At 38.7% G+C, this 1,153,433-nt stretch overlaps 43 protein-coding genes and 5 long non-coding RNA genes across 142 annotated transcripts in view; 27 read left to right on the top strand and 21 right to left on the bottom strand.

Moving 5' to 3' along the window:
• The window catches only part of LOC138180129 (uncharacterized), a 351,184-nt gene extending 158,436 nt beyond the window's left edge, over positions 1–192,748 (bottom strand). Inside the window, exons 1-14 of the mRNA XM_069113651.1 lie at positions 192,599–192,748; positions 192,105–192,247; positions 191,850–192,026; positions 191,460–191,756; positions 190,794–190,911; positions 190,540–190,706; positions 190,182–190,424; positions 189,535–189,904; positions 189,297–189,447; positions 188,900–189,097; positions 188,654–188,796; positions 188,360–188,575; positions 187,705–188,046; positions 105,755–105,799 (exon numbers count right to left, since the gene is read on the bottom strand). Coding sequence (XP_068969752.1) covers positions 105,755–105,799; positions 187,705–188,046; positions 188,360–188,575; positions 188,654–188,796; positions 188,900–189,097; positions 189,297–189,447; positions 189,535–189,904; positions 190,182–190,424; positions 190,540–190,706; positions 190,794–190,911; positions 191,460–191,756; positions 191,850–192,026; positions 192,105–192,247; positions 192,599–192,691 — 2,703 coding nt within the window. The 5' untranslated portion in view covers positions 192,692–192,748. The remainder of the gene's footprint in view (positions 1–105,754; positions 105,800–187,704; positions 188,047–188,359; positions 188,576–188,653; positions 188,797–188,899; positions 189,098–189,296; positions 189,448–189,534; positions 189,905–190,181; positions 190,425–190,539; positions 190,707–190,793; positions 190,912–191,459; positions 191,757–191,849; positions 192,027–192,104; positions 192,248–192,598) is intronic.
• Positions 185,751–187,579, top strand: LOC138180142 (uncharacterized). Its single transcript, XM_069113680.1, has 3 exons — positions 185,751–185,883; positions 186,867–187,016; positions 187,085–187,579. The coding sequence occupies exons 1-3, from the start codon at positions 185,758–185,760 to the stop codon at positions 187,163–187,165; spliced, it is 357 nt and encodes a 118-aa protein (XP_068969781.1). The 5' UTR covers positions 185,751–185,757; the 3' UTR covers positions 187,166–187,579.
• A 157-nt stretch (positions 192,749–192,905) lies between the features above and the next one.
• On the bottom strand, positions 192,906–409,310 carry osp (myosin phosphatase Rho interacting protein outspread). 4 transcript variants are annotated; one of them, XM_069112618.1, is made up of 17 exons: positions 407,576–409,310; positions 346,532–346,612; positions 285,864–285,929; positions 219,373–219,561; positions 212,990–213,062; positions 211,963–212,505; positions 205,473–205,645; positions 204,863–205,003; positions 204,612–204,773; positions 203,611–203,783; positions 202,495–203,450; positions 202,245–202,401; positions 199,305–202,160; positions 198,874–199,162; positions 197,648–198,044; positions 196,024–196,179; positions 192,906–195,511 (listed from the first exon to the last, which is right to left on the bottom strand). In XM_069112618.1, exons 1-17 carry the CDS (start codon positions 407,714–407,716, stop codon positions 195,363–195,365), a joined length of 6,702 nt encoding a protein of 2,233 aa, XP_068968719.1. In that variant the 5' UTR covers positions 407,717–409,310; the 3' UTR covers positions 192,906–195,362. The 4 variants fall into 4 exon arrangements, with proteins under 4 accessions (XP_068968719.1, XP_068968720.1, XP_068968721.1 ...); XM_069112619.1 differs by lacking the exon at positions 196,024–196,179 and having other exon boundaries at positions 407,576–409,309; XM_069112620.1 differs by lacking the exon at positions 197,648–198,044 and having other exon boundaries at positions 195,373–195,511; positions 407,576–409,308.
• Positions 409,311–410,324: 1,014 nt separating this feature from the next.
• Positions 410,325–412,295, top strand: Pmi (Transmembrane protein Pmi). 2 transcript variants are annotated; one of them, XR_011173295.1, is made up of 4 exons: positions 410,325–410,425; positions 411,160–411,377; positions 411,466–411,803; positions 411,960–412,295. XR_011173295.1 is itself a non-coding variant. In XM_069114268.1 (3 exons), exons 1-3 carry the CDS (start codon positions 410,403–410,405, stop codon positions 411,750–411,752), a joined length of 528 nt encoding a protein of 175 aa, XP_068970369.1. In that variant the 5' UTR covers positions 410,325–410,402; the 3' UTR covers positions 411,753–412,295. The 2 variants fall into 2 exon arrangements, 1 of the variants encoding a protein (XP_068970369.1); XM_069114268.1 differs by having other exon boundaries at positions 411,466–412,295.
• Positions 412,296–412,784: 489 nt separating this feature from the next.
• On the bottom strand, positions 412,785–415,892 carry LOC138180406 (dehydrogenase/reductase SDR family protein 7-like). The gene is made up of 7 exons (XM_069114262.1): positions 415,815–415,892; positions 415,036–415,689; positions 414,814–414,957; positions 414,531–414,750; positions 414,378–414,462; positions 414,146–414,306; positions 412,785–414,080 (listed from the first exon to the last, which is right to left on the bottom strand). The coding sequence occupies exons 2-7, from the start codon at positions 415,177–415,179 to the stop codon at positions 413,884–413,886; spliced, it is 951 nt and encodes a 316-aa protein (XP_068970363.1). The 5' UTR covers positions 415,180–415,689; positions 415,815–415,892; the 3' UTR covers positions 412,785–413,883.
• Positions 415,893–416,280: 388 nt separating this feature from the next.
• Mondo (MLX interacting protein mondo) lies at positions 416,281–441,834 on the top strand. Of its 12 annotated transcripts, none has more exons than XM_069114223.1 (16): positions 416,281–416,554; positions 420,632–421,001; positions 431,282–431,388; positions 435,211–435,284; positions 435,947–436,072; positions 436,342–436,576; positions 436,803–436,898; positions 436,981–437,254; positions 437,329–437,866; positions 437,996–438,175; positions 438,304–438,448; positions 438,716–438,813; positions 439,086–439,549; positions 439,637–439,760; positions 439,848–439,977; positions 440,114–441,834. In XM_069114223.1, the coding sequence occupies exons 2-16, from the start codon at positions 420,649–420,651 to the stop codon at positions 440,233–440,235; spliced, it is 3,066 nt and encodes a 1,021-aa protein (XP_068970324.1). In that variant the 5' UTR covers positions 416,281–416,554; positions 420,632–420,648; the 3' UTR covers positions 440,236–441,834. The 12 variants fall into 12 exon arrangements, with proteins under 12 accessions (XP_068970324.1, XP_068970322.1, XP_068970325.1 ...); XM_069114221.1 differs by having other exon boundaries at positions 416,284–416,554; positions 438,608–438,813; XM_069114224.1 differs by having other exon boundaries at positions 416,286–416,554; positions 436,363–436,576.
• Positions 441,835–441,966: 132 nt separating this feature from the next.
• On the bottom strand, positions 441,967–443,205 carry LOC138180409 (RPA-interacting protein). Of its 2 annotated transcripts, none has more exons than XM_069114265.1 (3): positions 442,996–443,205; positions 442,626–442,857; positions 441,967–442,560 (listed from the first exon to the last, which is right to left on the bottom strand). In XM_069114265.1, exons 1-3 carry the CDS (start codon positions 443,095–443,097, stop codon positions 442,226–442,228), a joined length of 669 nt encoding a protein of 222 aa, XP_068970366.1. In that variant the 5' UTR covers positions 443,098–443,205; the 3' UTR covers positions 441,967–442,225. The 2 variants fall into 2 exon arrangements, with proteins under 2 accessions (XP_068970366.1, XP_068970367.1); XM_069114266.1 differs by having other exon boundaries at positions 441,967–442,555; positions 442,753–442,857.
• A 366-nt stretch (positions 443,206–443,571) lies between these two features.
• Positions 443,572–470,165, bottom strand: rdgB (retinal degeneration B). Of its 16 annotated transcripts, XR_011173294.1 has the most exons (22): positions 457,940–459,133; positions 455,324–455,508; positions 454,834–455,170; positions 454,604–454,740; positions 454,395–454,512; positions 453,919–454,294; positions 453,653–453,822; positions 452,613–452,717; positions 452,350–452,535; positions 452,094–452,256; positions 451,601–451,990; positions 451,233–451,513; positions 451,010–451,162; positions 450,670–450,932; positions 450,499–450,607; positions 450,258–450,414; positions 450,038–450,187; positions 449,779–449,959; positions 449,423–449,697; positions 448,992–449,334; positions 448,198–448,414; positions 446,302–446,437 (listed from the first exon to the last, which is right to left on the bottom strand). XR_011173294.1 is itself a non-coding variant. In XM_069114212.1 (21 exons), exons 2-21 carry the CDS (start codon positions 455,399–455,401, stop codon positions 446,296–446,298), a joined length of 3,747 nt encoding a protein of 1,248 aa, XP_068970313.1. In that variant the 5' UTR covers positions 455,402–455,508; positions 457,940–459,134; the 3' UTR covers positions 443,572–446,295. The 16 variants fall into 16 exon arrangements, 12 of the variants coding, with proteins under 12 accessions (XP_068970313.1, XP_068970314.1, XP_068970310.1 ...); XM_069114212.1 differs by lacking the exons at positions 448,198–448,414; positions 448,992–449,334 and adding an exon at positions 453,299–453,328 and having other exon boundaries at positions 443,572–446,437; positions 452,613–452,663; positions 457,940–459,134; XM_069114213.1 differs by lacking the exons at positions 448,198–448,414; positions 448,992–449,334 and adding an exon at positions 453,299–453,328 and having other exon boundaries at positions 443,572–446,437; positions 452,613–452,660; positions 457,940–459,134.
• Positions 460,813–462,908, bottom strand: LOC138180407 (uncharacterized). Its single transcript, XM_069114263.1, has 3 exons — positions 462,317–462,908; positions 461,715–461,869; positions 460,813–461,304 (listed from the first exon to the last, which is right to left on the bottom strand). Exons 1-3 carry the CDS (start codon positions 462,906–462,908, stop codon positions 461,170–461,172), a joined length of 882 nt encoding a protein of 293 aa, XP_068970364.1. The 3' UTR covers positions 460,813–461,169.
• LOC138180405 (contactin-5) lies at positions 464,285–476,136 on the top strand. Of its 4 annotated transcripts, none has more exons than XM_069114257.1 (7): positions 464,285–464,375; positions 470,501–470,781; positions 471,551–471,841; positions 471,914–472,104; positions 472,178–472,307; positions 472,416–472,556; positions 473,604–476,136. In XM_069114257.1, exons 2-7 carry the CDS (start codon positions 470,739–470,741, stop codon positions 473,765–473,767), a joined length of 960 nt encoding a protein of 319 aa, XP_068970358.1. In that variant the 5' UTR covers positions 464,285–464,375; positions 470,501–470,738; the 3' UTR covers positions 473,768–476,136. The 4 variants fall into 4 exon arrangements, with proteins under 4 accessions (XP_068970358.1, XP_068970361.1, XP_068970357.1 ...); XM_069114260.1 differs by lacking the exon at positions 464,285–464,375 and adding an exon at positions 470,204–470,295 and having other exon boundaries at positions 473,609–476,136; XM_069114256.1 differs by lacking the exon at positions 464,285–464,375 and adding an exon at positions 470,204–470,295.
• Positions 476,137–477,624: 1,488 nt separating this feature from the next.
• Rrp40 (exosome complex component Rrp40) lies at positions 477,625–479,983 on the bottom strand. The gene is made up of 2 exons (XM_069114264.1): positions 479,329–479,983; positions 477,625–479,250 (listed from the first exon to the last, which is right to left on the bottom strand). The coding sequence occupies exons 1-2, from the start codon at positions 479,517–479,519 to the stop codon at positions 478,716–478,718; spliced, it is 726 nt and encodes a 241-aa protein (XP_068970365.1). The 5' UTR covers positions 479,520–479,983; the 3' UTR covers positions 477,625–478,715.
• Positions 479,984–480,042: 59 nt separating this feature from the next.
• Positions 480,043–495,582, top strand: Srrm234 (Serine-arginine repetitive matrix 2/3/4). 4 transcript variants are annotated; one of them, XM_069114234.1, is made up of 10 exons: positions 480,043–480,199; positions 480,807–481,048; positions 481,364–481,468; positions 486,390–486,668; positions 488,463–488,588; positions 488,665–488,743; positions 489,565–489,620; positions 489,775–491,748; positions 491,833–492,003; positions 493,275–495,582. In XM_069114234.1, the coding sequence occupies exons 2-10, from the start codon at positions 480,819–480,821 to the stop codon at positions 493,423–493,425; spliced, it is 3,171 nt and encodes a 1,056-aa protein (XP_068970335.1). In that variant the 5' UTR covers positions 480,043–480,199; positions 480,807–480,818; the 3' UTR covers positions 493,426–495,582. The 4 variants fall into 4 exon arrangements, with proteins under 4 accessions (XP_068970335.1, XP_068970337.1, XP_068970336.1 ...); XM_069114236.1 differs by lacking the exon at positions 493,275–495,582 and adding an exon at positions 492,317–492,939; XM_069114235.1 differs by lacking the exons at positions 480,043–480,199; positions 480,807–481,048; positions 481,364–481,468 and adding an exon at positions 482,155–484,168.
• On the bottom strand, positions 495,103–496,508 carry LOC138180410 (peroxisomal membrane protein 2). Its single transcript, XM_069114267.1, has 5 exons — positions 496,370–496,508; positions 496,200–496,295; positions 495,942–496,089; positions 495,743–495,862; positions 495,103–495,654 (listed from the first exon to the last, which is right to left on the bottom strand). The coding sequence occupies exons 1-5, from the start codon at positions 496,465–496,467 to the stop codon at positions 495,565–495,567; spliced, it is 552 nt and encodes a 183-aa protein (XP_068970368.1). The 5' UTR covers positions 496,468–496,508; the 3' UTR covers positions 495,103–495,564.
• On the top strand, positions 496,286–499,778 carry LOC138180413 (uncharacterized). Of its 6 annotated transcripts, none has more exons than XR_011173298.1 (5): positions 496,531–496,671; positions 497,047–497,146; positions 497,262–497,434; positions 497,775–498,275; positions 499,750–499,778. XR_011173298.1 is itself a non-coding variant. In XM_069114269.1 (4 exons), the coding sequence occupies exons 2-3, from the start codon at positions 497,050–497,052 to the stop codon at positions 497,426–497,428; spliced, it is 264 nt and encodes an 87-aa protein (XP_068970370.1). In that variant the 5' UTR covers positions 496,531–496,671; positions 497,047–497,049; the 3' UTR covers positions 497,429–497,434; positions 499,750–499,778. The 6 variants fall into 6 exon arrangements, 1 of the variants encoding a protein (XP_068970370.1); XR_011173301.1 differs by adding an exon at positions 496,931–496,977 and having other exon boundaries at positions 496,559–496,671; positions 497,262–498,275; XR_011173299.1 differs by lacking the exon at positions 496,531–496,671 and adding an exon at positions 496,286–496,426 and having other exon boundaries at positions 497,262–498,275.
• Positions 497,653–532,386, bottom strand: Myo61F (unconventional myosin 61F). Of its 3 annotated transcripts, XM_069114219.1 has the most exons (21): positions 509,035–509,126; positions 506,135–506,161; positions 503,645–503,870; positions 502,815–502,930; positions 502,667–502,737; positions 502,316–502,524; positions 501,973–502,155; positions 501,687–501,893; positions 501,297–501,559; positions 501,042–501,211; positions 500,809–500,963; positions 500,607–500,735; positions 500,384–500,537; positions 500,074–500,305; positions 499,713–499,943; positions 499,473–499,632; positions 499,154–499,399; positions 498,859–499,074; positions 498,678–498,778; positions 498,472–498,574; positions 497,653–498,150 (listed from the first exon to the last, which is right to left on the bottom strand). In XM_069114219.1, exons 2-21 carry the CDS (start codon positions 506,137–506,139, stop codon positions 498,136–498,138), a joined length of 3,192 nt encoding a protein of 1,063 aa, XP_068970320.1. In that variant the 5' UTR covers positions 506,140–506,161; positions 509,035–509,126; the 3' UTR covers positions 497,653–498,135. The 3 variants fall into 3 exon arrangements, with proteins under 3 accessions (XP_068970320.1, XP_068970319.1, XP_068970321.1); XM_069114218.1 differs by lacking the exons at positions 506,135–506,161; positions 509,035–509,126 and adding an exon at positions 532,141–532,386; XM_069114220.1 differs by lacking the exons at positions 506,135–506,161; positions 509,035–509,126 and adding an exon at positions 523,597–523,927.
• On the top strand, positions 509,140–510,126 carry LOC138180414 (uncharacterized). 2 transcript variants are annotated; one of them, XR_011173303.1, is made up of 4 exons: positions 509,140–509,231; positions 509,314–509,471; positions 509,577–509,759; positions 509,826–510,126. It is a non-coding gene; the product is annotated as an uncharacterized LOC138180414 (long non-coding RNA). The 2 variants fall into 2 exon arrangements; XR_011173302.1 differs by having other exon boundaries at positions 509,577–510,126.
• LOC138180400 (kinesin-like protein KIF12) lies at positions 521,032–539,184 on the top strand. 9 transcript variants are annotated; one of them, XM_069114243.1, is made up of 19 exons: positions 521,032–521,286; positions 526,086–526,222; positions 526,293–526,561; positions 526,668–528,093; positions 529,444–529,654; positions 533,513–533,605; positions 533,727–533,805; positions 533,985–534,197; positions 534,862–535,002; positions 535,079–535,220; positions 535,473–535,567; positions 535,628–535,769; positions 536,133–536,251; positions 536,337–536,441; positions 536,518–536,647; positions 536,798–537,023; positions 537,090–537,228; positions 537,362–537,576; positions 538,289–539,184. In XM_069114243.1, exons 5-19 carry the CDS (start codon positions 529,452–529,454, stop codon positions 538,641–538,643), a joined length of 2,397 nt encoding a protein of 798 aa, XP_068970344.1. In that variant the 5' UTR covers positions 521,032–521,286; positions 526,086–526,222; positions 526,293–526,561; positions 526,668–528,093; positions 529,444–529,451; the 3' UTR covers positions 538,644–539,184. The 9 variants fall into 9 exon arrangements, with proteins under 9 accessions (XP_068970344.1, XP_068970347.1, XP_068970346.1 ...); XM_069114246.1 differs by adding an exon at positions 525,056–525,125 and having other exon boundaries at positions 526,293–528,093; XM_069114245.1 differs by adding an exon at positions 525,056–525,466 and having other exon boundaries at positions 526,293–528,093.
• An 816-nt stretch (positions 539,185–540,000) lies between these two features.
• Uba1 (ubiquitin-like activating enzyme 1) lies at positions 540,001–545,228 on the top strand. The gene is made up of 2 exons (XM_069114238.1): positions 540,001–540,678; positions 541,213–545,228. Exons 1-2 carry the CDS (start codon positions 540,309–540,311, stop codon positions 543,993–543,995), a joined length of 3,153 nt encoding a protein of 1,050 aa, XP_068970339.1. The 5' UTR covers positions 540,001–540,308; the 3' UTR covers positions 543,996–545,228.
• A 635-nt stretch (positions 545,229–545,863) lies between these two features.
• Positions 545,864–550,864, top strand: DNAlig1 (DNA ligase 1). 3 transcript variants are annotated; one of them, XM_069114241.1, is made up of 17 exons: positions 545,869–545,921; positions 546,183–546,295; positions 546,365–546,418; positions 546,598–546,684; positions 546,805–546,875; positions 546,949–547,307; positions 547,388–547,559; positions 547,627–547,753; positions 547,822–547,994; positions 548,064–548,287; positions 548,583–548,711; positions 549,023–549,162; positions 549,236–549,437; positions 549,526–549,732; positions 549,793–550,009; positions 550,067–550,302; positions 550,387–550,864. In XM_069114241.1, the coding sequence occupies exons 2-17, from the start codon at positions 546,204–546,206 to the stop codon at positions 550,756–550,758; spliced, it is 2,862 nt and encodes a 953-aa protein (XP_068970342.1). In that variant the 5' UTR covers positions 545,869–545,921; positions 546,183–546,203; the 3' UTR covers positions 550,759–550,864. The 3 variants fall into 3 exon arrangements, with proteins under 3 accessions (XP_068970341.1, XP_068970342.1, XP_068970340.1); XM_069114240.1 differs by having other exon boundaries at positions 545,864–546,295; XM_069114239.1 differs by lacking the exons at positions 545,869–545,921; positions 546,183–546,295; positions 546,365–546,418 and having other exon boundaries at positions 546,425–546,684.
• A 75-nt stretch (positions 550,865–550,939) lies between these two features.
• thoc6 (THO complex subunit 6) lies at positions 550,940–552,665 on the top strand. The gene is made up of 5 exons (XM_069114255.1): positions 550,940–551,199; positions 551,398–551,625; positions 551,699–551,866; positions 551,938–552,100; positions 552,187–552,665. Exons 1-5 carry the CDS (start codon positions 551,081–551,083, stop codon positions 552,505–552,507), a joined length of 999 nt encoding a protein of 332 aa, XP_068970356.1. The 5' UTR covers positions 550,940–551,080; the 3' UTR covers positions 552,508–552,665.
• Positions 552,569–637,314, bottom strand: LOC138180402 (uncharacterized). Of its 2 annotated transcripts, none has more exons than XM_069114253.1 (9): positions 636,831–637,314; positions 634,833–635,281; positions 604,063–604,122; positions 567,500–567,630; positions 554,872–555,127; positions 554,119–554,303; positions 553,761–554,033; positions 553,408–553,681; positions 552,569–553,335 (listed from the first exon to the last, which is right to left on the bottom strand). In XM_069114253.1, the coding sequence occupies exons 3-9, from the start codon at positions 604,094–604,096 to the stop codon at positions 552,983–552,985; spliced, it is 1,506 nt and encodes a 501-aa protein (XP_068970354.1). In that variant the 5' UTR covers positions 604,097–604,122; positions 634,833–635,281; positions 636,831–637,314; the 3' UTR covers positions 552,569–552,982. The 2 variants fall into 2 exon arrangements, with proteins under 2 accessions (XP_068970354.1, XP_068970355.1); XM_069114254.1 differs by lacking the exon at positions 636,831–637,314 and adding an exon at positions 636,039–636,421.
• Positions 637,315–637,443: 129 nt separating this feature from the next.
• LOC138180401 (dynein axonemal intermediate chain 4) lies at positions 637,444–640,918 on the bottom strand. Its single transcript, XM_069114252.1, has 4 exons — positions 640,744–640,918; positions 640,160–640,648; positions 639,406–639,799; positions 637,444–639,323 (listed from the first exon to the last, which is right to left on the bottom strand). The coding sequence occupies exons 2-4, from the start codon at positions 640,645–640,647 to the stop codon at positions 637,944–637,946; spliced, it is 2,262 nt and encodes a 753-aa protein (XP_068970353.1). The 5' UTR covers position 640,648; positions 640,744–640,918; the 3' UTR covers positions 637,444–637,943.
• Positions 640,919–641,384: 466 nt separating this feature from the next.
• LOC138179772 (E3 ubiquitin-protein ligase RNF185) lies at positions 641,385–644,183 on the top strand. Of its 2 annotated transcripts, none has more exons than XM_069112907.1 (5): positions 641,385–641,719; positions 642,408–642,567; positions 642,680–642,811; positions 642,898–643,067; positions 643,149–644,183. In XM_069112907.1, exons 2-5 carry the CDS (start codon positions 642,419–642,421, stop codon positions 643,244–643,246), a joined length of 549 nt encoding a protein of 182 aa, XP_068969008.1. In that variant the 5' UTR covers positions 641,385–641,719; positions 642,408–642,418; the 3' UTR covers positions 643,247–644,183. The 2 variants fall into 2 exon arrangements, with proteins under 2 accessions (XP_068969008.1, XP_068969010.1); XM_069112909.1 differs by lacking the exon at positions 641,385–641,719 and adding an exon at positions 641,762–642,209.
• A 725-nt stretch (positions 644,184–644,908) lies between these two features.
• Positions 644,909–646,328, bottom strand: LOC138179773 (selenoprotein M-like). Its single transcript, XM_069112910.1, has 4 exons — positions 646,067–646,328; positions 645,892–645,962; positions 645,436–645,505; positions 644,909–645,376 (listed from the first exon to the last, which is right to left on the bottom strand). Exons 1-4 carry the CDS (start codon positions 646,163–646,165, stop codon positions 645,275–645,277), a joined length of 342 nt encoding a protein of 113 aa, XP_068969011.1. The 5' UTR covers positions 646,166–646,328; the 3' UTR covers positions 644,909–645,274.
• Positions 646,329–647,095: 767 nt separating this feature from the next.
• Positions 647,096–649,703, top strand: Prp19 (pre-mRNA processing factor 19). The gene is made up of 8 exons (XM_069113999.1): positions 647,096–647,162; positions 647,371–647,520; positions 647,598–647,875; positions 647,952–648,146; positions 648,221–648,376; positions 648,449–648,679; positions 648,766–649,106; positions 649,193–649,703. The coding sequence occupies exons 1-8, from the start codon at positions 647,144–647,146 to the stop codon at positions 649,335–649,337; spliced, it is 1,515 nt and encodes a 504-aa protein (XP_068970100.1). The 5' UTR covers positions 647,096–647,143; the 3' UTR covers positions 649,338–649,703.
• LOC138180285 (uncharacterized) lies at positions 648,004–650,006 on the bottom strand. Its single transcript, XR_011173251.1, has 2 exons — positions 649,854–650,006; positions 648,004–649,771 (listed from the first exon to the last, which is right to left on the bottom strand). It is a non-coding gene; the product is annotated as an uncharacterized LOC138180285 (long non-coding RNA).
• A 74-nt stretch (positions 650,007–650,080) lies between these two features.
• Positions 650,081–657,064, top strand: LOC138180282 (ubiquitin-protein ligase E3B). 4 transcript variants are annotated; one of them, XM_069113996.1, is made up of 16 exons: positions 650,081–650,544; positions 650,843–650,992; positions 651,094–651,421; positions 651,511–651,699; positions 651,773–651,964; positions 652,040–652,229; positions 652,307–652,546; positions 652,630–652,801; positions 652,881–652,999; positions 653,122–653,224; positions 653,299–653,514; positions 653,576–653,876; positions 653,958–654,350; positions 654,433–654,597; positions 654,672–654,783; positions 654,863–657,064. In XM_069113996.1, exons 1-16 carry the CDS (start codon positions 650,396–650,398, stop codon positions 655,033–655,035), a joined length of 3,192 nt encoding a protein of 1,063 aa, XP_068970097.1. In that variant the 5' UTR covers positions 650,081–650,395; the 3' UTR covers positions 655,036–657,064. The 4 variants fall into 4 exon arrangements, with proteins under 4 accessions (XP_068970097.1, XP_068970099.1, XP_068970095.1 ...); XM_069113998.1 differs by having other exon boundaries at positions 653,122–653,241; positions 653,316–653,514; XM_069113994.1 differs by having other exon boundaries at positions 653,113–653,224.
• Positions 657,065–657,439: 375 nt separating this feature from the next.
• nmo (serine/threonine-protein kinase nemo) lies at positions 657,440–879,612 on the top strand. Of its 2 annotated transcripts, XR_011173250.1 has the most exons (11): positions 657,440–659,180; positions 796,587–796,716; positions 798,507–798,562; positions 827,136–827,242; positions 858,534–858,619; positions 858,778–858,987; positions 859,448–859,636; positions 862,522–862,723; positions 866,252–866,345; positions 867,818–868,069; positions 874,470–879,612. XR_011173250.1 is itself a non-coding variant. In XM_069114000.1 (10 exons), the coding sequence occupies exons 1-10, from the start codon at positions 658,921–658,923 to the stop codon at positions 874,522–874,524; spliced, it is 1,389 nt and encodes a 462-aa protein (XP_068970101.1). In that variant the 5' UTR covers positions 657,441–658,920; the 3' UTR covers positions 874,525–879,612. The 2 variants fall into 2 exon arrangements, 1 of the variants encoding a protein (XP_068970101.1); XM_069114000.1 differs by lacking the exon at positions 867,818–868,069 and having other exon boundaries at positions 657,441–659,180.
• A 15,107-nt stretch (positions 879,613–894,719) lies between these two features.
• Sarm (sterile alpha and armadillo motif) lies at positions 894,720–1,032,558 on the top strand. Of its 8 annotated transcripts, XM_069113954.1 has the most exons (12): positions 990,214–990,432; positions 992,322–992,626; positions 1,006,781–1,006,915; positions 1,010,539–1,010,759; positions 1,011,606–1,011,870; positions 1,013,897–1,014,064; positions 1,026,758–1,026,859; positions 1,029,155–1,031,152; positions 1,031,244–1,031,410; positions 1,031,644–1,031,853; positions 1,031,956–1,031,997; positions 1,032,422–1,032,517. In XM_069113954.1, the coding sequence occupies exons 2-10, from the start codon at positions 992,528–992,530 to the stop codon at positions 1,031,819–1,031,821; spliced, it is 3,333 nt and encodes a 1,110-aa protein (XP_068970055.1). In that variant the 5' UTR covers positions 990,214–990,432; positions 992,322–992,527; the 3' UTR covers positions 1,031,822–1,031,853; positions 1,031,956–1,031,997; positions 1,032,422–1,032,517. The 8 variants fall into 8 exon arrangements, with proteins under 8 accessions (XP_068970058.1, XP_068970056.1, XP_068970057.1 ...); XM_069113957.1 differs by lacking the exons at positions 990,214–990,432; positions 992,322–992,626 and adding an exon at positions 894,720–895,408; XM_069113955.1 differs by lacking the exons at positions 990,214–990,432; positions 992,322–992,626 and adding an exon at positions 909,613–909,768.
• On the top strand, positions 951,785–955,389 carry LOC138179962 (uncharacterized). The gene is made up of 5 exons (XM_069113248.1): positions 951,785–952,397; positions 952,953–953,260; positions 953,764–954,068; positions 954,298–954,543; positions 954,853–955,389. The coding sequence occupies exons 1-5, from the start codon at positions 951,961–951,963 to the stop codon at positions 955,144–955,146; spliced, it is 1,590 nt and encodes a 529-aa protein (XP_068969349.1). The 5' UTR covers positions 951,785–951,960; the 3' UTR covers positions 955,147–955,389.
• Positions 1,032,559–1,034,600: 2,042 nt separating the features above from the next.
• Positions 1,034,601–1,036,409, bottom strand: LOC138180276 (uncharacterized). Of its 2 annotated transcripts, none has more exons than XM_069113991.1 (4): positions 1,036,189–1,036,409; positions 1,035,446–1,035,488; positions 1,035,155–1,035,315; positions 1,034,601–1,034,990 (listed from the first exon to the last, which is right to left on the bottom strand). In XM_069113991.1, exons 1-4 carry the CDS (start codon positions 1,036,308–1,036,310, stop codon positions 1,034,819–1,034,821), a joined length of 498 nt encoding a protein of 165 aa, XP_068970092.1. In that variant the 5' UTR covers positions 1,036,311–1,036,409; the 3' UTR covers positions 1,034,601–1,034,818. The 2 variants fall into 2 exon arrangements, with proteins under 2 accessions (XP_068970092.1, XP_068970093.1); XM_069113992.1 differs by lacking the exon at positions 1,036,189–1,036,409 and adding an exon at positions 1,035,795–1,036,142 and having other exon boundaries at positions 1,034,603–1,034,990.
• An 81-nt stretch (positions 1,036,410–1,036,490) lies between these two features.
• Myd88 (myeloid differentiation primary response protein MyD88) lies at positions 1,036,491–1,038,797 on the bottom strand. Of its 2 annotated transcripts, XM_069113983.1 has the most exons (7): positions 1,038,671–1,038,797; positions 1,038,085–1,038,290; positions 1,037,792–1,037,988; positions 1,037,601–1,037,696; positions 1,037,391–1,037,518; positions 1,037,158–1,037,326; positions 1,036,491–1,037,079 (listed from the first exon to the last, which is right to left on the bottom strand). In XM_069113983.1, exons 2-7 carry the CDS (start codon positions 1,038,198–1,038,200, stop codon positions 1,036,493–1,036,495), a joined length of 1,293 nt encoding a protein of 430 aa, XP_068970084.1. In that variant the 5' UTR covers positions 1,038,201–1,038,290; positions 1,038,671–1,038,797; the 3' UTR covers positions 1,036,491–1,036,492. The 2 variants fall into 2 exon arrangements, with proteins under 2 accessions (XP_068970084.1, XP_068970083.1); XM_069113982.1 differs by lacking the exon at positions 1,038,671–1,038,797 and having other exon boundaries at positions 1,038,085–1,038,553.
• Positions 1,038,752–1,059,321, top strand: CLIP-190 (Cytoplasmic linker protein 190). Of its 8 annotated transcripts, XM_069113947.1 has the most exons (22): positions 1,038,752–1,038,891; positions 1,039,507–1,039,649; positions 1,045,317–1,045,385; positions 1,046,415–1,046,567; positions 1,046,640–1,046,837; positions 1,048,403–1,048,604; positions 1,049,484–1,049,703; positions 1,050,875–1,050,919; positions 1,051,988–1,052,128; positions 1,052,206–1,052,370; positions 1,052,956–1,052,976; positions 1,053,822–1,054,002; positions 1,054,070–1,054,741; positions 1,054,824–1,054,942; positions 1,055,007–1,055,319; positions 1,055,390–1,055,541; positions 1,055,638–1,057,316; positions 1,057,386–1,057,476; positions 1,057,557–1,057,587; positions 1,057,665–1,057,839; positions 1,057,910–1,058,088; positions 1,058,365–1,059,321. In XM_069113947.1, the coding sequence occupies exons 2-22, from the start codon at positions 1,039,538–1,039,540 to the stop codon at positions 1,058,409–1,058,411; spliced, it is 4,965 nt and encodes a 1,654-aa protein (XP_068970048.1). In that variant the 5' UTR covers positions 1,038,752–1,038,891; positions 1,039,507–1,039,537; the 3' UTR covers positions 1,058,412–1,059,321. The 8 variants fall into 8 exon arrangements, with proteins under 8 accessions (XP_068970048.1, XP_068970050.1, XP_068970051.1 ...); XM_069113949.1 differs by lacking the exon at positions 1,045,317–1,045,385; XM_069113950.1 differs by lacking the exons at positions 1,038,752–1,038,891; positions 1,039,507–1,039,649 and adding an exon at positions 1,040,227–1,040,329.
• Positions 1,059,322–1,059,397: 76 nt separating this feature from the next.
• Rpb11 (DNA-directed RNA polymerase II subunit RPB11) lies at positions 1,059,398–1,060,324 on the bottom strand. Its single transcript, XM_069113993.1, has 4 exons — positions 1,060,143–1,060,324; positions 1,059,968–1,060,057; positions 1,059,707–1,059,881; positions 1,059,398–1,059,644 (listed from the first exon to the last, which is right to left on the bottom strand). Exons 1-4 carry the CDS (start codon positions 1,060,193–1,060,195, stop codon positions 1,059,609–1,059,611), a joined length of 354 nt encoding a protein of 117 aa, XP_068970094.1. The 5' UTR covers positions 1,060,196–1,060,324; the 3' UTR covers positions 1,059,398–1,059,608.
• A 399-nt stretch (positions 1,060,325–1,060,723) lies between these two features.
• On the top strand, positions 1,060,724–1,064,076 carry rl (Mitogen-activated protein kinase rl). The gene is made up of 8 exons (XM_069113984.1): positions 1,060,724–1,061,071; positions 1,061,870–1,061,996; positions 1,062,095–1,062,205; positions 1,062,280–1,062,531; positions 1,062,609–1,062,776; positions 1,062,877–1,063,065; positions 1,063,138–1,063,270; positions 1,063,357–1,064,076. The coding sequence occupies exons 1-7, from the start codon at positions 1,060,947–1,060,949 to the stop codon at positions 1,063,261–1,063,263; spliced, it is 1,098 nt and encodes a 365-aa protein (XP_068970085.1). The 5' UTR covers positions 1,060,724–1,060,946; the 3' UTR covers positions 1,063,264–1,063,270; positions 1,063,357–1,064,076.
• An 812-nt stretch (positions 1,064,077–1,064,888) lies between these two features.
• On the top strand, positions 1,064,889–1,070,735 carry LOC138180281 (uncharacterized). Its single transcript, XR_011173249.1, has 2 exons — positions 1,064,889–1,066,187; positions 1,066,624–1,070,735. It is a non-coding gene; the product is annotated as an uncharacterized LOC138180281 (long non-coding RNA).
• On the bottom strand, positions 1,069,592–1,075,136 carry LOC138180266 (nuclear cap-binding protein subunit 3). Its single transcript, XM_069113963.1, has 8 exons — positions 1,074,868–1,075,136; positions 1,074,454–1,074,620; positions 1,074,216–1,074,367; positions 1,073,732–1,074,115; positions 1,073,250–1,073,644; positions 1,073,019–1,073,168; positions 1,072,672–1,072,937; positions 1,069,592–1,072,589 (listed from the first exon to the last, which is right to left on the bottom strand). Exons 1-8 carry the CDS (start codon positions 1,074,988–1,074,990, stop codon positions 1,072,451–1,072,453), a joined length of 1,776 nt encoding a protein of 591 aa, XP_068970064.1. The 5' UTR covers positions 1,074,991–1,075,136; the 3' UTR covers positions 1,069,592–1,072,450.
• A 1,448-nt stretch (positions 1,075,137–1,076,584) lies between these two features.
• Positions 1,076,585–1,083,870, top strand: LOC138180267 (solute carrier family 23 member 1). The gene is made up of 13 exons (XM_069113965.1): positions 1,076,585–1,076,838; positions 1,078,583–1,078,708; positions 1,079,206–1,079,363; positions 1,080,904–1,081,109; positions 1,081,187–1,081,313; positions 1,081,502–1,081,622; positions 1,081,735–1,081,990; positions 1,082,399–1,082,527; positions 1,082,662–1,082,820; positions 1,082,899–1,082,978; positions 1,083,143–1,083,284; positions 1,083,395–1,083,527; positions 1,083,609–1,083,870. The coding sequence occupies exons 1-13, from the start codon at positions 1,076,806–1,076,808 to the stop codon at positions 1,083,685–1,083,687; spliced, it is 1,749 nt and encodes a 582-aa protein (XP_068970066.1). The 5' UTR covers positions 1,076,585–1,076,805; the 3' UTR covers positions 1,083,688–1,083,870.
• A 63-nt stretch (positions 1,083,871–1,083,933) lies between these two features.
• Positions 1,083,934–1,087,931, top strand: LOC138180265 (sphingomyelin phosphodiesterase 4). Of its 2 annotated transcripts, none has more exons than XM_069113961.1 (14): positions 1,083,934–1,084,107; positions 1,084,523–1,084,822; positions 1,084,905–1,085,007; positions 1,085,091–1,085,322; positions 1,085,414–1,085,636; positions 1,085,701–1,085,813; positions 1,085,892–1,086,050; positions 1,086,116–1,086,287; positions 1,086,356–1,086,541; positions 1,086,602–1,086,820; positions 1,086,889–1,086,981; positions 1,087,047–1,087,223; positions 1,087,314–1,087,543; positions 1,087,625–1,087,931. In XM_069113961.1, the coding sequence occupies exons 1-14, from the start codon at positions 1,084,081–1,084,083 to the stop codon at positions 1,087,761–1,087,763; spliced, it is 2,373 nt and encodes a 790-aa protein (XP_068970062.1). In that variant the 5' UTR covers positions 1,083,934–1,084,080; the 3' UTR covers positions 1,087,764–1,087,931. The 2 variants fall into 2 exon arrangements, with proteins under 2 accessions (XP_068970062.1, XP_068970063.1); XM_069113962.1 differs by having other exon boundaries at positions 1,083,935–1,084,107; positions 1,085,426–1,085,636.
• Positions 1,087,932–1,091,902: 3,971 nt separating this feature from the next.
• Positions 1,091,903–1,101,041, top strand: LOC138180268 (adenosine receptor A2b). 4 transcript variants are annotated; one of them, XM_069113970.1, is made up of 5 exons: positions 1,091,903–1,092,089; positions 1,093,285–1,095,142; positions 1,097,767–1,097,978; positions 1,098,430–1,098,900; positions 1,099,835–1,101,041. In XM_069113970.1, exons 2-5 carry the CDS (start codon positions 1,094,674–1,094,676, stop codon positions 1,100,207–1,100,209), a joined length of 1,527 nt encoding a protein of 508 aa, XP_068970071.1. In that variant the 5' UTR covers positions 1,091,903–1,092,089; positions 1,093,285–1,094,673; the 3' UTR covers positions 1,100,210–1,101,041. The 4 variants fall into 4 exon arrangements, with proteins under 4 accessions (XP_068970071.1, XP_068970068.1, XP_068970069.1 ...); XM_069113967.1 differs by having other exon boundaries at positions 1,092,871–1,095,142; XM_069113968.1 differs by having other exon boundaries at positions 1,091,903–1,093,090.
• LOC138180278 (uncharacterized) lies at positions 1,095,287–1,097,830 on the bottom strand. Of its 3 annotated transcripts, XR_011173246.1 has the most exons (4): positions 1,097,698–1,097,830; positions 1,097,423–1,097,632; positions 1,096,441–1,096,536; positions 1,095,287–1,095,782 (listed from the first exon to the last, which is right to left on the bottom strand). It is a non-coding gene; the product is annotated as an uncharacterized LOC138180278 (long non-coding RNA). The 3 variants fall into 3 exon arrangements; XR_011173244.1 differs by lacking the exon at positions 1,095,287–1,095,782 and having other exon boundaries at positions 1,096,165–1,096,536; XR_011173245.1 differs by lacking the exon at positions 1,095,287–1,095,782 and having other exon boundaries at positions 1,096,166–1,096,536; positions 1,097,464–1,097,632.
• A 283-nt stretch (positions 1,101,042–1,101,324) lies between the features above and the next one.
• Positions 1,101,325–1,102,398, top strand: Psf2 (DNA replication complex GINS protein PSF2-like protein). The gene is made up of 4 exons (XM_069113990.1): positions 1,101,325–1,101,710; positions 1,101,780–1,101,888; positions 1,101,946–1,102,113; positions 1,102,189–1,102,398. Exons 1-4 carry the CDS (start codon positions 1,101,466–1,101,468, stop codon positions 1,102,234–1,102,236), a joined length of 570 nt encoding a protein of 189 aa, XP_068970091.1. The 5' UTR covers positions 1,101,325–1,101,465; the 3' UTR covers positions 1,102,237–1,102,398.
• Positions 1,102,399–1,102,424: 26 nt separating this feature from the next.
• Positions 1,102,425–1,142,125, bottom strand: Traf4 (TNF receptor associated factor 4). Of its 9 annotated transcripts, XM_069113975.1 has the most exons (8): positions 1,135,848–1,135,985; positions 1,135,232–1,135,511; positions 1,121,136–1,121,288; positions 1,106,624–1,106,728; positions 1,105,169–1,105,330; positions 1,104,278–1,104,595; positions 1,103,927–1,104,187; positions 1,102,425–1,103,820 (listed from the first exon to the last, which is right to left on the bottom strand). In XM_069113975.1, the coding sequence occupies exons 3-8, from the start codon at positions 1,121,163–1,121,165 to the stop codon at positions 1,103,467–1,103,469; spliced, it is 1,230 nt and encodes a 409-aa protein (XP_068970076.1). In that variant the 5' UTR covers positions 1,121,166–1,121,288; positions 1,135,232–1,135,511; positions 1,135,848–1,135,985; the 3' UTR covers positions 1,102,425–1,103,466. The 9 variants fall into 9 exon arrangements, with proteins under 9 accessions (XP_068970076.1, XP_068970077.1, XP_068970072.1 ...); XM_069113976.1 differs by lacking the exons at positions 1,135,232–1,135,511; positions 1,135,848–1,135,985 and adding an exon at positions 1,142,013–1,142,125; XM_069113971.1 differs by lacking the exon at positions 1,135,232–1,135,511 and having other exon boundaries at positions 1,135,834–1,136,059.
• Positions 1,116,381–1,120,588, top strand: LOC138180279 (uncharacterized). 2 transcript variants are annotated; one of them, XR_011173248.1, is made up of 4 exons: positions 1,116,381–1,116,671; positions 1,117,031–1,117,710; positions 1,117,822–1,117,938; positions 1,118,122–1,120,588. It is a non-coding gene; the product is annotated as an uncharacterized LOC138180279 (long non-coding RNA). The 2 variants fall into 2 exon arrangements; XR_011173247.1 differs by having other exon boundaries at positions 1,117,822–1,120,588.
• LOC138180273 (uncharacterized) lies at positions 1,138,527–1,140,703 on the bottom strand. Of its 2 annotated transcripts, none has more exons than XM_069113985.1 (2): positions 1,139,264–1,140,703; positions 1,138,527–1,139,137 (listed from the first exon to the last, which is right to left on the bottom strand). In XM_069113985.1, the coding sequence occupies exons 1-2, from the start codon at positions 1,139,643–1,139,645 to the stop codon at positions 1,138,800–1,138,802; spliced, it is 720 nt and encodes a 239-aa protein (XP_068970086.1). In that variant the 5' UTR covers positions 1,139,646–1,140,703; the 3' UTR covers positions 1,138,527–1,138,799. The 2 variants fall into 2 exon arrangements, with proteins under 2 accessions (XP_068970086.1, XP_068970087.1); XM_069113986.1 differs by having other exon boundaries at positions 1,138,527–1,139,086.
• Positions 1,139,917–1,140,960, top strand: LOC138179813 (uncharacterized). The gene has a single exon (XM_069112955.1). It carries the CDS (start codon positions 1,139,917–1,139,919, stop codon positions 1,140,958–1,140,960), a length of 1,044 nt encoding a protein of 347 aa, XP_068969056.1.
• LOC138180270 (RUS family member 1) lies at positions 1,141,149–1,144,041 on the top strand. Its single transcript, XM_069113981.1, has 9 exons — positions 1,141,149–1,141,357; positions 1,141,427–1,141,584; positions 1,141,689–1,141,849; positions 1,141,927–1,142,119; positions 1,142,181–1,142,296; positions 1,142,411–1,142,607; positions 1,142,680–1,142,939; positions 1,143,000–1,143,186; positions 1,143,261–1,144,041. Exons 1-9 carry the CDS (start codon positions 1,141,288–1,141,290, stop codon positions 1,143,311–1,143,313), a joined length of 1,395 nt encoding a protein of 464 aa, XP_068970082.1. The 5' UTR covers positions 1,141,149–1,141,287; the 3' UTR covers positions 1,143,314–1,144,041.
• LOC138180274 (RWD domain-containing protein 4) lies at positions 1,141,414–1,144,722 on the bottom strand. Of its 2 annotated transcripts, XM_069113989.1 has the most exons (5): positions 1,144,410–1,144,722; positions 1,144,118–1,144,227; positions 1,143,846–1,144,041; positions 1,143,580–1,143,774; positions 1,141,414–1,142,130 (listed from the first exon to the last, which is right to left on the bottom strand). In XM_069113989.1, exons 1-4 carry the CDS (start codon positions 1,144,512–1,144,514, stop codon positions 1,143,607–1,143,609), a joined length of 579 nt encoding a protein of 192 aa, XP_068970090.1. In that variant the 5' UTR covers positions 1,144,515–1,144,722; the 3' UTR covers positions 1,141,414–1,142,130; positions 1,143,580–1,143,606. The 2 variants fall into 2 exon arrangements, with proteins under 2 accessions (XP_068970090.1, XP_068970088.1); XM_069113987.1 differs by lacking the exon at positions 1,141,414–1,142,130 and having other exon boundaries at positions 1,143,524–1,143,774; positions 1,144,410–1,144,721.
• Positions 1,144,723–1,153,433: the final 8,711 nt, after the last annotated feature.

The following is a 1,153,433-nucleotide window of genomic DNA, read 5'->3' as shown; positions in this document are numbered from 1 at the left end:
CGTCCGCGCACGCGAACCCACACACATGGTTTTCCAACCGTGCAGAAAATCGATATCGACCTATCGTATAACACACGCGCGCACACATACACACACGTCAAATCTTTCTCTCGCATACTTTTCCTCTTTGGTGTTCCTACTCCCTCAATGCTTCTTAGCGATGCTTTCGTGAAATTGCGCTGCGATCACGTGATTTGAAATTACGTCAAACATTGATCGGAAATCGTGAAACGATCGACGATCGATTTTATTAATGAGAGATCGTATTTTACTTTGATATTTGTGATTACTTAAGCCGTATTACTGTAACAATTGAACATTTTTCCTTGTCTTTGAAGATGTTGAAGAGTAATAATCATGAGTTACAAGTTGATGAAAGAATTTGGTCGCTCGTAGACACCTTCTACGAATATATTTTGAAACTTATATAGCTTATACAGCTTATTAGCTGTATTACGAGAGTCGGTTGTCATGATCATGTTGCATGACCAACTCCTTGTTCGTACTGCGACAAACATCGTAGATTCATCCTGCAATAAACACCTCTAATCTCTGTAATCTCAGTAATCTCTGTTTCTCGTTCCTGAATCATCCCGAAGTTCGACCCTTTTTCCTCGTCATTCCTTCCTGATAATTGTCCCAAACATATTAATCATTCTCACCACTAGACTATGAGAACCACTTTTCCACGATAGACCAGCAAAGAATTCTACAGTCGATACTAGCGTGCAGTTACCCGTTACAAATAAATCCTCTAATTTTTCAATGTGTGTTGTCAAATTTCCACCATCCGAGATCCAACAATCATATCGATAAAGTTTGAGACAAATATGAAGATATAACAAATAACGTAATAACGTAAATTCTTAGGGCAAATCAGACGATCGATTCTGGAAAATCGAGTTAATTTAGGGAATAATTAAATTAAATATAATAACAGTTAATAAGAAATCTACTAAAAATTTTACCTGGAAAATCGAGAATCGATTTCTAAGTGCTAAATTACCGTTCTTCTCTCGTGATATATTCTAATCAGCAAATGACTGTCGGCAAAAGAAACCAAATGTAAAAGATGTCGGTTGGCGGGTAGTTTGAATTCTATAAAATTTACATATATATATAGAAATTACAAAATATTGAGTACATCGCGAAAATAATAAAAACAATCAATTATTCGTTATATTAATAAACTTCGAGATTTCCACCTGTGTACTATGGCTATTTATGTCGTGTACTGATATTTTACTAAATATATGTTTCCGATAAACGTTTCGTAATTTTCGTAATTTTCAAATTGATCTTGAATTTCAGCAACATAGGGATGGCGGTCGTGTCTCGTTAAAGTGGAAATAAAATTTCAACACGTACGATATAACAAAGACAAAAGTTTCCTACGGTAGTTGTTCAAACAGTTGTTGTCAGGCAATATGAAATATGCGCTTGTAGCCGAAGACTTCATAAAGAATAAAGTAGATCAGTACGATTTCCAAGAGTCGAATACCAAAACCGAAATATTTCAGAAATAAGATATATCCGAATGACGAGTTTATTCGTACTCCACCGTTAATAAGTTCAAACAATTAAACAATTTTGAGAGTTATTTAGACGAAAGCATAGCGTATAAAAATAAGAAGCGAGTCGATAAAACGTTGAACGTCGAAAGGAAAACATTTTAATGCCTTTCGAAATTGCTCTTGAAACCGTTGAAAAAAAAACGGTCATTGACTTTAACGTTCGACGTATAACCGAAGTAGGGAACAAACGAACGAGGCGATTGAATTTTTATCACGTCGCCGATATATTGTCGTGGCTTTCACTGTTTTTGTTTTTAATACGATTCGATGGAGTATATTAACGCGGCACGGCGTATCCGCGGGAAAGCTGCGAGACCCCGAATATGGTTAAACCTTTTAATGAAATCGGTCGAGAGAATAATCGCTGATCGGGGTGAAATTTTTATTCCGTGGAACGATATTAATACAGAGTCGCTATTGTGCTCGCGATATCATTGGATGCGTGTTCCAGGGATTTACCGGTAGAAGTATTAGTCAGTGGATGAACGTTGAACGAGGATCGATGCGTCCATTATTCATTTCTATTACAGTGTACATACAAACGTTAATATTTTATCATCCCCTGTTTGATTCCCGTTGTCCGAATCATCGGAGCCTCTGCTGGTTCAAATTTTTCCACTAAAGAGTTATTAACCCCGGCTAATAAATCGTGAACAACCACGACATTTTCGTCGCTCCGCCAATTTATTATCATCGTTAGACAGAGTTTAGTTTTTCGAAAATTAAGATCGTTTCAGTTGGAATTAATTTATCTAATTTTCCAATTCGTCCGAGTTCGTAATTGTTAGTAGACGTAGATACAAGAAACGGAAGCATCTTACGAAATGGTCGAGGTATTCTTTAAAAGGATCTACATATGTTGCAGATATTCCCACTGGTGGGAATGTTGGAAGCAATTATTCACAGAACTATCGGAAATAGGAAAAACTTGTTTGATTTGGATGAGAAAATACGATATTCGACTAAAAGTTTTTTCCACTGCCACATTTCAAAACCAATTTCAGTCTGTGAAATGGGACTGCGTGTTTTTATTATCCCCCCAGATTCTCGTAAACAAACCTACTTCGTTGCAGTGGCTAAAGTTTACTGTATAAAAACTGTTTCATCTTTCAACGCGCCATGGTGTAGTTCCGCTTCGATCTGTACGTGAAAACATGCGTTCACGCTTACGAAAAGATTTAGCAGGAGCAAGCAAGCGGAATCGAAGCTTAATACGAGAAAAAGGAGACAAGGGAAAGGACAAAAAGGCTGGAAATCTGAGAAATACGAAAAAAAGAAGAAAAGCGAAAGCGGGAGGAAATCGAGAGAAAGGAAGCAGGAAATAAAATAAATGAAAAGGAAAGGAGGGTGGAAATCTGAAAAAAGAAAAAAAAGGAAGCAAGAGACACGAGATGAAAAAGAGAAAATCCAATAAAAGAATAGAAAAGAAGAAAAGTGGAAGGAAATCTGAGGAAAGCGGAAAAAAGGGAAAAGAACGGGGCAAAGGAAAGAAAAAAAAAAGAAAATAGAAGAAAAGAAAACTAATAGAGATACAGTGAAAGAAAAGAAAAGTGGAAAGAAACGAAAAATGAGAGGAGAAAAAAATGAGAATCGATTTTCAGCAAGAAAAAAGACAAAAATCTGCGGACGTGGTACGAAAGCTCGCCACTCCACGGACGAGCATGATATCTAACCCGGTTACTGGTGACGACGAAAGGATTTTCGTCTCGGTCATCCACGTGGGAACGATCACTTTATTTCCTCGTTTTAGCGTGAAAACGATTGATACGGGCTCGTGTTCACCTCGGTGTCGCCGCCAGCTGCGCGACTTCACTCGTAAATTACATTTGCGTTTTAATATCGGCGCAGTTATAAATCCTCATAACGGTAACACCAAGTCCTTCCTTTTGGCTGTTTCGCGTTAAGCGGTTCGTCTTTTTCCATCGATGCAACTGGACCACGTGTATTGTCCGAGTTAAAAAGCTGGATGAATTTTTACGCCATTTCCGCCGAGGAAATTAAAGCCAAGTTCTGAATATCGGTAACTCTGAGCAAACGCACTTAGTGGATTTATAGTATTGTTCGTTTATGTTCATGTTATGATCCACTAATTTTGGTCAATGTAATTTTCATAAGAAAATTAAGATATAAATGAATTATTAAAGCATTAAGAAATTATAAATTAAATTAATTATAAATTGATAAGTGAAATATCGTCGATTTCGGATTCTAAATAACACGAGCACTCGCTACGTGAAAACCGATCCAGAAATTATTGGTGAAAATAACTCTATATCCTACTCGGCAGTGTGAAAATGCATCTATTAAAAGAGAAATGCTGTGTATAAAGAATACTATATAGTCTCTCTCGTCGAGCGTGAGTGGAAAAACAGGATGAAAAGAGGACTCTCTCTCTCTCTCTCTCTCTCTCTCACTTCCCCATCTGGAAAGATGTCGGAAAATAATTTTTGTCCGTATGAGAAGCTTCGCTTTTGATAAAACCTACCATTGAAATCAGTGGTGAAACGTTGGTTAAATTAACTGGCTTTTCCTTTCATTCGCTGGTAAATAAAAATTCTTGGAATTCGTAGAAAAGAGAAAGCTGAATTGCTTTTGTGGCTGAGCGTGCTTTTATATCTCTATCAAGGCTGTAGTTCAAGAGACATAATTTGCCGAGAGCTTTTGAGTAATGACTCCGTTTTATCGTTCAAATTTTACCGTGTCTCTTCTACATTCGGACATATTATTCCAGAGGCCATTCCAGATGGCCTGCCGCCGTTCCTCGTTTTTATCGTCGTCAAATCAAATGGCGACTCTGAACCTAAAGGACTCTGAGACCCATAGGCAAACTTCTTGGGCTTTATTGAGGAGTTTATCAATTTTTACGATATTTCTTCGAATCAACGGCCGCAGTAAATTATCGTTGGCTCGGTCGTACATCCAATTGTTGGTATTATCGTGAGGCAATATATTTTACTTGACACGTTCAGCCTTTGTGTTGCTTATATGCAACATTTTAACAAGTTATTACCTTGTTATTATATTTTTGCGACTACTCGTGTGACACAGCGTATCGATCCGAATATTCTAGCAAAAATTAAAAAACCGCTCGATTCTAGTAAAATTTCACTTGACTTATCGATCATAAATTAATATTTTCCAAGTTCCATCGATCCTATTAAAAATTCTCTATTTGAATTTCAGCAAATTTTTCTTCATCAGCCGCAAAAATTTGATATTCCAATCCTATTCGAATCGAACCGAATGAATAAACTTTCTTCGGAATATCGTAGTTGGAAAAGGTATCTATCATTTGTGAGAGGAGAGGAGGAGAGATAGCCCGCAGAGATGACCTCTGTCATTATCTTGAAGCGCGTTCAGAGACGAATGCAGTCTCTGCCGTTTCCGTTCTGCGTTCTCAACTCTTCTACCCTTTCTTCTCCCTTCCTGATATTTCAGCCTCCCTCCACTACGTTCGTGGAACAAGTATAATGAACGAGGCACACCAACATGCAGGAGAAAGAGAGAGAGATTTCGTATACGAGGCTGCGAGATCGATACTCGTGGCTTTCTGCGAGAAACGCGGAGCGAGAAAAGCTTCTGGAAATGCGAAAACGCTGACTGCGGCTGTACGGAAAGCTGCCCTTCTTACTTTTCCTTCTTTCTTACTTTTATATCGATATGCAAGCATCGGGAGATCTTATCTTACAGAGGAAAAGAAAAAATCTACTTGTCACGATACGTAGATTAAAATTTGCGATACTCGAGATTATCATTCGTAGTGAATTATTTTTAGAAAATAATTCGAAAATCGTAAGACACTTGCAAGCGAAGTTTTTCTATATGGACGTGTTTACTCGAGGATCGTGTGTTTGTGAATACGTAGGTACAGAACAGAGAGGACATGAATCTGGGTTAGGTGGGCTCGAAGACTTTCAGCATGCGGCAGGTGAAGAAAGAATTTCCGAGAAAACCTTGAGACCATCGTCAAAGTACAATCGCAGTCGTTCGCGGACTCTGGCCCTTGTTTGCGAGTTGTATATTTCCAGCTGCACCGAATAAAATGCTGCTACAGCGGATCAAGTTGGACCGCATAGAGCGGACGATGTTGGATAAGTCACGCACTTCGAATTCTCTGAAGTTCCAATAAAAAGTCCAGGCGACTGCAAAAGGCAAACCAAGGAAACACTGTAGCTATACGGCGACGTTAGGTGAACAAAGAGCCAAGGAAAATTCGCGAGGACGCGTGCAGACGAGGGAACGGTGTCAAGTTCCCGGCTGAACATCGAAAATACTCGCGACAAGTGGCACTTAACTCTGCAAAGTAAGGGACAAAGCTAGGCGCGAGGATGGTTCTACGAGAGCGAAAAGCGAGCTTTAGAAAGTTTAGGATGATGATTCAACCAACAGAAACAGGACCAGTTCGCTGTGTGCGTGGGAGAAACTGGAGGGGGTTGATATGAATAACGCATCTTTGTCTCAAGACGTTCATCCGAAGATATCAACGAAAAATTAACAAAGACCTAACGATGGCGACGCTTTACTATTCGAAGATCGGTTTAAAAAACTGATGGATGAAGAGCGCAGTAAATACAAGTTCGTTGGTCGGTTTCTTAACTCTTAGAATTATCAGAGTTTGCGAAATAAACAATTTTTCTTGATTTTAATTAAGAATTTTATTTCGTAAGACGATTTAATTTACATTTAGTTTAGTGAATATTTTACAGTTTTAAATAATTTTAATTTTCATATAAAAAATTACAGAAATTTTCTGTAGGCACAATTTTTCTCAATTTTAATTACGAATTTTACTTAATAAAATTATTCACTTTAAATTTACTTCATATTTCAAATTTTAATTAATCTTTATTCCTATAGACGATTGTCCGGTATGAAAAAGGGTTTGCAAATTCCAAAAGCTTGGAAGCTTTATTCTTTAATCGCCAGTGGCTCGAATAGTAAAAGAATTCGATAAAGTCGAAAAGAAATTTTAGATTATGTGTGGGACCCAAAGTGGTAAGTTCTCATATGGGACTGATTGATGGGCGAATATAATCCAATTTGACTGCGGGAAGATTATTAGTGTACCTTGTTCAAAGGGAGTCGTGAAACTTGGAGAGTTGCTGGGTTATGCTAAACCTAGAACTGAATTCAATGAATTGAATTACGAGGTGACGCGGTTCTTCTCGTAAAGCCTGACATTAGAGAAGTGCATGAGCGGGACTAGATCAATAAAGATTCTTCCTCAGAAAGTATTATCCACATAACCCAACTTAAAATATCGAAGCATCATCTTTTATGAATAAGTAAGTTCACTTAGAATGCCAACCTAATTAAGAATAGCTACGGTAATGTTGAATATTTCATTTGGTATGCAATGGAGTCTCGATTATCGCAGTCCCATTTAACCAAAGTTCCGTATTATCGCAGGCTTTTTGTACTTTACCACAACTTCATCTTTTTCGAAATTTTAACAAGAGGAGTGTGAAAGTGTAAACAGTGAGATATGGAAGTAGTGGAAGCAATTAATCAAACTTTCAACCGATCAAATAACTGATTACAACTAAATACATCTACAACATTACATTATCAATATGTTACCTATGATTGTACACTTATGTACATTTATGAACACTAACCGACCTTACCGTATTATCCGAGTTTTCGATTATCCAAGATAAGCCCGGGCCATATCACCTCGGATAATCGAGACTCTACTGCGTTTATTTGCACACATGACGCCTTCGAATGACTATAATCTTTAAATAGTTTCGCTCCTTATTCCGAAAATAACTGAGTCACTATATCCTAACATTTTCGAAGCATTAAAATTTCTACTGTTTTCCCTCGAACTCTTCACTTCCAAACGTCAAACAACGTGAATAACTGTACCAACAATGAGTAAAACGATACCAACAATCCAACAAACCAACGAAGTTCTCTAACAATCTATCTGAATTTCTTGTACTTTCGCTAAACTAAAAATCGTACTGCGTATATGGGACAAGTGTGGCCCACATATATCAAGGCAACCAATAGAAAAATATCAAGTAGCGACAATAGAATAAAAAGATAAGCATCCGTACGTCGTCTGAAGGCACAATTCCAGTACACGTTTCGAAGATCGAAAGCTGGAAAGAATGAAAAGAGGTGGTCGCGTCGATACGTCGGAACCTTGAAGAGAGCCAGCGACAGCGAAAATGTGAAGACGACGCGAAACGAAGTGAGAAAAGAGAGCTGGTATACGAAAGGATAGACAGAGAGGAGAGATACGAGGGGTGCCTTCGGTGGATGGAAACTGCAGGCTGCGTGGGTGGAACGGGGAAACGAGGGGTAAAGGGAGGATAGCAGAGCGTCAGGGGCGGACGCGTGGGTGTTCCTGGGCCCCAGATGACTTAAAGAGAAGCTGCGACTAGCCCGGACCGATCGATATCTGCACCGACATTGCCACCGCGACGACACGTCGCGGGGTTTTCCCGTCTGGAATTTCTTCCCCTCTAGCCAACAGAGACTGCAACGATACTGCTGTAGTCCCGTGGGAACACGAGGTATGATTCGTCCTCGCGATAGAACCCCTGCCTCCTTTTATTTCGTTTCTTTCTCCCCGTCTGCTTGGTGTATGCGTCGGAGATTAAGTTCGGCCCGACGAGCCAACAAAGAATTCCTTGTACCCAACTATATTAAGTCGACCGCGGTTTCTTCCCGTTTTTTACCCTCTTTTTTTTCCTCCTTTTTTAACCTCTCTCTCTCTCTCTCCCTCTCTCGTTCTTTTTTCTTCTCGAAGAGCACGATGGTGCACGCGTGAGAGAAATTTTGCGAATTTTTGACGCCCATAGGTAGATTCGCGGGAGTATATCGTGAGCAGGATCGATCCGCTGGAGAAGCAGAGAGAGGTTGAATTTTTTAAAGTGCAAGGTCTGCACGTTTTTTTCTCTCTCCTTCTCCCTCCCTCTCTCTCTCTTTCTCTTTCTTTCGCTTTAATTATGACTGATGTTTTAAAGCCTGCGTCCTTTTTATACGTAGATATACGTAGAATTTATGCGATGTAATTTGTATAAAAGATGTAGCCTCGCTGGGAGTTTTACCGGCTCTTTTTTCCAGGATATTTTTACGAAGATAGGGATCGTTCTTAAGACGAAGGAAATTACTGCGAGACGTCGAGTGTTGCTCGACACCTGCCCAGCTTTTAATCCAAGTTGAGGGAACCTTATAACTCCTGGCAGATAAGAGAACGTAGGTCGAAATCGAAGAAATGGTGAATTCCATTTGACGGAGGGAATTCTCTGCGGCGAATTTCTCCGGTAGACGAAACGAGACGGGGGGAGGGATTTCGAGTCGCCTTGAAACGCAAAGTACTGGTTAGAGACGCAACTTTTTCGCAGACAGCCCGACGAGTTCATCGACTATAGCTCACGGTACCGTCGACGAAGTTACGCCGTTCTGGGAGGGCGAAACTAAAGTTAAACTGGCGCGAATGCGGCGAACAACTCTTGCCTCAGCTTCGTCTCCCTTGTCTCCGCGACTCCGTAGTCGATTAGGCTGCTGTTCTTCCCTTTGACTTTCGCTATTTTGCCCGACTCAATGAACCCATTACAGTCATCGTTGTTGTGCACCGTTTTTGTTTCGTGTTTGTATTATGAAAATACGACAGATTATTAAGTAGGAGAAGAACGTAAGATGGGACGATAGAGAATCCGTGTAAGGAAATTTAGATAAAATATATTCGATGGTGATATCAATTCCTTCAACCATCTTTCTTCCTCAAATATTTCCATCTTTTGGTACATCATTTCATATATTTCTCTAAAATCGACAATTTTTACGTTCCTATGTAATTTTCTTTTTTTCCTATACAACTTGAACTTTTTTAGTTTTACGTGTATAAACGTATATCTCTTTTGAGGTTCAGTGAAGCATAATTCGTTAAAAATCACACGTTTTATATATCAAAGTCTGATAGATGTTTTGATTATTTTTTATTACTTGTAACTCTCACATATTATTCTTCTAATTGAATTTATCCTTTGATATCAAGTTGATACAATAATAAACAACTGATACAACGAAAAAGGAAACGTTGATATAACTTAATACATTCTCTTGTCAAAAATAAAAGAATGAGGTAATTTGCATTGTCCATGAATAATAAAGTATCGCGTACCTCACATTTATCTGCGATATAAAAATGTAAAGCAGTAGTAAGATGGATAAGTGTTAATTATGTTTCTCTACCTTCGCGATTCAAACCTGTAGGTATATTTCTTCCTACAAAATCACATTTGGCCATTTCTACGGAGCAAATATACCACTCATGTAATCTCACGTATAAATCCCTCATACATGACTTTAACTATTCGCGGAGGATATTCCATTTTTACTCATAGAGTTATCATAACGTCGTTGATAGAACCGCAATGTATGAAACGCGTTGTTCGCGAACGTTCGTTTATGATCAATAAACGGCTCGCGAGGATTTACCGTTTTTCCCTGGCGCCACCTAAATCGCACGGACGAGAAACTGTAAACTCAAACGAGCATCGCAAGCGTTTTTGTCACGGATATATTTAGGAGGTGTGCTCTATCCGTTTCTTTCGTTTTGCTCTTTATTCATTTATTTGCGAAGAAAAAAAATCCTATTAGCAATAAGAAATCTAGGCCATAATCGGTACCAAATTACACAATAAAACGCACAATGTTTGCTAATTTACCTCCGTGGTATCACGAACGTTTATCCACGGTAATTAAACCAACGATTAAAATCATTTTCTCCAATAATCCTAAGAATTTACGACTTTGAGACTCATCGCGTTATTCGAAAAAATCGTTCCACGTATTGTGGTATCATGTTCTATAGTAAACTGTATTTTCTAGTTCGTCGATAATTCGCGGTACAGTTTTCCAGGGGGGAGGTGACCCCTTATCGGCCTTTCGATTGCGTCAATTAATTAATTTTAATTACTTCGCACGGTGGCGTGCGTCAGCTGTGTGAAATAGAATTAATCGCGTTTTATCGGTGGAAGTCGAACGGTAATCGAAGCGATTCGCGGGGAAACGCGAGCAATATTCAATCCTGGAGGATTAATCAGGGTCCGATATTCGATCTTTCCGAGCGATCGGTCGATATTTCGCTTTTATACAAAGCCGTTTCGCATCGGCGTTTCATTTTCAGACCAAACTTTCTCCTCGATCGATACAATTTTCCCTGACCTGCCCTCGTATTATTGAGAAATTTCAATTTAACCCATTAAAGGCTAGATAATAGTCTACATAATGTCGTACGTGCTTCGATTTCTCTAAATGTCACAAAATTGTCGAATACAGATTGCAGGAATAACGAGGAAAAAGATTAGAATTCACGTTGCACAGCGAGGAAATCTTTTAATCGTAACTTTTTACCGTTGTAAACGTGTAGGTCCCTTTGGAATTTCTGATTTATGATGCGTCATTAAGGGATTAACAGCTAGACACGAATATGTAAGAGCCGTGATTAAACAATACAAATTGCATTGCAGGCAACATGAAGGCAGACGAACTAAGCGAACAACGACGATGGCTCTGTACTCAAAACGTTCCTCTTCCGTACGATGACATTAAAAACCGTCCGAATGAAAATCTAATACCATGGAACAACCTGTACATACATCTTTCGATAACATTGCATTTGCGCAATTTTTGCTATTGTAACATTACTAAATTTTAAATAGATTAAATACGCATCATGCGTCACTTTTCTTATCATACTCGGATTACCAGGGACTATCATCCCTCCTCATTAATAAATCGGCAATATTCGAATCTAAATCATCCCAACCATCGCACGGCATTATACCCATCTGCAATATAATAGATATCCCAATATTATTCGCCACATTCAACAACCCCAACCTTCGAAAGACATACGATCATCGTTGCATTCCCGCGATTTTCTCCCCTCTGCTCGGATTCACGGTCAATTTTCGAGCGGCTTGATCTCGCAGATGTTCTAGCGCGCGGGTCTAAAAACAGCGCGCCGCCCTATTCGAACGTGAATCATCCGATGACGAACGGCGTTATATATAATGAGCGTTCGCGCGCGAATCCGAAAATCGCGCGTTCTCGAAATTCCCGACGGATGGTACTCGTTAACGAGCCACTCGTGGAAATATTTCATAAACACGTTCGGTACGTGAAAAATTCGCGCGAAAATCCACGACCATGTTCGTAACGTCTCTTCCAATTAACGGTCGGCAAGAAGCCGAGCGTCAAAAATGCTCGCTGACTCGTTGGAAAATCGCGGTTCTACGCGGCAAACAGAAAGAAATTATAAAACACGCGCAGAGATCGGCGGATACACGTCGGTTTCTGTCGGAGGGATATTTTTCAGGGGCGGGTCCTTTTTCTGAAAAAAGATAAAATTCTGGTTGGGAACGACGGAAAGAGACGCGGAGCTTTTGTGTAGCCGACGCGAAATTTCGTTGGAACGCCGCCAACTACCGCGCCACCCGCTGGTTTAAGTATCCAGAGAATCGTCGGGATTTCTCGATGCTTAGGAAACTCGACGCTTGTGTTCAGTGCGTATATCTATGCACGTTCTTTACGAGATAATGCGACAATTTTGGCGGAAACACTAAGGGAAGAGGATATATAACGCAGTTGTTTCGGCACTGCTTCGTCGTCCGTGAACTTGGAATGGTTACGTAGACTGTGAATGTTCATGCACGTGCATACATATTTTATATGTAATTATTATCTTACATATTGCATATGTTTTGCATGTTGTCATAGTTAAGAAGCATATGTACACGCGTGTGTTAAATACTTCGTATCTATCTCTTTGCGCTTGATTGCGATAATAGACGACTATGTATATAGTCATAAACCGAAATGATAATTGTAAGTACCTACGATGCAAATATTCATGAACCATATTGCAAGGATTTTTAAGGAATGTATTAGGGTTGTTCTAAAAGTTTCTTTCGTTTTATGAGGAAATAATAGACGCACAATGTTTTTTCTTTTATATTATTTTGTCGAATTACGTGCGATCTTTTTCGTTCTGTTGAGATAAACACCGCGACAGACTTGGTTTCACGTTTGTATGAACGTGCATTGTTGTAAAAAAAACACGTTTGCGAAAGAAAGACATTTTTCGAACAACCTAATATGTACCTGGTAGTTGTAGCGAACGAGTTCGTATGAGAATAAAAGCAATTTCGTGAAAGAATTCCGGTTCGTTCGAAATATTCCAAATTGCGAACGTATTAAGCGATAAAACTGTGGAACACTCGAGTTCTGTAAATGAAACTGAAAATTTCATTCAGTTTGAGAAAAATATAAGAAACACGTATTTTTCATAAACAATGACATATTAAATTATTTTCACGTTACTCTCTCGTCGATTCAACATTTTATTCCTGTTTGATCTTGAAATTCTCATCTAGACATGCTTAGACATTTATCTACCTCCCTAATTCCAGAGCTAATAAATTAATTCAAGGGATGATAAACGTCTTCCTAAGAACATCAGCAAAGCCTCGAACCCCACAGGATCCTTAATCTTCGTCTCGAAACCATTGACTTATCCCAAGTCACGAGGATACGGGCGGTTGATCTCTGTCGTTCGATAACTTTGGGAAATCCGCTGCGGGTACCAGTATACGATGACAATATTTAAAAAGAGGAAATTAAATTTCGGGGTAATCCACGAAGAATAGTTCGTTGAGCAACGTTAAAAAAATTTTATCAACTGTGTCATAGCTGCTGGTCGTGTAACATTTATATTATAATATTTAAACGCGTTATTTCACGCATGGATGAAAGATCGAATACGCGATATTGCGAAATCGAAAGCAAATTTTTCTTTCTCGCGTGTCTTGTGCGCTAAAAGAATGCTGCGACGTAAGAAGTTCAATTTGAACAATGTAATAATCGATACAGGTAATATAGCTAACGTAATAAACAATCTGATTAAATTTCCTTTATAGTTCGTTTCACGTAATATTTTGCAATTTTCTCTCTAAAGTTTGTATCTATTTTCATTTGCTACCTGCCTCGTTATGAATGCTATTCCACGCATGAAATGAGTAAAGGCACAGCATAGACGCTCGATATATGTTTCCAATTTACGTGGATACAACAAAACGTGCTAGCCAAATAGCACAAGAGCAAACGAACTCCAACAAGCTATACAAATATGTATACAGTTTGGTCGACCTCACAGACAGTGGAATACTGGAAATTTTCTCCAACATTAGCAGAAGTCAGTTCCGTGCCGATCTGTACAAACGAGACGCACGGCGCTCTTTCATCACGTGCAATAATAATACGCGCACGATACGAGTGATTCGAGTATAATAAAATATGGAATATCTCGCGTTTTCCATTTTCGTCGTTGTCTTATTTATTGAAAATCGTTCGTCGAACGACGTTCATCCACAACGAGATCCCTGTTTGCGTTCGATCGTTAAGCCTGACAGGCTGGCTCAATTTTCATACACGCTGATATTTTACGTTTACTGCTGGCTAAATTATATTTCGATGTGTCATTACATAAATGATATTACATGCAAATATTAAAGTACATCGATGCAGTGAAAAAAAAACGTTTATATAAACTGCATTTGTTTTAACGAAATATTAATTAACGTCTCAGTAAATAAGCTCTCGTCGACTGAATCTACTTATATGAATCAACTCTGATTATGTAAGCGATAAATCATACATAATGGGAGGAGTCGGTGGATTGTTGTTATATGAATTCCAATTACATAAATTATTTGTTGAATAAATTCTTATAAACAGAGTTCTGCCGTATCTAAATATTATGATACATAATATTTTGTTTAGTCTTTAGTAATTAATACAAAAAATATGTTTACTTAACCTACCATAAACTCTGTTTTGAAAGGGTTAAGGAGACAGCGCTTCCCCCCAACGCGGATATGTAATAAATCGTGGAAGCAAGAACGGTAATGGTAGAAGGGGAAACGAACCGATCGATTCTCCGGTTCTCTGACCGGCGATAATCCACGGCGAATATTATTAACCGCAACGAATGCAACCAGGAGGCCAGCAACCTCCTCGAGAGGCAGCCTCGACCCTGCAACGAAACCGCAACGACAGACCCGGCCGCGTTTTCGAACGTGAATTACGAACGCGACGAATGCCAACTTCCACGTAGAGAACGCTGTCCGCTTCCATCGACGAGTTCATCACTATTACTGTCTCGTTTACGAGCCTTTGTCTTCGTTTCAAAGGCTTTTGAACTCTTGTTTTCGTGAAACTTATTTATTTAACGGATGTTCGCTGGTGACACTTTCTGACGAGAGTATGGTTGGCAGCAGTGAAAACTTTAGACAGGCGAATAGGGTTGTTCTTCGATTTGACGAAAGACAGTGAAATGAGGATTGCAATTGGAGATAAATATTTGATTTTATCGAACAAAAATATATCGTCGATGCTATTTGTTATTATCTTTAGATATTTCTAATTCCTACTGTATGAATGTAGGTCTTCTCACGCCAAGAATAATTTAAACACAATACAACTATAGCGATTTTATTTATTTGATAGATTTATTTACAATGATTGAAGCAGGAGAACGATGATTATTTAACTAGAACTTAATGTAATAATGTAATATAACAAAAACAACTAATATTACGTCGCGTGAAATGGTCCGTGCGACGTCCTTCAATGTCTGACCGTCAAGGTCCAAGCCTCATTCGACACACCCTCAATAAACCTAAGGCCCCATCACAAACCGAAACTTATTAGCTTGCAGGAACCTTCAATCCTGCAAGTATTTCCGGTATTTAAAACAGTCCTTAGGTTTATTGCACGTTCTTACAAATTACGGAGAAAGCGGATGGGTGTCTAACGGAAAAGCCGGTTTTTCCTATGCACAAGGTCACCTCCGAGTCACGTCGGTAGGAAGCTTCCTCCTCCAATCTTCACTTATTGATATTGGCTATAAGCAATGGGTTACCCTCACTGTCCTAACGAAAAGTGTGAACAACGAATCCACGTCCTTAGTTCAAAAGACACACCCACTCCGAGCTTTCCTCCGGAATCACATAAGAACGAACTTCACTTATTCTTCATCGTTAGAACAGTCAACATGTTATTACCGGGTTACTATCCTTAAATCAATCACTTGCTTAACTTATACATACGCCTTAGTGTAACTCTTAAGTGTTGGAAATATAAACTTCATAACCCTGTTAATAGCAGCGTTATACCACCTCAACCACCCCTATTATTTCAACGGAAATCAGGGGATCGATCTATTCGCGGCGTCGATTATTATAATCGTAACGGGAATTTAGGACTCCCGTTGACGTGTTTCCTCGCGATTGCGTCTCCCCGCGATTGGTCGAAAATACAACTAAATTTGTACAACTATTCAACTTCTGAGTGACAGCTCACCACTCAGAACTCATGGCCAACTCCAACTATTGACTAACGACTCACGACTAACGACTCACGATTTACGACTAACAATTAACTCACTTTCTCCATCAAAATGTTCTTTTATACTAGTTTTAGGTACTTCTACCACGCACACATATTTCAAAACTGACTCAACATGGTCACGTACACCTTTCTTCAAGTATTTATTGCCCGAAAGCGATTAGGATTTCCCATCCTTCCCGGCTCGTCAGCACTCATTTTCTATCTACATTGTAGTTCATCGGACTTTTCCTAAACGGTTTCTCCACGATACTACGCATCAAATATCTTTCATTATTATTTGGTGTTTTATCGAGTAAGAATATTTGAATTCGACATATTTGAATTGTATAAACAATATTTGTATTGTATACACGTGACTCTTCGCATTTTATACTACATATTCGTAATACAATGTATTTAAAAAACACATAGTCAACGTGTCGGACAAAGAAATCTTCTATAGCAGACAACTGAAATTCTCTACACTCTTAGTACATAATGCTTAAAGTGTCACTAATTTCTCGCCAATGTAACGCAAGTGAACTTGCTACCAAGTAGATTAAAAGTTTCAGATGTTTCGCATACCTTTACCTAAGTATAGCATACATTGATGATTATAAATAAAGTGGTATTATAAGTATGCCAAATAAGCACGCCTGCCAAAAACAGTTGCAAAGAATAAAAAATAATAATTCTAATGTTAAAACAGAACACACTCAAAGCTACTAAAGCACAGGCTCAACAACGAAACCTATTTAAAAGGACTAAAGCGTTAACAAAGATTAACACGTTCGTATAACAAACGATCTTTACATGCTCGTTCGTCAAGGATGAGACGCGATCTCGCGAATTTTTCCACGCTCCAGTTACGTCACTCTGACACGAAAGTTATATTCGAACGACGGGTCCAAGTAGCAATTTGCACGAGAAGGACGCGAGTGGTTCGAGCTCGAGCAGCGACGTGGATTAATACCGAAAATGAAGAATCGTCGCTGGCACGTATCAAAGGGAACGTGCGGCGTTCCGTTCGCGAGGCAGTCGACGTTTCTCCGTGATAAATATATCCATCTTGTGGGAGGGACAGAGAGCCTACGATCCCGCGGGGAACACCGGGATTTATTCGTTTCCGCGGGAACGAAGGTGAAACGTCTGGCTGTTAAATGAAGGGCCGCCGACTGCAAATGGACCACGCGTCCAGTCCGCCCGAGTTTGTTAACTCAATCATCCGTACTCGTCCCCTGAACGAAATTAGAGCCATTAAACTAGAGAGACCGCGGTTAAAAAAGCCGCGAATCGTGACTTTTCATATGCTCCTCTTTATGTATTTTGATGGTACTTCCACTAAACGCTGTTAAAACTAGTAAAAAGATTGTAAAAAGTACAAAGTTTGGAATCACGGATGCTCGGAATTAAAAATTACATCGGCTTAAAATATCTTTTTACAGGTAAAAATGTTAAACTCTTAAATTCTCAAATAAATATAGAAACGTTCCCAGTTTACTGATAACAAAATTAATAATTAACGAAAGATTCGGTTTAGATAAAACCGTGAAAATTGATATTTTGTTCACATTTGGTGTATAAGTGATTCACGTCATTGTGAATTGATTTTCATAGTGGTAGAAGGGAAAGATTCATAGAATGAATCATTTCGTCCTATGATATTTTTGTTTGCGCGGTGTTTAAAAGCGTGAACTATATAGAGCCGTTGAGAATGTTTTTAATCTTCTCTAATAAATCGTTCGAACTAGCAGTAGCCGTAAAAATGAGTTATTCGTGCCAAGTTAAATGTATGTTCAGTGAGATATCTACAGCGCTAATCCTTTACGTAGAGTATGTACATTTGATATTTTGTTCTACTTGATTCACGCGCGATTACCAACTTTCTGCACTTTATATTATTACACTGTTGCGCCATTTCTGTTGTTTTCCAACGAATCGCATTTTTCTACCAGGGAAAATTTCTCAAGTTTGGAGAAAACGCGATAGAATCATTGCGCGATTTCTTTTTCCAACTTTGTTATAACATTTTCTCAATACCGTTATTAAAGAGAATGTGAAATTAAAACAGAAGAATTCGAAGACCGTAACAGAGATAAAGGCGATACTTAGAGATACGATGGTTGAAAATATTTTCTTAATATCCAATTCAATGTAGAATATGAAAGTAGGATTTTTATGACCTATTTACTCCTATGTATTTGTTATATACGCTTTACGTATTCATTATTTCTTCTCTCTCTCTCTCCCTCTTTAATAAAGCAAACAGCAAACAAAAATTCTCCTCCGCTTTATTCTCTTCGTATCACCGAGACCCCAAAACATCCATCAAAAGCGCGAAAGTAAAAAAGGAGGAAAAATCCAGATACCGAAATACGTAAATCACTGGGACGATTAGTAGTCAATAGCGTAGTGAGGCCGACAAATAGGACGGCGTTAATAAAGTGGACTCGACGCGTCCCAATTTGATGCGTCTAAATAAAGTGGCGGACCGATCGAACCGATCCACCTTCCGTCGATTTCGTTCGCGAATAGCCAACGCATCGACCCGTCCGAAATTAACCAACCGGTTACATGTCAAATGTCAGGAAGTATGATGCCAATACGAAAGGAACAACTCTAGCAAAGCAACGTCGCCATCGTCTTCGAGCAACTGTTTGATCGTGAATAATGGACAACCGTGTCGTCGTCTCTACTTCATGGCGTAACAGTAGCCGACGTGGCACTATTTAATCATCAATCTTAATCCAGTCAGCCGCGTGCAAGCGTTAGAAGTTAATTCCCGTATCAGTATGCGGACACAAGGCACCGGACATGTCCCTCTGTGTCGTGATTTCGCGAGGCTGCTTTGCAAAGCGGAACGCCTCGAATTATTAAGATCCACGTTAAGACGCAACGTGCACTAGCAATACTAACTTTAGATGTTAGGAAAATTAAAACAAGATAAATTCTATGAACTGAGAAATTTTCAACAACGTGTTTCAAATGCTTCGAACGATGTCCTACAGATGCTTTCAAAATCATCCGAGTAACCCTTTACTTTTGAAAAGTAGAGGATCAACTTCCTTGCTCGAATGATAAAACGAATCCCTCAAACATTTGCACAGTTTAGCAACTCGTGTTAGTCGAAAACCAGACCAACATGTTTCCTTAATCGAATCGAAATTCTCCGACTCTGCTTCAATAAATGCTATTCGACATTTCCTTCCCTTCGTAATGTTCCTGTTACATTCGCAATTCTTCTATTAGTTCGTCGCTTTAAGTATTTTAACTCGCTGTAATCATATCTAAAAAGAAATAAATTTAAGATTGTATGCATCTATGTTTCACAAACCTTACCTTATCTACCTTGTTTCTATTTCATTACATTTCACATCCATCCACTAGTATATTTTACTGAACTTAACTAAGTAGAGCAAAGTACTAATTCTTCACTGCTACATGGTATTAATTGTTTCAAGAAGCATTTACAAAAGAAAAAATATTGCGAACGATGCGATCTTCCCACGCCAAGTGCATTCATAAGTGATAATTTGCAGGCGCGAAGAAGAAGAGGAAGACAGCGGAAAAAAGCAAGCAACGTACAGAGAAAAAGAAGCCTTGACACGTATTCGCGACGCGGATTAACCACGCGTTGCGCGGTGGTTCGAGCTTAAAGTGATACTTCCTTCCCCTTTTGTGCCAACTCGCTCTCGAATTGCGCGCGACACGTGAAATATTTCTTAATACATCCGAACGCGGCCGTCTAATTAATTCACGGAGTGGCATCCACCTTCAACGAAATGCCCGGAATATTTCTTCCTCGAGGATACGAGAGTGGATGCAATTTGTTCGCGCTTTACAGAATTCTACTCTCTCCCCGTGTTGCACTCTAAGTTGCTTGCGTTTAATTTTAAAATGGCTGCTGGTATCCAGAATTTTTTTATTCTCAGTATTTCTCTCGTTTATCAACGTCCGGAGGATTCTAAGTTTAATTTAAAAAATTCGTATTCTGATCTTTCTTTATGCTTGTCTGTTCCTCTTTGTGAAAGATCGTTCAGTCCTTCGTAACTACTCTGAATCAATTCTGAATACGATATGAGACATACAGAAGCTAAATCGATTAATTTTATGCGCAAGTTTCGAATATAATAAAGTTTCACAAGTTTTTCAAACAATTACAAATGTATTGTATTTTTGTTGCTTGCAAAAGGACCAAATATTAATCGTTTGACTGCGAACGTCCGTGCAAATTTGTATTTTTATGCAATCTAGATAGAGATTTATTTCACCATCTTGCCGATACGAGTAGGTATTTTCAGAACAAAGGAGAAATTTCAGAAAAACAACTCGTACATCTTCCTACGTTCGAACGAATAATTCTATGATAAATCAATATGTCTCGTATGACAAATTCAAAACAATTTTCTTTCCTTCGTTTCCAACTTTTTAAACATTTCGATTCCTGGTATCCCGATCGAATTGCGTTTCTAAATTTACCAAATGCCCAGGAAAGCAGTTCGACGGCGTAAGTTTGGCTCCAGGCTGATTCCTTAGATAAATGAAACAATACCATGGAGAGAGCAGTGTCTTTAAGAAAAACTCGAAATTACTTTCATTTCTGAGTTACGAAACGTCACGAAATATTCGATTACTTGTTTCGTTAATTTGCTATTTAAGGCTTAATTACGAGTAAACATGAAATACCATGAAACTGACCAAAGCTTGGAAACTATGATTTTTAAGACTCGTGTTAACACGCAATCATGCACGGCCTATTTCGCGTGCTTCCGCGGGGCATGACCCCTGTCTCTCGGTTTCAATCGTGAACAGAAATAGCTTACATTCGAGTAAAATGGACAGAACAATTCCTAATCCATGGATCAGTCAGAAATTGGCACAAATTCTTAGAAGTCAGAAGATAAAAAACATCGAAGACATGAATAACGATAGGTATCTATAGTAACAGCAGTAGGAAATATTTTATAGATTCCGCTTATCCCAGATACAGTGTAAATAAAAGATGAAATTAAAAATCGAAAAGTTCATACAGAGTTATGTACGTACTCGTAATATTTTGTTTAATATTTAGATACTATCGTATTCTTCGTTTTATTTATTTCTATATTTAGAAACTACTGAAATATTAATTCAGTAATTTCCTACTATAACGAGTTGTTTGTTTTGACAACAACATATCTGTTCTCGTTCTTCGTCGCAATATTTCACGATGTTCCGTGAAATTCAAGACTACAGGAGAAACGCAAGAAGATCGGAAAATAAAGGTGAAACGGAAGTATATTCGCTCGATAACAAGTACGACGTTCTAAGATGCGGTTAACCATAGAAAAATCTACCGATTAATGGAGCACGTGATGAAAATATCGATAACAAGGTGACACACGTTGCAAGGACAAACTCGATCTGTCAGACAAACAGACTAACCCGAAGGAAAATTTTGGTTGAAATTTCCACGCGGTCAACGTCCAACGATTAATTATCTTAAACAGAATCTGAATATTCAAGAGCAATTACTAAATGAGATAAGGCAGGGGATAATGGCGTTGTTGGAAAAACAGGACAAATTCCTCCAATCCAAAAGCACCGCCTTATTTTTCGTCTTTTGTAACGCCAACTTATATTACACGCTTCTCTTCTTGTGTCACAATTTTTTACTACCTATTTGTACCTTCTTTCTTTCTCAGTTTTTCTTTTTTTTTTTTTTTTCTTGCTGCGATATTGCTTGCCTCGATACAGGTGTTAAATTATAGGTAGTAACGGGAAGAATTTATGCGTTTACTTAATACATTACCGTCTTCTTATCCATGAAAATATCGACCTTTACCCGCGGCGATCGAACTGGTGAAATGGACTGATATTTAAAGCGTTCCTTTTGGAAGAAACAATCCATCCGTGATTTTCGCGAATCGTTTTGTATAATTTCTTAAAATAACGGAAGAACTGTACCAGAAGTTTTCACTACGAAATCAAAACACATTCAAAGTTCAATCGAATGAAAATCACACATATGAACAACAACTTTTTCGTGTCTTCCTCGGATTTAAGAAATTACTTGCCGATAAATGGACACGATTACATTGAAAAACACAAAGAAGTTAATGCTTCCAGATTTCATAAAAACCATCTAAAAATAGCTAATCCAAAAACCATCTAATAGGTATTTCACTACTTAAACAAGACCACATACCCTTCCGCTCTCAAAGAAGGATTTACACAGCCGCAACTACCCCGGAACACCCTAGTGAGAAAGGAAATTAGCATGAGGGGACAGATCGTCGGGGCCGTGCATAGCTTAAGGGCCAGCCGATACGATGGGAAGACCGATCGATCTACTTACTTGCCTCGAAATAAAGTACCGATACACACCGGGGGCTGGAAATAGCCCACCCTGCCCTATATTTCAAAATACACATCGTCGTGCCGTGGAAAATCTCTCCATCGACGATTCGATGATGAAAACGAGAAGAGAGAAATACATCTCTGGGAAATAGACGAACGCAAGAATAAAACACAAAAGAAAAAGAAAAGAAAAAAAATTAACGCGAGTAGAGGATCAAAGTCGACGACGAGCAGTTCGTGAATGACGTTCGTCCACTTCGACTAGTTCAAGCCTCATTGGCCTCCGGTTTCTCGGGAAATAATATTAAAACCAGAAAGGGGTGGTCCAACAGCGCAGGGATAACTATGGACGCTTGACCCAAAAAGCGACTCTTTTTTCCTGAAAAGCCAATGGAACGTGACCGTGCGCTACCCCTTCGTTTTTTCCCCTTCTTTGTTTCTCCCCCTTTTCTCGTGTTTTACCTCTTCTTCTCTTATTTTTTCTCCTTTTATTTATTTCCGTAGAATTGGCAGTGGTAATGCCAGTGGATTAACGTCGATGGATAATACCGCGAGCTTGTGACGCTGTAATCTGCTTTGAAATTTTTCGTCCACCTCTCGCTGTGGACAAGCTTCGCCCCCTTTTCTAACGAATATATACGGGACGAATAAAAAAGCTGGGAACACGCGTCGGGTCGCAGGGAAATTCTCGCGCACACGGAAATTAACCGACCCTCGATCGAGCGGATTTTTCGGAGAGAAACAGCGAGAGATTGATGAAATCGATTGCGACTCGTCGATTGTTCCAACGTGTTTCTTTGTCCCCGCGCTAACGGTAAAATCGCCTTTTCTTCCGCTTACCGTGTAATTTGTGCTTTCCTTTTCTCTCTCTCTCTCTCTCTCCTTTTCCTTTTTGGCACGTGTGTAAAAAAGAGCAGAAGAGTTTTTTGCGAGAAGAACAAGGAAGCTGGAAGTAGATTATTTGTTAATGCATGTCATGTTTACGGTAGCAGAGTTTATGATGACTGTGCAAATTCGTTCGAATCTTTACGTCCAACTTTTTACCGACGCGAAGTTGATCTGAGTTATTGCTCATGAATCCATGGAGCGAAGCTTGAATTTCAATTGGAATACTGTTATGTAATTTTTACGCTGAATGCGATGTTACATTTTTTTCTTTGTAGGTATACATTGACAGCCGCTGATATTGGTATTTGGTAACTAAATAAAACGGGTTTGATCATCCTATTCAACTTTGCGTTGTTGTTTAATCTTTTCACCGATGGATTTAACTACACCTATCTCGACTTTTTCTGTAATCGTTTGAATATGTATATGAATTAGCAAATAAAAGTGGCGAGGATATAAAACGTTTAATTATCAGGAAGGTTACTGTTGTACATTACCATTCTTCATACTTGAGTATTAATATCGAAACAATGGTACAAAAACTTCAAAATAATTCCAGATACCAAAAAATACAGTAGCATTAATAAATATTAAATATATAATATTGAATAAATACATTTATTCCATTATAATAATAATCTATGTACCACCTACCTACATATTCAACTTTGAAATTTTCGTTTCACTATAAATACAACTGCCAATTAAATCACTATATTAATAACACTATATTAAATAACACTATATGTTATGAAATATCACTATATTAAATAACACAAAATATATTCAATTATTTCTGCGATAAAGTCTTCGAAAAACCACAAGATTTAATATTTAGACCTCAAAGAATAAAATAATTTCTACATATAAATAAAACTTAATACAATACCTATAAAACTTAATACTTCAAAAGCAAGAAATAAAAACTATCTCTGTTCCCGAATTTTAACACTGACATAAAAACGATACAGTGAAGATAACACTCGTTCGTCAAACAAAAAACGCAACGCAAATGGCAAGCAACGCGATACGCGTACATATCAATATTAATTACGCGAGACGATCATGGCGAATCGGACGACATTGTGCATACTTCAAACGCGTGCAAAAAAAGGCACGTCTTCGTCACGTTAATCGTGACGTACCAGAAAAGTTCAAGACTCGCGAACGTTTCGCGCCGGGACGCACGTGCATCGCTTACGAAACCAGCGCACTACGTTCATATTCGCAGAACGTACTGTAATTCAACATTTGAATAGAAACCACAAATGATTCTTGATTCAAACTGCACTGCTGATGTGTACAATAATAAGAAATATTATAAATCATACAAAAGCTACTTCGATTTTGTGAATGTTGGCATAAAAGCGAGCGTCGTGCTCTGAACAATATGTAGAAAGTTGTGTAGGGGCGAAAGAAACAGGTCAGGTTTATTGTGTATGAAATTTAATCCGTCTATGCCTACCTTGGCGAAGAAAGAACTTTGGAACGAGATTTAATTCGAAGAAAGCCTTATCTCTGCCTCTGAGAACCTACCTGGCCTAGGTAAATACACAAGTAGAAAATATCTACTGCGATTTGAAGAAAACCAAGGACTAAGTTGCAGTACCTATTTGTAATATTTTTTGGTATTTAACACACATAAGATGGTACAAAAAGAGAATTTTGTATGTATATAGCGAATATTTTTGTTTAAAGATAGAAATTTTGCTTTTGGAGCACAATATTTTATTGATTGGAATTATTGGTTTAAAATTAGCTGTAGATATTCGAACAATATGAAGAATACCTTTCATTACGCTATATGATATAAGGGAGAAATTCTGCATATCTGAAAATAAAATTAATTTAAAATCGGTTAATTATGGGCACTGAAACGTAATAATTGGGAAACTAGTAAGATAGAATAGTGATAGCCAGTAACATAATTACTTTCACTTTGAAGAGAGCCCTGACCGTGTCCTTCTCACGGAGTGTTCTAACCTTTCCTTCGCAGAGGTCTTTCTTAACGCGGTAAATAAGCAAGTATATTTCCTCGAAATGCATATTTCGCCAGTAGTACGATGTGACCAAGGCGAATTTCACTGCTAGATATTACCGAAACAGTCGTTCTATCGACTCGTGTTATTGCTCCGAATTGTTCTCGTTCGCTGTCTCCCGGCGGAGGCGAACATAACCTCCAATTCGGCCGTATCGAGCGAGACACTCGTGTGAGCGACGCGACGACCACGAATTCTCTCGTGCTAGTTACGACGAAACAAGGGTGAACGACGTATTTGTACTTATAAGCAAACTACTTGAAGGTATTAGTTACGACTCGATTTCGATTTCGAACAAAAAAAAAAAAAAAAACAAAACAATGCATCATAGAACACGACACTGTGCGCGTGTGTATCGTATTATATTCACATACACGTTTCATTCAAGGGGCAAAAGTCAAATATACGTCAATTGCGTCGCGCAATGATATCGAATCGCTTTTATAGAGTTCGAAAATAGTAACAAAGCACAATATTCCACGACCTGACGCCTCATATCGAACCGACGCGACGCCTTCGAACATTTCCAGCAAAGGGAGGGTAGAGAGCGAGAGAAACAGTGAGAGACGCCTCCCTCTCTTCTGGTTTAGTCTAGCATCTAGCCTCCCGATGAATGCACAGTATTCATAAAAAAATCAAACGATCACTTACGGGGTAGTACATCCCTTGCGGAGGAAGAAAAAACGCCCCAGAGCCCCACAGTTTGAGGCCGTTTTGCTCCACCGTTGTGCAAGAAAACAAATCCAACACTCCGTTACCTCCTCCCCCTCCTCGCCCGCCTCGCGCCTCCTCCTCTTCTTCCCCGGTTGTCCTTCTCGCTTTCTTTCTCTCTTACTTTCGTGCTCACACTGTGTACGCGAGAGATCCGGCGTTACTCTCTTTCCGATGCACGTATATATTCTTGTATGTATACTACCCGATGTATGTAACACACAGAGAGAAACGCGTAACGAGAGACGGTGCGGTGTTTTTCACGCACACACGGACACAGGCGCGCGCGCGCCGACCCACACGCACCAGAACGGACCGAGACGACGCACGATAATCGAACGACGGAGGTTAAAACTCTTTCACGCGCACACGATCGAGCGGGACCCGCGAACTCGGTGTGATCAACGAAGAACGTTCGCGTACGGCTACGATTTCGACTTATTCTTGTTACGTTTCGTCGTTTTTTTCTCAGAAACCTCTTTCTTTCTCTCTCTAGCTATCTTTTCTGCTTGCCTGTCTTTCTTTCTTTATCTTCTGTTTCGTCCTATTGCACGTTCTCTTTCTCCTGCGACAAACTCACGACCGCCACCGTACGTGGTCCCTCTGCGACTGATGGTCCCGCTCCCAGCCGGCGCCATCGGCGCGCAGCGTCACTGCGCACCCAGCGCCGCGCATCGGCCATCTTTCGCACTACGCGAATCAAACTCTATCGAGGCGCACAAAATGCCTCCACTTTGATCGGGTGTACCTTCTCTCCTACATCGAACGCGAAATTTATGGAAATATAAAACGTTTCATTTACCGCAAAACGTTCGTTACATTTACTACCCGTGCTACGTCGCCGTTGTGCCCTCAGGTTCCCACGATACGACGTAAGATTTATATCGGCGATTTACTTCTTTTCCCCTATTTTAGTCCTCGTACAATTACTGTACGTCCACCCATGCTCCCGTAAAAGATGCGATCGTTAAATGGAAATTAAGTCAGATTTATGTACGATTATTTATAACTTTTTCTGTTTATCTATCTATTATTTTTTCCCGTTCTTCATTATCTTAGTAGCCATTTTTATATCTTTTTACGATTCGTGTTGCAACATCGTATATTTCAATGATACAGTGTCCGTGACGAATATTTTTCATTTTTATAGTGGCACGTGACTAACTCTCGGTATTGCCATTGCTGTTTCGTTGCCTTTTCAGTCAGCGCTTGCAAAACGCCAGAACCTCGCGCGCAGACTGCAGATGTTCCTTCGCTATATGTGTACCTGCTTTTGTATAGATGTAAATCAATTGTTCTTTGCTCTTTAATTGGTCTGAAAGCATAAGCGTCTCAGGTGTACGATTTCTCTTTGCTGACAATTGTATCCCTAATTATGTAAAATAATTTCATGCAAAATAATGTCAATTGCCTTTTTTTTAAACGTAGATATTTCATAAAACGATTGAACGTTTTAAATGAAAACTTACTCATACAACTTTTTATTAACTGTAATCGGTTGTTATGCAGCCTTTTGTGTTTCCTACTTCCAGTAATTGATAATTTAGCGGATTCTATACAATTTAAAGCACAAGCTAAAGGTGCGCGATCTAATGAGTCCTCGCGCGGCTAGCATATATAATATCGAAGGTTCGTTATTGCGCCCACAGTACGCTGTTATTACGCATATATTAGTATGCAGCAGAGAGATACAAGGAAATGAAACCATTATCGAACTGTGGGGAACGGATTTCGATTCCGAGGAAAGCTCGCGTTACACGAGATTACCCGCTGACCCTTTGCGAAATTATCCTTGCGAGCACAATCCCACCAGGATAACGAGCTATATTATTATTCGTAACGTTCTCTTTTTAAAATTCCAGATTGAAAATATTGTAAAATCAAACCATTATATTACAATTCAAAGATACTTTCGAGTAATAATTACTACATTTACTGCTATTAATTACAGAACATTTAAAAGAAACAACTAACATTAATTTATGTTTCGATTTAATTTCCTCGAAATTAAATTTCCCTACAGTCATTTTATTGCAACGCAAACGATACCTTGAAAACGTAAGCCACCTAAATAACATTTTACTCGAGGCCTTTCTAACGTCTACTTCCTCAGTCCTTTGGTTTGCAAACATTTTCACAATGCACGTGCGTATTCAGATGTACGGGGAATCGCTGCGTGAATCACAATTTTCCTACCTCTAACCTTTGATTGCCGACAAACGTTCGTTGCAACTCTGCACGACTGTGAACACCGGTCGAAACTTTCACGTCTTCCATTACGCCTATTCCTTTCCCTATCGTTGCGCAATATCCCGGCTTGGTACACGGAGTAAGGAGGACGATCGAAACGCAGCCTCGATCGAAGATGGATCGTTACGAAATCCTGTTCATCTGAAGCTTCGACCGAACACCACCGCGAACATCCTGATGGGGGCAGGAAAGTTCTGGAGCGAAGTATCGGGAGAAACGACGAGATCCCGACAATTTATACCCCTGGAATTCTGCCAGAATCCGTCTGTTCTTCGTATCGGGTACAACGAAAAATGCCAAACGAGAGACCGCGAGAGTCTACGCTCTGTCGGCGAAGATCGTAGGCTTGGGATTGTTATGGCGATTCGTTTTCGTGTGATTGAGGGCGACGTTGATTCATTGTGGATGGATTGGCAAATTGTAATTATTCCGATAGACCTTCGTAGGTGGAGCCTTGTTTGGTTATGAGTGGACTGCGGATATTCATGCAGATTCAAATTTTTGCGGTTATAACAAATTGGAACCTCGGCAGAAATGTTGTCCATCTATTGAATATTGTAACGAACAGTATATTGGATATTTTTGATTAAAAAGTACAAGGTGTAAAAAATTTGTAAAAATTACTTTTTAACATGTGCAGATTGGAGTCGATAATTATTCTTTCCACCTCTTTGCTACGAATAAGTTTATTTACTTTTAAACAAGTCGAAAACTAATAAACATTAATAACTTGGTTTTTAAAAAGCAAATTTAAACACGTACTTGAGTAACGAAATTAAGAAATTTGAAAAATAACTGCATTTAAATTTAAAATGAAGTGTCAAATACTCCTTCAACACGATAAGATCAGCCTCCTAAGACAAACATCTTAGAAACTTTGGGAAAGCCATAAAAATGGTTCTATTAATAGCATTACGACCGAACAGGGCATAATTTTCCGTTTCTTTGATTAACGTCGGTATTTAAAGCGTTGGGTGTTCAAAGAGCAAACGTGTACGAAAATAGACGGTAAAGAAACACCGTCAGACAGATTTTCTTGAAAATCGTTTCTTTTTCTTTTTTTTTTTTTTTTTTTTCAAGAGGTTGAAGCACGGTCCATCAGTGCGATGACAGTAACGAGGTTTCGTAGAAATCTTGGAAAGAACATAATGCGCAGCTTTGTTCGTTCACCGGATTCGTAAACCATGTTTCAAGACGATTAAAGTCACATCACGGGAGAAAGAAAGCAAGAAATTGACGGCAGCTCTGAGAAACACGTTCACTTGGTTGGAGGAGCGAGAAGGTGCAGCTGTATTTTCGGTACAGCGCGAATGTGATCTCACTAAACAAGTGGAGCGGACGTTTAGAAGCAGAGTAAATACACGTTGAGGAGGAAGTGACGAGGACACGTAGGTAAACTCGTAGTCACTCTGCTCTAACTTCGCTTTCTTCGCGTATTTCAGGGTGAAGCAAAAGTTCTTTGTGATGATAGTCACGAACAATATAACTATTGCAATTTCCCGAATCTCAAGAATACAACTTTAAATTTTTAAGATTTGAAAATGAGAAGAACTTGAATCTTTTCCGAATCTCAAGAATACAATTTCAAATTTTTAAGATTTGAAAATGAGAAGAACTTGAATCTTATAAATTCAATTTTTGGTCTATTAGCAGATGGATTTATAGACTAGAAACGATACATTCGAATGAAATTGTCTTTTTGGAGCCAAGAACCATTGTTACAATGTCTACAAGTTTTTCATTGGCAGATTGCGGATGTTTGTACAAAATGTTTTCAACCATCCATATAAATCTTTGTACATCCTATAACGAACCAATTTTTGTCAAAATAAAATGCTACAATATTTTACTCCAAAATTAGTATCTTTGACACCGATACAACTGAAAACTGCTTTATTATTGTTTCATATGCTTTGGATTATAAATATATTATTATATGACTGTATTATAGATACATGTTTTATTTCGACAAAAATAGATTCTTTACAAACTGTGAAAGAACTATTGCGAGAGACTGTATATAAATTATTTTGATTCTTTAAATGTTACAACAAATACATTACCATATATATTAAACAATTTGGATATTTTGTATATTTTTACATAACATCTACATTCTATGCATTTCTCAATATTAAAATTTTCCATAAATGCATGAACATCCCCGTCTACTCATCAACGAATCGAATGCAAGACGAAACAGTGAAGCAAATAAAACACGAGAGCCTGAAACAATATAACGTCACTCTTAAAAGTATCCTTTCATCCAGCACCGTGTCTCGATATCTTTAGGAAAATGTAACTTCCAGATAGCAGCCTGACGTTACTTCGATAATCACTAGCGAAATGATTGTCTCGTTCGAGAGAGGAGTAACCCTCTATCCCCGATAGATGATCCTGTGTTTGCCAAGAGGACTATACGGGCACCTACAATCAACCTGCGACGTTCGCTCGATCTACAGGGGATACTACCCCTCTTTGAATCACCATAGAAACGAAGGGACGACGCCGGAGAGTGAGAGAGGGTGCAAAAGCCACGGTGCTTAGAATAACGTGACTCGACGCGCTCTAGATGGAAATGGATCTCCATGGTATTACCGAGTGGTAACAAGCAAAGACACGATGTAACGACGTGCTCGTAGAATGCCGTAATAACAGTCGGGACAAATTTATAACACGAATCCGCGATTTTCTTTGTTGTACCGTTGAATTAATTCGGGAAGAAAATCGTGACGCGTGCAGCAACCTCCATTTTGAATCTCCCTCATTTCGCGTATGTTTCCTTGCAAAGCTGTATGTTTCCTTCTTTTTTTTCAAGAAAATACTGTAGTCTTTTTTATAGGATAATACAGAGTAGAATAGTTGGCAGATCTTTTATGTTTTTAGTAAATGCATCTTTTATTAAAATTTCATACGATTTAAGTAGAAATTGCAGGAATCGATGTGTAAAGTTGCCATTGCAATTTTTATGTTTTGTGCCAGGTTGTATGGAAAACTTCGTTTAAAACAAAAGCCATCGTAACTTGAAAATAGCGGGAAGCGCATAAGTGTTCAGAGACCACTTTAAACCATCACCCATTGTATGCAATACCGGTTGAATTGCACAACTGGGGCAACTCGTATCTCTTTCTTTCTGCAGATAAAAAAGCTGAAACAGCGACAAAATTCCAGAAGCGCAGCCACCCACCCTGTACAATCGCACTTTTCTTCGACTGAAACTTCCTACCATCTCCCGAATCTTTTATATGTTCGATCAAAAAGGAAAAGATGAGATTGAAGTGGGAGAAGAAAAAAATACGCGCTATTCAGTACGTTCCCAAGGATATTACTCCTTTTGAGAAATCCTCCGCATCAGCATTTTTAATATATCAACACACATATGGTACACTTAAGATTGCTATTCATCCCAGAACACTAATATTTTACGACATATATGTTTACAATTAATATTTTCCAACTTCTATACGCATTTTCAAATTCGTTTTAAATTGCACCAACACACGCAATTATGATAATCGTGTCACATCATAGTGCTATTGAAATTTCAAACTGTTTTGGATAACGCATACGATATATGTATATACGTAAAAGTTTTCTACGATAAATTCTGAAATATTATCCGCAAACCATTGAATAAAACAATGGAGACTTCTTGTAATGAACGCAGGGGATGCTAGGATGCGTCGCCTCCGTGAAATTGCCTATCGAGGAACTCTCTCAGGCTCGGTCGACGCGGTTTCAAGTGCACTTGGGGTGGTCGCGTATTTTTAGAAGCTCGTATGCACACGCAGCTGGAGCGCACATGCGCTCGGGGACAAGCACGACGATCTCGCTTCTCGTCTTTGTCGTATAACATCTTCGTGACACTATAAATGTTTTACGGTTGACCTCACCGTGGGCCAAGTAAGAAATATCAGCGGAGAGACAAATTTATTGGACCCCAGGAACGTCAACCCCTGGAGCCACGTCTTCGTAAGATTCAAAGTTGCCACAGTTTATGATATAACGCTGGCAAGTGAGCTCTTTATTCGGCTATGGTAACCGAGAAACGTAATGAGTAACGATAAGAAATTCTCTTGAAGAATAATAATAAGGTACTCGGCGAAGGGTGAATTTTTCGATAGCACTTTTTGTAATTTTTGGAATAACGTAACTATTTGTTATCGCATGATTTTGTTTTTATATGGACCACAGAGTGCCAGGAGAGACGTAGATAATAGTGATTTCTTTATAAGATCATTTAAAGCAACTAATTTAAAACAATTCTTTCCTAATATATTCTTCTGTACTATTTAAAGCGAATCATAAAGTAAATATTCGAAAGTAGTCAATAAAACATAGCAAATAGATATACTGGTTATGCTAAATATCTGTAATAAATTTTCCCGAAAATTCGTAAAAATCATCTTTTATAAAAACATAAAGTCTGGAGGTCACAATTATCTATTATAATGCAGACTATACTTCTGACGTAATTTTTAGAAAACTTCTGACGTAAATATCTGACATTCGATTTCTGCAGCAATATTTCCTCCGGGAAGAGGGTGGCAGGCTGGCCGTGTAAACTGGCTGGTCATCGAAATTCACTGATGACATTCCGATTTATAGGTCGTCCTCGTCATCCCTCTCAATCTTCGCATTCTTCTTTACGAAGTGAACTCGCGTAGCTCGTAAGCATAGCGGATCTACAAGATGATCCAGAAGGAGGGCGGCGAAGCACGAGGCCCGGATGATTTTGATAAAACCAGGGACTATCGAAGAATCAGGCTGATCCTTTGAATTTATTCTACGTTGCCAACTTGTCGTAACACGTGAGATTCAACGCAACTACGATCCATCGAGCCTTTTTTACAAGCCAAAAGGAAGATCATTATGCTAATGAAAAATGAGGAAATACGAGAATGGATGAGTCAAAGAATTCCTGCAAGCAAAGAAGAACTATTTCCCAAAAAATTCATACGAGTAAAAGAGTAAATTCGTGCCTTTCCAAGTTGTAGTTTAATTGCGCGGGTTCTTAATGTATCTAAATATTCATGGTTGAACAGAGCGATGATTTGGCGAAGTTTCTCAGAAGAAAGAAGAAGTTCGTTATGTAATGCTAAGAAGAAGCGCTCGAGAATGAATAAATTAATGAATCCTTGAAAATAAAATATCATCTCGAAAAACACAAGGCTATATTTCTTGCGTAACTTCGTAGTTCATGTAAACATTTATGATTAAACAAAGCAACGATTCTTGAAATATTTTCTAAAGAACAGAGAAGAAATAAAGGTTGTGCTGATACAAAGAAAAAAAACTCGAGGATAAATAGTAAGTAAGAAGAAGTTCCGCAAATAAAACATAAAATTATTTCCTTTTATTTGCATGCACTTTCAATTCCATTAAAAAATTCACATTAAACAAACCGCGACTAAAATATTCAAATCATTGATCTTGTCCTTGATCTTTCGTCCTTGAGACGATGTACTTATATATAGAAGGGAAGGTGACAAGATGAAGTGTTTAGATTTATCATCGTTGGAATAGGTTAGCCTTGATCGACGTCGTCCGCCCCCGGAACTCGAGGTTACACCCTAAACCTCTGGAAACTGCCTACTCTCGACAAGGGAGCACTCTGAAGAGGGGTTTCCATGACGACTACGAGAGAGAATTGTGCCGATAGCCGGGCCAACCGACCCTCTCCGCCTCGAAATGTTCACGCACACCCGCTATACGCGCGTCCTTCAATAAGGACCGTGAAATATTCAAACTGTGAAAATACTACGGCCTTGCTATTGTCCAAGAGATCACAGTAATTTTCTCAATGGACACTACAGACTCTCGTTTCTGTCTTTTCTCATCTTTTTGCCCCCCTGGATTCTGGATCGAAGCTACAAGGGATGTTTAGATAGCGCACGATCTTCTCTTCAGGATATTATGTCGAAAAATAAATTCTTTGATATAGTTACATCATGGTGATCTTATAATTTTCATTTTGGGTGCAACATACTGGTTTGTGTAACGTTAAAAAAGGATAAAGAAAATTACAACGTAATTTCGACATTTCCTTGGAGGATAATGAATTGCTAATGCGGTAGTTTTGTCGCAAGGCCTTAATTTTATTTCAGCTGTAGAAGTTTAAAAAAAAGTCTCCCTTGGTAACATTTATAGACCTTAGTTAAAGCGTATTTTTTTTTATATTAAAAAAAACACCGATTTTTATTTACCTTGGACGAAGCTGACGTTAGACGGTCGTTGAAGTAGCTGACGATTTTCTCTTTAGGAAAGATAATCTCGTGATTTTCATTTCACGAAAGTTTCTTGTGGTAAGCGTACAAATACTTTCGCGAATCAGTGTATCAGTAAGCGTACGTACTACTGCTTTTGGATTGAAAATTAGACATTTTTTCTACTCGTGCAAATTCATTTCCCATATTTTTGGAGAAATTGCCGAAGGTTTAACTCCCGGCTTAATCGTGTTCCTGATTTACTACGAAAAATATTTGACCATGCTGCGGTGATAAGTGCGAATTTTCGAGCTTCGACCAGAGTGCACTTAGGCAAATTCGTCGAAAATACAGCGGCCCGCTTAATGAGCGTCGCTTTAATATGCGGCCAGATATTACGATCGCTGCGCATCGTCGCTTGGTTTTACGTCGCCGAGGAATTTACCGCTTTAATTTTAAGATGACGCTCGCGCAAACCTTCTAACTAGCTTGGAAATTGTCAATAAAGGTAGCAAATATTTTATCCGCCGCAGGGACAACTCTCTGATAAAGCCATTTCGTTATGAAGCTCTGTGTCCATTATGGCTTTGCTACGTTTTTATGAAACTTACGGCAAACAGACTGCCTGGACGTTGAACGATATTGAAGCTTATGTCACACAGAAAGTTCAAACGAGCATTGGCTGTTAATTGTTTCCGGTTGACAATTCTTTCAAATGAAACTATGTTTAAATAAGAACACCTTTTTCAACAATCGGTGATTTTGCTATGGATGCGGAATTTTGAAGGATCCACCAAGGGATAAAGCTACAAGCGCCATTTAAAAGCGGAGAAAGAATCTTTTTACACGAGACAACATTTGGAAAATTGTCACGAAAATGACTGGAAACGAATCTAGATTTAATATTTGCGAAAGGTCAAAGACACTCTCTATTTCGTTTATCCAATTTCTCAATTTCAAGGACTATTAAATTTCAGATTGTTAATTTCAAACTAACAATTCCTCTAAATCTGGAACGATTAAACTAATTAACCATTGACAAAATGATCTTAAATCACGTGGAAACTATATTCGTCAAATGCCTCGAGTTTCCAAGAAACTACGCGAGTTTGACATTTTCACATAGAAAGTACAACAAAATATCTTCAAAAGTAAATTGCACAATCGTGCAACCGCATTAAAAAACAATTCTCATTAACGACTGTATAACATGGTAAGGGAAACGAATTTGCCATTGTATTTGTATTTCTTTAAAACCTGGCTGTGCGAAAGTCTAACAAGCGCTTGGGACACAAACGTCGCGAGTTGGATGCGCTTGAAAACCGGGCGTAACTGGAAGAGAGGAAGAAAAAGTCGCGAAACGCGTAGACGGCGTTGAATTAATGAAGACACGGCGGAGAACTTTGCTTCTGAAAACGACGACAGGACCTGGCGGCATTGTCTTCTACTCGCAAAGTGAATGAACGCAGAAGAGAATTAGCTGCCGCTAAGGTCAAGCTCTGCGTTTCCAACCTGTCCGAAATAAAATCTAACAGCGAAAGATGGAAAGAACCACGTAGCGAATTTCCGTTGGTTTTCATCCCGGAGTAATACGAAAATAAGAATACTCGACTAAAATTATCCGCCTACTAATTCCGACTGCTCTTCTCTCAATTTCACCTATTACCACTTAAGTCGGTTGTGCATCGAAGAAACGAAGAAAGCTTCTGAAATTTGATTCAGAAGTGGAAAGTCGTCGTCGATGTATATTTGTTTTTCTTTTTCTCTCTTTCTTATTTTAGATTACTTAGAATCTACAGTTACTGGCTTATGAAAGTATTTCAACATCTATTATAGGAAACTTTTGCGTTCGTATTGCACGTTTGCATCTTTCGATTGTTTCTTCTTTTAAAGCTAATAAATTCATGCCAACCTTGATAAATTCTCTTAGTGGAAAAACTATTCGATTATACAATCTTAACACGTATTTCGAATATTATAAATAGCCAGTTTATGAAATTGCTAATAGTACTGATCCTTCGTTAATATATATAATCTCTATCACTACTCAAACGAATCATTTACGTAATTAATTTCCGCTATATCATATAGAACTCGTTTTTCTCTTTAGATCAACAAGTCCACAACAACCTAGTCTTGTTTCTTTATTCATCACGTAAAAAACCGCAACTGAATCACGTAATATACCACCTTTGGATATAATAAATAATCAACTTATACTTGAATATACTAAAACTTTAATTTCTAACTATTACAGCCTTTGCCATCCAAACGAATCAATCACATGATTACGAAATCTCTAATTAATGCTTCATTGTCTTTAAGACGAAATTTTACAATAACTTCATCCAAAAGTTTCTCGTCATCCACAACACGAAGAGCCACGATCGCATAATACGTGTCTCGGTTGATTCTTCCAGAAATATCTCATTTCCAACAACCATGGATCGACGTAAGCTTAGTCGGACACGCGATGCTTCGCGAAGGAGCGTTCCTTTTTTAACGATGCTTCGGTTCCATCGATTCCAGCCGGGCCGCTTCTCCGTGCAGAAATATTACGTGACGCCACGTGCTTCTGCTTTCCATCAGTAACAAGTCGAGACTGTATGTTTCTCTATCGAGCCGCGCATTGGCCGGTAGCCGTGGACGAAACCTTTCCAATGCGTGTAAACAAACGCTTCAAACGGCCTATGGATCAGCAGCTTTTCTCTCGCGCGGCTGTCAAAGGGATCTTGCACGCCAGTTCCCAGAACCACTCGGAATCATTGTGCTACCAGAAGCTCCCTTTGTGTACTCCGTTTTGGGAAAATAAGAAACGAGGGTTGATTCGAACGGTGTGGAACTCTCTGAGGGAGAAGGGAAGAGCCAGTAGGTGCAATAGTCCCGTACCTTCCCTTCCAGAAAAATATTATACGTTGCCATTCATAGCTTTCCATTCAAGAAAAGTACATTGTGTTTTACGTGTACAACGAGTGAGTTGTCTGAGGTAAAATTATAAGAAACAACTGTATTTTAGAAATGCGCATTAAAAATTTGATGATTTGATTTTATTTCGTATTTACCTAAATTTATCGTATTTTAAGCTGTCGTATTTTTGTACAAAAGAGGCCTCTGCTTGTTCATTAGTCAAACAGTAAGCCGGTTTACAAAACGCTTAATTCGTCCCTGGTGGATAATAGCATAGAAACGTGGAATTTCACGCTGTTTCTGCGATAACGTTGTATACTATCCGAGGATAGTTTATTCAATAGTTCTGACGACTAAGGAACATGACGGAGATTGAAGTTTTTGGACTAACGGTTTTATGGATGTGACAGAGGAGGATCAATATTGGCTGGTGTACATATTGCAGAGCACACGAGAAACATCGAACGACAAAATCGTTCGACATGAACGTTGCCTTTTACAATAGTGGAAATTATTGTAGGATCCTACTACAATTAGTTTATTTAAAATGGATTAAACAGGTGTTGGTTAAACAGGAAACAATGGTTGTTTCACGTGAACTAAATACAGTAACGTACTATAATTAAGACAACTAAATAGTTAATTTGCAACTCTCGTCACCACGGTTCCAACGCTCTCTCTCTCTCTCACGCTGTCCACACTCTCTCGACAACGCTAGGAACACTCTGACTTCTCAACTAACACTGACTGTTAATTCGTCTTTCTCCCTTATCATCCCTTTGTCTTTTCTCTTAGTATTCTTCCGCGTAACTATTCCATTGAAGCACCGACGATATATTGATAGGCCTGTCGGCACTTAGACTTTCTCGCAACATTGTTTATAGTTCGCCCGATATCTCTTAGGTCTTTCGTCCACGATACTACATTATGATTCAATATTGATATCCATTTCGTGCTTAGAACATTTGGTTCGTTGGTGTATCAAAACGATCAATGGAAATCATGATTCGATATCAAGATTCGCCTTGTGTTTAAAAACTACGTAACTAAGAATCGTATTGGAATCTCCAAAAATAAATACGAGAGAATCTGTCGCTCCTAAAGAATTACACGCGTGTGTGTTGAAGATTCCAACGAGAAGTCGTGACGAAGTTAGCATCGATTTCGAATAGAGGAGAAAGGAAACTCGCCAAAGCGGAGCAGGAAATCTATAATCTTCTCCCCTTTCTCTTATCATACATCGTGTTTCCCCGAGAATATTTCGCGACACGCGAACCCCGTGCTTCCACGCTTCTTTTTCATAAAAAAGGAAAGAGGCGGGAACGTTCAAAGTGGCGTCGCGACCAGATGGAATTCTTTCGACACGCGGGACGATTATTTGAGGATGGTGATCCTGCGGGACCCATTACACCCGTGAACACCCCCTCCCCCCCCCCAACCAGTTGGATCGAATTACAGGGCCGTATCCTGGCATCGGTTCAATTTTCCAGCTAAATATACCGGCGATGTATATTTGGCGAATTGCTTGTTTCAGACATGTATAGCGTTCACGGTGAAGCGCTATAAAAACACCGTGGAATTTCGATTGAACACGGTTGGCAACTCGAAGAGTTAAAAATCTAGTAGTTTATTAGGAAAATAAACTGAAAAAATTCTATGCGGAATTTCAATCGTTCTTGAGAAATGTTGAATGTCGAGAATATGGAAAAGATGTTTCAAAAAAGGTTTATAATAAGTTGCATACAGAGGCTAACGTAGGGGCGATAAATTGTGTTTAGTCTTTTTCCTGTTACGATCTATATCCATTTATTCCAGTTGAACGTCATGCGACGAACAAGTCGTTATGTAAAAGTATTATATAAAGATATTAATCTCATCGAGATAATGATACTGATCGATAAAAAATTCTTACCCCTCATAAATTATGATATGCATGTAGATATTATTGTATATTTTTTGATAATCTACATAACAGTTACTTAGCTTTTCTATAATACTTTTAATTGTAATTTCATATTTTTAATAATTTATTTATAACTGCTATTGACTAAATCGTTATTTTCTTTCTATGACGATACTTAACAATTTTAACAATTCATTTTTAATAGTGATATTATAAATTAAATCTCTAATTTATTTTTCTAACTTGTTCGAGTATATACTGAATCGATAATGTCGCATTTCATACGAAAATGGTAAGTGAATCTCCTGATTCATCCAAATTATGAGAAAAATCATTGCGTATCAAGTATGTTTATCCTACCTTTCATCAGATCTTTAATTTTTATATTTCTAATTGTTTGCGTAATCGATATTTCAGAATGTTAGATGAAATATTAGATGAAAAACTTATTCTTTATACTTCGTTTATGATAGGACGTTACGACCAAATTTTATTTTCATTTTGATTTCATCTGTTATTCACGTTGATGTCTCGTGGTACGCCAAATTACATTAATAGTAGAAATATTGTAACAAAAGCTATGTAACTTTCGATTCGTGTGACACAAATTTGTATTAAATGAAGATAGGTTTATCTTATAAACTGTCTATAATATTTTTCATACGTGTATGAGTATATTAAAAATTTGCCATGTGTAAACAGAAAAATAAAATGCATTTGTTATGGACGTTACGCAGAATATTACAAAACTACTTTATCGTTTAAGGACAAGTAACAGCGCTCCTCGCGAAGAACTATTTACTTCAGAAGCTCCTGTTCACATAGATGGTGGCGACACATGTCCTGCTATCTTGCGCCACCTGGTGTCTCAACTTGTGATCGATTCTCGATTGTAATTTAAATATTGCGAGAATCGAAATTAGAAAAATGGTTATTCGGAAAGTGTTCACCATGAGACTATATTGTAATAATCATCGATGAACATTCAATCGTCTCGTATTACCAAACCTTTTTAATAATCGTACTATTAACAGAACTTTCTCGATATGACTGTTTAACGAACGAGAATATACCATTTCTTCGTAATATCAATTATCACTGAATTAGCAAAAATATTTATCATACAGTCACAAAGTCAATTATATACAATTTGTGCATCTGATTCTATTTATATCGTTATGAAATAATAGGCGAAGAACTGGACAAAATAGAGCATACAAAGTATATGATAATGTTTTAATATATCAGAAACTCCCGTCCAACGTTATGGAATCTCATTCTACAGGACCGCCATATATGTCACATACAAAAAATTAACATTTTTTCATCGACATACCCAAATTTCCCAGTTCAGCTGTTCCCATTCGTGGTTCAGGGATATTCTCATCCGAAAATTACGAAGACGGATATTTCTAATGATTTCTTGCGCTGATTTTTCGAAAGAAGATGTAACAAATTTCCTTGGTGCACGCATGATGACAAATAATATTGCAAAACTGTTCGAAAATCATTTGCGCGCGTTTCTCAGTCTGTTCGATACCACCACCTTCTGTTCAGTCTCTGTACTAAGCTAGCGAGGGTCGATAAAACAGAACTCTAGCGCGCATAAATTCAAAAGTTAACGCTTATGGATACATTTAAGATTTTCTGTCTAAATTTTTCTATTACATACAGATTTAAAATCGCATACCGTATGTATATGAATGAAAAATGGTGCTTTTGCATATTCTAGCGTGTCTTAATAAGAGTTACTTCTATCATTTTCAATAATATTAATTTCTGAAATAATTTAAGGTTTCTCTATGTATTCAAACAGAAGTAAGAAATTTATTATCATTATATAACTACTGTCATAATATAATAAATATTGGAAATTATTTATTAAAATCAGTTTTGCTACATATTCACTCGTCTAATATCGTCCGTAATAAATTCGTAGTCCAATGAATCGTAATCATCGAATGAAATTTTAATTGTGACAAAATCATTATTATCCCAACAATTTTTTTTTTAATTTTGGTGTACCGTGCACTTCTAGAACGCCATTAACTTTTTTTTCGTAAGATCGGTCTCTTCCCAGTCAGTTCTTTAAAGACATTGGCATTCTTAAGAGAATCGATTCGTTGAGAGGAATTTTCCCAAGAACAGTGATATCCCTGTCTGATTTAAAGTTCGTAGTTTATTTTTTTCGACATTCATGTTAAATTCTCTTTCAATAATCAATTACGTTTCACACTGTTACTTTTTGATACCAATATCATAGGATATTTCGAGGTCACATAAATCCACTGTGTTTCAGCTATTTTTTTAACGCAGATTATCCACGAAATGAATTCCAACTATACTATTGCACTAAATACTACATAGCAATAACATAATATTAAATCCTTCAAAAATATTTGTAGGTAACGTGTCTGTATGCGTGTATGTATGTGTCAGTTCAGAAATTCGGTTCTGAAATGATCAAAGTTTCACGAAGTCATTCGCGAACTATTTAAAAGGAACGAAATATCATTGGAAAAGATTAATCGTGCGAATTGACTATACACTTAAAGAAACCACGAACCTTTCTTAGTATAAAATTCATATCCGTATCTTGAAAACGGTTTGTGTTACTTCACTCAGAAATAAATCGTCCATCCGCAATTACGAGTCTGTAATAAAGTCCACTCGCGTAGCGCGCGGGTGCGCGATTTACCAGGAGAACTTCTTATTAATTCCAACGCGGAGGCGGAAAAGCAAATACTTCCGAATTATTCATAATCCCGATGCCTCCAAGACTGGCATAATGGACGTCCGCGGAATAAAAGGTTTTCACCGTGGTTCTGTTGATTCCTTTCATCGGTGAAATACTCGTCTACTCTCCTCTCTACCTCTTAGCGTCTGGAAATTCGCGCAAGAACGCTCGAAAATGATTTCAAGGACCTGGAACCGCAGTCATTACGCTCAAATACTGGCGCCGTGTTTCGCATTCGTCGATTTCCTCGTCCACCGAGACTCTTAGATTTTAAAGACCGTGAAAATTTCTATTCAAACGATCCTTCTTGTTTTTTTATTTTCGCTGTGAAAAATCGTCCAGCGAAAGAGAAGGAAGAAAGTACGCGGGGTAGAAGTAAAAATGGAGAAACGCTGGATTTCTCAACCAGACCGCTATCAAAAGTGATCCAAATCTCTGTTGCTCGTTCGAACTGATTCTCTCTGAGTCTCTTTAGTTCACTCTTGTTCTCTGTATTTGATGGAAAAGCTATGTGACGTTACGGAAATGGCCACGCTATTATGCGTTTTCTACCGTTGACGTTCAGTCCTCCTTCACGACAGCGCTAATTTACCGGATTTAATTAGCCAACGCGTAAAGGCGGCTCTTTTTAATCGAGCTGGATTAATTTGCTGTATACTGTCTGTATACTTGCTTCTTTATACTTTTTTCAAGTAGCGTAATCGCTTTCTTGTTTAAACGTATGAACTATTAACGTTCGAATGAGAAGAGGTAGATTAAGTCGAATCTAATTAAAATTTAAACTTGTTCCTTCCCGATCTCACGAATCAATTGGTTCTTTGGACACACGTAATATTCTGCTTCTGAAGATTATTTCTGTCTTATCAGGAGATTATTTCACATTCAAAGGAGGTTAGATGGTAATTAGACTGTACTTATTAAGCCATATCCTAGCTTAAATCTCGAATTACGCTAGATTGGGTAAAGTAACCTGTGGATTAGATCCAAATTACAATCAAACGGGACCAATTCTAGAATAGATAAGCCAAGTGGTCGAACTGGACCTGGATTAAGTTCAAAGCGAATCGAGAGATCTAATTATCTTCGCACCAAAAATCTCCGGTTCACTTTATCAATGTACAATATCAATACGATTCTCGATTATCGGCCGTGTGATATTTGCTTTTTCATTTGGAAAAATCAAACGAAATATGGTTGGCGAAATGTGGAACGGATCACGCATCGAATAAAGCCCGGTCGCCATAGCTGATTGAATTTTTTAGCTAAACACACGCGAGCAGGTGCGCTGGAATTTATCCAATCCACAGATTAGATTGCTCCTGCGGTTTCCAGCTCGATACGCGTCCGTCGAGATTATTAAAACATCCTCGTTATTAATCCGTGGCTTCGCTAGAGATTCTCGACGAGCACTTTTCCCACATTTCCCACCGGTTCCCCCCATTTTCATTGTCCTATTCGCCCTCCTTTCTCTTCCCTGCTAGACGCTTCGATTGAATTCTAATTCCATCACGCGATTTTCTCGAAGATTTCTCGCCACCAACCTCTCCGTTATGAGTGCTCCATCGTAAAAAATCCACGAAAGCTCGTGAAAAATCCAGTTTCGATCCCTGGTCTCCAGGCTTTCCAACGATTACTGGCAACATTCACGCTCGACAAAAATGGCTTGCGAATTTTTTGATCGTATTTCAGGGGCTATATTCATATTTTCTTGGGGTAAAGCGCACGGTTGGGGCGTGGAGAAGGACTTGTTTGCCAACGAGGCAGAAAGGGAGAAGAAGTGTGTGTGTGTGTGTGTGTGTGTGTGTGTGTGTTAGAGAGAAAGAGAGGGAGAGAGAGATTGGGAGAGGGAGAGGGAGGTTGTAAAGTGGAAGTTTCATGGAATATTGTGGGTTTCGAGAGGCTGGCGGACGTAGCAAAGGATGAAATTTTGCTCGCGATTGGAATGTTTTTCGGAGAACGTGTTCCAGGCTGTTGTGTTGCAGGGAAGTACATTGAACGTTTTAAGGATTCTGCAAGGTAGGAAAATTGCAAACGGGTGGAATTATCTTCTAAGATCGAAATAATATTCTTGCGGGGAAACGAGAATCCTTTATAAAGGGAGGTTTGTCGAGAAATTGCTGCCATATTGCTAGGAAGAAATTCATCTTTTCTAGAGGATGGAACGACTCTGTGGTTCTTCTGGTTATTGTGTTGTTACAGCACGGATGTTTGCTTTGTAAGTGCCAGATTATTCATCAGTATGTCTATGGGGTATTCAACTGGTTTATTGTTTCAAGAGAATATAATTAATATTGCTTATTCGCCCTTTTGTAGTTCTACGTGAGTTGAATTATATTCGACGTCCTATTCTATTAGACCTTTCTCGGTTTTTTAATAACGAGTACATTCGTAATAAAGAGAATATCAGAAAATGAACAATTAGGTCAATTAATTAGAATTCTACGTTGATGCATGTGTAAAATACATGTAATTTTCATTACGAATAATGGTCGAGATACAGACATTTTTCACGTTTCCAGAGATACAAAGAAACGTACGTGATACTCGTTTATAACAGGTTCTGTACGTTGAACATACGTATTTAAAATATTACGTAACACATATTCGTTGTTAGCAAGTTTTACGATGCGTATGTTTAAAATAATATTTTTAAAAAGATCTCGCGCGTGCATCCGTTAGATTAAACCTGATTTGCGTTTTCCTAGTTTAAAATTGACTTTAAGAATATTCACGCACGGAGTACTGTTGATTAATTATAGCACATCACATTAAACGCAAACATATACATTTCACAGACAGAATGGCAATAAAAATTTGTCCTCCTTCTTCTGTTCAACGTTCGTTAATTATATATTACATTTGGAATTCCCGAATCTCTCCAAAACGTTATTACTATTTATCGATAAATTGGCAACACGCTCTAAATATAAGCACATATTAATTACACAGCGAACGTCATTATTGAAATTTCTGCCTCGATTTTCCTTTTCAACTTTCGAAAATAACGCGCTATTACTCGAATTCCCAAATTTCCACGGAAGCCCATCTGACAACCTTCGAATACAAACATAACTGTAAATACATCCTCGGTTTCTCAAAGCAACACCACTCGACGGCTCTCGAGTCCTCTCAATACTGAGATTCGTGTCAGGTATGTGTATATGCAGAGGAAACAAGAACATTGTAAGACTGGCTTAATGAAGTGCAAGCGGGAGAAATTGCGAGGCAAGGCAGTAGTCGGGAAGATCGGGCGGCAGAAAACTGCAGTGCCGTGTATCGCGCTTGTCGAGGGCGTAATTAACGAGCGTCACGTCGAAATTACGTCTCAGTGCCGAGAAACGAGCCGTGCACTTTTCAAGGGATGGAACGAAGTCTCGTACTAATTTACCTCAACTTCGTCGAACGTATCATCGGCGACCTTTGTGACGTTCGTCCGTCGCAGGAGAAGCAGCTACGAAAACGACGATGTTCCTCCTTAAATGGACGTGCCCGACAAAGGATCGACGAGCTTTGCTGGCAATTATTTTCTTACCAAGGCCGCTTTTGGCAAACAGACCTTGATTATAAGCCATCACGGCTACTCGTAATTATGTAACGACGACATACACGAGCGCTGTAACAAGTTTTCTCATCGATTCCATGAAGAAAGATTCGACGAGCAATCGCGTAGATCGTTGAATATGCGAGTCGAATTTTAATGTACTTTAATGCACGCGAAAATGTTTGTACACTTGTTCGAGAAATTAGCAAATATACACATACATTTAATATTGACCAAAATAAAATAAAAATTTGACAAACTGCTGACGTAAAATCGATCGACAACGTAGCGAAGAATATAATTTTGTCTCAAAATTGTATCTCTATGAAATTTGAAAAATGTAACTGTTCCATGTATTTCTTCTATGGGCCTTAAACTATATCGTTCGCGCCTGTTTATTTTCATAATTGAAAGTAATGATCGTGATATTTGTTTTGTGCATAAGGCAACAAAACTCAAAAGCATCGAGGATGGTTTAGAAAATCTTTTCTATTTCTTCGCTATCGGTGTTTAATTAAAAAAGAACGGCTGCTAGAGATGGTCGGGGACCAAATGAATAGAGTTCAATTTCGTTTCATTTTCTCGAACGGCAGAAAAATCTTCTTAACGATGATTCGCTGGCAAATAGCTAGCAGAGACTTTTCTAGCACGAGCGAGCTGTGATTTCCTCTCTCTTTCTCTCTCTCTTTCGCAGGGAGCGAGAGTCCTTGCTCGTGTTTCTGTCGGGTTTAAGGTCAGCCGGGGAACGCCATTTTTCCGCGACAGAGCAGCGGACGTAAGAGGATTAAGCCAGTTTTCTTGCCTGCGGATTTGCCGCGTTGCACAGATGCTGCTGTTCGCCATTTTCACTCCACTCTCGGTCATTTCGCAAAGGACGATCCTCTATGCAATTAATGGTAGATTTACGAACTCTTTGTTATATATCCGGAATTTCCAATGCTTTAATTAATATCATGCCCTTTTATTCTGTAGCCAGCAAATAGAAACACTTGGTTCTACAGAAATTTCTAGTCAGATAGCGAGTTCTTAACGTACGAAACTTTCAATTCAAGACTCACTAGCGTGTGAGTGAGTTTCAATTCTTGAAGTTATTATCATTTATCATTAACGCAGATTCGCATCTTTTCATAAAACATGTTACGCATAGAATCGCTATTAATATCATAGACGACGAGATAGTACCATTTTGGATCAAATAAAACCAGGCTTCGCTGATAGAATCTCGAGTTTCTTAACGCATTAACGTACATTTTATCCCAGTTATGCGTAGATAAAATAAAACTTAATTTATATCGTACAAATCTGAAAACGTCCAACTTATTTTCACGTTATAAATCAAAGTTTTGTCCCAATGCAATCCAAGTTCCTACGAATTCAATCACCGTTATTGTTCCTCGCGTAAAGATTTCCAAACAAGCGAACAAACACCAGCGCTTTCGTATCGGAAAAGAGTTTGCCCGAACGAAAATTACATCACTTCGGTTCATAGTTCGCAGTTATAACCGACAGAGCACGTGTATTCGAAACAAATTAGACAATTTTGAACATTAAAGACACGTTCTCTATCTGAGAATCAAGATTGAAAGTACGCTCCGTGATCTAATATTAATCATTCTTTGGGCAAAGTTTCTCGCGTTTCTATGTCAAAATCGCGAACCCCTTTTGTTCCACTCGAGTCAAAAGGTATTAGATTAATATCGCGGCTCGTGGAAACTCGATATTTAACCTGACGATGGAGGGGCGAGTTCTTTGAGCTCGGTTCCTTATCAGGCAGCGGATTAAGCGGATGAAGATTAAAAATTAAGGGAGTGCAGTTAGATTTCTCGTTCCCTGCAAGATGAGAACTTCTTCCACGTACCTCGATCCCGACTTTCGTTCGCGAATTCTCGCGGAAATTATTTTCACCGAACACGCGTGCAATGTGCGTGACTACGAGGATAGAATTAATTAGAGAACTATGGTTCGGATAAGTACTCACAATATGGGGTATGCGGTGTGGCGTCTTGGCGTGGTAGGTCAACCTGAAACGACAAGAATACGGTTTCGTTATCTTGATATTTCGGTAGTTGCATCTGTTGTTCCATTTATGAATCGTTTTACGATACGCGTATCACGATGCAGATGCAGCTTGTATTAAATCGATTATTAAGTGGAATATTTATGAAGGATAAATATTCTTGTATTAAAATTTAATTACCAACATTTGTGGATCATGAATATTAGCTATTCTGGTTGAAATATAATCACGGAAATATCTGTGAAATATGAATATTATTTGCGCGTATAGATATCTTCCATATAACGTTACAAAACGATTTGTTTTCCTTTCTCCCTCATCTTTCTCTTGTTCCTTTTATTCAGTTAGAAAATGGTTTCTTTTCCTTACCACGTATGCACCGTCCGTTTAATGTCGTTTTACAAAGTAACTTTTAAGATATCCTTTAAAAGCAAGTAAATGCTCGTGTAACATAAAACTACTTATTACATCTGGACAGTATACCAAAATGGAGCATACCTGCTTCATAAAATTCCTTATACTTTCTTCTTAAACTAAACATAAACTAGTTGGCGCCACTCCTCATTCTCCGTGGAAACAGATAATTACTCGTTATTCACATCCGCAGTTAATCACATCGCTAGCAATTTTCCACGTATACTACAGAATTTTCTCATAATCCACGTAACGTATATTCGCAGGAAGCTATTTTAAATTTCCTCGTTCGCTTTAAAATATTCTCTTGATCCGTGTGAGCAAATACACGAAAATGGTAGAAAATTGTATCATTCGTTTCGCAAGATCTTCCCGTAGATCGTATAATCGTGTTACATTCATAAAAAATCATACAAAATTCTTTCGTTCATTTTACAAAATTGTCTCGCACATTCCACGAAATTCTCGTCTAATTCCACACATTTTCGACTCTGAAATCTTCGATTCTGCGAAATTCACTCGGAAGGGACCATCTTCGTCGAAGACCTCTCTTGCTACCGCAGCATTTCTGGTGATTCGATTTCAAACGAAGGCGTCACTCACTCGTTTCACCAATCAATTCCGATGATCCTTCTCTGTATTCAAAGCCGGCGCGCGATCTCTCGCGCGCCAGAGAAGAGAAGACCGTGGTACTCGAGGGAGTAACGATCCTCACGGGTGCAGTTTCGATCGTTTCAATTCTGGTCGCGTCGTATCGGAGAACCACCCTCCCCGAAACGAAAATTTCCATGGAACGTTGGAGGGGGCTGTGTGTCCGACGACGCGACGTGGCGAGGCATCGCGAAATTTTCGGCCGCGCCGGAAGAGCGGTCCGATTTAAAATGGAAATCGAGACCCCGTTCGCGAAACCCCTGGCTGAGGGGAAAAATAAACGATGGGCCGGGCGTAAATTATGGAACGGGGGGTCAGAGACGACGGCAATTTCGTGAATCGACGGACCAAACGTTGTTTCGAACGCTGATCGATATTTAAAGGGGTTATCGAACGCGGTGCCCCGATTGATTGCCGTGATCGTGCACGGTACAGTGGATCTCGTTTTCGCATTTAATCCCACGGCTTTGGGCATTTGAACACGCTTCGAATTTCCTGCTCTCTACTTTTTTTTATTCTCCTATTCTTTTACAGCTTTAGTGCGGTTATAAAGTGAATTTCGTGGAATTGTATTTTAGTAATTTCGGTGGAAAGATGTTCGGATGTTCGTAGAAAGATAATTTGTTGGAACGTAACGAAAATCGAAAAGTGAATCAACATTTACATCGTTCATCTTATCAGAACGTAGACGAGAAAGGTCGTCGTGCTATTTTGAGAATAAAGTTAGAGAAAGACTCGAGTTATTACGTTAAATCTGGCTTGTAAAGCGAAGTTCCTAATCTTAGGAAAATTATCCTCGCAGTTCTCTGTTAGCTTACAACGAACTCCTTCGAGCCATAATCAGCCTTATTTCATAAGCAACCCCTTTAAGATCTTCGAACAAATTTATCCGTCTTAAATTAAATGAAAGACGAAGAATAATCCAAAGAAGCTTAATTCCAGAAATTCGTTGCGAGAAATTTCATTTTCACAGCCATTGTCCGTTGCAAGCAATTGTATTTCCACAAGCATCGACCATCACCGAGTAAATCACGATTGAAAATGATTTTTCCAAAAGAAAACTATTTATAGGATGGAGTCATTCGACCGCTTGACAAATTACGGACACAAATTCTGCGAATTTCCAGCCATCGCTCTTGCTGCAGGGTAACTGTGGTGGTGCGATTGCAACGGATGCGAGAGGAAGACGCCGAATCAAAATTGAAAAGATCCACGTCGTTTTCGCCGTCGAAATTAATCGCATCGACGCATACCAGCTAATCCAATGACCCCGTGCTCTTAGTCGGCGAACCGCTGTCGACTCGAATTTCTAAAACTAAACCCGGCTTTCCGTGGTCAGAGAACTACGCCGAAAATTTCACCTACCAAGGTGGAATTTATTTTCTGGACATCGAATTACGTCGTCCTTGCCAAATAACGTGTTTGCGTGGATAAACGATGGAAATTCGGAGGGTTGCTTGGTGGAGCTCTATATAGTGGATGCTTTTTGGGTGGAAGGGCGAGTGGAAGAATAGTGACGCGTCAATGAAGATATATGTGACGCTTTTAGGGATAAAAGTTGGCGAATGTGTCCTTGGAGATGGGAAATGTGTTAGGTCAAAGGGTAGAGGGAGCTAGATGATTCTTGGGGTTATGAAAACGTGTTTGAGTTAGATAATGTTGCAAATTATCGATTAAAGAGCAACTGGTCAGGTCAAACCGATCGATCGATTTCGCGTACCTCGAATGAATTAACGCTCAAGGTGAAGGAGGTTCGATAGATCGAGTATTAGAGTAATCCAGCACTGTATTTGCACTTGTTGTATACGTAAAGTGTGATGTTAGATCTCGTTGGGAGTGAAATATTTCACCCGCAGAGTACGATGTCTGATGATGAACTGTCCTCTTACGTTGCTGATTCTCCCTACCAGCCGTTGAGTTTCGTCTGTCCATCGTGCCCTTCCGGTTGGTCTTTTCCCGGGGTTTTTTACCTGACCTCGAAGTCATCAGGTTTACAGCGGGGAGGGCATGTAATTCGGAACTTCCTAAAGAAGGGAATGGGGCTGTCTGTGCCATAAACGGACGGCCACTCAAAATTCCGAACAGGTAATTTACGGCGAGTAGGTAATAATGGTAGAAATTATGCTTCTTCTACCATCCTGTGGTATTCTTTATATCGTGTACAATATTTTCGTTGATGATTTAACGTGATATTATAATATTCGAAGAAGATAAGTGGACACTTTATATGATATAACTAATTCTTTTCATAGAAGGAGGAAAAAAAAAACAAGATTGGGGAGCTTTTTTTTTGAAAAAGATCGCATGTATAAATGCAATGAATGTTGAGTGTATTTTCTAGGCAAATGGTTGAACTATAATCGTCAGTTCAAGCGTAACTAATATTAAAAAAATCAAGACTAAAGAACTTCCGATGTGATTTACTCATTTTAATGCACCAACCTTTTTTATGGTCGTATTTTTCAAGAAGCTCTTCCATCGTATTGTTCGTTACAATCTCGTGCAAATTTTCTAAATAATATTTGCTTCACCCAGCTCCGCGTATATTTTCTCCGTTAAGCTTTATCTAAAGTATTTATCAACTTCCTTAATATCTCAAACATTTTCTTCTCGCCGAAAGAACCTTAAACAAGCACGTAGAAAGAAACGGAAATGACATTTCCAAGCTTGGCTGCACAAAAGGTGGAAAAGAACAGGCGTGAAATTGAATTTCGTGATCGCGAGGTAACACCGTGAAAACTTAAACAAACGGGAGGGAGGGCGAGAAAAACGAGTTAACACCCGACATTAATCGGATCCATCACGCTCAAACAAATTACTCCCATTCTATTATACAGTTCCGTCGCGATCAGCCAGCTCGATTGAACAGCGTTAAATCGAATTGACGGAAAAGTTCGCTGAAAAATTCACCTTCCCATGCGAGAGAGAAAAAAAAAAAAACGAACAAAATATCGTTCGTTACGAGACGAAGGAAGAAACGAGGAGGAATCGAATCGAGGACGGTCGAATGATAGATTCGTATCCTTTTTGAGCGAGACGATCGTTCGTGTTCCTTTTTAGGAAGACGACGTAAAAATCCATGTTTCTGCAAACATGGCTCGAATTACTCGACCGGTCGATCAATGTGATTCCGAATAAGTCGTTTCACGTACTTGCTACTCTTGTTTCGTTTTCAGTTTCGTTAATCGGGTTGCCGGGAGTTTGCTATCCCTCGCGGGAAAAAGATGGCAAAGATCGAACGATCGATCATCGAGGCAATTCAATAGGCAGTTTCAATCGCATTGTGTATTTTGTTCGGCACGTAATTAAAACGCAGAAAGGCTTCGATCATCGAAGTAAAATTCATCAAGAAGTATCGGAATGCGTAATCTACAGATAACGCTTATCAAAAGACTCCACTCTGTTACGATCTTCGAATTTTTATCCGGTCTTGCTTTTGTTTCGATCGATGAGAAGATTTTTAGTGAAATTCCAGCGCAAGTTTCGAACGAGAAATCGCAAATATCGAAACAGAGTCTTCCGTACTCTCCTGAAAAAGTTCATATTTGCGTGAAAAATAACCCGAGGGATATAGCAGAGGAATCCTACAAACCTCTTTCACCATTATAATTGTAATTTCTTGAATCCCCTAATCAACCAATTTCCTATTCAAATTCCCAATTAAACTGCCGAAAGTTCTTCACCTCAATTAAAATACCTAACACCTACATCGAGATGTTGGATCGAAGGGCGATAGCTCAGCACCGATTGCTCCACGAGGAACAATTTCCAACCCGGAGGCGGAAACACGATTGCCGGTCGCGAAGCTAAGCCCACGAACTATAAAGCAATTACTTTTACTCCCTTTCGTAATCGATTGCTTAGCTAGCGGCTACTACGTGACCTGTATCGTCTCGTGTGCACATACCGACTCGGTGTTGGCGATTCTGTCTCACGTTCCTGTCGTATTTCTGTATCGCTTACGAGCCGCCTTTCGTCTTATCGAATTCCCAGCGCGACTTCAGCCGACTACTTCCGTCCGATAATAAAATCCGGAACTAATATCCGCGAAGGCCGCGTCCAATGGTTCTCCAGGGTGTATCGGTCTTATTGTTGCACGTGACGATGGACACGTGAGTATTTTGTTCTTCGACGACAGGCTGCGAATCGGAGGATTTATCGTACTCGTATAATTGCGAACTGTCCTTGGTGGACGAGGAACTGGACTTTGGACAACAAGATTGGTAATAAGGTATACAACTGGTTAATTGCGCGAACTGAAAGTTACATAAATAAGATTATGTTAAGAACACTGTTTTTTTTTTTTAATTTACCCTAGAACGTACCGTTACTCGTGTTATCTTAATTAATAATTTACATAATGAAATTAGGAAGAGAGGTCAATTAGAATAACTTATTCGAGGGAACTTCATAAAATCTATGTTAATTGCAAGAGGTAAAAGAAGCTACGGGTTTATGGTAACAGAGGAAGATACATTTTTCCTACATGAAATAAGAAATCGTTGATCTAAGGTAAACTAGGCGATATACATTCAGAGTAACGCGAGCTGACGATGTGCTTGGGGAAGAGGAAGGGACGAAGGTGTCCATCACGGACGCATCTGCAATTCGAAGTAATTAGCGAGCAAGATTGAAGCTGTTTCCTAGAGACACGCAGATACTCCCGTGCGTGGTAATGGATCTGTGAGCCGCGCTTGTTGCGGGTAATGGTGTCTGGTCGAAACTTCGCGAAACGACAGCGCTCGACGTGCGGTTAACAACTTCACGGGGAACACGAATGAGGTCTTGACAATTGTTTGCGAACAGCAAGGGAAATCGAATTAGAATTGCGATCGATGTTACGTTCCACTTTGCGGAGAAGCGGAAAAATGTTGATTAGTTTGCTAAATTTCTCACTGTTGAACGAATCACGGCGAACGATCTGTAACATTGTCACATGATTTTGTATCTAATAGAAAATGTTCGCTGCTGCTCGATTTTACGCATTACGTCAACGTCGAAATTTTATTCAACTTCCGAAACTCCTTTCGACGTTTTATTTAACATTGTGAGAAACACAGTTGCTCGTGAAAGTATTCAAACGCTTATAGAACCCTTTTATGATTATATTATTTAATTTACTCGAGACGTTTGTAAATTCTATTAGCGCTATAACGAGGCTTGACTATCACGATGATATTAGCTTGTCCGGAAAGTGTCTTTCTTTCACAAACGTGATCTTTTACAACAGTGCCAAGAAACCAAGTCTGTGAAATGTCGCGGTGTTTGTCTCAACAGAACAAAATGGATCGTACGTAATTCGACGAAATAATATAAAACAAAAAACATTGTGCGTCTATTATTTCTTCATAAAACAAAAGAACTTTCCGGACAAGCTAATATATTGGTAAAGTTTGAAACAAATCTAAAATCTAGAAAGTTCGATTTATTTGATACAAGTATATTTTTCAGAGATATATTTTATCATGCCAATGAGATTTCGAAATATTTTATATAACATACACGATATGTACGTATATACATGAAAGTTTTCTAACATAACAAGTACTCGAATACTTTCGCGAGTCATCACACGTAAGACGTTATCTAAAATTTGTCTGATATTCCTAATTACATCTATGAAGGTATTTGTACCAGCATCTCTATGATTAATCATATTCTTTTTTAATCCTCATACGTACCGTCGGAACACTTCATCGCCTTCAAATCAAACCTCGTTCTCGGGGGCACAAAACCTTCGCGACACCGTCGAAATAAAACGTGAAACGTGAATACCTCGGTTCAGTCTGATGCTCCGTCACAAGCGTTGAATTATTCCCGCGCTCAGAGCGGGAGAACGTTTCCGATTCCGCGGATGAATTTTTCAGTGTGTCGACCGCAGACTTTATCCGCTGTACGTGGCGTATCGTCGTTTTGCTAGGTTCGTATACGCGGCGCCATTATCCCAGACAACTGTAGTTCGTGTATCCATTACCGCGTACATGACCATCCGTATATCGGTTCAGCGATGTAATTACAGACGCAGCAGGTTGCATCGTGGCCCGGTCTACACTCTTCCAAGAACAACGTTTTTATCGAGACGAACTAGATATTTTTAAATTTCCCGCCATTCCAATCGAACAGGAGAAGAATCATTTGGAAAAATTTCGAATTTATTCGCTGAAAATAGACGCGCCTGTATAATCACTGAATAGTCTTCCGCAACGTTTGATAAATGAAATCGCACGAAATTGCAAGTTAACATTTCTCAGTAATAGAGAAAATCTCATTGCGCGTTACAAAATCGTTTCAACAAAATTTTTATTTTTTCCTGCTATATCCATTATATTACGTTTCATGTGCGATACGGCGGGCGCAAAGTAATATATTCATTACAACAATATCGAGTCAAAGTACTGTGTACCATCGAAATTACCTTGACTATGGAATCGATACCGTTGCAATCCATACTATCAATCACTAATTTTTGCAAACAACCAAACCATTTTTTCGTAAGCCAGCCTATATTTCTACCTCACATTCCTATCACATAACAATCGTCCAAATTGTTTCACTACCCGCCATTCCATATACTTCGATTCTTCGACTACGTATCAAATATTTGCGCTCGATTCAAATATCGAAAATTTGATGCTACGTTACAAAAAATAAAAAAAAGGAGGAAGGGGAAACAAAAAAATTCCCATTCTACTCTTCATTGTAAATTGGCTTTCCAACGATCCTGTTTAACTCTGCTGCGACTGGTACAAGACCCAAGTCCATTGTTACGTTCGTGCAGACGTCCGTGTACGCGATAATGGATACGCGTGCCGTGAATGTCCTGGTTAATGGCGGCACGGATTATCGTGCAACAGCCATTCGGTTCGCTGTGTCGCAGTACATGATGAAAGAAGGTTCAAGGGAACAGGGAAATGTAATTTTCATCGTGATCACTGTGTTACGCTACCGTTGGTGTTATATCATCGGTTTACTAGAAAAGTGATATAATCAAGAAGGGTATCTTTTTTTTTGTGGAAATCAACTTGAAATACACTCGAACACTGGAGTAGAAAATTACTAATTGTTGTATCATTTAATGAATTGTATCATTCAATGAAAGGGATTTTCTTTTCTCCACGAGAAGAGTCTTTTAGAGTCAATCTCCCTATATTACCTTGAAATTAACGATACTTTCAATGTGTAATTTTTCTTTCAAACCAAGATAACTATTAGTTATTACTAGGAACTCAAAAAATTCTAGGTTAACCTGAAGCAAAGTTGAGGGTGAATCTATTAATCAAAAGGTAACACGGACTAGGTTGAACGAAGATCGAGGAGTTTGAATCGTGATATATTGAGTTGGAGATGGATACGCGCACCCTTGGGGGACGATTCAGTTCTTAATGAAGATACGATCCTTTGAAGGAACGGGTGCTTAATTAGCGCTAACGAGTTCTATTAATCTTCGAGCAATAACGTAACCATATATTATTCTATAAGAATTAATATATTTAATCAATATACGAAAATATAAGATTAGTATATTTTAAGCGTTGGAAGGTATAAGAAAATAATTTCCCGTAGGTTTATGGAGGAGAACGAAAAACCAAACAGTCTACGATGAGTATATTAATAAAAATACAAAACAGACTACAAAAAAAAAGAGGGATCAAAGGAATAGCGACCGATGCTATAACATTTCATATCGGTTTTTTCCCGCTCCAATTTTTTATCAAATACAGTTTCGAACCAGTACGACTTCCAAAGAGTCATTCAACGTTGACGAATAGGATTTAACGCTTTTCGAAGGCATTTAAGATTAACCGGTCGCTTCGATCCGGCTGCAGAGTCGCGATAATGATTCCTCGTTGCGGCGTGAAAGCCAATCGGCGGCCAACGGCGCAGAAACACGGCAAATGGCGATGGAACAACGCCCCGTATCCTAACGATTTCACCCTCTTTAAGATAGCTCTGTTCCGCAAATCCTTGTCGGTAGCCGATTTTTTAGGTCGTCAAGGAAATACGTCGAAGCTAATCTCAATATCTCGAGGAGAATCGCGGGCAGAGGGGCAAAGGCAATAACAATGAAGCCTCTCGAACGATTACGAGCGAGCAGGCACACCATTATCACTTCCGGCCGATCGGGTATGTTATCGAGACTTCGCGATCGCTGATCGAGCCTGAAATAAAGTGGAACCACCAACGATAAGGTCGAGGATGCTTCGTGCCGACGATTGTTGTGTGCTCACCGATTAATGATGTCGAGGATGTACGTGATTTGGAAGATTTTTTAATGATTCGTTGATTTTCTAGTTTGGTTGTTTGGAAACGAGTCTCTTTTAACTTCTTTCTATTCATTGGTGCTTCTTCGGGTTCCTTTGAACGGAAGCTTTTTTAACTTCGATGCTTCTCAATTTGGATCGCTTGAAAGTCGATATTTTCTAATTTGGGTCGTTTGAAATTCGTACAGTCGAATTTGGATCGCTTTGAAAACCAATGTTTCTCAATTTGTATCGTTTGAAAACCAATGCTTTCCAATTTGAACCGCTTAAAAATTAATCTCTAAGAACAGTAACCGCGAAGATTGAATTTTCTCGGAAATTCATGGCCACAAATTCGATTTTCTTCAAAATCTTCTCCTCCTGTTGCAATTAAATTCCATTCGAAATCGTCACAACCCCATTTTGGGAACCGCTGTTTGCACGCTCTGTTCAAACATACCAACGCGAGATCACGAAAAAACATACTCAATCTGTAAAGATTAACGAAATGTCGTTCAATTATCGGTTCCACGATTTCTTTTATATCCGTGGGAAACGTAATTTTCGTTCGTTGGTCGAATTATTCGACTAACTGGAATTTGAGTATATCGATACAGACTCGGAGAGACTCGGTTATTCACAGAGACAGGCATCTATGCATCCGTGCGCCGGGATTTCCAAATGGAATTCCTGTCGCGCGAAATTTCGCGCTGATTGGTACGCACCAAAGGGAATAATAAACGGAGACGCATCTAATTTCGCGTGACGAAGACGAGACGGTAAATAATGCAGTAGCTGGCTAACAAGGTGCAAGATAACATACCTCGCACGTTGTTTAATTCATCGATCCGACCTGATAATTTTTTAGGAATCACGATTCTAACTGTACTCGTGTCCGACTGTCGCACGTTGTTCTATTTAAAAATCAACCGCTATTAGACTGTTGATTTATTGTTGATAAGCGTAAACATATAAAAGATGCAGGCACAAGAACGGATATGAATGAGACAATATATAAAATTCAAAGAATTAAATGAAATCTCATAGTCAAGAAATTTGATATTCATAATATTATTCAAAACGAAATTTGATAGAAAGGAAAAGAAGTAATAACGGATTGATCTCTAACTTGTAATCTTTTAAATAAAACGTCACATATTTCTTCATATCGTGTGTTGAAAAAAATGCAGCCATCTGCAACGTGATACATGTACATATATGATTTCTAGCTTTCATCTGTTTCCACAAACTTTTTCAATCTTTGATCTTTGTTATATGCGAGAGCTTTGATCGAGGTTCGTACTTCTTTCACAAATACATATAGATATTATACGTTTGCATCGAATCGTTAAATCTCCATTTGGAAACCGATCCAAGTGTTTTCTATCGCGGCGAAAGTCGTTCGAAGGGGTATATAGTGACCCACATTCGTACTACCGGCTCTAATTCGTACGCGGATTCACGATACGAGGTCGCTATAGCGTAAGCATCGTCCCAACCAATCAGATTTCCCACCATCCTTGTTTTAGGGGAACATGCAAATTCCAAGTGCTATCGCGATCTTGCATCCTCGTTGCGACCAACAGCTGCCAATTTCCTTTCTTCTAGCGTGCAAAACTGTTCGCGTGTCTTTTATATGTTATCGCATCTGCCGTTCGAATCTCTTTGCCGACGTTGTCCCTCATTAAAGGAACCTCGATCGACCTTGCACCACGGTGGAAACTAGCAGTTTAAACGAAGACTACTTGTTCCTTCGTTTCCAGTCATTAAATTGCCGACAGATCGCGACCGAATCTGTTGGTCTTCGTGATTCGCTTCTTACGGGTCTCACTTCCTATGGGTTGGTAGTTTATCTTGTTCGACGTAGTCTCTGAACGTCCATCGATTCTACTCAGGGGATGATAAGATTCAGTCGTTAGCAAATATTTTAGAACTTACTTAATTACGATATAAAGACACTTTTATCATCAACAATTCAGAGTGTTAGGATCAACGTTAATCGTAGCCTAACTTATAATATGAAATATAATATACTATACTACTATAATATACTATATACTATAATATGAAATATAGTATATTATACGGTTATCGTTGTGAGAAAGCCAATGGTCCAAAAAATTATTCCAAACAACTCTCCATCAACCTAATCCAAACTCGTATTATGACGTATGAAGAAGCTTTAAAAATTGTAGAAAATCCAATGGTCGAAGAAGTTAATCTGGCAAATTAATTCAAGCTCGGATACGTCACAATCAGACTAAAGTCATCAAATCATACTATCTTAAAAACAAGAGTTTAAGACATAAACAATTTTAAAAGGGGGAGAGGTGTGAAAAACCAACTTGTCAAGTTCGTCCATCGAGTTGATCCGAATTTAAAACAAAATGTCAAACGTTATCATCCATTTCCCCTTCTTTGCGTAAGACAGTCTTCATCAAATATCGCTGAAACAATCGGCAACGCTTCCTATCACCCACGTATCCGATTCCAACAGGTTCACCGCTCTTCATAATCAATCCTCCCCGGTTTCCTCATAACGCTCCTGCGACTACGTGAACAGGTTTCGCAATCAGCAAGTGGAAAGTTGTTCCGCAAAAGGAAGAAATGGCGGAAACCGTGAAACCTGTCTTATAACTGGGTTATACAGCCGGCGTTTATTCGCGAATGTAGGTCGACCGGTCGAATTTACGACAGAACACGCATATGTCCTCGCGATACTCGTGTGAGATAACCAAACATCCACTATTATTCCGCGCGAATTTGTCCAGAACCGACAACAAGGTTTCTCTCGACGTTCTATAATTAACGAAGTCGTTGCAATAATTTTCTTTTGAAATTTCTTCTTGTTCATCAGTTCTTTTTTATTTAATATCACAGAAAGATAAAAGTAAAGCTGATCAGCAGAAGAATACAGTATTCTTCCAAAAGTCGCTACAATAATTTTCTTTTGAAATCTCTTCTTGTTCATCAGTTCTTTTTTATTTAATATCACAGAAAGATAAAAGTAAAGCTGATCAGCAGAAGAATACAGTATTCTTCCAAAAGTCGCTACAATAATTTTCTTTTGAAATCTCTTCTTGTTCATCAGTTCTTTTTTATTTAATATCACAGAAAGATAAAAGTAAAGCTGATCACCAGAAGAATACGGCATTCTTCCAAACAGGATAAAAAATATTTTGTTATTATTCACTTTCTGACTCCGTTATCTCTCTAGCGTCAATTTTGTCATTCTGGTTGTAAACGATAATTGATCTTGTAGTCTGTTATGACTCTCGCTTAATCTTCTCTCTTGGCTCTGTAAATATTCGAAAAACATTCTCAAGAGTCTTAGAGTTTATTATGCATTCTGTGTTGTTATTCTCTGTTGTTCCTCTGATTTCACCCAGTCATCGATAATTCGATTATTATACTGATATCCTCGTTAGGCCCCATCTGAAATATGCATCTCTCATCTGGTCTCCTTATTTTAGGAATCACATGCTGCCTTTCAAAAAAATTCAACGTAGATTTCTTCTGTGAGCCCTTGTGAGCAGAACGTGCCATGATTATTCACCGATAATGTCGTTACTTAATCTGAGGTCTCTGGAGGAACATAGATGATGTCGCAGATCTGCATCTGTTACATGAAATGGTCATACAAACAGTTTGTATATCTCTGCGCTGATCGATTTTAACGCATCACATAGGTCTTTAAGTAAATCGTTATTATTTCAATGTCACGCTTATAAGTCTAAATATTTCCACTGAGATTCCCCAAAATCCTATTTCCTCCCTACCCTGCGGTTTTCCGGATCGCATAAATCTCTTCTCCGCCAGTGACGTGTTATTCAAGCGAGCGATCCACGATGCGTTATCTTTATCTAAAATTTTCTGTACAACTATGCTTTCTTATCTATATTTTTCGAAAACTCATTTTTTTCACGCATGTGTAGCCCCCGCGTGCCCACGTGTGCAAATAATTAAATTAGAAAACGAAAACCTCGTTTTGATAAAAGAAATCGAGTTTCTCGAACGATATTCCGATCAACCACGAAAGTGAATTTACTAGACGTAAACTAGAATTTATTTCGGGCCGTTTAATGACTCAATGAGAAGCAACTTTGCCTGTTTTCTGGAACGATAGCCTGCGTTCACTGGTCAGTTCGTGATCAGCGATATTCCGATGAGTTTCGCGCGTTACGAACTTTCTTTCGATCTGCTCGATTCCATAGAATTCGTTCAACGATCGCGTACGAATTGAATTTCTCCGACTCCGCGAGAAAAATTTTCCGATTGACCACGCTCTTCGATGATTACCGACCGGAAACTCGTGAAACTTTCCATCGTGAGATTTCTGCACGTCCCTCGAGACAAGCCAGGAGTTCCGCGATTTTTCCCCATTTTTTCTTAATCGCGAAACGTTAAACGAAGTGCAGGGACGAGATCGAGGATGTTGATCTTTCGACTGGAAGTTTCAGGTAGATGGATTGAAAAGTTTGTGGAATTGGTAATGATTATTGACTAGAGGAAAAGAATTTACCGTCTGCCAACTGGATGCTGCTTTGTAGCGTTACCGACCATTAATCCCTTAACGCACGAATTTTATCTTCGCTTTCTTGCTAAACAGGATTAAATGTTTCTTCGTAATAAAAGCTAAGCGAGATCGGAAACGAGCATCGTATTATTCGTAATATTATCGCATTATTTAACGCGATATAATGGCATAAAATATTGTAACGTGGATCATAACATCGAGAGATCAATGACTGAAATAATCAGTTAAATCAAAAGCAATCTAAATTAATGTGTATTAAATGATCAACGAGATGGAGGACGATTAAAACGAAATTAAAGGTCAAAGGGAAGACGATAAAAGTCTTTCGGAAAATGGAAATGAATCGAGAGAAGTTCAAATACGCGCGATGAATATTGCATAGTGAATATTACAAATAGGATTTCAGGGCTTTACTTCGATGTATCATAAAGTTCAAAGATGTTTAAAGGTGTATTGAAACGGACAAGTTTCTGCAAATGGTATTCAACTATATTCGACAATGTTGACAACGCACGCTAAAGCTTTACGATGCGACGATAGCCAATGTAGCAAACAGCCTGTGTAAACCTTTTAAAGCTGTACGAAGGGTCTTCTATCGCTTTGTTACGATATTAAACAACGTTGTAAATCGTTTCACAATATTCTCAACTTTTGCAACGATGTCATAAAGCGTCTTTTAGCTCCGTGAAGCTCCGGTAGACGTTATGTAATATCGTCTCGCTATCTTGCAACGTTTCCTGATCCTAGTGACAATGTTCGATATTATTACCTCACTGATACTTCCTCACTGATTTTCCAGTTAGCTCACTCCATAAAAGCTTGGAAATAATTAATCGCTAATGGTACTGGAGACGTGATTGACGTCGAGGAAGTCAACGGTGGCGGAAGAACGCGAGATTTTCCTCGGGGAGAAACTTTGCTCGCGAGATTCTTCGTATTATACAGAGGCACACGATCCTCCAGGAGACCGATTAATGCAAGCAGTCGAGGAAAAATTTCATTTATCCGGCGAATATTCGACGTTCGAGGACTTCCGTTCCTCGAGCAAAGAAGCGTCGAAGCGTTCTTCCATCCTTGAAAGAGAAAAAGAGCGCCGAGAAAGAGAAAGAGCGAAGGGACGAGATTTCCGTGGATAGAAATTTTTATTCCACGGAAGCTAGTCGAATGGAAATCGTTCCCTTTGGATGTCTTAATGGATTGCCATTTGTAAATTGTTAACGAGGGACGCAGTAGCGCTTTCTGACTTGGAACGCGTTTTTCTGGGGTAGCGGAAGGTCGGAAAGAAAAAGCGTAATTAATAATAACTATCGGTAATTCGTCGTAGACTGCGAGGCTCTTCGGTGAAATTGCGCGCTGTAATTTAAACTTCCTTCGATGATAGTTTGTATTTTTTTAAGTACGAGTACGAAAAGTTGTTTGTGAATAAATTTCTTTGAGTCAAGAGGAGAGAAGCATTTGTCATTTTTCAGTTGTATGTGTTTAATACATATTTGTGGTTATTAAACCATTCATCATTGGATTGTTTCAATTAATTGAAGAAATAAATAAAGTGTACGGTATTGTACAGGTTTCTTCTAATTTATCGTGAAATATCAAGTCTTCTGTGAAGTTGTTCGCTACAATTAAAATTTCCCACGGTAGAAACCAATTATATATTTTGAAAATATAAATTGCCATTAACTAAATTAATAATATTCTCCTGAATACATCTACGCCATGTTTCATTTCTCCGCATTCTCGTATTTAACCCGTCGATTACACAGCTCCATTGTACGAGGAGAAAGTTACGCAAATACAAGCGTTATTAGCATTGCTGGCATTACATCAAGATCGGACACGGCACCCATATTTTAATTCCGTTTTCCATCGTCACGGTAGCGCTAGTAATGAAAAGGCAAACTCAAGCTGGCGCGGTTCGCCATTTTTCAACCATACCGTTGTTGTAAAACCATGACTTAATGCGCGGCCTGGCAATATGCGCCGGTTTATCTCGCTTTAACAGAGATATAATACGGTAACATCGTCGTTACGTTATCCTCTATTTACCAGAGCAAAGGAAAAATAAAAAAAAAAGAGGAATAACAACGAAAAAGGGAAGGAAAAGAGGAAGCGAGGCCGGAAGCGTGCCTCACTTTTCCGTAGCAACGAGATAAACGCGGACATCGCGCGTTAAATTATAATGTTACTGCTCGGAGCAAACTTTCACAGAGGGAGAAACGTCTAAATCACAATGAAATTTGTCCCTTTATCAGCAAACGTGCCGTAAAATTCAGTGTCGAGTCAGACGTGAACTACTTTCCATCGCATGAACGCGTGGTGAAACTGCTTTTCACCATCGCGTCGTCGGTTCAGAAGACAATTGGTGAGAAAAAACGAAAGACGGGCGCGAGAAGGGGATCGATCGAACGTCGAATATGCTCTTTGAGCGAACCAGGTAACCTTTTCTAGCGACGTCGACGTTTCGCCACAACTTCTCGTGCTGCTGAAAGGCGTGGGATCTTGCTTTCGGATGGTTTGGTGAAACGAGCGAATAAGAAATTCCTGGCGGAAGGGATGAAGAATTTCTGATCGGTCCACGGTGTGTGTAATTAGGCTGAATAAATGCATGAGCCGCACACAGAGGCTCGACGATGAAACTTCGCGTCGTTTCAGCCAGGAAACAGCCGCCAACGACCAGAGGGGAGAAGAGAGAGAGAAATGAGCGAGATAGAAGGGGATGAAAGAATATCCGATGTTTCTGGGTCAGTCGCGAGCGCCGCTCGAGGATTTCCATCTAAATTTCAAAGCCCCGCACGTCCCTGAAATCCCTTTAATTAAATATTTGTCACGTCGCGCGTTGCTTGCCCGCGTGTCTTTTATGATTCCACGACGTTAAAACGCGCGAAATAATTGAGACCGCCTGGGAAACACGGGCCTCGCTAACTTGCAAATGCTGAAGTTGAAAACGGTATCAAAAGCTTCCAGCCAGCTAGTTGCATTCGAGCTGTTCGAACTGGGAGGGGTGGTTTTGAAATTGTTCAACATTTACCACCACTTCGAAATATCACCACGTTTCCGGTCTCCTTCTTTACTTTGATATCAACCGGAAATTTAATAGTTTCTGTAGAGACCTGAAATCGCTCTGATCTTGCTGATATATCGCCAGATCGGAAGATTCTAGACCGATGTACTTTTCGCATCGTCGTCTTTCTTATGATTCTCCTCTTGCCATTTCCTCTTGCAAAAACGCGATCAATGTCGTAAAAATGGCGCAAAGAGTGAATGGTAGGTAGCTCTCGGAAGATTTCTGTATTTCATTTAGTTTGAATGTACAATAGTCTTACGGTGTTCGGTAACGATATAGATGTCGTTCATTAGACAAACTACCCTCCGAATTTCAAATACGAATGTTTTTCCTCTATTAGTCTCTTGTCTATACCCTTAGAATACGCAAAAACGATAAATCAATTAAACGATTTATTAGACTAGTGAGAACCAAGAAGTTAAATGCTGAGTAAAATTTGTTATTGAAAAACGTAAATTAAGTCATTTATATATTGCTTATGCGTACATATGTTTATATGGATATTGTTTCTATCATTATATATTATAATAAATATAGAAAATTTCGTTGAAAATAGGCATCCTGAAACTTTCGAGTAAAAGTGAAAATTCGCTTAAAAAGACACTCGTCGACAGCTTCCAATTCTAGGAGAAGTCCTATCCTTCTAAATCCACGGACGGTGCCTTTAAAAAACAATCCCTTCCACGTCTCATCATCCGCGACAGTTCCCAGCCTCATCCCCACGATTTCTCAAATCCTACCGATCCACGTCACCGTGGAGGAAGTTGCTGTCGATAACATCCGTAAAAAGGGCGCCGGCTCTATCTCTGGATATGGCTGGATATTCTTGTCCGTGGACTTCGGTTTCGATTCCACCGCGATTTCCGCATCCGCTCTGGCCAGCTGGGTCTGTGTAAACGTGGGACAAAAGGGAACCACGGCTCGGTCGTGGAAACACATTTATCGAAGGCAATAAAGGCCGTGGCGACAGAAAACGACGCCACGGGGCGCGATTGCTCCACGTCGTTTCTCCACCCGTCCCTTTCCTCTGTCGGTTACTTTAACCCTGCTACAACATCCCTTCGCTGGACAATAATGAGGGAGCAGCCGTACAAACACGTCGCGCGGCGCACCATTGGCCGGCGAGCCTCGCCAAATTGCACGGTGATGTTCACGGTTTGTTAATTGCCCGTGAACAAAGTGCAAGTGAAACCAACTTGAGCTTGGTGCTTTCTGAATAATGAATCTGTTGTGATGTGGTTAACGATTGAAAATCGTTATAACGGTTTTTATAAAATTGGATTTTTAGCGAATATTTTTTCGCATTGTCCATTTATCGTTTAATTATTTGATAGCTTCATAGTAACTCTATCGGAAACTCTATCGGAATTTTTTTTATAAAATTCGTATTATATTAAATTATTTACGCACTTCTTACTATTTATCGTATAGCTTTAGCAACGCGTTTTCTTTTCATTTTTATGAAATTGACATTCTTTTCTTAGACGCGCTTCTTACCATTTATTGGATGGCAAAGTTTTTTAATAGAAAGTTTTTTCTGAAAAGTTGTTACACAAGTGGAATTTTGCTAATTAACGTACTGTACTGTATGATATCGCGAATAATTCGTGTTCGCTATATCTACTATATTCGTAATATTTATATTTCGCAGGTATTTCAAATGAAGAGAAAATTATGGTCACAACCATCTTAACAACCAAAATATGAAAGGTTACAAGTCATTCCTTGATAGTACTATAATCGTGTTTCACGTGATTCGTGAAAGAAAGTCGTTTAATGGCGTTATCGATCACAATAGAAGGAACATTGTATTGCAACGGTGGTACTCGCGAATTGGATTTGCTCTCGGAACGTCTAGCAGAGGTAACATTGCGGCAGCTCTGTATAATTAGTACTGGCAATTTCAGGCAGTCTCAATTAGGGGCTTCGTTAATTAAAAGTAATCAGCCGCGTAGTCGTCGAGTTCTAAGCGAGCTTTTCTACGTTTTCACGACACCCGATATACATGCCTGGTTGCGAAGCTACTCGACGAAAATCGAGGCTTTTCATTCCATTAAAACTGCGGTGTTTCGCCTGTTCCACAGCTTGAAAGTCAGTTGATTCGCATTGTGACCTGGGTGACGTTGCATTTAACTCCGCCTCGCTATGAGCAAGTGGTTTGTCTTCTTATTTGTTCGATTAGAAACGAACATATTGACATTTCGGCAGAGTTGGTTTTAAAATAGAAGATTCTTCATTGTGAAAAAGATATTAATAAGTGTTACTGAATCATCGATGCTAACTGTTCGTTCAATTTATTTTTATTTCAAAATTTGATAACGTTGGTTCGAAAATATTCGTAATTAAGAACGATTTATTGTTACCATGAACAAGTTGTTACGATCACTGAACATTAAGGGTTGCTAACTGAATATTAAGCATCGTTTGAGAAAGGTAATTGTAACGAGAATCTTGAGAAATAAAATTGCAATTTATTTGCCTCAAGGCAACACGAGAATCTCATAACTCAAGAGAAAGAAGATCAAGGCGAAAAAGACAGGATCATCAATAATTGATACCACGCTGGCTCTGATCAGTGACGAACACGGTTCCAGTTCTTTTTATTCGTTTAAAGATCGTATCCACAAACTCTTCTGAAGTCGAGTTAATTTATAATTCATAGAACACGAACGAGTGTCTCATGAAGCTGAATAATTTACGTTCGAACGAGTTTCTCGCCGTATTTCTCTGGTCTATCTGCTTTAAAAGGTACCCGTTTCCATGTTTAGACCGCAGCACCGCTAACTAGCCACGTTGATGAATTCGCGAGTGCAATCTTATCTCATTTTCCCTCACATATCCCTTGAATCGTCCGACGACAAAGCGCTCTTCTCTCTTCCTCTCAAAAAAAAAAAAAAAAAAAAAAAAGGAAAAGAAAGAAATAAGGAAACACTCCCAACAAAAGGAGCAGCAGAAAAGACACAAAGAGAGGCTCGTCTCTTTCAAAAACTCTTTCCCTGAGAAAACTCTACGTTTACACGCCAGGAAAAAATCGACGCACGGCACTGTCCCCAAAGACAAAGACTGGGATTCCATTTAAGCGAAAGAATAATTCGTTTCGGCGACGGTCGAAAAACTCGCGCTTAGTCGGCCAACCAAGTCGAGGACGAATTAAAACCACCCCAGCCATTCAGAGACCAAGAAAATTACGCGGCTCCAGAACGTCCAGGGCCATCGAGCACGTTCGACGTCCGCTGAAAAATATTTCACGGCAAACGACATCGTAAGGACCAGGCTTGTTTCGTGGATCTAACGAGCCGTCACGAGGAAGTCGGCCAGGCTTAACGATTTCTGTCCGTGCGACAAGTTGCCGTGTAAAAACCGTGGAGAGCGTGAAAACGACGTTTTCCCTTGGTGCCTAATGCCTGGAAAATTGTTAATGTATTGTGACGAGAAGAAAAGGTGGGAAAGAGGGTGGGAGTTAAGAAGTTCTTGGCGCAATGATAATAGGTGGATGGTCGTAGATTTTGATAAATTTTTTGAGTAGCTTGTGAGACTTTGATTGTTGAAGTCTGGTTTAATTATGAAGAGAAAAGTACGAGATGTTTTAAATTTTCTCGAGTTGTATAAACATTTGAAAAGGTAGAAGAAGTTCTTGGAAGTTGCGAAATGGTAATAGGAGGATGACCGGGGAATTTTTTAAACAGTTAGCGAGACCATAGTTCGTTGAGGTACCAGTTTGATTACGCCGGAGACAATACGAGTAGTTTCAGATCGTATTAAATTTGTACAGGAAAAATGTATTCTTTATAATACATTAATGAAGCATTTTTTGTCCCTAAGTAATGAAAGAAACATGTTGCAAGAAACATAATATGGAAATAATATTTTATTATAGAAAAAATTTTGAACGCCATTTATGAGCAGCTGTTTGAAAAAAACAAGGATGAAAATAACAAACGAAAAAATTACGCATATTGCAAAGGTGAAATATAACTACGGCGCATCTGTACACTTACAGTACAAATATTTGTACATGTAAACAGGTAACCAGCTGGAAAGCATAAAACTATAAAAGTTCTTGCCAATACCTCTGCGCTCTTCCATTCCGTTCGTCGTACCAGCAATTTTCCAGAAAGCTTCGAGCGTGCGAATCGATAGATCCCAGGTTCGCCAGTATCTAACTGACTCCCATAAAACCGGCTACGTATCATGAATTCCGATCCGGTGTCGTAATTCGAAATCCACCCGTTAAAATCTGCAGTCGTTTCCGAAACGTGCCTCGCCAAGGAATGCTTATTACCCAATTTTATTGCGAAACCCGCGGTGAAATCGCGCGAAGCGGATCCAATGCGCACTTTACCCCGTTTCCACCCCTTTTCATCCCTCTTCGCTCCAACTTCTGTGTATATAGTAACGCATTTCAAAAATTTCATGCCGAGCAATAAAACGGTCGTATCGTTTCATTGTTCCATGATCTTCGATCGCAGATCTACATTTTGTATTTATGATATACAGAAAATACTTTGAGTTTGAGTTATCCAGTAATCCAGTAGTTTGGCCTCGTGGTTTCGTTCTATCTTGACCGATAGTCTCAGTTGATACTCTATAAGGAGAACAGTTTGTCAAAGTTTGGAGATAAATAGAAAGACACGCTCCATTTATCAAACTGAAGATTAAGGTAGGATATATTTTAAGTTGCTTTGGATTTAATTGTTTAATTTTAATTTGAATATACTTGAACGGAGACTCGTTGTATCTTGAGAGAAACGAAAAGAAATTCTTTAATTTCGACGGAAATTAAAAAGAAGTTTTTTCTTTCTGCTTTAAAACTGTAACTTATCAAGTGTAGGGAAATAATAAATACGTAGTATAGAGGTAAAGAGTCGCTTTTCTAGTATTTTTAAAAGGATTGAACGATGGTTAGATAAATGTTATCAGTTTCTATAAATATTATTTGTGACAGGGATTGGTAATAAATTTGTGTGCTAGAAAAACGTTAAAACAACGTTATAAGGATAGGAGAATGAGAGGTCTCGATGGTAATGGCGGTAGCGTGTCCAACTACAATTACGAGGCTCCCTCAGTTCGATTCCCGCAGACAATAAATCTTTTTCTGACATTTCTACATCCAGTGCTTCTTTCACCGAATCGACTTGCAAGATTTCCTTTCCAATCTTCGGAAAAAGCTTTAGCTAAACAAAAAAAAAAAAAACTGCTTGAATATTAATTCTCCGCTATTTTCATGTAAAAAAAATTCTAAAAAAATAAACTTAAAAAGAATATCAAGATATTTAGAAATATATCTACTATCGAAAGAATGCAAAAAATTCACAGATGTCCAGTAACGAGATAAAATCGGAATTAATGTTATGAAATTAAGTTCGTTACTATTGACCTAAAAAATGTCAAAAGTCGAATCAAAAAGAGTCAAAAACCCTTTCTTCGCGATTCCTTGGAGAAACGGAGGTTCAAAGAAAAATGTGTCGTAGTGAAAGGGACAAAAAAAGAGGGTAGAATCGAAAGTCTGGTCGTTAGGCATGCAAACGGGGTGCGAGTGATAAACGGTTTTACGTTCGACGCGGTAATGGCCGAACTCCGCTCGACTCGTTCTTCCTGACCTACATCCATAGGAAGGGAGGTGTAACTGCGTTTCTTCCTGCAGAACGACTGGAAGTAATTGCTTCGAGTTGCTAAAAAAAGATGGTTCCTTACAAAAGGATAAATACGAAGGAATGGGAGAAAGGTACCATCGCGAGAGAAACACGACTGTTCTCTAAAACTTTCCTACGGAACTATCGAGATAACTTTCGTCTCTCAGACTCTTTATTCTCGTATCTCGAGGTCGATTATTCGATCGAAACTGTTCTGGGAGCAGATCGAATCAGACGGGGGTAGTTTCGCTAAAAATTTCACACGTTAAAGAATGTTCAGCCGAGTTCCACAGACTTTTATGTACATACATTATTAGTCAAAAGTTTACAACCATTTTTCAAGGTGTACCTATAATAAAAATAAAAATCTCCTGCTATTTGTTTTATTAATTCAAAATTAACAATATAGATATTAACGATACAATTTTTTTTTTTTGCTTGAATAAATCCTTCGTTAAAAATTTGTCCAAAGATATGAAATTCAAAGATAACATTTTCTTTAAATACTAGAGTTCGATGTAGAGGAAAGTTGTACGACTTTCATTACACGATTTGTTTCATAAGTTGAAAGATACGGATCTAGAATCTCAAGTATATGATTTTGCATAGATTTCCCATAGCGGTTCGAAACTTTTGGCTGACAGTGTATATCTGGACGAAAAACGGCGATCGAACGAATAGCCGATAAAACAGACTCCTCTTTGTCAGAGGACACCCGTGAACGAGCAGAAAAATCGAAGCGATCTAATCTGGAAATGGCCGACCGTGTGTTTCCCGTTTGTCGTCGATTCTTTTTCTGTTCTTCTCTTTCTTTCTCCTCTCTTTTTTTTCCTCTCGCTCTGTGTTCCCTTTTGTCCCGCTTCAGGTTAACGGAGATACATCTGTTTACCGTTTCCTGTGCGGCTGGTTTATTGATTATTCATAGCCGCGCAAATATACCGACGTCGTTCCGGTACGAACCGCGGCCTGTAACGCAGTCGGCCAACCGGAAGATCCAATTTTTCTCACGGTAGCTGTCGTTTGTGCGCCCTCCTCGCGTGTTCCCCTCGTTAAAAAGAGAGCCTGACGATCACGCGATCAGCCACGTTTTCCACGCGAACGACCGAAGACAGCACTCCGTGTGTAACTCTGATCTTTCGTCCCTTTTTTTCTGTCTTTCTACAATACGATAGATACATCGATCGTTACGTTACGTTCTTTCCTCTCTTTTTTTCTATTCCTTTGTAGCAACGAAAGGAAAAACTAGTCGGTTCTCGTTTCGTTTCGCGCTCTCAGGAGGTTGAATTCCTTTGTCGGTGATCTAAATCGTTGGAGGGTTGCGAGATAAAGGTGGAAAAAAGGAGGTCGGAGTATACCGAGGAAAGAGTTGCTCGTAGAATCGATACTAATACCGGAAGCATCGGCGGATGGGAAAATGTAACAATAATCGGATAGATTGTTATTGGAAATACGTCGGGTATAGTTGCAATACGTAGTACAAGCTTCGAAATGGATCAATTTTCTTCGAAATATAGAATATCGTAGTGTTCGTTTACACACTCATGGTTCTTATTTCGTTGCTGATAATATTCCACGTTTCATTATATTTTATTTCCGAATTTAGTTGTAATTTCACGTTTACTAAATACCAATTCAATCATCCATTAATAAATCTTTACAATGTTTTAGACAACCGCTGGTCATTCGTTATTGATTTTATTCGTTGGAAAATGCTGTTTTCCATCGTAACATATGAAACGTCAGTATGAATGCTCCAGATTCTTCATCCAAAATTATAGGGAAGCGTATCATTTGTTTGCGATCTTTTGTTCCGTGTATCTTTTGTTTGCAATAATATAATTCATCTTTCTTTATGAATTTAGATTCAATTATTCTGCAACAAGAGTCGTACATAACGTTCATATTGTTTCCACAGGCTGCTACTAATGAACCTACCGAATCCACCCTTGGTTTTCTGCATTTGCATTTATAAATACCAACTTTGAAAATGGAGCTCGAAGAAATGAAAAAATCGAGAACCGATCAAAACTTTTTATGATGTGTTCTCAAATAGTTTCGCGAGCCACTGTTCGTCTGAAATGGCTTACGTTATTTCGTAGATTTGATTTTTCATTAACCCACGTCGATTCTTTTTCCATCGCTCCATTAAAACATGTTTTTTTTTGGATCAACGAACACAGACGTTTATAGAGGATTTATTCGGGTTTCGAATATTTTTCAAACAGCCGATAACGAGTCTTATAATCGATGTAACTGGTTGTATCGGGTAACGTAGACGGCTCCATGTACACGGCCGTGTCTGCGGTCTTGTTCGAGCGGCGTATCGTGCACGACATCGCGCGTTCGAACAACATTGGCCCGTTTCCAACGGGCACGGCCCAGCGCAGCGGCTGACTGCAACAGTCTGATTCTACTTAACCGACTTGTTCTAATCTACTCGAATAAATTACGGTGACGCGTACGCTTCCATACGGATTACGCTTCTTCATAGAATCATTCACTTCGTGATTGTATGTCTCATACTCTTCGTACGAGTTCCGACTATCTTCTTCGTTAAGTCAGGGTTCATAGATATCTTTGATACATAACGATACTTTTGCATTATCATTATTTTACTGTTGGTATATTCACGTTAAGTTTGGTTACGTAGATTTTATAATGCAAGGGAATATTACAAAATACTTTTGGAATTTATAGGAAAATTAAAATTGTGCCGTTATTCCTGTTTCGATCGATAAATGCCACTACTGAAGTTTTGATCGTCATTTCTGAACAGTTTAAATATATTATAAATTCGTATTTACGTCACAGAAGAGATTTAATGGCTAAAGGATATTATAAATTTATATCTTTAGAATTTATTGACAAAGTCGCCAGAAATATCATTGACATTCTTTCGGCTGACGAATTAATATTTGAAATTTGTGATATTATTAAATTTACTGTCCTACTATGAAGATATAATAAACGGAAACACTCGTAAACTACGATCCAACACGACGAAAGTTTCCTTCAACTCCACTCAGAATATCATCAAGCAACAGGCTTTTGATCAATCAGCGAGACTTCTCGGCAAGATTCCAGCATCCGCTAATTGCAGACGCCTCGTTAATTAAGCGCCACAGAAATTCTTAAGGAACGAGCATCTTCGCAGACATTTTATTTCGAAAGAAAGTCGAAGCACGTAGGAGGCTCGATTCATTGTCCCGTGAAACGTCTCTCGCGGTCGAGAAGGGATCAGATGGGGTGTTTCCATCTCTCTACCCTCTTTTTCTTACCTCGTCTTTGCCTTTGTCCTGTCTGGTACTTCTCCTCCTCCTTTCGTGGTTTCTTGAGCGTTCCTCACGATAGAAAAATGTCTTGTGCATGCCCAGGACGACGAGAGAAAAATACTTGAGACGTTTTCACCCCTGGAATTCGCCAAACGAGATGTTCGTCCTTACCCCTTGTTCGCGCATTGTTAGAGCTAAACGACGAATCGATTAAATAAGGTAGTTTCAATAAACATATAATGTAAATAAATCTACGGTTCTTAGAGAAACAGGTTGTATTATAAAAACGACACTGTACTTTTATTTGCTTATTCGATAGGAAGTTTATAAAATAAATAAAATATCGATTCTCAAGAGATACGATTCTAGTTGTAGCAACGACACTGGTCTCTTCTTTATTTAATTGCAATTGTAGTTTGTATTATTTTATATTTAACGTGCAAAGCCTGGTTTTACGTGCGATATTTTCACAATCATATTCTGAAAGTTATACGTATATATTGTATGAAATATCAAATAGTTGAGAAAATTGGGAAACAATTAATCGAAGCTGGCCGTATCTTTCGAAACTCGTGCACCCCCTGAAGCGGATGAGCACTTTCCGAAGTTCTATGAGCGTCGTAACGAGCCCACGTTCCTCTAGCGATCGCCAAGCTGCGCCAAACAGGATCCACGCTGCTAGCTTTACGCAAACTATGCAACCATGTCCGATAAATTCGTTCCCAGTGAAACGAAATTCTTCGCCTGTCTTTGGACATTCTACCAGATCTTTAATATCAATCCTACCCGATAAAGGCGACAAAGAGAAAGGACAAAGAAACTCGTCCAAGCTTCAACATCTCTTCGTGTTGATCGCTTAACCGTCTTTTACTCGTAAAACTTTAACGATGGAAATTAGAAAGCAAGAAAATACAGCTTTAAGAGACGCTAGAGATAAATAAGCTCCAAAGTGATCCATCTACTACCTTTACGAGATTGTAGCTTATTTAGAATATTTCCTTCTAGGAAGCATGAAAATTTACTTGTTAACAATGCGTTCTTAAAAGTTGTTGTTAGTTACCTTACGGCCCGAAATTATTCTATTTTCGAACGATTTATGGCAAATAATTTCTCAAATTATTTATTTAGTTCTCGAAAATTTGCCTAAGCAACCTCGTATCGATAAGTGATTCGACCACGCGCTACTCTGTCTGATCATTACAAACTTCTACTACTTTTTAAGAAGACGTTCTCTTTACGTTAACTTACTTGTAAGAAAGATCTTAAAAGTGCACAGAATAATCGCAATATCTTTCAATAGGATATATCACAGACTGTAAGAAACCTAACAAAAACCATTTTATCCATTCGCGTCCGAAAAATGGTCGACCAAGGGTTACAAGAAAATCTCAACATCCACATTGTCCCTTTCCGCAATCTGCCAAGCTGTAGGCTACGGTTTACCACAGAAGTCGGTAGAACAAATTCATTTCCATCCCGGCTAGTCCAGTTCTTCCATTGAACCGATCCCAATGGGTCGTACCTAAGATCCAGGATTCACCTCGGTCAAGATAATTTCGCGTTAGGGAAAAGAAGCTAGTTAACGTTGGCCGGATATTATCACGGCCGGTCCCTGACACTTCCATTTCCCGTCTCCACGTTCGTTCGCCGCCTTGCCTAATCCCCTTCCGGCCAGGAACAAAGGAAGAAGCGAGAGAATCGCCGATCGCGCAGCTTCGAAAAAGAGCGACGGTGAAATGGGACGGGATTGGATCCCGAGGATTTGGCCAACGAGCAGAACGAATGGCCGACAGACGCGCTACCAAAGATATATCGGCTTCGCGAAAGACGCCCAGCTAGCTTCTCTTGCCCTGCTTAATAGGAGCTGTTCCGTAAATCCGGCAGAATTTTTCGGATCCGAAACAAGGTGCTTCCATTCTTAAGAAACCAATGGTCTTTTTTTTTTTTGAGGATCTGGATGGATGACGATCGTTAGACTGCGGACGATCATGCGTTTTTGTAAAACTTAATAATGCACAAATTCATAGAATGGATAGACAGTTTGTAAAAAATCCATCTGGAAGATGCTCAGTTGTAACATCTTAAGGAGATTAGGTGCTCGTTATAGTATCTCAAGATTAAATTGATTAGTTGTAGTTGAATTTTATTTATGTAGTTCGGCGGTGTTCGTAAAAATACGAATTTGCGTAAACATTCTAATGCCGATAAAAAAGTTGAAGGGACGTGAATGGACATAGAGCATATTTCTTAAAAAATCATTTTTCTTGCAGCCCCTGGTTCAGAATTTTAGGGATGAAGATGAACTAGAGCTTTGTTAGTTTTCGTATAACCCGTGGCATTGAAATGAGAATATAGGAGCTATTTTGTAAAGTATTTTATAATCTTTTTTTGTAAGTAATCTGACAAAGAAGTTTGTATTTTTTGACGTTCTTGAAAGTAAGGCTTTTGTAAGTATGAACGAGGAGCGGAGCTGAGATTTGGGGGTTTCTTGTTGATTTTCTTACTATCTGTGGTATATAAATGTGGCTTACTGTATAAATTTGTATAACCTTTGAGATCGAAGTAAAAATGGTATATAGACAATTCAAATAGGATAAAGAAAACCAACCGTATGACACCACAGGAATTTGTATTTTCTGGAATTCTTGAGACAAGAATATATTCAGGCATTCGGAAGAAGAAAGTTGCCGCTATCTGGAAAGTAAAACTCGCGAAGTTGAGATAGAATAAAATTTCCAAAGAAAAAATCGAGTTAAACCTCTTGACTGACTTGATACTGGTGAAGGTGAAGCACAATTTCTCCACTGTTACCGATACCCATATTGTCCTGGTTTTAAAGCTATAAGCCAAGGGATATAGGAACTAGATATCTTCAGCCTGGTATCTCGTGATTCACACGTCTATAAATAGAAGCGTTCAACGAAGGATGAAGCCCGAATTATAATGATCGAGGTTACTGCGCAAAAGATATTCCCTGATTACTTCGACAAAACTCCGGCAATTAACCGACTCGCGATTAAAGTCGATCGATAACCAGTCTTCCTGTAAATAGGTCAATTTCGAGCCCATCAATCCATAAAAATATGTTTCTTCGAACAATTTATAAATACCGAGTTCCTTTAATATTTAGAAAAAAGAAACAAAGCTGTACATTCATATATATCTTTGTCCTTCGTTATCTTCTTTCTCAACTCTCCCTAAGAACAACATTTTTTCGAATAGAAACTTCGTAATTGCTTTCCAACTGTCTGCGCAAGACCAAACCCGCCAGTTGAAGTAGAAACGGAAGTGCAAACAACTCCGTCGCGTCGTCGCTATAAAACATTTCCAGCCGATGAAGAACTCCGTAAGACGATCGCGAGTCTTGCGTCTCTGGGAAAGAAACGATAAGACTAGAGAATATCTTCTGCGGCTAATTATCTTTCTATCGCTTTGTTCGTGCTTCGAAAGATATGGCAATTATAGTATCGCATCACGTTTCGATCAACTATGTCGATCATCCACAGAATACAATATCCTAAGTCCTAAGACATCCCAATAATCATCGCGACTATCCATCTTCGATACTAATCCTGTTTTAAGAACGTTAAACGTAACAACAATTGCAGTAACAAGCTTAATTCTTTGCAGCGTTTGATAAACATCGCCGCGACTTATGGTTGTTGGCTGAAGGAAGAGGAAAATCGTCACGGTCGAGGGGTTGGCTGGAAAGAGGGTTGGAGAAGGAAGTGAAAGGCATGTATCGTGGCATAAAAGCTCGTTCCATTTACCCGACTGTTCCTCTGCTCGCGTTTCGTCACGTAGACTCGCGCGCGCGTCTATTCGGTGCACTCGATGCCCGCAAACAATTCCAACCCCCGGAAAACGAGGAGAGAGAGGGCGAGAAAGAGAGGGCGCGGCTTGGATGGATCGCAGGGAAGAGGAAGAACGCGCTCAGTCCACGAAACGAACGAATCCCTTTAATCCGTTCTGTCAGAGGCAAATGAACAGTACGCCTGTGGACAAAGCTTTGCCTCAATCCCATCCTCGCGCATCCCCTTCGTCGTCTCTTTCTCTCGCACGGCCTTCTTCTCTGTCCTTCGTTCCAGCCGCCTGTTTCCGTTACCCTCCGAGAAAGGCGTTTTATCTACGTCCACCAGCAGGTTGTCCTCCTTTTTCTCGTTTTCTCCTCCCTAATTTCCATTCGCGAGCCGAGACCTCTTTTTTTGACCTTTTTCCCTGACACTCCGTTAGAGCATCGGAAGAAAAGCGAAAACGTTAGACAGATCCTTTTACATAGCGTAATAAATTGGTGAAAGAGGGTGGAAAGGTTAATTCGTCGCAGGGGTGAACGGATAGGGGACAACAAATATTTGGAAGAGAATGCCACGGGTGCGAGTGCTGGCTGACACAAGTCGGACGTTACTACTTACACACCGCCTCTCATTGGGTTCTTGGGACCGGGGAACGATTTAGCCAGCCGTGAATTGGAGGGTTGCTTTTTAGTGTACGAGGCTTCCATTGCGTCGGAGTAAACGTATTTTCATGAAACTGTGACGCTAAAGTTGAACCCCTCAAAGATCAAAGTAAAGGTCTCTATTTTTTATAAAATAAAAATTGTTCATTGCTCGAGTATGCAATTAGTATCGATCATCGGGAAAAAGAAATCTTATTTTCGTCAATTTATGTGTCATAAGAAGATAGCGTGAATAATTATAAATTTACGGCGTTGAAGTTACTTTTCACGCTTCCCGAGGTACTATGTTAAAAATTTCCGTATAATGAAGGAAAGACGGGAGCAAGAGCTTCTAGGATTTTTTCCTTAATGAATGGAAAACTTGTTGACAGCTCATCGATGAAGTACAGTTTTTTAATTCGCTTAAAAGTTGTTGAAATTTGTTCTCCATGGTACAAGGCAAAATTAATCGAGAGTTTAATGCACCGTAAAGTCCAAGGAATTCAGTAAGGCGTATTTGTGTGGCCAGAAATAGGCGGATTTCACGATTATATCGAGAATAAAGACGATTCAACGACAGAACCCGGCAACAGTAAGCCTTCTGGAATTGACCAGTCTGTTTCGTTCTCAATAATAATTCCTTCTGCGTCGTTTCTGCAATCCTCTTGTCCAGCGGCATCGTTCTAAAAGAAAAAAATCTTCTGGTATTTCGTATGTATCGTACGGAAATTCAGAGAAATATTCCTTTGCATGACGATAAAGCGACATTCGAATCAAAGAATCAACAAAAATTTCCTTCCAATGTCCAGACAAATCTCCGTATAGGAAGAGCGGGCATTAATAGCAGAAAACGGTCATTGACATACGCCATCAGTATCATCCCTATAGCCGAGAGCAATTACAACAATATCCACACGCGTGTCCGAGGTTTCATTGAATCGTGACTTTTGACAGGAATCGAAAGCCAATACCAGCTACAATCAGCTCAATATCGATCGCAAATACCAGTTACAATTTCACCAAGCTCGACAGTGAATCACCAACCCGATACGATGGTTCGCCAAACAATCGACCAACCCCGTACTTCGATCCACGTAAAATCTCAACAGTGTGGCACATATTGTTAACTAAAACGAAATGGTAACTAGGAACGAACGCGTGGCACACACACGGTCCATCAGATTTAATGCAATGTCCGGGGTTCGTCGTGATTCGGTATGGTGAACGTACAACCCCAAAACCAGTTTACCCACTGGCCTAGCCGAGGATATTACGTGGCCACGGCCAAAAACTCCACAATACCGGTGGCGTAGTTTGCGCGTGGGCGCTTCCTCGATCGCCCTCGTGGACGTTAATCCATGTACGCATGGACCATTAATAGTGGCCGACCGATAAATGGATTGCCGTCGATAGTGGTGGCGGTATAGCGACGGCCATAAGTGCCGGGACCAATAGCATGGAAACGTTTTCCGTTCTGGCCTCGACGTTCTGACGCGCGTTCGCTGTTGCTTGTCGTTAACTTGTTGTTGTCGTTAACTTGTTGTTACCGTCAACTACATTTGTGGAAAGTTTCGCTTTTTCTACGGTGGTATGCGCGTGAACGTGTATTTATACACGATGCTGAAGGGTTGGTATATTGAAGTTGGATTTACGTGTTTGGGATTCGCGCCGCTTATTTTGGTAAATAGGGTTTATTTGTATGATATTTTCGTACAATTACATGATGGCTATATTATGGACGATGATGGAAGAGATCATTTAGCTTCGATCATAACGAAGTTTAGGTGTTTCACATTCGTATAACTTTCTTTGGAAAATGGAGCTTCTATTGGAAATTATATTTCAAGTGTATTTGTCTGCTATCTCATCAAAGTGTTCGTTGCAACGAAAACTTTCCCAGAGACAATGTCCTTTAAAAAAAAAAAACGGTGAATTCTTGTACAAAAAATACTTCAAATATTATTCATTCAGACTAAATAAACCTTAATGAATTTTTGCAAAACTCGTACCAATGAGACGCTTTACGTTCGTTGGATACAATTCCACTCAATTCGGGATCGTATCGAACAACTTGGAAACGCGTGAAATCCCAAACCGATTGGAACAACAATTAAACATTCTCAATTGCAATCGGACACCTAAACACCATGCAAACTCCCAAACGTTCCTTCATTTTCTATTCCCAAACATTACGTGAAGGCATGAAACCAATTCAACCATTCGACTAATATTCTGAACGCTCGTTGCGCAAAACACGTATGCTTGATAGGATTTTCGGATCGGAGCTGGACAGAGTGATGTTCCAGATGTGAATCGCGATTGCTCGTTAATTACGCCAACAAGGTCGGATGGTGGGGTTGGACGTTCAAACAACCGGTCTACTAGAGGCTGCTAATTGAAAAATCCACGGCGCTGTTTGTACGCCACGGTAGCGATTAACGGAAAGTCAAACAAAGAAATCGAAAATTCTGTTTGCCCCGCGCCAGATACATCGTTAATTGCTCCGGCTTCTCGAGAGGAACGCGCGAACCACAATCTCGCGCTTAATTAAACGCTCATTCTCATATCGCGAATCAAATAATCTCTCCCTTTTCGTTATATCGTCCTTTCATCGACTCTACCGCGATAGATTTATTAAATGCTAAATAAATTAGATACCACAAAGCAGATTTCTTTCCCTGAAAACGAAATTCTCAGATGGTGCAAATGCAAAGAAATTGCAAATGTGAATAAGTGAACGAAGGATTTGAAACTAATGTTGATATTTAAATCCAATGGCTAGAACAATAAGGAAGCAGAGCAAGAATATCAATAAATAAATTTAGAAGATATAGTAACACGGTGAGATAAATTACAGTGACGATGTCGAAGACACCTTCCTAATTCTTTGATATTTTTTCCTATTTCTTTGAATATCAAGACTTCGACTACGTTATTAACAAAAGTGTATACAACGAAAGAATGAAAAATTCTAAGAACGATGGCTAATCCATCTAATAGATGGAGATAATACGTCGATAAATATGAACTGTCTTTTTCCTTTTTTTTTTTTTATTTGGAAGAATTTTACAATCAATTCTCATTGGTAATTATAAGTCAATTATTCCGGCGTGGTACTATATCTTGAATAAGAAGTGTTTATCGTACGTTTAATTCTAGTTAAATCTAATGCTTAAATCTAAAGGGTAATGTCTTTTTAGCCTGCGGATCTGATCCGCCGTGTCAAGTAATTGAGTAACTGGTGGGTTTAGGTGGTTGTTAATTCTTATGTTATATCTATGTTGAGATATGTATAATTTTCTGTGCTGGACTGGGTTAAATGCGTAGTAGAGATGCTTGTATGTGAGTGTCGGTGTGTGGAGGTGTGTGTGTGCGCGGCGTCTCGAAAACAGATGAGTGTAAACTAGTCAGACGGTTAACAGTCGGGTATAGAAGAAAGTGCTGAGACGCGTGCAAGTGTGTATCGATGAATATATAAGGAATCGTTCATGAAATAAATATATTACTATTTTAATATGAATCCTCAGTGTAAATTTAGTGTTCCTATAACATTATTTCGGCTTCAAAAAAATTGAATTTGGATATTTCTTCTTCAACTGTAGGTATCTTAAGGTCGCGATGTATTGTTTCATTGGTAACATACCAAGGTGCATCTATTAAGGATCTTAGAGTTTTTGATTGGAATCGTTAAGAATTTCTATGTTGGAATTACTCGCTGTTCCCCATAATTGGATCCCATAGGTCCAAATAGGTTTTAACATGGCTTTAATATGAACTGTAAAAAAAGTTTGAAAGTGATGCTTTAAAATTACCAACTTCCTTCACCATTCCTCTGTAACGATTGTTCGCACAGAGACCTTAGCATCGATGGACAGCAAGCGGTTATTCTCAGTTAGCACATTCGTCCGAATAACGAAATTGAAACAAGATATACTTACGAGGTGAATGCAAATCGAGGAAATCGCGAAGTTCATTAATCATTCCTCTCCATCGATTATTTTCACAGAAATTTTCGCTTCAATCACGGTACGAGAGTCTGTGTTAGAGGTAACACAGCGTGGAGAGGGGAACAAAAAGAGGCTACTCGTGCCAGTTCCTCAGGTAAATCGAGTAAACGGCGGATTCTTGTACCGGATAGGTTTATTGAAACGTATTAAAGCCTGCTCCGGCTGGTTGAAACGGTGCTCGTAAATAGAGTTCCCCGTTTTTTTCTTTTCTCATTTTCTTCCCTTCTGTTCTTCTTTGCTCTTTCCTCTTTGTCCCTCTCTCTCCCTCTCCCTCTTTGTCTCTCTCAGCAGAGACAGAAGATTGTCGCAATCGAAAAATAGAATTAAACAGGATTTGATTTGAACTTTCCTTCGTCGTGCAAATTCTGTCGCTCTTTCCGTGTTGCTCCTTGAACATGCCGTGTAATAAACGAACTGAATTTTCAATCCATCCAAGCATCGATGGCTCGTCGCTAGTTTATTAAACTCATCGTCCCTCTTCTTCTTTTTCTATATTCATCCCTTTGAAATCACCGGAATAATGAAAATTTTTTTCGAAGCAAACTTTTTCTATAGCAATTGGCCAGAGGTCGTGTTAAATTTCATCTTCTTCCCTTTCGAAAACTTTCCAAGTGCTTGCGGTAGTTAAAACAGGGAAAGGATCCAGCGGAAGAAATTTCTTTCGTTATATTTAAAGAAAACTCGCAAAGTCTTAATACAATATACCTATACTAGTAGCCAGTAATCGTTGGCAATTTTCAAAAGCATCGCCAGTGTACCTCTGGAGCGATTATTCGTTTACGATACACAAGGAAACTGGGTTACCATGAGAATCTTCGTTGATAAAATTTTTCGAGACAGGTAATTGCCACGAAACTTTCTTAATACTTCTTGAAAGTTTCCGCTGGACGGTTTCTCGTTTGCTTTTCTTTTTTCTTTTATTAGTAGATTGGAAATTTTTATGCATTTATGGGAAATTTAGAAGCGCAGTCGGTTCATTATTTTCGAAAATGACGAAACGAGCTTTTTTCTCGTCTAATCTTTTTACTTAAAGCATAGCGTATGTAGTTAGGATAGTTTTTTTAGGATAGTAGAGAAATATATCGAGTAGAGAAACACGATCGGATTTATTTTCCTCAGGGAGAGAAACACTCCGTCTGCGATGAGACTTACGAACAATATTTGCGGAACGTGAGGTTACCTCAACTGCTATCGATCGTGAGTGACATCGGAACGATGGAAAATTAACGAAGAGAAAAGGAAGCTCGGAGGAAGGAAAATACATAAATTCCTAAATACGTGGTTTTGTTGATCGTCGCCGAATTAATTTAGCGATCTTACAATTAGTCTGAGTGAATATAAGGGTTGCACCCCTCGAGGTAAAGTACTTTGTACCAGGAACTCACGTGATGGATTAGTAGCTCTAAACTCGAGGATTCGGAGAACTTAATCACATCAAGCACCCATGAAAGATAATATTTTGTAATTTTCTTAAAAGAAAAAGAAAAATAGTTGCACGATATTCCGTCGGTTTTAATTCGAAATGATAATTAATCGAAAGCATTCTAATTTAATCGAACATCCAAAAAGTTACCAATTTCTAACTTAAACGAATCTGAAAACATAACAAAGAGTTTTAAGACATTGCATCGTTTCTAATTACGAGATTACAATCAAGTAAACGAATTCCAGGGCGCGCACGGTCCAATTAAAAAGTTTCCTTGAAGCTTCACAGTGGCAAGCATCGTAATTTAAAAAAAAATATATAAAAGAATTCATCTTGGTGTTTTTCAAGCTTCATAATACTTGCAACCCATTTTTCTCAACAACCTACAACATCTACCCCAACGACTCCTTATTTTTTTCTCCTTTCTCTCTTATTCTTTCTTTCCTTTTTTTTTAATCATCTAGTGACAGTCAGCGTTTCTGAAAGTTGGTCGAGTTATTTGGCAAGCGTCTGAAAACCGTTGAATCGAACCGAGCACTGAGAAAGAAAATACACATTATTTTCTGGATGGCAATTGCCAAGGCGCGCTCGAGGATATCTTTCCGACTCGAAAGACTCAGAAGTTCACGTTCGAAGCATACAGTCTTTCATTTTCTCTCTATGCTTGAGCTAAGGATCCGTCGTCGACCTTTTGCGCCAGTCGACCGAGTAGACGCGCTTTTTCGACCAGGTACTTTCAAAGAAAATCGAACTTCTTCCTTAGAACGTCTCTTGTCTTTTCTGTTATATTCGTGTCTTTGTTCCGATGATGAGCTTCTTCAGCTATTTGGAAATTTGTAGGGGATTGTTTGAAGCATTGAAAAGAATGGAGAAAATGTCAGTGACATACTTGATCCCTATAATACGTAGTCTCTGTGATATCTTTACGTATATTTAGATATTTTAAATATTTTCTATATGCCACGATGCTCTGAGAATTTTGTGAAATTTTAATTGATAATTTTAATATGCCAGATTGTAGATAGTGCAACTTTAACGACACAACTACGAACGGCGGAAGAATAAAATTCTGATCGAAGAAATGAAAATGCAAGGAGAAGATCTTTACAAAAAATCATCCACGTCCTTAAAATACTTCGTTGCAGACTTGCAATATTTTTATGAAAAATTACAAATTGATAATTTTAATTACTCTAGCTTTAATCTAAAGAGAAAGTTCCACCTTCCATCGATTCGGTCGAATCGAACAAGTAAATTGACAGTTATCAAGAATATTCCTCTTCGATTTCCTACTTCCATCCCTTCGCGACGTTCATTTAGAAACTCGGACAACCATTAAACAAACTTGGGGGATCGTAACGAGTTTCGATTCCCAATTGTCCATTCCTGCCATTAACGATTTAAAAAAGAAGCAAATAAAGATCGTCCCAAGACGAGTGGATCAATCATTTCCCGAGGAGGGACAATAGTTCGCACATAACAAAACATCAATTCCGCAGCGGTGAACGCGACGCTTTGAAATTAAACCAATCAACCTGTTTATCCATTAAACACATGCCAGTAAAGCGTACACAGAACACCATAGCTATCAATTCCCATCAGAGGGCGCGTTAAATCGTGAACACGCCACGCGCAGATCGCGGTTCAACCTGTCATAAAGCATCTGCTCCGTCTCATTTATGGCCGGTTGGTAAACGGCTGAAAAATTACGCGGCTGCGTCACCAACACGCGGCCGCTTCCTTCAATTTTCGTTGCCCATAAATCTTCTGGTTCGATGGAATTTCTAGACTAGTCAGCCTTCTTCGCCAAATCACGATTAATGTGTCTCGGTTGATCGATACAGCATCCGTATCGTCGCGACCATTGATATCACGGTTTTGTCCATTTTACCATCATTGTTCCTGTTATGCTTTGGACGTTTCGAATTCTTGAAATTGTTCTGGTTATACTATTTGCTTTCTTCGACTGGTTACCTATCGTGATTGGCGGTTGTTAACTGATTCTAATTGCTCGTTAGTGGCTTTGCTTTCTCGTTTGGGAATTTGTGGAGTGCTCTGTTAGGAATTTGGGTTAGGGAAGTATTGTCTTTTCTTGTTTGTGTTTGAGAATTGAGAAAAGGGAGAGAGGTAAGATGAAGTAGGTTCTCGATATGTAAACGATTAGGTGATGTAATTAATAAATTGCTTAGTAAAAGGCGTATTTGAAGTTAAAACTTTAATTTAAAAATTGGCTAATATTTTTTACACGAACTAAACGATTCCAAAGAATCCGTACAGCGAATTAAATCGAAATTAAATGAAATATTCCCAAGAGATCAACCTTTCAGATCATCGAAAATTCAAACTCGTTCAGAATAAATTCCAGAGATTGACGAATAAAGAGGACGAGGACAAAAATGCGTTGCAGGACGTCGAACGTCGTCGAAGATCCGTTCCAGAACGTCGAATGCATGGACGCGTCGCCAATTATCAGGTTCGCGAATCCCTGAATCTCTAATGACCGCGTCGTCATCCGTTAATATCGCCAGCTCGTGCAAACTTGCGAGCAACCACAGGCTGCATTGTCGCATCGACTAATTGGACGCGGAAGAGCGGGTCGGAAGAGACACATTTGCAAGCGTCGAGAGAGGTGTCCGGTAATGACGAACCACGTCGAGAAAAATCTATCCTTGGCAGTGGACGAACTACCATATTGTTATGTCACAATAGAATTTTTGATAGACGATGATATTACTCGCTGATACTTTTTATTTGTAATTAGTGAGGATTTGGCGTTGAGTTAGAAGAACGGGCGAGTATCGATTTGTTTTTGGGAAAGAATGGGGATTTTGTGAAGACGAAGTACCGGTAGTTGAAGAAAATCGATTTGTCGAGGAAAATTGATTTGTTGAGTATATTTAAGAATTTTGAAGCGTAAGATATTTGTATACGAAACTGACCAATGTGCTTAGGAAATTAACGTGACACTAATGCGAAATTACATCGTTCATAATTGGAAAAATAAAACTCCAAATGATATTTTTGTAGATAAACTTTTTTTACGTCCCGATGTCTAGAATTGCTCACTTTTTTAATGCCCTGTGTAAGAAAAGAGATAATAAAAAAGAATAAAATTTTGGTAAAAAATGGATTTGTGTAACGTTCGACACAATCTATCATCCTTCGGCAAAATTGCCGACTTGTCAAGTTAAATTATCACAGCTGGTGCTTCAAAGAGAACTCTCTGTGTTTTATCAAATCTACGTAGCACTAAGCGCTATCTTGTACTTGTGTGGTCGTTGCGTATCTTTTCGTGAGCTTGGATAATTTCGTAATGTACAACAGGGAGGAGTTTCTAAGGAATGTTTAGATGGTAGAAGTTGGAAGAAGTTTGGAAAAGGATGTCCGAGGAAAAGTTTTTGTGAGAGTCGACGAAGAAAGTTGGAGCAGAAAACTCGAAACTAAAGGTACTTATGATTGATACGTTATATTGTATTTATGATTTTTCGATAGTAAAATAATTGTATTATACACGTGGAATATAAAACACCGTGCACAAGATCCCTATCGTATTTTTGAACGTTGTTCGATGATATCCTGATATCTCCCTATTATTTGATAATCCCATTTTGGATTGGATTGGAAAATGATTTTGTACAGTTCCTAGAGGATCGATACTTCTTCTTTGGCTGCGAGTACTGATAAAATTATACCAATGAAAAAGTTTTCAATGCTTTTCGCTTAATATCGAACAATGCTTGAAAAAAACATTTAATTTCATTGACTTCACCTTATCGATTTTATGCTTCCATGTCAACGATGTTTCATCTCTTTTTAAGTATACTTTTGCGACGTTGGGTGTACTTTACTTCTAGTATCAAAATATTGACGCGCCAGGGACTGCTCGTACTTAAACTCAGAATACTAATGAAGGTTAATAGGGCAAGATCGTGGGAGGGACGATAAGCACGGAAAGGAGAACAATGTTCGTGATGTTTACGAAAGAAGCTTGCAGAGGATCGGTGCAACCCGAACGATAAATATCGAGAGGGAGAAGCCGTACTTTTTATCAAAGGAACGTTTTCTCCCATTAGTGGCCGTTTCTTCTGCAGTTTCTCTTCTCTCGCTTACGCTCGTACAAAAGCGAATCCGAGCCCTGCAGCCCTCTACAAACTTCCTCTCCTTGTTCTCGTTCCAGATATAACTATATTAACAGAATTCTTTTAACTTCGTATCTTCGATAGATACGAGCAATGTAAATAGAATCTTCTTGATGTATCGTTCGAAAGTTCATTTAAAATTCCTAGCTCTTAATCGAACGAATGAGTGAAATTTTTCGAAAGTTCCAAGCTTAGATCGCGATTGATTTTCTCGTGGAAATTGATTAATCTACACGACCGTTAATCTATACGTCTTTCTCTTTATATAAAAGTCAGCCGATCGAGCGGATCGTGGTTATTCTCGTCGATGGAAGTAAACGAAGCCGAGAGTTGTACGGTGGGGTGATGACAAATGTACCAGAAATTACAGCAACCTGTGCACGTCTCTCCTTTTAACAATAATAACTGGCGGCTTTCCGTCGCGAGCGTTTCTATATTTAGAGGAAATTTCTCATCGTCCGATGGACGACGTGAAATCATACGACGCCATGCATGGGTGAACGTTTAATTTTAAACTCACTTTTTTTTCTTCTTTGTCTCCTCTAAAAGCTTTTTTTCATTTAGGCTTTTAGAGACTCACCTTTTCCAGATGTTATCGAAAATTCTTTTTCCTTCGTCAACGTTCCGACTTTGCCTTTTTAACGTTCCTTTTACTTTTCCCAAGGGCAGCTTGTTTTATTCCTCTTTCTATTTCGAGTTCCGCGCAACACAGCTTACTGCGTTATGTCTTTCGTGCGTCTCTCATTTTTGTTATTCAGCGGAAGCAAAGTTTCGCTTTCTAAATTATATTAACCGAATCTACGTCGGGAGCAATTAAAAGTTGTTAGAAACACCCATAAGAGGGGGAAATTTGCCGTGCGCACATGTTGCGTCGGCATAGGCAACTGTCATGGGCAGAGGGAACGTGACACCATGAATCCTCGCGCAACCAAGGGTCGAGAAAAAGGAAGGAAGAAAGTTGACAGGGGAGAGACGGATAGAAGCGAGCACACGATATAATGGCCCTTGTCCTGTTTTCCAACAGTTACCCGGAAAATGCTTCAGCAATCGCGTTAGCGAGCCAGACAGCCACCGGAAGGGAGCAAGTTGCCTCGAAGGCTACCCTCTTCGCTACGCTTCACCGAAATATAACGATCTTCCATTAACCGTCCATGATCGCCTTTTGGTGCACGAAACAGCCAAACCGACACGAGATTCCTTCACGATCTTCGTCGAACATTTTATACTTATAAATTTCCAATAACCTAATTTTGGTTTTACAAGAAAAGCTGATTTTTTTTTCAAACGATTTGTTTTACAATTTTTATTCATCTTTCTGGTTTCAGGTTTCGTTTTGTAATTAGTTTCCTTTTCCACTTAAATCTTACTAACCGTTGTAATTTTGTAAAATTTGAAGAAATTGAAGTGGATGATCGTAGTATCTTTCCTTCGCCTCGAAGATCTTCGAGTCGCGTGTGTCTCGAGTTACGCGCGATCGTCTTCTGTAAAATGTTTATCATCTTACGAATTCTTCGTCGTTTTCACGTATCATTGCGCCGCTTATTTCTCAAAGAAAATATTTCAACCCCCGAAAAGGAAAATGAGCGGCAGTAAACAAGTCACGATTCCGCCTTTCGTGCAGCAGGGTGGAAGAACAATTCGTAGCTGGGGCAATTCTCGAAGGAAATTATTTCCAAGACGTGCAGCGTCGTCATGGCCGCTCGGAGATGCAAGAATAACGCGGTCCCGGAGCACGAGGCATGAAAATTTCAAGGAACTCGTTTGCTAGTTCGATTCGAGACGCCCGCCCTGGCTTGCATCGATGCGACGAATCGTGTGTACACGCTCGAGAAATAACCTTCCTAGTTTCTTTTCACCTGACGCGTAACTTCCCCTAAAGGCATGCTACGAGTTTTCTGTGGAAATAAGCGAGCCTAGGCTAAACGCAGGCAAGTTTTGCGAAAATCGATCGCTGAAAACAGAATAAGGAAAGAAAGCAGAAGTAAGAGGAATATTTCCACGGAGAAAGATCACAAGAAGATGGACTCTGGTATTCGCTTGTGCAATCGTTTTCGCGGCTAATGGTTGCAAACATTGATCGGTGGAATTGGCTGTAAATTGGCAGTTGCGCAGATGGAGATGGCCATTGTGATTCACGATTGACGTAAGCTCCGCGAGAAGATTGAATGATCGTACGGGCTCGCGAGTGTTGTTTTAAGATGTACAAATAATTTATAAGTAAATTCCTAGGCTCCTTATTTCTTCATCGAAGTTGAAAATTAATTCTTCAAGCTTGATATTAATCTTTTTAATATGATTTTAGAGGCATTACACAGAGATAACGTAGAAACAGATATAATTAGTTAATACGATATTCTGGATAGATATAATTAACCAATGGAAGTTCATTCGTTTATAATTACCAAGCATCGATTATATTATAGGTGATTAAATTTGAATTCCACGAGGGTAATGAGCGAATGTGTGCTGGCATGTAAATACATTAACAAGGAAAACAGTGAACGGTATAATAGAGAAACACAAGAGAGATAGTGAATCGATTTTAATTTTATTCTAAATAATGCAACTTTTGTTTTGTTAGAAATATTCCTACATTAATCCCACAACACAAATATTCAATATTCAATACGTTGGAATAATAATTCGATATCCCTTCAACGCAAATATTCATCTTTACTTTTCATTTTTTTTTTCCAAATCTAGCGTTTATATCATGTTAAAGCAGGATAATAAATAAAGCCGTAATTCTGCGTCGATATCGTTCGATTTCGGTGAAATTTCTTAGCTCGACCGATTCTCTAATTAGCAGCAGTTTTATGCGTCGGTGTAGCACATTAATCGGGGCTCGACTTAGCTTAACGGGCGTTCACCGGAAATTATCAGACGACACTGTGAGCCGACGCAAATCGGTTCCGCGTGCTTCCTCCCGCGTGACTCAACTGAAAACGCGATCGAATTAGCGTAACTAAAGCAACGGCTCGCTAATAGCGTTACACCGAACAGGTAATGCAATCAAAGACGTAGATGTTGCTGCGATATTGCCAAGCAATTATGCCGAGAGACTCCGCCTCCGTATCGCGTCCGTTCCCTGCGAATTGCCGGCTGTTCCGTTGCGAATCTGTTCGATACGATCGATCCATTTCGAATGTCCAGAATGAGATATAGGCTTATCTCGATAGGCTTGCTCAAAGAGATACAGCGAAATTCACCTAGCGTAATTACTATGAGAAATTTATTAACAAAGCAGACTGTATCAGCACATAGAGACATGTACAGCGGTAGAATATTTGGAACGTAATCACGATCGATATATATGGACCTCTCGAAAAACAAACCAACGAAATGAACCCCTTGTGAAGTTTTTAATTTCATTGCTTCAGTTCGTAGTTAATATTGAATGACTGGAAAAATAAATAACTCGTTTTTATAAATTTAGTTGTTTGGAAGAAGACGGTATAAGAAATTGCGAATTTCAAGGTAAATATTGAGAAATAATATTTTTAATTAGTATTGGTATTTTTCTCTTAATTTCAATTTATGGAATCGCTGACTTCTAAATGACTCGTATAATGGTTCTTCGGTATAAATACTGTTTAGAGACGAATTTGTTCAAGATTGGATTATTATTCTCGTATTATTAAGAAAGGGAGTGTTATTCATAAATTATCGCATTTCATATATGTTCGTTATAAATATTACAATTTGTAGAATGTGAAACTACAGATTTCACTTCTTTAGGTATCAATGTCAGCAGAAATATGCAGAAATATGCAGAAATACGAATGTACGTAAACATTCTCATGCCAGTCCAGTCGTGAATATGAGTTACGAGTATGATTTACGCGATTGCGTGATAAAGACAGATAATAACACATTATAGATTTAGAAGCAACCACGGTGAACCCGAGGAAGAATATCTGATTTCTCGTCCCCGTTACCAGGTACCTTGTAGTGGAATGTTTGATTAAGTTAATGGCAGGCCTGCGTTCCTGCTGAACACACGGTTTGCTGCTGTTCGCTAATTCAATCACCTTCTGCCTTAGTCAAAGCTTCCCAGACTGCGTCTCCTCTGGCAGGATGCAATTCGAATCGGAACTATCGAGGAGCCGTGATGGAGATGCGGGCTTATCGAGTCGTCTCGTGATTCGAATAAGAGCCTTATCTACTCCGATGATCAGTAAAAGGATTCCATATATTTAACAAAAAAGAAAAAGAAAAAAAATCTGACGTTATACGATTCGTGAAAAGGGACAAAATTTACTATCGCAAGCAGGGTGTTCTAAATCCGAATCTTTGAACCCTGGAAAAATCAATACCGTGGAAAAGCTCTCAAGCAAGTAAATTCCACTTGAAAGCTTTAAAATTAATATAGAAAATAGCTATTCGAAATTAAACTACCTACGATCTAATCTAATCTAATTCTAAAAGACTTGAAATCTCTAAAAAGAATATTCGTTGAAGGTAATATCAGTCATCGACGCACTGTCAATTCCCAATGCCTCTCGATGCATCGATTATTACCGATCGCATGTATCGAAATATCAATCACTCGATCGATTTTCTCGTTTTCATCGTGTCAAAGGATGTCTCGCGCGCATAACGCGATCTTTCGACGAACACGTGTCGATATATATTTGCTTGGAAGCGCATCGAAAAGCCGATTCGACAGGCGCGCGTTGTGTTTCGCTTAATTGAAGAACTTATCAGCCGAAATTGCTTTCTGCGGCTTAACGGTCGCGCGATTGCAAAGGACACACGTGGTCCAGAAAGCTCACGCATATAATAGGCCAGGATCAAAGGAGACTGCGACCATAGCTTATTCCCATTCGCCATTCGAAACCACCGAGTCTCTGTGAACTGCGTGTATTCCATCCCTCTTCGCTTTTCAATGTTGGATCGTCACGATGATTATTTATGCAGCCGCATGCAAAGCTTCTTACCGAAGAGTCCGCTTTATCACGCTTATACATATATTAATGGCTTCGTTTCGCAATAGTTTTGACGAGGATCGTTGGCAAATGTTTGGACATGTAATAAGGAACGTTTCGAGGATGGATTTTTCGAGGATAATTAGTGGAGCAATTTGATAGAGGAGTTTAGAATGAAAAGTTAGTTCTGGTGAATGAAGATATAAAGCTGAAAATGAACAATTTTGTACATTTAAACCGGCTTCAGTGGAATTTGACGAGAATAGTTTGGAAATATTTGAACATGTAATAAAGGACGTTTTCGGGTTGAAAGCGATTTTTCAACAGCGATTAGTGGAAGAATTTTTCAAAGAGGATACGGTGAAACGAGACACTTGGACTGGAAACAGAAAACGAGTAAAAGCGCGATATTTCTATATTTAAATTGAGAAAGTAATTCGACGAGAATAGTATGAAAATATTTGCACATATAACAGAGCTTATTTTAGCGTTGATGTATTAAACTTTGCTTTTGATTTTATGAACTGTGTCTAAATCCTTCGCATTGCGTCAGAACGAACAAAGTTGCCCTTAGGAAGCAATCCCTTTCAGTTATTTCGCGCGAAAATCGCGGAAGACAAGCAGCGAGAGTAAAATATTTCGCTTCTTAAAGTCCATTAGGCCAAAGGACGTTGAACCAGCCGACTAATTCAATTCTGGCGTCGTTTTGTATCGTGGCAAAGAGAAACACGCGGTTTCATTTCTAAGAGCGCGTCTACATTCGAGTGGAACAGGGAAACAAATGCAAAGTGCAGTTCCGCAGCAGCGGCAGAAGAACAAATATGGACAGCAGCCGCTGTACAAACAAATTCACCAATGAAAAATGGAACTGGTTCTCCTCTTTCTGCTAGCTATCTCGATCTTGTGCAAGCTCCTTCCTCAAACACTTCACCTGTCACCCCTATACTATCCTTATTGCCCTTCATTACCCCCTTTTCCTCCGTGACACACGTCATTTCTCGTACGTCAGAACTTTCAGAGGGTCAGAATGTTCGCTTCTCTACTAAAATTTATTTCAACGTAACGTGACTTACGTTATTTCTTCGAGAACAAGCAAAATACCGTAGAAACCTGCAAACGTACAAACGCGTGCGTTTTTCTATTGTTTCGAACATTATATTTACGATTTTCGCGTTAGTCTTTGTACGATAACGGCGACTTTACGTATCGCGCGACAGTTACTTCTATGCAGAATTAGTTGCGTTACTGAAACAAAGAATTTATATCAGTTTTACGCTGTGGGTCCCGTATAACGCGGAATTCGTTTAACCTGGAACGTATCTCCCATGTCGTAGAAAGTATCGCTGTATTTTATTGAGCAAGGCAAACCGTTTTATAAAAAGAAACTTGGTAGCCAGTGCCATGTTAATGGACCCAGCCGCGCTATTTGCAGCGACGATATGCATATTTACACTCACATTGCCTGGAGATGGTGCATCGATAGGAAACTTAATACCATGGTCGATAGTGACGAAATCGACTATGAACTCGCTTCCAAGCCTTACTTGCATATACACTCATGCGTGTATGCATGTACGATCATTTACAAGTATTTCAACACGTACACAGTAGTGAAACGTTCTTTTATCGTATATTTAATATTGTAACAAAATTCGAAATTTTATAATTACATAAACTGGTTATTTAAACATTCAAGGAGTAGGAAATATTTGTTATCCTATCGTGAACTTTAAAATAATCTATCGCAAACAGGTACACTGACACAAGAAACTTAATGCTTACTGTCAAAATCGAATTTAAATTCGCTTCTAACACATATGTACGCGTGTACGACGCCTATCAAAGAGGATCGTACACGTCTTGGGGAACGTCTCTGTTTACCGAGCACGCGCAACGAATATTAATATTTAAATGTTTACTCGATCGTACGAGATCACGATATTAACGATCGAAGGATGGTTGAACGATAAAAGTTACATAAAGCACGATACTGAGATATCGTGACACTTTAATATCTAGTTGGAAATAAAATAGTAGATAAATGATTATCGGTGGTCGAAAGGAAGCGAAAACGACGAAGGAAGCTTCGTTTTAACTAATATTCCCGGATAATTGCACCGGGACAATTTCCGGTACCTGGTCGAATTTCCTACCGCAGTTTTCTCTTAATATCGTCGATAAACCCATTGTCTAGAACGGCCGATCCAATCCGCTGTTTCCACTGGAAATTCCCAACGAATGATGCAGTTCTTAAAGTTTTACGATTACTGTTTTTATTTGGGAAATCGTTGATTATGCTGATCATGCTGATCACTTCAGGGATTTTGTGTATAGGGAATACTCCGGAGTTTGCTTCTTTATACTTTTTATCACGGAAATATCTTCTTATTCTTTGTTTCCATATTCTGAGAAATGTAGGAGAAATACGCGAAGATTCTCTATAGTCGTTTTATTGCGAGAGTTTCATTTAAATTAATTTTAATCAGGAATTGCGAAGGTTGACGATTGAACAAAAATGAGGACAAGGATTTTTAGACGTCTCTTTCGATGGGTCGTTGTTGAATTTTAAAGAACTATCGTATCTCTGTTTACCTTCTTCTGTCATCCATTGAGCTGACACGATCAACGAAATGAATTATATATAAAAATTAATGGAACGGAATTAACGACGGTGTGTTACCGTATTGACAAATTTTCAATTATGCATCGATTACTTGCGACGCAAGAGCTGTTCGCAAATTTTCGTACCTTAATCGAAAGATGAATAAAAAGAAAATCCTTCCTAGATCACGGATTCTCCTACTTTTAGCAAAGTCTGAAATAAAAATCAGCAAAACAAATTCCTGCCTCTGAATCGGTAAATTTCAACCGTGCTCCATTTCTTCAATAGAAGGGGGAAACGCTCTATAGATCACAGATTCTCTGCTTTAAAATAAACAAGAAGATGCAAATATTTGAAAGAGAGCTTCGCTCTATTCCCATACTACACACGCCATCGCTTTTCCCTCTTTTGGACCGTGTACCTCGATATTACAACGTCTCAACATGCTCAACCGGGAAGCCCAGCGAAGAGCATCTTCCCAGAATAAGTAAACCTTTCGTTTACTTCGTGTGCTGCACTTCCATTACCTGGAAGCCTGGGCGTTTCTTCTTCCTGTCGCGATGGTGGACTCGCAAGGCGCGAGAAGAAACAGGAAACTAGCGATGGTCCATCCAGACCGAGTTTGCACTCGTCGCAGTATTTACTCGCTCGTGCGAAATGGTGAAATACAGTGGCTCGCCAAAGTATCTGGACACTCACGGAAATATTCTATCAATATATTACGTGTGTGGTATAAAGCATTCTGAAATGTTATAAGCAGTTCACAAAAAGTTTGAAATAAATCTGAAAATATACAGAGAAATTACAAGCCGCTTCTAGTACCAGAAATATTCTTCAGAGATCGCAAAGTTATTTAAACGTATTAATTAAGCCCAATGTTCAATGGATTCATATTTAGCAATTATTATGCGTATGTTTAAGGCGGTCATCCATGCTGCATATGTATACTAATTTTGTACTAAGCAAATGTTTGCAATTTCTACATCACATTTGACCAACGGTTGATGGCAATCGCGTTTCATTACAGCAACATTTAGAAATAGTTTATATAACGCAACGATAGTAAAATTTCCCGTGGTATGTGGCCAATATTTTCGTTAGCCACCGTATTTGTCGGTAAACGATGATGGGGTTCGTTTGAATTTCTATTACCGGGTTAATAATAAGAGAACGGGACTAGCGACTAACGATGACCGGCGATTTAGTCCGTGCCGTGTCTATGCGCGAGAAATTATAACTGCAGTTTGCGTAGCTCGTTCTGCCCGCGTAAACAAGCGCGCGCACGCTCCAGATTACCTGCGACACACGTACGCCACTCATTAATACGATATCGCGTAATTGTCAGCGAGAGGTACGGAAAATTATGCGCGATCGTGTCGTCGATGGTTGATAGCGAGCGTTTGGGTAGCCGCGTAGGAGCACGTTATGGGACATTTTCATGGAATTTTAATGAAAAGGTAGATCTCTTAGGAGGAAAGGATTTTACCGAGATTTGGTAAAAAATTGGGAAGGCAGGGAAAAATCCACGCGATGCGAATGGGGGAAAATCGGGGAAATTTTATGGGGATAAATGAAATTGACGGAGGAGAAAGAAGAGTTTGGTAGAAATTTCCTACAAGAATCATAAGAACGTTTCTTAAAAGAAGATGGTGTAAGAGGGTGACGATATGTCAATTTTTCTAGACCACGTGTAGTTGTAATATTTTGTTATTTTTTAATATCGTTGAAACGATTAGCGATTTATGTTTTGTTTCCAGACAAATGAGTAAAATATGAACAGGGAAAATAATAGAAAGTTTCTACAAAAAAGGACAGGTATAACAAGAACGGAGTAAATAAATTCTTTTAAACAGTATGTTATTTGAATACAAAAAAGAAGAAGGACAGAGTGAAATATGGAATGAAATTAAATAAAAGAGAGAGAAAAAAAATGAGAATAAGCTTCTTAAAAGTATACGTAATGTAACAACGTTTTATTGTATCATCTTTAAAGAAAGAACAGCATAAAGAAGACGGAAGAACCAAATTTTCTCGAAATGCTACGGAACATGAATATCCTATTATATAATATTATATTGATCAAATGACGTTTGATTTAAGTTTGATTACGAGGCAAAGCCATATCGGAAATGAGACAAAGCACTTGGCGTATCGCGTTAATTAATTCGTATCCGTTACGCATAATCAGCTTAGAAGCCAGCAAAATCGCGGAAACTATTTGAAATTGGTCGACGACGTTTCGCAAAATTAATAAGTTTAGTGTAACGCTCGTACGTCTCGATTTTCATTCCAATGGACGTAGGCGAATGCGGATAGCCTTGCAACGTCGATGATTGTATATTCAGCTCGCGATCTCACTGGCTGTCCTCGAAGTATTTTTCACTATAATGACGTTTCGCTCGTGTGTTCTGAGAATTCGAAAGAGAACCAAGATCGTAAGGATATCTTTCTTAGCCAGAATGCACGATGAATGAGAAATGAGTACGATGATCGCTTAACGTTGTTACGACGGATTTAGTAAGGTAGTTAGAGCGTTTGGTATAGTTGATGGCGGTTGAATTGATATTATGTAAATTGAATTTCAGACCGAAGTTTGTGTTTAGGGAACACACGCTTGAAATATTTTGTATTTAGGATATTCCGGACTTGGGATATTCCAGATTGGAATACTCTATGCCTGGAATATTCTATGCTCATATATGACTTTGGTATAATTTGCTAAAATGTTTGGATTACCTATAATCTAAGATTATCTACGCTTTAGATTCCTTAATTTTTATTATATGCTTGATATGCTTTGAACATCCTAACCTGGAATCCACTCTTTTATTAAGATATTCTACACTTAGACATTCCATATTTTGGATATTTGACAATCTAAATAATCTACTCCGATGACATTATCCCACTGTTGGAATATTCTACGTTTGGTATACTCTGTGCTTGAAATATTCAATGTCTTGGATAACTATATACGCACAATACACTATACTGTTAGAATATTGTTTAGGATTTTCTGCGCTTAGTGTACGCTATTTTAGAACATTTTATGCTTCGAAGATTGTATGCTTGAAATGTACTATACGTCAAATATTCTTTACCTACGATACTTTATTATTAGAAAAATCTATGCTTGGAATTTTATATATTTGATCCATTCTACCTTCCAAGTATTTTATGTTTAGAATTTCCACTTTAAATATTTTATGCTTCAAATACACTATGTTCAGAATATTCTATATTTTGAATATCCCACGGCTACAATATCAACACTTTCGCAATTTTCTATATTTAAAATACTCTAAATTAATGACATCTCATACTTAAGTCATTTTCCATTTTCGACCTATCGCGTTTAGAAAATCGTACACTATATATCCCTTCAAAACTTGCATTTTCTATGCCTTTAATATTTTCGATCTAACAAATAATTTCTTAATCGTCCGAGTCTAGTATTCGTTTAAGATTATTTTAGTCGAAAACATGCAGCAAAACCGAGACTCGCTGCATCCGAAAAAAAGACGATTAACTTTGAAACTCGTTGGACGAACGAGGGTGGAAGAAAGGGACGATCTATTCGAGGCACTCTCGTAGTTGCACCGAACTTGTTATCGACTTTTAAAAGTTGAAGAGTTGCCGACGAAGTAGGGTGGATCGTTACGAGGCTTTCGCGCGGTCCACGATTCCATCGCGATGGAAGGAATTTCATGCGGAAGAATGCGGCGACAGCTCGTCGCCGAATCTTATTACGCTAATGCGCGACCAAACGGGAAAGTCCAAGTGAAAAGAGTATCGGGCTTTACTTTCGAACCAGTTACATTGGTAATCTGATATTATAGACAAATTTCTTTCTTTGCGATGAATCTGAACGCTACTGCAGAGTGACGAGTTCGTTCATTCGTTTGAATTTGGTTGTTGCGAATGATTTTTCATGAATAATACCATCAGAGGATTTTGATGAATTTAAAAAGTTCGATAACTTTGGGTCATTTTCGAGTACTTCAGAGACAATCTTGAAGAATTGTCAAGCATCGTAAAGATGATTTTAAACAATTTTCAAATTTCAGAGATCCCGTTCCAAAGATAACATTTCGAATACGTCAAAGATAATCTTAGAATTCTTATCGACAAGTTGTCGTTCTGCAAAATTGTATATATTCAAAATATCAAAAAATGGTAATATGAATTTGTCTATAGCGTATAATTTGTTGATAGCGCTAGAGTCATTGCTCAAACAAGTTTACTGCTTGCACGATAAAAAAGACCAATTTACAAAATCCAATTTCCACAAGCTCATGAAGTTCAATTATTTTCCTACGAAATTTCGCAGAAAGTCTCGAGGAGCGAACAGGGGAAGAAGATTTTGGACGATCGCGTAAAGCGAGTCGAAATTTCTGCTATCTATCCAACCACAAGATGAAAAACTCGTGAACGAGTTCGCTCGTAAAGTTTCCCTTACGTTGACGCCATCTTTTGAGACGCTTGTAACGGTGTCGTTCGTTCCTTTCGACTGCGCCCAACTCGCGCACCAAATTATTATGCAAACTGTTTACCACGAGAACAGGGATGCGGCTGACACAATACTGTTCGCGGCAGGATCGTACAATGAGAACGCGTCGTAAAGTTTCTGCGAACGTTACGCGTGTACGCACACAACAACGTTGCACGATTGTTTGTGAAAATAACAATGAAGTTGTGAAAAAATATTTGTAAATACTAACAAATATTTAGAATAAAATTTCTATTTTTATAGATCTGTAGTAGTAAAGAATATTTCGATTAAAAACATTGCAGCATTTGTCAAACTTCATGTGTATTTGAAATAAAAGTTTTTTTACACGACATAGAAATTGTATCCGTGTTTTTTATTTCACTGAAGAAATATCTGTGAAAAATATGTAAACGAAATATTTTGATTAAAAAGATTGCAGTATTGCGATATTGTAACATTTTATTCCAAATTGAAACTCAGGAAAATCCGCAGAAAAATAGTAGAATTGACCGATCGAAGAATGTCTTACTACAGTCGGTCATATCCCCCTTATTCTTTTCTAACTTCTTCATAACGCATGGATGTCTGTATTATCCAGCTTCCAGGTAATATTTTTTCGATTTAAAGTTTTCATACCCAAGGCTGTTAAAAGTTACAGTTCCCCTGTGCTTCGCTCTTTAAAGCGAAAGCTTTCTTTAGCTTTTAAGGTCACTGATTTACTCTTATTTCAAGAATAGAGTTTTTTAACCCCGAGATTCCGAATAAAAAATCAGTTTCCAATTTTAGTATACGAATGTTGGAATTTCTCGTTCGTAAATTCAAAAAAGCGAAATATTTATTTTACGTGTAGAGCTTCCAAAAGCTTGAGACTAATTGGGTAAAGTTACCAAGATCAAAGTTCTTTAATCTCAAAGTCGTGCGCGCATGATCTTGAGCTTTCTCGACGACGAAGCTTTTTCACCTTGACTTTTCAATACCACAACTTTTCCACCTACAGTTTCCAAGCATAGAGATCTTTCACCCTGACCTTTATGAATCTCTTATCTCGATCTTGTAAGCCTACCTCTTTTTTAATTTTAATGCTCGCACGTCTTACATATAAATATTTGCCACAACTCTCGCAGTTTTTTCTATCCAATGTTAAATTTTGCGTTATCTTTCGCTCCATCTAAATATCACGTATCACATTTTCTTCGAGCAATTAAATCTACTCATTAACAAATCCTCGCATTTTCCTAATTATTTTCCTTATTATTTTTATCCTGAATTCTAACATGCTTTACAGATCGTCTGACAGTAAAACCACGTTTTTTCACAATCAAGGAATTAATGTACATCGAATCAGCCTGTCTATTGATAACTAAATAAACAAATCAATTAAATTTCTTCAGTCCGTATAACAATAAATTCTTCTTAACCTTGTCACCAATCAGTTTATTCTCTATTTCTGTGTTCAACGAATCATTTACAATCGGAATCATCTTTTACTGCAATTTAACGATTAGATCTCTTATCAAAAACACACACACATATATATAAAGATACAAACAAGTCAATCAAGAACCCAATTGATCGATTCAATTTTCTGAGAATATTTCAATTTTACTATTACAGCGTACAATCGGTGCTTAATTCTCCGAAAGCCAAACGATTAATTGTCTTTTCCAAACTCGATTAGGATAAAAAATACATCGGAAAGGGGATGAATTAAAGAACCAAGAGATAGCCACAAAACCAGTGATCCGCCCGAGCTCGTCCCAAACCGACCAACCAGACCATTCACTTGGAAATTTACATTTCAACCAGCAGAAATAGACGCCGGTTGCTAAGTTGGTTTCCGGGTCCGAAGGAAGTTTCGTCGTTCCCCGAGCGACTCGTAATTTTTGCGCTGGTCGCTCGGATGCGATCCGCGCGGAGTCTGCGGCGGGTGTCCGCATTGCAGATTTCCCGGTCACGACTGGGAACCCGCGACGATAAACCGGAGCTCGTTGATAGCGCCCAGGAACGTCTTAATTTCATGCATTGAGAACGGATCGATGCGAAAGCCCCATAAACGCCGCTGCGACCGTTTGTTTTCGTGCCAGTTGCGCGCTTTTACTGCACACCCGGGAATCGTCAACCTTGTGACCAAACCTCGACGATGTATCCTCTCGCCGTGTGATGCCTATCGCTCGTTTACGACGATGCTGAAGCAGCGAACATCGCGTGAACGGTTGGTTACGTTAGTACCATAGAGCGGAATTTCCTGATTAATGGTTTGATACGACAGAAGAATGACGATTTTTATAGTGGAAGATCGTGTTACGTCGGTTGAATCGTCCATTGCGATGGTTGAAGCACCGAGTGATAGCTTAAGAGACCTAAATGAGTCTCTCAAGAGCCATGCTGATCAATTCCACGTATCGTAACAACCACAAACATTCTTTTCCAGTTTCCTTGCAAGTTTCAATTGTTATACTACCTCTTTGTGATGCTAAATAAATTTATGGAAATAAGATTTCTCTTTTGGAACGTCGTAATCTTTAATCTTAAATGTCGTGTATTCGTTGTAATCTTTCCCAATTGAGTTTCTAGTCACAGCTTAATGAAGCTTAATATACAAGTAAATCCAACTCGTTCCAATCTACCACAGATTCGAAGCCTTCCGTGATCGTTTCCTTTTAAAAAGACTGATAGCATTTACCATCGTTATTTACATACGTAAAGCTCAGGGAAAATCTCCAAGTCAGAGCTTTTAGCGATCAGTATGGAGAGACCATTGGATCGCGCATCGCGTTTCAAACGAGGAAAGGCGCATCAGAGTTGGAATCGTCGATTCATTGGAGGCGTTAGAACGAGAGACCTCGTTGCGGAGTTATCTTTTCGCGATCGTCGATGCGTGTCAGGCTGGTTAAGCCGAGTCGACGTTCGTCGATTCGAGACTCGAAACTTCTCTTCTGCGTACGTCCCGGCGGGATTCGTCGTCGCGACAGCGGAACGAGAAGAGGATGCGAAGCTGAGGGAAACGGCGCGCGCCACCGGAAGTAGAAAGAAGTAGCAGGCGACGACGCAGAAGTGCCGTCAAGTGGAATGCAAGGTGATGTAGACTCTCCTTGCTTTTGCCTGCTTGCACACACACCCCTACACCTTTCCTACTACCAAAGCTGTCCTCCCATTCACCTACGTCTCTTTCGGTTTCTTTCATTGCTCGTCGCTTCTTTCTACCTTATCTCTACTGATGTTGCTCGTTTTTACTTGCGTTCACCGTTCTTCCTGTTATTTTTTTCTCTCGTACGTTTTTATCATATTTCTTCAGACTTTTTATATGCCCCTTTTTACTGTTTCTAACCAGAGGTGGAATAACTTGTTCGTTATTCCGTTGGTTTCAATTTCATTGACTGGTTCCTATTATTTTTCGAACCCATTTTCCAAGTCTCTTTTCATTGTTCTTTCGTGCAGTTCGATACGTGTTCATTTTTATCGAACCATTCTCACGCCTGCTTCTAGCGATTGTTTTCGCTTCTATTTATTACATCTGTTTCAATTCGACTTTTCCCTTTACGTTAGCGCTACTAATACCAGCATCGTTCATCTATCATCGCCGACTAATCTCGTACTGAAGAAATCGAACGATATACGAACAAATACATAGCGTAATCATTGAAATGCATAAAAATATAGAAACAAAACTAACCGTAGGAAATCTCAAGAAATTTCTGTCAGAATTTATGAATCAATCTTTTCACCGCGTTTCCTGTAACCAAATATTTTCAATTTTGATGGGAAAAATTTCTTCTTCTTACCTACTTTCTCCACTATCATCTCGACCCATCTTACCCTCTAGTCTCTTCTACCATCACCACATAGAAACACGCCCTCTGATCCCAACTATTCTCCCTTAATCCCCCACTTTTTCCCTTTTACTCTTTATCATTCCAAGCTCATGCCGTCCGTGGAACGAGAAGAGCGACGTTACGTGGTCGACCGCTCAGTTCTGCTCGATGCATTCTTCATCCGTCGCCAGCCACCGTAACCACCCCTAGCTCGCAACTACCCCTTTTCTTTCTCCTCCCCATTCTTTTCTTTAACCTGCGTTCTTCGACGAGAAAGACCCGGTACACCTCTTCGTCCGTGATTTCTTCCCTGACAGCGTTCCCTCGATAACGCCTGTCACGTTCTCTCTTATTGCGACACGCGGTCGTTGTACCTTCGACCGCCATTATTTCCTGTGTTATTTCACGCTGGCGGGGGAGCGTTGATCCAGCGACCGGATCACGGCGTCCGATCGCCTGGAAAGAAATCTCTGCGGGAGTAGCTCGTGCAGCTTCGAGAAAAATAGCAGGGAAAAGTGATTCGTTGTTGGTAGACGAATCGTGGCTCGTTCTAAGGGCACTGAATTTCTTTGGGTTTCCTTTCTTTTCCGGGAATGCGATTCAGAGAAATTCGAGGAAGTGTATTTCAGAATTCTCTTTGAGGAATCTTTCGATAGAGAAATGACGAAATGAACAATTTGTAAATTTAGGGTATGAAATTTAGCATATATTTTTTAATCATTAAGATGTGATTTACTGTACGGGAATAATCAAAATTTAATTTATGTCTAATTCAAACTTAACCGAAACTCGAGCAAAATCTAAACCACTTAGCTCAAACTCCATTCAAATTTGATCCAAAGAGCCAAATCTATTCCGAATCTATCTTTAACCTAATCTGTATCAAGGATCAATTATTCTCAGAGTATTATATTTTTCTCAAAGTAAAAATTTCTATTATTAACAATACACAAAAGGAAGAAATTTTCTTGAAAGGTAAGGAACGTTTCAGTTTGAAAAGTGCTAAAACTCGTAACGCTACAGTCTTCACGGACTATTCCAATCACGAAGCTCGCCCTTCGATTCCTTTACGAGCAAGAAATCACCCCGCACCATCTATTTTTTATGTCGTTTTTACGTCACGTATAGAGTTATTGCGGCAAGATTCGCGTTTCGAGAAACGAAAGGAGACAGAGGACGCGTCGTTAAAAATTGCTTTCCCCACGGAGGGTATTTCTCCAACTGTCCTCGACTCGACTCAGCGTTCGTCGCCCTTCCTACCAATTTCAGACGCAATCATCTCTCTCGTTCTTTTTCGTTCTGTCTTTCTTTTTCATTTCTATAACATAGAGCGCGCGTCGTATATATTTTCGATGAAACGCGTTACAGGCGCATGCATTTTCCTTCCAAACCACATCTGTCCCGCGTCGTTCTCTTTGACGCTGTTTCTCCACTGGATTAGTTTTGAATGTCATATAGCAACGATCGTAAATTTCTTTTCTGAAATCTTCTTTAAAATTTTTGATCGCATGTACGATTACTCTTCGATTCAATGACCACTATTTTCTGTTGCTTCTTGTTTTAATAACTATACCTTTCGTTTCTCAAAATAATACTTGAACGATCATCTTTTTCTGCGATAATTTTAGGAATAATTTATTATATATATTATAAAAAGAATAGAAATTTTCTATCGTTAAAAATATTATCCAATATCATTTTATTGGAACTGAGACTTTTTGAAATTTTTGAGGGAAGAATTTATTGGATGATGCTCATTGGACAGGAAGTTGGAAGTAATTAGACAGCCGTCAAACACGAACAGGAATTTCTGCGCGAGTGGCAGCAGTTCATGCCGGAACCTGCGTAAACTCGGAATATTATTTACTCAGCGAACTGCCTTCGGTAGCTGCGTTCTTTATGCACACGCAGTTCTACGCAAATACGGCTTCTTAATGCTGTGTTTGTTTTCGTCCCGTATAACGTTTTCGTAGCGCGAAAGCTTTGCTCTCAATGCCGTAGTTACTTTTTATCATTAATTGCATATTAATTTCCAAGAATAATACACACAACTCTAAATTTTAATTATCCCGCTACGATATCTTCGAATAAAATTCGCGTAATAAAGTAATTGTATTATTCAAACGCTGGCACATATTTTCATAGAAATTTCCTTTCTATTCACCGCTTTGTCAGATCTTTTACTTTGTTTGTTGTACTTGATGTTTGACAAAGGGCAGTATTTTGTTATTGAGCATAATTTATTAATAAGCAGTCTATCGCGTACGTTCGTGCTTTTGTGAGAAATTTAAAATTGCGAAAATACGTAGGATAGATAAAATATACAGAAGCATAGAAAGTTTCTACAGTGTATAATATTCAATAATTGAAATCAATTTCTGCTTAAATTCCACTTCTTTAACTAGCTTTATAAAAAGCTACGAGTACGAATTAACACGCGCAGTTTACTTATCGAATACATAACACAATTTTGTTCGCTACTGATTATTCATTCGTCTGAAAATTTTGTACCAAAGAGAAGACAATACTCTAAGAGCAACGATACCGCGTTTCTATGAACAATATTAATGCCACTCACCTGACTGCAGGAAGGAAAGCCGGACAGGACGAGGCTGGCAGAAATCTGAAACAACGCAAGAAGATCCGGAATTATGTTACACGAAATTTCGCCGTCTGGTTTTAATCACCGAGCTGAGTAATGATTCAGTCACGCTTAGACACCCGCGGATGCAATTTTCCTAGGAACCCATAGCTTGGAAATTCGTGGGAAAGTCCCAAGGAAAGGTCGGGGTATAGGGGTGAATTTAATCAAGTCGAAGTTCGCTGGAAAGTTAGAGGATAAGGGGCCTCTCGTTAGACAAGGTTCGTTTCGTTGGGACGAAAGAGAGAATAGAAATGTTTGCGATTAGAACGAGATTGTCAAACAAGTAATTTTCAAGTTCTACAAACAACGATTAACTGTTTCTATTAACGTTATTTAAAATTCATCGCGTCGCACCACTGTTGAACATAAAATTAACATTATAATCACAGCGATTATAAATGTCTCTAATGTGCAGTTAAATATACTGTGCGTGAACGATTGTAATTACAGCGATACAACGAGGACAAGTAAGCATTTACACGTATAATCGCGATTCTATTTGGATAAAAGTAAATAGCAATTTTACCAAAATCCTGCGCGGGTACACTATCTGCTATCTGAATAAAACTAAACATCACTTTAATAAACATCACTAAAATTATCTACGGTAAAATTCAATTTATGTGAACTCGTTAAAAGTGTTTCATCAAACATTTCATATAATAAGATTCTCTCGGTCACTTATAATTTTCCCTCGTATACAAGTTCACGTTCAGATTAAACGGATTCAGCTAAGACCAAGTCATGTCACCAGACTTCATTCGTACACGAGTTCACGTTGCGGTTAGTAGATTCAGCCGACCAGAATTCACGATCAGACACCATACATAAATGATTTCCTTGTAATAAGTGCAGCCCTACCGCATATATCCTTAGTAACTACAAAAGCTAAGCATGTACAACTCATCGAAATGCCCGATTCTATCATTAATTACCAACAAGACCAAGAAAGTCAAACTCAGACATTTTTCTTACTATCTATTGGGTTGGCAACTAAATGATTGCGGATTTTGTCATTAGGTGATATTGACAAAATCCGCAATCACTTAGTTGCCAAGCGAATAAATATCCTAAGAAATTCTTTATTTCGTATATTTTGCGTATTTTCGCATATTTCAATCTAAATGCATAAACGATCTAATCGTCGTAGTATTCTTTAGAATAAATAGAGAGACGATAGCCAAAATTTGTAATAATGAAACTCTCGAGCTTCGTTTCGTGGTAAAAATATTAAGATATGTATAATTTTATGTGCTAGACTAGGTTAGATTCGTAGTAGTGATACTTGTATGTGAATATCAGTGTGTGGAAATATGTGTGTGTGCGGCGTCTCAAAAACAAATGAATGTAAACTGTTCAGTCGGTTAACAGTCGGATATGGAAGAAAGTGCTGAGACGAGTGTGTATCAATGAATATTTTTGAAATCGCTTATCAAATAAATATATATCAGGACTGTAAATATGAAACCGGAATTTGCCTATGGATGGTCCTAGCTGATAATGTAGTTATCAGTAGACTGCGTCATTGATGCCAAAAGTCTTTGTTGACATCTCACAAACATTTTCGACTCACAACAATACAAGTTTCATACAACAACATAGTTTGTAATAGCGTTGAACATGTCAAATTTTGTGCCTGGAAACTACGATTTGCGGACAGCATTGATTTTCTGTTACTATTTGAAGAAAATTGCCGCAGAATCGCATCGAATGCTTGTCGAAGCTTACGGTGAGCATGCTCTTGGTAAATCACAGTGCTTTGAGTGGTTTAAAAAATTCAGAAGTGGCAATTTTGACGCGAGGAACGAAGAACGTGGAAGACCACCGGAAAGAAGGGTGTGATCTATTATGAGCTGTTAAAACCTGGCGAAACCGTTAATACTGAGCGCTACCGACAACAAATGATCGATTTGAATCAAGCTTTGCGTGAAAAACGACCGGAATATCAAAAAAGGCAACACAAAGTAATTTTGCTTCATGATAATGCACCATCACATACAGCAAAACCGGCCAAGGAAACGATCGAAGCGTTCAATTGGGAAATACTTTCGCACGCGGCTTACTCACCAGACTTGGCTCCGTCCAATTACTATTTATTTGCATCGATGGGACACGCACTTTCCGACCAGCACTTCACTTCTTACGAAAATGTACGAAAGTGGCTCGATGACTGGTTTGTCTCAAAAGAGCGACAGTTTTTTTGGCGTGGCATCCACCAATTGCCAGACAGGTGGGAAAAATGTATAACTAGCGATGGGCAATACTTCGAATAACATATTTTTAATCATTTTCATACAATAAACGTGTATTTTCTATACAAAAATTCCGGTTTCATATTTACATACATGGTAACTATTCTAATATGAATTCTAAGTGTAAATTTAGTGTTTCTATACCATTATTTCGGCTATTAAGATCCAAAATTCTCAACAAAAAAATACCAATGTAAGAAGAACAGTGAAACCTTACATCGAAAGCGAAGTGATTTGTTTAAATCAAAATTGGCTGATTTGAAAGACCTTGATCGCAGGTTCCATGAAGCACGACAGTCTCGAAGCTCGATTGTTCGGCGATTAAAGGGGGTAGCACGAGCTTCGTGAAACAACGACGGAGAAGCCGAGGAACGCCCGGAACCTCGAATACATTACACCGTCGCGTTAAATCCTGGGCCGCACGCGACGTTGTTCCGGTGCATAACATACTCGATTTAACTGCGTTTAGTTTTAAAGCTCGCGGACCGTTTTCCCCCTCGAGCGATACATCGAGTTCCACTTCCCGTTTCCACCTGGCGTAGCATTAACGCCCGGACTATCGCTAATGTGCGTTCTCTGTCATGGAAACCGGCTTAAACCGACGTCCAACAATCTGTTTTCTCCATCGTGATCTTTTCTCCTAACTGTGTCCACCCTTTCCCTTCCCCTTCGTTTCTGTACTTTTTGCTGTCACGTTTCGATCTTTCGTACGAGAAATTGGAACGAGACGACGATTCGTTTTCAATGTTCGCTAGAGATTCAACATGCGTAAATCTGGAATTTAGTTATAGAATATTCTCCTTTTTGGTATTTGATTTAAGAGATAAAAATTTGATTAATGGATGATTTATTTTTAGCGTTCGTAGTACCTGGATTTAAAACTAGAAATATCTAGGATTTAACAAAAATGAGATTATTTAATTGATAATGAAATTGAAACGTTGATTGATTGGACCATTCATTCAGACGATTGACAATTTAATTGTATTACATTCTCTTATTGGTTTTTCATTTGAAAAATCGGAATGTCGATGATTCTGTTCTTCGTGCTGGTTGAAGATCCAAAATTTGTTCCTTTTCTAGTGTTTGGTTCAATAAATTGAAGTATCGATAAACGATTCGTTTTTAATATATCCATTTAATCGTTATCATAGAATGTTATCCAGCTTTAATCACTGATCGAACATTATAGAAACTAATCGTTCGGAATATACGTATTTCTAATCCTGATCTCTTCCCGAAAATTCAAACTCAAACTCTCTAAATCCTGGATTCAAGACTTCGAATCGATTGGAATCGCAATTGGCCTACCACGAAGCTGCAACTAGTTCCGATTTCACTACTGATCTTTGCCAAACTTCTCTCTGCAAGTCGTCTTCGAAGAGCTTTAAACCCTCAATCAGAAATTTTCGAAGGATACGGCTTAAAAAAGTCTCGAAGAGAATCTAGCGGCTCGGGGGAAAAAGTTGGTTCTTTCTTCGTTTCTGTGGTAATAAGCGCTGGTCTAGTTTGATAACGCGGTTCAAGCTTTGACGCGACGGGTATAATTAAACAAACGAAAGAATGGAAATTATCCGGACTGGCGGCTGACTCGACAGGTCGAGATGAAAATTCCGCGGTGGAAGTAATTCGCGACATCTCGCAGGACCTTTCGATGAGAATTCCACGAGTTTCGAAGCCTGTCAAACCCGATCGATTGCGTTTAAGGAACGACGCGGATCATTTGCATTTCGAAGATCTTTCAGTTCAAGGAATACAGAGAAATCATCGCTTTTAAGTTAGATTTAATTTCAACATTGATAACGCGATGGAGATATTATACTTTTGATTATATTTTATTTTATTTTAGTTCTAATCGGAAAGGGGTGAGATTCCTCTAGTGTCCAAGGGATCTCTCGTTGCCGTTACCACGGAAATAAACCGAGTGCCTTTCGCTTCAGCGAAAAATCGCCGCGATAAATCCTCGCGACTCGTTTCGACGAAGTTATTTACGACGCCGACTTCACCCTCCTATATATTGTCCGATGCTGTTTATAGTCGGCCATTTTTCCGGTCGCTCTACCTCTAACGATGCGTCTAGCGCTTTTAAGTTTAACAGGTGGCAGATCATCGAGTTGTCTGTTCGAAAAAAATATTTTCTTCTCTATCTCATCGACCAATCAATTTCATAAATTCTCGGTTGATTGGAATTTCATTTCGGTTGTATTGAGTTAGTTCCTAGTTTCCGCCGATAGAATTCCTTTCGATGATTCAACGCTTACATTCTTATATCGTTATTCATTACGTCTCATGAATCCAAATTATACCGAAAATTCGAATCTTCTATCTTCGTAAAATAAAGGAAATTTCCTATGAAATTGATTTGTTAATTTCTATCATCTCTTTGAAATTCCATACCCCCGAATTAAATACGCCCTCCTCTTCTACCAGTTTCCCCTCGAAGCGCACTGTCACTTCAATCAAACTCCCTCGAACAGGCAGCCCCCTGTTATATTCGCCCCTGGCAAGATTCCCAGTGTCGTGCCTTAATTTTTGCCAGTCGATTACGCGAAGCTGTTGCTCGCGAAGTGTATTTCGCGATCGCGGGGGTTAATTTCACGGCGTGGCGAGCCGTGCAACACGGCGAAACGACGCGTGACCCAGTTAACTCGCTCGTTTCCCGGTGCATCGACCCGAGCGAGCGTTTATTAAGGGTGGCAAAAGGGTCGCGAGTTACAGTTCGTGGAAGGAGGATGGGCCAACGTCGCAGAGTAAACGTCCCTTAATTAAGTTGTCTAGTCCGCCAGACCGATCCATCGAGCTTCTTTATCGAGAGAGCTGGTCCCTGATGCGAAATCGATGACACGCTCGCTCTCCGAGAGGACGTCGCCTGTTTCGTCCTCTTACTCTCTTTCTCTTCCTATCTCCTTTTTTTCTTCTTTTTTCTCTCGTTTCTCCTCTCTCTCGCTCTCTCTCTCTCTCGAGGGAGATGTTCAATAAAAATTCCTCAAGAGCCTCGACTGGCAGGAAATGTCCTCGGTGAAGCGCGTGTACGCCGAGATCCTCTGGCGGAATCGAAACGGAATTTCATGGGACCTTCGAACGAAGACGAGGGACCGGACGTGGCGGCTTTTTAGATTCTCCGCATAGCAGACGAGGACAACCCTGAAGGTCGTTTCGCGACTAGCTCGTGCATAGAGTTTCTGCTCACTATGGTATACTTAACGGAAATACTATTTGCTTCAGCAAATATCAATTTCAGTCAATCAAATAATAACCGTTGTTACGTCCGTGACCCTCCACATAAAGCAAACTCGTTCCCTCGGTCAAAGAAGATCACTAGACGTCTAAACATCTTTATTCGGAGCCGCAATAATCCCAAGGACCGTCATAAATTTTGGCATTTTTTATAATCAAGACCCTTAGATTCCTAAAGTATCTTTCAAGTCGAAAGGTTCCTTAGGGTTATTGCTCATTCCAGGAAAACACGAGCAAACAACATAATGCCACCCACGAGCGACCTTTGGTCGGGGGCGGCAAGCACCCACCAGTTTTTTTCTCATCCAATTGGCAACGATGTCCGTTGCCCTCGCTTTCTTAACGAAAATTACCATTAACGAATCCGCTTGTCTCATACTCTAGACACATCCATCAGTGGTTTTTTCCTCCCCGACATCACCATCACCGAACCACTTGCTAGTAACTCTGAGATCTGAACACATCTGACTTGCTGTTAACATTTCGCTGAGAACACTTCTACACGCACCACGCACGAATACTCAAGTGTTCACAGTTGTTGGAAATAAAGTGTATATTTAACCTGTTAGCTCGGTGTTATAATCATTCAACCACCCGTATTATCCTAACCGAAACAGGGGATCGTGTTGGAATACAACGATATCAATCGCATGCAGATAAGGTGGTTGATCGTATGGATTCTTCCCTTCATTGTCCAACGCTATCCCCACTAGTGCGCGTTCGTGAGATGTACCATGGCGGCTAGCACGTGCATGCTCTTTCGAGAATTTGGCGGAAGAAGCTTAAGGATACGGATGGAACATTCTCGATGGGCACGTCGAGAAGCTACTAGAAGGTTCTGTAGCACATGTGACGCCACACAGACACTCACACAGGTCACACTCATTACTGCACACAGAGTGGAGTTCTAAACCTTTTTAAGGGCCATGGGTCACTAAGCAAGTCAGTCTGTGAACAACTAGCCAACTGTCAACATTCATAACGCTTACTTGTATTTTACTTGTAACTTTGTTTAATAAAAATCATAAAGTATTGTTTCAATACACACATTGTGTCTTCCACACAGTTTATTAATCTTAATTTCAAGATTAAATTCTAACAGATCGACTGATTCGTGGCGTCGATTATCGTATCGTATCGTAAAGAGAATTTACTTACGAGTATCGTTGACGCGTTATACCGCGAACGCGTCTCTCCGTGAAACGGTAGAACAACAACAAAGTTTAGAAGTTGTCTTGGGAAATGGAGAATTTTTGAGAACGGGATTACAAACGGAAGATTTTTATATCTAGCAATTGGAAACCACAGTGAAAATTCACGATAAGTAACAGTTTCGTATGAGGGCAATTTCATAATCCAATATTTTATAAAACAATTATTACTACTATTGTTCTTTCACTAGGTTTGACAAAATCCTCTCAAGTTTGTTGATTTCGGGTAACTCGAATAATCTGAACGTGCTTGACCGGCGTGTCTCGCGTTTGCCACAAATTCCACGTATTAAAAATGTTTTAATCTTTTTCGCGATGATTTTACACGACCGGTTCGTTTTATTTCTCGTTTGATATTCCGATCTTTTACGCGCATATTTCAAAATTCACGTTGATACACGTAACCGGGGAATCGAGCCGATTGCTAATGTATAAAACAGCGTTTGTTCCCGCATAACTAAATTCAAACCAATATCGGGACGTGCAATATAAATTCATTTTGGTGGCTCAGTTAAATCGCGGAATTGAAAACGTTGACTCTTGAAATTTTCGCGTTTGCCAGCCTCGCCGTTAAATTACCGTCATTATATCCGTCAAATCACTAACGGGTGCTGAACTCGATTGCAATTTGGTCCTGCATGTAATTTTCCAACGATCTCTCGATGCTTGGCTTGCTGTAACGAGAATTATTCACAGAAGCGCGCGCGTATACGCGTATCTGATCGTTGTGTTTCGTTTCGATCCATCAAAATCTGTACAAACGTACCATTCTTTCCATTAACCAAGAAGCTAATTGTCCCTTATGTTCGAATAATAACCGTCAAATCAAAAGGCAAATGGAAATTTCGAATTTCCTAGTTTATTCATCTGTTCAGCTTTAATATCACGAATTAAATCAGAATTTTACGCGTTCGTAACGAAGTGGCGATGCAAACGGATATTCTACTCATTTGGTGACAAAATGTTGTTCCAAGAAATAAACCGTGAAATCAGAATAATTCGATGTATGACAAATGTTTAACAGATTAAAATATAAGCACCGATGATTGAAATTTCTACCAAAGAAACTGCGCAATGTATATTACGCTTGTGTATTCAAATTTACGCTATAAAACGGATATAATTAAATTTTGATGACTTATATTAAATATATATAACACCGAAGCTTAATCAAAAAATTAAAACGTGTTCTAGAACTTCTGAACAAGACTTTGTATCGTTCTAAATATATGAAATTTTCATATAAGAAAAAAAATGTAGCCATTGTTCACATTGCTCATTCTCTACTACGATAGTTCTAGCATCGATAAATTTAAAAAGTCGGATTAAGCGAGTCGCGACGGAACTTCTGATGTAGTCAGCGATTAATTCGTTTCTTAGAAATCTCCTCGCGGTCGCCGCGGAGGTGCAATTAGTTTGACGAATGGTTCGAATTACGAAGAATCTTGTCCCGATAATTCAAACGAGCCGTCGAAAAATTCCTCTCGAGTATTCTTCGTGTAGAAAAAGCCAGACAGGAACGCGCGAGCATGTAAATTCTATTAATTCATCGTTTCGTCGCGTCTTGTTTCTCTCCGAGCGAATCATTTGTAATGAAACGTTTCATCATTCTTGTTTTCCAGGACAGGTTGAAAGTCTTTTTGTTGAGTAATATGCAGAATTCCGAAAGATATATGGTAATTTCCTCTTGCTTTCGAGAAACTCTGATTACCATTACGTGGATGCCAGTTGGCGATTTTCTACCTTCGGAAAAGAAACTTTCTCTCAGGTTTCATGTAATGTGTGAAAGTAAGTAAAAATGAAAACCTATCGATGCTAAATTGATGCTGTTTGTACGTATCTCCAACGCTATTTAAGCGTGATTATGTCTATTAGAGAGTAGCGTGATCTCATCTTCTTAAATGAAAACGTGTTAGACTTTTCGATTGAAATTGCTCGCGGATATTTATCGGAAAATGAAAAATTCGATAGCCTCTCCTTCTGATAAATTGTATGAACGTAACGAAATGTAAACAAGGAAAGATAACGAACTGTAAGTAATAAAATATAATTATAAAGAAAATTATTTTAGCCTTGGAATACCAGAGAGGAAGGCGAGACACGATGGAGTCGTCGTGTAAATTTCGCGTGACAGTCAAATTCCGAAGACGAGACACGCGCAATTTCCCGCAGGGCGAAATTACTGCTCTTAACGAAATTAAAGGCACCCTATGTCGCGCGCCGACGAGTCTATCCTCCGTTTCATACGTCAAAGCTACGCTCGCGGTGAATTTTGCGCGCATAATCACAAGCAACCATGGAGCACGTGCTTTTCAAGATTCGAAACGTTACAAATTCTCGATGGATCTCGTGGATAGAAACATCTCAATCGTTCGTAGTAGAGAAGTAGACGTAGAGAAGTAGTTCTTGGAGACGAGCCAGTCTCCGTCTGTCTGTCAGGTTTGGTTTATTTGGGCCTTTTCGATTAATCGGTTCGGTCGACTAAAGTGGAAAGCGGCCTCGAGTGTAGAGGTTGAGGGAAGGAAAATTGAAAAGCGTTCGAAGAAGCAAGTGCAGCTGGATTAGAGGTTGAGCAATCTCCCGAGAACGTGATCTTACCGCTCTTATTATACCTTCTTGTTTTTTGCGTTGAATATGTTGGAGGTTAAGCTGGATAAAAAATTCTGATAGAAAGATCGTGAATATCCTCAGTTTTATATATGTTACGGCTATAATAAGCATAGGTTATCATGGCATGTCTTTAATATCGTGACAAAAGATACTCAAGGAAGTATATAATATATATGGCAAGTAAAGAAATATTTTATGAGAATAAAATTCGCGTGTATAGTATCAAGAATAAAACAAAAACACAAACATGATATAGAGAACGCGTAAAATGACGTTAGAAGTACGCAATGTAAATGTTAAACCTTCGCAGGCTAAGCAGCATTCGACGCTTCATTTCAGCTGATTTTTACTCGAGAAGTTACTTTCAAAAGTTATTCGTAATATGGATGAACTTTCATGTTCTCGAGCGACAGAAAACCGCAAATCTTCGTGCAATAACATGCACCTAAACCTTGCTGTAGTCGTAAATCATCTAAGCTATTTTTTATTTGCAAATCATTTAAATCTCTCCGTATGAACTGAATTACGTACAAGGTGAGGTCTCTGATCTTTACCATAACAATTCGCTCGATATCGAAGCTGCCTCGTAATCAAACCAAACGGCGCCGACAACTTGGACCTATCTCCGAGTTTAAACCGTAACAGGGTTCACTTGACGCGATGCAATAGTAAACTTCGAGTTCGACTTCGACGTTCACGACTATCGAGGCGCAGGTAAACCTCCTAATTGCCAGTAGCGTTTCAGGTACGCGGCATTATTCGAAGCCGGCTTGCACTCGATAATGAACCAGCAAGCCAGCGCTCACGACGTTGTTGCGAGCAAGGATCGAATCGCATACGTTATTGGGATAACAAGGGAATTAATTCCGAACCGTTTCGATCCTCACCCCTACGCCCCTTCAGCACGTTGATCGACTCACTTCCGCGGAAACCTGGTGTCCCCAGACAACATACGAATTCTATGCAGCTCCAAGAACAGAGAAATTTTGGTGAGACGCGCAATAATACGTATTCGTCGATGAAACGACAGAGAAAAGGATTGAGACGATGAGAAACGTTCGATGACGAAGAAATGGGAAAATAAGATTTATATCGTGATATTTATTGGATTTCTTATATTTTGACGCTAGTTAGTTGGTTGATTTTTTCTTGAACGATTAGCTTTTTCACCAGTTTATGAATATTCTTGTAGTCTTTAAGAGTTTACGAGTACCAGGTATGTAAATATGAAACCGGAATTTTTGTATAGAAAATACACGTTTATTGTATGAAAATGATTAAAAATATGTTATTCGAAGTATTGCCCATCGCTAGCTATACATTTTTCCCACCTGTCTGGCAATTGGTGAGTGCCATGCCAAAAAAACTGTCGCTCTTTTGAGGCAAACCAGTCATCGAGCCATTTTCGTACATTTTCGTAAGAAGTGAAGTGCTGGTCAGAAAGTGCGTGTCCCATCGATGCAAATAAATAGTAATTGGACGGAGCCAAGTCTGGTGAGTAAGCCGCGTGCGAAAGTATTTCCCAACTGAACGCTTCGATCGTTTCCTTGGCCGGTTTTGCTGTGTGTGATGGTGCATTATCATGACGCAAAATTACTTTGTGTTGCCTTTTTTGATATTCCGGTCGTTTTTCACGCAAAGCTTGATTCAAATCGATCATTTGTTGTCGGTAGCGCTCAGTATTAACGGTTTCGCCAGGTTTTAACAGCTCATAATAGATCACACCCTTCTTTCCGGTGGTCTTCCACGTTCTTCGTTCCTCGCGTCAAAATTGCCACTTCTGAATTTTTTAAACCACTCAAAGCACTGTGATTTACCAAGAGCATGCTCACCGTAAGCTTCGACAAGCTTCGATGCGATTCTGCAGCAGTTTTCTTCAAATGGTAACAGAAAATCAATGCTGTCCGCAAATCGTAGTTTCCAGGCACAAAATTTGACATGTTCAACGCTATTACAAACTATGCTGTTGTATGAAACTTGTATTGTTCCGAGTCGAAAATGTTTGTGAGATGTCAACAAAGACTTTTGGCATCAATGACGCAGTTTAGTGATAACTACATTATCAGCTAGGGCCATCTATAGGTAAATTCCGGTTTCATACTTACAGACCTGGTGCATCGAGGTAGGAAGGATTTTATTCAGGAAAGCATGGATCGAGAGGGTGAGAAACGTCCTTGGACAACGAGAGAGATGAGAAAGAATATTTATACACTGGCTGTTTATTAGATTTTACATGTTTTGAGGGACGTTATTTGGTTTTTTATGGGAGAGTATCTTTTGAAACGGTTTATGAAGATTCTCCTTTACACGTACGTTTCTAAGAAGCGCAATTTAACGATGGATACAAAGATGAAAGGGACGAATGTTTACACTCTGCGTGCTTATTGAATCTTTAATATTTTTAGAGCGGGTTATTTGGTTAATCTTGGGAGAATATTTTCCTGAAGAACTAATGAAGATTCCTCTTTGGATGGAATTTTATTAAAAATGAATTAATAGTGTGCTTTCTTAATTCGAAGAAAAAACGAGATTAGGCTTCCTCTTTGTGCTATTAAGATCTACCTTTTCTTCTTCCAATATGTTGTTCATAGATCTAAAACGTTGATTTAATGATACAAATTGTAATCCGCTGGAATCACTGCTAAATTATTCATCGATATATCCATACCAACTTTGATAATAGAAGATTCGCGGAATTCTCATGCAATTAATACGCCATCTAATAAATGTCCAATTTATACGAAACTTATCCAGTTTCGCGTCGCATTGACTTTCATTAGAAAAGTTCTATGGAACTTGGAAGGATGGAGAAAAGTTGGCAGAAGCTACGAGACGGACAAGAACCGATCGAATCAATCGACCAACCGGAACGAGTAATTGCTAAATAAACGTCGGGCCGGCGATGGCCGCTCGTTAAATCGTTAATTTGCGATACTGGGAATAATAATGCAACGCGATGAAATATTCATACGGATATTCGCCGATGTTCTCGTTTATCCCGCGCATTGAGTGCCGATTATTTCGAAAACAGTCGGCGAGGACGCGAGGCGAAATAAATTTCCAAACGCAATAATCGACACCTGTTTTTTTCTTCCTCTTTCCTACGCCAAAGGTTTGCTTCTCGACGATTCTACGTTCCGCTCGATCGTCGAAATTGTCGTAGGCGTACGGACGGTGCAAACATTTTCGTTGCTACGATTTTTACGCGGCCATTATAAATCGTCGTTTTAATGATCGAGAGGTATTTCATTCAGCGCACGGTGAATATGCGGTACATTAAGCGAGATACATTCTATAGGCTGGTTCATTATACGTAGGAGCCGACTTCGTCGATATATTTTACGTTAAAAAACGATTAAACCGCCATTTGAATGTTTTCGAATGGCCGTTGCCCATTTGTTAACGTTTCATTAAATCGAGTTGACGATCGAGAGAGACGTATTTCCATAGTGCACGAATGTATATTGTATGTATATTGTATGTATATTGTATGGGATTTGTTTGACCGAAAAACAATCCAAGGGGAGATATGCTCAATTGCTTGTAGCAATCGAAAAAAAATAACTCTACGTTCATTTATCCGACATATCGGCATGCACTAGATCTCCCGATTCACGCACGAGATCACATCTTTCTCTGGAAGCAAGATGATAGATATAGAAAGGACACGATCACGGAATATTATCGAAAAAGCTTCGCGGAAGAACCGGTTATCGAGCAGAAGATAGAGATAAGTAACGACAGATTGCAACATAGAAACTACGTAATATTTCAACCCCCTGTCAAAACGAGAATTTAACACAAATATACGCTCACATCTACACACCTGTTCCCCTTTTCCCCTTTTCTTCCGTCGAATTCTCTTGGATACACACATATATATGTACGTGTATATACGCACACATGGTACACGTCACGCGATATTAAAGCAGATTCCTTTGGCGAGCGTCCAACTCGATGAAAACCGAGGTTATCGCCTGTGCGACGGTCGATTTCTTTGTAGAGGCCACAACGACACCGTCGACTACGCGAAAATCGCGCACACTCATTTTACGACGTGTCACCGTCATGAATTTTCAAGCTTCCTTCCATTCTTATGAATGGAACTTCCTTTAACACTTGTACGACTTCCTTAAGCCCTTTGTGTCTTTCGTATTGTCTATTCTTTTAAATTCATTCAAGGTTATCATAAAGATTCGTCCCATGGTGTTGAGACTTATTCAATGTTCGTATAGAAGAAATTCTTGACTCTCCGATAAATTTGGTTTGCAGCGGAGCTCTCTTATTGGAATAGTCTTCAAGTTTCTTTTAAACTTCGTTATTCTCCGAGCCTCGCCGAACATATTCCAAAGTTCTTGCGCGGGAATGAATGAAGTTTGAACTTTGAAACTTTTATCCAGCTTTGTCAACGTTTATTAAAAATTGATTCTAGAGAAAGATATCGCGGGATATCGTTGAACAATTTAACAAACGTTACAGATAGATAAAAGAATAAGAATACAAGTAGTAGGAGACTATAATCGGGCAGACTTCATATTTCATCTCATCATTTAGACTCGATCGCATGAAATATTAATTCAGTACATTGATCGATATAAGAATTCAACAGCGTCGTATAGATATAAATAAAATAAACAAGCGCAGGTAGTGAAGAATCGTTTATGGTCAGACAGATTCCATCTACTTGGTCTTAATCAACTAGATTCTATATTTTTCAATTTTCCTACTTTATATTATGCATTATGTAAAGAATTACGAAGAGAAAAGTAAATTCGATTCTATTCCAGAACATTACTCTGACAAACACTACCTAAGTAAATTATTTTTAATATTTTACTGTCTATCATGATTCACGATACTTTTATCGAAGCGACGCTCACACCGCAAATAAAACATTTTACAATTTCAACTTTACCACTCGATATATACATATATTTACCAATATTTAAATTTTGCACAAAATTCTACTATAAACATTCAAAGTTTGATATTTCAATTTGACCATTGATTTTTAAAATTTCAGTAGCACTTCCAAAGAATGAATCGAAAATGAACCGAAGTAGGAGCGATATTTCCGTGTGTTATCATGGACGCTTTGCAAGATAATGCAAGCACGATTCTGTTTACTCTGCATTCTGCACGCTGGTCGCGTTTTTGCACGCGTGCATATTGTTCCTATGGAACACGTCCAGGAGCATGCAATCAGTGTATATTCGTGAACACGCGAGCCCACGTGCGTGTGTTCCACACGCCTTCACGCCGGCATCAGTGCGCGGTCTGGAAATTCTATTTAGAATTTTTTTTTTTGTGCCACCAACTTGAATCGGGTTTCCTCGAGGTTTAATTACGCGTGCCACGCAACCTTTCTCATCGTTTCGCTCTGGAATTCAGGCCGGACCGCGCGAGGAAGCTGAACCTTTGCCCTCCGCCACGGTTAATTACAACCTGACCTTTGATCTTACGAAACGGTCCTGCATGAGAACCGTGATTTCAGAGGACCAAGCAACTTCCACTGTTTTTTACCGGTTGAAAGAAGCGGAGAAAAATAATTGCAAGTTCTCTGTGGCCAGAGTTTCGCCACGAAATCCGCAGATTATATTTTATATTCGTACAGAACGAGTGGCTTTCGCCGAGAACTTTACCAGTACTTTAATCCATTAATCCTCTGATTCATTATTTTTCAAGTAGTTTATTCGAGTCGGTATTGGTTATCTACTGGTATAACACCGTGTCACCTGCAAAATCTGGAAAATATTACACAATTTATAATTAGTTATTCTCTGCCCGAATAACAGAAACCGATGTTGAAATTCAACTTTGCGGCAGGTACAATTTGCTTTTGTTAAATTACCATCATGTCACGACGATACTACGATATTGTAAAGTAGTTAAGAGCAACGTTTTATATGAATTTCCTAAAGAATTGGAAGATTATATAAACATGTAAAACAAACGATCATCCGGATCTTAACAGTGATTCTGACAACGATCGTTCGCTCCTCGTTAGAAAGAAATCCGTCAATACCATCTGTTAATCCAAAATTATCTCGATTGTCCCTAAACATCCCTCTACCCGTAAAACCTACAACTTCTCCTCTTCCTAACCATATACTGCCAAACTCTCTCTCTCTCTCTCTCTCTGTTTCTGTCTCTATACATCGAAAGTTTCATGCACGCGAGAGTGCCTCTGCAAGATACGAGCGTCGCCACACCTGCCATAACGCGTGCTCCCCTTTCGTTCACCTGAGCAATCTGCCGACGTTACCACACGCGTACGCTTACACGAGTCAGGAACACGCACGGGGAAGGGTTAGAAAGCTGGGCCACGGTGGTAACATTCCGGAAGCCAGGATCGATATCCAGACACGCCATCGCCAGGCTCGACAGCCAACCACCCTCTTTTCGCCCTCTTCTCCTACCTTCCAATCTTCTCCTCCTTCTTATTCATTCTCCATCCTTCACCCTATTCCACGTCTGTTTATTTTTCCCTCCGTCCCGTTCAGCCCTCGCTGAAGGTTAATGGACCCTCGGGGATGTCTTTGGTAACGCGAACGTTCCGCGGAATTTTTCCTTTCTACCACCTTTGGCGAATCGTCCTCGAGCGAAATTCCTCGAAAAGCGGTTGAAGCCGGTGAGATCAAAGCAGAACGGATGCTCCCCGACGGAAAATCCAAGCCCCGTGATTATGTTTAAGTTGGTCCATGAGAAACTAACGAGTTCTACAGGGTACATGCCGGAGACTTTCACCAAGTGTTTCGCAGCAGGAGGAAGTTGTTAAGAGAAGAAGATCGGGCCTTGATAGTACGTAGGATTTGATTCGTGTAATTGGAAGCGGTGTTTAAAGGAATATGTACTTCTGCGGTGTTTTGCTTCCACTTTCTCCGTACTATTACAGCAGAGACTGATTTTAAGGTGTAAAATACCCAACAAAATATTTACCGAACGGAATGTTAAAATAAAATATGTCAAGCGATATTTGGTGATAATATTACGGCGAAAATAATTTCACTGTTTCGTAAATTCTCGTTTGCTTGTTTCGCAGATGCGTGGTTCGACGTTTTCTGTTCTATAAACATTGACATTGTTCGGAAAATATACTGAAAATATACTGAACTGTAATAAAATTATTTCACGGTATACCGCAAAAAAAAGAATGAAATAGAAATATAGAAATATAGCAAATTTAAAATATAAAAATTAAAAAAAAAATTTAAAATATAATCAAATCGCAAATCGCAACGTAAAACCGGACAATTTATCCAAGCGATGCGTCATGTTGAGGGGGAGTCAGTTATCTTGTCGGCAAACTTGTTAACAAAATTGCAAAGCATCGTTGCTCGCGGCTAATGGATCATCCGTAAGTTTTCTAAAGTTTGTAGGTCGGCGAATTTGTCATCGAGGTGATTACGGTCGGCAGGTTGGTGGATCGGTCGCCGTATTCCATTCCCATGAGGATCCGAAAGCAAGTAAAAGCGGTCGAACGTTGGAATCGGGGTCGTCGAAGCCGGGATTAACGACGATTTCCTTTTCCGCGAGCGCTTCTTAGAGATTCGATTTGGCCCGTGGCATTGTTCGCGTCGCTACGATCCGATCGCGAAGAACAAAGGCGGACGCATCGTCGTTCCATTTGCTTTAAACGCAAAAAAAAAAAAAAAAAAAAAAACAGAGAAAAACATCGGGGGACAATGCATTTTCGATCGACAGAGAGATAATTTGTTCGATAGGGAATTTTGCGAGGCGACTACAGGAAAATGGATCGACCAAGGTTCACAGGGTATGTGGGCAGATTTTGATAGATGGCACAGTAGAAGTTGAGGAATTGATCTTGGTAATGCATAGACGGTGAAGTAGAAATCTTTGCGGATGAAAAATATAGAAAAATACAGAAAAAAAGAGAACATGTATAATTTTCAATTATATTTAATCGCTTGGTACATTATTACTATTTTAATAAAATTGATCATTTTAAGAAAAATGTATAGGCTGTCTCGCTAAATTTGAGCATGTAAAAGTTGAATTTCTGAAAAATGCTTGAAAGAAATTTATGCTCTTTCAAGAAGTGTATCTATATAATGATGTGAATTTTAGAAAATATATAATACACCAACAATCTTCGTTATCGTTTTTCATAAAAAAAAAAATTGAGTAATTTTCATCTTAAGTCGCTCTAAAAGTAGTAAAATTTGGACATTATTATGTAATCGATAGCAAAAGCCGTGAGTTGAGCAGCGAGTTGCATGTTCCTTTATCCGAAGAGGGTAAAACAATAATTCTTGATAACAGGATTACGAAGAGCGGCGCAACAGCTGCTCGAGGAACATCGAATGCGAATCTCTCTTCCAATTACGAAGTCTCTATGATCATTAACATAGCAGCAACTCGTCGATCCTTTCTAATTGCAACATCTTGTTAGAGATGAAAAACCACCGAAAACAAAATTGACAAGCGCTTGTGTTACATAAAGACTGCGAGATACGTGTAGTTCGGATGAAACACACGATCATTATACTTAACCGGGTGTATGTTACGTTCCACCGCTCTAATTAACCAAGATAATTAGTCAACCGTTCCTGGTGTGACCACTCACGAACATTTTTCCTCTGTGAACAAGGTACGCAGGATGGTAGAACGATGCCTAATGCGAGAAAATCCGATTACGCGACGCGAAATGCACACAGCCAATAAAAATTCGCAGATTTCGCGCTGGGAAAACGGCTCGCACGCTAATTTACAGCGAAGCTGTAGCAGTGGCGAGCTTTACGATGCACCTGATACCGATAAAAGTACCGACGGGAATTAGCGTGAAAGATCGCTGTCCTGATACGAGCAGATCGTAAACGCGACAGAACAACGATATGAAACGTTACTGCGCGTAGTAGCGTATCAGAAAAATTGCTATCTATGCCGTGAGGTGTAACCAAAATTCCATCTTTCGAGCTTTCTTGCACGATAGTTTAAAAGCTAGCAATTAGACTACGGATGTGCATTTATGAGAAATTTAAAGACACAAAAATGTACGATCCTGTACGCATAACGTACAAAGATATATAAAATATCAGAAGTAAAGCAAACTCGTTATACTATTTAGAAGCTGTAACAGATCTCTTTCTATCGTATAATCCATTCCAATATTTCTTATTTTGAGATATGTGTAATTTTGTCTGCTACACTAGATTAGCCGCGTAGTAGTGACACACATATATGAGTATGAGTGTGAAAGTATGTGCGTGCACAGCGTCTCGTAAAACAGATGAATGCAACTGTTCCGTTAGTAGTCTGGTATGAAAGATGGTGAGACAAAGAGAATGCTGAGACGCGTGCAAATGTATATCGACGAAGATTTTGTAAATCACATATCAAATAAATTTGAAACTATTTTCATATGAATTCTAAGTATAATCTAAGTGTTCCTGTACATTTATTTCGGCGATTAAGATCCAGAATTTTCAACAGTTATATGAGAAAAACATGAATTTTCACAAAACTCCGCAGTCTACTAGCAATATCAATGGATTGACAGGTGATAGATTGTAGTTTACAGACATTTTATAATTTTATGTTAAATAGAATGATCGAAATAAATTATATTTCGTAAAATATCACTTATTCCACTGTCAAACATGTTGCAATTATGATAGAAAATCTATCGGTGTTAATTAATTTTTAACTCGTATCCGATAAAAACGAAACCAAAAGAGAATTACAATTTCCGAGAAATTGAATAACGAGAAAATTCGAAGCAGTATTCCTTGACAGAACTTTGCATTTTAGGCTATAAAATATTCATCGACGATCAGAGTAAGGACACAAGGTGAAATACGTGGATCTCGGCGACGTTGAACGCGATTGTGAGTCCGATACATAGGGTCGCGGCAACACGAATGGATCAATCGCTGAATGCGCGCTCGAAACTCGAAGCGAACGTTTGATATCGCGCTTCGACCAAGTGTTCTCGAAACCGGCTCGTATCGAGTGTAAATTTTGTTCGATATCGCTACAAGTAGTTTCACGGAAAAAAATCCCATTCTAGTATCCTTAAAAGTGAATTTTAAAGAAGCGGAGCAAATAAGCGAAACAAGAGTGAAAGAGATATTTCATATTGTACGAGTAGTTTCCTTTTTTATTGAAAAACGTGTACGAGAATCGTGAGGATATATTTTACGAATATATTACATGTGCCACATGAAAATTCTTAAAATTTACTTACGACTATCGGTAAAATTTAAAACCAGTATAAAAATGTTTATAGAAGTTTAAGTATTTTTGGTGGATCATTGTTTATATAGACTGGAAAATATTTATAAACATAAAATATTTACAGAAGTTCAAGTATTTTTGGTGGATCATTGTTTGTATAGACTGGAAAATATTTATAAATATAAAATGTTTATAGAAGTTCAAGTATTTTTGGTGGATCATTGTTTATATAGACTGTAAGATATTTATAAACACAATATGTATATATTTATAAATTATCTATAAAATTAAAAGGACATCGCTCAACCGAGAATGGTTATAGAGAAAATATTAATCGGCCGGTCTGACTACATACACGAATTTCGGGTATATTTCACTGCGTGCATTCCTGATGCAAACGTACAGAGAATCGAGGACGAGTACGCGTTATCCCTTGACAGTCAACTCGGTGAAATTTCACCGGTGACGAATCCTGCCATTTCTGCACCATTAATTAGGTCAGCAAGATCGTTTCGGAGTGAACGTAAAATCTTCAGCGTGACGCAAATTGTGGTGCCTGTAATGGACTACTTAGACGTTGATACGATTACATCGATTACGAGCGAACGATTAGCATCAATGACGAGGCCGTATGAAACGGATAAGCGTCGACGAATACGTAAAGTTCACAAAAATTGTCGATTTAACGAATGATCACGATGGTTGAGTTTACGTCTGTGAGGTTGCTCGGGAAATTTCATTGCACGTAGAAAGTTTCGAAAGTATATCGAAGGAAAATGAAGAAGAGTTAGGAATTTTATACGCTTCGAAACTTTTGAATACCTGCAGGAAGTGAATGTGACTGACATACTAAAAACGTCGAATAATAAAATTTCAATGTTCTCTATTAGAAAAATACAGAATGTCTCGATGAAAATTTTAAGAGTTTGTGGATTTATAGAATTTTCTTTTTTTCAGCAGAATCACAAGTTTCTCGTTAACATAAGTTTTCGTTATAAACTTACGAACTTAAACTTTTATAAACTTAAACGTTATAAACTTGCTTCTTTTTGCAACGTTCTGTATTTCGAAATTTTATTTCTTTATCAAACTCCATTGGTTTTAGTTGTCGTTTGGTTTTCGAGCATAGGGAGGTTGGTTAGGAATTTTTGTAAAACGAGGACCGCCGCTAATTTCAATTAGCCCGCGATGCATTCGGTGCATCGCGGGATTCGGCGAAAACAGAAAGGCGAACTTTGCTTTTCGTAATGGTCGACGTCGAGGTCAGGGCAACGAAAAATAATCACGATTTTTCGGAATACCGTGCGGCAACTCCGACAAGCCGAAAGTTTTCCCCATTAACGTCTCGTTTTTGCGGACGCAAAACTCCACTCGACTCGCGCGACCAGAGAAGATGCCCGCCCACGTGCAGACACGAAAACCAAACTTTTTCCCAGCGTTTTCCCTTTTTTCTTTTTTTCCACCACTAATTTTCCCGTTAGACTAATTAGTGAGGCCGAAATGTAACAGTTTTACCGTTTCCGCTTTTGCAAGCCTATTTGTCCTACAGGCTGATTCAAAAGTAGAACATTCGTAAAATTATAGGTACGTTTTTAATTTGGTTTTTAGTATAATGAATTGTAAGCTGTTTTTAACGGAGACAAAACATTTTCAATGTAAAGAAAACATGTAATAATTGGTTATACGTAGTGATTGTTAATTTGTACGGTCTATAGATTGATTTAGCAGAGGATTTACGAGCAATTTAGCTTTTTATTCGTTCGTGGATCGTATGTATAATATATCAACATTCAATCCTCTTTATCACTAATTGGCTTACGGAAATGAATGTCATAACAGCGCGACTGATTTTGAAACGTAATGCCTACTCTGATAGTTCAAATCGATTCTGTACATGTACAGGGTGATTCAACAACAGGTGCAACTAATTTCGAAATATGCCAATATCGAATATTATATACGGAAATCTACGCTTCTGCCACGCTAAATTAAGTAAAATATTCTCGCTCATAAATCCTATCCTATCGATCCTACAGCAACGTTAGAATGCTATTCTTTAAACGCCATTCGTAATTCCTTCTCCTTCGAACCAACGGAAAATTATCGAAAACCGTCGAAGCTACAGCAAAAGGTCACCCGAATTCTGCTATACCCGCATCCATATACACCAAAACGCACTTCGGCTGCTTCGCTCGGTTCGATATTAGTCTCGAGTGAATTAACAGGCGAATCGGGCCAACTGTTTCAACGCACGACATAAGTTTCAGCTCAGACGATGACCGAGCAAAGGGTCGAGAGTAGAAGCGAGAGATAGAGTGAAGAGAGAGAGAGAGAGAGAGAGAGACAGAGAGAGAGAGACAGAGAGAGAGAGAGAGAGACAGAGTGTGAGAGAGAGAGAGACAGAGTGAGAGAGAGAGAGAGAGTGAGAGGTCGAAAACGGAAGACGGCGGGAGCGGTTAAGGGAGTGCACAAAGCCATTTCTGTCGAGAGGGAATAGAGGCATGCTCTGTGCTCTCAGACATCGTCAAGCTGCATTATGCGCGGTGCACGCGATGCGTATAGACTGCCCAGGGCCGTATGAATCGGGCTATACGACCTCAGAGCTGCCGTCTCCATTTCTCTCTATTTCCTTCAACCTTCTCTTCCTGTGTCGTCTTCCTCCAACCTTTTGCATTCGTTGTACTTTCTCTCGTTCTACTTCTCCTTCTAAGTATTCTATATTCGTTGGAGAGAAAAATTTGCAAGGAGTCGACTTTTCTGGGCCGAGTTCAACAGCCCCTGTAAAAGGTGCTGTCCTTAAAGGAATACCAAGCCAATGGGATAGAAGAGTCCTTCGAGAGGCAGAAAGTGTAAGGGTCGGTTTCTATGGTTTGCGAATCTTCTCTTTGTGGAGGATTAGTCGTTATTTGGTTGTGCGAAATAACGAAAGCGAAATATTGCTGTCGCAATCCGTTAAATATATTTTCAAATAAATAAATAAATTACAGACAAATTGTGAGTCGCTGGTACAAATATAAATTGCGAAATAAATACCCGATAAATACTCGGAGAAACTCTGTAGATCACTTCGATACCTGTTCACACGTTGATGCTCTTCGATACTGTTCAATGAACTCTCTCGCCCGTGATCGCGTCCGTTTATTTATACTGGTCGGGGGAGAACCGGAAAATTTGAATTCGACTACGTTTGACGGTTGTATGTAGCGGCGACATTGTTTTTCCCGGAGTTTATTGATCCTTACAATACTTGTAACCTAACGGTCTTGATACTCCGAGGCAAAACAACAGGATTTGAATTGTCCTGACTCGCGTGCCGCTACATCTTCATCGCTAATAATCCATGTTCCCTTTTTCTATTTCTTGCAGTTTTTGATAGATTAAGGTAAGGCTATTTGAGCGAAGCTGAGGGTAATTTAGCTTGTGGCACGCCGAATTCGGTTACGAACAATTCTTTAAGCGAACTACGTTCGAAGATACACTGTTTAAATTAATGTTAATGACCTAATAAAGAGCGAAGCACGTCGTATGCATTGACAGTTTGACAGCTTGACAGCCGTAGCTTTTTACAATCGTATCAAAGCTTGTTCAACCAATGTAGCGTTTAGTTCTGGAAGTTATTTCGTCGTTTATTTAATTAATTTCGTTAATTTATCCTTGTTTCGTTATATCTGCTTTCTTTTTGTAAATTGAATCGAGATAAAAAGAAAATAAATTCGACGGAGCAACATTAATCCAGAGGTGACTTTGGCAAGCTTTTTGTCCCACTGCAACTTCCCACTTTCCGGAACATAAATCCAACGAAAGGAGATTTACCGCGACGAGCACGCGGAAATCGAAGCTTCCTCTCGCGTCTTGGAACTTGGATCTGACCGTTAACGGCCGACTATAATCATTAAATCGCGTCTCCGGACACTAACTGTGGCTACGAAACCGTCACTGATAAAACAATCTACCATTACACGCAGATAAAATTGCGACGTCGACGTCCACCTTGTCTATCCGCAATTGTATTTGTGCAAGGCTCTTCCAGGGTATCGTTGGGCAAGCTTCTAATTGTAATTCATACTCTCAATAAAATCTATAAAATTTCTACGAAAAACTACGAATTTCATGTATTATAAATTCTTCGTAACCACTCTGGTAGTTTGAGCGTTAAAAAAAAAAATGAATTTTTTGGGAGTTCTGACGATACTAAAAAATAACCACCCACTCCGGATCCTCGTAATAATTCTTACCGAACTATCGAGACTAGTAACGAACTTGCCAAGATTAACCGGAAAATTAGTGGAGCAAAAACGACTTGATCAGGCATTTCCTATTCTCAACAGGATCTTATCGCCAGCGATAACACTCGGTCGAAATAATCCCATTTCCATAATTCGGATAATACTCATACCAAAGAAAATGTCGTGTACCGTAATTATTCGTTTGAATTAGGACGAAACAATTGCATTGAAATTGAGATTAACATTACTGTAGTCTCGTTCATTTTCTGTGCTAATATAGAGGTCATAGTAGAATTAACTATATAAATGGCGACAGAAGATAGCGATATCGAGTCGAAGATGTCTGTGACGTGGAAAATTGAGTACAAGTGGGCGGAAACTGTATTACCTAAGGGTAAGTAGGTCTCGGTAAGGTTTGAGAAACTGTTGGAATATTAATTTGTTCGACGAATACGCGAGACTCTACGGCTCAATCCTCTTACTGCATTACGGAGTCTATGTCCCTCTGGCGAAGTGGAAAATCGATCGCATCCAACGGTCGAAAGGAAAATTCTTAGCTATGGGATGGATGGAAGTATGAAAAATTCTGGCCACTTCCTCATTGCAATCTCTCTACTACTTTGGATCGAGAGGCTCCTCGAGGTTTTTAGGTTAAGATGAGCCCCAAAGAGAATCGAAGAAAAATTGATGGCGCTCCGGATCGACGAAAATGGAAAGGAAATTTCGTGCTGGAGAATGAACGAAACGTAGATACTCTGTGACACCGTCGGCCAGGACTGTGATAAATTTCAAACGAAAAAGTATAATAAATGTTGAATCTTGGAGAAGGTGGAAGAAAAATTGATGTAAAAATCTAGTATCCTTTAGTAAGAAAAGTTATTAATTATTAAAATACGGGAGTTTACGCAATTTTTAATTTTTATAAACGGTCAAGGAAATGGAAGTAAAACAAAAATTTGTTTCGTTCATTTATTTCATTCGTTAAATGTTACGATAAATAGGTTTATTTACTTTATTACTTGGAATATATTACTTTTTAATTAAAAAGGACTCCCTGTGGATATTATGTTGCATTCCATTTACGTTTGTTTAAAATACCAGCAGTCTATTAATTATCGAGAAAATGTACAAATTGTGTACATATTTGTAGAAGGAAGTAACTTAACAAATGAACTTCTATTAAGAAAGTATGCTGCTCGTGAGTGACTGGGAGATATCGAGGAAGCCAGCCAAAATTTCCCCAACTTTTGCTTGAGTTTCAGATCTTGTAACGAGGCAAACTTCTCGTGAGTGACATAATACACATAAACTTCGGAGAGAACGAACTCTAATATATCGCTTTGTCTTACATTCCAAAGATACGTCCTAAAATACAAGTTCTATTAAACATTGTAATTGTACTTGTGAACCACGACACGATATAACTCTAACCTATCTTCCGTCTCGATTTTTATACGATAAGAGTTGTATTAAATTTTTAAAAAATGATCGGTTTCCATCTACTTTTCTGGAAAGATGAAACTTTGGTAGAAAATTTCAGACAGCAAAAAGAACAACAGGTTCGAAGATCGAGGCGACCAGGAAGTATTGAATATCGCGTAAATAAGAAACGCGAGAGGAAGAGGCGGCCAGCCTCGAGTGTCCTTCACCATGGGAAGATGGAAGGTTGGAGGATGGAAAAAAGCTAACGAATTAAGGCGATCTCGAGAGTGGCGCTTCTTGCTGGAAGCTCTTCGACTCCGGATAAAGGCTGTGCTCGATATCTCTACTTATTACCAAGCATCTCCACCGGAACGTCAGTGGAAGTACTCGCGAGGTCGCCGACTTTGGTTCCGGAACCGAAGTTTGTAATCATGGAACGTTGAAAAAGGAGAAACGAGGAAGAGGAAGAAGGAAAACCATTGGAGAAGCTCGCAGAAGGACGGTCGATGTAACACGGTGCTCAAAAGCTCTTTCTTCTCTTTCCTTTTGGCTGAAACTTCAGCCGAGAACGCTCGAAAACCGAGCAGGTCCGACGTGTTAAAGGGCTGGGCACGTTCTTCGTTTACCGAGCGAAAGATCCGGCGATTCGTCCATCATCGGCAGAACCGTAAATAAACGAGGCAGCTGCTCTCTGAATAGAGGAGAATCTTTGCAGAGAATCAGAAAAGTTCAGCATTTCTACGAGCAAGATAAAAGTAGAACGATGTACACACTCGCGGAGATGCGACGCGGTGTAAACTTGGAGGAAATTAATTGCTACGGCGAAGTTCGTGCTTCCACTCGAAATTACGATTCCTTGGGGATAGCCCCGAGCTCACCCTCGACCAAACAGCTATTTAATTAATGAAACGTAATTCCATTCGATCGAGCCCCCGGCTATTCATAATTCGAACACGCCGCCTGATAAAACGAGACTGCTGTAGAGCGTGGCTCGAAGCTCTAACTTTTCAGAGAGGCATATATTCGAATGCTTCTTCGACCAGGTCGGAATATGAACAGTTTTTCCATTCGGTACTCCCTGGGACATCGTAGAACGCGGCAATATTTCTATTGCCGTGGATATATCGCGATATTGCCTTCGATCCGTCCACCGAGAAAATATCCACGGCTGACTGTAGAAACGTATTGCTCCGGCGACTGTTGAAAAAATTACTTTTTCAATTGCACCACCCTACGTCGACAGTCAATTCTTAGTCGGCAGATGGTGTGTCCATTTTGCAAAGGAATTTTTGTCGCGGTTGTTTACCGTGAACGTTCCTCTAAGACACTGCAGTCGGCAATTCGTGAAAATCGAGCAGAGATCGTGCATGACGTCTCGTGGCCTCGGTATTTATGTCGGTAAAGTTGAGTGCTCTTGCAAGAATATTGAATTCGACTCTCTCGGAAAGCATCGATTTCGAAAGTACTCGTTCTCGTACTTTGGATATAACGTGTGCCCTGTAACCTTCATACGTAAAAGTTAAAAAATAGAATTTAAAACGTGGATGAGACGACATTTCAAAAATCGCAATTTTTGTACGATTTGCAAGTTTCGCAAGAGCGTAATAAAATTTCAACTTTCGAATATCGCAGGGTGATTTTTGCGACGAGGCCGTAAGGCGAGCTACAAAAATCTAGAAAAGGCTGGATTCCTGCCAGAATGGCAGGCGTTCTTGGAAGCGCCATCGTGTCCGTCTGGGAGCTTTATAGGTTCCTATCTAACCGTGTATTCCTTTATATTAAAATGCAAAATGCGAAGCATCAACTGGCTAGCCAGGTCAGAGAGACGAACGGGTTAATAATACAGAATCCGGCGCGTTTCAAAGCGACGCGATAACAATTACCGGTGTGTTCCTTCTGCGAGATATTCGACGCGGTACGCGGCTATTGTGTGCATGGAATTCTCTTCAAAATCCTGCCGCCATGTTGTTGCAACCTCCATGGAAACACGCAACTATGATTCCGGAATTCTCTGTGAAAATTCTCAATATATGCACATAGGAGATACTGAATAATCCGTATCTGTTACATCGAATTAATGTATTCCTTTTTAATTTTCTATTCTTATTTGGAATTTACTGCTCTTTAAATATGGAATACTACAGTGAACAGGCTACGTTCTTTGTTCATATTTGTTTTAATTTTTAACAGATCTAAATCATTTTTTGATCGATCAAACATGACCGATGTAATTTTACTTGTTACTGATTCTCATAATCGTTGTATACCGCTTTTCAGTATCAGTAAAGTAATAAAAGCGTAATACCGCAGTTTTATTAAAGTTTCGAAGTATCATGCTTTTTAAATCTTGTTTGGAACGTATTTTAGTTTGGTATTCGCTATTCTTTTAACTTTAAATGGTTACTGGAAGTTTACAAGATGTTACCGCATCGCTACCGATTATGTAAAATGATATTGTTGGAATTCACCGCAGTCGACAAGATTTATTACTCACAACACGGAGAAACATGGGGAAACATTATATTATTGCATAACTTGACGTAAATCCGGCCTGCTACGAAGTGGAACAGCAGGAACGGTACGCTTAAGGTTGTACGTAAATTTCAAAGATTCATATTCAGAACGTAGTCTCCTTGTTTCTACTTTTGCTTTACGAAATAATCTACGAATCCTAAGAAATCATTTTTCTAAATTTCACTATTTATTTTACAATTCTTCTTATCCATATATATTTATCGATCTCTCTAAATTATTAACAACGTTGATATTTGTCAAGAACAACGTACAAATTCTAAGGATCGATTTTACAACATTTCTCGACGATTCTAGAATTCTCCTTAGGAATGTTACAATCTCTCGTTTTTGATTTTCAAAAATCCACGAACCTAGAACAAGCGACACGACAAATTCTCGATGAGCGCAATTTGTTTTTCCTTGTTCCGAGCTATCTCGTTCCCTTGCTTCCATCATTTTACGTAACCTAGAAACTTCAGAAACCCTCAATCCCATCATATTTTCTTCAAAAACTACTTTCATCCACTTCTCTGAATTATCTCGTTGACGATACAGTGTGTCTTCTCGCTGTGCACGCCAAAGTCTCGGATTAATGCACTCTTGGAGCACGAGCGCGTCAATTCGTCTGCACATACACACAGACACACATACACACACACGTAGCCAGTAGCCACTTTAATTAAATACACCGTGTACGGACACGATATACGAATGTTGGTGGTTTTTGTGTGCGGCCATCGACGAGTGCCATGCCTTTCCTTAACGAAGCCAATCTCAGGGTTCGTCCCGGGGTCAAACGAGAGACAAGACCGATTTCAACGCGCCGCTTCAATATGGCCGATCCGATTGATTCTCGTGGATCAAAGTGACCAAGAGTGTTGGTCAGCCCCAGATATCGAATTCTACTGGTTTCAGACTTCTTCGAGACTGCTTTACGAAGAAACTGTACCGAGCTGACTATGCACTTTCTCCATCAAATCTTGTACTTGTATTTTTTATTTTACAATTAATCTGTATCTTTAAGAATATTTGAGTTTTCTTTAATTCTGTTTAATTTAGAGTAGCGCTCGGTTTTGGGAGAACGTAGCGTTGATTTGGAAGATGGCAAGGTTAATTTGTGTTTAACACCAGAATTACTGCATTCACGTAGAAAGTTTATATGGAAGGAAATTAAAATAGAGTAGAGGTGTATGAATAAATATTCGTACATAATGCAGGAGGAAAGATATGCTTGTCTCTATGTATTTTACAAAGGAATATTGAAATTCCTAAAAGGACATTATAAATAAAATTTCTACGAAAAATCACAATTTGATTGTTATAATTATTCTTATTAATTCTGACTACTCTGACTCGTACGAAGAAAAAGTAATTTCAGATATACTCTGTTACTAATTTCTAATTATCTTTGCTGATTTAAATATTCATTAGAGTGAACGTAATCTAAATAGTGATTCATCTTCTTACCTGTTGTTATAATTATCATCCTCCAACTTGCTGTACATGTTCTCTGAGAACCTATGCATACTCCTGCACGAGAACATTCCTTTACGATCATTTACGAAAATAATTTAGATAATTCGGACAAGCTTTCGTGATTTTCTAGTCTAACAATCGTATTAAAGAAACATCAACTAAGCAAACATTGTCATTATATTATCTTTGTAATAAGACTCAACCATTCACCATTATCCTCTGACCTATCATCTTCGCTCCATACTCCAATTCAGACAACTGGCATTTATTCTCACAATGGCGCACGCGTTTTTACATTACGCGAGAGAAAGCGGTCGTGTCTCGTAAACAGGTAGGTCAGCGTTCACTCGCGAATTCCGAAAAGTCGAGGCAAGCGCCACGAGGAAGGAAAAGGAAAAAGAAAGAGTAAGTACGCGTATTCGAATTACCTTTCCCTTGTTATTACATTTTCACTTTATACCTGCACGGTTCAGTTTATAGCTACAGTTACACGCAACTCCACTCTTTCCTACGATTTCATTTCCGCGAACTTCAACGCGTTCGTTTACGCGTTTCGATTCAACGAGCCGACCCGCGACGAACAAACGGTCGGTTTAACGCGCCAGTTCACCAGCTCCGAGTTGCCCGAGTGCCACGCACTCGTTCCTAGGCAATGTATGTTTGTCAGTAGGCCAGTGCGAAATACGTGTCGTGCGCACAAACCGAAAATTCATTGTTGAAGGTAAGGAACGTCAAACGCGTTATTTCCACGCCGGTAAATCAACCGACGTTGCCGTCGTAAACTTATACGCTGTTACTAAAAAAATTTTTGTGATCGTTTCTAACATCCACGATTTATGAAAGAAAACTGAATGAAAATTGATAGGTGTCTCTTATCCATAGTAGGTTACTGGAGATTTGTCTCGTTATGTATTATTGTTGCTGTATCTTCGTTACTATTTTTACGAACGATTCTTCATTGCTCTTTCGTTGAAATTTAAAGAGATTTCAAGAATTGTAGGATTTTGTTAATTTCAAGGTCTTTTAATATATACAGAGAGAGATAAGAGAATTGAATATACCAATTTGTAACATATTAAATTACTAAGGGCCATTCATACTTTTCCACTTTGCTCGACTGTGTTCAGTGACTCGTCAACGAGAGTAGTAAATTCTTGTCTCGATTAGCATCAACGCCATGAATTCCCTATTTAGATTAAGATTATAGGGATGTTTAGATAGAATCTGACACAGGGTTTTAACGTTTATTTGACAAAGAGCAACTTGCAAGACTCGGTGTACGGATGAATGTTCAGTGTAGGCTGAGCGGTGTCGTTTTACTGTATTTCTTGAGCGGAGAGCTGAGTGCAAGCGAGGTATCGCCGATGCACGTGGAAAAGATAAAAGCTTGAGATAGGCCTGTTTAGAACATAGAACAAACGGATTCGCCCTCAACATTGAGTTGCAATTTTCTTTACGGTAGTAAGGGTAGCGGTCACCGTTGCTAATTGGTAGAAAAAACTGGTAGGCAAGATGAGAACTGACCATTCCCAAACTAATGGTCACTCGGGGGTACGGGACGTTAACGTTACCGTTAATAAACCGTTATAAACTGTAAATATATCGTTAAAGAATGCACCGCAAACTAAGGTACTTAAGGTAAAAGCAAGGATTAACTTTCGACACGGCAGTAACGTCTTCTTGAAGATTATTGCTGATCCGAGTGGACATGTTAAGGAAAGCGTAGACAGAGAAATGAAACTGGAAAAGGGTGTATACGGCTGCCTCAGAATATTAGAAACTTCTATTCTCGAAGGGTTGTTGTGGATGAAGAAATGGAAGAGCGTGTAATGACTGGGCGTTTAAAAAAGTTCAAGTTACCTTATCAAATAAGCGGCACCAAACTTTTGGGCGGTAATATAGTATTAAAGGCGATTTCAGACTCGTGTAGAGAAACGAATGGCAATTTCCAGAAAACAACTTTTCCTTACGATCTTGATTCTTTCTTACGACCGGTTGTACCGACGAGGAAAGATCGCAGATCGCGATTTGCTTCGAGGCGTCAAATGAAAAAGCGTGTAAAGTTGTCGTTCGAATAATTGCTCGCGCTATATATTTCGATAGCAACGCGCCACATTCGAAAACGGCGAATGTAGAACGATGAAAATTACGATTGGAAAGGTTAAACTGTGGAAAAGCTCGACTCACTGATGAAACTTTACTATTGCAGAAGGTGGAAGCGTTCAGGGCAGGTTTTAGAAGCGTACAATTGCGAGAGGGTCGTGGAAACGTCGAAACTTTGGAACTTTGGCACTTTGAGAGGGCGTATGACGCTCTTGTTCTCAAATTTTCCACTATCTCGAGTACTACTTTATATAAATATTATTTGAAGTATAATAGAACCTTCGTTGTTTGAACTAATAGGAAGACAGAAGTGATATTATGCGTTTAAAGTTCAGTTCGTTTAAAATTCACTTAGAATATTTAGGTTAAAAACTCTGTGCGAATGAAATACACACAGGTGAGCGTTCCAGTTTAGATTTAACTTTTCTTGGATATAGTGCGAGGGTCGATACTATCTTATTGAAAAAAAAAAAAAAAAAAAATAGCTTTCTAATAGTTTCTATTGCTTAACCGCTTTCAGTATCTAACTGGCAGAAATATTTATTCCAACATTTCGTTACTTGAAATTTCTAAAAGCAGGTGTCTGGATTCTATCGTAGTTTCTTAATAGACAAGAATTTTCCCTGTTTACGCTGTACAGCATTTTCAGATCGAAAAGTCGATAGACGGAGTCGCCGGAGCGCCGATTGCCTGGCAATCGAGCGGACAGATTGAATTACGGAGCAGTCGAACTAAAAGCGGGGTAACGAAGTTCGTTTCTTTTTCAACGGGCGATGGTGTCGATAAATCATATTCCGAAACGAAGGCGGCTAATAACGAGCGACCAACGAGCAAAACGACTAACGACCCGGCGTGCCAATTAGGAGAAAAGCACGGCAAGTCTAATAAATGGCACTTCCTTTTCATCAACCACTACCACCGTGGCCGGTGGGTGGTTCACGAAACGCCGTGGCTGCTGATTCCGCCCGACGTGATTATTAGTGGATAGCATTCGCACAAATTCCGTGAAATATAACCTCTAATAAAGCTCCATTATCTTTTTTATGACTTACTCCTTTATCGTGAAAATGAGTAATCAATAATTCTTCATATACAGCGTATTGATATTCTTTCTATAAGTCGACTTCTATAGCTTGATAAATTGAAAAAATCATAATTAGGAAAATTATTGCTCATGAATTGAAATATATTATCGCTAATATTGATGAAATATCACAAAGTAATACAAAATAAAATGGATTAGAAAACGTGTAAAATATTCCATAAGATTCACGATTTCAATTTTAAAGAATTCGTTAGAATTTCGAAGTTCGACAAACCGATCGAAACGGTTCCATTTATTTTTCTATTAATTGACAGGGGGGTATGGCGACAAATTAACCGTCTACTATTTGCGGCAAAATTCCGGCATTCTTTTTTACGAATTTTCCCGGGCTTTTACAGACGTCCTGTATTTTCCGCCTTGTCATCGCGACGTACAATGAAGCTCATTTTTAAATCAACGGCGCACCCAGCGAAGTCAAAAATGGCGATCGCTCTGTGAACCTAGCATAGCTTCAAGGTATACAGGGTGCCCTAGGGTTGAACAACTAAACTTCCTAGTATATTCAGGCCAAAATGTTGTCTAAACATAGGTAATTTAAAGCCTTATTAGTAAGATTATAATTAAAGTACGGAATACAAAGGGAGTAACAAGGAACCTACGGTTATTATGCTATCAGACGTAGCAGGGTTACGATTAACATAATTATTAACAGCTAATACTTTATTTCAAAACGTTCGTCGTTTCTATCGATACGAAACTGATAGCGATAAAAAATTATCTGTATTTATGTAACAGTTTTTGTTCGATTATGTTCAATATAGCGGAAAATATAGCGACGCAAAGTTTGGTTGTCAAACCCTAGGACACCCTGTATATTTGTACATACGTGTGTATGCGTGTATGTGCAAACGCAAGGAATGTTTGCACGGCCGGAGTTTAACAAAACTGGCGGGTAACAAAGCCATCGGCGCCAATCCACGTGCCGAAATATCTGTCGCCACTGCGCCTCCACCCAACGATGCACTTTTTTCGCTTCCGTTTCATACGCGGCTCGACACAATGCGTGACATCGAACAGTGCATCGACGAGGGACAAGATAGAAAAAAAAATCTGTTACCCGGGCACGAAACAGGAAAAAAACTATTCCCATCGACGGCGCACCGGATTTTCGCGAGATTTTAGTATACCGCGTGGTTAATGCAGCTAATTTGGTTGCCGAGGCTAAACTGCAGAGGAACGCTGTGTACGTTGAATTGTGCGGATATTTTTCATTTTCACGGAAATTGCTTTTTTCGTTCTATTTTAGTTTGGGAGGTGGAACGGCTACGCGGTGTTATTTTCGTAGTATTCTCATACTACTACAAACACGTATCGCTATCGAAGCGAGATGGAGAACTGGATAAAGAAAAACGCCTGAAAAATAAGGCTATGTGTCGAAACTTTTGATGCTTTTCCGTCGGCTTTTATATATACATTTGCTATACGACTTCGATAACAAGGAATATTTATACGTAACATAGGTGTTGCAGGAGCAATCTTCAAGTAGCTGGAATAAAATCTATCCTTCTGTTTCACCTACGATAAAAATGGCAGTAAGACGTAAGAATGAAACAGTTGAGCGCATAAAGAGTTAAATCGAGAAAGTAGATCAGAACGAGAGGCAAATATACATTTAAAAATAGCAGTGAAACGTAAGAATGAAATAATTGTGCGCGTAAATAGCTAAATCGAGAAAGTAGATTAGATATTAGATATACATTGACAAATATACATTTCTCTCAATAATCACGTGAATTCTCACAACACGTATGTATACAGATAGAGTCGGAACGTCGAAAATTGGGGATGTGTTTTGGTAAAATCAATGGTGGAACCTTGAAGAGAATTATATTTACATATATCGCGCAATAAATTATTCTGACTTAATCTCGTAATACGTGTCGTGCTAGCAATGGCACAGGATATCGCATCAAACAGGATCTTGATAAGTCGGTGAAATTCTTGAAGTCGCTAGCATTTACTTGAAGAACGCTCCTGTTGCTCCGACTTTTACTCTTATCATACCCTACATCACACTGATTTTCCACTCACGGAATTATTCATTTCAAATTCAAATTTATATATCGATAAATGCATCTACAAACTGATTACGCATGAAGTTAATCGGAAGTTGAGTGAAAACGACGTGTTTAGTGCAGAAACAATTAATTTGAGATATTTTTAGAGATACAAGGACTTCCATGCACTTTCAGGGCGGACGCGAAACTGCTCCTTTCTTTCACGCTCAAAGATATACCGAATAATTAGCAATTATAAATTAATTTCTACTACTATAATAAGGCGATTGGAGGCCACAGGCAAAATACGTAACAATTTTGAAATTCAATAATCAGCTCCATTTCTGTTATACGTTTTCAGTAAGAAATGTTTGATCAGTTGTCATACATTTGCTGCAAAATTGAGAAATGTTAAAGCAACGTTAAAAGACACGAGGCAATGTAATTTATACGATAAAGGAGTGATTTTGAAAAATACAGGATGTCATAACACTTCAAAGACTAAAATGCAATTCTCACATTTCTATGAACGCCGTAAAACAAACTGCTTCTTTCCATCGACAAAATATAGCTCCGTCGAGCCATAGAGTAATCAAACGTGCAATTTGCACGAACGAACGAAGAAGGAGAGAATAACAAACAGATAGCGGAGCATAGAATAGGATGCATCGATATATCATAAGAAACGAGGCCGTAGCGGAGGCGCATTTACCTAGCAGATAATTCCAGGAGGGTGGATAACGTTCGAAGGGTTGCTCAAGGGATCGGCTCGTAAATTCTCGGCAACCCCTTTCGCGGACGCAGTAATTGCTCGTTTCCCCGGTTTAGACCCCGGGCACTGTGGTACGTAGGCGCCGTCACTGACCCATTGTGGTCAACGCGGTCTACGTATAGATTCTAACTGCATTGTGGGTAATATGCCGCGGGTAATACGGCAACTAGCACGCGGTCTCTGCTTCTATCCCTCTTTCTCTACCTCACCTTCCTACTTCAGATCACGTGCATTAACACGAACTTCGCCCCGCGGGAATCTCTGCAAAATTCGTGACGATTTTTTGGTAAACCGGAGGTACAGGGTATTGCTCTTAAAATTAGGGTCTCTTTAAATTTGAATATTATTGGAGATTTTTTGCAGAAAGAATTATCGGGCCGAGATTAGAATTTTTAAGGTTGGAGTTTCGACGTAGTTGTTGCCTTAGAGTTTGAAAAATATCGCGATTTGAATCGATTATGAGAGGAACGCGGTTTTCTATATATTCGCGGGGAATTTAATGATGCAGAAGGGAACAGAATGCACGTAACGTTCACAAATATATCAAATATGTTTGCGAGTATAATACAGAAATGTAAGGTTTGTATTTGCAGCGATGAAACGGTATTTGCTGTACAATATTAAGTTTAGAATTTTAGTGATTGTTTCGGATTAGTACTTTTTGTCTGGAAGTTTAAGGTGTACTGAGATTCAAAATAGTTTTGATCGATTTTCAAGAAGGTTATTAAATATTGGAACTACGTTTCTCAACTAACAATAAGCTTATAACTTACAGCATATAACTCATGGTCGTGTGTAACAAGAAGTGGATGAAGGTGATTTCCTGGTTCTTGCAGGGACCTTTACATCGCCTCAAATCTCATTAATCACAGGGCGGGAAAATCCTCGTAAAATATTCTTCACGACCAAGAGCACTTGGAGAACATTGATTATTAAATTTCTTTCTTCGCAGCATAACGTATGACTCCATTAAAAAATAACCCATTTTCCAAACTTTTACAAACTGGCAGAAAATGACAAGCCTTAACTTCTATTTATAATATTTATTATATTTATATAAACTTATTCCCCTAAACTCATCTGTATTATTTCCATAGGAACCTTAACGCGCAACAACTTTTTCGAATTGCAAAACGATTCGCTAGAGCTTGAAATCGCGACGGAAGGATTATCGCGATCATTCTCGTCGACTCGTTTTCCACATGGCTGTTCTTTTTCGTCCGCTCAGAAATAATTCGTTATTGATACGATCGCGAGGACACGCGCGAATTTTCAGCGCTGTGTATCGGCGCTAATGGCTCGAAATAGCATCGCCAAACTGCGTATGCGGTCAATGGATGCGCTAATGCAAGCTGGGTTGCCGTGAATTTTCATCATTTCGAACCTATCCCCATCCGCATGAAGGAGTGGCACCCATTGCTCTCCGTCGTGGATCGACGCCACGAATGAAAAATGATCCTACCGCTCTTTGTTTAACGAATTGATACTGCACTTTGCAAGATGAAATCGGCCGAGTTCGTTCGAATTCCGCCGAGCGTTCTCGTTACGTCTAAATAATTCCATCGAAAATACGGCAGCGATTGCTCGTGGAAGTTGGATCGGCAAGAAGGGCAGAGAGAGAGAGAGAGAGAGAGAGAGAGAGAGGGAGAGAGAGAGAGGTAGAGTAAAAGAGGAACGAGAAACATGCAAATTTCGTTCGAATTACAAGCACTTGCCGAAGATATTCCGAAACGATAGAGGTCGATCGGGTCCTCGTATGAATATTCCAGGCGGTATCGGGTCTGACTACGAGCGTCCCTAACCACTTTGAATCTCGGTGATAATCGATTGACGCTTCATGCCTGGCAGGACTTGTTTTCTTCTACTCCAGACTCAACGACCAACGTTCGCAATTATTTCTTTGAAACGTATATCAGCTCTTCAACAACGATATCGATCAACTTCATAAACGTAAAAAAATGTATAATACGAGAAGAAAGAGATAATCTTGCTACGAAGTTATTTACTTTTTGAAAAATTGAAAGCTAATTGTGTACTTGGCAATAAAATACACGCAGACTTATTAAAATCGCAGTTGATCAATTTGACTGTTGGAAATCTCATATAACGATGACAGTGACAAATAAGAGACGCAGAAACAGAGAAGATAGATATTATTTTAATGGAAATTGACCGTGGTTCATGAAATTCAAATTAGAAAATGATACTATTGGATGGTTATGGGAAGGTAATCGAGGATCCAAACAGAAGTTTGATCGAAGCATCTTTGAAATTTTTATTATAGATACGTTATACGTTTATTATAGATGCGTTTTTTTATTCCTAACAAATTTCCTCCTTTTGCGTAGAATTGAAACACGAAGTTTCAAAAACGTGAACAGTGTTAAATATTCTGTCGTTTTCAGATTTCGTTAATCTCGCTGGAAATTCTACAAACGAGATATGCCTCTAAACAGAGAGCTACTATTTCAATTCATACTCGAATTAAACTGGCAACGCCTTTCAACTACACTAACGCCAACAAGTAGCACAATAATCCCTTTCCTTTGAGCATCTAGAGCACCTCTGTCCAAGCTAAGCTTCGAAGCTTAGGAACACTAAGCCTCCATTGCGGCCCATTACCATGTGGGATCTGACTAACGCGTTACACGCCATAGATACGTAGTAATAAACGTGTATTAATATCCTCAAGCTCTCTAATTACTAAGATCAGTATCAATCGTCAAACTTCTTAACAACAATATTTTCCGGTCGATTTGACGATTCACATTTTGCTACTCAAAGAGTCCAGAGAAGAGAAACGAAGTTAACACATTTCCAAGTTATAGCGGACAGCAAAGCTTGTGTTCTCTTCTTCGATGCTTCTACAACTTCAACACCCAAGAAACACCATGATCGCGACTGTTTTAATCGTTCAAGTATGAAACATAGAAATGGACGATGACGTGAAACTTTGGCGAATTCAACCAAACAAACAATAAAACGTCCCTGAACATAATTGCTGATCGAGATTCGTTCAATTTGCTAATGGTTCGTAAAACGTGGATGCTCTTCGACGCGATCATGCGTTTACACCGTTATTAACCCACTTCGTTATTGGTCGATGATGGATTGCCAGGGTAACCGACACGAGGAAGGAACGAGTCATCGGCAGATCCAGGAAGCAAACTGGTTGGGTTCGTAACGAGCCGATACCCAGCAACGATCACGATCATCGTTCTGGCAGGATGATTCCGCGTTTTCAATAGTTATGTTGAACAATGGTTAGGAGCTACAACGGTGAAACGGTGGCCGACCAGGGTGGATTACAGAGAAAGAAGGTTGAGCGTCGCCGGATCGTGGAAAGAGATTATACGTGTGCACGTGAGAGGAATGGACGGCAACGAGTGCGATTAAAACGAACGTTAAGCGGACCAGGGGAATGCAAATGAAGCCGATTACTCACAGATTTGTTTTGAATTTGTTTACACGGCATAACGGTGACGCTGTTTTATATTCAACGCGGTCGCGGATAGTCGATTTGGGGTTGCTTATTCCTCTTCGCCAGCGTGCGCGGGATGACGCGAATATAATAGCGGATTGGAAGTGTTTCGTATTAGTTCGAACGTCCGTGGATTTATATTATTAATTGAAGCGAAAGTTCTGACGCTCGGTCAGCTATGAAAACACGTTCAACGCGGATAAAACTCGATCCTTTGTATCCGTGTTTAAGTAAATTAAGTACTCGTATGGTGTATCAATGGCGATAAGTTTAATTTCAAATTGAAACGTTTATTCATCCAATTCAAGTTTTCAATCTTCTTATACCGCGCGTTATACGAAGATTTATGATGTAACGTACAACTTGTTACACATATATCGTTATATAATTTACCAAATTATTTAATTATGTCTTCTATTATAATTACGTATAATGCGCTTTTTATTGTACATATATCATTATACATTTTTATATGATAAACGATATAGAAACTTATGCAGTTTGTTTATAATATACAACGTGATCGAGACTTCGCTTCCCACAAACTGCCTCCACATAAATTACCAATCTCCACATGGATACACTGTGTCAACCGGTTTTCTGTGACATTCACTTCCTACCGTATCCTTCCTCCACTTCCAACTTTCCCCCTCTAAAACCGAGTCACACAACTAAAACTGAATCAACAAACTCGCTGTTGTTGTGTCTGACTAATGACCGTCTGGATCTACTAAGAGTTCATCCTCCTGGTTGACGCATCGGGATAATTTTAGCAACAAGATTGTCATCTACTTGCAAACTATGAGAACTTTTACATATTCCTAATATTATTATACATTGAAACATCCTATTTCAAACCTATTTCCAGCCTAATCAAACCTATTTCCATTCTTCCGTTTCACATTCCATGGATGATCATCAAGTAATCCCTGTCATTCGCCACATTGTCGTTTCCTGGACCATTCCAGGAAGATCCATTCGACGATACAGGATTAATTCCGCTTCACGGTATCGCACGATGCTCGATCCGTCAGGATAGTGCGCTTTGAAACGTTCGCGTGTCCTAACGACGAATTGTTCCAGGCGGTTATTCCCGCCGGTCGTTTTATCTCCGACCGAGGTAAAATCGGATTAATTTAGACGACGCACAGGAAACTGGAGCCGCGTTTGAGAATCGTTCGACCTTGACGAGTTCTACGCTCATTCTCCAACGCGCTGCGTTGCTTGGTGGGAAAAGTATCGATCGAACAGAGAAGCGGTAACGAGCTCCAAGTTCTTATCGTTAGCTCGGTAAGAAACGTGGATTCCAGTCAGGCTGATCTAAGGAATTTTCTTTTAGATACACCTTATTCTTTTGATTCTCAGCTGAATCGTTCCTTTTGTTCGAGTGTATTATAAAACGGTAGAGCAATTAACTGTGGGAAGATGTGCGTTTCAATGGCCCGCACATTTACTGAAGATGCAGGTAATTTAACCGCACGCAACAACAACTGCCTCGATGAAATTTATTAAATTGTTCCTTGCTTGTCACCCATTGTGTAACACGCTACGTGGCATCGCGATGCTCTTGTTCTTTCAAGAAATAACTACGCAATTGCTGCTTCGTGCTTGTTAATACACCTTGCTTCGACACTTCTAGTTATACTCGTAGTTACTGGAAAGTTAGGATAGTAAATTCGTAACAGTAAATTTGGTGACACGAAATGGACGAGTTTAGGATCATTGAGCGCTCAAGATTTTGGAAAAATAAGGTTCCGTATTTTTTCATTTTCAATCGTGAAATAAAGATATGACATAATTCTTGAGAATATTTATGAGATACTCGTTAGGAACGAAATGAGACCTAAATAGGAATTTGTTTCATCTACAAGCTATTATAACAAATGTAACCTTGCTTTACATCTTATATATTAGGTTGTCCAAAATGTTTCCTTAGTTTTATAAGGAAACAATAGACGCACAATGTTTTTTGTTTTATATTAGTTTATCGAATCATGCACGAACATAATAATAGAAATAGAACGAATTGGACCATACGTAATTCAATAAAATAATATAAAACAGAAATTGTTGTTCATCTATTATCACGTTATCAAACGAAAGAAACATTTCGGACGACCTAATAGTTTCGTACATTTACATCTTGTATAACTGTTTCACCCCTCAATTTCCCATATATAAATTCTCCTGTATCAAGTAAAATTTCTTATTATCCTAAGCCAACATCTCGACTAATCCTACTTCGATATCGACACCACACAGTGTGTGTATAGTAACAGGATACCATTCTTCGTACACTTTCGATCAATCTATACATAACTCTGCCTTAAAATAAGAATGTAAAACAGAGAGATGTATTATTACCATAAAAGTTTACACGGTCGACCATCATCCACAGAGACGATCCTCGTGGTGAATATGTTTGTTGGCCTTGAGAGTATGCAAACTCACGTAGAACGGATGAAATCATTCGCACGCGATCCCCAGCCAACTCCAGGGATCTCTAACTGCACGTTGAAGGAAAAAAGAGAGTTTTACAGCATGCACACAGAGTGCTCGTGTCGTTTTCCGCGAAATTAATTGAAGTACTTCTGATCCGTCGTCCACCGGTTTATTAATCGACTGGCATTCATTCTCCACGCGATTCATAAACGCCGCTACGATTCTATCCCCGATGCTCGTTATCGTTCTCGTGGTCTACGCTGAATATTTCGATGGCCAGCTCGCAACCAAATTCGATACGTTTCCAGCGAGCGAGCACGCACGGGATGTGAATATATTGGCAAATTGAGTTCGCCTGAAAAACCAGGCCTACGAGAACTTGTCAATCGAACACGAAATACCAGTTGATTCCTGACTCCAATTAATTTCGATGATCTAATCTAGCCCGGGGATCAGCTTGATATTATAATTGTTGAAGTTTGCGGATGAAATCTGGTTTCAGGACCTGTCAATATATCTGTGATATGTCGATGAATTTGTCCCGGAACAGATCACGCGATTAGGCAAATGAATAGTCATATTTGGAAAAACAAAGAGCAAATATAAGAAAAACACCGTTGATGATGTATTTATAACTGGCAGAGAAAAAGAACTGCGCGTCAAGCTTTGAACTTGTTTCGTTCCAAATACGCTCTAAATATATCCCTTGCTTAACGATTAATCGACCTTCTGGCATCATTTCGCATTAGAAATTTGTAATTCTAACAGGCTTGGCACAGCTTGATTGCACGTTTCACGTGATCGATTTCGCGTATTCGTCCGATACGTGGATATTTTTGATGAATCATCGGCCGATAATATGGAACGTATCCTCCGTGATCAAACGCCGGCGGCCACGAAACAAGCGAAAGAGGAATGCGGCAGACGCATTGATTTTTTTCTACCATTGGCCGAGTCGTGGTTTAAACGGTTCGTGTAAAATTCCTCGACCCGACCATTTGCGAGATTACAAACCAGCGAGGAAGTCGCTGTGCAACACGGCAGAGACGAGGGTGAAATCCAGAAAGCAACGCGACCTCGAAAGTTTTCGCAATGTCGTCGTCGTGTCGGAAGCGAAGTTTCCGTTTGCTCGCCGCGGACGCCTGAGAACCAGCCGAAAAGTTTTATTACGCGCGGCGAAATGCTCGAGAGGAGCCTGTTTCGCGCGATATAACCGCACAGTCTTTATTTTAAACAAATTCACCGAGGACGAGATTCTTTTCTGACGCGATTCGCGCTGTGCGACTGATTAAAGAGGATCGACTTTTGTAAATATGCTCCTAACGATAAAAATACACAGTGCCTACAGTATAGTGCCTACAAAAAGTATTATTTTGTAAAATTGTTCTTTTTTTCTCTTATTTTTGAAACTTTCACGATGCTACATGGTATACGTTGTTTTAAAATAAAGTAACACCGAGGGACTTTTTATAACGTTTTTGATCATTAACGCTTAATACACTGAAAGCACCAGGCGCACATTTATTCTGCATACTTACGCGTTCAGTGTACGTGTATAAGCGAGCAAGGTATCCCTGGCAAATTTCTCAAAGTGGGCGTGAATGAACGTTGAATACTTTACCGCCAACGGAACGCACCTGGCTGTGAACTATTATTAAATCTTGCCTCATTCGCAACAGGTATTATTGAAAATATTAATCCTGGAACCTGTCTGTTCCTTCGAAAGATCAAATCCTTGGAACGATGTAGGCGACGAAAAACAATTAGCGGAAAGAAATGTCATTTGCCCACACGGATACAGAGGCATGGAAGTTGGCCTGAGAAATATTTTCGCTATTCGCGAAACCTGTACCGAGTAGGCATACGAATTAATCTCTGCAATAACCTGTCTTATCTTTGTAGAAATATTTCTGTCACTTGTTGCTTTCCCATACTTGATGTATTAATTTTCCCATAATTAAGTTGTCTTTCGACGAATGAAAAATTGCATTCGATGTAAAAACTGCCAACGAAGCCACTTCAATGTTCGAAACGCTTCATACATCTCCGGTTACCCCTTTCCTCGGTGATTTATATTCGTCCAAGAACGAGATCGGCGTATCTCGGCGAAGCTTTCGATAATGGAAACGAAAAGTTGGAGAGACGTTGATCAGTGCGGTCCAATGGTAGGGGTATCGATACGGCGAAATTCGTCGGTGGATTGGCAAATGAAAGTTTTAGTGGCTCGATAACTCGTGTCCCTCCGCGCCCACTCAATTCGAAGAATACCGTCTAGCCGAACGCAAGGTGAATCGATAAGGGCGTTAAAGCGAAACGTTGCTCGAGAAAGCGATTCGTCGGTCGATACGCAAAGCATCCGTATCGAAAGTGACTTCGGTTGCCTCGTATGCTGCCTGGTCAACGAGAAAATCGTTCTACACGAACAGACGAATAGCAGCATTGTATAAAACAGATCGCTGCGTCGACAATTCCGTTTGGAGGGCCATCTATTTCCCTTGGCAAAGAGTTTCCGACTAAACGTGATAGTATTACGCTAACTAAAAATGCTACAGTTTCTGTGACGTACATTGTTATAACATAAATGAAACGTTAATAGCAGAAGCGAACTCTGATACTTGACAAAATGAATAATTCGTTGTCTAAAATAGATGCAAAAATATTCGTTATAATCGATCGACGTTATTTATATAATCGAAATTTGATTCGGATAAAATGAACGATTAATGCAACGTGCTGGAGTAAATTGTTCAACTGAAAAGTCAAATTTAGGAGACTGTCTTTTAACTCACCTTTTGACCTGGATACCTAAAATGTAAAACATGTGTACAAAATTTTCGTTTATTATCACGGCAAAGCTAATTAACAAACAAAGTTTTTGCCAGGGAAAAGTTCTCATTGATGATAGGAATAACGAGGTTTCATATTGTTTGAACTTTTTTATCAACCAAATACCTTTTTCCCTGTGAAATTTTGTTCTTCCATTATTTTCTACGGGATAACGAATGAAAATCTTCGTTTTTGTATTTACTTCATATCAGACTCATGTGACTTTTTCATATGTTTTCTATTCATATTATAACATTTTACATCTCAGAAAGTTTAGTACAGATACCAATACTTCTAATAAAAAATTTAATATTTTTAATTACCTAAATACGATTGCCTGGAGTAGTATTCACTTTGAGAAGATTGCTATTATTTCAATCTCTATACGACCTTTCAGCAATATTCAGAAATCATGTCTTCGCAGTTTTATCATCGATATTATGTGATAGTTGGATATTTAGTATACAGGGACACGTAATAACACGATTCGTGGCAACGAACAGTGTGCTATTTGTACTCGCGTCTACGTAGTAAAACTTCCATTATTAATTAATGGAAATTTATGGAAATGAATTGCTCAACTTCCTGTTGTCGCCAACGTCTACGTTTACAAGGATTAAAATTGTAATCGTGAATAACTTCGCCGTTATAGACATAACCAAGTGTTGCCGACTTCTACAGCTTGTTGTGTACGGTACACTGGCTCGCTTCAAGGATTACTATCCCTTTGCGTATAAATTTCGTCATTAGGCAAAGCGTCTTGTACTGTTTGGTTATGTCTGAATAAGTCTTTGGACAGGAATGTTTGAGCTCTTCCATGTATGTTATGCAAAAATAAAAAATAGAAAATAAAAAGAACATTTAAAAGTTCAGATTTCTTATCCAACTTACTACGCAATTTATTATAACTGCATCTAATAAACTTACTTTTACAAAAACTTTTCGTAGCCTTTGTATGCACATACGTATATACATAAATGTTCGACTGTGTTCCCGCGGAGTCGCGTCTGCAGCCTCAGTGACTCGTCGACGAGAGCCGTAAATTCTCGTCTCGATTAGGATCGGCGCCACGAATCAGCCGAATTTCCTATTTCGATTAAAATGATAAGGATATTTAGATAGAATCTGACACAGAGTTTTAATGTTTATTTGACAAAGAGCAACTTGCAAGACTCGGTGTACGGATGAATGTTCAGTGTAGGCTGAGCGGTGTCGTTTTACTGTATTCCTTGAGCGGAGAGCTGAGTGCAAGCGAGGTATCGCCGATGCACGTGGAAAAGATAAAAGCTTGAGATAGGCCTGTTTAGAACATAGAATAAGCGGATTCACCCTCAATATTGAGTTGCAATTTTCTTTAAGGTAGTAAGGGTAACGGTCATCGATGCTAATTGGTAGGAAAAACTGGTAGGCAAGATGAGAACTGAACATTCCCAAACTAATGGTCACTCGGGGGTACGGCACGTTAACGTTACCGTTAATAAACCGTTATAAACTGTAAATATATCGTTAAAGAATGCACTGCAAACTACGGTACTTAAGGTAAAAGCAAGGATTAACTTTCGACACGACAGTAACGTCTTCTTGAAGATTATTGCTGATCCGAGTGGACACGTTGAGGAAAGCGTAGACAGAGAAATGAAACTGGAAAAGGGTGTATACGGCTGCCTCAGAATATTAGAAACTTCTATTCTCGAAGGGTTGTTGTGGATGAAGAAATGGACAAGCGTGTAATGACTGGGTCGCTGTACGGAACAATATATTTCTAATAAAGAAATCTGAAGAATTTTTGATAGACTCCTATAAGATTTACCACCTTCCATTACCATAAACAATCATAAATTCTACAATAAATTTTGAAAGAGTGATGACTTCGTAATATCACCACTTTTCTTTACATTTCGATATATGCAGTTGATAAGTGAAGCTTCTCAGCGGTTCATACGTAGTCACTCGATCAACGACACACTGGAGTCCATCGCATAAACTCTCGTGTTACATCCAGAACGAACACCTTCGGTGTCAAGAACACGCCAACGTGCAGGATAGGGGAACGAGAGACACTCAGTGTACCCGGTGATTAGACGAACGGAGCTCTCTCGCACTTCACGGGAGAACAGTGACGTTTTGTCGCGCTTATCACCCAACCAGCACGTGTAGACACGTGTGTGCATGACGCTGATAAGGGCCACGCTACGCGACCATCGTCGAACGACAACGATTTGGTTCGCTCGTGTGCGAACGTAATCTCGAGACCCTGCTCGATCGTAGACAAGCGTGACTGTCTCATCAATGCGGGTCGCTTTTATCATCAATCCACGCCGATTAATGTTTCTTCCCTGGTAGTAAAAATATATAGCGTCTTGGAGAAATAAAATTTCCTTCCGTAATCCGTCTATAGAATTACAAGAGTGAATTTTACAGAGAGAATTTCAATGGGTCGTTGGTAAATTGAATTTGATGTCACCTGTTATTGGTTCTTCTAGGCTTTTGTACGGACATGGCACTACATTGTTATACAGAAGCAAGAAGAAGAAGAAGAAGAAGAAGAAGAAAAAATGGAAGCTTTAGCTTCTACAAAAGTTGCTCAACTTGTTAGCTGTTTTTAAACGATTTCATCTTTAAAGCTGGCAAGTTTTCATTTTCAATTATGTTATATTAACATTTTTCTGCTTAGTCATATGTAACATTAACGCAATTAAGTAACATCGAAGTTAAGAAATCAAGAAAAATGTACTTGTCGTATTTTTCTCCTGCAATCTTCAATATGTATAGTTATCGAAAGTTTTTTTAATTTAAAATATTTACTTTTCTAAGTTTTTCAACTGTGAATAGCAATTTCGATTATTTAAAGTCGCTACACGTCTTTTTTAATAGACGACGTCACTATAGGGAGCCACAGCGTCGCACCTATGCAAACTGCAACGTCGAAGGAAGTGCATCAAGAGTGAAGGGCCGTGTTCGCGTCAAGTGGCACGATGCACTCTCAGGAACCGCAAATTACGTTATTGCCGGGCACACGAGCGAGTAGCGGTGGTAATCGATAGAGAGTAACGACGGTATATTACGTTGGTCTGCGTCACATTTTTCAACGATCCATGTGCAACAGCATCGTAAATGTTCTCCTCATTCGTAAAGTAAAAAACTCCGAAATATACGGCGCGATATTGGAATTTTTTATCAATTGCATACTGTACGAGCGTATAAATAGAATTTCTAGAGAGGGTTTCCGAAGGAGATACAGCATCCATTTCCTCAGCAGAATATTACGAAAAATGTTATTTAATTAGCAATAAATTTCGGTAACTTCAAACCAGATACTGCACCACAGGCTCACGAAATTATTCGAATACTCGCAGATACAGCTTATAAATATATTATGTGCGTCGTATGAAACATTTTGAAATTTCATTAGCACTGTTGTGAGACTCGAGTATCGCGATTATATTATTTAAATTTAAAACAATTCTGAAAACACGTATAGAAAGTACAAGATATTTATTACAAGAAGTTTATATTTCGCAGATATCGTGAAGCTATTAAAGCAATCAGGTATACATTATATTAATAAATCTGAATATTTTGGAAGATTATATCTAGGATTCACTATATATGGTTAAACTTAATTTTCACAAAATATGTATACATGCGATAAATATCTTGTATCGTGTTAAAACAATCTGAAAACGTATTCCATATAGACAAAATTTACAGGTTGTTTTCAAATTCAACCAATATAATCACGATAGTCGTGTCTCGCAATAATAGTAACGAAATTTCAAAATGTTTCCTGTGACACGTACAATATGGACATACAAGTTTTTTATGGTAAACGTTGAAATAGTTTCACGAGCCAGCGTACGATCTGTCGTTTCACGATGCAGCGAGTGAAACGAACGAATATCGATTCTTCGGTGAATTCAACCGGAGCACGGGGAGAGAGGTTGCTTTAGTGCTTCTTTTGGTAAGGTCCCTGCGATGCAACCTTGACACCATAGAGAACTGGAGCAGCTACGAAAGCTATGGAATTATCTCGTGACCATCCCGTTACGCTGCATTTCATTCTCCCCTTGAACAATCTCTCTCGACCTATGGATTTTTCATTCGGCTATAGTAGCCTTCGATTTTCCAGAGAAATCGATAAACGTACTATATCCATAGAGAAGCAGTTCTGCGGAACGCGATAATATATCGTCGATTTTTCGCCCGAGTTTCTGTTTCGACTGTTTTATCTCTCTCTCTCTCTCTCTCTCTCTCTCTCTCTCTCTCTTTCTCTTGTCTCCTGCTTTCTGTCGCTCGATGATTTATTTTACCGCTTTGTCCTACATTTCTCCCCGTAGTCTTTCGAAGGAGAGCGAACAGCTTGAATATACATCGTTTCACTCTCCGTTTCGATACGTATTTTTTTTCTTTTTTTTTTTTTTTTGTCTCTCCGATCGCGTTTCTTCCCGAGACTATCGGTTTTCCATTTAAACTCAGATAGAACGGAGTAATTGCTGAAAAACGAGGAAAAATGCGGCCGTTCAAAACGGTGACTTTTAAAATGGTCAAGCTCGTCTGGGAAATTTGTTGCATCTCGAAAACGATATATTCGTGCTTTATTGGGGTAGAAATTATTGAGACATCATTTTTTCTAGCAATAGGCTGTGCGTATTTACTTATGCAAACCTGAATTGTAGATATAGATAGAACGTGTATATGAATCTAAAGATAAAAAATGTAAAGCTGGCCTTTCGTATATCTCTGCTCGTCAAAAATGTTGATTATTATAATGTCAAATATATCCTTAGTTGCTTAGAAAATTTCATAAATATCATTCTTAGTAAAATATTTTTTTTTCTATTTATTTATTTAAATTTTACAATTTGTCCAGTAGGACATTTGGTAAAATGTTATATCTTGGTGTTGTAACAATATAACATGTGGGTGGTTACCCCCAGCGGGGTACCATCTTCGTGTATTAGTAAAATATCATCCTTTTTTTCAGAAGACGTCTTTGAATGCAGGAAACTGTCTCTTTTCAAACTATCTTAACCATCGACTGATTTTTTGTGTTATTTGTACAGAATTATTGAACAACGTTAATGACGAAGAAGGAAGGGATGAAAGAAGTACGATCATTTGATGTTTTACATTCAAAGTTCTGTCAGAACGAGAAACTTTCGCTGCGTTAACAGTGTCGCGATCTTGTCGTTATCGATTCGATTGAAACAAGGCAATGCTAAATACATAGTAGAAGATTTTGCTCAATGGAAGCCAGAATGGATAAGGTTGTACCAGATTAACGTTGAATGGTGCAATAGGCTACGCTTTCTAAGCAAATTTCCGGTATTCAAGAGGAAAAAGGTCTTGCAGATATAATAAAAAGCTTGACTTATGTAGGACAACGTAAAGTCAGCAGAATATTTAATATATGAAAGTTTCCCAACAAAGAAAAACAACATGGTACAACGAATCTTATCGAAGTTCATCTCTATCGATGTAGCAAATTTCTGCCACTGAAGAGAGGAATGATTTTTCAATCATAAGAAGAACTTTGTGCTGCGTAAAGTCAATAGGATATTTAAATTAGCGTTCGAGATGAGATGAAGTAGATATTACTTCGTAGCAACGAAGATCGATACGGAATAATTAATAGTTTCGTCAAAGATATATTGCCTCATTTTTGTCACCGCAGCAAATATTAATATGACGGAAAAATCACGCTTCACAAACATCAAAAATTACAAGAATTGCTAGGAAACACAAATGATTGAGCGAATTTATCAGTTTATCGTACGTTCGCTAGAAGTCCGAAAATTCAATTTGGAAGTCAATCATGACACAATATAATAAAAATTAACTCTAAAACTCGATTGGCAATTCATCAGGAAAAATTTGCGATCGAATTTCAGAAACGTTTCAATCTTTTCACGTTCTATGTTGCAACAATTATATTGTACGCGGTAATTAGAAAATAATTCAATACCGAACGCGTAAATGTAAATTTGTTTAGCTAAAGAATTTACGATGTTGGAATGGTTTCGTATATTACAACCTAATAAATCAATAATTAGTCGCGAGGTCCGCCATCCATTTTCATCCTTCGTCTTTTCCACGTCTCCAGTTCCCATCGGTGATAGGAAAGAACCAGAGGCTGGTTTTTCTATTCGAGGAAGCAGAGAAGCACGTTCATTTCGCAGCGAAAAGAGACGGGAATTTCGAAGGTGCACACGTGAAAAGGCTAATATCGGGCAGATTTCGATTCGAGCAGCGACTCTCTTCTATAAAACCTATACTTCATTCGACGAGCGTCGTGCATCAACACGTGGGTGCTTATCGGCGTCGAGCCGGCCGCTATCGGCGGTCTTGGAATAGCGAAATGAAGTCGCACGCTCGGCCAGGGTCGCTCTCATAGCACCGACCAAATGTAATTCCCGTTATTGCACCGGATCTCCATGGAATTCTCCGGATTCTTCCCGTCGCGATGCGACTTCCGGTCGGTTTCTATCATTAACCTCCTGAGAACGCCGATGCATGCAGACCGTTTCAAAAATATTCCTACGCTATGAAATTCTGAATTATATCGTTGTACTTTTTAGATAAATATTTTACTTGTTTCTTTATCGCTGCCTCTTGCAAAATAATTTTCCATTATCCGATATTTCATTCAAACTGAGAAAACCATGTGCCATCAGCTTAAGTAAGACAGTAAAAATACTCATCTCTCGTTAGAGTGAGAAACTTGCGAATAATTATATCCGTTAGCGACAATAGTAACTTTTATCAATTTGTTGATGTCTTAAAATAACGCAACTAATTTGTCTACTGTTGAAAAATGCTGAGGATCTTGTCGATGAAAATTATCATTTTTCGAAACTCTATGAATCAAAACAATACTATCTTGTGTAGTCGTATAGTCTTTACGACATTAATGTATCAACATTTCATACTACTGTCAATCAGAAACTTTCTCGAGCTAAATATTCCTCGCGTATTAATTTTTTTTTCTTTTTGTCGCATAAGAAATAACCAACTCTCTCGCCAAAGACGTGGTTGTATTTCATCGCAAAGGAGCACAAGCATCGCGCGCCCATTACGGTGTCATTGCTCGCGGGCAATTAAACTTAATAATCGAAGCACAGAAGCATACGGAGGGGACGCGCGAATCGCACAAATACTCTGTGCAACAGACGCATGTGAAAAGAAGGAACAGTAGAACGATGAGAGAAGAAAATAGATCTGGCCTCATACGGTGAAAGCAGCTGTGTAAACGCAATCGTTAATGCTATGCGAATTGCTCGTAAAATCAAGTATCGCCACGGTTACCGATCTCACCTGAGACTGCCACTTCCGCCGCGAACAAGTTCCAAAGGAGTTTCGAAACTCTATACCCGCCCATACACCAGCATTCTCGGCTGTCGAGTCGCGTGTATGCACACAAGAGTTGAGGGAAAGAGAGAAAGAGAGAGGGGCACCATTGCCCTGAATTCTCGTTTCGCGCGTTCCCATTTTACGAACCTGCATTGCAACGAAACAGGGGGACGTTGTCGACGAAGAAGACGAAAAATAAGGAGAAATGAAACTTCTGTGGCAACATGGAAATTTTCTATGGCCGACGGTTGTTAATCGTTTCGAGACCGATTTTCTTCGAAGAGTAGTCGTAGTAATATGTGTGTATATATACAGAGTAGTTGGTAACTGGTGGTACAAGCGGAAAGGGGGTGATTCTACGCGAAAAAAGAAGTCGAAAATATAGAATAAAAATTTTTCGTTTAGGATTTGTTTTCGAGAAAATCGACTTTGAATTTTCGCTCGGTGCGCGTGCACTTTATCACGTCTCGTTATAACGGATCTCACTGTAGATTTTTAAAAAAATTAAAAGAAAAAAATTTTTATTCTATATTTTCGACTTCTTTTTTCGCGCAGAATCTCCCCCTTTCCGCTTGTATCACCAGTTACCAACCACCCTGTATATATAATAGCATGGGTTGTAATTTATTCAAATTAAAAAAAAAAGTATTAGGTTGTTCTGGAAATTTGTAGCATTTTTGTCAGTTGATTCGTTTTGTTATATTCCGTATATCGCAAATTCGATGAGACTTAAAAAGAATCATTTATTATATACTGGAATATTTATTTGCGACTGAATATGTAATGCATCGGTTAAGTAGAGAAATGTGGTATTGATCGGTAGGATGAGTATCGTGTTTCAAAAAGAAAAGAGAACCGTATATATCTCAGTAAGAAATAACAAATGTCGATTATTCATAAGGAACTTATCCTATTTTATTCATATAATCAATCACATTTTTCTGAATGCTCGGATGAACACTGTCAGAAAAGTTATAAGAATCTAACAATCTTTTTAAAAGTTACTTTTAAAGGATATCGTACCATTAGTCTCGAAAGAGTTAAACGAGTTCCTTGTCGAATGCTTTGACTTCCAATGTATTTTGTAGTTGATTGAATTTAATAGGAAGAATTCATAGGTCAGAGAGAATCATTTTAACGAAGGATCAAGAAGGTTCACGTAGTAGAAACGAGTTCTCTCAGCGAGAGACGATTAATCATCGATATAATTTCCCTTTTCTTACGTGCAATTTCCCGTGATTCTCTCCCGAGAGTTTTAATTCTTCCGATGAACAGCGAATGTAGCAGTTGTTCGACGAACATCGTTTTATCCGAAGTTAATATTTCAAGCATCTTCTGGTAAATGTAATGGCCATGCCATCTTGTTCTCGCATCATGGCGCACGCTATCTAACGATCGAAAGAAAGGAAGAACAATCTTCATGAAACTAAACTTCTGCTCCGGCGCTCCACATAAAAACTAGCTGGAAAGTTCGCTGGTAAGAACGAAGTTGCGAAGTGCTAAAGTAACGAAGTGAGAATGTTGATCGAGTGTATAAGAGACACGAATATTGTTCGTTACCTATTATGCTATATATAGGTATCTCGCAACATTTTTAATAATTATAATGAAATCTACTTTAATATATTTGTTAATATATTTTTTATTTAATATATTTGTTCAACAATGATTAAAAGCTCGTGAATTTTTATGCAAATTCATATCTTTATGAATAACAACCGAAGGAAAAGAATTTAAATAAAATTGCATCTGCCAAATATCGTAACAATTAGTCTACTTTGTATATTTTTTATCTTAATTAATCGAATTATTAATTTTTGTTCGTCATTTTTCTAACGTGATTTTTCCCTTGGTAACAAATTAATTCGATGGTAAGAAATTAATTTGACAAACGGATATGAAGTGGAATTTGAATATTCTTTTACTAAAAATAGAAAGAGTCGTTATTTATCAGAAACATTATTCGCCACGTTCATAAATAATAAGTAGCGTGCAGAGCATACTGTTTCTCATTTGTCGTAACGTGTCAAGTTGATTAGAGTATGCACGAAAGTAACGCAATCGAAGATTTTATAATCCTATAAAACGAATGTTATTATGGATCGCTAATGTTATTAATATTTTTTACAAAAATTTTGTTTGCAAAATTATTTTTCCCTTGAAAAAGTTAACCGACAGAGTGACAGAGTGACGCGAGTGAATCTTCTGTGATCGTTTGTGATCTTTACATCATGGAATGTTCAATCATTCGATGCAGCAAAATCAGTCGTTCTTCAAGCGTTAAATCTTCAAATAGCGAAATCTTCGATAGGAAAATTATAGAATTTTTAAATAATAAAATTGTTAAGTTATCGAATCTTCGAATCATCGTGTTTACAACTACTTCCAAAAAATTACGTTACTTTCGTTTCATTCTATGGATCCAGTAAAAACTCGTTCAGAGCAGTAACACTGTCTGTAATTGGTAGGAGGGAACTGAATTAAACGTCGGACGATTTTCTCCAGGCCTGAAACTCCATCGTTCCACCCCACGAATAAAAAGCTGGATTTTGATTGCACAGAGCGGATCGACGAGTTGGAAAACCGCTAATTTTACCTCGGTGCCGACACAGAGAGGACGAGCGTAAATTATGAATCGATTACGAAGTCGACATTGACTTGCAACGTATCGTTCGCGAGGCTGTACCTTTCACGGTCCCGCGTGTGTCCGCGCGCGAGCAGCTGCGTCGCTCGTACAGGATGCAACAGCTTGCACACGCCGCACCACTCGTTATGTCGCGCCTATAGCCACGCGGCTGCCTGATCGATACCACTTCTGCTTGTTCCACGACCAAGCTAAAGCGTTTTCGAGCGTGCTGTTACGTTTCGATGACCTTTACCTTGTTCTTTGATATCCTTTTTTAGAATTTTCTGGCGCTGAGTAGGCGGTACCAGAGCTTGCAGGGGCATAATTTTATGGAAATGTCAAATTTCTGACAATGTACGAGATTTTAGATTTGTTATACTTCTATGAGATTACAGGTTTATTATACCTGGCACAAGATTTTTTAAATCCCTATAATTTTTAGAATTAGGAATTAGTACTCTAAGATCTGGGATTAGGAATTTTTTAATATTTGCGAACGAGGTAATTCCAAACAGTGCATTAATTAATCTTATGGAAATTTGAAATTTCTAATGAGAATAATAACCGTGATAAAAGAAAAAAGATTCGATGGAACGGGGATTTGGTAGATGATTTATGAAATCGAATTTCTGAATATTTGCGAATGGGATAACTCCAGGTGATATTATGGTAAAATCTAAAAAAAAAAAAAAAAAAAAAAGAAAAAATGTGAATTTCTAGTGAGAATGACGATTGAAATATAAGAATATATTGGAATATAATTGCTAGTAGATTATCAGAACCTAAGACGGCTCAATCAGTCAGAAAACTGGTCTTCGGTACTTACGGAAGTACGAAATTCCTCAAAGAAACCTGCATTTCAACGATCATCACCCTCTTTACGATTCAATCCAGTCTGTTATCGCTCAAACAGTTCCGAAATCCCATCGATCGTATCAGAAGAATCCTCTCAACTCTAAACGCATCAAAAGCGAAAGGGAAAACGGTGCACTCGCGGCACGATCTTACGTCGAAACGAACAACTTCACCGGTAAAGAGCATCCCCAACGAGGGTTGAATCGTCGACGCAACGCGAACAAACGCAGAGAGCGACGAGGAGAAGGAAACGGCCGCGCAGCCGGTAAGAACGTGCTTTCTCGCCAGACTGGCAGCTTCGCGCCGCTTAAGCCGGCTTCCAGCCCGATACCTCGAAACGAAGTTTCCGCGAAAAAGATGGATTTACGCCGGGAATTCTTCCCCGACTATTTTCCGGGGTCGGGCGCCCTTCTCTTTCTTCCTTTCGCTTAGACTCCCGAGCTCGAGGATGGAGAGATTCGTTCGTGTCGTCGCTCACGGTCGCCGGTGGAATCAGCGGGACGAGATATTCCCGGATTTCGCGTTCATCTTCAGCGACTTTGCGCTCCCCTTTTCGTCCTATGGGAGTCCTGGTTACTTTGATTACCGCTTTATACGAACTGTCACGTGAAATACGGACACCGATTTGCATAAACACGTGAAAGCGAGTCAAAGATCGCAGAGTGACAAAAGATAAGCCGTCTTTTTCGCGCGTTTCAATCGCGGCTACGCAACAACCGAATAGAAAGCTGTCATACTCTACTTGTATAGACGTTAAACAATGTAACAGAGGAGAAGGAAAGAGGAAGCGGCCTGCGAACCTGGAAGAATATAAGGAGATAGCAAGGATGCGGTTGAAAACGAACCGAGAGTAGATGTTTGGTTTGCTACAAGTTAGAACAATTACCGTTAGAAGGATAAGGTGAATATATCAAACGTAAGAATGTACGGAACTTTTAAAAACTCAGATTTGAGTTGGTTTATGATTTTTGCAACAAGAATCGTCTAAGTATAGGTTGAACGTATGGGATTCTTAAAAACTCGAATTTACCCAGATTCATGATTTTCCACTCATGCACGATGCATACGATTTATCTCTATCCCATGCACGTAGCTTTACCCGAAAATGTCTGGATATTCGTTCGACGAGTTATTCCTCCTTTGACAGAGATTTTACGAGGATCGTGTCGAAGGCGATCAAACGAAGCTGCGTTGCGCGTTTGCATAGATACCGAATATCCTCTCTCTTTCCACGCTGCAATCCTCCTCGTTGTTTTAACGTCGTTATTTCGCCTTTGGACACGGCAAAGGAACAACAGAGGAGTTTCGCGATTACTTCGTAGTGTACGTAGGTGCGCCGTAATTTCGGGTAATTTCATTTCGCTGGAGAGACACCGACTGGCCTGATTACGGGTTGACAGAGAGACCGACCACGGACACTAAGGGCTGATGCGACGAAGCTACGGTTCGCTGTCGGTATTTCCGTTGAAAAATGCCAGTTACTTTGAGATTGCAGTCTCGCAACGCTGAGCATATCGTGACCGGCATTACCGTCATTATTTGCCTCATCGACAGACGAGAGGCGAAATCGACGAGAAACGATCCTTGCTCGTTCAACGACTCTCGTTCGCGTGCGAGGACGTGGAACGTTGGTTTCTCAAAGCGAAGAATCGTGGCCAGATCGATTAGAATACAAACTTCGGTTCAATGTTTCGTGAAGTTTGCGAATTTCTTGCGAGAATTCGTAGAATCGTGGAACGGAAGGTGAGAAGTTGAAGAGATGTCTCAAGTGTCTGCACTTAGGGCAGCTCGAGAAGAGCACGCAATTTGCGAGTAGATTCGAGAAATATTTTTAAATAGCTAATTGCGCGCTAATGTAAAAGGTATTGAGAACTTCATTTATATGAAACTTGAATGTTAGAATTACGTGTTTTTAAATTTGCAATTTTGAAAGAAAGCGTATGGCGCGGTATAATTAATACGTTGGTTTTATGCTGGAAGAAAAGTGCAAACGATAAAATCTTCAATTTAAAGATATTGCGGTTAAAATTAAACTTTGATGGCAAAATTGAATGCTACTAAAAGGTTTAAACATGTTACTGCGTATTAAAAGTTTCAACATTCGTGACAAAACTCTCTATAAAAATACAGTTTCGTTGTAAAATAGAAAAAAGAAGAAAAACGTATACTTGTACTACGTTATTAATTTAATTAATTAATTACTTAATTAATTTTATTATTTTAATTATTCATTTTCTATATATTAAAATTATTATAATCGTTTATTTATAGGCGACATTGAATAAAAATAATTACTCATTAACCAATTGCTTCCCATTCGATTCATTTCCAATCAACCTCCTATATTTCTCCCAGACAAACATATTGACAAACTTGCTATAGAAACATTATAACTACGACGTACACCACTCCAATTACAGGGAACGCCTGGCGAGCTCCGAAACGATATCAAACAAACGCCCGTCTGCCCATAATTTTAGAGATACCGCGTGGTCTCGTGGGCGTATCGTCGCAAATTTCACAGGCATTAGCGTTATAAGATTGCATACCTACGTACGCTATTCCTATTATTATCAATTGAAATGCCCTATTTTGCATTCAAACGCTGTTAGTATATCGTTAAGTTACACATTTTTTAAGACACTGAACCACGTTTCTAGCCAATGAAATTAGAAAACTCAGAAAGATACAGTTAATCAAATTCGCGTCTCAGTGATTCGTATAACTTCACCTGAAAGATAAGAAACGTTAGATGGAAAATTCTTTAACGAAAGAAGGCAGTGTATTAATCAAATCCGAATGTACAACTGCGCCGATCCTCTACATTGTCCTGAGACACGATACACGCATTTCTCATCGACGATAAATTTCATTAAGATAGAAATAGCGGAATCGTTTGATAGATAAGAGTCGATGTCATCGATATCGCGACCAAGCCTTTGACATTAGCTACCAGTCCCTCAGAAATCCGGTCGAACGTGATCTGGAACGTGAACAAAAGAGGAGCGGTCGAGTCTGAAAGACTTCTTGCTCGGCGACGATCGAGCGCTGTCAGCGACCGACGACGATCTTCGTACGATCGAGAAAGACCTTCTGGGAATACCGGTTCCACAACGACAGCCGAAACAGCTCTGTTTTTTACTGGCAAAGAAAAAATGAATTTTCTGCTTGCGACATCGCGCCCAGGCGAGGAATCGAAGCGGAGAAAGTTGACTCGTCGCGAATTTTACATTGTTCTTGGCTGCAACGTTAATTCACAGCTTCTGTTCTCGTTTTTGTTCCCTAGTAAGCGTTATTAGGTGAAGTGACTGGCTTTGGCAGCTGATAACGAGGCTGTCGTTAATAATGGAGAGCGCGTTAATGTATCTTTTGATTATACAAGTTGCGAGCCAGTTGAAAATTGAGGATATGGAACGGAAGTTTCCCTCGCAATTATTGCCAGAGAATTGTTTGACGCGTCGACACTAAGTTAACGTGCTTTAATGTAACGCGATCTTTCTTTCTAGAAAGGCTAAGATTCGTTAACGTAGGTCCCGTGTACCGTATATTTACGCCAGTTGCAACTCGGAGTTATCAGCAAAGCAAATAAAAATTTCAAACAAAAGAGAAATTATTTCACTTGAAAATTTTCCATGAGAATAGAAATAATCTGCTTTTATATTTTTAAAAATGAAAATGCGATATGCAAACCCTCTTATACCGGGTTGTAACATAAATTCACCCTGTTTTTATGTATATATTACGTATATTGTAGTAAATACAACATGTAGTATTAAACACGATGAATCACAATATACGTGTTCCTTAAATTTTATCAAACTTAGGGGTAACCTATACTTTCAAATAAAATAATTCCGAGAGATTCTGATAATTTCCTAATGATTTTCCACATTCATTTGATCTTTCACAAATACTGCACTGCTTCTAAGTAAAGATACAAATAATTAAATTTAAACCAAGTAACAAAGTTTCAAATAGGATAATTAAAATTATTCTTTACAACTAACGAATGAAATTTTCTCGGTACACTGCTACACGTTTCTCACAAACACCGAAACATAGGACGCTGAAACGGGTTTTTTCTCTTTTCTGTTCATTAACCGTTCGCTGACAATTTGTTTCTTTTCGCAGATATTAGGTTATCAACGTTACACGCTGACGAACGTAGGAGACGACGCGAGCCGTTTTTCTGCTGGTATGTCCAGCGACGCGTTAATCTCGCGATAAATACGCGGTAGATAATAGCCGCTGCTGCAACCGCTAATCAATGCAGAAAATACACGCGTTCCTATTTATTATTCACGGCGATCAGCTTCGACGAGCGAGTCGCTCGTACTTAGTCGATCGAGCAACGCGAAGACGAAGCCTCGAACGTTTACGATGCCGTTGGAAAACGCTTCAACGAGGAGGACGTATCGATAAATCGCGGTTTGTTATGAATACAACGTCCTTTCCTGCGCGAGAAGAGATAAACGCATTATACGGAACGAACAGCGTGTATTTTCCGATCGGAGAATCGTCAGAAAACGACGTTATTAATCGTTTAACGCGAACGAGCAGATTGAAGCTGGAACATCGCAATTATACCGCTCGATGATTCATAGGAAATCACGACAGAAAAGGAATAGTCTGGAATCAACCGCTAAATTCGAATTCGATCGGCTTTTAACGAGAAAATAAGCTTCTGAACGAATATGAAAAGAGTCGAGTCCGATAATCCTCGAAACTAGTTTCTCAATAATGCATAGTATTTTAAGACCCGAAAGAGTCATCGTCAATTGCGTAGACTAACAAGAAAAGTAACATATGTCTTTAACAAAAAATAAAAAAATCTACAAATTACAGGATAACAAATAACAGGATAGTATATATAGTAGTAATAGCGGCCGAATAGTATCGATTCGAATAGTTGTTCTTAAAAAACTCAATTATGCGCATTCAACGGTCGGCTATTTGTGAACGCATGTGTTCAGAACAACCGTCAAATTGTAATCTTTTTTATCGCGGAAGTTTGCACGTTACTTCACAAAATTCGTAACGCACGAAACAATTTATTAGAAATATTAGGTTTTAAAGAAGAAGGGGCATCGTTCGGGAAATGGTATTCTTTAAGACGACGAGCATTACCGACTTCCACATATCCATTATCGTAGTTACATAATTTTTATAGGCAATTAACGTTCTAATTATGAATTATTGAAAACTTAGAAACTTAAATTTCTAAAAATATCACATGATAGAAACTGAACGTTATATAACCTTTCCTTGGCTTCACAATCGTTTGAAAACACGGTATGACGCGTCTAGGCTCGCGAAATGTTTTTCCAAGAATTATGAGAGTAGAAAAAAGAAAAGAAGCATAGGTAGAAGAAAGAAACACGCGGGGTATGCTCGAGGTTTGTAAATATCGACGCCTCGACGAACAACGTTTGATAAACACACAACGACACGATCCATTCGTTGGACAAAGGAACGGCTCCGACTGAATATAATCGGCTGGATCCGTCTTGGCTACAATTGATTAAAGCAGATTGATTTCCACGAGGCGCCACAGGTTTCCAGGAACGTTAAGAGTCGCGTCAAGATCGAGACCATGGAAACGTGGGACGAGCCGGTCACGAGACCAACGATCGACGATATTCTTGAAATCGAGAGATCATCGTGCCGAGGTCACCAAGGTCCGCGCGAAAACAGGAAAAAAACCGAACCAGCCGCGGACCGGCTGTTTATTCATGCACCTACACGCTCGCGACACTGCACTCGAATACGAATGAACCTGTGTTGTGTGTCTAAATGTTATTCGAGATACTCTCAGATTTTGTCCGACAGATACTGAGAGAAAAGAGTATACTGTTTTCTGCTTGTCGACGACTTATTAAACAATTGCCTTGACGCACGCTTTTGCGGCGTTTCATAATTTTCCCCTCGTGTGACGAACACTATGTTCCGCGAGGCACGATACGATCAATTCCAATTCACTTCTAAACAGCAAACTCATTTATTAAAGTTAACGAGACAAACGTAACAAGAATACTTCTCGACCGTTCGAACGAACAACAAGTGATAAACGCACACAAGATAGGCGCGCGAAAAGGAATTTCGTAGAGGGAAAAAAAAAACATGCATAAAAGAATTTTAAGTAATAAAATAAAAAATATTTGACTCACCGAAGAAGCTCCCCTCCGCACAAGGTTCCCCACGATCCCGAGTCCAGCTCCAAAAGTTGTTCCCCCGACGACACAGATCACACGTTCGTTCAACGCTCACCACCACCGGTCACTGCCTAATCCACACAACTGGCAACAACCAAATTACCGAAGGAATCGATCGATGACGAATCAACAGAGGGTATACAATCAACAATAACGGAAATTGTAACAACAAACAATAACACCGTCACGAGAGTCGCGAAAGGTGGCTCCGAGAACGAAACGTGTAGTAAAATTTCAGTTATCGTGTTCAATTTGTTAAGCGTATTTATACATACACACACACCGCGAGGGTGGAAACGAATAGAGAAATAGAAAGGGGGCGGTTGGCGAACGCGGGGGTGAACACGGTCGATGAACGTGAACACACGGTCCCCTCGACGAAGACGACGAGTCTCGAGGGTACACGATACGACACGGCCGATCGTTGGGTCGCGAGTCGAGAAACTGCGTGTCCGAGTGGCACTGTGGCTCGCGCGATTCTGCCGTCGGTGGCTCGAGTCGACCTTAAAGGCCGTTCCGCAAGCGCTGCGTCGCGACGCGCGCAACATCGCTCCCGCTCTCGATGGAACACACAGTGTGCCCCCTTATCGCTGCCCAAACATTCCCGTTGCTTTTCCTCGCCTTTTCTACCTGCCCTTTCCACCACCGGCGTCACCACCGCGGATGCGGCTTGTTTTCATGCCAAGCTTTTGTCGCTTTCCGAACCGGAGGGATGCTTTTCAAAGGACGTGAATTCGAATCGCGGTGGAATAAGTTGACGCCTTCCTTTTTTTTTTTTTCTTTTCTGGTCGCTTTTTACCGGTGTAGCCAGGTCGAATTTTTGTGCAAGTATATATGGGTGAGTTGGTGGTAGCGTGTGAAAAATTTCGCGAATAGATCGATACGGGAATCGAAGGTTCGAAAGGATCTTCTCGTGGAACGATCGAGCGATTGGAATTAGAAGTATTAAAATGTTCTTGATAGCTCTGGGAGAAGGCGGATTAGTCTTGACGTTTTTAATCCGAGGTAAAAGTTTAAGAAAATTTGCAGCGCTTGATGGCTTGATATGAACTTAAAATCGAAGCTTCGTATAGGTTCGCGAAGGTAAGCTTAGATTCGAAGCTTTCAGGTTTCTTCTTCTTTTTTCTTTCTTGAGTTATTTGTCTCGATATTTATAATTTCTTTTCATAGAGTTCTTCCAGAGTAGAAGTATGGAGGATCTTGCGAATGGGTTGATACGGGAACCGAAGATTGGAGAGGATCCTTTCGTGAAATGTCCGAAGGATCGGAATTAGAAGTTTTAGGATGTTCTTGATAGTTTTGGGAGAAGGTGGATTGATCTTCGTGTTTTTCATTTCTTTTTATATCTACTCTTCTCAGGGTCGCTGTTTGAGGATAAAAGTCTAGAGGATTTTACGAACAAGTTGATATAGAGTTGGAGTCGTTGGTTTGATAGATCCTTTCGGATACAAGTTAGTAGTTTTGATATCTTTAATACACTTTTAGCGTTTACGGGATGAGAAAGATTTGATAGATCATTTTCAAAGAAATATTTGAACGATACTGGAGTCGAAACTTTCGTAACTGTACTTTTTATGTGGATTATGATGTTTTTAGTTCCCTCTTACAATCGCTTCAAGATAGAAGTTGGAGCATGCAAGTCTGGAGTGCGAACAAACTTGCAATCGAAGGTTTGGAAGATCCTTCCGGAGAGAATGTTTGGATGGTTTCAGGACTGGAACTTGAAAGATGTTCTTGACAGTTTCGGAAGAGGCTGACCAAGTTCCACGTAGTTGTGACACTTTTAGTTTCTTTTTATAATCTTCGGAGTAGAACTTCGAGAATTGAATAGTTGGAAGTTTAGCCAAGCCCTTTATCGTTTGCGGACAGATCAATAATACATCCTTGCTATTTAATTATTTGCCTATTCTTCGAAATTGTATTGTTCCAACGGAACATCAAATAGCAATCACAGTCTATGAAAATAAAAATTCCGAAATAAAAATTCACAACGTTGCGAAATCCAGAATTCCAATCGTCGATTCGACGGTTGAATTTTTTTTTCTGAAAAAAAAAAAAAAAAAGAAAGAAAGGGAGAACCGAATTCGAACCCCACCGGGTTATTTGGTTCGGAGGGTGAACCGTGCCGCTGTCCATCGACGAAAATTCATTGTAGCGGTCGTTTTAGTTAGCCAACCGCATTCGTTTACCTGTATTGTTAGGAAAACTTGATTACATCGGCCGATATTGTCTTCAACGACGTACGTAACGAGAACTCGACGTGTATAATTGCGTTGTCAGTGACACACTGATGCGCGCTAGGATGCAAATGGAATTAGCCGGCTCGGTGTGCACGTTAAAATCTATAATAAACGAGTATCGACTCGAGCGAACCCCAAACCGCGGCAGAGTTTCGCGAATCGGCCATCCTGAAAGCAGTTTCGCTTGTTCGCCGTTACGATAATGTCTCGAACGACGTTATGCTGGCAAATGTGAAATATCACGTTTCTTTTTCCTTCGAATGGAATTTTCTTAATTTCTTAATTTAAGAAGGATTTTCTTAATTTGAGAGTATTACAACACGATAATCGAAGGTGCTGGCTGATAAAGCTAACAAAGTTTCTTTTCGTTTGTAAAGGATCTCGTTCTGAATGTCAAAATGTTTGATTCAGACACTGAATTAACATTTAAGATGTGAAACGTAGAGTAAGTACTATATGACTACACTGTGAAAGATTTAGAGTAGCTACTTGTATGACTACACTCGAGATTCAAAGTTCGCAGAGGACGTTTCATATGCATCAACCTAATATGTACTCTGTACCCTACTGGCAATTTTAATTCGATAACCAGCCGCATTTCTGTTATATAATGGGAGTTTTTGTATAAAATGTTACAAGGATGAGAATTAATGAGCAGGAGAGAAAATAAATCTGACGAATAATAAATTCTGGAATAAAATCATGAAGGTAGAGTATGAGCGCATTCGATGATTTTTACAATGTTTGATATACTATCAAACTGAATTCGATGAATGAAATATCGAGATATTTTTATACTTTGCAAATGCGAGTTCGACTTTTTAATTATGTGTTTCAAACGTGAATAATACTGTGAATTTTTGAAAGATAGAGAGTCGAATGAAACAAAAGAATTGAAAGAATTAAAACGCAATCTGCGATATACCGTATAAAGCAATGCAAGAGATATTTCAACCAGCGTTTATTTTATTACGTCATTTTTAATTTATTTTCTGAGTATTTCTACACCTGCTGGATGGTATTTACATATTTACCAACGTTTTACCGTCCCTTTATGTTTCATGCGTTTCCCGCGTTTTGCAACATTTAAAATAAATTCGCTCAAAAATTACGGTGCAAGATGTCGATTATTTTAATGCTGCCTCGCAAAATTATAATCGCGAAATAAACTATATATATTCTTTCTCAAATTTACCCACCAGCATGGAGAGAGAAAGAGAGAGAGAGCGAGTGAGAGAGAAGAAAGAGAGAAAATGGATGATACAAATAACCTCGTAACAGCTTTTCGATACGTCCCAATTAAAAGCCATATTTAAAAAAAAATGTGTTTATCCCAAGATAATATTGCAAAACGTCAAAAGTAGTCCGGAAAAATGTCCAATGAATTTTTCATTCGACGTGCATAACAACGGTACGTCCACGATAGACACGTATTCCGTCGTGCAAATAAATTTCGTGGCGGATTAACGCCGCGTAATCGTCGAACAACGCACGAGAAGAGGTCCGCGTCGATAAAAGTTTCAAAGTGAAAACCGACTCTGTAATAGGAGCTCGCTCGAAAGTTGGATTATTCATTTCCGATGCATGCACAAACACGATTCATTTCCAATGCGAGCCATCGTTGGACGGAAAAGTTTTTCCAACAAAAGCCATCACGCTAGCGTAGAAAAAAAATCCAGCATCCGCGCTATCGTTTTCCTTCTCCGTTCCTTCCGATTCAATGCTTTCTCTTAATTACCGTCATTGTTCAAGAAAGATGATACGTACTTATAGTTTCGAAAGAAATTACCGTACTCAGAGAAGATCATGAGAGGGATCGACTAGTTCCTTTTGGATACGAAACGATTATCACGTTCGTTGAACGAAATAAAATTGCAAAACAGTTGGGTAAGATATGTTAAACATATGCAAATGATTGGCGCAGACATGAATTTCCATAGGAAGATACAAGTGCATATTTTTCTCCGATTGTTTGTTTCGAAGTTAGACACGATGGCTTTGGAATTTTCCCGAAACCATTAGCATTTGTTTGAAGCTGAGAAGTTGAAGAACGAAGTGAAAGCGTAACATGTTCCTTTTAAAAAGCCTTGAAACTTCAAACAACGACAAGACTTCTCTGCGCCTACTTGCTGAATATTCTTACGATCAATCTTCTGCTATTGTGATGGGTGCCTCTAGCACCCTCCGAGGAAAGGTAAAAATTTGCGGACACGTTCAGGTTATTCATAAAGATAGCGAAACAACCTCTGAATGTAGAATCATTTCGAATATTTTACCTTCGTACCGACGAGACTTTCGATATTTAATCTGTTCTTGATTATTGTATGAACATCAATGTTCGTAAAGATACCAAAATAAGAATAAATCTGCTTTCGTCGTACGTTTAACATAAAGATACGTCTCATTCCGTTATTAGTTTACGTCGGAAAAGAATTCGATTTTCCTTGAGAAAATTTCGTCGCCAACGTCATACATTCTTAAAGATTTACAGTGTCGTTGCAAGGAACAACGATCGAACGGCACAGACACGGTATCGGTCGCAATCTATTCAGAAAATCGGAGAAAGAGGGTCGCGGCGATAGAAGAAGGAAACGCTGTTGTAGAATGTGAAAGGGATACGATGTGCAACGTGGACGCGGACGGTGTTATAAAATACGTGACGGAAAATCGTGTCAGCCGTATATATATACTCGCTGCTGCACAACTTTCTCGCGTGGATACAGCAGCTTTTTTCGCGTATCTCGTGAGAGAGAGACTTTCACCAGGCCCAACGACGTTCGTTTCTATTGATCCGCCTATACGATTCGATAAGGAGGCGACGCTTCCAGTCTTCCACGGAATCCTTCTTTCATCCTCATTCTTGGTGCTAGACGCGTTTCGTACCCAATCGAACGCAGAGTGTAAAGTCGTAAAAATCATCGAGGGAAATCTGATCGATCAATCTGAAGATATAAGGCGATGGTCTTCGTCGAGGGTTGGACGTTTTTACGGGCAAGTTAAGTAAAGTGGCAGTAGATTTCTGAATTAATAAATAACCGGAAGTAAATGAAATAATTTCTGATATATTGATATGTTTGAAAATGTCTAGCGATTTTGAGTGTGTATCGTGTGTGATTATGTATAGGTAAATTAATTATTTACTACTTTAGCAAAATATTAAAATACCGTTCACAATTTGTAATTTGGTAATGCAATGATTCAGCAATCTGTGGCTGTCGTAATATTGAATTAAAATTAAAGTCTGATTTGCCCCGATCCAAACGTGACTGGATATTGTAATGCAAGACAAGAGATTAATGAGAATACTTTCGAGATAGAATTCCACTTTCGAATGAGAATCTACAAAAACTCGAATCTACATGTTTGATACGTGAGACTACCGCCACAACCAGTTCTGCTATCCAGGTTAAAGCACCTACTGCCTACAGATCGGCCAGAGTGACGACTTTAGCGATACCTGACCACCAGCGAAATTCCAAATCCGACCGAGCACATCGCGTTTAACACGAGAATTAAAAACCTGAGATCACTGGATGAAATTTTTTACTCCATAAAAGGGGAACACAAATCTTGCGATCTTCTTTCAAACTTTTGCCAATATCGAAGAATTACGAACACTATAGCTACGTCGCTTAATTACGTAGAAAAATAGGAACGATTGAAAGAATCCTAACTTCGCTGGAGATCTTGAAGCGTGTTTCGAGCGAAGCGAAGTAACAAACTCACATCGATAAAGTATTGAAAATGATTTGGAGTCAATTAAGTTGATTAATGGAAACAAGGATATAGAAATTCGAAGATATTTCAAGTATGAACAAATTTACATCGATAAAGTGTTTCAAATGACTCGATGTCGGGTAACTTGACTAATGAAAACGTCGCTTGAAACTTAAAACAATATCTCTAGTCGAGTAAATAAGACATCCGTACGGATTATTAGATATAAAAGAAATTTCAGTCTACATAAATTCGAGTTATAATTCGACTAACTTAAACAAGACATAACTCGGCATCGAAACTCCTACGGTTCGCGATTGATATTTAAGCACCAGAGTCAATCATATATCACTTTCATCCACCGGTAGTTGTCCAAGAAAATACCATTCCCCGCAGAGAATAACAAAACGTGAGACGCGTCAGCACACGTGGGACGAATCGCAATTTCGCGAGCAGCTCGCGGCCGATTCCGTGGAATATCACTTTGGTGTGCGGCGAACACTGACGTGGGTCCCTCGTCGTTCCATAACTCAGCGAACGTCGGCCGATGATAAAGCGATATTGTGTTGTAAATTTATATGACGCTCGCCGACCGGCGGCCAATGCGTTTCGGTAATGAGATTCGCTAACTGAGGAAATGCGGCGAGGCTTCGATCCGCGAGACACGTTCTCCGCGAGACACGTTCTCCGCACCCTACGTCCGTACAACGTGGCCTTAAATTCGTGTTACGACTAAAACCAGGCAGATCGTACGGCTTAAAATAAGAAGAAAACCAAGAATCGCAAAATTAACTTTATTGCTTTATTTTCGACGAAATTAAACTTGATATTCCATCAAGTATATCTACGTGAATTTGTCCAATTCCAACTGGATAAAAATATAGAATCGACAGAAAATCATTCAGCATGGCAGAATAAATGGAAAATATAGAATAAAGGTTTTTTTTACACGGTTGGAAAAAGTGCGCCACCATTGGTTTTGTTGAAATCGAACGTAGAGGAAATTGGTTTATTGAACAGATCGTGCGAGCAAATTCGATTAGACAGATCGATGTATGTATTTCTGTTATCTTGGCGCATAATGCATGAACGTTGAGTGGGATTTATTAGATTGTGTGTTTTCTTTATGCGATGGTTTCTAGTTGAACAATAGGATTAGAAACAAGCTGTAGTTGTACGTATCGGTATGTGATTAATGGTTAGTATTTGGTTAGATGAATGGTTAGAGATATTGTAATTAATTTCACCCTTGAAGAGACTTATAGTATTACTACTTGTAACCTGATCGACGATTTGTTTATGCATTTGCCTGAGACGCGTGTATAAAATCTAGAAATATATAAAACGTTTAGAGTATAAAATATAAGAAATACGTAGATATATTTATATATAAGGAAGTTTAATTTCGCGCGATAACAGCCACCCATTTACCAAATTTAATCATCCCTTCCGTCGCAAGAATCAAAAGCCACCCTTATAATCCGACATCCGTCAGACAAGCTGCGTCTACTCAAATACGCCTTTTCTTCTCTGCAAGTTTCCACGTTCCATGGAACTCAATTCGCCAGGTTGGGATTTATTCGCGCAAAATATTTGCTGGGAAATGAATAACTCACAGCCGGGGATGGATTTAAGCGAACGAAATGAGGCATCAGAGAACAAGGTTTCGCGAATCCGCGAGATATTCTCACCAGCTTGCGAAAAAACCCGGTGATTTAACACTTTTACCAAGCGTTGAACAAATTCCGACACGCGACGCTGTGAAATTGCGCCTGGTTCGCGACTGTAATTTATACGAAACGCCGTGCTTACGAGATCGTCGCATCGGAATAATAAACAAAGCGCAAAGTGTCCCATCATCGTTGCCAGTGGGACGAATCAAAATATTTAAGACATTCTTTTCGCCTGAGATTTAGAAAGTTGGTAGATTGGACGATTGGAAGTTACTTTTCTCGACGATCGAAGGCGAAAATGATCGATTTCTGATTGGAAGACTGAGCTGAGTGTTTTGATTATTCCGATGAGAATCTAACACATTAATGGGAAATTGATTAAATTTAAAATTGGGAATTTTTATGACAGATGTGTGTTTTCGAGTGTTATTCGTCTATCACTCGTCTGCGAAGAAAGTTACTGTAGAATTTCTTCGTGTTCTAAATTATTCCATTCGTATCTTTTACTACCAGATTACTAATAAATATTCGCATTTTCAATTTTTGTTAGATACTTCAAGATTCTTCGTCTGACACATACAACGCGTATAAATATTATTTACAGTTAGTAAAACATACAAAGTATCAAAAAAGATGATTAAAGCGTATCTAACGAAAGAAGAGTAAAACGTGTAATTAAGTATCAGTTTGAAGAATAATTTACTAACGTCCGTAGTTAGCAAGAAAATGAAATTTCTACGACCAGACAAAAGAAGCAAAACCTCGAAAGTAGCCATACATTCTGGAATCCAGAGCAACGAAGCTCGATTAATCATAGACCGCGAGTTTCCTTGGATTCAACGTTGAACAATTAGATTCGGAACATCGAAAACGATGGTCCATCGGTGGCAAAGCGGTTCCTTTGGATTCCGGTCAGCAGAATTTCACCGACACTGTCCTACCTATATCGATTGCAGGAGGTCGATGGTGCGCAGGTCAGTTCACGTAAGTTCTGCTTTCCCTAATTGTACTTGTTGCACTTGGGGTCAGGTGCACACGAGCCAGGATTCGGCAGTGTGCCAAACGTTTGACAAACGGCACCCTAGCACGCCGCCCCCGTTCCCTGCATCTGAAACAGATATTTCATATCGTTTCCACAAGCACAGGGCTTATCCTTCGTTCTCGTCTATCCCCTACTTTCATTCATGATCGAAAATTTCTACGAAAATCGCAGGAAACTTTGCGAATACGTTTCTTTCTTTTCAACTTAAACATTTAATCAGCCGCAAATTTCAAACTTTTCATTTTCGAGATACTTTTAACCCACTAAGGATACAATTGCATCGACGCAATACAAATTCGTCTGAAACGATCCAAGACAATTTTCAAACAAATAATAATGCACCTGCCGAAAGATTAACGTGGAAACTAATGGCACTCGAGGTAATCGTTGGTGGAATTCCTGCTAGAAATAGTCGGCAATGTGAAAGATAATTACAATTGCACGAAATTACAGCGCTCATCTCGCGTGTTACGTACCGTTTACAATTATCTAATCCTAACGTAATTATTCAATCGCCGCTTTTTACCTGATTTCTCTTCGCCGATCAAATCTCATTCCTCTTTCTTGTCCTTTTGTAGAAGATGAGAAAAGTATTCATAACGTACTCCGTCTTACAACTACGAAACTATCCTAACATTTTCTATTTTTCTCTTTCTTTCAACGAATACAATATGTCCTTTTTGAAGAAGGGAAAAATATGTATCGTGTTCTTTCTCAGTGATCTTCGTATTTTAAAGAAATAATTCTGTGAAAAAAAGAGAAAGCGATTAACATCACTCGATTGGAGATCCGATTAATTGACATGTAATAAAGGATCGTGTAGCAATACAGCGATACGTCCCACGAAATACTCGAAACTCATACTACTGCTCGACGTAACACGACGTCGTTACGAGAGACGCCTTTGAGGCAGAAATACGTATCGTTATGAAGCATCAACCAGACGTGCGTTTAATTAAAGGCCGAGTTAATGATCGACTGAACAGAATTCACCACGTGTCCCCATAAATTGCGATGGCTCGGTGAGTTGATGTAAGGGCTAGTTTGCATTTTGGTCATTAAACGTTATTATGACGAAGCCGACCGATTCGATTGCGTCTGCTTTCATTATCGTTGGAACGCGGATATTCATCCAAAATTCATATTTCTATAGAGAAAGTTAATCTTCTTGGAGAATGAACTTTTTTTTAAGATCAGAAAGAAATTAATTCGCGCGTATGTATACAATAAATTGGGAATAGTTGCTATATCAAAGAGTTATATATGTCGGAGATGAAAGGACACCGGAGTCTCCCCTCTGGAACTTCGGGAAAATCTATAAAATTGTAATTAAAGTCTACAGCTGTAATTAAGCAATTTGCCGTCATTCTACCCAATTGTATTTATTTGAGATTTGTGACAATGAGCTTGGCCTCAAGGCGACAATCAGTCGTCGAACGTAGCCGCGGTCAACGGGACGAACGCTCCGTCTAACAAAAGTATGGGGTATAGCCCTCGTTAAAAGAAATACCCGTAGAGGTACTCGATAGTAAACATTCCAACGATTCCTTCGGGCAAAATGATTATCAGATGTCGATGCACCTACACAGCGAAGTTCAGCTAGCTTGAGGACCCGCTATAAACCTTAGGATTTTGTTAATTAAGGTTCTTCAAACGGACAAGCAGTGTTTGTCCCAAATTGACCAATTAACAGCAGCGTCAATTTCCCTCACTTCCCGAATGAAGACATCTCTCCACGAATCCGAGGATTTCGTGTTCTTAGACACACCCCATCATAGTTTTCCTCGACAGCGTCACCGTGACGGAAAGTCACTCTCGCTGGTGTACGAGCTCTTGAACTAGTTAACTAACGTCCATGCTAGATATCAATTCCAACTTAGATTTCGACGAAGGAATAAGCCTACTAACCCGTTGACCGCGGATTCGTTGTTGGACCTAGGATCATTGTCATTAACTTCTCGAGTGTTTGATTACCGCTGTTACTTGTCAAATTCTGTAGTAGTCGTATTTGCACTAGTCAGTGTCTTCTCCATTGCATAGCAACCATGTGTAGTTCAAATGAGGATTCGTTTCACGCCCCTAACCCTAATCGTAATGAGAACTCGACATATATATATATATATATATGTGTGTGTATCTTTCAAGATATTGAACAATTTATTCTCAAAAGAAAAGTCAGATTATTTTGTGCAAAAGTCAAAGAACGAAAGGAATGTTACGACGAAGCGAATAAATCTATTACGAATGAAGAATGAAAACAATATTTTATATGCAGATCGCAGAGTGTCGATGGGATGGCGAGAGAATATTTCCTCCGTGAATCGCAGCTGGATCGAAAAACGACAATATGCAGAGCGATGCGATGATAAAACATTCCATTAAACTTGTCGATTTCGGTTGCGAGTATGGCGGTAGATCGAGCGCGTCAACTTTTCATCGATTAGTCTGTTAGCAATAAAATATGGTGGCGAAGATAAAATGCATTAATAGAGATGGAAATAGAAGTTTCATTTCGAGTGTCGAGTGTTTGCGACAAATTAATAGTGCGAGCAACTACGTTACAAGTTGCGACTCCCGTGGCGTCGACCTTTCGTTTCACAGGTTTCGCGTCTATAGAGAGTAAAACATCTCGCCCAAGTCAATGCGTACCATTCCGAGAACATTTCCAAGTTCCATTCAACGTGTTAGATGGTCTGTCACCGTGGAAGGTTACCATTGTAAACTATCGTATTGTAAGCTGTGCGTCGCCCAACTTCCGGTGTTTAAGGGAGACGTCACAATGAGACATCGCTAGTCAGTTTTTCCACATCGAGATGTCTACTTCTCGAGAGATGTCTACTATTTGCCTATCTTTCTTTTTTAACATGTCCCGCATAATTCTTTCGTATTTGCTTCTCAAACCTGATATATTTCTCACTCGTTTTAATCTGTTCGCGTTATTTGTTCTCCATTAATCTTCTATTAATTCTCCAACGTGCAGGAACCAAATTTGCTGAATAATAGATTTAAATTTCCTTGAGGCATCTTTAATTATAAATATTCATTAAATTATGTTGTCCAAGCATCTAAACTCTATTTTGACTAATTTCCATGTTCGAAATATGCAATTTCTTGATAGAGTTAGGAACGTAATTTCGTCTACACGAAACATAAATCGTTCAAAAAGCAGAGAGCTATTCGAAAATCTTTCTTATTATCCTTATATAATTTTTATATTGTTATCCTATTTTATTTGTACCTATCTCGTACACGCTAATATATCCACGAACCAAGAATCCTCAATTTTTATCTGGGTCTCATAAATCTTATGTGAAACAGAACTATCCAGGGATCTCTACATCACCAGCAATCGTTTTATTTCTATCTTACCATGAAATTTCCACAAACGAGTCTTCACTTTTTATGTCAACTTTAGCCTCGTAGATTGTTCTTAAAATAAAACTGTTCGCGTATGTTTATGCCAGCGAGCACTATTTTATTCGCTATCTTGCTAGAAAATATGCTGCACGATATACGCAAACAGGTCTGCACACTTTTTCTCTTCACCTCGCTTTCACAGATCGTACAAATACAGTATCGATATCCTCGAACTTTTTTACTGTCCTTTTACTGTCCCAATACTACGTTTCGTTTACACCACATACGCTGCAAAATATCCAGAAAAAGCGGCAAATCCAGGAAACGTTCGGTCTTGAGGCAAATATTTTTCCATCCACGACAGCCTGCCAACCGAGATACACAGCGAATCCCAATGTTTCCACAGTGTCCGTCATATTCCAGGAAAATCACAGAATCCAGTAGCGCAGCTGAATCCAAGCTATGGCAAACCTCCCCGAGGATTTGTTTGACGGCGTGTCAACGATTCCTATTATTGTCGATCCTTATTTGCTCTGTCAATAAGGAGGCAGCGAGGGGAGGTTTTGCAGCCGCGAGTCTGCAGCGTCGTGGAGGGACGAAGATCGTTGTTACTCCCTCGGCACAGGAGCAATGGTAAATCAACGAGGCTGCTACGTCGCGTTTCCTCGAGTCCGATACGTGAATTTCCTCTTTCGACCGCCAGACCCTGCGCTCTCTTGCTATTATTTTACTATTTATCAAGCCACGTCATGTTGTCATGATTTATATCGCCGGTATCGCCGACCGAGATCACTTTTTTCAATATGGGCCAAAGGAAACGCGAGCCGATGCGAGTATTTTTGCTGGCTCAGGAAAACTGAAGGTTTAAGAGGCTGAGGGCAAATGGAACGGTGCATCGATATTCTTCGGTGGAAATTAGAGTGTTTTAAATGTGGAAGTTAGGACGAAGATTTGACGAATAGTTGATACGTAATTAATACAACGGGAAATTGAAAGGTAGAGAAAAATACATAGAACGCAGTTTATAGGCCAAAACGTAAAGCATTCGAAGCATCAATAACGAATAAAAGGTTTAACAACGTTTAACAATTATTTCCTTGGCGATTCTTTCAGCGACGTTGTATTCGTATATATTTTATAAAAAAACACAAAAAGTTCCGCTCAATTCAATAATTCGACTGGCACAGTTTTGTAGTAGCGTAATAACCGCAATTTACTGCAAAATAGCAGGAAAAAGTGGAATCGACCACGCGAAGAGGAGACTATCGTGTTCGCCAATCGTAAAAAGGAGGATGATCGCTCTCGGTGAACATCGAAAGGTATACAAGACGCTGTTTGGGGACCTTGAATTTATATTACGGTCTCTAAAAATGCTGAACAATGACTCTCGATGCGCGAGCACGATAAAAACCTGTATTCCCATGCCACTGGATTACGATAAATATTTTAATATTCGCGAAAAAGCATCGACCTTTTGCCGAGCAATCAGGAAATAGTAGCGCGAACGAAAAGTAGTGAATAATTCATATCGATGCTATCACTATCTACGTCCACGATCAAACAGTAATAACTTTAACGTTAAATCGACTGCTAGCTGCGTGACGCATGAACATATACGATCCCAGTGATGTAATTTGCAATTTGCAATTGCGATGGCGACCCATTTAATTTCTTTTTCACCTCTTCTGTTCCAGAATTTACCCCAACGTTTCGTTGTTTAGCAAAAACTCGTAATAAAAATTCTACCAACCTTTTGAACAGCCCAAATTATTTCTAATCTGAGAACTAAGTCCCAAACGACATTTCTATTGGGTTGGCAACTAAGTGATTGCGGATTTTGTCATTAGGTGGTATTGACAAAATCCGCGATCACTTAGTTGCCAACCCAATATATACGAAAACGTATCTAATCTTTCACTGTTTTCACGTCTAAAATCGCACATTATAAATATCATCATTGTTTTCGTCCTCGAACGTGTGAAGGAAAGGGGATAGTGGAACGCGACTGAGAAGGCTGTTGCGTAGAAACAAAGGCAGCCAAAAATCTAACGAGTCGTTGAAATAACCGGGAATCCTCTCCCCAGAGCTCGAACAATTCCCTTAATGGTTACAATTAGATCAAGTAGCTCGGCATTCGCCGCTTAATTGTCCTCTAATTGAATCAACATCCACCTCTGTTTTCCATCTACGGCGAGAAGTGGATTAACGTTAAATAATACATCGATGGAACGCACGAATCGATCGATTTCCGATTAAACGATCGCCGAATTAATTGTTAGAATCGAATCGTCGTTTTAAAATTTCATATGTAGTTCGGTATTTTGACGAACTTTAAAATTTCGTTTGCGATATGTGCGGTTTGGTATTTCGATGAATTGCTTAATTTCGTTTGTAATGTATGTAGTTTGATAATTTTTTTTTTTTTCTTTCTTTTTGGAGGATGAATTTCGAGTGGTCGACCAATCGAAGGGTAAAGAATGAAATAATACGCGAAAATTTTGTAAACCTAACGTTACTGAAAAATGTAAAAATGCGATATATTAACGCAACTTTGTCTCTCGATAGAGTCAACAATAGAAAATGGAAATTTGCAGAGATGAAAGAATTTTATAAATCCGTAATGGCGAGCAGTCGGGTGTAATAAAAAATGTGATAGTTTGCAAATTAAGTGAGCAAATTCTTGAAACTCTTTCATAATTCCAGTGACGGGAGAATAAAATACAATAATGTAAATTAACTAAAATAAATTGCGGATGAATCATCGCGATAACACAACGTTGACTCGTAATGGGTTAATTCTTTTGGTAAAAGTGTTGGTGGGCAGGTTGATAATTTTTTTTCTCCAATCCGCAACGCATCGGTAATTACAATGATTTGGTCGAATCGATGCGGAAATTATTTCACGGACGAACGAGGAAACGTCAGGCATAGTTGTCACACCAAGCGGAATGCGTACTGCCGGTGTGTGTGTGTGTGTGTGTGTGTGTGTGTTTCGACATTGCCAATTTTAAACATCAAGAGCAAAATTACGCAATTCGTTAGCAGTAAATTCACCGTTATCGTTAAACCTTCGGCTTTGAGCGGTTAACTCTTTGTCGACACTGTAAACGCAATAACAAACGCGGCTGGTTTCGCTGTTTATTCGCGTATATCACTGTGGAGTAGGAAAAACGTTGAAAACGTATTCGGGATTCAATTTTAAGGGATAGGTTACGAAAAACACGATGCTTTGAAGTGAAACTAAATATATCCGTTTTAATCCGTGAGAAAATACAGTGCTATATCAAAGCTTCCAAATTTTTGCCAGACAGTCGAAACATATTTTGTCCTTGTGTGTTATATTTTTCAACAATCGAAATGTATCGCGAGCTATGTATGTAAGAAATCTTCTATCACGAGATACGAAGAAATATATTACTCTATCGAAGACATTCTGTAGGATGTCTGGCAACGGTTGTCGGAAAATTCACGAGGTGGTTCCACGAGTTAAAAGAAGATGAAAATCCTGAATAGAAACATGCATTTGCGATATCGTTCTTTACCTGTTAATATCTACGAATCGACCAAACTATCTTTAGCATCTGGAAAATTATTTTATATTATAAATACGATACAACATACAGATATAGATATTAAATATAAAGCTCCTCTGATGTTACATGTAAAACGGACAAAATACGTCGAATATCCGAATCTCATTTGCATTCAATGGAACAAAAAAAAAAGAAATATACCTCTCTTGATAACTCTTGACCAGATCCATGGCCAGGTAGCGCAATACTACTGTGCACAAAATTCAAGCTCTAAGAAATCACAGCATTGGATATTTCCAACGTGCCATAGCACAACCACAATAACTCGTATCTTTTATGAATTACAGCACACAGAACCACGTTATCAGGCTGTGATATATTAACGTCACCTTACAAATCATTTAAACTCCCCACTCGAGTCACGAAGAAGAAATTGCACGTACTATAAAGAAACAGATTCTACGATACGATTCGAAACCATAGAGAAATTCCCATTGAAGTATAGGTCGGTGATGCTCGTCCGCGACTCAGCCGTCGATAAATCAACGGAATTTCGCGAGCAGAACCACGATTTAATCGGAAACGTTGCGTACATACATCGTACATCATGCATCATCGGTTTGCCGTTACGCGTTTGAACGAGGGAGGAACGAACATGTAATTAAAAAGCCGCCGAGATTTCGGTTTTTTTCAACCGGCGTTTCCGCAATCCAAACGATCCTTCTCTCGCTCTATTTCTCTCTGGACATGGAAAACGTTTGCGCTTTTCACGAACGGAACGCGTGCGATTCGCCTGATCCTCGGATCACTGCTGTTTAATTAGCTGGAACGTCTGGCTGCGCGTACGAACGCGGATGAAAATTTTAATTCGAAATGGAGAGTTGCACGCTTGAAATTCACCTCCTTCCCCTTACGCGGTTCGTTTCATTAATCGTCCAGTTTTTACGGTGGATTTGTAAATTACTATCGGTCAACGTAGAAGAATAATTTAATTCTACTCGGCGAGTTTTGTTAGATCGGTAATGAACGTCTAATGGGACGCGGTTTCTCGTGCATTTCTGGATTTTGAGTATTGAAACCGGGATCCGGTTTCGATGTTTAATTTCATTCCTCGGAGGGGCCATTTTTCGTCCCTCCTGAGGGAGAACTCGTGCTACAGTGATTAATGGCAGTCCTCGAGTAATTAATTCTAATTTAACAGATTGTGTAACAGGTTGTTTGCAAGGGGTATAAATTAATCGAGAAATGCCATTTAAGTCGACGGCTATGTGAGATGGCTGGAGGCTTTCAAGAGTAACCTATTACCTCACCCTCTGCCTTTAATACCCGAGTTCATTGACCTATATTTCCGTAGATCTCATTATAGAGAAATTTTAAAACTAATAGGAAGTTTAGTTCGCGTGTAATACAAAAGAGAAAATGCTAAAGTCCAAGCCCTCCAACGTACAAGCTGTTAGACCATGCGAAATATCAAAATTAACACGTGTAAAGTAACGTATAAAGTAAATAATTAAAAAGATGATTGATCGTTACCAAGTGACTTAAACAGAAAAAACAGTCAGTTGTTTCCTAAAGAGTAGACGTATCGAAACGAGTATCTCAATAATAATTCAGATTGTATATAATTGTACATATATAATTGTAAATAAAAGATGAGTTTACCCGAAGTTTGGCCTTGTATTTAACAAATATCCCCTACTTCGAATTAAAATCTCCGTAAATAATACTAATTACCACCAAAAAGAGAATGATATTCCTTAAAATCGACTGAAATGTGAAAAAAAGATAAAATATCATAATCCCTCAAAAGAGAAAAGAGGACAGTAGAATAACGAAGGCATTTGAAATTCCATCGTGACCAAAATTAGGAAGACGAGGGCGCAATATAAGCGGCGAGGAGCGATTCCTCGGGCACGGGCGAAATTCCTCGAACTGACGGAAAATTATTGGGAAAATCTATCGACTGGCGGGCGCAGCGAGGCGAGCCAAACTGCCGCTAATCACCGGCGAAATCTCGATTTAATGGTCGACGGGGAGTTTGGCCGGTACACGTGGAGCTGGTGGTGCGCAACGCCTAGCCGAACAAAAACCGTCGTCTGGTTCGCTCGCATGCGTCGCGACGATAAATGCCATCGCGCCTCGCTGCATACACACTCCGTTACGTTTTATGCAAAATAGCCGAGCCGCGACGCCGACCTACGGATTTATCGACGAATTCGCGCGTGCATTTCCTCCGTGTAGACACTTTCGTGATCTTCGCTTCATCGTGCCTCTTGATTCCAGAGCAGCTTCTTTCGGAGAAGTACGCACGACAGTACTCGTTATTTCGAGAGAGTCGAGCGGAATTTTTCGCTTTATCTATGAGAGGATCTGTTCGAATCTCTTTTCGATGATGAGATTGTAATTAATTCTGTTCTTCGGCTGTGGAGTATAATTTTTTGCTTCTACGAAGTATTACGTTTCAACTCGTATCGTTCGATCGCAGATGATCGTAGGAGTTTTGATAAGATTGGTTAACTTTGGTGTATTTAATTTCAATTGTTTTTTCATCCCATATTTCATAGGATAAATTGTTAATGGTCTTGATACGTGCAGAAGGAAGTGACTTTTAAAATTAAATTCTTGAACCCCCACTTGATTGTACATCATGTACGACTCAATGACACGAATAGAAGAACGTTTGCTCTAATGTCTTTATGAAGAAAACATACAACGTACTTAATCGCAAATGAATACGTTTATAGCTGCCAGGGTTGATAACTTGTTGAAGGACACTATGCATATATGGAACGTGAACCTTGAGCGTGGAAGGAGCAAGTGTCGATAACGTAAGAGATAGTAATTACGATAGAAGAAAGTCTAATTTAAAAAAGCATTTAATTATCTTCAATAAATGCAACTATCTAACTGATACACTTACTCTAAAAGCCACCACGGACCTACACCTCTTCATATAAAAAGAACCTTTCTATCATGCCATTCTCGCGTATTCCACCACCTATCATGTTTCGTGCTATCATATTTCGAAACCAATATCTATATTCGAGTCTTTCGATAATGCCTGATCGACAACTTATAAACCCTCTCGCTCTCGATCTACAACAAAAAACAAATGGAAAGAGCTAGCTAATAAAAGTTTAAAAAAAAGTTACCATCAGATTCAACGAACCTGTCGGTCATCCCTAACCCGCAAATGAAATCGAAAGAAGAGTTGGACGTTGGCACCGGATGAAAGGCCGACGCCAAAGGCCTGGACCATCCCCTCTGTGGCTGGGTTCTTAAAAAGTCAATTTCACAGGGCCGAACGGCCAAAGGGGATCGACAGGTTGATCGCACGAATCCTCCCTTGTCCGTCCCGTGGCGTAGTTTTTACGGGCGTGGAGGGAAAACGAGAGCCGAGCGTTGAAAAGCAACGTAAGCGAGCGCCACCGCTTCATATTGATCGTAGCCGGCTGCTCAACATGGCGCCGGGGGTGGCGTTCGCGATCGGCCTGATCCTCGTCGTCGGACAGCTGAAGGAAGGGCCGAGCACTCTCGCGAAGACCTTCACCTTCCCAGAATATCCGTACAAGGAGACTACCAAGAATGTAAGTCGTCCTAAACGTTCGTCGAGAATTCGCTCGTGGTACGCGTTTCCAACGCTAGTACAGGTTATGGTCGAGCGAGGTCTTGTTTTGGGGGTGGCGCTTTTTACCATACCGGCCTTACCTGGCACTAGATTCCACGTCGAAATACCGGAAAGAATCTGCGGTGATCGAACTAAAAAAAAAAAAAAAAATATATAAATATCAGAAAGTACCTCGTGCTGTTAAGCATGTTTTCGATATTCGAAGAAGTTCGAAAAAAAAGTTGAGTTCGTCCTTTTTATTTTTTCTTTCTTCTCGATCGATGTTGCGGATGTTGAATTGTTCGATACGATATGAATGGGACAGTTGTATAGGATTTTACGAGTTGGAATTTTCAAGAGATCTCTGTGATATCCCGTCAGTGATGCGCGATACTCGAGAAGGGTTACTTCGCGTCGATCCAACATTCCCATGGGGGACGTAACGAAAGGACGGGTGATCTCGCGAGTTTGCTATGGGGATAAAATCGATTTGGCATTAACCCGAAGACAGTCAAGATGCTCCGGGGCGTACTTCGGTGTTGTCGCTCGGTGGTACGGACTCGTATCCAGTGGTGTCTTGAGAAATTGATGTAAATCGCGTTTGTTCTCCATGAGAGATTATACTTAACACAAATATGATTCTTTTGTTGTTGATTATTTTATAACGTAAATATAAATGATAGGGGTTTGGTATCGGTGAATAATGTTCAGTGAAAGGGAACTATCTTCAAAGAAAATTAAACGCGCCGGCGGCACCAATAATAGAACTCATACGAGCACTAATTGAGGTTAATCTTTCAACACGCATGAACCAATTGTTACGCTCAATTTTATCCCGTTATTGTGCGCGAGAGTCGGCTGTATTTTCCACCGCATGCCACGAGACTCTGTATCAATCGAATTCTCTATCGAAGTACATTTTAATTCAATTCCAATGTCTTTCTAATACGACACTGGTCGCAGGAACTTCTCTTCAGGCAATTCGAGCAGACTTGCGAGGAGAGCGGCGCTTGCAAGATGCTACAGCCAGAAAGGAGCGGCATCGCCAAAACTAAATGCATTCGCGAATGCGTGTCACCGTCCTGTTACAAAGAAATCTACTTGTTCGATCAGGTATTTCCATCGACTGGACTCTTTCAATTTTTCACTGTGCAAAGCAATGTCCGAATGTCTGATTGCAGCTAGAAGAAGGCGAGATCGACGTGAGATTAAACTCTTTCAAGGGTTGCTTCATGCAGCGCAACGGACGACCGCGAAAATAACAAAAAGCTCGCAAGCGAATAAAAGATGCTGACGGAAGAGGGCTGAAGGTGGCCTGAGCGACCTGCTAATGGCGGCGAATACAAATTCTGAGCGACAGACGCACCGCACGAACCGCGTCCGACCAGTTGAAAAAAATAAAACAGAAAGAAATCACAAAAAAATGACAATTTTGAAAATATATTATATCCGGCCGGGGCATTTAGAGCGATGAGAGCAATCAAGCTATTTAGTGAACATACAACAATAACAGACAGAATAACACTATATTTCAGGATCACGCTGAAGCGCACGCGTTAAAACACACGGACGAATTAAATTCGTCCTCGATTGATCTTTTTCTACTTTTTGTACGCACGTATTAACACGTTACAATGTTATCGAGCAATGTTGCACGGATCGAATAAACTGTTAAAGCAAAGCCTCCTCGTTGTTCGTGTCATAAGATCGCCCTCTCTAATCCTTATATTGCGACAACTAGAAACAACACGTTGCTTTTATAGATCAACGAAGAAAATATCCTGGTTGTTAAAACACTCACCGCGTAGAGAAGATTATAGAACGCTGCGTCGTTTCTTGAATCGTTTGCAGTGTTAACGTAGCTCTTGATCCGGTCCAAAGTCTCCTCAAACGGTGTCTTGCAAAGAGATCTTGAGTTCCATGGTCCTTCGTCGGTGCAATATCTTTTGCGATAGCGGAGCCAGGTTGAAACGAAATCCAGAAAATGGTAGGTTACGCGACGTGTCTGCAGGATGCTAGATACTATATCATAGTTGCTCATCAGCGTGCAGATATGGTACATCAGCAGTTTCGTGTGCTTATGGCAAAATTTCAGGACGCCTTGGAGGCACTGGTACACAATGTCTCTTTGCGTTGGGTCACTCTGCGAAAGGAAGAAATAATGAAAACCGTTAAAAGTAACGTATAAGTAATATAAGAAATTCTAACTGTTATAACAAGATCAATATTTCAGCGAAAATTTGTTAAATTGTACGCTTCAAAATTAATTTATTATTCCTTAGATCGTAGATTTTCGAGTGAATTATTGAATCAAAGATCTCTAGAAAATTTTAAATTATAGATTTCCTTTAAACCAGAGCATTCTACATTTGAATATCGAAATGAATTCCAGTTAAATATACAATTGCTTAAAAATCAACGAGGCGTCAATGTTCGATAAAAATATCAGCACTAACTCTTTCGTGAACGATATGAAGGGTCTCGTAAAGATTGATCACACCCTCGGTCCGATCGGCGGGGATCTCGTCCAGCCTGACAGGCGATCCGTCAATATTTTGAGTTAAAAGTTCCAGCGCGAGTTGCATTCCATTGATCGACGAGTGCACGGCCCTCCTCGTATTTAACAGCAAATCGGCTAAGCTCTGCACGTCAATCGTCACCGGCTTATCACGCTGGAAAACACGTCGTTCGACATATGGCTGACGGTCGACAACGCGAATCTATTATTTACGGACGTAGTATTCTCGCACCTGTATCGACGATTTCTCCTGACAGTGTACGATAAACGCGAGAAGCTTCAAGCAGACAGCGGACAATTCTGGCGTTTCTAAAGAGAAACCTTGAACGAGCAACTCCTCCAAAAAGCTCGGCGTCGTGCAATACTTCTCGAGAACTGTTGGAAAATGAAGAAGAAGGTAGAAGAAGCCTGGCATTGTTTTCTTATACTTCAGTTTCTCTTGGTACTTATCGAGCTAGACACTCATTGAAATATGTACTCGTGAATGGCTTAATCGTCGCGGACGTGACCAGCAACGCGTACGACTGCAATATTGCTAGTGTCCTTAGCTTTAAGTCCGCTTCCCGGCGTAGAATAATCGGTATGAGACTCTCTGCGCATCGAATCCTGATGATCCATGATAACGAGTTCGGGATGGATACGTTGCTTAATTCTAACACGGCTTTCACTTGCTCGTCTATTAGGGATCTTTTGTTTTAGCATTTTTCAGATTTTTTTTTATATGACTGGTAATAGTGACTTTCGCAATATAATCACGATGGTCGAGTGTCGTTACGATATTAATGCAATTATGTAATACGATACGTTCATAAGAAAATTCTATCAATGTTCGAATACCTTCGTGAGCTATCGCATGTTGCATATAAGAAAAATACCTTTGGATGGTTGATAAGTAGAAAGAAGATTAGGCAACATGTGCCAAGCAATCTCTGCAATTTCCTTGGCATTATCCAGGCGTATCATCTCTCTAATTCCTTTCATCGCTAAGTTGATTATCTTATCCGAATATCCAGTTTGTATGACAAGCTATTTCCCAAATGACATTGCATCACATTATAATGCACCATTCTTACGATTTCAATAGACCATTGAAGCGAACGTATGATTGATTACCATTAGATAGTGTTGCACAACTTTCCCGCAATCTATGGTCAGCAACGGTTTGATGTCTCCATCAGACTCGACCAACCACAAGTCCATCGCTCTGTTTCGAAGATCCTTTGGGAATTCAGGGCAATTCAAGCAATAATTTAGCAAATCTATGTGATGAGTGTAACAGTCGTTCAGGTTGGAATATTGCAACGCAGCTGCCAATCGTTTCGCGGCTCTGTCGTAATCCTGTTCCGAGCACGGTGATGGATGCGATACGGACGCGACAGCAAACAGAAACCATAAAACTTTTAAAATTTGCGCCGGTGTCTGCTCGGATTTAGGGAGATTGACAGTTCTCGCGATCAGCAATTTCAAGCATATCATATAGGTCCTACAATATTTCCATTCAAAATATTGCCACGGTATACAAAAGAAGAAATATCAACATTAATTGATCCTTAAACGCTATCGTAGGTGAAATTTTACCCCATATGAATTTTGTTTTAACATTCTCGCCCCGTTGTAATATCGTCGCAGTGTTATCTGCGACCACTGTGAACAATAGGTTTTTTTCTCTCTTCATTTAATATCGAATAACAGTATGACGTGAAATTTCACTTATAATTTCTTTTGACGACAGCTGTTAAGGATTAACTTTGATTTCGTACTCCCTGGTTCCGTGAAAGTGATAGTAAACCAACGTCATTAATGCAATTGCTCTGTTTCCTCGATCATGAGCTATGATATTCTCCCATTGTTCAGTATCTTTTGGTAGATCCACCAGTCCTCGGTGTATTAGATATTCGAAGCTTATTTCTCGTTTGATAGGTTGGTAGATTGGCATGGATTTATCAGCTAAATTTGCTACGATCCGCGATAACAGCAAGCAAATGCTACGTCGTAAAATTTCTCTAAAATATCAGTGACGGAAAATCTGACGTTAAGCAAAGTGAATGTTGGAAGGTATGGCAGTCGCGATATGACATCGTATCAACGAATAAATCCTAGACCATTCATGAAACTTACGGAAGTCTGGTAGTTAACAGCAAGAAGTACTTGAGATATCCGTTGGCGGTCAAGTGGTTTGACAAGTTGTCGCGGCCGCAGCTACTACTCAGCTTGTAAAGGTTGTTCAGACAAGTCACGAGGTTCCTGTGGAATTTGACCCTGTCCGTTTCGTTTGACTCCGCGGTCTACAGGACGGAATGAAAGGACCCTTGATGCTCGCATAATTAAATATACGTCTCATCGACGACGTCTATCGAAATGATCGAACTTACCTTAACGTAAGGTACCAACGTGTTCATCATCATGATGCGAATCGTCTTCAGCATCGTTGCTCTAAGTTTCGAAACTTTACTGAATGATCCTTGACTATCGTCTTCTGCGTCGCATAATCTGAGGGAAACGAGTTTTTTGTATTTCCATTTTACGATACTGCATACTGGGTCTCTCGTTTCGTTTAAATCATTTCATGAGTACATATTTAGATAACGAATCGACGTTTCACGTTTGGGGAATTCCATGTGTAATAAACGTTCGAATCTTTTGAGTGATACAAGAATTTACAAATTGTAATTGATATCGACCAGGTCATAATTAATTTCAAATTTTCGATTATAGGATTTTATGCCTTAAAACATTAATTTCAGTTACAATGATATCCAAGTAATTTAAGTATTTGTACAGCGAATTATTATTCCATGGTTGGGAAACTGAACATCTAATGAATATTCGAGAATTGTGAATAATGCACAGCAATTCACAAATTTTTACTACACTAGGATGAAACATGGTACAATCATGATTAAATTGAAACTTTCAATTTTGCTTTATTCCTTGTGGCTAGAATCTTTCGTCCAGCAAAAGAAGTAGAATTAATATTAGCAAGCTCACATACTCTCTCAACTTATGAAGTTTTAACTATATAGAAAATATGTAGTCACCGTGTGACAGAGGCGCAAACAGCACACAATGCATCCGCAGCAAACGAAATCGAGACGTCGTCGTCGCTATACTCGACGACCTCTTTCATTAAATTGAGAGCTTTGTGGCACAGTTCATATACCCCATCATCCCATTCGTCTTCAGCGTTAACGTTTTCAAGAACAAGATTCAATAGCGTAACAGATGAGAACTTTATCTTTTGATTCCAAGAATCTTCCAAGATCAAAGATTTCAAGAGCATCAGTACTTGCCGTGGTACACAAACAATGTCGAAATTCACGTGAAATTCTACCGCTCTAAAAATCATTACGTTTGCACATAATATTTTGTTTCATAAAATTATTTCAAATTTGGTTAATTTAATTACAAATTTTGGACGAAACGTTTACCTGTGAAGTATATCGTAAATGATTGAAATAAGTTTCTCTAATAGTTCGGTTTCTTTGCAACGAGACTTTGCGACGCAAACTGTAACTTTCAAGATGGAGTCCATGGCGTCTGTGGCTACGTGACTTTCGTAAAACTTTCGATATACGATTACCAAGTCCAGAAAATTGAGAATACATCTATCAACGAGAATTATGGGAAGGTTCTAACAAGAATTATTAATTCTATTTGCGTATAACGTATTGTGTGATACATACGGAAGTAGACGATCACTGGCAGTTTGTAGAAGTTCGAATACAGTTGAGAGTATGTCGAACTTGATCAACTTTGAAAGTGCCGCTTCTGTGTTCGCAGCGCCACCACTTTTGAATAAGTTGGATATTCGTTCGATACATGTGATCTACGAAATTGTTCATTTTTTCTATTTCAATTTATGTTTATACTAATGGTACTTGGTAATAATTATAACATATTGTAGGTTCTGATTACGGCTTTTAGAAGTAAAGATAGCAAAATCTTTTATTCTAATAAAATTCTAACCACTTTCTTTTTTCACTTCATTATGCTTAACCAAATATATTTAAAATTCCTACACTAAGATATATTCTAATTGAAAAATAAACATTTCTAAGATATCTGAAGATCTCAGTAATGCATAATTTTCAAATAATGAAAGTTCAAAGCATACTTGTATGATGTTACAAGCGGAAGATCATACACGAACTTTGAATGTTTTTCTCACGATACATACCTGAGAATATTCATCGTGCAGCATTAACCTCTCTTTCGTGTTCACGAGCAAAATATCGATATTCTCAATGTTTAACTGGAATAGAGGTTCCATTTTTCACAAATAACTGAACTTTCACATGTACGAACACGCAACGCACCGACTAACTACGCGTTTCTTTCAAACTGGAAGTCTTTTCAAGTACCTGCGCATGCGCATAGAATCTGCGCGCCAATACAACCAATTTAAATATCTCTTTTATTTGGTTTCGAATATTCGAAGCACTTTCTAATATATACATAAAAGAAACGGATTCATTAAACGGATATTCACGTCAATGGTTACTATATTTTATTTCAAACGTTATTATAAATTATAATACAAATACAATAAGTATAATCGTAATATATTATAAATGTTAAACAATCCTGAGTAATTACTCTACATAAGAGATAATGAATCGTATTGTAATCGATAATCCTCTTCTTTTTATTGTTGTAATTCGCTTCTGCCGACATCAATCAAGATGTAATACGACATCTTCACTAGAACGCGTCAATATATAATATAGAATACAATAATAATAACATATAATATGAACAATCCATTTTCATATGGAAGGGGTTAATTCTAGGCTATTTATACTTTCTTGCTTCTTAAATTGAAAACGTCATAAACTATACAGTATTAACATCAAAAAATGATAATATCGCGAACCGACAAAAACATTTACACAATGAAAATATGTGGTAATACACAGTGCAATGTGACAACGCCGTATTATATTCAATTATGTGCAGAATCTATACATAACAAGAGCATAAACAAACCATGAAATTCGCACGCGACCAGACCAGCGACAAGTCATAGTTTTGCGCGTTTCCTCGTAAAACGATCGCGTAAAATTGGATAGAAAACGATCCAAAAAGAAATAAATGCCAATATCCATGGTCAGAAAAAGGTTGACTCATATAGGACGTAACGCACACTCCTCTAAAACGAAGATTCTATCCAAGAAAATTTTGCCTTCAACTGGAAAGGAAAACGCGCACTCTTCTAAAACGAAGATTCTATCCAAGATAATTTTGACACATTGAGAGGAAAACGCGCGTCCTTCCGCGAAGCAAGCGTACAAATATTTTCAACTACGAAGAATTAACGAGAAACAGTGCAAAATAGAAAAAGAAAGTAAGTAGAGGAAAAAAGGAAAGAAACGATAGAAATAGAGAATAAATCTTACGCCCCTTGTCTTCTCTTGCCGCGACAAAATATCATCGTTACTTTTTCGCTTTAACACACTAACTCATCTTTACAAAACAAAATAATAATAATAATAATAATAATAGTCACGAACGACTTGTCAACAAATGAAAAAAGAAATAATTGAAGCCTCCCTAGAAGACGAACTTTGAGCCGATCGTCGATTAAAATTAGCCCCCTCGTAAAGTCACAAGATGGCGAACAACAAATCTTACGATTGTACAAAATCATTTCATCGTTTCTTTTTCTTTTTTATTAAAACGCAAACGCAACGGTCTTCATGAATTATTTATCAGTACACTTTCACACCGATACATTTATGTGTTACATTGCGTTAACTACCACGACACTTGTATAAATGACTCACAGTACGGTAGATTGTTAATTATTCGGACTTTCGGTTTCACTGATTCGGATATGTCTAAAAATTCCTATATTCGAATCTCTGAAGTGAATCATATCTTGTCAATTTAATTACTGGTAATTCGTTCGAATAATCGACATTCTACTGTACTTTCATTGCATCTGTCGCTTTCTTTGCCGTTTCTCGTCATTTAAAGAATATTCCATGAAAATATTTTGCCTCTTTTAGATAGTTTCTTTACCATAATCTCAGTGAAGATTCAATTTCTTGATATATTCAAGCGCTACTCATTGTAATTCGAATTTGAACTCGAAGCGCTAAGAAAAGGTCATAGAGAAATTCGAACAAAACGGGTTCAGACATTGTTTAATAATCGCATGACTTCCTTTTATGCAATCATAAATAAAGTGACGAGAAATGGCAGACAGCTGAAATAATGCCCCAGAAACGCACGTCGCTCGCGATAGTCGATCGAAACGACTACTACTCTGTCCTACGGGAAAAAATTCACGTATCGAAAGTTTAAATGCGTATCAAAGGACCAGCCTCACCGAGTGGTGGCCTGGTAAATGGTACCCGGTAAAAATTCTATCGATATAAATCGGAAAAAAGACAGTCCCTTCGAAAACGACCTATCGTTCGCGATAGGCGTCCAACCGTAAAGCAGAACTCGCGAGCCTCGCGCGGGACCCGAGCCTCGTTTCGGCTATTGAATCATGTTTACTTGATAAACATGCTCAATATCGTTACGTTACGACGAGCATGATCCCGGGCGACCGTATTAATTGACACGAACATTGCTCCATTTTATCATCGAAGCTCTATTTGCTATGGCAGTGACGAAATGCTTGCAAATTGTCATCGAAAAAAAAAAAAGAAATAAAATACACTGTTATTTCAACACTAAAAAAAAAAGAAGGAAATGCTAAAAAATGCCGTATGTTCAATATGTGACAATGCAAGTCGAAATCCATGGGTCTTCCTTGAGGAAGATTTTGAACGAGCAACTATTATAGTTTAGCACCAGTTGAAAACGATTCGTACGAATTAATTTGTGTTTTCTTTTTACATGGAGTTACTGCCTATGATACGTTCGACGATGCGCGTAATCTTGAAATTTCAGCAGACCAATAGGATAGTGATACATTCTTAATTAGCAATTCAGAGCTCGAAACGTTTCTTCCTCTCGGCGACCATGCCCACCGCTGGTAGTGGAGGGTGGAGCGTATGATGATAACTCGGCGTGGGCGTTGGAGGCAGGCTACGACAACTTCTGCTGGACCACCTCACGGCTGGAGACCTCATCAGCTCTGCAAACAGAATTCTATCTTATTAATTGTCCAGTTGACTGATTTCCTTTTCACCCGTGCTACCCAGAACACTAAATGCGCGTGGAGATAGAAATCAAAATCAAAGGCAGACTTAGATAAAAAAAGCAGTGTATATACATACGATCGGATCAGGTTCGTGAATGTGCATCAGCAATGTATAGCCCACAACGTACAAGTAATAACGATAAATAATCCAATTTGAAGTAGAATAAATAAAATTAGAAAATTTAGGATCAATTATTTACCATCTGAATACACATAAAGGAACCTGTATTTAGACGAAAAGCTGGCAAAGCTGAAACTTGACCCAAGCTACTAAGCTACCAAAGTAAAGAAGACCAAATCAAAGCAACGTTTTGAAAAGAAAAATGAAAAAAAAATATGAAATGAAGTGCGGATAAGAGGCGTGTCGAAATAAAACAAGCTGGTGAAGTGCGTCGACGATGAATTCGTTGAAAGATTTTCCTTAATTGGCAAAAAAGAGAACGGACCTGCAACGGAGAGAGCTGGGGGTTCCGGGGTGAGGCGGGACGCGCGAGGATCGTTGGCATGGAAGCCGTATGCCTCCGAGTGTTGCTGTTTTTCGATTTTGTTGCTGCCCTGCCAGCCACTGCCGGCGCTGTCGACTCGCACCTCTGCTGTGCCACCTTTCGTGTGAAATACAATTTTTTCGAAATACGATTAACCCGGTTTGCACAATCCATTTACGCGTGTATTTCACTTGTTTTTCTTTCTCTCTATATTCTTTATACAACTAAATTACGAATTATTTTCGAAACAAATACAATTCGAACGAACCTTCTGGATTACTGTGAGATTTTTTTTCTAATTATAGAATGATTTCTGAAATTTATTAATTTTACTACGTATACAGTTGAAATTTTACTTCTCTTAGCTTCGCTCGTAGATTTCTTGTATTTATCAAATAATTTAAATATGTATAAAGGAATTTTGGATAAACTCAGAAACCATGAAGATTGAAATTATATTTTTTTCGATCAGTCTTACTGCCACCGATGTCCCTTAATTATTTTCAGACGATACGACGGCTAGAAGGGTATAATGATTTTCTTAGAGTACCTACTATGTTCCCAATAGTGAAGCGACGTTATTCTTACAAATATATTCGCAGAGTTTGATGCTGGTGTTCGGAAGCACGTAGAAATCTGTGTAAAAAACTTGGCATTTCGACGCGTGTATACTGCAGATTGCAAAAATAGGATCTCCAGTAAGAAAGTGTAAAAAGTTTTATTAAAAAGATCCAGTTTATAAAAGTTCTGTGGTAGAGATATATTCCACGCGCTTCCAAACCTGTTAATAGTACAACTTGAAAATTATTATGCGCACAGATTAGACATTGAAAGAGTACAAAATCACATTCACGAGAAGGCGGGGTTACTTTGCGTTACACCGTTAAAAGGTCTCTTGGTTAGCAATTGGTTAGACAACTTTCGAGTAAGATTAATATCTGCGCTTCGTATCGCTGCTTGAACAACGATCGTACGCTTGTCAAATCGAAATACAAATCGTCGTCGAGAAAAACCGGACGAAACAATCCGCATGAACATTCGAATCTCGTCGACACGTTACACATGTAAATAACAAAACGATTATTGCACAACAACGCGATTGAACGCGTTAGTCGTTGAGAATTTGATCGATTAATTCGATTCGACGACAAACACTAATAACTATAACAGAATTAATATGTTCGAAAGTGGTTAATTTATAGGAGAAAGCACTCGGTTAGTCTTACGTTTCCCACATCTCTTTCTTGGTAACAAATTTCAAAAGCTTTTTCTTACGAATTGTTAAACAAAATACAAAGATCTCGAAACTCGCTTTAGCTAGTTTTAGTCATGCCATAGTCCGCTAAACCGTGAACGAACGAATCGTCGAAAGGAAAAAAGCAATGAGACAAACTCGATTCGATGTCCATCCAACGCGTATGAATATCTCGTAAGCCGAATGCAGCTAGTATGCATATTAGAGAGAAGCAGGAACGAGTTCGAGGAAAAGGAGGAGGATCGAGAAACGGCGGCGATCCACCAGAAGCGTTTCTTTCTTTTTCTGATCGGCTTCTTTTTTTCCTCCCATTTCACCTTTCTTCTGTACCTTGATACTGATGGGGCAGTCCGGTCCTTGGTCTCAGGCTGTCCCAAAGCGGCGATGCCAGGCCGTTACGCTCCTGGCTCTTTTGCCCTAAGCTCACCTCTTTCCTATCGTGCGACGGCACGCCAGAACTACTGCCCGGCCTAACCAAGTTACTCGAGTAAGGCAACGACACTGACTTAACGCGTTCAAGCTTGTACGAGAACGCGGCCTGCTTGTCCTGCGTGCTCTTTTGCAACGTGGACAGCGAGCTTCTCGGCCGTTCGCCGGTCGTTCTCTGCTCCTCGCTGCTCGCCGCTCTGAGCAGCGGCTCGTGACTACTCCGGGCACGCTGCGGCGAGTAGCTTAGCGACGGAGATTTCGATGACACACCGGACGTATCACGAGGAGCCTCCCCATGCTGTTAGTGAAATATCGAAAATATAATGCGTCAGTGCGGCTGGTATATGGGGGTGGGTTAACACGATCGTTGGAGATCGATGCGCGCCGGGGCAATCAATTATGGGCTACTCACGATCGGTCAGATAGGTACAGTAAAACCTCCGTCAACGCTGCTCCTAATAAGGATCTTGAATATCTGCTATCGTTACGTATCGTAAAATATTAAACCATTACTTTAGGGGTAAGATTTACTTTTGGTTACCGGCAGGATGGCAGCAATTTTAGTGTTATGTTAAGTACTTCAATTAATCTAGTGCCTTTATATTATGCCTTTAGATTAAAAAGAAAGTAGATATGTTTTTAATGATCAAGTTTATAACTGCATAATATATGAATGAGATTTTAATTTTGTTTAAAAAAGACACTCGATTAATTTACAATACATTTGTATATATTTCAAATGAATAAATCAATATATTATAAGCGATCTTTCGAGGAACAAAATTCATTGAATAAATGAAAAGATCTTAATAAGCATGGGGTTAAAATATCTTTTTATTCCTTGCCTACCAATCGAGGATTAAATATTCGCGAACGGTTAAAGCCTGCGAACACAAAAGCTTTTCTGTACCTAACTTCATCTTTAGCTTATGACTACTATTTATTTACAATTGTCAGTTCTTTTTCGTTATCTAGAAGCGCTTGCTCGAAACATTCGAAAGGGTTGGGCGCCATAACATGTAACTGCGGCGGAGTTAATTAATTTAGTATCGTACATTTTTGTTAACCACATCTACGCTGTAAATGGGGCACGTTCATGGCGACGAGAGCTATCAAAAGTTTATTACCTTCATCTGTTGTAGTCGATGAATTTCCTCCCTCGACTCGACAATCTCGTTGTCCCTGCCCCTCAACATTTGCATACTGTCGTTGATCGCACCATCGTTCGTTTCTAATACCAAATGTGCCCTCAGTTGTTTGTTTCTCGCGTCTAGTTGCATGATGTGCTGTTGCGCTTGAGCAAGTTGTTTGGTAAGGGATCCTACTTTTTCCTCCAGGGCCGCAGACTCCACACACTTAGAGGAATATTTTGCAGATAACGAAAGAATTTCCTGCTTTATCTCCTCCATCTCTTCCCTATAAATTGATAAATGTTATTTAATAGTCAGAGATATCTAAATTAAAAAATGTATATCATCATGATAAATTCATCGATTATTCAAAATTTAGAGATATAAAAATGCATAGATTGCGTATAGGATAGGAATTAATTACATACTCGTGTTCTTTATGAAGCACGCCAATGTCCTCGCGTGCCTGCATTTGTTTAATAAATTCTTGCTTAAACTTAGCTATTTCCTTCTGCACTTCGTGTTCGTGCGCCTTTCTCATAGCATCAAGAGCCGCCAGAGTGGCCTGAGTCTCTTCTGATAATGCCTGCTCTTTCTCCACCCTCAGATTTTCCAATTCCTGTCGATGTTTCTCTTCCATCTCAGAAATAATGCGTCTATGAGAATTCTCCATTGCCAACAAACCTTTCTCACACAACGCTCGCAATTGCTTGATCTCTTCTTTATATCTCTTTCTTGTTTCCGCATCTGTGTCCAATTCCGCGCTCATGGATCGTTGATAAGCTGCTCTAAGTTCGTTCACGTGAGCAGAGTGCTCAGAGTCCATAGCGTTCAGTCTATGTTCTAATTTCCTCGCCTTTTCTCGTAGATTGGCCGCTTCCTGTTCGTACTGAGATGTTAAAGATTGTCTCTGATTGTCTAGTTCACCTTTGATGTCCATCAAATCCCTTTCCTGATTACGCTTCAATGTCTCCAACTCTTGATTATGCTCGGCTGTTATCCTATCGATGGTTTCTTGCAATTGGCCACACTGTTTGCAAGTCACGCTATTCATGTAGTCGCTCAGCTTCTTGATCTGCTTGCGCAATTCCGAGCATTTTTCGCACACGCTCGACCAGTCGGTGATGGTAACCGTCGGCGACTTCGTAGGCCACAGGGTATTTTCGTTATTTTCGCTCAATTTTCCTCGGACGCGTTTGCCCAATTCGACTAAGTCTTCTTCTAGGTAGTGCAAACTCTGGCCAACGTTCTTTATCTGATCCTTCGAAGCACGCTTTGAACCGGATATCCTTTCCTCGCAGTCCTTGCTAAACTGTTGATAAAGGTAACTGTACTCCGCGTCGAGAATCGGATTGCTTTGGAACTCGTGGTCGTCCGCTTCTAGCAGACTTGAAAGGACGTCGTCGTTTCGGATTAGACTAGATACGAAAGTCTCCCCAGGGAAGATCGTCAATTGTCTCGTATTCTCCTGAAGAAGCCCGATTCTGGCGTCTATTAAAGCTTTGTGCGCGATCACGTCCGCGTATTCCGTTAACAACTGCCGGGACTCGTACTTCGATTCAACTATCGTCGACTTATTCTTCTTCAGCTGATGAAGGCATTCCTCGTACACGTCGGATAGCTCGCGAGTAGAAAGTTCCATCTCTTGACGGAGTCTGGCTTGCGCGGCATCGATCCAAGATTCCAACGTTACGTTCTCCGCGCCCTCAAAGTTGAGACAAGCATCGGTGATGCTCGTAATGTTCTGTTCGTACATTTGGCCGCAACGCACGATCACATGAGACACTTCAGCTTGTACCAACTCTTTGCTGACCGTTTCTTGAGCCAACGCCCACGCTTCGCGAATTCGTCGATCTTCCAGTAATTTTTTATTCGAGTTGGTCACCTGATGTTTGTTCAAATCCTCTTGCTCGGACATGCTCAACGTTTCGGCGGCCAGTGCTTCTGCGAGCTGTCTCAACTTCGTTTCTTTATATTTCCGTACGATCTCGTTCACCTCGCATTGTTTTTGCAGCAGGAAGTTCAAGCTCTCGTTACGAGCTGCGGACACCTCCTTGGTCGTCGTCTCCGTCGCGGCCACGCCACCTACTAGTACTAACTTATTCGCTAACACTCTAGTAAGATACTGAATGTAACTGGTGTTTTGGTACGTTTTGGGCTTAGTTCCGTGAATCTTACGCATTAAGCTTGAGGCAAGCTGACTAGTTTCGACCAATTCACTGAGAACGGCACTCCGGTCAAATGTCCGGCCGATCGCGCACTTGATCTGTCTCAGAACGATGAACTCGAACGCCACTCTCTCCGCGACCAGCTTCATCTTCTCTCTGTCGTTTAGTTGGCCGTTCTGCTCGAGCGTCTGCCGTCTCTTCGTGAGTTCGCTCAATTTATCTTTAAGTATAGTCTCTAGTCTAGATACCACTACGCCTACTGACTCGGTCACTTGAGCGCTAGCTTGGTTTTTCTTACATTCTAAACACGAGTCCAGGATGTCGTTCACCTCGCGCAAACACTTCTCCGCTTTATCCTCCGCTTGTGTCGAACCTAAACACTTCTCCAGCCTCCTCTTCGACTTCGATACCACCCTCTCCAATTTCCTTAACCTCGCGATGATCTCCAATGAAACTTCGCTGGTGGAGGATGCACTGATCTCGCTACACTCGCTGGAGTCTTTCTCAGCGTCACTCGCCATATTTTCTGTAACGTTCGCCACCTTCGTCTCTAGAGTGCTGAGTCTGATCAACACTTTCATCGGTTCGGAACTAGTTGCACTATCTAGCGATTTTCTTCTTAATCTAGCACGATCCAGACTCTTTCCGTCCCTTCTCTTCTCCTTCTTTGGGTTAGGACTCGACTCCTTCGAGTTGCATCCAGTTGATACTGGCGCACTAGTACCTTTTCCACGTTCTATAGCACAGATCTTGTTCTCCAGATCCAGCAGCTTGTCCTCCATCTCTTGCGAGATCTGGAAGGACTCACGACCCTTCAACGACAGCGATCTTCTTTTATCTCTACTTTCAGCTTTAGTCAACTTCTGCTTCAACGTTCTCACTTGTTTCTCGCTAGCTGCAAGTTTGTTCGTCAAATCTTGAATCCTAGCTGCCATTAACTGCAGCTGGGCCTGGTTTGTCTCGCTGACACTCGCTGCGTCCTGCTTGTGAGCAAAAATCTCTAGCTCCAGTGCGTCCTGTATCGCGTGCGCTTCACGGAGTTCCTTGCGCATCGCGCGTATCTCCAGGATAGCTTTCTCAAAGCGGCTTCTCAGTTCGTCATATTCTTCCACGATTCTACGGATAAAAGATGCAAAAGATATATATGATTTTCAAACTACTTGTAGCTATATACAACAATTTCAGATATGTCTTTATTACCTTTCCTTATCAAGAGTATTAAAGTCCAGGTCTAACTCAATATTCGTTAAATCACTGAGAGAGTCGAAGCTTCTCCCGCGCTCCCTTGAAGAAGATAGTCCCCCTTTATCTTCCAATTCTCTAACTTTGCTATATAAACGTTCGTTTTCATCTATTCCTGCATAACAACACGATAAATGTATAAAACATATAACGACATTGTAATAAATGATATTAACACCACAACAATTTTATTTCAAATTCAACATACCTTGAGACAATCTGTTACTCAATGAAGTAACCTCAGACTGCAAATGTTCAACGGTTCTATGACTCGATGCCAACTCCTTAGTAAGCATCTCGCAGCGTTCACTCGTCTCCCTAAGAATAGCCTCTGTCTCCAGCAATTTGCACTCCAACACCTCTTTATCTCTGTTGTACATCTTCTTCATCTTCTCCAAGTCCTCTAAATCCTTGTTCCTCTGTTGCTCTGTTCTCTGGATGGTATTCAACAGTTCATCGACCTGCTTCTCCCTAATAGAAGCTTCAGCCTTCTGCTGTCTCAACCTGGACAACTCCTTCTCCGCACTAGCAACATCCGCTCTCGCCGCGTTCAGCTGCGACTTCAGACTCTCTATTTCATTTTCTTGACGCTCGATAATGACTAGTAGCGTGCTTGGGTGGGATTGATTTTGATCCAACTGATCGCGCAACATCGATACCTGATTCTCCAACAATTCTACGATCAAGGGACTCTCGTTGGCGCTCGAGAGGCAACTATTGTTCTGCATGTGTCCATTATGTTGGTCCTCGTCTTCTCCAAGTTCGCAGCAAGCCATCATTAGATCTTCCGACCGAACGCTGTCCAACGTGCTTCTTCTTGAGCTTAAAGGCGAGCTACAGCTTCTCTTGTATACTCTAGATCTCGAGCTTGATCTGGACCGTGCTTTTACTCGGGATAGAGCTGTTCTTGTCAACGGTGGTGACGGGGGTAATTCTGACCATTCGTGGTTTGCTGAGTCTGACCAGCTTGATCCCTTCAGTCCACTGGGCCAATCACCGTTTCTTACGAGAGGTGGTGACACTGGGACTTCTGACCAATCACCGGACTCTCTTCTGCCACCTTCGGATGCTGTTCGATATTCCTCGTCCGAAGAGAACAGAACTGAGCGTGGCGTGACCGAGGTCGATGGAACAACCGAGTCTCTCTCACGGTCAGTAATGGATCTAAAATTCAAATGTGGACTAGAATAAATTTCAAAGCGCTTTAGACTATGGGAAACGCTTGGAAGAATTTTATAAACAGTGGAGTTGATCAGTTTGGCTTCTAAGAAGCTCATACGAATCTTTTTCCCTTATTTAATCAATTATATTTCCCTTCACTTACGCAGTAGGTGATTGAGGCGTGTTATCTTGCTGTCCATCTTGACAAACGGTCAGAGAATCGTTGCTACTGTCAGGATCCGGTAAATTGGCAGCCCTCCGAATGGCCGACATCCAACTGGCTCGTATACCAGCGGTGACCGCGGACAGCACGGTCGATCCTCGATCATCCCAGGCCTTGAAAAATGCGCAACAACCGGACTAGAGCAAATCATCGGATAAAACAGAGCACTATGAAAGCAGGTAACTTTAATGTTATCGTCTATGTGGGCCAAACAGCGGGATACAACGGATGACAGAGATCAGTGACACGAATAAACGAAGAGTTTCAAGATCTGTTCTAGCGTGAAATTGAGTTAGCGACTTTTTCCAGCCACTCCCGCCACGGAAGTTAATTCCGGCGATCCAATTGACCAACCAGCCTCCGGCGGATTCGTAGTTAATTATAGGTTTCGACGATCTAATTCAACGATTTTTCAGTGTTACGTTACGTCCTCGCTGAAGCAACAAGGAACTTTTGTTGCTTATCGTTGCTGCATGTTCCAGACGCTGTTCGACAAATATCAACTTGTGGAGATATATTGTCCATCATATCGAAGCCACGTAATCAGACGAATATTTGGTTTTTGTTTCGATCTCAAAACGATACTTGTCGTTATGAAACATTATGAATCGTTATGAAACATCGTGCAACAAACAATAACTTTTTCAAGAAACATGAAACATGATCAAGAAGTTCGTCGTTGGTTTCGTGAAAACGAGGTCTTACGATTTTTCCTGTTACACATGTCGCGAAGCTACCAGACGCTGAAAAGTCGGTCCAGCTAGTAGACAATGTAAACCAACTCGTTTTGTATTGTATCTGCCTCTACGAGGATGAAAAAAAAGATGAAAATTACAGCTCCCGTAAGGTCTGTAACTGGATTTCCGTTGACCGATTCTTTCTTTCGTGCGGAATGTTAATTACCGTAAATCACCGCGTGCAAATCTGCCGGTCACACTCACCACGGTCTGGAATCCATAATTTCTTGCGACTTGAAGGGGCGTGACGGCGGTAACGGTATTCAGATCTATGACACCGTCCATGATACCCTTATCTTCCGCGCAAGGATCACGGTAGTACATGAGACCGCAACCGCGCAACACGAACCAATGCTTGTTCCATTCCTGAAGAGTACACCACTCGTTACGTATATTAACCTACATTCGATGCTACCGTAAGGTTACACGAGAAATTGTCACGTTTGGTAATATACCTTGTTCAATCCTTGCTTCATTAGCCAGCCTTTCTTGATGTTTAATAAATCCTCGGCAGGCAGATCAACCCTCAGTTCGGACGTAGGAGAATATCTTATCCCCGAAATGTCCAGGCCACATCCGTCTGGATCACCTCTGATCTATATATGGTATTAACGACGAATTTCTATTATTCTGACCGTTCGTAAAAGACATCTACATCGAAGTTATTTAGAGTCATGAGGATTTAACCGTCCGCCTCGACATTAAGTTAGACTAGAGATTGTACATCCTTCATACTTTTCATTGAATCCTATCCTAGATTCTGAATTATATTCTACATTCTCCATTTTCAGCAATATATCTTTCTTTGAACCTTAATCTATATCTTTTGAGTAATATATCTTTCTTTGAATCTTAATCTATATCTTTTGAGCCCTGTCCTGTGCTCTATACTCTGAATGGTAGTATATTTTTCTTTCGAATCTAGTTTATATTTTAAAGCCTACTCTTGACTAATATACCAGAGTAACGCTTCTTTTGAAATCTTAAAAAAGAAAACCCATAACGAATGACGATGTAAAATGACAACTCCAAATCTTTCAACAGGTATAGAAACTCGAGACTCACGAATTTGTCCTGATACGCCGCGTTAGCTGCATCCACCACGTCCCTAGTTGGTTCGGACGTTCTCGGTTTGATCCTCCTGACGCGTGGCTGGGTCAAAGAGGCAGCAATATCCCGCAATTTTCCCTCTCGTTCCCTCTCATGCTCCAGGAGGATTCTTCGACAGGCGTCATCGTCTGAAACATACGTCGAATCGTTCACCATTTTCTGCTCCATTCGATAGAGTCATTCCGCGTCTCCCGTTACGAGACGATAATGACAGGCTAGCCGCATAATGGTCATGATCAAGCAGCAACAGCGAGAAACGCGTTTCCGGGCTTCTATCGTTCTCTGGCTGACCGTTATCGGAAATATTCGTCTTCGACTTAACGAATTAAGTTCTTTTCAGTTGGAGTAAAACCTTTAGCATGTGGCGATGTTGCCAAGGCCAGACGATCGCTCGGTTAATTGACTGCCGACTAATTAATAACCCAGTCCCCCTTTCACGTCAACGACCAGGCGAGAACGCTTATCGCCCTCGTTTATCCGCGTTTCTATCGACCCATCACCCATCGAATTCTAACTGCCATTACTATGCTAATAACAGTTTTCTGCCAGCTACCTCTCTTCGTTGCTGTTGACGTTAGAGAGCATGACGTTTTGACAGGGTGGAAACAATGGGGCAGTTTCGGGGAAAATTGCCTTTCAGCGATTCATCGTTCGATGGAAGATTTTACATGTAGCGAGCGATGGAGATATTCCACTTTAGTGAAATAATAAACGAAGATTCTTACGATATTTGCAAATCGGATGTCTAAAGAAAATTTTCCGTAAAAAATTTCCCGCAAGAATTTAAGTAATAAAATAGATCAGATTCTTCTAAGTTTTAGATGAGCAGAAATAAATATTTGTTAAATACAAACATTTGTACAATATAATTGAGTACAATATTCAGGAAAAATGTTGCGTAAAAATGAACGGAAAGGTAGGAATTTCTCGATACTCGTCGATTATTCGTATCGATCGCTCAATTATTCGGACGAATAAAATTCAAAAAAGTATACAGATCGAGATTCTAGATTGCACGGCAGCGATCCTGAATTTTACTCTGTTATAAAAAAATTCGCTAAGTGTATCTTCCCAAGTATTTCGTGGATATCTTTGGACAATCGGCGATCGACATAAATCTCAGGGATCAGTGGTGAAGCTGGGCAACGGGTTCCTGGACGTTCGTTCGACGCCAATCTAAATGAAATCTACGGATCAGACGGGAGAGCAGAGATCACGAAGCACGCGGCGAGGAGAACCGGTAGATTTTCTCGTAGATTGTGCACACGCAATTACGCAACGAACGGGAAACGTAATCACACCAGGCGAATCCTTTGGAATCGAAGCTAACTATGCCAGTTAGACCCTTATAAATCTCGAACGCCAGATTCTTTTTTCGACGAAGAACGTATTGCTTAATCCTTTTTCCTGCCAATCGGTTGATTCATCGTTTAATGACGAATTTCCGTATTGACGTGTCTATCATGTTCGTTCGGAGTCATTAAGCTAATAGGAGATAATGTCGATCGATGATTTTAGGTTGCAAGAAATAACATTGCTGATTAATAATTCACTCAACCGGTTGAATCAAAGTAGAATATGCCTGTTTATCTTGTTTATTTATGAAGTATCCATTAAGCTGTCTAGTTTCATTTCTTGTTGTCTGATCTATTGAGCAAACGTAATACGAGCATCTTTAAGAAGATTCAACTTCGATTAAGAATAGCTATGAAAATGATAAATATATTTCAATTTTGCCTCGTCAAAACTCAGCTTCGATTAAGAACTAAATTTTAGAAACGGCTACTCTCATCCCTTCGGTGTAGACAATTGTCGATAAAAAAATACGCACCAGATATGTATACCTCGAACGACTGTTCCAGAGAAATTTCTTATAAAGTTAATTAATTTTACGCATTATATCTTTTCTTGTGGAAACGTCAGAAAACATATATTTCCACTATTAATAAAATTAAAAAAGCGATTCAATCCTGGAAGTCCTGTTAAAACAGACACGCCCAGATACGAAGTGTTTCTTTGTCAGTACGAAAATATCGTGAAGGTCTTACGAACGTAAAAGACATATTGCATAGAGATACGTAAATAATTATACAGAAACATTGTTACAGAGATCGACTACAAAACCTATAAAACAAATCAGAGACCTTTACCATCAGAATTCTCAACTGACCCAATTCCAAGAATCTACTAATCTCTTAAACTATCAATTATTCCAATGATTCCTCGAGAACGCCAGTTTTCAGGCTTCCAAGTCTGAAGCCCCGTGTTCTAAACCTTCGACACACCGTTACTAGTTGAACATCCTTCGCCCTAAACGGCGAACCATCGAGACAAGTTCATCGTCAAGCAGACAGCTGAAAGATATCGTTGTCCACGCGCGTTCGATCGGAATTAGGCTTTTTCACGTTGGGATACGCTAATAAACCGACCGCAAGAAGCTAATTCGATAATGATGCGTGAACAAATTGCAGCGGCTAACGGTGTAAAGCACGCGCAGTTAACGCGAGGCGATTGCACGATTTTTAGAAAAGGATACACCGTTTGCCGCAACCGGTTCTTCATCGACGAAAAATTCACTTGTGTTCTTCTTCTATCGATTAAAACACGGCGCCACGCTTCTTCGTTTATTCGTTTGTTCATTCGGCAAGATTAATGAAAAATATACTATCATAGAGAAGGGAGAGTACTACGATAAAAATAGAGACACGTTCCGTCACAAACTAGCGTGTGAGTAAAAAAAGTTAAGCGTTGCGACCTTTCAACCAGTTGGCGATCACTTAAATCGTAACTGTTCGGTGGGGTCGCGAACCTTGAACGATATTAACGCTCAAGGTGAAGCGTTGATTAAGAGTTCTAGTACGATAGTGATTTTCTTGAACGTTTATTTCAAAGTGTTTTATTCTCTAACTTGCGTTGACTGATACTTATATTCCAGGTGTCAGTCTAGGTAGTGTGTTTTCGTCAACGTATTCTGTCAGGTGGGAATTTATGTCTGTTCGATCATGCAACTGTCGAAATGTCGTGGGCATCTCGCAAGTTGTGCGTTTCTCGTCGAGGGTTCACAGCGTAACGTCCAGTTAGTGACATCGTCGCGTGGTCTATTGTCGAGTTCTCAACTGTTGTCAAAGTTTATGACACGTTGTTTGCTATTGTAGGGAGCCGACGAGCGCTCAAAATGCGAATTAAGTCGTCCACGTGGTCCGAATTGTAAACTTTATAACGTGCAATGTGAAAAAATTCGAACTTGTCGAAAATAGCAGGTGTGTCGCCCGTATCGTAAACTTGGGATAATCTTCTACCCTAAACATCGAGAAACTTGCAGAATTTATTGACACGACTAAATACACGGTTGAAGCTGATAAACTGACCATAAAGAGCCCTATACAGTTTCTGACGTTAATAGTTTATGATCCTTCTTGATCATTGTAACTAAATGGAGGGAAAAAAGACAGTTGCAGCGCTTCGAATCGGCTGGATCGATGAATTTCTTTCATCAAATATGATTTAACGCCTCTTTTGTGCATAATGATCAAACGCGAGGATATTGTTATTGCCTTTTATATGAAATCATCAGGTTTTATAATACCACGTTAGATATTCTAAATTACGGTTTGCAATGAAATCTCCTTCATATAGGATCACGCTACTGAGTTATAGTAATAGTAAACTCGCTCTCGCTTTAGCAAACACAGGTCTTAAATATTTGAATACAAGAGGAATATTTGTAACGAAATATCGTGTTATTGAAAGTACACGTTCAAAATGTCTTTAAAAATACAATGATTATATTCTCGCAAGCAGGGAAAATATTCCCTTAAATATTTTAATACAAGAGGAATATTTGTAACGAAATATCGTGTTATTGAAAGTACACGTTTAAAATGTCTTTAAAAATACAATGATTATATTCTCGCAAGCAGGGAAAATATTCCCTTAAATATTTTAATACAAGAGAAATATTTGTAACGAAATATCGTGTTATTGAAAGTACACGTTCAAAATGTCTTTAAAAATACATTGATTATATTCTCGCAAGCAGGGAAAATATTCGATATTACCTTAAAATCGCAAAATAAATTGATACGGAGGAGGATACGGTACGAGAACCCTTTTAAGCAAATAAAGCTTCACAGAAAAATTGTCAGGGAATTTAATCGGCAGACAAAACACCCGCTCCGTGTTTGAAGTTGGCGAACACTCGACCAAAGAGTGTCTCTGTCCTCGATAACGACGCGGCGGGCGAAAATTGTTAGCGAAATTAATCAGCAACTCGTGGAGGAGCCTGCTCCCTCGAACGTGATAGGGGATTCCAATTAAACGAGCGAGGGGATTTTCTCTATGTTGTTCCCACCATCGGTATCTCCTACGTGCTTTCCAATCGACGATAAGTTAGCCTGTCGTTTTCAGTGAGCTACGAGCCTTTAATCGCGATATGATTCCCCCTGGCGCTCACGTGGCTACGATTTCTCTGCTTCGTTGCGTTTCTTCGATACCAGGTTCCAGCATTAGAACGAATGTCCTGTGTTTCTTGTGTTATTAGAGAATCGTTGGATGTTCCAAGTAAAAGTGAAAGTAACAAGGGGAATAGTTAGTTCGTCGTTTGTACCTTAATTACCACACACCTATAATAACAACATTAACCATTTCTCGTATAATATTCGGTCACGTCGATTTTCTTGTATCAAAATTTCATTTTAACTTCGATTTTGCTCTCCTATTGCAAGACTTTAAATTGCCGGTTACATATGTCTATACCGTTTCAATTTTTATTTCAAAGCTCCTTCGCTCATTCTGCGTTCTTTTCGTCGTTTTCGACTCAAACGTATTCTTCTAGAATAAAAAATTATCTCCAGTTTGGAACAATTGCCGGAAGAATTCTTTCGATCGTAAGATTCTACGAAACACTCCCTTTCTATGAAAGATTTTGTGAAACACGTCGTGATTGCGTGTCTTACGAGATTTAACCAGAAATGCACACTTTTGACCTTGTTCGTACATCGCAAGCTTTCGATCCCAGATTCTCGTCGAGCCACTCTTCCTGTCATTAAAACACAAACGGTAGCGGAGCTTCCCATCGAGATTGCACTGTGCGATAGAGCAGATAAATGACTGCCAGGGACGAATAAATTCGTGCGGATAGAATCGGCTGGATTTTCACACGGACGGTTCTCTGTTGCGTGGACACGCGCTAACTGTTTTGTTTATGCCGTCAATTGTCACGAGGGAAAATGGGTCAGGTACGATTTAACGCGGTCGCGCGAATCATCGTCGAAGAGAAGAATAGTCGTCGACGACCCAGTTTCCTCGTGCGATTCAATGGGACGTTGTATTGTTGGTTTAAAACCGAATCGCGTTAGCAGATCCGCTTTGCGATCGGGCAACGCAATAAAATTTCTCTCTAGGTGCACGACCTAATAACGTGGCAATTAAACTCGCGTAAAACCGATTCATAAGCACTTAAATCGGAGAAAAATAATTTACGATAGAGTTTTATGGGAGTGAGACTGTAAAAAAGGAGAAACCACGGTACGAATAATTCGATATATAATTATCGTATAAATTTTCTATTATTTTACACCGACATCAATTAGCAATTTCAGTAATCGTTTAACTATATTTAGATGTCGTTAACGATCCTGCTGTGCCAATTACAGGGATTAAAGCTTCTGCTCGATAGGACCATGAATAAAACTACGCAATCGGCGGTGGGATGAATAAAAGATGCGGCCGTATCTTGTTAAAACGATTTCGACGAGTAACGACTGTAAATGACGATCCAGCCAGATGTTCCTAGGTCTGACTCACCGTGTTTGTCAGGTTGATCAACAGAATAAACACAAGTTTAGATTTACAGGCTACTCTGTGCTTTTTAGTTCACTTGGTAATTCTATGCTTCGGGTATATTCTAGAAAAAAAATCATTCAAAAATATTAAATTTACCCGTTCGTTACTAAAGAGCCTTAAGAACGTTCATTCGCTTCGTTAAAAATTCTTCAGCAATTTTTGACAGGGTAAGTGCCCCTAATACCGTTCGCTATCGTAATATTTTGAAAAAGAAGGCGCTGGTAAAAATCGGTATTTTACGTACAGAAACGCAAATAATGTCTCTTTCGTTTGAGATTAGTTCGATACAAAGATGTCTCCTATCTTTTTGCTCGAAACTTGATAGACGATATTAGATGCAATTACCTTAACACAAATTTGCATACCATATGCTCGTATGCATTGCATCGCCAAAAAAAAAAAAAAAGAAGGAAAAAATTATAAACTTGCCACATCGTACGGTTCGAAAAAATGGCTCGCTCAGAAAATCTACAAAACCTGAAAACAACGTGATCGCGATCCATGGATCATTTGCAGCGGGCCTAAGCCAGTCCCGGCGTCAATTCGCATCTTTGACGAGCATCGCGAAACCAAGGCCACCGACATATTCGAGTATACCGACCTAGTTTCTCGCCGGAGCAGGCTGTCCCGGCTCGTTCTCCGTGCTGATTCATCCTGCGTCTGGCCTTGTCCTCCGCTCGAAGCTTGTCCCTGGTCGGAGGAGACGCGCTGCTCGCTGGTTGATCCCTGTAGCTCGATCTACCCTCGCTGGGTACGATCGGTGGCTTCTCTGTCAAGGAACTGCTGCTTGACACGGTCGTTGGCGTCGACGTGGTCGAATACACAGTGCTGGACACGCTTCCGTTCATCGACGAAGTGGTTGAGACGGAGGATAGATACGTGGAACCACCGTTCTCTAGGGGTGTGCTGGTTCTTAGAGGCGACAGGTTGCTCGTTCGATGATCGTTGTTGGTTTCCGCGTTTCCATTGCTCATCGTTGCATTGCTGGTGGTGGTTACCACGCTGTTGGTTACCAAAGATGGTGTGGAAGAGAACACTGGTGGACAGAGGTCGGAAGGGACGCTCGTTTCTGGGATCCATGTGTTGCTGCGTGGCTCTGAACGACAGCTGTTGAAACGAGGTCGCGGAGGATTCGGTGTATTGCCTGTAAATGGAGTAGGTTTGACGTTAGATAAAATTTCTATCAACTTAACGTTAGTTTGGATTTCGTCTTTGGCAGCGGTCCAGAGTTATTCAACTTTCAGACTCTTTCGAGTCTAGGTGGTTGAATGATGGGACAGAGATTGGATTTTTATCGCGTGATACAGAACGGGAGTGTAATAATATCTCGAATGGCAATATTTTAGTATCTTAATAGCATCTTCGTAATTTCGTACAAAGAAAATTAATTTAAAGATCGATGACAGTCGATTAATTATTCTTTAAGGGAGCAATCTGCATTTAATTTATGCTTAAGTGGCGCCGCAGAACATTCATTTAACATCGTCGAACTCTCGAATTCAATTAACCGCTCCGTTGAAAATAAAAACGTATCAAGCGTCTGCCATAAGCAAAACGTATTTCACAACTTAGCTTGTACAGACCGATCAATTCGAACTCTGATAAAAAAAACATTATCAATTACTTACTTCTGATCGTTGGAGTGACTTGAAGAATGGTAGTCTGTCCACCGGGGAACGTCGCGTTCCTCTTATGTCGGCCCTGAAAGTTATTTCAACTTCGATTAACCGTTTGTTCTCTAATTCTTCGGCAATCAACCACCCACAACCAAATCATTTCATCGACATCGATCGATCAACGTTAAAAGCTTTCTAAGTCTAAAGTCTAAGTTTAAAGACTCGTGTACCTCGAGAAACGGCACATTTATAACGTAAGAACTTTATGTAACAGTTAACTTAAAACGATAAACTCTTCGTAAGGAATTTTTTTTTTTTGCAAATTCAATAATAATAAAAAAAGAAGAGAATACCAAGACTTCGACGTCGACCGATCTTTCAAGCATTGGCGTATTTTCTCACCGCGTATAGGGGTCACACTTGCGTCGATTAAAAATCGCTAAAAAAATAATTGTTATCTTCTCGCGAGTCAGACTCCATGGTGGAATGTCGTAGAATTTGTACGTGGGCGACGGTACGAGGGCAGGCGTGTGCACGACCAGGTCGCGGTAGGCGGCCGCAATAACGGCAGATAACAGCGAGCCTGATAATATTCCGCGAGGAATACGCTCTTCTCGCCGTGCATAATTCATAAGTCCGCGGCCCGTGTACCGGCCAATGCCAGACAAATGCGAACACGGACGATTCAATCGGTCCTACTAAAGCAAGATCTTCTTAGAGACTCGATCTTTCGATAGAGAAAGAGGATTTCAACGCGTACGTATGCTTATCAGGGAAGTTTCGATTATGATAAAGGAGTTGGTGGGATTCGTTAATACGATCTTGCGCAGGAAATAGTTTTTAGATTAATCATGCGAATGAAAAATAGTAAAATGTGAGCGTAATCTTTGCGGTAAGACAAAGATGAAATAATGCGAATGTAAGGTTCGAACTGATACAATATATGATCACTGTAATAAAGAGTCGAACAATAATTATAATTGGATATTTGGATCTTCTTAAAACAATTTACTACTTAGAAATATTAATGAACCGATGATTAACAAATTATGGATTACAAACTTCCACTGTACGAAATGTAATTCGTAAAATTCTATCGATTTGATTGTTACCAAACTTATTGACGCTTCTAAAATCCTGTCAATAACATTAATGCAATTATACAAGAAGCTAATAACTAGACAATCTTGGGAAAATAAATCCCACAGAAAGCAATCCTTTTCTCGTCTCAGAAATCTCCTACACGACGATCCTTAATATCCCGATAATCGATCCTTTCGAAATATCAAATACGAATACTCGATCAAATAATAGAAACGATCAAAGAAACCAACTTCCCTGTCACTTACTCGTTCCAATCTACTTTCCTCTCAATCTTCGAAACATTTCGTTGAATTAACCGAAGCCTTACTCGATTTAACGATCGGACAGGTGACTTAGCGATTTTTTTGCCATCGAAACGCGAAATAGACGTCGTGCAACATTTTATTTCGTATCAAAGGACTGGAGCTGCCTTTACCAGAGGCGATCAGCGAAGAGAGGAAATAAAAGGTCCGTTTCCTACGCGCGTTCACCAGCTTGTACGATCGTGTTGGCGTACGTATATGTCGCCTTGGCCTCTTAAACGTAATCGTACGTCTACACCGAGCTGCAGGTCCGCGCAACGACGAGCCGTTTCCATTTGCCGATCGATCATTTCTTGCGTAACGGATTTGATGCGAACAATACGCCAGGGACGACCGATCGATCGCGACGCCACATTGGCGACGATCTTATAATCGAAAGATGCCCCTTTCAGGATACCGTGGGTCATTGGTGTTGAGGTCGTATTTAGATGGCAGATACGATTGATATTTTGTTGGTAATTTCCAATCGTGATCAATGATCGATCGATCTTTTTACTTTACGTTCTGTAATAACTATGTAGCTTAGATGTTACGTAAATGTGATTATGTTTTTTAAACCTGATTTCATCTGTTCATCGGTGTTTCATTTGACTTTGTTACCCTGTCATTCTTCTAGCGTTAACAAACCTACGTATTTACAGCAATTGTTAGTTCCTAGGTTTCTAACTGAAGTCAAAGTAATTCTTCTTCTGACGATTACAAAGTCTTCTATTAAATCTTCTATTTCTTCAATTCCTTCTGATTAGACAATTTTTTAGGATTCCAAATTGTTAGCTCCTAGGTTTCCAATTAAAATAAAAATTGCGTTTCGAGTTACGTGGTATCTTAAGAAATTAATATCATCGATCGTATCGTAGTTGAGCTTTGCCAAAGTATCTGTATCCTTTCAACTTCGACGATAAAAGATATTCAAAGTAAAGAATATTCGTATCGCCAATCACGAGTCTAAATATTCCTCGAAATTCGCACACAGGCGAACAACCATAAGAATAATTCGTACGTTTAAAGGCCTCGTCTGATTTTTATCTCGTTGAGGAGAAGCTACTCTGCCATCGATCATTTGTTGCACAACGCGCCATTGTCGAGAGCCTAAGTAACGTGGCAAAATGACGGTCTCCCGACGACAGGCTACACGATTCTCGAACGGGCGCCTTGATCTATCGGGCGATCGCGAAACGCGTAGATCACGCGGTAGATAACATCGACCAGGCTCTTTTACTGTTTCGACGTCGGCGTTAATTCATCGATACCCGCGTTTTCAAATATTCACCGTAGCGAAGAACAAGTTTGAACGTTCGCACGGCGATTATTCAAGACAGTCAAAGGACTGAAATAGATATGACATTAAACGGGGGAGGAAAAATTGGGAAAACGATTGGTAAAAGAAGTGTTGTTCCACTTTAATTGCATAATTATTCTTGCGAAGCATAATATAGTTGAACGTGCAATTCGTATGAACATTCATCGCTGCATTAGGTTGTCCCAAAAGTTCCTTTAGTTTTATAAGAACGTAGTAAATGCACAACGTTTTTTGTTTTATATTATTTTATTGAATTATGTTCGATCTATTTTATTCTATTACTACAAAATGGATCATACATAAATCCATAAAATAATATAAAATAAAAAATGTTGTGCATCTATTATTTCACTTACGAAACGAAAGAAACATTTGGGACAACCTAATAACATCGTTACAAGAGGAACCAAAATTACCAAAATTAAAGTCGACAATCCAAATATAAAAATCGACAGTCTGAGTTCTACAATTGCTTGAAAAATTCGAATCGATAAATTTACAGCTCCCAAACTTCGTCCCCCGAAACAAACCCCGCGACACACATCCACAGCGGTTCGGCGTCGAATCAAGCGCAATTAAAATTAATTGAATCAATCTCAACACCAAGGCAATCCCCCATCACGCTCGTGAATCCGCTCTGAATACCTGTCAGTGCCTGACCTCCCTCTCGATCCTTCGAGAATCGGATTGAATCGTCGCTGTTCACGGATTAACAAACAACCGGCGATCATCCGGCATTGTTGCGCTGTTACCAGCCGGTCACGAGCATAATCGGCTCTATTCCCTCGAACGACGATAAGAAACCAGCGAAGAACTCTGGCGAGGCACGCGGAACGATCGAGTGAATCGCAGAAAAGCGGCAATCGACGCTTGGCTACGGTGCAGTTTTGCCCAACGCGGCATTATTTCGCGCAGTAACGAGCGTGACGCGGCGACAGCGCGCGCTAATGATCGAGCATTATCACACTTTTGTCAGACTCGTTTCTTTTCTCATCTCTTTCCAGTGCCCGCCTCGTTTACCTGTCGTCTGCTTTCGCTCGTTCCGCGTCCAGATTAACCGTACGAGAACCGTACGAACCGCCGTGCCGATTCTCCGACGATAACCGAGAATTAGATGTCTGTAGTGGTCTATCCGAGTTATATACGTGTTGCTCGATTCCTATGGTTAAGTATCGATACGGTTGCGATTGTTGGACGGACTGTTGAAAAAGAGAGCAGAGTTGGTGGGATTTTTGCTTGACGCGTAAAGGGGTTGTAGATGGGCAGCTAGATCGATCATCGAGATACTCGTAAATTATAATCGGTAATTGGGGTATTGGAAATAAGATAGTTGGCTATAATAACAAGGCGTGAATAAGACGAGAATTTCATTGATAAGGATTTATTATAATAGAGATAAATTTGAGAATATCGAGAAGATAAGAATAAGGGTTGAGGATTAATCGGCAAGTTGATAGGTCGGTTAACTAGATACCTATAGTAATTGGAATATTGGAAATTCCATCGAGATAAATTCGTTAATGGAAATTTATTATAATAGAGACGAAGTTGAGTATAGTGAGAAGATAAGAATAAGGACTGTCGTGGATTTATCGTTCGATTAAACGATTGATTGGCGGGTATATATACGTATAGTAATAAATTGCAAACGTAATTGGAGTGTTGGAAACTCTATCGAGATAATTTCATTACTAAGAATTTATCGTAATAGGGATAAACTGGGAGTTAGGGTACCACCGAACAGGTACCGCTTCCCAGAGGTCTGCAATTAGAAAGATACGTAGTGGAAGAAGGTTGTCTATTAAATCGGTACTAAAACATTCGATTATTTGAAATTAAAAGGAATTAAAGTAAAGACAATCCTTTAATAAGAATAATATGCTCCTATTAGAGTGAACCATTAAATCGCTAATAAGAGAACTTTTACCCCGCTTTTGAATCTACCCAGTCGTTAAACAGCCCAATCAAAACGTTTCATACTATCGTTAACAAAGCCGTAATTAGCTACCTTAGCCCTTTAGAGCGCCACGTGACTTGAAAATTACACGTACCGTATGTACGTTTCGTGTGTATTTTTTACGTTCTTAGTTAAAATTATACTACACAGACTGAAATGATGATTATGTACTTCGAATATGAATATGGCACGGAACAACGACGGGCTTAGTTTTCTGCAGTTGTTTCAAAATAATAGCGTTGCCTACATTGGTCAGAGAGTTTGAAAACACGATGGAAAAAACATCGTTACATGCAAAGTAAAAGATTTTAATAACGACGAAGGACCTCTCCGGTTTCGATTAGGAAAGACAGGATAGAGGAATTCGCGTAGGTCGAGGCGCGGAAAATCCGCGGGCGGACACGTTTGTCGCGATTCGTTTGCCGCGAGAACGCGAACGTAGTTTCGAGCGTGCGATTATTAAAGCTATTTCCGCCGGTGAGACAAGTCGACGCGACTGGTATTACTGCACACGTAACAAGTATGACGCAGAAGAATGTAGTAATGATTATGCGAGCACCGCAATCAACGAATGACAGCGCTCCCGTCGCGTCAGCGTCACTTCTTTTTCGCGTTGGACCACGCAACTCGTGAAACGTGTAATTGGCGATTTGCCGCTTCTCGAACCCACCCCGGCTTATTTGCCATTCCATGGCAATTAAATGTAGCTCCACCGAAATTTCCCATAGAATTTTAGTCGCTTCAGAAAGATCCTTCTGTTTTCGTTACTTAAAACACTGAACATTCTTTGATATACAGGGTGGTTGGTAACTGGTGGTACAAGCGGAAAGGGGGTGATTCTACGCGAAAAAAGAAGTCGAAAATATAGAATAAAAATTTTTCGTTTGAGGCTTTGTTTTCGAGAAAATCGACTTTGAATTTTCGCTCGGTACGCGTGCGGTACGTTATAACGGATCTCACTGTAGATCGTTGTCTCGATAGAAAAATTAAAAAAAAATAAACAAAAAAAGAATTTTTTAAATTTTTCTATCGAGACAACGATCTACAGTGAGATCCGTTAAAACAAGACGTGATAAAGTGCACGCGTACCGAGCGAAAATTCAAAGTCGACTTTCTCGAAAACAAAGCCTCAAACGAAAAATTTTTATTCTATATTTTCGACTTCTTTTTTCGCGTAGAATCACTCCCTTTCCGCTTGTACCACCAGTTACCAACCACCCTGTATAAATTGCAGGATTTACAGCAGAAACAATGCATGTTTATACTACTGCATCACCTATAATTTGTAATAACCCAGTAGTTTTAATTTCTTCTAAATACATTTCAATTTTGTCGCACAAACGTTCGTTCCACGAGTGTAATAGTAATTATATAATAGAACTATTAGGTTGGCAAATTGGCAATATTACCACCTAATGACAAAATCCACAATCACTTAGTCGCTAATATATTCGCTGAAATCTGAAATCATGAAGTTCGAAGAGAGAAATTATTAATTGGTCATTTTGACTATTTGGTAGTTCTAACATAAACAATACGATATTCTGTTTCCATTATGCAGGTAATTTTGTATTTCCTACTTTCAAATTGACCAATTTCAGTGACGATTATGGAATTAGAAGCAACTCGATGCATCTGGGCTAAAAGCGTTGCATTCGAATCACATTGTGTAAAACGACGAGTGTAAATCAGCCAATGCTCGTATTACGTGTAATATATTTTTGAAGCAAACCTTGTTCCTCGAGTAGACTTGCAGCACATCAGCCCACCATCTGGTTTCCTCGCGGCACGTGCCTTTTACGAAGGTAACTCCTTCCGGTGCGGTGATCGCGAGGCTGTAAGGATGTCCAGTGATGTCTTCGGCTGCAGCGACCTCCAACACGCGGGTCATATCGATCCTCGCTTGAGGAACTGTCTCTGGCTGCAACAGAAACGTCACGTAACTCGTTAATCATCTATAAATCTCTTTTATATTCGTCTAGCAGCTGGCAATTTCGATTCGACGACCAGCCGCTGATTTAATCGAATAATGTAATCGTTTAATAACGAACAACGCGACCACGAAACGTTCTATTTCTCAAGAACGCGCGACGAAGACCTAGAAACACAGAAATGCCAACCGGGTCAATTGAGATGCAATTTAATCACACTATCTGGAGCAACGTTCGTTCTCCATCGATAGGAAGCAATTAAAACGTCGATCGGCCATTGATCGTATGTAAATGCGGCGATATTTCGAGGAACTGTCAGTGGCTTGGATGGTTCAATTAAGGGTTTCATTGAACGTTTTCCACAGCCTCGAATCAGCTGCTCCACTTCGTTTCGATTAAGAACGCTCTTTAAAGGTCAGATGGAGGTACGTTCGATAACGCTTAAGAGGATCTGCTTTAGTTTAATTAATTTAAATCAGTGAGCAATAATTGGAAATTTAACGAGCGAGTCGCGAATGCTCCTTGAAAGATATTAATTCCTCAACGAAATAAAACATGCCTAATTGTAATCTGTCTAGTGTCTTAATAATTGTAACGTGAAAAGATTTTACTTAACTCTATCGGATATTTAGAAACTTTTGACCTTTTTTAAACACATAATCTAATAGTAACTCGCAATTGGGCGCATTAAAGTCTTACTAAATCGATAATTTGAAAAGTCTCAGATTTTCTAACAGAATTTTTTAAAGATTCGATCTTTAAGCGGTGAAGATAAACTAACAAAGTAGCTAAATATTACAATACGTCACACGCTCAAGCGCAACCGGTTTCCCTTTGACAAAACAGCGAATTAAACAACGATGTTCCCTTCTTAATCGATCGAGCAACTACCAGGAAACGTCCAAGCTAAACATCCAAGCTTTTTACCGTTCGTTTTCGACTGGTATCGCGAGCCAGTGTACCGAACCAAAGCTAAACGACCGAGAAAGACAGACGTTCAGAGCAGAGAACCAGGTTTCACCGTAATTTCGCGTTTATTTGTTCACCGTGGCGTACGCGCGTCCCGCAACGCGTTTTATTGCAAACAGGATAATTTAGTGCGCCGTATACAGGCGACAGTAAAAACCGCGTGACAGCGTGGCAAGGTGGAACGAGTAAAATCCAGCCATTGCCACTTTGTCGCCGATTTCGGCCGCCACGGACCGGAAACGTAGATTTCCCATCGGCTTCACTATTCCGCCAGTCGTAAAAGCGTCACTTCCCGTGGAATAACGTCGCGATTACTACCAATTCTCGCCTCGTAAAACAAAACTGACAATTGCGAGGTCATTTCCACCTGGAGACAACTCGGTGCTAGGTAACTTGTCTACGGTAGGATATTCATCTCGAAAAGTTGATCGATAGACGATTTTGACAATTTTGATTCGTTTCCAGCAAGGATCGATCGATCGGAATAGCGATAAATCGAATTAACTTTATCAAGAAACGAAATATTTTGTCTTCTTTACTTTTTGTGCAAGCGAACCCTAAGGATATAGTAGTTGGTTATAAGAGTATCGCTTTAGGGTTTCATGATCATTTTTTGAAATATACTGATAGTTTACTGTAGGATTTATTTATTTATTTATTTAGAATGGATTAAACAGGATACGATGGTTATTTAACGCGAACTAAATACAGTAATGTGCTATAATTAACACAATTAAATAATTAATTTACAACTCTCGTCACCACGGTTCCAACGCTCTCTTTCAAGCGGGTCATCCTCCTCGACAACGCTGACAACACTGACTTCTCAACTCACGACTGACTGGTAATTCGTCTTTCTCCCTTAAGCTTCCCTTTGTCTTTTCTCATAACTCCACCACGTACCTGATCCGCAACCGTCCGTGGCCATAGTCACTAGGCCTTTTTTCCGCGTAACCATTTGGCTGAAGGACCGACCACACATTGATGGACCGCTCGGACCATTGTAGTTTCCAGACCCTTTTAGCCTGTCGGCATCTAGGTTTCCTCGCAACATTGTTTATGGTTCACCCGATAACTCTTAGACAATCTATTCACGATACTACATTACTATAAATTTTATCTCATTTATTTATTATTTTCATATCACTGCAGAATAGAACAATAATTGTACGATTTCCTAGAAATGGCCGATACATAAATAATCTGATGAAATAGAATAATACAACCGAATATCGTCGTGACCAATTGTATACATGTATTGTTTATTTAAAAAATTGTCTTGCTTTTCTACATAAAAATAACCAGTTAATTGAATTGAACGTGATTTGTATACAAAAATAATGCTGTTCAACATTTCCATATGTATATATCTCACTGTGCCCCAGCTACTTCGATTTGTCGATGCAAAAAAATAGCAAGAATCTTTTCAACTAGACCTTTTTATTTTTTACATTTGGACTCCCCAATGTTGCTATTTGCTAAGAACCTAAGAGGAAAAGTTTCGAATTGCTACGGATATTTCGATTTTTTAACTCGAGTAACATGTGGATGAATTATTACAGGTTGTGCAAACTTTTTCAATGGATATCTTGCTGAGCTGATACGAGTGATTGGTAACCAGGGATGTGTGACTGCTCTCATTAATCGCGTTATTTAGGTTATCGAACGATTGGATGTTCTTTGAATGTTAGCATCGAGGAGGATGCTGTTTCTGATAAGTCTGTGGAATAATTATACGCCTGAGAGTATCGAGAATCCGAACAGTAATAATGTATGGAGATAAAATTCTACATAATCCTTCTCTATACTTAACAATCTCCGTATGATCGCTTTGAAGATACCGAAATAAAGTCGGGATTCGATAATATTTCATTTTGCATAGATATCCACGTATGTTCCTAACTATTATACAGCTTACATGTACTTGACGCAACCTAATCTCTTGAAGAATATCGACACATGTACACGTTTAGCTTCTCTTTACTTCGAAACTAGTTCCAAAGAATTTAAGAAACATTATAGCGAATAAATATTTCTGACTGTATAACATTCTTCCATGAATAGTTAATTTCAATGTTCAATGGTCCTCGTACACCGTAACACCGTATAGCAAAGCTATTTCTATCGAAATAAAGTTGGGTTTCGATAATATTTCATTTTGCATAGATATCCACGTATGTTCCTAACTATTATACAGCTTACATGTACTTGACGCAACCTAATCTCTTGAAGAATATCGATACATGTACACGTTTAGCTTCTCTTTGCTTCGAAATTAGTTCCAAAGAATTTAAGAAACATTATAGCGAATAAATATTTCTGACTGTATAACATTCTTCCATGAATAGTTAATTTCAATGTTCAATGGTCCTCGTACACCGTAACACCGTATAGCAAAGCTATTTCTATCGAAATAAAATCCCGCTGAATATTACCACTGAAGTTTAATATACTCGACACGATCGAGGCTAATTAAATATTATTTTTATAGCAAAGAAGTGACACAGTTTGCTACGAAATAATCGTTGTTTCATACATTAATAGACAAATATATAATATTCCAAATAGGATACAGCTTATTTCGATAAACGACAGATCTTTTATAAATATTAGGTCGTCCGGAAAGTTTCTTTCGTTTTGTAAGGAAATAATAGAGGCACAACATTTTCCGTTTTATATTATTTTATCGAATTTCGTATGATCCATTTTGTTCTATCAAAATAAAGATCACAACGTACGACAGATTAGGTTTCATGTTTGTATGATGATGTGTCGTTGTAAAAGACATGTCTGTAAAAGAAAGACACTTTTCGGGCAACCTAATAGTACGCGCAAGGACCCTAACAAATAACTGTACGTACATATTATTTCTCAAAAGAATAGACAAAAATCGCGTATTTCTTTGGCCTCGATAGATTCTACTTTTCTGTCCAGGCAACGTTATCCATAAATATTCATGAGCAACGCCGCTCGAGATAAAATAGCGATATTTTAGCGTAGAACTAATCGAGAAAACAGAGCATCGTCGATATTTCCAATCTATTACCCGTTGTCGACTACCGGTTACGATCGAGAAAGATGAAGAAAAAACGGAGCTTCCTTATTGGCCATAGAAAGTTGCCAGCTTAGACGAAAGATCCGTGAAAACGACGTCGTGAAATCCAGCGACGACCGCGATTCGCGTAGCAGGATCGTGTAATCGTCCGCGGAGAAGGAAGCCGGAGAAGAAAAAGGACCAGGGTGACCGTGGAAATCGCTCGGCTTTTAAAACCGAACCGTTCGTGACTGCGACAAAGTATCATCTCGAAACGGCGATTATCCTTTCGAACGCGATTGACGTGGCCGGTAACGTGGATAGCCGGCGTTCGACGTTGAAAACTGGCCGCCAAGATGAAACGAAGGAAAGTTGAAAAGGGTTCTTCGTGAAGGATCCGGGATCGAGGGGAATCGAAGTTCGATGGAGAGGTAGTTACGCCGTCCCGTTGAATTCAGATCGTACGTTTGATTGGCATGGAGAATCCGTGCTTGTTATCGAGTAAACTGTGGTGAATGAAAAAAAAGAAAAGAAAAGAAAGAGAAAGAAGGTGAAATTTTGCGTAAGCGAAGTCGTGAATTCACAACGACGAAGTCTCTTTTAATCCTTTGAACTCCAATTTTTGTCTGTTTCTTTGATAATTATCCGATGATTCAATGGCGCATCACAGATACTCGATAATACTAGGAAGTACGTACTGTTTCTAAGGAGTCAAGATTTCATTCTGTACTATCAATTATGCTGGCAAAATGCGTGCGTATAATTCTTCCTGAACGTGGCTTGAGCCTGAAAGCTTTGAGTGACGATGTTCCTTGCAATTATATTGCATATTGTTCTACGTTTATGGTAAATTCAAAGACGCATAAGGAACAAACTGCACACAGTATGCAGAAATAGAAAACATATTCAAAGTGAACTATTTGTTATAAAATCTAACGAGTGAAGTAAATCTGTACGTATGTTTCATCTCCTTAGTTTAGGTCTTAACAAAAATACGATACTGCGTAAAAATTCGCAATCTACTTATAATAACGCAAAGTCGTCGACTAATTGTATGAAAACCACAGAATGCATACTTTATACTGGGAAAGGGTTAAAGAGTATCATCACCTACTACCGTAACAATCCCAACAATTTCTCCGCCGAGCGAACATGGTACATAAAATTCCTCGTTATCGTTTACAACTCATTCCCCGCTCCAAGCCAACCAACCTTAAAAAAGAAAAATAAAAATAAAAATAAAATGCAAGTCGCATAAAACGAAGAAACACAGCGATCAAAAAAATCGGAGGACGACTAGCGACTGTCCGTTAAGGCCGAAGAAACATCGCGAGGGTTACGCCTTAAATTATCCCGGCCGGTCGTTTATTCGGCGAGCAGAAGTCGCGTCGCATCTCAACCAGGGGGGAGGGGGGAGAAATTTGTTAAATGTAGATTTTTGCGCTTTCGAAGCGGTTCATTAGCCTGCTCTCGCGATAAAAGAGGCTGGTAACGGTAAAGGTTCGTCAGCGACCTCCTATACCGCTTAATCAAGCGGCGCGCGAGGAGTAAGATTCGTCGTCGCGCGGGCTTACGCTTTAGACCGCGATGTTGCAAAATTCCTATCAAAAATGTTAAAAGTCACAGTTTTTCTCCGGAAGCAGCATATTTCTACGTCTTACATCGAGAAACTCGGCGCTTCTCCTGCTTTCCTTTGCTCCTTGAATTTAACAATTATATTTATCAGTCTATGCGGTCATCACTTTTATCAGACAAATTAATTCTTCTGTCAATTTACTGTAATATTAACCGCAAAAATTGGCCGCATCTAGTTTCTATTTATTCAAAATATCCTTTTCTTTTTCAATGAAAACTAATTATATCGTGCAACAGGACGAATAATTTATAGATTTGTCAGTATTGACTTCGATAATGACAGAATACAATATATGAGAGGAAAGTTGAAGGTTTTGAACGTTAAGGGTCCAACGCGCTACTATTTGCACGATCTGAACACCGAAACAGAAGAAGGAAGGAAGGAGAAAAAATGTGGTATTCCGCGGTTAAAATTCAGTAAAGGCGATCGTGTTTCGAAACAGCGAGCACGACGACGCGGACACATTTGTAAAATGTAAATTTTTCGCGTGCACGCGAGTTGGCGCGGTTTGAGAAATGTATGGACACGGAAAAGGTGAACGCGCGAGTGTACCAGTCGCGGGAAGCAGTTCGGAGAGTAATGTCGTTGTTTGCACGAGTTGGATGAAAAATCGCGGATGGCCCGAACCTGTACGTTTCGAGTTACATACGCGTTTAACGTCGTTGAGAAACCTGTAATTTTGAATCGTGTTGCGACTGTCCACTTTTTATACACATCGAGGATGCGTTTAACGAACGAAGCTTGGAACTGGAGAACGTAATTAGTCGAGAAATTTCAAGTAGCGTTCAAATTGTGAGCGCTGTACGAGAGATCGAATGGCTTGGCGAGCTCGCACGCATACTTCGCATATTCCTTGTAATAGATCGATTCTCTTTCACCACCTTTCCTGGAAAAACACGTGGCAAGGCTGGCGTCTGACGAGATGAATTTCACTCGGGTGCCCGTGGCAAAAACATCGAAATTTGTTTTCATCGGCATGGAAAAGGAATCTGCAGCTGGAACTAGCTAATCCGGTTAACCAACTGCCTTTGAACACCGATAGTAAATCTCGCGGTGAAATAACACGAGCGACGTTGTTTGATCGAAACAAGCGTGCCGTTTAGACTCCGTCGTTAGATCGGCCAGACCCTCGACCACGAAAACGTACGATCGAACGTGGCCAATAAAATCCGCGATTTAGAAATGACCGACGAAATTCCAGTCGGGTCCCGGAGTGTCGAGCACGCTACGGCCGCCGTCTTACTTTCTATTATCCGCGTTCTTGCCACGGCTGAATGGAGACCGTACAATTAAGTACACTTGACGTTCGTACACGGCGATCCATGAAACGTCCAACGCTCCCGGTTCGGTCCGCTTTGTTGCACGGCGGCTACAATTTGTTATTTGTTTATACAGCGTCGCACCGGCCGCGAATATTTGCAAGCGAATGCGTGGGAGGCGTTCAGGCAAATCTACGATAAAATGGGGCGCAGCCACGTACTTCCACGTTGCGTAAACTTCGAAAGTTGTATAGAGACTTCGAATAAAGCCAGGGATCCATCGGAAAGCCAAGCTAAACTGTGCTGCACAGATTTTAGCTTTTAGTGGGAACGGTTCCGTATAGGTATATTTATCCAAGCAAACATTTACAAACTCGGCATTCCATAGCGTAGCGTGGCTTCACTTTTCGGTGGAACATCGACCAAAGTACGTTACTTGCGCATTATACACCTACTCGTCTAAAGTCAGAAAGATTCTAGGACTGAAAATGAAGAACAAAATTGCCAAGAAGAATCCAAGTAACAAAAAATCCTACCAAGTTAAAAGATCCCCGTGAAGCTTTCTGCTTCGAAAGGCATATCGCGTTTTGACGACGCTACGGTGGATTCGATCTGGCTCGACCGTTCCGCATCGGAACTCGCTACAAACTGGCTTTCGGAGGCCTTCGACGCGTAGCTCGAAAACGGCGAAACGTCCAGCACAACCTAGCGATCTTGTTCAGTTAAAAAAAAAAAAAAAAGAAAAAGAGAAAGAGCCATGCAAGGACAGGAGGTTAATTAAAACAACGATTTATGCCTGCTTTAAATTAAACAGACCGCTCTCGAACGGGTCGTCTCTGAGTCTCGAGACGACTTCCGGTTGGTGGCAATCAGCTTCCGGCAGCCTCGAGGATCGACGTCGAATCCAGCCAGGGAAGATCGAGCAATTATTGCCAGAAAAGGAATGGATAGAGGAGAGGAGAGGCTAGGGTCGGCATAAAATCCAAGATATATTGAGTGGAGAGCGGCACGAGCCTCTATTAAGCCGCCTCTCTTGGTTCCCATGTGCTCCACATAGTAGCGAACGGGATTATACCTGTGCACACACGATCACGGAGACGGTGTGTCCACCAAGAGCGATACATCATGGTCCGTGTCCGGCCGTTATGTATACGAGACCGCCCTGCTCCGCGTTTTTGTTCATACGACGTATTTATTAGCGCGGCACCGGCGTGGCTTTCTTCCAGGACACGCTTCTTGATTTATCTCGAACGACCGCTTCGGAATGTCCATTAGCACGCCAGGCCAGAGGTTCGGGTTCCTAACGAGAGGAATTTCGCAGCAATTGACAGTTTAATGGTGCGAATATTTGGAATTTGATCGAGTTTAAAATACGTTGGTGGAACCGTTAAAAGTTTGGAGGAGAGATGAGTGCTACGAGGGTGGAGGGTTGAACGTATGATACGGAAAATGAAATTTAGTTGGAGGAAGTTTAAAAGAATTTGAATGCATAGAACATAGTGTCAATTGGGAGAGTTATTAAAATTTAAGCACGATTTTGCGGGCTTCGTTGACTTGGAGTGGATAGAAACGAGTGAACGAGGAAGTAGTGAAAAGTTTGGAATAGGTGAGCAGGGGATGTAAAATAGCGCAACTAAGCCAAGTTGGAAATCGTTGATTTCAGAAAATGACAATAAGAAAATAGAGACTGTCCTAAAAAGCAAAAGAGACGCAGAGGGAAGGAACACAATGGAGAAAAGGTGTAAACGGGAGAATAAGTAGCACGAGCAATCGCCGTAAAAGAAAGAATCTCAGAATATGTCGTAAAATAAAAAAAAAAAGGAAGATACATAAAAGAAACAGGAGAGGGTAATGAAACAAGCGGGAAAAACGTGTAGCGAACAAGGTGGCGACGAGCAAGGCGTGTAAAAAAGGGAACGAGCAACCGAATGGTGTGACCAGGTGGAATGTCAAAAATAAAAAGATATCTGGTTGGTCCAGGCGTTCGAGGATGCGCAAGATCTGGTACCTGGCTACATCGTGACCCGGTTGCAGTGTCCAGAGTGTACCAGAACGGAGATAAGATCCGCGCTACTTATGTAAAACACGAGTCGTCGCGCCCTGTGGCGGTCTCTTCATCTTCCTCCGTACCATCCAACCTTCCACTCTCTTTTTTCTCTCTTCATCTGGCTTCTTCACTCAGTCTCTTTCCACCGGAGTATCTTCAATCTCTCCTTACGTGAAAATAAAATTCAATGAAAAAATCTGAAACGCAGAAGCAAGTCGTTCGTGATTCTCGTTAATTCTTTCGAGAATAACTCGAAAGAAGATCTTTCAACTTCGTCTTCAGCTAGAGGCACTGGCTAACCTTTCATCGAAGCGAAGGTCGTCGAGAGCGAGCGATTCAAGGCTGCCGCGATATCCGCTTCACGGTCGAAGCTCGGCTCTCGATCCTGGTCTAATTAATTGCGGCAATTAAAACGTAACGCCCTGGCCGAGTCGCCGGCGAATTTACGGAAATTAGCGACGCTTATCGTCTCGTTGTCGTTCACCACCGATTCGTCCCTGTCCCCTTTCTACACGGACTCTGAAGCCGATACTGCGACAGATAAACAGGATTCTTGCTCCTATAATTTACGAAACGAACTTTACGCGGCCCTCTAAAGATGCGACAGGGAAAGCTTTTTATCAATTCGTCGTTGCATGCAGAAAGGTATCGATTAAGACTCGACACGGACGTGTACCGTTGCGCGTTCTAGTAGTCTGGAATATGGAATATAGGAAGAAATATACCGTGCATCGCTCAGAAGATGACATTTCTGAGAGTATAGGAACCTTATTTACAGATGTTGCGGCTAATACACGTGCCAGTTTTTACAATCGTATCGTATAGCAAAAGTACCATCGCGCGCGCTATTTTCCAATGGAGCTTCTTCCATTTCATTTTCGTAGTATCTTTGTGTAATCGCATGCGAGTGCTACCAAATGACACGAAGTTTAATATACGTACTTGGAGTTAATTAATTAATAAGCAAATGCTACGAAATTAGCATTAATTTGTCGCTATTTGTGTATCTTTCTCCGCTGAATTATCCTTCGTGGCCAACACGTGAGAAAAAATGGTTCCACTGCGTCGAGCTTTCGAAGGAAGACGAACGAGGATTCGGGGCAGCGATCGAGAGAACGTGTCAGGGAAGCAACGAACGACAAGATCAAGCAAAGAGAAACTTCTTCTTTCGGAAGAGGCGCGTGTTCGCGATATTCTGTGCCGTGTGGTTTTCGCACGGTCGACCAGTTCCATCTGGAAAAGCAACGGGGGTCTGTCGGGCGTATCGTACCGTCGTTGCCGGTCTGAACGATCTGGTAACTTTTCATCGGTGAAAACAGGTCCCACCGGTGTGTCCGGGGAGGCTCGCCACGAAAAACGATCGATAAAACCGGAACCCATCGACGCACGAATGGCCAACAGAATAGCCAGCAGAATGGCCACGGCCGCCCTCTCACGCGACCAACCTCATCGCGACAAATAGTCGCTCAATTGCTCGCGGATAATCGAGGTTGAATTAGAACGACCAACTAAATCGATGATGTCCGATCTCCAATTGCTTACAGGCTTAAGCTATCGCACATGGTTATTGGATCGTTCAAAACGTGTCCATAGAGAAATGTAACCCTGTTGCGATCCTGCAATATTTATATTTGCTCTAATTTTTGCGATCAACGAGGATTTTCAATATAATTTAAGAAAATATTCGACGTAAAATTATCAGGAAAAATTATGCGTGAGAATAACGACGTTTTCGTATAATGTTCCAACTTGAGGTTGATTTTTTAACATCAAAAGAAATTCAATCGAGTAAAAAATGATAATTGTACTTCTGTAATTAAATCACGTTAGATCAAAGCGTCTAGCTACTTTTGAACCCAAGCATACGTACGATCAAATTACGCATAGATTCGATTTATTTGCCAATTTACCATCGTTAGAGTTAGATCCAATCCACTATGATTCAGCATGCGTTTTCGTTTAATTCAAACGGGTGTTATGGATGATCAGTATTATAATTGGATTAAGTTATGCTAGCCGTAAGTTATAGCCGATCAAGCAACGCTTCGACGTAAACTTATGCAAGCATCTACACGGTGTAATTTCGTCTAAATCGTGATTGGATAGGTCCTCTTAGACAGCGGCGCACGTATCTGATACCGTGATCTAAATTACGCGCCGTCTCGACAACTTATACTTGCGATCTAAATTATATATACGCTCGGGTAATCCTAAGTCACACTTGTATGCGGCAGATTATGCTAGAGACGAAGGATCGTGCTCCAATCAAATTGTATTAAGCTGTAATTAGGCTTAGTTCCGACGTACGCTGTCGCATCGACCTCTAATCCATTCGACTTAAATCCTGCCATTAAATTCTAGGTCATTTCATTGATGATCGATCAAAGTTACATTAATGCTTGATAATTGTATGATAAATTATATGACAAGCTATGTGATACATAAATATAAATAAATTAACTGACGATATAAATTTCGGATCGATTTGAACGTTAGTATACTAAGAAGACCGCAGTTGTTTTTGAATTTGCGGATAATTTAAAGATGTAAAAATAGGCAGCATTGCGCTGTACTATTCAAAGTGAAGTACTTACCAAATATTATAACAAACGATATAAATTCCTATTCAAATTTCATTTTATAAACTGTGTTTATAGAAACGTGAATTTTCTTCAACGAGGATGACAGGTCAATTTTGGTGAAACTTGGGACCTTCATAGTTTAGCCAATTAAATCGACAAACACAGTTACGGGGTGAAAACAACCCTTGAAGAGTTTGGGATTAAAAATTAAAGTAAAAATTAAATAATTAAAAGTAAAGTATACGGAAAAGTATACGTAGGCGAAAAGAAGCCTTGAAGTTAGGACAGGGGAATTGAATTATATTTGTATCTTTGAAGTGCAAATATGTGACTGTGGAAACAGATTTTGAAAGAATCTATTTTTTTAAAAACGATATTGATATTAAAAAGCATAATTCGCCAATTTTTCTCGCCAATACTTATCGATCTCGCTATAGATTTTTAATTTCTTTGCCTAGATTATATCTCGTATTACAGTCCATTATGCAGTCCACGAAACGATCGATCGAATGTGCGTTCAATATTCCAACTCGTCGACGAGTTTAATATTCTCCTAATGATTATTACGACAACCCTGGACTGGCAATCGGCCGATTTCTCCGAATCAGCTTGGTCGGCCGTACGTTCGGAGATAGGGGGCTAGAAACTGATTAGAATACCAGGGATTTCCTCGCGGCGCGAGCGACTCCTCCCCTGCAACGTGACGGAATGCAACGCAGGCCGAGCCTAGTGCGTTCCGCGCCTTACACGCGAGATGAGTTTACACCGTACACCTTCCATGGAATTCCTATCAGTCTCTTACTAACGAGACCAGCCGACACCAAATGGGATCGATTTTCCATACGATCATTCGCTTTCAGCCTATACGCAAGTGTAAGAAATCACGAACAGCCTGTTATTGGATCGTGAATGACGACGAAGAACGTACTATAATATTTTCGGGAGAAGAGTGTCGAGAGGAACAGGGAAATTCAAATTATACTTGAAATCTTATTCTGTTGGAAATTGGGCTGTGACATCGAGAACTCACAGGTAGCACGTGATAGCTGTTCTAAAAGTACTTACGAATCGAAGTACATACGAATGTCTTGCAGATTTTGAGAAATACATCGAAAGTGTCGATCTCGATCATATAGTCGTTATTTATAATATTTCGATTAAAGTAGGAGTAACTTGAAAATATTACAAGACAGGTATATAAAGTCTGACTTTCGATCATCCTTACGATCGCATGTACTTCTTTGCTCGATAAATATGTACTTGAAATTTAACGAAAGAGACAGGCTTATTATTATATACAAGGTATTATAGCTCATAAACATTCTCTTTTGTAAAATAAAAATCCGTATGTTTAGCGAGAAAAGATAAATTGGCGAGCAATCACCAAGCATTGTCAAACAAACGAACTTCCATCATCTCGCATTATCACAGACACACCTACTCGCTCCATTAAGCACACGGTATTACGTCAATTACAAATCACCGACGACGTACATACAAACACTTGGCTATCCTCTTGCCGACTAATTTACGATCTAAACAATCAATCAGCCGGATAAAACCACGCGTACTCGCCCATTAAAAAATACCAAAGCGGCGTTGCGAGGTAATTTACGAAAGGTTAAACTGAAAAGGTTAAGACGAAACGCGTGTTATCCTCTTTTCCCCTATCCAAGCAATCCGCCAAGATAATCCGTCGGTTTTGCAACTTTTCAGAAACGCACGGCGGTGGCTCGGCCAACTAGCGGCGTCCTCGTCCGAGATCAACCGATAATTTAATCGACGGTGATCGTCAGTCAGGCTACGCGACCTCCTGCGGACCTTTCGATGATCGCGGCAACGCGTAGCCCGTCACACGTGGAAATTTCGTAATTAATAAATCTGCACGGCGATCTAAACTCGCGATTCGATACCTATCGTCACGGGGTACAATTAAATTAATGACCTGATGTCCTTATTAATTGACTTCGCCCCGGTTACAAATTACGAGCGCTCTCGCGCCGTGCCGGTGGCTGCTTTCATTAAAGCGTGGCGGATAGCGGCAGCTCGCTCGATCTTAACCGTGTGCTAGATCGACCCGTGTGCGGTACGATTCGATTACGGTGGCTTATACAGGCGAGGAAAATGTAGCGGAGCATATGCGATCGAAGAAATAGAGTTTGGGAAGATTTAATTACTTTTAATCTGCAAGGATATATGGTTCTTTTTTAGCTTTCAGTCAGAAGGTTTCAACGATTTTTAATGTGAAATAGTCGGAAGAGTCGTAGGTTCGTAGAATCTACGAACAGTTCGATAGAATTTCGGGATTTTTAGTTTACAAGGGTTGAAGAATTTTCAGTTTAGAAAAATTTTAATTTGAATTTTTAAATAGTTTGGGTGTTTGAAGATTTTTAATATGGAACCGTTTTAAGGGTGAAAAATACACCTCATGCCTCATACGTGGCAAAACATAATTCCAAAAAGAAAAAAAAAAAAAAAATACAACACGTCATTGAAACCGTAATACCAGCGTGTAATAGTACTAGGAATGGATTGGAAAGAATCGATGACTCAATTAGAATGTACAAAAGTATCCATCAAACATCGGATACCTTCGTAGATCATTCAAAATGTTCGCTTTCAATCAAACTAACGAGGAACGTTTATCTACTTCGAAACAATTTCTATGTCTAAGGGTTGCTCAACCCTCTGACCACTTTTTACCGAACAATCCATGGTCTGACGTTTGTTCGGTTCTCGAAAGTCGATTAATCGTCGCCGACGATTCTATCGCGATTGCTGTTAACGTTACGTTAAGAAGATTTATCGATGACGTAAATAATATGCAGACAGTCGGTCGAAGTGACGCGAGCGTTTGCTTATCTCGTGGTCGCGGCAAGATTAATGCGCGTGCCGACCGGCGCGTGTACGTCGGTTAATAAACATTGCTCGCAATAATAGTGCCACCATCCTCTAAGCAAAGAATTAAGAATCGCTCGAGCGATGCTGTCTGCATACACAGGAGCACCATGTCGAAATACCTGACCGTAGGTATGTACACTTCGAAGCGACCAACAACAATTCGTATAATATTGATTAATATCAAACTCTACTATTTCCTATTCTTTTCTGTTAGCGTGCATCAGCAGAATAAATCTAAATAAATAAATCTAAATAAAAAGATTAAAATTAAAAGATTAAAGAATAAATCTAAAAGAAAAAGATTGTTACAACGTTCCGGGATAGATCCGAGTGGAGACCTTAATAATTTAAAAATTGAATAATTTAATAGTTGGAGGATTATTCGCGAGTCATAAAAATGATAGAACTTCGTGTTTTAGGACGAACCTGAGAACGACGGGCTGTTAATCCGATAAACAAAATTCCATTGCTCTCTTCAACCTTCTACGTGAACTAGCCAAGTAAATAGTCACACGACGATGACTCTGCCAGCATTGTACGTTCACGATCAACCACGTTCCACGTTCAACACGACGCCTTCTATCTCCTTGCGTTCTCTCCTCGCACGAACGACAAAACGTTACATAAGATCGAGAGCATCGACAGAAGGATCGAGCGCGCTCCTCCGCGAAGGAAAATGTCGAGTGAATTGCGCAAGCGTAGAAAACGATCTCTTCCTTCGAAGAATCGCGCGCGCGCGCGCGCGCTAGAGGATCCTCGATCGGCGTCCTTGATCCTCGGCCTTTTTCTAGATTTCACGAACGATCAATCGGTTCTCCCCTTACCTTTTCCTGGCGTAGATCCTCCGCGAAGCGTGGAACATCGTTAACCTTTGAGATCATCCGAGCGCGAAACACGCACGCGTGCGTCGCGATGCATTCCACTACAACGTAATCCCTTCTCTCTCTCTCTCTCTCTCTCTCTCTTTCTCTCTCTCTCTCTATCTCTCTCTTTTTCCCTCGTTTGCGTGTTAAAGAAACGCGGTGTACACGGTCCGCGACGAGTAACGGGATCGCGAGGGATCGATCGTGGCGGAGATCGAAGGTCCCTCGAGAGATTCGATTCGATCGTGGAATGGCGAAGGTCGCAGGCGAAAGGGATATACCGTTCGTGAGTTATCGATCCGGCTGCGGAGATCGATGGACGGAAAAACGACGAGACTGCGAGGATCCAGAAGTTTCTAAACACTGTGAGACTGATCGGTGATATTGGCACGTGGGTGCTGACGCAGGTGCAAATTCCAGAATTGTCGATGAGATATGGAATAGAAGGAGGCTGTGGTTGAAAGGAAATCTAAGCCCAAAGATCGCCAAGTTAATAACCCGCGTAAGAAAAATTTCGATTGGGTGATTGGAAGAAGAAAATGGGGCGAATGACTTGAAGATAACTAAGATTAGGAAAAATAGGATTATCATAGTATCTAATGTACGTGGAATTCGGTAGAAACGTAGAAACGAGTCGAACATCTAAGATAAAATTAGTTCATTCGAAGCTTCGTTCCCGCGAGAATCAAAGTTGAGAATCAAAGTCGATCAGGCCACTATACAACGATGCAAAAGGGAAATTATCGAGGGATCCGTAGGGATGCACCTGCGATAGGGGTTAGTTAGTTCGAGATTTAGATTAGACCGTGATTGTTTAATCTCGTTCAAGCGAAGTAACGAAACTTAGAAACTTAGCCTGCTCTCGTTCCATTATATACCAAATATACGGTAATTCAAGTTTGGAATTAACTTGAGGATAACGTTATCCAAGTTGCCAGGACCTTGAGGGAATTCCTTCCCTCGTTCGTTTGATTGATGTTAATTTATGTGAGAAGCGTGTGCAGTGTGTATCCTAAATTCAAAGCCAGCTCGGAAACATTACTATCCAGGCTAAGTCTTAGGACCTTAGGGAAGTTTCTAACCGCCTTGCTATTATAGCGTAGGAAGGTTGATGCCACATTATGGCGCTACGGCGTGTCTCTAAAATTGCGGAAAATGATTTCAAGATGAATATCCTCGGGACGAAGCACTGTTTCGCGAACACGTTATGATAACTCGTTACGTGGGAATTCAACCGAACGTCCAGGAAGAGAAGTATTCCTTGGTGATTTTTGAACTCGTCGGATAATTTATGGACCGTGTTCAACTGTATATTAAGGCTTCGTCTCGAGCGCTTCCCTTAAAAGTAACCAATTACTTACTGGAACACAAAACGGCCTGTAACGCCAAGATGAAAAGTAAACATTCATCTTCGGGACTCGACGCCGTTCTTGCGTCACCGTACACGTAACGACACACACCTGTACGTATGTTTCGCTATGAATAACTGATTGAAAATCTGGGACAGTTATCTCGCTCCTCTTTCCTCCGTCGCACAAAGGATCCTGTGGCAAAAGTAAATCTAGACAGGATAGGAGTTTATTTATAGGTAGATTCTCTCAAGTAAATTGAAGGGGACAAGATAAAAATTAATCACTGTCGAGAATTGACGCTTGGTTCGTTTAGCACCTTGGAAGGTGTTAATACGGTGTCGAGATTTATAGAGGATATAGTAATTTTAGATTGCCAAGTCAGTGAGCTATCGAATTCTTTACCGCGTAATATCCAAATATTCTAATTTGCAAGTTTTCTAAACGCGGCTATGAATCAAACAGATTCGATATTTATTTGTTTTATGAAATTTATTAAATTCTCGAGTTTCGTTATCTGAAAATATTCCACATCCGCGCTATTAAATTGATAAACTTTACGACTCTACAACGATCAAATTTCCGTTTAAAGTTTTGAGACAAGTTTACTCGGACAACGTCTACCGTCTACTATTCATTTGTTCTGGTCAGATCGGATCAGATGCCGCGTCACAAAAATGGTTGTAACACATAAAATAATTGAAATTTTGAAAAATCCATTTAAGGGTATATTCTTGAATGTCTAAACTTTGGAAATACGAAAAAAAAATTTTTCGATCTTTTCAAATTTCTAGACCAGAATACCCCCTTAAGATTTCTTCAAACCCCATCAAAGACGCTGTATATCTGACAATATCTTTGCTATATCCCATTCTCATCCCTTAAAGAAAGACAAATCAAATCGAAGCTACAAACGACTGTGGACAATCATGCAGCTCCAATCAGAAGCTTCGTACTCAGACATCGTGGATCGAGCATAAATCACTAAAATCCGTGAAAATTAATTTGGTTCACGGTGCCCATAGGCCAGAGTTCGTTTGACTCTGCGTCCACCTTGAGCCGGACGCTTGCTTCGTTATTTCATTATCCACGACAGCTATGGTCGGCTAGCATGAGAGCCAGGAAAATGGGTTACCGTGGCCGCAAGATTAATGGTGCCACCTGCTCGCAATTATAGTCGCGTAGCGAGACTCGCGCGCGTGCTAGCGCGTGGATTATCTTTCTGCCCCGGGCTCCACGGGAAATTCTTGTCCTCCTGTTCCGCTTCTGTCGAAGGTCCTTAGAACGCACGCTCTATGATTATTCTATATGCAGTTACTCGCGAAAGCCTGCACGTATCCCTTAAATATAAACTATTATAGTTAGCTCTACGAATTACTTTGACACATTAAGACACATATCGCTAATGGTTTCGGCATTTCTGCTACAGTGTTATCCTAAGATTTTCTAAACTGAACGTTTTAATCTTCTGAATTGCTTTTGAAAATACCTTAATCATAATTCTATCGATATTTAAGCAGAAATAAGTTTGTAGCAAATTTAATCTATTGAAAATCTTTCTACGCAGTGATTCAATTTAAAATAACGAAAGAGCAAAGACGTTATGGTACTCCAAACGATTCTATTCTTGTCAAATATCCGAACCTCCACCAAAATGCTCAAAGTACAAATTAAAGATACTCTCTCCTTTTCGACATATACCTTGTTGCACAAGCTGCATGACCGCGGAACATTTTCTTTAATCGTTTACAACTATCTTGTTCATGCGACATTTTGTACTTGCCTTTGTACGTAGATGGACACGAATTTACGAATCGCTGTGTACAACGTGACCTAAAATCTACCCTCGTAGAGAGTCTTCCTATCATTTCAAGATCAAAGATCACAGATCGCACTGTGTGGAAACCACGCTACTCCCCTACAGGCACGTAATTAACGCGGAAGTTATTGAAAAGCATTATGGTCTCGGTCACGTGCAGAACGCTCGCGAACAGCTCTTTTCAAACGACGGAGCACACCGTGGCGTCGCCTCGTTCCACCCCGGGTTAAGTGAGTTTCATTTAATCCCGTCATTAGCTATTTGCCGGCGGAGAACGGAGGGCGAGGCGTTTCACCTTCTTCCTTCTTCTTCTTCCGGACGAAGGCACGACCTCCTCCAGCGCATCATCTATCTTGTATCTTCTCGCTGTAGTCGCGGCGAGAGAAGCGGCAGCAACACCGCCGCCACCGCCCGTGGAACGTCTTAATGATAATCTTCGGGGTCGAGCTCCAGGAGAATAAAGAGCATGCATTACGCGGGGCAACAACGAGCCAGCGAGAAGAGAACCTCCACTGGGTGGCTGCCGTTGATGGCCTGCATCCACCGCAGTGGATCGATCGGTCGAACGGACTTTGAAACGATTAGTCGTTGGAAATTGAATGGCCTGGATCGTTCCGCCAGACCATCGTTCCCGTTTACGACCGCGGTGATTGTATTGGATGTTCCGAATGCTCCTCTGATAACCTCGTGGGATGATAAGATACTGATGCGCCGTGTCATCGCTGTTTTCATGGGTGGGCTAGGTTTCTGCGTACGAACGATGGAAAAATATAGTGGATTTTAGGAGTATCGTGTAGGTAGACATTGTATCACGCATTTAGATGTGGTAGACTTCTTTGGAAACACTTTGGAAATACTTCTTTGGAAACTGCAACTGCTATTCGTCAGATTCAAGAATCGAAAAATGGGGACAGATTATGGTGTTATACGAAAACATACATTTTTCTTTGCCTTGAAATTTATTTTTATCGTTATGCATACCGATTTCTTGCAATGCATGAAGTTAGGGAAGTTAGTTATTTGAATTTTGATTTGGATTATTATTAGGAATATTAATTGCGTATTCGAGTAACGAAATTGAGAAATTTACGAAAGGTGTGGTTTATTCGAGTAATCTGGAGCAATTGTTTTTGGGAAGATTTAGGTTGGAAATGCGAAACTTTTGGATTAAATTTAAAACTGGTTCCGTGGATGAGCGTAACGAAGAAACGTGGAGAATTTTGTGATCTGATATTTACACGAGTGTGAAAGAAACAGAAAATATTAACTATACGAAATCGTGAAAACTTTCATCCGAATATCTACTTTTGTAGATGGATATAATCAGAAAATGTATAGATCTTTTTCGATTATTGAATTTTAGAACAATTTAGAAATGGTTTGTTTTCAGAGATTTAAATTGACGATATGTTATTTTTAAGAAGATGAAAAGCTGCATACTAAATAGACAAGATTCTTCGAATATTCACGTGCAAAGTATCTGTGGTATTTAAATTCAAGGAACGCGCGCATCACGCAGTCGATTTCTTCTAGTAATGCATAAGCTTACTCATTGTCAGTATGCAAATCCCTGCCACAAACAAGTGACTGTATTTCACGGGGAGACGAGATTCTTTATCCGAAAAGTAAGTAAAATCTACTTGCCGTGCTTTAACCACTTACTTTGCTTGAAAGCACGCCTGCTTCTTTCATCTTCGCGAAAGAGAACTCCGAAGTACGGCTTTTTAGTTGGACTTCGTCAACAAAGCCTAAAGCCAGACTTCTATTCTTTCAAATGCGTCCTCAAGGAAAGATGTCGAGGTTTAGAAACTACTTGCACTCTTCTCAATTCTTTCCTTCGCAATTTATTCCACGTTCAAATTGCTTCGGCTGCAGTTGAATCGTTCAAGAGTCACATCGATCAATTCCAAGATTGGGAAACAGTTTTTCTTTTAAATTCGCTTTGAAATTTGCCGCTACTTATGATCAGCGAACAAACCTGTGGGAGTAAATTGGTTGTTTCTTCAGTCGTGTAGCTATACAATGTAATTGAAAAATTAATAAGTTTAGCTTCCAAGAACCTCGATTTATGCAAAAGATTTCCAACCTTGGAACAATGCATAAAGGAACCTTCCAATTTTCCCACTCGCAGCTTATTATTATCCGAATCGTCCAACTGCGATTCACGCAAAACTCGCAGAATCCGAAATATTCATTCTGAAATCTAACTCCGCCCTTTCTCTGAATGTTCGTAAACCACTGAAGCTTAATAAGCAACCCGAAACGGTTAATCACGGAACAACGCCCATTTCCTTCCAACTATATTATCCGGAGATCCATTACAATCGAGGAATTCCAATAATCCCGCGAGACCGCCGAGTACCACAGTGATCCATCCGCCAAAGGAGATCCAGTCCACGTATATTCATATACCAGCCAATGGAACGCCAGTGATGTCCAATACGCGATCCCAAATGATGCACAGGCTGTACGATCGCAGTGTACGCGTATTACGTACCTGCACGAGTAAGTACAGTACATAGAATACACGTAGACGCAGGCGTGCTACGTTTCCTGGTTGCTCGCCTATGGTTGGGCGTGTCGCGATGCAGGCTGGCTATGTGCACGCAACGCAATCTCTCTACGATGTTCGATTTTGAAGCTATTCGCGTCATATAGCTTCGATGAAATGTATCGCATATGTTGCTTTCTTCCAAATATCTCGTCTCAATAGGAATTTCATCGTTTTAACGATGTTAACGAACGAATACTTGCTCTGTTGATGAATTTTGCCATTATTTTTTTACTGTACATTGAAAAAATAATTATACGCGTTACATATACGATATTTCTTATTAATCTAATTGGCTCGTTTTAAAGATTTTTTAGAAAGCCTTGAAAGAGGAGTAAGATTGGAAACAATACAAATTCTAAGTCCAGGGTTAAGGATACGATAATACGCGGTCCTTAATGGTACAAATATCGAGGAAAAATAAAAGCTATTCGCTATATTGTTGCACCAATAACGAGAATACGCGTCGGACTTTTCTTAAATCAAATCCTTTGTCACACGACGAATTTTCAACGTTAATATCGCTCGATTACGGGGAAATTGGTCGGAATTGTAGCGGGGCTCCCTGGCGTACCAATTTCGCCATTACATTGTTACAGGCAAGGTAACCGGCAATAATGTTCGCCAGGGTAACCTTATTCGCCGACAGTTTCCAATGCTATTACGCAGTTCGGTTTCACGCGGCGCACCGTTATTCATCGTTCTCGCGATCGTTTACTTTGCCGTAACGACGCTGTTCGCGGCCAGCCACAGAGACACAGAGAACCGTCCGATCTCGGCGTGCAACCAGCTCGAGACACGGATAAACGAGCCATTGATTCGACCGTACCGCGAATCCACCGATGGACACGTCCAACTCGTATCCAAAATCCTATGTAACAAAGATAATCTCGTGAATAATAACAGACTCGTATCCTGTCTGATAACAATCTGAAATATTTATTTGCAGACTACGTTATCGCAAAAGATGCTCTTCACATTATTCAACATTTTTAAAGAGGTTTATGAGATATAAAACATCAAAGACTTGGCCGAATCCTGGAACAATTTCAAAACGAACGAGATCGTGCATTTGCAAAGCGATCTGTCGTAATTTCGACCGTACCGCGAATTCACAGATGGACACGTCCAACTCGTATCCAAAATCCTATGTAACAAAGATAGTCTGGTGAATAACAACAGATTCGTATCCTGTCTGATAACAATCTGAAATATTTATTTACAGACAACGTTATCGCAAAAAATGCTCTTCACATTATTCAACATTTTTAAAGAGATTTATAGGATATAAAATGTCAAAGACTTGGCCGAATCCTGGAACAATTTCAAAACGAACAAGATCGTGTACTTGCAAAGCAATCTGTCGTAATTTCGCGACTATTTAACCAAGAACTTACGCAAGTTCTTATCTCTGTCTCTTTATCTATCCTTGAAACAAATGGAACACACACGCGGTAATGTTCATTCGAGTCTTTATTTAACTGGAAATAACATCATTTCGACATCCCGTCTTTTGTTCCCTGTTGAATCTCCGGTTTTTTTTTCCAAAAATAATGTGAGCAACATATTGAGAACACGCGAGGATGAAGCGCGACCCGAATATACTATGATAGTTTAGTCTGCGAGGAAGTAGTAAAAGTGAGTTGGCAAGCATTGGGTTTTAAAGCACGCATTCTTCAAACATAGTAAACGAATTCTTCGTAGTCTCGGGATATGCGTACCTGGAACTATAAAACAGGTATTGACGTTTTTGAGCAAAGGCTATAGGTGACGAAGACATCGCAAAATTACTTTAAACCAGTCTTATTATTAATATTTCGTATTTCATTCAGGTGTTAATCAATAAATGTCAAAATTATAAATTAATAGAAACCGAAATGAAGGATTTCCATTGAATAACTTTTTAATTCAGATATCGAAGAATTTAATCTTTTCTTTGTTTTGTAGGAATTTTTGTTGTTCTCGGAACAGCGTAAAGAGCAGAGGTTACGCGTCTCTAACGTTCAAAACACAGTAATTCGCGATAAACGAAATTCCTATTTCCACAATTTGGAAGTGAAAATTATCGTATAAACTGGACGAATTAAATTTCGAATATCAGGGGCGGAAGGAAACGCGCGTTTCCCGGTTCCTGATCGGCCAGCATCGAGTTCGAAGAATAAAGCGAACGAAAGGAAATTAACGCTAAATCGAGATTACTTTCACCCATTTATTTTTCCAATTACACCCAGGAAGAAGTAATTTACGTTTCACCTTATATTGCGGCAATATCGAAGGAGTCACGAAAATTCTCTCCGCTGACCGCGGAAAGAATTCTTAGTTTACCATTTGGTTAATTGGCAGGAAAAATTGCAACAGCAAAAGAAGAAAAGAAATCTGCCGATGAGAATGGACGTTCTGATTAAATTTCAAATAGCATCGCGGGTTTATCAGGGTCAGTATCGTGCGGAGGCACGCACTTTCTCATTCCACACGATCGTTTTGCTTTCGTCGACTGGTTTTTCACGGGCTGATGCAGAGACGAAGTGGAACGGCGGTCTCACGTGCAGAAGCGTCATGCAAATGAGACGGAGCCTTCACAATGATGCTTTTTGTCTCGTGAAAATGTTGCGACGACGATGGAACACTCGACTTATAATGCCGCTGGGATTAAGCTAAGAGCGTACGCGGCAATTAAACGGAAATTGTTGCTTTTGCCGCTAAAGACCGGCTAATTGCGGGAAAAACGATGGAATGCGTCTGTTTTGTCAGATAATCGAGGTAGATTATCGGAATTTCAAGAGGCAGACCCAATTTACTAAGCAACGGACTATGTTAGGCGTGCTGGTTAATTAAATGATGTCTTTATTAAGTGAAAATATTGGTCATACGTTTACAAAGTTTCACCTTTTAAATTCCATGTCTGCTTTTAGAAGCACGAAGTTCGAAATGGATTCAGAGATCCGAAAAGACCAACATTTACATCTTATTATGCAAAGTTTAGAGTAGAAAAAGTGGGATCCTGTTTTTGATTCGGAAATCGAAATTTTAGATTCGAAGATCCGAATTTTCTACAGAATCTAAATCACAGAATCGACGGTATGATTCTTAGAATCGAAAATCGAATCGTCAAATTCGCAGGCTCTGAACTAAAAATTGTCTAACTCCAAAATTTCTATTACCACGCCAATTGAGATTCTCAGTACGCGTATGAAGCTTCAAAGTCCAGCGTCCGAACGATCATTCCGACAGATTTATTCCGTGTCTGTCATCATTATCAACAGGAAGGGGATGCATAATTCCTAAATCGCCGTTACAACCGGTCGTTTCGGTAATTTTCGTGCCATAAATTTTCCGTTCTCTCGACGAGCGCGGCTACGACCGGCAAAATGTTCGGTGCAATTTTAGGACAGGGCGATTCCGCGAATAGACCACGCAGGACGAGCGGTAATCTCTGACACGCGAACGACTCCTGCGTTCGTTGCATCGTTTAAACCGTTTCTATCGCATGCTGCTGCAAAGAGATCGTTAACCTTTGCCAGCGCGATGCTCAATTACGCTCTGTGCGTTACCTTCTTTACGCGCCGGCTACTCAACCAACGTATTAATATAAATTTACCTGCGACTACTATTCTACTTTTGCTATCTCGAAACGAACGAGCACGTGAACTGGACATAAATGAGACTGCAGTCGTAAATTTTTAGAGGCTCATCGGTGAAAATACGCGGAAATCGATCTTTAATCTTACGCAAACGTACTTGGAAATTTTACATTCTCCAGGTAAATTGAATCATTTACACGTAATTTTTTTACTACTCTAGGTTCTCGAGAGATGACTCAGACAAATTCTGAGATTCTTATTGATAAACTTAAAAACGCATAAATGTACGTATAGAATATACAAACGCATGTAAAATCGATGTAGCGTCTTGCTAATTGTAGCGTCAAATTTCTGTAAGGATCGACGTATCGACAATTTTATTATTCTTAGCTCTAATTTGAGATCTCAATGTGGAAGTCGATAATAAAACGCGGGATGTGTATTTCATTATGGTTAAAGTAACAATAGATTGTACTGAAATGTTTTAAGATACAGAGCCTAAACGCGGAGGCAAACGTCTTCCGTTCGTTCGTCCCGAACAATTTTGTATTACGTGCAAGCGTTGCGATCATTACCCCCTCGGCACGGTAATGTTCGGTAATCAGGTGTATTTTAACGAGTAGAAGCAGCGGTTTGCGACTTACTAGATGCCATGAACACATTTGCGTGGCTACGTTGTGCAGGTGTACGTATAGCGGCCGCTGAAATGCCATTTCTGAACGACACGAGATCGTTGCACTCGTTCGGTCGAGAAAACTTCCTTCGATGGCCAACAAACTTACCCATTTCCCTTTTTTCCTTCCCTCTGTGTAACGTTATTTACATAATACTGTAATTTCAGGAACATTTCAATAAAACAATCTATAATTAAATCTCGGTTTTATAACACACGTCGAACGACTGGCTTTACGTTTTTCTTTCGTTCTCTCAGGTTATTCTGTCAGAATTTCTGAACAATTCTATTCGAATTCTCCGCAATTAAGTATATCTCGTTCTTGCAATTGAATTTGGCTATTAACGTGATTTCGATTTTTCTCATTTCAAAGACTCATAACCGCGATTCCAAGTATAAATAAATCTTTATATTTTATACACAATCTTTTCGAGATAAGTTTCCAATCTAATATTTTACGCTTGAATTTCATTTCTTTAATTTACGTCGAATGGCCACACATTCTATAGATTCTCATTTACATACTATCGCAATTTAGGAAAATTCCGTTGAAACGATCTGTAACTCGATTCAATTTCTATCCAACCGGTATCTAACTTTGCAATTTTTCCAACTTTCTTAATTTCAATCTTTCTAACCATTGCTCCATCGCCCGAAACCATAGCAAATTAAACGTGAATCACGTAACTCTGGATATAGGAGCAAGTTTACTTCCTTTCCTTTATTTCTCTGCTCTCTGCAATCTTATTTGCTACCGTATATTACTATCATATATCTATACAGACACCATACTGTCATAATGTTAAGAAAATTCCATCAAATCGGTCTATAATTCAATCGAGTTTTTCTAATTTCAAGCTTTCCAATTAACCGCGTTTCCAGACCGAACAAAACTATAACGACTGAAATTTCACTCGCGTCTAAATATCACCACCACTGAGTAACAATTACGTAAGATAAAATTGCCCCTATCTATACCTTTCTTTCGTCAACCAATAAAAGACGACTTTTTTGTATTTTAAATATTTTCATATAACGGGTTAACCGTTAGATGCCAGGTTTATGTTCGTCCATGGAAAAAGCAAAAAAAAAGCTGTGATAAACGTCGAAAAATTGGCGAGCATGCTGTTTCACGGAGCAAAAAGCGTTTCATAGCCAGGGAAATAATGACGGCAATAACTCGCCACAATAAGGTACAAACGGTCCGTTCTGCTAATTAGGAGTATCGCGTTAACAGTTCGACGAGCAGGAATGTATAACCGAAGATACGGGGTCGTCGACACACGACTGGCCGCCCCGTTACAATGTAAATATCGTACGCAACACACACGCAAAGAACGTGCTCCTATTATACCTTTCTCCGTCCCTGCCAACCTCGCCTAACCGAGGCAGTAGGAGTAATTAATATTAATGCACGAACGTTGCATGGCATATCTGGCAAAGTGCTCGCATTTTTCCACTGATAACCAGTCGTAACGATGTTTCGTTACACCTAGACTCGACAATTTTTCGGTGAATTTTTCTAATTGACCCGTTACATAATACGTTAATACATTGCCACGTGGAGTTTATACGTTGTCGTAGGAATCGCGATACATTAAAACTATCAACGTAACACTTCATTTTTCTCTCACCGTGTTATCTAATTGTATGTCTTTTACGGTTTGCTGGAAAATATTTAGTCCGCGAAGTTTGTCTTATTTTAATCACTCTAGAAACTTTAGTAAAACGTGGCTCACCGATGACCACAGCAGAGCGGTAATCAACGTACTGAGGAGCATGCGATAAATAAAAACATTTTTACGTCTGCTCCGAAGAAGCGAACTGCAATATTCACGAAACGTCGGAACAAAACGCAATGTATCGATGAAAACGCAATCGAACGCCGAAGAATTAGAAACATTTCAAATAGGAAAATGCTTGTTCGTCAATTTAATTAACACTATCGACTAACATGGCAAGCTTGTGATCGAACCGTGGCGATGCGGACGATCGTTTAAAGACTCGACATACTCAACAGCTTTAATCGCTACACGGAGATCGTACATCATCGAACAGGAAGAGGAGACAATCGGCCGAATCTCGATAAGTCTTGAATGAAACGACCACGTTCGCGGCCCACGAGCCAGACTTGTTCACGCGGTCCTGTGCACGTGACATTGTGCTAGGAACGGAACAGCCGTCCGTCTCGACGTGGTTTCCATGAGAGCGACGATGCGTTTCGAAGTGTGCCACGTTTGTGTCTGTCCCACAGTTAACAGCGTGGGTCGACCATTGTTCCCCGTAGTCCACGGACACGCCGTTTCCCAGCGAAACGTACTCTCGACTGCGAAATCTTATTTGCGAAATGCGATTTACGCGCGCGCGTGTACCAATGACACCGATAATCGCACGGCGAACCTTTGCTTTCTCCTTTTTTTTCCACGGGAGCACGTCGATCGGGAAGCGTACTATGCAGTAGCTTCCTTTCGAGACGTCTACCGAGTTCTTGGAGGTTTTCAGTTGTGTGACCCAGTAAGTGGATGCGTCGTTAATGATTCATCGTCTCATCTTCCGTTCCGAAGGGGTCTCGCAAGAAACGAAGAAGCGCGAAGCTAATTCTTTCAGTCTCTCGGTAATCTTTTGATGCGAAACCTTAATTGTATTTCGCTTGTTACGTTACGAATTTACGCGATATATTTAGCGATACGAACGAAATATTTATTCGACATCTTGGAATTAAATTTCGCGATTTATTACGACGTTCTTTCTCGATGATACGATTCCAAGGAAATAATAATTTCTTTGAATTTATTTCTAGTCAATTTACGTTATTCTGCTCTGTTAAATTAATATAGCGATTACGAAGAAGAATTCCAAGAATCTGTTAAGTATTTCGTTCGCTGTTATTTCTCCTTTCAGCTGGATCCTATAATTTTACAAAGTTTATGAACATTCGTAACGGTGAATGGTTAGGAACGATAAAGAAGATGATTTAAAGGAATTAATGGTGAATCTGTTGCCATGGGGAGAACGCATTGCCGGCAAGCGAAACATTAATTAGGACGAAAAATTAGCGTTGCGGAGTTGGTTTCAACCGAATTCCATATTAGAAGAGAAACGTTTCAACCCAATGACGCTCGCCTAATGACAGTCGTGTTAATTACGCTCTGCTTGCCGTTAATTACATCCGTATGCTCGTGTGCGTTTTCACGAACGAATTGGGATTACATAAAAGCCGATTCCCAACGAAGCGTCCCGTTTCCTTGCGCAAGAATCGGATCATCAAGAAGAGAATATCAGTAGCAAATCAGGAAATTCAGTTCCATCGTGTTAATCCAACCCTTCATCCGTAATACTAAATCTTAAACGCATAAAACTGCAACTTAAATGCAATTAAAATACAATTAATCGTTGGGTTCGTTTCTCTAGTGAAACCATCAGAACGAAAGATCAACGACCAAAACGATGAATTATTAACCAAGTACTCTAATTTTTTACGCGAGAATCGGATTATCGGAAAGATGATACGGCGATAAATGAAACAAGTAAATTGTATAGACTCTACGATCGTATATCAACCTAACGCTAAAGTATAAAGTCATAGAAAATTACAAATAAAATACGATCGCAATTTGAACAAATTTTTAATAACTTCCAGGTTATAAAGTATCTACGAGGAAGCGTGTGTAACGATTGTAGGCGCCAAGATGAAAAAACGATGAGAAAAAAAAAAAAGAAAGAAAAGATGGGAGTTCCAACGAAATCTGTCTGGCGTTCAGGTTTTCTTGCCTGTTCCTGGAGAAACCCAATCGCCAAGGATCTAATGCCTCCCGATGCACGTGAACGGAGAAGCATCTCAGGGATTTCTTCCTTTTGGACGCGTTGTATCGATTTCCGCGTCGCGGAAACCGCAGAATCCCCGAACAAGACCGGCCGGTTTCGACCCGAAACTCTGAAACCTGAGACGCCCGATGTCTCCTCCGAAGGAACTACGAAATAAAAAGGATCTGGCGTTGCTCCTGCGCCGACCACCAAACCAATCTTCGTCGTTATTTATCGTTCGTAAACTTCAAGTTACATCTCAATCCTTCTCACATTGTCGCAGAAATTTATATTTACGTTCGATTAAATATTGTAAGGTTATATCGCTCGTTACATGCGAACTTTAAATTACATTTGAAGCCTTGAAAATAATAATTTGAAATAATCAAAAATCTGTGCTTCAATCGGATTTGAAAGGAAATTGAAATTTTGATCAAGTTTTGGAATAAATAACTTTCAGAATAAAATAATCTCGATAATATTCGTTATCTTGGATTGCGTAACGCGACACGTATTCCCTCGCCATTTCTCGCAGCTATCTTCGACCACCGAAACGTGAAAAAGCGCGTTCATCCGGTTCCTCCGGTTCGTCGGCGGTGCATGTCCCAGCAATTACGCCCACGACCATTCAAACTTAATTTCTCGTCAATTGTCTAGACGGTTCGGTTCTCTCTTGTCTCGCCATTGCGCCGATAAATCAGATTCCATGGCCGTTCTCCATGGGACCGTTTCTATAAATTTATGCCTGGCTCGGACAGACGAGAATTCTCTGTCACAAGCCGCGACACATCTCCTTCTTTTGTCTCTTTATTTTTTACCCTAACTCTTCCTGAAAACCTCACTTTTCTTTACTTCGCGCAGATACACGTAGTTAGTCGAGTTTTGTATCTGACCACGTTCCAGCTAATAACGAAAATAAGACGAAAACGCGTGCGCTATTTTTAAGATTCTACTACGGAAAATAGTACCGTTACGTTCTTAAACCAATCAGTTTCTTCAGCAATTCTTTCACGAACTAACTTTCCACCCGGGAAGACGCGCGATTATGTTTGTGGAAAATGGCTCCATTGCGTTCCAAGCCAATCAATTTCTTCTGCATTGCTTCCGTTAACTGACTTTTCAGCCGCCAACGAATGATTACCTCATGGAAAATGATCTTGTTACATTACGAACCGATCAACTTCCTCCGCGCCCCCTTCCATTCGCTAACTTTTCAACCAGGAAGTTTTCTTACTTTGACGCGACTCGCCACTCTGAAAAGAGTCTCCGTCTGAGAGCCGACGGTGGCGTGGCACGAGGTGGCGCGGCGTGGGACGAACGCATTGTTCGACCCGACGACGGCCTCAACGATATACACCAGGAATAAAGAGTACCGGTTAGTTTTCATGGGTGCTGCCACCATAAACGCCAAACGCTATTTGCGGATTATAATTTGTGCCCCGATAATGAAGGATAATAAAGCGTCGCGTGGGATTAGCGACTTCGGTCTAGTCGAGAGAAAGCCAGAGACGCCTCTCTTTCTCTCGTTTCCTTCCTTAATTCCTCTTTGTTTATTCTCCTTCCTGCTTTATTTTTTCCCTAACGTGACATTACCAGGCAATTCGAAATTACCAACTCAAGTAGCCGGTCTCTGAATCGTCTTGGCAGCCGAATCAGCGTTGCTCGATCGTCGATTCTATGAATAAAGAAACTGCTAAGCTGGGATCGTCTGAATTAGCTTAAGGTAACTGAAGAATCGGGCCTGCGAGGAGTATCGGAGTGGTTCATGGATCGATTAGCTCAGAATTGATTCATTTTATTCTTCTTTTATTAATTTTTGATTAATCTTCTTTGAGAATCAGAAAGTTCGCAAATGAGACATTTTCCGACTATATGAACTTTGAAATTCAGACGGAAATTTATTTTTCATCGACTAAATTAGAAGAATCGAAGCAATGTTTTCTAAGGAACGACGAGACGATTCGGAAATAGAGGAAATTTCTCAAGTTAGAAAGTGATATTTTACGAGATCGAAACGATACTTCTATCGAAGCTGTCCTCGGTTCCATGAGCGTTAAAATTGTAGAAAGTCTGTCTTGAGAAACAATAAAATGGCACCAAAACTTCATCGCAAGCAAGTCGTTTCGTACTCTGAATCGCGCAATTGAAATATCCCGCAGACATTTCGCTGCAAAACCGATATTATGATCAAAGGCGTTGCCACTCGGTTCTCATGCGCAACACGCGCATTGTATGCAAACTACCCTCTACGAGCCATAATCGTCCAGTGCATTCTACTTCTTTTCCGGCTATCCGACGCGTAATTAATATCTTGTACAAAACCACGAGGCGAGAAACACGATTCGATCGTATAATCGCTACGAAACCGGATGCATTCGTTTCTTCGTATTGTACTTGGTGATTTTCCTCGATTCCAACGAAACTGTTCGTTTCAAGCGAGCAAATAATTAACACCGTATCACCTTACAATTTCTTTTCCAAGTGAAACCAGCGAACGATCGGTTGTTACGGATGATCGATAGCCAGGATATCGATATACGAAACGAGATTGTGCAAGGCTGATCCGAGATCAGGGTCGAGGACGATCGTCCGTGATTTGCAACAGTGTAGCACGTTGCCGATCTCAATTAAAAGATCCGATAAGTGGCACGCCGTTATCGCGCCCAGCCAGAGTTTTATAGCCGACGTATCGGAAATTATAACGGTCGATTGACGTTCGTTTAATTATCCACGCGTCGCTTCGTTGCTGTTTGCTGCCCTCCCACAGCCGGAAATTAAAATTAATCGCGAGACTAGGGCGAGAGGCTGCATCGATGCGTTTAATGAAAGCGAGCTAGATAGTACACTCGTAGCAATACATCGACCGTTATTGCTGCACCAATACTTTCTTCCATGCCGATCGCAGAATCGTAGAGTGATTCTATTTCCATCGTTTTACGCTCGATATATTTCCATTCGTTCCTCTTTTACGTTCTTCGTACAGCGTTCAAAGAGTAGGTACATCGGTTAAGAGATTACGTGGAAGATGATCAAGTCGATTATACGAAATGTTAAAGGATGGATTGTAAAACGTGAAAAGTAGAACTTCTCGAGCACTAAGATTTCCTCGAGGAAACTTTCACGTTTTTACCTTTCTACGGCGTAATGAGATGTCGAAGAGAATAAACGACGTAGAAAGTAATTATCGTGGAGACTACCGTTCTGTGTTTCTGCTGCTACTGGCATATAATATAAAAAATATGTACAAGTAAAAGGAGTGATTAATCGATGCAACAAATTTTCTAGACGATATTCCACGTTCCAGGAATTTTATTACAAATTTCTTTCTTTGTGTCATGTATCTTAAAAGTATACGGATTTCTCTGTAAGGCTAGAAATTAATGATTTCATTGCCTTGTGCAACGCTTTTCCTCGGAACTCGTCGATTAATCCGCGCGTGAAACAAACAGCAATAATTTGCAATCGTACGGCTATTACAGATAAATTGACGAAGGTTGTCTGAAAAGGTACCTGTGCTCGTACTTGTCAGCGCGTAATGTACGACCCATTATGCAATCCACGGCCAGGTTGCCCACGTGGACGGTAAGGACAGTTACTTGCACGAGGTGAGTTTTTACACGCTGGTTTTTCGGTGTCTCAGTTTTGACGTAACGCGTGTGACTTTCACTCGCGCGATCTCGACCGCGTATCTTAAGCTCGTAATGGCTTCCCTATCGGTTTTTCTAGATAGTCTGACGCTTTCCTCCACGAGTACAATAGGATTCTTTGTAACACGGCAGATACGTTCCGCGTTCTACAAATTTCCCACTTACTTACGTTCTTATTTATTCAGTTGTATATTCGCAGGATAGACCCTTTGGTACAAAGATTACTTTATTATCGATTCGTATTCCTACGTATATCATTTCGATCAATCTTTAATTCATGCAACGTATGTGTAAGAGTTGTCGAATAAACTACGTACTCCGAAGTACAAACCGATTACGTGTACCGAATAACGCACGACTGAAATGCCAGTACGATTTCTATTAGACGCGATTTATGCTACACATGGACGCGTATCTCACGATTGAACTGAATTCTAGCGACCGATAAGTCGGCTCATTTGTCCGACCAACGATCGTGCAATTGACCGATTATAAAGCTATAAGTCTGGACTTTGAAGCGAGCGAGTGAAAAAATTGATTATCTCACGATCGATATGCCGATTGATATGATTTGGATGCCGCAATGCGTAATTGAAGCGCTTCGGATTGCAAGAAGTAGCAGTATGTTACGAAGCATTAGCATTTTATCGAGCGAGGAAAGCATCGCGGTACGATTACTGCAACGACCTGTAAAAACTGGTAGAGGTTGTATAATTTATGTTGAAATCGATTTGTGAAACGTTCATTTCGGCCATGAAATCAACCTTTTCGGTAATAAATTGGACCCAACTTGCGATAATTTCCCATCTACGATCTACAGCTATAATTACGAGAGCGAAATTTCTGCATATGGTCCTAATTCGATGTCCAGAGGCAACAAAATCATTATACTCCCGTATCAAGCGACTGTTTACAAAAATCACGACTACCTGGGATTGTTGTAATCACAGATCGCCATCGGTTTACGACATTTTCACTTATCACGTAGCTGGGCCACGCGGATCCGCGGACAATCTCGCAATTAGAAAGTATGCGCGTATTCGCGCGTAATCGTCGCCGTGAGATAATATCGCGGCGAGTTTTGCAAGCGTAGAAACGCGTACGTACGTGTCCCTTTTCCCCTCTCTATCCGAGTAACGTTAATGGCGAAATTACAATGGGCCCGAGGAGCGGCGACGATTAATCGATAAGTCAGGACCACCTTCTTGTCGTCTGTTATTAGACGTACGTGGACGTCGCGGACGGTAGGTGAAACGAGCCGTTTCGACGCGATACCCTGCAATTGAATTGTTCACGGTATCGCGGAGGTTGACTGCGAACCGGTGGAAAACAAATTGACGCCCACGAATTCGAGTCTCTTTTCAGAGATCGTACGGTAAGAGTTTAGAAGTCGGTGAACAGCTGGTTAAATGATCGAGTTGCTTGGGTAGGTTGTTATCCGTCGTGGCTACTATTCACAGGATAAAGCTACAGTGATTTATTTCGAAGGAAAAGTCCGAGTTACCTGCTGAAATCCTGGCAAATGTTTTATGCAGTGATTTTACGCAGTATCTGCTCGTATGAGAATGAAGACGCATGAAACGACTAGATCGAACGACGCACCAAGAAAATTGAATTTTTAGAAAATATACATCGAGTTATTAGTCGTTGAATTTTTCATTTTAGAACATTTTATCTAGTTATTTGTGTTATTCGGAATTGTTTTCTCCGTCATATTCACCTTGCCTTGATCGTTCTAAAATATTTAGAAACAGCGATAGGCAGAGCATTGTAATTATTCGAGTGACTTTAAAAATCGATAGATATTTCATAAACATTAGGTAACCAAAGAAAGTGTTGCGTCATTGGCGTTAAAAAACTTACCTACCATTAAACCAAAGAATATTCACTTAACATATAGAATTCAGAAAAAAAGAGCTTGGATCGTTGATTCGACGGTAAAAACTCAAGCAACTGGCCAAAGTGGAAAGGATGGTACCGATTGATTTCGTTGGAGCGAGTGGCAGCTCGAAGCTCGAAGCGATTCGAGAAAGTGGCTCGATCCTGAAGATAATTACTGTTATTACGTGACTTTGTTGAAAGCCATCGTCCTCCATTCGCTCTTATCAATAATTGTACGTCGAGAATGTAAATGACGAAAGGATCAAAAGTCTCCTTCTCTCCTTTATACATCTTTTTATTTCTAACCTTCTTTCCTATCTTTTTATTCTTTCTGTTAGTAACCGATGATGGAGAACGAAAGGATCGTTGAAAGATCGAAGAAACAGGAAGATCGTGATCTCAGTTGTCTGGATGAACGGATCCTCGGTGAAGGTCTTCGGAGAGATCGGAACGATTTCATAAGATCGATAGGAAGTAGCGATAAGAAAATGGTAGCCTGTTACCCGCTACCATTTTCTCACGTACGTTAATTGTAATCCAGTTGACGAGTAGACATCGATTCTGACGTCTCCCAGACGATCGAATAACAGTGTTCCCGTCGATGGCGTCCGATTTGACTGGTTAATCGACTTTATGGCGGATCCATTGGTGAAATACCAATTTCCTTTTCCAACTACTGTGGATCTCGTTCGTGTGAACAGCAGGTGGCTTATAGTCGTCGTAAAGTTTGCAACGCGAAAGCTGCGACTATACGAGAGTCGAAATATTCTTGCAGAATTTTTGGACTGCCAGAAATAGAAACACGATCGATGTAATCACGACCATTGTAATCACGTAAACGTTTCATATAACACGTACGACGTATTCGTAAGAAGTGTTCGAGTATCTTCGCGAGCCTGTGTATTTTCCGGCATTGGGAAAGACGAAAAGAGACGAAACCGCGGTAAAAAGAAGAAGAAAAAAAAGAAAAAGGAAGATAGGCAGTAGGTGGTCGCGAGAGAAAGACCACGTCAACAAAGAGGAGCCAAGAGAAGGCGTGACAACGGCCGCGCTTAGCATAACAATATTTACTACTAGAAGACACTTAAGAGACTTGAATATTCTATGCGCCAAGCCTCGCCCAGTCCTTGCACAACTACCAGGTCCGTATAATTATGTGCCGAGGATGGGACAGGATCGTTGTGCTTCGTCGAGAGAAGATCCAAGACGAGGATCAAACGTATTTGATAGCCGGCGAACGCCAAGGGAGGAAAACTCGGCGTCGACTTTCGCGAATAGGGTTTTAATTGATAGCCGCTATTCAGACGTCAGTCACTCGATGATTATACCGCTATGAGACTACCGATGGAGTCGTACGTGCAAGTAGGATGATACTTTAGACGAGTCTTCATTGATTCTGACGTTATTGAATAAGTGGAGAAATTTGAGACACGGAGGAATCGTGTCACGCGTGGGAGGATATATTTCGCTGTGAAATTAATATAAGTGACGAGTTTGTAGGATGTTTCTGGTATGGAGGAATTCGTTCTATCGGGCTTAGAAGGTTAAGTTTGAGCAAAATGGATTGAAAATTAAGTTAAACTCTATTTTCAATCCTCTCACGATCATCGAATTTTTATACTTTGATCTTGTTCTTGTTTAAGCAAATTTCTATAGAACTTGTAACGTTTGAAGGGAAAGATTTCACGTAATATACGAATGAAAATTACGAATTGCAATTCTTTCGGTTGGAACCCAAAATTCCTGTTGGATCGTGGATAAAATTGTTTCGCGAAACATCCACCGCCAAATCCTGGCGCCTGAAAATAAGAAAAGAACCTGATTGCCCGCCTCAATTGGCTCAATTACTCGATCAATCTTCGAACGTAATCTCTGAGTCGTTTCAAGGCACTTGAGCGCAACATTGTGCTTCGATCTTGCCTCGATCGAAACGTTCGGCTAAAAATCACGAAACAAAAGCCAATTTACTTTCCACGCAGACTCGGATATTCCCGTGGAGCACGTAGCCAAAGGATAAAAGGTGACGCAACGCGCGTACACGAGGATGAAAACGAGCGTCGCGAGTCGCACGACATTTGCCCGAAAGCCAGGAAGAGACCAGCAGAAGATTCCACCACCTCTGACTATCTCCGATTGCGTAACGGTGAAAATAGGGAGCCGTGGCACGACCTGCGGAGAAACGGTCCTGTCGCAGGTGCTCTCGAGTCTCGCGAGGCCGGATGAATCATCGATGAACCGTCTAATCGACACGCGCGATCTACGCCTTCTAATGAACGGAATTCTCCACGAATTCCACAGAAAATTGTGCAATATCCTCGTTCGTAGTGAGACCAGAGTGCCATTTATAGTGGCAATTGTTGTAAGTTTTTACTTTAAGGTAAAGGTAAAATTGTCAACGATTTGCTGGATGTTAAACAAAGCGCGAACGTAGGAGGATTTATTCGTACAGAGATTATTGGAACGAATGGTGTTCTGATTTGCGTGATTATGGTAAAAGCCAAATTGGTTGCAGTTAAAAGAAATACGTAACTCAGACGTAATTCTGATTGCACAGCTGTCATTTATTGATATACGACACCAAATATTAATTGAAACTTCGTGTAAAAAATCTATGGTATTTTATTCGTAGAAATTTGTAGACAAATATTTTAAGAAACAACGATATTTGAAAGATACCAAGCACTGTCACAAATCGTGCTCAAGAATATTCCAAACATTCACAAACTCGTCAAACGAACACACCAACTAAAATTGACAAGTTCTGTTGATACTTTTCGGAACAGTTTCCAAGTAATTCTGAAAATTTCAGTCGACAGTTTATCAAAAAGATGGACCTTAGGATTCACTGATAAACCGTGTATTAAATGAATATTGTGAAATTATGAAACGTCACAGGCCACGATCGGGAATATTTCAAATATGCACAATCCCATCGAACTGAGACACCTGTAAAGTCACGCGAAATCCGCTCGTAAAGATAATGATCGCATTTACGAAGGTGTCGTAACCGCGTCCTGTCGTTAACAGGATCGGCCAACGATCCGTCGTTTTCGATACGCTCTCTCGAGAATCCCGGCCTCGATCATCCTCCGCTGCCGCGTAACAAAAACCTCGTCTTTCCCTCGATCTGCCTCTATCTACTACTCCATGGACTAGAAAACAATGCTCGGCGTAGAAACTCTGACATCTTCGACGGGAGGCTAGAGAGAGCGAGAGAGGCCAGGCATTCCCGGAGGAGCCGCAAGAAAACAGAATTCCACGGTCCGCCTTTCTAGGAGGTGCACAGACTTCCTGCTATGCCCAGACAGTTTCGCCAGAAAGGCGATCATCCCGGTGTTGGCGCGTTACGCCGCCGTGGAAATCGTTTTCCACCTCGCATCTCCCAGAGATGCCGCGAGACTTTTTGCCTTCGAGAATGGAACACACCGAGGGAACCGCCTTGCGGATCGAACTGTTCTTTCCCAGAACAAGTGCAGCTCTTTGAACTCTATTCGCAAGCTGAGACAGAAGACTCTGATCTGCTACTCGTGATGGTCACCGAAATACTTACGCTTGTTCGCCGTCTGTAGTTCTTAGGTAACTCGAGTTTTTACGTAGGTGAAACGACAATTTTGTTCGTAGAAATTCTCAGGTTTTCAGTTTTATTCTAAATAAGCGAGCGTTGCTTGACGACCTTATGCCGGCGATCAGAATATTCGCGCTACCTGGATATCCTGATGAGAAACGCGTACCTTTTTCGTTGACCTACTGGAATTAATTATAAATTAATTCTCATCTTAAACTTTCATCTACTGAATAATCAACCGCATAGAGCACGATTGAAAAGAATTGTTTTCCGTAGACTCCGAGATATTCGAAAAAATACATTTTCATCCTTTCAACAAATTACTAATAAATTTAAATTACCGACAATACCCAATACCTATCTTTCGCATCAATATTACCAATATTCCCATTTTCGGTGTTTTCTTTCCATAAACCGCGCATAGAACAGGTGACGTAAAAAGAAAAAAAGGCCAGTCGAAAGCAATTCTACGATATTTCCATAAGAACACACGAAATGTTTTAAAGCGGAAATAAGAAAAATTGCAAATGCCTGGCAACGTAAGAGCCAGAAGAAGGAACAGGGGCGAACAACTGCTGAAGAAAAGTATAGAAGAAGAGCATAATACAGGGGAAAAGAGGACTCGCGGAACGGATAAGCTCGGAGATAAGTAGCGCGAACTGCGTGGCAGTAGGTAGAAAGAGTCTAGCACCGGCTTCGGGCAAGAAACTAGTGGCAATAATAATTTACAGTACGCTCATTCCCCTTCTATCTCTTTCCTCTATATCTTACTTCTTCCCTCTTCAGTTTCTTTCCACCCTGTTCTACCTTCGACGTGATGCTTCGTAGCTTCCACGGTGGTTGTTGCGTGCAATCCCATATTAGGAGTCCTGCTGCTCGGTTTACAGAGATGCGCGTCGGCCTATTGAGACGTAGTTACCCTTGCTCGTCCTCTCTCTGCTCCAATCCTCCCGCTGGGACCAACAGCAGATGGAGACGAGGATGGAAAGACGCCGGGCGATCGCCTTGTGAAAAGGGGGAATCGAAAAGGTGAAACCCGATGGGGCTTTGTTGCGCGCCAACCGATTCGCCAACGAGATGGAGAGTGATTCTCCTTCAGGGAGATTCTGGATGTACACGCTATGAAATATGTACTACCTCGACCGAGCCTTCGATCCACTGCTCCGGGTATTAGAGCTTTCTGTAGGTTTTACGACGCGGAATATGTTATCTGGTGAGGCAGAGTCGAAGATTTAGGTGTGTTACTTTCTGTCCGTTAAATGGACGTCTTGGTTCTATTTTAGTCGAGGTTTCAATGCAGTTCAGAATCTCAGTTCACCTAGGGTTTAATAAAGCGATATAAACTTTTGCCGATTTATCTGATCGTTGAAAGAATGTTTTATGTGTTCTGCGATCGTGCTTATACGTTTGTATCATTCTGCTTGTTGTACATTTTTAATGGGCAAGCTATGCAATATATTATATTATTCCGTGCATTAACAGTACAGCTAGCAAACAGTACAAAATGAGGAATTTCGATCTGCTCTTTTCTTACGATGACAAAAGGTATGTTGGTGGTTGTATTCTAATAATTTACACTCTATAAATGTTTTGCCTGTTTCATGGTAGTACTATCGAATCAGTAACATTGCTTATTTCACGTATTTTATTAGTATCGTCTATACTAAAACGATAATTGGATTTATAAATATCCTATCGTACTTTCGTCTATCGACTAAATAAACTACACGCGTCAACCAACTTCACTCGGCATCAACCTGTCGTGAAACTGCACAATCGATGTTCCAGACATATTATCCTTATCCTTTCGAGCGCACGTTACACGTATTTTCCCAACATGACGTCCTGACATCCCAAACCAGTGCACAACAACTCTGGTCAACCACATTAGATGCTGAGGTACATAGTTCGTGTAAACTGTTTCTATAAATTATCAAGGCAAAACATGAAGGTGAACTGACGCGCAGGTTGCTGAGACACGGTTGTGGCAATAAATCGCGGTCGGCATTCCTCCGTGCCTAGCTGCTGACGAATTTTCCAAGCCAACGAGCCAGCCCTATCGCTCTCGTTTCAACCTATCTTTTTTCCCTGCGAATAACAAGAGATGCTACTTTGTTGCGCTCAACTGGAAACCTCTTCTTGCCTGGCTTCTCCGCGGAGAGATGTTCTTTCAGCCGAATAACATTATGTCAACATCGGACACAAAAAGTTAGCGTACGTCGAGATTCATCGCATTCACTCTTATCAGATAACGAGCTTTCTCTGAATGAGTTTTCTCTAGTTTCTTCGTGGTCAAGAACTTCTTGCATCTTGGACTTCTTCAAGGCGAAATAGAAAGAAGAAGAAGAGAGATAATGTCCTTTGACATCGTCTTTTTCTTTTTTTTAATGAATCTCATTAGAGCGCCACAATTGAAATGCGGCAACCAGAGAAATTTTACAAATCACAGTTCACAAATTATACTAATAGACAGGTACTAATAGATCTTCTTATCTAACTGTAGTAAGTCTGGTAATAAATCAAGCGAAATTTTGCAATCAATTTTTCCAATTACGAAATTATAAGAGAGAAATCTATAACCTACGGGTTGTAGCTTGGAATAATTTATTAACGTTTCTAATAAATAATAATTCACTGTGTGAGAAAATTCAGATCAGCCGGTCTATACTTATCGAAAACAACCAAGTACTTATATCACCGTCCATTATCCTGTCTAGGAATCATTTTATTGCAAGAAGTTTGTTTCTTAAATGGGATTTAACGTAAATTAATATTATTTATAATAACGTTTCTCCATATTTTCCGAAAATAAAATTCCACAAGATTCTCAACGATTTGTCACGAAAGAAAGAAAAAAGAAAAAAACGAAGCATGAATGAAACATGATTTCAAAAAGTACGCAAAAAATGTTCAGCAACATTAAACTGTATAGCCGAGGTGATCAGTGAGACCTCATCATTCATCAGAACCACCCCATGTTACACCGAGAGAACACCTGTTCTCGATACCACCAACAAACCACTTGATAACCAGCATCCATCGAAAGACTTGCAGTGGTCGAGCCACGGGGACGCATTAAAAATCAAAGAAAACCAACAAGTGGTAGCGGGGGAACGTCGAATTAACGAGTGACCAGGACGAGAATTGATGAACGCGCAACCGGAGCTCGCGTTTAAAATCGCATCTAAATACAATCAAAAGTGTATTACACGCGATCACCTGTTTTCCCCGGGGAACCACAGTCGAGAAAATAAGTCACCGATGATCAATCGAAGAGCCGACATACACGCGAAAGGGAGGCTGAAACGCGGCGGTTGGTACTACTGCTCTTAAAGCTGTGTCTACACCTTCTCCTTTCTTTAAATTGTTTATTTACATAGGTCGCATTAACAACCAGATCATTAGCGATCACATCTTCATACAAATAACGATCTTTCTACAATAATTTTATACATTCTTATAGTAAAATTGTTAGAATTTAATCTTGAAATTAAGATTAATAAACTGTGTGGAAGACACAATGTGTGTATTGAAACAATACTTTATGATTTTTATTAAACAAAGTTACAAGTAAAATACAAGTAAGCGTTATGAATGTTGACAGTTGGCTAGTTGTTCACAGACTGACTTGCTTAGTGACCCATGGCCCTTAAAAAGGTTTAGAACTCCACTCTGTGTACAGTAATGAGTGTGACCTGTGTGAGTGTCTGTGTGGCGTCACATGTGCTACAGAACCTTCTAGTAGCTTCTCGACGTGCCCATCGAGAATGTTCCATCCGTATCCTTAAGCTTCTTCCGCCAAATTCTCGAAAGAGCATGCACGTGCTAGCCGCCATGGTACATCTCACGAACGCGCACTAGTGGGGATAGCGTTGGACAACGAAAGGAAGAATCCATACGATCAACCACCTTATCTGCATGCGATTGATATCGTTGTATTCCAACAAAAATAGTACGCTGATAGGCAATAGTTTGATTGATACAATTGTCGCGTATGCTGAGGTCTTATTAACCCTTTGCACTTTTATTTTCCAATTTTATTTCAATTTCGTTACCAGCAGCTCCCAACGTTTTTAAGTATTTTATCTGAAATTTACTTTAACTAAAAGATAAGACAATTTAAATAAATAAAGGAAGAAACTGTTGAGAATTGTGGACCTTAATTGCCGAGATAAAAGTAAAGAAACACTAATGTTACACTTAGAATTCCTATTAAAATAGTTTTAGATTTATTTAATAAACGATTTCCAGGATCTTCGTCGATATACGTTTGCACGTGTCTCAGCACTCTCTTTGTCTCACCATCTTCCATATCACACTGCCAACGTGACAGTTACATTCATTTGTTTCAATCTAGTTTAGCACAGAAAATTATATATATATATATATCTCAATAGAAACAAATTCACTTAAATACCAGTTTTATTCACACTATTGTTGTATTTTCTAATGTTCAAGTGTACGATATATCCTGAAACAATTTCCACGACGCAATCCTGGTTTTCTAGGACGTCTATTGATTCGAACATGAAAGAATATGGAGTGGGACTCGACAAAGTAGCTTCTGAGATAAAAACTGATGTCGAGTCACACTCGACATAGGAATGCAAATGGTTAAAACAGCGTATCAGCAACACGGATAAGCACTGCATCGTTGCGTATGAAAACCTGATACTGTAGCGTGGATGCTATCGATTTCCCTGCGCGATTATTATTTATTTACAATTCTAGAATAATAATTCTGGCACATACGCGATTCTCTTGATTTCGATAATTTCATTAGTAGCTTGCGTTTTGCTTCGTAGTTTCTTTCTTCAGAACAGATCTGAAAACGAAGGTTTCGCGCCAGCGTGTTTCTATCTATATCCTTGCCGTGTGTATTCCTCGCCAGTCAGATGGAACGACTTCGACGTTCGGTGACCGTCAAATAGTCGCAACAATACAAAGATACGCAACGAGTGTACACGCGCCTTAAAATATCGCCTCACGCGATTTCTTCCTTGATGACTTGGCAAACGAGATATTAAGTGGCGGACAGTAAAATATCGCGACCCGACCGCTCCACCAATTAGGATACGTACAGTAGTATCGTCCAAGTACTCTCGATGTTATAACCTTCGGTTGGGGATGCGAAACGAGAACATGGGAGGGGGGAGGAGATGCTGGGAAATGATAATAAAGGGGTATAGTATGTTGGCGTGGTATTTATAGCATTTAATGTTGGGCATGTTAACGTTTGTTTCTTCAGGGTGGAAAAATACGAGAACTGTGACGCAGTAAAATATGGTGAGCTATGACGACGACGAGTCTACTTTATGACATTGTGGGCGGCCCTGTCCCTAGTAAATCTTGATCGTCTAACGGTTAAATGTTTGGTGAACCGGCTTTAACTCGCGCAAAAGTGTAAATAGATCGTTTTGTTAATCTAGGAAGAGTTAAGACCGCAGGCAAAATAGCAATGAACCCTAGACGATTTTTCAATCTCGTGCCATGGACGATCTGTCGTCGAAAGATCGTGAACTAGTCAAAAATAAAGATGAAGAGGGAACGAAGAACGAGGATGTGGACGAATATGGAGGAATGCAACGGTTCTCTAGAGATTTCGAGTCATTTTAAATAATCGTAATAATCTTTAAAATCGTAAATAAATGAAAAAAATAAAGCCCTTGCGAGAAGAAAATGCATCTATTGCATTTATCTTCCCGTTGAGTATTAAACTTTCAAATTGCAATTACTTTCTCGTTATCTAATCTATATCTCGATCAATTACTTCGCTTGCAAGCGACTGATATCCCGTATCCACGTACAGTACGGAGAAAACATTAACATTATACGCGATGGTATTTCAATCTGTTGGCACTTGCTGATGTTTCTATCAGATTCTACGAAGGCAATCTACCTTTACGCATCAAGATCTGGCGATTTTTCTAAAGTTAACAAATAGCATCCGTGTTTCTTTTATTTTTCTGTCTGGTTTCATTGGCATGCCGGCACAGTCACGCACGATTCTCCACGCGTAACTATAAAACGCTATTCAAACAGTTCGAAGGCGACTCGCTGAGATTTAGAGAATGGAGAATCGAGGGGCAATAAATATCCAGTCACCCTCTCCTTTTCCACGTGACACCATCGCGGTTGGAACCACGCCGCGTTAAACCGTCGTTAAAACGTCATTAAAGTATCGCCGTCGATTAATACTAGCACGCGAATCGCGAGCCAAAGCCTTTTATCTCCGCGCTCGGTGTTTCCCAATAGTTGGTTGAAAAAAACTTTCTATAATCCTACTAGATACGTTTCAATTGATTGTCTGATCCTCGAATTTATGTGGTATCGAACGTGGCTTATGGCGATTCCAGTTCGTTCATAGATTATCGGTTATTTGTGCTACACTGGTAATTAGGTCGATCCCAAGTTATACCTTGGATCTGATACTTGATTCGTATTTGAATCGATATCTTGAAATTAAATTATACCAAACGAGTACACGCAGTTAAATATCTTACGTTTATTTAAAATTAAAACGACAGGATGAAAATGAACAGATATATGGAACTACGTTTCTGTCTCGATAAAATCATCAGCAATTCCGTGGGAATCGTAACTCTGACTAACGTTACACCGTTAGCCTTCGTTCTCGAACATTCGACAGAACATCTTGAATATCTAGCAGAATAAACAAAGATCGCAAGAGTAAATCATCGGCTCGCAAACCTACGAACTAACGATCAAGACAATATCTAATTTAACTTACAACTACTTACTTAACTCGTAAACTCTTCTATGTAGGTACTTGGCAAGCATAAACCAAGACGGAGCTGAGCGTAGGTCTGCAATGACCCGGATCGATTTCATGGATCTCGCCGAGGAGACGTCGGAACAACCGTGCGTTCATTTCGACGACCACCCACGACAATCGGAAATGGTCCGCGAAGCGGTCGGGTTGGCAAACACTGATCTAGGTAAGACGACTCGTGTGGACCATGTAAATGAAACGAAAACGAACGCCTGCAAAAGGGGCAGAAAAAATGAAAATACGCGGAGGCGAGGGCGAACCAGAGTTGCAGAGTCTACGTGATTACCGATTACCAAAGCGATTTGCACCGTACGCCGTGCAGGCGATTAATTTCTGTAATGGAGTCGTACTGGGGATAAGATCCTTCGTAGCTGCAGCTGGCCATTAAGTCGATTCTCGATATTGAATTCGCCTCGATATCGAGCCACTCGAGCATTGGATTTCGCTCGCGTGGTCGCATCGCGTAATTCTCTACGATACGCCCCTGTAATTTGTTAGTTCACGGTACAACCAGGTTCCTCGAGTTTTCAAGACTTAGCAGCGATTTAAAGACGAACTTTCGAATTCATCGTGGAGTAGACATGGTCAAGTACGTGGATAGGTTTAGGTAAATGTAATTTAAACGATATAGCCCCATTGGGATCCAAGGTTTCTTAAATACACGATTAACACATACGTATCTGGTCTAAGTCCGTGTTCGCTTTGTTTTGCCCTGATTTAAGTCTAACTTGCACATTATTTCTCAGAGACTAGGTTTAGATAGTTTTACGTTTAACTTTCTCCAATGTTATTCTAATGTAAGTTTAATTTAACCTAACGTAGGTCTCGATGTAGGTCTAACTTTGTACCAGTCTAACATAAACCTGACTCATTCTGGATCCAGTGAAACTAAATCTATCAAACTTTCCACCGTCATGAGATCAGCAGAATATGTTTGCAGAGGCAATACGACTGTGCGGTAACCTACATTAAATTAACCTCGTTTCACCTTAATATTTTACCCTTACCTTCATCTTTTACCCTAATCTTTCGTTTTAACCTAAGTCCATACCTAAATCCATCTTTCGTTTTCATTCGCACGAGAGTCTCAATCTTCGACGTAGAATCTCTTCAAGCTGAATTTACCTCTGCACCTGTGTAACCTAAATTCAAATTAAACCGAATGCAATGAAACAAGATCTGTCGTATTTTATACATCGTTTTACGAAGAAACGCCCACCGTGCAAGGCAATCTTCTCATCGATCCGACCAAGTTCTACCCGATGCTAATTCGTATCGAACTTCGTTTTCATCCGATAATAAGTAACTTCTGAGGGTCGAAGGGAGGAACGGAATAATTCCGATGGTTTCTTGCGGGCAAAGTACGCGAGGCTATACGACCCGAAGTGCTTTCCAACTATATGCACCCGATTACCAGGAACAAGACCGGCCTTTCTTGTTTCCACCGCAAGCCAACGAGCGTGTTCCGCTCTGACGGATGATGACGACGGACCATCTCAGCGGGTAGCTGCTCCACCTCGATATCCTCGTGTTCGTCGAAACGAGGGACGAGCCACGTACACATACGAATCGTACTTGGCGTGCGAGAATCATCGACGAGTCACGGTGACACGTTTCGTGCGATTATCCAACAAACTTATCGAATTCTGTTCGCGTAAGCTAAAATCGCGCAATTTCCTATTTCGTTAAGAATAATAGAAACTAGCGATTTGTTTATGCGAGATCTCTGGTCTTTGCGGTAATCGCGTAATTTCGTCGTACCGTGACTCTGTAACAATAAAGTTTGTAGAAATATATTTTAAATAAACGCATCCTATCCTAATATTTAAATATCTTTTCGCTAATATCATATTAATCGCATAGACCTGTATATCCACAAATAACTGGTTTAATTATTCGCTATAAATTACAATGTTCTTACTTTACCGAATTCTCAAACCTTGTCGAATCTCGCAGAAACGATCTCCTCCCTTTCATCGAGTTCCATTTACGTCGCAAATTATTCTTTCAAGTTTTCAATGTTACCAAACCTAGACGACAAGTTACGGTAAACAAACTTAGAACTATCGGTTAGTACTACACGGACATCGGCTACGAGAGTGGAAGAAGTTGTGTAATTTAATTTAGGATTGGTACGAATTAGATGTAATTTAATTTTCTTAATTCAGGTCTAGACAAATGGGGTCTGAGAGTGGAAGTTAACTTGGTACAGGCTCGCACCAAGAGTTTCTGCTTAATTTAATCTAGATATAACGTGGACTGGAGGATGATAGAGCTTGGATATTACGAGCTAGGTGTAACTTAGGTTTACCGTAGTTTAGCTTTAGTAGGACTAGATTTATTTACCAGTTAAAGAGTACTTGTTTCCGAGGCTCACTTTCACTGCGTCTCATCTATCTTGCTCATCTATCTCGTCTATCAATCTCGAAAATTATAATGATCTTTCTGATGAAGGGGTGCTTGGAGGAGTTCGAGGAATATAATTCATTAGAACACCTACAACAGACGAGAATTCAACGTCTGTGAGCAAACAGAGAGGATTCCCTCGCAAATCAACTCGACGCCTCGCAATCTCTTCCTTCACTCGTCCCATCTTCGTAGCCAAACCGTCGAAATATATTTTTCTCTACTCGATATTACGCGAAAAGATATGGTGAATCGATTTCTCCAAAACCAAGTGCAATTCTACGCTCTGATTTAATAAAATACGAATAATACAGTAATAAGGTTGAAGATAAAAACGACAAAGATTATTTATCAACTTATCGGACGTGCACGTTCAAATTTTACTCTAATTCTACATGTAATTTACGAAAAGGAACGAAGCAGATGACAAGAGTAATTTGAGGAGACAAAGAAGCAATATCACAAAAATTCCTGACAATTCCAAAGTTTCAAATCGTAAAACCACTTCTTGGTCGATACGCGCGAAAGAATCTATTGTTCGTTGCAGAAATCAGATGCCACAGTTTTACCAGCACAGTTGTCATTACCAGCCTCGAGTCATTAAACGCGTTTCTCGTTAGCACCAGAGACGCTCTATCTGTCAACATAATCGTGAGAAAACGATCTCTCTGTCGTCGACGTCTATCGAAATAATTTTCTTTCGTTTCGATGAAATACGGAACATGGCTGAAACCGGTCGTCAGAAACGCTATGAAGTTTCCGAGAAACTTAACACGATTATTTATCAACAAGAGGAATCCCGGAAGAATACGCGTCGATGCACTTTCACGAGCATTTGGGATGCGTTCAGCCCCGCGTTCGAGCTTCCTCGTCGGTCCCTTTTTCTCGGTGGCGTGTCCACGGACGATATTCTCTTCAACGAGCGAAGAACGCTCGCGATTATCCGCATCGCGCCGATTCCGCTACCACAAGGAACGCGGTAAAAAGCATCGTTGGCGGATCTCATCGTTAATTGTCCGCGAGCGGTTTCCTCGTTCACACTGCCTCGATTGCCTCGCTGGATTTCTTGGCGTTCTCCTTTTTGCTTTGTTCTTGAGTTGCTTCGAGCACGTGTGCTTTGAAGATAAATTCTTTCAAATATTCGACAAACACACTAGGTGTGTTTCAGTGTGAATTTAAGCAGTTCCACCAGAGAGATCAGTATCTGCCATAATACGATAGAATTCTGATTCTGATGATGGCTAATTATTGTCTTAGTTTCTCACAGCTATTCTTCGATAATTCATCGTGGAATAATAACGAGCAGATCTTCGATTGAGAGATCAGACAGATGTCAGAAATAAGAGGATTATGGAAGAGAAGTGCGAGAGCCTTCCATTTCGCAAGGGATGCGGCAGAGTTGAGCGAAGTGAGGCGAAGTCGAAGAAAGCATCCAGAAGACCATTATCCGACGTAGTGTGCGTTCAACCCGAGCCGGGACCATTACCATTTATCCTGGCAACCATGTGCCGGAATCGGAATTCGTACTTTTGCGGAGAACGAATCGGCTGAATTTATAATAACAAGCAGCCTCCTTGTTCCACGGTTCGCAATCGGTATCATGGCCTGCCGACGATATACTTTGGAAGCTGAGTGAAAGTTTCGACTACACGTCCAACGCTATGCAATTTGATCGTCTTTCCGTGTCCGCGTCCAAGTTCTCGTCAATTTACGATCTATCGGTTGCTTTTTGTCATTTTTATTCGATTTTGTTACGTGGTACACAACATTTTTCACTCAGATACTTTATATTATTTTTCACGATCTATCAGCAAGTTCGTCCCTTCGAGCAAACCACCAAAGTGTTCTACGTTTTTGCTATTAGGTAAGCTACGTTTCGTAACTTGCCAATATCGTTGAAAATCAGATTCCCTGCTCTGGAATATTTTCAAACGCGAACAAACGTAATTTCGTCTCGTCGATTACAAACTCTGAGACGTTTTTGCCAAACAGCAAGGAATTCCACACCTTCGACATTGATCCGCAAACTCGTAAATTAAAATACTTTCCGCGATCTTCCATAACCAACCAATGCCATTTAAAATTCAATGCTGAAGGCAGAAACGCAGGCAAACATTGTGAGAGGCGAACAAAGGTAAGTTCGTCCCTTCGACATCGAAACGTTGGGATATTTGCCTTAAACGGCAACCGGAAGACACGCAGTGGCCGTGCATTTTTCTGGCCGCGTGTCGGTACAGCTCGACAAGGTATCGAAGGGAATCGAAGGTGGAGGAGCCAGGAGATCCGCGGCGGTGCGTGAGCATTGTCTCGACGAGACCGTAAATACTTCAACCCCGTCCTCGTGTGCTCGTCCTCGTCGTCGTCGTCCTCGTCGTTGTCCAGGAGGGCCTGTGAACGCGTCCGCCAGAATTTTTCGTCCGCCAACACCGAACAATTCTGACCACCCAGAAACCGGCCAACGATACGATACCAACCGGTGTACGATAAAATATCGATTTCCAGCCACCAACCACCACCGCCGCCAGCTTCCTCTCGTTAATGTACGATTTACACGGAACCTCTACTTGCTTCGAACGATCGCTTCGAGCAAACGCACGATTTACGCCAGCCAAAGGGTAATTAACATTGGGCAAGGAGAAAGAACGAGTTGGCTTATGGGCTGGGAAATAATGGGGTTTGCAATTGTGGCAAAGGTGAAACGAATCTCGTAGCTCCATAGAAAGTCCGAGTGGATTTTCTTCTTTCGTACAGATCGATTTGAAATAGAAAAGTTTAAGCTATATAAATGGATGTAATTTGAAACAGTAAGTGTGTTAATTTCTGAGCGAAACTTGTTTGGGTTTGTACACGCGAAAGACTTACAACAAGAAACGAGAACACTAAATTGAAAGAGAACTAGAACAGTAAATATTTAAAGAAAGAACTTGAAAATTGTAAAGTTGTAAAACGTAATAGTAGTTGAATGATAGAATGAGCTGTAAAATTGCGAAATAGGAATAAAATCATTAGAATTTACAACGACTATTACGTACTATATTCCAGAGAATTTCCAGTTCATATCATATAGAAAATTAACGTGCGATAGAAAGACAGTGTAATAGCGCGATTATCTGAAATACAAATATATCCGACAAACTCGAAACTTCCACGGTAAACAGCCATAACCCATAACACAATTTGCTCCCTAACAAATCGCCCACCCTTGCCGAATCAGCGCCAGATCCCCAAGCAACAGGAGCTGAAAAAACACGAAAGCTCCCCCGAGCCTAATAGCGAAAGAGGAACACGAGCGTCAGGGACGTGGAAAGGCGTGATAAATCGCGTGGCAGTTGGCGGAACGAACGGGAGCACAGGGTCAAAAAGCACGGTCATACGTATGTGCCGAGCCTTGGGCCCTTTGGTCGCCGCGTACAATCAGGAAAGCGCGACTGTTCTCGTCGGCGACCTTCTACTTCTCAAGATGCTATATGACCCTCTTAATGAAGTACGACAGATCGCGAAGTGCAAGCACTGGTGAAGCATGGCGCGAGGCTCGTTGCACCGCGATTGTAAGGGACACCGCGGTTCTTCGATACAAACGCGAGTAGGCCACGCAAAAAAAGAGAGAATTCTTGCCGAAGACGATGTTGAAAACGCGAGCTGAGATGGCGAGGTGATAAATCTGACGATTTTTAACTCCTTTGTACGACAAATTCCGGTGAATATCGCTGGAAGGGCTGGGATGAGTTATGTTCGGGTCGAGAATGTATTTTGGTTTTTGAGAATCTTCGAGGCGTGCCTTTGTGATTTATTTCTGAATAAATAGGATAGCCAAATGGATGACTTTTGTAACGAGTGGAATCTCTTCTTCTTTTCTAACTTATGGGGAAGAAATATATATAGGACAGATAGAGGGATGATTCTTCTAACGGATAATTCCTAGAGTTTGTTATTCGCGAGTTACGTAGCCTGGGGCTATTGGATGGAAAAATGAAGAAAACAGTAAGCTTGGTTAGAAAAATATTCGTATTCTCATGAAAGATTCCCTTCAAAATGCTACAATCCCTGTACCGTTACGTACCTTACACGATTAATCACTTCGTCCACGATAGAGTGGAAACATTAAGATGTACGACCCTCTGCGTGCATCAATCTCTTTGAAGGATTAAACATCGAGACAAAAGAAGTTACACTCTAACCTCCCAGAACTTGGCATTCATTTTTCTTCTGTCTTCCTGTTCGCGAAATGGAAATCCGACATTCCAACGGAACAAGTATTTAAAACGTAAGTGTGTAAAAATAAATTTGAATAAATAGAGAACCATATAAACAAAAGAAAATCGCAGCACGGACGCATGTATACGCTCGATGCATACGATTCTAAACCGATCCTCGAGCTTTCAATTAACGCCGTTCTCAACGAACTCGTCTACGTGCTCTTCGTGTATATTCCGTTGAATAGTGTCGATTAAAAGCGGCAATGCTAATCTAATTGGAATGCAAGATCCAGGTCAGGCCGACCTGCTGCTTATACCTTGATCAACACCAGCGACTACAACACGGCCCTCTAATCTAATTAGATGCAATTAGAGAAGCCGGTAACGCGACCAACCACTGATTGGCCATTGCTGCTACGTCTAATTCGACTGGCTCTGCTGGTAGCGATCTCGTGTCGGCTACTGCTTCTCCAACCTGTCGTCCTCCGCTAGAGTTTTCGAGGACAACGCGCCATCGACGATTGACTCTCGACCCGTTACACTGCTGGGACAATGGTACGAGTTAACGAAGCCGATTCGGCGAATTCGTTCCCGTTCATGGAGCATTGCATTAATTTGCAGCTTCGTAATTACGTGTTCGACCGTGGAACCGTTTCTCTCGAGGGATGATATGAATGGAATGGCTCTCTCTCTCTTTCTCTCTTGATCGACTTCTGTTTGGTTGTCACGGCTCGAGGGAGAAAGAGAAAGGAGAAGTTGCGATTAGTGGAGTAAGACGAGCTTTCTTCTTGGATATTCGAGGGAAGAGTATTCCCGTTTTATACTATAATATTGGATCGCCTTTGTTTTCGAGGATGTAACGATTGTGTAAGATGAGAGAACAATAGTGGATTCTTCTTTAGAGACATCCCTGGGAATATCGTAGTGAGAAGAAGACACGAGATAGAGATATTCACTTTGTCTAAATATGAAAGATTAGATAGAAGCACAGGTAATAACGCAATAAGAATATCACGCAAAATTAAATGAGAATCAGATTTGTCGTGCTCGACAACTTCAAGACGTTTGAAAACGTCGTTTCTGGCGAGATTGTCGTTTATTATAGACAACTGTGTGTCGTATATGATAGATGAGCGATTGAATCCAATGGGAATGCGAAAGGACCAGCAACTTGCTAAAAGTTGCAAAATCCAGCAAAAACCAGGATAAGACAAGACATTCTGTCGGAAATATCGGCTCGAGTGGATCGCGATTCGCGCTCGTTTCTTCGTCCGCGTTCTTTTTCGGTTTCGAGCTGGACATCTTCCCGGAAGAACAAACGGTGCATTTCGATCGAGCAGCTCACGCACGAGCGCGAGGCGGCGCGATTTAAACCGAATTCACCGGCTGCCAACGAACGAGTGGCAGCACAAAAGGGCTGCTAATTTGCCGAGCCGCTTCAGCAACGAGGAACACGCGGACTCTTTTCAGTTCCGCACATCAAAGGAGCCTTGGAAAGAGGACAAAGAGAGAGAGGGACAGAGACAGAGAGACAGAGAGAGGTTATTTTCGTGCGACGCGATGAAAAACCAGCGCTGTCACCCCGACGCAAGGAAACGCGACCTCTTTCATCCTGTTTTCACGCCCGGAGATGAGCAATCTGCGTCGAGGATTGTTTCTAGACCGCATCTCTCTATTCTCTCTAAACGCCCTTCTTTTCGGCCTCTTTCGAGTTCATTGAACGAGGAAACTCAGACGCTAGTGGCTGTGCTATAGAGGAAATTGTTCGAGCAAAGAGCGAATACAAAAAGTAGAGGGTTCTCTTTGTAGGTCAGCTTTTAGAACTCGAGAGAATAATCGCGGTGAATGTTCCGTTTTTTAGATCGCTTTGACAAAGATACGAATTTCCACGAACATCCACGGCCTGATAATAATCCTATCACACTTCGTATCCAAAATCCTTAAAAACCTGTTTAATCCGCTAGAAATCGATTTCCCACCTCGTCAAAATCGGATCGATAGCGTCAAATTCATGCAACGTATCTACCAAATGCCTCACCGATCCACGCAATTCTCTGCTCTAACCTCGGTGGGCCATCGATCACTCCTTAAACAGTGCACATAAGCGAACGTACCTACAGGTGGATCAACGTGTAGGACTGAAAGGATCGCTTTCGTCAAAAAACCCGACCAGATAGAATCAAAGAGGACTCTGACCGAGGCGGTCCTCTTCGACTCACCGGAGCCATTCTTCGTGCTGGGCGTATCTGACGTGCACGAGGAACATCAAGAAGGTCTGGAAGACGTGCGCGTTTCACGCAACGCGGGCCCCAGCCTGAAATTATACCAAGCAGAGAGTTCCTCTTTTATCTAGGATGATCTGGAGGTCCGGCCCAGAGTACAGAATTCGCACGAAACACACGGCTCATCCTCGTCAATCTGGACAGCTGGTAAATTGAATTTTTTCGTGGCGTGGCCGATCCGATTGGCCGAATCATTCGTTCGAACGATACACGAAACGTCGGAATGAAACGAGCTAACATTTCGAAATGTATATTGGGCTCGATTATTTTTACTGGTAACTATACGGCAAGTTGTCATACGCCTCAAAGGCTAAACATATTTCTTAGAAAATGACAGGTCCAACTTGTCCAATGATTTAACATTGGTTATTTGCTTCTCTCTGAAACGTGGTTCAGAAAATTCAGCCAATATGATAAACCACGGAGTAGAGATACCATTGAAAGCAAGTTGATCAGTGTGTATTATTTTTACAAAAAGGAAGATAAAGTTTGGTCGACTTATTGAATCATGCTGTGACTAAGGACTATGGATCGAAGTCATTACCTACCCGTCAAATACGCAAAATATATGTACACCCCAAAACCAAAATTGAAACGTGTATCGCAAACGCTTGCGTACGTCGTTGAATCTCAAGATAGCTTTCAGCTGTACCCATATAGAAATATATCGAAACATATCGAATATGGCATTTTGAGTAAATTGTATGTATTATTTAATGCTCGCAATTTCCAACACCGAAGCCAACGAAAGAGAAGCGGAACTCTGAAACACAGGTAATAGGTTACATGGGTTCGTTTACTGAACGAGTGACTCGCAGCGTCTCTCGATAGAAGATATAAGGATTTTACGTACGTACTACAAACGATCCTAAGTTATACCTTTGTATATATATATACCTTTTTCTCTCTTCTTTCCTCTCGTAACGTAAGATATCATTGTAATGAAAGTGAATTGGAATGTTTGAAAAGATATAAAGTAGGTGTGAAGGAATTCGAATCATAAACTCCGACATTGCTAACATCTTAAGCCAAGAATCTTAAGCCGCATAATCCTAGGATTAACGCTCGATTCTGCGACATAGTAGTCTTGTAGATCTCGCATAGCCTCGTGCTACGAGCAATGAAAAACCTAGAAAAATGAAATTTACACCGCGTAAATAAGAAATCAAATCCAAAGTAGCAACGTTAAACTCCACCCTTGTTGGGTTACCAAACCCAACAAGAACAACTCCACGTTCAAGGACTACGAGGCCACGACAAACTATCGAAAAAGCAAAGAGAGAAAGGGATAAAAGCGTCACGCGGAATTTATCATGGCGGAGATCTACAACTGTTTTGAACGGCCGCCGTCCCGACTCGTAATTCGTCGCCGTTCCTGGCGTAGTTTCGCTCGTTGTAAATCAACCGATTCCGCGAATTTTCACCGGTCGAGAGGCAAACGATCGAGGCCCCCGTAGATCCAGAGGAACGCGCACTTCGATCGGAAATTATGCGACAGGTGGTTGGGCGCAGCGCGTGTCGGCTTAATCTGAGTTACGACGACGTTGCGTAAAGCCGAACTGCTTCCACGCACGATGGTCCTCATTGACCAATTTTTTACGAGTTCTGCATCGCCTTCGGTCAATATATACGTATATATATATGTGTGTGTGTGTGTGTGTGTGCGTGTGAAAGATTCGCGACAAACACGCTAGATCAATTGAAATAAAATGATTTTAGTTAACGACGGAAAGTAAGCAGATTTACAGTATTGATAAAAAATTTGTAATTACTTGGACGATTACGTTGTATCAATCTTCCGTTGGTTAGATGTGTTGCAAAAATGTGTGGTTAATTCGAGACTGATATCATAGAGATCGCATACAAACGCACAATAATAATATAAAATTAATATAATAAAGGTGAATAGCAGAATGTATATACATAGTATGTGGAAATATATAAAATGATAATAAAATAAAATATATGAAATGTTGAAATTACATTTGATCATACTGATACATAAGTTGCGTTGCAATTCTGTGGAAAGCATTAGGATTAGTATGGTATTAGTGAGAGAAAATGTGGAAAATAAATTGTACGAGTGATTCACAATCGTAACAACGCATCGGAAAGTCCAACGAGCTACATCATAATTTTCTGAGAGCTTCAGATATCGTTTGAAAGTTTTAATATACCGAATTAATTAAGTTTAAGACGCTAAGACCCAAACGTACGTAAAATTCTACGAATCTCAGGACAGAAACAATCTACTGCCCCAAGCCTCCATTAACTGAGACTTCGCATACGCCACATTGAAACCTACACGATCAGTGATTATACCGCGAGACTTCTATCCTAATCAAGAACCTGTTACCAGGTCGCAAACATTAAGCAACATCGTCAAAGCGTGGTTCAGGTCGAAAGTCGCGATACGACCGACTAAAAGGAGCCTCGAGGGTAAGAAAAGGAGGAGGTGAAGAACTTAGAGCGAGGAACTGGACAATCAGGTGCGTTTAGACGGGCCGTTTTGCATCCTCGCGTGTTTTCGCATTCAAATGCCTGGCCGATGCAATTTAAAACTCGTTTGGGCGCCACAGTGGGGCCAGCTCTCACCGGTAAGAACACTTCACTGATTTCGTGCAGCATCTGGACCGGAGAAGACAAGGAAGAAGAAGGAGAAGAGGGACAGGAGGGGGAGGAAAGAGAGAAAAGAGCAGGACCACCAGGCAAATAAAGCCCTGGAGTGGCTGAAGGCCAGTTTTCAAAAGGAAGATGAACCAACGTAGAAAGAAGCAACCTCTCATTGTCCTACTGAACAGTCCTCTTTCACCGGTACAAAACCGACGATTCGTGAACCCCCGATTTCGTTTCGTCAATGAAATAAAGAGAAGAAAGGATTCGCTCGAGAGAATTCGCTTCGGGGTTCTTCGCTTCTTTGATTCTAACAATTTCGGTGTAAGGAAGTTTTAGAGAAACGTCGGATGGAGACGTGTTATTTTCGGTGATCGTTGGGGTTAACAATTACAACGAGTTTCTGATTCTCGAACTTTTGCTTCGAGTTTCTCGAATCAGAATGACTTTCGAACACTTTTCGTTTACATGAAACAGGATACCGCGATCCTGTCCCCTCAATCGTTATATGCAGTGAAATTAGCAATTAGCGATTTTCTTCGATAGGCTCTTCGTTGAAAAGCGTTCCGAAGAGATCGAATTGTAAATCAACGTTTCCTTCGGAATTTTAAGCCTGACGAAATACCTAGCGGTTACAAACTTCTAACCGGTATTTCTACTAAATTCGTCTGTAGCACAAAAGCGTACGTTCTTCGTGTCAAACCTGAAATCCACTCTCTCAACGCAGAACCACAGAGCCTTAAAAATCTGCATAAACTTTTAACGTTCCATCGCCACTATACCAAAGAAACCCCTGAAACCAGCGGAGCTCTCCGAAAGCATGCAAGACAAAACAAAAACACAGCGAAGCACGGGCAAAGAAAGAGAGAAGCGAAGGAGAAGCTAGAAGAAGGCTGTGGCGGGCGAAACGTGGCTTCGAAGGGTGGAAGAGCGTTCCACCGAAGGGTATAGATCGAAGTCAACGATAGCTCCACGTAAATATGTACGCCGTGGCTGGTAGATACACCACCGCCTACCAGAGATACGTCTGTTTCGTAGCAAAGGTCGAGCCGGGAGATCGATTTGCATGTCACTGATAGGAATCCGCTCGAGTAACGACGTATACGTGGCTGTGCACGCTGATCCGAGCGTACGCGCGCGCGCATGCTCGCGAGACCCAGTGACGGAAGCGGCAGACAGTTCGAGACAAACGATCCGATATCTCCTCTGTGCACACACGCGGGGCAATCGAGACAGCCAACCAAGAGTGCAAGCGGACGCTCCGGCCAGCAGACGAATGAGAAAGTCATCCATCGTAACACGATAATTATTATCATCGATGCTCGCGGCCGGCTGGCGAGCGAGCTGCTCTCTGCCTCGACCGCTGCCAACGACCGCGAGAATAATCGCGACCGTGCTCTCGCGGAGAAGAGCTACGGGATCGTGAGCAGACGCTACACGTATAGGATGGCGAGGAGATTGGAATTTTTCAGAAGGTAGCACAAGGGATTGAGATTTTGGCAGATTGGACGTACGCAGATGGAAACGATGGTCGAATTTTTCACTGTCTAAACCTCTAAACCTGCGAGTCATCGAACTCTTCGATGTTCGAATCCTTAAAACCTGGATCTATGAATTTTTGAACTCTTCTCAGTCATCAAACTATCGATGCTTTGAATTTGTTAATCCTCGGATCTTCGAGTCTTTGAGAATTTTTTCGGTATTTTTGAATCGAAGACGACAACCATCCATCGACTTATCGGCGACTTTGAAAAAGATCTTCCCTCCTTTCCATTTGCTGGATGCAGCAAGCACAGGGAAACTGAATCTGCTGTGTCTGCGTGATTGTGCGTTCGAGGAGAGGTAACGGAAAACTGGCGATCCTGGTATGATTCAATGATCCCGTGGGGTCACGTACATTCGTTCATGCGCGACCGGTCATCAATATGGCGGCGAATAACTGTCGCCGCTAGAACGGGCCCTCACGAGGCTATCATTACTGATAATTGCGGTTGGCTGACACCTTGTCCCACCCGAGGATCCCCTTATCCACGGTCGCGGTGTGTTTCTTGCCTCGTCCACGTCGGATCGAGCCACAAATGGACGGGAGCAATACGACAACAGGATGTCTGCGGGAAAAGGAAGAAGAAAAAGCCAAGACCAGAGGTCGACCAGTCTTCTGACCGGTCGGGTCTACAGAAAATTTGACAAAGGCCGTTTCGAGAAAGAGAACTACGACCGATAAAAGATCCAGCTGCCTTCTGAATCTTTCTTCCTTGGATCCTTTCTCCTGCAGATTCTTTCCAAGTGTTTGTGATTTCTGAGAAAAAAGAACGTAGTGTTCGAGAGGTAAGATTTATCGCGAGGATTTCCACAAATTGGATTTGTCGTCGATTTCTTTGCATTTTTTGTTTCACGGTCGAAGTTCGACGACTGTCGCGTCGCATACCATAAATTTCCGGATCTCCATAAAACTTTTTACCACGTCGTCTATCGTTTCTTTTTTCATTTTACAAGATGCGTCGAAATATTTGAAATTCTTCTAAAGTAATAACTAAATATCTTAAATTACATGCAGAAAAACGAAAGGTGGTGGCAAGAAAATGACAAGACCCCAGTTTTATAGAGTTTGGAAATGGTAGACGGCTAAATACAATTTCCTCGGATGTTACAGATTGGTTTTCAAGCTTCGAGAACAACGATAAGAGGTGCTTGCAAGATTAGCGTGGCACAAAAAATTGAAAAGAGGAAAGAATTCGAATTAGGACCAGCGACAAGCCCGGAGGACCATACGGATAAAAAGAAATTGTAATTTATACGTCGCAGTGCCGTCAACGTGGACAATAAATCCGCTGGCGCCTCGGATGGGTTTAGTCGGTTGGACCAAAGATACCCGGGCCGCCTAGGGTGTCCATTATTCCCAGATAATTACATACTTCTCCCTCAGGAATTTTTGAAATGAGTTTCAGCCCCGCTACGTGGCCACAGCTTTCGTCCGGTCCGCCTTCCACTCTCGATACCTCCGCCAATAAGCTTTTCTTCCTTCGTGAAAATCCTGCAACCTTCTCTAGAAATCTCATTCGCCGTGGAAATTCGATCAGCCACGCTACTACCGTACAAATTAGAATTAAAGGAGAAAGGCAGTCGAGTTTTCCAATTTCCCTTACGTTAATGCCAGATTATGTAACTAAAATCGTTAGTTTAAACACGCAAACAGTGATTCTAAGCGTCTTAAACTTTCCGATCTATCAAATAACAATTTTACAAATTAACATACAACGAATCTAACTACTTTAAAATGTATACAACATAAACGACACATCTTCCTAACGATCAAACATCTTGTAGACTAACAAAAATTAGCCTAACGATTGCCTACCTCCAACTAAATCAAACCCCAACGAATCAAAGAATCGCGAGATGCTCGCTTTAGAGAGAAACACCGTTAAACGCCAAATATTAGGCTGTCCGAAAAGCTTCTTTCGTTTTATAAGAAAATAATAGACGCACAGTGTTTTTCATTTTACATTAGATTATTAAATTAAGCACGAACGTAATAATAGAAATAGAACGAAACGGGTCATACCTAATTCAATAAAACAATATAAAACAGAAATTGTTGTTCATCTATTATCACCTTATGAAACGAAAGAAACTTTTCGGACAACCAAATACATCAACGTATTTCCGACTATCATCACAAGTATCTTCTGCAAGCCGAATATTTCGTCGAATCGACAGAATCGATCCGATGGTCTCCGATCGCATTCCATTGAACCGTAAAAGCCAGAGCTTCCGTGTTCCGGCTAACTGTTCACCATGAGGGCCGTGCATAGCGTCTAGAAGGACGAACACGAAAGAGAAACGGAGAAAGACGTACAGTTAAAGGGACCAACAAAGACCGACAACAGAGGGGAGTAAACGTTGCTACAGCCCGTTAAGCTACAGTCTCCCGTCGCTGGTTCGGTCTAGTTTCAAGCCATCGTCGGACGTCGAGTCTCGCGTGAGCCTGATTGCGGTTCGAACAGGTTGAAGAGTTGGGTAATGGACGCGCCCACGTCTCTACGTTAGCGGTACCAGCTTCTGTTATCTTCGCCGCTTCGAATCAGCTTCGAGCCGACAGTTTCCGCTGGACGATAACGGGCTTCGTGGAATAAGGGAGGATCAGGGGCTGTACCAGACCACCGGAATGGGGTATTAAACCGGTAGATACTCGACGCGTTATCGGCAATGGGCCATTGATCCGAGTATAGGGCAATACGTTGCTTCGCATTGGAAACATATTTTTGTACATTGAAGAATGGGGAATATTCCGAGGATGTTGGATAATCGTAGGATCGAAGTTTAAAGATTTCTATCGCGGAGCATGAAGTTTCCGATATTTTGTATTGTAAAGTATGGCTTTCTTACGAAAGTTTTCGTTCGAGTGGATTTGCTAGTAGATTCACCGTGAATACGTTGGTTAGAATTTGAGAAGTATGAAACTCCGGCGTACATAAACTATCCAATCATTTCCACGACGTAAAAAATTAACGATGCAATTCAAGCTGCGTTTGCACCTGCTCGTTCACCTTTTCCGGTTTCGCTTGACCTAAGACCGACGCGGCGGCGGCAGCGTTAGGATGATAACGGTACCGTTTTCCCAAAAATCTAACGTTATGGCTGCGTTTCAGCGCGATAAAACGCGTACGAAATACGATCGTCGCGGCTTCGCTTTATCCGCTTCGAAAAGGACGTAGACAGTCGACAGCATCGAGAAATTAACGATACTACGGCGTTTACACCTGGTAACTATGGTTCGTATGTGATTCTCCTATCGACGTAAAACATCTGGGTTTCTATGATTTGAAAGACAGATTCGTCGAACTCGTGCTGTCTCGTTGATCGTATTCTTCCTCTAATTATACATATAACAAATACTCCATGTTGAATCTGTTGAAGTAATTACTTCTAGGAAAATTCTACATTTTTCTGTTGTATACCTGTTACCCGACACCGCCGTTACGAGGAAAATAGAATTTGGTGAAGTAAATAAAAATGAAAAATGGAGAGGTCCATATTATTGTGCCCTTGAATATGAATGTTGTTTTGGGTTACAAGGTCTGGAAACAAAGAGCTATAAGTAGCTTTATATCGCTGTGTCTTGCAATTTTCAGCTAGAGTTACACACCAAGGTTAATTTTTTTGGTAATGTTCTTTGCTGTAAATGTATCAACATGCTTCCTATCACATTCCATGGTAATGTAACACCGTTAAAGTGAAGATCTGCATCAACATACACTATACTTACAGTTACTTCTATATATATTTCTATTACAGATTCATCCACGCGTTCCTCCTTATCTAATAAGATAACATCAACAGGATCGAAGCGTTTCCCTGAGCAATTATCTCGAAAGCACAAGGTCAACGTATCGATGCACCGTTATATATGCATATAATTAAATAGAAGAAAAAATGTCAAAAAAATTCAAATCACAGACACGCTGATTATTTTCCCTATAGAAAGCGAAGAGATTCGACACAATGACGTCTGAATGCAAGCGCTTGCTCTGCCGACACTGCAAAGCCTCTTAAATTCCAAAACCATCTTTTATCACGATGTCATAACACAAAGCAACGCCCCTCTTGGTTGAAGAGGCGCAAGATCGCGGCGCATCCCATACGAAGGGTGCAGCCAGGCAACGCTTAATGGCGCAAATCGTCGAACAAAAGTCCCATCGAATGGATCGTTTTCACGCTGTCGTTAACGTGATCGAGCCGTCTGAGGCCGCGAGACTAATAGGAAACGTGTCGTCGATGAGGTAACGTTGCAGAACGCCAGAACGACGTCGAGATGACGAGGCCGATAACGACATCGAACAAACAATGCGAACCAGCCATCGTCTTCCCTCTTTTTATTCTTCCCCCTCGTAAGGCTCTGTATACGTAACTACTCGCTCGCCTAAACGCCAAGTTAATCAGCTGACCCCAATTAAACGATAGCCATCGGCCAGACCAGGCGAGACGCAACGGTTGCGTCGTCGATAAATGTTAATGAACCGTGCACGTAATAGCGTGGAGAATAATAACCGGGGGAAAACGCGGCCATTAACGACGCCTTTGTTCCACCTACGATTCTACCGATTATCCTACCGGTCGCGTTAATATCGTAACGGTGCTCCAGCGCCAATTACAGTACAGTTTAATTGCGAGTAACCGTAAACCCTGCTGACCAACTTGTTCGCAAGATGACGTTAGAAGGAGGTGATGGTTTTGCAGAAATTGTTATTTACGAGAGGACTGCGCGTTCACAGCTCTGTATTAAGATGTTATTTGCGTTTCACTTGCGAAATACGAATCACGATTACGAATATTCATTGACACTTTACGATCTATAATACAAATTCTGCTAATGCTACTAAAGAAACATTAGCCAAGCCAGAGTGTTCGTCGAGTGTGGCACTTTCGAGTTTCAACGTTCCGCTCTGTAACATCATCCCGGGAACCATCGAAATATATTATAAAGAGGCTACGATCGACTCGTAATTTACGCCGGTGTCAAGTGGCTAATTCATTTAATTAGGCGCGCGTAAATCAAGCGGAGCGTAGAAGCTGGTAATCGGGGCGAGTGATCAGCTCGCCTCGAGAGGCCATCCTCAGCCATGACGAAAGAAAGCGAACGGATCGAGAAAAGGAAGAAAAGACGCAACAACGACGACGACGACGAAGAAAACGAATCGTTCGCGCTCTCGCGGCTTTATCGCTAGTAAGTAAGTACTCGTGGTAATTAATGGCGGATCGGCCGATCCAATTTCTTTCTTCGATCTTCGAGCAGAAAAATCGCTCTGGCGATAATTGCGAGAACCGCATCGATCGCTCGCGTAACGCGGTTAATCGTTTCCAATTCAAACGACTAATCCCCCGCGCTTCGGTTCGTCCTTTTCCCGTAAGAGGATTTGCATAATTGGCCACCGGTGGCCATTTCGCGTAGATACGCGGCAGCCATTCGACGAACGAACAGGTAGCGAGAGGAGTTCCCTTGAGAAATGCCAATTCCAATTAACTATCGATTATTAGGCCCGCGCCAGCCCTATCGAACGGATTACGCCTGTCCCGTTCAGAGAACCTTGATAAATGCTCGCGACGGGACGCTACCATTCCTCGTCTACCTTTTTCGATCGGTGATTCGCTGGTTGCGACTTCGCGTGGAACAGAGGAGAGAGAATTTCGAAGATGCTGGGCTTAGCGAGAAGAGTTTTCGTATTTACGTGGTCGAGCAAAATGCGAGTGATCGAGTATGCTTGACTCTGCGTACATTTGTTTGACGAAGGAGAATTTGGATGTTCCTGTTTCTGAAGTTTAGCTAAGTTTCTATATTTACAATCTCGTTGTCGTTCGACCGTGCACGTTTATGGAAATTAACGTTTTCGTGGATAAAAAGAAATGGAACCTACACAGAAGATTGTTTTACCTGTGAAACGTCTTATACGTACATTTTCGCATGTTCTATACACACAAAGTCCGCCGTGCACTAAATCGTCTACTTAGCTCGAGTACATTTTTTAATCTACTCGAAGAGAAATTTGATCGGAAGAAGTTTAACAAGCAAGATAATTAGAATTTGTGTAAATAAATTATAAATAAAACGGGGGAAAGGTTGTTGGCAACAATGTACGAAGCGCCAGCAACGTCTGGATGATTCCGACCTGTTAGCCCAATTTCACATTCCATCTCAAGGACGCCCAGAACGACTCGACGAAGAACAGGGCGAGAAAGGGAGAGACACGCATTCGCCGTACGTAGCGCATTATCTTTTCGCATTTTTCGACCGAGATTATTCTCGAAACGAATGGCCCTCTTAAGGTTCGCGACCGAACCATTAATCTGGCTTCGGTGATGGCCAAGTTGTCGGGCGCGCGCGCAAATCGGCCATTGCGAATCCTTTAACACCGTATCGTAATGCCATCCCCCATCAAACGTCGTTATTTTAATTTCGTTTTCGCGTGTCGTGGCGCCGATAATAAACTACGGGCCGCCTTGGTATCCAGTTAAAAGTTCGATCCTCCTCGACCAAAGGAAAGTGACAATCTCTGTATGGCAATACATTATCGAATGCATAATATGGTAACGTGAGTTCTTAAGATCGATGTTGTTGAGGATACTTAACGTCGGTTCGTCGAGGACTCTTTGTCGAGATCGATAATACGGCAGGAGATGATAATTTTATTTTTAGATCGAGATCAGCAATCGTTGTATGGGAAAATAATATCGAGACGGAGACCTTGAACGGTGGGATAAGATTGGTTCAGGTAGAAAGCTGCTGATATTATTATTTTCCCTTTTTTGGTCAGTCAGTCGATTTTTGTTTTGAAAGCAACGATTACAAAGTGGCGAAATTTTTAAATCGATACGCGTTTCGCAAGAAACAATTAATTTAAAAAAAAAAAACAGCTCGAATCGACTCGTGAAAAACTTTGATAAAATATCTGATAATTTCTGATCGACGATGAAATTAGATTCGATAATTAGGAAAATCTCCGGCTATTAGAATTCCATAATTTTCATCGACGTATATGTCTCGATCAGTGAACGCGCAAGAACACGTCTAAATTTACAATTTAGCCATTCAGAAACATTTGCAAAAAGATTTCCGACGTATCTGTCAGGTAAAGTACAATGTCCATACCGTTAAAGAAAACCGCGGAAGACACAGTTTACGGTCTTTACTCAGCCATCAGTCCGGGTTTAAATCAATTCTGACGGTTTCCAACGTAACCACGGCCATCGACGTCAAAGAGGAAGAGTCCAGCAGCGAGATTCGCGTCTGTTCCGGCGTCCACGTCGGCCTAGACGATGTCGATGGTATTGATGGTGCTGACGATGGCCGTGCTTGGCCGCTAACTACAATTGACTCCGACCTCTGCTGCTCCTAGACTCCGAGGGAGCCGCTTCAAGGGGCAGCTTTTGATTCACTGCCTGCCATAATGTTCCAAGCCTGACAGTTCACGATTCCTCAACGATGATAACCGTCCGCTATTCGCGCCGCGCCGCTTTGTACGCTCTGGAATATCGCCTCTTTGCGTTAGAATTCGCAATAATATTGCTGTGACTTGCATTTCCCATTTTTTGATAACTCGATTGCGTTCAGTTAGTTAGGTCGTACGAACGAAATATTTGGAAATTTTGAAAGTTTGGGAATTTAATAGACTTCGTGTATCAGGTTTTGGAAATTTTTTCAGCAACTAAAAAAAGTATTTTGAGGGAATTTAATTAGCGATTCCAACGGCAGAACTTGTCACAACGAAGGATAGAAATATTTTGACGAAGAATAATTCGTTCGAATCGAAGCTTCGTTTATCTACGAGAAAAAGATTAGAAAAAAAAAATGGATTAGAATTTTTCGCTCTAATCCAAGTATGGCCATTATCCTTGCAGAAGGACGACCGCATAGTAATTTGCAAGAATTACAGAGAGTTAAATAGCGGGAAGAATATTTAAAGGGTGTCTAAATCAATGGACTTTCACTCTCGACATGACTGCACAATGAGTTTCCTTTTTCAATGATACGCATCTGAACGTCCTTCGTATATCGAGCACAAAGAGCCATTATGATCGTGATAAAGCAACGCAGAGAACGTTCATTCCGGTTATGACCGTTCGAGTGTTAAAGAAAGACCGGTGTTTCGTGTTGTTAACGCGTTCGAGTGGTACGCTGAACGTTTCGTTAGTGGAACGATCATTTTCGCTGGATGAAACCGTATCGGCACGCTAAACGGATCTGTCAGTGGCAAAGTGGATTTCGACAACGCATCGATTGCCCGTTTGCAACGAGTGTATCGAATCGAGAATTTGCGTTAAACGATAATTTAACGATACTCACGTGCTCGTCCACCGAGTACGTCAGCTCTCCATCGTCGTACAAAACGAACCATCTTCTCTGCCACCTCTGAAAAATAAATTAAAAAGAATTTATCAGTGATATATTTCGCGAACAAAAATACGATGTTTGTTTAGAATATTTACGACGAGTTCTGCAAAATTGATAATTCTTCTAATAACTTTGCAGAACTACGTACCATCTATGTAATAATACAGGACAGAAATTTGAATATTTCAAGAACATATTTTTTTTTCTATTTATTTATTTAAATTTTACAATTTGTCTAGTGGGACATTTGGTAAAATGTTATATCTTGGTGTTGTAATAATATAGCATGTGGGTGGTTACCCTCAGCGGGGTTAGGTTGTGTTAGGTTGTGTCCTTTGTGAGATCTGTTGGGTGTTTCCTTTTTAGTCTTCTTTCTATGTTTGATGTGTTGATCGTCTCCGCTGCTAGCCGATTCGGGTGCGTTGCTACTCTTTCTCTGTACCTTCTTACGTATCTGCTAATCTCCTCCTTGACCGTTGGTATTCCAAGGTCTTGCCGTATATCTTCGTTTCTGACGTACCATGGTGCGTTTACTATTGTTCTGAGGATTTTAGCTTGGATTATCTCTATTTTGTTTATATGGCTCATTGCTGCTCAAGAACATATGACAAAAAATTCGTCAAAATCGATCGTTTTTCAGATTATTTTATATATCACGGTGTATCTTCAACGCGAGTAGTTTTAGAAACTTGGAAGCGTGTTAAAAGGAACGATTAGTCCGGAACAAGAGACGAAGAACGCGAAGAATTCACTTTCGATGACACCCGGTCGTTTTCGTGGAAACGCTTATTGCATCAAGTGAAAAGAATTCCGCTGAAACCAAGGCCGGGCTTGTCCAACATACATGCAGGAATCTCTAAGTCTCTGGACGTGGCAGCTGGACAATTAGCACGCTGCGGTCGTTAATTAGGAACGAAGCTTAAGAAAAGAAGCCGTACAGCGTTAGCCCGTCATTCGTCGCGAGCTTCCCTCTATTTTGTAAACTTGCCAGGTTCTTCGCGTCACTCTCAATCCACGTTTCTCAAATTGAAGGACAATATGAAAGGATCGTAATCGAGAAATCCCTTTCATTGGTCAAAACTAAAGCGAGATTAGACCCAGAAAAATCCAGCAACTCCGGCTTCTTCGTCCAGACGCTTGAAAATTTTCGAACTCCACCGACGCTCAGTTTCACCTTCGATTATCGCGTTAACAGTTCACTGCGATCGCCCATTGATCACCTTGAGGTGGATAGTAGGGTCAGTGATAGTGCTGCTGCTGGTATACGATTTTTGTCTTCATCCGGGTTGCCTTCTTCTCAGTTAGGAATGGTGGAGAAAAAATCGGACAAAGAGTGTCAGGATTTGAACCTGGGATTGGAACGTTCGTAACCAACGGCGCTAACCACTGCTCTGCCGTCGTCCGGTCATAGTTTGCTATCGAGTGCCACTACAATCTACGTCTTAAGGGCTACATTTTCCGCGGCTTCACCACGCTATCTCAACGATATCGAGGCGATAAGCGTGGGCGCCTAGAATGAAGCTATCCGGTGGAAACTTAACCACGTAACTGTGACTGGTTTTCGCCGGCACCCTGCAAGCGGTTACAGTTCACGAGGGGTCGATTCTCGTGGGTTGATGATTCGCGAAGGGACGGCGACGTCGTCGTTGTCGTCGAAACAGGCAGCCTAGGTACCGTTGCAAAATCCTCCTCCATCCGAGAACGAACAGAAGAAGAAGGATAAGAACAGGGATACGGAATAAAAGAGAGAAAGAGGGAAAGAGGGAGAGAGGGAGAGGCGAGATTTCAGCCTACACGAGGCGGCGGTATCTTCATCTGGTAATTATTCAGCGGACCTCGTACGCGAGAGCCGCGGCACGTGCGTGGGAAGATCTGTTCGTGAAGGAAGAGGAAGAAGAAGCGGACGAACAATGCCGCGGGATTGAGACGGCGCGAGAGAAAGCACGGAACGAGCTCGTAATCTCTTCCTCGTGGAACGCTCGCGAGCTAGCGAGCTGCAACGCTTCTCCGCGCCGTGGCTTCTCGCTTCAATAGACCTCGTGGGGAACGTGCGAAAATCCGCAAAATCCCTCTCCCAGTGGCGCACGCTCGGCTACTGTGCCATACTTTGGAACAGCTTGCAAACGCGGCTTTGGATTTACGACTGCTAGACTGCAGATTTTTATACAGTATCGTATTTTTACGTTACTTTCGCTCGAAAGTTTCTAACGCGTCTATCTACGTTCTTCCGAGAGACAAATATATTGTGATTGCAAGCGTCGCTTGAAAATATTCATCGCAGTCTGAATGCCGTAGCAAAATCGTGTTAATAGCGACATTGGAAATAAAATATTCGTTTGCTTAAGGAAGTCGTTGTTTCTTTCCAAGTTCTAACACGCTCTAAATTTCCAAGCGGCTATGCATGTGCGTGACAATAGGGGAAGCTTCGTGAATGAAAAAGGAAAGGGATGACGAAGTGGGGTCTAATGTTAATTTTAAAATCGGGGTTGGTGTTCCTGTTGCTCACACTGATTCAGTTTGATCGATGGCTCGAACTGCTTTGAATGTATAATGGTAGTAGTTATATTCTAAATAGAAACTGTTTCAGATGAAGGAAGAAAGAAAGAGATAAAGTAGGGTCTGACCTTAAAATTGATTAGGTTGATGGTTTATACCGCTCGAGTGTATAGTGGCGTAGATTGGGGTTAGGTTAAATTATTAAATTAAATTAAATTCTGCGTAGGATGGATTGCGTTAAATATTTAAGGACGAAAAGAAGGGAAACGAAGAATTGGTACTTTCGATGCCAACGATGTTTTCGTAGATGATCAAAATTCTAACTTTCCAGACAATGGATGTATTTAGTAAACGCTGAATAGCGTGGCAAAGAAGCAGAGAAAAAAGTAGTTAAGGTGATTGGTAATTAATGTCGGTCGACGTTGTGTAAGGAAATAGGTCTGTTCTCGAGCGTGCATCGTAATTTCGTGCATCGAGGGACCCGCATATTCCTGACCTACCACATCTTCCTGGTTTGAACAGCCGGTCGTTAACACCGCCCACCAACCAGGCTGTTTCTGGTTCAACCCGTTCTGTTCATTTCGATCATCGATGAGTAAAATCACCGACGTTCCAACAGTTACGACCGAGATAACGACCTGGGCTCATTCTCTTAACACTTGTATCTGTCCCGCCAAATGCGTTTCTACGAACGTACCGTGATAAAGAACAACAGGAAACGAGATTTGCCTCGTAAGATTTCTAGATCGCATCTTATCTCGCAGTCCTAGAAAATCGCTCGATCGAATACGAATGAATCGAAGACGCTAGAATACCAAAAATATTATATGGTTTATAATACTTTGTAGCTTCGATCCGCTGAAACTACAGGGTAATCTCTTAATTTTCAATCACTCAGTGGATTAATTTATTATAAATCACTGTGTTGGAAGAAAGGTAAACATTCCAAATAATCAGAAACAGAGAAACGTTTCGTTGAATGATGTTTCTTAAGATTATAGGTAACTGCAGGTACTGAAATAACGAAACTTGTACAATTTTTTTATCAAATAACGGTAATGAAACCATGGAGAGTATCGATCGGGCCGACAGAGGCAACTTCGGAACGCTGACCTACCGCACCTTCTTCCGGGTATAGCGACGATCGTTTTGCATCGCCCACGGATCAAGGACTTCTGGTTTCATCGGCACACCAGCGTCGCGTCGATCATCCGGGACGGGATGCTTCCTCGAGGGGGAAGCTGGATAAAAAAGGTGAACATACCACTTTGTCACCGGTGACACGCGGAATTTCGCATCGCTACGATCCAGAGAACGCTTAGACACGCTTTTAGACACGTCTCTAATTTATGTCAACTCTATCTCGTATAATATAGATTCGTACTGACGCGTTTACAAATGAACACACCACTATTGACAAATTTTTTATCATCATCAAACTTTAATCCTTCGTCTTATGATCTTTTATTTACTATTTCGATTTTTCGAGACCTCCTCTTTTTTTCTCCTTTTTTTTTTATTTTTTGTCCAAGTAATTACAATCACCGCTAATAATACACTGTCGTATCCTGAATAATTCAAAATTATCAAGCGAGAGATTAATAGCATGCTCGTTAAGAGCGAATTTCAGAATATTGAAATATATCGTTGATAATACGTGGTCTTTCATGCAAAAATCTGCCTGTAAGATTTGAATAATGATTCGTGTCACGAAAGCAATGAAGTTTCGCATAATTAGAAGCTTCAACTTCCCGCGTACTGTACGCCGTGTACAACGATGGACAGATAAGAGAAATATAGCAAAGTCATAAAAAACATCAGAGAACGAATACAATAGAACGTTTGAGTATGATTCATGTATCTCGTTACGTTCCTACATGCAAATCGTATGACTAAGACAAAACCGAAGACACGATTTTCTTGAGAAACTACGCGTCGCGTCGTCTACACTGCTTATAACGCTCACAGCGAAAGCATTAATCCAAAACATCCGACTGTTAAACCTAATGAACACTAAACTTACACTATACGTACTTGCGTTTTGCACGATGCCACAAGACTACACACAATCGTTGCTAAACTGGCTACATCGTATGCCAAAGTTTCTAGTCATAGAAATCATGCAAAACGAATGCAGGCAGTTTAGATGTTTCATAGAAGAGAGATTTTAGAATTTGATACGCTGTCAATCAACATCAATTCTCTAAATTTGATTTTGATTAAATATATATATGTCGAGTTAGCATTCGGGTTAGCAGCGTTTAACGAACCTTCATTTGTATTAGTCATTTTTCATTATACAATATAGATGGTGGTTAATGGTACCAATATGATTCTTACAGAATAAAGTTCACTAGCAATAAACAATCTCACTACACAATAATAAGTTCTCACTAAAGACGTTTTTTTTATCGTGGGGAAATCCTCGCGGACACCCCGCCGCCCTCTGGAAGGCGCCGGGGTAGTGTCGGACTCAAACCGACTAAAACCCCACGGTGGCTATCCTGACGTTTGGCAGGGGTGTCCCAGGGCCTCTTTCGAATTACTGCCGGGGCATCTCACTAAAGACTTCTATTATAATAACAACGATTACTCAGTCCCTAAATGAATATAATAATAAATTCACGAGGTGATTATATGACTATTACAGAATTTGACAATTAACCAGGACGATTAGATACTCGAGATGCTAATGACAATAATCTTAGGTTCAATAACGAATACACGGTCGACAGGATGGCAAATGCTCTTACTTATCAAAAGCCCAAGACAAACTGAACTTATGTACTTTACTATGTAGCTCTCTGTACCCCTTTGGTCAACTCCATTTTTAAGGAGAGCTATACAACTATGTCATAACTCTTGTTAGGTAAAAACGTCCATTCCGTGACTGTGGCTACGTTTAGCGATCAGATGTGTCACTTCGAACCCAAGCCTACTGACATAAATCTCGGGCAAATATAATCGGATTAAATCGTAAACAACTACTTCTAAGTTTTATTATTTAAGTACAGCTATAATAAAAAGTCTAGACTAAAGTATTGAGGATTTTTCCAAAATTCCAAAGGGAAGGCCCCGATGTTCTTTCATCTCCGATGTATATACAGGGTGGTTGGTAACTGGTGGTACAAGCGGAAAGGGAGTGATTTTACGCGAAAAAAGAAGTTGAAAATATAGAATAAAAATTTTCCTTTTTAATTTTTTTTTTTTTTTAATTTTTTCATCGAGACAACGATCTACAGTGAGATCCGTTATAACGAGACGTGATAAAGTGCACACGTACCGAGCGGAAATTCAAAGTCGATTTTCTCGAAAACAAAGCCTCAAACGAAAAATTTTTATTCTATATTTTCGACTTCTTTTTTCGCGCAGAATCACCCCCTTTCCACTTGTACCACCAGTTACTAACCACCCGTATATGTTTCTGCCACTCTTTTCAACGTTTGAACAATATGAATAACGTCGGTTAAACAAACGCGATTGTGTCATAATTTAAAAGCTCTTTTGATAAAAACTCCATAAAGAATGACGCTTTTCAATTTCAACGGTTTTCGACAAAGAAAAAATTAAATTAAAAGGGTTAGAGGGAAGTAAAAATAAAAAGGGCAGGATAAATTAAATCGACTAATAAAAAATAAAATTCGCTAAGAATAGCTCTAGATAAAAATGCAAACAACATCACAATCTGCATAGTGAGTAAAAGGATGGTGGCATCGCGAGCTTATTTAGTATTCGCCGGGAAGGTTTCCTCACCGAGCGTTGAAATCACCGGTTCCAGGCCGTTCTCCGCGGTGTTATCGCGTCGCGATCGTTCCCTCCGCAGATCCATCGATTACGGAAGTTAGAAAGCGGTCCAGTCAGCGGGGACCGGCTACGAGGAGGCGAGTCGCGCTTCCAGAACGAACGCGGACGAATTTATTATCGTTGGAGCACGCGTTGATGCGCGCTGATGTTCAGCGCGAGGATGCACGTAACGTCGAGCGATACCATCACGATTTAGAGCGGAATGGTTGGTGCGAAACCAACGTACGTGTAACCGAGGCGATCGTATTGGATAACATCATTAAAACGTATATACAATATTCGATAAAATAAATTCCTGAAAAAAAGACAAAATTGAAATACCAATAACGAGAGGAGTCTTGGGTTTCATGAAAATTTCAAGAAAAACTACAGGCAAATTTAATATACTAGTAGATGTATACGTACAGAGATAGTTGTTGTAGACACGTTATTATAACACTAGATAGTCCAGTAATTATGAACAAGTACAATTGATCAGATGCAATAAAAAAAAAACAAAGTAATCTAATACGAACGTTTGTAAAGATCTTATACCGATCGTTATTCTTGACGAAAAAGATGATGATAAAAAAAGAATCTCGACGTTACTCCATAACGTGAGGTTCTAAGAAACATCTCTTAATAAAGATTAATAATTATCACGCGAAGAATATCGGGAAAAAGAGATCTTTTAAAAGAAGCATAGAAGGTGTTCGTGACATGGTAACTTGGCACCGAACGTCTCGACTTCCCGTGCGACTTCCTGGTCACCGATCAGCTTGTATCTTCTTCGACTCCGTGTCCGTGTTTACCTCACGATTCTCGCGTGGCGTGGTCATAGCGTAGCGTGCTACCATGCATAGGCTGCCGCTATCACTTAAGCTCCCGTGTACCAGCTGAGAATGGGCGAGGTTGCTGAAGGGACCAATCTGACCTCAACGGTAACGTGACCTAACGATACTGCTGGCGATTTCCCTGATCAAACAACTACGACTCTAGTCCATCCTATTTCCCGGTGATCCTCGAGGATAGTCGTGCCGCAGGAATTTCAACATTCCCTTCCACGCCAATTCAGTACCCCGACTACCTTGTCTGCTTCGATCGAGTTCTCTCACAGATTCGCAACGTTAAGTTGAAACGGTACAGGAGCATGATCCAATAATTACGCTTCCGTCTCGATAAAAGTCAATATTAATTTTTGTCGAAGTGGTTATCACTTCTAAAAAAAAAAACTCTACATGATCTGTTTAGTCTTCTCGTAGTTCTTTTTTTTTTTTTTTTTTTTTTGTAATAAATTAATTTGAATGAAAAAGAGAAAGGCGGCTGGCAAATGTACTTGTGAAGGCATTGACAAATTAATTTTCAGATATTTACGACAAGAGTTTGAAAAATATTAAGAGATAATTGTTTGTAGGGATGTAGAGTTTTAGGGAGGGTGTTGAAGTGGTCACCACATCTGGTCTTTTTAGTTTTCTCAAGCACTGAAGCCATCGACAGCGTGTAGACAAAAGACTGCAACGAAGACAGACCATAAACGTTGGCTTCGGGGTTTTCAGTTATTGGGTAACACAGCTAGCGTGCGGATCTGGACCAGCTCAAATTGTATTCCTACTTATAACTACACTTCTATTTAAATATATTTTCTGCCTTACAATTTATCCACGAGTTTTCTCTGTTTACAGATCGAATAACCTCAACAATTTTCCCTAGGAATTCCAAAAATATTCTAATCCAATACAATCCGTAAATCGTCGCAATTCGACAACGATAAAGTTTGATAAATCTTCTAGAACACCCAATTACGTCTGAACTCAACGCCTATTCCTACTTATCCCTCTCTTACGAACACGTATCATAAATTTCTGTAAAGTACGACAACGATACTTCCAGCGAGACAACGATCCTTCCACATGATCGAACCCACGAATAAAACGAATCGATTCGCGGCGTTCTCATCGACCTTGCGAATCAGATCTGTTATCCACCGTTGGTCCGATTCAGAACGTTCCAATTTCACCAGGGTACTTCCTGGTTATCGATTATCTTCGACCACCTAACCGTCCATAAGGAGTAGCGGGCACCGAGGCCAACGTTTAGTCACGGTGTCTTATCAAGAATGTAGGCTACCGGCGTGGTTTTCCTGTTGCGCGAATATATCAATTTACCGTATGTATCGCGCGCCACGATCTAGCCGGCCCATCGGTGGCTGGAAACACCCACCGTCATCGTACGAGTCGGAAATCGATCGATCGAACATCTATCGTGTCTCTCTCTTTTCAATCGTCTTTGTCTCAATCATTATCTCGTCTCTTCTATCGGATGTGTATCGATACGTGCTACGAGACCAACAACGATCCATTAATTAATCATTACCGCGTTTTTTCATCGGTTCATGCCTGCTGGCACCCTTGATAGAATAATCTACGACGAGATCGGTCGTTACGGCTTTACGTGCACTTCCTAGCGGTTGATCATCGTATCCGTGCAACGTATATCCGTCACGATCGACGCAGACTCCGACCATGATACGTTCTCGTATCGCGAATCGTCTCAACATCACGACACTGTTCACTCGTGCAGGTATTCGATGCTTTTGCTTTTATATAATAGCGATCGCGTGACGCCGGATCGGAACATCGATCGTTTTATGCGCCATCAATGTCGATCGCTTATAACTCTCGTTGATACGATAGGATACTCGCAGAAGAAGAAAAAACTTGAATCAGACAGATCGTGCAAAGATCGTTGCTTTCGATTTTCACGAAAATCCGCTACAAACTCTAATTCGAAATTGCCGTACATAATTGGCCAGATTTCTATTACCATACTCGATACGATGTGATTCTCTACAATTGAAACTTCCAAATGGGAGAATCACTGTATGGAAATCTCGAATTAGAGTTGGTAGCGGATTTTCGTGAAAATTGAAAACAACGATTTTCAAATGAACTTTGCCGTACGTAATTGGCCAGATTTCTATTACCATACTCGATACGATGTGATTGTTTACAATTGAAACTTCCAAATGGGAGAATCACTGTATGGAAATCTCGAATTAGAGTTGGTAGCGGATTTTCGTGAAAATTGAAAACAACGATTTTCAAATGAACTTTGCCGTACGTAATTGGCCAGATTTCTATTACCATACTCGATACGATGTGATTCTTTACAATTGAAACTTCCAAATGGAAGAATCACTGTATGGAAATCTCGACTTAGAGTTGGTAGCGGATTTTCGTGAAAATTGAAAACAACGATTTTCAAATGAACTTTGCCGTACGTAATTGGCCAGATTTCTATTACCATACTCGATACGATGTGATTCTCTACAATTGAAACTTCCAAATGGGAGAACCACTGTATGGAAAAGTTCATTTGGAAATATTTCGTACAGTATAACACGCAACTAAATACGTTCGTAGAAGAAGCTGTGTACAGGTGTTCGGTCTACAGTACTTTGATAATAAGCCTGTGTACGAACAAAGGCGTCATCTATATTAATAAATCACTATTGCTACTTGATTATCGCCGTGCAGCCAATGAATTCTCTGTGGAAGAATGGGAAATATGTAGGAGACAAAGATCTACTTGTTCTCGTAGGAGGGAACGGCTACCGTTACACGCGCGGCTCTTTACGTGGAATCGATCTCGATCTCGTTGGTCTGTGCACACAGGTGCGAGCGGTCACGTTCGACGCGCAATCGATCCGAAATGCAACGAGCCGATCGAGTCAACGCCGTCCGACCGCATTTAATTAAAGCTAGACAGGTGCATCGGAGAAAGCACCGGAGGACTCTCGTCGTCGAGTGAAAGTCGCCGGCAAAGTCAACGACGAATGTCCCGTGTACTCTGTGAACGCTCGTGTTTGCTTGTTCAGTCCATGTCTTGCTAATCGGTTAACGTTTGCCGGGCTGAACCATTGTGAGGAGCGGTTAGGATAATTTGAACAGTACATAAACATTTATTGGCTGTGAAAATGGATGCTGCAAAGAAATATTCCGACGAATATCGTTTCATTGTCTAGCTTTATTCTTTCTAGATTCTATTAAATATTTATTGGATTAAATGATAAAAGATGAATAATCGAGCGAAATACTCTGACGAATTAAATGCATCGTTTTCGCAGACACATTCTTTTTAAGCTACGATCGAAACGATTTAATTGCAGAATTTGTCAACGATAAAGGAAAAAGTTATGCAATGCGTTAGCACTTGAAGAATTTGATCGTTGTTATTGAAAGATTCTTGTATCACGAGTTTCTATTCACGCTGAAAGACCATAGACGGTGTACGTTTACCTGACCTATACTAAACCGATACAAAGCATATTAGGGACCGCCCCCGATATCGGGAAACCTATAATTAGACCGGTTTATATACCTCTCACCTATGAATACAGCCCTGAGGAAATCTCATAAATGCTAAATACGAGAATAGTAGGCCATTAATACCAGTCAATTTCTTGAAACTTAAATACCAATAGATTCTCTCCTTTCTGTTAAACAGTATTTAGCCTGTATTTTTCTCTACTCGATAGATTTCCAGGCAAATTACATACCGCTAAATTTCTTCAACTTCTAGTACGTGTTTTACACGTACAATTCCTACGTGCACTATGATTTCCACTTTTTCATCTTCCCAAAAGGTACGGTATCTTTCCTAACGCTAACCTCTTAAAAATTGAAAGATTCCAATTCTTCCATCCTCTACAGATTAACATCTTCTCATTAATTATCTGCAAATATCATATAAATTTGTCAATTTGCCGATTATCTAAAAACGAGAATGCAAAAATTAAGATCCGCGTGCAACAACAACGAAGTGGAAAGAATAGCAGTGTCAGCCCGTTTCTATTTCGACTGGCGGAGAAAAGAGAAAACATCGTCTGCAAGAGAAATCAGCGAGGTTGTTTAAAAAGCAGGGGAATCTGGAGCCGTGTGGTCGGGAGCAGGTTCGACGTTATCAGCCCGCGTATGCAAGAGTCGAGGGAGAGAAATCCTCGACCTTGATGAAAGCGGCGCGTAGCCACGGTGACTAACTGGTTACAAAATATCTGGCGTGTTCATCTAACGCGTTGAACGACGGGGGGACGTTTTCTCTTCGCGGGAAAATCGGCGGCCTCTCTAATTAAACCGTTTGTTAAACGAAACGCATCGAGGGCTGAGCGCCGCGAGAGCCAGCCAATTAAAACGATGCGATAAATCATCGTAGAGAAGGTCGCGCTCGCTGTGTTCGGTTACCCGATGATGAACATTCGAGGGCTCGATTATCGAACGTAGTCTGATGAACGGGCTGGCGAGTCCTCGGGGAACCTGTTCAACGCGAAACACGATTGCGGAATTCGAGTCAACGTGGCCGATGAAGGTTAAACAGCATATGCAAAAGATGATCGTTATTCGAGGGAAATGTGGTTGAAGATGAATATTCAGACTTCAGTGTACGTGCTTGTGATTAACCCTTCGACAGTGTAATAAAGCGACGAACAATTTGAAGAAATAACGATTTAGAAAATATTAGAATTATTAGGTCGTCCGAAAAGTTTCTTTCGTTTTCTGAGAGAATAATAGACAACGTTTTTTGTTTTATATTATTTTGTCGAATTACGTACGATCCATTTTGTTCTGTCGAGATAAACACCGCGACAGACTTGGTTTCACTTTTGTATGAACGTGCATTGTTGTGAAAAGCACGTTTGCGAAAGAAAGACACTTTCCGGACGACCTAATATTTCCGTATCGTCGAGACATCTAGCATTTTCGTTAAATATTTAGCGATTTGATTGCTTCGATCGTTGATATTTCTTAGGAATTCGAGATAAAACGCTTTATACCAACCCTTCGGCAGTGTAACAGAGTGGCGGAAAATTTCGAACGAATTACTTTGAGAGTTATTACTTTTTCACGTATCTTACATTTTCGACAAACATTTGGCAATCTGCTTGTCTCGCTCGAGAAAGATAAGAGAGGCCTGGAACGAATGCAAGGAGGCAGAATTTGAATAAACGTAAAAGATGAGAATCACGGACTCGCAGCGAATATAGAAGACGGGTTTGTGCAAATCAAGCGAACCCAGACCTTGAAAAATTACAGCACAGCTCAAGAAAATGTGAGTCACGGCGATCCAACGAGTCTACTAAACATGCAAAATAAAATTTCTTGAATTCCAACCGAGTCTATAAATGAAACATCACACGGGTCGAAACGGATAAACACGTGAGTCGTAAAGCATAATATAGAAATATATGCACATATATACATCTGCAACAAGCGAAAGGACTCGTTAAAGGACAAATTATTAAAACAAGAAAATATTTAACCCAGATTTTCATACGAATTCCCGCATTAACTTTGTTTTCAAGAAAACGATGATTAATTTTCTAAGAAAAAGTAGAAGAAATGATCCGGTACACGGAGTAGCTACGATGGTAGATCTCAGTGATTATACAAATTGCAAGAGCAATCAGCAGTCCTGTTAAAAAGAAAATAAGAGACCAGCTTAACAAGCGATTGAAGAAAAGCAGGTCGTCGATCATTGTTCGTTTCCACGCTGTTAGCAATCGTCGCTGGAATTTCCAAGCGGGTTACAAACGAGCGTGGAAACGATATGGATCTGTTTATCCAGAAACGGGCAAGTGGAGTCGCGGGTCACCGCGTTTCTGGCGCTATAGCTCGCGATATGGTTGAAATAGCCCGTGAATTCACCTGAGGCGAGACGATGATCAACGTGTCGACGACTCGTTAATTTTTACCTTCACGGTCTGCCGGCCGTGTACCGCGATAATTCGTCGCTTTACGATTATTTAACCGGCCACACCTACGGGAAAGATCAAACGTGCCGATCGTTCGCAAGCTTTCAACGATAATTGTACGCGCACACAATTTTCTTATCCTACGATGTTTACTATTTATTGCGATATTTAATGAAAACTTTGTACTAGGTCTCGTACTAACATACTTGTACTAATTAACTAAAACAATAACACCGTAATAGAATAATTTACACGCAAAAAGTTAACTTTACTTTCTTCAAGTTCCAGTCAAAAAAGATACTAAATCTACCTAAGTCGTCAGAAAGTTTCTCTCTGACCTAACGCGCTTGAAAGTGCAAACAATACTAAAAAACATTCGAGTACGTATCTTGTAAGTTTCATGGTTTGTTCGTCAGATTAATTTCCTTTATTCGTCTCATATTTTTTATTTCGTTTCTACGCGGATTAAATTGTACTCGAAAGTATGAAAAATTGACCTACGTGAAATTGACTTTTCATAAACATTTCACTTCGTAATTATAGAGATCTCCGGTTGACGAGCAAAGTGAACGACAGGTTAACATTTTTGCGGTAGAAAGTACACCGGATGTTTCTCTACTCTGCGCTTCCGAATGAATGTCGCGTCGCGTGGTTGCGTTGAGCACTGCTCGATAACCTTTCACCCCGATTTCCTTTTCCGGCCGCTTCCGAGTTCTGTCTCGGATGTAAATTCGAAATTTCGCCGTGGAGGCAACATTCCGCCCACGTGGGCTCAACCTCGACATCCACCTTGTAATTTATTCGCGCCAAATACGTCGGATTTACGAAGCCACGAGGACGATGACGCGGAAGGCCTCGTAATTTTCTGCGTTGCCATAAGCTTCATAACCAACACGGTGTACCGTTATCGTAGAACAAGAGAGAAACCGTACAACACTTGACATTGAAAGAGTTATATATCGTCCGTATCTTCGCGCGAATCTACCATTTTGATGCTTGCAAATTGTTGTACTTCTCTGAACAAACTACTTAAGAAGCTAAATTTAGAAATCTACGCCGCATAATGGAGAAACGTATGTTTGCAAGCAGATAAAAGTAGCAGCCACGCGAATTACAAACTTTCACTCATACATGCCTGGATCGTAAGAAGAAGACAATCCTTTAATCTTTCGATTCTTTACGCAGATTTCTCTAAAGGTCTCCGCGAACACTGCGTCTGCGTTTGTAAACTTGTTACACCACACTAATTAAAACCACTTACTCGGTATACGGAGGTGTCCATTTCCAAAATGTCAACGCGAGTAAATATCGTTTCTCGGAAATTAACTCCGTGCCTTGTATAATAACAATTATACCGTAATTATACGAACAACGCTAGAAAACTCGACTGCATGGAGTATAATATAATCCATATTTTTATGAACGCGTCAGAGAAAAAGTGAAAGCCAAATAAGAATTTCTCTTATTCCCGCTAAACGTTACAACGAGCATAGTCCTTTGGATATTTCGTACGAATTTTTCATTTTACGCGTTCCGTGTATTTTCGCGTCGTTAGATTTCCCACAAACGCGTAAATCTGCGAGGTCCGATAGTAACTTTCCGACGAGATATATCGCGATACCAAAAGCGAGAAATTCTCAGAAAATAAAATAAATAATCCTCGTAAAGCGAATAATCGTAGTACATCGACGAACGCAAGGATAAGACCATGAAGATTCCAGTGTACTTGCCTCGCCTTCCGCTTTGTTCGTTTCTCTTCGCCACAGCTCATCTAATTAATTCACAAACGAAATACGGTTACTCGAGGTGTGGAGCGGTCTTTCGATTTGAAATTAAAATATTGACGCGCAGAAGCATGAAAACCAAATCGAACAAGCTATGGCCGTGTGCTCTCTCGCTTGATATATTGGTTCGATTTCTAATCTTCCGCGGTCTATGCTTCCGGCCCCATAAAATATCATTGGTCGTACGTCACGGCCGAACCGTGTCCGCCGCTGTAATTGGTATTGCATCGCGTGGCAACTTCCTTCGTCGACGTCATCGTCCATGGTCGCCTCCATGGCCGATCTGCATAGACGATTATGCGAAAATGTCGGCCGAGATGCTAGGACCGGTAATATAGGCAGGATAAATGTGTCGCCGACTCGTGTTTTCTGTGCGTCTGGCCTCGGAGGTAGAATTATTGGCTTCCAGAGTATCCCCTTTGCCTCGTCACGTTCGGAACACGTACGGATTAGTCGAGCTGCGCTTTCTTGTTCGTTCGCTGTTAGTAGGAAGTGAATCAAGGCGATGCCACGCTGTTGTTTCTTGCTCGTTCGATACAGCGAAGAAGATGGTCGGTGTTCAAGGTTGCTTCGTGCCGCTACGAGTCGCGCGCATGTTGCCACGGATAACAAGAATTTAATAGTTTCTTCTTTTAATTAATTCTTCGATAATATCGCTTTTGCATATTATGTCTCGGAGGATGGAGTACCAGAATGAATGGTCGACTCGTGGTGAAAAGTTGCAGCCTCGGTGGATTCCTATTTTCGTTCTAATTTCAATAGAAACTGGCGACCATAGGCGCGTAAATTATGCACCACGTTCGATATTTGTTCGATTTTAACTTAACTACCGGAGAGGATCGTAAATCAAAGCGTAATAGCGAAAATTCGAAGAGAACGAGAAGGAATAAGAAATGAGGCGAAGGAAGTAGGATTCTTGAATCGTTGATACATCTAGAGCTTCGTTCACGCTAGTTGCTCAAACGTCAAGTAGCGCTTCAAAGTATACGCTTAGTGCTTGTAAATACTTTCTTACAAATACTCGTGTACGAACGTGTAAAGAACGATCCTTGTGATATCTGTTCCGATGATGCATCTGGCCTGAGAAAGTCGAACGCCCTCGTTCGTAGAATCGAAACAAAACAAAAAGTATTTAAAGTCCCTTGTCCCCTTTCGTTCCCGTTCTGCTTCCCTTGGATACTCTTCGTCTTGTTTCTATTCCGCTGCTGGCATTGTCCTCTCGGCGCGAGGAGTAATGTAATGGGGTCCCGTACGAACGGGCTACGCCATTGTGTCGGGATTTATTGGACGCGGCCGTGGACAAAGGTTTGTCATTGCAAATTATGATTCGTGCACGCATCCCCTCTATCCGCGAGAAAATCACCGACCAATTACCGTTCTTCTGCTTTACGATTGCGAATCTCGTGCCCCGTTAAAATTTCATTCTCTACCTCGTTCGCAGTAAACTGTTGATACTTGTGCAAATTAAAATTCTATTTTGTTGAATCTATTTTATTGTACTGAAATTACAATGTGAAACTAAATATCGCAATTGTGGCTATACTTCCGACGTTTTACTTTCCCGTATTACTTTCCTGTATTGCGTGTATTTTTCCACTTTCGAGTATCCCATAATCGCATAAAAATCCGCGGTTTACTCGTAGAAGAAACAATATTCCAGCAAACTATCACGATGGAATAGCACTTAAGAAATAGATCTACAAATAGATCTTTGACTGAGAAAAATTGATAAAACAGCGAGGCAGCGAAGTCAGCGAGATGAGCTCGTTTACAGCGGAAAGGAATAGAATTTTGAAGCGTTCCAGTGAAACGCGAGAGATCGTATACCGTTAAATTAATAAAATCCACGGTGCACGCAGTGGAGCGCGCGTTTATGCAGATATGGTGCACGGCCTCCGCTCGTAAGCCGCATTTCAAGAGAACTGTAAACAAAGTCGTAAGACACGTTCCACGCGGCCAAAGAGAAGCAGGTATATAGCTGCTGGCTTAATAAAATGCCACCGATCGGATTACTCTTGCTGGCTGCTGGCTGTTGCTCCGTAACTCGGCTAACATTGCTCGAAACGAGCCGTTACGCAACGAATATTACGAAAACAGAATGGTGCGGCGGCTACGTCCTGGCTTCGTTCTCTTCGTCACACATACGGCGAACGTGAATGAAATCCTTCATTCTTTCTCGACATAGGGAACGATCTCGCGAGAATCGCGCTTCCCTGCGAACGAAACGCTCGTTAGAATTGCGTCGCGGACCGTGGAACGATGCAGAAGTAGATGCGAAGAACGAATGGTCGTAAAAATCCGAGATCGAAGGATTTGATGAAGGGATATCGTACACGTATGATTCTTTCGGTATTCTTCGATTTATTCTTCTTCTATTAACGATTCTTTACTCTTGCGCGTTTAACGCTCCTGTTATCGAGATTTTCAATTTATGCGTTTTGGAAAGTTCTAGTCGGATACTAAGGAAAATATTATTTCGATGCGTAGATGTGGGAAAATTTGATGTTGAGACGAAGCAAAATTCTCGGTATTCGCTTCGCAATTGATTTCGCTAAAACCAGATACCACGGAACAGAATACACTAGAGAACGGTAATAGTCATAAAAATGGATTGCGAAAAGTACTTGCCAGAAAATCATCAATTTCTTAGAATCCATTCTTATTCCAACTTAGCCGATTCTCGTGAATCATTCCACGAAACGCGTCCCATTTTATCTTTCCACCAAACTTCCATCCTCGACGAAACGCTTCGATATTCTACTTTATCAAACTCGGAATACGTCGGAACAACTGTGAAGATACATTTCTAAAACCTTGGTACTAACCAAAGTGTAAAACTACTACCAGAAAAGGGAAATATATTTAAAAAGATCTGTAGCTCGAGAAGAGAACCGAGTCTCTATCCTAAAGGTCCCTGAAATCACCGACAGATCTGACAAATTCCTGCGAAAAATTATTGTTGAGAATTGTAGATCTTAATTGCCGAAATAAAAGTAAAGGAACACTAAGGTTACACTCAGAATTCATATTAAAATAGTTTTAGATTTGTTTAATAAACGATTGCCAGGATCTTCGTCGATATACGTGTGCACGCGTCTCAGCACCCTCTTTGTCTCGCCATCTTCCATACCACGGGACAGTTACATCGTCTGTTTTTCGAGACGCCGCGTACACACATGCTTCCACACACTCATGTTCACATACGTGTGTCGCTACTACGCGGCCAATCTAATCTAGCACACAAAATTATACATATCTCAATAATTATTTATACTTTATTCTCGCAAGTTGCAAAAGAAAAATTGTACGTTTCTATCGAAAGAAACATCGAACAGTTTCACGGAAGGAAAATTGTACATGTACATAGCGAACTCGAGTAACGATCGGTGGCGGGATGCAAATTCGACGGGGAGTAAAAAGTCTGTACGCAATTGCCGACGTTCTTTATGGGGACGAAACTAGCCGGCATTCAACTGACCGGTGAAAAGTGGCCGCTTATCTGTCCTAGCGGACAGGGCGCAGAGTAGGGGTCGTTATCGCGGCAGGATGTCCTGCGAGGGGACACGATCTAAGTAGCAAAGTGTGTAAGGCATGTCGAACTATCGATTGGCCGACGTATCGCCGACAACGGAAGGTCGATACGCGGGTCCCTGTAGTCGAGCAGAGACCCACATGAGTCGTCGATAAAAGGACGACTCTTTCGAGAGAAAAAAAAAATGTCCACAGCTATCGCGCTACTACCGTTAATTGAGGATACAGGGAAAAGCGCTACTTAACGATTCAGATTAAAGGAACGCATTTTTCTACTTCTCGAAACAGAAATTCCTCGAGTGGAATACCAACTGTGCGTAGTTGTTTGGTTCGTCGCAGTGCTTCCCAGATAGGTACACGAAAAATATGTTACTCGTAAAAAATTGTATGTGTTGAGAATTGTGGATTTTAATTGCCGAAATAAAAGTAAAGGAACACTGAGGTTACACTTAGAATTCGTGTTAAAATAGTTTTAGATTTATTTGATAAACGATTTCCAGGATCTTCGTCGATATACGTTTGCACGCGTCTCAGCACCCTCTTTGTCTCGCCATCTTCCATACCACACCGCCAACGGAACAGTTGCATTCATTTGTTTTTCGAGACGCTGTGCACCCACATACTTCCACACACTCATATTCACATACGTGTGTCACTACTACGCGGCTGATCTAGTCTAGCACAGAAAATTATACGTATCTCAATAGTACGCTTCGAAGGGAGGGAATTTGAGCGAACGAGGAACAATCGAGGATCATGCTGAAGTATTCGTTGCGAATAAAGAACTGTTCTGGGAATATATTACGTACGTATAGGGGTTGGAATACGCGATACCACGTGGCGATCATGATCGATCACGCGTGCTAAGAATAGTGTACTGTGCGTGTGAAACGCTTAAGAGTGAAATGCGATTGAGAAGCGAGAAAGTTGTGAGAGAATCGTTCGATTGCGAGAGTCGATCGGAATCGGAGTAAAGAGGGAGAGAGTCTAAGTAAATGTCGTTTGATATAATTTCGGTTATTTATTAAATTGTATGTATAAGTAATTACTGTAATTTCAATTATTTATTAGAAAGTACCGTAGGTACAACGAATGTATTTATTTAAATTAATCGTGTAGTTAAATCGTTCGTGGAATTAAATTCTCGTCTTGTATTAGTTGTACGTTTAAATTGCTGTATCGTTACATTAACGTGAATTATCGAATTATCATCGCATCGTTAAATAGGTTAAGCAAGTTTTTTTACCGCTTTATCCTACATTTTACAAATATTTCCTCACATTCCGACGATCTTCTCGAATAAATCATCAGAGGCTGGAGGAAACATCGAAGGTTGAAATTTACGTAAAAGCGATAATAGGCCTTTTAAATGAAAACGCTCACAGTCGAATGTAGCATCTGCGTGACACCTTTCAACAGGAATGACGTCGCACGGTCTAAAGACTGTGATTTCAATCTACTCTAGCCGACTGATTTGCACGTCGTGTCTCGTCGTTCGGTCAAGCAACGAGCATAGAGGTTTGCCCGCGATCAAGTCGCTTCGCGATGGTTACGTAACGCCTGGAGGTTAAAGGACGTTACCGAAGATCCCGGACGTTGGAGCGTGACACACGAGAAACATGGAACATAGCAGCACCTTGAGCTGCAGTTACGCAACGAATTACGCTGCACAGGCAAATACTCGCTAGAGTTCTAACGAGGCGACCTTTCAGGCTCGACTACCGCGTGGAATCAATCAAAATTAGACATTCCTCGGTATGTGGTAATAATCGGAGAAAGTAGAACCAAGAATCGCACTGAAAATTCTCTTCGACTAACTCGATCGATTCGACTGACACTTCTAAAGTTATCGATCCTGCTAACTTAACCAACACCATTAATTTCTTCTGAATTACATCTGTCGCGTACGTATATTCGTATTATACCTGTTACTGCGTCGATATACGTGTAATTGCATCAATCTTTTTAACCCTTAGAGTGCTATACGGTCTGTACGGGCGGCGCGCGGCCAGCGCTGACCATCGCTGTGGACGGAGTACTTTTTCGCTAGACTGAACTCCGTCGATTGACTATTCAAAGCGCAAATCGTAACAAGTTATAGTAATTCTTTTGCACGAGATTAAATGATTCAAGAGCGTTATTTTTTAGTATTAATTATTTATTATAAACATTGAAGTTTAGAATAAACTAGAATTTGGGTAATAAACTAGAAAACAATAAACTAGAAAACTAAATTTAGTAAATATAACACGAGTTAATAATTCAGTTGTGTGTGAAAAATTTCAAAACAATTATCGATACATAATCCGACATCGCATTTTCCGCATTCGTATCGCGTGTCGCTCCTTCTCTTATTTTTCACACAAACGGCGCATTTTCTTCTTGATAATTGTGTCGTGCCGGCACGATTAGGGCATTTTGATGGAAAATGCCTATCAATTAAACGAAATGGTAAATCCTCGGACTTTCTCTTTCCTCCTCCTAACATGCTTCTACGTTGGAAATATTTTCGTAAAATGTCTCTTATCAACGCTAAATGAAATTCACTAAATTTTTGTTCCGAAGCAGTAGATTTTTGAAATAAAATATATGCATTATATATAAGGAATGCAATTATATTTATCTCGCACAAACGTAATAACATTACTTCTGCGTAGGTGTTCGGAAAAATTGACAAACGCATGACGCGAACGTTAAACAGAAATGCAGCTACTTTTCCGTTGCATAGTTCGAATCTACGATAAAGCGTTAGAATAAAACGCTAAGAAAACAAAAATTAGTTCACGGAACATTTTGAGTAAAATAAAAAATTCTCGTTGAATCCTCGAGAATAAAAATCGCGATCGAAACGAGCTAACGTACAAGCTGGGCGAGTGTAGCATCCAGACAACTACCCTCGAAACATCTAACAAGTTATCTGATGTAACTTCGAGACGTTCCTAAGCTCCATCTAAATCCATTTCTTCCCGAAGAGAATTAGCGTGGAGGGAAAAAGGGACGAACGGCGTACCAGGTTCGAATTAAACCAGGAAACAATGCCCTCGGAGTTCAGGTAGCTTCCCTGTAACCACGCTACGCCCGAGCAAGGGAAAACAAGGTAATTCCAGGCGAACGAATTCTCGTGGAATTTGCGGGTGAATTCTTTGGCGCGCTGCCGAAGCTGAAGCTGGTCTGGCGGAAGGGGGCCTGGAATTCCTGGCGCGTTAAATAAGGTCGCGTTCAACCTGGAAGCACCCCGCAGCGGCGCGCAGAAACGCGGACGTCGGGGCTGCTTGGAAATTGCCTCGGAATTTTCCGCGGTGGAATGGAATTTCGCGCGATTTTTATCATTCAACAGCGACTAACTTCTACGTCTCTCTTCGTCCAACCTGGGACCAGCTTCAGGCTGGAACTCGACGTCGTTAACGTAGCCCTTCCAGTTTCCACGATCGAGGCAATTAAGTCGAAAATAAGATGATCAACTATTACGCTCGATCTTAAATGACTGGATCGTGCTCGTCGTACTGCGATTAACGCGTGAAAAGGGTAGTTGGTGCAGGATTCTACAGGGGTTGGTTATGAGGAAGAGCACGAGATTTTTGAGAAAAGTGGAAATTTTTGTTGCATCTCGTGTTGCGACATGAGAAGTACACGAACGAGCAATTAAAATTTACACGGGGAAAATTCTCACGACCAGCGAATCTCCGATTTTTCAGAGTCATGTCAACGATTATCCTCGTCGTATCGGATTATCTTCGGTACGTTCAATCGACGCGAAAACACGGAGATAATCACACGGGAGAAGTACCAGCAGAAGAGAGTCTGACGATGAGGGAAAAATTGCCAAAGGAACAAGGCTTATCGCGCGATACAAAACGACGGTCACGGCACTGACACGTAAACTCATTTAGATGCGTTACACGCCGCGAAATAACAGTCCTTTAAGCTCGTGGCGAGCCGATTAATTGTCCGAGCAGAGGTTCGCTAGCCCCCGTTACACGCGAATGCAAATCGACCGCCGCTGCAGGTGGAAATTACGATTGCGTTCTACGTTCTACGCGGAAATCAGTCGGCCTCGCTTTTAAACAAACTGTCCTGGGGCCACGTGAAATCTCGCAAGCAAGTGGATCGCTTCCGAGTTACGGTTATTTCAGAGAGTTTGTGATTTTCTTCTCGGTAAGGAGTTTGATATGAAATATCGATTGATATTCAAAGTGTGAAATCGATTTTCTTACGTGTTTCAATCCAGCAGATTGGTATTGCGAAAACGTCACATTAGAGTGGTTTACAAGCAGAAAAGCGTGACAGGAGGAATACCGATAAGAGCAGAGTGCACTTAGAATATTGAGAAGAGATAATCGAACGACTGTACCTATGGTATCTATTGTTGTCTGATTCATTGTACCTATACCATCGTTGTTAATTGTTATACAGTTTTTATTTAAAAAAAAAAACCTTTATAATTCTATCACATTAATTATTCTATCGGATCTTCTGTTCCAAAAATTCGTAAATCATCCCTGTCCAGATCTTTCAACTACACTCCTATTCTTCTGAGACGGTTATCGTGTTCGTTTCTACAAGTTGTCTTCATAATCGTGTTACTATCGATTTGGTACTCGAAAACGAAGTAACATAAACATAAAATCACATCCTAAAAGGTATGTAAATATGAAACCGGAATTTTTGTATAGAAAATACACGTTCATTGTATGAAAATGATTAGAAATATTTTATTCGAAATATTGCCCATCGCTAGCTATACATTTTTCCCACCTGTCTGGCAATTGGTGGATGCCACGCCAAAAAAACTGTCGCTCTTTTGAGGCAAACCAGTCATCGAGCCATTTTCGTACATTTTCGTAAGAAGTGAAATGCTGGTCAGAAAGTGCGTGTCCCATCGATGCAAATAAATAGTAATCGGATGGAGCCAAGTTTGGTGAGTAAGCCGCGTGCGAAAATATTTCCCAACTGAACGCTTCGATCGTTTCCTTGACCGGTATTGCTGTATGTGATGGTGCATTATCATGAAGCAAAATTGCTTTGTGTTGCCTTTTTTGATATTCTGGTCGTTTTTCACGCAAAGCTTGATTCAAATCGATCATTTGTTGTCGGTAGCGCTCAGTATTAACGGTTTCGCCAGGTTTTAACAGCTCGGTGTCTTTTTCGATGGTCTTCCACGTTCTTCGTTCCTCGCGTCAAAATTGCCACTTCTGAATTTTTTAAACCACTCAAAGCACTGTGATTTACCAAGAGCATGCTCACCGTAAGCTTCGACAAGCATTCGATGAGATTCTTCAGCAGTTTTCTTCAAATGGTAACAGAAAATGAATGCTGTCCGCAAATCGTAGTTTCCAGGCACAAAATTTGACATGTTCAACGCTATTACAAACTATGCTGTTGTATGAAACTTGTATTGTTCTGACTCGAAAATGTGTGTGAGATGTCAACAAAGACTTTTGGCATCGATGACGCAGTTTAGTGATAACTACATTATCAGCTAGGGCCATCTATAGGCAAATTCCGGTTTCACATTTACATACCTAGTATATTTTCAATTTATTTTCTCACATAGAATCACCATGACCATCGCGGGATATCCTGTACAAATTTGTACGTACTACGGTACATACAAACGTACGCTAAGATACGTATACTTTTCACACGTGGGGCAAACTTCGAAGTTACTCGTGAACGTTCAGCGACAGTCTCGAACGTCGAAACAAAAGGTATATTATATTATCGTCGTTTAGCTCCTTCTCCGCGAAGAAATCGCGCGAAGCGGGTAACCTTCGACGCTCTTATATCCTTCACGGCTGAGATCCTGTCCACGGGATCTTCTTTCCTCCGCGGCTCGTTATGCAACACGATTCCATTCGACGCCGGACCGTTAATTTAATTCGCGCTTTCCACTTAATTAATCCCAATTACGCGTGGCGTCGAGGTATAGCAACGGGGCTCGTACTCGACTCGCGCGATATCAACCTCTTTCTCTCTCTTTCTCGCTCGTTCCACACGCTCGTTCCACACGCTCGTTCCACACGCTCGTTCCACACGCTCGTTCCACACTCTCGTCCACCTGAATGCCCCTTTAATCCGCGAATACCCAGGCTCTCTTGGCGGGCCTCGCGCGCCGCAGGCCCGATAAATTAATGACTGACGGCGGTTATTGGCCGTTAAGTCGATTAATAGTTCCGGGTTAACGAGCCGAGCTCGTCTTATCCCGAAAGCGTGGCGGCGCTCGCACCTCGTTGCGAAAACGCTGCAGAGCTTAATGCCCTCTCGGTTAATACAGCTCTCCTGATGCTATAAGAAGGAACAAGCCGGACTACGTTACGGACCAAAGGTTTCTCGGAAGTTGCACTCGGAAGTCTACTGCTCTTCGTGGAAATACAGTAAAACTGCGTTTATCTGAATTTGTTTATTTGGAAGGGAAACAAGCTTAGTTACAACTAGTGCTCGTATAACAACAGTTCACTGACTCTCCTACGATCTTTTTACGTGTGTTCATTTTTACGATAGTATCGAATCTGTCAGAACCGTGCTCTTACAGAGACACACCGTTTCAACTTTGCGTAGTACGTTCCAACGATGCATCTTTATACAAACGTGAAACCTAATCTGTCAGACGTTGTGATCTTTATCTTGATAGAACAAAATGGATCGTACGTAATTCGATAAAATAATAGAAAACGAAAAACGTAGTGCATTCATTATTTCCTTACAAAACGAAAGAAACTTTTCGGACGACCTAATGCTCGTAAAAGATAAAACAAAGAATGTTTTTACATTCTAAAGCTGAAGAAAATCTCGAATAAATTACTGTAACGTCCATTCCAAGTCTACGTAGAAGCTATAAATGTTCGATAGCCAAACTCGACTATTTGCGTAGCCACTGAAAACCGATATTCTTGCAACACGTCGCTCTCAAAGAAACGCTACTTCGCTGATTGAAAACGCGACTGCGAGAACAACTTAAGCCTGCCTTAACAAAGGAGACGACTAATTGCAAGCGATTACGAAAGAATAGTCAGAATTCCATCGTAGGACGACTTTTGCACGCAGCAAGGTTGGAAGTCGGATGGCCAGGCAGTCGAGTAGTTTTGCTTCTGCAACGGACACAACGAACACGACGAGACGAACTATGGTTGTGCACGTGCTCGTTTTCAATCAATGGCACCCTCGTGTAAGAGCACTCGACATTCTCCTCGCACGTGCCGATGGCAGTAACCTCGAAGACAATGACATGCCGACGACGAGCGCGTCGCCGCATGTAAATGTAACCTTTTGTAAGCCCGTGGAAGACGACGCGCGGCTGCCAGAGAGAGAATCGCACCGAGTGAAAGGTGCACGACGTGTCTCGATTCCCCGTGCTTAGACTCCTCTAGGGATTAGGAAATGTCAGCTGATGCCACTGCACGAAAACATTCCGACTTACTCCTCTGTTCTATCCATTTATCTCGTAATTCGTTGTTCCGAAGAAACGGAAGATAACGCGGTGCGAAATGAGAAAATTCAAAACTCAATTGTAGTTTTATTTGAAAGTACGCTGGAGATACACGAGCTTCTCGTAGTAAGAACAGAATCTTCGTTCGAAACTGCCGAAGAAGATAACGCGAGAATAAGAAGATTTCAGGAAATCGTGCTTTTCCTTACAAGTATGGCAGAACTTAATTCGTACGAACGAATTGGTGATCAACTTTTAGATACGTACAGGCTATCGCAAAATACGTGACAGAACGTAGGTACGTTGTATTTTTATGGGGGTCGATGCTAAGCATCGAAACGATGAAAGAAGCTCACGCACAAGAATGTCGCTTGAGGTTTATTGTTCGAGGTAAAACAATTTGATTTTGCATCAGAGACACACGGTTATCGAAAAAGAAGAATTAAAATGAATTAATTAGAAATGAAATTTCGTTAATGGTGTATGAAATCTGCTTTAAATCGTCCAATTTCCTCCTGACACGTGACAAACGAGGCTGTAAGCTGTCGCCGTATTAATCAGGACTCTGAAAAATGGCGTACAACACTTCCCGTAGCCTTTACGCGTCTTCTACTCGTTTTCTTGGACCGTATTACGCGTGTCGGCCGATTATTCATTCATCGATGAATTATCTGAGGGACGAAGCTCGCGGCACGTTTTCCACCATGGCGAAGAATTCCATGTTCCCGTGGGGGCTGCTAGCGCGGTCGGTTATTTATCGTCTAATAAATTGTTCACCAATAAATAAAAGGCTCATTACAGGCAACAGCGCGTGAAATGCGCGGTGTGGTTGGAAGCGGTGAACCGACGATCGTAATCGACCGTAATTCGACATCGTGCACCCCGCTTCGGGGCTCTGGGGCAAAATGGAAACGGAAACGAATCGTCGTGATTCCCGCTCGTCGCAAGATCCTTCTCCTCCTTACGATCCTACGATCACCGATCATTTGTTACGTGTGTCGTCTTATCGCAGGAGGAAACAGAAAATGAAAACAGCGTTCGCATAATATAGAATATTAGTGTACGAACGTTTACGTAGTAACAATTTATACGGCAATGAACAAGTACGCTATTCCCGATGAACGATACGTATCGTTTCAATTGGAGATGAAAAATTGAGAAAAATAAAGAAAGTATTTGCTTATATAGGTATTTGATTTATACAGGTATTCTTAGATTCCAATGGAGCGTTTTCTTATCAGACTCTATTAGGTTGTCCGAAAAGTTTCTTTCGTTTCTTAAGGTGATAATAGACGAGCAACGATTTACGTTTTATATTATTTTTTTATTGAATTAGGTATGATCCATTTCGTCCTATTATTATGCCCGTGCATAATTCGATATACTAATATAAAACGAAAGAAACTTTTCGGACAACCTAACATATGTGTTTCATTTCTATAACTTCAAATTGCTCCAGTCACCTGAAAATACTATTAAACGATACGCGTTTCTTACAAACTCGATTACGTTATACATAAATACTTTCAACGCGCCGCTTCAATCGCAACTATTTACCTACATTTTATCTACGTACGTATATTGGAAAATGTTAATTCTATTGTTGATACGTATGTGCAAGGAAGAAAAAACGAGATTTAAATAACACAGGTATGTACAAATAGAACTCCTAAATGATAACGACTATTCGACGTAAAAGATAAAACATACAAGTCAGAATTAATTATTTATCAAAAGCTAGTTTCAGGCTGGCGCTCCATTAGATAGAGGTTTGTTGATCACCGGAAAAGGGAATGGCATTTCCTTTTATCGTTCCTGCGACCATCCAATTAATTGCACTGGTCGCCGACAAAAGGGTGCAATCGTGAAAGTAGCGACTGAACCGCGTGCCTCTCGGCCTTAGAACGGTTCCAGCCACCGGACCCTCCGATCCACCGGCAATTAAGCTAATTAAGAGCAATAATAGTCATGCGATAATTACGGGATCGTGCGAGTTTCTTGGTCAACGAATCGACCTTCCGATAATCATCCTCCACCGCGATAACTCAAAATCTGGGTGAACTATAACGATGAGCATTTCTAAAGAAGAACAAGATGAGACTGGAAGACGGAGCACGAAAAAATTTGCACGAAATCCAAACTCGAAGTCAGCCATCAAGGAAATGTAAACAATTGCTCTAAAATTGCTCGTCGATCGTAATTCGCTTAAGCAACACCTACTTTTCGCCGGTGGTGAAATTACACGAACGAAAAAACCAAGATTGCCGACGATTTAAGAAAGTCCCCTTTCCCGTCTTTTTTGTAGCTGGGAAAATCTGGATTCCTCCGGTCGAGCCAGTTTTTTTTCCAACTGCTATCATTATCTCGCATTAATTCGCTGGCCTTTCACCGTCAAACTTTTCCCTCTTCTTATTCGCTTCTTATCGACGCCTCTTTACGGACAACAGGGAGAGAAAGTCGCCTTGTCTCCGTCCTCCTTTCAATTATCGTAACAGTACACGTCTTACGAAGAATTCTCCTAGCCGTTCCTTTTACTTCGCCGATTTATAAAACAAACGAAATGTGCTCGAATAAAAATTCCCGCGATAGGATCAACGCGATTTTCTTGAATAACAGTCGTCGAGGGTTATACGAAAAATGAAACGCTATACTCGGCGATACAAGAAAAATATCGGCGAACTATCCAGAAAATTTGTTGTCTCTTGTCGTATGACAAATTTCTATCGCTGCAAATTGCTATACGATATTCGCCCGTTACTCCGGTAATTTTCCACGAATGGAAATGGAAATGTCGCGGTGCTTTTCACGGAGAAAGCGCCACGTTCGGACGGTTTCCATGTTTTCACCGCGTTCGAGCAAGTCGCGCCACGGGTTCCGACAACTCGGCTAAACCACTGCAATTAGCTGTACAATCGACGCAATTAGCGAACCCTCTGGCGTTCAACCCTGTGTTTTGATTCGATGCTCGTTTTCGTACGGCGCTCGAAACTCTGGAAACTCGGTTAAAACTAATACGATCACTTCTAAATATAGCGAGTAATTGCGAGTGACGTGGCCAAGAGATTGATGGCTCCTCTCGCGGCGGACAAAGAGGCCGTTACGCGATATCGAAGTCCGCGGAATTTTGTTACATCGAAGTGGATAAAGACAGACGAGTCGTGCCGAGTCATAGGTTATCCATGAGGGACGTTGATTTAAATTTTGCTGCTCGTGATTGCTGTTTTAAGTTACCTTGTTAGATACGTGGTAAAAATGGCGATGAATTTTCAAACTTGCCCCGACCTTCTCATTTGTTTCTTACGATTTCGTGTGCCAAATTTTTAATTCGTTTGGAAACATTGAACCGTTTGCCGACAAACGCCGCACATATGTGTTCCGCATAAATCATCCATCTGGCCGATGAACTCATATATGCGTTCAGCGGAAACAACCGATAGATATGATACGGCTGTTGTAGACGAAATAGACACGACTTTAAGTACAATCGACTGTCTAAGAAAATCAATGAGGTCGTAGAAAAAATATTTTTTTTCATCTACTAGACTTATCGATATACGAGGCTCGCATCGTTTACGAACGAATCACTGGCAGAAACGAAAAATTTGGCAAATTTCACATTCTATGTGAGAAAAAAACGCTAGGGAAATACTCACAGCATAGAGTAAATCAGACAGCGATGACTGAATCAGACAAAGATAATTTTCCTTTTCCGATAACGAACAGGCATTTCGTATCAAAATGTCTCAGTCTGGCGGTCTCGGTCACAGTCTCAGTCTCAGTCTCAGTCTCATTCTCAGTCTCAGTCTCAGTCTCAGTCGCAGTCTCAGTGTGTGTAAAGGAGAGTACTCTGCTGCTTTTGTACTTCTACTGTGCTTCCAAATAAAAATACAGTTTCCTCGAGCGTTTTCATTTGGCGGGTGGAGAAAGAAAAAGTCGATTACAAATTAAAAATAATTGAGTAGGTTAGCGAGGATATTGGAAATAATGGGAAGATCAACAGGTGGATAGTGGCAACTGTAGAAAAACTGGACTCGCGACTTCATTAGCAGAAGCCGCGAACACTTTCGCCGACATACGGGGAATGCGCGACGGTTGTCGATAATCCGCGAAGACGACTCGCAAGGAAGGTAAACACGCGGAGATTGCAGCCAATAGAAAAATATAGAGAGTTCTCGGAGAATAATAAAAGCGTTTCGAGGAGAAATTCCACGAAACGTGGCTGAAAGTTTCTAGTATTATTCGCGTGGTAAAGCCAGCAATCATTCCTAGAAAGCGATCGTATCGGCTGCCGTATGACAATTTAATAAATCCTCCTAATTATTATTCTTAACGCTGCTACTATATAATCATAGTTTTATCAGCAATAAAGTCAAACGCATAGCAAACAATCTTTAATTAGTGTACATTAGCTCATTCGAATTCCAGTAATTATGCGAGTGCAATTTTCGCGGAACAAGGGTAGCAATTTAGAAAAGAAAGAACGATAACGTTAAAAAAAAAAAATGAATAAATAACACCAACTCTAATCCGAACAAAAAGATTATAAATTTTACGTATAACGTAGTCGATAGTTTGTCAAACACTGTCAAACAATCGCGTCAATGCCATAAAATTAAACATCACCTGTAGAAAAAGAGCAACAATCCCACCAGATATCCGAAACCTAAATCCTAATACAAAGTAATACTACTACTAATACTAATACAAGCATTATCAATCATTAGAAAATAAATTCACATATTCATGAAACACCATCGAACCGATGCCTCGTCTTAACCAATCAAGGCGTTGCTGAAAAGACCTAATCTAAAACTCACCGTCGTTAATCCTAAATATCCTACCTTACCCGATATAAGGAACAACTGGGCCTCGTATACACGCGAGTAGCGAAGAAGAAGAAGCAGAAGGGCAAGGAATTGCGGTGTGTCGCGAACGTAGAGACGCGCGGCAGCCTGAGTCGCGGCCGAAGCGAGGAGAACTCTCGAGCAAAGGACGAAAAGAAAGGGAAAAGAGAGACGCAGGAAGGGAAAGGAAAGGCAAGGAAAGGGCAAGGCAGGCCGGACAGTGGCCAGAAGCGAGCAATGTGGCCGGCGCGGTGCGCAAGCAGGCGTTCGTCTCGGTTCGTCGACCTCGAGTGGAAAAAATACAAGGCATAACCTACCGTAACACCACCACTAGCATCACCAACGGCACCGACGCGTCCATCGTGGCCGTCCACCGGTCCGCGCGAGAGAACCACCTGCGAACCAACCCTCCTCGACAAACGCAGTCCTTCTTTTTCTTCGTCCATCGCGAATGACTCATCTCGCGTAACGTGTCGTCCACTGTTTGCCAGGTGATCTCAAATACAAGGTACTCTTTCGAAGGCTACTGGATAGGCAGATGGCGAAGATTATGCAGGATTCGATGGGTTTGGTTTTGATGGTATTGCTGGAGACTTTTCAACAGGTTTGAATTTGCGTAGGTTTGCGTTCAGCCTTTGTGCGTTGATAATGAAGTATCGTTACTAGGAATGTAAGATCCGCGGATTGTATTTCTGAGAGTCGAGACAGTATTCTCTAGATGCAGTCGTTCTTTAGATCTCGTGAAGCGAAAATATTCTTGGGGAAAGATATCTTTGGATAGGGGAATGTCAAGTGATTTTAATTTGTCGGCATAGGACGACGTGTAGAACCTTCAGACTGAGAATATGAATCGTAGATGCTAAGTTAATGACACTAAATGAAACATTATGGAGAGGATTAATCGTAGAGAAAAATGTGGTTTGATTAAATTTGGTCGTGATCGAGGGAAATCGAAAGAGAAAATTTACTGAATTTCGAAGAGAAAGATGTATATCGGACTCGATGACACGTAACATTGAATTCTGAACATGAAAGAGCTAAAACACAGGCTCGCCCGAAGAGCATATTCTTCGGGAAATTGTTTCAATTTGAATTTGAATTTGAATTTCAAATCTTACGTTCGAATTTTTAAATCGAACGTATTAAACTATCGACCTATATCTCTTTATCGGCAAATCTATAAAAAGTAAATCGTAACAGTCTACAAATAGAAAGAAAAAAATTAATTCCACGGTTCTAACGAGTTTCAGTTGCACATACGACGAAAGGAGAAAAAATGGAGGAGAAGGTTCTGCAGAGAGAGAAAAAGATGGCCAATCGAATTACGAAAATTCCACAACACGCGAACGTGCCACAGCAGCCAGAACCTTCGAGGTGGTCTTATCTGTATAACTGTACCTGTCCACGGCAGTCCGCGATTGCTCACCGCAACGACTATTAGTGATTCTCCCGTTAGGATAAATACGTGCCAGGCGCCACGAGATCGTAACGATTAATGCCCGATTAACCTGGCCAACCGCGCACCGACGTTCCAGAATTTCACGGAAAACCGTAGTTAGAAATTCAAACGGTCCACTCCTCTTCCGTTTATTGTTAATAACCACGTACGATCGTTCATTTACTCGAGAAAATTGTACGTCTTGAGCCATGCAGTAGTTTTTTCTTTTATTCTTCTGTCTTATTTTTTTGCTCTTTGTGCTCTTGCTTAGAAAAAAGGATAAATATAATCGAGTAGAAAATCTTAGAAAATGACTGGGGTCAAGTATCGTTACTTTTATCAGTCTTTTAATTGGAATTATAAAGATCAAAGGAACTAGAAAGATCTTTCTGTTTAAGGTATCCTTAAAAAAAATGTTATTTTTGTCATTTTATTTTATTGTCATATTGTGCGTACGTATTTTTTCTATAATCAAAAAAAAATGGACATGACCGTGAATTTAGTCTTCGTCTACCAATTTACATACGAGATATCCACCCACGTGTTTCACCTAATCTACCTCGAAAGGAATTTAGAAATTTTTGTCCAGTTCAAAAACTGGTTTTTTTAAATTTAATTTAATTAAATATACAGAACCTGTATATAACCTTTTTCATCCTGTTCAATAGCATTCTTTCCTTTATTCTCTTCGTACGAACTTCACAAATTTCCCAAATAACGCAAGCTTCTTAATCCTCTTTTTCCAAACTAATACAAATTCCAGATGAACTTTCCTTCGGGAGAACGAATCTGCTTTGCTTAAGAAATTTCCGATGTAATTGCAGATTAATTAAGACACGGTATAACGAGGTTGAAACGCGAGCAAATAGACCAGAAGCCCAGATACTTAAGGCACTTTCTTCGCGCGCAACAGTTTCACTGAATGCATAATAAATTTCGCCGGACGTTTAGCATAACGCTGAGAGCCAGTTCGCACTGAAACTTTCGTAGAGTAAATTCGCAAGGATCGACCTTCACGTGGCGTAGGAATTTCGTGGATCGACGATGATCGAAGCCGGTGACGATGAAGCTGCCAGCGAACCAAGTATACAGTTATAGAGATAAGACCCACCTCGAAGGATCACGATTACAAGCTGCTGCGGCCCCATCGTTCAACAGGATCTCCAACGGATCCTACGTATCTCGGTTATGCCGTTCTACCTAATTCCAGATCCTGTTTACAAACGACCAGCGATAACGGGGTATCGCGTAATAAAGTGTTACGTAAACATACAAAAAGTGAATTTTCCATGGATAAATTATGGCTGAAAGTTCAGCCAGTACGACAGTGCACAGAGTGAGTTTCCTAAGTTCATTAGAATTTAAGATTCTAAATAACTCGTTTGCCTACTGCACTGTACTCGATGATTAATGAACCAAAAATTATAATTTTATTTAGAAGACGTACGTTACCTTCGCCTTGCATTATCTTCTAAACTTATTCATATATATATGTACACTGTCAGATATTATGGTTTTTACTTTGATTTCTTGCAATCCTCTATAAGCACTTTCTTCTGCACGGTATTACTTTTGGAAATATTAGGTTGTCTGAAAAGTTTCTTTCGCTTTATGAAGAAATAATAGACGAACAAGGTTTTTTCTTTTATATTATTTTGTCAAATTACGTACGATCCATTTTGTTCTGTTGAGATAAACACCGCGACATTTTACAGACTTGGTCTCACGTTTGCACGAAGGTGCACTGTTGTAAAAAACAGTTTGCGAAAGAAAGACCTGTACGTACCTGTGATTTTTATGCATTGAGATATGAAAGTATATTCAAAGAAAAGATTGCATGCTGTGCAAAGAGATATATTTCGATAAGATTTATTTTCTATTATTTTTATCTATTTTCATTTATTAAAGAAAAACCCCATTCGTTAAGAAATATTTATTTTGATCGTTTTATATATCGAATAATTTGTTTGTTTCTCTCACTCTGTATATTGTCTCAAACCGACTGTCTCTTTAGTTGCGCGTTTTTTCAATGAAAAGAAGCCAACCACCTTGGCGGTTGATGTTAACCTACTTGTACAACGACTTGCTTGAGTGACTCACGATCGGTCGTTTCCTAAAATATCCAGTATATTTTTGCTTAAAAAAGTTGATTTTCCATAAAGCGTGCGACTCATTCCTAAATTAGATCACGTACATTACATCATAAATTAAAATAAATTAAATTAGATGATAAATAAAATTCATTCGTCTGTCGTGTAGATCTAGATCCTTAAAAAGCTATTTTCGACCAAGCACAACTTATTTTCATACTTCAAACGGTCGAGTAACGTTTAGATGAAATAAAGCCATCGCTCCCTAAATACAGTCAAAGCATCTGCAAGTCCGTGAAACTTAATAAGTACCGTTTCCACGAGTCTCATTAAGTGCCTCTCTGATTCTCGGGACACGAACCAAGGGGCATCATTTTTCTAAGCGTTCGTGGAAAGTTCGCGCGCAAATTCTTCCCGTTAGGCCCGTGCCTAATTGCAGGATCGAGGAGGCGTGTTTGAAAGAGCAGGGGTTACAATATAGCCTAATGACCGCGCCACGGAGCAAAAGTCCATCATCAGCTTCTTCAAACGCGCGTCTCTCTCTCCTTGGTTGTTCGCGAAGCGGTGCGCTGACCGGAAGTCTCCGGGGCACTGCACTTAAATATGCACGTACACACGATGCACGGGCTTCCAAGTCCTCCAGCTAGAGAGGAACATTAATGGAGATTCGCTTTCACCGTTTCTCGTAGCCGACTATGTCTATCCTCGTCGTGAAGTTTCGCGTTCGTCGTTAGCGTTCCTCCTTCTCTTTCAACGATTCTTCTTCTTCTTCTTCTTCTTCTTTTGCTTCTTCTTCTTCTTCGACCAAAGAGATCGGTGAAACTGGCACGACCTTTCGCAGCCACCTCCTTGTGACCTTTTCAAGGCAACGTTCTAACGACTTACGTTCTATGTGATGTACTTGTTTCTTGCTATGTAGAGCGAATCTACTTCTTCGCTTTACAAACATGTCACTCCGAGCTTCAAACCTTGTCCTATCACGTTCATTCTGTTTCCCAAATCCTTCTGCTCCTCGTTTCTAGGTTAAAGCTAATTAGATTCCAGTCACTGATTGCCGATCCGCGTATAGTTAAATGCAGTCCCATAGTTGCAGCATTACATCCGTATACTTATCGTTTGTTCGACTGTTTGAAAACGGACAAGGGTGAATAGCATTAAATGGATTAATCGTGTATCCGATACGCGCAGTATTCCGATAGTTGGAAAAGTACGATCCATCGGTTTAGTTTCTTTCAGACTCATTGATATATATATATATATAATATCAAAAAGCTTACAGCAATTAATAAAAAATAAACGAATAAATAAACGGTCATAATCTGTTGTAGGAGAATTACGTTGATCGAGTGATAAAAATTCCTCTACGCATCAGACAACGATGAGATACAGAGTATGTCAACATTGCTGATAACAATGGTTGTTACATCGCCACCGATTCATTATATAACTTCGTTATTGTTCGCTCGCTGAAACGAATTTTTCCCGGCTGGGCCTATTTATCGTTTGAATGGATTACAATTGCAATATTACTCTGTACAGGTGGATCTGGAGATCGTTGTATCTCGTTTGCAATTGTGACTTTGAATCGCCGGAGTACTACGATATATACGAGAAATTCTCGTTCAACGCGTTGTTTGAGGAGACGATGTGGATCGACCTTCCCTGCTCGATTCTTTGTGATGTAACACCACTGTATAGTAGTGTAGAGTGGTTACGTGGTGGATCGGTTGAGTCATTCATGAAAAGTTCGTGTATGCCTATGTAGATACGGTATAATACTACTGCGTTCCATATCTTCCTTTCGACGTAGTAATCGTGACTTCGTTCTTTCTCCTAACTCGTTTGCTTTAGGTCTAGGTCTGAACCTGTTCTTGTCTCAATTTTTAGATGCTCACCTTGAAACAGGAAGTATATACTAGACGATGTCTGTTCTTCTAACAGACGATTCAAAATTCCTAAAAGTTCACCGTGCAATAATTTCTCTTAGCTTTCTGCGTTTGGTAGCTTGAAATTTACTCGTTTGGTTTAAATTCGAACATTTTTCTACGCTACATAATATCCGAATCGATTCATAATCCGATTCTCTTTGCGATCCAATGATTCCAGTATGCAGTTTTGTAAATAAAAATGTCACGTTCTCCGTAAAAAAAAAAAAATTAATTTCGGTTACAACTTAATTCCCTGTATATGTCACGATTCGACGATTCCAGTTTTCTATCTCTCGCAACGCTCTATACAGCAATTCTCGTCTTTCAGAGATGATTTTACGAACGAATCGAGAAACCTGGAAACCTTCGCGTGACGATTTACCGCAATCAAATGGTAAATACGAATCTTGCAAGCGTGTTTCATAAAATCGCCTGTAATACAAGTTGATAAGCTGGACGATGACGCACGAGAACGGAGAATCCGTTCTTGGAGAAGATTGTCTTGCAACGAACGTTCGATATTGCAATAAAATGAGCAAAGGCGCGTAAAGAATTCTCGCGTCTCTGGTTCGCAGGTCGGATAGTTTTTTCGCGAAATCGCGCTGTATCTCAGCCAAGTGGAATGTAGTCCTGGATCGGGCCGTGACTCAGCCTGTCATCCGAATCACCTTGACGAAAGCGATTCGAGAACGACCGGGATTCGCTCTCGCTCGCGATCCTTCGCATTCCAGGTTAAGATCGCGACACGACATCGCGGATCACGCCTCGTAAAAACGTGCGGGCTTGTTAAAGAAATTAGTCGAGCCACGTTGCCGTGACACGATCGTCCAGCATTTTCCTTCGAAAAAGTAATACTCGATCGAAGGAACTTCGGTCTTTTCTACTTCCATGCGTTAACTCCTTGTTTTTGACGATGACGATGTTTTGCTCTATGAAACTACTCGGAAGTTTGTCATTTTTTTCTACCGTGTTTCGTAGTTTTGCTTTTTGGATTGCTTCGTGGAATGGTATAGACGACGATCGTTCGGTAGATGAAATATCGCTTTCTAAAATTCGAATTCAAGGAATTCCGCGTATTGAATTATTAATCGTATCAAGAAAGAAGATATTTGTTATAAACGACAATGAATATAGTACGAGAATATTTACGTCATTTTCTTGTATAGACTTGAAGTTAGATTTAATATTAAATACGCCTTTGATCTCATCTAGACAATTTTTTAACGCGTATTATTTCGATAGAATTTATGATACTCCGAAAAACTGTGTATGATGAAAGCCCAGTTACGATGCCAAACATTCTAACGTCCCATTCTATTCCAATCTACCTTGGAAATTCTATGCTTCCAAGCTTGCAATCTGCACGGAAGAAACACACGAAAGAATTTCTTCCCTCTACCGACTACAAAATACAGTTACATCACGAAGTTACATCCTAACGTCCCATTCTATTCGATTTTACGGAACTTTTCCAAATTCCACGCTTCCTACTTTCCACGCCTACGCAGAACGGCGAGACATTCCTCGCGTCTCTCCTTTTCCAGACGCGAATCCCGCCATTACCACGCGGAATATCCTGCGGCACCGTCCGAAGCGTCCACGGTGGAAACAAAGTAGCGCAATGACTCTTCGGAAGCACGAATTGGAGTGGACTGGTGGAACGATGTAATATTGTAAAAGGGTATGGCTCGCGCGCGGCTGCTTTGAGAACCAGCCAGGAAGAGGAGGCAGCCGCGAGTGAGATCCTATCGGCTGATATTCAATGCGATATAACTCATTCTAGGTATGGACTATCCTGAATACACAGACCTTGAATATTCTTGTATATGCACGCAAGGATTGGTTGTGTGGTAGGATACGGTTTATTCAGTCCATAAAGCTGCCGCGATGCGACCACACGATTTAATTCGAAATCGAGGCAAACTTTCGTGCACCTTTCTTCCTCGAATTATATCAGAGATCGTAAAGAGCGAGTCGATTTGGATCGTTGGTTTCTGCGTTTTTTTTTATTTTTTTTTTTTTTTTTTTTTTTTTTGACGAGTGAATCGGATACGATTTGTCCGAAATTTTGGAAATTGCCGAGTTACGATGTACAATAGGAAAACATGTAAATCGATTCGGTTCGCGCACAGGCGTTTCAACTTGTAAGTAGAACGAGCTCTTATGCGCACACCGCTTATCTCTGAGACGAGTCTGAAGTTTTTCACATTGCTTTGTGACCTGTTTGCACTTGCAAATTCGACCGGTTCGTGTCGATTTTCAACTAGTTTGAAACATTCTACTTTGAAAGTTATATTTAGCTTCAACGTGCATCGTCGATTTTCCCAACTTCTTTATTTTCGCACGCATCGATCGATTAAGGTGCCTTTTCAAATCATCGAGAGGAATCTTTCTACAACGTAGAAAATTTTATTTTTAGCTCACTGTGATTTAATGCTATGTTGTCCGAAAAGTTCCTTTCCTTTCATAAGGAAGTAGTAGATGCACAACATATTTTATTTTATATTATTTTATCGAATTACGTTTGATCCATTTTATTCTATCACTACAAAATGGATCACACGTAAATCCATAAAATGATTTAAAATAAAAAATGTTGGCAATCTATTATTCCACTTATAAAACGAAAGAAACTTTTCGGACAATCTAATAAATAAAATACCAAATGCAACAAGCGATGAATAGTTCAGACTTAAACAAGATTGAACTCGTAAACCAATGTATCAGCTTTATAACGAGATCACTAGATCGTTCAGAGATTTATACGAATCAAATATTCTTCGTGACGGATTCTAGCCTACATTCTCTCGAGTAAAAAACATGCATACCTGTAACCACAGCAGATCTATTACGGAGTATTTCATAATTATACACATTCTCTCGGTAAAATATTCAAACCACTCGATTAAAACCTCAAATCACTCGGTCATTTATACCCTGGAAACGTAATTGAGCTTGGTAAATCGAGAGGTAACGGTTATCACTGTTGTCTCGCCTCCTTTCAAGTATCTTCCCTCGAACGTAATCCGTTAGTGGCCCAAATAAATGTCATTCGCGAGTCCCGCGAACCGATATGAATTAATTAAAACTTGTTAATGTTGCTCGACGAGAATCGAAGACGGACGCCACTTTCCAACCGTGTCCGTCTCCTCCTCGCTACCGTTACTCGATCCGAATTAATTCCGACCGTTCCAGCTGCCTCTGGCTCAATTAGCCTTCGATATTTCAATTATTCGTCCCCCGAGGACCTCGTGTCCTTCTCCTTTTTCTTTCTCGCTTCGCCGTCTTCACCGATTTAATTGAATGTCAACCTCGACCCAGTAACGATCCATCAATATTTTCTTCTTTATTTCTTGTCTTATTTAATTGTTTATCTTCTTCACGATGCTAATTAACTATATTGATTTTTCTCGACATCTAGGTAGGTTGGGATCAAGTGAATTTTTCGTTCAGAAAATTTAAGCTCAGATCGCGCTGTAATAGAAACTATTATTACGTTGTCCGAAAAGTTTCTTTCCTTTTATGAGGAAATAGTAGACGCACAACGTTTTTTGTTTTATATTATTTTGTCCAATTACGTACGATCCATTTTGTTCCGTTGAGATAAACATCGCGACATTTCACAAACTTTGTTTCAAGTTTGTATGAAGGTGCACTGTTGTAAAAGACACGTTTGCGAAAGAAAGACACTTTCTGGACAACCTAATACATACACGTAGGTATAGAGTTAAAAAGTAGCGACGCCCTATCGTATTTATTATTTATTTACATATTAATTAATTAGGTCCAAATATATGACATTTCGTATCGTTTAGTTATGCTATCGTAAAACCACAAAAGTTTGATACTACGCTTGATATTATGAATATATATCTATATATGAAAATTAATTACTACACTTGAAAATAAAGGTACGCGGAAATATTTTCTATAGTCACCGCAGTCTCTAACGATCCCTGTAATAACCTCTGATCCCTAAAATATAAAATAAACCATACAGATCACTGTGCTCTTATCTCCTGTTCTCATTCCAAATTCCCCTAGACGATAACTCACAGAAAACGCCTCAACCCCCTAATCAAGCAATACCTGATCGCAACCAACCAAACTTCGCACAATCAGATAAATGGAACACCGCCAGCTGTTTAAGAGAATAATTGACACGAAAAACTGAAATCACGTCGGCTAAAACTTCACCCGTGCCATCGCGAAGCTTCGACATCGAGGCCTCGCGTCCATTACATTCTATTTCCGCTTGGGACACGCGTGCTCGTCATTTGCGGCCACCTGTTCGCTCGTCAAACGACGCACCTCGATAAGGACGCTCGATCAGATAATCCGCGCAGCACCGAACGCACACGTTTCTACGTACGTGTGCTCGTGATTAGCAAAAAGTTCCGTTAACGGGCCTCGACGAGCACGGTGACTGGACGAAACGAGGAACAGCAAGAAATCAACTCGAAAAGCAACTCTTGGTTAGAGGTAGGAACCTCGTGATAAATGGCGAAGGTGCAGCGGTGGCACGTGGCTTGCGAAACGTTGACTATCGCGTACTGCTACTTTGTTTTACGTGGAATGTCGTGAAATGGCGTTTGGCGACTAAATGGTCACAACGCGTTCGTTGCCACATCCATCCTCTATCGAATTATCGACTCTATGGAATATCGTGCCTCCACCAAACACTGTCTCGCGAAAGTACTCGAATCCTTATTGTAGGAAACATTTACGTCGATATTGTGCGTGTTATGTGAAACGTTTCGAAATTTTATCGCCGCTGTAACGACATACGACTGTCAAGATTACGTTGGCAAAATTTGAAAGCGATCCGACTATGTATATAGAAACTACAGAACATTTATTGCAAACGCATACGTATATATAGTACAAAATTAGCATACAACACGAACAGCGATCTCGAACGTCTAAATATTTCATAATTTCTATGAATACGTTTTTCTATTTCTTTCCAACTTCGGCGTATCTCTTCGGTCGTGGTAGTCGAGTCTCGTAACGGTGTCAAACATAATTTCAGAATGTTTCGTACAACGTACGTAATGTATTCGTAAAAAGCCTATTCGTGAAAAGTCTACGAACGTTCGAGTACCTTCGCGAGTCTGTACAAGTGCTAGGGTGACACTGGTGACGAAAGTGAATTTTTAAAATCGGGGTCTCCGGCTCGTACCGCGGAGGACGTCGACCTTAATTCACTGCTAACGACTCGATTGTTGTCTGCCTACCTTCTTCCATTACAAATGGCAAAACGTTCTCCGCCAGGGGATCCTGAAACGCGTTCTTTTTTCGCGTTCTCACGGTATTCCGCGCGCAAGTCAGTTTCTCAAGTGCCGTCGGATCAAGCGCAAATTATGATCCGCGGAACAACAGCATCACGCCAGTGCAATAGGTTAACTCAGCTCTGATCCTGTTATCGCCGCTGTTCGATCTTTGCGCGATCATGAGCTTTCCTATTGCCACCTCGTAATCATGTTCAACCACCGACACTCCCGTGTTTTTTTTTTTTTTTTCTTTTTCTTTTTCTTCGACCTTCTTCCTTTCACACCGTGAACTTTTGTCTCTGCGAGTTTCGACGTCTCGTATTATGAATAATTCCCTTTTATATCGAAACGTCCGATCGTTTCAACTGTTTATCCGATTGTTAGACCTCGTGTCTTTAGATTTGATTATCGATGGTTAGAGTACGGGATTTCCCTAGTTCTCCTGTTAGAAATCGTACTATTGCTTGTTTAGCGTGTTGCAAAATAACGATCCAATGGCGAAAACCGATTCTTCTTAACATTTACATATGCCTTTTCCAGAAAAGCAAAAGAGTATTATAGCCCCATTTAATTTCTGTTCGATACGTTCCAATTTTCTGTTGGAAAATATTCATCAAGTCGTATAATTGTTACGAGCGTGTCTATATTTATATCATAGAAGAATTCTATTTAATTAAATCATGAAACTGTGCATAGGACAATAGTTGTTTCTATGGAAGCAGTTAATTCTCATTGGACAAAAGTTCAAGTCGCGGATCGTTCTTATTTGTAATTCATTTTTGACTGTTAGAATTTATTATTATTATCTGATTAGTTATTATCTTATCCGAAGAGTTTTTATCCGAAGAGTGGAAAATTTGAAAAGGACTGTTTTTCTTGCGAATCCTTCGATTTCTACGTACAACGATGAAAAATTGGAATCGCCGTGCGCGGTTCCATTTTTCAGTAAATTTGGTAAAACTGTCGCGCTAAAAAGAACGTCATCGTTATGTAAATTAATTACGCAGTTTCATAACGTTTAATTCATCTTGTTTTTTTACACTTCGTGTCTATCGTACGTGTGTGAGCGTGTTGGCCGTGGGACAGTGCTCGCGTATCCACGAGTTGATCTGAAAGAGCAAACGGTATGCTAATTAGATTTCCACCTGCCAGGGGTTTAAGGCGAGTACGCGAGACACAGAAAAGCACCGCCCGGAACTGGTTACTCGATTACAGTCGTGCTTCAAATAGGAACGTTCGACGTTCTACAAATATTGAAACAGTAGAATCGGCAAACGGTACTTGAGACCATTTTAACGATGAATGTCTGCGCATGACGCTCTTCGTATATTAATTTAGAGCACATCGTGCTGTTAATTAAACGCTGTGAAAGTAGGGCATAGAAGCAGATTCGTGAAGTAATTATAAAGTACGATATATATTATACCAGGTTATAACATATAAACTGATTTGCTTCTATCAATGTTTTAAATCTTTATTTTTATACGTATAACAACGTAGAATTTCCTTTCATTTATATAAATAAAATATATATGAACTTAACTCTGTAATTATTCTGTAATTTGAAACGTTAATTTTATTGTTGTCTAACCGAAAAATAGAAAAGCAGCATTTGTGTCACGAATAGTTCGTATATGCAAAGTTCTGCGCGTATTGCTATGCGTGATATAGTTAATAAATACAGGAAACTACTGATTATTACGAGATGTCACGGTATCGCTGATAAAATCTAGAGAAAAAACGTTAATCGTTCCAAGGACGATAGAAAACGCTAGTTTCAATTATCCGGCTACCATTTTCCAGCCGTATAATATATTATACGAATGTTGGAGCGTGGAACTCGTGGACTCTGTACTCTCATCGTAGCGGCTTCATTAATCACATCACAAATGTAATTTCCATACCCGGTTCAAAGCGTGATTGATTGCGCGTATGCGAGAAAAATCCGCATTAGCCGCAAGTTCACCCGTCTCATTAGCCAACGCGAAAAATCAACCACCCCGTGGTAATCGTGCGATCAAGGAGAAAAATTCGACCAACGTCAGTCTCTCGATACTCATCGTTTTATACAGAAAATCGACGTGTTATCTCCATAAATTCGCCGTTTACCAAGTACTTTGGTATCGAGATCGTATTATCGACTGTTCGATTTTCTGTGAAAATTTTCTGAATTTTCTAACTTTCCATCTACGTTTAGAAAATCTACGTCAATCGGTCAATCGCTTCGAAACTCGAAAGCTTAATTAATCGTGTCAATCGGGCGAAATTCCATCGATTCTCGCAAACGTCTCTTCCATCGTCTTCGGGACTCGTAAACTCGCTCTCGTAAACTCACCATTCACCGAGTACAGATTTTCTATCGAGATACCTGTTATTCGACTGTCTTGAATTTTCTAAACTCGTTAAATTTCCATTCAGTGAACTGTATCAGTCGATCGGTTCAAACTGAAAACCCCAATTAATTATTCGTTGGGAGCATAAAGTTGATACAGAGATATTCGACCGCCTGGAATATTTGAAATTTCCATTGAGTAAAAAAACTATATCGATCGACGTATCGGAACACAAGACCCCGATGAACGCGTTCCAATTCTCGACGCTCGCCAACTGAACATCTCTCTAACTCTGGTCGTTCGTAGAACTAACTTCCCACAAACCCACAATCCTTGACTCTGCATCGAAGAGGTGCTGCCCGGTCGCACGTGTTCCACGTGCAGGTTGGATGCACTCTCACGGGAAAAGGCTTTCGAACGGTTTATCCTTGCGGTTTGCGTCGGTCGAGTTCGTAAATCGAGGATCGAGACGGTGGTCGAGTGAGACTTGTCCGCGAATCGTCCAAGCTACGTGCGGCGATAGATCGCGTTATCGGGCCAGAAAACGGCCTGTCTTCCAGCGAAAGATCGAACCGTGGCGATAGAGCCGAGGAGAAACGGACAATTACAAGCGGCCTGTGCTCACCGATCGGCCGGGTTCCCCGCGTGTTTCCATCGACGCGTGTCCTTTTCGTTTGGTCGTTCAGTGACGCGTAAAACGCCGTGCGCGTTTTATATCACGACCGATCGAAGGAAGGCTCTCGTTGAGATCGTTTTCCATGGACGGGAGGAACGCTTTCGCACGCTCTTCGCTCGGCCTCCTCTCCCTTTCTCCGGACGTCGAGCCTTTTTTTACCATGGGAATGTGTGCCAAGTGCACGCTCGCGGAACAACGTTTCGGCGGATCGCGATTTCTTCGGCCTCGAACTGCTCGCTATGATTTTATTCGATGACTGTTTCGACGCTTTTAACTCGTAAGCGCCGAGATACTTGGCGGATTAAAAATTACCGAGAATTTTCAGAATTTCACTCCAGTCGGGTATATTTATACTCTGAAATGTATCGTCCTTTGAGTTTTCTAATTAATTGAATTATAATTTTATTCAACGTCGCCATACGTTTGTACGAAGCGAAAGGATATAACGATTTTTTGCGATAATACAAGCAGAGCACATTCTCAGTCAATGATCTGGCGTGAAAGTTTTATTCGTCTGAAGCTATGGGCGAGATATCGTTTATTTTGTGTAAAAGAAAGATGTGGCAAGAAAGTGATTTTATTACACGCGCGGAGTGGATTATGGTTTAATTACCGGGCTTCTTCGAGGTTTTTCGGCCTCAAACATCAAGATCGAGATTCGGCAGGATAACGTTTTATTTAACTTTATCCAATGGAACGTATCTCGTGTTTTAATTGGAAAAAGATAAGAAGAACTATCTTTTCGACGACAAGTGGTGACCATAGCGTTACAAAACATTTCATTTAAAAGGTCACACGAATGACATTCGATAGCAAGTAAGGGTTAAGTATTTATCGATGAAGAAAGTAAATTTAGGTTGAGTATTCTAGATGGATACGAATTTAGGACTTGCTCGAGTCAATGCCCTTCTAATCGATGCCTATTCAGATCTATTTCCTGTCTATAATAAGCAAACAGCACTGCATACCAGTACGCGTCGTGTTCTAGCTAATAATAGTCGGGATTCAACGATGAGTATTGACATGTCGGCTTGTTTCAACGCTATTGGATTATAGTCCGGAGGAAATCGATTCTCGTTACTATAGTTTGTTGCTACAACGTTCACTGTCCTGTCGCTCCACTTATTTTCAATCGGAGTACACGAGGAACGAAGCAGATTTTGGACACTGTCAATTCACAATTTTAACAATTTAATAGAAGAATTTAATAATAGTAGGGCGAAGAAAAAAGAAGATATATATATATAATAGAGTTTCTATCGTAACAAAATTCAACATTAATTTTATCAAAAGCATGGAAACTCTTGTTAGTCGTGAAATACAAGCGTCTGCACGACACTTATCGCGAAGAATGGAAATTTCACTCGCAAGATCCTGGAATCACAAATTTCTCCCAATTACGAAGCATAAGACACACAAGATGGGATTTTCTGGAAATGCTGCGAAGCAGAACCGAAGCAGAGTCAGTCGGCGATGCAACAAAGAGATAACATCGAATCGTACGCCATTCACCACGGAGCCGATCCTCCTTGCCCTGTTACGAAGGTTTTCTTCTGTGGCGTTCTTCCGGGTCTTCTTGCCACTTCTCCCGGCTCGAATTACCGATCGAACTAGTCACCGAGTCCCGGAGACCGACGGCGATCGTGTCGTATTAACGAAGAGGTTTTTGCCTTTTACCCGTGCCAGAGAAATCCGACGAGTGGTTGGATTGTGCAACGAAATTTCTGCCTCTCTCGATTTAATGCCGCCTTCGCCACACGAACGCGAGAAGAACGAAGCTGAAAGCGGCGGGGGCAGGAAACCTTAGGGACGTGTTCTTCCACGAATTAGATCTCTGAAAAGTCGTCTGTCTGAGCTGAGCAGAGTTTACGCAATTTCCCGTTCTTCCTGCTACGCGTTTCCGGTTTCCAGAAAAGGTCACGGGTCATTTCAGACAAAGAAGAGCATGAGAATCGTCTTCAAGACAGATGCGGGTTAAAGGGGAGCGTGCGTTTCATGGAAGTAAGTAAGAAAGTTCAAGAGTTCCTCGAGAGTATTTTTTTTAAATATCCCGTGACATCGAACTTCTTGATAGAATGGAATTCTATCTTTTCTTTTTTTTCTGGCGTTTAGAGATAAACGAGAGGTTCCGAGAAAAAAATAGAGAGAAAAAAGCTACTAACTTTTGGTGCTACTGATCGAAGTTCAGAGAATCGTGGACGAGATTGGATTCTAATAGAAAAGTCAACGTGCTAGTAAAAGACAAGAGATGGAATTAAATCGGTAGTTGCTGTCTCGGTGTCGCAACGAACACGAAGAATTTTAATACCAGGCCGCGACAAAACGTTGTAGAAAACGATATCAGCCTGCCGATTCGCGGCTCTCTGTTCCCTTCTTTTCACGATCGAATTACCGCAGATCAGATTCGATCTTCTTTCCTCACGGTAGGTGCCAGGGCTCGCGTGTCTCGATATTTCATACGCGTACACTCCACGACAGCAGTTCTGCCTGTACAATCGTAACTTTCATCCAGATCAAATACACGATATAAATTATTCCGATAGATCGATCGTATGTTTTAACGCTAAAATCGGCGAATTTTCACAAAATGTCAACCGATCGATTTGCCCGTCTCGCTTGTGTTTCTGCATCGACGTAAAATCATGTCCGGAACAATTCGTCGGCGGCATAAATCGTCGGAAATGTTTTCCTGGTTAATTCCGTGGTGAAAGGTGGACGAGGAACGGCGGAAAAGCGAAAGAGTCAAAAGAGAAGAAGGGATAGGCGAGGTCTATTCGTAGAACAATAGGCGGCATCGAGGTACCAGACGATGAAGTCACGACACACTCGTGTTCCGACATTGTGGACATTTTGCCGCGGCCAAACAGCGCCGATTTAACGCGCAACACACAGTTTCGCGACTGGCCAACAACGGTGTCCTGTATTCGCGACAGCTACGAGCATCAAGAATCGACTTGAACATGCCCGCATCCCATAGAAAATGGCAACTACGTGGAAACAGAGCGTGTCCTGGTAATGTCGCGACACGAACTCGCAGAAGCGCGCGTGTCCACGAGAGCACTTGTTCCTTATTCGCGCAGGAAATTAACACGAGCAACGTGAATGTAAGGTAATTAGTGGACTACAGATGTTTATGCAAATTCGTATCTTTTACAAACGTTATCAGAGAAATAGACTGGAAAGTCAGGGAGAAATAGAAAACTTGAAAAATTCGTACACGAGATGTTTAATTAATGTAGCAACGATGTAGCAAAGTTTCCTCTGCAATTTTGTTACTTCCCCCTCGAGGATCTCTTCAACTCGTTCCGCAACTTATCAGACTCTGACATTCTGTCAGGTGTATTCACTAGGAAGTACCCGAAGAGCAGAATTCTCTTAATCACGCGAGTTGCGATCGACAAAGTTGCAGTCGAGTGGACGAAATATTCTGACCGCGTATCAGCCGTTACCTGAATGGATCGCTTGGAAATGCAATGCCGATTCCAAGGGAATCGACGGTGACTCGAATAATCCCGCTGTGCACGACGAAGCCACGCAGATGAATAAAGTCCTCGTAATTGGCTGAAACGCAACCCCGGCACGACATTTTCACTTTCCGCGGATCGTTGCCCCGATAATTACATCTCTCGCATACTCTGTCGCGATTTGTTCCGACAACCAACGAATTGCGATCGAACGAAAGCACCGATTAAAATTGCAAGATCTTTGGTTTAAATGCGCGAAAATCCTCGAAAGTTAAAGTTATTAGATTGTCCGAAAAGTTTTTTTGGTTTCATAAAGTGATAACAGATGGACAACAATTTCTGTTTTATATTATTTTATTGAATTAGATGTGATCCATTTCGTTCTATTTCTATTATTACGTTCGTGAATAATTCGATGAACTAATATAAAACAAAAAACATTGTGCGTCTGTTATTTCCTTATAAAACGAAAGAAACTTTTCGGACAACCTAATAGAACTTTGTTTTCTCAGTAAACGATATGTTTAACTTCTGTGTTATCTCTTTTTTATCGGGAAGGTTCGAGAGTTTTGAGATTTCAGAGTTTCAAAGCTCTAAATTTCTAAAATTCAAAAGTTGCAAAGTTTTTAAAATTTTTAAGCGTAAAAACGTTATCCCCTGGAATGTCAAAGTAAAAAGATAATTTACACGCATTTCCTTTTCTCCAAACTTTTCACAATTTGGATAGACACAAGCACGCACGCGATATCCAGTACCTGAAATTAAGGCGATCATTTTGTAAGCGCCTAAGGTCGCATGAAATTATGTCGATGGGAATAATAACCAGAGTACAGAACCTGACAAAAATCCAACTGAATCGCATGTCGAGGACTTGATTTATCCGTCTGTTCGCGGCGCAAACGCGACGAAATAAAAAGTGGAGTCCCTACGGTGTCGCGAATTAAACGATACCTCGTTAACCGCGTTGAATCGACCTATCGGTCGTTTAAAAATACCTGCAAAATCACGATCGTAAAATTTATGTTTCGAAGAACGCGTTACACTAGGGATATTCCAAGTATTCCACAATTATCCAGTCGCATTTATGTGATTTCAGCTTATACGGTAACGAATATAAATCTTTCGATTATAGTTCAATCTCTTTCGCACTTTTCTTTACGCTTTTCGACACAATGGAACACAAGTTTCTCCGTCGTATGCCTCCAGGTTTCTCACTGCATTCGAATCATCGTTATAATCTTATTATCGTGAAATTTCAATATATCGGAGGAAAAGTGGATCGACCTAATTTCTAAGTATCGCAAAAACTAATCGATTCTATCACGGAATTACAAATCGTACGTCGTGGCAAAGCTCTGTTAACCCTTCACTGATTGGATAAAACAATGGCGTACACGGCTCGCGGCAGTCGTTTACCTGAAACCCTTGCGTACCACTACTCTATACCCCGCTATCGAACGTGAAAATATCGAGTTACCCAGGAGACAATGAACCGAGGCCCTCGCCAATTATCCCGACTTCCACGAATCTCGCGTAAAATCCTACTTCGGAGAACGTGTATTATTTCTTGGATCGACTCTAAAGACAATCGTTAAAGAGATCAATGCGAACCTTTTTTATACAATTTAGGGTTGCCAACTAAGCGATTGCGGATTTTGTCATTAGATGGTAATGTAACAGTAGTTTCTCAAAACCCAATAAAAAGCCTTCTATTAATCGACGCGACGACAAGACAGCCGCGCAACAAATCTAGTTTCCTTGAAATTAATCATCTTCCTTCGGATTTAACTTTCTCTACGTACGTACGAACAATCGATGCATCCGTGTACCACGTACGAACACTTAAAATCCTCTTTCAAAACCTATACACCGATCACCAGTGATACTATCGTTAATCGGGTCGTTCGATTAATACTTTGACTGTCACGTTGTTCATAAAAGACCGGCCACGGTTTCTCCTGTGAAGCCACGGTGGTCATTGGTGACCAGAGCGTTTGAACTTCTCACGATTGTAAAAATTGAATGAAAATTGACAGTTAGGGCATTTTGAATATAACCGATAGATAGAAGATACTTTGAGATAAATAGTGCCCCATTGAACGATTAAACATTTTTATTAGAACATCGATAAAAAAAGAATGAGAACAATCGTTGCATCTAACGGTGCACCGTGTTAAAACACCGTGGCGTCCTGAGCAAAACATGTGATTTCGGCGTGGCAGTCAAAGTGTTTTAACCGAAACAACGAGCGAACAACCGTTCGAGTGGCATTTCCTCGAAATCGCGATCGCATAGGTAACACGGGCGAACACAGCGCGGAACAACAATCGGCACCTCGGGTCCCAATCGAAACTGCTTTCTCTCGTGGCCGGGAGGTTGGCATTACCAGAGAGCCGTGCAGCGTTCCAGAGATTGATTGCCTTATCGATAATTAGCTTAGCACGAGCAACCGTGCCGGACCTTTTGTTTCACCGTCTGACCTCAACAACGCCTTCGTCGGACTTCTGCGACCACGAGAATTCCTCTCGCGTCGAGCCACCAATGGCTCGCTTATCGTTTCGTACGTGCTCGTTCGAATTTCGTCGTCGAATCTCGCGAACCTGCTCTTACGGACTAGCTAGCTGGTAATTTTCGTTTCTCACCGCGTCGCCATTTATCAAACGGCGAGTTACTAGTTTGCAGAGTGACTAAGGCGAATGTTTCCACGAGCCAACCGATCTCAGAGTCTTCCGACGATGGAAAGCGAAACGGAGGCACGGACGAACACTTGCCAAATAGAGAAGCACAGGCTGCTTCTTAAGGAAAATTCAGTGAAAACAGGTTAGATTCGATGGCTTTTCCTGGGCCGTTCGAAGGAAAACTCGAAGAGGGATCTAGAGCGGCGGATCGACGTTTCTCAAACGAGTATTTGCGTTCCGAGGAATCTCGTAATGTTCTCTGTTGCGAAGTGTGGATTGCAGAAGACCGAGATTTCTCCGGCTCCTTGGATCGATCAACGTTTCGTCAAAGTAGACGAACCTGTGTAGTTGTATGGGAAGTATGGTACTATGGTTCTGGAGCATGGTGTTGCTTACGATCTTACGATATTCCATACTGCCAAGAACGAATTACGAGGAAGTAAGATTCCCTGGAGATTTTCGCGACATTTACAAACAAATTGCTTCTTCATCGAGGTAAACGAACCCACCGAAGAATCCTAAAACTCGGCATTCCTCGCGATCTAGCAACGTCTCGCGTTGCGAAATCGAAATTCCAAAAACAGCAAGATTTCAGCGAGACTTCCACGGCATCTTTGACTAATCGGTGTTTCGTCAAAGCTAACGAACGCTCCACGGTGTAATTCAACAAACAATGAACGCATCGATTAGCGGACGCGTAGGTGGAGACGAGGATGAAGGCGCATTTGCACGTGTCGCACGTCCCTTGGGCGCCGAGGCGACGACGGGGAACCTGAAGGTAAAAATACGGGAGAGAAAAAAAAAGAAAAAAAAACGGCGGCGAAAGGAAAGAGGTGGAAGAAGAGAGGAAAGCAAAAAAGCAAGAAAAAAGAAGAGGACAGCGAGGAAACGAAGAGAGGGAAGAAAGGAACGACGCGTGCAGGAAGGGCCGCCTTGAAGCTTTAAGAGGCAGCTCACAAAGGGTGGAGGAGAAAAAAAAGAAGCAGCGACGTGCATACGGGGCATAACTCGCGAATAATGCGCCGTTTTATACGGGCGTACGTGAGCGAGCCGTAAGCAAATGCATTTTGCAGCAGCGGGCCTTAAACCGCGCTCACATGTACAGTCCGTTGCATAAGATCGTCGATGCAAATATCTCTGTATGGATATTTTTCTTCATCCCCTCCTTCTTCGTTATTTTTATTCCCCTTCCCTTTCCTTTTCCGTCTAATTCCAATTTTCGCTTCCTTCCCTTCATCCTCTTCTATTTTCATTCTTTACATTACCTCCATTTCTTCTTTTTTCCTTTGCTGTTTCCTTTATATTCTTTTATCTTCTCTTTCTTCCGTCGCCTACCCTTTCTTCCTTCCATTTCCATCCTGAGTTTTCAATCTGCGTAAATCTTTAAGAAAATATCATTAATTTTCACAAGATCTTCCCTTCCTTCTCCTTTCTTCTTTCATTCTCTTGTCTCTTCTTTCTCTTCTTTTCGCCTGGAACTTATGTTACGCCGATACGCATAAACGTTTGTATAAAAGAAAGAAATTAATTTTCACGGGAAGAGACCCCAAATTCACGGTCTTGCGTCGCAGATTATACACGTATGGCCCGTGCTCGGTAACAAAATGCAATCGTCCTGTTCGTCGTTGTGATAAAAATACGCTCGTTAAAGCCTCGTGCGATGAAAGTTGCACGAGTTCCATCCACGGGAATGTTTAGCAAGAACTCGCGAAAGACCGCGATGACTCGTCTTCATTCAATATTGTTCAATTAAAAGCTCGTAAAGTTCTTTGATACGGGGATAGGGGCACAGTCGAGTGGTCGGGTTCCGAAGATCCGCCCTTATACCCCGGATAATCTTCCGTGGAATTACAGAACGATTTCACATGATGCCAGCAATTTCACTGGAAACGACGCGGCAGAGAAGGAGATTCATTTCTTTCTTCTTTTTCTTTTTTTTTAATCTGGGGATTACGCTGCAATTTGGGCGCCATGGAAAAAGACGATAAAAGAATAACTTTGCTGGCTCTTTTTTCATTCGAAGCTTGTCTTATGAATATTCGTTGTCGTTTTATTAACGATGCTTGTAACTCTAATTTCTTGTAGATTGGCTTATAATTTTAATATCTTGTATAATTGCCTGCAGAATTTTAATCTCTCGTAAAGTTCCATTTGAATTATAACGACCATGTTGCTATTCAGGTTAACAAGTCTAGAAATTTCCAACATAAGTATAAATGTTTCTTTCGTTAAATTAATATACGTCATTCACGAAGGCATTCTCAAATCACTGGCTCAGAAAAAAGAAACTTCTGCAACTTGAATAGTCGACGCTACAGATTTCCTACGAATGATAACAGAACAATCTTCATTAAAGAAAGAATTTTTCTGTCAAATATTTTCAACGCCCCGATAAATCTAACATCCAAGGCCATTGGCCTACGAGTGACGCGATCTACTTGGCCCGATTCATAAATACGATAGTTTCTTTTATTCAAAAGTCTCTATTCGCGTTTAATATTAACGTTCACGGAATAACTGAAAACGAACCATCTTCCCTCGTACGAGTATAACGTTACCCATCCTTTCGAACGATCAAGATTCCGTATAAACTGAAATACCACAGAGGCATAAAGGCAACGTGTACACGTCTCTTTCTCCAATTTAAAACACATCGTTTACGAAGGCGTGGAACGCGACGTCCTCGAATCGCTGGCTCGGAAAAAACGAAACTTCCACGCGACATAGATAGCCGATGCTCCGGATTTTCTACGAATTAATATGATTAGCCACGTAGAGCCACGCTTCTATTGTGACTCCCATTTGCAGTGAAAGCATACCATTAGAGACGTGCCACTTGCTTTTCCTCGAAGACGAAAAAGAAAAAAAAGAAAAAAATAAAGAAAAGAAAAGAAGAAAGATAGAAGAAGAAAAATTGGCGAGCGTGGACGAAAAGAATGGGCAAGAATACGAAGAAAGCTCAAGAGAGAGAAAGAGGACCGGTTGCGATCGTGAGGGGACACGAGGCGCGTCCATTATGATGCAAATTAACGTTACCCGAGGAATTTTACGCTCGGCCTCGATTTTTTTCCCGCGTATTGCAGGTTCATTAGAGTGTGCCAATTTCTTCTGGCGTTTCTCGCAGAACCGTCTGGGAAAATATCTTTGTGCGCGAATTCCCCGGCTCGATCCAGGCCAGTTCTGCTCGCGAGAACGAATTAAGCCAACGTGCACGCGTTAATTGGCTAATTAAACGGGGCCATGGCGTAACATGCGATCGGTTTCGATCGATTTCGTCGGTTCGATCTTTCGACGATCGTTCTGGACGGCGATGAACAGCGTACAACTTATCGGAGATACAATAGGGAAAAGGACGATTCGACGAGCGAGTTTAACAAGAGTCGCGGCAAGTGTAACCCAGATCGGAAATAGCCTGAACAGAAACGGTTCTAGACTTGCTTTAGATTCGACTTTGCTCGTCCCGCGTCACTGGCTTTAATGGATCTTCGGCTTAACGACGTGCGATCTTCTTTAACTGGCCACGCACAAATCGAAATTTGCATAATATTCGCATGCTTCGTCCTTTACGATCCTACCTTGACTGGCTCGATTTTTTTAAATTACTCTCGAGCGAGAACTTGATTCGGCAGAAATTTCGATGTAAGTGGATCGTTGGTTAGGAAAGTATAGCGATAAAAGCAAATTGCGAACAGTTTTTGAAAGGAAATTGTGAGAAAAGGTGAAATACGAGCGAGGTTAAGCGTGATATAAAGTTAAGTAGTTAAGGATTGCGCGAGTCAGACATAAGCGACCTAAATATGTGTCAATTTGGCCCAAGTCCGGCGTCATTAAACTCATCGAATTAAATACAACCCACGTTCATAAAGACAACTTTACGTGACACGAGCGTATATTCCATTTGTTCTTAATATCGTCCATTAAACCTACACAAAGATCTCAATCGTAATGCAGCGCAGAATTATCCTACGAGATTACCGATTTACCATTTTCGGAACTTTCTACGCATTTCATTCGAAACAAAGATCTCGAAGTAACGTAATATGGAATTATGATACGCGATCAGAGCGGATACAGGCGGCCGTGGCATCGCCAGAGTCCTTAGCGGTACGCACGCTTGATAAACCATAAATTCTGTTATGGCGGTAAGTGTGCAATCCGCGTGGGATGAGGCCAACCGACAAAAGGAAAGCGCTCGTTCTTTCTTCACCTGATAAGACCGTGTTTTCTCTGCTACAAAGAGCCCAGGCTAACAATGAGGTATGCCAGGGTTACGCAATGGAACGCGTCTCTGTATTTATACACGTTTATGTGTGTTTGAGTACGTACGACGACGATTGTGCAATATGACGCCGGTGTACTTAGTATAACGCAACGTTCCCAAAAGAAACACGAGCAGCGTTCTTGTATCCTGATTGCGGCTATTATTTAACGATCGTCGAAACAGATACGGGAAGAACCAGCAGAAAATCGGTTGACAAACATCGACACGTGTCGGCGGTTCCGTGGTGTACGGCCATCGATACGATACGCAACACGTCGACATGCTGATTTAGCAGGTATTATGCTTCGTTTCGACGCACACGCTGTGTCATTATCGTTATGCAACTAATCGTTGGTAAACGACGGATAGGATATACAGCGAGGGACGAAATTACATATTCGTACGGTCGGAACGTGGAAATAGAAGAAAAGAATATGTTCGGTGCTGTTAAATAATATTGAATAACGCGGTTTTGAAAGATTGAAAAACAACGATTATTTTCTTAATTGTAATCGTACGATGAAAAAGGCATGGCATTGTGATCGTGTTATCGGTGAAGTCGGCGTCTCTTATCGTTGGATACGTTACGATACCGAGGCCACTGCAATATTCGTTTACTTTATTACGCACGCGGTATAATGTGCTCGATGACTCTACAAATTCGTTATCGCGATTAATGCACCGTTGTTCCCAGTTACGCAGTTTTATGCCTTAAATACTAGTCGAGTTTCTTGTGCTTTGTCGACGATCAATGCGTCATTGATGGCGTTTAATTTGGATCAAAGATTGACGAGGAAAGACGCGGTCGGTAGCTTCGAAAGAAAGTTTATCATTCTCTAATTAAAATATCGTACGATTGTCTAACCTGAGAATTCTTTAAAATTCCAGACTAAAACTAACCAACGCGACAAAGATTTTACAGCCAAAAGTTTGAATTGCTGTTGAAAAATTCCGAGAATATAACTCGTGGAAAATGTTGCAGATGGAATAAAAGCAATAACGTACGCGAGAGAAACGTACAGATTCGAAGAAAATTCGCTCGATCAAGGAATCTCGTGGCAATCGTGCTCTAATTGTCTGTCGTTATCTAGAGAATCGTCAAACTGAAAAATTCTAAGCAAACAGGCAAATCTAGAACAAATTCCATATCTAAAAGTACAACTGCTGGGAAAAAATTCCATAACCGTAGCACGCAATTCGCAGAATATTCCCAAAATGTAATGCTAATGAAAACAATAGTATAGGCAAACAAAATGGACAAACTCGATGAAAATCAACATCGCTAAACGCATGAATTAGCAAGATCCACTTAATTAAGGAGTCTCGTCACGATTGTGAACCGAGAGAAGACGGTTGTTACGCACCGTTCGTCGTTTAGGCTTTAAAGGCCTTTAAGGCCTTAAGGCGCCTTCTAATTATTCACTTTCTCCGACGTCTCGCGGTGAAACGAGCGAGATTTACAGGCTCGCGTCTCGCTCGATGTAATTTCCACGATAGTTTCAACCTATTGAGAACGACAATACACAGAGCCGCCGATTCCCACCGAGTTTCCGGGTTGTTCGTTATTCCATGATGCCCTGTTTATCGGTCCGTATAACGATCGGTGGTGCCTACGTTTGTTTTATTCAGCTTGAATCGTTTATTTTCATACTCCTATCGAACAGCCATTAGAGAAATAATTGAATCGTTCGGAACGATAACACCGATCGCGACTCCGTAAATTGAAAAGTAGAGAAAAATAACGTTCGTAAGGTTATTGTTTCTAATCTACCGTAAAATTTGCTGTTGTTTTCTGCCATTTCTTTCCGATAAATAGGCTATCCATGTTTGTGTGAATTTATACTTTTATAAATGCAACTAAAAGAATAAGCTGTTTCGCTCGCGAAATTATATTTCGTTTTTTGTGTATTTTGTGTATTTTATGGATCACGTGTTTTTCACTTCTTAATTTCCTACAAATTAAAAAGTCAAAAGTTTGCAACAAACGAAGTCTCGAACGTACTGCTAAATCGTTCGTTTCTCGAAGAAGGAGCATTAATCGTGTTACCCGAAAAATAAAATTGAGAAACTTGCAAAAAGCAGAGATCGTCGGCTCAGCTTCTAAGAGGCTCGATTAGTGCTCGTTCTTACGCTCGATTCGATTAAAGTGCGAATTGGGAATAAATCAGAGGCTGAAGGTCGAGGATGTATTATATACAGGCATCCTTTTCATTACACGAAACGATAGCGGTCATCTAATGAGAGTAATTTGGGGAACAGACAAGGCGAACTCTTAGAATCAGATGTCTGGCTTTCGAGATGATATATGATCGTTTATGACGTAGAAAAGATAATTTGAACGCTGGAGAACTTTTTTTATTGTAATTATGTAACGCTAATCATATCTTTCTCGTGACGTCAATATACTTCTGTGGTTCGTATCATTGTGTTACACTTTTTTGCTTCTATCATATTTTATAATTTTGTCTTTATCGAACATAGAATTATTGATTCTGTATCATTTTTTATCTAATCATTTTTTTCTATAAAAAATATGAAGAAATCGTTAATATAAGCCATTCCTCGTTTCCATACTATGGAAAAATATTTTTCAATTTGTTATTTCGCTATTTAAAGAAATTGAAAGTCTTCCTCTTCGTTGAACAACGAACAAGATCGAAACATAAAGATTTATAAACCACGATAAAATTGCTGAGAGAAGAAGAGAGAAGAGATAATTTGATCTACGAACTTGTAGAATTTAGATCAGAATTTTTGCACAGCGAAACAATAACGAAACAACGACAGATTCGATGATTATAACGAAAGCGACACCGCGATCAAGATACTGTCATATTCTGTATGGAAGAACGTCTCCCAAGGTGAAGGATGACTGCGAACCGGAAGAAGAATTGCCATTATTCGCGGGACGGCGAAAAACTCACGGAAGAGCAGTCACAGCTGTCATAGAAAATCAAGGGAGAGTTTGTTGATCGAGGCCAAACCATCGGCCATCCATGAAACCGCTTTCTATCCGTGCGTTTCTCGACAACGGGCTCCGCAACGACGCGTCGTACAATTCGATAATCGATCGTTTAAACTCGCTCTTCACGCATCCATTCGACGCTGATCGAATCGCGAAACGTATACTATAATAACGATATACACGCTCCTAATCGATTCGTGTTGTACGATAGCTATCTCCGGCTAAACGATCCTGCGATTTAACAAACTGTTCCAAAAAGAGTGTTACGACTGACGAGTTCGAAAAGACAAATTTCTCTTTCACTCTTATTTCTTCCTTTTTTTCTTTCTTTTTAATATAGATACATACGTAGAATGAAATTTCGGCCAACACATAATGAATTCGATAACGTATATTCGTTAATTATTGTTGCGAATTATCGACTAAAGAGCAACCGGTCAGGTGAAACCGATCGGTCGATATTAACGCTCAAGGTGGAGGAGGTTTAATATATCGAGTGTTAGAGTAATCCAGCACTGTGTTGAACTAGTTGTGTAAACGTAACGTGTGATATGATGCACGGCGGTGGTAAGATCTTGTTGGGAGTGAAGTATTTCACCCGTACAGTACAATGTCTGATGATGAACTGTCCTTCTACGTTGCTGATTCTTCCTACCAGCCGATGGGTTTCGTCTGTCCATCGTGCCCTTCCGGCTGGTCCTTTCCAGCGAATTTTTACCTGACCTCGGAATCGTTAGGTTTACAGCTCGGGGAGGACACGCAATTCGGAATTTCCTAAAGAAAGGAACGGGCCTGTCCGTGTCATAGACGGGCAGTCAGTCAAAATTCCGAACAATTATACTCGATGACATTTTTAAATCAGTTTCTATCGTTGCCCATTTGTCATTGAGTTATGATCGCTCTTCATCGATACGTATAAAATGGTCTTTGGTGGCGGGATACAAAACCAGATACAACAAGAAAGCTTGGAAATTATAAAAAAGTTATAGAGAAAAAGTATATCGCCAATAAAAGAATCGGAGAACGATCGTAGACGAATAGATGAAGAAAGTTATGGTTCGCATTGGTTACAAGTAACATCCTGATGGTACTGTTAGAAAATTTGCAATGAAACTTCAGCCGTGATAATCTTTGGAGATTAATTGAAAATCTTTATCCCTCGTTGAAACATCGGTAACTCTTGAGCGCCTTTGTACGCGTCGATCTCGCGGTATTTAAGCTTAGGCTGCGGAAGCGTGGTAAAATGATCGGAGGTGGAGATCGGAAATGCCGCGTCTGAGCCATCGATCACTTCCGTTTCGATGCCTCGAGCTACGTGGCGCGTTATCGACAGTCTATGATCGCGAGATCGTGTTACAAGATCGATCGAACCGCACAATTTTCTCATTATCGAGAAAGCGAGGATAACCGTGCAACCCTGCGCTCGATCTCGTTGTGGATCCTCCGCAACAGTGCTGAAACGATCGATCCCATTGCCTTCTCTTCGCGTTTCCATTTCCATCTTCCCATTCTCGATATCGCTTCAACGAACAAATGCTATTTGATTCGCCACGACCACCGAATCAAAATTTCTATCATTATACGAGTCGTCGATATCAAAGGATAATAATTACGATCGCAGTACCATTGATGACTCTGACATTCTCCAACGATCAGGTAGCGATTCGATCAAATTTTAATAATAAAATGTAACAAATAAATTTTCGTCGAATAAATCACAAAACACATCGCAATATAAATTTTCTATTTTACTCTATCGTTGCAAATAGAAGATGTAGCAAGCTTACTCTCATCGATTTTATTTTTTACATGCTGCAATTCTATTCCCGTTATTATAACGCACAGACATACAACATACAACATACAACAGACATACATACAACAGAATGTTGTAAAACGACGTACGAATGTTTTCTATAAAATAAGTGTCCAAGCACTCCCACTGGACGCTATAGCGAAACTTTAAGAAATAATGGAAAATGATGGAAGCAGCTGTTTTCGAACAACGTGCGACGTACCTTTTCCCATTTTACGGTAACTGCTCGCGTACGTACGTGACTACGAATTACAAACAGTTCCCTCTGGTTACCGATCGTCCGGTTTTTTCTTCGTTTTATATTTACGACCGCGAACTGCGAATCGGCCGTTCCTTTCTAAACTTTCTCCGGCGAACAGCGACGCACGATTCTTAACGCTTCGTATCGAATTTTTGCCGCGTGCAGATCGATAAGAGAACCGCCGATTTCGCTGTCCTCGGAGCGCCTGGTGAACTCGGCCACCGCTGCGAGTCCTTCATCGAGACCGCCGAGATTTATGCCGATCGTGAGCTCCCGTTCAACACAGAACCACGGGTATATTAATTTCCATTCCGTTATCGCAGCGATTCTTCTTTTCCGCGTCGTTGTCGGTAGCTTGGCGCTAAGAGAGAAATCGGTGTCCTCGAACATGTCCTCGAATCGCAAATCTATTAATCGTAACTGGAGAGTGTCGTTCGCTTCGTCGATTGGAAATTATTTATTTTTCAAGAATTTCTTCGGGGCAAAATATTTGATACAATGAGAGAAATAAATTTCTAGCAAATATTTAGAGATAAATTCGTTTGCGGCGCATAAATTAAATATTAGAGAAATTCCACTTTCCATTTGTTCGTTAACACCTTAGACACGGTTGATCAGGTGTAGTAGCAAACAGAAGAAAGTCTAATCCTACTGCCTTCTTTTACTATCGCGAGATTATTCGTAACCAACGCAAACAATCATTTTCCTAATCTTTTTATTCGAAACTTTAATAAAAAAAAAAACGCGTATACTGTAGCAAAATTTGATAAATGGTGACGTTAACGTAATCTTCTTTGACGATAGGTTTTAACGGTGAAGCGGAAAATTCGTTTCGTTTCTCTTACCTTCGTTCGATTCAGCGGATTCGAGAAATCCCAGCCCGGGGCGACGAACAGGTACCCGCATTTTGAAATCTTCCTCGTTGCCTGCAACATAAATATAGATCGTGTTTAGTTTTGACGTTGATCGATACTAGTAGCTATCGTTAGCTCTACAAATAGCCAGCAGGCTTATTGGTATTACGTTATGTCGGCTAAAAAGAATGTTCACTGGATCGAAGTTATAAATGTTTATAGATATAAATGCAGTGACACCCGATGAACAGTGTAGAGATAGTACAGAGACGGTACAGAGAAAGAAAAGTCAATGGTTGGTGAGATCAGAATGAATCCAAAGAAGTCACACTTCGTCGCGTGCATTATGCGTTTCGTCACGTTGCATTGAACTTCTGACGTCGTTATTATTTCTATCGAGTACAAAGACTTTCTACGTAGTTTCACGTCGCGCTTACAGAACTCCTCGGCTGTAGGCGGACACCGGAGAAATATGTACTGGCGAACCAAAGAAATATGAATATCGATGACACAGATTGGACATTGTAAAGCGAGACTTAACCTCGATGAATATAAACGAAAAACATATACTTCTAAATCTATGCTACGTTTTATGCAGCAGTCTCGTTAACTTGTTAACTCGTTCCTCTTCTTCCACGTCCCTTCAACACCGCTCTGATAATATATTTACACTTCGATCTTCTAACGCGAACAATAGAGAAACGTACGTGAAGAAACAAACATATACCGAACGAAAGACAATGTCGTTTCTTTCTTTTGTACGTATCGACTTTATTAATTTTCTATTTTATCGCTCTCGTTTCCCGACTAACCCCCTCCACCTCCATCGTAATATCAACGACACTCGAAACTTAACCTCGATAAATAAAAATAAGAAAATACATAAAAAAGATACATATTCTGTTTTATATAACAGCTCATTGACTGTCCAACTTATTCGACTAGATCTCCACCCAACCACTACCAACACCGCTATAATATCCATACTTCGACCCTCGAAACGAATGGGAGAGAGAGAGAGAGAGAGGATGAAACGAGATAATTATTAAAAAAGTTCCGGCGGTGTCCATCGACGTCGACATTCCAGAGAAAACATAAGCGGAATATCAACCACGAAAAGCAATCTCCCGTCGCGTCCATGGAACGAGCTTCTCCATGCAGCGAGCTAATCAAACTTTCCAACAACGCCGCGGCTGCACGCCAGATCCTCTTCAAACTCTATTATTATGTTTAGAGGAAGATTTAGGGGCTACCGTCCAGGGATAGGAAGAACGAGAAACAGTAAAGGAGAGAGAGAGAGAGAGAGAGAGAGAGAGAGAGAAGCTAAGGAGGATTGGATCGAAGGGTTCAAGAAAGAGGAAGGGAAACAGAAACGGCGGCCATTCAGATGGAAAGGAAAGTCACGTGAGCACGTACAATATCTTCGAGGAATCTTAAATCGGTCATTCATCAGGAGCAAGCGTACGTTTCACGTGTTTCACGTGTTTCTCGTAGTATTTTCTCGATTCATAGCGATATATTTATTTCAACGATCGATGAAAGCCACTTCGACTAAAAATTCTCTTCCCACAGAAAATATAGAATGATCGTATGTTTGTTCTTTTTGACTTGTTGTTTCTTTTGAACGGATAAAAGCGCGATAATTGGGAATTTTCGACTGTACGATTCGAGAGCTGTTATCTGAAAGATCAAATTTATTTATTGGAATTTCTCGGGAGGGAAAGGAAGAGATCGTGCTCGAAATGAGCTGATCGAGAATCTGACATTTTCTTGTATATTCGTCTTTGTAATTAGAGAGCCCTTTTATAACAGTAATATTCCAATACATCCATCCTGACTTCTTCTTTTTTTAATAAAATTGCTCGTTATAACCCTAATTCCTTGTAAACTCGTCCGTTGTGGCTTCATCATATTCTCATTACACATCTAAAACAACGTATATTTAAAGAAACAGCAAGGTTTTAACACATACTCGTTACCGAGCGCATAATTTTCCATGTTTTCCCCGAAGGAACAACTTCGACGGATCGTTTTCCTTGGAAATATGATAATGAAGCTCGCGTGCACCTCTTTCGCGTTACATTATTCCACGGGAATCGCTTCCGTTGACGCACGGAAGCCAGTTTCGATAGCTTTACACCGCGCTTTCCAAATATCTCGAAGAAAAAAAAAGACGCGATATATCGAGGGGAAACAAAACGACCGTGCGTCACTTTCGCTCGTTACGAAAGTTGCATCCCGAGAAGGGAACGAGCCACGCGAATCAGCGAACGGTTTTTCCTCTCGCTCGAGAACTTTGTCGTGGAATTAAGTATACATGTTCGGGACGATCGAGCGATCTTCGACAGCTGAAGAAATTTCACCTAGAATGACGCGCGACGACCCAGATTTCCCGTGCTTAATAACAACTCGTGCATCCAGTCGAAGGTAATCGAAGGTAGTGGAATAAAAAGAGAAAGAAAGGACAAGTACAACTTTGTCGATCCGCTGATCTTAATATGGCATCGATTAAAAATGTTTACGATCGGAAGATACGAGATCTTTTTGGAATAGATGAGAAATCCGTGAAGTTTAGTGAAAAAATAAAACTAATTGCAATGGATTAACGTATAACGATATCGATTTTATTACTCGAGTTAGGAATTGGTTGTGGAAGGTAACCGTCGAAGGTTGTGGAAGAGTGGAAGATTTTATAATACAAGATACCAGTGCACGGTGGGCAGAAATATGATAAGTAGCCGTGAAGTACTTCATATGGAGGCTAATTTCACAGCAATTTACACTTTGCAATTTCTTCTTCGTAAATTGTTAGTGTCTCCTCATTTAAGATTCTACTTTCGTAATTTCATAATTATATATGGAATATAATGGTGTAGTTTCTAACATTCGAATGTTCATTCTTTTTCTTTCTTTTTTTCTTTTTTTTTTTGTAAAATGTAATTACACGAATGAAAGCGTGTTCTTTTCCTTACGTTATACAATTTCATTTCGATTTCCTTGGTGCAAGTTTCATATTTTACATTCTTTCTCACGGAAGTCTTACAGATTTATCAATTTTATGGGTTACATATAATTTCCCATGTTCTTCTGTGATATATAATCCATAGATAAGAATTTCTTTTCCTTCTCGCAACGTACAATTTCATTTTGATTTGTGCGCTCGACAAGGTTCGTATTTTAGTCGTTGCTCACTCTAACGTCAAAATCGAGACTTCTATTTAAAAGAAAAGAAAAAAGAGAAGAAAGAAACAAAAGACACTTCTACCTCACATTCGCGAAACATCTTTAAAATATTCGACATGTAAAACCGAAGGAGCAAACCGTAAAGGAGCTCTCGCGCGAAGAACAGGGACGAAAAAGAGTCCGCAGGACCGGTAAGAAGAGCGATACGTCTTCGTTCCCGTGACTGACGATCATTTTCCAGTGCGTGGCAATCACGAAACCAGGCGATCATCTGGCCTGCGCGAGCAAGAACGAGAATTCACTCGGCTTTATGGAGAAATAAAGTCCCTCGGCTCTCTTCCCTGCTCCGTGTTCCTCGCGGAAAGAGGAACGCCGTGTTGGCGTTCTAGCCGTGAGCGCGTCTTTCTTTGCAGAAAATTATGGTGTACCCTTGTATGGGCTAAACAAAAGATCACGGACACCGGCAAAAAGCCTCGATGCCTAAACATGCGCGCGCCATTGCGGAATTCCACTGTGAAATGGAGTCTAACAGAAACCTTGTCCACGATAAACTAATTTACGCCGCGAGATCTCTGCCGTGAGCGCAATTACGCGCAAGATAAATGAACGGCAAGGCGTTTATTCTGCTCACGGTCGAGAAACGCATCGAACTTTACGTTATAGCGTAAATTGGAGGAGCATTCGGTGATTTTGTCTAACGTTCCGTAGCATTGTGATTCAACGAAGATTGAAATATTTATCGTTTATAGATACAATTTGTGTCGTTATCTTTTAATATGTTTCGATTGGCTATCGATGATCTTCGTAGCTGGAGAAACGTATAAAGTGACGCGCGTTGTACGTATGAAGAAGGTTAACAGTCAAAATTATACTAATCCGATTGTATTATTGTTTAAATTTATCTGTTTCTTAATTCGTATTTTATCTTTCGTGTGTTTAATTATATATATATGATTAATAAGAAGTTGTTTTACTGATTAAATTAACATTGTAATGAAAGATACGAAATGACTATTCTTGGATATTCCTCGGATAGGATGATAACAGGCGTTCAAAGGGAATTTATGATTTCGTTGGTTTTTGACGCTGTTATTATGTATCGTTACCATGGTATGCAGTGCGTAATCGTATCATCAATTAAGGATCAAATACGATGTTATATCGCTGATAATTTGTAGCCACATTCGATATTGGCATGTACTGCGTTTTACTACAACGAGTACTAAAATTAAGGTCTGTTACAAATTAGTGCACGCTGCAGTAAATCTAGCATAACATTATGTTTAATTCTCGATGTGATCGACCTGAAACCCGTTTAACCAATTACGTACCAAGGTTTTCGCCTTATGCACCGATCGAAGGTTCAGTATACTGAATTCAATTACGCCAAAGGTAAAATACGAATGTTGCTGCAACATCTACCACGATCCACTCGTCGGAGCGTTCAGCGAAATTGAAAAATATATCAAACGTACACGCGGTACACTGGTGCAAGATTTTTACGACGAATGTTCAAATATTTTCAATATGATCGAGAAAAGATGGAAAACCTTTGCCTCGTAACGTACTTCTTATATGGCGATCAACATCGAAGAAAATGTCGGATCGATTTCGGTATTACGAAAACGAAACAAACGCTGGTAATACAGCGTGATCTTTCTTTCGCAAGAAAGGAGAAAAGTATGCATAAATTGTATATCGGTGTTCCGGGAACGAGCCAGTCCGGATTCACAGTCCAGTTAGCTTATCGAGGACGATTACAATCGCGATTCCACTAAGAAACGAGCCAATAAAATCGCGAATTCCTTCGTGGCTATAGCTACAACACACCTCTATGTTCGATCTATCCACCGAGATAATTCTAAAGATCCTGTATCTTTCCCTCCGTGGACGCTGTGCTTTTTGTCCGGTCGAATCGATCGCATCGAATCTACGCTCTGTTTAACCGCTTTCCGTCCGGGCGTCCGCTGATTTCCTGTCGTCCGTCGCACGTTCACAATTGACTTCCGGCCAGCCGACTCTCCCCCACGCCATACTATCTCGCATCTCGACAAAAGCGCGTTGGAAAACTACCGCAATTATTTTGCGCGTAAATTTTATCGCGTTTTATGCGAGTAATAACATGGAATGGAAAATTCGTATAATATAGAAATATACAGAAAAACGAGGATTTAGCAACGTCTCTTGCATTCGTCACCTAACGATTACCAAATAATCTTACCAGAACGATCTCGTAGACTTGTAACTTTAATATATAACCTTAATATATATATAACTAACGTAATAAATATTGCTAAATAAGCAGAAAGATTACGAGCATTCGGCAACGCCTTTTACATTCGTCGTTTCGCTAAACAATCTTCCCAGAACGATATTCGCCGTCTCTGTTCAGCTGACCTAATACTGCGGGATCCCACGAACAACTACAACCGATATTAATTAACATCGTAATCTCCATCGATGTCTCGATAAATCATCTGAACGACAGGCTCTGAGAAACATTTCCGCCATCTGTGGTGCCAAACTTTCCGACATTTGCTCGCGCAACAAAGATCAACGAACGTCGATGTACTAATCCAAAGCTGAAAGATCAGTCGATGACCTGCCGTGGCGTCGATTGCGCAATCGAGGGACACGTTCGTCTCGGCAACTGGCAATAATTGGACAACAGGTTGATCGTTCGAGGCAAAGAGGTCTCTCCTTCTCTCGTGGCTTTCTCGCGGTCGTCCTTGACACGCTTCGACCGAGTCCTTGCCAGTCCTTAAGCTCTAAACGCAACCGAGATGCGGGCCCACTCGAGATCAGCCGAGCTAATCTCTAATAAAGTCAATCACGGAGAGGTGTAGGTGCGCCCCGACGCCTCTCAACGTCTAAAAGGCCAGCTTGAAACACGGCGAACAACGAACGTCGAAGGAACAAGCCAAGCTTTATGAAAGCAATTAAAAATCTACCACGTCAGCCAACTTGTTAGCCAATCAGGCCGTGTCGTAGGCGACGCCCGGTCAATAAAAAAAAGGTCCCGTTGAAACGTTCTCTATTTTGAGGACGTGACAAGTATGGTAATAGTCGCGTTTCTGGTGATTGTCTGTGAATTTAATAAAAAGGACGTGCTGACGAAAAATCGATACTACAGATAGGAAGACTCTGTAAAATCCGATCTTTCTTTCCTATATGCTCTTTATGTTTGCATGGATTTTCAAAAAACATATCATCGAACATTCTGGATAAAATTAAACGAAATCCTAGAACCATCTTACGTTATTTCAAAATGAACAACTTACGCTATCCCGTTGATGCGATAATCGAAATACGAAATAAAATATGCTACTAGCATAACGTGTCACATGGCAAGCAACGTTTTAATACATAGAAACGTTACTTTCCGATCACCTTTTTATAAAGTTAGAAGACCATAACTTTAAATTACATATTACAGCACTTATCGTCGGTAATAACACGCTTTTATCTGTAATTTAATTATTACATTGCATTGTGTAGAAGGCAGCCAGGTGTTGTCCGGATACTTTCGTGTGCTGCTGTACATACACTACGTGATCGTATGGCCGACGTACGCTGTCGGAATACAGGAAGCCAGGCAAGATAGATGTCCGTTTAGATTCAGTAACGAGGCGGATCTCTTATTAGAGACGGTTTTCGTTCAGAGAGAGAATCAAGAGGAGGAACGGCGAATCGTTAACGTTCTATCGCCGCGAATTCATTTCTTCCGTGCGGTAATCGAGTGTAAATGCGATTCGACGATTCCCCTATCGCGGAACTCGCCCATGAAATCGTCCACGGGCAAACCAATTTACATCGTCGAGTTTCTACCCAGCAACGTAAATCTGACGTCTTTCGAACGCAACAGGTATTGTCCTCTGACTGTGTCGGAACAGAGCGACGATTAGACTAATGCCGCGTTAACTGTTTATCGCTATCCTCGCCCTTTGAAACTAATTTCGTGATGTTTGGCTGAATTTCTCTCCTCTGAATTTCTTATTCCAACAAAGAAAAAAAAAGAGAAATTCGGAACGAACCTGGAAAATAATCGTTTCTATATCGTCGAAATGTCTCGCGTCTGTGGCAAGAAACGACGTGTCTTGATTTCAATATCGCTAAGAAACCATGTGTGTCTTGATAATTGTCCAGACGAGATCTCGACTCGTGACCATCTAACAAAACAACGCTGTATACTGCCGCGATTTTCTCTTAATCGCGATTAATCGATGCCGTTTGAGATTCCCAACGAAAATGTGTTAACCCATTGGCGCAAAAATATTTTTTTTATCTTTGGAGATACTTCAATTCTGATATTGCTAAGAATCCATATTGTGCGTCTTGATAATTCATCGTACAAGACGTCGATCCGTGATCATCTGACAAAACAACGCTTCTACGATTTCTTTTTAACCGCGATTCCAATTCCCTTCTCCCTACATGCACACAGATTCCGTTCACCGAGCAGTGTTTGCGGTACGATCGACGATTTGTCGAGGCAGCATCGAGACTTCTACGTGCAGCAACTGAACACCAAGAAAGAGTCTCACCTCGTCGTAGCTTCGTTTCTCTCTTACCGGTCTCGAGACACGAAGAACTCGCTCGCGTGCATCACACGGGGAATCCCACGCATCTCGTCGTCTGCATATCCCACATCCGGTGTCCATTCTGGCCACCTCGACCAACCCTCGCTCTTGCATTTCTGCTTTCCTCTCTCGTCCGAGAAACCTGTCCCCACCTAGCATCCTGGTATCGAGATATTATCGCGACAAGAAATCGATCGACGAAAAGATTAAAGAGTGAGTTACGCGTCCACACGTTCGTTTTCACCGCCGCAGAGAAATATCTATTACCGATCGGTACAATTTTTTTCTCTTTTTTAACAGCCTAGGGGATCAAGGACGAATCGGTTCCACCTGCGAGATCGTGTTAATGGAGAAACCATAAAACGACTTCTTGAACAGTTTCTGTCGAGAATTCTGGATCTTAAGAGCCGAAATAACGTTATAGGAACGCTGAATTTACACTTGGAATTAATATTACAATAGTTATATATTTATTTTATGGACGATTTCTAAGATATTCATCGATACACACTTACACGCGTCTCAGCACTTTCTTCCATATCAGACTGTTAACCGACTGAACAGTTTACATTCATCTGTTTTCGAGACGCTGCGCGCATACGTACTTCCACACACTGATACTCACATACAAGTATCTCTACTACACATCTAACCCAGTCCAGCACACAAAATTATACATATCTGAATAGTTTCAATACGTCGATTGCCGGGTGAATTTCGTATGGCTGGATCGTACGTAGTGCTTCTTTCAGCGTGAAATTTTATCACGTATTTCGGCACGATACGTTATATAAACCTATCGAGAGACAGCATTTTCGATCAGAACTTTTAGGTTCTCATCGCTGTGTCTACGAATTTTCGTGTAATAAGAATACGAGTTGAAATAAATGGATTTGTAGCGTTTAGCTACTGACGCGTGTATATAAATAGAAATAAATATGTAGGTATTTTGTATATACCAAGTTGCTGAAAGATGTTTTTACTTGCCGTTACACTTTTTCAATAAGCTTACGACATACATCTTAGTAACGAAATATCGTAAAGTAATTTGAGCGCGCCTGGTACGTTACGCCATTGCCATGGTAATAAGTGTGCTGAATTTTGCAAATATGGCTATTTCTTTAATTCAAACACTGAGAAATCTGGCGCCTGTCGTTAGTAATTTTCACAGCGTTCGACTTCTTCGTGCAGACTTTTTTTAGCTCGCCACGACATTCAAATAATCCACGGACGATTAACACGTTCGATTCGAGGTAACGCATATAGGAAATGTTTTTATCGCTTGTACGTCCATTGGACACGGAATCGTATCCCTTTTTATCTTTTAAATTGTACTCGATTCTAGCCTGGTTTTGCCAGGTATACGTTACTTTTTGCCTGCAACAGGTAAATCGACGTAAAAGCAAGAAACAGGCATTCGACACGATAATTGAGAAGCAATGTGAACGTGAAAAATCCGCAGCCTCGATTCTAAACGACCGAACCGTCGAATAATCGATTCCATCGACTAAATTGATGACACTAGCTCCACCGCGGGGCGTCTCTATCCGCCTCAACGTTTGACACGCCGACTGATTTCCAGTTTCAGTGGCTTTCTACTCAATTAACTTAGCGACCGCGTAACAACCGTGGAAAACCTCAAGAAACTGGTGTTGCCCTGCGAATTCCGTCACGGAGGAGGCCATCCTATCACTTCGTCGCGTTTCAGACTCTACTTGCCACGATGAGCCACATTTACGGCCTCTTTGCGCCATCGTCGACAGAATCACGTCAAACGATCCTTTTTAATCCTATCAGCCCTTTGGTTGGATAGTCATAATGATAATCGTGATGGCGCAATAGCTACCGTAATAACTGGCTCCATTGCCAGTTTTCATAACAAAAAAAACGTGTGTACTGCATCTGTTATTATAAGAAGTTGATTATACTTTTACGAGTTATGAAAACGTGTTACGGCAGTACGAAATTAATGGGACGATGCGTTTAAATGATAACGGAGGTTATATTAAGGTTAAACGATCGACCTAAATGTACCTATCAATTATAGGAAAAAAGAGAAAAGGACGGAATTCGCGTTGGAATTGCATAGCGTGAAAACCATCGTTCATGAGCGTAAAAGAAAGTATAGGATCGTTCGAGAAAGAACGAACGATCGACGCTCGATCGAGCAAAAGCGAGCTTTACCTAGTTCCAGATGCTCGGTTTTCGTTCTCAGCGGTTCTTCTCGTCTCCTTCCCACGACCGGTATCCATCGTATCGCTTCGTTTCCACGCGTAACCACAATTAACGAACAGTTTTCAACGCGAATCCTACAATTAAGTGGTCGTTAAACCTCCGCCAGGGAAAAGCCATCTTACTCGGTCGTGTTGACTAAACAGGCCAACCTGACGTTTCCGTTAATCGACAGGTGTGAGAGGAACCGTGGAAAAACGAGCAGAGGGCGAAACGAGGAAACGAGGAGAAACGTTTTTCAGATGGATATTGTGCACGTACGGTGAATCGAAGTGGAAACAATTTACCAGTTAACGATCGCTTACCTGGTCCAGCAGGACCACAGGTTGTGCAAAGATCGCAGAACCATCTTACGTGTCTTGTTTTTAAACGGCGATTACGTGAAACGGATCAAGGAGGTCCCGGGGAAAGTGAAAGCGGGGCTAATCGATTCTTAAACGTCGCCAACGAGATACGAGATTTATATCGGAGATCGATACGATAAGATTTTCCATCATATACAGGAAATAACGTAGAGAAGAAACCACGAGCTCCTTTAACTTTCCGACAACTTAACGTTTAATATATAACGTTTTCGACCGTACTCAACTATCCACAACGCTATTCAACTCGATAATCAAATCCGTCAAAACTAATCTTTCACCGTTCGATCGTCATTACGCGCAGACATGCCGTGAATCTCTTAAAAACTACCCTTTAACGTCTGATCAACAAATAGTAATATCCAGTCACGGTGCGTGGTTTTTTTGTGCCGGCGAACCTCTCTGCAAATCCGCCAGCTTGAAAAAAGCAAATCAACGTACGATCGAATGCCCCATCGGTGGGGCAGTCATTATTCCACAATGTCCCCTGTGAAACAGAGAAATCAGAGAGGGCTGGCGAGCTGTGGGGAAGTTGCTACTACGCAGCAGGCAAGCGTAGAATCGCAACGTATCATTATCATTGTAAAGCATTCGTACGATTTACCATCATCGATCATGCTCGGGACGCAAGAAATCGAAAAGCAGCGGCAGCACCGGCAACAGCAGCCGCATCGTACCAAGAGAGAATCATTACGTTACGCAAGATTAACCCACCTCCCTTGTCTCTCTCCCTGCCCTCTCTTCTCCGTCAGTTCCCTCTCCTCGCGTGTTACGTCGATTACCCGCTCGCATGTTTTGCAACAACAATACAGCTGTGCATACAAATGCATACAAATAACCCGGCTGGTTAACTTCGAAAGAATTGCCCAAGAGAAGCGTCGAGGAGGTCGAAGACGTGGGATCGAACGCAGCCTGTGTGTTTCGTCGTCGTTACCTCGTCGTTACCTCGTTGTAGCTGGAGGAAGAGGTAATAAGGAGAAAAAAGAAGCAGAAATATAGAAGCAGGCATGTATGAAAGTACAGGGTGTTCCTAATTTTTCTAACCAAACTGTAGGAGCGTAATCCACAAGTGGAAATAAGGGGAGAACGTTATACAGGCTGTCGCGAAATACGTAGGGAATATTTATGAGGTAAAAATGAGGAATAATTTTTCTATACGCCAGAAATATTCTAGTTTCGATTAATTAGCTGACGAAGTTTTTTTATTCTGTTGGATTTATTTGTTCGATGTTAAAGTCAGTGTCTGATCGGATAAACTGTTGCCGGCTGAATCTACTTGTCGCAACGTGAATTCGTATGTGAACCAAGTCTCACTTGACTGCTGTTGGCTGAAAACATTGGAAACACCCTGTATATGCGAAATAATTAGCTACAGACTCCTGTTGTACACCATTGTTACCACTTAAATCACTAACGAACCTGCGAGTGCGAGCTGAGAACACACATCCTTCGTTCGTGGCTCGCGCGATAAAAATAACGAGGAATCGTTGGGAGAGGAAGGGGTGGAAAAGAAGAAAGGAAGAAACACGTTGATCGGGTATGAGGCGGTTCTGTCTACGTGGTTCATTATGTAAAATGCTATAGCTGTGTCGGTTATTGACATTTCATGGATATTACGGCCCTCTGTTGCGTTACGTGGCGTTCACCGTGAACATTCCACCGCCACGTAACTTCTTGTTTTTCAATTTTCGAACACCGACAGGTGTTTGTGACATTCGACGTGTAAGCATGATATAGTACATAGTTTTGCTGAAAATTCAATATAATACAATAGAGCTTCCTATGTTCGATTTAATATATAGAAAACGGTATCCGAATAACGAAATACCGAAATAATAGAATAATTACTTTTTCGATGCTAATCTGCTAACAGTGGCAGATCTTAAACAAAAAACTGTATAATTCAAAGGTAAATTAATTGGAATATTTCGTAATAAAATAATACTAAAAAATAATAAAATAAAATAAATACTGGTAAAATAATTACTGACTTAAATTTCACGTTTGCGACAACTTCGGCGTCGCTAATAGACCTACGTATGTATAATTACGCGAGGAAGATCTAAATAATCTGTTATCGTTCGAAGGTGTTTCTATAACTGGTTATTTATCTGGAATTATCTTGCCTACAGATTAACGTCCTTCTCGCCGATTGCTCCCACGAGCTCGAATTAACCTTCTGCGATCTCGTATCGAGGCGAAATCGACGACATACGACGTTTCCTTCTACACTTTCATTCCCATTTAGCCGCTGTTGGGTCTTTAATAAACGTACGAACGTCATTAAGAAACCTTTTTACACGGAAACATCGCGGGAACATGAAACGTCGCGATACCATTGCTCTGCGTAACCCTTACGTACAATTTCAATCGTTGAGAAATGTAATTTTATTAAAACGTCCACTTTTACGTCCAAATTATTAACGAAGCTCCCTCGACAAAGTCTTTCACAAGGTTCTAATTATCTGATAATGTTGAAAATGACTACGTGAGTTCGCGCTCACCATCCATATACAGATGCGCTAATTACAATGAATAGTAACTAGAGGATAGTTCTAGATATACAATCAATAGATTTAATCTGAGGTGTAAGTATTGTCTGTGATAATTGTTGCACTGGCTGTAGATGTCGCTGATGGGATACTGCTACTTTTCTTCCAATTTATATACGTGGAAGAAAAATCGGACTCCGGGTCGCCGGGATTTGAACCCGGGTCCCGAACGTTCGTAACCTAAGGCGCAAACCACTGCGCTGCTGTCGTCCGACAGAAGTTAGTGTCGAGTGGCGGTATTTGTTGTCGAGAGCCGCCACAAGTCGATAGGTTTAAGATGTTCTATCGTTTTTATCCCTAGTCCATGTAAGAAAGTGCAATAAAGGTTTTTCGGCTCAGAACGGTGTGATAGATTTATCCAAAGAATAAAATAATAGAAATTGTGATCCTACCTCTGAATACAGAAATAACAACAGTTTGTTTTAACGTCGAGAATCAAACAATCTCGTAAACGATGCATTTTACTATTTTATTGATAAATCTTCGACCTGTGCAGTCCCAATAAAACAATCGTGTAAAGCAATCGTACAAAACACAAGACCAAAAAATGGAGCAAACTTGTAAACAGGCAAACATGGAAATCGTGTCAAGGTCAAGATGATCACACGATGCAACATTGTGGAAGAATCGTGAGGCAGACGGTTTCCTGACCTGACTCAAAGTCGGAATCGACTGACCAACCTCGAAATCCCGTGCCCCGCCGTCAGAGAGCTACGAAAAGCGGACGTTTAAGGTGAATAAGCATGGAAAACGTGGGTGGATGTAAACGTAGGTGTATGTAAGGTAGACCGATGTCGTGATGCGCACTTGTCGAGAATGACTAGTCGAGCCTCCCGCTCGTGGTTGCCCCAGGGCAATCACACAGGTACAATGTGCAACTGTAGGGTCCCGTGTATGCCCCATCGTGTCAGTTCTCTACCTCTTTGTCCGTCCTTACACTCGGGTCAAACTCTTTTTTTACCTTGGTCTTCGTGCGGGTACTTTCTTACTATCGGCACCACCATCATTAGGAATCACTAACAGCGATCCAAGTTTCTCTTATTCGCGCCAACTTTTGACGAATACCGGGAAATCTATGCTTGGTCGGGTACCGCAAACGAGTACACTGGGCAATTTCTAAATTTGAAATCGTCGTGACGTGCGATTCTCTGGTGTAAATTACGTGCGACCGCGTGTAACGTAGGATCGGATTTATAGAAACGTGACACGTTTCGAGCACTGTCAATTGTAATAATTTCTGAAGTGTTTACAAATTGACGGAATATTTGTAGAAATTAGGTGTACAAGAAATTTCGAGAAATTTGCCGAGAGAGAAAAACCTACGAAATTTGGCCAAGCTGCGAAAAAGTAAGAAACGTAGGAAGCAGCGCCGGGGGTGCAGAGAGGAACGTGCACGGACTTCGATTCTCTCCAAAACAAGAAAATTACCGATAACCTGACGCACATGCAGAAGAACCAGCTCGTTTCTTGCTTTCGTACGACGAACCTCGAATACCAATATGTCGGTACCCACGTTGTTCGATATCGGGTGAAAACAAATCCTCGTTGTACGAACGAATGAGCTTTCCTTGACTGGCGGCCAACAGACGGCCAACTTCGAATTCACGGTCACCCGGTCGTTGGAATTCTAATAAAAATTTAATGGACGAAACGACGCCAATTCCAGCGTAACTGGCCTCGGTCTCGGCCACTTTCCATCGAGGCCCGTTCCTTCGTATCACTTTCGTCCGACTCGCCGACACTTCCTGCAACCAGCGTTGCTGTTTGTTCGGTTTCTAACTTTGACCAGCTTCGTCACATGGTTGGAGAAAATTCCAATTTTTGGAAAAGATTTTAGCTTTACGACCATTTGGGTACCGACTGCCGAATGATACGTGACCTGGTAAATTTTTAACACAGTTAGACAGCGTACAATTTTACCTTTCGATTCGTCGTATCTCGATAGAAAGTGCGTGTGTCATAAATCCCGTAGTTTCGCCTGGCAATTTCAAATTGCCGAGGGTGACTCTATTCTAGAGAAGAAACGCGCGCTAAAGACGTAACAGAAGAGAGAGCTCGAGTTACTAAAAATCCTTGAACGTATGAGAGAAGGCGAACTTGCTAACAAGGTTTGAACGAGACATCAGAGAGAGCGAACGTTCCAATAGCAGTGGGCTGAAAATAGATTTAAGAATTAGATTCAAGGACCAAAAATTCGTCGATTTTCTTCGCCATCCCAGTAACCTCAAATTCGATGGTTCTTCAAACGAGCTACGAATCTTTGGACAACACCGTAGGATATTTCCCGAGTCTCCGGGCAACCCTAACGCTGTAGCTCCACCGATCGAAACGAATAACGCCGACTTTCAAGCGGCTAACGACCTTCCAATAAAGCGTGCACGATAAAATAGCGAGCCAACGGATAGTCGGAGAACGCGTGCACAGATAAAACAGTTGAATATCTGCGTTCCATCTGCGAAAAGGTCGTCGACGTCTATTTTTCGGTGTTCGTTATTGTCTCGATCGGCACGATCGAAGGCTGTTGGCGCGTAACGAGCCCTAAAATGTCGCAATATAATTCCGCTAGTGTGTATGGCCGATACCGGGCAATACGTTTCATTGTCATTAGCCTAAGGGTCGCCATAAGAGAGAAATGGAAATCGATACGGAAACAATCGAGCACGGTAGCTGGGATAGCAGACCGGCTTCTATGTACGATATGCGTGAACCACCGGTACCGTTACCAGAGTTACATGCCCGTTCACCTTAACTCGACAGTTGAATTCGTTAGCGGGCTGGATTACGAGTAATGTGACGCCGGAATATTCCCTTTTAGAACCTGGAGAAACGGCGCGCTAGAGCGAGCCCGGCCAGAGGGAAACCATGCAATAGCGCTTGTTTTCGCTGTACATGGCGATCGTTAAAACTCCTTTTCGTTGGTCGTCATACGGACGATTATGGTGGTTCATATTTTCTAAAGACGGCTCTTAGGATGCTGAGTCGGTTCTAACGATTCCTAGAAAGTGAAACTTTCGCCAAGTTGAGCAAAGACGAAATTACTCGTACGACTCGTTCAACGAAAACGAATTCTTATAGCCCGAAACTGTATTGCGTAAAAGCGAAAATTTCCATGGAATTCGCTTGAAATTCTGATTTGTTTGCTCCACGATGGTGTAAACTTTGCCGGATCAATTAATGAGAGATCGAAGCGCGACTCATTGATACCTGTCCTACGAATCCAATGGGATCACGAAAAGAGCAAAGATTTGCGTTACGTAGCTTCGTTTCTACCAGTTCGCTTTTACTATTACGTCACAGAGTGGTTTGTCGTTAAACAATTATTACGCTCGACAGGAATGAACTCGTGCCTTAAGCTAATATCGGGGGAATTCAAGTGGGTGATAATGAACGAACAAATGTTTACGTTAGAATATCGGTAATAAGTAAAAGGCAAATAAAAGACCTACTGATAGTCTGCGCGCTATAAATTAGTATTGCATAGGTGTTCCTTTCGTGTATAGTAATGTAAGAGGAATGCAACAAAGGCAAAATTTATAATATCTTTTTTGGTTACATCCCTGTCTGGTTATTTTGAACACGATCGTCAGGCATACCGACGTGTTCGACGTGAACGACACGCATCATAAAACATTTGGACGCTTTTGTATCGAGCACAATGGAACGTCTCCCGTCCCGTTACTTCAAATTAATATCGATCTTCGTTCGATCGATCGTGTCAGAACCGCGTGCATACGGTCACGTTCTCGCCACGTGGGCGTTTAAACGAGCAACGAAAGGACAGACCGCGAAGTCGACCGAGCCGCGCCGAGACAGAAATAGTAATTAGGCAGGTCAAATTAGGTTAACCTTGAAAGGAAACGCCGCGCGAGATGTTTCAGCGCCAAAAATGGTCTCGAAAGTGGTTCGAATTGCCTCTGGATGGACGTTCACCCGATCGACGCCAACGATTTTCCTTCTGGACGACGTCATGCGTCAGAAACTCGTTCTTCTTTCTTCGAGTTTTTCATAAAGAAAGTTGGTTATCTTTAAAGGTAAGATTTTCTATACGAGTCACGCGTTATTTAATTGGATAAGTTCGTACGCAAAGATTTTTTACCGGCGTTAAATACTTCGTTGAGATATATCGTAACTGGAGACGAGGTTTTTTCAAACACGCGTATTTCGCTTCATTTTTCTACTAATTCAAAATTCCTTCGAATTTTGCCTCGAGAAGATAACAGATTCCAATCGTATCGAGAGAATTTGTGCGAAGTAATAAAAAAGACGCGAAGCTCTTAAATGCCCCCGAGAGAATCGAACAAATTCCAAATATTTCAGAAGGAAAGAAATGGAAAAAAATTCTCTACAAACGTTTAAGAAGAATTCACATTTTAATATTAAACACGATTCTCGTAATATTTTTGTACATTTCCCAAACAAAATTCTGCTTGTGCGTGTCTCGAACGAATCTGTAACTCGATGGATTCCCACAATTGCCAATCGCCCAGTTCCAAAGTCGCGCTACTATCTTCCTAAAACCATTGACACACTTGCCCCTATTCGCAAACTCTTGGTCGACCCACTGAGCGTGAAAACAGCGTGAAGAGCCGTCGCAGCATCCGCCGGGTACGGGAATAGAATCGTTTAAGCTTTGATACCACGGCTAGTTAGCGTCGACCGTTAACCGGTTAACAATGTCGCGACGGGTCGTGACAGTTCGACCGGGTCAATGAATCGGATCGAATTCAATTTTGCTCGCTCGACGAGCCGACACGCGGTCGAAACGAAGAAAGTCTAGCTCTTCGATACCGATATCGATTTTAATCCGGTCGGACGAGTAAACAGAACGAAAGTAACCCGTGGACGCTGCCTGGTGTGTATCGACGTCCAATTTCTCACGGGAGTTTCTCGAATTTCAATTTCAGTATCGGTCGAGAGTTAAGTTGGGCAACGGTTAGCCTCCCATCGAATTTTTCCATCTGTCTGTCCCCCGTCCAATGTCCCTCGAGGCCTTTCACTCGAAAGACATGGACCTCGAAACAGTCTCTGCACGGATTCCTGTCTAGTACACTGTATTCAGATTTCGTCACCGAAATACGTACAGCGGTTCACCAAAGTGTCCGAACGCTTGTAGAAACTTTTCTTCCGAATATATTACGCGGTTTGTATAAATGGTTTTGTACGGCATACGATGTGCTACAGTCATCACGGTCACGTTGGTAAAGTTGGAAACAAACCGGATAGAGTTGCGAGACGCTTGCGGCGAACAGGCGCTTCAGAAAAATCGTAGAATTATTTAGACGGTCGATCGAATCGCTTGAACGTTCGTGTCGATCGACTGTATAAATTAAAATTAAATAGAAAGATTAAAATACACAGAAAAATGAGGATCAGAGAATATTTAAAGAAATTAATATCTGTTACTCGTGAGCGAAAACAATTTCCATAACCGATAATGGTTACCGGCAACCAAACAAATTGTGGTTATTTATGACTGTTATTTCTGACGAAAATCCTTTCGATTAATCTAACTTACGACTGTTATATTTTCTGACATTTTCTATGCCAAGTATTCAAATACTGTGGCGAGTCACCGTGTACCTATCCGAGAGTGCGCTAAATTACCTCGATGGAAATCAATGGCTCCAGGGGAAGAAGGAAAAAAGACATCGAACTCGCGGAGGTTGTGAGAAACGTCCGACTGGAGGAAACCGCGATACCGGAATAATTGACACATTTCAAAGTCGAGAGAAAATTCGCCTGCTACACCGGAGATCGATAACGTCGAACGTCTTGATTGCACCGAAATTTCGAAAGCAAACCGTGACTTACGTACCACTTCTGTAATAGTAATGGTGAGCAGCGAGTTGAATGTCGGAATTTTTTTCGTTTCATGGGTTCTCGGTAAATAACAGGGTTTGATCTACTGCCTCGTAATTGAGGGTAATTCGTTTGCCCTTTCCGCTACGTGTCTTGTACGTTTGAGGTACTTGAAGCTGAATATCGGATAGAATAACTTGGTTATTGAGGAGAAAAAACGCCTAGCTTCTTAAATCCTGAAGATACACCATCAACCAAAAGTTATGAAAATCTCTTTATATCGAATCTTCTTGTTAATAATCTGGTAATTACTTCGAAATTAATACGTCGAGTATAAAAAGCAATTTTCTTTGTATCGTTAGATGTTTCACAGAATGGTTTGCCAAAGTAGCACGATTTTAGCCAATTATCTTTCCTAAGTTCTTGCATTCTATGGGACACGCAGCGAACACGTAGAATTTTCTGAAATTCTTCGATTCAACGCAACATGTGGCATAATTACAAAGTATTGGCCGATACCGTAAATATCAAACCACGCAAAGATCCAAAAAATAGTAGCAGTCGTAAATTACAGTTTGTCAAAATTCTTTTTCTCGCAGACGCCAAAAGACACTTAAACGGAGAGCTAGGAGAAACGAATCAGATATCGAAACACGAGCTTACCTACACTCGTATCGTCCCTTCGGCTTATTAGATGCTCCTTAATAAGGTCTTGGTTAGGCAGGTGCTTTCGAGGACTGTTTAAAGCTCGTTACGCGTTAAGAGGTATCACGTAGACGGGTCGTGGGTCGCGACCTCCGAGGCCGAGCCTCTTTTACGAGGAGTACTGTTACTGACACAGTGGCACGCTTAAGCACGACCTCTCGACCGTCTCGCTATTCTCGAAAGCACCTGCAGTCGCATACCCTGGAAGGTACCACGCCTTCGTCGTGTGTTAGCCCGAGATACGAAACCGGACGACTGGTCGGTAATGACACCTCGCGAAATGGTAATTGCACAGGAAGAGAGGGGAACGTCGGGAAAGAAAGAAATCTCGTTTTTCGCGACCGGTCTGTGTCAACGTACTCCACGCAGCCAAGTCGAGTCGGTAAAGTCTCCGGTACGAGTAATACGGACAAAAAAGGAGGAGGAAATATGAGGCGAGAGATGTGCAAATACAGGCAGTTCCCATTTTTTCTGTACAAAGTTTCTGTACAGGAGCATAATCTACAAAGCGAAAATAGGAGAAAAAGTTTGGTAGAAAATTTTGCTGCGAAACGTACACAGAGGTTTTGTGTAAAATGTTGTAAAGATTCCTCTTTTTATTCGAAAATCACATTCGTCGAATGAAACGATTAGCCAATTATAAGTTTCTTTCTTTAATACTAACTTATTAACACCTATTGTTACATCGATTACGAACCTTATCCTTATCACGAAGCATAGTAATTGCAGGTCCTTTGCTATTCCCTTGAAATTTCATATTTTTCTTACGAGTTGTAATAGAGAAACGATATACTTTAATATAATTTATCTCTGTAGATATATATATGATACATTCTGCTGTATCAACGTGTTCTACGGAACCAGACAAGTCGCTAAAGTCTTCGATAGAGCGCTCATGGAGGAGGCGAAACAGTGACGAAACGACGACGCGACAAATCTCGCATTGAGCAACCATCCGCAATTGTTAGACGCTCGTGAGACGTTCGAGGGGAAGGCATTAAACGAAGAGGACCCTTTCAGCGAGTAAACGAACGATTACGCAAGAAAGAAGCTTTCTTAACGCGGAATTAGATTCTCGAAATCGTCCGAGGGAAACCTTATTATCTATGCCGCCATCTTATTAAACGATTGTCTAACTCTCTGCCTTGATTCGTCTTTCTTTCTCTTTCTCGTATTTCGTTTCGAGTTTCATTATGGAAGACGATTTCATTACGAAAGCCTACGTACCGCACAACTCCATTTATGTAGATTTGTCCGGCGGGGGATAAATATTTTATATAATTGCAGTCCATATAATAGAAGTCTAACGATCATAATTTTCCATATTCTCTCTCTTTCTCTCTCGTTTTTCATATTTCTTCCTATCTGAAGTACACGATATTTTCTCGTTCCTTCGTTATTGCATTAAAGATTAATAGCGCCTCGTACGAGTTCGATTCTTTTGCGCAAAGTTTGAATAACCCTAGCTTACTGCTGTACTATAAAATAATTTGGACGAGATTTGCGCTACGCTGCGAGTTTACGTTCGCGTAAGTGGATTAGGAGTACTGCAAGACTTCGTTTAATCGGCCATTCACCCGTCAAGAGCCAAGCAATAGTTTATCATAATGTTACAGATACTTGGATACTTTTAAGTTTCCAATAAAACAACGTTGGCCCTTGAGCGATTAAGTAAAATTTCGTTCGAATAAATACAGTTCGTATAAACGGAGTTCTATCGTAGCGCTGTGCCACCAGCGTATACCCATTATCGAGTTTTCTAGCGATGATAGTGAGTAAATCGTAGTAGAAACACGAAGAACCAGTAGCCAAGATAATTTTTTTAATCCGTCGATGGAATAGCTACTCTTGAAATTGCCAGTTAACAACCTCTGTTCAGTTATCGGCGGCGAGGATCTTCAACGATTTTGATATCGAGCGTTATCTTGGCATCGTGCCAGAACCGAGACGCTGTGTCACGCTGTATCTTTGAAATTATTAAGAGAAGAGTCGATTACCGATAACGTTGCTTCCGGCACACCGTTGTTTATTGACCGTACGCTCGAATCAAATTTGAAGAAGCCAGAGATACCAACGTGATCGTGTGCAATCGTAAAAGGTTGCATCGACACGTTCATCTTGCCTTTTACGATACAAACGAGACAACAAAAGAGATCGATAATCACGCGGCGTGACGAAGAAATAGCAGGCTGCCACGATGCATCGCCGAACGTGAAGATCCACTACCCTTCAATTTGCTACCAGTTTCGCACGTTTTCTGATTTCATTCTGATAATACGCGCAGCGATGCTCTTCTTATCTTGCGTTATTAGACGAAAAAGTAATTTCCGGTAGTCATCGTATGGCTATGGTTTGTCGGTATTTGGAACGCGAATCGAACGATGTTTGCGCATTTTTGGTGTTTAAATAGTTTCCGGAATGCGATGTAGACAGAATTAATTTCGCCAAGGGATTATAGATAGATCGAAGATATTTATCCATTTACGTCTACAATAAAATATCTAAAATACACATTGTAACGTTTACCGCGTGGAACAAACCTTCTACACGCTGGACGTACGTTAATATCTATGTAAAAAGTTTATTATTTTTATAAGAGAAATCGCTTGAAGATTTAACCTGCTTATACCGCAATTGGCAAAGTAATTGCAGAGTTCTAGCTGATGTACACACATAACCACAATTTCTGTAAGCTTAGGAGAGATGCGTATCATTTTTCCAACTAATTTACTATTTTTCTAACCATTCTAAAATTCCTTCGAGACTCGATCCGTTCGTGTTGCATGTACGAACATTGTACACCGGATGGGAAACTATTTTCTCCCTCTCAAAATAAAAAAAAGAAATAAGAAAGAAATTATCATGCGATCACACGCAATCTCGAATAACGAACGTTAGGCAACGTGTCTCTGTTTAATTGCATTCAGCTTAGCACGTGCACCCTGCCATTTTGTAACATGTTATCCAAGCCTAATGACGCGCAAAACGACGTTCTCGAGAGGTCACTATAGTTGCAGGCGGTGGATATCCCGGAGGTGGAAATACCAGCGAACAAGCGACGTGTATACCTCTGGTACTGTTCGCAGGGGACCCCATCGTCGTTAAGGGGGTAAACTAGCAACGATTACGAAGCCTGCGGCACGCGATGACGTAAGAATGCAAAGTTTATTGCACCGGCAGTTTTCGTGGCGAACCGTGCGCGCCGCCACCGTTGCAATTTGCCACGACCCAAATGACGAAACTAAGTATAAACGCAAAGAAACGCCCACGTGCGCGGCCAGAAGGGAGGTTGACACGTTGGTTTTCCCCGATGAGCGCCTCCCTGTTCACGTATTCTTGGACTGCAAGCCGGAGAAAAAGAAATCCGGACCGATTCCACGAATCTGTGGCGGAATTAATACAGCCTCGTTTACCATTCGCTCCGTGTTCCCAAAAACCAAATGCTTGGAGAAATAAGTGGAGAAAGAAAGCAAGAATTCGTAGATTCATTCGTGAGTGACACGACGTCTTTTCTGTTGGAATTTGTATCGCTTTCGATGAAGAATCTCTTCGTTCCACGTAGATCTCCAGAAATCTATCGAATGAAGTCATTTCCTGGTCCGGAGTCTTACGCTTGGAAAAACCAAAAATAGCCAAGTATTCGTAATACTAGTTCCTTTCAGAAATGTACGTCGCTTTGAGCGAAGAACGCTCTGATTTCTGACATAGCGAAAACAAAATTCCAAGCCTACCAAGTAAAAGAGCGTGCGCGTGTATCGAGGATCTTCGATCTTCTTGCACCCTCGAATCAGCCTATGCTTCCTGGAAATTTCGCAAATACAAGTGGAGGAAGAGTGGAAGGAATTTATAAATCCGCCAAGTGGCACGTTGCCTCTGGAAATATCGAGCGTGTTAACGATCGTTGATTCATCGACTCGATCAGTTCCAAACCCGAGCGTGAAAGAGCCGGAGGAATTGGATACGCTCCAAACGATGTTTCTCCAGCTGTCGCGGCCGAAGACAGACGTCGCTTTCGAGACGAAAACCGCGCACGAGCGGAAATTTAATAACATCGAATTGGTCGACGGCATTAATTAGAGATTTGTCACGTTGACGCGACACGTTGAACCACGATGTGACGCAAAAATCGAACCGGCTCTCCGGCTGGAGAACACGCACGGGCAAACGCGTGAAATTAGAAACGGAAACGCTGCGTGCCGGCCGAGCACGTGATCCCTCGCGACCATCAGCCACGTTTTTATCGGCTTTCGTGACGCGTTAATTGCACTTAATTGCTTTTCTTCCACGCCATTCAGGGTTAACGAACTTTCTTCGCGAGCAGCTTCGAGATCTGGTTTAGAAAACGATAACCGACCGATTTAAGCGAAGTTGCGATATTTATGTTCGTGGGAGGCCTGATATTTTGGGTACATCGGGACGAAGAGGATTTTTTCGAGAAATCCGTGCTGATTTTCAACGTGAATAACTGCGAAGATATTTGGGACGAGTGACGAATATGTTTGTTCCCAACTTCTTTCTTGGAACGAGAAAGCGCTGTCCTGTTTCCTCTTTGCTGCTACGATCGACTATCAACGCGTATCTTTTTCAGCCGAAGAGAGCTTTGCCGATTTCTTGCTATTATTGTATCACAAGAAATTTTATCGACAGTTGATAAGCAACGTATCCTAGGAATCATGACTAATTAGGAACAGTCGGGCGATATATCCGAACGATAGATCAAATGGGACTAATTACTTACGTATTTGTAAGTGAGCAAATGCGAGGAATATTAACCATGAAATAAGCTAATCTGCTTCTTCGGAATGGAAAAAATCGTTTCTCTTAGACGATCATAAAGTAGATGCTACGTTATCGATTCGATGCATCATAGAGTTTTCGATCGTGTTCGAGCCACGGAACATCGAATTCAAAATTCGATTGAAAATTGATGAAAGTAGTGAACAGTTCGTTAGAACTGATCATAGTTAATGGTTAGGAATTATAGATAGCGAAATTTCGAGTAGCAATAAATGCCAATGATAGCATTGGTGTTGATACTGATAGTGGACTTGTTGATATAATAATCGCGGAGATAATCAGAAACGACGATAACGATGACGAAAAACAAATATTATTGTACCACCACTTTACATACGAGGTCATAAATAATTATTTTAATCAGAAGGGAAGAATTGAATTAATCCGTTAAAATAATTCGATTAATTCGTCGAATCCGAGTCTTCTCTATCGATTGGAATAATAAGATCGGTGTTCTCTACTATGTGAAACGTTGAACGTATGAAAACCGAACCTAGAAAAATCTCGATAATCCACGGCAACTTGCGCATAGACGGCATGCGTGGGTCATCAACGTCCCGCAGGGTTGCACATATCCACGCGTCCCTTCAGCGAGGCCACGTCTGCCCTCTCGCATCGGGTTCGTTCGGGGATTGATTAAATTAGCGTCGCCCTATGCACGCGAGACGCAGAGGCGCACCTGCGAGCGCGAAGAAGCCAGTCGAGCTAGGGACGAGCGAGTGTCATTGCCCTATGCTACGCTGTCTAGTATAGATGGTACAGGAATAGCAGGCTTGGCCATCGGCTTAGACGTTGCACCGCTTCGTCGTCGTACCATCTACACGCGCGACCACGCTTCTCTCTTCGAACCGACTACAACGTTGTCCCCCGATTGCGTGTCCGCTATGTCGCCATGGACAAACTAACAAATCAACAGCGTCTTATCGCGCCTTCTCGTTCACCTCTGTCCGCCGATGGGTGAACTTCATACCAGAGCGCGCCGAATTCCTCACATTTTTCTAGTATAAAATTCTTCAGTTGTCGTTAGATTCGTAAATATAAGTTTGCTAAAAGTAGTCCTAATAGTCTACGATATAAAAACACATATCTTAAACCGAATCTCAACGTCGCTTATCGTCGATTTTGCTTCTTAAGTATTTCTTAATAAATCTTCTAAATGGACGAAATTTAAACGTAAAGGTTCGATTTCATTTGTTTAACGAATCTTCTAAATGGCGAAAATTTGTCATTCTTTCAAAATTTTCACGAGAGATTCACGATACAATGCTGGGTAAAATTTTCATTTAGCCTGCAACCTTTTTATTCCTCTTTCTTATCCGCTGCATATCCTCTTACCCAGAGAACTGTTAGCAGAGGCTGGCTGTCTTCGCGAACTGTTCGTTACTGTCGAGGTGAAACGATTTGCTCGGGACTCTGTGGCGAACAGGACGTATGATCAAACAGCACTTGACAGCCTCGAAGGACAACCGCAAGTGTGTGTAGTGTGTACCGTCAGGCTGACACTTCGCGCAGCTCGAGATTAGATATCGACGGTAACAATCAGCGCGGCATGAAAATCGTCGTGCACCGTATTGCACGGAGGACCGGTATAAATGAAGGTTTCTCTCGCCGCGCCTATCTTATCCGCCTCTAATACCAGTGTAAACGACTCGCCACGCTAACGTGTTGCTCTGTTATACAGGGTGTCACGGTATATGCGTGGGATACTTAACGGGTCAACTGTAAATATCGAAAAGATGAAAAAAGTTCGTGCACAAAAATGTCGTTTGGAACTTACTTTTCAAGTTAGGTAGACGATGGTACTTTACGCTGGTAGCGTATCGGTATCGACGAATCGGCTGACGAACCGCTTCGTGTTTTTCACATTTTGTGGATCTTAGAGCGAGAAAAGTGAAAATTGATTGAGATAGGAGAAAGATATTATTACTTACAACTTGAAAAATAAGCCTGAAACGACGTTTCTGTGTACGAAACATTTTCTATCGTTTCGATGCCTCAAATCGGCGGATATAGGCATAAATATTGCCGCATATTTTGTGACACCCTATATCGTAACACACCAACAGCAGCGTGTACCCGCGCGAGCGCCTTCCTCCTAATGTGCGCATTTCAAAGCAGTTGGAAGAACGAGGCGAAGAGGAAGAAAGAGCTAGACATGGATAGAGCCTTTTATTACAGATTGTAGAAGCGACATGGAACCCACTATTAAAACTGTACCATAGGATAACTGCACTTATATTGGTAAGCTATAGACTCGACAATGTCGGGGTCACGCGGACAGATCTGCTTTTACTGGACGATAGCAAGCCGCGGCATACTTTTAACCAGCTTTCGTATTGTTGTTTCTGTGATAGGAGATTTTATGTCGAGATCGAAGGTTCTAACGATCGTGGACTCGTTACCATACGGCGAACACGTGCGACGAGAATCCAACCATGAAAAATGCAAGTTGAGACGGTTTAGATTGTGACGTCTGAACGTATTAATTTAGAATTATAAGAGCGTGGAATCGATAAAAAAAAGTTTTATTAGGAAATTTTGAGACAATGTACGATTTTTTATTACGCTCGCAGTATAATTACCGTTGCAAAATATTTATGCGATTATTACAAGGATCCTGTATGACCCATTCGATGACGAACAAAAGATTTAGCGACGAATGGCGACGGCCGTGAAAGGGAACCCAGAGAAAGGGCTCGGGGACTTTTGCTTTCGCCTCATGGGCTCGACTGATTGCGATTGATGGCAAGATTAAAGCAACGTGGAACGCGACTGTGACCGCGATTGGAAAACCTCACGAAATGTTCCGCAACGACTCTGTTACGCGTTCCAAACCGGAGCCCACGATGTTTTTATCCAAGCGAACAGTACACGTCGCTCCGTGACTACTTTTTCGATTGCACAAAAGCCTTCTTTTCACGTGAAAATCACCAAGAACCGCGATATTCCCTCGTATTTCATAGCTGAAACGCTGTAACTCGATTAGGAAAACGATCCTTACGTGCACCAGTATTAGACGGAACCTATCAATTTTCTATGTTTTATCGAACATTCGATAATTGCCAGGTTTCGAAGGACAAACGAGAGCAACGATTATCGTGACAAACGTGAGTAGAGATAGGATCAAGTATATCGCGGATAAGTTTGAAGTTCATTGAGAAAATTAAAATATGCCACGAGTGCTTCGAATATAAAAAAGAATATCTTCAAATAGACACGAATTTACGTAGATTCTATTCGCTGTCTAAATGTTACAGCCTCTTAATTTCCTTAATTTTGTACGTTTCTGCAGATTACGTGAATTTTGTGCATTATACATCTTTAGATTCCTCGTAACTGCGTATAAAATCTACTTATACGTAACAATCCAACCCTATAAAGTGAAACTTTTGAACTAACATCGACTTAGGTTCACGGATTCACATCGAGATTGATCTGTGAACCACAGGGGTCCAGGTCAAGTTGTGTCGCTCGATATAAGTCTCTTTGATCGATTCAGTTCTCGACAAGAGAGCACAGGTGCTCAAGAGACTCTACAGCGCGTTGATCTCGTTTAGAACATTCTAACAAACCCCTTTTCCTCTTAATCCTCTTGAAAACGACGTCACGAGGTATGTGGCGCGATGCACGAGCACGATAACGCACGCTCACGGCTTAAAACGCTCGCGACAATACATATCACCCTCTCACGAACCGAGAAACCGGCGGAGACCCGTGTGGCGCCTTTGTTCTTCCCTCGAATGCTTGCTTGGCTTCTTGCCACCGTTTATTGCCAATTCAGTCACGCAAAAACGCTTCCAGCCTCTGCTGCTCATGCGAAAATCATCGAGGGTAAACATCTCAAAATGGCGCCTTTTATAGGTCAGACATTAAACGCGGAACATTCCCGGTACATTTATACGATAATAGCCCTCGGCTCTCTGCTTTCTGCAAATAAGACTGGCGCACGGCTCTGCAGAGAATGATCTTTAAATTTATCTCGGGTACAGAGAAGCTTAAACTGTCTGCGTTATTCGGGTCATTTTTAATGTTCTCTTTCCTTGGAATATCTTTCACGTTACGGCTACAGAGGCTACATTTTCTGAACGATTAACGTTCCGACGATTACGCCAGAACGATCAAATACGTAGATCCTTATCGTTCACGGTATTCCATTCGTCAAACATAACGCTTAGATATTTACTAAAACAAAGTACACAATACTCAACACCTCCGCTTCGCTCGTTTCACAGTCACGCCAACCTAACTTTGAAATACCAAAAAAAGACAACAACCGCAGCTGCGTTTGCACAAAAACCAGACTCTATTTCTCCGGAGTAATTCCAACCGATAACCGATTTCCATTGCTCGTTTCTAAAAAAAAAAAAAACAAAAACAAAAAACAAAACAGAAAGAGAAAAAGGCTCGGAATACCTATATCGATCACGAGAAATCAAATACCCCGGCCAATGACGTGATATTCAGCGGTATAGCGAGGGAACGATCGATCGAACGATCAAAGGGATCGGATCTTGGACTGCCCGAGGGGCTCCTTCCGATTCCAGCTCCAATTTCCAGCCACCCTTCGCGACGCCGCGGTTTCTTCGAGGGCTCGATATTACAGTGATCTGTGCTACCGAGCGCAAACTCGAAAGGGGGGTTGGGTGGTGAACGTCTATCGATCGGCGCGATCTACGTGGCCAGAAGCCAGGGTGGTTGACGATCCACGGGATCGGGATTCCGCGGATCCGCGGCCAAGCAAAACGACCAGAATGTCCAACGACGGGATAACCATAGGCCTTGGCAGCTGCGAACAGCAGAGTGACATGCTTCTCCGCCAAGTTTCAGATTGCATGCCGCCATAGCGGCTCGAGGAGATTATAATCAACCGGCCCGGACTGAGGACTCAGATCCACCGAACCGTCGCGCCGCGTCCAACAGACGCAGTTCTAGCTTGCCACCAACTATGCCTGGAAGCCGCGAGACCACGTGTCTTTTCTCCGCGGTCATCGATCACCATCGTCGATAGACCAACCATGGAACTTTTGGAATTTCGTTTGGAATTCTCCGGTCTAGTATTTTCGGCAAACGAACGTCGTCGGAGGATTCTTTGGAGCTTGTAGCTCCGTGGATTAGATATTTGTTGCGAGTAACTTATGGATGGGTTGAGGGCGAGATGGAGTTTGTAGCGTGTTTCGATTATCGGACGAACAATTTGGAAAGTATATTCGACGATCGAAAGTGGAAAGTAGAGAAATGTGAGTATTTCTTGACATTTATTTAACGCGAATTATTTAACGCAGTTATTTTTGAAGAGTCAGAGACGAAACTGGAAGATTTATGAGAGATACAGTCGATCGGATGATACATTGAAATGCTTATTTCCATATAGTACACTGTAACATTCATTCCAATTCATTAAATATTATGTAGCGATAATTATTAATTATCGATAGCGTACTTTTCATTTTTGAATTTTATCTACTCGTACGTCATTCAATATTTTCTGGATAACGTTTGTATCTAGCTTAATAATATCTTCTTATATCGTTTATTAATACTTACTGGTTACTGATATAGTCAGCGTGTGTTGATAAAATATTTATAATATTTATATACATACAGATAACTGTTCTAATAGTTTCTCTGTTCTAAACGTATACCGATGGAATATCAAAGTGCAGCTAGCTGTGCGATTAAATTATCTAGGTATATAGATACATAAAAAATAGAATTACATGCATCTTATCTTGCATGCTCCCTAAGCTTTAACATTCCGCATACTTATCAATGAAAAAACATCGGTAATTACTGAAGTTCGTATATTCAGTAAACGCTTCCTGACTTGAAACGTGCAATAAAAAAAGAATCGTATTACTGTACCAGTAATTAACGTCTAACTGTGCACCTTGTTGCGGTTGTCTTATTTAATTGCTGGTAACGATATCAGTCGGATAACACGAGTGTACCTGAGTCGGAAATACTTAACAAGAAGGAAGCGATGTGGGGAACGTGTTTCCGTGTTACGCGCCTTACTACTCCGACTCTATTCATATTTCTGACAATTAATTCTTGAGAGAAGTAAATTAATAGATTTCTTGGATCGATGCATAGCGCAGATATCGTCGCTTATCTGCGATTATGTGTGGATTTAACGAAATCGACTATTATTTGCAGAATACGAAAATTTATGCAAATTTATATCTTTAGTATTACAACTAGAGACGTAACCTAAATAGAAATTCCTTTAATCCTTTAAATACTACAGTGCATTAGTTTGAATATTTCGGATATTCTTTATATTACGCGTATGTATTTTCCGCATTTTTAATTATTTGAATTTCGTATATCTTTACGATTACAACAAGAGACACAACCTAAATACGATTTTCATCCCTTAACTGATTTACGTATTGTAGTAGATGCACGTAACAAACGTATCCTGCGTATATGACAAATAAGAACGTATTATTTTTGTGCGTTTTAGTAAATAACACAAATGTATACCGATTCCATAAGATAATAGTAAATTCAGCTTTTAACATTTAATTCCTATTTAATTCGTGCGCTCCGGTAAAATTCAAATCAAAGTACCTGGCTCCTTTTGAACGGTAGTGTAGGTATCGAGGATCGATCGATGTGGATCCGAATCGTGGGCGTGGCTGATAAGGCTTCATTATTCTACGATACGAGGCAAGAGCAGGTTTTCGCCCGCGATCTGCAAGTGGAATTTCTCGTAACGTGACTCGTCGATAACATTAATAACGGTAGCAACGTCGTAACCAATTCCTGTTTCCCTAGAAAAACAGGCCGTACCAGAAAAGGGAGAGAAACAACTCCGAAGACGAGTAAACGAATAGGAGAGATTCGTCACGAAGAAACCACAAGCTTCTGCCAGCTCTTCATTCAAACGAAAGTGTCGTAGACTCGTTGCGTTTTCTATTTGACTTCGTCCTACAGATGGAAACCGCTTCTATGAATCTACAGGCCCGACAAAAACCCATAATTTCTACTTGATGATAGCTCTTATAAAGCTGAACTACTTTGCACGCTTATAAAACTTACAAAACTTGAAGTCGGAATACGGTGGCGGACAAAAGAAACTTTCAGATGCAATCGCTAGGAAAAGCACGGTAATTTCACGAAACCGGATTATAATTTGCAAAGACTACGAATATGATATAATTTTCAAAGTGGAAGGCTGTTAAAGTGTAAAAATTGTCTAACGGCTAATGGTTATTTATATGCATACACACGAGTATCAATTTTAAGTTTTCTTTCGTATGTTGCCACTATGTTTAGAAAACGAAGACTAATTCTGTAAAATCCTACATTAGAGTTCCGTAATTCTACCCAAGCATCGTTGAAAAACCTTCGAATGAATTATGGAATCTAATTTATACAATTATTATATTTATCTCTTCACGAGTGTCGACAAACGACGAACATGGACGAAACAGAAATTTAATTTCGTTCTATGTAATTGACGAAATTATCAGAATATCCAATATACGAGTACCGTATAGCATAAAATTTCAACTCGGACGATCTTTCTTAAAACTTTTTAACAATTAACCAGGTTAACCCAATTCTTCCAAAATGTCAAGACGCTTACAAACAGCGTGTCCATCTTTCAATTTGTCCACCGTTACAGCGTCATCGACTCGACTTAACCCTGTCAGAAGCTCAACGCGTAAATTTACGACTCCTTAAACCTTATAACGCGCCATCCACGCGTCGCTAAACCGTCCTGTTGACGGACTAATCCGCTGCATGTTTCGAGGATCTCGCGAATGACACGGCGACGAAACAATCGAAACGCGAATCGTTTGATGTCTCTCTGCAAAGAGGGGTTCGAGTAACACGACGCGCTGCCCCCGACGCGGTATGGGTGCAAATCGTTGCCCGACACCCCGTACAAGGGGCCGAATGAGATGAGAGAGAAGATTATACGGTATGAAGCAGCAGGCAGGGGCATCCTGTCTATCAAGGACGCCTTCTATCTCACTGGCTCCTCCTCACCTTCTATGATCCACCTTCTTCGCTCTCTTCCACCTCTTTTCTCCGGCACCCTTCTACTTCTTTCTCTCTCCCCTGTTGCAACTCGTCCCACCCTATACAGACCACGCAGACACGTCGCAGCAGCCTGCTACCTCGTGTTACTCAAAGGTTATTTCTCCCAACCGCTCTGCCCCTCTTCCTTCATTCCCATCGATTCACCAAGGGAGCAAGGAACTGAAAGCTGGCAAGGATGTCTCGAGATCACGAATCACCTGACCATTTCTTCCCAGGATTCAGCTTGATTTTATTGTTGTCGTCGTCGTTGTTCTTAGGAGCATTGGAAGTTCCGTGGTATCGCAGATATGCGAGTCCCCTGTGTGATATGAATGTCACGTGAAGTGAAACTGGTCGATGTCTAGGGGTTAATATCTTGGAGACGTATGATGCATCCTATTATTTTAGGCTTGTTTCCGATGATATGATTGTTTATGGTTGAGGGTATTTCACCAAAAAATTACGGGTGTTAATTGTTATTTCTAGAAATTGAGAAACGAACGAGAGGAATTCTAATACAGACATGAATTTTTAATAAGTCTAGGTTCTAGAATCGTATTTGCTAATTTGTATTTCTGTCGATTTTTTTCTTTCGAAGCATATTTTAATCTCTAGTATCACGATCCATGTTATAATTAATGCCTCGGACGATGATCGAGCCATAAAATCAAAGGTTCTCAACATGGTAGTCTAGAGAGAGCAATTATCAAGCTCTAAACGAAGTTTACATTCGAATTTCAGAAGACTTGATATTCCAAAAATCGCTTGAAGCACCACGCGATAACGATTGAGGATTACAAGTCATCTACGACAAATTTATTATTTCCGTAATTGATTCTTTTTCCCAAACACGAGATTTAGAAGCAATGATTACAATTATTAGACGATAATCAGGGTGAGATAGGCATAGTTCGTACAACGATGTCGGAGTGTGTAGATACAAATCGTGACGCTTTAAAGAGCCGAGAAACGCAATCGTGTTCGATTAAAATGCAGTCACCGGTAGACGCACACGGGGCCAGGCCAGAGCTATCGATTACCGATCAGATCTCCTATCTATGTCAATATTGTATTACCAGTGGACGAACAACATCGCGCAGGGATTAACTCATAAAGAACACGCTGTTTAAAACTGGTTGTCGCGCCACGCACATTGCCCATACACGAACGTTGCGTTTGTCAATCTGATCGTCGAAAATGCTTCGACAAATTCGAGGAACACCACCATCTATGGTAGAAATATTTTTCGGACAAAAATAAAATAACTTTTCCAGTAAGTTTATTCGATTTCGTAACCGCACACTGCCATACGTATATCCTCCGATAGCTAAATTCTAAATAAAGAATTATATACATTTTTCGTAACGGAATCATCTTATAAGCAATAACACTCTAGCAATAAAAAGGCAACTCCAACATTTGTTAACATCCGCTTAGATCGTAATGGAATTGAACACGCGCCCAAACGCGACTATTGGCGCGCTTTTCAAACGCTGTTCGATTCGACGTTAATGGTGCGGTGGATTTCATCAGTTGCAAGCAATATACGACTCGATGCGTTCGATGTTAAACCAACCGATCGTTTAAGAATCTCCTCGACGCTCGTTCCTTTTCTTTCTCCGCCATATCAGCAGAGACTTTTCGTCCTTACTTTCCCGTGTAACGGCGATGGTGGATGCCGGTTTTATGGACAGGACAGTCGGAATAGTAATAGTACTTAAGCGAGTTCCGTAAATGCGGTTTCCACTGGCAAAAACGAGCCACGAGTCGAATGTGAAACGAGAAGCCGTGCGTTTATTTACGTTTAAGTGCGTTGCTCCAAGGGATTATGAAAGAGGTTGAAATAGGTACGCTGGAACCGTTTTCCACTTGGAAAAATTCAATTAAAATGCCGCGACAGGAGAGGAAGATTTTTTACGCGCTCTTAATCCTTTATCCTTCTGGGATACAGAATCGTTTACTCAGCGTGTTTTTCATCACACGTTGTAACGAGCTTTTACAAGATTCCTCTCATCCCTTACATCCTAAAGAATGTTCCAAAGAAGATTTTGAAGATATCTCGGAGATAAAATTATAGACGCTTTAACTCTGCCAGATCGTTTTCTACGTTTTGTACAATAACATGGAGGAAGTGTTTCAAGCTATAAAATACGTCCGTGATCTGAATATGTTTCCCTTATAGAGATCATGAACAAATGACGCAGTAGATTGATTCAAAGACACGAGCTGCGATAATCAGGAACGACGAAGACACTGATCGTGTTATCAATCCAGTAAATTGCAAAAAATAAAATATTAAATTTTCCAATTGGCAAGAAGGTCCGAGGTATACGACACATTTTTATTAAATGAAAATGACAATAAACACGGCGTACGTGAAATTTTGTCCATGTATAAAACAAATTAATTCTGAGGTGGTGTTAAATGCAAGTGCCCAAGAAATACTCTTGGTGTTCAACAAAAAAGGTTTATTTAACAATTCACAGTCGACGATCAACAATTAATAATCACGTTTCTCGAATGTGTTTGCTTCGCTGTTACGCTAGACCCTTCGCACTTCGCAGTTCGGATCGGAATGAATCTTTTGTTCGAAATCAAATGGATTCTTTTCTTTGTTGCCCCTCGATGTCCCCACTACGCACGCGTTTGTTACATGTCCGCGACGGTTGCCGCGTATGCATTCTTCCGAATATTCGGCAAAAGAACCGTAGGAATATCGATGGTACATTAGGTGTACGCTTTTATGGTACAGCGCTTTGTGTCGTGAAGTCATCGGAAAGTTCCGTCGTCGAGTGCCGCCAAAATTCTATCCCAAATAAAAAAGAAAATGAATTTTGTTTGATTTAAGCTAGATTCGTCGAACGAACTGAACCAATCGCAAAAGTGAAAAAGAAATAGAAATATTCGATTGAAATTGCATCTGTTTTATCACCGATTACGACACCGATTTACTTGCGTTGTCTCGAATTCCCCGTAGCATCGTCACACCTTGATTGCTTATCTATTTATCTGTACAAGGTGTTCTCGTAAAAGGCACTTTGGTCATACCGAATTTCTACTCGCGATTCTCCTATCTGCGTGCTATTTCAAGTGGACAGAAAACCTGAAGCTTTTCTATTCTCACGAACGAACTAAATACGTAAGGACGATCATCCTCATCTGGTTATTTTCGATCGGTTCTTCGAACAATCGATTGTCACCGGTCAATAATGTGATTCGACGACGATGAAACTGCACGGATCGTGGAGTATTTATCGGATGATTCAGTCGTCGACTTCGAGGGGATCGGAATGTTCGGGGTAGAATTTTCGAGTCGTGACTTGGGAGCGTATCGTCTACAATCGGCGTCGACGGAATACAGAATCTTCGCGTGCTATAAATACGTTTTCCGCTGGCAAGATGGCAGTCGAAAGACCTTAAAACGAGCGTGTGACGAGAGCATCGTAACGAACGAGGGAACCCTCGCGTCGTTCGCCTCATTCCTCGAACGTTTCCATTGAAATCACTCGCGGATAATAGCCGTATTTTCTGTTTCATCGACCAAGCGACTGGAATCTCCATAAAGAATTCGTTTATCTCGCAGTATATTGCAGCAAATAAAATATCCTAATTTAACTGTCGTATTTCTTCAAGTTCGTAATATCGTAGGATCTAGATGAAAGAAGAAATACTCGTAGTAAATGTCTTAAATGAGCTAACGAAATTTCAAAATCTTTCCTACAGCACAATATATTTATAAAGGACGTGTAAAAGTGTCCGAATATTTTCTTCAGCAACTGTACATACTCGCTATCCCGCAATGGTTGGAAAAAGTATTTACGCGTATCCTTGTTCTCCGATAGAACGTTTCCTCTTATCGTCTTTTACGTTTCATTTCCATAGCATGAAATTGTTGCGATCGTACAAAAGTACTACTAAACGACATGAAGTCTAATACAATCGAATCCAATCGATTTTCTGTGCGATAATAAGTGCGGTAGAAAAAAACTTTTTGTAGCCACTGTACTTGCAACCAAAGAGCAAGCCACCACCGTGAACAACCTGCTGATACCGGCGTGAGAGAAACACGTCGACCAACGTCCGTGCGCCGGAGAACACGATCGATCGAGGTCTCTGGAACAACGAGAGTGGACGAGGGAGCAACGTGAATTGATCGAGGTCTCTACGTCACCGTACCAAGAACGATCCGTCCGCTGTCATCGCTAGGCCTCTCCGAGGAAATATGACCGTGGACAGTGTGGAAGGAAAGGCGCGATCCACAGAGAGGGCAAGATCAAACGCGTGCCGATCGCGAGAGCGCGAGCGCCAGAAAATGACAAAATGATCATTAATTTTCACCAGAGGCGACACACACTTCAGAACGAGACGGAAAGTACACACATTATATATACGCTGGCCGATAATAATAGTAGCGCTGATGATAGTGGCCAGTAACGTGTAACGGCTATGATAAAAACGTGGTACGCTCTTATGACTTCCCTCGAAACGGAATCTCAGTAAATAGAACGAGCGATGCTTTGGAAACAACCATTTCACGGGCGGTAATCGATTTTTCAAGTTTGAAACGTTTGCAGAAAATTTTCCCCAACGATCGACGATTGCACGAAGCTTCTAAATCTATACACAAACGTAAGAATTTCGTAATAATTTTCGTAAGAAAGATATTCGTAAGAATTCTCTGTGATAAATGTCCAAATATTTCCGTACGTGGAGAAAAAATGTTGATACAAAGATGTTTTCAAAGTGGACGGTAAAACTGCCGGAGCAGAAAAGTTGTAGTACAGCGGAAGGAGAGTGGAAACCGAGCCACGAGCTTGTAAAACACCGGTCGATCTCGTGATTGGTTCTGGCTGAATTATCAGGCTCATTGGAACGGTTGCACGGAAGTGTAGAGAACCGTGCTTCTGGCCGCAATTATGGTAAACTACAATTAGGCTACTGTCCAAACAGGGACACGGTGTCGCGACGTACAAACCGCCCCGGGAGAGAAAACAGTGCCCGATCTGGAACACCGACGTGTAATAGCCGTGATTTTATTCCGTCGGTAATTTTCAACGGGTTGTTCATGGTGGACGTTGCGTTATTATTCTCCGAGTGGAGAAGAGACACGGGGGGAGCTTGAAATTCGCCTTCAAGAACAAAACTGCCTATCGTATACTCGTGTTACTGTATTTTTTTTAATGGTTATTGCGGTTAATAGGGGAATATGAGAACAGTCTACCGAACTCTCACACGTGTTCCCTTTGTCCGATCTTTCGAGGATTTACGGAACCTTGAACTTTGACGCTTCTTTGAACTTTGATTGGTATTTGTTGGGTATTTGTTGCTCCATAATAGAATTTTGATTGAATTCATTGATTTTAGCTTACGTGATAAAGAATAAAAACCACAGATTATAGAATATAAGTGGAGATTGCAATTCGAAACCAACGCTAGTAAATACTATAGAAAAGTAATCTAAATATATGTATGTATATCCTAAAAAAAAAGGTAGTTAAATAATTAAAAATCAACGATTATCCGACAAGTTCTAATTAAACAGCCTAAAATTAGTGAGCGATCGATCCTACCAATTAGCGGTTACCATAAAAGTACCTTGAGAATCTACTCTGAAATTGACAATTAATTATCCCACAGAAGCAATTTAAATGCAGTCCCAATCGTTACAACCGCTCACGACACAAGAACATCAGATAAAGATTAACATCTCGAGTCTCATCAGCAGAATTCCAAACTAACCGGAGTATTTCACGCGAATCGTGTTCGTCGATTAATTCCAAGAGATTCCTGGAAACGTGATAATCCCTAATCCAGCGTGAGACATGGCGAGAACAGAGAACGGGATTCAATAAAAGTCAGCGAGTCGTTAATTTACGCGGTCGTTTCGACGCGAGGCTAATTCGCCACTTCGTCGAAACAGCGACGATTGCGCAATCCTCGACGCAATCACGCCAAAGAGGAAGCAAAACGTAGGCGTGTTACACCGGTGCACGACCATCGTAAAGCGACTCGTAAACGGTCCACGAACGGTTGTCCTTTCTCAGGAGGGAAAAGGACGAGACGAAGGGAAAGACTCTCGCGATTGCTCACGACACCAGATATTTCCGACAAACTCTATAACGGAAACACTCGATGATAATCATCGAACAGGTCGTTACGGGAATTTATTGGCGACAGGTGCCGGAGAGATCAATAAAACACGATGGAAATAGCGTGCGCCTACGGGGAATCCGAGATATACTTTCTAACTTGGCACTGACTAATTAAGGGCCTCCGGTGTAATAACGTACGTGATGAAACAAGGTCCTAAATTGACGCATTAATTAGCCGCAAAGGTTTTTCGCTAGAGATTCGACGCTTCAGTTGAAAGAATGATCGAGATGCGTTTCACCACGCAATTAAGATTTTCCTGAATCTTTAAAAGCTATTACAAGCTAAAGCAAACCACGTTCACTTTCGATCGATATCGTCGGTTATGGTTGTGTATGACTGTTTAATGGCCTATATCTTAGACGACTAAGATTAGCGAGATTTTGCTTCATTTTAGGGCAATCCCTACAATTCCGAGTAAAAAAATATGTGCTAATTTACTAGTCATCTGTTCGGTATTATGGAGCAATCTAAAAATCGAGGATAAATGATAGTACTATTTTTGGAAGTAACGGCTAGTGTTAGGATCGGCAAGTGGAGCGTTATCTGCGATCGTGAATGGCTAAATACACGTCATATTCGATCGAGTATTCCGGTCTTAATAATTTCCAAAGAAATCTCCACGCCTTTCTCTTGTCTCCGTTTAAGAGAGTGTTGCCGGCCGATGAAGTGGAGCAGGAAGTGCCTCACCGGAGAGCCTGAGAACCGTTTTGCCCAACAGTTTCCTGCCTGGGACTGCGAATAATTTTCTCCGCGCCCCGGCAAATCCCATCAAAGTCCCGATTCTTATCGTTTTCCAGCTACTCCGCGAGTTAACAGTGTTGTAAATTTTAAACGTAGATCTCTTCGGATTAAAAACGTAAATAAACTTACTTGTTGTTGAAGCGCGGCCCGCGGAAAGCATTAACAGGCTTTCGAAATGCAAGTCTAATGGAAGAAGGGAAGCACACGGGAAATGTATATTCTCATTGACTCGCGTCATTTATTTCACTTACCTTTTCTTTATTCCTCCATTTATGCGTACAATTTCTCCGACCCTTTTATGTATTCCATGGAATATCGTATTTTAGGAAGTTAAGTAATTATAATGCCAGGAATGTATTTATTTTTGAAAAAATTGATCTCATATTTTAGCGCTCTATCGAGGATACTCTCTCTTTATTTCATTTACTGTGTTTATAACACGTAATCGAGTTATTTGTATATAAACAGTTAAACACCTAACGAGTTGATGTTTTATACAGTTCGAGATAAAAAGGATTTAAACGTGAAAATTATAATTGAAGTTGCCGGATAGAAATTACCTACAAAATCCATTCTGACGATGATTTTGAATATCCACCGGGTGTTGGCATTCCGTAGCGTGATTACGTTACGTAACAAAGGTGTATAAGGAACTAGCAGCTATTGTAGAATAGCCAGGCTCCATTATCGAATATTTGCTATGGTTTTCAACGAATCATCGTCCGGCCGTTTCAATAGGCGAACCCCGGTGAATCTAGAGGCTGAATAGCCGACGATGTCCAGGCAGATGCTAAACATATTACGCTTAATGACTCATACGCTTTACTATATTGCGACTTAACAGCTAACAGTACCTTCGCGTCTATCGAGCGTATCACGTAAAACAACTCGTCGTTGCTTCAAACTCATTTACGTGTCGAACTTTCACGCTCGTCGATATCTAATCGATAATAATTACTTATATCTGAAAATCATCGTGTATTATATCCACTCGTTAATCAAAAAATAAAGATACAGATACGATGCAATCGTCCCTTTTTCGATATCGATACACGTATATGCTGATTTTCGACAAGATGTAATTTAATTATAAAATTATAAATCGATAAGACCGTGCCAAGATTCTATTTTTTATCGTTAGTACGGCAGAAAAATATTTGTAAAAAGACTAACTGCGGCATTAATCAATACTTGCTCCAATTAATTGACGCGATTAGTTGGAATTTAAAACGTTCTTATACTACAATTTACTTTTCCTTACACCACCAGCGGTTAAGAAAGATCATTTTTATATTTTAATTATGTGCTCATAATCTTCTTAAAATATTCCAAAGCGATTTATGAATGACGATATAAATCGTTGCTTCCAATTAATTTCCTTCCTTTTCTATCTAAAATTCTACACTTTTTATCCAAACCTTGTCTAGGATCCCGTAGAAAATAATTTACTAATCATTCGAAACGCAGAAAAAGATGACGGCCATCGTCCACGAATTATAATAATATTCCTCTTCGGATATCGTATGTTCGCGTTGTGCACGCACGACCAACAATCAAGTAGCGCTCTGGTTCGCGTTACGCAACATGCGTGTGTACGCGTGTGCGTCAAATCACACGTGGGAACGCGTATCGTAGGCGAGGATCGAGAGTGGCTCCCATAGCAAAAGGACGAGAACGCAGGAACTCGTCTAAACCGATAGCAGCCTGCCAGAGGAATCGCACGGTCTCTTCCCTTCACGACCACTTTCGTTACGATACTATTATGAAATTCCGTAATAACCCTGACTATACCAAGATCGTTGCCTAGATTCCGTAAGTTGTCGCTATGTCTTGTTTACGATGCAACCTAATGACTTCCAGACCTGTTCAAGCTCGTGTACGTAACGCAATTGCTTCCTGTTAAAAGTGCAGCCGAGAACACGACGATGCAGTTTACGAAAGACTTTAACTCGCGAATGCGATGACGTTATTGAAGAATCTTACGGTCGTTACGTCGATACGTAATTAAAAGGATAATTCCTTTAAAGTTATCTCTTATCATACTTTGTCATTTTTTAAATAATCTTTATGCGTCGTGCGTAATCTTCGAGTTACGTTCACGAAACTCTCGAAGCAAGGAGAAGAATCAAACGAGAAGAATCAAACTTCCCAAGAAAAGTTACTACTACTACGACTGGTAAAGGAAGAACAAACCACTCTCGTACTTCGATAAGCAAGTTAAAACTTCCCACATAACCTGCACCATAGAAAACTTTGATAACCATAGCAGCCGTGAAAACCTCGAAGCTACATCGTAAAAAACGATCCGCCTGCGAGATAGCTTTTCCAAGCAATGTAGCATCAGGGCGATCTTGCAGGAGAAGAAGAAGGTTCCCACCGGTGTAAGAGAGACAACTCAAGGTTTTCTCGATGCACAATCCCTTTATGGTTCCTTTATCACGGTGACGTGCCTAGCCGGAGGAGCCACGGCCACCGCGAGCGAGGGCCGCTCACTTTCTCCAATTTGTCATTGGCGTATGGGCAACGATATTGCGATATTAATTAATCTTCCGCGGCGGTGCACGCGCACATACTCGCCCTTCATTCACGCCGCAGGATGTAAACCCCCGTTCAGAAGTACGACACCAGAACAATTAGAACAAAATGAGATAAGCCTGACCAATGCTAATTAATTTTAAAAGCTTCGAGAATTAGTTAGTTCAAGAATTGTTATCGTTATATATTATGGTGATGTATACACGCTTTGTATTATATTATTCTATCATATTTCTTGTATCATAATATACGCGACAGAAGAGCACGTTAAGTCACATTTCCCATTTTCACAGCAAATCAATTTTTGAAATTCAATACGTTGCTAATTAACGCCGTGTTACCAAAAAACCTTCTTACTTTTGGGGCACTGAACGTGTATTTTTCTACCATCCGTAACAGTTCGTCGTAACGTTAAAATATCGTAAAATACGATGATGATATTCTTACGTCTGTCCAACTCTTGTAAATAATTTTCATCGCTTTCTGCCACGTACTTTTCGTCGCACGAATACGAACTACTACTTTTTATTGATCGCTTTCTATTGCGTGTCGTACAAATTCCTGGTAAGCATCCTAATAATTATGAACGGGGGTCTACATCAGGAGCACTGCGTACACGTGCACTTATGCATCACTCTCCCGCGTTTCATCGTTCGAGATAAGATCCAGAGCAGGTGGAACGTCTCGTGGTTCAGTACGCTGCCGCGTCGTAGTACGCTCCCACCCCACAGACTTCGAACCTGTTGAACCGCAACCCTGAACGCCGAAGGACGACCATGGGCGACAATAATTTGTCATCGTGGAAATCCGTACTCTACGCTTACGATCCGTCACGGCGATCCGCGGAATTTGTCTCTCGAGATACTGGTACTACGTATAAAAATTACGAACGGTGATCTTAAAATTGCATCGAAGAATTTTCATTTTCGAGGCTGTGACATCTTTAATAACAGTAGATACCTTGATTTATCGGTTGATTTACATTTGGAGGTTCCATCGAGATTTATTATCGTGTTGACGTTGATCAAATCTTGTTTCATTCATCGAAACTATACTCGTTCTTGTTATTTTACCAGATTCATAGAAATATTAATACTTCAAAAAGGAAATTTACTACTGTAACCTATATTTTAAATGACCGAATCTCTGGTAAAAAGAAATCTCTACATAATCCGAATCGATACATTCAAAAAGAATAGATATATTTATTTGGAATTCCAATGTCTCGTATCTTTCTCCTAAAACTCGTTAGAATAGATGCATTTCTATTGTTAATAATTAATAAACGAAATTTTCCATATCTGAGAAAAGACCTCGTCCTTTCCAAGGGTTAAGGAACATTTTCAATGGTGAAAAAATAAGAAAATGCTTGTCTCGCGTATCGAGACGAAATTTAATCGTTGAAGAATAAACTACGATGAAAGATTGGGTAAAAAATCTCTCTCCTAGTTCCGAATCTCGGGCAAAAATTCCCTGTACGCCAATTCGTCTCAATTTCACCATGACTCAGATCGATTCACTGAATAAGACCACGCGTATCAACGTCGTTGCACTTTCAGCCATGCATCTGGCCATTCATAGTAATGCACGTGCACGGAGAGCTGGGTCCGCGTGTGCCGCTCAGACTTCACCGACCTGGAGAGATAAGATCGAGGACAGGTGGAAAGTTCTCCTCGGCTCCCACGCGACTATCCGTGTTTGACCACGTTCAGACACACGGAGCAGGGACGACAAGCATTTACCGATCCGAAGGATTAGAATTGGGAATACGTTGATTCCATCCCGTGGGGACTGGACCGTAGTGGAGAGAACAGGGACGTGAGAATGATCGAGAGCCAGCGACGAAACTGGGTCGAGACCGTTGTCAGAAAAATAACCGAGAACCTCCCGATGTACGAAAGACTCGCGAGGGGAACCAGTTACGGCATTATCTTCTTGCTTTCGCTTCACGCAATAACCGCCATCGGGGAAAAAAAGCATCTTTACTTCGTTCCACGCCGGTGAAGGATACAATCAGCGTTTTTACGCGTCGCCTACGTGTCTCGTACCTACGGCTTTCTGTATGTGTTCGAATTATATTTGAGAATTTATATTGTATCGTCGATGACTGGACTTTAATTGGATTATCAATCACGCGGCCTATCGCCATCATCGATCGAACTTTGAGCTTTCGTCACGCCGGCCTAATGACTTTCATTATTATGCTTCGCGAATTACGAGATGAAGTTCTAACCGGCGATGCAGTGGAGTTCAGGTAGGAGCCAGCAACATGATTCTACGTGTATCCTGTTCAAAGAGTTCAAGGTACAAGTAAATAAAACCGAGAAACGATCGAAATTTATCATCTACAGGATATCATATGAAACAGAAATCATTCGAGTAATTGTCCGTCGTCTCGTGTCTCGTAACGAAATGCTTCTACGTGTAAAGGTAAAAAAATATGTCACTTTGCATAGCGTCTTAAAGCGTAACGTTTTTGCGGTCGGACAACCGTGTTTAACACACCGTGTGACGTCTCCTTTACTTTGGTGACTTTGTGATCGCGGGAAGACCATCCTGCGCCAGGTCAAAGCGATCCCAGAGACACTCATTGATAATTTTGGTCGGGTCCAAACGTCGTATACTACAAGTCCAAGCAAAATCAAGCCTGTTCCTTTCTTGCGTGCATTACGGTACCAGAAGAGCCGGATTGTCGTCCGGATAGGTACTCGACACGCAGACAAGAATCGACTTTTCGCCAGCCGGATGAGTCATTACGTTGAAGCAGTAGTAGCTTATATCGAACCGCAAATGACGCGAAAAACCGCTTGCAAAGCTGGGAAGACGTCTTGCTCCGGCACATCGAACCGTGAACGTTTTTGCGCGTAAAAATTGCCCCCGTCTTGGACGATTGACCATTCGAAATGCGAATACGATCGAACCCGCGAACCCAGTGGTCAGACTTGTAAGCATAATCTCGTTTCTTCGTTGCTTCGATTAATTTTTATGCGACTATTTTTGGTAGACATTCTCGCAGAGATGAGATTTTTCCCCTTTGCGTGCTAAAATTAAGGTACTTAAACCACTCGTAACATTAAATCATCCTCGCAACGAACTGTAGTGGACTAAATATAAAGCGTGTAATAGGAAGAAGAACCTGATTCTGGATCTTACTGACGAATCTCTGTCTGAATTTCAATTTTCGTTTCGATTTATAAAATTAAAAGTCATTATCATTTTCGTGTTCTTCCATGGTCATGGAAGTTTGATGTTTTATGTGCGTATTTACAACATACTGATCGTAAAAGGTATTTATACGTAGTAAAATGTTATACGAACAGTCTCCAAGTATTTAGAATCTAAAGAAAAATCTATATATCTAGCCTACCTAGAATAAAAATGGAATAATATATAATAAAATAATATAAGAAGTACGAACGAAGTAATTGAGATGGTTAAATCGTTAATTCGAGAAAATGGATTGAAACGAGAGGCAAATGTACTTGGTTCGGTGGCAACTTTCTTCGTACAGTAGCTTTATAGCCTATTCCACGAACGAACGACAAATTTCCTGAAGTGTTGCACGTTCGACGAGTTATGACAAGTTCGTTTCTTTCGCTGGAAAGCGCGCGCGATTGGCAAGACAAGTTTTCCTTTTACTTCCCGTCCTGCTACCGAGAGAGCCTTCTACGTTCTTCTGTCCACCGTGGCTCGTACCATTCCTCCAGGGCAAAAATGAAACAGAGAGCTTCCACTGGCTGTACTTTCCTTCGTCGAAACGTTTTGCAAGAACTATTAACAAAGAAAATTCCAGTCGACCATAGAACCTAACATCTCGCAAGAAAGATATCGTTTGATCGACAGCCAAGAACAGTCGAATAAATATCGTTGCAACCCTTCGATCGCCTTTACTTTGATACATCGCCTATTAGAAACTATTCTTCCAAAGGTAACAGAATTCTAAACCAATAACTTCCTCGCGTTTTCAATTCGATATATTTCTCTAATAAATATTGGGTTGGCAACTAAGTGATTGTGGATTTTATCAATACCACTTAATGACAAAATCCGCAATTACTCAGTTGCCAACGCAATATTACAATTCCTACGGTAGGGAAAGTTTGGTTGAAAATTTTAAAACCTTTTGCTTTCTCCGTAAGATAATTCGAGATGTTATCAGCTATGAGGAATTGTCAAGATTGTAAAATTTCCAAGCCAACTTTTCCCGCCATAGAAGCTATAATACTTATTATAACAAGAGTAAGTATAAGAAATACATTTGCAGCAGTATAATTTCCCAAAGATAACTTTGTTGCCGAAACTGTTCAACTATAGATTCTCGAGAGTCGAGCCAAAGTATCGCGAGAGAACGACGATCTGTATTTCTGTTTTCCGCGGGTCTTGGATCTTGTTCGACCTTGCGATCGGTGCATAAGCGATTTATAAATAATGTATGTGCGTTTATTTATACGTACGCGCGTACGGGGCCGAGTAGTCCTGCGAGAACTGGGCCGTGCAAGGAGCGTCAACGGGCAAAAAGAAGGTGTATCGGAGTGAACACGGGACCGACGAGGGAAGGGACATACACGCGATTGCCCGTATTCGTTTTGGTCGGACGTGATTCATTCAGATGTTACGTCCGTACTCCCTTTAAACCGGTCAACCGATACCAGAACGTGTAGTCCCTGGCGACAGGAAGCTAAGAGGTGTTCTACCCTCGGAATCTCGAAGAACCTTTAAATGCCTCGTTTGTAACGTCGTACTTTCAATTTTCTATTTTATTATCTCTGCTTCGGTGATTTAAAGCGCCGAGACCGAAGCATTTCGAAATTTTTAAATCTGCCGCTTCTTTGCGCAAGAACGTTCAAGCGTGTTATTACAAACTTTCAAAACTCGAAAAGAAAATGACCATTACGATATCGCGAATGTACTTTACGATGAACGGTTTTCAAACTTTTCAAATCTTCCGCTTTCGGCAGCTGAATGCCAACGTTCCTACGTTTCTCGATGTTTATCCCAGAACATCGATCAAGCTCGATCTATTCTACGAAATTCTTTTCGAGGATTTGTCTGGTCCGCGGAGATTCTCAAAATACACGAGAAGAGAGCTGCCGACCGTCGCTCTCGAAATACCTCGACGTTTCTAAACCTCAAGTTCGTCGGAGCTGTTGCAAGTTCAAGGCAACCGATCGATCCCGAAACATCCGATTCACTAACAAACGCGAGAGACGTCAAAGAAAGCAAAGCTTGCCGTCTCTTCTGAAGCCTCTCACACTTCCCAGAATCCCGTTTGTACGCCGAAAAAGGGAAAGAACGACGGATCGAGAGAACGATGGCCGAGAATGTGCTGGAAATTAAAACCAACCACGCAGACGGTTTCGGAAAACGTAAAACTTCATGACGCGATGAAAGAGAAGCGGACTGAGCAGAGAGGTATACCGGCTCTTACGGCGTAGCATAAACACCGGACGTTTACAAGCGCAGACTCGAGAGAAAAGCGTAAACGAAGCTGATGGAAGGGAAGCACGAGGTAGAAAGTACACTTGGTATCGAGGAAAACGATACGTAGCAGTACGTTATGTCTGTTCGATTACAGGTAATCGATGCTCAACACCGATCCAACTTCATCGACCTATAAATCGACACGGGGAAGCGCCTATGGATGGTAGCCAGCGATCTCTACCTGATGAGATATCCAATCGCGCTAGGCGTAAACGTACGATTATTCTTTTGCGGTATACGTGTTCCGTGGATGTATGAAATTCCGCTCGCGAGGAACGCGTTAATCGCCGGCTATTGCAGATATCTCCTATCGACAATGGTTATCTTGCACGATTTCTCCGTTTCTATGTCTCTACGGGGATTTTTGAAAGCTCGAGAAGAGGTAGATACATGGATGTAGTTAGGATTTAATGTAAGTTCGAGGAGAATGTATATAATCTACATTACCACTGATAAGTCTCACTCTCTACATCTTCTACTTCTCGTAAAGCTTTAGCGATGAATAAATTTGTTAATTTTAGAATTTTACAATTAAGGTATGTCATTATAACGTCACGTTACAAACAACATTTCTATGCGGCAACTGTGCTAAATATTCTGAGAATAATATCGTATATACGAATGATCAGCGTTGCAGAAAGTTCACGCGCGTCTTACGGAATTATTTAGGAGAATTCTATCGATCGAACGAAGGACGTTGATCGAATAAATCGGTATCGCTGGTTGTCAGGTGTCGATCTTTCTCTGCTTCTTTGTAAAATCTACTTGGTAACGATATTAACAGAATCGTGTAAAATGATTGCCACTTCGTTATTGGATTTATTATTATTGGATCTATCTTTGGTTATCCGTGTTCAAGCAGACACTAATTTCCACTAGACACGGCTTACAGCCGGAAGCCTTAAACCGTAACAACTCGTAAACCTTGTAAACCAGCGGAAAATCTAAAATTCTTCGTTTCCCGATAAAGCTCAAAATTCTGCCTTAGTTTACGTTGCCCGGTCGTCTGCGGTCACATCTGGTGCAGGTTTATTCTTAACGCCGTCAACCTCCGCCGTTTCCCTTCGTTCTTCGTGTCTCTAAACCCAAACCAACCTTAGCATATGTATATATGAGTGGTTCAGAAGTCGCATTAGTCAGCTGCATAAATCGAAAGGTACAGTAAAGCGACGATTAGACTGCGAATATTCATGGGAAATTTTTCAGATGCAAAAACGTACGGAATACACATAATACGCAAAAATAAATAGAACGCTGAAAATATGCTGCTATTAGCTGCTACGCTGATATCGAATAAACGTTCGCAGTCTAAGAACGACCTTACAAACACTACCTTTCTTTCTTATAAATATATCACTGGTCAGGACTTATCGTTATTCGCGTCATGTTCTCATGACGAACGAACTTACGCAATTAAGTAATTTGCTTCTCAAACGTTAAACGTCAACCAATCGAGCATCAATCGTGTACTTGCGTAACGAGATTAAGGAATCGCTAAAACGTGGAATTAATCAATTAACATCCAAGAGGCTCGTATTTATCGCCTAGATAAAACCTTTAGCCATTCACGTTCTAACGTTTTCCTAACGTTCTAACGTTTTGTCAGCGAAGAAGATCGAAAAGCAAGAAGAGAGCAGAGAAGCGCGCGGCGTAATGAATTGTCGTTGTTCGGACAGATTCACCGGGAACATTAATCAATAAGTAGAACTCAATCAAGGGCTCGGATGATAATGGAGTTTCTGAGGACGAGAAGGAAAGTTACAAAGACGTCGGGCCAGCGGCGCGATCGCAAGATCACAAATTATCCATCCTGTACCATGAATGTCCCCGCTCCTCCTCCCTTCGATCATCGAGCAATATCTCATAGAGTAGCCGACCTGTGTTTAGCCTATCACGAAGTGGATGTCCTTGTCGTGACCGTGAAGCTAATTGCCGGTGGTCAGCGGGAGGACGAACGCCGGCGGAGGATAAATAGCGACGATGGTGGTGACGACGCACAAGAAGAAGGCGAAATATCACGCTGATTCCCCCTGCGATAGAAGTAGAAGGTGGAGAAGGATGTCGCCGGAACCGGAGGCGAGGGGTTCGGTGCTTTATTTTCTTCGCCGTTTCACCATCCATCATCGAGGGTCCTCCGAAAGGACGTCCCGAAGGTTGGATCCCGTGGCTTGCTCGAGAACCGACGCTGACGCTCTCCTCGCTTATAAGCCGAGCGCGGATAGAAAAGATGGATGACTCGACTTGTTGAGTTTTTAACTCTAGTTCCTCCTCGGTAAAGGATCTCGGAGGGCTTTTTGCGAGGTGCGATGCGAAAAAGCCTGAGAGGATCGTCTTTGGAGACTTTGTCACGGAAATTGGAGAGATTGCATCGATCTTCGATACGCTTTCCATCAGATTTAATTAATCCTACGAAACAATTGCCTACATTATCATAGAGGAGCTATTATGGCAGGAGTAAATTCAGTAAAATCGAGACGTTCGTGCGTAGAATATGTAGCGCTCGAATGTCGCGAAACGCTTGTTCTTCGAATCTTTCTCAGTCTCGAATTCAAATGATCGTTCGAGTTCTTATCGTTTTCTCGAGTCCTCGTATTCGATGTTTCGTTTCTTTAAACATAATATAACGTTAAATATAATAGTCGAAAGATCGTTGGTCGAAAGTTTCCACCTAATAATTGTACAAACAGAACATATATTTTCAAGATATAAAGAGATAAAAAGACGAGAATACCATTGACAGATTCTTGAACGGGGAATTTTCTGTACCGACGATGAAACGTAATCCGAGAATACTACAAGTCACGCGACCGATTATTAACGGCAGGATCGAATGGATAAAAATCCGAAATCATGGCCAAGTAGTCGAGAGGAATTGGAAGAGAAATTATAAACGGGAGGTTTATCGGGCGGAGAAAGAAAAAAGACGAGTCGCAGGGACGGGCAGGTAAGTTGCTCCGCTTCGTAACTACGCGGAAATCGCGTTACCAGGAACGAGGAGTTCTCGTTAAGAAGGAACTCCGTAAATGTAAAGCTGACCGGTACAGATCGTTCATTGACGTGGATCTATCTGGGTTTTCCTGGGAACAACGCCAGTCGTTTCGAACGGCTCGTTCATTGAAACGTTTTATTTTTCCATTAAGAATCGACCGTTTAGACGTATGCAAAAATTCCCATTGACAGGATAATTATCCTCGTTAGTTCGTCGACGAAGAGGGAAAAATGCGCGCCGGGGAATAGGTGAAGTTAATTATCGAACCCTATTTTCCGCCAGAGGAACAAGAAATACGCGCATCACGCGAAAGAAGAATGGAATTACAAGAAATTAACCCTCAGCGATATGTTCCTCGATCCTTCGAGCGATACCGCAGGATTTCGTGGAAGCAAATGAAATCGGTGCCTATGGTGTTACACGTAAATGCGTTCTTCGACTCCTCGATGCATGTTAAGATGTATATAAATTATACGACAAGGAAGGACAACTAATAAATCGTACAAAATCTGCCATGCAGGCTAATTAAACAACGTTAAGTAAAATTCGCCGAGAAATTATATGATTCGCGTGGATAAATTTCTTTTTTCGAACGAAATATTCGAGACGCGACTCTACCATTAAGAAATACTTAAAATTACGTCAAACTAAATCCATAAGCAAACTTCGATCCATCAAAGATGCGTGCAGATCTGCCAATTAAAACACCCGACGTCCCAAACATCGTTGTCCAGAGAATCCTCGTTTCCACTCAGCTACTCCAATTGACTAACGACACAAACCAAGAAGGGTACGACAACAACCCGGCAGTCGAAGGTTGGCCGGACTGGAGGCGAGCGACAGGCGCGTTTTCAATGAAGTCCTTATAAAGGCAAGGAGCGTGCGTGCGACGGCTTCTATGGCGAGGTAGAACGAGCGGAGGTTGCGCGAGGAAAAACCGCGTTTGATTCGAAGGAAAGGAGGAGAGTGGCCTCTCCGGCTTCCCAGATTCGATTAATCGCCGCGGGGCTATCGATCCAGGATGAATGCGCCGCAAGGGAGGCCACCGACGGTGCCTCTCCATTCACTAGGAACGACGGTAGCCACGAGAAGAGGAGAGCTTTCGTTTGAGCGTCGTCGCCACGTCTGCCCCAGCGATCTCCTCTTTTCCTCTTTCTCTTTCTCCGAGACCTGGCTGTTGCGTACGGTATACCGTTACAACTGGATGCCCCCGTGTCTTTACGATTTTCTGCGGCGATCTTTTTGTCGCCAGCCACCGGCCGCGGATCGAGATCAACGATCGCGACACGCTCGATTCATAACGATCCACTGCTCCATCTCTCTTCGGCTCGTTGTCCCGGGAAACGAATACGCGTTAACTTATTCGGGTTTCCACGCGTTCAAATCAACAAGTTGTCACTTATAGCTACTCATAGTTGTAGGTTGAGCTTGGTAGCGGTCGAATGGTAAAAATGCAACCTTTAAGATCCAGCTACAAAGCTTAATGTTTACATATGGTTTGCGAAGATGGCGATCGTAATGAAGATGAAGGAAGAAGCATTTCGACGACGCAAGAAACATTGATGTTCATGGAGCAGAAAGAAGTAGTAGAGATCTACTTTGTGATGGAGTTACGTGAAGAAGATGATAGGAAGATGATACCGAGATTCAGGGAAGAAAATGATACTAAACGATATACTATGATACAGCGAACGAAGACTTCTTCTTATGCCTGATGCTGCTATAGGCAGCACATTAAGTACTTTTTATAAATTGACAAGTGAGTCATTTAGCGTATTCATTAGGAAAGATCACAAAAATGATAACTTATAAACTAAGCGTGAAATCTGAAGAGACCGAAGAATCCAGCACCGTTTACTCGCCAGAAAATATAAAATGGAAAGGCTAACTTACATTTACAGTCTCTACGCCGTAGTACGAATAAACCTCGACTAATCGTTCACAAAGCTGTCGTTCATAATCGCTCGATTTTATCATTTTTTCACACGACCCAATCGTTTATAACGATGACTAAACTCGCCTAAACCTAATCTAGAAATCCGCCGTGCCTGTTTATCGACTAATTTCACGGACTGAAAAGTTTTCAACGATGCGAACGCTGATTTACGTAACGCTGGCAGAAAAAATCTAATATTTTGCAAAAATTAGATCTTACGGAGCAGTTAATATTCCGACCTATCGCGACTCTCAGGAAAACGATACAACGTGCTCGTGGCGAACCGCTCGACCTGTTGCTTATTTTTGAAAAAATATGAAACTACGCAAACATCCGTGAAATATCTATAATCAAGCGTATCCAGGAACGTCCCTTGACCCCTTAAGTTCGGTTACTTGAAACTCGCGAGACGGTAGCAACGGTATTTCGCGTGTCACGCTGTATTTCGTTTAATGGGGAAACGATCGTGGACGAAAACCGTGGTGTTGGTTAAGTGGCAATTTAACGGGGATGAATAACATCGCCGAAAGTGCCTCGAGATCGTCGTTTCGTAAGGCGAGAAAGAAATATCAAGATCGGTTGGGTGATACGTCATACGAGCACCACCGGACATAACAGTACTTCGCTTATGGCCGGCGTCGTAAGCAAAGTAAATATATGCGGCTAACAATGGACAGGTTACGCTCGACTGGTCCGTAGAAATTTTGTCCCACAAGCGTGCGACACAAGAATAACGCGGGTGAGACAAAACTTGTACGTGGACGCGACGGCGAGCCCAAAATTCTTGCCACGACGACCTTCTGCATACTGATGCCCTTTAAGCGGCGCCATATCGCTACGAGCATCGTACGAGTTTCGCATCTTCGCGCCAACTTTTCTCTTAACACGATCCTTGCGTGATGCTGTCGATCCTTGCGTGTTTCAAGCTTTTTCTATTTGGTATTTTAAAGCTTAAATAGATCATCGGAGAGTTTCGATTACGATGGTTCTGTGAGTTCCTCGGCTGGTGTCTTCGATATTTCAGTGTATCGCCAGATGATACAGCGAGAGCCCAAAGTTAGCATACACTTTACAAAAATAAGGTTCGTACAGTATCGATTTACCTACGTTTCTCGTTATTAACTTACATCTCTACGTACTTTGTATCTTTGCTTAATTTTCAATTATACGCGCAACATTGTACGTGCAAGGTTCTTGAACAAATTCCGCACCTTCAACAAGGTGCACGTGCAACTATCTTGTAATTTCTATACGTATTTTCAGTTTGATTTCAAGATTGACCAATGTAATCGTGATAATCGAGCCCATCATAACGGTACCAATGAGATTTCGAAACGATTCGTAAAATAATTCCTAGCGTAATTCGTAAAAATATGTCTACGAATATTCGAGTAATTTCGTGAGCCTGTGAAGAGAAAGGATTTATGTTTTGATATACAACGATGGAGGATTGAACGTGTGTCGAAGAGCGGCGAACGCAAGAAGAGACCAGGACCGTTCTATGTTCCCCGCGAGGGCCGTGTCCGCTTGAAAACCGTGGCCATTTCTTCCCGGTGAACACAACGCGAACAGGTATTTGAAGGTTTTTGCGATGTCGTGTTGCACGACACGACCTTTCTGTGAAGCGAGCTCTCGATAACGATCTCTATTGCCTGTCCATAAGATCATCAATAATTTGTCGTGACTTGGGCGAAAACGACAGCCCTTTTTAAACCGATGAAATTTATGCCAGGTTGGCACGCAGAGATCGCGAACGTTATCGACATCGCGCACCGCTGTATACGCGCTAGTACCTACAGATAATCATCGAATTATAAATTGTATCGAGGGAAGATACAACACGGTGGAAGTGAAGCTGAACTTTTGCTAATGAGCAGATTAGATCTTCTTTCGTTTGGCTTTAAATTGAAGATCGTGAGCGAAGGGACGTTTGAGAAAATGCTTGTGGAATTCTGCAATTTCCCCTGCAAATCTGTTAATTTTTATCGAGAAAACTTCACCTTAATTAAAGAGTTCGCTAGAGTCTACCACGTGAATTATTCATCGATATTATCGTAATTTACTTTTAGTATAGTCTCTTAGACTATACTAGAGTTCTTCGTGACTCAAAAAACTCTATTATAAAGGTAAACGTTAATTTAGTGAAATATAGAAAAATGTATTTAACCCTTAAAATGTTTTACCTTTTTTAAAAGCTGCTGGCACACGAACATTTATATCGGAAAAGAATCGGAAAAGCTACTTTTTCCATAAATCGTTGGTAGAATCGTTGTATGAAAGTTTACTCGTCGTTCGATAAAGATGTGAAAAGAAACGAATTGTAGGAAAAATTCGCAATTTCGTAATGTTGGCGAGTCCGTATCGAATTCGATACGCTACATACACTCGTGTCCCGTTATCAAAACGGGCTGATTTCACCGGCAAGAAAATTGTTACAGATAGTTGCGCAATAACGCACCTTAATTGCCAGCGAATCGAAGAATCAGAAATTACTCGGTAATCACGAACACCGTTAATTAAGTGAATACCACAGCACAGTGGTGCGCTTTGAAAACAAATGAAACAACGTACGTATGAAGGTAGCCAATGGCAGAACGGTATATCTTTCTGATCCCAAGCTTGCCTGGTTTCGTTTCGAATCGATAAGACTACGACGATGTATCGATACACGGATAAACTTCCGATAACGAGATACTTTCGTTGCTTCGACTCCCTCGTGCTTGCGCTTCCTCAAGTATACATACAATAACAAGTACGTGATCTGCCAAATATATTTCAGATTAAACTTGCACCAAGCAACTTTCTCTGCTAAGAAAGAAAACCGAGTTTGTACCAAGTGCAAAAGTTCCCTCGAAATATTTCTTTCTATAGAAGAATTTAAATAAGAAATTCGCTGGTCCTTGCTTCTCTTAGGATAAAAATACTCGAGAACGAAGACGACATTGGCGAAAGGTCGTCTTACGCAGACTGGCCGTAAGAAAATTCAAACTACCGACGATAAAATCCCAAATTATATCGCTGTAGAGTGTTTTCTCTTTCGACGGAAGAATTTAAAAGCGAAATCCACGATTATCCATGAATATTTCGAAATTAAGACGTAGGAAAAGAAAGGTTTCACGGTGAATCGTGGACGCATGTTCGCGTGAGCTTAACATAATCGATATCGAAAACAGAAATATGTGCACGCATCTGCAGGCTCGTGCGGATAACGCGTGCACCAGCAACAACAACGGAGAACGAAAGAGAGAAAGAGACGAGGGAATGGTACCGTAAGGCATCTCGAAATCGTTTCACCGGATCAAAATTTCAGGGACTCGAGAATGGCCACGAAACCCCAGAGGAAATTATTTCTCGAAGGCCACTTACCAAGGCGCTCACGAAGAAGTAATCGGACAGAAAATACGGAGCCACGGACCGATAATGGTTGGTCGTGAACAACGCGGCCCCCGGGCTCCTTATCCATCTCTCAGCCTTTCTCTCTTTCTATCTTTTTCTTGTCCAGAAACAACAACGGACTTCGTACGCAACTCGAAGAATCCTTCGTCGATCTCGTAGCATGACTCTCTTCTCGTTCGATACCGAGCACCCGGCTACTTTTCATCACTTTCTCACGTTCGCGAACCCAGAATCCTCGGACGAACGGGAAGCCGCTGATTACAGGAATTAAACCGCGTATCGAGCCACGAACCGCGCGAAAAGTCATAATTAAACGCGGTTAAACCGCGATCTCCGTTAGGCGATTCGATGGATCCGAGTCGAAACTCGAGTTCCTTTAGCTTTTGGGGATCATACGATCGCGAGACGAAATTTCCAGAGATATTTCCTCGTTTCAGAGTCGATATTTGAGTATAACGTTGTTGTCTATCGAGCGAATATTTGGAGAAATCGTGAGAGACTTCTTTGTGTTTCCTTCGTAACTGAACGTTCCAAGTGGTGTAACAACGCGGTGCAGCGTTTAGGCAAATTCGTGGAAATTCGATGAGATTTTCTTGCTTCGCTTTTGAACAGCCAACGAGATTGACAGTGGAAATTATTTAGGTCTATGGGATTGATTATCGGAAGGATCTTTTATTGCGTGTTCATCGTTATGATATAATTAAACGTGAAAGGGAATCGATGACGAGCATCGGAACATTTCCTTGTCGACAGGATGACTTCGAGCATCGTCAAAGTTACAACGTCACCGTAAGGACAACACGGTCGAACTTAATGAATTGAAATTGACAATGAGAACACAACATCGAGGATCCAATTAAACAGAACGGATCACATAGTTCAGAGTAGTTAACGAAGAGTCACATTTTTCTATTTCCAGTCGTTGAACGTCTGATCCACGCTGTGGAGGAAACAACGACGATTCGATCGCGAATATTATGCATTTATAGAAAACTTAAGAGAGTAAAAGCGTACACGAACATATTAGGTTGTTCGTTTCTTTCGTTTTATGAAGAAATAATAGACGCACAGCGTTTTTTGTTTTATATTATTTTGTCCAATTACGTACGATGGTACCCCACTGGGGGTAGCCACCCACATGATAATCAAACAGCTAAAAAATTCTACCAAATGTCCAAATTGGACAAATTGTGAATGTGAAATATTAAATAAAAAAAAAATTACGTACGATCCATTTTCTTCTGTTGAGATCAACACCGCGACATTTCACACACTTGGTTTCACGTTTCTATGAAGATGTAAAAAACACGTTTGCGAAAGAAAGACATTTTTCGGACAACCTAACACAGCGTATCTAACGCAGAGTACTTCTTGTAGTATCTAATGAACGAAACAAACCCTCGTTAGTTGCATTCGTAAAAATCTAAATTCGCACAAACAGCAACTTTCTATCGATGTCTCATACACTATGTAAAAAAAACATAGAAACTGTCGTAACTTAACTAGAAGATATATCGATCGTGATCGATAAAAATTCATTCGCCAACGATTACCCGATCTTCGAACTGCCCGATCCTCTAACCTTTAAGACCTACGTGGAATCGGTGTGGAACACGCGTTTTACAGGTATTCACGCAATCAGCTTGCACTTCCGCGATAGTCGTAACTCGTAGAAACGATCCGGGAGAGGGCCGCCGCGAGAAACGTTGTAAAAGGTCAAATTCCTTCGATTCGAGACTCTCCTCGTCAAATTACGAGCCGCGAGACGAAGAACCGTGCGACCAAGGGGCAAAGAAAGGTTGGATTGCGTATGCATTCGTTATTTGCGGTTTATATGGGGGACAACAGCGAGAAGTAGAGAGACAGAGGAAGAAAGAAAGAAGCCAAGAAACCTGTGCAGATCGGCGAGACAGAGAGGCAAAGAGGTGGAGAATAAACCGATACAGAGATACCGCATCCAGGCGAAAGCCGACAAGCCAACAACTCTCGAAAGGGCCTGTGCTGTTGGGGTGCCGCGAGAAGACGGCTGGAATGCACCGAGAACAGGTCGCAAGGCTGCCGACATTCCGAAATTTGCAACGGCCTCGGCACGGGCAACGTGTCCCATTGTACGTGTACGAAATTGTCCTGGCCTCTGGCCGAAAAAAGCGTAAAAGGGGAATAGATTCGTGATCTTCCCCTTTCTCCTCGAGAAGCTCATAGATCGCGAGAATTTCACGACCACCCTCGCTCTTCTTCCAATTCTGTTTTCTTTCTTGGAAAAAGAAGAACAGCTTTTCAAGAATCTCGTCGCAAGATTCCGTGCGAATTTTACGACCACCCACCTCTTCTTTACATTTTATTCTACTCGTTCGGATTTTTGGTCATGCGATATAACGAGACTCGAGTCTCTTTGTACGATAATTCATTAATTAAACCGTTAACGACCAAAGTTTATCAGTGTAGATACCGCAACACCTTGCAAATACCTCTACTATGTTTCGTGTAATCGTAGAATCTACGTGAAAGAAATAACGAGGAAATGATATTGCGCGAATTTTAAGAAGTCTCTTTCGTAAACACAAAATATGCAAATGACTCTCGAGATAAGATAGAGGGGCAAGCAGTTATATTTCAGAGCTAAATCTCCTATGTTTTCAATCTCCTATATTTTCAATTTCCTATATTTCAATGTTCGTATGCATATTGAAAATTAATATGCACGCGCGTCACGCGACATAAACGAAATAAATTACGCAGCTCTGACATCGATACAAAGTTTCGCAAACATTTCCCAATGGAAACATCCGTAGGTAAAATCAATATATTATCCAGCGCGTTTCATGCGGCGTGCAATTTTCCTGGCGTCATTAGCGGAAACCAGAAACGCCGCTCGTCATTCATCGTATCGGCTATGGATATGTTTCTCTATACTGTATACCGCAAAAAGCGTTTATACCTATTCAAAGTCCCCTTTTCTCTTCTGGAATCGATTGCTGCGTAAAAACCAACCAGAGAGATACTCGAGAGCAACAGAAAAACGGATAATCGTGGAGAATGGAAGAAACTCTGCAGAATCGAGAGAACCAGAAACGAAACAAAAAAAAATACAATAAACGTCGTCTTATCGAACAGATTTTAAACAGACGACTGTTCTCAACATATTACACGTTCATACGTATTTCGACTTCTACGAAAACTTAAATAAATATCCGATAAATAATTAGAAAATTATCAAGTCGTCTAGGAATTGTCATCTCGTTTGAAACGTCGAACATAAGTTGTAACACTCTTGTAACAACGATCTCTTTAATTCGATGTAACCAAGTTCTTGCTCGTATCTGTCGCATCTTTTCATCGCTGTGTTCGTCAATTTTGACGCTTGTATTATTTCTATCGTAAGTATTTACGCTTAATTAATTTCACGCATATGATAAACGATTTTACGATACAGATTCAGACTTTGTATAAACTTCTCCATGTTTCTTAAAAGGTGTCTACAAGTGTTCAAATATTGTACTTTCACATTTGCCTGCATACGTTGAATCGTAGCCTTGCGCGAATACAAAATTCTGATCGATTAATCCTTTCGTTATGCTTTAGGTTAATTGTCGCGTTTCGTGCGAAACCTGTAGGCGTCCTAAAACTTGAACGGTGTTCCTGTGCTGGCGTTTCGAGTACGGTACCGTACGATCCGCAGCGTGAATTGATTTTTAACGCTTTTATTCTGCGGCCCACCCTCACCCCTCCCCCGAGGGCCCCGCTTTTACGAGGCAATTTTGCTCATCGACGACCGTACCGGGCCCCGTTGTAAATAAAAACCACAGGCAGAAGGAAGAAAACCGTACTATAAAGATTCCTCTTCTTCTTCTTTTAACGTCTCCTAACTTGTACCGCGTGCCACGTATTTATGTCCCGAAGCCCGTGGCGATGCTACTTTTTCGCGCATTCGTTTGTAAATTACTATTACGATTCAATCGAAACAGTCACGACTTCGAAAAATAAAGAGAAAAAGAACGGGGAGGAAGATAATCTCGAGGATTCGAAAAATTTTATTAGAAAAACGGATGGAAAAGAGGTTGGGGCGAGGAGTAATTTCGAGGATCCAAAAAACTTCATTTTTTAGAGAAAGATACAAGAACGTTGATATTCTTGAGGCCTTCGGTCTATTTAAAAGATACATTTTGAACGATTTGATCGGATTGATCGAGATTAACCTTGAAAAGCCCTCAACGCCTCCGCCAATAGCAATTTCTTCCATCTATCTGCGTCAACCTTGAATTCCACTTATATTTCACTCTTTTTTTCCTTTCTTTTTAACTCTACGGCGAATCAAACGTACTGTGCGTTTTTCCATTTACCAGAAATAGATTTCGATTATAACGATATTAAGTCCAACTCCGGTATTCTCACACTCTGGCTATATTCTAATACCAAATACAGATTATAATTGCGAGACGACGCGCATGGAATTGCGATAAACGAATCGTGTGTATGTATATACATATATTTATATAGTTTCATGGCTGGATATTTATGCGAGTCAATATTTTTATGAACATAAGAGAAGACATTTATTTCGCTCATTTAATATTATAACGAGTAAAATGGACTGTCTATAAAACGTTATAATCTCTGTAACCCTCTATAACCCTATTTTTCATTGTTCCTGCGATTTATCACTTCAATGGATAAACCGTACAGGAATTAATGAATACACGTGATATAAATGGACTGTTTGCTGATAAAACAGTGGTATAACGATAATGGAAAATATACAATTACACGTACGCGATATGATACTTGAGAAATATAAATAAAATATGAATAGATAAATAATTGTGTATCATCTGAAAATCTACATTTTTGTATACATCAACGTCATAATAGTTATAGAACATCTACCGATCCTTCATACTATTCTAAATCTTTCAAAAATCCAGGTAATCTTCGTAAATAATTACACATAGATAATTATAGAACATCTACAGATTTTGTACACCGGAACTGGTATAACCTATACGATTCATATAACGCGCGGTTTCTTACAAAACGCAACACACCCCTGCATATTATACTTTACTCATTGTACTTTAATTATATATCTTCTGTACATTTTTGCATTTTGAAATATCTCCGAAACGCAAAAACATCGACGGTCTAATCATGACGAACGAACCGCTACATCGGCGCGACGAAAGCCTGAAAAGAGAAGCTACACGGGTGTCTGAGTTGAAAACCGTTGGTTCGTTCCGCGGACTAATCGTGTTCACCGTGCACGCTCATCTTACATAACATCGACATCTCGAACGTCAGGACCTTCGTCCTTCTGGCTGGTCCCGATCACGGCAAGGAATTCGAGGGCGAGCAAGAAAGAGAAAATGCCGGCTCGCGATGGACCGAGTACGCACGCGTGAGTAAAAACGAGACAGAGATACATACGCAACTATACGTTAGAGTGAGACAAAGAATACAGACAAAGAAGGATAGATAGCGAGCAAGAGAGAAGAAAAGGCGCACGCAGGGAAGAAGAAAGAGAGAGAAAGGAAGGGAGACAGAGAGTCCATCAAGCAAAACTCACCCTGTTGCATTCCAGAGCCTCCGCGCTGTGCTCCTCCTTCTGCTTGAAGCAGCTGCTGCACTTGCTCTTGTTGAATATGTTCGGCGCGAACTTCCTGCACTCGGCGCCGGTGCCACGGACGCCCGCCGTGCCGCCCGACATCGCGACACGTGCGAATTAACCGCGACGACCGGACAGCACCATCGTTCGTCTCTCGCCCCCTTTTTCTTTATTCCTCACCCTCCGGTTCACCTCCGTTCACAAGCACCGAAAACGCACCGAGCAAATACGCACCGACTAAATGCACGCCGGCTAAAAACGCGCTGGCTAAATACGTACCAACGAAATACGCACCGACTAAATGCGCGCCGACTAAGTGCGCACAAACTAAACGCGCATAAACCAAATGCGTACCGATTTCGTATGACAAAAATCGGCTGATATCGATTACACGAACGTGAAACTCCAAAACACGATTTCCCAAAGTTGTTCTTTCTGCACACGATGAGACAGTTTTATCGAGTAGTGATTTTATTCGTTTAGAATATTAATTTCATTTATTTAAATTTGTACGAATTCTGTATAATTTTGGCTTTTACACAGACGCGCGCCACCACCGGCAACGAGTCAGTCCCCAGCGGCCACTCTCCGCGTGTCCGTTACGTTAACGGATCGAGTTAACAGGATTTCGTATTCTCGTTTCGCGCGAGGATCGTCATTTATCGAGCTATCGACCGGCAACGATATGTTCTCGATATGTTTCGTCGATTTCGTTTGTATCTCGCGTGCAGTCAGGTTCGTGACACGATCGAGGATCGACCGTACATCGAAGCGACGCTCGCTTAGCCAAGGAGAGCGAAATGTGCTCAAATCGGCGCCAATGTATGAATAGTAACGTATTACGTTTTCTCGTGATGGTTGACTCCGTAACCGGAAGAAACTCCGATACGCTTCTTTGCCCGATGTTTACATACGCTTCGGCCAATGATATACGTGCTCGACTCCGTTCGAATTTCGTAACATACACAAACGAGCGCGCTTGCCTCGTGCTTGTGTGTTTACAGTGTGTTTATATGTCACACGCGTTTACGTGACACGCACCGGTTACCGTCGATATTGCGATATTTACATTATTCGGATAAACGAATCTGGTCGAAAAGATACAATATCGAGATGACTCGATCGATCCGATTCACCCTCGCATCCCAATCGACTTGTTGATAATGTTCCCCTCGAATACTGTACGCTGTTCGATGCGAGCACGTGGATTATACGCGGCACTCCGAATCACACGAATCTATTATTAGACACAATAGCATGCACCGCAGTTAACATGTCACAGCACCGATCTATCGATCGTTCGACTAATCGAACTGTTAATCGCACATGATAGGTCGCGATTATTCGATCGAACGAAAGGTCACTTGCTTTTTTGGCTGCTCGAAACTCGCCTTGGATTGTGTAGAGACGTGGCTAAGATGTGATTATTCGTTTGCCACAGTTCACGATATACCAATAGTAGCACCACGAGCACCACGATCCTTATGTACGCTTATACTATATCGACTGTCACAGTGATAATCCCGTGATACGACCCGAAATACTACACACCCGACCACTACGGCAACGACCACGACGACGACGACACTCGAGCACACTTACGACACGTCGCGTTGTGCTCTCCATGACAGAACGCTCCCGCGGACGTCCATCTGCGATCTGGCTCGTTTAACTCGGCCTCTATGCCGTCCGTAGCGCTCACTCTCGCTCGATCGACCGTAGCACGCCCTCTTGGGTACGAGGCTACGCCAGCGCCAAACTAGTCCCCAATTCGTCCTCTGGAACATAGTGCCACGGCGTAAGAATTTCAACTAATCATCTCGCCGTTATTCTTTTATTCCATTCTCTTCGAATTTTCTTGATCGCGACCCTCTTACATAGTAATTCACCAACTAATAATATTAGTAAATTGTCAAGTTGCAGGTTATAAATTATATACTTCTCCTTTTTGCATCGAACAGGATACTCAAATAATTTGTAACTTGTAAAATTTGATTACAAAATTTCATTTGCGTCATTTATTAAACTTGTTATTGTTATGCAAGAGAATTTACTAATACTTATAATTTGCAACTTGTGAATTGTAAGATTTAAAATAAACGATAAATATTATAAAAACATCAAAATTAAATATAATTCATTGACAATTGATATCGCTTGCAAAAAATTAAACAATGTATATTATCAAACACATTAAGGTATGAATAATAGATTCAACAATTGAATTAATGTAACAATTGAAATCATACTAAATTTAAGGCAAAGATTTGTACATCTTAGCCATAAAGAATTTCATAAGACTTGATTTTAAAAAAGATACGTATGTATCCCTGATATGATCTATCGCAATTTGTATTTAAATATATTATTTGTATAAAATATAATGTACACATATAAATATAGAGTGACAAGGTAAAAGATATATCTGCAATTTTATTTTATAATTAGGTATACTAGGAAAGTCACATTTCCCAAAATACCACACACTATCCGAATAATATATATTTCGCGAAATGTGGTTTTGCTAGGAATGACCTAATAATTATAAGTACCTTCCTAGCGGATGATATCTCCCTTACTTTCCAAACGTAATCAAATGTTGAAGTAAATGAAGAAATATGACTTTACAAAGAAGCACGTTTGAACAAACTTAAGTTGCAAACTACGACTTGACTCATGCGAATGCTTAAATTGAATCAGCTGATTTTTACATCCGGTTCAATGTTCGAGATTTCTTTTCCGGTTCATCCAGACCAACGTTCCAGTGTTTGGAAGTCTGATTGTAAAGATGGTAGATGAAGCTGGTGACAGGTTCGTAGGCTAAATTATTTTCGGCTTTTTATACAAAACTTGATACTTCTAACTAACACTAATATACATACCGTAATATAATATAATAACGTAATAATTAATTTTGAAATGAAATTAACCTCGAATCTACTCCCTGGAATTCAGGAGTTTAATCTTTCATAATCTCTGCTACAAGTCCGTGAATGTTTTACTAACCCGTAAATTTCCATTTCAAGACAAAATTAAAGATGATTTCATTATAAAGATTCATTATTTTTATGTAATATGTTCATTTTTTTCCCTACATTTTTTTTTTCCTGTCAGTCTCAATAACATTTTTGAATCATTAAAATGTATATTAATTTGACAAATATTGTTAGAATCCAATAAAATATTATTTAGACATATGACATTAAGGATAATGTTATTGTTTCTGTTATAAATGTGTTTGTATTCAAACAAATAAAAAAAAAAAAAAGCGTTGATCACCTCCAAACAACATCTTACATAACACACAAAAGAATTAAGTTGTAAGAAGGATCATACTGTTTGATTTAAATTATACAATTGATATATAAAAATACATTTTTGATTTTATAAGAATGAGTACAATTTATATGTTATATTGTGTATGTATAAATTATAATATAATATTATTTTGAAATAATGGAATTATATTTATATCTAAATGTAATTGCAATTTATATAATTTATGTAAAGTATTTATTTGACAATTAGGTACGGATTTCTTACAGGGATGATTCCTCAAATGTTGCCATCATCAAAGAGGTGTACGATAACGAAAATGCACATGAGACATTTGAATATGAACTAGAAAGAGCATTAGAATCTGAATGCAGTTTAATTGTTATTGAGCCATCTAAATTAGGTGATGAAACCTCCAGGTGGATAGCAGTAGGAAATTGTCTTCATAAGACTGCAGCATTGTCTGGTCTTGCTGCCATAACTACAGGTTTCTAAAACTTATGTTTCATATTATATATGTATATATTATTGAAATATTATTCTTTATACAAAGTATGTTATTATATATTTCACAGGTTTGATTTGGGGTGACCAGCCCTATATTTGTGGTCCATTAGGTTTTATATCTGTAATATCCTGTGGACTTTATACTGTTTCTTGGCAGTTTGATCCCTGCTGCCAATATCAAGTAGAGACTGACACAAGCAAATTACCACATGTAGAATTGTTAGCAGTTTTAGGACCATCGTCTCCAACATTTCTCGTAAGAAAAGATGATACAAGAAGAAGAATTCTTCACACGACTATTACATTGGTAGCTCTCAGCATCAGTGCTTGGAGAGTTTATCAGGCATTTAAATGAAATGTTCTTCTGCCAAGAAAGAAAAAAATCTGAATTTTAAAAAAGAGTAAGGTAGGCCATACGATATATTGTAAAAGATCGTAATAAGGCCTAGCATAGAAATCTGTGAATTACAATTTCATGTAAATTAGTGGGAATTGTTGAGTCATGCAAATCTATTTTTGTTTGATGTTTATATTTCTTTTATGTTTTGACACTACCTCACAGGTGGATGCTGATTTTACAATAAAAGGGAAAATATCTAATAAAACAGACTAAAAAAAGCCTGTTCTAAAACCACTTTGAATCTAAAACATGATATTTCTTAAGGCTCCACATTGTTACTCTATGATCTTCATCTTGTTGATTATATCACAGTTAATATTAACAAAAAAGACACAATCATATTCATGCAATCACTTATGTGATATAACTACTAATATAAGTGTTCTTAGATTTATGCAAAATTACAAACGTACACCTGAAAGGTTGGACTTGAACTATATATTTTTAGAGTGTAAATAAAGTAGATAGAATACACTGCATATGATATATTAAAGAGAATGTTGCCTAGATTTTCTCACCCAATGATATAGTCCACTATGCAAAAGATATTAATATTCGGAAAAGCCATTCTTGAAAATATCTAAAAAAAATTTGTCCTAGTATTACTTGGCAAACATCTTAATCAGCATAATACACAAAACTTTTATTAATTACATAAGACTCTTATCATGCTATATACAAACACATGGGATATCAAGTTAAACGTCACAAACATTTCTGTAAGTGAATGATAATAATAAATATTACATCACGTAATATAAGAAATGTTTAGATACATTTTAAGTTGAGTAATGTGTCAAATAATTCTTGCAAATTACTTGTAAATATAAACAAAATATACCAACATCCAAGATTTTATGACTATATAACAGATATAACACAAAATTGTTATTTACATATTTACATGATATATAAGGAAATCTAATTGCATAGAAAAATCTTGAGTACTGTATATCTAATTTTCCTTAATATAAACAAAATGAAAAGTTTATTTCAATCAGTATATAATTTCTAATATTCATCTACATTGTTTCAATATTTTAAAAAATCTATAATATGAGGCAAAAATTAAAAAAAAAAAGAAAAGAAAAGAAAATCAGCAGGCCAATACATTTTATGTAGAATTTAAGAGTTTAACTATCTTTGCATAATATCATTTACCGATAAATTCAATATAAAATATAGTTATTACATATGGCGTGCATTTTATGCACAATACAAACATATAATGCTTCATTATGTTAATATGGAAAAGTATGTGTTCGTATCTTTTTTACAATTAAGTTAACGTCAATTAGAATCTTTTTATGTAAATTAAAATTTACCGAAAATCACTGATGATACATAACAAAAACTTAAATAAGTGTTGATAATCCTGCCATGACAACAAAGTTCGTACCAATTACTGTACATTATATGTCATACTTTGAATGTTTCAGTTATTAGACAAATATTTGTTATGATACAACTTATAATATTTTATAGTTGTAACATACAAGAGAATATGCAATAAAATATCTACTATGGATAAAGATACATTTGACGAATGGTGTGTTAGGTAAATTTAATGTTCTGTAATTTGTAGCTTAAAAGGTCTCTATTTCTGTGCATTTTCAAGCATTTATTTTTCTATGTGAAATTTATGCAAGTATCTTTACTTTCTGTATATGTCTATATTTTACAGCTTTTATTATATCTATAAAACATAATTTCTGTAATTACTTATCTTTATATATTCCATGACTTTTCAAGTTTTAGATGACATATATTTTAATGTGCTTCAGTCTAAATTCCATTAACACGTTTGTAGTATTAAAATGTATATAATGTAAACATATTCCACCAATGACTGGCATTATAATAAAATATAATTTGGATATAATTTTGTCCAATGCATTTCATGAAATTATTCTCTTTTCAAGATTGCCATCAACTTGGCATAAAATTAAATTTATTACAACGTATATTTCATTTTAGCTATAACATAATAATAAAAGATAGTATAAATATAAAGGTAGAGACTAAATGTTTTTATAAATAACAAGAAACAAATAATTGTCCCTTTATTATAACCATATATTAAGTATTATGATTCTTTTGCCTTTTTAGCTCGTTTTTGCATTATCCAGAAATACAATGATGGACATAAAGTGCGTAAATATACTGCACATTTTGGAATAAATGGTGCAATAAACACATCTTTCTCTTCTTTCAATACTGCTTTTAAAATACGATCTGCTACATATTCTGGAGAATATCCCTCTTGTGTGTTTTTATCCATTACTGTAATTGCATTGATGTTTACAATTACATTTTACTAAGATTAATTAAGTTTCTAGTTTACAAACCTCCATAAATTTGCCCATTTCCTGTTAATGCATTCTGTGAAAGAGAGGTTCTTATATAACCAGGACTAACAGTTGTAACTTTTATATTTTGGTCATACATTTCTGCTCTACAACAATCGCACCAGGCTTGTAATGCATATTTAGAAGCTGCATATGCAGACCTGTCATATTAATAATGGTAATTAAAATTTTTTAGAAATTGCTTTCAAATTTAAATATAAAATATCCTAACCTGTATGGTATTGAAATTTTTCCCTGTATGCTACTAACACATATTATGTGACCTGCCTTTTGCTGGATCATATGTGGGAGGACAGCTGTGGGACACAATAGACATTTTGATAAAGAATCAACAAATTTCATTGGATTAAGATTAAATAATTACCTTTTGTCAAAGCAATTTGAGCAAAGTAATTTGTAAGCATTACTTTTATATCTACATCCATATCTGTATTAACAACTTCACCTCTATAAGAAATGCCAGCATTATTAATCAAAATATCAATCTTTCCATGGATATCTATCATTTTTGAAACTTCAGTTTGTAGAGAATTGATATTAGTTAGATCTAATGGCACAATTACTGGAGGATGAGTTGGTATTGTCTAAAATAAAGTCAAATGGTTTACAATCAATTTTGAGAAAAATTTTTGTCAATGGATACATACAACATGAATATTCATTAGGTCATTTTTCACTCTTTGCAATTCCTCCTTTCTTCTAGAAATTAAAATAAGTTTACAGCCACAGTCATAGAAAATATGCGCTAATGCCTCTCCTAATCCAGAACTGGCTCCAGTTATTATCACAACCTAAAATGTCAGTTGAAATATAGCAGGTGATTACTTCTAAAATTTACAAAATACAAATTCAAATGAGATATAATCTACCTTCCCACTTAACATACTTTTTCTTCTTTTTCGTTGCATTATATCAAAGAATTGATATATCAACCATGGGATAGTAATTGGAAATCCAAATAACGTAAATAACCACCATATAAGATGCCAACCTTTTAATGTTTCTTCTCTCATGATTTCAAATATTTGTATATAATTACAAAAAAATCAAGAGCTTTCAATAAGGGGTGTTAAAATTTGAAACATACAGAATTAAAATGATAACTTATGTATTACGTTATAAACCTTAACCTCTATGCTCCTAAACTTTGACCAAACACATGGAAACCATACATTACATAGAATAATATCTGATAATATGAATTTGGTCACAATATACCATAAAAAACATAGAATATAGATGTAACAGTCGTAGTTGAATATGTATTCGCAAAGATTCTTATCATTTCAATGTAGCATTCAATATTATCGATTGACAGTTATACACGTTGCATTCCTATGCATGTCTTTGTAATTTTTTATTAGTTTGATAAATAACAATAATTGTAAGACTTGATCCAAATGATTTTGTCTATAAAAGGATTGCAATTAATCTTAATGAATAAAATAGATATCTATTTTTTAAGGAAACTTTTGTTGCCTCCAATTATTAAATATCTATATCGCTCCAAAAATTAAGGAATTCTGAAAACATAAATTTAGACTTTAATAACTAAAATTTAGGCTTTAATATCTATTCATTTATTGTAACATTGTATATATTACCTACTCACAAAATTGTTGAAGACTGTTTTAAAAAGTTTACGTACATTGACGACGACGTTCTATTACACAAAAACAGATATAGCATTTATATACTATATTTATACTGGTTCAATTTGTTTTTTAATTTCTATATTAACGCCAACACATAAAAATATTTATCTTAAATATAGTTCTTAACTTGTACCAATTTCCAAAAAATAACCATGGAGAAGAACTCCACTCGATGATTTATTTAAATGATTACCAAACGAATAATGTTATAAATTATAATGGAAATTAAATAGTTGATTCCATTTTGTTCTAGACCCATATTTTGCTTTATCAATGCTCTTATCTTAATCCATTAAACATGTTGTACTTCCAGGAACAGGACGGAAAGTACCGCGAGACTTGAAAAAAAAGCAAAAGTAGAAAAGGAAACATTGAAGTATGTATTTGTTTGAATCTGAGAAAGTGGCTCTACTCTAGACGGTGGTTGATGATTGGTCAGAGTAAGCGCGCCCATGTCAGCTGTGTAACACAGAGTCGCTAGTCGTCCGTCGTAGACGCGGATTCGTGCAAATGGCGTCACTGGCAGTATGAGCGAGCGTATGCCGTCTAATAACGCGTACGGGCCTCGTCCGGGCGCGGCGCCGCGCGGCCCAGCCTGACGGCGAGCGTGAGTGCGACGATATTGGTCGAGATCGAGGGAAAATTAATACAAAGAGATCGTTAAATTTCGTCGTCAAGTTGCAACAGTGTGTACGTATCAACGACGAGTGGTGACACGCAGTGAAAAAGAGAGGTGAGTTGCCAGATAGAGAAAGAAAAGTCGACAATAAAGAATTCTGGTGATTCTTTACAAGAAGTGCTGTGTTACGCATACGTGTTCATTATTCACGAAATAAACGTATCCTCATTATGTATACGCTTCGGGTATGTTTTCGATCATCGACTAATTTTTTTTCTACGCGAATGACGAATCTATATTATGCAGATCTTTTGATTGCATCGATGTTTTTATGCAAGAAGATTTTAGTTAGTTGTTACAAAGTATAAGAAGCGCGCGATACAATTTCTACCACAGGGTAGTAAGATAAAGACAACGATTCAAAACGAATTTCTAAGCGACTTTTAAACCATGATAGACAAACACGATGAAAGGAAAGGAGTAAAATGTACGCGCAGTACATACTTTCCTCGTTCGATTCACAACCATACTACATAGTGACAGGTGCCATGCGTGTATCATTGCCAAATCTATCTTCACTCTTCAAAATACTATATCGTTCTGTGTATATTTTCATAGAAACGAAATATCAAAAATTAGTATTGTTCTTCAACGTGATTCTCATCTAAAGTATCATACGATCGTTACGTTTTATTGCTTAATGCGTATATTTGCAATGAAGCGTGTAGTATGTTTATCTTATACAATGATTAGAAATATTCTTATCGTGTTTTGTAGAAGTTTTTATAATACTGTTATTCTGACAAACTATTTGAATATATACCGTTGTTATCGTGTAATCAGGACGGCCATGTTTTTCCCAACTAAAAAACACGTTTCCCGTGGCCACGCGCACGTGTGGGCGAAACAGAATGTTTTTGTTTGCGCCGCGACGAGTTCCTAAATACGACCTATGGTTGCATAAGACATAAGACATAAGAGATCGAGGTGTGCCTATTTGAAAAGAGTTCTGGCGTCTTATAAAAACTCTAAGCTCGTTTCTGTCTTCGATACACAGCCAGCCTCGCGAAACGATACAGATTACAGAAACAGAAACGCGCAGTTATACTAATATTGCCTTTCCATACATAAGATGGGATGACAAGTGTTTAAACAAAATAGAATCACAATGGAACATTTGATACAGTACGCATGGTATGTATTTCGCGATTACGTCAGAAAGTATTGCTTGTTATCCTCGTGTACGATCGCGCATTTTCTACTCTTCTAATTTATCGATAGAGATAGATTATCGATAGAGTCTACGGTCATAGAACATGCTTTCCACGATAAGAAAATTTCAGTAGCTATATTAGCGATGCTTATTATATTTTGTTTTCTATAAATATAACAGAATTTTTAAAGCCACACGGGGAAAGGAAAAAACCTTCGTATACGAACGGATAAAGCGGTTAACCTTACCGATACCAAGTGACTCCGGGGTGAAAGGGCATTAACACTTTTAAGATAATAATGTAGTGGAATATTAAGGCCATTTATTAAATAGAATTGTTGCAAAGGAAATCCGCCCTGATAAACTTGCTTGCGTAATATTGCAAAAAAAAAAATACGTGGTACCGTAAACAATATTAGTAAAATCATGATCATTGTCAAATATGGCTTTGGAACTTTTTATCAACGGCTAAGTGATATTTTATTCGTCTGTTCGAAAAGTAGCAAGTACATTTTACGTTCATGCGATTGAAATTATAATTGCACGTATTTCATCTATCCTGTGGATAATGTTGGTAAATTCCAATGCGTTTATAAAGATATATCGTCAGCTGTTAATACCTAGTCGATAAATGGAAAAAGATCTATTCCCGAAACCGGTTATAACGGATCAACCCATAATTTGCGATATCGTGTGTGCACTATTCGATGTCTATTAGAAATGGACTTCGATTTCCGTTAGACGTTTTCGTAACATGTATCTCGGTGAAGGTTTCCACGCACCTTTATTAGAGGTATCTAACACGTAATGCATGTTAAAATCGACGAACCGTTGAACATACGTTCAAGCTAACTCTTTTACAACTAGCACGATTCTTTACACTTTACAGAATTACAATTGGGGCCAGTCGGTAACCAAGTTACGAATTTGCAAGTAATTTTAAATTTTGTCATTCTATTCAAATATATGTAACAGCATGAAGTTTAAACAAAGCAGTATAAATAAGAAAAATGTGCATTATAAAAACACGCTTATATGAATAAATATTAGGCTTACCTAGTTCTTCTGCAACAGCTGTAACTACATGTATTAGTTTTCTACGTTATGGCTCAGCATGTTAATTAATTTTGTCATTGTAATCAAACCTCAACTTTCTAATATTCATTGGATTTTGCTTCTAAGAAAAGCTAACATACAATAGGTAAAAAAGTTTATGTGCTTTAGAGACGAAGTAACGCTACGAAAAGACGTACGAATTGATGTGACATTTTTCCGTACGATCTTTAACCTATTAAGACGAGTTAACTCATCGCTCAGATTACCAACCTTTCGGACGCAATTTCTTTATTTAGGGATCTTTTATCTGTTTACGTGTCCTTTTATTAAGGGTAAATTATACTATATTTACCATGCGTAAAGACAAAATTCGAGCACTATTCCTACTTGTAAGTTATAGTACAAAAAATAAATTAAGTTTACTAAAATAAACGTATGTCCAATTTAACATCGTTGCGTCTTATTCTAGTTACCTTATCAGAAAGTTATCGTATCGTTATAACGCTACATTTATGATCATTTTCTTATTAAATCTTGTTAATTTATGAACTGCAAAACAAATTATATCGAGTACGATATAATCAGTAGAAATAAAAAAATTAATACGAATTATACCAAAATATGTTTTGTATCGAAATTTTTATTTTTTCACAAGAACAAAAAAGCGGGTTAAGGCGGTAAACAATGATGTGGTTAGGAAGTTAAGGTTTTAAACACAAAGAAAATTGTTTGTATTTGCTCGTAAATGACAGTTGACTGCAAATATGTGTGGTGTTTAATTTTAGACAGGGGATATCTGCGGTTCTGTCGAAGAAGTCACTGACCACCGAAAATTCTGGCGCGCGGTCACGTTTTCATGGAAATAAGCGGCCGAAACGGCGACTTTAACGATTCCCGGTCGTTCAACCAGGCATGAAGGTTGTTTACATGTTCTGAATTCGCACGTTAGCAAAGGATGTGTTCCAATGGGAAACGTTCTCTTTCATTACACTTAAAATGCTTCGTAACGATCGTAACAACAGCTTTATAAAAAAAAATACTTAAAAAATTTTTTAATGAGAAACTTCTTGCATATAATAAGACGCAGGGTTAACGGAAGTGAAGATGAAAAAAGAGCGGAAGCAAAGTTCATATTAATAAACGAAAAAGATAGACAAGCGTCGAATAGAGAATTGTAGACTTATCAGTGGCCCGATAAATTTGTTGTGTCTGGCGGGAAGGATTCATCCTATCGGGATTGAACATGTAGACTTTGTAACCTAGAGAGATTTTGTGAAATGAGGTCGGCTAACACCACTAAATTCTACGTTAACGGCCTTGTTCTAGATTTCTTTGTATTTCTTTATCATCCACTCATACTTTTTTCTTTCTAAGTCTTCTTTTTTTGAAGCTGTATTGCTCCCATATTAAGAATGCCATGTCGTGACTAGATTGCGGATATTTATGCAAATTTATGTTTTTATCAATACAGCTAAAAAAATGAAATCGTTTCACTTACAATTAGAAAATATTAAAAGATGCTATAGTACTTAGCCTTAGGTTACAGTAATTTGAATAAACCAACACACGCCAATTCGAAATCGGATCAACTTACCAAACATACTACAATTTATAATCAGTTAATATTCGAAGTAAGAAACTTCTGGAATTTTTTGAACAACTTTTTACGAAAACTGTATCGTTCGTTCTCTCCCTTTCGATATTACCGCAAAACCTTTAAATTTTGTATCGATGCAATTATATCGATCTCCAATAATATTCATCGTAAAAAATTGATGATCGAGAACAAATCTGAAGCTAATGAGAAACACGCGATTCGTATTAAAAAAAAAGGAGTAACAACAAAATTAGAGAAAAGAATGAAAATTTAAAAAATGAAAAATGTGCGTGAAAATGCGTATCGACGCGACTGTGATCCGCAGAGTGGCGCTGAAGAGGGATGCAGGCCGAACTGGTGTACAGAAAGCCGTTAACAATGATGACCACAACGTCCAGCCAGAGTTTTCATCGTCCTGCGACAGGGAGAAAAGAGAACAGCGGTAGAGACTCTCGCGAGACTATACACTCTGGTCACTTTATGGTCTCTGACTTCGAGGCGGAGGCCCAGGACGACGAAGATGAACTTGCTGTCCCAGTGCCTGACGAGGAAGCTGCCAAGATCGCGATTATCGCTTCCACAGGATTTTTACAAGAGAAATTTGCCACTAGCTCTTCGAACGACAAAACTTCTCAGCAACTCAGCATTGAAACGTCCTTGAACAAGTTGTTCCAGTGCATGTCGCTAGCATACAGGTGAGTTTCTCTTTTCCCTCGGTTTTTCTTCGCGAATTCGTTTTCCTTTCGCCTCTTTTCTTACATTACCAGCAAGTATCGTTCATAATTTTTATTAAATCTCTACGCTTTCTTTCACTTCTATTATTGCCTTGGCAACTAAGTGATTGCGGATTTTGGCATTAGGATTATTGACAAAATCTACAATCACTTAGTTGCCAGGCCAATATATCCAAGCTGCTATTATATAAACACATACGATTCGTTGTCCAAGCAATGAATATCGATTATACTGTTCGAACTAGAAATTGTATTTAAATTATTCAAGAAATGTCCATCCAACCAAGTGGTTCGAATAGTTATGAGTGGTAATGCATGTATAAATTACAAATGGATCTTAATATACGGTAGTTATCTGTCTTTCCATCTATCATGGAATCGTCCAAGTCGTGAGAAATCGCGTTTCAGCAATAGAAAGGAAAATCGAACTTTATACCATCGTGCCATTGAATAGAGCGGAAAGAAGCGTCGCGTAGTCGTCTTGTAACAGTCTCGTGATTCCAAAGTGTTCAGACGTTTTGCAAGAACCCGCAAGCGAATGCGTGGCGTTTCCTCTCGCAATCGGTTCCCTCGAAAGATTAGTAGGACAGCGCAGATTCGATGGAACTGTATTTCGAGCTCGGCAACCGGACAAATGCCGTGCCGCCGGCATTCCGCCTGATAACGGACAATTGAATTAATGAAGAAGAGGCCGTAGAACCAAACGACAACACCGCAATTAAACTCGGCCTCGACGAAGCCGACAGTCTGCCTCCGCGACAATTTCCGTTTCCCCTATACGGGACCGTTCGAATCCCGTCGTGAAGACTTCCTTCAAATCCTTTCGACCTCTCGATCAACGAAGACGAGCTAACTCACCGTTTGGAAATGTTACGATCGAAGGCATAAATAAAGAAGTAAACTCGTAATCGATGGATCATTGTCCATATTTTGCAAAATTTAACGCAGCAATGTTGCGAACACGCTGACAAACTCTGATACAGCGATCAAGATTAATAAACATTTCTCTCTTGTTTCATATCGTTCTTTCGATAAATTGATTAAAAACTCGCGTTGTTTTGGAATTCGTGCGAATTCCTCCAATTGGAAATATTTTTTAGAGTAAATTATTTGTCGCTTTATCGTCGAATCTTTTCGATTTTACTCTTGTATCTAATCGTCCACCATTTAACACCAGCAAAATGGATTAATTTGATCTTTTATTTTTTAATGGCCAGTTAATGTGCGTCGATTAATCAGTCGATCGAAAGCCTGGATCTATCGGAAGTTTGATGAGCTATCGATCGATTATGGAGAATTAGCGATTGAATCTAAGCATTAGATCGGCCTAACTAACGTTTTATTGAGATCGGACAAGGAAACAGGCTTATCTAGATTTCGTGTCTTTCTTGTCATTTTGCCATTTAGGTGTGTCGATTATAAGTTGGTGTTATCTGAAAACAGTCGATATCGAGGTCCTGTAATCCGAGTTCAGTGTAATCGAGAACAAGACTCGTTGTTTGGAGTATTTTTAACGTCGAATCGACCAGATGGCGAAAACACTTCTGCCCCGTGGATATAAATAAATATTTTGGTCGACGGTTTTATCCGTAATTCAATTTTTATGCCTCGCAATCTCGTTGTATCTTGCTCTTGCGAAAGTTGGCGAGAAAAAGGAGAAAAGAAAAGAACGTGTATATTTGTTTTGGATACGCGAATTTGATCGCAAGATCGTTGTGAAATTCTCGCCCGAATTTGCGACGATATTAAAATTAATTTTAACGTGATCAATCTAAGTAGGCCGATACTATCGAGATTATCAGATTTTGCACACGATATATATGTGGCTATTTATAACGATCTAGCCGATCGGAAACAACCTTTGTCCCGAAACGAGGTACGTTCGAAAAATTCCGTGGTTTATCAAGGCTCTTTATGTAATCGATAATTTCGAACGAACAATATTTAATAAGTAGCAATCACGGAGACGAAAACAGATTGGAAAAAGAAGAGTCATGAAAAAAGAAGAATATGCATTGACAAAAATAAAAAATGTTACGTTGAATTAACGCGAAGGTTTCTATAAATTACTCGCAACAACGAACAGGAAGTTGCTGCTAGTTACATTGTACTATCTTGTTATCGTTCTTGATCTTTTATCTCTGCGGCTGTTGCGACGATTTCGTTGTAATTATATTCCTGCGATTAAAGTGCAAGAAATTTGCTAATTACGGGCAATTATTTGTACAGGAAACATTCGTATCTAAACGAGAAAATGTACAACGTAAAACATATTTTTATAATAACTGATTCTAATTGCCAGAAGTCAGATTCTATAAAAGATATATCTATATCGTAATTCATCGTCGTATAAAAATGCACAGAATGCATATAACGATCATGGCTAGCCGTATTGCTCTATGTTGTTCACTGTAACGCGTTGCTATGTACATGGTCACTTTCGACCAATTGCGTGCTTATCTTTATCATTGTGTTGGATCTATCAGAAATAAACCAATCAATAATCAAAGCCGCATTCCTTCGTCTATTCATCGTTTCATCCAAGTATTTTATACACGAAAGTAGAGAATATCTATAATAAAGTACATACATACGTGCTTGTAATAATATCTAATATCAAGAGCAAAGCGATCATTTCAGCTTATCAGATTCTTTCTTTTTCTTCAGTTGGTCTGTTTCGTTTCATAAAAATTCGAATTTGCATAAACATTCATAAATCTTTATTTATAAGCGTATCTGTAATTATATGGAATACAGAAGAATTATATGCAATTAAATCATAAAGTCGTGGACCTGCCTACTTTCAACAATTATATGAAATATATTACGTAATTATGCAATATATCGAGTATAAATGTTGAAACGTATCGAATGGAAATTAAGCGTAATAAATTATTGTTGCGGATAGAGATCGTTTTTATTGTAAGTTATAAAAAAAAAAGAAAAAAAAGAAGAGATAACAGAATGCAATAAGACACGTTAAAATGAATTTCGTACAATTAACGGTGTACGATGTAGTTGAGCCATACGCAGAGTAAACGCATTACTTTATTCAGCCGGTCAATCGTTATTTTAGCCCGTCCCGGCGATTGGATAATAAATGAACCTGATATCGTAATTCCGCCGATAGCGTTCCATTGTTATTGTTCCGTCTTCCCGATGAAAGGGTTAATCGATTGATGATGATTTACGTCGGAACTGCAATTGGACGCGCGAAGTGAAAAGACGTATATATCTTTATCAGTGGAAGAACGGTGATATTATTGTCATAATGACGCAACGTAAACGTTCGTCCTGAACAACACGCTCGTAAATTACGTGTACACGTTCACCGTGTCAAAGAATGGGAATAAAATGAAGGAAAAGAGGAGAAAAGCAACGCCGTTTTCTTGAATCTTTAGCGGCTCAATAAGCCGCTTAATAATAATTCTTCGCTTAAATCCAAAGGTTATTTTATCGAAAGCGAGATAGACTTCTGGGACGGCAGTCGTATCAGATATATCGGTGGAATAATTCTGACACGCCTCTTGTCCTTCCGTTGTGTGAGTGCCTAAGAATGACTGATAAATCGTATTGTATCTTATCGATGTACTCGACCAATAATTTGCTCGACATTGTAAAGTATCTCTGATACACCTGAAAATCTCTCCTATTTGATCTAAAAATATCCAAAATTTTTGGAGCAAGTTTTTTACTTTCTTCGAAGTAAAAAAGATCTGTCGGAATTTATTCTAAAATTTGAAAGTCAGGTTTAAGTAATAAAGTTGGTTCGTTTTTCGCCGATGCATGATTTTCGAGAAACGTGAAAAAGATTGTCGAAAGATCGTAGAAATATGTATATCCGATATTTTCCTCTTGAAAGATACGAAAGTATAGAAAAATGGGATAAATAAATGACGTAATTCTTGATTGGATAGATTTCGTATGAAAGTGATAATACTCTTATTACGTGCTCCTTTAGCTTAAGAAATCATGAATCGACTATGAATCAACCTAGTACGTGTAATCTACATATTTAGCTTACTAGCATGGTTTTACGTCAATAGGAGGAAAAATAACGTGAGATTTGAAAGTCATTTAGATGTTTTGTTACTCTACTACTAAAATAAAAAAAAACAAACCTCTGAAACATCATCGTGTACGTAAATAAGAAACTCGAGAAAAAACGCGGAATCAGAAGTCGAAAGAACAATATCGAGTCGAAATGCTTATCTCACGAAGCCCTTAGACTTCGACCAGTGCGTTACGTCCACGGTTCTGCCCGCAATGACGTCATTGTTGTCACTGCAACCTATGAGCAATATTATTTCGAGAGAGTTTCACGTGTTGCGACCTCGTCGTCGTCGTTGCGTCTTTCGAGACGACTACTCGCGATAATATCCCGAAATGCGCTGGCAATTCCGTACCTCGTTAAAATTGCATTCCATGGAAATCGTCTAAACGACGATCAGATCTGACCATTTTTCCGTTATAGCGCAATTTAACGGCTCCCTAATTGCTCGTATCATTAAAAAATAAGAAGAACGGTTTAATCACGATTGTGTTTACATAGCAATTACCCTATGCTAATTAATTGACCTCACTAATGAACATATATTATTCATAACCTCGCGCACACTTTATAATGATAAATGTTGCAATTGTAATAATATCTAGTACTGTGACTAATAAGCAAGTACCTGGATGTGTTTAAACAGTGTACTTCGTCGATAACAAGCGTTGCATAGTTTCGATAGGTAACTGTATTTTAGCCTTTGATACTGGTTATTTTTCTTCGTCCTCGACGCTTTCCTACCGCGGTCGTGCCTTATCTTGGACACGAACCTAATTCACCAGCCGTGAAATGCCGTAAAATACCGTAAAATACCATATGTGGATAAGATATGTGACACGTTCATTGACGATCCTGCTTGATACCGTTCGACTCTGCTCGATAGTAAACCACGTGTTTGCGTTATTCAAGCAGGTATCGCGATCGTTCTATTCGACGTTGAATGGACGCTTGAATGGACGGAAATCAATAGCGCTTTTTTTTTACATATAGTTCGATGTAGGTTGGACAGGAGGTACTTTATACAATTAGGTTTGAACGATTTTTTTCTTTTTTTAAAAGATCGGTCGGTAATTTTTGGTACTTTAAGTGGTTGGTTTTTCGCCGTAATAAATAGGAATTGTTTCAGTCATCCGAGAATCACAAGATGTCGCACAATTTCGTTTCCGTTTGTTCAAAAAATTCCATCATTTTCTTAAAGCAGAGCTTTAAGTTCCTCGATGCATCGGATACGCTCGTTTCAAAGTTTTCAAATTCACAAACTCAGCGTTCAAAAATATAGATTTCAACGCGTTTGAGGAACTAGGTTAAATAGCTCAATTTGTTCGTAAAGCTGCGGTAAAACTTCCGCGAATGAAAGAGGTAGATAAGAGAGAGAAAGGGAGCGAGCGAGAGGAAGAGAGAGAGAGAGAGAGGGAGTGAGCGAGAAGTGGAGGACAGAGAGAGGAAGCTAGAGAACTTCTAAACGGTCTCGTGCAAGGGATAGCGTGGAGCATGCCAGGTCTCCGGTTGCACGGCAGCCGTTCTCTCGCGACACGCGTAACTCGAAAAAGTAAATCGAGCTAAATTACCGTAAAGGCCTGTGTGTCACAACGTGTCTTTTATCGTGCAAGGCCACTGCGTCATCGAGCACAGAGGCACCGCTCGCGTGCGCTCAGTGTTCCCCGCGAATATAGGCGCGAACACGCTCGCTTTTCCATCGCGCGAGACCCTGTTTTTCTTCTTTTTATCGTTCAATGATTTTCTTCTACCCTCGTATTCTTCTTTTCTCTACCCTTTGATTTTACGATATCTCGTTTCTTTTAATTTTCATTTTCCATCGCTATACTCCTTTCGAAGCTTTTATTCGCTTTTCCACTTCTTTTTCTTCCCGTCGTTGGTCTTCGTATTCGTTTATTACTCTCTGCCCGTCTCTTTTATTGCGACTATGGAAAACTTCGCTCTCGATCTCTATATCTATACCCGTTTCCAAGTTCTCGTTGCTTTTTACATTTTCTCTTCTTTTTCCTTATCCTTGTGCCTTGGTAATCGTCCGTCACCTTTTATCTGGCTCTTTCGTTTCGATCGTCGAAGCGTCTTTCGATTCCGTTTCTCGACGCAGTCGTTTCGAAGCTTTTATCGATTCTTCCTATCTTCTTCTTTTTCTTCTTCTTCTCCTTTGTCGCATTTGCCTACTACTTGCTACGCGTCTCTTTTGTTTCAGTGAAACGTTTCTTTCGATTTCACTTCCTATGCTCGATTTGCAGTTATCGTCGGACTTTTTATCAATTTCCGCCTATATGTACGATGTATACATGTGTACATGTATATGGTTGCACATTCCGCTGAATGAAGCTTAACAACGCATCTTACCGAACAGTCACGTGAGTGAACCTGATGATTCGTGTAATTCGATATATATGAACATGTGACAAACTTTCGTGATCCGTACTAAACCTACAGCGATACGAGTCACCGAAGATGACGAATTTTTAGGAAATCTTTGCTCCTTTGTATTTTTGTATCATAGATAATGGTGCGTCTCGCTATAACAATGACGTAATTGGGGGAGCATAAATTTCTCGACTCGAGTAATTCGGAATTTTGCTTCAATGCGTGAACACGCATCATCAAATGGAACACGGTTGCAAACACGTGATTATTTACGACGAAGATTACACGTTCTCGTATCGAATTCATTTCCCAGTTGAAATGTTCCCGTGTCTTACAATCGCCACCATTTATAAACCACTTAGATATTCAAATTTTATTCAAAAAATCTCGAATGCGCATTTTGTACGACGTTAATACTGTTAGGAAAATATCGACGAAGCTTTAAGAATCTCTCGAGTCGTTTTGAATCTAAAAACTATCAGTTGTACGTAGAATTCAAAAATTCTGCTGCTACTGTACGTTCTTGAAATAAGACGATCGATGCATCGAGAAATTATTTAGGCGGATTACAACAGAGCGTCTTTAAGTCGTTCTAATTCTTCCTGAATTCTTCTTCAACGACTTTCCTGATATTTCTGGTATTCTTCGTACACCAATTCTTTCTATTCTTACTGGTTGCGTCGTATTCGATATGATAATCTTTCAATTGATAAAGCAACAAGATTTAATAAGAAAATTGTTACAAACGTGTGGTAGAATTTTCATTCCTCTTCTTTATATCGCATCCAAGTATCGATCGTTTAAATTTATAAAACGAATGTTATTTCCCAACAACGAAGTCTAGGGTTACGATACGTAATGCGACGACTGCGATGTTCATCGATGAAAATAAAAATGTTGCTGCGAAGAATATCTGTAAAAAAACACGTAACTTTCAAGTTTACCTTATCTATCGTTTTAAAATGACCGAGAAATCTAAAATTTTATCTCTTACTTTCCTTGTATCATCTTTATTTTTCTTCGTTCGATCGTTATTGCACGATAGTCTGTGTCGTACAATTTTGCCTAAAAGATAAAAAGCACAGGAATTTCTAAATATGTCAGCGTATCTCGAAAGATGAAAAAAAAAAAAAAAAGAAAAAAATACTGGATGACAGCGTATTTGACATTACGCAACTTTGTAAAAGAGTTGAAGTTAAAAACAAGAAGCTGAAAGCGTTCGATGGTGAATCTAAAGAAGAAACAGGGAAATTCCATGACAGAACGACGAATGATAATCGACTTTGCTCTTCTCTGCCGGATAGATCGAGTCATCGGCTGTACGACGAACAAATAAATCGTTATCTGATAACGAGATACTCACGGCTAATTAATCGCGATGGTATTCATCACGCTTAGAAAGAGAAACAGGTGGATTTGGCGAGAAACGACTTTGCGTTCGAGTGGCTTGATTCCTCGATGTTATTTCGCTATCGTACGCTTTCGACGATTCATTCTGTGCACTCATCCAACACGCGATAACCATTTAATTGTTGTATTAATAGAGGATGATGAGATTCCGCTACATCGGATGCTGAGAGTCTAGAGAAATCCAGACGTTTTATTAATGTTGCACTTGTGCGATAGAATTTATCCATTTTTGGGAAAATTATTTAACGCTTGAAAAGATTTTGACGTCGAGTTGTTCACTTGGAAATATCTTTTTCCATGAAACTGGAGATTTATGTTGATGAGATTTTGAGATATCCGACTAATCAAATTTGATAATTCCACGTAGCAAATGTCCGATCGATAAGGAATCGACTTAGATTCGAATTTTGTACTCTTGATAAATGGACAAAATAGACGGATCGGGAGAATAAAATCGCTTTTTCAGATATTAGACCACACACAACGAATTTTTTCTTTATTTGATCATTTAATTAATCCCATTTTTATCTTACAGAGAATCTTCCTTGGAAAATTTTCTTAATTAATATCGTTGATCTTAGCTCTTTATCGAGATCAGGCAGATAAGTTTTCTAAAGATGAAGCGAGCCAAGACGATTTTCTAATCGCCTCCGACTCTTCTACAAACATTATTTTATCTTTCTGAGAGGTATTATACAATTCTGATTATTATTACGATTATGATATTTTTCTCGCGTAATTCGATCACGATCTCGGAAGAAATTCAAACGTTTAGCAACCACGCATATAATATACATTATATTTGAAAAATGAAAAATAATTTTATCTATTGAATTTGATAAATTCTTTACCGGAAACATTGATATGCCGTAACTGAAATACATAAATAAATTGCATAAACATAATAAGTTGGAAAGATTCGGTACAGCCTGTGTGTCGCCTCTGTCCTTATTTCTCCTCTTATCTAATCGATTTAATCTACGTAAAAATGAAATGCTGACAGTGGACTCGGGTGATCAGAGTCCCATGCCAAGAAAGGAAGAATATCCGCGGCACTCGTAGTAACGCGAACGCTTGTTAGTGGAAATCTTACTACCATTTCCAGCTGTTGGCTTTTCGACGATGTTACATCGCCGCGAACTTCGATAACGAAAAACTTGTACCGGCGGTAGATTCTTACGTAGATCGTTCGATTATTGTTCCGTGCAGGATGGCAATCGTATACACGTTGTCTCGGAAAAGAAAGGGAAAACAAAGGATCGAGACGTAATCGTTAAAATACAAAGAACGAGATTTGTGCTGTAAAATGAGAAGACGTGCCTTGTGTAACTTACGCCTCGCAGCATTTCGCCGATAACATAAATTGGATCGTGTAAGCAGTTTTTCCATTAGTGAAAATAACAATTTCCTTCGACTCGCTCATGGATATTTCAACGAACAGGTCATCGTTGTTTCCAATCTACCAAACCCAAAGTCACAGTATTTCGGTTCGTTCTATCTCGTCTATTCGCTGCTCGTTCTGTCTCGCTTATATTTAGCCCGCTCCTCCTCCTTGGGATAAGTACGGGAAAATGTTTACCGTGTTCGAACAAACATACGTAGCTTCCTTGACGATAAATCCGCTAGCGAATCGAACGTCGTTAGAATATCATATCGTAAAGATAACGTAATCCACGAAACTTTTAGATCACCGTAATGTCTATGTAGGTCGTCTATGTAAGAAACCATTTTTCCATTTCGCAGACTAACGTTAAATCATTGGATTCGCTGAAAACGTTGCATCGTGGCGAAAGCGGCGTTAAACTACGAGGAAACGTCTCGATAAGGATTAATTAGTCTTTCTTGGACCTGGAAATCTTATCTGGACGTTGCAAAGCTCCGTCGATTAGCTGCCGAGTACTTTACTACGACGCTAACTTACTACGGCAACTTGCTCCAACTATACTCCGCAAAAGCAGATAAACTCTGTGTTTGCGTTTCGTGTCTTGTCTTAAGTTTTCAAGCTCTTTGCCGACGATTTACATTCGCTCGTTTTAAGATGTTTCTCCGGGTATATCTTGTTTTTACGGTGATTTGAGTAAATAACTTTTAGGTTGAGTCATTTTACGATCGATTCGCAGATTTTCACTTTCACGTATTCTTCGACTTCTCTTGCGTTCTTTCCATCGTCTCTGACCGAATTGTGTTCATTTTTTTTCTTTTCTTTTTTTATTGTTAGAAAGTTTCTCAAGTACAGCGATTGAAATTTATCTTCCACCTTCGTCCAACGAATGTTTCATTTCTTTTCTATAATAGCGTTCGTACAACGAAACGGCGAACTCGTATAAAATGCACGCGGTTCGTCGATCAAACGCTCGGAATTTGAGTTTACAGTGGTATGACGTATGGGCATTTGAATTTGTTCCAGACAGAAATTGACATCGCCCAAGTGGAATCGGTTCAAAGGGATCAGGCTGAGATGGAAGGACAAGATTAGACTGAACAACGTGATATGGAGGTGCTGGCACATGCAATGTAAGGAAACGCACGTGTGAACAGAACGCAGAACCACGACCGTCGATGCACTATAAATATAAAAATAACGTATGTTTAATACGAGTAAGATCGTTGAAACGATCAGAAATTAAACGATCAGGATATTTGACGAAGCAACGCCAATTGTATAAAAGACGTGAATTCTTTCGAAAAATCTATAGACGAAGTACAGGCGATATAACCGGAAATAGTAGGCGAATCCCGAGACACATTTACACCTCGAAACAAGTGTAAATTTTGCTTTAACCTTTAGGCCTTTAACAATCGTTTCGCGTGATAACCCGAGGCCGCCGTGATAACGACGATCGTTAGTTTTATTTTTCTCGTAGCGACAACTTTTTTCCCCTCGGCCAACTTGTCACGGTCAACGGTTACGGTTCGAGGGTCACAGCGTTTGTCGGATAATGAGTCAGGAAAAGAAGAAAGGCGTTTTCGAAAACTAAAACGTTCCAGACCTACTTACGTTCTGTATTCTTCCGTCTTTACAACGAAATTAGAATTTTACGTTCCTCGTGTTTTCCATCTCTTTAAATAATCTGTTAAGTTTCATCTTAAATCGTACCGATCCGAACCATACCGATTACGAAAACCTATCGATCGGAATCGTATCGTGTTTGAAATTATTTTGAGCCATTATAATTTTCGGAGCATTGGAATCGAAACAGTGTTTGTGTTAGTCGAAACTTGTAAACCTTTAGAATCGCTCAAACATTATTTCACCTCGAATTAACCGCTTCCTCCCCTTTATTCGTCCACTTAAACCATCGTTTCCTATTTTAAATGAAAAAGTTGCTCGTCCGAAGCATGATAAATTTCAAATTGCGAAAGTCTCGATATTGATATTAGTATCGTACTACTCTTTTCGTAACGCGGAAAATTTTTTCCAAATTTAGACTACACTGTCCCGATGTACCTATTTTCTTTATTCGATCGCGTTGCTTATCCCTGGACGATAATGCCGAATAAAATTTCACCTGCTGCGAATTTAGTTTTAATATCATCGTGTCGCAATTTCATTTACAAGATACCGTTACAAACGATAAGTTTGCTATTGGGTTGGCAACTAAGTGATAGCGGATTTTGTCATTAGATGGTAATTAGTTAAATAGAAATTTCATTCCTAAACAACTAAATACAACAACTCGCTGCTTTCTATATCCCTAAGTACGTTATTGGATGCTTCAACTTGGTTTTACCTCGTTAAATTTTTCACTTGCAAAAATATACCAGGTACATCTGGGGCAGATATAGCCAGGTACGTCAGCCAGGTATAGTTAGACTTTAAGGGTTAATTATCTTTCGTCGGTTGGAGAATCGCAGGATTGAACAAAAAATTGAGCAATTTATTCCGCAAAGAATTTGGAAGACAGTCACGGTTTTTCAGTTACGATCGAAAAACAAGAGTGGGGCGAGATAAAACATAATCTAAAGCCAAATTAAATTGATTCAAGATATTCAGTCGCGAAAATAAGACGATAGGCTGTGGTGGCGTACAAAATAAAGAAATATCTTGCACGTGACACGTCAGTGACAAAGAATCCCCGCCAGCGGCTACCGAGCGTGGTTTCTTCGCAAGTTCCTGCGAAACTTTCGAGCAAACTTCAGTTTCGCGAATACCGTCATACCAGGAAATTCGAAATTCTTAGTCGCGGCGAAATTGCGTCGTTTCTTCTATCCGTTCGGCTTCCAACTTCCAATTTTTAGGGAAATCGAAACAGCTTTTCGTATCACACGAGACCGATTTCGATAATAGTCGACCTAAATATTTCGGGTTAGTTTCGAAACAAGTTCCAAGTTAGAAAGTAAGTTTGTTGGGAATCGAAGCACCGGAGGAATCGACCGAGGTAAAGTTGAGCGGAGCAGGTGATTAAAAAGAAATCCAAGTTAAGGTCTTTGGATCAGTGACGTAAAATAAAGCTAGCTGCTACGTTATCGAACGAACGAGGAATTATTCTTATTTTTAATTTCTTTTTCTTCTCTTTTTTTTTTTTTTTTTTTTTTTTAAGAGAAATAAAGATCTGTACTGTTTGTTACTAAGGTTTAAGACTAGTCGACGAGTTAATTTTAACGAAGAAAGCATGATACATCGATAGGTGTTGAGATCACATAGGCAAGAAGATGTACTTTTAAATAAACCGATCCGCTTGAATTGTGCAAGAGACACGAGCGAGCGCAAAACCGTATCTCGTTCACTGACATTTCGATCGCCGCGAGTGCTATTTTTAAATCCACCGCCTCCGCGTTCCCGATTGTCCACTCGTCAGACTTACAAATATTCATTTACTTGTTTCTCGTCGATTAACGAATAAAATACCAACCGATCGAGCAAAGAATTACAGTTAGATGTAATAACGAGAAGGAAATAAAACTGCGTCACGTCGTGATAATGCCAAAATTTAAAAGTAAACGAGGTCAGTAGTAAGATCGAGAGACACGGGAAATCGTGTAAGTTGTACGTAGCTTAGCTTCGGACGAGTTGATGTAAAAGAAAAGAATCTCGAGTGGTTCCTCGTTCGTTGACGCTTCGTTCACGCTGAGAATCGTGTAGCGTAACGTTCGCAGATTTTACGTACAATTCGTGTTCGATCGCCGAGTGAAAATAAGTAAACGTGATATTTTCCATTCGACTCGATACGCAATCGAGATCGATAACAATTTGTTTGTTGCATATCTTTGTTTTCCATTCGAAGCGAATATCTGCGATTTTATTATTCCTAAGAATATTCCGCAAACTCTTGCAAATTTATTTTAAAACGCTAACTCCATTTCTTTGAATCGCTTTAATTTTTCTCTTCTTTTTTTTTTTTTTACAAATTTTACGCTTTTCTGTATTTTTTATCGTCACCGTAAGTCGATCGAACATACTTTTCTTAACGCGACATCGTTTTAACTTTTCGCTTGAACGTCGTTTCATTCAATTAACGGGACGAAATTTGTGCATCAAGGGAAAAGGATAGGAAAGGTGCAGCACGAGCAAAGTGAAAACGGAAGCTTGATCGAGTTGGAGGCGTGAAACGGAGGGACATCGACTTTAGTTCGCAATCGAGACAGCATCGCAGGACTTTGTACCTGCTGTCGTTAGTGATTACGAGAATTATTTCGCGAGTGCGCTACAAAATGCGTCGCCGCAAAGTCGGCATCGGGACGCTTGCGTCTCTCCTCCGATGCAACGAGCATATCGAGCATGGCCGTAGGTCGAAGGGCAGCTAACTAATCATTTCAAACGTTCGCGTGGTCGACTCAATTAAGTTCGTCCAAGGAGCACGCATCGTGGTTCGTATATGAACTTTTTCTTTTCAAATAAAAAGACGCGACGTTCTTCTCTTGGAAAAATCGATCTTTCGGTAGCTACAAAATCATTGTGCTACCTTTAGAAGCGCATTCGATCAGTCGTGGTTCCGTTGAATCGATGTACGCGAATCCATTTGCATGTCATCGCTAGAGATTGCAATTTTTGTTCTTTTTTAATCCGGTGAAACAGATATTGCCGCTTCCTTTAGATCATTTTTCACTGTAATGTACTTTTCTATTGTTTGTTGTACAAGAGCTTGTTAAATTCGCCGTAGAATAAGGCAATTTTATATTATAAAGAAGAATATCTTTTTTAATATTTGATATTTCACTTTTTTTTTTCTTAAAGAGGGAAGAATTAGCGGATGACGTAAGATAAGGTAAATTTGTATCGTGAAATAAGAAAATTAAAAATTTCATTTTTTTTCCGGTTTTTTTTTTTTTTTTGAAGAGGATCGGTGATAGACGCATGTTATAGTGCGAGTTTCAGTTATCTTTGTATCATTTCAGTTATATTGAAGCAGAACACGCTGGTGTGCCAGTTCGCGTCTCCATTGGATGTTGATACTCATAATAAACCCGAGGTACGTTTAGTTATCACTTAAATGATAAGAGTTCGATGCTTGTCGAGCATTTTTCTTGCGGCGATCTTGCACAGAGTGTCTCAAAGTGGAATCGAACAATTTTTGTTTATTGTCTCGACTACTTGAAAGAACAAAAGAACCGTCGTTATCTTCTTTGAAGTTAGACGTTGAAGACGATGGTCGTATTACGCGCGCAAAAATGAGCGTGTCCTGCAAACCAAACAGCAGCTCTCCTCTGTTTAAAAGTAGAGATTGTCAAACAATCTACTTAAAATAGATCGCAATTGAGTCTAGGAATCAGCGGTATATTCGAAAAGTGCTTTGTAAATGCAGGGTAATGGATCGTTTAAACGACGTCTGTTAAACTTCCTGGTTACAGAGAATTATTTTTGTAATTGCGTTAAAAATAACTGGACGACGTTGAAAGATCGATAGAGAGAGAGAGAGAGAGAGAGAGAGAGAGAGAGAGAGAGAGATCAGTTCACCAACGTTAGAGCGAACACTGTAAAAATGCCAATTGCTTTCTTATGTTCTTTAATTTATGCGAAATTAATTTTGAGACACCCTGTATTTTGTAATGAAAGAACACGATCGATAGCCGTTGTAAAGTTTTGCAACTCGATAACGACGTACATAAATTTAAAAGATGTGTTTCTTATCAGGCGGTTGTCTTAGAGGGCAAATACTGGAAGCGAAAACTTGCTGCGGTTACTGCGGAGTACAAGAAATGGCGTATGTTCTATCGGAACAAAATCCTTGGTTGGACGAACAAGGATGGCACCGAGATGGTATTCCTCAATCCACGAGTCACAAATTTTCTACGATTAAATTTGCATGAAACTGAGAATTAAATATAGGCGTATTGCTATTGCATTTGCCTCGATTAATTTTTCAAATTTCAAGCAAATGTATTTTTCAATTAGGTCGAGTTTCAGAACGTAATTTCCCTTAGTTTCATTATCGTGAAATATACTTTAGCTTCCAAAGATAAAAACGTTAAATACATTTGAATTTTACAAAATTTCTAAGAACCACTGGTATTTCTTATTCATAGTAGAAAATGGCGGTATCGTTTCAGATGGAATCGATGGACGTGTTAGATTGGGGCAATGGATTGGGGATCTCGGGCAACTATGGAGCAGGTACAGGCAGCACACACGGTGGGACCAGTGGGACTCCAGGAGGAGAGAGTATGATGGTTGATGAAGATTACATGGAGCTCATGACTGATACGTTATTTTCGACAATCAGTTCAAATCAACCAATATACTTTCCCGATCCGAGAGAAATTGGTAATTCGCTAAAAAATAAAATTATATAAAACAAAAATAAGTGAAAGACCGATAAGGATAGCGGAGATGATAAGAGAATAATATGTATGTCGATAATTAGAGCGTTGTAATAGAAAGAAGGAACGACAAAAGTTGAAAGAAACAACGCGTACAGTCTAGTTAATGTAGATGTATTGAAACAGATGACACGATAAACTTTATTTTATACGGCTGCTTATAATTGTAGCGCGTGGAGCTAGTCTGGCGGATTTTATACAACCCAGCTTGGGACCGCTCCAGCCAAATTTAGATGATTTTATGGACACTCTTGAACCGTTGCAAGGTATCCGATCAACATGAAATTCACTATGTTACAGGTATGGACGATAATGTATCAATAATATTTATAAATCGTAATCTTTTAGAATTTTTAAATTCGAAGTTGCCCCCTGTCCCGGAAGAGGACGACATGTTTCGAAATAGTACCTTGAACACGAACTATCCTGATCTCGACTTAATGACGCCTATGAATCAGATAAACGAGCTGAGCCAAGAATCAGCAGCGAAGAATGAGCAAGCTTCACAGCAGCCAGCGTTAGCACAGAACGAACAAGGAGGTACTATACAGAATCTGCAATACACTGCAAAAATATATACTCAACCTCAGCCAGAGCCAACGAATGCGTTCAGGAATAATATGTGAGCATCGATCGTTCATTACTTAGAATGTTTTACAATGAAATTCTATTTTAACTTTTACATGCACGTTATAGAACTCTGAGTGAGAATTATAGTACCATACAACAAAGTTATGAACCCGCTGCAACCAGTCAACCTGTCAGGGAAAAAAGTCGACCAAGTAGAGTTTCTTCGAGGAATAGTCGAGTGATCCAGCAACCTCAACAACAACGGACATCAACGTATCAACGAACAGCGCAACAACAAAATTCAGCGTACCAACAACAACAAGCTTCGCAGCAACAACCTTACGCCATGGAGATCCAATCCGTTCAACTAACACCGGTTCAAAATCAAGTGCAGATGCCAGCGTTGAACGACCAGTCTGCTCATGCGAATCAAATCCCGCCTATCGCTGCTCATGTTCAAAATCTGGTAACGGTACAGCAAACTTTTGGACAAACGAATTCTACAGTGTCGACGCAACACAGGAGCATCAGGCCTCTACCACCGGTCGCACCGATCTCATCAAAACCGTACAAAGTCGTTCAACCGCAACAGTGTTATAAGTTTCCCACACTTCCGCAAAACTTTAATGCGCAGCAATGCAAATTCAACACTAATAATTTCAAGGTATTTATTTCACAGATACGACGTGATATGTCTTGTTTCATTGAAACGTGGTGTTCGATTTGAATAATGCATTAACGAGACGGGAGACTATGATTAGCAATAGAAACAGATTATCGTGATATTTTTCAGACACACCCACCACAACAAGTCGTATCGGTTTCCACGGAGCAACCGTCGCAATCACCGATACTGTTACAGTGTAGACCCTCCGGTTTGGATCTCACCACGCCGACCGTACAACCTACGAAATTGTTACCGCAACCTGCCGCGTCCAATTCGGAGAAAGAGGAAGTTTTTGCCGTACCCAAGGTTCATACATAAGCTACAATAATACCATATGAAATATAAATCAATTTTTTCTATTTCCTTTATGATATACGAAGCATAGGAAGTTGAACAAATTTATAATGAAATCACGAAAATGTTTTCTGTTTCAGTATCAGATGAAAGCAAGGAATAGGTCTCGAAGTAGTTCGTCCTTAACCGCATCAAGAATCCATCCGCCACCATTAGTATCAGCGGCGAGCGATCCCGCTCTAAATCTAAATAACAATGTTTTGCTCGCACAGTTACTCACGAATAGTATGTATTTTAAGAAACGTAATCTTTGTACGGCTTTTCTCTATATTTTATAAATCATTTAATGGCGACATGACGCACAAATTATTGAGAAATCGATCACACGGTATTATATATTTTGTCGATAAAGAATATTATGAGAGCTTCAATATCGTTACATAGACACATCTGGTGTACACACAATGAATATGACGGCTGATAATGTAATGCCGACAGTGACCCAAACAACTACTACTATGAAACACATCTTACCTATGTTTCCACCTTCAGCTTCGCCTACGCAGGTAACAACTACCCACCATATTACCACGCCGGTCACTGTCCAAACTATGCAAACATCTACGATCCAAGTGCAACCTCAACAACAGGTATATTTTTTATTGCATCTTATTTCGAAATCAAAAGTTATTTAAATCAGTGTCATTCAAGAAGAGGGTACTCTCTAATATTCATAAAATTGACCCAACGTTTTTACGCTATAATAGCATACGTAGTAGATGAAACTCTTTAGTTTGAACCACGAGGACTTAAATAATAAGTCACATAAAGATATTATATTACGTAACATTAATACCGACGATAATAAATCTTCAGCTTGTATAATATTATATGACGTGTTCAACTGTATGTTGCATATTAGGCAATGCAACAGACTACTTGCAGCCAACAAATGCTATTAAATACAAACACCCAAGCGCATCAGTCACAAAATAGTCCTGGGTCACCAAAGGATAGTTCTAACGCACACAGTCCTCAAGGGTTAAACCTCAGTCCTTTGCACAGTCCGATGAGTATAGGAAGCCCATTGTCACCGAGTAGAGGTTACATAAAAGGTGAATCAGAACGGGGACAATACAAAGAACAAAGACGAGTCGGGCACATTCATGCGGAACAAAAACGTAGATATAATATTAAAAATGGATTTGACATGCTGCACAGTTTGATACCGCAGCTTAATCAAAATCCGAACACGAAGATGAGCAAAGCCGCTATGCTGCAAAAAGGAGCAGATTATATCAGGCAGTTAAGGGCGGAGAGAAATCAGTTGAAGGAGGAGATGGATACTTTAAGACATCAAATCGAGTGCCTTAATACGTCTATTAGGTAATAAGGAAATTAAAAAAGACAACAGATAATATTATTTCTTTTAAATTGTTATATAAAACTTATATATTCAACACTTTGTTACAGTAATTGTCAGTCCATGCTTCCTGCAACGGGTGCTCCAATTTCTAGACACAGAACTAGTAAAATGAAGGAGATGTTCGATGAGTATGTACGCACGCGTACACGGGAGAATTGGAAATTTTGGATCGTATCCTTCTTAAAACACTTTTTATGTTTTTTTTTCTCTGTTCTCGTTCGTGAACATATGTTATACATTTCCTTAGAAAATGATTAGTTCAGTGTATTGCTTGAGCCTCTAATGATTTCTTTCAATACCTCGGTATCCACCGCGAGTATTGAAGATCTATACAGAAGTACAATATTGTGGGTCGAGCAACATTGCTCACTCGTTGATCTCAGACCAGGTTTGTATCTTTTACAACAAAACATTAGCAGTGGCATAATAAAGTATTCATATTAATAAGTTACATTTATAAATACACGGAATTATTAGTCATTAATCATTTTTAATTATTAATCATTTCTTGTCTTCAACTGTAGCCGTTCTGAACTCCCTAAGATATCTGTGTACTGCCACTGATATTCTATCAGATCCTGGTCGCCTGCCCGAAGAAGCACTCGCAGCAGTTAATCGCACGGAACGGCGACGATCAACTCAGTGACCAATTATAATATGCGAATAAGTCGCGAAACGTGATTTGCTTAGACCTTCGAAAGAACGTGCGAAAGAAAAGCAGTTACCGTAGCAGTAAGCCAATTTAGGAGAGAAACTTACGTGAAAATTCTTAAAACGATTCTTTTTTACAGTAGTAGACCTTCAGATTTCCTTTTGCAACGATTGCGGTTGAGAATGGAAAGAACTTAAAGTGCAATTTTTCCCTATCCTTCTCAAAATTGTGACCATAAAATTTAATAATTAACTGTTAAAAGAGTATATAAAGATGTACATGAATTTACTCGCAAACATTTAACAAAATATATATTACGATATACAGACTGTTACAAATTTGGAACACGTTGAGATTTGAACATCCTTTTTTTTATAGCGGTTATCGCAATTGTTCATATGTTCGCATAAAATATTATAAAAAATGAGAAAGGACATTCGTATTTATTAGGTAATTATATTATATGCGTTACGTTTATGTTCACTCAGCATTAAGAAAAGAATTATATATAACTTTACATTTTCATAAATTGCGATAACAAATTTTTGCGATAAATTCCTTTCTTTTTTCTTCTCGATGCTTCATTAAATTCATTGTAATACTTGATCATACATACATGAAAAAAAGGAAGGAAAAATGTGTAGAGCAAACCATTCCATTATATTTTTACTATGCTTGTTTTTATCTAAATACGTCGTTTATGACAGAGATAAAGAAAAGGAAATCATTATCTTTGGAAATTATTCTCTTTCATTTTAGATATCGTTTCTTACTATTTTTAAGATAAATATATTCGTAAAACTATATTGCGGACTTAATTATATGTTACACTGTTGGTATATTTTTATAATAGTTGAAATACAAATAACTTTCGTCAAAAAATCGTTTACTTTTCGAAAGTCTTTTGTTAAGATCGACGAATAAAGAATCATTTATAACTAACGTCAAGTAATTAATTACATTTTTTTATGTTACTTGAAAATATATACTTGAGTATACCTAGATGAAATCGGTGCCATGAAATTATAACAAGAGACTGGAGTAAGAAACATAAATTGTTGAAAATATCTGATTAACCTTTTAGCGTGAAAACTGCAGTTTAAAACTAAATATTTTCAAGTTCGATCTTATATTCTATGATGAATAATACAGCTGTTGATACTTGCATAGTAATAACTTTGAAAGGATAAAAAGTTTATATTGCAGATAATTAAACGCATACGAAGTAAAAAAAATGGGTTGCTCACAAATTACAAGTTTATTATATACTATTAATGTTATTAAATATGAAGTTTTTAATACGAAATTTCATGTGATAATGTACAAATCATTTATAAAAGAATTCAACCATTAGAGCTTAAGCTATAAAAGACTTCTGCATATTGTAATATTGTTAGCTTTAATATCAATTGTATATAGCAAAATGTTGTGAGCGGTGAACAATCTTTAAGAACTTCTAAAGTTGTTTTAATGATTGTAAAAGTATAAATTTTACATTTTGCAAATACCTGTTCAATTAATTTTTACAATATGCAGTTGTTTTTTATTTAACTTTACATTGTGTATGTATAAGTGATAAATAATATAAAGAAATCAACAAAGGGGGATGTTTTTTGTACAATATGTATCATATAATCTTATAAAAATCCATGTATTGTTATTCTGATGATTACCTTAAAAGAAATTAAATTTTACTTTTTCTCTCTCCTATGAGCTTAACATTAAATATTATTAATTTTTTATTCATGTTTTTTTTATTTCTAACATTTTATTTAAAAAGAAGCATTTTATTATCTAAATTTTTTCTGGATATTAGTCTGATATCCAGCATTAAGTTTCATTCAAATGTCCATCAAGTGTATTATGCATTAAGGGATTATTACTAACAACTTAAATTGGACATTGATTATATAAAAAAATATAGTTCTTTTCAGTGATTGTATTATTCTTGAAATCTTTTAATAATTAAAGAGGGAATCAAAACTTATATTATTGATGCCCATGTGGAACATTCGTCACAAACTAGATACAAGGATATCTTATTATTCTCAGACAGAGGAAAAAAGCTAGGTGTATTTTTACATTGCGCAGAATGGTTATTCACACAGTTATTAATACGATATCCTACTTCCTTTACACTGATACAATTATTCAATGCAAAATCACAAGATATACAAGTTACATTATTTTGTTTTTGTATTAAATTAGATCTCTGACATATAGGACAAATAACTTCTTTGTCTTGCTCATCTGCAGTGAGAGCTAATATTTCAATTTCTTCTTGTGTCATTTTTTCATATTCTTGTAATATCCACTGTTCTATAAATAACAGATAAACATTATAATTTGCTATATAGAGTAACAATTAAAGCTATTAATTTCACCTTCTTCACTGAGTATTTCATTTTCTAATTCTTCTTCTTGATTAAGCAATTCATTAAGAAATGATGTATTGTCAAAAAAAGCTGGACCAAGATCTCTAGTTACGAGATTATTAAATTCTTTACGCACGATTTCAGTCAACGTATCTTGTACATCTTTCGAATTACTTTCCAAACCAAATCTACGTTTATTAAATAATTGTCCACGTTTCTCTCTCATTCTTTCTCGACATCTCTAAAATTAAATTTTATCGCACTGATAAATTTTTGTTGAAATACGACACGATTGACAAAGCATTATATTGGATTACATATGAATTTTATTAATCTTAAATTTACAGAATTACAAATTCGAGAATATCAGATGGCTAACCTCTCGCAACACCTCTTGCAATTTCGGAGAACTGTGTCTAAGTTTATTAGCACTGTTCCTAATTTTTAATTTTATACTCATGGTTGGACTTCGATTCTCCATGTCTTTCTTATATAATTAAATACTATTTTATAGTAAAATTATACGAAAACAGATAATACAAAACAACACAGAGTAGATTGACGTTTACAAATATCGCTGTTACTTTGATCGAAGCATTCGAGTGCTACGCATGCGCAAATGAAAATTCTATTTAAATATAAATTTGAATTGCAGAATTAATTATTATCGGGATAAAACAAAAAAGAGTTAGAATGTTTTCATAGCTCCCAAAACGAGAGTTACTCGTTTCAACCAAAACAAAAAATTCTTCATAGCTTGGAAATTATTAATTTTTCGACCCATGTTTATTAGGATTTTTTTCATAATTTAGTAAGTACTATCTATCCTAAAAATTATAAACTCTTTTTTTCATCCTGTATATCCCTTGCAATTAAATGTTTATAACGTATTTATGTATATGTAAATGTTTAATTAATGCGAAAATTACATTACAGAGGAAATGAAGGTAGACAATTTTTAAACGACAATGATTGATAATTTATTGTAATATCCAATGACGAAAGTGGAATACAATTTTACCAGCCAGGCTTTCTATCCGAAATTGAAGTCATTTTCCACTGATATTAATTTAAAAAATCATGAGCCAACAGTATATGAAATAATTATTCCAATTAGAGTAAGGTCGCATAATATAAAACAATGACTCTCGATTAGTTATTACAATGTGTCATTTAAGTTATGCTAAAAAAAATATAATTCTTGTTACCAGTGACAATAATTCACCCATATAAGTAAAATATCATTTCGCAATCCTTATGCCTAAGAATATATATATATATATATATTTATGTATATCTTAAACATTTATGCATCGTATACATACATATAAAGGGTATTTCGCGAGTAACTTTACAAGTTAGTCTGACACGACTTATATTCTGTTTCTGAAAATAAATAACACTCTGAACATTCGTAAAACAATCTCAAAAATTTTGTCCGTATTGAACTAATAATGCAAAAAACGATCGAAATCTACGAATCTAGAATAAATCTATCTTCATAACACCTTTCTGTTACAACTTCTAACAATTCGTCGACAATCTAGAAAGTTATATATTTCTGAAACACCCTATATATACATATACACAGTTATATGTACATACGTATATATACATATACACGATCACTCTGTTACAGATGTACACTTGTACACCTATACGGTATATCCATATACAGAACTATATTCATATCTCTTTACAATAATATAAACAGTCGATACTTCGGTTGAAATATTAATTGATTTTCTCCAGTTGCGATGAATAGAGCACTGAATAATATACGTGAATTTCTTATTAATGTCAAGAATAGATCAATGGCAGATCTTCGACCAATTACATACTAATATTACTGAGACAATCAAGGAACAATGATGGCACAACAAAGAGTTTCATTAATTATTCTTCTATTGATCTAATCTTGTCAGATATCAAACCATTCGTTTAAAGAAAATTTTAAAAAAGTAGGATTCATTATCTAATATGAGATTCAACGAATCGACTTGTATCACTTTCATTTTAAGTATCATTGCTTGTATCGATCCACTGATTTTTCCACCAACGCAGATTAGTAATTAATTGCAACAGTAGATCAAGCGACGTAATATTTGGACTAGTTATCGATTACAAAATTAAATATTCTTCGACTGAAACCGGACACGATAATTAATTATCTAATTACAAATACTTAAGCGCACAATCTTTGAGAACATATTCGGTAACTGACGTCTACGATCTTCGTCATCGAGCTATGTCGTTCTCGTCGAAGAAACTATTATACTTTTATTATTATCTGGAGACGATACTTTCGTTGACGAAGCACGTAGCACTATTTGATAAATCAATATTTGCGTACAGCCTAAACATTTTTATCCATGAACATTTTACAGCGATACTTATTTATATACACTTTGACGTATTTACATATATCGCTGTCTACAACGACGTGGAACTATAGCAATTAAGAGGGAAGTGTCTTTGTACCAACGTTTATCGGAGGACATACTCTATTCGTACTCTCGATACTTTTCGATAGACAACATACAAAACGTGTTTGTGTTTTTTTATTTTTTCATGTTTTTTATGTTTGCTTTTTTAATAAATTTTGCAATCGATTGCAAAATATATTAAATGCATTTGCTTCCCTTCCGTTCTTACAAATCGATATGAATAGTTGAAAATAACATAGCACCGAAGGAACTTGGGCACAACATTACGCGTGTATTACTATATCTGGCAACTCTTGGCAATGATTAGAGTTTCTATAATAACAGGGTAATCTTACAAGCTAATTTACTCCTAACGGTTAGAGATACGATCAATGTCAGTTTTCTTCCGATAACAACGAAGAAGATTCAAGTAACAATTTCAACCAATCTTGATCTGTCTTCTGCTTTTTTTTCATTTTATACCTTACGAGTTACGATTAGAGCAATGATATTAGTTTCAACTAGGTAAAACATGATTGTATATACATATAATTCGCGGATACATTTCTGAGACTCGATCGAAGACCAACGAATAAGATTCGCGAAACAGCTTAAAATAAAACGATGGAAAGAAACGTTGAAAGAAGACAGCGCTTTTTTTTCTCTAGGAAACCGCTTTCCTCCGAAGTGAGGATCTACATTCTTTTAGGAACTAGACTCGATTCGTGTCTCTTCGAACTACGTTGTCAAAAATTTTGATCGTGCTCGATCGCATTTTGCAGAAGATGCCGGTGTCAGTTTCACATGGAAAGATTGCTAGAAAAAAACTCTAATAGTAAACCGGTAAAAAAATCAATCGCATCGCGTTTGAAAATGGTAAATGATACAATAACGATTAAAAGGGACAAAAAGACAAAGTCCTCGTACCTTCAAACCATATTTTTTCTCGATTAGAAAGTTCCTCCTTCGTACAGGATGTGGGGAAGTCTATACAGTTTGTATCGCGCTTTATACAACATAGATTCATCGTATCGAGTAGCGTTTTCAAAATTTACAATAGGTATACAGAGAGGATATAAAAAGGCGGAGTAACAAAGTAGAATTATCTTCTTTAGATTGTTGAGCACGTGTCGGTCGAAATATACGAGGACTTTCTCTCCGAACTATCCTCGTACAGTTTGACAGTTAAATGTAGATATACACATGTAGAACTAATGCCGGGTTTCGAAGAACGACCGGCAGCGTGCGAATCGTCAGAGTTTCTCTGGCGCCGTAGATCTGGTTGACGCAGTCTGCGATGAAATTGAAGGCCCAACGCTCGTTGATCGTTCCAATGGATATATCCCTTTACCTGGAGTTGGTTGCGATACTGCACGCTTCGCCAACCTAAAAGAGCTATCATTTGTTACTGATTAGTAAATGGTACATGATAAAATGTCGTAAAACAAATGTAAGATCTATATAGGCAATATGCCTAGGGTTAATTAATTTGAGGCGTTTATTTGGTACACTGATCAAATTTTCAGAATAAAAAATTGCAAAATTTGTCAAAAAAGAGAAAAAATTTACGTACATAACAGCAAAATTATTTTGATCAGCGTGATTCCTTCAATACCTTACGATATTAAAGAGAGATAAAAACACCATAAGTTAGAAATGGAATAAGCGTCAAACGAGTTCAGTTCGCTATAAGTTGCAGGGTTCATGAGTCATGCCTAAAGAGTCAACAGTTATTTTTTACTTATAAAAGTTCCTCAACGAGTCATGTTAAGTCACAATGTTAATTAAAGTTCTATAATATGATGTTTCTATTAACATTCTTCTCACCGATTCTACATAATTATATTCTCTTCTGTTCTTATTAAACGTTACTATTTATACGTATAGCTGGATTCGTTACCGTCTAAGAGACTACACTAATGTACGTATATAAAAGTGATGGTGAGAAATCTCTTGAACCGCAGCATAATCGCAAAAAACATACTGCACCGATTAGTCAAGATCGTCGATCATGGAAGCAGATGAGGACATGGATTAGCAGCGTAGTAGAGTTAGCGGTGTGTTTAGATATTCATACTGAAAGCGTGATATAAATGTAACAGTTCCATGAACAAGAAGCATTAGTGAGTGATCGAATGACGATGAGGACGAACAGCTATCCCGTCTGCAATGACAACGATGCAGATAGTGGATTAATCGCTCATTCCTTAAATGAACAAATAAATACACGTGTCTAAACGCATCATCCATTGTGGACATGATTCTTTGTATCAGTTGTAACGGTGTATTACCACCGTTTAACATTTAATTAACATTATAATGTTAATCATATTGTAATATAATAAATTATTACAAGTCGTTAGAAATATGCTTGAATAAGTATTCCACAATGGTAGTTATTTTAATACAGAGATGGTACAACAAAAAAGATTATGAAGTAGAAAGAATCAGTTCAGTTTAATCTTCTAAGGGGATTAGCAGGATTAAAACCGACTGGCTTCGAGCACGTAAAAAGTGGTATTAATCGTTGCAGGTTCTGCATATCCGCTCCATTTGCGAGGGTTAAATACACAGCTAAAAATGAGAATTGAATATATCATGTCATAAAGCATATTTAAGAAACATTTGTAAAACGCGTGACTCTCTATTTAGTAATACACCGTATGTCCGTGAGTTGTGGTATTTTTTTAAGACGGCATTCACATATAATAGTCGTGCATCGTGTCAGAGCTTTAGTTCTATCACATGTTCAATCGTGCTGTTCATCTCTTGTACAAGCAAGATTATAGCCTGATCAACCAGCAAATGGGAACACACGATACGTTCTAGAAGTATGGCATCAAAAATATAAATGCTACCAAAGATAATGCACTAAATTTGAAATTATTCGTATAATTCGCTAAGTTAAACAAATGGTTTAACTGTAAAACAATTTTCCAAATTTTAAATAGTGGATAAGAAATCTACAAAAATAAAGGATTACTTGAAAGTAATTTTGCTAGCGATTAAAATTAAATATAAATTTTTGTAAATATAGAGTATCTGCATAATTAATATTATAATTCGTGCGTCATCTGTGGTGGATCTAGCTTGATGTTCATTGTAACACAGACATTCACCTAACAAATTTCAAGCGGTAAGGGGCTCTAGTTTACCTTGGTCGCTAAAGTGAGATCAGACCATTTTCAGGAGTTAACGAAAAAACTTTTTAATTCTGTGTACATCTAGACACTCATAGTTGATTAACCACAAATTCTGGACATGTGTATGGTTGATAGATAAAACATTAAGTTTGAGCGTAGAATGGTGGCGGCTCTTGCCGAGAGTACGAGATATCAACTACGCCGCGTAACGTATCTTCATAACAGGTACCTGTAATTAAGAAACTGATAAGCTTTACACACCGTTCAAACCTTTTAACTAGCAGCTAAAACAGAAATCTTGGAGATGTATTAAAAGTTATAGGGACAAATTGTCCGTCGCTCCAACATTAAGAAACAAGAATTTTCGTTGCTCCAATAGGTACAAAGTACCATTATTAGTGATTTAAAGTTGGAATAAAATTCATCAAAAGATATATTCTTTCCCTTTGCAAATCCAAGACCAATATAATACAAGAAGAAGAAATACAAGTAAAAGGAAAATTAAAAGTGATAGATATTAGTGACGAAGTACTGTACAGAAGTGCAAGAACGGTTAAATTATTAATGTGAACTAGAAAAATATCTTTTGTGCTGAAATTAAGTTGAGAGCAAATCGCATATATGCAAAGCAGAGTATTTATGATGATTCCTGTACACAAACATACGATATAGACTAATGAATTCCTAATATTACTGATGATGAACAAAAGTGAAACCTTTAAAACTGTTTTTTGGTCTATATCGTTTGTTGAAACTCTCATGGATTATGCCGTATCAAGACTATTAAGATTATTCTATGTATGTACCTTGTTTTCGTAGTTACGATTGTTTTATAGGGAAATCTCTCGATATAAATTGGGGTTTTAGTAAACATTGATGGGTGCGACTTAAAAACGAAGATCGCACGCGTCATTGATCGCCTCTGAAACAACTACCTTTGCTTAAAATTTCATACTGATCACAGTATGTAGAGCTATAAAAATACAGCATTATCTATATACAGACGATAGAGTTCTTATTATTCTCCGAAATGCCTTACGCCCATTCTGCATTCTTCTCTCTAAGGGACAACATTTATACACTTCCACCATTCTGCAGCAACCAAAACATCTGAACGTCGAGGATAGCAAGGGTTGTAAGAATTATTACCTTAAAAATTCCCACATCACGGCGAAGTGTAAGCAATCGAACACAGTATTCACATCAAATTATTTCCATCACGGAATAGATAGCTTACCTTCTTCGTCGTAGAGAAGCATTTTGTCCGGGTAAACCGAACTGACCTCTTGGGATCACCATACGTGCATTACCCTGAGCAGGTCTCGAGCCTCCGTGCGCCTGTAGCATACTCAAATGAGCAGCATAACCATCATGAAGTATCGTTGCCAAGGAGTGGTACTTCTTTGATACTTTCCCAATGATGTATATTTGATTTTGTTTAAGGTTAATCGCGGTGTAAACACTGATATCCTTACTACTGCCGTATGCGTAATGAATTATTACACCGTGTTCCTGAATAGAAAAGAGTATCGTTTTAATATCGTTGCGAACAATATCGAATCATTCGAATATCGATTTCAAGTAGCTAATCACCTGTATGAGTTTATGTAAGTACGCAGCTTTATGACCAAGTGGATCTGTCGAAAGACCATCTGCAAAGGACACAAGACCATGAGGGAAGTTGTGTTGAGACAACCAGGAAACGACTTTCTGCTGTTGCATATCAGGTCTTGCAGTAATATATATGATTAAATATCCCAGTTCTTGCCAATGCCTAATCAAAACCATAATCATATTAACCATCGGGCCAAGAATTAGACGTACAAGCAGATGTATATGGCTTAAGATATACCTGACGACATCAACAGCTCCAGCTCTAACTTTCGGATCTTTCCCGCTAACGGACATACTCGCAGTAAACGAACCATCTATACTAAATACCACGCACTCTGTTTTTGGTGGAATCACAGCCAAGAAAAAGTCTACGGATGTATGATCACCCCTGAGAGCCAAAAATTATATTTTAGATATATTCTAATAAAATTTTTTTAATTATGGTTGACTAATATTACCTAACAATCATTTTAATTGGGTAAAGTCCATGTTCCAGTGCTTTATCATCGGGTATTTTATATGTTATTCTACCATTTTTATCAGTTATTTCAGTTGATAAATGCGTCCATTCTCCTGCTGGAGCATCTTTCATAATGTGAATGTCCACTTTCTCGCCTGTGAGGATTAATCATATTAGTTGAAATCACTTGAAAAACATGTATGTAATACTACCACGTATGCATGTTCTATTTGACATACCTGTTAAAGCAATAACGTCAATTGGACCGTACATAAATCTAGCAATCAGGATTTGTGGTGCTCCTTCTTTAACAATTACGTCATTTGCTCTATGATTGGCAGCGACATTCTGAAATAGCAAATGAAAAATCAAACATTCGTATTAATAATTCCTTCGTTATCTCAAATTACCTTAAGTTTAACAGAAGTACGTTTCTTATTCCATTTTTCTCTAGGTTGACCTGGACGGAAACAAGATAATTCTTTCTCCTCGTTTGTGAGTAATGACAAATCAAATCTGCCTAACTGTCGCAGGATAAATGCGATAACATCAAGTGACTCCCAATAGCTAGCGTGAAAAATTTGAGGTAAAGAGTTCGTGGGAAAGTTTGCTAAGCCCTCTGGGCAGTAGAGAGCATAATCTAATCTCTTCGTACCCCACCATTTTTGCGTTACTATAACAAATTGTCGCAAGTAAGCATAATATGTCAATATTCTTTATTATCGTTAATATGATTAATTCTTTACTTACAATTAGATACTACTTTTAAAGGAACATTTTCAACCACACCAGACATCGTACTGTGAATCGATATATCGGACAGCCGTCTTAAATGGGACATTGACATATTTGGGATATTCAATCCATCCGTAAACAATTGTGGATTCGTCTGGATAGCTTCCACTGAAAATATTCAACGATTTGTAATAATTATAAGCTACACAAAATTACATCTATGACGTATAATACATACACAAATGATAAGGCTGTCCGTTTCCTAATGGATACTTTTGATATCGAGCCACGTTCACGGGTGGAAGAAGAGAAAACCTTGCAGAAATCAATGGTTCTAATCTAGCGGCTACAGGTTCAGTAGGATGGAATAAATTATACACCTGATTCACCAACGGTCTTCTTATATTACTAGTTTTATCCGAGGAAATTTTTCTATACGCCAATACCAGAGCAAGTGGACTACCAAACATGAAAAATTCTCCTACTTCGAAATCCAATTTACAATGTGAGGGGGTATCACTAAAAAAATAACATATGTTAATTTCCCAATATCACAACATATGTATGTACATGTATATGGATACGAATTGAACTATAATTCTTCACCTTATACTAGAAGATTTCCTTCTAGGAGAAGGTGCAGTCAGGTGTTTGCCATCTTCGGCATTCGTGCTATTTTCAATGCCCTGATTATCCAAAATATTGTTCTCGCTATTATGTCTAGAGTGAGCTGATCTACACAAAGCGTCATATGTTAAAATCGCTCCTACTGAATCTCCAATAAGGCAAATTTGCCCCGTGAAACCTCGACCCTCGTCGCTTCTGATAAAGTCGTGATAAACTTGGTTTGCTCCAGCTATAACTCGTGATACGGTGTCCTGATATTCAGGGGTTGAACTAGCGAGCAAAGGTATAGCGCCGATAGGAATAGTATCGTGTGTCACTTGAGGAGCATCCATAGACGAGGGTGACACATCAAAACTATAAGGACTTAGGCTGAAATAACATGTGTCGAATAGATGGAGATTTTACAGAGAGATAAAGATAGTGATAACGCATAGATAAAAGTAAATTTCTAATCTAATCACGTCGCCTTTACCTCGATAAAATACCAAGACCTTCGGTACAAATAGGTGGGCAAGAAACAAACTTAATGGCCACGTGTCCAACCATACTGGGATAGTGTTGTCTCATGACAGACTCAAAGGCTCCTTTGAAAGTTGTAATGTCCGATTTTTTCGCCGTCAAGTCAACGTTGGCATCTAAAAGATATTCTTTTGTGAGTAGTGATTCACAATTAGTGGTTCGCTTTTATGAATTAGTGATGAATTTAAGCGATTATTTATGGCATTTACCTAGTACACTGCCAGCATGCATCACAATAAGAAGGACAGTAGTTTTGCATGGTTGATGAGTTGGCGAATGTTGAGGTGAAGCCGGATACGAGGCATCGATGCTGGCTGACGTAGAGATTTGTAACCTTTTACTGCTACGTTCACTAGCCATACGTTGCAGGTACGAAGGTGAAAATATCGTGTCGTCTATAAATAAATATCGAAATAAATTTTAGTAATAACCAGGAAAAGGATAAGCATTTAGATTATCAATCATTATTTACCTTCTTTGTTTACCATGGTAGGCGAAGTGAACGTATTGTCCTCCTCTTCTGCTAGAAGATCCAAAGAACTCCATTTAGATAATGAAGTGCTATCTCCAAAGCCCTCTGTATAATCAGAAATTTTAACATTGCTTATGCATCGTGCCTTTTTAAGCATCTCTGACTCGTGTTAAGGCAGGAATAGAATATTATTAATCAGGGGTGTTTCCCTTTTTCGGATTAAGCGTCACAAGGTACAAAGCGGTAGTAGAAATATATTAGAAATATGAAGGTATTATTATTTATTTTATTTAATACAATCATTTCACAATGATATTCATTGTTAACATTTGAAAAAGTTTAACAATAAAAAAGCATTTATTTTTGTTATCTACATGGCCATGCTGTTTCATGCTGTGATAAACTGCTTCTTGAGAACCTCCATGCTCGATGTTATGTATGACGATCTGTATGTTATGTAATTAGTCAGAGTTTCTTGTAAGTGTAAATCTCCGTAAGCAACAAGTACATCTTGTTTTGGTCTACAAAGGCATGAATGCAATTACGCAATGTTCCTAAACTTATGTCGAGAGTACTAACACTAGTATCAATGTTGCGATCTTTTATCCGATCATTTATTACGTTTCCGAAAAAACATATTCGAATGTCTGTAGTTCTAAGAATTCAACACTATCTACGTGTCCTACCTTCGCGTATAATAGGTATAATGAACCCAGCTGCAGTGTGGAATGCGACATAAAAGAACAGAGAGGGTACACATATAAAAAAACAGAAAATGTTATTACCAATCATCATGCTGTATTTTCTACTTTGCAAAATGCGAATTTCTACCAGACACACTCCTATTTATTTTTAACAAATTTCTTATTTGTTTATTTAATCTGTTTTTAACAAAAGAAAACATACAAAAACAGTGTCTAAAGAAATTCGCCAAAGCGTCTGTTTCATGGTTTAGTTATTAGCCAAATGATAGTATTACGAATATGTAAATTTTTAGAAAGATTATTTACATGCTGCATGAAAAGAAGTCGATCTTTTACCTTGACAGTCAAAAAACTCATCTTCGCTACCAGATTCGGATTCTCTTACGATACTTTCCATGCGCCAATTCGCTATCTGCATATCGAAACTTTTGTTCGAACACGGCGAACTTATCTTGTTTTTCTTCCATCCCTTTTTAGCATCTGCTTTCTCTTCAGTAGGAGCATTTCTGGAACAAATTTCATCGCATTAAATAAACTGTAAACGAAAGTAGGAAAGTTATACACATAAATAAACTAGTTCCTGATTTTACTTCTATTTTTACCTAAGGTCGGGTACTTCGGTCGGTGAATCTTCGGGGCTAACGTCACCCTCTGAACTACCAGCTGTGTTAGGTATATCGGTCGATTTTCTGGCACTTGGGGGACTTTGAAGATCTTCGTTTTTCTCGATGCTCCCAAGCGTGGCAGCCAATGTCGTAGCAACGTTCGACTCTTGAGGAGTCATTGTCGTGTTTGAAACAGCCCTGTCTTGATTGTCGTTTGTTGCTTCCCCATCGCCTTCTGCATTAGCCATTCTCTTCTGCAACGCCAATTGCGTTTGTCGTTCGATTTTCCGAATATCTTCCATGGTCAAACCATTCCATTCGTCTTGCCAGGCCCAGGCTTGTCTGTGAGCTCTAACCATCGTTTTTCTCAAGGCTGAAATCGTTTCATCGTTACATCTCACGGTATATAGAATTTTAGAAGTTGGACATTAAGAAATAAACAGAGAAAGGTTGTGCTCATATACGATACTGACCTACATCGTGTATGAACTTTTCTAATTTTGTTTGCACACCCCAATATCGGAACTCTACACGGCATAATTTGTACGCGCACATTAAAGACTTTCCGGATGGAGTCGGTTGTTGTTTCCCCTAAACGACACGACAGTTTTAATGCATCAGTATTGATCGCTTTAAGCAAAAATTAGTGAAAAGAAACAGATACGGGAAGATAGATCTGTACTTTTACGTCAGCCCAGTATTCCTCTAGCCATGATTCCGTGAGAGGTCCTCGACCGGTCTTTTGGGACACGTATAATTTAGGATCCTCGTCTTTCACGTAATCACCCGTGTATTGATCTTTTACGATATCAATTACGTCTGAAATTTAATCATGTAATCGATGGATCTCGATATCTTAATAGAAAATGACTTGACCTGCCTTCTTGAAACTTCATAGAAATAAATACATACCTACGATTCTATTTCTCAAATCGCTACCACTTAGCTTGAAGACATTTTCTTGGTAACCATTGTCGGGAAAATAGTATGTTTCTATTTCGATAGAAAACTTTTCAACGAAGGGGCAAGTGTAACGGGTCTTCGTATAGGGGTAAGCATTCCATGCTTCTTCTTTGGCGATCAACGCGGATCTGGGCAGCAAACTTTTGAACCATTCTGGAAGATGACTACCCACGTGATAAATCTTATGGGTATATTGTCCGTTTCCACCTGGACCATCGCTATAAGGCTCGTTCTCTATAATCTCTACACCGCTGCCTGCTCCTTGACTTTCTTCTCTAGATTTTTTCTATAAGAAATACATTGCAAAAATAAACCTAACGTTTATTGTTCACTCTTTAATTGCCTCCAGTTCCTATAGGAATCTACAGGAGATATGGGAAATAAGGAGTGACGAAGGGTTAATTGTAACGCAATATATTGCAATGTAATGTTAAATTACCGCTATCATGTAAAGCTGAGCAATTCTATACTCCTCGACGGTGAGAGGCAGCGGTATTCGATATTCTTTTATCAACATCTTGCCGCTTTTGTTTATCCTCGATCCACTCTCACGAAAGACAGAGATCGTTCGAAGACTGTTGCTTCCTCTTTATCTCTCAACCTCATGATATCATCGGCGCAAATCTTAAAAATAAAAGAAATAAAGAAAAGAAACGTTAAGCGTTATATCGAACGTTGTGTTCTATTTTCGTTCAGGACGTTGCAAAAAGAAGTTCATCGTAATCGAGATATCCCTTGAGAGCGGCGATCAATATTTCTCGATACGCCTTCCAGCAGGTCCAACAGATCAACTTTTATCAGCGTAAACGGTTCGGATATCGTGATCAACTCGTGTTACTTTTTATCTATCGTCATCGATCTATCAGTTACACCTGGCCGAAGAACGAGCAACATAGGTGAAACGCGTAAATTCAATCGTATATTCCGTGGAGCATTAGAAATAGAGACCTTCGCGAACATCGACTGCTTGTTTTTCTCGGTCTATAATTGAAGCACGTCAAATGCTGAATCGTTGTGTTTGCACGCCGCGTTTTCACGCAAATCTGCTCTAGGTCACAGAGTATTTAATAGTGATTAATAATCATTAGACCGCGGATATTCATGCAAATTCATATCTTTATAAATACAATTAAAATATGGAATCCAAGTAGATAATCATCTTACTTATGAAATACTATACTGAATACTATATTCTATGTTTATTTGTATATTTCTGCATACTCAATACTATTTTGCATCTTCAAATTTTCCATAACTGCATAGAAATTGACACATTAATAATAATCACCGAACGTTATAAATATGTGTCACCGATATCGATACTGATTGTACCTCTTTAAATGGTTAGCTACTGCAACCTCTTTGGAAAGTGTGTACCTAAAATATGTCGCAAAAAGTAAGCGACGACGAGTATACTCGTCAAACACAGAGCATGTGTGGCTGTTATAATGTAGAATTAAGTTGTAATGAAATGACTGTTTTATTTTTTTAAAATAACACAAAATATTACCATTTCTTCAAGACTAGTATACTCGTCAAAAACTGCTAACTGGTTAAAATGATTGTAGATATAACTTTTCACAAAAGTGAAGAGTATAGTGACTATAGTAATTTATTTAGCGTTTATTTATAAAATAGAACAAAAATTAGATATAATATAGTGATCTTTGACTTTAATGGCTTATTGTAGACGCAATTGTAGACGATTTATGAATAGTGTACGTTATCGAATAATTCTGATTTACTGAAAAGGTACGTATATCTTGAGACAATGGAGGGACAATAAACAAAATGTCGCGTAAAACGTTTATTTATACTCACCTGTACTGTAGTACTCAAACGTATCCTAAATTAAACTTTTTAGCGGGAAAAAATCATACTACTATTCTGTGAAAATCGTACTGATAAGAAATGATCGTTCGTCGTGATCTATATTTCAAACATTACATAATTATATACAAACGTTGAAACAACACAAGTCATAAATTAAACGTGATAAATCTAAGAGTGAAATTTCTTACTTGAAAAATAAAGCGTAATATACAGCGTTGAATCTCTAAAGTTGCAGGCATATCGGATAAAGTGCCAATAATAGGATTATAAATACCTACTTATTTCTAATTTTACCGCTAACACAGAACGTTACTTCCTTTGATTAATATCTCATTCGGAATACAATAATCCAATGTAATTGGTACCTTAGCATCGTTTGAGAATAGTTTCATTCTCGATAGTTCGTTGTAATACCCGCGATCTTGCGACCATGATTGGACACGATAACCTGTCAGTTACGACCAATCGTTTTCAACGGGCTCAGCTGACAGATCCTTAACAGTTGACAGTACTCAACAGCTTGAGGGAGCGCGTAAACACGTATGAAATTCGATGTTGCATCGACGTACAGTAAAGTGCCTTGCTAACAGACCATAAGTCGAAACCAAGTTGATAAGTTGTCTAACTACAAAGAAACAATTTTCTCTAAATATAAAATGAATATAAAAATAGAAAGTAAGATATCAACAAATTCTGAAGACGCTAGTCTTTTTCTATATACATACAAATTTCATAGCTTGAGAAAGAATACTTGAAATAAATGAGAATAACGACAGTCAGTTAATAAAACAGAGTTCTGGTCAGTTAACGAGACATTACTGTACTTACGGGCAAAAGGTTTCCTTAACCTTGAATAACGTGAAAATAGGGCAAATATGTAAGCGAAACGAAACGATATCGCTGGACTCGCTCTCTCTTACTAGTGCACGGTATGTAGGTACATACTTTTCGCGCCACACCTTCCGGACCAGATGATAAATCGCGGAAAGCTGCGATATCCGCGGCACGATACAGCTTGATCGACTGAAGACCGGCAACCGACTGAGTCGATAACGCTGCTAATGAAGCAGATACTTGTCCCGAATGATATTATTGTTATTCAACCTTAAAATTCCACCCAGGTAAAACGTATCTCCACCTCCCTTATAAAATATATATTTACGAATTCATTTTCGCCCGGACAGTTCACTGTCACATAATTTAAATTCCAGACGAAGCTCACCTAAGAGACACGAGAGGCATAGTACATAATACACGCGTGCAAATGAGCACTTGTTTCTTCTAACAAGTAACATAGAAGACGTACATTTCACGAAATGAATACAGGACGTAGATAGATTTGTTTCAGCAAAATCGTTAAGTACATACACTGAAAAAAGATTAAGGAGATTGAGGATTTATCCAAGGATCGTATAGGATAAACGCGAGCCGAAACTGTGACGATGTTACATGGGCAACGCGCGGCTACTGACTGACGGAGAGGAGGTCGCTCCGATTGGCGGGCCCCAATGGCACGCGCGACTTCTCGAACCCGCGAAATCGAGCTCGGCCAATCAGAGCGCCTTTTACCGCCTCCGTGACCCGGTGATCCGGACGCAGTGCTGTAAAATAAAGGCGCGTGCCAGCCAGTTTTCCTTGAGTCCACGTAAAACTTCTTAATAATTCATCCTGAAAATTATTCAAGTAACTGTCAATTTAATATCTTATTTATTCTACACATGTATACCTATACAATCTTATGTAACGATTTAATAAAATAAATTAAGTATCTAAAAAGAATAATAATGTCTTTGCATTTACATGCAAGAAGAAGAGATGGAAAGATATGTAATCAATCGAGGCACATTTTTTCAGATTAATGATAAACGGGATATACAAAAAATGGTTCGATTCAATCGGTAGAAGATTTTAAACGATATCTTATTCTTTAATAATAGCTGATTTGAAATGCAAATTTCTGAATCCGTCACTGGCAGGACAGCCGCCGTTAGCCGCCTCCGCCACCTCCCTAGCCTATTGATCGACCCCCGAGCAAGCAAGGAAACGCAAAACCAGATGCGCCATAACACCAGCAGGCTCCCATGAAAGCGATACCGATACGTTCGTCGACAGGATTGCACGCGTATCGTCTAGGATCGAATCATGGGACACCATACCCCGATCCCCTGCCAGCATCAGAAACGACGTAGTACAACGGCGATCCTTACAGAGAGGAAACGTGCCACTTGTCGGGATAAGAATCTTTCTTTTTCCTTTCGCTCTGTAAATAGTTGAAGTCAAAAGCCCCTCTCTATTCACCGAAAAGGTGAACCAGACAGGGCTTGTTTATTCTTGTGCGACACCTCTTACAAATGCCCTTTTCCGAGAACTATGCTTTTTATAGAGCGAAGAAAGGGAGCTCGTTAACGGAGAACATTGCTGGCAGGGAGCGGATATAAAAATAACAAATAAATGCTGATTAGAGATTGCCGATAATAATCATCTGTCGATATTAAAAAGTAAACGAGTAACAGATAATTGTAGTTAATCGAAGTAGATTAGTTTGTCCGTGAATAAAGTACACTGATAAAAAGAATAAAAAGTAGCAGACAAAGAAGAACAGAACAAGGTTAAATATCAACATAGAATGTTGATTAGAGTAGTCTACGCTATCTAAAAATTTACGATAATTAATGTGAGATTGCGTCAATATGCCAAATAAGTTATATGTTTTAATACGCAATAGAAATATTATATACGTATTTACATTGAAATTCATGGAGACTAACTAGAGATGCGCCGTCCGTTGACCGTTCCTGAGCGTGACTGATGAAGGAAACTGACCTTTGATATTAGTCGGGAACTAGCCGAATAAAACGAATGTTATCGGGTGAACGCGCGTTATGCCGACGAATTCGGCCTATTCACAAAAGATGAAAGGGAAAGAATAAAATTCGCCTGTCAAAAGAATAGAGATTATGGAAGGTTAGTGACGCGTTTTCCCTGTGGGTTGGCATAAAAGCGAGGCGGATCGCTCGATGGACGGTAAAAACCATTTCTTTTGTACAGCGAGCGATATACATGTAAGAGACGTTTTATGAATAGGCAAGCACGATTTAATTCTTCTGCAAGTTTTAAATGCCGAGGGAAAAAATTTGTTCAGATCGGTGTTCATCGCAACGTCTAAAACGTTTCAATGGATCAGGCGATCCAGTCAGGATAAAGACGATATTATTTAACTGCCTTTTGAAAGTTCATCCGAAGAATCTAGACACAACGAAGAATTTCGTTATGAATATGTATGATCTTTTGAGTAAAATTCTGCTAAAAGATCAAATCAAAATTGACCTAGACGCGTCCTTGATAGTCTGGCCTCTGGTTTTTTCCATGAAATTTTAAAGACCCCTCCAACCTATTTTAACCTTCTCCTTGGTCGGCACACGTATTCACTAATTAAAAGAGGACACTTTTATTCTTTCATTTAAAAGTTTACGTGACAGATTTGGAGCTTTCCTTAGGAGATATATTTAAATTCTTCTGAAGATATTTCCTTTAAAATTTGCGGTTTACTTGAAGAAAATACTAGGCACTAAGTAAGTAAACGAAGCATTAAAGTTTCTGCCAGTTTAACGTTATTCTTTGTAAGTTAGATTATAAATGGAGCACGGTACATAGTATCCGTGTTCCAGTCTCAGATGATCAGGATACACACCAAGTGACGTCAAAACATGTTGAACGAATCTGTTAGAATGATATGCACATGTATACTGTGACGTAAGTAAAAGATTCCTCCGGGCAATGGAAGGAGGGGAAGAATGTGTTTAAAGAGACTCGTCCGTCCAACGTTGACCTTCCGTCCGAAGATCCACGTGTTCCACTCGGTGGCTAGGAAAGAAACGCGACTTTGCGGCTGTTTTATACAGTACAAATATCTGCAACTCTTCTTGAGATCGTCATTAAAGAGACGAGAAGCGGTATTAGAAAACGAGCAAGTACGTGGCGTTATGTCCTTAGCACACTGAAATGGTCCAATCGAGTTTCTGACCTTTTTTGATTGCTCTTGAGAAGTTTATAGAGAATAGTCTATGAATTGATTGAAATAAAATTTTCAGAAGGTTTTAATTATTGTGGAATATAATATCTTTAATTTTTAGAATGGCAGCGGTACATGATATTAAACTGGGAAACAAAGCCACGAGGATCGAATGCAGTCAGCCAGTAATAATCGCTGCATTATTTTCATTGGTTCACCGGATAAAGCGCATCCGGCCCTTGAATACCGCGTGCGGTCTGGAATATCATACCGAGTAACTTTTAAAAGGAAACATATAGAAAATGTATGAAACATATATGACTCAATTGAAAAATTGTAATGTAATTTTCAAGGCTTTTCTTAATCCTTCTAATGCATTACGGAATATTGAAATATTCACAACGCGAGAATGAGACAATCTTATTTTCATCCTTCTTCGTTTATCGTTTCCTTAACCCTGCGGTTTGGCTTGGCGTCACAGCGTTTGGATCTTCTACCTCGTAACCATGCGGAGATATTGGATTTCTCACGGGATTATGGAACAAGGTGTGTTCCCCGTCGCCCCATGGAAAAGGCTATAGAAGGGAAATATTTATAAGTCACTTACAGGGATAAGGCTTGAAAGGTCTCAGCTTGTGAAATCGGTCACATCGGCAAGAAAGAAAAAAAGATAATGAAGGGAAAAGTATCAAATTTCCGTGGTGAAGGCAAACGATTCGTAAGACTTCATTAATCGATTACGGAGAATACCGCACAAATGGATTACCTTCCAGAGATGTACGAGGCAGAGAGCTTTGTTAGACCGAAGAATCAGTATAAAGCTTAGATGTTACGCAAAAGTACGCGTGCATTATCGATTAATAAAGATATTAAGATCGAATTTGTATGATATTTAACCTAAAGTTAAAGTTTCTCAATTCGTTATTTAAAAGAATATGACAATCGTGAAAAAAGGCATAAAATTCATATGTAAAAAAACAGGTACCTTAGTTATTCGCCTCATATAAGGAACATCAATGAACACAGGCCTCGGTTGTTTATCCGATTCTTCCACCTTAGTGTAAACGTAACACGATATACCTATTAACACGATCGCACCAATGGCAGTCACCAGTTGCAAAAGTTTCTCTTCATAGGCCACTGTACTTGCAAAGCCACAAGTTATGTTGTTAAGTAACGTACATACAACGAAGCTGATAAAGTTTTTCGCGCATCGCTGAACAGCAAAGATGAAAATTCAGCTGCTAGCTAAAGTGAGTCAACTTTTAATAATTTTTATATACGTATATACTTTAAGATAACATCATAATACAGGTGTTACACAATATGTATATCGTGGAATAGATAAAAAAAAGCTGTTGTCTCAAGAATGACATGACAGTTAGTATTCGGAATTAACTTAATCGTTGATTAAAAACGATAATGTACGACGCATTCTTCTCGATATCTTTATCTTTTTGACCTATAAAACAATGACAATCTGAAAATATTTCGAATTCAAAGTCAATTTCCTATTTCTCAATCATTTTTCTCTCTTTCCTCTAACTGTAAGTAAAAAATTTTGTTTCTAGGAGTTTAAAACTTTACCTGTAGAACAGTAATCTTTTACGTCCGGACAAGGGAATGGTGAGTGCTCTTCGCAATCATTCTCAACTGGTAGTTGACATTTTCTCGAAGATTTTGGACATTCTTCCGTATCTTCGTCAAACTTTGAATAGCAATCCTTAGAAACATCTTTGATTGTTGTCCCATCGCAATCATCCGATTTCAATGTTTTATCGCAAGGAGGTTCTTTGGAGGAGGAATAGTTACGAAAACTCATGGAACAAAATATTGCTACGGATAGATCTCTCGATCTCCATAAATTTTTACATGCAGACTTCTGATAAGATGGATTTTCCGTGAAAGAATGGAACTTTAACATCGAATTCGACAACTTCTGCATGGATGAACTATGGTATTCCGCCGAAGGACAAAATTCCTTGGAGAACTTCCAAGAGTGGTAGATTGGCGCCAAAGGGAACTGCGAAAAGATCGACGATCCACTGTCGAGCAAGAAACCTCTTCTCTCAATGTACGTCTTCATTTCACAGCGATATTCACGACTGCTCATATACCTGTTTCTTTCTGAAACGAACTTTAACTGGAGAACGTCGGAGTTATAAAACTTCTCTTTCATACGAAAACCGTGAATATTTTCGATTTCCGAAAACGGTTGCAATACACAAAATGTCGACTTCTGTTACGTTAAAATAGAAACCTCGCTATTTATGCTAACGAATTACGCGAGATCCTGCAACACAGTCAGAACCGTAAAACTTTTTGCAGTCTTGCTATGTATGAATTTTAAACAGACAGTTTTGGTAACTTCCTCGAGAAAGAGATAATTTCTTGTGTAGACAATTATTCAAACGGTGAACGTGTTGCATTTTCATGACAGAAATTATACGAAATCCTTTTTGTCATACAGAACATTTAGTTCTTTGAATGGAACACGGATAGTAGTTGTTGCACAGAATATCGCCGCAGCTTTAGACAAGACCATTTGCCAACAGGCATCTCACACGTTACAAACCGATAATGACAAAGTTCAAACGAAATACGCCCAGAAACCCTTTTATTAGAATCTTTAAAAGGAAATTAAATCTCATGTATCGTTGCCATGTCGATAGCACGATCGTTCTATTGTAATGTCTATCTAATAACGAGTCGCTTATATCTCGTAAAAAAAAGAGAATTTTATACCTCCATTTATCGCGAGCAATTTTCCATTCGACGATTCGTATCTTGAAATATCATTGAGCCAACCTTTACTGCTGTGCCAACGATACCCTGTGCTCCAATTTCTTTTTTTCTCGTCCAAGAAACCGGTTACATTTACGCTCGTTGAAAATACCATTCCAATATCCGATTTGATTAACGTGGAACGCGTTGTTCCGTTGACAGACGCCAATGACAGGATCTTTAACCTACGCAAAAGTGAGAACATCGCGATACCGTGCCTTATTGCTGTTTTATGATCTATCCGTGCTTTTTGGATAGAAGATCACGATTTGGACACATTTTTCAGGAAAAAAAATACTTATGCCTGGCCATACGAAAACGTAACTTTTTAGTCTCAATTGCATATACGGACTCTTTTGTCATATGAACTCATCCTCCTTTGTTCCTTCGAGCGTATTTTCACGTGTGTCAGTATTTAAAGAATTCGATACATTTGATATATCTATTACAAGTTCCTTCAATTAGTTGGAAAGCTTCGTAGGAATTTTCTTCTTGTACGAATTTCTATTCGATATTAGAAGATATTTTGAAGTACAAGGTAGATACTGAACGAAGATCATTGACATGATTTTTTGTATTACGTCTCTTAAGTTAATAAGCGAGGTAGTTCTCACAGTATCTAGATCAAGCATTTCCTTTTCTAGAATGGAATAGAACAGGCATATCCTCGGTGCTTATCTTCGTTTCATGACAAACATCGCACATCCGGCATACGAGTATACAACTTCTGTGACGTTTGCAAATCGACCGTATTTATAGCAGTCCTTCCGCTCTTCTCTCTGTACTCACTGTGAAGTTTCAATCTCTGTTTCGTGGAAATTCGCGGCACAACTTCGCCGATCAACACGCACGTTCCAATCAGGTACGTGCGACATGTACAAACATTTTACATATCGAGTCGTATTGCAAACAATATCTTATTTAAAAGCGCGATATTTTTCATCGACAGACGTGCAGTTTTAAACTGTGTAACATCATCGGGCAAATAATCCGTGTTACATAAATGTTTCTGTTTATCAAATATAAACGTTCAAATAATACTGTTTTATAATGATATTTCTTGTACTCTTATAGTCCGCCTTTGATTGCTTCGAAATACAGTGGCTTACGAAAGTATTTGAAAATACATGGAAACATTTTCTGAATCGTATTATGCGAAAGATTTTCTAGGACATGCCACATAATGCGACTGTCACGATCAAAAGTTTGAAACAAATTCGAAAATGTACGAAGACGATAGAACATGCCTATTGCAAATATAAGTCTCAATATTCGTTGCAATCACTAATTAATTATATGTTTAAAACAATCATTTTATGCTATGTACTAGTTTTTTTTAAACGTACATTCGCAATAAATCTCTCGCAACTTTTACGTACATTTTCAGATTGGTTTCAGATTTTATCACTATAGTTATGATAACCGTGTTTCATTCTTCAAAAGCTTTCTATAATACAGGTAATATATTCATAAAGATTTTCTATAGCGAATGTCCAAATACGTTCGCGAATTATTGTTATGACAAATCAACGTATGTTCGAGGAATATCTCCACTTAATTACATTAATAAAAGTAAGACACCTCGTATGGATAAATGCGCAGTAGAATAAATGAATCAGCACTCGAAATGTAGTTTATTGAAGCGCCAGAATGTCTGGGGCCAGTAGAAAGCGATAAATACGTAGTAGTCCATATATCATGGTTTATGCTAGCGTTACAATATCCGCAACATTATTTTGTAATTAGTTTTTCTTTCTGTGTGAATCTCAATAAGAAACACGCTCGAGATTTTCATGCGCAATAAATTTCTGAAACTTTCTCCATTAAAATGAAACAACAATTACCGGATACGCTCTGACATTAATCTCCGACGTTTTAATCTCGCAAACAAAAGGAAAACGAAACGAAAAACATTTTCGCTGAATTTTAGTAAGGATTTGAAATATTATCGTGGTGTGGCGAGTGTCGAAAGTTGAAAATAGAATGCAAGGGAGCGGTGACACAGAAGAACAGATAACAATAATTTAATGTCGAACACACGAAGGACTCCCGAGATCTATTTCTTTCAATAAATCCGTTTTCACGGAAAGCTCCGCAGAAACGTTCCAACTTCTTGATGGAACTTCGAACCTTTGACATTAACCGAATAATTTCCAACGAAGCCTCTAAAATTTTTACGACTCCGAGTTGTAAACTGGAAGTACGATAGTTTAAAGAAGAAACTATCATTGCGATGGGTAGGAGGATATTTCCGCTACCGTCGTAAAACCACGGGAGAGAAAATAATTAAGAGAATCGTGGATTATTATAATTAATCCGTTGATGACATGAAAAACGAGTGGAGCAACGTAACTTTGCGTTTTCATTATCTGTACATTGGAAATGCAGAGTGGGTGGTAATTTTCAGTAAAAGGTTTGCCTGGGGAAAATTCAATTGCTCGTCGCGAAGTTAAATGAAAATGAAATAATTAATCTTCCGACAAGGACTTTGTCACAATCAATATTACACGATGATATCGCTGCGATGTTCAGCTCTCCCTTTGGAATCAGCTACTTCGAAAAGAAAGAACATTATTTTTAATTATTGTCGTCATTTTAATAAGATTTTGTATAAGAATTCGAAGATGAACTCCAAATATTTATGAAATTATTTCAGTAACTGTACCAGATATGCATAAGAAACAAACTGGAACAGTGTTTTCGTGGCAGAAATAATTCCAGTGAAAATAAACGAAAATGCGAGGAGTGAAATTACGAAGAAAATTGAGATCGGAAGTGCGGTCGATAAAGCGAACTAAAATGACTCTTCTTCTATTCCAAAAATCGATTAACCCAAAATCTTAATTAAGATCATGTGAACAAAATCAATTAAAAAATTTCATTAATTACGTTACATTTCATCTAAAAATTCTTATCTATCTAAAAAAAATAATTCTTATCTATAATAATTTCCAGTCTCATTAATATATTTGAAGTTTGTGTACTATTGCTATCGTACTACTTTTGTACCATTAATAATATAATGGTCGTATGTTAAATCTATTTCTTTTGAAACAAATCATACGTTTACGTCTTCGATCTTCGAGACATAGATCTGTAGATATACATATATATTTCGTCTAGCGTGTCAAAGGAGTGCAATCATGAAATGGCGCAAAATGGAAATGATGATAATTACTGCTCGACGATAGAGCAGGAACAATAGAATCGCGTTCGACTGCTAGCTCCTGGAAAACAGGGATACGTCGATGCGCCTTGCGCGGCAACCTTTGACATTTTCAAGAGGACGGGTCGAAGTATTTCCACCCTTCTGGCCTAGGTACAGCCCGCTTTTCGTCAGCCCGACATCCGGTCGTGTAAAGGTGTGTGTACATGGTGAGGCGAAGAAGGTGGTTAAAATGCTTACAGAAAAGAGAGAGAAAGGAGATAATTAAAGCGTATTGCGCGTTAGGAAACACGAACGGCCGAGCATTTTTTCATTCAGCTGGCGAATCGTAATTGGAAAGTTACGCGGAAATCCTTTCGATTTGCAGTGAAGGGCATAATGAAAGTAAACCGAGACGAAAGCGAAACTAGGTCGATAAAATTCTTTTTTGCTGCTCCTTTTTCCCCTTTTCTCTACTCCTTTTTAATGAACGTTCCAACTTATACATAATTGGGCGATGAACACCGGGGATGATCATGGAATTATTTCGAGTGTCATTGATGCAACGCTCAGTTTTGATTCAAGACGATGCACCATGATGTTTACATAGATTGTAAATGAGATTTGATCCGGTTCCTGATACGACCGCAATTGTGAGACTACAGCGCGACTTTCGCGCTTGAGAATAATAATGGAACCTCCTTTGACCATATTTTTTCTTGGAAAGTAATGGACGTGTCATATGCTGCACCGTGCTTCACGATTATAGTTGTCTGACTAGCCGAGAAAAAATGTCCAAGAAATTAGATTTAGTTTAATAAAAGGTAATTAACTTGAAACTTTATATTGTCTGACTACGCAGTATCTAGTCTATCGAAAGGCACGATTAAGTATACTCTCTTCTCTTTATCAAATTGTTGTTAAATTAGACGAACAAATTCCTTTACTTGAACAATGCAATCCTATGAACCATCCAACTCAAGAATTCTTGCCATTTATAACTTGGTATTTTATCACGATACGATAGTACCACCGTAGACGTCCATAAAATTTTTTAATATCAACAGAATGCGAAGATGAATATTAAGGTAGACTTTATGAAATAAATTCTTGGGCGATAAAATCTACTTAAAGGCCTCATAACAAATACAGATAAAACAGCAAATGCAAATATCTATATAAAAGAAGGTACGTACCAACAATATACTCATGACCGTTCGATTATTTCCACGACGACATATCAAAGTAACAGTTTAGTCTCTAAAATCTAATCGATGTATACAAAAGACCAAATCTTGAAGAGTTTAATTAATGCAGCAACTTAGATTGTTGTGTAAATTGCACCTGTACAGCGTAAAAACGCTAGACTGCATTTACCAAATGTCAACCACGAGGTGAACCCTGCCAATTCGTTTCCATTTGCGATTAATGCACAGGAGGAGGAAACAGAATCTCCTCTAAAGGGTAATTCTAAAAGGTTGCTTGGAAACTGAAACAATTCAATTTCAATATAACGAGAGACGAGAGGGCAGGCGTAACGATATAGTCAACCACGGTCCACAGACAATTGCTCGAATCTTCGTTGGAATGTGATTAACCACCCTATTCCCTTCTGCATCGAGACGAGCCAGTAATATCGAGGAATTATTTTCAGGCACAAATTTTTTTCTTCGATGTGAGTATAAAAACCATAAGAGTTCATCGTACTCTCCAGACACATCAGCTTCTAGTCAGAAATTCCGTAAGAGGATTACATTATCCTTGTTATGTGCCATAGCGTGAGACTGTTTTCCATTAACTTCCCTTCACGGTTCATTATCAGTCAAGTGTATTATGCTGACATTGAGGTGCATTTACCGACTATCTTTGCGTGATGCACTTCATATGAAATTAATGAGAACGGTTACCTGTGAGAACGAATCGAATTAACGCATATTAAACATGCATTAGCGTTTTATGAGGATACTTATATGAAATAAAGATTACATGTGGAATTATAAAGAAGTAAGATAGTAGAATAGGAGTGGAGATATATTGGAATAGATTCGTAAATGTTATGGAAGTTGTTGATTATTATATTAGTGATTTAAAAGATTGTCTGAGAAATGAGTAGAATGATAACAATTTACAAAAATACCAATGATCTTAATACCTCTTGGAATTCGTATGTTGACCAACGTAATTAATTTCGCCTTTCCGGTGTAAATAAATGCCACCGCCGCAAACCACGTGTCCACGTCGCTAATTACAATCTACGATAATTAGAAATGATGTACTACACTGACGCGATGTTAATATGAACACGTAATGTGTAAGATTCGCAATTAATTCTTGAATGAGAAAAGAAACGTAGCTACTCGAATGGCCAAAAAGAATGAAATACACAAAATTCTTATAAAAAGAATTTGAAATTTTTAATTTAAAATTCTTAACTGTTGAAATATTATTGCACGTATAGGTATAGAAATCATTCTGTACTCTACATCATTAATTAAACTGCTAGAAAATTCATATGTTTTAAATGTTTCTGAAAGAGTAAGTTTGAATTCGATCGATCTCCCAATTTCTTGACGTCACTAGTTACGTCACATAAACGAGGATGGAAAACGTCTGATACAATTTCAATGACGTAGCGGTGCTTTCTAACCCTTTAGAAATTTAGAAATTTATATATTTATACGATATGGCATATAGCAGATAGAAATAAAATATATATAAATCCTATTGCACCCTTTAATAGAGATTATTTTTAGAGATTAAAATATGTTTACTATGATAATAATATCTTGCAAATGTATCCCCGTCATAAAAGTTATAATTAATTTTATTTAATTTGCACTAATTATATAGGGATATATCGATCGAAGCATTCTATTAGTCTGTTATTGATGAATAGCGCTAAATTTAAGAAAGATCACTGTTCGAATAGGTTTCAGAGCACGCTTATGAAAGTGACTTTGTATAGTCCCATTTCAATTACATTCTCCCCGAAACATGTAATAAATAACTAAATAAGAATCAGCATTTGTTAAAATTGGGAAACTATTCTTTAAAATAAAACAAGATAGTGTATATTATAAACAATGCAACTAACAAACAGTTAGTTCACGTCTAACACATTTGCATTTCCTTACAAAACTGTCATAACAACACGATTTTACTACTGATAAAGTACAATCTACTTCTCATTGTTATGTGAAATCATAGTGTTTGATACATCGTATAGATAATTGTTGCATCGCCAACAGCGTTTTTGTATAAGCGAAAATACGTAGTTGGCAATAGATCTGACAGTTAAATTCTTTGAAAAACTAATCGATCATGGTTACGGTGTATCGCGTGTAGCATGCACTGTACATACATACCAATTCACCGAGAGATTTCAACCAGTCCTCTTGTTTCCTCGGTTCACTTATACAATAGTATTCATATATGCACACATACAAATGAGAGCAATCATAGGCAACTACCGCGATTATCCCATTGCGAGGTGTCTATCGTTTTTGTCTGGTTAATCGCAACAAAGATAGAGGAAAATATGGAGCAGCTCTTCCTCAATCAGTAAAGCAGATTCAACCAGTTCTGATACGAGTATCGATGCACTTCTTCCCGCGTAACAGCGATTCAATTTAATAAGGTAACTAGTCATTTCTAGACCTTTTCAATTGTTTGAAACGATGTCACGATCTAAAATAACAACGGCACATAAAATGAGTATTAATGAAAAACCATTTGATCCTTTCGATTCGTATCATTCTAATCGATACATTTAACTTTACGTCGCGAGATCTTTTCACATATTTAAACAAGACGGCAGCTGGCTACCTTCAGTTTTGATGCAGTTGCAGCCCTGTGTTCTGATAAGGTTCGCAGCACCACCGCGAGAGTGCGCCAACTGCAACTCAATAAAATCCAAAGAGCGCCGGACGGGCGGTGTTCCGCGATGCGTGATGAGTTTGACAGCTCCCGCGTACTGAATGTTGTTTAAAAAGTATAAAAAATCGATCAAGAGATGTGACTAAGAAAAAATCCTTAACACGTTTCCGTATGCATCCATGGGAGATCGTCTAATATGGGAGAATGGTTGGTCATAGAATTATCACGCTGATACTCTTTCTGGCAGGTAAGCACATAATATTCGTTCAGGCGTAAGTGCACCTGCGGATCAATGTGATACTATACATACGTTCGGTGTTCGTGCGCTTATATACGTGCAGCGTATAAATCGGGCTAAGTACACGATCGTTACGATTCAGGGTCGAGTTATGCAAATTTTGCCGTATATCTCGACTTCCCGAGCGGATTATGTGATTTTTTTTTGTTCTTACATCCTTTAAATGTTTAATCAAAATCGATAGCACAACGACGCATCAATTTGTATTTTTCTATCGAATTGCTTTTGTAGTTCTTATTAGTAATATTAAAGCTTAAAAAATACATATAAGTTTTCGTAAAAACTATATTTTATTTAGATACAGTTATACAAGGTATCAAGTACATTCAGTGAATATAATAAGCTATAATTCAAACTCGATGTTCAGATGCTTAGATTATTATAAATATTTTTTCTATTAGAAAAGGAAGAATTGTGGATCCTAATATTAGGTACATCAATTAATTTTTATATGTGTTCATTTTGTAAATTGTATTAATAAAAACGTATTTGTTTAATGTCTCAGTGAATTTTATTTATATTTTTTATTGTAAATAATATTTTAAATAATAATTTAAATTAATTCATAATTGTAATCCGTAATTTATATCTTTTTATCTATAAATGTTTACCCTATAAAAAGTATTAGAATGCCATTCAAAAAATAATTCTACATAAAATTATTATACAAATACCATTAACTTCATAATTTAATAATTATGTTTTGCAATGTTTTTAGCATGGCACAAAGCAGCAACTTTAGTGCCAATAAGATCTGTGGCTGTAGATATAGGTCAGAACTTGACATTAGCATGTGCAGAAGAAGATGCACTGCCACAGTCAGGAGAATCTGTTGGAGTGATGTGGATAAGGGAGGGACGGGAAGATGGACAAATTGAAAGACTAAAGGTTGAGCCTAATGGAGCTTTGCAACTTATTAATGTTAGTACAGATGATGCTGGAAACTATTCATGCACTCTAGATGACGATCATGATGCTGTCAAAACTAGAATCAACGTACAAGTTAGAAGTAAGTTACTTAAATTTAAATGTAATTTTAAAGTAATTGCAGGTTTATATTGTATTTTTTACTCTATTTCAGCTCCTCCACCAGCTTTACACAATGTATGGGTTAAACCATCAACAATATTGGCAAATATTCTTTGGGAAGTAGCTGGCACAGGTGGTTATCCTATTATAGATTTCACTGCCGAATATCGTCTTAAACCGAATGTGGGTGAAGAACCAGAAGACTGGAAGCCTATTGTTCCAACGCACATTCCTCCAAATTCTGTAAACAATTTTTCTTTTAATGAAATCAGCTCTATACCACTGATTGTAGTTATTAAAATTGATAATTTTATAGAGGCAAATTGATGTGTATCACTTGGTGCCAAACACTACTTATTCATTTCGAGTCTGGGCAACAAATCAGCTGGGGAGAGGAGAAATTGTTGAGGTTGAAGGTCATACTCAACACAGTAGTGAAGAATTAGGTACATAATTTAAACGTGATAACTTTACATGATCCTGCATGTAAACAAATTAGTATTTATATAAAATAAATACTATTGCTTACTAATTATAATTGACAATTATTTCAGAACTTGCAAGACATCTCTTAGCAGGTGTAGAAAATTTTGACACTCGTGTCTGGGTGGCAGCAGTAGGGATAGTTATGGGTACACTTATGATTCTTGGTATAGGTACTTGTTACCTCCTCTATCGTGAGTGCAAAGTACCCTGTAAGCATTTCCTGGTAACTTTATCTAAAAGCTTTTGCTTCTACTCTTTCTCTTTCATGCTATTTATTTCTGCTGATGAAACTTATTTCCTTCTATGCAAATAAATCAAAGTAGAATATGCTAGATTATCTAAGTTTGAAAAATATAACATGATTATCTAGAGGACGAAATCTGCAGCAGAAACGATAGCATCACTAACCACTTAACTTATCTATGGCCCTGATCTCTAGCTTTCTTTACATCAGCTATTCTCCTTTCAATCAATTTAGTGCTATTCTAATACAGTGCCAATTATCTTTCACTAATATTTCCCTACTGCAAGCGCTCTGCAAATTAGCATTTAATGAATTTTCTAGCGTTCAACTTTTAAAATTTACTAGCGTTTAATAAATTTTCTTACCAATACCGATTTAACAATAACACTTTTATAACTTTTGCACAAAACACTTTACAACATAAGGCACTAAAATAATCTGTAACATATTTATATCTTTCTATACAGTTTGCCTGTCAGTAGCACCTTTCTTACTCCTCATAGGAATGAAACCTATAACTTATGAATGGACTTTATCAACCACCAAACTTGCTCTGTTTATATAAAGAATTTTTATCTTACTCTCTTACTAACTATTATATTTTCAATTAAGAAGCTTTGGTGGTTTGTATAAAATTTGTTATGCAGAATGATTAGTGTCATGAATAGAAAATATTATAATAATAGTAATATAGAGCATTATGGCCTAGATAACATTGTGTGCTATTAGTAAATCTTTGACTGTATAAAACTTAGGTCAAAGGTAGCACAAATATATTTGCTGGGTAAGCAATATATTTATATATATGAAAGATTTCTCAATGTGTTTTCATTGATTTATGATTATATATATATAGATTTTAAATTGAACATAGGATTATTCAATTGTTAATGTAACATAAGTTGTTCTTGAATATCCATGGCCCAGCAAACACTGGTAAAGGGAGAGGGTAGAAGCTAATATAACTCATGGCCCAGACCAATGAAAATTAATCTCCGTTCCCGAATTGCAGCGCAGCTGGAGGAGCAGGAAGTGATTGAACTTGTACCCAATATCATTCTGAATCCAGGATTTTTCGACGAAAGAACAGAACACATTCCTCAAGATGAAAATTTCAATAACCAAACCACTACACGCTTAAACAATAATAGCGTTGTGCAACCTATGCGACTTTAGCGACTAAATATTTAGATTTCTGTGGCTAATTTTTATTAACAAGTGGCTTGAGCACAATTTATGTGTCACCTTAAACGTAAGTAACTGGAATTACAAGAGGCCTCGAATCCGCCAAGTATCACAATGTGTAGAATCAGATAAGCAATGAAGATGATAATTATTGCGAAAGTGGAAATTTATGTTTATAGTCAGAAAATTGAGAGACGCATCATACATTCCGAGTATTCTAAGGAAATAAATTTTTCACTTACAATACAATGTAAAGTGTTCAAAGCATATGTAAGACTCTGCTAGGTTTTGTGAAATGGAGTAGCACATTTTTGAGAGTGTTTACCAGGATGTTCTAGCATTAAAATTCGATATCGTTGCTCAGTTATCGAGCTTAAAGTCAAGAACTCCTGTAAGCGAAAAAAGGAATATTCTTAGTAAGACTGTAATTCTAAGAACAAAAGGCAAATTTTTGAAGAAACTGAAATCATACGACATTAATATTAAGCGGCAAATTTTTGTCTTACGTTCTGCATGAATTCATGTTTTTTACGCAATTATTTTTAACCATTATCACCGAACACGAATGAGATTTTAATGGACAATATCATGCAGGGAGTAAGACTTTTGCCAATAATACACATCATCCGATTAAAAAAATTTTGTCAAACACGAGGTATGATTAAAGGCTTGCTTACTGCCGTTTTAAGGTGTGCAGAAGTCGTTGGTAAAAAAGTTCCTTTTTTGTGTCTTTATAAAAGTTACTGTTTTTTTATTTATTGTTATACGAATGCATTTGTTTTTTAGGGAATATTTTGATAATGCTTTCTTCCAAAAAAATTAATATAACGGAAGTCAATGCACCATATGCTCTTTCTGGAAAAATCCTGTGAATCAGAGAGTGTACAGTGTAAAAATCATAGTACTCTAATTATAAAAATAATTCTATTATGTTAATGTTATTTCTAGTAATATTATATTCTTCATATTTTTAACTTTGCATGTAACTATTCAAATATGTCTAATGCTTCAACATGCTTTTGCACTACCTTAATAACAAATGCAATATCCACTGCTATTGAATTATAAAAAGCTATGAAATCAAATTTCATCAAAACCAAATCTTAACAAATACAAAATAGCACAAATCCATGAAAAATAAGTTTCGGTACATAAACTTTTTAGGAAAATGAAAAAAAAGGACATTCAATAAATCTTCATAACATTCAACAAATAAAAATTATTCATGATCATCATTCGGTTCAGATTAGTGGTAAATATAGGGCAAAAGTAGAATAGGTTAAAATATTTTGGATATCACCTTTGATAGAATCAAGTTTGTAATCGATCGTTAAAACAGATCTTTTCCACAAATATTCATTTTTTATGAGAAGTATCGTCTCGAATTGCATACAAAATTTAACTTAGTCAATCAATGAAGGTTGATGATTTTGATAAAAGTTCTTCCTGTACAAACAGATACATACATAGTTATTTTCCACAATTTACATGTAGTACCATATCAGAATTTATCATTATGTGAAATATGTTATTAAGATTGTGGTAGTAGGTGTTGAGACTTTTCTTAGTAAAAAGTAATAACAAAAGAGGTCTATTTTTAATTTATTATTAACTTTGAATTTTTTAGATGAAACTTTTCTCAGGAAAAGAATCAAGATAAATTTGTTTACTTTTATTGCTTTTTATTGATTAATTTCAGTTAAAACACCATAAGTGATGAATATGGAAATGGTTGTGGAAATTGATTCTTGTGTGTATTAGTCTTTCATGTGTTAATAGTAAAGCTCATAATATAAGAAACATAATACCTTAATGATTCTACTTAAAACAATTACATAAGTTAAATATTGCTTTTGTCAATATAAAAATCTGACAAAAAGCAATTTGGTGCACGCAGGTTGTATAAATATTGGTTGTGCGTTGTTACATTGAAGCTTTATGATCTGTTCTTCCCTGCAGTATAATCTTATAGGGGTGAACAGATTCAATTCGGCTTCGTACTATGCACTCTGTGTTGTGAATGGTATATATACGCGCTAATGAAAAAATAATATGATAATAACAATAATGATAACAATATAAATATATATATTTATATAGCCAAGGCATCATGATATTTTAGCTATAAGCAAAGACAATTTTTTATATAAATAATAATAATGCTGAAATGCGATGATGAATATTTATCTACATATTCATATAGATAATTTTGTGCTATGATATCGAGCTTCAAGAGTGATCTAGTAGATATGCTCATTAAGAGTATTTCATGTAGAATATCATGTTCCTCTCTCCATTTAGAAGAGTCGTGTTTTTTCACTTTCTCAAGGATTGTATAAAACATCCTTCATTTTTACAAATCAATGCAATACTTTTAAAAACGATGAATAATACATTGTAACAATTGCACCCTTTTTCTATAAAAATAACTTTTCCTGCTTTAAATAATCCAGCAATAATGTCATATATATTACTTTAGAACACGACTCTTTATATATCATACACATTCAAATAGAATTATAATCACTTGTTTCTGCTGAAATATATAACAATAGGTGTACTGTAATTTAAATATTTAACTGTCTCTATCAAAGCTGTCTGGTGAAGGCATAGGTTTCGCATTTAGCGGCATTAATAATGTGGTGAAGCCTGATAAAAAAAGGAGTATAAATGTTACTTGATATATAAAATGAAAAATTATTCTTATAACTACCAGCTGCTATAGAAACTAACAATAAAATTTAGTCCTCTGGGTTTAGAATTCTGCCATTGCATACCATTAGAAGATCTGCATATCTACCTATGCAATGTAGGATGATCATAAAATAACTTTAATTACATTAGAAATACAATCAGTAAAATAATATCATTAGAATTGAAAGTAAATAGGAAGATAATCATGATTCTTTCTTTTTCCAATAAGATAAATACACGCTCTTTTTAAACTAAATATTTCAAATTAGTTACAGCACTAATGAACACAAAAATTAATTGCTAACTTTAATTACAGACATGTCTTTGTCATTCTATACCAAAAAATTGTCAAATACTATAATGGTGTAAAATAGATATATTTTTATGAGGTAGATCACAGCGTTATAAACTTAAATCTATGACTACAATGATAATGGCAGATATTTTATGTTCATACTATAAATTACATAAAATCAACAAAAAAATCTTAATCTATTTCTGATTAAGACTGTTTTCTGTTTTATCTAGTGATTTCTTTCATTTAATTCTCTTTTGCATTGATAATCATATATCTTTGAAATTCAAAAGCTATTAAGCACAGCACGTGCATAGCATTTGTCATTATACCTTTGTAGTTAAATGTATTGCATTAATATATTTACTTCACATAACACACTCATGTGAAATATATATTAAGTAAAGCACAATACCATAGAATAGTATAATGGTTGCTGGTGGCACCATAAATCGTCCCTAACATACATATTGCTTGCCTATGACATACCAGAAGAAAAAGAAATTTAATGTGGTTTTTACAAAAAGCTTCAAATTGATTCTGCTTTTTTCATAAAAAGCTGATTTTGCTATATGATATTTTACATATAACACGTATTTACAAATATTTGTAAATATCATACAACCATTTCTAAATCCTTTACTTTTTGTAAAAACTACATATCTGTCGTGTCATTATCTATTAGATTAATAATATTAGTTTAACATCCTTACATTAAGTGATGGTAAAAGAGATTTATAATGATATCTCCATAAATAATGTTATAGCGGATAAGTATTAGTCTCGATATTAATTCTGCGATAAGTTATTTAGTTATATATTAACTGAAATAATGTATTAGCTTTTGGTGATTTCTTTATATAATTATTTATTTTGTAAAAAAAAAAAATGAAAAGCGCAAAAACACATGTTAGAACCGAAATTTGTATATAGTATACACATTATTGTTTTGTTTCTATATTTTGTATAAATTGTTAAATATGCACGCTTGATTATATTAACTTACTTTATTTATGTTAAATATATTGTGTCAGATAAAAAAATCTAATAGTACTCCATATTCATATAAAATTGTTCGCGTTGAATCGGCGTTATTTTAGTTATAATATGTTGTATAAATCCATTCCATTGACATTATACGCGGTTATAATGTGTAGAAAAATGTTTTTCTAATACCGACATATTCATGGTTTATTTTATAAACTACGAATAATGCACATTCCATCACGTACAAATCCTATATTAAAAGAGAAAAATACGAAAATGTAACATGCTTGGGTTAAAAATTGTTTAAGTATTTTTGTGGAAAAAATAAAAAAAATCAAGGTTGTGCTTGAATGGCTGATACTATCATTAATTAGTATTTAGCTTTCATACTACAATCAGGAGACAAATATTAGTTACATATCAGAGAAGACATAGCAATTAGTTTAGTCACTTTTCACTTAGATACTGATTGCAATCATCAGATATGAACTATACTAACTGCTATATTATATTCATTTTTATAATAGCTTTAAAGATTTTTTTACAAAAATATAAGAATGTACATTATAACATAATTTCATGAAAATAATCTGATTTTCTCATCTTGCATTTTTATCAGGATATGATTTATTCATCAAATGAATGTACATTATTAAATTACAATCAGAATGATGCAAATATCATGAAAATTTATGTACATTTCTTTTAACAGTATTCATTAATCGTAATATTTTATGCATTTTCATTGTATTAATATAGCAGTATACATGACCAGCATACTTAATAATGTATGTACTACATATAGCTCTAATTCTACATTTTTATCAAAATGGTTGTCATAATGGTTGTCATCATAATCATATTTCATATAAGAAATCATACAGATTTATTTATAAAACTCATTAAAAATATTGATACAATAAATAAAATCATTCATAACATTTGTTTCTTTCTTTATTACAATTAATCTACATTACCACACTGAGTTAAAAGTAAAGTCTTTTCAATGTCTAAGCATAATTTTTTAATACCATTAGGTGGAGCATATTCTGCTGCCAAAATAGCAGTTGCTACTGCTATTGTTTCTTGAATAGTCCTTGCTTTGACCCAAACTCTACCATTCATACCAACTGCAACTTCAAATGCTTGACTACGTGAAAGTGTTTTGAACAATAGGGAACTGCGATTTAATATTTTTCTGACAAGACTCAAAGAACAAGTAAAGAGCATGCCTTCAGAGCTTAAAGCACCCAATTTCTTTTCTTTACCATGAGAATCCACACATACAAGTTCTGGTTCCATATCTTTACTGGCAACTAAAAGCTTTGCAAACACAAGGTCTCCGACCTGAATGTCAGGACGATTTTTCTTTGTAGCTCCTTCAAATGCCAGATATGAAAGAGATGCTTGTTCACTGGCACCTATATCTACCTTGAAAATATCACTACTTCTCTGTGTTACTATACCAACTACATTTTCTCCACGGTTTGGTATATAACTATAAAGAGAAAATACAATATATGAAAATCTTCTAAAAAAAGTGCTAAAATGCTCCTTTAAAATAGAATTTGATTACCGCTTTTGATAACTATCTACATAATATACAGCTGGTTCTGTTTTCTTTAGTACACCTGCTTTATATGCAAATACTGTATCAGCTTCACGACGAAGTCCAGGTCCTAAAATGATTGTTTCTTTTTTGGTAATTGTAGTAATATCTTTTATAGTATCACCAGGCATTACTATGTCTCCTACACTGACTTCCATTGTCCCTTAGAAGTAAGTGACCTTCGTTTTTACGTTATAATATAAATTATTATAGGTTATAAACATATCATTTACTCATATCTTTTATTACGGAGTGATCATCAATAAAATTATCCATAAATGTATTACTTCTTACTGATATGATTATAAACATATAAAATTATAGATAATAATGTTTGATTGTATTCTGTTGTACCACGTGCATTGCTTCGTGATAAACTTAATGTTTTCTCCTAATATCGCGCGTTTGTTCGAAACAGATTCAAAAGAAAAAGCGGCTGCGCAATTTAATATATATAAATTGATGCAATCAATTATACAAGAATTGTTATCGATATCACGAATGTACTGGTATAGAAAATAAATGTTATTTTTTTTATTTCTGGAACTAGAGCTATTAGACTTAATATAATTCAACTATGAATTTGAATATTGTGGAAAAATATTGTTCTTGAAGCGATTGCGAAATACAATGCAATTTTCTTGGTCTTACGCTTATGTGCGATAGTGATGCCACCGTACGGTACGTTGCAAAGCTGCCGCGTGAAAACGGTAACGCCACAGGAATCGCGGTACTGGTTGTGTTTTTTCGTTAATTGGTTTCGTTTTAAGACGGGTTTGAAAATCGACAGTTTCGTGCATGACACAACAAGATTGTCAGTGGTGTCACTAATGTAAAGGTAATGCTCTTCGACGACACAAAGTGTATATTTGTGAAATTTGCGCAACGTTCACCGGATCGATAATTGATTTACGTGTGTTCTATTCTAACCTACCTGTCCGTTCCTTCCAAAGTTATTAGTTCAATCATGTCACGTTGTCGATCGATTCGTCGCGATTTAGTTAAGATTTCACTTTGGACACTTGGAAGAATTCTATTAATATACTCCGCGACCCCAATAAAGATGATCTTTAGTCAGGTTTCTAAATGCCTAACCAGTATGCCTATTGTGCACTTACTGTCATTCATTGTTAAGACACTCGTTAATCTATATTATGTACAGAAATGTTCCCGTGATTCTTAGTCAACAAAAATATATATGTATATAATATCATTCTTTGAAATTTTTTTTCTTGTAAAGTTTATCCTTGAAAATTTTTATCTTAACATAATAAACATGAATGGACTTATTTAATTACCTAAATTCAATTAGTATATCATTTAAATAATATTTGTAAGAATTTATTTATGTATATTCATTTTTACCAAATATGTGTTTGTTTTTTTAATATTCGTAGATATTAATAAATTATTCTTTAGAATCCTTTTACATTTTATGATTCTAGGTATAATACAAGATGTACAATGGAATTGGATTACAAACACCACGAGGTTCTGGAACAAATGGTCATGTCCAAAGAAATTGGGCAATTGTACGCAAGACTAAAGACAAAGTCACTTACAAAACAGATGAAGGAAAATTAGATCAGCTAAATAAGCAACCTAACAAAGATATTCTTGATCATGTTAGAAAAAGGAAAGTTGAAGTCAAATGTGCAGAATTGGCAGATATTTTAGAGGAACAAGGGTAAGTACATATCTTTATTTTTATAATAATATTGTACATAAATCTGATTATATTATTGTAATATCATAATTGCTCAAAAAATAAATATTTCTTAAAAATAAATTTAAAAATTAGATATAGATTATGTACGAAAGAAATACAGAGCTTCATCGATCCTTTGAACCCAATAGTAAATGAGATTCCGAACTTCAATTGGATTTGGCTTATCTTTGGCTTCAATATTCTTTCTATGCAGTGTATTTCTTCACTAAACTGCTAACTATAATTAAACAAATGCTAGAATTCTACTTTATTTGCTTTCTTTGTGCTTTATAGATTTACATCCGAAGAGGTAACAAAGAAAGTAGAATCATACAGATCCATGTTAATGGGAACTGACACCAAACCAGCAATATCTAGAGATGAATTTGGTCGTGTAAAGTAAGTACATTTTCTTCCTTATTAATACATTTCTATATGATTATATTATATAAAATATGATCGAACAAAATAAATAAACGAAGTAAATAAGCTGCATTTTTAAATATGCTACAAGTAATTTCATAATATAAAATTGCATGCAAATAGTATTGCATGGTATGTAAATGATGAGCAATATTAGGTTGTTTCTATTTTAAGACTATATTAAGATCCTCTTTATTTATAAAAAAGAAAAAACTTAAAAACCATGAATTCAATAAAAATTTAAACTTTTACGTAACTATTCGTTCTAAATCCATTCATTTATGTCGTTCCAAAATGCGCATATCGAAAATTTTGAAAACGAAAGTTTTAAGAGATTTCGAGACAAAGATCTAATAGCTACGATGGCTAGAACTCGTGTAAATGTAATGTCGGGGCTGCAGCAGCTTATGATCGGTAGCTCAGGTTCCCGCTAAACCCAATATTATTGGAGGGTGGAGACATAGTCGCGTTCTCTCTCCCGAGTCGGCTTTCAGGGATATTACGCGGCCGATATCGACGTACCCCATAGCGCCGGCGCCACCCACGAACGGGGGGAGATACGGAGGTGCACAGAAAGAGAAACAGAGATACGCAAAGGGTCGAGCCAGAGAGAGGGAGAGTTCTGTTCCAGCATCTCTCATACTCGACTCTTTCCGCCTCAGTGCGAGGATGGACCGGCGTTACGACGCTACGCGTCGTCGACTCTCGTCGAGTACACGAATCGTTGGCCAATAGTCAGAAGAAAAAAAATCAAAAAAGAAAAAAAAAGAGACCAAAAACAGGAGGGAACATGTAACGGTTTCGTGATACACTCGCAAACAAACAAATCACAAAAGTCTTCCATTAGCGTATAGATTATTATATATATACATACATATATATATATATATATATTATATTATATATTATATGTTTTAATTAATCGTAAGTGATAAGTTGGCGTGTTAAGTGTAATTTAAGGTATGTAGGTTGAATTTGGAGGAAGAAGAGAAATCATTCGTACTCGTGTATTAATCCAATCTCAATTCCGATTTAAATTTACGCACATGTTTCGTACGGATACGCATATCTATTATAAAATTTGTTAGATCAAGGAACGTATTAGAAAAAGATTAAGGGTAAAAAGAAACTCCTGATTCTAACGCAGAGGGAGAGCGAGAAGATTTAACAGAAGAGCATAATCCCCACGTGTTTTGAATTGATTACGAGAGAAGAGAAATAGGAAGATTTGAATGGGATCCGACATTTTTCTATGATAAAAATCCATGTGTCTCCAGGTCGATGAATCGACAATAATTAATTAAGACGTCTTGCTTCTCTGTGCACTCAGCGTGTACGAGTCGAGGTGCGGCGACTATAGTGTGCCTGATACGAAGTCTTCCTTAGCATGTAAGCTACAATGAAATTACGATATATTCCTATATTCTTACACGAGTCACTAAGATATATATCTCTATACAATATACATGTATTACTAATTATATAAAACTCTTAAAAATCTAAGAGCAAAAACACAATCAAGATTGAAGAGGAAATACTTAAAAAAATTTAAGAGAAATTAACACGAAAAAGAAATTTCTCAAATAATTCCAAACAAAAAGTTGGTTATTTTAAGAAGAGATTGGTTTCAACGACGATTGCTGTTGGGAGAAATAATCGATCAAGCAACGAGGAATTTTTCTCGGTGAACAAGAGAAGATAGGGAAAGAGAGAAAAGAGGAAAAAGAGAAGAAAGGGATCAGAGACGAAAAGTGACGTTTTCATCATCGCTGCCGGATGATTGTTCTCGGTAGGATAGCAGAGGTTCTGAATAAGGTGCTGGTGTAATCGGGGGAGGAAGCCATTACCTGCGCCTCCAACCCTCAACCCCCTTCCGACCGCCTAAACTGTCAAAGCCTGCCTCGAGAAGGGGATTAAGCTGCATCGGAACTACTCGCATGCCCGTCGCCCGACCGGTAGAGCTCCTTAACGTAAATTAGCGGCCGATCGTACTTAATGCTCATCTAATTACCCGGCCGTTAATTATTCAAGCCCTTAGTTTGTCCTCTAGAGTTGCCAGTGGCTGACCAAACAAATTGCTGGCTAAATGAGATAAAATTTATTGGTAACTATATCGGGAAAATACCGAATACATTATTATAAATCTTCTCAGAAATCTTATAACTAAAAGAAAAATCTTATAATATGTTACATCTCATAATTTGAAAACGTTTATGTAAAGGATATAAAGGAAACTTGAAAGAATTACCAAAATGTATATTTCAATGAAGGGATCAAGAAAAATATTGATTATAAATAGAAGAGAGAATTTGCAACAAGATCGAAGTTTCGATTAATTTATATATATTGTTAATTGAAAAAAATCAAGGAAGAGGAGGAGTTTTTTCTATCGAGAGTTTTGAATCGAGGAATGATTATGTCTGTGACAGTAGCTCCTTTGAAACCAGCTCGTGGACGAGGTCCAGCTGATGGCCGAGCATTTTTTGAGACACTCTGGAGAGGAAATTTCTTCTTGGATAGACAGAAGGTGATGAAACGATCGCGAAAACGAAAGTTGCAAGTGGCGAACGGAAAGAAGCGTGCACAGCTGCAGATGCGACAGCATTGTTGCTGTTGTCAGCGCATACAACTCCACCTCCTCGCCGGACGGCGAAGCAACATGCGCTCCGTCGTTAGGTGAATTTGTCACGAACGTTTATTAAGTGTATAATTTTTTCTTACGTTGAATAATACGTTTTTATGACCTGCTTTTTATTTGTGGGAACTTATCTTGTTTAGACATGAACCTTTTACTTTTCATTACTATGAAAATGGTAAATGTTCATCCTCTTTTTTTTTTTTTTAATATTTTTTATCGATTAATGTATTTTTAAGATTTTTTGCCGTCTACCTTTCACCTGTGAAAATTTATTGTTTTGAGATAAAATCTTTTTACATTATATAAAAATCTTTCAAAAGTTATCGAAGGTAAAAATTATAGTTTCTACGTTCTAATAATTTTTCTAGGTTTTAAGAAAATTCTTTTTCTACATAATCATTATTGTAAAGACTTAGAATGATTGTATTTTTAAATCTGAATTAACTTTCTCGAGAAGTCCGTGGGAAGATAGAAAGACTAACTGAAGGAATTGGGTTTCTTTGACCACAGATTATCGTCTCTACTTATTGTACATGGATATTCGATACCTCTAATGGCACATAGCTGATAGAATGTAGGAAAGTATCGCTACATATTCCTTTCCTATTCAAACATTGCTATAAATATATTTGTTTATTTTACAGTTTTTAACTAGAAAATTAATAACTTAAAAAGTTCTCTACAGAAATTCAAAACCTAAAAATATCAGCAAAGAGGAGATGTGATTAACTGGGGGGATTAAAAAGGCAAACGCTCTCTTTGAGTTCTATTTGGGGATGATTCACACTGTTGACCCCCAATCCCACGCGAAAGGGAAACATTTCCCTGTAAACAACTGTTACCCTTTAACACGCCATAATAATCAAAAGTAACTACCTTTACGATACTACATACTTCGTTTAATTATTCTAAATATAATAATTCAAAAACAGATTCAACTCCATCTTAGGAAAACAGAAAGATAAGAGAAAGGAAAAAATGTACAAAATATCTATTTTCTAAAAAGATGACTACCAAAGACTCGCATTATTTAACTCTACCTTACATAAAGAAAAAAAGAAGATTTAGAAGAAAAGAAATTATATATTAAAATATAAAATATCTCGTCTTTCAAAAGAACAATTACCAAAAAATTCACATCATTTCGAATGAAATCAACCATCAAACTCTTTAAATTAAATAAGCCTGTTAAAGGGTGACAAGAGAAAAATAAAAAAGCATAAGAAAAAAATAAAAATTATTTGGCCGTTTGATCTCCGTTTAGCGATACTTCGCAAGTGGTTGGCTGCTGAATTCGAGCGTGCAGCGGCGAGGAGTAGTGGCGCGAAAGGGATAGCAGAAAAGAGAACAGCTGGATTGTATTGATCCGCGCTCGAGCGTTGGCGTAGGGGTAGCTCGGCCGATCCCGGCCTCGCTTGCTGCTTTTCACTCGCGGGGTAGAAGAGGGGCCACCTCGATTTCTCTTCGGTATAGTCTCTCTGTTCGGTGTTATGTCACTGCCTTGCCGCATTGTCCGGACGGTTTCATCGACGTTCGCCAAGGCTACACCAAGGGACACGCCGTCCACCTCCTCCATCGTCAATCTCTTTACACGCTTTATGGATCGTCGCGAAATTTCACAGAACTAAAGCGGCCCACCAAGTGTGTCCGGTTTCGCGCGACGATGACGGTGAAAATTTCAACGCGGTACGAATTTTCCTCGTTTCATCCCCGTGTCGTGTTGCTTCCTCGTCGCGTCATCAAATTCGATTAGAATATCAAAATAGGTCATGTTACTTGTTTTCGTCCCTTCCTCCACGACATGCGTTTATTTTTATTCATAGCACAGTTACTTCATCAGATTTTTCTTATCTCGTGTGGAAAAAAATATCTTGTTGGAAAGAAAATATTCTTTAGATCACAGACATTTTTTATACTGTTTCTGGAAGAGTAGATCTGATGGCCACGTGTTTCTAGGTTTATGTGCGAACTTGGTATACGTTCGGTGCACGGGGTCAATGTGTTCGCATATGATTTACTGAGTAAAGTTTCCAGTGCCTTTAAGTGACTATATAACACGACAGTGATCATTAAAATCTAAGATTTCTTTCTGGATCAAAAGATTTTAATTTTAGAATTTTTATTATTAATTTATTGTATTAATCGTTTGGATTCAAATAATTTACGTGATGCGAGATTATTTTGTTATTGATTTAATGTATCATCGTACAAAAGAGATTTATGCTTGATGGAAAATGACAATACAACTTTTTCTTACAGTGTAAGAGAGACACATCAGATCGCTGAGGCGCAGCAAGAGAAAAATGCAAAGCTACGCGAGGCGTTCGGGATATCGGAGTTCTTCGTGGAGGGAAGTAGCCTAGATCCGGAGAGGCACGCGCGCGAGGCTGAGGCAAGAGCGGCGGCGAGCAAAGTGTATGAATTAGTACGGACCCCGAGTCCAGCTCCGGACACTACGTCCGTCCCGGAGAAGAAGAAACGCAAACGGTCCGGTAGTGCAATTAAAAAGAAAAAGGGAAAGAAGCATAAGAAGGAAAGGTAAAAGACAACGTAATGGTGCACGGGTCAATGGAGGCTGGATTCGATGTTTTAATTAATCCGCCAAAATAAAGACAAATAAGATAATGTAAGTGCAGATGAAGGAAATTGTAGTAATTATATTACTACATTGTACTGCTGTATATTAAAAGATTGGATATACTGTATACTATAGCGTAGCAGTAGTACTATAACGGTATACTACAGCATACTATAGTATAGTAGTAATAAAATAGTGTACAATATTGTTTGTGTTATTATAGTGCAATGTAATGATATATATTATGTGTGACTTGAATTATTTAAACAAAAAATTCGTATCGTTGTCCCATGCGAGAGAATGTGTACACGAATCCAGGCTCCAAGACCGAACGGACCATCCCCCGTAGTAGCTCCTCTCCTAACCCTCGGTTAATTATTCATTTATCGCAAGTTCCACACTCGTTCATTTGCTTACTACACACCTCTTGTCAGATACTGACTCATGACTCACCTACTATTTCATGTCCCATACACCTTTCTCTGTTTCAAACAGAACTGAGGAGGACTGAGTGCCTACCCAGTAGGCTCAGTAGGTAAGTGTGGTCGTCGCGTCTACTTTCAAAAAAAAAAAGTTTAAAAAATTAAAAAAGTAATAAAAGAAAATAAAAGATATACTTGAAAAAATAAAAAACGATATAAAATATCTGTATTAAGAAAAGAAAGAAAGAAAAATAGTCGAGTTTAATATATTTAGGTATTTGTCTAAATAGGCATAATTAGAGAGTAAATGTTTGCTGTATTGCTGGAATTCCTGTAACATCAAAAATTAGTAATCAGCAAGATTTTTTGTTAGATACAATGTAATGATGTAAGAAAACAGTGGGCAAACATTTACTTTGATATTATACAAAATATACACGGGTTTTTTTAACAAATAACGTTGTACGTAATCTGACGCGTAAATCATGCATTTCTATCTTTGTTGTTGTTATCGATAAAGCTTGTTGTTAATGTCATCTCTCTATTTTTTTCTGACAAGTCCGTCCCTATCGATGGTTATCAAGGTAATGCTAATCCCATATTATATCAATACTCCTCATATTTTGTATACTCGTCTTTTGTAACTTTTGAAAGATTTGGTTTTACATAACGCACAATGTCCGGTGACTAGTTAGAAAAAAAAAAGAAAATCTCGCAGAACGTATGAAAAACCAAATCTTTCAAATGAGTGATTATGTAGTCGGTTTGTTAGCTATAGCCCGATATTGTGATTTTCACCTTATATATGTATCGTTGTACTTATATTTTTTATTACTTAATTCACTTGGGATTGCAGTGAAAGATTGGAAAAAATATGTTTATATATATAATTTTTCGTTTTTTTTTCTACATCGATACTTACTAAAATATTCACACACTGCATTTCCTATACATATACATATATATCAGTATATAAGTTAGTATCCATTTTTTAAATTGAATACCTTATCCAGATGCTGAGATAGATCAGTGTAAAAATTTCGCCCGGAATTACGCGTTCTCAACTGCTACTTTTTCCGAATTTCTTACTTTTTAATCGAATACAGCAGGTAGCTTGTATCATTAGAATAAAGTATTTGTTTCACACACGGATACATTGTACTACAGCTTTCTTTATTGTCAGCACAAGGTATGCACTTGTCGACAGGAAGACGCCCACTGCAAGAATTAAAAAAATTAAATATTATTAACCAAAAAAAAAAAAAAAAAAAAAAAAAATATTAAACTTATTTATAGTGAAACTTTTAGAATAACTACGAACGAATTTCCTAGGTCGGAATCTCCGAAGGGTAGCAAGAAGAAAGAAAAATCCAAGAAGAAGAAAAAGGAAAAGAAACACAAGAAGACTGAGGCTAGTTCCTCTGACAGTGATTCTAGTGAAGCTTCAGATGATAGCAGGTAATCAAACTTCTAAAATTTGTATCTTTTTATACTTAATATACATAGTCAATTATTAATATAATTAATTTTTCAGTTCTTCCGAAACTGAGTCAAAGAAGAAAAAGAAAAAAAAGAAGAAGAAGTCAAAGGCAGAGGCAAAAGAAAAGCATGAGGTAGGGAAAATGATGCTAAGGAAACAGATACGAAATTTCTATCTTCCTCTCTCTTTCTATACATATACATATTTATAACTATATTATATCCATATATATATATATACCTTATATATATATATACCTTAGCACGTGAAACAGGAGCATGTGACATTTACTTTTACGTTCATTTTTCTCCTATTAGTTGTTAATCGAACATTGGATTTTATAAAATATTTTGTGTTGCCGCCTAACTTTGAATAAGCATGATTCATTGCTTGTTTCTGTAAAGATTTTTATCTGATTTCAAGTTAACAGTCATTATTTCAAAAGTGTAAATCTCAGTATTGTTTGTAATTATCAGCGCCATTTGACAGGATATATTCCCTGAGTGAGTACCAGATATGCCGCTACTCAATGTAATAATAATTTTGTAATTTTTCTATTCGTACGAATTTTTGCGATTGTTGTTGCCTTTTCACTCGTTTTGTGTCAAGCACCATCACGTTTACGAGAGACTAAACGAATAGGAGACTGCTTGTTCTCTGGCCTAGGTGCAATGCAAATAGATTAATATTAAAATAGTATGTAACGTTTACATTATCAACTTCTCTGATTTTTTTATTTTCTCAATTATGTTTCTTTCGCGGACACATCTCTTCAACTAAAACACTTCGTACATTTTTGTCTTCTGAATTTGTACTAGAACGAATGAGCAGACTCCAGAGAATCTTTGAACAATTACGATTTCTTTTTTTATCCTACTGACAAGTACATATGCATGATTGATGTTCGCTAGATAATCCTGTCTAACATAGTAATCCATACTGTTCTTCTTCTAGAAGAAAAAAATACCCGTCAAGAAGAAGCATCAGTCATCCGAGAGCTCGTCAGATAGGTAAATTTCAAATTTAAAGTTTTTCAAATAAATTTTTCAAATAATCAATTAGATAAATAATAATCCCAATAATCCCAATTGAATAATCCCAAATAGAAATCACTTTTTAATAGTACATAGTTTTATATTATATATAAGTTTGATGAATTTCCAGTTCTCCGGAGAGGCCGAAAAAGTCTATGAAACATGACAAAATTGTAGAGAAAACTAAGAACGATGAGACGGAGAACACAACGAAAGAGCCTCGATCGAATCGCTCACCAAAGAAGCAAGAGAAAGGTCGAAACGAAACTCCTCCTCCCAAGAGGAAAGATTCTCCCGTTAAAAAACCTGCGCCAGAGAAAAAGGATAAATCACCAGTTGTACATAAGAGTCCTCCACCAAGACGACATAGATCACCATCAAGAAGTAAAGCTGATAGAGGAAGGTCTCCTAGAAGATATTCAAGGTCACGACGAATCAGCCCTTCGCCAAGGAGAAGAAGGATTTCGAGATCTCCAAGAAGATACAACAGATACTCTATATCCAGAAGCAGAAGTCGATCGAGGTACGATCGTTATGGATCACGACGTCGATTTTCACCACTTCCTAGACGCAGGAGATCCGATTCTCGAAGAAGATCCAGGTCTCCCAGAAGACAGAGAGATAGACGAGAAAGATCCAGAGATCGTCGTAGAAGTCGTAGTAGGACAAGAAGTAGATCTAGAAGATCTACTTTGAGTTATTCTCCCGTACGGAAAAATCCGGAACGGTACAAACACATATTAGAAGAGAAGAAGAAACGAGATCAAAAGAAGAATCACGATAACAAACGGAAATCCCGGTCAACTTCAAAAGCGAGAAAAATGCGAACAATTACACCAAGAGTTAGGTTACGTTCCTCGAGCGAGGATGAAACAGATATAGCAGACGATGAACCAAAAGCAGAGGACGAAGAAAAAATGAAAGAAATGCATACATTGAAGCGATTACAGAGTGGATTAGCCGCGAAAGCCAGAGAGACTCTTGGTAAGAAGGTAATAAGTCCAGTAAAGATTAAAGTTGAGAAGAAAGAAGATAACGTGTTGGATATAGCTTTACCAAATGACCCGCCCAAAATGGTACAAAATACTATTGGTCTTGTGCAAGAGAAATCTAAGTCAAAATCTCCTATATCTCATTTACCTGCTATTCAGTCTCCAGTGTCCAGCAGATCACCCTCACCAGCTTTGCCATTGACTAGAGAAGAGGCTGCAATAAAAATACGATCTCCGAGTGAATCGCCTCCTCCATTGCCACCAATCTTAAATAAGGTTGACTTAAGGTCACCGAGCATGACAGCTAAGACAAATCATCGTTCGAAGTCTCCTAGTATCACCAAGAAGAATTCGCCAGTTGCCTCAAGGAAACACTCGTCACAGAGCAAATCGTCCTCACACTCACCGCCCGTATCGATCTCCCATAAAGACACTACTATAAAATTACGTTCTCCAAGTGAATCCCCGCCTCCGATTCCTAGTAACAAATCTAAGCAAAGATCTGCATCACCAGTCATCTCAAAAAAGAGTTCTCCTGTTTCTAGAAAGCATTCTCCGAGGAATAAGTCTTACTCCAGGTCACCTTCCAGGTCGTACACGAGATCTGTGTCACTGGAGAAAAGGTCTTCCAGATCGCCTCGGCATTGTTCAAGGTCCGTCTCCAGAGATAAAAAATCGCGTTCTGTATCAAGAAGCAAGAAATCGGCATCTCCTAGACATAGGTCTCCAACATCGCCATCAAGATCGAAGAAATCATCTAAATCTCCAGCAAGGTCAAAGAGATTGAGCAGGTCAAGGTCTTCTTCGGAATCAAAACGATCTGTATCTAGATCTCCGTCACGTTCAAAAAAATCTCCGTCTCATTCACCGGAAAAGTCAAGGTCCAGAAGTAGGACCAGGTCGTTATCGAAAGGATCCAGGAGCCGATCTCTATCAAAGAAGTCTAGAAGCAGATCTTTGTCAAAGAAATCGCGTAGTCGATCACTGTCGAAGAAATCTAGAAGTCGGTCGCTATCGAAGAAGTCAAGGAGCCGTTCGCGATCATTGTCCAGGCTGTCGCGAGATAAAGAGAAGAGAAGTCATAGTAGGAGTAGTTCACGTTCTTCTTTAAGGTGAATAATTAGTCTTTTTTACATGTATTTCCTTTACTCTATTCTTATAAGAAATTGTTTAATGTATTTCTATTTTGTGTCCAGTTCAAGGCATAGTCGTAGAAGTTTCTCTAGTTCATCGCGGTCATCAAGCAGCGTTTCTAGTAGGTCTTCTCGTTCAACGTCCAGCAGTTCAGCTTCTAGTAGGTCTCGGTCTCCGTCGATACCTCGACGTCATGGCTCACCTAGTTTTCTAGATAGACGTCGTATTACAAGGTAGGTATCTATACAACGGTAGTTTCGATATCGTAGCATCAGGTTTTACAGCGCACCACGCCAAATCTTGTAAGCTCACATTGTTGTATCAAACGTAGAAACGTTTATCTTCTTTCGACTTTTATTTTTTATTTTCGTTTTTTGATTTTATATATTCATCATCGATGTATCCATCTCACGATTGAAACGCTCACTTGTTTAAGAAGTTCCGATTAATAATAAGCAATTTGCAAAGCGACGATATCGATAAGTTTATGATGAATTCACGCTTGGACGTTCTTTTATTAATGCTATTTTGTGTTGTGTCCTACAGAGACAGATCGAGGGACAGGCATAGAAGATAAAGTTACGACTTCGCACAGATGTTTCTATTACTTTCCTATAATTATAATGTAGTAGTAAACATGTGATGCATACCGAATTTCATTTTTAATAAGTAAATGAAAAAAGAAAGAGAAACAAAGCAATTTTAGCTGCAACCGTAAAGACTAGTTTAATGATTATTGATGAATAAGCATAAAGAATGGTGTAGTTTAATTATAATTATTCGTGCATATTGTGGCACAGTAAAACTTTATCAGTATCAATTCAATAATTTTCTAAGGAACTACTTTCGACACTCATATACACTTACTATGCAATGCGTCTAATTAGCGAACTCCCCGCATCTAATTACCCGCGTTATGTAAAATGGAAGTATACTCCGTCACAACTTATATATGAATTTCGTTTCAAGTCAGTCAAGTATACTTATGTTTATATGATTTTTTCTTCCCCCTTTTTTCATTTGTATCTAATTGCTTATAAAATGTCCTAAACATGAGTAGACGTAGCATGCGTGTATCTTCCTTATAAATTATTGTAAATGACATATTTACAGTAGAGATTCTCTTTTATTTTGTCAGTCACAAATAAAATGTATTTACCGCTATAAAAGCAAGCTGTTTTCTTTAGTTCTTGATATACATTTTTGTTCGTTGTGTTCTGTGAATCATTTTCAATCCACTGCCTTCCTTTATTAAAATTACAGCAAGGTAAGTAACACGTTTTTATTTTTGCATGGTTTCTTTTGTTGCATTGCATGATTTATTTTGCACGTTCCTTTTTTTCAATATCTATTATTAATGATAATATGTATTAATATCTACTTAAATTATTTAATTCATGTAAGAGTTGTTTACGATTAACATATCTTTATCTAATTTTTAACAAACGTTTTTTATTGTATATAACTGTGTGATTATCATAATATTAATAGTCGTTAATTTTAGCGCCAGGAAACGACCAATTCCATATCATCGACCTACTCCGACACCACCTTCGTCACCGAGTAGTTCAGATAGCAGCAGACATAGTAATTGGTCAAGTCCAAGTCATCGATCAAGTTGTTCCCCGAGTCGAAGTCCATCATACACGCGTTGAAGCGATTGAGCGAATCCCTAAAGACTAGACGTTCCTTTCATGTATCAGATTTAGAATGGTGCAGATCATGAAGGTCTTTTGATGCTTTTTTCTAACATCATGTCTTACGTCATGTTAAATCATGTTTATAATGTTGGAAATTGACACGATTGTAAAGAAAGGTTTCACTGTATTTTTTCGTATCAGGAAGGTACAAAGATAATACACCATTCTGAGTTTGGTGCATCATCTTTAAATCTTTGTAAATTCTTAATATGCATTTACATGTTTGATCTCGTAACTCGTAACTTAATAATACTCATCGATGATGGTTCACAGTAATACCATCAGCTTCAGTATTAGTAACACTAACGTTATTTCTATTGCTCCATTTTTATTTTAGTCAGATATTAGGTAAGAATGATTTTAATGTACTTACAGTATGATATTTATATCATTACTAGGGCAACCAAAGAAATGAAAGATTTAAGTTTGTCTATCATTCATCTTTCAATTTTGTGAATTGAAACATGATTTAAAAGCTAGATGTGCAAGAATAACCGGAGATAAGATATTTTAATAATAGGATATATGACTAATTTATAGCAAAATTTTATAACTCCATCATTTTTGGAAGTACATTATCTTCCTCGATTATATTGTCTCACGATCTTGTGAATTTTATGTCTTCATAAAATAATGTTTTTCGTAGACTTATGTACATCTACGTACTTAAGCAATAAGAGGACAATGATGATTATAAGCATCATGAAGTATGTTGATTGCAGCTTCTTAAGATCTCACATCATTATTCACTAGCAATTCTATTATTTGAAGGTTCATTTAAAACTACTCTAGTAGTACAACGTCCGGGTGATTATCTAATCATATAATTGTTTGTTATACAAACACCAGCTAGTCAAATTTTAAACATTCCATTAGTAATTAACGTACTGAAATATTATTCAAATTGATCTATTAATTTTTCAAGGAAGTAATTCATATTTTAGTGCAATGTTTTACACTTGTTCCTTTTGTATATACATATATATTATTGTGTATAGACTCAGCACCATGCTCGTTTGCTATATTAATTTATTTATTTCCTGACTTACATATATATATTTATTTATTTATTTATTTATTTATATCATGAATAGCTAGTCATTTGTCAATTGAAGACAAGAAAAATGTATAAAAGTGATGTTAAACTATTAGAGTTTCGTTTACTGGCAATACTCAATTTATCTGAATGCTAGTCAGAAAGTTTTCATTTGGCTGTAAGGCCAGGCAGCGTACCAAAAGACATAATTAGACTAGTCTTGATTATTCAAAGTTAAGTCTTGAAAATGTATGTATAGGGTTAAAAAATCATATTTGAAAATTCTACATTGTTTATGATTAGGAGGAAAAACTATGTAGAATTAGTTCTTGCATAATGACTGACTCAGTTTTATTGAAAAAAATGTCAATTGCTATAGTGTTGCAACATTAATTCACACTTGATGCATATCTATGAAACGAAGCTGAAACATAAATATGTAGGTACTTATCACATGAAAGACTTGATTTTAGAATTAATATATGTAAGGTCTGGAAAATTCATTCTATCATTTGATTAATGCGTTTTACAATATTACAAAACTCTGACGAATTATGAAGTGGAAGTTATTTATACGAACGTAGGAAGGAAAAACATTGTTATCTTTGCACACCATGGCTCTTGACATTAATATTTATTATTCATAATTTACAGCCATCAAATGTTACCATCGTTGAAATGAAAGAAATTCTGATTATATCTGTAATATACTCTGTATTGTTGTTGTGTGATTAAATTAAAAAGCTTAAAATATTTTCTTCTTCTTTTACAAAGCATACAAAATTCATTTATATATATATATAACCATTCTTATACCACAGCTTAGGTACTAGTAAGGATAGTGTTCAGTCTAAAACTGTATATAACGTACAGTAGTACAATTATACACAGATTAGACTGTGTAACATTGGAATGAGAAATTATTTACATAATTTATGTATAAAATATGTAGTGCTTGATAAATATGTATCCCATAAGCAGCATATCCTTTTTATATTTAGTAATATAAAAATTAAATCTCTATTATATGAATATGTTAGTATCTTGCTCCACTGATGTTATTTTGTAGCTTTTGTCTGTTTAGAACGCTGTTGTGCGAGATATATAGCCCAACAGAAACCAATAAGATTTACCACAAGAACACGTAACTGAAAAAGATTGTTAAATATGTATTAATTTTGAAATCATTTCAGTAAGTAGTTTAATTTAGGTTATTAAATACTCAAGTGAACTTACAATTGGTGGAACATATTTTAAGTTAATAAACTGAAGTAATGTTAAATATTTTAAATTTGCAGTAAGTACTGGCAAATATAACTTTTTCATTTGTTTCAAAGCATCATCATGTGAACTACCCTACGACAAAAAGGAATTTGGATAGTTGGAAAAGACAATAAGTGATGGAGACAAATTGACATGCATAAATAGATCATACCTCAAACATAGACAACATGTATAATGCTAATGCCTGATAACACGGTGTATATAAACATCTTTCTATTAACAAAAGTATTAAAGGGTTTCTCACAAATGGATTTATATATGTATAAAAATAATGTGGAAGTGGGCCTCCAAAGAATAGCCTACAAAAGAAGTAATACTTTGAGAGGACAAATAATTTTTTGATGAAAAATTACAATTATACTAGCTGTACTTAAGTACTTGATTTAGTCCATAATTTATTGAAACTTACCCAAAGAGAGCAAATGCGAGGAAACTGTCTTCATTGAAACGCTTTGCACCAGATATTTTTTGCGAAATAAAATTTCCAAGAGCTGCGATGACACAACTAAAAGAACAAATAACATTCCCTTTAAAATATATTTTAAAAGTGGAACACAATTTGTATTCGCTATGACATACCTAGTGATCGCTTTAGTTTTCAGCGGACTCGTATAAAGACGTTCGAAATAAGCAGAAGTAAGTTGAAGTATTAAATCTTTAGGCTTAGAAAGAGCCATTCTGATTGTTCTATTTCTCTATATCAAATGAGTGATAAAAAGGAAGTGGGAGTTAAACGTGGTATTTCGTCAAAGTATGAACCGGACGATCTGATAACAAACAGTAAATTGTAGTGAACACTACAAACAGTTAAATGCAACACATACAAGTTCCGTTGATCTGGCAAGTTATTAGTATATAACACGATCAAACTAAAACTAAAAGTATTATTAATTTATCGTACTATCTGAAATTGCATCACAATAAAATAAATAAGCTTAAAATAATGCATATAATATCATAATTTGACAGATTGCAAAATTAGTCACAGTACATAGTACATAAGTGGACAGTGACGTAAGATAGTTAAAAAACAAATATAGCCTATAAAAAAAGAATAATCGCTATTTTTTTGTAATATTTTTTCCATGATTATAAAACATGTTTTTAACTTATATTAAAATGCGTATATATTCTTTTTAGTAATGTCGAGGTTAGGTTTTGTGTGGTAGTATCAGTGTATATACACTGTATGTACATATGTATTGTGTGCTATAACTTTATATCAAATATTAGTAAACTTTTCATCAAATATTTAGGACATGGCCCAAGGAAAATTAAAAGTGAAAGCTAAAGTGCCATCGACGGTAAAAGGAAAAAGTAAGAACAAAAAGAGTTCTGGTATTCAAAGACGAAGTAGTAAGTATCTTTTTATAAACTTCTACCATAAAATAAAGCGTTGTAAATTGTAAGTAAAAAATTAAATTATATGTAAATTTATTTATAAAAATTGTTTGAATTTTTTTATTTATAGATGCTCCTATTCAACCTAAAAAGAAGAAATTTGAAGAATCACATAAGTTAAAACAAATAATTACAAAAACAGTTAACAAAGCAATGGAAGATGAATTGAGAGAAAAAGCTTTGGAAGGAAAACGGTCACTTACTAGAAAGGAAGCAGTTACCTTGAAAAAGAAATAATTTATGGTATTATTTTAAGATTGATACTAAAAAAGACTTCTTTATTTTACTGAAATAATAAATGTAATATAAATAAAGATCTGTATTGTAAAATGAACAATACAATGATACAAAACAATACAAAGAATAAAAATAAATAAGCAAACCATTTCAATATATATGTGTAAAATTTATTGCTAACAGAGGGATATAAATAATGGGAAAATAGTATAAAATCATTCATCTGTTAAGATTTAAGATCATTATTTTAATTTGTATTGTTATTTCATAGAATAATTCTGAACATGAAATCAATGGCACAGTGACTTATAGGATATAAATATAAAAAGAAAATAATAATTTTCAATGCACCTGCAAAACATCCCGCAATAAATTACTTTTTTGTGCGATTATCCGACAATAGTTTCCTAGAAGGCACAAGGGTTTCGTTTTTAATTGATTCACATCGACGGCGAAAGGTTTTCATTTCGCTGATAATGCGCTAATTACAAAAATAAACATTATTTCACAAGATATTTTACATAACTCATATAACAAGGTACAAAATTGTGAGTTCGATTTGATAAATGTACTAAATTTTAATATATTATCTCTTCTTAATAAACTTCCACTCTAGATCACATCGATTAAGGCTGCGTTACGTATCGTATTTTGTAGGCTGAACGCTTCTTTCTAAGTACAAGTTCGTTTAAAACATTATTTGAACTTTATGGAGAAGCCACCTACAACGTTAAACACAAATACAAGTTGAGCAGCATATCTTATTTTGAATCTACCAAACGTTCTACAGTAGTCCCCGTTTAATGTTCGCTGGCTTGAACCTGTGCAATGAAAACTATTCTAGAAGGTGAATTCTCAGAAGTTGCACGGGTTTATTCCTTTTCGGTACTTTCATCTCAGACTGCATCAAGAGCGAGACTAAGACATTCAGAGCGAATGACACGCTCATTCTGTAATATCAATTCCAGGAATTGATGGAAAAGACTCCGCGAACATTAACTGGAGTAAAACTGAACTAAACGCAAAGCAAGGATTATATTTACCACTAATAAATGTCCACTTTGTCTGTTTTTACTAATGGCTGGAGTTGTACCAGTTCTGAATTCAATCACACCTTCTTTACCACTGACTAGTTTATGTGACACTCTGAAACGTGATATTAGTTAAGCACCCAGCATGAGCATATTTGTTTATTTTTAATCAGGGTCCATTTCTTTAATTAGAATTAACTATTATTATTTGTACTTACGATTCCGTATGAACAATTTTAAGAATATTTGGGTTATTAGTGATATCAATTGCTTTTGTTAATGCTTCTATGATATGTGGTACCTCCAAAATTAAATCACCCTAAACAAAACATAAGTAACGACAATTAAGAAATATTAGTAATTCATTTACACTTTTTTAATAGTATAATAATGACAAACCTTATCCTTTTTTAATTCGGGTGGTATCCTAACGATCAATAAATTGTCCGATTCTCCAGTAACCACCAACTCTTCAATTGATTTATAAGGTAATCGATGTTTAAGTTTGAACGTTTTTAAGGTATCTAAAATATACACAGCATGCTCTGTTAAAATTAATACCCTTTCACGGGGTTTATAACCATGTCGATCATATTTAATAACAGGAGTCGCATACTAAAGAAGAGATAAATAAAAAATATTATTAGAACTAAAATTTAAAAACTATACATTTTAAATATAGAAAATTGTTTACTTTTATAGTTTCATTTTTAGAAAGATGATTATTAATGAAACTCTGTCTCAAGGCATTGTATTCGGGACCAAGCCGATCATTCTTGAACTTTGGTCCAAAACTCTTTGCATACGATTTCTTTTTGTCTTTGAAGAGAGATTCAGCTAAAATTTTTAATTCGAATTGCTGCTTATCGTCTTTTGACAAAGCCAATCTATAATTCCGGGCTTTCCATTTTTTGTATATGATGCGCAAATGCTCTGAAGCCTAAATCAAAACATCATTATTACTTTATAAAAAGACACATACATACATAGAATTAGACAGTCGTTTATCTTACTTCTCGACAAGAGTATGGACATGGTGGCCAATAATTATTTAACACACCAACTGGAAGTGACTTAGAGAGCTTGATTAACCACTGAGATTTTGCTAGCTCGATAAAAGCGATGTTAAGCTCTGTTGGTGGTCCATTTCGTGTAATAAATCCTTCGATAAATCTACATAGAATTATTTTAATTTATTGTATATGTCTAAAATGTGTAAAAAATATTTAATCAGGAAAATTGATTCATAATACCGTCGAATAATAATAACTGCTTTTCGTCTTCTTTCAGCTTCCTGTTTCGCCAACCATCTTCGAATATACTTTTGAAAAACTATTGCTGCCTTTCTCATGTTTAAATACCTTCGTCTTATTAATATACATTTCCATTTACTTTGGATAATAGCAGCTATTTCATGCTTCTTCATCTGGAAGGCGTCTTCCGTATCGAATAATGTCTTAGGGAATCGAATGAATAATTTTGTACTGTGTAATAAATTTTATCCAGTGTTAGATGCATTTTTCAATAAATAAAAATTATTTATAATGATGAAATAAAATGATTATGATAGTGTAAAAAATAATGTAACTTTTTATTTGTGTTAAGAGTTCTTACTTGCCCATCCTGTATTCATCTTCTTCGAAACCAAGATGACACACGAGTATCTGTACACCTTCTTTAGCGGGACCATGATAGTTAGGCCATGTTTGTGGACACAGAGATTTATAACGTTGTAAGAATTGTTCATAGGGCCTTCTGTAGGCAAAACCAGCTCGCCTTACTCTTAAATTTTCCATAAGACCTAAATACTTTACTTGATGCAGTATAATTTTCTCGTTGAATTTATCTAAAATGATATTACAAATATTTTGAAATATATGAAATATTTGTTGAATATAATAAAATAGGAATTATTGAAACTTACTAGGCATTTTATAGTCATTGGGTTTAATACAACGAATATAAGAAGGTTCTTTGCCCATAAGAATCTCCACCAGATTATTTAAACTGTTTTTAAATTGCGTAATAGCAGTATCTGGTCGTTTTTTGCTGGTCAAATCTTTTACGTCAAACACGTTCTACAAAATCATAAATTTTAATATGAAAAACCGAGGAAATAATGTTTCGATATCAATTAGTGAAAGTACCTTAATAATCGAGTTCGTCGTGTGCGACATTACTTCACGCAAATCTCTATATAATAAATCATTATTCTTCTCAAGGAACCCACGGACGTTGTACGTTACTTCGCCAGCGTAATGCACCAATCTAAACTCCTGAAATACACAATTATGTTAGGGAAAATTATATTAGAAGATTATATAATAAATTGTGAGGCTTAAGTCTTACATCACGTCCCATAACTTTCTGTGTTTGTAGATCTGCTTTCATATGGCTTATGTAATGAGGATGATTATTCAAATTTACATTCAATTTTTCCAGGAAGCTCAAATCGGTTGGTTCTCCGGGACGGAGGCATTCTTCATCCATTAAGGATATTATACCTGAAACAGATATACATAAAATAATATATCATATTTACAATTTTCATTAATTTACTAATGTAAATTTTGAATTAATACCTTTATATTTTTCTTCGATTAAATCGCAAATGACTTTATTATTAAAATATTGAACATTTTCCCACGTTATTCCCTCTCTCAAATACTCCTCTTGTTCCGATTTCAATGTCAATTGAATAAAAAGTTGCTGCAACTTCTCATTGCAGTAATTTATACAGAACTGTTCGAAGCTATTGAATGATATCTTTCATGAATCGTGTAATGAAAAAAAGACGATTATTAAATAAACATTATTTAACCTTAGAGATCATGTACCTGTTCTTCTGAAAGATTTCGAAACCATAAATATCCAGGATTCCTATGACCATTTTCTTATGTGGATTGTTAATCGGCTGCAAGGATTTATTCAATCTGGTCACGAGCCACGTGAACAGCCTGTCATATACAGCTTTCGCCAACGCATCCCGTGCATAAATCGCAAATTCTCTGTTCAACGGGGAAACGACCACGTCACCGTGGGCGTCTATGGTGCGATTTGTAAAGGCCCCCGCTAACTGCTTTATGTCGCAACCCAATAACTATGAATGAATATAAAAATTGAAAATAATTGACCAACAAATTTCCATCAAACAAATCGTAAGAGACTGAAAGATACTTTATTATCTACTTTACTATTTATGTGTGGTATGGATGCCTTAGACTTACAGCGGCAACTGCCTCGACAGAAGCTGGTTTTAAGATTTGTGCGACACCATCTTCCTCGGTAAAACCAACATTTCCCATGTGCAATACCGATGCAACTATTGCGAATAAGTCATCCTGTTCCTGCTGAGTCATCTCCATAGTCTTCATCGCCTTTATCACTTCATTATACTGAGTCGCATCGTCGATACTGTCTATGGTGCCTTTCGTCTAAAAATAATATGGAACCTGTCTCACAATGTACGTTAAAAAACAGTCGGTTGATTAGAAAGCAAAAATAATAGCTTACCCCATTGGTAAGGTAATAGTACGTATCTAAATTTCTCTTGAGATATAACTTCCGCAAAGTCTCCTCGCTTGCTCCGGCTAACAATTGATAAAATATATGAAAATTACGCTCTCCCGAAAATTGATGCACTACTCGTGATTTCTCGAGTAGGTAATTCAAGATGTTTCCACCGATTGGATCTCCCTGGAAAGATATTAGATTTCATTCATTCATAACACATTCTTTTCGCGCGAATAAGTAGGTATTAATAACTATATATGATACAATTAACATTATTTAAACATAAAGACAAAGATAAAGACATTTAAAGATAAAGACAATGAGACAGTTCATTCATTTGTACCTGGAAATTAAATTGGATATCCATGTACTTGCCGAAACGGGACGAGTTATCATTGCGATTAGTTTTCGCGTTCCCGAAAGCTTCGAGCACCGGATTGCTACCGATCAATTTGTCATTTACTTCTTCCACTTGTTTCTTGTGCCCGGTGGCAGCTGCGATAAACTCTAGCACCTTCTTCGAAGCTTCGGTTTTCCCTGAACCGGATTCGCCTAAACGATCAGTTCCAAGCACGTTAAGTCTATCTCTAGCATAACTTATTACATTGCCGCAGAAATAGAATTTTCTTAAAATACTCAACAAACTTTATTTAATTATTAGAAGAATGACTAAATTTGTAAGTATGTTTCTTACCGGAAATCAGAATACATTGGTCCAGATTCTCCTTCAACAAAGATTGATAAGCAGTATCAGAAAGCGCGAAGCTGAAAGGAAACAAAAGATTCTAAATTATCGATTATTTCAAAAATAGGACACTTTGTAATGTAGTTTAGTTTCTTACATGTGTGGTGGAGCTTCGAAAAAATTTCTTCCATGGTAATATTGAATGGTTTCCGAGTTATAAATTGGTAATTTCTTGTAGGGGTTCACTGATATCAGCACTTGACCAATATACGTCTAGAAAAATAGTAAGAAGCTCGTCATAAAGTTGGAATAGAGCAATAAAAAATAAAATTCTAGGTAAATATGAAACAGGTTGGCCGATTAGTTAATGAAATTATCACAGTGTCTCCAAATACGTATTTGAGGCATAGCTAACTGAATTGGTAAATTTTCTGCAAACGTAGCTCTAAGTGTATAACTGGTTTAGAAACCGATGAAAAATTCCTTTTTTATCTATGGAATGTTAGATAAATATTACTTTGTATTTTTAAATCTCGACATCTTTTTAATAAGGCTTCATTATAATAATTCTTTGAATCAACAATGTTTATCCAAAATATACGCTGCTGTTACCTGTGCTAGCTGATAACACGTACGAGGACAATAAACTAACTGAAACTTCAAGCACTTATCGCGAGAACTTAAAAATTTCTAAACGTTGTCTCGTATCTGTCTAACTTTGAACAAGTTAGCTGAAAAATTGCCATAAGTTTACATGCTTACTTAACTCTACTGATAAACTAAGTTTTTTATATTTTCATAAATAAATTTTACCCAATTTTTTATTATATTTTCATAGACAAATCTAAGCAAAGTAATTTTCTAAAATTCAAGTCAATTGAAAGTCTTGCTTACAAGTACATTTAACTAGACAATACAGAAAGAAAGCGACGCCAGACTTCCGGGTAATTGGTTCGAGCAGTTCTTCCATAAAGATTTTTTACTCACATAGATCAGATTCTCGTTGAAACGCTTTCGCAAATTATCGATAAACGCGTCTTCGCTCTGGAAGTCCTCGAGAAGAACGAAGTCCTGGACACCGACGCGGTCACGCTCGTGCAGACCACGTTCCATGTTTCTACGTAACTCGCTGCCAGTCCTGGGGACTTCCGGTGCCCGTGCCTTGCCGGAACCTCTCACAACACCTCCAGTGTCGGATACCGCACGCGCCTCGCTATAATAGGTCAGGGAGCAAGTTACTTTTGAGATGCATAATAATGAGTAGTTTGTTGGAAGGAATTTTTAAATGAAAAATCTGTACAACTTTATATAGGAGGAGAAGGAACAGTAATTTTAATAACGAAGCTGCTCCGTTCTTTGTATCATCTTTGACTCGTTTGTATTTTTTATCGTTAAAAAATTGCTCTAGTTTTGAGAAAGATGTAAAGAGATAATTAAATAATTCACAAAAATTCAAAGATTATAGTTGGCTTAAGATATTCTTAGATTAGATTCAAGGATTGCAAGGTATAAAAATAAGTTTTGCGATAAAAAATTTTTTTAATATTCATTTTTCCATTTAGTTCTATAAGGTGTTGCACGTTTTATATAATTGTATAGTGTTTTATAGTAATTTAGTTTTCATATAAAATTATACATCATTGTTTAATTTCTTATAGTGCCATAGTGTCATCCTCTTTTTAAGGGTCTGACTATGTACCTATATTGTCTCGTTGGTATAGTTGTTGGCTGCCTATTCGCATATTACGATCGATCGACGATGAGATTTGTGAAATTAATTGCGACCAAGACGTATGCCGATTTCTCGTGGACGTTACACGATACTGAGCGCGAGAAAGTGCGGATTGCGAGTATTGTTCGATCGCCGGAAAGGAAATCAACACCCTGAACTTCGATGGCGCTTCACGCGATCGGTGTCGATTTTCCGTATGTGGTCGCATCGACCATCGACATGGATACGCACCATAGAAAAATAGTAAAACAAGAAGATAGATCATCTCGTTTCTCTCCTTATGCTTCCGAAATCTTCTGATCTCTATCTACTACTATTACTACTACTACTACACTCTCTCTCTCTCTCTCTCTCTCTCTGTCTGTCTGTCTGATCTCTTTATCTGTCTGCAAACTTTCTTGCAACTTAAAAAAGCTAAGAAAGTAAAAAGCGTGTTGATCTAAATTTTCTGATCTAACGAACGGATCTAACTTTCGTAATGAAATATTTGTTGCATCAAGAAAAAGAAGAAAATTGTAATCAAATCAACTTATTGACTGACGAGCTTTCTTCCTTGAAATTATTAGATTAATTTTATTAATTTCACAGACTTTCATTGATTTCCAACTAGTTTAATTGTAAATATATTTTTGATATATTAGACGTATATATCTTTCAATTTAAAGAAAAATTCTTATCCGGAGATGATCTCGCTTAACGATGAATGCAATGAAATGTATATAAATTTTTGTTCATTAATCTCCAGAAAGGGAGAAACGTCACATAAAGAATGTATTGTCTATGATGAATAGCGATATAGTCATTAGCAGAATTGCAGATTGGTGATAAAGTTACTGATTAGATACCAAAGCAGTGTTGATAGACGGTAAGAGATCGATGAAAAGTTGTAACACAAGAAACTATGTAATTCCGATATTTCATTTAAATTATCACGAACAATAAATAATAACGAATAAATTATAACGAAATCAGTTTCAATTGAATCGCTAAATATAAGTAGAGGATGCTTTAAAACTGATTATGTAAGACAAGAATAAAGATATTAGTCTCTCGATTATAATACTGTCACAAATTTTATGACTGCACTTACATTAACTTCTTGTGAAACTATGTATCGCAAAATCAATGAACTATCAACGGATAATACACATAATTTTTTGTTTCTCACGGTTGAACATCTCGCCTCACTTTCTAACTTCAAGTAACAGACTAAAACGCTAGACTACCGAAAGATCCAGGTAGAAGACTGTCAATCAGATACAAAGGAACAGCATGGGCCACTTTTACCCCACCCTTACGATTCAGGCTTGAATCAAACTTCGTTGCTTCGCATTGTGCAAAATAGGGTGTGTTCTGCCCTTCTACAAACTTTGCACAGTCACTATAGTAATTCATACGTCTACCTACGTGAGACGGGGAATTTTATAAACCTTCTTCGTTGTTTATCCAAGACGAAACCCTAGCTGAATCACTGTTATATAACAATATATATGTAAAACTAACGTGTGACAATATAATAATAATGTATTGATACTGTAAACTACTATAGATCTCTCCCTGTCTCTCCCTGTCTCTCCCTCTCTCTCTCTCTCCCTCTCTCTCTCTCCTCTCTCTCTCTCATAGTATAAAAAAAAGATAAAATGGACCATAAAGGATCAGAGATAGCAATTTTGCTATTGAGATAAAAATTTATATATATATATACTCCTTTTGCAAGAATAACGGAGGATTTTTATAGGACTCACCCCATGTTTTGTCAGCGTCCTTGTATCCTGTGCAACCAACAGACGAAACAGATTAACGAATTAAGTTACGACGGGTTATTGTTATCGCGTGAGTAGTGGCAGAAAGTACAGAACCAGAGCTGGTGCTCTCGCAACTGATGCTCGTTGTACTTCCCTGTGAAATCTAACGTTAGATCGCGCGATAAGATACGCGGCCTACGTGGAAATTCGATCTCGATTTCGCTCGATAATCTTCCGTGATCGATCGGTTACGATATTTTCATTTAATTCCTGGTTGTTTCATTGGAAAAAAGAACCATCGGCTACAAATATTATAGGTATATTAACAAAGCGTAACATCCAAATTTTACCATACAATTATCGATATTTAAAACTCCACCGATTCCACAGATATTTTAATTCTCGAAAGACATCGCTTTACGGAAATGACTGGATTGTATCATATCCTTAAGTCATAATTTATATCCTTTACTATCATATTTAATTTTCTTTTATCTCGCGTGCGCACCTAAAGATCGGCCATCGATTCTATAAATATTTCAGGATGAACAAATTTCATTATATTCTAGTGTCATAATTAATATTATGGTTGTCGAGTATATCCAATTTTCTTCCTTATCTATAAGCATCTAAAAATTGGCCAATTTTAAAGATATTTTTATTCTTAATACTATTACTTCACGCAGATGAGCAAACTTCATTATACCATAATTCATATTTTAATTTGTATCATTATCCTATAGTTTCGAATTTATTTTTCCCTTGTACAAAGACAACGAAATTGCGTCATGGACAAGAAGAAACATCAGCCGAGATATCTTAAATAATCCAACGCAAAATTTTTATACATCGTTTCGATTAGATTCAGTGCTTGAAGCTTGAACGTATTCTCTCAAGAGGACTGGTATCGATTGTGCGAAACGAAACGAAACGTTACGCAAGCACAGCTTCGATTTTGTGTTCCAATTAACTCGAACCAATTAAAGTACAACGCTAAAGGAGAAGCTAATTGCTTCGAATTCCCGCGTGACACGTTTTCACGCGTATTCTTTCGAACGTGTTTCACATTTTCTTCCTAAAAGAGAAACTAAATATACGAGTCGATGATTTGTACAAAAGGAAATAGCCAATCGATGCAATTGGAAGAAAGAAGCTTCAAGGTCGATTATACATACGTGAGCTGCTCGAAAACTGCACCGATTAATCAGCGTCTCGTTGCCATTCTATAAACGCGAAAGCTACAAATCGCGGTCATTGCCGTTCCGGATGCTTCTCGGAATACAGATTCTTTCGTCAGAGAGTACGATGGAAAAGTGTTTGAAAAGAGATCATTGAGAAAGTAATTATACGAAGCGGTTCGTTTCATTGTTAAAAGGAAAACTGTTTTCTGCAAAATGTACTTAGTACGAGTCTTTTTGTAATAACTCTCCTTTAAAAGATTATGATCTGAATTGGAAAAGAATATGAAAAAAATAAAGCGAAAAGAATTCTACATTAATAAGAAAGTTTCGTTGAAAGATACTTCTTTCACGCCTGAATTATATAATATTAACGAAGAATTTCAAGATAATAAATATATCATTAGATAATAATCTTATTCTTACAAGGATAATAAAAAAGTGATGATATCTCTGGAAGATTAATTTTCCATAAGAAAAATCGCGCGATTGAAAATATCTTTCTTCGATTAGAAATTGTTCCCAAAGTATATAAATAATATAAATATATAATTGAAATGGAACATCGTATATAAAATCAGATCGAAATATTGGAAACTCCATTAAGTTAATGAAAATAAAAATGAAAATGACGATGGCATTATGGGACAATCACATTTTATTGAGCAAACACCCTATCGCGAATTGCTTTCTTATCGACGTAAGATTAGCCGTTATCGAAAAATCGTAACGTTCGATCGAAAAAGATGATACTCGCGTGATTCGTGCATTCTATCTATATTTCTTTCTGTCTCGACGCCAGGAAATTTTTGACGTATATTATTTGTTCGCATTTCTATGCGCAATAAAGACAATAATAAAATTGTTGAAATCAATCGTAAGAGGAGAATCATGAAAAAAAAACAATTAAAAATAAAATTTTCGTTCGTGACAACGAATCTCCATCGTTTGATCTGTTCATTCGTTCACGATTATTTTTAGTCGCGAGATTTTCTTCGTAAAAAATAGAAGAAAAAATGCAAGAACGTCTAAAGAATTGGAAGCTCGTAGCCTCGATTTTTGAAACACGTCACCTGCACTCTTTTGTTCTTATCGAGCCATGAATTGTTAATTGGACGTTACGTATTATCGACTTTTACAGGTACGTTCCACTCTTAGAACCAAACGTTCTTGTTTTAAATACCGCGATAACGTAACTTGGCTTTGGAAACTTTTTCAATTTCATACGATCCACAATTTATATAAAGTTTGTTATTTCCATCGGGATTCGTAATGTTTCCTTTAAAAAAATCAGATATTTTCCCGCAACGACGGAAATGCTCTATTTAATTTTTTAAATTTTAGTATACACCGATCATTAAAACATTCACAATGTACAAAAAAAGAAAATTCTCTCTTTCTATCAGCGATCTTTTCTTGTAAAAATCTTCGTAAGAAATATTTTTTTAACACGACTTTATTTTTTCAGTTTCGATACACCAATCGTTAAACGATAACTTATCATTTCACTACTATTTTTTCTATTAGTGGCAAATTTTTCTTAAAGAAATCTCTGTTGAAGTTGATTTCCTGAAACGATCGAGGCTGTCGTCTCGTTTAATCGTCAGAATCGATGAACTAACAATCGTCACGAGCGACCACTGAAGAAGATCAACGAGACACCAGATGTTTGAGCAACTCGTCACTTCTGGTTCCGTTATTTTTGGTTTTAAACGATCGTACAATTTGCACACAGAGTTCACTGCGATTTACACGTTCACCGGGAAGATCGAGACACGCCGGAGGATCGGTTCACCAACGGTCGCTACTCAACAACGACTTAACAGTGTCCACCTTCGGTTTATCATCGGCTATACGCAACTTCTCCTACCTCCTCTCTACCGCTACATCATCCGCTACTGATACGCCAATAAATCCAGGTGAGATACAATGAAAAATACATTGGACACTCGAGTCCAATCGTCCAATTCTTATTTTAAATCAAATTGCCCTGCTTTTCAGAATATAGTGTAGCGTTTAGAAAGTCCTTTAGTAAGCGAAGTATAAAAATATCGATTAACATTTGAATTTGAGAAAGAATTTGAGGAGTCTCAGACTCATTTAGAGATGGAATTTAGTAGTTGCGAGTTTCTCATTTCTTATTTTGAAGTTGTCACCAGGTATTGAATTTTTTAATGAAGTAATTGTATCGAAAGCAAAAGAATTCGTCTGAATATAAAGAAACCATTGCATGTTAGTACCATTTTTAATAAAAAATCTTTCAGCAGGTAATTCATAAAAATATCGATTGACATTTGAGGAGATCGAAAAGCATTCATCAGTTGCTACATACGAATGCTTCTGAACTTTGGAAAATTTTACATCTTACTACTATCTCTTGGAATCGAATTACTTTATGAAGTAATTGTACTGAAGATAGAAGATTGTAGGAAATTATTATATATTAAGTAATATCAGTTTTTTAATTACTTTCTATAATAATTACATCGTTTTTACAGTGTTGAAAATTGCAGAAAATCCGTGAATAAGAAGAACGAAAGAAAAGAAGAAATACATTCTGTGTAACGCCAAAAACTTGTAATAGACATCAGGAGAGCAGTATGCGTATAATCTAATCTAATCTATTCGAATTTTTTGTAGACAATGAGTGCAATTGTAACAGTATTTGCAATGACACAAATATGTTATCGTTCCTTCCTACTCGTTAACATCGTATTTATCCATCTATAATCTGCGTTTGTGTTAATTTAAAGGGACTTTGTGTTGCCATAGGGAATTTCCAAGGTGATAATAAGTAATGTGGAGAAAAAAATTAAAAAGGTTCTACAATTATTATCTGTGATATTAAATTTCTTTTATTAAATCTCGATTCAACATTCTTTGTTGAATTTTTACCTTGGTTTCATGATTCCCGAATTTGTATCGTGGGACGAAACGTTGAAACAACTTTGGAGTAACTGTGGGAAAAAAAGAAAAAGGGAATCGATCCCCATGGAGGAATAATAATGGCTATTTAAGAGCAATCGCGACGAACGCCGCGTGAATACTGGGACAAACGAGTCTCGAGAAAAACCGATCGAATACAGCAGCTTCTGGTAAATGCGTTTCGTGACCTCGTTATCGATACGAAGTGTCAATCGATGACCGTTCCGGCTACGGTATGCAAATTCTGATTCTTTTCTTCGCGTAAACAAGCTTATATTCCGATTGAACGTTACTTTCTCAACAATCGATGCGTTTTACGACTAACGAGAGACTAACATAGTATACATTTTACATACATATTTGGTTCATAGAAAAGTTGTGATCATCAGATCTTCTTCTATAAGAGCTTCTATAAAATTTACAAGTTTATTTAGAGATTAAGACAGATGACAGATAGTTGAACAGATAGGATTAACTATTCATCATTGAACATAACTAAAAGAATTAACAGATAAAATAATATTTGATATCGAACTATAATCTATAAGAATAGTATTTATTCAAGTATAAAAAGATGACATAATATTGCTAGAAAGAAATTATCGGCTATTGATAATAAATTATTTTATGATACAATGTATTCTGCATGGTGTATTTAAATGAGCGAAGTAATATTGTAAAAGTTTCAGTTAAAGAAATTGTTTTCTTTCCTTTGGAAGAACACAAGACCAGCAAAATTTTCCGATCAATTTAATAAACGCATCTTATCAATTATGTTTTTCTTTTTTAACGCTCGAACCGATTCTCGTATCGAAAGTTTCGTATTTGTCTAACCAAAATTCTGCCTAAAATAGATAAAGTTTATATTGATAGATAAAAATAGTATACGCTTAATTCGTAGATAAAAGAGAGTTAAAAGAGGCTGATTCGTTGCTCGCATCTAATCAATCTTTTTTGCTCGGTCAACGACTCGGGCTGAGCCCCATCACAATAACTCTATAAATCTCGGGACACTTTCCGAGAATCGGAAGTCATAATGCTGTCGTTTCCACTTCTGATATTGGATGGAACGTCGTGTACATATAAGTACACGGCTATTCGCGAGTTTTCTTTCGCTGCATCGGAAATGAGATGATTTAAATGGGATAGAAACATCTTGATGAAACTTCTGCTCGCTCTTTGTTGAGAAGATATTCGTCTTTTCTTGTGAAATGTTTTCTTCGAGCACGTAAATGGGAAAGTGTAGATAGGGTACATAAATAACTCGTAAATTATGGAAAAACAGTGGTACTTTAATTATTCTATTGTTAGAGCAGGAAGCATTAAATATTAAAATTTCGTTTCCATCGAATATTTCCATGTTTCCACGTTATTCGAGATCAATCTTTTCTATTGGCTTTTTTTTTAAAGAAAACCATCTCCATCGATTTTATTTTTAAATTGAAGTATTTTTTTGAATTTAAAGTTAACTATACAAATTTTGGCATCATTTGACATTAAAAAATGAATAAGAGCCTTAAAGATCTGCTTTTGATAATGTGTAATAATACAAGAATATATCCATCTAGGGAAAATGGAAATATTGAGATTTCAAGCCGCTTGGAAAACATACCATGAACATTTAAACAAAATTTACGTTCCAGAAACATGTAGTTGTTTAAAATACGAAGCTTTACGAACAATATGGTTGGAACTGCAGGCCCACGCGGCTTCCAGTACGAGTGGATCGCTGAAAAAGCTCGGTCGGTTCGCAGCCAAGGCCCGAACGAATGATATAAATACACCAAGACGGACGAGTTGTAAAAATCACCGTTCGACGTCTCGACCCGCGGCTTGATTAACGTGATACCTATTTTCGAGAGCTGTGATTTATAGCGACACTCTTTTGCATCTCTCCGACGTGGGTTCTGCTATGTTTCACAGATTGTATTCTAAAAACCAGGGGTAGCTGAGAAAAGATTGTATCGTGCCGGATCTTTGTGGAGAACAAGATCATAATGGCTGCATCATATCTATTCTGGAATGGGCTGTGCTTTCGCAATACGTATCTCTGGAATGCTTTGTCTATACTTGTTTCTTTTTACATTTTCTCAAAGAACAATTTTCTAAACACGATATTCAATTACAGTGTCGCTTCGCTATTTTCTTTTCTTTTTAATGAAAAATATCCTTTATTATATCGCGAAGGTTATTTATCACTTTTATTAGTACAATTTTCATCATCTGTATATAATAAATATATTTAAATCGGTAGTTCTAGCGTTAAGACGAAGTTGTCACAGAATCTGTGTTCTACGAACTTAATAGGATTAAAAAAAATAGGATTGAAGCAACATTCGATCACGGTCAATAAGAATTGCTTCTCCCCGAAAGGGGAATCGAACTGAGTCACTGTCTCGGTCGTGACCTTTAGCCCGATGACTAATTTCTCGGCTGATCTTATGCTAAATCACCGCAGATACGTGCGATCGACTGACAGGCGTACGAACAATCGCGTTGTGAAGGCGGTTTCCATTGTTCCATCTAGTCATGCACGATGCCGTCATACTTGAAGAAATCTTAAGAAAGTAACACGAGCCATCCTCGACTATTTTCTTCTATGCGTAAAAAAAATATCCTCTTCCTCTTCAAAGACCGATTAAACATCGTTCGACTAAACACCTTGCGTCAGTTTCTATCGAATTTCTATCTAATTCTATCGAAATACGAACGTATGTATATAGGAGACCTACTAATTATTTAAATCGACTTTCTACCGTTAGGGACGATCAAATTAATTAACTTGTGCTTGCAGTTTCGTTACGCAAACACCAACATGGTGATAAAAAAAAAAAGAATGCTATACAACCTGCGGGTAGCTAAATACGTGCTGTACCTATCGACCTTTCCAGCTAATGCATTGCTCCACTCTTTTTGCATTGCACTTGTGAAACATCTAAATCTGTCAGTTCACTGAAAAAAATGCGGTGTAATACGAATAATAGTATATACTGATATACAACAGCTAAAGTAAAATCAGCTAAAAGCAAAACAACAGCTAAAGTAAAGTTTATAGTAAAATCTTAAGTAAATTTGTAAAAAATATAGTTGTGTATTTAACCAGTTTACAGAAATTTCGAGTCTGCAATTTAAAATATATCACAATTTATTATTCTTGAGCAGCTGTGTAATGAAGATAAATAACAGAAGATAGATAATAAATTGCGTGTATTTTTAGGGAAACGTAGGATTATAATTGCTGCAAAATTAGAACTGTTCTACGCCAATAAAAACTGACATACGGTCAGTAGATATGTAACAATTTCTCTAAATTTTAACCGCATAGATAAATATGTTTTATTAATTAGACACTGCATATCCTCCTACAACTTGGAAATTATTCTGTAAACAGAGAATTAAAAGCGAAAGCGAGTGTCGATCTTGCCGCAGGCAATTGTTGATTCCAATTACAAAACTGTTGAAACCTGTTCTTCTAAGCCAAACAATTTCTGTTTCCTCTAGCTGAAAGTTAAAAGACGACCATGTAACTCTTTCACGTTCTAGTTTCAGTTTCAATGTGCGTATCGCTCACGTGGAGAATTAAAAGCAAAATCAGGTTTCGGAGCGCGCTGGAGGCAATTTTCCGCCGTCTTCGACACGCGATTCGATCGGTCACAGCTTCTGACGTGTACGACACGCAGGTTCCACTGTAAACGAGCCGTTTATTGTCGCGTTTTTCATCCGGAGAAACGGGGTCGCGTTCGTTCACCGGGAAACCGCGTCATCTCCACGATGAGTCAAAGGAAAAAGGGCTTCCGAGACCTCGAGGTACTCGTCCGCGTTCACCTTCGCGCGATTCGCTGTGAAAGGTTGTTCGCCGCTTTAACGAGAGGCCGACTAGCATCTTCTGACGCATCCACCGAAAATATTCATCGTATAAACAGTATTTCGTTTATTTCTCTGCTTTTCTCGACTAATACGGAATCGAAGATTGATTTGTTCGTGTTAAGCGTTTATGTTCCACTAATTACATATATCCATATATATCATAAACTGTTCTACTTATAGAGATCACGATAAATGTCTCTCTAGTTTGACGATGCGAATAGTCAAGCAATTGGCACAGGAATAATGTCAATGTTGTTTAAAATTTGTCTATGACCTTGTTATGAAAAAATAAGGTAGATTTGTTGAATCTAGAATTACGTTGTTTTTACATGAAGTTTGAATTTCGAGCAAATAATAAAAAGTAAAGTAAAATAGATTATAGATAAGAAAAGAAAATAAAGAAAGTAATGAGCAGTGTGTTTTTATTCTGCCCTCCATTTCTTTTCTTTCCTTTCTCTCCTTTTTATCTTTCGATCTCTTCTTTACTAGTTTCCTTACCATTGAAACTTTCATAACGTTTTCACACGATTTCAAGTACTTATCTAAAAAAAAATATGGGATGCTCCGGAGGAAGTTCGATGAATGAAAAGAAGAGGGTATGCAAATTCTTGACCTCGCTTGCTTTATTCTGAAACGGTAGTTACGCCCTGCGGGGTCATGCTCAAGACCTGTACCTGCACAAAAAGGATCACGAGCGCACTGATGGGTATAATAAAGAAATTACCCATTTCCGGAAACCGGTTAGCCTTTTGTCGGCTGCCTGGTTTGGCAAAGAAGAAATACGGGTTTTCACTGGATCGCCTGAAATCATTGGCTACTTCTTTCCATTTTCTAAAACTATCCAACAGTAGCGTACACCGCTCGTAAATTCACTTCTCCGATGATAATTTACAACTTTCCTTTGACGTAGAAGCCTCTTTACCTTGCACCTCGATGAAATTTTCATCGAAAATAAAAATCCATCACCGCAAATAGAGGCAAAAACTCCACTAGAAAGTTCGTATGTAAGTACTCTCGAGTGTTTCTAAATTGAAAATTTATTCCAACAACTTTTAGTCTCTGGATATTTTACGCGTTTTTACTTCTTTTATTTATTCTCTGCATTTTTGCCTTAAATTCCCCGAATTAAATTATATCAATTAAATAAATTAATTATATAAATTAAATTAATAGGATACACGAACATCTACAGTCAAGTAATTATAGATTAATATTTAACACAGACGACACAGTCATAGTCGGCTGTCATACTATTAACATACCATTTACGATAGATCATCGACAGACTTATTATTCTAAAACTTAATCCATAAAACACGAAATAGGCCAACAGTCTATTAATAATCACAAAACAGACCTCCGATAGGTCGCGTAACAGAATCTCTTTATATTCAAATGTAATTTTGCATTCGAGTTGGCGCGTGGCGCGTTTTCGATCGTGCCCATACGAACTTCCGGTTGCGTCCATTATTGTACCCGCAACGCATGGTAAACGTTGTACCTCTTATCTCGCGATAAAAGGAAGGCACGAGTCCCGCATCGTGGTCGACGCGCGCGACACTTCCGGTCCCTTGTTCCTTTTCCTTTCCCCCTTGAGTACTGTTAGAGACACCTGAGAAGTTTCACGCGACTGCGCGCATGCAAGTCCGAAACGAAATCGTTTAAGACTTTCACGCTTGAGGAACAATCGGTGGGGATCAGAAACGGTAAAAGTTGGTGGGTCGCGCGAGCCACTTAATTGCACGCGAGAACATCTCCAATTAAAAGCTTTAATTAATTTTCCAACCCTTCGTCGGAATAATTCTCTTGTGGTCGTTTATATGGCGGCATAACGAATTTTTCATTCTTCTCGCATTAAATTTGTTGGAAATATATTGCTGCAATATTAATCTCATACAGGGTGAACCACGAAACGTGATCAGCTTAAATTATTCTGGTGAACTTTCAAGGTCACTTTCAGGTTTCAGTTTAAAAAAAAAAAGGAGAGTACCATAACATATCCTTTTTTTCCATTTGAACCGAAGAAACATTAAAAAAATATCATTTACGTATCCGGAACTTTTGCTCATCCTTTAGGTCAAGGATTAATTAAGATAAAGCAGATGTTCCATCGAGTCTCGAGGAATCTTTTATCCTGAAAAAGGGAACGTGATATGAAATTTAAAAAGTAGCTAAATAAGGTCTAGCATAATTTACATGGCGCGAATGATTATCACGGGTCCCCTTTCAGGGTACGTACGCTTGCATCAACTGAAACTTGTTCTTCATTGTCATTACGTCATTGGAGACGCATGAATATGATAGTTTATTATAGGAATGAATAACTGGGTTTTACGGCGCGAACAGGGCCGGCCGAAACGTACGAGCGCCTCGGGCAAATTGATGATTTGGCGCCAGTATAAGCCAAGGCGTAAATAATCGACTGTGGAAAGCTGAGTTAACGCGATATTTATGGTTTGTTTGGCAGGGTCGTTTTGTTCTTCTGCATAAAATCGCATTTAACTTTGCAATCGGCATGCACAGTCGTCTGCCAAGGGGTCTGAAATATCGTGACTGTTTCTTATTTTAATAATTTCGCGGTTTTATTAATTGTCATTCTTTTTAAACTTCTGCGCTTTACAAATAGTAAAATCCTGAATGAGAACTGCAGACTTAAGGAAAGACTGTCGAAGAATAATAATTTGGTGGAAGAAAAGATAATATAACACAGGAACGTTTAATGAACAAATTAAAAATGAATCGTCGATGGGCTAAAGAACGGTCCAAGTATTTTCACCTCTAATAAGGTAGTAACAATAGTACAATTGCCCAATGACAACTTACACCAACCACTACGATACAATGTACAAGCGAAACATTAATATTTGCAGATTTATTTTTCTGTCAGACAGGTCACAAGTTTAAAGAACTTTCGTAAGCAGCCAGGGATAACAATATACTTATATACAATAATGTAGTATCGTATTACACGATGTGGCCATGAATAAGCAAGGACTTCGATTTTGTACTCTTTTAACAGAATGGTAGGAAGTCAACGACTTGAGTTACAAACTACCAAGACGACCATGCGTTGCACGATACACACTGGGTGTCCATTAAGAACATTAGCTACACCTTGCATAGGCCGGACACGAAGAAACATGTTATTCAATCATTGATGGGAAGAGTTGATTGTTGACAATTGACTTTAATAAATGTTCCACGTTCTAAGAATCATTTAAGGTATGTACTTCACGAAAAAAGAAAGTCTGCAGTTTCTCCTGAGTGTACCAGAGAAACGTATCTTCATTCGATAGAGGCTTAAACATGTGAACCTCATTAAACCAGAACTCCCAGCTACTCAACCTCTTGGTAGACAAGTTCGCTGCCATTCAACTCTATGCAACTATACGTATACACCTACTCATCCCTAACGCTAGACAGTGATTCAACCAAGTTTTTTCCTTAAGATATCCTTACAGTAAACGTTATATTTCGACTTTAATAATCTTTTTACGGAATCACAAAGTTCTGTGGTCAGGTCTCATTTGTTCGACAACTTCATTCACACATCTGATACTAATAATATTTCTAAATAATTAAAATAAAGAGAAAAGACGATACTCGTTACAGGAACTAGAAGAAAATTCAGATGATTGGCACAAATTTCGATAAGAGCATTACAAACGTTTACAAAAGGCAGAAATAAGAAAATAGTAATCAGAACTTATATCTGACTCAGAGTTCGAGGAATATTGGTCTGAAACATAGAACTAGCGTTAAGAATGGCCCACTAAATATTACTGTTTATTAGTATAACCAATAATTAACACTTCAAATTTACCAATTAGAACAATACCAAGTATCTCGTTAGTGTTAATGAAATGCCAAAATGTTTCGTATAACACACGTAATTGGTCAAATACTTTCGCAAGCCACTACCATCATATTCACCTATAACTTTACTATTCTGAAACTCATTCGCACAATCAGTATTACGTATATATATATAGGCCGTTTTGCCAGTAGAAGTGGCAATTTAATTTGCAACAAACGTCGATGGAGCGGTGTCTGGCGAGGTAGATTTAAAGCGTTGCACGAGCGAAGCCCGCGGAGGCGTAATCTTACATTTCTTCTCCGAATCTTCTCCGAAAAACCGGTTGGCCGGTTCTGATTCAGACCGACCTTGAGTCAGTCAGCTTCAAGCCTGAAGTTCAGGGTTTTCAAGGTGCTCTCTCTGTCGCGAGCCTTTAATAAGCTCCGCGAGGACACGGAGCAGAAACGTCGGCGAAGAGGCAGAAAGAGAAGGAACAAAGTATGACGTCTGGGGGACGTGAGAATACCATGTGTAATAATAAACCGAACTCCGGCTGTATGACGCTCAGAAGCGGCCAGCGAAACGGTGGACGAACAAACGAAGACAATAAAAAGAATAGAAAAAAGGAAGATTCGAGGGGAAGCAAGCAGTCGATCCACCGAAAATAAGCGGTGATCTATTTTCGTACCGGCTTTCGTACGCGATGCGTCGTAGGAAAAACACTGGATGCCCATAAATGCTCCCATAAATCTATCGCTAGAAACCTCTTCGAGCTGCCATAGAATCGGATAAATTGGAAAATTGATAGAACAAGGTGTAAATTTTCACGAATCTCTTTCTATTTTCATCCGTCTGAAACTTATAACGATCAGTTATGGGAAATTGAAAGATGCAAACATGCATAGAACACTATGCAGAAGTACATAAAATACAGCAGTGGAACAGATCTCTGTCTAGATCCTACTTTTTTTTTGTTATATTCATAAAAATAGAAATTTACAGAAATATTCGCAGCCTATGAAATTGATTCTTTGGTTAGAACGTAGTAAATCATCGTATTAAACATATTTTTAACGCTCGAGCATTGGACAAGAAATATCGTTTTCTTTTTACGATTTATGTCATTTCTATTAGAGCTCAAGGATCTCAACAATAATCAACACAAATAAATCCAGCCTGGTGATAATTTTTCTGGCCTAGAACATAAATTTGTTATTTTCACTGTGTGATACACAGCACTGCAGTTTTACGACCGATCACAATTGCTTAATATATTTTTTATGGCTACCGGAATCGTATACTGCGTTTCTATCCAATTTAGAGTTCCAATCTGATATTCCATTCCCATTATTCTTGCCGCTATTCAAGAAACAATTGCACGAGTGTTTGGAACAATAGTTGTATACTTTAAAGAAAGCTTGCGTAATTTACGGGTCACGAAAAGAAAAAAGATAGTTTAAGAGCCCGGTATTTGCATAAAGGAGCCGAACTGGATTACGCGGAATTTAGAAAGCGCGCCGGAAAAGCAGAACACCAATTATCCTCTACATCCTCGGATATTCGGTAAACGTTTCAAGTTTCTAGTAGCATACAACAATTAAGGTTGCAAAATAGGGGAGCATTAACCTTAAGATACCGTATACTAGCCTTTAATTATAGCTCATTTTATATCCACCTATATTGTATTGAATCATTGTATACAAATCTGTTATTTCACTCATATATGTCTTATGATATAAAATAATAAATACGATAAAATTTGTTCGAGTTTACCAATAAATCTAACTATATATATATATAGTATGTGTCCTATTAAGTATTTATGACTGACAGTACAAGTGCAGACAGATATTAATCATAGGTTTGATTAACGTAAAACTAATCCGGTAGCAATTTCTATCGCTATTCACCACAAACGTCACAAACTTTTATTTTAACGCACAGTTCGTGGAACTGGTTTTACGTCGAAGCGAGGGAAAAGGAACAAAACCGAAGCTGATAGATAACGAAAAGTGGTTTGAAAAATACAGAACACACGGTTACACCGGTTACGTGGCGTTCGCGATAAAAATCGTTTTAAGGAACTACATCGTTATGTAACTTCACTATCTCTAACTCCGTTCCCGAACTTACAGCCCAACACCGGATATTCACAAACCGTAAAGTACTACTGTGTTTGCCGAGTTAGACGAAATATTTCGTTATCCGATCGCATAACGAGACTCAGACGAGGTCACTTCTGTACTGATAAATGTCAGATTTATAATATTCCAAGATAGCTGTATGTTACAGGTTCCATTGATAGCAGTGAGTGAAATTTGTTGAATTTTGATATCTATGGTGGAAAAGCAGATACAAGTATGAATTAGAGAAAATAATAAATTGTGCAGGTACCTACCTATATGACTAATCTAAGATGGAAATTATAAGTACGAACTGTTGCTGATGACTTGTAAAAAAATATCTAATGGCTGCTGAGTCAGCTGAATATGGTAATCGGAATGCGCTAAAACGGTGATTCTTCAGCGCCACGATTGACAATTTTTGGTCGATCGGTTCGCTATAATGCTGGAGAATTCGATTCAACGCACTTATTAAATTAGCTCAGATATGCCTCAGTTCTTTTTATATTTCTTTGAATAATACTATTAATGATAATAATAATAATAATAATAATAGAATACAAAACATAATTATGTTTAAAGAAACATCTAAGTTTTTATTAATGAAACAGTGTGTTGGTAATAAATTTCCATGGTATTTTTCTTTTATCTCAACTAACATTTAACTTTTTGTTAACGAAATAGTGTGATGGTAAAAAGCTTCCATAAAATATTTCTTTTTTATCGCGATGGGCATAAATAACTTTTCTTTATTCGGTATATGAAATGTTCCATAGCAACTGTCAAACATACTGCAAGCACCGAACAAGTTGTTCGAGGAAAAAACGTACGTCCAGACATGACTAATAGACCTGGCTGAGTCGCGCATGTTGCCCCCATAAAAATAGCTACGCAACCTTTATCGTGACTCATCGTATTTAATTGTGTTATCTTGTCTCTGACCTGTGACCAAACTATAAACAAACATTTTAAAGAACAAACGGACAAGGTGAAGTTTTCCTCTTATAATCGTTTGTCTCTTTCCAGAATGGTAACCATAATGGGACATGAGGTCAAAGTTGCTTGCGGCGTGTTCCATGATGTTCTATGTGCGTGAAATCGTGTAATAGTTAATGTATTTGGAAGTTAAGATATTCAATTTCAAGGTTCATAGTGACAAAAGGTCACGTATCTACTTAAATCAATCGATAAACCAAGGATTTACCTTATTAGTTGGGAGATCAACCTATTAAAGACTAATGGACCAAGAAGCAACAAAATATGGTATCCCTCTTCTCGATTATTTATACTTTTTCCAGGTGTCGTGCGTATTTCGAGGTTAAGAGTCTTTGTCTAAACAATAACCTATAATCCTCGTTCCCTATATACCCTTAAATCGGGCCCTCGGCCCGACAAAGAAACAATGCACCGCTTTTTTCTCCGGTTTCTTCCTCCGATGTTTCCTAGAAAGATAGTTGACTAGCACGTTCGTGAAATCGCGGAGATATCTTAAAATCTTTTACGTGCCGTTTGTGCAAAATTTCCAATCTGTATGATTCGAAAATCAACAAGTAGTTTACTATTTGATTACATGTATGCTTTATGGCTTAGGTACTTAGGTAACAATAACAAAATAACTCAAATTTAACACCATACCATTTAAATGGTATTTTCAAAAGTTACACAAAATTTAAGGAACAGAACTATACGTTGGAAGATATTGATGTCACGATTGAGGATCGATCTTCAAACTGAATACGAGTGGGGTTTCCAACAGATAAAAAGATACGTTAGGAATCAAATTAATAAGTTGGGAAACACTGACATCATGATTCATCGATAATAATCTTTTATCGAAGAAATTCGACTTGACGATATTGAATAAGTATTATCTCAACGGGTATAATAGTTTGACGTCACCGTCGATTGCAACGAGTAAGTGGCAGACTATCGAATATCGAGCGCTATCGATACCCGATCATACCGACCGATTCAGAATTGGCAGATCATCTTATAAGTTCGAACCTTTATTTTTTTCCTCGATCTATGTTTTTCTTATCTAGTGCATGATTTTAATTGTTTGATATTGTGTACTCGTGATATTTGCGACATTTGTCGTTACGGCAAAAACGTTTATTTGGATAAAAGATAAATGATAAGAACTGATAGAAAAAGCTCGTAAGTCACCGTTGCTATTAAGGCGATTTTCGTTAAAATGACGGGAACGGATAGCTAAAAAATGGCGGGTTGCAACATGTTTCTTGACGAAGCATAATTTATTTCTCTTGTTATTCTTTTTTTTTTTTGCTAACCTATAATACAAGGACAGTTTAAAACTAACCTTGGTTGACCAATGACATCTTTATCAAAGCAGTTAAATCGTTAACTATACGTCGATCCAAGCAACGATTTAGCGGGTTCTTCGAACGTCGCCTTAATAAATTCGCTTGACCCTTTTACCCAACTTCCACTTGCACGTGGTCAATTATAGTTCGCTATAAATCCTATTCTAAATATATATCAATATTTAAACGCTTTGGCTTTGAAAACGTTAAAGAAGTCACGCGTCGATGTTGTTTGTTTCACTTGAAATATTATATATGGCGCAAATTGAAATAAAATTCTAGTAGAGAACAGAGATAAAAAGCAGTAAATTGTAACGAACATGATATGATGCAACAGGCATTTGTTGCATATAGATATGCTAGAATATATGTAGAATAGTAAAATGTAATAATCATCCATCAATCAACATTATACAAATTAAAATTTTTTTAAATTTCAAAACAGCAATTTGAATTTGTAAGTAATAGATGAAAACATTATCCTGAAATTATTTTGTTCTGGAATATGGTTAACTTAAGAATGTTGCAAGTGTGGATTACGAGGTAAATTATACACGAAAACCGTGTCACGTACTTGATTTATGAGAAAAAAGTATCCTCGACTCAATGTGACAGACTACCTCGCGATGCATCTGTTGCAATCCGTGCATCACCTAATAAAAGCACGAGATGTTCGCGATTTCATTTCAGTGACTCACGTTCCAGATGTCAATGACATAAAACGCAGCTTGCGCGCCTCCTGCTTTGTGTGTATTTTCAACAAAAACTAATCGAATAGGTATCGTATCACATCATTTGCAACTTTATATCCATTTGTTACCAAACTTGTAAGTAAACAAAAAGCAAAATACTTTTTACATAAAAATACGTTATCACATGGATAAAAGTCAAATTTTGATGCAGTCTATGCACATTTTTCGAATAAGAAAGATGCAAGGAAAGTTAACCTTAATATGAACTGTATTCCCCACTCATTTTTTGAACTATTCGTAAGTGAAGATACTTTTGTGTTATTTATGGTTTCTGTTAACTCATTAACATAGAAAAGTCAAGTGCTCTTCACTAATAAATCCAGATCTACTGGAAGTGGCCATCATCTTAACAATATTATACTTTTTCAGCTATCTAAACACTGTTAGTTACTTTTATGGTTAGGCACATTTAACTCTCCAATGCGTTATAAGTTATAATACAGTTTCTAAACGTTAACAGAACCACGTATAGTATCGAAGAGTTAAATTAAACTTACGTTCCAGCTGATCAGCTTGTCACAAATGTCACACAGAGTTCATCCACGAAACTTGTCACATCACAGTTACGATCACAAGAAGCGCCAACGTCAGAACAAAGACGTCCTCTTTCGAAACTGTAGATCCGCGCGGCTCGATACGTTTAAAGCGATTCCACGGGACTTTTACTTTTATTTATCACGAACGAGAGTCCATACACGAGACTGGACTATCGGTTCGTACACCTGGATGACACCTGGAAAACTTGTTCCTCCGAAGAAAGCCACCGCCGATCTCTCAGGGTACCTTTTGTGCCCACCTCGAACATAAAACTTATGTGGATCTTGTGTGCACACGCCACGGTGTAACACACGAAACTGCCGGCTTAAAGGAACTCTCTGTGCCGTAGAAAGAAGGTGGTGGAGGAAAAGAGGAAGACGTTTGAAGGCACAACAGAGAAGGAGAAACAGCCCATTCCCTCCGTGTGTTCCGCGTGGTCGTGTTTGTATGTGTCGATACGTGCGTATACGTACGAATGTATATGTTATGTGTGTGAACGTTTGAGTATTCGGCTGACGATGCACAAATGTTAGTATATGAAAAAATACGTATTTTTTGGAAAATTTGTTATATTACAAAGAAATCAGAGATATTAAGTTCCCGCGTTAAACTAGAGGGCACTGTTTTTGGGTCCGATCGAAAGCGTGATGGAATTAGAAACGTCTCGAAAGAGTCTATATGGGATTGCTAGTATGCCACGCACGTTCGAGGTTATGTATAGACGATCACGATTATTGGTCCTCTTAGGAAATACATACTACGATTGTGATCTATCCATATATAAAACTTATCTGTCGAACATTATGACTCTTTTTCTTCTAAATCATGGAAGCATATGCAATCAAATTTTATCGAAATAGTTTGTCAAGATTATTATTAAAATATACAATTTTATTTTTCGTATTTTTAAATTAATTTTGTATTAAAAGTCGAATGATTTTTTTGGTTATGATTAAGGAGACAAGTTTTATAAGAAAGATTTGCATAGTTTCAAAAATGTATAGTTATTGCTCGATCCGCTGATCTCGGCGATGTTTGTAATTAATTTAAATTACTATCTGTGCGAGCGTCGTTTAAGTCGCCGATCGATATCTAGCGGTTGGCGAAAAAAGGAAAAGCGAACCATAAGTACACAAATATATAGTACACAAAGAAAGCGTTTCAGGGAGTAATGTAAACGAATGGAAAGGCGCGCGCGCATATCCTTTCGTCTCGAATAAAACGTTACTCCCTAACGACCTAAGTATACTTCCTGTATAATTAAGTGTACTCAACTTTGTTACGCTTCCGGGAATTCGTTGAACTTAGCAAATTCAATACTAGATAAATTGCTGCTTATACCGAGGCTAATTAAACAAACGCGGCAAAACGAGGTGTAAACGAAAAATATTATTAAGACTAACTTATTTCTAATTGCAGGGAACAACAGTGAAAAACAATAACGGAATGGTTGTAGTAGAGAAATATCCATAATCGAAGCAATTACAAGGTGCTATTTTAAGCCGCATGTGTCTGCACAATTGGTATCTGATTAAAATTAAACGAGATCAAGCGTGGAACAGAAGTTGCAAGTGTTTGCAACCCCTTAATGATTGCTGCAGCGGTGATTGGCCGAGGAACTGCAACTATTAGGAAGCCAAAATGTGCATCGCCCTTTCCTGCTATAATTCACTTATAGTCCACTCTTCCGCGTTTGTATACATGTACTTGAATATAAAGACAGTTTTTCTATAATCATTTGAACATTGTTAAACATTGGACTTATTTGGCAATACGGCAATTTAGTAATATTTTTTGAAAATTGTACTTGCTTCATTGCCAAATGAACGTGTAAGTATAGTCACGAAACAGACCTATATTCAAATGTCTTTATAGGAAACATCGATTAAGGACTAATGGTCAATTAAATCTCCGTTAGTTGACGATTATATTTTAAAATAATTATTTATTTATGAAGAGTATGTGACTGGCGTCGCGACCCCTCACGCTAAACCGGTATTAAGGCTGCACGCGTGCAAGCATCGTCTGCACTCGGCTTAATGTCAGCCAAGCAAGTTGGCACGAAGTACGATAAATGCCACTTTCGCCCTGGAATAACCTATAGCTCTCGGGTATCCCCTACTTTGCAATGATAATTCGCACCTTGGAATGATAAATCCTCCTATCCTTTACTCTTGATTATTTCCAAAGAGATGCATCTCCTTTGCACGAAATTATTTTAACGTTATGCAAATGTTTTCTCTCGTCAGTTTATGTTAAGAACATGTTGTTCGCCCTGTCAAGTCACGACAGTACTTTGCTTGCTAATAATTGGTGAAATAGTTAGATACGCATCCATCATAATAAATTTGAAAAACTGCTTGCATCATCGTTTATGTAATTTATTAGCTGTAAGTACTGATATACATAATATAGAATCTAATATTATGATCTCGTTGTTTACTTATAGGCACCGATCAACCCACTTCCTGTTCGTTTCAAATTGTCAGTGACTCTCGAGCCCGAAGGTACGCAGGCAAAAAGTACTTCGCAAATACCCGGCTTTCCATCATTAATCTCGTGACAAGCGTGGCCAACAGGAATCTCGTAACAAGACAAAATAACTCAATATCCGCGTTTCTCTACTTTCCTCACAACTTACAAATAATATTTTTAGAGCATTTTGAACCAGACCCTGTGGCATACTTCAAATTCATTAGTATTACACCGATGACTCATACTTGTCTACAGACAGCCTCAAAGAAGATCATGGTTCCCGTTTCAGTGCATCTAAATGCAAGGAACAAGACGATTATCATTCCACGTGTGTTCCATCTGGTCTTACGATAAATACCGCTATGCTAGTTCTGTAACCGTTAGCCAGTGTTTGAAACACGACCATGATTGACACAATTATTAATTACACTCGACGAAAAGAGTAAAAGAGTAAATACTCCTAACTATTTTCACATCTTCTTTTGACATTTCTTTTCTTTCATTTGACGGTTGTAAGGAACGAGGCAACGAACTGAGAAGACGAACAACGTTTCAGAGTCGACGGTACGGTAAAGCCGATAAAAAAACTCTCGAGCTACGCGGCCAAGGATGAAAATGCCCGGTGCAAAAATACCGACGGCAAAACGAGGGTTGCTGCAAGCGCGAGAATTTTTCGAGAGCGTTTTCTTCTTCCTCGCGGCTAGCCCGCTACGGAAAACGAGCGGCAATAAAGTTTACAGCGCAGCCCCGTCGACTCTCGTGTATTTATAGCTGGTCATTTCCACGGAGATCCTCCCGTAATTTTCAAGTCGAACAGCTCTGCACGTCCATGATTCCCCTTTTGCTTTTTCCTCGCCTTCACTGACAGGAAGCTGATGCTTACAATTAGAGAACTCGAGGATCCACAAATACCCTACTTCTTTCATAAAACATTTCACATCTTGCATCTATAATAGCGTTAGATATTAAAAATAGAATCATTGCTGTTATTGTATATATCACTCCCATGCAATCAATTAAGGAACGCTGTGAACACAACCGTCGTACTTTAATTTTTGTACATTTCGACAAAATAATTTAGACAGGTGAACAAAACGGTCAGAAGTGTACCTATAAAAATAAATAATTTTTGTTGAAAAAATAATTAGATTTCAGTAATGAATGATCATATTTCAATAGTAGTGGACATATTAATTCAGATATCTTGTAATCTGTCAAATTCTACATATAATACGTAACATCGTCAGGGATGCGAGACACAAAATATAACGAGACATTTCGGCGTAGTTAATATTACAGTCGAAAATCGCGGAATGTTAGTCTCTTCATATTTCATGGGCCTCAAGGTCTCTGTTGAATATGAAATTTTCAGTAGTCGGTTATTTAAATATTTGTGTGACTTATGTCGTTTTGCGTTCATAAGGGCTGTCATTGTTCGACGGTTAGTTTATTTCCATGATGCAACTTGCGTCAGAAATCAAGACAGCCTACTGGCCCATTGATCAACGATGTCTACCTCCACGCAACGTATGTCAAGCTCATTCTAACTCTGATATAACATCGGGGCCCACGTGGACGATGACCGTGGCCAGGGACGAAAGGGGAACACGATGCGTCTGAACAACGATGAGTTAGACACCAGTTTCGATCGGTGTCCACGAAACGTCCGCTGTAGGGAAAACTACCACCCTCCGCGAAAACACCCCTACTAAGTGTCAGTAGCGTGCCGTCTGTTGTTCCTATTGCACGAGTTTCCGTTATCCTTAAAACGTTCGTGTTAATCGAGACACCATTGTGTTAATCTTCAGAGATTGCTAGAAATTGGACACTCGCGTAAAATCTTCAGAGATAGAGTTAGAAATTGGATATTGGATTATTAAAAGTGATAAAAGAAGACTGACAGAAGCTGAACAGCAGAGGGAGAAATCGATGAAGAAGTTTGGGTGATGGGACAGTTTTGATGGATCTATGAAATTTCGAATGTAAGTGTATTTGGTTGATGGATTTTCGTCATCTGGAATTGAATATGGAGTTAACAGAAATTGACATACATAGCAATATTTATGACGTGTTCTTGATATTAAGGAATTTCGCTATCGGAATTTGGAAATTTCTACACTGGGCTGCTAATGCCTAAAGTGAGAATATCTTTTAGAACTGTTTCCTAGAAAATTATAGGAAATGTGTCCAATTTGAACGCTTACGACGTAAAAGTTGTAAAAGAAATCACCGTAATAAATGTGGCAATAAAATGCACTCTTCCCTATTGCTATAATAGTCTTCTTTCTTTCATTGTCGCATGAATTTCTAGCTAGTTAGGAAGAATCGATATTAAAAGAAAGGAGAGTCATTGGCGTTATCATTTCGGGACGTTTACTACATTTTTACGATTATCAAACTTTTAAGATTCGGACACATTTGAAGCAAATCGATCGCGTGGATCCGCGCGGAACAGTTCTACCGTCGCTCTTATTTGCTTTCACTTTCAAAATCGCAGTAAACCACTACCTTTACGTTAATTGTTGTAAAAAGGAAAGGTGCAAAATGAAAGGTGTAAAACGAACCAAGCGGAACGTAGTCGCGAAACAACCGAGTCCCATGATCTACATAACATTTTTTCTATCCTTCTTAACCCGACAGAAACAGAAAAACTCGCGTTGATTAATACGATCGTACTTTATACTTTCATTTCGTCACAGTTTCATTTATTTAAATATAGCCGTGAAAAAGAAAATATTTCGAAAAAGCGTATACTTACGTTTATGTTTAATTCACAATCACGATTCGCTTATCGATGACAGATGACTGAAGGATTTCTACGGTAGAATCGCAATTAGCGGCGAAACTTTCGCTTCAATTACGGCAACGCATGTAATTATCATCGCATATGTAAGCGAATACGTGTAATTAACCGGTTCGTTGTTGTATAAATTTTCGTACTCTTGTCGGGCAGGATTAAATTCATTCGAAAAGGCTTTCACTATTGTGAATCCCGGAAAATGAAGCATTTCACTTCTCGATCTTCTGCGATGATCCATCTTCAAATGGGTCCGATTGTTCATGATGACTCGAGATATCTCGTGAGAACGACACCGATCGCACGACTTAAAATTAATAAACGAGATTAAATTATACTGTATGTAGGTACTTGGCCTGAATTTATGTCCAGATCAATTTCTATTTCTCTGTATTAATTCTATTAATTACATTTTATTAATTCCATTAGTTGTATTAGCGGGATTGTATCTCGTTAATTGGTAATTATGACGATGGTCATGTGTTACTTTGATACGATTGTATTTCATTAATCGCTGTTTATGACGTTCTTGAAGGTTGACGAATGGTGCTTGTGAAAAGTCCATCGCCTTCCCGAGGCGACAGTCTTCAAAAAGAAAATGCGAAGAAGGATAAAGGGAAGAGTCGCGTATCACGCGGCAATAGTCCCGCGGATCACACTACTTCCAGGGGAAATAGTCCAGGAAAGAGCAATTCTACAATTAAAGTAGTCACGAAAAGTAGCCTTCAACAGTCTCGTGGAAGCGAGTAAGTATACGTCCTCGTTTTTATCTGATATTTTTGTTTTATCATTATTTGTTATTGTTATTAGATCAGCTTTAATCGATCACCACGTAATAACGAATGTTTTTAACATTTTAGCTTTTTCTTCTCATCACGCTGTGTTGTATATTATTATACTATTATTTCATCATTATTAAACCAGATTTAATCAATTTCAAGAGCATGTGGTTAAAGAAGAATGTTAATGGTTTTTAATATATAGCATAGCTTTTTCTTTTCGTCACATTTAAATTTATATCATCTATTATTATTATTATTATTATCATATATTATTACACTATTATTTTATCATTATAAGATCATCTGTAGTCGATTACGTTGTACAAATCATATCGTCATAGAAAAATATTAATGATTCTAATGAATAGTTTAGCTTTTTCTTCTTGTTACACATTTAAGTTCAAATCATTTAGAAATGATCTGCTGAGTAAAAATAGATAAGTACGTAATTTTCACTCCTTCGGCCAATGGAAGTATCTCATGTAACTCGTATTAACACTATCTGATGGAATATTAACGCTTTTACAGCAATTTCATGTAAGTGGATACTGTAAGCAAACGTTTACGTAGAAACTATCGATCAGGCTGAACATTTCTGCGAGCAACTAACGCGTCGCATCAAACAATCGATGTGAGAATTATTTTCGTTCTCTTTTTTTCCATTAAGATACGTTCTACGTCGGTATTTCCTAACACGATGACAGTTTTGTCATCGAACAATTTACTAATATTCTATAACTCGAACATATGCAATATACATTAGAACAATATCGTCTATTCGTAGAATAAAAGAATTTTTTTCTTTATCAACTTTTAAAATAACATTCAGACAATAGGAACCAAAATGATACAATTTACTAGGAATTACTTGATGATAAGTACTGAATTGACAATTGATAACACACGAAATTCTCTTAATTTATTCAAGCTGTAAAGTACAAAACAAAAACAATGATAAGAAAAGAGATATTGATAGTAAGCCACGTGAAGAGAAGATTATAAAAATCTTGACACGTTGTGAATATATTCTGTTAAAAGTGGAAAAGAAAACGGGAGAAAAAATGTTGACTAATGGAAAACTACCGGTAGGAAATTATGGCGAGTAATGCTCGACGATCGCGACGACATAAGAATACAGAATTAACTTCCAATCTAGCGGAAAGCTAGAATTGAATTGATCTAGCGGCGAGTTTAACAGCTTCGGAGGAAAAACCCATAAATAAATTGTCAAGAGAATTCTGACAGTGAAATTAGAGTGTCGAATCGTTTCCTAGAAATTGTCCTCGAGATCCAGGCTAGAGATAGATCGATGTGACGCGACGACGAAGCTTCCTATATCATTCGATTTAATTTTCCGTGTGAGGGGTTGCATCCTCGTGTAAATTCACCTTAATCGTTTCGCTTAGATATAACGTACGGGAATACCAACATTGATAGACACATACGTCGCAATTGCGACACATTTCGATGCCGTGTATCGATTGGGAGACCTTGCTCGACTGTCTCTTTCTGACGGTCAATATCACGACGATCGCAAAACGTGTGCCCATGGAAAGAGATCTCAGCGGTCAGACACGTGAAACGAGCATTTTTCCTGTGATAGGATGACTCGTGCTACTTTATGGCGAAAAATGAATAATAGCGCAGAGAAAAAAGTCCAATAAAACAGAGAAAACTAGTGTTTTATTTTATTTTATTTTTTTCTTTTTCTATTATATAAGAATTATGGAGAACTGAATGTACCTAATATTTTTATCTTTTCATACGTAAAAATTATTGAGGACTGATTGTAATGTTTGTTTCCTTAATTCTAAGAACTCTGGAGAATTAGCTGTAATTAAAACTAAAAAGTACTATTTAGAATTGTATATTAATTCATGAAAGTTGATAATAAAATCTCTAAAGCGTTGAATATAATATACTCTCAAAAACGTTGAAACACATATTACATATATCAATTGATATTATCCCAATGAAACAATTTCCAACTTTCAATCTTCAAATTGGTGTTAATTCTGTATTTTCTATTCGAGCAAAGAGCTTCCGCCAAACAGAAAATCATTATCGAACGGAATCGTAAGAAGAATAACAACGAAAGTAATTAAAACGCACATTAAATGTTCTCAGACGATATTAATAGCAATCGATGTAACTTGGATCGCGAATCGAATTACAAATGAGTAAATTACAAATAGATTTTAGATCCATCGTCAATTCGCCAACGTCATCAAAGTCATGCGTAAATAAAAAAAAATATTCATTTTGAATCTGAACAATTAACCGAACATTTCTACGCCCTAAAAATCGATCTGTTTCGTACAACTTGGATCGATAAACATCATCTACGGGAATAATCGTTCGCGTGATTAAAGAAATAAGGCACGTGAAACATGATTTATATCAAAATAATGAAAGTGCGTTAACAAATGAAACGAACAGAAAGTACTTACCTACTGGTAACGTCCATTACAATTTTTCATGAGGTTCGTTAAAACGTTTGAAGCGATGGCAATTTGAGAAAGCTTTATCGATCGTTGCCCATCAATGTCACACGTTTGAGTGCTCGATTCACGTTTTCTACAATATATACACTCCACGCTTTTAAAGTAATTGTAATTCTCGATTGAAGGTATGTTAAAAGGTAATTCTTTCTATGTCTTCAAGACAACGAATTGCTCGACGTCACACATGGAACTATAGTACGCAATAAATGTCATTGTTGCGATAGGCTCGGAATAAGAACTGCGTATTACAGTTCTCGAGAAATTATGACATACTACGCTATAGTGAAATAATAGTAAACACGTTGTTCCTGTCACAAGTGTATACATTGTCAATGACCCTTTCCACCGACCAAGGAAATGCAAAAGTTTCGCAAGTCATGCATGTCTTGTTTGTGCAACGTGCATCAATTAAACGAACGCGAAATCGCAGTTTCTGTAGGAATAATTTTAGGCTTTCACGGTCGTCATACCGATGTTATCGGTTTCGTTGGAAAAATATCGTACTTGTAGTTGAAAACATTAGAACGCGAATATTCAGAATATTCTTTGAAAATGTCGCAACTTTGCAAGCTGGAATAACAAATTTGCAAATTGAAATTTTGAAAGTTAGAATAATCTTTGAAAATTTCAAAGCTTGATTGAATAATCTCCAAAAGTTGTAAATGTTCAAAGTTGCGATAATCTTTGAAAGCATTGCTGTTTCGAAAGTTTGAACGATCTTTGGACGCTGCAATATCGTAGAAGTGTAACAATTATTCCATTCGGTGAAAGAAAAATTCCACCTTGGTAGTCGTTTAATTTAAAATTATTTGCGAATAATATTTCAAACAAATTACACCAATTTTTTATTAGAGATTTATTTAAACCACTTACGATTAATAAAGAGCGATACATCGGTATCGTACGTTATTACGTGTACGTAAGTACGATGAACAACAATCGTAAAGTATTGTTTATCCAGGCAATCAATCAAGGCTGTCGAGTTCGGTAATCAAGCCCTCGTGAATTATTGACTGAGGTCGAAACGATTTTTCAATACTACGATTAGCTCCGTGGTGCAGAAGGAAAAAAGACCAACTCATAAACGAGCCTGGTCAATCACGCGATTTTTCCTGACGGTTTCAGTTAGACCAATTGATTGAACTTCCTCAATTATTTAGCCGCCATGATAGCAGGTCAATCACGAATTGCCAGATGGGTTACTCCTGTTGAAGCGTTCGATCATGATCGAGAACGACTTTACGCTTCTACAGAAAACTAACAGCCTTTCTACACCGTTTGAAAATCGTTATCGTTTGTCTGCTTGTTTCGATTCCAGGACTGGTAGTATCGAGAGACTGGTAGACGGTGATAAGAGAGTGATCGCCACCAAGAATTGGCTTCCAGAGAACAACATAAATGTCGTTGTCAGGTAAGAACACCTAGTATTATTTCATTGATTAATTAACTCAGATTTATTAAACTTGCATGGGATGATTGCAAGTGTAATATTAAATTTACATAATTTTCTTGGTTAATCGATCATTTTATAGAGTACGTCCGCTTAATAGAAAGGAAATTAAAGCCGGCGACGATATGGCCGTGCAATTTCCCGGAGATGGACAGATATACGTAAGTATATCGCTTATTATGTCCCCTGATTAATTTGAAGAGATGTTGCGAGCTCGGATAATTTGTCGATTATTCGATATCATTTTTGCTTCTCTTGCTAGCCCCCTCGCGTTTAATTAAAAATACCTAAACGAAATTATCGTGAATCACATGGACTTTTATCGTTCAACCTTGCACAGTGCGACGGATTTCCAAGCAGCGGGGACAAGAAGGGTAAATTATTTTCGTACAACGTGGTGTTCGAGCCCACGGCCACTCAGGAGGACATCTTGCAATTCTCTGGTGTGAAAAAGCTTATTGAAATGGCGGTAGAAGGATTCAGCTGTACCGCGTTTTGCTACGGGCAAACCGGAAGCGGAAAAACTCACACCCTCACAGGGCCTCCAGAAATGGTTAGCGAAGAAGATTCCTTTGTCAACTTTTTACCTATTTTTCAGATAGAAATTCATCGGTCTTACACGCTGGTTTTTTCAATGAAAACCGAGTACGGTTTTCCGTCAGAATTTCCGTCAGAAAAAACAGAGTTTCCAGAAACACTCGCCAAGAAGCGTAAGAATAGCAAAAGGCGATTACGAATAATGTATTAAAATAGTTGATCGAGTTGAAGTGAAGGCCGTGTATGAATGTAACAGAAAGGTTAATGTTGTTCGACGTGCGTAGATAAGATAATGACGGTATATCTAAACGATACTCGTTTACCGCTCGGGCAATGTTATACGTGATCGCAAAAACAAACAAATTATCAATAAAAGTGTTCGAATTATTAAACGTGGCGCTTTACACTACTTCTGGCATTTGTATACTTGCTATTTCTAAATTTCAGTGGTGTAAAAATCTTCGGTTGGTTAACTTTTTATTTTACAAATTAATTCAATATATAATGTTACATAGGAGAATTGAATTAAAAGATGGAATCTTTTTTTAAGATTTAATGATAGTTAATTAAACTTTGTTATTATTAATGAACTAAATTTTACGATGAAAGTAAAATCACGCAAAGAAGCGCTTTTTATCAAATTACAAGAATCATCCATCAATGAATGTTTTTCTCTTAAGCAGTTCGAAAGGATGAACCCTTACTCGGAGCAACACGGCCTGGTCTTCCGGTCTTTCGTCTACCTGTTTAAGTTGTTGCAAGAACGACAAGATTGTAATTTCGTGTTAAAAGCTTCCTTTCTGGAGATCTACAACGAAAAGGTCAGTGGATATCCCGTGGAAAGAGAGAAGAGCTTCGTCACCGATTTACATGGCATCGTTTACCTTTGAACCGCAGGTAATAGATCTGTTAAATCCTGGCACGTCGAGGAAACCCCTAATGGTACGGTGGAGCAAAAAGACACGAGGCTTCTTCGTTGAGAACCTTTTCACTGTTGAATGCGAGGAACTTGATGATCTTCTGGCGGTTCTCGAAGAAGGTAGTCGTGTTATTGATCTTCACACTTTGCACCTCCGATAGATGGACTTTAAACCCCTTTACCATCCCTTACACACAGCACGTATTTCATTGTGAAAATATCAAACGCGATAAATCCGATTAAAAAATATAGTAAAATTCACAGATTTATTTAAGAAGATAGAAAATCCATAAATATCTAAATTCGCTGACATTACTTTAAAAAATTTTCCAAATATTAGAAAAGCGTATTTATAACAATATGATTTTTCAGGGATGAGAAATAGAAAAGTTGGTTCGCACAATATGAACGACTATTCCAGTAGAAGTCACAGTATTCTCACTGTCAGCATCACGTCTGAACAACAGGTGAATGTGCAAATTATCGTACGATAAAGACAAATTTTATACAAATATTACTATCGACAGATGGATAACAGCGTGTTTATATCGAGACAAGGGAAAATTAACTTCGTCGATCTGGCTGGTAGTGAGATGACGAAGAAAACGCAAAGCGAAGGGAAGACTCTGGAGGAAGCGAATAATATTAATAAAAGTCTCATGGTTCTAGGTACGATTATCAAAAAGTTATAAGAAAAAATACAGCACAAATTAAGCACTGAAATACTAAAAGGGTTCAATCTTCGAGTCGTCTTCTTTCAAAGTCTATTTCGAAGCAGAACTTTGTCGAATGTTCAATACCAAATTAATCGAACCTCGTTTAATATTACGATGAAACTTTACGTTATCAATTATGCGCAAGAATCGTAAAAATCGATTCCGATGAACAAAAGGGCGCAGACTTCACCCGCAACATCGACTTCTATGTGACGATCGATAAACGAACGTGATAGCGCGAATTGCATGGAAACGACTTTAGGTTGCAGAAAAGTTTCTCCAACTTCTTTTGAGATTGACACTTTTTGCTTTAAAGGTTACTGCATAGCCTCTTTGAGCGATGGAAAACGCAAGGGTGGTCACATTCCGTATCGAGACAGCAAACTGACTAAGCTTCTAGCCGACAGTTTAGCAGGAAATGGCGTTACATTAATGGTAAATCAAATTATTCTAACAAGGACAACTTAATAATTATACACTCAATCGGTATAACTGATTGGATGGTTTAATTGAATTTTAGATCGCCTGTATTTCGCCAGCTAAGTCGAACGCGAGCGAAACGTTGAATACGTTGAGGTACGCGGCGAGGGTGAAGAAGATTCGAACGAAACCTATCGTGGTAATGGTGAGTGAGGTATATTAATTGTAAATTATAAGTATATAGAAAACGTGAAATACAAATAGGATTTGCTTTTATATAGGATGCTCGAGAAGCTCTGATTCTCAGTTTAAAACGAGAAGTAGGAGCTCTTCAGACGGAAAACGAACATCTGCGTGCGGCTCTTCATTTAAGTGGTGATGCATCGAATATAGTTCGTAGCGAATCCAAAAGTAAGTATCAAATGTCAATTAATAAGAAAGATTTAATACAATAGTGAGTTTAATAAAAAGATTTGATTCAAAATTTAGTAACAACGATTTAATATAATTAAAACGAGAAAGGCAAAATTGTAAAATTTCTCCTTAAATAATCTTTTATAGCTGAAAGAAGAGTGCCATTGACACCTCCGGTGGTGGATTTGAATAAACTATCCGAAATGGAACGACCCGAATTAAGTCAACTTATCCACGCGTATATTACCGAGAACGAAGCTCTCCGTCGAGAAAATGCAGAATTATATGCTACAAGGGAGCAAGTGATACGGGACCAAGAACTCGTATGCAGAGAAAACGAAAGGTTACTGAAGAAACTCGAGGACGTTAACTCGTAAGTACAGCAGGATTTTAAGACGACCTCGACATACAATTAATCCGGTAGATTTTATTACTGTAGAGTGTGTTGCCGGTCGCCAATTATACCTGCCAGACCAACCTATTCGGCGGAAATGTTGAACGATAACAATAACGAGGACGCACCTGGCGCTACTAATGTTTGGACCAACCCTAACGTCGAACCTACGCCTCTTTCGAGTGTATGTCGAAATCTTTTAAACTTTCCTTTCTCTATCATTGTATTCGCTGTATCTATTTAATTATGTTATACTATACAGTACTTTATATAGCAAAGTAATGTTTAAAAGATATAACAGAAATTTAAATTTGTAGGATATGATTCGGAATGGATTATACAGATCCGCTAGTAGTATGCCAGAGAAGATTCAGAAAGAACTAGACAAACGTAGAATCGTAGGGAGTTATAATAACATAGCAGAAGCATACAAAGACAAGAGTCATCATCGTCGACACAATTCATGGGACAACGGGAACGGGACGACGAGAATGAGTCCGGATCAAGCTATATCACCGATAGACATTAATCAGTAAGTAGCACTAAATAAATCATCATAATGCTAGAGCCAATACGATATTCAAATCAATAAGCCTTAGTCTCCTATCAAAGCCAATTGCAATGCAAATCGACATTGGAATTCGCTTCAAATGTATTCCAATTAATTATATCTTTTTTGAATAAATCAAGAAATAATTACCACATTGTGGACTAGAAGTTTTGCTGTATATCCTATCAAATTGATCTCTTTAATGATAAAATAATTATCCTGTGATATTTACTAAAATATATTACACGCATATAACTATAATTAAAATAATGAAATTAAATAGCTATAATTATTTCAATAAAAAGCAACATTGATTCTGCTGATAGAAATTATTAAGCTGTGAATGTGAATGCATCTGCAAAGGATTTAAAAGTCAAAAGTATACTAAATGCACATAAAAATATATAAAATATCTAGGTTTCATTTTTTTAATTATATTCACAAAAATATAAATTTGCATAAATATCCGCAGACTTGCATATTTTTAGTAATTAAAAAATTAAAAAGTCTGAAACCCACCATATTTTTTATGGTATGATTCTAGTGGTAATCTCTAGTCACATAAAATAAAATTTTCCAAAATTTTGCTCAAGTTCACTCAGAAACTTACCAAGACTTTAGTCTACAATGTGTTATGGTGCCTGATATAATCAGTACCATTCTACCTACTAATTGAAGGAACGCATGGTAACAGGTACAAAAAGCCGAGCATGCGTCGCACCTCGACAGTCCCTGAAGAACGAAGACCATCGGAGACGAACGATCTCCTGGGCGAACCGGTTCAACCAACCGACCATTCGTACAACGAATCCCCAGATTCGATACTCAGCGGTCCTCTGGAGATGGCGAACTCAACGCCGGACACAGCTGAGTCAGAGGCGCCAACAGCGCCATTTCCGGCGGTATCACACATCTCGTCTCCGTTCGGCACTCCGGAACCCGAAGACCATTCGATAAGGACACCAAGAAAATCCAAAGAGAAAGAGGACGAAACTTCAGGAAGAGCTTTTGGAAGTCCAATTCCTATTGACGAGGATAAACCACTTTGAACACTCGAGTCAACAAGCACGATAGTCTGATGTACTTTAATCGTGATGACCTTGATTTGGTCAAAGCCATTGGGTCGACAGTAAAGATAAGAAAATGAATTAGGAAGAGTGCACATGAAAATTAGTCGATAATAAAGAGTTTTTTGGATGATTAGAAAAAATTATTTTGGATCGATAATTAAAGTTTAATGACGAAAGTATGCATTAATGTTGGTAAATTTAAAAAAAAAGGTAAACTGAACATCTGTTTTGGTAACGACACAGAAATATCGTGTTTTCAAAGTGACGAAAATATGTAGTACGCGTAGTCGAAGTTTTATTTACGTGTGGTAAAAGTATATATGTACATAATTATGTGTGAACTTAGACGTGAATATTTACATAAAAGTCAGTATTTTTCCGCGATAATGAGAAAATGACTCAGGTTGATATAAATTACTGAATTCTACCTCTGAATAATATAAAATGACATATCCTGTAACTCCTGTAATGATAAAGGTGTTGACCAAATTACGTACAATAAAGCATTTGATTGTTTTACCAGATTTTGTTCTTTATTACCTGACCATTCGTAGAACTGGACAGTTTCATTGAATTGTATACTTCTTTTTTAAACTGGATTGTTCTAGAAATTATAACTCGGCTATTGAATATCGATAAAAATAACATGTCTAATAAAAAAGAGCATTGTGAGCGAATAAAAACTAGGACGATTGTTAAGAAAATTATGTTTGTCTCCCCGATAAAAAATATCTATTGAAAAACACGTGACCTAATATCTCTGTTATCGACACGAACGTAGTATATAACTCTACGATTGCGTGCCAATAACTCGCCACGCCACTGATGCGTACATAATTTATTAGATAAGCATCTTGCCACGTCAGATAAGCAAAAACATAAAATTGCTAGGTTAGACGCGATAGTCTCCAATGATAACGCGTATATAGATGGCGCTTATCTAACCAGAAAAATTTCAATTCGAAATTATTTATTGGTCGGAGTCATTTCAAGTGTAATTAATATATAACATAACCAACCAATCATCTCCGACTTTCTATTCAGTCTGCTTTCCCATTCGCTTGTTTCTTACTCCAATCACCGAACACTGTTCAAATGCAAAATTCATGATGTAATGTTAATCCACGATGTCGCAACAGGAAAATAAAGAAGCAATAACGTGCGAAATTTCGTTGTGGAAATGATAAATCTGTATTTCTATCTCGTTACTCCGTCACATGTCGTCGTCGAGAATCAGCGAAGCATTCAAGATAATAAAAAAGAGGACGGTTTTGTTTCATGAACAAGGCGGTATCGCTGTTTTACCGACTGATCGAATCCCTATCCCCACTTTATCAAGGTAGCATCGACATCTCGATTGCTGGTGGTGCAACTGCGAGAGTAGCAACAGAGCGGATGAAAGAACGAGAATCATTGTTGGATGAACAGTGGTATCGTGGTAGACTTTGGGTACAGCTTTGAAAGGGTAAACTGGAAGTGAGGAAGAACGGACGAAGAAAGGCGCGTCAAGAGAGAAAGAGAAAGCGGGCGCGTGTGGCAAGGTCGGTGTGTGGTGCGTGCGGTGCAGTTACGGGCTTTATTAAAGTGCAGTCGGCCGGGTTGAAAAACAATCGACGGACATAATACGGCGCCCCGTGAAGTCCGATGTCTAGTGCTGAGGTGGTGGAGAGTTCCGTTGACCCCCCAGCTAAGAAGCGACGCGTTGCTGCCACCACGGGAGGAGGCGACGACGATCCGACGACGACCGCAGACATGGCGAAAAATGGCTCGACGTCCCGGGCTACCACCGAAATTGACGAGGGTCTATACTCCAGGCAGCTCTACGTCCTCGGCCATGACGCTATGCGTCGCATGGCATCCTCGAATGTCTTGATATCCGGTCTTGGCGGACTCGGCGTCGAAATCGCCAAGAACGTCATCCTCGGCGGCGTCAAGTCCGTTACCTTGCACGATGACGCATTGTGCCAGATTTCAGACCTCGGCTCACAGTTCTATCTTACCGAGGCGGACGTAGGTGAGCGGCTTGACCCGCGAAATACATGAATCCCTCTTCTACAGAAATTATTATTTTCCAACGTTATTTTGATGCTCAAAATTTATATGCATTTGATCCATTTTAATAAGATTGCGCGATCTTACGAGGCGATGATATAACAATATAACCAATCGTCTTGTTCATCGATATTATCGTAAAAAATTTCTTTAAATAGATGCGGGTTGTGTCTCGTGTAAATCAAATGCAAATGGTAGAAATTGTATGGAAATTTTTGTGACTGTGTAGCTATGTATATGTCTATGTATAAATTAAATTCTTATTATGTTATAACTAAATTGTTGGTAACAACAATTTTCAATAGTATTAGAAATATTCAAAAGATATTTATCATTTAAAAAGGACTAAAACAATTAACTAAAAAGACTAAGCAATTAACCTCCACATTATTGATCAATTTCATTTTTGTATGACTCACTCAAAAATTATATAGTTAAGCACTATATACAGACATGATTAGACAGTAAAATTACATTACTATACTTTCTTTTTTAGGTAAAAACCGTGCTATTGCTTGCTGTCAACGCTTGTCTGAGCTGAACAATTATGTCCCTACATGTCACTACTCCGGGCCTTTAACAGATTCCTTTATTAAAAAGTTCAAGGTTGTGGTTTTGACTGAAACTCCATTGAATGAACAATTACGTATCTCTGAAATTACTCATGCAAATGATATAGCACTTATTATAGCAGATACCAGAGGCCTATTTTCTCAAGTCTTTTGTGATTTTGGAGAAAAATTTACGGTAGTTGATGTCAATGGTGAACCACCTGTAAGTTCAATGGTTGCCAGTATTTCACAAGATACAGAAGGTGTTGTTACTTGTTTAGACGACACACGTCATGGCATGGAGGATGGTGACTCTGTCACCTTTTCTGAAGTACAGGGCATGACAGAACTAAATGGTTGTGATCCAATAAAGATAAAAGTTCTTGGTCCATACACTTTCAGCATTGGGGATACATCTAAATACTCTGAATATATTCGGGGTGGTATAGTAACACAAGTAAAAATGCCAAAGATCTTACAATTTGCTTCTTTGAAAGATGCTTTGAAGACACCAAAGTTCCAGATAACTGATTTTGGAAAGTTTGACTATCCAGAACAGATACATTTGGCTTTTATTGTATTACATAAATACGTAGAAGAAAATGGACAATTACCTAGACCATGGAATCAAGAGGATGCAGACAAATTTCTGAACCTCGCTAAAACTGTCAAAGAGGAAGTAGGCAGTGAAACGGAAATAAATGCAGAGCTGCTTGAAATATTTGCAAAGATATGCTCTGGAAATTTAAATCCAATGAATGCTACCATTGGAGGAATTGTAGCCCAAGAAGTGATGAAAGCCTGCTCTGGAAAGTTCCACCCTATATTCCAATGGTTGTATTTTGATGCTATTGAGTGTCTACCTGCAGATCGTTCTGAACTTACAGAAGAAGATTGTCGTCCTATTGGATCACGTTATGATTCACAGGTTGCGGTTTTCGGTCGCAAATTCCAGTCAAAGATTGGAAGCTTGAAATACTTTGTTGTAGGAGCTGGAGCCATTGGGTGTGAATTGCTCAAGAACTTTGCAATGTTAGGTGTTGGTGCTGAAAATGGTAGTGTAATAGTCACTGACATGGATTTGATAGAAAAATCTAACTTGAATAGACAATTCTTATTTAGACCATCTGATGTTCAGCAATCCAAATCATCAACAGCAGCTAGAGTTATAAAAAGTATGAATCCTGACATGAAGGTGATTGCTCATGAAAACAGAGTATGTCCTGAAACAGAGAAAGTATATAATGACGACTTTTTTGAGGTTTTAGACGGGGTTGCGAATGCGTTAGATAACGTTAACGCCCGTATTTATATGGATCGTCGTTGTGTATATTATAGGAAGCCCCTCTTGGAATCTGGTACATTAGGTACAAAGGGTAATACTCAAGTTGTTGTTCCATTTTTAACTGAATCATACAGCTCCTCCCAAGATCCTCCGGAAAAGACCGTACCAATCTGCACGCTAAAGAATTTTCCCTATGCTATAGAACACACTCTGCAATGGGCCAGAGACAATTTCGAAGGTCTATTTCGCCAAGCGGCGGAGAACGCCGCTCAACATATATCCGATCCACAATTTGTGGAGAGAACGCTAAAATTACCTGGAGTTCAACCACTAGAAGTATTAGAATCTGTTAAAACAGCCTTGGTCGATGAAAGACCAAAAACATTCGCCGACTGCATCGCATGGGCTCGTTGCCACTGGCAGGAGCAATACAGCAATCAAATTAGACAACTTCTGTATAATTTTCCTCCTGATCAAGTAACATCCAGTGGTCAACCATTTTGGTCTGGACCAAAAAGATGCCCCAAACCACTCACATTTAATGTTAATGATCCACTACATTTAGACTATATTGTAGCTGCTGCTAATTTAAAAGCAAAAGTTTATGGTATTCCTGTTAACAGAAACCGAGATGAAATAGCTAGGATTGTTAGCACTGTTCAAGTGCCGGAATTCACACCAAAATCTGGAGTGAAAATTGCGGAAACGGATTCACAGGTACAAGCGTCCAATGGTAGCGGAAATATAGATCATGAAAGACTCACTCAGTTACAAGAAGAACTACCAAGAATTGAAGATCTTAATGGCTTGGTAATATATCCACAAGAATTCGAGAAGGATGACGATACCAACTTCCACATAGACTTTATTGTGGCAGCTTCAAATCTCCGTGCTACCAACTACAAAATTACACCAGCTGACAGACACAAGAGTAAACTAATTGCTGGTAAAATAATACCAGCCATTGCTACTACAACTTCAGTGGTAGCAGGTTTAGTTTGCCTTGAGCTTATTAAACTGACTCGCGGCGTAAAAGATCTGTCTGTTTATAAGAATGGCTTCGTCAACTTGGCTCTGCCATTCTTTGGATTCTCAGAGCCAATTGCTGCGCCAAAACTAAAGTACTATGATTCAGAATGGACCCTCTGGGATCGATTTGAAGTGAAAGGGGAGTTGACACTGAAAGAGTTCTTGGATTACTTCAAAGAACATCACAATCTGGAGGTCACCATGCTCTCTCAAGGTATTTGCATGCTTTACTCGTTCTTCATGGCAAAGCCTAAATGCCAAGAACGTATGGGTCTTCTAATGTCTGAAGTGGTGAAGAAGGTATCGAAGAAGAAATTGGAAAGCCATATACGTGCGTTGGTATTTGAACTCTGCTGCAACGATGTTGATGGCAATGATGTGGAAGTTCCATATGTCCGCTACACTTTGCCGTGAAATACGTTAATGTCACCAGGATAACGAGAGATATCTACTTAACTGACTTAGCCGTAGTAATTTCCACAAATTTCTATTTTACAATACGATACAAGAGAATATTACTCTTTCTCTATGTAAGGTTCTCAAAGTTTAAAAAAAGAAAGGAAAAGATTCATTTCTATCGTCGATGCTTTGTAGCATTTATAATAGCAAGGAATCGCGGGATCCACGGAGTTCATCTTACTATGATCTCCCTTTTTCCTGAATGTCGATTTCAGGGCTGGAACTATTTGTTCCCTTTTTCATTCATCACCTTTTGCTATGTTTATCCGAAATAATTTCAATGATAATCGTAAAATTTGTTCTTAGTTCTCGTCTTTCTTAATAAACTATATTTTCAAAGAAAAGAAGATGATCTAACTCTAAGGTAATTCGAACTGTTGATAAAAGAGGTAGGTATATGAAGATGAAAATTTGTACAAGAGAATCTACGATCTTGTGCTGTTTATAAAATGATTAAAAAAAAAAAAAAAAAGGGAGAGAAAAAGAATATCAAAAGGTTGCAAAAAGTTTAGTCCATATTGGATCATAAAGGGAATTGTCATGGTAAGAATTTTCTTTGGGACTCACACACTTCACAACTTAATGTATAGGATCAAAATGTAAATTACTGGATGATAAACTTAATGGTCCTTAGACGAATAATTAACACATTTAATATAGACCGCAAATAAACATAATAAAAAGAATCGGACGCAGATGTATCTTGCCTTTGTCGTATCGCTTTTCATTTTCTATTTACTATCATTATTTTCATGAATTAAGGACACGCACGAAATTAAAAAAAAAAATATCACAATTGCTTCCCCTTCCTTTCGTTATTATTCTTAATACGTGCTTGCTATCGAACTCGATATTTTAATATTTTATGTAATCTATACGTTATTGATGATTTTTCATTTTGTCCGCTTTACTTTTTTTAATCACCGAATACACTATTGGCTAAGGCTGTTTGTTGTTATTAAGGGATATTGCATTTAAATTTGTAAGAACAGATGTTTGAAAAGAAGCTTCAAAAAAATAATTGCACACTTTAGATCAAGGAATACGAGGAGAAAAAAAAAGGAAGATATTTTGTTAATTTTAGGATAATGCGGATATTTATTGTATTATTTTATCAATAGATAATAAATAGATGTGTTTGGATTTCAAGAAACATGAGAAATATAGTAATGAAAATAAAATTTGAAACGGTGTTTTTCTTTCCCTTATACACATGCTTCCTCCTATCTTTTTAATGAATAATTAAAATTTGAAAAAATTAAAAAATATTTAAATTTTAATAAATCGAATTTTGATCTCGTTTATTATAAGCTTTCATTTTTTAATCTTGCAAATCTTTAATGGTATATATTAGGTTCATCGATAAGATCATGCCATGTTCATTTTATATTAAATGCAAGTGAACATTTACCTACCAAATATGTCATACGTTATTCAATAGTTTTAGTCTTCTCTTTTTATTAAAATGTAAGATTTGTCAACAAATAAATATTGCAATGTAGAAAATATTTAATTATTTCAGATAGTTTCAAAGTTCCCGTAGCAAAAACATACTGAGTGCCATGTGAGCCATATATGGTCCATGCTGAACTTTCCAATTTAAATTTAGACCACTGTATGTTTATAATTTATATAAAATAAATGATACTGGATATGATGACAATTGAAAATTGTTTCTTCCAGATTTTACTAATAATAATTTTTATTAAGCAAAAATTGGATATGTATTTTAATGAAAAAATTTGTAGCCTACGATTCAAAGGATTTCTATGTCCTACAGTCTGTCCAACGAGACAAGGCAATGACATTCGAGTATCAGTCAATAGTTGTCAATAGTTGTAGCCAGTAATGACAGTAAGTCAAAGTCTCGTTTCGTTGGACTTAAGTACGGTAACATCAATGAGTGTCATTACTTGACGTTTTAATTTAAGACCTCAACATATCAGTTCCACTGACTGTACAAATGAATATGTAACAACCAAGTACTGAATATATATAAATTTTATCTCAGAAATTTTACTCAACGAATCTTGAAACTCGATTTTCTTGAAAACAAAATCTAAAACGAAAAGACTGTTATTTTTTTCGACTTATTTTTGCATATAAAACACCTTTCTGGTCAGTTGTGCCACTCGTTTTCAGGCTCTATACAAATTTCGATAAATGTACCATGACCCTAGACCCACGAAATATGCGCGGGAACAGTACAGCAAGATAACCATAAAAAGCCTTAAAATGGCACAACGTAGTATAACGTATATAATTTAACAAAATAACTTATTCACTATTTTAATATATTTATAATATTTCTTCTTATTTAACAGGTTATTTTTTTCGAAAGCAAGTACGAAAGATAAGACTGAACCTAATAATGCAAGGTACGTGGATTATTTTATCCAAGTACGATTATGTATACTTGTATTGCGTTCAATTTGAGATCAATTGTATTCAATAATACTTATTCGCGACCTGTGATATTTTTAAGTAAACAATTCCAATTGAATAATGCTTTTTTCCCTATTGTAAATAATGTTTTTAATCGGATACTCGCTAATAGCAAAATTGTAAAGAATGGAGACCAAAGCAATTCGGGTAACCCTAAACGAAAAAGAGATGATAGTGGAGATAGCAGTGAAACTGCCAGGTAATTAAATTTAATTATAGCAATTGTTAAGAAATGGTTCACTATAATTGATAGTGTGTTTAAAATTTCATGTATAATATCAATATAAGATATTCATCTATCAATCTATTTATTTTTTAGTTCACCTATTGGAAATTCCTCAAGGAAGAAATCAGTTTCAAAATCTCCGTCACCACTGAAGAAAGTAAATGGTAAACTATATATGTGATTAAATAAATGTAATTTATATTTTTTAGTTTTCTTGATGTTATACCTATATTCTAGGAACACCAAAAATTAAGCTATCACCAACAGCAACAACTAAGGAAAAGGAAAAAAGAAAAAGTAAAACTCCACATACTGCTACTAAAAAGAAAAGAAAAGCCAATGAAGTAAAAAGTACGCCTAAGAAGAGCGATGCAAAGAAGAAATTGAAAGATGTGTCAAGTGATGAGGACCAGAAAGAAAATGAGTTGACTGTAGAAAAGAAAACAGAAACAAGTGATGAATTTGAATCTTCAAAGTCTTCGCCTAAGGAATCTAAAACTAAAAAGAATGTTAAAAGTAGTGAAAAGAAAGCTACTAAAAAAAGGTCAAGGATAATAGCACCTGTTGATTCCAGTGACGAAGAAGAACATAATCTAGTATATATATATATTTTTTTTTGTACATATTTATATATGTATATGCATATGTATGATTATTAATACATATTGATTAATAGTTGCCAGAGAGTCCCAAAAAAGCAAATCTTGATGTGGAGGAAAATAACCCAGTTAATGAAGAAGAGAATTCTGATGAGGATGTTCTAGATAATCAAAAAGACAGTGAAGAAGAAGAAAAGAAAAAGGAGGATAATGTAGAGAAGCCTGCGAAAAAGATACATAATTTTTTTGGTATTTAATTTATCAATATGTTACTAAATAAATAAATAACTATCTTAACAAACTTTATATCTTTCAGCTCCAAAAGAGAAAGAAAGTACAAATAATACTGATAAAGATAAGAAAAAGTCCTCCAGTCACTCTTATAAACCTAATGCCTCGAAATATGACCCAATAAATGATGCATTTTGGAAACAGGGAGAAAAGTATGTCTCATATTTTTTAATAGTGTATCATTTGTTGCAATGGTAAAACAATTGTTTAATTTTTTTAGGGTACCATATATTGCGTTGACACGTACGTTGGAATTGATCGAAGATACAAGCGCTCGATTAAAAATAATAGAAATTTTATCAAATTATTTCCGATCTGTAATAGTTTTAAGCCCAGATGACTTACTTCCAAGCATATATTTATGTCTCAATCAATTAGCACCTGCTTATGAAGGTAAACATTGCCAGATATATACATATATCGTTTTCTTCTTTTGTTTAAATATGATAACCTTCTTTTTAGGGATTGAATTAGGGGTGGCAGAAACAAATTTGATGAAAGCTATAGCACAATGTACTGGTAGAACATTAGCTCAAATTAAAGCAGACGTCCAAACAGTTGGGGATTTGGGCATTGTGGCAGAAGGAAGTCGTTCCAATCAAAGAACTATGTTTCAACCCGCTCCACTGACAGTATCGATTGTATATACTAGGCTGAAAGAGATCGCACAAATGACTGGTTCTGCGGTATGCATCTATTAATTTAGAGCAGTGCTGTTCCATTTACATTGGCAGGACGCGAAATGCTCGTTCTTCAATTGATGAATAAAATGTGTGTGAAAAAATGAAACTATCAGATTCGTTTATCTCTCTTCGAATTTCGTAAAGCTAGTAACCACAATACAGGCATATAAATAAGGACACGTAAGAGCTTTCGCTTATGGACGGCACTGATTATAGTTAATTGTAATTACTTTATACCAGTATTATAATCATACAATTTCAGAATATTTTTATTGTAATCATGTATTTATTCTTACAGTCTTTAACTAAAAAATTGGATAAAATACAATCGCTTTTTGTAGCGTGTCGTTTTACTGAAGCCAGATATCTGATTCGGTCCCTAGCCGGCAAACTTCGAATTGGTCTAGCGGAACAATCTGTGTTACAAGTAAGTATTAGATTGTCCGAAAAGTTTCTTTCATTTTATGAGGAAATAATAGACGCACAACGTTTTGTTTTATATTATTTTGTCGAATTACGTACGATCCATTTCGTTCTGTTGAGATAAACACCGCGATATTTCACAGACTTGGTTTCACATTTGTATGAAGGTGCACTGTTGTAAAAAACACGTTTGCGAAAGAAAGACACTTTTTGGACAACCTAATATATTTATGCAAAATGATTTTTTCATTAAGTAATCTAAAGATAGTGCTACAGTATGATACAGAAAATTTGGTAAAAGATATATATTTATAGGCTTTGGCACTAGCGTGTACTATGACACCACCAATACAAAGTTATCCACCGGAAGTTTTAGACGTGAGTAAGAAAATGTCAAGCGATGCCTTTAAACAAAAGTACGACGAAACTGCGCTTACTCTTAAAACAACATATTGGTAAGAATTTGTTTCTATTTTAGATACCGGAATTGAATACTTTTATACGTGTGATAATAATGTTTATTTTCAGTGAATGTCCAAATTATGACAAAATAATTCCTGTTTTACTAAAAGAGGGGATTGAAGAATTACCAAACAAATGTAAAATTACACCTGGCATACCTATGAAACCAATGTTGGCACATCCTACTAAAGGTGTGCAAGAAGTATTAACGCGTTTCGATGGATTGAAATTTACTTGTGAATGGAAGTACGATGGAGAAAGAGCGCAGGTTTATTTTTCATAATTATATATATTATAGAATAGAGGTAGTATGTTACAAGGAAAGAACATATTTAACTTTTACAAATATTTTGCAGATTCATTTAGCCGAAGATGGTAAAATTAGTATTTACAGTAGGAATCAAGAAAATAATACCAGCAAATATCCTGATATTATAGGAAGATTTAAAAATACTCAAGGTGAAGAAGTTAAAAGTTGTATCCTTGACTGTGAAGCAGTAGCCTGGGATAACGAGAATAAACAAATCCTACCTTTCCAAATACTCAGTACAAGAAAACGCAAGGTATGCAAAATGCATAAAAAATTACTTTGAAAGTTTTACATATATCTTTGTCGCCCTTAGGATGCGAACGAAGCAGATATTAAAGTTCAAGTATGTGTGTTCATGTTTGATTTATTGTATTTAAATGGAGAACCACTGGTACAACAACCTTTCATAAAACGTCGTGAATTATTGAAAAAGAATTTCAAAGAAGTAATTGGAGAATGGAAATTTGCAACTAGTTTAGATACTTCGACTATGGAACAAGTGCAAGATTTCTTAGATGAATCAGTCAAAGGTTAGTCTCTATTTAATTGTAAATAATTCTAGAAAAATATATAATTATATTTAATAGGCAATTGCGAGGGCCTTATGGTGAAGACCTTAGAACAGGATGCAACATATGAGATTGCTAAGCGTTCTCGGAATTGGTTAAAATTGAAGAAAGATTATTTAGAAGGTGTGGGTGATACATTAGACGTGGTTGTCATTGGTGGCTATATAGGGAAAGGAAAAAGGACAGGAACCTATGGAGGATTTCTTTTAGCTTGTTATGATCAAGAGAATGAGGAATATCAAAGTATTTGTAAGGTAAATGTCATTAGCTTCATTGCAATATTTTAAACGTTTGGATAAATATAATTTTAATCCTTTACATGTTTCTTGCTTATATAGATTGGTACTGGATTCAGTGAAGAAGACCTTCAAAAGCACACAGAGTTCTTCAAAGAACATATAATACCACAAACTAAGTCCTACTATCGTTATGACCCGTTTCTCGAACCTGATCACTGGTTCGAACCAGTTCAAGTGTGGGAAATTAAATGTGCAGATCTTTCTTTGTCACCTGTTCATAAGGCAGCCGTTGGTATTATTGATCCAGAGAAAGGAATATCTTTGCGATTTCCACGTTTTGTCCGCATTCGCGATGATAAAAACAATGAGGATGCTACATCAGCACAACAAGTTGCAAATATGTACAACAGTCAAGAGCAGATAAAAAATCAAACATCATCAACAAAAGTAGCTGAAGAAGACTTTTATTGAATCTAACGTTTCATTAAATTTGCGTTATGCGGATAAAACATGCCTTCATTTTGTATAAGGTGGACTTTTTTATAATGTATCAACAATTGAAATATTTTGTATGTAGATGTTTTGTATTGTTTTGAATTCATAGATTACTATTCAATAAAAACAATTTATTATACCACTGAATTTTTAACCTTTCCATATATAACTTTTAACTACGTGGTAGACTACAAAACTTAGTAAACTCTTTTCATTCTTTTTGATGAATTGTTTCATTGAATTGGATTTCTAACCTTAACTTTTTGAACGAAACTTGGCAACGAAACTTGATCAACAAATGATGTCGGGTACAATTAATCAAAAATTATTTTATAACACTGTATTGTCACAAGCTTTCTCCCCGGATGGAAATTATTTATTGGCTGGAAATATTTACGGAGACATTTCAGTTTTCGAGTAAGTAAATATCTGACTTAAATAGTCAATAGTATGTAAATACAGGTTATGTCGACGTCAAAGAGAGCGTATAAACAACATAATATAAGTAGTAAAAACTGATAAAAGCTTTTGTTCGGTATTTAAAAATCTTAGGTAATGTCAAAGTTAAAATTATAATCTAGTTTATTCTTCAGTTAAAAGAATTTCTTTTTGTAGGTTATTGAAAGCTCTAGGACCGCATAAAGTCGAAGAAAATGAATTGCAAGGCCCCAGTTATCATTTCACTGCACATCCCGATCAACAAGTGGAAAGTATGATTTCAACAGACAATTTCTTAGTAACAGGAACATCAGGAGAAATATGTGGATGGGATTGGAAAATAGTTACTTCGAGTAAAGCTCCAAAAAGCAAAGTATCATGGACCATACAACTTCCAGTTAATAAGTAAGATTATATGATAAAATTTTGAATGAACGATGTCGACTATCAATGATATTTAACATCAGTTTATTTTTAGGGACAGTTACGAAAAACCAGATGTAAATTATTTAGTATATTCAAAATCAAATAACATTCTGTATGCTGGTTGTGGTGACAATAATATTTATGTAATTACTCTAGAAGATGGTAGAATATTAAGAAGCTTAGAAGGACATACAGACTATATTCATTGTCTATCCTTAATGTATGTATAATATAATCATTAATAAATAATACATAATGTAGTTTGTACATGAAGTTTTTCACTTTTCACAGGGGTAGTCAATTAGCTTCATGCGGTGAAGATGGAACAGTAAGGTTGTGGGATTTACGAAAAAGAGAAAATACCAATATATTAACTCCTCATTTAGTAGACAAAGTTGCCAGACCAAGATTTGGAAAATGGATTGGCGCCATAGATTTCACGGAAGATTGGCTGGTACATACTTTTTTTTTATTTCTGCAGAACGTATATTTATTTTAATGTAACGATTAAAGAAAACCTGATACATAATGATTATTTAGTTATGTGGTGGTGGTCCAAGTTTATCTTTATGGCATATGCGTACGATGGAAGCAGCTACTGTGTTCGAGCTTCCGGATGAAGGCATCCACGTGGCAAACATCTACGAAGAGCGCGTAATAGCTGCTGGGACGGCACCTCACGTTTACCATCTAACTTATCAAGGAGAAATGTTAGCTAAAGTGCCAACTTCCAGCAATACCGTATATAGTATTGTATATCAGGAAAATCCACAAAAAGTGTTCAGCATAGCCGGTTCCTCGAACAACATAGACATCTGTACGAACTTTAATTACCGCGAGTTAATGTTAAAGTTTGCTTAATAGAAATAAAATATTACAACAGAAAAACCTACCGATTGATTTACAGAAAAAAGTGATCTCATTATGTATGTATATATATATATTTTTTTTAATAAATATATTAATACAATATGCATTTTATAAAACATGATATAAAACTTTTTACAAATATACAAATATCTGTTTGTTAGTTGTGATTTCTTGTAACGCGGTCATCCTCAGCTTCGGGTAGATTCGACTAATAGATCATTTATGAAATATGTATAAAGAAACACAGTTAACATCCGTCTAAAATTAGTTGGAAACTTAATAGCAAGTTTTCACTGTAAGGAGCATTATGCGTTTTATTTGGAAAAAAGCAAAGTTTAATTAAGAAATCGAACGTAGAAAAATGTTAAATGACAAATGATGCGGTGGTAGATAATACAATGATAATTTATTTCCGAATGGTATTGAACGAGCAACTAATTTTAGACAAACAACAGCAACGTAAGAGTCATAGGAAGCCATGACCTGCTATCACCGCAGGTATAAAGCCCTCTCTGCCGTCTCGCGAACGGACCCAGAACCAATCACTGACGTGATCGCTAAGTAGTGCAACAACGTCACCCTTGGAGACGCTCAAAGCGTTCCCACCTTGACCCTCATAATCGCTACGTATGACGAGTAAAGTATGCCGAGATCCTTTGGTTCTAGCGTTCGCCGCGGCCCTGAGGTACAATCTGTCGACACTGCGTTCTCCGCAGGCCGACACTGCATCCCTAGAACCTCGTTTTACCCTTGGATTTCTGCCTCGAGCTCCGCACTCTGATCTTGTATCTCTGAGCTTTTCCGTATCAGTCATGTTACCTGGAAGGAACAATAGACTAATGAAAAATGAATTTTAGAACCGATACTATTGGAAATGAATTTTTAAATTACCTAAGGGACGAGGAAATACGTCTGTTGAATCCTCCCAACATGGTCCTCTGGTTGGTTGCGGTAATATCCCCAATGGTAGACAAGCTGCGTACCCGACGTACCCTTCCTGGCCGTGTGGAGTTTGAACGTATAGCCAGGTTTGGTTCTTGAATACAGCATTTACCACTGTTCCAAGAGGGAGAGCCATCTCGTCTTGAGTACCACCTTGAGTCTGGTACAGGACGGATGGAAACGAGAGGACCACGGGAATATTGGCAGGTTTCTCTATAGAAGCCTAAAGACGTGGAATATTTTCCTAAGTAACGTTGTAGAGGCCATATCGTCTCGTCGTTAATAATCGAAAAAGTACTTACTTTGGTGAGATACGCATCAAGATCGGCGATTTCGTAGCCAAATCTGCTCGGAGGTCTGGGTTTGTGGGACCGTTTGGTTCTTCGATGTCTGTGCTTCTCTCGGCCACTAGGCGTGGACGTTGACTCACGAGATACGAGAGATGGTTCGGACACTGCCCTCTTAACTTTCTCCTTCTCCTTCGCCTCCTTTAGCCCTGAAAATTCCTTTTCTGACTGCTTCTCCAGAGGACTATCCAACGATCTCTCATTGGCCAGTGCCTCCTTGCCGATAGGCTGAAAGGAGGACGATAATAAACGTGAGTGTAAATTGTTAACGCGTTGTGTTTTCCACGTTGAAAGATGTTAATTAGAAGAGAACCTTTTCTTGAACTTCCACCTTCTCCGTCCTCTCGATCTTCTCTATTCTATGCAGAACTTTCTTTTCTCGCTTCTCCGTGTCGACATTCTCCTTACAACCATCTTTTTCTTTCACGCTTTTCACACTCCTCTTCGAGGACCTTTCCTTACTGTCTCGTGACAAGCCCTCTCGATCGCCGTTCCCACCTATACGAAGATAACATTGTTTCTTAGAATTCTACGAAGTAGCAAAATTACCGGTAATTTATGATATTTATTCTTCTTGCATGGAGCTCGTGTCATTTCTCCTCTTTAGGAATCAAGTATACGTATACACGACTTAAGTTTCTCAACTGGTATTGCTCGACCTCGATTTTCTGTACGTGGAATATCGCCTGATCCAACTTTTCCATTGCGTAACTGCTATTTAATTTAATTTTCATACAGTTAGGTTTTTACTTCGCCTCGAATTTTATACGCGAGGTTCCTATATTTGGATTATTGCCTGACCCAATTCTGACCAAACCTCCATACTCGACCCGTTACTCGATCTCTTCGGTTCCTCCCTTCACGTGCGAATTATTATTTGACGCAATTTTTCCACATTCGGACGACTGCTCGACCCCCAAAAGGCTTTACGTTCGTCCCAAATTCCCCGCATCTAAAGCATTGACGCAACTTTTTTACGTTTCACTCGTACTCCGTTATAACGAAATCATTGCTCGACCATGCTTCCCATAGAGTAGACTATTTCTTTCACTCATATTCCACGGACCTGCGTTCCCATTGGCGGTAGAATGACTGTTGTTGGACGCAGGTTGCTGTTGTCCGCGTAACACCCAGGTCAAAGAGATTTTGGGGCGCAACAGGGTGCTTGGCCGTTGCCCCATGCTCCTCGGAGGTACGAAGGGCGTCGAGGGCGTCGCGGGCGTCGGCGATCTGGGCGGTGACGGCGACCTCGACGAGGGTGTCACTACCTGTAAAGGACAGTCCGCCACCAGGTCCACCGTCTGCACCGAACAGCCATGTTCCTGTAATTCGAACATCCACCGTTTAATTCGCTTTTACGCGTCGGGGAAAAAGTCTTAACATCCGTCAACATTTGTATCTTTCGGTTTCTGTCCGCTTTGTAAGAGGAAAATACGTCGTGTTAACTGGTTGGTATAACCAGCTCGAAACGAGTACCACGTGTGCTTCTTACACGAATGTAAATAGACGTGGCTGTACGGGAAATGAGCGCTATTCAAGAGACTAGTTTGCGTTACAGAAGTGCACTTCCCTTTACAAGAGATAAATAGAATGACTACCGGCTGAGGTTCGTGAATAATCAAAGGACGTTTTAGAAGCGAAGTGTAAGCGTAGATCATTCAGAAATTGAAATAGGAGGCTCGTTAGAGCTGTTGTTAATGTAATTTCCAACCCTGGCAAAACCAACTCAATTGTTCACTTGATTGTAGCAATTTGTAGTTCGCGCGATTGCATCAATTGAAATATTCTATTTTTCTGCCGTATGAAAAATTTGTCCAGTTTATGAACGTGTTATTCATTGAACGAGATTTATAGGAGGTACGTTAGGAGGTACTAATTCATCCGATCTAAAACTGTACAATTTCCGTATCTTCAACCGTGAACGCTTTAACGAACAAACAAAGTAATCGGAGGATTATTTTTCACGTCACTTTTCATTTTTATACTCGGTTTTCTCCTCAATTTCTGTTACGTTCGATCTTTACCGTAATAATCGTACGAGTCACACGTTAATCTATCAAAGCCATAGGATTTCGTCGCCTTGTGGATTATGCAATGAAACCATTCGTAATAACGATATTCTAATTATTTCCAGCCATATAAACATATTTATTTTCATACGTATTATATGTATTATGCATACTTATTAAATCTTATTATGTTTAATAAATAAAATCTGTCGTGTAATCTGAGACTACGTATCTATGACCAGTCTGCTAAGGGTTAAACCAACAACTTAAAACTCGGATCGCACGTTCAGCATTTCCCATAAGATGATCTTGTGCCCACACCCGCATGTCTCTCTAATTTATTAAACGACAAACGCGCTAATAACGAGCCGTTATTACTCGTCGCTGTTACTTACGACAACAACGTCCATAGGTTCGTTTGCTCAAGATAGAAAATATATTGCACTTCCGCGAGCTTGTGCCACGATGGGTCGGATCGCGGTAAATCTCTCGCCTGTGCAGCTCTTTCTACAAAGTGGATTATTAATTCGTCTCATAGGCGTTCAATTAGCCCGCGGGCCGGCTCTGGCGGAAATGAATTATTCGTCGACGCATGCTTGTCCCCGGCGTGGTTTACCGTGCCGTGGAAATTTACGGCTGTCGCCTCGCATAAATACCAGCCATGGCCACCGTGAAATTTACGAACGAACGTCACGGACCGCCTCGTAAAATTTCTACGCCGCAGCCTTCTCTTTCCAACTCTTGGGTCTCGTTCGTTTTCATAGGAAACAATGAGACCCGGAAGTGGAAGACTCGCGCCACCAGGGACACTGCGGTCTCCCAAGAATCCTGCTGTGGTTGCGGTGGTTAGAAGCATTTTTCTTCGTTAGATTAACACACTTTTAGCGAGATTCTAAACTAGGAACAGGAACAACGTTCTGCGATTATGGCAAGAGCTAGGATGTGTCGTATCATTTATCGTTATTAATCGACGTAATTTAGAAGTTAACGAGAAAGTGAAATAAAATTAAATTTTGTCTAACTATCTTGTTCAGCTAGCGATAAATTAAGACTGACTAAACAGGTCGTTGACTATAGTCGTTTAATCGTAGCGTATTCTGAACAACTATAACTGTCTTCTGTTACCAGAGAACTAACTCCAATCAATTCAACCCTCTGTACCTATCCGACGCTACCGCAGACACATCGATAACGCGAATATCAAAAATTCATAGATATTTATCTTTCTCTTGCGAAAAGAAAAATTCTGTATCGAAGAGATACGAAACTGGAGCTGCTGTTTGATAATGCAAGAATCGATACGATAAGAAATTGATATTGCATTATACAAAGATTCTTCTAAGAGTTTCACATTAAGAGAAGAATCCTCTTCTTCTCGCGTTACAGTGTTTAAGCCAATCTTTGAACACGTCTTCCCTTAAGAAAAGAATTCACCCCTTGCCATATTTCATAACCGAAACCGATTTACCATTACATAATACCATTACGAAAATTCCAAAGAACAACACATTGGCAATCTATCAAGAAAATAACCCTCCTTTTCTCATATTACCCTATAGCTGAAACCACTTTAATTCTATTACGAAAATTCATCTAAAAGAACAACCCGTTCATTTTCCATTAAGAAAAAAGCTGCTTCTTTTTTCTTCTGGTGTAATCGCGCGGCTCCTGGCTTCAAGCACGTTTCCATTAAACGAATCGGGGCTCGCGACTATCCGTGCAATCTTTCAACAGCGTTTCATCCTCTCGCGTGGACCGATCTCCGAAGACATTCACGTGGCCGTTGGACCCGGGCTGCAAACGCGTTCCTATGAATTATTGCACCATTAACGTGAATAATCGCGCCGGCGGGAAAATTATATAGTAATTTGTTCACGGCTGATCGAATACGTCGGGAATTTTATATTCTCTCTTTTGCGAAGGGGTAATGAAGCGGGTTAGCCCCGGGGGAAAAACGCGCTTTGCAACCCCGGGACTCTCGTGGCCATGAAAAATGAAGACGTTTCACCCGGGCCGGGCTTTCGATTTTACGCGGTGAATGGGCCGGCTAAGTAGCCATTCTGATGCCCCCGGAACGCCGTTATAATTTATACCGAGCCCTTTGTGTTACGCGCCACGAGATGATTCTTCCGGTGATCGGCCGACCGATTACCTCGAAACTACTTTCACCGTTCCTTTTTTCCTTTTTCTTTTTCAAATATATCTTTTTCCTCGGTTAACGCGCCGACTGCCAACAGTGGTCATCGGCGATTCACGTTACTCGATTTTTTAGGGCGACCGGAACAGGATAATAAATTCCATGGATTAACAAATTTTCAATAACGCGAATGTTTCGGATAATGTAGCCAAAAAAAGATGCGCGAATATAACGCTTTGCGAAAGAAAGGAAATAATAATTTCTTGCACCTCTATGGACTATGTGATTAAAAGGTGTTCGGAGATAGAGAAATTCTAAGCCGATTTCTGTTCCAGCCCCTAGGTCCTGCGGAACACTGGTGATTTCCAATTTTTTTCAATGATAAATCGAATTTTAATTTAGAATATCTTGGAAAAATTAGAGAAATGTACAGATGAGTGTGCTTGCTCTAATTCTAGATATACCAAAGTATATCTGTAACGTTTCGCTAGCCTTGAATTAAATAATTCATTAAAAAAGTTGATGAGAGACGTTTCGTAAACGATAGCGTTCAGATCTTCGATTTTTCAGGACATATAACAAATACACGGGTATAATAGAACCGAAAGACGCGTCTATTTATCTCTACACAGAACGAAAAGATCGAAAACTGTGTATCAAATTGTACGAAATAATGGATCTTTCCTTATCTTTCTCTTTCTCTTTCTCTGTTGAAATAAACATCCAATATACCTCTAAAGCAATCGGAATAGGGACACAGAACTCTTAGCTGAAAGATAACTCACGCGATACAATAGGAACGGCAGGCGCGCAACACGCCCCATAAATCCTTGTGGAAGATGCTGGGATCGGTACTAACCAGGACCGTGTCCTCGTTAACTTCGATTTCAATAAGCGCCGAACGGCACGCAAAAAGGTGGAGACAAGACGAAAGAGAAGCGTTTCACTCTCGAGTAATTAGGAATCTACTCGCCTGGTGGACTAATCAACTGGTCGGAGTCCTGAGAAAGAAATAAGTCTGGGCAAGGTGGAGAAGAAGGAGGGTCCGGTTTAAGTGACAGAAAGGCTGGTCCATGGCGCGAAGGAACACGCGAGCTAGCCCCGGGTGACAAGTTAAAAAGGGAGAGAACGTGATGGCGGCGCGAGCCCAGGCTGCAACCTTCTTCTTCTTCTCGGATCATGCTAATGAAATTCTCAAGATATCTATCTCGCGCGCCACTGTGCACGGGACATTAGTTTAGCGTCTCGCTCGCGGCCACCTCGATCTTATCTGTCCACCTTGGACGCACGGTATCAATTTCCCTGGAACGTGAAACGCACGGACCATGTGGTTCGTCACCCGATTCGCGTTTCACGAGTCTCGGCTACTGGTTGCTCTCTTCGGTTGGCATTGCTCGGCGTACAAATTGATTGGAACGTGTTCATGTACGCACAGACGCAGCCGCTGATTTAGTCGAGCGACGAGTAATTCAGTAGGTTAACGTGTGTGGACGCTAAAACTTGCCTCGTCAGACGTTATTAATCGAGCAAATTTGTATCTGAAATTCGTATTAATATCCTGTACACTTAATATCCTGTATCTTGTGGCGTTTACTCGTTACTTGGTTAAACTAGTGGACGTGTCTGTACGAGCTTTTATAGCTGGTGACTTTTAGCCTTGGAACGTTACAGAGGGGTGATACGTTTTCTTACTTGAGATTCTTTCAGCCGTTTGCGAGAGACGCGTGTCTTCGTGGGTTTGATGAGATCGAGAGGTTAATTGAATTATGTTGTTCGATCAAGTTGCAATTTTTACGGATGGTCTTGCAGGTAAATGCTGCTTTCGGTCTTTGTTTCTAGTTTACGATCATGAGAAGCGACATTAATCGGCTGCTTGTACGAAAAGAATAGGACGCTCGTTCATCACCGTACACCTTTAGTCGCTTAGTCGATGATCTTTGAATCAACGTGCCGCGGCATTCCCACAATAACGAAGCTGAAGATGCAGAAAATGGAATCGACGAGTCACGGCATAGAGACGTACATGAAGACGTTGCCACTGACTTATGCACCTCGCATGCTATTGAGATCCTTTGATCCCGCCGAATCATTCTTACGAATACGTCATCAAGTCACGCGAGGCATTAACGAATTTTTAATTACCATAGTATTCCCCCTTTCTCACAGAAGTTTTAATTTCTAATGACGAAACAAAACGATTCGTCATTGACGTAACATCTAAGGGAGCTAACTGATATTTGCAAACTTATTGCCACAACTCTTGCCACAATCGAAATCTCGAAACATCCCTCGATTACGATTTCTACAGACAACGTTCGAATTTTCCACCATCGTATTTCATCGTTTTCGTTACAATTGCCCAACAAAACGTAAACAATTTTCTTTCCTCAGACACACGACCGTTGAATTAAAAAATACAAAATTTTCAACGATTCGAATGTACGACTTGGAACGTGTGAAATTCGCAGAACTTGGCTACAATTTTTACAACGTGAACCCGAGTCCTCGTGAAATCGCGATCGGTGCAAAGGTCAGCCACTCACGCTGCTCCGGAGGAAGGGAAGTGGAGGCTGGATGGGCCAAATTGCAAGTTACTCGAGCGAACCCTGGCTGTGTCTTCTTCCACTTCCTCTTCGCGAACATCACGTACGAAAGAGGAGAGGAAAGAAATAGAACGAATCGAATGGAACACTCTGGGGAGCGTGAGAATGAAGAATCTGCCGGCGCGGCTCCGAACCTGTGATTGATTTAAAGGTCACGCGTTTCCACGTTTTTACTCGCGTGTTCGCAGATCGTCGTTGGTTCCCTTCCCGGAATATTTAACCTCTTCGACCTTCCCGGCCAAGAGTTTCTCTCGTAGCCCCGTTCCCTGTTGTCCGAACGTCCATCGAGTAGACCCTTGGCTTTCCTCTTCCCTTTCGTTTCGCGTCCGCCTTTCTCCGACGGCTGGCGCGATGTTAATTACAACCTCTTAGCTCGAATTACCGTGCACGCCACCACTTTTCCCATTCCCCTCACTCGATCCTCTCGCGTTTTCGTCTGAATCGTTCCGTTTCTTCGTTTCGAATGCTTCTCACTGCTAGAGACACGGTTTCAGCGTGTAATCGTGGAACTCGAGTCCTGTCAGCGCTAGAAATATTGTAATTTATTGTATCGTGTTTATTCCTTTCAGTCTGGTTGCCTAGAGATCGAGCTTGGTTTTGTATAGTTGATAAACGTGAAACGAAACTAAAGATAAACTTACAGATATCTACAATAGCGTAAAGATATATCGATTCTTTGGTTATCCCTCTATCTCTAATCACTTTATCTTCACATAAACATTACTCCCATTCACTCTTCGTTCATCCGTTTATTCATTTCTTCGTTCGTTTGTCTACTTTCTTCTGCTGCTTGTACTTTATGTCCTAATAATTGTACTTCTCTTCCTTCGCTCTTGTCTTTCTTTGTTTCCTCTTTTTCCTATTGTCAGCGTTACGAGTAGTGATATCCCTACTATTTTTCGGGATCTATAAAAATTGTTTAAAAGATTTGTTTGTCGCCTCTGAAGAGGACGAACGAAACCGCAAGAGTTGATTTTGCGAGGGTGAGAACTCGAATTACCGATGATTGAAAATTGAGCGAATCCGTACGTTGTAGCGATGACTACGCGTAGCAAGAACGTATAATATTTCACAGATAAACTCTGAGAAAATTCAAGTTGGTCTGATCTTTATTGTAATATAAGATTAGATGGGAAAGGAACCGTATCTACGATAGTTGTGAGGCGGAACTTTGATGCTTGCAACATCGATACGTTATTCCTAGTAATGGTCAGGAAATTCTCTTTGCAGCGTTATCCACGGGCAACATTAGCGAGAAATGTCGCGAACGCGGCTGCTTCTATCTGCGCGATCGACAAACACTGTAATCGATATACAGAGGAATTCTCTATAGTATACTCAAACCACTCTCGATAGATTCAATGAATTAGAATTTCCATTTCCTTGGCAACAAAGTTGGAATTAACGAGCTTGCAACACGACTACTTAAGAAAACCAGTTTAGAGAATTTACTATTCCACTTAAATGGTCTTGATTGTTCTTCCAATGTCATTAGTCTGCTCTTAAACCACTAGAATCTTAAACGATTTACTCGAATGATCTTTAAATAACCTTAGCATGACCTTCTCCTATGTTCAAGCGATCTCGTGACTTTGAACGATCTTCCATTCGAACGATCTCGATAATTACATGTCTTTGTCACGTGCCAAATACTTTTGTAAACAGCTTTCGTGAACAATTTTCAGTGGTTTATCACTCCGTGAATTACACTTCCTTCAAATATCTGCTACTTTTGATTATTATCTTCAATTATGTTGTTGTATGTAGTATCGTGAACGAGGGGCCTGCGGGGTGTCGTGCGAATTATAAACAAGCGGTTGCTTGTGGGGGGGGGCTAAGACAAAAGACGCGAGGCTAAGACAAAAGACAAGGGGTTGCTGAGGGACATAAACGAATTAACATTGAGAAGTCAGAGAGAGAGCGAATTGCGTTGTCGAGATAGTGTTGTCGAGAGAGGGTTGAATCCGTGGTAACGAGAATTGCTAATTAGTTATCTAGTTGTCTTAATTATAATACGTTATTGTGATTAGTTCGCGTTAAACAACCATCGTTTCCTGTTTAATCAACATCCGTTTAATCCATTTGTTGTAAATAAACTAATTGTAGTAGAAAGATACTACATATATTTATTTATATATCACCGCCTTTACACCACATTTTCGACGTTTCAATATTGTTTGCTTGAACTGCCACGACACCCAACCCCATTCCCGTTTCGTACCCTCGTAAAACGTAATTACGACGTCTAGTTTGATCTCCAAACGGTGCTCGAATGAACGGTTGTTAAACCGTTTATAACTTCGTTTACTCGCGGAACGCAAGAATCTAGGATATTACGACGAGGCCTCTCTTTTTTCTTACGTGTTACGTTAACCGTGCGATTTCTTTGTTTACAAAACGCCGAGCCTTTCAATACGTCATCCCTATATCACAATTCAATCAAACTGACTGCGAATCTGGAAGGTTCAGAGAAATTAGGCGATATTTCCGGGATTTTTATATCGAGTCGCTGACAGACTTTCATCTGATTTTATTGTAAGATGGTGAAACAACGAATGGAAAGTTTTATGCTTCAATAAAGTATTTTTCCATTTGCCAAATTTCTAGCAGATAAATTTACAAGAAACTAAACATATTAAAATTCCCCCAAAATTGCACGATCCTGCTGTTTTCCTCGTTTTCCATTCGCGTTCGCATCTCTCCAGATATCTCTTCGCTGAAATGTTTTATTCGTAAGAAACGTGGGATACACAAAACCAGATATTTAAAGATTATTTACGTTTTGGTAATACCCATTGAAATGTAACGTTCATTTCGGATCACATAGACAGCAGGAAGAGGAGGAGGAGGCGGAGGCGGAGGACAGCAAGAGGTTTAAAAGGAACTGAACGTACAGAGATTTAAAAGAGGATTCGTTCAAAAGGGATTAAACAAGTTAAACTAATTGAGAAATCAAAGTATTACGACGAAGAAGTTTCCAGAGAGTTGATCGATCTAACCAAAGTACAATACTTCGTACAGCAATCACGAAGATGTTAAAAGTCCAAGATCAACCCCCACCCGCTTCTATACAAACTGCTGGAGTGTCACGATCACCGAATCGCCAATTCGTTTGTGTTCGCACGACAGACAGTGTAGGTGTTCAGAAGGAAGGTGGTCCAGATGCTCGTAAAACTGCGGTTCGCGCGACTATTCGCCGAGAAACGCGCAAGTTATCCCCCTGTCCGCCCCTTCGACCGGATTATTATCAGGCATTTACACGTTTATGCTCTTTGCCGTGCCACGCAGATGGCCGCGACGCGTATACCCGCTAACGGTAACGTGCCTGATTTTCCGGTGCAATAAAGTCCCTTTGGTAGACGAGGCGCATAGTCTAGCAATTAACGCTCGTAAGTCGAGCCGCGCGATCTGTTTGATTTAAACGCCTGCCATGCGATCCTGCGTGTAATTCCAGGGCTAACTGAAAAACCAAGTCCAACTCTACCACCAAGCATTTATTACGTCATATTCAATGGCCGACCGTGTCGTCGTCCTCTTCTCTATGCGAGTTCTGCTTTTCAAAGGACGGTTGGTATAATGAAAGACACGTCGCTGTTGGGTGTTGCGCGTGTTCGCTCTGATGTGCTATCAATAAAGGTGGTTTCTGTTTGGACTCGAGGATAGATCGTATATGGCTTCTTTTATTTTGAATAGTTTCATGGCGTAATAAATCGATGGTACGTTGCTTATTGATGTACGGGCATTCGAAGTTTTTGTTAATCCACTGGAAAGCGGCGTCAGTGCGTACCGTGTGGAGGATCTCGCGTTATTGTTATCTCTGTTATTGTTCCACCGATTCTGATAATTAACAATTCTAATTGTAATACATCGCTTGCAAATGAAGAAATATTTTGTTCACTGTCGAAGCGTTGGACGATTCTTTCATCGTCACAGACTATCCTCAAACACGATAATTAACTTTCTCTCGCTTATTATATTAACTTCGATACTAACAAAATCACAAAATTTAACTTCTACTTGTAATATGTTACGTGTAACACTTGTAACAAGTTGCTTATTAACTTTTGGAAAAAATACCTTCGACTATGCTTCGAATCGTTAGTATTCCATCTACTGTATATATGTATATGTATATAGACTCAAACAGAAACAAGTCTACACAAATGAAGAAGCGGAAATCGTGTTGGAATTCTCGCAGCGCTACAAAGAAGCCACCCCGGCGCGCCGAAAAATTCCCTTCCAAATAAAGACTCGCTCGCCATTACGTGCATAGAGTAGCATAGTTTTTCGACGTCGTCCTTCACTTCAGGGCTTCTGGAAGACAGGGCGTTTTGCGATCAAGAAAACGTGGAAGAAGAGGAACGTTCGACATAAACGGCGAATGCCTCGCGCTCGTTACACGCGGCTCCTCTAAAAATATCTCCGCGAAACAGCCTTCCAGTTTCTGACCGCGTCTGATTTTCTTCATCAGCCGATCTCCTTCCTCTTCATCTTCCTTTAAGCGTCGTTCGCTTAGCAGAGACGCGATTTTTTTCAAAGAAAACTGTGTCAAAGCTCGTGATTTGTATCACTCTACATTTTGAAATCTTAGGATTCCGAAGTCACGGATTTTTAATTTTTAAACGTGTTAAAATTTAGTTTCAAAACCGTCGAATTGCGAAGTTCTCTATTACGAAATTTTAGAATTCTAAAATTACGGATTCAAAGCTTCCGAATTCCAAGAAAATAGAGTCTCGACGCTGACGAGTTTCAAGGTTTCGTATCTCAAAATTTTAGAACTCCAAAGTTGGAGAGTCGGAGTTCTCGACTCGTAAACTCCGACATCTCGAAATTTTAAACTTCTAAAAAGTCGAAGACTGGAAGCCGCCGAATTCCAAAATCTGCAACTTCGAAACTGTCGAATTCTAAAGCTCAGTATCTCGAAATTCTAGGGTTCTAATATTATAGTCGTAGAATTCACAACCTCCGAGTTCAAAGAGTGAAAGCTTGAAGTTCTCGAATCTTGAAACTCCATTGTTTCCAAACTTGAGAATCTTAAAATTACACGTTCTTCTAAAAATAGCGTCGCGAAACAGCCTGCGAGTTTCTAGCCGGCCGCGATTTTCTTTACGAACTGATCTTCCTTTTCATAGTCTTCTTTTACTGTTCGCGTTCTTCAAGCGGGGGTTGTTCGCTTCGCGGAGGCGCGATCGCTTCCGAGAAAACCGGCGGATTTCTCGCGCACGAAATACGACTAGATGCACGGAGGTTTATGTAGATGCTTTGTCGGTACGATTCAGCTTCTTGGAACTACGCAAACTGTTACGGCGGCAGAATTGATCGGCGATCGACTGATTGTTTCGTGAAGGTTGGTTTTAGGGGTGCGTTGATTGTAGCGCGGAGTAGAGTCTGCTTCAAGAGTGAAGTTTTTAGGGAACGAAGGGTAATTGTAAGGTTTAAGTCGTATGAGTTTCTTGAGGCGAGAACCGTGGCTAAGATATGGTTATGGTGGTAGCGAGACTTTTGTGGTCAGAAAAAGTGACTTTCTTAGAGCGCTCGTCGTGCATCTTGATTTATGTTTTGGATCGTGTTCTTAAAGTTTAAATTTTCTAACTCTCATAATCTCGTGCTAAAACAACCGACGTTACGAAGGGTTAATCTTCGATCTTGCAATGAGAAGCTATAAGTTTCAAGTATCAAATTCAGAATTCTAACAAACGATTTAATATATGTTTATTTCACCATAGAGAAGTTAAGGATCGAAAAAGTACGTTATAGATCGATCAATATGCCGCATGAAAGAACAAACCGCGAAAGAGACCACGTAATATTTTACCTACGAGCATAAAAAGAGATCGGAGGATGGACTTTTTACGAGGGCCAGATCGCAAAACCGAAACCACCAGGGTTACTTAGGCAAAAAACGAGTCGGAGAAGGCAGGGTGAAGCACTTTTCCCATGAAAATGATGGGAATACGAAGGGACCACGGAACGAGCGCAGAGCGTTTAACCAAAATTACGTTTTATATGCACAAGCGGATCATTGCTCACGAGACGGTCCATGCGTAACGGCCGCAACGCAACGGTGCATTTCCTTTTACTACTGCGGCCAGACAGCGAGCACCGTAAAACCTGAGAGGCTTTAACAACTGCAACTGCAGAAATCCTGGCGTTGCGTGGTGAACTTCCAGGGACAATACATCCCTGGATGCATCGTTCGACTTGCAAGAGCAGAACTGATTGTGGGAACGAACGCGAGGATTCTTCGTCCTTCCTTGTAATTTGAAGTTTTAATAATTAAGAAAGACCGGTTTACCAATTATTTTTGTTGTGTTGCGTTTATAAGTACTGTTACGATGCAACAATCGCGAGACAAAAGCGGTAGCGAAGAAGTTGCAATAAAATTGAAAATTGGAAGATGGAAATAGCAAACTGTAAGTTCGATATCTTTCGACTTATAATTTCAGATTTCCGCTATCAAATAAAACAAATACTTGATTTTACGGATTCAAAAGGCGTGCCGAAGCAAAAGACTTAAACTTACGACTGTAAAAAGGAAGGTTGCCGAATCGAATTACTATTCCACACGTACGCGTATCAATTACGCAAGATGACCAATCGTGTGTAAAATAATTAAAATCTGGCTCTCGTTAAAAGATTGAATTCGATCCACGTTTCGAGCCATATAAAAGCCAATTATCGGCGTTCTCGTTTCATTCGACTGATTCCCGTGCATCGTTGCAAAAATGGCACGAAAAAAAGCCACATAGGAAGGGTAATACCATTTGAAGCGACTACACGCCCCGCAGCTACTTAATTACTTGGCAAAACGGGATCAGAGAGTCGTGATTTCATGGAACAAAGGGTACATTGTCTTTACCAGCCGTGCACGGAATTAAGGCGTCTAAGATGCACGTGTTCCACGAATAGATCTTTAGGATTGCGATTAGAGATCGTGCGGTTTACCTTGTACGAGCCTCTGTCCTCCTCGTCCGAGGATGGGGCAGCGGGATCTCCTCCCGGTGTCGCTACGGCTTCCGTTTCCGCCGGCTGGTAGTCGACCTCACTGCTCCAAGAGTGTCGCCTCTTCAGGTCCCCTGTAATCATCGCGTCGAGACTATGTTAATTTTAGCTTGTGAATCTTCTCATCTTCAATCGTAAGACTATTGTCTATTTATACGTAAGACCATTTCTGTACTATGATCAGACGCACAGTATCTTAATTTCAGCTTGGAATCTTTTTGCTTTCGTAGAAAAGATATTAAGAGACGTAAATGGTCTCAAATTATTGGAAAGTCTAACTGCCTCCTCGTTGCAGCAACTCTCTCGATTCTAGAATTTTCAGATATATTTACAAATCTGCTACACCGCTCTATAGAGAGCAACAGCTTTGAAATTCTAGATCTTAGAATTGGAGAGTTGCAAATACCTAAATTTCACGGCTTCAACGCTCTGAATCTTCACGAGCTTCGAAAATCCAAATCTCAGGATTCCTAAACCTTCGAACAAAGCCACGTAGCAGCATTTAAAACCATATAGCGCCGCTGTAAGATCTTCGGTAGCGTCGACGGTAATGAATTGAAACGTTGAAACGCGAGATGGTGAAAATGTTGAGCAGAGAGAAATCAAAGGGGGTAACACGGATAGTCGGCACGTGCCTCGAGGTCCGCCGGTAATTAATACGGTCCGACTCAATCGGGTAGCCGCTTAATTAGAATTGTCACTATCATTCATCTCGGCGGCGGCTGTTTAACGTCAACTTGCCAATCGAAGCGTAGCTGACAAAACTGGCCGCTACCACTTTTTGCCCACGGCTGTTCGACGTGCCGTATAATCCAACAACCGTATTCCCGATCGATACTCCTCTCCTCTTACGGGCTTTGGATTTACCATTTAATAGCGGCGAGTATCATCTCTGGAATCTTGCTCGAGCCGGCAGTTATTAATTTCCTAGATCGTCTCCTGAAATTAACGACATACATACAGTACAGAAATCGCATTACGCGGTCACGACCAGTTACGACGACGATCTTGAAACAGTTTTAACGAAGCCATCGATCCACGAGACGGTCGCAAACGGCTGGATCTGACCAGCTAGAAAATCGCTCAGCGTGTCGTGGCTCCGCTAACCGGCACCGTTTCTTCCATACCACGGATATGTAGAACGATTTCTATTTAAACTGTTATTTCCATATCTGTTTCAGCAGTTTTTCGTCGTTTACTTCCTTTAACTTTGAGTAAATTCGACGAATCCGATATCGAACATAGGAATTTCTTTTTCGTTAGAATGGACGATTCGATGGGAACTGCGCTCGATTCTTCGTAATTGGAATTCCGTTTACTTGTCAGATGGAATGGGAAAATTATCTAAAAATGTTGAAACACAAAGCATTGGAGTTTTAAAGCTTCGAAACCAAAATATTCGTAGAGAAAAAAAGGATGTGATTAGAAAGAGTGAAATCACTGTGCGACGTCCGAGCATATCTCGTAATTGCCGGAGGTATAAGATGTGCTGATGTTGCTGGATGTTATCCGTACGTTTTGTTATTTCTCGTAATTGAAACAATTTGTTAGAGCCAAAGTATAGGTTATTCGATTTAGCCTGTAAATGGATTTTAAGACGTTGCTTGGACCATGGCCATAAAAAAGCTGATGTAGCGTACGGTGTAATTGAATACGTCTCATTAAACATGTGCCATCACTTTTTCTCCTTTTAAACTATAATCTTTATACTTAGTGTTGGCTATTTTCTAGACCTTATAATAATGAAAGCACTATATTTCAAAGGAATTCCATAAGATAATCGAACATTACGTTATTATCTAAACCCGAGGACTTTGCGAAACTTTCGATGTACATAGAATTTCTAAAATTTGTTTATTATCGTGTTCCATTTTACGTATATACAGCACTATATTTCAACAAAATATTAATTAATCGAATTCTAAAGTTATTAATTTAAGATTGGTCCTAGTTTCAATCTATCGATCGACAAACTTCCATTTCAAGTTCAAGAAACACGATCGATCCTATTACGTAAAATATTTCACATCGCATAAATTTCAAATTGTCTCGAATGCATCGGTAACTCTTTTACCATATCAAACAATTTTCTTTCGATTTACTCTCAAAGGTACTCGATTCCGAAGGAATGAAAATATCCCAGCGCAAACAAACGTGAAAAATAAAGATCGTCCCGAATTCGTCTGACGATAAACGAGCCTAAATCAACGACTGTCCCAATTAGAGGAATCCTAAATCGGTTCTATGAAATCATCGAGTCGCTTTCGCGGATTTTCATCGATGCTCGCGGAACATTTAAGGCCGACAAGCGTACGTACTCACGCACGCGCGTACACTTTTACAAAGGTGGAACCGGGGATAACGATCGACGATAAGCTCGCAGGTTAAACACTGTATTCGAGACGTGACTTATGGGATTCGATCGGGCCGAGGAGGCGCGTATTCTACCTACAAATTTACTCGTTTACTTGCTTCGTGGAATGCCACGGGCTCCCACGGGACCGGGCCGGTGAACGCATCGGAAAGAGGAGATGCGCTGCACGCGGCGGGGCTCGCGCGATCACGAGCACAGGAAATTTATCGGTTCGACGGTCAAAGTGTGAATTACGTCGATTCCAGCGTGAGCCGCAATAAAATATTTCCCAAAGCTTCATCGCATTGTGCCGCCGCTTCGTACCCGGTTATTTGCATCGGCCGTATATCTCACGCGTTTCGCGCGCATTTTGAACCCGCGCAGGCGCATCGCCATTTATTAATGATCGCCCGCCGACCGACCACTTTTACAAATCGCTGTATCCCGTTTTCGTGACGTATGGAAAGATTACTTCGTGAGAAATCGGTTTGCCTGAGAAGGGTGAAGCGTTTGGTAGAAGAGTGACGCGAGATTAAGGAAAGTTCTTAAGTATTTAAATATTTGCGGAAAAAAAAAAAATGGGAAAACCTGACGAACTAAAATTAACTGACTTAAGAATTATTATCTTACTCGAAGTATCAGAATTTTGGAATTAATTTTTCCAGATATCTAGGAAATTACGATTTTTCAGACGCATCGCTCCTTCAGCAAACCAACGATATCCTGTTTGGTATCTCGTTACGTAGTTAGAAATATGAAATGTTTATTTGTAACAGTTACGTTGGCGCATAAGCCTGAAGATTATATTAATATTTAATAGTGAGGAGAAAAAGTCAGCTGTTCGTCGATACGTAACAATTAACACTTTCGTCACGATAGGTGAACATAGGGCGATCTCAGGAAGCGTATGATCGGCCGCAAAAAATGTGCACACACGTTCTCTGTAATTTACGATCACGTGTATTATTATTCATACATATTACGCAGTATGTAACCACGTAGAAGTAACAGCATTCGCAGTTTTTTCAAGTGGACAAAAACAACTTTCCTCTGGCGAATAATCGTAATTCGACGAGCGCATGGAATGGTTGTAGATTAAAATGAATAAACTAATCTCCTGACATAGCATTCACGAAAAAAGAAGATTAGAAATATTATTCTAACTTCAAGCTTCCATTTTCTAAAAAAAGAAAACGAAGTAAGATAGAAATGAACAAATATAAGGAAATGAAAAAAGAGGAGAGGAATGTATATATAAAGAAACGCAACCCTAACTTATAGATCATAAATGACAAATTATCAACGTCAATGAAATTTACGATTCAAGGTAAAAATTGAAAAATTATAAAATAGAAGCCTATAACCCACAACTTGTCGCTTGTTGCGGTATTAATATTAGTAGTTAATAAATTACCGTACAAGAAAGCTCAGATTTTCTATCTCTATTCTTTATTTCCTCGAAACGAGGCAGAATTTTCTCAACGCGCATAATATAACCACGAAACAGCGAGGAACGCCTCCGCGTTTCGCGCTGCTATAAAACATAATGGACGTCAATTTGACAGGGGCTGCGAGAGAAAAAGAGAAAGAAAGGACGTTACGAGCGCGAACTGCACAAACTTCCTGTCGTTTCGCGGGGTGGCGGAACACGAGCAAGCACACGCTCAACGCTGATCGTGGCCGTGAATTTACAAGCACGTGTAGACTGGCGCGCGTGCACGTGGCTTCCGGGCCCACGGACGCGCGTAATTTCTCCTTCTTCACCTCGTCGCGTCCGCGCTCCGCCACGATCTATGATCATTGCGCTTTGTACACTTCGCTCGCATTCCACGAAGAAGCGGCGCGAAGCCGCAGAAACCGGAAAAGTAAAGCAACATGCGATGCAATTAGCTCCAGCGGTGAACGACTTGAAGAAATTCAAACTACGACTCTCGAGGACGGGAAGAAATTTAGATACATCAGGCTAATCGTTGGATACCGAGTTAGTGAGCTTAAATTCTGTTAGCGGACAGTTACGTTGCATTCCGATCCGACGAACGTTCGAACGAATCTGGCTATGAATGTAACTATCTGCGTTATTTCCATTCGGCTCAGTTTTGGTATTATTTGAAAAAAATTTGTTTCTTTTATCTTTTGTTCAATAATTCTTGTAGCAAATATTAAAACGAACCTTGGGCATGGACTGGTGTAATAGCACGTAAAGTGGAGAATATTTTTGCTATTGTAAAGGTGCAGTTAAGATCGAAATTGAATTAAAGACGAAGGTAAACTTTTTCGTAAATACAATTTCTGTATCGCGAGTGCAATTCGATGTTGTAAGTCGAAGTCTTAAGATGTATTCTACTATATAAAAACCACTGATTCAATTTAAATTTTCATTTGTATCAAGACACGGAATCGTAAAAATAGAAACTTTCTATTCCTATTTTCATATAAATGAATTTTAAAATCTGCATGAATAAACTTCTATTCTAACTTATATCGATGATTTGGAAGGGAGGATGATGGTCGGTATTTCCGGAATTTGCATGCGCCTACGAGGAATCCTAATGGAAAAGAAACGGTTCGATGCCTCCGGGGACGATGGACAGAGCCTGCGTAGGCACAGAAGATGGAAAATCGCTTCTTGTCGATGATCTCACTGCGAGGAATCCGATCGGATTAACTCGGCAAAGCGAAATCAGCTAAACGCGACTGTCACATATCGTCTGCTACGATTTCTTACACCGTAGCTGATGGACGATGTCTCAATCGACATGTCACACGAAAAGAACGTTACCTGTTTCTAGTTCTTTCGGTGGATGATCGACGGCGATCCGTCCACGACGATCTCGCGGAAACTCATTAACATTTAACCGGTAATCAGAGCGGTTGATTAACGAGGCCGATGGGCAAGGCGGCTCGATAACAGCACACGGAATCGTACGATCTTATCATTGGCGATCTCACGGTCTAACGTCGTTAACAGTCGCCGGGGATCCATGAATGCGGATCGTCACGATCCACTGACGGTGATCCATGCCGTTCTGTTCGTGTCATCGTTTCTTGCCCAGGCTACGTCTAGCTAAGCATCCGGCTCCTTTACATTTCCATTTTATTTATATGGTTATCGAGCGTAACTAGCGTGGCGGTACCAGCGTTCATCGATGATTTTCTCTATTAAACTCGTTAGTCCAGTGTACGGTATCCCCTTGTTCTTCCTTCGCGTCCCCTCGCTGCATTCCCTAGGACACGTTCAGTCGATGTAGCCAACGGCGACCACGTTTCTTCGCTCATCGAACGAGGTGACTGTGTGCACGTCACCGTGTGACAGTCAATGTCACGGTTTCCCTCCCGATCAAAGTTATTAAAAGCTTGGACTTTCAAGAGCGAAGGACCGTTTCGGTTCTTCCTCCACGCTGTAAGACCACCAAAGAGACCGTGTTATTGTTCATCGAACGTTCATCGTATCGCGCACTCGATCATCCTCGTGGCCCGACAAAACATCCTCCGACACAATACTCTTCATGTTCACTGACACGTGCGAGATCACCGAGCAACGTACGTCCACCGAGTCATTACCAGACGTGGTACGGATATTTTCTCCGTTGTTCTCGTTCGAGAGGCAATATACACTGTCGAAGAACTTTCCCTCCTATTCTATTATATACACGTGTATTACTAGCGATCAGAGGGGGGTGGGTTGGAAATGTAATTTGCCGGAGATCTCCGGGCCGATTCGAGGGATCACGATCGTTGGATCCACGAAGAGCGGCGAGTCGGCGAGACACACGGCTAGATTTCGGGTTGCAGGTGCACGCTACAGGTTCACTCACAGGTGCAGCTCTCTGACTAGACTAAAGGCGGGAGCGTGCTCGTTGCCAGCAAGTACTCTAGGAGAACAGAGAAAGAGAGAGAAAGAGGAGGCATACCGGTGCTTCGATTGGTCCATGCTTCCCGCGAAAACGACCCAGCCAATCACCGTGACTGTGCCACGTAATTGCCGGGTATCACGATTCACAAAAACGGGGGAGGGATACCCTTTCGAAATTCCCTCGAGGTAACGTTCCCCTCAGTTTCTTTTTTATTACGCGCACCGGCCGGCTTACTTTGTCCCACGGCCGATTTTTGAAGTCTATATCGATCATCCTGTTGTCCTAGGGAGATTTCGATACCGTACGCTCGGACCCTCTTTGAAACATTCTTTTCTACCTTTCTTCCCTTCGAATCAAATAATTTTTTATCCTTTACACGCTGGAAATTATAATCACACGGTATTAACCTCCTTTTCGTACTGTACAAACACTGAACTGAAGCTCGACTTTGAGAAATTGAACGGATCTCCTATTTTCCAAAGAACCAATCTCCAGCATCCTTTGCAATTTAATTCTAACTAATAAGAACTCCTTCAACCACTGAGAAATCAATGCCCGCGGGGAACAGATTCAATCTTCAGGAAATCATTAACACTCGGTAGGATTTCTCAGCCAGGTCGATTATTTCGCGATCCCGGCTCAATAAAATCGCTGTACGCTACGTGATCGTTCGTTCGACGAAGAGAAGATAACGAAACGGAATACAGCCGAGGAAGGGGTAAAGTTATCTCGTCCAGTCACGAAACGTTTAACGAAGCAGATCGAATATCGATTAATTCGTATTGTTGCGAGTATTTGACGGCTACAATGTGCAATGTCAAAGTCAGCGTGTATCACGATAGAAAGTTAAGAGGATGGACGATTCTTATCCATATCCAGATAATATTCATCAAATAGAAAGAACAGTCACGGTCGTTCTCACAATTCTCTATGGAATAAAATGTGAAAATATTCCGAGGTACTTATCGATGTGTTGTACTATATCGTACCACCCTTTATCGAATTGAATATTTGCCGCTACCTTAGGAAAATAAAAATTCGAAAAACAGGAGCAGTCGAAGGTGAAATTTCTTTTCGGTCATTGACAATTCATTCGTTTACAAAGAATTTTTAAATTAACAATTATTCTTCCTGCTTCACCCAAATATTTCACCCTACTGTGATTAAATAATATACGAACGAAGACGAAGCTTAATTCCGTAACGTTTAAATCGTTAAATTAGTATGGAGAAGGGTTGTCGGGTTAGTTGGTGGACAAATTAATTCACGATCGATGTTTTATCGAGTATGGCGATACGAAGCGATTCGAGGTTACCGATTCGAGGCGGCGGCAGCTCTTGTGGAAGTATTTCGGCCGGGTGGGTCCGCCGGATTCCTGGGCTTCTTTCTCGAACAGTCCCTCGAGGGCTTGGTGGTTCCCAGGGAGGTCAGAGGTCGTTGGGCCCTCCTCCGCCTTATTCCTTCTCGCCCCCTACCCGACCGAACGCCCTCGACCCTTTGCCAGCACGCAGCTTATGAACGTCCGCCCAATACGCCCGAGTCTCTTTCACCTCTCTCCCTGTTTCTCTCTCGCTCGAAATGTTATTTATTTGTTCACGCGTTTCACCTTAACGAGATTTTCGGCCCAGTACCATTTGCCAGTAGGGGAAATTAAAAAGCTTCAAGCTTTCATGGTACACCGTGTTGAATGTCAGCTTGTTTTGGCTCGGAGTCGTTTTTTGGCACGTACTGTAATTTGCAGGATTGTTGGTATTCGTGGTTTGAACTGGGGCAGCTCGAGGAGCGAATGCGACGTAGTTGAAGAAATTGCGGAACTTGTAGTTGCAGTTACTCTACGTTCGAAGTTATCGATTAGAGTTGGAAGGAGCGTGGAATAAAATGCTTGAAAATCTCACGGTGTTACGAGTTGGACGTGGCTCTCTTTTACGTACGAGTTGTTTTTTATTATAATCTCAAAGATACGATGAAATTGTAATTGGACTTCGAACTTATTAGAGCTATTCTAGTTTCGATTTTGTCGATCAAAGTTTGAAGGAATATACGGTGTTTCATAAAGACACGAATAATTTTAAAAGGACGTTTTATGCAAACCAGCAACGTAATAAAATCACAATCGCGCGTGACCATTTATTTTCTCTTCCTGAAATACCAAATAAATTCAACTAATTTTTCAATTTAACCCGTCCATTTCACCCTCCCATCAAGTCATAGAAACATACCATAACGCCACAAGCTATACAAATAATCATTCGGCGAGAAATTTCTTTTCAATAACTAATCAAGTAAATCAAGTACGACGAAAATGAAAAGCCGAAGTCATCTGGTCGGAAACAGAGTCGGTTAACGATCGCGAGTGGTACTGGAGGTGCGTTCTTCGCGTCCTTTTCTACTTTGCATCATTACGGAAGATTGATGTAGTAACGGTATACGGTTGTTCGTCTCGCGGTTAAAGTGTCTCGTCTTTTTTCGCGGCCGATATTCCTCGAAAGCCTGCCAACCGGCTGGTCGTCGAGCAACACTGAAGAAACGGGGCGCCCTAATGGCCAGCACAGCACTACAAAGAAAAATTTTTCGATAACGCGGTGCACTCAGGTTTGGAGAGTCTGGTTCGGAAATTTGTATCGTACCCGAACGAATCCGAACGCCACGCCGCGCGTCCTTTCCATCGGCGATGTACATACGGGGCTTCTTGGGGCCGGCGACAACGCGTAAACCTTCGAACCGAAGGATAAATCCTCCTTACCGCGAAACTTTCCGACCAAACCATCATTTAGGCGGGATCACACGGACCTCTCTTCCGCGTCGTAATTTCTGTACGCGGCGAAGAAACGCGCGTGTAAATGCGCCGTTGGATTCCGGCGTGCCTTACCCGCCGCCCCCGAACGCCAGCAGGCCTTGTTCGCCGAGATTTTTCGGCGGAAACCGCCGCCGGGAAGCACTTTACATTCACCCTTCGCGATGGAGAATTTCGCAGAAGTTAGGATTTCGTCCCTGTTACGTGCGATCCGTGGAATTCGTGGAATCGATCACAACTTCTAATTCACTGACCAGGAACTGTATGTAGTCGAATGCTAGGGTCTTCCTCTTGAATGCAATTGTCTTGCATGCAAGTTGACAAAAAGGGAATATTAAACTGCGACTAAAGAGGAACATCTGAATCTGAATCCGTTTTAACAGCGAGTCGAATACTGTCATCGCTCTGCCAATAAATAGCTATCAACGACATCAACTTGCAACTTTATATTTTGCGGTCAGAGTAACGAATCAATGTCAGAATCAGTTCAATGAACCAACGTCATATCCTCTTACGTGAAATGAACTTTGTTCGTTTGTAAGTCGGCGAGGGACTTTGACCTGCTTCACGAATAAGGGTGGAAGTCGAGCGAAAGAATAGGTTTGACCGCGGAGGATGAGTCAGAACTTTCGATTCTCAAGCGTAGAAGGTAAACACGTGATGCTAGTCCATCGTTCCTATCCTCTTTGTCGTCTTCGTGGTACGTCGACGGCGATATTTTTGTCGGCGTTGGCCAGGATTTAAGGGGCAAGCAGGCGTAGAAAGCGCGCCAGCGTGTAATGGTGATTGAATGCGGCTAATGGTCGTCCCGTACGGGACTCACAGCCTTCCAAGATATACGTTATGACTCGAGCATAACATTTACCGGGTGGTAAACAACCGCCCATAAACTGCAAAGCCCTACAAACGAGCCCTTCTGCGAAAAATGCTGAGACCGAGTAAGATCCTTATGGTTGTTAATCCAATTCTCATCTAGATGCTTTCGAACATCGAACTTCGGTGTCATCTTTTGGTATCGATAAAAATTGCCATGTTCGATAGGGGGATTTTTGGCATGGCTTTGTCCTCAACCGTTGCCATGATTTTATCGATTATGGATGAAATTATGAGAGAATTTAACCATTGATATCTTTGGAACTGAGAAATCTACAAATTTCTCACTCGCCAAAAGTTGGGAATTGTTATGTGTTCTATATCAATTCAGAAAAATGTTACTGCGCTGTATTGCGCTATATTGCGCTATCTTTGGTAAAAAACTTTATAGGAGCAAAGGATGTTAGCATCGATACTCGTAGTATTAATCGGCAGGTGATTCGAAACAAGTATAATTGGAAAAGTGATCTGAAACGTTTGGTTCGATCGATGATACGTGTCTTTGTTAGCTTGAAGATTGTGCGATGAGAAATCAGCAGTTTAAGGAAAAAACATGCAAGTACAAATATCCGTAACATCTGCAAGTGAACTGCAATTAGATTCGACTCAAAATATCATTACGTTGGAATAATTTAAAGCTTATATAGCTACTTACTGTGCTTACAAAGTATGAAGCTCGATCTAGATCTGTAATGAAAATTTATTATGCAGTCGAGAATTATGTATCTCTTTCACTTTATATTCTAATAGAGATTAAAATCGTACACGCTTAAATGATTAATCCTTGCAGTATCGTCCATGTTTCTATCAGAAAAAGAACAGCGAAGAACACTTGAGAACATCATTTTCCCTGCTCTAAATAGTTGGTTTGGTCGGAGCGGAACAAGGAAGACGTCAGAACCCGGCAATTTGCCATCGGTTTTCGCGCACGAACTGATTTGTAAGCGCGACCAAGCGTAGGATACAACGGACTTTCGAGTTGTGAAGCTTGTCGCGTTGCACGGCGACAATCTCCTTCGACGATACCGCCATGACAAATCGTTCTAAGCAGCGTGACGCCATAAATCAAAGCTCGCCACTCGAAACGGTTCTCCACCCCGTGAAGAAAGATCAGGACACGAGGAGGACGAACGAGAGAGAAAGGGAGAAAAGGAAAAACAGAAAGGGCGCAAAGAAGAAGGGACGAGGAAGATAGCGGTGGTGGAGTACAAGTATAGTCGAAGCACGATTAAATTGTAGTCGATAAAGCTCTGGTCAGGCATTAATAATAATTAGACACGGCGTGGCTTCGAAATTAACGATGTAAGTCGGTATGCGTAGATAATAAACTTGCGAATGAATTCTGCTTGACGCCACGGCTAAATAAAGAATAGCGTAACCGCGTGAAAGTTTACGAATTATCATCGTATTAATTGGGGGCTATTGTAAATTCTATTGCAATGGGAAAAAATGGTAATTGAATGTGGCTCGCCCGCGAAAAATAACGTTTTACGAGGCGATTAACCGCTTCGAGGCTGTTCCGACCGCGCTTCACGATTTTCTCCTCCCTGCAATTCTTACGCAATTAGCGAGCCAACGGTGAGAAGATTCAAGACAACTCGTAGTTAGTTAGACATACTAGGTGTATTCCTGTCTTTTAATATTTTTATTTTTCTTCATACGAAGATGTTAACGGAAGATCTTAATATTAACGTCCAATCTCTCCTAATCTTCTGTTTAAGCTAATTTTTTGAACTATCGCAAATTTAAATTCAAATTTATCAGGTCTGTAAATATGAAACCGGAATTTGCCTATAGATGGTCCTAGCTGATAATGTAGTTATCATTAAACTGCGTCATTCATGCCAAAAGTCTTTGTTCACATCTCACAAACATTTTCGACTCAGAACAATACAAGTTTCATACAACAGCATAGTTTGTAATAGCGTTGAACATGTCAAATTTTGTGCCTGGAAACTACGATTTGCGGACAGCATTGATTTTCTGTTACCATTTGAAGAAAACTGCTGCAGAATCGCATCGAATGCTTGTCGAAGCTTACGGTGAGCATGCTCTTGGTAAATCACAGTGCTTTGAGTGGTTTAAAAAATTCAGAAGTGGCAATTTTGACGCGAGGAACGAAGAACGTGGAAAACCACCGAAAAAGACCACCGAGCTGTTAAAACCTGGCGAAACCGTTAATACTGTGCGCTACCAACAACAAATGATCGATTTGAATCAAGCTTTGCGTGAAAAACGACCAGAATATCAAAAAAGGCAACACAAAGCAATTTTGCTTCATGATAATGCACCATCGCATACAGCAAAACCGGTCAAGGAAACGATCGAAGCGTTCAGTTGGGAAATACTTTCGCACGCGGCTTACTCACCAGACTTGGCTCAATCCGATTATTATTTATTTGCATCGATGGGACACGCACTTTCTGACCAGCACTTCACTTCTTACGAAAATGTACGAAAATGGCTCGATGACTGGTTTGCCTCAAAAGAGCGACAGTTTTTTTGGCGTGGCATCCACCAATTGCCAGACAGGTGAGAAAAATGTATAGCTAGCGATGGGCAATACTTCGAATAAAATATTTTTAATCATTTTCATACAATAAACGTGTATTTTCTATACAAAAATTCCGGTTTCATATTTACATACCTGGTACAGTGGAACTTTTAATTTTCAATCATTTGTTCATCGATCAGCTATATTGAATTCTTTGAAAATTATCGAGATCCTACGGTCAAGTAAGTTGTTTGTTTCCGGAGAATCGAACATTAATCTCGTGCGATGAAAAGTAGAAATTAAGAAAGAGTTGATCGGTTTGGCTTCCGAGGACTAATTATTAATTCAAACGTAGCTGATATTGGGAAACTAAACCTGAATCATCATCTCCGTTCTGACTTACGGGCTTCTTTTCCAGAAATTCGATTTAAATGCGGTAACATTACGTGAGGTGATTTATCCAGCATTGAATAGGTAGGAAATGTGGTACGGTAATTTTATTAATGCATTAATCCCGTTTCACAGGCGTTCCTTGAGTTCTTCGTACGGTGGGATCGTGGCGCCCGCGGGCTCTTCGCCGAGGGTGGACTTAATAAACCGAAAGAGGGACCACACGCGTCGTGACGTCACGTGGCACGTCATGGCATGACGATTCGGTTGACGTACATTACGCCCGCCAAGGTAGATTGAAATTTAGCGAATCCACCCACGCGAGCCGCGCGCGCGACTGCATATTATTATGCGATTCGCGAGCGGCATAATTATTTCCCGCTCAAAGTTCCTTTGACGAGGAATCCCCTTTAACGCTTCAATGCTCCGTTCATACCAACACGCGTGAATTTATTTTTAAAACCGTGCGAAGGGGAAAAGCTGTTTTTGAACCGTACAAAAGCGATTTGGATCGTAACAGGAAATACCGTCTTTAAAAGCTGAATTTATTCTACTGCGAGAACGAAACTTATATTGTCCGTTATAAATCATACAATTGTAACTAATTGTAACTAATTGTAATTGACTAACTATTTGAGCCTCTTAGAAGTAAAAACTGGTCAACCACATCGTTTTGTAAGATTTTAATTTAGTAAATACATAGGTGCATGATTAAGAGTTTAATTGCACACGTATCGATGCTGATTTTAGAATCATCAGGTCAAATTAAAAGCTTCATTTTTTATACGAAAGTTAAAGAAAGATATAATCTTGGAAAGATGAAGGTTATAAATCTGTTAAAATCTCATCTTCGTGTGGAGATTAGGTAAATGTTTGAAACTTTGGAAGCTCGAAACCCTACTAAAAGTTATGTTTTCGTACGGAAAATAAACCTGGAAGATACTATCTCGCAAGGAAACTGGACAAAGATTTATCCACGACAAATTTCAGATTCTAAAACACCTAAACACCTTGTTCTCGTGAGAAAATCATCAGGTACTTGTTTGAGCTTGTAAAAGTAAAACTGATCTCGATATTTTTCATCGTTTCTAAATGATCCATCAAGATTTGTATCGCATATCGATCTCTTTATACGATCGTGATGATGTTCTCAGAGGACCATCAGATCCTCATCAAGCTCAAACAGAAAGAAAATCTTGTAATTACGGATTCCACGTGAACAGGTATACTGCATACCACACAATGGCGGCAGCATCTGAAAGGACCAAGGGAAACGAATCATCGGGGGATCGATTCGACGGTAGATTTTCGAAGATAGCTGGTACATGGACGAGGAGAATGCAGGGAGGGAGATTGAGGGGTAAAGGGAGAAGGGCTGAAAAGATGAGGAGAGGGGGGAAGGGGGTAAAGATTGACCCATGACCCGAGAGTTATGACGCGAGTCTGATTCCTGAAATGCGCGCGTACACCCTGTAATCAGGAATGGTGAGTCCGGGCACCCCGCCCCAGCACGCCACGCTGGATATCTATAATTTAAATCTCGCTCGGCCATAAGTGGCAGAAAATCATTGTAATTAATATGGCGTACGCGCTGGTACATGTGCGCGACTCCCATGGCCCTCCTTTTGTCCCGATTCCCCTGTACGACTGGCGTGTCTGCTCTCTGAAGAGGATGTAAGCCGATCGCGCATGTGCCGATACGGAAGCTTATGTTAGACTAGCGAAATCGGTTTACCCGTCGTCCGTTAGTACACCATGGTGCAAAAGTTGCGGATCGTTATCTCGTTGTTAGGTAGCCTTGGCTGTTATAAATTTCATTTACTTCTAAACTTTCGTTTTTCTTTCGGCAACTTTCTGTAATTAAGTTTGGACCTTCTAAAGTAATTTTAAAATTATAACAAATAAAATAGAATGGTTAATTTACGTGTGTGTATAGGTTAAACACTTTACCGTCACGCTTTGATAAACATAGGTACTATTTTGCACTGTATCTTTTCATTTGTAGCAAATCTAGGATAGATAGCTATTTTCGATATTTCTGATTTTTTCATTTTCAACTATTTTGCATTTTTCATATTACTAGTATGCTATAATTGATCTTCATAACGAAGAAAAATAAACGTTGATGGCTTAGTGGATAAATGTAGATAAATGTACTATATGCGACATAGTTGAATATCGTTGTAGATAAATGGAAGCATGTACGACAACTCAGTTGACTCTCAAGGCAGAAAAAATGATATGTACCCAGTAACGTAATCCAGTCTCGTTGTAGATAGATACATATGCAACATAGTAACGTACTACATGTACGTAGTCAGTTCTAAAGATTAAAGTAAATAATTTTACCAATATGTAAATATCGAACTACCCATAATCCTAAATTTTTACACGCTATTGTACACATTACCAGGGCAATCAACCAATTTTCCAACATCCACGAGAGCGAGATATTTAAGAACACGACGATCGTAAACCGGTCAGTGGAATCCAGATTAATGTTTCGAATATAGTGGCGTGCACGTAGCGTGAATCAGAATTTTCCATCTTAATATTTATGGTACTAATGAAGTAGAGATTTTTTGTCGACCGGTGATTCGTTTCCTAGTCTTCCAGTGCACGCGATTTCGATTCCGTTACGGATACTGGATTAGGGTGTATGGTCGTGCCTTACGATGGAAGGATTCATTGATATGGAATCTACGTAGGCAGACTGGCAGTAAGGCTTTTTCGTTTTGCAAAGGCTTGATATTGTGAGCGACGGTCGGGTTAATCGTATCCTCTTAGCTTGAATTACTGGCTCGATCCCTCTGAGTCTTTGTAACTCTGTTTTGGAGATTAAACCAACGCGATGGCGCGCAGAAAGGGGCAAAACTACTTAAGCGGTCTTATCCGTAGATGCCGACTCATTGGAATATTCTTTACAGAAAATATTACTTCGAAATGACTGGTGATTCTCAACGGTGGAGGCCTCAACAGAGAAACGCGTATTGTAAGGTGCATTTTTCCAAAAAATGATAAAACTGCAAGAAATGGTATATTCATACCTCCGAAGATTTACACTGAAGATTTAATTATAATTTTTAACATTGATATTCTTACGATATCGTTCTTCATCGAAAATTATCTTCTTATATCGAGACAAGTCTTCGATATAATAAGGAAGAAATGGGAAAATATCGTGTACTTTAGATTCAGCAACAAACAAATATCAAAAATTGGAAAAATGAAACGAGTCTATGATATTTGTTTGTTGCTGAATCTAAAGTACACGATATTTTCTCATTTTTTCCTTATTATATCGAAGACTTGTCTCGCAATGTACAATGTAGGCAGCAAGTTTAATTGCTCTGTAAAAAGCTTAAGCTTCTTTTAAGACGCTCAAACTCATCTGACTGAAATAACCGTATCTTACCGTGTAGTATTGTAAAATAAGAGAATTGTAAAAACGAAGAATACTTATAATGTAAATATTATACTTGGTTTAACAGAAAGAACTTCTAAACCAACATAACCGCGCTTATATTATCTTGGACAGCCGGCTTGGACGGTTAAATGAATCGAAGAAATGTTTCAATTATCCCAACAAATGTCACTCGTGGCCGGTGATCTTGATAAGCGATCCTGTCCGGCGGCGATATTTTGCTCGGTGCAAGAAATTGTTACTAGGTTGCACAAAGTTACCACGTGGCGAGCGGCTCGCGTCAACGCACCATGGCCCCATGAATTATTCATGAGGAATTTGCAGCGCCCCGTCAATGCTACTGTCATTTCTTCGTTCGTATCGATTTCTGAGCGTCTCAGCACCGTACTTGATCGTTAGCGACCACGTGGTCCATCGTAAACTCTCCAAGTCGAAGTCGATACTCTCCGCTTCATCGATAAGGAGATATCGCTGAAGAAGTGCCAGTCTCTTCGCACGAAGCTCTATGCGATGTCGGAATTTTTATGTTTCCAATTCGTTGACGTTATGGTAAAATAACGATGAACTCAGAACCAACGATTTAGAAAATAATTATTTGTCTGTTTTCAAGATTTCTTATATTCATGATATCAAATTCCAAAAAATACGTACTTCCAATTTTTTGGACAGAAGAAATGTCAATGTACAACGTATAGTATCAAATTTGAACTTTTACTAGAGTTTTTTCTTGGACCATGCTATTATTCAAAGGATTAATCTTATTCTATTTTCAACGAACAAAGATACTGAGTGTTTTAAGACAAATTCCAACATAGAACATGTTGACAACAATTCTCGCATATCTTCCTTAAGCTTAAGAAGATTTTTACAGATGGTAGACACGACTGGACTCGAAATAGCCCGAAGGATATATCGCGATTAAAGTCGGACATGGAATGACCGTGGAAGCAAATTATTAAAGATTATGAGATCCATAGCAAACAAAGTTATCATTCGACGTCGTAAAATTTGCATGAACGCTGTATATAATATTTGATATATTTATCTTCTAACCTTAGAAACTTCTTCCTTCATCGAAAATGACTTCGCACGGACGACGGATCTACACCTCGAGAAAATTACTCTCAATCCGAATGTGCAGGCAAGCTCATCGAGAAGAAACCAATCGATGATCCTCATAGTTCAATTAGCGGCACAATCATCTAGCTGCTGGCTCGCCATCCCGTTGCGGCAATTTCTCAGAGTAATGAGCCCGTCACGGTCTCGAGGCGCGTGTATCATAAACTCGGGGCTAATTTAACTATCCTACACGCCTCTGCCACGTAGCCAATACGATCTACATGCACTGGCCAATAAAGAGGACGTCTATTCCCGACGAGCGATAATCCCTCCGTGACTAGGATTTTTTCGCATCTTTCTGTATTCATAGTCCTCCCGGACTATCGACACGGTGGTCGAACGATGCAATGCCATATTCTGCCATTATATGTCCCTGATAAATCAGATTGGCAAGTGGTAAACCGCGAAAGCTTTGGGGGAACGGTTACTCGAGGTTAAGAGGATCGTATCTCAGCTAAAACGCAGGGAAATCCGCGGCAGGAGTGGCCTCGACGAATAGCCAGACGTAAATCCTCGTATCCGGACGAGGCATCATCTGGTATGGTTTAAAAGAAGCATTATCGCGCGCTTTATGCGCCAGGGTAAACGCCACGAATTCGAGCCGTTCTTTCGCGCCAACTAATTTTACGACGTTTCACGTGTGCGCCGCATGCACGCGAACAGCTTGATCCTCCGATGGCCTCTCTTTTAGCCTCCATTAAGTTGCCCATCCACTCTGTTTCTTTCTCTCTCTGTCTCTCCCTCACTCTCTCTCTCTCTCTCTCCGTATGTCGCAAATTTATCTTTTTCTCAAAGCGTTCTTAATCGTCCGGTGACTTTCCGGTGGTTGTTAATGAGTCTATTAGAAAGGAAGATCTATTGCGAGATTGGGTCGTTTATGGATGTCTTTAAAGAAGGGCAGAATCTACTAATCGAATTAATAGATCAAGAAAACAAGTTCATTAAGGCTCGGACGTTTTACTTTCGTTTAAAGAATCTGTTAATAGAATTGGTAAAGGAAGTGTAACAAGTCAGCTTGGTAAATTTACTATGTTTAATTACACTTTAGTCTTGCGCTGAGAAACCGATCTTATTTCAGTTTCTTACGTGAATCGTCGAGGAGGCACGTTGCTCGCATTAAAGACAGGAAACACGCTTCAGCAATGGGTAGAAGAGAACCAGCCGGACGATGCATCCGGTGCAAATCGAACATTAGCATAAGATCCACTCGCCTCCTTGGGTAGACGTCGAAAAGCTTGTTCGACACGTGTAGGACGACGCGATAAATCCAAGATGGATGCTTCCAAAAATCCAAGCCACAGTCTTTCAGACTTGTAAACGGAAGGATGTTTTAGCCTGCAGGTTCTTGTAACGTGGATCGACGCGTGTTTCTCGAAATTTAACAAACGTCGAAGAGAAGCGAGAACGTATTTTAATTTATTTAATACGTACATTATTCCATATACAGAATCGTCGATATAAATAGATTCAAAGTTAAATTTTAAAAAATATTCGTAACACGATCACTTTTCCCTATACTTTTCAATTTACAGGATTGATCAGTATAGCTTCCGAACGATTTAATTCGTTCTAGTATCTCGACGTTACGTTTGCTTAGTCTGACCTATTGTACTGTGACAGCCGAGAGCGAATAGACCGTACGATAAAGGGCAGTAATAGAAGTTTTCACAGTTTTATCGTTTCACCTATGATTTTCTCTACTTTCTCTGCCTCTAACGGAACTTTATTGTTCGCGAGTGATCTCGAGGTGCGTTTCGAGACACGTTACACTCGTTTCACAAAAGGAACTTTTATATCTTACAGCTTGACAATGAAAGATCACGATTTAGATTGATGTCTATACCAACAATAAGATCTAAAATCTATAATTTAAAATGAAAAAAAAATCGCTGGCGTCCCAGCATAACCATGTCCGCCAAGATGGAGACCTCTTTCGCGACATCCATGCATAAATTTCAGAGCACACGAGCAAACAACACGCGCAGAAGTCGGAAGAATGCGTGTTGTTGCATGTTGGTAAAGCGATTCGAAACCGAACGAGTCGTACATTCCCAGTAACAGACATCGCGACAGGGACTCAATTTCACTCCCACAGGAAACAAAGGCGAAACGGTACTGTACGTTACTCGAACGATAAAACGCAGCCACATGGCGGCATTTGCAACCTTGCTTATTCGAGATCCACGAAACATCCAGCTCGATAGAGAAGTCCAATTCAAGTGGAACACGTGTTCGAAATTTAATACCATTAAGCCGGTGCACGTGAAACGCCATTTCTTTGAAATTCCAATTTAACGAGTCAGTGTCACCTATTACAGCGTCAGCGACACTAATTCTGTTCTTTGAGACATTTTCCACCTAATTGTAAATGTCTACTTTTCTACCACTAGAAAATTTTTAATTCGGAAAAAATATGAAAGAATGAAAATATAGTTAGAAGTAACAACAAAATTAAGCAGAAATTCGGCGTAAGTACAATTAGGAAGAATATCATTTAACATTTTTCGTTGCTAGATAGTGTAATTATTTGCACCCAGTGTAGATTAATATAGCACATATTCCTGTTTGGACTGTTTACAGTCCACTAAGGTGAAGATAATTTTGACTACCTGGTCAGTTGCTATCTGTGCCAGATTCTTTTCACCTCGTACCCTCAATTTCTATATATCAACGCCAAAATCAACATTCCTTCAACACGGCTGATGATTCTTCGACCGAAACGGCCTCCATATCCAGCGAAGGGTCTTCACTGGCTGTTAATCGAGAACAACTGCAAGAATACTGGAATTATTTGAAGCTAATTCGAGTTTTTCAATTTCACTTAAAGATATTTTCCTCCTATTTTCATCTCGTGGTTGCTCTTTCTTAGCATCCCTCTGTGTAAGTTGCTTTAGAACGTCGATTTCTACGTTGATACATGAAGTAAGTACCTTCGAGTCAATAGTTCTAATATCAAGTAAATAATGCTGTATTAATATTAGGTATCTACACTGGAAGATCAATCATTTCTATTTTCGATGTACAGACTTTTAATTACCCGGAAATTAATTCGCAACGATAGATTGTACTTGTCGATAGAAATTCTCCTAGAAGATTGCTTCTACCCCTTTATTACTTAATTAACTCTATCAGAAAATGTTAGCGAGGTAATCGATAGTCGATGGGAAAATTAGTTGCATGCAGAACTATAAAGAGTTAAGTTTGTAGTACTAGAAGAACATCCGAGAGAGCCTTTCTGATGCAAAACCAATAATGCCTTGCAGTCTGATGAGAGGATAATTCATTATGAACGCGAGGGAACGTGTCAGACAGGGAGAACGTTCTTTGACAAACCGGCATGGTAAACATATTACGTAGATCGAGGATAGAGACGGCGGTAAATCATACTTTCGACGTTAAGAGGCCGCCTCGTCGTCGTTGGTCGGTTCGTAGGGATTGCGTGAGAGAGTTGCCTCGGGCTGCACTCGCCAAACGAAAATGCGTTTCGCCATGGGAGCTCGCGAAGTTCCCATAACGAACCTTCAGGCTTTTTTCAGGATCGAACTGAACCGACTACGGTTAGTCGATCGTTTGAATATTTCATGCGAACCAGAGTTAAACGAATTAATTCTTCAAGATTGTAAATTGACTAGAATTTTTTCTACTTTTAGATCACGTCAATTCAGTTCTAATCGATTGCAGTTTTATCAGATTACGCATTCGTTAAAAATTTGTAACGTTTTTAGTTTCGTTAGAACGTATTTGAATTCGATGTGTTATAACATTTAGTAAGAATATGCGTAATCGGGAATTTAATTCAGAAATTAGAGAAGACCAAGAGAAAAGAGAAATTAGGTCGTGGCTGGATAGTATAAGCAAGGACATTGGGATCTCGGTACGTGCGGCACACTGTTAGGTGCATTTCGCGCCATGGAAATACGAAATAATTTTTCTGCAGGGCCCGTTGCCTCGAGAGGTTGCTTTACGAGCGGCATAAATCACGGCCGTGCACGTGAGTGTGAGTGGGCGGAACCGCACGGTACCACAACCGTACACCATAAATTTGATACATGTTCATTGTGGTGGATGGGTTGGCGAATAGCCAGGGTATTCCTCGCGATCGGTGGCCCGCGAGACTTTTCATTCGCGAAACCCACAAAAATTTCAAGTCGTTTAAATGTCGGTGGAGAAACCTGTTTATCTAACATTATGATTACAAAATTTTCTTTCAACGGAGGTATTTAACCTTCTTGATTGATATTACGGATCTGAAGATTACGTACACCGTCGTAAAATAATAAATTGCAATCGTTTAAAATTTTTTAGCCTGAGATACGTTTTTTTTTTCAAATTTCTCACAATCTTTCCATTTTACAAAATTCGAGAAACAACTACATATCTGGAAAAAGATATGTCGGAAAGATAATTCAGATTGGAAAGAGTTAAGAAACTTTCATTCAATCCGAAGCATAACTTTTCGATGAACAGAGAGCTACAGTCTTTCAAAATTATCTGAAACAAAGCTGACGATAAGAAACGCATTACTGGGCTATAGTATTTCAAAGTTAAAAAGAAAATAGAAGGAAACCGATTACCGATCTTCGTATTAATTCTATGTTTCCACCTATACTTTTAATTAACGAGTATTACTCTGGAAGATCAGATTGGTATCAGTCCATCAAAGGGACGAGGCTAACCGGGCGATCGTAGCAGGGGCCATCATCATCACGAAACGTTGAACCCGTGGGCTCTCGAAAGCGGGTGCCATCGATAAGGAAGCGTCCCGTATATCGTTGCTGACAAGCGTTTAAAGCGTAAAGCGTTCATCGGAGTCAAATTACGTTGGCCAAGCGAACGTTCCGTCTTCTGGTTCTTAAAAACCGCGATACGAAGTGGCTGATATATCAAAGCGTATAGTGGCCTGTATGAAGCGTACTGAATGAAGGGCGTAGCACGATCTCTCTCGATCCATTCTTTTGGCTGTTCGAATCTTTTTCGAAAGGGAAGATTGCGCGGTTGGAACGCAAGAAGAGGGGCCCACGAAAGCTTCTCTACCCTCCACCGGTGTGTGTACATTTTCGAGAGAACGGGTCAAGATTGGCTTCGTGCCTGAAAAGTAATTGCGAGATCCGAGATACCACGGCACGGTTGCTACGCAATTTGCCCCTACACCTGGCCTCGTTGCTCCCCGTCCTGTTGAAGAGTCCGTAGTCGTCGCGAGAAGCCCGTTTTCGTGAACCATTTCGCGTCTGTTGCCGCTCTTCCACTCGACAAAAATGAAATTGTTTACATCGTTGTTAAGATTAACCGCGTACTGGAAATTATACGCGCGGTCGTTCGCATGCCAATTAAATCGTATAAACGAAATTGGCCCGCGTATAATTGGACGGGATATTGAACGAAAATCGAAAAGCATCTCGCCGGATATTACGTGGAAAACGTATTATATATTTCGCTTGCTGGAGAGATGAATTCGCTCGTGTTTCGTGATCTAGATCGGGTCCTTTTAGCGTACAAGTGCACTTTAAAAGTCATCTGATAGGATTAGTAGTAACGTTACGCTGGTGAAATGTCGCGATGCCTTGGTACACAGATACGTATCTCTAGAAGCGCGATTCTCTTTCGCATTCTTAATTACTTCTTGAGAAATGACATTTGATCTCGAAGCGAAAAATATAAAAATACGATGATCAAGCGTACCTGCGTTTTTAGTTACGATTGCAGGTAAGAAGGATTGTACTTGCTCGTAAAGAAAAATGGAATAATTACACGATATCTGTGCATCGTTAAACAGTCCAGCTGATCACAATGCGTCTCTAGAAGCGCTCACACTTGAATTCTTAATAAGTTCTTAAGAACAGATGCCTTTCCTATCATTTCGAGTGGAAAAACGAAAGAATCCGCTACTCGAGCCTACCATATTTTTAGCTAGAATTACAGACGAGGAACGCTATATCTTCTCGTAAAAAAATCATTATAGTCATACGATATCTCTGTACGATCGACAAAATCGAGTTAATCACAGCTTCTCGGCCAACAAATCACGAATAACGTCCGTGCTCCACGATCATCAGCATCTTCCATTAAACGCATCGCGTCATCTCCGACAAATCTACGCGAGAGTACTCTCCGATCTTTGCTAACAGGTTCTCGTAGCCAGAGTCACGAGTTAATCTATCAAGCGGAGTGGAAGTGCAAAACGAATCCACCGAGGCTGAGAAAAGAAATTTTCCACAGTTCTATTCGCAACATCCAGCATCCTTCCCTCGCGTTAATTTGTCAGTCGCGTAATAAGCACGCGCGTGTACACGAAGGGGCGGAATAAGGAGAGCAGCAAGGGAAAAGGAGAAAACCACTCGTAGCCAGAAGAAGCCAGAAAGAAAGAGTGGGTTCGCGTTATTACGTCGATCAGGAGCGCGAAACATACACGTTTCTACACGCGTACAAGGTGAACACAAAGGAATGCGTCAACGTCAACGCGCCAGCTCTTTCCGGTGATCGCAAACCCGGTATTAGCGAATGGGAGCAGCGATTAAAATTTATGTTGCTGGCAGAAAGGGCCGATGAACGGGGCCACGGGGAAGACAGGGTAGAGTTTGTTGGCTTTACGTGATTGTCGGATCATGGCGCGGTGGCCTGCGTACTGTATATACGAAGCCCAGCCAACTTTCCCCGTAATCTTCGACTCGTACACAGCCACGAGGATCCACCAGGAGGTGTCCAATTATGCAATAGATCACGGACGGGGCGTTCTCCACCACTTGCAAATGGTTCTACCATACTGGACGATAGCTGAGACGTTTGTTCTTTCTTTATTTGTTTCGCTCGTCTTCTCTTTCCTCCTCTTCTCACCATACTCGATGGAATTCGCGAATAAATCCTTAAGGGCTGACCTTGGATCGCGGGACGCTCGTAAATTTCACCGTAAGGGAATGTCTTCCAGCCGCGCAGCGTAAATTAATCGATCGCAGATAACTCGAGACAGGGCCGTGTTGCTCCACATTCAGAAATTTTCGACGCGCGGTTAATTTATCAATCGGCTCGCTGCTCTCCGCTCCTTTCCCTTCGTATAGACCTTCCTTCACAGTGCCTAAGTGTATTCACGTATACGTGTATGCATCGGGGAAGCTTTGTAAAGAAGAGAGAGAAAGACGGGCCGATAGAGCTGAACAGGCCTGGTGGAAAGAGAGGGTAACTGTAATCCATACTTCACGTGCGCGCACGATATTTCTCCGTCAGGATACAAGTAACACGGTTCCTTTGATCGCAACACAAATACCACAGTGTAGTTATTACGATACAAATCGAGCGTTGTTATACAAACGAGGGCCGACCGATTTATTTATCATGCTTTACACGTTCAGTCGCATTACACGTTTTGTGCGTTCATCTCTCTTTCTCTCTTTGCCAGTTCTCCAAACGATCATCCAAACGGAATCGCCGGTTTAGCTCGGAAACGGACGTACGTCAAATTACGAGTTTAATGGCCGGGCTCTGGCTATCGTACGTCTTGGTGGGTGGCAAAGACAGGGAGAGAATCGTGCTGGCCATATACAGAAACTCACGGGATCTACCGAGTCACCGAGAGATACCACGGTCGTACCCCGACGATCTTGCGTTCGGTTCTTATACGTGTGACTGTACATACACATGATCGCTAATCACACGATCGTGGACTTCGTTATAGAAACACAGATCCAACCACAGCATCGGCTGTGATCCTTAACGATTATAATTTCGCGAGATTTGTTCGTGTCGTGATCGTGAACACGGTTAATCAGTGTGCTACGACAGACGGGAATTTCTAACGACATAGTTGTTCGTATGTTGCTAGGAACAATTAGAGAATCGATTCGGAAGCTTTCTCTTCGTCTTCTTCGAAATAGTTAACTTCACTTTCGAACCTGTCACGCTGGTAGGATTCTTACAATTACTAGGAATTTTAAAGAAATATTAACTTCGTCGAAGTCGCAATACAAATATGGGTATGGATTATCCTTTTCCGCGAACTCCTTGTAAATACGTAAAAAATACTATTCGTTGCTTTATTCTTCACAAAACGTATTTTCGTGTAACTCGTACGATATACGTGTACGTGAAAGTTCTTTATGATAAGCGTTGGAATAGTTTGGCGAGCCACTGTGCCTCGAACGACGCCCGAACAAGTCTAGTACTCCGATCCCACGTGTTCCCGATAAAATATACGCTAGAGCGCTTGCACGTCGAATCTCATTGAACGGCTATCTTCCAGCAAGGCGGTTCAATTATAGCGGATAAGGTATACAGATTACGGTGGAGGCACGTTATAACACAGACACACGCGCAGCGCTCATACCGACATGAGAAATTGTTTCATCGGTCATTGTTTATGTACCCAATTATTGTACCATTCGTTCACCGAGGGTGGCGTATCACTTACAACAAATCAATTTGAAGCACACCTCGCCCCCGGCCCTACCGCCCCTGGAAACATCGTGTCCCGCTGAGCGGACAATGTTTTGTCTCACCCGGTGCAAGACGACCCGCAGTGCCCGAAGCCGAACGCCAGACCACGGATTTCCTTTTCCTCGCTGCACGAACCGGAGTTCGTGACCCTGGGCTTTGTCGCGAAGCCACGCGACAACGCCGCGACAAGATACGACTATGCGAATCTGCCTTTCGCATATCTGTCGTTTATTTTACGTATTTTGGCTGTAATACGTCTTGTAAAACATCGCAGGGAGCTCAGGGTGTTTGACAATGAATTAAGAATGTTCAGAGAATCGATAGGCTTGACGGTGGAGTAAGTTGTCTGAATGAGTTATTGATTGAGTTTAGTTGTAGCGCTGTAACCGAAAGAATGAAAGAGAAAGAAGGTTAAGCTGGGAGAACGTGCGTACTTCGTCCTAGAACTGCTAGCAGATTTATCGGTAAAGCTACTTTACACGTCAACATAGCGAAGGTAATCCCGTGGACGGCTCATGCTTGCAAGTTATGTGTTATTTTACTGGACATTCAAGGCTGTGGAAACGATTTTAACTTCCTCAATTCTAACGTGTAGTTATAGTTTCGGAATGAATTTAGGAAAAAATTAGCGAAAGATCTAAAACACGAAGAAAACACGGTAATAGTAATAGCTTAGCCAGAGGATGTATATAATTACAAGAAGGCAAGATTAAATGAATTTTTCAACATACGTATATCAGTCTCTCTAGTGGTGATATGAAAGAACCAGTAGAATAAATTTCATAAATTATACCATTTACGTGATGTAACTAAGCAGACAAAAATAAATTCTGAATTTCCTATTTCAATTTCTATCCCATCAACTCGGAACCTCGAGATCTAACGATAGGTATGTAAACTAGGGAAAATAAATTCTCCTAACAGACTAAAAACAAACCAGTACAGCAACGAAAATCGTCTGTAGAAAAATCGAGCAAAACTGGATACAGATATGGATACAGACGTTGCGTTTCATTACGATAACATCGAATCGAGATCTGGCTAGCATATCCGCGCGTACCCAAACGTAATTAAACGTCCCACGTATTCCCGCGAAAGGTAGGAAACTTTTCGGTTCGGCTAGTAAAGGCGAGGAAGAGAAGATACGGCGTTTAATCGTCGGCAATTAAATTTCATTAGCCGGGAACATTCCTCGTTCCAATCAACGCCACTTTCCACGCAGGGAATAATCACGATGCTGATAGAAGGGGAAAGGCCAGGGGACGCCATTCCTTCGCATCGATCGTAAACCACCTTCTCTCTTCTTATCTGAAGTGACCGTTTCGTCGGTTGAAAGCACGTCGCGTTTCGTTACGCGTCAGAGAATCTGACTAGCCAACAACGGTACTCCGTTAAGCAGTATAAAGTTCATTAATGAACTGCTCATCGGGTTTGTTAATGAGCCAACACCTATATCGTGCTCCACACGGTCGATTCTCGTGTCGTTCGGTCGTTTCGAACCGGTCAAACACAGATTAGAAGTCTGTTAGATGGCTGACGCGTATCGTCGTGTAATCGACTAACAACCAAGCAGATGAACGTCATCCAATGAAATTAACCTTCCATTAATTCTCGGAAAGCAGAATGGTGATTCTTGGCTGGTAAAAGCGCCGGTTTTCTTTATCGAAGTGAATTTAGTGCGTTGTCACTAACGATCTAACGAGGATCGTATTCTTCGATTTATGCTATTCTACTTATTCGTTATTAAAGTAAATTCACCTGAATTCCTTGACCGAGAATTGCTCGCGTTTAATTCGAATAAAAGAAAGAAACAGATTTTCAAAGAATATTTTTAAAAAAACCTAAACTTAAAACGTGAAAGAATATTCTCTATGAAAATTAATTGTAGTTAGTCCAATCAGAAAAAAAGAGAAAAATAAATGATCGAATTGAATCGAATGATTCAATACTCGATAAAAAATTGAAGAAACCCCAAAATTCGCTAGATACTTGACAGAATATATCAAATCAAATATACGTATATACAGTGAGAATCGAAAGTGAGTGTAGACCTTAAAAAAGTGAGGTTTGCGTAATACACATCGTTTTATTTATAAGTTTACCTGTGTTCTTTTTGCCATTAATTTGTATTCTTACATATCTTTTATTTTCGATGCAACATATGTGTAATAACTTTTCAATAAATTTTGTGCCTTCAAGGTGCACACTTACTTTCTACTCTCACTGTACACTTTCCATCTTCCTCAGAAACTATGGAATCGTAGGTTGAAGTTAGAATACCAACGCCCTTTGGCCGCTGGTCCTGTTTTGCGACCAAGTTTCAGGACAAAAAAAATCAAGCAAGAACAAAATTACATAAAAGCTCCGCCCCCCAGCGGCTTAAATCCAAAGAATAGACCTAAAATCACAAAAAAATCGTAAAACACCGACACATAACATAGTATGGCTACGTCGTACCGTCGCGTATCGGTACTTTTGCCTAGCACACCATTACCAAAATTCACAGTTTATTATGAATACCAAAATGTAACGAAAATTGTATCCTTGGTTAAATAAACATCATTAAAAAAAAAACGCCCGTTGGCCGCGCTGGATACACTCGTTCCTTTACCGATAAGTCCTGTTTTGCGACCAAGTTTCAGGACAAAAAAAATCAAGCAAGAACAAAATTACATAAAAGCTCCGCCCCCCAGCGGCTTAAATCCAAAGAATAGACCTAAAATCACAAAAAAATTGTAAAACACCGACACATAATATAGTATGGCTACGTCGTACCGTCGCGTATCGGTACTTTTGCCTAGCACACCATTACCAAAATTCACAGTTTATTATGAATACCAAAATGTAACGAAAATTGTATCCTTGGTTAAATAAACATCATTAAAAAAAAAAACTCGTTCCCGGTCGATCACGAAAGTTAAGCAGCAGCGGGCACGGGGCGGACAAGGATGGGTGACCGCTCCGTGTGGGCGTTGGTGCGGTCGTGCTGGGGCTATTGCGCCCCCGAAGATGGGGCCACTTGGGGGGTGCGGACGGCCCAGATGCAACGTCAGGAAGCAAGCAGCAAGACCCGGATGCCTCCCTCCACCCGGAGGGAAATAGACGACACCGGGGGTGCCCCGGTAGAGCTATTCGCAAGAGATCATCCCGGGAGCACCTTCGCCTGGTCATCGGGAGGACCACCGTGGGGTTTTAGTCGGTAAGAGTCCGACACTACTCGGCTGTTGCGATGCAACAGTGAGTGTCCATGAGGATTTCCCCACGTAAAAAAAAAAAAAAAAAGAATTTAGTATACCTGTAGGAGGCAGGTTTTTTTCAATGGCTGTGCGTCCACACCGGTGATGTTACGCTTCTTGCCGAAGCCACGCGTGTAAGTACGCGGATCCTCCGTTTCAGTTTGATTCTCGCGCCACGCGGCGTGTTAAAGTCTGTATTTAAGTAGCGTCTCCCTCGCCGAGATAAGGTTAATGGCCTTAATGATCATGCGTGCGCAAGGACACGTCGTGACTTTCCTTCTTTACGAGGACCTGACAGTTTTTTCAGGATACTCGTTTCCTTTCCGCTGTCCGCGAATCCAACTTTGTAAACTTATGTGACCGTTTCGGCGCAATTGCGTCCATTCCGCGTTAAACATTTTTTTATGCAAATGATCGAAGAATTTTCATCGAATGTGAAATAAAAATTTCTTTTGGCATTTAAAATTTGTCTTCTTGCGTTCTTAATATATATGTATTATTGTATGATCGAGATTTTCAGTTATCCCAGAAATCCGAACCTTAATACTAGAACTACCGATAGTTAACACGAAGCTATTTCTACCAAAACTAGCCAAATTGATTGGTCTTTAAAAAATACGTAATAATAGAATATTTTTATATTTATTGATTTATTAATTTCTTACGGAAAGAATTCCATGTTATGTAGTACATTTTTGATATTATTAATCCATCTGGGACCATGATCCCTAAACGAGAGTTGACACATTTATAAAATTGTAGAACTAGTCAATTTGACTGGTGTGGTAGTTCCAGTGTTAATGTTAGAAAAACGTTAAGTTATTTCCGAGAAATAATTATATACAGTTACACTTCTAGGATTCTTATCTGACCTTCTTTTGTTTTTGCTTTCTTACTTTATCTTTCATTATTTTTCGAAAAATAAAAATATTTATTTATTCATGAAATTGAACGTAATATATATAAGTATATAAATGTGCTAAATCGTATTATGTACTGCTTATTATATGTATTAATTATATAAAATTTATTAACAAAACGACAAGAATTTGCGTTAATTTGTCTCTCAAATACATAAGGATATATCCCCGGATATTCTTCTATCGCATGAAAATTTTCAGACAAGGATGTAAATAATGAAGCTTGACGTTTTCGATATCAATAATGCGAATCGTGATTTAATCAGAAGATCTGTTATCGCCAAGGGGTGAACAGACTGTAGAAGGAATCGAATCCTCATTCTTCGTCAAGGACTGTTTATTATATCGTAGCCTGAGGCACCGACAATAAAATAATTAACGAGGATCACGCTGTGAGGTTTCGCGAATCGATCACAAAACACTGGCTCAAAGGTAACCCGTGTTTTTCGTTGTTCACGCCGAAGGGCTTGCTACGACTAATTAGCATGATAATTAAGCGGCGCCGACGTTTTTAAGGATTCTTTCTCGCTCGCCCCTTCTCGCTCCGGAGGTCAACTTCCCATTGCCTTCATGGCCCTCCAATACACGATCCTCTTCGCACCGAGATAAAAATACTCTCTAAAGTCATTAAAAATACTCGTCCAACGTTATTTCCCTATCTTGGAAAGGAGAATTTTCGTTAAAATTATTATGTTGTAATCCTTGCGTTTTATACATCGCGAAAAAAATTTCTGTACCATAAACTAAAATTTAGAAGAATTTCTTCGTATAATTAAATTTCGTTTTTATAACCTACGGTATCAATATCAAAAAGAATAAACAGCATTAAAAATGAAAAGATATAATCATCCAAATACACGAAAGTGTCGGAAACATTAAAGCGAAGGATCACATATATTTTATTCAAGTAACGTGTTAATTCGTTTTAACAATCCCTCGAATACATATTTCCTTTTTTTTATGGAACCCCCTATATCAGGATTTTTAAATCTAAAGCTACCTTATATTGCTCGGTAAAACAAATAATCTCCACTGCAACAATAAGAAAAAGACACGATTAAAGATTGGTACCCATTGTTATCCAAACACATTAAACCATCAAAAACGCAGGAGTAAACGATCACTCTTTATTCGAACAAGGTGCTAACTCATCTTAACGACGCTTAAGCACTTGCTGCTCTTATCGAACTCCAAATTGAATCCACCCACGTTCCCATCGCCTCCACCGTTCTCCGTCATTACCTTCCCTTTTCTTCGAACCTGAACGCGATACATTTCGCGGCGTTAAAAAACGGATAAGCGATTCTTCGAAGGATCTTTACTCGCTGGCCAAGACTGTTCGTATCTCTGCGCGATTAATTTTTTCGGTCGGTAGAGCGCGTGGACAGTCTCGATTGTGCTTCTTTGTCCATAAACGTCCAGTGGGCAGATCGTAACTTTTACAACGCGCGTGGCAGAAACCGGAGAACAACGTCATAATTTCCGATACGTTGGTCAGCCACAACGATGAAGCCATTAATTGGTACATTAATTCAGGAATCGCGGAACGGCGAGCTACCACGCGGACAGAAACCCATAGAATTACGTGTCAGACATCTCGCGAACCCTCTGCCCCCGCGATTCAAGGGACAATGTCTCCTTTAACGAAGCTCATTAATTAAAAACATCGAGAGTCGCCGCTCTTTTCAACGTCCACGCACCTTGCCGGCTACTCAACGCAATTTATCTACATCAAACCGTCTTTTTCTTCTGTTTCAACGCGATCGTCGTTATTATGTTTCACCCTTTCTCTTCGCACGTCCCACATGCGCGCATATTCATTTTTTGCCTCGCATTGTTTAAAGAGAGAATAGATTAGAAGAGAAACAGCGCTGTCTCATTGCATGACAGCATCGAACTTCCTCCAAGAGAAGCTTCTTGTATTTCGTGAAAAAATGCGAGTCCTACTTCGATTGATTAATTTGTCAAAATATGATCAATATGTCAAGCGTTGAATTTGCATCACGATTTCGATGCTCGAAGCAGTTACGTTTCGAAATTCGAAATTTCTGTGGGTCGTGCTTGACAATTTTTCCCGTAACGTTTGAACGGAGAATAGATTAGAAGAGAAACGGGACTAGCTTAGCTGCATCGGGGTACTGAACTTTCTCCGAGAGAATTTTACGTGTCAGTGGAATACGATTTGCTGTAATGCAGATTCTTGGTTGTTTTAATGTGTGATATATGTAAGAGATTGGAGTTCTAAAAGGGTGTGACAACGAGGAAATTATTGCGCTAGATTAGATATCCATTTCGACAGAATTTTGCACTAGAATTTCTATTTTAACGGTGTTTGATAAGCTCGAGATAGATTTAAGATACCCTTGTTTCAGGTTTATAAATGTATGCATCTATTATCGAAGAGAATATTTCACGATAATAGAGACACGCGATTAATTAACATAACTAACAGGGTAGCGAATTTACTATCGAGGCACGATAATGCTTTCGTACACGACTGGAAGGAACGAGTTGTTAAAAGTCGAAAGAAAGGTCGAGGAAGAAGAAACAACTAACGGGTGACCGAAAACGTTTCGTTATGAAAAGCCGTAACCGGAGAATGGCCATGAAGGGTACAGAGCATCGGCAATTTGTGAGTCGAAATTCTTTTCACGGCGAGAAACAAAAAGGAGTTAATTCGAGCCTTTAAAACCTCGGGGACGTTCCCGTTCCCACGTCTCCCGGCTGGACCACGACCCCGGCACGCGAACTCACCGCCAGAAAATCATAATCTCTTCCTCATATCGCGGCGTGCATCGACCAAAATCGCTAAACAACAATCGATCGTCCATTGTAATTTGCCGATTACTCGAACCATATCGTTGATATTCGAATTGCAACTAATCGAACACGCCCAACGTTCATCTTATCGACGGTACTTGTTGAGATAGTTTGGTTTTAGATCGTTTAAAAAAGTAAAAGAACTTAAATCTCACTCAAGCAATGTGATAAGAAACGTTATTTATCTTTTAGTACACTTACGATAGGTATAAATGTATGTTGTAATTAAAAAACAAAGTTGATCTTATTAATCGCGTGTGTTAGAAGGAAAGGTGGATTACACTGTGTTCTGAAGATATTACGAAGGCTCGTGTCGAAAATTATCAAATGTCCTGTGACTTACGAATGGAATTGTACATAGAAGGAAGACATTCCTACATCCAAATACCCTTTAATAAACGAGAGGACAGAAAAGTGTGAGTAGATAGGTTTGATGGATGTTCCTACGAGAGAATCAAGCACGTTCGAGGGAAGCAATCGTCGGGAATCTTGTCGACGCAAGAAGAGATTCACGGGCTGTTAAGAAGGTGGTCGCGCTCGCTTGTAGGTTGGCAGTTCTTCTATTAAGGCAGGTCGCGAAGCCGCTGTAAATCAAGGATCTCCGCGTAAAAGTCCCCAGAGTTATTGCGCCACCTCGCACCGCTGTAATACGGGTACCCATGTAATACCGCGGCTGTTTTATTTCATAACTAGACGTTCCTACCGAAGATCACGCGTTGGAATATAAAGAAGTGAAAGGAAGAAGGGGACGTTCGTGGTCTCGCGTGTCCCGTTTCTTCGTCCCGTAACTTGTAAATAATATTTCCGTCGTTGTCCTCGAGTCGATCTCGCTAATTTACACGTCAAGCTGGATTAACGAGTCTCTAATTGGCTAGATCGATCAAGATGATAATTAAGGATGTTAGATACTGTTAGAAAATTTTTTGTAGCTGAAATACCTTGGAAATGATAAGTTGTTTTTCTATGTTTGCGCTGAGATCGCTTATGAATATTTATTGACAAATTTATTATGAAAATATTTTTTCCCACATTCCAATTTTCTATCGCTTGATTCCTCCGGTATCCTTAAGCAGCGACAAATACAAAATCTCCTCTGGAGAATCCAGAAACATTTTTAGATATCCAACCCATTTACTCTTCCAACGAACACGCTACAGGTACGAGTATCTTCCCTCCATTTTAATTCCTACACTTTGATATACACGTAAAGTGTAAATGTTTCGTGAACAGAGCAAATCGGTTAAAACCAGGCTCGCTTATTATGTATAGCGTAACAGAACAGTTACCGTTTCTAATACGATTCAGGAGAGCAACCACGTCTGTGACGCGACGCTGGAATGAAACCTGGCGTCTGGTATCCTACACTGTTTATACTAATAGTCGAAGCAACTCCTAGCCAATGCTGGATCCATTAAACGGAGTCGTTCCACTCGATATACGCTAGCTATAAATGTTCATGATTCTAACTATCGAGTCTTCGACGTTTCGTAGGAATGTCAGAGCCATCCTTCCTTTTTCCTTTCTCTTTTCATCATATCCTTCTCTCTTCTCTCAGTTCATCTATCGGCGTAATAACTCCATTACCGGCTGCTCGAGCCTCTGTGGCTTTAATGTCTCATTTCCATTCTTGCGCTGTGTCAGCTACCGTTTCTTGCCCTCGTGTCCAGATTATCACCACGGCCACGAAAGTGTCGTTCCTTATCGGTTCTTCGTATAATCGGTTCAAGGAAACCGCTCGGGCGTTACGTGTCCGGAGATGTTAAAATTCAAGACCACTCTCCTCGGGTCGAGAAACGATACGAAGAAACTCTATGGAAGTTGAGTATTAATAGCGTTGGAAAGTCGAATGGTGCGACTGGTTAATAAGATTCGTAGTGGATTATGTTCGTTGGTAGAAATGAACTCTGATATCGGTATAGGTGACTATAATAATGTAGATTAGATTTAAATTATGTTACTTAACGCTTCGTAACTGCCTGGTATCACGAAGGCGACATTATTAATTCGAAGAAACTTATTTCTTATAATGTTTTCGCTAGTGAAAGATAGGAAAAGGAACAAAGTTGTCGCATAAACTTATAATTTCCTTTTTAAGCTCTCTGTAAACTAATGAAATCTTTGCACAACTAACGATCCTCTGCACAAAAGAACATTTCCTTTTTTTTAAACCAGAAAGTACGAAAACGACGAGCACGTAAAAATGAAACACAAGACGTACACGCGAAACCAATGGCAGCGGAGATTCGACATTCGACTATTTGTTAAGATTCATGAGGATTCAAGCTGTTTGATGCTGCGACAAGGATGCCTTATGCAGATGCTCCTTCATTCGTATTAATAACCAGCGAGTATGGCTAGGCCAGGCCGCAAAGCCAAGGTCGCGGAGGTTAAGGCGTGTTCAACAAGCTGTTCATGGCTACTACCTAAAGGGCTAGCCACTCCACCCGGAAGTACAGCTCTTTGGCTTGTGTAACTCAAGATCGTCCGTGTAACGTGTTGCTTTCCTAAGACGCTGCTCTTCTGGCTCCGGAATTCCCGATCCTCTCATCGTCCACGCGTTTCAGACGCGAGTCCAGGACGCGCCAGCTCGAATCGAGAGGAATGTTAATGCGCGTTTTCCATGCTGGTGAACCAGTGGAAAAGAAGATATTGAAACGATCGTTTTCAGAAAAAAGTGGACTTTGCCAGTGGACGTTAAAGAACCGGCTACCATTTAGAGGGGCTACGGGAGAGGATCGTTTCAAGGGAGAGAAGAATCATCATCGTGCAGCCTCTTCCGTAAAGGGATAGCTCGGACACGTTTCTATTTATTATAAGTCGGGAAAAGTCAACAATCGGGAGCCGGAGTCGACCGTAAATCACGACGGAGTCGTCTCCTGGCGCGCCTTAACGTTAAGGACTGGTATATGTAACCTATAAGAGGGATGCGCAGGCGGCAGTGATATATCGCACGAGTCCCCCCATTGTCTCTGACTAAGTTCACAGCGACGGGCCACCGAGCAACGAGACTCTTCCGAGTATTAATTACAATGTCCGTAGCCAAAGCACCGGGGTTCGCCTGGCTCGGGTTTGGTCAGAGGGCCCGGCCGATTTTTCTTTCGGAGAGAATCCGTCCACGAGTAGACCCGGCAAATTGTATTTACCGAGTCGGCCACTTGGGAGGATTTGGTCTTTTAAGAGGTGGGAATTAGGTAATTCGATATTTGTAACTCTTCTCTACCCGATACATCGTTTGTCAGTGAAACGTTGTCGCTTGATATTTTGAAATTTTATTTTTTTTTTTGCACTTACGCTGTGATACTTTATCCGTTTGAGTCCCAAGCAGCGCGATCGCGCTGTTTAGATTGTGTGTCGAAAAGTCCCAGTACATTTGAACGCTACAGACGATTGACGGTATTTTGTATTTCATCGTTATCTTCCCAATAATTTTTATTCAACAAAACTTGAAATATTTATAAATTAATAGTAAGCATATATAATAATATAGATGTATTTCATAAAGTAACAAATATGACGAGCGCCATTGTGCCGCTCTTTCTCTTCGCAATCGATTAAAACAAGCGCTATCGCGCTGTTCGGGATTTTTCGACTCTGCTTTTTCAATGATCACTGGGACTCAAACTGTTATTATTAAATTATTGTAGCAATACCATTCGTTTATTACAGTTACCGGGTTACTCTTCGTGGGAAATTGTAATCGATTATAATTTATGTTCTTACGAGAATTGAAAATTCTAATTGTAAAGACCGTTAGTTTAAACGTATCTATTAAATTTGATAGTAATTCTTGAAAACTTTGACTCACCATTTGGAGCCTGCCTGCAGAGCCTGGCGAACATCCTCTAGTTTGTCGCTGATCGTCTACCTGCGAACAAGAATTCGCTCCAGATTACCATCCAGTCCACAATTTGACGGAAACTAATCTACTCTAAATTAATCTTCGCGACTCGACCGCCTACCGACACGCCATCGTGTAATAAACCAAGAATTTCCATGATTTTCTTCCTCTTTAACGGAATGAAACAACTATCCTTGAACCACAACCATAATCACGAGGTGGAAGAGTATCAAAATTCATAGTAACCAGTGATTCAACACCGGAGCAAGTATGATGCTTGAGGCAAGTGCGAGTCTAACAGGATATTTCCTTAACGTTAATAGCTACCAGTCATTCTCTAATATAATTACGAGCTTTCTTTGACTAATAGGTAACGACAGGTGATCCTCCTAGCGCTCTAGCTTTCTCTACTGATTTTACGGAGCTGTCCCTCGGGGCTTGTCAGCCGTAGTTTGTCGATTCTAAATCATATTGCCACGTGGAATCATAACTTCTAATTCCAAACGACCTACTCCACGGATCGTTTTCTTCAGCAGGAAGAATCTCGTTTATAGAAAATATATCTTTCGCGTCTCGTATATTATGCGCGTGTGTAAAATATATCACCGACATGTGTTCGAGATCAATCTGAGAAGTATTTAGGTGTTTCGAGTGTCTTGAGAATAAATGACGTGATATTAATCTATTTTACATTGTCTTTTTTTAATATCAAATATCAGAATAGAGCTAAGTATAATAAATAAAAAGATTCGTATTGGTCGCTCTTGACGATTTGTTTAGCCTTTCCAGGCTACGAAGTACTTCGATAAATTTTCATCGGCCGCGTCATCTGAAATTCTGATATAACAGACCCGTTGGGAGATATACGTCAGGTTCGATGTTCGATTCGAGAGGAAATAATCGTTCAGGGCCTCCCAACGCGTCCCTCGACGACGTTTAGAATCGAAAACACGCGAGGAATGCTTTCTCTTCAATGTTCCATTCCTTACCTTGACCAGATAGCTATCTGCCTATTCCAACAAGAGACACTTCTCGGTAGACGTCGAAGAAGTTTCTGAGACACTAAATCAAAGATCGAATTGGATAGATCGAATTAGGAAAGCGTGGCTTCTAAAACTGTATATTGAAATTCTTTATGAAACGAAGAACATTTAACGGGATATATTGTTCTCGTTATAAATTTCTACCAACTAATAAAACGTTTAAACTTACGTTGTTCTTAATTGAATATTACGGAGAATTATTAAGAATAAATACAAAAAATTCGTTTTAAAACAGATGTTTTCTTTTTTTAATGGGACGATGTTGAAACTCATACAAGCAAGAAATTGTAAATCTTAGCTCGAATGGAAGTAGTTTGGTTGAAACACGCTTAAATAAATTTATTGAAATCGAACTGAAACGTGTATAATATATAGAATATCCATAGCACACATGTACACGCGAAAGGAAGAAGAATGCAGGTAGCAGAACGTCAGTAGACACGGTGAAACTATCATTTACAATGATTATTACCATACGACAAGCGACAAGGGGGAGAAAGATGAGAAAGTCGTCGGGCCTCTACATAATTGCACAACGCACAGGACACGTGCATACGAACGGGGAAACACGATCTGCTTGGTGTACCATTTGTACCACGTGCTGTTGCGCATAAATGTGCAAAAATGATTTACATCGTTGCCCCTGGATAACATTCTTTCTATTACTTGGTTCGAAAACTACCCATTCCAGTTAGTTCAGCCTTAAGTCATTAACTTTTTCAACTTCTAAGGTAAGATCGGCTGTGATTAACCAATCGCCAATTCACCTTACAGAAGATTGATTTCCCGTAGGTAATAAACAACATGAAAACAGAGAAAGATTCGCATAAGCAACAGGTGCGTTCCAACAAAACTCTACTACTGTGGCTATTAACTCTCGCATACTGATGTCTGGGTCATCGAAAACCCTGTACTTGTTAATCATGTCTCTTGCAGCATTTATGTATGTTTCTTCTTAGCGAAGATTATTTTATTATCGAATTATTTTTTAGAAGGATTGTTAAACTTTTTATTGACTTTTTGGTAGTTAAAATTAAGTTAAAAAGATGCGATTGAATTTGAAATATTTGAGATGATGTTTCTCAGAAATGCGATAGACGCGATCAAAGTTCCCAGAATAAAAGCTTGTGATACATGCAATCGAAGTTGGCAGAGTTATGTTTGCATCGGAACATATAATACGTATAGTTCTGTATGTAATAATTCTTTGGAGTTACGAAGTTTATGACAGAGTAATTTGCTACTGAAGCGTGTGAAAGTGAAAGTATGAAAATCTAAATTACACGCTGTCTAAAAACCTCACGAATTATATTCCAACTCACGTACTATCGGAGTGTTGGCGTGAGTATGAAAGAAATACCAAATCCATATTCTCAAAAATGGCTATCATTCCTGACGAATATCATAAACCTAATGACTGAATCTAGTAAATACAGTCTTAGTAAATCACTAACGATGACATCTGATTGATTATTTAATTCCTTATGATATTACGTAACTTGAAAATTATACATATCCTTGTATATACATATACGTGTGTCTTTAAATATTACTTCGTATTGTTATTACTATGCTATTTTAGCAGTACGAACAAATTAATGCTGTGTATGATTCGATTTATACATATACGATTCGATTTGCAGATTTCCAGGAAATAATACAAATTCGAGTGTCCTATTTTTGCAATCCTGCAAAAGAGCATTTTCATTAAAAAAAAATACGAATCAATTTCCACTGTTTGACACCATCCGCCCAATCTTAGTTCCTATCCCATTCGTCACAATAAAAGAACGATGATCAAACATAATGGGATCGACAAAATCGGATCGACAAAAAGCTCCAATTATAGAGCTTTAATAGCCCGACAATTAAATAGAAAAATAACAATTTATCAAAATTAATTCGCAGTACATAAACTCTTGGTCTTTCATCGCGAGAGAAATTCACGCCCGTGCTATTGAAAACACACACGATTGAACAGCGCGGTGTCGGCATTCAACCCACGCGCGCGCATGGTAACCGTGGATCGCGCACCGGGCCAGCCGTGTTTTGTTCAGCATAATTATCTGGGATACAGCCATTAATTAGTATCGCTAATTATGTGGAACAGCGGCAGCGACTGCACGCCAGGGCAGAACGAAACGGTTCCGCGTTGAGAGGCAACTCGATTTATCCTATTTGTCGCGCATAAATAACAGATTAGTGCCGAGATATGGTAGCTTATGCAAATGCGAGGTTCAAAGTTTATAGCATCTAATTAACAATATTGGCGTGCTCGAACTTAATAAACCTGATCGCGACCGGTTTCCGTACTTTAATCGACGAATCTGCGATCGCCGAAAATTTCACCGGAATTCGACGTGAATTCACCATCGGCAACATCCAAAATAGATGACTTCCTGCCTGCGCTGGAGGATGTGTGACCGAGCACCAATTACGCCCAATTTTTGTACGCCGTGCCGTAATAACGTATCGTAAGGTATTACCAGCACGACGGTCAAGGTGTAATAAATTATTCAGCACGCTCGAGCAATAAGCGAGCGCGTGGTGCCCGTTTCGCCATTCATCGCCTCGTGGCTGTTCGCCAGTCCAATTCGATGATTAAGGACATTGGACGCCCTAACCAGTATCGATTGGCTTACCCTTTGTTTCTTAATACACATATATTGTCAGAATTTGTATTATGTAAGACGAACGCTGCTACTTCTTAATTAAAACGTCCTATCTATCATTTCGAGACTGTATAAAGTTGAAGTTCCATCATCTTTGGGCCATTTTATTCATTCAATTTTAAGATATGTACATAGTGATTATTTCGTAATGGCTATTGATGTTTATAGCATTAATTTCGAATTAATGTTAAGTTAACAGATGAAATTGAAAATACCAAATTTGGACTCTAAGAACGTTACCAAAATTTTCCATACAAGTATTGCAACGTTCAGGTAAACGCTCTTTTCGAGATTTTGAAGTATTATATTGCGCTAACTTTCATCGTCCGCAATTCGATAACGTTCTACTGGGATTTTTCATCGATAATAAGGACACGGCACTTTTCATGTGTGAGTGCGCGGCTCTTGCCTTTTACTGACTTCTTAAGTATTAAAGTTTTAAATACAGTTACGATCAAATAAATAAATTTACATATAGTTTCACTCCATAAATAGTTTTCCTTGTATCGTTTAAAGTAGATACTCGATACAAGCTACCATCCTAACGATACTTTTTGTATTGTTCACGAGTATATTAAAATAATGAAAACCAACATGTTCGATACTGGTTATGCCGTGATCTCTATCTGCAATACGATCCAGATATTCGATTCTGGTCATCTTCAGTTTAATCGCACGTGGGAATCGAATCTACGAGTATGATCCGCTTATAATCAACGACGCGTGGTAATACTCGTAAACAAATCCGCGATAAAAGGGATATAAGGGACCTTGGGGGACGATTCCTCGGAAGGATCGAGCGACGTTCAATGGGCAAAAAACAGGGTCCAGGACGCAGGGACACCAGAGAAGTAATGCGACGCCTTGATGGACGACTCGATCGAGAAGCCGGAAGTGGGCGGTTGAAAAACTGGCATTTAGAGGCGAGCACCGGGCACCCTGCCAACTCCTTGTCCACCGTGGATATGGGAGGGCTGAAAGCAGGTTAGGCCAACACATCGACCGGCTGTTTGACATAACCAGTTCGAAGCTGCGGGCAAGGACGCCACGCTGCCTCTCATCGCCTCTTTTCAACGTTCTCTCGAGTAAGCTTGCTCTCTGTTGCTCTCCTGAGACACAATCGGCCGTTCCTGACCACCGCAATGCATCGTGATCGATCGCTGCCACTCAGAAATCGAGCTTCTTGTTCCTCCTCTTTCAACATCCGAACAAGAGAGAGAGAGAGAGAGAGAGAACCCAGAAGAGAATCGAAAAATGATGGATAAATCGTGGATTCTAACTTTGTATACAACATCAGGTAACTATTATTGCGGCAATTAAGCGGATAAGGTGGCAGAAGTAATCGAGAGCCAGTTTACTACGCGTCAACGTCGTAAACTGTGAAATAGCTGGATTGGAAAAACCGACTGGTTTCCGAGAATCTTAAATCTTTCTTCTTGCATCTATTACGATCGTCGTAACACGTGTTCAAATCGACGGTGAACTGCAAAACCGTCAGGCTTGGAGAAATGATGGATGACAGGAAATCGAAGGGATCGATGTAGGTCCAAGAAGAAATCCACGGGTTGAACGTATATAGAGCTTAACGGAATACTACTTAACGGAGAACCTGCCAGAAGAACCTACCGTCTTCGCGATATTAATTTACAGAAGGCACGATGATGTTCGTCTATCCAATCTTCAGTGATTTTTGCTACGATCAATCTGAAGTAAACTCGATGAATTGAAACGACTCCTATAATTTCGCTAAAACCGCCATGGGAGACGAAAGAAGCAAGTCGAACGGAGTTCCTTTCACCTCGGTATATACGTGCGTGTAACAAAGAGAAAAGGAAGATGTACAATTTTCCAGAACATTAAGTAGCAAGGGGAGAAACGGTACGAAGACGGTCGTGCGAGCATTTTTACAGACGTCGATCGGATCTCTACCAATTATTCCGAACGAAATTAAAATAAAGCCAATAAGACCGTGCGTTGGAAACCTTTTACAGGCAAACCTTTTTGCGGCCTGTCAGATCTACCTGAGCGATCACCCTGCTGGGCCTGCTCGGAACGAGCGGAAAGGAAAACGCATCTCGTCGAGGCAGCCGCGTTTTTCCGTTCTACGGTCTCTGTGCGTCCTACTGTACACGTATACACATGTACGTAACGCGTGGAAGATCGAGCCCCTCGTTCGTATATACGACGCGCCACTGCCCGATCGTTAAACCGTGATGGAGGTAAGTTCCACGAAAAACTGGATCCGTGGCGTAACAGGGTCCCTGCGGTTGATTGTTGTTCGCCAACCGAGTCCATCGAGTCTTGGCCTCAATGAGAAAACAACCGTTTACGATACGTACATGCGAACTTGCAACGGTCGTGCGCGGCTTTTTGCCCGAAACGATTTCGACGAACTTTCCGTACACTCGTCAGAAAAATCGAAATTATCAAGTATGGAGAATGAGAAAGACGGCTGATGATTTGTACGAGTGTGTGAAAGTCATAGACGAAACACGATATCTTTAGACGATCTTTAGACGAGGATATTTTTGTAATAATTTTAGGTTTTTATGAATACCATCGAAGAAACGGAATGTTAGTGGAAATTGTTTTTTTTCAGATATTTTATATATTTTCGTATATTACGTGTATTTTCTACGTTTCGTATCTTTAAACTTCTTATATATAAATTTGTGATTTTATAATGGCAATTAATAATGTCTTTGAGAAATATTTTCACACGATGTCACATAGGAACGAATCTTCAGGAATTAAAGTATTTCGTATTACAAAAACGACCAATCCATCCTATCAGGAGGATGTTAAATACTGTTCCTAAAAATCGAAAAATAAAATGTACCTGAAATCATCCATCTTAAAGCTTGACTTAATCGATGTGTTTTAGGTAAATTATTAATAGTTCTTGAACTAAATACTTCTTAAGGAGTACGAACAGGTTTCTGATAACATCAAGTATTTTAATATTCATTGATAAAAGCATAATCCGTCTGATAGATAGTCAGAGACTTTCTTAGAACTCTGTATCTACCTAAGGAAAAAATTTTGGAAAACTACAAGCGAAGAGAGCCTTCGTCTCCTAATAAGACAGTTCCAGTATGTTAATCGAGACATAGTTGGGTGTTCTCGGATAATTATAGTTTGTGAATGAGATTAATAGCGATAATGAAATTACGGGATCAAAGGATCGATAATTTGAGTCGCGATACGCGTACACGAAACATCCGGAGTAAACCTGTTATCTGAAGTTATGGAGCTTCCGTGATGCAATCTAAGACCACTGCCAAATAGAAGTCGTCTTTGGTGTTCCTGCGCTAATGTAGTTACTCTACTATATCCGTTATTCTAAATGGATTCGAATTCTTCGGCGATCATTTAATTTCTTGCTGCGGAAACCTAGCGAGTAACGTAAAATTCCAACTACGAGAGATCTCCAGAAAATATCGATCAAATAACGGACAGTGAAATGAATGCAAAAAACAACTTGATAACTGGTTAAGAAAATACGTTTCTACGTTCATGGGATTACTGTCATTAACACGGAAGAGTTTTCCAGAGATAAACCTTGCATCGTAAAGATGATGAAGGTTGCCATTATTTTTCTCTTTCAAGACCGGTAGTTTCGCTGCACAAATTATGAACAGCACAATATTTTAACTCTGCTGGTCTCCTGAAAGTGAAAATTATGTTTCAATAGACAGTGTGTGTTTGTATCGTGATAAAGAATAGATATTGATTAATAAATAATATTAATATCGAAACTAAAAATATCCCTGAGATATATTTTATTTCGCCTGGTCGTTACGATTCAAAGAGATACGAACGTGAAGAATAATTGAAAAGAACAGAGTCAATTTTCCATTCGATATTACCAAAAGACAGAATACTACAGACGTACACGGTTCATCGAGCAACAGACGAAACGCGGAGAGAATCGAATCGAATCGATCAGAGGAATAAGGACGTAGTGCAGATCCGGATTTACGGTGCTTGGTCGTGGAATTATGGCGGTCATAATGCGGTCGGCTACGTCGTTTCTGATTGTTTCACGTTAAATCGTCCTCCACAGTTACCTAAGAGGAGCGGAGAGAACATGACCCTGTTGCGTGTTTATCTGTTCTTCTTGCAATCTTCGCCGTAGCATCGCGAATGCGTCGGTCATGCGTCTTAACGCCTGATGTCCATCCGATGCGGCAGAAATAAATTTTAACGCGGATAAATCGTTTTAATTAAACAACGCCCGTTCCACTGCATTATCTGTAATCGCCATTTTTGCGGGCCAAAAAGAAGAAAAAAAATATAGTGACGTGTCACAATGATATAGTAATAGCGGAATATGTTTTAAGAGAACCTCGTCATCTTTAATTAAAAAAGAGTAGCTTTGATAATATGAGATTGGTTGACAAAGTATGGGATCTTAAAATTGCTCGCATAAAAAGAAAAACGAAAAGGAAAAATATAACTTGTATCTTCCTGTGGTCTTCATACGTGAAATGCATCGCGCGTCTTTGGAGGATCTCATAGATCCTATTCACGTAACGAAACCATTTTAATTGAGTAATATTGGCAGAGGGGCGAGGCTCTTCATTCAATTAAAACGAACTCGTAGGTCGGCTGAGAAAAATTTGGAATCGCGACTACCCATGTAGGAACTTCCGCATTGATAATGATAATTAATAGACTAACGTTATAATTTATTGGGGAACGTCGCCTTCGTTCATTATGCCACGATACTTACAGCTAGCCCGCGCGCATAACTCAATGGCAAAATTTATTGCGTCATTAAGGTAATGCATGCGATACACCGCGATGTAGATAACATAATCATTTCATGCGTAGAGTCACGTTTTATCGAATGATGATCGCGATGCGAGCGCGCCATGCCGCGCACCCAATATCTGCTTCTATCTCCTCGTCGAGAATAGTTACAAGACGTGATCGGGACCACAGAAGAGATCTACATCGTATGAAATCGATACTGAAGACGATGCTCAATGTCCGATCAGTACATCAACCATCTATTACCTTAATAGATTTAAAAGAAGTTCAGTAATTCTCAGACTCGATGCTTTCATATCTGTAAATTACTAGTAAATCTACTTATTATCGAATTTAACAAAACCACGCCTATTTGATGATAAATTACAGTCGTTAGTTTAGAAATTGGAGTTTGAAAAGTTGATGAATTTGTTTTCGCACAAATATTCCAAAATTAATTACTTGCAAATACAAGTTTACCAAACAAAATAAAATCACACACTATTTATCTGACTAGCTGACAAGTTTCATTAATAACCGATGTAAGTTTTGGAAATGTAGAGAATGATCTCTTTTACGGCAAAGAGTAAAAACTCCATACTGTTTGTACCGATAATTGAAATAATTATTTATCCGTCAAGATGCGACAAGACCGTGGACTAAGAAACATATTAAATAATAATGAAAGTATAAATTCTATACTGGATACTACTACCACTTCAACGCTTCGATTACGAAAACGTTAAAACTTGATTACTCAGAACAGAATTCTACTACTCAGAATAAAAAATTATTTTACAAAAAATGTTAAGGTCGTTCAGATATCTTTTCGAGAATATTCTCGATCTCCAATGATCGAAACCGCGTCACGTCGGTTGGCGGCTTTGTTTCCTGGACCGTGTCCAAGGAGAATCGTTCTTCTGCCAGAAAACGATACCTCGAACTCGAACGTACACGCAGGATCGGAGCAAGCGGACACGAAAGCGAGGATACGCAACGAACTGACCACCCTCCGTGTTCACCCGGTAAACGGATACGGGCATGTCTGGACACCGGATATCGCGGTTCGTTAGCCGCGTGTCTCAAGGACCGGAAATCATTCTTTGCTGCCGACGTAAACCGTGCATCGCGAACTTTCTGCCGCCCAGCACCGTTAATGATCGTCGGAGGACGAACAACTCTCTTTAAGAAGCCATTTCTGATCCGACCAGCGGACTCTTTCTCCTCGCTTTGATGATCCTCCGGGGACAAACCGCTCGTGTTTATACATGTACCAGCGGAAAAACTAGATTTAAGCTCACTGTTTTATTTCCTGTACTTTAATAGGTTGCATCGACTTGTTTAAACGATATCCACCATTTGGAAAATATTTTTGTTCAATGTTTATATTCATCGATTCATTTCCTAGAAAGTAATAGATAAATCGAGTAGATGGTTTTTAGTAAGAAAATTTCTGCTGGAGAATTTTGTAAGTATTTGTACTAGCGTGGAAGGAGTATTTTGGAAGATAATCTCAATGAAAGTTTAGATTCGTTCGTTTACTTCCTGCACTTTAACAGATTGCATTTGTTCGTATGTAGAGTAGTAGCTGCAATTACCAAATTTTGAAGAGATTATTATCAGAATGAACCGATAACGACAACACGCTAGGATCGTGGTGAAAATCGGACCTCTTTCGCTCTTATAACTGAGATAGAAATTTAATTTAATTCGGAAGGAGGGCTCGTGGTGGTACCGGACGGACCAGTGGCGGAACGAGTTTTCAGCGAACGTAAAAAAGTATACGCTTATATCCGGGAGAAATGTTAATTAACCGCGATAGGCTGATTGCTATCTGCGTGTGGATATTAGATGTCCTAATTAAGGGGAGTCGAGTGCGATATGCGGAATGTCAACGACACCTCGTCGAATCTCTTCTATCTTCTTTCAAGAAACCGCCTCGTGAATATCTACGTCGTAACTAAAAACAAATTTACGAAACCAAAGACACAGAGCACAAAAAAGAAATAAGATATCAGAGAAAAAGAGAGGACAGGGGGAAAAAAAGCACGAAGCTGTCGCAGCAAAATCTGGCCAGGTCGGTAGACGTCGTAAATCTCGCAGTTGACGCCTTTCGAGAGGAAAACGACGCTGGCCAATTTACGATCGACCAACAGAGAGACGTGGGAAGAGCGGAGGTGTTCGATGGAACACCAAAGAGGAAACGTCGTCCTTACTGACAAACGGTACCGGTGGAATTCGCGGCAGGTCCTCCGCGTCTCCTCGCCTCGATTAACTTTCTTCCACTTTGCTCGTTTCCCTTGAGTCGTTTGTTAGCCATTCTATAGCCTCGACTTGGAACACGTAGTAGTATAGCAACGAAGAACGGAGAATAGTCGACCGTGTATGTACTTAAGACTGTCAACCGTATCGGATACGGAACGTCGATAATAGTCAACCGGTGTTCCCAGCCTGGCGTTTGCTTGTTAACCATTGACCGTTTTCAATCCGTCCCACGTCAACCGCGTGCCGCCGTAGGTGCGAAGACACATCCTCGAAAAAGATTCTGGCTCCTGATCGGCCCACGTTTCGCATCCATCGAACCTGAGAGACCGAAAGCATCGTCCAGTCCTTTTGATATCAAACCGCCTCCCTCGGCAAACATATTTTCGATAAATGCTCCTAAATGAAGCATCGTGTAGCCTACAGATACATACAAACGTATGCTATCACGAGAATCCTCGATCAACTTTGATATGTTTCACTGCGTTGCATACTGAAAGTTTCATGTTTTTCTTGGAGAGTTTCTTTAGAAGCTGTTAGTTTGGTTGGAGATCGTTGTTTTCTTCCGTTTGTCGGCATTCTTCGTTCGCGGGGGAATGAAATGGAGAGAGGAAACACTTGTGTGTATTACTGGCGTGATCGTAAAGCACGCGTAACACGATCATCTATACACGTTTTAAAGGAAGGCTAATAATAGCTCGCTCGCGGGTGCTACCTTTTCTTGGGCTCGTCCTTACAGAACACGCAGAATGCATCCGATCGACTGTTAGTAATACGTATGTATTATATTATTATGATATGTCCAGCTGATTGGAAATTTAATTCTTTGACCGACTGTCTCGTTATCTTTACCAGCTTTTAAAATTAAATTCGCGAACTAAGCTTATAATATTAGATACGTATAGAAAATAAATACATGTATGAGGTACGTACTCGTACTTCGTTATACCCAAAGAAGAAGAAACTTTACTCAGGATTTTCTAAGAATATACAGTTGGAACAGACAAATCCTTTCGACGATTACTCGAATGTTTTAGGAATAGACGTTTCTAACAAGGAAATATTAGACGATTAAGAAATGAATATTGCGATTACGATGCGTCGTACGAGATCGTTTAATTGTGATGTTGCAAAGTTCACGAGTCGTATAGGGTGGGAAACAAACAAACAAGCTGTCGCTGTCTCCCTATAAATCACCATTAGTCGCTTAAGAGCACGCAGCGCCTAGTCGTCTGCGTTGAGACCACCTTCTCTTCCGCGTCTATAGTTCCCCTTGACAGGCACTTAACTTTGATGCGAGTACGATGATCTGTAATCCCTCCTGGTACAAGCCATTGAGATATTTCTAATCAAACACGAATAAGCCAGCCAACGTCCAACAACACGGAGATATCGTTATCGTGCATATCGAGGACATCGAATAAATTTCCACTAGCATCTCCAGCTTCCAACTATCGTGTCCCTTCATTAATAACCACCTAACGGCCCAGCGTTGTCGAATTTTTCTTCCTAACTGGGAATCATGACGGATAGTTCGTTTATCAGACAACTCGAGATCGAAGTTATTTTATTGGAGATCCTCGTCGGTCGTCGAAATTTACTCGCCTTCGTGGAAATACGATGATATACCGTGAAAGTTGAAGCGTAGTCCATTAACACGTTGACCGCCACGCAAATTTTATGTTTCGTTCTAGGGACTACAGCATACATACGGTATATTAAAATGTCGCGATATAACACACTATGATATTTAATTTTATGTTCTAATAAAAATTGTTTATCGTATAACGAAAGGTTTAAATTAACATTTTTGAAACAGCGATACTTCCATTCTATTAACTTCTACAGCGAAATTGCTACAGGATCACGCTACTCGCCTTTGCTAAGAGAGAAAATATCGTCGGAGCATAAAGCTCGGTGGCGATAGAGGAAAAGGGCAGGCCGCAATCTGCGACACAGGGCACGGTCGCAATTTATACTTGTACGGTATCACGTTGAACATAAAGGTTGATCGTTAAACTAAATAACGCGTGTCCCGAGCCTTGCGTAGCCACGTTTTCGCGTCGCGTGAATACGTTCGCATGCTCGTAAATCCAGCCACGTAACCGCGGTGTGAGTTAGTGCTCCAGGTTGCCTGGCTACTCGGGAGTCTAACACGCCACATGAGAACTCGAGCGACTAGAGGCTGTTGGATTTTTTTCTTATAATTGTTTAAAAAGTTAAATAATTCGCAGCTGGAGGAAGCTAGCGAGCAAAAAAGAAACGGGCTGCGTCACGTTATAATGTACAGGTTGTCGAAAGTATCCCAACACTTGGAGATACACTTTTATGAACATGTTATACCTTACACGAAACATTTTCAAATTTCATCATTATATTAACAGAATTTCAAACTAATCACAAAAGTATTTAAACAGTGAATTATCTATTATATTGATGAACCTAAATCCTATCCAATGGGCCCATCCTTATTCATACCGTGGACTAATTTTTTTATGAAATATGCGTATAATATTAGGTTGTTCGAAAAGTTTCTTTCGTTTTATGAGGAAATAATACTAAATAATAATAATAAAGCGCACAACATTTTTATTTTATATTATCTTGTCGAATTACGTACGATCCATTTTGTTCTGTTGAGATAAACTCCGCGACATTTCACAGACTTGGTTTCACGTTTGTATGAAGGTGCACTGTTGTAAAAAACACGTTTGCGAAAGAAAGACACTTTTCCGATAACCTAATATTTCGTATGACAACTTTTACGACAGACAACTTCCCCTATCCACAGAATATTCTAGTAATAGTTAATAATCGGATGTATTCTCAGAATCCGATTCGATTTCGATCATAAAAGAAATGTTCTTCCCCCCATATACCATACTTGAATAGTATCAATAATCCACACCACAGCTCATCGTATAGTAACAATTTGCTTCCAACGATACCTCCACAAATGATCGCCATAATCGTGACTGTCGAAGGATATAATACCTTTTAATTCCTTATCTAGCACTTTCTCCATTTCCCATAGATATCTCTGACCATTCTGTAGAACAATTCCGTCCAGCTCATTAACGCCCTTGACGAAGGCCAGGCAGTGGAGTATCGTTCGCGCGTTCCATCCATTGAATCCACCGGGCAATAGCGATATTGCGGCGGGTCAGTACACCTTGTAAACACGGAACGCACTCACCGAGGCCCCCTCTAAGCTGGCAAGAAGTGAGTGGCAGGATGAATGCGGCTGATTACATTCAAGAGGCTTTTTCAGCCAGCCGTAGCAGCACGCCGGTATAATAACCCACCGAGCTCAGGGCCATGGTCCACCGGACGTTGCGTATCCTTGCCATTGTACGGCTTTTATTCCACCGCGTTTTCATTGCGCGACGCGACGCGTGGACGGGATCTAAGTACCGGTATTATATGACCGGGTCCTTCGCCCTGAGACACGAACGCTGTGTTATAACCTAAGTGGTCTCCAAGGATTATAAATCGCGCGAGTCTGCTCTAATTGCATCTGCTATCTCTGTACACTCCTCGTTCCTTCTATTGTTCTTTCGTCTGCGTTTCTTAATCGATCCAGAGTGGACTAGTAGCGTTAACAAACCATCTGTGCTTTCTTTCGTTGAAAGAGGTAGGCTCTTGTACATGGTTCTCGTTTTAGGTGAAAGGATTAACGAGGTACATGTTGCACGGACTAGCTTCTTCTTCCTCTTCTTCTTCGAAGAGACTGATAATCTTTAATGAGTCTGTCTAACGGTTGTCCGGTAAAACCTCGTCTTACGGTTAACTTTTGCTTGTCTTCTGTTTTACAGAACGAATTTCTGTATTTGAAGTTTGAAATGATCTGTTATACCTGCAAGCTACCTGGTTAACCTGTCCGTGGTGTAGGAAACTATTTAGGAAATAATTGCTTTTTTAAACTATCTTACATTTATGACACGAGATGCAAAAGTTTGAACTCAAAATTCTTGCTATGGTTGCAAAAGGGTTGCGCCTAATAACACCCGCGATGTTGAATATAGTACTCGCTATATTTGATGATTTAATCAAGTCTCGCTGCTGCTAGACTGTAGAAAGGTTATGAGTTCTCTATCAACGGGTCTCTACAATTCATCAAAAGGAAATTCATCAAAAGCCGAAATACTCTGATTCATCGTAATCCCTCGATTATCGCAACAGTTTCCTTTTCACCTGATTATGAACGGTGTTACGGTGTACGTATGTGCGAGGAGAGAGTATCGCTGCATTCATTACTCAACACCTAAGTCGGATGGAAGCATTGTCGACAGTGTCGATCAGCGTGGCCATCAATCACCGCATCAGCCAACCGATCGGAAGATCGTTATTACAGATTAACGTCGACGTCGACGATGAGTGTACAGGTGAACAGATTGCAACATTGTCTGTTCCTGGTTCCTCTCTCCTTTCTTTCTTTCTCTCTTTCTTTTTTCTTCTTTGTCGTTAATTGGCTTTTAGTTATGGCGAAATTTTCAAGCATCCCCCTCGGAGAGAAGGAGGGGATGAGCGTCTTATTAAACGGCTGGGGTCGTTAAAAAATGAAATGGCCCCCTCCTTTCGATATTTCTGCCCGGTCATGCCAGCATTAGGCCTTTCATTCGCCTCGGCCGAGGAACTCAAGCAGTCGCTTGTCATCGCGCTTAATGGCAGCTTTGTAATGGCGATGTTCAACGCGTGAACCACCAACCTCTTTCGAACCGCCATAAAACGTTACACACTGATTATTTGCGTAACGCGTAGCGCGAAAAATCGGAATCGGTGACTATTAATCCTGCCGGTTGGTTGCGTGCAGACGCCGATCGCTAGTAGGACGCGTGTAACATTGTACTCGCGAGCAATCAATGGAACGATGCGACGTACCTAATAGCGAGGAGTTTAACTGCGAGTTTCCCTTGTCCGTTTGACGTCACCTAGCGATTATATCGCAATTACTCCACGGAAATCATCATTATCGTCCGACAAGGAAAATAAACGGAGAAAGAGGAGAAAGAGAAGAACAACAAAAACGAGGGTCTTATCCGTGCTCGTTTGTTATACGTGAATACGCGTGCGATGGGAGAGTACGTATGTACAACGATAAGTATCGATACCGTACCGTTAGAAAATTCTAATTTCAGTCTGTTTGGAAAATGTTTCCTGTCAGGAGAAAACGTGACCAGAAAGTACATGTACAGCGTCGTGCAAAAGTAGTTTTAAAATTTATCTCCACGTAGGAAGACACAGAAATTTTCCCACGAAAAGTATATATACGTGGTTGTATAGTTAAAGCAGCAACATAAATAATCTAAGACTTTTTCTACCGTACTGTATACATTTTACCCTTCAAAACACCTTTTCTTATACGTCTATTTACTGTTAATCCTTAGTCCTACTACGCAATCCCTTTATCACTACGTTGAAGGACAATAAACGTAGAAACGTTCCTTCAAAGTACGTTTAGTTGGCGTTGTGATATTATTAACTTTTGCAGGGTACTGTATATCGAGGACGAGTAGAAACGTATGATTACGCGTTGGTATTGTAGAAAAGATATTGGTAGAAAAGTGGAAGAGCAGTAATCAAGTCTGGTCTTGGCTTATCACTAACCAACGGTATATCGTTATCTCATCAGTGCCGAGTATTACAGGAAATCGTTACGATTCCTTCGATCCGCACCATGTACAACATATCCATGTGCGATTACGTAGCTGTGTGATGTTCGTTGCGGGCCCCCCTCCGCGTGTACTTAAGGGTTATTATTAAGATAGCAGAGAACATATCCGCGCCGTAATTAACCCCAGCCAATATCGGAGAAGCGTGCTTACCTTCGGTCGCTTCCACGTTCGCTATTAGACAGGTCTGTTTAAGGAGTCATTTATTTCAAGCAAATATCGAACCGCGGATCGTTTGGATGTTATAAGAAGGACGAGAGTTAATTCGGACAAATCCCTTTGGGTTTCTATGGATATATAAATATGGAAAGAACACCTTGGGTTGTAAGTGAACATCGAAGGCGTTAATGATCTTCTTCGATCGTTAACGACCAATTTCGAGTTAGCCGCAGAAACAAAACTTCTGTTAATCGCATATGTGTAGATTATAATGATTTACACAAGTATAATTACGTAGTAGACACTTGATAGGGATGCCGTAGCTATTAACATTTATATAATATTTCATAAGTTACGACAACAGAATACCAACGTTGTATGCCAATAACTTTTAGCAGCAAAACATATCTCAACCTATGTCCACGATCGTCAAGAATTCAGATTTACGAGACCAATCAAACATCAATCCTGGTACGTATCAACGTATACCGATCTTAGACAAGACATGGAATAAACGATGGACGTCATTTATGTCATTGAAACTAATATTTTAAGAGACTGGAAATACGTACCACAAACTATCCCTTTTGTAAAATTTATACGAGACCATACTACAATATCGTAAAATTTATACGAGATGGTATTACAGTTGAAAAAACTTCTTCATGGTATCATCCCTGAATTACGAGACCAGCGTGAGAACTATCATGGCCCCTGACCTCAAACAGACTATCTGAATACCAATTTGTAGACCTTGAACTGTGGTAGGCGATTTGGATTCTCATTTTAGCATCTCTCATAACGTAACTAAATTTATTTGTCATATTTCCTTTTACTTCCCTCTCGCACAGTAAAATATTATATTATTAATCGAAGAAGATTATCATACAGCAGATACTGTAATTACATAGATTTCGTTAATAAAGAAATTTTCTACAACTATCACGTAGACTTTTTTCATGAAACAAGAAATCTGTAATTAAACTGGTAAAAATGACCTTGCGATCACTGGCTGTATGATTTACAGGAATCCCAGCGGCGTCGAAAATAGCCTATTCTTCGCTATTGTCTTTTATTACCACAGTGTCATAATCGATGCTCACCGGGGTAACCAGCTTTCTAATGTGCGAATGTGCCTTTAATAATGGCTATTAAGGCTAATCGCATGTGCGCGATGATGGACGACACATCCGGCTTCGCTCAAACGATTCCGATCCCTTGAATGGATTAGCCTGTTCGATCTTTTCGATCGAGGACACCCAGAAAGCGTGGCGCGAGTCGTTGTGTCAACGATGGCCTTGATTTTTTAGGACGTTAATTCGCCAGTGATTATACAGGTCGGACCACTTCGGGATGGCCCACATCAGGCTAAAGCCACGCGAGCAACTCTCCAGTAAAATATATGCATGAAAAAGCACAGCATTTACGTACGGTACGCCAATCTACGATCATGACATTTCCATAAAAATACGTATGCCAGGCTTACTACCGACAGAGATGGCGACAGGAAGTTTAGCCAAAGAGAAAACTCGCCTGTACTATAATCAACCGGTGGAATCTTCGAGATTGATGCCGGTGGCTTCGCCTTCGTTTCTCGATACGCGTGATCTTGTAATCGACCAGCCTGCAGAGTTGATTCTAGAACGCCTCAACAGGTATATACATATTGTCGATCGTAAGTACCATCCATCATAGGACACGATTACATTTATTGGAAAATTCGAATAAATTTTACTTCGTTCGGTGTTTTATGTACGAAGCTATAATATATTATAGATTTAAAAGAACAGCGAGGTGAACAACCGTTGCTACGACGCTAATAAGATGAACGATGTCTTAAATATGTTTCTATCTTTAGTACTCAGAAGTATAGTTCAGTGTCATAGTTAGCCAAGGGTACTAATTGAAATGCGAGATTCTATCCAGGAAACAATAATTCGTTGCGACAAAGTTATTTCGGTAAAAGAAATAAGCAAGCCGAAAGTTGTTAACCGACGTTCAGCAGCGGACAAAGTACTTAGTTTCTTACTACCTTTTACGAAATTCGATAATTTATTCGGTTGGTTTTTATTCGCGACTCGCGGCTCGATATTCTTTGCATAAATCGCTGATTAACGGGCGGAAACGTTGCAGCGTCTCTTGAAATCGCTTAGCGAGCTCGACGCGGATAAATTGATCGGACGAGCACGAGGAGAGTCGAACGACGAATGGAAAAAAGAAAAGTCAGAGGCCCGTAAGAGGAGTTTTATCCAGGCAATTGGCTCGTTGGTTTTACTATACTTTCAGTGGGTTGTAAATTCTTTCGTAGATATTTTCTCGGATCCGTGGATTATCTGACGACGTGAATCTCAATGTACGTACGTCGCCAGCCATAAATATTAGGGCATCCGTTACGTTCAATATTTCTTAGTGAGAAGTATTTGATTCGTACTAAGTATCAGTAGGTGTCCTATTACTTACTGTCAACGGTGTATATCGAGAAAAGCAAACTAAGAAGAAAAAAGCATCTGAGAATATTTCTTAAGTGACGCTCTTCGATCCTCGTTTAATTTGCCTTGTGTCGCATCATGAATTATTTTTAATACGCTAAACTATAATTTTACTTTCGTGTCACTCTTCCATCCCTTTCACCTTCCCGGAAGCGGTCTAACAAAATTCCCTACGCATTTGTAATTCTTTTTGGCCGTCAAGTTTTCTCCGAAGAACTGTCCTAACCACGGTTACTTCGTAGAACAGACGAAGGAAATAAATATTGGAGTGGAAAGTTCGAAGAGTCGAGCAACGATGAAGATTCTATCGGGCGTTTCTCTGTCCACGATACGTGGCCATCCTCGAAGCACGTCCGCAGAATGGCGGGACGAAAGGGGAGGCATTATATTCTAGAATCAGAGGCCGTTTCGGAGTCAATGCACGGTCGCGTGGCACGTGTGTGCATATGGTATTAAGCCGAGTACAGGACGATCGAAGAACGCGTTGGCCGAACGTCCGCTCCTCTGATGGAGAGTGGGGAGAACAATCTCGCTAATTGTCGGCAGGATTTTCAAGTTCGAGCGTCGCATCTCATTAGGACCACCAGCCAGAGGACACCGAGTCAATCAAACCGAGCAAGAGAGCTCTGGCCTCGTCCGCGTAACAAAGAACCGGATTCGCGCGCTCAAGAAAGGGAAGAGTACTCTCTCTCTCTCTCTCTCTCTCCTCCCCCGCAACCAGCCTCTGCATTTGCATGCGAAAAAGCATCGCTGCGAAAGACTGATTCGCTGGTACCACGATCTCGAGAATTCTCCTTATTTCGGCTGCTGATCAACTGACTATTGTTAGTTTGACGATTGAGAATTTTTGTTGCTCCAAGTTTGGCCAAAGATACTTTGGTGAACTGGAGCTTGACGAATTTTCGTTGGAGACGAACGATATACAAGTATGGAGTTATCACGATTTTATCTTTAAAGAACAGAACAACTAACTCGATAAATTGCTTTTATGAATCCGTCGTTGCGAGACATTTAGAAATTAAAGAATAAAAAAAATGAGGTACATTGAAACTGAATCACGTGTGATCCCTAAGGAAGGAACGGACAGGACGTGTCAATGGACCGGAGGTTGCGTACGTTTAGGCTTTCTCGTTTGGAAAAAGAAAGCAGAAAGAGAGAAAGAGGAAGCGAGTCACGCTCACGTCATCACAAATGCTGCCGGCATTCACGACCCCCATCACCTCACCCTTCGTCCACCCTGCTTCGTCTAACCACGACGTTGTTGCTTCCACTCACCTTCCTCCTTTTCTCTGTCCACCGAACTCCACGGACTCTCCGCCACGGAGTACACGTGCTAAACGCGGACCAACCACGAAGCAAGAACACAAAACGTTGCCTCGGCTACGTTCAAGTTTCACGGACAATACACACCGACCACTGTGAGAGAGAACTCGGAAGCACACTGAAAAACCGAGATGCTGCACGGTCTCGGATGTCTAACCCTTGTTGTCTTATTCTACTTAAGCCAAGCGACGCGCCGCGTGGAAGTGGAAAATCAATTGGTCGTTTATGATCGATTCCTCCAGTGAATAGCGTCGTATAAATCTTGTTATGTCATCGTACAAATAATTTGATACCTTTAGTTTGTATATTAAGCGTAAATAAACGATTACTGTTTGATAATTAATTTACACAGGTAATTATGGCACTTGAACGGCTATTAAGAAATTATTGAAATCGCTAAGAATTATTATCCGATTTAGAATTGTCGACTATAAAGAAAATTCGTACGTTCGATTGTAGCAAACATTTCATCCTTATACGTAACGATATTAAATTTCTTCTCTATGTCCATTAGGTTTCTCCATCGTTGCTTTTACCAATTATTAATCATCGCGTTATTCACTTTTATATTATACTTATCTATTAATTGTATTTGTTATTTTGTATTTTTTTATTTTTTATTTTAATTGCAATTGTAGTTGTAAATTTTTCGTAAGTGCCCTAATTACATACGAACGAGAGTATAAATATTCCTTCATTTCAAGACAGACACACCGACGATCTCCTACGTCCTACGTAACATCAACCACCTCCTCCTCTACGAAGAGAGAGCAGAGGCAAAGCGTTTCTCGTGGCGAAGATACCAAGGCTAGCAACAAAAATCAAGAAGCCACGCATGAGTCAGGCAATGGGATCGCGTTCTGAAATGAACGATACGAAAGAAGAGGAGAAGGCGCCAGTCAAGATCTGGCAACGACGGTCTGACCGCGGTGCAAGAGCGCGCGACGAAACGAAGCGGATCCCCGCGGATGATTCCTCGTAGGTTCGTTCTCCGGGGCCTTAGCTCCGGTCGATCTCCCTCATTAACATTCGACTCTTTGTCTCTGTCGTTGTCGCGGTCGTCCTACTCCGTAAGGTCGTCCCGGTCGGTACTCGAGATCCTCGCGAGAGAGTTCTTCTTCTCCTTGTGTGCCTCGTCTCTGGTTCGGCTCCTCTTCTTCTTATTTCCCCAACCGGTCGACTTTTAGTAGCCCTCTGCTCGCCTCTCCTCTCCGCCTCTCTTCTCTACAACTCTTTTCCCGTCTCTCGCCCTTCTTCTTCTGCTTCTCCACGCTTCGAACCGACTTTTTTTCCACGCGCCAGCCGGATGAAAGTAAGAAACTCGGTGGATGGCGCGAAGAGCAGAGAGAACCACCACCGAAGAGTATTCCTTGGGTGATTTCGATGTAACCTCCGATGTCCTTCGGTTCTATACGCTATAACGACGATGTTCGAAGGTAGACGCGGGTCAAATGGACGTTAACGTGGCGTGTCGCTACCAATTCGTTCGATTTTCTTCTCCACTTCGTCACAAGTATACGACGACGGACCGTCATAGCGTAAATCGCGCGCGGTCTTTCATGGTTTTCATCCGCGATCGAGCAACGTCGATTATCCTCTTGGTCGTTTTATCTTCCTCGGTAAGCTTGATTTTCATATATATAGTTGGTGTTTCAACGGCGAGCCGATGGGGTCCAGGGATTTGAAAGGTAGCGTGGAACCGGGGCAAAAAGAGAGATGCGGCGGGAGGCCGCGCGCGGAGTGCGAGTTTTTTAATTTTATGAGGGACGTTTATCTTATGATTATGTTGATAACTTCTCGGTAAGAGCTCGTAACGTAAATTGAACCTCTGACAAGAATTTCGTGAGTGACTCAGAGAACGGGCGGACCATGGGGAACGTCAAGGTGAAAGCCGGTCGCCAAAAAAACCTACTAACTGTAAATGCCCGAAAATCGATGGCATTAAAGTAAATGGCTGACCTATACCGGGTAGCTGCCATTTCTAAATCGTATCGGCTTTGTCACTTACTAACCACGAACGATTTATATTCCCATATATCCTCGTCCTCCATCGTCGATGAAGTTCTGCGACTCGAATTCGAAATCATAGTTGCCATCGCACGCGAAAAGGAATAAGAAACACGCATCATAGAATCGCCTTTCTCTCATCCTACACCGGTCGTCCGCGAGATTCTCCGGTTCGCCAGCCGCGGTGCCGCGTGTATAACTTGATAAACAAGTTTACTTGGAGAAGCCGGTATCTTATATATACTCGCTTACACTGGGTGTCCCGAGCAAACTGAATACTAATTGCTGAACCGTTCCATCCGAAACAAAACGTCTAAGCTGTGTTCGATTTAGCGTTTACATCCTCCAGTATCCTTCAACTTGAACCGTAACTCTGTATCAATGGAATTTTATGCCTTTCAGATCAGATCTTGTATATGTGTTACCGAGTGAACTAGATCTACTTGCAGACTGGTTCGGTGCTGTGAAACTATTTATGATAAATAAATTTTCAATTTGCTGCCGTTGATATTAATGCGCAAAATAAAATACGTATCAGGTTATTGGACTGATTGGAACGTTCTACCGATACAATTTGCTTATATATTTCATTAGAAAATTGTGTAGAATATATTTTTACGATAATTAAAATTTATATTTTTATTGACAAAATACAAGATATAGAAACGTGGTGTAATATTATTGAAGAACGCTATTGAATATTTGATTACGAAATTGTTGCGCAATAAAGCAGGAAACAGGAAACGGGTGAGACAAAAGATTTTCCTTGATCTTTTCTTGATCTTCATAAAACTTTCTAACGGGAAGAATGTTTGATACTGAGAGTCGGATTACACAGGCACTGCAGGAATATTTTAATAAGAAAAATGAAAAGTTCAACAACTGCGAAATAAATGAATTACCACATTAATGGAAGACCATAGTAACAATGTACATTGTGTCGAAGACCGACAATAGAATTTTCTATTAGATGACGAAATAAATGAATTGAAATGAATGAATGAAAAATGAATAATGAAATGAGATGGAAGACGATCCTAAGTAACAATGAATATTGTGTTGAAGACCAACTAGTAGAGATTTCAGTTAGTATGGCAGATAGATGGAAGATAATTATAAGTAACAACTTACATCACGTTGAAGATTAATCAGTATGTTGAAACCATCGGTTCTTTTCTTTTCAAACGACAAGAACAAAATCGGTTCTTTTCAAAGAACAAAAACGACAAAAAGTTCTCTAATCGATCTAATATGCGATTTCCTTTGATTTTAGTCTTCGAAGAATTTTAAAATCGTGGACGATCACCCGGTAGATCGTTCGAATCCCGCTGATTCGCGTTTATTAGCATCCCCGGGAGATTTAATTTTCCCGAACATCTCGAATCAGACATTTCTTCCATCGTTTTAAAAACGTTCTAGACAGTCTTGACGTCGTGCACAGTTCGTTTGTAATAAATTTGCAACTGGATCTTTCCGTCTTCTTCTTCCCTTTCTTCCCTCCGCTGTCTGGTATTACAGATTCAAAGTCCAGTAGTCGACGAAGCACGATAAGAAGGTGCGAGACTCGAGCAAAGAAATAATGCCGAGTACGCAGACAGGACGCACGCCAGTTGAGATAGCAGGGACGGGAAGCCAGAACGTGTAGACCTGCCCGAGTCGTTCTACATCGGGGATTAGACTCCCTTTTAAACTCCTTGCGCGTGAGCCTCAACGATCTCCCTAATACCCCAGTCACGGAACTTCGTTCAACTCCCTTACGTCCTCGTTTGTTTCGCGCTCAACTCCCTTACGTCCTCGTTCGTTTCGCGTCCAACTCTAAATCTATGGTTTCAAGACCACAAACTTCTCAAAGGGTTTTAACGAGAAGAGTTTTCGTAACGTAGAAAGCGCCAAGAGACGTAACGTTCGTGGAATTATCATAATTCCCACCGCGTGGTCGTCCTACGCTTGATATCATCGAGGCGCGAGAGACGCGATTATCCGGTGTTTCCATTCGTCACTTCTCAGCTCCGGATCAGCGGTCCCGTAACATTAAATAACACGTGGCGGACACTGGAAATTAAGAGGCAAGATAGCCCCTCGGTTTCCCTCGGAAATGCTATCTAGATAGCGGCAGCAGCCGGAATCGAACCCGGGTAGAGCCAAGTAATTTTGCTAATGTCTCGGTCACGACTCGACTTCTGAATCCTTAAAACGGGTTTCCAATCTGATCCTCGGAATCCTGCTACGCTACGTCCCAGATTCCCGTCGCTAAGCCGAACGAAACGACCGTCTATTACATTAACAACGTCTTATTCGGTGTCGCGATGAAAAATCAGATATCATCTCTAGTCCATTGCGGTTAAGGGAATTTCGTTTTACTTCAACGAGACAAGCACAAGGCTTACGTCTCCGTCTGTGAGAGAGATTCTGTTCTCTTGCCTGCCCCTCGTAGTCGTCGTCGTCGTATCGTGAACTTTGAACTCGACTGTCGACTCGCGAGTCCTCTAACCGTACGGTGAAAGTTCGTGGCCGGTATCGTTGGATCTGTGAACACCGGTAATACCTCGCCCATAAATCCTGACCCAGCTGATGACTTACTGCTTTTATCTGGCGACCATCCACCTACACTCGGCAGCCGACTTTTAAACAATATCTCACTTCTCGTGCACCTTGTTCCGCGTAAATGTTCGCTTGTACGTACACGCACCGCCGGAATTTAGGGGTATGTAAAGCAGTGCCTCTGCTGACTGGCCTCTTAAAAATGTCTTACTCCCTGTTCCGGTGTGCAACCAGCTCGCGATCAATTCTGTTCTACGTGCTGGCAGCACGTATACCTCTTCTGTATTTCTTCTTGTTTCCTCCTTTTTTCCTTCTATTTATTCGTTGATTTAATATTTATTGGAGGGTCGATTTACAATCTGTACATGGGAAAATTGTCTTTCTTTATATTTCTTCTCTTTTTTCTTTTTTTTTTTTTTTTATTATGGACCAACGATCTACGATCTTGGAAACGCAGGGGAAAGGATCAATATATGCAAAAGTTGTCTCTCGCGATAATTACAGAACGTAACACCGCATGAATCGTGAACTTTCTTAGCCTCGGTTCTGCTATTTAAAGTATTCGTACCTTTGGTTAATCTTACGGGGATCTAACGAGAAATCGATGATTGTACTCGTTCGTGGAAAAGGTCACTTGAAAGTGATCAATGATCCTGCGTGCGCAACTACATGCATTTTCTATTATTTGTTTAATTATATCTTCCAATCTGACATTAATTTCCCTCCTTTCTCTGTTATATGTCATTTTTACGTGTAATTGGTTAAATGTTTCTGAAATGTTGAACAAATGTTTAAGTCGATTATTTTACAGGATTAGAAATTGCACGGTTAAACGGTGGTATAGAGAGATCGAATAAGTGGCAAGGCCCGCGTGTTCATTTATCTTTAATCGCACGGTTCATCTCGTCCTGACACGACGCGCAGATGTATGCAGCGTTATCGTACGACTCCTTTCTTGCGCTGGCCGACTTCTTGCCTCTCCTAAAGCTCTTCTCGCGTTTTCTCGTGTTATTGCTCCCAACGTGCCACCTACGTCGCTCGAATACATCCAACCGACAGTCGTTTTATACACGTTTTATTACGTGCGCAGAAATTAATGCCAACTGTTGGTCGACTCGTAAGACGCTAATATATATTTAATAAATAAAGCTTAAGGTGGAAATTAATATTTTAAAGTACATTTTTGATACTGTGCTACTTGAGATAATGGTTACATGAAAGTGTTACGCATTGACGAAAAGTTGAAATAATCCAAAAATATAGCAGAGATTGATACATAGAGAAATTCAGATTTCCAAACAATGAAATCCAGCTTAAAGATAATTATCAAGTTTCTCTAATCGGCAAAAAATTGGCCTTTCTTTAGTGATTTTTTTAATGATTAAGGCAGACACGCCCGAATACCTGTTGAGGATAATAGGGTAAAAGTTGGCGGCGATATCGGGGTCGTTCGAACGCCCACGGGTTGTCCGCGGGTCGTCGATCTAGCACATCTTTAGCACGTAGTGGCGAGAAACGCGGCGTTATCGTCTTATTTATACGATATAAGCCGACGTTGCGGCTTTCACGTAACGCGTGCACCGCCTTCCTTTTCTTCTTTTTCCATGCCTTAATCTCGTCTATTACGGTACACGCTGGATTTAAACAAGTTCCTTTATTATCGGCCGTGTTTACCAGACTTCCCCTCAACTTCGCGCTCCGTTACACGCCAGATTTCAATATCAACCCGTGTAACTCGACCTGCCGAAAAAAAACACCCTATCTTACATTTTCTTGTTCACCGTTGAATCTTCATGTTCTCCAGATCTGCAACCTGGACTAAAAGACTTTATCTAATTCGTTCGGTGATAGCGTTCTTTAGTATACAAGGTGTTTCAAAGAGTTTTTTGGATCTCAATTGTACGAAGAGTAAGATAAAGGAGAAAATTTCCAAAATATCTGCATCTCTGGCCAAAAAATATATCGACCGATTTACCAATTTTATTATTAATTCGAAATTAATGCAGGTATAAATAACAGTTGATAGAATTGTCCTTCTTTCTAACTTTTATTTTCTATACGAGAGATTCTAAGCTTTGGAACGATAATATATAACTGGCGTATTTTTATTTACGAAAACGCTTTACAACTTCTATTCCTGTGGATTTTAACGATTCCAGTTTCTTTAAAATTTGATCAGCGTGCGACAAATCAACTTCATATATCTATATAAAATGTATAAAATTACAGCAAGCGAATTCTTTTACCGCTTATTCAGTACAACCTTCCTACGGATAACTCAAAAATTAAATACAAAGTCTTTATGCCGATAAAGAAATCATTCTCCAGCAATTGTTTAACCAATCTTTCCGATACAGCGTATAACACAATACAATGTCTATCATTACTTCCGATAAGATCCGACTAGCTGAAAGATTTTCAACAACATCCGGCAATAATATAGAATGCGATTTTTTCGCGAAGCTACACTTAATGGATCGACGGTATGTATCTCAAGGTGGTGATTTCGACGGGGGTCTAGAGCCTGACGGTAATTTTCCGCGCATTATACCTCTCGTTACACCCACGCGAGCAGATCAACGGTTCAGCTGGCGCGTCTTTAGTTCACAACGTGACTGCGCATTATCGCTTCTATATTACGTCCGTGGGTTATTTTCTGTTCAACTTGTACCCTGTTCCCTTTTATTCCATCGCGGGTTCCACGCTGCGCGTCAAATTGTATGTAAATGATCGCGGCCTTCGATCCAGTTCGACTTTTGCTCGTTAGTTTCGCCAGCTGTGAACAGTAACCTGTCGCTCCGAGCACTTGACGGAAATTAAATGGATTTTGTATTAGCCGCAACCCTCCTACACTCCTACACTCCTACGCTAGAAAACCGCCAGAAGGTTTCTCACCGAAGAACAAATTTACGAAATGTTGAATATCTTATTACTTTTTGAAGTATCGTCCCTTTAGCTTCGTGATCAATTAAGTTTTATAATCAGATAATCTTATACGTTACCATAACGTTTTTACGTTTTGTAAAAATACAGTAAATTTTGCATCGTAAATAAAACATTATTCTGTGAAAACTAGCAGTGGACTTCGTTTAATACTGGGTTAGGTATTAACGAAAATTGCTCGATTGCTTAATTGTTTCAATACTGGACCTTTTTTTAAGGTATGGAAGAAGACTTTTCCTTATAATTGCCTGTAATAAATGTACAATTTTTCTCTACGATTGGATATAAATAATTCGATTTGTCTACATATTGTGAAAACACGTGCTTGCCTAAAGAAAGTTAATATAATGTAAGCGAGCCAATTCTTCTTATTTCTTCTTCTTGTTTCACGATGTTGTAATCCATTTATACCTATACCTATAATTATCTCCTATCGTTGTAATTGCTCTAAATGACAGAAACTAATTTTCCTTCTATAACACGCAAAGCATACGAAAGAAGGAAAAGGGAATGGGTAACGCGACGCGAGGCATTCTATCGAAAGAGTAAGAGGTAGAATTTTTTAGAAGATGGAATTTTAATTTTTACGAACAATAATCTCGAACGCGACAAGCAAGATATATGTACGTCCGTTTCCTGATGGAGCAATCATTTATTCTGCTTATTAATTGATTATTCAGTTCCGATCACGTACAGGAGATGATATATGACTCGGTACATTACTCGGTTAAGAACAGGAATCTACTAGTCGCGCGTGCATAAATTACCAACGTTGATAACGAAACCCACGCATTTTCTTCAGATCTTGTTTTTCTTCATCTGTTCGGTGTCATGTAGTCGACGCCGATAGCTGGAACGGCTAAATAAGCCCGGCGAAAAGAGTTTCTTCACACTTTCAGTCAGATAAAAAAAGAAAGAAATTCCCCACTCCGCAGACGATAAATCCGATAACGAAATGAATTATATTCATGAATAATTCCGTGGAGTTCCCATTCCATGAACCCGAGAAGAAGATCGTTAGTAATCGTTATCATCGTTCAATATATATCGATGCCGAGTATCGCGAGAAATTCTGTTCGCTATAACCAATTATTTATCTTGACGGTTTCTATATAGCATACTGAACTTCAAAATAAAAGAATTTGAATTTATGTATTACGTTCCTATGAATCTTGTGACCACGGAATTAAACGATAGTAAAGACAAATTAATTTCTGTTTAAATGAAAAAGTAAATATACAAGAGATCTGCAATCCCATCGGATTAACTCATCTTCCCTCTAATTTATCTATACACATTGTTGGTTATAGATATATGCATATCTACCCGCTGTATTTATTGGAAAATTCTAACAAATTCTACTGTATCTCGTTTATTTCAAAAGCAAAAGAGGGGAAAAATATTAAAAATGATCTTTCGCAAAACCTCCACTTTCCAATCGCATAAATTAACCGTTTCTCTCTGAAAATCGATTTTAAGAACACGCTCTTTATCCACCCGACCAAGCGACACTCGACCAAATGACCAACATGGCGTGACCCAAAGTCTCCAGAACTTTCCCCAGACATGGATCCCCTCCGCTGCTGAAATTTGTATCCAGGCAGGGCGGAGAGGGAAAAAGAGAGATATGCTTGAAAATCCACGTGGCCAGGGTATCCAGAAACGGCCAAGAAAGAATGCGGTTACGCGGCATGCAGGTTGCACCGTTGCATCGAGCGATGAAGAATTAGATGAAGATAGAGGAACGTGATGCATGGTCACGATTAGTCCAATAGGCAAGGGTCCATTACAGATAAATGTTTAAGAGGGTAGGAAACGATGATGATACGTGAGCAACAGAAAATAAGTATATTATATACATACGGTCGATCTGCGAAGCTCTGGTCGAGACTGATCCGCGATCAAAATTAGGCGCACGAAAACATTTTACGACGAGGAACGTGCCACATTTTCATATGTCGAGGTACTACACAATGCCTCATGAAAGTATTTCAACACTTATCGTAGAAAATTTTTATGTATACACATATACATTTCGAAATTTCATTAGTAATATAGTGAAACACGACTATCGTGGTCATACTGCTTAACTACTACATAGAAGTTTTCTGTAATAAATGTTTAAATATTTTTGTCAACCACGATAGGTCTTTCTTACACTTTCCTGTCCCGTTAATGTTCCCTAAAACGTATAATTGGAAATCTCAATTGAATTAGACGAGCGCGAACGTAGAGGAGATAAGTTTCTTATATTAAAGTGACAAAAACTCGTTAGTAGGGCAGAAAAATTTTAATCAAACGCTTGAGACAACCGCGATCGAAGTACAATGCTAACCTTTGAACCGATGTGCGCAGGAATATGGCGCGATTTTTAAATCTCGATTAAGTAACATTATTGTTATCTAACTCTAACATATTAGATATGTTACCTTTACGACTAGTAGAAAGAATGATTTTAAGAGAGAAAAGATCTATTCGGATAAATGAAATTACGTTGCTAGGTTTGTTTAATTATCAAAACAATGCATCAAACGTAAATTGCTGCACATATATGGCTCGTGTCGCGACAAGTTGCGAGTGTCCAGTTACATCACCCTCTGTCTCGAACGCTAATGTTTGCTTTTCGTCGAACCCGTCGTTGAAATATTCGAAAAGGCTAATCAAATATGATGAACGAACTACGAGTTTTCGTTTGAAACGCGATCACGTTTATATATAATTGATTCGTATATTACCTCAGAAGAAAATCCACCGATTACAGATATGTGTACATGTACGCTTAGTGCATTCAAAAAAGGCGCTGCTGTTGGTCGAGAAAAAATGGCGGCGAAAGATTACAAGCATAACATAAAAAAATATTTGGACACTTACTTGCGAACCACCCGTTACATCCAGGAACGTTGATGTTCATAGCGTACCGAATGTACGTGAAAACGTATAATTTTGTGAACACACCGCTTCTTCTTAAAGAAACTCGGTCTATACACCATACGCGTTAACTCAAAGCGACACTTTTACCGATTTCTCCGAACGCGCGCGTCTCGCGAATTCGACCGTACGAATATTCAAACGTACGCGTTCACCGCAGCGTGTTTTCAGTCCCAGTCAGCTGGTGAAACGAACTGGCGGAATCGGTCAGGGTTCGTCGAGAACAGAGTGGTCACAGTGTAGCTCGTGCCCCGGCAACATCAGCTTCGCCACTATTCCGTGGTTGCACATGTTCCTCGCTATTAAGCAGTCTTCACACTGACCACCACATCTCCGTGCACGTCAACGATCGAAAGTAGCAAAATAATGCACGTTCGATTCGCCGCGGCGACCTGTCACATATGTATAGTTGACAACGAATCAGAACCATGATATCGATTAATGATATCGATTAATTTTAATCGACTACTAGTGACGTTTAACCTTCCAATTTCCGTAGGTATCAACGAGTGCCACTTTTTATTTATCCTATAATATAAGTAGTAGTAATGGAAAAGATAGATATTAGTTATTAGTGATATTTTTCTGATATTCATTCATTCAGAAACCTGACGTACTATGCTAGGACCCTCAGACAATTCGACTAATTATAAGGTTATTAGTGAAATTTTATAAGTTTCAAGTTACAAATTGCCGGTATCAATAAATACCCTTGAACAAGAATAACAAATTAGATAATTAAGAAAACTGAAATTTTTTCACATACAAATTTTTACAAATTATTTCATTGTCATAACAATTCATTATGAAGTTATAAGGGAAAACTCTATAACCTGTAACTCATTTACTGATATTATTGAATGGTAAATTATTATTCAAAAGTGGGCCTTGATTAGCGCCTCAATGTGAATACTAACAAAATATTGATATCGTGTAAATAAATGTATAATTTCTAAAGAAAAGTAAAGGAAAAATATTATAGATTTATTTTAAGATAAATTTTGAAATTTGTTACTTTGTATTGATAAAGATAGAAATTAACGAAGTGCCCCATATTATATTACGATCTAATTGAAGGGTTAAAGTCGATTTTGATATACAGCGAAAGTGATCATTAAGCATGTGTTTGCACGGAGGCTTGAAACTAACCATTGTTTTTGTCGAATCTATCACGATTCAATGTTTTCATCTTCCTCGAATTACCGAGCCACCTTTCACGACATAGCACAGTTGATTATCTACGTAGGTTTTGCGGACTTAAATAAGACGACATTCTGGACGATCAAAATATAAGATGAATTCGTGACACGCGGTAATCGTGACAGTTCGGTATGCGCGGACGCGAATTCTTGGCGCGCGACAAACAACGTAATGACCGTCAATGTTAACAGCGACGTGCTTCTACTACCAAGAAAATGAAACTAATCGACGCCACAGCCACGGCGGCGAATAGGACGCGTCTGTCCTCTTCTATTTACACACGAAACTCACGACACACGCGTTCCTTGGTACGTTGCGCGTAAAACTGGCATTCCAGGTCAAGCGTGCCTGTCGAATTTTGATTCGTCAATTTGGCGCGGGGGGGAGACAATGTCACTCTATCCGATGGAACATACAAATTTCTAAACTGCACTCTATATTCATAACATGAATTTTATTAAATTTCATTCTTTTATTAAAATTCAAGTAAATTTCTTTTATTAATAAATTTATATGCTTTTATCTATTACATATGTATATATATTTCAATAAAGATTGCAACTTTATGAATGTCAATCGAATTACACTATACCAAGAGTATAGTATACACACGTAGCGATAAAATGCCAAAATTACTTTCGAGAAGGAAGGATGAAAAAAAAGAATACTCGGCGAATACCTCCATGCAGAAACACGTTTTATCGATACAACGAATCGAATAAAGAAACGTTCTAAAGTTACCTCTGACCGGGCAGCAGGTCCTCGCCGATTAATCGAACTCGAGGGTTTCTCGCCGCCTCCCGACTCGATTCGCTAACTGATTTTAAAATTGTTTTCGTCGATTCGAAAATGAGAGTCGTCGCTGAAGCCGAACCGCTGGATCGAACATACAAAAAATGTTGTACGCCAAGAGATATAGAAAAGATCCGAAATTTTCAGTGGAGAACGAACACCGTTTGATGTATGGACCGAATTCACGCGTAAGCTAGACCACGCGATTGTTATTCGATGTGTGGCCGGCCTAAGAAGAGTACTTAGTTCGCGTAGTTGAGTGCGGGCGTAATAAGACTGCCTGCTGACGGCGGTAGCGCGGTTCGTGCCCGCAAGCGGCAGCAGGCAGGGAAGCCCCTCTACCATGGCACTCTCCTGCAACTCCTCCAAGCAAGCCAGCCAGCCATCCGTGCCGACTTGCCTACCTACCAGGCCTCAGAGTAGGCCCCGGCACACCGCAGTTCCATCCTGAATCGAAATGGTCGCTTTGCTTTCCGTGCTTTGCGCGAATCACGCAAGGCCCTTCGGGCACGCTTCGCTTCGGGGGACCGAAAGGGGTCCCCACGTGCTGGATTTTGCCTCCGGCTGCACCGTCGATAAAGAAGTTTAAAATGTCATATATGTCCCCTGCAACGATCTGGCTAACAGTCAAGGTCCATGGGATAAGCAAGGGATTGTGGTATCGCGACAGGTTATTGAAAATCAGGTTACGGTAATCCGAATCCTCGTTTTACGAGACGATGTCACGTGACAATCTAGATATACGAACCGTTCAGAAGCCACATCGATCAACTGCATTAATTGAAAAGCAACGAAACGTGACAGTGTTGCAAAAACTATTTTCTTAAATTTACCTTCGAATCTATATTGTATATACCATCTTTGTCTCAATAAATAAATTTACGAAAGCAAATCATATGTCGTTTAAGAATTGAAGTTTAATCTTGCAGCTATGTAATATGTAAAATTGAGAAATCGATAAGAAATGATTCCTGTCAGTTTCGTTTCTAAGAGATTCATATGATACTGATAAAGGAGTAAGATTATAACTAGCTTAAAACAGCTTAATTCGATCTCACTTTCTTATCGAGAAAATGGCGGTCCGAGCTTCTTTAGATTCTTCAGGAGTATCGGTTTCGTGATTAAAGCCTTCTCGATCGACTCTACCAGCACCTGTTCCTGACTGTACGGCGGAAATGGCATTCCCTCAAGATTATACACATATACAATACCTTCCACATCCGCCGCCACGAGTTGGTTACCATTTGCCGTAAAATCAACCATAATAAATCTGTTGGTATTGGGTGACGTTGTCACCGATGCAGGTTTGTATATCTTTCGTCTGATATCCCATATACAGATCTCGTTATTGACGATGCTTACTATGATCGTGGAATGGACGGGAGACCAGGCTGCGTATCGAACGCATGCCATAGTTGTGGACATGGTAATCAGTGGATCTGTCAATCCTTCTGCCCAGATTCGAATGCACCAGTCGGCGCCACAGGTTAGGAAGATTTTTGAACAAAATGGAGAGAACATCATCGAGTAAATTGGTCCATCGTGCGCTAGAAAACTGTCTATATGTTGATATAAATAATTCGTGGAGCATTTGTAGATACAACCTTCGTCCGTACCCACGAAATAAATAGTACTCAAAGTAGGATGCTTCCGTAGTGCCAATGCCCCAGGGCTTCGACTGATTGATATATCATAAAAGTTACACTGAACAGTCCTAGTGACACCCGGCAACGTTCCCTCTATCCTGTAAACCTTCATAATCATCGACGAAGTGAAATCTTCAACGTATCGATAGCAAAACACGCAACCGTCCTGATTGCACGTATAAATTTGTTCTTGGTATTCGTATTGCTCGTCACCTGGCCACCACTGGACTTGCCAGTGCGGAGAAGTCGAAAATGTAGCTTTCTCGCTTCGTCGTACGACATTGAGATCTGGATTGCTTACGTCGATCACCTTGATTTCGCCGTTGTAGTAACCGATAGCAAGTAAATTCGGTCGTTCCCGACTCCAATCGAGGTCTGACACCGGACTATCAAAACTGTAATAACGAGCCGGTACACCAGGATTCTTCGCAGACCAAAGTAACACCAAGCCATTTTTAATTTCTGAATTAACTCGTGCCCCATATCCTACGGCTAGAATGCTTCTGTTAACGTAATTCCAGCGGAATGAAGATACTGGTCTTCCCGAAGTTTCTTCAGAATCGTGAATCCAGAGGAGGTCTGGACTGTACGTGAACTCCAAATCAAGGCTACATGGATCCTGTTTAATCAGGCCGGTGAAACGCTTTTGAGCGTGAATGAAAATGTTGTTCGATATTATACGCTCCATTACTCGTACGGCATTCCGGAAATTGATATGTTGGAATATATATATTTGCTCTTGTTCGGAGGTCTTCTTCTCATAAATTTTTGATTTTGGTAGTTTAGCTTTCAAAGCCTACGAAAAGAAAATTAAACTTAATTGTTTGGTATGTCTGTAAAGAAAATAAGCCTTTTATGATACTAAAAACCATTCAAACCTTTGATTGCAACATTTCTTGCAAAGATTCCTTTCTATGCACGACGAGCAAACCATTTCTTTCAATCATCAATTCAGGGGCACCATAAGCGTCGTACATCACCCAATTATTCACGAACATGCCTTGATTTTTACGTCTCCTTCTGCTGAGGTGTGTTCCTCGAGATTTCGTAAGCACTTGCATGGTTTGAGTTTCGGTATCTATTAATTTCCTATTCGAACCAGGTCCTATCGTTTTATATTCGTAATTCTCGTTCTGTTCTTTAACCGCTATACCATCTGGCGTAAGTAAGTCAGCAGTTCGAGGCTGTATATCGAAAATGAAGAACGTCTCCGTTTCCCTCAAAGTGAGCGTCACAGTATCGGGTCGAGTTAAGAGAATATTTGGATCTTCGCTGAATAGGCCAAAAAATGTCGAGGATGTAATTTCTATTCATTAATGTGAAATTATAATAAAATGTCAATTATAATAAAACATTAATATTAATTCTTTGTGGATCTGATATGTGTATAATTTATTTATACAAATAAAAGTCATATATGTACATGTTCATGTATATTTTTATTAACATCTTTAAATAATAGATACGTCCCCAAAGAGTCAATACGTATCATAATCCTAATAACAGCCTTAAAATGCTTAAAATACCTTATTTTGTAAATTATAAATTAGCTATTTAATGTTTCTAAAACACCTTTTTGAACTATGTATATAAAATTTTATATCTAATTATAATACTCGTACTCAAAATTACCTAGGTAGATAAAATTGAGGGGGAACTTTATCTTCATCATCATCATCATCATCAAAATCATCTGTTTGAGTGGATAATAAACTTTCAAACAGAATATCATCCGTTGTCATCGAACCGGAAGGAACTGAGGAGGTTCTGATGATCGTAGAGGAACTTTCTTTTACTGCAATGCTTAAACCGGAAAGGATGGACAGTGTACCGACACTGCCGGTCTGGGATAATCCGATTGTTTCGAATGCAGTTATCTGTTTCTCGTCAAGCGAACTGTAGGTTGGATGGCTTAGTAATTTTGGAGTGACATCAACGTCATCCTCTATCACGCGGAGTGCCTGACGTTGTTGTAAAATAACTGAGGTTAGGTTTTTGCCCGCGATCTTACGCGTCTTTCCTGCTGCGTTGAGCTTAAACTTCGACGAAATTGGGCTTTCGAATCTGCTGCTTTGATCCCTCGAGGTAATTTGTGGAGATCCTACTTCGTTTACTTTCATTCTAACAAATAATAGTTTTCATGTTGTTATACCTTCTATCACACGTCTGTATATACATTTACTAAAACTCGGTAAAAGGTTTCATTTCGTTGATACCTGTAACTGTACTCGATTATCCACAAGCAAATAGAATAATTACGAAGTATTGAAAATTAAACCATGTATACTTTGGCATTATATCATGCTGAGAACCAGTCTCATTAATTACGCCTTTTATTTTTCATGTTGAATGCTTTTACTTTGTTATTAGACCATTTCGTCATGTTACAATGAAGAACGTATTGAACCGTGCAGTCGTTTTCAATTCCATGGTGATAATAGAAATCAATTTTAGACACAGTTTTGTCGATATTTTGAACTGTTTATAAAAATTGTTACCTTTTAATTGTATAATACAATGTTAATAAATATACATGAATTTTGAGTAATTTATTATTTTTCTACGTGTGATTTATGGAAACTATTAATGTATTATTAAATGACTGATTAAATTCATTAATTTACTTATATCTCTTTTCATTTGATACATTGGAATTAGGATCATCGATCAAGTAATTAATATAAAGTGAAAAAATGTTTATTATAAATACACATTGTTTTTTATTATTATATATTTATGTAGTAATATTTTTCATTTAAATTGCATCTATCGCGCGCTCTCTTAGTGTATCTCAGAAGCTGATCGAATCGTATCACATGTACAGTCGATAAAAAGAAATTTTGGGATTGTGTTACGGCGTTAATCAAGTGGTGGATTTAAATAACCATATTAAGATTACGGCAGAATAATTGTAACGGTAGTCGAAGTTACAGTTGGAAATAATAAAACGCAAGCCGTTCGTACAAGCAATTGTCAGTGATAACATTACCATAAATAAATACAAACGCATTGCTGACAAATCTCTTACGTGTAGTTTCGAACATCCGCTTCGTGAAAAATCATGAAAATCATTTGATAGGACTTGCGCAATTGCGGTTACGGTGAACGTGATATATCAGATCATTTTGGAAGCAGAGTTAAGTTTGCAGAAGAATATATCGCTGACGGAGGCTCCGCAGTAAAAAGGCTAAAGTAAGTGACATGAATTGTGTCAGCAATGGCAGATACAACTCCATTAGTATTTTGATCAGGCTTTCGATCTCTGGTTGCCAAACACCACCTAGTGAACGTTAATCGCTGTTCAATATTCAAATAATATTTTCAACAAGTATCATTTCATATGTGACAGCTTATTGCTTTCTGTAGGGAATATACTAAACACAATTAATTTTTCTTGTATCTTGACTTTTGCGTTTCTATCGTGGACATATGACATATGACTTCCGATTATACGGATACATAATACGTCAGACAGTACCAGTGAATTCAGAAAAATACGATGTTAAAATAACTATAAATGGAAATTTCATATTTATACGAACTGCATAACCTTTAACATTTTACGTTTTAAAAGAATGTCGTTGATTTCTTAAAATAGTTTTTTGACATTTACGTTTATACAAAATGTCAGTGATTTCGTAAAATTGTTTTTCTTTCCATGCGATAGTGTCGTCAGTGTCAGGTGATAAGAAATATACATACATTGTTCAAATCTTGTTTTCCTTCATATTGTTGTATATCAATACAAATTAATGTTATACAATTTTTAATTTTTACTTGTTAAGTTATATGTGGAAGCATTTTTACATTTTAAATAAACAACCTTGTGAATTTTGATATCTTGTAAGCTCTTGTTAAGATCAATTATATTTCCATTAAGAGTTCTTCGATATGAGTGCCACAAGAGAACAAGCAGGGCCATCCAAACCATGGGATTCTACTACAGACGAAAAAGAAAAGGATAATCGAACTTTTGAATGCAATATATGTCTTGATACTGCAAAAAATGCTGTTATCAGCATGTGTGGTCATTTATTTTGGTAAGGATATTGTCAATATATTACACGTTTATAGTATCTTTTATGTTTCAATATCTTTGTAATAACAGATATCATATCATACATTTATATATGTACTTATTTGTATGTTTAGTTGGCCTTGTCTGCATCAATGGTTAGAGACACGTCCAACAAGACAAATGTGTCCTGTCTGTAAAGCTGCGATCAGCAAAGATAAAGTCATTCCATTATATGGACGCGGAGATACAAAACAAGAAGATCCAAGGTATATTATATTTTTGTTTCTTATAATTATATATAATCAATTTGACATCAATTCGACATATTTAATGTTATATTTTATTGTTTTAGGAATAATGTTCCACCACGCCCTGCTGGGCAAAGAACAGAACCTGAAAATAATATTGGATTTTCTAGTTTTGGGTTTGGAGAAGGTTCTTACATGTCATTTGGTATCGGAACATTTCCATTTGCATTTTTCACATCTACATTTAATTTTGGAGAAACACGACCAACCGCAGGTAAAATGTTCTTCACAAACTAACTTTATGTGTATGATTACTGTCTAATAAGATTGAATTAAAATATGTATTTTTACATAGCTGCTAGAGGAACACCGCAGTATGAAGAAGAACAATTCCTTTCGAAAGTATTTCTATGGGTGGCTTTGATATTTGTTTGTTGGCTCTTGATGGCGTAACATTTTGTTAAACCATATTACTTGCTCCGTATCTTGTAATCCTACACCACTTGCTGAATTGATTCATTACATTTTTATTAATACATCGATCTTTCCTCGTTTGTGTAATCGTTTGTTACTCACTACAGTAACTATACCTGCTTGAATAAACAAACGGATTTTGTCAGAGCTATAATAACACTTTTATTTGTACGTATACACATATATACACATGTATTTTATTTGTACATAAATAAGTATATTCAAGCAGATAGTTTTCTTGTTTTTAGGATTTCTGAAACCTACTCTTATGATATTTATGTATATATCACTTTTAGATACGTAAGATATATCTACTCTATGCAAAACATTTACAATTGGTTTAAGACAAAAACCTAGTGATTACATTTATTATATCAACGTGGACCTATACGGTTTTTACTAATTATTAATATAAATAGTGTATATATAATCTATAGTTTTTTAAACAGATTATTAACAAACGCAAATTAAACAGAATAAAAATAAATATATCGCTATATAATATATAATACTGTAATATATCATTATTATCAATGAAAGTATGTATACTAGTAGTTTATAAATCTAGCTTATTTATTTTTCTGCTTTTATTTGTATTGTGGTTATGGAAATAGAAGGGAAGACAATTACAAAACCGGAAAATTATGATCATATAGTCAATGAAGCCAAGTTTTTTTGTATTCTTATTCAATGAGTGACAAATTATTATACTGAATGGATATCAACATTCCATATACAGTAATATTAACACTGGAAAGTTGATGGACTTGAAAGTGTAGCGTTTTTAATTTAATTTAATATCGTTGTCATTCGTTAAATATAATTCGTAATTTTTTAAAAATCTAATATTGTAAACTGTCTTACATGTTTGTTTAATATATTATTGCTAAAATAAATTAGAGGTGAAAGAATGTAACTAACGTTCTTTTAATGAAATCCTTTAAACTTCTGTAGCTATAGGTTTTATTAGAGATAATAGTAAGTATACATATTTAGTAACACAATTTAATTGCAGTGCACTGTAATATTTCGAACATAGGTAGATACATGACACAAATTAAAATCGTAAATTATTCTATATAAGTTATTGAATGTATGTTAGATAATTTTGTTATAATATTATATCTTTGTCTTTCACTTTGTGCAAATTTTTTTATCTCCAGCTTTTTGTTTGTCTTCTGTGTCTTACATAAATAACTCAATGTTGCAGTAAAAAAGAAACAATATTGTGCAGAATATGACTAAAATAAATATGCACAGGATACCCTACTACAGAAGTTTCAGTTGTATCAGAAGCTGTCACAAATAAAATTATTTTTATTTGTAGTGAAATAAATAATTAATTTAAAATCGTCATTAAATTCTAGTTTCTTTTAATGCACTATAGCACATTAGTTATATCCATCCTTATTTATTACGAGTTTATTAATTTTGTTCATAAAATATTTTTATTTGTCCAAGCCAGACAACTAAAACTTTTGAGTAAAGAAGCCCAAGCATCCCATAATGATCAATTTTGTCACATTATGGATCTAGTAGTTATATCACAGATTGCAGCTCCACAGGGAGATAATATAATACTCCCTCATCTATGTGAAAATGAGGTACTCAAAGACAGTAACTTGTGCATCAAAAGGTCCCTATATTGTTTACTATTTTGTGCTCTAATTATTTTTCAACTATGAACTATTTATTAGAGTGCAATATATATATACATGTACATATATATAATGCTCCCTTTTTAATACTTTACATATACCAACTTTGGACCTGAATTATATCTACTATCTCTTTATGGTAATTAGTATTTATTAAAATTCAATTTAATTTAGAAAGGTAGTAAGTACCTGTTTCTATTTATAAATAAACATAAAACATACTACAATCAACAAAATGGTCATGATTATATTCATAGACATGATTATCAGAATAAGTCATTTTGTAACAGATATTGTAAAATGATTTTTTAAATTTACACATATTTATTTATACACACTTCATTTATTTTTATATCTCATCTTTTGATGCCTTTTTTGTAAAGCCTTTAGAAATTAAGAGATTATTGCATTCTTCCCGTGTCAAACTTGACAAAGGTAATCTCTCTATTTCCTGAAAAGTGAAAACGTTCAATTATCTTACATAATACTTGTGTATTAAATTCATTGTACCTCTCCATTATCATTAAAGAGAAGCAGTTCTGGAACTGCACCTGGAATATGTTTAAATTCAACGTCATTACTAGGAAAAGCTATAAGGATTTATACAATTAACTCTTATTCTTCACAAAAGAAATTGTAATTAGGAAGAATTAAATAAAGATTTTTTTAATATTATAAGATAGTTATCTTTCACACACATGTAAACATTATATTATAATGTATATAAAACAATAGTAAAAGTTTAAATATGATAAAAAAATGAAGACTTGAAGAAATTAAGTATTCCACGTTCAAAATTCTTGTGTAATATTAATTATCCGTTTTTGATCATAAATGAGATACTTCTGAAGAAATAAAATCAAAAAGTTGATTCTTTAACTGAAACGATTTTTATCATATTTTTGTAATATATGAATGTATATATGATAGTTTAATAATTTTTAACGGATAAATTTTAAAGGATACTAGTTAGGTAAATCTTCAAAGATAAATTGTTTAACATCTGGGAGCCGGCTTAGACGACAACCACTGCAACTCTGGAAAAAATCTTTGGTTTTTTGAACTGTCCTAATTTGATTTAAACATGTTGGCATGTTGTTGTAATAAGGTTTGTGCTAATGAAAATAAATATATTTAATACCTCAACTCTTGCAGATGCGTAATAAATGTTTGTTGAATTAATATTAGTAGCTGCAAAAGCGACAGCAAGGAATAAATTTGCAGCTACCATAGGAGCCATGTTTACCTCACTAAACCAGAAGTCTTACTGAAGCCTAGAGTTGAGGGCTTATATCAGAGAGTGTTTATATTAAGATAACGTTACTCATCTTCGAGATTATTAAGTATGAGCTCTATGTACTGAAGTATCTAAACATTTCCTTTCCAACATACATCCAAAAATTCTCAAAGATTTTTAGTGTCGTTTAATCCCTATGCAAATAACGTTTATTCGAAAAAAATATAATTACTTAAGAGAATTCTGTTTATTAAAATTTCCTTTTTATCAAAATTATTTTACTTTATATTTTATACTCAGACACATATTATTACAGACACATGCATATAAAAATTTGTTTCTATATTATTATCTATATTATTATTCTTCTATATTATTTTTATATTTAAATATTGACGATTAAAATATTTAATTTTAAAAAATTTAATTAATTGTTTTAATAAAATTTTTAATATAAAATTTATATTATAAATAATTTTAATTTAATTATTTTTATATATTGAATTATTTTTAATATTATTATAAATATTTTATTGAATACAAAATAGTTAATTTATAATAAATGAATATTAATCAATTTTTAAATTAATAATAATAATAAGATTGTATAGGGGATTTATTTTAAAATTTTAATGAAAAATTATTTTTATATTAAAATATTGATTAAAGCATTTAATTTTAAAAAATTTAATAGATTGGAATTGAATTAATGAAATTTTTTATATAAAATTTATATTGTAGATAATTTTAATTTGATTATTTTTATATATTGAATTAATATATCTTTAATACTACTATAAATATTTTATTGAGTATTATAATTGTATAAAATACGCTAAAACACAAATAATGTATTTCAATTTATATAGAAGCAGTAGCTTTAGTATAGAAGGAGAAATATCCCCACTACTGTTAGTAGTATAATATAGTAAATTGCAACTTAAGCGTCATGCACAGTAAGTACATCTCGCGTGTGTGAAAATGGCGCTCTCTTGTGCGAGTAAGTTTTTTCTTCTTTATATAATTATTTTTAATCGGTAATAAAAAAATTTATATTAATTTCATGTTTTTGATATTATATAATAATAATAATGGAAATGAATTGGTCATTTTTGCAACAAAGTTTATGATTTATACCGGCAGAGTTGGACATAACCTAGAATATTTTTCATTATTACTGATAAATAAATATGTAATTTTGTGTGTAGTTTCCAACGAAGTCCCGGAACACCCGGTCGTATCGCCAGTATCTGGTTCCATATTTGAGAAACGTTTAATTGAAAAATATCTAGCTGAAAATGGAGTGGATCCCATAACTGGAAAGGAATTAACTGTAGATCAACTTATAGATATCAAAAGTATATTTCTTGTTTTTTTATATATTTGTCTTTGAATATCACATCCAGTTATCAATAATATTCTTGTTATTTTGCAGCAACTGCAATAGTTAAACCTAAACCACCAAGTGCAACATCAATTCCAGCTATATTGAAAATTTTACAAGATGAGTGGGATGCTGTTATGTTACATTCATTTACGCTTAGGCAACAACTTCAAACAGCTAGACAGGAACTATCTCATTCTTTATATCAACATGATGCAGCATGCCGTGTAATTGCTAGATTGACAAAAGAAGTAACAGCAGCCAGAGAAGCTTTGGCAACGTTGAAACCTCAGGCTGGAATTGTTCAGGCTACTACTATCCCACAACCTGTATGAACAAAATTATATTAATTTTATTTATACATCATATCAAGAATGTTTGCTGATAAACTACATGATCCTGCAGGCACTTGCAGTAGAAGCTGGAGGTACAGCTGCTCAACCTATGGAACAAGCTGGTATTACTGAAGATGTGATACAAAAACTTCAAGAAAGAGCAACGGTACTCACTCAAGAAAGGAAACGTCGTGGACGTTCGGTTCCTGAAGATCTACTTCCACAAGATAGTATTCGCGCATTTCAAACACTTGCGTCACATCCTGTAATATTGTGTTCCTTCATTTATGTAAGAAATTTTTCATACATTGTTATTATTGTTACTTATTTATTTTTAAGGGTCTCCATTCAGCCAGTGTTCCTGGTATACTTGCACTTGACATTCACAGTGCAGATACCAGTAAAATCTTAACAGGCGGTGCTGATAAAAATGCCACAGTATTTAACAAAGATACAGAGCAAGTTGTTGCAATATTAAAGGGACACACTAAAAAGGTATAAACTATTTCTTTTTTCAATTTTATTCCTAAAATCCTTAAAGGATTAACATTTTCATATAATATTTAGGTTACTAGAGTAATTTATCATCCAGAAGAAGATATTGTAATGACTGCATCACCTGATACTACAATACGTGTATGGAATGTAGGAACCAGTCAAACAACTTTGTTATTAAAAGCTCATGATGCCCCTGTGACTGGATTATCCTTACACCCAACAGGCGATTATTTATTAAGTTCATCATTGGATCAACATTGGGCATTCTCTGATATACGTACTGGTAGATTATTGACTAAGGTATACTTCCAAAAAGAAAAATTACAACTATATCTAAACTTTTGCTTTATGTATTATATATATATATATTACTTTAATATGTATAGGTTGCTGGACAAGCTAGCCAACCATTAACCACGGCTCAGTTTCACCCTGATGGATTGATCTTTGGTACTGGGACTCAGGATTCGCAAGTGAAAATTTGGGATTTAAAGGAACAATCAAACGTAGCTAATTTCCCAGGCCATTCAGGTCCAATTACGGCAATTAGTTTCTCTGAAAATGGTTATTATTTAGCTACTGCTGCAGAGGATTCTTGTGTGAAACTTTGGGATTTGCGTAAACTAAAGAACTTTAAAACCCTTCAATTAGAAGAATCGTATGAAGTTAAAGATATTTGCTTTGATCAAAGTGGAACGTATTTGGCAGTAGCTGGAACAGACGTAAGGTAAGAATTATCTCATGTAACATATACAAGTTCAATTATATCAGAAATAATTTCTTATATGTTGATATTTCCATTCTTGTTTTCAGAGTGTACTTGTGTAAACAGTGGCAAGAACTGAAAGTGCTTAATGACCATACGGCAGCCGCAACTGGTGTTCGTTTTGGAAAACATGCGCAGTATATAGCGTCGACTAGTATGGACAGAACTTTAAAACTTTATGGTTTACCTTAAGCATTTAGTGACTAAAATACTATAAATAATTTAAGAAGAATTAAAATTAGAGTTTATAGTATATATTACTGATCATCGCTAACACAATTTTTATCATGGCTATCTATGTTCGAAAAATCACTCAATTTGACGGACAGTTAGAACTGTAAATGATTGCTGTAAGTCTCATAATTGAAACTGACCCTAAATGTGATTGTAATAATGATTTGTGGACCCCTTGGTAATTATTTCACTTACCTTGATAGTCATATTTTTTACGAGTCTCAAGTTTTAAGTTCCGATAATTGGTACCAATTAAAATCCTTCGAAAACGCCTAATTTATATAACACATGGTCATATAGGTAATAAAGGAAATGACCTTCTAAGCCCAAAGGAGATGTATATTTATCCAAGTCTCTCTTTCAAACTGTTAAGTGTTTCCAAAATATCACAGCTGTGACAAACATTTTTAACGGTGATCATTAATAGCATAGTATTATAAAATCAATATTATTTTTATGAAGAAAATGTAAAACATTTTCGTTTATCATCTGTATCCATTATTCAGGATATCGTTTAAAGTGATAAAATACAATTTATTCGAGTATAAGAAATAAAATGCCATTTTCTATATAATTCTGCGATTCTATTTTGAAAAGTTGAAAGTATTACGAAACGAAGCGGTCCACACGTACACAGTTCGATAATTTACTTGGACGATCTTATGGCGCCACTAGTCACGTGCTTTTTAACCTAACCTAATATCCTTTGTCCTCAATATTAAGTCTCGAATCAAATTAATAACAATGGCCGTCGTAGTTGTCTGTCATTCAGATGTATACCCGGATTATGTGATGGTGAGAAACGTGTGGCGACTGCGAGTGGCAATCGCTGCCGATCGGTCAGAGTGATTATAACGCGAATGAAATCAACGTGACGTGTAATGCTGTAAAGGATGATTTTCTAGTGGGTGGTTGTAATCGCAGTGTCAACTAGAGTGACCACACGGATGACCAGCTGACAATGTTTTGTCATTAGCATAATTTAGTGTTTAGCGGGTGGTCCGGGTAAATCAAGAATGTTTAAAGCTGAGGAACCATCCAGAGACAGCTTCCTTCAGCAAATGAAGGCCGCTAGGGAAGAAAGGGCCCATGAGAAAGACAGAGAAGCTGCTGTCATTTTAATTCAGGCTTATGTTAGGGGATGGTTGACCCGTAAAAGAATATTGTGAGTTTTTCAATCGTTTCTAAATATCGATGTCTGCTTACGATAATTATATGACTTTTCAACTCATATTTGGAGTTGGCGTTTAAATCAATTTTTGTTATACATATAACTATAGTCTTTTAATCGCTTATCGGTATTTATTTACATTCGGTAATCTTCCGTTGGTTACTCCTTTATCGGATGCTCATATATTTCTTCGCCGCAAAAATATAGGAAATTTGTGTTAATGTAATTTTGCTAATTTATAAATAAAAAGAAACCAGATATAAAATAGTAGAGCAACAAATGTGATTTTCAGGGAAGAGTTTGATACGAATTTTCTGAATGATGGTGGCACAGAAACAAATATAAAGTTAAAACCTGCTTTGGACGTGTATAAGATTATTTTTAAATTTTTGTACATATATAAGAAAGAAAAGGTTCAAGAAAGAATAGAAAAGCTATGTAGGTATGTATGCATAAAAGATATTTATGTTGAATGTAGATAAGGGAAGAAAGATAAAAAATTTAAAAAACGTATAAGAAAATTAAAAAGAGTAAATATTTCAGATATTTAGTGTTGACTCTAGATTCTGAGTCTCCAGAAATTTCTTATGTGGGACTTGTATTAAACAAAGATCGCTACATATCATGGATATCACAGATGAAAACAATATTATTTTATTGTTTGACTGGTTTAGATAATCTTAAACCAGAAAGAGTGTCTGACCATAAATCCATCCATTTGAGATTACATACATTAGTTAGTTTTACATCACCAGGAACATGGGCAATTCAGAAAGTAGAAGGAATGGAAAAACTCAAAGCTGGTATGAATCAGCTTTGTGCAAACATAATGGGCCACCTAGTCAACAATGGGTTTTATCCCATTATGCAAGTGATTATCCCATTAATAGTAGTTTTGTTATCCAGTGCGTTTGTTTTTCAAAGTATTTGTTTTTGTTATGATATTTGATCTTGTTTTAGGCATTTCTAGTAAAAGGATTGGGTAGAGTGGAAATTGCTTTAAAACCAATTGCACTTTCAGCAGCAGTTACATTAGCACTGAGACCATTAATCTCCTCCCAGATGTCAGATAAATTGGTTTCATTGTTTTTAATTAATATTTTTAGCGTACCTGCATTGGTCTATCATCTGAATAGTATATCATCAGTAGTGCGTAATCATTAATATATGAATTCCAAATGATATTTCACAGCATATAATATTCTTTATAATATAATTTTAGTGTATTACATCATTTATTACAAACAATTTATTTGCAAGGAGCCTGGAATTATTGAACTCGGAGCAAAATTTACGAATAGTATTTAATGCTCTGGAAGGTAGTTATGCACTGTGTTTGTTGGCTAATTTAATACAGTTGGCTAATATTGAAAGAGATGAAGTATTAAAAGAATTGTACTTTCCATCTTTTACGGTACAGACTTATTGCATAATATACAATCTTTACGTAGATCTGAAAACAAACTTCATTTTTAAATAAATTTTATAGTTTGTTGTAACAAAAATGTTGGAGGCATGTCAGCAATATGTAGTTGCAAAACAAAGTAATTTAACTCACTGGCATCCTATTCTTGGTTGGCTTGCACAAAAGGTTGATACATATTTACAAGAACCTATTCCATATGTTAAATCACAATTAGCCTGTTTGTGGACAGGAAGAATAGTTTCACAGTTGATTGGTAATGAAAGGGTTTTTGTATCTATAAACAGTTATTCATTAGAGTTAATATTAGAAATTACAATACAATTTTTATAGGCCAACCTTTAACAGAACTTATTGAAAAAGAGATACCCCCATCAGTAGAACAACAGAGTACATCTGTTGGTACCAACATTTTCAGAAGAGCATTTTTGGAAGCACGTACAAATAGGAATAATAACACTAAAAATTATAGGAAATTGGGAAGTGCAGAAACTACTAGAATAGCTTTAATTTGTTCCCTTTATCAAATTGCTTTACATACACTTACACAAATGAAAATGGAAATATTGACTGGTAAGTATTAAGAATATGTTGAATATTATGTATGTAAAATGAATAATATGTTGATAGTTATACATGTATCTATTATAAAATAGGTTTATGTTATCAAGATAAAATTTTATACCATATGTATTTATTCTTGGGAACACTGGGTCCACATTGTGGTTTAAAAGCATTTTTGGACCATTTAGCTGCTAATACAAAATGTACAGCACCTGAATTTCAAATGTTGATATTATTTTCTGATTGTATGACACATTATGTTACGTAAGTTTATGCTATACATATGGAAATAAACTACAAAAACGACTGCATCAATAATCTACTTATGTATATGTTTGATTAGAATTTTAGATGATATGGAAATGTATGAACAACAAGACCCGTTCAAACTTAGCGATTTTGTAACAATATCATACTTTTTAAACCAATTTCTGTATAAGGCAGTGCTTAATAATTTGTTTGGTGTGTATTATAGCCTTTACATTATATTCTTTCATAAAGTATTTCATATTGTTTTCTTCTAATGATATATAATTATAAGAGATAAATGGTTTAGCTATATACTGAAGTTTTAGATGTTCCAGATGTGAAATCAGTTCCTAATAATCCCCTCTTCACCTCTCTTCACACACTTTTAATGGCAATTTACCGCCGGGATTGTAGACGGACCTTTTGCCCGGAAGGCCACTGGTTGGCAAAGTTAAGTATTTGAAACTAATCTATTTTAACTAAATTATATTATATGATTTCAAAATGAATACGTTTTTACAACAGGAAGTTCGAGTGTCTGGTTTTCTAGCAGACCTGGAGAAAGGCAGGCGAGGTGCCGCTCTTCTCCTTTCTAAAATGCCGCATGTTATTCCTCATTCGGAGCGTGTTGTGCTGTTTCGTAAGCATGTTGCTAACGAAAAAGCAGTTTTAGGTCTAACCGAAAGTGCTTGCAATAGTACCCCAACAACGCTTATTGTTGTTCACAGGTAGTGGTGGATATTCTCGTATTAAATATATTATACCAAGAGTAACATAAATATTTTGTAGAACTCGAATAGTGGAGGACGGATATCGTCAATTGGCGATGTTACCCTCTCAAGCACTTAAAGGCGTAATTAGAGTTCGTTTTGTAAACGAGCAAGGTTTAGCTGAAGCTGGTATTGATCAAGATGGAGTCTTTAAGGAATTTTTAGAGGAGACAATAAAAAAAGTTTTTGACCCATCTTTAAATTTATTTAAAGTCACTAGTGAAAATCGACTTTATCCATCTCCAACATCATCTATGCAAGATAATCATTTGCAACTCTTTGAATTTGTTGGTCGTATGCTGGGTAAAGCGGTGTACGAGGTAAATAAAAAAAAAGAAAAATATAATTACAAGACTGTATAATGTCAATTAATCATGTTCTGTAAAGAATACCTTTTATAGGGCATTGTAGTAGACGTACCTTTTGCATCTTTCTTCGTTTCCCAATTTTCTGGGCAAACAGGAGGAGCATTGTACAGTTGGCTGGACGAATTGGCTTCTTTAGATCGAGACTTATATCGGAGTCTTACTCTTGTGAAACATTATAAAGGTGATGTTAGACAGTTAGAATTAACTTTCTCTCTTGATGAAGACGTTTTAGGCAAATTAGTTACGCACGAATTGGTTCCCGGAGGACGAGCAGTGCCGGTCACTAATGAAAATAAAATCAATTATATACACTTAATGGCCCATTTTAGAATGCACATGCAAATAAAAGATCAAACAGCGGCTTTTATCAAAGGGTTCCGTTCTATAATCAATCCGGAATGGTTGGCATTGTTTTCCACTCCAGAAGTAAGATAAACTTTCTTACAAAGAAAAAAAGAACTAATTAGTTTTTTGAAGAAGTATTTTTTTTAAATATCTTTATTTTTAGTTACAGAGATTAATTTCGGGTGATAATGTTCCACTAGATCTACGAGATTTACGAAGGCATACACAATATTATGGTGGTTTTCACGATAGTCATCGTGTGGTGTGCTGGCTATGGGATATTCTAGAAAAAGATTTTTCTGAGGAAGAAAGAGGCTTATTTTTGAAGGTATTTCGTGCGATATATGATAATTGTAAGTAATGTTTGTTTTATTTATTTCTATATCTCTATTCATTTCATAGTTTGTCACAAGTTGTTCGAAATCACCATTATTGGGTTTCGCACACTTAGAACCACCATTTTCGATTCGTTGCGTTGAAGTTGGCGATGACGAGGATACCGGTGACACAATCGGTATGAAACTATAAACATCATATATATTTTTCATACTTTCTATTTATTCTATTTATTTTATTCATTCTTTATAAAATAGGTAGCGTAATAAGAGGATTTTTTACGATTCGTAAAAAAGATCCGCAGAATCGTCTACCTACATCGTCTACTTGCTTTAATCTTCTTAAATTACCAAATTATCAAAAGAAAAGTACCTTACGGGAGAAGTTACGTTACGCTGTCACTAGTAATACGGGCTTCGAACTTTCATAATTTTCACCTGGTTTAAGGTAATTCCAATGCATACTATATGCTCAAATTACCTAACGAAAATTTCTACGAAGTGATTGAGTGGTGCCTAACCGCCGCGAACCAAATTGTCAGGCGAGGTGTTTCTAGTAATTATGTCAGAGACTCTAGATCGAAGAAAAGCATAACTCGCATTTATATTATTTGTAAAACAAAATTTTTAAATGAATTTATCGAAACGAAATTGAAGACTCGCACAAATTTTATGAGATATTATCTATATAAAGAAACAAAGTTTTTGCTTTCCTTATCATTTTGTTATTTCTTTTTTTTATAGTAAGAAATTTCTAACGTTCCTATCGATCGATTTGACACGAGATTAATTTATAGTTATAATAAAAAATAAACTACCTTCTTGTTGTTTCTGAAATTTTTATGAGATTTATGTCTTCTGTCTTATTTCGTATACAATCGTACTGTGTGTTGAATTTACCTTTTTTTCACAGCACATATTCAAGTTTTGAAGTTTCATTCTATAAAACTTCTCGCCAAATGGTAGATTACTTATGGTGTAAAGCACACTGTACCTCATGAGCTTAATATTGCTAATACTGTGCGCTTGTTAGTTTATAGTATCGTGAATTAATGTTAGTCTATTAAATCGATAAAATGCATGACGCGAGTGTTGAATCCGAGCCCATCGGTGCCCGGTGAATAAATAAAGAGGAGAAAAAAGAAGAAGAAAAAAAAAAGATAGGAAAAGGAAAGATACGTAAATTTCTAAAATTGTCGAGTTATTTGAAAGTCAAGGCTCCATTTTGGGGAAAGCTATTTTCGCAAGATTTTGTACAAATTTTTGACACGATGTATAAAAAGATTTATATAATCTTGTTTGGAAATATATACGTGTATATATTGTGTCCACGGGCGCTCATGGGTTAAAAATCCATAACCGTTCGAGTGTTTAAGATCGGTTTGTTCGGATCGAACGAAGTTGTGATGTTTGTTCTCCTATTTGAGCATTTCGAGCTGAATTTCCTGTAACTGCAGTTTGTCCGTGATCTTCGATGAGCCCGAACGAACGTGAGAAAATGGAAAACGAGGAAGCATCAGGACTGTGTTATCCGCGATATAGCGAGGAATACGATATTACAGCGAAATTTATTTTTCTCGTGGTTTACGCGTAACTTCGACGAATGACTCGCGATATTGTCGGTGGAAATTCGGTCAGACCAAAGATAGAAGCCTATTTAGTGTGAAGAAGATAATTCGAGATGTAATCTTTTCATATTTTCCTATACGACCGTATGTAAGTTTTTCAGGCCTGTATTCACCGATTGTACCTATGCTGTAGAAGAGTAATAAAGAGCGAACATTTTTTAAAGAGATAGAACGATAAGTTTACAAGTAAATTAGATTAAATCGTGTACCAACTAGTTTACTAACGTCCACAATGTGAATACTAGCTAACGAATTATTTTGTTTACGTATAGAAACAAGAAAACGCGGAACATAATAACTTTGGCTTTTGTTACTTTCCATCAGAATCGATAACCAGTTTCTCTTGTGATGTTAATTGTGAATACATGCCTTGCAAATATATGTACAATTGAACAAAATAGTAGATGATACTTTCCTTTATGGATATAATACATACTCATCGTTGGAGCGATACATGTATATGATAAGTGTGGATATCGATACAAATATGGAGTAAGATATGAAATAAAATTGTTACGATTGTAAGATGAAATCGATGGCTTCTTATTCAATATCCGTTCTTGTTAACGCAGATCATTTTTCTATTTTAGACATTACGCTAAAAAAAGAATATACAAACACGATATAAACGAGTTTTCCTTACAATCGTATCAATAGCAAAAAAGCGCGCTTTGTATAATATGGCTTGCTCGAGTTACTCGTACTTCTGTAACATTTTTTATAAAAGTGTATACATATTGCGACGCAGTTGAGAGAACAACGGTGAATTTGTTAATTTAATACATTCGATAATAATTCACAAAGATACTGTAAATATACACACTGAATTACATCATGCCTTTCAATTATATTATCCTATAACAATCATACCTGATATCTCGGTGTAAAATTTAAAAAAAGGACTCTATTCGAGGCGCCACGGTATATGAAATTAATCTGCTCATTTTTAAATCATTCATCGCTATATTTGGGCAAATAATAAACAATCGTTCGATGCTTTATATAATAAACGTTCTTATAACATTTATTAATAAAACGAACAAATAATATAACATATAAGCGAAGGATATATGTAGAGTTTGATGCGGTTTTACAGTCGTATTTACAAGGATGCAAAGATCGCTGGGACGGTTGCGCGTTGGCTTAGTGCGCAGGTCACGTGACCTCCTTTGTGAGCAGCTGGCGCTGTCGACAGTGTAAGTTACCTTCCCCTTCGACTAGTGGCCAACAAGCTTTGGCTGCGAGAAGACGTGCGTTTAGTTCGTACCGCGACGATCGCATTATCGCGGCTACGCGAGAGACTCCTTTTCTCTTTCTCTCCCTCTCTCGCTCGTGTGTGCGCGCGCGCGTGTTTTCGTGTTTGTGTGTGCGTGCTTAATCTGTACGAGAAGTGGCAGTGTTTCTGGCTCGGCCGTAGGACCCGGACAGTGAGGAAATTATTCGTGAAATTCGGAAAACCGCCGAACAAACTCGGCCGCCCCTCGTAGCCGGAATCTCTGTGGCCATCGAGGACTCGACCGAGCCTTTCAGTGTTCCCTCGTTCCTTTCTCTGTTTCGCGCTACTGTGTTTCTTATGGACAAGCACCGCCCCCTTTCCACCTCCGTCCCTCCGATCGTAACGTTATGAGGCCAGCTGAGCGTAACTGACGGAGAAGAGGGAGAACAGGCTTGCGTGCGTGTGTCAAACATAACCTAGCATCGTTACCGTGGATGTAGCGAGAGTAAATTTAACGAAAAAACGTGACACACGTTCAGTTTTAATAATTCCGCATTGGTGACATTCACGCATCCAATAGCTCTTCTGGTTTAGAAAGCGTATCGAGCGTCAAAGGATTCGGTGGGAACTACGAAAGTGTTGTTCTTCCTTTCTCGACAGTACCAAGTAGAAACGTCCGAACACGCAACGCCCCGTTTACTATCGACAGTGCTAAGGAATACTTACACGAGGACACCGCCTCTACTCCGAAGGTTACCCTTCGCATATATCGTTTTTGCCATAAGTCGCGATAAAAGGACGCGACTACAGCCGCAGCGTCGAGCGTGGTGTCACGAGTCCCCTTTGCCTCTCGTGCTCCTCAAGCTTCAGCCCTTCCCGCCGTACCTCGAGAGCGCGCGACATTCGAAACTGAGCTACGTAATATTCCATCAGAACGCAATTTACAATTTTTCATCGAAACTCGTCGATTTCCATTATCGTGATCGACGATCGAATCACTCGATCCAGGGAATATTCGCGTGCTTCTCGAAATATGGAATCGAGAGCTATATCGAGATCTATCGGCTTCTAAGTTGATACGGCGTGTCTATTAGTCAATCCTTTTTTGGATAACAGTGATCTTGCAAGAATCTTATCCAGTTCAATCGTTGAAAGCCAAAAGAAAGTCGTTTTGAATGTTCTCATCGCTATTGTGGTGAAACGAAAACGAGAAAAAGAACTTCAAGTTGTGTCAGTGTCACGTGTGTGCCCCGTCACTGGGACGATAACGAGATATCTAGTAGAAAAAGAAGTGTTTGATTGAACAGGTGAAACAGAGTGAGCAGGAAAAATCGAAACGGTCGGAAAAGAATCGACGAGCAGGAGAGGCGTGTCCCGGCTTCCCTGAAGCGGCAGGGGCCTTGGCGGTGGCGGTGGCGGTGAATCGGGAAAGGGTTGAGGAGGGTGGCCCCTAGGGAGAGAGGAGAATTTTGATGGCAGTAGTTGGGCCCAGTCGGCACTCGCGGGTGTCCATGAGCGTGTCTATGTCGTTAATGCAGGGGGGTGGGGCGGGGGCGACAGGTGGCGGTGGGACAACGGGGGCCCACCCGGGGCAAGCGGTCCTCGCGGCAGCGGCCCAAGCACCCCCCACCTACTACCACCCTGCCGCTCCTGCGCCTCCGCCACCGCCGCCGGCCCAGGATCTCGTTCAGCCCGACAGACCCATCGGATATGGTGCCTTTGGCGTTGTCTGGTAAGTCAATTATATCTATAACTATTTGCTTCTTCTTTTTTTTCTTACCTCGTGCTTCTTTTATTTATCTCCATGTTTTTTTCGCGACGTCCGGACGTTGTTGTATAAAAACGATCGTCATATAAAAGAAAATGATGTTCTGGGTGGGACGTAGATGGCACTCGTATTACTTTTAAAAGTTGTTGTTTTAAGCATTGTAAAACTTTGTACCTACAAATAGGTACTACTGTTTAGTTAGAAGTAGAAATACGAAAAGATACACGAAATGGTACATAAGCTTCTGTTGTACGAACTACGGTCGCACGAAGTTTTAGTTGCATGAACGCGTTCTCGTAATGAACGTACATATACAGATATTTGTGTCTATTCAGGGAAAGAACTTGATAAGTCACATTTTCTATTATGTACAGAGGATTAAGGATTACCAAAACTGTCTATATACATTTGGCTTTGGAAGTAAACACGTGGCTCTCTCAAAATTTCGTCAAATCATCGACTATTTTTGGGATGAACAGTTAGTTCTTTTGTATCATATCGTATTAAAATTCTCCTGTTTGTTCATAAAGAGACATTAGAATCGGTAAACAAAAAGGAATGTACTTATCGTGTTTTTCTGCTGTGATCTTTACACGTATGGAACGCGATATGGAAACAACGTAAACAAGGTGTACCGACATGCTCGATTTTAATTCTCCGAACTTCGAAATCATTCGGTTACAGGAACTGTTTTATGCTGCATTATATTCGCAAAATAATCTTCCGGCGTATCAAGTTCGTCGGTCGACAGTTAAATATTCGAGTAATTTTGTATTCCATTTTACTCTGCGCCCACGGGCTCGACGTTAAAACAGGAGGAAAAAAATATTAATTCGAATTGAAAATTCTGTCAGCAAATTTCACTGTGCGGCAATTCGCGTGCAGCATGTCGAAGCAATATGTAATTAACGTGGAAGTTTGGAGTGCGCGCGCGGCCGCGCTTTCGAGCTCGACAAATTTTCTAAACATTTTAATCCCGGGAAACGGAACGTTCGACTAATTAGCGCCACTTTCCACGTTCGCTACGCGTCGAACGAGAGCTCTCCGACGATCGCTAGAGAGTAAACGCACTTTCCTTCTTAGCGTGTGTATAAATCGTTGCCTCTTTTCAACCCTGTATAATTTGCGAGTTCGATAAACAGCTGTTACTATGTTTCTCCCCGTCCCTTTCGTGTCTACAGTTCAGAAATTGAGTATGACTAGTTGTTAAAATGGCGTTTCGACATATTCAACGTTGAAAGTTTCTTTCGTTTATAGAAACACGTATGATACGAACGAGAAGTCTATACATGTATAATGTACACTTCATTTTTATTATAGTGTAAAATGATACAAAAGTACGATTATTTTGCTTTTGGTAAAATGAAAAAGCCGGCCTTTCTCGTGATATTACACGTCGAAAGTAATTACATATATACGAGATCTCATTAAGATAACTTGTACTTTTTTGGATAGAAAACAGATATGAGAAAAAGATTTCATTTGCGGTTTAAATTGATGTGAAATTACCTCAAACATGGAAAAGATATTTACATAAGCGCATTTCTTTTTGTATATTAAAACTTGATTCTCAACGATTTTTTGTAATTTTACAGCATTATTCTCGTTTAGGCACGATAGTAGCTCTTTTTTTGCTTAACTTTACTGTTTATCTAAGTGAATTACTACGGTATAGTGTATTGGCAATTTAGAGACGTGTATCGTAAATTACGTTCGTAGATTACGAAAATGTAGTAAAGAAAAAGTGTGCATGTTTCGGGAAGCTAACAATTTAAAATTATGTACACGACAGTTTCTTGCAAACATGCCACGAATAGAACGACGCATTGTCGTCGTTCAACTTGTTCGTTTGATTTATCTCCCTTTAAACTTTAAACGACACGTGGCGCCCCATTAAATTTTATTTCTGGACACGTCTATCGGTCGTATCGCGTTCTCCGAAGCTTCTTCGCGTTTCCGTGGGTCGTGCTCGGGCATTCGGAACGGTATCGATAATCCTGTATTTCGATAATCGACAAATTGCCAGCGGAACTCGATTTCGGGAAATTTTTACAGCGCCCACACGCGTAGAATTATGGACACTCGTTCCGGCTCATTTATTCCTGACCGGTTACCGATACTAGGAAAAATTCAATTCCTATCGATCGGAATTACAGACATTTTGGATTTTTATTTGGTTCAACGACGTTCATATTTCAGAAAGTATATACAGTGTGATCAAGTAATTATGGTGTAATTGGCAAGGGAGCGACTTTACAGGAAAAAGTGAACCGAAGACGTAGAATAAGATTTTCTAGTAAGACTGACCAGGCTAATTCTTAACCAAACACGTTCAAAGTGCATTTTCATGAAAACGAAGCCATAATTGAGAAAATTGTATTTCACATTTTTCGTTTACTATAGCATGTAGAATATCCGTCTGTTGATTGTTTGCTCGTATTTAGTCGATAATTAGCCAACTTCACATATGCTAAACAAGTTTTCGAATTCGATTTGTATTGATTTGTTTTTTCACGTAGAATTACCACTTTGTCAGTTATGCCACGATTTTTGACGTACCCTGTATGCGTACGTGTGAATCCGATAAAACGTATACTTTCCGCGGTAAATGTCTGAGAACATAATATAAATGGCGAGTTATCCGTTCAACAGATATAATAAACTACTAGATCGAGTGTTAATTTATCTTACGGTACGAGGCGCCACTTGGACTTATTTTCTTTTAATTGGCTCGCGGTCAGCGTGCGTTTGGGTAAACGCGTGTTTCAGCGCGGTTAATTCTCCGGCAAATAATGGCAGCACTGGGTCTCTGTTTACGCGACAAGAGTTTGCTTTCCACTGTCAAGGGTATTCACTGGTAACACAGTGCTTCGAACGTTTTAATGGACACGCAATTATCGGCTGATTTCGATTTTTCTTACCAACCGTTAAAATTACGTGATCGTGCTCTGTCGTCGCTCCAACTAGCTCCTTGAGCGAGTTTAAATTCAATTGCCATTTGCTTGCACACAGTTTGCACGTCGCTCGCCTTGAATTATAAATGGTTGTATCTCTAAATAAGCGAACTTGGAATCCGCGTATGTTTCTCAGAAAAAGTTTTTCGTTCATGGTGTATTTCGTAAGGAAGGATTTCATACAATGGATGATAATACCGGCAGCTTTTTTATTTATAAAGATACTCGAAAAAGTTATCTACGTACGATAGCTCGCGAAAATATTTGCACCACACCATAGGAAATTTTTACCACTACACGTGTATTATGCGAACTTATTGAAATTTTATAAAACGGAACGAGACACGATCCATTATCGCGATTAATGCACGAACAATTAATCGACATGAATAAGTAGTCTTAGACGTAAATCTTTACCGACACGTTTGCCAACCATTGCCACTAAGTGGTAATGGTTGATGCGCAAACAATTATAATCAACGATAAAGATGGTTTAAATATTGCGATGTACTAACATAACGAATATTTGGTTGTTCGAACACTTTGCCGAACTTTACGAAGCGTGTGCTTGCGATAGATATTCTGTAGCTTCTACGTACAATCTCAGTTTTCTTCCAAATTTTAACAATATAATCGTGACAATCGTGATTTATTTCAGCGCCAATGAAATTTCAAAATATTTCGTAAAACACAGGTGAAATATATTCACGAAGAGTTTCTACAATTTTCTTCTTCTTTACTCTACATATATACAAGACATTAATTTGAATGAAATTAAGCTCGAGAAAAAAGTTTGAAAATACAGAGGATGGCCGGTAACAACGCGTCGCGTGGCGCTTGATTTCTTTGTTTACCGATAAGAGGCGAGCAAACAGGAAACGCGCCGGCTATTCAAGGGTTCGCGTGTCTCGCGTGCAAATGTTGCACGCCGCGGCGTAAATCTCCGATTTTCAATGGCGAGTGCAATACATAACGAGAACCGGCTGGTGAAATGGAGAGAGAGAGAGAGAGAGAGAGAGAGAGAGAACCGCGAGAGAAATTACGAGTTCGCTGGAATGTCCAATAAATTACTGATGAACGTAAACAAAATAAAGTTAACTAGTGTCGTAAGATAGAGCGCAGGATTACCATGGGGAGAAATATATCGTCGACAGTCGGACGTGTCATCGTTTCATTTACATACGGGGATTTAAAGCGACGCAGAGGCTCGCCAGAGATCGTTCCGGTCTTTCCTTGCGTTTATGTTGGGAATTGTTCCAGAAAATTCCCTAGACCCGAGAGTTCGTTTTGAAAGCATCTAGGAAATATTTTCCGTGTCGCCTTTTGTCAACCAGGGAAATGAACAAGAGGGATTAGGTACGATAGAATTTTTCCTTTGTTTTCTCCGTTATAGGTTTACCTGGTAAGCGATGAATCATCGAGATTCCTAGCGAGGATTTTGGTCGAACGTAAGAACGAAAAAGAAACCGAGTGTAATTTAAGAACCACGCAATAATTTTGTCGTGACCTGCGGACGGTATAATTACCGTTAGCTTGTCTGAACCGGATGCCCGATGGATTTTGTTGCTATATTTGGTTTATTGTCGTTTCTGGATAACCGTTTGGCGTTGTAAAGTCTGCTGGGTACTTTGTGTTTCACGGCCGTTATTTACAAGCTCACGTATTGATGTAGCGTGTTCTTAATATCTGTGTCAGTGGAATAACTGTTTCATTGGGATAATGAGTCGGTTTAAACGAATGTCGTAAATACGTAAATATGTCGTCGCTACGAATTGCCATAATACCTGGGCGGTAAACCCAAAGATCTACTTGGAAGAAGAACCAGGTCAAATTTCTGTTGTAGGTTTACATATAACGATAAACATTTGTATCTTTTTTTGTCAAACTACGATGGAAGTTACGTTCGTACATATTGGTATTTATTTTATGGATTTACGAACCTATGTTCTAATCTAGATCGAACGTTATTTTTTAATAAATCCAGTTCGCACCACTAAGTTTTTATTTATCTTGCAACGCGCTAGAAAAACATTGAACGAGATTCATTGATATCGATTCGTCTCGTTGATAAAACGGCGCGATCAATTGCTCGTTAAACGCATCTGATGCTACCTTTCAATTCAAATATCGTTTTGCACGCGACAAAAACTCGTCTCAAACGATGGAAATTTTCTTTTTGTATTCTCGTTGAATCGTTTTAATTTCACGGACCAATGAGAGATATTGGCGTTGTAAAAAAGTTTATTTAGAAAGGATTCGCGAGTTTAAAGGGATGACCACGTCCCTGACGTGGTGAAATTGTAATTTCGTAGAATTTCGTAGGAAGAAAGCGCGGGAAATTTATTCAACGAGTCAGCAGTTTTCCGCGGCATGGAAAAGAGTGGTGGGAAAATGAAAGGAGGAGTGGGAGTCACCATGACAACCGCGGCATTCCAAGATAAGGAGAAATCGTGACCAGATTGCGTGTACGAGCTTGCATGTTTAAATGAAGAATGCGTACGACTACAGCACGGCGCTGCATGTTGCATAATATATTCGCTTTTTAAATGACAGATATACGTCGTGACTATCGATGGTCAAAATCATTTAAAGACGAATACTTTAAGGATTTAAATCATAAATTTCTCGAATTCCCTACTCCACGAGTTTACATCTGAATCGTAGTTTCCGATCATCTCGACCGAGTAATCAGATGTTATTATCCTCGAGAGAAGATCGTAACGTTGTTGCCATAAGTTGCTCGTTTCTCTCTCGAGCGTACAAAATCTTGCCTAGATACAGTGACTCGCGAGAGTATTCGAACGTTCATCGTACGAAACATATGTGTACGTATATAACGTGCGAAGTATTTTGAGATTTTATTGCCACTATAACGCGACACGACTATCGCGATTATCACTGATAACATTTGGAAGGAATTTTGAAGCGCACGTAGAAGCTCTAAAATATTTGCGAACGAAGTGTAAAGAATACTTGGTATATAAATTCATCGGCAACCTTACATCCTGTTAATTGTCAAAAAAATACAACCAGCGTGGAACACTAGGGGAAAGCAAAGTTCTCAAAAATTCGAGTGACAGAATCGTGATAAAAGATCCATTCAAAACTATTACGTTCCTCTGTTCTTTTTATTCCGTTGAACTCAATCAAGTGACTCTTGCTATTTCGATACACGTGTATATGTACTTTTGCCACGATATTATTCCCCTTGTTCTCATTTAATCCATTATTTCCAGAAAATCGTCAAGTTTTCACCCTTTCGATCGTAGTTTGAAGCTTTATTCGATATCCTTTAAAAAAGGCAAAGAAAACAGATACGAATCGAAAGACAAAGGAAAAAAATACATATTCTTCTTTCAATTTCAATTATCGGCGGCGCACAATCGTGCAAGTGTAATCGACGACAATAGCCTGGGACCGGAAGCAGCCGGCATCGAGTAACCGCATTTAAATGACAAAGACGGTGTTTATTCGAAAAACGGGCTATTAACGTCAGCAACAGAGGGGTTTGGCGGGGTGGGTGGGGGCGGCTATCCATAGGGAAAAATGTGAAAGCCACATTTTCACCTATTGTCGCGCGACCGCTTTTTAGCCTTGCGTGCACGGTCGCGAGGATAAGTGTTATTCGGATTTCATTCGCGTCCGCGTTTCCGTTGCAACATTGTGCCCAACCTGGGCTTTTCAGGGTCGTCCGCAAAGGATTGTTATTTCTGAACGCAGCATGGAACGTAACGCGGTAGATTCTCAAGTATATAAAAGGTTCGATAGGAAGAGCATTGTCGTATTGTCGCAGCTCTCTGTGTGGTTCAATGATGTACATTTTTGTTCAGGCCAGCGAAGTTTCGCTGTGGACGTTCCAACTGTTTCGAAACGGAGCTTCATCTACTTGGTTGTCGTCACGATTCTGTTAATCCTTCGCTTTCTTTATCCACCTTGTTTTCTTTCGCTTTTTTCTTAGCGAAGTTGTCAAGGAAGCGAACGTACTTACATTATCATAAAAACAAAGTAATTATCTTCCTATAGAATCACCGAATAACAAATATATTCAATATCAATAGACGATTGGAAATTAGATAATCTGTTGCGGAATATGTTGCTGTAAATTTTGTTGAAAAATTGTGCCATGGCTCTTTCTACTCGTTCGTTGCACGCTTCTTACACTCTTCGAAATCGATTCTCAACGTGATAATGTAAAATGCAATCGTTCGTTATCGACGTATAATCGTCATTTACGGTTTCGTAATTAAATTGTATCCCGAAACACAATGAAAATGTCTGGATATTTTTAGTATAACTCTTCTTCGTACTATAGGTATTCGTTTCGGAAGATTATAGAGACGATTTGAATTACCTACGGCAAAAAGTACTTGGAAATACCTTAAACGTTTTTTTATGATATACCTGTTGTTATTGAAAACATTATTCACAAACGTTCGAAGGGTATAAACGAGCATTTCCTGCGCGTTGCGCTTAATTGCATATCACAGTGTATAGAGTGTACACATTCATCACTGGAAAAAAGTATACTCTGTTAAGAAGCCACTCGTTATGTTCGAATTAATAAAAGCTTCTCTAAATTATGCGGATTCGAGCACCTATCAATTTATTCGGCTGTATAAGCAACAAGAAACGTCGGAAATTAGAGTGCAGCGTGTTTTAAATAAGAATGCAAGAGGGTGCGTTTCATTTTCCACTGGTATTTTCAGGTGTGAAGAAACGAAACGTGTCGTTGTGTACCGTATATTCGTCTATCCGGATTGTTACGTCGCTGGAAATCGGTTTAAGCGGATTACACCGCGGACCATGTATTCGCGTTAATTTAACAACCACCTAGGGACGAACTGCGAATCCTGCCAGCCGTTATTGATTTATTTTTTTCTTTTTATTTTTGTTTTTCGTTTTTCACTCATTAACCCATATGTCAATACTCCGTTGTCATTTTGGACATTTAAATTTTATTTATATTACGACTTAAAATTTCTTATTTTCTTCGACAAATGATTTTTAAATTCAGTCAATTACTCGATATATCTCTTATCGATGTCTGCTCTAAATAAAAAAATTTGTTGCCAAAAGGTAGCAAAATGGAAAGCTAAAATCGATTACCGACGTCCGCTCGGTTACATGAAATTGTTTCATGAAAAAACAATGCGCATTTTATAAGGAAAACCACGCGGAAGAAACATAGGATAAGTGCACATTTTTTGATTTTCCAACTTCTATACCATTTCGCTACTTCATGCTAGAAAGAAGTTGACTGTAAGAACAAGAAAACTTCGGATGTCGATATAAGAGTCGAACATCGTCGTACAATAAATTAATCGTAGGCATAATTGATTGGTTGAGACTCGTCTTAAGAAAGAAAGGAATAAAGCCTGTCTGAAGAGTGAATTTCGTAATTGGATAGGCTTAATCGACGATTCACTTCGGTAGGAGAAACGACTTACGCTGTTCTTGCAAAATAGTAATCGCAGCGAAACTTTGACTGCTCCATCCTCGTTGTGTCGTTGAACTTTGGGCCAAGTCCAAAAAGTTGAATCGCCAGCGAGCGAAGAAATTGAATTTCCGCTCTATTGGCAATCTTTCACGCCCGTAATCCGTCGTTAACGCGAGTACGCTGCAGCATTTTCTGAATTCCTCGTATATTTTCCTTTAGAAATTTGAATTCCTTATTAATTTTCCTCAAGATTGAAATCCTGCGGAATAACCGGATTTACTATTTACCCTATTTTCAGTTCCTAAATGGACAAAGAAGGTCGTGAATCGAATTCGAATAACTTTTCTCGCAAATATACGTATAATTTGTACCGTATATTTGTAGAGCGTAAAAGTATGCAATTTGTGAAAAAAGATGTTCGACGATAGATATTTTTGTTATGGTGCTTCAGTCGGAGCATGTATCACAGTTAATTCTTGTTTATTTCAGATTTTTTATCTTTCTTGATGCCTTTAAATCAATCCGAAGGTATTTGCCGTAGAATATCTCATTCGGTTTGATATTACGTTTCAAAGATATACGAAGATGTAGTTGTTTATTATTCATCGAGGATGACTACGCTTGTTTGAGATGAAAAGGAACGTTTCTCGATCTGCGAACGAGCAAGCGCATCGGACTCTATCGCTGTCCTCAATTAACGCGTTATCCACCTCAATATCGAGAAAGTTCGTTGACCTGGGAATTGTGTGCACGTTAGCCGATATCTGCGAGCTGCTTCTACTCTTTTTGGTATTCGATATAGAAAAAGCAGATTTCCATATCTGTTTGGAAATCGTATCGATTCAAACGAAAATCCAGATTCCCGATTAATCATAAATATGCGTGATAACAAACGCAATGCAGGCGATGTAAGTCATCAAATATTCCCTTTCACGAGTAGTTTAATAGTCGCCAGTTGCGACAGAGGTTCGCAAAATTTTCTGCATAGGGGGGTGCATCGAGTGGCGTTGTCGGCTCGAGTCGGTCTACTTTTAAGTTAAAAGAGTTCCCTGGTCGCTGCGATACGGTCCTGAACAAAGACCTCGCCGCTTCGCCGTCTGCTCTGATCCCGCATTCACGCGGCACACGTGCACGCGTGCGCGTGCATAAGGTGCCTCCCTTCGCGTGGGGAAAGGCATCTGCGCCCGAGACTGATGCTGCTCGCATAAAGGGAATAACTTATGCCGAAAGAACTGTGTAGCCACAGCGGCCAATACTCTTCTTCCCCTTTGCCTTTCTGAATCGCTAATAGAAACGAGATGTTGGCGGGATGGCGCCGCGGCGCCCGTTCAATTTTTCCGATGGTCTCCCTAGGAGACCGATTCCAAAGACGTGCACCAGACAGCATCGATATGAGTATGCATTTTGCTCTTTCCAGTGATCGCGCAGTTCTTGGGAATTTAGATCTCCAGGGACTGTTGAAGGGGAATGATGAACGATGTTCGGGTGGCAGGATGTGGGATCTTCTGGATGGTGAATTGATGAACAGAGATCAGAACGATGGTTGCAATGGCATATAAATAGTCTTTTAGTTGGGGAAGGATTTTTATGGGATATACGGGAGTATGTGGAAGGATTTTTTTAAAGATATTTGCCACAGTATATACGTATAATAAGCCAGGTCTTAATAATAGTCAGCAATTGATTTTCGAAGAAAGATTTTTAAGGATATGTGTATATCGTAGAATATTATTTTTACATGTATGTAGGTTTGAGAATTTTATTCAGGGAAAAAGGACAAAATATTCTTTGCTTACGACAGACACGTGTACGTAAAGAATATTCGATTTGATGCGCGATAGGAAATATGTAATTAGAGGTTTAAAAACGAGAGCGTCGTTGATGTTGGTAATTGGAGCAATTGTTAGAATCGGTAGAAAGGCTAATTGACGGATGTATGAATGTTACTAACTGTGGGAATTTAGAATTGAATGGCAGAATTTGACACTGACCAGTGGGTCACGAAGAATCGGCATTTCAAAGCTTAATATGAAATTGATGTATTACATGTTATACCGTAGCGAAACATTCGAGCGTGGTTGTATAACATCGATTGGCATATCTCTGTTTAAGAAACGAGGTGCTTGTTGTAATATTGATTTCCTTTCCAAGCGCTGTTGTGTAACATCCTACTGAATTGATACGTCACATTGATCGTTGCACAACTCGTTTGTTACTGTTTCGATCAAAACCTAGCAAAATTTTTAACTAAAATAACATTTCTTTTTTTTTCATATTTTCTCGAGAAAACAGATTCCTGCGAACATATACAGATCTACACCAAAAGTTTTCATCCAAATATCAGAATCCCGTATCAAACCGTTTTAAAAAACCGAATTGGCGTTTTCTTTGGCAGCATAGCGGAAAAGAATTTCCCATTGGGCGTTGATTGGAGCAAAGAAACGGATTGTTAAGCAGCTCGCAAACTTTCGGATATCCTTCTCCTTAGGTAACGGACTTTTGTCCAAAGCTATTCCGCCTGACCGAACGCGTAGCTTAATCGCCAAAAAAAGAAGAAAAAAAGAGGAAAATACCAACCATCGAAGTGTAACATTTTAATTGCGCTGTAGGTTCGTTCAAGTGGCCCCACGAAAAATTTCTTTCCCTTTTCCTCTAAACAGAGAAGAGAAAGGTTAAGCGAGAGCCAACGAAATTTCTCGCGGTCACCATGAATAAATGTGGATTCTCTCTTTATCTTGATATAGAAATCCCCTAGCACGGGGATTCACGTTCTGGTCGAGCGAAAACGATTTAACCGGTGCCAAAACGAGCCGTTTTCGCAGCCGATGACGCACGCATATTTCTTTGCACGTGTACTAGCGATTCATCGTTTCCGCGTATCGCAACGAAACGCGCCACGTGTAAATCCGCTCTGCAATTTATCCTCCGCAGTTTCGAGCCGCGTGGAAATAAATTGCGATCCCGAGGTTGCTGGTTCGTGTTCTCGAGTCGTTTAACGTTTTCGGTGCGATCGTAAATGACGTTGTCTTTCGATATTTGGGGAACATTCTATTCTTGCGAATTGCTACTTAAGCATCGAAATAACAGTTCTTGGAGTTTTGCAACCTTAAATAGAGTACACCGATGTTTATCGATATTCAAACACCGCTATATCGAAATGTACAATTTGTTCCTTATCGTGAAGGGAAATTAAATCTCAACAAGTTTCATACGATATATGTAAAAATTTTATTTCAAGGGTTTTGTGATAAATGTTGGAATACTTTGGTCCGTCAATGTAGTGTACGTCTCTCGTCTTGAATGGTTCAAGACGTTCGATGACATCGACGATGTTATCGTCGATCTTGTGGATGGACGTTCGTGTCCCAAACGCTTTTCCTTGCGGAACAGCTGTCGTCGAGCTGTTTGAGTTTGCGTTGTCGAGTTGCTTGTGTGATCGTCAGAACTGAGATCTCTATCGCCAGACCGAATGGAACGTCTGCCTTTACATCGAATATTAGCTATCACGAACGATATACTAGGTGCACGCAGACGTCTTTACGTGGAAAGCTCGAAATAACTCGTGCAGTTGAACATTTTTATGTCTTATAACATCGAACGTATTTGCGATAAAAGTTCGAATTCCAACTTTGGTTCCACACGTGACGTATTCGCAAAATATTTCTGTAAGAATTCAAACATTTGCCTGACTCTTTGTATACGCATGCTCGCGACTAACAAAATTAACGTCGGCTGTCAAACAGTGACGATCGTATTCGAAGTGTCCTCGAAGTAGAGATGGATGGAATACGGTTGAAGTGAAACGAGTACGCGTGAAACGAGACGATTCTTTATCGACGTTTTATGGTTCCCTCTCGGTGGTCATTTAGCGACAAATCAGCAGAGACGAGTCGATAACGGGTCGGCGCGTGTCGAAGTCTCGTATAAACGTAAATCCAGACGATAAAACAAGGCGTGAAACGCGGAGCGCGAAAAGTGAGCGCCTGTAAATGATTAAGCTCGATACGAACGCGGCAGTAAAACTGCACTTTTAGAACGGCTGAATGCGCAATAGAGAAAGAGCTGCAGCTTATCCTAACGATCCCTTTCGCGATGAGATAACGCGACTGTCTTGAGCCCACCCGTTTTTCCACCGGCTTTCCTTTTGTTCCTCTTCTCTCCTGTTACCGTTTCAACCTTCTCTTTCAGGTGTTTTCTTCGCTCTTCTTTAGCAATCAGAACCGATCCTTCCCTCCGGCTCGTTTTTCCGACCTGTTCTTGTTTACTTTCCAACGAATCTTCTGCTTTCGAATTACTTTATCGCCGGTTTAGTTTCATCTTCGAGTTGTCTCTTTCGTTCTGTAGACCTTTAAACTTCAAACTATCTCCTTTGCCTTTGCTTACTTTACGCAAAACTATTTTTATCGTTTAACGTTGTTATTACTCGCGTTTTATGTCGTACGTTTCATCGGAGACGTTATGTAAGAATATGCATATGAATATGTTTATGTAGCATATGCGTAATTATATTAGATTAATATTATTCCGCTCTATCAAGTAATTTAATTTCTCCGATGGATTCTAACGAGTCAAAATTTGTGCTTCTTTCAACGTTGTTCTTAACGCGTAACTGGTATTATCGCAAACACGAGTCTTTTTATCAATTTTCAAATTTGTCTGATCCGTGCGTCTGACTTATCTCAAAGCGATCGATAATACTTTCCTTGAGCACCAATCGTCTTCTACACTCGCCCAAAATTTCGGTCCCAACATTATCAACAGGACAAATAGCTCCCTTGGATTTATCATTCGATTCTGGATTTCCGAAAACCCTTTGCATTGAAAGCTCTCTACAATTCATCAGTTCTATCTCGCTTGAAATACGCTTGTGGTTACGCGATCTCCTTGTGAATCTAAATACGTCCGACTTATCGAAAGAACGCAACATAAATTTCTTGCCTTCTTGTTCCCCCGATTTCTATCAAGTTGTGCATTTAGTCGCCCAATTCAGACTCGGGACCACAACTATGAAATCCCGTGCTTCGCACATTGAATATGCTAACATCAGAGGATATTCAAAGGATTACATTTTTTTATTTTCTTATATATCTGTATCTCTTCTTTTGTTTCCTTGCACCGTAGAGTTTTGTTGCCTGTGATTCGCTAAATAGATAAATAAATAGATAAAGTTGTGCATTTAGTCGCCCAATTCAGACTCGGGACCACAACTATGAAATCCCGTACTTCGCACATTGAATATACATCAGAGGATCTTCAAAGGATTATATTTTTTTATTTTCTTATATATCTGTATCTCTTCTTTTGTTTCCTTGCACCGTAGGGCTTTGTTGCCCGTGATTCGTTAAATAGATAAATAAATAAATAGATTCTTTCTCTTTCAAATCAATTTTCACCTTTACCTTCGACATATCGACTTCATTCGACCATCTTATCTCGTATTCCAAAGCTAGATCCACCTTCTTCCTGTGTTTTCCCCGTTTCTCAGGTAAGAATTCTCTTGCACGTCGATTTCTTTCCGCTAGCATCCGCTTCCTCTCCGTTTCTCGAAGCTCGTCCCTCCCCTGATCGTCCGGCCTCGTTCTTCCCTCCTTCGTCAGCCGTTTATGATATGCATGTGCACACACGCACGTGCACGCCGAGTGCAAGGTCCTAGCATTGACTGCGGACACGCCATTCGAGTAAATTGCACAAGCGGCACTCTCGTTCACCGACTCCGCTTCTGGCCGCGGATCCGTTCTCGTTTCGATGCGTGCCCACGCGTCAACCCGTATTCCGTGGACGATTAATCGCGCATGGAACTCATCGGTTGAAAACATCGCCCCGGGACTCGACTCATTAAAGGCCAGGCAGTGAAATATCGCGTAAAAGTTGCGTGGACGTAAAAGATTGTCGGGAAACGCAGATAAAGTAATTTATCTAATTGTTCTATCAAACTAGAAAAGTATATCGCAGTAGTTAGATACTTTGGAGAATACGCACACTGTAGACACAAGGGAATTTTTCCCGAATTTTCTAAAAATTTCATTTTGGACCTCGCTGTTGGATCCGTTAGGTCGTGTAAATCTAGAAATGTCTAGTTTTTAACTCATTTTGCATCTTTTCTATGTTACTAGCACATGGAATGATATACGTACAACGTATACATATTATAGTCGTTGTTCGCATCGAAGAAGAATGAAATTTAAAGATCGAAATGTCGTAGCGTAAAGGTTTGACGATCGATGTAGACGAACAATGGAATTTCATTGGAATTTCGTTACGTTTATTAACATTTTCCACTTCGACAATTTTATATCTTCGATAGCAGAATCGCGCGCTGTAAGTATCGCGCCGTTACAAATCTAAAATTGTAGAGTACAGCGTCGTCGGTGCAAAAATCCGCGGTCTACTTACTAGTAATATCTGTTTGAACAATCTCACCGCTGTTACTTCCAACTTTGACAATTGACGTAGATCTGACGAATTTTAAATCGATATTATCGAAATTATTTGAATGGAATTTATATCAGCTTCGTTCATCGTATAAAGCATCGATTTAAATCGATTATTACGATATAATTCATCTTTAACGTGTTCTAATTTTGGAGCAAATAATACATCTTCTTCGTCTCTCCATATCTGCAGTTTTATATTCACGTTACATTCATTAGAAACGTAAAATCGTTCAACAGTACAGCGTCTATATCGGACTTAAGTTGGATCGTGCTGTTCGTTGAATGTCGTTGCATAAATCCTTCACGATGGACGGAATAATTTATAAGGACGTTTGGTTTCGTGATTTATTCGGATCCAGGTATTGATGACGTAGCCCGTGGCGGAAGGTACCTTAGAGTTTCGCTTGATGCTCGACAGGTATTGAACCAGTCGGTGGCTGTGCACAGGTGCAGGAATGATTCTTCATTGGCAATCGTCTTCCTTCGAATAACGTCCCAATGCGGCAACATTTTCTTCCTTTCGTTCGATATTCATTGATTGCTCGATGTAAAATCTTTATAAAATAATAATGAGAAAGATATGTTTGTCGTTAATTTTGAAACTGTCGGTGTTGGAAACCGATGTTTGATTCGATGGAACACTCGTACTGTGAACGAATTTATTTTTTAAATTAATCGCGATATCGATAGGAAAATTAGAGAATATTTCAGAGAGGTTTCTTTCGATCGTTATCTCTATATCGTCTGTTTCGTATTGTTCGGTACACGATTAGCATTGAAAGAATTCATCGCCAAGTAATAGCACAGAGATTCGTCGCAAGTTCTAAATATATTTTTACACATAACGTTTGTAATCATCGTTTCTCTCCGTATGTCAATTGGTGAAATTCATCGCCTTTTATTCTGAGAAATTCGTATATTGTTTGAAACATACGAATCTCGTAGTTACACTTTACAGTGTAGTTATTTTATATAGAACACTCATTGGTGTGTCTCGTTGAAGTTTAACAGACGTGAAAATATCAAACTATTATCGGGACGTCAAATTTATCAAAAACTGAGTCATTAAAAATAGACGTTTCTTTGTACTTGAAGAGCAGATTATTATTAACCCTTTGCGGTCCCGTGGCGAGGCTAGTTCAACGTCAATACCTCATCGCGTTTATTTTTACCCCAAGTCCGATGGAACGTTGAACTTTCTGCGTATGATAAGTGCAGTTTAAGGACGTTAAAAAATAAGATAAAGTTTGAAAACACTTTATTAATACTTGGTCAGCGAAGCTCATCGATCGGCCGCCTAGTTGAAGCTTATATATAAGCTTTAAAGTTAAATGATCATTTTTATCTGCGAATCACTTTGAACAATGAAATTAATCATTCTGATCGATCGTTAAAAAATATTAGTTGACTGAAAGAGATTTGGTTGGTGGAAGGATGGCGCGTTAGAGGATTGGAATCGTTTCGAGGCTCTAATCCAGTGAAACGAGACAGAAATCCACAGGTTAATTAATAAAGCAGACGCCCGAGAGCTGCTCGTGCACTCGAGACGAGTCGCCTCTTTCGCGATCACGCGACGCATTAAACGGCGATACCCTCGATTCAATACCGATAGTCGGTCCGATACCTGAGAGCTGTCGTTCCAGCTACCACCGATAAATACAGGAATGAATCATTTCGTTCTTATCCTTCTCTATACGATCGTGTAAATGATTCTCCGCATGAAACGCCAGTTTTGTAGACTTGCTACCATCGATGCGTTTAAATTATCTACGAAAACTTCGATTTTTCCTGTTTCCATTAAAAACCGTTTGCGGTGAAATTTTTCTTCGTTAACTCGTTTGGAATAATAGTTAGGTCGATGGATATGAAATCGTATTTTTCTTTTTCGAAAGTAAAATTTTGATTAAAATATTATCCGTTCAAACACAAATAAAATATTATCATTCGATGGAAGAAACAAGCTTACGAAATGAATTAAGCTAAGTCTACGACTTAGATTGTTCGCGAATGCATATCGCAGCTAATCGGTATTTGTCCTTCTGCGGATCTTTCACGAAAGATGAAGATTGGCTGCGGCAAGCATTCGCGAACAATTGTCCGTTAGCGTGGACTTGGATCGATTAATTTTATTAGTTTCGTTACGTCGATGTTACGTTTATTGTACTTATATTAAGTAAAATTAGTTGTCCAGTTTTATTCTATTTTAACGATTATCGATTTTAGAATTGAAACGTTGATGGAACAGAGCTGCGACCATTTCTTCATTTATTGTCTCCTTTTTCTCTCGTTCAATAATTTATCCATTAAAAATCATTTACGTGAAATATTTTTAACTGTCCTCAAGCAAGAAATTTATCTTCAAGTAATCTTCGTAACGCTTCTTAGAAAGAAATCGTAGGAATATTCCGATCATTCATCGCGACTAATAGCGACGTTTCAATATTTGTATTGTAAATCTGTTTAGAATTCAATATATATCTATTTAATTTGTACGTAACAAGTTTGTTCTTCTACTTTGATTTTTAGTTAAATTCGTTCGTCAAACTGATGTTTCTCAGAAACATTCTCAGACATTTTATATGCACTGACCTAATACTTAGATAGTAATCGCATGTAAAGAACGGTATTTCTTACTTTAATATGAATATTTGCAGATTCAAAGCAGTACTTTTTGCGAGGAGTTTTTTGTTTTGATACCGATTAAACCGCTGTTTATCAGCAATTTATGTAATTGAGCATTCGTCATTACACGGTAGGAACCGTAGTTAGCAATAGCTAAGTAGCTTCAGAATAATTTGTAACCGATAATAGCAACGTTCGCGAACCTGTTTCTCCATGCAAACTCGAGCACGGTGTCACTTGGAGCAGCCATTTATACGTGATTATATTTTAATTATGCTCGACTTTTACGTTTTTTTCATGCTTAATAACTAGCTCGAAAATAGAGTTAGCATTAAATCGCAACGAACGTTGCTCGATGACCAGCAACCAACAGTTTCACGTTGCTCAAATATTTTCGGAAATATTTTTCAAAATCTTGCAGAACTAAACGTTACCGTTTTATTTAACAAAAATAGAGTTACATTTTTACGGAAACGATATTAAATTAACCGTTTATAAGTTTGCCAGTTTTATTTCACGAAAAAGATGAAAATCATGATCGAAGCTTTTGCGATAAAAGTATTAAGAACGCAGCCTTAAACGGTATATTTGTTACAATTAAGTCACAAATTACTATGAAAGATACTTCAAATACAACAATTTACAGAGACGAGCGTTTAACAACAAAATAATACCAACTTCGAAGCTTGTTCGATGTAACTAAAGAATTCGAAACTCTAAAAAAAAATACATGTATTTGTATGACACAAAAACAATCTTGCGCCCCAAAAAGATCGTCGCTGCTTTTGCATAAATCCAGACTCGTTCGATTGCACGAGAATCGAACCTGTCTGCTCAGCGAGCGACAGATGCGTTCGCTGTTGGATTATTCGTAGGTCCGCGGGAACTCCGTTTCCATGAAACGACGATTTCGCCCGGCTGTCTCTGGCACGTAAATAAACCAGCTGTTTGAAGATCGAGCCACGCGCCTACTCGTTTCGAAGGAAACGCGTCGTCGATTTTCCTCACACCCCTCGAGACTTCAACCTCGTGCACGGAAGGAATTCAACGTACATATCTACATACATATACTTTTCTCTTGAAACTTCGCTTTGGAAATTCCATGGATCGACAGTAGTAGACCACCCTCGATCGATCTGCCGATCGAATCATCGAATTTATCTTAAAAGAAAATATCAGAATTCCAAGACGATTTCCATCCAGCTATTGCCACACTTGCATTCAAAGTTCCATTCATGGGAACCAATCGCAAAATTCATCGAGAGCAGTCCTGTTCTCCGTGCCGTTTTTGGTTGGTACCATTTCGAGAGAACCGACGACGGAGAGCAGCAGCATCGATCCCGGGCGAGACTGGTCCAGGAACGAGAGGGGATCGCCGATGAGAGACGGCTACCGAGAGAGGACGTGCTCTCTCGCAGGCAGCTGCACCATCACCTGCCTGGCAGCTGGTTCACTCGGTAGACTGTTGCCCGCGGCCTCTGCTTCTTCCACTATACCGACGAATTTCATCCAGACGTCGCAAGCTTCGGTGTGAAAAACAAAACGACTCCGCTCGAACCTTGTAGCAAGACGCACGATCGCTTGAAAGTTGGCCTTTCGGATGTTCTTTTGCTTTTAGTCGATTTTTAGAGTATTTAGGATTATTATAGGAATGTCAGACGTAAGGGTGATGTATGTACCTACATATAGGTACTTTATAACTGTGTTTTAACGATGGAGAGATAGGATTTCTTAAAGAATTAATTAGCTGTTAATCTTGTCAGGAATAATTCAATACCATAAATCATGTTCAGGTATTTTAATAATTCATTGGTAAAGGTGAAATTGTTACCATTTTCATTTTTCGATGTGATTGTGTGTCTTTGGCGTGAAAGGAAGAGATTGGGTTCTGTCTGGTTTGTTAAAACAACGTTCTCTTTCGTTTTATCATTTTCTTAATTTTCTTTCAAGTTCTAAGGCGTGTAAAAGACGCATAGTTAAGAGAAATATCGAGAAGAAGAAGCTTCTGGTATTTGTAGCGACGAAACGAATATTAGTTATTCGTCTAGCGTTTTGTTAAATTTCTGGAGCGTTTAGAAGTTTAGGATCAGAGACAGGACCAGATACGTATTTTAGAAGCTACAATGTTTAAACGTTTTTGTTATATCTCGAAGCAAATTTTAATATTCATCATGTTGGAATGCATCTTGGATCACGTGGACTGTTATCCGTGATACGTATGTCACCTGATACTATAAACCACTCGGTTAAAATTGCAAGACCAGTCTTTGTATAAGAATCGTGCCTGATAAATGCCGCTGCAACGTTCTCTGATCATAGCTATATATTGTATTATAATGGAAATAACTTTATTAAACGATCTCACAGGTTTGAAACCTTTCAAAATCGTCGGATAGAGATCTAATTTTTCCTGTTCAATTTCTATCGACGATTCGAGAAATTAATTCGCAGGAAATCTCCTATTGTCCAGTAGAATTGTGCTCTATTCTAAATCTATCGGATCGATCGAATCTACCTGGAAACGGTAGAAAATGAGAAAGTCGTGTCGGCAGGCTAAAATGCTGATTTGATCTTCATGTTTCTACAGGCTATTTCCAATTTGTTCGATCAAATTCGAAGGATATGATCTACGAATGAAAATAAGAGAAAATATTACGTGAAGCTTTATCGCGAACGCTTTGCTCCACGATGTTACGAGAAAATATCGAACGTTTCTTGAAATATGTAGGTGGTAACAACGTTACGTAACAACGTAGTTTTAATTGTAGGATATGTAAGATCGACGTAGAATATGTAATAAGGTACAGAAATAATTACACGCGAAGGATTGATGCAATGAGCTAACAGTTTCTTTCTGAAATTCTCAAGAAATTTGATATGCAAAAAAATTTCATATCATTTGCAGCACAGATCAGATCAATTTGATAGACCTTGCCATAAAATTCTATAAAATAAAATCTTTCTGTAAGATAAATCTGTGAAACTTTTAATAATATCGTTTTTCACTACCCTGGCGAAAAACTATGATTTGATCGTTTTTACCAGTACATAGTCAACCATGTAGAAGGCAAATTGAGCAACTTCAAAATTGAAAAGCTGGAAAGGGCGATAACATTGGAAAAATTATTCTTTGCGATCTATCGTGTGTTCTTCTAGAAGGTTTATACCGTAGTCCCAGTTTTAAACCGAGAAAAATTGCGAACACCTTGTATACTGGTCGGAAAATGTGCCACGGACGTAGCTTTTAATTTACGAGAAAGTTTGCCAGATGGACAGGTGACGTCGCAGCTGCTCCTTGCAAAGCACGCGACTCCTTATCGTCTCGCGTGGTACCGTCGTACCATTCCGAAACCCACGTCGTCAGCCTCTTTCGACCCTTACCTTCTTTTTCTCTTGCCTCTACGCTCGTTTCTCCTTTTCTTTCTTTTTTCCTTTTTGTGGTTGGAATCGGTAGAAGCGTAAGAGAAGTAGTCGACGAGGCGGCGGCCACGACAAGTGCGTAGAAAAGCAGCAGCTAGCCACCTTTTGCATACACAATCTGGAAACTTGTCACGCTCCAGATACGCGTGCGCCTTCATCCTACTAAACTGGATATTCCGACTGGATGAAAGCAATATCGCAGCTCGACTCCTCGGCCCGAAACTGGAAACTGGCTCTCTCAAGCGACCGCTCGATTCAAGTCGATTCCACGGTTCGAATCGGTTATGTTCGCGCTTTGTTCCACGTTATGTGAAGAAATTCGAGCGAGGAACGGGCAAGTTTTGAAGATCTGGTGGAAGAAAGAACGGTAAAATGTATCGTCTTGCATAGAGAAACGAGTTTTGTAAATAGTGGAAAGCAAGGTAGCTTTGCAAGTAGTTCTGTGGAATAGTTGTTGACAAGAGAGTGTGAACAGCGGTAGATAGGATGTTGATTTTTTAAATAGAATCTCGTTACTCATCGCAGTTTTGTTATTATTATTTGTATATTGCTTTTAATGGGATCTTGTTTCTTGGCTGGCCATCGAGGATCGAATCTCGCGACAGCGAGAAGTTATATCTTATCCGTTCATCAGAAATTTTCCAGATCTTTAGATAGAAACTTACGTCTCATCCTATAAATAGGAATTAAACACACCGAGTCTCTGATACCTTCAAGCGACACTGCCTTTTCTTTTTTGTTCAGCCATCTTTTCTCTCATATCGTAAATCCTCGTGATGGATACCAGAATTTTCTGTTTGCTTGTACAGTGGTGTACAGTTTGAAAATGATATTTCATCTACTCGTCAGATATTTTCAAGATCTCTTCGTAGATAGAAACTAGAAGACTATAAACAGAACTTCGTGGCACCCGAACCTCTTCAACGCACACATATAAAAGTATTTAAATCTGTCGACGAGAAAAATCGATATCTCGGAACTACGATGCTTGGAACGATGAATGCGTAGCAACATCCGTTGTCCAGTGTACAGACTCGTCTTTCGTCTCACTTCATAAAGAATCAAATATCGCGACAGTAGAAATATGCTGCGCGCAGCTTGAAAATTATATTTCATCCACTCATCAGAGATTTTCGCGATAGGGACTTGGCTCCACGAACAAAACTTCCAGACACTCGAACCTCTTCAACGTTTTAAACCTTGCTCCTGGAAAAATCGATAACGATCTAAAATCGCCACGCTTATTTTTAATCGAGCGATCGTTTTTCCTCTCACGTGAAAACGAATCGAAGCTGGGTGGCGGCGCGGCGAGAGTTTGCTGCGTGCAGCCTGGAAATTATATTTTATCGTCACCCCGCGGCCGGAGTTAAACCACCTACATGACAGGAAGCCGGCGGAGCATGTGTTGCGGGTATTTCCGGTGCGACGTCTCCCCTGCATGCGTCCCACCCCTCGTGACTTTTCGCTCGTCGCGTTTGCACGCTCGCAGCTGCAGCTGCTCCGAAGAAAAATGTTGCCTGGCCCTGTCTGCACCTCTCTTTTTCACTCTGTAGATTGGCCCGTTCCGATGATCCTTCCTAAACTCGTGAAAATAAGTGTCTGATGGCGACAAAATCATCTCCTGCTATCGTAACACTTACGAGATCTTTCCTCGTATTTGTTATATGATGGAATCTTATAACAGGCTTGTTCGTTTCCTGTAAGAAGAATTTCTATTTAGGAGACGACATCTCCATAGAATTTGTTTTTAACACATTTTGCACCGCATTTGCAATCTATTTCGCGCATTTGTACGTCAGCGGCGCAAAATGCGTCGAGCCGATAATCCGATGAAAAGACTTACAGACAAAAAGTGATTTATTAAAATCGTGGCGAATTTTTATTCTACGATTCCGTCAGAAATCGTATGAAAATTCTTCAACGAAATGGGAAGAAGGTATCGATGATAGATAAAACATCGGTGTCAAAGTATATTCGAATTCGCGATCCGGTTTCATCTCTTTCAATCGAAGCCAGATGAACGTGACGAGAGCTGCGCGGTGTTTTAATCTCTCATGATCGAGAAAACGCAATTTCATGGTCGCTTTTTTTTCCTCTCATCGAACACGGTTAAATCGTTGGTTTAATAGAGGCGCTCGCACAGGCACGCGACAGTTTTTCAGTTTTCCACCGAGTGGTATGTGCATACACATACGTGTACAGTGTACACACATACGTGTACATATATGCGCAACTGTGGAAGAGAGGAATTTGTCGAAATTGTATTTCCGTGTAAAACGGTGCAGTTTTTCGTTCCCGTTCGCTGGTCGGAATGAAAAAGTGCAAAGAGCAATATTTACCTTTCACATCGATGACCACGCAACGCGATATCTAATGCCAATGATCCTTCAAATATTTGCCAGTTAAATTATTACATCCTATTTTTTTATTTTTATTTCAATTGTGTCGCGACTTTTCCTGCTTTCTCTCTCTTTTTTTTTATATATTTTTTCTGCTCTACTGTTTCTGGTTTTAATTTGTTGCCGGAAATATCGCTTGAATTCCAATTAGTCGAGTAATATGTGTGGAGAGTTGCAGCTCGATAGAAATTACGTTTGCTGTGTTATTTAGGGAAGTATTTTTCTTTTCTTTTTTCTTTTTTTTCGATCGTTCGTAGTAAAAATTTTTGTGGTCACTCACTTTGTCGTTTCACTATTTTTATTTACTAAGCGTGTAAATCAATCTGGTGTCTCTCGTAACGAAAATGAAAATCTATAAAAGTAGATAGATATAGTTCGCAGATATCGCAGAAATACTCGAACGGTTAATTATTCGTCCAACGTGGCTATTCATGCTGCATACTAATTTTCTTACTAAATATATATTTCTAATAAATATCTTGCGACATCTAGATACATTTTCAGACTGCTGTCAAATTTTGCTAATACGATCATGATACTCGGCTCTCGCTACGATGCTAATGAAATTTCTACATATTTTTATATAACACCCACATAATATCTACATAACAGTTTTCTATGATAAGTGTTCAAATACTTTGGCGAGCCAGTGTACTCGTTTAGAAGAACGTCTGTTCACCGGGACAAAGAGAGGGAACGTTAAATTCGCAGGTTTGCTCGGAGGGGGCTGAAATCGGCTTTAGAGACGGTGCGTGTAGTGTTTGCACGGGTTACCGACTGCATCCCTGTGCACACAATTCCGCCCCTATCAGAATCGAGAGAGCCATTGATCGAAGCATCTAAGAGAGAACGAGAGAGAGAGAGAGGGTGGCTCGACGCGTTTCTCGTTCGAATAAATTTCTGCGGCTACGTTCGATATCCATCGATCGAAAGTCGAAGCTACGCAGCGGGGAGTATTCGATGCTGGTCGAATATCGAAAAAACGTAACGTCCTGAAAAGTACGTTTCTGTCGTTTTGTGGCTTCCTCGCTTTTTTTTCTTTTATACGGTATACGGCGATACGTTTTGCAGTGACGTAAAGAAGAATCGACGATCGAGAGAGAATTTTTTGCGTACGGGAAGAATGTAGTTTTTACACGTTTTAGAAACAATTAAGGGAGCTTATGGAATGATAAAAGGGATTTGATGTATTTTTGGGAATAACGTGTTTGGCGAGGAAGCGTCGAAGGATTTGGAATGTGCATCAGATGTACGATAAGCTTGTTACATTGGGATATAACATAAATATATGTTACAGCCAACAGTATATCAAAGCAAAATTCCCCAAACGCGTGTACTATTACCCGAAACTGGATGATTTGAAGCGTGAAATGTCCCCATGGTAACTAAACGTCTATTGTAAAAGACAGTCTTACTTGTTCATTGTTACACGAAATACATTGTTACTACATGGAAACGGCAGTCATATTTTTCCAATTTGCGTACTGTTGCATAAAATTCGACGAGAAAGAGCACACAACGTTCCGCGATTTCAATGACAGTTGTTACAGGACATTTATCTCAGAAAATGTAACTTCGTTTCTTAATTATTCGACGAAGCAACTTATGATCGATAATCGATCTAAACAACAACCAAACTTGTTCACAAAATCTCAATGACTTCGAAAATGATAAAACAGACGATTTAAACAAAAAGAGAACAATTCACCGGAACGACGCAACATTTCTTAATTCTGGCGTCATACGTGATACGAAAATGGTTTTAAAAATGGTTTTAAAAATGGTTTTAATTTTCTTTTCCCGCGAGCTAGCGCGCGTCTTTTACTTTCTTTCGCCGGACGTGAAAATTTCATTACCTGTCGACCTGTCGCCAGAACTGGTTGTGTACGGTATCACGGAAAGAAGGATAGTGAAACGACACGGACGACGAGGGTAAAAGTGAATCGCGCGCGCATTTTCACCGAACACAAAGTCATTTTCTTGGAAACGGAGTGCCGGTCAAGGCTCCCGTTCGTAGATAGATCCGACGGATAAGATGTGATTTAAGAAGAAGCCACGGAAAAGATGGAAATTTGGGTGCGAGGCACGGTCTTCCAGACGCTGGAAATAGAACGCCATTCGAAAAACGCGTCAAGGGCGTCGTGATAGCGAAGATTCCACGGCAAGCCGGAAAATAATGGCGCAATTATGCGCAGAGGTATCACTGGCTGACTTCCAGTGGAAACGGTGCTGAATTTCGATTATAAAAGTTTGAAGAAAGCCTCCGACCAGCGATGAAGTTGGTGAATCACGATGAGTCATGAAATTACCATTTTTGGAACGGCAGTTCCCAAGTTTTTTATTATGTGCAAATTACATTGACAGCTCGATGATCATAGTTTTCTAGCAAGATATAACTTCCATTCAGAAGGAGAGAACTTTGCTCGCTCGATATTAATAATCTCAATTGTAATTATCATAACTCAACGGCTGAAATACTGGATAATAACAGTACTGGAAGTTATTTAATCGTTTATTGTAGTACTTCTTATATGATAGCTGCCAATTGACCCAAGTATCCCTATCACAGGGTAATTCCAATCGTTTTCTCATTTTCGGTTATGTTTCTCGCTGGACCTAAAGCACGCGATATTTCCTTATTCTTTCTTTGCTGCATCAAGAGCTAACAGCGTCTTTAAAATATACAACGAGTTTCATTATTCTACGCAAATGTTCAAAATTGAATATCAACGTGTTGGATCTCACTTGACTGAAATAATCCTACCATACTATATATATATCCTGGATTTACCAATCGAAATGGACGTCCGAGAGAAGGTGAAACTAGCTGGCCGGTTCGCCTAGCCTTCTAACGCCTAGATCTCGCGTTCGACAGCCGATTGACTGTTACCCGGCGACCTACCTGCCGGGACAACCTTGACGTATTTCAATGGACAAGCCGCACGGCGTAACCAGTTTCTGCGATAATGCTGCACGGACTCCATAATCTCGGCCGTAAAAGGAACAAAGCAATGGTGTCAAGTCTGTCGGCGACACATCGTGCGCGCGCGCGTCGTGTCTGGCAGGTGCACATCGTGACCAGAGCAGAGAGATGCCAGTTGTTGCGTCGAGTTTGCAGCGGTTCACCGGGTCTCTTCTTCCTCTCCTGTTCCTCGTGTTCACCCGCATTGCGTGCGACCGCAGGTGCAACTGCACAACCGGCACAAGCCGCTTCGCGCAGATGCACCGCGTTCGACCGGTCGCCGATGCAATTTTCTCCCCTGAAATCGGTTTCTTGCCTCGTTTCGCGCCACAGAGGCGCGCTTAGCTTTTTTCTTTCGCGTTTCTTACGTCTTTCTCGCTCATTTTCGTTCGGCCAAATTCGCTTTCGGTGAACGATTAACCCAATTGATGACTGAAATGGTTTGGGCCAAATTTCCGTTACCTCGTCCAATTTTAATTTGTATACCGTGCGTTACGATAGAAGATAAAAGTTAATAACAAACCAGGGAAAATAAAAGCACCTTCTATGCTGGACAGGAATAATCGTTTTGAAATTAAGATTATGGTCGCTGTACCAGTCGAGGGGTTAAAATACGTAGACCGCGGATTTTCGCATACTGGAACATTACAGAAGCTACAAACTTGCCAAAAGTCAAAGATTCCTCATGAGTAACGGTTACTATACAAGACATTTAGAATACCGATTGGACGTGATACACTAATTTGCAAAAGATTATTATTGTTTGATGATATGATTGCTTGATCGTTCGCATTGTCACGACAGAATGGCTCAATTTCCGTATTAAATATAACGTTAAATTAACGTTAATAATAAAAGAGTACATACCCAACGTACGGTTCGCGTTTTTCATAACTATATTGTAAAATTTTATTCTCGAGATAGTAAAAAAGGTAAAGCCTCTAACAGAAATGGCTAGGATCTGTCGAGAACTAGCGGTATCGAGTTAATCGCAAAACTAAACTTGCGCATCGTTCTAATCGTGGCGACGCGGCGTGGCTAGGAACCTAGTCAATTTACGTACCCGGCTGAATATTTATTTCGTGGGATTTGAAGGAAAGTTTCGGACAGCGATGGTAGTTAGCAGTGCACGCGGGCTGCGAGCGTTGAGCAATCTCCGGAGAGCACAGCCGGTTCGCGAAAGTAATTAAAATCGCATAGGACACCGGGTTTCGCTTCTCGCAGCAAACAACGTAAATGGGGAAGAGTTGAGCGCTTCGTAACTCTTCAACCCTAGAGAAATCCTTCGGTTTCCAACACCGTTTCTTCCTACCATATACTTTGGTAAACTTTGCAACTTTCTGCTCTCTCTTTTTTTCCTCCTACAAATGAAGATTTCTGATTCAACGACGGAAAAATAGTAGACTAAATAGCGGACTAAAATCGTTTGCCGGAAAATCAAAGAAATACAGGCGCTGTTGACTCGAACTTTGTTGCAAAACTTTGCTGAAGCAACTTCGCCAGCAGTTGTCAGCAAAATGTTTCAGCGCTTTCGATCGTGCTGTAATCGAACAAGCGTCCAAACGTTTAAAAATTGAACTCGTTAGAGAATCGATTTCATCCTTCTTTTTCTTTTCTCTAACTTCTGCAAACGCCTATCATTCGCTCATTAACCGAATTAAAATCCAGTGAATACCACGTAAACACCTGTGCAATCATCGCAGAATCCCATGGAAGAAACATTCCGCAAAACACGAGGTCTTATTCAGCCCTTGCCTGGGTTGAGAAAAGTGAAAAAAGAAGAAATGGCTCTAACCGTGGAGTACGGGGACAGGAGTTTTTTTTCCCAAGAATCCTCCGGTTTCCACGACGATTTTCATTGTAGTTTGTATACATACAGGAGGAGCGACGGTGCACGAAGCAGAAGAAAAGCGAGCTGCGTTGGGAGAGCAATACCGTGACGGCCACTGGCCTTCTTCATCGTTCTTTATTCTTTCTCAACGACTGCCGTCTTCTCGATCCCTTTTCAGCCCCCCTCTGTCTACAGAGTGTTTCAAAAACTTAGACCTGACGAACATACGAGAGTCTTTCAGAAGTCACTTATAGCTCTGGCTATGCCTTTTCTTAATTTCTTAATTTTATAACATGAATACACGATTAACGATCGCTTCTCAAGAAGCAAATCACTCGATTCCGTATGTTCGTTTATCTCAAGAAAACCATACAACTAATAGAAAATTCTATGGTAAATTTAAAAAAGAATGTTCGTAACGTCGTCACTTTTCCGTATTTTAGAAAGAAAAAAGAACTTTTCAATATTTATGGACTTGATCAACGCCGCTTTAAACTTTGTGAGTTGATTCGTAATCCGTTAATTCGCCATTCGCGATAATCGACGAGAAAAGCGGCATTATTTTATGAATACTGATCCAACGATAAACATTAATTCCTTATTTAAGAATTGATCGATTGAAATTGGACGGATGATTCATCGATGACCAAGCTGCTGTACGTACGTACACGCTTCTTAACTTCGCCTCCAACTTTTTGAACATCCTCTACGACAATATCATCCCATCTTGATTCTTCTGCTCCTCCTGGTTTGTCCTGTTTCGCGGTGTTCTCTTTTACTCATCCATTCGGTTCGCTTGCTTTCTCTCGTTAGAGACATCGAAGGGTCCTATGGGTCAGTTACTTCTTCGTGGCTGTTTATCGCTAGCTATCGCCGGGATCTCACGTCCGCGGTCTTGTGTTTTATTTCCCTAGGGGGAAGGGCTGGTCCTTTAGAAGGGAGCTTTAATAAAGGAATCGAGCGCCACTTTGTCGAACGCTCGCACATTCGCTCGCGTTCTTTCTCTAGGATGGGCATAAATTCGCTGTGAATAAGCTGCTCGGTGCTTCTTCGCGTTGCAAAAGATGCCTGCAAGGTATTTCTATGAAACGACGATAATTTATGGCGGAGATCGATTTTTCCAGATTCGTTCAGGTGAAAATGGAATCAGACTCGTGGATCGAGTGTTTCGTTTCGATAACAGAGGCGTTGGAGTAAAAGATTCCTTTTTACGTATAGGTCAGTTGATTAATGTTTAATCTTCGGATAGTATATCTCGTTTATAGGTTTGTCTTGTATATTTTTTACAGACGGTGTGCATAGTTATTTGTAGCCGAAGAACTGGACTAGACATTACGTTTCCATGAAATAAGTACTAAGGAAGCGTTAAAAAGGGGAATAAAAAGATAAAAATGATAAAATAACTTGGTCGTATAAGAAACACATCGTATCTATCGGATGAAAATTTCTATTATTTCGAATTTGCTAAAATCTATTCAATAGGATGCGCTTTAGGAATTCTTCGAACGTTGACTACGTGAAAAGCGTTGGGGAAAAACCGACTAACCGGATTAAGGAGACGGTAATAGATGCTGCAGAGGAGCGCGAGCGTAATTTTCATTTGGTTTTTTCATCGTGTACGCGAGCTCCGTCCTGACAAATGGAAAGAAGGTCGACGCGATTGCGAACCTGCTTTCTCTTTCTCTCTTTCCCTCGCTTCGCTTTTCTGTCCTTTTCTAACTTATTTCCTCCCGCTGTCGATTTTCTTCGTTCCACCGTCCTTTCTCTATTTTTACACAGCACTAACCTCCAAACCGTGAGAAACGACTGCGCGAGGTATATGCAGACCCTATCGTCCTTCTTGCTTCTAGCCGATTTTCATCTCGTCGTGGATCGAGGACGTTTCCGCGATATCTGTCTTAATGCTGGTTTTGCAATCACGTTGACGTATAGGGTTGCAATCGTTTCGCAAAAGTCCAAAGACGTCGTAACGATCCCTCGCTTTGACGTGTTCTGTATAGGCTTCTTTATTCGATCAAGTTCGCCAAGCGTTGGAGATTGATGTTGAACGTAGCTTTGCCTGTATCGACGTGTTAAAGTTGCAAATTGACGTTGTCCGTTTCTGACGTCGTATGTCATTAATATTACATCATTGATATAACACGCTGTTACAGTTTGATCCAGTTCTATGTCTTTTCTGATTTGCAAAAGTTGAAAATCATTCTTATCGGAAGGCTTTGCGCGCCAGCTGTTCTTTGTTCCGAGAGATCGAACAGTATCGACGGTGTTCTAAAGCGAGTTGATAGTTTCGGACGTAGTATCTGGCTGCCATTATATCGCTACGTGTATTTCTAAATGTCGAGACGTACCTGTGGATTGACAATTTTTGATGTACAAGGTTGTTGTATTTATATATCCCGATAATTGCTAGGAAAATAAGTAGTTATTACAAACCTTCGATTCAGTATACCTCGTCCTTCGCTTCAGTGAAGTCACCAGGCTGTCGATGATGCAAGGATTTAACGTATGTGCATTAGTACGTGCAAGTAGTAGAGAGTACAGAGTCAAACTATGTTGAAGTCCAAAGTTGAGCCGTGTCGATGTAGTTTTTTTGCACACGCACTGGTGGATACAACATACACGTGTTGTTTCGTAGCAGTAAAAAGATGTCGAACATTGAAGTACGAGGTTTTTCTATTTGTACATATTATTTGTAAACGTTAACGAATGTCGTTCAATTTGAAAAAAGATTATCGATGCCAGAATCTTTTAACATATTAGATCTTCCTTGCTTTTTCTTTCCTTTAATTTATATCAGCGTGGACTACAGAGGTCATTCCATGGATAATTTTGATTTATCGAGGTTGAAAGGTGCAAGTAACGTAGATCGAAGTCGATAGTCTTGAATTATAGTCCTCGATACGTGTACTGACTCGCAGAAATCGAAATGTACGTACGTACGTATCTATGCTGTCGATCTTTGATACATCAGATTACTCTATTTGCACGTAATAATCCCGTTTCCTTATTTGTAGATGTTTCTAATTATCAACGATGCAAACTGATATTACGAGTCCTCAGTTCGGTACATAGTACACGCTTTGATTAACGCAAGTTGAAAATAGTTGACGTGTTTGAAAATTTGCTGGAAAGCTGGAGCTGTTTGTTTGAAAAAGTTAAAATTGCACAGCTTCTTGGAATAAAGTTTAAAGTCCTTGATGCGATAGCACGTTCTGTGGTTTAAAAAATCGTTTGACGCTTCTTTATTTGCAGTTGAGAGTAGGTGACGTCGTAGATCTAAGTTGAAATTCTCAGACGTAGTACGATAAAAGATCCGTACGGTCTGCGAGCCAAACACGTAGTACTATGTACGTGTTTTCGTGAGCTATACTGGAAGTACCGGTTTTTCTGCTTACCCTCGCGTATATTTAAAAAGCCAGATAATTACTGTGAACTTACGTTCGAAAGTCTTATATTACAATGTATCTTTTTATCTATTACCGAGTCTTCATTGCATTCCGAATTAACATATTAATTTAATTCTACTGTATGTAGACGATTCTAATTAAATTGATATTACGAAAACAAATAGAATCATCTTTCTATCATAATGAGAGCCACCAAGAGAATCGAGAGAACGACGAAACCATTCTCTAATCTAAATTGTAGTAAAAGTTCCTAACGCGTTTCTGGTAATTACAAAAGACCGAACCTATAACACGTTCCCTTTTGGGAAATACGATGATTGTAGCGTTAAAAATACATCGCATATTTTCGAGAATGCTGGAATAGTAATAGCTCTGGAAACTTTGGCTGATCAAGAGATAATGTCACCATGTCATCGATCTCGAATCAAAAATAACTGTAAATAACGTCATTGTGAAATTCTGGTGTACCGGTTAGAGAATCGCACAGCGGTACTCGCAACCGAAACGCTTCTATCCGTGACGCCCACTTTCGCGCGACGCCTCTTCGTCTCTATTTATCTATAATAACATTAATCAAACCGTCTTTGTGTTACCTCTACACGAGATCCAGCGTATTCGAGGAATTTAGTAGAAAAAGTGGTACGACTGAAAGAACGCTTGACTCGAGAAAATTATTTGCGGATAAATTTAAATTCCCAGATGCTTTATTTCTTGTATGTTTCCGTTAAATTAAAGTTCGTTGCAAAAGAATTTATTTATTGTATTCTAAAACTAAAAAGAAAAGCTGGAACTGAGATACCTTGGAACTGAGACTTTCAAGTCTACATCCACGTACGATCGCGAAAACTTGTTTCATTTTCGAAAATGTACACTCGTATCGTTTTCTCGGCGAACTTTTCCTTCTTCCTCTCTAACTGTTACTCGATTCAATTTTTCCACGAACGTTCCTTCCTCCGAAAAATATCAACGAGCGTTTCTCATCGTCAAACATTCTACGCAGGAATCCTAAATTTCGTCGTTTTGCTCTTCGTGCCTTCGTCTCTCTAACGAAATCGATCTTCGCGAACGCAATCGCCGAACGATCTGTTTAACGACAGATTTTCAGCCGTTATTCGGTGATCGTCGACCGCAAAGAGCGTATGACAGAGTAAGAGATGGAAACTCGTGGGCGTTGAGAAAAGGGCGAGCAAGAAAGAGAATAGGAGAAGAGAGTCGGTGCACGAGAGTAGCTATCGTGGGACTCGTGACGAGGGAAGCGTGCACCAGGTACTTTTGAGAAGTCAATGGCCCTGATTACGAAGTGCCTGCGCAGGTACTTAGGTCGGTTACAGTCGCTGTTAACCGCAAACGTGAGTTGTCGACGTGGTTTTCGTTTTGGTTAGCAGGATATTCGTCGGCTTTTCGATCTTTCGTGTTCCGTGTTGCAAGAATAGATTCCGTAGCGTAGAGTTTCCGAGAGTTTCTCGTATCGCTTCTGTGAAATATTCTATTCAGCGTCTTATGTATTCTGACGCAGGTGCGACCAAAGAATAATTCATTCGAGAGAAATAATTTTCTTGATCCATTTATTTTGAGTGACCTTCTCGATTTAGAAACTGTTCAATCATTTAGGAGACAGTGCTTGTATTTTTACGTTCTGCTTTGTTCACTCGTTCCTCATTTCTAGCATTGTATCGATAATAATTGTTTGCTACTTTCAGCAGGAAAACAAGAAATTAATCGATCGCAATGTTTGTCAGTTTCTTAACGAATCGAAATAATCTAACTTACTGATATTCCGATACGCCAGCACGAAATTAAAAATAAAATGTCTACAACCAGAATAACCCGAAAGATTACGAAGAATTTTCTTTTCGCGAATACGATTAAACAGATGATAATAGACTTTTGTAACCTCGATCGAGCGCGAAAACTGATCGTTACGCGGAACAAGAAGGGAAACGAAAATGAATTCTCGTTGGCGAATTAATCGGATTGCGCGAAAGGTACACCCCTGGCCCGTTATCGCCAACTATAACTCAATTTATGTTAATGCGTAGTTAATTGCGCGCTATTTGCAACGAGGCGTGTGCACATCCGTTTTGGATATCCGCTATTGAAGATGATACCGTTCGGCGCGTAGGATTTGCAAAATTACCGATTCCTAGATGCATCCACGAATTCACATTAAAACTTACTCGAATGCCATTGTTGCACGGCTGTTCGAGGCATTCGTAATGAGCCAAATGGATTAATCGGTTTCAGTTTCCCTGCGGAGGATGGATACCTGATTGGCCTGATTAAACTCTGTCTGTTTAACGTTTCGACGTGTGTTTCTCCTATACCTCTGATCACTTCCTACCTTTAAGTCAAAGATCCGTGTGCTATGCTTTATCGGAAATATTTTCCAGTAGAAAATTTTTGTATTCGTACAATGGTTTACTTCTGAAACGAATCTATGGTGTGTAGGATTTTTAACGAAGCAGCTACACGTCGCAAAATGAAAATTTGATACGAAGCATTAAACGATTAGCACAATCACTTAATAAACATATTATGATCCTACCGATATGCAAATATGCGTAGATAAATCGAAGCACCAATTGTTTCGTCCCTTTTCCTATCGATCTTGTTCCTTATCTCTTCTTGTTCGACGAAGAAATTGTATTAATATGAAAGATCGTATAAAATCAGCAAACACGTAGCCTTCTGTGTTCGTCTCCTATGATCTTCGGCTTATTTCAACGAAGTTGACCAGTCTGGCTTCTGTGGGACTAAATTTACGAGGAGATCGTGCCTCGTCACAGTGAACGCGCTTAATTCGCGGGACAACCAGACGCACTTGTCATCGTGACAACTTGCCAGCGGCGGTCGCAATAAGGTGTCTCCGCGGGTACATTAATTAACTGGCGGCGACGTAACTAGCCAAGTAGTTCCTCGTCGATATTACGAATATTATTTGGCCGGCTCGTCTAGGGAGCTTCGCGACGCGTAAACTCGACGGAGCCGACTCCGATCGATACAGAAGTGGCTCGTTCACGTAGAAACGAAAGCCTCCTATCTGCTGCATGCCCGAATATTCGAAATAAAACTATCTACACCATGGAACTCTCATGTTAGTACCGAAAAGCATAGTTATAAATCCTTACGTTGAATTTTACGTATATTAGAAAATTTGATATGGAAAATTTTAAACGAAGAAACAGAGATCGTTGGTTGTAAACGAATTTTTCCTGTAGTCGATAGAATAGCTTTTTTCTTTTAAATCAAATGTCTGAGTAAATAGAAAGAATCAGATTGAATTAATAATAATTATTCGAAAATTCGGTATAGATATGATGGAGAAATGATTCCAAATTTTCTACTAATAATGTATGCAGTCTCTGTCATCTTAAACCGATCGCATCTGCAAATCACTACTCGGTACCCGTACCGATTTTCGGACATTAGCACCGTACAGTCCCATTTAACGAGCCGATAAAACACTAGCGCGGTTCGTAACAATGACATTTATCGCAACGCCGATTATCGGCGATAATTTATTACCGGTCGATACGGTGCAACCGCCCGTCGTCGATATTTTATTTCCCTGCGAGAGATTGCGATCGACGGAGCCAGTACATCGAAGCTGGTTCACAATGAGGGATGCAGAGGAGATTAGCCAAAGGACTGCAGAGAATACATACCCTAGCTGGCGCGAGTATTTCGACAATTACCATAGGAAACTTGCACGCGTATATTGTCTGTGTTATATAAAACAAACCGTCTTAAAACATATTTTGAAAATGTGTATTTCGGAAAGTCACAAGATATTTGTCGCAATACCAATGTATTAGGTTGTTTGAAAAGTTTCTTTCGTTTTATAAGGAAATAATAGACGCACAATGTTTTTTGTTTTATATTAGTTCATTGAATTATGCACGAACATAATAATAGAGATAGGATGAAACGGATCATACCTAATTCAATAAAATAATAGAAAACAGAAATTGTTGTTCATCTATTATCATCATCTTACGAAACGAAAGAAACTTGTCGGACAACCTAATATTTGGCAAAACATTGGTATACAGCATGAATAACCATTTTGAACGTACAAGTGTTAGATACGTTCATCGAATGTCGAATTTGATGAACATAATGGATAAACGACTGTTTAGGTAATTACTTTTGTCTGCGAGAAATTTATACTTGCAGCAAATATCTTGCAACTCGTATATAAATTTTCGGATCTGTTTCGCTAGTACGATCGCAACTGTAGAGTTTCGTAACGTTACTAATGAAATTCCGAAATGTCTCGTATAAATGACGCGTAATATATTCATAACAGGTGTCGACAAGTGTTCCGATAATTTCCCAGTGTAACACAGTACACAAGGATTAAATTAAAAGAAAGAACGCACGTTGACAAAGAATACGAGAGTAAAGTAAAATGTTAGTCTGTTTGACACGCAGGAAGGGAGGGGTATATCGTACGTTAGGGGGGTAGGAAACGAGTTAAATCAAGCGGACCACGAACCGGTAGAGGATGCACCGATTGTTACGGTAATCCAGCTTCTGGAATACGCATTATGATGCGGGTAACAGTGTAACGCAATACTGTTACAGCGTCGCTCCAATTTGCAATTCATCGTTGGCCGCCTCTCCGCTTCTAACAATGCGATCGCGAGCAGAACGCAGCGCATAAGCATCGGACCGACGCCTTTTCAGCCGATCGTCGTGTCCGGTCGTCTCTTTTCTGGGTCGTGTACGATTACCCACCGTTTTCTATTCTCTCCCCTCTCTGCATCTACCCGTCCGTGGGAGCTGCACTTCCCTTTTTTCTTTTTTCATCGGGATATAGAACTTTCCGTCTGGTAAAATCGAGTTCTGGTGCTGGGAAACTGGTTACAAAGAAGATACGGTAGGAACGCAATTGGGAGATTGGACCGTCTGAGGGGATGAAGGAAATTCTAGTTTGAACCGGTTGGCTACCTCGAATATAACATCTGGATGTAATTAACGATTAAGGGATGGATATGTGAGATGAGTTTAGGAACGGGTGAAAAGGATGGGAGAGATAATTATCGTTGGTGTACGTTTGGCGAAATTTTGTTGGATAAGGTACGAGGTTGTTGCGAATAGATTAAAAGTGTTCGAAAGATGGTGGTTAACTTGTACGTAGGTTGTTTAGAGAGAACGAAAATAGCTACAGAAGGAGTTTTAACACGAAATTTTGTGTGTTCCCAGTCGATAGATTCTAATTAGAGTTGCGTTATTCGAATGAAATTTACATCTTTTCGTCGGAAAACTTTGAAAGTGAAACTTTGGCAACAGCAAAAATGTTAATTGATATTTCATCCAGTACTCGGTTCGATGATCGTCCCAAATCACCTGTCATCTACCATTCCCGTCAAAATCGTTCCATATCCAAAGAGTTAACATCGTTTTTGACATAATACGTCGAAATATACTGGTATCCCGTAAATTTGAACAAGGCTAATCGACATTGAAATCAATTTGTCAAATTTCCATTATTCGTTTTATTCTCGTGCTTCAGCTATTCTGTTGACTAATATATTATATATATATGTATATTACTTAATTCATCTATTCGCTTTAACCCTTTCATACAACATTTGCTTTATATTTTTCACTATGGACAGGAAGTAAGAAGCAGCTCGTGATAAGTGATATTCAAGAATTGATCGGTAGAAAAATTACGATCGATCCAAGATCCGACTCACGGATATGTATCTTGTCTCCGGACATACAACTTTTATTATTCGACAAACGGGATAATTGCACGTAACGAAAAATTAAGAGAATAATTTAGATAGGTGGAATACAGTGAGTCAATCGATAGTCTGTATACTACGATCCAACAGCCTGATCGTACGAAAGCACCTGTCGTCCGTGTCATTCGCGTGAAAATCATTGCACGTTCAAACGGTTACCATCGTTTTTGACGTGCTACGTCAAAACACCGTGGCGCAGGCTCGAGCAAAGGTAATCGGCGTCGAGATCGATTCTCGGCTGCTCATTAGGCTTAATCAGTCTGCATCGATGCTGCCAACTGTTGGTCGGATGACACGACGGCTATCGTCCTGTAACTGTACCTACGGGGGAACTCGAACGTTCCTTGTGTGTCTCTCCTCGTCCCATCGAACACACGTATATACACGTGCACACACGGTCATTCGCCTTGAACCTGCTTTACCGACCGACAGATTATTAAGCATATGCATTGTCCATTAGCCAGGTCCAGAGCACCATCGCTACCCATCATCTATGCATCACGGCTGGTTGGAATTATGGGCATACGCGACGCATTGTCAGGATTGCACCGCCACCCCCGTCCCTGCCCCGTCGAAAAACGAACGGGATCAGGCGGCGCATGGCCGAATTCGAGACACCCCCGACACAGGATGCCCTCGCACACTGGATTTATGGCGTTCCCTAGTGTTACGTGACCATCGTCAAGCCCTGGCTACTGGGCTCGATCGTAGGATCGGTTTTGCTCTGCGTCGTACTAGGGGATAGAAATGTTTGAACATTGTTAAAATTTAGGGGACCTTGTATCGTTAAAAAATTGGATCGAGTATCGTGGAAAAATTGACGATTTTAGAGATAAGATTTGTTTTTCCTTCTTCGAGAGAGATACATATATTTGCAGTGATGGATGAAAGAAAGTTTAAGGGCTACAGACTGGTACGAAAAGATACTGCGAACTGGAATTTTAATTTACGAGCGGGAAAGTTTAAGTATCGTGAAAGTTGCTTTGGATTTTGGGAGCTTGGTTGTAAGGTTGTGAGGTTGTAAAGATAATACGGATAATATCCGAATAATGACGTTTGCCTACGTCAAAGTTGAGGATTGCGAAAGAATTTCGTATATCGAGGAAATTTCAATTTTAGAATCATTGCGCGATAGTGTTCGTTTCTATAACGCAGTTAGATTTTAATCCATTATGAGAATACATTTCGATGTATCCGTTTGTGGAGACTATGCACCAGTACCTACTCGAGAATCGCAGGCGTTCATGTTCAGCCTTGGAGTCTCGCTTTCGAGTACCCAAATACCACGCAGTTTCAACTTAGTATATTGTAACCTTAGTTTAGATTGAGCGTGGCCCAGGTTTAATATACCTGGGGTGCAACGTAGCTTAGACTCGGTGTAAGACCGGTCTAACGTATTTCGTACAGGACTAGCTCGGAAATTCCTGAACTCTAACGTAGCCCAGTCTTAACGTATTTTATCTTATCTTAGCTCCGCTAGTCCTTAAACGGTGTTACATGGGTTTCGTGTATCGCAGTTAGCGTAAACCGACTGTAATGCCGTATATTTCTAACCGGGTGCAAGTCGTGCGTATAGTCTATAGTATACCGTGTAATAGTTTCGACATAAAACAGCTCGTACGTATAAAGAACATTTTTATTACAGCATCTTCGAAAGAGACAACAAGAGGCGTAAAGCGATTTCAACACCAAATCGTTTGCCTATAAGAAATCCTTTACTTGGACTTACCGTCGCCCACGATGTATTTGTTTTCAACATCCAAAAGTCACTTCGAGTTAGCATCGATACCTCAGTGACTCTATTCGAAAATCACTTCTCGCTTTAGGGAGAAAGCTACCGAAAGCCTACGAGAGAAGACTAAAAAACGAACTTTTTCCGCTTCTCGTGGAACGAGTGTGTACGCCCTCGGAGTATTCCATTCATAGTCACGCACGCTATCTGCCCACGTAAACGTTCGCGGTAACATTTATTCATTTCTACAAACGCTACGAGTAACGCGTTATTTTTAATTAACACTGTCACTCACACCTACACCGGTTGTCCGAGATCTTATTACGCTGAGAGCGCAGTAGATAAAGACGGTGTATGGTACGGCGCGAACGAAGAAACGAGTGGCACGAGATATTTAGGTTGGACGTCGGTCGTGCATCGAGAATGTTTGAATCGAGCTGAAAGTATCTTAAAACAGCTAATATCGTGGCTCTGGCGAATAAAACGAAGTCTCGAGGATCGTATATCAGCCGACGAGTATTAAATGTACGATCGTTTAGAACCTCGTAATATTTCGTCTAACGATCCATTAAAGTGATTTCGATGTTCTCGAGTGTTCTTTATTTATCTCGAGGTAGCGTAGCAACTTTTACGCGTTTCAAAGATGCGATATCGAACAGAATGTGTATATCGGGTTGCCATATAAATTTGCCCTGTTTCTAGGTATATTTACAGTTAGAGTGGAAGGCGAATATACATCTCGAGGGCACGAAATTTCTTTCGAAAATTTCACTCGTACGTTGCGTCAATTGAAAATCGAATAACTGGTGAAACAAAATGTTTAATGTGGCTGAAATGGTAGGAAGTTCAATATACTTGGACCCAAACGATCGGTAAATATGTAAAGTATCGTAACAGTAGCAATGCTTTCTATAGTTAGGATATTTGTATCTTCGTAAATTCACTTCCTTCAAAGTATCAGGACGCCGTAATATTAACATTTACATAACATATTGTTACAAACAAATATTAACATATTGTTATAAATATCCAATTTTCAAAAGTATCGGTCTCCTTTTTAAAATCTTCCAATTCTCATCACTCGAAAAACGGAGCTGCGTTCCTTCGGCCTCTCCATTGGAAGAGACAGGCAAACGGTGGAATAACGCGAAATTCTGCGAGGAAACGGGCGCGTGTGGGAGAAGTTGGTGGCGTTGGTAGTCTCGGGGGTAGTCGACGGCGGGTGGCGAGTCGCGTCGGGGTGCCGTGGCTCCAGTGACGTCACTGGAACGTCCGCGTAAGGGGCGGGGCCCCTCGAATCGATGAGCGTCGCGACGCCGGGGGCGGCGACGTCGACGACGAGTGTAACGAGCCGCCGCTCCCGACGCCGACGTCGACGTCGACGTCGAGGGACGGGGATTTCCAGGCCCGGATCCACGTCGTCGTGGTGGAAACGCGGAGCTCCGCGAGCCCCGCGGGTTCTCTCTAGACGCGAAATTCGATTTACGCTTCTTGTCGATGAGAGAGCATTCATCGACTTTCTCTTGTTTTACCTGGGAAATTTGGTTTTGCTTTTAAATATCGCCTTCTGTTTTTCTTCTCCTTATTGTTGTTGCTGCCATTTTTCCTACGAGTGTTATTTCGTTGTTCGTGAAAGGAAAGTTGTTCGGTGATGTCGCACCATGTACTGTAGGTAGACTGAGGAATCCAAGATCTGCAATTAACCTCTTAGTTATTTTTCGTTTATATTTAGACGATATCACTGGCTAGATTTTATTATTTTTGAAGGAGATATCGTTCGCTTTGCAAATTTTAACGATTGTAACGTTTGGAAATCTCGTAGTTGCCTCTGGTAGTACGATCTAGCAGTAGAAAATTGGCTGCAAAATACGGAACGGTCCACGATAATCTTTAGCGGTAGATTCATATATCAACTTCTTCGCACGACAATAATGGAAAGTTTGGGACAAGGGAGTTGGTCGTTGGGGCACAGGGTGATGAAAATAGGGTCGGCACTTTTCGATTCATTAGCAACGTCGATCATTAGGGGTCCGCTCGTACATGTACACGCGACGAAATCACGTTAAAGCACGATAAAGCGAAATTAAAGGCCTATGGAGAGAGGCTGGTTAATTGAACGATGGATATAATTGATCGTAATTGCACGACGCTCGACGTCCAACGATTCGAAGGTATTTTTTTGCGGCGAGTCAAGCGTTTGGTCCGCTGATTTTGTTTGCTTGTACGACTCGTACTTTTGTTTGCTGCTTTAACAAGTTTAATCGAGCATTGGAGAGAGCGTTCTGGAAGTTTGAGTTTAATTCGATTAGTGGCGTAGATTCTTGTTACGATATTTCGCATTAAAGGAAGAAAGAAATATTTGGAAAAATAATACGCCAAAAGATATTGGAAAAATACGGCTATTGTTCAACGCATTTCTGTCCTATATTTTATCTTTATTCTTATCTTCTATCTGGTCGATGATGGTAAAGTTGCAGCTAGAAGAATTTATTTCGGACGGTAATCGTCAACGTTAAAACCGGTGCTTCTCGTTTCTGCTTCTAAGTCTGCTTCTGTTTCCAAGTTTTCTTTTCATTATTTAATTTGTACTTTACAATTTGTCCAGCTGGACATTTGGTAAATTTTTCTAACTTAATTGCTAAATAACACGTGGATGGCTACCCCAAGCGTGATACCATCTTCGGGTTTGACTATTTTATTTCTTTAATGAGGTCAGTGGGGTGTTTTCTTTTTAGTCTTCTTTCTATGAGAGTTCTGCTCGTTTCCGTAGCCAGCTGGTTTGTATGTGTTGCCGTTCTTTCCTTTTTCTGCTTACCTGCCGATTTTTCTTTCAAGTCTCTGTTTTCGAATTGTTTGTCTCGAACTATCCTCGGAACTCGAGATTCCATAGAATTTTATTTGACATCCTGCGTCGTTAAACACCCCATATAAATCTACCCCAAAGATATGCTAAACAAGCGACTGTGATTTAATATCAAAGGTTATTCTGAATCAGAATGCATTATCTTCAAACTCGTCAATCGCCAATTATCTAAAGACAAACGTCTTATACACTGTCATAAACTCTATCAAAAGCCTGTTCTGTTTGCAACAAAGGTGCACAGAGGGTGAAACACTGGGCTGACCAGTTGATTATCGGCGAATTAGAGGGTTAATGCTGTCGGCGAACGGTCCCATTCAATGTTTGTTACTGTATTACAAGACAATTTCCTTCCGAAGGCCATACACGGAGCCTCAGATCCGGTAGCCCGATAATCGCAGGTGCATAATGCGCCTAATTGGTAATTAAAGGTCTCGCCAGTAGTGTATACACTGTGTGCTCCGCCCTCTCTCTCCCTCTCTCTCCCTCTCCCTCTGTCTTCCGGAGAAGATCATGAAGCGTCATGCAAACCTAATATCGATGGTATTACACAATGTACATACCACGGTGTCTGTCGGGCCCTGATTCAGACCCCGTCGGTTGATCTTTCAAGGGAAGGGAGAGGAGCCGCGAAAGGCAATTAAATCGCTGGATGGGCCGGGCTAGCGGTTACGAGTAGTCGCTCGTTGGAAATCTGTAATTAGCGTTGTGGGTATAATGGTACGGAGATAGAGAACGGAAGATCGTTTTTTTCTATTAATCCCTTTCGTGGGTTTAAATCGTCGTAAGGAAAGAAAAATGTGTACGTATGCTGCTGTTAATTGTAGCAGGCAATATTTATATATTTTTTCTAAGAGCTTGTTTATTTCCTAATGAAAATAGAAAATAGCTCTGTATCCTCATTCGTGGATTTTTATTCCGAAATTAGTGCAGCGATTATACAAGTAGAAGCCTTAAAAAAAAAGTCTTCGTTTATTTCTCCATCCGCGCGTCGTAGATTTTGTATACGACGAATTGCGTTGCGCCTAGATTAGTCTTGAACCATAAACGTAAAACGTAGGACCCACAGCCTATAAATAGATAAGTAATCTGTGGTAAGAACGTTTCTTTAGGGGTAAGATACCTTCGTTTGATCTTTCTTTTAAATTATATCCGAATTATTTATAGACAACTTCGAATCGGGTTTGTAACTTTATAATAAAAAAACTCAGCTAAAATGTCTCCGTTTTATCTTCAATATACGATCCGTTTAACGTTTCTTTTTAACGATATCCCAGTTAATTATAGTAACATAGGATTGTGAATCAGATTTGTTCCCTTTAGTCCTGCATCAATCGCGCGACATGGTCGCGACGTAATCACGATGCCGGCGTACAAGCGATGTCGTTGGCTGTGTTCCAAAAATCGGCGATACACGCGTGGTAAGCAACTCTCGAGGCCGAGGTACAGGGGTGTCGTTGGCTCGTTGGGACGAGCATAAATTCCCAGGCACGTTTGCTCGGCTTGGCGCCCGCTGTTTGCACGGCTCTCCCCTCTCCCTCTACGGTTAATTCCCGTTCGAAGCATCGACTGTATCGAATATTGTTCCAGCTATTATCGCAATGAACGCCACAGAGCGGAAGTGTAAGCGATTCACCGTGATCATCATCATCATCATCATCATCATCATCATCATCATCATTATCATCATCATCATCATCATCATCCTGGGCTTCATTTTATATTTCGATGTTCAGTAGCGAATATGAGAAACATCTTGGAAAAATTAAAAGTCGATGGTATATTCATCTTACTTTATCGTCTTATTTATTGTTTTATCGGATGAATTTTTGTTATTGGGTATTTTTGATGGAGCAATAGGAATTTAACCTTCCATAGGTAATTTGGGTTGTTCGCGGTTTCAGCGAAATTTCACTGATGAATCTGTTCGAAGATAATGTTTGTTCTTTCTGAAAACGCTTTCAAACGTTCGAGTTATAAACTGATCGTATAACAGAGTAAAGACTCTGGGGTAAGCATCTGAAGATTTGTTAACGTTCTTTGAAAGCCTAGAACAGCCGAACAGCCTGGAACAAAGAGAATAATAGGTATGGACATGACGTGTTCGTAACATGTTTTTTGAAGTACGACCAGTTAGAGCAATTATCATTGATGTTAAGGAAATAGGAAAACAGCACGTTCTTCGGGTTTTCGTTCTATCCTTAATTCCAGAAACTTGTAATTTACTGCTGCAAGACTCTCGTAAAGTTTCCAATTACAAATATGTCGAGAGTATTATCATTCTTCGTTATCGCCGCTGACGAGTAGCACACGATCTATCCAACAAAATTTCATACTATTAACAACGGATATAGCCCTCATACTATATAACACAAAATCAACGAATTTTGTTATTAAACACATCATCAATATTTCCTCTTACGCGTATAAAAAATCTCTTAATCGGACATTATTCTGCCAGGTTCACTCGATTATCCACACAAACGACGATACATCGCTTAAACGAGGCAACTCGAGCAACGGTTTTGCTTGTTTTCGAGAAAAAAACGCAACCTAATTAAGAGCGTTTAGCTGGTTTTAATCCGGCCAGCAGCCGGTGTATAATGGTTTTCCAGCTTGCCACGGAAGGGTTAATCTTTTATTAGCCGGAAAGTGACGTTTCCCTTTTTCACGGGGAGCAGCTTACACTTTTGGCATCGGTCGAAAGACGAGTAACGTTTTTCGCATCGACGCGTGATCATCATGATCGCTCGACTGCCGTGTCCCCTTTACGTACACGGGTCTCTATTCCCCTAATTTCGTCTTCCACCCCTTTGTCCCTTGTCGCGGCGCACCGAGCAGCCTGTTAATTCGCTATTTACACGCGCGCCCATTAATTCAGCCGCCGCTAGGCGTTTAATATCGTTCCGAAGGTAATCCGCGAGGTTATTAAAAAAGCAGCAGTCGAGGGAGCAAAAATTCAACCATTAAAAACGTAACCACCAACCCTCCCCTCCTTTCTTTCTCATTTCTGTCCCTTCGAAATAAAATCCACCGAATAAGCGCTCATTTGCATATACGTGCCAGCGAATAAACAGCACAGGCCCTTCGCGAGTATATATTTTCGAGCGTAGGCGAGCATCCGGACAAGTTTGCGTAGATTGGAGCTCGTGTTCCTTTTTCTGGGCTTGCCTCGGTCGGAATTAATTCTTTGGACATTTTATGCCAGAGATTTCGTTTTCTTCTATATTCGAGAATTAGTAACAGGGTACAGTATTGGCTTTTTGAAGGTCGTCCAATTCTTGATAGCGAAACGTTAATATTTGGGATAAGATTGGCCGTGATTGTTATTTTCTTGGACGTTGACTGAGATGAAAAAGAAAATATCGCTACGAGCTTGTTTTTCTTTCTTTTTTTTTCTTTCGAAGATGCATGGTTCCATTGTGTGGTAATGCGCATTTACATTTTTACATTTTCATTTTACATTATACTGTGGTAACGAAGTAACATAATAATTGCAAATGCGTTTCCGACCACATCACTAAATTTTTAGGTGCCACGAAATTATTAATGGATCCCAATTGGAAGGAATAATCGTAATTGGAAGGCGTGTCAAGTGGTCTCGAATTGGATAGCTGTTATTTTCTAAACGTTCGCTTTTAGGAGAGGATAATAAATTCAGGGTAGAATTTAGGCGTTGAAACGTGAAGTGGCTTGTCCTTTCACGTTCAAAAAGTTTCAGAAGTGGCCACTGAGGGTGTCTGGCGTGCTTTCTAAACACTCTGAAATATATCCATTTAAATGTATACAGTTGTCAAGAACTGTCCTCTCTTAAGTAGCCCCTCTGGGTTTTCTCACTCCGTCACTGTCTTTCGTCAGCTTTGTCACCTACAAATTTTCTAAACCCATCCTTCCTCTTACTATTTCCATCGCTATTCTGTTCATGCTATTTTCTCTCGCTTTTTTTCTTTTGCCATAATGCTTCCAATATTTAAACTCCTAACTCTCGTATCATTTGATTCTCTCCTTACTTTTAACCAATTTTTATATCAGAGACCATCAATTAACAAATCTTCGTTCCATAAAACGCAAGGTATGAAACAATATCAAACGCACTAAGTTATCTCGAACTTAATCAAATTATTCAAATCACAGCGAAGAAGTTGGTCTCTTTCTTCATTTCCATTGCTCGATAATTCCACAAAGTTGACGTTTTTCGAGCGCGGAGTATTCGCCGCGGCGAGATTGTAATAACGACGCGGGTCACGATGCAGCAGTCCAGTCTGGATGGTAATGCGTGTATAAATCAGAGCGATATTAGAGCAGTGGCTTGTTTCACTGTGCGGCAACCGAGATGCATTGCACCCATGCCGGGTATAGCGAAGGGTGGCGCAGGGCTGCGGCCGCGACTGTTTATGGTCGTTGAAGTGAGGAAACCATGGCCTGGTCAAGCCAAGGCTTCGACCACCGGGGTGTAGTTGAACCTTAATTGAAACCTACGTTCAATTAGACCCGTCTTAACGACCGTCGACCGTGCCACGACCGCCTCGTCGACAGACTGTAAAGCTGAATTTTAACGCGTGCCGTGGTGTACGCGTTGTTGAAGAAACGATTGCATCATAGTCGCCAGTTAGTCTACCTGATTTTCACACGATTAGGGCCATTTAGGAGGTTCTTGGGAAGTCTTCCTCTTCGGAGAAGGTTCTATTGGTAATTTTGGTTCTTATAGCGAGTTACGAAAATCTTTGTACTTTACGTGTGAAAACCTCATTTTGACTAAAGTATTTCCATCTTAATAAAGTAATTTCACTAACTCTTGTTGCGAAGATTAGGGAGACTAGGTAAGGACATTTATAGGTTTAAAGTCGTTTAGACGGTTCTTGGGAAATCTTTCTTTCTCCAGAAGGTCTTATTGCTATTGGTAATTCTGATTGTTTCAGTGATTTACGAAGATCTTCGTACTATACGTATGAATACGTTATTTTTCTATAGTAAAATTTCATTAAATTTTATTCTCAGGGCTAAGAAGACTAAGTAGGAGTTACTGCGAGTCATAGAAATTAGTTAGTCTACCTGACCATTATAGGTTTACAGTCGTTTAGATGGTTCTTGGAAAATATTCCTTTCTCCAGAAGGTTTTACCGATATTGGTAATTTTATTTGTCATAGCCAGGTACGGGGGCCTCATTTTTATTTAAACAAAATTCCATCAAATTGTACTGTAAAGGGCAAAAAAGCGAATTGCGAGCTACTTGACAGACAAAACTGCGTACTTCACATTTATAGGTTTACAGACAGTCATTTACATGGTTCTTGGGAAATCTTCCTTTCTCCAGAAGGTTTTATTGATATTGGTAATTTTGATTGTCATAGTCAAGTACAGGGGTCTTAAATAATTTATAAGAACGTTATTTTTATTTAAACAAAATTCCATCAAATTGCACTGTAAAGGATAAGAAGGCGAATTACGAGCTACTTGAAAGACAAAACTATGTATGATAAATGTATGTAGGAAATGAATTACGTGATAGATATTTGTTCAACGAATGGATGGCAGTAGTGAACATCAACATAGCCACGGTGGTTGACCGGCACTAGACTCGTTCGTGACATCATTGATGATCGGTGATGTCGGAATTAATTGAAACACTTTATCCAGATAAACAATTACATTCGCAAAGTACTCGCTATTTTTAGTGCCGTAATAACAACGTAAACTACTATGTATGAGAAAGCGTTTAAACAATTCTATTTCAATCGAAAGAACACTCAATCATCACGAAATCAAAGGAACACTCAATTTTCGTCGAATAATTAATTACTGACGTCTAAACTGTTCGTTATAATCTCGTAACAGAAAAACATACAGCGATCATTCTGGGCTCGTTTTGAAGCGTAAAGCTGCCACTTTCACAATTCGTAACAGTTTTTCACATAGAGGTTCCTGCATCGCGTGAGAGAGTGGGAAAGCGAAGATGCTTCTTCGTTCCGGTATAAACTGCTACAAATTCCGAAAGTAGCGGCTTTACGCTTGAAAACGAGCCCAGAATGATCGCTGTATAGTTTTCTTGTTTGTCAAGATTATAACAGTTCGGACGCCAGCAATTATTCGACGAAAATTGCGTGTTCCTTTAATTTTGCATACCAGTGTACAGATTAGAATGTATCGAGCGGAAAGAAGCGGCAGTAATTCAATGCTACAGATAAGATATACAAAACGTGTTAATTGAATTCTAACTAAAGATAAAATACAACTAAATTCTCATTGAACGTGTGAAATTTTCCAAGTTCCATTAGCTACGATCATTTGTAACGTCACTTGTTTAAGGTTAGCGAATTAGTTTGGTATCGAAAACACAGAATTCCGGTGGTCGCTTATCGGCATTCGTGCAAATAAGACGGCGTTCTATCTACCGCGATTACCGTTTTAATATATTTCACGTTATCTATCCGAAACCTTCACCGTTCGTTTTATATTTTTCACCTCGGTTGCTGTAATACGTGTCGCTCGAGTATATCGTAAATTCCGTGTACTTACCGTTTTTCCGTACTTTAATCTCCTCGGGGTTGGACTTATCGAGGTCAGGAAGGGACGCAATTATTTTGTACCTTTTTTTTATTTTTAGTTACATTCGAAGATATTAACCGAAGTTGGTAATATTACGGAAAATATTTCAAAATATCTTAGAAAGATAATGTATACGTGTGTAATTGTGGAATTTCTGTGTATTCTTAAATTATACGCGAATTCGATTAAAAATTGGATGTATACGTTTTGCTGGTTTTGTTGGTTTGCTGGAACGATAACGCAAGTATAGGAAGCATACTTTTTAGAATATTGGTTTGAAATGTAGAAGATATTTTTCTTTCTTTTACGATTTAGTTGACAATTCTAATTTCTAATCACATATTCTTTATATATACTGCTCCCTTCAAAAAGAGGGTTTAAACTAGCTTCGTATTCTTCGTACAATAGCATAATTTTTGTTACGAAATTACGACACTCTGCTAGATTTTTATCAATATTTATAATATCTCGCTGTTACTTCTTTCCATATAAAGTTTGTTAAATATATTTCTAAACAACAAAACGATATAGGTATTACGAGATATATATATTTTCGACCAACGTAATCACACGTGTTCGTGTCTCATTGCAATGAAATCGAAATTCCTCTAATGAAATTTTGTCCAAAATATTTTATACATGTACAACACATATATAGGTAAAAACTTTCTACGATAGGTTTTCAAATGGTCTCGTATACTTTCGTATGCTGCATATGACTTGAAACGGCATTTTTTTCCAGCGTGGTACCGTTAAACGTCTCCGGTGGTTGTCAAAGTTCCAGTCGCGTCGGTTTAAAGCTCGGAGCGTGGAATTTGTGGAAACGACGGAGCAAATCCAAAGCGTTTCGCGGAATACGGCAGTTTTCACCACGAAAGCGCAGTACGTGATATCTACGTGACGTAAGCACACGAGGTCACGAATGCAGTCGTACGAGTGCCGTGTCGACGAACGACGTTGATAGCTATTCCCCTCGGTTTCTGAGAAACTGACTTTTCGGGCATCGGTGACGTTCTCGGACGACCTTTCCGAGCATTCTGGGAAAACGTTCCTCTCGTCTTGCGCAAACGTTTACGACCTTTCGTAACTTGGGACCGTTTCGTTTCTTTAAATTACTAGCTCGCGCGGTAGAATTTTAAGAATTTTATATAGAATATTATAATAGCTGATTTAAATACCTTAATTTCTCTATTCCGCGAAGCAAAGCAACGTGGAACGTTAAACAGAGAGTCGTAATTTAAAAACCCGTCACTTCCAAGTGTTCCTATAAATCTCAAACGAGTTCCAGCATCCTATTTGTTGCTGATCGAAGCCCTCGATTAGAAAAATTCCAGCATATCGAACACACGTATCTCGAAGATCCGCTGTCGCACCGCGATCCTTAATTCTCAATTCGAACTGAAACGTTTCATCATTGTCGACGTACGTGGTAAGAGTAATCTACGTTGGAAGAGAGTTAAATAGGAACGCAATAATCGACGCATTTGTCTTTTGTCTAAGAAGCGTTCTATCTTACTGTTTGAAAAATCTTCGAAACATGCGTCTCTTCTGTCAACTACGTTGTATGCATATTTATTTGTACCCAAGTTCTCGACCTAAGAGACACAAGTTGCAAAGAATGCCGAAGCACTGGAAAAATTCACGATTCTTCGTAAATAACACGAACGTCTCGCGATCCTCGAGCCCAAAATTGCTGTTCCGCTTATAAATAAAGGGAGATTCAGAGTGCAGAGAAAGAGAGAGAGAGAGAGAGAGAGATTCGTATCTCGACAACAGAGGGGATTCTCGGAATTTTCGGCGCGTATAATCCCGAATTCGGCAAAGTGAAGAGCGTGCCTGACCAGCGACCATTGTCAAGCCCTAATTGAAGCGTACATTCAATTAGACGCGCCTTAACGACCGTCGACACACCTGTAGAGCATACATCCCTCGCTCTATAGCCGTTATCAATCACGATCGCAATCAGGGATCCGTTTTTGCGTTCGCGTGGAATACGCGCACGCGTCACCGGATGAACACGATTATCGTAAATCATAGTCCTTCCGATTTTTCCTGTTTGTACCGCGGTTTAATGGAAATTGCGAGTCCTAAACATAGAGACCAGAACCGATAGAACGTACCAATCGTGTACGCTATTTCAATGTGGATATTCACCGGTGTTAGCAATTTTTACATCGGACTCATCGGTCGATCGATCTGGTTGTTGGAAGAGTTTCGTTTGGTCCGGATAAGAACGTGGCCAGTCGTGGAAAATTGTTTCGAGACGATGTGCTCGGTGATATTAGATCTCACGTTTCGGGAAGCTTTTGGCTACCGTTAAATTGGTTTTTCTTGGGAACGTGAACGAAAAAGGCGAATAGCGTTGGATAGATGTTTCAACGGGGTTGGTTCGCATTCCTCGAGTTTCCTTGTTCGTGCACATGTTTCTCGATATCTGTACATAAAGTTATTTTTCGAGAGACCTAGTTAGGTGGTTGAGGTCTTCGTAACGATAGTTCTTTTCTTCTTAATTCAACATCTTTTTTTCTTCATTCGTCTTTAATTTTCTGTAGATTTAGAAAAAATTTGTGGATAGTTTGAGGGATGAACAGCGCGAAAATACATATAGTTGGTAATACTCGCTGGTACTGCTCTCCAACTTCCTTTCGTTCGTTTCAACTCGATATTTCAAATTTCTGCTTAGATTTACATTGTCAGAAACCAAAACACAGACCATATAACTTCTCTGTTCTTTCATTTCAAGATTAATCCTTACTCGCGTCAAATATGCGAGAATTTTTCTAGTTTTTACGGTAATTGTCATTTCCAAATATCTTACCTACCTTCCAACAGAGAATTTCTTTCATTCCTGAGAAAACAATCAACGTCTCACCATGTCGTATCTTCAACGAAAAATTTCTCTAATCGTCTTCGATGATAAATCGGTATTCCTCTACAGTCTATATTATATCTCCAAAAAAAAAAGAAAAGAAAAAAGAAAAAAAATTACGTATTTCAATATCGAAATTCGCTATTCGACGTATCAAAGTTGCAGGAAAGAAGACAGATGCAAGGGAAGACGTAGCGGTGGATACGTCGCGTTATTAGCGTTTCTCGGGCATTTGCATAAACGCACGTTACGGGGGAACAGGTTTTACACTAATTCGCGCTAAGGATACGTTATCGGAATCGTTTCGATTGACGGTCGCTACGTGTAACTAAAATACTAAAGTGGCGGTCTTGCGCCCCCGGACACTTTCCGTGGCCGCCGTTCCGCTCGCTGTTTATGCCAAACAAACTGGCCCGCTTGACTTAATTTAATCGACGATCGAGATTGCACGAAACTGCCTGCAGGTCGGAGAAACCGGAGAGGGCAAATTGCATCTTCTTGCACCCGGGATGTTGCGAGTTTCATTATGTTGCCCGATGCAGGGAACATCTCCCTTCGCGTTCCATGATTTTTTTACGATTTCTCTGCGTCGTTGGTAAACGTTCTGCTTCTGTGTGACACGTGAATCACGTGATTTATATTTCTCGAGACACCGTGCGACGCTTGTTTCTTTACGAAGATTTATCTACATGTCCTCGCTGTATCTTTTACGATATCTCTAATTTTTTCTTTGAATCTTTACGAAGACTTTTATTAAGTTGTTTTCCTTCGGACGTTAATGGCAATTCTTCTGTCTTTCTTAGTTAGTACTATATGTTTCTTTTTTTTTATTTGTATTTTTCTTCAGTGCTGTTGTATCATACTATTAAGGTTTCTATTTTTGCCATTTGAAGTTTAATCTCGTTGAGCATTGTGTACGCAATGTACCGGGAGTTCGACAAGGTTTATGCCACGGTTAACAATAATCCTGAATTTTCAGAAATAAAGTTTTAACGCTTCGACTACCTGCGTGTCAGCAGCGAGTAATTTAACGGATTTGTCTTTAGCTCGTTAGCAGCACTTCTCCATAACAAAATAACCCAGACCCTGTTATAAACCTTACAAGTCCCAAATGGTCATGCGACGATTAACCTAACGGTTCCCAGTGACGTATTTCCTATCCTCTCGGATATTCCACAAGGATATACATTCCAACGCCTTGACGTACGCACCCGCATGAGGTGCGTTTTCACGTGACAATAAATCACGACATCATTTTATAGTTATGACGCTAGATATGATTTCTGTCGTAGTGAAAACTATTTATCACATTGGAACCTGTTGTCGCGACACTACCGTCACGAAATCAAAGTAGATTTGATTTTCTGTGTGATTTTTCCGTGATTGATCAGCGACAATGTTACAACAGCACAAGCCGTGACTTTTACCATCACGTGAAAATGTACCTGTAGGTTACGAGATATTAAAAATCCTAAGACTATGGCATTTTCGGCAGAATTGCGATTGTACCGCGGGAAATCCAAATTAAATCGCTATCATCTGTTATCAGCTCTGTAAATCTCTTTGCACGTCGCAGCACCGTTTAAGTATCGCGACCACATCGCTATTTCCGTACACATACACACGCATACTCCATCAGTTTTCCGTGTAAATACAATCAAAGATCACAATCAATCAATCGTAACCAATCTATTTGTTGCAATCACACGTCGCGATAGCGAACACGACTGGTTACACCTCTTGATCAAACGCGAACATTTCCCTCGATTTTACTTTGCTTCGGTTATTTCTTTATACCATTTTTGTAGACTTTTTACCTTTTTCTACTGTAATTTGGAGTGTAATTCGTTCTCGATATTTTGTTTTGTATCTTTTTTAGAGCGTGCGATTTGTTTCTCTTTGTTTTTTTTTATTGGAAATACTTTTTAGAATCCTGTACTGCTTAAATTTTCTGTTATTTGAAATTCGGTCTTGTTTTAACGGTTTATATACGATCGAAGTTAAAATACAATCTCCTGTATTTAATTAATTTAATTTGAAATTAATGCAATCTTTTCCTTCTTAAAAAAAGGAATAAAGAAAACGCAAATCATAATTGATCGGCAACGCGATAAATTCACAGAGTAACGATCCGAACGATCTATTTCACGTTGCAAAATCGGGAAATATAACGAATCGATAGAACAGTAAATTCAGAGAAAATGTTCGACAAACGATCTGAAAAATCTCCTTCTCGTTTCGTTTCGGCTGCAACGCTGTTCGGTAAAAACGAGATCCGCGGAACACAGACAGGTAAGATTGTTCGCGTGTGCACCGGGATAAAAGTAGAAACGAGTCGGGGAGCAGGAAGAAGAGTACACGAAGAAACAGCGAGACAAAGGAGAAAAGAGAGAAAAGAAGGAGCGCGTGCTTTCTTCGAGAGAGGTTCGTCGCGGTTGCACTTCCGGTTGTTGACCCGCTTCTCGAGGTTTCAGGATCGCCCTGTTCTTTCAGGGCCTTTTATCTCTCGCCTTATTATTATTTGCATCCTGCGCCAACTCGCGAGAAACCGACTCGCACCTACGGAACACAACCTCGTTCGTTTCGTCGAAAGTCTCGTTTCCGTCGTTGCGGTCACCGCGCCGGAAACCTCGGATAGCCAATCTTCGACGACACGAACAGGATCGTCCCTTTCTCGATTTTCATTGTTCGATGATTCTCTACTCTATCTCGATCGCAGCTGTTAAAGGATCATCTTCAGGAATATAGTTTCGGTTGAACTTCAATTTCGAAATAATTGCTAACGGAGTTGTTTATATAAATTTTAAGAGAGCGGAAGCTGCGTTATCGTGGAAGATCGGTTTTTCCAAAAAATTGTTCGCTTTTCGTTTATTGATTAATTTATCCGTTTATTGCTTCACGATGTTTGATTATCAGCGTAATTACCAGCATTCTTTTGAAGGAATAACCATGTTTTTTTAACAAGTAGTTAATGGCGACAGAAAAACATAATTATCTGCTATAACGAAATTATAACGCTTTATAAATGAATTCATAATAGAAAATAAGTTTACATCTGAATTAAGTTTAGAATTTCTCTGACGCATTTAACATAGTCATCGACCTGAAAACAATACTAACTTCAATTTCCTCGTCACAAAAGCACCTTATCGCGCGTATCACGTGTCGTCGTTTGCAATTTTCCGGCGAAATTCGCGCGAAGGGAACGTGATTTCTGGCTGCGTTGCTCGTCGCTCCTAAGGGCGCGTTTACCGTGAATATTTATTGATCGGCACTGGAATCGATTCATCGAGATCCGGCCAGATTACGCTTCTGCCTGTCCTATCTCTTCCGTGGAAATTTATTCGGTGATTTTAATAAAATATTTCGGGTCACTGGGGTCCGCGATAAGCCAGCCTCGTCACTTTGAATAGTCGAACCAGCTGCTGGCTCAACTTTCGACCTAGCCTTTGGACCCCTCTTTCGTTAAACCACGAATAATTGGCCATCAGAGATTGTATCTGAACTTCGTGAGTTCTGCTGATACGCTTGAAAAGTATAATCGGAAGCAAACTATTGTTCTATGGATACTTTGGAAATCTCGAATGGAAAATTATAAAACCCTATAACGTGGAAAGTTCGAGAGTTGGAAAAACGATGCAACCCGAAGACTAAATTAACTTGTAGTCGAACAAATTTGAATATACAAGTAGTAGTTCTGTATAGTTTTAGCTGGTGATACAGTCGAGAAAGTGATTCTTTAAGAAAAAGGAAGAAAGAAAAATGAATAATATTTTATGATACGAAACTTTGTTCTTGAGACAATTAGTTGTAAGCATTTGGTTGCCGTGTGTACTGTTAACTCCGTTTAAGTTTTATTTACACGGTCGTATAAAACTGATTGCGTACTTTAAAAAACTTATAAGAATCGAAAGAGAATCGAGAAATATGAAAAGGCAAGGTTGTTTTAGCTCTTGATAGAACGAAGAACGTGTTAGGAAGTTTTCATAAAAATTCAAAGAATTGCGTGTTTAATAGAAGAGAAAACATTTTCAACTATTTCTAAGGTAATAAAATTTATCACGTGTGAATATACGTTCATTGTGCAATAAGCGCGTGTAACGAGATTTTTCAACGCATTCGCCGCTATTAAAATACGGGAACACGTTACTCGTATTTTTCTTTCATTAGAAAGAGCCTAAAACGATGTTTATTTTCATACACTGCCTGCTGTTTCGTTCTTTCTTTTCTAATTATTTTGTCGATACGCGCAAACTCGAAAACACAATAATTATTGTTTACAATCCAAATAAAATAATTGAATCGACGCGATACATATATCGCGCATACGCCAATAACGGCGATCGCGTTAAATCGAAATGCAGTTAAGTACCAGGCAAATATTTCATTGAAACGTTGTAGAGAAAAATTTTATTTTTCGTTTCCGATTTATTTTCTCACATAGAACCAATCTTCGCTGATTGTACCGTTTGTTACGATACATGCTGTATGTATACGAAGGTTTTCTTTCGACGCAGAGTGGATAATTCTTAATCGTCGGAGGAAAAATTCTGGGAAAAAGTATCAAAGGAAAAACTGTCTGGCGAGGATATACCGATCGAACGCTTTAGTGACTTATGACGAACAGAAGGCCGATTAATATCCAACAGTAATTACCTGGAAGTGCCACTCAGCTACATTGCTGTTTTACCGAACAGTAGATAAAGTCAGCGACAGATGTGTCCTACTTTCGAGAGGTTTCAATTTTCAGGAGGCGAAACTTATGGCGTTAAGATTTTCGTCAATATTTGCCATTCAAACATTTTCAAAATTCAATTTCCCATATCTGGTTGAAAAATGTTGTAAAAAGAAAAAGAAAGAAATAACTTAATATTAAATTGACGTATATGAAACGTCACTTTGCCAAATAGAATTTCAACATCAAATTGTCTTCAAAATATCATCAACATTCAGCATGTTAATCTTCCAGCGGTTAACTATTATAGTTTCGTTATTCTACACGTACGAGAATTATTCAGTTTCTAGTCTAGAATCTTATCGATTCGCAATGATAGAAAATTTCACGGATGGTATCGGCTGTTCAAACTGGAACAGCATCGAAGAAAACGACATTTTGCGAAACCGATACGTCAAGCGAAACCCTCTAAGCCGCCCCTCGTAAATAATTCAAGCTGTTCAGCTATAGGACAACTTCGGTGCGAAATTATTTTCGCCAACGAAAGTTACAAAGTGGCTGAAAAGCCATTCCTGTCCTGGAGACACACGCAGCTTTCCATTCTCCCTTCTAAATATAATTTATATCCAGCACCAACGCAACTCTCTGTGTGCTCGACAGCGAGAGAAAAAAAAAAAAAAGAAAGAAAGAAAAAGAGAAGTAAAAAAATAAAAAGAAAAAAAGGAGGCGAAACAAAAAGAGAAAACGTAGAGACGAGGGGAGAGCGTTGAACGATCGTGAAACCTTATGTCGTTGGTTGTTGGTCCATAGAGAAGCAGAGCTGGTTCCTCGTCGTTGGGTGCCTCTCGAAATTACCCCCTCGATTTTGGACGACACAAAAGCCACGCCATGGACCGGGCTGCGCCTCCGAATATCCCGATCTCACCAGCGAGTAACTCTTTGTACACAGAGGTCAGAGGCCTGTCTGCGCGTACCACGCGTGCACGCGTATTTACATGCGAGGTTAAGGGAGAGAAACGAGAACTGCTGCGTTCTCTCTTAGATGAGTTATAACGACAGCGGCAACCTCGAATCATCGGGGTGTGGAACCTCGTGGTCGAGGGAGCGACTCGTACCCTCGTAAACGTCGACCGAGCTTTAATTCGACAGGGCTGGATGAAAGTTTTAATCGATTTTGGGAGGATATAAAAGAAACGTATTTTGTGAAACGTAAAGGCGTGCGAAATTTATTTCAAAGTTATTGATATTTTATTTGAACAAAGACGAGGTGATTTTGAAACCTAGCGGTCGATACTATTTCCCGATCAGTTTAGGATTTTTTTACGAAGATCGTTACAGACGCTGAATATCGTAGTTGGATGAAACTTTTAATAAAAAATTGAAAGTGTTTCTTTTTTTCTTTATGTAGAGCGTAAGAAGCGTATAGGAGACCAAAGTCAAGAATTACTTCGACGTATTTATTCATAGTTTCGGTGATGCACACGTTATTGTTGCTTATCTGTATATTCGCTTTTATTGCGATCTTTTTCCGTCTTTTTGAAAAAGTAGTCGCTGCAAGATCGGTGCACAGTTTGACAAAACGCTAAACGTTAAACGTAAAACGCTCCCTCAAACACGAACTCATGAAAACCGCTTGAAAAATGGAACAAAAGGACAGCGAAACGCGCCGATAAGCTTACAACAACGCGAGTTACTTCGTCGAATCGACGAACGAAATACTCATCACCCCGATAGATTTCCAGCGTCCCCATTGAAATGTGTTCACACCAGGGCCAGAGATAAGTATCGTCAGTGAGGGTGTGCAGGTTTCACGCAGGGCTTTCCCACGACCGATTAAATTTATCGTTTCGGGATAAAGAGACGAAACGGGTGAAACAGAGACGAATAGAATTCGCGTCGATTCAACCAGGTGCATGCGTCATGCGGAGAAGTGTTTTCACCCAATGAACCGTTCTCTCTCTCTCTCTCTCTCTCTCTTTTCTGATGGAAAGTGCAGACTGACAGCGATAAACAGCTTTCGCTATTTTCTCGATAATCGAGGAACCTTCAACGGGGAGAGGCCGCGTACCCAGGCCATTGTACCACGCCAACGTATCGCTCCACCGATTCTACTTTGATCTCTCGCGGCTTTTATACACCCGTGCCACTTGGAAAAACGCTTCCCTTTCGAACGAGCAAACACTTTCGCCGTCGAGGGAGCTCGTCGCTTCCTGAACGGACACTTTCGATGCAACTCATTGCCAGCCACCTCTGCTGACTTTTTCTTTTACGAGCAGCTGTCGGCTTCGCTCGAAAGGAAACAGCGTTCCATGTGAATACGATCAGAATGTTGAAAACGAGAAATTGGGTTATACAGGATATACCATTTAGACGTTGGAGTATATACACGGTACAACCGCACAAGTTGCAGGCAAAAAGAGTCTGAAAAATATCCGACGGTTTTATGACCTTGTGCACATCCTACACATGTTTCTGGGTCTGTCGAGCTCCACGATCATCTGCACTCGCTTCGTCTGCATCTCAACAGAAGCGGCAATACCAATGTTCGGCTTTCGCAATGGTTTAACACAGATATCTTGATTTTTATATTATATCACGATATCTTAACATAGCAACGCAATTATCTTTTCTACTATAATAATAAGGATATAATAATAAGAATAATAATAATACTTAGTACGTATTTACATTCGTTCGTGTTATCGTGTTCTGTGAAATCAAGTTTCTTCAACGTATTTATACGTTTACCATAGAAAGATCATTGTATTTAGCATTGTACATCTATACGATTGTACGTGTTGTATAGAATATTTTGAAATTCCATAAGAATCGTTGCGATTATATCGGTCAAATTCGTGGGCAATCTGGAAATGCACGTAGAGATCGCAAGGTTCGACTAAGAATATGGGAATTTTATTTTATCGGGGGAACGACGACGAGTTTGTCTCTGGAGACTTTTGACCAGTCGAAATATGGTTTGGTTCGGAGAGGCATGGTACACGTTCTGGCTGCACGATGCTTTTGAAGTACGGTGCTATTTATATCTGGCACACGCAATTCCTTAGTGAGATATTACATTGAATTTCCTGCCCCGCAGCTGCGATATACGCGGGTGCAGCCTGTTTGTCCACGTGACACGACTCCTTTTTTCTGTCGCCGCGGCGTCGTTTCGTGCAAAGAAGTTGCCGCTCTCGTTCGTTGACCCTTTCACAGTCGAGTTTTGGGACTTCATTTCTTTTTTTTTTTTATCTAATTAAGTTTCGATATTAAAATACAAGAATATCGTGATATCCTATTTATGCCTGGAATATTGGAAATTTATCTCTGTCGGATATTAGTTAACTAACTAACCATTAAGTCTTCGCTTTTCCAGTTTTATTTAAAAAAAACCACCGCTCTAAAAATAATAATTCTAACCCAAAGTCAGGTACCGACGTATACCAGCAACACCATTTCCTTCGCACAAAGCCCATCCCTATCACAAAAAGAGCTCCATTCACCCAACTTACACAATCGTGGCTCGAATCAACACTCGATTAGCTCGTCCATTCAACCACGACCGATAACCTTCCACCAAAAGCCTCGTCGCTTCTAAATAATTCGAAAAACCAAATCCACGCGCGCCGCCACTCAACGAGCTACACGGTCGACCTATCCAAGGACACGTTTTACACTGAAACGAGGGAATTTCTGTTCAGCCGGCGGGATGAATGTTGCAGACCCTTCCATAATGCACCACGTCCCCGAGTTTCGGGTTTTACGTGTGTGCCTTCAAGGTTCGCGTGCTCACGATTTTCCCGTGCGATCTCCTAGCCGCGAGCTTTCACGATCGTATAAAAGCGGAAGTCCGAGATTCCAACGTTGAAATCGGGTCATCCACCCCGTGTGTTTCGTTGAAATTATAACGGCAGACGTTTGCTGGAGGATTTTCGAGACTGTCGTGCTTTTCGTTATTCTTCGGTGGTGAAGGGAGATGTTGTTTGAGTGTCTGGCATTTTCGAGATTGATTGAGAATGGAATGGAGGAGTTTTGCTTGGAACTTGGATGAATTTCCAGGTTTTTCGAGACAGAGGTTTTAAACGTTTTCGTATCGAGCGACGGTTTCTCGAGGATTGATTTGTTGATAACTTGATACTCGAAGGCAGTGGATTTTTATCGAACTTGGTATTCGACAATGAGGACTGTTTCAAAATATAATCGTGTGAATTTCTCTGAATGGAAGTTGTAAATTTTAGGAAATTGTCGAAGAATTATAAAATGATCTCTGATTCACGAGTTCATACTTGTTAGACAATACCTCGTCTTATTTCTAGCGAAATTAGAAATGGGAACATTTGTTTAAAATAAACTAATGGTAAACTAGATTTGTTCAATATTTTCTGCCATTAATTTTTTTATATAGATTTATTTATAACATTACAAATTAACGATAAATTATTATGGATACAAAATATCGAGTAAGTCGTATCATGGAATAAGATTGTATGATATAAAATTTGATTAGAAATCAATTTACAGCTTATAAAGGAGGAACTCTTAAGTATAACGTGGTTGTTTCGCTTCTTTTATTGAAATGGAGGAGCATGTTGTGACAGAAGTTCGATCGACTTTACGCCATTATTAACGCATTTAGCGCGAATCAAGCCCACAGGGAATATCGAGAGAATCCCTCGTCGATTCATTCCGATAATCCACGAAATATCCTCGAGTTCTTTCCGATCGGTACTTTCGTCGCGTTACCGACATTTAGCCTCGGAATTAAAGGATTTGCACATTCCCTTTGCCTACCTTTCTTTCCTTCCTCTAATTTTTCCACTATTCCGCTCAGCATATTCGATTCTGATTGATGCATCTCGTTCTCAGCGAAGATAAAACCTCTTTTACTCGAGTTGCCAGCTTGTAAATGTACGAATCCATTTTAACGGAGTTTAGAATTTTCTTTGGAAAAATATTCTTTTCCACAATGTCGAGGTCTTTCGTTTAATTCTGCTCTCAACATACTCGTTCGCATTTTCCACAGCTGACGACGTTTCCCTCCGTGACGAATAATATAAACAGCGTATTTCGCCTTATCGATCGAGAATGAAATATTCGAAATTTGTCATAGAAATCAGAAGAAAGTTTACGAATTCCTAAAATTCCGTAGAAACCTCAACAAGATCGCGAGAGCAAAGTGATCTAAAATTTCAACGTTCGATCTAGGTGCTTCGATCGTTTCTCTCTGAATCAACTCGGACGAATGATAATTAGGAAAAAAAAGAAGAAAAGGAAACAGGAAAAGATAGTTAGAGAGGGAGAGAGAGAGAGATAGTTCTAGAGAAATCGCGAACAAACGCAATCAGGTTGCTCCTTTACCATTTTTTCCTTCCTAATGAGACTCCTCCTTGTACTTTACAAGGAGAACACGAACGAGGAATAGAAGGAAGACGGAATTTTGGACGCAGGTGCCGATTCGAGCGGTTTCGAGTGGCAATTAGAGCAACGGGATTATTATTTACCGGCATTCGCACTCTCTTCTCTTTCTTCTTCGGACCCTCTTTCGGCTTTCCCTTCCTCTCTCGTTCCATGGCCCTTTCTGCCCGATGAAAACGGGTAGACTTCATTAGAAATTACATCGAGTCGCTTGAGCAAGTGCTCTCGCTTATTAAGAGGCCTCCCTATTAGAGTAGTCCGACCGAGTGGCTATCAGAAGAAAGGAGAAAGGTCGGGAAAATGGAAGAAGCTCGCTTCGTTATTATTTTTACGTCTTTTTTTTTTAACGCAACTAGTTACCGTTGCAACGTTATTTTCTATTTCGATCCTCTTCTTGATTCATCTCGCGCAGCTGTTTTATCGAACTACGTAAGCTCGCGACAGTACTCGAACGCCAGTACACACTTTCTATTAATATGTTACGCGCGTTGTACGAAATATTTTGAAATTTCGCTAGCTGCGTTACGAGATCCGACGCAAACGTTATGCAATGTTTCTCTACTGTAAATTTCCTTAAAACCAGCACATCGGCGTTTTACGATCTTCTTGTAACTTCCCTGAAATTGAATTTCACTAAGGAAAATGAATTTTTTCAAACGTTAGAATTTGGAATTTCTTCTAACGGGCAAAGAAAGGTGAGAATTCGATGTTTTCTAACGTCCTTGTAACTCGATCGGTAACCGCGTGAATTTCACTTCTCCGAAATTGAATTTCACGAGGAAAAATGAATTTTTTCAAACGTTAGAATTTGGAATTTCTTCTAACGGGCAAAGAAAGGTGAGAATTCGATGTTTTCTAACGTCCTTCCAACTTGATCGGTAATCGCGTGAATTTCACCACGAAAGAATTTACAAGTTCTCCTAAACTGCCATAAAAAACCTGACAATGGTGCAATAAAAAAAATCGGATCTTCCGCTGGGATGCGTTTCTGAGATAGCGGCATGTTGGATAATCTTTGTTGTCGCGGAATTCTTTCCAGTGCATTGTCCCCGGTGTACGACGTTGTTTCTGCAAAATCGTAACTCAAGGTTATCCTTTTGTGCGGTACAATTGCGCCAGCTTCTATAGGATCCTCTGCTTTTCTTGCACCTCGCACGAACCTATCATTACGATTCATTCGTTCGCAGAGACAACACGTGCGCGTTTTTATGCCAATGCCAGCGTCACATGATTCAGAACGAGTACTTAGAATTTCATTTTGTTACCTCGGCCATATGTTTGTCGAGCGATTTCTATTGAAACTTTCGGATCAAAGGCAGGGAAGTATCGTTTTCACGAGGAATGTTTTTAAAAAGGAATTCGCCGCTCTGCTAAGCGTTTTACGGTGTTCTATAAGGCGCAACAGAGAACTACGTGGCGCAAGAAGCACACCGACTCTCTTATTACGTGAGAACAATCGCTTCTTACGCGGTAATAATAAGTCGCTTGTTTCTGCACACGCAAAAACCCGTTCAAAGCCGTTACACGCTGGAAAGGACGCTGAAACAGGTAGAAAAAGCGAAGTAATGGCGACCATGTTTGACGCTCGGAAACTGTCGTATGGCGTATTCATGGTGAAGATGCTACTGGATGTAAAAATTGACTCGATATTTTTACATTGAATCAATTATAAATTCAATCTGAATATTTTCTCACAGTTTTGGCATTTTACAGTAATTGTTTAGCATCTCCAAAAGCTTAAATACATAACTAGCGTGGTCTAGAAGATCATTAACGGACGAGGCGGTGTCGTTTTCCTTCTTCAAGTAAAAATATAAGAATCTGGGATTGATAAACAAAATTGAAAGAGAAAATTGGGAATTTATTGAAAAAGCGAACCGAATTATTAGATTGTTACGTACGTTCGTACGACTTTTTGTATATAACAAATATTCGAACACGATGAATTTGTCTTACGATCCGACAGAGTCGACGTTTGATTGTCAGCGATATCTCTTCATCGAAGAACGAACTCCAAGAAATCTGTCGCGTCAGTGAACTTCGAAAAATCTTTAATAATACTTTCATTAAATAAAATCTAAATAATATTTAATATACTCTACGCAATGTATATACGTCGATATAAAAGATTAAAAGCATGAAACACGTGGAACGAAGAGAAGCAGGAATCACGGAGGCTCGAATTACCGGCAGGATATCAGCGTAGGTTACACCTTGGTCCCCGTTCTACCTGGCGAACGTTACCACGAAACTGGTCCCGCTGTAAGCGGAGAAAACAGGGTCCGAAGGGGGTGGAGAGGAGCACCTGGCAGCCGTGCACAGGTAGCGAGCTGGCCTTTTGTCGTCCTCGGAGCCCTCCCACGTTCGGCCAGCCACGGAAACTTCTTCCTTTCGAACCGATCGCCTTCTTTGTGCCCAGGACACAAGGAGGATGAACAGCTGGTGAAAACAGAACCTTTCCAGTCGACGACAGCCAGCTGCTCTGCACATTTCTCTCTCTCTCTCTCTCTTTCTCTCTCTTTTTGGCGCCCTGTGCACCTTCCATTCTAAATCAAATGCCTCAGTATTCCACTAATATCCGAAGCATAGTGTGCTATTTGTTTCGTTAACAAACGTAATAGTGGGACAAATCAACGTTTAAAGGGCTTTTCTAAGATTTCGTTTTATTCTCATTGAGATTTAAGGAAGACTTTCAGCAGAAAAACGTAGTTTCATAGGTTGGACGAAGTCTTTGCACAATGCCTGACCAAACGAACTCCTGTCGACTGAATCTACTTATCTAAGCACGAACCTTTACTGTGTAAATCTTTTCTCAACTGGTTATTAACGAATTAACTGAACGAAATTAATTGCATAAGAATACTCGAAGATTTAATGAATTTCTACCGAATTTACTTATCTGAACGTGAATTTCTATTACGCGAATTGCTCGTTCTTCGACGGTTTCACGCGAAGAGTTGCTACTACCTGTAGCTTAACTAAATTTTCTATTGCTAATTCTATTATATCTTCCGATTCTACCATATTTCTTTTCGGATACGATCTCTTCTTAACCAATTAATTCAACAAATTATCGCACATGCGTCGTTGCACAAGAATATTCAAAGATTACGAAACACGTCGGAACGAAGCACCACCGCTTCGCTATCGTTTACAAATCGCCGAACACTCGCTAGAACCATTTAATATAATTTAATGCGTCGTTGTTACCATAGTTACACGTATCACCGTGTACACCGAGTCAGCGAAACGGTTCTCACGTGCGAATTCCTTTCACGCTTCGCAATCGTTTCGCCGTGGCATCGAGGCACCGTCACCTTGAAGCCCGTGTCACCGATCTTTCTTCCGTCTAATTGGCCGACGCTTGCGTAAATATCCGCTCCATATCCTGCGATCGTAGCAAGTAGAATCGAATTGCGAGAAAATTCGTCCCGAGTGTGTCGCGGCCTCGCCTTCCATCCAATACTCGCCTCAAATCGCCATCAATCTTGTCGGTTGCAATTAAAAAGTTGCTCTCACGAGCTGTCCGTACGCTGCTCCTCGCTTGGCTTTTCCTCGTGAGAATAATGAAATCGCGTTGGCGAACGCAAAAGGAACGCGATTTTCATCGTGGCCGGCTCGACGATTAACGCGTCACTCGTTATTCCGTCTCGTTAGACGGGACTTTGGACTGGAGAGTGGAGATGGAATTCGTGGACGAATAAATTCGCCAGGCTTACAGCGCGTGTCGAATCGGTTTGGTAAGATAAAGACGAGAAATCGTTGATTTTTTGACTTCGAATGGCATCAGCATGGCTCGGACTACCGATTTTCGTGCGTAGTTCGCTGGGAGCTACAGCAATGTTAGAATAAATACCAAAGAGAATAAAATTGTGTTATCGCATTTCTGTTAAAAAAAAAAAAATGATAGCGATGTTAATATTATATGGTTGTCCGAAAAGTTTCTTTCGTTTTATGAGGAAGTAATAGACGCGCAACGTCTTTTGTTTTATATTATTTTATCGAATTACGTACGATCAATTTTGTTCTGTCGAGATAAACACCGTGACATTTCACAGACTTACTTTCACGTTTGTACGAAGGTGAAAAACACGTTTGCGAAAGAAAGACACTTTTCGGACAACCTAATACCAAGAATAGTCGCGCGTATGTAATAATTGGAAAGATAACATTTTTCATATTACTTATTGCGGTTAGTTTCATAATTCCGGTGTTAATACACAAGAGTAGAGGAACGTGTAGGTTTTTGTTGACATTTTACGACAGCTTACGATTGGAAAATTCTTTTGGCACAGGCTTTAGGTACTTTTTAACAATTTCCGAGAAAAAGTTATGGTATACGATAATTCCAAGTTATATCTTTATGGGTCTGGGACGCTTTTAACAAGGAAACGATAAGATAATAACAGTCTGCGAATCCTAAATTCAAGGTCTACCACGTTGATCGATATCGACTTTCGACGGTCTACTATTTCACGCGTGTTCTGCTCGTCCTACCGGTCAAACACGGTCTTTTCACACGAACATACGTAAATTACGTACGGAAGTAAGACACGTGTCTCTTGAGAATCGAATGATTATACAACGAAACGAAAAAACGAAGGAAAAGTACAGTGGATCGATTTATCTTCGGAGAAATTTAATCACGACAAAGATCAAAGTGTTACTTGGACGGAATCATCGAAGCTCGACCGAACTCACAATCGAATCATTGAAAAAACCACTTACTCACGAAAACCAGCGATTGAATTATCGCAGATTAGATTTATATTAGATTCCTCAGCGAGAACTCCACTCCAATCGAGATTGCGATCGAAGTTGCGCGAAGATAGGATTAATCTGACTCGTTAGCGCGGCAAAAAGCACAGAGCTTTCAGGATCTTGGCTCCCCTGGTGTTAGTCAGAGCTGACGAGCGCGTATTCAGACCCCTGCAGAGACGACTATTCCTTTCCACGGTCCGCGATGTACATTACGCTATGGAAATGAAAGCTGGCAACCCTTGGAAAATGACGATACCCGACCCTCGTTTCGCGTCGCGGCGCCTCGTACACCCTCCATCCAGCACAGACGCGACTGAAATTAGTTATCGACGCGAGACCAGCCTTCTTAGTACCTGTCGTTTTGCTTCGTGCAGACGAAACAGCTGCGTCCTTTGAATTCGATTGCGTATACTCGATCGAAGTTGATGCAAATCCGTCCCGGACGTCCAATTTGCTTTAATCGCTCTTTCTCTCAAGTCGAAAGATTCTTGGGACTAGTAGACATGGAATCGATAGGATCGGTGAAACGACGAAAAGACAAAATTCGCGATGTAATAGCGACGCGATAGCAAGAAAATTTTGATTTTTCTTGTAGGGAGAGAAGCTACGATTTCTCCACCTTTATGAAATCACTTTCAGAAATCACAATACGAGGTTGATACGCGAAAGTTGACGTTAAGATCGATATTAAAATTGCGTCTAATAAGAGGACGTATTAATCGAGGATAAAATTGCTCATGTAGAAACACGTGAAGATGTAGAACGTCGAAAAAGATGTAGAAAATCGAAGGGAACCTGCGAAATGACACTTAAATGATCGACTAATACCACCTCGATCCCTCGTAAATTTCAAATTTGCTAAACACGTTGGATCACGTTAGACACGATTTACCGAAGTCTTGAAGCACACCTCACCCTAATCTCGTGATATGCTGAGCCAGACCAACCAAAGTTATACCAGATTAGCTTATGCTAGACCCTTATACCATAGCAAACGCAGGTCCCTGTGAAACCCACAGGCCACGATGGGTTCCGATCGTACTTAATTCTACTTTATATCGGCTCTCGTGTCGGATTCAACTTATCACCTTGTGTTTTATAAGAGCGATCTAGGTTCGAGTCACGGAAACGATCGTTGGAAGAAAGTTTTAGTTCGCGTACCGGTTCGGTAGGATTTCAGAAAGGAATTTCTACGGTTATCTCTCAGGACAACGCATCGAAAAGCCGTTTATCTTGGCGAGTTGGCCGCGTTCGAAGGCTTATCAGCGATACCAAGCCACGTGTGCCGTCGATGAGTCAGACACGCCTTCTTGCCATCGCGGACTCCATTTTCTTCGACCTGTTTCGAATTTTTTTCTCACCGGTGCACACACCGACGACCCGGCGCCGACCGATGTGTTACACGACTCGCGTCGTGACCAAGTTTCGCAACATTCTCTCTGTTACGGACCCTGAAACCAGCCGGCTAACTTTGAAACAGACAGTTGGCAGTTTAAGGAATCTTGGATTAACAAACCATCGAATTTTCAAGTTATTTACAGGGATCAATAGTTGAATGTAACGACGATGAAACATACTTCGGAAATACAATATATAGCGTACTTTGGAAGTAATCGAGTCGCTCGAATAATTTTACCATCCTCTTCGCAAGAATGTAATCTTCCCTTTATTTTGGGCCTGGAGCGAGAACATCAATGAAATTGATGTATTGCTTCCTTCCTGGAGCCACTTGGAAAGATGCGTCTCCATCGTTAGTTATTAATAAATGCTGTCTTCTTTGCACTTTAAAAAAAAAATTCAGTTCTAGAAGTACAGTTACAAATGTAAGTTAAAAACGCTACTTTTGAAACGGAGCACGTAGAGAGAGAGAGAGAGAGAGAGAGAAAGAGAGAAAGAGAGAGCGTATAATGGCTGAAAGTGGAGGTTGGATTTATTATCGATGAGTTATCCCGGACATCAATTATTCGAAGATCCACTAAACGTAACTTCAATCCATGCATTACGTACAGGACCCGTTTTGCATAGGTTCCACTAAACGCTGTATGCCCTATACTGGCATCTGCAAGGCGTGAGTTATTTTAGACGCGGAATTCCCTATGCATAGATTATACTAGCTATAAATTATTCCTCCTGTAGGATTCTCCGTACACAAACCATGTAGCTTAACCGTCTCTCTCTCTTTCTCTGTGTCTATCTCTGTCTGTTTTACGCTATTCGTACACGAGTAGCATTAGAAGTATACCAAAATCAGTTAAGCAATCTGTATACTAACCATTAGTATATCGATCGAGTAATAGTGAGATGGATAGCTTCATCTACTGTTAACCTTCCACTATCATCAAACAGAGTAGATTCATTAATAATAGACTACGATGGCTACAAACAGTTAACAGGCTACGAATATAAATGCAAATACGTATTCTTATAGACACAACGAAAGAAGTAAATAGAACCTAAACGGAATTTTGCTTCCTTCGTTTTTACTTCTCGATTGGTAATTGCAATAATCGCGATAGAAATTTGCGATACGAATTCTACTTAGGGTAGAATGTTTCCTCCGTTTTCTACGTATTTCGAAGATCTCGTAATAAAATATACGCAAGTGCTTTTAAAATCAAAAATGTATCTCTTTGTAGATATTAGATCGGTTAACCGGTAACAAAGTAATATCAATTTAAAAAGATCGAACATGAAATCTATTTGCTTAATTAAGCAACGATGTCGAAAGAAGGATGCAACAGCGATATCAAAGCAGACCGCGACTCATTCTCGCATTTCGGCAACGGTACCCATCGGAAACGGTCATTAGCACGATCGTTAAGGAGAGGATAGCCTGGTCGAGGCAGGAATATCAAGGAGGATCGAGCCGAGCTCCACCCAGGGCTAATATCTTGCACAACGGTGCTGGAACAAGCCTCATCCTGTAGACGTTCTCCAGCGGCGTGATTCCGCGTCTCGGTGAGCGTAGCTCACGCGAACATTGTCCAGTAATTGACCCTGAACCTCGTACCGTTACGATCAGCTGCCAGCTACACACCTGCTCCGCTCGTGATTAGCCACGATTCCAGTCGATTCATCGATTTTCCACCGTCAGATTCCCACGTGGATTAGGACGTAAATTTCGCAAGGACATCCGCAATATGTATAATATTACGATATTATACTTTTTCATATTCTGTAGACAAAGTGAATTGTTTATGTCTAAGACTAATCTTTCTATTGTTCTGAGTTTTCAACGATTTTGAGGAATTTCCAGGGTATTTGTCGCGTTATTCGCGTTGAGCATACGTTCTTTTAGCGTTCCGAGTTTTCCAAAATGTTATTTACGAATTAAGAAATTCTAGGATTCCTATCATTGCGTTATTTCGTGTCCTCGATCGATTTCTTGTTTGTAAGAAGTTTTACAGAAATTGCAAGATACCTGTCGTCGTTGAAATTAATCCTAAATCGTTACTTTGTTTCTTATCATTTGTGCTACAAATCTCGGTGAAGGTAAGTTAACTCTGATAAATTTCGCCGTGAGTATAATTCTTCTGACAGTATCGGTGGCGTGGTTCGAATATGAAAAAGTCTGGTCGACGGCTTGAGAATTGTCGGTGTAATATTTCCCGGTGTATCGCGCGACCCAGCACGCACCGGAAGTGCCGATAAGACGGTCGATGGAAATCGCGCCGAATGACCCCGACGCTAGGCGAACGTGTTTCGCTCGCGATCCAGGATAAGTGCAACGTTGGCTTACCAGGAAACCTGGACAATTGTGTTGATCTTTAGGTAGCACCGAACATATCCAGTAGTTCGTGAAAGGTTCAAATATTTCATTCTTAAATATTTGTACTTCATCTAGCGGGAAAAGTACCAGTGGATTGGCGCATGCGAAACGATAGTTCTTTAAATGTCGTTCGAGTTAACTTCGCGTAGAAACGCGAAAGATAAAGTTAATCACCTTTCTCAGAACCAAAAATAAATTCATTCAAATTCAAACGAGTTTCCATCAGTCTCTCCTCCAGAACTACTTTCCTCCAGAAATCAGGATATTAGGTTGGTGCGTACGAAACCTTCTATTCTTTTAATATCGTTTCGAAACGACGAAAATTTCGAAATCGTCGAAAGTGGAGGAGTTCGGTCGGAAAACCAGTAGATCTTGCCTTTTCTCTACGTCTGTTGGCGAGAAGAGAGCCGTAAAAGTCGCAGACCGTGTGGTGACCTGGACATAGGTTGAATGAGCCAAACCAGTACTCGGTGGGCTCCGATTGGCGGCTATTTCGGAACTTTCAGGCCGCTCAAGTGTGTCGTGATTCTCGTGGTTGCCTCGGTGCCCACATTCTCGCTCTTGTTCCATCGTAGCTCGTTCCAGCGATCGCTGGAACGTGTTTTGTTCCTCGTCCGTGAGAAACTTCTCCTCGAGCACCGCTCTAATCTCAATGACAGTGGCCCCTGTCGATTTATTTTCGCGTCACCTGCGCGTAGGCCACAGAACTAGGCTCTTGCGTTACGTTAGATGCACCGGGCGCACTCAGGCTGTGGGTTGGAAACTGTGGGTTACGATCGACTATGCGGAGGAATGTCGGTAATGTGATCGTTAACGCGGAGGATGACAGTCGGAAGTTTCACTTGGTAGAACTCTGTTCGTATGAACCGCGACGAACAAAAAAGTTGTTCGTACAACTGCAGTTCATATACCCAACGCAAGTTTATTACTTTTCCTGGGTACTTGTGATTTTTTGTTCAAACGTTTATGGACGAACAAGCGGAATCTGTGAACAGGATCCTGTTGTAAAATTGCACGAGTCGCGCACGTCAAATTATGAATTTAGCAAGATAGATGACTCGATGGACAAAATATCTACGATCAACGTGTCGAGTCCATTTTTAACGACTTCTTACGGATCATTTTATTAAACGTCAAGTATACTCGCGTTTAGGAGGATTATTCTATAGAGGATTGTGTATAGACGTGTTTAGAAGTTGCCCAACCACTCGTCAAAGCTACTACTAACACGCCACTTACATTCGATATTATCGATCGTGCAAGTTTTCGGTTTTACCACCCTAAACAGGTGTTTCGCGTAACCTAAAAGGGTTAAAAGAGACTCAGTTTGGGAGTAGAATCGGTAGAACGTTGACGACTTTGATCAGACTTGGTACGTGGAATTTGTTGTCACGAATGTATAGGTATCAGGTGTAATTTACGTTGGTTGGAGGAACATGGTCTGAAGTAAGAGTAGATTCCGCTGCTGTGGATTAACCTTTCGAATTTGTAAACTTTGTTGAACTTAGCGCGCCTCCGGTAACATTGTGTGTCTACAAACAGTAAGTTTATTTAAAGCCGATGGTATTCCAAAGGTGTAACTCGCGTGGAGAACAAGCGCGTCAAACGAAGATCCTATCATGTATCGATTACCTTAGAACTTGCTTATGGAAACTATTTTCGGTTCAGGCTACGATAAACATAGGTTTTGTTTGACTGACAAGATGTTGCGAGAGGCTGTTGTAAAAATACTTTGCTTTGTTGCGTTAGATTACGTTAAACGGAAATTATTCTAAAAGTAAATTCTTTGTACAGAGTCTTTGTAGAAAACACTGACATTTATTACACATTTTTAGAAGATATCGTGACTCGAATCCATAAAGACCAACGATTAAAATAAGCAAATAGTCAAATAGTTCGTATGTCGACTATGTTTCTTTGTGTCATAGTTATGTTCGTTAAGCGGTTAACGCAATAGCCTGTACACATAAATTGCATCGCGAATACGTTTTATTTTGCACGGCTAGCGAGACTGTACGATTAGAAATAGCGGAGCTACCGCGGTAGAGGTAGCACGAGCTTTCATATTAGAAGTAGATTATTTAAGGCGTAGGTCACGTTAAGCGTAGGTTACGCTAGACACACGGGTCACTTTAAGCCCAACCCCCTTGATAAACGATACATTTTGCTAATCTCCTATAGCCGGCGTAAGTCATGCCTGGCATAAGTTACGTCAAATATAGTTGGACGTTCTAATATATTTCGCGTCACTCGTACCGTGTTTCACGCTCGTTTAATCTGAAATTAATTTTCTCATCGAATATTAATGGTCCAATTTCTTCTTGCGTTTTTTTATAATCGTAATTGATCGAACAACAAAGATTGACGTTTAAAGAGGAGCTTCTGAGAAGTTGCTGAAATTCTTCGCGAAGAACATTGGATCGAGTAGATTCTAGACGGGCAAGATCGTTCGAATGGACTGAAATAATCGTCCTGCTAAAGCAGCAATCATTGGATTCTCGGAGAAGCTTCTTAATAAAGCAAGGTTAGCCGAAGTCTCGTAAAACTGCCCTACTGACCCGGCAATCCTTGGATTTCTGCTGAACCATAATGGAAGATAGCCTGATGGTAAATGGAGAATCTATCTCTCGCGGAAAATTGCCACGTACTTGACTATAAATTTCTTAGAATGTTAATCGAACTAAGCGACCTTCTAACTGAAATTAGAACTTCACGAATCGTCGAGTAAAAATACAGCCATCGTTCACTTGGCGAAACACCACAATTGGCGAAAAATTTAATACAAATTCGACTTAGACTCGAGTATTATCCTGTCTGTAAGATATCGTCGAAATTTGATCAATCGTCGGATCCATTTCCGAAAATCGCATTAGTTTCTTTCAATTTGCTTTTCTATTTTTCTTTTCTTTTTTCTTTTTTTTTTTTTTTTTAATCGAGGTAGTCCGTCACTTTCAACATGCGACTGGTTTTAGTCAGTCGTCGCGTGGATTCACACACGGCCACGAGCTGTTGGTCCCTTTGAAAAATCCGCTGAAATTTAAATATAGCGGCGTGTAAAAAACAAAAAAAAATAGAAAAAAGGGAAAATCTGTCGATAGTTTCGGGTATATCGATGGAAAAAAATAGAATGGGCGAATGGTTTTCGATCTTTTGGGTGCTTTATTGCACGAATACGAGTGTGGTTTTTCCGGGGATATCGAGTCGATAAGTCGATTTTTATGAATGGAGGAATATCGAGGATCTTTAAGTTTAATTTACGAGGCAGATTAACGAGAAGAGAAATACAGCTTTCATTGTTGTGATCTAAGAGTGCTTTCATCACGTACTACGCAGTTCTTTTAATCCAATCGTCGGAGAACCGGCAGATTTAATGAAATTCCTTAAAAGCAACGCGACCAGCAGCAGAATCGTTCGAGGTCGTCGTTCCGATTTCACGACCGATCGCTGAAAGCAGAACGAAGTTGACCTAAAAGAAAAAGAAAGAAGAAAAGAAGGAGGAAGAAAAAGTATTCGGCGGGAGTGTTCACGAAGAAAAACAGAAAACGCAAGGTCGATGGAGAAAAAGGAACAGTAGTTGGCTCGTTAATTCTTTTAATTGCGGTTTAGGTCAGATTTGCGTTAGGAAATCTTGCAGGATTGCATCTCGTAGGATTAATGACTAATGATGGATGGCGAGATAAGTCAGCTCCGTATCATTGTATTTTACAACGTAGTCAAGAGCAGCTAGAACTCAATAACGAGTGGTTACAGTTGGAAGTAACTCAACTTACGAACTCTCTTGGTACAGCGGAATTTGACCAGATTTCCACATAATTTTTCTATCGCTTTTTTTCAGAATTGTTGGCCTTTTTTTATTTGTATTCGATGAATCGCCGGTGTAAATATTCTGATCAGAGCCTCGATATTCGAACTTGAAAGAGTTAATGAAACTCATAACTCATTTCCATGGCTAAAAAGTGTAAAAAATGAATTTCAACGAGGAGAGCTAGTCACGGTCGTCGATATCGATTTACAAGAGCGTCGAAAGGCAACGAGGGAAGCTTGTCCATCGCTGACCGAACGAATATTTATGGTCGTACGCGGAAGACATTGGTAGAAAAGAGTTGGAAGAATGATTCCCCGATACATAGATATCGATAGTTTAATGACAACGTCGAGTTGAATCTAGAAAATACTATGGACAACAGAAAGATACTTTAATTTGAAAAAAAAAGATAGAATTTGACTAAGAGTACATTCATTTTTAGTATTTTTCGTAACGTTATTTTTTTTTCTTTTAATAAAATTAGCGATAACGACTTAACGAGATAGCAATGATCGCGTATAGTTGCACGTGTTTCGAGAAGAAATGGCACGCGAGGCATCGATCAGAGGCAAAGTTGAAACATGCGAGCAACCAGAAGGGTTGGAGGAAAAATTGAAAACGCATTAGCCCGAGAATTTCGCTCTTATCGGAATTTCTGCCCTAGTTGGCGCGAACAAACTTCGAGATTCGAGTGGTGAAACGAACGCGTGTCTCCGAGTCGCGTGGCCAGTTGCTGTACACACCAGAAGGGTCGATCTTTTCCTGCCGCATCGATTCTTCTCTAATCGTCGTGATCCTTTGGATATCGCAGAAACTAGAATATTTATATACCGATGGAAACGAATTACTACGTAAATTCCATTTCTTTAGTTCTCTTCAAAAACATATGAAATTAAATAAAAAGTCCTCGCAAGACACGGTGAAAATTCTTTGCGCCAAATTGTTGTTAATAGGCTGCGGATTTTTATGCATTTTCCTAATTTACGAGAGCAGTCGAAGAAATAAAACTTAAATGGAAATTTGTTGCGCCTGCTGAATATTACAACGAGTACCTTCCTTTGCATATTTTATTCTATATTTTTCCATATTGCGTGGATTCTGTGCTTGTTTGTTTGCATCTTTAAACTTTCCATGAATACGAGAAAAAATCCGGCTCTCGCTAACAGACGCCCTTAGTATTTGGATATTACCACGTGTTTTGAACGCGATCGATGACGATAAGAAAGAGCCGGTTGGGGTTGCACGATTTCGCTGGGCCGAAGAGAAGGGTCGTGAACGATCGAGCGGAGAAAGGCAGACGAGAAGAAAACGAGAGAACGGACCCTTTCACCGGCAAAATGGCCGAGAAGCTTGGCGAGTTTCAGTTTCATTTCGAGAGGACGCCGCCCCATCGACCCGTCTGGACTCTTGCCGGCCTTTCGTTTGTCGCAGTTCACCATCCAGGGACAAATGGGAACGAGGGAGCGATTGTTATGGGGGTGTTGCTCGTTTCGAGAGCTGTTTTTCATTTGGATTGCAATATTGATATGGATTCTGCTGAATCTTTCATCGTTTCGATCGGTCTTCTGCTTTTCTCTCTCTCTCTTTTTTCATTTGTTAAGTTGATAAATCGATTTCACGGAATTTTTCCTATGAAAGCAGCGCAGTTATTGGATTTTGGATATTTGGGACGACCTAGGTTGCGGATGAAATTGCGATTTAAGTGATCGTTGATCTATCGAAGTCGTAGATTTATATAATGCTATTGTATGTATAATGCGTGTATAGAATGTGTAGATGTTGCAGAGAAGTAAGACTTGCTCGAAAGTAGAAGTAGAAGAGTATTACTTGTATAGGTGGATTGGAAGTATCGAGTAATCAGTTTCTCTCGTATTTGCTCGAAAATTTCTAACTTTCAATTATTATCGTTCGATCAGTTGATATTTCCAAGAAGGAAGCTATAGCTTGATAAAATTTCCAAACGTTTCGTACGGCAGACGTGCGATGTATTAGGTTGTCCGAAAAGTGTCTTTCTTTTACAGACACGTCTCTTACAACGACGCATCTTTATACAAACATGAAACCTAATCCGTCGAACGTTGTGATCTTTATCCTGATAAAACAAAATGGATCATACGCAATTCGATAAAATAATGTAAAACGGAAAATATTGTGCATCCATTATTTCCTTAGAAAACGAAAGAAACTTTTCGGACGACTTAATACGTATAAAAGTTCTCGTCCAAATATCTTCATAAGCCAAAGATATATGAAACACGCGAAGCCTACGACCAACGCAACGCATTATCTTGCAACATCCCTTTCCCACGTCTGAAAATTTGATTACTTCCATCCCGAAGCAACACGAAATTTCCTTCGGTTTCTTTCTGAAAGCGCTTATATGTAGTTAGTTTACCGAGCTGGTACTATTAATATTGCAGGATATTTGATGGTCATGGCAGACGAAAGCAATTTGCTCGATCCTTTTCGTAGCAAAACTTCGCCTCCGAACGTCGGCAACTTCGCCAATCTTCCCATTTAACGAGAACCTTTTTAGTAGCCGTGCGTTGAACCTCGGTTAGCGATCTTCTGTCCATTCTCCCGGAGCATTTGTACGTTTCACACACTTGCAATGCAGATGCGAACGAGATCTCTGAGGAAAATACAAGAGAGTTTTCTCGATGTAAAAATGATATATCGTTTGTTTGAAATTAGTTTTAAAACTATCAACGATTTATTCGATGTATCGAGAAAAAGAAAATCTGATATGCAATATTCCAGTCTCCGCCATATGGTAGAAGAGATCAAGTCGAGCTATTCAAACTCCTAATTAGAGACACAAGGCAGCTAATTGGACACAGAAAACTAACAAATTTCTATTACAAAGAGAAGCTTCTGCTCACATGTCGCGAACCCTGCGACTACCACTCATCGTACGACTCGTGCTTCTAAAATGCACAAAATTGCGTGAACAACTGAAAATCTCCAAGGAACTTCGTGAAGTATCCAGTTCGAGACAAAGCAGAGAAAAATTTACCGAATCGACGAACACATGAAGCGAGATCTAAAAGTAAGCGAAACCATCGCTAATCACCGTGTTGTCGATACGATGTTAAAGATGCAAGAAAACAAAGAAGATGAAAATTCGACATGAAAATTCAATTATCCTATGAGATGCCAGAAAAATACCTACAAATTTTCGAATATCATCACGGAATATGATGCAAATCTTCTAACGTCGTTTAGGTTTGTTACTCGAGTCGGAAGAATATTCGAATGGACCTAAGCACATAAATTGTCTTGCAATTCGTCATACTTATCTATGGACACTTTTAAAGCGATCTACGTTTAAAATCATAGTAGCCTGTAGATTTACGAAAACATACATTTACGTGGATATAACTCTTACTCGTTGAGAAGAAGAAAGTTCGTACAATTAACGTTAATATTCTTAGTCGTAATTATCGCGATTCACCGTGTTTTCTTATTGTTTCGTTATTCGTATTAAGAAGTAAGACCGGTTCAACGTGGAGATACCCATATCGTGATACGCGTGCGATAAATAGCGAATATACGTACGCACATGCACATGGTTTCTCATAATACACAACAAATTTGATTATTCCGTGCAAAGTTCAAGATTGAGTTTAACATGCTGATGCTTGTTAACTCGAACAATCCTACCTTAGTATATGTATATATCGTACAAATTTTTAATCGTAACCGGGAATTTTTGCTGATACCGTGTACACGAGTCACGGAAGGGGAAATTTAACGGCTTATAATTTTTCGTCGACGAAAAATTTGGTCGCATTGCGGCCACGAAGGAATGCAACTTTAATAGTTAAACGCGTGGCTTGCATGCTGGTGACGTAGCAGTAATAAAGGTTAATGGACAGCGAAATATTTCAGCTTCGTTGCATAACGACGCCCATCACCGTGTCGTGCCTTATTCAAACAAGCTGAAATCGAGTCGCTACCTTCCCAATGAAATTTATTCATCTATTCGTTTATTAAACGTGTCCTGAACTCGAACGAAGTCGCCGGAGAAAAGAAACAGAGAACCGAAGAGGTAGTCTTCCATTCTTGCGATGGACTGCGGAAGAGATGAATTAATCTTCCTATGTTCTTATTTCACCAGAATTTCATAAGAAAATCGTTTTCTTCCCTCGACTGTTAAAACGTTCTTCGATCCTGCTACGTTTTCTCGACCATCTTTCGACTCAGTTATATCTTTCTAACTATGAAAACTATCTTCGTAATTTGGACAAATTGTGGAAAAAGTCTCGTTGGTACAGGTACACGATTTATCATTTCAATTTTACTTCGAACATCTCTCCGCGATATCCTGAACTATTTTTTTTTTTTTTTGCTAAGACAAGAGCAAAAAATGAAAAAACGAAAGGAACTGCGTGTCGATGGAGGACGAGTGTCAGACGAATCTTCTTCTTGAGATCGGGAAAATTCGAGGGGCACGGGCGGGTCGGATTCTCCGGGGCTTCGCCAGGTTTCATCGGGATTTGCCATCAGCACCATACTCCTAAGATTTATGCAAATTTCTCTCGAAGGCTTTCTGTCGGAAATTTCTAACCAGTCGGTTGTCCCTACGACCTCGAGTATCTTCGAGCCTCGATTCCCTCCATATCGCGTTTCTACGTTTATACTTTGGGCCACTGCTAACGCGCTGTTTGTGTGAAACGTCTAATCTTGAAGTAATAAAGAAAAATAAAGGAAACTTGAAACGCTGTTTTTAACAAAAATGGTCACTGAAACACGAGATTGAAAATCATAAATCATCTACTATTATATAAACTTCTTCGCACGGTATTAACAGAGAAGCTAAATCTATAGCTACAGTCCCATACCGATCACAACCATGTAAATTAATAAGAATCTAATTCAGTTACAATTTATAATTTAAAGACGTTATATACGTTTTGCTCGCGACGATGATATTTTATTGAATTAATAAGTAAATTATGGAATTAATCACATAGCGGTAAAGTCGTAAGATATAGTTTAAAAAATTAAAGTAAATTTTAAACAAAAATATCGTTAATCAATTTGGGTCCTAGGAAACTTATTTCACGTAGGTACAATCATTATACACGTTTTACACACACACATACGTTTGATGTCTGTTACAATTGAATACAATTCGTCGTTGTATCATGATTTTTCTAATTATCCTGAGAATTAGACTGATAATACAAATCTATTCCAAATCCCTTTGCACGACGCATGTGCACAGTCATCGACTACATGTTCGACATATTAAAATGACGCACAAGCTGAGCCATCGGTCTCAGATATTAAATCAGAGCCAGCAAAGGAACATCAAAAAGTTAACAAATAAAAACAAACGATTCGTTAGAAGAAGAAAAAAAAACTACTCGTGCCGCGATGGTTGAAAAAAATTCAATGGTGATAGATCGTAGGAAAGTACCTCGAAATGTTTCATTTTGATTGATTCGTACGTTGGAAGTGATGCTAGAGATTTATCGTGCAATTACTCGTGCCATTGTTTCAATTATTTATAACAGACGCGTGATTTATGGCGACAACGATGTGTCTTCGTGTTTCGAGGAACTATTTTCTTCGTTAACAGAAACATGGCTATCGTTTCCCTATTTATAGCGATTCCACGTTTCTGAAATAGCAACAATTTCCGTTAACAGCAGGAAATGATACGCTTTCGACGAGTGGCGTGGCATAGAAAGTGAAAGGACAATGGATCAATTTGTCTTTAGACTTTAGACCAGTCTTGCCATTTCGCGATCGATTTTTTCACCGTCTACAATCGTTTTCCTACCATCGTTCTTATGTTATTAACGTTATTACTTACTACGAGATTGCCTAGATTCTTGTTGGACTTGGTATGCTTCCTTTCGTATCGTATAATCTTCGTATAATCGTATAATCGTTTAATTCACAGATGTAATTTGCATTACGTGTTTCGATCCATTTGAGATTTTTTTCTTCTTTTTTTTTTATTTGATAAACGCAATAATATACCTGTAGGCTAAAACACACTGTAAGGTTTTTTTAATAGCGAACGTAATAGTATAATAATGTAGGCCAACGGTAATGAAAGAAATTTGTAAAAGGAAATTCTTTAAGATAAGGGGTAAAAATAGCGGATTATTTTCGGAAATGATTCGTGAGATTAACCTTGAAATGGTACGAGAACGTGCGAATATAATTATGTATTACGTTTTTCTCTTTGTCTCTTTTATTATGCGTCACGACGCTAATATTTTACGATTCTTTCGTCTTTTTTGTTTCAGGTAAGCATCGCTAATTTTGATTCCTCGGAAATGGTTTCTGATTCATAAGTCCACTGGTAACGTACTAATTACGCTTATTAGAGAACACCTGACGTTGATGGAAATGCCCATACCGCGTTTGTTGCCGAGTTCTTTAATGGTCATATTTTTGATTGCTTATCATTTCTGTTAGAATTAAAGATTGGAGAATTTGATCGAATTAAAAAGAAATTGAAAAATGTAGCGCCATTGGTATAATTAATTTTAAACGTGAAGAGAAAGGAAGTTTAAAAGCGTAAATGATTGATTTTAAGATGGTCAATAAATTCGAAGACGAGTTGCGAGATTGACGATGATTCTGTTAAAAAATAAAAAATAATTCAAATTCCCTGATCATCGCATAATCACGTAAAAATATATACGTTTTCATCTTTCTATAGAGTAATTCTAAAAGACAACAAATTTTCAAAATGGATAGTCTTGCGACTATTTATGTCGACGTTTAAATCGTCTATGGTGTTTCACGAATAAGACAGGTTTATAGTATCACATTTGCAATTAGCGTGGTTAGACCGGTCTGTTTCTCGATGTTGATAATTAATTACGATAATGATTAGCGTATCGTTACGCGTTAGAATCGGCGTGAATTTACGTATGTATTTATGCAGGACACGAGCGTATCGAAAGCTTCGATTTTAAATCGACCACAATTAAATGCCGTGAACCAGCGTTGATCCAATGTTATCCGTGTTCCGCTCGCGCGCGTCCAAACGATCGATACCGCGACAATGAACTATTTCGACAATTGTATTCCATGCATTAACTATTTCATCGGAAACGTTAGACAGATTCTCTCTGTCTCCTTGTAAAATGCGTTTCACCGTATCTTTCGTGTATCGTTTTCTATGATAAAAGCAAAGTTCAAATCGCTTTATCCGTTGGTGGAATATTTAAAAATTTTCAAGCATTCTCGTAGTTTCATTTTCACGATATACAAAGTCTCGTTCATTGGATGAAGATAAAAATTAAACCAGAATTTGATAGTATTTTTTTTTTTTTATTCAAACTTAATTAGACGCGAGAGTTTGCGAGCGTGTCAGCTATTTTTATTGGATTTCGCTGAACTCATAAAGACGGGTTCATCGCTTTCGAGAGTTAAAAGGCCAATCCGGGATTAACGATCTCTCCGTAGTTTAATTTCTCTCTATTTAATCAGTACCTACACGAAGAAAGAAGGAAAAATTGTATCTCGATGTTAAAAGAAAAATCTGTCAATTTATTATCCTGTGTTTCGTTCAAACTTCGCATCAACTATCGATGACTCTAATCTTTATTTCATCCCCTAAGTTTCCATTTATTCCTACGTACACAGTCGTTTCTTTATACGTGTGCCTCGATCTTCTCAATCGATTGACCCGATCGATTTTCACTTTTATAAGACTGGGTCATTTTCCTGCTGATTGTAATCACCCTTTAGAGCGAACGCTTCAGTAAACGCTCGAGTGAATGCTCGATGAGCGATTATCTTCGACGATAGAAACCCTTCGTATTGGAAATTTGAAAAAATTCTTATTGCAATTTATTTCCAAACGCCTTCTTCAGCTTCCATACGTGGTTCAAACTATCCAACCTGCTTTCCCAATCGATTTCCGCTTCCGTAAGTATATCCTTTGCCCCTAGCGAGTGGCAGAAGGGCGGTCGTGCATTCGTCGACCGATCGATCACTCGATACACGCTGTTTAGCCGCGCGATGAAATCGCTCGGCCGTTATATTTTTATCTCGCTGAAGGATCTCTCGTCGACGATCTTCGTGCTGGCTAGTCCACGCGATCGATTTTTCCTCCTGCGCACCTCCAAGTCTGCGTTCGAATCGAGGAAAAAGCTCACGACCTCGGATCATGGAAATAGCCTGGCGATTTCATTAATTCCGACGTTCCACGCGAAGATTTATAACCCGTTGCGCGCGTGCCTTCAGAAAAACCGTTTACGTTTTCCCTGGAAACAAATGGAGAGATCCGCGAAAGAGACGCATGTGCGGCCGCTGTTCGAGGAAAACCAAGCGATACAAGGAAAATCAATTAACCGTGGATGGTCCTGAGCAAGCGAAGCAGCTCGAGATGTATCTAATTCGCCTGAACGTTTGCCAAATTTCCTGGCTTAGAGTAGCTACGATTTCCGCCCTGAGTTTCGTTCAATATCGTCGATGGGTCAGAAGGTTATGATCGGACGATTTGATTTATCTCGAGGAATTAGCGTTTTGTGTTTGTGCACCTTGGATGATAGAGATTAGATTGGTCTCAATCGTCAAATATTTTTCCATCGAGAAACCGAGTGACACGACCCGAGTATACGATGCTTGGTCGATATATTTGGTAAAATAAGACAGTTAGTGTGATAGATTTATTTATTTAAAGTAGATGACACGATCCGTGCGTGCGATACTTGATCGATATATTTGGTAAAATAAGACAGTTAGTGTGATAGATTTATTTATTTAAAATAGATGACACGAACAATCAAATTCCGAAGTAAATTTTTAAAAATGATATTCTTAATCTGGTATCGACGTTAGGTTTGCCTACTTTTTTATTTCCGCTATCGACGAATAACATTTTCGGATAGCATTGGAAAAAGTTCAGAGCAAAGTAAAGTCAATCGATAAAACTTATAAAGTAAGGAGTGGCGAAAGACCATAAAATGGGCGCGACATTCGTCGAATGTGCACTGCAATTAATTCGCAGACAGTCGTCGCCGCAGTTTATGATAGTTGGTCTCGCGGACGCGTGAAATTTATATCAATCCAATGTGATGTACCTGTTGAACGCGATATTGATAAGAATTACGGATATGGTTATCGTCGCGCGAATTCCAGTGACTGATCTTTCTTTCGCAACTGTCTTCTACGTTATACGAAATATTTCACGTACACGTTTTCCGTAATTAAGATACATGTAACAAGTATATAAGTATACAACTATGACAAGTATATCCCAGCCCTTTTCAAACGTTATTCCTACAATTATTTTAATTATTTTATAAACAAACTCACGGTACAAAACGATTCAAAAACCTAGCTGCTTTTTCTACGTCTCGTTACATTCTGTCCATGTCACAGACAAAATCATAGGTACAAAGCGATTACGTGTGTCAACGTGCTTCCTCCACAACTATAAACGATCATGTTACTCTCTTTTCTTACACCTTGCTACGTTCGCACCATTTTGCAATCAAAATCATAGTGCAAAACATCCAAAAATTTTCAATAAATCTTCCTACTCTCCTTTTGTCACCTTTCATCCAATCATATCCTTATTTTTTATATATACACACACACATATATATATATTGGGTTGGCAACTAAGTGATTGCGAATATTGTCAATACCACCTAATGGCAAAATCCGCAGTAATTTAGTTTCCAACCCAATGTATATCAAAATCATGTCGTGAAACGAGCGAACAATTCAACATCTCTCTCCAAATCTCCAAAACTTGCTACTCTCTCGTCTCACTTGTCCGAATCACATCGATTCTCTACGGCAACCATACGGCAACGTAAGAAAGATTCTGTGAAAAGAGGCGAACGTCGCGTTATCTGCTGATTCCGTATTGCGCTATTTTCCTCGGTAGTCGATCGCGTGGCGGCAAACGAGGCGGGAAAAAGAATCGAGATGAATCGAGGGGTGGCGCGATCGAACCGGAGCTTCTTTCAGGCGCGCATGTCGTCTCTGCCTAAACGGGGTGTCCTTGTCGTCATGGTAACCTTTATGGGAAGGGAGAGGCTGCGATATCTGGGCTTGTGTGAGCACCAAGATAGAAGGAAACGTATATGAAACGAGAGACAAAGACGAAGAGAGAGGTACGTATGGACGAGAGGAACCATCCTGGTTGTCGTCATCATCATTTGTCATCGGTTGGAAAGGACGAAATTCGGCTTCGAACACCGTGTATGTCGTTTTGCGCTTGATATTTTTCATCGTTCTTCCGCTTCTCCGTCCCCTAAACTCTCTTTTTCGCTTCTTTCTTTCATCCTTGTTTCTTCCTTTGTATCGTGGATCGAAGGTTGCTTTACAAAGGACCATTCGTTCTACGTTTGAGAGCGGGTTTTTCGACAAGGTAATTGGGCGGGAGGACGAGGATTCGCGTGAACACGAGTTGATTTAATGAAAAAAGCAGGATGAGTGGTTTGCCTGTCTCGTTGGCTACTTGTTTCGACTGGCTCCTTAATGCCGTTTGACACGGTGTGTCCGCGCCGTTTCAACGACGTCGGATAAAGACTTGTTTAGCCATTGTTTCGCTTGTTCGTTGCATCGTACTCATCTGGCTCCGTGTTGCCGTGCAATGAACATGTTGAGGTTATTCGATGTGTAAACAGAGAAAACTCGTGGATAAATTGTAAGGCAGAAAATATATTTAAATAGAAGTGTAATTATAAGTAAGAATACAATTTCAGCTGGTCCAGATCCGCACGCTAGCTGTGTTACCCAATAACTGAAAACCCCGAAACCAACGTTACCTGTCTATTATGGTGTGTCTTCGTCGCAGTCTTTTGTCTACACGCTGTCGATGGCTTCAGTGCTTGAGAAAACTAAAAAGAACAGATGTAGAGTTTTCTTAAAAGTGGTGACCACTTCAACAGAACAGAACATTGAAATTATAGGGAGAGTATAGAATTAAGACACGCATTGTCGAATTTTGACGAATTTGTTACACTTTATTCGAGTGACATTAATAATCGACGCGACAGATGATCACCGTAAACGTCCTAAGGTTCTTTGTAACGTCAATCGCGACGATCTTTAGAACATCGGATTGCATCGATTCTCGACGTTTCTTCGTTGTACAATCGAATTTTTATCGTTGTTTCCGACAAATCGCAGGGATCCATCTCGAAGCTCTTGGCTTTCGAACAGAGACTAATCAAGTCTGGGTGAACAAAGTGCTCAACAATCCCCTTTCGTTCGAACGATAGTCCCAAACAGTTTGGAACGACGATCGACCGAGTAATTAGCGAGCACGCGGTAAACAAAGTTTTCATTTCCGCTCGGTGGCCCGTCAATGGAGGGAAACGCAGTCGAAACTCGTGGAGAATCCGGGCCAAATACCGCACCGACATTTTCCACGTGCCCGTTTTTCCGCGACCCCCTTTTTTTTTCTCCCTCGGACCGTTCCTTTTGTCTCGTCTCCGAGCTTTTGTGTCGATCGGGTCGAGAGCCGAACTCTCGCGCCTCTGCCGAGCGCAAAAACATCCGCGGTTCGTTGCGTTTCGAGGTTTCTGCGCGACTGATCGATCGCAACAGGTGCAAAAATTCGTTGAATCTTCATTTTGGTCATTCGCTTCCAATGAATGTCAAACGCTCGTAACTCTTTTGCAATCCGTTGGTCAGAAATCTTCGAGTAGATAAATAGTTGCAGATCTTTTCAGGACAAACGAAAGTAGCAGTTTATCGTAAATCTGTTTAGTTACCGGGTGGTTTGAGTCTTTTTACTGAATCCTTTCTTCGTTGAATCTACTTTAACCTCGTTCTATATTTGCGAAGAGATAATCCAGGTCAAATATTCGGTTCGAAATATTCTAGTCATCTGTACAATCCACAGATAGTAATCGATATTTATAATTATCGATATCGATATTTATAATCGATTATAATTAGTAATCGATTTCCTTTCTCTCGAAAACCTACAAAAAATCCTACGATCCCTGGCCCTGTTGAGGCATTGAAATTACGAGAGAAGAAAAAACGAAAAAAAAAAAAAAACAGAAAGAAGAGAAAAGAAAAGAAGGACGGGAAAAGAAAATCGATCGGAATACTTCACTGATCCTTCAAATAATCTCACGACCTTACAACCCCAAAGTGGTTCCTTCGTCTCGATCTATTTCTCACCGAGAAACTTCACAAAACGATCGTGTCGAACGATGTTAAATCAAGGCGAGAGAATCACATCGGGCCAAAACGGTGGCGAAATCGTGGTGTCGTCGAGATTATAGCCAGAACGGGAGAAAGGGAGAGAGAATCGATTTGGTGAGCGTGTCGGTGACGACGTTGCGAAACCGCCCGTGAACGCGCGTAAACTGTCGAGGCGTCTGCAAGTCAATATCCGAGAAACGCCGCGGCACCTAATTATCGGGGCAAGATTAACGTCGGCTTCGGTTATCGATTGTCTACGCTCCAAGTGGCGGCCAGACGGATTCGAGATATCTCGACGGCCCTCTGTCCACGGGTCGATATCCACGGCAGATATCGTGCGCGATCGTCCGTCGTTCCTCGACACGGTCGCGAGAAATTGACGACGAAATCGAAACGGCTGATTTATCGGCGAGACGGTGAGAAACGGAGGTCGCGATGAATCATGACTTATCGTTAGTGCTACGGAAAGCTGGCTGTTCCAAGGTTTTCTCGTTGATCTACGATTTTTTTCTTTGTTCTTTTTTGCTTTCCTCTTTTTTATTTTTTTTATCTTTTTTTCGTAAATGGGTTTCCGGTGGGAAACGAGGAGCAGTTTATTTGCCGTTGATTTGTATAGCTGCAAATATTTTCGGCTATGTTGGATGATTTGTCGGTATAATACGATCGGAGTGAAAGAACGTGGAAATTTTCCGAGTGATCGTTTGTTTTATCTTCGTTTTACATTTTTCTCTTTTATTTCTCGAAGTCTACCGAGACTCGAGTTGTGAATCTCTGTGAATTATATCGAATATCTTGTTTGTTGGAAACAACGTATCGAGGAAAACATCGAATACTAAGACGGATGGGAAAGGTCAAGGTATTCAATTTTATGAGTCGAAGCGAAACCTAGTGAGGCTTCGTGTTCGATAAATTTGACGTCTATCAAGTCGTAATAATTCATGGCTAAGTTAATTTAATATCTTGATAAGCCTTAAATTGACTTAATATCATGATAGGACGTCTTCGATATTTTAAAAAGAACAGTCGAAGATCAATGATAATCAATTATCAGAGTTAAGTTAAGCAAGCGAAGTCTCGCGAATCTTATTAACGGATTAAGAGGGAACGTGACGTCGAAAAAGTGCTGCGACATAATTCCATTAGCTTTCGTATCCAAACAATTCCGTTTTTCACGAGTAAACTGGCGCGAGAGTCGAAACGGTTCAAATAGATCAATCGAAAAACAAAGAGAAAACGGGCGGAAAAAAGTGAGAAAAAAGGTAGACGAAGAAAACCAGTCAAGTGGAGCAGTGGATGAGAAGAGAAAGAAAGGTAGCGGCGATTCCACGTTGTAAAGTGGGTCGACTAATTACGAAGCGAGGATCGAAGCGTGCCTTTGTCGCAAGGGCACGGGAAAGAGCTAGGATGGTACTAGGAACGGAAGGAGACAGACGAGAAAAGGAAAAGAGCTGTTCATCCGGCGTGAAGCTGGAAGCTGCTGACGCGATCTTCTTTCTTCCTTTTACTATTTTCTTCTTGGAAGAACGTGGCTGTCGTTCTTGTTACGATACAACCGAAACTTGTATATATCGCATCCTCTTGTAAAACGAGACTAATATTCTGAAAATTGAAAGTTCTACAAGTTTTATTTTACAAAGTTTACGATTTACAAGTTACGAGCTATCGGTATTAATAAATTTTCTTGTACAGCGTGGTTTATGCAATTGTAGCAGGTAACTTATGTCTGGGAAGAAACAAAGAAATGTTTTCTTAAACATCTTTTGGTTTGTTAATCTCGAAGGCTTTAAGTTGAACTCGTCTGCTAACCCTTTTAATCTTGTCGGAGAAGAAACTCTGTCTCTCTCTCTCTTTCTCTCTGTCTTTCTCTCTCTAGAGTAAAAAGTTACTACCTTCTTTCAGTCTGGATATCCACTTTTTACCTGTGCCAATCTCCAGTCTTCGCTAAACCAGCTAACTTCTTCCCCAAAAAACTCACCTTCTCTGCTGGACCTATCTTACGAAATTTCATTCTTTATTTCCAACTTCAATCTTCGAACTTGGTCGTACAAAAGATTCGTCTTAAAAATTTCTCTAACTTTCGGGGGAGAATTCATTTCGACTCATCCCTGGAATCGCGCGTTTCTCTAAATTCACTGGCATTGCGAGATTTTCAAATTTCGAAATTCGAAAACGAACCAGCCTTCCTATTTCTTTTATCTCTGTGCAATTACGTTAATATTTTATGAGCAAAATTTCATGTCCCAGCACGAATATTTCATTTTCGAAATCAATGATCACACACGGACACAATTAAACGTATTATTTTTGCTCGATATTAACGAAAAAACATCAAAGTCGTTATTTGCCGTGATTAAAAATAACGTTGCGATGGTATTATACATTACGGAACGATGATATAAAAATAAAATTCGCCTGGTGTGTAATTTCACGCGTGATACCTTTTAAGTGTTGCCAACGATTCTCTCGCAGTTTTTCCACAAATTTCAACAATTTTTTTTCACAATAGAAAAAAACACGATTGGCTTGAAAATGATTCGAAGAACGTAACGGTATTTCTGATTAAAAATATACGCGAAATATTTCATTCGAAGCGTCGTTGTACGAACATCGCTGTATCACGAAATATCCGATCGATGGTCAGGGAAGGGCTAACAGCATTGTTTCGTCGAATTCTCAGTTTTTCCTGACCGTGTAGCATCTGGTGCCTGCGTTACAAGCTCTCTCCCCTCGTCGATTCGATCGAGCGACGCATTATGCACCGTGCACGCCCGCAGGATATGCTAATTGCACGCTGGTTAACAGTACGCCATAGATGCGTGTCGGTCGACGTGTTTCCACGCCAGCAACGCTCGTGATATCGCTCCTGAATCGTTCAATTTATCGATGCGTGCGTGAGCCTGTTGAATCGTAAGAGGGATCGTCAGATTTTTAGAGGATGATGGAATGGTATGCGTTGATTTTATTAATTTCACGTTACATCGTCGTTCTCTTTTCTCGCGAAACGTTTACGTAAAAGCTGCGAAGCTTTTTTATTCCTTCGTTCTCAGAGATTACGTTGACACCAGAATATTTCAAAATTCCTCTAGAATTGACTAATTTTTCATAGTCTTTTCTCGCTAATGATATTCGGTATTTTTATTAAATTTAAAATTTTTATCGATCTCGACTCTATTTTTAAACACAATTTCCAGCTACTGTGCCGAATATCAAATCAACGTTTACATCGTAATAACGTTTATCGCAATAACGAGACTGGATTCAACGTTTCTACTGAAATTCAACGGCCTTCGATATTTTGCAACGCGTTATTCCACCATCTTTCACGATTCGGAAATTTCCACCCTCTTCTAAAATTTCATATCTCTGCAATTTTTCTACATCCAAGTTTAACCGTTCGATGTCAAACAACACGCGGAAATTTATGTGCAAGATAAACAGAGAAAGGCTGCAACGATTCGAACGTTGCACGAAAAGTCCGGCGTTTTCCAGCGGCGAATCCGGTCGACGTACCGTAACTGATTTATACGGTGTAACACAGTTTCCCCGGTATCGTGCGTTTTATTCACTCTTAGCGGTGCTGAAACGGAACACCGAGCGATCTTGTTGGTTTAGTAACGGCGGTTGTTGCAGCGTGCGCTTTGTTAACAATATCGTTTCTCGTTTCCCATATTTTCTACGGTGGACGAGCTTTCGGTCCTACACTATGTACGGTGGTTCTACGTTTCTTTGGTCAATGGCTGTCGCGCACGTTTCTATGAGAAATGTCCGGTCTCAGAAGGTCGTCGAAACGGAAAGAACCTCGATTGCGAAATCAAAGGGTTAAATCGGCTCGCTGTGCATTTTCTTAGTTTTCTCTTCGCCCTCTGTTTATTCTCTTTAACGCTGCTACTTTATTTTCTTTCTCTTCTTTTTGGCATTTAATTTACTTTCCTTTCGTTTTACCTTTTTCACGTTTAGTGTCTGACGAAGGTATTCGAACGTTTGTAGAAATTTTCTTGCCGGCGTATTGCGTGGCTGTGTTCCTACGTGAAGAAACAAATCAAACATAAATAACAGCTTTTCATACGACGCTTTGTTTCCGAGAAAATTTACTTTGAAGATTCATTCGGTCGGTGTGCGACTCCTTACGAATGTACGTTCGTTGCAGAGTACTGTTTCTACTTGTCCTTGTCCATGAAATACAACAGGACACAACAGGCTGTTAAGAGACATCCTGTACGTAAGAATTTGTCAAAGAATTTTTTCGATCATCAATAAATTTTTGTTTCTACGTATCATACTCGGATTAGCAATATTTAATATTAAATAATTACGTCCTCGTATTTTATTCCACCTTCTTCGAATCCAGAATTTCTCCATTTATAACGTAGACCAATTAACTTCGCGAGTTCCTGAAGCATTTTAAGTGGTTTTCGAAGGATAAACTGAAAAGAGAGGAAGGATTGGTGACATACCTGGCGAATCGTATAACCGCATTAATCTGCAAGGTTCCCATTGGGCTTCGGCTTTGCGTTTACGTCACTATCGATGCTCCGGTTACGTCGACCTGTGCAACCAGCACGACAACGTGACCTTAAAGTCCGTTTCCCGTCGTGGAAAATGGGTTCTCCGCTCTCTGGGCATGGAAAATGTATTCCAACTGTCTTTGTGCTTCGATTCTATTCGTCTAAATGATTCACCGAGTGTCTTTACGCGGGCGTAGCTCGTATCCGCTTTGGTCGACGTTTTAAATTTTCGTAGCTATGAATTAAAAATTCCAATAATTCGATTGAGTAAAAATTCTTTGATCGACGATTCCAACTTCCACATTACGAAACACTCGTAAGTTATAAAAATGTTTCCTGTGGCTTCTTAGCGCTGGGTAGTTAGATATCTGCGAAGTATATATCAACGTGTATTTTATTTTTATTTAGTTCTCAATAAACGAATACCAGGAAACTGGTGAAAATGGCTAATTCATAATTTTGCAGAGACATTCCATACATTTACAAATGCGCTGATGATTTGAATTATCTTTCGTACAATATGCACATTGATAGAAGCCTGTTCTTTACATTTGCGCTATACATTTCTTCGTAACTTTTTCACTTTGATTTGTTTTAGTCCTCTCTTTTACGCGTCAACAATTTCTATGGTATGTTAATTAGACATTTCGCATCGGTAATTCATATTTTTCTTCGCGATTTCAAATGAAATCGTCCGATCGAATTGTTCAACGGAACGAAATAAAGAGATTGTCTTTCTGTCTCATTGACTTCTTTTTATGCATAGTCGTGTAGGTTTGATAAGTCGTGCTCGGACGTCGGACAATCGAAAAAAAGGAAAAGAACAAAAATGTAATCGGGCGCCGACAGATTATGGTTCGTTAAAATGGAATGGACTAATTAAGAAAGATACATGATGCGGACGTCGGGCAAAGCACAATGATGTAGTGATTATTTATAATGGCCTAGATATTTCCTCGCTGTCTGTTTCTGGGACACAGGAACGAGCTATTTCTTTTTTCTTTTTCTCTTTTTTCGCTTTCTTCGTATTCGCTGAAACCTGCATATCCATATGCTGCCCTAATTTGTTTATTTCTGCTTCTAATCGTGTCACCAAAGTTCAAACTTCGCTTATCAATCGCCGTCGTTCTCTTTCATTCCTAAAACTGTATCGTGAATTTTATAAACTTGAAAAATTCACGTATCGAAGAGGAAACGAGTTCTTTCCGGATTGAAGACAAGTCAGATCCGTAGATGATCAAATTATCGTTAATTATACGTTCTATCTTATTGTTCGAAAGTTCCGGCTACTGTAAAAAGCAATAGCGCTTTCAACTGTATAGGAAAAATAAATGAAATCGATTCTATTTGTACAGTTGAATTTAATATCGAACTTGGGTTGGCAACTAAGTGATTGCAGATTTTGTCAATACCACTTAATGACAAATTCCACAATCACTTAGTTGCCAACCCAATAGTATCGGAGCTTTCAAGTTGGGACATCTTACGAGTAATACAATCGTGTTTTTCAAGTTTTCAAATATTGCTGCTTGTGGTGGTGAAATTTTGATAAAAATACAGTGCGGAACTTAACTTAAGTCTGTATAACTTAACAAATACAATAGCTGTTCTGTACGGTGGTGTTCGCTTACTGTTTCAATTCAAGCGACGCATCGTTTTCTTAAAAAAACTTTCATAATTTCATCAAACTATAATTTTTGTTTAATTTTCGTTGAAACAAATCTCCAAAGCATAGACATCGTAAAAAGGCGATAAAAGCGGGATATCAATTTTTTGATATCGCCAAATGTTATATCTCCTTAAGCGGAAATCCTTGAAATTCGCCGGCACTCGAGGACGTTTCCAGCTCGAAACGAAATTTCCCGGTATGTGGGTTAATTGGTTTTTGCGTCGCAACGTCTGTGCATCTGTGGCAATTTGCGTCAGGCCCGATCGATCGATGTTCTATCGAAGACACCGCGTCGCCTAAGGACCGATTCTTCCGACGCTCGATTCCTCCAGCAGCAGAAATTCTCTGATCCAGAAGCTAATGTAACGAACGAATCGTACCGGTTTTAACCGATCCAAAGCTTAGCCTGCTATGCGTACTGCTGTCTCGAGACAGAAATGGATAGTTGCGAAAGGGAATATTTATTTGACCAAGAGAAGCTTTCTCGTGAACGATCCACGAAGAAACGTAGATTCGATGAAGTATCTGATGGAATAAGATGGATGTTCCGAGACCAAACTACCAGTGGAGCTGGTAGAAATTTTCTTGGTTTCGTATCAGGATATAGCAGAGAGGAATACATCCATTTTCGCGTATTACGACAATTTTGGAAAGCGAAACAAATTTTTGAAACCGTTAAAAAATTGTTATATTTTTTTAAAAACGTTATCTCGTTTGAAGCTTCGTTTCGTTAGGCAATAAGAACGCGTAGTCTAATATTGTCATAATAATCTGTTCAATTATCTAAATATTCTTTTTATATGTAAATTAATTTGTTTAACTAAATAAAATATTTTTTCGCACTCGTACGTTTCGTGGTCTCTGCAATTTTTAATAACAATCACGTTCATATTTGTATAAAGTAAATTGTATATGGATATGAATGTTTTCGAGGTTACAAAAATAATGCGAAACAATTGATAGAACGGTGTTTCGGGATAAACGAGTGACTTTTTAACACTGACAAACTGAATCGCAAACGTTTCGACCACTTGCACGATAATAAACTGGAAAATCAATCCTCTCGATAGCCCGGCGATTCCAACACCGGTTTGTAAAATGAATGCGGAATAACAATCCCGAGAACAAAAGGCCAAACATCGATTCGCGAACGCTTCAAATCGGCTCGAAGTTTTCAGGAAAATCCGTGTCGCGAAATTCGGAAATCCGATTCATTTCCCCTCCTCGTTCAATTTTACCCTCGTCGCCCGACTAATCGATAAACAAAACAATACAAACCGCACATTTTTTTCTATTTATCGATATACGGATGAAATCCATTGGTATAATGTCTTGAATTATTTCTTCTTTTGTTTTCCATGAGAAAGGAATTTGGGTAATTTGGATGTTGAAACTTTAATGTATTTCAAGTTAGAACATGTAACTATACGACGAGAAAGATTGAATTTGAAACTGTTGAAGTGCTTACCACTTATAAGAAAACTCTATATCTGGTCTTTTTAGTTTTCTCAAGCACCGAAGCCATCGACAGCGCGTAGACAAAAGACTGCGACGAAGTGAGACCATAAACAGTAGACAGGCGACGTTGGCTTCGGGGTTTTCAGTTATTAGGTAACACAGCTAGCGTGCGGATCTGGACCAGCTCAAATTGTATTCTTACTTATAATTACACTTCTATTTAAATATATTTTCTGCCTTACAATTTATCCACGAGTTTTCTCTGTTTACACATCGAATAACCTCAACAGAAACAATGTTTCAAAGACTCGATTCTTCCTACAAAGTGAGATGTAGAACCTGATAAACGAAATATCGTATATTATCGGTACATAATTTTCCTTTATAAATCACAAATACTAATTCTAAACTTCCAAGCATCGTTATATGTAAATCATCAGCTGCTTTTCTCATCCATCGCTATGTTTTACCCTCTCGTTCTTTTCTCAATTTTTATCGATCGTGGTTTACCGTATTTGGTATCGGAAAAGAACAGAGATACAAAATCTAAAGGTACATAGGGAGACAGAGAGACAGAGAGAGAGAGAGAAAGAGAGAGAGAGAGAGAAATCGCTCGGAGGACCGATAACGGAATTAAAAAATTTTCGAACGAACCGCGCCGATTTATTTCCGATTCAGCGAATCGTTTTCCGTGGTTTTTCGAAAAATCGACGCCCGACGCCGCACACAGAGGCCAAGTTATTAATAGGAATATCGTTTCCGACCGGCCATCCATCGACGGTTACAACACCACCATACGCGACTGCACATCCGACGATAATGGCGCGCAACCGTTCGAAAAATACCCCCTGGAGCTTGTTCGAATCGTTTTCAGCTATAACCACGACGTGTTTTTCCTCTGTTCGATCGACGAGCTGGTCGATCCACATCGAAAATTGTTGTTTTACCATCGATACCAAAACGTAGTGTTTTAATTTTTCTTTTTTCTTTTTCTTTTTTCTTTTTTCTGTGGGCTTTGGTTTGACAGTGGGTGAATTTCGAATTCGTTCGCCAGATTTCCATGATAATCGGATTCGGGATTCTACGATGCGTGCTTTTTGGTTTGTTTCCCGATCATGGGGATATTATGCAATTGCGCGTGGATTTTGTTTATTTTAACGTTTGCCGGCTTTTGGCGCACTGATCAATGTGACGTACAGTGGGTCACGGACGTAGTCGTGCTCTCGTAATTATCGAATTCAACGATATGTTTTTCAAGTCTCTTTAAATATTATAACGAATCGGCGTTTTTCAATAAACGATACGTTGATCGAAACCTTCATTCTGCTACTTTATATACGCCCGTTCCATCATACGACGATTCAATTATATCGAATAATTTTATTATACATCCATTATTTCGTTCCCGTCGCGTGTACCTTGTAAATGACGTACGAGTAAACGAATAACTTGCGAATAAAAGAGCAAATAAAGTAAAATTTGTTGCCATTTTCGAATCCCTGTGTTTCGATCATTCGCGGAAAGACGCGATCGCGAGATAGCACGTCAACGAGAGTCGTAAATTCCCGTTACGATTAAATAATCGACGCCACGAACTGATCGATCCTCTGATTTCTGTTACGATAATAGGGGTGGTTCAATTGAGCTTATATTGAATTAACAGGTATAAATTAATGTTTATTCCAACAACTTTGTAAAGAAGGTAATTACACTGATGCGTATGTACAAGTTAAATAAGTGATTGTTTTAAGGATAGAAGCCCGATAATGACATGTTGACTATTCTAACGATAAAGAATAAGCGAGGTAAACTGACGATGCTGTGTCGAAGGAAAGCTAGTCGTGGGTGGGTCTAATCTACAAAAAGAGCTGATTCGTCAAGGGCAAGGTTTCCTTGGGAGAGTGAGGGAGAGACTTCGCTGTCAATTGGTTAATTTTCTAGGTTGGTTGGTGAAGAAGGGTGTAACCGTCTCCGAGAGAGAGAGTTGCTAGTGGGAAGCATCATACCTTTGAAAACTAACTTTCCCGTAGTAACAATAAGCTTTAGAAACGATTCAGTAAAGAGATGTTTGTTCGGTCTGAAGGACCTTAGGTAGAAAATTCCTGAGATTTGCGATGGGTCCTTAAGACTATTGAGGGTATGCAGAAAGGATGAGCGGACATCTGGTTCTCATTTTGCCCGCGGTGTGTGGCCTGATCTAGGTAGAGTGTCGCCCGACGTAACACCCTGTAACGAGCAAAAGTATTTTAATAATTGTTATTTACTATTTATAATCCTCCTGCTCTGCCAACCAAGCATGACTTTTGCTTACTTCTTACGATCAATACTTCGTCCACTTTTGTCGTCTACGATATAAACTATTAAATTCTTCCACATCTGAAACCACATTTAGACGGAAATTCGCGATAAAGGTTCCTCGAAATTAAACCGTGAAAATCCTGCTACCATTGTCAGCTTCTCAAAATTCACACCACGAAGAACCCTCGAATTACTCGCATCTTCAACAAACCATCTACCCCGGACCATGTGCCATTCTACTTCCCATCTATCCGAGCGTCAAACTGCATTTAATCAATGGTTCCTCTTCACGAAGGGTCTTCTTGAGATCTTGAAAGCGGGGTGAACCACCGCCGTGTACGCGTCCAAGGACTCACGAACGCGTTGTCCCCGGCGTTTCGAGTGTTCCGATTACAGACAAGGGGTGTTTACGTGGTCAAGCGGGTCCTGGGAAAAGAGGGTGAGTCGCTCGATATTGAACGAAGGGCGAGGGTGGCGAACAAAGGAGCAGCCACCGGCTAGAACTTCGCCAATTTTCCGTTCCTGGCGACGTAATAAGTTTGTTGCGACCTCCTAGGGGTAACAGCGAGGACGCTGCCGCTGGAGAAGGGCCGATCGATCTGCCTGCAAGGGGGAGGGAGGTGCTTTGCAGCCGGTTAATTCATGCGTTTCGTTTGCCTTTTAATCCGCCCTTCGAGTGTTCGAGAAAAAGAATCGAACTTTTGCTACCTGTTTTTCTCCGGAGATAGAAGAGACCGGTTCAAGTTGGCGATGGAATTGACCGTGCAATTGGCGAATAATCAATTACTGGGTCGTTTCTTGTTACCACTGGCTCGATCAGTTACTTCGTTATTATGGTAGGATCGATCAGGGGATGTTGGTTTGAATAGTTTTCGGATCGGTGAGTGGTGGTCTAATTTGTAGGTATCGATGTGATTTAAGGTGAAGGTTTTAAGAGGAGTTGGTTAGATGTAGCGGGAAATTATGGGGAAGCAAACATCAGAGAATGTCATTGGTATAATTTGCAAGCGACAAGGCTGGCTGGCCCGAGTTGGGAGTGGAACTATGGCGAATAATTAATTATTTGGTTGTTTCTTGTTACGAGCGGCTTAATTGGTTGCTCGAGTACTCCGGTAGGACCGATTAGGCGACGTTGGTTTCAATGGTTTTGGAAACTGCGAATCGTGTCTAATTTGCAAATACATATCCTGTTGCGACTTAAGATGAATTTTCGGAGGGTTGGTTAGACGTAGTGGGAAAATCATAGGAGAGAAGACTGTTCTAATTGTACGTGTATCTTTTTATGAAAATTATTATCGTGCCTGTTAACAATCAACGACGCGACGTATAATCCTTGTGCGGTTTCTTTGGAGAGTACAAGCACGTGCACCCCCCCCCCCCCATTCGTGAGGGTTGTTCCTCGTTGAGAGGAGCGCGAGACAAAGGGTACAATGCCGCGTGGAAAAGCGCAACGTGGAGAATTCACGGTGGAAACTGCGGCAGAAGGTGGTCTGGCAAGAAACCGGCGCGAGACCGGCCGCAAAGCGGCTTATCATCGCGTTATCGATTTTGGCCGAGACGCTGCCAGCTGGAGCTCGACTGGCACAACTTGTTTTTTTTTCTTTTTATCGTGAAACTTACCTTTTTTGCGATAAATAGATAGGACTTGGACGGGTGAACGAACCTTTACTCAAAACCAGTTTCGAACTTCGATTTTTGTCTGGACGAAACGGACGATTATCGTCCCGACGCAATTTCTTTCTGTTCTCCTTTCTTCGTGGAATAACTTCTTTGATTCTGGAATTTTTGTCTCGTTGTATCATACAACGGATCCGTCGAAGAACAATCGGGAAGATATGTAATTTTTGGCCACTTTTTCACGTTATGCAACAAATCGTTTTTACCAATTATTAATAACGGAAATATTTTGTTATGTTTCTGTAGAGATGACACTTGTGTATTTATTTATTTCAGCCTGATGGCCGAGAAATTGGACTTGGTTTTACACTGTAGAGACGACATCACGCAATCAAGCTTTTACAAGTTCTTATTTCATCGAAAACAAATAAATGCAAAATAATATATTACAAGAAATAAATGTTATTTATACTTATAGGAAAGATAAGGTAAATGAAAAGATCGTGTTTATGGATAGAAAGAACATGGGGATCATGACGAAGATATCGCGAAATTAATAAATCGTGCAATTATCAAAGTAATTGATAATCATAGAGTGTGTTGGAATACGAGTGCTATTTTTTTAAAAATAAAAACTCCAAACATTTCCATCCAGATTGCCGCAATAAATTCACGATTACTTATCGCAATAAATTTCTCATCGAAGAAATCTTCCCAGAGCTCTCGATGTACTATCAGTGCTTCCATCATTTATATTAAATCCAGTACAAAGTGTGACACTCCTAATCTAATCTTTCTCCCCAGAGTCACAGACAGTCCCTCTTCAATTCTGGAAATATTCCAATAGAAATACGTTCAATCCATCGATTTAACCACCATCGATGATATACGTATACATAGATTCTTGCGAATATTTAGTTTTCACTATCGAAACCCATCGATGTTATTCTCATGATTATTGATTATTAATAGTTTCGATTTTTTAATTTTAATTTTGATTTTAAGAATAATTTTAATTTTGCTATTTTAACTACACACATTACGTTCGATGTAAATATCGAAAATCTACGATGTTTGTGTTATAACACAGATTTTTTTGAACGAAAAGATTTACGAAATTTCAACTAATGTGTAAGGCGGAATATAAACTAAATAATTTTCAGCGGTTCCGACTATTTATATTTCTTCGATTGTACCGTCCATTGAACAATTATTTTGTTAAAGGCGGAGGAAAGATATCGATTTGATGCGTGAAAAGTATCGACGAAATTGGCGCGAACATTCACGGAATACGATCGAAGGCAATTGTCTCCGGTGATATCGACGGTAATAGGATTTTAGTGATGAAACACATCGGAACACGTGCAGTTTGGATCGAGCATCTTGTCACGACTGTCCCTCCCTTGAACGCTCCGTAGTCGAATGTTATCGACAGCTGGAAGGGACGGTATGCTTGATCGTCGGATGCCCTGCAGTCTCCACCTGTCAGATTCGTCCTGGCGGAAGCGTTTCAGCGACGATGAAAGACTCGTCAACCCGTGAAACGAGTCCCTCCACGATCTCTTCCCTCGTCCGACGTCCAATTCCTTCCCGTTTTGTACTTCCTGGGAAATTGGGTTAGCGTAGGGATTTAATCTTGGATGTCAAGGACTTACGCCACTGTTCTTCTATCTTCAGAGCGATGTCGTAGTATCACCGTGTGTTAGATTTCAGGCAAAGCTACCGGAATGTGGCGTAATATGGAAGAAGATACAGCGGAGAAAAAATAAGGGCGAAGAGAAACAAGGGTGAGATGGGTTTGGAGAGCAAATGAAATACTATTAGGTTGTCCGAAAAGTTCCTTTCGTTTCATAAGGTGATAATAGATGAGCAACAATTTCTGTTTTATATTATTTTATTGAATTAGGTATGATACAATTCGTTCTATTTCTATTATTATGTCTGTGCATAATTCAATAAACTGATATAGAACAAAGAACATTGTGTGTCTATTATTTCTTCATAAAACGAAAGAAACTTTACGGACAACCTAATATTTCAGAATTTGCTCTAGCAATTATGGACTTTTAATACAACGTTCTTACACGGATTCGTTAGTCCATTGAAAGAAGAATGAGAACGTTAAATTCTAAATCCATACGTTATTACGCTAGGAAAAAGTTTGTTCTCGAATTACTGCAAATTCTGCTTTCACTGACCAGGATCATTTTTCTTTCTCCACTTACAATTCTCTTTACTTACAAATCTACTTATTTCCATATAACCTTCCTCGCACCCTAAACAAACGCTACCGCGCAATCACCAACCATCTCGCCGTTCGAAATCTGCACAGCCTCCATTTACGATTGCCACAAGCGCCGAAATCATATTTCGCCTGCTATTCACTTCGTTCGCCGCTGCACCATCATCTCTCCGATTCCTCTGTTCGCCGCACAAATCGCCATTGTTCCATCTCACGAATCTTTCAGAGTGAATTCGGCGATCAACGTGCGAGGCGCGCGCTGTGAAAACGATTTTCCTTCCTCGGCCGGTACAAGCTGTCGCGTGATCACGTTATAGCGTAGAATTTGATATGGCGAGCCACGAGGAGAAGCGTGGGGTGGCTCCTTTCACGAAAGTCCGCTCATAAATCATCGTCAGGTTCGTTGACAAGTTTGTACAGGCCTTATACGTGAAACCAGGAGAAGGGCGGCCGGTTGTTTATCGTCTGTGTATACCCGGTGCAAACTCGTCCCCTTTGGACGAAGCCTGGGCCGCATTCACGGCAAACCGACACACCGACCCCTCTGGTCGTCGTCGTTACGCAGCCTAATGGCGACGCTGTGCCCGTTGTCACGGCACTGGTCAACGCGTATCGCGTGTGTAACCGTTAATTGGAACCTTTATGCCGGACACTGATACGCGATACCCCGCGATCCGTTTCTCTCTGTCATCCCCTTGCCGCTGTTCTGGCCGACGGCGCTTATGATCCACCGATTGCCGTTTGCTTCCGCTCGCGTAATTGGATAACCGAGGGTCGCTCCCGCGGTTGACTCCGATTTTCCGGACGTCATCGGTATTATCAGCGGGCTTTGCTTTCCAGTTCTTTTGGCTCTTCGATCGGTGGTTTGAACAGGACGGAACGATGATTTGGGAATTGCAGGATTTTTGGATTATCGTGGTGGATGGTCGAGGATTTGATTCGAAATTACGGGCTATTGGATGGTTGACTGAGGGATGATTATATGCTCTTGAACGGTTGTTAGGATTTTCGAGGGTAGTGAGAGCTTTTTGGATAGCTTTTCTTAAGGACCCATCGTAAATCTCAGGAATTTGCTAGCTAAGGTCCTTCAGATCGAACAAATATCGTTTTTCTAAATCGCTTTCTAAAGATTATTGTCTACTACGGCTGACACGGGAAAGTTAATTTTGTAGGAAGTGTTGCTGCCAGGTGAAAAGAGAATTCGCGTTTCGTCCCGGGACTACCGGTGGACTCGTCAGTAAGGCTATGCCCGGTAGTCCCTGCCTTAGACGTAGAGGGAGTCTCGCTAGGTGCGGTATTTGTATCGTGACACCGTATATTCGACCGCTATCGAGACAGACAGACTCGTCGTCGTAGTAGCCCTCTGGTGTTGGCGGTTGGTACCCGCGCATCGCCCGGGAGGTGTTACGCCGCGTTGTTGCCTCGACCTGTCGGCGTCCTGTTGGTACCGATCCGCCACAAATCTTTGTACCTTAGGAAAGAAGAAATTAACAATTTGCATGGTTCATTTCTATCCCTACTACCCCTTTCCTACTCTACAAACATTATCAAACTTCGAGAAACCGTACGCTATAAAACGTCGCCTTATACCATAGTAATTCAGGTATAAGAACTAAATCTTTGTATCTTTTACAATCATCAGATTCTCTGTGCATGTGTACGCAAGATATCGCGTGGCTACTCAGCGCGGTATTGCATTTTCCACAAAAGAGTTCCAAAAGTCGTTCGAAACCTGTCAACTCGCTCAAATAAACTCCAAACTCGACGCTTTATACGGATCGATGTGTCTCATCTTATAAGTACTATCCTAATTTTTCACAGTTTTTTCACTCACGTATGACACTTCACACTAGCAACTTTCTATCGAGGGCGGCTAAGACTCTTCCTAGTCCACCAACCTTCTTTTATCCAATCAGAAGCAATGTCTACTGCCCTCACTTTCCTAACCGAAAGTGTCATCAACAAATCCGTTGGTCCCGTGCGCTAGACACAACCATCATTAGCTTTCCTCTGATACAGCATCGTCACTGTACTTTACTTATTCTTCAACGTTAGAGTAGTCAACATGTCAGTACCGGGTTAGTCTCCCTTATTGCTACGTCAACTATAACAAAATAAACTTTAAGAGCCTTGCTCGATTACCAACGAATATTGTGCCAGTGTATCGCATCTCTATACGCCAAATCATCGTCTACGACGTATATCACAAGCAACGGTGTAACTTAAGTGTTACACCGTTGTGTTACACCGTGTTAAGTGTAAATATATAGTTTATAACCCTGTTAATCGCAGTGTTATACCCTCTCAACCACCCCTATTGTCTCAACGGAAAGCAGGGGATCGATCTATTCGCGGCGTCGATTATTATAATCGTAACGGGAATTTACGACTCCCGTTGACGTGTTTCTTCGCGATTGCGTCTCTCCGCGCATGGTCGAAAATACAACTTTGAACGGATGATCGGTGTTACGGAGCGGCGAGTTGGAGAATTTCTGGGCGACGAGTTTTTTAATTATCAGGGCAGATGAAAGATTTCGGGAAATTTGGTTGTGGAATTTTCAGTTGATCGGTAGAAGAAGAGTCAGGCCGGAATCGTTAGGCTCGTTTCAGCTTTTTTGTAATTTCCGAATTGACGATATATCGCGGATGGATGATTCGTAGAATGGGAATTGCTTGCTACAAGGCATTTACTTTGTAATTGTAGAATCTTCAGATAGTTTCCTGTATTATTAACGGGGATTAAGAATTTAGAGAGTTTCCGAACGATCGTTAGGTATTATTTAAGAACGAGACGATTAACGAGGACGATAAAATCAGAAAGGTTTGCATTTTTCACGCGGTATCTGACTCGTCGCTTTCGTAAATCAATTTCATTAATGGCGTTACGAGTCATCTTATTAACTAGACCTAATTCTTACGTTTAAAATTATCTAAATCAAAACCGTTAAACGAACACGCTCGGCTGCCAAATATTTACGTGGCCTGATCTCGAATCTTATTCCTTGACGGAAGAGAACGTGTTCCACATCTCGTTCGGTCTGCTCCACTTCCATCAGACCAGGCCGTCAGCGAACGAAACGTTAGAATAATGTTTCCTTTGAAACACCTTGGCGAATCCTCGGTGGCGAAGAAACAAAGATCCAGTGTCTGGAACGGAGAGAGCTCGCTCCATCGGGAAACTAGCAGACCTTCGTTCTTCCAGCCTGCTGGATTCGCTACGAACTAACCAGACTGCTGGCACACGAGCTTGAAATTCCCCTGGCGGGGAGAGACCAGTGCGATACCGCTTTAGAACGCTTCAGCCGAACCCACGACAGGTTTCGTCTGGTCTTTCCGTCTCTCTGTTCACTCTACCACCGAATTTCTCTTGCTAATAAGCGGAAATGGTTGGGAAGCAGAACGAATATCGAATATTAGTGCCTGTAACGATAACGAGTGATCCGCGTTAAATTTTCTTCCATTTTATTGATTCGTTTGCACGAAGTATACGTCAGCCACTTGTATAAAACACGACTAATTGAGTTGAAATTTTGATTATCAGCGGCAGAAGAAAATTTTCTTTCGTTTAAGACGAATTCGTTGGATATAAAAATTGTACGAATTCTAACAATTCGCGGTACTAACTTTACGCTCAACTATGTTTCATTCGTTCGTTTTTCCAATCTCGATTTCTGTAAATAATAGAACATTTCTTCGAGAATCTTGCCATGCGATATACCGAGTTCAGAAAACATTTTTGCAACACGATTTTACCAAATAATTTCCAAACAGAATCGCTCGAGAGGAATACAAAAGGAACAGTTTCCAAAGGATTTCGAAGTAAATTGATATTCTTCGAACGATACGGGTTATCCTTCCTCAGAGCGATGATTGTATCGATTCTCTTTGAAACATCAGCTATGGTGTCCACGTACAGTTCGTCTTATGCAACACCGATACACTGTCAGTTTGTCATTGTATCTACAACAAAGCTGATCGAAATACCGACAGACGTGGGAAATATCCGTGTTCAAAAGCATACGATACGTACCGCGAAGAGCAGAGAGTATTATCAAGCGTCGTTGCGTAGGCTGCAATAATCTATACGTCACACGCTAAATTGATCTCGTGTGTCGGGTGCACTAGGCGTGTCCAGGTGAGCTTCCAAGCTAATTACATCAAGGCATAACATGCTGCAATTACCATTGCTCCTGTAAACTGATTAATTTACAACTTCACTCTGTTCTCTGATTAACGAGATCCTTTCTCTCTGTCTCTCTTTTCCAGCGTTTTACTCCACCAATTATCCCGTTCCAAGATAATTAGTCGATTAAAACGTCTGTCATATTATGTACATAGAGAAAAGTAGGTAAAACGAGTGTTGTTAAAAAAAAAATACAATTTCAGAAAGTTAAGGATGATAAACTTTGAAGAAATTGTTCTTTGAAAGTTCCTTACCACGTAGAATATAATTCGAAGAATATATCTTGTAGAAAATAAGAATTAATTCTCTCTTTCTGGAGACGAAGTTAAAGTGTCGGGAAATTGTAACTCGAAGAGATAAAGGAAATATGCAAATAGTTCGCGGTAAGAGGAAGGCTATCTGTTACAAATCGATTTGAAGATCTTCAAATACGAAAGAAAAGACAGTAAACAGCTCGGTGGAACTGTGTATGGTTCAGCTTAAAAAGAAGTATGTACCGAAAGAAAAGAAGGAAAGGAAAGTGGAAGAGGAAGCTGTAGATGCAAGTTGCGGGTAGAAAAGCCGCGGCCGCAGGCCACGGAGGCCCGGAGCGGACTCGAAAGCACTAAAAATTCACGCAACAGGTCGTTCTGTTTAGTAGAGGATCGCGACTATGCGTGTGTGTCTTCGTTACGCACGTGTTTCCCCTTCCGTCGCGTCTTCGTACGCACGTGTAGACGCGCGTGTGTCCTCCCACGCAACCAAGTAACAACCCGTTTCTTGCCAAGTGTAACGAGACGCGAGAAGAACGCTGTGACTCGCGAGGCTTCAGTTTACTTAACAACGCGCGTCTTGAGTAGAACTGTACGAAACTATTTAATTATAAAACTGAAGGTTTTCTCATGCGATTTGGTCGATTTTTATCACAGTATGCATATTTCGACGAGAGTGGAAGAAATAGAACCTAAATAGAGATTTGTTTCGTTTTATTGATACCGTGACAAATATTCTGTTTCTAATATTTTGCACACTCTTACGCAAATTAGTTTATCGCTCTAAATTCGTAGAACAGAGGATGATGGAATAAAATTCAACTCGTGTTTTCGAACCTGAGTCTTTAACGTCGTATTATAACGATCGATGCAACTGTAAACGATTAATTAAAAACAAATTTTCTGTTAAACGCACCAACATTCGCGGTTCAACAGTTGTAAATTAAAGAAGACTAAAAAACGAGATTAAAAACGTTTCCTCGTTAGAATGTCCAAAGTGGTCGATTGTAATTATCACCAAATAAAGCCAAATCTTCTAGTTTTTCCTAGAATATCTCGTCAAAAAAAAAAAAAAAAAAAAATATGAAAAATCAACTTTGCATCTGGAAAGGTTCTTACGCTCCATTTTCAAGCGCTTGCCCCGTGTTCCTTATTTTCCAAAACCGGTGCAATCGTTCCATGATGCAGCAACATCGGGTTCAGAAGGCGTTTATGGTCGAAGGCGTTTTTCGAAACACTCGCGGCGTTTCGTTTTGGAGAAAGGGCGGTAGAATCGAAGAGGAACGAGGGGAGGGAAAATTGGCGGGAGGTCGATGCGAGGAAGACCGTAAAAGCGAGCCACTAAAGAGTTGGAGTGCAGCGTAGGAATCTCGCTCGCTCCCATAAAGCGAGTTTTAAGTCTCCCTCTTTCAATGCAGCCTCACTCTCTCTCTTTCCCTCTCTCTCCCTCTTTGTCTTCATGGTCGTAACTTGGAAAACCAGAGGAAGGGATGTTTTCGACTGCGACTAATGAACTTCATCCCTCTGCTGGCAAGGAACAAGCGAACAAGAAATTCCAGCGAGGAATTGCGTGGCGAAATTTTCTACGATTCTCGTGTCACTCGTTAAAATTCTATTTTTATAGAATCGTTAAAGTAAATCGTTATTTCTCCTCTTTATGTTTTTTGGTAAATTTGATCGTTTATTCGTTAACTTGGGCATGACCGAATTTTCGCAACGATATAAAATTTGTATCTGCGATAGCAGCCACGAGCAAACCAAGTTGAATTTGGTGGGATGATATTTCGTATTCACATGCTCGTCGCTGTGTATATTCCGTGATATCGATGGGACGATTATTTATGAGGAATTTTTACTAGACAGTGAAACAATGACAAGTATGAATTTGAACAAGCACGATGCGTCGGTGTATTTTAATAGTCTTCTCATTTTTTTCTTTTTTTTTGCTTGTTCGATTGTTCGTTTGATGCTTTTGAATTTCTAACGAAAGGAATATTTTGTGAATGAAGATCAAGAGAATATTTATGAATTTCGTGTAAAAGGAACGGAGAGTCTGTCTTATGAACTGCATGAGAGAAGTCTGCCGGTTATTTTTGGAGAATCGTTTGTCGTTTTTTATTCGGCTTGGTGAAAGATGCGCGTGGGTGTTCACCCGCTTTATAGCGTTTTAGTCTTCCAGCTTTCGTACGTGGTTACTTTGAAACTGCAAATAAATATTCTTTATCCGTGTGCAAATATTTTTCAAAGCAGTCGGTGTATGGATATAATTACCGCTGCACAATTTTCCTATCATCGCGGGAAGCAGCTATCTATCGTCCTAATTCTATCGTTAAAATTCCATTTGCGTTCGAATAAATTGTAATCGAAAGCGTCCAACCCCATCCTCGTTAAACGTTCTGTTTTCTTGCTAAAAACCGCGAAGAAAATTCTCCATTGATATCTACGGCAGAGTGCGAAGGACGACTGTAACCCGTGCAAACTCGCAAGACAGAAGAGGGCAAAGTTTAATTACTGGAAAAAAAACGAATTTCCAACGCGTGGTATTAACCCTTTGATCGTTGATACATTCGACGAGAGGAGAGCCACTCGGTGTTCCTTGTTCTTTGGACAACTTTACGAATGTACTTTGATCGGTGGAGGGCCGGTGGATGCACTTCAAACGTTCTCGTTCTCGCTCCAGCTTTACCGGTTCTCGTTATTTCTGCATCGTTTCAACGATTCCCAACGGCGTGTGCCCTCGAGTTTGAAAAACAACCAGCCGACCAACCAAGACGGAGTCGCGATCTAATTAAGACTACCCTCGCGGTTTCGAGATCGCTCGTTAATTCTTGCTTTCAAGACCGGCTACTTTAAGGCTAGATATCGAACGTTTTCAGTCCTTCATCTCTTTTAATTTCTTTTTTTTTTCTTTTTCGTTTGAACGAGGTTGACGATTTAATGATTCAGAACGGTGTGAAAAATGTATTTATTTTAAATCGGACGCAATCTCTTCATTCCCAAGGGATCAGCGAGGCAAAGTGGTATCAAATGCAAAAAAAAAAAAAAAAAGAAAAAAGGGCGGGCGAATATCACGAAGGATATCGATCTCACGCCACTTAAACTCAAAACCATCGCTCATCTCGTTCTACGTATGGCCGTCTAAAAATCGGCAAACTCTCAAACCTCCTTCGAACGCGGTAAAACCTTGCAATATCTTCACCCTGCAAGCTGGTAAACTCAATTAATCGCGCTATGAAAAGTTTCGTTTCTACTTCCGTTGAACGAAAAACTGTCGCAAGAAAGGAAGTAGAAAGGAAAATAGAGAAAAATACGACGGAGTGGTGTCCGATATCAGGACATTTGCCCGCAAAATCACCCCGTTGTCTCGTTCTATTCAACCCAATACAAAAACCCTAAAACTTTCAAATCTCTTGCAAACTTGTGTAAAACCTTCCTATCTCTTCTGCAATCTTTCCGCCAGAAAAAGAATCAACGGATCAGACTACGAAAAGACTGGAAAGAGAAAAACATAGAAAATAGAGAAGTACACGCGGAGAGTATCGATGATGCACGGTGGTCTCCCCACGGCATACGCGTAATTGTAAAAATACGGTGAAAGTGGATTAGCCACGGGGAACGCGTTGCATCCGGGCAAATCCGTGGGCAATTGCAGCTGTTCCCGTGCAGATGTCCAGGATCTCGTCCCCCGTGGGTATATACGCGTGCGTTGCAACTGCACCGGCGCGTTTAAGTGGCCTTCCGTGGGGGACGGACGCTCGTCGTCCACTTTCAAAGGAATCCACACGCCGCAGCCACGCACTGTCTCGTCGGAGGATGCGCGTGCACCGTTATTGTTCCATGCTGTTTTCCTGCCTTTTTGCCTCGGCCCTTTTTTCTTTCATACGCGCCGTGGGCGTGCCTGTTGCGAGCCTTCCGAACACTCCTCTCGGAACACGGGTTAGGCCTGCGTAACTCGGTGCTGTGTCTTCGTAATGAATGCCAACGCGTGGGTGGACGTCGATGACACTGTCTTTTTTCACGCTTCTCAGCGGTATACCGACGATAGGCGCGCTTTCTGGCTTCTTCGTGGATGAAATTGTCTCTCGGATCTTAATGCTACGATTTGATAAATTATTTCGGCTTGGCAGTGATTTTGTGTTTCTTGACAACCGCGAGACGGTGTAGTTTATGAGAGTTGCTCGTGATTCAAATAATTCCGGACCTTTGGCTTGAAGTTGAGATCTCTATTCAGAGTTGATTTATTAATCGTAATTGTATTAGGTTGCCCGAAAAGTTTCTTTCGCTTCATAAGGTGATAATAGACGAGCAACAATTTCTGTTTTATATTATTTTATCGAATTAGGTACGATCCATTTCGTTCTATCTCTATTATTATGTTCGTGCATAATTCGGTAAACTAATTTAAAACAAAAAGCATTGTGCGTCTATATTTCCTCATAAAACGAAAGAAACATCTCGGACGATCTAATAATTACATCGGTGCAGAGGTATACGTATTTGGATGCGCGTAATTGAAATAATCCTGAACTCTTGATTGATAGTTACGATGCTAGATAGGAGTTGATTTATTAATGGTAAATATAGTCTAATTAACACGAAGTATATAAGTAGGTAGTGGACTGCTCCATGTTGTTCGTGATTGGAAAAGTCGTTTGGATCTTCGATTTTTAGATTTCGTAAATCGGTGTTGATCGGCAATTCGTTAACCGGTTGCAATTATATTTTAATTAACAGAGGTATGGAATCGTGAGAGAAAGGAGACTCTCTGAATGCAACGTGATTCCATGCGTCCTTTCACGAAACTCTTAATTGAAACTCCTATGAGAATCACGGCCTCTTATAAAAGGAGAGAGCAATTGGCGCGACGTGGTTGCGCCCTCGGTCGTACGATCTAATTGCCAACTACTTATTTAGTCGCGTCAGATACCGCGCGAGCCTCGAAATCAGAATCTTTTCAGCCAGAAATCACGCTGCGCAAATTCACCTCGTATTTAACACCGCAATTACCAAATTTCCCATTCTCACGAATTTTAACATTTCACTCTTCGCGTACTAATGGAAATATTTGAGTAATAAATTCGTTCTACCTTCGCCAGCGTATGAATTTCGAAAAATGTTGTACATTTACGCGAACGATGGTAGAATACGCCTGTTTGAATGTTTCTTACAGAAGATTATGAAATAAGTTGCTTCTTGATCAGGTAGATTGTACCACGTTCATTTAACAAAATCTCAACAAACTTGTGACTCACTCTATGCGACAACCTGTATAAAAGAATTCATGTTTTATGCTTGACAAATCATTAAACGGATTTAGAAACCGGTAGAAACTGAAAATATTTGTAGGACACTGAGAAAACATCTGGTTTGGAAGTTGCCAACTCGAATGGAGCAACTCTGCAGGTTCGGAAAAAGGTATCCGCTCGCAGGTCACCAGGGATTGACCAATCCCTTTTTCGCAAGATCGCGATTGTTTCGCAAACTAGTTTCAGGCCACGAGGCTGATAGAGCTCATCGTCGCGCGAGCGCTGCCCCGGCAACTATCGAACCGTCCCAGTTTTTCAACGGTGCGCAGGCCCCTCTCTCTCCCTCGAGTCTGCAAGCTCGATCGTTCAATTAAAAAAGCCCGTTGTATCGCGCTGAACAAGCTCCCCTGCTGCCCTTAATCTAATCGCGGGGCAAACTTTATCCCGGATATAATTTCGTTTTAAAACGGGCAAGGAGTCCTCCTGCGATCGAATTAGGAGAACGGAAGTTTTATCTAGTTTCTTTACGTTTGTTCGCTTGTTTGCAAGCACGAGAATCGTTGGCTAAGATCTGGAATCTGGAGGAGACTTACAATGAAAATTCGTAGTAGGATTGAAATTATTAATGAGAAAATCGAAAGATCTAAAATCGAAGCTAACAAACACCTCTTAGAGATCGATCACTATACGGTAAGCTGAGAAATGGTTCTCCTGTTTATGTATAGAGAGAAGATTAAATATATTTGTAATTTTTAAATCTATTTTTACTATCTCATTGAACAATTAAAGAAATACTAATCGTCGGCATGTAGCCATTAATCGTATCGCTAATTTTTGCAAAATTTCGTAGACTTGCCACGTTTTATTGAAAGTCTTAAGCGTATCCCATTTTTAGTTGTATTACATTTCATACTTCCATACTTTTTACATTCGACAGACTAAAGTCGCAACTAGAAGGCTGGACTTAACTTGTTTTAATATAGTTAGGTATTATCGTTCGAACGTCGGTTGAAGCTCGGATAGGTTTAGATGGATTTTGCGAAGTCGTATCCTAGCGTGGCTGTAAAACGTAGATAAGGTTCAACGTGGTTTAGTTTTACGTTGGCTTAGGATTACGTTGCTCGAGAATTTAGACACCTAAAGCGTGCCGTAGTCGTTCCATGGTTTACATTTGGCCGGAATTTTAGCACAGGTTACTGCTAAACACCAGGCGTCTATAATCTTCTTATTTTTGGTTTCCCGATAGCGTCAAAAATTTCATTTTTCCTCCCCTGTAAACGCTCGAACTTTCTGTCTACGATCTACTTGATAAAAATTACCATCGTACCAATACCTACGCGTTAATAATTGACAAATAATAAAAAATCTACGGTACATATAATCAAAATTCTAAATCGCAGCAAATTTGTACAAAATCTAAATTTATCGCCATTTGACAATGCTTTAATCCTCGATTCTCTAACTCTAATTCCCTATCTCTACACGCAGCATTGTTGAAATAATGCACAGAGTGTAACGTACGTACGTGTCAGTATTTCTGAAAATTCCCAATATAATTCCAATTAATTCCAAACGATCGCACGTTTCAACAAAATTCAAATCTGCAGTGATTCAACTACGAAATTCCCTGATTTTAACCTTTTGCGTCGAATGGAGCATCCAAGCGACACACCCTGTACTCAAACTTTTCACAGTCTGGCCACTTATCGCGTTCGTTCGTTTCTCCTCTTCTTCCTCCTTTATCGGCGCTCTACGGTTCGCGTGTCCGTGGTATCTGGCATAAAATATATAAAGTCTGGTACGTCCGGTACTGCGGCAACACCACGACAGGAAGCTTAGCACGCAATACGACGCACGTACGCACAATAACCGCGGGCTACCACGCACACCCGATATTACTTCTATGAAGGGAGAATGAAAACACGGTGCAGAAAAGCCGAAGAGCAGTCGAACGGACGCTCGATGGCTTTCTGAGTTTAATTTGAGCGTGGTTTTTCACGCGCGCTCGATTTCCCGCGCGTTAACCGCCGCGATAGTCAATTTCCGCTCGACTTTACGTGGAAATATTTGCTTTAGTTTCACAGGGCGAGCGTATTAGCCTGCCGAGACGTACATTCTTGTCGTAAGTTTGAGATTGCTTGGAATTTGTCTCGCGACTGGTTGATTTGTTTCGTGTGAATAAATTAGGAAATTAGATAATATTTATTCCTTACGAGTTCCGTATTTATCGAGTCGAATTCATTCAAGATTATTATAGCGTGATCGTATTTAGAAACATAGCGCGCACGTGGATCAACGCCGAGGATTAATTCGCTGGAAATTTGTAGGAAATTATCGCGAGGAATAGGTGGATTTATTATAAAAATTAGAAAATACGTAGCGATGTTCGAGAAAAATTGTTACTAATTCTGAGCACAGAAACATATTTCTTATCTTTTTAATACGCCGTACATCTAAATTAATAGAAAATTATAAAGCAGACGAGTTAAAGTGACCGTGTTTCACATAGATAAATTATTCGTCTTTTCACCGATTAGAAAGTAAATGGGCAGACAGCGAAACAGCCCACGATTAAAGCGTTAACTAACGAAACGCTGTAACGATATGTGTATAAAATGTTTTACTTTTATCCTTTCATTTAATATAAATAGAATTATAAACAGCTTGAATTATAAGAAGCTTGAAGAAACTGCTAATGAAAAATGTAAAATCAAATGTATCTGAATTCTTGAAACACGTTCAACTATTTGATTTAATCAAATATACGTATGTACGTACGAGACGCGCAACACACAAAGATTTCCAACTGGTGTCAGTAATTTTTCGAGGAGAGAATTTGCTCGCGCTTTGGCAATTATCCTGTGGCACGTTTAAATTCATAATGACGCGTTCTAAGGGGGACACCATCTTTTATATGCAATGCGTATATCGCGTATGCGAATCGACAAAAGGGAAGACGCGGTTCTTGACCAGACAAAAGCGTCTAGACGAGCGACGGAATTAAAGCCGAGCCTCTGGCTCAACTCCTTTTTTCTTCTTCTTCTTTGCATGGAGAAAAATGTACAGCAGGTTCAAACAATTCCTGCATGCCAGGAACTTTAGCCTCGCTCTTCGATAAGTATTAAATCACGTGCTTTGTGCCTCTTTTATCAGATGACGTACAATCTTTTCTTTTTTATGGGAAAATGATAGTTAGAGCTTGGATATTAATTACTTTTTAATATCCTCGTATAACTCGATTTACCTGGACTCGATCCATTGAAGTGGAATTTTAGTTAAGATTAGCTGCACCGAATGAATTATCGATTAATTCTGCCGACTAATTCCATCGTGTGACTGTGATTCTTTAACGAAAAGTTGCAGAGATTATCGCGTAGAGAACTTCTATTACATGGATTTCCTGTCATCCGATGGATTTATATAGAATTGGAACGTATTACGAAACAATAATTGCCACAGTTAGATGAAATTAGTTGGACAGGAATGAAAAATTGTCGACGACAGGAATTCTGGAAACTTTAGTTTCCAAGAACTTTGCACGGAAATTTTCAAGAGTTTTAAAATTTGTGTGGCTGTTCGCTAAGAAAGTCGAGTTACCTCATCGCAGATAGTCGATCTTACGAAAAGTAATAATTTTTGTATTTCACGCGTACTTTCGTTTCTATGAAACATAAATTACATCTTGATTACACGTACAAAGAGCATACGGTCTATGTAACTGCGATTGATTTTTCTTCGTTAACTTTCGATTCTACGATTATAAACTGAATTTTAAATTTCTTTGCGAACGTACTTTTAGCTAATCGATTAAAAATTGTAAATTAATTTGGACAAATAATAACGAATCGTATACCATTTTTGTTTTTCTCTTTATGTTACAAGTGTGAAGAACGAAATATCGAAAAGAGAAAAAAGGAAAAAGAGTGGCATAGAAGGAATCGCGGTCGTATCGCGCGATTTAATAATCACGAAGCTCGCGAATAAATTTATCGAGGGAGTTCTCGCGTGCCTTCTAAACGACCACGGGAAGGCGTTGCACTTTCGTGCAGCCCTTTTATCGCTCTTATCTCATAAATAGAAATATCGCGGTTGGAATTAATAAGTTTCAGCGGCGCGATGGTTTTTCTGAAAAAACTCGATGAATTGTACTATCGTCGATATTAATCAATCAGGCGATCGTTTCTTTTCATCACCGTCGATTGAAACATGTACGATAACGTGTAAAAATATTCGATTGATTTTCAACGTCAATCGAACGTAACTTCGGTGAAAATTGTTTAAATCAATCCAATTTATTCTTCAATTTTGATTTTAGTACCTGTAGCGTTACGTTATGGAAAATTCAGTATTTTTAAAATTCTATTTGAAAATCTGGTTCCGATTCTTTGTAATTTCATGAACTTTTTATTGAACTGTCGGCTACTATTTTCGTACGAAATATCCGTTGTACACGGAAAAAAATATCCTATGCGTATCAAAATATTCTTTGTTTCACAAATATTTTGTATTGTTCTTACAACGTTATCCGTCGTATCTTCTTCTATATTCTTTATCAATTCCATTTTATTTGCTTATTTTTCTAACTTTACGTTACTATATTATCACATTGTCGCGCGTATGATGGTGTTATCAAAGTCTGCCAAATTTAAATATCAGAGTCAGTACACGTGTACCGAGTAGATTTTTTAAATTGTCCCTCTCAGAAACAAAGAGAATCTCATACACAAAACCTTTATTGTACTCTTTCGTCTTATTTTTCATTTTCGCGGGAAATCGCCCTTTGCTCGATCCTACCACCCCATAGAGACTCTACTGCCAGACGCTGTATGTGAAACAATTTCGAACAAAAAAAAAAAGAAAGAGAGAAAGGGAGAAGGTACAAAGAAAACAGGGCAAAAGTTGAACGAAACGGAGGTTAGAGTCTCGTGGTTAGTTTCAATCGTTTCGATGAAATATGGATTTCGTGGTTGCGAGTCGTTGACCCCCGACACACGTAGCCGGATCGCGTTTGACGTGTCGGCAGCTCGACGACGGCCGAGAGAGGAAGGGGCTCCATTAGCAAAGGTTATCGGGTCGACCTCGAATCGTATCGATTGGCTCGCTTTAAAATGTCCTCTGGCGGCCCTAGCGCCAGCAACAGGCGTCCTTCTTTTTCGGCGCGTTACGCATCGCCATCCCACCCTTTGTGGAAGGGGCTGTGATCGCGACTGGCGACTGTTCGAGGGTGAAAGGACGTTGACCCCCCATGGAAGGACCGTAGAGAGACAATTTTGTCGCTCGATTGACGACCACAGAAGGTTTGTTGTAGTGTTATTTCGCAGGATCATTAGAATGGTATTTCTAGACTTTTTTCTGTAGTGTGTTTTTTTTTTTTGTATTTTTTCTTTCTTTTTTTTTTTGTGTATGTGGAAAGAGTTTGGCAATGGAATGGCAAGAGTATAGATGTCGGAGAGTCGATAACGAAGGGATTGTGGATTTTTGCAAAAAAGTATACAAGAGACGTACAACATACAGAAATAGAATACTCGCTTATAATGTTCGATGGATAAAACGAATCTGTATTAAATTAAATGTTATTTCTTTGGTTGTATTTCTACGAAAATATGGATTTGCGTAAAAATCCGCGGTCTAATGACGAGATATTTTACCTCGTTTCGTATTTTTCCTATTTATGTCTCGTGTTTTATGATAAATATGTCAGAAATATCAAAAATACCATTAGATGAGCAAGAAAGTTCTGTTTTCGTGACAGGAGAAGAACGATAGAAAAATATAGAGGACATAATTTTGTTTATAAAAATGGTTACTCTTATTTCGATGAACGCTTTATTTTCCATTTTTCTCGTCTTTTTCTTTCATAAAAAATGATACAACTTTATTGAGCGTCTAATAATTCAGTAAAAAGCGATAACAGAGGTACGTTTGAAATTGTCACACGCTCAAGAAGACCACCCGCTCAGAAACGGTAATAGGATAGGCTAGACATGCTGCATACCACAGCCATCGAAACAATAACGAAAAAAGTAACGGAATAGGCGCCTCTGAGATACACCAGACGACAACCCCTCCGGAGGAACTGAAACCTCAGAGTATAAAAACCCTCCAAAATATGCGCTCGAATCAGTCTGTTAAAACATTTTGAATCAGTCTCTCGTAACACTTTAACCATTCTGTTGTAACACTTTGAACCGTCACTCGATTGGATTTGCATAATAAATTCTATTATTATATACAAAGTTCCATTTCTTCACCTTATTCGTGAAACGTTCGAACTGCGACGCGAGGAAATCACCGGCGATCTATCGATTTCGTGATTTCTCGCGTCTCCTACGTAACAAAATGGTTGAAAGCGTGTTTGAGGTATCGAAAGTATTTTACGATTCTTCCTTTTTCTTTTTCTTCACATTTTTTCTTTGACGTTTCAAGTAAGCGTCACGAACTTTATTTCACGCGAAAGACGCTCTGACTTACGGATTTATTGCCGAGAAGTCTTATCGTCGATTTCAACTTGCTTTTAAAATTGTTCATGTTTTCGTAAATATCTTCCACGTATCTTCCCGTTGCTTGGTATCGAAAGCAAAGATCGATTGTGTCACTGTTTCGCGAATCCAATTTCCAAGAGCAACAGTTTTTTCGTGCATTCGTCCGCCTCGTGTGCAGAGATACGAGAAAAAACATCGATTCGTGTCCGCCGATATGAATTTCGTTTTGTCGTTATTGATTCCTCGTTAAACTCAATCGACGTTGTTGATACAACGTACGTTCGATTCGAACGCGTTGCATTCGCCCTACGATATCGTCGAACGTTTCCTACGAACTATGTTCCCTGTACGTAGGGAGGGTGTCTAGAAGCGTCAGGGGTGTACCTTTCACATCGAAAATACGATTGGCGACAAATTGTCCGAAGGATTAAAAAGAATATTGAATTTTTATAAAACGAACGGTGTAAAAAAGTTAGGACAACAAGATGAGAATTCGAGCAATTTGTCTACCAGAGTAATTGAGAGGACAACAATTTTGAGAATTGTTGAAGTGGGTCTCGCTTCAAGCAAAATTCTACGTCTTCTCTAGTGTTTAATTTTTGGTCTCCATTATATTGAGTTGGCAACTAAGTGATTGCGGATTTTGCCATTAGGTGGTATCGACAAAATCCGCAATCACTTAGTTGCCAGTCCAATAGTACCGTGGAAAGATCACCGACGTACAGACAATGTCGACGATAAAGCGCAAATACCGACAAGTTGAAAGGGTCGGAAAACTTCAATAGGCCTAACGGCCATCAATATATTTCGGCATAACAGTCGTTGATAGTCAGTTAGCCACCGGAGAGTCAAGAGTCAAGAGTCGTTAATGGAGAGTTGTTATATCACACTACTGCATTAAGTTCAAGTTAAATAATCATCGTTTTCTGTTTAACCCACTGTAATAAATCCATCTATCAATATATTATCACATAGGATAGAGATCACTGGAAATCCTAATTTCTAACATTTCTGAATAAAGAATTTCTATAATACGCGTCTGTTCTCTCTATTCCGAGATAGAAACCTCAACAAGAATAAATACAAATTACTGCGCGAAGGAATTCCACCATTTGATGACTCAAATGTGCGCATAGTGTAAATGTTACCGTTTAAAATTCAAATTAACATGAAAACCCAATACACTAGAATATTAGTCGAAATGATTTATTTGGTGCAAATAGCAACAAGCTACCCGTCACAGAAGCCAGACGTTTATTCGTATTTTTTTTTTTTTTTATTTGGTAGACTATTTATAATCAATTCTCATTGAGAATTATAAGTAAATTCTTTTGGCGTGGTACTGTAACTTGGATTATTTATTCATATTATACAAATTGTTATTTGTTATTTTTATTTCGAACAAAATTTGTCCACGTGTGACGTTATATGTACAATTTGAAATTCATAATCTATACCATACATCGAACGCTGAAGTTTTAATAAAAGTAGAACACGTTCTAGGATTTTCAATATCAGACAGTACATCTCCTCTGGCTATCCCCAAAAATCTCCACAAGAAATATCATATGGATCGTCCAGAACAGGACAGCAATTTGCTTAATGGCATCTCCAAATCGCCTCATTTTCCATCGAATTAAACTTCCCTTAAATCGAAATTCTGCCTACGGAGGATTCTTGCCGAGCAAAGCTTCTTTTCACGAAAATTCCCATCGTTGAAATTGCTCGTCCTGCTACAGCATCGCCGTACCGGAGACGGAAACCCTCGAGACGAGCGACACCGTGAATCCTCGCGGTGTCGATCCTCGAATCTTTGCTGTCGATTCCGGTGCCAAGGCTTGTTAGTCGGCAGTTTATTCAAGATCGCATCGTGTCTCAGCGAGTTCGCAGGTCGCGAGAGCGAATTTCAGAACGACGAGGAAGCTCGTTGATAATGGCGTTAAAAGTTGCCCCGAGCGACGCCTTATTAAAATGTTCGTTTCACGACGAAGGAACGTGAATTTGCCCAAGTTTAACGACGATGTGTTACGACTGGACTTTGGGGAATTCTCGAATCGAGGAATTTAGACTCGCGTAATTAAGCAGAGTTGTAACAAGAAGCAACGGATTGCAATGGTTTCTAGTGCGATTTGCAGTTAATTCGGAGCAGGTGTGAGTCGTGTTACGATTTGATTTATTGTTGCTTCGCGTTTGATGGATTATTTCTTGTGCATCTTTGTTATTTCGTGCAAATATCGGTAATCCCTTAACGAGATTTCTAATATTCCTCGCGATTTCTTTCATACGTTTTTCTACAATCTCAAAAAATGACGTAGTGTTATGCCAACAGTCACAAAAGCAGCTACAATCGGTGAAAACACGTGATCGTACACTATTCGAAAATTCATATTCCAAAGTATCCCTTTGTAGAATTAATTTATCGTTCTTCAAATATTCCTCTTCCAAATTGAAAGTTACCAATTGAAGTATTTTTGCGCTATATAGATCGTTCGAAAAATTAATTTGTTCCATAAGCGTTCAACGTTACGAACAACCGCGTGTTACACGAAAAAGAGTGTGAAATACAAACGTACAGGGGAATGAAGGAAGACCTAGGCAAATTAGACCCTGACTTTCTATCGATCTTGCAAACAACCCTGTGAAAATCGTCGTAATGCCAGGACTATCCGCAGACACGGATTCCGCAATCTGCGGGGTTAAGTAAGTTCAGGGTGCAGAAGTGTGAGTCAGGTTTCAAAACGTAGAGGATCTAATCTGCGGTAGTTTTGGGATATTCTAGCCGGTGGATCATGAGATACCTAAAATCTAGGTAATAGTACGTGTAGAAGCAGGAACGGGTCGAGTTTTATCTCGAGTATCGAAGTGGAAGTGTAAATTAGAATGGATTCGAGAAATGTAGAATGTTGAAAGTAAAATTGGCCTGCTCTAACACCTGGGAATAGACGAGACTATGGTGGAAGTGGATTCTATCGGAAGATAAACTTGCTGTTCGTGGCAGGCAGAAAGGATATAGCAGGAACGAAAGAAAGTGAACGTTCTGCAAGGATTACGTGAAATGAAACTATGTTTTTCCAAGTGAGTCGTTTTGAAAGATGATTAACTATGATTATACGATTATATATAGCATACTTTCACGTTTAAAAACTATCATCAAAGGAAATCACGTTAAACCTGTCATGAGTGAAATCTTATCCTAATATATTTTTTGCGGGAAACGTAAAAATTCGAGGATCCTCGCAGGATTAAAAAATACCAGTTACGTGTCCCCCGGTCGTTGGACGTAAAATAAAAAAGAGAAAAAAAAAAAGATTCGTAATCGAAATGACAAAAATTCTTCGAATTCACGAGCTATGCCATAAAACTGGAGCACAGGCGATATAAAGACGTGTCAGTATCGAGAGAGAGAGAGAAAACAAGGCGTCGAATAAATAAATTTGTTTGTCCGTTTCGCTTAATGGTTTGTCATCGGTGGGTCATTAACGACGATCGTCGGGAATTTTATTGCGGTAATGAAGCGTGTAGGCACGGCGGAGAGCGTGACGAGAAGGCGATGACTGTTGAACGATCGCAATAATCCGTCATAATTGTCGTTTTACGAGCGATTCCTGTGCGTTGAGACACCGTGAGAAATGGAAACACGCGAGTGGCCCGTGCGAGAACCGCGTGAAATTCGCTGATCGTAAGCGAGCAGCAATCGGACGCGATTCCAGCTGATGACCGAACGTTTCTTGTCTCGCGCGTTTCTCTTTTCTTCGTTGATGACTTGTTCACGTCCTTGCAGCCTAACTTTGATGCGATTCAAATTGTCTTATACCAGTTCTCTCAGAAGCTGAACCGATTAACTCTGTTTTTTGCCGATTCCTTAATTTCGTCATACAAATGATGTGTGTACTTTACAAAACAATATTATAATTCAATTACGATTTTCTTCTGTCGTAAGGAGTTACTACATAAGGCGAGAGTTGCCGATAAGCTTCTTGCTTGTCCTAACATGAGAGAGATACAACAAACGCGTCTGTTTATAATTAAAATCTTCTTCGGTCGCTCTAATTCAGAGCGCAACTGGATATTATTTCACCATCTACTCTCTACTAAAAGTAAATTAATATGTACTGGCACAAATGAAAGAAATAACAGATTACAGCTGGAATTAACGTAGCACGTTATTAATCGCGGCGAGGAAGTTTTTCCAAGCAAAACAACGTCTCACTTTCTCCTCTCCGAGACACACCGCTTACAGCTCTATTATCGCGTAACCGTTTCAAGAAGCTCGCACTCGTCTTCTGGCCAGAAGTCGCGGCAGTTGCGCCGAAACCGCAGTTTCTCCGTGCGTTAAATTTAAACTAGTTAGAGGAAAGTCAAGCCGGAGCTTACTCGTGTAAATACATCCGACCACTTACACCAACGTTAATCCCAACGATCGATACTCGACTGCAGAAAATTCAACGTGTTTCCCGATCTTATCGTCCCATTTTTCCTTTTCTTTTTGCAAAACCTTTTAATACATCGTTTTCCTCTATTTTTGTTCGTTGCGCTTCTGGTACCGAAATGGCGTCTTTCTCTTGGTTTGAAAACGATACACTACTCACGACCTAAATACGTTTCCTCTAATTTCACGATCTCGAATAACGTGCAAATAATCTTTAAAAATATAAAACTCACTTTTGCCGAAGGAAAACGATTCCAAAACCTACAAAATATCTCGTTTGAATCTATAATCGAAATCACTAGCGAACTACCATATAGTTGAATATAGACAATTATTATACCATTTTTATATTTTTATTTCGTAAAACCTATCGCACGAAAGACGCGGAAAACAAACACAAAAGTATACGGCGTCTTGCGTGTTTTCTGTGTATCTGCCTATTCATACGTCAAACAACGATCAACGTACTTGAAAACAACCGATAACGAAACTCTGTGTGTTCGTTTGAAGAGTCGAAACGAGATCTTTCAACTCGTCGCCCTTCTACTCACAAGGCGATGACAGACTCTTTCAAGGCGAAAGGCCGAAAGTTTCTCGGAAGCTGAGACCGCGAACCGGCCAGTTACGTTCGCTGTAAACACTCGTGGGATTCGGCGAAACGAGGAATCCTCGTGGCACCGTCGTCGTCATCGTCGGCGATGAACAGGCGTCGTTAAGGGGCGAGTAGTCTGACAGCTGAGTCTCCCGTTGCTAGTAAATCAACCTAACGAGCCGTAATCGATCGGCGCGTTCCTCTGCCGTGTAAGTTTCGACCGCGTGTCTGCGTTCAGGCAATTATAAATTATCGCCTGCTACGCATAATCGACGGTATTAATTACGCGAGCCGCGCGTGCCTGCCGTGTTCTTGATTTCTCGTCGGATTACGCTTCGCAAATTCTGAAAGGTATAGGAAGATTTTGTAAAATTGATCGCGGTTGGTGGTCTGTTCGTTTCGGGTTATTCATTAATCGTGTGTGACACGAGGCGTGTTTGCAGTTACAGTGACTGCAAAAAGTATTTCTACGCGCGTTTATTTTGCAACGAAGTATGGAAGATGCGAAAGTATGTGTAAGATTCGATAAATCAACCGCAATTGCGTCTGATTCCTTCCTTGAAGCTTCTTTGCGTTATTGATGATAGGCGTAATAACATTTTATTGTACCTTTTGACAACAGCCTTTTATAAAATTAAATACGAGTACCCAGGGCGATATAGAATGGCTGCTAATGGTATTTCTACGCACTTTTAGTTCCCAACGAAGCGTGGTTAATATAATTATTCGTCTCGACCATTTAAAACTCTGCTTCTAATGGTTATCATGACTAGAGCATATCTCCAACATAGTGTCAAGGGAACTCTATATAGGTTTCTTTTTATCATTATTATTATTTAATTTGTACTTTACAATTTCACCAGCTGGACATTTGGTAAATTTTTCTAACTTATTTGCTAAATAACATGTGGATGGCTACCTCAGCGGGATACCATTTTCTGGTTTGACTATTTTATTCATTTGGTGAAGTCAGTGGAGTGTTTTCTTTTTAGTCTTCTTTCTACGAGAGTCGTATATAGGTGTAGCAGATAAAATTGAACTTACGAAATGAAACACGTGTTTCATCCGATAATATCATCAAGATATCACGTCCTATAACCATCGCTTGAAAAGCTCTCATCCTTCAATTACTAAATTACTTCGTTGTAATATCCATACACAGTATGGCCTGTTTAACGGTAAACGCTTGAATATCTGGTAAAATACGAATGATACGATAAAACGTTCAGTCACGAACAGAAGTTGTATAGTATCGAAGGGGACATACCGTGCCATCTTTTCTTCTGTTTCTTTTTCTGTCTATTTGTCGTTGCGATGATTTTCACACGTCCTATAAAATTCTAAAACGAGATACTAAAATTCTTCGATAGAGATACTCATTTTTTATTACGTATACTTATTCCAACATTCTCACAGCCACGACGAACTTGTGTCTTCCGTGCCAAGTTTTTCCCTCGTAATTCCTCGCCTTTCGCTCGATCTCGTGCGGCAACACTTCTCTTTAATTAATATTCATCTATATCATCCCAGTACACGATCGAGCTAGATCGTCGTTGTCGATTAATAATCCCTGGCAGTCGCGTAATCGACGTAACGCGAGTACAAATACCGACGTTCGGTCGTTCGATCGCGAAAATACAAGATTTCGTATACCATCGATCGCCGATGAAAAAAAAGGAAGAAAGGTTTAATCTGATGATCGTGAATAAATTACCGGCTCGTCCTCTTACGGGACACCACCGAAGCAGGGGCAGCGTGCGCGCGAAAAACCGGATCGATTTCAGGACTTTATTACCGCGTCGTTATCGCCGCCTCTAATTGCGCTCATAATTAATCAGAGGATTTTTTTACGCGGCCATCGCGGGCTCGATAATTAAATTGAGAGCGAGTCGTCGATCGTATCGCGGTAATAATGTCGCGGAAAATGCTTGGACGATGCGAGCTGCACAGGAGGCCGGCGTTAGCGCTTGTTTAACGGGAAAGAAAAACGACCAGATCCCTTCTTCCTTGTTTCTTGTTGTCATTAGAGTTTATAAAAGATTATCAGGCAGGTTTCATCGATGCTTTTGTTGCTTACTTGTGTTATTATTGGTTTGATCGATGTCCGGGTTAATTTTTGCCCTTCTCGAGATTCTACGTTGGAGAAATCTTTTCATTTTGTAATATATCATTTCAGTGATATATTGCTTTAGATATGCTACGTGTAGAGATAACGTACACTATCGTTCGTAAGTATGGGAATACGTACGGCAAATGAGGAATTTATAAGGAATTTATCGAGAAATTATTAAGATCTTTAATCGTTGATTCGATCGATATGAAACAGGACGTATGGTTGATGAACCAGGTTAATTGTTCCTTCGTGCTCGTAGAATAATGGTTCATGGAGAAAGTAGATTTTTCTCGTTGCTGTGGGGTGGGGCGAGGGGATGTTTAGCCAGATCTTACGAATCAGGTTTTATTCGCGAGCGGAAAGAGCGGTTTGAAAAGTGAATTCCTCGAGAATCACCGTGACACTGCCGGATTTGTCTTCCTATTTTGTCGCAGAAAAGTTTTCCGTACGATATATACTCGTCGGAAGCGCCGGAAGAAACAGCCAATCAAATCGATATATTAAACACCATTGTGTTTGATAAGCGAAGAATTTATTTCGTAGGAACAAATTTATATAGAAATATTAAATCGCGGACAAGATTTCACTTAACGATTACAAAGAGAAATAAAAATCACGCTTAAAAACGTTTTCCTAGTGGCTGTTCGCACGATTCTTTTTACTCTTTAATGATTCACATAGGAATTTCTCCCCTCTTTTCTTCTTACTTTTCATCCGCAAGTTTTTCTTGGGTAGCTTTGTAATTCCCGAAGAATCGTCTGCTGGCAATCAGCGTATACGTAACGTGAGTCGTATTGGATTATTTCTTTTGGCTCACGCGTGTTGATGGTTGCAAGATGCGACGAGTACAGGAAATGTCTGAAAAAACCTATATCATATGGATGATTGGAGAGATCATTTGGAAATGTCTAAAAAAAGATCTATATCATCTGGAGCGACGTTACGACTATAACACGGATAAATATACCTTTAAAAAAGCTTGCGCAGTATTTCTAATACTTTCTTTTTAGGACATTGAATAATTTACAAAATTCTCGTTTTTCGATCGTATACATCTTATTACTGGTTTATTGCATCCTGTAAATGGTTCCTCTCTCGCCACTAATATGCTAATGTAAACATTTTTTCAAACACACTTACCCGATCCTCATCCACACAAATTATTCTCAGTCCGGCGATAGGAATTTTGATCGTGAAACTTTTAAACGCGAACGCGACAAAAGCAGAAATAAATAAAAGAGGCAAGGTGCAGGTAATAATGTCGCAGAAAGAACTTGGATAACGTTGAAGAGGAATATTCTATTCGCGAACGCGATTACGTGGCACTGCGACGCTCTCAACCAGCCACGTTGGAAAACGGCCGAAAAAGCTGCACCGACCGCAGAACGCCGATTCTCTAAACACAGCGCCACTGATTGCAAGATAACAGGTCAGCGCATCTCGTAGAACCGTTTTACCGCTTCGAAGTAGCAAGAAACGCTTAACGCAAACACGAATCCGCCAGCTTCTTGTTCCCAGGATCTAATCTTTCTGCTTCCTATCATCATCCACCAAGCAACGAGTATTACAATTTTTCTGGCGGAACTCCTCTTATGACGTGCATCACTCGCAACAAAAATCACGCTAGCGACCATTAATGCTTTTATCATTAATTCTTGTGTCCCCTTTTTTGCTGCTACTTTTTGCGAGAAAAGGAAATTTTGTGCGATTGTTTATCACGCGTGAATGAATTTGGAATATTAACGCCGAGTTTCAGAGTGAAAGGATCGAGTGTTTGATACGTCGTTAGTAGAGTAGAGTATTCGTCACGGTATTTAATAGCCGAGAAAGACGTCTGCTTGCGGTTCTACTCTTTCAATTATTTTCATAAACTATCTACCGTCTAAAAATAAGGCTATCCCGCGCCTTAATTGCAATTTCTGGTTCGCTACTTTAGGATTTTCGTAAAATTATCGGAGACAAATCATGTTACCGATTGATTGCTGAATTTGACCGATTTAATAGGTTGGTTCTGTGGTCGCGTTTGATTTGAGTTCGATCGGTGAGATTGGTCTGCGAATGGGATTGGCCGGACCGGTCGAAAGCCCTGCGACGGCCTCCCACCATTTCGCAGCAATGCGGAAGCCGTGCCGTCAGCCTCAAGGTCACCGGTGCACCTCAAGGTCACGAGCTTTTTGCTCGTGTGCCAATTCGTCTCGATCCTTGCCAATTTGCACACCGCGCTGCGACACATTGATCCCCCTAATTGTGTCAGTCATTCGAATCTTTCTACTTTCCACTCTTTCTTTCGATCCTTTTTTCAGAAAAAATATATTTCTTTTTTTCTTTCCTTTTTCCTCCCTTTTTTTTTTTTTTTTTTTGATTTCTGTCATTTTTTCGTGGCAATGAAAATTTGACGAGGATCGATCGAGTTATGACGCTTCCAAGATTAGAAACGATATCTTCGTCATTTTCGAAAATCAGACAAAAGGCAGTTAGTTGTTGAAAATCGCGATATTTTCAAGGTTAGGAGGAATATTTACGCTTTTTGGAAAGTGAAAATGGAATTTAATATTTACACATTGAGGAAGTACATATTTTTTTGTTTTTGTTTTGCGATGAAAACGGTACCTGTTTTTATCTTTTCGATAGTGAAAACGGGGAAGGTCGATCGCTGAAAAAAATATCTTCGCTGTGGATACAATGTTTTCAACTGTTTGATAGCAAAATATAATCGTTCTTGATATCTAGTTATCGGGAAGACATATTTAAGCATAGAAATAATATTTTTGTTTCTTCTGTAGCGAGAGAGAAATGTTGGGTGGATTGTTCCTGACATTTGTAAAAATTGTTTCCAAATTTTTTTAATTTATTTTTTCATTTAATATGTTGCTATTTCGTCATGTGGATTTATTTTAACATTATGAAGGTTCTTTCGCAACGGCTGGTCAGGGACCCGGTCGCGTGTAGACAGTGACTGGCATGCGTGCGAGAGATCGATAACTTTTTCCCCACCTTTCGCCATTCTTGCTGACAACACGCGCAGCTATTTCCAGGTTTCAACAATTACAGGTTGCAAAAGCGAATTAAAGTTGAAAAATTAACAGGAAGCTGGTAAATACCGTTGATTGTAATGCCATCTAAATAATAAACGAGCCATCGTTGATAAATTCTCAGTCTCGTTTTATGTTATATCTAAAAGTGATCAATAACCATTTTCTGATTTTAACATTCAAAACGTAATTAATAACCGAGTGGTGTCTTATCGTCTTTAAAAATATCTTTTCTAAATTTAACTTAAAACTACATACAAATTTCTCTAATTTTAATATTTATATATACATAGGTAACAAATAGTTAAATTTTCTAAATTTAACTTACAGAGTCGCAGAAATTGCATCAGATTATTTCTCATAAATCATTCCTTCGCATAAATTCATTTTCTATTTAATATCCATCTTCTAATTTTAATGTTCAAAGCGATAGATGATTGATTCTTCGTTTGGAACTCTTCGAAAATATTTTTCGTAGATCGAGTTATCGCAAATCACGAAAGTCTCGATCGACAACTCGAGACTAATTTCCATCGTTTTCGACCAGAATCGTAGCGAGTAAATTATGCGAATGTTAAACGATCCCGATCGTGGTCTTCCTCGGTTTCCAGCGTTAACAATTCATCGGTCTGCTTGAAATTTATGCATGTCTAGATGAGAGAGAATACAATGCTCGTCCACGTGGCACAGACGATAATGTTTCCCTTCGTATTCCTCTATGGCGATAACGCACAAACCTAAAGTCGAGGTTTTATCGGTAGCAACCCGAAGGGAAATAAGGTGCTCGTAGTATCCAACTTTTCGTGTTCTTCGAAAATGTTACTCTCAACGACACAGGTAAAACACGCGTGCCGAATGAATGGGATCTTTCAGACCTGAATCGGTTGTCTGTTGGACCAGCTCTGACCCACGTAATCGCTTAAGATAACGTCGACTAACAATAAGAACGATTCATTGTCTCTGATCTTTGAATCGAATCTTTTGTCTTCCGATTTGTTTAATGCATTCACAGATCTTTTTATGGTTTTAATAGTTTTGTTAACTCGGATACGATTAACTAATACATTTCAGGGATATTAGTATATTTTACAGACGTATGAATACACATAGAACCAAATACTATTTAAATAGAATAACAAGGAATTTTAACAACAATGTTAATACAATTAATATATCTGAAGGATAGATTTTTATATTTTCTCACAAATAATTTATCTTATTCTCTCGTTTATTATTTTCTCATTTAATAGTTAAATGTAATTCATATATATTATAATATAATTCATTTTTACGCTTTGAAATCAAAGTAGAAATTTGGTATATAATTAAACAAATTTCCAGTTGTAGAATGTTGAAAATATCATTCAGTAAATACACCTCAATTTTTTATATTCCTTTGAAATTTCTAGTGGCCGTAAATACATCATAATCCAAATTCTCCACTGAAAATTTACTGCAACATAATTAATGAAATTCCACTGTTCGATCGTATCGCGGACTCTCGTCTATTATTAACGAAATTTGTGGAAACTCGTGATACCATGTCGCCTGTTTAAAAATTCACGAGCCACACATCCCTGCAAACTCGTTTCGTTTCCAAACGGATGAATCATTCACTAGCAACGTTATAGCGAACAAACAATACCGTCACGTTTATTCAGGGGATTATACGACAACGTCTGGATAAATAGATAAAACCGTAAGTCATCGTGCAACGAATTAATATCGTTTGTATCGTTTAATTAAACACTGATTAAGCTGTACGATCCTCGATAACGCTTGCCCTTTCACCCTTATTTTCATAGTGACACCGAATGAGGGTAATAGAGGGGATAGTAGAGGGTTGAGACCCACCAGCCCTTCTCTGTCTCGTTGTTGATTTTTCTTTGTTCGTTCGTAACTGCGCTATCGGTTTATCGGCGCAATGTTTAATTGGATGGTAATTAAATGGAACTGGACGCGATAACGTTTACGAATTATGCCTACTTCTATTTCATTTGCGGAAATTCTGTCTTTGTTACACCGTTATTTTGTTACAGGATTTCTCGCGTGTAATTGCGGCCAGCATTATCCGTTCATTCGGATATTCGGTTTAGAGTTAATTGAATTGAACCGGCCGTACTTTAATTACTTTATTTTATTGTTCCGATGCTTTTTACGTAAGCGGCGAGTTCGATTATTGTCGAACACGTTATTTGGCTAGTTGCTAAGCGAATCGAACTGCGCGCTACGGTGTTTATTACTTGCCTTTGTCGTGTCTTCGTTTAGGACTTGTTCTAGGAGTATTTTTATAAGAATTGTAGACTCGTGGTTAAATTTCGAGATTTTGCATTAAAATTATTAATACGAGTGACACGTATACGATTATCGTCCGATAGGACACGCGGTTTATTTGTTTGTTGCGCTTTGGGGTTGTTCCAGAAGTGTACGTTTCCAAGTGAACGCAGTCGCGCATCATAAAATTAAGAATCGGGTTTAAAGTTATTAAATGTAAGCGATGTATACGATTATCGTTGAACGGAGGAAGAAGAAGAAGAGATCTTAATATTAATAAATTTCGAAGCTGAAGCTTTTGATAAATATTGCGATGGAAAACAGAGGTATCGGAAATATAACAGAAGACGATATTTAACGGGAGAAGCGCGCGATATTCGTCAGTTTTCCCATTTCACCGACTGCGTAGAAGTTGGCGAGCGTAATTTCCCGCTGTGGGCAAAATCACTGGGCTTCCAAGAAAATCATCGGGCGCCGGTTCAACGTTTCAGCCGGTCGCTCCGCCAGCTAGTATAGTTGCTCGCTGAACTATTTAATGCTCGTCAGACTTTCGACGCGGCAAAATCGCGCTCAGCTCTCCTCGCTCCTTTCACCTACACAACGACGCCCAACGAGAACGACGACACGCAAAAACCAACACACAGAGATGAACGAACCGAGACAGCGACAGGGAAAACAAGTTTTCGCGAGCACCACCCGGTCGAATTACTATTATTTTCCACCTACGGAAAGACGATGCTATAGTAAAATAAATACCAAATGAAACTTTAGTCGATAATATTTCAACGTGGCATTATATTTCTACGTTTTACGTTGTTCAATTTTTTTTTAATAATTTACCTTGGTTAATTAACGGTGACTCGCAAGAGTTGAATTACGCTATATGGGAAAGTGCAGAGTTAACGCAATTAACACCTTCCGAGAGCTTGGAAATTTGGAAATTTGCGTATGAACAAATTTGAAAGTTTCGCAATTTGAAAATAGAACGTTGGAGAAATTGGGTAGTTTGAAAGTCGGAGAGTTTAGAAATTCGAAAAGTCGATAGTCGGTGAGCTTAGGAATTTGACAATTTTGAAAATCGAGGATTCGGGAGTTTCGAGCATCGAAACTTCGTCGATACGAGAATTTCGCAAAACCGAAAGTTCGTAGGGGTTTTCGCGAGCACTGTCGCTCTTTTTTTTTCTTCTCCTGTGAGAAGAAGGTGTTTCAATAAAACGAACGTGGAAGCAAAATTTCACTCGATGATATTTCAATATGCAGAAGCATGTTCATAATATTTTTTTCCATGTTTCGCTTTGATTTACTTTAGTCGATTAATGGTGATTTACACGGGTTAAATCAGGCTACATGAAAAATAAACGAATATTCTGGTGTATCGAGTAGAAAATAGGTAGAGCGTGATCGGTATTGGTATCGATTTGTTCGATATTTAGTTAAAACATTCTACGGGGAATTAATGCAGCAGTTTCCCCCGTATAAAGAAAATCGATAACAAAATAGAGGCGAAACGAGTTCCATTAGCGGCGCGGAGTTCCGTTTAATCAGCGTTTAATTAAATATTCCGCGATGATGATGTTAGAACGATGAATTTAAAATGAGAAGAAAAATGTTGGATGAAATAAAATAAGGGTGGAGTATACTGTGTTTACTATGGGGATGAGCTTTTGTAGGATATACTGTACGATTTAATTACCGATTAATTAGATACTCCACGCGATAATCAACTCGAACTCTATTTGAAAATCGATTGGAATAGCTGCGATAACAAAATACAGAGATGAAACGATTTTGCGCTTACGACGCATCGTTCGACACACGAGGGTTGACCGACGAACATTATTAAACCCCCTTTGACGGAATTAGTGCACGATGAAATGCTCCTGTGCTATAATTATTCTACTCTAATCGTATCGAAAAGGTCGCTACATATATTAGAAAAATTGATAACCGTATCATAAGAAAGTACAGCGAGATCGTCGAACCGCTTTTAAGTTTTAACCCTCGAAACCGCATCTGTTATATCAGGTTGTCCGAAAAGTTTCTTTCGTTTCATAAGGTGATAATAGACGAACAACAATTTCTGTTTTATATTACTTTAGTGAATTAAGTATGATCCATTTCGTTCTATTTCTATTGTTATATTCGTGCATAATTCAACAAACTAATATAAAACAAAAAATATTGTGCGCATTGTAGAATAGAAGCAAATCGAAAAATACGTTCTCCCTTTACCTTTTTCTTTTCAACGATGATCCAGTGAAAGGAGCAACGAGAAGAAATCACCTTTCGATTGTACGACAGAAAGTAGGATAAAATCTATTCTCATTATACGCAGTAAACTTCCTACTTGTTCGTAGACCAGCTACGTCTTATCGTTGCTTTCATTTTCGATCTCAAAAGATTCATTCAAATTTCTCCACGTGATAAATAGCTCGTTGCCTACGTACCACGAACCACCTCTTCCTCCAATAAACCACTTAAATTTATTTTTCGTTACTCTTTAAAATTCACTATACCGCAATTCGAATCCTTGCGTTCACAAAAGTCGTTTATCCATCTTCCTTCTTTTCTCCTCAAATCCTTTGAACTCCGCAAAAGAAAGAACGATTATCTTATCTATGAATTATCTTTCAATTTACGTAAGATTTACCCAGCGAAATATCCGATGTATTTTTAAGGAAAAACATTTTTTTTACTCTTCCTGAGATTTTCAATGCCAACGGAAAGACTAGCAGCCGTGACGTTCAACGTGTTAGAAGACAGTCCATAACGAGACACGAGGTTGAACTTAGAGACAGTCCATTTGTAGAATAGATTCGCGACAGCGTAAGGGGTTGAATCTCTGCAACGTGCTGTTTCCGGGCATTGTCGAGGCGGTTCGATTTAATTTCACATGCAAGCGGTCCGGAATTAAAGCGAGGCCGCGTGAACGGGATTTGATGGGATTCTACTTCGAATGGACGTGCGGCAAACAAGCGGCGCAAAAAGCGCGCGTTGTCCGCCGCAGAAACGGTAATGGCATTGTTGGTCGTTAAACGGCCGGCTAAACGATCTCTATAAATACATCGGATCTAGTTTCCAAATTTTCTATTAAATAGAACCAAGGGAATATATTCTCGCGAATACATCCGTCAGTAGAGTTATGTCATCTTTAACACTGGAACAACCGATAGTTAACACGAAGCTGTTTCTACAAAAACCATTCAAAATGACTGGTCTTTAAAAAATACGTTATAATAGAATTTTCTTATATTTGTTAATTTATTCATTTCTTACGGAAGAAATTCCATGTTATGTAGTACATTTTTGGTATTATTAATCCATCTGGGACTATGATCTTTAAACGAGAGTTGACACATTTATAAAATGTGACTGGTGTGATATTTTTAGTATTAGTATCTAGCGATCTGACGATCGATCCGGAATTTTCTTGATAACCGATATCATCATATCGAATGATATACAGTAAAAATTTTAAAAACGTGTGGGAAGTTGTACAAAACCCTTTTACACCTTGACAAGTACTAGTCATTTTGATTGGGATTGGTATAAGTAGCTTTGATACAAAATTATTTCGAGTTTGAATACATAAAAAAACGAAATAAAATTCACTATATTATTCTTTTAGTTATCGTTGCCAGAGTCATTACATCATTGCGGGGGAAAAATATAACATGAAGTAGGAATTTTAAAATAAAATTGTAAAACCAGTGAATTTGGCTGGTGTGATATTTCTAGTGTTAGCATCTAGCGATCTAGCGATCGATCCGGAATTTTCCTGATAATCGATATCATCGTATCGAACGATACATCGTAAAAATTTTAAGGACGTGTGGCAAGTTGCACAAAACGAGAAAACTGGTTAATTGGGGTTGGATTAACAGATTGCAGGACCCTTTTACGCTTTGACAAGTACCAGTCATTTTGATTGGGATTGGTATAAGTAGCTTTGATACAAAATTATTTCGAGTTTGAATACATAAAGAAACGAAATAAAATTCACTATATTATTCTCTTAGTTATCGTTGCCAGAGTCATTACATCATTGCGGGGAAAAAATATAACACGAAGTAGGAATTAAAAAAAAAAAAAAAAAAAAATTGTAAAAGCAGTCAATTTGACTGATATGATAGTTCTAGTGTTAAAATACAATTTCCATGTACATTTCTAAGTTGCGATATGTTTGATGTTGTTGCGAGGTGAGTGACGAATTTATAGAAGTATTCGATTAAATGAAGGGCGAATTAAAATTGAGAAAAGCGGAGAATTATTCGGGATAAATAGAGAAGTACACGTTGGCGATTCTCTTTATTGGCTTGCACGATAGTTGCTGCGTTCTATTTGAAGATAAAAGACGTTGTTTATGAATAGATAGAGACTGGTACGTGTGTTCCGAAGATAATGGAGCCTGTTTCGAATGCAACAGTATTGTTTGCAAAATATTGGAATATTCGAGGCTTTATGTTAAGAAAAAGACATTTATAGAGGAAATGGTATTTTGGGCAGTTTGATAATGTTTGAAGAGAAATGACGCGATCTAAAGTGTGGATTCTAAAAGTATTGCAGTAATAGTACAATAACTGGAGTATATTTACAGTAACGATAGCGATATGAAAATAATGCAACTATAATCGTTATAATATCGTCCTAATAATTACGTCATTGCTAAGTTGTAACATATGAAATGTTCCACGAAAAATTGGAAATCACGCGTAATATTAAATAACGTAAGATGTATAATTCGTTTCCGTGAGTTTATTTATCGAAAGATCGTGCAAATAATCGTACAGTGTAATATGAATTTCGAAGAATAATGTTTGTAATGTTGTCGCTTCAACCGTTTGATAATTTATGGAGTATCGTAGTCAGTACAATATTAAAAATCAAAAGTATCCTAGGATTTCCATAAAGTGCTTCTTAACAATTCAGCTTCTTGTTCGTGGGTCATAAAAAATAATCGCAGAAGGAATTATTCAATATTCATTCCACCACAAAAGCTCATCTTTCATTTAACCTGAAAGTCCAGCCTGAAGCCTTTGCAACGTCATGAATTATCAGCTCTATCTAGACGTTACGTTCTCGTTTAAAAACAGTATTTCCACGGTGAACCTCGGTTAGGAACTAGAGAATCTCGATTTAAAACTTCCTCTCAAAACAAATCCCGGGCAACCAAGCAAGCAGAAGCAAGCTCGGAAGCTTTATCGGAAGCGAAAGCCAGGCAAAGAAGAGTTGAAAAAAACGGGAAAGAGGTGGAAGAGGTCGTAACTTTTGCAGAAAATTGCGACTGCCTGGTTAAATTGCGCGTCCTTTATTCCCTTTATTTCCTCGCTACCGATTCTTTTTTTCCTCGTCTGATTTTTTTCCCTCCCCTTTTTCTCGTCGCATGTCGGAATTTATGCGCGCCACCATGCTTGATAACAATGTTGCGGTGTAATATGCGGAGGGAACGTGTCACATGGCCGAACGAACAGAACAGAGAGGAACACGTATGCGTGTTTGGCTCACGCGTGTGAGTTTCAAGTAACATCGATCCGATGAGAATTCAACCCGATTAAATTAACCCGCGCTTGGATGTTAATTATCGTCCAATGGAATTAACTCTTCCGGCTGGAAAGAAAGGGATAGAGGAAAAGGCAGACGTAGGCAGGTACTTGTTGATTCGAGAAACCAGCTTCTTATCGGTGGTGAAGAGTGCCTGGCTCCTTTGGTTGCTTAAATTCGATTACACGATTGTCCAAGGTTTGTTGCGTGACAAGAGAACATTTCTTCAGGAATGTTAATTCTCCGAGGTCCCATAGTTGAAGTTGTAGCGGCACTCGACAGCAAAGAACAACTCTCTTTTCAACGGTTTCGTCGAATCATGGTATACCATCGTTGACAGACTGTTTACGAAAGACCGACGAAACATAAGCAAGATCCTGACGAAGCATAAGTGTCGACAGGCTTAATGAGCCATCGATATCCCATGGTCCTTCCGCTAAATACTCGGAAGAAGGCGTACGTCACCACGATCGCGGATGCCTAACGAACGCGTACGTAGTGGAGATATCGAGAGGTGACAAAAAGAAAAGAAAGGGATTAAGAGATCGGTCGAGACTTGTAACGAAACCATTAGTCGAGTTAATAAACACGATATTAAATAAAACGCCGAGTATTTCTTTAGCACTCTACACGCCCTACCATCTCAAAGTAATTGCAGTTGCAGCGAATCTTTTAATTTTTGACCTTTTGAATTTGCAAACTGTCGAATTTCTTAGTATTTTTTAACTTTCAAATTTTCAAATATTTAAATGATTTTCTAAATCTTTAATTTACCAAGCTTCGAATTTTGATGTACCTAAGTTTCCAATGCTTCGTACTTCCAGATACTCAAATTTCCAAACCTTCGAATTCCCAAATATCCAAATTCTCAAGTCTTCAAATTTCTAACTTTCCAACCGTTCAATTCGTAATTTTTCACACACTCCAATTTCTTCGTTTTCCAGCCTTCGATTCCTCGAATATCCCAGCTTTGAAATTGAAGCTTTGCAATTTCATTGTTACTCGATTGACTACGAAAAAATATGGTAGAAATGGCAGCAAAGTTATGGGAGCTACGGTGGAGACGAACGACAACCAAACTTTTTGCTGGTTATCGCGATCGAATTTGGTGGTGTTAATTATCTTATCTGAAGGAAGACCTCCCGTTGAAGGGGAGTCCATAGCTGCAGACGAAGATTAAACTCGATTCACAGAAGCGAGTCACGAAACGAACGAAGAAAGGTACGACGATCTTCGAAAAGGGTCATCGCACTCGGCTTGCCGTGTATAACGGAAGTGAGGCCACTGATTTCGAGTAGAACGACCCTGAAGGAGTGCGTGCGACGCGCATCGCGGACTTGCCTTCGCTAATTTGCTTTTCGATGCTCGTACAAAGCCATCCCCGCCACCACTTTTTACCGACCTTTCCTTCCTCTCCTATAAATCTTTTATAGGATATTTATATTATATCTTCAAACGTGGGAAAATCTTTGAAACTGTTGCGTTGCGTTTATCATCGATTTAATCCTCATTTTGCTTTGTACATATTGGTTTATGTTGTTTTTCTTCATTCCCATAAATGTTTTTGCCTTTTCTATCATATGAGAATGTTTGAATTCGTAGGAGATAGTCGTCAGAGTTTTGAATTATTACTTCAATTTTGTACGTACATTTTCTGCTAGATCAACGAATTGAATCTGTAGGAAGTGTAGTAATTGGTGGTTGCTGCCAGGTGAAAAGGGAATTCGCGTTTCGTCCCGGGACTACCGGTGGACTCGTCAGTAAGGCTATGCCCGGTAGTCTCTGCCTTAGACGTAGAGGGACTCTCGCTAGGTGCGGTATTTGTATCGTGACACCGTATATTCGACCGCTATCGAGACAGACAGACTCATTGTCGTCGTAGTAGCCGTCTGGTGTTGGCGGTTGGTACCCGCGGATCGCCCGGGAGGTGCTACGACCGCGTTGATGCCTCGACCTATCGGCGTCCTGTTGGTACCGATCCGCCACAAATCTTTGTACCTTAGGAAAGAAGAAATTAACAATCTGCATGGTTCATTTCTATCCCTACTACCCCTTTCCTACTCTACAAACATTATCAAACTTCGAGAAACCGTACGCTATAAAACGTCGCCTTACACCATAGTAATTCAGATATAAGAACTAAATCTTTGTATCTTTTACAATCATCAGATTCTCTGTGCATGTGTACGCAAGATATCGCGTGCTACTCAGCGCGGTATTGCATTTTCCACAAAAGAGTTCCAAAAGTCGTTCGAAACCTGTCAACTCGCTCAAATAAACTCCAAACTCGACGCTTTATACGGATCGATGTGTCTCATCTTATAAGTACTATCCTAATTTTTCATCGCGTTATACGAGCGTGTATTGAGTTGGCAACTAAGTGATTGCGGATTTTGTCAGAACCACCTAATGGCAAAATCCACAATCACATAGTTGTCAACCCAATATTATTAAACTTCATCTACCGTGTTTCTTCTTCTCCGTCCAACTCTTACTTCTCCCTTCTATTTGCCATTCGACAACTCAGAAAACGCACAGAAAGCAGTACGAACCGCACGACAATCGATTTTACGATCACAACCCTGTCTCTGAAAAATGTGGAAAAATCGGTTGATCGCGGCGTCGGGACGCGGATGACGTCGTCGGACAGGGTTCGACCAGCCGCGGGATGAGATTGACTGTCGAATGAAAACGAGGGATTGGAATCGTCGGTTTGCGGTGTCGTCTGACTGACAATGAAATCGAGCCACCGTAAACGAACTAATTGCAGGCACAATAATTATTCCAGGGACCAGGCCCTGTGCGGCCTCGTCGTCTGCTCGCGGATTACGAATCGATCGTGGCCGCTCTCTCTGTTATTAACCCTCCTAACCCCTGCTGCGTTCCTCCTATTCCCTGGCACTCGTGTTCGCGGATCGACGACCAACGTCGAAATTTATCGTCCCATCCGCTCTCTATCTCGATGTTGACTCTTCTGGGATTTCGATTGTTCGATGCTCGATGGATGAGTTCTGATCGTGGTAGGTTTTTCGGGGGGAGAGTGGTTGGTATCGGCTTTTGAAATTTTTCTTAATGAGTTTGACCGTGTTTCGAAGTATTTGCGGCGATAGATGATGTATATTGCCGATGGAATACCCGCGAGATGGAAATATCAGCGAGTTCGATGAGCTTCGATGGCGGATAAATTTTGGGCTGAATAATCGTAGGGATCTTTGAAATTTTTGTTAACGAGTTGCACCGCGTTTTGGAGATTTCACAGCGATAGATGGAATTACGAGAATTTACAAATTGGATATGCGATCGTTTTTGTAGAAAATTATATCATCTGAATACGTTTCATTTGCAATTGATCGTAAAAAGTACTCTGCCATGTCCGGCATTTGGCGTATTTCAACCGAAATTATGAAGCGGATACGTAGAATCGATGCACGGCAATTCGATTAATAAACTAAAATTATTTAAAATCAACAAGATGATAAACCTCGTTATCGAGAATTTCATTTCAATGACTGCAGTTCCGATAAATCTACTTCCATTATATTCATTTATTTTATTACAAAGAAACGATAAAGCGTGTTTAATAATATCCTCTTCCACCGATTGTTGGTAACGTTCGTATTTTATGATTTACAGGGCGGTGACGGATCCAAGGGACGGTAGGAGAGTGGCCTTGAAGAAACTGCCGAACGTCTTTCAGAGCCTCGTGAGTAGCAAACGGGTCTTCAGGGAGTTGAAGATGCTCTGCTTCTTCAAACACGAAAACGTAAGTAATATTTATTTTATTGCTCGCCTGGCATGTCGAAAAATTGAAGCTTTTCAGAGTTATAAAGTATAACTGTTGAACGATCATGATAATTTTTTCGCTATAACGATCGATCAAATTTTGTCGTCTCTGAAACGGCTCTTCGAAACGTTTTTATTTCTTTCTACGTTTATATACCGTTTACAGAACAGCATGGTAGACGTTGAAAGATCGAGCAATCGCTTAAGTTATATTTCTTATTGAATCCTCTAGCGTTTTCTGTTTTCTCTCTGACAGACGTTGGAAATTTTATTACGAAAATTTCATAAAGAATACGATTAAATTTTAGAAATAGACGAGTATTCAAATTCTGTCGTCAAGTACAATGCTTCCAAGTATCAAATTCTTCTGTTTTTCTTAATTTATTTTCAAGTTTCAAGTTGCTCAAAAATTGTTCGCACTTGAAACGTCGTAGCGTGTTTGACTTTCAAGTAACAAAACAGCCGCTTCTTACCAAAATTCAAAATTATTCGACGAGACTGAACGAAAAGTCGATAAGTAGATGTATAACTGTAGGAACGTGTCTAACCAAAAACCAGTGGTCTTTTTCCCCTTCTGAGGTGCTGATTTTTCAGTATATTCGCTTATCTGTGCCTCGGTTAGTAGCGGTTATCTGCCGTAGAATGAAAATACAGCCGGCATTTTGTTTTACGAGCTAGATAAGCGCATTATCGTCCGGCCACTGAAGGAACGTGTCGATCTCTCGAGCACAGAGAAGCGTTTGCAAATTCCAAGAATTTTAATTCCCCAAGGAAATTCTCGTCTAATAATAACTTATGCACCGCTTGTATTTTTCAATTCAGAGGAGAACCTTCGAGTTTCGATTAAAGTGAATTTATCGTTCCTTGATTCGTTACTTAGTAAACTTGAAACCGTAGACGATTAGTCTAAAAATTTCAAAATAAAGAAAAAAAACATAGAACAAAAATAGAGAACAACTAGAAGAAATATAGCGTAGATATGGAAGAACAATTTCATCCTTTTTTATATCATCTTTAATGTCCGAATTTTGCGTGATAATTTTTTTCGCATCCTGTAAACGCATTATGGTTCAAGCTAAATATTTTCGCATAATATATCGACGAGTAAATAAAAAAAAAAAATTGTGTTATTTTTGTGTAAAATTGTGCTCCCTCGAACAACGCAGTTTGGATCATACGCGGATTCTTTTCTGGAGAAATTTCGACGTTTATTTCGAATTTATTTAGCGTGCTGTTACAATTTTCTTCGCCATGGCGAATACGAGAGACGAGAAAGAGCGAACGCGAATTCGTTCGTGTCAATTAAATCCTCGCAAATCGTCGTTGCGTAGAAGAAGTAACGAACAGACGAATTTGGGAAAAAGATCAACGACCAATGCGTTCCTGCTAGCTACACAGCTATTTCTTTCTTTTCTGTTTCAATCTTTTGCGACTTGAGGGGGAGAAGGTTATTTCAGTTACGCGGATTTCCATGTACGCGAACAGTCGCGTCCCTAAAGCACGAGTTGTTCGAAGGAGCAACTGCGTTCTCAAATATTAAGTTTCTTACTTAGCAATCACTAGACCGCGGATATTTATGCATGTTCGTGTATTTATAGATATAATTAACGAAAACTGTGATCTAGATACGCTAGGTAACACTGTACCGTACATTCTGTAGATTTTTGCACTTGAAAGTTTCTCATAAATTTACAAAAGTCCGAAGTCTAGCAATTAAGCGGTAACATCGAACCAAGCCATTCTGAATTCGCCATAATTTCTGTTTTTCAGGTCCTGTCGGCCCTGGACATCCTTCAGCCACCACATCTGGACTTCTTCCAAGAAATGTATCCTTTTCTATCTTGTCGACAGCACGGTCGAAACTGGTTTGTCTTTCGGAGAAGTCCGAAAACGGTGATTCTTTTACGGCGTCCCGTGTTTCCGGGACTTTGTGCCGCCTCCCTATGCAGAGTAAGTTTCAACGTCGAGACACGCTACCCGGCATAAAGACTCCTTCGTGGAAATATCGCAAATTTTAGGAGTATCGTTCCGCTGGAAGGAAATCATACCTCGAATTACGACTTCGCTATTTTCCTTCTTCTTATCCTTCTATATCACGAGTTCGTACATTTTATCGTACGGAAGTTTGGCAAATTTTGAATTTCATGGGTTAGAAGCGAACAGGATAATTTATTGTCGAATGTAGGAACAGAGTGTAGGAACAGAGAATATAATGTAATATACAGATAGGTAACTTTGATTCTTTTTTAAATTATCTTTTCTTCTATTGCAAGCATGCAAATTTTTTAACGTTTATCTAACCATATAGAAGCACATCATCTCCTGTGAATTTTGGGCAAATTTTCGCTTTGTCCGTGTACAAGAAACGTTCCTAAAATTTTATATTCGCCGGCATCAAGCCTAGCCGAAATCACGCGAGAAATAAAAATGAAACATGCAGAGAAGATTCGACAAGATAAATAAAGAAACACAGAGAGAGAGAGAGAGAGAGAGAGAGAGAGAGAGAGAGAGAGAAAATTAACCGAATCACGCGAAATAGAAGATCCATGGGATGCGTCCACTAGGATCTTCGACCACTTAACCCGTACCCCGTGGATTTTTCAGTCGCTGCGGAAGCCAAGTGCACGCAACGTTCGTCTGAAGCGACGCGACGCGGAAACTTTTAATCGAGGCAGTTCCGTGGCAGCTAGCAATTAAAGCGTAGAAGAAAAAATACCGTGATGGAGAAGCGATTCGACCAGCGACCCTTGTCGATCCTGACCGGTCGACCACGTGGAAATGTTTCATGCGAACGATCGTCGTTCCGCGGAACTACCTCTTCCGTTCATTTTTATCTTCTTCTAACCTTTTCCTTATCATATAGAAAATCTGTCGCTGGTTGCGTTTTTGTTTCCTCGCAGGAACAGAGCTAGAGAAAATATAGCGAGGACAATTTTTTCGAAAAGTTTTGGCTTGCGTAGAGAAATATCGCGGGATATCTGCAGCGACGAGACTATCTTTCGACTTCGTTTCGATGCGTCGGAATAGACCCGATGCTCGAAGAATTTGTCCGAACGATAGAAGCTTCATAACTTGAATTCGCACGTGAAATTCCACTTGAATATCGCTGATAAATCATTTTCGAATTTTATTTCTTTCGGAGCTTTATTCTTAGGAATCTTGTAGCAATTTTCGTAAGATTCGGATAGGGTCTATCGCAGTGTCGAAAAACGGGAGGAGTCAGACGGGTTTCACCTTGAAATTAAGCTTCTTCCCCGGCGTGGAACGTGACGGAACACGCCATCGTTCCGCCACGGCGTTATTGATCTTCCGGCGTTCGTAACGCGAGAACCGAGCCACGAGATTTATTGGGTTACCTCTTCGTCTACACGTGTCCGTCCCATCTCTGCGCACGGACGCAACTTTCAACTTAATTTCGTTTTCAAGAAGGACACCTTCCTACACTATCGCTTCCAGCTGGAAACTGGCTGGTTTTCTAGGTGAATCGATCGTCTCTCGTTTCGTCTAGTAGATTTTAACAAAAGGGAGAGCAATATTTAAATCTTCCTCTTCGATCGAAGCTTCTACTTTTTTTTTTTTTTTGAAATTCAGATTGAACAATCTCATTGTTGAAATTGTCTGTGTTAAGGTGCACATTGTATATATGAAATTAGAAGACACGTTGAAAATCGTTAAATGTTATATGCACGGGATATGTAACACGACTTGAAAATATTTATTAGAAGAAGCCTTTTTTCCAATTGAAACGAGAAACTGGATACACGTGTTCGTTTTAAAGATTCTCGATCGTCAAGATAAATTTTTGTCGATTCATGAAACATTCAAGGATCTTTTCTTCCCCCAAGGTATATTTTATCAGAACTCTACTCAATATGCAACGTATCTGTCTCGATGATTGATGGAAAATGGATTAATCCAGGACTCGGCTTTCCTAGGACACAGAGAAAAGGCAGGGGAATAAGCGAAACGCGCGTGTAACGAGGCACTTCGCTGCAAGAAGTGAAGTAAGCGAAAAAAAGCAAAGTACGACGTATGGTCGTTCATAGTGACGTCTATATGTATCGAGCGTGCATTATATTACAGGAATGTACATGCATATGCCGTTATATAATAGCGAAAGATCACTATAATTCATCGATCCAACAATAATCGAACTGACCAAAAGCATAGTACTGTATTTCGAGTTGGTGAAAATACGGAGTTTGCATAGCGTTTGGAAGCGAAACTTCTTTGAAATATCACGGACTAATAGCAACGTGTCGCCACGTTCGTGACCTCCGCGGTTTCGTAATGATCTCGTAACGAAAAGTGACGCGCACAGAGCCGAGAACAAACGGTGCCTCCACGTAACCAGCGAGAGCAATCTGCACGTAACCGGCCGGCCGCTTACGTAACACCATTGGCCCGTCGCAGCTCTAGAGGAAGTCTTTTCCTCTCTATGATACTTCTCCGGAAGGGATTTGAAAAGGACGTGCCCGAGATTCGCGTTTCACGCAATCTCGGAAATTCACCTCGATCGAGACATACATTCCAAGATTATTATAAAAATAAGAGAGAGATTCTCCTTATTCTGAAGTCTGCAAAATCCATAAGATCTGCCTTTTAGAAATGGACATCATCGCGAAGACTTTGAAATTTTGTACAAACTGTCCAAGTACAATTTGATTTCAATCAAAGTTTCGAGAATTCGTCTTACTGCTTCTCTTGCTACTTCGATTGCACCAAGGCAAGTCAAACACGGCAGTCGTTACTTTACGTAGAACTACGGGTAGAAGGTACAGTTGTTCTTAGAGAGTTTGTCCGCGATGTATGCACCAGATCGCCAAAACGTACGTCTGATTTCTTATTACGCGAATTGGAGCGAGTCAGCGTGAAACGCATGAGATTTCACTTTCCGCGAAACTCGGTGACTCGTCGATCGTAATCGAAGTCAGGCGCCATTCAAAGCCGCCGAACGATTGATCGATCGATCAACGTGAAAGCGATAGTCGATGGCCCCTTAAGCGAACGAGATCGCACGAACCAGCTACGAGAGTTAATCTCGATGAAGGCAGCTCGATAAATCAGTTCTTTCTACCTCTTTCTCTCTTTCTCTCCTTCTGCCTCTTCACGCCGTTGCTCTATTTACCTCTTTATTACTTTTTTTTTTATATAAATACGGATCACCGGTGCTGCTCGTTATTACTTTTTTCCAGAAGACAACTCCTTAAAACCTTTCTCTTCTTTTCGTCAACTTCTTTGTCCTAACCTTTCCTCGTTTATTGTTCCAAGTTTCAATCCAGACAGATATCCGGCGTGACAGCATAAATCATCGTTACCGAGGGCGTTTGTCGCAAGAACCGTCTTCTTCGTTTCTCTTTTATTTTTCTATCGACATCTTTTTGTTTCTCTGTGTTTCGATGGCAATCGAACAGCTCGTGAGGAAAACACGCGTTGCTCGCGCTTCTCTTCCCTGAAGGAAGCAACAGGATATTTTGGCATCTCTAATTTACATTCTATATATTTCAATTTCTTTAAACAAAATATTCATTGGGTCACGCGATTTCTACAAGTGTATGCGGAATTATATGGCGGAAGAATGATGTGTATTCGATTAAATCAGTAACTTACGGATATCGTGACAGAGAAGATGTCTATAGAAACTTTATGAATTAAACATAATCTATTATAATATGGGTGTCGCATTATGTCCGTAAGATTAGCTTCTAGACACATATCGTCAGAATGTGTTATTACATATGCATCTAAAAGGATCAAAAATTTGACACGGGTCGTTAAGGGACCCTCCTCGATCGGTCGTCTCGTCACTCGTCGTCCTCTCGCCGATTATGTCGCGTACACGAGTCACATTCAACGGTGCATGTACCGCTGCGAAGCTGATGAGACAAGACACGATGGCACGATTTACTGCCACCAAGCGCAGTGAATTCCCGCCTCGACACGGACCACCTGTTTCACGCTGCCCGCGCCCGATCGATTCGCCCGCGGATTACGTTTTTATCGATTCTTCCTTTCTCGCTTGCTCGTTACGCACCTCCAATTTTATCAGGGTTTGTCGAGACGTATATATATATATATATGTGAGGGTGGATGTGTTGTCCGTGATAATTGTAGCTGTTGGCTGTAGATGTCGTTGCTGATGGGGTGGTACTGCTGTTTTTCTTCCATTTTTGATGCGTAGAAGAAAAATCGGAATCGCCGGGATTCGAACCCGGGTCCCGAACCACTGCGCTGCGGTATTTGCCGTTGAGTGCCGCCACATATGTTACGGAAAGTTGGCACGTGGAATTTATCGGTATCGAAGATTTTGAAAAACGTTGGAACTGTGTCGGAGAAGAACGAAGAGCGATATGGTTGTTCCAAAGTCGAAGGGTTTCGTGGAACGTCAGTTTTTAGCAGTTTCTCGTTGCCATCTTATTTGCTTTTTTTAAATCGGATACATACGTTTTGTAGCTGAGTTTGCTCGCACGAGAAATTCATCCGCACTTGTTTAAAAATGCGTCAGAAAATTGATGTGTTTAATTTAATTGATGTGTCCTATTTTTCTTTCAATTATTTTGTTCTATCGTCCTCTGCAAGCGAATTAACTTACTCGTCTTGTCCCCCTAGAAGTATCCCTTATTTTATACAAGGAATTTTATAATTGTGGATCTTAATCGCCAAAATAAATGTATAGGAACACTCGCATTACACCTGGAAATGATAATAAAATAGTTTCATATTTATTTAATATGTGATTGACAAGATATTCGTAGATACCCGTTACACGTGTTTCAACATTCTTTTTGTCTCACCATATTTTTACCACAGTGCGTACAGGACAGTTGCATTCTTCTGTTTTACGAGATGCTGTACACGCACGCACTCCCACACACACTCATGCTCATATGTGTGTAACACTACTAATCCGGTGTAGCACACAAAATTATATATATCTCAATAATAAATAAATTCACGAGTAATAACTTATACAAGTTAAGTAAAAAGACGCAAGAATATACGGAATGCACGGAACTGTTGAAAGTATTCAAAGTACGATACTGTTTGTAACGTTCGGCAGGTAAAAGAAATTTCTGCTTGGATTGCTCTTTCTTTTTTATTTACTCGTATTTGCAAAAATATGAATTTAAACGAGTATCCGCAATCTATATATAAATTGGTAAACATTCTCCCGATCGATGAAATGTTTACGACGAGCGGTGGACATAAACATCGTTAAATCGGTTGCACAGGCTGCTAGCGTGAAATCACTGATTCATATTTGTCTTTCTCAAGCGACAGTCTTCCCCTCTATGTATTCATCCAATCAAGCCCGCCCTTAATCAGAAATTAGGCGGCGTCTTCGTGGAGCTGCTTCCCTGGCGAGACACGCTATCGAATTTTCGATTTATGCAGATGAGATCGAGCCCGTTCCAGGCCGCAATAAGGCGATCTGGGCCACGGTTCGCCGGTTATCGAGCCATCAAAATCGTTTCTCTAATTTACTATTCGCGATGCGCAATCATTTTGACATTTTCGTGTCATAGTACACAGCCACTGCATATACAATTATTAGAATTTTAACGCTAGAAGTAGCAGAGTTTCTTTTTGTTATAACGCAAAGACATTCGATGTAGAATTTTAAGTAGTTCCCTATTTATTTTAAACAGACTAGAAGGAAACTTTCACCTTCCTCCAAAAGTAAACTAATCTGCAAGTAATTCTACTTTTCTTCCTTGTGAAAATAAGTTTTGCTGATCGTTTCAATATTTCAATATCTTCAATATCTTTTTACAATATCTGACAATATATAAACATCCTGAGTTCCTTAAAAATGTATTCAAACAACAATAAACTTACTTAAAAAATTGGAAATGACACGTATCAGTGGAAAGAATCATTTGTTGCCATTAGACAGGTAGTTGTCGAGCGTTGCTAAAGAAATTGCTCTTTTTTTTTGTTTTTTTTTTTTCTTTTTATAGATGGTATACGAATATGTTGAAACATTTTGTCCAGTGGGCTCGGTAAATTCGAAGTTTCAAATTTAAATTCAAATTTTTTAATTTAAATTCAAATTCAGATTCAAATTCTCATTATTAGGGGTTATTACTACATATTGAAAATAGATCGGCGGTACAAATCGAAGCTACGAAAGAACCAGGTCGATATGGTTGTAAGTTTTAATATCTTTAATATCATTGGCAGTTCAAACGAGATGATGTATGCGCCGGGATCGATTCTAATTCCATCTACATGGAAAATTCAGCAGCGCTCTCGATCGACCACAGGAACTCAAGCCGAACTTCGGTGAAAGCGACTGTCTAATTTCTAATTGAAGAGCCCGACTAACCACCGTCTCGTAGGCGATACGCTAACGAGATTACCGATTAATACAGCGGTTCGATTGCGTGCTATCGAATCGTTCGTTGCTTCCATTACACGAGATACACAGTATGAATTGATGCTAAAGTTTTCTTACGAGCGTCATCGCTTCGCTTTAGCGTGGAAACATTTGACATTTGTGATTTGAGAAAGTGGGGGATCATTCGCAATAAATGTCAATTGGATTTGACAAAACTTACTTCGTTACGAAAGACTATTGCTACTGTTATTCTTGACTATCCTAGAAGATTCATCTCCGCTTGAAAACATTACTGTTATATCATCATCATTGGCTGCTCTCTAAAGTACTACGTCTCTTACATTCCATTTTTATCCAAAGGAATATTCCGACTTGGTCATTCCATTAGGTTGTCCGAAAAGTTTGTTTCGTTTTATGAGGAAATAATAGACGCACAATGTTTTTCGTTTTATATTATTTTGTCGAATTACGTATCCATTTTGTTCTGTCGATAAACACCGCGACATTTCACAGACTTGGTTTCACCTTTGTACGAAAGTGCATTATCGTAAAATACACGTTTGCGAAAGAAGGACACTTTCCGGACAACCTAATACTTAACACCATCTCTCAAGATTCACCTCCATCGAACACCATACCACACACGTTGCTCTTGGATCTATCATATATCCCTTAAATTGAAGCACTACAGCCCCCAAAATACTCTGCAAACCTACCACCGCTTTACCACTGATACTTTTACAAACATACTAGGGAAATCAACTTTCAGCTAAAAATATCTTCCAACCACCTCATCATCTACCCTTGAACCCCTGCGAAACCTTCTCCAATTCTGCAATCAAAATACCAGTCCACCGTCCCCCTCCAATTACCGGGACGTCATCAGTCGCGGAACTTGAGCCACCCCCTTCTCACTGACCTCGAACCAACCAACCAACCTCGTATGGTTCTCTCGCGAGGGTAGCTGGGGTGTCGCGATTCCGCTGTAAACCGCCGTCTAATTCCTAATTAAGGATCCCGCTCGATTAGCTCGCTTTCACCGGGTTGCCTGCGGCCGTGACCACCCCTGGGTAGGCCAGACGTCCTGTGGACCCTTGGTCCGCATGAATACAGCATGGCGGCCGGACTGCAGCTCCAGTTGCTCGATGGCAATCATGGATTATTAATGCGCGCACCGCACCGCTATTGATAGCTCGATAGCGTGCCATTACGATCCTCTACCAACCCCCCAACCCTTCTATCAACTGACTCTGGTTTGCTCGAGTCCGTTTACACTGTTGCGCGACTGATAATATAACTTCCTCTTCGCAGAGCACGAGGATCGATAGATCGATTTTCCGGGATGGAGGATTTGCTCGTTCGAACGATGGATTCGAGCCGAGGCTTGATAGGTTTGGTTATAATACGGTTGGTTTTCGACGATGATTCTCGTGGTCAGGTAAAAAGAAAAATGATTACAATGATGGGAATTAGCAACGAAGAGCAACAGAGTGGCGACAGGGGTGGGACAAGTTAATCGCATTCTTTGATCGCGCTGCTATCTTTCTTTTTCTTTTTTTGATAACGTAATGCGATGTTTAAAGATGTGAAACCCGCAGCCGAAAAGTTTTCTAACCAAAAGTAAATACGTCGTTCTCCTTTAGTGTGATAGGCTCTGATTTTCAATGCTGCGATCTCGTGGGTGCGAACGTTGAATGCTGTTCTTAGTAGATACGAGGTTCCAATGGTTGTTGAATTAGGTTTAATATTTTGTGTAATCGAGGTAGAGGATATAGGAGATCCATCTTCGAGTGGTGATATTGGATATAATTCCTTGAAGAACCCGCATAGTAGAACCCGGGGGTTGTATTGCGTCTACCCCTATTATCGAGGATATCGAGGATGTGGCTGTCCATTAGGGACGTGGCTTTATCGTCTTTTTTGTGCTTAATTGGTTTTCTTTATTGTTTAAGGGTTGTGCAAAAGGTTTGAGCGAAGATCATGTGTTGCATGGTTTTTAAAGATAGTATCGAATGTTAATAAATTCAGGAAGGGAGTAGATGATCAGACTCTACATGATGTAATGAAAATTGATTATACACGTATACTTATTTTTTTTTCTAACTTACACACGTCGAAAACACCCCAAATATCATTTACGTCATTTTCAACGTTATTTCCACTGAGAAACAACACCGTTGCGATTTTTCTTCTATTACGACTATTCGTTCTAATTTACTTTATATCTCTAAATTTAATTCACAGTAAATACCAATACGTCAAAACCACTTCAAATATCATTTGCATTACCTTTAGCTTCATTTTCATAAAGAAAACCATACAATTTTTCTTCGATCGCAACTCATAGCAACACCAAACCATTCGTCGACTTCAAATTCAACTTGAACCATCAAGTATCACTTTCACCAAGCAAAGTACAAACACAAAATGATAAATGTTCTTCGAACAAGTATATGAGACAGAATTCAGCGCACGCGGAAACTCGTCGCGTCGCGAAACAGCCTCTCTATAAATAAATCCGGGATCGATGATGACAGAGAGAAAGAGGAACAAGCCAAAGACACATCGACGAACACTGCGGCGTGCAATGGACAAAAATCGGGGCAACGGTTGTTCGATCGTGGCCTTATTATTCCATATCGTCATCCCTTAAGTGATACGAACAACGTAATGCAAACAACAATTTTTTCAAGAATCGCTAGTCGCTTGAAAATTCGACCTTTTTCGTTTGGTGGTACACGCCACCTAATTACTAGACGATGAATTTCCATGCATTTTTATATTTCTATGAACATAACTGAAGATACAGAACGTAAATAGACATTTGTTTCATCTTTCAAATATTAGAATAAATGCTGTATTTTGGTTATTTTCCATATTTTTGCAGATTAGACGTTGCGTGCATTCTTTCGCCTCTTCAAATTTCCCACAAATGCATAAAATTTCGCAGTCTATTACAATTCTGTGTTACGCCAAAAGGATAGATTACACTTGATTCGTGGCGTTTACACCGAACTATTGTTGTTTCTATTTGAAGATCTAAGGGAAAAGAGGTCAGTGACCTGACTAAATGGATATTTGCATATTTAAAAAATTCTCGCGGCATACCGGTTGAAAATCGCGCGGGCCTAGACGATCTCTCACGGCTTCAAGCAGATATTATAATTGGAACACGGAAATCGTGCGTATCTGGCGATGTATTAGGCTCGTATCCGTACGCCCACGAAAACGAGTTTCGTGTCTGTCGTATGGTTGGCTTAACCGTACGTACAGTCAAACGCTCTCCGAGAGAACTTTAACTCCCATTCTCTGTTTCGCTTCTTGTTCTAGCTGTTTTCCTCTTGCTTTGGTGTTAAGACCGTGTTGCGTTTCGCTGGCGGCGATCCGCAGAGATTTTAACGCTTTCGAGCCAGGTCGTTCGAAAGCGTTCACGGATTCGACTCGATGGGAACGAATAGGAGACACCTTACTTCAAAGTGGTTTGCTCGTGTCCGATTAGTCACGATGAATTTTCTACGGAGTGTACAGCCGTAATTCGCGTTAAGACATTGTAACGAAGATTGTTATTGTTTCGAGCGATTTGTCCATTTGAAGTAGATGTTTCTTTTTAGTTCATTTTTCGTTGATTCTATTGATCGTTGAAATTCGTCGTTGGGAATTTTAGCACAGAGATTCGAAAGGATAGAATAGAAGATTAGAAACTTGAGGAGAGATTCAATGTACTTTGATATTTCAGAATTTTACTATTCTGATTTACGATTCTACCATTCTCGGAAATTTTATTGAATATTTATAGAAGACAGAGAACATGGTATTGCAAAGAGTTACTTCTAACCACTGGTTAGTAATAATTACATAATCATTCAAGTTATTTCATATTATTATTTAGTTTCGAAATTCTAATACTAAATTATAGTACTATATCATGGCTTATACTATTCGTTTGAATTACTGATCGAATTACGTTTATTCACGTTAGGCATCCATGTCCAAATGCCAAAATTATATAAATATATGTACATATATTAATACGTAATACAGCCGAGTGTTGATTTACAAACTAGAAAAATACCGCGACAACGATTTCTCATAAAGAATTAATCAAGCTAAATCCCCCAAAATAAATATGTAAAGGAAAAGAACCTTCTATCAATCGCACATAACAGAGGAATACAATTTGCATAATACTAGAATTGTGCAAAAAGAAACCAAAGTAGTACTCTTCATCGATCGCAGAGAGAAGTTACCCTTGCTTTCCCTTTCCTTTATCCCAGCCTTCTTTTCCACAATTACATTACGTTTTGTTGCATCACGTCGCGTCATTAGTTGCCACCTACACACGCGATACACGCGGTGGTGGATCGAAGATATTTGCTAGGAAAAATCGAACAGGAAGGAACAAGGCTGACCAATACTTTGGTGGGTAGACGAAGGAAGGAAAAAACATCGTTTCGACCCAGATACGTTTTCTGCGTGGAAAAAGAGTTTCCTTCTCACGCCCACGTTTCTATCTCTCGTCGTCTAAATGTCATTATGGTTGAGAATGATCGATCGCCATTCTTACAATACCACGTGGTGACTCAACCTTAGAATTATCGGAATGTTAAAACTAACCATTTCGTTATTTTCCATAGGAATCTTTCGTTTAATATACTTTTTCCAGTTCCTAACTAATTTTTAGTTCGTACGATGGTACATTTTTCGGAATCTGAATGATCTTTTTTTGCATAGAACATACGAACGTATGTCTGTTTTTTTTCTTCTTGCGTTAGGATTTTTCATTTGCTTTTCATTTTGATTTCTTTGGTACGTGCCGTGGTCATCCGCAATTCTCTAACGTCAAATTTGATTTCCGTTGTTATTTCTTTCAACTATTTGGCAACCGGACGGTTGTTCATGGTTGACGGGGTAATTTTAATTGCTATTGTTAACGCGCGAAAATTTGACGCTTTCGCATTAACGAATGACGACGCGTTTGTCCGTTTGATATGCGATTTTAATATAATCGAGGCAAATAACGGTTCGTGGCGTTTGGAATCGCGTTAATTAATATCGGTAATTAATACCTCTATCAATTACTAACATTGCGTCTGAGGTGTTGCATTAAACGCAGCCAACCCTCCTAACCGCATTAAATTTTAATTGATATCGATTTTAACGCGAGATTGTCCATCTCTTCCTCGATCTCTGCCAAATATCCCCCATGATTTTCATCGATTTTCCACGCGCTATTATTGCAAGGGATGCGTCATCCCGAATTTACAAATTCTGCTGCATAATCCACAAAAGCTTTTTATTTAACGCGAAGATTTTTATTTAACGCTAGAATTGTCGTAAAATGTTACATCAATTTTACGACGATTGTTCTTCGAACATTATAAAACACGAATCAAACACCTACGTAAACGTAATCGAACATCCCCAAAATTGCCAAAGATTTCAAAGATCTACAAAGATTTTCGAACAAGACACGAATAAAATCCATTGATATTTCTCGAGAAAGTGAAAAAACGAATGGCGAGGGAAAAGTGAAAGAATGGAAAATAGAATAGGGAAAAGGGCGAGAAGACACTGGTCTCGCGTAGGTGATCACGCGGGTTCCCACGCGGCGAGCAGAACCGGTGCTTACGAAAGACGAGACGGCTTGTCGTATTCTCGGATTGCGGATTAGCTAGCGAGTTCCAAGTAAGTGCATGCGCAGGTGGCCACGTTAAATGCACCGTCCGGCCGGTTTCCGGTCAGGATCGTTGCTCTCCAACCGAGTTTCACGCGTTGCCTTTATTCCATTTTGATATTTCAGCGATACAGCTAGATCAATACCACCTTCGTCTGTCGCCACGATGATATATTTATACATATAGATATATCTTTCCTCTTTTTCGTCGTTATCTTTGTCTTTATTTTATTTCATAAATGTGTCGCTGTTTGTCTTTGTTTGTTTCAATGTCGCTGGAAATTTTTGTCCGTCGCTATTTTACTTCTACGTTTTTATTCTTTTTCGCTCTTAAAGTATTATTGCCGATGATATTTCCAAGCTACTCTCTCAACTTTACTTCTCGACGAAATATCTTCAATTCTACAATCAACGTTAAACTATCTTAATATTTACATAAGCTTCTTTAAATACTGAATTCGTACTGGCAGCAGCTTTTACGATCCACTGTATCAAGTTTAAACTCGTAAGAAAAGTTACGAGAATACCCACGTTGATTCACAACGTGAAATAATGAAGTTATAACAATTTTATTATAGCAATCCCGAACGTTCGTGTATTGTAGCGAATTCTCGCTCCTTTAATGTACTTTATAAAATATTTCAAACTGGTTTTTTCACTTGTGAAAGAACCTAAGAGAAGCTAATATTTGCCAACTTCATTCTGCCTCATATATGCATATATATATATATATATACACCTAATGCAATTAAACTGTAATTAAGATGCTTACATATACGCACCTTCGAGCTCAACGAGTTTCGAACTACATCTCCGATTGCTTCACATTCAAATTCTCCTGTTCGATCGTAAAGCGACATTGAAACAAAAGTAATCGATAAAAACGTATCGTATTTTTTATTCTGTGATCGTCAAGTGTTAATTATCGACTGGCATGCCATATCACGACGTCGCATCGCTCATCCGCATCCGTCCTTATCGCTCGCGATTGAAAATCAAAGGATAGACGTTGCATATGTGGAACGACGTATCTATCCTGAAGGGAGCCAGCCAGAAGCTTCGATGCGACGAAACGCGAACGAGAAAGGACGCGCGATACAGTCGTTCGTTACGGGGCCTAAGCACGCGAGCACGCGTATCGGTCTGCGTGCACGCCTATCGATAATCGCATAATAAGCCAACGAGAACTGGACCGGGGAACGCGGACACGTCGTTCCTCGCAGCTTAATGAGTGCTTTAATGAATGCACGCTACGTATTGCCGATGTCGCCGATCAATTAATAGACCACTAACGGTTATCGCGAGTTTACCGACGGATCCGGATATTCGCGTCCCCTCGATCGTATCGTCTCTTCCGTGTAATCGCGCTTCCTCACGCGAACACGCTTCGCTCTCTCTTTAGTTCTTTTGTGCGACATTTGAATATCTTCCCTAGCGAGGCGGAGACTGAGAAATCTGGGGTGCAGATCGATTTATTTATTTATTTTATATTGGAGGCTCGTGGGTTTTTCTTTTTATTTTCTTTTCTTTTTTAACATATTACGTGTTTTCGTAAATTGCGCAGGAACGAAAGTGCTATAAGCGGCTGGATAAAAGTAGGCGATTTTTTATTCTCTGTGCTATGTGATAGGTTTTTAGATTTTGGATGAAAAAGAATATTGACACACTCTCGTCTTTTTGCTTCATATCTTTACATATTAAGACGATGTATCTTTAGTATCTTTTAGCATACCGAGGTTATTTATTATACTCTTTCGGAATATAGGATTACGTGCTTTAAGGAAATTACATCGCAAGAAGGTAAATTTCATAGTAAGTGAATTCGATTAGATTAAAACACGATTTCAATAATGTTGTATATTCAAGCTTGCGTCAGCAACTTGTTTAGATTTAAACGATTTAATTTGCAAACGTCAGAGAACGTTCTTCATTCTTATGGCGTTTTCACTGGCTTTTTCATTTTTTCCTGTCTTTCGTTTAATGATGTGCCAAGTTACAGAGACTGTTTCCTCTTAAATCTTCCTTCCCCTAACGCTGATTACGCGATGGGTGTCAAACAAGCAGACGATAAATCTGTTTATTCCGTTTGAAGCGGCGATAAATCGCGTTATATCGTCCCCTGAAGATTAATTCGACGACCCCGAACGAACGTTTTCCCACGGTTGAGAGGGAAACAACTGAATGATCAGAACGAACTGGTGGTCGCGTAACGAAAGCGTGGCCGCGTATCAGTGGCAGCTCGCTGACAGCCAAAGTTTCGCCAGGAAAATTAATTTACAGTCGCTGATGAATTTCTATTACGGCCGTTACTGGCCTGATTTCACAGGAGAAATTCGATTTTCTACGCAGCATCGACGCACACCTGCTCCTAACTGCTTCGTGCTATTATATGTATCGAGAAGGAGGAACCAGAGTCTATAAATACATTTTTGGGACGAGGATGAAGGGCAGCTTCTGGATGGTATAACGTCGGAACGATAGTCGGTTATAGCTAGAAATTATATAGCCTGTCAAATTTCAAATTTAAATTTGCGAAATTAAATGGTGAATTTCGAAGATTGAAATTTCAAACGTCCGGCGTGTAGATAACATTTCTGGCTGAGAGTCGAAGTTAGGTTAGAGAGTTTTACTGTAACGTTCGGTGGTTTCAATTTTGTTGTAGTTTTATCTTCTGTAGTTTCGTTTGTTTTATTCTTTGCGGCTGGGTTAGGTTGCTTATTTGAAGAGTAGAAAAAGAAACATCGTGTAAAATATTTTCGTATCAACGTTTTATCTTCCATGGGTACTTTGCACGTATTTAAAGACTCCGTAAAACGTAGGATATAGCTTCTGCGCTCCTTTTTATATTTTTATCGACAGTTATACCTTCCAGATAGACTTTCCTCTTGAAATGAACGCAAAACATAACGTCACGAACTATCATATCGTTCTCTATTTCAAAATTCCGTTGCTTCATTACTATTGCAAGGATTAAACTACGATTCTTCGAAAGACGCTTCACCAAAGTATCCTTCACACGAATCTACGATCGAAAGATCCTCCATGGATTACCAATGACACGTAGAACTATCACTAGCTCTGTAATACAGCTTTGATCCTTTTAAAAATTCGTTGGAATAAATTATTCGATCGTCTTCCCAGCGAAGGGGAAAAAATGAGATTCGAGGGCAAAGCGAAGGAATGGATCGAGGTTTATTGGTCATATGTATGCCAGAACGAAGATTTAATCGTTGAACGAGGTGTTGTGTGACGCGTGCATCGACGATCGACCGGAAACCGCGAACCTTTATTTCGCGAAATTTCAATTCACCCCTATGGAGGTCATTTTTCGCGGGACGTTGATTTTTCGCCGCTCGGCGACACATCCCATCAAATTGGCCTCGACGATCCATCTCTCTTCTGCGCTCTTTTATCACGAACGCTGACTCAAACGATAAAAAGACCGCAGAGAAACGCGTGTAAATAAACGACCTCGTGCTTTCCATATTCCCTGATTCTCGATAATCAATGATTCTATAGAAAAAGAATATACGTGTAAAAGCTACTTTAAGCTTCCTAAAGAATGCCAGATATAGAGAAGAAAATGAACTTACCCAAAGAAAAAGAAATATCGATTATTCTCGGTTTTAACGTATCAAATATTTTCTCTTTTTTGTATTACGTGTTGATTTAATTAGCCATACGTAGATATACGCGTTACTGGTTACGAAAGTATAAAAATGCATTGGAATTTGAAAACAGCTATTGAAAATAGCTTATCGACTAGTATGGACTAATCGATGTTAAATATAAAATGTTGTTTTGACTACGAAAAAATTAAGCTTCTAATTTGAGAGAAAGAATTTTTTATAACAAACCATCCCCGTATCGATCTTTGTTTTCGTCGCCCACCTACAAACATTTTTCTCGTTGTAACGTGGAAATGGAAATTTTTGTATTCTTGGTGCGCGCTCCAGGGAGAAAACGTGAAAAGAAATTGTAGAGGGACTGTCGATTATTCATGGCCAATCAACGACGTCTGGATCACGGTTTAAGGATTCTTCGTGTAGTCTGGAGGCTTCGAGTCCCGTGGGAGATGCTGCTTCTTAATAAAGCCTCGAATGACGTCACGCGACGCCGTGGAAGAAAGTCGATTGGGAATTCTGGCTTAATAAGGTGCGCGTCCAACGAGTCCTCCGTCCGATCCCTTGAACTTTACGGCCAAAGTCATCGAGATACCGACCGATTCTACGATCCAAGTTGAAAAATCCTGATATTTCTTCTCACACGGGTGAAAAATGAGATCTGTTTCAAAGATCTCTTACGTCGTATATTTTACCAGCATTTACGCTGTGAATATTTACGCATCTGTGATAAACAGACAGGAAATCTGTCGAACCCTAAATGTCCAGGGGGTTGAAAAATTACAACGTCGTGTTATTCGTCGACTTGTGGCGAGTTGAATTTTTGTTGAAGTTTCACCGTTGAAATTTCTCGACCATATGGTTGGAGAGAAAATTCGCTACCGCACGCGCAAGATGAAAAAAGAAAGGGGAAAATTCTGAATAAATTTCGTGGCTGCTAACGACGCTGCTGGGAGCCGGGGAAAGGAACGTGTACTTCGAAAACGCGGCTTAGAGAAATGGAAAAAAAAGAGAAGGAACGAACGGAACAACTGTGAACCGAGTGGACTTTCCTCGTTTGACTTTTAAGAATATTAAACGCGAATGTTTTAAGCTTTTTAGCTCGAAATTTAATCAAACTTTCTTCGCAGGGAAATTGTGCGAAATTGTACACGTTGGTTTTGCTAAACTTGTTGTTCAGCGAAACACTTGTTTAACGTATTTTCTTCTTTCGTTTAAAGCTCACAATTACACGACATCTGTCGAAACTGAAATATTTATAATACTAGGCAATAAATTATCTTCTCTTTAAATCGCAATCTATCTACAAATTTAAAGTATCTCTCACTCGAATAAGTCTTTTTCTTTCTCTAACGTTACTTCATTCTTTCGATTACATTTCATCCACGCAACTTTTGCATATTGTTTCACTATTTAGTCGTCAGAGGGATAATTAAAATGGAACGTGAAATAGAACACGTGGAAATAAAATGCGAAGCTTTCAAAGGTTTCAAATTCTAGCGCGGAGACGAAAAATTGAATTGCAATAATCGAATGACAGCACAACGACGCCTAGTTCGCTTTATTCTAACAGGGAAAACGGTGTTTTCGACGAGTACGTGCCACGAACCGGAAACATCGATTGTAACTTCCTCTCCGGCAGCTTCTCCGCAATATATCGAGTATCGTGCCGTGTATCGATCGCTCTTGCGCAGTTTTTGGGCCGAGAGCCCGTCCTTTGTTTCTCTCTTTCTCTCTTCTTCCTCTATTCGCCTTATTCGTTCCTCCATTTCTCTGCTATTATATAAAAAGAACCGTTGGCCCGCCTGCTAAAACGAGATTCCACGATCCATTTTTTATTTCTAGTTGAGTTTTCATTTTCTCCATACGCGGCCGTTGTGTCGCTTGATTGCCGCTGTACCTTTCTTTTGCAGAATCAGTCAACTCTTTCTGCTTTAATCGATTACGTGTTATCCCTTTCAGTTCTTAAAAATGTGTATCAAAAGGCGCATAAAATGTTTATTCTGTGTTTTGCATTTCGATTCTTATTAATGTGTTTTCTATGCCATTAGCATACTCTCATATTACACTTAGAAATTCGTTTCGCGATATTCATATTTCCGGTGTAGAGCCTTCTTGAAATTTTCATATTTTCGTCACTGTCCTTAAAATGCATCTTCGTATTATACTTTCACCATGCACCTTTGAACAGACTCTCATATTTCCCCTAAGCACCTTAACCTAAATTTCATTCATATTGTATTTATTTTCATAATGAACTTTTATATAAACCCCCATATTTTTTATAATTTTCATTCACCTCTTTTTCTTCTTTTTCTGTTCACCATTCGTTAAATCCAAAATAATCCTGTTTATTTTAAAATCCAGTTACCATCGATCTTCCAACACGCCTTCAAATTTCAATGAAAAACCTTGAAACACCCACGCAATGTCCAAAGAGGGTCGAGCGAACAGAATCCTCGATCGTCGGATCGTGAAACTCGAAAGATCGGCGATTCGAAATAAGGAGAAGGTTCTGGGCGTAGAATTTGCACGTGCCGTGTAGATCGGTATTTTTTTCACCGGGACAACAGGAATCGGCCGCAGAAGAATCCCGAGACTCGTCGGGTTCCCGTAGTTGTTTGCCAGCCGAGTTCGAACTCGGTTGACCGGTCGGACGAGCCGGATTGGCCTTGCTCGAACACCTCGCGCTCTAAGCCTTCATCATCGTCCTTAACTTTTCTCCTCCTCCTTTTTCCCTTCTTTTCTCTTTCTTCTTCTTCTTCTTTGTTATCCTACGTCATGTGTAACAAAGAGACGCGAGGTGCATCCCTGTGACATCGATGATCGCTCGGCCGAGGAAGATCCTTTGGAAAATTGAGATTCACCAATGGAACATTCGTCCAGAAACGCAAGCTGGAGCTTTTAGAAAGACGTTCGCTCGGTTTGTCGATCGTCTTTTAATTCGTCGACGATACACGTTTCAGCAAGTTGCACGTTTAATCTATAAAGCATCCTCGAACCGCGAGAACAACTATCGAAGCAAAGATTACCAGAGACAAACGGGAACTTCAACCAGAAACCATTCTTCTCTATCTGTTTTTATCCGTGTCGCTTCTTTTCGAAGTTCTTCGGAACACTTTCACGACGTGGCACGCGATTCTCTGTGTAAAAACTTCTTATTCCTGCCGCGAAATTCTGTTTCGTTTTCTTCCGGATTTACATGACTCGAACGTTTCGACGCGTTTCTATGTTTCCTCGACGTTCCTAAAACACCTGTCTTACTTTGCGACAATAATTCTACCGCTACTTGCGCGCTATTCTAATCGCCGATTACGACCAGAGTCACGCGAACGTGACACCCGCCGTGAAAATGTGAAAAAACTGGCAGAAGAATGGTGGAAGGAGCGTGACGGCGAAGTTCGAGCGAAGAATCCGAACTCTTCCAGGTTCTTCTTCCTTCTCGGACCGGTATCGCGGTGCGAGACTCGGAGAGGAGAAGAGAGAGGCGGAGGACAGGAGAAACGGCAGGATACTCGATTCCCTTCGCGCCGGGTGATACTAGGGGCAAGTCGCTTTGTCCAGGAACCGGTCGACGTGCCTACCAGGAGGCAGACACGCATCGATCGACCAATCGCTGCGCCCCGAGCGCCATGCACCAACGCGACCGCCAAACCTTCCTCGCAATCATTTTCGTCGGCTGAAAGAGAAAAGGGAAATCGCGGACGCACGACGCGGAAGTGGAAATCCGCGATCGATAGCTGGCGACAAGCAACGGGACTAGGAAGTGGTTACCGTTTCCTGCGCGTTTCTTCCCTCGTCGCTCGTGATTTCGATTTTGATTTCGATAAAGATTTTCATCGATTCGTCGTTCTCGTTAGACGTTTAGGTTTTATGAAAAATACACGATGATCGCAATTACGACTTGCAATTGGAAGGAAATATTTGCAAAAATATTTGCAAATATTGTTTGTCACCCCGATTCACCCGGAAAATGTCCAAGATCTTTATAACTGGGCTTCTTCTTTCGATTCTCCCTACGAACCTTTTAAATAATCAAAATTACAGCTGTCGATTAAAAAGAGAAAGCTATATGGAATTCCTCAGCCCTATTCATTATCTCATCAAACTCGAGCATCGGACTAATGGAAACGGTGATTCGCATTTCCATTGAGCACACACGGAATTCGAGATTTCATCGAGCGAATTCCTGGCCAGGGATTGGCACGCGCGTTCGTAAAAGGAAATCGCGCGAAACACGGCAGAATCGCCGCGGTTCCCGGTTAAAGGATCAACCCCCGAGTGTGCGTCGGCTCTGAAAAGGTCAGCTCGTCAAAGGGTTCTCACCGAGAGTGAAACGCTGTTCAAAGCTCGCCCTTCCATCCAACGTCTCGTTAATCCCTTGGAAAACCTTCGACTTCGCTCCGTTTCCGATTAATACTTAGAAACACGAGGACGCTCCTCGAAAACTATGCCTCTCTCCTCGTATTCACTCTGCGAACACGTTTCTCCGATTTTAAGAGTTCGTTGAAAAGTGTTGCGCGAAGTTCCGATATCAAAGTGTAGGAACGACGAACTGAGAAAGAGTTTTTCGAATATTTTGCCAAACGTTTGATCGTTGCAGGGCGTTTGCTCTCTACGGTTGGATCTTTGAGAAGTTTCCGCCTTTCGATTCGCCGGTCTCTTTTTAGCTCGCGGAACACGCAGGTTGCAATCGTTTGGAGGATGAAACGAAAAAAAGATGGTGCAAAATCAACTTTTGATGGGACAAAGATAAAGGGGAAGGGGGAAAGGTGTCTGCGATGTTTGGTGTCGTTTGAAGAAGACGCGCGAGATAGGATAACGAATCTGTTAACTTTTGCTCGATTTTAATGCGAGATCAAAAGTAACGAGGTACGAATCACCGGAGATCGGCTGTTCTTGCTCGCTCTTTCGAACGTAGCAACGTTGATCAAAGGGTCGACGACGATGATTTCAAAGGACATTCGAGTGAAAATTAATGCCGAGGAACAGGCGCCTGGTAAAAGGTTCGAGGGTTGAATCGTCGACCCTCGCAAGAGTGAAACTGCGCGAGTTAAACGTACGAAAGCAAAAATATTGCGGTTTTTCGATAAGCTTTATTTGTCGCGAAGGTGAAAGGCTGTGCGCAGCAATGAAAACCAAAAAAAAAAAAAAAAAAAAATGCAGCTGCAGCGGTTAGATAGGGGATGGATGAACGAGGGAAAAGGTGAACGGCGATTGAAAGTTGGGAAATCAAAGGTCTATGAAAGAATTGGGAACGTGGGTGTGTTAGTTTAGGCAACGTCATTCAGAGAAATTCGTTCCATTGAAAAATATGCAAAAAGAGGAAGGTGAAAGCGGAGGAGGAAATGGAATAAAGGCGGAGAAGGAAATGGAATTTAATTCACGATTATCAGAGAGTATTGAAAGTCCTGCTATATGAAGAAAGATATACTGTTTTTAATGGTGTTATGTGAACATTGAACGTGGGAGGAAAATAGTATCAAAAGAGGATTGCATATTGATAAAATGGAAAAAGGTAAACGTATATAACGCGTTTTATACGTTTAACACGTTTCATAGAAAAAAGATCTTTAAAACATCTATCGTCAGAAACTTTTCGTATCTGTCTCAAATTTTTCGATATTTTTCATTTTTCAAAATAAGAGCAGAGATTAAACGCGTGGGATAGAGGTACGCGGTGAACCGTGTTATTGCCTCAAATAATTGCGCTATCTCGTAGCGTGATCTCTGGATAACGCAAATATTTGTCTAGCCCGGTAATATTGATAATCTATGCTAATTCGACAACGCCGCTAACCGCGTTAGGTTCGTGCTAGTTAATCGATTAACTAGAAGGGTGTTTCTCCTTCCCTCTTCCCTTATGTTATTAGAATAACGCGAATGATCATCCTTAGGCGTGTATCGATACTCGTCAAAGGAAATTACGCCTGGCCATGGACCATCGTTTATAGAAAGCTACAGTGGTTACAAAAATTTGTATTCTATTTTATACGATTGTATTTATTCTAACATCTACGCAACGATTAATCAGACCCAAGTATATCAAATTAATCGTTTGGTGGTAGTTTTATGCGACTATAAAAATTTGATGCTACGGAAATAAAGCGTACAACTTGATAAAAGATCGTTTGATGGAAAAACAAAGGTGTATGGCAATACTTTCTGTAGTCATCGTACTTTAAATACATACATGCTTGATTAACAAATTGTTGCATAATGATGGAATTTAGGAGTTTCAAAGAGAGTTTGCAACGCTGTTGGCGAAGCTTTTAAATGGTTGAAAGTTGAAATTACTATGGTGGTCCAGGGAATCAGCCAGTTTATGTGTAAAGTTTATTCGATAAAAGTTGATATTTACGAACTAAGGCTATCGTAGTTTATAGTCTTCGTTAATGTTTTTGCCACTTCTGCGATCACTCGTTGCACGCGAATAGCGTTACTTGAGTCCAGTTGCGAGCCAGTATACTCGATATTATTTATCCTTCGACGACGACAGCATAAGTAATTCTTCGTTCTTAATAGTTTTTAATTTCACAGCTTTCTAAAGTTCGATAACTTTCTCAAACGAAATCGGACTACGCTGTTCCACAGTCGCTTCGTCAACGGCGCAAAAATTCCACGTATCGAACGACGCGTGTCACCCATTAGACACTGTCGATCGCACAACCAATCGCAGCGAAAGTGCAATTCGTTACTTCCACTGGAACAATGGAATCTTTTTATCCAGATCAACTAGCCATATATATACAGCAGTACCGCGAAAACTTGCTTCTTAAACGCTCGAGACCAAACAGAGACTCGACCTTTCACCGAGATATCCGTCGAACGTGTTAAAACTTTAAAACCCATCGATCAAGGCGATCGATTATTGTTAGCCTTTTACTTCGGTCCCGTTTCAACAATTTGTTACGTGGGCGTTTCTTCCAAGGGATGATTGCCAGGTGAATCGCTTTATTAAACGTGTTAAAGCAAATTCTATTATAGCGGACGATAAGCGCTTCACCCTTTACATCGATAATCACGCGTTAATTCCTTTTCGCGATTCACGAGAATCAGTTGAATATTAAACGATCGCAAATCCAACGACTAACGTATCAGCCTTTGCTCGTTCAACGAATTTTTCTTCCTTTTTTAATTCGTCGTATCTCTGTGTACACGTAGAACTTAACGTGAGAATGTTTGAATAATAAGAACTTTTCAGTGAAAGTATTTGCAACGTAATTTAACCCTGCTGTTCTTCTTGGTACTTTCTCTGTGTGGAAAAAAAGGATACTCATCCTTATTAATACAATCAAGATTACAATTAAGGTTACAAGAACCAATTTTACATTTCATAAAATGTATGAATAAAAGTTTTAGAAACGTTTAGTACTCTGAAGAAGACTCATTTGCATATAAAGTTGTATTAAATTATTCGTTTAAACTTGTCATTTTTCTTGTGCACTTTGTCATATATATGTATAATAATTTCTTCTATTATGGTAGAAACGTTTAAATGAATTCTTAGCTGTTCTCTTTCTAGATACCGTATTCGAAAGAATTCCAAGATCGACTCGTCGTTTCGATCGCGTTTCACGCGTGTAGTTTATTGGTAATCGAGATTCATCGAGCAGATTGTTAAGCTTATCGAGACCCGACTGATTGTCAAGAGAAAGCTGACGATTGTTTTTTTACGCGTCTTTTTTTTTTTATTTCGGATCGTTCGTAGAGGATTGATGGCGACGCGGTTAAAAGTGTTTCGATGGCACTCGATCGACACGGTGTCGGTGAAAAGCGAACCGGGAAATCGCGATGGAGCCGCAAACGCGATTAAATCTCGGCGCGAATTCTAAATAATACGCTGAAAGCGTCCGCAGCCCTTCGGCTGCGATCGATCCAAGCTCGCCGGAATTCTGTTTCGTCTCCATGGATTTTCACTGTCACGTATGCGGCATGATGATTTTTATTCGTCGTTTCACGCCTTAAAACGTCTCCAGGTTAGTTCCGTAGTGATACTCGGCTCGTTGGATTAGCGAGAAAACTGTTTCGTTTTCGATTTTAAAACAATGTTCGAACAAGCGCGGGAAAATTCGCAGAGGTAGCCGAAATAGCGAGAATTGTTTGAGAAACGAAAAAAGCATATTTCGTAATTGGCTTGAGGTAGATCTGGCGTGCGATTAGCGAGAGTCAGCGCGTTCTATCGTTTTTCTCTTCATCGACGTTCGTCGGCCGATGAAGTCGGAGTGAAAACCGTCGAACGTGGAGGATCGTGCAGTTTATTTTCACCTCTTTTCTCTTTTTTTCTTTTTTTTTTTAAGCAACAAACTCGTAAACGCGTTTGACGCAGTTGTCGTATGCCAAGTATCGCGTTGTTGGTAAAAGTGTTCGAGCGAGAAGTGTCTCTCTCGTTACGTCGAAGAATCCTTTATCATCTCTGTCAAAATTCAAGCGCGAGAGGTAATTGGTCCGTGGCTATCGGGTATCTTTCTTCTATTAATTCTTATCAATTCGGAAAGCATTAGCAATTCCCCTTAGTTTTATGGATTTTTAATGACAGACTTTTTAAGATAATTTTAGCTTGTTCTTTTTTCAAATTCTCGGGTTCTATGGTCGGTACACTTGGTTGGCGTTTACTGTCAGACGGAATATTGGAATATTTATCGTACCATGAATACCAAAGAATGTTGTTATAACACAAAAAGACGAACAACTTTTTTCATAAGTAATTGTTAAATGATTTAAAGAAGAAACGCGTGTATCACGCGTTAAATACAGAATTTTATTAACGTAAGAGCAGAAGCTTTGAAGTTACGAGGTAAATAATTTAATTAATTAATGAAATGATACGAACATCGTCGAAACGGGTCTTGCGAACGATGTTTTAAAAACATGCGAACCAACTTCCTACATGACCTAACATCGTCGCTGTATAACGATGCTATATAGTCTTATTATCGGGCAGCAATCTACTTGTCCAATTCGCTATGTCTCAACCTTTGCACTGATAAATCATCCTTTATTTTCTCACAATTAGAAGAAATTTGGTCAGGCTTGGATTATGGTTGACGAGGAAGAATCACATGCCGCCAGTTCCAGTTTCTCTTGAGCAGAATCGCTGCACGGATTCTCACCAGCCGTCAAATCGATCGATCAATCTGGGAGGATCTCGAAACAGGTTACCGCGATAGGTTCTTAACTCGCGGCGCGGCCTCGTACTCCATTCGTTTCTCGCGAAAATATCCGGCCTCCCATGAGCTTGTGCATCCCGTGGACGCGTCTGCTACTTGGAAATATCGCGTACGAAGCGGTCCATCGATCGTATTTCAGAAGAGACACGGCTCGAAAGCGTGGAACGTCGGCAAAGGCTGTGTGCGCTTAGGTGTTTCAGTCCGAAGCCAGCCGGACCAGTCGACTTGCATACCACACCAGGTTCGCAGCCAGCCTCTACCTGCATTCCAACCTACCAGTCGACCTCATTCCGCCATTATACTATTTCATTCCCCTCCAACCTTCTCTCTTTCTCTCTTTCGCTTTGACTATGTGCTCGTCGTGCTGGATAAAAACGAAATTTCGAAGGACGCGCGCACCGATCGAAGATGAATTACGTTCTCGTACGGGGAAGGCTGATGGGGAATACGGTGAGTGAGATGATTCTTGCGATGGAGTATTTTGATGGAAATGCGAGAGTTCTGGAGCATTTCCAAGGTTTCGGAAACGAGGAAATGTAAATGACATTTAATCGTTCGCACGCTGTGTTTCGTATTTTATCGTATACTTTGCCTCATCGTCTTCGTTCTTTCGATAGATGGATCGAATAAAATAATTGGCTTCTCGAATGGGAATAGCGGAAGAAACCGAGGACACATCTGTCTTTCGATTAGAATATCATCCTACATGTGAAAGAGATTTTAATATTTCATACGGGAGAACGAGGAGTTAGCTGGGAACGAATTACGTTAACATTAATGGTAGAATAATGTCACCCATTATAAAAGCGTACGAGATAGCGTAGAAAAGAGGAATAGATAAATAATCCATAAGATAGCTATTACTACACAGTTGCATTCATTCGTATGTCTTTCTGTCAGGCTAATTTAATTCTTTCTTCGTCTTTTTCTTCTCAAAGCGGAAATATACCATGCAAACGTGCTATTCGACGAAACAACTTCAATTGCTTTTTACGAAAGATAGACAATTACGGAACAATATACCGTAGCTTTTAACGAAATATCAAATCATACAGGACTCTATCGATCTTGTCAACGATACAAAGTCGAATAAAAATGCTCGTTACTTTCATACGTACACGTATACATGTACGTGCAAAATTATAAGCCGATCGACTAATATCGTCAACGTAGGGACGACACATCGCGCGAGACAAAAAGGGAACATCAACGTGGAAAAGATGAAATCGAACGTTCGTAAATGCTGTGGTTGGGGAGTTCCGATTTACAGCGGAAGCGGAGGAAGAGGCGCGTGCATGATGCCACGGTTCGATACAACCACCCCATTTACTTCCGGCGTAGCCGAACGCTCGACCATCGTTCGGATCGCGTAAAAACTTTTCGAGTACTTTTTATTGCCTCCGCTTGCCCTCTTTCTTGGCTCTACCCTTTCTTCGTGGCATGGCTTGTCGATCGAGGAGCCTGTTCTTTCTCCTTCCATCGTGAAATTACCGTGCAGCGAAGTTACGGCAGGGGGTCGATAAGTTTCTTGCGAACAAGGGGGTGCTTGTGATTATCGTAACCCTGGTAATTGGCCAACTTTACAGGCTCCGTGTTTTTCGTCGATATGCCGAGATTCCGGATTTTTTCTCACGAACGATGTGATTCGGATTAATCCGCTTAGCTTTGATTCATTTTCAACGTAGGATTTCATGTGGCCTAAATTTAAGGAGCTCGAAGGTTTTTCTAAGGGACAGTCTGTAACGAATTTTCGGAGAGTCGTCGAAAATGACTGTGAAACGAATTTCGAAGAGCGTGAAATGGAAATTTTTGTCGTTCTTTGTTCGATTGTGAATTTGCTCCGTTTCGTTATTCGTATACGTTTAATGTCCTATCGGGAGCGAGTTGTTCTGTGCAAAAAATTGACCATACGTTTGATGTCTGTAAAAACTTCTTTGCATGCATTTTTCATTTTTCGTACGAGAGGATTAAGGAAAGATTTAGAGAAAGAACGATGTTTCAGGCTTTAAATTATCGACCCGATCGCGGTCTCGCAACTTCCAACGACAACGAACCAACTTTCTTTACGCTTCTAGAAATGTCCATCTCTCTTCCTATCATCTTCGAGACACGATATAAAAACGGAATCCCCTTACAAAACGTACAAACACGATTAATCGAAGCAAACGTTTAACGAAGGAAACGTGATGGGTCACTTTTATCCACAGTTCCATTAACAAAAGTGGATACTTCTGGTAACGCGAGTTTCCGTTCGCCATTGTCCACGAACGGTGGCGGCTTAACTTTCTGAAGAAGTTTCACCCCGTGGAGCCGGGGCCAAGCGCTGTAAATTACCCCGGCAGGTTTATTAAGGCCAGCTACTTTCGTCACGGCTCGACGTCATCGGACTCGATTCTTCTCTCTCTCTCTCCTCTCTTTTTCTTTTCTATTCCGCTTCTTTTCTCCCCTTGTGCGCCATTCCCCTCCTTTTTTCCCTTCATTTCGACGGATTAACTTGTTGGAGGCCGACGAAGGAATCCATTAAGCCGACGGATCAGGAACGAGAACCACCTGATTGCCAAGGTTTTCGTCGTAGCAGACGTTCCGATCGACGCTGTTACCATTTTATTTTTCCGATAAAGATTAGTTTCTGTTTCCTTGTTCCTTTTTTATTCGCATTTTGAAAGATTTATCGTTGAAAATGGTAAATTACTGGGAACAGAAGGTTTCGCAAGGGCTGTTGAAATGTTTGAAAGATGATTAAAACAGCATTCCTATGGGGAAATTTTGTAATTACAAATAAGAAAGAAATATTCGTTATATTGTAAGAAATATTTTCTTGATGATAGCGAACGAAAGATACGGATGTCTTCTTTAGCGTAGATTCGATCTACGTGCTAACAGATTTCACGCTATTTTCTATAAGTAATATTATACAACGTAACTTACTCACTGGTTATATAAAAATACAATTTACTATAATCCACCTGTTACGATGATCCAGCTTTAATTTTCCTACCTTCCAATTTACGTTATTAAACTTTCACAATTCGCAAGTAAACTTTCAAATCGCGCAGATAAATTTTGATGAAATAACCTATGAATTTGATAGCGGCAATTTGTAATAATTCAACTCTTCCACTATCTTCGTCTTATCCTCGTCTATCTGTTCGTAATTTCAGAGCAATCCGTTTCCTAATGATCCACCTATATAATCCAGTCGTAACTCTAATTTTCTTACATTCCACTTCGCGCTATTATCAGCTCATATTGCTGTAACAAGTGCGCCAACGAGGATACCCTAGATTCCAAGAAGAAGGAAAAACGAAAAGGAAACGAGAAAGGGAGCGGTCCGGAACGAGTCGTTCAAATTGATTCCCGCGCGTGTACTCACGCGATTAGCTTGATAGATCGAGCTGGTTTTATCGAGCGACCGGCATATAGAGAGTTAATATTCGTTGGTAAGGTTTTATCGCGAGTCGTAGAGGATCGTGTAAATGACGCTGTGAGAGAATCAGCCGTGGTAATCGAGCGGCTCGTTCCTTCGATACGGTTTAATTTCAGTTAAGATTCGATGATTGTTCATAAATTCCTTAACGAGCATCCGCACAGATACGTGATCACGGAGCTGCTTCAGAGCGATCTGCACAAGATCATCGTCAGCCCTCAGCATCTCAGCCCCGACCATATCAAGGTCTTCCTCTACCAGATCCTCCGAGGTGAGTAAATATAAATTATTCTTTGCTTCGTTTGAATTTATCGAATGTACTGTAGTAGAATCGCACGTATTCTCCATTCTTTCTTAACGACTCTTTCTGTTCTTTTTTTTTCTTTTTAATTTGATCATGATCAATATGGATGAATTGAGATGTAGAATTCGAGTCTTGTTAAAAGTTGTATCTTTAATCCTTTGCACTCCTATGTCGAGCGTGACTCGACATCACTTTTTATCTCAGGAGTCCCACTCGATATTTTTCCAGTTCCATCTTTTTTTTTGTGAAACGTGCGAAAGAAAACCAGAGTTGTATCCTGGAAATTGTTTCAAGATATATCGTGCACTTAAAAATTAGAAAATACAACAATAGTGTGAATAAAACTGGTATTTAAGTGAATTGGTTTCTTCCTTTATTTATTTAAATTGTCTTATTCTTTAGTTAAAGTAAATTTCAAATAAAACACTTGAAATCGTTGGGAGCTGCTGATAACGAAATTGAAATAAAATTCAGAGTGCAAAGGGTTAATACGACAATCAAGAAGCTTGATACATTTTTTTAGCTTTATGGGAATATTATATTTATATTATTACATTACATTACGCTACATCAACCGCGGATTAGATAGATACAACTTTCGTAACGAAATATATCTTCGACGTGACAAACTTAGCTCATTTCGGCAAATCTCTTAAGCTGTCAGGTTCTCGAGGCAATTGGTAACGAGCAGGAAAATAATCGCGTGCCATTGGAAAATTGCTTCTAACGAACGTTATGTTCGTTGGTGAATTTCACGGTATCGAGGCGGGTAGCATCGTCTGCAACGGATAAACGCAGATTTTCATTTCGTTACGCGGTTTTTACGAGCGAACGTCACGTGCAGCTTGCAGTTCGAAGGCTCTAATCGACAGAAACAGGTATCAAGTGGGAGGAGGGGGCGTTTGGTTGCGCGTGGAGGCCATTTTGTCGGAACTCAGCGAGTCTTCTCGGTTCGTTAGTCACGAGTCAATTTCCTACGAGGCTGGCGCTCTAGCTACGTTCAAACCCAACGATTTGCATGCTTTCCCGCGTGTATCGTGAAAATCGCGTTGATTTTTCGCGCGAGAACAGACAACGAACGTGGTAGGATTTTACGTTCCGACGAATAAATATGAGAATTTTAACTTAATCGTGTTTCCCTCTTACTTCAAATTCTTTCGATTTTCACGGAAATATGGAAAAATCTAGTTGTAGAAAATACGAGATACGAAGAATCGCTTTTCTTAAAACATCCAAAGCGTTTCTTGCTCGATGAAAAAAAGGGCAGACTGCGATAGAAAAATTCGAGAAATTCTTCGTCGAGCTAAGCTCGCCAAGTGTAGGTACAACCACGAAGAAAGTTTTTCGTTGGCGAAAGTTTTAGCGACACGCGGCTCGATTCGCGCGAAATTTGGCTCATCAAATTACATTGCTCGGTTCGATGATATAGGATCTCTTTGAAGTGGCAAATCGCCCTGGACACTGAGAACCGGCGCTGAACTTCGTACAGAGCCTAAACAATTCTACATAGGAAATGACAGACGCTTTGATGGCGAAACGAGAGTCGTTATTCTCGAGTAACTACTCTCGAGTCGTCGGTTCTTCGAGCGTTAAAACAATCCGAATATTCGAAATCGATTTTCTCGAGAACAGAGTCTCGTAGGAAAAATTTGATTTCACTAGAGGCGGTGCATGTGACATCGTTTCTCTCGCAATTTTAATTCGACGAGCCAATATTTCGCTAAGTTTTGTCATTAGTCGCATTAGAGAAGAATAAATCTGTAAACTTGATGAAAATATTTGGAAACTTATCGTGTAAAATTTTAACGTCCATATGGTATAGAAAATATTCTGAGATATCATTTTGGTACTGTAACGAGACACGACTATGGTGATTATATGCGTCAAATTTGAAAGCAAGAACGTATGTAGAAATTAGAAGATTTTCGTAGCAAACGTATATTCAGAATGATATGAAAATCGAGATTCGAATTCCATTCTTTCTTCGAGAGTTTCTGGAAATTTAAGAAAACCGTGCAACTTCTTTGGACGATTACGATTCGCAGATTACGAATTCGAAGAGACAAGATTCGATAAAGTTGTCGGAAGATTGGAACATTGTCGAGTATCCTAAGGGTTAATTAAGCTTAGCTTTGTCGATCGAACCGTGAAAGACCTGAAAAGACCAAGTTTCCACGGTAGAAAACTCGGTGTTGGAATGATATCGATTCCTTGAAACTTGCAGAGATATCCATTGTCGGGATGAGCTTTATTCAAGCGTGGATTTCGCGAGCGATCGTTCAAAAACAACGCGAAAGAAATTCTCGAACGAAGAAACAAGAGGGTGGAGAATTTCTTTCGCGTTGTTGGAAAGAAAACAAAAACGTGAGAAAGAAATGGAAAGGAAGAGAGGAACGTAAATCCGAATGATCATTCACTGAATCACGAGCACAGAAAAATCAAACGAAAGAAAGAAAGAAAGAAAGAAAGCAAGAAAAAGGAAGAAACCCGGTGGATAAAACTTCTTCTTGTAAATATCTGCGTTGTGTTGCCTGCAGCGTTGAACCAGGGAAAGAGTAAACAGGATCGTTTCTATTCATCCCTTGGGATCATCTCTGGATCTCCGTGATGTTAGAGCGTTCGTCTGGCAACGTCTGACGCGTCGAATTACTCGACCATCTTTCACTATGGTCAGCCAAGTCTGTCTGTCCAGTGACCGTCTCTTTCTACTTTGCCTCGCTCCTTTGCATTTCGCTTTATTTACATGTCTTGATAACGCGTTAATTTTTTCACTTCTTTCTCTTTCATTCGAAAACCTTGTTTCTCTTAAATATTAATGACGAATCTGAATAAAGATATCCGGGTCCTCTTGCACAATAATTTACTACGTAACTGGTAATATCGAAATACTTCAATCGTCGATAGTTCGAACATCGAAAATGTTGCTTCTAATCGTAAGTGAAATTTATAATAAATTTTAAATCTTTCTTTTTTTTTTTATGTGTACGACATACAACGACTTTTCACTATCTGCCTCAATTTCTTCAGATTAACTTCAAGTAGCCACGTTATACGTACGTTTCCCACTAAGATCGCAAATTTTACGTGAAAAATCTCTCGTTAAATCCTGATCTATATTTGGCTTGCACTTTAGCCGGCTTTCCTTCGAGTATGCAACGATAATTGTTATCAAGAGTTAAGAGAGCCGTCAACCCTTTTCCTCGCTGTTCCTGTAGTCAACCAGCCACGATATATTCCCTCGTTTGTTTCTACTTCTTTGTTAACGCTAAATCCCTTCTCATTTGAAAGTCTAACTACCAGCACTGGCACTGCCGGAGCTTTTCAAGGCGTTTCTTGCGGCCTCACCGAGCAAAACGATCCATCTCACTTTCTGTCTAGCTCACCCATTCCCCAATTTTCTTTTTTCCCTTCATTCTCGTCTAAATTATGATTTTCACTCGTCCCTGCTGCGCTTTATCGTCCTCTCCGCCTTTTCTCCCGACTGTTTGCGTAAATTCGTGTTATGGAAATGGAAATAGATAAGCGTTTAGCAAGAGTTTGTCCAATCTTCGACATTTGTATATATTAATATATTAAGACCGAACCGGAGATTCCGGTTCTTTAAATGCTAAATTACTGGCGGTAATGGATGACATAATTACTAGATGATTAGCAAATTATTTTAATGAATCTTCCTTTCTCCTAAACTATCAGAGTGTTCGTAAGGAAGAAGAAACTGTTGTATTCGTTGCAAGTCCGTACTTTCTACGCTGTTTTTTCTTTATCGAAAAGTATCGACGAGGAATACTAAACTTTAGTAGATTTCGATTACAAATTTATCTTATCGACTAAAATATTCGCAAGAAGATAGAAACCATATCGTGTCTGTCTATTAGAAATTTTCTACGAAGTTATTCCCAGAGATCGACGATACAATATCAACGAAGAATATCTTCAACGAACGCGTTTAAAAATTTCAGTGAAAAATTTATCCAATTAAAAAGAGAAACAGATTACAATTGCTTTCGCGAGTTCGCAATATCCTCGTCTTTTTCTTGCTCTCTGTCTGTCAGAAATACAGTACTCGGGTTTACAGTGTTGCGATACGACAGGTAACATTTTCGCTAGTAACAAGAACGCAACAAAAGTCGAACTCTTTCATTCGTTTCCCCAATGGAAACGCGTTTCCGCGTAATTAAATCGAATCGGGTGTACAGCGCGCGATGACGAGCGTAGGAACGCGGGCCCACGGCAAGATCGCTTTAAATCAATCAGCGTTCGCGCAATCGGAAGTGAAATAGCCCGTATCAAACGTATTAATTCGCTGTTTTTTTTTTTTTTATCTTTCTCTCCTACTCTTTTTCCCGCTATTGCTGTCTTGATTTTTTTCGTTGCCGTTTCGTTCGAAACGCTTGTTACAAAAGCGTCAGATCGATCGACGCAACGAAAACGGACGAATACCCACGCGGAACGCCGCGTTACGACGAACAAAACCGGAACACGGCGCCCAGTCAAAAAGTGAATGGCTCGGTAAGAGTTACAGAAACAAATTTCCCATGAAAATTTCGACGCAAGTGTACGTACATACAGGGTGGTTGGTAACTGGTGGTACAAGCGAAAAGGGGGTGATTCTACGTGAAAAAAGAAGTCGAAAATATAGAATAAAAATGTTTCGTTTGAGGCTTTGTTTTCGAGAAAATCGACTTTGAATTTTCGCTCGGTACGCGTGAACTTTATCACGTCTCGTTATAACGCATCTCACTGTAGATCGTTGTCTCGATGGAAAAATTAAAAAAAAATTTTTTTTATTCTATATTTTCGACTTCTTTTTTCCCGTAGAATCACCCCCTTACCGCTGGTGTACCACCAATTATCAATCACCCTGTATATGTCAGAGATGTAGGGACAACGGGCCTTTCTTTTGGACTTTTGGGAAGATTCCCAATACTTTGGTCTAAACTATTCATTGTAGCTGTACTTAAATAATAGAACTTAGAAGTAGTAGTTATGATACGATCTGATTATGTTTGCCCGAGATTTGTGTCAGTGGGCTTGGGCTCGAGGTGACACAACTGGTCGTCGAACGTAGCCACGGTTAAGGGATGAACGTTTTTACTTTACAGTAGAAGTACCAATATTGAGGAATACACGCTGTATTAACAAACAAGCCCCGGGGCAGGAGCTGTGACGGCTCTACGCGGGTCTGCCTAGTAACGGCGCCTGGAGCTTTGTTGATAACCCCGATCAATATGCAATTGACAAGTGTGATCGTGTCAGTCTTTTATTCTTATGATCTTCTTGGAGAGTTTACACACAACGTCTGGTGAATCAGTCAGAAAGATACCGTGCGTCACAGCTAACGTCATTTGAGTTTCAAAGCATATTCAATTGTACAAAGAGATATCCCGTTGACCGTTGATTCGTTTAAACCTAAGAACATTGCCTTTGCTTTAAAAGTGATTAATAAATACGTTCAATTGTTAAACCTTGTTAAATCAACACTTGTACACATAATTGTAAATATAAACCTCTTTGAACAACTACGATGGCTTGTCCTAATGAAGATACGCAACGCGCCCCTAAAACTAGCGCCAACCCGACAAACCCGACATTTATATTGTTACGTTCGGTGACTTTGTCCAAAAACCAGGCCCCACGTCGTGGGCAAGATGGCAGCCAGATGTCTACACATCTTTGCTGCGTAGCCTCAATGGCCTTCAGGACCCACTATAAATCTTGGCATTTTCATAGTCGAGGTCCTTCAGACCAAACAAGTATCTTTTATTTCAAGTGTTCCTTACATTTATCGTCTAGTACGGGATGATACGGGAAAGTTGGTTTTCCTCACGTTCGGTATCTCCCGCTAGCAACTTTCTCTCGGGGGCGGCTAAGATCCTTCCTAGTTCACCAACCTTCTTTTATCCAATCAGAAGCAACGTCTACTGTCCTCAGTTTCCTAGCCAAAATTGTCATTAACAAATCCGCTTTCCTCTGCCACAGCATCGTCACTGAACTTCACTGATTCTCCAACCTTTCGATCGGTCAACATCTCTTAACCGGGTTTCCAACTTTAGATCAGTCACCTACTTAACACTATACATACGCACCAGCGTAACTAGCTTCTATATAAAGTTGTTGGAAATATATAATATTATAACCTGTTAAACTCGGTGTTATACTCACTGAACTACCCCTATTATTCTAACCAAAATAAAGGGGATCGATCATTTCGTGGCGTCGATTGTCTAATCGTAACGGGAATTTACGATTCCCGTCGACGTGCTTCGCGTCTGTCCATGAATGGTCGAATAAACACACACACACACACACACACACACACATAATATATCGGAGATCGTAACAGTTGTGACTCAAATGAAAGAAGTTACCGTATAGGAATCGATATCTGAGATTAAATAATTTTAGTCAGGAATAACCAGAACCGTGGAAAATTAATATTTCTCAATAACGTAATTTTTTTCAAAAGTTCCTTCAAGACTAGCGAATACGTTTTCGCGAAGAAGTTCGACTGTAGTGGAAATGGAGCTACCGATGAACCCCTTTCAAATAAAATTCCACGGGCAGGGCGGGGGTGGCGAAGCTTACTGTGAAAAGGGAGTAACGACACCACTCGTGTCCGTCCTTCGACAAGAACCCTTTTATCCCAGTCGGAGAGAATCAAAGTCGCGTCTCAACGTGGATCAAAACCTGGAAATTTTCTCCTTCGCTCCCTTCGAAATGTTCGCAACGCGTCTTTCATCGCCCCTAACCATCCTCTTCTTTCCTTCCCCTTTGGATTATTATCGAATCTTTATTGAAAAATTTCTTTGCTGTTACTCAATTTACGTGGATATGAAATTCATTCCGCCTGTGGTTGATGGACAAGTATTTTCTGCAACTAGAATAATTCGTAGAATATCGATTATCTCGGTTATTTAAATAGCAGATGCTTGGATTGCTTGAAAGAATACTTTTTACTGAAGAAGCGTGAAGGGTTAGAGAAGCCTGTAAAAGTAGGAACGCGCGTTATTGCGCACCCTTAAAGACGAGAATACTTAAGGGTGGAGTGGTGCGTCGTTATTGATAGTTGCTGAGAAATGTTTAGGCAAGTTTCCGAGTAAAACCGAGATATAGGATAAGTATTCCACGAATTCTGTGCTGTCTATTAGGGTTGTTGGCTTATATATCGTACGAGTTTCAGAACGCTCCACGTGTTTGAATAAATCGTACAGTGACCGATGGAAGTAGTAATTAATAAAATATCGAAGATAGATACGAGCTTGCTGTTCTGTCAAAATGCTTAATCATCGTCGAATATTCAGCATTGAACGATTCGTGTAAAAATTCGTATAAAAGTCGCGTGAATAATTTGCATAAATTCCGCGTAAAAGTTTTTGATCGCAACGTATACCTATAATATCCAAGCAATTCATACAGAAAATTCGTAGAAATTCAATATAAATGTTTCTGGCCAGTCTATGTCCAGAATATAACCATAACACGATATCGCTATACTGGCTATTATTATCAGTAATCCATCTACTAAAATAAACGATACCTGTATCTCTTCTGAAAAATATTTCCACGTAAATTACGTTAATAAACCTTCCGTTCTTCCATCTTTCTATTTCGCCCTAACAAACTGAGCTTCCAAAACACGCAACATTTCTCGACACGCCCTAATGTCTCGGAAACACCATACAGTCTCCTCCGTCGCTGCGATGGCGTCGCAATTCTTCAAATCGATCGACAAAAGAACAGACGAGGCGCGTCCCCCTCTCTCTCTCTCTCTTTCTCTGTCTCTTCAAGCAGAATCGTCGTGTAATTATTTTGAAAAAGTCTATGCCCCACCCTGTACACCGAGCTTCCTCAACTTGTCCATCCCCCAACGGCTGAAGAATGCCGAGTTAATTAAACCCACGGCCACTCTTTTCTCAAAGCGGTAGGCTCGAAAGCATTGCTCGAAAAAAATCTTACTTTAAAGCGGTCGCGATTCTTCCTCCATCTGTGTGGCTCCGCTCTTCAGCAACCCCGGCGCGACGCGTTCTCCACCCCCTTTATCGGGTTGCGACTCTCTTTCTCTTCCTCGTCCCCGCAATTTCTGTTCTGTCTGCTCTGTCCCGGCCGTGTCACGCGGAGATATGCAAATAACGGAGAGCGTCATAGTACGCGTGGGAAGAGAGACTTTCGTGAAAGGAACACAGCCATCGAGTAATAATTATCGAGGCTGTGGACACGTGCGAGGTGGCACACAGCGAATATTTATATTCGTCGAAGGAAGAAGAGAGATTCGATGTTATTTGGAAGTACAGTTAGTCGCGAAAGTTTGCTAACGTTTGTGGAATTTCGTGAATTAAACACGCACTTCGTCACGAAATTGTTTATACGCGTAAGTCTCGCGTATTCGATCTTACGATTGTTCTTGTCGTATTTCACGTATTTGTCTGCAGCGTAGATCGTTCGAGTGGCGGGCTATAAATTTGACTCGTAGGATTTCGTTTGTTTTATTACCAAGCTTGTTATTGTTATACGAGAGGATTTATTAGTTGCAACTCGTAGTGGAAATATTAACGAGAATTTAATCGACGTGCCACTTAACGTGGTCCAGAGGTTCTGAAAAAAACGCGAAGAAACTTATACGAGTCGGGCATGTTGAATTTTCTTGTGATATTTGTGATGAAATTTTCCATGGGATGTTCCTATGTTCCACCTTTTCGTTAGAGATCGTTCAGTTGGCGGTTACAGGTTAATGCACGAGCAAGTGAATATGCCAAGCGTCGACTATCTGGCTGGCAAGATTCCTATTTCCCAAATTTTTGGTGTGTCACACGATGCTGACTCAGAGTCACGATTTTTGAGAACGGAGTCACGCTTTCTGAATAAAAGAGCGGAGGGAACTGGGTCGCGTAGATTTAATGTACCGTTTAGCGTGCAAGTAACAAAGAGCAACTAAGAATTTGTCTGACGAGTATGGAGTAAAATTAGATTGTTCTCATACTCTGTACTCTTGTACCTTGTGCTCGTGGAATTTCCAAGACCAGTTAAATTAAATATGCCCTCCACCCTCGAACAAAGTGCACCACGTACTTGATTAACTGAAATTTGTACCAGCCAAATATATGTACTAAGATGTAAGAAACTTAACCTTCGTATTTCTCCGTTTTATATCTACAATTCTTTTGAACGATCAACTTTTCTAAAAGTTCTCCTAAAAAAATCTCAAGTATCTTTAGCATTGAGTTTAGAACATTTTAGCGTGTTTAAATCGTGACTAGTCTGAGGGTGTTTACTCGCATCGTTTTTTCATGGACGAAAAGGGAAACTCGCTTAAAAATTTTATAACACGTAGCGCAACATTTTCAACATTTTATATTCCTTTGTAACTTCCCTATAAATAAACGAAAATTCCTCGTCCAATTATAAGTCACAATTCGAAATGCTTAAATTACGGATCATATCGTAAATTAGTAAACAAAACGCAGTAATTGAAATCATTCTTAATAATAACTTGCTCTGAGATACATTTCTCAGATAAGATACAGTTGAGATACATTTCTCCATCGATTTCTAAATTTTCTCCTCTTTCGGGACCTAAGAGACGCCTACGTTAAAATCCCTGTTTATCATTTCTATTTAAATCGGAAAATATTCATCGTTTAAAATCGGAATTAAAAATCTCGGTCAATGCTCTGATATTAATGAGCGCATTTCACCATTGGCAATTTACTCGAACAAAAATGCAAAGCGACAGAATGTTGAAACGTCGAAAATATTCAGGTACATCCCATCGATGGCAATCGACGATGTTAAACTCCATTCATCGATCGAGCATTTTACCGAAGGTTGGAAACATCGAAAGAGCGGGAGGGGTTAGGTTTTGCGCGATCGATCCTCTTTACGAGAGCTGTCCGTGGCACTCGGGTGAAACGAAATCGTCGTCGTCGAGCAGCTGGAGGGTAGCGAAAGGGAGAAGGAAACGGCGTGGCACGCCAGATACGCGCGTTAATTTATCGCGGTTCTATTCCGTCGACTGGTCGTGTTTCCGCGAGTAAAAAGAAACACGCTCCCTCGGAAAATCGACATGTTGCTATGACGAAAAATTATCGGGTTCTTGACGGAAGATTTTTTTTTATTCTGGAAACCTGTTCCGAACGAGGGCTTGAAAAGATCTAGATCTTTGATATTTAGGAGTACGGATCTTGAATATGCTACATATCCATAGAATTAGAATTAGAAATTGATTTTATGCGATAAGAGATTAAAGTGATATAACGCGATACAAAATAAGTAAAATACAGATGACGCTGTTGCTGTTTCAATAAAAATTGACGTTGATAATATCGAAAGCATTTGTAACAAGAGTTTCCAAAGGATAAAGATGCTGTTGGTACTTTTATAACGAGTTTAAGGTAGGATCTTCACGGTTATTTTTATAAACATGGTTGTTGAAGTTGAATACTATTGTAATATACCTGACGTATATAGAGTTACTTACGAATTTCCTTCAAATATTTTTACACCGTACGTTGTATTAGAAGTAAGTTGAATTGGCTCGTAAAACTATATTAAATTCTTGGAATCCACAAGTATAAATTCCATTACGATGCGATCGATAAATTCTGCGATGTTACGTATTCTCAATCCTTTTTACCAACGTCGTCACGATTTTCCAAACTTTCAAAAACAACCCACGATTTGTCCCAGCATCGCGCACGCGAAAACCAATTAAAATCTCAAAGAAGCATCCTCCGCAAACCTGACACAGCCTGCAAATAAACAACAAGAAAACCCTGTAAAACCAAAATTCTGGCGAACGGGACAAAGGCTACGAAACCCTTGGAATTTCCACAGCAGACACAAGAAACCCTCTCTGTTTTTAAGCACCGTCGAAAATCTACTTGCCAATTGCGAGCAACGTTTGCTTTCCGAAAAACCGGGCCATCGTTAACACCGCGTAGTCGCTGGGTTTGCTTCGTCGAAATTAATTCGTCAAAGAGCCAACAGAAACAACGACAACGAGTTAAAACCCGGTGTCTCCGTGTTCGCCCCTTTTCCACCCGCTCATCCTCCACGAATGTATGGAAGTCGGCGCGTTAATACATCATGCCGGTGTCTATAGTTTTGTTTCTCTTTCGGCCGGTAGTTTTCGAGGGTAATTTGTCACGGGTGGTTCCGTTGTTCGCGCGTGTCGCGCCAGGATGCGCAGGAATCAGGATACAAAGGAAGGAACGTCGGTCTGTGCGCGGTTGAACGATATTCCTCCGCCTCCGGAAGAAGCATCGTGACACGGCGAATGATTATACACACTCCGATGAAGATGCTTCTTTGAATAATAATTCCGCGGTATTCCTTTATTTTTCTCCCTTTTTCTTTCCGACTAGCGACCCGTGTCGAAGAACCCTTTTCCCTTCTTCTCGAATGTGAATTTCGTTTAATGAAAGGGAGGATAGAGAAGAATGTGATTCTTTTACTATTTTTGCTTTTGAAAGTCTTTGAATATCTCCTGTCTTTAATAGAATTTTCATATTTGCCATAGACATTGGGCATTAAATAAATTGCAAATTCTTTTTAGCAAAATTGTTACTATCCATAATATTTTCTCGATTTTCAGTGTATGATACGTACATCTTCTTCTGGTTTCATTTAGATCGAGATCTACCTAGAAAATTTCTAACGAGGCGATTAATCTTTCTTGAAGAATGTAATCGACAACTATTTTGCATGATACCTGTACAAAAAAACCTTACAAAAAGAAAGTACATTAATAGAAATTTAGTTACTATTTTGAAAAGGACACGATTAGTCCACTACGGACAGGAATACTTCAACGAAAGACTAAAGAATAGAACGAAAACTTAAGTAGCCCATGTACCAATTTCGATTCCTAAAAATGGAGCGTATCGAAACGAAGAAAGTGGGCGTAATTTTGACGTAGACAGATAGTTGGCAAGATGGATGTAAGCAGGTGTCGGCGCATGAAAGTTCGTATCGCATACCGGATGGATCTGGGACTCGGAAAACTCGGCGAGTTAATTCGAGACAAGAGGAAGAAGAAGAAAACGCGGCCGGGGACACTGTTGGACGAAATAGGGTGCGACTAGATCGCAGAGATAATAAAGCTGAAATACTGGAACAATTCTCGACGTGCTAACTACGCTCTTATAAGATTTGCATTAATTTTCACGTCTAATGCGATCGTCAACACCCTGAGCACTTTACTACTTGCAAGCTGTTTACTCGCAAAAAAGAGTCCTTGTTGCTAATTCTTGGATAAACAGAAGGAAAGAGCAAAGTCGTCGAAGACGGAACGTGAATCCAGTTGTTTGAGATTCCAATAAAAATTTGAAGATGTTGTATACAGTTGTATACATCTGTGACAAACCATTCTTTCGCGAAACTCTTTCTTCCATAATTTTTTGCTTCGCTGCAAACGAATACCGTAGCTGCTGATGTCGATTTATTAAATTTTATACGTTACAGTATCAAATAGATTCTTGCAATTAACGAAGAGTTTTGCAAAACGTTCGTATATGTATGAAAGAAAAAATCTTTAACGACAAACTGTTATTTAGGAATTTACAAATTTCCTAAGAGAAGAATAAACGTTCGGTCGTGAGTTTCTTCATTTAGCCAACGATCATCGATCAATCAGAGTCGAGTACGTGCATCAGCAACGATAGTTAATGTTTAATCGAGCTTCGTTTAACCCTTTGCACTCGAGAGGCGACTTTCAGTCACCAAGGCATTCCGTGCTGCAGCTCCAGTGGCGACCGAGAAGCGATAGTAGTCCCTGTTTATGTTAGATTTCGACATCTCCAATGGATGAGAGTGCAATATTGGTTCGTAAATTGGTTCCTCAGCTCTTTGTGTTCTTTGTTAGAAAGTGTAAAGTGTTAAACTTTAAAACGGAGATAAAATATTTAATCCCATATCCCTGCGAAACTATGGTTCAACTATGGTATTGAAACAACGTCTCCAACGTTAGTTCGGATTCGACGATCATGGCAAAAGTATTATAGTTTAGAAACCCTAAAAAAGTGGTTTTCGGAAGTGAAATGAAGATGAACTTGATTTTGAACTGTTGAAAAGTGAGATTAATTATATCAAGAATGCATCTTGGTGAATGCTTTATAAGTTATCACACAGAAAAAAATACAGAAATTAATATTACAAAATCATATTTTCAAAGGTGCAAATATACATAAATTATTAGAATATAATGTTTTTGTAAGTTAATTTGTATATGAAATCATTTTGCACTAGCTGTAAGACTCATCCGGAGTAGCTGCTACGCCCGGTCGAAAAAGTCCTCGAGTGCAAAGGGTTAATTCGTTTATCCTACTTACTCTTCTTTCAACTTTATCGCACTGATTCTTCGCTATTAAAGAATATACGTTTGCGTACAAGTTAAACTTGTTATAACTAGAACGATGATATGGCTTTTTAACCAATGACTCTACACTTTCTGTGACATCGATCGAGAAAAGTATAGGGGTAAAAAGGGTGTAGGCGGATGTCTTCAATCACCCTCGACTGGAACTTCCGTGAAATCGAGCAGCTGTCACGTCAAACGTAAGGGAAGATCTCGGCATTCTTTCTCGACTATCCTTTCCCCGTGATTGTTGCTTTTTCCCCGCGGGAAGAAAGAAACTCGGCAAGTTAGGAGCTCGCTCGAATTACGAGTTCGGCTAGTTTCGGGCAACGCATTTAATTTAGGACGAGTCTTTCTTATCCATCGAAATAGACACACGGCACAGATTTACAAGGAAAATTTCTAAAACGAAGTATTTTTCATCGTTTGCTCTTGCTATCAAATATCATCGAAGAAGAATGCAAAATAAGATTCATCGTGACGTTAAAAATTTCTTTTCTCGCTCCAACTATTTAAGAAAGCAAGTCTGATTACCCTTAACCCTGTGCACCCTAGTCCTTAACCATTTCAGCTAAAATTATCAGACGTTTAAAGGTGCGTTCTTGATAGCCCGAACTAGACATATCTTCGACATGTATCGATGTATTTATCCGATGTATCGTAACGTGTTATTCTCCTGTTCCTATTGCAATCTCCAATAAGTAAATTATCATTATTTTAAGCGTATCAGACTGTCTATACGATGTTCCACTACGAACTGAACGTTCAAAGTATCGAGACTCTAAACCACAACAAAGAAGAGAACGAAAGACAAGGAAGAGAATGAAAGAGGAAATGGAGGACTACGATTCTTCTCTTTCTTCTCTCTGAGTTTCCAGAGGATTTTTCTACCTGATATCGAATGTTCTCACGGGGCAGAAACGTTTCGGTGCATTCGAACATTCCCACCCGGTAGAAGATTGCACGTAAAGCCCCGGACAGATAGAGCAGCAGAGTTGCTCTTCTCCTCTTGACTGGCCCGAAACCAGTCCTGCCACCGCCCATCCGTGACCCCAGACCCCGTCATCCGGTCGGTTTGCTCGCCGCGGCTTCTCCTCCAACTCGCTTAACCTCCTCGCTCCTTCCTCTTCTACGATGGCCTTCCACGCTTCCTTAACTATCCTCCATCCATGATGTTTTAATTAAGCCGATCCTTGTTCGATAGGGCAGAGGCTGTCGCTATCTCTGTCTGCCATTTCTCTTGTTTATCCTGCTTCTTCTTTTTTCTTTTTGAAACAGGAAGTCTGTTATTTTGTTAGAGTCTTCGGTCTTTAGAGGATGTGGTTTCGCGTCTTTTTCTTCCACTTAAACCTTGCTTTTCTTTCTTTCATTTTCTGCTTTTTTTTCTCCCTCGCGAACGGTGAGTTGCGGTAATTTTTTTTTTGGGGGGGGGGGAGGTTGTCGAGGTGAGTTATGGAGGGTGTGATTGATTGGAAATTCGTATTTGCGGTACGGGTGATAGATTTCAATCGACGTTGTAAATTCTTGCATCGTCCTTTCCACGTTGCAGGATTTGACGTAAAAGCGCACTTTTCTCCGATCGAATGAAAATTGAACATTTTCGAAAGCAGCTAACAAGCATCGTCGAACCTTTCGTTCTTTTGCGCAATGAGACGATGAACGTCGAAGATTTTTTTTAAATACTTACATTCATAAATAAAATCGTCGTTCTAACCAAAAGATTTTGCGTTTGCTCGTACAAGGAAAAGTTTTAACTCGCGAGATTGTTTTCCTTTAATCTAGCAAATGTGGCCGATACTAAACATAAACAAACGATTTGAAGCTACTATACGGGCTAATATAAAACAAAAATAGACGCTCAGATACGCAACTTCTGTGCCACGTGATATTACAGAGGGCTGGAAGCTTAAAAAGGCGATGCATCAGAACCGTGCTCACACTTCCTCTTCCACAACCAAGGCTTCTAAGCTTTTGAGCAGCGTTGCGTCTAATAATTCCGTCTTCTCGAACGTTCAAGCGCGAAAGGTCTCTTTTTTCTTGCATTTCGTTTCTCCGCTCGCGCTTTTCAACAGCCAAGCCCCCCTTTCCTCGCGTTTTAATTAAGCCAAGCTTCACCTTTTCTCAAACAAGATCACGATATTTGACCCCGCCTTGTCCTCGTGAAAGCAACCAAGAAACGGGATTAACGCTCGCCGTGTTGACGTTTCAGGCCGGCGGCGGCCCTTAGTTTTCCTTTCTTTCTTTTCTTTTTTTTTTTTGTATTTTCCGCGACACGAAAGCGAGAAAGAACGGGCCGGCAACAAAACTTCGCAATAGTAACGCGACCTTTCAGCGGCCGCCAGCCGAGAAGTGCGAAATAATGCGGGCGGATTTCATTCGTGTTGTCAACTCGTGCTGTTCCTCAGCTTCCTTCGTCTCCTGTTGGACGTTGCGCTCCCAGCGTGCAGGTTTAATTAAAGGAATATCGTTCCTTTTTTAATCGCTGAGAATCGTCATCGGTGAATGTTGATTGTATTTTTGATTGCATCGGTGGAGGAATTTTGAAAGACTGTTAAGAGTGAGAGTTCGCGTGAACGAAGGATTCAGGATGAAGAACGATTCACGAAACGCAAGTGACGATTTGGTTGCGCGTAACAGGAACACGTGTGATACAAGGTCGGTCGAATTGTCTCTGGGATCAGCAACAAAATTTGGGAAACATACGCGAGTATCTTTGGCGAAATTAATATCGACTTCTATTGAGAGAGAAGCGTGATTACGTATAGTCGTTTATTTTCATTATATATAAATTAACAATCGGACAACGACAATAATAAACAATAATCTTTTATAGGGAGTTATTAGGAGTGTTATAGTTATTAGGATTTATTAGGAGTGTGGTATATGATTGAATAGATCAAAGAATCCCGTGTGGATCGTTGAAAAGTTGAAGAATCATTTCAGAGCCGAAAAGAAGAAGAGATTTTTTAGAGAAGTGGGAGTTATTCCAAGATTCGTTTTTATCGTCGATATTACTCGACGTAAACTTTATTATTCAACGATTAAAAGCCTGCTACAACCCAACGTTTCTATAAGAAAGGAAAGGAAGAGAAAGATGAAGGTAGCACAGAGTTATGGACGTGTCTGACTGTCCGATCTGTGACGAGAGTATTCTACTTGCAAGTGGTTCGAATCAACGATCGCACGAAAGAATCTTTAACAGACGAAGACATACTAAATTTAAAGTGTTTCGGATTTGTGAAAGGAAACTGGTCTGCGTAGAATCTTTACTTTGCTATGCTATACGTAGTACAACGTAGGCGATACACTAATTGTGTATTAGGAAATTGAACGCTCGAGCCGTAAAAATATATGAAACTTTAGTAAGTCTGAAAAATTCTGGCAAATTTAAAGCGATAAAATTAAACTTCGGAATTTACATGTAATTTATATTTCATCAGTTTACTAAAATATTATAAAATCAATTGCATTCTGTAATCAACGAAAACAAAGTATTCCAGACAATGTGCCCTTTTCACGACGCGTCAAAGATACAAAATTCACGTTTCATAAGCATAATTACAAAGGATCGTAATTAATCGAAAAGCCGAACAACATTCTCTTCGGAATCACTCGTATATATAATTCGATTGAAAGTGGCGATTTTTACGATCATTTTCATTGAATGTACGCGTTTTAAACAATTATTTATATAAGAAGTGCATGGAGATATTTTTGCGGGAAACAAAATGAGAAAGAGTTGAATTTCATTAGCAGGTTAATTAAACGAGCGACAGGAATAAATATCGAGGATTATAAATGCGAATGACGCTTGGTCACGTGGACGCGTTAACATTGAATTATGCTGGCGTTCACGTGTTCCAATCGACTTTTATAGATCGAGTCGGTTTTATTGGCGCTTTTTACTTCTATTTTTTCTTCTTTCTTTTTCTCTCTCTGTTTTTTCATCACATCCCACGTGCTTCGACACGTTCTCCGCTGCGATTGCTCTTTATTCCGCTCTGTTCGACCATCTGATATGTGTGCATTCGTATTCAGCAAATAATACTACCGCGCTGTTTCGTTCGACACTCGATAACACGTTCGAATCAACTTTCGATTATTTTCTTTTTTTCCATGTTCCTCTCCTATTTCGAGAACATTCGGGGCTTCTCTCGTGAAATTAAACTCTGCATACAGTAGGAGAGTTAAATGTTGCGAGAGAAAAGATGATCGAATGGATATCAGTGAACAGAGTTTTAGAAATAACTAGCTCGGTTTCATTGAAATTATCGTTCTGAAACATTGAAAATACCGTTAAATGCATTTGGATTATTCGAGTGGTAATTCAAATACACGTCAGTTGCGGAGGAGTGGAAGACGAATATGCATAAAGTTAAAAATGTGATCGTACAAATTATAAACATTTAGATAACTTCAAAATTTCGAACAATCCTACACGAGTTACTTTTTGTAAATTTCAGTAAAAAATTGCAAGATCAGTGTACCGTTTCGCGAATGAACGAAATGAATCTCAGCCGAATCGAACGAATCAGACGTAATCCCGCTGCAAAATCTTACGCGTACCAACGATATAGTTCCTTTGGGATTGAAACAAGCTCGCGGGACGTTTGAAAATTGAATTTTCCCCTGAGGGATGGAAACGTTCGACGTCTCCGACCTTTATGTCTCGAACATTATGTTCTCCGCATCGACAGCTGCGACAGGACGCGCTATTTATGGTTTCTGGCCTACATCCCTTCAGTGTCCCAATATATAATCATCCGCGGTGAAATTCACGCGTTCGATTAAATATCCTTCCTTGGCAAGAATGTAATTAACGGGTGGCAAAAAGAAGCTGCGTCAACGATGGAGCCTTTCAACGTCGACGTGGAGCTAACGAGCTTCCAACCTCATCCATTCTACCGAACGTGATCGCGATTTTTCCGCCTTTCGTTGAAGTTTGGTGTTTTCTTTTTATTGTTATAACGTAGGATATGAGAAATATCGTAGTATATATAACGTAGGATATCAGAATTTTTTGTTATTACAGTATAAAATGTATGGACTTTTTGTTATGATATTAGATGAGCGAGTTAATGCAGTTCTTTCAAATTTATCAGCTTTATAGAAGTAACTTATCTTATTCTCAAATATTTCAAAGAATAGCTATCTGCAATTTTTCTTCTCGCTGCTTTTAATCGTGAGAATTACTTTTACGATTAAATTTGTATTATATAGGTAAATAAAATTTGTTGGAAAAGTCACGGAATCGATTTACATATTTAATAACACGGAATACTAAGTGAATATCTACTAAGAGTGGATAAAAGGAATAAACGCGTTAAAAAATTTTCTTTCCGTTTCGTCGTCGATTTTATGTAAGGCAGTTCTAGTTGACGCGTCTCATTTTGTGCATTTAAAAGTCGATCAATGACTTACTAGTACATAATATGCTTGACTCTGAACACTTAACCTGAATTATCGAAATGCTGCTCTCCAATTTCACTAATGCTTCTCATTAATGGATATCCATCATCTCTATTATCCACCTATATCCGCCTATGCACGTAGAACCTCAAAACTATTTCTGACTAGCATTCAACGTTGACTCGACAATTCGGCTCGCTCTCTCGCCAAGCCATATAGCTCTGATCAATATCACAGGCAAACAAATCATCGTGACAGTGCTCAGAATTAATTAGAACGAAACAATAATTTTCATCGTCTGTTTCAATTCTACAACAGAAATAACGTACCAATTGGACCTGCTACGTCATACTTGGTTAAACATTATACGAATTCTAATAAGAATATCGTACCGATTCTATCTGTTACATCTTCCTTTAAACGGTATACCGATAAATAAATATAATCCTATAAAGTAATAAAATAATAATATAATAAAAATATTCTGGCAATTCCGACAATTACAACTTTCTTAAACGTTGTATCAAATTTCCACAGAAAAATGCAAAGCAATCATTGCGATCTGTGTACCCGAGAAAACAAAACTTCTCTGTGAACGCTTGCAATTCGAACGAAGAAGAGGTGAATCGAGATATCTAATTAGAGGGAGAAATATTTAAATAGAGGGAGGAAAGAAACCGCGTTGGTTTGTAGACATTTTGATTTCCTTCAGCGTCTACGCTTTTTAAATAGAGCACCGTCGTTCTTAAACAGAGAAAAGAAAATGCACCGGACAAGTTGTTCTTTGACTTATTCCCCAAGCGAAACACGTATAAATCAAGAACAAAGTGTCAAGGTTCAAATTTATTTCTACCTTTCTGCTATTAAATTTCCCCGCGATACAAGAGTCAAACTTTCTTCTAAACTACTTTCGACGCCTTCAATTTTTCTCCAACAAAGTACACGTTGGGAAGAATATTCTCTTGTTCCCTATTTTTCTTCGATATAGAAGAAACGGAATTACACGCAAGAATCCGGATTTCTTAATAAAGGTCGCCTAGATCCATTGGATTCATCATCGCGTGTGTGTCTTCTTATTAACAGACTACGGTGAAAAGCTCGAAATGAAAAGGAACGCCTATGCAAAAGTATTAAGACGCTAAAGTTCCCTTTCAACCTGCTGTCGCCTGCTGCCAAACTTCACCGTGGAAAATCGAATGGAGATCGATCGAGAGATGAGCTGCGGAGAGGAGATCGACAACAGGTGCGACTTCGAGGACACGTATTCCGCGCGCGATCGAGCATAGTCGAAGCAGAGGCGGCTGTGAGTGGCCGTGAGTAGGAGGAACGATCGAAGGCACCGATGACCTTGGAATTAATACACCAGCCGGCCGGTCCTTCGTCCTTGACTTTCGGTACGATATATCCCCGCGTGGTTGTTGCGTTAGCCTCTGGTAGCCGCGGCGACCTCATCGTCCCTGGAGAGGAGAAATGAGGAATCGAGCGGCGGGAACGGCACGCATAGCCGGCTTCTTCGGGTGCGATGAACCCGATAACGCTGCCACAGACCGACGTAAAATCGTCCTGGCGTGACGTATTCCATCGCTTATATTCCCACTTGGTCTCGATTTCTCTTCCTAACCGTTATCGAGAACTCACGCGAAATCATTCCTAGGAACTATAATACTCTTGTGGTGTGTCGTGGATGATCATCAGCCGAGCAATGGTAAAAAATGCAAGGGATACCTTAACAGAACGAAACGAGAATAAGGAATAAAAGAATGGCGTGTGAAAAAATATACAGGTTAGCGGGAACTCGCGCGAGATTGCACCAAGCAACTGAACTACTTGCGGCGTGTCGTGGACGAGATTCGTATATTTATGAGCGAGTTAGAAGAATTGTGTCGTGGAATTGGAATTGCGGTTTCGTCGTCTTGATGGTGGGAATATATTGCGTATTGAAAAGCAGGCTCTTTTTTTTTGGTTATCATAAATTGAACGGAGGTGGTTGAAAGATTCCCAGGGTTTGAGAGTTGCTATTCGAGGATTTGGTTTGGAGGCTACTTGGTTTTCGAATGGAGAGTTGTTGGAACGTTTTATGGTTTCAACTGGATTATTAGTTGTGCGAATATTTTATGTGAAAAATACGATACTCGTTATACGCGTAAAAGCTTCCTAGGACGAGGATTCTAAATCGAGGAACTAAATTAAACTAAATTAAAAACTGAAGCTAAATGAAAATAAAAAAAGAACACTTAAAACTTCCTAAATTTCTGATAACGTGTAAAGATATAAAAGATCGTTTTATTCGAACGATTCGAGTGGCACGAGTTACAGGACAATTTAAAAAGAGGAATCGATTAGGTTGGAATCTCGATGATGGCGGTTCGAGATGTCGGAGACTGGCCTCGACCGTGTCGCACGGAGATCGCCACTCGATGGTCGATTCCGTTGACCTTGCGGTTAATTTTGAAACTCGCGCGCAATCTCGCCGCGTCGCGTCGCCCGAATTACATCGTAAACAAAGAGAGAAGCTGTTTGTCGCGAGATTATTTTCAGCGCGGCCGATAACCGCGGTCTTTTCCCTCGAAACCACCTGAAACCTGAAATTTCCATTTTTGTCTCGCTCTCGGAACGTTCAACGTGGATCGGTCTTTAATGAATGCGATGTAAATTAGAAGAGAATCTTCATTAATATCTCAGTGAATTTAAAAAAGAAATAAAATTCAGAATAAAAAAAAGATAGTAAAAAATAGAGCGACAATGAATGGCGGAATGAACGAAATAACGAACGAATGAATAGATAAACGTAGTGCAATGGAAAGAATATTTAGAAAAATAGAATATTTAAAAAGAAAGAGAAGACATATCGAAAGAACCGATCTTGTGTCTCTGTGCTGTTCCAGTCAGCCGTTGGTTTAGTTCCAATTTTGTTTTATGTTTATAAACTATGTAAAACCAAGTCAAATTTCTACACTACCAGATCGACTAAATAAACGCTGTACAGTATCTGTAAAAAGAGAAATTATCGAAAAGTTAATTATTCAACTCGAAGTTTGGAAGATTTCCATATTTTTCTGACAAAGAACTATGGAAATCTGAATATTTGATATTAAATTAATATTTAAAAAGAGACTTGTAAAAACGAAAGATATAAAAACGAGGGAAAAGTTGATCGACCAATTTGAACTTTGGAAAGATTCCATATTTTCGCGGCAAGGACTACGTAAATCTTAGTCGATGACTGGCGACAAACTTATGCGTTTGTTTTCCGAAGGTTCCTTCCACTTGATTAAGTCACGATTAATGGAGACGTTTTACGAGACTGCTCGAGAGGAAGCGTCGTTTAAAGTCGGGAAATCGGGAACAAATAGGTCGACGACCTTCGCATAAGGTAGAAGATACTATTTTCACGCGGATAGAAATATCTCTCTATAAATACCCGTGCTGGAGGGTCGACAAATTTTTCAACGCGCATTTCTCAAAACCGCAACTGTATAAGAGAAACGCGCTTTCTTAAAAGAGACTGAATTTCTTTCACAAAAATTTATTACACGTAACCATGAACTTTTTGGGAAAATAGTATCTCGAAAGTCGCATACTCCACCGCGATGCTTTTGCCGCGCTCCTTCAATTTTTATGCGCCAATCTTAATTCTGTTTTAATAAGCAAGGCGAGTTTGAAATGTTCTAAGAAATACTGGCATAAAATTGAAACGAGAAGTTATACGTGCATATTTTCATCAAATTTGAGTAGATAATTTTCGAATCGATAAAATTAACGAATACATTAAAATTGTCATTATCGATCAAGCTATAACCGACGAAACAAAACGAAGTGTCTTAATAGTTTATCATTCGTTCGTAATAATTAATATTTCCCAGACTTCGAGTTACTTGTATACGAATCAACTGTAATAAATCTTAAATTCTCTCTACCGCAAAGAAGCCAGATTTTATTACGAGAAATATCCAAGAAAATAGATATTTGAAAGAAACAAAAAGAGCAAAAACGAACGATTACTAATCGAGTTATAAATTCCAATTCCTATCTGAATAATAAAAAAATCACAAGAAAACAAACACCCTATATGATTCTCTATGGAATAAATTAAAATTGACTCGAATCTACCATGGAACAATAATTGACGAAACAGTGCCAGGTGTATCGTTCCTTTGACACGTAATTCCTTATACCAATATCAATTTTCGAAAGCAGGGCGATCCATTTTCCAATAGCAGAGCGTGTCTAGCTAACAACGTTTCATCGGTAACCCGTCAGAGATTGGGAATTTCCGTGTAGCCATTAGAACTGGTTTCATCGCGGCGGTGATCCGAGCTGTCCAGCTAGCACACGGTAAAGTTCCTGGCGTAAAACGCTCTAATCCAGCGTCGAGCACGTGCTCGCGTCCGATTAATCACTCTATTACGTTAATCCGTCGCCGTTATTTATCTCACGGGATGTAACGGCCACGCATAATGCCGGAATCCTGCGTCCTTCGGACGTAACGCGACTGATAATTAAAACGTTAGCGATTCGGCGTGACGCGTGAAAGTCGATAGACTTACGCGTCGACGATACGCTTGACGCGTCATATCGCGAAAAAAGAATTTTGTCGGTGGAGATATGAAACGAAAAACACCGGTAACAGGTCTGACTGGAGCGAGTCGAAAGTGGGAAATTGCGTTGTTTATTTATTTAGAGTAGCGTTAGATTTTCTTACGAGATTATTTAAAGTTCTACCCATTTTTGTTTCTTTTTTTTTTTTGTTTACGATAATAAATGCAATTATATAATAATACACTATATAATAGTTTGTACTATGGACGTTATAGTACGGACTTCAGGTTGAAAAAATTTAGCATCGATTTAGTAAGGATTTAGTGGGATTTGAAAACTTTGCGTTATGTCGTTCGATAATGTTTGGAGTATACGTTAGGAGAAATTGACGGACGGAGTAACGGGAAACGTTTTGGAATTTTAAAAAATTATAATGTCATTTCGTAGAAACTATTTGGGATTTAATTGAAATTCGAGGAGACGGTGATTAATCGAACCGAAGGATATGTAAATCATTTGATAATATTTGGAACGTACACTAAAGGAGGTTGATCTAAGAAGATGATTCTAGGAACATATTACGCTGAATGTGCTATGAATTTGTAAATAAATGCGAAACGGAAGCACGATATGTGCACTTCATTTTTTTTTTTTTTTTTTTTGTAATCTTACGATGAAAGAGAATACCAGGATCGACGAAAAGGATATTAATTAAAACTTTTATGTCGAATTAAATACTTCCGCAAGGTTCCTTCTGAATCACTCGGACGACGAAGAAAACTAAAACTCGATAGTAACGTTAAACGTGACTTCTTTATTACACCGACGATGAGAAGAGAATACGCCAGACGACACTGCAAATAGAAAGCATGCAGTCTGCTAGAGCGTCGCAAATCGAAGTTACGTAACGTCCGAACGTAAAACATCTCGCAGCATTAACAGAGGAGAAAAAGAAATACCAAGAAAGAAATATGTAAAGAAGAAACTTCAATCGTGTAGAAAAGAGAAAAAAGTACGTATATCGGCGCTGTAATCTTCAACCCGATAGCTAGACTACGGATATTCGTGCAAATTCATATATTTATAAAGGCAAATGAAAAAATGGAACCCAAGCAGGAATTTGTTTTACCTACTAAACATTATAATAGGCGTTAAACTTTGCATATTTTATGTAACTTTGCGTGTTCTCTCCACATTTGCCCTTTGAAATTTTTCAGAAATGCATAAAAATCCGCAGTCTATCGATAACAAAGATAAGACAAAGATACCTTGACATTTATATTCTGAAGACAAAAAAAAAAAAGAAAAGAAAAGGAGACGAGGTCAATCTTAAAAGTCCGCTCGTAACACCCGCATTTGCGGAACAATTCATCCCGGCGCGGAGCATCTCCCTTTGAATCGAAGTTTTTTTTTCATACGAACAATAGTTGCACGCGTCCTCGAGCCGCAAAGGTAAGGCCACGTCGGCCGCTTGACAGGTGACACCCTGTATATTCGTAGAAAACCCTGGGACGTTTTATTTTCGTAGACACGTGCGATGAATGCGGCCGGTGGAAGAACATAGTCAAAGTTACATAATGCAGAAGACAATTTTCATTATAACCATCGTCAAGGATTTCCTCCGCTGCACGATCTTGGCAAATTTGTTAGTTTCCTCTTTTTTTTATGATACGAACCTTGCATCTTATCGTTGCTTCTTCTGTCACCTAGAATGAACTATCAGTTGCTCTCGTAATTACTATATGCAAGAACAAATACTTGTTGAAAGAAAGAAGCGCGATGCAGGAGAAAAATACGGAAGATTAATAATTGTGGTATATCATACTCCATCACAGCGTCAGCGGGTTAAAAGATTTCTATATGAATTGTTCAGAAGCCACATTAATCACCTTCATAAATTGAAAAGTACAGAAAACCGATGATGTTATAAACGCTGTCTTTTAAGTATATTTTAGAATTTATCACCATTTATCTCATCTCTTTCGACGAATCAACTTATGCAAGTGTATCGTTTGTTCCATGTGAATTAAATCTTAATAATGAGAATTAAATACGCAATGAAATTAAGAAATGAATGAAAAGTGGAATCGCGATCAGCTTGGCTTCCTAGTGGCTCGTATATCGTTATACCATCGACTGTATCGTGTGCTGGACAATAATCGAACTCCAAACGTTACCAACTAAAGCAGTACACGCTATGAATTCCCTTCGTTAGAGCAATGAAAAACGCGCAGCCAAAAGTATGCATATTTATACTGTGTCGAAACCGCTAAATATAAAACAAACATCGAAACGAACAAAATTCACGAAAATCCGCCATGTTTGCTACCTAAAAATTCTACTGGTGGTAAAACAAGCGGTGTCTAAAAATCACCGTGTAAAAGATTCAAAAGCGAATAACCAGCGAATTCGAACGAGTCACGCGAAGCGCAAATTCGATTCACCTTGTGGTTAACCACTATCGTAAAAATTTATTTTCACACGCGCCGATACAACCGATAAACTAAACGAACGTGCGGAAACAGAGAGGTACGATGAACATGCATGACTTATGATAAATCATCGACAACTCATTGAAATCTTTATGGATGTTATTTCGTTATATATTTCACTAGTTCTTACGTAATAACTTTTCGTTGACTCAAACGATCTTACCGTAAGGTTTAAATCCATTCGTTTTCTCGTTCATGAGAACATTTTTTCTTGCTCAGCCTCAAGAGCACGATAGTTTCTCGTTCCTTCGCTATTATATCAAAAGCTAATGCTGTCGCATAATATACAACGACATTTGATTACTCTATGTATGCCTGGAGGTTGAATTTTAAGACGTCGAAGCTCGGCTAACCCAGATAATAATCCTACCTCGCTCGTAGAATCGACGGAACAAGTGCATCGAGGATAACCACCCCGCGTCTCGAGTTATTAGTGCGAGGGTGTGCGAAGTCCTGCGGTGGAAAGAGAGATGGGACCAAGAGAGAGACTTTAATTACCGGCGGGTGAATTCGCAACCGGACGCACCCACGGGGCAGATTACCCCGGTAATATTACCGAGTTTTATTGCGGAGAGAGAAAAGTCGAGGTCTGAATGCGGCATGACTCACGGCACACTCATCTGGCACCGATGTTTCTGCTCTTATTGCAGCCCCTCGTCACTCCCTTGCCCTCACCACCCCCGACTGTGTCATTCCTGTTTCTCTTCCACGCCGACTTTCACCCTTCGTCTTCCCCTTCTTTTTCTCCATACTCTTCTACAGCGGCTCGCGAAAACATTTCAACTCTCACCATAGGAAATTTTTGATGTGCATGTATCGTAGTACAAAACACGTGGAAATTTGATTAACGCTGTAACGAAACACGCTGTCACGATCACTGTGTCGATAAAATTTGAAACACATGTAAAATACATGTAACATAAATACATACATAGAAGTTCAAAATATCTATCGCAAACGTACGTTTCGTAAAAACATTCATCTGCAACAAGAACAGCTATCTTAAACGTTAAATAATCCAACAGAGAATAAACATCAAAATTATACAAAAATTACTTAGGCTTATTGGTACGATTGATAATTGTCTTGACTATTTCGATACTTTTGCGATCAGGTTTCACATTAGTCTGAAACGTAACCAGTACGATCGCAATAATCGAACCTCGTTGCAGTTCTAATGAAATTTCAAAATCTTCTCCGTAACCTACGTACCTAGTTATATTTATATATTTTGTATTGCGCGTATTCATCAAATATTTCTACGAGTGTTCGCATACTTTCGTGCGTTACTGTACTCTCGATTCTTCGAAAACCACCCTGTTTCTTCGTGCGCTTCCTTGTCTCTCTTCACCCTTCAACGGGAAACCTACCCTTAATCACTGTACCTCTCTTCGTTGCTGTCCGTTTTCAGGTCTCTCCTTCGTTTCACCTCCGTCGTTCCTTCACCCTTTCTCCGGCGATTCTTTCCACCCCCTCGCATCGGTCAGGTGGCTTTTTTCCTCGATGCTCCTCGCTCGTCGGCCAGGATACGAGAATGAAAAGGCTGACGTTTTTACACGCCTGTCGACGACGATGAAGACTCTGTTTCTCGCTCGATCGGTCTCCATCCACGGTAGTGTCGCGTCGAGACTGAGCATCGCGAAGGGAAGAAAGGGATGCACGAGAAACTGGCGACGAAATAATTACGCGAAAGGGAGTGACACTGTTCAGTACCGTGGCCGTAATGCGCATTACATATCGCGAATAACGTTCCACAGTGCGCATTTAACGCGCTACGTAGATGGTACGAGTATGCTGTGTTAATAACTAGCTTAGCGTCGCGCGTTTCCAAAATTTTCCATTCCTCGTGCTGTGCTTTCTCTGGAAAGTTTGATCTTTGATCCCTTTGTAATTGCATTCATAATTTTACGCGAGGAAGAAATACGGTTGATCAATGTTTCTTCTTTTAAGAAGGAACCAACTGTTTAAGTTGGTTTTTAAAGTCTACCGCGCAAAACGTACGTGTTAAGTAGTTCGTAAGTAACTTCGTACGTAAGACAAATTGTGCTTTAAATTTTAAGTTTAATCTAGTAGTATTTTTAAGTACGAAGCATTAAATAAGGAATTCCTTCTCGGATATGTACCGTTACACGCGGAAAGCTAATTGAATTTTAAAAGTAGATTTTAACGGGCCATTTTATATTTTCTGCGAGTTTTCAAGCTAATTGGACTTTACTAAACTAGGATTTTATTAAAACGAAGGTACTACTAGTTGCTTGTTTTCTACGAGTATAACCTTCCCTCTAAATACTCTTAATAAGTTTAATTTAATATTTAACAATACGTACAATTGTATTCGTGAAAGCCACGCATAAAATCGTAATTAATCGTAACTGAACTTCATGAAGGATCCACTTGTCTGAATAATTCCGAATAAATAAATCTCACTAATAATATATTATATCAGACGATCGGACAAAAGATATAATGGAAAACGCGGAAGCCAGTAAGTACGAAACTCCATTTAGAAACTAAAATTATTCCTATTAAACAAAAATTCCACCCATCTCCTTCTCGAGAAAGGAATTCAATAATATTCTACCGCCGTGAAATTGAATAATATTCCACGGAACGACAATGAAATAATTATTACTCCCATGAAACGGTTACTCGAGATGAAATGTTTGGCAAGCGACACGCGTGTCCATTTGGAAGGGATTACACGAGCGTTTATCCACAGCTCCGCGACACTCGACGTCCGTTAGTCAAGCTGCCACCCCTTTTCGTAAACCCTCCGAGGGGTGGCCCGGTAATCTGTCCTGTATTCAACTCGCGCCCCCATTTCAATCCCCCGTACCAGCTTATGTATAACAAACCCCCAGCCCCGTTGCTGCCTTGAACACATATCGTTTCGCCTCGCGGTTTCGCGACTAAGGGGAACCAAGAATGGCGAACGAGGGTGAGAATGCGAATTCGAGCAGCGTTGATTTTAATATACGAATACGATGAACGTAATGTTAATGGTTGACTTCTAGAAAATCAGTTGTTTAAAGTTCCGTTTGGTGTATATTATAGCGAGGAATGAAAATTGATTTTTCTTTTTTTTTTTTTTTCTTTTGTAATTTGATTAAACCTGTAATAAACACGTTCTTGGTGTAAACTTGGACATGCTCGATATCGTAGACGTTTTATTTGGTTTGACCATTTATCTTCGTAGATTGGAGATATTTTATGCCGAGGTATGTGGACGGAGTGTTTTAATAAAAAAATAGTAGGAAATTTAAGAGGTACTTTCACGAATTAAAATAAAATAGAAGCGAAGGAAGAGAAATCGCGTTCGCAGGAAATAAACAGAGTGTCCAATGTAATTTTTTGTGTTATAAGAGCATCCTTTAAACTTCGTATCTATTTTTGTACCTGATTGCGCTCTTTTTGCGATTACGAGGAAGATTGAATTATTTTATACTAACAAACCGAAGAATAATTTATACGTTCACGGGTTAATTTTCAGAGTCGATTAAATTAAGGTAGAAAGAAGACGGAGCAAACTGGAATATAAAAATGTCGGAAGAAGAATCCTCGCAAGATCCTTTTTCTTTTCTCCTTTTTCTCGCTGATAATAAGGACAGGTTTCTTGTTCGATCCGGATTTCAATTTAAAACAGGTTTTCGGCGCGCGCACCGTGCGAAATTACCATCGACGAAGGACGTTTCGCGATTCGATGCAATTTGTCGTCGATGACGAGCACTTAGGGGACGCGACCCACCGTCCCACTTGTTCCGTTCAATAAAATGTTAATAATCCTGTTTCCATGAACCATCAGCGCGACTCTGTACTCATACCGCTATCGTTTATCCGGTAAATTTAAAAGTACCGTGGCTACAAAAAACATTTCCATATCATTTCATTCATTATAGCATTCACATCGCTAATTGTTAAATTGCTACGCACGATATGTCGTTTCCTTTACCAACTAAAATTTTCAAGCTGGATGCAGAATACAAAATTGAACATTTACGAAAATTATCGGGATCGCGTTTCTAGAATTTATAAATACAAATTCCTGAAATGGAATTGCTGTACATTCTTCGCTGGTAGCATCTCTTAAAGTAATTTATATTAGATTGTCCGAAAAGTTTCTTTCGTTGTATAAGGAAATAGTACAATGTTTTTTGTTTTATATTAGTTTATTGAATTATGCACGAACATAATAATAGAAATGGAACGAAATCGATCATACCTAATTCAATAAAATAATATAAAACAGAAATTGTAATTTGATTAAACCTGTAATAAACACGTTCTTGGTGTAAACTTGGGCATGGTCGATATCGTAGACGTTTTATTTGCTTTCAACATTTATCTATTATCACTTATCTATTATTATTCATCTATTATCGCTCATCTATTATCAGCTTATGAAACGAAAGAAACTTTTCGGACAACCTAATACGTTAGAAAATTGACCAGCCGGAATAGAGAAACTTTGAAATTTTAGAACCGCGCATCTCTCTTACTCGAAATTTTATGCCACAAGGGGACAGATTCTCGATATTACTATAATAATTGTTTTGTCTCATATTATACACCGATAATAACCAGACGTAAGAAATACGACGTTTGCTATGAAAGTAGGAAATAGTTTGATTTTACGGATTGGTATGTCACGAGGATATGTTCGGTGGATAATCTGCGGTGAATGTATGCGCATTTGTCGAGTCGAGTGAAGAGGCTCTAACGACCTGGCGCAGGAATTTTGTGAAAATCGAGGTCGCGCGTTTCGCCTCCTCGATGAGAAACATCCGTGTCTTTTCAGGTTTTAGAACGATAATGGCTCGTCGGAAAGTTTGATTGTCTTGGAACGTGGCTTGGTTACCGCGCTGCGAGGAATTCGGTACAGGATTCGAAATATATAGAGAGAGGCGGTTCCTACTTTAGACTTTAGGGGTTCGAGGATTTAGGAAATTGGAAATTTAATTTGGAAAGTTGCGAAATACGACATTTTGAAATATCGGTTTGTTGTTTGGCAAGTTGGGAATTTGGCATGTTGACAGTTACAAGTTTGAGAATTAAGAACCACGGAAACGTCATAATTTTAAGATCTGTGAATCTACAGATTTATGAATTTTTTAACTTCTTCGTTTAGGCATTGTAGAGCTTCTGAGTGACTGGAAATTCAGAAAGTTAGGAGATTCAAAATTTGAGATCTGGGAGTTTAGAGATTTAGGAAGTGTAAGAATCTAAGAATGCAGGAACTTCGAAACTCGTGGATCTGAGAATTGAACAATTTCTGGACTTATGATTCAGAAGTAGAAGTTCAAAAGTTTCACGATTTAACGATCTGGAAGTTTACAAAATGTCTGAATTTTCAAATCCACGAGAGTAGAAAGTTTAAGATTTGGCAACCTGCGAACTTAAAGAACTTAAAAACTCGCGAACTTAAGAATTGTCGAATTCTCGTTCTAAGTATAATCCGTTTTTGTTTCAGGCCTCAAATACCTTCATTCAGCCAGAATCCTGCACAGGGACATAAAACCAGGGAACTTACTCGTGAATAGCAATTGCGTACTAAAGGTAAGTGAACTAACCGAAACAAAGTGATTAAGCTGGCTAAATCTTCCAAACTTCTTCGCTATCAACGTAAAAAAGATAATAAACGAGAAAATAAGGGAAACCATCGATCTTTCTACGGAATTAATAACGACAAAATTATCAATCTTATTCGCGAGCAGATCTGCGATTTCGGTTTGGCCCGAGTGGAAGAACCCGATCAGAACAAGCACATGACGCAGGAAGTGGTGACGCAGTATTATCGTGCACCGGAAATCCTGATGGGAGCGCGACACTATACCGCAGCCGTGGACGTTTGGAGTGTCGGTTGCATTTTTGGCGAGCTCCTTCGTCGGCGGATACTTTTTCAGGCACAGAGTCCTGTGCAACAGGTTAGTCCTTTAACCATCAATTAGCGAATTTCGTTTCCTTCGATGACATTTCATTTGAAAATTGGGCGCATTTCTCATACAAATACACGCAAATATCCGTGTCACAAGTGTACGTTTTAAATTCGCCGACGAATCACCAATTTCTCTTGTAATTTTATGCGAATAAGTTAATTTCATAACGCAAGCAATAATTGCAATTTTCTCGATCCTTTACTATTGTACTTTGCGACGAAACTCTACGAAAATGCAGTCATCTGTCAGGTAGAAGTATGTTCATGCAACAACAACCATCATCGACAAAGTTCTACGACGACAAATGGCGGGAGAATCTTGCCTCTTCTCCGAGTATAACGATTTATTTTCTCTCGATACGTGCAAAGTTTCTGTGGCCGGAGTGAAAGTGACGAAGGAAGGAGAAGACCAGGTTCTAAAATCGACAACATTTTCATTCGCTTTGCAGCTGGAACTGATCACAGAATTGCTGGGCACGCCGACCCTCGAGGACATGAGGTTCGCGTGCGAGGGTGCGAGATCTCACATGCTGAGGCGCGCACCAAAGCCACCCTCGTTGACGGCCCTCTACACCCTTAGCAGCCAGGCGACGCACGAGGCTGTTCATTTGCTGTGCCAGATGCTAGTCTTCGATCCCGTAAGTTTCATCACGCTCAGCTATCGTTACGATATAATATGCCGACTTTATAGGATTGCAATTTATATGATTGAAATTTCGAGCATAGAATATATCAAGTATAAAGCTTGCTCGTATAGGTGTACAACTTTATAAGGAAACAGCACTAAACACGACTGGAAGTTGCAAGTACATTTTGCTAACACTTGTACTCGATAAATACGACGGACTTTCTTCAAACGAATGAATCTGTCGTTAAAAATGATAATCGATATACCGGTTGCGAAGAAACTTGGGCGAGGAACTGCGAAAGTTGGTCAACTTCTTTGCAACAACTATTCTAGCTACTACCATGCTGCATGATAGATCGACTCTGAAACTCGTAGTTATGTTTACCAAGAGAGACGTGCAAGTTGCGAGCGAGGATGTGCCCTTATCAACATCCGTGGCGACGCGATAAGTCATCGAACTCCGTCATCGTTCCATTCGAGAAACTTCCAACGGTTCACGAAACTGTACGTCGAACGAATTACACCCAACCTTTTCAATTAACAAAATAAGAAACGGAAAAATGTCGAAGAACAAAAGACCGTGGAAAGTTTCGCGTGGCAGTTCATAAAAAATATTTCGCGATATAGTAAAATTCTCGCGGACATCGTGTTTGTATAATACGAAAGTCGAGATAAAATCTTTACTGTCGACTGTCCAGCTTAAAAAGGAGGAGAGACGCGAAAAGAGAAGAAACGAAAAAGTCAGAAGAAATCGTGTACACTCCGGTTCATAAGCGTTTTACCATACTCGATGTTCTCACACACGCTAAAAACGTGTATTGTATAATTGTCGAACGAGATAAAAATTACCGATCGCTTTTCAACTTTATCTCACTTTCTTTAGGCGGATGCGAAAACATTGTCAATTTCGCGCAATGTAGAATATTAAAAATACTTGTGAACCAGAGTGTAGATCGAAACACGTGGCTTTTACAACGGACAGCCGCCACATTCGTCAGGATTTCGGTAAAACCAACACGCCACAGTCTCGGCAGTTATTGGCTTCGTCCGAACGAGATCGGAACCGTCTTTGTAGGTTGTCGAGTAGTTATTAAAGCACGGGAATACGCCAACGCAGCCTACTTTCCTGAATCTCGTCCTCGAACTCTCGTTTACGTTTCGATCGTTCGTACGACACGCTTAACTTCTGTAAAACCATACGATCGTTTTAACGCGATGGATGTTAAGACATCAAGCGCTCAGAACGGGTTGAATAATGGCCACTCGAGTGGCCATTTTCAGTAACAAACAGAGAATAAAATGGCGGCATGAATAATCGAGATGAAGTTCCAACGTAGCTTTCAGAAGGCGTTAAAACCGTTCCTCTCGTGAAACCGTTGATTCATCGTTCGTAAAACTAAAACTGCGGGGCTATTACCATTTGCGAAACTTTTCGTGGATTTTCGTTCTTTCTACTGCGTTGCTCCGATACTTTTCCGTAATTTTAGATCGTCGTTGTTTAAGAAACAACAGGGAAGCTTGGTTTCGTCGAGGCTTCGTTAGAATCGGAAGTTTCTCGAATGGAAAGAAACGACGGGGGAGAAAGATGAAAGTTGAAGGCGGCAGAAAAAATATGTTAACTCTGAGGTTCTTAGTTTGGATTCGCCAAGGACTTTGTTATGTAGAGCGTGTTTTAAAGTGAGAAGGGTGAATTAACAAAAGAACTGAAACTAAGGACAAGGGATTTACTAACGTAAAGTTTTGTTTTCGCGCAAACATTATTCTATTTCTTTGGTCGAGTCCATAACGGTAAATTCGCTAATAAAGGTCCGTAATCCGACAACGAATAAGTCAACGGATGAGGAATTTCCATATCGTAGATATTTTCAAATCAATGAAAAGATTCTCCCTTTCTTTAACACTAGAACTACCGATAGTTAACACGAAGCTATTTCTACCAAAACCAGGCAAAATGTCTGGGCTTTTAAAAAATACGTAATAATGGAATATTTTTGTATTTAATGATTTATTACTTTCTTACGGAAGGAATTTCATGTTATATAGTACATTTTTCGTATTATTAATCCATCTGGGACGATTATCCCTAAACGAGGGTTGATACATTTATAAAATTGTAGAACCATTCATATTGGCTGCTGTGGTATTTCTAGTGTTAGCATCTAGCGATTTAGCGATCGATCCGGAATTTTCCTGATAACTGATATCGTCATATCGAATGATACGCGGTAAAGATTTGAAAAACGTGCGGGAAGTTGTACGAAACGAGGAAACTGGTTAATTGGGGTTCGATAAACAGATTACAGAATCCTTTTACACTTTGACAAGTACTTGTCATTTTGTCTGTTATATATTGGTATAAGTAGCCATAATACAAAATTATTTTCAGTTTGAATACATAAAAAACAAAATAAAATTCACTATATTATTCTTTTAGTTACCGTTGCGAAAGTAATTACATCATTGCGGAAAAAAAATATAACGAAGTAGAAATTTTAAAATAAAATTGTAAAACCGTTCAATTTGACTGGTGTGGTAGTTCGAGTGTTAACGAAGAACAATCTCTTCCTTCTTTTCTAAAATCTATTATTCCCATTTTTCTAATCTAAAGCCAATCTACGTGTCCTAATCTGGAAATAACGATGACGTACAAACTTATTAACGATTAACCGGTAATTAGTTAGCGATCTCAGTCGAGCAATCCGTTCAAACAGTGGCTGTAAATTCGTTTTCGTCCCTAACCGTGTTGGAACTCGGGTTTTTCCTACCTCTTGGGAGATTAACACGGTTAACTGTCCCCGTAAATAGCCGGAGTCGGCCGAGATCGATCGTTTTCGAGAGGCGGGCTTCGCGTCGTGTATCGATCGTTCGTTGACCCCGTTCACGAACTTCTCGCAGGACAAGAGGATCACCGTGGTGGATGCACTGGCGCATCCTTATCTGGACGAGGGGAGACTGAGATATCATTCGTGCATGTGCACGTGCTGTTACACGACCAGCGGTGGCTTGAGACAGTACACGGGGGACTTCGAGCCGGCCACGTCTCATCCGTTCGACGATCTCTGGGAACGGAAGCTCACCACCGTGCAGCAGGTGAAAGGTAAGAATCGTACAGATCGAAGAACGTGTACTTTAAAAAACGATACTTTGATATCGAATGATTTTTACACAGATTTCACGTTAAGCTTAAGCCGGAGTTTATTAGGTTGGCGTGTACGAAGTTTCGTTTCTTACAAGTTCGAATTTGACAGGTCGATAGCGTTAAATTTTCCTATTAAGATATGGAATCAGAGAAAAGACATTTGATATGGATTATGTTTACTCGGTGTGTTAAGAAGCTTTATGATAGAAATCGAGGCGCATGAACATTTTTATTAAATGTGTGATGTTTCTTTATCTAATTTCATTAACTATGTATGATATTTTGTAGAGACTACGTACAATTAAAATTTGAATATGGAAGAGAAAATTTCATATACACCAACCTAATGATTCTAACGAATATAATTTTCTTTTCATGCTGATTTTGTCGTTGAATACGATATATGAAGCTTCCCCCTGGAAATATATCGATTGGCGAATGATGATTTTTTATAATAACAGATGAAAGATCGTAGTTCGGTGGAACACGAAAATCAGAACATGATCGAACATAAGAAGAGCGACCTAGATTATATCGGATTCGCGAGACAGAATATCTGAGGGATATAGTCGAAAAGCTGCCACGCCAGGAACAATTGGTAGACAGGATATTGTCCGATTTTGGCGGAGAATATCGCTGAAAGTAGATTTTCATGGTCGCTATTTTGATATTTTCTAGAAAAAAGTGTGCCCTACTCTACCAGCTCTGAGGTCTGTTTCTTCGCTCGACGATGATTTTATAGAGATCTTTCGCCAACTATCTAAGACGTTCCCTATCGCCATCGAAGTAAACTAGAAAATCGGAACGAATAGCCACCTAAAACTCTCGATACCAAGCTCCTCCGTAAAACAGAAAAACAAATTTATTTTCCCACCGTTCAGCAACTTTGGACCAACATCGAGCGAAGAAACTTTGCGCCGCAGGGCAACAGAGATTCAATAACGCGAATCGATTTCTCGAAGGGTGCTAATAAACCGTATCGTAACCCACGAAGCTCGTGAATTTTCCACGGCATAGAATTCCACGATTTTCAGACAGTTGTACCCACCCATCGAACCAACGTTCCAAATTACTCGACGCTCTCGTACGCTCATTTTTAGGGTTGTAGTTTTTAGTGTCAGATTCAGCTTTCACTTCGGATTCACGCGTCGTGTTTAAATTAGATAATGAATAAGAAAAAGTTATTTGCAATTCCTTTCTACGTATTGTATGATCACCGAATTTATGAATACTAGTAACTTGTATTAGTAGCAATAGTTACGTGAGTGTAGTATTTTATCGACCATATCGATTTAATTTTGCGCTATAGTGACTCGTATAACTGATAACCGTATTCGTGGTCCGATAACGAGGTACTCTCAACGATTGCTAATAAAGCGCGGAAACGAGCGAAGAATTATTATCGAAAGGGTGGATTTTCCGAGCAGCTCGCGCGACACGACACCGTATTAATCGCGGGTTTTCAGCTGGAGAGAAAAATGCATCGGTGTGACTCACGCTGGATTATTAATAGTAAACGTCTTGGACACGTGGCTGGAACCGTACGCGGAACAACGATGCGATAGACTGTTGCGTGCGTTCGCGAATACGACCGCGATAAATCATCGTTTATCAGTGGGGGTCCGACTAGTTATCGCAGCCGACTTTCTTCCAAAGTAATCGTCGGAGAAACTGGGTCTAATATCGTGGTTAAAAATTGCACGCCATTCGTTCGTTAGGCTGACTGAAGGGGCTACTTCGGCGTGAATTGTGTATCCCCTTCGAGAAACTTATTTTCCAGATGTCTTAGGGTGCTTAAAACTCTGATATTCAAAGATATTTAATATTTAAATTTCTCCTTAATCTCTTACTTTATGAGTCTTTCTATTATTCTACGTGTTGCCATTTGCATTTATCGTCTTAACATGCTGTCGGATGGAAAATGATATAGTACGAGTAATTTGTATTCAGAAATCTTCTAGCGAGCTTGTAATATGAAATTAAACTCGGAATTGACGTTCAAATTGGTTAGAGGTATACGTATTTATCTTTATCGTACTTGCATCGATGAAAAATATCCTTTATACTCGGCCGTTCTATAAAACTTCTTTTCTGTTTAAGTTTGTTAGAAATATGCTTCATCTTTGTCGTGTTTAGATAGATATACAATACACGAGATCAAATTTCTTTTGTGAATTTTCAAATCTTTTTAATCTGTAAATTGTTCTATAGCTTTACGAGCAATTTTCACATTCCATCGAATTTTAAATCCATGAAAAGGGGGTCTCCTCTTTGCCTCGTTTAAAAATCTCCTAGATTTTTCGTAATCTTGCATTTTTATAAATTTCATCTTCGTAATACGTACGTAGAATAAAACGTACAATTGTATATTAGTTTTATATGGTCCCGTAAAAAATTCCCGCTTGGATACATGCTACCGTACATTTTTTTAAATATAGCGTCTTTGTTCGATCTATAAACGCCAACAGAGGCACGAATTCGCATTAAATTACGCCTATTGAGCTCGCGCCACATAATAAACTCGTACAATTATCATAGACGGCGCGTCTAACGCGTTTGATTTCGCATTCGAGTTTGTCATACGACAGGCATGCGATGCTCGTAACGAGTAATCGCGTTTGTCGAGTTGTTCCGACTGGAACAGTCGCGGACGGCTGCACGTGTCCAAGAAAGGTGTCGTAAGACGAAACGCGCGAATCGTATAGCTACGAACAAAGAAGTTCTCGATGGTCGGATGCCAGAACGCTTTCTGGAAAGTTTGTAATTTTGTATTTTATTTTTTATTATCGTCCTCACACGAAGAGCTGGTTGAGTATTATTTATGTTCGTCGTATTATCCTAATTGTAGTCGTGCATGTATAGAACATTTAGAGACATATCGTAGACTGAGAATTCTATTGCGAAGAATATTTTGTAATTGCAAAGAAGGTCGGATATGTCCTACAGAAACGTAAATGTAAGAACAAATTTTCGATAAATCGAATCGTTTCAGAAAAATTGCAATTGTAAGTTGATGTAGAACTGGGAAAGAACTTTCATAAACTTCTATAGGACCACGAATACGGAAAGAAAAGTAACTGAGAAAGCTATAAAAGCGTGTCCATTAAATTCTGCCTCTTCTTCTATCGAATTGAGGAGTTGAAGAACTAAATGAAGCTTCTATCTCTTCTTCGCGTGCATACATCGTTCGCATTTTCGACTGCTCGATTCATCGATATCATCATTCGCCAACGAGATATTTCCAGGCACGTGTCGCAGCACGAGCAAACTGTGCGCGTGACAACGCGCAATAAAGCGTAAAATGTTCGATCGACGATTCCCATCGATTGTACACCCTGAAAGGTTCGCGAGCAACGACGTTGTCCCTTGAGCGAAACGAGAACCTAGACCGCTTCGATCCACCTTCGTATTCGCCTTCCTAATTTCCAGGACTGTCGAGATACAGAACCCAGAATTCACTCGACGATCCGACGTTGTCTGTTTCAGAGGAAATGCACAAATTTATAGCGGAACAGCTGAACACGTCGCGCGTGCCGCTCTGCATAAATCCGCAGTCCGCGGCGTTCAAGAGCTTCGCAAGGTAAGCCGTAGGTGGCGAATCGTCCAGATTATAAAACGATCAATTATAACAAAAGAAAATATAAAGAAAAGCAGGGTACGACTCTATGTTGGTTAGGATATAGGAGAAAAGGAATACCAAGTTTCGGCTTGGTTAATAGGGAAAGATTTAAGATAAGAACGAGGAGACCGGGTCCTCGAGAATCGAAGAGCCTCCTTTCACTGAATTTTTCCCTACCCTCGATATCACCAGTGTCCACCGAATCCTTTCTCCTTTGAACGACCAATTATATTAAAAAGCCAAGACCAATTCGAATTTCGCGCAGGGTTAGAAAGGAAACAAAGAAAATAAGTGAATAAACAAGTAAATGCAGAGGATCGAGGGAGGTTGGGTGGGTGGGGGGCAGGGGGAGAGGCGTGTGCGCGTGGAAAAAAGGAGAGGAAGGGTTCGCGGAGGGGCACACACCCGTATATACACTGTGTGTTGCCTCCCCTCCCCCACCCGTCGAAGTCGATGCGGTAAGAACAAGCCGGATTAAAATAAAAGGCAAAAAAAAAAGAAAGTGGAAAGGAAAAGAGGACAAAAGAGAAAGAGGGAAAGAATGAAAGAAGAAGAGAAAAAAGGCAGCGGAGCGGGCACAAGGGCGTATCGTAGACGGAAATTAAAAACCGTGAAGAATGAGAAAGAGAGAAGAAAGAGCGGAAAAAGAGAGCTGATGGGGTGGCAAAGGGATGGTAAAGGGGTGGAGAGAGAGAGGGTCGAGGCGAAACGATCGAAACGAGCCAGGAGAGAACGATCTTTTGTCCCTCGACGACCCTTCCTCGTCGACGTCCTTTTGCCGTTTTGGCCCTCGGTAACCAACCAAAAACTCCGGCCAGTTCTTCCACTGCTTTCGTTAGTACTGGGAAACGATTAAGAAATTAACCCCCGCGTTTTGTCGCGTTGTCTTTCCGTCGTAATTTTTTCTTTTTGCTGTGTATGTATGTATACACACATATATATGTACATATGTATGTGTATATATAAATATATACGCAGATGTAGCCATGCATACGTTCTATGCCGTGAAAGTATCAGTAAAACGATCGAACACATTATCGGCGCCATCTGTCCCGATACGTAGAGAAAGAAAGAAATGTCGAGCGGAAGAAGAAAATACGAAAAAAGGAGTTGAACCCACCCCTGCTCTCACCGCAATTCTACAAAAGACACAGAGAAATAGAAAGTAAGAACGAAATTTTAAGATAAAAGAGGGTACCATGAGAAAAAAGAAAGGGTCGTCAAAGTCAAATGTAAAAGAGGGTCGAAAAGAAAGACTTGTAACGTGCTTAGAAGTTACGATAGATGCAATTAATACCCTAGTCCCTTAAGAAAGTAAAAATGAACGAATAAAAAAAAAAAAGAAAAAAGTTAGAAAAAAAATTCATTCTTTCTTTTCATATGTGATCTTGAAGTGTGTAACATTATTTCTCGTGTTGCTTACTGCCGTCAAGTTAGAGCAAGCCGATCGCCGACCCAGCGCCCTACGCCGCGTATACGTACACGTTACTACCACTACCAGTACCGAATCAGCTATCTACCACTGTCAGCTACTATCGACTACTACCGCTATCGTCTACCACTACTACTACTACCGCTACTACCACTACTACTACCACTACTACTACCAATCGTGTTACGTCTCCTCCTGAACGAACCGAACGAACAGAGAGTCAGCTCTAGGCGGCGTGACCTCGCTCGCTGAGGTACTTGAACAAACCATTTTACCAAGCATATCTTTTTTGCATTTTCTGTTTCTTACTTATTATCATATATCTATTCGTCTTTTGTTTCCCAATTACGACCATTTCGTCCTCCTTTTTCTTGTTTCTTCTATTGTATATTTCTTCTCACTTGTTTTTCTTCGTCAGTTTTTCGTTCCATCCTCCTTGATCAACGTATCGTTATATAGTATAATATTATATTCGTCGTACTGTTTAACTCTCGCCTTGCTTCTTACGTATACTTTCTTTTCTCTTTTCTTTCTTCTTTTAATTACATAGAGACTTCTGTATGATTGATACTGTGTATATAAAAATATGCAAATATATATATATGTATATATACATATATATGTATATGTTGATGAAGTGAGTTTAAGGAATGTAGTCGAATAGCAGGTTAATACGTAGGTGTATTATGGATATGTATATATATATATGAGTGTGTATATATATATATATATATATATATATATATATATATATATATATATATATGTATGGTGGATCCTCGTGAGACACACGTTGCCGGATGCACGCCAGCGACCAGCACCGCTCGACCGACTTCCGATCCGCGCCTGACACGATTCGAGAAGCCTTCGTTGGCTACTTGGAATCGTAAATCTCCTATAATTCAGTTTGCTCTCTTCCCTATTGGCCTGTTCCTCGAAGATTTGCTAATTTTATCGATCGGTCGATCGATCGATCGACTCGCTCCCAATTTCCAACGCGTTTAAACCACGTTAACGTTTACTTTCAAAGAAATGGAATTAACCTTTTCATAGGCGGTGGAAATTATTTTTCACTGTAATTAGAGTCACGCGCGTGAGTAATGTGAAAATATATTCACGTTTATAGAGAGTGCAGCCTTTATTGAACATTAATTTAATAAAATATTGCCGATATGACCGGTGGGAACATTTGCATGCTACTTGAAAGCGATGCTGTAGGAAAGAAATAAATTGATTTTAGTAAAATATAATAATCGTCTTTTTAATAAGTTTTCTATCGAAATTTCCTTTTTCACGGAAATTTAAGATTAATAGCCAAAGCTCGGAGATCGAACGTTAGTACTCAAAGTTCGGAAAGTTAATATAAATCGACAAATTAACAAATTGTTAATCTCCTATCGAAATTTTACGCAATCTCCGGTATGAATTTTTGGCAAAGCGTATGAATAAATCTGTTTTCCAAATACCTTTCATCTTTCAACGACTCTAGCGTTAAATTATATTTGTGAAAGGATTGACAGCGCGAAATTGCTTATTAAGAAATTCGAGGAAAGTAATAGGAAACGAAGTGCAAAAAGCGATGTCTTCTCCTTTCTTCGAGAGGGAATTCTTCACGTTCCCTGGTGCGTGCGTACGTTTTTTTCAGACGTTTAAATGGCCTCTTAGAGTAACCAGTTATACATAGCAGGGCGACACTCGACGCCTCCACTTCTAAATACCGCGATAAAGATAAAGAGGCGCGGATGCCTCCCCGAGGAGGAATTCAACCGCCTTTCGTCGACGTTCCGTCGTAGGAACGCGACGAGCTCTGCTAATTAACGACAGTTTGGCGTACGAGCAATTAACGAAAGCTTTAAATCGGGTCGAAACGATACGCGTAGAAAATCTGGAACGATGGTATTCCCTTCCATGTAATCGTTCAGATATTAACAGATAAGATTAAACGTTTTGCTTCTGAACTTAGCTCGATGATCTTCGAGGAACACGTACTTTAATATTATTACGTTGTATTATATTATATATTATAATATAAAATTAATAAGATAAATAAAAAAAGGACGAATGTATGTCAACGACTCATTATGAGAATTGTCCTATGCAATTCTATAATAATATTATATTTACATTATGTTATTATTAAATACAATATGAATAGTCGAGAAACTATGTAAGTACGTGATTGTTTAAAATGTCTATCGATCGCAGAGGAACGTGTCACACGTCCATGTTTATATTTAATTATATTTAAGTGGCTGGTCGCTGGTGCGTTTTTACGTTTTTGATCGTGAGTCGCTGTGAAAGTGGTACTTGTAAATAACGCTGAGAGAGAACGGCTGAAAAGAGCGCTTTGTTGGACACGGGGAGTGTAAAAAGGCCTGATCAACCATGCAGCCTTCAGTTGAAAGAAACGGGCCCGAGGAGAGAAAAGAATTCGAAAAATAAATAAATAAAGCGATTGAACGGATCGTGTCGCGATTCATTGAGAATCGGATGAACGGGACGAAGAGAAACGACACGGGAAACGAAACTCTCTTTCGTGATGCACCTGGGTAGATCGAGATCATCTGCCATCATCCTCTCCTCTAAATCAACTTCCTGAATATCAATTTTATCCTAGAAAAGTAATTCCACAAAATAGCGTAATATTTTCCTTGAGAATGCTTCAATACATTGCTCGATAGTATCGAAATAGTAGGAGAGTAGAAAAATTTTCCTGACTCATCTAAGAATGATCCTCGTTGATATCCTTGAAATCCATAATTCTTTTAAATTACCAATTTTCGACTGAAAGTCCTGGCGTGATCTGGCTGTTGGCACAATGACCGTAATCTTCGAGTCGATTTGAATATTTTTCAACAAAACTACGTGTTTTTTTCTTGTTTTCTTTTTTTTTTGCAAAACATTCGGGTATTGAGAAAAGGGGAAGAGAAATGATTTTTTAAAATATCAATATCTTCCGTGACTTTTTCTTTTCGATCAAACTCTCTCCGCAGCGTTACCCACAATGTAGACATTTTTTTTTGCACTGATTTTGTCCATCGTTTTTGTTTTTTGTACGTTGTGTGTATGATTCTTTTTTTTTTTTGTCTTGATCTCCATTCTATTTTGCGCAGATTGTGCGGTACAATGGTAGAAATGTTGCGAGGTTGAAAAACAGAATTTTTGCGTATCGCGGAGGCCGCGCAAACTGCACGCGTGCACGTGATACTAAACTAAGAAGCAGGAGACCCGCGAAGCCATTACTGTCATTTCGCCAAGTCCGGGACGCGACATGGATTTCGGCGGAAATTTTGTCGACCCTCGGATTTGCTTTGCCAAGAGAGCTACGTGTACCACGGTTCCAGTTAACCAAGGAAACTTTGCTAAATCATCCATTTTTTCGAAAGTTTGCTCGACCAATCTCTAAGCGTCCTCTGTTGATAATTTACTTCTCGCGCAAATTCGTCGTTTGAATTTTATCACGTCCCATTATTATAATCTTAATCCTTCGCAATATTTTTCGAAATATTTAAGCTGCAAGCAAAATTTCAATTCACCAACTTTTAATAGTTTTAACAATTGGGCCAACTAAATATTGGATAGCGAAGAGAAGAGATGTCAGTAACTAGTAGATTGCGGGCTTTTACATTTATGGGAAACTTGAAGCTGCATAAATACCTAAAATACAATATACGTGATATACAAAATTGTCTAAAATATTGAAATATCTAATAGTCACAGTCTAATAATGAATCTTAGATTTAATTTTTTTAGAATTCACGACATTACGATAATTTGTATGGAGGAAAAAGGATCCAAGAATATTATAGTATTATTAGAAACAACGATAATAAATAAAATAAAATACTATAAACAAAAAAAGTGAACAAGAAAAGCAGCGAAGTTCCTCAGCATTGCCTTCTTTCATCGCGTGTATACTTGAAAACTAATGGAGCCACGTTTTCCACGAAATTTGAGGCCGGGAGGGGGTGGGAGGCGAGGGGAATAACGCGAAAAACGTTCGCGTGCAAACGAGCTGCAGCCTGACACGCGCGGCGTCGCTTTTATCCTGTCGGCCGCGGAGAAAGCGACTACTCGCGACGGGATCATTTTTTCAAAGCCCAGAAATAAATTTCGACGCAGTGGAGGTCGAAGATTCACCGATTTCGAGACGAGACGAAAAAGTTGTGGCCGAGGGTGAATTCGAGAAACAAAGAAACGAAAAAAAAAGTAGTAGCGTATTCCCTTTTTGACCGCTTTTGTTTCCGTGCTATTTTCACGACTGACTTTTCCCGCGAGCTTGGCAAAGCAAAGCGAATGGCCGGTGACAGAGACAGAAATTAGAGGCGCGCGTATCGAAAGGGAGGAACCGGGCGAGAAAGTTGCGAGCGGGCTTAAAGGGTGGCTAAAAAAACGGCGACTACGTGAAGGGGAGACGTTGCAAGGAACGGACGAGACAAATGGGTAAAGAGAGCTAAAAAGAGAGACGTGAAAATAATAGAAAAGAGATATCTTCGAGAATCTTAGTGAGAATGTATGAGCCATTTAGAAGCCACATTGATCAACTGCATACATTGAAAAACAGAGAAAGGCAACGACGTTGCAAAATCTTTGCTACCGCTTTTCTCTTTTAATTTTATATTATTTACACTATCTTCAGATCGTGGATCTTTACGTAGATTCATACTACTATGAAATTTTGTTTTTTTACCGTCTAAATATTATACCTAGAAGTACAGTAACATTAAAAATATTATATGGTTTTGCATATTACGTACACTCTGTATATTCTTGTGTATTAAAATATTTCATAAATGCGTATAATTCTACGGTTAAACGTTCTTCTTGATAAATGAACTTACAGAAGTGAGTATTGACTTTCAAGAATGAAGTATTAATCGAGTATTTGTTGTAACGAAATAGAGAAATTTCCAAACAGCGAAGTTGATTAATTTGGCTTGTGAGAGTCTCGTATGAAGTATCGAAGAAGAAAAAGAATAACGATATAGAATCGTGATTAACGGCCGGCTGTCACATATGCTGACAGCTGCATGGAAATCAGATGAAGCGTTTTTATTCTGTTGTTCAACTCCAGACCTGTCGGTTGCATCTCCCTTTTATCCGTTGTCTTCCCGGCAACGTAAAATTTGAAGAGTCGAGTCTCGCGAGCTATTTGGATATCTTGTTCACGGACTGAAACGGTTCCGAAAGTAACAATCGAAGTTTACACAGTGACAAATTCAAACGCCGCTCGCGCGTTACGATACAGTTCCGATGACAGAAGATGAGAAAAAGAGCGTGACAAAGAACGATTTATCCGATACGAAATGTCCACGCGACTCTTCGAATCGATCGTCACGAGAACGCAGAGCGTTTCCTCGGTCGAGAGTATCGAGAAGTCGATGAACGACGCGGTCCGCTGGTAGTTTTGGACCCATAGCTGCCATAGCGAATTTATTCGACCGTGTTCGCACTTCTTCCGTTCATTCATCGAGTAATACAGTACATAAAAACGACATTAATTAACGCATACGTAATTCGTAGAAGTAAAGCAGTATGATACACGCTTGAGACACACGGTAGAAAAATGAAAATATAGTCTACGAATCCCGTAGTTAATTCATTTTCTAGAAGAATCACGAATTCTCAAAGATTTCGAGAGTCGATTCTTTTGTTTTCAGAAAAATCCCTTTCTTCGGGCCAATCGTTGTGGAATGTATTTTAGTTTGCCATATCCGTTTTCTCTCTTTTTTTTTGTTCTTTTCATTTTTCTACTTTTATTTTGTATCATTTCCTTTTTTTTTTTTTTCATCACACCACTATACGATCTACCGTAACTCTAGTTGAGTTTTTACGTTGTTACATCCTCTCACCGATTGTATTTCGACACTTTCGAGACGCACTGCTGCCACTCGTTGACGATATGCTGCCCCCATCCCTTTTTACCACCATATGTCATCCCTTTGTCCGATTGTTTAGCCGACGAAACTCGAAGTGCCGTTTGAACGAATGCTTTCGACGATTGCCCACGTAAAAAGAAAAATCCTTTCTAATAGCGAGGAGCACTTTGCACTTTCGTCGTGTACCGATCTTAGTGTTCAAATCTCTGCGCGTGAGGGTATCGTCGAGCCATCGATACACGTAGTCGGTTTTACGTTATGAACCGCGTAGATGAATCGCAGGAAATGGGATCGATCTGAAGATGTGAAACTGTATGTTATAATTAGTGTTGTGTTGTCAAAGTTGCAGAAGATAAAAAGAATTCGTGGGCACGACTCGTTGATCTTGGCTCGAAGATACCCTTGACTGTGGGGCTTAGTAAAGCTGCTCTAAAATGCACGAAGAGGACGAAGAAGATGTTTGTAACGATGTTTATAAAGAAAACGCTGTTTTTTCCTTATTTTACCAAGTCCCTAGTCCGGCGTGTTTCGTTCGGAACACGGCACAGATAGCCGGAGATTTGAAAAAGTAGCTATACACCTCTGTTTCTCCCGCAAGTCTCACTTGAGAGAATATACACACCCCCGAGTAACGATCGAAAAAAAGCACATGAACGATAAAAAGAAAAAGTACGAAATAAAAAAGATAAAACGAACGAACAAAAAAAAAACATAAAAAAAGACTTGTTTTCTTTAAAATGGCAAGCACTAATGATCTGTTCGTACGACTTGCAGCTCCACGGTGGCTCATCCCTCGGAATTGCCACCCTCTCCTCACCAGTGGGAATAAAAATCTTCTCCGAAATCGCGAAAGCTGATGACGAACGCGCGGCCGAGCATTCGCTTCGCTGGAAGACAGATGTTGAAGAATTTTCGACAGCCTGGAGAAGAAGAGTGAGAAAGGACGAGGAAAAGAGATGGACAAAGTGAGACAAGGATGGAACGAAGAAGAGGAAACAGGCTGGAAAAAGGGCGAAGAAAAGGGAGAAAAGCGAATTCGGAGAAAGAAGATGGGAAGAAAGGAGAAAAAGAAGAGCCAAGAGAGACAATAGACTGCCGAGCGCTGAAGCCTCAATTTTCGACTAGCTGATATGTATATACATAGACACGTGTATGTATATAGATATCTATAAATATATATTATACATACCGCTGTATACATACGAGAGGGAGCCTAGGGAAAAAGAAAATATACCGAAATACAAAGGCGCACGATACGAAGAGCACAGTCGAAGGATTGATACACAGAAGAAGAAGAGGAAGAAGAAGAGAAAAGAAGAAGGTGAATCAGTTTCGAGGGATTGGAGTTTGGTCAACTAGAGAAGAAAAGACGAAAGAAAAGGAGGACGTATACGTAGTTTGTAAGGGAGGGTCGAAAAGACGGGCCAGTCTTCTTTTATTTTCTTTTCTTTTTAGATTTTACACGCTTCTATCATTAATGTACATGAACACATGTAAAACACGACCGCTGTGGCGCGTTTCCAACGATCGATTAAAACGGGAGAAAGGTGACCAGGATCGATTGCTCCTTCGTCGAACGTATTCGACTAATTATTCCATGAATAATCATGTGTAATGTATATATATATATATATATATATATATATATATATACATATATAAATATATATATATATACATATATACATATATAAATAAATAAATAAATATATATATATATATACATATATAAATAAATAAATATATATATATATATATATATATATATTTTACACGGTTTCTCCATCGGTAAATTTGAGAAGCGAAAAGAAGCGTTTCAGAGTACTTCGCGAGTACTCCAGTTTACCTTGTACCTGCTGAAGCGGAATCGTGGATGAGGAGAACCGTGTTCGCAAGAGGATGAAACACGATCCATAGGATCGATCGATGGCCCCTTTCGTTCCTGAATTTTTCAACGAAACGCTCAGCGCCACCCTTAGGATGTATTAAAATCGGTTCGTAAGCGTTTGTAATTAGCGTGTCCTTTTGAGATGGCGCACACACGACCGAACTACTTCGTCGGAGAAAGGAGAACTCGAGCGAGAAGCTGCATGTAAGGCGAAGACGGAAGAAGCAGAGTCGCGAATCATGGACAGAGTCAGGATTTTCAAAACTTTGCATGACGCATTGCGACGCGAATCTTGACTCCAAACGGGATGTGTCTTGAACAAAATTGGGATTGGATCTTAGAGAAATCATTCGAAGTTTCAAAGAAGTAGACATAGTTCTCTGTTACGCTAGGAGTCCTTTATTTGGGCGGAATGTTTCAAGAACTCTGATATAAATCGTTCGTTATGGGTTGAGGACCATATAGTTTAAGGACATCGACGATTTGACATGCTCGAATAAAAGGAAGAAAGTTATGGATAGCGAAGAGAACCATGATCTATGAGTATTGTATTCGATGATCTCGATGAATCCTGATGTTCGATCGATTCAACGATCGCGTCCATGGACTACGATCTAGAATTAGATCCTCGCGTTGATCTGCAAACAGCCGAGGACTCTTTTAAGAAGATACAACACCTGTTGGCCGAGATATTCGCGGCGAAGAGCGAACTTCCGTTTGCTGAAGTGCAGTGGACACGCGAAAGCTGGGCTCTAGCTTCCGTATCAGTCGCTGCGAACATTTAGTTTATTTAGCGAGTTACGAACAGCAGAGATCCTTCGATCCGTGGTGATCTCTATCAAAGTGAAAGATAGGTTTTTTAAATGAGAATTCGAAATGAGGTTCTCATCGTTTCACGGCGTCGTTCTCCATTAAGAGATATTCTACTATAGTTAGGTCGTTGTTTGTAAAAATGGGACGACGTCGCTCCTCTCTGGTAATTAGAGAAGCCACCTTGATCCGAAGGTAATTAGGAATCGCGTGCATTTCTAGAAGATACGACGCTGGATTCGCGTGTGGCGGATCGCACGCGATTTTATTCCAATAAATAAATGCACTGCCGACGAATCGTGGCGATCACGACGGTATTCGTGAACTGAAGGAGAGCTTAAGGAGCGAAGAACACAGCGTTTGAATGGAAGAAGCGATCCCTAAAAAGAATCGAAGAAGAAGGATTTGTTCAACGTTGTCCACAGAGTCGTCTTTGGTGTATAGATAAATAGACGTTCTAGTTTAATTTACCACGAACTTTATGTTAGAGCGCTTCCGTGCGAGATCTCGCTTTGGTTTTTTCATTCTTTTTAGACGTGAATGGTCGCTTACGGCCTCCGGAGTGTAGAATTAGAATGTCCGTTCTACTTTCCGAATCTGATTGCGTTTGAATTACTTAGTTTCGTTCTTCTTACGTATAAGCACGTTGTTCGTGTGTTACGATCGATTATTGTAATTGTCCTAACAAGAAAGTTTTACGTCTTGGCCAGGACAAAGTAATCGTTGTTCAGATCACGTCGAAAGTGTTTGTAGTACCATTAGTAGTTAACAATTACCATTATACCATGAATTCAAACGCACTCTGAGGCCGGACGAGCGCGCGGTATACATAATTACGTTCTGAGTGTGATTTTACTTTAAGGAAACTTAGGTAGCCAGTAGATTTTCACGAGAATTACCGTAAGGACTTTTAGGTAGCGATTTAGCGTTAGTAGCAGAAAAAAAATTAATTGGAAGCTCGTTTTTTATTATTATGGGCGACAAAGACGAGAAAGCAACGCATGTGTTCTCTTTTTTACGCAAACTCAACTAATTTCTACTATAAAACCATTTATTCGCGTGATCACGAATAAATACAAAAAAACACGTAACGATTATCGTTTAAGTAACCCTTGGCGAAAAGGGAGTTAATATAGAGAAGGAAACGGTCGGTTTTAGGGAGAGAATTTTAACGAGAACGAGAAACAGCTGCTTCTCCTGAGACACGAAAAAAAGACATGCATTTCTTTTTGAACGATCGATCAAGACCGTCGTTTTTACGATTCGGAGCAATAGAAGTGTGTACGTTTAATCGAGGTTTTGCAAGGGAAAAAATATTCAAATCGAAACCATCTACTCTCTGCAAACAATAGATGTACAGGAAATAAAAGCGAACATAGTCTATTAAATATATAATGAAGTTAATGTTTAAACGCGCGATCGCGATTTGCCCAGGCGTGTACTAAATGTTCGGAGACGATATTGAAAATGTTGCGATCTTGTACCCTTTCTTCGTGGAAGTTTTCTGGTTTTGTAGAATTTAAACAATGTCGGTCTGATCGTTTCGGCTAGCTGAAGCTCTTCTTCTCGTCATATGTAAATACGTCATCGCGTTCACCGTGTACATATATATTACTAGTTCATAAACTAAATCACCACAATCAGAGACCAGCAAACGTGGCCCGCGGAATGCGAAATTTTCGTCGTGTCTAATCGCAGACAAGCAACAATAGCTACATACAGTAGCTACGTAAGATGATGAGTCTATGAAACGTAAAAAGTCGCCTCTTTGTTGTTTAAGTGTGAAATGATTATACGCAGCGAAACGATGTCGCCTTAATTAGAAACGGTGGAAATTAAAACAAATCCCTCATACTACGAATATTTGGACGGACAGTGATGTTCCTCTTAGATCTTTTCTTTCATTCTTACTCTTTGTATTCTGCTACAGTGATGTTGATAGCGTGAAAATTGCTCTCCGAATAAGATATGGAAAAAACGTTGTGTATCTAAAATTAGAAAATGAAAAGAGAACAGAAGGTTACTGAATAAATAAATTCACAAATACATTTAGAATCCTTTTCCTTTAGAAACGAAATATTGTATTTTAAATTGTTCGATTGGAAAAGCATACTAGTGTTAGCGATCGATTGTAATTGAAGAAATCGTGGGGTACAAAGGGTGAGATTTCCTCGAGACTGATATTTTAATTATTCAACGATTATAAATCTAGCTTTCCACTTTCGAAACACAATTGAAGTGACTTCTGGAAAAAGGACTCATAAAACGAAACGATGGGTTGGATGAATTATATTAGAAATTTTAGTCTCTCAATGTTAGCCACTTTCCTATTTTCATATTTATAAGAAAAAATTAAAAAAATCTCATAACGATTCAATCTGTAGCTTAAGAAATATACTCGATATTTATCAAACATCAAACATATTTGTCATAAATCCATAGACTCCTATTCCAGAGAGCTCTTTAACCATTTTTGTTTGATGCGTGCCAATGTAAAAAAGGTTCACCTTGTTTTATCGCGGACTTTTACGTCTGGACCCAATGCTCTTTTATCTTTTAACAGCCTTTTGAACGATTCACGAAAAACTCTAGGCTTCACTTCCGCGAATTTTACTTGTCAGTCTCGTGGAACGCTCGTTCTCGCCGATGGAAAGTGCGAGAACGCTTTCAAGCGATTGGTTAGGATAAAAGAAAAAAGAAACGAAAGAAAGGAAAGAAGTGAGTGAAGAAAGGGTAGGGATTTATCCAGGACCCTTTCTAAGCGATAAGTGGTGAAAGAGGAACACCGTGGTTCCGTCCAAGTTTCGCAACGGTCCGATTTGCAATTTGATTAATTACAAGAGGAAGCGTGGGGATGAAAGGAGTGTGAGAAGATAGCGGAGAAAGAAACGAAGGGAAAGTTTGAGTGTACGTTTGAGTGTGTGCGCGTGTACCCGAGGGAATGAAAGGGAATGGAGCGAGTGTGAGCGCGTGAAATTTAATGTTTCCTATTAAATGAGAAAAAAATTTACAGATAATACATAGACGATTACTTAAACAAGATTTGTAAATACGTAGCTCACTGTAGCTGGTCAGTTGGGCATTTAACGATATACACCTCGGGATAAAGAAAGCAGGCGACAAAAAAAAAAAAAAAAACGAAGTAGCAAACAAACGAAAAAGAAAAGAAGAAAAATGATAATTAAAAAAGGAGGGAAATTTGAAAACACATCGAAGAGAGAAGAATAAAAAGAAAGAAAAAACAAAGAACGATACATAGAGATACATTACTCTCTTCGCGTTATTACACACACATACAAGTATATAGTACATAAACACACAAATACACGTACACGTATGTAACAGGAACAAACATTTTTTGGAAAATTAATGGAATGGCATGTTTTGTTGGTTCTCGATCGCAAGGAGAACGACGGAACATAAATGAATAATAACTGGAGGCTAGGTGATAATTCATAAGTCGTAAAATACCTACGTTATCAGATAATGACGATATTAGACAATTAAGCGACAAGAAAAAAAAATCCACGTATACTTCACACTAGCAAATATGCCTTCGTTATGGAAAGTGGCTGGCACGTGATGCACCAAACAATAAAGTTGCTACGGATTAAAAAAGAAAGAAAAACTAGTAAAAAAAGACGACTGCAAAACGGTGGGTCTCTTGTCTCCGATTTGGCACGTCATTATTCTTTTTTTCTTTTTACCTAGTTTCCTTTCTCCACCCTTTTTCATTTTCTCTGCCTCTTTCTATTTTTTATTTTCAGTTCTCTGTCTCTAGCACTGTCGGTTGGAACACGTCTCTTTCGCAGGTTTTACACCCGCACCGTTCTTTCCTTCGACAAACCATGGCACCGGATTCAGCTCAGCTTTGCTTTCAGCTACTTTCGTTTCTGCTCGAAGAGACACATCCAGTCGGTTAGTAACGATACGAGGATACAAAAACTGCCAAGACGCCAGTCTATTACCTAATTCCATGACAGTCAGCCACACGACGTTCAAATAAATAAACTAGAAATTAGGGCTGTACTTAAAACACGTTTTATAGTTCCTTGAACCTTCCCTTGAATCCTCCTCACATCAACCGAACACTTCACCACTTTTACTCAAGATCACTATGACAGTATTGGATCCTCAAACTCGCTTCCAATGAATAATTTCCAACGAAGCCTGTGAAGTTTGAATCAAGTATGAAACCTCGAAAGGGCGTTATAAGAGGCACCTTTGTAAATTAAAAAAAAAAAAAAAAAGAAAATTTAAAGAGAACCGCTATATTATAAAATATATAAAATATAATTTAAAATATAAATATGTATAAAATACGATATAACGTCATTGTCCCCACACTAGTAAGACGATCGACTGGCGTGTCTCTCTGAGATCCCTGCAATTAATTGGTCCACAATTAATCCACAATTGGTCCACAACACGCACACACCAGATTCTTGGTGGCCAAGAGACGAGACAAGAGTGACGCAGATTTCGCGTCCTTTCTCTCGAACGATTTTTGTCCCTTGATACGAAATACGGGAAAAGGGAGAAACCAAGATTAGAAAGCTAAGCACTTTTCGACTTTCGCGTGTACAATGAATAGCCGAGCGTATTTTTTTCTTTTTTTTTTTTCGTTGAGGGACGACAGAAGGGAATAAGAAGGGGAGAGAAGCAGGAAATTCTGTCGCCGTCTTCGTATCGTTGTAGCGTCGTAGCGGAAGATGATAAACGTGACGACCTGTCGTTAGTAACTAAGAGGCCTTAATATATTGCGTTTACGATATATTATAACACAAACACACATTCACAAACACACGTCGGTTCAATTCTAAGCATAAAAAATACACGAGAGTAGCATAGACGGGAACACAAGATACACATTTGGAAGTTAAGTGCAAGTAATCGATAGTACAGGGCACGGAAAACGAAACAATCTATTTAGTAAACAAATTCTAGAGAACCCTGCGACTGCGAGTAGTTTTGGATTGTTCGAGTAGATTCATCGTACTGTAAAGTCGCATTTTTCTCTTTGTAGGATCGTTACGGATTAATCTTGCTATCGTTCCTCTTATGTCGATACCGTCGATACGTGATTAATTTAATTATTAAAATTTTAGTTTGTTTAAACGAATAATAATATTTATCTTCTCCAGTATAACGAGATTTCGAAATAAAATGTAAAATGAAGCTATTAGTATTAATAATCGTGAAAGAATTCAAACTATCAAAAATATTCCTAAAATTGATTCAAAATTTTACGGACAACTGATATTTACTGTCGTGGATAATAAAAATATTTGAAGAAGAAGCTTCTAAATCTTTTCATTTATTGCGAAGACTAGTGTCTTCGAATAGAATCAAAATATATTAGACAAGTTCTGAACTGAACGTATAATCAAATGATTTTAAATTACGTTATAAAGTTGGACACTTGGACATATTGTAATTTTAGCATAAGAGAAACGATACGTAGACGTGGAGACTTTACGCGATAAAAATAAGAGAACCCTTTAAAACATAAATCTCTTGTAGCAAGAGAAACGCTTGATTTAATCCTCTCGGTGTCTCTAGCACGTTTCCATCGTAAACAAACTAAAATCTGATCTAAGAACGAGTACCAAGCATAAGTCGAAGATCGAAAGCACAGAATGGGCAGTCGTGGGGTCCTAGAAAACGAGTTTAAGCGCGATTTTCCTCGTTCTATTCTGCATGGATTTCGAGATAATGCGTTAAACGGGTCGAGGAGGAAGAAATCGTTATCGTATATGTAGATGTAAACGATGTAGAAATAAATGACGAAGAACGTTTATGACTGATAGTAAAAGCAAGATGGAAATGGAAATGATGCCAGTGTGATGTATGCGGCACAAAGATTAAAATATAATTTATTTCATTTCTGGAATATTTCCAACAACGAGAACACGATTATTCGATTTCTAAATATTTGAACACAGTATCCGAAAGATTCTAAAGTTGTCCAGAATATTCGATATAACATTTTGACGTTTTAAACATTTTTGAAAATAAGAACGCTAACCGATTTCTAAATATTTGGCTACTGTATTTGGGAAATTCCAAGTTTCTCAATATCCGATATAAAATATTCATTTTTTCGACGTTTCTAAAAATAAAAACGCTATTCGATTCCTCGATATTCGAATATTTCGTTTGGAAATTCCAAGGTTTCTCTGTATGCGATACGAAGTGGTGAATTTATCGATGAGAGAAGAGAATGAACGCAGAGAAGAACGAGGTAAATCGATTTGTACAGTGACAACAGTTTTCCAGACGCACGTCTGTTCAGAAGCAGATGGGAAGGTAAATTATCATTTGCACGTGCCACATTTACAGCGTATCTCATTCTAAAGAGGACTTTACCGATCGTAGTTCTTCCCTGGGAGTACAGTTTTCGCATCAGCACTGCCAGTTTATCATTGTTAAACGGAGGAATCGCCATCGACCCCATCGCTTTGTTCGCGTTGTTCAATTCCGGTCTCGTTCTAGATTCGTAGACGTTCAAAGAATTTTTCGAAACGCGTGTAAATTTCAACATCTGCCGATTATATCCGCATCCACGTACAACTACTCCTAAATAGTTCCAACAACGTTTTCTTTCATAAAAATGACCATTGATTCGTTGTAACAATTTTCATTTCACATATCAATTATTCAATTAGAAATAATGATTCAATTAGAAATAAAATACTTTTCGGAGAATTCTTCGGACGTCTCTCGTACTTTCCAACTCTCTAGCAGAGTGACAGGGCAGAGAAAGAAATTCGAATGAGAGAAGAATAGTTCGTCACGTGCGTGTAATATCTGTAAAAAGGAAATGGCAACCGTCGAGGAAATAGAATCGCTATAGTGACTTTGGAAACTCGACGGCGAGCACACTGTTAGCACTCGTAAGCGTGTAAATATTAGCGTGTAACCTCGAGAATTCGCGTACCTTGAAAGTAGCCCGAAGCCTTTTCACAATTAGCGATAACGGAAGAAGAAAGAAAAGAAAGAAAGGAGTTACAGAGAAGAGAAAAGAGAAGAAGAAGAGGACACTTCGATATTCCCTCGATGACGAAGGGTATGCATCGAAAAATGAAAGAAAAAAAGAGCGAAAGAGATAGAAACGAAGGGAGAAACAGGCAGGCACAAACACAAAAAGACCTCAATCGTGTTGTTGTAAATAGTAGAATAGAGCTCGATCTAAGGTAAACAAAAAATCGTTAAGGTTCTAAGGTTTTAATCGTGTAGGGTACGTACTTAAAAATTATTCGAGGACGAACATTTTTTCAATGGGCAGGCACGTATTTTTTAGGGTTAGCAATCGCGTGGGTGTTAAGACGAGCGTCGAGCTGTGGAAGTTGTACCCTTATGTACGCATTTTCTGATTCTAGTATTTTCTCTTTTTTTTTTTTTTTTCGTCACTTTGAATTCCTCATTCTCCCCTCGCTAATCTTCCATTCTCGAGCTAGACTGTAAGAAAGAAAAGAGAAGAAAAATCTGTTACATTCTCAGAAAACCCTTGACACCGAGAAAATAAAGCTCGCGCCCGTCTCGATGTTTCCTTTTTTGCGTTACGTGGTTGCGTTCGTTCTCGCGCGGACGGGCGAAGCTCGTTTTTACTCTTTCTCTCTCTATACACGTACGTATATATACATATAAATTATACATACATATTAATAAAGGATAAAAAAAAAATGAAAAAAATAGCTGGTACTTTAGTATATATAAATACTAGGCTCAACGATCCGGCACTTCTCGATTTAGGAAGACGATCTAGCCTCTTCGGACGCATCGCGCGAGGATATATTTTTTTTAAAACGAAATATCTCGACGGCATGGTTTTACTCGCAGAACTCTCGCTCGTTCGACTCACTTGTCTCTTTCTCGCGTTCGAATCATCGAATACGAGTCCCCGAATCATGTAGCAGACTCTGAAATACTTCGAACCGTGGAAACACCTTTTCGCTCGAACGGAACGCCTCTCGAATTTTTCTTACCGGGACGATCTATGTTTCTAGACGAGATTAGAACAAAGTCAAGTGCAAACGATGAATTCACGGAAAAAGGAAAGAATAAAGAAGAAAAATGAGAAGAAAAAAAAAAGACAAAATGCGAGTGCTCGATCGTTGATCGATTTATGATCGTCTATTTAATGTTCTGCGTGTCCCTTGTTCTTGGTGTCTTGTACTTGTAAATATATCCGTGATAAATAAACCTATGGAGTCCTGTCGTTTAAACAGCCGTCGATTAAAAGAAGAAAAAAGAAAAATTCCTCTGTGATAGCTTTAAAATAGAAACGATACAAAACTATTAAATAAAATAAAAATCCTTTACTTAAATAAAAATCGTATTCGTATGTATCGACTCGAATTGTTAGAACACACAAACTCACAATTTTGCACAAGTAGTTTATTAACAAATCATGGAATGTTATGAGAATGATTGACGTCAGGACTTCTCGAACGTGGTTTGCAAGCAGGTTCGTGGGAAACGCGTGGCGAACCACGCTCGAAGGGTGAATCTTGACCTCTTCGTGGACTCGTGCGTTTAATTAACCCCCGATCAAAGCCACCGATTAGCGTGGCGTCTGTATATACAGTGAAATTTTGTCGGCGATACGTGTACGTAAAGCGATAAGCGTGTGAACTCTTTTAAAACTTTACAGGTACGTTTACGCGTAGAGGTTCTTTCATTCGTTTTATCCCCGTTAAATATTTTATTCTTATTAACGTCACGAGAAAACGTTTCTAAGAAAAATTATTTATTTCTGACACACGATTCTTCGTGTCACAGTTAATAATAGAGAATATTTAACGAGGTGAAAATAAATGTGACAGCCTGTACATGTACGAATATTCTACGGATATGTATATGTAACAAATTCTTTCGTGTCGATGCTATTACACACGTAGGATCGTTTCTATTAGCGGGTATATATGTGTACTTTTTTAGAGGCGAACAGGCGATCGTCCATTCGCGCTCGAACCACTCTAAATTCACGGCCAAAATAATGTTTAGGGATGCTCGTATGCCTTCTACACATACACCTGAACACACACGAACACTTGTAAGATTTATATATTAGCTGGGACGCATGGGGTGTCGATTAAATTGTCGCGACCCCTTTCCCATACGAAAAGAAGAAACAAGTAAAAGATAATAAAAATTCTTACAAAAATTGGCTCAAGAATATTTGAAAATTATTTATATTATATTACAGACCATCCACCTTTGTTCTTAAAAATCTAGCGAAAGAAATAGAATTATTCGACACATTTGAGACTTTTCTCCGAAACAATCGAATTAATCTTCCGTTTTACGGAGTTTCCATCAACCGACGATGTCACCCCGTGTGCACAGCATTTAATGTACGTTTTCTCTTCCTCTTCCTAGCAACTTGCCCGAACTTTCATACGAACGATGCTCGTGGAAAACGATCGAGAGCCTGGCGACTAAGCTCGCTAGGAGATCGTCGATCGATAAAATCGCGATAGTCTGTATCTATTAAGAAACGTCCGTCTGGCGATAAGGGCGGACCTTGTGTAATATATTATTACGTCGCAACGATAGGTGGCAAGAGTTAATATTTGTAGGTAAAAAGATAGGGGAACGAAGTAGAAAGGCTGATCTCCGCCGTGTAATTTTTGTATTTTCGGGAAAGCGAGGCCGACCGACCGCGTTAATAATGGTAATTGTAAAGACAGTACAATTTTGCATCGCTACTCGCAGCGTTTTATTAAATACGATTTAGTAGAGGTCAGCGATTACCGAATAATCTTTGTAATATAAAAGAAGAGCACGAGTGGGTGGAGAAATATGTCGCGGAGGTGTCGAGCGACGATTTCCTAGTTGGCTCGATTCTCGAAGAACGAGATCAGAGAGATATTTTTGAAAAAACTTTTCTCGGAAGAATATTTTGCACGAAATTCGATAGGAGTGGTGCGAAGAGAGCGGATTTTTCTCACGATAATAAAAGAATTCCCTGATGATAGAAAAAGGGAGAAAAATGTACAAGATCGGACCGAGAACGCGTTGTCTCGATCGAGTTTCCGCCTTGCATCGTCGATAAAGTTCGGGGATGTTTTCTTCGATATGTTCTAGAAAACAAGTGATAAGATTTAAAGGCCGTCGTAACAGAGGCAATGTACTCAGTGTAAATAGGAAAGAACAAATGAAACTGTAAAGAAGTAACACGAATGCAGATAAGAAACAACAACTAAAATAACAATTACGTGTCTACGATGCCTATATCTGTTTAATCTACGTAAAACGAGATGGAAGCAATTAATTGCTGATCACTATTAAACTAATAACTAAACAACAGTTTATTCTATCTGTGTGTGTCGGTTTCGATTGGACATAGATTTTGTATCACCCTTTTCTCCGTGTATGGTGTGTAGCCAGGGGGTCGATTTCGGGGGGATGCGGGTTAAAACGAAATTAATTTAATAAATATACTTATATATTTAATTTAATAAATATAAAAAATAATGAGATCAAATTAAGGATAATGCTTATGGACAAATTTTATATTACAATCTATAATAATTTTTACGTCGGAGAATAAATTTTTTTTTTTTTTTTTTTTGATAGATCCATGTTTGACTTTGTACGTTCATGGTGAAAGGAACGATCGATGATCAACGATTGGCTACGAAAACATTAAAATCCTATCCCGTTCCCATCGAAATCGACCTTCTGAATTGTAGATTCAATCGTGTCTTTCACAACTAAGTAGTCTTTGTAAATCGATTTCCGATAGACGAAGTCGCGTTTCTTCGAAACTAGCTGGTAACTTAAAACATACTGTAAGGAACCGACCATAATGGTATATCAGTATATCGATACACTGTTGCGTCGATCCTTTACGACGGAGAGAGGAGATTCGCACAGACTATTCGATGTACGCTTTCGATCAACGCGCGATCTTGATCGCAGTCGATATATTTCAAGATTTATCGTGCACATGTCGTAGATATGTCTACGCACCGGGTGCTTCGAGACCAGTTTTGAGAAATTATTGGAAATCAAAATTCGAAACGAATTACCATTACTGTTTCTTTCGCGTCGAAATCGAATTCCAACTGTTATCGAACGTATTATCAATGAATTTTCACTCGAACTTATACTTAAAGTTTAGTTAAATAAAAAATTCTCGACACATTCGTCTTTACGTTTCTTTCGCGCGTATATCGAATCTGGAATTGTTATCGAACGCTTTATCGGCGAGTTTTCGTTTGAAAATTATGCTTGAAATTTAATGAAAATTCTGGACACGTTTCAAGTATGAACGTTTTTCGAATAACATTTTTGGAAAAGGAAAAAACAGAACGAAATTGGTCTTAAGCCCTTATTTTCTCTGGTAACTAGCTGTAAAAACTTCATCAATTATAATTAAAACCGCGTCGAGGATTTTTAACGAAGAATCTAAACAAAAGAGAGGAGTTTTTATTTGCATTTTTCTTTTTTCTTTAGATTCTTCGTTAAGAAGAGCGATCTATCGATATATGCACATTTATCGTCGTAGAGTGGATCTTCACGGAAAAAAGATCGTAGTCGATTCCAGCCTTTCTAATTCCAAGCGTTCTACTCTACAACTTTCGGCTAAATAATCAAATACCATGGGAAACTATGAATCAAAAGATGTGAAGAAGAGAAAGAAAAATGCAGCACGTAAACACACGGATAAACAAACGAAGGAACACGTCGTGCGTGAATGCACGCGCGCGCGCGCACACACACACACACACACACACACTAGTATATTCACAGCGAAAGGAAAAAGAGACAAAAATTCAAAGGCGAGGCGATTAAACTTTCCCGATGAAATTTTTCGATCGCTCGATAATTTGCATTCGCGCGTCGTATAATTTTTCGCGACAACGTAGGATCGATTGTGTAAATTAAGTTTATAAGATTCTCTCCGACTGGTAGCGTAAGAAACGATCGATTGCAGCGAGAAATCGGAAATAATCCTCTTTCGAAAATCTAACAACTAAAATTTTAATTTTCATCGACATTATTTCTTTGCAATAGTTTCTATCAAAATTGGAATGAACATGTGGAGAATTATTAGATATAATTTGGTTTCTCGTTGCATGCGACTACAAGAAAGAAATTCTAGTTCATACGCATAATAAAATAGCAACGTTTTGTATAGTGCGAGCACGTTTTTCGGACTCGAAAGTTTAATCGAAAGCATTTTTTCGAAACTCCACGTCTCAGCCTTCGGACGATCGACAGAACGACGAATTCTAAGGACAAACAAAATAAAATAAAAGGAAAAACATGGAAAATCTGAAAAAAAATACCAGAGCATTGAAGACTGGCAATCAAAACTAACGTAGGCAGATTTAAAACGCAGATTTATTCTGGTGTCTAGCACGATCGTGCGCGGCCTTGCCAGCACGCAAGCGACTCGAATACAGAAATTATTTTCGATATGTCGTGTGTTTGATATCGAAGGAGATCGTTCTGTTTGCCTTATCTAAATTTACCGACAATGCAGAGCAAAGATCATTCCTGGATACCTTTGATTAAGAAAACAGAAAAGGAGAGAAAAAAAAACAAAATTAAAGAACATTGATGAGATGCCAAAAAAAAAGAAAAGAAAAAAAATTGATTGAAGCAGGAATTGTGTAAAAATAATACGAAAATAATATCCTTGGAATATTTCGAAATATGTATTTGATTTGAGTGTGTGACGACGATCGTACTAAGCAAGAATAAATCGACGAAAGAAACTAAATGCAATTCTATGCATCTCTCCTTTAATACAAAAAGTAAACAAATAAAAAGAAATAGATCGTACAGTTTTGCGAGTAAAATGCGCGTCTAATGTAACGCTAGTGAGTAGATAGGTAGGTACCTGCATTTCATGAAATTTAACATGCTTAAATAGATCCTTAATAAATCGTTATACATGTTTTGATAAATCGTCGTCCTTTTTTTTTCTAAAACCTTCAAAGATACTGATCACCGTTTGAACTCCGTGATTCGGAGGAAATTCCATCTAAATTTTACTTACACCTACCTTTGTCCTACTACCAAAATACCATAAAAAATATATTCATTTGAATAAAGAAATTATTGGCAGCGCGACAGAGTATATCAATACAAATTACCTGCTATTCTTACAACATCGATCCTTTGTTTCTCGGAACGCTCTTATCTAAATTAATTTCGTATCTCTGTCAAAGTCGCTATCAAAATATTAAATTCGTAAACAGATATCTTCATTTTGAAATACAGAACCATCGACAACCAGCAGAATGCACTATTCAGAAATATAGAAAAAGAAAAATGCAAAAATGACGCAGCGATATCCCTTGCAACAAAAACGTTGCAGTCATCGTGTCTCGAACTCGCATTTGAACAGTTCGTTTCCTTTGTGACAAAAACCTCGTGACACGATACCAGACGACGGGGAATTCTTTTTCTGTTTGAAGAAGAACGTCTCGAAGGCGGAAAAAGCGCGAGTACCGACGACCAAGTCTTGGCTTTTGCAAGTGGCGAGTTGAAGGAGGTCTCCGAGTCGAGCAATCGGCGCGCACGACACCGATTGGCAGTTGGGACATTGACGATAAATGGCAGACCGGCTAGCGGAGAAATTACAGCCAGGGAGATTCTAATCAGGCTGTCGGACGCCATAAGTTACGCTGTTAAGGAGTCACAGATAACAGCCAAGAAAATAATAAGACCTAATGAAACTGTTTGCAAGGCTGATTAATGATAAAGGGAAGCGAGTCTTAGATTACACGTGGGCAGGCCTCTGGGCTTTTTCCTTTCTCTCTTTACAGCTAATATCATTACCCACTGGACATCCACATGGTTTCTTCTCCAGCTTTCTATCCTTTTTGCACGCTGTCTGGCTGGCTCGCTGAAAAAGGTAACGGATTTTGCCCGATCGTCCAGATTTATCGATCGGACTCGCCGATACACGAATTAACTGTACGCGGGATCTATCGAGTGGAGAACCGATCGTTCGAGGTAAGTTTCGATATATAAGCGAAGATAACGAGAAATAATTGACGATGTGGCGATATATGCGCAATATCTTTCCGCGCTTTGCTATTGAGTCAGTTTTTAACGTGTCGTCTCTATATTTGTATCTGTTATTATCTGCAATCGTCAAAACGAGAATGGCAACGGTGTAAATCAAGATCTTGAGAAGTGAAATTCAATCACGTAAATTCGATAACATTTAAACGTGTAAACGCTGTTTTAGTTTCGTAAGTGCTTGAGTTATAATCTTAGAACTGCGGATATTTGTGCAGTTGACAAGCGTAAATATTCGAAAACGTGCAAGAACAGAGAAAAGACAGACAAATGTTCCATTCCACGTAAAACATTGTTCCGTGATACTAACCCAACTTCGACTCCCACCTAATACAAGAAACTGTGTCCAGAAGAAGAAATTAAGACTCGAATTTCGGGCCGGTGACCTCGTTTCCCTCTCTCTAACGTTTCTGTTCTCGTCGAAAAGAGTACCGTTTCAAAATTGCGGCGCACAGTGACCGAAAGCGGAAGCCAGGGTCGCGTTTGGCCCGGTGGTCCGACCTGAAATCGACGTGATCGGCATATCGACGACTACGACGATGAGGACGATGACGACGATGATACATATAAGCAATGTTTACAGGCGGTACACGATAAGAAACGACGTTCGTGTCGCGCGAAAGAGAAGAACCTCGAAGCCGGCTTTCTTCGAGTTTCTTCAGTCTTCTTCTGGCTCTCTTTCGATTACGTGCTCACCAGTTTTTAACTGCCGCGTATGCCCATCGAATCGCGTGCTACGAAGTTCTTAATCTATCGCTTTCATCGAACGTGCTCGCCCGTTTCTAACTATAGAAACTAATATCGTTGGAAAATATTATCGACTAGTCGTTAAGTGCGCTGATGCGATAACGAGTTGCGAGTTGCTCGTTTGACTTGTTCCAGGCGAGAAAATACGATCTTTGTTAACTGTTATTTGTTTTTGGAAGAGCATGGAACAGCCAAGGATTTCTTATAATTATAGGATAATTTGTTTGTAGGTGTGCTACGTAATTATACAATGGGAAAAGTATATTTAATTAAATCATGAACGGTTGTAGTCCATTCTTAACGATAAGTTCGTCTTTAAGGAAGTAAAGCTCGTGATATTTTTCAAATGACTACCTTGTTAAAAGAAACATGAAGATAGCTTTAGTTACGTGTCAAGCACGAGTCTAGTAAAATACAACGTCGAGGAAAAATTTGTGTAAAATCTAAGAATTTTGCTATTGCCACAGATGTCGTAGAATTTAAGAAAAGCAATTAAGAAAAGATTCTATTGGCAGGACAAAACTCTTTTATTAAAAATCTTGCAAGAAATTCACTCAACGTCGATCATCGATCTGAAACCAATGACGTAATAATATAGAGATATTAGAACGCACTTTTCTACTCAACTACAGTGTTTCCAAGCGACTGTGACAAAAACATACGTAATGTTCCACCGATAAAGACGCGAAACGAACGAAATGATGTCAGCGATTTGCAGATATAGCGAAAGAGCGGCGGCTTAAGTGAGATTTAACCTCAACGTGCGAGCAAAGTATCGCGAAAACGAGTTTCGTTACGTCAGAATGTCGCATGAAAATTCCATCGTGTCATCTCTGGTATTTGGTCGATCGAACGTCGTCATGGAACAGTGGGACAGTGAAAAAGAGACACGGAAAACGGCTAGAGGATCGATTTCCTTGTTTCAGCCTGCCTATTTCGGTCTCGACCAGGGAAACGACACTCGGCCAGGTTGTTCGCAGCGTTAACGACGCTAGTTTTCACGCGTTTCATCGCTTCATTGACAAAACGAGTTTCCGCGGGACGCGCGCTGACGCAAGTGACTGTTTACGATCAACACGTGCTGCGCAAGAATGAAATGCACGGACCTCTGTTGCCAGTTATGTGTCGAACGCTTCGCGATCCGTTCGTCCTCGCATTCTCCGTCACTCGAAGGGCGCGAAATCCATTTTGAATCGATGATCCAACAAGTGTGTTTATGCATCGATCAGTTGTGAATTAAACCTTGCGAGTTTGAGCTCCAAAGTGTGGTTCGAAAGTTGTGCGAAAATTTGTCGCGGAGATTCTTTGCGTATAGAAGATTATCGTGGTGAATTGAAAGTGTACTGCCTCGAAATTCGAAGGAAGTTAGTAAATTTCTTTGAATCGATGACCCAAGAAGATTTCGTAAGTCGATCAATCGCAATCGAAAAGTTAATGAATTTGAAAAAGTGATTCGACTAGTTGGAGATTTCGTTGTTCGCGTATACAGAATTATATTCCTCAGTTTGAATAGCGCTGTATAGTGTTGAAATTCGGAGAGAATGATATACCAAGTTTCTTTGTATCCACGATCGAAGAAGCGTAGAAACTTTATCTTCGTCGCTTGTGAAAGTGCTTCGCTTATTAAAAGTTTGTGATTTCGTATATGTAATCTTCGTGTATGATATATGTATAGAATTACATACTGCAAATCGCGATATATATTGCGCTTCAAAATTCTGAACATATCAAGAAAGACAACGTATCAAAAGTGAAAATTAAAAGATCGAACGTTTAAGATTCCTCGTGTACGTAAGTGCGGTACAAAACTACGTATTTCGAACGTTGGTGTATTTTGTTTAGAAGTTGGAAGAGAATTGTTAACATTTTGAAACTCGTACGAGCGGAATCTTTGCCCCGAATCACGCGAGTACAAAGTCGAATCTCTCTGTTCCCCGCCATAACGAAATCTAGACGAAGGTGAAGAAATTCTTCCTGGAAAGTGGATCGTGGAAGTGGAGAACGTCGTAAATCTTGGTATATTCTCTAGGAGGAGCGATGGAGGAACCGGAAAGACCAGTCGCGAACGGCGTGACAGGAAGGATCGCGTGGATCTTTGTTTTCGCGAAGCTCGATAAACTACGAGTACTGTCGTTGGAGGGGGGAAGGCAGTGAAACGCTGACGACAGTGATGTAACGGTGGAAAATAAAGCGGTGACTCGCGTGGATATTGGTACCGTGTGCTGGCGCACGCGTAAACACGTGGAAGCGGACTTTCCTCGAATTTCGGTGGCAGTTTTTCAAATACGCCGATCCGGTGACCAACTCTTTCTCTTATCGTGATCCACGAGTCTCGAATTTTAATCACTGTTCGAGAAGATAGTCGTTTCGCGCCAATATTTGAATTTATATTTAACGAACCGCGAGACTTCTTTGTTTAACAAGATTCGGTATGGTTATCGGCTCGGTTATGATTGCGAATTATTGTATTATCGACGTTTTACGAACGTTAAAGTGCAACGATCGGCGAGCCTTGAATTTTTACTCGAAAACGTCGCGACTCCGTGGCCATATTTGAAGTAGAATTTGAATTTCAAATAGTACGATATATTCTTCAAATCGATTCGATATGTTAATATCAGTTTGTGTGGTACATTAAGAATCTATGTGATCGTGAATCTACGATCCTATAGATCGTCGTCTCGTTCATATTTTATAGAAAAATAAACAGCGAAGTGTGACGATCGACAAGCTTCGAATTTTATTTACCGTACAAAATTGTTGGAACTTCGCGCCTATATTTCAACTTGAATTTCAAACATCGCGATGCTTCTTTCAACTCGATCTCCTACATCGACATACTGTACATTTGTGTAGCAACAAACGATTGTATATATTGTATATTAAGATTCTTCGTGATCGTGAAACTATCCTTTAATCTCGTGGATCGACGAACGAGCGGTGAAATGCAACGATCGACGTGTTCGAGACGCGCGAACCATTCGTCGAGACCATATTAAAAAACATTCTTGTGTAACACGTCAGATTCTATTTTCGACTTGGCCAACCTCTTGACACTCGTTAGAGGTTCCACGTTCCCGTATCGACGGGTCAAAACTGGAGCTGTTATCGCTCAACTGCACAACCACGCTGGTCCATAGTTGGCGCCAAAAAGCATATCGAAACCAGGAGAAAAGTCGAGGAAACGGAACATGCACAGCGATCAACGACTCGTAACGAATTTACGTGTTTCCGCGATTTAGAGAAGTTACGCTTCCGAAAAGAGAAATCACCGAGCGAATGAACGAATCGCCGACTCGAAACCGATTTTTATCAAGAAAAGTCTAGTTTTCCGTTCGACTCACCTACTTTGTCGATCCCGGAGAGACGTTGCACGACGAAACTTTATATTTCCACGAGTTGCACAGCTGACACGGTAATCTATATTATCGGAGTATTACTGTCAGCCCATCCGTTCTTTTCCATTGCTACGGTTTCTTCAGTTTCATGCGGTCGTTTCATCGTAGTTCTCTGCTTCTTTCGGTCTCAACTCTTCGCCTGCAAGATTGGAAAATCGTTAGATATTATGGATTCGAGGAGGAAGATGGGAAAACGAAAAAATTTCCAACTGGCTGATAAGATTGACGAATGAAGACACGAAGAAGCGCGAAGGAGAAAAGATTGATTGTTGATTCGTTCGAAATCGTTGGATATAGCGTTATGAATTCGAAGAGGAAGATGACGAAAGAAGAAAAGTTGGAAGAGATGGATAAAAGCGATAGAAGAAAATCTCGAAAAACGTGAAGAAAGAGAGAGATTCGTTCGAGAACGTTAGATATATTATTATGAACTCGAAGTGCAAGATGGAGAAACGAGAAAACTTCAAAGAGACTGACGAAACGGACGATTGAGACTTAAGAAAAATCTGAAGAAGAATACGCGATGATACGATTCTTCGGAAGGTAATTTGCTTAAGATTCACCGAATGGTTAACGGGGGCGATTGAACTTTCAATGGACCAGCTGGCTTAAATACCAACGCGATAATAAACGACAACTTTCTCGAAGCAGGTTTCAGCGCAACGATGACGAACAGAAGAGTTGATTGTGTGACGAAAATTCAGAAAGGCGACCGGTGCGTCGGGATGTTGTCAACCGATACGTAGCTCGGTTCTTTCGCTGTTTGGCAGATCGGAAGAACCATGGGCAATGGATCGTCCTGCTGTCCGCATCGCAAGAAGGTGAGTTCTTTCCGATTTTTTAATATTTTTATCGTTTTTCGTGTTTGTCCTATTGGTTTGTAACGTAAATTCGTCCGGTTTTTTATTTCTCAATATTTATATTATAACTCAATATTTGTGAAAATTTTCAAATATTAATCGTGATTCTCGTACGTGTAAGAATTCGATCGCGAAATAGTTGTTAAGAAGATCTAAGAGACATGTTTTAGATTCTCGAATCTTTAGTGTATAATACAAGTTGATACGAAGACAGAAGATATCGTAAGTTCGGTGCGTGATCATTCTGCAAGATGGCAGCACGCTTCGATTATGATAATACCGAAACGCTTCTTTAGACGATAAAAATTTTATTGGAATTAGCTAGAGGAGTTTGAAACGTGAAAGCGTAATTACAAAAAAAATAATATCGCTATTTATTTATCGGAAATTAAATCCCATATTTCTGAAACATTTAGAGACAACTAGACGGACACAAAAAAAAGATGCAAAAGGGAGTTCCATCGTGAAAAATATCGAGAAATAGCGCTCTATCTAAGCTGAACATTCCTCGCTTCATCCAACACCCTACGCTATTACAAATCCTACGTTATTAACAAAATCGTATTATCTAGTCCTACGATATGATCGATAGAATCGACACGTATCAGTTCTTTGATCATTTTTTAATTAATGCTAAACGTTTAAAAGAAACTATCAAAACATAATACGAGGATACAGGGTCACACACGCGCACGCTATATTACGAAATCTAATTTCTCTAGACGGAATATGTATCCCTAATCTGAACTCTATTTCCAAACACTCTACACTCGCTCGTTAAAATCTTACCACACCCAGAATACGATCAATAAGATCGATACGTGTTCAATACTCTCCCCTTTCATATCTTCTTAAATAACACCAAACAGTCGAAGGAATCTCTCACAGAACCTGTTACCAATCGATTGCACAAGCGACAGAGCGGCATCGTTAGATCCTAACGAGTCGCGTTGCGAAAAAACCATCACGGCTAAGCGACGATATCCACGGGAAAAACGGCTGGACGGGGGTGTGCACGGGTGAAAGGGGGCTGCCCGTCAGCTGATAGATATCGAACAGATTCGCAATTGTGCAATTGTGCCACACGGAACGGGCACGCGGCCTTCGAGTCGAGAATAACTCGACTGCGAGTTATTTTCTGAAACCAATCTTGTCGCTGATATACGACTGAAAAAAACCGATTACGATCGGTCAAGCAGTCTGCCGCGATCGTCCGCGAGTCTATTCTTTTTAGTTGCATACGTGCATCGCATTTGTCTGAGATTCGAAACGTTCGAATTTCGAGAGAAACGTGAAAATAAAGTTAGAAGGATTTTTCGAATGTTCTTTCCTTCCTTCGCATGATAAAACAAAGCAAAGTGTCCTTTTTCATCGTATAGTTTAGAGCGACGGAGCTTCCTACGGCTTATTTTTATTGCCTTAGGTTTAGGAATATTAGAAAATCCATAATTGTAATATATTATATTCATGAAAATCAAGAAGATAGGTTTTTCGATAAAGTAACTCGATGGAGAATTTTTACAAAGGTTTCTTTAGATTGTATGATAATTTTGGGGGCATTATTGGAGAAATTTGTAGTTAATACTACACTGTGCTCGTTTTCGATTTTTATTAAGACGTAAGATAATGGGAAGAATTATACCTAAACGTAAACCATCCACTTATCCTACAGAGGGTTAATAGGCAACAAGAATTATAAGCTATTTATTGAATGTTTATAGAGATAGATACATTCGAAGTAAAAATGATTGAAAATTAAAAATCGTATAAGACAAGCGTATTAACATAATGGACAAGAAAATCCGAGGAATTCTGTAATATTTAATAAATTACGTATTTCGAGTTTCCTGACACAAAAAGTGACGTAAATTACACGTAAGAGAATCGTAACGGTAATCGTAAGCGTTGTCGGTCTGCTTTTTACAACGTTCATCATAATTTGTTCGTTGCTCGGGTAGCTCGACTCGAAGTTGCATTGCAAATTACATGTTCGAACATACCGATAAATTTTTTTGAAGAGATACCCGATAATTAACCAAAGATTACATCGTCCATTCGGAGTCAGTAATTTAATATAGACAGTCGCATTGATATATACCGATTTTCAGCTTGTGCGATCAGTGAAACCAAAATTAAACCCTCGAAAATTAATATTTATTACTACGTGCCGCGAATTAATAATGTTTAACACGAACCAACCTTTAAATTATGCAAATTGCATGACAAACTACGACTGTACCACCGAAATTGAAACAACAAAATGTTAATTCGTGCTTTAACTGTCGTAAAACAACGAATCAGTATTATTACAGAAAACGGAAGATGAAAAAAATCGAAGCTCGTAGGAAAAATAATCCGCCAAATAAATTTTTCTACATTTTCTTATTTCCACTTTTGACTAAAAATTAATATCTTAATATGACATAGCTGAGAATGAAAAGAATCTGTCAAGATCGAACACGATGCCTTTCAAATATAGCTGATAAATTGACAAAGTTTTGCAAAAAAAATTATTAAGGAATACAATTTTTATATCTTTAATATTCTAATGTTATGACGAGCAATTTTGGTAACGTAGGATCTATCCACAACGTACTGAACCTAAAAGCTGTTCTCTTGTAAAAAATGAGAAATGTATTTTTTCGTATCCTTCTCCTGCTCACTTCAATCATAAACCAACGAATAAGTCAAGAAATTTTGTCCTTCGGTTAACTCAATCGTGTCGACCAAAATATTTGCCCGTCTGTTTTTTCTACGTCCCTCGCATTTGCACATACATATATTCGATCTTACTATAGATTCCACGGAATCGTATGTATAATTAATTATTATAATTAACATCAAATTTCGTTCAAGTTGTCTGAAGATCGTTTACGTTATTCCATGCGAAACTAGTAGACTTTTTACTCGTTTTGTTTTGTTTGTCGAAAGGCAGAAATTAACGCAATCCTCGCGAATAATTGCATCGTGAATTCCTTAAGACTGATTTACTAAATAATTGCTCCTTAAAGAATCTAATAATTTCTCCAGCGTTTACGAGCTTTCAAGATGTTTAGTTTTTATCCAAGGATATGAGATAATACCACGCTATGCCCAGATTCTAATCGAACGAAATTTCGCTAATTTATTATCAACGATATATCAAAGATTGGTGCCGGTCTTATAGAAAAAGCTGCGTATTTTGCCTTGCAATTAACCCAACTGCGTCTCTACTAATTCTCCACCGAGTCTCGGGAGAACACCGTAAATTTTCTTTCAAATATCCGTAAGAACTTTCAGTGTTCCATGGCTGATGTCTTTACGACTTCCAAAGAATCGTAAATCATTCGAGCTTGCGTTCTTGTCCTGGCAGCTTCCTCAACAAGATGTACTTTGTTTCTTTTTGCTCACTTCTCGTTTCATTATACGTTCTCAACAGTCAAGATAGGAAAGGAAAATCGTATACATTTTTACATTTTTGTTACGAAAAAGGAAATCGAACCTTTTACTTGCTGCCACTTACTATTAATTCCTCGGTTACCGTTTTATAACACATTCTGTAACGTAAGCAAATTGATAGTTTAGAGATTCTAATTCATTCTGTTGACTAATTAGTATCTACTTCGATAAATCTCTCTTTATTTTTCAATTAGTTGTTAAATAAGAACGGGAGTTTTTAAATAAAAAAAAAAGAACGTTCCTTTCACCATTCTCTACCACACCCAATTTAATCCAGATACATATCGCTATCTTCCTTTCAAATCGAAGGAACGATCACAAGATGCCTGTAATTCTATTTTGTATCTTTTTAAAAAGATAGCCATTTTTTAAAATCAGCTGTCAATAACGATAAGGACAAAATTAATAACGATCAATTTGGCTGCCAAACGAAGGAAAACTTACACAATTTTAAATAATATCCTCGTTAACTCGTACTCCTGAGACGAACTGTTTCTTAAAAGTAGCCCGCAGTTATCGCAGTTAATTAATACGAGCGATATAGCCCACAAATAAAGAAAGAATTATACTCTTTTGAAAAGTTAATTTATAAAAACTGTATAGACGATGGAAATGAATTCGAGAAAGCGGCGTCAAAGCGAAACCCGTTGTTCAGGTCAAGAACATGCGAAGAAACGAAGTAATGAAAACGCCTGACGCGGTTTGCAAATTACGTTGATTATTTCGGTGCGTTTGTTAGGCGCGTAACGCGAGATCGGATAAAAAAGGCCGACGCGAAACACGACGGCGATCGCGGCGAGCAGCCGGCATAACCCAATTAAGGATGACACGGGTAATTACGAGGTATCAGGTGTTGCAGGAAAGCTGCGACTACTTTGTCACGGTGTTATCTGCTGTCACGAGCGAGAACTCTCTCGTGACTCCTTTGTTGGGCTTCACGGGTCGGTGAACTAATGCAAAAACTTCGCGTTGCGCAACGACTAAGAATTTCTTACAATTTACGGGTTTAATTGAAGGGTTCGTGACGAAAATGGGGACAACACGCTGGCCACCTTTGCAGCACACGTAAGACGTTTCAAGCGGAGCGCAAGTGCCTTTATAAAAGAAAAACGATTTATGAGAGGGCGGAACTTGAGTGATATGTGCGATAACACCGTTAGGGCAAAACTCTTGAAAAATATTTGTGTGTTGAGGTTTGTTAGTAAAAAGAACTGCTGGTATTTCGCGTACATTTCATTAGGGTTGGTTATGGCGTGCAATATTTCTGCAGCATCTGTTAAGATTCTCTTTAATCCACAAAATAAGGCCCAAAGAGCGAGCGCATATTATTTAACAAACATAAATACATCAACGCGACGTTGGCTCTGAATGGGTAAAAGATAAAATTTGATTCGATGATTCCTTGTGTCAACGATAACTAGAAAATGTTCCGTTAATATCTTGATCATAATATCTTGATAATCTTGACATAATATCCATCTTACCATACTCTTTCCATCAATATATCTTCTTGACATAAGATAATTACAACTCATTGCCATATTAACTTGAAAAACCATTCAACGCGCTGGTCGATTATTAATTATTAGTCAATGTGCTTGTCCAGACGTCTATCCTTCCCAGCCGCGATTTTGCAACAAAGGCATTGAATAAATATCGAACGTACAATCATTTTTCTTCACAATTTTTCTCCTCGAGCGATACAATCGCGTAAACAACTGAGTATCGTAAAGTCCCACGCAGTGTAATAGACATTATCGACGTGAAAATGAAGCGATCGCCTCGAGCCCCGCGACACTTTAATGAGTAAGTAGTAATCGAGAAGCAAGGACAGTTATTCAGCTGAGAAACCGTCGAACAGGATCGTTTTCTCAAGGCGTCGTAAAAACGGAAAATCCATTTTGTTTGCCTTCGCCTTTTGACACGGGGAATTTATGTTCCTCTAGCTTAATGTCCTCCGTTATTGCGTCGAATAAAAATAGTAATCGAAGCATAGTACCAAGCGTATCACGTTTCCAACTGTATTCATCACCGTCGCTAAAGGTCTCTGAGCCGTGAAATCCTGGATTTTTATATTCGTTTTACTCCTGAAGGATTTCAAGTTTTTTTTCGAATAAAACTTTAATTCCTCTTAATCCAAATAATTTCCACGGGATTCGATTTTTCAAATTTCCCCGGTAACTAACAGGTTTCGTCGATCTATAGTTTACAGAATTCAATTTCTGACATTTTTGCAAACAGTTACAGATCCTTTTCGAATAATTTATGTACTGGAAAGTATCTAAATGGAATGGACAATGTCTCGCCCAAATGCAGAATTTATGTCCCCAAAAACATTTATCTCGCTTTTTTTTGAAATCTAAATTCACATAAAAAAGTCATATGAATATTCCAACTATTCGTAACAGTCCACACAATGAGGTCTCGACATTTTTATTATAAATCTTCTTAACGATCGATATACAGTGGCTAAAATAAGCATTTGCACACCATTATGTTTATTACAGAATTTACATACTAATTAATTACGTCCGAGCATATTGTGTTACGTATCATTTAGCAGCACGATTAAACAGCATTACGATTAAACAAATTTGATATTGTGAAAATGAAGTATAGAGCCTGATAAAGAAAAAAAAACGATTCATTGGAGAGTAATGGTACGTGTAAATACTTTTCGTAGCTACTGTTCGTAATTTATTGCAAATTTCGTCTCTTTCAATGTAGTTTAAAATTGCCGATAGGACAAAATTTAATGAGTGGTCTTCGAAGAAACATCTCATGTGCACCAACTTAAAAAAAAAAGAAAAAAGAAAGTAGCACAGGCATCTATCAGAGGCTACGTTAAGCGAATAAATTTATAGACCAGGTGAATTTTTAGGGGTCAACAGGATGTTTTTAAGAAGAGGAAGAGAAGAAGGGACGAGGCAGGTGCGAAGGACGAGTTAATCGAGTTAATCATGATAATTAAGTGGCTTTGCCCGCGGCGATCAGTCTTTGGAACGTCTTTTCGTCGAAGAAAGATTGGAAAGGTTATTGTAACTGCGAGTGAGAGTCCCTCTGGCCATCTTTTGCCTAAGATTTCAAGTTGATTAATCGAATCTATTAATGGTTGGTCCGTTCCGATAAGTGGGACGCCTTGAACGAGGAACCGTAGAGTCCTTCTTCACCAGGTGTAATTATCATATTACGAGATCCGAGAAAAGTGAGATAGCCTGTTGCTAATTCGTCTAACGCGTTGTCACATCCGACGTTACGATTAATCAAACGGATCATTAAGGAATAGTAGCTTTCCATTAGCGTGACCGCTACATTTATCATATCGTAACTGGTACTTCATTTTTTGCGCTACATTACGCGATTTTTATATCTTCGGTCGGAACAAATAAACGTATAGCGTGGTAATTATACATATTAGGGTTTAAGTACAGTTATATTCCGACTAGAGATATTGGAGTAACTATGGCTTTCTGTAGATTGATCGTACGTTTTCGATAAAGCCTGATAGCGTATAATTTCTTAGTCGTGGAACTATTCTATCAGTACAGTGGTTCTTTCTTATTTCTCACTCTTCCTCGTGTCGAGAAAAATTCTCAAGGTTTTGTATCATTAATCGCGTCAATTAAAATATTTCGAAAAACTAACACCCATCCAAGGAAAAGAATTAGGAGAACAATTAGTAAAGAAAATTACAAAAAGGAATAAGATTGCAATCATCTTTCTGTGAGCAAGTGATAGATCACATTCAAGTTAACGATTGATAGCAAAATTACATTCGATTTCTATCGAGATTCTTCGTTTATAGTACTCATACGTGTACAATATGATAAAAGTGAGAATTTGATTTCCAGATGGATACGTAAATAGATCAACGTCGATAACCACAATTAACAAAACGAAAATCGATCTGAGATTAATCTAAGATTCACGCTGCGATTCGGACAAATGTAAAGCCACCGTTGCCCAAGTCCCAGATGCATTGCTCGATCACCGGTACGATCCCGAACGAGATAATCGCGTGATTTACAACGCCAGTTTGGCTAGGCAACACGTGCACCCGTAACAGTATGCACAACATCGTAGACGTGAAGAGAAAGAGCTGCGTCGCGAGGTAGCTCGCGGAGTGTCACTGTCGAGATCTCGTGGCTCGATCGCGATCCAGGCGCCTGGATCGTGATTAACGAGACTACTCGCGCTTGCATTGCGATAACTTTGTCGATTCTGATATCGCCAATCAATACAATGTTCTACGATCAGTGTTCTGGACCACGATACGCCAGTACATCTCCCAAACAGAAGTGAGGCAACTTGTGGCTGGATGCTAATTGTCTGCGACTTCGACCAGACTCGTTGTCACGGACAATTTATCTTGTATCTTCATGAAAGCGTTCTGTACGCGACGATCTTGCGAAAACACTGTCCTATTAAACGAAGCATGTAATTTCATCGAATGAATGGCCGAATAACTATTCGTTAGTTTTTATTTTATTTTCTCGATTATTAAGTGACACACGATTAATTGAGATGGATCGAAACCGTTAGCGCAGAAATCTACGAGCGTTAATGACTGATTAACGTGGAATTGCCAGGGCCGGTCTAAACGACTCTAATCAAAAGATTAGATACTAACGTGTTTCTCATAGCGACGCCTATTTACATTTATATTGCGCGTATGCTACTTTATTGCTCCTGCATCAACTATCACTTCGGTATCTCATCTCTGTTTAATCACGGACGTTGGATAATTTATTACACGACGGTTGATTCTTTTCCGATTTATCCGACGATCTGGGAAAAGCATCGACGGGGAGGGCTAATTTATAGTCGCTGGAAGGTACTTCTTGATCGACATTTTCTCGGTACGCAGGCAACGTCGAGAGGCGGTTTAGGTCAAGGCGTTCATCGAGTCTCATTGTTCTTCGTCGCGGCGAAAGTGCGCATACGATTATCGTCTATTTATCCCGATACTCATTTAGAATGATGCATACGCGTGCATAATCGTTACTACGAACCTGACGATCGTTCTCTCACGATGGAATCGTTGGAATCTGCAGAAATTCTACGATCTGATACGCCCAAGGGATCTAACAGCGTAACGCGATAAAACATTTTATCCTGTGCTAAAACGGATCATTTTTCAGATCGACGACCGTTCCTATGCTCCCAATGGAATGTCTGACCAATCCTGGCGAAGATATTCCCTCGTATCCAGGAATTTCACCGAAGAATCCCGAGTCGAACGACTTCCTTACTACTAGAATCACGTTTACCCTTAGTATTTGAAGCTTAGGGCATTATGAGAATCGCTATAGAAATCAAGCTCGTGACCGATATCTTTAGTCGTTTGCATTCCCTAAACCTAATTGTTCGTTCGTAATAACCGCGTTTACGACGATGCAAATCAACCTTTATTCCTGTAAAATATTCTTGAGGAATTTTTACCTAGCAACCGATGTTTGTTCGTTGGAATTCGAAAGAGTTCAAAGGGATAAGCAAGAATTGTACGAAAGAACGATCGATCTATCGAAAAAATCGATATTAAATGTCACTCGGTATATCACTAGGCAATCAGACGTCGATGGTTCAGCTAGATTCAGTTATTCCGCTAACATTCGAGGCACGCAGATCCGAGACTGTTTGGTGATCAATCAAGATCAGGATTACATATCTAAACGACAATCGCGATTGTAATGGAGACATTGCATAATGCCCAGTTGCGTGATTCATCTTGTTTATATTAAACGTAGCTGTCGATATCAAGCGAATTTCATCTTTGATCCGATGTGAAATCCCTTTGGTTATAGATTAATTGTGGATTTCTGTGACCATCTGTGTAAAATTCCACTAAATGTCTCTATACACTGCGATACATGTAATCATTAAAAATATGATGCCACGATATGTCCAATTTAAATTAGCCATACTATTGGGTTGATGCATGTAAAACGTTTTTCCGAAGTTTGGATTTGACAAACTGATAACGTTAAATTTTGTCCTGTCATTGGCTATCAATTATATTAAAGGAAAAAAAATCTGCTATAAATCATGTATGTTTAATGTTCAGAAGATTTATGATAGAAATATTTCCAACATCTTCTGTGAATTCCAGAATATTTATAAGATACATCACAAAGAACTGAAAATAAACCGAAAGCTTATGTCAAGAATGCAAAAATTTGATATTCAAAGTGTAAAGTGAAATGTGAAAGTGTAGTCATGTGCGTGTGCGAGTGAAGCAAGAAAAGTGTAGTCAGGCTAGACGCGAGATAGTTATCTGTTACGAGTATCAACTTCGACAACGTTCAACCGGTTCCACGAAGAGGCGAGTGGCGCAGGATCGGATCAAAGGAAACGACATTGAAAATTGCTTTTAATCTAAGACGCGCAACAAATCGCGAAGGATGATTGAATCGATTACGCGCTACAGAAGAATGAGACAACCGCGTAACAAGGCAAGGCAAGCACTGATATAAATCGCTTACTGTCAAACGCGTTGCACCGTGTACATGTTCACAAATCAAGCGAGGAGACCTAATTTGTTAGAAAATAAGAGCGCGGATAAACGTCATGGGAACAAGGCGAATGAAGTCTTTACACGAGAAGCTAGCATTATCATAGTCAGGGAAGCATAAAACTATAGATCTACCAAGGAAGATTGCTAATCTATAATTGAACTACGGTGGCACACGAAATTATGTGAACCAGTTGCCATAGAAAACTTTTATCTGCGTATATATTGTATATATTATATAAAACATTTTAAAATTCCATTAGCACTGTAATGGGACACGCATTATATTGAAAATAGCTTTATTGGAAGAATTTAAAACTAATCTGAAAGTATAGAAGTTACAAGTTAATAAAGTTTTAGAAATATAATCATGACAGTCAGCTTTTATTTCAGTGATATTGAAGTTTAAAAATTCCTCGTATAAATAATATAATATATTCGTAAAAGGTGGCCGAATACTTCCATGAGCCACTGTATTTATCGTTTCCTTTTCTCGTGGTTCAGAAACATGATTCAAAACAGTACTAAATTATAGTTAAAAATGAAATTCAGAGAAATAGCCAGGAGGATAACATTGTCGCAAATTTTGTAGAGATTATTACTGCCTTTATAGACCACACGCATGTTTCGACTATCTTGGAAAATGTCTAATATATGTATAATTTCGCTTGAGGCCCTATCGAGATTCGCATAACGACCCGTTAACTCTATCATTATGCGGAGAATGTATAGACGAAATTGTTTGTTCGTTTCCGCGTAAAAGTGGCATCGAAGGTGGAATTACAAGACCGTCGTGTGCGCGTACCCGACGATTTCGAAGAAATGTACATAATATTCGCTTTAAATTATGAATTTACGTTCTCCAAACGTTTGCATCAGTCATCTGCGTGTACTGCCTCGTTCATAACGTTTGCATGAACATACTACGCACCATTAAAGCGTTGCTTAGCTATTTTAACTACGTTTGTATAGTTTCCTTCCTAAAGTGACTAATGTCTTAAAGATTCTACGTGAGCTGGTCTTTATGTTTGATTTTGAATAACCAACAAATTTAGTGAGTTTTCTAAATTAATAAATAGATGCTAAGTGATGCGAGAGTCTTTAGAATCAAATATGTAATTATCTTACAAGGCAAGGCACTTAACATAATTGACATAGCAAAAGTAAAGATTCAGAAGATCATTTCATTGAAATCATACTTTCCAACATTTCAAGGACAATATGCATTTTTATATATCTACATTCGGTATCTTAACTAGTATAAAATTATACATAATATCTAATAATTCCATTTTAAAATATACATTATAATAGCACACATCAATTACATCTTAAAACATCCTTTTTACAACATTACGAAAAAAGAACACATATTCCCTTTACCAATCCTGTGTGCCTCGCCTCCTACTTAGCTTACAATAATATCGACCATCTAATCATAGTATCTTCACAGTATCGCGAAAAGAAACAACATGTATATTGCTTTTAACAATGATACGTAATTCGCATCGTATCTAAATTACGATAGTTACGAGGATTCGGAAAATAAGTGCTGATAATATCCTTGACATTAATCAACCACGACGTGAAGTCCGTAGCACACGGGAGCCGTTTCTAGGTGCTTGAAAAATTGTCCCGGGCGCCATTAAACGCGCGGTAGCTCTGTAAACATGCAGCGAAACCGCGGGGAGCCACGTTCACCGTTTCCGACGCTGGCTTGCATTAAATTTCTGCGTGGCGCGGCGGCGGCAGCGTAGCTTCTATGAGAGTTGCAGAAAAAAATACTATATGAAGCCTCGGCATTTCCTGTACACTCCTTGGTGTATGCTAATGCGGGGGCCAATACACTGCCGGCGGCGTCTCGTACGTGTACAGCCGTGTTAACTACGTGATCGCGTGGGCGTACACACTACGTAACAGAATACAACGTCGATCAGCGTTTCTAACGAAAATAAAGCCATTCGCGTGCCGCGTACGGTCGTAAAGTCTAGCGGCGTCCCCGCGGATATTAATGCCTGACTTCTAGGAAAGAACCGCTAACGACCAAACTGTCCCCGTGTAACTGTGATTCGATATGAATCAAGCGAGGCAGAAATATGATAATGGCGGACACGATATTACACGCTAATCGCACGAAATGCGTCTTTCTGTGGCGCCATAACGGTCGCGGTTTTTCGTCGAGCGAAGAGTGGGAATAGTTGTTAATTCGCGAAGCATTGTTGACATTCTTCGTGATTATGTTACGTTAATAGGCCTTCCTGGTGATACGCAGCTTGTACCAGGTAAAGTTAACAAACTTCATCTATATATTCTATAGTCAAACAGGAAGACAACTTTTTAATAAAGCTTCAAATAACCTATGTTTATATTGACTGGTTATGCGCATAGAACATACCGACAAAGTTTGTCTACTAAACCTTGACATAGCCAAAAAATGTAGCTGAAGGTTATGCGAAAAAGTTAAATTATATAGTAGAACGTTTATTCGTTCCTTACCTGTTTATTTCCTACGAAATTCGAACAGGAACGAACAGCGAGACCGATTCGTTTCGTAATAATTCACTTGCGCGGCACGTATGTTTGAAAACGGAGCTACCAGGTGGCGATCGTGTTGCTCGACTCGAACGTTCGTGAAACGTGAATTCTCTCATTCGTACATTTAAAAACATCGTTGCTCGAGGTCATCGTACGGATCAACGTATCTCGATCCAGCGAGTAATTCGAATCTCCATGGAAATCTAATACGAAAGGATGACTTCTCCTCGTCGAATAATAAAGATTCTCTCCCCACTACGCGACTGGTTTTGTGACTCGCGTCGAGTTTTTAGTGCATCACGCGCCGCCATGCCGGATTTGGTGCTGGTCCGCGCAATATTTTACCCAGGCGCCACTGCTCCTCGTAAGATTTCAAACGAATAGTGAACGTGGGCGCGTGGATTTGAAATCGTACTGGAGACGCTTCGAGAGATCGAGAAGTTGAGTGTAGACAACATATGGCGCAGCCGCATTACTTTCGTCGATCGTCTCGCGCCTCCAGTGTCTATTGCTAGTTATTGTCGTACATTTACGAGGACGACCGCGATAATTACGACCATATTATCCGTCACGAATAAACTCGCTCGCGGTTGAAAGTATAAAAAACGTAACTACCTTTCAGTGACAGAAGTGAACGTTAACAGCTGTTCGCGCGTGCACGCTTTCTACAAAATACAGTAGTGCTGCGTTAACTATCCGTGATTTATTAACAGGCCATTGTTATCCCCACTAGTTCTTACGAATTCCGTAGAGTAAATCTTTGGTATCATTAAAAATACGTAGCATACGTGATATAACGAATACCGGAATGTAGTTTATAGATTTTTGAAATAGAGACCAATTAAAATATTCTATAATTGTAGAATTTTATCTATTAAAGTAATATAGATAGATAAAATAATAGTTAGCTAATATAAATAGTTATCGTTAGTCAGGTATATTACAGGTTAGTAATTCCATTTCTACGTGGCAATTGAAAACCACAAGAGAAAACATGTCGTATCCGTTTTTGCTGTTTTTTAAAACACTTGATGGCTAAACAGTATTTTAATATACAACAGTTGAAAAAGTAGAATAACTTGATATACTATAGATTCAAACATAGATAGTAAATCAATATTTTGTAAGAAAGAAATAATTCAGTTAGCAATTCTATTAAAGATTTTATTGAATGGGAAAATATATGGAATCTAATTACCGAAATAAGCGATAATAATCGATACTTACATACCAAACTATTGGTGGTAAACGATGCTTATGACAATCGATATTTTTCCATCTCTAGTTCCAACTTCTGACCAGTTACCGAAGCGCTACTACACACTCTTTCTTTCTGATGACACGTTAATATAATTTGACAAATGTTCGATATTGCAATAAAGAATTTACGTGGGTGAATCGTAGTGAACGTGGCGATCCGACCAGTGACCTTTCAGACATGATGTAACTTCCTCGCGGTGAAAGACTTGGTTCGTTTATAATCTGTATCGAACGCGCGCGTTCTATGATTTCTGGCGGGACAACTTTTCAAAACGTGTCGCGTAAAAATCGTTCGACTATTCGCATGACAGGCGTGCACTACGTGTATCGTTGTTATAACGCAATGCACGCAATGTGCTCATTAGCCCGCGAACGTCTCTGAGTAGAAACAGTTATACGGCAGTACTGTTTTTATGCAATTCTCCGTACAATTCGTCGTGAATGTAGTGATGAGTTAACTATAAACCAAGGAAGTGAGGTTAAGTGGAAAATGCGCACTGCGGCGCCACCACGAGGTATCAAGCAGCTCCGTCAAACCACAGGGCACGATGCTTCGTTGGATTACAGAAGCCGACTGGTATGTTAGCTTCTGCATTAATTTTATTTGCGCACATAAATTTTTATTTATTATTTACTTCTTATAAGAAGAATTTTACCTAAGACAATTATGAAGTATTATAAGCATTGTCTTTAATGTAAAGGTTACTAATGCAATTCTTACATGCATTCATAACTATTACTCAATTTTTTACGAGTAACGTTGCTCACAAAAGTACTCCAGCGTTTATATACAGGTACCTTTAATGAATATTTTATGTGTCCCATACGAAATATTTTGAAATTTCATTAGCACTGTAATGAGACTTGACTATCATTATTACACTGATAGAGTTATTCAAATAAATCTGAAAATGTACATAGAAATTACAACACTTATGGCTGTTTGAATGCTGTCTACTAACTTTTTATTAAATACGCAATAAATATCTTGCAACTTCTACATAAATTTTAAGGTCTGTTCTAAATCTTGACAATATAATGCCCCTTACAGTATTAATGAAATTACAAAATGTTTTGTATAACGCACACGATATATATATATATATATATATATATATATATATATATATATGTATATATATATAAGTGATAATGATATATTATTTTTTCCTATAATAAGTGTTCAAAATATACTTTCATGAGCCACTGTGAGTAACACTCAATCAGTATCGAAAATAACCGAACATAGTGGAAAACACATAAAGGTTAGGTTATCGCCTTTAACAATAGAATTTATTTATTGCTAAAATTCAGTCATAAAGTTTTACAATTCTTATAACGTTCAATAAATGTCTGTTTAAAATTGTAAAAAGCGTAAAAGGAGTAGTTAGCTTGGAATAAAATGAGATAATAAAAGTATTACGGAATGTATGTGGAACTACAAAGAAACCCTAGCGCGCCAAATTTCAATCTCTCCATCAAACAAGTATGTATTTTGATAATCTTCGTACATTTTCTTCCTTTTGAATTATATTATCGCGAGAAATTCGTCAGATGTTAGAATCTTGCAGATTACACGTTGATTTCCATTTGACCAGACACAGGAAAACGCTTCCTTCTCGTGGTTCGTAGATTGAAACCGGTTTCATTCCGTATATGCTTAAATCCAGTTTCCTTTCACCTTTATTCAAGAACTATCGGTGTCGTTCGCCGGTATCGTGGCTTATCAGAGCATTTTACGTTTGTTGACCGAGGATAACGCTTATGCGCGTTCCTCGTTTAGTTTCAATCCCGTAATCGAACTTTCGTGTGGTCTTTATCGAGATCGCGATTCCATTAATGAAATACACGTGTATCGAGCGTATCGATTCTCGAATTGAAGTGGTCAATTGGGAACGTTTGTCTACGCCCAGTTGCCATTTTTATCTGGTCGTCCCTTCTTAATCTCATCGATTTGTTCGTATACGTTACTAGGATGCTTTGAGATCGGCCTGAAGATATCGTCGAGGTACAAGCGTATCGAATTTCGTTCACGCTTTGCCTTTCAATCTTACCGGTTTGTCGTCAGAGTCACGAATCAATGTTCAAACCAATGTTCAGACATAACGACGTTTCTTTCACTCACTGTCTTCATATTCCACAAGCAGTTTGTAACATTTTTTGTTTACAAGGAGGTTTTTCTCGTTTCACGAGGATCTCGAAGGCTACTTTTTTACTTCTTACGAGATAATTACCCCATTAGCACCTCGGTATATGGGAGATTAAATCGACAGCAAGTTCCTTTCTTGAAACCTATTCAAACTGTTTATAATAAGACTAACAGTAGTATTTTAATAATACTGTTGTATAGATAAATCAGATAAATTTTTATACAGACGGCCTTTTTAGGGCCATGTAAGAAATATAAAGGCTCTTACGAAGCGGCCTTGACGCTTTCACCTATTACCCTTTCTCTTTGATTTTCTAACGCGGTTTTGACCTTTTTTAACCCTTGTACATTCCAACTTTCCATCACAACGTAAGTATATTGGAATTCGAAGGAGAGAAATAAATAGGTGGTGACTTCAAGGACATTTCAAGGTCACTCGTGTTTTTATGAATAACATCCGAGTTAGATTCCAAGCGAATGTGTGCGCTTGTGTATGGAGTGTTATTTGTAGAAACATAACTGACCTTCAGATGTTGTTGACGTCTTTACAGATACACTCCTCCTTGATACTCTAATACCTTTTATAGTCTCCTTTAGTCACTGGAGATCTCATTATCACAAATCCCATCTTTAAAATTTCTTATTTTAAATATCGAATATTGCAACTTTAACATCGTTTAATTTTATTAATTAAATAGCTGAAACTTGCATTAGCGCTTGGAATATAAAGTAATGGAATATAAATTAAGGTAGGAAAGACAGAGATTTCTCTTATTTGGTACTTACAAAATATCGTATTTAAAAGTTTTATCGTTAGTCTAAGTTAATTTAATTTATTGCGATATCCGAGTTCGCGATCCAACGAACAGAAAATAGCTTTACAAACTGATACGAAGAACGCGTAACATGTATAATCACACTAAATAGCAAATAGATATGAGTTTCCAGTAATTACATCTCGATGAAAACAGCAATCCGTTGATTCTAAATTATTGATATTATGCAAATCGAATTAGCCGTTGGCTATCTCACAAAAACGATCGACTTAGCACATTTTCCATCGGTGCATGGATGTGGTCCGCCCACACCTCGGAATCACAGCCTTGACCCACCAATTCGAGATCAACTCGAAGTCGATGCTATCCTTGATTTCCATTTCCTTTTATTTATAAAACTTGGCAAAATTCGGTAATCGATATTTACAATATAGAACAACAATCAAGAAACATTCACTCTATGCAATGCAGACATGTATATGCAAGTCTGATTACTCAAATTCAAACGACTTAAATTAAAATCTCTTGACTAATCTAAATGAGACTTAAAGACATTCAAGAACCATAACAACTGAGACTAAAAGGAAAATCTGGTTCGACAATAACATCCGTCGTAATCTGCATATCGTTGAGTATCACCGTTAACGATGACGCTCGTTGAATCAGAGTACGCGTGCACCTTGTACGCGGCACGGTCGATCGTGTCGAATAGAGTGATCGACGCAACGTCGATCAACCGTTGGACCATGCGAGTGATTCGAAAATCGTAGGAAAGGATACACCGGTCTGCGTATCACGTTGAACGATCGAGTTCGTGCACCAGTCGCAACCCACACGTGCACCAGTTGCAGCCTTGGCCGACTGACGAGGCCGCGGCTCTGTTTTTATTTCCCTCTGTCCGCTGTTCGCGTCTCTTCTTTTTCACTTTTTAGAGCTCGTTCACAAGGCAACACATATGTGTATGTATTGCGATACACGTTTCGCGATAAGCATTCACGCGGAAACTGATTTTCGTCATCGATAGTGGTTGTCGATAGTCAAGAACATTTTCGTCATTTGTTATGGTTATTGATAACGGAAAAAATTCGTCATCGGTAACAGTTATTGGTAACAAAAAAAAAAAAAAAAAAAAATTCCCTCGTCAATAATGGTAATGAAAAACAATTTCCAGCCTGATACTGTTTATTAGTAACCAAACACTGTTCTTATAGCCGATAATGGTTACTCCATACCAAAGATCATTTCAACTAAAATACTACGTCTCATGTTATAACATTTCTGACGACTGTTGCGATTCCTGGTAGAAGATCCTTTTTCTCTTCTCTTACACTGTGAATCGAATGAACCCAACATGTACCTGCTTCGGATTCATTTTTCTCTTTTCATATTATATCGTTCGTTAAAATAAACATGTATTTCACGGGCAAGATGTTACTCACAGGAAAATACTCACTAGCTATGAAATCAGTCGGATACTGTATCGCATGAGTATTTTAATGCGGGATGTGTATCGCATACGTATATCGCGATATACGTATCCTCATGTACGGGAGCTTTTAAACTATAAAAGATCCGCCATAGCGGGCACACGCTCGTGCACACGCGACACCACATTGAATTATTTATAAGGATCGAGCCTGGCCACTCTCGATGGATGCCACCTCGACAGGGTTACCGCATAATATCCGCGCATTAAACGCTAATAATAGAATTCTCCTATTTGCCCCGTGACGTCCCTGGAGATATCGCCTTCCGATTGGCTGCTACGCTAGTCCAGCTGCCGCATAATTGCTCGATGCACTCACATTCCACCAGGTTTTCATTAATTGCGAAAGGGGCGTGCTTGCCGATTTCACGTCGATGGAATCTTCAACGCGATACCATCGTCCAGTAATAATTCATCTTGGTGATTTTCGACCGTCACAGTTGTAAATCAGTCGTGTGTCTTGTGTGGGAGGCATTTATTATACGACAATGTCAGGAGATGCGACTGCTCGGACATAATGGAGTGGCACGTTTTCCTGAACGTGGCTCCTTAACCTGTTTTCCATCGAAGGACGAAATCGTCTTTGGAAAACAACGATGTTTTTTATTTTCAGATTTTTGTTAGCAGGAGTTCGAGTTCTAACATATTCTCATAGGGCAAATATGTTAAAACATATGCATAATGTTATTCCAAAGACGTAGATTATTATTCCACTTGCCATTTTATTGTGAACTCGATATTAGGTATACAGGACTTTGGTATATAGAGTTACGTTCGATTAAATATCGTTAGATCTGAATTGGAAAGATTAAATCATGTTTTGATTGGATTTACTTCAAGTACGATTAGGTACAACATGTATCTAAATACATAGATTTCTATATCGGTTGCTTGGGATAAATATTTTGTTATACTGTACGGAATATCTGAATGTAGAAATCGTTATTGTTTTCTCAAATTCTAGAAGCTGTAAATTGCGCAATTCACACAGCTGTTACGATCGTATCGACCTTTTCACCACAATTGATCATCATTCGGCGTCGTAGTAACGAACTTAATCTCGTTACCTGGCTGCAACGCGATAACGCCTCGATGTTCGCCTTGGATTTCCACGTCGTGGTTTACGATTTCAGCAATCCTGGGTGCTACAGAATTCACGCCAAGCTACGAAACGATTTATACACGTTATAAATTTCATCATCGATGATCTTTCTGTATCTTCTATTATCTGAAATCGGTACTCAAAATTGACTAAGGGAAGTCGATTATAAAAATGGCTATGTGGTTAAATTGGAATTATAATTTAATGCAAGAGTGCATTGTTATTTCTCGTTCACGAGATCTTGTCTCTCAGTGTGCAATGAATTGTCGGTGGCGTACTTTGTACCGATCGTATCGAAATTTATTGCGAACAGAATCGACGTGGCGTTAATCGTAAGCCGCTTAGACGGTTCATTGATGGCGTTCCGATCGAAAGAAAGCCGATTATCGTTGCCACCTACGACCTTCTCTATGGATTACATGCGATCTATTAGATATCACTGTACCTTGATGTTCCTATTTCACGTTATCAGTGACCGGAGTTCAGTATTTAAAGATCGAAGGAGGACAAATTGCGCGTTTCACAAATCAAACTGATTCAACTTTTTATTCCTTTCTTAATCTCATCGCATAAGTATACGATTAATATTCAATTCTCAAGAAACAAGTCACTTACTTCTATAAGTTTATTCATCGTAAAAAGATGATATGAATATTTATACATATTTTATAAATTCTAAAGTAATTGTAAAAATCAGTGTTTGTAACATCATCGCTTCTCTGTACTTCTCAATTTATGGGTTAAATTGATCAATGTAGCTTCTGAATGGTTCAATTACTCAAACCTCGACTCTGTGAATTTGTTGTTTATCCGAGGACAAATAGCTAAAAAATGACGAAACTTCGATCTTCTGCAATTTCGAAATAATAAATAGGACATTCTAATTAAGCAGACCAAAATCGTTCGAGTAAATGATATTTTCTAATTGTACGTATCATAAAACACTCAAGGACAAGGATCGAAGAAGAACAAACGTCACAGATTTCCAGTGACACCCACTCACACACAGTAACTAAAATCACCATCAATCAAAATAGCTAACATCGTGTCTATTACTTGACAACAATGGAACCAGAACGAAGGAAACGATTAGTCAGCAGCGTGACCGATCTCGACCAAGCCTGGCACAGGGTTAATTAAAAGTAATCGAGTAACTAGGGGTATCTCTATTCACCTAAACGATTCATCGTTATCGCCGCAGCTCGTTCAAAGGGGACGATGGCAATTAGAGCATCGCTGCCGCGTCGAAAGGTCACCGATAAAGCTTTCGCAGGGTTGTTTACGATGCTCTTATCATCGCGATAGATATCATCGCAGAGTATGTGCGCGTCGCAGCGGCTCGCCTTTGATGAGTTTTTCCTCCAACGATCTGTTGCACAACGTCTGGCCAGCACGAGACTCATCATCCTTCTCGTTTGTCTTCTTTCTGTTCTCTGAAGGCTTGCTTTTGCGTCGCTTCGAGGCGCGGGTTAAGTGAAATCTAATTGCTAACTGAAGCGCTCGCTAATTGTTACCAAGATAGATCTTCTGGTTAGATTTTACATATTGGGAAGAGAGGTAAGAGTAGGATCTTGCATCACGAGAATAATTCATTGAGCTATTCCTAGATTATGGAAGATGCGTGGGATCGGTGATTAACTCGAAGATGCGTTTTGTTGGACGTGTTATTGATACTTTGGTTGTTGCCAGTCATGTTGATTAATTAAAGTAGATGTGCTTGTCGCGGTCTTGAAGAACGATCATCATAAGGTTATTTAATTTTACGATTTCTGCCAGTATGGCTCATACTATTCAAGATTCTAGAATGACAATCTTTTTGAAAATTAGTTAATAGTAGCGGAGACGAAATTGATATATACATTTGTATAAATATATTTGTAAAATTGTTTTTCCTTGCTATCATCGCTCCGACAAATACAAACAATTGATCGATTGGTCAACTTTATCCGTATCATAATAGAATTAGATTCGATTGGCATTGTCTTTAATAGCACAGCAATTTATCCCCTATACCTTCAATTAATCTATCGATAAAGAGATCAAATAGTTCACGTATTATCGTCGCGATGAAAAAGAATTGTTACATTAAGGAACGTTAGAGTAGATCATTGATATGAAACTCGAAAGTATAGGGTGATACTAATTGATTAACTTAGTGAGAAAATTAAGCTATCACAACACCAATTTATCGAATATTTCCCAATTCTCATTCTAATCCAGTTCAAAAATCTAATTAATGTCTTTGCTGAATTCGCCTGTAAAAATCAAATCAATCACGAAATGCTCGACAGAGCCACGCACCGTTGATCGTACAACTAACCGTACAAATCGATGCCAAAATCGGCGAAGCATAACCAATTTTAATTGCCTCGCAATAATTGCAATATATGTATGTAGGTCGATTTCTAAACACTTGCTTACATTTTCCATTTTTATTCATTTATTTTTTTTCAGATAACGAATACCTAAAACGTTCCTATACGTTCGTACATTTATTGCATTCGTTCGTACATTACAGGTAACCCGACTATAACGTGTATACACGTTGTAAAAACGATCTGAAAACTGGAAGAATCATCGCGTAACAGCAAACTTTAGATTTCGAAAGATTAAAGTAAGCTCAAGCCTGAAACAGATTAAACGTTTTTTTATTTTCTATTTATCGTTAAATTCCTCTTCGTATCGAATCATGCTGATGAAAATACGTGTCATCGTTAAGCTGTTGACAAGCCTCGTCTCAGGCAACTGGGTAATAAAAGATATTGTACATCGGTGTATTTCATTCTTTTTAACCTTTCGATGCTCTTACTCGAGAACGCATCTGTTCTATTCTGAATTCCATTTCGCAATAAACCGTTTTCATGTGTGTTTCCCTTCGTCTTTGCCGCTCTATTGGAGAACCTTCGAACGTATTAGCAATGCAAATCGTGATACGTCTGTCAGGAAATTAATTGCGGAGAAATTGGACGTCTGTTAGCGATGTAGGATTGACGATAATGCGAGTATTTCAAGAAACGTTTGTGAAATATAAAGGGTGACTGCGAATGGTGATTGCGAAAGAAGAGAAATAGAAGCGTAGTTTCTATAGTTTTTCGATAGCGAACCAATCGTGTTTTCACTTATCGAATACTTGATCTGTGAGTCAGACAAATTGGAGATTATTCCATGGAATCTTCGATCCTTGAAATGTCTCAGAAACTTTGTACGTGAGTTAACTTAGGAATGAAGCGGATAAATCGATCTAAGGAACGTAGATAGTAGAAAATTACGACAAAATAGAAATTAGAATGACCACGTATTTTAACGAGCCGTCGATTCGCGGAAAATCACAGACGCTGACGCAAAAGATTCGAAATAAGAAACGCAGTGCGTTGTGAGAGAAATCGAATCGCCTGATCTGTTTGATTGCCCCTTTGGCGCCAATGCAACGTAAGTAGAAACATACCTTGTATAGAATGGAACTTGGGATATTATCTTGTTTATTTTCCACTTGTACCTTTATAAAACTTCAAATAATGTTGATGACGCGAGCGATTAAATCAAAATCGCGATCTATTGCAAAACAATCGAATCAACTGTATGCGTTAATGGTATAGTTGGAATATAAGGAAAACCGTACCTTCTACGCAATATTTTCTACGCGTCACCATCAAATCTTATTTTTTCACTTAACGAAACCACGAAAGATTGGAAATAAAAATTCTGAAAAAGAGAAACACAAAATACTTGACAGGCAGAAATTCAAAGCTAAATGAAAAGTTTTTTACAATATTGTCATAAATTTCGAATGTGAGATTAGATTGTGAAAATAAAGTTTAAAAAGTATGTTCTTCAAATATGTTTCCAAGTATTACAGTAATATAAATAATTCCCTAATAAACATTACAAATATACCTAAATTTGCATAAGTACCTTTATATTTATGAACAGAAATATACATGCTATTCTATTAGATCGTTATGTCAATTTATCTCTCTTTAGAAAACAACTTTTTACAAAACAAGTTGCAAATTGCACGTAGTAAAAAAAAAGAAAAGAAAAAACGGTTACATCAGCTCTGTCATCAAGAAGAATAAAAAGCGCAGCTTCCTCGAAGTGTTCTCCTCGAAGTCGTTATGTCTTCATTTCTCGATCACCGTCACTCGTTAATGGCACGAGCGAGATCGCACGCGCGTTCAAGAACTTAGTCCAAAAGAAGATCACACTCGTGGCCTCTGTTACATCATTGCAGTCTGTTCGATAAGTCGATACAGTTTGATTTATCGAGAACCACGCGTGTGTGGTGTTTTAACGAGCCCCGAGAACGTGTTCGCGGATCTTCTACGGGTCGGTTTCACAATCAGGAAATACCTGACATTCCATGGATCGATCGTATCGTGTCGGATGCAGTAGCGTAGAAACTCGAGAGCTGCAAACGTGAAGGAACTCGTTGCTTGGTATGCGACGTATTTTGTTGCACTGCGTGATGTGAAATTAATAGATTCGTTTACATGTTTCGGATGTGCAGGTAGACGCAACAATCTATGAACACATGTTAAATTTGAGATATTATAATAGTGGCGTTAGCTGTGGCAATATTTTTGCTATAAACCTTTGTGTAATAGCGAGACATATTCGAAGTTAAATAATATAATTTAGTAAGTGGTAAAACGGTATTAGGGTAAATTCTCACATCTTTATTTAGTTGTTGTTTCATTTATGCGTTTCATTTATGTTCGAATGCTCGGAGTTTGCTCCTAATCTGTGCTAGGGATAAAAGGATACGTGAAAATATTGCAGAGGGATGCAGATATCTTCTATACTATTTTATAGGATTAAAATAATTATTTAGTGAAATTAAAATATTCTTTGAAAAAATTTGTTACGTTTCCTTCGAGGGATAAACGAAGGAGAAGATGAAGATAGAGGAAATTTATTCGAGCTTTGCGGGCCGACGTATCGACTCGGTTTGCCGCTATGCGATAAACAACGTTGGCTATCTGTTCTCCATTCTAGAATATTGTTGCACTATCAGCAACCGGTTGTTTGGTAACAAGACACGGTGCACGTTGCACGATATTAAGCCATTTCTGCTGGCTTATCTGCACGCTGGCACGTATGTCGAGTCAGCTCGAGCTCGAGGGACGAGAAATCGAGCGGTATTAGCGATTTCTCGTCGTCTGCATTTGCGAATTTCGTAGCCCACAATCATGCAAAATATTTCACTTGTCAGGCAATTTCCCTTTTTGGGTGATCCTTGAGCTACATTTCTTCCGCGAATTGCACAAGGTTAGAATAAGCGAAATTCAAGAAGAATTGCAAGATTAGATTCATAGAAATTTAAGTATTATATCTCTTATTTTTAGGAACGAGGATTAAATTTAATAGTTCAGTGAAATTTTTCGAAAATACAGCTTGTGCACATCTACGAATTTATTTATATACGATAGCTTTCTTTCTCTTTTCATTTAATATCACTGCAAATTGAATCCTCAAACCAAACAACAATTTTCACATTGTCAGTGATCATCCGTTCGCAATTCGACAGTCCAACCAAAAGAAACGATTCTATTCAAAGTTCGTACTTACAATCTCCTTTCAATCCACAGTCTTTTCCCGAACTTCATATACGTTGCATCACAACGATTCCACGTAAACCAACAAAAATGGTCAATCGTCCTTGGAACCAGTCGTAATATAAAAATCATCCTATTTCCTCCGATACATTTATTATTACTGGAAACGCTTCTTCATACGTCGTACGAGTATTCGATCCTTTTATTGGCCAATGAAAACGCCAGTTACGAGCACGATCCATCGATATCGTTCATCCATAAAAATTAATCGAGCATCATTACGAGTTCGCAATTTTTCAGCTGACTCGTAAAACGCGTATCAACGGGGAAAACTGGATGGAAGCTGTTGGCGACAGGTTCCGAGGGCAGTTTGCAGAGAGAAAGGCGGACCGGTATTAACCGAAGGTTCGCTACGAAGCCGATCGTTGAATGAAATTTAAGTGGGTCGCGCATGAATGAAATCGTGCAGCGTTCTCCCTTACACTCTCTTCGACTACGTCTTATATTTTTACGTTTTGTACTCTATCGATCTCTGTCGGTCTCTTGCCAATTGCCCTGTTTACGCTACGAGTGGGCGACCGGATGAAGTTTAAACGATCGCTCGGATTTCCTATGCGACGTGACAGATTTCTCGTTCCACCTCTTTGATTTTCATTCTTTTAAGATAAATAACATGGATGACTTTTTTGGAATATATTCGTCCGAATGTTTATACTTTTTGTGGTTTTATATCTTTTATCGTCTATGTTCAATTTTGGCGTTTTTATATGCGTGATAATGAAAAGCGAAGGTATATATTTTACAGTCGAGTAATTCCTACGAATCTTTTTAAATCGTGCAGGAACTTGCATTGAAAAATTAATTTTTCATCCATCCAAATGATGTTTATCTGAATGTCCTCTTTCCAAACTACGTATATGTACGTCGTTTCTGCGACGGTGTATCTGACAAAGATTTAGGAATAGAAAGGTATAATACGTTCGTTATAGTTTACCGTTATCGCCCATTTCATTAAAATCGCGACAATACGAGACAGTTATGCGACCGTTTCAGAAAGTAGGCTGCAATCTGCGGCCACGGTAACCGCGTATAAATGCAGATTAGGGGCGAGACTGATCTGCGCCCGTTGTGTCCCGATACAATCTGCATTATAATTAAATGCCAGCCGTGCGTCGTACGTCTATCATTTTTCGAGCATTCTAACCGGTTCCGTTGGTTTTTCCTTTTCTTTACCTTAGACCTTATTTCCTTTCTACGGGTGTCGCGTTAATGTCGATGCATATGGAAATATCGAACGTTGGAACTCAGTCGAGCGAACTACGGTAGTTTGCGAACGTATTCCAACAGCTACAACGATATTTTACGAATATAAATAATTTTCGTGCCTTTAAATTTTGCAAAAATCCATAAAAGTCCATGATCTGATCGTCACAGTATCTATCAATGGAATTTTAAAAAGTTTCATGCAACACGTTTCATTCCTGAAAACTTCCTGCGATAAGTGTTCGATAATCCGATTAAAACACAGTAACTTATTTCATACATAATCTGGTGTTTCTTTCAAAGAAAATTGTTCCAAACTGCTTCGTCTGATTCCAATAAAAGACTCTATATAACCTTCGTTTTACGATTTTAATCGCGTCGAGAGAAACACCAGGTCGGAAGATTTAATCCAAGAGACGAGACGATGTAGCTGTTCGATATTCCTGATCGTATTCCTGTTCGATATTCCTAATTAACATTGGATCAGAGGGAAGCAGACGAGTTGCAGGCGGCACAAACTTCTTTCTACAACTTGACTGGAGAGCTGGTTTATTAAGGGGAGAAAAGAGACGAGGAACACGAGAGAAGACGCGTATACGCGTGAAACATTCGCTCGTCGATATGGTACGATGTCACGCACACGCGAGGCACCTGCACGCGCGTGTGAACCGGATATAAGGTCCATTTGAATAATTATTATCGGTTGAAGACCGCGGTCAGCGTGGGCGTATCCAAGATTTACTTGCCGTTCGTGAAAAAGCAACGGGTTGGTCGAGGTAGTCGTTTTTCGATAGAGAAACGAAACTGATACAGAAAATGGTACGCGGAGGTAATAGTTGGATGAGTCATTTTGCTTTTAGAGAATTTTTATTCGATTTTGTATAGTTGCTTTTGGGAAAGAAATACAGGGAGGATGGAAAAGAAGAATGAAAAGAGAACGAAGGCAAGAAGGAGAAAGATGGCACTCGAATCTTGATTAATTAATTACGTCAGCTAATATATCCAAGAATTATGGAAATATTAATTAATCCAATAAACCTAATATATATAAATAGACAAGGTTTAAGTATCAATGAATAGTAAATATTCTACTTTGAATATTTTATATATTTTTGCGTATCGTATGCACTCGATAGGTTTTTACATCCTTAAATTTCCCAAAAATGCAGAAATGTAATGCAGTGTGTCGCTAAAGTTGATTTTCTTCGTGATTTTTCCTCGACGGTTATTACACTGTCTGGTCCTCCGGTCGAACGTTTCACGCATCGGCCCAGCGTATTCTACTTCTAAGTAGAATATACCTCTTCGCACCAGCTTCAGCCAGACACAGCTTCCTCTTTCCGCGGAGATCTCCTGACCAGTGTCCGTCTGGCGAGGTTTCTTATTGTCTGGTGTTCGTTAGACGCTAGAATACGTGAGCACGGCTGCGTAACTGAGAATTGTATGTTGTTGCCGGCCACCTACACCAAACAAAGGGGTATGAGTCACGGATTTTATTTCGAGGTTGCAAGTAGTCTTGAAATAGACGGCGTCCCACGACGAGAAAAGGCGGCCCGTCTATTTAAAGGGCAGCTCAACGACCGGCTTCTCTTTCCACTCGCCATTGCGACACCGGTGAGAACTTTTCGCACGTGGGTCGCAAGCACCGAAGCTTCCGGTTTGATCCTGCGTACTCGAGGAACGTGAGTTTCACGTCAAATTGCTTAGCTTCATTTAGAAATGATCAGTGTTGGACTCGATACAAAAGAAATAGGATATATCGCATCTTTATGCGATTAGACTTACTGCCAGTTTATCATAAAATAGATTACACAGTTGCAATAAATATATCAATCAAACGTCGCGAATTTTGAGTCGTTTGGATCGTGGATGTTACGATGTACAATATCGACGATCCAACGATAGTGTGTGTCAAGAGTAGAGCGATGGTTTTGCGTTAAAAATATTTTTATACGGAAGGAGTTTTCATAGGCCATAGCATTCACGTATTACGAATAATTTCAACGAAAAGTTCAATGTCAAGAAGGTTTGTTGAAAGAAACTTAATAATTGTAGAGTATAAAGTACCTATTGCAAATGAAAATATATTCAAACTGCAAAAATATTAATTAAACGTGAACTAGATATTATCTTGTCGAGTAAAATCATAAAAGGGTAAGTACTAATAATTAACAGGCGATGTAGTTCATGAGAAAAATTGGTCGACACGTGGCCTCGATTTTTTCTTCTTTTAAGAAACACTTTTGTAGCCATGCCAGAAACATCCCTTGATTATTTGAATTTAGCCCGAGCGATATTTCTTCCATGAGACGGCCGGTAAACACGCTGAGTTCTCTTAACTGGCGGCAAAAAGATGCCGGAAGTACAGGCATGCATCCTACGCGGCTCGAGGAAAATCTTTCAGCCTGCGTGATCGCGGGGAGTTCAAAGGGGCCGTCGTCGAGATAAAATCGATCCGCGAGACGCGTACCCTTTCTGTTTCTCCGCGAAATATCAAGAGACTCTCCGCGCTCGAAATGGAAGCTCTGAAGTTTGCTAATTATTCGCCTGCCTGCGCAAAAAGTCGTCTAGGAAGCACTTAGGATGCTTTAAGATATCGCATCGTTAATAGATTTCTTTTGAAATCTTCTTTTAAGAAATGTGAAATATAAAATATGTTAAATATTGTAATTGTACCTTGCGGTCTGAGTACTTCTCTTATTTTTTTTCCTCATAAATTCGTACCGTGCGTTCATTTTTCCAAAGTATTTGTAATCGAATAAAGAGACCAATAATTTAAAATCGAAAGAAATCCAAGAATTTCGCGAATGTCCTGGTGAACCTTGAAACAATTCGCTGAATCCTCGAGGTCTTTGGAAAAGATAAGCAGAAGGTTTCTTACATCCATTCGTACATTCGTAAAACCAATCGAACGACAAACGATCCATTTGTGAGTCTTCCCACGGATCGCGACTACCAAACAGGGATATCCATTTTGAGGTTTCATTACTCCTACATGGCTAACTACCCCATAATTAAACGTCACCACGAGATAACATCTTCGAATCACAAAGTTGCACGAAGAGTTCCTTACGAAGTGATAAATTTTCAGATTCTTCAGATTCGATCCAGGTAACCAATTAAGGACCAACATAGCGTTATTACTACGTTTCATTTGTAATTTGTTTTTAATCAGTGCAGATTATCGATCTCTATTGGATTAATGCGATTATGAAAAGAAATTCCAAGAATTGATATTTTTTTACATAATAAAATTTGAAGAAATTAAAGTACTTTATAGCACGGTGATAAACTATTCTTTTTCACAGATTACTATAGAACATCATTTTGTGACTGCGATTTGTGGTAGGCTACTACGATCGAGATCTATCGTTGTAATATATTTTTCGACGAAACAACGATTCGTTTTATTTGCATACGTCTATTTAATAATATCGCGTATACGCAGCTTTTACGTATTATTTCACTGCTTGTTCCTTAATGGGTTAATGTTTATAAGAGATCGTAAGTGGAAGTTCCTATTCGCGTGAGAAAACCGTGCAACGGAAACCAGTCGACGGCATTCGAACAGTCTCGCACGTGCAAGAATGCGCAACTGGTAATGTAAGAAGCTAAGCGACTTACACGATCGATTCCTCGATACTTTCTACGACTGCAAGAACAATCGTTTGAGTCTACTCCACGACCGGTTTCGCTTTCCTTGCTCCTTTTTCCGTTCGATTTTTCACAGACACACAGCTTCGAGAGGTGTGTTTCAGCTTATCTGGTTTCGAACCAAGTGAAAATTCTCTTTTACGTTTTCAAAAGAAACAAGAAATCTTCCTCGGTAATGTGATTCTCGCGAGTTTGAATAACTCTTTGGTCGAAACATTTGAAATGTTAATTTCGAAATAATAATAAAATCGATAGACGTTTGAACGAGGATTGAGTGGAATAATAAAATCTTTGATCATCCTGGCGATTTAGTAAAAAACGAAAAATTTATTCAAATTAAGTAAGTAAATTGAGAAGTTAAATAAATTAGACGAATGAAAGATGGTTTATAGCTAGATCTTTTAAATTAGATACTTTTATACGTCATTGTGAATTTTTCACGTTAGTTCTACCTCTTTTTTCCTAATATTCAGTGTTATTTAAGGCGTTACTGCTGTCGAGATTCGTTTGGGTTAAAGCGTTCTTCACTTTATTCAGCTATCTCGAATCTTGAATCTTTAGTCTCGACTATAGTCGCGTCTGGTAGACGTAGTTTGACCGACTGGCAGCTTCAAGGTCCCTTCTTCCTTCATGCATGTGAATTTTACGACGGGATAATTCCGTGGTAGATGACTATCTAAAGGGATTCTACATGTGACTATTATTTGCTCGATGTAACGCGCCTCATCGTTCGATTTCATCGTGGAAACCGAAACGTGATTACAACGCATTGTTGCAAATACCCATGTTCTTCCCTATGCGCGCTTATCCAGATCTCGTCTGATAGCATACAAGGTTCTTCTACTCGCCGATAATCTCAGATTTTTCGTTAGACATCTAAACTATTCGTTTCATCATCCATCACGATCCACGTGTTTACTCAAACATACGCTACTACATATTTATACACCAAAAACTTGGTATCATTTTTTCAATAATACATCTATTCACTTGAGTAATAAGTTCATTCGCGTTCTTTTCAAATAGCGCATTAACCCCTTAACCTACAACTACGGGCATAGCCCGTAGTACGATGATCGGACCAAACGTCAATATTACGGGCATAGCCCGTAGTACGATGATCGGGCCAAATATAATACACAGGGTGGTTGGTAACCGGTGGTACAAGCAGAAAGGGGGTGATTCTACGCGAAAAAAGAAATCGAAAATATAGAATAAAAATTTTTTCTTTTTTTTTTAAATTTTTCCATCAAGACAACGATCTACAGTGAGATCCGTTATAACGTACCGCACGCGTACCGAGCGAAAATTCAAAGTCGATTTTCTCGAAAACAAAGCCTCAAACGAAAAATATTTATTCTATATTTTCGACTTCTTTTTTCGCGTAGAATCACTCCCTTTCCGCTTGTACCACCAGTTACCAACCACCCTGTATAATAGCTTGTTTACGTTTTCGGCCCAAAATTCTCGAACGTAAATCGTAGGTTAAGGGGTTAAGCGTTTCATACAAAATCTGCTTAATCGAGAATTGTCTTATTCGTCCTATTTCTGTATCTTGTATCTTTCATCCAAAAACTCTGACACACGAATCTTTACATTTTTTTTCTTTAACAATTTAAACAATTTTTATAACATTGCGAAAAACGAACCCCGATAGAATGTTGTATATAGTACAATTTTACGTCGAATAAAAATTATTATTTCGCAAAGAAACGTTCTCAGAGTTAGACAATACCTATACATATCCAACGGTTCACTTCTCCCAGGAACTTTACTTTTGTTCCTTCAAACTATACCTCGACCCACAGTTCAGAGTCTTCGTCCACGACTATGCTCGAGCACCGTTGGAATAAAGCTGCGGTGCTGGATTATTTATCGAGGCTGGGGTTTCTTTATAGATTCGACAAACAACTCGAGTGTTTCACCAGGGGGAACAGGGACTAGATTCGTGGAACAACGCGTTTAGCACGCGTCGGGATTATTTTGATCGCGTTCTCTGCTCCAAGTGTATTCGTTTAGTCGCGTATCTTCCACGTGATCGTTAAAACGCGAGCCGATGCAAATAAACCGGACGATTTTCCGCGATGCCAGAGTCTGGACGAAGCTCCCGATTCTGAAATCTGACTTGCTAATACCACGGTGCACACGCACCGCCGTCCCCAACTGATCGTCGACATGCTGGTGCTTTGCAAGTCTAATTCAGAAGCGTGCACCATCTTCGTTTCCACCTATTAATTGTGATCCTGTCTTTACTCTCACTCGTTCATCTCTGTTGCCCGCTTTTTTTCTCTCTCGTTTCTTCTCTCTATCCATCTTGTATAGTATTAGTACATCGTACTCGACGAGTATCTAAAGTGTTACGGAAATTACGATCGAAGAGTTATATAGGGTGTCTTGATGATTGGCTTTGGAATTTGAGGCAAGTCGGAAAAGGAAGATTGAGCTTTATTTTCGAATATTTTCATTGCTCGCACTGGTGCTGGTTTTTGAAGAATTGCCGAGCTTGCATGGTAAATTGTTTTCGTTGTTCTTAAAATCGAAGGAAATTATTATGGAATATTAAATTTAAATTTTCTACAGACAATTCATAAACTTATTACGAAATTTTGTAGCTCGTAATTAGATTTCTATGAATTTAATGACACATTTAACATAGATGTAATATAGATTCTTAAGATATTAGATATACAGGATATATTCAGCAGCCAAACTTTCTAATAACCCCTTAACAAAACTTTAAATGACCTATGTTTACATAAACGTTTCTTGCTTGATTGTAAGCATAAAAGACAACAAGAGAAACCACTAACTTTGAGGTCACGGCAATCAATGGGTTAAAACAGCAATTACCAATTTCATTTAATCGCATCTAGCATATAAATATTTTCAAATGCTCGTGTATCGGAATTGCGGCCTTATGGAGACGGAGTAAACGCTCCGAAGACAACGTTCTTCCCATCGGGGCAAGATCTTCCCTAACGACTGACCTGGCTACGTGTTAAATTCTCGGCCTCTCTCCGAGAGAACAAAGCCTCCTGGTCGCATACCTTTCCAACCTAGAGACATCTGGTTCCCGAGCAAAATCGTCACGAGAGGCGATGCAGAGTGCTCGTACGTGACCATGATGTTCGTTACCCATTGCTTCCAGCCTCGAACAAATCACCGTTCGATCGTTCCAATTTTTCTTTTCCTATGTGTTTTTCCCGCATACTACGAATAACGCGTATTTTGCTCTCAACGCATCGACGACCCTCATTGTAAAAATCTTCGATCTGTTCGTGCAATCCTTTTTCGCTTTAGCTCCAAGCTTTTTATAATCGTGAAATTTGTATCACGACTTCTGTTCAGGATCGATCCAATCGCGAAGACCTGAGTACGTTGAATTCGAATTTTCATTCGTTCTGTTACGTTTCTGTTTTCGGGCAAAACTCGCCATTGCGTCGACCCGAATTTCTGGCGTTCGTCACGGTGACACGACCTCGTTTCGCGTCACCTCGACCAATTAACCGGTGATGCGCACGCTACAAGATTCCAGATTCGTCGTCGCTCATCGTTTTCAGCCTTACGAGCCGCGCGAAACATCACAAACGCGCCGCCAGAAAAATACCAATTCCCCGGTGACGAGGAAAACCGACCGCGACGCCCACAATCGCCTCGTCCATGTTTCCCCATGCGATTGTCTCTCAACCGTGACTATCGTACCGCGTCGACGATTCACTGGAATTCGAGTGGAATTCGCTTGAAAATGTTGATGTTCCTTTCGAGGTAAATGTAGTGAAACCGTTGGAAGAAAGCAGGAAGTTGTTTCGATAAATCTAAAGTTATTTAAAGAAATTAGTAGAAGTGCAGTTTGAAAATTCGAACATTTGGAAATGTGAAATTTTAGTTAACGAGATTGAGAAATTTGGCAATTCGTAAAGCTGGGAATTCGAATATTCGGAAGGCCTGAAAATTTGCAAGTTTACGTGTCCGAATGTTTCAAAGTCTAAATGTCCAAATTGGAAAATTTGAACGTTCAAAAGTTTGAAAATCTATTGCAATTTCAAAGTTTGAAAATTTAAACAGTGGAAGTTGGAAATTTGAAAATTTTGATTTGCAAATTGAGATTTCTGACTGGAAATTTCGAAGAAAATTTACATCTTGAAACAAAATTATCTTCCCGTCAATTGAATATTCCAAGTTCTAAATCTCGTTGCATCTCATTGTCTGTCCCACTTTTATCGTTCCAAATGTCAAATCTCAAGCGTCATTTAGAAGTCAAAGTTCGATATATATAAAAAAAATGAATTCATCGAGACTACAATTCAGTTAGGTCGATTCGATGTTAATAAATCGACGAGAATTGACTTATATCGAGGACACAGGGCCGCGGGTTCAACTATTGGCAAGTACCTACGCGACGAAATTTTCAATTTGATGTCTCGAAAATTGAACAAACTGCCGCGCGGATCATACGAGCCGCAGAAAAAAATGTTAATTCTGCAAGATGAAGATGGACATCTTGCTACGATTGCTCTGAAGTACGATCACGATTATTTTGTCCTCTTTCTTCTTTACGTCAACCATTACATAACGTTTAATTTCAATTTACATGGACGATTTGCAAATTTGAATTTATGTTAACTGGAAATAACGATCAATTAAAAAACATGGTTCTAGATGTTCACGAATGTAAGAGACTGAGGTTTCTTGTATCTAATGTTTAAATGCGTTTAACGTAATTTGTATTATAGTAGACAAGAAATAGACAAGTGTAGATATGGACTCGGATAGTTTTTCTCCGATAGTTATCTAGGATAATTATCGCGTCGCGATAATTGCCATCTACCATGCAGGAATGCGCTTTGTTTATTCAAAGAGAGTACATTTTCTATTCGATGCGTGTCTCGCAGTTTTGCATAATGACTCCGCGAACGAGATGTTTCCAGATCGCAAGAAATGTACAGTTGTGAGTTGTTTCAGACGATTCGAAGAGTTTATAAGAAATTTAGATTATTCCACGAGAAAATTTGTTGGAATGACTCCGAACAGTGCTTTGATAAATTCAATTAAACGAAGAAAATAGAACTGAAGTTCTTCGACTACAGCAGAAAGAAATAGAACGTATTCAAACGAATTCGTCGAATTCATCGTTCAGAAATTGGTACGATTGTAAAGATTAAGATTTGAAAATTTAAATCTAGCAATACGAGGATTTGAAAGTTCGTCAAGTTGTAGAAATTTTTATCGCGACAAGAACAAAAAGAAGCATATTCCTTTCGATGAATTAACCCTACCACGGTCATGAAATTTTAAACTGAATCTTATAAAGATTTACGAGAGGATGTTATAATATAAAAAAAGACGATTGCGTTACAAAAGATTCGAAGAACGTAACAGGATTAGATCTAAACATAGTTGGTCCATATCTAGGTGCACGATGACATTTTCCAAGAGTACCGCCTCGATCGAAGAAGATGACGGTGATCTTCTGCGTTGAAACGATCGTTCCAAGATTTTTTATCTGTCAAACAACGAAATCATGGTGGAGTAGCATCGTTTCGTAGACAATGCAAAGAGGCACGTTTGTCTGGCTCGCATTCTCTGCCCACACGCCCTCGGATACCGTATTACGTGCGTAATATCTAATGGACGTTTACGACGTTTAAAGGTGGCACGAAGTGGGCTAATACGAGGTGCCATTTAGTCAGTTAAAGGTCTTTGAAGCCACGACGTATCGGTGCTCCCGTTTATGTAATAAATACATAATTTTATAGTTATTAAGTGGTTGTCACTTAGACGCGTGTCGGCATTTCTGCCAGCGACGCGAGGTTCGACCGACATTTCTCTCCGTCACCGCATTTACCGTTTCACTTCTCATCCGAGTCATTCTATGGAAACCATCCAGAAACGTTTCACAGTTCATATAAACGAAAGCTTACGTTGTCGCGTGATAATTTTCGCAGTGGAACATAAATATACGCTGTACACTCGTAACGATCTACATATTTTCATTTATATATCGTATGTTATAGTAATAATATACACCAAGTATATGTGTGAACGTGCAAACCGATGGAAAATTAATGATCAGAAACGATATTCATTATCTTGCTATAAAGTTAGCAATTGGAAATTTGAATTATTTATTGGACATTTTAAACGTGATATATTATGTACAGCCCGCATTTAATCTCGACAGTCTTTTATAGAAACGACAGATTGTTAGAAACTTTAAGGACAAAATAAAGAATTTTTTAATCAGCGAGTATTTAATATCGGCAGTTTAACGAGGGAACGTGGCTGAGAAAGAAACCTGGTGTCGGTAGGTTCCTAATTACAGTAGAAGACACAATAACTAGCTATCTCTAGTTAGCTCGATTGACACGGCCAGCGGGAGACGTGACGAGATTTCTTGTATACGGTAGAAGCGACGTCGCCGCATCGTCGGTCGGTGTCGGTACATAAAAGCAACGATTTTTCTCGTTTCTGACCCCATTCCAGGGACGCTTTTGCCGCGCGCGGTACGGATGAGTCGCACGTGCTGATCCGACGATGGAATGCGTTGAAGAACAAAGGGTGCAGCTGGTGCAAACTAGCGTTAACTCGATTGTCAGCAAATCAAATAGATTAATAGAGTAATCGAAGACTCTTTTGACGACCGTTCCGTCCGACTTTGCCGATAATTTTAAATCTGATCGCTCATGTTGCATTCGTCGCATTCATTTCTTAAATTCCATTCGAACACATCTTTCTCGAATGCCCGACTTTCTGTGGAAAATTATGATTTTCGTATGTTTGGCTTGGAAGAGGAAATCTAAGATACTTGCTGCAAACCATAAGCGTTAGGAAAATTGTTCGAATTGATTGAATTTAAATTTTCTAGGATTTTGGAGATTATTTGTTACATTTGTTACTCTGCTTCTTACATTAATTACAACCACTTAGAATAAATCTTACTCCACATTTAGTATTTTCCTATTTCTTAATCCTTTTGAAACATCCAAGTTCGCTGTTTCTTCCAAAGCAATTGTCTCTACTAGCAGTTCCAACAGGTGCACAAATTAAACACGTATCCGTGTCATTTTAAACGGTTCGTTCAAACGCAACTGGACAATGCAAATCGTTGCGGTCCGCTCGAACGCTTCGAACAATGCGGCGCAAATTAGTTATAAATTACGCGCGTCCCGCAGAAACGGACAAAAGGCTGGATGGAGAGGGGTTAGACCGGAAACGACCGTCTGAAACCCGTTGCCCGCTTTGTTCTCGCACGTTTAATGATCGTCGCTGCAAAAGCGTAACAGTGGCGCTTGCCGATGACCTTGACGCGTCGCGTTATGCAACCTGCTCGTATAATAAAACGCAGAAGATCAGGGTACATCGGTTTCCTTCTAAATCCGACGCAATGCCAATATTTTTAGAACGAAGTCCGAATTAATCCAATGCTAACAATAATAATACGTCCGATTATTTGCATGCCGAGCTCCTTACTGCGAATAAACTGCTGGAACGCAGATTCTGATCGCTTCAGGTTTGGAGAAACGTGCGGGATTTGTGGATTAATAGGATGAACGTAGAGGAATCAAGGAGTAACGGAGTTGTTATGGTTGAGTAAGTGTTGAAGCGAAATTTGTTTTTCGTGCTTTGGAATCTCGAATACAATTTTCATAAGGAAAATTATTTCTTCCGCGGTATATGTACATTCTACAGAGGAATCGGGTCGTTTAGGTGCTTTTCGACTTGACAGGAAATTTTCGTACTTTGAAAGTTTAAATTGACAACTTGGACGGTAGAATTATTTCTTCGCGCGTATTTCAGAGGCAAACTGAATCGTTCAGGGGTTTCGAAAAGCGTAGAATTTTGAATTTTAAATCTTTGAGATTTTGTCTAATAGACATGGAAATCATTTGTAAAGGAATTTAAGGGCGAATACTACGTTCGAAGAAGTTTGAAGAGATTTGAATATCAATCGTTACAATCGCAGAGGAATTTATTAAAATAAAATTGATGTTTTATTTATCGCGATGGTATATGCTAGCACATAAAAATGATAGAATTTTGAATGCAAAAGAATGTCTAACAAGATTCTTCTAATTGTAAGTATCTTTTGTCGCCTTTTATCCGAGATTAAGTCAAGAAAAGAAAACAAACATGAGATTCGTCCAGATAAATGAATGGCATGTTTGATAGTTGACAGATTAACGGCGAGAGTGAGTGATCACAATAACGAAGAAGTATGTCTTGCATCAGTGTATGTAATTGGGTCATCATGGTGGGTGTATGAAAGCTCGTGATTAAGGTTAATGCCGTTAAATCCCGGCTATTTGCTTTTCCTTTTTGGCGTATCTTCGCTGATTTACGCTGGCGAGTGCGAACACGATTAACCGAATATCCCGTCTGAGGCCTAATAACGTCAACGCGAGATTCTTTTCTATCAAGCGTGCACTGCCAACGACTATTCACGCGATCTTCAGGTTGGATCTTCTACGCGTGACATCTTAGTGCACGATGAAAAAAAAACCTCGCTGTGACGAGAATTTTTCAAGGCCTTGCTTTTTCGTCTCGTATCCACTTTAATACTCAGAAGAAGATTACGGAAGAATACGGAAGAATACGGTAAAAAGATGGGAAATAGTCGGAAAAATTAAATTGACATCTGCGTATAATTTTACAGAAGAAATTAATCGCAGGAAGAGTGCTCCACTCGATGTTAAAATCAAATAAAAATACGATTTTGTTAATGTAAAACCGAAGCGTATTAAATTCCTCTCAAATTCTCCATTAAAAATATAAATATAAATTGTTATACCTTTTTTCTGTGGTCTCCATCCACTACAAACCCACCTCCATAGCTTAGCATACTGTATCGAAAATATCAAAATCCTTTCGAACCAAAGCAGAGGACAGAACTGATGCTTTCGATTCAACGCGTCGAATAATCCCATTCGTTGGTCGTGAAAACGTGAAAAAAAAGAGCTAGGTATCGGTCAGCTTGTTCTCGTAATTAGGGCACCTTGGTGGGTGGTTGAAAGCTCGTTATTAAGGTTAACACTTCCCGTGGCGAATCCCGGTATACTTTCTTGTTTGGGTAGCACGTTGCAAGGACACGTGGCCGACCGCTCGCAACGACAAAGCATTGTTGCTGTAACAATGAAGACCGATCTTTGTGGTTTACCATTGCTGGCCGTACACCTACAAGCAGCATCTGCTGGCAAGGTCGTAAATAATGTTTCACAATCGGAGAACGGGACGAGAAACGGGGAACTCTGTTGTCCACCGTGTGACACACTTTTTCCAGGAATCCAACGCTCTTTTAAGGAGTTCTTTTAATCCAACTTTTCTCTTCTTTCGTTTTATTGATATAACGTACAACGAAGTTTTATTTTGTTTTTATAAAAAAAGATAGCATACTACTAGTAGCTAGATAGCATACTAGATAGTATACTACCGTTCATAAATACACAGACGCTTTCATCCTCTGTTGCCATTTAATCCTAAATTGCTGACATACTAATTGACTCAAGATCAATTAATGAATTAAAGGGACGATTTTAGGATTGATTCCAGATGTAATGGAATCTTAAAATTGTTTCTCTGTGAAAAGTAGAAGTGTCATTCGTAATGATTTTCCTCTGTGGGCTTCGTATACGTTTATCATTTGTTAAACCATTGTATTAGCGATCGAAGACGTTGCATCGAGTTAGAAGAATGACTTTTTCATCTGAATTATAATTCAAAAATTAAAGAGTGTAAAAATAAAAAGTTTATGGAATAAGAGAGTGCGCTTTTACAAATATTGACAATTACAAATGTATATCGTCTTGTAAAAGTTAATTTATTTGTGTCATCGTGGTATTCCATCATACTCGGCTCCAAAGAATCAAATTATCACAGTAAAATATGTTTCACCAAGAATAAGCAAATGCTCGTATATGTTCGAACAGCGGTGCATTGCATGCGAGCAGTTTGGTGAAATCGATATGTAAAGGCTTAATTAAGGTCTTTTGATAAGCTAACCTCGATCGAAATCTCGTATCATCGCCATTAATCATCCACGTGTTCGTGACTTCCTTTCGTAATCTTCGAAATTAATTCCACCGATTCGGTATAAATTTCGACGCATCGAAAATTATTAAAAGGGACATCGATTCGATTTCACCTCGGCTTCTTTCTACCTTATTCCCTTTTTGTAACACCGGTTATACGATCGTTCAAGTTACACGCCACGTCCTGGCGTTCGTTCCCCATTCGGTATGGAACGAATCAATGAATACGGGGAGCAACAATGGCAGCTCGAGTACGGTGTCTCGTGTTTGTCTCGCAATTAGAACGCGTTCTACGAACACGAAATTGATGGCTGGCCTCGATTTGACCGAACGTAAACTTGCTGAAATTGGCCTCAACGTTGTTGTCATAATTCATGATCTCGTTCAATTGTCGCGCGTTGCGCAATCATCGTCATTAAAAAACTTTGTCGAACCTACTTTACGAATTCGATGAGAAAAACGTATAGTTTGATCTTCGTTAATCGACTTCAACGGGATCGAAGCTATCGTTGGAAAGTTTGATTAATCAAAGTCTCGCGGTAAAAGAAATGGAAGCATCGTATTTTTACGGGCGATTTATTAATTCTATATAATTAATTTCATCATGAAATATTACGCTGGATCTCGTAGCAAACTGTAATTTCGGTAATTCTTGTCGCGAAACCTTCGATTCGTACTGTCGATGATTAGAAAAATATACGTAGCTGAATTAAGACAAGTTTAAAGGTTGATATTTTAGTTTTCTTCGCATCATAACATGGCGGTCGATCCTTTTCAGCGAGAAATTCGAAAGGAATTCCTTCTAGCCGGCTGCTTTATGGCATTTAACACCATAAATAAATGACGTCGCGCGGTCGTCGAAGTAACAAGACGCGCCGCTATTAATAATAGTCCGATTCTCCCATCCAACGCGAAGATTTACGGAGGTAGCATGATTTATTTACCGAATATCTTGCTGCCACTTGCCCAAGAGCCTTCTTCCTCGGTTCTCTGCCTCTTTCCGCCGCATTTGTCGGATATCCTTTTGAACCACGCCACTGGGGGGATTCGTTTGCGACTTTATCGATGCTTCTTACTACGTCCGTTTGCCCAGTTTGTGGAACATCGTCAATGTCTTCCTTCTAAGAACATCCTGTTTGGTTAATCTGGATTATCTTAGTGGAGACAGTGCGTGGAATGTGCGACTTCTTCCTTCGTGGAAGTACGAGATTTGTTGGACATTTACTTCGGTGTATGATCGAACGTAAATTAGGGTTGATGCTGGATCGAACATTTCGAGTCGTTTGCAGAAGTTGGTTTTATAGGTTTGAATTCCACCTTGAAGCTTAACGAGAGGAATTTCAAACAATGTCTTTTAATTTATGCACCTTTTATATTGTTCAGTGTCCAACGTTGCGTTAAAACAACGTTTCATTTCCAGTCCCATTTCGATCAACCGATATCATCGAAAATTTTCTATTTTAATATCGCGAATTTTATAAAGTTGGGGAAATCGATGTAATTCGTACACCAGGACGAATCATTCTTCATTTAAATCGTAGAAATGTTGTTGTTTCTCATCTTCTGTAAAATATATACCATTCGAACGTGTACATTGCTCGTCTTACATCCTGATGCATTGTTCTTGGCGAAAGAATACGTAAATTGGTTACACGTCGCTTAAATACTTGGTCCTTGATGAATTAGCAAACCGTTAAACAACGATTGATCCAGGACAAATAATTTTTGTAAATACATAATATCAAAGAAATGTGCTTTCCTTCCAAATTAAAAGAAAAACGATGAATGACAAATGGCACCGCCAGTGCCGAAACTTGTCATAAAATTCTCTAACCTCGTGAAACTGCCTGTTGTATCAAGTCGACGATATTCGGCGGCTCATTAAAACTCGGGCCTTCGTCCAGCACGGTCGGTCGCGCTTGTTTGTAACAATTAAGACACGTTCTCGCATAAATTATCGGCCGCTTCCGTCAGTCGAAACGGCGACGTTTACGACAGGAATGTTTATGCGCGATATAAAGCTTGTACCGTTGCTGTTCGTCCGTTTCGTTCCTTCTTGCACCCTTTTGCAGTCCTCGTCACCGTTGTAACGACCACCGCAACTCCCTCCATGGAAAATTACGTCTCTCGAATGACGAAAGAAAAAAGGAATCGCGCTGCACGAAAACGTCCCCGTGAGTTACGATTTTGCATAAAGGCTCGATTCTTCTCGGTGCATCTTGATCTTGAGATTTTGTCTTGCTTGGTCGAAAGCTGAGTTTTGCAGATAAAACAGAGGTAAAAGATGTGGTCATGGTGTTTAAATGTAAGCGTTCTTTCGAACGTAACTTCTCGGGTCTACGGTCTTTTCAGCGGTACGAAGGAAAAGAGAGGAAAAAGATATTTATTCGAAGGAGTCGTATACTGCAGTCTCTCTCGTGTAGCTTTTATAAAAGTATTACAGCAAATCTTAAGATTTGAAGACCCATTCGTTCGATTCAACCAATTCTTTCATCTTTTCGTACTAACAAACTTCCTCGGTGCTATCTTCTATCGTTCCATCGATATTTCATCGATCCTTCGACCAACAGAAAATTACCACAAGCCAAATATCGTACAGCTGGCGAATCTACTCGTATTTAAAGATTGAAATTTATATTGCGAGCTTGAACGCTCGTAAATCGAGTCTCAGTATCTTCCATAAACAATTATTACGCACAATGCATGGAGATACGCTATACGCGGTGATATTATTGTCAGAAATGAGTGTTCAAGTTTTTTCCGCGGAAAGAACAGGAATCGTGTGACGATAATTCGTATAATAACGTCGGTGGAAATTACGAACGATGGAAATGATAGCTTCTCAGGTGTCAGAGAGAATCGCAAAACCTGATAGAAGGATTGTAGAGGATGTAGAGGATATAGAACCAATAGGTCGACGAGAAAATTGCCTGGGCGTGGAAATCGTAAGTGACGGTTACTAATCTAATAATTGTTCATTAATTTGAAAAGTTATGCCAGGATAAACACTGCTTCCTTTTTTCTTCAACTTCCAGTTGCTGATCTCCGAACGTGTTATTATATAGCGAGTAGTAAATTATTTATTAAGGTTTGTGGTACGACAAGTTCAACCGGCTGGTATATACTAGCTCGAGCGGATTACCATTGAAATGCTAATAAATTCGCCACGTTACTCCGCAGGCGCCACGCCTCGCACGCATTTGAAAAGGCTCGCGGTGATTCTATTCGATTCCTTCGTGGGAATCGGCAAGGAATCCTCTTTGTAACAATGCAATCAATCTCGATATTCCATTCGAATCCCGATGTATGCTAATTTCGAATTTTACAATTTTTTCTATTTTCGCTGGCTGATCGTCATTTCCTCGATAAATTCTGCGAATGTGCACGATCATCAATAGATAAACTGAATTCCGTTAGATTAGAGATCAACACCAGATCTATAGATCTGTATCTACGAATATATTAGTACATTAAATACATTGAGAAACATGATATTTCTTTCTCGAAGGACGTTGCTTGCGTTCAATTCATTAATTAAAAAAAAAGAAAGGAAAAAAGAGTATGGTTTGAGAATAATGAAAGGAAATGGAGGAACGCGTGTCAAGTCCAACGAGCGTGTCAGGGGCGTATCACGACTCACGTTGCGCCCTGACCTTACGCACACCTTGTCGCATCGACAGGCGTTAGAACAATCGTGGCACACGTTAAGACGCAATGATGCTTTCTGGTGGGTGTTGGTATGCGTCTCCTACGCTTCAACGGGAATTGATGTTTCCGACGATTACGCGTTTAAACACCACTCTTCCTCGCTGGAAGGCGGAAATCGTCGTGGTCACGTCGTGATCGCTGGATCGTATCGATCAACGAAATCAATTCCAAGGCGATCCGTTGACTTTGTCGTTTCACGAATGTTTTTTTCTGAATTTATACGTAATGCGTAGTATGTATCGTAATACGACTATGTAGAATAGTGAGTTTAAGATGGAGTTTGTCGCAAGTAGGCTGTGGATGTCGATACGACGATTCTTATTTTTATAGATATCAAGAGACACGATCGTTAGATCTGCCAAGTTACCTGGATTCCGAAGAATTTGATGTTAGATAACTTGATTAATGCTTGACGTTTATAAGAAAATCCCATCTTTTAATACGTATGGTATGATCAATGAATGAGGATAGAATCGGTGGAGACCTTGGAGTTTGGAACATGAAAGATGCGAATACCACGGTTACACAGTCCTTGGATTTCGATGCTGAAAATAATCGAGTAACGTATGTTTAGGCACACGGAGTCTGGAAACTGTTTATACAGAAAATATAGATGATCAGGCTGGATCACAGAGTTCGATGGATAAATTTTGAAAAATGCGAGAAAAAGTCATTTATACACTGCGAGAATGGTTCATCAACATACGAAATGTCTGATCTTTTGTATTAATTTTCTAAACCATTTTCTTTTATTTTTTTTACAAACATTAGTATCTCTCTTGTGAATCATTTCATTCATCGTTTTAAGCCTGAGAATTTTCTCTTTCATATGTGCGATTTCAATTGTTTTGTTTAAATAGATATCGCGAGGCATAATTTCATTAAGCTCCGACATATTGTGTGTCATAATCTGATTAAATAACAAACGAATGTTCTTTTTTCCACGATCCAAAGAGCATTCTGTGGTTAAAAAATATGGAAAATTTCGTGTGACTGTATTCATAACGTATTTGTAAATCTAAGTCGTTCCAAAAATAAAGATCAAACGATACTTTTCCTTGCATTTTAAAATGTCGAAACGAGGAAATGCAAGGGAAACGTTCGAAACGAATTCGAGGCAAACGGTGGTGTTCGTAAAATTAAAATTAGCATAAGTTATGGGAAGGCGAATTCCCCGTGACAGGTTAGAACGAAGTTAACGCGACCCACGCGACCATGATATTTATAAAGCCTGGAAGTATCCGATTAACGGAGAGATTTAAGGTATCACGGTTGCATCGGGTCGTTCGTCTCGATCGAATATTCATGAGCACGAAATATAGCGCGAGGATGACAAATAGGCGACTAATTTCACGCTGCATACCAAAAAACCCACACGGACGTATCTATCTCGTTGAACGTTTTCATGGTTCGTACCAGCCTTGCACTCCGATCTCGATGAAAAATGTTTCGAATCGAATCGATAGCCGTAACTAGAGGACACCATATAGATACAAAGTGATCGACCCTGTAATTTCTTGAAAATTTCTTTTATAGAAACATTCCAAGAAACTCTTGCTGCTTAATCCTTAGCATCGGTAAATATTGTGTTAGTCTTTTACATTTTCTTCCTACTTCAAACTTGATTATACCTATTTGTGGCAAACACAAACATAACCGCGCCTAGACGAAGTCCAAACATACTAACAAAATATTGCGACAATATTCTCAAGAAGTTTTCCTCATAGTCTTTCTTCAAACGCGATTATACCTAACGTAATTTTCCTCTCTTGTAGAAAATATTTGTACGTACATTTTTAAACGTAACGACGTCTAATTCGTACTTAATCCTAATTATACCTAATCTTAGCAAAGCGAAATTTAGCTATGTTGGGAAATATTATAAATAATATTCGCAAGAAATTTCTACAATTTTCCTTTCAAATCGTACCACTATTCTAAACCTAACCATACTTATTTCCAAACTTAACCATATTCCACTATAATCGATTTCAAATCCAAACAATATAATTATCAGAACGAATCTGTCTCGTCGATCCAATAAAAGTTAATCATCGATGGTTTCGACAAACATTTATCACTTAAGTTTCAAACTATTGAAACATCTTGAAACGGTTAACAACGAACGATCGTAGCTTACTTTCACTCATCGTATCTCGTTTCGCGTTCCTTTATCATGACAGCTTTCCCATTAAGTATCACTCACGATGAACAAAGGCCATAAATATTCTCGTATCGTGATAGACAATCAATTTCTGTAAGATCCTGGGCAAGAATCAGGGGAAACGTACGTATGAATCGAGTATTCATTGAATAATTTTTAATCGTGCAACACGTTCAATTTCATAAGCGATTTACATGATTCGTACATCGACGGTCTGCTAGGAAGAAACGATTCGATGAAGACACGGGGTTAAGAATAATTAATTTCAGTCGCTAGGAACGTCTGGACTGGATGACAAATTACTTCCGGATCCCATTACTAGCCTCGTAGCGTAGTTAGTACCGCGTAAGAATAATTCGTGATCTCAGGCGAGATTAATCACGGAAAGGACGATGAAACGACAACAATAGGAAACAAGAGAACGAACGTTCCTATGAACCTTTCTAAAAATAACGCCTCTTCCCTGATCATTCATCTTTCGCGCGTTTCGGTCGGTTCGATCGCGCGGTTTTTCATAAATTCGTGAAAAATGTTTATTTTCAATTTCAGGAAGTTTCTGGTACTCGTTCGTGACGTTCCTGGCACGCGTTCCGAGACTCGTCACTTGCTTTCTGAAAAATATTTCAACGTACCGTTGAATCGTTTGGGAAGATCGCAAGGAGAAGAAAAATTTAAACGCGATATATCTTCGCAGAGTTAATATGGAATTCATAGAATTAGGATTAATATTTTATTGAGTCGCATATCATTCTTCCTTCGATGATTTCTCGTCAAATATTTACATATGAAACTTATTGTTGGTACGTGGATTGCCAGACGCGTTACGAACTTTTCAGACAACCAAATAAAGCTATGGAAAAGCTATCTTTCTCTGCACAAAAATAAATTCACCGGGAGATTCTTTTCCTCGAGAAGCAAAAAGGCAAAGCTACTCGTGTTTTTCCTGCAAGCGTTTCCTGATTCTTGGTTGCCGGAGGAACTCGAAACAGTAGTTTATCACGGAGGTAGTGCACGTACATATGTAGGTGCCTCCTCAAAGCAGCTGATTCGTATCCATCATCCTTTTGTCTAGAGGCAGCCGAACCCCCACGACGATTTAACTTACGAATTAATCAACCGTTGGTGGAACGAAGTTTCGTACCACGGCGTCACTCATTATTCTTCTTACGCGGCCAGATAAATGACGGCAGTTAATTACGAACACGTAGAACCCCGTGGCAAACCGCGACCCACCCGGACAACTGGAGAACTTGGTGTAATTTCACTTTGCCAACGAGTCGACCAACGATCTCTGATGTCTTCTCTCGATACGTGTAATGATTTATCTAAAATTGATAAAAAAACAAAAATATTTCTCATACTGATACGTAACAATTTTCGTTTCTTATCGACAAACATTGTTGACGAATCTCTATAATTCAATCTATAATAAATGCGCAAGTGACAACTCACGCTAAGAGTTTCATTTCATTAAACTTATACATATTGTGTTGGCAACTAAGTGATCGCGAATTTTGTCATTAGGTGGTATTGACAAAATCCGCAATCACTTACTTGCCAACCCAATATGTACGTACAGAAATTCTAAGAACTTGAAACTTTAAGAAAATACGATACAAAGAATACAATAGAATAATATACAATGGAATTTCTTCCTCCCTAAATGGATTAATATTTTTAATCGATCTTTTTGCATCACAGTATGATATATGAATCGGTACGATCAGTTTCTGGATAAAGTTAACGTTACTCTTAACGAGTACGATGCTCTGATATTTCCTTCCTGATTTTGTAATATCTTCTCACAGCCGGAATTAGTCATTATGCGCCTCTTGCTCTTTTCCGGAAATCACGGAAGGAAGTAAAATGGGTAACTGGGTCGACAGAATGAACCACAACGATTCTTCAAAATCTGTCGGGCCATTCGTTATCTCGGGAGAGTAAGCCCAACGACCACGCTTACCAGGATAATTACCGAGTCGAGCGTGGCTGGGTCTCAGTTGACCGATTAAAAATCGCGATCCGCTTGTCTCGCTTATCTCCTCCCCTTTTGTAACGAACAACCGACGGCGGCGTCGCGTCGGTTAGGCGGTGCGCGTGGGTTCCGCGATCCCGACGGTGATTCAGGTTAATTATGATTGCGCGAGGAAAACGACACGACGGAGAAAGAAAACTCACGAAGGTCGGGCACGATTTTCCACGAGCTTTTCCGATTCTCATACGTATACATAGCGTTTCTTTCCTCTGTTTGGAGGAACGAAGTCAAGGTTCGATACGATGATGCTTCGTGTTGATAAGATTAATGTCTTATGATTATTTTGTTTATGATCGTCATTATTCCTCTGATATTGGTTGACTGAAGTACGAGACTCGTACTAAAGGAATCAAAATATACAAATATACAACAAATATTGCAACGAAGAAAGAAACATTTGCTTGCATAGTCGATAAAAACGAACTGTTGTAAATCCGTAAAATTTCTATAGGAAATTACGCATTAATCATTTTGTCCGCTTCGATGTTAACGCTACAACTATTCTTTAATGTAGATATACCTGAATGATACGTTCATAGATACGCATGCAATACGAGACTGAAAATCTCTAAATACAAATTGCGTGTAATATTTCAATATTTTGCTGGAGACACATCGTTCTGGCAATAGATAACAACTATTTAAAAACAGCTACTAGAAAAAGCGTAGACGTGTATTTTACGTTTGCTAATCCATAGCTAGCCAAATAAATTGGAAATATAAATTATAGATTAAATAATCGTACGTACATACTACAGATTAGATAATCTAATAAGGTGGAAGAATTCGAGCGTTTTGAACTTATTTGACAAGATACATTTTCACGTGAATCACACTTTCGACTATCTTGGTATTAGTCATAACTGTCACAGAAAAATGAAAGAATTTTAATGAATTACCGCGACAAGATTTAATCAATGTAATGAGATAATTACGAATTCTGATACTGACAGGTGATTTTCTTTTGACACTTAACAAGGTTCTGATACTTACTCGAGCCTTCATACTCTGGTGAACGAGGCGCATTAATAATCGTGCTACGACGTCGGCTCTCGTCCGTGGGGGGGAGGTCTAATCGAAAGCGCGCGTATGACTCACAACTCGCGATTGTCGTGCGATGCACGCTTGACACGATTTGCTGGACTTACTTGGAGGAACGAGGAAAGTCCCAGCTTCGTTACTTGGAATCCCCCCGATTGACCGTCTGCGGACGTGTCATGGAGAAATTGTACGAATTTTGTTGACAGAGAGAGAGAGAAGAAAGACAGAGAGAGGCAAGCTACAAACGAATATCGTCGCAATTGGAATTTTCAGCACGTTCCGGTAGAAATTGCTGACCATGCCGAATATGGTATTTAATGCCAGAATTATTGTCGATTAAAAAGAGGAAATCGAAGGTGCAGAAACAGTCTATGCGTGTGTTTTAGAAAAGTCATAGAAAATCTAAAAAATATATGTAAATCTAAAAAAGATCTAAGAAGATCTAAAAACGTTTCTATAAAAAGATAGAAGCTAGTAATTTTTAGTGATAACGGGAGGATACGTACGATTTTTCGCCTTAAGTGAATGCTGACATTTTTCTTGGATTATATTCGAAGTTTTTTTAATCGTTAAAACGATAATGAGATTGGAACATAAAACTACGACAGAGTTGTAAAAGTAAAACGAAAACCACGTTCGTCGATAATCGCGTTAACCTTTAGAAAACCACGTGCGATTTCGGAAAGGTTTGAAAATTTTCCACGGAGCAATAAAATTGGCTACGTTGCCGATTTCACAGGTGTTTTTAACAGGTCTGCTTTCGTAGTTCTCAGAATCGAGCTCGTTCCACTTACAGCATCGCTGGCAAAGATCGCTGCGACGATGTTTTATTCGGCGTTTAAATATTTTATAACCGCGTTAAAAGCGCGCGAGTATGGCGACTCTGTCAGTAACGTGGAAGATGGACAGAACTGGGTGCCTGTGGCAAGAGACAAAATTTATGGAACTAGCTGGATCAAAAGACGTCGCGTGTCTGTCCACCGTTGGCATCTGACGTGTTTTGCTTTCGACTTGTCTCTTTCCACGCGAATGATCACGAGTTTGTCAGATTAAATGGGTTAAAGATCAAAACCGAACTCCTGGATATCTTTATCGAGCAGCGTTGAGTCGCGAGATTGAAAAATTTGGAGCACAAGATTCCGTGAATGAAGTTTCGTAAACTCGTAACTGGGACAAAATGTGCGTTACAGAAGATCGATTGTTCGTTAAAAGAACGTTGTTTAAACAAAGTTAAGATAAAACAGTGTTAGAATGCTGAGAATTTGGTAATCTTTAACTTCACCTTGAAGCTCTTCTTAAAACATAATGATTTATTCCCTGTTGATACGAAAGCAAGATTGAAACGAAATATTCGGCAATCGGTTGTACGATTTCTGTCAAATCTATCTATCTTCATTTTCATCTTTAATCTGTTCGTTGGAAGAAGAATCCAGAGAAATACATTTATCGTATCTTTGTCAGATATAATATCAAATATTATTTATTTCGACACATATTAGGAAATAGAAAAGACAAACCTACGCAGAAGCTAGAATTATAAATTGTCAAATTCTTAAATATCGATGAATTTTGCTTGGTTAACTTGATAATATAAATCGTTAAATTACAAAATATCAAGCGACGTTGTTCATTTCTTCAACCATTTAACCGGAATAACACCTCCAAATAAAAAAAACACAGGACGAAGTGTTCCAATCTTCCAACAACTAAACTTTCACGAAACAAGTAAACGGACCAAGAAAAGTTAAAGTTCCTCGAACTTTAGAAACGACTGACAACGTATTTCGAGGAAGCGGACGATATCCAGGTGAACGACGTTTCTCAGAGTCGCCTGAATTTCTTTCCATCGTTCCAGAATAGGTTCGACGGCGATCGTTTTCCAGAAACTCGTCATCGCAAAGATAAATGTACAGACAAGTAGCTGCACCTTCCCAGCGCGCTGCCGTGAAATAACGACATTAATAATGAATCACGCGGCAATTTTGCTTAAGTTTTACGATGGTGAACGTGTCGAGCCTAGTGGGCGGCTGTCGAAGGTCTGCCAGGCTATCTCGCCGCGTCGCGGGATCGATCCGCGACCATTTTTTCCGTCGCCAGCGGAATTAATGTATCTGCACCGCTTCCAGGAACGTGACACTAATTGCAAAGGACGACTGGAAGAATGGTGACACGCGTATATCTCTATGGAGAATTGTAACACACGCAATTTATTCACTTTGTTTCTTGCTTGTTAAAGACGAACGTTTGAACGATGATTTCGTATGATTTATTCGAGCAGAAAGCCCTTCTAACCTACTACGTATTGGCGATGAATTCTATGAACGGATTCTATGGGTGCATTCCATGAATGATTAGCAAAATGAAAAATTACCGTCGATTGAATCCACTTTTCTAGATGGACGACTATTCCGTGAATAAAAATCATAAGCAGCAAGAAATATCAGCAGTGATCTCCTGTTATACGTGGTTCTTCTATGAAGACGTTCAGGATTGATGGGGGTCTACTGTGCTTACTCTAGAACAGCATCATGGTAAGGAAAATAGGGGAGGAAAATGAGCCTGTAGAATGGAATTTACGAATCGAAAGTCACCAAACTCACGCTTGTTCGCAATGATCTATGCAGATCCACCCTTACTCTAATAAACCCAGTAAACTCTTAGATCATACATTCTAAGATGAATTCGCTCAACTAAGCGCTACTCAAGAAAATGAAATTTATATGTGCTCTGTCGATGATCGATAATCAAAGTAATTGTTTTTGGTAATTGCAAAAACAAAATGCTAATTCTATGTAAGTTAAACGAGCGGTAAAACTGAAAAATGACCTATCCGTTAATCAGCCCCGATCTTAACGCGATCTCTATCCTACGAATGTCCATGAAACTGACAAAATCAACCTTACAATCTCTTGGAATCCTTGCACCATCAAATGCTTAGCACCTAACCGCATAGACCATTGTCCAACCGTAAGCTACATGCAACATTTTATGAACATGGGAACACGGCTGAGAAAAGGGAAGGCAGAAGAGGTCAAGAGCCAGTGTTACGCAAGAAAATGCGCTTTCGCGAGCGGCGATAAGCGTTACTTTAGCGGCGGGTATCCTTTTGTCCGTCCTGCGCCGCGGTTTCTCGGCCGTCTTAATGACCGATGCAAATACACGTCGTTAGGCCTTGTTGGGCTCGTTTCGCTACTATTTGTCTTTATAGCTGCGGCATCGGTACTCTTGCGTCCCCTTTGCATACGCTATCGCGACGAAGACCGAGCGGCCGGCGTCGAATGATTTCTTTTTTCGCGCGGGTTTGATGGGTTTTCCCGCGCCTCTAGATGAACCTCTTACGGAATGGTTACTTTAGAGAACCTCGTTTACGATGATGATGATGATGATGATGACGATGACGACGACGACGAGGACGACGATGGTGGTGGTGGTGATTGTGCTGGTTTAATGGCGATCTTATTGTTTGTTTAGAGGAGATGGTGGAAATACGTATGATGAAGCGTGTAAATTGGTTTTTAAAAAGGCTATAAAGAAATTTATCGTAGATTGCAAATGATAGAATAATTGTACGTTGCGCGAGGCACTGTGTGTGATTTATAGGAACTTAAATTCATGTTTATTTCAATTTCAAGCAAAGCCAAGAATTTTACGAATTTTTGTTATTTCCGCCTTACTAGCGAAGGTCACAGTTGGCGCCAGAAACCAGTCGGGGTCTCAACATGGTTATTTAAATCGACTGACCACTCGGAATCGCATAGTCGAATTTGTTTAACAAACGTTAACGTAGAGTACGAGATATAAATACCAATCGTTCGATCGAATATATTTTGCGTATTTAATATCCTACATACTCGATGTATTCCACGTGTTTTTACAAAGTAGATATCGCGAAGAAAGCACGCGTAAAGAAGCGAGGAGAAGCGCAGCCTTAAATGCCCCAAAATTTCCACCGATATGAATCTATCAAATTTCTCTGAAAAATTACAAATTGCTGGTTTCCACCGCTCTTGTAATCCCGGAATTGATTCTCTAGCATCCAACGGTCCGTCTTCCTTTCGCTACTTTCATTAAGATGGACTTGGCGGCACGGTGCGGCGTTCCCAATTGCAACAGGATGAAGGTGCGCAACCTTTGATGGCTGACGATTGAAACAAAGCGAAACAATACCGAAGTTCTTCGTTTCAATTCAAAGGGTTAACGAGGGCCGTGTACGCGAGCTAATTAGGATGTCGCCTAGACCGTTTATTTTCGTCGGGACCAGGACGTGTCACAGCCGAAAGGGCAGTTCGAAATGTCGCGACAACGACGCTTTTAATCGTCTTGCCTCATCGAGGGTAACGACGACTGAAACGAACCCAGTCTGTCATGGTTTCTTCATTGCCGTTTATATGCACCAGCGAATTTAATGATCCACACGAGGAAGTTCTCTGATTCAGTACTTTTGTCACTGTTGCAGTCATGGGTCTTGATACATTGGCGTAATGAAGGCGAAGAGGTCTACTGGTATACGTCTTAAGCAGCATAACTACGAGTTGAGTGTAGAATTTTGATTAGTTTGTTGGAGTTTCATTTGCAACGGTTTATTGATAGAAAATTGAATTTGTAAACATTTCAGAGTTTCTTTCATTTGGAGCTATATATGTGTTCCTTTATGATCCCTGGGATTACTTTGGAAGTAGACGATCGAAGCAACTGTTCTTCGAGTCATTTTGTTTAAATTCGAAGAAATTTCTCGAATCTTTTTGTCAACTTATTTTCGTTGGAAATTTATTTCGAGTCGAATATCCTGTAAAAATTTTCTCTGGAATCTTGTTGATCAATTTCGGAATCAACCCTTTAAGAGTTCTACGATAAAATTCGATCAAACGCTCAGTCGATGTTCTTCGTTTCTATCGTTCAGCATTTGTCACTATATCGTTCTCAAAATATTTTAAAAAATTAATTTTTTCTTTTATAATTTCTTTTTTCCCTTGCATCAGATATCTCCACGTTGAAGTAGATATTCCATAATGTTCGCCTCTGATCTCCTATCGTTGCAATGATTCAAGCCGAATTTTTAAATTGCAAACAAATAACGCAACTGTCAGAATATCTAAGAATGATTTTCCAATCTAAAGGCAAGTCTAACTGGAATTGTCAATAAAGGAGATCTAAGACTTTTAAATCGTGCTATTACAAAGTATTATATTTAGGTTTGTGTGTACGTTTGAAAAGCAACGAACGAAGAATGATTGAATTGGAAAGAATTATTCATTTCGTATCTAGAAACGTTGTTGTGTTTTCTCGAACTCGAACCGCGAATTGGACGACGTTATTCGCGGAACATCGGACCGGATGGAGCGTATCGCGACTCCAATTACGCAATTTTCTTCCGCGGACGAGTCGCGAGATAAGTGCGACCAAAGCGGCTTCGATGTCGCGTGAAACTGAAGAAATTAACCACGGTTAGTTGTATCTTCTTTGTTTTCGTAACTCTATGCTTGTTTTCTGATCGTTATATAATTTCGTGTTATTTTCTGTGTCCGTTATTAAATGCAAATATCGAAGAACGATTATAGATGCGACATTTGTACAAACGCGTCTGTAATACGATGTAGCTTTCAGTTGAAAAATAATTTGCAACAAATATTCTTCTTAGAAACTGTATTTTCTAAAAATGGAAGAATTCTTTCTTCGATCTTATTTCAACTGTACATCTTCTATCGTAAATTATTATAAAGTGCTATAGATTTCTATTACAGATACAGGGTACAGGATAGAATTATTATTATTACTAGAATAAAAATGATTTTAATATTTCGAAATATTTGTTTTTCTCCTTAAGAGAACAGGAAGCGTCGCAATTTCTGTGTTCGATATTTCGTAATAGCAGTGCCTCTCGAATTTCGCCTCGATCAAATGAACTCGTTTGAACTCACAAAGTTTTCACACCGTGGCAAATTCCAAGCGCTTTCGACTACTCAGCATACAGGTCGAAAACTCCATCAATCAGGTGAAAATCCTCTTATCGTATAATTTCTATTTTTTACTAATATTTGATGTTTCCTGATATCTTCTTCAAATGTGTCTAGAGTTTTATATAAAAATACGATCAATTTATGAGTACGTGCACTGTCTTGATATATTTTTTGACATTCTAGTTTTCGTCAGCTACAGAATAATTGCAGTTAGTATGTGTGTATCGATATAACGAATGCAGCGTTAATTATTCATTCGATTAAATGGAAATCGATAGATGATTCATATTCAACTGCGCATACAATGCATTCGCATACTTCATTATTATGCGTAGCTATGTCAGATCCACAGTTATAAAGTACAAAAAACTTGATTAATAGAACAGCTAAATATATCGATCGAAATCACGAACAAAACAAATTCGCATAGCTTTCATTACGCAATTTTTCTAATAATCGCATGTTCATATGGTAATAGTGATTTATCCGTTGTAACATCGTATCCATCGCAAACTATTGAAATATTACAGGTAATTTATAACTTTTAAAATCTTTCGTTGCAAGAACGGAGATGAAATTCTGGATTCCAGTCAAATTTGTTAGAAAATCTACACGATGAGTATGACTCGACGTTGTAAGTCACGCAATGCGTCAATCTTCATTAAAATTCAACATTTCAATCCGACTCGATCAAGCAACAAAATGGAGAGATGTAGGAGACACAGAAATAGCGAAACTCTTGACAAGAGCAAACGCAAATCTTCTCTTCTAAATGTCCTATTTAGAGCATTTTAGTAGTTCGCTGAAAAACCGGCTAAAATTGCAACAAACTTGCCGGTCTTCTCTCGGAGTTTTTCCACGCGTCTCAAACGTCACTCGTCTCGCGCAAGGCAGCACAAATTACTGGCAGAACAAAAACAAGACGTGTCAGTCACATAACGTAGCTGCTGATGTAGGATCGCGAACGTACTAATTATCGTGGCTAGACCGCGAATTAGGGGCGTAAGACTAAACGAGAGGATGGTCGCTGCGACGACAAGTGAAGATCGTCGTCGAGACGCGTTATCGTCGGCCTCGATCTCTTCGCGCTTCTCTCCTTACGTCCGCAGGATGCGAGATTCACGTCGTTAAACACGCGTAGTTCCTTCATCGTTCACATCCGTCGTTGACGATGGAAATGTCAGTAGACATAAATCACGTGGCCACGATTAATCCAGACCTTCGTCTCCAATCAATCGTCTGGTTTATACGTGAAAACGAATGGTTTTCTTAATGTAAGCGACGATTACAAGCTTCTGGCATAATTAAACGCGATTAATCGTGGGAATGCTGGAGAATTGTTGCAGTGAAGTGTAATTTAACTCTGTAATTCGTATATACGTATTACGTATGGTAAAATGCAATTTACGAACGCGTGACAGTCTCGTTCTAGCTGTTAATGCCTGAAATTATCGTTCTATCGTGTCTCTGAAAGTTTTACTTCGAATCTATTGTCGTTTGACGCGAACCGTAAAGAGACTTGCTTAATGATCGTGAAACCAAACTAGACGAGAGCTGTACACGCGATTTGATTTAAATATCCTTAAACTAGTACGATCTAATACGTACGTGTAGCTACAAATTGATAGTAGCTGCAAATAATTCTAGACGTTAACCTACGTTACTCCGACCTGTCAAGTTTAATTACAAACGATGCTAAACACGTTATTAACCTACACGATACTAACCTGTCGATCGAAACTTGCTACGAACTGACAGCTAAATTCGTCGGAACAACGTTCGCGCGCTTCGACCTATCGACGCTCGATACAAATTGCCGCCACATAAATCTACCAAGAATACCGTATTTGTAAAATGGCGAGAAGAAAAGAGCAAACTCAGCTGCAGGTCGAGGTGGAAACCGAGGATGATTGGCAACAGCTGTTAAGTCGAAAGGGTTTAATTCTCGCTGACGTTTACTCCGAATGGTGTGGCCCATGTATCGCCATGGTGAGCACCCTGCGAAGTGTAAAATTAGAGATAGGAGGTGACACGATCAACTACGCGATCGTGAAGAACGATTACATCGGCGACCTCGAACGATTTCGCGGAAGAAGCGAGCCAGTCTGGATGTTCCTTCAAAATGGCAAGATGGTGAACCTCGTGTTCGGTGCTAATTGCCCCCAGCTTAGAAAACTGCTCGTAACGGAGATTAAAAGGGTGCAGAACGAGGAGGAACCGGAAATGGTGCTGGATGTGAGCACTAGGACACCCGAGGAAGAGATTAAATGGCAAGAGAAGGAAGCCATTAGGTATAGTTATCGTCAACCATCGAATAATATTTTCGAAATTTTCAACATAATTTCTTAACAATTATACCTGCAAGGTTCGAGCATTTTTTTATTCGAAATGAGAACAATAGACATGTAAAGGGGAGGAATAATTGTTTTAGCCAGAGTAAGAAAAAAGCGTATCCGAAAGTAATGTTATGGGAACTAGAAATAAATTTCAAAATATTGAAATATTCAAATATGAAAAAATATTTGATATAAGACATGCGTTTTGAAACAACTCGATACGGTAATATCTTATCAGTTCGATAAATATCAAATGGAATGTACCTACGTTTGTACATCGTAATATATGTATTGTCTGTATTATTATCTTCCTGATAAAATCGAGTAACAAATATCTACATCTTTGTCGAAGACAAAATATCAGATCAAATAGCGCTAATCGTCGATTAACAAATGAAACGAAATTTTCATCTGAATAAAAGCTTATTTCGATAGTAATCAGTTTTGCTACGAGTACGGTTAGTGGATAATGGTTAGCGGCTGATTGCAAAATTATCCGTTGCAAACAAGAAAAGTGGTGGAGGATCAACAACGTGCCAAGAAAGAAGCTGAGGAAAGAGAGATGTACGAGACGTTCCTGGCACAGATGATATTCGAATTGAGCGAGGTCACCGCTCTGGTTTTCTATCCCTGGGTGTTCAAGGAAGAGGGTCGACACAGGGACAAGTACCAGTGCCCTCCGTACATCGAACTAATCAATACGCTGTTTAGACAAAATTTCGACGTACTCGAGGAGCTTCGTGTGCAATTGAACGAGGAAACGATCGAGAAGATGTTCGTTGAGAGTAACGTAGAGATTACGAAAGAACTGGTAGCAGGTGACTTTTTAAATTCTTCCATATCCCCTTCAAAACTTTCACTTTTTATTACCGAAATTGATTATACACAGTTATCTTTACGTATTAATGTTTTATACGAGAGCTCTGTCGTTACATTTTGGTTTTATATTTTATCGAATTTTACTAATTATTTATAGATAGTTTAATAGTATCGGTATGAATTTTTTTCAAACTTTGTGGAAAAAGAGTTTATAAATACGTAGGTTCTTTTTCACTGAATTGTCCTGAACGCCATATGTCTACAACTTTTCGCTTAAAATTTCGTCTCGACATTTTCGAGTGTACGGTTTGTTTAGCGGAATACGCGGAACATTGGCTGCGAGGAAGTGTTTAAAAATAGAATTGCAAATTTCAAAATAAGAATAAAGGGAAGAAAGGAAAAACCGTTGATCTACTTTGATCTTCGTCGCAAGACTTTACAGGTGGCATCGCTTTAACTACAATTAATTTTATATCGTAATTGTTCGATTATTCTATGTCAGGATTAATGGACGGTAGAACGATAGCGATGAGATTGAAAGGTAGACGTCCTCATCCTGATTGGCCTGTACCCTATCCCTTCGAATGTCCTAAAGGGACTAAAAGGTGTCCGACACGAGCGATCAACGATGTCGAGGATTATCTGATACATTTGTTAACCAGCACGACTCCACTGATACACCCTAACGCTGCTCCTTCCTCCTTAAATGAGTCTTACATGGAGAGGTACGTGTACGTTCATGAACCTGATCCCGAGGATGAGGAGGATTTTCCTCGCACCGATCCCGCGGTTTGGGTGCCTCCTCAGGTATTTTTAAATTTAGAATACACGAATAGGAATTAATCACTCGTTTTATATATACTTTTTGTTTCAAACTTTTCATCTCTCGACTCTTCTTTATGACTGTTTATTAGTTACTTAAAGTATTATTAATTACGATGGCTACAAAGTTTCTCGGTTTCCTCCGAGGATTATTTATTCCAGGCGAAGTAACATGCATTTTCCAACAGCTCGCATTACTCTCGCAATTCTATAGGCCAGAAGCAAGGTACACGTGTACACGACCCTTTTCTCCAATTACATGGAACTAGTGCACCCTTACGAAGAGCCCGTACCACCGGCTCCCTTCTGCGCAGTCAAGTTTTACTATTCAAAGTTCGCGGTCGTCCGTGAAACATGCGCATTGTACCCCGACGCGATCGAATATTTTGGCGCGTTCGAGTTCGATAATCCACCGATAGCCAGGCGAATAGCGTCCAGCCCCGAAGATTTCGAAAGAAAGGTTACTTAACTCTCAATTGGTATCGTTAGATCGTTAGTAACTGAACAGTTTGGATAAAATTAAACTTCTAATTTATTATATTATATTATATTATATTATGTTTTATTTTCGATTGTATTTCGTAAATTACTGTTCGTTTCTAAAATTAATATCGATATATAATATAACTTGGAATCTAATTTGAATCGGTTGCTCGCGATCTTGACCAGTGCCAGTTGAAGATCAAATCTTTTCTCTTTTCTTGCTATACGTACGTCGACGATATAAAATGTTGGATGATTAAATATTAAACGAAGAACATTGACACAGGCAAAATATCAAACTGGCAACGAGATATTCGTAATAATCCTCCGGAGGATCAGCGACGATGCTTTTTTGTCATTCGCGAGCATCGAGCCGTATTTCGTCACTGAAGACGATGAAAAGGCGCAAGCGATGATAGACGAGTACTTCCCCGAGGGTGCTGAAGATGTTATTCTCGAGATGTTCGAAGAAGAAGAGGAGGAAGAGAAGGAAGAGGAGGAGTATTACGGAGAAGAGGAAATCGAAGATGAAAACGAGGAGAATAAAGAAGAAGAATTTGCGATCTACACTTTCTTATGAAATCGTATTCTTCAACTTTCATCTATTTTTTTTTGCTGCACGAATGACGTGAAACTTTGATCACAAACAGTGAATTGTTTGATTACGTGATAAACTTTGATATGGAAATTGTCTTTTGTTCGAAGAAAATGTTTTGAAAGTATTTACGGTTTACAGTAGATTACTAATTGTGAAAATACGATAAGTTATTTATCTTGTTGATCGAACGTCACGACTTTTAAAGTTCATTAGAGCGATAATCGCCTATGCAAAAAATAAAAGATGATTCGTTTGTCAACAGATGTTTTATTTATTCACAGTCATTTTTACACATATATTGCGTTATATTTATCTATATAGGAACATTCTACAACATTCGAAGATTAACTCGATATAAAAGCAGTAATACTTTTCGAAATTTTTTCTTAAATATATGATATCCCTTACCTCGTAAAACTGCAATTGCTTTTAAACGCTTATCGTAGAGTTTCCATCGTGTTTCGAATAATTCAAATGGCGGAGGCCTGTTTTTTCGCCGACCATGGATTCCATTCTTTGCGCGTTTTGGCAGAGCCGGATCATACTTGAATATTCGCTGTCGTTGGCAACGCGTTTGCGTAACTTTGGCAGAATTCCAAGCGACACCGCGGGCTCTAGAGGTTATATTACGCACCTGTCTCGCTGCCAATTTTTTAATCGTGATTCGCCAACGGGAAACGTTCGCCAAGCGACCGTCAAAACAAGGTATTCCCTTCGAATGTGTTACACTGTTGCACACAATTTTTAATCCTCGTTTATACGTTAAATATATCGTTCGTCTAATTTTTCCTCCAACTACTGGAACCGGTTACTAGGCAAATTGGTAGGCGTCGTTAGTCAATTTTTATGTTTAAACGTGGGTTATTATGATTTACAGAAAGATTTAATTTGCTTTCAGCATTTTGATAGGCAGACGGCGGCTGTTTGCTATTTTTGTAGAGTCGTTTTTTGTCAGATTATTGGGATATTTAATCGAAAAGGAAAAAACCAGGTTACCATAGGTATATTTATCGCGGATGAAGCTTTCGCCTAAAAAGTATCTTCTGTAATTGATTTGACAGAAGACCGAAAATTAGCGAATTATTTATCACGGGCCGCTTGTACGGCTAACCCTGCTGCATTCTTTCCTGTCGTTCTCGAACTGTTGATATATCGCGGTATGTTGATAAAAATACACTTTGTGCAGAAGGTATGAAAAATCATGAAAATATTATTTCCACGTGGTAGATCACAGTGTACACCGTAACAAATGATTGGAGTGACGTCTACGAAATGGCGCGAGATTAGCGGAAAATCAGCCGCGATCAGAGTGAATAAATTGAATCGCGCTGATCGAATTAACGAGGCAATTTGTCACGCGACCGATGCGAGAAATTCACGCGCGAATGGCACGCGAGCTCTCCAGTCCCTTTCGCGTGTATCCTCGCTAAATTTCGCCAAGCGAACCGAACAATTGAACCATTAACCGAGAAGACGTTAGTCACTCTGGCTACTCAATCTTCCAGCTAAATCGGCCATTTTCGCCCGTATTTTTGGCGCGACACTTTCGACGCCGTACAACCTCGCAAACTTAAAACGAACGCGAGGATTTTACATGTCATTTAAATCTTGGAAAGTAGCAGTTTCTTCTGGATTTCTATTTTCTTTTTTACTTTTTTTTCAGAAAAAGAATACTTTATTTCTTTTCGGTTCTTCTGCGTAGTTGTTTTTTCCTGGATTTATCGGAGAACATTGATGAAAATTGAAAAGAAGGAGAGATACCGATTACGGAAGATTAAAATAATTTGTTACGATAATTTTAATAATCGCTAACAATTCTCATAGTAATTTTGCAAAATTGTTTAACGACCGTTGTTTAAAATTAAACAAATAGATATAGTGTTTATAGATAGTCTTAAAATTTGTTAGAACATCAGATAAGTCCTTTGACATCCGAAAATCCTCAAGGTTTTTAGAATCTTCTTAAATTAACAAAAAGGAAAGAAAAATTGAAAATTGCTGTTAATTTCCGATACGAAACGCAATCTCCTATTTCCGATAACCTGCGAATAATTTCCATACGAAGAATAATCGTGTCTCCATCGATTTACGATTCAAGAAAAATCGATATTCAATTTTCCGTGACAGAGCGATACAATCAAATTGCCTGGCTGGTCGTGTCAATTTTTATCGATCATCGACCAAGTTAACGAGATTACCGAACGTTTATCAAAACTTCACGTTTATCTCGGAGGATCGATAGAAGCGGCTGGCGAACGTTTTCTTTTTTCATTTTCATGGCGTGATACGCACGGTAGCGCCGGAGGCGGTCAATTGCTCAAACATCGGTAATTATTGCACAAGCATTACGCAACTAAACAGCCGGATCCATGGCGAGGGACGTCGCAGGGGGAGAGTAGGAGCGAAAAAAAGGCGCAAATTACAGTTACGCCGGATAATTCGCGTCCATAGCGCGCATTACGTGCCATTAACGATCGTTTCGTCTTCTTTCCTCTTTGTTCCTCTCCATTTCCGTCGGCACGCCGATCAAGATCGTTTTTCTCGAACGCGTGAAAACGTCTACGTGCCACAAACAGCGGGATAATCGTCGTGGTTGATCGATCGCTTCGAGCGTGCATGTACACCGTACACATTGTAGCGATTGCTACCATGTACTTGTCGGGTACGACGGGAATCCCGACTGGAATTCTTTGATAAAATAATCAAAAGGGACATTTGTGGTCACGATGAGGATTTTGCAATTTTAATTGGAATACCGCGAAACCATGCCAAAGGCTGTTGTTGCGCTCTTAATTGGAGCTAGTCTCGTATAGCACCGTTTCCAACGATCACGTCGCCGACAATCGTGATATTTTTTTCCGATATGAGATGACACGCTTCGATACTAAATTACTTAGTGTATCTTCAACGACGATAACGTTACGACAATCGATACAGGTTTTCTATTTTAAGAGGTATTTCTACGAAAAATCAGAATTTTAGGAAACGTATGGAAATATTTGTACGTGGAAAAGTCCAAGTAATTTAATATCCACTCGCAGCAAACGAAGATCACCGCGGAATCAAATTCAACAATTTTATTGAACGTTCAGCATAAAATTTCTAAAGTGTCTTTGCTTTACATAATCGATACGCTGAATCGTAAATCTCTGATCGATTCACTTTCAGAGAATTCCAGAGATACGTTACGTTGTATGCACACGTTGTACAATACGCGCGTATGATTATATGCGTAATATTGTAGCATCGTGGACGAAAGGCTTAAGAGATACCGGGCGAACTATAAACCATATCGTCGGTCCTTCGATCGAATAGTTACGCGGAAGAGGCCTGCGTGGCCCTGGCCACGAGCGGTTGCGGAACACGTGCGTGGTGGAGCTAAGAGAAAAGACAAAGGGATGCTAAGGGAGGAAGACGAATTAACAGTCAGTGTTAGTTGAGAAGTCGGAGAGAGTTAGCTAAGAAATCAGAGAGTGTGAATCGATAAGTCAGAGAGTACGAATTGCGTTGTTGAGGGGGTGTGGTCCGCGTGAGAGAGAGCGTTGGAACCGTGGTGACGAGAGTTGCAAATTAACTATTTAGTTGTCTTAATTATAATACGTTGTTGTACTTAGTTCACGTTAGACAACCATCGTTTCCTGTTTAACCAACACCTGTTTAATCCATTTTAAACAAACTAATTGTAATAAGATCCTGCAATATATAATTCTGTAGATCATCGGAAAACGTTCGAAGTATCCAGTTTGGATAAAATTTTAATGAAGGGTGTAACCATGGCCAACGAACTCGGTAAAGTTGTTGGAGCTCGTGAAAGGTCGAGAATCGACAGAAAGTTCGGCGTACGAAGAAAGGCTCGCGTACAACTCGCTTGAAGATAAATTTACACGCGACTCCTTGACGCCGATGCCTGTTCACGTACCCTCGTTTCTTTTCCCTTCTGCGATCCCTCTGAAGCGTTCAGGTCGTTTTCTTTTCGCGTGGTCACAAATAGGAACCCCCAGGCTCCATCATCGTGCTCCGAGCGAAATTAATGGCGTCGGGACGCGGGCGAGCACGATTCACCGACGCCTGCTCCTGATTTACCGTGTCAAAGTTCACGGCGAACCGATGAAACAGCGCCCCCGAGGGAATCGCTTTGTCGAAATAGTTGTCGTCGAATAATTTCCACCGATAATTCACCAGCATTCTCAGTTTTTGACGAATTTCTTTTAACATTAGGATCAACAAATTTATCAAATTGTCAAATTTATTCAAATTAGGAGAACTAGTAAATTTATCAGGAGCGGACAATAGAATTTTTGCTCTTACGATTATTGAAAATTCGCAGATCTTCTCGTGGAATTAATATTAATTTTTATTGCGATAGGAAATAAGAATATCGTACTATTTTAATTACAATTGTTATAGCGATTATTGAGATATATATTTAGATGTACGTAATTTCAGTGTTGAAAATTTTGCAGGGTATAAAAATTGTTAATAACGACAACAGAAATTGTGAAATTCGTTTGATTCGAAATTTGAAAATGTTTTTGTGTATTTTATTAAGACGGTAATATCTAATAATTCGTATATTCCTGCGAAGCTCCGAGTTTCTTCTACAGATCGTCCTCAAAATAGAAAAGTCATTTTCTCCACAGTTTCAAGGTTTCCTCTTTTTCAAAGAAGCGAAAGATCTGCCGAATGCCCGGATTCTGGAATAAAAACCAGGCTTCGAACGACTTTGATTCAAGGAAACGAGTTAAATTCGTACGCGGTTCTCAGCGTTTCCATTTAATGGACCGATCGTTCGCTTCCGGTTTGTATGACCCACTGATCGTGAGTCAACTTATACGATACTATGAAAAGAAACACTAAGGCGACGTGTTCCTCGACCACGTTCCCGAGAAACAAACAGCTTCGATACTCGTTCTCCCAGTTTATTATTAAACATTCCGCTAAATGTTTATCGTCTGCTTTACTCGCTAACTTGAAACATTAAATACATATTTTACATATTTCTTAGAAATGGTGATACATTTTCGATAACGTTGCGATCACGATAAAACGACGCGTTTGATAATCGAACAAAAATAAAAAATTAAATTCAACGTATTCTTTTTCTCTTTATGTAATTTAAACATGTGACAAATTTCTTCAAAAATGGTGAGAAATGTTTGATACTATCGCAAATGGCGGTTAAATTACGCGTTTGTCTACGTTATCACCACGATACCGCATAATCTAAATTTAAAATTTCGATTCACGTTTCTACAGAATCCTAGGTGCTCCATTTTCGATATTTTTCCTGGGTTATTTCTTTCCGGATTTTTACCAAGAAAGTGACAATCGTGGTTTTCGTCATCGTCGGTCCTTGACCCCTTTAAGCATTCCCACTTCACAGCTACACCGGGACAGCTGTTCCTCGCCAATGTCAGAAGTAGAGATTTTTCCGACCTGATGGCGCCCTTTTCGCGAAAGGTTCGTCGAACCTTTGCCAATGAGCAACTTTTTCTTCCAAACGTTTGATTTTCGCGTTCTTTCAAATATTTCAAGCTTTCATATCTTTGCTATAAATTTCATACTTCGATAATTACAGTATCGTGTCATTCTCAGACTTCTCTGCGTCAAAAGTCGTTTGCAATCTTTGATAGCCAACATTGTAACCGAGTGTATCGAGCATTCATAGTTGCAAATAGAAAACGTTGCAGGGCTCGGAGAGATGCGAAGATTCTCGGGTTCCCAGGCGGTGGCATTCGTTTGCATACCGCGTGCACAAGTTGCCACAGAAAATTACAGACCTGGTACCCGGTGGAAGTCGCGGCTAATCATCGAGGAGAATCAACAGCCAGAATCGCTGTTGGCAAGGTGACGGTTCTACTTCGCGGCCTGTGACGCACGGCTATCAATTACGTGATCCGTAACGAGATGGAAGTATTTTTTCCGCTCTATTCGTCGTCGACCTGGTAGTTTCCATGTAAATTTTTAGAGTTAGAAATCGTAACTTTCGAACGACGATCCTGTCCTTCTCCTAGTCATCGAGGCTTCCGGCTTTTGAACATTTCCGTGTACAAACACATTATTCTGTCTTTAGCTTGATGCAACGAGAACTAGGCGTACTTTGTGATTTGTCTTCAATTTTAATGGAATGTCGAGAGGATCGAATTATTCGTCTGAGAATTTTTATAGGATCGAAGTTGAATATTTTGTTTTATCGATGTTTGCATATTTATTAATAATCTGTAATAATTATTAATAGTAGGAAGCGAATTAATGTAAAGCGTCCTGTGAGAATGTGTTAACAACTTTGTGTCAGGTTTAAAGTGATGTAACGCAACGAAATAATGACACGCTTTTAAATAAAATATAGCAGAAACGTTGGAGTCGAAACGTGCAGCGTATTTATTACCCTGTGTGCGGTAATACAGCCGAATTTATGCATCCGCCACGAAGGATTCGCGAGATGTGCCAAAACCCACGCTGACGTAGAAACCGGCCCGCTAGCCACTCAAAATCAAATATTGAAACTGTTTAAGATACTCGTTTTATTTGAATTCGCACAAAGAACAAGCACTGAATCTTGGTTCTAAAGGAATTAGCACGTTCCGTGCTTCAAAAAAGAAAGAAGAATTTGAATAAGAAAAACTTGCCCGAAAACTTCATTCGAAACGCACGCTTCAATTGTACAATATCGCGTTCAAATGCAAAGTACATGAACGAATCGTTTAATTAACACTTCTTTCTTGTAAAAAAACTTTCGGTTAATAAAAAATCTTTTTGATGATATTAGCGAATTCTGACGATACTTTGATCATCGTATTATATGAGTAATGAAATTAAAAGAAAGAAACGATTAGCGTATAAAAAGATTGCCACAGGTGAAAAACACGATAAGTCACATTTCCTGACTTTTGCGTAGAAACAAATTTAAAATTCAATGTATTGTTAAACAATTCCACTTTGAAGCTGTCTGTCCATTTGATTTTTAGATTGAATATGTGTTTTTCCTACTTTTTTGAACGGTTGGAAAATGTTAGTAGCATAATATTAATCACGTTAAATTGGCGTAACGACGTTAATAATCATATCCTTGGCCCCTGTAAAACATTGTCAACTTATCGTCAGCTATTTTTAAAAGACATTCTTCGAATCTACCAGATTATTTTCATTTTCAATCACGGCATAGTAAGATTACAAATTTTGTTTCATCCTAAAGTGACATTAATATCACAAGATCAATAAACGTACATTTATCTTGCTTTTATCGTAATCTTCGTGCACGATATCGCGTGCGAACGTGAAATGAATCGAAATATTATTCGATCGACGCGAGACCTTTTTTCATAGCGTCATCAACAAAATTTCAACGATTCTTCTACCACCGTGCCAACTTAGGTATGGTCGACACCCCTAAAAAAATAGCTTGTAATCCAAAATCTGCGACACGGAGGGATCCGTGGAAACAGTTACTGGTCGTTCGAACTCGTACTTCGAGTATATTCCAGCCTTCTTGCCCTACCACTACTCTTCTCATATCGTTTCCATCCAACAGCCTCCAATGATCGGCACTCTATCCCTTCTCATGGCTGTTTTGCATCGCGCTAGACACAGCCCTCCAAGTTCGAAGGTCACGGCGAGACTGCCGCTCATCCAGATACGCCACCACTATTCGTATCTACCCGCCGAGTTGGCGCGCGCCCGGACCGCATTCCGATTGGTCGCGCGACCGAGTGGTGGGGAGACTATATACCGCGCTGCGCCGCGCGCCGCCGTCAGTACCGCGCGAACTTCATCTCGGTTGTGTTCTCACTTTTGCTTTTTGCTTCTCTGCGATATTTCGTGTCTCTTACATTGCGCTGTTCTCAAAGTCGTTCATGTTTTGAATCGTATTGCCGTGTATCCAGTGGCAGAAAAGTATTTAATTCTTATGAAAGATAAGGTACTTGTTGGATACAGGCTTACGTTCTCTATATATAAAAGTGAATTTTATTTGGATATTTCAGTTAAGAATAATGGAAAGATGAGAGAGAGAAGCACGTTGGATAAAACGCGTTTTTAGAGCTCGTTTATGTTATTCGATTATGTGAGAGAAAGAAGACAGTGATTATTCGGGGTTGTTGGTTGATACATATGGACACACACAAACGCGTGGACTGTTCGAATGAGTGAGAGACCATCGACGCTGGCACGGAACGAGGAGTTGCGTGCCAATTGAAAGCCGAGATAACGAAAGAAATCGATCGAACGAAGGAACACGCTTTCGTGCTGCCATGACAATGGTCGTCAACAAGATCAACATGTCGTCGTACTCCGCGCCGCGACGCACTTTCTTCTCGGGCCTGCATACCAAGGTAATACGAAATTTTTTCTTCTTCAGACCTGTACAAGTTCGCTGTCCTCGGTATTCCAAATGACGTCGCAGAATTTTTGCAACGGAGACAGCAGATATTGGTCCGTTAAGGTCAAACTATAGAAAATTGCAATAAAATTCGAATATCGCACCAATTTCTCTGTGTTAATGCTTCACGATACAATCTTTATGCTTCTAACGTTCCACTACTGTATGATAGCGACAAAGTTCGGTTCGCGTAAATTACATTTATGTCAGCTCCAAACGTTTTACTCAAATTTTCTATATTCTGTGACTAAGATCCGCTGTATCGTCTATCACAGAAATTCACCGTATTCCATCGTCAAAATTCGTTCACAAAAATATTTTCTCACCGATGTACACTGTATACTACCACGGAAAATTGATTGTACATATTCTGTTACTATAATAATCACCATTCATGCATGCTTTTATTAATCGCTAAAGTAGAAGATCAAATACCAGTCGTTTTCAATGGTTTCGCATTTGCAGCGTCAAAGTACAGTAGAATTTTATTTACTCGAAACAAATTGTAATATTAACGCTAATCCACCGATCTAAACGTAAAGTTTGAATTACTTGAATGGAAAATCGCGAATCACCGATCTCCGGTTATACACACTGTTTGTCCTTCGAGAGATTCGCGTAAATCGAACTCTACTGTGTAGTAAACACAAGATTAATAGTCGTTTAAGCAACCCTGTACCCTAATCGCGGATTCTTCGAGAACGGTGTTCAAGCGTAGTCGGCCGTTTCTACGGTATTTCCTCGATTTAGCGATAAGCGCAGTGTCCCTGATCCTCGCGATCAGTTGGTTGGCCTGCTCATTGGATTAACGGTTTTACCGGTTGAGTCGTTCGCTGGAGAAACGCCTGCCGACTTATGGTCGCGTTAAAGTTGTTTTTCGCGTTAAAACTCATTTACCTTTCAATAACACGATCATATACGTAATATAGTCACGTGAAATTCTTACATAGCGTACGAAACTTTTATATGGCGTACAACGATTCGGCATTCACAGTATACCATTCTCTCATTTATCGATTCTGACGTGAATCTCGTTGAAAATTAATAAGAGAAAAATTCCTGCAAGTTTGTAGGCGAAAGCAATAAACTTTCCAAAAATAGGCTACAGGCTATGTTTCGTGGCATACGGAAACGTGCAACTTTTTCTAGCAACCGATACAACGACAATTTTGTCCACGACAAGAAACTTCAATTAGGAGAATTTATTCGAATTGAAAAAAGAAATTGAGTTTGTATAGAAGATGGTTTAGTACGGCCGGACGTGGTCGTACGTCAGAAGCTTTCTACGGCTGGCTAGTGAAAATAGTATCGACAGCGGTATGTCGGAGGTTTGCTAGGCTTGGTTCGTGAAAACGTGTGCCGCTACGTCAGAGCTTCTCTATGTTAGCACTACGTCAAAGGTTTCTCGGAATACGATTATGGAGACGCGCAGTAGGTTAAGATCCTTTCTGGTTCAATGTACGTAAACACGTAATAATAGGATTCCTCAGACTATTTAGGATTCGACTTTACCAACTTCCTTCGAGATCTTTTATAGTGGAACTCCTTATACGAGTTGGTGTTCCGATTAATTAACGATAGAACCATCAAGCTAACATTCCAACGTGATCGTCTTTATATTCACGCGAATACATAGATACAATTAGTATGACGTGAGAATTTCGTAAATGAAATTCCAGTCGTGTCGTGTCATATCAGAGTACCTGAGATATTCGGTAACGAAGAATATCTTCCTTTATCTAACGAAATTTTATTAAAAATACGAATTTCGAGAAGAGAAAAAGGAGAAGGGATACTTATCGATATCTCTGCGATCTTATACGTACTCGTTCCTTACATCGAATATTTCTGACGTTATTTGATACAAAGAAAAATTCGCAGAGAAGAGACTCAAGGCTAAAACGTTTGCACCCCCGACTGACCCAGTTTCTTTACAGGAAGCTTACTATTTTACTACTTTGCTGAACTAACTTTGACATCGATCTAAACAACGCAGCGATTCGTATTTTCTCCTGTGTTATACCGGTCAGGGGAATCAAACGTTACGAGATTCACGGCTGTCTCGTAGAAATTTATGAATCCCGACGTATTCATTGGGCACGCACGACCGTGAACGTGACCGTGTTTCGTCGCGAGGTAACGTCGCGCCGTCGAAACGTGCAAACGGACACGCGCGCAACAATCGTCGAGCCGATATTTTTTTCGCTGGCCGATCGCCAAAGTTATTTCAACCGACCACGTCTGGTAATCTTTTCCGGCGATTCGCGGATCCCTGATGGCTTACGTAACTTGAAACCAGACCGAGTTTGTTAAACCCAGAGCCGCTCGATCCGTTTACCCAAAAAAAGGTTCCTCTGCGTGATCTAGCTCTGGTCTAGTATCATCGGTGGCTGTCATTTCTGACTATTTTCCCAGTCAGATTCATTTTTTACAACGGTTCGATAACCTACCAACTTCCTATCTACGCAACGAGGTATTTTTATTGTACGCAGTGGCTCGCGAAAGTATTCCAACGATCGCTAGCTAGATACGTTTAAAGCGTCTGAACATGTGCATAATGTTTGTAAGATATTAATTGCAAGCATACGTTTCGCAAAGATCATCGGAGTGTTTGAACGGTCGTTCGCTGTATTAATAAGCAACGATATGTTAGATTATCTTCACAGCTAATTGCATGCTTAAGACCAGCATTCATACTGTACGCTAATTTTTCGTTAAAAGCGTATGTTTGTGATACAGAGGAAGAGCTTGAAGATCGGAACTCGACGTATCAGCGAACAAGGCCAATTTATATTGTACCTATAGATTCGCTAATTTAGTAGTTTTAGATTCGCTAAATTAGGATCACTCGAGAAAACAGTCGTTAAACTCGTCACTTTTTCGAATCGAATACATTAGATAATTGCTGTTCGAGATTTGGAGTGGCTGTCCGTTTATGACTCGCACAACACTGTCTTTTTTGGGAATCTTCGAATTTTCTACTTCCTAAGTTATAAACCTTACGATACGGACCTCGTTAAGAGGCTAATAAACATCCTAAGTGCCCGATAGATCAGATGTAAAGCCCACAAACCATGAAAAACCTATGGATGGAGAATTATTATATAAGGATCAGACGAAGCTTCTTGAAACAGTAGTAACAGAATCTTACAACAGTCTTCATCAGAGCGTCAGACTCTTCGTGTTATACTACACTGTCTTCTGTATCTCAACTTGCAAATACATAACCTAAACATACTACTACTCGACAGCTTTAATTTACCTCCACCTTGAGCGTTAATCTTGTTCAAGGTTGGCTATATCAACCGATCAGTTGCAACCTGACTGATCGCTACTTAATTGAGAATTCGCAACAATTGTTACGAAATACGATCGTCTACGGTGTACGTATTCGGTTAGAATTTTGCTATTTTCTATAGCGAAAAGAAAGGCTAGAAACGGTGTTTGGTAGGACACATTTATAAGTTTAAAGGTAGGGAAGTTATGAAGAGATCAAAATGGTCTCGCGAAACACGTGTTCTGACAGCGTCCAATTTTTCTGACGTCGACAAGAAGCTGGCCGTTGCATTCGACGTTGTCTCGTTTTAAACACGTTGAATTTAGGTCCCGTTTAAATTTAGCAACGTTTCCCGCGTGGCAGGAAAACATTCGTACGAAATATTCTTCTCTTGCTGCTCGTTAGTCTCCCTCGTTCGCGATTCGCTTTTATTGGGAGTGTCGGATGGCTCGTTCGTGGTTTTCGCACGTGGTAATTTGTCTTTGGCGCCAGCAATCTCGCGTTAATGGGAGAAGCCTCGTTTTAAAAACGTTTCGGGAAAAATATGCGATCCCTTGCGAAAAGATTTTGGAAAAATGGTAGCGTGCGATAGTTGATAATTTGTTAATCTCAGAAACGTGATGGCAAAATAATTCTTATATTTATTTCGCCAGTATTGTTCGTGTCTTTCCAATTACGATATCCTGTCAAGTTGAATACGATCGTAGATCGAAAATATAAAGAAAAATGAAGAAATGAAAACGGAAGATGTAGTCGGCAAATGATCGTTTGACACGGGCATAATTTTGTTATACGCAACACGAAACGTTGCTTGTGAGTGGCGGGATCGAAAGCCGACGGTGCCGTATTAAATTGAATAACAGGGTGGCTCGTGGCACGCGACGATCGCGTTCATTAAACGGATGCTTCGTGATCGTTAAAGCGATATTAATATCAATGTCCTCCTCCCAGAGGAGGATGCCGTTGCCTTTCACATTTTCCCTTCGTCCCAAAAATTATACGAACGTAGGATAAATCAAACTACACACTAAATTACTAATAACCTACGTTTTTTGTTTAATAACAATTTAATTCTCGCAAAATACTGTATCGTATTTGCGTTAGCTTTTCCGAAAATTGTTTGAAAATTATCTTAGTTCGTGAAATTTATCTTATGTCATATTAGTCATACCAAAAAAAATTTGGGAAGACTTTTAAACGCGTCTCACCGATGACCACCGCCGCGATCAACGCGTCGATGAATATCTTTTCTAATTGTCGTAGGAGGAAATTATTACAAAGAGAAACACGCTGTGGCCCTTACGTTAGAAACGGAATGTCTTCGGTGAAAATACTGATTTTATGCACTCTGGCGCGAAAGCAACGAGCTGAACGGGTCAATCGTTTACCGTGCGGTCCAGTCTCGAAACGAAACCGTAAGAGAGAGAGCGGCTCGTTCTCGAGGACGCGTCGTAAAGGCGCGCACGCGTGCGAGGGCATAAAAGATTCATTTTGTCGGAGAGGTGACCCTGTCGACCCAGCATCCGCTCTCTGTGGGCGGCTCGCTCTCTCTTTCTTCCTCTCTCGTCCTTCCCTCTTCTCTTTCTCTTTCTTTTCCTCGTTCTCCACGAGAATCCTCTCGCTCGCTTGTACCATCAGCCGGTTTTCTTTTTCCGTTCCAACGACCGTTTCTTCGTCTGCTTCTTTCGAGGTGAACACGGAAAAAGGGTGGAGGAGCCGCCTCGTTGAGACAATCAAGCAACAGGCGTTGCTCGTTAAGTGTAACTGCTACTAAATTGCCGAGAGTTAGGAGAGCAGGGATGCTCCTGAACCGTAAACCGTAGCTCCCTTCGTATGAGAATCTCTCGAGCATCAGCAACTTTTCTAACTTCTTTCATCGTCGATTTTAGGATTAGTAATACCGGTATATTGGTTTCATGGTGATGCGGGCATATAGCAAAGATCAAGGCTGAAATTTGCAGACAATGGTAATTTATAGTTTTGGTAATTACCCTGAGAAAAAGTTTATTAATAACAACTTCCCGTGGCTCAAGGTTTCCTTGAGGAAGTTTCGAGAGATTGTGAAATCTGAGGTTGCAAAGAGATACCTTGAATAAGCTATCCCAAGAAGAAATTTGATATCAGATTTTATGAAATTCCTGACTGCTTGATGAAAGGCTATACGCGATACGTTACAAATATTCCAACACTTTCGTAAGCTACCGTATATTGTTCAAAGTAAACCTGAGAAACTCCGATCTATTCTCTACACTTTCGTTTTAATATACCATTGTAGCGGCACGATCAATGCGCAGTCTTTAGCGAATTAGTTAGTACCGAGGGTATTTCTCTGTATTTATTAATTATTTAAAAATATATTTGATGGTTTCAACATCGAGTTATCTCGTCATTTAAACCACACGACCAACAATCCTCCACGCCATATACTTAAACGCCGTACATATAAACCTTATAGGCCAGAGAGCTATGAATGAAATTCCGAAGGAAACAGACACACGAAAGAGTCGCCACAACGACTTACGCTTCCCGTTTCCGTAATGAAGTACAGTCCGCGTAACAAGAAACGCGGCGTGCGCCAGAGGAACACGGGTGTCGGGCGCAGTTACTTCCGGTTTGGCGTTCAACGCCCGGAAGAGCATCGCCTTGCGCGTACATATAATATTCCGGCGAAGCTAACAGCAATTCGTGGAACGTCGTGTATAGTATACATACGCGTCTCGACGCTTTCACAAAAGCGGCATACGCGTGAAACGATGAACCGGATGCGTTTAATCTGGCCACCGAGAGACACTCTCGAGTGAGACAGAAAGAGAAAGAAACGTGGCGTAGCGGTAATTACGAGCAAACGGACGAGAGAAAGAAGCAACCGACTCGTAGATGAATGAATCGACAGGAATGAAAGAATTATTTACACGGTTGGTGATCCCATTAATCCACTTTGCAGCGTCTCGAAGTCTCGTGTGGAATCGTCAAACCGAGTCGTTTATCCGTGATCTAAGAATATGTTGAAAACCACGTGCGATTCTCGTTGGCTATGTATATCAGCAGATTGCCAACTTTTATGCATTTTTATGTATTTATAAGCGTAACTAAGTAAATGGAATTTATAGAGAACTTCGTTTCGTTTGCCAGACATCGTAACAAACGTACTGTCTTGAATATTTTAGATATCGTTGCATGTTACACGTACCGTGTGCGCATGAAAAATTTCGAAAATCTCCGCGATCGTTTGGTTCTTTTGAATCGGCGATTAATTTTATATCGATCGGTTATATCGCACGCATAACACTGCGTCTCGATTTATTCTCGTCTCTGACGTTGGACGAGTGATTATGTAAATTTGAAAATATATAGCTTCAACTATGACACTATTGTCTAAAAATAAAGGAAAAATAAAAGAGCATTTGTGGATATTTGAGAGGATGAAGAGGAATCGGAGATACGAATCGTCGCGGGCGTATTTGTCAGCTTATTGGTTGGTATAATCCTTCGTAGTGAGCTTGGTTCGAAGTGTAGGATATTTGAGATGGAATTATGCAATTGTGAGTGGTGTTACGCGATTGGGAATCGATAAATGTAATATTTGGAATACGCGAATACTTCTTTTTAAATTATGCTTTTTCTTCGATAAAACGATCGTTCGTCGACTTTGAACTTCTCAGATAAATATTTCTATGGAATGGAAGTTTAAAAGGAAAGTAAAGCTTACGAAAAATTTCTTATCGTTCGTTGACTTTCAGCTGATGGATTTAAACGATGATCCCGCTGTCAGAATTATTTTTAAAAATTGCAAATGACGATGCAAACGACGTATTAACTCGAATGCGTTGCTTTTCGAAAGCAAGTTATTCGTTCTAGAGAAACTTGATTAATCTGAAATGAAAATTTCATGTTGGATTTTTTAGATCAACGTGAATTTCGCTCTTGTTCCCATCGAGGCCAAAGCGTGTGCAAATATGTTTTCACACATCTATACGCCACAAAGCGCTACCTACGTGCTTAGACGGTTAAAAATAACGTAGTAGGTGCTACGTTTTCATTATTATCTTGCAACTCAAAACACTGCACTTTCTTTGGTTTCTGAATTGACGTCTCACAACACGTGCACCTTCTTCCCTTTCAAAGCCACGCACAGCTTACTAAACAAGTCGGTGCAAGAGCAAGCAAAAAAGATACGACCACTTTACGTCGTACATAAATACGTCCCTAAGTTCTCATAAATTTTCGCCAATTTACTTCAACTTCACTTTTTCTTCCATAGTGTAACGATCGCCTCTCTGATTCCGTCTTCTCATCAAAAAATTTATACGATCCAGATTCCATAAAAATGTCTACAAATAAAAATAAAAGTTTCTGTCTCTCGAGTTCTCGCAAATTTCGCTTCTTCGAAAACGTAACCACTGCATCTCACATGTTGCATTCTGTTATCAAATAATTTTTATTATCCAAATTCTCTGAAAATTCTATAACTTAAAAATAAGAAGGAAGCCCTGTGTGTGTGTTTCTGCTGCTCCTTTTTCTTTCTTTTTTTTTTTTTCGAAACTTCAGAGTATCTCCGCCAGCTGATCCGAGTTGCATTTGTCGCGGCGAACGTGGCAGCGACAAAGACAAGAAAATTCGCGCGCGACTCTGTCCCCCGTGGAGAGAATCGTATTTCTGTTGTCGCAGAAATGTCATGCGGACTGCAAGCAGAAGCGAAAATGCCACGATGTTGACACATCGTCCGCCGCTAATTGTAAGATTGCACGTCTGCGAGACAATGGCGAATCACGCGTCTGAGATTACGGTGTCGGAGGGTGCACGTGTCTCGGCCAATGCCTTCGTAAGTAACGAGACGATGCATTTGATAGATGAAAGTGTAGATTACGTTCTCTTTAAGTAAAAGGTAGCGAATATTTTATTCTTTCTTTACGATGCCCCGTAATTGGAAATAGAGAACATAATTGGGGATGAAAGATGGACGAAATGAATGCAATCTTGCGTGCGATTTGATACTTTGTGGAAATTCCAGGAATAATTTTAGCAGTAACTGAAGTCAGCAACGAGTGGGATAGGTATATTTTTGCCTACAGGAAACTTCGGCTTATTCGAGTTTGTTGATGCGAATCTAAACAACGAGTGGTAGAAGTACAACTTCGGTGTAATTTAGTTAGGATATTGCTGCTGATAAGAGTAATAACGAGTATACATCGACATTCTTTTCCTTATAGCGTCTATTAAAGTAATGTTAGGGATAGTGTCGAGGGGAAAATAGACCTGAATGAATATTATAACATGAGCGTACTTTATTCTACGGGATATTCAGTGTTCAGCTATAAAATCAAAAAACTACTTCGTAGTAGAATTTTATTTTATCGGAAAGTTACTTACGGCCGTGGAATCGCTATGAATACTTATTATACGACCTTTTTAAATTCTAAAACCCTCTCTGTATAATTCAGCTCTATAAAAATTTTCGACACCTCGGACCGAAAAAAACACTCGAGTTCCAAAACTAAGTATTATCGAGAACTTCGCTCGATCTACCCCCAATTAAGTACCATTTCCTTTGAAAAATACGCAATTAACCGACGGGGATTAAAATTTCTAAACAGTTTTTTATCAGATGTTATTAGTTGCTCGATGCGACTCGGTAGATAACGTAGTTTTTCCACGTTTGAGAGGGGATCGTTCCGCAAAATTGTCCTACTTAGAGGCAATTAATACGGGAAGGCAATTAACGTCGGTTTCCTTGGCAAATGGAAGATTCGTTTATCACGACGTTTGCATCTTACTTTGTAACAACTAGGAACGGTCTCGTATCCGCTCGTTAATCGGTTTATTAGCATCTCACTAAACTCAGACGGCTAATTATCCGTTTTTTTTTTTTCTGACTGTCGACATCGTTGTACGTATATCTATTAACCTCGACCTTTACACGATTATTACCTTTATGTTTCTTTATGTTACTATTTTTTCGATTATCTCATCAATCTTCTGTTTATACAGGGATTTGAATAACGTCGGCTGGAATTATTAGATGTTTTGAACGATTTTTTATGTAATATTCTTGTTTTTCTTTGTTTTATTACTTCGAATGCTCGTAGAGTTAATTTCGATTAGCTTTTTGTTAGAATTTTTCGAACAATAAATTTACAGATAACTAAATGATATTATCGTTTTTAAATAACTGTTGATATTTAGATTTTTACGGTTTTACGTTGGTTGTATACAAACGTTTGGTATTTCGCACGAATTTTTCGTATAATTCTCGTCCCATTTCCTTCGTTCTATCAATGTGAATATTTGTAAAATCATCGAACTAGACTTCTCGTTAGAATTCTTTTTAATAATCCGATATCTTCGAGGTCAGATGTCCGTGTCTTTTCTGTGATCTTTTTTTAGAATACTCTCGACTTGGCGAACCATTGCAAATTTATAGATTGTAGTATATGGTTTTGCGGTAAAGCAGAAGGTAATTAAGAGCGTCGTAGCGTTACTAACATTCCTTGATTCTGTAACGCATTCGCGGCATAACTCGCATAATTGCAGAGCCTAGATACGAGCCGTTCGATGATGTAAGTAAATGAAAATTCAATGAAAATGTATTCTATTCGAAAAATGCAATTAAAAAATATTCGAACATCCTTCAAAATGTACATCGAGCCCGGAAAGCTGAATCGAAATATTCGCAATGGAGTCAATTAAAATATTCGAGAATGTTTTAAAGAGTAGACAAACTTCAAGAACCTGACACGAAATATTCGTAATTAAAATAATTCAAATATCCGAAAAGTGCTTTTAAAATATATCCACAAATTCATAATGAAACTGTACAGAAATACTCTTAAAAAAGAAAAAATAGACAAACTTCGAAAACCTGACTTCAATAAATTTCACAACGGAAGAGTATACCAATTCAAAATTCTAATTATTTCGCTTACTCTTACTAATCCAAATTCGTAATTGGATCGTTCTCCAGTACGGCGGTATAAAACTTAAATTCGGCCTTTTAATTCTTCGTCCCGTGTACTAATTTGGGTATGTAGCGCAATTTAGGTCACGTTACGTATCTCTCAGCTCGTGTGCCACAAATGTATCATGAATTAAAGACTTCAAAGAAATAAGGAAAAAAACAGAGAGTAAAAAATGCTGAGAGCTCGATTAACGCGAGTCGCTGGTCAGATCGTAATTGCCAACAGAAATAGAGAGAAATAATGGTGGAATCGATTAACCGCAAAGGACACTATCGTGTTTTTTTTTTTTTCCTGCTGTTTGTGTGTAACGCGATTGGCGGTCGCGGCGCCTTTTCGAGCAACGAGAACGTTCTTCTGTCAAGCAAGAGAATTTATGGAGGAAATCTCTAATTGAACGACTCGTAAACCGTTACGAAACCCAACGTGTTCCCGTGCCCAATTGTTCTACCTCGTAAAAACGTTCGTTTGCACGTTTTATGTATTAATAAAGAGTCAGTTTCACCATTTGTTCTTCGCCGACCTTGTCGAAATTCCCTTGAGAACGCCGCTAGTCTCTACGCTCGTTTACAATTTTATCTTTCGACAGAGTGAACGCAATGGAGAAAATAAAAGTTGCGCTCGTTTGTCCCGTTCGCGTGTTTTTAATTACTCGAGAATTCATTCTCTGTAGGAAACGTCGTAGATTATCCAACAACGAGTGAATTTTGGAATATTTGAATTACTCCGATCGTATAACAAAGGAATACGATAAAATCGTATTTTCTACTTCTTACGACGAAACAGCTTTTAAAATTCGTTACATCGTCGATTAATCCCGTGTCACCAAAACGATTGTCTTTCCACTTGGCTTTCGAATCCAACGTATGCTTTTCAAAATTTTCAAAATATTATTCATCCTAGTATAATGATCGCGTGTCCTATGAGGAAAATAACAAACGAAGAATAAATTCTACGCTGTGTATGGAAGATAAAAATTCTCCTTTTAATCGGAAAATCCTTGCGCTTTAATCGCAGTGAAAGAAATAGTAGCGTGGAAGGGGACTACATATGGTACATAGTTAGCTGTTGGAACGAAACACACGGAGAAACGTTGATTGCACAAAGCATTAACGTGTCACGAGGCTTGGTTTGATCAAAGGGTATAAAATCGACGAGCAATTCACCGTAAAATCTGTCTGTCATTAGTCTATCGTTTCACTTGAACGCTGCTGCTAACTTTCCTCCCTTTTCAACGCATTCTCGCCGGAAAGAGTAATCGAAAGCTCTATTTGCCTGTCGGCATCTGATAAATCGATGCCTCGAGGTGTCTGACTCGATTTCTCTCGTGCAAAAGCACGTAATGTTAATCGAAGCGATTTGTCATTTTTAACGTCCGAGAAAAATAAATGGATATTTCAGAAACTTTTAATCCACGAATAAACAGAATTTATTCGTCTTATTTATCAAAGACCAGTCGCTTCTCGACATCAACCATCGATTTTTAAATTGTATGCAAAATCTCCATAATCAAAAGACAGAGAAAACGTTCGCTCGATACAAAGACACGAATAAAGAAAGCAACGAAACGCCAATATCCTGTAACTCGTCTACGTATCTATGTAAATACAGATTTTTACGCGTACTATTAAAGAAACAGAGTTTGAGAACTTGCTAAATATTTCAACGAGTACCTCTAGGTGCGTTAGTTCGGAATTTTGCATATTCTTGCGTACCATGTGCGTTCTACTCCATCTTTGCATATTGAAATTGAAGTGCATAAATATCCACAGCATAGTCATCACCAAAAAGACGTAGAATCAATAATCGCTTTCCTTCGTCTTCTCCAAAAAATCCTCCAAACTCATCCCTTCTGTCTCATTTCACTGAATGACTTTCTTGCAAATATCGATTAATTCGAAACCACTTTACTCCTGACGATAGAAAAACCACGTTTCTCATAAAGTGAGTTTTTCCCGATGGTTTATAGCCTGGCAAATCGGTGGAGCAATTTTCCACTCGGCCGTTTATCGTTTTACTCTGCAACGTCGTCGTCCCTTCCGTAAGCTGTAAAGGTGTACTCACACCGACATCTGACGTAACCGAGCGTGACCGCGGTCATTTACATCACGGTTTACAGATCTCGTTTCTTCTTCTCACTCTCTCCTCCCAACATTCTCTTCTCTCTTTCTTTTCTTCCCCTCCCTTTGGCGAACTCGGCTGGCCTCGAGACTCTCGCAGGTTGATAATCCACTTGAGTGGCGCCGTTGCTGATTAGCGACACCCACGCGCACCCTTTCTACCTCGCCCTCTTTTCCTCCTCACCTTTCTACTCTCTTCAACCTTCGATTTCGTGTTCTTACCGCTTCGAAAAAGGAAAGTTGTTTGGAGGACAAGGGGATGAGTTTGTTTGGCAATCTTCGATGATTGTTTTCGTTCGGTTGATCGTGCAACGGCCGAGATGAGAAACTGTTCGAAGATTTTTAATTCTTTGGGAATAAGATTTCAGAGATTTAAAGCTCGCGCGATTACACTCGAATATGTTACAAATGTATACCTAATTTTTTAAAAACGATTAGTTTCAACCAGACACAATTTTCCTGGAAATTTTAATATATTTTGAGTGTCTTTTATCCGTATGTCTGGTTAGAGACGAGATTAAAGAGAAGCATTTTATTCTTTTTGTGGAATTCTGTTACGCTCTTCTTTGAATGTGTTCTGTAAACAGTTTTCGCAATCTCTTGATTCCTCCCAAACCGATCGTTTCATTTTACAAGAATTTTTTCGCCATTTGCTATGTAACTTATGAGCTACGATCGCTACGGATTAACAGTTTAGACGATTAAGGTTCAGAAAAAGAAGAGTGAGGTTTGGAAAAATATCGGAGATTCAAGAGAGACGAGTTTCGATCAGTTATCGCTTCCGCGAAGTTTCGTGAATTTTGGAAACGCTACTTATACCAATATACGCTTTGAGTTACGCGAGGGTGAGTGACTTTTCCTTGAAATTTCTTTATTGATTCGAAGCTTTTGTTGCGGAGCTCGCAAAGCTTCCTGTAAGAGAGGATAATTTCGGATTTTCGCGTGTTTGGATTCGATAGATTATTTTCTTTATGCTCCTGTGCGAGTAGAGTTTAGAGTCCGCATTCGATACGAGAAAGATGTGACTAAGGGACAAGTTATGAATTAGGCTTGAGAAAATGGTTTCATGCCAGGAGGCACATAACACTCGATTTTCGATCGATTAGATATCGAGATCGATTTTCGAGCGCACTAGATATTCGATTTTTTTGCGAATAAAATATTCATTATCCAATATTAAATAGAAACAGACTTGGCAGAATGCTTTCAGCTTCGTTTATCCGAACGTATCTGAACTCGGAGGACAAACAATTTGCACGATTAGACTTCTTCGCATAACAGGAGCTTGCGAACTTTTCTCGCTACCAAGCCTTGGTCTTTTACATAATAGAAGCTCGCTTTCAACCCCTTAGGTATTATGTGCCACTATAGTGGCTTTCGCGGATGTCATCTTATATTACGACGCGCCACTATAGTGGCTCACTCTATCGACTTATACGCTCACCGTTTGAACTAAATGATTTTTTCATTTGTCTTGCTTCGCGCTGTTTTTGCCCTCACAACGTTTTATAACAGCGTTAACAATATACAGACAGAACATATAGTCTTTGTTTTTGATACGCCAGTGTCAGGTATCAGTTGTTGCTTCTCGTTGATATAAATATACCATTACTAGATGCTCTTTTTAACATGCCGATCCGTATGCTTGTAATTTTTAAGAATCTTCATCCTCAAAATGTCGCTTTAAAATAGAAAACGAAGAGCAATTTGAGAAACACTATCGCGCTAGGAGTTTGAAAATTGTATCGTGAGTCTATGTATCGTACCGTACTTTAAAATGTACCACACTCAATTGCATTATTAATTATTAAAGTAAGCTATTAAAATTGAAGTATACGCATCGTATTTTTAGGAAAAATTATAATTTACTTATCAAAATCTTCACTCCAATGTGCTTGCGTAGGGAACAGAATTATTCGTCACACATTGCAGTGCTGTAGCGTTTACGCGTAATTCGCGTCAAACTCTGGCGTACAGAGAAACAGCCCAGCGCAAAATTCATATAATAAATAAAAGGTCAAGCGAATTCAAACAGTGAATGTTCGATTAATGGAACATTAAGTTAAGCAAAATTTCATTCTAAAAGTGGAGTTCTATCGCGCTCAATTTCCTCGCAGACAATAGAATCTTTACTTTCCGATCAAAACACGCTGTTCGCACAGTGTCGAAGTCTACCGTCTGTGCGCAAAACACACTGCACTTTCAAGGCGCGAACAATCTGGACCTTTCCTTATCAAGCAGCACTCCTTTTCCAACCTCTCACAAAACAAGAAAACCCACGATGGAAGCCCCCGGTGGCTCGTAAATAAACTCGAATTCCGGTTCTCCGGATCGAGCGCTGTAAGTCAACGCGTTCCAGCCGACTGAAAGGTCGCGAAAAAAGAAAGGGCGCGACTTTCCGTCGCCGATGTAATCTAGTTTCGTCGTTTTCTGGCTGTCTGCGTCACGCCTTCACAAAAGCTCAGAAAAACGTGGGCGTACAAAACGTCGCAGGTCGTTACACTATAATTAAAATCATTCGCTCTCTTACACATTGTAATTTCCAGCAGCTACTTTTCAACCTCGAATCCTATCTTAACGTGAATCTTCTCTCTCTTCTTTTTTCAGGTGAGTCCATTTCGATGTCCATTCGTCGTGGTTTTCACCTGCCAGACGGAGATGTTATCGTTCGATTTAAATCGTTCGAACGGAGGGAAACGAACAGGTACACGTGTCCCCTTGTTGCTCTCTTCGCAAGCTACCATTAGAAACTGCTGACAACTTGGAATTTGTATAAAATAAGAGAATATTTAGAGCTGTAGCGTGAATTAGGATTTTCTTTCGATTTCTGCTTCGTGGCTCGAATAATACGACAAATGTAACATGTGTTTTGTATTTGGTTCAAATCACCAAACGAATATAAAAATTCGTATGTCGGACGATGGAAAGTTACGGTGTAATTAAAATAATACGCGAGATATGGCAAAATCTATTACTTCGAATCGACAATATCGCAAATATTGGCGGCTAAAATGTAAAACCAAACTACGTATCTCGAAAAAATCAAAGTGGAAGATTCATGGGAAAAACGTTTCTTTATGTACGCGTATGATTTATTAAAAATCGTTCAAATCTCCAAAGACGAAATTTGATTTAAACATTGATTTGATTCGATAACTAATAACGATATCGTAACGTCCGATCTACGCTAAATTTACAAAACCACTGTGAAATATTAGAAACTCATCGTTTGAACCACTCTGATAGTTGCTAAACAAGCCAACAGTCCCTTTCATTAAAATTCTCCATGATTCAACGAGATAAAAAATTATTAAAATATGCTTTCACTTCCGAGAAACGAAGCCTCGCTGAGAGGGTTCAGCTTGTTAGGAATTCTGGAACGTGCGTGAACGGAAGTTCCATGGAATTTCGCGCTGGCCTGGGAGGCATTGGTTGGCAGTGCCACCGCGTTGTCTGGTCGTTGTAACGGTGCATCGATCGTTAGTCCTGTCATGGTATACCTACGGTTGCTACGAGATGAGCATTCGACTTTCACAGTCGCTGACTCACGTGTTACGATCGTCGCGAAACTCGTTCGAGGCGTACGTTTTTCTTCGCGTGTTTTCATCCACTCGCAAGACCAGAATAAACGACAGCCTTTAAAGCCGCGAAGAAAGGGAACAAGCTGAATCTACCGAAGAGAATATCAAACTATCAAACGTCTCTTTATCAGACGTATCCCGCTTGTTCTTCGTATAACAGTCCAAAAATCTGTCGGTAGAATATTACATCGAAAATCGTGTCTCTTACTATTTCTAACGGAATATCGCGTCTCGCCTGTGAACTGGTATTTCATAAATGTATTCCATACGTCATCTTTGTCTACGATTTCCAAATCATCTTCATACACCTCCGAACGTCTCTTCGTTGAACGATTCCCTGATCGTCCTGTCCATAACGATCTTGAAATTTATCAATCAAATATTGTATCGAAAATGGTGTCTCTCACTATTTCTAACGAAATATCGCGTCTCGCCTGTGAACTGGTATTTCATAAATGTATTCCATACGTCCTCTTTGTCTACAATTTCCAAATCATCTTCATACACCTCCGAACGTCTCTTCGTTGAACGATTCCCTGATCGTCCTGTCCATAACGATCTTGAAATTTATCAATCAAATATTGTATCGAAAATGGTGTCTCTTACTAATTCTGACGGAATATCGCGACTCGCCTCTGAACTGGTATTTCATAAATGTATTCCATACGTCATCTTTGTCTACGATTTCCAAATCATCTTCATACACCTCCGAACGTCTCTTCGTTGAACGATTCCCTGATCGTCCTGTCCATAACGATCTTGAAATTTATCAATCAAATATTGTATCGAAAATGGTGTCTCTCACTATTTCTAACGAAATATCGCGTCTCGCCTGTGAACTGGTATTTCATAAATGTATTCCATACGTCCTCTTTGTCTACAATTTCCAAATCATCTTCATACACCTCCGAACGTCTCTTCGTTGAACGATTCCCTGATCGTCCTGTCCATAACGATCTTGAAATTTATCAATCAAATATTGTATCGAAAATGGTGTCTCTTACTAATTCTGACGGAATATCGCGACTCGCCTCTGAACTGGTATTTCATAAATGTATTCCATACGTCATCTTTGTCTACGATTTCCAAATCATCTTCATACACCTCCGAACGTCTCTTCGTTGACCGACCTCCTATGCAACCTTTGCGCAACAATCACAACACCTACTATATTCTACGATTATACTGGAAATAATGTACGACATTCTGGAAAGAAAATTCCTTTCGAAAAATAAACAGAGAAAAGGTACAAAACCACGGGTTAATACGAACGTAACTCGCCTGGAGGCCGTGTCGAGCAAAATGTCATCCAGGAATCGGTTGGTTCAAAGTGGTAAACCGACCGACTGGCATGTAATGTCTACTGACCCAGAGGTGAGAAAAAGGAAAGGGGGTCTGTTCTCGTGTGCACGTCTGGAATTCCTTCGTGACTCATCGGCATTCGCCAAGGGGCCCGGTATGGGAACTCGCGTACCCGTTTGCTCTTCGCGTTTCCATACCACAAACGATCCACCGACAGAGTGACTCAGCCGAATTTCTTGTTGCGCTCCTGCCTCCCCCTTGTGGATCCTCGATTTTCAGATCGACGGCCTGCACAATCTGCACAGGTCGTTGTGCAACGACCACAACGGATGAATCATTTTCGCGAAGATTCGAAGAATTTGTTTGATTACTACCTGAGACGCGTAATCAGGCCTATTAAGTTGGCATACGGTTTTGGAATACGTAAAGATCGTTTCTAACTTAGAGTCTATTAGGTAGATCGTTAAATCGTAAAATTAAGTCGTATGCTAAACTTTTGGAATGCACAAGGATGTTTTATTTTTAGGATTTATTAGGGCCGTTGAATCGAAGTGTGTTCAGTTTCCAAATTTGCTCGATTTTATAACGTTAGATATGTTTCATCTAGGGTTTCATTAAGATCGTTAAATCAGAGTGTGATTTTGAAATTCATAGACATGTTTTATTTAGAATTTATTGGAATTACGATTGGGCCAAGGGTTGTACGAATCATTGCTTAATGTTCGAGTGTCAAGTACTATGTGCTACAAAATTTCCGGAAGAACGAACGTTGAAAGTTGACGAATTCTTGTAAACGAAAGACTTGATAAGGATCGTCGACCTTTTCAAAGGAAAGAAACGCGGTTTAACGAAAGAAGAAACGTGGAATGGCCGTGCACATTATGCGTTCGTGATAACACGCACAAGGCGATACAGAAGCACGTGGCTCGGTATCGTAACGTACGACCTTGAACTTCCTCCACGAATGATTCACAGCCTCGTCCATTCATCCAGCTCATTCGTTCATGCTGCGCGTGCTCGTGGCTGCGCTTACGCGGAAAAATACTCGGCGAATTGGAATTACTCGCTGAAATCTTGCGAATTTATTTTGTACACACAGATACGCGGTAGGAGGATGCTATGGCAGATACCCAACTGCATATCTCAATTTACTCTACGCTTTTTTAAAACAGCGTTTTCTTCGATTCGAGATTTTATGCTTGAAATTTATATTGCCATATCAAATGTCTCAATACGTTCTCCACTTTTTAACGAAAGTTTCTTATTTTTCTAGTTGTTCCCCTTTCCACGTTACGACACGTTGATATTTTTCGCAGTTCTTTTTTAAAGTTGCTTCTTGTTACGTAACGAACTGCCACAGCTTCTTCACTGTACTTCAGCCGATATTACGAACTTGGGACAAGATTACGCGTCGTTCTTGTAACTCGCATAATAACTCGTTAAACACATAGAACCAATAGTACCTATTTACTTTTGAACGAACATATTCGCCAGGCGCCAGACACCACTCGTGTTACAAGACATTCGAAACAAGCAGAAAAGCTTGCATTGAAAAAGATTATTTTCGAATTTGCTATTATTCGTATCGTCTTCTCGTAATAAACGAATTGACGAAAGAAAATTGTTTCTTGAGAACCGAACGTTAATCGTGTACTTTATGTAACGGAATTGATAAAACTTGTAGTCTATCGTCGAATTTTATCTTGCGAAAAGATTTAGTACTTTGTTCTACGATGAGTCATTCTTCCTATTTTCGAGAGCTTTCCAACATTTTCCCATGTTATTCTCTCGTACAAAATTACGCATTACAATACCGATAACATTTTTTTAAGGAACATATCTCCTCTATCAATCATAAACGGTGATTAATGTCATCGATTTTTTTTCATCGATAACGTATCCCCGATTTAAGTTTTCTATGGGTGGGACCGAACACAACACGATTACGCGGTACGCTCGCGTAATGAATTTTCAGAGGCGGCGATAAGCCCGCAGGCAGAAGGTGAATCACCGATCTCCTCCACGGAGCCGTGGCTCTACTCTTCACAGCGTATCTCACACGGTGACACGCGTCTTGTGACTCACCGACCCGGATTGTGCCACAATAACTTGCCCCTCTTCGTCCAAACTTCATTCTTCAACACGAGACTCATCTTTTGTTTGCCCGATCAATTTGTACATGGATTTGAACAAATTCCACGATAGAAACGAGGTTACGTACGAGATAGAGAAGCTGAACATATTTCCTTTTTTTTGTTGTCGTTGTTGTTGTTTGATAATTAGAAATTTGGAGAAGATGTTATACAGGGTGGTTGGTAACTGGTGGTACAAGCGGAAAGGGGGTGATTCTACGCGAAAAAAGAAGTCGAAAATATAGAATAAAAATTTTTTTTTTAATTTTTCCATCGAGACAACGATCTACAGTGAGATCCGTTATAACGTACCGCACGCGTACCGAGCGAAAATTCAAAGTCGATTTTCTCGAAAACAAAGCCTCAAACGAAAATTTGTATTGTATATTTTCGACTTCTTTTTTCGCGTAGAATCACCCTCTTTCCGCATGTACCACCAGTTACCAACCACCCTGTATATCAGAAGGGAAGAAAATTAAAGTTCTATCACTTTCTTCAAGTAATATTCTTCGCTTTTTTCCTAATTCCATTTAAGCTGGAGTTAAAAAGTTAGCTGTTGCGACCTCTTCGAAAACTTTGACTGTTTTAATTTTTAATTTTATTATGACAGTGCTCGTCGTAACACGAAATATTTCTTCGCGACGAGTATACTCGTCAGAAACAGCTAACCGGTTAATATATCGAGTGAGTATTTTGTAACAGAATATAACTTTACTTAACCCGGCTGTTTCTTTCTCCTCTTCTTCTCATCTGTTCTTCTTTTTTTAAATTATTTAATCCATTAAAATCACGAAAGGTAATAACGTATCAATTTTATAATATTTCCTATCACATTTTCAATTATTCGCTCACAGCTTCCCATAATACAAAAAAAGATCAGATTTCAGTGAACTTGGGGTTTCTAATTACACGATCTTCCAGGTTAAAAGTTGGACCAGACCTTGGAATTTCATGAATGAAACCTTCCTACTATAGATAAGTCTCGTACGAGAACTCGCGTAACATTGTGGCTCTTTTTTTTTTATCAAATTTCCTGCTCGTCTACGTTTAGAATGCCTCTTCGATCAAACTCACTGAACCAGTTCACAATTTTGTCAAGGTTGTGAAACATCGATAATAATCCGGAAGTGTCTATTCTCGTACACTGGAAGACTACGGAAGATTCATAGAATCTTAAGCGCTGTATACCGAAATATTACGTCACGGTTGACGCTTGTTTGGTTAAGCGTGGAGGAAGTAGACGGTGAAACGAACGATCCATTTCCGCGTAAGTCACCATAAATAGCGGCGAAGGATAAAAATGTTGCCCGTTTCCGTTCACGTTTCGCGACTGTTATCGCCGCTGGAGAATACCACGCGTTTAAGTGGCTCGATAAAAGGAGTGAATCATAGCCGGGACTCTCTGTTGTCATGTCGTGAGAATGAATTCGATGAGACACGAACGACCGGCCCTCGTTTCACCGATGCGGATCGTGTCGCGAATGCAAACACGTTCGTCACGATTCTTCGTCGTTCGAGATTTGCCAAAACGCGGTTCATTCGATCGGAATGGTCGAATCGACGAATGATCGGTCTGTAAAATCATTTTAGGAAATATAAACGTTATACCTGAGCTTTGATCTTCTTTGGTGATAATTGTTTTATATTTATTCCTTTTAACATTTGCTAGTCGCTAAGGTGAAGTGTAAATTTTGTTATTTTTTTTATTATTTATTTGTATCTAAATCAATTATTAGCGGATTATTATTCGGTATTAATATCGTACCGATAGCATGGATTTTTCTTTTTTCTAATTTACCGATAATATAAAGTAAGATATATAGATAAGTGAATTTTATGGACTTAAAGGCAATTTTTAAAGTCTACCGATAGGAGCAAATGAAATTAAATAGTTATCGATATTTTCTTACCAGACAGTAGTTCTAAAAAGCTTATCACCGCTCTCGCCGTCTCTTTGAACTTACTATCGTCCTTTCTGTTTCGAGAAACCAAGATACGTCACGACTTTCTAATTCTCCGTGACACACGGTGTTTCGACCAACTTCGTTTGAACATCACTTTCTAAATGTATTTTACATATGTGCGTATGTATTTTCCTTTTAGTCATCCTTCGTTATCAGAATAATTTTTGGAGCTGTTTGTAACAGTTCATTAAACTGCGTTTTTAATTTTTTGACAGCCAAAGCCATGAAAATTGGAGTTGTATCATTTGGGAAATCGATACTTTGGAATTCGAAGATTAGGAAAATGGAAATCAGGAACTCGTTTGTTACGAAAATTAGGAATTTAGAAAATAGAAACTGAAGACTAGGGTCGTCGTCTGGCAGATCGGACAACTCCGCTGTTTTAAATTTCATTTGTTTTTATAAACGAAGGCCATTTATTTAAAAAATGAAATCGACGGTTCATTATCTCGGAAATCAAAAGCTTATCATGTCAAAGATTAAAGTTCAGATACGAAATAAAACAGTTATCGAGTTTTGCTATCTTCCGTCAGATATAAAGTTCTCCAACGAATGATCTTCCGCGGTAACTACGGTCAAAGCGATCGAGAAAATCGAAACGAAAGCTGCGCGAATGGATCGAATCTTTGACAAAAATCTTCGTAATTAAGTCGAAATTAATTAGTCTGTAAATAAGCAGCATTGGCTACGCAGCTGAGTTGTGTTCGTTAAGTTTAAGTATAGTTGCCATGGCTGCTCGATTGAAGTGCATCTCGATTTAGACGCGGCGAGGGCAACGTGCACCTAGGAACATATAGAGCCCGTGATGACGCGTGTGCTGTTTAATTTGACCGTTTGAGTGGCCCTCGATGATCCTAATTGTGAATCTTCTACGTCTTAAATAATTAAAAGTATGTAGCCCAAGTATGCTGACTTTCATGTGATATTCGATTTTCATACAAAACATACCATCGCTGATAGACTAGAAATGTATAAAAGTAACTGGGAATTTATTACAAATTCTTAACGTTATTAAAAACTTACTTAATAAAAGAAACTTCTAAAAATACGATACAAAAGACATACATATACATTCTAATAATACAATGCAAAAGATATAGATAGATATACATTCTAATAATACGATATACGAGATATAGATGTACATTCTAATAATACAATAATTCAATCGGGAACTGCGGTGATCCTCTGCCAAGTAGTCGATCAATCTCAACTCAACATTCCACATCTGCAAACCCATAATAACCCATCTAACCCCGCCATCAGACCTCGCCGATCCTCCGTGCTCCTAAAAATTCCTCTTTCACGAAGTTCAAGTCTATTTTCAAGTAGAAGACTTTCCGTGATAAAACTATCGTTTAAAGAACGAACGTTACGCAAAGTAAAAAGCAGTAAAAGATTAACAACATAGCATCGATGGAAGAAACATTCTTCGAACATATCGAGCTCGATAAGCAGAAAAAGAAGCATCGTATCCTCTTATAGAGCGTTCGAAGGAATGGCTGGCATCCTAATAGAGGAAGGCTGCGATCTTTGGAACGGTTGGCAAGGTTCGACGCACTTGCCACTCTCTCCTTCTTTCTCTCTCTCTCTCTCTTTTCTCCGTTTCTCTCTCTCCGTATGCGAAATATTCGACCCAATCGAACCCGAACATATTCTAATCTTAAGCCTTTTAATCTTCACTCACTCGCACGCGTTATTTACGACGTCATTACCCGTAGCACGGTCGATCGAAAACTTCACGCTTTCGTTGCTGCAATACCGCAAAACGCGCGTCTCTTGACAAATCGCGCTACCGTTTCGTTTGAGAGGAAAATTTGTTGCCATCGTTGCGTGCCTACTATGTTGCCTAGTTCCGATCGTTTATTTATTTGGAAAGTAAGTAGTTGCCGGAATTAGAGGGAATATTTGGCTACGTTCGAGTAGCGATGATAATTAGGTGTGAGAATTTTGAACGAAAACTCGTTCCGCTTAGAGGCTGGCTGCGTTTGACGCGATTGACTGGATTTGCAGGAAATGGAAATAAATTAGTTAGAGCTATTTGAAATATATTTGCAATATATAATGGGACTGTTTGCATTCTTTGGGTATGGATTGTATGGACGATTTAAACGCGAAGAATTCTTTGATTCTCTTTAGAAATTCGACACACCGAACGCTATCGACTACATCAAAAGAGAATGCAAATGTATTAATTACGATTACTTGGAATATTTGAAGATATTCAAAGATTATCACATTAACCAAGTATTTAATACTGATAGTAGTTTCATAGGTTATACATCACCGATTGAAAATATTCTCTTTGTAAAATAATATTATCTTATCTTAGTATCGATACATTCGTGGAATTTAAAAAAATGATCATTGATGTTTTGGTATACGAGCATGTCGATGACGATGTTTGAAGTCTCGTTCGATAGAACGTGATTCTTGATTTAAGTAGATACAAGCGAAAACGGGTTAAATGAGGATACGAGCACGACGCTCAGAGTCGTGACATCCTTGACTCGAAAGTGAGTCAGCCGCGCGAGTTACGCCACTCGTGACACCTAATCGTCCTTCTCGAGTCCAAGTTCAGGGCTTCTGTCGTGTTTTAAAGGTTGCCCCAATCGTGGAAATAGGTCAGACCCGTTGCGATCCGACTGTTCCAAGGAAAGCTTGAAATATCAAGACATGGACATAAAATTTCCGAGAAACTCAACGAAGAACTATGAGATCTATCGTATAGAATGTACGTGTATCTAGAGAGATGACTCATATCATTCGATCGTTCTCTTTTTTACGTAATTCATCCTCGTAAACACAAACAACCATCATCTGCTGTATAATCGCCACGTAAGAGTGAATTCTACCGTTTGTTAATGTTTCTTTATGTAATTTTCAATTTATAAGGTTTTGCGAGTTTCGGCAATTTTTACTTTGCCGTTAATATGGGAAATACCCACTGTGAAGCGTAAAGTACGTGTCGAAACATCGGTTATTTGCGCTATTATAATAACAATGTATTATTTCATTTGAATAGTAGTTAAGGTATACTATAATTGTCGCAGACGTATTATGACGACAGTGACAACAACCGTGCTAAATAGCGTGACTTGATAATTTCTAAACAAAGACATAATATTACTATTTCTTAGTCTCTTATTTACTTGCAAATTTCAAGACATTAGAATTTCTAAAGACTTTGTTTACGCGCGTTGATCATATAAATAAAAACGTCCAGATAAATCACTTCCAACGAAATAAATTAAATAAGAATTTCATTTCCAACAGATTAAATTAAGCAAACTACGCTACATATATGAATAAGAATCTGCTACTATTATCGTACAAACTGTTTCCAACAAATCAGACGACATGACGATTTCGCGAAACTCCAAGATTCAAAGAGCAACCAAGCCAAATAAGAAGAAGCAGAAGAAGAAGAAGAAGAAGAGGAAGGAGACGAGTAAGAATAAGATTCATAAATAAGTTTGACCGTCGAATTTCGCGGTATGTCAATTAGATTCCGCGCCGGGAACGTTGCACATCGTGCATCCCTTGTGCACTATAGTCGCTCAATTCACGCTGATAGTACTCGCTCGGCGATTACGTCATCGCCCAATGAATGAACCAGCGACCACGCTCAGTCCCTCCAGTCGTGTGAGTTAGCCTGTTGAATGGCCGAGCGTTTGAACGGAACCGATTAGTCGATGTCCATTCACGTTTCGATCAATTTTCGAATCTACCAATGATTGGCGATGGTCGCTCCAAGTTTTTCAAGTTCAAGGCTATGGATGTTACGGAGATACGAATCGTCTTGAACGTGATTCGAAGCTTAAAACTGACGAAAGTCTCGATATGGCCTTGAATCGCTCATCTTGGGTCTTGAAAGTTTTAATAGTCGTGGTAGTAATAGCAATTTATCAATATCATTTCGACGAGATTTCTTAGAAAAAGCGTAAAACAACGAGGAAAAGAATAAGAAAAACATAAATGGACACGGTTCAAAGGAAGTAACAGAGTAAAGTATAACGTGAAGATGTTGAATCTTCGAAATTTTGTTTTATAAAACGTGTTGAATGACTCGAGGACTTGGCAATTTCAAAACGCACGTAGAATTATAGACGTTGGAATACGAAATTGATATAGATTCGTTGATATCCATATCGGAGCAGTTTATGGATTCGTGGAAGAGAAATTAATTCGCATTTTGATGCTTCGATGAGAGCAGTGGTTAATTATTCATCAGCGATCGTGGGCGAATAGGACGTATTAAGGTTGAATAGGAAATGGCAGTAATTCTCTTAAAATTCTCTTCGTTCGATTTTTTTCAAAATCAAAGAATCACCAAAAATAGACTCGTTTCATTTTTCCTTGCGTCGCGCGCGTATCGACCAAAAACGGCACACCGAAATCTCCCAATAAATCAGCAAACTTCCTCCGAAAAATCCCAGTTTATCAGCTCGCTAATTCTTTTCCTGCTACTAAAGTATTCAGGGCGCGGCATCGTTCGAGAAAATTCCCCGAAGAAGCATCCTCCGTGGGCTACCTTTCCGGAGAACGAACTCCCTCTCTGCAAACCAACAAGCTTCTCCACCTCCTCGATCCATCGATGAATCATCGATTCCTCGGAAGCGGTGTTCTCTGTCGCACGATTAGATGCCCCTTCCACCTGTTCGGAGACTTCTTCGTTGCTCGATCAGGCCGAGATGGAGACCAGCTGATTCCGATCGCCTACTCTTGAAAATATTTGAACACTTGCCATAGGAAACTTTTATGTCCACGTTGTACGTATTACATCAAATATTTTCAAATTTCATCAGCACCGTGACAACACGCGACTGTCGTCGGTATATCGTTCAAATTTGAAAACAATCTGAAGATCTATATAGAAGCTACAAAATTATTCGTTTTGATTGAGCGCGTTTAATAAAAAATTAATATACCGCGTGCATAGCCACGTTGAGGATACGATCGATGTTACATCGTGTCATAATATCGAGAAGAAATAGTATCGATTGTTTATATGGGATATATATGGGATATTTTGTAATTTCTATAATATATTTACAAAACATTCTTTCGAATTTGACCGATTCTTAGATCGATTAGAGCGCTAACGAGATTCCAAAATGTCTCGTATATCACACGTAATATATTCATAAAAGGTATCTACAAGTGTTCGAACACTTTCGTGAGCCTGTCTATATCGCTGGTTCAGTAACTCTCGTGCCGCATGATAACGCGCCCCGCCATTGATAACGGGGTATTTGTAGCGACTGGGGCACGAGCGTAGCGGTAGTCTCGCGTCGTGGCTCGAGCCGATCGAATGCCAGTCGAATCTGCCCCGGCCATCGATACAGTGTTCCTTACAACGACCTAAACCGATTCGTGTACCGGTGAATGGTTGTTCGAACGACTTAGTTCGCTCACCTTTCGCCTTCGCTATACGTACGTTACGAACGTGTCGATGTCGACAGTACCGCGAACGGTGGAGCTCGTGTGATGATCGAAACGAATGCTTCTTTTACCAAATTCAATCCGTTTGAGGTTGGATCGAAACGAATAATTTAACAAGTGAGTTACATATTGAAATCGTCGAAGATCGAGTCGAAGCGAACGAGTTATCGTTATATCGTGAACGAGGAGAATTTCGTGGAAAATTGGAGGTGGAGTGTACCGCGAAGATAGTTCGCAGGCAAAGACGAAGATCGAACGTCTTATCTAATGCAATCAATTTCTGTGTTGGATTGGTCTTTCGTTGTCGCCGAGGTGTCGTGACCGAAAAGGCGGCTTGCGTAACACCGTTGTTACATCTTAACGCGTTACCATTCTGACGCGACGCACTTCTTTCGCGCATAATTAATCGGACGTAATTCAGCGCATACCATTAACAAGAAATTATTTATTATTCCTTACGAGATAAGAAACTCGTAGAGATGTCATTATTAGATATATCGTTTTAAAAACAAAAAACTGTACTATGAAACGAACGATTTATTTAAAAAGACAGACAGTCAATTCCGGTTAATTCTTTTCCACCGATCGTCAAGTTGATAGAAAATTATTTCATTTTATTTATTTATAATTTAAAGAATCCTGTTTCTCAACGCTTATCGTGGTATCGAAGAGAGAAAATATCCCGATGAAAAGAATTCTACGTTTCAAATTCCAAGTGCGATTCTTCTCGTCGACTTATTCTTGTTACAAGTTACAAAATGGAGTCCGAAGGTTCTTTCGAACGACACGAGGCACGTGAACGTTCGATCGAGCCAGGTTTTCGGTCACGACGGTTACGTAATGTGACGTGCGTGAGCTACTTCCGCATGATCGGCTGCATAGAAATGCAAGGCAAGGAGAGACGCGTCTCGAGACCGGCTAGAACAAAAGCCACGTGCATTCCTAGCCGCGCACGCGAACACGAGACGATATGGCGCGTTGAATGCGTGACTTCCTCGGCCGGAAACAGGACGTTTCGATTCCCTTCGCGAGCCAAGCGTCGATGCACGCAGCCAAAATTGGCCGACGGTATCGAAAATAATCCAACCGCTCCTTATCTGCGTCTCTTACAGCGAATATTATCGGCGGCGCTGATAAGCTGCGCTGATAAAACCTTCTAAGTGCCTTTCTGTTTCTTGCGTCACGCGTATTATGACAATCTTTCTTTCCTTTCTTCCCAGACGCGGCTAATTGACAGCGATTTTGATCTTTTGCAGTTTACATTATAAACGTTTTGACAATGTGTGTTGAATTTTCATGTTAAAGTTACTCGCAGTCTGTAACATTTTTTAGAGATAGCGATGTTCGTTCGAAAAGAGAAATCTTCTTCAAATTTTCTAAATTCTTCTTTATATTTAAGAAGCTAATTCTTCGATGTATTCTTACCGCGTTCGATATATTCTTCTCAAACATGTCCGAACCTTGACCAGCACAAATCCAAGGTTTAACAGAAATGTCCTCTTCGTTGTAGACATTCGATAGTTTTTCAAGTATATACGTATCTTGGAAAATAAAACATTTTCGTCGGCTGCATTCCTCGCTTATTCAAGCTTCATCGGAATTCCATCGCAGGGAAAACAACGTCTCTATTTGGACAGCTGTTTCACAAGGGGGTGATGGTCGCGTGTCATAAAACCGTAGAAAGCAAATCGTTCCATCGATCCCTATCGATCTGTTTGCATTGGTCCTACCACGAAATTATTATCTTGTCCCGTAATTTTCAGTCGTTAAAACAACGTTCTCGAGCACGCTTAATTTTGATACCAGCTTCGGCGTTCTATTTGCGTCCCACGAACTGCTCCCTCGTTGATAACGGACTTTATTCGCGACCGTAAATTCATTGCACAGCGAAAGATCAATCCATTTACCGACTAAATAAAATTCAGCGTGTTTTAAACAGAAATTTATAAGGAAAAGAAATACACGCGAATTTTAATCGCTTCGTCGTGTTTGTTTTCTTGATACAGTGCGTAACTGGGAAAATAACTAGACCATTGGATCGTGTTCGGAAAGAGCTGTATGACCTGCGAAACTATCGTCGAAGTCGAGTGGTCCTTGAAGATTCTATGAATAGAACGTGATAAATAACAAAAAGTAGGAGCTGTGTAACGATCAATTATCGAACATCGGTTGAAATTTCTTCGCGTGGCAGTGAGTCAAAATAGATTTATGAATGAGCGTCGACCGGGGACTGAACATGCTGCACAAGCATGGAAGCAGCAGGTCTCACAGCAGTTTGCTGTACAAGGGCAGAGGCGCTTTTCTCAAATCGGTAAGTTTATATCTTCGCTTTAAGGATCGCTTAAAGAAAATAAAATGGAATAGTCTGCTATAAGATTACATTATATCAATGATCGATAATATAAACAAAATTGGATCGCATATTGCTTCGAGTTCCGTACTCGATAAACTAAAATTGGCAAGAATCTTCAGTCTCGTACATACGTTTCAAATACATTCAAATGCCTTCACACACTATTATCATTATCCTATTGTTATCGTTATTAGCTGTCTAATCTTTTCCTTTTAACTATGACAAAGCAACGTCATGTAACCGCATATAAATAATATTCACGTGTGGAGTAAACATGGTACGTGTCAAAGGAAAGTTAGATAGCAAGGCAGCAATTAATCTCGACGTCGTCGTCTCGTTATCGAGATCATAAGTGACATGACTTCCCTCGTTCGCGTAATTACGCATATTTTCGCAATGAGTGTTTGGCGCGAACATGTCGAATGACATCATACTCTATTTGAGTAGGTGTCGAGAGAATTCAAAATTTTACAAATTAATCTTCGCTCGGCGGAGTGTCGTGTCTGACTCACCGATTTTCCAGTTCTTTTTTTTTTTGTCTCTCTCCTTCTCTTCTCTTCGATTTTTTCTAAGGAAGCTGGCTTCGATCTGTGTCGTTCGTTCATCGCCACGGTGAATGATGTATTACGTTGTTTGTTCAAAAACGATGACGTTTCGTCGTAGCTCGTTTGTTGCGCTCGACGAATAGCCGAGGTTTACAAATTGGATACTGTGACGATACAAAACGTTCTTTTTTTTTTTGTCTTAAAGAGAAAGATTTAACATCTATTGTTTCAATGAAGAAATAGTTCTGTTTTAGTTTAAATTGAAGTACAGAGTGCGTAGTCCGTGAGTCACCGGACGTTTATTAACTTTAAAGCTTATTTATCTTATTCTGTATTCAGGTCTGTACGATCCAATCTTGTCATTAGACTGACATAATTTTTTCACATTGAACTTTTACGATCTTCTTTACCTTTGCGTACGTTGTAAGACATTCGAGACGATGTCTCTAAAAAATCGTTGAAAGATTGCAATGAGAAAGTTGAATATAATACCCTTCGTTGAAATAGCTTCGTGATAAGATCCTCATAAAATAGTACGATTCTCTTTAAATAGTACAGTTTTCCCTACAAGATCTACACGATTAAACAGGTATCGATTTTATTGTATAAAAATAATATTCATCTACCTAAACTTGTTCGCATCTCTACCTGCTTCAATTCTTTTTATCACTCGAACAACCACTTCTCAACCCGAGTCCAACAAACTTCCAATCCTGACGTATCTCGACTCACCTATCGCTACATTCGATGTTTCCTGTTACACATCCGAAAGCAAACAAGCTACAGATCCAACCAAAAGAAAACAAAATTTCCATCATCCTAATCTATGTACGTATCTCGCATCTCTATTCCCTTCAACTTCGAAGCATCTCTTTACCCTTCAACACTCGCACCTCTCATTTATCATCACTCGAAATGCACACCACGTCGATGCACGTTGCCGATCGAAACGAAACGAAAAAAGTAGCTGGAAAAAAGCTGTTGTTAACAGAGAGGAGAAATCTAATCTGGATAGCATAACGGCCACGATAAAGAGTTGGACTTTACAACGTCGATCATGAACGAACAAACGAGAGAATTCTGCGAAAGAAGATGATGCGCTATATGTGCACACAGCCTAATCACAACGTCACAGTCTCTCGTGCGCGTCATTGTTTCGGTCACAAACGAGATTCGCGGTTGTAACCATCCATCAAGCAATCAAAGCACCGCGTCACGATCCGTTACAACGGCGTGACATCATTGCGCTAAAACCACACGCAATGTCATACACGAGTACACACGTATATACATTCTAGGCATATCAAACTCCACTCGCTGTCTAGGAATCGATGCTGAACGTACGGTTATTCTACGAATGTGTCAGTTAGATTGTAAAGTTTATATATAGAATTGCATACACGTTGCAACGAAGGGGTCAGGTTTTCTAAGTTCGCCAGATGACTAATCGGTGTTTACTGTTGTGATGACTTCTGGTTCGTGCTCGTACGAACGACTGTGATCGGAATAGCAAAAGCGACGATCGCGCGGGGACAGGTGGCTCGGCCGCCTCGATTTCTTCCACGAAGGTGAATGAAATGGGAATAGCGGGAATCTTGGGACGAATGCATCGATGCAATTGATCGTACTGAGGCTGTTTGAGCGGATTAGCCGAGGAATCGTAGCTGCGTCGTTGAAGTAACCGCGTGGAATTTGTGAAACGGTGTTTATCAAGATTTTCGGCAATTTTCTTTTGTATTTTTCTTCTTGATCTTCTTGATCTTGTATTTGGATAAAATTGCAACGGGGAAATGAATTTGTACCTTGGTGTGAAATAAGATAAATTATCGTAGAACAGAGTTATGATTTATGTTATCGTATAAATTTCGTAGCCTATTTAATACGCGTTTCTCTGCTTCTAAAATGGTGTGAAGGAACGTTGAGAAGATTTCTATTTTATAACGTCGCGAGTATCGTGTTTCACCATCAGTGTGTATCGGAACATCATAAAATACTGTAATGTACATTATAAAATATTTATTTCTTTGTACTTTTTATAAAGTATCCTATACGTAGATTAATCTATGTATGATATCGATTGCACGACAATCGTAAAAGGATGTGAGACGCTGTGGCCATAATTAGAAATTCAAACTCGAATCTCCTCTATTCACGCACTTTCACCGTCAATCATTCGAACGTTAAGATAATAGAAACTAAAACGTGAACTCTCTTCTTTTCACTCTTTGAGAATTCGAGCCGCACGCGGCCAGCATTTCCCATCGAAACTTGCTACAACTCGATTGCATCCGTATACCAGAACATCCACCGTCTTACTCACAGTCGCCCACTTTCACCTCCACAATGTCTCGTTCATTCATTCCTCAACGTAAAAAGTGAATACACTTTTGTTTCGAAACCGAGGGAATGACACACCGTACTATAATATTGACGTTCCTTAACATTCTGGATAAACGTCAAAATATTCGATTACATAATAACTAGTAGGATACGGAGAATCCGTATGAATCATTGCTTTAAAACATCGTCGATTAAGATAGACAAACTTGACTAAGCACTTTCAAAAATGTCTCTCGCGATCGTCTCTAGATATCAAAGATAAAGACATTGTTTTCATCGCGATATACATTAATAGTATAAATCGTTACTCTGTTCGACGATTTACTTATCCGAGTGCTCTACCTCGAAGCGATACAACGATCTCTACGTAATATTATTATGAAACGAAAATTCCTTCGATACTGTGTTACCAATCGTTCCATAAATAACAACAATTCATCGAATTACAAATCAATGTAAGCGTATTAAAATACGGTTGAAAGGTTCGTACAAAATTACACGTTTCGTCACCACGCCATCGAACGTAACCTATTCGAGTGTTATTCCAACATCGTTTCAGCTGTCCTCTCGAGGGACGCGCGAAAGAACCAGACTTCCTCTTCGAGTACCTTGGATGCCTCTTCTCCGTGCGCATTCCACGCCAGTATTCCGACACGGTGACGCAAATCGTGTTCAAGCGGTCGCAAACGGGTTAACAGACCGCTTCTCGGTAGCGATTCGTCTCGTGCCGTTTCTTTGGCTACCGTGTCGCCGCTTCTTGGAACCGTTGCCTCCACTCACGTGCCCCTCTCTTCGAATCCGTGATTGTCCGAATAAAACGAGACTCGACGAATCTCTTACGCAACGGAGAACGTTGTTGATTGAGCGACGATTAAATGAGGTAAACGGGCAATTTAATTGGCGTGCATGGTTAAAGGTAATTGAAGAGTTAACCAGTGAAAGAAACGACGATAGGATGAGCTGTGCAAGGTAGCTTCGATAGTTTCAACGTGGGTGGTTACTTTTTTTTTTTTTTTTTAGAAGCTTTGAAATGTTTGGCTATGGCATTAATCTTTCATTTTAATAAATGTGTTTACGTTAAAATATTAGGTATTTTTTAACGCAGAAGGGAAGTCTGGTATCGTCGAATTCGTGATTTGTACACTAAGTTATTTACTACTGGAATATTTACCCGTAGTAAGAGTGCTAAGAGAGTAGGCATGTTGTTCCTCCTTCCGCTGTAATCAGCATCTGTTAACTAAACAACTACTGATTGTTCAGTACACGATTGTGCGATCGTGATTCATCTTGTCTTTGCTGTATGTAATCGATACTTATCATGCGCTTTATCACATTCATGTTTAATGAATCATTCCAGTTCCTGTTTCCTGCAACTTCGTTCTGTCTTAATTAAATTTACAACTGATCGTACCTACATTATCCATCCGTCAAAGAAGAATTATTTTTTAGAATCAAGAAAATTCAATGTACGTAAGAAATTAAAAAGATCCTTCAACGTGTTATAACTTTATTAATTATTCTCTATATTTAAGTTCCATTTCTCCATTTTCATTCAGACCCGGTCAAATGACCAGTTCCGAAATTTAATTTAAATTTTATTATTATTCCTTTTGTTCGTCTGACTTCATGTAAATTCCGTTAATTAATCAACTTTCCAATTTTTGTTAATATAAGAATTTACATAAAGTTAGACGAACAAAAGAGATATTGACGAACGTACAATTTTTAATTAAATTTTGAAACGGGTCATTTGACCGGGTCTGGTAAGGTTAGCGTTAAAAATGAAGAGCATTTTTCCAAAGGTAAATTAGGGGAATTTACGACGGAACATCGATCAATTAAGATTCAGGTAAGGCCTTGCAACCTTGAAGCGACGATTTGTGCGACTAATTAATTTGGTCAGCCTTCGAATCATGCTGAAGCAGTTGCCAAATCGAGAGGCATCGGTCCGCAGCGCGCGCTCCGCCTAATGACATGTAATCATCGTGTTCCTTGTGTCTGTGTTCTCTTATATAAGGCTACAGAATGCGCTGGCCGAATGCCATAAGCTCGATATAAGTGCATCGCCACCGATAATCGTCGAACGCACCATTTTTTTGCGCAATTGCCGATGTCTTAATCGTTTCGATTGACTTTTTGCCCATTCAACTTCTATCGTACACTATGTGTGTAGCTTATGGTCTAACGATGAAACGAAGCGTGGACTATTCCGATCATTTTTTTTTCCTATTAAAGTGGTCAGCTCGAACGAGAAGTTGGTTATTATAATTACCAAAGACAACGATGCTGAATGCTGTGTATGTGATCCTTAGCGTGTTGGAATTCAAACGCTGATTATATTTCTCAATATTAATTTATGTGAAGTGGGCAGAAGGAATTCTAGAGAAGCGGTTGTTGAAATTCTTTTGCAGATTAAATTCATTAGATTTTCTTGCAGTAAAATATAGATAAGAATTCGTATTCTAATAATTCATCCATTCCTCCATCTATTTATGAAAAAGGAGGATATAAATTTCGCAAATTTGAAAATTTCGGGTCTTTGGATTTTTGAATTTCTGAATTTCTCAGGGATTTTTTTCAAATATCTTTTAGTTTCATTTTGATATAAATTAAGATAAATCCTTTTTGTGATACATCATTCTTGGTTAAAATAAACAGTACAAACTATATGCTTCGAAGTTAAAGAATAAGGTCAAACAGCCTACAAACCAAATCCGTCCAACTTTCCTTCTACTTAAAATAATTAATGGCCCCTAAAAGATCCTCAGCATCGATTAATTTCTCATCTAGAACCTGCAATTTGTCACTTTCAACTCGTCAAATGTTACACGGTGCTCTTTCTTGTTCTGATCCGTTCTAGATTCATTGTTCCAGCTCGTGAAGGACTGTTTCAAAGTTCTGGCTGGCGTGAAAGTTTCGCAAACCGGTCCCATACAGGATCCTTTGGGCTTCCCAGATCGGAAGTACCTCTTGTCTGTTGGTCGAATCGTAAATTGAATATATTTCACTGAAATTAATTTAATTCAATTCGCGTTTTAATTATTCTTACGTCAATCGAATACGAAAGTTGTGTAATTTAAATGAATTTATTGAAAATAAATACAATACAAACGCAATATTTCTCGTGGAATAAAAGATCAATGAAATCAAGTAATCTTCGGATGATCTTGTTAGAGATACTTTGAAATTTAAATGATATTTTTAGATAATAATTTTTAGAAGGTTAAATCAGTTGTACTGAAATCGTTCGATTGTTTACTAATAAACGTTCATTGAACGCTTTGATTATATCGCAGCCAGATATTTATAAGTACAGTTTCGACAATATCAAAGCTGATAAGAATTATCGATCATCAAAAATTAGAATTAACAAGGATTACCTACCTTTTCTCGGTACAAACTTGATTCGTGGTATTATTAGCCGTTTCTTGGATTATAATTTCTTTCACTATATCCAAAATTAAATATAAGAATATTTTAACTGGATATAGTCTCAATGACTAAACAAGTTTTCTCGTTGTAGATTTCACATTTAATATACATAATTATGTTTTTCTAATCGTTGACATTAACTCAAACACGTTTCAGGTTCGAGACCCCAGTTCTTAGAGCTGCTTGACCTTTTTTAAAATTCATAGTTTTATAATTAAATTTATTAATATTAATTAATTAAATATTAATTAAATCAGAGAAATCATGATCTCCAATGAATTCGAACTTTGTTTCGATGAGGAGCGGAACATTAGTTTCTACACGAGACGTTAATCGCAATTTCTTCTATTAAAATTTCGACGAATTTGGTTGAACCGTATTTCCCAATAAGATCACCGATTAATTAATTACAAATTCACGATTATTTTATCACTGTTTAGAAACTCTCTGTTTTTTATATTTTTTTCAATTCCCCTTCCAATTTTCCTACCTACACCTAAATTTATTTAATTTTAAAATAAAAGGAGAGCCTTTTCTTAAAATTCGAAAGCTCTTTTACCAATTGATTACCCTAATCTGATAAACAATATCACCAATAATCGATTTCCCATTCAAAAAATTTGTCACCATTTATATCTTCATCCAAATCTGCAATTTTATATTTCTTCCGATTCTTCGTTCAATTTTAGTTGATTTAGTACTTGCTTTAGAATTCGTGGCCTGTTATCACGGAATCGGTAAGGTGGATTTTCTTGGCGCGAAATTCCTCCGGTTCTTATCTCTGGTGTCTCAATGCCACGACGGGTCGTCAAGGAATTCCTGCTCTCGGCTAGGCGAGAGAGCTCCTTTATGCGCGTAGAACCGGAGGAACGTGTTTCCTTCGGAACTCACAGAGGACTTCTTTGTTTGAGCGGGCAACAGAGTGTCGCGTCACGCCGTACACACCTTCCATAGCTCGATCGCGAACGAAATTGTTGGAATTAGAAGAAATTTGCGTCATTTCGCGTCATACGTATGATTAAATAAACGAGTTCAAAGTTTAGGAAACTTGTGCAGATGCAAGATTCAATTTTTAGATTCCATTTAAACGTGTCGATTTATTCGAGTGGAAGATGTCGACACACACTGACTCATCAGAGTATTCGAGTACTTGCAGAAACATTTTATGAATATATTATGCGTGTTGTGTGAAACATTTTGAAATTTCACTAGTACTGTAACGAAACTCTATTTATCGCGATAAATTGTCGCAAATTTATCACATTGATAAAATTTCAAACAAATCCGAAAGTGTACATAGAAGGTACAAGATATCTCGGGCAAGTTGTATCTTACAGAAAACAGAAAAGAAAGTATTTAAACAGTCGATTGTCCGTTATATCGTGCTGTATATTAATTCTTTTATATACCAAATATATGCATGCAATAAATATCTTACCGACATTTTGATCATCGATGAATCTCTATACGTAATTAAACAAAAGATAGGTAATGAAAGAACAAAGATAAAGTAGGCTACAAACTTGAAAATCATACGTGTCTTTGTAGAAGAACAGAACAAAGAACTGCGTGAAAGTTTTCAAAGTCTAAGCGTGTTTATAGAAATTTTATTCTTTCCATCTGAGATACAAATTTTATACGCGTAAATTGCAACATCTCGTTTTCTCTTATAATAAATAAAATACAATGGGGCCAACATTTCCCAAATAATTAACAAAATAATTAAATCCTATTTAGATCTTAAACACGAGACATTGTGCGAGTTATAAAAGGAACATAAACAATGAATAAAATCAAGATGAAGAGAATCACAGTGGGACGAGGCTCGAATTGGAGCCTTTGTATCGTTGGAAATCCGGCTTTAACGCGCGGCGCAGCGGCGTCTTCGTCAAGGATTATGAACACGAGCTTACAACCCGTTCGTATACAGACGATTCTCTCGATACAACGACAGTGTCACGAGGCGACGTCTCCGAATCGCCTCTTTGTGTCTGGCGAGAGTCAATACGCCTACAGCTGTCTGCCAATGCTCTCGGTGATAGAACCTTTTGCTTACTCGAAGCCACACGGAAGCGCCAAGAAACTGTCTCCGTTATACTCAGCTGGAAACCTTGAGACTCCATTCCACACGCGAAATAGACAAGTTATTGTTAAATGACAATGTTTTTAATTGTCTCGATTGAACTTTATCAATGCGTTTGATTAAGTGCCTTTGGGCATCAAGGTTTTTCTTATAGATATTTCAATTGATGAAGATGCACAAGTGGAATTGTAGAAAAGAGCGTTCTTTGTAACCAGACGAACTATTAAGTTGTTATTTATTAGAAAAATATTTGTAAATAGCGTTCACAAAATTTTTGTAGAAATTCTATAATCATTCTACAGCTTTCTCGTCAACGCCGGTGTGATAAAGTCATATGCATAGTTCTCGAAACTTACACAAAAATACTTCATGATATACTTCTTCTTCAGAAACATGTTCAAAGACAAATTTCTATTTAAATTTCATCTCTTCAAGTCTGTTCCTTCAAAATATGAATTTGCGTAAATATCCGCAGTCTGTTAACGAATATGATTAATTTTCGACACTCGTCAATGATACATGGTATTCTTAAATGATCTAGACAATTATCTACATGATACGAAAACACTCCCAATGAAGCGAAATCAAACAAAGTGAAACACGCGTCACTCGAAAACCATCCAAGAAAATCCTATCACCTGTTCCAACAATAATAGACGAGCCAAGTCGAAGGTATCGATCGAAACAACCTACATAATATTTTCACTATCGATCTCATTCTTATCTCGGGACACACGTACCTATGTAATCACGACACGTTCGAACAATCATCAACATAGTGCAACAATACTTGTTCGAATCGTGCTAAGAAAATCTAATCGCTAAAGGAAATCAATGGATCAATGGATCAATGGATCGTGGTAATTGTAACAGAGCGTTTATTGCGCCATTTGTGACTCCATAAATCAAATGGCGCCAATCGTTGACATTTATCGTTTCTTTTCTTAACGAACTAGCTGGAAAGAAATTATTTGGTCGCTGACCTATCAAAGCGGCGCGTCGCACGCCGCACCTAACTTCTTATCTATTTCTTTTCGAAAATATTTCTCCTTATCTTTTTTTCTTTCGTTCCGCCTGTTTCTTTTTCCTCTTTGACTTTTTATCGTTGTTTCATCTTCGATCCGTTGACTGAATTTTCAATTCTTACGGCCGACACGTATGTCGAGGTCACCCGGTATACTCTCGCCAAAATTCCACGACATTCGACGTCCTGGTTGTTGGAGTTTTCTTACATTCACCTCGTTAGACCGCATTCCAGTCTTTGTGTCCCTCTTTTCCATCGCCCAGCTGCTTACTTTTTCTCCTCTGCTTCTTTCTTCATCGTCGCTCGTTCCTTATACAGTGCATCGAAGATGACTTACGGGATTGGGCTCTGGTTGCTGAGCTTAAGAGGTAATGACGGTAATATCGCTGGTGAAGAGGTTCGTTGTGCAGCGTTTGATATGGTTGGTTCGCGTCTTCTTTCTGAACTTTCTCCGATCGTCTTTTGGTCTCAATATTGTAATTGCTTTACGGTTGAAAGTATCGAATAAAAAAGATCTTTTTCTATACCATAATTGCGTATATTAGAGTTGATTCATATCATTTCAAGCAGTGTGTGGCACTCTTAATTACTACACATGAGTAGAAACTATTAGCGAAAATTTTATTACATGGCCATTTGTTGCATTCGATACTGTTAAATTTTGGTTCGAAGCTGACTTTTCTTACATGACCGCAAAGTGGTTAAAAAATTGTTTGTCAGGTGAAGTAGCCTGTATATACAAATCAATTTCTACAAAAGGTAGCATCGTGATCTTCGTTCTTCCTCCTATATTCAATTTCGACAATATGGAACTTCGAAAAGAGGAAGGTTTAATCACTTCCATTGCAATCTTCGGGTCTCTCTTCCTGGAGTGTCCAAATCTTGAAAGAGTTCCATATGCCATAACCCTCGCTTCGAATACCGACTGGCATACATTCTCAGCTTCCTTCAGTGGTTCGTTCAGTATCACGATAGACGAAAATCCTGACCTGGATTCTCAGACGCGCTTCACTGTGAGCCCAGAACAGTAGATAAGAGGAAACCAACATTCCCTCGAAACGTAAATCAGTCGAGGGCTGTCACGAGTCGCTTCTAGACACGTTAGTTTTATAGACAGACTGAAAATAGATAGTGGTAGATATACGAGTGTTGTTCCCAAAAGAAATTTTACTAACTTGCTAAATAGTCCAAAGCTTTTCCGGAGTATGATGTAATGTTCTCAATTTCTTGTTTCTTTGTGACACGGTTTTATCAGATTATGACATATATAATCAAATGGAGCAGAATACAAGGAGCATTAAATATTTTTGCATATTATGTGCACTCTGTACGTTATTCCACATTTAAATATCCCGCAAATGCATATAAAGCTTTACAGTCTAGTAATCGATCAGTGATGCATTTTTCTTTATTTTCTACGATTGTTTGCCGTTTTACTTCTATATTTTCCATTCCACTGTCATAAAGCTCTCGGCTGATCTTCTAATACTTTACAATTGTTATTTACGAGGCAGCCTGTACATGTGACAATTTCAACGTCGTCGTTCTCATACATTGAGAAGCCTATTATTACGTTCAGCATAAACAAGCAACTTCATGAATTGAATTTTATTCTCCAATTTGAGTTCCAATTGACATGGAGATTCGTAGAAGTCAAACCATAAAATCGATCGATTTTTCGATCCCATTAATTGCTCCGCTACCCCTTGTTGAAACGGGGGCGGTTGTAAAACTGGGACAACGATAACTCGATTCTGCGAATAACGCGGCACTTTTTGTCTTCGGTCGTTCTAGCATGACGAAAAACTTTCGTCGGTCTCCTCCGCATTGTGTACAGTGTCCAGCCTTTTATCTCTAGCGAAGAAAAAAAAGCATAACTAATAAGATAACGTCTTTACGATCATCTTCGTTCTTTCGTCCATTCATAAAATGGTGCCATCTGTTTTATGTAAGAAATAAAGGAATTTCACAAATTGACGTTTATTATTGATAGAATTCTTATTAATGACTTTGTAATATCTATATTGGAAATAAAATATTTAAGACTACGAAGGTTTTATAGAAACTATCACAATGACCAAAATCTCTCATTAAATTTCAGTATTATCGAAAAGCTTGACATCAGAATTGCCAAATAATTAGTAATCGAAATCGAAATGAATCTTTTACATAAAGATCATTTAAATTTCTTAAAATACGGCGTGAATTTATTAAATTTCTATGAGACTACAAATTTATCATTTTGTCTATACCAGTAGTTCCGCTATGAGATTCGGACATGAGTGTTTACGTTACGGGGGGGGGGTCTTCTTTCTACGCTTTGAATAACAATTATCAGAGATTTAATGCGTTTATTTCATTAATTCACGCGCCATATAATAGTCAAGCACGTCTTCGTTAATTTAGTTCATTGCTTTTTCCTAGAATCCCGACGTACGACCTGGTTTTCGTTCTTAATTCGAGGCTTTTCTCACGTGCGCGTTCGCTATGCGGAATTCGCAAGTTCGCGGGGTCGCCGTGGCGGGGAGGGCGGCGCTACGATCGCGGCTCTCGCGGCATCAGCGCAACACAGTCGCTCAGTTCGAGTCTGACCGTCACGCGATACTTATCAATCCGGCTGCCGGCTACGTGTGTGTCCTCAGTGTCAGCCGGTACACATTCTACTCATTCATAGATATACGAAATATAGACCGCGTGTACCTCAGAGCCTTAAAAATATTAGAGATATTTAACGTGATTTCTCTTTCTCTTTCTAACAATTGTTCGTTCCAGTGACAGAAAAGGAACGGAAGACTTCGCTGTTTATCTCTTCTTTTTCGAAACGAGGATCACGCTCTTCATAAGGCATTCGTGATCTATATTTATGTTTAATTATACGTTCTCCAGCATAATCATCCATCGAAATCGATCATCGTTCAATATTCCCCGTTACGAAAGTGACGGATCTGATCAAAAAGTCATCGTTGCGTAATTCGTAGTCAGGATGAAAGAGCAATCACACGCGTAGTCAAAAACCACAAGTAACGATGACACGTGAAATTGAACGAATATCGTTCCGTGTGACACCAGTGCCCGTGCAGATCCGGGAATCGCATCGGGATGCTGCGAGTACATGTCGATCGAGGTTCTCAAAACGATAAGGAGGCAATGGCGGGGAGAAGAAGAGATAGTAAAGAGGAGTAGGTTGCAAGAGGAAGTGTGCGTGCCCTCGCTGAACTGTCAAATGGTTAGTGTTTCGGCCACTCGCGCGCCACTGTGCCCGTTTAAATACCGTATCGTTCTTCTCTTAACCTTTTTATATCACTGATTGAATGATCGTTCGTTGATTATACCAAGTAATTTTAGCCAATTTTCATATGTGACAACTATTTGTACACAATTTATGTAATCAAGTAATACTTCTTATATGGATGTTTTGTATTTTTTCTACTATCTTTATCAATTTTTACCTGTGATAAATATCACCGTACAGTCCTTGTAGTTAATACTATATAACAATATGATAGCGTTCCTTTTATAAACCTTGAAAGTTTTATTTTTTTCAATATGCATTGATAACTTTGATGTTATTCCGTGGTACGATTTAGGTGTCACTAATGTACAGAATTAGTATCAAATCAGGGCATTACTAACAACAATTATTGAATTAGCGCTAAACTAATGTCTCGCCTTACTATCACATGTCAATATAGAGTACGTGTGTACTCTCCGTTTACACGTGTACTAAACGCGAGTACACTCTGTTTACATTTTGCCATAGCAGTTTTTTAAACGAGTACTCGACGTGCGTGTATGCTGGTGTGTTGATACACAAGCGCGAGCGGTATGCGAACGTGTTTCCTTCGGTTCCGTTGACCACAAGGTTCCATTTACGTAACAGACGTGTTGCGAGACTCGCATATCTCGCATGTCTTTTTCCTAGAAACGTCCAAGTGTGCTCGTAAGCCGTACGTGGAATCGAAAGCTTTACGAAGCTTCTTCGTGTCACTTCGATTATTTTTCTTTTTCTTTTTCCTCCTATTTCTCTTTTATTCCTCTCTTATTCCTCTAATACCAAGTCTAACCTCACTCGAACATCGCTATGAAACAACGGCAGTGTATTTCTCTAGTTGCATTTCTCGGTCGCGTCATCGAGGTCGAATCTAAGAAAGAACGTATTTACTTCTTGTTTACTGGACTTCGATAATCTTCTCAGAGTGGAAGCGACAAACATTCGTTTCCATAATGCTTTTCACGCGTTATACCAATATGCTTTCGAAACGCGAGCCAATTAATGAAGCGAGAAAGGCCGACCACTTTTCAACGAATTTTCAAGATCCGGGATCAGCTGGTGGATCGGTCGTGTGCAATTAACGAGCACGTGGGTGGTAGCTGTTCGCCTGATTTCCAGTCGCAGCGACTTTTCACAGTTCGATCATTTGTACTTGGTGTGCCGTACGGTGAACGATAGTACTTGTGTACGACAACAAATTACGATATACAGACTTATGCAAACATTCTGTCGTTAAATTCACTCATACGATAATAGATTTTTGACACAATTTTTGAGTCAGTATAAATTAGTGCGACGATTATGTTATACGATATTTAATTGTTTTAAATTCGAGAATAAAATGAAATAAATACATCGAAAACAATAGGAACCAGCAATGAAAGTTGATGATTAACCACGTGGTTTATTATTGCAGATGTCGGAGTTCCCAGTGGAGGGAGGGGAAAACGGTGACATGCACACTGTTATGGAGAATTTTCAAAAAAAGAACAACATGGTAAGCGGAAGGAGCCACGTTACCCATCATCCACAGGTCACTTCGTCGTCACAGGTAAATTTTCAATTACATATTTAATTAGTTAGTTGTAAAATAAAACACCAAACAAAGTTACATACATAATAAAAAAAAAAGAAGATACAAATATTAAGGAATGTATATCAAAAACAATTATCGATAGACTGGATTTTTATGCAAAATATTTGTATTTCAATTAAACTAGACAATTCTAAAGAAGTAGACAATCAAACAGACAATTCTAAATATATAACTATCTGTATGACTAGACTGCATATTTATGCAAATTTATATTTTTCTGAATCTTGTAACAAGTACTATACTTTGAATACTTTATACATTTTTGCATATTTAACGAACTCTGTGTTTTTCTACAGAAGTATAAATGCATAAACATCCGCAATCTATATGTATATTTTATGTTTTATATGATCTACATTTTTGTATACGGCGTACATTTTTCTATATTCAATCTCGCGTGAATGCATAAACATTCGCGTAAACACCAATCTAATTACCAGATAAGTGAAACGAATTTTTAAATAGAAAGAAATCAAAATACAAAAAACGAAGGAAATGCTGGTTAGTTATTTACTATAAGTTTCCTATGTACCAGTCTATCGATTGATTGCGCTCAAAGTTTCTAAATGTAACCACTGTTTTGACTGCACGAACTACATCTAATCGTTCACATGTTTCTCTGCCAAGAGCTGGCAAAATTCAGGTCCAAGAGTGAGTTTTAATCTCTGCAACCCCGTCTTCCCTAACGCGTGTCTCTCAAGAATGACTTAATAAGCTGCCATCGAACTTTCTATTTGGAGATTATGACGAAGAATGACCTTTAATTCGACTAGAGCGTCGCGACGCGACGCCTCCCACCCACGCTGAATTTCCCGAATTTCTCGAAAACTAGGAATTATTCTGTCGAGAACGCCTCCCGGTTCCGCGACCAGCTTGAACGAATTTCCAAAATTAAATCGACGTCACTTTTCACCAAGTATCACGCGCCACGTGGCCAGGACAACTCACAGACCATCTTAGAAAGAGAAAATTCTCAACAAAAGCGAAGCCAAGATATCGAGCTATCATCTTTGATAAAGCATGATCGATATTTTGAAAACCTATTGCGAGTAAAAATATGTTTAATTTCTACAAAGCGTGAGTTGTTTGTTATAAGCAGATTTCGAAATAGATTTTATAGTACCAATATAACAGCGTGAAAGATAAAAATTCCTCGATACATTCGTTGCTATTAAAATATGACTAACTGTGTGTTTGTTTTTCATTTGTTCAAAATGGAACTTTAAGTACACGTCGGTCTTTGTACGCGCCTACTTTCAAATCCTGTATTTTCTGTTTATTTCGGTCACGGGATATCGTGATTTCTTGAAACAGAATTACCTACACGTTCTTGTTGAAACTATTTATACCTTCGCTTTTTATGGGCACTAAAATGATATATATGTAATTGTACTAAGATAGAATCGCCTGTAGTTGTTATCTGTGTTAGTTGCAATAAGCAAAATTCTCTTGGCGCCAATTGGTACACGTGGAAAACGTTGAACCCTCGCATAATTTCGGTCACGTATTTCTTTTCAATCACGTGACTCTGACCCTCGGCAGAAGTTTAAAAAGAAAGAAGATTAACTAAAAGATCGCGAAGAAAATTTGCAATAAGATCAAAATTCGATTGAAAGTAAGGGAGAGTCTAGGTTATCTATTTTATTGAGAAATTATAATATAAAGATCTAGAAACGCGATTCGTTGGTCGAAATCAACCGATTGTGCAATGATATAGAGTCCACGTGTTTCAGTACCGCCCACTGATACCCTTATCATCGAAACATTCTCTTTTAATTACGCCTCGATTCCATTCTTAATGGATTTTCATGTTAGTAAGCTTTCGATACTCATCAGTGTATTTTGTTTCGAGGCAGCGTTCTTGAAAGTGCAGTGATTTGTCGGGAATTTAAATAGCTTCTTTTATTTGATAGTCTATTTGCATCGATGAGTCGATCAGACGAAAGTAACGATCGTCGAGTAATCATAATTAGATCGTTTTTGATGCAGTCTGTTGAGTAGGTAATTATTTGAGAATTTCTTACATTCTTTGTATCAATGAGTGATAATTACTAATTGGATCGATATAGTGATTAGATATGTGAATAAAAAAAAAAATTGAAGTTCAGATTATGACTGAGAACTAATGGCTCATTTACCGAGAATTCATTAAGAGATGAACCAGATTTTGGAATGGTATTTGTTAATTCAAGCATTTAAATGTTCACAATTCTCAATACGAAAATTCATCTGTGTATTTAAATCTAAATTAGAACGATGGAATTTCGATACAAAAATTCACGCACAAACGATCAAATGATACAAAGATTCATCAATTTAAAATTTAGTTCTAAATAATTTTATTCTGAACTCTATATTTTCATAACATCTGCATCGTTATCATAAGTAACGCTATGCTTCTTGAAACTCAAATCTTTAAAAACTTTGATCACGATCATCAATATCGTACGTACAGTTCCCAGACACTCGAATTAAAAACCGATCTTTCTTATCTCTCTTTAGTCGGAATTCTTCGTCTCTAAAGAAATATTCACATAATCACCGATCTTATGCATCCTTCTCACTTTACGTAATTCTTGCCCACGTGAATTTTTTTTTTAACCTGACCGAAACCAAACATACGACTTGCAGGCCTGCGATCTTCAAGGATATCATTCTCAAGGATTCATAATCTCTTCATAACCGCTTCATAATCTCTTCTTCCTCGGGACGTTGAATTTACTCGTCTTCTAACGAACGTTCCTAGGAATGTTCTGAGAATCTGTTGAATATTAGAGTTTCCTAGAGTATTTAGAAAATAAATTTACATCGTTTGTTTGGAATAACCATCGAATCGATCGTTGCCACGGCAAATGAATTATTCGGAGTTTGATTTCACTGGAAATAATCCGCTGCGTTCGAATGTCTGATATACAGGGTGTGCCAGAAGTAGAATACTGATATATGCAGCTGATTACGGAGTATCAAGTGTCACATAAAGTTTCTCTAATTTAAAAGCAATTTAAAAGACCGTCTCTGTTGTTTGACATGACATTTCACTTCGATAGTTTATACCTTCAATTACTCGGTAGATTTTTCTACCATCCGATAACGAGAACAGTTTGATAATCGAATCTTTCGTCGCGCCGTGTGATCTTTTATATCATCGAGTGCTTAAAATTTTTCTCCGCGTAAGATTTCTATTTAAAATTTCCTCTTTGTAAAATTTCAAATACACAAACTGAACGTAAGTTCTGATCTACCTTCCCTAAAACACTGTCATCCAATTTCCCTGAAACAAATCAGATCACCGAAATTACATAATTTATCGAGAAACGTAAGTTTTCGCAATAGACGCACAATAACCGCGAAAATGTCATGGATTGGGTCCAAACAGCTTAACAAGAACGAAAAATCTGTGAAAAGTGACTGGGACGATTCGCGTGAAAAACAGAGACCAAAGGTGTGCTTTGAGAGAGCGGTTACAAAAAAAGAGAGAGAGAATGAGAGTGAGAGAGGAAGAGCCTGAGACGAATAGGCGAGAGTGAGTCATCTCACGTGGATTTTAAATAGAACGTAAACGGCTTTTGACTCGGCAGATGCTGACGACGAACCAGAGCCAGAGCAGCAGCAGCAGTTCGAGCAGGGTGGCCAAATCCTCGCAGAGGATTCTTACCTCGTCTTCATCGAGTGAGATGAAAGCAAGCTCCATGAAGAGCGACCTAAGAGAACTTCAACGCGGCATATCCGAAATGAAGAACAATATTTCCACGAACTTTTCACAACGATTGCGAAACAGCATGGAGAACCTCGTGGATAGGTAGGTCCTTTAAATTATTATTACTCTTTATATTCGCTTTACGTTCGTTTATATATTTAGTAAATTGTTTCATTGATTTATGATGATCGATCATCTTGTATACGCGTGGGAATCACTATGTTATTATTGTGATAATTTGTTATTCGTGTTTAATATTGGTATGATAATTCTAAAAGTATACTTTGTAATAGTAGAAGCAGTGAGAGTCGTGAATCTCGAATTTTCGCTTAGAGGAAGTTCCGCGATACATTTCTTGACATTTGAAATGTTGAGGACAGATAAAATCTTTGATATAATCAATGTTAAGATTTTATATAAAGCTCGAGATTAAAAAACGATTTATTGTAGTCGATTGGGAAATTAGGATTGTTAGGAACGAAGATAAAAGTACATTTAAGAAAATTTGCAAAAAATCAATCCTATCAAATCAATGTAAATGAAATTAATAGCAATTTCTCGTGCCATAGAGTGTCTAGGAGAAATCTTAAATTGACATCTTACCAAGAATACCACTGAACTGTCAAAAATCTTCAGATAAATTGTCGCATAAAATTTAACGAATCCTCCGTACAGGATTAGATTTCTATTAAATTCTCGTGCAAAATTGGAACGTGCAATGATCGAAACCTCGCGAATTGAAGAGTCTCTGCGACTAGACTCGATTTCTCTCTCGTAATCAGCAAAGTCACGTCCACCGCGTTATTTATAACCGGCAAATTCCCGTTTTAGCCGCGTGCTAAGCGATTATTTTCAAAGCTTCTCTCGCGTTCCTCGCATCGCATAAACACGAAACGCGCGAAAATCTGCTCGTAATCCTTACAAAATCCAGTTTTGTATTTTTCACAGAGATGGAAACGGGACGGAGGAGGGTGACTTGACGGAGCCATTGGTGACGTTTCCGGATCCAGACACTCCACCACCCGCCACGGGAACAGTTACGTTAACAGGAGGTTCACCCTCGCAATTGAGCTCTCTGAACTCACTGAATAATCTTCACAATATGAGTCCACCGATCAGCATGTCGAATATTTCGAATATGACGAACCTACCTGCTGGACAGGAGACGATGAAATTCGAACAGAAGAAGATGACAAGTGCTTCCAAGACGAAGGTAAGATGTTTGGTATTCTCGTTTTACAAATTAGATTGAGGATAGCGAAGAGCTCTCTTGTATAACGATAATAATAATAATTTAGCATACGATAATATTAGTAAAAGTCACAAATTACAAGTTTGATCCTGTCTCTTTCAATCGTCCAATTATATGTCAAATAGAATTGATTAATTTGTAACATTTACGTGTACAGTGTCACCTGTTTTATTGTCAAGTTTATTATGAAAGAGGATTTATTAGTATCGCTGATAATTTGCAATTTGTGGCTTGTAAAATTTCATTGACAATATTGGTTCAATTGTACAAGGACGTGATTTGGATATCAAATGGGAAAATAGAAATAGTGATTCAAATGTTTGGTACTTTTGTTTTGTAGATTAGGTTGGTGAAAGATAAAGAAGCAGTATTTTGATGACTAAAAATAGGGAAAGTAATTTGGGTAAACATTTGGCTTTCTTTGGGATTTTTAATCAAGTGTTACACAGAGCAGTTTGGAAATTATAGTATAGCAGTTGAAGAATTGAAAATACTCAGTTTGCAGTTTATCGTCAGTAAGGTACAACACAAAATTACAGTTCACGTGTCACGTAAGAACAAAGCCAAATCCTACAACGAACAATTTCTACTGTGTCTTCGTACTTGTTATAAAAAAAGGTTTTATCTAGACATTCAATTTATCTTTCATTTTTTTAAACACTAATCGATAAAGAGTTTAAAAACTTAAAAAGGAAACAAGGAGAAAGCGATGTATAGTATTACAATAAATTATATTTTATCGATTCAAGAATTTTTTCAAAGTTATGAAATATAATGCAATACAATGCAATAAATATAATATAATATAATACATTCTAAATCTCGCCAAGTCTCGTGATCATTTTATTATAAGCTTAAAAGTCTTAGAAACTCTAATTGTGACAATTTATCGATGAAAGCTTAGTTTTGGAATCGAATCATTTTCTGTTCGAAATTGCGCGTGAAATAATCGATGTCTCGTGGAGATCGCGATGCTGCGCAATGTTTGGCCGAAGGTGCGGTTTCCTCTAGGTAGTCTAGGTCAAGGACTTCGAGTCTATCTCTAGGTAACTCCTCTAGCCAAGCTATCAGTGACGTATCTATTCGCTGTGTACATCTCGGGACATAGTATTATCATCCAAGATGGCATTTCATTTTTCATAATATTATTATACGTATAGTATTATACGTAATAATACACGTACGTATAATAACATAATAGTATTATACGTAGAATGATAGTCGGTTTCGTGCCGCTTATTTTTAATCGACGAATGTCACGCCTTATTCCCTTAAGAGCAGAACTCTTTCCGCTTGAATTATATTTTTAACTTCACTTCCGTCATGGCAAGGTCGGTGTTTCCACCCTCTTTCGCAAACTTAGAATAATACAGTCGAAAAATTAACGATCCTCCGTCAATCTCTTCAGTCTTATTAACCTTTCTAAATCATTTAGGCCCTGAGTAAAATTTCACACGTGAATATTTTTCAAGCGAATTTTTGGCGAAGAAATCCTACGTACGTCTGTTTATTGGATCTAAATCTTCTTAGAACTAGACGCATACCAATGCCATTTAACGAAATTAGACTTGTGTCTGTCCATTGAGCGTAAATCTCCGTAGAACCAGACAATTTGCGCCAATGTCATTTGGCGCGATTTTGGGCAGAGTTTCCATCTGAAGGCAATGTTTCGCTTTATTCCATAAATTCAGCGTTTCTCTTAGCAATCGTGTGATACCTCCTCGCTGAGTCCAATCACCCTACCATAGGGTTGTTCGAATCATTTTCTCGTTTTTGATAGTTTCTCTTGCTGGACCCTGGAGTACACATTTTCTCATTCTTTCGTTGTTATACTAAAAATTGATGACATCTCATAACATACGAGTTTGATCATTCTGTGCAAAGATGAGAGCTAGGTTACAAGATGTCGAAGGTTGGGCGACTGAAAAATTAACCGATCTTACTGTAACATGGACATTTATTAATCTTCGATTCGTTTGAATTGCAGGTTGTTACGGACGGCTTTAGCGCTGAAAAGGCGACGGCGAATAGCGCCGAGATGAGAGCTTTACAAGCTGGCGACGTCTCGTACAAGGAGCAAAGCGCCGCGACGGCGGCCAGAGCGCGCGTCGAACTCGATGGCGTCTCCGCTGAGAAGAGCGTCGCCGCTGCAAGGGTGAGTTTGCCATAAAATTGTCTCTGACAGTTTGATAAACTCTCGCGTATTTCATATACATTAGAACCTCTTAACTTACCGTGAAGATGGTGGTAAATCATTCTAATAGGGTGGCGTATAGCGAGAACCAGAATAGCCAGATATGTAAGAATGAATTTATTCGTTAAACGCGAGCTTTAGGAGCTAGCTGTAGAATTTTAATAAAGATTCTTTATCTCTTGCGAGGTCTACGATTGAGATCTGGGAATTCCAGAATTGAAGTCTAGAAATGTTATGTATTTCACTCTTAACCCTGCAGTGTTATTAATACGTAATTCGACAAAATAATATAAAACCAAAAACGTTGTGCGTCTATTATTTTCTCATAAAACGAAAGAAACTTTTCGGACAACCTAATAGATATGTATAATTGCTTTCTTAGTATGTTGAGGAACTCTGTGCTATGAAAGTAAGAAAATTTTAATATGACATACGAATACGCGATACTAATGGTCACAAGTTTGATAACAGAACAAATGAAATTCAACAACCAAACTATCCTATCGATGGGAAGTTATAAAATTGAGAAAGAGGAGTTTGCTCTTACGATTCTTCGATTCGCTAATGATACGTTGTAACGATTCGCTAGAAATGATTATACAAGAGAGCGCACAATGTACGAATAACAAAGAACTGCCGTTTCTTCGAAATATCTGAAACGAAAATGAATAGAGCTTGCAGTTGTAGGATCAAAAAATAAATAATCCATTCACAAAGAGCGAATTGTAACATCTATAGATAGCAGAACACTTGCAACAGTCTGTGTCTAATAAGATTTAGAATTTATTCACACGAAGTGAAACCTATTTTCCTGAAACTCGCTGTAAGTATCTTTCGTCTATTGTTATCACCGCGAATGTAGTTGGAAAGCAAATATCGCGATATCGGTTGGTTCCGGACGATTCACCGGAAGGCGTTGCACTGGGTGCGGCCTAAACTCAACTCGCGTACAATAGTTTGGCACGAAACTGACCGAGCTAGCAGAGAGGAACTTGCCTTCCCTTGGGTCGTTGACACGATCGCTTCTCCTTGCTGATGATCTCTCGCGTTCGAACACCGACTGTTCTCACGCGATCGACGCATAAACATTTTCTTAAACGTCTCCGATGTTCGGGGAAACGCTGAGCCATTACTGCATCGTTGGAACTTCGGCACACGTGTCACCACGAGAGAAATCTGGAAGAAGATTCAACTGTCGATCTGATTATGATTCGAAAAATGATTTTCTCACGGATGTAACAAAGCGTTTCTTAGCGATCTTTTTCTTCTAACGATGTTGGCTTTAGGGTTGCTCGCCTAAGAAAGATAGAAACTAAATTAGGTCAGAAGAAAGAAATCATGGAATTTTTAGAGAATTGAGAATTTACCATTGGAAATTACCATTCTGTCGCATCTTTCTGCGCTTGTAATCATTTCTATTGACGATAATCTGAGAGTAATTTAACAAGAAATCGTTTTAAGTATACTAAACTAAGATAATTTTCTCTTAATAAATTAATCTTCTAATCGCGTTTCTTTTCATCCTCCGGCGACAAAACATCAACCGAGTTATTCAATCTTCCTAATTAATTATCAAACAACATCGAACGTTATTATCCGAGCTTCTATTTCAGTATCATCAAGCAGAAATAATCAAGATCTAATTAACAACTGCCCAATTATAAAGTATTTCGTTGAAGATAATAATAACAAGCGTAGAATATTCTTATAATCACTCGATTCTATATATATGGCCGATTTTCGAGAAACACCGATAGCTTATCTTGAATCGGTCAACAACTGTCGTTATTATATATTCATCCTCGTTTCAACTTCTTCCTACGTGGTGTGCAATGTCGAAGTATGTCCCAAGAACGCGTTGAAAGTATGTAGGTTTGTGGAATGGGGTTATTTGTCCGGTGAAAATCGTCGAACTCGGATAGACTCGGATAGAATCACAGGGCCTCGTTGTCGATTATGCGAAGAACGTAACTCGTTTTCACCGGATACTCGTCTATTTACGCAACGTCCATGCGCTAAATTTAACCAGCGTTTTTCACCAGGCCACGTAGCTTTTGAGTCAGCTAGGGAATTTTTGACACAGAGCCACTGACTGCTACCACGATGCACGATGTTGTTGTTGCTGTCTCAATTTATCGATGGCAATTCGACGTCCTGTTACGTCTCTTCCTCACTTTCTCTTTCTGTCTTTTCCCTCTTGCAATGTACAACTAGGTTAGGTTTATCTCTTTCTTGGAAGGTGGGGTTAGGTTAGGTTGATCTTTCTTTGAAAGGTAGAGTTAGGTTAGGTTGATCTTTCTTTGGAAGTTAAGGTTAGATTAGGTCGATCCTTTTTCAAACATAGGGTAGGTTAGACCAATCTTTTTTTGATATTGCGATAATTTGAATCTCATTGTGACAAAATGAACAGTCCCTTACAGTATATTGTACATTTTTCGTTACAGAATACCATATTAACTGTAGATACATTATTTTCTTCAATTGTTAGACTATGGTTTGCTAATAATAAGTAGATGAAGTTATAAATCGCTAACGTAGATTTTGACAGTAAAACAGTACGTGATAATGAAACAAAAGAAGTTTCTGTACTTGTTTACACCACTCAATATTACCAGTTACTTCAGCTCTGCTACCAACCTAGATCACCAGACGTAAATCAACTATGTAAATCCGTACTCCGATCTACTCGACGTTGTAATACATTCTCGTAGAATATAGAATCCTCGACACCATCCAACAAACAATGTTAAAGTAAACAATTGTCGCGAAACGCGGACGGGAGAAGCCTCGAAATAGCCACACTTCGAATTTATCGCACGTGGAAGCCTCTTTCACGATTTAATGGAACGTTCGCGTGTCTACCCTTAAGACAATGGATTTTCCCTGGTTGCCGCGTGCCGTTCCCTCGAAATCGCGTGTCCTTACGCGAGCCTTGACCTGTCCAAGGTTCTTTTCGCTATAAATCTACCCTGTTAGCACGCGTCTCCTCGATCGATCGGTTTCTAAAAATTTGTTCGCGTTAGCGTGGTTTTCTGTGACATATCGAGGAGTCCGTCATAGAAACTACCCCTGGGTAATTTATCGATCTTTTAAATGGTAATACGTTCTAGTAGTCGGAGCAGTGAAACGAAGCATATCGAAAATGTATATGTTTTCCTGGAAGAAGATAAGCATGGACAAGGATCGTTTTTCAGAGCTTTATGCTATGAGGCAATATTTAAAATAGGGAGTACAGTTTTGGAACTCGAGAATGTTTCTTAGAAGTAGTTCAAGTAGCCACACAGCTTCTGGAAATTGGATTATTCAGACGGTTCGATACAAGAAAGTTTTATTACCGATCGGCCGTTGGATGGTTCCAAAAATTGCATTCAAAGTAACCGCAGTTGTTGGCAAACACGTTTAGAGATCATTACGTGTGGTTGCATTTTCAGATGAATCACTGGATACACGTGTCCTGTTACGCATGTGGCTTCGATAGAATGAATCATAGCTATCAGCTGGGAGAATTTTGAGATTGAAAGAGAGAGAGAGAAAGAGAGAAAGAAATTTGGAGTTCGTTACAAGATTGAATGTCTTGACCGATATTCTTATGGACTCTTAAAACAGCAAGACAAGTAGGAAAATATCAAAGAAATCAACTGTTCTCGAATTTGCAGAGACTGTAACTTCGATAACTTTGATTCTCAAATGTATTTTCATTCGAAACGAAATTTAAATTTGATCAAAAAAGAAAATTGAACGAGCAATTCGAAGGTAAACTGATACAAATGACAAAACGTTCAATTTGAAAAAATACTAATTTCCAATAGAAAAATCTGTACGCTTCTAAACATCAAACATCTGCGAGAAGCTTTTACACTTTCGGGGGATCGTAATAAAACTCTTCGCATGAAATATTAGAAATAAACTAGATAAACTGGATCTTTTTTTTTTTTTTTTTGAAAAAAGAACTTTGAAGAAAGAGACGAACTTCTCCCACGCGCAGAGATGTTTCCATGGAGATGAAATTTCCCCTCGACTCACGAGGGTGAACGCGGTTCAAACGGAATAAACGCGGAACAAACAGCACGAACGATCGATCGGCGTTTTCCCGAGGGCAAGGCAGTTAGTTGCTGGCACTGTTAGAGGTCGGTTCGCGTGTGTCGATGGGGCAGCAGTTGTCGAGCTTAACACGGAGATATTTCCCCGTTTTGAGGCCCAAAAGCGCCACAGAACGGCAAAGAATCATGGCGAACGAAAGTTTTGCTAATAAATCCCCGAGAATGGTACGATTAAAGTATTTCAATTCGATCTATAACACAGTGATTTCACTTCGACTATGATGTCATGAGAATTGATCGTTTCTTTAGCTATTCTCGTAGCTAGTTTTCAAGAAAGGGATTGTTAAGTTTACGTACATGAAGAAAGAAAATTGGTAAACGATAAAATCGTACGACGATTATTCAACGAATATGTAACGTAAAATTATTACGTCGTGGTATTCTTCTCCATGAGTGGATCTGTTTTTCGTGAAACATTCGTCACCTAGCAACGTTACGTACTTGAAAATTTCTCTACAACACGGTAAAGACTTCTGTAAGAAACAAAGTTGTTTGAACGTCACTAGGACGTATTGTGTATTAAATGATAGTGTGAATGGTGCCAAGAATTTCGCGGGGGTCCAAGAAACGATTTACTTCGTTGCGCAACATCGTGTCTTTGTACTTGTTTTTCATAGCGCGGTTCATTCAGTGATGAACACTCATACAGTGAGATCAGCCCTCAAATTTTCGGTCGGATTTTCGGGAATCGGTGCCAACGAGAAACGTGGATGTCACCGATATCTCCGCACAACCGAAATAGAGCTCGACCGCGAAACTTGTCTCGGGTAAATTGCCAGCATCTCCTCTAATGTTTCTCAAGGACACGTTCAAGGCCTCCGAAGAGAGTCCACGAAAACCACTCTCGACCGGAAGACTCATTTTCCTTCGATCGATATCGATATTTATTATCACTAGACCGCGAATATTTATGGAAATTTATATTTTCATGAAAACGAAAAGGCTGAATCTAATCGGAGATTAATATCATTTGTTAAATATTACAGCGAATACTATCTATATAGAAGTTTGAATATTTTATATATTTTTCCATATTACATTTTTACACCTTTGACCCTCCGATTTGCATAACTCAAAAATTCTACCCATTTCTATCTATATCGGTACAAAATGACAGGCTTCGAGAGTTTATTTTGAAATATATTTATGTAAGATACCATAAATTACAACTTTTTCTTATCGTTTCATTGTTTTAGTATTTTAGGAAAGTTTAACTCCGCGATAAAAAAAAAAGCAATCGAAGAATGAACGAAACCAGAGAGAGATCCTATCTACTATGTTACGAATTTTTGTATAAAGTATCGAAATAAAGAGAAAATCTATAAACTATCAACGCTTATGTTATACAGGGTGGTTGGTAATTGGTGGTACAAGCGGAAAGGGGGTGATTCTACGCGAAAAAAGATGTCGAAAATATAGAATAAAAATTTTTCGTTTGAGGCTTTGTTTTCGAGAAAATCGACTTTGAATTTTCGCTCGGTACGCGTGCGGTACGTTATAACGGATCTCACTGTAGATCGTTGTCTCGATGGAAAAATTAAAAAAAAAAAAAATTTTTATTCTATATTTTCGACTTCTTTTTTCGCGTAGAATCACCCCCTTTCCGCTTGTACCACCAGTTACCAACCACCCTGTAGAATAGATGAAGGATAGCGCTTAAATTTTCCATAAATGAGCTACAATCCGCAGACTAGATAAATTATAGCGTATTTAGAAAATTAATCAGAGAAAGAATCTTAGTAATTAAAGTCCGAGAAAAATATGAAGAAGCGAGGGATTATGGCGAAACGATTACGGAAAAATCGATCGCGGTATTAAAGCATCGTTGATATTGTCGCAATAATTAATTATTGTCGTCTGTCCAATGCAATACAATTTTATTTATAGAAAGAGACCGATAGCGTTATCGTGTACTCGACCGATAATGATTCATGAAAGCAATTTTTACCAAGCTTCCTTCTGGTTCTTACGCTCTGATCGTTTCTCTATTCAGAGAAGACACGATCTTGTTTTTCTGATTTGAAAAAGTGTCGATAACGTTATCGGACGGATAAAGAGAAATGCTCGCTTACTCGAAGAATTTACTTGAATGATTTTAAAACGACATTGCGAAATATTCCAGGACAATTAATTTTTGAAAATGTGGAATTTCAAAGATTATAACGTTCAAAAATTGCGTGATTCGAAAGATGGAAAATACCAGTATTCGAACACTGCGTCATTCGAAAAATATAATTCCATGTCAATGCGAAATTCCGATGTTCGAACTTTCTATATATTTGGCAATTACGCTAATAGCAGAAATGTTGCACGACTATAGTGTCACACGCAAGATTAGATTATTTATAAGCGCATCCGTCGAAATAGCAACGTGTTAATAAGCTCTTGTTAACAAAGAAAACCTGTCGTATCGTTGGCACGCGAGATAATCTACGACAAAGTGTTCGTTGTCTTGTAATCTACGTTACTTATTGTTTATGACGAAATTTGAAACCGATGCAGTGTAATATAGTATAATATAGATAAAGTGTAGGTGTAATCGATTCACAATACACTATAGTCAACGTCTGCCTTAATATTCCAAAGTCAATGTTATTAAATCCCGTCACTAGATGAATTTACAATATTCGAAACGCAATCTTCGTTCTTCGATCTCTCTTCAACCAAACCGAATGGGAAAACCAAATCCAACAAAAACAACGAACAAAAGCGAACGAATGACGCAATTTGGTTTCCCTCGTCATCACGGTCTCTCATCGACCATTCTTTACATCGCGGAAGCGTCTGTTTGAACTATTGCGCAACGTTGGCCGTGCAGGTATCCGAAAATTCGCGACAATCCATGCATCGGTACGAGTGATACAAGCGTTATTTTTAGTCGTGGAAAAATAGAAACAACGCCACGGGATCGCAACGAAAAATCCGGGCTCACTCGTGTTCGTGTTTGGCCACGGTGCAGTAGAGATTCTGAACGAAATTGAACGCTCGTGGATGTCTCGTTGTTTAGTCTGGTCGCTGAGCGTCGCAACGACTCTATCGAACCTGTCGGTGGTCGCTTTTATTCGCTGTGATTCCATATTACTTTTAATATCGTTATATTTTTTAGGTGGGAGGGAAGAGGGGTGAAAAAGAGGAATAAACGATCGTATTATCAGAGAAGCTGATATCGAGGTTTATCTTATCGATTCGATGATTAAAATTCGATCTGATTGTGAATCACGTTAGTCGTGTAGTTTGTTATATAGTTCGAATTCCATGAACAGAGTGTTAGTGAGTTAAGGAGGATAAAAAATTCGTGGTATCTTAGAGTATAATATGTACTTCAGTAGAGATGAGCGCACCGTGGCCAGTGCATCGCGGCGTCATGCATCGAAAAGTGTTCGATCGAGAACACGTGGTAAGTGACTGTGTGTGCTTTATCGTCGGTGGTAAATTCCTTGTGCGTTGGAACTTTCGTGCAAGATGATCAGTGGTGAGTTTATTGTAATTTTTACGTTTATATTTTTCCAGTGTATCAAACTCGTTCTTCCAATGGAGACTAACAATTCGAGAATTCCATTGAAGCGTTATGCGTATGCTTTGCACAACACTGTATGGAGAACTGAGTAGATTATTGAACTGGAAATCAGAAATTTAGGAATTTGTCGATTAAAGTAATACAGCTGAGAGTTTGACGGATAATCGAGATCCGACTGAGAGAACACAAAAATCGTTTTGCATTGTCGTTGATAAAGAAACGCAGGTGTTGGATCGATGTTCTTAAGAAGAGCGTGATTTATTGACACGATTCGAGGGAATCTTTCGTGATACGAAGTAAATAAACGGATTTCGATCGGATGATATGTAAGGTGATTTCTTTTTGGCAATTCGTTGACATAATTCCGCGTAATGGATGCTTTCTTTTGATGACGTTCGATCACTTCGTTCTTACGTATTATTCTTAATATTGTTCTTGATATTATTCTTGATAAGATTAAGGATGACAAACATCCTTTTTTTAGTCGATAACCAAGTAAATTTTCTGATCATTTTAGTATCTAATCTTACCTTATATTGATTTGCGTATCTCTAAAACAAAAGTAAAGTTATCACACTTAGCATCGAAGAATGACGGGAAATGATACGTTCCTTATTCTACGTATGTTTCCAACATTTTCTTCCAACCTAAAACCGCTATCTTTTTCTTCGTTTTCTAACTCATCTTGCACCCATTACATTCGATATTTATAAAATCTGCATAAAGTGAAATCTGCATATTTGTCGCTATTGAATTTTCGACTTAATTTCGATTACAAAGTCTCACAAACTTTCATGCGAATTTTTCCATTATTTCCTACGAAGATACAATATCTATTTCTTCTTCGCTTTATCGAATCAACACGATACCAAGTACGCAACTGTAAATTTCCAACTTAATCCGACCACCATAATTCAACGATGGTCGATGAATGTTTCGGTGAACCAAGTGGCATTTATTTTCACTCGAGCCAGCTATTTGAAAGTCGCGTGTAGCTGACGTAAACGATCGTAGAAATATCTGTAGGCGGATGGCCGGACGAGTACATTTAAATTTGTCGAATTTGTTTATCCGCGCGCGGCTATTCTAATTCAGCGAGTTCGCGCTTCTGCGAATAATATGACAGAAACCTCGTGATTTTTAACAAGGCGCGAAAAATTGTCCACTCGGATGATCGGTTTCGTCAAATTCAACGACACGAACCAACGGTAGAAAGCGATAAAAAGAGACGTGGAAATTCGTTCGCCACAAGCCTGCTATGCCAAGTTGTGACTGACTACATCTTGGATTATAAAAAGAGAAACGTTACGTCGCGTTTCTGAATTTACAAGTTATTTATGAGTCGATAAACAAGTCCACAATCTATTATCTCACTGCTTATCAATAATTCTATTGTTATAACCAACTTATTCATTCGACTTACTCATTCAAACGTCACGATCTTCGTATCCGCACATTTACCCTAGCAATGTATCTACATATTCATTCACGTTAATTGAAACTTACACAAAAGAATTGTACGTAATCGTTGTTCGACAAAATATTACATTGTAATATTACATTGTAATCCGCCATTCAATCGAGTCACGGCTCTTTACACCAACTCAAATAACAGTAACAAATTATGATGCTATTTCGAGAGAATCTTCCAAAGATTGGAAGAACCAAACGAATCTTCTCCACAGTAATTTTTAACGATGTCCGTGCAATTATTTGCTTTACAGCAATCCAGAACCATCACAAGCTACGTTGCTATTTCGTAAGAATCGAAACGATCGTATAATATCGTATGATACAATTACGAATCGTCAAAATTTCTCCTCCGTTCGCTCTCTTGTCGTAATACGTCGTATTTACCAAAAATTCATTAAATCTTTTTTTTTTTTTATTATTATTATTAACGCGGAGGAAATCCGCACGGACACCAGGTCGCTTCTGGGGAAAAGCGGCGTGGTAGTGCCGGACTCCAACCGACTAAAATCTCCACGATGACCGTCCCGGCTGCGATCGAGAGGGGCCCGGGAACCGGTGTAAGCGATACACCGGGCCCCAAAAATTCATTAAATATCCGTCGTTCAACCCTTGAATCACGTCGCTTAACGCTGATCCAAAACCATCAGAAATTATAATTCCACTTGGAGAAAATCTTTCAAATAGAACTAATTATTAATTACTCGCGATTTCTCGGTGAAATCGCACTTTAAAGTCCAAGAAACAAACGATAAGACGATGATGGCACGTGGGGACTCGTGTTCGCGCGTAAGGTGGCAGGGACGAGCGAAACACGGAGAACGACGCTGGCCAGCCTCGTGACGATACGCTCGGATTATATTTAGAGAAATACGTCAGAAGCCGGAGCGCGCGCGGAGTGGTCGAGCCGCGGCCGATGAGCTTTCGACGGACCAGACTGTTATGGAACTGTGTCGCGGAAGCTCGTCCTCGAGGTTTTCCGCCTCGATGCTCGTTGGACAGCGTTTCTTCGACGCTTGACCATCGTTTCAATTCCATATTTATTGGTACTCGAATTTTTTCGAATTTTTTCTTTTAGTGAATAATAATTGTTTAGTGCGTCTTGGCAGATTGGTGTTGTTAAGTTGAAGAATTTTTCTATTTTGTTTTATGTCTGCTGATGCTGACGCAGGCTGAAAATTTACGTCAATCGTTGTATTTACCGGTGTTCGGAATTTTTCTTAGTTTTTTTGTGATCGGTTGCTAAGTGTTTTTTCTTTTTTTATTGGTGTTAAATCGAAGGACATTTCTTCATTTTGTGTTACATTTCGCAACGACGATGGAAATTTAAGGAGTTGGACGGTTCACGTTAATCGTTGTATTTATTGGAAACTTTCTCGATTTTATTGGAATTGATATGTTATCCGATGAAGCTGCGTATTGATTTTCCTCGATGAAAGTATGATTAGTAATCTAGACGAAAGATAGCAAGTGACGTTGAGATCAAGGGGCAATATTTGCAGAACGTTTTACACGTCGACGCTTACCAATGTTTAATCCGAAAGGTTTCCAATCGCTCTCGCACACTTTCGTATAGAAGAAACGTAATATAAATTGAATATTCTAAAGAACAAACGCTTAATTAGAAACACGAAATTCTTTGGATTAGCAGACAGTGGAACAAGAAACATTATATTCTTTTTTAAGGTTCGTTCCCAAAATAACATTGTTAAAATAGTAATCTCTTCATAAATAATTTATGAAGACTAGAAGAAAGAAACATCTGTTTTATTTTTCACAAAAATGTAATGCACACATATACGACTGTTGGACGTTCTGATTAATTATTCATGAAAGAATTTCATTCATTCAAAAATATTTATTCACACGATAATATTCTACTTATCTTCTGAAATTGTGGTTGAAGCAAAAGAAAAAAAAAATCTAAAAGCTTGCAACGAGCTCAACAAATTTTTCATTTCTGATTTCTCATTCGACAATTCTCAAGAATAATATCGATCTAAGTTCTAATTAAAAACGATTTAAATATACAAAAATGCACAAAATGTCCGAAGAAAAATGCCTGCTTTAGCATCTACCAAGGGATGAAACGAGTCTCTATCTACCTTCTACTTCGCCAATGATATTCATGAAAATATGAATTTGCATAAACATTAACATTCAAAAAAAAAAAAATATTACAGATTTTTATGCAATCTTATACTTTTATAAAGAGAACCAGTACTCCCTCCACTTTCGAAAATTTTATATATTTTAATATACCTATTACAGGTATGCATTGTGTAAATTTCTGCGCCATTGAATTTATCAAAAGTATTTTGCACAATTTGCATAATTATTATTTTATTAATATCAATATCTGCATAATTCTTATGCATGAAAAATCTATTTATAGGTATAAAAAGACCACGATTGAAATTTTTATCTGCGTTATCGTCCCACTATGCACCACTAAGAATCAGATCATGTAGTCTCAGTCTCAACGAGACGTTTTCGCAACGATAATTGCGCGAAAGAAGTCTCGTCCAGTAGACTCGACAAGAGCTGAGAAGCATCTCGATTAATAAGAGTTCTCTCGCCGTCACGATAAAACGATGGAAATCTGCTGCTACTTGCAAGTCACAGTGGCGCAATTGTGGCTCGCGTTCCGATGTTATCGGATCTCATCCGCGAATTAGCGTCGTTATTAGCCAACTCGCAGTAAGTGGGTCTTCGATGTCACGCTAATTCCTTACAACACGCGTCTCGATATTAAATATTCGTGTCTGCAGTCCGTTGAAATGACACCCTATCATCGACACGTTTACTCGAAATATTCTCCAGCTCTTTGAAGTTCCTCGATACTGTTTCGCAACTTTACGCGAAATATTCTCGGAATGTTTTTGGAATTTCACTCACTGACGACTTTTGCCGAACCTGTTTGACGCTTTTGTTTTTGTATACTGAGATCTCGCGATGTTTGGAGGTTCCCTCTCGATTCGAAATGATTTGGCAACACGAACGAATGAAGCTTTAGTTGGATTTCCTAGAAGTATTTTTAAGCATCGATTTTCTGCGAATATGCACTGTCTTACGTGGAACTTGCTATTTTCGCTCGAATTTAATCCAATTGCTAAATTACGAATTGATTTTATTCTCCTTGCTAGCATTAAGTTTTGTTGTTTGTTGTAAGGGTTTATATCTCTGTGATGTATAACTATGACAATAATATAGTTTGTAAAGGATCTGTGGTGTATTTTTATTTAGTTGTTTACTCGATGAAATATTTCAAGGCTACGCTTTCTCAAAGTATCTCTCCACGTTCCTTTCCCTCTTCGAAACAATCTTGCAGTAAATTGAAAAATGTTAGGGATATTTTTAAGCGTTTGTATCGTCTTTGAAATAGTTTTGAAACGTTGTCTTCACGTAGATAGTTAAAATAGTTTTGAAACGTTGTCTTCACGTAGATAGTTAAAATAGTTTTGAAACGTTATCTTCACGTAGGTCGTTGAAAGATGATTTTATGCGGCTCGTGAGTCTAGAGCTCGTAAAAATATTAATAAAAACCCATGCTTCTGTTTGTTGCAGGAACAGAGAAGCTTAAAAGCTGGCGACCTTTCGCACCAGGAAAGCAATAACATGGCTGCATCCACGATGAAACTACAGAGCGATTCATTCAGTTCGGAGAAAGTAAGAGAAAGAGAAACAGAAAATAACAGCAACATTCTTTAACAATCATATCTCGGCGTACAAAGTTCAAAAATTGGAATAAAAAGAAAGATCATTCACAGATATTATCAACGACCAAATAACTCTATAATTCGATTAATACGTTCCTAAGTACGTTATATATATAATTAATTAGAATTAAAATAATACATCGATCAATGTTGTAGGTAGTCGTGTTCCTGTTTCAAAACGTAAACGTTAATATTAACGTCCAGTCGTGCTAGGCGATACAGAGAATATCTAAAAGAGAAACAAAAAGAAAGAAAGAAAAATCAACGTTACTCACAAAAATTCGTCCGTTCCAAGAACTCGATATTTCGCACTATATAAACGTTAAAAAAGAATCGCACGTAATAAATATGTCAGAGTTTTCGTCGAAAACCCACGATACCAAGAAACGTAGAAACATTCGATGGTCACCATCAAGTAGAATCGTTTGTGTTTGGCCAGCCACCAAGCAAACATTCGAAAAGCACGAGTCCTGTACCGTTCAACGGCCAATATATTCATCCTCCGTTATGCTATTTGGCACATGTGCAGACTAGAGGCGCGTCCTGACGCTCTTCGTAAATTTATACGCCATCATCTCCGTCGTAAAAAGTGGGATCTGCAAATTTAAACAGTGACCAGCTTGCGTCGGCATTCAGTGTTTCTCGATTTCCCGACCGGTAGCTCGACACCGTGTCCCGGAAGACGATGGAATCTGCTGCTATGCTGCGGAAGTGTAGCCTCGACTCGAAATTGGTAGCCGTTGTTCTCAGTTTTCTCATAATTCTTTCTTCGAATCTTCTTCGTGTTGATTATTGGTTTGACTCGATACGCTTGTAGAGGATAGTTAGTCGTGTGGTTTAAATGACCAGATAACTTGATGTTGAAACCGTCAAATATATTTTAAAATAATTATAAATACAGAGAATGTTCGCTAAGATCCTCGGTACTAACTGATTCGCTAAAGACTGTGTATTGATCGCTATTAAAATCGCTTGAGACTGAGACTGAAAACTGGTTACCTTAAGATCGCGTTCGTTTATTTATACTGGTCGGGAGAGTTCCGGAAAATTTGAATTTGTCTTTTTTGACGATTGCACGTAACAGCGACATTGTTTTGCCCAGAGTTTATTTATTATTACATTATATATGTCCTAACGATGTTGATACTCCGAGTTAAAACAACATGATTCAAATTGTCCTAACGATGTTGATACCCCGAGGCAAAACAACATGACTCAAATTGTCCTCTAGCTCTTGGAGCTTTCATTACAGGATGATTCTTAAGAAGTGGTGTGTTTTGAAACCTTGGAGATCCTTTTCGTAGATTTGGAGAATCTTTTAAAGAAAAGTTTCTTAAAGAGAAATAGATTTTTATCGTCGTCATGTTTTGTTGTTTTGTTAATTTTTTCGGTGAACGATTAAGATAAATAGCGCCGAGCTTAAATCAATTGAAAACAAGTAGAAACGTGTAGAATATCTGCTAGAAAAATCTAGCAAATATGTCTGATAGTATCTAATTAAAGTGAAAATATATATATCAGAGAGTATCTTTTCTTTATCTAATCCAGAAGCTTCACTGTAAACTCTTCTAATTATTGAATAAACCACGTGATACGGAACACTTTAAACCAATATTTGATAATTATGACAGAAAGAGAGCGTGATATTTGGTGTGGATTCTAAACAATAGACTTAAGTCGAAGATGATGTAGATTAGCGTTTAATCAGCGATAATAGAAAAGGAAGAGTAGTGGAAAAGTTTGAGATGTTCCGCCGTGCTTGATGCGTTACGTAGCGATACAGAAATAATAAAGATACGGGGAACGGACGTGGCACAGTAGTGATAATTCTCTGTGACGCCAAGTTACAACGTGTTCAGCGCCAACCTAAAACGCTTATTCTAAAGATTGACGATGTCCTTTGCGTTTGATGATTCGTACGACCAAGAATGATTCATCTATATTAAAACTTTCGGAAAACTTTCCATTTCTTTCAGTCGTATTTAAAGAGTTTGTTTTACCCTTTAGGGTTTAAAAAGAAGAAAGACGAATTATGTTCTTTTTATATTCAAAATTTCCACAAGTTATAAGAAAAATGACGAAAAAAGATATTTACAATCATTTTGATAAAAGGTTTACATTCGTCACTATTATTTACGAATTACGAGGAAAATAGAGAAAAATTGTATTCACAGCTTCATCGCAATTTTGAAACTTCTTAAGTAACTTTAACAATTCTAAGAGGGATTATATTTTTCCATTTCAGAAAGCTATGGCAGCACAACAACAAAGACAAACGGTCACTTCAACCGGGATCTTCAACCACGAGAAACACATTTCTGCAGCAAGTTCGCAGTCAAGTATCACAATCGCGAAAGGAGTCACCTCAAAATCTTCAATGATCAGCGCAGCGAGTGCAGTGAATCAACTGATGAACGGCATGAGGCCGGCTGAAGACGAACTTCTTTCTCTACCTCTGGACGATCTAGACCTTCTATGCTCAAAATCGAATCCCCAAGACGTCGATCGAGCCATCGCCAAATACTCTAATTTCCTAGACAATTTCGTGGAACGTCTAAAAGCCAACGATTGTAAAAGTGGCAAGGCACCGTTGTTATTAAACAGAGTGAACGAAATCATTAGAAAAGCGTGGGCAGTACCTACTCATGGTCACGAATTAGGTTACACCCTATGTAACACCCTTAGAACGAGAGGTGGTCTTGATTTATTAATGTCCAACTGTATAGCCAGCGATAATGAACTACAGTTTTCTTCGGCCAGATTACTAGAACAGTGTCTGACCACAGAGAACAGGGCACACGTAGTGGAACACGGTTTAGAGAAGGTTGTGAACGTTGCCTGTGTATGCACAAAGAATGCTAATTCGGTGGATCATTCGAGAGTAGGCACTGGAATCTTGGAACACCTGTTTAAACATAGCGAAGGGACCTGCAGCGATGTGATCAGGCTAGGTGGTCTAGATGCTGTTCTATTCGAATGTAGAAAGAACGACATTGAAACGTTGAGACACTGTGCTGGTGCTCTCGCCAATCTGTCTCTATATGGTGGTGCCGAAAATCAGGAAGCCATGATCAAGAGAAAAGTGCCTATGTGGCTGTTTCCACTAGCTTTCCACAATGACGACAACATTAAGTACTATGCTTGTCTGGCAATTGCTGTATTAGTAGCTAATAAGGAAATAGAAGCTGCAGTGTTAAAGTCTGGTACACTGGATCTAGTTGAACCATTTGTAACCTCACATAATCCCTATGAATTCGCCAAGTCGAATCTAGCACATGCACATGGTCAGAGTAAAAATTGGCTTGAGAGGCTGGTACCAGTACTAAGCTCAAAAAGAGAGGAAGCTAGGAATCTGGCAGCTTTCCATTTCTGTATGGAGGCTGGTATCAAGAAACAGCAGGGCAACACGGAGATCTTCCGTGCGATAGGAGCCATTGAACCGTTAAAGAAAGTAGCTAGTTGTCCTAATGCAATTGCTTCCAAGTACGCGGCACAGGCATTGCGTTTAATTGGGGAGGAGATTCCTCATAAACTCAGCCAACAGGTACCTCTCTGGTCTACAGAAGATGTCAGAGAGTGGGTGAAACAGATTGGATTCGCGGAATGTGCACAGAACTTTGTGGAAAGTAGAGTGGATGGTGATTTATTGTTACAGCTGACAGAAGAGAATCTCAAAGAAGATATTGGTTTAACAAATGGTATCAGGAGGAGAAGGTTTACCAGAGAATTGCAGAATTTAAAGAAGATGGCTGATTATAGCAGTAGAGACACGGGAAATTTAAATAGTTTCTTACAATCAATTGGTCAGGAGTTCTCAATCTACACATACAGTATGCTTAATGCTGGCGTTGATAAAGACTCCATCAGGAATTTGTCTGAAGATCAGTTATTGACAGAGTGTGGCATCGCGAACAGCATCCATAGGTTGAGGATATTAGATGCTATTAAGAATATGCAGCACAATCAATTGGGTTCTTCGGAGGATGAATCACCAGATAAATCCTTGGACGTGTTTGTTAGTTATAGAAGATCAAATGGATCCCAGTTAGCCAGTTTATTGAAAGTCCACTTGCAACTGAGAGGCTTCTCTGTGTTCATTGATGTTGAAAGGTTAGAAGCCGGCAAATTCGACAATAACCTGCTGCAAAGCATCAGGCAGGCAAAACACTTCCTCCTTGTGCTGACGCCCAAGGCTTTGGAAAGGTGTATACAGGACAGTGAATGCAAAGACTGGGTTCATAGGGTAAGTTATTGATTCAATTTGTTTTTATGAAATGGTATACTTGCTGATATTATTAGAAAAGTGGCTTATATTACATTAATGGTGTTTACAGGAGATTGTAGCAGCTCTACAATCACAATGTAATATAATTCCTATCATAGACAACTTCCAGTGGCCAGAGCCTGAAGAACTCCCTGAAGATATGCGAGCAGTTTGTCATTTCAATGGTGTACGATGGATCCATGATTACCAAGATGCCTGCGTAGACAAACTAGAAAGGTAATCATAAACATTTGTTAACACATAAAAGTTAAAGAAAGACACCCAACTTTCTAATGCTTACAAAATTGAGCTCCTTATGTCTGGAATAATAAATCATTATATTTTAGAAATATCAAACTTTCTTTACTATACATAATTTGCTCTTTTTCTTCTTTTTTATTGAAGTTTCTGCAATCTCGGATCTGAACATATGCTGAAGATTTTCTCAAAAATAAAAATTTGGTTGCCAGGTTTATGCGAGGCGAAATACCAGTCAGATCAGATATTCCAAGAAGCATCGCGCCCAAGGACGTGACGCAACCAAACACACCGGGTAACACAACTATAAGACAGCCACCTAACTATCAACGTATGCACAGTAATGAAAGCAGGGGCAGTGACAAAGACTCGACAGGAGGGCGAGATTGACTAGAGGGCCCGCCCACAGCCATACCGAGCAGGTATCTATCCTTTTCACAAAAATAATATTCATCTAGAGGATTAAACTCTTACTAAATTTTGGAGTGCATTAATTCTAACACAATTCTTTTATTTCTATGCAGCCAGGATTAACAATCACGCTAAAGACAATCAATCACGTCTAGGTCAGTCGAGGAAATTTAATCTTACATTTATGTTGTAATTGATGTCTTATCAGCTTATTCTTCACATAGTCTGCTTTTTTTCTATTATTATTGTGTATTTTAATTTTTATTATTTATATATCCATGAAGTGTGCTAGATATTTCAATGTGTTTTATCTTAGAATGATTCCTTTACAACAACAAAATTTGTATTCATATCATATTTAAATATATAATAATAATTAAAGAAACCATTGTAAGATGAACCAATGATATGTGTATAATCGAAGAACGAAGCAATATTTCATATATGTCAATCTTGTGCCTTAAAATAATAAAACTATAGAGCTGCATGATTGTTGTACTTGTGACTGTATCAAAATAATTGTGCTTATTTACTAGTCCACACAATTAGAATCCACTACTATTTCTATTCTCATTGCAGGCTTAGAAAATCGTCAAGTCCGTCCCGTTGGTTAATGGGTTTACCGCCTACGTCTCCGCGATTGAAGTTCACCCATACTCAGCCTGGAGGAAGTCCAGTGCCACGAAGACCTCCACGACATCCCCCTTCTCCGTCCACCAGATCTCGTTCGCTGGAACTGTTAGATCAAGATGAGAAGAAATTGGTTTCTCCTGTTAGAGAGCCAGAAGCACAGGCAAGACCAAGGTCCAGAAGCTTGGATGGTTTATTAGATGAAGATATAGTGCCAGAAAAGAAGACTGGAGAATCATCGAAGCCAGGCAACGAGAACGAGATTGACTCCAAAATATCCCTGGAGGTTTTAGACAGACTTTCTGATACTAAAGTAGAAAACAGTCTTTTTCAAGTTGTACCAGAAGGGGCACAAAACAATATAGATAGAGGGCCAACTGTTAATCTTCATTCTCACAAGTCTAATGATCGGAAAACAAAGTTGAATGGAAATCAAAGTCCAATACCAATTCCTAGACAGCGATTAAAAACAGCTGCAGAAGTAAAATCGGAATCGGTTAATATTGTAGAGCAAAAAGAGTTGCAAAAATCGTCAAGTTTCGAGGAGAATAACGACAAAGGGGAACAAAATTTACCAACACGACCACCGAAACCGAATCGATTCGTGAGTGTAGATACAGCGTTGTCGTCTGTGACTTCGAGCATGGAAGACGAGAAGGACTCCCAGGCTAGTTCAGAAAACGTTGATCCTTGTGATAGTAACACAGAATTGAAGGAACGATTGGTCGTAACGGGAAGCGATAAATCGACACTGCTCAAAGCGAAAAGCTGTGGTGCGGGGCTAGACTCTGACGGAAGCATTTCGTCAAACGAATACAAGTCTAAATCACGGGAGCAGGGTTCGTTGCTCTCGCTTCCAACAGGAGCCGAGCCGAAACGAAAAAAGAACTTTATGGATAAATGCGTGAACAAAGTGCGATCTTTTATGAGGAAATGACTTTTGTCAGATTACGATGATACAAAGACTTGTTATTTAATTTTACGATGATTAATTGTAGTATATAAACGTATTGTTGATCGAGCTTGGTGATTCCAGCTACACGATGTTTCGCAACCAAATATCGTATATATTCGCTCGTCTTTCAAACTGTTTTCCTATTTTATATTAGAAGTTGTTTTCGAGATGTACAGACTCGCCTCGATAAACAGTATTTCCTTTCCCTATCACACAATGATGTATCGTGTAATGAATGTACATATTTAAGATGATCGAGAAAAAGAAGGAAAAAAAGAAAAAAATTATGTAAAGTCTTTCGAAAGTCAGATTATTACTAGCCATGAGTGTACACGATACTTAAAAAATGTACAGCGAATAAAGAAATGGTCATAAAGCATCGCCATGGTAAAGTTGCGAGTTGTCGTAGCTTCGCTTCTGAACAATGACAGGCAACATAAAAATGTATTAATGTTGTGCCTATTACAGTGTCTTTTTAGAAATTCAGAATTACGAGATGCGAGATTTTTCTCAGATATACAGAAACACAAAAGAGTAGCCTGTTTATTTCCAGGTGACTTTTATATTTCCTTATCAAATTGTATTATAGATATACATATGTTATAAACGCGTAGATAGGTAGCATTGTTATTTGTAATACTATTTTTTAGTCGGTTTTTTTAGGATATCGTAATATAATGTTTCATTTGCGACAGATGTTGCGAGTGATGGCAGCTAACCCGTACGAAATAATAAAAGAAATTTTATCGTAACAACCGGTTACGCTATATTTTATTGTTTAATAACCGTTTTTACTGTATCACGTTTAACTGATGTTACGTTACATACGAAGAAAATTCGAACAAAATCCGTACGAAGTGAACCTTACGAAGCTTCGATATGTACTATTCTAAGATCCTGCCGAAGAATCAAGAAATGTATATTTTACCAAAGTTTCGTAAAGTAAACGTAAGAATTTTATCAAAAGTTTGTTTCCCATAAAATAAATTTTATTGAACAAACCATTACAAGTTTAATTTGTTATCAAACACTCCACAATTCTTAGTGTCATGGACATTATACTAAATACTATGCCAGATAAAAACACAGCGAATTTGTCAAGAATATTCCAATTTTAATACATAATCATAATATATAACAATCAATATTATTTTTCCTTTTTTATTAATTAATATTATCAAATGATATATATGCAAATTATTAAACATACAATAAAACAATTCATAAAAGGTAAAAACAATGCTGTAGCCTTCATAGCATGAAACAATTCGTATCCTTAATAAAATTAGTAGAATATTTAAAACATTTATATCAGGTACTATTAAATATACAAATATACAAAAATATTATAAATATACAATAAAATTATCAAGCCTAATAGTGAAATCACTTCATTTATTTATAATATCATCTCTTCCTCTGAGTCGTCTCATTAAAATCATATCTTGAATTTGAAGAGTCACGCGCTTTCCATGCTGTGACAATAATACACAATCTTCAAAGAATTGAACTAGATATGCTTCAGCAGCTTCTTGCAGTGCTTCAAGTGCAGATGGTTGTACTCTATGTACAAATTATAAAATTTATAGTATGAGATCTTTGATTTACTTTAAAAATTCAAATATTTATATATTATTTTAAATATTTATACTATATAAATATATATATATATATATGTATATATATATATATATATGTATATTATGTTATTAATAAATAAACTTTACCTGTTTACATCACTTCTAGGAAATAAATCTACCATAATTTCTTTAACTATACGAGCAAAAGGTAGTTTTGGTATAAGCAATTTTACACTTTTTCTGAAATATCGAATTTCTTTCAAAATTTGTACCTTTCGAATTTTGCGTCTGTCCACTAAAACGTCAGTCTAAGAGAAGTATGTAATAATTAATAATAACGTTCTATACTTATTTATTTATTTAGAAAGATTTTTAAATAATATTAAATTTATAAAGCCATGCTGTGATTAGAAACTGTTTTTCTGAAAATATTCTTACCCCAGATTTATCACTGCGTGCTGTTCGCGGACTGTCAATTGATCTAAAACAATAATATTAAATTTTATAATAATATAATTTTAACATAAAGTGTTAATATTTCACTTATAGTAATATATTTCACTTATAGTAATGTATACATCACATGAATTTCATGCATTTGAAAATGACAGGTTCAAATGAAACAGTTTAGGGACTTTTTTCACAATAATTTTTTCGACAATTAAATCCATAAAGACTATCATAAACGGGTTTCAGATGTCCAGGTTTCATTAAAAATCGTCATTATCTAATATATTTCACTGTATGAAGTTTCTAATATTAATTCCACAATATATCTGTGACTAACCTTGCATCAGCTTTTCGGCGTACCATTTTTAATATTTGACTTCACTTAAATTATGATGTACTTATGTTTTAAATACTTTTTACTATATTAGACTGTTTGCACTTTACTTAAATGAAAAGTTAAGTCATAAAAAAACATAAAAGCACAATTAAAAACAATTTCACTTAATGGCGCCAAAATGTAAAAAGCTTGGCGGGAATTCTACTACTTGAGACAGTGGACATTTATGGTTAGATGACTACTGTAGTAGTAAACCAATAGCAATAAACCAATCCAATCTATTTCTAACTTTCTCTCACGATTACCATAGAACAAAGACTGGATTAAAACAATGTATGCATATTTTTATGTGACTAATTTATGTGTTAATAATAACATGAACACAGCAACTTACCTACTTAGATACGGAGTTCCACATGCAGGCGAAAGATAGTTATTTTCAAGCACGTGGATATGCAACAGGTACTCTGATAATATAGTATCTATATCTATACATACATACATACATACATACATACATAAATATACGTTAAGATAAATCGATATATTGGCGAATGAAAATATTCAATTTTACATAAAAAATAACATTTTATTAAAGACTTAACAAGTATATACTTCATTATTATTAAATATAACATAATTACATATATTTTGTTTTTCACATATTAAACAGAAATATATTAATAAAATATACTCTTTTATGATTTGACAAGTATCTTTTTTAACTGTATCTTTTTTACATATTTATTTATAAACTTTGTTTTATTCTTTTTTTCTATTGACTCTGTTGATGTACTCAATGTATCCAAATCCCTAATAGATGGTAAACTAACAGTCTCTGAGATTGGTACGCACTCCTTTCTATTATTTTCTTTTTTGGACCAAAGTAAAAAATTCTTTTTTGTCCATTGTAAAAAATTATCTTTCGAATTATCATTATCTTTCAACTTATGAACACTGTCCAATTCAGGAATGTTTGGATTCACTTTTATATTAAGCATTTCTTTATTATTTTGTAGACAAGCTTTTTGTACTTCAAAAGACTCTTTTGTACTTTCTTTATCTTTTTCACTTTCATTATTCGCATCAAAGTTGCAGAAATCTTTCACAGGGACAATGTTGGTATTTTCTTCTACTTTATTTACAACTTGTACAGAATCTCTTAATTTTCCCCAGAAGTCATACAAACCCACTTTGTTATAATCTAATACAAACATATATTGTAGCTGTGGTGGCAATTTGCATTTTTCATATAAACATGGTATAACTTTCCTCTGTCGTTTATCTGATTAGAATAAATAGTACAATATGAGATTCAAATCATACAATCTACATTATTTAATGAATTGATATCAAAACTTACCAATGCCTAATGCTTGAGCATAGTTCAAAAAGAATTTGTTTGCTGGGCTTTTTAAAAAATTGTTTGATATTAGAACAATTAGTCTATTACAGCGTTCTGATATCAAAGTCATTATGGCTTCATGTTCGAATGTAACTCCAGCAATTAAATCACGATCTTTTACACAAAGCTGAAACACATTTTATTTATATTTTATTATTTTTTCATACACAATATTAGTTTTATCTCTTTACCTTCAAGTTATATTTATTTTCCAATTTTTCCACCATTTCAGTGGCCCAATTAACATCTTCATTAGCATATAATAAGAAAGCATCATAATATTGATTTTCTAATCCTTGTCTTAGTCTATGAATATCATCTGTTAAAAAATAATATATATATATCTAGTAACTTTTGATTACTTTACCTAATTATATCATATTATACTTTATATTACTTGCCTACAGTAAGAACTTTTTCGTCAATGTCGTTTGAAATTACTTCAACTGATGTCTGAGACCTTTGCAATTGTTCTAGGTATCTTTCACCATCTTCCTCTGTAATATTAATATGATAGGAAGAAGAAAAATTTAGATTTAAAGCCAAATGCATATGTAACAAAATATAATTACATATTATAATTAGTACAAACCAAGAAGTTTTGATGTATCGTCTAAGATATCCCATCGTTCAATTTCTTCCAGCACAATCTGTAAATCTTTCAGTGTAATATCTTTTTCTTGCTGTTGCCAAGCTGTTAAAATATATGTAGTTGGATCTGGATGCGACGTCAATAGTGGTATTATTTCTCCACTTAATTTGCAAACGTGCGCGAGGCCTCTCCAATCTCTGAGAAATTGATAAAAATTATTAACTATTAAGAGTTAATACAGAAAAATTGAAACTTGGAAAATGAGTTTATTAGATTAACAAAATTTGAATTACCTTGGTAATCCATTTTCAGAAGGCAAAATTTTCAGTGGATTTAATAATGATGAAATAACACATTTACTTTGGACGGATAAAGAAACAAGTGGTACTGCTGATAATTCAACCGTCATTTTTTATGTTTTAGGTTATGTTAACCTAACCTCAAAATTGATTTCTAAGAATCCGCGGAAGTGTCTCAAACCTGTTTATGTGGTTGTATCCTGAAATGTAACTCTTCAATGACCAATTGAAGTTTGACGTTTGATAAAATCAAAGAAATTTATTTAAATATCAGACATTTTGTCATATTAATTTTACAAAAATTTGGTTATTATTTCGAAAGCTTTAAATTAATATTCAAATCTTTATTTAATATAAAAATATATTGAATTTATTTCTTCATTGCTTTATGAAAAACGCAAACAGTAATAATACAGTAATGAAACATGAAAACGTTGTTGTTTGCAAATAGAAAAAGGTAGTAAATAAAGGCGATAATCAATCGTAAAAAACATTTATAAGAAAGGTTATAAAATATATGTTAATTATGTAAAAAAGATCGGACAGTGTGCGAGAGAGATTTATCGATATAAATAATTACATTTAAATACAAGGAATATTGACAGAAAGTTAAAAATTAATTCGCCAGCAGACCGTGACAGCGCTTCTGGCGCCAGTAATTGTCACTTTTCCGTTGACCGCCGTGTGAATTTGTGCGAATATTTCGCGGTTCTTGTTCGTGAACATAGTGATGTTTTAATTGTTGCTTGTAAAATATGTTAATTGATTGTGCCCAAAAACATCACGTCATATTTAAATAAGGTATGATGTCTGTTCTTCTTTTCTTCTTAAACAATGAGCTTCTATCTCAATGAGGTTAACTTTCCGTTTGACATTTTTTTAACGTCATAATATCCGTTTTCAAATGAAATTCATATTTTAACATGTTTTATTTTTATATGTGAAGGTAATAGATCGTATTTTTATGCTTTTTAACAAGTGTCAAACATTTGTCATAATTATTACGTATTTTACTTAAGTGCGTGCGCAATTCAAGTTTTTGATTTCGACTTCAACGTACTTTAATGACTTCTCGATTATGATTTTTGAATTTTAAATGCGATACGAATGTATTTTCTTTCGGAAAATCAATGTAAAATTAAATATAAATAAAGAATTGAAAGGCAATTAAGATAATTTAATATTATTTTCATATTTATAATTAAAATTATTCTATTATATATAGTATTGAATCCTGTAATTCGTATAAAATTTTACCATTGATATTTTGTATACCATAATATTTACATACTACTGTTACTCTGCTAATATTCTATTAAAATATAGCAATATATATTTATATTTTAGAATTTTTATTTTTTTATGTATGTTATACTTTTCCTTCAATTTTATTAACCCTTCATTTGCATGTTTCAGTGTTATATAACAGTGAGAGTATACATAAAAGATGACTGATCCAAAACCATCAGGAATAAGACCACCCTCAAAAATTGGTCGACCATGTAGCAATTTACCACCAAGACCAGCTGTTCCGCCATCACCTCCAAGACCATCAATGAGTGAGTCTTCTGCAAATTTATTTATTATATCACACTGTATATGCATGTTTTGGAAAGATTATATGATTTTATTCAATATTTTATTAGCTTCAGTGTCCAATATACCTTGTCTCTTACATGTAAAACATTGCTTAATTTGAAGAAAATTTTTAAATATTTCAAAAAGCATCATATTTTAATTGTATACATAATGTATGAACAGGTTCTAGAAATTCACTTGATAACATAATATCACCTGGAGATAGTATCTAATCATAGAAATCTCCTTGAACTTTTCATGATCATAATGTTATATGACTTGTTATATGACGTATTATTTAAAATACAAATATTGTTTATTCTCTTATTTTATGTTCATGATGTTCTTTATAAATAGAGCAAGTAGAAAAGTCGATGTAAACATTTGTATTTATAGTCTATAATGGCAATAATTATAAAATCGACTTGAATTAATATGAATAACGAATCGTCGAATGTGATTCGTACTCGGCACATGTGTATATTAGTCGAGGAAACGATACAAATAAAGGGCTCCGTTAATTCCCCACGCCGCATAAACGAGTACGCCCACGAGACCCTGAGACGTGCGTGAACGAATGCTTTTACAAGCCCGACTTCTCGAACTTCTCGCGAGTCGTTCTTCCACCTCTCAACGCAACACATCTCGTCCGAGCGATCTGGTAAATATACCGATTTCTCACTAACAAATACTAAGATCGTTATCGAGTACCGTCAGCACTTTGTTTCATCGAAGAGATCAGTTGGAATGGTAAAGTGAATTCTACTTGATTTTAACGTTACTAATTAAACGATAGATCATTAATTAATTTGCTTTTTTCAATTAATTCGATCGTGTTTGATGGACTTTTTCTTTAAATTTTTAATGGATATTTTTATGAGATTCTCTGTCAGTATTTGTTAGGGTTGATTTTAATTAAGCCTTTATTCGCTGTTCTCCATTCATTTAAGAAACTTTATTTGTTTTTGAAAGTTGTAAAGGATATTTCAGACGTATTCTTACTTTACTTTATAGCTCTACTCTCAGTTATTTCAAAGTAATGTTTGAATCAGTCAATTAAATTAACTATATTGAGATGCAAAATCTTTATTTCTGTGAGTATTCTCCATTTTAAATCACAAAATGTCTCAGCCTTAAATTCTCATTTTAAACTATTAGATAACATACATGTTTGAATCCTCAATCAAATTACCAAATATCATACATATCTCTTATTTCAGAGAAGTGCATCGCATAAATCATTATATACCTACAGATCTGCTTTAGTACTCTCGGATTTTCTCTCTCTCTCTCTCTCTCTCTCTCTCTCTCTCTCTCTCTCTCTCTCAGATTAAGCTCTATATTATCAAGTAATTTCCTCAAGAATCCTGATCATCCCTTGGCTTCTCTGAGTATCGCTTCAGCTCAAATATCATCGCTACCTTTACAACCCCTAAAGACCTCTGAAGCACTAGTCACTTCAGCCCTAAAACCTTTCTTACAAGGGTATCCATTGATGATCAAAGACTAAACCTTGATGTTGTTCTAGAATAGTCGCGCAAGCGGCAAGATCCAGATAGTCTGTTCGATTATTCATGGGCGGGCGGGGCGGAAAGAGACGCTAGCCTCGTACAAAAGCGCCTGGTCTCGCATCGAGGGCAGCTATCTTGCCTTATTGGTTCATCCAGTGGCTCGGTTGTACCGCAGCTAGGAAGGGACTCGTAACGCGTGCAGTCGGTGCAATCATCGTCGCATGACGCACATTGCGTTATGCAATTCGCGTGTGTTTATTGTACGCTCAATTTCCAACCGTACGTTTCGTCTTTCCTCCCACGTGCTCGCCACGCTTTCCATTTCGGGCAGGGATTTTCACGGCGTCCACCTTGCAGCTATGATCGGTCGTGTGCGTAGCGCCGCTTCGGCTCGGGTTTCGCAACGCGATAGAAAAGCTCAAGGTAACAATGTGAATTTGCAAATTGGCATCGAAACGTAGACGTAGATCTGATTTCCTGGTATCTGATATTCATCATTAAAGAGATTCTTTGTTAATAAAGGAGGAGGAAAACAAGATTGAGCGCACTTTGGTGTCCTTCGAATTGTATATTTTTATTGGAGTTACCTAAGACAGCATGATAATAACGTATGGTGATTGAGATAGAGGATAGTTCATTCAGGGTTTGAACAAATTTGGAATATTCTATTGTTAGAATTTAAAAAACTGAAAATGTTGTAGTATGGATGATTCATTCCCCTTTGCCGGAAACCTAAAGAATTGAAAGTAGCCTTATTAATTTGAATAGGAGAAAAATCGGTGTTTTTTATGTATTAACCCTTTAACGATGGAAAGGCCGCCAGTTAAGGCCTCAAGTTATCTTTTATCATCCGCTCATTCTCTCACAATTTATTGCAGATATTAGTATGGCAAAGGTTAACAGTTGATGTTTCATGTATGATCACATCAACAATTCATCCCCATTGCTATTAATTATCTTCAATGTGGATCATTCAGATCATTACCTGTGTCTGATACCTAATGTTTCTTTCTACTTGTGGTTCATGGTGACCAATATTCATAAAATTCTTTGGTCGAGTAGTTATCGCATGCGTGATACCAACGTTGCAAACACGTCATACAAATGTTTACACGTGTTTCTTTTTCTCCAGATCCCATTAGCATTCCTTCATAGGTCATGCTTAGTTTTTTAAAGTGACAATCTTTCGTTATGACGTAATCACGGTTTCATGATGTTCAATAACACCGTGTGGCACCATCGACTAAATATGGTGGACGAGACCGAAGATGTTACTTGTTTTAGGCCTCTTTGATATTCACACCGGCAGTGGCAACCGGTTTTGAGATCAATTCACGAATTTCATCCACCAGCTTGTTGGCGCCAGTAACACAACACGGTGAATCGCATTCATTATCTCCTTTAATGGCTACACATCACTCGTTAATCGGATGTAGAATATCATTTCTTGCATGCATTACCAATACTCTCTTAAATAATTTCATTATACTTAAAGTTTAGGTACACCTTCAACAACTTTAAATGCAAAGCATTTGCGTTTTATATGTAAGATAGGAGGGTTTGCGTAAAAATTGTCTATTCCAGAATCTTCCATAAGAATGTTAGAAGGATTTTCAACCGTATACATTATTATCTATTCTTTTGAATAGGAGCTACAAATTTCAGGTTGCATTTTCATAATATTTAAACTTGTCAAATTATGGAAAAATCTGTTTATACGAATTTCCAATTTCCATTAGAATTCATTTCCAAGATATCTAAAAGTGGAATTTCTAGAATATCTAGCATAGAGTTTCTTAAACAGGAACCGTAGCGCATAGATTTCATTTTCGCGATATTTAAACTTCTGAAAATATTGAAAAACTTTTTTACGACCTTTCACAATTTTCATTAGAATTCGTCTCTAACAAATCAATCATGATCTAAAATTCAAATTTCCAGAAAAATGCAACCTTTTCAAAGCTTCCAACCGCAGCTTCAAACTCTACAACGAATACATCGTTCAATATTATTCAACAGAGTATGTACGCAAGAAAAATTGGATGCATCAGCGAGTGACTGGTTGAGCGTGATTAAAAATCGAATCGGTCACGGAGATTGTGAAGATCGCGTTACGCGGGATGTTCATTAGATTAGATTCCAGGAACAAATTGCCACCTGACCTTAATAGTAATCGAATCGGTACTACTATTAACCTTGTTTACATATGGATCGTCTACTTAAATCCATGCGGAACCGAAGTATCTTGGATCGTATGACTATTTGTACGGATCTAATCACAAAGCATAGCACGTGTCAGCCGATCAAAGTGTTTGATACTATACAAAGTTTATTTTGATAGCATCTTGTCCACTATATTTGTCACTAGAAGTAAATTAAAATAAGACTACTGCTTTATATAGCCATTTCATTATATGTAGGATTTACCTGAACTTAATTGGTCATCCGACTTGCATGGTTTCTTCTCTGTACTTTTTTTCTGAATGACTCACGTGTGACGGTTTGAAGCGTTAGATAATGATGCATCGATCTTTATATAGTATGTATTTGGAAAGTAGAACTGCGTCGTAATCTTTTATGGTCGATTTTTAAATTATTTAACCGATTTATACTTCAGTAGTTTGGGTTTGGTATTCATTGTAATACAGTAATTCTAATTATCTTACGATATATCTTGTACGATTATCTTATAATATTGTTACAAATCGGTTAGTTACTATTGCAACGCAATAATTCTAATTATCTTGCAATATAATATTGTAACAATTATCACTATATAGGTTTCCTTTACTATTGAATATGAATTATTTATATTATTTTATATTATTTTAATTTATATTATTTTAAATTATATATTTTTCACAAATTGATTGCAATGGAGAAATTTGGAAAGGATTTCTAGAAATCTTATCGTTTCTTTTAGCTTATTGTACTATTTATTTACTCATTTTCTTAATTCTAAAATTTATCCTATTTATATTCATTTTTCTTATCATACAGAAGATTGTACAATCTTCGTACATTGCAAGTATTATGTCCGAAAAATCTCATACGGAGAATTATCTTTAACCGTATCGTGCATGCATGATCCAATGTTCGATAGTTTCGCTCTAATCGCGAATTGATCTCGTAGAACAGAGGCTTATACCCACGCGACCGACCTACTACCACCGGCTCGCCCACAGATCGCTCATGAATAGTTAATTAAATCGCGAATCGCGACATTTTTCTCTAGTTTTTTACTAGTAGAGATCGCGAGCTACGAGATAACACGCTCGACCTACGTTGTAATTAAATTATTGTCGAGACAGCTACGATACATATTTTTTTTTTTTTCATTTCATCTTCTTCCAATGATTAAATAATTTATATTGAAACAAATAGAGTGAAATTGCTGAAAAAATGAATGAAGAAGAATATTTTAAAAATTCTTAAGTATCAAAACGAAGTTAAAATAGCAAAATAGAAATACTATAGGAACCTACGATATACGATTGAATAGCGAAAGGATAATATTCGAGTACTCGATATATGCAAATTGTACGTAATTAAAATTGTAATTAAAATTTGTTAAATTGGTTTCCTGTTGATTAATTTATTCAATATTTACTAAATATTCAATTACTGAAATTCAAATACATAGATACATGTTTCCAATTATTTCAAACTATATTTTTATTATATCTAATTATCAATATGAAATATATTTACTTGCACATACATTAAACTCTTAAATACAAAATTTTACAGCATCATCACCGATCGATTTGTACTTGAACACGCCTCGTTGATCCCTGTTTTACATAACTTTACGCTTAATAACTTGGCCCATAGGAAATGAACTTCCTGTCTTACGTATCAGCAAAGTGCAATTAAAGAAAAAAACGTATTACGATTTGTGTTATCATGCGTAACACATGATACGAATCTTGATCTTCCACTACGCAATGTGACGTCCACTATATCTACTTTAGTGTTATAATTTTTTTTCCTTTTTTTAAATCGTATTTCGTGGCGTTCAACTCTTCAACGAAGTTGAAAACCAAATGAAGATAAACGAAGCTTGTTTGTCCCGTGAAAGCATGCTTTTTGTTTCGTTTAATTTGCATTGTTCTGCGTTGTTTTGCATGACCACAGACCAGATGGATCATCTCTGGGAAACGCACGGCCGTCGATTAAGCGAGGCTGGCCTGCGCAGAGGATCAGGTAGGTGCTTTGTTTCTTTTCTGTTTTCTTTTTCTTTTAGTTTTTTATGTCTTTGCTACAGTGAATGCAAAAAATAATCGTTAAATTTTTAGAGATTTAAATGATAAGATATTAACCCTGTCATGTTCTTTGGTCACTTTGTATTCAATCGCATTTCCCTATCAATAAATTATAATATATATTAAAGTATATAATACGAAGAATATACTAAGAAATAATTGAGTGCACCGCAGTGCAAAAAGTGTAGTGAATTTCGTATGACTTCATTCTTGCATCGACTGCGATAGGATTTCTGTTATCTTGGCATTCGTCCAGAAACTGTAATTCTCGCAGTACTTAAATCAACACACCCATGACCTCAAATTCTTTTAGACCTGACTAATCTTTCTGAAAATGAGCGATTATTCTCGCATCGGTCCGCGATAACGATTACATATAATTACATCGTTTTTCTTGTGAATCTGTGTAGCTTTTGTTGCGTGTATGTTTGATGCCTAATGAACGATCTCTATAGCCGATATTAACGTAAAAATTAAAAGAAAAAGGAATATTTCACCGACAGGAATCTTTGCCAATATTATTAAAAAGAACGGGGAAAAAGAAGCGCTCGAATTAAAAACTCCACTCAACGAGTTTATCTTCCCCTGTAAAATAATAAAATAAAATTATTAAAAAAAAAAAAAGCAAAATTTCGGAATCAAAAATCCCATTCAACGAGTTTACCTTCTTTCCCTAAATAAAATAAGAATAAAGAAGGGAACTCGTATTTAACGAGTTTATCTTCCTTTCTAAAATAAATCGAAAAGAAAGGACTTGAACGAAAAACTGCGTTCCTAAAATATCGAATGGAGAAAAATTATAGCAGAAGAAAAGACTCGATTTAGAGAATCCGCTCAACGAACCTATTTACCTCCCCGAAATAACAAATTAAAAGAGAAAAGAAAACACGCTTGAACAAAAAACTCTAACGAAGCAAAGCAACTCAGCAGCGCAATTAAACACGCTTATATGTAATTCCACCCTGATTAGATAACAGCGTGGTTCTGACGGAGGACACGGACAGCTTCATAATAGGAGATCGAGTATGGGTCGGTGGCACAAAACCAGGCTCCATTGCTTATATCGGCGAAACTCAATTTGCCCCTGGAGATTGGGCTGGAGTGGTACTGGACGAACCTATTGGTAAGCTCTAGTCGTCATCCTCGAGGAGGAAATCATCTTCGTCGAAAATTAACGAAAGAGTGGACGCTTCAGGCAAGAACGATGGATCCGTGGCTGGCAGTCGGTATTTCCAATGCGAACCAAAGCGAGGAATATTCTCTCGATTGACCAGACTGACCAGAGCACCGTTGACCGATATCATCACTGCAACATCACCGATACAAAAGACACCTACGTCACCAAGTGACAGCGCGAAAGGAAGCCTCAGCAAGTCCATGTCTCCGTCTCTAAGTAAGGAACGCTGCAAGAAATATTCTCCTCGTCCGTAGTGTGCTTGAACTTTCTGTTTAAGAACGCTTGGAACGAGAGCCGTACAAGAAGAATCTGAAAGAATTTGTTTCTTTTCTTTTTCCTCTTTTGGGTGTCTCCTCTCGGTAGAATCGTAGAATAGAAAGGAGTTGTTCGTTTGCTGTTCGAGAATTTTGTAGGTTTAAGATGTACATTATAGAGTATCGTGTAAATTGTATAATATAAGTTGTGTTAGGTTGCTGCATAAGTTACATCTGCCAGAGTAGATCTTGCAGAAATCCGATGTACAAAATTGATCTACGTGAATCTTTCGTGATGCATCTTTTATAGAAATCATTGAATTTATCGTTAATGAATTTATTGTATGTTGCATTTTAACGAGGTCAAAATTGTTTATTCGTTTCCGTGGTTGAAAATGATGAAAATTTCTTGGTACCACATTTGTCATCATACAAATTGAACGCTCTTTATTGCTTTTATTTTCTAGTTACTTTATTTTAAGTTTGTTATTTCATTGATATATATCGGTTAAAATTTTTCAACAAATGTAACGAGTGGGTGTTCTAATATTTATGATAGACAGTATATATGTATGGAATTGTCATATTTATTATAGCATTGACTGCAACCTGTTTATGTAAATCAAGAATCAGACAGAATTTATGCAACAACCTATTATTTGACAATCGTTGATTATTTCAGGATCGTTTAGGTAAGGAAATGATCTCTGCAAAATTCTCTGTTAAATTATTTATGCTTTTCTGAGTGGACGTCCAGTTGCACGCTGTACAGCTTAAAGTTGCACCATGTAGACTGTTTTATTATTGTGTTTAATACATAGCATGCTGTATAATATTCCTTGTTCTGTAGCGTTATCACCTAAACACTTAAAATTTTAAATCTCCCCAAATAGAACGACGTCTCTTCCATTATGCATCGTAGCGTAGTCTAGGTTTTTCGATGTCCGATTATTTATGTAGTTAATTCTCCACGCAACGAGTTTTGTCTGTTTAATAAATAAATTTGGATACCGCTTCCTCACTTTCTTATCGTCGATTAAATTGTAAAAATTGTAAACGTAAAAACAGTGGATTTTTGGATTAACCCTCAACTAAGATTTAGATTTAAACGATCCTTACGCATATATTATTTCTTTAAAAAATTCCTCGCTATCAAATTCTCAATGTTTACAGATTTTAATTAAATTGTCTGTAAAACTATTAATGAGTTTCTTTTTTCATTTGTGTTCCTTATTTCATCATTATTACTACTAATATTAGAAATATTTTAACATTCACATATTTATTCTATATCTTTTTAAAAACATCTTACGTTCAAAATATTCGTGATAGCATATCTATATAAACCTTACACTCATTAGGAATCTCGTTTCTAACTGTAGTTGAGGATTAATTCCAATCACCAATATCTTAAACACCTCCTGACAAAGTGGTTTTACGTAATCTTATCTTAATGTTTCATGCATGTATTCTTCTACTCTAAAAAATTCATCTGTTATAAGAAACGTATTGTAACTCGTCACGCAGACGCATCAACGACGAGTCTATCGTCCACGGTGTCGCAGAGGGATCTCAGGATAGGTGACAGGGTAATAGTATCATCCAGTCAAGGCAGCAAAACCGGTGTCCTCAGGTACATCGGCATCACAGAGTTTGCACTTGGCGAATGGTGCGGTGTGGAACTAGATGAGCCGATTGGAAAGAACGATGGTTCCGTCAACGACAAGAGGTCTGCATCGATGTTCGAAATTTATAGTCTGGACCAAAAATTTCAGTCGCCCAACGTCGCTTCCCTAATCAATGCGTGATGGATTTTTCCCCATTTTAACAATTTTTTATGCCCTCAAGAGATATGTATCAGTCTTTACATTTTTATTCTTATCTGCCTGATTCATTTTGTTATTTAACATTTACGCATTCCTCGCTATTCCCTTGCTAACTTACAACGTGTTTGTCCAAGAAAATTAGACAAATTATTTTATTACTTTGGTGCTTGGATTTAAAAGAAAAAAAAACTTTTCTATTATCTTCTTAGATTCTTTGGACTCTTTATTATCATTCTTTTGTTTTTAGATCTTCTCTTCGTTGAATTGTTTTATTTTTTGATAAATCTTCTCAACGAAATATATTTTTTAATACCTCTGCGAGTCTAATCTATGATACATAAAGCAGAGGAACGGTACAGATTTTGAGCTGTAGAAATATCTAATTCAGATCATAATAGGGCACAGGTATTCGCAGCGTGGGAGTAGCGTTTTGTTCGATCAAGCTTCTCCCTAGATTCTGCAACTTCGAATTAATTAACTCGATTCGATCACGCCAATGGCTGTATTTATAACTTCGATTGCATACAAATGTAAACGGATAACGACGACAGCCTTGACATTTATTACCAGTATTCTCTTTTACTCTTGAAAAACGATCAGAAAAAAGATCAGACTAAATTTCCATTAGTTCCATTAATTACATAACAAAATGAATCACACGACAACAGAGAAATCTCTGTGTTACTTAGAAAGTGGATAAAGTTTAAGAAAAACAATATAAAAAAATCAATTAGCCCCTGCTTTCTGCCTCTGCTTTGCTAATCAATTTAGCATTCATTCAGGTACTTCGAGTGTCGACCTAAATACGGTCTATTCGCACCCGCACACAAGGTCAGCCGGTCGCCGTCCAGCAAAAGGTCATCGTGCATAGTGCACAAGCCAACTGGCGCCGCCCTGAACACGTCCCTGAGGAAGACCGGTTCCAGAGAGTCATTGCTCTCGATGTCGAGCATCATCAGCACCGCGAGCACAGCCACCAAGGCTGGTGTTAGCGCCGCGAGGGTAAGATTCTCGGAGCCAGAGTGAGGAAGATCGCCTGCAGCTTGTATCTTCTCTGCAGAACGCAGATTCCTGACTGTCCAATTTATTTGCCACTCCATTCGAACAATCAGGGGATTGAAAGAATAGATTTCTCATTTGGAACGATGATTGCGGATTTTTATACATTTGTGAGAAATTTAAAAACTCGTAAATGCGCAGAATGTGCGTATACGATATCTAGAGTACAAACTTTCGCTTAGGTACCATTTCTTAATAAAATTTGAGTCTGTATGAATATTCGCAGTCTACGTATTACGAACGCGTTAATGTTCAAAAATTTGAGATCATGCACCATTTTGTAATTATATGTAATTGAAATTGTCAGTACTATATGAACACACATCTGGCTGTTTTGTTATATATTCTATGTATTTCTAAAATTTTGAATCTTCGCAAAAAAAAAAAAAAAGGAAAAGAAAAAGGCAAGAAAGGAATAAAATTTTACTTTGATTATCCTGCAAAGGTAAAAAAAAGAAACTCGAACAGATGGTGGCAATGGCCTTAAAATTTTGGAAAACGTGTATTTGCTTTGGTACCAGATTTGTACCTTAAGATTCAAAGTATTAGATACGCTTTTTTTTAGAATAAATAATTCTCTGATTATTCCAAGGAGTACAATGAACGCGTTTCTGCTAGTTTGTATAAATAAAGCATCACCTCCTTTAAACCTGCTTTGAAACGCGTTTGCGAGTGAAACTGCGAGTTGTTAGCTTCTTAGTCTTATAGTGATGTTGTTAGATTGATATAGACACGCACACACACATACAGTACATACATACATATATATATCTGTATGTGTGTGTTACATTTGTTATCATTGCTGTTGTTCTTGTTAATAACATTGTTGATTGTTAGAGATTAGTTTAAGTCGAACCTAATTTACGATCCAAAGAGATATATCCAGTATTCCTAATCTTTGGGCGTATTTAACTTCATGGGACGCTTAAGAAAAAGTCATATATTCGTACAGTATTCTTTTCACAGAGTCTTTATATATTTTTTTATCGAGAGAAAAATGATATATATATTTATTTATTGGAAGAGGAAGTAAATAAGAGGTAGGAGTTGAGTGGATTAACTGTATGATTGTTGCATGATATATTTTTGTTTTTTGTTGCATCTATAATTCCAGCGGCCTGGTTTTCGCACCTCAACACCTGCACGAATCACCCTGCAGGTGAGATGATGATCTAACATTTATTTCGGTTACTTATCAATACCCTCTTTAATTAGAAGTATAATAGATGATATCCTTCATACACTCTACATAATAGAAATACATTAACAAACGTATTGTGACTATGTATTTGCATAATTTCAGATGTAATCAGTATGATTTGAAAGTTAAGATTTGTCATGTTGATTCATTTAGAATTTATTTATAGAATTATTATTCATTTAGAATATTATAGTGCGTTACCACTAGTTTTATAGTTTTATAGTAGATAATAAGTAGCTTACAAAAGTATTTTGATACTTGTATGTGATATTAATAAAATCATCCGTCCATTCCTTTTAATCTCCTTAAAAATCTCATTCCCACCTGGATGAGTATATACTTTTCTAGTAAATTAATTTTTTTTTATTTTATTTGTTTAAACTGAACGAAAACTTTCTGTTACCAGTATTGTGAAATTTATCTCCAATCATTTATTTCGCTGCCATTTGTGATGCGACTCGTATTTATTTAATTAAACGTCATCAAATCAAGTGTGTAATAAATAATTCAACCTGCTCGGTTTACACGCTTTTGAGATTCGTGTTGAGAATAAAGTATTCGATGTGTATTTATCGTTAGCGACACAATGTCCCCGTTGTTGTATATAGCGATAATTATGTATATTTAAATTGCAAATTCTGTATCTGTGTAACGCTATGCGGTTTGCATTTTTATCGAGCAAACTTACTTTGCTTTTCACGCATTCATCAAAAACCGGTTTTCGAGTAACGTAAGAATAGTGACAAAAATCTGTCAAGATAAAGAGCACGCTATGAATAGAATAAACGTGGTCTTTGCATAAGTACATAGACACACAGTTTTGATGGCAATAATTAAATATTTGCTTTTGTTATGATCAACATAGAAAGTGTTATTATGATATAAACTCGCGCGATTATGATATGAATTTCTTGATTAAATATGTATTGTAATGCTGCATTGAGAAATCCTTTCAATAGAGCATTCCTAATAAATGTTCAAACGATATTAGCAATTTTTTTTTACACATATCTCCACCATTTTTAGGAAACGTTAAAGGAGAAACAACAGGAAATCGAGATTCTCCGGAAAGAACGAGATTTAGAACGTGAACGAATTACGAAAGCCGCAAATCAAGCAGATCAGGCAGAACAGTCGCTTATTTCAGTAGTAAAAGAATATGAGCAGGTTGTAGTATTATCATGCGTAGTTTATTTAGTCGTTTAATATTATGATGATATTGAAAAGTGTCATTTCAATTTTAGTATCGCGAGAAAATGCAAAAAACCGTTACTGACGCGGAGGTTGCGTTTTCAAAATTACTCGAAGAGAAAAATGCACTTGCTTTACAATTGGAGGAAGAGAAGAGGAAGTGTGAAGATCTGCTGTTTCGTTTCGAGGAAGAATCGGTTAACAAGGATGATATTCAGGTACACATCTTAACTGTATACAGTTTTTATACCAGACATAAAACGATATATATTAAAATATATTAATTTAATATGAGATATATTGTAAGGTAAGTGTGGACATTTTTAGGAAGAACATTAGAAATAGCTTAAACGAACGACAAAACACGAGGTGGAATAGAAAAACATGTTCATGGTTTTTATATTTTTTCTTGTTTCACTTTGTTTTGCCAAATTTCTACTTCTGTTCTGAGATGTTCAACTATATATCAATTGCTTGGCAAAATTTCAAAGAACTACAGAACATTAAAATTAGGGACTAGATTAACATGCTTTTCCTAGTATTAGGAGCTTGTACATAAAATGGTGATGGGCAAAGCTAGTATATACATAGTATATACATATGTAACTCAATTCAAAACGATAAAGTGTTAAAATCCCCCCCGCCCCAAATCATTCGTAAGCAATAATTAAAACTTTGGAAAGTTATTTAAGTCTAAAAAGATAATTTACCAAAAATAAAAAATGAAAGATTTCGTATGGTATATGACAAAAGCTTGTTTCTAGGCTATGGGTTAACGTAAAAAACTTATCGTTTATTTTCAGAAAGAAAGAAGTGAGCAATGTGTGAGTATCCGATGGCAGCCATTTGGGATAGAGGAGGGGTTGATGATGCTGTTTTTCTGCACTGCTTCTCTTACCATCACTGTAGTCATGTCGTTTAGCATTTCATCACAAGTTTGTCAAAATAATATGTGATGTCGCAGTATCTCTTCGATGCTTTCCCCAACTAATTAATTCTCAACCTTCGTTGACATTAAATATTAGAGTTGAAATTATATTAGCACTATTTGATGTTCGTATGTAAATTACTTAGGGCATATAAAAGAAAAAGATAAAAGAAAGGATTATAGATTGAAAACGTTAAATTTGTATCATGTAATGAATAGATTTTTATCTAATCGTTACGTACAATCCGTTAGAAAGGTGCGGGATTAACACGCTTTACGGTGCACTATGAACATAATTGCTATTTTCAGTATTGCTTTTTTTCACGCCAAATTTGTGCTTTACGTAAGAATCAATTATTAATATGTAGTAAATAATTAAGTCATCGTACGATAAATTTAAGAATCAATGTAATTCTTTTTTATTTATTTATTTGTTACTCTATTTATTTATTTATTAGCTATTTATTTCATATTTTCTTTATCATACTGTGTTAAATTTGTATATTTTTGATTCCATTATGTTACACACGGTTGTATATTGTTATTCTGCGAAATCAAATAATATGTCTTACACTTGTTGAAGCATACAAAAAAAAATTATATTTTGTATTTTATTGCACTCTCGCCTAAACCAACTTTATGGATAGAAAATTGATATTGTATATCTTAATGCACTTTGTGTTAGTTAATGTCTGTTTAAATTGATTTATTATTATACTAAACAAATACGTTTGTGGTTAGGTGATAAATACTGTAAATGAAAATAAGATCAAAGATCTTGAAAAGCTGTTGCTGGAAGAAAGAGAACGTGTCGGTCAACTTGAACGTGATAGCATCAAATTATTTGAAACGGAAGAAGAACTGACCCGTCTTCGCAATGAAGTCTCAAATGCTACTGCTCAAGAAACGCAGCAACTCGAAGGTACTTTGGGAAAGGATTTTATCATGTACTATTTTGTATAATTTATTTTAATCACGAGTTGATTTAGACTTACAGAGTCGCAATAAAATTTTGGAGGAAAGTAGAAATAATCTTGAGAATGAGGTGCAAGAGAAAAGAATACTTATGGAGCAATATATAAATCAAATAACTGAATTGCAATCAAAATTGAAAGAAAATCAACAAGAAAGCGCGGTTCATAAAGAATCAGAGACAAGTTTGCGGACAGAAATAGAACGTGCGACGAAAGATTTGGAAAAAAAGAATACGTTGATAGAAGATATGAAAAAGCAATTTGAACACAGTACAAATACTTTGAAAGAGCATTTGCGAAAAGCTGCAGAAACGATAGGAAATATTAGAAAGGAAAGTTCAAGTGAAAAGGAATTATTAAAATCAAAGTATGATAAGATAGTCGAAGAGAAGGAAAATCTTTTGAAAGCAAAAACAGAAGAATTAGAACTACAATCAAAAAAACAGTTAGAAGTACAAAATGTTGCATTGGAGAATCTTAAGACTGAGAATATGAAGCAAATTAGCAAACTTTCGGAGTCTTTCAATGAACAATTGAATATGAAAGACTCGAAGATTAAAGAAGTTTCTACTAAGCTTGATCAAAAAATATCTGAGACTGAAAAACTGATGGTTGAACTATCCACGCAAATTGATATAAATAAGAAAAAAGATGAAGAATTATCTGTTGCTTTAAAGAAACTGGAAGGTATGTTCACAATACAAGATATCCAAGTACCAGACTAAAAAGCTGTGTAATCTTAACTTATATTACTTAAATTAATTTACAGAACTAAACGAAAGGCTCAAGTCAATGGAAGAAAAGAATTATTTGCTTTCTAAACAAATCCAAGAGTACGAAAAAATTGCTGATGATAGTTTTAAAATAGTCCAGGAAAAGCAGAAGTTGGTAAGTACTTCTTTCTATAAATATTATGTTCTACTACCAAATATAATTTTTTTTACTACTTTAGGAACATGATATCGCTTCCTTAATGGCTACCGAGGCCAATTCCTCAGTCCAATTGAAGAAATTAAGCGAAGAGTTGAAAGTGAAAGAAAAGGAACTATCAGAACTTCGTTCAACAACTGCAGCTGAAATAGAAGAATTAACTAAACGTTATCAGGGTCAGATTGAAGAGAAAGCAAAATGTATAGAAGAAGCAAATGCTTATATATCTCAGAAATCATTATTACTCAGTAAATTAGAAAATGATGTCCTTGAATTGAAGTCGATTCTTGCCAATAAAGATGAAGAAATAAAAAATCTCACACAAAAGACTTTAGGTACAACATATAAATATCAAATTTCAGTAATTGTATCGCTAAATTAAGATTATTGTTGTCTATGTTTCAGATTTACAAAATGCACTTACTTTATCGGAACAAACTAAGACAAATTTGGAGAATGAATTCCAAGGACTTCAAAGCAATATAGAACAATTAAATCAACAAGTTGCTGGTACAGAAAATAAACTGTCGCAAGTCACTTCTCAAAAGGAAAAATTGGTAAATAGTTTATTTAAAGTTTATTTAGATTTTTAATAGATATATAGATTTTTAATTTTTAGATGTAAAATATTTAATTATTCGTTTTATATTTAGGAAGCTGATATTGCAAATTTGATAAGTACTTCCACTGATTCATCGGAGCAACTTATGAAATACAACGAGGATTTACGAACAAAAGAAAAAGAACTTGATGAATTTAAAGATAAAGCATTCAAGAATGAAACTATGCTCAAATCATTAGAGTTGAAGTTGATTAATATCGAAACAGAATTAAACAAAGCTAATACATTAATTCAAGAACAACACTCAGAATTAGAAAATAATAAATCTGAATTGGAAAAGGAGAAGAAATTGAACGTGGAGTTATCTAGCAAAATAAAAGGATTTGAAACAGAAAATGTAGAACTTGAAAAACAAATAAAAGAAAATGATTACATTAAAGAAGAACTTAAAGAAAGAACTCAGGAATCATTGAATCTTTCAAATGAACTAAAAAATAACAAAGAGGAAATTCTTAATCTACAAAAACAACATGAAACTTTAAAAAATTCACATAAAGAGGAGGTGTCTTCTCTTCAGAAAGTGATTGATAACATAAAGACGGAATTAACTAATTCTCAAGAGACAACAAAGACTTTGCAAAAGATCAAATCTAAGTTAGAAGCTAATCAAAGTGCCAATCGTTGGACAATTGAAGAATTGACAGAAAAACTCGAAGCTGAAGCAACAAACCGTGCGAAATTAGAATCATTAATGACAGAAAAAGATTCTAATCTGCATGAGTTACAAAAAAAATATGAAGAATTACAGAAAACGAACGAAGCTTTGATAGCTAATCAAGAAGCTACTGACAAAAATCTTACTACGTCATTAGATAGTATGTCCAGTGAAGTAAAAGAATTGAGGGATAAACTAGATGTTGCTGCGGAAATGATTAAAGTCAAAGAAGATGCTCTTGTACAAATGAAAAAGGAAACTAAACAAACTGAAGCACAAATTTTGAAGCTTAATGACACTGTTGCGTCTATTCAAAGGGAACAAACGGATAATGTAGAGGAAATGAAAAAATTACAAGAAATGCTATCAAAGAAGGAAAAGGAAATATCTAACATCACGGACACAAAAATTTCTTTAGAAAATAATCTAAAATCTGTAGAATCAAAATTAGAGGAAAATATAAAAACGTTAGAATCACAGTTGAAGACTGTACAAAATGAACTAGATGTAAAAAATAACATGCTTCAGGAATCAGAACATATAATAAAAGAATTGAAAAGCTCCAAAGAAGAATCTGTGATGAAATTACAAAATACTTTAGAATGTGAAATGAAAGCTAAACAAACTGAGCTTGAATTTGCAATACAGAAAAATTCTGAATTACAAAAACATCAACAATCGCTTCAAGATACGATAGAAAAACAAGTTAATGATTTGAATAACAAAGAAGTAACAATCGATAAATTAACAGCACAAATTAAAGCCTTAGAAGATGCACAAATGAAAAAATTGAAAACGGATGAACAGATGCAAAATGAAGAAGTTAAACTTATGCAAAGTAAACTAAGTGAGGCGATTAAAGAAAATAGAAATCTAGTTGACAGTAAAGAATCTCTTGAAAGATTACTTGTAGAACAGAAAAAGAAAATTGAAGTGTTAACAAATACCATACAAACTAAAGAAAAAGAAACCGAGAAGAATATTCAAAATTTGGTAGAAAAATTAAACCTTGTATCCACGGAATCTGCACAATTAAAAGAAGCACAAAGTAATTTGTAGGTACACAAAAAATAGCTTCATACTTTTCTAATACTTCACACGTTTATATGGACTTTACATTTCAGGGAAAGAGAAAATAAACAAATTACTGCTAAATGGACAGAAGCAACGAGTCAATTAAAACTTACTTGTGAAAACATAAAGAATAATTATGATGTAAGTACTTGATTTTCAATTTAATGTAAATTTGCTATAAATAAATATATAATATATCTAGATTTTCATTTATATTATAGGCAGCAGGAGGTGATATGAAACAACATATGGGTAAAATTTATTTAAAATTCATTAATCTTCTTTGTTGATTTTTCAATTCTATTGTAAAGCTAAATTATTAATTTCAGTTGATAAAGATATTGACATGATAAAGTTAAAAGAGGAATATGAAACAGCAAAAAGTCAAATAGATTTCTTAAATTCTGTAATAGTGGAGATGCAACGTAAAAACGAAGCTTTACTATGTAAAGTTGAAGTTCTTGAAATAGGAGTACCTGCCAATGAAGCTGACGAGTATACCAAGTTCGTAATATTTAATTTTTAAATAAGCCTATGTTATAACAATGATATGATATCCATTAATTAATTCTAGAACCACATTAGAAAAACGAATGGCTGCGCCACGTATGTTCTGTGATATTTGTGAACAATTTGATTTACACGAAACGGAAGATTGCCCACGACAAGCTCAAGACTTTCTAGACACGGAAAAGGTCGTAAAGCCCCTGAAGAAAACATCGGTGGAAAGACCGTACTGCGAAAACTGTGAAAGTAAGAATTTATTCTTTAAAACTTTGCGAATTGCAATTCTCTCCATATCCATCTATAATATTTTTTTTCCTAGGAACAAAAGCAAGCGTTTAAAATTCTTTTAAATGACTTTTTTAATTCCTAGAAAATATTAGTTAAAAACTGGACAAATACCTTAACACAGACTAATACAACGTTATTATTTTAAGTATACACTGAATATTTCCCACTAATCCGTCTAACAATTTTCCGTATTTCTATCCAATTCCATTTACGATTGTTTTACCTGTTTTACAGTGTTTGGACATGATACTCGTGATTGCGATGATGCTGAAACCTTTTAATGGCGTGTTGTCATTTGTCGACCTATTTCATTGCTTCTCAAAGATCTTAGATACAAAAGAAAAGACCTGTTAAAATTTTTGCAGAGTATATTTTTATATAAAAGAATTTAATGCTACAGTTCTGTGCATGTCTTCCTGCATAGAAATATGTGTGTCCATTCAAAATACATCGACAATTCGATGAGAAATGTGTGCTCCTCGTGTTAAATTTATGATTTGAAAGTCTATATATGTTCACCAGAATGTTTTTCTGTGTATATTCGTTGCGCTTCCATGTGATTGTTAAAGTACAAAGTCATATACCAGTTCTATTACCACTTACGACTAAGTTATTTTATGATACATTGCTGAATTATATTATAGAATGGGAGCATAGTTTATTATTTATATAATGAACAGTTAAACGTATACCATGCGAAACTTCGAACGTCAAGAAACGTTCGAAAGTCAAATGTAATTATGTACATACTAGTTATTTATGTCAACCTGTAACTGTATTTAATAATTTATTTAGTATCAAAAAACGTCACACATTTAATAATAGTTCCTTTAATTGACAAACTCAATGATCGAGCCATTAGAATTACTTCACAGTGTTTCTTCACAATGTCTCAGAACTTATATCAATATGATTGGTAGTACATTTTTCTGAAAAAAATTTGTACTGAAATATAATGAAAGTAAGTATTTGTTATTTTGTATGTATGTTTTTCTTTGCCATTAATCTTTGTACAAAATTCGTTTCAGCAGAATTGTACTACTATGACTTACCGTTGTCTTGCCTTTTAACTTTAAGCTTTAATACAGGGTTGATATCTTGTCTCAAATCTGAATCTTGTCTTAAAATGTACATTTAATAAATTATAACTAAACTTTGTAGTTAAAAAAAATAAAATTGTAAGAGACTGATCTTAGCATTTTGCATAAATTTATTTAAATTACACAGCAATGACTTACTTTAAATAACAACAACTGATTTTTTATTATATGTTCCTATTTTTTTGAAAGAAAAATTGATTTAAGATGACAAGTGAGATCTTTTTTTTGTTTTTATTTACTTATTCATATGTACAAATACCAGTCATTTTCACTGTACTTATTAAAGTAAATCAGTTCTCTTAATAATCTAAAAACTTGAGATACATATTAATCCCTTACATATATACAATTATAAATATAAAAGAAAAAAGATACGACTTAATCTAGTCCTTCCTTTTTCTCCTTAATAGCTTCCTGAAATATTACACACAATATTATAGTCACATAACAAATCATGATATATATTTATTCTTTACCTTAAAACGTTCTTCAAATAGTGAGAGTTCTGCTATGAGATCTGTAATAGCATGCATAAAAGCATCATGTGGCGTATAGTCTGATGTAGTTTGGATTCTAATTACAAATTTGTGTTCTAATGGATGTGGAACTTTGTATCCAGCAAACAAGACTTGAGGATCTTTCAGTAGCTGACTAATGAACAATTGAAACTGTTAGTATGATATATCCATATTATAAAAATTACATAAATTTTTGTGAAATTGCAAAGATGTACTTACTTGCGGATCATGTTTCCAAGGGTATGATCTTCCTTATTAACAGTGAAAATCGCGGCATTGGGAACTTTAGTGTCTTGTTCTTTGATTATTCTATAAATAGAGGAAAAATCATATGCATGTATTTCATTTTAATGAAAACCTTTAAATTGGTTAACCAATGGTTTGTAATACTTACTTTTTTTCTCCTTCATATAAAAGGAACGATTCGAAGGTCGGAGGCGCATTCATATTGTAGTTTAATTATATTTAATGTTTTATAGCTCTGGAGGACTCCTTTTATAAAATTTAATTATTAATACAAAACCACCACAATAACACAGCAACGACAGATCGCAAACTGAAAATTCGTCACAGTTTAAATCACTATAGATGAGAAAGTTAATTGCATTGCAACTGTAGCGCTCTCTACATTGCCAATGTTATTTCGCATATTTCAAAGCTGCATGATTCAGCAATAAAATACAAAAAGGAAACTTAACGATATACATATATTTATGCATAAAAATTTCTATAGAGAAATCAAGCAAGCAAGTAAAGAAAGAACAATTGCTATTTTAAACTTTCTATTGTCCCGACATTTTTTAATATAACAATGTATTTATAACAGAAAAGAATTCAATATTTGAACGATATCGAAATTCATAGCAATTAGATTAGAAAGAAGGAGAAGAGAGATCGTTTCTGAAATCTTATGATCGATGATCGAATACTTTCAAGACTTCCAAGACAAGACTTTCCGAAACTTTCAATACTTTTGGGAGCTTTGGGGTACCAAATCCCATTCGAAGTGATTCGAATTGTTTGCCACATGAACATATTCGATACGACTTGAAGTGCTTGACAACCGATCACTAGGCAGCACTACTGTAACACATAAAATTCCTTCGTAAGTCGATCTAATCGCAATGTCGTTCGTGACCAGTCGGCTAAGAAGCAGGACTTGTTCTGACTTCGCCGGAGCCGCAAAATAGTTGTCAAAATGGCGGGTGAAGGTTCTGCAAGTGCGAATCCAAATTGCGAAGTCGTTCGTGGACAAACGTTCGAGGTTGGGCCACGATATACGAATTTATCGTACATGGGCGAGGGTGCCTACGGGATGGTCGTGTAAGTGTCTTCGAGTCAATTTCTCTCGTTATTTCTGAAAACATTCGACCTCGTATTGACTAGCTGACAGGCCGAAAGATAAACAATCAAAAATACAGTCATCGAGTGAATTTACGATTTTATGACTAGATTTTTGCTCCATGATGCGTACGAAAGATTTTGATTTTGCCCCGATATCGTCTGTAGCCGCTACTAAGTGCTTTTCATCGTAATGTATCGTCGTCTTTTGGCGCCAGTTTTGAACACGGTTGTCACACCCTTTCAAACCTTTGTCCACTTGCGTGTTAATGTTACGACTTCCTTGTTTTCCATCGCTTATCTCTCACTTATCGGTCTTATCATTGTACCGTTAATGAGATGACGAATAATATCTTCGTAGAAGCGGCCAACTTTCAAGTGCAAAATTTTTCAAATTGTCTTTGTTGAGAATTCTTTTACTGTTCCATTATGACCACTTAATTAAATTTTATACTTTATTTTTATTTTCAATATTTTGGAGTTATAATTTGTAATCTTGATAACATTTTGGGAATTAAATTCCAGCATATGTTTAATTTTTAAAAAGGAAGTCTTTTAAATATTGTAGAACCATTTCCTGTATTATGGTTTCAGATTAGGAGATACCAGTATATTGTATATAGGTTGCAGTGTAGATACTACCATCCTTTGTTATTGATGTTGCTATGTTTTGTATGCATAATATTGAAATAGGTTTTAATGAAGAAAAAAAAAAGTTGTGAGTAATTTCTCAAATGTTGTTTCAAATGTTGGTTCAAATGTTGGAATTTGTTTTTACAGATCTGCTTATGATAATGTAACAAACACAAAGGTAGCTATAAAAAAAATTTCTCCCTTTGAGCATCAGACATATAGTCAAAGAACATTAAGGGAAATAAAAATTTTGACTAGGTTTAAGCATGAAAATGTGAGTAACTTGATGTATATTTATATGTATTAGCCGGTTAAATATATATGTATAAAACTACTCTAAATATATACTTTCACTTTACATTTTCCTTTTAGATAATAGATATAAGGGATATATTAAGGGCACCTACTATAGAACAAATGAAAGATGTATATATTGTTCAATGTCTAATGGAAACTGATCTATATAAACTTCTCAAAACACAGGTCAGCATAATAAATGACTATGAATAAAGTTATTTAAAGGAACATTAATATACTTAAACTTGTTTTATTTTCAGGCTATTAGTAATGATCACATATGCTATTTTCTTTACCAAATATTAAGAGGATTAAAGTACATTCACTCTGCAAATGTACTACACAGAGACTTGAAGCCAAGCAACTTGCTATTAAATACCACATGTGACCTTAAAATCTGTGATTTTGGTTTAGCTAGAGTTGCTGATCCAGAGCATAATCATGCTGGTTTTCTTACTGAATATGTAGCAACAAGGTGGTATAGAGCTCCAGAAATAATGCTTAATTCCAAGGTAAATAAATAATGGATTGTTCAATTTCAATTTAGAATGAATGTAACAAGATATTAAATCTCATTTCCATTTTGCAGGGCTATACTAAGTCTATAGACATTTGGTCAGTTGGTTGCATTCTTGCAGAAATGCTTTCAAGGAGAGCAATATTTCCTGGCAAACACTACTTAGACCAACTGAACCATATATTAGGAGTTCTTGGATCACCATCTCCTGAGGATCTTGAGTGCATCATAAATGAAAAAGTATTAATTGTTTCTTTATGTTTAGTAATTCTTTTGTGTTTAATATCATTTTGTTTCACTGAGAAAATGATATAGATTGCATTGAATAATTATATTTTAGGCACGAAATTATCTTCAATCATTACCATTTAAACCAAAGGTTCCATGGACAAGTTTATTTCCAGATGCTGATCTTCGAGCTTTGGATTTGTTAGATAAAATGTTGACATTTAATCCTAACAAACGGATTGTTGTGGAAGATGCACTTGCGCATCCGTATTTAGAGCAATATTACGATCCAGATGACGAAGTATATATTTTTTACCAGTAAACACCAATGTACAAATAACAAAGATAACTTTATAATATACCCAATTTTTAGCCGGTTGCAGCGGAACCGTTTAAGTTTGACATGGAGCTAGATGATCTTCCAAAAGAAGTATTGAAACAATACATCTTCGAAGAAACTCTGTTATTCCAAAAGAATCATCAAGAAAACGTTATGTAGTCTACTGGTATTTACTCTCTTTTTGATCACTGTCGAACCCCGAATGAAACAACAAGTGATCAATATATGTTAAAACGATCAATAATGTTTCAGCTGCGGCGAGCTTGCAGGACGACCGAAAAGGAGGCGAAGGTGTGACGTCAGAGTAACAGAAGTGTACTTCTTTTACAGTTATCTACAATGGAAGCAAGAAAGAAAAAAGAAAAATAAAGAAGACAGAACAAAATGAAACTTTTACGAAAACGTTTTATCGGAGCATGGCTTAAAAGTCGAGCTACAAGATATACACACAGGCGAATTTGAGAAAATGGGCGAAGGGAGCGGTGAATGAGGTAAAGAAATAAATAAACCGCAGTGTCCGTGCATATACTTGTACATTCGCATGTCTTTACCGGAGAAAAAAAAAAGAAACAAAAATACAGTGTCCTTTTTTGTTATAATTGAATGCATAATATTAATTTGTACAATAACTTTTATTTATCCCGAATTATATATAGGTAACGCTAGTTGACGATTTATTGTTAATCACCGTATCATACACATTGTCTGTGATTTAATTGCCGAGCGAGTGACGTGGTTGGTGTAATGTGCGAGATATTCTAAGCCACGTAACGCGGCGACCGATAAAATGAATGTAAGTACGTAGAGAGAAAAAGAGGGGGAGAATGAGAGTGAGAGAATACGAGAGCGAGAGAGTAAAAGAGAACTTGTAACTGCGTGCTTGCTGTAACCAACGTGTATATTCACGCGTGTGCGTGCGAATACACATACATACAGTATATTTTGAACAGCCATTAAATTCATTGAAATATTTGCTGATAGTAGTTCTTTTATTAATATTATCTTTTTTTCTATCAACTTCATTCTACTATTGTGGTTTTAAAGATCATACGACAGGTTTTTGTTTATCAGGTCATATGTTCTTCTGTTACTATTGCAGCATGTTTATGATTATTGCTGCTGTCATAGGTATTACTGCCTTTTGTATGTTTGAGTGAACGTGTGTGTATAGGACTATTGCGACTATTGTTACTGCCTTTTGTTTCCAGAGCTGTCTCATTTCTATTATTAATTTCGTGATCTTTTTCTGTTCTTTTTGTACAATATTTGTATCATTTGGTACTGCGATTCTCTTCTTTTATGATTTTGTTTTTGTAGACTATTTTCGTCTGTGTTTGACTTTTTCGTGACTTCTTCCTTTATTTTTTGCAATTCATATGCGTTGTATCTGTTATTTCTAATCACGACTTTTTTTCTGGTCGATGAATCTTTGCTACGTAATGATGTCTTGTAGTTGCGGGTACTGTTACTATGTAGTAGCGTTGCATGACGGTTCTATTCATTTGGTGTATCCATGTCATACGTTGCATTGATTAATTAGCTTTGGTGATTGACAGTTGTTTTACCAAAGCATTTATTGCTAGGTTTGGGAATGTTGTGTTGGTATCTTTTGGTTTCGGTTGTAGAGTATTCGGATATATTAGTTGATGCCCATTTATACACCAACCTAACACTACCGGTTTCATATTGTTATTTCTAACAGTAGCTCCAGGGGTGCCTTAGTAATCTTTTCTAGCGAGTTTTACTTCGGATCTCTATTTTTAAATAAGTTTCTCTTTTAGATATCCAGTTACCTAATTTGATATGCCGAACCATCTCTGATTATGAGCACAAACTTGAAATCCCAGAAGCTAGACTGAGACCCTGATAAGATAACAGAGAGCTTAACCGTAATAGCAATAAAGTTATCTTGTATAAAAATCTGAAAGATGCTCGATTTAGCCAAATTGACTAAATTGTTATCTTCTACCAAAATATATGCACTCTGATCTTTCCTTTCATTAATATTCCTCCAGAGCTTAACAAGCTTCTTGTAAAAGTAGAGATCTCAATGAACAGATCTGAGTTGTAACTTTTGTTGACCTAGGTTTCAGTGGTTGTACCAAAGAGTTTGTTGTGAATATCACCTATGAAATGAATTACTTTCCTTTTTTTCTGGTGGATTGTCTAAGGATGCTTGTCATTGATGACAGTATAATTAAAATATCTTGCTTGAGTTTATTGTAATAAGTAAGTTGTAGGAAGTAGTGTCATCTACACAGATCAGTGTCTACACCCAAAAACCTATTTACAAGTTTACTGGCTCCACATTAACAGATGTGGCTCATAATCTTTCCAAAGGTAGTGTGAAATCTTAACAAGACAAGAACACTGTAGGAATAGATACATGACCGGCACACCTATGTAAGAAAAGTCATCTGCAAATCTGCTCTATGTTATTAAACAATTCTAATTTAATAAAAAGTTGCTATTATTATCTCCTTTTCTTCTATTCTCAGAGCGACGGGTATAGACTAAGACGCAAACTGGTTTTAGGGCATTTAATAGCTTATGTAGCATACTTCATTCAATGTCGCACGTCTTTAATATCATTGTTTTTTGTATTGTGTGTTTTATTGCGGTATTCAGGAGTTGGTTTATTTTATTAATGAATGTATGTAGTGGTTGATATTATGAATGATGCAATCTTTCATATCTCTCAATTTCTACACCTAGTGATTACTATTATTATTAATACCATTATTATTAATTTTAATTATTATTATTATTATTATTATTATTATTATTATTATTATTATTATATAATATTCAGTGTCATTCTTATAGTAGTTATGTACCTCGCAGAAATTCTATTCTGCCTCTATCAAATTTAGTTTGTAGACGAACGAGAGGAAGCGAGAAAGACATAAAAGGAAATAGATGACACAACGAGCGAATGAATGCATGTATGAGAAGGAGCAAATGAAAAAGTGAAAAAGAGAGCAAGATACTCGAGAAAAACGTTTAATTCATAGTTAATTGCATTTGACCCAGCTTCCAGTTCTTCTAAGCGGTTTAATTACTTCTTGTTTCACGATCTACAGGTATTATTACACTGATACTGCCATTCTTGTGCGACAGAGCGCATGGTGTCTGTTTGAATATTACCATATGTAAACTTTTCTATTTTTTACATTTCCAATGTTTTTATTATACTGTACTATGTGTCGCCTTTCGCTTGTTTTACTTCTTTTGATTTCTTCTGTTATTAACAGATGTTGATGTCGAGGAACAATTGCTTGTCGTTCACAAATGGTTTAAATTACGTCTTGTTCTTATGTCATTTACGCATTCTTTTTTTATTTAAAAGCCAATAAGAAAACATTCTTCGTACAATCCACTTCTCTGGATTCAAACACTCACCATGTTAATTAAATTGATAATGTGAACGTTCTTGTTTCGATTCGTGTTTTTCACTCTAAATGTACGCGTATATTCAAACGATTCTTTTTTTATATTCAATATAATATATATCCCTAGTTGATACATCTTCTCCGAAGAAACATGTCGTGGCAAATGGGTAAAATAATAATCGAGCTAGGTACACGAACGTGTCGTCGATGGTGAATGACGAGAAATCCGATTGTGATAGCTAGACTGCGGATTATTTATACATTTATGAGAAATTTAAGGATGCAAAAATACATAATATATCCAAAGTGCATTACTTAAATTATAACGATTAACAGGTGAGACAAATTTCTGCTTAGATTCCATTTTTTCAGTTATACTTGCAAAAATATTATTTTATTACATAAATATCCGCAGTCCAGTGATAACTTAGGAATGAATTCGAGCGATGTCGAGGCACAAATAAGAGACGAGCAATTTACTTCATCATCTATTTTTATTTTTCTAAAAATCATAATTAAAGAAACAAAAAATCTCTTGTATGAGACGAGTATGTTTCATCATTTTCCAATGACAATCGGATGATTTTCAAGATGGCGAGGACACGCTTGGAATACTTATTTAAAGAAAAAAAAAGAGGAACGGGTACTATTCTTGTCTTCGAAATTAAATTCGAAATCAAAGACAAGAAAGTAAGCGGTTAAAATCTTGTTAAATAAGTGGAAGAGAGATAATGTAAGCGAGAATGAGATACGAAGAAAGCGATAGAAAAGTTAATATAGAAAGAGAGCGCAAAACGAACGATCCAGAGTGTAAAACACTATTTGCCTCCCTCGATTATCAGATCTCACGTTCTTCGATATAATCTAATAAAATAATTCTCCATTAATAAACACATGTCAGTGGTATGTTGTATATTCGTAAAATAATTCACTCGAAAGAGAAAGAGATAGGCATCGATGCGTTTATTTCCCTCAAAGTTAAGAAGTTTCATCTGTGGAAATAACGAAGACGCTTCGTTGCCTTCGGTTTCGAGTATCCTTTTTCACGATTTAACTAACTCGAGAGAGAACGAAAGAGAGGAAGAATGTTGTATTATTCCCCTCGAGTGTCCTTTTCCATTTCTCAGCATATTTTTATGCTTTACATAGCATTGAAGGATTTATCGGATTATCGATTTAGCCTTGTCGCTGCTTTTATATCCGGAACCTTGTGAGAAATAACAATCTACCGGAGGAGAATTTAATATTTCATCGTAGTCAAAGAGATATTACAGGAATTTTCATATGAGACTTCTAATAATTTACGATTGATCTTCGTAGCTTGAAATTTGGAATTTTCACAAGCATATGAAATTTTTCGTTTAAAAATAATAATGAATAGTCAGAATTTGATCAAGAGTTTCAATAAATATATAATTGAAAGGTAACGAGATTATCCTTTGTCTTATTCCAGGAAAATAAAAATATACTCTAGCCATTTTTAATTTCTGTCAAGTATAATTCAATCAATTTTAACAAACTATTTATTATATTATGCAGTTGTAAATGTGTGTGCATTATATCATAGAAGATCTAGCATCTTTAATTTCTGTTTAATACGTCACAATTTTTGCAATTGTAAAAATAATTATAAATATATCTGTAATTATATCATAGAAAATTTAACTGTTCAATATATTTCAATATACTTTAATTATCTAAATTTCTCTTCAATATAGGTTTGCTTTTATTTTTAATTATATCATATTAAAATCTTCCCGTTTAATCATAAGGTTGCATTATAAAATCATAAAACCAACAGAAATGTACTTATTACATTTTTCTCCTCTAATCTTTATATTCAGACAAAGTTTCTGTGTGTTCAAATATCGTCGTGAATCACTGTAGTTGCAGAGAAGAATCTAATCTGATATCTCTTTACAATTCCGCGTCCTTGTAACTGCAACTATATCTTTGATGTCGTACAAATCTTTCAACGGTGATTTCATCGATGTAAATTAACAATCAACCGATTACGTGTCACACGTTTTTCATGCTGGGAAAATTCCTTCGTTTACTGGTTTTCTGCGCAAGCGAGAAATCTCGAAGAGGACATTCGTTCGTTGAAATATGTATGCCGTTCATATTAAATCCTCAATGTGAAACGTTCCACTTTGTGCTCACAATGCGCCTGATGATACTGAGAATTTATTTAATTTTACTCTTCGATGAATTTACTATCTGTCAAATACACACGAATTTCTCTAGAATAACTAACTTAATTCATTAAATTGTCAGTATCTCCGCGTGTCTCGAGCACGAGTTCATTCAATACAAGAAGAAAGATTTCGGAGATGTCTGTGGCTCTTGTTCACATTTCTACATTCTGCCTCCCTTAATGAATTGTGCAATAAATTTCTATAAAAAGAATAAATCATCGTCTATCGAAATTATAAAAAAAAAAAAGAAGGAAAGTGATGGACACAAGAGAAATATAATGTTCCCTCAAAGCTTCATTAATTTCTTATAAAAAATATAAATTAAAGAATAATTCATGTATAATCTTCCCTTCCTCGTATGCATTTCGATTTTATCTTCGAAGCTTAAATAAATAAAGAAATATCTTCAAGCGTTATACGCGTGAAGCTGATTTTTGAACGAAGTTTATATATGTCCGAATCTTTCTGCGTGTACAGTTGCTATGTGTCCGAATTTCGTAACTTAATCTGTGTATGTATTTAAGGCGTTAATTCTCAGAGTCTCAAAAAGTAGATGCGAACGATTAGCGAACCGCGAAATGTTTGTCGAATAATTTTCACGAGCTACCTCGATAGACCGAGGGGACATTGTAACGAGTCGGCTGGCTGACTATGACGATATCGGTGTTCCAAATTCGTTTCCAACGTGAAAATTGATTTAAACAAACAAAAATGGAAAACTGATAAAAAAAAAAAAAAGGAAAAACTTACAAGTCAGAGTTTAAGCATAAAGTTCATACATTATCAAATGAAACAACAAAACTAGATTGACTTGTAAGTTTTTGTTACAATTTATTATACTGTTCATCTAATAAGCGGTGAGACGAATCTTTAAAGATCTTTCTGTTCGTTTATATACGTAAGAAGGACGAGATCAATATCAAACGTGAAGTATTAATGAAATGTATTAAGAAACAAAGTTGCGATGCATTTAAATTCCACAAAGTTTCGAGTTCGTGTCTGTTCTCTTCTCGGTATATGAAATTTGATGTTTAATTAAAAACGATTAATAAACGCAAGAAATATTGTACATTTGCTGTGATCGTGTGTCAAGTATCGTACCTTGTGCAAACGTACAAATTTCACGGGACGTCATCAAATGTAAACCTGTTGTCGGATATTCTTAAGAATCCATAACGGCTGCTGATGTAATTAAAAAAATATTATTAAAAAATGAGGAGGAAAAAATTTTGATAACATTGGGACACCATTATCGCGAAGAAAGAGACACATAGGATGCAAGTGAAATGCGAGCAACGATAGATTGTAGCGTTTAATATACATTGATAGAATTATTATCAATACCATCAGGCCTAATATACTTAAACGTTGCGTGTATTTGTTGTTGTTGCCGATTCATATCTTATATATCCGAATATAAAAAGAATATTTCGTCTATGGATTTTAAATGTTATACGTCATTTATGAGAAAACAAAAAGAACAAAAAAAGAGAAGAAAAAGAAGAAACAAGACGAAGAGAATGAAAAAAAGAGTACGAAAGTAATACGAAGAAAGCGAAAATGGCGTTTATCGATTGGCTTAACAAAGGGAAAAGTATTAAATTAAAAAATACATCAACAGTTTTTATGTAGGATAGACGAAAGGGATCCTCGATATCTTGCACGATTGCCTTTTAGCAAACGAGATTGATATTTCTGATTCTGAAGCAAACAAAGAGAAATGAATATTAGTTGGCGAGGACTAGTTCACGAATCTAGTAGATCTTACACGTGATGAAACATATAAAAATGTAGATATAATAATATTAGATAAATTCAAGTCACGGTTAGCAAATGTAGTTACCAAATGGTTTTCACGCGATTTTAGATAAATATGTAAGTTAAAAAAACTGTCACGCGCTTTAATAGCGTCAAAAATATCGCATCTCGTTTGTTAATGCATTAAATTACCTCGTGCCTCCAAGCTGCATTCATAGAATTATCATTTTCAATATTTTGAGCTTCCACTTAGTCATTTGTAATGTGATTAATTATTTTTCTTGCAATCCTTTTAAATATTTTTTATTTAATAAACTGCAGTAGAATAATTTTTATTTGAGACCGTAAACAGTACAAAAGAGAGATTAAATTAACGTAGAGAATTTAAGTAGCGGCTAGAAACCTATGAATGCGGCTAAAAGAATATTCCGATAATCCACTGTGTTCTTCGAACGATAAATCTTTCTTTTTTTTCTTATTTTTCTTTCTCAAATTACTTCAGCCGAATATTTCTCTGACTAATTGTTATTTGTGTAAATGATAAATATATATATATATATATATTATACATATATATGTACTGAAATCATAATTATCGATTATTGTATTTTAAAATGACTATTCAAAGTATTATCGTGCTAATATAAAAGCGGCTTTATTGGTCAATTATTCGGAATCGATGTCATAATTATTCTTATCCCTATTTCTTCTGAACTTGAAGATACAGAATATTCATATAATTCTGTCCATTTGTCATATTTTTTACATCTTGTTGGATATGTGTAGAAATTACACATACTTCTTTAATTATTACACAACAAAAATTTCATTCTGTTATTGAAATCAAAGAGGGCTGGTTAACTGACGTTATGAAATTGCATCTCTTTTTCATTTAATGTTTATGTCTAAGAAATCACAGCTTTCGAAACATTTTATTAGTTATTACGTACGTAAGGAAAATATATTTTAAATGCTCGGCATGTATAGTCTCGGTACAAGATATTAGTATTAGTCTCGCACAATTTTATTTTTATTTACAACCGTATCGAGTATTTTTCCTCACTTTTCATTGGCTTTTTTAACTGATGTAATCATCGAAGACAAAACAGATTATAAAACCACTAATATATCGTTTCGATGTACAATTAATTAAATATTCGTTTGCAGAATTTCTTTTTGTACGATAAGGTATAAATTTATTTCTCTGTTACTTATGACGTATTCGAAAATATCTTTTTTTTTCCAATTGGAATTATAAAATGCACGATTCTCAGCAAAAGTGTTAATTGTACAAACGAATATTTAAAAATATGTCCTATCTTTCTCAGTACGCAATGTGTTAATCGAAAAACTTTTTTATTATTATCTATATCCTAGATAATATTTATATACACTCCAAGAAGCACCCATTACCCGCTAATTTATATTTTATCGCATTTTAAAAATAGGAAGATGATACTTGATTATCAATATGTGCAAAATGTTAACATTAGTCGTATTAAAAGATTAATGTACGATCCGTACTTATAATTGTGTAATATGAATAAAAAATATGGGGAGATTTTATACCCAGAAATATCTATACAATATATATTCTCTCAGAATATTTGTACTTAAACATAAAATTTTAAATTCTTACACGCACAGAAACTTGGTCTATTCTGGTAGTGCAAGATACATAATCAATTAAGGCTAAAAATATACATTGTTTCAAATTTCATTATTCAATTGTATATCAAAAAGATATCCGTATATATCTTATTAACATAAATAAATATGCTCACGATTAAAATATGACTTCGTGTAATTTTAGGGCATCATTAATTTAAACAAGAACGTATGAGTTAAATGAAATTGTAATAAATTCGGTGTAATGAGTGCATTTTCTGTACTTTTATACATCAGTTATGAAGTTTGCACCATATCATACTCTTCCACTGAAACAACACCACAACCATATTTCACATGTTTGCCACAATTCGTTCGACTAATCGACAATTATTCTGTTTCACTTCCTTCGGTATATTTGTCATTTTTCACTTCTATCCTTAAAGGAGAGCGACCTCTTGTATGATTTCTGATTCGAGACCGAAGATCGCCTTTTAATGTATTTCTTAGATCTCGTATTCTTGGTTGCCTTTAAAATATTGTTATATGTTATTTCCAAATGTTATTCATAATTCATATAAACATTAATATTGATTTGTTTCAATACTTACCTGTCTTTAATGGAGTTATCAACAATTTCACTTTTTACATTGTTCAGTCTCGCCCACACTGTGGAAGCAACGCGAGGTTTATGTTGAACTACTTTTATTACACTTCCCTTAGGTCCTTGAACTTCTTTTGCGGGTTTGTCACTATCCTCATCACTATAGTCTTCGTCCTCGTCTTCTTCTTCCTGTTCCTCTTCATCAGACCCTTGCCATTCGCCCTCTTCCTTTTCCTGGCTCTCATCATCTTCAATAATTTCACCATCTTCCTCCTACATGTCATAAATAAAACCCGATTTTTACTAAATGTAAATATGCATATAATGCAATATTAAATTTCTAACAATAATTACCTCTGAGTCATTAAGCTTTAAAGAATTCGACTTTGTTGCAGTTGTATTTGTTACAACTACTTGAATTGCATCACGAAATTGCGTTCCTTTCCTCGGACAGCTGAGCCTCGATCGTAAATCATTGCCTCTAGTTAAGTTATTTAACATAGTCTGCAAATGTATCATAATAAATGATTAAATAAATTCCTCTATTGTATAAAATTTATCTAGCTAATAGTAAAATTTACTGACTTGTCGAAGTTTCGCACGTCGTTTGTGTATCTTCTCTTCTTCATCGTCCGCATGCATTCGCATTCGCAACACTTTACTTCTTTTACACCACTCATCTTCACTATCACTGCTCGAATTACTTCGTTGTTCTTCAGTGTGTGTAGTTTCCTTTGAAGGATATTTTACCCCTAATCTTTCCTTCACACTACGCCCTTGATCTTTAGGTTCATTTCTAGTGCCAAACTCACTTTCTATAGCATCATTGAGTCCCCAACTTTCAGACAATGCACCCCAGGGGTTCTTTACACACCTTCTATCTTTAACATCGTCTTGCGGCTCTTCTTTGAATCTTCTTTTATTTTGTCTGATTTGTTTGTACATCCGTTTTCGAGACTCAGTTAAAATTCCTTTAATACCTGCATGAAATAATATTATTTAATATTTGGATAATTTAATAATGTTTGTAATTTGTAAGGACATTTTAATAATGTTTCTAATAATACCTCCAAAATTGGGGTTTCCATATTTTTTATAATATTCACTCATTTTCTCTGCATTAGGTTGTTTTTTATCGGCTCTGGTAGCAAATCTGAGGAATATTGCTTTAGATTTAGGATAATCTATCCCTTTCCTCCACAAGCCAGGAGGTAATGGGCAATTAATATCCTTGATACTTATATAATCTTCTTCTGTCTCCTTTGTAGCGTTACTGATCTCATTATCTTCGTCCATTTCAATGATAGAATTATCATTAGTTACATTGTTTTCTTCATCAGGATTACTATCGAGTGATTTTATAGTTTGTTGCTTTTCCAAACCAATAATTCTTTTTGATAATCCCAATATAGCTCTAGCTGCTGATAAATTATCTAACCATACCACATTACCTATATTGTAAATAAAGAACAAGAAATTTATAAATAATTCAATCTTTTGGAATCATTGATAGTTATGTTAGTAAAATTTATGGATTTAAATTGTTCTTACATGAAACATCATTGATCCATTCAATGGAGGCTGGAGCATAATCTTCAAAATATTTAAAGACATCTTTGGTACTCATTTCTTCTGTGCCTCTCATGTGTATTACATTTAGTCTGATATTTTTTGTATTTTCACTATCTTCTACAATGCCCATGCTAAAAATTAAGACAACCTATGCTATATATATATATCTGAGTTATTTTATATTATCTATCAAGTAAATATTTATCAGTGTCCTTACCTAGAATACAAATCTTGTTCTGGATTTAATAAATTATTCTTTATTTTGTCAGTTAATCCAAAACGTTTGGCTCTTTCTTCCATTTTTAATTTTTCTTCCTTACTAAATATATCTATGCCTGTCATGAAAGTACCACCACGATTCTCATAACGGCTATCTAACTGTATCTGTTTGAATATAAAATATAATGCATTAATATCTAATTTCATAATTCAGTGTATACATAACACTTTTACAATTTAAGATTGTAAAGTAATCCTTAGTCAAAGCAAGAAATCAACGAATTCATTATATGTATATATCATCTACGTTTATGTCTCATGTATTGTAAAATTTGAAACAAAATAACAATCAGAAAATTTATAAAACATGCACATTAATCATGGAAAATGATTATATTTAATATCTTTTTACCTCTGGTTGTTGCACGTTGTTTGAATTAAAAGTTTTTACATCGATTTGCTCAGAATCAACATTCTTGGCATCATCGGTAACTGGGATTATTTCCACGTCCATAGGTTCACCCAGTTCATCCATTTTAAATATTTATCCAATACTTTTTCACAAAATTTCTGAAAAATTCAAAATATTCATGAAATACACGTTATTAGGGCGTCTATTTACGAGTAAGAAGAAACAATACGATAGGTTATGATACACAGCTTCGGCTATATAAATATTGAGGTTACGTATTCTAGTTTTCGAAACACAGGCGCCCCCACTATTCTGGCGGGAGAATCAAATTCTTACGGAACTAACAATTTTAGAATCTTCGTAAGCACTTATAATGCTTATTCCTATTTCGATTTATATTTCTGTAAATAATTTATCAATTTTTTTATTAGATAACGTTACGGAAATTATTTAATTTTCTAGAAAGATATAGTGATCCTTGGTCATCGAGAGTCCAATAAAATGAAAAAATAAGAATATTTGTGATCTCAAACATTATCATTTGCAGTCCCAAGTCCGATTTTATTGCACTTTATCAAAACCACGGATGATCAAAACCATATCTACATCTCTACAAACAGTACAATGTGATAGAATTTTGTCTTTATGCTTACATTGTATTACCAATTTACTGTGAAAAGGTGTACATAAAATAATAACTTGGATTTAAATTCTCCTTTGATAGATAACTGCTTTCAGAAATTGCTCATCAACGTCGAACAATTTATTCCAACAGATTTCGGTTTGAAATATAGAAGTTAATAAAAATACAAAAAATTACCTCAAATAATTTGACGTTCAAGGTGGAGGAGTTGAACTAAGTTGGAACTCTGTCGTCCTATGTCTACACTGTTCGACGGTTAAAGCTGAACTCAGCTCGTCCCTTCTGGCTGGTCCTTGCCTAGGTTTTTCCTGGCCTTGAGTCATTACGTTTATTGCCCTGGGAGGACCGGTAATTCAGAATTTCCTAATGAGGAAAATGGGCCTGTCCGTGCCATAAACGAACGGCCAACTGAAATTCCGAACATTTATATTACACGTATAGTATCAAATTTAAAAACTATTTCCAGCCACTGAATAATCGATAAAGCGTTGATCAATGATCTATTTAACAAAATCGATAGTAGCATAAAGATTCATCAATACCTTTTTCCTCAAATTCGGGCCAGATTATAGATAATATTATTTTTATCAATACGGATTTATACACGCGAGATTCTTTGGTAAATAATTGATATGTAAGCTCCCAGACAATTTAATTTTACAATCTATGCGCACTACGATCGCAACACAATCGCAACAAACAAATTAAAATTAATTAAGAGATACAAGTACATTATCTTTGAACAGATCCAGCCTTAGAATACTACTAATTATTTGACAATTTTTTTATTTACAATCAAAACGCTATTTCGAGAAGCTTTCCTATTTGATTTTTTCATCGATGTTATGAGAATTCTTTTTCTTTTAAATACGTGTTTTGCGTTGTATCGAATAACGGGGTCAATAGCGATGACGTTATGAGACACATATTTATCTATTTTAACTTTTAATCACCGTCAATTAGTCGCTTCTCTAATTATGAATTTTCAGTGAAATTTCGCTGGTGGTGTCTGTTATCTAAGACAAAAAAAATCTGAGATCGACTAGTTCCTGGTTTCGAAGTAGTCATATAGGGATAAATTAAAGAGCAATGCCGTCTATTGATACAGTTCGTTGTTAACGTCGGTTTAACGTGCACGCGTGGTCATCGAAGTTCGAAGAGTTTTCGCTATATTTCCGCGGTTCCTGAAGGATCGTTTGGAGCTTCTCGTAATTGTGGATCATTGGATTTTTATTATTGTAGTGCTGTAGAGAATATTAATTGTATTCCGTGTCCGTGAACAGAATAATTTCAATATGCCTGAAAATGGAATACAGATGACCGAAATAGTAAGTGACTGGGAAAACGGCGTTCGATTATAATTTTTCGTTCTTTTTTTGATTGATTGTCTTTCATAATGTTTATAATATTATAAATTTGATTGTTTTTTAATCATATTTACAATATAATATTATAACTCTTGTAATAAAGAGATTTTTATTAATTCGAATGTCAATCGCATAAAATAATTGGATTTAATGGTACGTTGTTTATTAAAATAGTTGGAGGAATATCTAATTAAATAATTCATCGTTCGATAATGTTTAATGATGGCTTGAAATCTTCATAGTTTGTATAGCTCTTGATTTCTAATACTAATGTAGAATTAACGATAGTATAGTATTTTATTTTACAACGCGGAACGGAGACTTGGTTTACGTATTTCTAACTCTTACTCATTCCTATACGAATTAATAATAAATATTCGTATATATATATATATGTATATAAATCTAATATTTCTTGCTTGTATTTATTTAATTAATCACTTTAAAATATCGGTTAAAGCTTAATTTAAAAAGTCGATCATTCTATATTCTATATTCTTTCGGTATTCCACAGTTCAGTATTCTACTAATAGAGATTTTCAATTCGGAGAACCGCATTTATACCGTCTGATTTCTATTCTCCCAAACTATATATACGTGAGTAGATGAATAGTGGCTCTCAGATTATTAATTGGAATTTAATGTTATCGTATCAAGCTTAATGCAATTTAAAATATAAATTATCATTATTGTTACTTTTAAAGTTTTTATTAGTAATCATCAAATGTTGCTGGATATATTTGGATCACAGCAATTTTTGGCGCAAGTGTATTTCTATGCTAAATATTGCTGAGAGGCACTGCGTACACTTAAGACGTAAAATTGACTGTGAACTTCAATGGTTGTGTTGTTGAGAAAGGATAGTATTGATATATAACGTATATATTTAGATTCTAATTGACGCTTAAGAACACTGGCTACGTCGTGGATCGAGTAAGTCGTAATTAGAGATTCAAGATTGCGAGATACATTCTATTTTACCAGTAAAAAGTATAGACCTCCTCCCACTTCGAGTGAACTTTTGCATTTATACAGTATTGTTACTGGAATATTAGAATTTAATCGCATTATATTACATTCTCCGGCAAATATTTTGAAATAAGAAAGGATAACAATCGGAGTTATTGATCATTGATAATTAACACTAAAATATTAGACAGATAGAAAATTGGGATGGTAACGATAATAAAACGGTAAATTAAGTAAAGGGCGCATAAAACATTTACATAGGAAAAACCGATGAAAAAAATTTTTTCTTTAATTGAATTACCTTTTTTCAATGTGTTAATTAATAAAACAATATATTATTGTCTTAATGAACACTATGATACAATTATTCCTAGCGAGTTGGTTTTCCAACGTAATTACGTAACCGAGCTTATTATAAAAAATATATTCTACTGTATGCGACGATGCTGCTTATACCTTTTCAGAGTTTTAAATTCTGGTTGCTTCTAGCAAAAAAGGACAAATTACGGTTTCATTAAAAATCCTCCACTCCTCATAAAAACAAAGTAAAGAAAAGGTAGGCAATCCTCATAAAATCTAGAAAGGATTTTAGTACAAACAATCCTTAAAAGTCTAAACAAGTTCCAGTAAAATCTTTTGTCAGAGTTAATACTGCAGCGGTTTCAAATATCCTACAAAGCCAAAGATAATTTTTCAAAGCTGGTATTATGCAGCGTACAAATGTTTATTGTTTCAGAATCTAGAAAATTCAACATTACCACTGTCGGATACTAAAACTGCTGGCAATAATAGAAGCACGAATCTCAATTATGGTATCGACGATGTTCCGCCCTGGTATCTTTGCTTATTTATGGCTTTACAGGTACTTTTTATTGTAATAAATTAAGCGTAAAATATTCTTGTAGGAAGAGAACCTCTTGTACATCTTATATTTAACATCGAGGAAACGTGAAACGAGGAAATTTAATCCTTATAATCTGTTTGTTCGCTTACACGTAAAATTCAAACCTTTTTCTTTTCAAAAATGTTCCACGTTGCTCAAATTACTCAAGGATACAGAAAAGTATAGATATAAACTAAAGCTGGTATTTGAATCAGATAACTTATTTGAGATAAGCACGTTCTGAAAGCCAAGGGGAGGTGGACAGATTTATTTCCCTATTTACTTGCCTATTTATATAATTTGTTTTGATAAGATATTCGACTATATTCATCCAAGACCGATCAAGATTACCATAATCATTTAATAAGCTCTAAGTCTAGTTAATTCTCTGATATCATAAAAATTTTTCCATAACCTTTAAATTTCCTATCTCTTATTGTTAACATCATTTACGAAAAGAATAATATGTTTTTCAGCATTATCTAACGATGATAGGTGCAATAGTCTCGATTCCCTTCATCCTTACTCCAGCATTGTGCATGGCGGAGGACGATCCATCGAGAAGTTACATAATTTCCACCATGATTTTCGTCACAGGACTGGTCACTTTCTTCCAAACCACCATAGGATGCAGGTAATTAAATTAGCAAAAATTTGTCTTTGTCGATCTAAATGATATAAATGATTCATAATTCATATTTAACTTCGTGGTTATTAAAGTCGTTTCAAAAGTAATACAGTAAATTAATCCTTTTTTATAGAGCCTCTTCAATTTATGAGAGCATTTTTGTATACTCGACTCAAATTACCGCGAATCATTCTGACTAGAGCATTAAATTGATAAGTGACGTTTGATAGGCGCCAAAGGAGGCACGAGACGGCATTTACAATTACCATTACAAATACCGTGAAACAATTACGTATATGAATCTCGAGCAATTCGTTACGGATATAAGCTTCGTCGAGCTACTATGTGTTATTGTTACTGATATATATCGAAATTCATAAAGAATTCGTCTTGAAACAAGAGTATTCGTAATAAGTAGAAAGTTTATGCATTTATAAGAAATTTAAAGATACAAAAATATACATTATACATATACATGGATAGTACCCCTTAAAATATTTAGCATAAGAAAGAAATTTCTATTTAAGTTTCACATTTTTAGTTATATTTATAAGAATATGCAATTTTGCACAAAGTGCTATCTAGTAATAAGGATGAAGCCACTGAAAAGCTTTTTCAGTTTACAAAATTTTAAGAAAATAAGAGAAAGATAATTCATCTCTAAACGACAAAATTTGCACTTCTGTTTTACTTCTTCTATGTTTATCTTTCAATAAATAGAAAAGTCGTCTTTTTTTTTTCTCATTTATGATCTTTTATGCTAAAGATCTTATCATGATGATAACGAGTATATCAGTGTTTCAATATTATTACATATTATTATCGCGTAATAAAAAAGAGTAATATTTGCATTTAAATGAATGACGAGAGCGATTAGAAACGCTATCGGAAAGGCACACGTGTTAATTTATGTACGTGCATGAATTCGAGGATCAAGGCTGGATAGTGGAATTATCTTCGCAGCTGATATTTATACATGTTTCATACTTGGTAACTCCTGTTTTTCAGCTTGTTCTAATGCTAATTTTCGTGACTTTATTGCTGCTGGATCATTTTGAACTCTTGTTTAACAAGATTTATAGATCGTTAACTATTCCCAACAGCTTCCGGGAAAAATAATATTCGTTTATTACTTCAAACTTTATGATAAAATTATAGTTGTAATAGTGGGAAATCTTCTCTTCAATTTGTCTTTTAAATTATGTATATTCCTTAGATCTACTTTGTAATATATTAATATTCTACTCAGTATCTTTCCAGACTCTAGAATTTTGATATAGCAGTACTTACTCCTACATCCCAATATTTCAATATACTTTCGACACGAAAATTTCTTGAAATTTTGCCATTTTACGTATTTGATTCTGCATTATTCTAACGAAAACTATAACTTTATTACTATCGACGCGAATATATCACGATTAACTAGTAATTGTTGATAGCTAATTGTACAATTTAGTTCCTGACCAAATCAATATTCTAATACTTGCATACTCCAGTATGTAATCGATGCTATATTTCTTATTTTTCCTATTCTTTGCCATAGGTTGCCGCTAGTTCAAGGAGGAACTATATCCTTTTTAGTCCCAACATTGGCGATACTAAGTTTACCACAATGGAAGTGTCCAGAGCCGGAAATTTTAAACCAAATGTCTCCCGAGAACCGCACAGAACTATGGCAAATTAGAATGAGGGAACTTTCAGGAGCCATCGCTGTATCCGCTTTGTTCCAAGTAGTCATTGGATTTGGAGGTATTGTAATCATTAATCATAGCCAAAACATTCTTTGGCTATTAAATCTTCTTTCTCTAATGGAATTTTCTGAATAGGTATTATTGGATATTTGTTGAAATTTATTACGCCACTGACTATTGTGCCAACTGTCTCTCTCGTTGGAATATCTCTCTTTGAGAATGCAGCTGACGCTGCGTCTCAACATTGGGGTATAGCAGCTGGGTGAGCTCATCTTTTTTGTATTTATATAGTGATGATATTATAACGTATAAATTGATGTATACACATTTTCTCTTTTTACATCGATAATATTGTTCATATAATTTAATCAACGAATGAAATAATAAATTTAACACGTAACAAGGAAAGTGTATGATATGTACATAACTTCTTGTATATTGATCTTGCAGAACAATATTGATGTTAACATTGTATTCTCAAATACTTGTTAATGTACCATTCCCGATATTGATGTACCGTAAGGGTCAGGGAATAAGCATCGTGTGGTTTGAATTATTTAAGCTATTCCCGGTAATTATTTCACGTTTATTCTTCTTTATATTCTATACGTTTGTATTTTTAGTACCAACTTTCCTTTATTCAAGTTTTTATCATTTCTGTCTTTATTTCTTTTTCGTATTAGGTACTGTTAACAATAGTAGTCATGTGGATAATTTGCGCGATTTTAACCGTGACGGATGCTTTGCCAGTCGGTCATCCAGCCAGAGCAGATAGTAAATTAAAGATTATCAATGATTCTCCATGGTTCCGTGTCCCATATCCTGGTCAATGGGGTACACCGACCGTAACCCTGTCTGGTGTACTTGGTATGTTAGCTGGTGTATTAGCGTGTACGGTGGAATCTATCAGTTATTATCCAACTACCTCCAGGATGTGCGGTAAGTAAAATCCAAGAACTGCAATTACATTGCTCAATATAAAATAAGAGTAATTATTCTACTAATTAAATATGAATATTTTAGCAAAGTATGTTTTGCCCAAGATCAGTTACTTGTGTTTAATTTATATAATACATAATAGCATTCGAGATACCGGATATCTCATCCAAAATGAATGATAAAGTTTTTAAAACAAGTGGTACTCTAATTTAAGTCCAATTTCAAAGTGGCAGATGAATATAACTGTCTAAAAATTAAAAAACTTAGACATTTAAAAGTTTGAAAATTAAAGGATTTAAGAATCTAAATATTAAAAGATGTGAAAATTACAAAATTGAAAAATGAAAAAATTCAGAAGTTATGGAGTTTAAATTTTGTAGCTAATATTTTTTGAAATTCCATTTTCAGGCGCACCACCTCCGCCGGTTCACGCCATTAACCGAGGTATCGGCATGGAAGGGCTTGGTACGATGTTAGCTGGACTTTGGGGTAGTGGGAACGGTACAAACACGTTTGGAGAAAATGTGGGAACTATTGGTAAATCGTTTGATTTTCCTAAAAAACACAAAAAAATGTCAAAGAATACGAGTCACATTTTTTGTGTTTATAAGTGATTTATAGCGATTTAAGTATGGTGTTTTAAACTCATTGTTTAAACGAAACATTATCAGGTGTTACGAAAGTAGGCAGTCGCAGAGTTATTCAGTGGGCATGTGTCTTGATGATCCTCCAAGGATTGATTAGCAAATTTGGCGCTGTTTTTATCATTATCCCCGAACCAATAGTCGGCGGAATATTTTGCGTGATGTTTGGAATGATCACTGCTTTTGGTATACTAAAATATATCTTTTAAAATGAAATTACTCTAAGACCAAAGTAAAAAATATTTAAATATATGGTTCTTTTAGGCCTTTCTGCGTTACAATACATAAATTTAAATTCAGCAAGAAATTTGTACATTCTCGGATTCTCCATTTTCTTTCCACTGGTAAAGTTATTTTTAATTAAATGTTTATCAATTTCAGTTTTTTCTTAATTGTTTAAGTTACGTATAATTCACGGTTATATAGCAGTAGCGTAATTGTTTGAAGTAGTATTTGAACTTGATTTACGATACCAATTGAAATCTAAATTGTCTTCATGAATTTTCAGGTATTATCTAAGTGGATGATCAATCACTCAGGTGTAATAGAAACCGGAAATGACATAGTCGACAGTGTATTTACCGTGTTACTTAGTACGACTATCTTGGTGGGGGGTGTAATAGGATGTTTATTAGATAATATTATACCAGGTATAACTTGTACAAAAATCATATTATCTTTAGTTCGTGAATTTTCAATTGTTTCGCTTTATAAAACAATAAAATATTTCCTATGCATTTACTATTATCAATTTTTTAAGGTACCCCTGAGGAACGTGGACTCATTGCTTGGTCAAAGGAAATGGAATTAAATACCGAAAGGGACGACAAAGAAGACCAAGAGTATATATTTAATACGTTTGATTTTCCATTTGGAATGGATGCTTTACGAAGGTGAAGCTTTTTTAAATAATATCTTTTTAACATTTGTTAATTCTTCAAATGATTTATCAACTTGTTTCATTTTTTCTGCAGATGGAAATGGACACAATACGTACCATTTTTACCGACATATAAACCTGGAATTTATTCATGTAGTGAGAAAAAACAATGAGATTCACTTTGATTTTATATTTTCAATGCATTGCACAATTACATAGCATTGCTAATCACTATGAGGAAACTTGGAATGCAATAATGTGAATGTTAGTTACCTTGCAAACGACGAACTATTAACTGAATGCAAAAGAGGATTGTATTAAATACAAATATAGATGAACTTTTATATAAAAAATAATTAATTTGATTTTTTATCATTTTTATCCACAAAATATGCACTTTATAAAGTTCCTAAATTCTTGGGAGATTCTACTAGGGAGAAAATTTCTTATGGTGGTAAATGTTACAACTTAATTTGTGTATAAAGCGCGAATTAAGTAGTCGCAGTCAGTTATACTTTTATAAATGTTATTTCTAACAATTTACGTAAACTCGAACAAATACGAACATGGCTGCATCCTCAGACGTTGCTACGGTATTGCATACGTGTATTATAGTTTATAAATGTTTAACTTGTAAATTTTATTGCCTTAACATATCCTAACCTCCATTTAACCTAAAAATTCTTAACTGGTTTCTTTGAAATAATTCAACAAAACGTTTATTCAATAGAAAAATACAATTTGCTTTGTATTGATTAAAAATGTATCATTTTTTCTGAATAAATTTATATAAAAAATATTGTATATATTTTATCTTTGCGTAACTGTATTATACAAATATATGTAATATGTATATAATGTATTTTAAATAAAATAATAGTAATAGAACTGATAAAATTTATATAATACATTGCTCTAAAAATTCTATTAGTATTTATAAGTCAGATCTATATAAGTTAATTCAATGACTGCATTATTATCTAATTTAGTCCATTAATTAATATATAGATCAAACTACAAAGATACATAAATATGCCATTGGTACAAAGGTGCAAGGAAATAGCAACGCTGATAGATGAATCAAGCACAACAGAATTGCAACATGTATTTTCCATATTAGTAGACTCGTTGTTCGGAATAACTGACAACATTGGTTGGGGACTACATAGCATCACTTTTAAGAAAAATCCACAGGAGCATGAAACGCTTTGTAACTTTCTTAATCCACAAGGACCAGTTTTTTCTTTATGTTATAAGTTATTGCCAGATTGTTACTTGAAATACAACTTCCCAGTTTCATTTTTACCTGTACGTAAAAATAGATCTATACATTATTGATAATTATAAAATAAGTAAAAATTAAGTTTCATATATGTCTTTTTTATTTCAGGTAAAGATACGTTCGATGTTAGAGGAAGGAGTAATACCCCCATTTTATCTAGACAAAATCAGAGATGACCAGGGCACACGTGGTGTATCTGCTTTAAATATGAGTATCCTTTTTATATTTCTGTTTAATAATTTCATGAAATATTTCTAAAAATTTGTGTAAGATAAATCCTTAACAGTTATACATATCCCTTTGAATATTATATCTTCCACTTTGCATATCATTTGACAAATCCCTGGCTGCAGGTGCAGCAACAGGAGAATATTTGGATCAATTGGGAAACTGTTTATGTTCAATTAGCACACTGTTATTTATACCATTTTCTACCTAAAGATAATTCTCCAGTTCTGCCAATAATTAGTCCATACATTAGGAAAACACCTCAACGGAAATTAGTACAATCACCCGAATCTAAAAGGTATTCTTGGAGCAAAACAAAAGATACTTTAATAAGGGATATATAAATAAAAAGGCACTTCTTTAGAACTAGACAATAAGTTAAAAATCAGAAATTATTACAGAATGCAAACACCGCGACTTTTGAGAACGTCGATATTATCACCAGGATCTTCGAATTCTACAACGAGCGTACCACAGCAACAATGTTTACCGCAAGTTTGGAGAAGTGAAACCGTAGTTCAAGTATTTCTCGACTTTTGGGTAGAATACATAGAAGATGATCAATTAAATCCACGATTAAGCACATCATATTCTGCGTCCGTTCCACGTCGAGTAAGTTTACATTTGAAACTTTCGTAAAATATATATATACATTTCTATGTAACTTTAATTACAGCACAGCATTCATTCCGGAGAGCATATACGTTTAGTGCGAGCATTTATAAAAACTTTGCATGAATTTGCAAATAGCGCGGTAGGCGACAGAAGTGCGATGGATGAACTTAAACGGTATATACATAATCAAAACAGAATTAAACAACAATTAAATATTACACTAATACTATAATCTATATTTTGCCATTTCAGAATTATTTTGCCTTCTGTTCAAGGTAAGATCTACACATTCCTTCGGAAAGCCATACATCATTGGCCATTAGATAGTTCCTTTAGATTGATTCTTGAAGCTTGGTTAAGTTTTATTCAACCATGGAGATATTTCCCTGGTATAACGTATACTAAGGAAGGGTATGTATATATAGTAAAAGATCTGTTGAGAAATTATTATTACAAATTATTTTACTTTTTTACAGTAAAGCAGAAGAGGAAGAGAGGGGAAAGATACATGATGCATATAGATGGATGCCTTTCATAGCACATAATCTACTAGCCTACACAGCAATATTTCAACAATTACTTCCACGATTTATGAGAACAGATCTTGTAGCTCCAAAGAATGCGTTAATGTTATTCAGAGTTACAAAAGTATGCTAAGTTTTTGTAGATATGTGGATCGTCCGCTAACACGTATTTATCAAACTTATACTCCACAGGTTTTTTCGCAACCGTATTTAGCAAAAATAATATGCGAAATAGAAAGTCACATGGATGATGTTGGATTAAGCAGAAGTCGAGTATCTACAAATCAATGGACTTCAACTGTACGACAACAAATTTTAGAGCTTGAAGGACCGACATACCAATACGTTCTAATGTTTTCTATGGCTACTATTTCACAGGTACGTAAAACGTAAAATACATGCCTAAAGTATTTAATTATTTTTTAATTTCTATCTTAGGTCGTATGTCTATTAGGCACAATTAAACAAGCACATTTAACAGCAACTAGTTTAATCGACGCATTGGAAAAGAAAAGAAAAAACAGACCATTTCTGTTAGCACTATGGGAATTTTTTAATGGCGAAGATTATTCTTCGGATGATATTGGTATAGAAGAAAGGCGTCGTGTTCCTGTTTATCTAGCGAATGCACAGCAACAGTTAATTGACATTTTCGAGGTAATAAAAGACGGTAGATTCCCTAATTTTAAATATCATATGATTTGGTTTAAACATAATTTTTACAGATTAAAGTAGAAGACATTCCTCAGGTAGCTATTGAAGCTGACCAAGAATACCATGAGAGTATTTTATCGACATCCTTCTGTCACCAATCACAAGTATAAAACTGATTATCTAAAAAATCTTATTATAGTAGAAAAATCCTAACTCATTAATTTTTTAGATGGACTCTAGTTTAGATACAAGCAAACCAGGTGTTTTTGTACCTAATCAGAAAGATAGACAGACATGTCAATATATCGAATACATGGGAGATCCGGAATTGCAACCAGTTCGAAGTAACGAATGCGCGTTACTTGTTAGAAATTTATATAAACTCTGTACATACATAAATGTGAAGGTAAATATACATTTAATAACATTTTAGAATCGAATTATTAAGTTACATTAGCTTCATTTTTGTAATTATATAATCGTGTATTTTAAACAGTATCGACATAAGATAACTAAGATGTACCATCGACGTGGTTTTTTCGGCAGCATTTGCCGACAGATATTACAATCACCAACGAAAATCGTGAAACTACCAAAACGAACACAAACTGGGTTGTCCAGCGGATACGAGGAACGCATTCCGCCTCGACTTAGTTTACGTCCGTTAGCTAATTATAGTCTACTCGTAATCATAAGTCTTGGAGCATTTATTGCCTGGTTTACAAAGTACGAGACATTCTTAATCTAAGTTATGATTATTTTGGAAGCCAAGGTGATTGCAGTAGTATAACATTGATTTATTTGTAGCTATGGAGTCTTCACGGTCCTTGGGTTCGCCTTTGCTCTATGGTTCGTATACATAATAATACGAGCAACGTTGGAACCATGGACACGATCAAACAGAAACACATTCAGGGCTAATACTACGGCATTTTCTATGAACTAATCAATCATAAAATTATTCTATTGTATACAAATTAACTTGCACCATTGTATAATATTCCATGCAATTCCAAATATCTATTTATATAAGGATATATAATGTTTGAAATTTTGATAATTTAAAGGTAATTTAAAGAATAGGACATACATGATTTTTTAAAGACGCGACAAATTGTCATTTTTTATACTTCCTTCCTAAATGATAATATTATATGTGTGATTAAAAACAAAATTAATATTTTAAAAACAGAATTAAAATTCAGCAGAAGTTGCTATAGGTTAGCAAAATAAAATTCATAACATCAGCGTTGTAAATTAGCTTTTCAAATCTAACTGCGAGTACTGATAGAGTGGTTATTATTTAATCAATATGACATACAGATAACTGATCATTTTTGTCGATCGAGTGGAGCATACATTGCATCGTGTAAGTACGAAGGGGTTCGTTAACGTTGATATTGTGAGTCGGAAAATTGATATTGGACAGGGGCAGGAACGTTCCAGATGAAAGGAACATATAGAAGAAAATCGAAAGATAGAATAATTTTCTTTCATTCCATATCGACCTTTTTTCTCAATCGCCCTTTAAAAGTATAATTTTAAGAAATTTAAGATAACTTTTTTCTTAAACACATTTTATACAAAATATCAAGAGAACTCTACACCATGCATATACCGTATAAAATAACTGTCCTTTTAATTGGATCCTGCTAGTCGTCACAAGGCTTTAGCAATATGTTTTGCGTTCCCCTAGGTGGAGACCACCTGAATTATCACACCAAGTTAACTACTACACACCTATATAGAGCAGCCATAATAAAGCGTACTACACAACGAAGTCAATTGAACCTTGTTGACCAATTAATTATAATTTCATTTCAATTTCTCAACCAAAATGCTTTCAGTCCGTTTATTATTCATTGATCACTTATAATTTTATTAAAAAATCAATTTCTATAATTCTTCCCACCCGTAATACCAATTTCTTATTTCAAAAAGAAACAAAAATTCGTTAGAAAAAATGTTACTTACTAAAACTATAAAATTAAAAAGTATGAAAATATTTTTGTCAAAAAAGATAAAATGAAATATTTCTACTTTCTTAAGCTTCTCACATTTTGTTACCTAATCAGGAATTTCATGTTCATAATTGTGCCACTGGCATCCATAGTTTCTCATCCACTTTCAATCACATTAGTCGCATTAAGTCGTTAGATAGTTTAATTGCACGGGTGTGTTTACACGTCCCGTGCAGCATGACCCGTTTTCGATTCAGATAAATGCAAATTCGCATACCTAGCGTTGTCTAGCCACGATTTATTCAACTTTGCATCACAATCAAGGATCCTTTCATGCGATGTCAAACGATCTGTTGTGCGCCTGTTACATACAATAAAGCACGTTCGAATTACTGAGAATGGACTCGTTTACTATTCGTTAAGACCTCTCCGTTTTAAGAAGATGTCTTTCAGCAGTTGAAATCAACCAGTTTGAGTTATTCTATTGAAGAGGATTGATTCATTAAAATCCCCAAAATCAGGGATTATTCAAATGATTCTTCCCTTTAAATTACTCGTTATCCTAATAAAATGTTTATTATTAACTGGACTCGAGAAAAGCAGTAACTGGTTAATTACGTAATAAATGTTAAATTGATATCAGTTTAATCGAGTGTTGATCACAATTATCGATCATTCAACCAACCCATGTGGATTTGAGACAACCAGTGTGTTGCAATTACTTCTTTTTTATACAGAAGACAATTATATTCCATGATAAAGAATCGAGAATCTATTAACCAACATTCGACACAGAAATGCTTTCAAGCTAAAGCACAAGTTCCACACCAAAGAAGCTGTCTTCGTTCCATTTGAAGATTACTTTGAAAATTGACGCGAGAAATAATTCCATAAATCATTTGTCTAATCGGATAGAAATATGCGAAGGCAGCAAATAACTTATGATTAGTTTACGAAATTGAAATCAAACTTCAATGTTATTAAGTTAATATTACTGGATACATTACTAAATCTATAAAAAGTCTAATGAAAATTAATTTACCCATGTTATTCATTACACCTATAATTATATTAACGTGGAAAACATTACGGAAATTGTAAAATTAAAATATTGATTGCAACATAGGAGGAATAACATGAATAACCTTGAGATATCCATGACCTCCACCCACAGCTTATATCTTCTTACACCATCGAGAAGGAAACGCGTTCCGTCGATTGAGCTGTACGTTTCCTTTTAAAAATTCATCGTTTTTATAATATATGTATAGTTAAGAAATTCATAGAAGCCGGTGGTTCTCACTGCGTGTCGGACTAATTACGTAATTGCCAGTTATTAGAACAGTGTAATAACAGGCAAAGGTCGAAGACATGTTTAAGGCCACCCCAGCAATTAAGATTCATCGCTAATTCTATCACACCCTATAATTTTCTCGCATCGTCGGTTCAACCATTAACACGGTAATCGTTAGAACAGTAATTTACAGGAAAATTAAAAAATATATATCCTAGGAAAGAACGTTATTAGATATAGAAGAAAATCAATCCACCACGTAAGATATACTTTTCAATAAAATTGTATCCCTAGAAACTCACTCAGAACTCGATTTCTCACTTCAAGCGAACTTCTATACATAGACACACATACAGACATAGGATATAACCACCTTCTGGAAAGGGAGAACGAAAAATGCGCAGACCCATTTGTCTGGTTAGCCTTGGCAGTAATCCGATCCTGTCTAATGTCGAACGGAATAACAAATACCCGCTTGTTTGCAAGAGGATCTGATTCGATTAATAGTACACGCAGTAAATAGTCTATTCCTACGATTTCCATCAATTATCCAATTGGATTAAATTTTCAGTATTACCATACAGCAGTTCGTCGAATCTTACTGGATTTAAATGAGATAGAAGATCCGCTGACATTTACATTGATATAAATAACGATGTTGAAGAAGAAATGGGGTTCTCTATTTTCGTGACCAATATTAAGCATGGAACGCACGCGCGTGGTTAATTATGCGACCGTTTGTCTTGTCGAATTTCTCAAGACAAGAAACACCTTGGCCGATATTAGCGAAGGGCGCGTCGTGCAAGCACGTGAAATTAGATTTAGAAGGTCTAATTAAGCGAAACAACTTTTCTTTTACGCTCTTAATTCGATAATCATCATAATGGTGTTAGTGTTTCAACACTAATGCACGTTCCTTCCATCGAGCTCCATTAAGAAAACATTGTCCTCCAATGTTGTCTTGTAATTTCCATTGAGCATACATGTATGTACTTCCTAAAAAAATATACACAGATCTACTCAAATTAAAACGTTCAATATAACAAATTACATTTGAGAAACTTGACAAGTTAGTAACGTTAGTAAAAGAAAGAAATAGGCCATAAAGTATCCCGCGACGTAGAGTTCATAAAATATTACAAAAAGTTCCAGAGGCGGAACGGGACTTTTAATTTCGCCAAGAGGAAGCTAAACTAATTTATACTACTTACTCGCACAAGGAGAATTTTATTCTTTCTTTGACAATTTCACACATATGAACATGCCGCGTCTCGTACTTACATTCCCTCCTCTCTTACCTACGCGTATATTCCAGATATGCCATTGAATCTTCACTCGTGGTACGCTTATCCAATTACAAATCTCGTAAGATATGCTTGCAGGAATGCTACCGGAAGATATGTAGATTAACTGCATCCACAGTCTCAAATCGTGAATCGCTGCTTCAGTCAATTTTCTGTAAAAGATCGAAGAAAATATTGGAGGAGGTGAAATCCATCAGAAGTAAAAAAGAACATGCGAAATATATACAAATGAATTCTGCATATATCAATATTTTAAATCAAGATAGTCGACCATGATAAAATGATTCAAAGTTTGATGAATAAGACAAAAAATATTTAATATCGATTACGATGCGTAGATTTATGTGATTTCAAATCTAAATTACCTCCGTTTTCAAGAGTTATGCCTAATAGATTATATCTACATAAAATACAGAAACATAGATATATAATCGCCGATTTTCTTCTCCAGTCTACCACTACCACCATAATCTACGACCGCGTCTATTCCACCTCCACCGTCGCAGTGTCCCTGTGTGTCACGAAGAGGAACTCAGTTACGCGCCACGGGGTTGAGAAGCCGGACGTGTTCCGTGGGTGTGTTTCATTCGCGCGAAATCTTCGATTTAACCCGGAAGTTTCGAGAAACCGCGACAATTCACATCGATCGCTAATCAATTAGTGTTTGTTTGAAAAAAAGCGCGCAGTGACGTTGATTGACGTTGATTGGTTGGGTAAATATCGGCGTCACTCTGATTGGTTACTGAACGAGTTCGAATCGGTTTTTCCTCGAATATACGATCTACAGAAATTAAAATTAATCGGAATTAAGATTAATCAGAATTAAAATTAATCGGAATAAAAATTTGAAATTTGAATTAAGTAAATCGATATTCTTTCATAAAAATAAGATAAAAATATCGTGTTTTGAATTAGAAAATAGTATAGCCGTAACATCTTAGATAAAATACTATAATGATGATCGGCAAGTGATATGCTAAGCCTCTATAAATAAGAATAGGCGTAAAAGCTGAGAATAGAGTATCGGCGTACATGATGATATTAAAATACAATTTATGATGACTTTTACTGCTTTTAACTTTGTTCTCGACACCCTAAGTCGTATTTCACTCTTTCAACGGCTTTGTCAGATATTGCTCTAATCATAACAACAGAGACAAACGTCTGGTCAAAAATCAAAGTGCAGATACGAAAATATTGATACAACCTAAAAATCCGATTACAAATATATGCTGAATGTTTCAGTATTTTAAAATGAATATCAAGGACATTTGTCGATCGAAGGTTCAATAACTTTTAGCGAAGTCGCGGCATACTTGATAATTTTTCCGTCAGTCGTACCGAAACGAAAAAAGCGTTGAAATTGCGTCACGATGTCAACGCGATTGAAACGGTCGGCGTTTATTCTTCTTTCATTAAGTTTAACTTCCCCGAAGATAGCACCGTCACATCGCCATGAAATTAAAAGTTTAATCTGTTTTTGTTCTTGAAGAGGACCAGTAGTTTAATTACACCACTGTGAGTCAGGCAATAAAGGATATTCTGCAATATTACATTGAGTCAGATGTTAGGAAACGAAGAAGTGTTTCTAAAGAAGAACCCTTTGTATGTTCGAAAGCTTATGCATTTTAATGTATGTCGAAAAATACTGTTGTGAACACTGAAGATGAAAAGGCTGACACGCTCTCAATCTCCTCATTGCAAATTAAGTTTGGTAAATAAATACAAAAAATGGATACTTTTAGGAATATTCTAAGAGAGATTAAATTTATAAGGGAAAATAAAAGATAAAGTAGCATTTAATAGGAACAATATCTGTGCTCGATTGTCTTTCGAAGGAGAAAGTTAACAAGAATCTAATCGGTTCAATTACTACCCATCGTATCCATTCTTTCCGCGTGATTTCAGTTGAAGTGAAAAGAAGATTCGTCAACTTCTGCGGACGAGGATGGGGATCATTGAAAAACCAGTAAAAGAACTTCTCTAAGTCCAAACTGTTCGATATTGAAGATCGAAGATTCGATTCTTAGACTTATAATAAAAACTCATGTTTGACCCGAATACAGTTGCAGACATAATCAAAGGCACGCGTACCGGTGGAAGTTGAATTACCTCCTGATGAACATGCGCCGGAAGGTCGTATCTTGCAATAAATTTCGCAAGTACGCGATCAAAACGTGGTTGGACTCGAAATGTCCACTTAATGAACTCGATCGCTCGCAATCTCGAGATTTCCGGCTATCCTGTTTCTCAATGGACGATTCATTGTTCCTTGATAAAACGTGAATCTTCAGAGATATCTTAAATTACCTAGAAACATAGTTGAAAAGCTCGATTACTTCTGGACAAGTGTAACGAGAATTTAAGTCTTATTAAATATACTATATTGAGCTTTCTGTTATACATAATCTATTTGTGGCCATTTGGAAAGAAGATCGAAGAATAGAAGTATTAACGTAATGATGATTTTTCATCTATGACTTTCAGGCAGATATTTTCGGCTATTTGGAAATATAATAAAATATAATAAAATAGCCATAGAAAGCTTGGTACTTTGTATAATTTTTGATTTATTCTTTGCCCTCGATAAGAATCGTAAATCGTACGCGTTTCATTAGAGATATATATCAGAGAATTGTGCATTTCAAGTAAATTAGTACTAAACGACACGATAGAGACAAAGCTCGTTGCGTGAAAAGTGATATAAATATCGTTAATCATCGCGACACGTCCATACAAATAAACGACCATACTTCCCTTTTCCGGTCTGCCCGTACGTGTCAATGTCCTTCTCTTAAAATAAGATCGATTGTCTACCATCGAGCGTGACATGGTCATCGAACAATTCTTAACAGTGATTCGAAAGATTCTCGAAACAGAAAGGAAACAGAAGATGACCGATTTCGTTTTCATTCCGTTGACATGCTATTTGCTATTTACGTCCCCTTCACATTAAGAAAGTAAGATGTATTCAAGGAACGTGCTCGCGTGACATATCGAGCATCATGGATATTCTGTATAAAGAAATTAAGGAGATTCATTAAAAACACTAAGAGAACCGCTAGTCACGCGATTTCCATTTACTACCACATTCGTTACATAAACCTACGATGAAGAACAAATGAATATTAATGAGTCATCAACTTGATATACATCAACAAACATCAACTATATAAAAATGCCAAAAAATTATCTCTACAATCTCCATTTTCCTCGATAATCTGCATTTCTTTCGATAAACTACGTTGATAAATGTACCAGTAAGATAATCATCAAGATCAGATCGACAGAGGGTAGATGACGATTGCGTTCAGAGTATCAGCGTTCATCGTGATGGAATTTCCATCAAATGCCAGCGAGTTGGCTAGTAATTCGACTGTAACAGCGGTGAATGCGTCGACCCATTCGGAACTCAATCTACCGTATACAGTTTGCGAGATCCTGGTGGCAGTGTGTGCGGTGTTTGGTAACGGTTTGGTGATCACAGTCTTCAGCAAAGAGAGGAAACTTCGTCGACGAACTAATTATTACATCATCTCTCTAGCCACGGCCGATCTCTTGGTCGGCTTGTTCGCTATACCTTTCGCCATTTTGGCCAGCATCGGTTTACCGACGAATTTACACGCCTGCCTGTTCACCGTTTCAGTGCTTATCGTCCTCTGCACGATCAGTATCTTCTGTCTGGTAGCGGTGTCCATAGATCGTTACTGGGCGATACTTCATCCCATGGGATACTCACGCACCGTACGCACTAAAACTGCCATAGGTAAGAATTAATAAGGACGATGAACTTGAACTAATATTATAATAAATGATCTAAAGCTGGTTTCATTTTTACACTCATAAGGATTCGTTTATCTAACAATTCTGAGTCTCTAAATTTTTGAACTAGCAATTATTTCTTAAGTAGTTTTATTAAATGTTAGTAAATGAGTTTTTAAGTTAAGAAGTTCCTCTACTTTACAATTTCTGTAATTTAAGCTAGCAGATGGATTTCATCATGAATACGCATAATAACTTAAAGCATTTCTCAGGACATCCACATTAATCGCAGTAATTAAAAAAAAATCTATCAATCATCAGAAATGTTTTATAACGCCTTAATACGCTTTTTTAAAATATTAGATTCTGTTTTGTCTGTTTTTACAAATACGATATAAGTGTTTGATATATCGAACGAAGATAATTCTTGAAGATAAACAAGAGAAAATTTACCGTGAACGGAATCGTCGATGTGCAAGTAGTACGAGTCGATAATTGAGTGAGGTCGGTAAAAGTTCGAAGAAACGCAAGGGTAAATCGAGTAATTGTTAGCTACGTCGTTACTGTTGTACAATCCGATGATCCAATTAAAATCACCTCTTCTTAGAAGCGTTCTGGATGAAACGCATAACCATTTAATCGAGCTGCGATAAAACAACACCGAGGCACGAACCACGTAATTATATTTTGCGAAATTGTTTGTTCGAGTGAACCTGTTATTCGACTCTTCACATATTTCGAACCTTGTTTTCCATCTATATCGAGTGTTTCAGTTTATGCAAAATAGACATAAAATATCGAATGTTTCAGTTTATGCAAAATATACAGCTTATACCGAAACGACTAGTAAGTTCGCATGTAAAAAGTACTTCAATGTTCTGCAATGTTTTAAATAATAAACGACATATAGTCTTAAGGACGTCGAAGGTAGACTTCTTTGTTTTTTAGACAATACGTTTTATCATAATTTAAAATACAAAAAGCTCCAAGCTATTTTTAAGTCATCGAACTTTGCTTGAAATCAAATACGTATATATAAATATATGAAATTTTATAAAATGACAATTATATTTCTATTGCTGTAAAATATATAACTACACATGGTAGCATATGTTTATCACGTTCTGTTCTACTAGAATGTAGGACATCAAATAGTGACAATGCTGATTAGACAATATTGTGCAGATATATTTTTAGACCATTGTTACCACGATTTGGTCTTAATTTCACTGTAGTATTATGGTGAATATATGTGAAAGTTCTTTTATCTTGCATTAATGTATGTTTATTTGTATCACTTACGCTGATTTTCCCAAAGAAATTACATCATAATCCTCCGTGGAACTGAATCGATGAGATGCAACAGAATGCACTTTAGACGGCAACAGGTGGTATTCCCTGCGCATATTTTAATAACGTATATAATAGAAGTTTGTCGTGCATATTCCTAAGAAATTTAACTTGAAGTTAATCGATGCATTAAATATTAAATTTCTTACTTGCGATCAATTAGTGAATTTCTTAGTATACTTGGGATATTTAAGTATCAATATACTTGTTCTTTATAAAAATTCTCATCTTTGTAATTACGTTATATAAAAACTCTTATGTAACTTTAGTTAGTAGCTTATAGCAAATAAGAAACGATTTTTTCTCTAAAGTGAAACGTATTTTCCTTTATAATAGTTTTTTAGAATATCTCTTTGCCCATGTTACCTTTCCTCATTCATAAAAGTAGGTAATATGGCAATGTATTGATTTCGTAATATATAATTCCCACGATAATTATGTAATTAGTAGAGTAATTGAAAAAATTCCACCTGCATTCGGTGCATTTCAATGATGTTAACATATAGCATAGAGTATGAAATACATATCACATATCCATTCGCCCGATTTCCCAAAGGATTTTCCTTCCTCCTTGCGACGAAATTGATGGAAATCGCATTTCTCTGCCTCAGAGAAAAAGTACATATGCGTAGAAAGAGAAATGAAAAAGGAAAACTGCGAGGCTCTAAAAAAATTCCATGGAGAAACATGAAATAACATAGAAATTCATTAAAATCAGACTTTGATAAGAAAGCGTTAGAAAATTTCGTTTTTTAAATATAATTCACGTAAAACGCGCGAAATTGCATTGAAGGATCGGAGAGACTCGTGAAAAAATTAATGACACAGTTAGACGTTTCTCATTTCATTGCCAGGCTACCTAGCCATGATTAATTTAAGCATTTCGCCTGTTTATGGTATGAGTGATTTTAATTACGAGCCCACTGACTGATACCATTTCTCCAACGAGGGGAAAAGGTGCGTTTATTGCCGTACTTTCCAATCGATAACGTTCACATGCACGTCTATCATCGACTCCTTTGACCGACTTTTCATTCTCTTCTTCTATAGCGGGATCTCTATAAATCTTTCCATTTCTTGTCCAAAACACTCTCCTTGCTGCATACATATATCACCGTTCCATACAATCGGTCTTCGGTAAAAACTGTAAGAATGAGAATTTTAAACATTTTCAGTGATCTCTTCTTTATGTTTTTACTTCCATATTACCTAATAATAATTCATCTGGAACAGTTGAAATAAAGATATAAAGATTAAAAGATGGTTCCGTTCTTTTAGGTATAATCTGTGTGTGTTGGATCGCTGGCACATTGGTCGGCTTCCTGCCGCTTTTAGGTTGGAACGCGGGCAAGAAATCCAATGAGAAATGCATCTTCACCGAGGTGATGGATTACGATTACTTAGTGTTCCTGTACTTCGCCACGATCATCTTTCCCGCGCTATTAATTGCAGCCTTCTACACCCATATATACCGAGTGGTCGTAAAGCAGGTCAGACACTTTTACCGTAAATATACGAGCAGAATATTCGTACTAGTGTGAGTATGCGGATATACGGTGTGCAAACAGGACAATGAATTAGCGAAGACAAGGTCCTGTTTGCTGACCCTCGAAATTTATCTTCTTTAATATATCAAATTTGTGCACCGTCATTTTTCTTAAATACCTTCATCTGGTTTTTCGTCGGTTGCAGTTCTTAAATAAAGCGATCTTCTTGGTGACAAAGTAATTATGGTGCTGAGAATAAACGATTGTGGCTTTCATTTATATAATCTTCTGAGAATTTCATATATAAATTACTTTAGAGGTGCATTATTCGTTCTTCCTCTATTATTTTAAAGAAGAGTTACCACGTTACATCTGATGAATTCTCGTGAAAAAGATATATTGAATATTTCTCTAATTATATTATTTATTATTACACTGAACAATGTTCTTGCAGCTGCAACAAATTGTAACAATGAATCCGGGTCGCCGTACCGGAAACCAGACAACTGGAACCATGCTGCGATTACTTGGGGCCGCCAGGAAGCGTGAAGTGAAGGCGACGCAAAATCTATCGCGAATCGTGATCTTTTTCATTATTTGTTGGTTCCCTCTTTACACCATCAACTGTGTGATGGCGTTCTGTCCAAGGTGTAGGGTGCACGATGTCCTGATGAATTTTTGCATAATCCTGTCGCACTTGAACTCAGCTGGCAATCCATTGCTCTACGCTTACCATCTGAAGGACTTCCGTGCGGCGCTTAAGAATTTCATGTGGAGACTTCTATTTCCGCACAGTGACGTGAAATCTAGCGTAGTTAGCGTGATTCACGATCGTGGTTCTTTGGTTGGTTCCCAGAGACAATTCCTGAGGCAAACAGGTGGACCGCCGTCTACGAGAGTAATCAGGTCGGATTTACTGCGTCAGGTACGGTGTGATTGATTTTTAATTAAAGGTAGATCTCGATTAACGTGAGCTTAAATAGTGCGATACTCGATTTGGGTGCGAATTATAAAATGATGCGGGATTGCATTTAATGCGAATAAAAATTCGGTTAATGCGAGGTTTACGAGTCTTTTTTCATCCGGTACAACTATGGAAACAATTAGTCTTTTGTTTTAACTTTATCTTTAAACTTCTGTTTCGTTGAGACGATGCGTAAATCGTCTCTGAACTTCTTCTGTTTTATAGTCATGGCGCGACGCGAAACAAAAAATTACGGATGCCGATCCAAACATGGGTCGAAGTATGCAAGTTAACAGAAGCACGAACAAAGTACTGCTGGCTTATCGCCACATATACGAAGATACAAAGAAACAGAAGAAAGTGCGACCAACTTAAAATACTTTGAGAAATAATAATCATGTTTGTGCCATTATAATTTAGTGAAATATATATGAAAAGGTATATTTAACAATTTTTATTGTATACTTTCTTTAAATTAGAATTAATTCCTATATTTCAAATATTCAAATAGTGCGAATTCGAATAACGTAATTAATTTCTGGGATTTACTACTCGCACTAATCGAGACCTACCTGTATTAGTCTCTTATGAACGTAACTAGAAAAATAGAACGTACATGAATAGAAATTTCTTCATACACGCTATAATAAGTGTCCTACTTTGAGTATTTTATATATATTTCTGGATGTTATATGCATTCTGTAGATGTTTGCATCATTAAATTTCCCCAAAATGCATAAACATCCACTGATTTTTAAAAATCTACTGTTTAGTAATCCCTGCTATCAGGCCTTTACAGCTGCAGTCGATTAATTTTTCTAGAAATAAGATTGTCATTTTATCCTGAAAATTGTTGGAAATATATCTTAGTTTATCGATCGAATTTTAATTACAGGTAACTGACGTTAGATCTAGAGGATCATTCTCGAGCCCTCGAAACGTTACGATTCGAGAAAACGATGCAGCAAACACATCAAGCTCTTCGAGTGATAGACAGGAAAATGACAACGCGAGTCAAAACAGCAATGATCTGCAGCGAAATGAAAGTGACAATTTTCGAAATGACAGAATCAACCCGAGATCGCCCCGTATTACCTCACTGGAATTACAGACTTACAAACCTTTAATGCCGCTTCTTCCGGCGGAAGTGGATCACGTCGAGGAGACGCCACCGGCGTCTATCTTCGTCATTGAAGTAGATGTAAATCACGTGGAATCTGTTCACGAAAAACTGGATGAGGAATTGATGGAAAATAAAGACAAAGGCTGATGAACTTCTTCGGCATTTCTGATCGTGAATAAACTAATCAAAATTGAATCTCGATTCAATTAGAAATTGGTGGATATCAATTTCATCATTGATAATAAATTAACGATAAGAAGATGTATGGTAATTATCTTTTACCATAAATAAATCATTGAAATTGCAAAATAAGGTGTTAATAATAAGTTTACAAAACGTGATGTATTTTTGGTGTTTAGTGTGTTATAATTCGATGTATAATAATCTGAATCCTGATATTATTTAATACTCGATATAAAGTGCGAAAAAACTGTATTGCATTAAGTTTTGTTAAAGCACTGAATATTTGACTGAGCGTATTTCCAGATTACATTTTCTGTTTTAATGGTGATCAATGGTAATTAAATGAAATTTCAGTGTATAACCAAAAAAAAAAGACATTTCTTTAGAATAAATTATAATGAATATATAGAAACTGAAAAATTAATAATCATTTCTACTGGCTATGAATAATATTATTTCGAAAACAAAATAAATACATTCTTCAAGTAATAAATTCATTGTTAATGACAATTAGACACGAATAAATATATAACATATCTGCACGAACATATCTACAATAGGAAACGACAGTCTCATACAGATTACATATGATGGATACGTAATTTGCATGAAAATGACGTGAAATGTATGTTAAACATAGAAATGTGAATCTCATATAAACGAATCAAAGTAGATAAGGGAACCGATATTTGAATTTTCAAATATTAAAAAGTTATTTTAAAACAGCCTATATGCTAATGTCCATTCCACATTCTGTGTATCACACGACGGTCTAAATAAATGTCACAAAAATAATCATCTATATCCACTAAAATATACTATTGTCTAATAACCTAATACTACCTGACAATTAAATAGTTCCAGCATAAAAGTCTTTGTCTTGGTTTAACATCTTTTGTAACGTACAATATTCTTTTTTTTTTAAATAAGACATTATTTTTACAAATGGATCGCTAAACTGACCAAACGAACAGAACTTAGTTGAAACTAATTCCGAATTTCGATATATCGAATTAATATCGTGCATGCGCTTTACATACATCCAAAGTTAACGTAGCGAGCAACAGGTAGCGTTTCAAACATGGAAGGGTACTGTGTACGCAAGTTTCCCGCCAAAACTTAGTCTTGCTGTCGTATCAGATGCAACGTTGACTCTGTTTGGAAGATGTTAAAATTTATTTAATAAACATTGTTTATTATAAAATATTAAACGCTGAACAATGGATCCGAGTGAAGTAGAATTTCTTGGTGAAAAAGAATTAGTCACCATTGTACCGAATTTTAGTTTTGACATGATTCATTTAATTTCGGGATCTGTGGGCCCTTTTCGAGCCGGTCTACCTGTAAAAGTTCCGATTTGGTTGGCTGTAAACCTGAAACAGCAACAAAAGTGTCGAATCGTTAATCAAGACTGGATGGACGTAGATGACTTAAATGAGACGAAGGAGGAAGAAAAGTTATCCAAGTAAGTAAATGTGCTTCTTTCATCCCTTATGATAAAATATTTTTTCGTATAAATAAATTGTTATTTTAGATTGTTTATAAAAATGCCCAGTAATCATTACATGGAAGAAGCACAGCTTTTACTGAATGTTGGTAGTGATGATATACCTGATGCGGACAGAATAAAGACAGCAGTGAAGGTAATAAATATAAATGTAAGTATACCTTTTAATGCTAATGTATTAATTAATTTTTAGGATATATGGGACATAAGAATGTCAAAGCTCCGTACATCAATAGATGCATTCCTTAAAAGCGAAGGTTTACATGCTAAGTTGGACCATTTAACTGCCATGGAAATCAACAGTGTTCGTCCATTATTGCCACATGCTCTGGATCAAATGCTAAGGATTCAAACCATATCTGTACCTCATACGATAATAATTCTATTACAAGAAAATCTTTTTTATGCTTTCTGAAGCAAACTTTATATTTTTTAGGATGGAAAACTGACACAATCTCATTATGCTGGGACAACATCACAATAGACTGATCACTAGATGATGTTTTTCTTTTTCATGTATAATCTATTATAATTTCTAGATTGTAAATATACATGTATATATTGAGTATTGATATGAGGTTTTATAAATGCATTATAAATATAATGCATTTTTATTGATTTCGTGTAACGAAATAGAGAAAATGGGGAATAAAATAATATATTCATAGCATGTAATATATGAATGCGATATAATAGTTTTATTATTTCTCATTCTTAGATCATTACATACAGTCACTAGCATCTCAATCACAATTTCTCATTATCACTAATATAAAGTAAACTTATATTTACATCGGTAGATCTGTCGCTTCGACTAATTAACTCGCATCTCGTTCGGCGCTGTTTCTTTTTTTCACAATATTTACATCTCTTAAGCTTATAATACACAGTCCTTTAATAATCTTTGATTTGAATTGTCAAGGTAGATATCGTTTTAACAAACTTAACATTGACTGGTTTAACTTAATGTGCTGAAAAATTTGATTTACTCAAATTTCAGTCAAAATTGCAACCTGTAATCTCGTGTTAAGTTTGTAAATCGAATCATCCAGTGTAGAAAATGTGGAAACGTATGTTACAAAATAAAAGATGAGAATAATTGGGAACTGCAATCATAGGATGGGTCTGATGCTACAAGTGAGAACTTACAAAATTTCGGTGTTCGATATATGTACACATGTTCAATCAGCTCCCGTTTAATTGAGAGACATATTGCTTCAGATAACTAGAGGATCGGCTGTCATGTTATTAATATATCCTAAGATCTTCAAAATTATGTATAAAGGATAGTTAACGTAAATATCAATGTGCCAAAACCAGAACTCTGTTCGTAATAAAAATTCAAATAATTCTCTGAATTTAGATCCTCCGAATGTTTCGCACAGCAGTCGTTTTGTTTTGTAAGTCGCTATTGCTTTCTATTTTGTTTTAATCAGTTTTACATTAGTTTACTTTCAGTGTAACGACATAAGTACCATGCGCTTCATATGTAAAGTACTTCGACCTATCACACCAAGTACACAATTAATAAATATCAAGTATCGTTAATCGTTTACTGGATTGACGATACGTGTAAAAATAAAAAATACGTATAAACCATGTCAAGAAACATGTGTGTGCGGCGTAACAATATTAAATGTGTTACGTGGAACGATAGTAATTGAGTTAGTATGATACAACGTATTTAATAAAAATACGGGTCGATGTCATCTTTTCAGACAGCAACTATTTTGCTAGGATCGACCTTTACTCGGATGAACATAGTATTATCTTTGACAAAATGCCGTTTCTTCACCATTTCGTGAGAGAGAAATCTTGGGAAGCCAAAACCGAGAGAATCGGGCTCACGACTGGGCCTCTGGAAATTCTTCCATGTTGGATCCGGTATAAAGCTTTCTACGATATTGCACGCCTTTTCCGCGACCACCGTCTGGTCGAATATGGTGAAGGACACGCTGTGGGAAAATGGCCACCGCAACAGAGCATCATACTCTCCGGGAAGAATCTTTATGTATATTGAAATATGACTTCCTTCACCGGTTCCATTTCCGTTTAAGAAAACTGACGCCTGGAATATTCAATATTTTTACATTGAGTAGTAGTATTATATAGTAGAGTTCTTAAAACTTGGATTAAAGGAAAACAATATAGAATCAATATTAAGTATTGCCTACCTGTAGCTTGTAACCATATTGACTAGTGTAAAAAGGAGGGCTGACGAGTTCCATTCCTTCCTTGGCTTTCGCCTCGGACATTTTAGCGCTGTAATCCGTAATTTTCCATATTAGTGTGCCCGTGTAATTTAACGATAGTTTGCTAATGGCGGATTTCAGGCTGGTTATCTGATGCTGTTGTTTTGTTACTACACTGCACATCAAGCTTAAATGCATCTTTGCTGATTCCTCCAAATGTTTGTCCAACGAAAATCGATTTCCCTGTGACAAAAAATAGTATTTTGATATTAATCTTATAAAATGGAAAAAAGACAGAAAGTGAATGTAATTTAAAGCAATAAATTGATGTACCTTAAAACGACAGCCAGCATCCTTGAAAGTACAAGATAAGAGGTGTGTAGTGCAGTGATCTTTCAAGTGAACTTCGAGATCTTCTCTTGGTAAGACGGCAGTTTCACAACGGTGTGGACAGGCGACTGGAAAGCGGCCACACTTGGCGTGATGAGCACCGAGTGTGTCAAAAACGAACTCTTTGTTGCAATAACGACAGGCCACCAGTCTTTTCGCGCACTCGCCCAACTTGTGTTGACTGAGATGCCTTCGCTGCACCTTCATGCCACACTTGTTCTCGCAGTAGAGTGGTTCATAGCCACACGTCCCTGTGTGTTTCTGTAGATAAAGAGCAGAATCGTTAACGATATCCTTAAATAGTTGATTAAATTATAAACATATATAGACACACGATAGAAAATTTTGAAATAATACTAGCTAAGTTATAATGAATACGGAGTAACAATTTGAAAGTGTATATAAAAGTATTAAAGATGTTTTCACTGAATATAGTAACTTGTTAATATAATGAATAATATAAATATTTTTCTGCGAATTACATATACCTGGATTAAATATCTCGTAGCTACTGTGTACGTTTTTAAATTGGCTTCAAACGTTGCTAATATAATTATGATAATTGCGCTTCATTACGATGCTAATAAGACTTCGTTAGAATGTTTCGCATAACACGCATAATATGTTCATAAGAAGTTTCTATGAAAGTTCAAATACTTTCGTGAGCCACTGTAATCATTCATCCATGACTAAATGAATATTAAACAAAAGAAAAAAGAATTCGAGAAATTTCGTTTGAACTCATGGTGCTTTCGCTTGCATCCGTTCCCACTATAGTACAGTTAACGGCTGGCACTCGATCGCGATTCTTCTAATTAATGCAGTGGCGGTTACCTCGAGCGTGTGACCGGTGAATTCTTTGGCACAGAAGTCGCAGCGTGCTCGCCGCTGGGCGCAAGTGTACTTTAAATGGTCCTCCATCAGCACACGCGGGATCATCGCGCCACACTTATTGCTGCAGGGGACCGCGTCGTGCTTGCAGGTATTCAGGTGAGCCTAAACAGGATATAATGCGATTTTTACATCGGTGAGACTTGAACGGCGCATTCCTTCTACTCCGATCGGATCGTTCTCTTCGGATTTATGTTCGTATTGCGACAATCGGGGAAACTCGGGTGAACGAACCGCATACCGGAGATTAAAGAAATAGTAATAACGTCTACGGTAGCGTGTAAAAGCATTATGTTAATATATGTAGGTTAAAATTTCTTCTGTGAGAATTATATGGGGAATTCTTTCGTTTCAAATGTGCTTGGTTCTAATTTTTAATTTATTCGATATTTCTTAATACTGCAATAAATTCGAATTTTTAGAGTACTTTTTCGAAAGTTTTTCTGATGATTCTTAACAGTATAGAATTCTACTGATTCTAACTTCTAATTACTAATTCTTTGTACTCCGGTGCAAAAAAATTTAACATAATTTGTGTATGTAGAATTATTAAAAAGTCATATCAAATTTATTTCGAGGTCAATCTTGTAGCTCCTTATAATGTTTTCCGACAATGGGATTTTCCCATTACTGATTACAAGAAAGAATTGCGAAGCCATTTATAGCCATTTATAGCATATATAGACTACTTTTATCTCGTAACTGGACAAGAGATCATGTAAGAATTGATATGTTAATGACGGTAAAAGGAGCCGATAATTGTTCTTATAATTGAGCGGAAAACCAGCACAAGTTATCCGCAAGCTGTGTGGGAGTTAACCGTGCCGGGACCAGTTCAACGACCTATCAACACAAGGTCGCTCAAGATCAGAAATGCATAATGAAACGATCTCGAGAACGTATTTTTACACATCCAAAATTTCGAGTAATTTTATAAAGAACAATTAGAAGACCTGTAGATAGTCTTGACACTTCCACGTATCAGTCGTAGAGCTTTCTGAGAAAGGAACCCGTAGGGCAAAAGTTTTAGTTGTATAATACCTTAGCTGTGAAGGTCTTAGTTCGAGTTTTTAAATACTAGTCACGTTCAAATTCTTTCGATTACTAGAAAGTTCTTTTTCTTTCTTAAATAATTACCAATTTGAACGTAATTAATACGAGAAAACTAGAACTAAACAACTTAAAGAATTTGTCCTTTTTATATTCTCAACACGAATAAAAGCTTCATAGTAATTTAGCTAGAAAATTTTACTCGAAAATAGGAAACCTACAAGCCCTTTGTTCACGAAACTCTTCAATTATCTGAACAACATACAGTACCGTCTTTACCATATAAAACGTAAAAATTGTGGAACGCACATCGAAACTAACAAAAAGAAAAGAAAAATATAACGTTACCTTCAACTTTCGAAGTTCGTCGGACCACTTGCAGCCATCCTTATGATGTATGCAATACACAATGGAGCCCATTATTGCCTTCTCAGCTTCCAGGTCCTGGAAATTCTGCAACACACAAAAAGAACAGATCTTATCTACTGTCCTTTCCATTCTCTAACGTCCGCTATTCCATTCAAAAAAGCACACCTATCGAATTATTTCAATTTAACAAAGGAAACCAGGTCGATAAACGCGAAACTTTTAACAACGCCAGGAATATCTCGTATCCAGCAAACAATGAATCGAATAATTGCGTCCGACCTTTTGCAACATAAACGAATAGGTTCCTGAATTGTTTGGTTTCCATCAAAGGCTACGGTCGAGTGGAACTGGACCTCTTAGAACGTGGGTAGCGATTAATTGGGTAACAGGTAGTCGTTACCAGGCGGCCCTGTCTACGAAACGAGTGTGCACTGGGTCTCATACCCCATAAACAAGCCGTGTGGCATTCCAACTACCGCCACGATGAAATATGGTAATCAATTTTCAGCGACACGACTCTTCACCGTAGAGTTCGGAACCTACATTTCACCTGGGTGGGTATATTTCAGATGTACGATTTGATCTAAGTGAATTCTCTTCCTGAACACTGTTTTATAATCGGTAGATAGTAAAGGTAGATAAAGGTCGAGATAGTGGATCTTGTAATCCAGACGTTCCTCGGGATCGTCGAGTTTTGTGAGAAGAATTGGTTGTAGGTTTCGATACAAGGTAATATTACAGATTCGTAAGTCATGTATAATTAATGTTGAATATTTTTTATTTTAAATACCAATATTTTATTCTGCTTATTTCATTTCACTTAGTAGAGCAGAGAATTAAATCGTTTTTAATCGTATTAGATGATATTCGTCAATCGTACGGATAATCCTGTAAGTTATCAGGCATTTGACGAAGTTTAATATTAAATCTTGAAAGTGATAAAAATTACAAATAGGATAACAGGATATGTAATATTGTCGAGCCTGTCAATAATAATAATTGCTTTTTTCTCTTAGTATATTCGCGACATTCGTATCCGGTATCAGTAAAGTTATCAGATACTTGTGAAAGTTACTTCCTAGATCTTTGAAGTAATATAAACTGCAAACAAAATAGTACGTACTATGTAGCATCCTTAAATCTTTCAATAACGATAATAAATAATTAATCTTTCCTTTTATCCTTACTATATTCGCCATATTGATAAACATTATCAAGTGTGCAGTAAATATAATTCCTTTTAAAGCTTCCAGATAAACTACAGCAAATAAAATAATACGAGTATCTTTAAATGTCTCGATAATAACAACAAATAATTCCTTCTCTTTCTTATTACATTCTGCGAAGAATAAAGCTCGAAACTCGTGTTTTCGTAACTCGAGGTCTGCGAAATACGTAAGTAACAGATTTCAAACAAAGAATTAACGCTACAAACTCCATGTGTATGCGACAAGTTATTTACTCTTGATAACACTAGTTAGAATTACAGGATCGCGAACAAGTCTCGAGTTTGCGAATCGTATTCTCAAACTATGTGACAACGATTTTATCGTTGACACCGAACACTATTAGGCTCATCGAAGTCAGAACAAATCTTTGCGAATATATTAAACGTGTTGTATGAAAAATTTTCAGTCTTCCGTGATAAGTGACCAAATATTTTCGCGAACCACTGTAGATAATCCTGAGCACTCCTGTACAATCGAATTACGTAATACCATCAGCAAATTGCACAAGTTACAATTTGCTAATTACTAGAAAGTGACATGCTCGATAACAAACCAAATGCAACGTCACAAGTAAACTTTACAAACTACAAATCATCTGATAATATCATTCGATTTAAGATCGTTAAGATATAAATTATAGAGGAGTCTATAATTTGTAATTTGTAACTTGTTAATTCGCTGATATTATTAATTAGTAAATTATTGTGCAAAAGAGTTCAAGTATCGATCGATGAAGTTCACTGGGTCTAGTTCGTATAGACCAAACTTTCTTCGCAGACCCGTGCCACGAAACATAGAAACACATTGGGAATTCAGATTGGCTATAGAACAATGTATGTAATTGGTTACCTAATCTTTCATTATTAAGTGGCTGCTGGTAATTTCTCGTCAGCGATTCTTACGATGCCGCTTAAATGATAGACTCTACCGATAAATACATGGTTCCATTGTTTGTATGCTAAACGATGAACCCATTAGCGTCCGAACGGTTCCATCAATGGTACTTTATGGTTACAACGACCACTGTTCCATTCGTGCTCTGAAAATTACACTCTAGCGAATCTAATTTCAGCTCGCTATCACCCACATAATCACTGACATTACATCTATATAGTTTCTTCATGTCGACAAATCACAATTCTTTATAGGGATAATTTTTCTGCGTCAGAATTTGCTCTCTGCATCGGTTGCCCATGTTATTATGTCGCTAAGCTTGGTAGGCTACTGTTAAGAGCTTATGTCAACGTTGTTTTTTTTTTGTAGATTTAAATCCTCGCAATGCTAATTTAATGTCCGTATAGCGCGCATGAAAAAAATAACTCTACATTTTCATAATAACTGAACTACTCTGAAAAATTTGCGATTCTTATACAGCTTTTTTTCCATATCAAAATAAGAATTTTCGAAAAATTGAAATAATGATATTTGAATTTTATATCTGAATACGAAGTTAAACTCGTTAGCCGATGGACACTTAGCGGATGCGTTACACGCATAAAATAGACGCGCGATAAAACGGCTGAGAATACACGGGAAAATAAACGATGGACAGTGTGTAACAACTGTCTAATAAATCTAAATCCGTCCGTGGAAGACTTTCTCCGAGCTCAAAGGTGGCATGGATGCAACACAACATGGGAGACGGCGGCATTCCGATCCTTTTAGAATTTTCATGCCACGTTGTTTCTTCCAGGAAGAACTGTCGACCACGGCAAACTGACGATGGAGTCGTGACGGTTTTCGGAAATAGCGATGTTCAATAATAACCCTGATGCAGGAGGTGAACCCGTACCGAGAACCATGCGGGAGGCAAGGAACCAGAATAAATTTAACGCGTTACGTCGTGCGTGGAAATAATTATTGCCTCTATTAATACGTGTTTCGAGTTCTGATATGTTGCTGTAAAATCGATGGCGCCGTTGATTTTATTTTATCTCTGACCATTCTTCTCAGGGATATAATTTAATCCTCGCATCTATTCCTACATCATGGTATTCAACACTATTTTGAATTTGTTCTTCGATGGTATGATTACTGCAACGACTCTAACAATTAATTTTATTTATTTTATTTCTTACTGTTCTTGCGAAGGAAGTTCGATATTCTGGGAAACGTTCATATAACGTGATATCCAATAGTATTCTGAATTTGCTCTTTAATGGCAGCTTCAAGAAGAACTGACAAACGCAATTTCCTGCAAAACAAGTATTCATTCAACCTGGAATCAAACATTTCCACACAGGTACACCCGGTATAGATGTGGAGGTCCGATGCCTGCGAGTTGAAACCTGCACGACCGGCAAGGTCGAGGAATCTAACGCAACCAGCCACTGCCGTTGAGATATAAACACCGCCGAGAATGGAAGAGACAGATCTACCTTTTCAGCTTGGAGATTGCAAGAAAAAGACAAAACAAAAAAAGAACGAACACGAAGACATAAGAACACCGACCGCATCATGATATCGAGAATAAAAATACACTTGCACTGACCGTGATCGAGGCTTCATTTCACTTCCATCTCCTCCATTACAATTCGTTCATCGTCTACCGCTTCTTATTGCAAAATTGACAAACCTTGCTTCGTACACGTCCTATTAAAATCTTAATTTTTAATTTTCTATCAAGGATACCGTGATTTTCCATTAATATTTAAAACGAACGTCTTTAAGCAAGAAAGATCGTTTTCTGCGATGAGTCTAAATAGAGATTGATAAATTGGCTTTCTGGCAGTGAACTTGGTGCATTACGTTTAATTGGCACGATAATAATTCTGTATGACACGACTCCGACCTCGTTGGTGAAGCGTGTGCCATTAAGAAGAGTTGGAAACAATCGAAAAGAAGGCCGGCGGCGAGTTAATTAAAACAAAGAGCTGCCAATTAAGCCGCGGGGGCCAACGATCTCGCGTTGCGCAAGTTCCGTAATATCGTCAAAACGAGACGGTGCTTTCACCAGGGAAACTAAGCGACGCAACAGCAACGAAAAATCGTATTACCGAAAGCGTCGGTTACGTAAGGTCGAAAGTTCGATAATACGACGATACGTCTTGAAATATCAAATACCGATACAACGATTCAAGAAATCCTCTTGATCACATCTTTTATTTTTCCAACCAATGATAAACGATGTTTCTCTGACTGTACAAACGGCGACGAACAGGCGAATGTAAATGGATTCGAGGCTCTGGCTGATGTCCTTTATTCCAGGAAACACCATAACGCTCTAATCGGCGAATTAGAATACCGACATGGAGCATCGCGAGGCTGACATCACTGCTAGTCTCTCTCCATGGCGCTGTTACAGCGGTTACAAGTCGTCGTGACGTCACGGCGAAATAACGGACACGATCTTCGCGTACGTTCCACTTATTCTCGAGGACGAGCATCATCTCCGCGGCCCTGCAGGAATTTTCTAACCCGGTCCGCCATGTGAAAATCCCCTAGAAACAAGTGGCCGTTCTAATATCGACGAATGAAAAATAAGAGTTAGATTTCTTTGAAAAATTCGCCTTGATTCGTCTATCTCAACGTTTTCCATTATTCTAATTTATCTGTTCGATCGTTCGTATACTCGAGATCTTTGGAATTTTGCAAATTCGATGTTTTTGATCACTTTGGTATTTTTCTTTGATACTACACCTTTGTGTGTGGTTGTTTATTTACATTTCGAAACGAATTTTCGATAGAAAGTTAAAAAAAATGTTACGTATAAAGAATTCTGGCCAGAAATAGGTAAGAATCGTTATATTATTGTCGAGGGTTCATCAAAATGTTAAGAGGTTCTAAAAAGTGTAGGATAGGAATCGTTTCGGTTGTTGGAGGAAAAGTATCGGAGGACCAACACATCGCACAAGAACTTGCAGTATTTTAATGAAACGGAAAGCAGTTGGACGAGAGTGTCCGGTATTCGAAAAATCCTCTGCTGATATTAGCGATGCATGGATGTGACGGTTACGCATTTCGAATCCAACGGGCAAATCTCATTTTTTCCGTCGGCATGAAACAGCGCGACCTTGACAACTCGATGACCAAGGATTAACATATACATAGAATCTTCCGAATTCCTGCTCCCGTTGATCCGTTCCAAAACCGTGAAGAAATTTCATCGATTTCGCAAAACTCGCTATTTCGATATAGCCAAAATATTTTGGTTATCAAATTATCAGCGAAACAAATTTTAATGAAAATTACATTTGCAACGGTTGAATTTTTTTAGCCTGAAACTTTTTGTTTCTTTTATTGAGAAAACAAGAATGAGAAAGGAAGCATGAAATTACACGATGAAACAAAGAATTTCTCAACTTCTCACTCAATCGCAATAATTAGTATTTCTGCAATATTATACGCTATGAATGATACATTACGAAATCACATCTCAACGATTTACAAATCGTCTCTTTAACTATCGCAATCAATATACGTATACGTACAATACCATGTACAAACTTTAGACCATCGATCAAATGGATATACTTGAATACTAAAACTTGATATCAATTTAAATATGTTACTCGTTAAAGGGTATTTGATTCAAGAATTATTGTAAATTTGTTAAAAAGATATTTGTATAGTTTGAAAAAAAAAAAACAATATGTACTTTGTATAGATTTCTTTCGTTCTTTCGATAGTATAATAACGAAAATAATGAAACATTTGTCTTTCGAAACGTGTTTTAAAAATACGATGAATTATCCTCACGAGATAGCTTAAAACTTCTGCATAGAATAGACTCGTACAATATCTTCTTCCGCGAAGCAAGCGAATGATATAGATTTCTGTGTTCTGTGATCGAGATGTGCAAAAGTTCAACGTTTACGAATCGTCCGGTAAATTTAAATTTCCCGTAGCTATTTGCGGATCGATCACACGGACCAGAGCAAGACACGATCGCGTGCGAAAGGAAAACTTCCTGTCGGCTACGAAATGGTCTCTGGGCTCGGCCGTACACCGGCAACACTTCGAATCCCATAAATTAGCGGTCGTGGGGATGGCACTCTACGATTTCCGAGTAATTCTCGTGACCCGTGAATTTCGCACGATGTCATGTCCCGTTTTTTTTCCAGGAATGTCCTTCGTTCTAGTTACCATGATTTGGAATTGTTCAAATGTTCTTTCAGATTGAAATTGTTTTGCGAATCTCTTTTCATAGACGCAAGCGTATCTACGTACTTTGCGAATCCTACGAAATCTATTGTTTGTAGAAATTATTATCGATTTGATTGTAGTATTTAACAAAGTCGTTGAGTTTATTGATAATAGCATTGGATGATAAATTGTATTGTAGAAGATACTGATTCAAAGGTTTGTTTAGTTATCGCTCTGTTTGTTTAGTTATAATGTATCGCTGGATAAATATATGATGAGAAAGTATAGACAAGATATTATCAAGATTATTTACAAGGTCAAATATGTTTTTCTTTTCTTTAAACAAAATTTATGCTTCTAAATTTAAATTACGAAATTAAACACAACGAAGCTTCACCTTTTTCAATCTTCGTCGAACACGTTATTTCATTGGAAGATAATAGAAAAAGGCAACGAGCTGAAATAAATAATTCAACTTGATTATTGAGAGAGTCGAAAAAAAAAACGAAATTCTGTTTGTTTCTACGATGCTTTAAAACACGAATCACATATACAATGGATCGTCGCAATTAAGATCAGACTCACTGGTTTCTTTACTGAAACGAGGAAAGTCAATGGAAAGAAGAAAGTTTCATTTCTCCTGCTAGATACCTCTCTCGGTATTAGAAAAATGGGACATTTGTTTCTTTGTTTCTACGGCTTTCAGACCGAACGAAGAATTGTAACGTGGGATTTAAGGGCTCCAAGAGTTCACGACCCGTGAACGACCACAACTAGAATTTCAACGAGACCATTTTAATTTCAAACGGACCGGTTTCTCCAAATAGTTGCTGCACCTCCTCAGTTTAATGATTTAGTATCCTCCTCCACTAGGAAAGTATTAATTCTAGTCGGTAATATCATCGAAATGATTCTCCTTGGAAAGAACAATAACGTTTCAACATAATACTGTAATAAAAAAAGAACAAATCAATCTCACGATCGTTTCCGGAATTCATTTCTTAAATTATCGTTTCATTAGGTTGATAATAAATGTTCATAAGTAATTAACTGTCTTCGATATACTTAAGCCTTGCATGAGACGGACGTAGCAAGCTACGGTGTACCTTAATGTTCAATTTAAGAAAGACAATGACTTGTTTCCATAAGTTTATTTATCGCTTCTAATGAATTAATAAATACATATGTATGTGCTTTGTTTCTCGTATATATTCAGCGAGTGTATTTCGACTATAACATTATGCCGATGCTGTGTTGAAGAATGTTCGAATGATAGAATTCCGAGTAAAAACGCTACCGATAGCCTTTCATATCTCGAACACGCCTTTCTGCTATCTTATCGAACCATAGAAATCTACAAACTTTTAAATTCCAACCGAATGTTATATGGTTCACTCTGATCTGTAATTTCAGCTCAGGGAGGATCTATCACTTTGTCTTTCCGCGTAATCTCGACAACTAAAACAAATATATGTGCATGCTCTGCGTTAAAACGCAGCGTCGTTGGAGATATCAACGGCCGTTCCAATAGTTACGTAAATAAGCAGAGAAGATAACAGTCGTTCAGAGAATTGACTACTGAAAATTATCTACCATCGATTTTCCATCATCTGTGTTTAGACAAACTACAAATCCTTGAAAAGAAGGCAGCAATTAGAATTTTGTTGATTTAAAATTGTACGTTACGACTGAAATAATTATATACCTAAATTTCTTCTAATTATATACACGTATAATTACTTTTACGTTATACTAATCTAGAAGCAGTATTTCCACAATACTAACGATCCTCAACATTGATTACTCCACGAGCTGTCTTCGCCATATGTATAACGGTGAAAGACAGTGGCATCGTTATATTTAAAAAGCATGCATGCATTCATTGTTCCCAATTAGAAGGATAAAAACATTACGGAACTCCCGGCTAACAATACCAAAGAGCCGGTTGAAAAGTATCCGGAAAAGAACTGGTGATCGCACTCGAGGAGCCCTGTTAAACGTAATTTCTATCGCGATCACCGACTGTCTCTTACGTCTATTTTCTAAAACCACGAGAACCAAAGAGGAGGAGAGAGAGGGAGAGAGAAAAAAGGCCTCTCATTACAATGGAATGCGCGGAGGGAACAATACTTGAAGGAACAAACACCATAGCAACTTCCGGCCACGACGAAGGCGGTGGCCTCCATGGGAAGGCTGGCGGGGACCTGCTTTTAAATTAACACGCGGTAATTACAACGACTTGTAAGCATCCGCGTTATCTCGCATTCCTGAACAAGAGCCAGGAGTCACTTTCCACGCGTAGCTTAATAAGAGCTGATTGGAGATGGTCCTTAATTCACGAAAGACTAATTTGGTGATATTTTATTTGGTGGTATTACCCAAAGCCAATTACTCTGACAGAAGAAGCAACTAAGCAGTCAATGTCATTAGATCTATAATTTTTTATACAGTTCCTATGGAGATCTCATAGAGATAATCCTCCGAGTTCTTTTTAGTATTTCTTTAATAAGAAACATGAACAAAAATGTTGCGCATAGGTTGAAGATTTTATTAAGATTAGAGATTTGTTTTCTGACGAATAGAGCAAGAAAAGGAATAGAAACAAAGATACAGTTGATAAAAATAAAAATACAAAATAGAGTGTCATTTATAGGTTTACTAAAGACATAAAAATTTGTTTTTAGATAAAAAAGATTCTATTAAATTTGTATCTTCTCTGCCTCTATTCCTCTATTTATGTCTAACTAAAGTTGATTCTATTAAATTTGTATCTTCTCTATCTCTATTCCTCTATTTATGTCTAACTAAAGTTGATGATGCAATGAAAAACGATATCTTGGATTACTCTAATTTAGTATACAAATTATAGAACAATCGTAACATTTGGAACTAAACGGTTGACTAAATATATGAAGTTCTCACCACAATTGGTTCTTTCTTTTGAATACGCCCCCTCTGAAGTTCCTTGACACTCTAAAACACGAGCTCATAGTTTTTCCTGACAGTTAACTGGATCCACAATATAAGAGAGCAACTGAGAAATTCTTCTAATGTGTTCATATTCAAATGCACCACGATAATATCGAGCTTTATTAATCTGTTTCAATGATCCATAAGTCAGAGAACCACTGTGATAAAAGATAACTAACATGATGTGACACAATCACAATCATCTCCATGTCCGTGCTATGTATTTCCGGAAGATTATTTGCTCGCAACGCTTTCTGGCACGATTTCCTGTATTGTCATCATTCTCAAATACCTAGAATTTCGCGACGGTCTGATTAAGCTCATTGGAACGCAGATTATTTAAAAGTAGTTCTATTGTTGATGTCTACTATAATATTATTTCAATTTTACTGAATATAAATTCAAAAGGTTAATTTCTAATATTACATAATGTTTGAAATTGATAAAATTTTAATTTTTAAATCTGTAACATCTAATTGTTTAACTGTTGTGTTTGAAGTACAATCTAATTTTTAATATTTGACATGTGCATTTTACGTTACTACTAACACGTTTATACAACTGCATTCGAAACGTATTAAAGCGTATCTGGATATTTTCTGAGACCTTACTGGTGCGCAGCATCGGGTTAAGTGCTAAGGTTGCCGGCTTGTGCACGTGTGTTAGCCGTTCATATATCTTCTATTGCACTTTTTGTTTTGCATCGTTACCCTCTTAACCTATTCTCCACTCTCAATCGAACGGTATGTATGTATATGCTTCGTAAGTCAATTATATAACCCTATTTCTCCTGATATCATTTAACCGTCTATATATAACTTACAATGACAGTAAAAATGTTACAATCTGTTATTGGATCAAATCCTCTACAATATTGCGTTTATGCAATCTTTGTTATTTCTCTGTTTAGTTCTTAATGGATTAAGAATACCCTTTCACTACTTTTTCTTTAAAAAATAAAGAACTTGCGAATACTTTGTTAGTAAACATATACTGACATAATAGTCTTCCCAATTCGTTAATAGGTTAAAAAAATCAGATTGGTTTTCCCTATGTTAAAAATAATGATACGCGAATAGATTAACGAATCTATTTTTTGTAGGAATCGAGTTGCATCGATACATAGAGTGTACGAAACGCGCGAGAACGGAAAGCAGAGTCGATGCCACGGAGGTGCACGAAGGAGGCCGAGCGGGTTCGGAAGCAGCCGAGGCCATCTGTTACGCTCGGTTCCCACGCTTCCGCCGTCGCCTTTCCCCGCCTTTGGACCAGTCCTCATCGGTCCTTTTCTTGCCCCCTCCTTAGCCGACACTGCCGGCTCTCGCCGTCGCTTTATTTTATATAGCCGGAGAATGCTTGGACGTCTTTAACCGCGAGTCCGCGTTTTCTGTTGCGAACTTACGAGGCGAAACTTTTGTCCATTATCGCGAGATTTCTGCTCGTCGTAGTTTCCGTTTGGCTCAGTCTCGAGGCGTTAAGTAAAAGTTGTACGACTAGTCTTGTAAGGATAGGACCGACCAAAATCTTTATCTCTTTCGGTCCCGTTCTGTGTACGTCACAACGAAAACAAATGTTCCAAGGTGTTCCCTACGTATTTTACTTTCTTATGTTCGTTTGAAATAAATCGAATGTTTACAGCAAAATTCGTTACCTTATTTCCTTAATATCTACTTAAGCAAGCGTTAGCTATTCAATGTTGTTAGATGACATAATATTGAAGTGTTACATGGAATGGTACATAATTTCTTTTCATGACTCTCACATTTAAGAATTAAAACTGAGGTTAGAATTCCAGTTAATCTTTCTTGCGAGTACAGTCTATTTTTACTGAATCTTTGTTACCAGCATAACTCAATGTTATAAGCAAGAGATTAAGTACGTTATGTATTTCAGATTTCTCTTAAATGTGAACGTTTCCGTGGGAGCAGTTAGATAAATTCAGCCGGGCGGCTTCGCTTTCTCCAGTTTGTTCATCAAGCAAGCCGACTGCGATACTTGAAACTGGTCCATGTAAGTACAAGTATCTATCTAGGAGAACTTAGAAAGAGGTCGTTTTTCTATCAGAAGAAAACCTGAGTGCAGATTGATCTTCCTTTCCAATCCAATTTCGCTATTACAATTATCAAACTTTCCATGTTAAATGCATTATTGATAATTATTACGAATATACTGTTTTACTTATTATTTTAATAGATATTATTGCCATCCGATATATTTAGTTAAGCCAGTGGCACGAATTAGCCTGCCAAAGTAAAAAAAGTTGCTTTCAACGTGGGGCACGTGCCGTCTGCAGTCGCGCCGCCATTGTCATCTTCCCAGAGGTTGTGTTTACACAAACGCATTCCCCCAATCGCCCCCTGCGCAAAGTTGGCACTCCCGACCACCAGCCACTGCGTACAGAGAACGTTCTTAAATGTGTTCGTACAAAAGGAATCGTAAACGGCGCGCACGTGTGTTGACGACGCGTCGTCGAGGGGGCTGGAACGATTAAACCGACCGCAAAAAGAGATGGACTCGATTCTTTAAATACACGGTCAATATGACAGGGGGAGCAACCATGGTGACAATGTCAAGTGACTTCCAGCGACCCCTTGTTTACCTATGAATAAATTCCATTTACTTCGTTACATAAAAACATGAGAATAAAAGGTCGAAGACATAGCCAATAGATTACATATTCGAACAAAGTTAATCCTAGATGTTGTGTATAGTAGCTCACTAAAGTATTCGTACACTTATTACGAATTTCTGCGTATTTCTGTGCTATATGAAACGTTTTGAAACTTCACTAGCATTGTAATGAGATTAGGCTATAATTGTTACATTGGTAAAGAAAATTTACATAGAAGCTACAAAATATTTAGTGTAAGTATATGTATATACGTAATTAAAAGTTCCTAGTAATTTTAAAACAATTTGCCGAACAATTTAAAGAATGTAGGGGGCGGTGATCGTGAGCAAACGATTACATTGAACCTAACTCGAGACAGATGATTTTATGGCGCAGTAATCGTCGCGGTATGCAATCGATAATAAAGGGACGATCGACCCTGTGAACGAAGCCAGGTTCGGAAACCTTTGTGCATGATGAACAATTTGAAACGTGTTGCTGGTTGTCGTGGCATAAATCAGTCGCTCTGTCGGCATGATTAGAAACTCTTTGGAAAATACGCGGCGAACATTGGAGGGAACGGCGTAGTATCGGTTCTGTTGAAACAGGCTGTCTGTCGCGTCTCATGGCAACGCGACCTTTTCTTTAGGTTATGTTATGTGATTGTTTTAATCAAAGAACATCGTACATAACATGAAACTATGTTACATAATCTAAATGAATTTTTGCAGTTTGTTGAAATATAGTAACGGGTAATATAATCACTTGCTATAATACAATACTCATTCTGTGCACATATTAGGTTGATGCATATGAAATGTCCTCTCAAATGAAGCTAATCACGTGTAGGTTCTTCAAAACATCATATCTATGTTGAACTGATAATTCTCAGAAACCTAATATAATTAAAACACTTATTCTTTAGGAAAGGATATCATGTAGAAATTACTTTGATTAAATTTACATGTAATGCATTGAAGAATCTATATAGTATATGCGGTTAAATTTCATTTCAAAAAGAACATTTCATATACACCAATCTAATACATAGAAAAGAAATATTAGTGGAGAAGCATGTTTTTAGAAAATATAATACAATATTACTAAAACTATAATAAAGTATCGCTTAACTTTGGAATAGATTGTACAAATGCACTCGAGGAACGGATACCGAAATCCCTTCTTTTTTTCGGTGTTCAAGATTTATATGTTTTGTTCTGGGCGTTGTAAATGAGTTCCTCGCGGTTCGATAGCCACGAATGCGTGTATTTAGTTCGATAAAAGAACTAATATGCAACGTATTCCGACAGGGGCGCGTATGCAAAAGACGAAGACTGTGCCAACAACGCTTGCAACGATATAGAATCATGAATGGTACTCTTGTAAACGATATCGAAACGCAACCCTCTGTTTCCGTTTTGTCCAATAATAGATTTCCCCCATTCTGCGGTTTCCCTTTATTCGCATGAAGATTATGTTACACGCCTGTTCGGCACGGTTAGTCGTGAAGCTGAATGTAACGAACGATAAACCTAACCTAAATTAAGCGGAAGTAAAATTTATTTTTCAAAAATAAAAAAATACGTGTTTTTTTTATAATAATAGCTGTTCCATAAATGTTATTAAAAGATTAGGGATACTTCAAATTAATTTCATGGTCGTCTAGAACTTCTTTTTTTAACACAAACAAACAAAAGTAAACAATCACGCGGGCCACTGGTTACAAATATAAATGCATGGAGAACTGAAACGCATAACCGGCGATTAACCGTAGCTGCTCGAAGCGTATAGCAACAGACCGTTATCTGAAACACGTATGACGATAAACTTGAAACTCTGCTCCAGTATATTCGAGGAATGACCTACGTGGAAGTTGGCATGTCTTGATTCGTTTGCAAATTAAACAACGTATAAAAACACTTTCTGATATTTCATTGAAAGGAGTTTCTAATCCACCCTACAAAAATTAAAACGTCATTGACTCACGTAGGATGTTTACATACTCGTAACTAAAGAAAGTATTCGAACATTTATGATAACCTTTTATGAATATATTACATATATATGTTATACGAAACATCTCGAAATTTCATTAGCAATGTAATGAGATAGATTGATAAAGTTAAACAAATTTGGAAATGCAAGTACATATAGAAGCTGCAAGATACTACATCAGAGAAGTATTTAAAGAATCAATATTTAGTGAGGCCATTTTTAACACTTGTAGTATATTTAAAACAGCTATTCATGCTATGATATTAATTTTTTACTAAATATCGTATGCTTACAGTATACATTTTGTAATTTCTACATGCATTTTGATCGACCAATATAATGATAATAAACGAGCCTTATGACAGCGCTAATGAAATTTCAAAATGTTTTACATAACACATACAATATATATACAAAAGTTTTCTATGGTAAGTATTTGAATTCTTTCATAAGCTACTGTAAATACACACAACACAATGCGCCTTGCCAGTTTTCCCTCTTACGAACCAACCTATTATTATTGCAAGGATTAAGCTTTCAAAGCATTACTACAAACCGCGACAAGCAATGTTAGAAATAAAAAAAAAAGATATAATCTAACCTCATCGGTAATAATCGGCGCCTTGTCCATGTTGTCGTTGATCGGGCTGGGTGGCGACGTGGGGCTAGCACTGGGGCTCACATGAAACCCCTTCGACTCCTTGGCAGGCCTCTGGGGGGACACCCTCGCGGGGAAGCTCAAGGTTTTCGTCCACTGCGACAGACCACGCACCATCTTTTTTTCTTCTCGTCCAAAATTTCAACGATACAGTATGCAATAATACTACTACATTCGTATATGCGTCTCTAAACGAGTGAGTTCAATGCGCGACGATGCTTCGACACTGTCGCAACTGTTTTAAAAAACGGGTAAAACACACAAGAAAACAATACGACGATGGACCGATATCGGCATTTGTTTCAGCGCGAATCTCAATCTTCACGAACCTCAGGAAAAAATTCACTTCGAAGAGTTAACTGCTCGCTTATAAATATTAATAAGCGTTTCGAGAGATTGGCTGGCGTTGTATCCGTGTCGTGACACGCATGGAAACGGTCTGCTAGCACGCGCGCCAGCCAACGCACGCCACGAAGTTTACTGACAGACTGTTCGCAGTCCGGTCGGTCGGTTCTCTGTGCGGAACGGTCGCGTCATGCCCGCTGGACCAAGCGCGCTGATTGGCGGATCCGATAGAAAGCGACAGGCGATGAGCGCGCGACGAGGACAGACACAATGGAAAATGGCCAATGGGGTGGTTCGTTATGCGAGATGGAACGAGACAAAATCAGCAGGATTCACGCGAGATGAACCGCGACCGCGATATAATTTTCAGAGATGTAAACTCCTGTCCGTCGAGGGAGTCCGTTGCCTTCTTGTCTCTTTCTTCGTTCCAGTGAACGAAGGGAAGGCAGAGAACGAGAGAAGCCTAATAGTATCCGCGAGACAAGGACAGAGACCAGGGAGAGACGGTGAATGAAGGAACGTGTGAAAGAGATTATCGGATATGTGGCACAAGTACAGTCGCCGCTGACTTCATGGATCGCGGTTTAGAAATCGTTTAAGGTTACCTGGGACGTTCGCAACGGCTTGATAAAATGCCCAATAAAAGTCATTCTTATATCAGAATATCATATAATATATACAACAAACTAAGATATCCTTGAATCTTCTTCAAATATCACTTATCTTTTACAGGAGATTTCAACGAACGAATCATTTTTCTACAGAATTCAACAAATATGTAGATTCAATAATAAATTTCAATGGAAGATAAGATTCAATGATAAAGAAAATAAATCTTTATAAAGTATGTCACAAACTGTAAGTTCTACTAAGATAAGTGTCTCCATAGAAAAGATTACCTGAATTTCCCTTTACGTTACAGCTCTCAATCTAACGACTAATCAAATTATATCAATGTAGGATCTAAGTAATGACCTGGAGGCAGGTTGTGAGACGGTTTCTATCAGAGCGGTACTTTTACTGGCGCCCTTTCGGAGACAAAGAATTTGTCCGCGGCGATAGCGACTCGTGATCAGTAAAGACACACTCGTGTTGCCAACTGCAGGTCTGGCGAGATGGTGGGGAGGAAAACGACATTGTAAAGCCCGACTGGCGAGGCATGTTCCTTACTCCTTACATTCAGCCGCGTTCAGCTGTATGTAAGTACGCGGACAAGATCTAGCCAGCTGCGGCCTTCTTCGACCTTCCCCCCACCAGGCCGGAATCGAGTCTTCTGGCCAGCTACACGAACCGGTACGCCAGCGTTCTAACAAGGAACATCCGCGAAGACTCCGCCTTCGATCTTCGTGAGACGCTATCTCGTCAGGACAGTCGAAAACGGGCCACCTTTGTAATACCTCGTCTCTTTGCGCTTTTATGGTATGTTGATGATAGTAAAATGAAAACTTCATTTTATTATGTGAAGTAGAGTGTAGTAACAGGACCATATAACGGATATGAATGTAAATAAATCGTGGAAAAGACAATATACAGTTGGTAAGGTCATTTTTGGATATAATAATATGTAATAACAGTGGCGATAATGGTAATTACGAAAGGGTGAAACATCATTTTGAACAATTTTTATTTGTAATTCAATTTTCCAATTTGAATATATAATGGTAGTCAGAAATAAAAGAATAAAGAGTTTTACAATTCCAAGAATTTGTATCACCGATATCATAGATCTGCTTTCTAATACCTAACGCGTTAGTCAGTTCTTCCATTCGTTATCCTATCTTGTTTAAATGACACAGTTTTGACCAGTGACTTCACCCTTTCAGTTGGTATTCATTATGGTCATTCAGAAAGTTCGGGGAACGAAAGATTTGAATCTTTAATTTACCAGATCCCGCGTAGTTCGGAGGTTACACCATCTGTTCCTGCTTTTTTCGAAAATTCCAGGTGACCATCAGATAGACTATGAGTGTCTCGCCCTCCTCTGCGGGATGTGTATATTTTAGGGCTTAGGGGAACGATCCATGTCGAATTCGAAGCACGTCCTTCTCTAACAGCTTTCTGTCGACGTTAATTAACATGACATATGCTCTTGCGCATATTTCAACTTCGTGCTATGGTAACCCCTAACGCTATGCAATTGCACTGCTGAGAACAATGAAATCTATTTAAAAAGCTGTATTGAATTGAAAGAATATCTATTGCTTCTTTGTAGACTTTCTTATTTATTTTTTAAGCACTATCCCAAGGAATTTATAAGAAAATCATATGAATATTCCAATTTTACGTATTACGTGATTTGCAAAAATTCCTACCAAACTAATGGTTTTACTTTTACGTTGCGATGAGTGTAGTCGAAGTGAATTGTAAGAATTGTTATTTAAAACCGTCGACCAGGCCATTAATAGCATTGTTCACCTTGACTGGATACGTTTTATCGAGAATACTTCCGTTCATTTACTGTTCTACTTACATACCTATTACTTTACTTCAAGTTTTTGTTTTCAAAGGAAAGAATAGGAGACAATGTTAATGCCGTCTTGAAATTTGTATACTCGAGGATTCTTTTATTTGAAGTTTGCAACAGGTGTGCCATGTCAGGTCGCATTAATACCTTGAAGACATACTGCAATTTTACTGACTGATATTCACGATCATGCACCTTCCCGACCCTTCTTGTACGCCAGGCAGGTGTCTTTCCCCTCTTTTCTCTCTAGATCAAAATCTTTCTTTCTTCGGGGTAAACTTGCACGAGTCTCGACAGTTCTTCCTCGAAATTCTCTTTCACAGATTTTTGTTTGCATTTCTAGAATGCTACCAGCTTACGTTTGACTTCCCTTCCTTTAGATGTTAAACGGGAAAATGAATTTGTATTATTTTTTTCTTTAGGAAAAATTCGATAAAATATCTTTTATAAGATATTTATAAAAATCTTGCATTTTAAAATAAACATTTCAAAATACATCACACGATGTCTTAAAGATGACAGATTCCTGTTCCTAATACGTCAATAAGGTGACTTTATACTATTTAGAATGTGAACAGAAATGTCGAAGTTGAATATTTTGTCACAAGGCTGGATTTGTCAAAGAGGATTGCGAAAAAATAGAACACGTTAATTCAGAGAGATTTCACTACGTTGACATTTAAAAAATCACTCGTGTTTTGTTTCAAAGAGGATTACAAAAAAGCAAGATGTGCTAAGTCAAGAAGATTTCACCGTTAAAGGTAAAAAATCACTTCTGTCCATTAACCGTTCGAATCACAAAACGCGAAAAGCAAAACCGTAGTCGCAGACCGTTGCATTTTCCAACAGCACAATTCAGGCCACTTTTGCGATAGAATATCGCGCACTAATGTAATTGGTGCGTAACGTTTCTCGTGTCAAGGGATCCGATATCCTTAATAACCAGTTTCTCCGATTTCCAAACACGTCCCCCAGATGCTGACTTATCAGAAACGTATGTGTCAGCTTATTTAACCCTAATGGAACCGGAACTCACGAAAAAACTACCCTTTGTCCTCTCATCCGCATCCCTTTATCATCCGTTGAAATTAGTCATGTGCATGAAAGTCAACTAAATTACGCGTCAAGAACGAAGATCACAGAGAAATACCACGATATAACGATTATTCTTCATACGAACAATTTTTAAATTCAGCTGTTTATCAACTAATAGCAACAAAACTGTTTGCATATTATCCGCACTCCGTAGATTTTTGCGTTTTTAAATTACCTAATAAATGCACAGATATTTACAGTGTATCAACGATAGTCGATCGTTACCTTTCAAAGCGACGAGCAAAATAGAAAGTTGCGTGCACGATGCCACAAACGTTTGAGCCACGATACACCTTCTTATCGTAGACGAGTTTGGAACTGACAGTCTCGTGATTTCTCCATGGACTTCCGTCTATATTGGTGCACGAACATCCTGCAACCGCGAGGGAAATCGCGATTACGTTCGTAGCAGACACGTAAGGCTGGCACGCGTTCCCCTGACGTTTAGTCCAGTTTTGCATCCGGCACAGGTAGATACTGGGGAAAGGTCGAGCGACCGACCTGAATAAGTTGATGGTTACGCAATAATCGTGGTGCACCAGCGTGCTTTTTATGCTGCAAGGCTGGTCAGCTTGGAACGAGAATAGGTTCGAGACGTGCATATTTAGATTTAAAGATAATCGACAATGAAACACTATTTTACATAAGATCTGGATTATTCTATTTAAACGCAGAATAAGAGAAAATTGAAAAGATAAATATTCGCTATTTTATTTAAGATGTGCATTACTACACGTACGCGTAGAATAATTATATTAAGAATATAAAGATTGCAAAGGGTGTAGAGTTAAATTTCTCTTCAGAAATCGAGTAAGACGAATCTTCGTATGTTACGAAACGAGGAATCAGTGAATTTTATTATCGATGAATCTTCCATGCGATGAAATAATCTTAAGCATAGAATAATGAAAAATATCTAAAATATGAGTCATCAAAAATTCTAAATATTTATAACCATTCAGGAAGGTATGGATATCAATATTTCTACGCAGAATGTTCTTCTAACAATTGTAAAATAAATCATCCATATTATACAATATAATAAATCCATCCTAATTTACCTATTATTACCGATATATCGATATTCCCCGCAACAATTCGTGATCTAACGTTACGAAGTACTCCAGAAGATACAAAAAATTTCTTTTGATCCATCGACACTATTTCGATTTCCACACGAGCATCGAAGAATAAAGGACCCTCAATACAAACATTCAGAATCGAATACCTTTTCGAAAAATCAATCCTACGTTGGATACGCTTTTGAGATACATTTGTTCCACATCACAGGAGGAAATAAAATCGACGAAATTTACTCTCGATCGATATTGAACTTAACAGATCGCGCATAAGGTGGGTCCAACGCGCTCCGAAGGGAACAAAGAAGGATTTTTGGAGGCGCCGATGCTAGCAGCACCTGGAGAGCCGATGTGAGGGACCATTCGGAGGATAGGAGCAGCCCGGCGAATAATATTGGGAAGTGTGCAGCTGTCACAGCAGCTGCAACCCTCCTCCCTTGGCTCACAATCTGACCGGCAGCTTTTCTGCCTCCTCCTCAGCCTCCTCTGCCACCTTCTGCTCTCGTTTGCCATCACCTCATTCTCATGGTCTAACTTCTGCCTCGTATTCTCATTCCGGTTCTCTTCGTGAACTTCTCACAAAAACTATTGCACCTACAACCCTTTGACCATCGTGAATTTCCTGAAGGAAACTCTTTCAAATTTTTTCCCCCTTTCTTCCGTCTTTCTTTGGTTACGATTTCGAGCTTGCAGCGTTAGGTTACGGAGTTTTCCAAGTATAGAATTGGAAAGTTACGGTGTTGCATATTCAACTGCTAATGAAATACAAAGGCTTGTATTGATCGAATTGATCATAATAGATTACCCAGTTTTCAGGAAAGAAAAATGAAAGAATATTTTTAAAAAGACCATGAAACCAAAGGATACTTCACTCGGTAATAAATATTAATAGAACTACGCCAAGTAGATAGAGAATGAAAAATAGAATTAGTCATAGCGTTTTGATAACAGGGGAAAGCACCACGATGTTCTCACAAATGCTTTCTTGAGAAAGAAAAAAGAAGTAGGGAGCTGCTCGTTCCCCGTGTCGAATAAGCATCCCTTAAAACGTGAAATGAGAGTGTGCATCGAGGAAATGAATGTGCCCTCAGCACGTTAATGGACTGGTTGTTCAAAGGGGGCCCCTTTCGTTTCCGCGTGAACATGTGGGTGTATATCTAGGCCATGCTAGCTCCTCGTGGAGCGATCAACCCCGTTTTTTCGAAGCCAACCACCGAGACCATCCTCTTTGACGAGGAATGTACGGCATCGGTCAGCTGCTCTTTCTGTAAAACTAAACTTCCTGCGCCACGTGTACATCTGCTCCTTCCCCGAGCATCTGGTGGGGGAAATCTCGTGGTCCTGGATGGGTATAATGTAGTTACGTATAGCAGGTATCCCGAAGGTTCCTCGGGACTCTGTGTACAATGAACGAGCAACGTAAATACTCTCGTTGTTAATTGCACGTATACAAGATTTATTCAATGTTTCGTACTCTTCGGTACTTGTGGGGAACGATAATGGATTATATAATATTGTTACCTCATTGAAAGAGAATGTGTGAGAAGGTTCCATTGAGATTCTTGGATCCTATACGGGTATTTAATATTGTTGCGTGTATTGTAATTTATGGCTTCTTGTAAACGAGGAATAGGTGTTTAGTGATACGAATGTGTGCCTAAGTGAAATTTTTGTAATTATTTGACATATAAGTTAGATGATAATATTCGTGAAATCGAAATTAGTAGGCTGGAGCCTTTACGAAACATTGAAAATAAAATATGTATAGTATTAAACCTATTATAAAAGTAAAACAAGGGAGAAAATATTTGAAGCTAATATGGATCTCCTTATTAATTTTCACAGTTTCATTAAGAGTCCTTTTAGCGGTTCAAAGTTAATAATTATTAATTATGAATCATACCGTAAGAAATGTTAACAGACTCCATTTCGTAATCTCAACATAAACTTGAATTCGTTAATGCTTTGATGTACAGAAAATATATTTTTGAATCCTATATTATAAGAGAACAAAATAGAAATAAAGGCTATCATGATATAAAACTGAGTTGAATTTGTCGAATCAAGCTGAATGTACTTGAGTAAATACGTTCACCACTGTAAGTCACTGTGATCTCGTTAAACACTCAAAATATACTTTCTTAAAAAAAGGCTTAACCCTCCTCGTCAAAAAGATAGATACTTTACCTACTCCAACAAAAAAAAAGAGAAAGAAAGAAAGAATAATTCCTCACCATTCTGTCGAAGTAGCTCACAAACCACGTCATGATCCCACTAACACCGTAAACGTATTCAAGACGTCATTTTTAATTAACACATCCTTTCCATTCACCGACAAAAACCATGGCCGTCCCGTTGATTCGGAGGACCGGAAGTCGGAACTATTATGACCGGTTTCCAGAGGTTGGTCGGGTTATCCGGCGCAATTACATTGTGCTTGGCTCGTCGCCCTACTCGTTACGAAACTCGAACTTTTTCATTATATGTCAGACATACAGATACATACATACGTTTCGTTGGTTCGTGAAATTTTTCGATTCCTCCAACTCCCGTGAATTCGATCGATAGGTAAATCTCAACGGTGTTGGCTTCTACACCGAGAGTTCAAGTTTGTCGATGGAATCTATGCATTCCACTTGAGCCACGTAATTAACACGAAAGCGGGACTGACAACGTTCAGCGAATTCTCAACAAATCGCCTTAACTGCACCTTCTTGTCTCTTAGTGATACTTGGGAAAGTCGTTACCTCGTACAGCCATTATAATCGTTCTCTGCTACCTTGAATCGTCTCCAAGAATTCCTGTTGTCCTAATTTGTCATGGCCCTTTGTTTCTCACTAGACAAATTGCTACTTTGCGAAGATGGTTGCTCGGTTGTTGACGTTTGTTGTGGTTGCAGTAAGTTGGTATTCGAGTGGGTGAATACTGTGTTGAAGAGAATGATGAAAGTTGTTGCGGGTTTAATGAACTTTGACTGAAACCATATACAGGGTGGTTCAAGCGTCTTGTTAACAGACAAACAAGATTCTTGTTTATGATCGGGAAACGACTAGAAGAATCTTAACTTGTTCTTTGGATTCTCATAAACGTGTTTTTCCTTTGCATTAATAAATCCTTAACGTAAATCCAAAAGGTATTCGTCAATAACGTAATACGTTCGATTATCGATCAAAGTTTCTCTGGTTGGAAGCAAAATTGTATCGAGAAAAAGCATGGAGATGTTAGCGACCGTTTCAACAAAATTTCTGGAATTCCGAGCAAACGGGACACCCTGTATTCGCGTAGTTGTGTAATCGGCCTTAAGGATAAACGGACGCACACACGTACCAGCGAATACGCTGGTGAGTAGGGAGGTTCGTATCACAAAACGGCCAAGTGAAAGGATAGGCACCAGTTCATCTTGTGTCTCAACCTCCAACCAACCTTCTCGAATATATCCTTTCGTGCTGCAAGTGCGTCAGCTATTCGCATAAAACAACAGTTAATTCGAATTCACGTTGTTCACCCGCCGAGGAAAACGAGAAACGCAGTTAACTTTAACTATTTTTTTTCTTTTTTTTTTTAACGAAAACCCATTCTGGTTATTACATTGCTGATTTTACGAGGGCACGCACGAATTGTTACATAAATTTATACTATTCACGGATAACAACCTACATAATTTGTCGGCTCCTTGGTTCAGTAAGTATCTTCGTTTCAACCCTTTCACTATGTAATTTGAAGGATTCGAAACGGTATAAAAATACCTACGTAATTTTCAGAGTTCACGCACGATAAATTTGAATAATTACATTTGTTAGATTTCAGTCGCGAAACAGGGACTTTCGTGCTGATGCACGTATACGTACATAGATATACATAGATGAGGGAACTGTTAGAAAAATTCTACCTACATTTTTCAAGTTCTTTGTGTACAACGAAGTGTGCAAGAAATTCCATCGACTCTGCCATTCTCCAATTACATGTTTTTGATTCTCTATCTACTGCCTTCGCTCTATATATTGTAATTTCTTTCATGCCTATTTAAAATTTGCATCGCTTTCTTCCGCCAATGCTTTTTTCCGATCATCCGTACGAAGCGAATCAAATTTTCACCTAAGCGAAAAGCGTATCAGGAAATTTTAAAAGAGAAGAAATTACAGCTCTCTCAATCGATCCTCTCTCTTTCTAATGCTCAGTCTCCTGCCCCCAGTTTCAAACGGAAGCCTCCGCGTGCATTTTCTCCATTTACCCTAACCACGAACTATCTCATCATCGCGCGACATTTTTCTCTTATTTCGAGCTCGGCTCTCATCTTCGTAATTATGTATGGTAGCATCGTGTAATTAAGAATTCGCTTCCGATGTACGCGTGTACACGTACCTAATGCATATTCGATCGCTATTATGGTCTTTTCCTCTTTTTTCCCTTCATCGATCTAATCGACAGACGGGATCTGGACTCAGGAGAGTGTATCATTTCCGCGAGTAATGCAAATTTGTGAAGAAAGAAAGCGGATAGTTATGCAACTGCGTGGCAACTTGTTCGTGGATCAACGATATGCCCAGACGTGGAACATCTTCGAAAGCGTGCAGAACATCTGTTTGCTGCAATTGTGGAAGCACCCCCGGCTAGCAACGGGGAAAGAAACCTAACTCAACTCACGACAGGCCGAAATAGCGAAGAAATCACGCGCCCGTTTGCACGGATCGAGGATGCACCTGCATCGGCTGTATCATCGGCAGCAGGATCACCGGCCAGATGTCCCTCACACCCGTGTTAGGATCCAGAGTGCACGTTTCTGGCTGATATTCAAGTATCCAGATTCGACTATCTTTCGCTTGGAACGCGTTTCTGGATATTTTGAAAAGGTAGGTAGATTTTGGTGTTGTTGGGTGTTATAGAAGAACATATAGTACATAATTATTACACTATACACGACGAGCGTATTTTACTTTAGATGTATCGCGTTGATGGCCGTGAACGATAAATGATTTTGAGAGGATTTTGAGCGAATAGACGATTGTTTCTGACGAAATTACTAATTACGCGTCTGAAATGCTCAGCTTGGATAAAAACAAAATCGCAACGAAATGCCTTGAGACGTCGTCTTTTCCAGCTTTTTTATTGAACAAACCGGGACACACAGACCTTTGCCTTTCAGTTCCACCCAATTTGCGAACAAACAAGACACGGAATTACGGAGGACACGCCGCCCACTACGCGAGTTAAACGCTGAAATATTAAATGTCTTTATCGAAATACTCGATTTCAAGGACTACGAGTCCAAGCAGCGTGGAATTAATTACGATGCATTCTTGCATTATTATTTTCAACAAGCTCCACAAGTATCACATTAGGAACAGGAAATTGTGTCTAAAAATTTGTTTATAACTGCACTTCTTACGTACGCTCACGATGAAATTAATCAATGTAAATTACACGTACAGTATATTTCAAATATCGTATCCAGACGCTTGTTCATTTTTCACAGAACGTTGATTTAATCACAGGCAAAAATTATGCGCTATAGGCAGATAATGACTACACTCTGTTCTTATTACAGTACCTTATATTTTATTACTATAACACCGTACGACCGATTTTCGACGATCAGTAAATACAAATCGGCGAAAGTTACTCGCATTATTTATTACCGATAATGTACACATGTAAATTGATTTCAACATTCGAATAAGAGTAATCAATCTTTGCTTAAAGAACCTAAAGGTCGATGAATTTGAAGCGAGGATCAAAAACTTGCCTAATAATTATATATTGTTATTTATCATGTAATGGGATATCATATTACGTCGGCAGCGTCGTTTCCCTCTCTTTTTCCACGGCCTTTTTATTGGGCAGTGGCGTGCGACCAGCGCGATCATACCGCGTCCGACGTCTTCCGCACATGGAAACCAGAGTAACCAGTGCAGTAAGTAAAAAGCTGCAGCTGTCACAGCACTCACGGCACGGCAGCTGCAGCCGCGGTGCATCGGGGCCTAGCGAACAGAGTAACACGTTTCCAAGCAGTTTTCGTATTCACGGTGATTTCCAATTTTGCATAAAGATCTTCAAATATTCCATGCAAAAATATCGTAAAAGATAGAGCAACCTCTCAGACTTTTCTTAACGTCCTCTACTTTCTTTGCTTTCTTGGGACAAACTGTTCTTAATCGAAAATTGATGAGACTTTTATTTTCAACGTTAAGTATTCCCTTATGTGAAAAATTAATTGTTCCGGCCACTTTCTCCGTTTCGCAAATTAACAATTTTTAAACGTTAATTAAAAATTTAGGATTTATTCCACTCCAAAACTGTCATCAATCTTTTTAGCGAATATTTTTTCAGATTCTAAAGCCTCGGATGCTAATTGTCGAGTATTGAAGACGTTAATAAAATAGTCGAAATAAAACAGAAGCAAACGATTTTAAATTTACACGAAGCGCACTGAATCCTTAATTACAATAGTTACTATGGCAAAACGTCGTTCCTATTCGCGTATGCGCGACCACCGCAGTTCAGTGTTCCCTTGCCCATACTAATCCATTCCCTTAAGCTGACATCACGAAACACGACTAACATAAATCTAATACGGAAAATTCCAAGCAAATTTAAATCCCTTGTTCCTATAAAAAAAATCCAATTTCTATGTCCACGTCCATCAATCTTCAAAAATGAATCGCGAAATTAGAAATTAGGATTTCTATACCAAACGATCAACCAATAACATCGATGGTACCAATACGAAAGCATACAAAAACGGGTCTTGGTAATCGGTCAGCCTCGATCGTTTTGATCGTCACGCGTGTTTATCGGTCAGCGGCTGCATTCCGTGCATATGCAACCGCACACCTAAGATGGATGCGACGAGATGAGAGAAAGTCGGGGATCCTGGCCTCGAGGTTGCCTTCGAGAACGTAACGAAGCGTTTGTAACACGTATGCACACGCGCGATCGTTGCCAACAGATAGGTGTGAACGTGCCGCGAGGAAAATGTCATCGGATGCACTCGTGCTATTCTGCCGTCCAATTTCATTTCTATTATTTCTGTTTTTTTTCTCTTTCATTCAATCCGACCACATTCGCAGAAACGAAAGACCGGACTGTGAATTTCTTCATGTAACCTTTGATTTTCCACTGACGAAATCGCAGAAGATTTTCTTGGAACGTATTACAGGCGCAGACAAGGTGGTTTTTCAGGTATTTCGTAATTCGAAACATATCGCGAATATGCATGTTTGCACGAATGACTTGGTTCAAGTAAATACTGATTATGTACGATATTTAACATACCTCGTCTCATCGAGCCAATATTGATACACAAAAACTGTAAACAGAAAGTTCTTGGACTTTACTAGTACTATCGCTTACGTTAGTAGCTATTCAACGTCATTCATGAGTCAGTACCATTCTTGGATTACGGATAATGTTATTATACAAATATCAATATTACCGTTATTACTATACTTTTCGTATAAATTTTCCCCTTTCCTACAGCTGATTTCATTTCCTCTTTCATCGTATGCTTTCTAAATAGAAAACTGTACGACATAATCGAAAGCAGGGTCCACGTGGAAAGTTGAAAGAAAATTGAAGAAATAAAAGTTTACGAATTGAAAGTTGTGCAGAGTAATGAAAAGTAAGGTAAACGCGGAAGATCGAGAGAATTAATAGATTTGTAAAGGAAGAATTATAGAGAATAATGAAAAGTCAAATCCTCGTAGAAGGTTGAAGAAGCAAATATCTATTATGCTTGATGCGATTGAATTAACGTTTGTTAGTGGCGTATTTTCCATTGAAACAAGCCATTTAACAGGCAGTAGGCGAGGAACGAAGGTAGGTACGAGCTCCTTTGTAAGAGGCTGCCGCAGCAGCACACGCGGCAATAGGTAAACAGTCCGCAGAATGGTTGATGCATGTGGCCCCATTATTCTCACTCGTCAATCGGATTGTTTCAAATTAATAATTCACCGTGCCGGTTTATACATCACAGTGCATCCTTGTTACGTTACAGCCTCGATATATTCTACGATCGGTGTAATTTAACAATCGTTAGCTGGTAATTAACCCGGTCGAATACCGGTATGTATGTAATTCGAAATATTTTAATCGACGATATTAGACTTGGTGATTGGAATGAGGAAAATGGAATAGTTTCCGGTGAGAATTAGCTGGCGGCTGTTTGCGATTGGAATAGAAAAACGAAACTCGTTCGTTGCAATAACAAGAGAATAAGATTGGACTTACAAGCGTAGAAATTGAAAAGAAGGTATCTTCGTTCAGTTTTATATAAGCGAAGAAACTGTCGGGTTGATGACAAAAGAAAAAGAATTATTATTACTATAAGAATACTGAAAGAAGTTTAGAATCTTCTGTGTAGTTATTTTGCGCGATTAAAGTTTCACGAAGAAAATTGTTGTGGGAAAGCTCGGCATGGGAAAATCGAAATTGCTCGATCTTGGAACGCGGCCGGAACACGTGCGTATTTACGCCAGAAGGGACGCCATTACAGTCGCCTATGAGAAGAAACGCGCGAGCACCCATTGTTTCAATAGCCTTTTCTACCTGCCCTGACTAGCAATGTCCGAAATTTGTTTTTCAAATTGCGACCCTGAGATTTCCCGTCAGCGATCGTTTCTATCGATCGCGAATACCTTACGGCATTCCCTAACACTTTTAATATCTTCAAATCATACCTCTAAGTATACTTGATAATAATACTTCTAGTATTTCTAAGCATCCTTAGTAATAATACTTTTCAAAAATATCCATTAAGTTTGTTTCAATAAGCGTGGAAAGCAAAAATAGTAATACCAGAAAAGATCAGAAGCATCGGTTCTAATCCGCTATCCTCGGAGAGAAAGTTTTCAGGAATTCAATTCTTTGATTTTATCCTACTAACAGTAAGCAAAATAAAATATAATTGGGTTTATCAAGAAACGTGTGTTGCAAGGTTTACGCGGAGAGAAAGTTTTCAGGAATATAATTTTTTGACTTTAACCTACTACCGTAGAGCAGTAAGAAGAGTAAAACGCAGTTGGTCTTATTAAGAAACGTGTGTTGCAAGGTTTACTCACCGACTACGAAATCCAGATGACATTCTAGAGCACTAAACCCGACGGTAACAAATCAGCTCCACGTGCAAACAGTTTAACAGTCACTTTACAACGAACATCCACCTCTCAAGCTTCGAGAAACGCGTTATTACACTAAACAATCCTTCACTGCCGCAAGAACTCGCGAATACCGAGCCGAGTATAGGCTCGTAAAACGGAAGAGGATCGCTCGGCACGCTCCCTCGGAACCAGCAATTTCTACGCCATCCTCGTTGAAACGTTCCACAGAATATTCTTCCTTCTTCTCAATTAGAACATGCAAAATAGAAACGTCGCCTATTAATTAAACAATATCGACGATTCCAATGGAAACTATCTAAACGAAGGCCCCACTGTTTTTCCTCGCACGAAAAATTTTCGTTCGTTCGCAATAGACTTTTTAATACCTGGCATTCGAGATCTAAGCCGACCTTCGGTCCCTTGGGACTCGCTCTTAAGAAATCTCAGTACAGAGAACCAGGGACATGAAGGGACAAAAAGGAATTTCAAAGAAGAGATGAAAGATATGGAAGAAATATGAAACTTAGAGGAATTAGAGAAATTACTTAAACGAATATATATACATCTAAATTCGAACCTCTCGATCCAAATGGTAGTTGCGGAGAAGCGAAACCAGTTGTGGTCGCGGAGGACACTAATGGTCGATAGGTAGGTTCGCCGGTTCGAGGAGCGACTGTTATCAGCGGGAGAGGAAAAGCTCGATAGTCCAGCCGTGGTGAACGACAGCGTAACATCGACTGCGTGTAGCGCACTCGACGTGTTTCCAGGTGTGCGCCAGTAGGCACAAGCCAGAGAGCACAGCGTGGCTGATGAAACGAGCGGGGAAACTAAAGTCCCATAGGATACGCGGTCGCTTCTATACACTGTGTACACCTAGATAGTTATGAAGGCAGGTGCCGGCAGTCAGGTGAACGTGGCGGAACACAGGAAGTGCCAGAGACAGAGAGGCATTACAAAACTATGGAATGGTGGGGAGGGACAAAAGACGATAGAGGAAAGAAAGGAAAAGAGAAGAATACTGTGTGACTCGGCGAGTCGCGTGCCCCGTGCCGTCGCGATATTAATTTTCCTTCGTAAACTCGCTGTCTCGCTTTCATATCGAAGGCTTCTAGCAGCTTCGCCAGGTGTTTAAAAACATTCCACGAATTTCTTAACGCATTTACATCCTACACGCGTACGTAGACAAATCACCGACGTTCAATTTGCTCGCAGCAGACTCGCTGTACAAACATGCTGACCTTTTACTCGAGGAAGACCCAGCTACGAATAACATAAAGCTTCGAAACGCGTGTTCGTTCGTTCGCCTGGTCGAAATTTGAAAAGGAAAATCCTTAATCCTCTGGTCCTTTCATTCGCACCATAAACGGACATTGAAGCAATGACGGTCATTCTAGGAATCGTCGAGCTCGCTCTGTGCTTGTTAACGACGAAACGAGCGACCAACGTCACACGACGTTCAATGCGACTCGACAAATCCTTTCTCTCTTCGATTCGTTAGAACCATCGGCGATCAATGAAAACGGATATGGAGTCTTGTAAACGTTCCTACAAGCTGAACCCTTGTTCACGGCTGAAAAAGTAGAACGCGAAATTCCAATATGTCGTTGCGTTATCAATCCACCACCCTATCTGTTTGCCGCGACGAAACGTACACAACGACGAATAGGGCCGCGTTGTTATGCTACTTGCGACTTCATGGTGTACAGTGTACAGTGTACAGGAATAGCTTGCGAGACATAGCCCCACCTTCGCGTCCCACGTGCGTGTATGCGGCACACCACATTTCCCGCATGCAACAGTGTACGCAAGTGCAACACCATCCGACGAAGTCGTTGACTGGAAAACGAGCAGGGGGCCTAGGAAGGGGCACGGGGAACGGCGGCGGCACGCTCTTCGTACGCTCGTTTATTCGCACTTTTACCCGGTTCGCTTAAGTGCGCCCGGTTTGTTTATCAGACGCTTCTTGTTTTCAGAACCAAGCCTCTGTTATCCTCCTGATACCGTGATACACTTTGCGAAGCTTCAAACTGGCAGACGTTTTATCCTGTTACGATTCTCTTCGCTCTCCCATATTCAAATCTTGCTGTTGTTTTCGAAATATTCTAATTACACTGAACGTAGGTACAAACGCGAAATCTTTTATCCAAATCGAGATTAAGAAATTAATAGCAAAGCAATGCTTCTTTCGCAAAGAAAAAGATTGCTCGTTTTTCGGCGTACAGAAATATCTGTGATGCTTGCTCCTATGTCTGAAAACACGTCTTTTTTTTTCTCCTAGGAAAAACCGTTAGACCCATTACCAGTGCTGATTGTTCATCGCCCCGAGCAAGAATTCAGCATGTGCAAGTCAGAGTTCCACTTTTTACGCCATAGAAAATCGCGTTACGGGCACAATTTTTCTGCAAAGTCTCTAATAGCCCATCGATGCAATTGGAATCCGTACAAACCGCGGTGTAATATCTGAATTTATTTGATCGCTATTGAAATCGACTAGTCATAGTACGTAAACAGCATTGAATTTGCAATTGTTATAAAACTTTTTTTTAATTAGATATGCGATCACAACGCGTTCACGTCATACCTTAATCGTTTAGAAACGAAAACGAAGAGATTAGTTATGGTACATAAGCAGGATTGAAGTTGCAGTTACGTTACAAAATCCTTTTCTAAATTTCATGCGCAATCGTAAGTCGTTTGTATTATATTTCAATCGTTTAGGAAACGGCAAAGGAAAGACGAAAATTAAATTAAGGAAACATGAAACGTAAACGGATATACTAAGTTATGACTATTGAATGTAAACCTGTAATATTAAAGTTTAGATGTTTTCTTCTAATTTACAAACGAACTCGATTCACAGGGGATTAAATTAAGCACGATCGAAGGATTTACTCGTGATCGTAATGTTTGAGCCTCCGTGACTTCCTGTGCAACCCGCCTTTCCGGTACCCCCATCTGCCAGCCCACGCACTCTAAGGTTTCGTTCAAACATTTCCGTTCTTTTCCATTGGCCACTTCGAGTATGGCAATGTTCATTCTCCAGTCGGATTCAGATGGCAGTATAGTACAGTAATGCGAAATATTCGCAACACTGGTGGTAAGTTTTAAACAGATAAAAAGTATATATTAAATATACGCAGTATATATAATTATTTCACTGGGGTTGTTTATGCAAATTCATATTGTCGTTAATATAATTCGAAAAATAGAATCTCGATAGAAGCATGCGTTACGTAGATTTTGGCACTTTCAAATTTTCCATAAAGGCGTAAACATTTGCAGTTCAATTTTTGTATATACAAATATTATAATTTAATATATTAATATATTTAATATACATATTATTAATTTTTCTCTTGGATCCAATGTCTTATATTTTACATCCGTTGTAATCTTTTTTATTACAAGTGTTGATTACGAAGGAAGTTATAGATATTGTTTGTAAAAAATGAACACGTCAATGTCCTAGATATGATCAGAGAAATGCTCGTTGCTCAAATTGAATGTTGGTATGTATTCTCATGGTGATTTATGAAGACCGTTTATTGCTACCTCCTACCGAGACTCTTCTTGCGGATGCAACGACCCTCAATGTTTCAGTTTCCTGGTCTGGAATGATCAACATTCTCTGCACCTTATGCGGTTCATCTTTACCTAAAGCATGGTCGTGCATTAACACTATACTCTCATTTACAGAGTTAGAATTCCGAGAATAACCAAAACTCGCTAATAACTGTTCTGGTAGATCTCTCAGTGTGGATCTTCTTCTCCCAAAAATCTGTCTTACTCTTGGGATAGAAGTTGAAGACGTTCTTCCTGAAATCATCTTAGGTAAATTGGCTTCTGATGTTTGAGAGCCCCTACTTACTAGAAATTGTAACAACGATAACCGAATAAAGTATATTTATCTATTTCGAATATTAACCAATTAATTATTATTATATTTTTAATATATTTAACATTAAATGTATTAATAATTATTGCTTTTTTTACCGAAGATAATGTCTGATGCATTCATGGTCGACAAATAGTCTTTGAAACTTTCCCATTTGTTGTTAGAATAATGTTTAAACTTTTTGAAATATTTCCTGGTCTTTGTATTGGGTTCGCATAATTTTTTTACTTTGGTTGTCAAGTCTTTAGACATTTCTCTTGCAATTTCTAATCTCTGACAGAAATCGATAGGGTTTTGTTCCAGAAAATATCTTGTATTATCGTTCGTTTTTTCCATAATGAACTGATTAATCTTTGTGCCTTCCGATTCATAGACTTTTACGCGAGGTACCAAACGACGCAACTTCCCGTGCAATTTCTCAATTTCTTCCAGCTTTTCTAAAATTTCCTTCACATACCTTTCGGACATATTACGCCTCATAAAACATGCAGCATGTTTGCAATTTCCAAAAAAATATGTATTTATTGCATTTTTTAATTAAATACAGAAACAAATGAGCTACGTGCGAATCTCAATTTACTTCATGATAATGTCATAAGGGACCTGTAACCTATTTTCAAATAAAAATATAACAAACATCCAATGTAACACAGAAGAAAAATTACTTTTTCATGTTAAAAAATAGACTTTATAATTTTGGACTCTTTATTTCGAACGTATAATATGTCGTCATATAAAAATAGCAATAAAAATGTCAGCAAACGCAGAACAAGCAACGCCAAATCGTTGTTACTGCAAGGCCCAAGATGGAGAAAATAGTTTAAATAAAATTGCAGAAATTGTAACTGTTGTAAATCTTAAAGTACAAAAATTGCGAGACGAGGTCAGTGCTCTTAAAAATGTCAGTCTTGATAAAGAAAAAAAGTTGTTTCAGAAAACTGAAACTGCTTGCAGACATTCTTCTTGTTGCAGAAGTGAATTTGACATTTCCTCAAATAATGTAGGATATGATAAAGTTACTGATTCAGAAAATTCAAAGGTTCTTGCAAGTCTCATTAAAAATAATTCGATAAATGATTATATGACAGAATATACGAAAATTGATGATAGAACGTCTAACCATGTAAAAGACTTAAATAATATTTGTACGAATGAAAAATTACAAGTAACAGATTGTAAGCCTATTATTCGGAAGAGAAGAAAAAAGAAAATTTCTCACGGAGTTCAGTGTGACTTAAGAATGGAATGTAAAAGGAAACGAAACTTTTTAAATTGTTTCATAACAGAATCGCATACTAAGGTACATAATCTGAAATTGAATAAGAAAATGAAATTTTCATCCAAGAGTAATATTCACACAATTTTTAATCCTGATGTAGAAAGGATGAAATTAAAAAATATGAAAGAACAGAAAAATGGTCACATTTTCCAATTAGACACTTACGCACATGGCGAAGACAATGCAGTTCGAGGGAAGAGCAGTCAGATGAGTAAATTAATTAAAAATGAACCTAAAAAGGAAACATCGCGAGAAATCAAAACGAAAGATGAACGTGAATCATTCAAACACTCGATGACAAGTCGAATGAGTGGTGGTGCAGAAATTCGTGGGAACTACCTAATTTCCGACTTCCATAACAAAATACAAAAGATTAATTTATACAAGAACGTAAAATTTGATGCAATGAATGTCAAAAGAAGATTGGATGCCTGTATAAACGAATTGAATGGAATAATTGAAGACGTTTCTTTAATTTTACCAGATATGAATGTCTCGAAAAAATTGCAAAAGTGAAATATAAAAAATGTTCGAATAATGAAACAGAAGATTTTTCATTTTAATATCATTTTCAAATTAAGGCATAATATTGATTGGTAAAAAAAAAGAAAACTGTATTTTTGTTGTCTTTTTCGTATATTTTTACACATTACGGAAGTTTTTTTTCAAAAACATTCGATTATGAAATCTTCTGAGTAGAATATTAGGGAATTTTGTTGCATTTATAGTGCAGGTGTAATCGCCCGTAGAGGATGTAACAGCTACTATGATCGTTAATAAAAGTGCATATGTTTTCACACGGTGCATTCAAATCAAACCAACGTAATCTCGGTGCACTTCAAGATGCATGAACGATTACTATTCACCGAGGCCTACGGGGGTGAGAAGGATAGGTTTTTCGTCAAATCAAAAGGTAACTGTATTCTGACATGACAAACATCACTGTTAGTTTACCTAACCTATCGTTCGTTTTGGTCTACAGACGAGCAATCGATAACCGAACTGTTATCAGACACAACTAGAACGAAGTCTTTTTATTCTGGTTTCATATCGATTGTAAAAGAGGTATTTTTACCTCAAGGATATCCCGATAGCGTTCACCCTGATTACACTTCTTATCAAATATGGGATACAGTTCAGGTTAGTTTGCATAGAAAGCTGCAAACGTTATTTATATTTTATGAGTGAAACTACTGTTTACGAACGAAATTACACCATTATCACTACTCTTTTATTTGTTATAGGCATTTGCAAGTACCATAATGGGTACACTTACAACACATTCTATCATGCAAGGGGTAGGTGTAGGTCAAGCAGCAGCTACTCCGCTAGCAGCAGCTATAACATGGATATTAAAAGATGGGACTGGAATGATTGGTCGTATTGTGTTTGCATGGTGGAATGGGTAAATAAAATCATATATAGGAATACAACATTTCTAATTAATTTCTACAAAAGCAGCAATTATCTTTCATTCATTAGGACAGATTTAGATGGACAGTGTAAAAAATGGAGGCTTTTTGCTGATATTCTTAATGATTTAGCAATGGGATTAGAATTATTCTTACCTTATTTTTCTTCCTATTCACTTGGAATATTGTGCATTTCAACAGCGATGAAATCGATTGTTGGTGTTGCTGGTGGAGCAACAAGAGCAGCGCTTACACAGCATCAGGTACAAAAGGCCTAAAACAGATTTGATTTTATTAGTTATAACATATTAATTTGCATTACAGGCATTACAAAATAATTTGGCAGATGTATCTGCTAAAGACGGAAGTCAAGAAACATGTGTAAATTTAATAGCATCCTTTGTTGGTATTCTAATACTTTCAATTTTTCACAATGGACGGTAAATATTTAATTACATATATCTATTGTTTTCGTAATAATTGAATTTAATTCTGTTAAAAAGCGTGCTAACGATATTATCGATGTACTAATGGTGTGTATAATCTGTATGTAGATACATAATGGAACTGTATCTCTTCCTCGTGATGATACATCTATATGCAAATTACATGGCTGTAAAAGCATTATGCTTAAATTCTTTAAACGAAGATCGCTTAGCTTTAATAGTAAAAAGTTATATTTCAAATGAAGTCATTCCAAAACCCGAAGAAGTTAACAAAAAGGAATCAGTGTTATTATTAACAAAACCGAGTAAGGATGTTGTATTTTACTTTTAAGCATTAAGTTACTACATGTTGTTGCTCTTTAATTATATCTTTGCAGCAATGAGCATATGTGGATTCAATATAAAAATAGGTGTTTCCCTCGCGGCTCTTATAAAAGAGGATATAATTTTAACAAGCGATACCGAGCTTGCATTGAAGCTTTTCTTAGATAGAAAATACTTGATTTCTATTGATGTACAAAACAAAACTATTTTTATATGTCTTAAAAAAGACGCGCAGCCTTATGATGTCTTAGAAGCATATTTCCATGCTTGCCTTTGTGGCTTGTTTATTTGTATGTCTTTAAAAGTGCCACTTGTAAGTAAATCATATAAATGAATTTTAATGCTTATATTTTGAAGTATTACTTTTTTCCAGGATGTTTTCGTAAAACCCGAAGTGAGCGATCTGTCGTATCCTTTAATGCGACTTTATGTACTTAATAAAAGGTACTCTAATACAAATAATCGCATACAATCATCGAAAGCCATAGAGAGCATTTACGCTACGAATTTATTGATCTCGGGCGAATACAAAGCCTTTATTAGTGACCTTGAAAGTAAAGGTAAATAATTCTATTGTTATGTGATAGAAGTTTTGTATTCTTTTTATTCATATAAATATTGTTTTATTTTTTAGGATGGATGACAGAAACAAACCTATTACCAGTAGCAGGTTGGAGATTTTTGTAAAAAATCGTAAAATGGTAAAAAAGAAGTGCAAGGACATCGGAAATTAAAATATCGTTCCTTCCATATTATTTACCTCGATAAAATTTTATAATTGTTAATTATTTAAGTAATTTTATTTGCATATCTTGTAACTATCTGTTGGCAATGAGAAAATTATTTATAAATATTTTCTTACAAATTTTTATCACAGGTGATATATTATAGTAAAACTGATATGGAAACCAGTTTATTTCCAATAATTTATAAAAATATAACAAGCCTTTAACCTGTACAAATATTTCAATGAAGTTGAACTAAGACTCTTGTTCCTGTTTAGGGCCAGTCTGTGATAAATGTTTTACTATATCCACCCAGTCCCATCCTCGTGGCCTTTCTCCTTTTCCATCTGCCTTATTCCATTGTCTACGCTTCTGAGCTTTAGTTAAATGTTCCTTCTTTGGCTTTTTTGTTGTTTCCTCCAACTTTACATAAGAAATTGGTCCTCTTTTATATATATCAAATAAATTTATAGTTTAACATAACTAATTTTTACCTGTTGATTTTCATCTGTTATTTTAAGCTGGTTGGTTTGTAAGTTTAGATCAACTACAGAGTCTGGTTGTGCTGAGATCAACTCAGTATAATGTTCTTGTACATATTGAAATAACGTATAAGTCATAGCACTTCCTAGCCACTGATCCGCCTCTGCTTCCAAATGCTGCAGCACCTTGTCTTTTACTTCTTGCACACTGTATTCCAATCATTCACCTTTAATAAAAGCAACAGACTGCAAGAATAGTCAGTGAACAACATGGTTCCACTTACATGTGCTTGTTATAAAATGTGTTCATGTTAATAGTAGGCCTCTCTGATGGATATGTTGTGCCCCATGAAATTTCCAATAGAAATGATTTCATATCATTGTCCTCTCCATACTATATATAAAGTCAATGTTATACAATATGTAAGGATTATAACTTAGAAGTCATAAAATTTGAACAAACACGATCTACTCGTTATCGATACTGATTTATTTTAAAATTAGAAATTAGAATTATATTTTGTGATTTAAGAGTACAATCGTGATTATATTTCACAATTTTTGGAAAGAGCAAACCTTGTATTGAAACGTAGTAGGTGTCAACTGTTTAAAAGCCGAATCTCCTTCATATATCGAAAGAAGAACTTCTCTTTCCTCTTCCTGAAGTTCGGCATCGCCCATCTCCTTTCTCCAGTGTTTGATTTTAATACTCTAATTTTTTCGTTACACGCACAGCTCATACGTTACTTTGAGGTTAGGAAAACCTATAGTAGACAGAGTCGCTATCACTAAATCGATTGTGCTGCCTTGATCACGTTATGCGCGCCACATCGCGTCACGCTGGAAAGTACTTATTCTCTTTTACCGTAGTACTTATTCTATTATTACCTTATGAGATTTTGCATCTCATGTCCCGAAATGTATAAAAAATTGGAGGTATCAATGCGCCCTCTACAATCTAAAATGGCGTAAATTGAAATGGAATTGAGGCACTAAAGTTCGTTAAACTGTATTTAAAAAGTTTATCATTTGTTATATTTGTAAAAGTTGGCAAACATATATTCGATTGTGTTGTTAGAACTTCTGACGGTCTACTGATAGCCGTAATGTGTTCTGTAGATGGTAAGATATTTGCAGCGAAAATATTTCTTAGAATTTTTTCAAGAAATCGCTTAGGTATTCCTATGTACAAAACATTGAATGTTTTTGTGTTTATTTAGTACCAAGGTTTCGACGTGGAAAATTTCGATTCACCACACACTCGAATATTCCCGAACAAATTAGAAAGTATAGATGGATGTGCGGTGAGGGGTGTTATTCGTTATCGAAGATCGTGGTATCAAGACATCCCCAAACCATGGTAGTTTATATATTATAACTTCTTGGAATAAAATTTGTAATTTAAATTTTATTTTGTAATTGGTTTTAATCTTATAAATTTATTTATATCTTTTATCTTTTCGATCTAAACTCAACAAAGTTCTATTTCGTTATATCAAACTTTTTAAATCATAATACTATTTATAAGAACAATATACAAGATATAAATCATTTCACGTTTTATTATAGATTATTCACACGATCTTCACTCCTGCCTATAATCTTGGCAAGACCTAATGCCGTTACAAAAGGCTAAAAATGTAAGTCTATTCTTCATATTTTATTTCAATAATAATTAATTTGAAAAATTAGAAATATTTATTTTTTTACTAAAATAATATCTAAAATAATAAACTTTCAATTTTATAAAATTCTTATTATTATTAAAATTTCAATCTCATTCATTATCTGAAACTGTCTATATGAAAAGTACTATGTTTTTAAGAATAAATTATAATATTTCACATTCTATTACAGATTTCCTAGTTTCCTTTAACGATGATCCTCTTTGATGACGACCTCGATGTTGACTTTTTCTGAGTTATTACAGCATCGATGACAAAGTTTTCTGAATCACATCTGCATCTAATGGTGAGTCGCATGCATCTTTGTTCCCTTGTTCAAACTAGAACGCGTATCCGATACGGTGGTATAGTCGAACTGCATGCAGTAAGGTCAGCGGTCGGTACTGCAGGAAATAATACTGTTATAGTACAGACAAGTCTCGAAACTTGAAATCGTAAATTAAAACTTATTACATAATATTATATTGTTACTAACAGTTATTATTAATAGTATAATGATATAATATTAATAAATTGTTGATAATAATAACTTCTTACGTTTTTCACAATACATGGTTTGAATCATAGACGAAGTATAGAACTGTTGTACCTGGTCAGTGGTTTGAATTAAACCATTTACAATCTTCTCCTACACTGAATCGGTAATATTGGGAATGATGTGTTGGGAAACTGAAATGTTAAGCTCGTTCCTTAGATCAACGTTTAAGGATAAAATAAAGCGCGTACATTTTGCTCACTTTTAAGAACAAGCTTCTTGTACATGTCAATTTAATTACAAGCCTCGTTAAGATGTTTCACCGTTAAATTTAAAGATAGAAAGGATCACAATCTTAGCAAAGAGGTTAAACGATTTTATCTCCTCACATACCAGGTGACGCCACATTTCCATTTTAACTTTACATTAAATTTAATCTGCGGTATACATACACGAAACAAAAAGAATCGTTAAGTTATTGAAACTTAGGGATTCCCCGCACTAAGTTTCTCAAAATTGTAATATAACTAAAACTCTATCGATAGCAAGCATTAGACTCGATCCAATTCAGAAAAAGACAAAATGCAATTCAGCGACAGGCAGAGGAGGAGAGAAAGATACACCAAATGAGATGTATTATTCAAGTAATTTCGAAGCTGTCATGCACACAAATACAGAGATTTCTCGCGATATCAGCCGGATTGTGCAGCAGTTTGTTCAGTCGTATGCTACCGCAGCGCAGTAGGTAGCAGGATGTTATAGCACGTTTGAAAGAGAAATGAAGCGAGAAGGGGGTGGCGGAAAAGCGACGGAGAAAACTCGGCAGGAGGAAAAAAAAAACGTAGTACATATCAAGTGAGTAGCGAGCTATGGATTAATGCGAGTTTCCACTTGGGGAAGCCCAACCCCGCGTTTACACAAACATCAGTTCCTGACCCCATTCCATGTTTCGTTTAAATTTCTCTCATCGCGGAACGTTGTATCGAGGATCGAAGAATATGCCAGCTGTAACAACGCATCATCGGCTTCCTGTCAGACGAATTTTTCATCCTCGTTTTACGCGATGCGATACCGATGTTCGTCCCGTCTCGTTTCCTCCGAAACTTAAATGATATACTAGGAAGAACCGATATTGGCGTATAAACACGAGTTTATTAATGCGTTTGTAGTAAGTTTTTTAAATATTGGCAGTATTTTTTATATATTACACATTTAGACTAATTTTGCCTCGTATATTGACGCCCCGGAAGTTTAAAGTGTACTTTTTATATCGGAAAAGGTATTGTGAGGTAAATCTTGTTCATATTGTTGGAAACATCATGGTAAATTAGATTTAAAAGAATGCTGGCTCCAGTCATACTGTCTGACTAAACATAGTAAACGTATTGAACTATAAAACTATATGTCAACATATCACAAACTATACTACTCTACTACTATAATACTCAAACAAATATCTCAATTAGAATTCTAACAATTAATAATAATAATTCAATATTTTTACGAGACAAGACAAAGGAATTATTTCCTGTTAAATTATGCTACATAGAACCAGAATCATAAAGAAAATTGCAAAATCTCGAGTAATTTCATCCGGATTACCGAGAACTCAGTGGGCGATAACAAGAGATGTACTTTCAGCTGTTCTTTGCGTAGATCGATGGGCGATCGGGCGAGACAAACGATCAGAAATCGATGATCGTTTCGCAAACGCACGTTTGGGACAAGTGGCGAACGTAAGTCACGCACACCCTCTCGCCATCCACCGCAAAGGAGGCTTCGTCGAATTCGTCGATGATTCCCTGAAATCCTCGGGATTATATTGCTCGTACGCACCTGTATTTCGCAGTAGACGCGTGTATGAGACGATGCTCTTCTACGAATTCGGCCTGCACGACATCCCTGCCTCAAATGTTCCGCCTGTCCATTATTCATCGCGGCCATTGCAACCGTGCACGCACGTTTCGTGCGCGAATTTTTCGTTTAACCCGGGTACCTGGGGCTTGTAGACAACCCGACTCATCCCTTTGTCGGCTCGAGGAAAAGAGAAAATGCTTTGGTGAAAATGAAATGTCGCTTCTCAAAATAATGTTATGAAATACATTATATAAATGTGGTTGCTCTAGGTTTCGATGTGTCGTTTGTTTTTCCTTCTTTTCGGATGAAGTTTAGATGCGCTGGAAGCTATCGTCGATTCTTCAGAAGGAATATCTTTTTTAAAGATACGACGTACTATGTTGATTTACACATTCGTGTTCAAAGGGAAACATGTCTGTTTATACTTACGATACTTAGGGTTGTACTACACTTTATATATATTATATTAATAATTCCTAATGCTACAAACAAGTGGTCAAAATGACAATCGTTTCAAGAAATTTGTTAATCAATTTATATTCAATTTGTCACGAAGAAGTATATCTTTCAGTTTAACGATGCAACAGTAAAATACAAGTTTCCATCCGTACAAGTATCATTTTACAAAGAGCGAGTGGTAAATCTATACGATCTTCAATAAAAATGACAAATGACGAATACGAAGAGCGTAACGTTAATCTAAGAAACGTGAATAATTTGGATTATGAAAATCATTACGATACGTCAGAAAAATCTCCAACTTCAAACAGAAGTTTTCATTCTGTTGAATATTAGCATCGTCTTGTCCTACTACTAAGAGGATCTCCTTATACTTCCTTTATTGACTTCATGATATCGCAAATGCAGCGAGCAATTTCGACCAGGAACACTGGTACAACATCCGTAACGAGCTTTCTCACTCTCGGTGGATAAAGACAATAATAATCGCGAAAAGAAAAAGGTAAGGGTGGCGCCGTGGTGTCGCGAGTGCATCGATCACAAAGAATCGCCTAAGTACCAGTGATTCAGAACACCGGCCTGCCTCCCTCGGCTTGTAAGTGCCTGTACGTGGCCGGCCCTCTCTCTAGTTCGAGCACGAGGAGCCTCATGAAACATGGATCGAGAGTCGCCCTGTGAAGAAGCTGCGGGAAAGAAGCCGACCGCCTGCCGTGTGCTTGCCGATCATCGCCGATAGTGATGGGACCAATACCCTCGCGCGTCATAACGACCAAAATCTCTTCATTTCAAGAGTTAGTTTTCAGAAGTTGAAGTCACACGTAAATCGTTTGATATCGATGTTCAGACTGGAACGGTACTCTGACAAGACATTTACATACATAAATTATATCTATTTATAGGGATACTAGGAATATCGGTTTGTATTTTATTAAGAAATTGTATGTAGGAAATTGAATATTTTTGACGTCTGGGTATTAACTTTTGTATTTTTCTCCTTAGGAAAGTCCTTCAGTATTTCGTCGAATTAATCTGCATGTGGTTTGCTATCGTTGAGTACGATATTTTAAGCAACGTTAATACGAAGAAAATTTCCATACGAAGTTGGGAGAGGTAGTTCAGAAGATATATGTCACAGAGAAGGAAATTACTTTCTGGTATTTCTATAATAGTAGAGAAACAGAGAGAAGAACAGCTGAAGCGTAGTGCTGTGTGTAACGATTGTTGTTGTGTATGAGGCCGGCTGAAGGTACATGTTAGATGCAATTCTACAGGAAACTTTGTAAATCTCAAAACACGAAGATGGAAGCTGGAGTACCGGTGAATTTTTCTAGATATAGACACATAGAAAGCTAGAGCAAAGTTTGGAAAGATATAAAAATAGGAGTTTGAAAATCCCAAAAATGGAAATTTCAAAATAGAGAAATATAATTGCAAAATAATAGAGGAACGAAGATGATACAAATTTAAAGGTATAAGCAGACTCGAGAAGAGATGATTTGACAAAGATTATGACGTTGAATGATCCATGATCGGTCCCATCACTAATCACCGATGTGACTACGCGGTTACTTCTCCTTGAGCGGTCGTGCAAGAAGAGCTTCCTGGCGCTGTTGATTCACGGAAATTAGTGCCACCGCGGTGCGTGCACTGAACATTACTTCGTAGCTCGATATGCATTATGTAAAACCGTCGACTACCGCGTCGTAATTGTATCGTTTTGATAAGTAAGCTAGCACGCTAAAGCTGCTTTTCTTCCTCATCTCCGACTTTTCCGACTTCTCTGGCTCCTCTGTGTTTCTTGCGTTCATCCCTTCTTCTATGTCTGTCCACTCGATTCCATGTAGAACTTAATTTCGATCGATGGACGTTCGACAAAATTTTCTTTTAAATTCGCGTGGTTTAAAATTCGACGGACGACCGTGCGAACTATGCGGGTCTATTTAATTTTGCGATATTTAGCTGAGAACGATTTTCGTGAATTTCATTCGACAGAATGTATGTACTTTTGACGATCAAAGTAGAATAATATTACATTGCACGGAGTAAAAGAGATTCGGATAAATTGTAACGATTAATAATTTCGAACGAATTCGACCGTTTTATTGTTATCTCCTAGTACGTAGAAATAAATTTTGTGCAAGAAGATTAGTATTCCTCTGAATATGATACATTTTGATAATTGAAGATTAATTAAAATAATATGTAGAAATTTAAAAGAATCTTCCGTTATAAGTCGAGGGAAGCTTCTCTCGAACGATACTGTAGATTCACACAGTTCAGAGATTCATAGTTCACGAATTTGGTTAATCACGATGCAGTTTATGGTAGTTTATGCTGGGTACATTTAGAGTGCATTAGAATTGAACGGTGCAAAAGGTTTAACGCAGTTTATAACGAGAACGATGGCGCAATAATCGTGGTAGCATTTAGTAGGTTTTGGTATTAGAGAACCTGTTTTTGAACAAACACGATTAAAGATTAACGTAATCATGCTACGATCATTTTGTCAGATTAACTCTTTCGTTGAATGGTTGCACGTTTGAAGTCAATTTAAGTCCACTTGTGTTAATACGATATTAATTTAGTTATCCATTAAATTATCCACTAATCGATTATTGCATATTAATTCTTAATATTATCCGTTAAAGATTCTTATTAAATCTCTTAACTATCGCATCATAGCATTTACACAAAATATTCTGAAGACGTGAACGACAAGATAGGAAACGAGAAGCAGGATACCAAAGATTCTACTAACATCAAGAGAAGATATTTGTCATGGATGATATATGTGGTTGACAATCGAAATCGAGGAAGACAGGTCGCGGAGGTTCGCCATTTCAAAGGACAAATAGAAAAGGCATCGTCTCTCTGCTCGATTGCACGGCACCTACCGAGATATTTGTCCCGGAGATGAAATATGTGCGGTGCAATTAGAACAGAATGCCAGCAGCAGGCTTTATGAAGAAGCGAACAGATGCTCTAAGAAATTCATGTAATCGGATGAAACACGCGAAGAAGATTTCATAATTAATTAGAATGGACAGAGAAAGGAACGAGTCGATCGTGGGCAATAAACGAACAGAAAATATTTGCAAAACCATACATTTATTCGTCGTGTTAACATGCGTTATAATAATTTTCTAATCCCTTACACCTGCTCGTTTTAAGTTCTTCGAGCTTCTCCTGAAAATCGCGATAACCATTACTTTACTTAAAATATTTTTTACATTTTTATTTATTTACATTTTTTATATTTTTATATATTAATCTATATATATATATTAATATACCATTAAATAGCGCCATAATACGTAAAAATTCGCGGTCTATTTATCAAAGACTATAGCCAAGCGTTGCAATAATTTTCTAATCTCTCGCACCGTGCAACCTCAAGCTCTTCGAATTTCCACCAGGAAACCTTAAACCACGTTCCATGGCTCCTTAAACCCGCGCCCTTGGTCGCGTTAATTCCCGGTATTATCAATTCAAGAGAGCGAAGCTCCAGAGGCACTCGACGCGTCATCAATAAACGATCACCGCTAAGTTTCGTCTAGTTGATCCTGTCTCGTGGATCGCGCGCGTGGGTCCCCATCGATCATCTTCATCGTGTGTCGGCAGCGTTCGAGGAACGAGATCCGGTAATAGAAAAAAGGTATACGCACACCGACACGGGATAAAAAGGAAGAAAAAGGAAGAAAATGAAATTGATCCTGGCCAGTTGCTTGATCGTGTAGATTCTATACCGTAGCGACTCGTTACAAAATACTCGATACTCACAGGAGGTCGGGTTTTCGTTCGAAACGGCTCTATCTTCATGCGAAACGACGAGAGAAGCAGGTGGCTACGCGGCCATAAATGGGTGATGGACGACGTAACGATCTCTTCACTCTCTCTCTCATGGACGTCACAATTAGCCATCTACGTAGACACGGCTACGAACGAACAAACGGACCGAACAAACTGTCTGTCTATCTGTTTGTCTGCGGGGCTCTGTCGGCGGCGCCGACCAGGAGGAATTGCGTTCGTTCAATTAACGACAAACTCGATTAACCGTGTCCCCTCTGGTGGTGAATGGGCTGGCGCGAATATAAATTAGCGACTTCGATCGATTGTTTTGGCCTAGGTCCGGGAGAGATCATGGAACCAGGTGAGAAATCGCATGGCGACCGATCGCCACGCATTTAAATTTTGACTCGATTTTCATCCAAGTTCTTAATACGTAGAAGAAATCTGCACGATTTCGTACATATTAGGATAAAATTGTGTATCTTGTTAGTTTGCATAATTAATTAAAAAAAAAAAGAATCGATTGTCACTTGGCAATTATTTATATTATTATCGTATTTATTTATGTTACATTATTTACTGGCGAATAATTATAAAAATTATCTCTCACCTATTCAAGCGTTTGACCTAGTCGATAGAAATTGATTACAAAACATTGCGGTAAATTATCAAGTTTCTGGTATCTTCGAGCGTGCTGATCTTATTATTTTCAACGATTCTTAAAAGCGTATTACAATGTTTTGATAATCATTAGGCAAGTTAATATAGGATTCTCGTTATTATTTACCGTGACCTTTAGGAAACTTATTCGATAGATACGACTAATAAATTTAATGCACTAAAAGCTTGTAAAAGCTATTTGAAGAAGTTCGTGTTCGATATTTGAAGAAAAGATTGGCGAACTTATAGATGCCGAAAGGTACAAAAGGTATGATGGAAATACATTTCTTTTAAGTTCTTCTTAACTGTTGCTACGAATTTTCCGAACAATTTAATACCTCGGAATGAAAGTCACGTTTTCTCATTTGTATTCTACAATCAGTTCCACAATCGATTCAGCTTTAAAGGGAGCACGCAACTTTTTGATGCTGGTGGCCAAGAACCTAATTATCCGATTCTGAAAGAAGCTTGAAAATCGAAGTTCTTCACGATGAGTTAACGTTATCAACGAAGTTGTTCTCACCACGAACAAACTTTTCTGTTCCTTCTTCCAAATTGCTGTTCGATTTCCTGTGATCGTACCGTGCAGCAAAAGCCAGGTTTACTTGAAAAAGCTAAACAAGCGCTTGGGGCGGGTTTTTTTTCTTTTTTTCGTTCGAAAAAGTTGGAATGGCA

Source organism: Bombus flavifrons, chromosome 5 (assembly GCF_040668555.2).
Source record: "Bombus flavifrons isolate JBK064 chromosome 5, iyBomFlav1_principal, whole genome shotgun sequence".
Lineage (NCBI taxonomy): Eukaryota > Metazoa > Arthropoda > Insecta > Hymenoptera > Apidae > Bombus > Bombus flavifrons.
This window is presented reverse-complemented; position numbering and strand designations above follow the sequence as displayed.

What these genes read in the sequence shown, in the direction of transcription:
- Psf2 (XM_069113990.1), top strand. Translation starts at nt 1,101,466, where the DNA reads ATGGATCCGAGTGAAGTAGAATTTCTTGGTGAAAAAGAATTAGTCACC. An exon ending in GAATAAAGACAGCAGTGAAG is followed by an intron (nt 1,101,889 to 1,101,945) that starts GTAATAAATATA and finishes ATTAATTTTTAG; the next exon opens with GATATATGGGACATAAGAAT. An exon ending in TAAGGATTCAAACCATATCT is followed by an intron (nt 1,102,114 to 1,102,188) that starts GTACCTCATACG and finishes TATATTTTTTAG; the next exon opens with GATGGAAAACTGACACAATC.
- LOC138180400 (XM_069114247.1), top strand. Translation starts at nt 529,452, where the DNA reads ATGGTGCTTGTGAAAAGTCCATCGCCTTCCCGAGGCGACAGTCTTCAA. An exon ending in GCATCACGTCTGAACAACAG is followed by an intron (nt 535,568 to 535,627) that starts GTGAATGTGCAA and finishes TACTATCGACAG; the next exon opens with ATGGATAACAGCGTGTTTAT. An exon ending in TAAAAGTCTCATGGTTCTAG is followed by an intron (nt 535,770 to 536,132) that starts GTACGATTATCA and finishes TTTGCTTTAAAG; the next exon opens with GTTACTGCATAGCCTCTTTG.
- Myd88 (XM_069113983.1), bottom strand. Translation starts at nt 1,038,200, where the DNA reads ATGACGGTTGAATTATCAGCAGTACCACTTGTTTCTTTATCCGTCCAA. An exon ending in TCTGAAAATGGATTACCAAG is followed by an intron (nt 1,037,989 to 1,038,084) that starts GTAATTCAAATT and finishes TCAATTTCTCAG; the next exon opens with AGATTGGAGAGGCCTCGCGC. An exon ending in AAAATAAATATAACTTGAAG is followed by an intron (nt 1,037,327 to 1,037,390) that starts GTAAAGAGATAA and finishes AATGTGTTTCAG; the next exon opens with CTTTGTGTAAAAGATCGTGA.
- osp (XM_069112618.1), bottom strand. Translation starts at nt 407,716, where the DNA reads ATGTCGGGCGGCACGGCGGGCGTCCGTGGCACCGGCGCCGAGTGCAGG. An exon ending in ACGCCTCAATCACCTACTGC is followed by an intron (nt 203,451 to 203,610) that starts GTAAGTGAAGGG and finishes TTTGAATTTTAG; the next exon opens with ATCCATTACTGACCGTGAGA. An exon ending in ATCGACTACAACAGATGAAG is followed by an intron (nt 198,045 to 198,873) that starts GTAATAAACTTT and finishes TTTCACTAACAG; the next exon opens with CATGGGGAGGCTCCTCGTGA.
- nmo (XM_069114000.1), top strand. Translation starts at nt 658,921, where the DNA reads ATGGCAGTAGTTGGGCCCAGTCGGCACTCGCGGGTGTCCATGAGCGTG. An exon ending in GGTGCCTTTGGCGTTGTCTG is followed by an intron (nt 659,181 to 796,586) that starts GTAAGTCAATTA and finishes TATGATTTACAG; the next exon opens with GGCGGTGACGGATCCAAGGG. An exon ending in GCTTCTTCAAACACGAAAAC is followed by an intron (nt 796,717 to 798,506) that starts GTAAGTAATATT and finishes TCTGTTTTTCAG; the next exon opens with GTCCTGTCGGCCCTGGACAT.
- LOC138180401 (XM_069114252.1), bottom strand. Translation starts at nt 640,647, where the DNA reads ATGAAAGTAAACGAAGTAGGATCTCCACAAATTACCTCGAGGGATCAA. An exon ending in CCTCAATTTTATCTACCTAG is followed by an intron (nt 639,800 to 640,159) that starts GTAATTTTGAGT and finishes TGGCCTATTCAG; the next exon opens with CGAAGATCCAAATATTCTCT. An exon ending in AAGAAATGTTGCAATCAAAG is followed by an intron (nt 639,324 to 639,405) that starts GTTTGAATGGTT and finishes TTCTTTTCGTAG; the next exon opens with GCTTTGAAAGCTAAACTACC.
- LOC138180270 (XM_069113981.1), top strand. Translation starts at nt 1,141,288, where the DNA reads ATGCATGAACGATTACTATTCACCGAGGCCTACGGGGGTGAGAAGGAT. An exon ending in CAGCGCTTACACAGCATCAG is followed by an intron (nt 1,142,120 to 1,142,180) that starts GTACAAAAGGCC and finishes TTTGCATTACAG; the next exon opens with GCATTACAAAATAATTTGGC. An exon ending in GTTATTATTAACAAAACCGA is followed by an intron (nt 1,142,608 to 1,142,679) that starts GTAAGGATGTTG and finishes ATATCTTTGCAG; the next exon opens with CAATGAGCATATGTGGATTC.
- Traf4 (XM_069113971.1), bottom strand. Translation starts at nt 1,136,004, where the DNA reads ATGTTACGCTGTCGTTCACCACGGCTGGACTATCGAGCTTTTCCTCTC. An exon ending in CGCCGATTATTACCGATGAG is followed by an intron (nt 1,106,729 to 1,121,135) that starts GTTAGATTATAT and finishes TGTGTGTTGCAG; the next exon opens with AATTTCCAGGACCTGGAAGC. An exon ending in ATGCTGGCTGTCGTTTTAAG is followed by an intron (nt 1,104,188 to 1,104,277) that starts GTACATCAATTT and finishes TTTTTGTCACAG; the next exon opens with GGAAATCGATTTTCGTTGGA.
- thoc6 (XM_069114255.1), top strand. Translation starts at nt 551,081, where the DNA reads ATGATGTCGGGTACAATTAATCAAAAATTATTTTATAACACTGTATTG. An exon ending in ATACAACTTCCAGTTAATAA is followed by an intron (nt 551,626 to 551,698) that starts GTAAGATTATAT and finishes GTTTATTTTTAG; the next exon opens with GGACAGTTACGAAAAACCAG. An exon ending in ATTCATTGTCTATCCTTAAT is followed by an intron (nt 551,867 to 551,937) that starts GTATGTATAATA and finishes CACTTTTCACAG; the next exon opens with GGGTAGTCAATTAGCTTCAT.
- CLIP-190 (XM_069113943.1), top strand. Translation starts at nt 1,041,401, where the DNA reads ATGACGCACATTGCGTTATGCAATTCGCGTGTGTTTATTGTACGCTCA. An exon ending in CTGCACGAATCACCCTGCAG is followed by an intron (nt 1,050,920 to 1,051,987) that starts GTGAGATGATGA and finishes CACCATTTTTAG; the next exon opens with GAAACGTTAAAGGAGAAACA. An exon ending in TCTCACACAAAAGACTTTAG is followed by an intron (nt 1,055,320 to 1,055,389) that starts GTACAACATATA and finishes TCTATGTTTCAG; the next exon opens with ATTTACAAAATGCACTTACT.
- LOC138180142 (XM_069113680.1), top strand. Translation starts at nt 185,758, where the DNA reads ATGGCGCCGGGGGTGGCGTTCGCGATCGGCCTGATCCTCGTCGTCGGA. An exon ending in ACAAGGAGACTACCAAGAAT is followed by an intron (nt 185,884 to 186,866) that starts GTAAGTCGTCCT and finishes CACTGGTCGCAG; the next exon opens with GAACTTCTCTTCAGGCAATT. An exon ending in AAATCTACTTGTTCGATCAG is followed by an intron (nt 187,017 to 187,084) that starts GTATTTCCATCG and finishes GTCTGATTGCAG; the next exon opens with CTAGAAGAAGGCGAGATCGA.
- LOC138180266 (XM_069113963.1), bottom strand. Translation starts at nt 1,074,990, where the DNA reads ATGGATGAACTGGGTGAACCTATGGACGTGGAAATAATCCCAGTTACC. An exon ending in TAAAGCTTAATGACTCAGAG is followed by an intron (nt 1,072,938 to 1,073,018) that starts GTAATTATTGTT and finishes TATGACATGTAG; the next exon opens with GAGGAAGATGGTGAAATTAT. An exon ending in GATAACTCCATTAAAGACAG is followed by an intron (nt 1,072,590 to 1,072,671) that starts GTAAGTATTGAA and finishes AATATTTTAAAG; the next exon opens with GCAACCAAGAATACGAGATC.
- Rrp40 (XM_069114264.1), bottom strand. Translation starts at nt 479,519, where the DNA reads ATGGAAGTCAGTGTAGGAGACATAGTAATGCCTGGTGATACTATAAAA. An exon ending in GTAGATAGTTATCAAAAGCG is followed by an intron (nt 479,251 to 479,328) that starts GTAATCAAATTC and finishes TTCTCTTTATAG; the next exon opens with TTATATACCAAACCGTGGAG.
- LOC138179772 (XM_069112907.1), top strand. Translation starts at nt 642,419, where the DNA reads ATGAGTGCCACAAGAGAACAAGCAGGGCCATCCAAACCATGGGATTCT. An exon ending in ACAAAACAAGAAGATCCAAG is followed by an intron (nt 642,812 to 642,897) that starts GTATATTATATT and finishes TTATTGTTTTAG; the next exon opens with GAATAATGTTCCACCACGCC. An exon ending in AGAAACACGACCAACCGCAG is followed by an intron (nt 643,068 to 643,148) that starts GTAAAATGTTCT and finishes ATTTTTACATAG; the next exon opens with CTGCTAGAGGAACACCGCAG.
- Sarm (XM_069113953.1), top strand. Translation starts at nt 1,005,205, where the DNA reads ATGTCGATCGAGGTTCTCAAAACGATAAGGAGGCAATGGCGGGGAGAA. An exon ending in CCTCGCTGAACTGTCAAATG is followed by an intron (nt 1,005,319 to 1,006,780) that starts GTTAGTGTTTCG and finishes TTATTATTGCAG; the next exon opens with ATGTCGGAGTTCCCAGTGGA. An exon ending in ATTCATTCAGTTCGGAGAAA is followed by an intron (nt 1,026,860 to 1,029,154) that starts GTAAGAGAAAGA and finishes TTTCCATTTCAG; the next exon opens with AAAGCTATGGCAGCACAACA.
- LOC138180276 (XM_069113991.1), bottom strand. Translation starts at nt 1,036,310, where the DNA reads ATGTATGTATGTATGTATGTATGTATAGATATAGATACTATATTATCA. An exon ending in CACGCAGTGATAAATCTGGG is followed by an intron (nt 1,035,316 to 1,035,445) that starts GTAAGAATATTT and finishes TACTTCTCTTAG; the next exon opens with ACTGACGTTTTAGTGGACAG. An exon ending in CCTAGAAGTGATGTAAACAG is followed by an intron (nt 1,034,991 to 1,035,154) that starts GTAAAGTTTATT and finishes ATTTGTACATAG; the next exon opens with AGTACAACCATCTGCACTTG.
- LOC138179962 (XM_069113248.1), top strand. Translation starts at nt 951,961, where the DNA reads ATGGCGAGAAGAAAAGAGCAAACTCAGCTGCAGGTCGAGGTGGAAACC. An exon ending in CGGTTTGGGTGCCTCCTCAG is followed by an intron (nt 954,069 to 954,297) that starts GTATTTTTAAAT and finishes GCAATTCTATAG; the next exon opens with GCCAGAAGCAAGGTACACGT. An exon ending in CCGAAGATTTCGAAAGAAAG is followed by an intron (nt 954,544 to 954,852) that starts GTTACTTAACTC and finishes ACATTGACACAG; the next exon opens with GCAAAATATCAAACTGGCAA.
- LOC138180413 (XM_069114269.1), top strand. Translation starts at nt 497,050, where the DNA reads ATGGCCCAAGGAAAATTAAAAGTGAAAGCTAAAGTGCCATCGACGGTA. An exon ending in TGGTATTCAAAGACGAAGTA is followed by an intron (nt 497,147 to 497,261) that starts GTAAGTATCTTT and finishes TTTTATTTATAG; the next exon opens with ATGCTCCTATTCAACCTAAA.
- LOC138180274 (XM_069113989.1), bottom strand. Translation starts at nt 1,144,514, where the DNA reads ATGGGCGATGCCGAACTTCAGGAAGAGGAAAGAGAAGTTCTTCTTTCG. An exon ending in CTACTACGTTTCAATACAAG is followed by an intron (nt 1,144,228 to 1,144,409) that starts GTTTGCTCTTTC and finishes CTTTATATATAG; the next exon opens with TATGGAGAGGACAATGATAT. An exon ending in TAACAGATGAAAATCAACAG is followed by an intron (nt 1,143,775 to 1,143,845) that starts GTAAAAATTAGT and finishes TCTTATGTAAAG; the next exon opens with TTGGAGGAAACAACAAAAAA.
- LOC138179813 (XM_069112955.1), top strand. Translation starts at nt 1,139,917, where the DNA reads ATGTCAGCAAACGCAGAACAAGCAACGCCAAATCGTTGTTACTGCAAG.
- LOC138180409 (XM_069114265.1), bottom strand. Translation starts at nt 443,097, where the DNA reads ATGGAGAATCGAAGTCCAACCATGAGTATAAAATTAAAAATTAGGAAC. An exon ending in TGCAAGAGGTGTTGCGAGAG is followed by an intron (nt 442,858 to 442,995) that starts GTTAGCCATCTG and finishes ATTTAATTTTAG; the next exon opens with AGATGTCGAGAAAGAATGAG. An exon ending in TGAAATACTCAGTGAAGAAG is followed by an intron (nt 442,561 to 442,625) that starts GTGAAATTAATA and finishes TGTTATTTATAG; the next exon opens with AACAGTGGATATTACAAGAA.
- LOC138180273 (XM_069113985.1), bottom strand. Translation starts at nt 1,139,645, where the DNA reads ATGAGGCGTAATATGTCCGAAAGGTATGTGAAGGAAATTTTAGAAAAG. An exon ending in TGCATCAGACATTATCTTCG is followed by an intron (nt 1,139,138 to 1,139,263) that starts GTAAAAAAAGCA and finishes TACAATTTCTAG; the next exon opens with TAAGTAGGGGCTCTCAAACA.
- LOC138180406 (XM_069114262.1), bottom strand. Translation starts at nt 415,179, where the DNA reads ATGAGAGAAGAAACATTAAAAGGTTGGCATCTTATATGGTGGTTATTT. An exon ending in TCAAATTGCTTTGACAAAAG is followed by an intron (nt 414,463 to 414,530) that starts GTAATTATTTAA and finishes TGTGTCCCACAG; the next exon opens with CTGTCCTCCCACATATGATC. An exon ending in AAATGGGCAAATTTATGGAG is followed by an intron (nt 414,081 to 414,145) that starts GTTTGTAAACTA and finishes ATGCAATTACAG; the next exon opens with TAATGGATAAAAACACACAA.
- LOC138180405 (XM_069114257.1), top strand. Translation starts at nt 470,739, where the DNA reads ATGGTTGGTCATAGAATTATCACGCTGATACTCTTTCTGGCAG. An exon ending in AATCAACGTACAAGTTAGAA is followed by an intron (nt 471,842 to 471,913) that starts GTAAGTTACTTA and finishes ACTCTATTTCAG; the next exon opens with CTCCTCCACCAGCTTTACAC. An exon ending in ACACAGTAGTGAAGAATTAG is followed by an intron (nt 472,308 to 472,415) that starts GTACATAATTTA and finishes CAATTATTTCAG; the next exon opens with AACTTGCAAGACATCTCTTA.
- LOC138179773 (XM_069112910.1), bottom strand. Translation starts at nt 646,165, where the DNA reads ATGGCTCCTATGGTAGCTGCAAATTTATTCCTTGCTGTCGCTTTTGCA. An exon ending in ACGCATCTGCAAGAGTTGAG is followed by an intron (nt 645,963 to 646,066) that starts GTATTAAATATA and finishes GATTTTTTCCAG; the next exon opens with AGTTGCAGTGGTTGTCGTCT. An exon ending in TCTTTAATGATAATGGAGAG is followed by an intron (nt 645,377 to 645,435) that starts GTACAATGAATT and finishes TTCACTTTTCAG; the next exon opens with GAAATAGAGAGATTACCTTT.
- rl (XM_069113984.1), top strand. Translation starts at nt 1,060,947, where the DNA reads ATGGCGGGTGAAGGTTCTGCAAGTGCGAATCCAAATTGCGAAGTCGTT. An exon ending in ATAAACTTCTCAAAACACAG is followed by an intron (nt 1,062,206 to 1,062,279) that starts GTCAGCATAATA and finishes TTTTATTTTCAG; the next exon opens with GCTATTAGTAATGATCACAT. An exon ending in AGTGCATCATAAATGAAAAA is followed by an intron (nt 1,062,777 to 1,062,876) that starts GTATTAATTGTT and finishes ATTATATTTTAG; the next exon opens with GCACGAAATTATCTTCAATC.
- DNAlig1 (XM_069114239.1), top strand. Translation starts at nt 546,449, where the DNA reads ATGTATACTTGTATTGCGTTCAATTTGAGATCAATTGTATTCAATAAT. An exon ending in CACAAATGACTGGTTCTGCG is followed by an intron (nt 548,288 to 548,582) that starts GTATGCATCTAT and finishes TTATTCTTACAG; the next exon opens with TCTTTAACTAAAAAATTGGA. An exon ending in ACGATGGAGAAAGAGCGCAG is followed by an intron (nt 549,438 to 549,525) that starts GTTTATTTTTCA and finishes AATATTTTGCAG; the next exon opens with ATTCATTTAGCCGAAGATGG.
- LOC138180268 (XM_069113970.1), top strand. Translation starts at nt 1,094,674, where the DNA reads ATGACGATTGCGTTCAGAGTATCAGCGTTCATCGTGATGGAATTTCCA. An exon ending in ACGCACTAAAACTGCCATAG is followed by an intron (nt 1,095,143 to 1,097,766) that starts GTAAGAATTAAT and finishes CCGTTCTTTTAG; the next exon opens with GTATAATCTGTGTGTGTTGG. An exon ending in GGTCGGATTTACTGCGTCAG is followed by an intron (nt 1,098,901 to 1,099,834) that starts GTACGGTGTGAT and finishes TTTTAATTACAG; the next exon opens with GTAACTGACGTTAGATCTAG.
- Pmi (XM_069114268.1), top strand. Translation starts at nt 410,403, where the DNA reads ATGGTAGATGAAGCTGGTGACAG. An exon ending in GTAGATGAAGCTGGTGACAG is followed by an intron (nt 410,426 to 411,159) that starts GTTCGTAGGCTA and finishes GATTTCTTACAG; the next exon opens with GGATGATTCCTCAAATGTTG. An exon ending in TCTTGCTGCCATAACTACAG is followed by an intron (nt 411,378 to 411,465) that starts GTTTCTAAAACT and finishes TATATTTCACAG; the next exon opens with GTTTGATTTGGGGTGACCAG.
- LOC138180410 (XM_069114267.1), bottom strand. Translation starts at nt 496,467, where the DNA reads ATGGCTCTTTCTAAGCCTAAAGATTTAATACTTCAACTTACTTCTGCT. An exon ending in AAAACTAAAGCGATCACTAG is followed by an intron (nt 496,296 to 496,369) that starts GTATGTCATAGC and finishes TTGTTCTTTTAG; the next exon opens with TTGTGTCATCGCAGCTCTTG. An exon ending in ACATGTTGTCTATGTTTGAG is followed by an intron (nt 495,863 to 495,941) that starts GTATGATCTATT and finishes TTTTTGTCGTAG; the next exon opens with GGTAGTTCACATGATGATGC.
- Rpb11 (XM_069113993.1), bottom strand. Translation starts at nt 1,060,195, where the DNA reads ATGAATGCGCCTCCGACCTTCGAATCGTTCCTTTTATATGAAGGAGAA. An exon ending in TTATATGAAGGAGAAAAAAA is followed by an intron (nt 1,060,058 to 1,060,142) that starts GTAAGTATTACA and finishes CTCTATTTATAG; the next exon opens with AATAATCAAAGAACAAGACA. An exon ending in TATTTGAAGAACGTTTTAAG is followed by an intron (nt 1,059,645 to 1,059,706) that starts GTAAAGAATAAA and finishes GTAATATTTCAG; the next exon opens with GAAGCTATTAAGGAGAAAAA.
- LOC138180402 (XM_069114253.1), bottom strand. Translation starts at nt 604,096, where the DNA reads ATGTTCGCCAGGCTCTGCAGGCAGGCTCCAAATG. An exon ending in AGGACAGAGGCTCGTACAAG is followed by an intron (nt 555,128 to 567,499) that starts GTAAACCGCACG and finishes TTCGAATTACAG; the next exon opens with GAACATGGCTGTTCGGTGCA. An exon ending in CGTATTTCCTCGTCCCTTAG is followed by an intron (nt 553,336 to 553,407) that starts GTAATTTAAAAA and finishes TGTTCCTTCCAG; the next exon opens with GTAACATGACTGATACGGAA.
- Prp19 (XM_069113999.1), top strand. An exon ending in AAACACTTGCGTCACATCCT is followed by an intron (nt 648,147 to 648,220) that starts GTAATATTGTGT and finishes TTTATTTTTAAG; the next exon opens with GGTCTCCATTCAGCCAGTGT. An exon ending in TAAAGGGACACACTAAAAAG is followed by an intron (nt 648,377 to 648,448) that starts GTATAAACTATT and finishes TATAATATTTAG; the next exon opens with GTTACTAGAGTAATTTATCA.
- rdgB (XM_069114209.1), bottom strand. Translation starts at nt 455,401, where the DNA reads ATGTTGATAAAAGAATATCGAATACCGCTGCCTCTCACCGTCGAGGAG. An exon ending in TTTGAGAAATAGAATCGTAG is followed by an intron (nt 454,741 to 454,833) that starts GTATGTATTTAT and finishes ATTAAATTTCAG; the next exon opens with ACGTAATTGATATCGTAAAA. An exon ending in GGAGCTGTTGATGTCGTCAG is followed by an intron (nt 449,960 to 450,037) that starts GTATATCTTAAG and finishes GGTTTTGATTAG; the next exon opens with GCATTGGCAAGAACTGGGAT.
- LOC138180407 (XM_069114263.1), bottom strand. Translation starts at nt 462,908, where the DNA reads ATGAAAGAGAAGTTTTATAACTCCGACGTTCTCCAGTTAAAGTTCGTT. An exon ending in AAAAGATTACTGTTCTACAG is followed by an intron (nt 461,870 to 462,316) that starts GTAAAGTTTTAA and finishes TTGCAAGTACAG; the next exon opens with TGGCCTATGAAGAGAAACTT. An exon ending in ATATGAGGCGAATAACTAAG is followed by an intron (nt 461,305 to 461,714) that starts GTACCTGTTTTT and finishes TCCCTTCTATAG; the next exon opens with CCTTTTCCATGGGGCGACGG.
- LOC138180267 (XM_069113965.1), top strand. Translation starts at nt 1,076,806, where the DNA reads ATGCCTGAAAATGGAATACAGATGACCGAAATA. An exon ending in AGAAAATGTGGGAACTATTG is followed by an intron (nt 1,082,528 to 1,082,661) that starts GTAAATCGTTTG and finishes AAACATTATCAG; the next exon opens with GTGTTACGAAAGTAGGCAGT. An exon ending in TCTCCATTTTCTTTCCACTG is followed by an intron (nt 1,082,979 to 1,083,142) that starts GTAAAGTTATTT and finishes ATGAATTTTCAG; the next exon opens with GTATTATCTAAGTGGATGAT.
- Myo61F (XM_069114218.1), bottom strand. An exon ending in AGAAAGTTATGGGACGTGAT is followed by an intron (nt 500,736 to 500,808) that starts GTAAGACTTAAG and finishes TGTGTATTTCAG; the next exon opens with GAGTTTAGATTGGTGCATTA. An exon ending in AAAATTGTTCATACGGAATC is followed by an intron (nt 498,575 to 498,677) that starts GTAAGTACAAAT and finishes ATCACGTTTCAG; the next exon opens with AGTGTCACATAAACTAGTCA.
- Uba1 (XM_069114238.1), top strand. Translation starts at nt 540,309, where the DNA reads ATGTCTAGTGCTGAGGTGGTGGAGAGTTCCGTTGACCCCCCAGCTAAG. An exon ending in TCTTACCGAGGCGGACGTAG is followed by an intron (nt 540,679 to 541,212) that starts GTGAGCGGCTTG and finishes TTTCTTTTTTAG; the next exon opens with GTAAAAACCGTGCTATTGCT.
- Srrm234 (XM_069114234.1), top strand. Translation starts at nt 480,819, where the DNA reads ATGTACAATGGAATTGGATTACAAACACCACGAGGTTCTGGAACAAAT. An exon ending in AAGAAGCATAAGAAGGAAAG is followed by an intron (nt 486,669 to 488,462) that starts GTAAAAGACAAC and finishes CGAATTTCCTAG; the next exon opens with GTCGGAATCTCCGAAGGGTA. An exon ending in GAAGCTTCAGATGATAGCAG is followed by an intron (nt 488,589 to 488,664) that starts GTAATCAAACTT and finishes TTAATTTTTCAG; the next exon opens with TTCTTCCGAAACTGAGTCAA.
- LOC138180282 (XM_069113994.1), top strand. Translation starts at nt 650,396, where the DNA reads ATGTTTAAAGCTGAGGAACCATCCAGAGACAGCTTCCTTCAGCAAATG. An exon ending in GAAAATGGAAATATTGACTG is followed by an intron (nt 652,547 to 652,629) that starts GTAAGTATTAAG and finishes ATTATAAAATAG; the next exon opens with GTTTATGTTATCAAGATAAA. An exon ending in CATTGTTTTCCACTCCAGAA is followed by an intron (nt 654,351 to 654,432) that starts GTAAGATAAACT and finishes CTTTATTTTTAG; the next exon opens with TTACAGAGATTAATTTCGGG.
- Mondo (XM_069114221.1), top strand. Translation starts at nt 420,649, where the DNA reads ATGCAGGCCGAACTGGTGTACAGAAAGCCGTTAACAATGATGACCACA. An exon ending in ATACTCATAATAAACCCGAG is followed by an intron (nt 435,285 to 435,946) that starts GTACGTTTAGTT and finishes GTTTCTTATCAG; the next exon opens with GCGGTTGTCTTAGAGGGCAA. An exon ending in TGCCTTAATACGTCTATTAG is followed by an intron (nt 439,550 to 439,636) that starts GTAATAAGGAAA and finishes ACTTTGTTACAG; the next exon opens with TAATTGTCAGTCCATGCTTC.
- LOC138180265 (XM_069113961.1), top strand. Translation starts at nt 1,084,081, where the DNA reads ATGGCTGCATCCTCAGACGTTGCTACG. An exon ending in CTGCGTCCGTTCCACGTCGA is followed by an intron (nt 1,085,637 to 1,085,700) that starts GTAAGTTTACAT and finishes CTTTAATTACAG; the next exon opens with CACAGCATTCATTCCGGAGA. An exon ending in CTATGGCTACTATTTCACAG is followed by an intron (nt 1,086,542 to 1,086,601) that starts GTACGTAAAACG and finishes TTTCTATCTTAG; the next exon opens with GTCGTATGTCTATTAGGCAC.